At 37.2% G+C, this 970,000-nt stretch overlaps 1 protein-coding gene across 1 annotated transcript; it reads left to right on the top strand.

The window, feature by feature from the left end:
• Window positions 1-22,532: 22,532 nt before the first annotated feature.
• On the top strand, window positions 22,533-573,425 carry PDGFC (platelet derived growth factor C). Its single transcript, XM_053703771.1, has 6 exons — window positions 22,533-23,692; window positions 311,856-312,051; window positions 455,010-455,190; window positions 535,100-535,307; window positions 565,018-565,235; window positions 569,948-573,425. Exons 1-6 carry the CDS (start codon window positions 23,569-23,571, stop codon window positions 570,062-570,064), a joined length of 1,044 nt encoding a protein of 347 aa, XP_053559746.1. The 5' UTR covers window positions 22,533-23,568; the 3' UTR covers window positions 570,065-573,425.
• The last annotated feature ends 396,575 nt before the right edge of the window (window positions 573,426-970,000 follow it).

Below are 970,000 nucleotides of genomic sequence, written 5' to 3'. Positions count from 1 at the left end.
TTACCTTACCAGCCCTTAAAAGGGCCTTTTGCGGGGCATGCCCCAAAGAAAACAGCTCTTTTGCCTGTAAAAAAACCCCACAATACCACCCCCCAACATTACAACCCACCACCCACATACCCCTATTCTAAATCCACCCAAACCCCCCTTAAAAAAACCTAACACTACCCCCCTGAAGATCTCCCTACCTTGTCTTCACCCAGCCGGGCAGAACTCTTCATCCGATCCGGGCGATGTCCAATCAAACAGCAGAGAAGTCTTCTTCCATCCGGGCGATGTCTTCAATCAAGCGGCAGTGAAGTCTTCTTCCATCCGGCGATGTCTTCAATCAAGCGGCAGTGAAGTCTTCTTCCATCCGGCGATGTCTTCAATCAAGCGGCAGTGAAGTCTTCTTCCATCCGGCGATGTCTTCCAGCAAAGCAGCATCTTCAATCTTCTTTCTTTGCTCCTCTACCGCGGAGCATCCATCCGGCACGAAGACTGAACGAGGAATGAGGTACCTTTAAATGACGTCATCCAAGATGGCGTCCGTCGAATTCCGATTGGCTGATAGGATTCTATCAGCCAATCGGAATTAAGGTAGAAAAATCGGATTGGCTGATTGAATCAGCCAATCAGATTCAAGTTCAATCCGATTGGCTGAACCATATTTCCAACCATCCATTATCTATCTATCTATCATCTATCTATCTATCTATCTATTTATCACCTACCTCTGCCTGTCTGTCTGTCTGCCTGTCTGTCTGTCTATCTGTCTGCCTGTCTGCTTGGTCTCTGTCTATCTATCTATCTATCTATCTATCTATCTATCTTTCTATCTATCTCTATCTATCTGTCTTTCTATCTATATATCTATCTATATATCTATATTTATATCTATCTATCTATCTATCTATCTATCTATCTATATATCTATCTTAGTGCATTCACAATTCTTTCCATCTGCTCCTCCTCTGGTACACTGCCTAGGTTGCTTGAGAATAAGCTTCAGCATGGTAAAACTGCTTATGCACTGACAAAGTTCAATAGCATTACACAAGCTAACATGCTTTCCTGGCCAGGCACATGTATTCACCAGAGGAAAAACTAATGATCCACAGAATCTCTAATCTGAAAACAATGAATGAGTGGCCCCACTTACCAAAACCACTTAATGAAGTAATACAAGTTAAGACACACAGAAGTTAAAGGGACAGTCAACTCAAACATTTTTATTGTTTAAAAAGATAGATAATCCCTTTGTTACCCATTCCCCAGTTTTGCACAGCCAACATGGTTATATTAATATACTTTTTACCTCTGTGATTACCTTGTATCTAAGCCTCTTCTGACAGCCCCATAATCACATGACTTTGTATTTATTATCTATTGACTTGCATTTTAGCTGTATTGTGCACAACCCACAGGCGTGAGCACAATGTTATCTATATGACCCACATGAACTAGAAGTCTCCTTTTGTAAAAAGCATATAAAAAGCATGTGATTAAGAGGCTGTCTATAGTGGCTTAGAAACAGGCAGACATTTTGAGGTTTAAATGTTATAAATTATATTAATATAACAATGTTGGTTGTGCAAAGCTGGGGAATGGGTAGCAAGGCCATTACCTAACTTTTTAAATCATAACAATTTTTGTGTTGACTACTGCCCCTTTAAGCAAGAGATAAGAGTAACAGAATGATATGACCAAACTTGGCACCAGACTTTTCTCTCTCGCTTTAAACAGTACCCTAGGATGCAAAAAGAGCTTATTTATTTTTAAAAGACAAATTAAGAAAAAGTGTGCAGTTTCTGTGTAAGGGACAGTCAACACCAGAATTTTTGTTGTTTAAAAAGAAAGATAATCCCTTTATTACCCATTCCCCAGTTTTGCATAACCAACACAGTTATATTAATATACTTTTTACCTCTGTAATTATCTTTTATCTAAACTTCTGCTGACTGCCCCTTATTTCAGTTCTTTTGACAGACATGCATTATAGCATTTACTTCTTTTATCTAATATCCATTCTCTTGGTATCATTTGTTAAAGAAGCAGCAATGCACTAATGGTGTCTAACTGAACTCATGGGTGAGCCAATTACAATTGATATATATATATATATATATATATATATGCAGTCACCAATCAACAGCTAGAACCTAGGTCCTCTGCTGCTCCTGAGCTTGCCTAGATAAACCTTTCAGCAAAGGATAACAAGAGAAGGAAGCAAATTAAAAATAGAAGTACATTTGAAAGTTGTTTAAAATTGTATTCTCTATCTGAATCATGAAAGAAATGTGTTGGCTTTCATGTCCCTTTAAGGTTACTGCAAACAAAGGCTGATTAGATAATCACAGGCTTCCTTAAAGGCACAGTATGCCTATTATGATTAATAGTATACTAGAATATTTACATTGATGCTGGATACAATTTCTTCTTTATTTAAAATGTTGAAAAACACAACCAAACTAAATTGCCATAAGAACAGATCATAAAAGGAGCAAGTCAAGCAGACTCAGACATGTTTCAAGCACTTGTCTCTTGTTCCCTCAAGGGTTGTGCTAGCACTTCTGAATATTTTATTGCAACTACTGTATATGTGAGTGAATAACGATAGTATGGTCAGCAACTGCTCATCAAAAAGTATTAGGGTACACTAAATGAGTCATTGAGCCAAGCACTCATGACAACTGCTGAATATGGCTTTATCTCTTTCAAACTAGATGTAAAGCAACTTAAAGGGACATGAGACCCACATTTTTTCTTTCATGATTTAGAAAGAGAATGCAATTTTAAACATCTTTCTAATTTACTTCAATTATCTAATTTGTTTTATTCTCTTGATATTCTTTGCTGAAAAGCATATCTAGATATGCTCAGTAGCTGCTGATTGTTTGCTGCACATAGAAGCCTTGTGTGATTGGCTCACCATGTGCATTGCTTTTTCTTCAACTAAGGATATCTAAAAAATTAAGCAAAATAAATAATAGAAGTAAATTGTAATGTTGTTTACATTTCTATTCTCTATCTGAATCATGAAAGAAAGATTTTGGGTTTAGTGGCCCTTTAAGTTACCTGGAGAACAGCTGACAATGTATTGTGTATCATACCAAATATCATAGAAACATTGTAAAAATAAATATCACAATAAACTAATTCAGAGCTTAGATACCTAAATGGTATAAACATAAATGACCAATTTACAGTTGTTAAATATACTTTTAAAAGTGTCCCTTATATCTTCCACTACATTAGTATTAAACCCCAATATTACCTATTTTATCGTGTGCATGTATACTGTGCACCATATTACAAGTGGAGCGCTATTTAATGCTCTTGCTCGAGCATTAATTTTGCTAGAAGTTCGGATTCTTGCGCATGTCAGGTTGCGCTCCTATTATGAGTTGAAAGTAATCTGTTTTTGCTTGCATGCTAACCTGACCAGAACAAAAAGCCGAACTTAGAATATATATGTGTGTGCATGTATTCAACCTATTTTCATTCCGATGTTCTTCACATAGAAGAATATGTTCTATTTATTCATAAATAAATATTATATATTTATACCTATATAGTCACATTGATTGGAGTAGCTGTGTTAGTCCAGAGATTTAGATATCAAAATAGCAAGAGTTTTGCATTGAAAAATGATACTTTTTTTATTGGACTAACTATACATTTATAAGATGACAAGCTTTCGGAAGAATGTCTTCCTTTTTCAAGTCTGAAGCAATACTGACCAATTTGATGGAATAATGGATTTAATGAAGTAATTAAAAAAGAAATGCAACACTTCTACAAAACACAACAAAATTTTATCAAGAAGAAAAAGAAGAGACTTGCATGCCTGTCACAAAATAGAAGCAAACACCAAATGCATGAAAATAGAGCTCCAGATGACAGATCAACTACAACAAATGACCAAACATCCACTGACAATAACAGCACCTCATTCAAAACACAAACTGTCACCAACCAAGAAAACAATACAGAAAACTCAGGGATTGTGAACCTTTAAAACTACCACATATCAGAACTAGAGATATCAGTACTGTCTAAAGGATTATCAGTCTGTACAAGTACAAATCTAGACAATATACAACTGTACTCAGAGAGATTGCGGCTAAAATATTTTTTTTATGACAAAGAAAATACCAGCACTATGGAGGACTACAATGGAAGCAAAAAGAACACAATCTTCACACCTGCACCAGGACGCAACACAAAATTGGACAGATATATTGAAAGCTTCCGGATTGAGAACAGCATCCCTGCTTAACACACAGCAGAAAAAATAACGTATAACCTCTCACATTTAGAAAAAAAACGCTAAACAAATTAAAAAAAAACAAACAATGAAAATATTACCATTAAGCCTGCAGACAAGGGAGGAGCAGTGGTGATCATGAATACACAGGACTACATCACAGAGGGAAATAGACAATTATCAGATCAAACTTATGACAATAAACTGGAAAAGGACCCCACCCAGAAATACACTTTGCAACTTAGAAAACTATTAAAAACATTCCCAAACACACGCAACATAAACTGGACAAACTGGTGCCCTTTAACCCAAGCATAGGGACAGTCTACATGCTCCAAAAAATCTACAAACCAGGGAACCCAGGGAGAACAATAATAACTGGCATGGACACTCTGACTAATCAAATATCGGGCCTAGTGGAGAATATTCTTAAGCCCTTAGTTATTAACACCACTAGCTTTATAAAACACCACTGATTTTCTTAACAAAATCAGCCAGGTAACAGAATTGCCAGAGGATACTATACTTGTGACAATGGATATGGAATCCCTGTACAACAATATTCCACATAAAGATGGTATTGATGCCTGCTTAAACTTTCTTTCCTCAGACAGCTCTAACCAGACATATAGTGCCTCTACAGTCAGTAAACTTACAAAATGTATACTCACCCACAATTATTTCATCTTCCATAACTCCATCTATTTACAAACCATGGGAACAGCCATGGGCACTAAAATGGCACCACAGTATGCAAACCTCTTCATGGCTGATTTAGAACAGAGATTCCTAGCCACTCACCCTCACAAACCCTTTAAACACTTTCTCTACATAGATGATATTTTCATCATATGGACAGAAGTAGAAAAAAACCTAGAACATTTTCATAAATCATTTAATCTATTTCATGCATCAATCAAGCTTAAAATTGACTTTTATCAAGCCGTCAACTGTGCTGCATTCAACGGCACCAATACGCTCGCCTAACATCGCGGCCGCGGACCTGAATACACTCTTCTTATTTATAAAAAAAGCTGTCAAAAAGCCGCGCACCAAGTACGGGGCGATGAGCAGCGGACTGTTGTTAACTAACAGTCATCGATCTTGCTGCTATTCGGCTTTTTCCCAACTTTATTTATACCCTGTTATTAAACACCGCCACTATACTAAAATGTTTAACCCCTATTCCGCCGCTCCCGGAGCCCACCGCAACTCTAATAAATGTATTAACCCCTATCGCGCCACTCCCGGAGTGCTCCACAACTAAATAAATGTATTAACCCCTAAACCCCTGGCCTCCCACATCACTACCACTTACTAAACCTATTAACCCCTAAACCGCTAGCCCCCCACATCGCCATAAACTAAATTAAGTTATTAACCCCTAAACTTAACAACCCGCTAACTTTACATTAAATCTTAACTCATCCCTATCTTATAATAGATTTAAACTTACCTTTAGAATTAAAATAAACTATATTAAACTACTAATTAACCTACCCTTACTATTATCCTACAATTACATTAAACTATATTAAACTATTAATTAACCTACCCTAACTATTATACTAAAATTACATTAAATTAAATAAAACTATATTAAACTATTCATTAACCTACCCTATTATACTAAAATTTACATTAAACTAACAATTAAATTAACTATATTACATATTTAAAAACCTATCCCTACACAAATTATTTAAATCTACTATTAAAAATTACTAAGTTACAAAAAAAATAACAACTAAGTTACACAAAATAAAAAACACTAAGTTACAAAAAAAACCCAAAAACAATAATTTACAGAAAATAAAAAACAATAAGTTACAAAAAAATTATCAAATATTTTAACTAATTACACCTAATCTAATAGCCCTATGAAAATAAAAAAGCCCCCCCAAAATAAAAATTCCCCTAGCCTACAATAAACTACCAATGGTCCTTAAAAGGGCCTTTTGCGGGGCATTGCCCCAAAGAAATAAGCTCTTTTACCTGTTAAAAAAAAAAAATACCCCCCCAACAGTAAAACCCACCACCCACAGAACCAACCCCCAAAATAAAAACCTATCTAAAAAAAACTAAGCTCCCCATTGCCCTGAAAAGGACATTTGTATAGGCATTGCCCTCAAAAGGGCATTTAGCTCTTTTTCAGCCCAAACCCCTAATCTAAAATTAAAACCCACCCAATACACTGTGTGCAGAATTATTAGGCAAAAGAGTATTTTGACCACATCATCCTCTTTATGCATGTTATCTTACTCCAAGCTGTATAGGCTCGAAAGCCTACTACCAATTAAGCATATTAGGTGATGTGCATCTCTGTAATGAGAAGGGGTGTGGTCTAATGACATCAACACCCTATATCAGGTGTGCATAATTATTAGGCAACTTCCTTTCCTTTGGCAAAATGGGTCAAAAGAAGGACTTGACAGGCTCAGAAAAGTCAAAAATAGTGAGATATCTTGCAGAGGGATGCATCACTCTTAAAATTGCAAAGCTTCTGAAGCGTGATCATCGAACAATCAAGCGTTTCATTCAAAATAGTCAACAGGGTCGCAAGAAGCGTGTGGAAAAACCAAGGCGCAAAATAACTGCCCATGAACTGAGAAAAGTCAAGCGTGCAGTTGCCAAGATGCCACTTGCCACCAGTTTGGCCATATTTCAGAGCTGCAACATCACTGGAGTGCCCAAAAGCACAAGGTGTGCAATACTCAGAGACATGGCCAAGGTAAGAAAGGCTGAAAGACGACCACCACTCAACAAGACACACAAGCTCAAACGTCAAGACTGGGCCAAGAAATATCTCAAGACTGATTTTTCTAAGGTTTTATGGACTGATGAAATGAGAGTGAGTCTTGATGGGCCAGAAGGATGGGCCCGTGGCTGGATTGGTAAAGGGCAGAGAGCTCCAGTCCGACTCCCGCCCGCAAGGTGGAGGTGGAGTACTGGTTTGGGCTGGTATCATCAAAGATGAGCTTGTGGGGCCTTTTCGGGTTGAGGATGGAGTTAAGCTCAACTCCCAGTCCTACTGCCAGTTTCTGGAAGACACCTTCTTCAAGCAGTGGTACAGGAAGAAGCCTGCATCCTTCAAGAAAAACATGATTTTCATGCAGGACAATGATCCATCACACGCGTCCAAGTACTCCACAGCGTGGCTGGCAAGAAAGGGTATAAAAGAAGAAAATCTAATGACATGGCCTCCTTGTTCACCTGATCTGAACCCCATTGAGAACCTGTGGTCCATCATCAAATGTGAGATTTACAAGGAGGGAAAACAGTACACCTCTCTGAACAGTGTCTGGGAGGCTGTGGTTGCTGCTGCACGCAATGTTCATGGTGAACAGATCAAAACACTGACAGAATCCATGGATGGCAGGCTTTTGAGTGTCCTTGCAAAGAAAGGTGGCTATATTGGTCACTGATTTGTTTTTGTTTTGTTTTTGAATGTCAGAAATGTATATTTGTGAATGTTGAGATGTTATATTGGTTTCACTGGTAAAAATAAATAATTGAAATGGGTATATATTTGTTTTTTGTTAAGTTGCCTAATAATTATGCACAGTAATAGTCACCTGCACACACAGATATCCCCCTAAAATAGCTATAACTAAAAACAAACTAAAAACTACATCCAAAACTATTCAGCTTTGATATTAATGAGTTTTTTGGGTTCATTGAGAACATGGTTGTTGTTCAATAATAAAATTAATCCTCAAAAATACAACTTGCCTAATAATTCTGCACTCCCTGTAAACCCTTAAATACCTTACACTAACCCCCAAAGATCCACTTACAGATTTTTAAGACTCGACATCCATCCTCAACAAAGCGGCAGAAGTCCTCAGTGAACCCGGCAGAAGTGTTCATCCAAGCGGGCCGAAATCTTCATCCAACTGGGCAGAAGTTTTCATCCAGATGGCATCTTCTATCTTCATCCATCCGGTGCGGTATGGCTCCATCTTCAAGACATCCGGCGCGGAGCATCCTCTTCTTCTGACGTCTTCTGAACAATAAAGTTCCCTTTAAATGACGCCATCCAAGATGGTGTCCCTTACATTCTGATTGGCTGATAGAATTCTATCAGCCAATAGGAATTAAGGTGGAAAAAAATCCAATTGGCTGTTGCAATCAGCCAATAGGATTGAGCTTGCATTCTATTGGCTGATTGAAATAGCCAATAGAATGCAAGCTCAATCCTATAGGCTGATTGGATCAGCCAATAGGATGAAAGCTCAATTAAGGTTGAAAAAATCCTATTGGCTGATTGCAACAGCCAATAGGATTTTTTCAACCTTAATTCCTATTGGCTGATAGAATTCTATCAGCCAATCGGAATGTAAGGGACGCCATCTTGGATGACATCATTTAAAGGGAAACTTCATTGTTCAGAAGACGTCGGAAGAAGAGGATGCTCCGTGCCGGATGCCTTGAAGATGGAGCCACTCTGCGCCGGATGGATGAAGATAGAAGATTCCATCTGGATAAAGATGAAGACTTTGGCCCGCTTGGATGAGGACATCTGCCGCTTTATTGAGGATGGATGTCGGGTCTTCAAAAACTGTAAGTGGATCTTCAGGGGTTAGTGTTAGGTTTTTTTTAGGGTTTATTGGGTGAGTTTTAATTTTAGATTAGGGGTTTGGGCTGAAAAAGAGCTAAATGCCCTTTTAAGGGCAATGCCCTTTCAAATGCTCTTTTCAGGGCAATGGGGACCTTAGGTTTTTTAGATTAGGTTTTTATTTGTGGGGTTTGGTTGTGTGGGTAGTGGGTTTTACTGTTGGGGGGTATTTGTATTTTTTTACAGGTAAAAGAGCTGATTTCTTTGGGGCAATGCCCAGCAAAAGGCCCTTTTAAGGGCCATTGGTAGTTTATTGTAGGCTAGGTTTTTTTTTTAGTTTGGGGGGGCATTTTTATTTTAATAGGGCTATTTGATTAGGTGTAATTAGTTTAAATATTTGATCATTTATTTTTTATTTTGTGTAACTTAGTTGTTTTTTTTTGTAACTTAGTGTTTTTTATTTTGTGTAACTTAGTGTTTTTTATTTTGTGTAACTTAGTTGTTATTTTTTTGTAACAGTAATTTTTAATAGTAGATTTAAATAATTTGAGTAGGGTTAGGTTTTTAAATATGTAATATAGTTAATTTAATTTGTAGTTTAATGTAATTTTAGTATAATAGGGTAGGTTAATTAAAAGTTTAATGTAATTTAATGTAATTGTAGTATAATAGTTAGGGTAGTTTAAGTAGTAGTTTAATATATTTTCTTTTAATTCTAAAGGTAAGTTTAAATTTATTATAAGATAGGGATGAGTTAAGATTTAATGTAAAGTTAGCGGGTTGTTAGGTTTAGGGGTTAATAGCTTAATTTAGTTTATGGCGATGTGGGGGGCTGGCGGTTTAGGGGTTAATAGGTTTAGTTAATGGTAGTGATGTGGGAGGCCAGGGGTTTAGGGGTTAATACATTTATTTAGTTGCGGTGGGCTCCGGGAGCAGCGGGATAGGGGTTAATACATTTATTTAGCTGCGTTGGGCTCTGGGAGCGGCGCAATAGGGGTTAATAACTTTATTTAGTTGCGGAGATGTCAGGGAGTGGCGGGATAGGGGTTAATACTTTTATGTAGGTGGCAGCAGTGTCGGGTGGTAGACTAGGGGTGTTTAGACTCGGGGTACGTTTGGGTGTTAGGTGTAAACGTAACTTTTATTCCAGCATAGAAATCAATGGCATATCTGGCAGCAACAAACATAAGCTTTCACTGCTTTCAGACTCCCATTGATTCCTATGGCATCCGCGGCCTCCAGTGTGGCGGATTGAAAAGCAGGTACGTTGGGCCGGAATAGTGGCGAGCGTACCTGTTAGAAGTTTGATAAATAGCAAAATGTGTCAGATAGTGCCGAATTTGTATTCGGAACATCTGTAATGACATAAGCATCGATCTGTGTCGGACTGAGACTGGCGGATCGTATGTTATGTCACAAATTTCAACTTTTGCCGGTGTGTAGGCTTTGATAACTAGGGCAAATCAGGCTTGCCACAATTACGCTGCGGAATTCCAGCGTATTTGCGGTTGACGGCTTGATAAATAGGCCCCTGTGTCAGCTTCCAGATATCACAGAATTTGCTCAGACACCAGGGACCGTGACAAACACCTCATCACACTGTCCCAATCATTCAGAGAAAAAAGGTTACAAAACAAGGATTATAAACAAACAAATTAACTCTGCACTTAATACCCCACGTGAACTATTGCTACAATACAGGGAGAAGAAAAACATATTGCGTATCCCACTAGTAGTCAAATATAACCCTGCTGTAGAAGGAATACGAAAAATCGTAAAAGACTTACAGCCACTACTCTTAGAGGCTCCCACACTCAAAAAAATCTTTCCAAAACCCCCTATCCTGGCACTCAGACAACCACCCAACCTAAAAAAGAAACTGGTCCACAGAAAGCTACCCCTTGATAAAAAGAACACCAATAATGGAACCAAGCACTGCAACAAAGCTCTCTGCAAACTGTGTCAACACATTTGTGAAAGCAGCACAGCTAATCACAAGAGTAATTCCTATAACATTAAAGGGGCATATTCATGTATAACTGCAAATGTGGTGTACATAATACATTGCACTGCATTTGAAGTGGGATGTTATATTGGAGAAACAAGTCAAAAACTGCACCTTTGGATGAGCTTACACAGACTATCAAAAACCACTGTAAAAAAAAAATCTGTACCCCTGTTGGTCACCATTTCACCCAACCTGACCACTCCATCCAAAACCTCAAAATCAAGATTCTCAGAGGCAATTTCAAAACACCACGGAATGAAAAAAAAATTGTAATGAAAATGATAATGCACTTCAACTTGCTAAATTCTGGACTAAATGTGTACTCTGGTTTCTTAACCCATTAAAAAAAAAAATGTGTAATGTACTTTCATATAGTACTTTCATATACTGTTGTCAATTACATTGTATATTCCACACTCTCTATGCATAGGTACGCAGGTAAGCCTATGTCAACACTTTTGTCATTATTATTATTCCCCTTTTTTTTTCTTTCCTTTCTCCTTTTTTGACTATCTTATATTCCCCTGTATACCTAACTTCCCATCTTTATTCATATTGATTCTATGTTGATATATAACTTTATGTCTGTATATGCTTTGTGTATAACCATATATTTCCCCTGCCTGTTATCTTTTACTGACACTATCTGTTTGTCTCCTAAACCCCCATCATGATTTTTACAACACCCCCTCCTCCCCCTGCATTCAGACCTCTGTAACACATCCTGTCTTTTTAGCCTATTTTTAGATATAATCTGTAAATTGCATCAAATTGGTCAGTATTGCTTCAGACTTGAAAAAGGAAGACATTCTTCTGAAAGCTTGTCTTCTTATAAATGTATAGTTAGTCCAATAAAAAAGTATTATGGCTCAATGCAATACTCTTGTTATTTTGATATCTATAACGATATATATATAGAGGATTATATATAGGTATATATATATATATATATATATATATATATATATATATATATATATATATATATACATATTTAGACAGGTATATGTATGTATGTCTATGTTAAAGCCCTTTGTCTGCTTTTTTTCTAATACCTGATACCTCATATCTTTGAGCCCTTATAACTTTTGTGTGCAATATTTTTTTAAATAATTTTTATTAGATAGTATTTTTATGAGTTTAACTGTACTTTGTAATGTATTTTTGATGTGTTTTGTAAAACTTTTTTGTTTCACGAAACAGTTATCCAGAGCTCTGAAGTTTCGGTAATCATTCTGGTGTAAATAACAACTGTGCTCAAGCGATCACGTTTACTTTCACCTTGTAATACCAGAGGTAAGCCTGACAAGCGCAAACACCCACAATAAACCCCTTATGGTTTGCACAAAAACGTTTGGGCTCCACTCATAATCTGGCCCTGTATGTTTCTAACTCTTTAAATGCTTCTGATAGGCAAAGAGTGAGTTCAGGTAATGGTTCAGAAAAGAACCAGTGCCTGTAACTTACTTAACCTATACTTCAGGTGGTATGACCTAAAAGACCAGTAAATTTGCATAATCAACACATGCTTGATAAATAGACAATGCAAAAGCACTTAGTCTGAAGTTCAAATGAGTAGTAGATTTTTTTCTGACAAATTTCAGAGTCATATCTATTTCCACTCCTCCTGTATCATGTGACAGCCATCAGCCAATCAGAAATGCATTTACGTATAGTCTGTGAATTCTTGTACATGCTCAGTAGGAGCAGGTGACTCAAAAAGTGCACATATAAAAAGACTGTGCAGTGTGCACATTTTGTTAATGGAAGTAAATTGGAAAGTATTTTAAAATTGCACGTTCTATCTGAATCATGAAAGTTTGATTTTGACTTAAATGTCCCTTTAAGGACATCTATAGGAGCCTATGGTATATGATACCTAGATTTCTTCAGAATGTCCCTCAAGGCAATGCTCTTGTTTGAGCACAGCTCTAGTTGTTCATAATCCCTATTGTGTAAATTATATTGCTCTTGTAATGATGTTCCCCTATTGCTTTTTCAGTGAGCTCATACAGTAATATAAATAATTTGTTTATATGTGACCCTATCCTTAGCTTTTGTAATTAAAACATCCTAGGTTGCTTAATTAGCCACAGTGTTATATATTAGCTAATGGTTATATCCTATCTGTTCACCATTTTTATTACATGCCTTTGGGATTCTATTGATGATTCTTTTTGGATGATTACTCTGGGCATGTAGGATAGAATTTATATATGTGGGTTTACTATAGAGTGTGGTGCCAAAGTCTTATAGAATCTAATGTCTAAAACATAACTTTGAACTTTGAGATAATCAAAGACATCTATCAAGTTGGTTCAGTTTTCTACCCAATGCCTTTTATTTATGTACGTCTCCAATTTATTTCTATTGCATTGGTGTTATATGTATTAGACATTTCTGAACCATATTATAATACATTATCAAATCCCTCTTTACTCCATCCAACAAATCTTTCTGAGAGATGGAGCCCAAATCATTTCCCCCCGCATGGATCACCAACAGCCCAGGCGGGCCGTACAACCTTGTAAATTCCACTACTTTCACAATCAACTGGTCCCACCTCAAACCCCGAAACCCCAACCAACGTATCCACACTGCACTGTCCTCCAAACCCAGCTGGCCTCCATCATCCTTTACCATTGCCTCTCGTCTAGCCCAATAAATGTAGGAATGGCCAATAATCCAGCACTCCCGAATACCTAACCATAAGACAAGAAAAGAAGAACAAAAAACATCCCCAATTAACTTACAGTATTAAGTCTCTCCGTACATAGGATCTAAAACTGTCAGAAGCCCACCTCCCAATCCTTTTAATCCTTGCATCCGACATCCCCAACATTCTCGCTTCTGTAGCTGCCCCTATTCTAAAAGAATGGGACCCAAAATCAAGTTCCGGTAACCTCAGTTGTCCTAGCACTTTCTTAAAGACTGCTATAAACTGGAAACGTGACAACGAGTCCCCGTTCCTGTGTACCAGCAACGGGCCGTCGCCCTGCAGCCGCACCCACAAAAATGCTGCCACGGTCTCAATTGGGCAACATGTACCCCAATTGCCTTGAGGCTTATAGCTCTCCCTTGTCCTCCCTGGTCAGTTTTCGACCTCCTTAGCCATATGAAAAGCTCCCCCTCTTGGATCCAAACATCACATCTCTGTATCCCCCCTCCATCTCTCCTGTTTGCCCCCACCACCTCGGAGAACCAAAAGGCCGCGAAAAAGGCTATCACGTATGCAACCCGAAACAGAACCACCTCATATGCATCCAAGCATACTGTATCTAGGGCTCCCACCACCCTCTGTAATAACGCAAAAATAACTGGTCTCCTAGAGTCTGGGACTCTACTTCCCCTACACAAGCCCCTGGGGGCCATTCGGACCACAAAACCCTTGGTAACATCCTCCCACCCCAAAAACTGGCAAAGGAATGCAAGTGCTGCTAGCCTACGCTTCACCATGGCCCTTGATACCCCTTGGGCACCCCATTCTGAAATCCACCTCAAGAGCGCTGGCAACCAGCTCTGGGCTGTGAAGGCCCCCCCAGCCCTTCTTAGCACCACAAACCATTCTCTCCATACCTGAGCATAGGCCCTCCACGTGGACCCCACCAAGGCCCTCCGTACCATCCTCATCAAGCCAAGAAGTCCACCTTCCATAAGCTGCCCGGGCACCGCTTCCCTTCCACCTCTGCCAACGGAGCCAGCTCCCGGAACCTGTCCCACTGAAAACGGGAAAGAGAATCAGCTATCCCATTGGATCTCCCGGGCACATGCACAGCCTTGAAAAGTACATTACATCTCATGCATGCATTCTAGCACAAACAAACGGAGGAGACTCACAACCGGGGGGGGGGGGGGGGGGGGAGGATGCTGACAATGAGTTGAAAGCTGCTACTACTCCCATGTTGTCTGAATGAAAAAGAACTTTTCTGTCCCTCAGGAGCCCTGGCCAAATAGTCAAAGCCACCAACAACGGGAACAATTCTAAGAACACCAAGTTCTTAATCAGTTTCCCTACCCACCACTCCTGTGGCCACGCTTCCGCGCACCACTTACCCCCCAAGTATACTCCAAACCCATGAGCCCCCGAAGCATCCGTGAATAGATGTACATCAGGATCATCCCACCCCACCTGTTGAATCAGCGACCGTCCGTTAAACTCCGCAAGGAATCTCAGCCATATCTCCAAATGGTCCCTCAATGCCTTTGTCAAATGAATGTGGTGGGACGCCTCCTGGACCCCCACCGTGGCCAAAGACAATCTCCTACAGAATACCCTCCCCACTGAGATAATTCTACAGGCAAAGTTCAATTTTCCCAGCAGGGACTGCATCTCTCTCAGCGTCAACTTCCTCTTCCCCAAAGCTTTTTGTAACACACCGCGTAACTCGACCACCTTGTCCTCTGGCAAACTACACTCCATCTTAACCGCATCAATGTGTATTCCCAAGAAACTCAGTGCCACACAAGGGCCCTCGGACTTATCACCAGCCACCGGGATCCCAAACTCCTTTGCAATCTCTCCAAAGGAGTCCATCAACCCCTTGCATGAATCACTGCCCGCAGGGCCTACAAAAAGGAAGTCGTCCAAGTAATGAACCATGGACTTCAACCCCGACGATCACTTCACGACCCACTCCACGAAACAGCTGAATTTTTCAAAATAGATGCATGAGATTGAACACCCCATTGGCAAACATAAATCAACAAAAAACTTTCCTTCCAATGCACAACCCAGCAAATAGTGGCATGTCGGGTGAACCGGAAGCAATCTAAAAGCTGCTTCCACATCAACTTTGGCCAGGAGGGCCCCCCGGCCCGCCTGCTGAACCAAGGTCACCGCATCATCAAAGGATGCGTAACGGACTGCCGCCAAGGCTGGGTGGATCCCATCGTTTACAGAAAAACCTTTCGGGTATGACAGGTGGTGTATCATGCGGAATTGCCCCGGGACCTTCTTGGGGACCACCCCGAGGGGGTACAGCCTCAAATTTGGTAGCGGGCGAACCACAAAGGGGCCTGCCATTCGACCCAATGCAACCTCTTTCCCCGATTTCTCCTGCACCACCCCCGGAAATTCCCTGGCTGATTTCAAATTCCCTGCCATCCCTCCCCCTTTCACGTCCTGAAAGGGGATGAGGAAACCCGAGCTGAAACCCGTTAAGAGCAACTTGGCATCACCCGGTCTGCCCCTCACCTCAGCGTACTGTTTTAGCCAAGGGGCCATCCTTCTGATGTCCACTGGCGTCCTGGCCCTGTACACCCACTTCCCCTGGTCTGCTCCCTGCCTTTCCTTTCCGGAAACATTTGGCATAGGAGTGCACCCCCCCACATCCCAAACACTCGTGCTTGTACTTGCACGATGCCCCGAACCGACATTTCCCGTCGTTGTACTGAAAGCAGAGGCCTTTTTGTAAGGCCACTGCAGCGCCTGCGCCAGCCGTTCCCGGGTGGCCGCTCCCCCCAGCCTGAAAGGACTGGCCCCCACGTAATGGAGTCATAATCTCCAGCCAAATCCCCATGTCCCTGTCGTCCCACCTCATGTCAGGGCGGACCGCTATTCTCTGATGAAACTGTTCGTCATATCTCCACCACGCCATCCCTCCGTAGGTACGGTAGGCGGAGGAGACCTCATCAAAATAACAGAATAGGGCAGAGCCCTGCTCAGGAAATTTCTGAGTAATCACGCTAGCCAGGATACAGAATGCCCTGGTCCAATTCGCAAACGTCTTCGGAATTTTACAGTACCGTTTTTTCTCTCCTCCTCCTCTTTTTTACCTTGTTCCCCTTTTGGATCCTCCTTCACTTCCACCAACTGATCTATGGGGAGAAGGGAAAATAACTCTAGAAATTCCCTCTTCCATATCTTGTCCTTTACCTCTGCCACCAAATGCAGCCCCAAGGGGCATATAGAGCATGAGCACGGTCTCCGCAAGGCATCATCGGACACTCTGATGGTTACAGCCCCCGTACTCCCTGTGGCACCTGACGCTCCAGCCACATCACCAGCTGCTTCCCCACCTTGGGGCGCTATGGGTGCCTGCTCCGCCCCTGTTGAAGGGATCCCCACCTGGGGCCCGATCACCGGGTTCCAGACCCCCACTGCACCCACTCCAGGGGCCCCCTCTCTCCATGCACCTGCCGGGCTCCCCTGACTTCCGCTCCCACATGACTGCTCTACCCTAGTGATTAAGTCCTTTAAACCTTGCAATAACACATTCTGGATCTCATTCACCTGCCCACTCTGAGGAATAGTTGAACTCCTACCTCTTGGCGCCTCTGCTGGAGACCTGTGCGCCGTCTCAGCTCCTGACTCCCTTGTAGCTCCCGGCCTGCTCAACCATCTCCTCTCCCTTGTTGGCGACTCCCTCTGCCTTTCCAGCAATCTCCTCCTGGGCCTTGCCTCTCTCCTCCTTTCGCCACTCCTGTCTCTGTCCGTCCTCTCAATCTTTGCCCACATGGGTGAACACCTCCTATCCCTGCTGTTTCTGCTCCTCATTGGGGATCGGGACCTTCCTTGTCTCTGACCTGTCTCCCTGCGAATGCTGGGGGATTGTTCCCTCCTCCGCATACTCCCCACCTGCAAAGGCATACCAAAGATATCATCCCGATTCACTCGTGCGCCACCTCCCCTCGCCCTGGAGTTGCTCCTTCCCCTCCCCCTATCCCCATACCCCCTAGGAGGAGATAAAGACCCTAATAACTGCGCCAAGGCGTCAAGTTCCCCCACCTGGCCAGCCGTAACATGCTCCTGGACCTCCGACTCCTGAAGACCGTCTCCATCAAAATCCCTAGGGATATCCACTATTAATAGGGAATCCCCGTCTCTCTCCGGGGTCCCACCGGGCTCTGTCCTGCAACATCCTTCCGGGGTAGAAGCAAGCAGCACTAGTATAGAAAAGAGGGAGGGCAGTTATGACTCAAACAAAACCTCTTCCACCCCTCACAGCTCCCCCGTTTTCCCCCCGAAAGGACCTCTCCCCCCTTTCTCCTCATTTCCCAATTCCAACCCTCCTAAAAGGTAGATTCATCCCCCCCCAGAGTCCTCCCTACTTGGACCCCCCCCCTACTCTAAATGAATATATATAGCCCTTCACAACCGCCCTCCTCTACTTAGTCCCCTTCTCTATCCACATACACTCTAACCCCCTTCTTGGGCCTACTAACAGCATCATTTGCACTATTCCCTGCCCAGGCCTACTAATTCCCACCTTATTGCCCCCCCTCACAGCTAACGCTACCCCTTGGGCCTCCCCTGCTCTTTAATTTAATCCCCCATGTGCCACCATAACCTCTGTCTCCCTGTCCTCATTTGGGCCCCCCCTTTTTTCTAATGGCCTCATCTGGGCCTCTGTACCTGCATTCATTCTGGCCCCTTTTGCCTTCCTACCGGCCTCATTTGGGCCCCCACTTAACGGCCTCATTTGGGCCTCCCTTTAACAGCCTCATTCAGGCCCCCTTGTTTTTTAATGACTCATTTGGGCCCCCTTTCCCCTTCGTCTCCAGCCTCATCTGGGCCCCCTCTATGGCCTCATTTGGGCCCCTTGTACTGCCATCTGCCCTTCTCCCCTGGCCGTTTTATGCCCCCACTTATCTAAATATATATTCCCCTTGAAAACCCTTAACCAGGGCTACCAGCGCATCCCCCCCCTGTTCAAGGCCCCCCACACATTTTCGGCCGTTTCTACCGCCACACTGCACATCCTTCGATAACTCAGTGGCTTACCTGCTGGCGCAGCCGACGCTGTAACCTCCTGCCTGGATCAGGCCTGGCGCGTCACAACACCCACGTGCCCGCCGTCTGCTGCTGTAGGTCTCACCTCTGCGGGCCGCTCCTTCTTCTGGCCGAACGCCCTCTGCTTCCTCTCCCGACCGCTCCAGCTACACGTCCTCTTCTTGGGCCCCCCTCAGGACTGAGGCGCTCCGGCAGCTGCGATCGCCGCACCGGTCTAGCCCGGGGGAACGGTCTCTCCTCCGCTGGCTGCTCCTGGGACCCGGCTCCACTAGGTAAGACCCCTGCTGCCTACAGCTGTGCCAGTAACCACTGAGGGCCTCTCTCCCTGGCAGCAGCAGTGAACAGGTCCTGGAAGTCTGCCATGTGAGCGGTAAGTACCCTCACGTTCTGTCCGGGCTTGATGTAAGTGAAAGGAAGCTTCCTCTCACCGTCAGGTCCGGATAGAAGGTGAGCCTACTTCCTGCTCACTAGCTCCTTTATGCTTTCTAATGTGCCCGGCCCCTCCAATCCAACCTCTAACTGTTCCCTGTCCACTAGCCCTGCTCTGGGGTCAAATGCCCTTACAAAATAGGCATTTCTCCAGGGCTGGGATTCCCCTTAAAAAATTCAAAACACTATCTGTGGAAAAGCTTTTTCAGTCAACATAAAGTAGATTGGAAATACTTTTAAATTTAGGGTGTTCTGTTTTGTTTTGTTTTAACTTAGAGTGATATAACTATTTTAGGGCTCTGTTTGAAAGGGTTAACATGAATGATTTGAATACTTATTTTAATGTAAGTTATATGCGCATCATTTCATTACACAGGAATATTTTCATATGTATAGCTATATTCACATAATTATAAAGGGTTTATTTTGGATGTTGCCATGATAACTGGAAGTGAAACACATGGAGGGACGGTTTTTATAACAACCCTTGGGACTTCTGTTAGTGGTAGGTGTACATTTTCCTATTTTGAGTTTAATTCTATGAAATATTGGGGATACATTTGAGTATATATTTTAGGCTTTTAAATAACTGTTTAGTCAGTTGTTAAATATCATGTGATGCACATTTCTTCTTTGATTATTATTATTAATACCATTAAATTGTTTGTTATATTATTGATGTGTATGTTTTTGAGTAAAGCTTTTTACATACTTTTCTTTAGCATTTCTCAAGCTTGATACTGCCATTCCAACACTGGGCAAGATTACAAGTGGAGCGGTAAAGTTAGCACTAGCGTGATATTGCAATATTGTGCCCGCGTTAACATATTACAAACATGCACCACTGAGCGCAATCTAAATTCGCCCAGTTAGCACGAGTCCGACTGAAGACCTTGGGGCCGATTTATCAAGCTCCGTATGGAGCTTGATGCCCCTGCTTCTGCGCAAGCCTTCAGGCTCGCCGGAAACAGAAGTTATGAAGCAGCGGTCTAAAGACCGCTGCTCCATAACTTGTCCGCCTGATTTGAGTTTGTGGACAGAAATCAACCCGATCGAATATGATCGGGTTCATTGACACCCCCTGCTAGCAGCCGATTGGCTGTGAATCTGCAGGGCTGTGGAATTGCACCAGCAGTTCACAAGAACTGCTGGTGCAATGATAAACGCAGACGCTATATTGTATCATGTCCGCTCGCACTATGATAAATCTACCCCCTTGCATAAAGGGTTAGGGCTTAAAAAATGTGTACCAAACACGGAATAAACAGTTACACTCATATATACACTATCTAATAAGAATTATTCATATACATATTAATAAAAAAAAGTTATAAGGGTTCAAAGGTATATGGTATAAGGCAAGGTGTTTGCATTAAAAGGGCTATAATATATATATATATATATATATATATATATACTGTATAAATATATACATATACATATATGTCTAAATATGTGTATGTGGATATATATATATATATATATATAAAACTATATATATATATATATATATATATATATATATATATATATATATATATGTATGTATTGGGTACTTGTAAAGCGTGGCTAATCACCCGTAAGGGTCTCAAGGTGCTGCTCATTTTATCGACCTCGGAAGGATGAAAGACTGAGTGGACCTCGCCGGGGATCGAACCTGCATGTATGTGTATAATCATATATATATGCATATATATATAGTTTACAAAAAATCATCAGGTATATAAAGAAATATATATTTAATATTAAAAGAACATTTTCTTCTATGTGAAGAAAATTGGAATGTAAAATATTCATAACTCACTTTTGGTTGAGCCCATTTGGTCAAACATGGTCGAGTTAGCGGGCAAGCAATGTGTTTTTATTTTGTTTGTTTGTTTTTATATGTGCTCCATTGAAGTCTAGGGGGAGAAATACTGTCAACATTTCTTTTTTTATTCTGCCACCAAAGTGCTTGTAAACTCAGTCTCATCATTTCCTGTTTTCATGTGTTTGTCATTGTATATATCTATTTCCAAACTGTTATACATATGTATTATATTAGGGCAAATAATACGTTTTCAGTTAACTTTTATAGTAGTGTGCTGTTTGTGTTTAGCTATGCTATCGAAAATGCAGTTTTTTTTTTAAATACATGTAATCAGTATAATTAAGGGAACAAGTCTACATTGAAGTTGTTTTGAGCAAATCTCATTGAACAAGGCCTAAAATGTTACTGATTAAATGGGACATGGTAATGCAATAATAAAATGTTCTAATTGGTTATAGTATTTTATTATGGCTCCAATGTCAATTGGTAATTGTGCATTAAACCCCCACAAATGCATATTCTCATTCAGGGGCTGGAATACATTTAGGCTCCAGAGTAGAACACTTTTGGGGATCCAATGACATATAATGTAGCCACTGATCACAGGCCATGGTGCCCTATTGGAACAGGCTCATCAGCATGCAAGCATAACTATACAATTGCACACTTTTCTGGGGTTAAACACATACTTATCTATGAGGCTTTTGTGTACTGAAATAATGCTCTAATGTGTTAGAGCTTTTAATTATTGAATTACCACGTCCCTTTAAAGGGATAGGAAACCCCAAAAGTTTATTTCATGATTTGGATAACACATACAATTTTAAGCAACTTTCCAATTTACTTCTATTATCAAATTTGCTTCATTATCTTGTTATCTTGTGCTGAAGGAACAGCATTGCACTATTGGCAGCTAGCTGAACACATCTAGCTAGCCAATCAAAAGAGACAAAATGTGTGCAGGCACCAATCAGCAGTTAGCTCCAACTAGTGTAGAATATGAATGCATTCTTTTTCAGCAATGGATACCAAAAGAACAAAGCACTTCTTTAAAATAGAAGTCAATTTGAAAGTGTCTTAAAATGATATTGTCTATCTGAGTCATTCAAGTTTAATTTTGACTTTCGGATCCCTTTTAGTGATATTTAGATATCTCACAGATTATTCTATAGTGTATGTTTTCAGGTTATTTGTTTCTTGAGAAATATGTAACTTCTGAATGCAGACATATTTATATAATCATTTTCTTACTTTTACTTTGCTATTTTACTATACTCAGAAATGTGTAGGTTAATATACACTTTAATAAAGGTTGTCGTGTCGTTTGAAGAATTTGCAAGTGGGATTTATCCAGTGCAGAAGACTGTGCGTTGTAGTTTATTATTGTAATAATGAAAAAAAAACACCAAATCATTTTTCAATAAAATAAAAGGCTGCTTATGAATTGCAATCAAGTTTCCCATAAAGCAAACACATTTTGTAAAAGTAAGCTGTAAAAGGAAACAAAAGCCGAGGTATTTTTATTACATGCAGGGCCACAGATTTGTTAATCCAGGATTAGTCTATAGTGTACAAAAGCTTTAGTTTCCCAACTTTTTGTCCTGTCTGAAGTAGCATTTCCTGGACTCCTTGTCGCTGTTGTAGCACCTGTTGTGTCACCAGGTGGCAGTGCAATCACTCCAAGGCACAAAGAAGGAAAGCAGAGGGGGAAGGACGAAAGGAGTCAAGTACTTTCATCAGCTAAACTCCTCATTTGTTGCAGCTAGGAGAAAACTTTAAACAGACACCCACACTAAGCTCTCAGACTCTTAGCTAAGAAACTGTTTCCTTTCCACTTCTGTGTTTTTCAGTAGAGCAGGAATCCCACCAGCAATGTAAGCAGACCCCTGATTGACCTGCAGTCCTACTAAGCCCTGGAGGATCGCCCTACTGTATGAAACCTGCTTCCAGGCGAAGATTTCACTTGCTCCTTTACTTTCATGCTTGTTGGGTCACTGTGCTGATCAGGGAAGTACTGTGCGAAAGTTTGGTGCAAAGCCAAAAAGTAAAGGTAAATAATCAGAACGGCCGTGGAGCACACAGACTTTGATACTGCCTAAAAAAGGAACTGCCGGTGAGAAGAAAAAAAAAAAGGGAGGTGTATTGAGACACGTTTAAGCTTACAATGTCCTGAGGGGACACGTTTGCTGACTGTCACATTGTTTTCCCGCAGGGTGTAAAGCAAAAGTTTCACGTTTTTTCAGTGCTTGATATAGAAAAGCATGTGAAAGTTGCTCAAGAATGTGGTTATTTCAATATTAATCACTTATTTTAAAATCAGTTTGAATTTTAAGGATATTAAAAGTAATTTTTTTTGTCTTTTGTTCTGTACTCATATAATTTTATTTTTTTCCACTGCTTTTATAATTACTTTTAAAAAAAAAAAAATCTTTGACAGGTGCAATCAATAGAATATTTGTATCTGTATTATTCCACACGCTGCAACAAAAATAAACTTTTATTCCTCTAGCGTTTGCCTGCTGGATTTACCCTTTTGTGGATTGATCACCTTATCTTATTTGGATTTCTAAACTGGAGACAGAAAAGAAAAACAAAATCGGAAAAGAGTTGTCTTTACATGGGATTATGAGGGATCTACCCAGTGATTATCTGCTACCAATGTTGCCAAAACAGGCTCAGTGCTTTCTTGTGAGGGGTGCAGTTATCATGCTCTTTTGAAACTGACTCTGAACTTGCGAATCTTAAGTACTATTAGCGAGCGTGTTCACCCTCATTCATCCAAATGATCCTGCTAGTTCTTATCCTCAGAGTCCTTACTACAGCTCTGGACTTCCACCACCATGGAGTACAAGCGGAATCCAATCTAAGCAGCAAGTTCCACTTTGAAAGTGGCAAGGAGCAAAATGGTAAGACAGCGTTTGCTTTTTTTAACACATAATTTACAACCTGGCTATATAATTTGCAAGAAAGACAGCATCCTGAATAACTCCAGTGGTGTCAGTTTAAGGTGACTTAGAATTGGACACTACCAAAGTAACTAAAGACATTTCAAAAGCCTAAATAAGTAGAAAAAGAAATAATTTTCCCTTTCATTTATACTAATATATGTGCCTGTAGAGTTAGATCCGTTTGTGGTTTTAAACTAGTGAATGGCTTCTATTTTTTTCTGTACTGGAAACAACCTAATCCTGCATCGGAAATGAGAATTACTTTCAGCTTTCATGTGTACCTGAAATGTTTAGAAAACCCTCAAATGAAATATCCCTGAGGCTGGGACTGAGCAAGTCAAGAGAAAGGTTTCTTTCATACGGCCAGGGCAGCTTCAGGGTGTGTAATTTGCTTAGCCTCTGAACTCCATATGATTTACATTATTCAGATTTTTAAGCGCTTGTGCTGTTGATTTTACATTATGAAGTATTTTTTTGTTGTTGAGCTTTTTGTGAGAAGGAACAGTTACTGCATAATATCAGTATTAAAAGTGAAATTGGTGGGTGCATTATAAGTAAGAATGTTTTTTAAGTCTTAAATTTATTTGCTGTAGTATCATCTATTTCCATAACCTACGGTGCCTGTGGTAAAACTTCAGCAATTAAATACTGACCACATGAATTTACCACATTTATTTCAGCAGCAAAACTGTAAATCAAGTTGACATAAGCAATGAATGATTTTATATGCGGGCAATGAATTTATTTTTTGTTACTATGAGCTGATTTTATTCCAGTTGAAAAGCTTAATCATTATGTTGTTATTAACAAAACATCTTATAAAAATTCTATGTTGTAGATGAAAAGGCAGCAAAAAAACAATAATCTACAATATTAAGTTAAGTAAAAGCTATTTACATTAAATTGTAACTAACACAGCAGTATCAGTTGTGTACTTTATGGTAATACTAAGAGCAACTCCCGTCACCCAATTGGTGGAGAGAGACAAGCCTCCACACAATAAATAAGAATGTTTATACCCAAATGAAAACATTAATTTCAGTGTCACTTTAAAGTCTAAAGCAATTTCTGTAGCACCAGTTTGCACGCAAAAAATATTTACAAGCGAAATATAATCTACCCCTATGTATTTTGCTTTAACAGAGAAGTTTAAAATGATGAAGAGCAGAATCAGTTAAATGCTCTCTGAGATAAGCAGCACAACGCACCACTATCTCATGTACTATAGAAGTTCAGAGAGCCTGCTATTGTTGCTGCATGCAGCCTCTTAATGTGTTGACATGTAGCACCTGCAGAATGCCAGAGAATCTGATCAAAGAGGATCTCTAAGATCAATCTCTAATAAGGCTTACTGGGAATGGGCAAGAGAAAATGATCAAACGGAGGGGGAACCCTGCTATGTTGTGACAGGGATTGATCAAGATGACCTTTGTCTTTGCTTCTCAGCTTTGAAAGAATTCTACTTCTATAGTAGATTCCTAGAATAAATTGACACTGTAAAATATATGTGTGTTAAATGAGTTTACTGCTTTAAAGGAGCATGCACTTTTTTTAAAGTGTGAATGAAAACACTGAATATTTTTTAAAGCAATTACATTTTATTATATTTTAGCAAATGCGTAACTACCTAACTACCATGCCAAAGTTAGGCATATAAGATTTAAGTGCAGTGAAATGCTTAAAAGTATTTTATGACTATTGCTAAGTATAACAGTTGTGATAATAAATGTATAATTTTACTAATATATAAAATCTTTTCATCTTTTATTATATTTATAGTTTACCTTGATATAGTGTGTGTTTTCATGTGTGTTAATAGATATTAGACAAGCATGCCAGAAAGCAGCCTGCGCTGTGATGAGCAACAAGCACGAAACAGCTGTCTGTGGGAGGCAGCCTGGCAAAGTTAGGATCTACAGTGTTTTTTAGAATCTATTTTGTGCTTGGAGGGGGCAATCATTTCCCTTTGTTAAGTATTTCTTTCTGTTCTTAATAAAACTACTTTTGGTTTCCATACTTGTGCAGACTTGTTTATGTCCACCAATACAGTTCTGGCAGCTTCCCCTCCCATGCAGTAAGTAATTGATACCTGAGCATCAGTTGGCACAAACATGCACTTCTTTCTAATTTTAAAATCAGTTTAAAGTGCTTTAACATTTTTTACATTATCAAGGTTGTGATATTTAAGTGTTTCCCCTTTTATATGAAGAAATAAATGTTTTGACTTTAATGTACCTTTTAGTTGATTGAAATTCAAAAACACACAAATCTAATCTGTATACAAAAGAATCTTGCTATCAGTGAAGCAGTGTATAATGTTTTGTGTGCAAAATATTTTGGGATTTACTTGAAACATGGTTAAATCATAGAATGACTGTAGTTTTATTTTGTTATTGTATCCCAGGATATACATTAACATGATTTAAATTAGTCCCCATCTAAAACAAAGAGATCAGATATTAAAGTGACTTGCTGGTTCCTAAATTTTAAAGAAGCATTTTAAGACATTAATTTTCAATATTGCTGCTCCTGAAAACATATTTTAATGATCCTCACATCTATCATTTAAATGCTGGCTGCTACGCATTACTAATGTTGCCTGAATCCAGTACCTGGTAGGGAGAAGTATACCTGAGCAAGCTATTGGAGGCACTGGCTCTGGGAAGTGGAACTCTCTTTTGGAAGGGTAGCAGCCTATTTAGGGTAAAAATATATACACCTTAAATACAATGATAGATTCCATTATTATTTTACTATTACTCTAGCAATAACTGCCTGAAAAAGTGGACAGTTACTAGTCCTCAAAGAATAGGTTAAACAAATATACACATAGATTCATAGTATAAATTGTGTACTACATCTGACTGGTTGAGAGGGTAGTTCACCTTAAATACAATGATAGATTCCATTATGATTTTACTATTACTCTAGCAATAACTGCCTGAAAAAGTGAACAGTTACTACTCCTGAAAGAAAGGGTTAAACAATATACACGTATATGGAACTAGATTCATAGTATAAATTGTGTACTACATCTGATTGGTTGAGAGGCTAGCAAACAGTTCTGAATGGGAGATAGAGTATTGCACAAGGAGCAGACAGAACAAGCAAGGCAAGTGGTGTGTGAATGAATTTGGTCACATGACTAAAGGAAGCATTTGATCCCTCTACTGGGTTGACTTTATTTATATATTGTGATGTTATGGTAATGTACCCAAATTAAACAGAAAGATGTTGAACTCTAATTTATTGTATGTCTTTAAAGAGTTACTTAAACGTATATGAGTATTCACCAACTCCAAACAGACTAAAAGTTAAACAAAAGCTCCCAAACCTCAACAATTTCTTACGCTGAGACAAAGCGGAAAGACACTTAAGAAAATATACACAACTGAAAAAGCATTGGGAAAGTTATTACTTGTTTTAGCAACAAGAGGGCCATATGGTTTCACTGTAATAGGGTCCCATGTATTGTCTATAATGTTTAAATAATATTTTACAGCTAGCAGTGTGCAAAACATTTCATTCTATTTAATACACATGACACATGATCAATGTCTGGTTTTCTGGTTTCAATAATATATTTTCTACTTGGAATTTTTTTTTCCGATTTATAATTTTATATTTATTTCCAAGATACTAACTAGACATATGCCCTGCAAGTTTTTGTTTAGTATTGTTATATTTTGGTATGGTTATTTTAATATCAATTGTCTGTAGATGTGGATTATGTTTTATTACACATGAAGAAAAATACGTTTTCATGCTTCGCTGATTCATTGAACTAATATTTTTAAATGGATATAAAAGTCAAAATGACACTTTAATGGTGTGAATAGAGCATGGGAATTTAAGCAACATTCCTATTTTTTATCATTATCAATTTTGTTGATTTCTCTTTATACCTTTTGTTAAAGAGTAATCTTATGAGAGCTCAGGAGTGTGCACGTCTTAAGCCATCTAACAGCAATATTGGCAAGAATGTTACTTGCAATATTATAAATAGCTGCAAACACTGCTTCCACAGGCTGCTATAGGCATGTGCACACTCCTGAACTCCTATCAATCTCCCTTCTACAAAGGATACCAAGACAACTAAGGACATTTGATAATTGGAGTAAACTGGAAATATATTAAAAAGTGTATGTTCTATCTGAACCATGAAAGTGTAATTTGACTGTACTATCTCAGCGTTGTAAAATATTTACTTTACCTTTAATCTAAATGTGTACTTTAGTAAGCAGAACCTTAATTAACCCCTTAATGACCAGCGACATACCCTGTATGGGTTTAATGGTGGAGCCATTTTCAGTAGCGTGGTTTTGCAGCCAGTGGCAAGACCCGCGCTATTATAGCAACAGAATCCCTTAATGACCAGTGAGGTACAGAGTACATTGTGGCTGTTAAGGGGTTAACATTGCTAAGCAGCCAAAATAAATATATTAATCATTGAATGCCTTAGAATGCCTCAATATATATATATATATATATATATATATATATATATCTCAATCTATCATCTATCTATCATCTATCTATATATCTACCGATCTATCTATCATTTGTCTATCTATCATATATTTATCTATCTTATCTATCCATCTTTCTATCTATCTATCTATCTATCTATCTATCTATCTACCTATCTATCTATATAGCAAAAGAATACAAGGAGGAAAACTCCAATAGGTACTTGTTTAAAACGTAGCCTTTATTTAAAAAAGGTTTAAAAGCTGTAGATACAAATGATCCATAGTGTAAGCCTGGTAGCCCATGCAAAGAAAATAGGCAGCTTACGCGTTTCAGCTACATGCCGTAGTCATAACTGATAAAATGCTAGGTACAACATACCCTATTTAAAACCATAATATGAATCCTTTTGGCTAATTACAATAACCAATTATCCAATGGGCTACCGATCTGATTACAAAGTTATTCTAATTCCACTGTGATCATTTAAACTAATTCTGTTTTGTTTAATTTAACTTATATTGCTTACTTACTGGCTTTTTGCCAAACATAAATAGAAATAGAACCAAAATATCTACAAGTATCTTAAATACAAATGTGCATAACCTATTATGTCATGTTTTTACAATCAGTACACATTTTTAGATTACATGCTTTACACAATTTAGTATATTGCTTGATTTTCCCTCTTGTTATAACTTTTTTCTCCTCTTAGTTAGCCTTATGTAATAAAAATACTTAGGCACTTCTCACTATCATATTTTCCCAGATAGTTAGTTATTTTTGCATACTGGCAATAATGTATTCCATTTACCTTTTTATCCATCTATCTATCGTCTATATCTATCTACCATCTATCTTTTTATCTTATATATATCTATCTTATATCTTTCTATCAATCATATCTATCTTATCTATTTATATACACAAAAGTATGTACTATCTGCAATATCTCTTCCTTGAACTTACCTTAGGCTGTGCCAGTACTTTTGAGCTAATTAATCGTTGCCACTGTTTGAGTACAATAGCCAGAAGGTGTATTTTAAAGTGTCAGTTAGCACATATCTTGCTAATTGTCTGTATTTCCATTTATACAAGTACTAGGTATTGTCGTGTGCATACGTATGTTGACTCAAAAGACCTAATTACAAAATGCTAAAATGAATGAACTACTGAAATATGTCAAACAATCAGACATGCCTGAAAAATCTTCACTTTGGAGTTTATTGTTGTTATTTTATGGTCTAGAAATATTTTAAGCCCCTTTCTTGCATGCAGATACTCCTTCCAAAAACTGGGGTTTTTTGTTGATTATTAAATACTTAAATTTTCACACATTCTACATTAACACTGACTTAGGATGCATTTACAGTTTGTTATTTTCAGCTAAAAACTTGACAGTAAATTAAACAATTCAAAATTTTATTTTCACTTAATAGTTTCTTTTCTTTTTTTTTTGCTTTTTTTTTTTTTTTCAAACTCATACCTCATAACTAGTGGGTTTGTAAAAATAAAAATAACTTTTTTCTCTAAATTATATGTATATTACTTATTTAAGGTTATCAGCCTCTCACTGATTCTGAAATAAAATCTCAAGTAAAATAAATAAAAAAATATTAAAAAAGAAACATTACACCTAGCACACATGAACCTTCTGAGAATGATATTTTACCCCTTGAGATAAACAGGATGTTGTGGAATGTTGTCAGCTAATTTGAAAACTGAGCAGAAAGATCATTAGTACAGCTAGATCACACAGGCTGCTCACAACCATTTTTTTATTTGAGTATTGTGGGATTAATTGTCATATCAGGGGTAAAGGTGCTTGTCCAGTGCTTTTCCCATGGACTGATTTTTATGTTCAGTAAAGATTAGTGATGCATTCTGGGTAGATACTTGCATTCAGTGTTCTTTAGAACAGTAATGTAAATCTGGATATTGAAAGGGTTATGGTTTGGGATACAACCTTCTTTTAAGGTTGTTTGATATTTCTATGTGGGGGGAGAAGGGGCTGGTTGGTACTAGTAGAGAGAGTTTTATAAAACGTGTTCAGTCACTTCATATAACATGTTAGGGGTATGCTTGCTAACATGAACCTTGGACTAAGAAAATGTCACTGTATTTACCAGATGAAGAAATCCCTTCTCTACTTTGTTTTCATGTTGAAGGTGTAGATAGCCGTTGACATCACTTGGTATATGTGTGTATACATGGGAAGATAATATGTGTGGCTTATTGCTGTATCAGCAAATTTGTTTGCATGTTAAAAGTTATCACAAATTCCATTTTTACAAATATATTGCTTATTGAAAGGTTTGAGCTTATATAAAAACAGCTAGGAGTAATTTTTCTTTTTTTTAAAGGTGTGTTTGGTTTTTTTTGTTTGTTTTTTAAAGAAGTGATTTGGCTTACTACAGAACTAAAACAGCTTACGTTTTTTTGCACCATAGCTTTTGATTTACGTAAAATAAATATATGCTTAAGTATAGGTATTTGCATATCCTTAAAAGTAATAATACATGGTATAAATATTGCTTACAAAAGCAAGCAGCTCCATTTCATATTAATGTAATTGTAGCTTTTATTCTAGGATAATATAAACAGATGCATTGGGAAACGCTTTAAATAGTTTCATACTGGCTGTTTAATCCCCAAATCCTAGACTGGATTTGCTTTGCATTCTGGACAATATGTGGTTCCAGCACTGCCTCTGTAATGAGAACAATTTTTGACTCCCACCTTTAAAGTGCCCACATAACAAAAAGTATTACATTTTCTATTAGAAAAAAATCAAAGAGTGCTGTTTCCAATTTAAAGCTCAGAAAAGGCTAATAAAATTTTCCAGCTATGTGCTCTGCTCCAGGGCTCAAAACAAGCTATTAGAGAAATATCATTGGTATCAGTAGACTATGGAATGGGTCTGGCCATAAAACTGTTTATATAAAACAAAGTCATATGCCATTTATTTAATGCATCAGTAATTGATTATAATTTCAAGATTAATAGATCTGAATAAAATGACTGTAATATGATGAAAATCAGGAAAATATTTGAAAAACTGTGGATATGAGTATATCAAACTGTACTGCAACAACTCAAGTCTGTATGTGGTTTTAGATGGTTTTATATAGTTTTAAAATTAGGCTTTAATATTAACAATCTTCATAGATGCAGTCAGTCCATGTGCATGTGTGAATTTATTTTTAGTAGATTACTAAGGATGGGTTATAGAGTTGCAAAATAGTCTATAATTCTGCAAAATTAACTGTAGCCCTGCAGTCTGAACTGGTGTAGGTCTATGACAGAGCTATCCAGATTGACACCCCTGGGTTACAGTGCTTTTTTCTTTACCTTTTCTTTCCTAATTCTGATGGGTGGGGTTTGGTGTAGGTGTTCTATGTAAGGTTTGTGCAGCCCAGGGGTGTAGTGTGAGCAATCTGTGAAAGTCTCCTGGTGGGGTTTGTGAGTCTAGGGTGATTCTCAGCTGAATCAGTAAGACAGTTTTGGCCCAAGCTGTCTATGACAAACCAGAAAATGATGGTCATAGGTCAGGTGAGAGGCACACCACCCCTGTAAAAGTGATAAGTAATGGATGACATCATTTGAACACTGTTTACATCATATAACTTTTAAGATATATTCAGACATTGTAATTTTTAGCCTCAGAATGGTAATGCTTGGTCTGGATAATTTGTGTCTGAGTCTTGAGGGTCATGGGGTCAGGTTGAGGGATCAGTGCTGAATCTGGTTTAACATACCCCAGAAGGAGTGTGTTCTTTTAGTAGGGTTAGGATAGTCTCTGGTTTCTTTAGAGGAACTGGGACATAAGTAGCATGGGGGGGGGGGGGGGAGAAAAAGGGAAGAGCAATGGAACAGAGCTCCCAATTCGGGACATTCCTGCAAACTGAAAAATGATTGGGATTTCTGTGTTAACAGTATGTCTGTAATTTCTTTTTAACCATTTAGCATATTTTATTCACTCCTTGAATACTTTCTTCTTAATATACATAAATAGAAAATTACTATTACGGCTTGTTGAATTTTGCTTGAATTAATTATTATGAAAAGGAGAAGTGTGTATATGTGAATCCCTGTAGCAACGTGGAATGGAATGTTCAGGAGATAAAATTGTCAGCCTTAAGCAACTGCTTTGCCCACGGAATTGCAATATCAACACTAAGGTTCATGTTTGGTTTATATTACTATAGGGCTTAATAACAGATTTGTCACCACTAGGAAATTCCTTACCCTGCCACAAAAGACAGCAGTTTGTCTTTTAGAAAATCCTCATCCACAGCATGAGAAACCATCCATAAGCCAATATAATTACTCTGTCAACATTTTTTCTACATAATTAAAATGTTTTATGCCCATATGTATTGGACATTTGTTTGGAAATATGCCTGTGTTTAAATACAAAGCAATGTTATTCAGTTTGTTGCAAATGGAAATTACCCATGTAATTACAGAATATAAATGATTAGTAATATTTTTGTAGGCAAACTATAAATATATGCAAGAGTATCAACTTTATTTTAATATTAACAGAATGTTAAAGTATTCTTTTCTTTGTTGCTTCAAAAAAATAGTCTTTTAGAACGTTGTTGGTTGTTTGTAGTTTTATCTGATGTTTCTGCAATTAATGAAAGTAAGTTTTGTTTTTTGTTGTATGTTCCATTTGACTGGGAGAATTGCAGGAGTTGTTTTTAATCAGATAGTAAACATATAGGGGCCGATTTAAGAACGTGCGAGCGGACATGATCCGATATTGCAGATCATGTCCGCTGCACATCGATAAATGCCGACAGCATACGCTCTCAGCATTTATCATTGCACCAGTAGTTCTTGTGAACTGCTGGTTCAATGCCACCCCCTGCAGATTCGTGGCTAATCAGTCGCTAGCAGGGGGTGTCAATCAACCCGATCCTATGGGATCAGGTTGATTTCCGGCGGTCTGTCCGCCGCCTATGAACAGGTGGACAGGTTATGGAGCAGCGGTCTTTAGACCTGAAGGCTCACCAGAAACACGGGGCATTAAGCTCCATACGGAGCTTGATAAATAGGCCCCATAATCTCTGGTATAACTTTAAACAAACGTATTTAGTTTCAGATTCAGTATCCATTTTAACTATAACTGGACCTTATTAAAGCCCTGCTTTGCCAAAAACTGCCTACTCATGCTCCCAATAGTCTCGCATTCTGCCAAACTTCAACCAATTGCCATACCAGCTTTGTCCACTCCCTACCTCAACATGAAGTAAATTCAACCAACAGTTTCCTGAGACTTCGTACCCACATCTCCTTGACCAAACCATCAATCTCGCTATCCTGGATATTCTTTGAGAAATGTTAAGAAGGAGCATTTAGGATAAAATGTAAATATGAATTAGAGATATTTAACAGTGTAAATAAAATTCCCTAGTTCTTAAAGGTGTCAGCAGCCATATATTTGCAAGGCTGTCCTTTTTTCCTATTTCCTTTGCTCTAACAGGACAGAGAGAGAGCTAAATTAGACTAAAAACAGCAATAAGTGGTATAAAATGATGATCTCTACCAGTGCCACTATTCTTAATATATTATTGCAACAACCTTTGTTAGCACCCACATTTGTAAGGTCTAGACTAGAACTGCCCCTGATATTTATCTGAACGTATTACATACAGAATCAGAAACAGCACGTAGGCAAATATTTATGCAAACCTTGTTCAGACCTGTTATTGTCTGCTGTCCAATATGATGTGCCAAGTTGCTTTGCATAGAAAGGTTGAATATCATGATGCATTACAAAAACATTAAATGGATGTTATAATACCTAGCAATGCTCTATATTGCTCATTGAGTTATACCTCTTCCAGAAGGCAATGTAGTTTAAGGGATATTATTTTACAATGAATCGAATATTGAGCTTAAAATAACATAAAGTACAATATTTTTACTCTTTGGAGCCATATTAACTCAAAAGTTTGTATTAAACAGTTTGCCTGTTTGAACCTTAATGTTTGTATGTGTTACAAACATCTTGAATTTTGTATTTTTATATGTTCAATGTATAATTTATATAAACAAAAGACTAGAAGGTCCCTTTAAAGGGATAGTTAAAATTGAAATGTACATGCTTAGAGAACTGGTGGTGCTGTGTATTGCACTAACAAACACTTAAAGGGACAGTCTGCTCTAGAATTTTTATTGTTTAAAAAGATAATCTCTTTATTATTCTTTCACCAGTTTTGCATAACCAACACGGTTATAATAATATACTTTTTAAATCTGTGATTACCTGGTATCTATGCCTCTGCAGACTGCCCCCTTATTTCAGTTCTTTTGACAGACTTGCATTTTAGGCAATCAGTGCTGACTCCTAGGTAACTCCACGGAAGTAAGCACAATGTTACCTATATGGCAAACATGAACTAGCACTGTCTAGCAGTGAAAAACTGTTAAAGTTCATTGAGATAAGAGGCGTCCTTCAAGGGCTTACAAATTAGCATATAAGCCTACCTAGGTTTAGCTTTCAACAACAAATAACAAGAGAACAAAGCAAATTTGATGATTAAAGTTGTTTAAAATGGCATGCATTATTGGAATTACAAAAGTTTAATTTTGACTAGACTATCCCTTTAATTGGTGTCATCGAACACCTAATTTGTGTCATACAAACCACTGCCGACTCTCTGAGAAGGTATGGTGTTTGAAGTCCGGTGCACAGGCACTCACAGCATATGTGCGTATGTCGCTGAAAAACAGTAATAACGTTTAATTGAAACATTTTTTCCACATAGCAGCAAAGCTCCCAACCAATGGGTTGCCATAACTCTGCTCCTAAATTACCTCAACTCCAACCCTGTGTTACTTTGACTCTGCCCCTGGTCCTGGATTGTCTGCGGGAAAAATTGAGAGCTATGCAGCAGCTTTTTATCTAATTGCTTTCATCTCTATTCTACACAAATGTGTTACCTATTCTTGTTTATAGCAAACCACAGTATTCTACTCTTTTACTGGCTCATTCTTGTTCATTCTTTATCTGTGTTTATGTATTTGGACATTTATATAGCAAATAATTACTTGTTTTATATGTTTCTGTTTATAGAAGTTATATAATTCCAACATTATCACTGATTTGAAAACATGTTACACCTCTGTATTGCATGATAGCTCACTGCAAATACACTGGTTTTATTGGGCAGATGTTAAAGTACAAAGCCGCATTTCAACTATGGTCAAGTTTAATTGGATAACTAAGATATTTGCAGGATAGCTGATTAATGTTGAAATGTTAGAGAGAAAGAATTTACCTCCCTGTGGGAATGAGATTTTCTCAGAGACCTAAATAGAATTGTGTTTTTACAGCTCCTTAGAAAACATTGAGCTCCAGTATCAGGAAATAAAATGTTATTTTCTGCTTATTTAGGAAGTCTTCTGGGGTAAATTTATTACTTACATTACTATTCATTTCCCAGATTTTTCTGTTGATAAATAGTTCCATGTTTTAAAGCTTAAAACCATCTACATAGAACCTCCAATGGCCATTATTAGACTTATACTAAAGATATTTTATCAAGCACCCAATATTATAGGAAAACTCAGATGGGTTGTGATAAGTTACTCTTTATTTATGGTCTATTATGATTACTAGATTAATGAACAATACAATTTTGTATAGGCTGGCAGTATAACGTCTGTGAGGTGTTGATATTGTATATACTAGGTGGACAGTTAAGTTTGGACTAAACTGCTGAGATGCAGCTGTATTGATTAGGGTTAACAGTTTTGCCTTGGATTACCCTTTACGAAAGCCTCTACTCTGTAGCCATTTCTATGATGACGATGGATTGCCTGATTTGTGAGTGAATGGTGTGGGTAAATGGTAGCTGCCCCCACTTGGTGTCAGACTCACTGCGGGACATGATACCGATCCTGGTGCATTAACACAATTTATTATAGATCTTAAATACACTTGTGTGTAACGGACATAATCATACTTACTATAAGGTAAGCCAGGTTGATGTTATGTACAATGGTTTATTTGTTAAATGACACACTGATATAGTATGGACACATTGAACCTCTGTTGGTTGTATATTTATGTTTCAGATTAGTAAGGTGTGCAGGTCAAATATCGATATGTTTGCGTGGCATAGAAAGTGTACTTAAAGGGACAGTCAAGTATAAATTAAACTTTCATTATTCAGATAGGACTTTTAATTTTAATTGACTTTCCAATTTACTTTTATCATCAAATTTGCTTTTTTCTCTTGGTATTTTTAGTTTAAACTAAACATAGGTAGGCTCATATGCTAATTTCTAAGCCTTTGAGGGCTGCCTCTTATCACATGCTTTTTAAATCTCTTTTCAACACAAAGAGACAGAAAGTACACGTGGGCTATATAGATAACACTGTGTTCAGGCACAGAAAGTTATTTAAGATCTAGCACAATACAATGCTAAATTTAAGACAATAGATAATATACAGTCACAGTCATGTGATCAGGGGGCTGGAAGAAGGTTCCTAGATACAAGGTAATCACAAAGGTAAAAAGTACATTAATATAACTGTGTTGGTTATGCAAAACTGGGGAATGAGTAATAAAGGGATTATCTATCTTTTAAAACAATAACAATTCTATGGTTGACTGTCCCTTTAAAGGGACACTAAATCCAATTTTTTTTCTTTAATGATTCAGATAGAGCATGCAATTTTAAGCAACTTTCTAATTTACTCATATTGTCAATTTTTCTTCAATCTCTTGCTATCTTTATTTTATTTTAAAAGCAGGAATGTAAAGCTTAGGAGCCGGACCATTTTTGGTTTAGAACCTGGGTTATACTTGCTTATTAGTTGGCTGAATGTAGTCACTAATAAACAAGCGCTATCCAGGATGCTGAACCTAAAATGGGCCGGTTTCTAAGCTTTACATTCTTGCTTTTTAAATAAAGATAGCAAGAGAACAAAGAAAAATTGATAATAGGAGTAAATTAGAAAGTTGCTTAATATTGCATGCTGTAGATGAATCATGAAAGAAAAAAAATTGGATTTAGTGTCCCTTTAAGATCTATCATTAATAACACAGAAACATGGAGTTTCTATGCAAAGGGGAACTTTTAAATTCCTTCAATTAAATGACTATTTTTAAGTAACACATATACTGCCCTGAAACTATTATGTATTGACATTTTTGTTTATATAATTTTGTTTTAATTTTTTGTTACTAGTTGTTTTTTTTTTTGTGTGTCAATAATGACATCATGTGAGATATAATATCTGATTGGATGTTGTGGTTATAGGTAGTTCTTCTTTAATATGGGGAAGGGGACATACACCTGTTAAATTGTTTGCTGTGATTGTTCATTTCCACTTGGTCTGATGAAGGGGTGAGATCAACCTCTCTGCATGTTTAATTTTTGTGCACAATAAAGCACAATTTGAAAATTTCCAGAGCGTGCATGCCTGTTTTGGACTTTAAATATATATATATATATATATATATATATATATATATATATATATATATATATATATATATATATATATATATATATATATATATATATATATATAAAACAAGTAAGACATTGCAATGGACAAGTAAAAACATATATACTTCTTAAAACATATAGAACAGAATGATCATATTATTGTAAACTTAAAAAAGCAAACCTAGTTAACCTTATTTGTATCATTAAAATCAGGGAAAAAACAGTAAAATGTATATGAGTTCAGAAATACAAACTAGTAAAATACAAACTAGTAAAAAAAAAAGTTTTCATCTCCCCCCCTCCTGCTGCTGGATTGCAGAAGGAAATAAATCTGAGAAATAATAAAGGTAGATATTAATGTGGTATCCTGGAATGTGGGCGGGATAACATCCCCAATAAAAAGGGAAAATATTTTTTAGACTACTCAAACAGCAAAAGCCAGATGTAATTTTCCTACAAAAACTTCATTTAAAAGCCCATGAAATAGATAAGTTAAGAGTGGGGTGGATTTCGGAGTTAATAGCGACTCCGTGCACAAGCAGGAAGTGTGGGGTTGCTATCCTAATAAACAAGAAAGTAACACATAAAATAATACACCAAGAACTAGATCCACTTAGTAGATTTATAATTTTACAAATTGAACTAAATAAAATTAGGTGGTCGTTCTGTAATATATTTGGTCCCAATAATTTTGATACAAGATTCTGGAATAAATTGAAAGTAAAATTGGTCCCCTATATGAATCAAAATCTAGTGCTCGCCGGCGACTTTAACATGACCATATTTCCAGAAATGGATCGATTTAGTTTAAAGTCGCCAAATCGCCATCAGATAGAAGCAACATTTTTTAGGGAGTTCTGTAAATCATTAAAGTTGAAAGATATATGGCGTTTGCAACATCTGGACGCGAATACGAGTCGAAGACACTTAAAAACCTTTAGAGAATAGATCTCTTCTTAATAGGAGATAAATAATTATCATTAGATACAGATACTCATATAGCAGAAATCTTGCTGTCAGACCACGCTATAATTTCCCTGAAATTCCATACTCCCCTAGCCCAGAATAGAAATACATTTCATTTTCCAAAACATATGGTACATAACATTCAATTTTCTAATTGGTTGAGGGAAAAACTGCGAGAATACCACGAATATAATCAGGACTACCTCCAAAAGATGGAGACCTTTTGGGAAGCAGGGAAGGCGGTCCTTAGAGGGGAGATAAAAGCACACATGATCAGTATAATAAAAAAAGCAAGAATCGTGAAATACAATTGGCCAATCAGGTTATAAAGGCGCATAGGAATTACCTGAATTTGCCTAATACTATAAACTGGAATAAGTACTGTCAGGCTAAGGAGGAAAGAGAACATTTTTTGAAAGAAAAATGGTCAATAGAGGACTTAAAAACTAGAGCCTTTTTCCAAGGCTTTCAAGGTACTTCGGCTAAACACTTAGCAAGAATCATTAGGATTAGGAAAAGTAGCAATATGATAGCTAGTATTAAGGCTGGTAATGTCAAATTTGCCACCACTATGGAGATTTGTGCAAGATTCTATACCTTTTACCAAAAAATATACTCTGAAGAAAGTATAGATAAACAAGAACAGGAAAATTTCTGGCAGAAAGTTAGGACCCCTAAAATTACTAAGAATGAACTAATAGAGGTTAACCAGCCATTAACGCTAGAAGAAATTAATTCTGCGATTAAAAAAATGAAACTAAATAAAGCCCCGGGCTAACAGCAGAATTTTAAAAAATACTAAATGAAGAGTTACAGGGCACTTTATTGAAAGTATTTAATCAATATTTATGTGAGAATACTATGAAATCTCCGTATTTTACGGATTCTATTATAACACTCATTCATAAAAAAGGAAAAGACCCCGCCCGATATCATTGCTTAACAATGATTATAAATTGATGATGTCAATTCTAGCCAAAATGATCAAGAAAGTAATAGGCCCTATCATTTACCCTGATCAAACGGGGTTCATGCCAGGACGGAATGTTGTTCATAATATTAGAAAGGTCCTGTTGACCATAGATGCTCACTATAATAAAATTAAACAAAATAGCCTGCCTAGAAAAGACTTGGCGCTTTTAACATTAGATGCAGCAAAGGCCTTTGACTCAATTATCTGGGACCACCTTTTTTGGCTTTGAGAACTTTTGGATTTAAGGGGAATATAATTACATTTCTCTCCGAGATATACAAAAACTCTAGATCATGTCTATTAGTTAACGGGGACCTCTCACAGTACATTAGACTACAGAAAGGTACACGACAGGGGTGCCCCTTATCTCATCTTCTTTTTAACATCTCTCTAGAGCCCCTCACATTCTGGCTTAGACAAGAGATACATGGAATGACATTAGGCAAACAGAAAATCATATTGTCATTATATTATATATAATTTATGTTGACAAGTCCATAAAGTACACCCTTTACAACAATTTAGCTCTCTTGCCACATTTGATTTCCTTTCTGGCACAATTGAGATCCTGTGCAGTAAATAAATCATTGTTGCTGGAATCTACCGCCCACCTAGATCCCCTGTGCATTCCCTTTCTGACATAGCCCATCTCCTTAGTGAAACCATAGCTCAATACCCAAAAAGTGAAATTTTGGTGTTTGGAGATTTTAATATTGATTGGCTGAATCCTAAAAACAATAGATCTTGATCACCATGTAAGACTTTGCAGCTAATGCAATTAATCTCCTCCACAACTCGCATAAACATTAAAAGCCATAACCACACCCTGCTCGATTGGATTCTCTCCACTTCTCCTGACCGAATCCAGGAGGCAGGTGTTCTCCCTAACAGTTTCAGTGACCACAGCTTAGTGTACTGCGTGCGCAAAATAAAGGCTACTAAATCATCTCCCAAGGTTAAAATCACCAGGTCCTTCAAAAAAATTAATCTTCAATCATTTCTAAATGACATCAAGAACATCCCCTGGCACAGATTAAACCTAATTCCAGATTTTGACTCTGCAGTTATATTCTTTCAGTCCGAACTCCTACCTAGTTTTGAATTTGCATGCCTTGCTGCATAAGGGGAGAGTAAAAGGAGTGCATATGAAATATATCACAGATGACATCATTCAAATGTACAAGTTCGTTTGGGTCAAAGTTCAAGCATACTGGCTCAATGAACAACTACTGTGCATAAAGACAATGGCGAAATATATGCACTAAAACAAACAAAATTGGCCAAGGCCCAATATTTCTGTGAAAATCTGAACAATAACATATCAAACCCTCGAAAGTTTTGGAAAGTCATAAATAACTTACACACTCCCCCAATCCACTCCCAACCCTCTACTGTCGAAGTGGACCATCAGACCCTGCAACTTCTCTCAAAAGTAGCAAATGCCTTTAACATTTATTTTGTCGGATGCTCCACCATCCTGATTGAAAAACTAATAAATGACACGCATCCTGAAACTACAAATGTGGATCAGGTCCCACTAAATCTGCAAAGACCCAATATAGAGAAGTTCAATTTTAGACCTGTACCCATCAATGTTATTAAGAAACACCTTAATAATCTAAAAATGAAAAACCAGTCTGGAACTGATCAAATCCCAGCAATGCTATTGAAGTTCAGTGTGCTGGCAATGGCTAAACCTGTCACAACCCTAATTAATGAATCCTTGGTGTCTGGGTACATACCCAAACTTTGGATGACTGCAAGAGTGGTGCCTATCCATAAAAGTGGTGAGTTAACCTTGGTTACTAACTATCGCCCAAAATTATTGCTCCCAGTATTGTCAAAAATCTTAGAAAAATGCGTCCATATGCAACTATGTGAGTATTACCAACAATCTAACTATCTGACCCCTGTTTAATCAGGTTTTCGCCCCAAATCACTCCACTACAACTGCCCTCCTAAACGTTTGCAGCGACATCCAAACTGGCATGGAACAAGGAGACCTAACTGGAGCTATTTTCCTTGATTTTGCAAAGGCCTTTGACACAGTAAACCACAATATATTACTGCTCAAACTAAAAAACTCAGGTATTGGTGATCGTCCGCTAACCTGGTTTTCGATCATATGTATAGGATTGATCACAGTATATCTCCATTTCTCGCAGCAACTCCCTCTCCCAGTCACGTGTGGTGTTCCCCAAGGTTCCATTCTCGGCCCCCTACTATTAACATTATTTATAAATGATCTGCCAAATATCTGCAAATCCTTAACTGTACACATGTATGCAGATAACACGGTAATCTATGCAAACAAATCCGATCTGCCGCAGCTTGAGGCAGTGCTCCAAGACCAGTTCACAGAGGTAGAAAAGTGGATCTCAAAAAACAAACTCTTCCTAAACACTGACAAAACTGTCACAATGATCTTTGGAACGGTACCTAAATTACACAAACTACAAAATTCCCATCTACACATCAAGACAAAATCAAATGGCACACTGACCGCAGTTTACTCTTTCAAATGCTTGGATATGTTGTTAGACTCCAATCTATATTTTGGCCTCCACATAGAAAAACTTGCATCTAAACTCTATCCAAAACTAGGTGCCCTGTACAGAAACAAATCCTGCCTCAGTCCTACAGTAAAGGAAAAGATTGTACAGCAAATTCTGATGCCAATCATGGATTATTGGGATGTAGTATATGCACCTGCACCGCAAACTCACCTAAATAAACTTAATACACTGTTTAACTCGTTCTGTCACTTTGTGCTACAATATAACTACAGGTCCCACCATTGTGACATGCTAAAATAACTAAACTGGCTGTCGCTGGAATCCAGGCGCACCCTCCAACTTTCCAGCCTTGTGTTTAAGAGCTTTTCTGGGAAGCTCCCACCCTACCTGAGCATAATGCTCTCTCCCCGGCTGTTCCCACCTCCCATAACCTCCGATCCAGTACCAGCACATTATTTAGTCTGCCTCCATACAAAAAGAAAGCAGCTCGATTCTCTTTTTCCTACAGAGCACCACAATTATGGAGCGACCTCCTGCACACTTTAAAACCTCCCCCAAGCCTAAAATCCTTTAAGAGATCCCTCTTTGCATATCTCAAAACAGAATGCACCTGTCATGGCTGATTATATATTTTCTACCTGTTCTATGTTAAATTTTGCACGTATTATGTATTAATATTGTTTTTGTATTTTATTGTACCCTATTGTATCAATGCAATGTTTTGTGGACCCAGGACATACTTAAAAAACTAGAGAAATAATATGCTGACGATCTTATATTATACTTAAGTGATACCAAGAAGAGTATTTGGTGGCTTCTCTATGCCCAGTCTAGAGTATTATAATTGGGTCTGGATGTTAAAATTTGCAATTAACTGGGTAACAGAGGAAAATCACGTCACATATCTAGATATTGAGACAAACTTAGTAGATCCCTTTGACTTAAGGGCCGTTGTTACATTATCCTCCTACTAGACTACCAGAGAATATTGTGCATATGCAGACATTTGTAAATGTTATTTCTGCCTGGCAGAAGTATTGTAAGATAATGGGCCATAACTTGTGTGCTTCTTTAATTTTACCTATTACAGGAAATCCCGATTTCACTCCTGGGCTTTATGATCCGGTGTTTCAAGTATGGAAAAGGAAAGGAGTCCTCTTTTTGTCTCATATTTTGCAAGAAAATAAACAGACGTTTCAGTCTTTTTCTGAACGTCTAGTAAATTATAACCTCTCGCCAAAAGATTTTTATGCTTTTTTACAGATCAGGAGCTATACAGCTCAAGTGATTAGACTTTATAGCTTGGAGTGGGGAGCTCTTGAGATCCCTAATGGGATTAAAATATATAGCGCAGGTCGATAAACAATATCCTACTGGTTTGGATCTCTGCTGATTAAGCTGGGGCAAAATAAACTTAAAAATCTTAGATAATCTAATAAAGCACTTTCCAAATATAATGGAACAGGATATTACAAAGAGTATAAGACTGTCAGTGGCTGCGACGGCTAACATTAGTTGGAGGGCATCTCAAATTAAACTACTGAACAATTATTATTTTCCTCCATACTGTATAGACTATATAAAATCTCTAAAAATATACAATCTAGTCGTTGCCACAAATGTCAGGCACAAATGGCAAATATTATACATTGCATGTGGACATGTCCTAGAGTTATGCAATATTGGAACAAGGTAATTTTTTGGTTAAATAAACACTTACAAAATAAAATATGTATTACAATGTCCAAAGTTTTTTTCCTAGTCCCTGAGTTGAAATCTGCTAAGGTTCCAAATATAAGTGAATTGTCTAACCTGGTGAAATTGCAAATGGTTATTGAATCACATGACCTTATATCAAATTCTGACGTACATTTTAGAGCTTTTTTTGCCAAATTGAAAAATCTCTTGGTTACCTGGCCTAAACCCTTGCAACATCATTTCATAGAACCCTATAGAAATTCCCCTACATTGATATCACTTGTACTTTAGGGAGAATTGCCCCAGCATTGGTTATAGCCTGATTGGAGACCTGAATAGGGGAGATATGTGCACCCTCTAGTTCACTGGATTGGAGTAATCTCGCGAGGGGGGGTGAGTTTTTTTTTTTTTTGTTCTCCGCATTTAAGGTGTGGTCCGAATCTATATTTTATTTGTCTCTTCTCCTATGACCCAGAGGATATGTTTTTATTATACTATTTCTGCTAATATGGAATGGAATATGGTGAAGATAAATATGTAAAGTTACTAAATCAGTTTTTCTTTTTGGTGTTTTGCTATAAATTATTATTTTGAATGGTAATGTTTCAAGGTAAATGTAATACAATTTGTATCATTCTTTCCTTTTTGTATACATTCTTTCCTTTTTGTATACTTTTGGTGCTGTATGAACCTATATTATTTTGTTTGAAAATCCAATAAAAATAAAAAATAAAAAAATAATGTTAAACAACTTTCTAATTTACATTTATCATCAAATTTGCTTTGTTCTCTTGGTATTATTAGTTGAAAGCTAAACCTAGGTAGGCTCATATGCTAATTTCTAAGCTCTTGAAGGCCGTCTCTTATCTGAATGCATTTGACATTTTTCACAGCTAGAGGGCATTAGTTCATGTGTTTCCTATAAATAACATTGTGCTCACAAATGTGGAGTTATTTAAGAGTCAGCACTAATTGCCTGAAATGCAAGTCTGTAAAATGATCTGAGATAAGGACGCAGACAGCAGATGCTTAGATACAAGGTAATTAGAGAGGTAAAAAGTATATTTCTATAACAGTGCTGGTTATGCAAAACTGGGGAATGGTAAATAAAGGAATTATCTATTATTTAAAACAATAACATTTTTGGTGTTTACTATCCCTTTAAGGTCCCTGTAAAATATTGCTTACGTTCTGGACCTGTATTTAAAACATGTCAATTTTGCCATAATTTTAATATACTGTCCCTACTCACACATGGGGTTGAATCACTGCTTGATGAGTTACTGGTACTAATCTTGCCAAAAATTATTACTGGTAGAATATTGTAGCTTTGCTTGTGCTAATGACACACATGTCTAAAATGCTGCCCTATGTGTTTCCATAGCCATGGATGGTAATATCACTGCTCTGTAACTATTACTAGTGGCCACTGAGGAATACAATCACTGCTTCATGTTTGCTACTGGGAACCATAATATGTGTTATATATATAGATTTTCTTATTCTGTGCATTTTCTCTGACAACTTAAAGGACCAGTAAATACAGTTGATTTGCATTATAAAGAAATGCATAATAAAAAGACAAAGTAAAAGGAATGAGCCTGAACTTTGAATGAGTAGATTTTTTTTTCTGACAAATTTCAAAGTTATGTTTATTTCCACTGCCCCTGTATTATGTGACAACCATCAGCCAATCACAAATGCATATACGTATATTCTGTGAATTCTTGCACATGCTCAGTAGGAGCTGGTGACTCGAAAATTGTAAATATAAAAATACTGTGCACATTTTGTTAATGGAAGTAAATTGGAAAGTTGTTTAAAATTCCTGCTCTATTTGAATTATTAAAGTTAATTTTGACTTGAGTGTCCCTTTAATATAACCCTTGTTATAAATTTCAGATGTTTAGAAGTTTATTTACCTTATGGCTTTTATTTTACAGTTAAGCCAGATGAAGAAAAAAAAAAAAAAATGTTAGTTCCTAATAAATAATGAGAAATGTGAAATGTTCTTTTTAAATTCTCTCAAACTATTTTCTATCAAAAAGGAAAATCGTGATAACATACAGCAATTGCTAAATTAGTGTTCATGGGGAAGAAAAATCAGACCTGTAAAAAGTCAATCTGTACATTTCTACATGAATATTATTCATCAACAAATATTTTTATCAGCCTATTTCTTAATCTATGTCAACCAAGCTGGTGAGATGCATAACACAATGGTCCTGTTACATTACATTTTTCAATCCGCTGAATATATATATTATAAATATATTTTAAATATAATATATTTTCATTATATAATATTTGTTTTTGTTTTACTGTCTTTTCTTGGATTATGATTTGTTTTTAATGTGTAAAAAACTGTTGGAAATTAAAAAAAAACCAGTATATTTGGCACAACGCCTTTACTAAAACACAATTAGAAAACACAGCGACATGCTTTAAAAATAAATATTTTAAATAGAAATATTCTTCCTCTAAGGTTAAATGATAATTAAAGAAGAAGGAAAGCAGTTTTATTCTGCAATATGATTTTTTTCTGTGATGGCAATTGTCTGGGATATGCAAACTATTGCACATAAATAATATATTTTCCAAAGTTGGCAAGTCGGCAACATACATATGGAAGTTCAATTTCAATATAAGATTCCTTTTGTTACAGATAGACTCGTGTTATTTTGTATTACACACCAGATTTCTTCTTAATTTCCTTTGATATGCCAGATGCTTGTATTTCATATTTTCCATCCTTAGCTTTCCCTGGTGCTAATACTGAATCACCTCTGGGAACCTCAAATGACTTGACATGCAAGTCTTTATTTAAGAGGGTCATTTGTCTGATCAAAGGCAAAGCAGTGCTCATTTTATGGTGCAGCGGAATAACTTGCAATACACTTTTAAAACACCAGAAAATCTATTCGATTTTAAGTGTGTTCGGTGTCTGCACACTACAAATAGTTTCTCCCGGCAGTGGTGGATTATATGAGGCTGTCGTCTTCTGAATTACTTGCCTGTGGTTCTGGGGCCGATTCAGAACTCCAAACTAAAATAAATGGAAGGGATGTAATAACTTCTTTATGGACAAGCCATAAAAAGCTTCAGGGCAGTGTAAACAAATTAAGTAATTTACTAGATTTTGTTAGTGATAGGTTTGTCGTCCAAAATCAAGGGTGTATCTAAGTTTTACAATCTTCTCATTAAAGTCTTACACTGTATATGAAATTCTATGTCAAAACAGCTTTTTTTGGACCAGCATGTATTGTTTTGTGGTTTATGAAATGAATAAAACATATATTTTATGCTTTAATCGGTCTATCTCAGAAAAGGCTTACTAAAAAGAGAAATGTCACAAGAAAATCTGAAAAGGGAAAAAAAGCAAGTTAATGTTTTATGGTTCAAAAACATTTTTACATCACTAGACTAATGACATAATATCAGGATACTTGTAGTGTGTGCTGTTCCATAAAATCATGATGATAAATAGAGATTTTCCCTTCTGGGCTCGTACATGTCTGGACAAGTCATGAACTAATCCTTTTCTGGTTTGACTATATTATTATTACTATATGGGTGAATGCCATAATATACCAAAACAGCAAAACCACTGGAAGAAAGCTTTGAAAGTTTTTAAAGGACCAGTCAACACAGTAGATTTGCATAATTAACAAATGCAAGATAACAAGACAATGCAATAGCACTTAATCTGAACTTCAAATTAGTAGATTTTTTTTCTGACAATTTTAAAAAGTTATTTCTTTTTCCACTCCCCCTGTACCATGTGACAGCCATCAGCCAATCACAAATGCATACACATACCATGTGACAGTCAACAGCCATTCACAAATGCATACACACTTATTCTTGCACATGCTCAGTAGGAGCTGGTGACTAAAAATGTTTAAATATAAAAAGAATATGCACATTTTGTTAATGAAAGTACATTGGAAAGTTGTTTAAAATGGCATGCTCTAGCTGAATAATGAAAGTTTAATTTTGATTGAGTGTCCCTTTAAGAAAGCAAAACAAACAAAAAACAAAAAGACAGTAAATAATGTTAGTATTAATATTAAAGGGACAGGAAACCCAATTTGTTTATTTTATAATTCAGATAGAGCATACAATTTTAAACAACTTTCCAATTTACTTCTTTTATCTAATTTGCTTCATCATTTAGGTATCCTTTGTTGAAAAGCATAGCTAGGTAGGCTCAGCACCTGGGTGCTATTTGCTGATTAGTGGCTGCACATTTTAATTTAGTTTGCAGTTATAAAGTGTGTTACAGTGTTAGTTAAAAGGATGTTCTTTTGCTAAAATCAAATGTTATAATTTATTAGAGCATGTATTTTTTTAAATTAGTGTCCCTTACAATGTGTTTAAGACCAGTAAAATGATTAGACACATAGCTAAAGTCCTGCTTCAATGCCATAACACATTGCTGTTCTTGAGTACAGAATTTAAGCCAATTAGCAGTGGCATATGTATAAGGAATATCCCTGTATGTATATACATTTTATAATAATGTGATGTGTTATAAGTAGAATTAAAGGGACATATTAACACATACATAATAAATATCATTAAGTATTGAACACTTTGTATAAGATATGCATGTAAAATAAATGTTTTCCAAGTACTTAAAACTCATTTTGTTATTAAAATTTGCATTATTTTATAGCCACGGGACACATCCAATGAAAAAAAGCCTCTTCATGGTTATTTATATTATCTTCTTTACCTGGGACAATAAGATACAGCTATAAATAGGTTTCTACACTGATCAAACAATCAACATGTAGAATATTGCAGAGCGGTCTCTAGAACCTCCGGGGCAGTGAAAAAATCTTCAGAGTTAAACTACAGTAAAAATAAATAATGGAAACATATTCCAAATATTTATTTTAATGTCCCTTTTAAAGGGTCTAGCTTGTGCTAGCCATATATTGGTGGTGATGTCATGTGTATACTTCCGTCCTCTTAGAGCATTTTCGTATTGCAGTTTTATGTTATATTAAACCCTACACAACTATTGATGAGAGATTCAAGACCTTATTATTAGGAAGTACTGAAATAAGAGGGGTGATTCAAATTCTCTCTTTATAGTTGTCAGGTCATCATAATTGTGAGGCAACCAGACAACTGATCTTTCTCGTGGATAGTTTTTATTTCAAAAACACATTTTACAGAATTCCAGAGTGAAACTATCTTCCAGGATACTCCAAATTTAAATTTACCAGCTACATGAAAATGAAAAACAAAAAATAAAATTGGCAGACGTACAGAGGAAGTTGGAATCAGCATTATCAAGAGTGATAGCGGGTCTACAAGTATAATTTAGTTGAACTTTTTTTTTTTTTTTTTAAACATTGTTAAAATTAAATAAAACTTGTGAATATATATGGGCCCCTAAAAAGAGCACCCCAATCTGCTCCACAAGCAACAAGGAAGTGCTTCTTGGCATTTTTTTCATTGTGTGTGTAGAGATCACTCACTACATTAGGATATCACCTGCACTGCCAACATCTTGACATGTTTTTAAATGACATTTACCTCCTAGACAAAAAACTAAGGGAGGGAGATCTCAGACACATCCTCCCCACAAGGCATGCACAGTGGAGGTTGTGTCTAAAAGGTCCTTCACACTTAAAGGGACATGAAATCCAAAAATATTCTTACATGATTCAGAGAATAGAATTTTAAACAAATTTCCCATTTCTTATATTGTCAAATTTACAATTGCCTAGATTTAGAGTTCTGCGTTAGCCATCCAAACCAGCGCTAGGGGGTCCTAACGCTGGTTTTTAACGCCCACTGGTATTTAGAGTCAGTCAGGAAAGGGTCTAACGCTCACTTTCCAGCTGCGACTTTTCCATACCACAGATCCCCCTACGCCAATTGCGTATCCTATCTTTTCAATGGGATCTTTCTAACGCCGGTATTTAGAGTCTTGGCTGAAGTGAGCGTTAGAAATCTAACGACAAGACTCCAGCCGCAGAGAAAAGCCAGGAGTTAAGAGCTTTCTGGGCTAACGCCGGTTCATAAAGCTCTAAACTACTGTGCTCTAAAGTACACTAACACCCATAAACTACCTATGTACCCCTAAACCGAGGCCCCCCCACATCGCCGCCACTCTATTAAATCTTTTTAACCCCTAATCTGCCGACCGCACTCCGCCCCCACCTACATTATCCCTATGTACCCCTAATCTGCTGCCCCTAACATCGCCGACCCCTACATAATATTTATTAACCCCTAATCTGCCCCCCCAACGTCGCCGCTACCTACCTACAATTATTAACCCCTAATCTGCTGACCGGACCTAACCGCTACTCTAATACAGTGATTTTTAACCTTTTTTTTGCCGTGGCACACTTTTTTACATTACAAATTCCTGTGGCACACCACCATCCCAAAATGTAAAAAAAATCACACATTGTAGCCTAATACAGCATATATATATACACATACACACAAACACACACATACTGTATGTATTGTGCTGTCATGCCATGCCTCCTGCAAACTACCCCTGCACTGGGAGTAAAAAACAAGCAAAGTTTAAAAAATATGTCACACTGTTGTCAGTCTGCCGTGGCACACCTGAGGATCTCTCAAGGCACACTAGTGTGCCACGGCACACTGGTTGAAAAACACTGCTCTAATAAATGTATTAACCCCTAAAGCTAAGTCTAACCCTAACCCTAACACCCCCCTAAATTAAATATAATTTAAATCTAACGAAATAAAATAAATCTTATTAAATAAATTATTCCTATTTAAAGCTAAATACTTACCTGTAAAATAAACCCTAATATAGCTACAATATAAATAATAATTATATTGTAGCTATTTTAGGATTAATATTTATTTTACAGGCAACTTTGTATTTATTTTAACCAGGTACAATAGCTATTAAATAGTTAATAACTATTTAATAGTTACCTAGTTAAAATAATTACAAAATTACCTGTAAAATAAATCCTAACCTAAGTTACAATTAAACCTAACACTACACTATCAATAAATAAATTTAATAAACTATCTACAATTATCTACAATTATATCAACTAAACTAAATTACAAAAAAAAACAAACACTAAATTACAAAAAACAAACAAACACTAAATTACAAAAAATAAAAAAAGATTACAAGAATTTTAAACTAATTACACCTACTCTAAGCCCACTAAAAAAATAACAAAGCCCCCCAAAATAAAAAAATGCCCTACCCTATTCTAAAATAAAAATTGTAAAGCTCTTTTACCTTACCAGCCCTTAAAAGGGCCTTTTGCGGGGCATGCCCAAAAGAATTCTGCTCTTTTGCCTGTAAAAAAAAACATACAATACACCCCCAACATTACAACACACCACCCACATACCCCTAATCTAACCCAAACCCCCCTTAAATAAACCTAACAATAAGCCCCTGAAGATCTCCCTACCTTGTCTTCACCATGCCGGGTATCACCGATCCGTCCAGAAGAGAGTCCGAAGTCTTCATCCTATCCGGCAAGAAGAGCTCCTCCAGAGGGTCCAAAGTCTTCATCCTATCCAGGCAGAAGAGGACATCTGGACCGGCAGACATCTTCATCCAGGCGACATCTTCTATCTTCTTCCATCCGGCGCGGAGCAGGACCATCTTCAAGCAGCCGAAGCGGAGCCATCCTTCTTCACCGACGGACTAACGATGAATGAAGGTTCCTTTAAGGGATGTCATCCAAGCCAATCGGAATTCGAGGGATGCCATCTTGGATGACGTCCCTTAAAGGAACCTTCATTCGTCGTTAGTCCGTCGGTGAAGAAGGATGGCTCCGGGTCGGCTGCTTGAAGATGGTCCCGCTCCGCGCCGGATGGAAGAAGATAGAAGATGTCGTTTGTGTTCTTGATATCCTTTGTTGAATGATCAGTAATGCACTACTGGGAGCTAGCTGAACACCTTGAATAAGCCAATGAAAAGAGGCAAATATGAGCAGCCATCAGTCACCAGCTTGCTCCCAGTAGTGCATTGCTGCTCCAGAGCCTACCTAGGTATTTTTATTTATTTATTTATTAGCGGTTATTTGTAGCACAACAAAAGATTCCACATCGCTATAGGTATGCTTTTCAACAAAGGATACCAAGTAAACAATGCAAATTACATAACAATAAATAAATGGTGAGTTAAATAAAACTCTATGGTCTATCTGAATCATGAAAGAAAATAATTTGGGTGTCAGGCCCCTTTAAGGAGTTAATGTTGATGCAGGAGTGCATGTGTTTATGGGGGAATACAGAAGACATTTATTTTCTGCTGGTAAAAAATGTATTCTTTCCTGCTCTATAAGAAATGATGGGGACTACATGAAAAGACTCTTAACATTTCTTTACTACTTGTTTACCATATTTGTGCTTCCTTAAAGGGACAGCCAATATCAGAATTTTTGTTGTTTTAAAAGATAGTTAATCCCTTAATTACCAATTCCCCAGTTTTGCATAAACAACACAGTTATAATTATACACATTTTACCTCTGTAATTTCCTTGTATCTAAGTCTCAGAAGACTGCCCCCTTATTTCAGTTCTTTTGACAGACTTGCATTTTAGCCAATCAGCGCTGTCTCCATGGTAACTTCACATGCATGAGCTCAATGTTATCTATATGAAACACGTGAACTAATGCCCTCTAGTGTTGAAAAACTATCAAAATGCATTTAGATTAGAGGCGGCCTTCAAGATCTAAGAAATTAGCATATGAACCTCCTAGGTTTAGTTTTCAACTAAGCATACCAAGAGAACAAAGCAAAATTGGTGATAAAAGTAAATCGGAAAGTTTTGGACTTGACTATCCCTTTAAGGGATAATCAAGCCATATCTTATATTATCCTTGTCATTGTATACCCCTATCATTATACCCAGCGCTACGGAATTTGGCGGCACTATACAAATAAATGATAATAATTATTGCTACAAATACAGCTCATTATTAAGATTAATACATGTGTGTTTCATTATATGTATATATGCAGACCATAGTAAAATGTAATGATAATGCTGTTTAAGATCCTAAAATACAAAATTAGTTAAAGCTCCTTAATGGTCAGACCTTTCACATACCAGTAAGTATGTTGTTATGTTTTCAGGATGTGTGAGAAACCGCAACAATATTTTACATTTTTTGACAGTTTGTAAGACTTTGGGTGGTACGCAAACTTGTATCCTACTGTCTTCTGCCAAAAAAGAAATCAGTCTGTATTTGGTTTTTGTACTTCAGTTGACATGGTTCCCCAGCAAGAAAGAAGTGCACTTCTCATTTCTGGCATCTGGACAAAACAGAAGGATGATCCACATGGAAAGTGCTATAGACACAAGAAAAGGCACATGTGTAGTGTGTTAGATTCCACGATGCAAAGAGATTAAAACCATTCCAGCTATATTTATTTACACATGCTCAGACACGGCAGCCTAGGTTTTTGTCTCTTTATACCTGAAAAAATGTGCTCTTCATTTTCTTGCGCATTTCTCATGTTTCTTTTGCAGGCAACATTATTTTATTTACAAGCAATGACCTTCTTAAAAAGCTAGGAGGCAACAAAATTAATCATTCAGGTTAAATTGTAGTAATTTTCTTATCCAAGCCTGCTAAAGTGGGAAATAATCTGTATAATTGTCTACTTGTTAATATATAGCATGTGTTTTATATCTAGCAAAGGAAATTTTCCATAATTAGATCGATAGATGATGGATAGGCCGATAGATGAATAGTCCAATAGATGATAGATAGATGATAGATAGTAGACGTGTGCGTTCGTTCCAAATCAGAATTCGGACGAATTCGCCAAATTCGGAGATTCGAATCGATTCAAATTGCCGAGTAACCCTAGCAACGAAACTAAACTAATTTTAATGCATTTGTAACGAATAAATCCGAATTAGTTCGGATTTATTTGTTACATTCGAATGGCCATGAACTAATCACAATTCAGTATAAAAATTAAATTTAGTGAGATAGAACAGTGAAATAATTCCGTTTGTGTAACTTGGAATCATCTGAATCAACATAACAAATACCGAACTTCCGAATTCACGAATCAAGTCTGAAATGAATACATCCGAATACATCCAAATTTATTTGGATACGAATTAATCCAAAACAAATACATTCAAATGTATCCGAATTTGAATCGATCCAAAATGAAATTTAAAAAAATCTGAATCGGTCCGAAACTAACCAAAACTAATTTTTCCGCTGTACACATGTCTAATAGATAGATAGATGATAGATAGATAGATAGATAGATAGATAGATAGATAGATAAACAGACAGATAGATAGATAAACACAGATAGACAGACAGACAGACAGACAGACAGACAGACAGATAGATAGATAGATAGATAGATAGATAGATAGATAGATAGATAGATGATAGATTAATGTAGGCACCAGTAGCTTTGTTGACTACAGTTACTAGATTAGTATGAATGTAGTACTAAAAGAGTGAATAGTGTTTTTGTAGTAAAACCACTAATTATTTTAAAATATTTAGCCCCTTAACCCCTTAGTGACCAGACCACTTTTCAATTTGTTGACCGTCTGGGACCAAGGCTATTTTTGCATTTCTGCAGTGTTTGTGTTTAGCTGTAATTTCTATCTTACTCATTTACAGTACCCACACATATTATATACTGTTTTTCTTGCCATTAAATGGACTTTCTAAAGATACCATTATTTTCATAAAATCTTATAATTTAATATAATTTTTTTTATAAAATATGAGGAAAAAATGAAAAAAAAAAACACTTTTTCTAACTTTGACCCTCAAAATCTCTTACTCATCTACAACCACCATAAAACACCCATGCTAAATAGTTTCCAAATTTTTTCCTGAGTTTAAAAATACCCAATGTTTAGATGTTCTTTGCTTTTTTTTGAAAGTTATAGGGCAATAAGTACAAGTAGCACTTTGCTATTTTAAAACCATTTTTTTTTTTCAAAATTAGCGATAGTTACATTTGAACACCGATGTCTGTCAGGAATCCCTGAATAACCCTTCACATATATATAGATTTTTAAATACAACAACTTAAGGTATTAAACTTGGGGTATTTTGACTTTTTTCATGCAACCATTTTACCACCAATCTATGCCAAAGTTTGAAAGAAAAAAAAAATTGTGATTTTTTTGATAAAATAGCAATTTAAGAATACATTTACTGAGAATGTTAAAAGGACAGTACACTGTAAAATTGTTTTTCCATAAATGTATTTTAAATGACTTCTTATACCAACTGCAGAGTATAAAATATTTGAGAAATTGCATTTTCGAGTTTATTTGTGTATCTGAAGCAGCTGGTTTTGTGCTTTGAAACCACAGCCTATTACAATGGGTTGAGCTTCAGGTAATATCAGATCTCATTATGTTATCACTTTTATGTACACAGACTTGCTTCCTTATCTTATATTTGTCTGGAACACCAAAGCTCAATACATAGAGAGAACAATGGAAAATTATCATTTTATTACTTAACTATCATGCCCCCCACTGAGGGTGTAATCTCTTCTGCTGGCTGTGTTTACTTAGGCTTGTCAATAGCGTATACGCCAGTATCAAAACTTTCAGTATAGGTTGGGAAACCACAAGCTAAATCAGCTATTTCAAATGCTGAAATAGGAGTAAAGGAGCCACTTGCAACCAATTTAATACACTCTAGCAGGTAAAAAGGATCATTGGGAATAATTTAAAGGGTAGAAAGTTTTTGGGTGAACTGTTCCTTTAAGGGTTACTGCCAAATAACACTCCAATATGTCTTCAGTAGCATCTCCTGAGTACAGTGATACCACCCATGTATAGTTGTGTTGGGTTCTCTGGGGGCTAAAAGGCCTTATTTTTAGGGGGCACATTCAAGTTTTTCAACTTGGAATTTTCACATCTGTCATCATGCCTATTTGGGACATTTTTGAAGCCAGCCAGCCATTTTGTGTTATTGTGTCACACACATTGTACTTTAGGCTTGGATTCTCAGTTCCTGTTATATGTTACTGCCACAAAACACCTCAATATGTGTTCAACAACATCTCCTGAGTACAGTGATACCACCCTTGTATAGGTGTGTCAGGTTCTCTGGGGGCTAAAAGGCATTATTTTTAGGGGGCACATTCCAGTTTTTCAACTTGGAATTTTCACGTCTGTCATCATGCACCCATGTCCTATTTGGGACATTTCTGAAGCTGGCCAATGAAATTTACCCCCATCAAACCATATATTTTTTAAAAGTAGACACCCTAGAGTATTTCAAATGCTTGTATTTTAACACTTTACATGCACTAATTCAACCACCAGTCTTTGTCAACTTTTGGGTAGTTATTTATTTGTGTTATTTTCACACACATTGTACTTTAGGCATGGATTCTCAGTTCCTGTTATGTTTTACCGCCAAAAAACACCTCAATATGTGTTCAACAATATCTCCTGAGTACAGTGATACCACCCATGTATAGGTGTATAGGGTTCTCTGTGGAATAAAATGCCTTATTTTTAGGGGGCACATTCCAGTTTTTCAACTTGGAATTTTCACATCTGTCATCATGCACCCATGTCCTATTTGGGACATTTCTGAAGCTGGCCAATGAAATTTACCCCCATCAAACCATATATTTTTGAAAAGTAGACACCCTAGGGTATTTCAAATGCTTGTATTTTAACACTTTACATGCACTAATTCAACCACCAGTCTTTGTCAAACTTTTGGGTAGTTATTTTTTTGTGTTATTTTTCACACACATTGTATAATAGGCATGTATTCTCAGTTCCTGTTATGTGTTACTGCCAAAAAACACCTCAATATGTGTTCAACAACATCTCCTGAGTACAGTGATACCACCCATGTATAGGTGTATCGGGTTCTCTGGGGGCTAAAAGGCCTTATTTTTAGGGGGCACATTCTAGTTTTTCAACTTGGAATTTTCACATCTGTCATCATTCACCCATGTCCTATTTGGGACATTTCTGAAGCTGGCCAATGAAATTTACACCCATCAAACCATATATTTTTGAAAAGTAGACACCCTAGGGTATTTCAAATGCTGGTATTTTAACACTTTACATGCACTAATTCAACCACCAGTCTTTGTCAAACTATTGGGCATTAATTTTGTTGTGTTATTTTTCACACACATTGTACTTTAGACATGGATTCTCAGCTCCTGTTATGTGTTACTGCCAAAGAAGACCCCAATATGTATTCACCAACATCTCCTGAGTACAGTGATACCATCTATGCATAGGTTTGTTGGCTTGTTTGGGGGATGCAATGCCAAATGTCTGACATGCGTTTGTAATTTTTTTTTTCAAATTTAACATATTTTCTTTGCCTATCGTCTTTTTTGAGGGGTTTTTTACATACCCCAATTTTTTCATTTTCCATGAATGTGCATATATTTGAAAAGTTGACACCCCAAGGTATTGTATATGGAGTGCTTTGATGTCTTTGAAGCAAACGTTTTAGCCAAAAAAATTGGAGAAAGTGTTTGGTCGTAATTTTTCAATTTTCATTTTTACACACACATTACTTTTTGACAATGATTTAGGAGAGACTGTTGTAAGTTATTGAAAAAAAAAATACTTCAGGTTGTTTTATGCAAGGCACCCTGAGTACACCTATGTCCCCCATGCATAGGTTTGCCAGGATTTTGGGAAGGTTATGTTACAATTTTATGACGTGATTTTAGTTATTAAAAGTGAGAGTATTTCTTCTGATAGGCCTATCTTTAGTTTGTGGCCTATCACATAGCCCAGTTTTATTTATTGCCATGAACGTGTATATTTTTTAAATGTTGACACCCCAAGGTATTGTATATGGTGTGCTTTGATGCTTTTGAAGCAACCGTTTTAGCCAAAATAATTGGAGAAAGTGTATGGTGGTAATTTTTCAATTTTCATTTTTACACACACATTGCTTTTTAACTATGATTTAGGAGAGACTGTTGTAAGTTATTGCAAAAAAAATACTTCAGGTTGTTTTCTGCAAGGCACCCTGAGAACACCTATGTCCCCCATGCATAGGTTTGACAGGGGTTTGGGTAAAAAAAAAAACAGGCCCAATTTTAGAAAAAGTAGAGCATTGAAATGTAAAAATCTGTCACAGTAAAAGTAAAACAACAACAACAAAAAAAATCTAACAGTAAACATAACCAAAAAAAGAATAACAGCAAATTTATTTATTATTAAAAATTGACCATTGTATGGTACCGCTTGAAGCAGTCCCCAATGCAGAGTCCAGGCTGTCCAGGGCAATCAGGACAGTGATATATGGTGTCCCTTCTCTGCCCCCTCTTGGTACAGACTCTGCATTTTTTTTTGTGGTTTCTGCTTTGCGGCAGTAGGGGGGATTTTAAAAATAAAATGGGTAGCCCCAGCTCTGCTCTCTCCCATCACCGCCCAGGGAGCAGGTGCATCTTGGTACAAAATCCCCGAAATGATCTGGAGCTGAAACTGTAAAAAAGTCTGTTTTACTCCGGGGTTTGCTTTTTTAAACAACAAAAAAGCTTTCTGGTTTGCAATTTGCATTAGATAAATTGCAACCTTTTTGTACCAGGCCCTTGTCTTCCACATAATTAGGTAGGGCTGCAGCAGCTGATCTGCCAGATCAACCCCACCCATATGCCGGTTATAGGACTTGATGCACACTGGCTTCCTTAAGATCTCAGCTCTGCCACGTACAGAGACTGCCACCGTCCTCTCTGTATGGATGGTGGTAAAAAGGTATACATCCTTCTTGTCTCTGTACTTAAGTGCCAACAGCTACTCTTGGTGCAGAGCTGAGTTCTCCCCCCCCCCCCCCTTCGTAGCCGGGTGCGTACATGTTGTCCTGGGAAACCAGTGTGGTTCTTTTTAATTGTACCGCAAGCTACTGTATCAAAGCAATACAGTAGCTTGAACAAAAGGACACTTGTATAAAAATTGTCTAAGTACAAGTGATACCCTTTGTTCATTAGGGGTAATATCAGGTCCTAGACAATCTTGCCAGTGGTTCCCATATGTTCTGGGCAACCTGGAGGGTCAAGGTGGCTATCCTTTCCCTCGTACACCTGGAAGGCCTGAGTATACCCATTCTTGCTCTGACAGAGCTTATACACATTTTCCTCATACCTGGAGCGCTTGGAAGGAATATACTGCTTGAATCCCAGCCTTCCCTTATACTTCATTAGGGATACATCAACGCATATATTCCTTCCAGGTGTATAAGCCTCTGCAAAACTGGCAGAAAAGTGGATAATCAGGGGGCGGATTTTATACAGCCTGTCAAATTGGGGATGCTCCCTAGGGGGGCACAGGCTGTTGTCGCTGAAGTGCATGAAATGCAGAATCATTTCATACCTCTTCCTCGACATACTCTGGGAGAAAATGGGGGTAGAGCAGATGGGGCTACTGCTCCAGTAGGAGCGAATGGAGGGTTTCTTTATGATGCCCATCAGCATAGTCAATGCCCAGAATTTTTTAAATTCTTGCACATTGATGGGGGCCCATTGCTGCTTTGCCAAATATGTTCCAGGCTTTGCAGCACAGAACTGAAGGGCATATAAATTAGTTTGGGCGACAAAAGAAATAAATCTCTCTCTGCTAAACACAGGTCTCTCTCTCCAACAAAATCGCAAGTCAAATATTGACTTGATCAGACAAATGGGATATTTTATTATGAATTTTTTTTTTTTGGTGTGGAAGACTCAGATTGGGTGACCCTAGCTTGCCCCTATGATGAGGCAGGCTAGGGACACCCCCAGAGGCCCCATGATGCACTGGGCATCGCCATCTTGGAAGCCTGGTGGGGGAGGGGGGAGGCTATATAGGGCTTTTTATTAATTATAAATAAACATTTTTTTTTTTTTTTTTTTTTTAGCACACCAAGGCACTTAGCACACAAGCAGAGTATCAATAGCGTGTCTGATCGCTTCCAATGCTCTGCTAGACTGCCGGGCTCCACGTGGAGCAAAACCGGAAGTGATCACTCCTGGGGGAGTGATCAATCCGGTCCCGGCACTCGGGAACAGTATTGCAGGATCTCGATCGCTTCCACTGCTCAGTTTAGCCGACGACGTACGCCGTACGTTCTCGGTCGTTAACTGTAGTTTTTTTGAGGTTAAACTTTCATGATTCAGACACAGTACGCAATTTTAAACAACTTTCAAAATGTGCGCTTTCTTTTTATGTCACCAGCTCCTACTGAGCATGTACATGAATTCACAGAATATACGTATGTGCATTTGGCTGATGGCAGTCACACTTGTTTACAAATAGCTCCTGTAATTCTGTTTTGACATCTGAAATAGCTACTTTTCCCTACTGAAAAATCCAATACTTATTGGCTATAGAAAATTAATGTAAACAAGATCTAGCAGAAGGAATTAAACTCCCAGTAGACAGTAATAGATAAGTGCTAAAATATTCATTTTTAATTGTTCTTTCTAAGGCCCTGCTAATCAAAGATTCTCCACCTTGGGAAGAAATTATAGTGCAAACTTCACAGGGTTGAACTCTCTGAATTTTCTAAGAAAAAGGACAGAACTTTGATGTCCCCGAGAGATGAGAGATGCCTCCAATAAAGCTCTCTGCTTAGATGAGATGATCTAAAATGATCCTCCAGCACTGCAAAATCTCACACAAGATTCTAGACAGGCAGATTTTGCTATACTTCTCTAAGGGACATTTCTGTATGTATTTTGACTTTAGATTAAGCTTTGCTCTCTCTATTTTGTCTTTTGATGCATTTAGATTCTGTATACAGCAGTGATTTTACTAATTCTGACTATGCTTTGACAGGTTCTTTTGTTACTTAAACATATTAGGATCATAATTTTTACATTTCTGTGTATATTTGTTCTATTGTAAAATAAAACTGACAGTTTCAGAAAGTAGGGGGACAGGGGAGTTCCCAGGGCTGAACAGGGGAGTTCTAATGGTACGTCTGAATTGCTGTTACAATTCTCATAATATTTTCTAAGCATTTTATACCAACAGGTCTCACTGATTTATCTTGACAGCTGTATGCAGATGAAATTTGCTCTAAATTCACAATACACTTATTTAACTGACAAAAAAGTAATGTACACTAAACTAGAGGCAAAGGTAAGTTCAGTTGTAGTGAAAAAAATTCAGTTTAATTTGCATTTGCTGCAATTTGAGACTTTATATCAGTGTTAGGTGCCTGTTAAAGGGACAGCCTACTCCAAAAATGTTATTGTTTAAAAATTTAGATAATTCCTTTATTACCCATTTCCCAGTTTTGTATAACCAACACAGTTATAGTAATATACCTTTAACCTCTGTGATTACCTTATATCTAAGCCTCTACAGATTGCCCCCTTATTTCAGTTCTTTTGACAGACTTGCATTTTAGCCAAGCTAAGACTACGGCACAAAGCTGAAATCCGTCAGCTGGTTCTGTTGCCATGACCTACAGCCAAACTGCACAAGTGTTTTACTACGGATGTACAAATAAAGGACTCTTCTTTTACCTACCGGAGGTCTTTCTTCTATTGTGAAGCTTGCATTTTAGCCAATCAGTGCTGACTCCTATGGGAGTGAGCACAATGTTATCTATATGCACACATGAACTAGCACTGTCTAGCTGTAAAACTGTTGAAATGCCCTGAGATAAGAGGTGACCTTCAAGGGCTTAGAAATTATTTTATGAGCCTACCCAGGTTTAGCTTTCAACAAATAATACCAAGAGAACAAAGCAAATGTGATGATAAAATAAACTGGAAAGTTGTTTAAAATTGCATGCCCTATCTGAATCATGAAAGTTTAATTTTGACTAGACTGTCTCTTTAACTTCACTTTATCCTGTGAGATTCTGTATCCCAGAGAACCACATTATTTTATATTGTAGGCATCTTTTTTTATCTCTCTGGGAATTCCAGGTTCCATCCTTTTTCTTATTCAGTGAGTTCAGCCCCTGTGAGGTCTGCGCTATAATTGCTCCCCAAACTGGAGAATCCTTGATCATTGGGCACAAAGAAAGTAATGAAGCTATCTGGGAAACTGAAACTATCAGTTTTATTTTGCATATAACAAATAAAAAGAGCAATGTCATTTGTAAAATATACTCATACATAAACAAAGTATGATCGTTGTTAAAGTTACAAATTCACAAGGAGGTTAATATAAGTTTCCAATAAAAAAAAATATATATTTTACAAACTCTCATAGTTCAATCTTTCTGCTTACCGGTTCCTGAGCCACCCACTTTCTAAAACAAAGCAAATCCGGATATCTTTGAGAGGAGGGACATCACACTGCACATGAAACTTGGCTCACAGCATGCTCCATCGGCAACAGATCATGATGTCACCCTAGACTTTCAATGACTGTAAGACTCAGAGTCAGTCTGCAGAGTAAGAATAAGGATGGATGAGGTACAAAGCTGGAATATGGACAAACAAATCACAAAACAAATGGGCTCTCAATACATGATGAAATAATAAAAGTGCACTTTAATGGCATCAATTAAAAGATTCACAATAAATGTGAAAACTGGTTTACGCATTTCGGCAATAAGCTGCAGTCTTAGCCTAAAGTTCCACTGCATCATGCACATAGATATAGTATGTATTGTTATCTCATTGGCTAAACGTTTAAAACAAAAGACACACCTTCCTCCTATCTTAAATCAGTATTTCTATATGCACTGTATCACTGGTTATCCCTCTACGCTATATTTTAAACAAACAATTTGCAAATAGTATAACTTATCACTGGAAATAATAATAAAAGAACACATACTGGCAGATATTGGCCCTGGTTATATATTTAAACCAGGGCCAATATAAACTACTTATTCCCAATAATTAATTAAATCATAATCTGAGTATAGTCTATAAGGGACTCTGGTTTTTAATTGTTTTTGTTAACTCTTATTTGAGTTTGATGGAAACTTTTACTTACAGAGATGCGGAACCGCCATGAGGGCAAAATTTGCAGCTTCTTACACTAATTTTTTGTTACGTTGGTGGGAGTGAAGCAGCATCTTTGAAGTAGAGAAACCACTGAACAAGCAGTCTTATGTGTGGATTGGTTAAATACCAATAAGGTTAAATTAAGATTCATGTATGAATATCATAGAGAGACAGTTAATTTTTTGGATGTTACATTGATAGGAAAATCAAGTGGTAACATTGTCTCTAGAGTGTTTTGTAAGCCAATCTCGGGGTATATATTAATAAATGCCAAAAGTTGCCATCCTAGACCTGTCCCTTATGCTATTGCTAAGGGACAGTTTACTATGACTCATCACAATTGCTCAGATGATAAAGATTTTTTAAGGGAAGCTCAAATACTTGAATCTATACTAAAAAAGAGAGGATATTCTAAACAGGATACAGAAAGAGCAAAATGTGAGGCACATTTGGTTAGTAGGCAATCTTTATTGCAAGATAGAAAAAACAAATGGTAAGAAAGAATTTCAGAAATACTCAAATGTTTTAAAATTATTAAAAGGCCTTTTTTAGTACTTACAATCGATGAAAAACTAATAGAAGTGGTTAATGATGGTTTAAGATGTTCTTATAGGCATTGAAAAATAATTGGTCATTTGATGTCACTATCATCTTTTGAAAACTACTGTATCGACCAGTTCATCGTTGTACCACAAAGGCATGAATACATGTGGATATACCAAATGCAAAGCCTTGTGATTATGCACTAACAACAAAACAACAAAATCTTTTACGTCTTTCACCACAAATCAAACTTTCAATATTGATAGTTGTTTGAATTGCACCTCTTCTTTTGTAATTTATCTGATTAGCTGTGAATTATGTAAAATTCAATACATAGGACTTACCACTAAGGACATCAATTCACATATAAGAAAACATTTCTATACAATAGGCACAGGCAAAACACCCCCCCCCCCTCTTGTGCAATATTTTGCAACACACCATAACAAGCAATTGGATTCTTTCAGATGCTGTGCAGTTGAAAAGGTTAATGTGCCTAAGAGGGGAGGAGATCAGTACCGTTTACTATGTAAAAAAGAAATGCATTGGATATTTAAATAAAAAAACAGAGTCCATTATGGACTAAACTCAGATTATGATTTAATTAATTATTGGGAATTAGTAATTTATATTGGCCCTTGTTAAAGTTACACAGAAACATAAGCATAATCAAAACTTGTAAAATTACAATCTTAAATATACTTGTCATAACTGCCTAAGTTCTTTGCCTTATCCTTTGTATAGCTGTGTCTTTTCACACTTACATAACTCCTCCCCAACAAGCAGTTTAAATTTCCCTCCTACTCATACCAAATTGCTTGATTGTTGAATCCAGCTTCTCACCCTCCAACCTCCTTGCAACCTTTGAGACAGACGCTGCTCACCTCTCTACCAAACACAGGACCGGAACCGGCAAGCGGTGACGTCACACGCCATCGCACACGCTGCAATTTCCCCAAACTCTGCAGGGGAACTCCACTCTGTCCGGACAGACCTCACCCATTACTACTACTAGTAAGTCTCATAAGCGCTTCCTTCATACTCATACCGCAGTAACTTACGATTATTCAGTAATTACTCCTGACATGCCTCAGAATCTTAGTTAGGTTTCCTTCATATTTAAACGCTCTATTCTAACTATATTCTTAATTGTTCACTCTCAATACCTAACTACTGCCTAAATCTCATTAGCTTTATATGTTGCTTTAAAGTTGTACACTATGTCTGCTGCCAATAAAGATTAGATATGGTCTGTCTAAAACTTTAACTTGCAATTGCATGTTCTTATATGTGGGAACCAGTTTGACAATACTGAGTGGGGCTAAAGGCTCTGAGGTCTCAGCCATTGTCACACCTATCCTTATAATAAAAGTGAACTGTATCTATTGATTCTGAACCTTGCTGCCTTCCCTCACCTACACAGAATCACTGATACTTTCACTACACTCCTAAGCCTGCAGTTGTGGTCCTAAAAATTCCCTCTCTCCTTTACAGGGGTGAGATTATCTTCCACAGGCTGACAATAACAATCAAGCCTATACTATGGACCCAGCAGCCTTATTATCTCATGTAGAGAAATTAACTCAAACTGTAGATAACCTTACAACAGGGTTAAATACACTACAATTAGAAAACTCTGCCCTAAAGCAATACATCAATGAAAAAATTGATACCCTCACTACACGTATTAGTTCTAGTGAACCCCAACCTAATCCCCCACAAACATTTAGTGGTATTCGTTCAGAATTTAGGGAATTCAAAAACTCATGTTCCTTATATTTTCAATTAAAACCCAAAACATACTTCAATGATCATTTGAAGGTTCTCACCACAATCTCCTATCTGCGTGGCGAACCACGTATATGGGCAAATTTGTTTTTTGAAACCAATGACCCATTGCTGTACTCATTTGATCAGTTTTTTAAAGCAATGGGACAGCTTTATGATGATCCCTACAAACAGCTGTCTGCTGAGACAGCAATGAGGTCTCTGAGACAACATAAAAGGCCTGTGGAGGACTACATCGCAGAGTTTAAGAAATGGTCCCCTGATACACAGTGGAATGACCTTTCCTTGCGCAATCAATTCCGCCTAGGCCTCTCAGATACTCTCAAGGATGAGCTAGCCAGACAACCCCTCCCAGAGACTTTAGAACTCCTAATAGATGCTAGCATCACATTAGATAGACGCATCAGAGAGAGACGCTCAGAAAAGTCACACTTAGAAACATCCACTAAACAAACAGTTACTACTCTGCATCCACCTAAGACAACTACAAAAGCCTCTGAAATCCCTATGGAACTCGGGTTCATCAGAGGTCCATTAACTCTACAGGAAAAATTAAGAAGAAAAGCTTTAGATCTCTGTATGTATTGTGGAGGGATCGATCACTCTGTAAAGGACTGCTCTCAATTACAGCGTAGGAAGGGTAAGATGAACACCACAAGTATATGTTTATCTGCTAAACAAACACAATCTAATCATTGCTCCCTTCCTATCTTATTACAGTGGGATCAGCAAAGACTCAACTCACAAGCAATCCTTGACTCTGGTGCCAGCCACAATTATATAGATTACCAATTCACTACTGTAAATAAAATTCCACTAGTTAAGAAAATGGTGCCTAGTGTACTTCGTTTTATTGATGGTAATGAAATTACATCAGGACCCATCTTATACCACACCATACCTTTAAGGCTTACCACACATGACCAACACACAGAGTTTCTTACTTTTGATGTTATACCCTCACCTCTATATCCCATTATACTTGGTATCAGTTGGTTTAAACAACACGATCCCACTATACAATGGTCAACTTCACATGTCATCTTTGATTCTCCTTATTGTAAAAATTTGTGTCTCCATCATGAACAAATTTTACTTGATGTTCCTTTACAAATCCCCAAGGAATACATAACATTCGCTGATGTCTTTGACAAAAAAGAATCAGAGAATCTACCCCCTCATAGGGTTTATGACTGCCCTATAGATCTCCTACCAGGAGTTGATATACCTTACGGCCATATATTTCCCCTCTCTGATCCTGAGTTACAACATCTAAAAACTTATTTGGCAGATAATTTGAAGAAAGGCTTTATACGTCCTTCCACCTCCCCAGCTGGGGCTGGTATCTTTTTTGTTAAAAATAAAGATCAATCCCTAAGACCCATTATTGATTACAGAGAGTTAAACAAGCGTACGATAAAAAAACCGCTATCCACTGCCTTTAATTCCTCAACTCCTTGATAGATTACAAAATGCTACTATATACACTAAATTAGATCTAAGAGGGGCTTACAACTTGGTACGAATAAAGGAGGGTCATGAATGGCTTACAGCATTCCGTACACGTTACGGCCTTTTTGAATATACTGTGATGCCATTTGGCCTCTGTAATGCCCCGGCTACCTTTCAGTACTTCATAAATGATATTTTCAAGGATTTTTTGGATTTATTTATGGTAATATATTTGGATGACATACTCATATTCTCTACCTCACTTACTGAACACATCAAACATGTCACCCTAGTATTAACACGGTTACGAGAGAATTCTCTTTATGTTAAACTAGAAAAATGCCTATTTCACTCCAAAGAAATTAAATTCCTAGGTTATATTGTATCACCCCAAGGTATCCAGATGGATAATGATAAGATATCGGTAATTCAAAATTGGCCTTCCCCAAAAAGTAAAAAGGATATACAAAGGTTCATGGGTTTCGCCAATTTCTACAGAAAGTTTATTAAAAATTTTGCTGACTTGACTAGACCATTAACTAACTTGACCAAATCTGACACACACTTCATATGGAACGATGATTTAGAAGAAATATTCAACTTCTTAAAAAAAGCTTTCACTACGGCCCCTATCCTCCAATTCCCTAATTCTGAGTTGCAGTACATCTTGGAAGTGGATGCATCTAATTATGCTTTAGGAGCAATCCTCTCACAGAGGCAGACTCCAAAAGATCCTCTGCATCCTGTTGCCTTCTATTCACGAATTCTTAATTCAGCTGAAATAAACTACCCAATAGGTGATAAAGAACTGTTAGCAATCAAAACATCATTGGAACAATGGAGACACCTTCTAGAAGGGACCCTTCTTCCAATCTTGATTTACACGGATCACAAAAATCTAGAATACCTACAATCTAATAGGACTCTCAGCGCACGACAGGTCCGATGGAACCTATTCTTGGCTAGATTTAATTATCTTATCACCTACCGTCCTGCAAACAAGAACAAGAAGGCTGATGCCCTTTCAAGACACTTGGTGGACCAAGTGTCACATCCAAACCTTTCACCTCTAATTCCTCTTGACAGATTCTTAGCTTTAACTACAGAACAAAACATTCAGTTCAAATCAGCACAACAGGCTGACTCAAATAAACCATTACAGGTCTTGGATTTACACTCGGATGGGTTGTATTATTATCAACAACAAATTTATGTACCCAACAGTCTCAGAGCAACAGTCTTAAAAACTTTACATGATTCTCCATCTGCTGGACACATGGGCATAAAGAAAACTCAAGAATTAGTCTCCAGATTCTTTTGGTGGCCTACCTGTCTCACTGATGTTGAGGATTACGTTAAAACCTGCTTAATCTGCGAAACTACAAAAAAAGGGAGGACTCCCCCTTACGGGAAATTGATCCCATTACCGACTCCTGACCGTCCTTGGAAGGACATAGCAATCGACTACATAGTCGACCTACCTATTTCTGAAGGGAATAACACCATATTAGTAGTCGTAGACCTATTTAGTAAAATGGCACATTTCGTGCCCTACCATAAGCTCCCAACTTCTTCTGAAACCATTTCCTTAATGATACATCATATATTCAAGTATCACGGACTCCCGAATAGTATCACCTCAGATAGGGGAACTCAATTCACCAGCCAATTCTGGAAACAACTTTGTCACTCATTGGGTATTTCTAGACGTCTCAGTACCTCTTTCCATCCCCAAACTAATGGCCAGACTGAAAGGACAAACCAGTGCATTGAACAATATTTGAGATGTTTCATTTCAGCTAAACAAGATACCTGGACGCAACTACTACCATACGCAGAATTCGCCTTCAACAATTCCATCCATTCCTCTACAAAGTTCACACCGTTCTTCATTAATTATGGTTTCCATCCTTCTTTTGAATGGCATTCTATGGACAGCAACAGCTGTCCTGTTGTGAATGACCTCATCAACACTATTAGTGAATCTTTTTCACTAACTGCTGAAAATATTCGCATCGCCAAGGATCGCTATAAATTCCATTTTGATAAAAAAAGGATTTCCTCGCCTAAATATAGAGTAGGTGACTATGTTTGGTTATCAACACGTAATCTACATTTACCCCTTCCTTCCAGGAAATTATCTTCCAGCTTCATTGGACCATTTCCCATCATAAAAATTGTGAATATGAACGCTGTTACCCTCGCATTACCAGCAAATCTGAAATCCCATCCTACCTTTCATGTGTCTCTCCTCAAGCCTTATAGACAACTTCGTCACCATGATCCTTCTATTCCTCTACTTCCTCATCTACCGGATGCCACCCTGGAGTATGAGGTACAAGATGTCTTGGACTCCCGACATTTTCGTGGGCAGCTTCAGTATCTGGTCCATTGGAAGGGCTACCCTGATTCGGAGGACTCCTGGGAACCGGCTTCCAATCTCTCTGCCCCCCGATTGGTGGCCAGGTTCCATGAACGTTATCCTGATCGTCCTGGACTCGATCCCCGGAGTTGATCTTTGGGGGGGGGGGTCCTGTCATAACTGCCTAAGTTCTTTGCCTTATCCTTTGTATAGCTGTGTCTTTTCACACTTACATAACTCCTCCCCAACAAGCAGTTTAAATTTCCCTCCTACTCATACCAAATTGCTTGATTGTTGAATCCAGCTTCTCACCCTCTAACCTCCTTGCAACCTTTGAGACAGACGCTGCTCACCTCTCTACCAAACACAGGACCGGAACCGGCAAGCGGTGACGTCACACGCCATCGCACACGCTGCAATTTCCCCAAACTCTGCAGGGGAACTCCACTCTGTCCGGACAGACCTCACCCATTACTACTACTAGTAAGTCTCATAAGCGCTTCCTTCATACTCATACCGCAGTAACTTACGATTATTCAGTAATTACTCCTGACATGCCTCAGAATCTTAGTTAGGTTTCCTTCATATTTAAACGCTCTATTCTACCTATATTCTTAATTGTTCACTCTCAATACCTAACTACTGCCTAAATCTCATTAGCTTTATATGTTGCTTTAAAGTTGTACACTATGTCTGCTGCCAATAAAGATTAGATATGGTCTGTCTAAAACTTTAACTTGCAATTGCATGTTCTTATATGTGGGAACCAGTTTGACAATACTGAGTGGGGCTAAAGGCTCTGAGGTCTCAGCCATTGTCACACCTATCCTTATAATAAAAGTGAACTGTATCTATTGATTCTGAACCTTGCTGCCTTCCCTCACCTACACAGAATCACTGATACTTTCACTACACTCCTAAGCCTGCAGTTGTGGTCCTAAAAATTCCCTCTCTCCTTTACAGGGGTGAGATTATCTTCCACAGGCTGACAATACTGCAGAATCAAAATGCATTAAAATACAAAATAGAAAGTGCAAGACTAAAATGTAATAAAACTTAAAGGACCCAATCTGAAGTCTAAAGTAATATAAAATAATAAAGCATAAAGTGCACATGTAACAAAACTCTCATTTCATGCAGTGCTATTTTGCACTGGGCTTGTCTCTATGCCTCTTAGTGAAGTATAGCAAAATCAGCCCTTTTTATAATCTTGTGAGAGATCTTGCAATGTTGGAGGATCATTTTAGATCATCTCTTCTGAGCAGAGAGCTTTAGATCATCAGGCCCAAGTATCCATGGTTTGGTATACAAACAAAGATAAGACAATGAAGCATGTATGTATAAAGACTGATAAGATATGGAGGTCTGATCTCCTTGCAAGCCCAGACCATTTTAATGGGTTGTAAGCTCAAATATTGGCTATTTCATATATAAAAACAAATGTAAACGAACCATTAGGGTAACCAAATTTACAGTACAAGTCCTTTTAAAGGATTACAAAACACTGTATCGTAATAAAACATATACATTGATAAATAAGGTTGAGCTCAATTAAATAAACTTACTATAATTTAAAAACTAACCTTCTTTATACTTTTAAATCAATTATTTTATTTCCAAGCTGACATCATTATAACATCCCCTTTAAAAATTGCTGTAAAACTGTAAATATATTGTCCAATCAGCGTGTGTCTTTATGCATATAATTTACATTTGATATCGTGCCCGGGCGCATGCACATTCAATTACACTTCCTTGTACAAGCACACTGGGGTGTTCTGCTGCTCACAAGAATGCAACTAGGATGGTGACGTCATAAGCAACGTTGCTGGGCTGTAGAAACAGCGCACGCGCACCACGAGTAATAGGCTCCATGTTCCTACCAGGGTAGACCCCCTGATAGGACTCCTGTAATGAGTACTCCGGGGGGGGGGAGGTGGTGGAAAAGACTGATTTTACAAGACAGTATTGCAGGAAAACTGGGCAAAACTTTTAAAAGTAAGTACTGATTGTTTACATTGTACTTTTGAATACTAGAAATATATTTTTAAGAGGTTCTAACATATTTTGCTATTTTCCTTGACATATCATATAAGTTCCATTAGTAAGGTTATACAATTCACCTGTATCTATATTGTCCTCTATTTACTAATTTCATGATAAATTTCCCATACACCTTATTAGGAAATGGAATTCTAGGCTGTGTTAGGTAGACTTGTGACTGGAGACCCAGATGTACTATGGGCGGATTAATAGCTAATGGGTGGGTTCATAAGTATCTCATAAGCCGGGTTGGTGGGCTGTAGGCAGAATCAGGGAAGGTCATGTGCAGATGTTTAGGAAGTCCCTGGTTTCACTATGAATCCCAGGACATTTGTCTGGAAGGGAAAGCTACAGGAGGGGTAGAACTGTGGCAATCACAACCTCAAAGTTTGTAGTCTAATATATTAATATTTTAAACAAAAAGCCTATTTGTACATTACAGTGCTATAAGTAATGGATAACTTCTTGATGTTTTTGCTGAAGCAGCATTTAATGGAAGCAATGCATTTAAGGTAATGCATAACTTTCATCTCCCTTTATAGTAGGCTTTCACTTGGTTAAGCGTTAACTAATCCTTAGCTAACACAGTAGTATTTCTTTTTTGCATTAAGTGTTGTGGGAATAAATCTGTAATCCTATTAAACCTTTTAATGCAGTGAATTAGTACTTTATTCACTGGTGAGAAGAGCCCCAATTATTTCCAGATGAACTATGTTGACTTTGACCTGTGCAAAATTACATTATTAATTGACAAAGTCTTTAAAATATAAATGTACTGCCTGATTTTTTTGCCCTACTGTTTATAAATTGTTTTGCAAAATATAAGCATTACATTATTATAATTTAGAGATCCCTATACTTTTTAGTGTATTTTATTGTATTTTTATTTTATTGTATTTATAGAAAACATATATGTAATATTACTCCTTTAGAACAATATAAATTCATTTGAGAAGGGCCTATTACTTTCTGTCACAACCCCACAAGTTGGCTATGGTCTCTACAGGAAGGCAAATGAGCAGCTTTTCCTTTGAAGTGTTGCTGGGAGACATCTATTTTAGCTGTAGTCAGTTTATTGCTCATGCTCAGTAGAGGACTTTTGCTGCAGACATCATTTGGCGGTAGATTATATCGGCTCTCTTATCTTGTTGCCGGCATTGGCTATATATGACTAACTATGTCTGAGTGCTATTTTTGTAAAACAATCAGTGTCTTGTTTTTACTAAAGCAGCACTGTTTCACATACCTTTAAAGGGACACTGAACCCAAATTTGTTCTTTTGTGATTCAGATAGAGCATGCAATTTTAAGCAACTTTCTAATTTACTCCTATTAGCAATTTTTCTTTGTTCTCTTGCTATCTTTATTTGAAAAAGAAGGCATCTAGGTTTTTTGTTTGTTTCAGGACAGCACTTTTTTTATTGGTTGATCAATTTATCCTCCAATCAGCAAGGACAACCCAGGTTGTTCACCAAAAATGGGCCGGCATCTAAACTTACATTCTTGCAGTTCAAATAAAAATACTAAGAGAATGAAGACAATTTGATAATAGGAGTAAATTAGAAAGTTGTTTAAAATGTCATGCTCTATCTGAATCACAAAAGAAAAAATTTGGGTACAGTGTCCCTTTAAGTATCATCACCCAACTTCAGAGATCAGTAAAATCTTTAAATTTAATCAATCCTTTTCTTCGCTACATGATTAATTTAGAACCATGTTTGCATTATGCTTACAAGTTTATGCACACGATTAGTTGGGAATGAACCAATAGAGGCATACATACAATTATAACACTTTTGCATGGGTGTTGTTGTTGATGTCACAACTTACAGTACCGGTCCTTGGAGCATGCATGAGTGTCAGATACAAATGCTTACAAACTACCATAAGCTAAAATAGTACAGTTGTCACATAACAGCAACGTAGACAGCACTTGCACTAATTTTCGGTAAACAACACTTGATGAACAAGGGTAATAGGTTGTGTTCATAAGAACCAGTTAAATTTTTCACAGATTTGAAACTGTTTTAAAATTAGTTTTTAAAAATGAAGCAAGTATACATAATGTAGTTACCTAAAGGGACAGTCTACACCTATAGCAACATAATTGCAAACCATAGATCGTGTTCCGATTGTCCTAACTCACCTCCTCTACCCTAATGAGTCTGCTACACAAAGCATTAGTTATTAAAAATAAGAAGTTTGATTTTGGATGTTAGAAATGACAGACAAAATACGCCCAATCTCTTCTCCTCCTACCTTGTTTTCCTGTTCTTTGTTAGCTCATACTCGTGCACCTAGCACAAAGTGACATAATGAGCCTCCTAACACGCCTGCGCATCTTTAGTGTTTTGTGGAACCGGAAGTCCGTCTGCGCATCTGCAACCTACAGCTTCCGCAAAAATATAGATATATTGCGCTTGAATAAAATTAGGATTTTAACAGTTGCAAAATAATACTTAATTAGTTAAGTTGATCACCGCTTCACTCTATACTTACACTCTAAATAGCTTTTCCACCAAATAATTTGATTCGTGTTCAAATTTAACATATTTTTGAGTTCTGTTTTTTTGGTTCCTATGCTGCTGCGCATGTGCAAAAATACGAAAGCGTGAGATTTTTAACAGGTGATCCACTTTTGATTGGAACATTGAAAATAAGAGAGTCTATGATGTTGTTTATAGGAGGAGCTAGACAGCCATTTCTAAGGATAAAAATCTAACTTTTGAATTCGAATAACTCAGTTTGTGTACCAGACTCGTTATGGTAGAGGGGGTGAGTTAACTAATCGGAACACAATCTATGGTTTGAAGTTATGTTGCTATAGGTGTAGACTGTCCCTTTAAACTTAGAGACAGTCTCGTGTTTTTTTATTTATTTATTTATTTATTTTTTGTTCTTGTTTCTGCAGCACCCCCCCAAATAATAATAATATGATCAAACGATATAAATATAAATTAATTGATACAGTAAAATAATTAATCAATTATAAAATAATTAAATTAAGTAATTTAGCAAATGTAATTCACTATGGGATTCAAGTTGAAATTCAAGCTGTTCAAAGAAACTAACTCATTCAAAGTTACAAGTTGCAAAGGCAAATAGTAAAACAAGCAACAGCAGAGCAAATGGAAACCAAGGCTTTCTTTTGTGAATGGATAAAAGTCAACAAAGTAATCTCATCGCATAAGAGAATTGGGGGAGGGAATCTGTTAGCCTTGTATGTGCTACATTTATAAGATTTAAAAGGTAATGAAGAGGGTTTTTTTTTGTTTTATTAATTTGTTCTATATTTTGTAGCTAACCATATAAACACATTTATTTTTATTTTCCTTAATCAACTTAAAAATGGATATTCAATGCAAATATTTGCTCTCATGCATTTTGAAAAGCTTTAATTAAACATTTTAAAATATTTACATGACACAATTAAAAACTAGAGGTTAATTACTAAATGATTGATACAAACAATTCCAGCAGCTATATTGGTGAAAAGTAAGTATGTGTATTCGTCATTTTCGTTTACTGATGAATATGGAATAAGTTGACTGCTCTCTGCATCGCTCTTTTTTGGAGCTGAATTTATTCTTGTGAAATGCAACACACTAAGATCTGGGTTTACACATATCTAGTGGAAAGGGACATTCACTAAAAATCAATGAAGAAAACAAGGAATTTAAGGTCTCTTAAAGGTGGCATTGAAAGCAATTCTTCTAATATACTCTTTGTTACATCTAAAAGTTGTCATTTAGTTTATGAAATGTTGATGTTCTTTTACTGAATAAACCTGCTTTTTTCCCCACAAATGCAAGCTTTGGGAGCTGCAATGATAAGCTAATAAGCTTTATTACTATTAATGAATTGTGCACACACATATATTTCATGCTTCTTTTAAAAAAAGTTAGCAACTTTTGCTAAAAGGGAAATTTTAAATTAAAATATATAGCGCCCCAGAATAGCTTCCCCTGAACAATTTTGCTGTACATACGCTGTTATAAAGGCTGCTTAGACTTTATGTAACTACAAGAATTCTACCATTTGCACACACATGATCTCAGGAGCACAACCTCTGATTATGTTTACATTCTTTGCACAAGTTTTAAAGGGATGTTTAACAATAAATACATTTCATGCATCTCCCTTATATTACGGGTGCTGCCATTTTGCAACTTAGGTTTTACGGCAGGTATCTGAAGCAGAATTCCTGCCCAGCACTGGCATGCAGTGAAAGCTAGATTTCAACATGGAGGGCCCTATGACTAGAGGGAAGCGAGGAATAACCTCAGTACTATGCTTATAAAATGTATTTTGTGTTTAATGCCCATTTAATTAACAGGCATCAACTTCCATCATGTGTACACACTAATAAAAATCTTTCAAAGCTTCGAGATTGGCACCTTTTATGCAATCCAGTGCCAATTTTGGAGCTAAAAAATGGCTAGACATACTTTTTAATGGAATGTATTTAACAGTGTTGTTTGGCAGTAAACTCTGCGTATAAAGCTTGACTAGCTCATCCCTTTAACCTTTTCATGTTAGAACTATATAAATATATATGAATAATATGAAGTGCCGTGATGGGCAGGAGACGCGTCGGATGTATGCTACTGTGGTGATGTGGTGTTGTACTGCTCTAATACTGTGTATGTGAAATAAACCTTGAACTTTTTATTCCCACCTGATGCCTGAAATCCCAGTCTTTCGTTTGTCTGTATGATATATATAAATATATATATATATATATATATATATATATATATATATATATATATATATGTTGTTTTTTTATATACATAATAGAATATGCTTGATTTCCCTAAAAAGGAAATCTTACTCCTAAATGCTTGTTCTTTGATGAGTATGGAAGGTTGACCTCATGTTCATCGCTGTCACTATGTCAGAGTAGGATCTACAGTAATTGCATATTTTTTATGTATTTAGTCTGCTAGCTTGTAACTATAAATAAAAATAAACAATTCATATAATGGTATAGAAAAGTATTTTACCATTGACTTTGTTTCCCAAACTACTGACTCTCAGTGATATAATTCTAACATTCCACTTTCTTCACAATAGAGCAAGTTATAGGGCCCCTTGTACGAAGCGGACAAGGACACAGATGTATTTGCTGTGATTGGTTGCATGATAGAAGGGCCTGTTAATCCTTTTGCCTGTAATGTGGCCCTGGACATTGTAGTGTTCCCACATGCCATAGAGAGGCTGGAGTGCATTTGATGGAAAGGAAAACCTTGACATTCCTATATGCTACATAGTGATTGGTTAAATATCTGACCCTAACTGGCCACTGTTTGTTTTTCAATGTGTATTTCCTGAGACTGCAAAACAATTGCTATTTTTCTAACAAAATGAGAAGATTGTAAAACATTTTTTATTTTCTAATGCTTAAAAATGACTTCAACGCCCCTTTAAGAAACACATTGCTAGTGATATGCAGTAAAATAAATGTTTTACACATATTTAAAACTTTTATTTTGTTAGTAAAACGATACTGGGTTTTGCCTATTTTATGCATTCCTTTAAATTCCTCATACAAACATTTACTTTATCTTCTTTGCTGTGGCCATGCAGGTCTAGATCAAAAGGAGCTCTTGCACTGTCCTAAGCAATCACTGTGTAGCATGCTACAAGTTTAGGAATACTATAGAAAACTGCAGCATACATCAGTGTCCTCAATAAGAATCGTTAAGGAGTGTTAATTGACTATTAAATGAAGGGACATGAAACCCAAAACATTTCTTTCATGATTCAGATAGAGAATACAAATTTAAACAGCTTTCCAATTTACTTCTATTATCTAATTTGCTTCATTCTTTTGTTATCCTTTGATTAAAAAGCAGCAATGCATTAGTGAGAGCTAGTTAACACATTGGGTGAGCCAATAAGATGAGGCATATATGTGCATCCACCAATCAACAGCTCCTGAGCCTACCTAGGTATCCAATTCAACAAATTATATCAATAGAACAAAAAAAATTAGTAAACTGGGAAGATGTTTAAAATTACATACTTTATCTGACTCATGAAATAAAAAAATTGGGTTTGATATCCCTTTATATATACAATACACAATTGCACTTTGGCAGTGTTTGGTAAAGTAAACTCATTTTCACAGATGCACGTTACCATTGATATGCAATATGAGTGTTTAATGTTTCTAATTAAAAACTAAACAGCATTCCAGCCTTGAAATCCAAAATCATTAAAGGGACAGTGTAAACAATTGTTTTCAATTAAACGGAAAGTAAACACCTTGCAATTTTTTTTATAAAATATATAGTTATGTGTAATGAAACAACTTTGCATATATTTTCATTATTTATTTGCCCCCTTTCATGTAATTTAGCTCTGAAAATTGAGCAATTTCTAAATCTCAGAATTTGAAATGCACCTGCAGACTTCTCAAGGCTACATCTGCCACATATATATCCCTAAGTGTCTTTATCTGATCACAACTGCAAAACAATTCACTTTATAATAACCAGGGGTCAAGTCGAGCAAGAACGTGGGGAACTGACTTCCTGCACTATTTTTTCAGGAGGGTCTAAGTTCCCTCTGGACAAAGAACAAAAATGCTTCAGTAAACACTGCTGCTGGTTGGAGGAGCTGGAGCACAGTCTGGATTGAGAGATAGTGAGATCCTCTAGTAATGAGCAGTAACATTTCCTACAATACACTAAATGCAAGGCTGTCAGCGGCCCTGCTGTGTAATTACCCTGCACTGTGTGGAACACATAGTGCTTAGATTTCTGTGTGGCTTGCTCTGGGGTTATTTAGCTCCCCTCAGCAGAAAATAATAGGACTATTGCACCTTAAGCGGGTGAGACTCTGAGACAGAGGAGGATTCTCAAGCCCAAAGGCAACCATTCAACCATTCATTGGAGTTAATTTGCTTTTATTAACCAAAGTGTATAGATTATATACATGTAAATACAGTGTTAAACAATATTTATTGTGAGGGGGTGGATGTCTTGGTGAGTTCCCACACTTTTTTTTGTAGGACTTGACCCCTGATAATAACTGAATGACCAGGACTATCCTTGTTATCTGTAGGCTAAATCCCATATTGGCTTCTCCAAATAAGGCAAATGTTGGGTGGAGTTTGACATTTGAAAAATAATTGTAGTAAAAAGGAGATGCTTGATATGTTATTCTATAGCAACAAAAAAGAAATGTCTTGTAATTACTAGGTGTTTATTGACTAGGTGTTTATTGTCCCTTTAATGTGGTCCAAATTGTTTTTTAAACATATGGGAAATGGAAACCTTGGGTTTATTTTTGTATTTGAAATAGCTATTTTTCCCATTAAATCTATTACCTATCATTGTCAAGGACATGCATATTTATTTTGTGTTGAAATCTTTTTATTGATTTTTCACATATTATGTAAAATGTACATGTAACATCATCAATAACAATAAATAAACAATCAAACAGTAACAATACAGTCTTCAAATTATTTCTCTCATTATACATTCAATTAGTACAATTCAAATCTTTTACTTTTTGCTCTCTAGATTCCTTACCCCAAACTGTAACCTTCATATCTCAGGGGTTATCGGATAGCATTCTGGACTAGCCTCCCATCTTACAATCTAATTTTTTTTTTTTCCCTTCCTCCATATATTTATATCTCAGTTTAATTTTAATAATCTTAGTGATCTGGAACTCATCCTCCCCTGATATATTCCCTTACAGACCTTAGGTTCTGATGTTATCTAAGTTTCTAAGGTTCTAGCTCTATTTACCGTTTCTATATGCATAATATACGGTTCCCATTGTTGGATAAATGTGTTTCTAGTGTTCAGTATGGCTGCTGAGGCACTCGCCATATTGTAGTGATAGTTGATTCTCTTCTCGATATAATCAAATGTGGGGGGGGTCTCCCCTCCAAAATCTAGCTATAGAGATCCTTACTATGGTACAAATCAATGCTACTAATTTATGGTGTCTTTTAAAAATGTCTTCTGTAGGGAAGTGTAGTAAGGCTTGTTCTGGGGTTAGATCAATCTCAGTCTCAAGGATATTTCCTAAATAAGCTGATGTCATATCCCATATTCTTTTAACTTTCTCGCACTGCCACCACATATGTAAATATGTACCAGTCTCTCCACATCCCCTATAGCACATATTATAGCACATATGGGGATTATATATCTGAGCATTGGTAAGTCCTGTGGGGTACATATACCATTTATATACAACCTTGATATAGTTTTCTTTTAGCAATGCATTTGGGGAGAATGAAAGGCCTCTATCAATGTTTGAAAGCCACGTCCCTAATGTCCAGGTCCTGTTTAAGTCCTGTTCCCATTTGGTCATAAAATGACTCTTCTCTTTGCTGATTCCCTCACTAAATAATGGGTATAATAGTGCAATTAATCCCTTCCCACGAGTATTGGACAGACATATTGTCTCTAATGTGGTGTTAGATGGGGGTTTATTTGATCCCAATATTTCTCGTACCCTAGATGTGAGCTGTAGGTAATGATACCATTCATTTTGTTCTGGGGTGCCTAATTCCTTGTATTGGGAAAAGGTCAGTATTTTATTGCTTATGAGTGTGTCCGCTATTCGACAAAGACTCTTGTTTTCCCATTTCTTTTGGATATGTGTGCTAATGAGTGAAGTGATTGGAGCTAATGGTGTCAGTCTTGATCTAACATTAATTATGGGGTATGTCTTGGTTAGTTTATCCCAGATAAAGGTGGTATGTCTAATCGAGACATATTCCTCAATATGCCAAGGTCGATGTTGTTTCGTCGCCCAGAGAATAGTGTCTAATCTTCCTACCTCTAAGATGTCTTTCTCTAACTGTACCCACTGGGGTGTTTGATCTATCCTATACCAATGTGTGGTCTGTGCCATTCTGGCTGCATAGTAGTATGCAATTAGATTCGGTAATCCAATCCCTCCTTTTCTCCTATGCCTCATCAGATTTTGTTTGCTTATTCTTGCTCTCCTGCCCTGCCAGATGTACTTTAAAATTTCCTTTTGCAAGTTATGTAACTCAGCAGTTGGGATAGTTATTGGGAGGGTTCTGAATAAGTATAAGAGTTTAGGGAGTATTGTCATTTTGACTGATATGATCCTCCCGTAGAGTGATATATTATATTTGGCCCATTTAAGTAGAAGTTCTCTAATCTGTAAGAACATGGGGGTATAGTTTTCTTTGTATAGTTTATTGATATAATTTGTGAGATTAACACCTAGATATTTAAGGGATGATCTAACCCAATTAAATGTAAAGTTTATTTCTAATAACTTCTTTGTCATATTTGGGAGGTGAGTACTAAGGGCTTCACATTTACTTTCATTAATTTTATAACCCGATAATAGACTAAATTTATTTATAATAGAATATATTACTGGCAAGGAAAGAAGCGGCTTCGTTACTGCAAGGATGACATCATCCGCAAAAAGGGATATTTTATATTCTCTATCTCCTACCCTAAGTCCTGCAATATCTGGGTTATCTCTTATTAGCACTGCTAATGGCTCAATGCATATTGCGAAAAGCAAGGGAGACAGAGGGCACCCTTGTCTTGTGCCATTTAGAATTTGAATTTGTGTTGATTGATATCCTGAAAGCCTAATGAATGCATCAGGAGTGGAATATATTCTTTTTAGAGCATTAATGAAGGGCCCCCTGACTCCCATTTTATGAATGACTGCAAACATATAGTCCCAATTGACTCTGTCAAATGCCTTCTCTGCGTCCAAAGCTAGAAACAGAGAAGGCACTTTCTTCACTGTCGCAAAATTAATTAGGTCAATCACTTTTCGTGTGTTATCTGGAGCTTCTCTCTGTGAGATGAAGCCTACTTGATCTGTATCTATCAATTTTCTAATGGGCAGGGCTAATCTATTTGCAAGAATTTTAGCGAACAATTTCAAATCCTGATTAATTAATGAGATTGGCCGATAATTCTGACAATATTGTGTGTTCTTTCCAGGCTTCGGAATGACTGTCACCCTTGCAGTTAACAGATCTGTGGGGATAACTGCGCCTTGTAAAATATTATTATATAAAGTCACCAGTAAGGGAGCCACCGATAGTTGCAAATCTTTATAGAACGAGCCTGGAAACCCATCTGGGCCCGGTGCCTTATTTCTTTTTTAATTCCTTAATGGCCAGTAGAACTTCTTGTATCGTGACAGGGGCATTTAGGGAATCTAATTCTTCTTCTGTTACTGTGTTTAATTTACTATTTCCTAGGAAGTTGTCTAATTCTCTCCTTATGCTAATTCCTGATTTGGTGATGGGTAAATTGTAAAGTTTATTATAGAATTCAGCGAATGTATTTGCTATTTGTAGTGGGTCATTAGTGACTTGGCCGTTAGCCTTTTGAATTTGTGGAATAGTGGAGGCCCTAGTCATTTCCTTTAGTTTGTTCGCTAGCATCCTATCTGGCTTGTTTCCATATATATAATATCTAGTGTCTACCACTTTGATTGATTGGACCGCCTCCCTGTCTAGAAGCTGATTTAGTTCCTCGTTTTTGCTGTTGAGTAGTTTTACTAGTTTATTTTGCTTCTTTTTTACTACCTGGTCCCTTATGGTATCAATTTCATTTCTAAGCTCAACTATTCTGGAGTTGTGTGGTTTCCTAAGTCTGTAGAGGATAAAATGAGGGAGTAATACACACCAGTGTGTATTACTGCCCTTGGGGGGCGCCTCCTAAAGCCTATCAACTAGACAAATATTAGGCAAAAACAAATAACTAAATTACTACTACTAAGATATTATATATATATATATATATATATATATATATATATATATATATATATATATATATATATATACAAAAACATACATATATGTTAGAAAATGTGTACCAAAAAAAGTCCAACAAGTGAAAATGATAACAAAAATGTCCCAATCGGTAGTAAGTCCAAAAAACGGTAGGCAGCTCTCAGTCTTAGGATGGTCTTCCTGATAGATGGGTAACTAGAGAAAGAGAGAACACAGAGGCGCCAAACATGGCCTAGTATAGCCAGATACCAGATATAACAATTCACAGGGTAACAATTGAATACTCACAAAGGAGATGCACCCATTGGTGCTATTGAAGCAGACTGGAACCTCTCAGTGGTCCAGCTCACTGATGTAATTCACGTGTCAGTTGTAGTCCTTGATGGTGGTGATTATCAGGTTCCTGAGTGAACACAAAAGAAGCAAACCATAGCCCAGTAACGTTTATATAAATGAGTGGTAATCTGAGCAATCCTACTTACAAGATCCAATGCACCTGCAGGTGCATACACTGCAAACTGGAACCAAAGAGTCGCCCAGTAGACTGATCCCTCCAGGTGATAGCAGAATAGCTCGCTGGTGCCACAGGCACAGGCTAAAAAATGTGACGCGTTTCTCAGCTAAAACAAGCTGTTTCATCAGGCTAAAAAATTGTCAATTTTTTAGCCTGATGAAACAGCTTGTTTTAGCTGAGAAACGCGTCACATTTTAATAAAGATTTTTACAGTAATACACTTGCTTTTTGGACATCTTTTATATACCATTTGCATGCTGCTAAAACTTTTGAGTGGCACCAGCGAGCAATTCTGCTATCACCTGGAGGGATCAGTCTACTGGGCGACTGTTTGGTTCCAGTTTGCAGTGTATGCACCTGCAGGTGCTTTGGATCTTGTAAGTAGGATTGCTCAGATTACCACTCATTTATATAAACGTTACTGGGCTATGGTTTGCTTCTTTTGTGTTCACTCAGGAACCTGATAATCACCACCATCAAGGACTACAACTGACACGTGAATTACATCAGTGAGCTGGACCACTGAGAGGTTCCAATCTGCTTCAATAGCACCAATGGGTGCATCTCCTTTGTGAGTATTCAATTGTTACCCTGTGAATTGTTATATCTGGTATCTGGCTATACTAGGCCATGTTTGGCGCCTCTGTGTTCTCTCTTTCTCTGGTTTCCTAAGTCTACCTGACTCTTCTATCAGTAACCCTCTCAAAGAGGCTTTAAGTGCACTCCAAACAAAGTTTGGATTTGTCGTGGTCCCTTCATTTATCGTTACAAAGTCTTTAATATGCTTTTGTATCTTCTGCAGTAGTATGTCATTTTGAAGTAGACTAGGGTGTAGAGACCAGGACCTAGCTCTGTGTGGATTAATCATCCCTTCAAACTCCACTATCACCATGTCATGATCTGACCATGCACAATTATTATGGTAGCAGATGTTATTAGTGGTAGGAGCAACTGGCTAACCAATATTAGGTCTATTCTAGAATATGTGCCATAAACTGTAGAATAAAAGGTATAATCTCTAACTCCTTTGTTAAATGCTCTCCAGCTGTCTATGAGGTTAAAATCTAAGAGTAGGTCTTTTAGGAGCTGCTGTGCCGGGGTTGATCGCTTTTTTTGCCAGCTATTTGCGTGGTTCTGTCTAAATCATCATTTAATGTCAAATTAAAGTCCCCCCCTATGATGATCTTACTTTTTTTCCAGCTTGATAATAGTCTGCTTATTCTAGATATAAAGGGCCCTTGATTGTCGTTAGGTGCATATACATTCATTAAAATTACCGGGGTATTGTGGATTGAGCCTTTTACAACTAAAAATCTCCCTTCCTTGTCTTTGAGAATTTCCTCTTTCTTAAAATTTAGGGAGGCATGAAGGAAGATGGACACCCCACACCTTTTCTTGTTATTAAGTGCATGGAATTGCAATGGGTAGTTCTTTTCCCAATATTTGGGTGTAGATTCTGAGGTAAAGTGTGTCTCCTGTATCATAATTATGTGGGCATTTTGGGATTTATATTCTGCAATCGCCTTTTTCCTTTTTATGTTGGTGTTTCTATTTGGGTATATGCTTATGTTGGTCAAATTGTTTCTAGAGATGTTTCTTTGTGGATCTGTCTTATATATCATCAACATTTGAACATTTGAGACTGTACATAACTTTAAACAATAACAAAATAAATACTTACAACTTGCTGCGTGCTTGCGCATCAGTAAAAATACAAGTAATATTAACTTAGGTCAACTCTGGAACTCTCGACAACATTTCTTTGATCTCATCTCATGAAGATAGATAATGAGCAAATGATATCAACAATACTAAAACAAAAAGCTGAGATATGAAAAACAAAGAAAAAGCAATATTAGGTAATAAAGTGTGATAGGAAGTGAGAAATGCTAATATATAGCAACTAGGAAAGGGTATAAATGAACCCTGGACTCTCATGATATAACGTTGGATTTAGTCCTCCTCATATCAGCAACATGAAAGTCTAGGTGATAACGAGTTTAAATCTTCTTATATTTATCTTCTTGTGATCCTTAGGACAGTTCTCCTAATAGTCCACCTCTTCCTGCAGTAGTATGGGTCTCAACATCCAACAAGGAGAATGTCATGTTAGGACATGCATATTTAGTTGGGCTGACCATGAAGTAAAAACGGTTCCCCACTGGTTATAGACTCCAGACTGTGGTATATGGCCAAATCAACATAAATGAAACTTTAAAAACATATAAAAACAAATTGTGTCGATTGAAAACGCCTAGAAATGCATAGCATGGATTGCAAGTGAGCTTGCAAGCAATACCATTTGTTTTTATATGTTTCTAAAGTTTTATTAAAGTTGATCCGGCCACATACTACAGTCTGGAGTCTATAACCTTGACATGGAGGTACGAGTCAAGCTATGAGGCACCAAGATCTGGTATCCAGTGGGTAGTCATTGAGCAGTATTCTTTCAGCACACCTGATATACCACACAAGAGAGCTAACACCTTTGTGAGTACCACTCTGTAGGGTATATATGGTGGAGGTTTTTGTCGATTTATCTACACAAGGAGGTGCCTTTTTTCTGTTTTATATTTTCAGTGGTCCCATTGATGTGAAGGTCACAAAAGGAGCTGTCTGTCTTACTTGGTTTTACCAACGACTAACTGTTTGGAGAGAATTTGTCATTTTTGCTTGATGGATTGTCTGTGTATTTACATATAAACTGGTATATGTATCTTTATAGGTGATACAGTTTGGTGTCACAGTGTTGTAATGTATAGCTTGTAGCTGATAACATTGGTGCCCTATAGTTATAATTACACCTACTTGTGTAAGTGTTATGGTATGTTTTTTAAAATAAATAATTTGGAACACATTCAAGGTGAGACATTTTTACAATATTCAATGTCCTTTTAAGAGATTTCCTCATCTAGTGCTAGATTTTACTAGTCATTAATTATTAATATATAATCAATAGAAACATTTGCAAAAGTATCAATGAGTGTAATTTGCAAATTACAGAGAACAGCAGACATCTCTGCCTGTTTAAAAATAAAGGGTTAATAAAGTTATTATAATAGTTAATGTCAAAACAAGATTCAATCTTGAAACTTAGTACACAATTATATGAAATATGCCTTTTACTTTTTTGTTGAATCAGATTACATTTCTTTTGATGACTGCATTATTAACATATTATATTTCTTGAACCTTCTGTGAAATAGGTCTTATGAAAAATGTCAAAAACACATCAGAATAGGAAGATCAAATGTAAAGAAAGGGTCAAAGAGTTAACTACCATCTGTAGGAAAACTAGTCCGATGTTATCAATACATTGCTTTAACCAACTGTCCTTTGTCATAATTAAGGTCAAAACCAGATCAGATTTCTTGGTGTGATTTTTATAATACTTTCCCACAGATTCGCTGCTTTCAAAACAGCTATGTTTAAACATTTTAGCAGCTGTTTTTTTTACTTTTTATTTCACAGTTTTATACTGTACACATAGTGAATAAAGGAACCAAAGATAAGCAGTAGAATGTCATAGATATAGAAATAAGTGCAGAAGATGTATATATTTAATGTTTATCTTTATTTCTAATACTTAAGTAGATATGTATATTAGGAATATATGTTAAAACATGTGAGGGGGAGTTTGCATTTGAATCATTATCTTTATACCTGTAAATAACCCTAATTAATGTCTGACAGCTGTAGCTAATAAACCTTTACAGCTGAGATGTGCTATATTTAGGTTCTCAAGTCCTAACTATAGCAAGTTGGTGCCTACAGAGTATGTAACTTGAAATCCCTGACTTACCTCTAATAATAATAATAATTCTACATCACTCAGAGCAACTCTCAAATTTTTATAGGATCAATTTGGTGAGGTCTGTTCATAGGGTTACTAATGTACAAAGGGCTCGATTTATCAAAGCCCTACAGCTGCAAGTTCTCATGAGAACTTGCTCGCTGTAATTTAGCAAGCATCGGTCACCAGACCGCTGCTTCCCTAACCTCTTCGCCACCTTTAAGGTGACGAAATTCAATCTCCGCGGTCGAGTCTGACCGAGGAGATTGACAGCTCCTACCCGCACGTGATTGGCTGTGCGCAGGCAGGGGGCGGGATTGCACGCGAGCGCAAAATTTCGCTCGTGTGCAATGGTGATTACCTGCAGGTAATTTTGCCCCGCCACAGGCGAGCTGTATACACGCCCCTGTCCGCCTCAGCTTTGATTAATCTAGCCCAAAGTGTATTGTTGCAAGCTTCTGGGGAATCAGCAAGTTTCTGGGGAAGTTATAGCTGGTGGCCAGCAATTGCCCCTCCCCAAAATCCTAAATATATATTTTTTTACAGCTGTCTAGGAATTTTATTTGACTGCCAGTTAGAAAGAACTGAATGGATGCCATAAATAAGGAAAATGACGTTATTTTACTCTATTGAATTCCATTAAAGCGCACAGTGCAATTATTTGACACCTTGATTGTCTGTAACACCACATTGCCAATGATTTTAGCTCATTTGGCTGACAGCAAAAAAAGAGCAGGGATTTTAACCATTTGCATGGCACACACACTTTCTGGGGCTATATTTGTGAAGTAATGAGGCCTTTATAAATGTGGGTGCAGCACAGGTGACATTGGTAAAGAGTTTATTGAACAAAAGTTTAAAATACCTGCTCAGTAATGAAAACCTAATCCTAGCCTGTATGAACCAAGTCAAAGTAACAGTAAACAGCCAACACTGCACTGTAACGCAGGCAGTGCAAACCTATGGCAGGGCAGATAATATTAAACAGATGTTTACTTTTTAACCCCAATGATAAATTCATTTCGCTAATGCCAACCTGTAAACAGTGTTTTTTTGTTTGTTTTTTTAAATAATGAATGTTGGTACAAAGAAAAAAAAATCAGCCAATCAAATTTAATTTTTGTAAAATCCCTAATACAAGTCAGTTAAACTAACCTGTTTAAAACAAGTTCAAGCAACTACAGCTGACTGTATCTAGTCAACTTGTTTCCAAAAATGTAACTGGGCAGAGACTCTTTATAGACTTGCATTGTCTGAAAGAATGCACTAGCCTGATAAATCATACAAACAATTATCAAAGCCAGTACTTAAAGGAACATTAAATCATTATTGTTTTTGTCTTAAACGGAACATTTTAAAATTAATTATATTTGTTTTTTAAAAAACCCACTCAAATCATACTTTGGAACTCTATCCACTTGTGTTATTGGCAATTATTGTATATTTTTGTCTTTCAATAGCATTGAACCAATCAATATATTTTCTTATGAATTGATCTGTTATAGGGTTTAGTTTGCAACACTTTTAATCAGTTGTGCTCATCACTCAAAATTATTGCATTATTGAAGGGACAAAACAATACATTTATGGGGGAATCCAGTTCAAACTGGCACTATATATTTTTTCCCAGTTCTCCTCTCAAGATATTTTCTTTCTTCATTGTTATTCAGTTGTATTATCTATCATATCTGTCTCCCTTAATATTTTTATTTTATCTTTTTGTTTTGTTTTCAGCCTTTTTCTGCTTCCCTTTTAATGTCTTGCACTCTACAAATATAAGTTTTGATCATATTGTTTTAAGAATTACTATTTGTAGTCAATGAATGCAATTACTAGCAGATTTGATTTGTAATATAAATTAATTTATTCAAAACCAATTTTTTTAACAAGTTACTGAAAAAACAAACCAAACAATAGACACTTATTGGTAGCTATAGGACCAAAATACTTGTATTATTTTAGCATAGTTTGTTGTATTGTGTGGGTCATGTTTATTCCATTAGCTCCTTTTCTATTTCTACTGCACAACACAGCAATATGACCTGTTACTTCTGGAGCTTGTTAAACCATGCATGTTTATTCTTTCTTCCAGACACAGCAGCATAACCATTAATCATGAGCTGTCAGCACAAGTATATTTCCCGACCAAGTGGCTTCAAAAACTTTTAATCTTTGCATCAGTATACATAATTATAACATAACACATTAAAGGGACATGAAACCCTTTTTTTTTCTTTCATGGTTCAGATAAAGCATAACATTTAAAATAACTTTCAATTTCCTATATTTATCTGATTTGCTTTGTTATCTTTGTATCCTTTGTTGAAAGGCATATCTAGGTAGACTCCGGAGCTGGAAGCTAACTGCTGATTGGTGGCTGCATGTTTATGCCTCCTGCCATTGGCTTACTGATGTGTTCAGCTAGCTCCCAGTAGTGAATTGCTGCTCCTTCAAAAAAGGGTACCAAGAAAATGAATCAAAATTGTTAGTATAAGTAAATTGGGAAACCATGGAAGAAAAAAAATTGTGTTTTGTGTCCCTTTAAAGTGAATGTTAATTTGAATGAATAAGTACCCGGTTTTTAAAAATACTAATAAAAACAGGGGCACTTTCATTCATTAAAATTTACATTGAAGCGTTTTTTTTTTTTTTTTGTTTTTTTTTAAATACTTACTTGTTTCTTAAGGAAAACCAGACAGGCGATCTTCTGCCCGCTTCTCCTGCTTTACTTGGCATATCAATAACAAAACCGGCTTCCTCCAATCATTGTGTGGCCTCACGAGCTGAGCTCCTTTGGGGGTAGGGGGTTGCAACGATTGGAGGAAGCCGGTTTTGTCATCGATATGCTAAGTACAGAGGAGCTGCAGGTGGAGAATCGCCGATCCTAAAGAAAAAGCTAAGTATTTTAAAAATACACTTCAATGTAAATTTTAATCAATGAAAGTGCCCCTGTTTTTAATAGTATTTTTAAAAAACGGGTACTTATTCATTCATTTAAATTTACATTCACTTTAAGCTCTAGAATATCTCTGGAAAGGGTTAAAAAGCATAAGTAATAGGTGTCGATCTATCTACCTATCTTCTAGTCATCTTTAACTTGTCTTTATACTCATCAAAAAAGATAGATAAATAAATAAGGTAGTATACTGTATATACTATATATAAATATTTAAAGTTAATTTAAATATTTTGCTGGATAACAACACTGTTTTGTACATAATTTATTCATTCCCTTACATTGAAAACTTCAGAATAACTCGTTTTCCCTCTCAGTAGACAATATTCTAAGGCTAACTACTGTGCAACCTTTTCACCTCTCATTAATAATTTCCTGGAGCAAGGTATAACATACAGTATTGCAGTAAAACAAAAACATTGCTTTCTCTTTAATTGCCTATAATGGGCAACTTGTATAGTGAGAATGCATAAGAATCTGTTTCACGTCCTTCATCATGAAAGCCGTTAATGTCTCAGCTAGTGCTATGCATATGTGTTAGCGGCCTCCTACAGTCCCTTAAGGCAGAAAGTAAAATAAACCATCTTCCCACATTTTGTTCCATAGCTCAAACCTAGTGCTCTCTTCTCTCAGCCACTGACGTTTTAGTGAAAATTGAATTGCATATTAAATACAATTGTTACTTTTTATTCACATTTTATTGTCTCCATCGAAAAGAGAGCAGGTGCATCCAACCTGTTCAATCACAGCACTATTTTGTCTTTTTTTTTTTTTTTCTTTTTTCAATTTTGCTTTGTCCAAAATAAATATAGATATATTCTTGTATAAAAGAAATTTTAAAGGCATCTCAGAAATATATAAAGTGAATAATCCAATAGAGGACAGCTATTTCACAGTTTAAGCTTTGAGCTGTTTGACTGATTTGCAATTGGTTGTGTGTATTGAAAACTTACATGTACACTGTACCGATTGTTTCCAGGACAGTATTAGTCCTGTCCTATGTTATAATTATCCTGTAATTCTTCAAAACATTGTAAATGAGGTATTGGCTTGACATATGTGTCTGGCTGTAGAAATCAGATATGAGATCTTTGTTGGTCTTATTGTTTTCATATTGTCTCTTGCACCTTACATCAGAAAAATCAATAAAACATGTATTTTAGTACATTGGTATCCGTGGATCTATTGCAGTTTAGAGAATAGATTGAATAATACAATTTTATAAAGTTTTTATTGAGGTATTAACATATAAATACAGATGTAGCAAAACAGATGTCAATGAGTTCATAGGAATACAGATCACACCAAGAGCTTAAAATTAAACTATTTGTGTAAAACAAACAAACCATGTCTGGTATAAAAAACTTAAACAGTCAAAATAACCTAATTTTGATAGTGTGCATTACTTTCTGACAAATTAGTATAGAAAAGAAAATTACACTCAGCATATTAAAACCTCTCAATGGCTCGTAGAGAAACATTTTAGGACCTCATAATAACGATTATATATCAACTAGGCCAGATGGTTGTATGCTTTACCTTCACTGTTCTGCCATGGCTTTAATGTTTACTCTTACTACTTCTTATGCTTAACTTTGTGAGTATGTATTGAGTGATTGCATATCCTATAATATAAAAGGCCAAGTGTGTTTGTCCGAAGCTGTCATGCGCAGTAGAGACAGCACGAGGACAAACACACCTGGCCTTACCTGACATGCTGTTTGCAGCGGTGGGGCGAAAGTAGTCGTGGCTGGGAGGGTGTGCATGGCCAGGCGGGAGCATTGGCGTGGCCGGGTGGGAGGGTGTGCGTGGCCAGGCGGGAGCGTTGGCGTGGCCGGGCATGACCGGTATGGTCAGGGGCGTGGTTGGGCGAGGTCGGCGTGAGAGAAGGGAGAGAAATAGAAAGAGAGGGGGAGAGACAAAAAGAGATAAGAAAGAGCTGACGAGAGGGGGAAGAGCAGAAGAGAGGGGGGGAGAGAGCAAAATTGAGGGGAAAGAGCAAAAGAGAGGGGAAAGAGCAAAAGAGAGGGGAAAGAGTGAAATAGAGGGAAGAGAGAGCAAAAGAGAGGGGGGAGAGAGAGAGCAAAAGAGACGGGGAGAGAAAGAGCAAAAGAGGGGGGGGGGGAGAGAGCAAAAGAAGAGAGGGGGGAGAGAGAGCAAAGAAGAGAGAGGGGAGAGAGAGCAAACGAGAGGGATGGAGAGAGAGCAAAAGAGTGGGGAAAGAGCAAAAGAGAGGGGAAAGAGCAAAATATAGATAGATAGATGATAGATAGATAGATAGATAGATAGATAGAGAGTTATTGTCTTGCTAGGTGATTTAAACAGGAGCATTATCTATATAGTGGGCATGTGTGTTTGTTGGGCTATCAATTTTTCTACTATTATATTAGTCCAAAAGTTCTTCTTATTATTTTTTTACTTCAATTAATAAACCAAGAAGCTTCTGTGTTTGGTGATGTTGTCATACAATATGGCAGGGTAATTCCATTGCTTTTTGCCTTGCTCAAAATGAGTGGTACATTTAAAAACATCTGGGTTATTCTGTAATAAGTATTGCCAGAGGTTAATTAAGTCCTTTTAAATATTGAATATGATATGTTAAAAATGGCCCTGTAAATGTGGTATTTAATTGAGAAATTGGAATGTGTTCAGATGAACACGATTGGCACATCTTAAGAATAGGGCCATATTTCCCTGATAATGTGATGCCAATAAACAATGAAAATGGCTGATTGTGTCAATATTAAAACAGCCATTTAGAAGCCATTAGCATGCTGATAATTTTCAAAAGATATATTGTGATAAACCCCATAGTTAGCTAGAATACCTAATGCGAACTTTACATGGTCTATATTAGAGGAAGTCATTTTCTTGTATTAGAAAGTCCCTTTAAAAGAACTATTTGCATATTTTATTTTTATATTGTCTGAAACTGTCATTTCGTCTACAGTCTAAGAAAACACATGCTCACATACTCTCAACGTGCAAATTATACCCAGAAAATACAGTGTATTTTATAGCTTTAAAAGGTTTATTTTGTAAAAGCCCACAAGCCCTTCCCTTCATTAAAACACCTGAAATATGTGGCGATAAAGCACCAAATTCATTAAACCCACTCAGCAGTTTTACGGATCCTAACACAATAAGGTTTCACATCTGATATGTGTGATGTAATTAAAAATAGTTTACTACACAAAACAGCTAATCCCTCAGTTCTGATTTGTGTTGCCTACAGCATTGTTTCTCAACCGTGGTCCTCAGTTCCCCCAACAGGCCAGGTTTTAATTATAACTTAACCAGTGCACAGGTGAAGTAGTCAGCTGATGGATGAGAGAGCAGGTTAGTATCCATGGTTACTGCTCAGCTGATTATGTCACCTGTGCACTGGTTCAGCTATAATTAAAACCTGGCCTGTTGGGGGTACTTGAGGACCGCGGTTGAGATACAATGGTCTCTAAGATGCAGTTAAAGTTATAATTCAAACGGTGTGTCCTAAAATTGCAGTCTAAGTGTGGGTTTATATAATCATTTAAGAACTGCTTTTGAGGCACATTTGAATAAAAATAAAATAAGCAGCACTGAAATGTGTCCCGTAGGCTTAACAAAAGGTAGAAATAGTTTGTTTGCGAAGGCTTCATTATGACTCATTTTAAACTCGCTTCCAATCAGTGACAATCTGTATCAGTTTACAAAATATTGGTCTTACTTGGCAAAATATGAATTGTAGAGTTTAAACAGCAGCTTCCACTTTAATGAAGGAAAATATTGCAGTTTAAACAACAGAAGAAAAGCTTCATGGGAGTTATTCTGTGGGAATATCATTGGAAATGCAGATCCACCTATTTAACATCACCCTTCGTATTGTTGTGGTATCTGCCCTTTATTATTCTTTTGTTTTAACTCTTTAAAAAAATTGTTATGATATGCCAAATTTCATTAACTGTAAAATTATAAATTTGTTGGGTATTTGCAAGATTAAAAAAAAATAAAAAATTGACTATCAAGTACTACTGAGGATGTATTAGAAAATCTTCATACTGTCGGAAGTATCAAAAAGAGACAAATATTGAGAGGATAAATGACTAATTTCTAAAATGATATGTACATTCTAATGCAATAAAAAAAACCTTGTAAATTTTATTATGTCTTGGATGCTTTTTCGTTACCTGAGTTTAACCATTCAAAAGGGTTAAAGATTTAGTCTTTCACACTCTGGAGCCATAATGCATTGCTCCCCCTGAGCAGGACATAGCTAGTGAGGAGTGGAGTACACATGTAGCAGCCAATCACTGGCTGGGTAATACTAAGGGCCAACATGGAAGAAAGCCTGGAGCGTGTGATTGACTATGTTTAACTGCTTTGCAGGGTTAAATATAGCTCTCAGTGCACATTCATGCTCTAAAGAAATAGATCACTTTATTATTTCAAAACATGTCACTTTAATATGGCCCAAGAGAGTTAACATATATTATGTTAAAGGGACATTGAAGTCAATTATTTTTTTGTTTCAGCTAAAAACTAACAAATCAAAATATTTTTTTTATAAAAAAACAAAAAAAGTCTAATTTTTCTGTACTAAATAAATCAGGCTTCATACTTCCAAAGTCACGTTGCACTCTACCAGTAAAGCAGTTAGTTGACCTAATCAGCCAATCATGGTTAGTACACAAACATATGGCATAGTTAGTTTTAATTTAAATTAAAGCAGCTTTTACGTAACATATTTTCCAAGCCAAAAATATTTTTGACATGTAAATAAAGTTTTAGCTACAGGGACTCTGAGGTCTCAATTAAGACCAGACCCAAAGCTCAGGGGGTTCACCTAACCCTGCAGTCCGTAGAGGCATTGGTACAAGAGGGCCTAATGAGTACCAGGCTACACCTGCACCATGGAATTTTTGTATGTTCTATAAATTCCAGTTTTAGCACATGAAGAGTGTGATGTCTTAAGACTCTGCTAAACAAAGCCTCAGTATACACATGGGGCAACACTATTGAGATGCCTTGCTTACTCACCCCTTGCCTCATACCCTCCCTGATATTCCATATCCCATCTCATGGCTTCCCCTTACCTGATACCGGTCTATTCACTGCTAACTTTCAATATAACAGAAGACCTCAGATAATGAAGACTAGAAAAAAAACTTACATACTGTAAGTAATAAGACAGGAGACAATAAAGTAAAATTAATAGTCACCAACAGCGACCGCTGTGGTGAGAGTACTGTACTGCACACACTATTATTAAACGAAATACAGACTGCATTGAACAAGGGATAGACTTAAAGGGACACTCAGGTTAAATTAAATTTTCATGATTCAGATACAGCATGTAATTTTAAACAACTTTCCAATTTACTTCCATTAAAAAAATGTGCACAGCCTTTTATATTTACACTTTTTGAGTCACCAAATCCTACTGAGCATGTGCAAGAATTCACAGACTATACGTATATGCATTTGTGATTGGCTGATTGCTATCACATGGTACAAGGGGAGTGGAAATATACATAGCTTTGAAATTTGTTATAAAAAAATCTACTACTCATTTGAAGTTCAGACTAAGTGCTATTGCATTGTCTTGTTATCTTTCATTTGTTGATTATGCAAATCTAATGTGTTGACTGGTCCTTTAAAAGGCAGGGATTGAAAGCCAAAAAATCAGGGCTATCCCAGGAAAAATGGGACAGTTGGCAAATATGCATTTCCTCTGGTGTGGACTCACAGTCACAGTGAAGCAGCTGCTGTAGCTACTATGTGGTGTAGTTAAGATTTTGTTGAGTGTGGACATCCAGAAATGGAGCTGTTGAAATGGTCAGCCCTTACACAGCCTTTGTCTAGGGGCCCAGTGAGGTGTAGTTAGGCCCCTGCTTGTAAATGCTGCTCTTTCAAATGTGTGATAAGGTTTTGTTTTTTTGTGTCAAATTTCTCTTTAATGGCCAGATTACAAGTGAGGTGCAAACGTTTTCGCGCAAGCAATATCGGGTTTTCCCTATCGTTTGCGCACATGTTAAATTGCGCTCGTATGAGTTGAGCGTAAATGCAATCGCTTGAGCGCAATCATGATTTATGCTACAATAATTACCGCATCTTCAGAGATGTGAAAAACTGTTTTGCAAAAAAAAGGAGCAAAAATACATTACCAGATACACTTACACTCATAATAACACCATCTAATAAAAATGATTCTAAAACAATATTGCACACAAAAGTTATAGGTGCTTAAAGATATGAGGTCTCAGGTGATAGAAAAAAAGCATGCAAAGGGTTTTAACATAGGGATACATATATTTACATGTATACAGATGTATATGTATATATATATATATATATATATGTGTGTGTGTGTACTTGTGTATTTATGTATTTACATGCATATATATGTATTTACAGATATATATACACATATAAACGCTTAAATACATATGTATACATATATAGACATAAGTGCATTGGAGCCCTTTGCATTTAACCCCTTAATGACCGGACCATTTTTCAATTTTCTTACCCTTAATGACAATGGCTATTTTTACATTTCTGCAGTGTTTGCGTTTAGCTGTAATTTTCCTCTTACTCGTTTACTGTACCCACACATATTATATACAGTTTTTCTCGTCATTAAATGGACTTTCTAAAGATACCATTATTTTCATCATATCTTATAATTTACTAAAAAAAAAAGATAAAATATGAGGAAAAAATGGAAAAAAACACACTTTTTCTAACTTTGACCCCCAAAATCTGTTACACATCTACAATCACCAAAAAACACCCATGCTAAATAGTTTATAAATTTTGTCCTGAGTTTAGAAATACCCAATGTTTACATGTTATTTGCTTTTTTTGCAATTTATGGGGCAATAAATACAAGTAGCACTTTGCTATTTCCAAACCACTTTTTTTCAAAATTAGCGCTAGTTACTTTGGAACCCTGATATCTGTCAGGAATACCTGAATATCCCTTGACATGTATATATTTTGTTTTAGAAGACATCCCAAAGTATTGATCTAGGCCCATTTTGGTATATTTCATGCCACCATTTCACCGCCAAATGCGATAAAAAAAAAAAGTTCACTTTTTCACAAATTTTGTCACAAACTTTAGGTTTCCCACTGAAATTATTTACAAACAGCTTCTGCAATTATGGCACAAATGGTTGTAAATGCTTCTCTGGGATCCCCTTTGTTCAGAAATAGCAGACTTATATGGCTTTGGCGTTGCTTTTTGGTAATTAGAAGGCCGCTAAATGCTGCTGCGCACCACTCGTGAATTATGCCCAGCAGTGAAGGGGTTAAATTAGGTTGCTTGTAGGGAGCTTGCAGGGTTAATTTTAGAGATCAGCCTCCCACCTGACACATCCCACCCCCTGATCCCTCCCAAACAGCTCTCTTCCCTACCCTACCCCACCCCACAATTGTTCCCGCCATCTTAAGTACTGGCAGAAAGTCTGCCAGTACTAAATAAAAGAGTTAAATAAAAGTTTAAAAAATAATAAAAAAAAAAAATAATAAAATATTTTAGTTGTGATGGACCCCTGCCTTAGCACCAACCTCCCTGATCCCCCCCTCCAGCTCTCTAACCCTCTCCCCTACCTAATTACCGCCATCTTGGGTACTGGCAGCTGTCTGCCAGTACCCAGTTTGGCCCCACAAACCAAAGTATTTAAATTTTATTTATAACTTTTATTTTTATTTTGAATTATTTCTGTAGTGTAGCACTACTTGTAGCGCAATTAACTCTACACTTGTAATCTGGCCCTAGGTTTGCTGAGCTGTGTTATGTCTACTATATAGCAACCAAAATGACTCAAGGTGCCTTAACTACAAGCACTGTACAATGTCAAGTAAACTTCATAAATGACTTCCTTATATGCAATATCATTTTGCATAGCAAATACCTATCACCCACAGGGAGCTGAAATATGTGTAAGAGCAAATTCCAGGGATCAAACTAAAGCAATAAAATACAAGACAGTTGTTTTGTTTGCAAAATAAATTTCAAACTATATCTAAGAAAGTATTCCATAAACATCTAGTAAAAAATAACCGTAATGCTGATCTAGAAAGCAACAGACACTTTAAAGCAATATCTTACTTGCTCTGACAACTTGCTTTTAGGGTTACTCTGTGGTAATATATGTACATATTCCTTAACATGTTTTATTGTTCATATTAATACTGAACTAGCTATGTTATTTGTAACAAATAAAAGGTAAAATGTAACACAAATTATAATACAAATATAAATTATGAAAAATGTTAAATTCAGAGCTTGATAGATAGGCCCCAATGTGTCTTGCAAAGAGGTGTTCCCTGCATTTAAAGGGACAGTAATTACGAGATGTTTCTGTTGTGTTGCTACAGGATAACATATCAGCCAAGACTAAATGTTTTTAAACAAATTAACATCCTTTTTACTGCAATTATTTTTCAATAGACAAACTCCACCCACACGTTGCCATATTTGGAGAAGCCAATCTGGGCTTTAGTCTGCAGATAACAAGGCTAGTCATGGTCATAATGTTAGTATAAAGTACATTGTTTTGCAAATAGTTTATCTTTCAGGGTTATTTAAAAAACTATTGCATTAACAAGTTATAAGGGCTCAAAGATATGAGGTGTTTGAAAAAAAGGCATGAAAAGGACTTTAGCATATACATACATAGACATGTCTAATATGTATGTGTATATATATTTATATATATATATATATATGTGTGTGTATATACATATGTATTTATGTGTTTTACTGTATATTTACTGTACATATTTCACATTCCAATGTTCTTTACTTACAGGATAATGACTTTTTATTGTAAATACATATTTCTATATATATCTATATATCTGAACCTATACCAATAATAATACAAAAGATATAAACATTTATATAGAAAAAGCTGCACACTCAAAAAATGATGATGAAATACAAAAATTGGAGCAAATATATATTATTCTCCTTATCTATATTTATATATACACATGTGTATGCATGGTAGTATATATATATATATATATATATATATATATATATATATATATATATATATATATATATATATATATATATATATATATATATATATATATATATATATATATATATATATGTGTGTGTATCTGCCCTGCAATCCAGAGCAATATACAGATAGTGCAGACAAATGATGCAATGAAGTGTGCACTGGTGAGTGCAAACCGAGTGTGCCAAGAAATTCATATTTAGTGTGTGCAATAACTTATGCAATAACTTATGCAATAGTATATACAGACAATGGGGCCCATTTAATAAGCTTCGTAGGGAGCTTGTGGATCCGTGTTTCTGGCGAGTCTTCAGACTCGCCAGAAACAGCAGTTATGAAGCAGCGGTCACAAAGACCGCTGCTCCATAACCATGTCCCCCTGCTCTGAGCAGGCAGACAGACATCGCGTACGATCGGGTTGATTGACACCTCCCTGCTGGCGGCTGATTGGCCGCGAGTCTGCAGGGGTGGCGTTGCACCAGCAGCTCTTGTGAGCTGCTGGTGCAATGCTGAATACGGAGAGCGTATTGCTCTCCGTATTCAGCGAGGTCTGGCGGACCTGATCCGCACTTTCGGATCAGGTCCGCCAGACTATGATAAATAGAGGCCAATGTATGAAAAAATTATGAGCAAAGTATACATGTTTTACTTTATATTAGAGCTTTTTATTATTGTACTATTGCTTGCACATAACTGTGTGTTTAACCCAAGCAAAGAGACTAAAAACTTAGTTAAAGGGATATTTGTGATTCAGAGAGAGCATACAACTTTAAAAAAGTTTTCAATTTACTTCTATTATCAAATTTGCTTAATTCCCATGATATTCTTTGTTGAAGAGATACCTAGGTAGGTGTCTGGAGCACTACATGGCAGGAAATAGTGCTGATATCTAGTGCTCTTGCAAATAGATAACATCCTTGCAAATCTGCTGCCATATAGTGCTCCAGAAATGGCCAGGCTCCTAAGCTTACGTCCCTGCTTTTCAACCAAAGATACCAAAAGAACAAAGAAAAATTGTTAATAGAAAAAAATAGAAGGTTTTCTTTAAAATTGCAGGCTGTTTTTGAATCATGAAACATTTTGGGTTTCATATCCCTTTAAAGACAGTAGCAGCATTGTCCTGCTGGGACCTAGCTGAGCACATCTGGTGAGCTAATGACAAGAGCATATCCACGTGTCTATATCCACCAATGACCATCAAATTACAAGTAATGCATTTCTACTCCTTAGGGGTCGATTTATCAAAGGCTTTGCAAGCCTTTTGACCACATACGACTGCAGGTTCTCAAAATAGAACCTGCACACCGTATTTAACAAGCAGCTGTCATCAGACCACTGCTTTCCTAACCTTTCGCCTCCTCTAAAGTGGCGAATTCAATCTCCCCGGTATATTCCGACCAGAGACATTGACAGCTCCTGCCCGCTCATGATTGGCTTGATTTTTATTTATTTTTCTCCAACAAGTAGCTGTCAAATACATGAAAGAATATTATATTCTTATTTGGATAAATTATCAGACCCGTGTTTATCAGTAAAGATGTGCGTTTGGGCTTCGGACAAATGCAGATTCCACCAAATTTTGCTGCTTTGTTGAGTTGTCTGTTACACAAAACAGACGAAGAATGAATTATTTCTTGACAAAATCAATTCATGTATTTGTTTGTGCTGTTTGGTGCCAAAAAAGGTGCAGGAAGGGGGGGAAGGAGTTATATTTTTTGGTTAATCAGCTCCTTTGTTTGTAATTATGTACAGGAGTATGGCCATTCATGTGTCCTTTGTTCCCTGTCCAATCCTGCCATAGTATTACTAATAACCCATGTTGGGGACAACAAGTCAGTCACTAAACATTTGATTTTAGTCATACAGGCTTGTCCAATCAAGTCTTGACCTAGCATAGGAAAGTGGGAGACTAGAGGAGGCTCAGACATTTTAAATTACTTTGAATAGTACAGTTGTGTGACTTCTGTACCTATTTGAGCTAGACATTGACTTAAATTCAATCAGTTGTATGTTTTGTTAAATATGGAAACATTGGTTCCTTTAACTGTTCAAATACTATAGAGTAAGATTTTTTTTGTTAATGTTAGTTGTCTATATTTGCTGTTCCTATTGGAAACAACGGTAATTAATCTGAATAAAAAATGTGTGCTAAACGAATGCCCACATAAATTTGGCCAAACCGAATGTTTGGAAAAATTCAAAACAAATCTTTCAGAAGAGACAAAATTTTCACCCAGGCACATGTTTAGATATCAGTGTCTTTACCATTGCCTTAATACAAATTTAAGGCAAAAAAGAGAATAAATCAATACAGTGGGGTCTACAATTCTAAAAGGCCTGACTTCTATAGTTGAGCAAAACAGCTGGCAAATCAATAAATACAAGTCTGTTGTAAAGTCATTTTTAACATCTGACTCACATTGCCCAAGTCAGTTTTAAGTTACTTTTGCTAAAAAAAACAGCTGTTTTGATAGCACAGCAGACCAAGGCCTCGCTTCCATTGAGTCGTTAAAAATGGAGCCGTAAGCTACCGAAGCGGACGACAGCTAAAGGTAATTTACGGCTCCATTTTAGTACCAGGTTTCCATTGAAAAGATTAGCGTGTTGCGCGCAGTCGCTCTTTTCGGCCGTACGTAAGTTTGCGTTGCCAACCGATGTCGGATTTGTCGAAAAGCGCGCCATAACAAGTGCATTGCCATGGTAACCCGACCTCTGTCTATAAGAATAACGGTTTGCGCCTGCGCTCTTTACCTGTGATCGCCTCTAGAGAGAAAGACACGGGAGCTAGTTGCGTTGGTAGGAGTTTTGGGTTTTTGAGAGTTGTTTGAGAGTTAGTGGAGAGTTTGATATTTGATTTCCATATATTCTTATTGTAGGCCTCATATAATATTAGGAACACACACACACACATCCATACATTAGTTAATTAACACACATTAGTTTATACACACAAATACACACACACACACACATACACACTTTTATTTCATACAAACACATTCACATTTTTTTTTTCATTAACCCCCATATCCCCATCTTCCTTTATTACTCCTTTCATTAATCCCCTTATTCCACTTCCCATCCCCCCTTTGACTACCCTTCCCTTCCTCACTATATAACTTGTTTTTTTATATATACATTTTGCCCATCCTATTTTTTTTTTTTTTAACATCCCATATTTTTGGTTTCATTTGACTATATAGCTCACCCCTTTCTTAATTTGCATCCCTTATTATTTTTCTATAATTTTGTTCTAATCCTCCTTAGTTTTTCCTTTTTCATTTACATCCCTTTGTTTATTTTCACCCCCACATTTTATTTTTATTTTGAGGGATATAGAATAGAGATAGTTAGGGTCTAGATAGGTTAGGTAGTTAGTTTTGGGGCTATTTAATATAGGGTTTAGTTAGGTGACTTAGTGTAGTTAGGTAAGCTAGGGACTTTAGTGTTAGGTTAGAGTTAGGGAGGAAGGAGAAAGGGATGGATAGGCCTAGTGGAGTTGGGAAGGGGGTGGCTAGGGGGAGGGCAGTGGTGAGGGTGGATAGAGGGAGGGGGAGGGGGGAAGTAGGGAGTAGTATGGGCAGGAATAGGGGCCGAGGTTTGGGTGGAGGATTTGTCCTTCCTCAAACCCTGGCAGAGGAGGGAAGGAGAGAGGGTGGAAGAGGAATGGAGGTGGGAGGAGTGAGGAGGAGTCAGCCTCAGCTAGGCACAAAAAGAAAAGGGAAAGTGGGGCAGACTGTGGCAACTGGGGGTGGGGCTGGTGGTAGCCTGTCACAGCCTGCAGGGACAGAGGAGGTAGAGAGGGCTGGTCCCCAGTCACAGGAGGGAGAGTCTGTGTCTGCTGGCCCTTCAGGTGTGAAGGGCAGGCTTAGAGAGGAGAGGTACTCTGAGGAGGAGAAGGAGGCTCTTGTTGAGGCATACTTGGAGAGGGCAGCTCAGCTGGAGAACCCTAACCTGAGGCCGGCTGTCCGGAATAAGCTGTGGGAGGAGATTCGAGTGGCAGTCAGCTGCTTAGGACGTAATCGTTCTATTGCCAGCATTAAACACCGCTATCATGACTGCAGGAGGGAAACCAAAGCTAAGCTGGCACAGCAGGCCAAATATGCACGTGGGACAGGTGGTGGTCCTAGCAAGAGGATACACCTAAGGTCATGGGAGGAGATGATGGCCAATGTCATCTCAGATGAATCTGTTTACGGATGTAAGGGGACAATGGACACATCAGTGCCAGCTGAAGAGGTCCATGAAGGTGAATATTAAATATCATATGTAATAAATGTTTTATTTCTAACAAATATATGTTAACATCAGAAATATATATCGGCTTTGTTTTTTAAAATATAAATGTAATCATACACATGTGTAATACAGAATATAGAATGTTCATATATTATATATGTTTAGTAATCAATTGTGTTCAAGCATCAGTGGAAAACATACCTAGGTAGGATTAGTACAAGTAATGTTTTACATGGTTCAAAGTCTAATTTGCACAGTAACTTAAAGTGATAGTAAACCCAATTTTTTTATTTCATGATTCAGATAGAGCAGCAATTTTAAGCAACTCTCTAATGTACTACTATTATAGATATTTCTTTGTTCTCTTGGTATCTTTTTCTGAAAAAGTAGGAATGTAAGCTATGGAGACTTTGCATTTTTTGTTCAGAACCCTGGCTAGCGCTCGTGATTGGTGGCTACATTTAGCCACCCAATAAGCAACAGCAACCCAGGTTCTGAAACAAATATTGTCTGGCTCTTAAGCTTTACATTCTTGCTTCTCAAATAAAGATACCAAGAGAAGGAAGAAAATATGATAATAGGAGTAAAATATTAAATGTTGACTAAATTTGCATGCTCTGTCTGAATCATGAAAGTTTAATTTGTACTTCATTGCCCCTTTAATGGCATCTTAACATAGTTGTAGTGGATATATTCATCCTGATTTCTGGAGTGGCTATCTGCTCAAACAAGCAAGGGTATAGATTTAAATTCTTTCTATCTATATCATATATATGGACTATGTGTAATACAAAGAGTCGCTTAGAGGCACAATCTTTAAATATACACCTCTGGTTAAATATGTTTAAGTTCATACAGAAATTATATATATATATATATATATATATATATATATATATATATATATATATATATATATATATATAAAACTATATCTATAAAATTGATTTTCAAATGTTAGATGTTTCATCAGATTAATTTATAATTACAATTTATTTTTCAGAATTGGAACATGAGTATGAGTCCTCAACAAGACCGGAGGCCAGTGATGTTCCGGAATTCAGTGAGGAGGAGGAGGGGGATGTTATTGAAGCTGGATACTCCTACCTCAGCATACTTGAAGGAGATGAGCAACAGCCACTGGCCTATGAGGTTGAAAATGTTCCTGGCCCATCCCCATATTCATCTGGGAGGACATATCATCAGATGCAGCCTCCACCACCACAGCATTATCAGATGCATCCTCCACCACAGCATTATCAGATGCATCCTCCAACGCAGCATTATCAGATGCATCCTCCAACGCAGCATTATCAGATGCATCCTCCAACGCAGCATTATCAGATGCATCCTCCAACGCAGCATTATCAGATGCATCCTCCACCACCACAGCATCGGCAGATGCCTCCTTCATCACCACAGCATCAGCAGATGCATCCTCCATCACCACAGCATCAGCAGATGCATCCTCCATCACCACAGCATCAGCAGATGCATCCTCCATCACCACAGCATCAGCAGATGCATCCTCCATCACCACAGCATCAGCAGATGCATCCTCCATCACCACAGCATCAGCAGATGCATCCTCCATCACCACAGCATCAGCAGATGCATCCTCCACCGCAGCATATGTACTATATGCCACCTCAACAACACATTCAGCACCCTCCCATGGCACAACAAATGCCGCCACCACTACCACCACCACAACAATCACCACCACCCCCCACCAATGTCTGTCCTCAATTGGATATTGAGCCACCCACACAGTCCCCAAGACTGAGTGACGACAACCTCACACAGAGCCAGGAATATGTGCCGGAGACACCTATACAGCCACAAGTGCCCCCCATGGAATCCAATATCCCCGCGCAGTCCCAGCAGGATGCTCTACTGAGGCTCATTCACAGGGAGCTTAGACTTACTAGGCTCCAGCAGCAGCAGGATTTCAGGAGGCTACAGAGCCAGATGGACATACATAATGCTGCACTCGTCCGCCTGGCAGAGGCAGTGGAGAGGGTTGCAGATAGGCCGCAAACTCCCTCCTCACTCGCATCCTCCGTTATCTCCCTGCAGGACCCTGAATCACATCTTTTAGCCTCCCAGCCAGCTGGTGTGCGTCGCCCAAGACGCCACACTTCCATCCCAAGTACCTCTCCTCCAAAGGCCAAATCCCGCCGCAAGCATTAAGAAGTATTTTCTTTTTAAATTCTTTCAAGATATATAATATCTAATTTTTTTATGAAGCACTTTCTTAAGTGTGATTTCCATCTCATAAATATGCATATATTTTTCTAATCAAAATTAGAAAATATATTTCAAAATTGTTTTAATAGCTGTTTATTTTCAAAAACATTAACAGCTTTATTCATTTTTATTTCACATGATGTCAATTAATATGCAGGTGTAAATTGTTGATAAATGTATGTGTCCTTTTATTGAGGATATTATGCCGTTTAAGAATACTTGGGGATACGTGTCTGAAATTTATACAGTATATGCTATCTAACATTGGTCAACGTGACATGTGTAAATGTTATGATTTATATTCCACAAGCATATGTTGTTTGCTCCTTCAGATGAAGCTAATAAGGCTTATACAGTTATAGAAGAGTTGAAAAGTAAATATTCCTTCCTGTTGATATGGCCAAATACCTTGCATTCATTATAGTCCTATGTGGAATGTAATATCTGAAATATATACCTATGATGACTAACGCACTCCTTTTTGTCAAGATTATTATTCAATATTTAGAATAATTAGATAAATGTATCTTTATGATATTTAAGCACTGGTGTATACACAACATATATGTGATTGCCATGATATAGAGGTGATTAATACATTTTAATTGACATCATATGAACAGACACAGACTCTCCCTGGGACCAATGCACAATGCACTTTTAAATTGTTTCAATAACTCCATGTTAAAGACAATACTTCATATCTCTTGAAGTATGTCATATTAAGCACTTATGTATTTTGGTTAATAGTCTAAATATTGCAAATGTATTATCTGCTTTAGCAGACATGACATTACATATATTTTATAAATATTAGTACTATGACACATTATAACTTTAATGTGTCATCGTTTTGTATTGAATAAATATGATTTTCACATTGAAAATTACATTTGAATGAGGGTAAATCTGTAATAATAAAACTCATCTTCATGATAAACAACTTATTTCGTTTGAATTATTTTTCTATATGTATTGAGATTATATATAGCATCCCTGGGCAAAGGTTTCATTTTGAATAGGTAGATATTTTATTTATTTTTATAATATTTTACCAGGAAAGATACATTGAGATTTCTATGGTTTTCAAGTATGTCCTGGGTCCACAAAACATTGCATTGATACAATGGGTACAATAAAATAAAAAAAAATAATAATACACCATATATGCACAAAAATTTAACATAGAACCGGTAGGAAATATATAATCAACAATGACAGGTGCATTCTGTTTTGAGATATGTAGAGAGGGATCTCTTAAAGGATATTAGGCATGGGGAAGGTTTGAAAGTGTGCGGGAGGTCGTTCCATAATTGTGGTGCTTGCATATATTTTTATATGCACATACATATTGAAATTTCTATGACAACATGGGTGCAAATATTCCTATACATAGGACCAATAAATGTAGCATATATAATGTTATTTGTACATTGAAACACTCATAATATTTTTGTGATTTGCTATTTCAATGAGAAACAGGCCTCAAAAAGCTCTTTTTTCCTCCTTTACACCTAGTTGAGCTGGGGGTAATATTTCTCAATGTATCGACAGCCTCCGACAGTGTATTAACGGTTAGCGCTTTCAATGGAAACCTGGTATAATTTATCGATTAACGGCTTCTATTACTTTCTATGGGACGCGAAAATCTTTTCGGCAGCCGAAGTCCGGCAGCCGATATTGAGGTATAACGCGCCATTGGAAACAGTCGTTAAACGCTATTGCTTTCGACAGCATATTTAACGGTTTGCGAGTGCACGCAAACTGAATTACGACTCAATGGAAGCGAGGCCCAAGTTGGTGATTCAGAAGACTGACTTATAAAATCTAGCACAATCAGGCCACTGTGTCTCTTTTCTGGAAAACCAGTATTAGGTTGAAAAAAACAAAATATTCTGAGATATAAATTTGTTTTAAGCATAAGGGATATCACATTTTAAGCAGGTTAAAATAGATTTAAGGGTTGTTTCTCATTAAAATTTATAGATTAAAGATTTTTAAATTGATTTTAAATCACAGTAAAAACATGTTTGCACATGCACACAACTCATTTGTAGAGACAGATTTCTCAAGGACTGATTAGGAGAACTCACAAAGCTCAATTGGAGAGGGCGCATGTACAACAAGCATGATAAAATGTAGTTTTTGAACACATACTTAAAAAATATTTTAAAAATCCTTTCTTTATATGCAACAAAGAAAAAATACTCCAGTACTTTGCAAGTGTATATTGTATGTGGTTATAAGGAACCTTGTTGGTAAAGAAATTATTAATATATCTGGTGGAATCGTATGGTCTTAACCTGCATACTAGAGCTAGGTTTTCCTTTTTCTCTTCAAATTAGCACTTTCATAACTGCAATCAAATAGTGAGTGACTAATGATAGATAGGGGAGTTACTCTACTTGCTTAATTAACAGTTATTCAGGTTCTTATGTATATAGTTTTATAGCATAGACAAGATACAGAGCATCATCAGCTATATATCGGCCCTTTTGAGACAAGGTAACAGATTTGGGATCACAGGATGCTGATAAAATTATAAGTTGGGTTGAAACAGTTCTAAACTTAATAAAAGTTCATGTTTAAGAAATAAAAGATCATAACTAATGCTCTTTAACTGGTTCAATGCATATGACAAGAATGTCTTGTCATGCGCATTGCGGCCTGTGTGCGCATGACAAGGCATCCTCGTTATGCAGGGGAAAAGCTAATCAGAAGTTGTTTTTGTCAATACTTCCTATTACAGGCATGGGATTGTTTGGCCTAGTGGGTGGCACTCCCAAGCCATCAATGAGAGTGCGGGTAACATCACCAAAAACGTGGTGATGTTACAAAGGGGCAGAGCCACTACAGCTACAGCTGATAAGGGAGCTGGACAGGGGAGGTCATTCAAATCCCTTTTTATCTCAGCTCCCTTACCAGCTACAGAATCGCCTGCTCTCTAAAATGGTAGGGGTCTTGAAAAGAGGCAAGTCCCCCTTAAAAAAATCAGTGCCCTCTGATAAGTAATTCCATGGGCGTGAGCACAATGTTATATATATGACACACATGAGCTAGCTATGAAAAACTGTCAAATGCATTCAGATAAGAGGTGGCCTTCAATGGCTTAGAAATTATCATATGCTTTCAACCAGGAATGCTAAGAGAACAAAGCAAATTTGATGATAAATGTAAATTGGAAAGTTGTTTAAAATCGCATGCCCTATCTGAATCATGAAAGTTTAATTTTGATTAGACTGTTCCTTTAATACACAAAGTTTTACTTCTAATGATAGCTTTAGGCATATAAAATAAAACAAATAAAAATGTATTTAGAGCCACAATAAAGTTTGTTTTATAGTGGACAAGTTCCTTTTCTTAAAAAAAAAATGTTTATTTTGCTGTTGCTGTTTTCTTATATTTTGGTCTTCCCATCCGTGCTCTGTAAATTTAGTAAATTTGTATTTATTTTAGCTAGGTAGTTAGTAAATAGTTAATAACTATTTAGTAACTATTCTACCTAGTTAAAATAAATACAAACTTGCCTGTAAAATAAAAATAAACCCTAAGATAGATATAATGCGAGCTCAATCCTATTGGCTGATTGGATCAGCCAATAGGATTGAAGTTCAATCCGCGCCGGATGTCTTGAAGATGGACCCGCTCCGCGCCGGATGGATGAAGATAGAAGATGCTGACTGGATGAAGACTTCTGCCCATCTGGAGGACCACTTCTCCCGGCTTGGATGAAGACTTCTCCCGGCTTCATTGATGACTTCTTGCCGCTTCATTGAGGACTTCTCCCGCCTTCGTTGACGATGGATATCCGGTCTACAAAACTGTAAGTGAATCTTCGGGGGTTAGTGTTTGTTTTTTAAGGGTTTATTGGGTGGGTTTTAGCTTTAGATTAGGGTTTAGGCAGCAATAGAGCTAAATGCCCTTTTAAGGGCAATGCCCATCCAAATGCCCTTTTCAGAGCAATGGGGAGCTTAGTTTTTTTTAGTTAGCATTTTATTTGGGGGGTTGGTTGTGTGGGCGGTGGGTTTTACTGTTGGGGGGTTGTTTGTATTTTTTTTTACAGGTAAAAGAGCTGATTTCTTTGGGGCAATGCCCCGCAAAAGGCCCTTTTAAGGGCTATTGGTAGTTTAGTTTAGGCTAGGGTTTTTTTTGTTTTTTTTTATAGGGCTATTAGATTAGGTGTAATTAGTTTAAATATCTTGTAATTTGTTTTTTATTTTGTGTAATTTAATGTTGTTTTTTTGTCATTTAGGTATTTGTATTTAATTTAGTTAATTGTATTTAATTTATTTAATTTATTTAAAGGGACACTGAACTCATTTTTTTTCTTTCATGATTCAGATAGAGCATGCAATTTTAAGCAACTTTCTAATTTACTTCTATTATCAATTTTAATTTGTTCTCTTGCTATCTTTATTTGAAAAAGAAGGCATCTCAGCTAAGAAGCCAGCAAATGTTTGCTTCAGGACCATGGACAGCACTTGTTTATTGGTGCTGACCAATCAGCAAGGACAACCCAGGTTGTTCACCAAAAATGGGCCGGCATTTAAACTTACATTCTTGCTTTTCAAATAAACATACCAAGAGAATGAAGAATATTTGATAATAGGAGTAAATTAGAAAGTTGCTTAAAAATGCATGCTCTATCTGAATCATTAAATAATTTTTTTGAGTACAGTGTCCCTTTAATTGTAGTGAAAGGTTAGGTGTTAGTGTAATTCAGGTTAGGTTTTATTTTACAGGTACATTTGTATTTATTTTAGCTAGGTAGTTAGTAAATAGTTGATAACTATTTAGTAACTATTTAACCTAGTTAAAATAAATAGAAACTTGCCTGTAAAATAAAAATAAACCCTATGCTAGATAAAATGTAACTATTAGTTATATTGTAGCTAGTTTAGGGTTTATTTTACAGGTAAGTATTTAGTTTTAAATAGGAATTACTTAGTTATTAATAGTAGGTTTTCTTTAGATTTATTTTAATTAAATTTAAGTTAGTGGGTGTTAGGGTTAAGGTTAGACGTAGGTTTAGGGGTTAATAAATTTAGTATAGTGGCGGCGACGTTGGGTGCGGCAGATTAGGGGTTAATAAATGTAGGTAGGTGGTGGCGATGTTAGGGGCAGCAGATTAGGGCTTAATAATATTTAACTAGTGTTTGCTATGCGGGAGTGTGGCGGTTTAGGGGTTAATATGTTTGTTATAGTGGCGGCGATGTCCGGAGAGGCAGATTAGGGGTTAATAAGTATAATGTAGGTGTTGGCGATGTCGGGGGCAGCAGATTAGGGGTTAATAAGTGTAAGATTAGGGTGTTTAGACTCGGGGTTCATGTTAGGGTGTTAGGTGTAAACATAAATTTTGTTTCCCCATAGGAATCAATGGGGCTGCGTTACGGAGCTTTACGCTGCTTTATTGCAGGTGTTAGGCTTTTTTTCAGCCGGCTCTCCCCATTGATGTCTATGGGGAAATCGTGCACGAGCACGTACAACCAGCTCACCACTGACTTAAGCAGCGCTGGTATTGGAGTGTGGTATGGAGCACAAGTTTGCTCTACACTCACTTCTTGTCTTTTAACACCGGGTTTATAAAAACCTGTAATACCAGCGCTGTAGGTAAGTGAGCAGTGACGTGCAAGTTAGTTCCGCACCCCTCATAACGCAAAACTCGTAATCTAGCCATATGTTAATTGTCCTTTCCTATAAACCTTAGTTTTCCCATTATCTAACCAGCCATTTTAGTTTTATTACTTAGGTCCTAAGCTTTGTACTTATGATGCAGTACAGTAGTTATTTAATTATTGATTCAGGAGCGAGCTTTATTTAATTTGTTTAATTGTGCTGCTAAGAAAATTATGATTTATCTTAAACTTAAAGTCATCTGAAAAAAATTAGAAATGGGCAAACTGAGGGGTAAAAATGTTAGTGCACTGCGGGTACTGCTGTATTATTTTGGCTGCTGTCTATAGGTAGTCTTTGGATCATCTATTTTTTTGTTTGAATTTGTCTTTGCTTGTTGGGTTACCTTTGTCCTGCTTGCTATAGCCTGTGTTCTGTCAGATTAGCAAACTTGTCAGATAAGCTAACGGAAGTGACGATCCTTCAGCAAATATTCATCGCTCATGCACTGCACCACATCATCGCATTCCAATCCCAGCATGTCAGAAATTACAATCTACCCGTCAGTTTGTTGGACCACGTTAAAGCGTATGCGCACGCACACATTAACATTATACCCATCAGATTCTTGGACACTTTTTAAGGCACATGCACACGCAAGCGAGAGCACTAATAACATCCATCAGATTGTTGGACACTTTTTAGAACGCATGTGTGAAATTCTAACACTTGTAACAATACCCGTCGGATTTTACAAACCCAATGTGAAATAAATCACACACACCAGCAAAAGCAGTGAGCTGAGTGCAAGCTTCTCTTCTACGGCTGCTTAGGAAGAGGTCATAAAGGAAGGGAGTATGAGGTTAAAGATTAGCAGGGGAACATTACATGACAGGACTTGACTGACAGATCCATGCTTGCTGTTCATTCCTGTGCAAAGAGAGAGAGTGCTGCATGCTATTGTGAGAAATATAGTTCACCTGCACCATCATAAAGTAAGTTCCAGCTGGGCTTTAAAAAGTGTCCAAGAATCTGATAGGTATAATTTTATTAGTGTGCGTGTGCATGCGCTTTAATTGTGTCCAACAATCTGACGTGCTGGGATTGGAATGCAATGACGCGGTTGAACACATGCGCGGTGAGTATTTGCTTTCAGACAGCTGATGGAGCGTCACTTCCATTAGCTGATCTAACAAGTTTGCTAATCTGACAGAACACCTGCTCACACTGTGCTGCTACCCTTTTCCCTGCATGATAAATGTCCTGCTAGTTATTGCCTGCTCACAGTGTGCTAAAAACCTGTATCTGCATGATATATGTCCTGCTAGCTATTGCCTACTCACAGTATGCCACTACCCTGTATCTGCATGATAAATGTCCTGCTAGCTATTGCCTGCTCACAGTGTGCCGCTACCCTGTATCTGCATGATAAATGTCCTGCTAGCTATTGCCTGCTCACAGTGTGCTACTAACCTGTATCTGCATGATAAATGTTCTGCTAGTTATTGCCTGCTCACAGTGTTCTGCTACCCTGTACCTACATTATATATGTTCTGCTAGCTATTGCCTGCTCACAGTGTGCTGCTACCCTGTACCTACATTATATATATGTCCTGCTAGCTATTGCCTGCTCACAGTGTGCTGCTACCCTGTACCTACATTATATATATATATGTCTTGCTAGTTATTGCCTGCTCACAGTGTTCTGCTACCCTTTACCTACATTATATATGTTCTGCTAGCTATTGCCTGCTCACAGTGTGCTGCTACCCTGTACCTACATTATATATATGTCCTGCTAGTTATTGCCTTCTCACAGTGTGCTACTAACCTGTATCTGCATGATATATGTCCTGCTAGTTATTGCCTGCTCACAGTGTGCTACTAACCTGTATCTGCATGATAAATGTCCTGCTAGTTATTGCCTGCTCACAGTGTGCTACTAACCTGTATCTGCATGATATATGTCCTGCTAGTTATTGCCTGCTCACAGTGTGCTACTAACCTGTATCTGCATGATATATGCCCTGCTAGCTATTGCCTGCTCACAGTGTGCGGCTACCCTGTATCTGCATGATACATGTCCTGCTAGCTATTGCCTGCTCACAGTGTGCTGCTACCCTGTACCTGCATGATAAATGGCCTGCTAGTTATTGCCTCCTCACAGTGTGCTGCTACCCTGTACCTACATTATATATGTTCTGCTAGCTATTGCCTGCTCACAGTGTACTACTAACCTGCACCTGCATGATAAATGTCTGGCTAGCTACTGACTGCTCACAGTGTGCTTCTTCACTTTGCCTGCATGATAAATGTCCTGCTAGTTATTGCCTGCTCACAGTGTTCTGCTACCCTGTACCTGCATGATAAATGTCCTGCTAGTTATTGCCTGCTCACAGTGTGCTACTAACTAGTACCTGCATGATATATGTCCTACTAGCTATTGCCTGCTCACAGTGTGCTACTAACCTGTATCTGCATGATAAATGTCCTGCTAGTTATTGCCTCCTCACAGTGTGCTGCTACCCTGTACCTACATTATATATGTTCTGCTAGCTATTGCCTGCTCACAGTATGCTACTAACCTGCACCTGCATGATAAATGTCTGGCTATCTATCGCCTGCTCACAGTGGGCTACTACCCTGTACCTGCATGATATATGTCCTGCTAGCTATTGCCTGCTCACAGTGTGCTGCTACCCTGTACCTGCATGATATATGTGCTGCTAGCTATTGCCTGCTCACAGTGTTCTGCTACCCTGTACCTGCATGATATATGTCCTACTAGCTATTGCCTGCTCACAGTGTGCTGCTACCCTGTACCTGCATGATATATGTTCTGCTAGCTATTGCCTGCTCACAGTGTTCTGTTACCCTGTACCTGCATGATATATGCCCTGCTAGCTATTGCCTGCTCACAGTGTGCTACTAACCTGTACCTGCATGATATATATCGTGATAGCTATTGCCTGCTCAAAGTGTGCTACTAACCTGTACCTGCATGATAAATATCATGATAGCTATTGCCTGCTCACAGTGTGCTACTAACCTGTACCTGCATGATATATATCATGATAGCTATTGCCTGCTCACAGTGTGCTACTACCTGTACCTGCATGATATATGTCCTGCTAGCTATTGCCTGCTCAGTGTGCTGCTAACCTGTACCTACCTGATATATGCCCTGATAGCTATTGCCTGCTCACAGTGTGCTGCTACCCTGTACCTACCTGATATATGCCCTGCTAGCTATTGCCTGCTCACAGTGTGCTACTAACCTGTACCTATATTGTATGATATATGCCCTGCTAGATAGTGCTTGCTCACAGTGTGCTGCTACCTTGTGCCTACCTGATATATGCCCTGCTAGCTATTGCCTGCTCACAGTGTGCTGCTTCCCTGTACCTGCATGATATATGTCCTGCTAGCTATTGTCTGCTCACAGTGTGCTGCTTCCCTGTACCTGCATGATATATGTCCTGCTAGCTATTGCCTGCTCACAGTATGCTGCTACCCTGTACCTATGTGATATACAGTATGTCCTGCTAGCTATTGCCTGCTCACAGGGTGCTACTAACCTGTACCTGCATGATATATGTCCTGCTAGCTATTGCCTGCTCACAGTATGCTGCTACCCTGTACCTATATGTCCTGCTAGCTATTGCCTGCTCACAGTGTGCTGCTACCCTGTACCCGTATGATATACTGTATATATATATGTGTGTGTGTGTGTTATGTCAGAAATCTTTTGCAACCATATTTACATGTCACTAAATTCCTTTTTTTGTTTTAAACAATGTTGTCTTTCATATCTCTGTGTTTATTTATACCACTATATGTATATAGCGTAAATTTATTATTATTCTGAGCAAGAATATTTGCGAATATAACATGTAATCAGGGTATCATATATATTTATTTGCAATCAATGGATATTTTAAGAGCTGGGCCAGTTTTCTCTCTGTACCTGTGTAACCCCTCCTGCAATCTAGTTTTAAAAACCACTCCTTCACAGGTGTTATAAAATGGGCTGGCATATAAGATGACATTTCTTACTGAAAAAGAAATTCAAGAGAAGGAAGAAAAACACTGAAAATAGCATGACAGTAAAAAAGGTTATTTTAATCTCTGCTGTATCTGAATCATGACAGTTTAATGTTAGGTGGGCTTTCCATTTGAGCTATCAGTTTAAGTTTATATTGAATCAAACATCAATTCAAATTTTAAAATCCTTGTCTAAAATATTACACTGTGTTTCCTAATGTCAGCATCAATGTTTATCTTTAATTCTAAATTCACATATACATACTTTCAAAGTTTAATACACAATGGCACAAGTTCTGATGAGTGATCAATGACACAAGTATCGAACATTTTGATTCTTTAGTGATAGTTTAAAATGTATATTTGAATCAGATTGGCTGATGTCATAAATCATGTGATTATGCATATTCCAATCAAAAGTGGTTGAAAAATTCACTAGTGTGTGGGTTGTTTAGGAGTTTGCGTCATAATTGGTGCGAAAAGTGTTGAGTCAAAATTGGTGTGAAGTGGAGAGTGGGACTTGTATTACGTGGCTTAAACATGGTGCACATAGATTTTTTACAAAATAAAAAGGAAGTTAGATATATTATGTTGTGTATTTCATTTTTATCTCTATATCTATTAGTGCGACAAGTTTGGGGCAAAACTTTTCAACACAATTGTAGAAATAATATTGTCCCCTTGCTTTGTAATGAGAGACAAAGTTGTAACATAATCCATAAGTAGTAATGTATTTTTCATTTTTATCCCTATATCTACTAGTGCACCAAATGTGGAGCAACAATATTGTTTGATTTAGAAAGGGTATACAGTTTCTAATTTACTTTTATTACGTAATATATTTCAATCTCTTGCAGCATCGAACATAAGCTTTCTGTGTTTTCAGACTCCCATTGAGTTCTATGGCATCCGCGACCTCAAGGGTGGTGGATTGAAAACTAGGTACGCTGCATGGGAATAGACGCGAGCGTACCTGTTAAATGTTTGATAAATTGGGAAAAGTGTCAAATAGAGAATTTTACGTCACAAATTTCAACATTTGCCGATCTTGATGCTTTGATAACTACGGTGGATCAATCTTGAAACAAATACGATGCAGAATTCAAGCGTATTTTCAGTTGACGCTTTGATAAATAGACCCCTGTATCTGGTCTGATCATTTTGTTTATGCCATTGCTGAAATATATCTCTAATACTTACAATTAATTTGTTTCTTTTAATAAACACTGTAATTCTATGCCACTTGACCCTGCCAGACTGTTATTTGTTACTTGCCATGGACCTCCAGAGACCCAAACCATTGACTCAGAGCTGGAAACTAATATTGCTATGAAACTCCTTTGAAATATAAATCAGTAAGACTGGAACATAGGCTACTGTCAGTTATATTATATTCCCATTGACAAGTTAAAAAAAATTGACAGTTCTTTAAGAAAAAAAAAAAGAAACATAAAAAAAGAAGAAATCGCCTTTATTACTTTACTAGGCAATAAGCCTGCCCAGAGGGCAGTCTATTGGAAATGACTGAAAATAATAAACAAAATTATCAAAAATAAAAAAATTAAACCTTATCTAATACCCCTATAAAAATACCCCCTAAGCTAAACTAAACTACCAATAGCCCTTAAAAGGGCCTTTTGTAGGGCATTGCCCTAAGTTTTTACCTTAAAAAATTACCAATTACCCCCAACAGTAAAATAGCCCACCCAACCCCCCCAAAAAAACAACCTAAGTTTAAAAAACCTAAGCTACCTATTGCCCCTAAAGGGGCATTTGTATGGGCACCAAAAAAAAAGAAAAAAGCCTAAGTCTAACCCCGAAATAGGTACTCACAGTTCCTAAAGTCTGGCAGCGAAGGTCTTCTTCTAGGTGTTTAAGGTCTTCACCCAGCGCGGGGAAATCTTCTCTCTTCTAAGTTCAAATCAGCCAATAGGATTTCAGTAGCTCTCATCCTATTGACTGATTTCAAAACTTCAGCCAATAGGAATGCAAGGTACCCAAATATAAATGGGGTAACTTACATTCAAGGTGTGCGGCGGCGATCGCATGAATAGGAACCTCAACGCCGGTCCTGCTCCGCTCCGTGCTGGATGAAGACCTTTACTGCCTGGAAGAAGACCTTCGCTGCTGGACTTTAGGAACTGTGAGTACCTATTTTAGGCCAGCACAAAGGAAAAGATACCTAGTTAACTAATGTAGCAACTTCTGGTACATAACCTATTGATACACAAATTTCAATAGTGCACACGTGTGCACAAGACAACAAATGCACAAACAGGGAATAGGAGCATACATAATAAGGTACACCTATTAGTGTATTTGAGATTAATCATGAGTGTACATTAGCATTCAGCAACATACCGTAGGCCGTAGGATATGGAGCGAAAGTGCAGATAGACCTGAGGTTACATGGAACATGAGCATGCACATAAAAGGTTCACAAACTCAATGTATAGGAAATATATGCACAAGATTATATGATCAAATTGTGCCACGAATGTAATCTATTTTTGCAAATGCTAATTTTATTTATATTATTTAATTCTATTTGTGTCATATATTAGAACATGTTGATAACTCTCTTGTTTGTGTTCAACCTTTGAGTTCTAAGCCTACTTGTTAATTAATTCTATGAGAGGATTGGTCCTTTTGGTTGACCAATGGGATGAGGAATAGCCCTTGAAAAAGGGCGCTTGTTTTAATCATTTTTATCAGCTAAGACTACGGCTGAAAAGCCGAAACGCGTCAGCTGTCTCTTTCCTCCTACCATTTGTCACCAACTGCTGCCTGTGTCCTTTGCAGTTACCATAGGAGGTTGTTCTAACCTATATATGAACTGTGGATTCTATCTGATTCTATCTGTACAGCGCTTTTCATGGAATAAACGCTGTACCTTTTTCATCAACCGGTTCTCCTGTCTCCTTATTTGCAGCATACCTATTTTAGGGGCAATGGGTAGCTTAGGTTTTTTTAGATTTAAGATTTTTTTATTTTTGGGGGTTGGTTGGGTGGGGGGTTTAAGTGTTAGGGGTAACTGGTAATTTTTTTGGGTAAAAGAGTTGTTTAACTTAGGGCAATGCCCTACAAAAGGCCCTTTTATTGGTAGTTTAGTGTTAGTGGGTTTTGTTTTTTTAGATTATGGCTTTTTTATTTTAATGGGCAGCAAAAGAACTGATTGCCCTTTTAAGGGCAATGCCTATACGAATACCCCTTTAGGGGCAATGGGTAGCTTAGTTTTTTTTAGTGTTAGTTTTTTATTTTGGGGGGTTTGGTGGGTGGGTGGGGTTGTTTTACTGTTAGGGGGTACGTAGTATTATTTTATGTAAAAGAGCTGTTTAACTTAGGGCAATGCTCTACAAAAGGCCCTTTTAAGGGCTATTGGTAGTTTAGTTTAGATTAGGGTGTGTTTTTATTTTGGGGGGACTTTTTTGTTTTCATAGGGGTATTAGATTAGATTTAATTTTTTTATTTTTGATAATTTTATTTTTTTCTGTAATTTTATACTTTTTTAATTTTTATAATTTAATCTTAGGTTTTATTTTTAAATTAATGTTAGGATTTTTTATTTTAATTGTAATTTAGTAGTAATTGGAGTTAATTTAGGTGGTGTTAGGTTAGGGGGCTTAATAATTAAATTAGTTATTTGCGTTGTGGGCGGTTGGTGGTTTAGGAGTTAATAGGTTAATTAGGTATAGTGTGATGTGGGGGGTTGGTGGTTTAGGGGTTCATAGGTTAATTATGTTAATTGTGTTGTTTACTTTGTGGATTAGGGGCTAATTAGTTTATTATTTTGCGATGTGGGGGTTTGCTGTTTAGGTGTTTTTTATACTTCATGCGGGCGGTTAGGTTTTTTAATATTCCGTGCGGGTGGTTAGTTTTTTTTTGTTATTTCATGCAGGCGGTTACGTGTTTTTTTGTTATTTCGTGTGGGCAGTTGTGTGTTTTTTTGGTAATATTTCTTGCGGGCGGTTGCATTTTTTTGTTTCTTAATGCTTAATTTGCCTACGCTGCATCAGAATCCACCTGCGGTGGATTCTTTCACCACCCTGCCATTTTCGTAATCCACCTGGATGCAGCTTTGCGCAACTGCTGTCGGCGAAGGACACGCTCCAAACGCGATTATAGTATAGATAAACTAATTACTGTCACTGCCAATCACTAGTGAAATACCAAATTTCAATAAAATTGTACAGAAAAAATAACAGACTTATGAAAATTATTAAAGGGACATGAAACCCAAAATGTTTCTTTCACGCTTCATATAGAGAATAACATTTTAAAAACATTTCCAATTTACTTCTATTTTCAAATTTTCTTTGTTCACAAGTTATTCTTTGTTTAAGAGATACCTAGATAAGGTAGCATGCACATGTCAGAAGCACTACATGACAGGAAATAGTGCTGCCATCTAGTGCTCTTGCTGATGTATAACATTGTTGCAAAACTGCTGCCTTATAGTGCTGCAGACACGTGCACACTCCTGAACTTACCTTCCTGCTTTTCAACAAAAGATAACAAGAAAATGAAGAAAATTTGGTAAAAGAAGTAAGTTGGATTTTTTTTTTTAATTCTATTTGAATCATGAAAGAAAAATGTGGGTTTTATGTCCCTTTAATTAAATATAAACTATTTCTGCACAATTGTAAATAATACACATAATTCTATATTTTGGACTACGCAGAGAATAGTATGAATAATAGAAAATGATGGCTGCTTCTTTAGAAGGGAAGGATTGCATGTGGTTAGGTAATATTACAATACAGAGAGCTGATGTAATAAAGTGAAACATAACATGTAAACCTTTTATCTGACTACCCTGTAATCTGGCTAACTCAATGTATTCATTCTCTTGGTACGACTATGCCGTAATGCCGTAAAAATGCAGTTTGTTTGCCTCTTTAATGTTTTAGCTGTATGTACCTCTTAAAGGGACAGTAAACATAGAAAATAATGTTATATAATTCTGTACATAGTGCATAATTATATAACATTATATTAGTGCTAGAGTTATATAACCATTGCCTGCAAAGTTTTATTAAAAAATAGTGTTTTCCAGAACCGCTCCCTGTGCTCTTCTGAGCGGGTCTGGTTTTTACACAGAGCGCATCTGGCCAGCTGACTAGTCACAGCCAGGCCCGACCGCCCATTACACTCAGTGCAGCTCGCTCTCGCTGTCAGACAGAGCAGGAGCGAGCTGCACTGAGTGCAATGGCGCGGTCGGGCCGGGCTCTGACTAGTCAACTGGCCAGATGCGCTCTGTGTAAAAACCAGACCCGCTCAGAAGAGCACAGGCAGCGGTTCTGGAAAACACTATTTTTTAATAAAACTTTGCAGGCAATGGTTATATAACTCTAGCACTAATATAATGTTATATAATTCTGCACTATGTGCAGAATTATATAACATTATTTGCTATGTGTACTGTCCCTTTAAATTTTAGCTGGCTATCCAACATTTATTTAAAGGGACAGTCTACTTGAAAATTGTAATTGTTTAAAAAGATAATCCCTTTATTACCGTTATCACTCTCCACGGGAGAGAGCCTGATTTTATCTATATGGCGCACACAAACTAGCACTGTCTAGCTGTTGTGTAAGATTTAAAAAGCATAAGGCTTGCAGGGGCTTAGAAACAGACAAACTTAGAGGTTATGACGTATATTAATATAACAATGTTGGTTTTGCAAAGCTGGGGAATGGGTAGTAAAGGCATTATCTATCTCTTTAAAGAATAAAAAAAATCAAGTAGACTGACCCTTTAAATGTATTGTTACTTTAGCTTTTTGGATCGCTGATATTGTGGATTTTTGCTATTCTTGATTCTTCTCAAGGTATTTGTGATTTTATTTAAATATGCAAATTTCCTATCTCTATTTTACATTTGGCAAACAATAGTTCTTTTGTTTCTTATAAAGATCTAAAGTAAAACTTACTTTGTTTATAACAATTTTTAATTTCAAAGAAAGACAAATGTGTTGTACCAAAACTGTTTGTACAACACTGACAATTCCCTTTGGTGTCTAGTATGAAGTAAATAGTCCATAAATAAGTATCTATTAAATAATCATTTATTTTACTCTTTTACTGTCTGCTTGGTATAAACCATGCACAGCAATGGTCAAAACAAAGAACATCCTGTGTAAAGCTCCTTTCCAGATTTAATATTTGTGGATGCATTCACTTGCTTCACATTTAGTGCCAGATTGCAAGTGGAGCAGTATTTAACGCTCCCGCTCGCGTGCTAACTTTGCTAGAAGTAAGCTTTTTGCGCATGTCAGGTGGGCAAAAGGTGAAAGTAAAAAGTTTTCACTTGTGCACTAACCTGATGCATGCAAAAAGCCAGACTACGTTAACGTATTCCCCCATAGAAATCTGTTGGCGCTCTACAAATACCTGATAATAATAATAGAAGTCAATGGAGAAAAAAGTGGAGAAAAAACACCCTACTCGCGTACAAACCAGATTACATATTCTTAAGTGCGCTAAGCCAACATGAAAATATGAATATATCACATTCCAATGTTCTTCACATAGAAGACTATGTTCTTTTTATTTGTAAATACATATTTCAAGTTTTCAACACATATCTGATGGTATTTTGATACAATCTATCTCTATACCTATATATATATATATATATATATATATATATATATATATATATATATATATATATATATATATATATATATATATATATATATATATATATATATATTGATAGGAATATCTATTTAAAAACATAGAACATATTCTGCTATGTACAGAACATTGGAATGTGAAATATTTATAGTAAATACACAGTATAACACTATATTAAAAATGAATATTGCATAAATATGCTTTTTCATGTCTTCATCTACTTGATATACAGTATCTCACAAATGTGAGTAAACCCCTCACATTTTTGGAAATATTTTATTATATCTTTTCCTGCGGCTCAGTCTCCAAAGGGAGGGGATCATGCTCTGCTTCAGTATGTCACAGTACATGTTGGCATTCATGGTTCCCTCAATGAACTGTAGCTCCCCAGTGCCGGTAGCACTCATGCAGGCCCAGACCATGACACTCCCACCAACATGCTTGACTGTAGGCAAGACACACTTGTCTGTACTCCCCGCCTGGTTGCCGCCACACACGCTTGACACCATCTGAACCAAATAAGTTTATCTTGGTCTTATTGGACTACAGTACATGTTTTCAGTAATCCATGTCCTTAGTCTGCTTGTCTTCAGCAAACTGTTTGCGGGCTTTCTTGTGCATCATCTATAGAAGAGGCTTCCTTCTGGGATGACATTCATGCAGACCAATTTGATGCAGTGTGCGGCGTATGGTCTGAGCACTGACAGGCTGAACCCCACCCCTTTAACCTCTGCAGCAACGCTGGCAGCACTCATACATCTATTTCCTAAAGACAATATCTGGATATGACACTGAGCACGTGCACTCAACTTCTTTGGTTGACCATGGTGAGGCCTGTTCTGAGTGGAACCTGTCCTGTGAAACCGCTGTATGGTTCTTGCCCACCGTGCTGCAGCTCAGTTTCAGAGTCTTGGCAATCTTCTTATAGCCTAGGCCATATTTATGTAGAGCAACAATTATTTTTTCAGATCCTCAGAGTTCTTTGCCATGAGGTGCCATGTTGAATTTCCAGTGACCGGTATGAGAGAGTATGAGAGCGATAACACCAAAGTTAACGCACCTGCTCCCCATTCACACCTAAGACCTTGTAATACTAACGAGTCACATGACACTGGGGAGGGAAAATGGCTAATTGGGCCCAATTTGGACATTTCCACTTTGGGGTGTACTCACTTTTGTTGCCAACGGTTTAGTCATTAATGGCAGTGTGTTGAGTTACTTTGAGGGGACAGCAAATTTACACTGTTATACAGGCTGTACACTCACTTATTTACATTGTAGCAAAGTGTCATTTCTTCAGTGTTGTCACATGAAAAGATATAGTAAAATATTTACAAAAATGGAAGCGGTGTACTCACTTTTGTGAGATACTGTGTATAGATATATATATATATATATATATATATATATATATATATATATATATATATATATATATATATATATATACATATGTATTTATGTGTTTATATGTGTATATATATCTGTAAATACATATATAAACATATATAACACATAATACATAAATACATATGTAAACACACGCATATACATACAAATTCATATACATATTTACATGTATATGTATGTATCTCTATGTTAAAGCCCTTTTTTCCCAACATCTGAGACCTAATATCTTTGAGCCCTTATAACTTTTTTGTGCAATAAATTTTTTTAATAATTTTTATTAGATAGTGTTATTATGAGTGTAACTGTACTTTTAAATGTATTTTTGATGTATTTTGTGACACTATTTTGTTTTGTAAAATAGTTAACAAGAGCTCTGAGGTCGCTCTATCCTGACTCGCATTAACTTTAATTGTACTCAAGCTATCGCGTTTACTTTCAACTTGTAATTCGAGCACTTCATCCAACCCAAGCAAACAGCCGCGATAATCCCGATATTGCTTGCACCTAACTGTTAGGGCACCACTCATAATCTGGCCCTTACTTTTTTTTTTGTTGAATCTGCCAGATAATCCATCAAGAAATCATCCTAGGATTAAATAATTTTCCAGAATGACAGACAAGCCCTGCTCTTGGTTACGTGAGAGGTGGGGATACAGCTGTGCATGCATTTGCATGTGCAGTGTTTAATGCGGGCAGCAGATGCTACTTGCTTGCCCCTTATATGGATGGACAGGTTCCCTAGCTTTGCGAATGGAGCCCTTAGTATTTCTCTACCAAATCTATTACCCCTAAAGTTATAAGGGTTTGCTTAGTTAGTAAATTACTGGGCTTATATTTTAAAGTCCAATGCCCAAAATAATTATAGTTAATACAAAAAATACTTTATATATGGAAGATTGGCAGTTGATTATTGATTAAAAATCAATATAAATAAAAAAAGAAATGTTAATTGCTGTATATCTGTTAAGAATATGAGTGTAGACATAATATAATTGTTTAATCACCCCCCCCCCCCAAACTCTGGTTCTATTTCTTGTGTGCTAGAGTATTATATAAAGCCAGGAGCATCATTTCTATTTTAAAGTGAAGGTCAATTTTGATGAATTAGTGCCCGGTTTTTAATAATCCTATTAAAAACAAGGGCACTTTAATTCATCAAAATTGACATTTCACTTGATTTCTTCAAAAACGTACCTTTTAATCCTGGCAGCTGCTCCAGCACTTCCTCTGCCCGTCACAAGCCATCTTCAAGGGTCCAAAATGACGAATTCTGCTTCCTCCAATCACGGCGTTGCATCAGGCCAAGATTCCCCCGGTGGGAAGCCGTGATTGGAGAAAGCCGGATTTGTCATTTCTGGTGTCTGCAGAGGCTTACGACAGCCTGGGGAATCGCTGGAGTGGCTGCCAGGATTAAAAGGTAAGTTTTTGAAGAAAACAAGTGAAATGTCAATTTTGATGAATTAAAGTGCCCTTGTTTTTAATAGGATTATTAACAACCGGGCACTAATTCATCAAAATTGACCTTCACTTTAAAGAGAAAGACAGGAATAATTTAGCCCAAAAGCCAGATTTGTTTTGTTGTTAGGACCAGTCTATATTGAGATACCTTGTAAGATGATGACAGCAAAATAGAGAACACCCATACTGTTTGACTAAGATATGTTATAAGAGCAGAAGTTATTTTGTGTGTGTAAATGTGTACAAACTCCTGCTGTGTGTTTACATTTAGTTTTTTGTTTTATAAAAATAGTATATCCAGTTTCACTACAATACGATTATAATTAGATCTTTATGTGCCCTTAAAGTGAAGGTCAACTTTCATGTGAAAGTGCCCGTTTTTAAAAAAAACTATTAAAAACAAGGGCACTTTCATTCATGAAAATGAACATTTCAGCCATTTATTTTTAATATACTTACCTTTTCTTCTTGAAGCCGCTCCAGTGCTTCACCAGCCTCTTCATGCCTCAGCAATGACAATTCTGGCATCCTCCAATCACGGCATCCTCCAATCACGGCTTCCCCCAGGGGTAATCATTGCCTGAGGCAACAACGTGATTGGAGGAAGCCGGTTTCGTCATTGCTGGGTAAGTAAACCAGGAAGAAGCAGACGGGGCATCGTTTTAGAACGGCGATCCTGCGTTTCAGAAGAACAAGGTAAGTATTTTTAAAATACGGTGCTATGTCAATTCATGAATGAAAGTGCCCCTGTTTTTAATCGTTTTTTAAAAAAACAGGCACTTTCACATGAAAATACCTTCACTTTAATAATCCTAATTCTTATGGGTAATACTATGTACATTCTAAGTGTTTATTAATTTAAAAGTACTGTTAAATACAGTAGAACTGCATAACCAACAAAGGCAAAATAAAATGGCAATTCAATAATACTCAGAAATTTCAAATGAGCAGTAGATTTTTTTTTCTGACAAATTTAAAAATGTCCTTCCATTTGCCTACTCAATGTACCATGTGACATCCATCATTGAATCACAGACTCATAAATGTGTAGACTGTGAGCATGCTCATTAGGAGCTGTTACCTCAGAAAGTCTGCATGTAAAAAGACAGTGTGCAATTTGATAATAAAAGTGATTTGAACATTTTTAGAAAATTGCATGCTCTATATGAGAGTTTAATTTTGACCTTAGAGTCATTTTAACAAATAATTCAAAGAAAGAGATCTCCATTTTGTTAGCAATCTGCTCTTTGTCACAAGAGTTTAAATACATTTTAAAAGATAATCGGCTAGATTACGAGTAGGCTTAAAAAGCAGCATTAAGAGGTCCTAGGAAGTTATTAAATAGTTAATAACTATTTAATAACTATTCTACCTAGTTAAAATAAATACAAACTTGCCTGTAAAATAAAAATAAATCCTAAAGTAGCTACAATATAACTATTAGTTATATTGTAGCTACCTTACGGTTTATTTAATAGGTAAGTATTTAGTTTTAAAAAAGAATAATTTAGTCAATGATAGGAATATTTATTTCGATTTCTTTTAATTACATTTAAGTTAGGGGGTGTTAGGTTTAGGGGTTAATAACTTTAATATAGTGGCGGCGACGTTGGGGGCAGCAGATTAGGGGTTAATAAATGTAGGTAGGTGGCGGCGATGTTAGGGCCGGCAGATTAGGGGTTAATAATATTTAACTAATGTTTGCGAGGCGGGAGTGCGGCGGTTTAGGGGTATAGTGGCATCGACATGGGGGCGGCATATTAGGGATTAATAAGTGTAGGTAGGTGGCGGCGACATTGGGGGCTTTAGAGTAGGGGTTAATAAATATAATGTAGGGTTCGGAGATGTTGGGGGCAGCAGATTAGGGGTTCATAAGTATAATGTAGGTGGCGGCGTTGGCCAGAGCGGCAGATTAGGGGTTAATAATTATAATGTAGGTGGCGGCGATGTCGGGGGTGGCAGATTAGGGTTTAATTAGTGTAAAATTAGGGGTGTTTAGACTCAGGGTTCATGTTAGGGTGTTAGGTGTAGACATAAATTTTATTTTCCCATAGGAATTAATGGGGCTGCATTAGTGAGTTATACGCTGCTTTTTTGCAGGTGTTAGACTTTTTTTTCAGCTGGCTCTCCCCGTTGATTCCTATGGGGAAATCGTGCACGAGCATGTTACACCAGCTCACCGCTGACTTAAAATTTTGCTCAACGCTCACTTCTTGTCTTTTAATGACGGGTTTCTGAAAACTCGTAATACCAGAGCTGTAGGTAAGTGAGCGGTGAGGGAAAACTGCTCGTTAGCACCACACAGCTTCTAACGCAAAACTCGTAATCTAGCCGAATGTCTAGTAATCTCACAGTCCAAGTAAAATTCATGTAATACAAAATGTGTTGCCTTAGTAACAAGGAATTCATAGCATTTGAATGTATTGCTCAGAAAGGAATAAGATACACTGCATGAGGAACAAAAAGATCAAAGGGAATATCTAAGTGCAGTTATAAAATATTTTATTCAAAGTCAAAAAAGTAATTATCTCCTTCACAGTGTGTTGGATATGGAATGCAAAGCCATAATACTCTGTCCTACCTCCAGCCCTATCATTATTTGCATATATTCATTGCAGTTTGCTTCACAGCACAGTTCAAAATACTTTTGCTAAATTTAGAATATAGAAGGTGTCAACATCAATATCACCATGACCTCTGTTTTATGGTAGAGTGTTTTTTTTTCTAATTTTAAATTTAATCATTTGAATCTAGGTTTAGATATGAAACATCTCTCAAATGTTTTAGAGCTATTTTTTTAAAATAGAACATTGTAATCAAACTGAAATGCACATGAGTGCATTTCAGTTCTGAATAATTTAAGCGTTTTTGAAAATAACGCTTAAAAAGTAAATATGCTCCAGTTTCCGTGACATCTTTTCTGTGCACAGGTGCACACAGAGCATATGCACAGTGCATCTGTGTTAAAATACCATAAGCCAGATTACGAGTGGAGCGCAAATGTTTGTGCGCATGCAATATTGGGTTTTCGCAATCGTTTGTGCTGGCTTTACAAGTTGAAAGTAAACGCGATCGATTGAGCACAATTCAAAATAATGCTCATCGTATTAGCGTGTCTCACAAAACACATCAAAAATACATTACAAAGTACACTCACTTATAACACTATCTAATAAAAATTATTAAAAAATATTGCACACAAAAGTTACATGGGCTCAAAGATATGAGGTCTCAGGTGTTAAAAAAAGGCAGACAAAGGGATTTAACATAGAGATAGATAGATATACATGCTTAAAGATGTATGTATGTATGTGTGTATATATATATATTTATGTATGTGTGTGTGTGTGTGTGTGTATATGTGTCTATATATGTGTACATATGTATTTGTATGTTTATATATGTATTAAGCCATATATACACATATAAATACAAATACATATGTACACATGTACATATATATATATATATATATATATGTAGAATTTTTGCAAAAAGAGAGCACTCACCGGGACTACCACTTATGCAGCATATCAAGCTTTTATTTATACAGGTGACGTTTCGGGGATTCCAACCCCGTCCTTAAACTGGTTTGAGGACGGGGTTGGAATCCCTGAAACGTCACCTGTATAAATAAAAGCTTGATATGCTGCATAAGTGTTAGTCCCGGTGAGTGCTCTCTTTTTGCAAAAATTCTGAATGTTCTTTGGATGCACCCTGGGCGGCTGGGATATAAAGTGAGTGTAGAGTTCCCCAGAGACTGTTATATATATATATATATATATATATATATATATATATATATATAAGTGCATTGGAGTCCTTTCCAGTTAAGTAGATTAAAACATGTAAAAGCGTATTTATGCAATATTCATTTTTGTAATAAAGGTTTTAAACTATGTATTTACTGTGAATATTTCACATTCCAGTGTTCTGCATATAACAGAATATGTTCAAAGTATTCTAAATAGATATTCCTATATATATCTGTATATATCTATACCTATATACTGTATAATCATGTATAGATATATATTGTACCACAATACCATCAGATATATGCATAAATATAGAAGGAAATAGAAATAAAAGTTTGCTGTAGTTAGTTAAAATGTCCATTTGATTAAATCCTGTTAAAAATCATGAGAATAAAATGATGTGTGTAAGCTCCAGTCTTACGCGTTTCAGCTGGGATGCTGTTATCATAGAAAATAAATATGTATTTATGAATAAATAGAACATAATCTGCTATGTGCAGAACTTTGGACTTTGAATATTCATATTTTCATGTCGGGTTTATGCACATATGCGATCGTGTTTGCGTGCAAGTTGGGTTTTAGTTTTTTTTACACTTTTTTTGCTCCATTGACTTCTATGGTGGAATAGGTTATCGCATACGTGATATTTTAAGTTTGGCTTTTTGTGCGCATTGGGTTAGCGAGAGAGCGAAAACTTTTTTACTTTAAACTCATAATATAGCGCAATTAGCTCTCTAGTGAAAGCGCTATATAGCGCTCCACTCGTAACTTGGCCCCATGTCTCTTTAGAAAGTCAGTGGTAGCTTGTGTCACGTAGACGATGCTCCAAACTAAAACATCTCTGCCAGAGTATGTGCAATATAATGCTTGCTTGGGTCACAAACAATTTTGTAATTTTGATGTTCCTCTCTCTCTCTCTGATGCCTGTGTGTGTGTAAAGAAAGTATTAAAAGTGTCTCTTACTTTTATCTATTGTGCCATGCAATATGTCTATTATTCATAGTTTTAAAGGGACAGTATACATCAATTTTCATATAACTGCACGTAATACTGTAAAGAAGAATATGCACAGATACTGATCTAAAAATCCAGTATAAAACCTCACTTAGAAGCTCTCAGTTAAGCACTGTTTAAAAGGTTAGGCTGGGACACCCACTGAAATGGTCTGGAAAGCAAAAAGTACATACACTCCCCCCTCCCCTGCATATGAAATAATTCTTTAAACAAACAGGAGCAAGCTGGAGTAGGCAGAGAGAAGTATACTTCTAAAACTATGGGGCTTGGTTAGGAGTTTGAAAATCAGCACAATGTTATTTAAAAATAAGCAAAATTATACATTGTTACAAAAACCCTGTATGGGCTAATAAAAAAGAATAATCTACAAAATATGTATGCAAAGAAAAATCTAGTGTAGAATGTCCCTTTAAATAAAGAGTCTGTAATAATTATTCCCCCATTTCCAAATATTTACTCTTTTTTCAGGTTAGGCCAACAAGCAGCTGCCATTTTGCACATAATATAACTGCACAAAAAGTTTGCAACACATTGTACCATGTCTGGGGGTTGCAGTCTTTAGGTTGGGATGGTCAATTCTCATACTGGCACGCTCTCAACAATGTGCACAATGAGATGTATTTTTACATATCTGTAAATAAGCTCCTACACGTTCCACTGGAGAACATTTACAGTCTCCTTTTACGGTCAACATAGATTTCTTAAACTGTAAGCTTTTGTTCTTCATTCAGCTAGCAGCGCATATCATGCCCAACATCACTAGTGTAAAAATGCATTTGTCAATATGGGATACTTAGATTAGAATTGGTTGTTATATGTGATAGCATTACACATAAACGATTAGACAGTGGCATCCTGTTTTGCTCTGTTTACCAGTTTTCTGTTTATTTTGTTATTTTTATTGATTTTCTTTCTATGATGTTCTGTATGCCTGATATTCTGCATTCAAATGAATACTGCAGAAAGCAAGTTGCAAAACTAGAGTGTTTCAGCCTGCACTCTACTTTGGAAAAAATAATCTATAAATGCCTGTGTTTAAAGGGATAGTAAAGTTAAAATGAAACATTTATGATTCAGAAATCATGTCATTTAAAAAACAAAACAAAAAAAAAACCTTTCTAATTTACTTCTATTATTAAACTTGCTTCATTCTTTTGATATGCTTTGTTGAAGAGTAAACTGATGTAGGCTCAGAAACATCAATATACTCCTGGTATTTAGCTGAACACTTTAGTTGAGCCAATGACTAGAGGCCCTTATGTGCTGCTAAGTCCTAGTAGTGCATTGCAGATCCTGAGCCTACCTAGGTATGCTTTTCAATTAAGAATACCAAGAGAACAAAACAAATTTGATAATAGTACTAAATTGGAAAGTTGTTAAAAATGGTATGCTGCTTTCATTGAAGTTAATGTGTTAAGAATTTAAGTGAACTTTGATCCATTATTTTGTAATGAGTAGTAGAGTTGACTAAACGTTGTGTTTGATATTGTTATTTAGAACATAATTTATTCTTAAACGATATAGAATTGAATTTTTTTTTTTTTAAAAAGCGGCATACACTAATAATTGAATAATGAGTATATCGATGTAGGTATATTAGTTTTTATGAGGAGCCATTGTAGTACAATTCAGTAAGGGCTAGATTACAAGTGGAGCACTAAATTATTGATAAATAACCAACCATTACAAGTGGCTGGTTATTGCTACCGCAAGCTCACGGTAGCAATTAGCGCTTTAGGGCAGACTTCTGTTTTATTTTCTAAATATGCCCCAATTGCCCTCAAACTTACGTGTTAGTTTTCTTTTCTTTTTTTCTTTTTAAAAAGTAGCATTTAAAAAAAAATAAAGCAATACAAAAAAATAAAAAACCTTAACTTTTTTTAGGACTAAATTCAGTGGGTGTGGGGTGTTAGAAAAAAAACAGCACTGAAAAGTGCATTTACATTGGCGTCTAAGGGAACTGTGTGTTCCCTTTAAATATATACACATATTAACACATCAATATTTGTTGCCCATCGCTGCGTGGCCTACCCCCTTGGCTGCTCTAGTTCTCTTGCCATGTCTCACTCATGAGAACGAGGCTCCCATTGGACCCTATGGAATCGCACTTTCGTGAGCTCAGTGCTTCCATGCAATGTGAACCCGAGGTCGCATTCGCATGCACCTCACCTGTAATAGCATCGCACATTTGCGTGCGCTGGTATTACAAAGTGGAGCATAAATATTACTTTAGCGAAAGTGATATTTTACACTCCACTTATAATCTGGCCATTAATTTGCAATACATTAATATACAGTCCACTTTATATTGATAAATATAAATTAATCAATTACCAAAGGTTTACAGAGAATGATTAGTTCTGACTTTTTCAAAAGTACCTGCTTATTTAATAATGCTGAATATGGTAAACACTTTGCAACTTTTTTTTAGAAAAAAATTGACCAGATTTTATTTATGTATTTTTTTCTGCATAGCTTTCAGCTGGTGGACAACATTGAACATTTGGTCATTCTGTGTATCTCCTGGCTAAGTGAACCAAAAACAATATTTTAATGTTTTCATTTCATTAATTCCTTCAGTTATTCTTTCTTTCAAATATTTCTCATAGACATATATTGAAAGCACAGTCATTTTTTTCAGAAATAACATTTACATACCTCTTTAGTGACAGCAATGTAAGAGAATCTGTATTGGAAAAAAAGAAATATAACATCCAAATGTTGACTCCTATAGACACTTAGAAATTCCATTCAAAATTCTTGGTGATAATAAAAAGTTATTATCTTTCTCATCTGAAGAATCCCAACTAGAGAATGTTCTCACTCCCCTAAAGATAACCAGCCAGTAAATTATAATGCCATATATCCATGTGTTATAAAAAGAGAAGAAACGGCAGAGTTCTGGACATGCTGAATAGTGACAAAACGTGGGAGAAAAAGAGTAAAAAAAACTAGAGAGACAGGATGAGAGAGTTATGGAGAGAAAGCAGAAAAAGGCAGTTGACAGAAAACTGTAGTGATATTGAAAACTCAGGCAAACATTAAAGGGACACTAAACCCAGTTTTTTTCTTTAATGATTCAGATAGAGCATGCAATTTTAAGCAAATTTCTAGTTTACTACTATTATCTATTGTTTTTGTTCTTTTGCTATTTTTACTTAAAAAGCAGGAATGTAAAGCATAGGAGCCCGCCCATTTTTGGTTCAGAACCTGGGTTATGCTTGCCTATGGGTGGCTAAATGTCAGCCGCCAATAAGCACGCACTATCCATGATGCTGAACCTAAAATGGGCCGGTTTCTAAGCTTTACATTGCTTCTTTTTAAATAAAGATAACAAGAGAACAAAGAAAAATGGATAATAGGAGTAGATTAGAAAGTTGCTTAAAATTGCATACTCTTTCTGAATAATGAAATAATAAAAATGGGTTTAGTATCCCTTTAACTGATTCCCCCTGTATATTTACTAGGGATGCTACATTTCTCAAAAAAAAAGGTCCAGGCCATGTGGATTAGTATACATTTGATTCAATATGTTTGCAGCATAGCAGAAACAGAAGCTAATAAGACAATTTAAATGATCAAACATTTCAGTTTAGGATTCCCACACATTTAGAATATTTGTTTCTTTAAAGTGAATGTAAATTTTGATGCTAAAGTGCCAGGTTTTTAAAAATTCGATTAAAAACAGGGGCACTTTAATTCATTTCAATTTACATTTCACTTGTGTTGTGATTTTTTTTTTATCTTTTAAACTTGACAACAGCTCCAGCTTCCCCCGGTCGTCACAATTCATTTCTTATGTCAGAAATGATGCATAGGTCATCCTCCAATCACAGCTTCCCCCCCGGGGGAATCAGTGTCTGATTCAACGCCGTGATTGGAGGAAGCCAGATTCCTCATTTTATACCCAGGAAGTGGTTTGGCAATGGGTGGAGGAAGCTGGAGCTGCTGTGAAGATTAAAAGGTAAGTATTTTTTCACAACAGGAGTGAAATCGAATTTTTAAAAACCGTTCACTTTAGCATCAAAATTTACATTCACTTTAACAATGTTTTGTATATTTATTGTTTATTATTCTTCATCAACCTGAACATTGAAAACATTGACCACATTGATAAAATATCATCAACCCTTTCAGTTTCACATTTCAGAAAATAGATATGTTGTAATTGGGCCATGCATTAGCTGTTATAGCATTTGCTTTTTATCTGCTTTTTATTCTCTGTGGCTGTGTATTAGGAATGGTTGAATGAGTACATCAATAAATGTCCCTCATAACTTTTCTTTACCAACCTTGAATGCTGTATAGAATAAATATAGTAATATTAATAACATATTTTTTATTTATTGAAAGGTGATTTCTTCTTTGTTTGCAATTGTGACATTTGTTCTGAATACTAAACATCAGATGATGACAGTTTATAAGTAACATTGTAATATTTATTTCAATAAAAAAAAAAAACACTTGAATGAAAGATTTTGCCAACTTTATTTTAAATATCTGTCTGAATTCCAACATAATTGGTTTAAAATTAACTATAGAATGTCATGTTTTTCCCTACATTTTACAAAACATTTGCCCATCCATAAACGGTCATACTTGAGAACATAATTTTACATGTTCTTTACTGATTATGACATTTTCAGGGACTATTTCTAAAAGATTGGGACATCTATCTGCAGGGGAATATGACTTAAGTATGATATTTTTCTGGATAATTTAAGAATAAAAAGTAAAAATGATGTTAATAAAAAAGTGTATATCATAGTTTATTTGATTCATGCTAAAGATAGGCCTGGATAGCCCATAGTTAAGGGTCTCTGGTGACATCATCGATCACATCCCAGGACTTTTAAATATATAATATTTATCAAAATTATTATTGGTCATAATTCCCAATGATATAAATGTTAGAGATTATTAAAAATGTTAGCAGCACACCTGGTGATGATATGTATAAAATACATTACACTCACATTGTACAGACTAATTATATTTATTTCATGTGACATCTCTCCCCTTGTTATGAAATAATACATAATAGTCTAAGCATTGTTTTACTTGGCAATGCTGATTGTTTCCATCCCTTGACAGGGCTCCAGAAATTCAGCTACAGAGAAAAAATTGTCAATTTTTCCAGAATATAAGGAAAATACTGACTTTGATTAGGTGACCTTTTCAATGAATCATTTTGTTACTGTGACATTTTTCTTTTCCACATTAATTTTATTGATTTTGACATGAACCAAACTCATTAGCTTAACCTGCTCACTTTTAACAATATTGTTAAACCTGGGGCTGTGTAGGCAGGATTGGGTGGTGTATTTTGGTATTGCTGTATGCCCTTTGGGAATAGGAATACGGAATAAGGCCTGATGCCTTCAAAAGAACAGTACATTCTAAAAAGTGCCTATCATGAAAAAAAAACAACAACACTATTTTAATATGCTACAGATATTATGGTTAAAGGACCATTATAGTGATAATATTACATGCTGTTATTCATCAGAGCATGTCATTTTATCACAAACAATGCTGCAAATCTCAACCCCTACAAAGGGGTTAAACACATAGTTAAAGTACCACTCTTTGGGGTAGATTTAACAAGCAGCGGATGCTGCTATCTACTCCCATAGTTTCTGGCTTGTCAGAAACAGAAGTTAAGAAGCAGCGGTCGTAAGAACGCTGCTACTTAACTTCTCCGCCACCTTTTAAGTGGCGAACTGCAATCATCCCGATCAGATACAATCTGGATGATTGACACCCCCTGCTAGCGGCCGCAAATGTGCAGGGGGTGGCATTGTACAAGCATTTCACTAGAAATGCTTGTGCAATGATAAATGCTGTTGGCATTTAGCAATGCCGGGCGACATGATTCCCTACATGTCTGGCCGACATATGACAAATTTGCCCCTATGGGTCAAGAGCAAAAACTGCTGATCCAATCAGCATCACTAGTCTCACAAACCAGCGACTAGTGCTGCCGATTGCTTCAGCTTCAGTTTCTACTTGGGAGCCTCATTGCTTTGTAGGCCCCGAGTTAAACACATAGATTTGCAACTTCTGCAGTGATAAAATGACATTCTCTAAAAAATTAGAGCATGTCATTGTATCACAATAATGGTCCTTTAAGTTGAATTTGTTTGTTTTGATTTTGAAGTAAATGTCTGCATAGAACTTGACCATGAGGACTGGCTCTTTACTAATTGATAAGCAGAAATCCAGCTGCATAATTGGTGAACCATTACAAAAATAACAAGTGTAAAAAAGTGTTTTATTTTATTTTTTCCTCAGTGTATAACAAAAACATTTTTTTTAATTACTGCCATCATATATAATCAAACTGTTTTCAGTATATATATATTGTATATTGTAATAGAACATAAGAAAGTCTGATTAAAGGATCATCTGTGAGAAAATAGCAAACTGCTTTTTGAAAAAATATGTATAAATCCCCAAATCCCGAATTCCAAAATCCAAACTTATTCTGAAATCCAAACTTTTTAATTAATATTTATATAATGCAGTTGTCTCTGCCTTTGGGCTCCATGTACTAAGCTGTCTGCGAGGTCTTCGTGACTATTTCCGTCTAAATTTCTGCGTGCGGATCAATAACCGTATGTACTATGCCACGAATCCATTGAAAACCTTACATTAACAAATGTCGAGCGAACTTGTCCGCAACTCTTGAATTCTTGTCTTTTTTGTAGCTAGAAAATACTCGCTCAACATACATCTCGCACAAAACAGTAATTACTAAACTATCTATTTATACGCTCGTGAATTTCTCCGCACCTACCTCGTTAAAAATCCCTCGCCAGCTAATAGGTGGCGAGCACCATAATAAACAATAGGGTCTATCAGATCAACGCCTACAACTGATTTAAAAGAGGTGTACAATTGAATGATTACTCACTTTTGATCCTGTTAGCCATGGAGACACTTCTTCAACTTTATATTATTCGTCTGATGCAAATGAGGGGTAGAAGGCAAATTCGTCAACCTGATGCCCCAAATCCGGTTAGAAGAAGGCGATTACGAGTACAGCGGGTATTCCTTCCTCGGGTTCCTTTAGATGCCCTTTCCGATCGAGAGGTTATTCAAAGGTTCCGTCTGGATCAACATTCAATATTGACTTTATATGCTCAAATAGCACATTTTCTAGAGCCTGTGACGGCTCGTTCAAGGGCCATTCCCGGAATACTCAAATTTCTTGCTGCCTTGCACTTTTTTGCCACCGGATCATTTCAGGCAGTGTCCAGCGTCATCATTGGTTTCAGTCAGTCTGCCTTTTCTCGTCATCTTTCCAAAGTTATCGATGCACTCATGCATATATTCCCCGAATATGTTTGTCTACCATCTACCACAGAAGAGTGGCAATCGATAAAGTCGCAATTCTACAGTGTGGCTGGAATGCCAAATGTTCTTGGGGCAATAGACTGTACCCATATTGCAGTTCGACCGCCACGGTTACGGGAGGAGATTTACCGCAACCGAAAGTCCTGCCATTCCTTGAATGTACAGATGGTTTGTGACCCGAAAATGAGAATAATAAGCGTGAGATCAAATTACCCTAGCTCCTGCCATGACGCTTATATCCTTCGGCAGACCGGACTGTACCAAAAATGAGAGAATGGAGAGATGCCAGAGGGATGGTTATTAGGTAAGCTTGAAAGGAACTATAAATTTTTTTTTTATGGATTTATAAAGAGCAATGTCATTTTAAACGACTTTCTAATTGACTTTTTATTTTTTTATATATCACCTGCTGAAAAGCATATCTAGATATATGCTCAATAGCTGCCGATTGGTTGCTGCACCTAGAGGCCATGTGTGATTGGCTCACACATGTGCATTGCTATTTTTTTCAACAAAGGATATATAAATAATTTTTAAAAATACATAATACAAGTAAATTTTAAATTTGTTACTATAAATTTATACTAATTTGACGCTAGCCTCAATAACTAATAAAAATTATTTTGTCTTTTTGTAATGACTTACATCAATATTTTTTTTTTATTACAGGGGATGCCGGTTACCCTTGTTATGAATGGCTTCTGACACCCTATAATAACCCCCAACTCAGGAAACATATTCGTTTTAATGAAGCACACAAGAGCACAAGGGGTGTCATTGAAAGGACTTATGGATTGTTGAAAATGAGGTTCTGATGTCTGGACAGATCTGGCGGTGCAATGCAGTATTCTACTGAAAAAGTAGCAAGAATCATATTAGTTTGCTGTGTCTTGCATAATATTGCCACAAAAAGAGGATGCCCCATTGTTGACGATATTGCCATGCCTTTTAATGACTTTCCCGAAGAAATTTGCAGAGAAAACACAAATAGACGTGGCATGGCCACAAGGGATATGGTTTCTAACCAATATTTTGATGATTGATCTTTCTCAAAAAATTTTTTCCTTGTGTATGTCAATTGTGTTCTGCAGTTGTGTGTTATTTTTTGTTCAAATAAAATTTGTGTTCAACATCATCATATTGTTATTTCTTTTTAGCCCTTTTTCTAAACAAACCTTATTTGCATTGGTCACACCAAAAAAATACATGAAACAGAATTTTTTTTTTGTGAAAATAATATAACAATTTATTTTAAGTTCAAAAAGCAACAATAATAACAATTATATCTATTTCTATCCTAATACAACTAATATATTTACATAACCAAAAAAGTACAACATTTATCTATTGAAAAGGTTACATATTAGATTTACTATTCTACATTTAACCAGTGATTTTGTTACATAGTAATGGTATCAAATATAAATGAATCACAAAATTTGAGAATATGGTCAATAACCTAGGATATAGTGATGTATTAAAAAACCAATTATCCATGACGATATATTTATATCGCCATTGTTCATTCCTCATGCAAAATTTATCGTTCCAACAAAAATTTAATATAATTCTTGTTATTAATGGTTAGTCGGATCAACAATATTATTCATGTTAAATTTTATTAGAAATATAAAGATTCAACAAAAAATAATGCTACATTGTAAAAATAGTAATGCGTCAATTTGATTGACAAGTATAGTTGTGACGTCAGATACTAACATGTCGCTACCGGAGCCTTTCACTGCTGGAGAAATAGTCATCCTGGTATATGCTATGGAACGATATTTTCCTCATCGTATGGGAGGAGTTAGATTGGTAAAGCAGGACAGTCGTGATCATATTATATACGAAATGATAAGAAGGATGTATAGAGTATCAAAGATAAAAAGGACAAGACGTCAATGCCTAAGAAAGTACAGCGATTTGAGGCGTAGGAAAACTAAGTATTACAATTCAATTAAACGACTAATAAGAAACTATAAGTATAAATGTTTAGCGTTATTGATAGTAAGTTTCAATTTTAAACGTTATTGATAGTAAGTTCCAATAACTGCGTCATCTTTTACCTTTCACCATTGATTTAATTTCAATAATAGTAGGAACAAGGGACAACACATTTGACTTTCAGTGTTCCGATCAAACTTTTCTATCTGAACATTGAAAGACAAAAATTATGTTCATTGTTCCTTTAGCTTTAATAGACTGTATATTTAATTTTTAGCACCTTGTTTATAGTATCTTTTTTTTTTCTAAAGGTATGCACCTTTAAGTAAGCTATATACTTGTTGATTAAAGTAGAATGGACTGTCTAATAAGCATTAAATTAATAATATTGACATCAAGATATCACAATATCAAATTTTACATTGATAATAGCATTCGATAATCGATTTAATCATATATTTTTAGTATTATTAATCAAGAAAATGTTTGTTTTTAGTATACCTTCAACTTGCATATATGAAATGAAAATAAACATCTATTAAAAAAGAAAGTCAATTTTTACAAACAGATATGAAAAAATCAAAATCAAAATCTAAAAAAATTCCACGTTATTTACGAGAAATAAGGATTGAAACTCCAAATAGTGGGATCACTTCACCACCCCTTCCTTTGACACTTATGGACATACCAATAACTCCCAAAAATAACAGAGCAGTGAAAAAAATGGCTGTCAACACTCAAAAAGGTACATAACGATAGAACAGGGTTAACAAGGTTCTAGAAATTGTAAATAAAATAACTAATAATTAAAAAATTGTTTTATGTTTAATAATCTAATGCACATTTAGATATCCCTGGATGTTCTTATGAAGAAATTCCATCCTTTGAAAAACAACATAATTATTATTTTGATCTTGAGGTCGATGAGCCATGCCCAAAAGATGATGATACTAATCTTGGAAGAGGTATTAGAATCTTTGTTTTTTTAGGGAAGTGAAATATTGAAAAAATAATTTTATATTAAATTTCATTTTTTATACATTTAAAAAAAGGTCAATTTTTGGACAAAGCGGTACAAGTGGAAATAGAATTGGATGGCATGGTATACCCAACAAGTAATAATATTGGACAAAACATGGTTCCTCCTAAAAAAAATCTGATAGACACAGGTATTTTATTTAGTTACCTTTGGCAAAAATCGAATAATTGTAAAAACAATAAATTAAAAAGTTAAAATTTTATTTAATTATTTTACTCTAGCCTCTGGCTCAAGCGATGTTTACACATTAGAGGAAAAAATTGTGCAGACAGAAAATGATATGGATATCATACCTCCCAAAGAAAATGAAGGTATATACAGATATCAATATATTATTTCTATTTTGTTATGTGATTAATATGTAAATTTAATATAATTTTATTTATTTTAAGGTATAGAAGTTTTTGAAGAAAAAATCGATGAAAGCACACAAACTTTTTTGGATGATTACTTCAAAATTAAATTGGCAAAAATTAGGTCTACAATGGGAATGTTGATGGAGCAAGTTGATTTTTTGTACAAGAAATATGGCATTTAGTTTTTTTTTTTTTAAATAAATCTTTTAAAGTACTTTGTATATTTTGCCAAAAAAATTTTTGACACATTTTGAAACATCCAAAAAATAAGGGATGTTGATTTTTTTGTATAAAAAACGAAATTTTGTTTTTTTACCATTTCATATAAAAAAAAATATTGTAAGCAATAAAAAAAATTTTCAATGAAAAAATAATTGGATTCTTTTTTTTTTATTTAAATTGTATTAAAAAAAAATTGTTTTGTAAAAATATTAGTGGAACTCGAAAATACAAATATATTTTGAACAAAAATATAAAATAAATTAAAAAGTGCAACATCAAAAACAGTGTGAACTAGAGGTATAAATAAAATAAAAAAAGATGTCTATCACTACTGTCCTGGCCTATTGGGTTCAGAAGGACCCTTTCTTTCTTGAATAATGGACAGGAGAGAATTTATTGTTTGTTCTGCGAGGCGTAATGAACGGTTTATCTGTTCGTTGTGCTCCTTGTCCATTCGCCTCTGCCAATCAAACCTCTCTCTGTCTAATTGCAATTGTCTTTCTGCTAATGATGCACTTCGGTCCAGGTGTGCGATTATAACATTCTGTAACTCTCTATGATCCACCCTATATTGTCTAGCAAGAGAGATCATTTCATTGAGACAGACATCATCCACTTCTTCAATTTCATTGTTGCCAGGTACCACTGGTCTTTCGTTAGATTGTGGTTCTGCTGGCTGTACATTTCCTCGAATTGTTGGTTCTTGTACTTCGTATTCATCAGGGACAGGTTGATGGATCTCCATTGGTTGTGCATCCATGATTTCATCCAATAATTCTGGGGTCTCACTTCCAAGATCCCTGGATTGAAGTTCCTCCTCCTTGGGTCTTTCTGGTTGTACAGCAACCAGGTTTAAGATTACCTCCCTCGATGACTCTTCTGTATCTGTGATAATTAAAAAGCAAAAAATAAATATATATGAATATATTAAGATATTAATATATATATAAATATAATGTATATATATATATAAATATATATATACATTATATATATATATATATATATATATATATAAAAATAACAAATATATATATATATATATATATATATATATATATAGATAGATAGATAGATAGATAGATAGATAGATAGATAGATAGATATAAATAAACAATATTTTAAATTTCTTATTTAACGATTTTTGTTCATAAAAACTAAACTAAATAAATATTTCGTAGCAGCTGTCAGGGTGTACTATGGAAAAAAAGGCAGCACTCACTGGTCATTTGTAACTAAAATTCAGCTGTTCATAACACAAAATTAAATAATCAGTCATGTTTTTTTTGGTTAGAAAATTAAATGAAGCTTTTGTATTATTAAATTCTCATTTTAATTTCAAATGACGAGTGATTGATGCCTTTTTTTAATCTAAAATTGTAAATATATCTATCTATATATATAAATGTGTGTGTGTGTATATATATATATATATATATATATATATATATATATATATATATATATATATAGATAGATAGATAGATAGATAGATAGATAGATAGATAGATAGCGATATATATATTTTAATTTAATTTATATAAGTATAAATCTTTATATATCAAAAAATTAAAATATATTTGAATATGTTGCTATCTTGATATTTATGTATAAGAAAAAAAAAATGTAATGTATTAATAGTACAGATTCTCACCATCAAACAACCATGGAGAACTTCCCGTCATGGTCCGAAAAAGATGTCCGAGGTCAGCTATGATTAAAAAAAAAAAGATATATATATATATATTAACATAAAATTTATTTATTGAAAAATAAAAAATAAAAAAAATAAAAATTATATCAATGTTATCTATATGGCCTAAGTGAGCAAACTCTACCATACTTTTAAAAGAAAAAGAAAAAAAAATGGAATTCAAGAAATTAGAATTTTGGAGACAAAGCGAATTTCGGTTAGCTTTGACCAGTATGACCAGTGGAGAATGTAAAAAATGAAAAGATATTTTTTACCTGTACCTCTACCAACACTTGTTTCAGGGGTGCTGGTGCTGATATCTGGAAGTGTATCAGCTGATAACAAGGTATGGCTAGCAGATGATGTGCTGCGTATCAATTGTCCAGTAAGGACAGCACCACTTGTCATCAACGTCCCAGAGGAGGTTGATAGAATGGCTGAAGCAGGGTCATCACCACCCCTAGCTGTCACGGATTGTGGTCGAGCTGTTAGCAGATAAATAAAATTAATCGTTATTCATGTTTATATCCATAGAAGATTAATAAACAACTGATATTTTAAATAGTGGTTATTGAAAGGGACAGTGTAGCACACACAATAGTATCCAGGTTGAAGAATTTGAATGTAAAAATTAAAAAAGTAAATATCTATAGACTAACCAATGTTTAATATTAAACAAACATTAATTCAAATTTGATTCAAGGACATTTAAAATTTTTGTAGACACTCAAGGTTGTTTGTATTGAAAAGGTTTTTAAAAGCTTGTTGCTATTATTTAAAAAATCTTGAGCACTTGGTTTGACATAAAACAATAGTCCTGTGTTTATTTTATCTTTCATTCTATTCATTATTCATTCTATTCTATTCATTCTATTCATTAATTCTATTCATTCATTGTATTATGTATCAACAAGCTGTTATAAGTGGTATTTGAACTTGTCATTTAATTACCTTGTTAACAATTAACTGTAAACGAAAAAGAGTCGTCTGCTCATTTGCTAATTAAATGGCAAGTTCAAAGACTACTTATAACAGCTTGTTGATACATAATAGAATAGTTGAATGAATGAATAGAATTAATAGAATTGAATGAATAATGAATAGAATGAAAGATTACATAAACACAGGACTATTGTTTTATGTGAAACCAACTATTCAAGATTTTTAAAATAATAGCATTTAAACACTCATTAATCCGCTGTAAAAACAATATCTTGATAATATTGTTATCTATGTACGACCCACAGAAAAAGTGGGTGTGTATATTCATTTATAAGTGTATGCTATGAAGTCAGTGTTTCTACATGTATAATTTTAAGCTAATAATTGTGAGTATCTGCATGTATAACAGTGTATCTTCATTTATTGAGAACATCGGCATGTATAGTGTGTGTGTGTATATGCATGAAATAAGTATACACTAATGTTGTGAGTGTGTATCTGCATGTGTAAGTGTATGATATTTAGTGTGTGTGTATCTGCATGTATAAGTGTATATGTTTTTGTCTGTATACATGCTTGTCTAATGTATACTGTAGCGTTGGTGTTTCTGTAGCGTTGGTGTTTGGGAATTTGTAGGTTTATACTATGCAGGTGTATATGCATTTTATTATCATTTTAAAGAATATATTATTAAAACCAAAATTTGGCTACAAAAATATAGCACTGTATCTGCAAACGTTCGTTGAATACAGAGCTCACATAGCAATACCATTGTTTGGCGCAGCTTTTGATTTGATGAATAGGGACATTAAACCACAAAATATTTGTTCATCAGTCAGAAAGAAAATAAGATTTTAAAATACATCAAAATATACTTCCATTAAAGGCGTCTATTTTCAATTAGCTAGTAAGCATTTCTAAATATGCTTTACAGCAAAGGATATCAAGAGAATGAAGTAAATTAGATAAGAATTGTTATTTTTAAAGCTATACAAAAATAAAGCAGTAATAGGACTATATTCTGCATAATCAAAATTGGCGCCAATAAAAATTGATTTTCAAAAATATAATTAAATGTTAAATATTTTTATAAACCGACTCCACTGGAAAATTACAATATGATCATCAGTCAATTTAAATAATAGTAATTTGATTAATGTTTTACATCTTCGGTCGCTATCACAATCATCTGTGATCATGAATATTACATTACATACGTTATTGGTTAAGCTATACAAAAATCTAGCAGTAATCTGCATTGATTTAACGTAATCAAAATTGACGCACCAAAAAATTGATTTGACAAAATATCTTTACAAGATAGATATTTGGATAAACCAACTATACTGGATAATTACAATATGATCATCATTCAATTTAAATAATAGTAATTCGATTAATGTTTTACCTCTTAGGTCGCTATCACAATCATCTGTGATCCCGACGATTACTTCTGGGCCTAGACGTTGCACCAGTCTCTGCTCGTAATCATTAAGATCAGCGACATAAGCTGTTCCACCTCCGGTAGCACGAGTTGAATTTTTTTCTTTTGCCAATTTGGCTTTTGCAAATCTTTTGATGTCGTACCGTTTTTTGATTTGGTCAACGTCCTTTTTCGCAGGTCCCTGAGCACTGACAGCATCGCTTAACCGGGTCCATATACTTTTTTTACGGATACTAGAAGTTTGCTTCGCACGACAACCAAATAAATAGTCATACGAGTCTAGCACCATATCGACAAGAACCAGGTTCTGCTGATGTGAAATGTGGGGATTCTTCGATTTGGACTGTGAATCAGATCGAGAAGTAGCCATACTTAATTTATTGATAAGAATAACAGTCAGTAAAGCTTCAAGTTCTTGAAATATGCAGTCTGAAAAAATTTATAAAATCGACTTTATATAGTGCTGCAATATGTTCCCGCGACAAAACTGACGTTTCTGACACCTTACAGTCACGTGGGACAAACATGACTGACAGGTTGTAAGCGATTAATAGTACATTCGCAAATAGCGAGGCGTCATATGTATGAACCATTCGCCAGTGCTCGATGCGGATTAGACGCGCCTTTTTTTGGGATAGTTTTTAGTACATATGGCGGGCGGGCAACATCTCGCTAGCTGCGAGTTCAAGTGAGTCGAGAAGACACGTTGTCGGCGAGAAAATTGACGCTTTAGTACATGGAGCCCTCAGAATAGTTTGCACAAGTTTGTTCTTTTAACAGTTACTTATGTTTAGTGGTATATTATTCTTTTTAGGAAAAAAGTACTTGTGCACAATATAAATGAATATTTAAAGCAAATTAAATGGATATCAAAGTCAAATTTAAACTTTCGTGATTTACATGGAGCTTGCAATTTCAGAAAACTTTCTAATTTACTTTATCAAATTTACTTAATTACTTGGTATCCTTTGTTGAAGAGCAGATATATTGAAAATCATATACATATATGAGTCTGTGATTGGTTTACAACTGTCACGTGATACAGGGGACAGGGAAATAAAAAAAAAGTTGAATGCTATCATAAAAAAAATCTACTGCTCATTTGAAATTCAAAATAAGATTTTTTGCAATGTGTTTTTTTATTTTATGCATTTGTTTTTTATGCATTTTCAATCTATGTATTCATCTGTCCTTTAGAAGATAATTATCAAATGCTGAAGTCACCGCTTTTTCAAACTCCTTCGATCACCCTAATACACGGTCACATGTATAACTCCTGTATAGGGGTTGCCATAATTCCCTTCCACAAAATCGGGACAAAGTGATATTTGAATGGTTTGAGGTGGGTTGGGGTGCGGAGTATATAGACAAATAATGAAAACATACTACTACAGTAGCAGTTAACAATGTTTATTATTTTTTTATATAATTGTATTTATTAAGGTTACCAGACAATTGGTTTTGTGAACTGTTGTAGAAAAATAACCAATACATACGTGATTTATCATTGTACAAATATGTTGCTGTATATGATTCAACCATTAACTGAAAACAATCGATAGCCTGAATGGCCCTTAACCAATAACCCCATACAATATTATGGCAATTATTTTAAGCACCTCACCAGCTTCTCCTCTGACTTGCTTGTGACTTTCTAGCCAGGCTAAAGCAACTCATGGACGCCACACTGACTGATTCACTAATTAGCTGCTAATATCCAACTCAACAATGACAGCCACGGTGTGAGCCAAAGCCCACAGATCTGCTTCTCGAAGCAGTAGCATATTCTGGTATCCCTCTCTACACAGCCCACACATGTGCAGTTGTATTAAGCATAACCACTCTCAGCTGCCCCTGGACCTAATTGGATGGGGCCACCATGAAGGGGGCGGGCCAAATTGCATCACACAAACAGACAGGTAAATCTGTTGACTCTCAACAAAAATGTCCGCAGTGTGCGTAGTAGTTGAAAAAAAAATATTGTAAGTGTAAAAAACAACAACCTTACTTTATGTGTAATAATAAATAACGGGATAAATAGGGAACGGGGCAGAATTTGTTATATTCAATAAAATCCGGTACTTCACATTTTTTCAGGACATATGACAACCATACCTGTATTGTCTCTGGATTTTTAGTGTGCATTCCTACAGGTAAAACATGAGTAATTCATGAGCACTCTCATCTGACGGACAGTAAAGAGTGCAGGAGCATTCAACCTGTCAAGTTCCTCATTAAGGAGTTGCAAATTGCAGTCTTTTTAATTACACTAGGTTAATTAAACGTTTATAAAATGTAGTCTTTAAATATATGATAATTATAATTTACATTTTGATATTTCAAAGAATTTCAATTAACAGACTATATGCTAAAGCAACCGATGAAAAATCCAGTTGGATTTTGCTTGTTAAGGGCAAACATGTTAATTACCTTCTTTCTCATTATACAAAATTGTGTTTTATATCTGTAGTCCTAAATATAATTTTAGAGACCTCTGTTTTTAGCACTGACATATGTTCTTTAAAATTCCTCCCCAGGGGTTTGTTCCATATTGGCATGACTTAAAAGCTAACCTCAGGATCTTACAGAAGCTGTGAAAAGACTTAGATGAAGTGGTAGGAACAGCTGGGCTAGGAGAACTGGCATGTAACAAAACCCTTTTTGTCAAATTACTAGACTAAATGAAAATAAATCTTTAAGCACAAATGCAGAACAATTTATTATGAGGTCTTTTTATATTTATCCATCACATATTTTTTTAGTTTGCTATATAGGAATACCAGAAACCGAGACATAATAAAATATTAAAAACACCACATATATACATATGCTTTGGATATTGAGAGGTGAAAACAAAATTGGTATATAAGGTATGTATTTAATCATTCAACCCAATTTTATATGTAAGAGACATTTTCAGAAAAATATAATATGAGAGCACATGTAAGTAAAATATATTCTACTATTTCTCACTATGACTCCTTTCTGTTCAAGTTATGCTCTTTTTTATTGGAATAAAAATTCCCTTGTAGGTATGTCCTAAAAGAAAAAGAAAAAATCTTAATGAAAGATTTTAAGTTCTCACTCAAATGTAAAAAAAAAAAGAAATAAATCTGGATTCTCACCCATAATGGTACATGCAAGCACCACTAGAAAAGTTACTGCTTCACCTTACCAAAGAGCTCTCCATCCAGCTGCCCAACAGAATATTCTAATTTGTTTTGGGGAGCAGAGTTTTAAGTTTAAAATTCCAATTAAAAGACAGTTTAACCCATAATATAGCTGCATTTTCTGTATATAGCTGCATTTTCTGTTTTATATTTGTAACAAAATACTTATTTTGAAGTAGAAGGTTCTGTATTGGCACAAAATATTACAATATTTAACACAAACAGATCATGCACGGGTCATTAACTAACAAACAGACCCCTGTGGCCCTTCACATACTAAACTAAGTTCCTTCCTACCGTACTGGCAGTAAATATTATTGTCTGTAATGTCTGACTGAAAAAGTATCTAGTCCACCTTAAAAGTATATGAAACCCAAAAGTTTTCTTTCATGATTCTGATAGAACATACAATTTTAAACAACTTTCTAATTTATGTCTATTATTGTTCCGATCAGCCAATAGAATGCAAGCTCAATCTGATTGGATGATTGGATCTGCCAATCTGATTGAACTTGAATCTGATTGGCTGATTTAATCAGCCAATCAGATTTTTCCTACCTTAATTCCGATTGGCTGATAGAATCCTATCAGCCAATCGGAATTCGAGGGACACCATCTTAGATGACGTCATTTAAAGGAAACTTCATTCGGTGTTAGGACGTCGGAAGAAGAGGATGGATCCGTGCCGGCTGCTTCAAGATGGACCCGCTCCGGATGGAAGAAGATAGAAGATGCCGCCTGGATGAAGACTTCGGACCCTCTGGAGGACCTCTTCTGGCCGGATAGGATGAAGACTTCGGACCCTCTGGAGGACCTCTTCTGGCCAGATAGGATGAAGACTTCGGACCCTCTTCTGGACGGATCGGATGGTACCCGGCTGGCTGAAGACAAGGTAGGAAGATCTTCAGGGGCTTAGTGTTAGGTTTTTTAAGGGGGGGTTTAGTGGGTTAGATTAGGGGTATGTGGGTGGTGGGTTGTAATGTTGGGGGGTATTGTATGTTTTTTTTTTACAGGCAAAAGAGCTGATTTCTTTGGGGCATGCCCCGCAAAAAGCCCTTTTAAGGGCTGGTAAGGTAATAGAGCTGTTAACTATTTTAATTAAAATTAGGGTAGGGAATTTTTTTTATTTTGGGGGGCTTTGATATTTTATTAGGGGACTTAGAGTAGGTGTAATTAGCTTAAAATTCTTGTAATCTTTTTTTTTTTGTAATTTAATGTTTGTTTTTTTTGTAATTTAGTTTAGTTGATTTAATTGTAGGTAGTTTAGTTAATTTATTTATTGATAGTGTAGTGTTAGGTTTAATTGTAACTTAGGTTAGGATTTATTTTACAGGTACTTTTGTAATTATTTTAACTAGGTAGCTATTAAATAGTTATTAACTATTTAATAGCTATTGTACCTAGTTAAAATAAATACAAAGTTGCCTGTAAAATAAATATAAATCCTAAAATAGCTACAATATAATTATTCGTTATATTGTAGCTATATTAGGGTTTATTTTACAGGTAAGTATTAAGCTTTAAATAGGAATACTTTAGTTAATAATATTTAATTTATTTCGTTAGATAAAAATTATATTTAACTTAGGGGGGTGTTAGGGTTAAGGTTAGACTTAGCTTTAGGGGTTAATACATTTATTAGAGTAGCGGCAAGGTCCGGTCGGCAGATTAGGGGTTAATACTTGAAGTTAGGTGTCGCCGATGTTAGGGAGGGCAGATTAGGGGTTAATACTATTTATTATAGTGTTTGCTAGGCGGGAGTGCGACGGTTTAGGGGTTAATACATTTATTAGAGTGGCGGCGAGGTCCGGTTGGCAGATTAGGGGTTAATAAGTGTAGGTAAGGTAGCGGTGACGTTGGGGCAGCAGATTAGGGGTTAATAAATATAATATAGGGGTCAGCGATGTTGTGGGCAGCAGATTAGGGGTTCATAGCTATAATGTAGGTTGCGGCGGTGTCCGGAGCGGCAGATTAGGAGTTAATAATAAAATGCAGGGGTCAGCGATAGCGGGGGCAGCAGATTAGGGGTTAATAAGTGTAAGGTTAGGGGTGTTTAGACTCGGGGTACATGTTAGGGTGTTAGGTGCAGACTTAGAGAGTGTTTCCCCACAGGAAACAATGGGGCTGCGTTAGGAGCTGAACGCTGCTTTTTTGCAGGTGTTAGGTTTTATTTGAGCCCAAACTGCCCTATTGTTTCCTATTTGGGAATTGTGCACGAGCACGTTTTTCCAGCTAGCCGCTACCGTAAGCAAAGCTGGTATTGAGAGTTGAAGTGGCGGTAAATATGCCTCTACGCTCCCTTTTTGGAGCCTAACGCAGCCCTTCAGAGAACTCTAAATACCAGCGTTATTTAAAAAGGTACGGGGGGAAAAAACACACGTAGCTAACGCACCCCTTTGGCCGCAAAACTCTAAATCTAGGCGTAACTTAGTACGAAGAACTGCCTTATTAGCATGAAACATAAGATAAGGTGAATCACACTGCAAAGCCGAGAGTACCGAGACTCTCCAAACAGAAGAGATAGTAATAAGAAACAAAACCTTCCAAGATAACAACTTAATATCTATGGAATGCATTGGCTCAAACGGAGCCTGCTGCAAAACCTTAATAACAAGGTTAAGGCTCCAAGGAGGAGCAACAAACTTAAACACAGGCTTGATTCTGACTAGGGCCTGACAAAAAGATTGAATATCTGGCACATCCACCAGACGCTTAAGCAACAAATAGATAATGCAACAATCTGACCCTTCAGAGAACTGACTGACAATCTCTTCTCCAGACCTTCCTGGAGAAAAGACATTCATAGAATCCTGACCCTAATCCAAGAATAGCCCATGTATTCACACCAATAAAGGTACTTATGCCATACATTATGGTAAATCTTTCTAGTAACAGGCTTGCAAGCCTGAATCATGGTCTCAAAGACCGACTCAAAAAAAACCTTGCTTAGACACAACTAAGCATTCAATCTCCAAGCAGTCAGCTTCAGAGAAGGGAGATTTGGATGAAGGAAACGACCCTGAGTTAGAAGGTCCTTCCTCAGAGGCAACCTCCAAGGTGGAAGAGATGACATCTTCACTAGGTCTGCATACCAGATCCTGTGAGGCCACTCAGGAGCTATTAGAATTACCGATGCTCTCTCCTGTTTGATACAAGCAATGACTCATGGAAGGAGAACAAAAGGAGGAAACAGATATGCCAGACTGAAAAACCAAGAGACCCCCAGAGCATCTATCAGGATGGCTTGCGGATATCTCAACCTTGAACCGTACCTAGGAATATTGGTGTTCTGCTGAGATGCCATCAGATCTAACTCCGGCACCCCCATTTGAGAGTTAACCTGGAGAACACCTCTGAATGGAGAGCCCACTCCCCAGGATGAAATGTCTGTCTGCTCAGGGAGTCCGTTTTCCAGTTGTTTACACCTGGAATTTGGATGGCAGAAAGACAGCAATTGTGAGCTTCCGCCCACATAACAATCTGAGCCACCTCCTTCATAGCTAAGGAACTCCGAGTTCCTCCCTGGTAGTTGATGTAAGCCACTGAGGTGATATTGTCTGACTGGAACCTGATAAACTGAGCTAAGGACAACTGAGGCCAAGCCATCAGAGCATTGTAAATCGCTCTCAACTCCAAGATATTTATGGGGAGTGCAGACTTCTCCCGAGTCCATAACCCCTGCACCTTTAACGAGTCCCACACTGCTCCCCAGCCTAGCAAGCTGGCATCCGTGGTTACAATAACCCAGGAAGGTCTCTGAAAGCATGTGCCCTGAGACAGATGCTCCTGAGAAAGCCACCATGGGAGAGAATTTCTTGTTGACTAGATCTATCCTCTGAGACAGATCTGAATGGTCCCTGTTCCATTGTCTGAGCATGCATAATTGCGGAGCTCTCAAAGGGAATCAAGCAAAGGGAATGATGTCCATGGAAGCGACCATCAGCCCAATTATCTCCATACATTGAGCCACTGATGGCCGAACAGTAGATTGCAGAGATAGGCAAGAAGAAAGAATCTTGCATTTTCTGACCTCTGTCAGAAAATTTTTCATAGATAGGGAATCTATAATGGTCCCTAAGAAAACCACCATTGTAGCTGGAACAAGGGAACTCTTCTCCAGATTCACTTTCCATCTGTGGGAAAGTAGAAAAGACAACAAGATCTCTGTATGAGAGTTTGCTTGTTGAAAAAATGGCACCTGAACCGATATGTCACTACAATTCCCTGAGACCTGATCACTGCCAAGAAGACCCCCAGAACCTTTGGGAAAATTCTAGGAGCTGTGGCAAGGCCAAACGGAAGAGCCACAAACTGAAAGTGTTTGTCTAGAAAGGCAAATCTTAGGAATGTGTGATGATCCCTGTGGATGGGAACATGAAAATATGCATCCTTCGGGTCTATGGTCGTCATGAACTGACCCTCTTGGATCAAGGGAAGAATGGAACAAATGGTTTCCATTTGAAGGATGGTATCCCGAGAAACTTTTATGAGACACTTTAGGACTAAAAGAGGACGAAAAGTTCCCTCTTTTTTGGAACCACAAACAGATTGAGAAAAATCCTAGACCCTGTTCCCTTACAGTGACTAGAACTGTCACTCCCTGGGAAGAAAGGTCCCGGTAACCTTAAGATACTATGTCCACAGCCCATGGATCTGGGACATCCCGAATCCATGTTTTATAGAACAGAGAAAGTCTGCCCCCCACTTGATCTGATCCCGGATCAGGGGGAAACCCATCATGCTGAATAAAACTCATCTGCGTGTTACTAGGATTACTTCCCCTTGTTCCAAGATTGATTGTGTTTCCAAGACGTGGTCTGCTTGGACTTGGACTGTTCCTGTTTGGAAGAGGAAGAAGAAAACTTTCCTTTGATGTTTCAAAAGGAACAAAAATAACTTTGATGACCTTTAGGTCTATTCTTCTTATCTAGTGGTAGAAAAGGCCCTTTTCCACCAGACCAGGTCCAAACAAGGTTGCGTCAGACGCTTGGACTGGAGGAAACACCAGCAGACCAAGATTTTAGCCACAATACAAGCCAACATATCATGAAACACATTTCAACCCCATAGTAACAACACCTTTGTTACAGTGTACACTGATTGCAACGCAGCATTACCCTGCTAGCTGCTGTTAGAGCTCTGGGTGATTAATTGTTACATATCTAAGGCAAACAGCCAATAATAAAATAAAGGGGAGAATACTTTATAATCCCCCAAGTCTCTAGTCACGATAGAAGTGCCTGCTCCCTGTCTGTAAATATCCTTATAAAGGATATATATGTCCCAAATAATGTTGCAGCTCAACCTTATTAAATGCACAGTCTCCAATACCTAGAAGACAAATAACACTTACCTGCAGTCTGGCCGTCTGGCAGGAGGACAGCTTACAAGGTGTGAGAGGACATATGCTCCTCACAGAGACCTGTAGAAAAAAAGAGAGAACAGAGTAAGCCTACTCTGGCTTTCTATACTAGGGCAGCAATGTGTTAGGAAAACACAGCAAGGCCCACCTTACAAGTTCCTAACTGCTTTAAAGCCACCACTACTCTACTGAAGAGATTGACTACAGCTATATCCAAAATCTAGCTTGTAGAGAAAAGAAATCCAATTTTCCACAGACACCAAAACTTCACCTCCTCCATTTAACAGAGGCAAAGAGAATGACTGGGGATTATGCGTAGGGGAGTGACACTTAACAGCTTTGCTGTGGTGCTCTTTGCCTCCTCCTGCTGGTCAAGAGGGATATTCACACTAGTAATTGATGATGTTGTGGACTCTCCATATTGTAAGAAAAAAAAACAATTTTCAAAAAGTGTTTAGCACTTTGGAATATCTGTGATTTTGAAAACAGCAACTTAAGTAAATAGAAAACAGTTTGCATAGCTCTTCCGTTCAGCTGTTATTTTTGTATTAGTTCCAATTACCAGTTAATAGACAAAGCCTTTGTGTTGTGCATTCGAACTCTCACTGCATTATTATTATTATTATTATTATTATTATACAGTACATTACACTTTTACAACTTTGTATTCAGGCATTCAGCAATATCTAGCACTCAATGACACTTATGCAACCACAATTCAAGATAGCGTGAATTTACTACAATGAAAGTAAAACATAGAATCTTGGAAGGAAACACATTGTAAGATTATAAATAGGGTTTATATAACTCCAGCAATATTAAGCAAGTGGTCCGTTAACAATTCCTCAAATTGTAATAGATGCAATAAGACCTGGGCTGACTTACCCCATTGTTTTTGGCACTGCCCAAAAATTAGGCAATTTTGGAACAGAATAAATTATTGGCTTAATAGGGCTTTAGACCAAAACATAGGGCTTTATATAAAAATTATATTCTTCTTGTGCACGGCAGATAGACATAGAAATCATAAGTTGATAAATGCAATTATATTACTTGGAAGAAGTCTTATTTTGTCTAACTGGAAAGCTAGTAAAGCACCTCCTTTCTCAAGGTTTTTAAAAGAAGTAAGGGACTTAATAATTATGGAACAACAGGTGATACCATCTAACCTAGAAAAATCTTTGAATATATATCTACGAAAATGGCTAGGTCCAATCTTGACATTCCCTATAACAATACAGCTACAAGTAATAGCTCCTCTTAAGAGATTGAACCTTTTTCATGCCTGGATACTCAGTGAAATTCTCCCAAGAACATGGTTAGAATAGTAAGGAGATATGTAACCTTGCCTTATTTTTTTGTTGTTGTTGATAGTCTTTGTTTGTTATACTGTCTTGTCTGTTTGGTCCTGTAGGAAAAAAAATAAAAAACCTCCAACAGCATAAAATTACACAAGACGGATCTTGCATAGTTTTAAGCTCAGGGTTTAAGAGGACGACTTTACTTTAGTTATATCCACTCATAAATATCTTATGGTTACATCAACAGAGCACAGAGAATACTGGATCTAGGGACTTTGTTATCTTTAAATTAAATTTAGGTTTTTGGATGGAAATTCGATAAATCATAAAAGGAATGTATTGTTTATTATGTTTATATTCACCCTACGAGGTGAAAGGAATATGTGAATCTAATGTAACCTGTTTTTTTGTTCTTTGTCCTCTCCCCTCTTTTTTTGTTATGCTGTTGATCTATAAATAAATAATATAAAAAAAAAGAAAATAAAGTAAAACATATACTTACTAGATAGTAGAAAGGACAGCGTGCATACTGCTATCCCTCATGTGATATGCTCTATCCAACAGGTAAGTCCTTGCTCTATCATGGTAAGTCTTTGTTCTCAGTTGAAGGTGTCCACCCAGATATTCCTAAACAAAAGCACTACTGATGGGGTGATAGTGTCTGCTCCCTGCAAGTGCTACTCAGCTTCTCTACATTTGTCGTCTGCTATCTATGCAGATTTTCTCAAGAGGCATCCAGCAATCATTTGATCTGCTAGACAATGAAAATCCATTACTACTGCTTCCTCTCTTGGAAATAAAATGCTGGCCATACATTTGCATATATAATTATACAACATCACTTGAAATTAAAGCTGCTAGGATTGATTTTATATGACTATTTGTTTAAAGTTAGATTTCAAAAAACTTTATAGTTATTCTTTGTTATTCTTATTATGACTATTATAATTTCTTGTAAAGCACACCAAATTCAGAGCTTATCTATATTAACTTTATTCTTAAAATTCCTGCAATGCCGGTAAAATATTGGCTAAGTGGCAACCCCAATCGGCTCAGCTTGGCAAAATCTATGGTTCATTTATATGCACTTGTAGTAATTCTAGGTTTTCGAGATATACTAGGGCAGGCTGAGTTGTTCTTTGGTAATATTCCTACAGATACACATTTTAGGTATACATTGTATGTTAATTAAATGTTAAAACCCAGGGGCACTAAAAATATGTGCATAAAATGTAATTATTTTCTAATATGCTATAGAAACATGTGAACCCTACAAATAATATTATGTTGCATTCCAGATTCTGCATTGGGCCAGCCATTTGTGAAAATTACTGTATGTTGCTATTTTCATATAAATACTATGTACTTGATATTATTGCTATAGGGCATTATTAGCATAGAGTTTTATTGTCAATGCATGTGGGTATTATTTTGAAACATTTAGGATTCAGCTCAGATGTTATTTCCAAATGTTTTTTCAACATTCCAATACTTTTGCCATGTAAACCATAAGAAAACAAAACAGAAATAAGTCAAGTTTTCTGAATAATGTGGTCGCACATCAGGTTTCAAATTACAAGTCAAGCTTCCAGTATCATCCTTTGCTTTAATTTACAGTTCCTGTCAACTTCACAGAGAATATATTTTCTTGGATTCCTGCAAAGAGCGGTTGCATTTCTCTTGAATACAAGGGGATATAATTATAGTGTCTCTCAGCAGGAAACTGACTGCGCTATTGTCAAGCTGATGAGGCAGAAAATTCAACATTGGAGTATTGTGTGACTTGGTCTTTACTAACCGAGGTTATAGCAAGATATAGTCTTCTAGAGATAATTCATTATGTGATGTTTCTGATATATACATTTCCAGTTATAGAAATGGAACATAATACAGAATATCATTTTATTATAACATTCTTTCAGTTTTTAAAGGGACATGAAACCCAAAATGTTGTTTTAATGATTCAGATAGAGCATACAATTTTAAGCAACTTTCCATTTTGCTTCCATTATCTAATTTGTTTCATTCTTTTGGTATCATCTGTTGAAGGAGAAGCAATACGTTACTGGGAGCTAGCTGAAAGCCAATGACAAGAGGCATATACATGCAGCCACCAATGAGCAGCTTCTAAGCCTACCTAGGTATACATTTTAACAAAGGATATAAATAGAGTTAAACAAATCAGATAATAGAAATAAATTGGAAAGTTATTTAAAAAGTTATCTATGTCTGAATCATTAAATAAAACATTTCGGTTTCATGTCTCTTTAATATACCTTAATTACAGTTGAGAAGGGAGAGTGCACAAATGACAGAATTTTTCAAACAAATAATACATAATAGGAGCTAATATATAACAAATATGTGGAAGTAAGGAAAACAATTCTCATAGTAAGAGACAGTAAACTCTTTATAATTACAAATTATTGTTGTTGTTTTTATAATAATATATCAGCCAAATTTAAACATTTTTAAAACAAATGAATGTCATGTTTGCTGCATTTGTTTTTCAATAGCCAAACTCCACCCACTACCTGCCTTATATGGAGGAGCCAATTGAAGCTTGAGTCTGCAGATAAAAAGGGTAGCTGTAGTCATTATGTTAGTATAAAGCACCCTGTTTTGCAGTTGTTAACAGTTAAAACCAATTAGAGAAAGATATGTAGCAGGATTAGCCTTGGGAAGTTTGCAGTGTGACTTTACAGCTCTGAGAATTAGACAATTAACCATTTTCAGTGCCAAATCACATGAAAAATGGAGCAATATATATATATATATATATATATATATATATATATATATATATATATATATATATATATATATATATATATAAATATAAAAAAAAATACATGACAGTATACTGCAATGTTTGTTTTACTGTGCATAATTTTACATATTTACTGACCCTTTAAGGACTATTAGGATGTGCATATACCTCACACAGTCCTGGCCTTATTTTCATGCACATACATCAGCTAGTGTTTAGGTCTGTAAACCTCTCAGCTCACAAGTCATAGAGTATGTGCAGGGAGACAACCAGTTATCTGCCTCTTTGTATGCCAGAGAGAAGGTGTCAGGTTTTTATCTGTTGCATAAGGGTTTGTTTATATATAACTGAAAATATAAATTATCCTGAGCAGGGCAAGGGGCTATGTTCATAGTTTGCCAACAAACCTCACTGTAAAGGCAGTGTTTATTCATTTAACCTCATTTCACCTATCTTTCATGTGTATCATTAGTGGGTACTCCTGTCATTAGCATCTATATTTGCATTAAAAGGACAGTCTAATCAAAATAAAATTATCATGATATCAGATAGGGCATGCAATTTTAAACAACTTTCCAATTTATTTTTATCATTAAATTTGCTTTATTCTTTTTTTATTCTTTGTTGAAAGGTAAACCTAGGTAGGCTCATATGTTAATTTCTAAGCAGTTGAAGGCCGCTTCTTATCTAAGTAAACTTTGACAGTTTTTCCACAGCTAGATAGCGCTAGTTCTTGCTTGTCACATAGATAACATTGTGATCACGCTTGTGCAGTTACTTATCAGTCAGCACTGATTGGCTAAAATGCAAGTCTGTCAAAAATGTTAAAATAGAAAGTAATAATATAATGCATCATATAACACAAATGAAGGTTAAAGATGTACATCTAGTTTGTGTATGAGACTTATTTTAACTACATTTAAAGGGATAGAAAATTAAAGCAATAGACTACTGAAAGCTAGCTGGTGATTTGTGGCTACACATATTTGTCTCCTGTCCTGTCATTGGCTCATCAGATGTGTTAAGCCGTGGCCGGACTTTTAGCCGACGGACACTTGGCCGACGGACACTTGGCCTACGGACACTTGGCCGACGGACATTTGGCCGAAACACAAGTGGCTGTCACATAACAGTCCGGCCACGAGATAGATAGATTTGATAGATAGATAGATACATAGATTAGATAGATAGATCAATAGATGCAATATATACATTTGATAGATACGATAGATAGATAGATTTGATAGATAAATAGATAGATTTGATAGATAGATAGATAGTTTCCCAGACAGAGAATTACAAAACGTGCCGTCTGGGACCCATGGTAAGGTTCCCAGAGGCAGTTGCGGCGCCCGAGGCTCTGATTAGAACAGAGCACTCTGGAACGTATCTGCCCTCGGCCTGAAATCGGAACATTCTTTAGCTTTCTGTCTGTCAGCCAAATGTCCGTTGGCCAAATGTCTGTCTGCCAAATGTCCTTCTGCCAAATGTCTTTCTGCATTTTGTCAGAGCACCGTGTTAAGCTAGCACACAGTAGTGCATTGCTGCTTTAAAGCTGACTTTAACTATGTGTTTAAACATTTTGCCGAGGGTAAATACATGATTCTATTCAAGCAATAGTGCAATAATAAGTTTAGCATCTAGTGGTCCTAATTATATATTATGTGAGCTAACATTATAAACATATTTTAATCTGCCTTACTTTATTTTTTAGTATAGTTGCCCCACACGTATTAATGAGTTTAGTCGTAAAAGTATTCTTTATCTGCATTCATTTATTTTTTTCATTTTTGACCCACATTTCCTACACAGATTTATTTATTTTCAGCATTATTTACAGTCTCTTCTAGACTACTATATTTATAGATTATTTTGAATACTATTTGCCGCACAGTTAAGTTGTTTATGATTTGCTTATTAGAAATTAACCCAGAGCTTTTTAAAGTTAACACATGGTGCCATAGTGAAAAGAGTCTGACATTTGTCTGTTCCAAGAAATGCAGGAGAAAGGAATGTTACCACACTATGGTAGACACAGCCTGTCAGCAAAAGGAAGCATCAAGCAGTTTGTATTCAGTCAAGAACAAAAAACTGGAAATTACAAAGCACATGAGCTAAAGTAATATATTATATATCAAACGTCTATAGAATAAAAGGTGACAGAAAAGTCTAAATTAAATTTGCATGACCCGGGTAGAGCAGAAAACTTTCCAATTCACTTTCGTTATCTAAATGTGCATAATTGTTTCATATGAACACTTTCTGTTGGAGCAGCTCATATTGAGCATGTGTAAGAGTTCACTGAACATATGTATATGCACTTTGTGATTGGCTGATGTCTGTCACATAATGTAGGGGGAAGGAAAATTGAACTAACTTTGACATTTCTCACAAAAAAATCTACTGCTCATTTATAAATCAATCTAAGTAATTTTACACTGTCATTTTATTATCTCTTTGTTGAGTATGCAATTCTGCCATATTTAAAATAACTTTAAGAGAAAATAATTGTAAAAATAATAATAATAATAATAATAATAATAATAGCAAAGTCTCATAACTTTAGACCTCAAGAGAAACATACAGGCAGGCATTTAAAGGTTCATTAAAAATATTGAGATTGTATATATATATATTTATGCAGTAAAACAGATTTATAATATAATTATTATTATTTATTTCCCCCCTTTTCCTGTAATTGCCTAATGAAAATTGTAGGCTTTCCAGTTCTTGTTAAAAGTGGAAATACAGACTTCAGAATTAACACTTCTATATTCCATACAGTCATTGCATATATAACTCAGGCTGTGAGAGTACTTTAGCTCCAGGATGGCGGTGCCCAGTATGAAGAGGCAGAGCTTTAGTATCTGGCCCATTTTTGCTATCAAAAAAGGAAAACTTTTAAGTCTAGAAGAATATGGACATTTTAGGACTAAGAACTTAGCATTTTTTCATGATATTAAATTTATATGGGACACTAGCCGAACAGACTTAGGGGCCTTCAGGCTCGCTGGAAACAGGAATGAAGAAGCAGTGGTCTTAAGACCACTGCTTCTTAACTCGTCTGCCACCTCTGAGGCTGAGGACATCAATCCGCCCGATCGTTTACGATCAAGTTGATTGACAGCCCCTGCTAGCGACCGATTGTCCGTGAATCTGCAGGGGGTGGCATTGCACAAGCAGTTCCCCAGAACTGCTTGTGCAACGTTAAATGCCGACAGCTTATGCTGTCGGCATTCAGCGATATCTGGCGGACATGATCCGCTACAGCGTATCATATCCGACAGAGATTGATAAATCACCCCCATAATATCAAACCTTCTTCCCACTTCTCACACCATATCTGCAATATAATATACCCACCATTTCCTATAAGAAACTTCAAACGGGAGCTCGCACATACTTTTCTACTAAAACAACTTAATCTCGCCTCCGTCCTCCCCTATATCCCATGTCTCTTTCCCTTACCTTTCCTTAAGCCCCCACTCTATTTTATCACAATAGACGCTGAAGTATAAGAGATATAGGAGTTTACAATACTTTCTACCTGAGAATGCATCCGGTTTGTTTCGGTTTTTGTTTTAGTACTTGTTTCATGTTATTTAAAGGTACTTCATGGACAATATTTATTATGCTGTATGAACTTACATCAGGACATGATCTAACAGCTAAACATACCTGTCATTAGTGCTAATATTAATACAATCTCAGCATTCTAGCTTCCAGGGGGTTTTAAAATCTTTAATTTGCCCTTCTTTTACATATATTCACTTCAAGGAAAAAAATGTACAAAAAACAATTTGTTAGTACAGGTTTAAAATTATATGAATGATAGATATGCTGTCTGCAGTTAAAGACTTGTTATCAAAGTGCTTGCCTAATCCACTAAGTGATTGTAAATATATTTATAGGGTTGGGAAAGTGTCCTATAATTTCTAAGATGACTATGTAACATGATGCTAAGTCAGTAATACTGTACATACCAACAGACATACACTGGTTGGATAATAAAAATGTATGTATACTCATGTTTGCAGGGGTTAACATGGTGGTCTGAAGTCTGCACAATCTTACATACCTGCAATAAGTCACAGAAATGCTATAAATTTTCTATGTTTGACATTTGTAACTAAATTACACTAACTCATCAAGAATAATGTCATCTAAATATAAAATATACTATTTTGTTTCACTGTTCTTAAAATAGTACAGTAAAATCTATTGGGAAACTTGCAAAGCTGTTAATTTATTGGATCATAGGCTGTAAATAGCTTAAAAGGATGCACAGGATATTTAGAATTTGATTTTGTTATGACCTGAATGTAAATAAATGTATATTGTAGGTTTCTCAACAGTCCATCAGTAAATGTTAATATATAAATATATATATTTATACTGTTTCAATGTATTTTTTTTTCTTTACATTGTTAATTATTTATTAAAATAATGTCTTTGTTTCCTTGTTTTTTATTTTCATCACTCTCAAATTATCAGATTCAGCATATTGCTACCTTCATTTACCAATAAATCTCTATAAATTATTCATCAAACAACTTGGAAATATAATATGGTTGTTGCAAAACATTAGAAATTAAATCTTGTATTTTGTAGAAACACTCAAGCATCATTATTAGTTGCAGGACTGCGCATCACAATTTATTAGTGAGTGCAAGGAGTGCAGCGGAAACAAGCCATGTTCTTAATTTTTTTAAATACATATACTTTGGCATTTAAGGGGCAGTTTAGTCAAAATCAAACTTTCATGATTCAGATAGGGCATGTAATAATTAATTATAAGTATTAAAACAACTTTGCACTATCCTTTTATTAGTTACTTTGCTGCCTTTTGCTATAGTTTTACGTCTGGAAATAAGTGTTTCCCAGTTCTAAAATATGGAAGAACACATGGCAGACTTTACAAACCAACTCTGCCACATACCTATATGGCCAAATGTATGTGGATACCTCTACTAATTATTACATTCAGGGGTTTCAGCTACACCCATTACTAACAGGTGCATAAAATCCAGCACATAGCCATGAAATCTCCATAGATAAACATTAGCCGTATAATGGGTTGTACTGAAAAACTTAGTGACTTTAAGGGTCACTATCATAGGATGCTACATTTTCCACATTTGCCACTTTATAAAATTCCTGCCCTGCTAGATCTGCCCTGGTCTATTCAAAGTGCTAATGTGAAGATCAACAAAAGCCCTGAACCAAAGTGGTAGACCACCCAAACTCTCTGTGTAGGACTATTAACTGCTGAAGTGCATAGTGTGTAAAAATCACTTATCATCTGTTGCATCACTCACTACAGAATTCCAAACTGCCTTTAGGAGCAACATCAGCAAAAGAGCTGTGCATCGGGAGATTCATAAAATAGGTTTCCATGTTTGAGCAGCAGAACTTATGCTTCACATAAACATGCACAATGACAAGCATCTGCTGGAGTGGTGTAAAGTGCGTCACCACTGGATTCTGGAGCAGTGGAAATGTGTTTTCTGGAGGGATGTATCACATTTCACTATCCAGCAGTCTGATGGGGAGTCTGGGTGTGGCTGATGCTTGGAGATTGCTACCTACCAGAATGCATAGTGCCTAAAAGTTTAGTGGAGGAGAGATAATGGTCTGTGGCTCTTTTTCAGGGTTTGGGCTAGGCCCCTTAGTTAAAGTGATGGTTCATCTTAATGCTACATATTACAAATAATTTTACACAATTGGGTGCTTAAAACTTTGTAGCAACAGTTTGGAAAGGCCATTTTCTGCTGTAGCATGACTGTACCTCTGTGCCTAAAGTGAGGTGCATGAAGACTTAGTTTGACTAGTTGTTAGTGGAAGAACTTGAGTGGCCTACAAAGAGCCATGCCCTCAATTCCTTAGAAAAACTTTGGGATGAACTGGAACTCCGATGGTGAGCCAGACCTTCTTGTCCTACATCAGTACCTGATCTAACAAATGCTATTCTGGCTTAATGGGCACAAATTCTCACATACACACTCTTGTGAAAAGCCTTCCCTGAAAATTTGCTGCTAAAGGGGATCAACTATGTATTAGTGCCTATGGTTTTGGAGTGGGATGTTTAACAAGGCCATATAGGTGTGATGGTCAGGTATCTACATACTTTTGGCCATATAGTGTATATAGCCTTATATGGCTTCAGACAAGATTATCTGAAAGGAAACTACAAAACAATAAATATTTTGCTAATATAATCACAGTGGCCAACTGTATCTACTCTAGTAACAAATCCCGATTGACTCATCCTAATAGGGCAAGAGGTGAAAGAAGTTTGCCTTTTGAAAAAGAAGTGCAAAGTTTAGCAATAAGATTATGTAGTCAAAGCATTTTCAAACTCTGCAGTATGTTAGTTATGCACCAATTGCTTGACAGTGATAGCTAATTTAAAGAGACAGTAAAGTCAAAATTAAACATTTATGATTCAGATAGAGCAGTGCTTCTCATCCGGGCTCCTCAAGTACCCCTAGGTAGGCTAATAGTAGCTCAGGAGCATTCACATGTCTTTAGCAGACTGTAGCAGTCTATGGCAGCAGTGTTTGCAACCATGTATACCATGGCTATACACAATGTTGCAAACTGCCAGACGGCTAGAGACACATGCACACTTCTGAGCTCACCTAGGATTACTTTTTAGCAAAGGATACCAAGAGAACTAAGCAAAATAGATTTATTTATTTATTTATAAAATATTTTACCAGGAAGGATACATTGAGATTTCTCTCGTTTTCAAGTATGTCCTGGGAACACAAAACATTGAATTGATACAATAGGGTACAATAAAATACAAAAACAATAATAATACACAATATATGCAAACATTTAACATAGAGCAGGTACAAAATATTTAATCAACCATGACAGGAGCATTCTGTTTTGAGATATGTAGAGAGGGATCTCTTAGAGGATTTTAGGCTTGGGGAAGTTTTTAAAGTGTGAGGGAGGTCGTTCCATAATTGTGGTGCTCTGTAGGAAAAGGAGGATCAAGCTGCTTTCTTTTTGTACTGAGGCAAGCTAAATAATGTGCTGTTATTGGATCGGAGGTTATAGGAGGTGGGAATAGCAGGGGAGAGCATTCTGTTCAGGTAGGGTGGGAGCTTCCCAGAAAGGCTCTTAAAGACAAGGCAGGAAAAATGGAGGGTGCATCTGGATTCCAGCGACAGCCAGTTTAGTTCTTTTAGCATGTCACAATGGTGGGTCCTGTAGTTACATTGTAGCACAAAGCGGCAGAACGAGTTATATAACGTATTTAGTTTATTAAGGTGAGTTTGCGGAGCAGGTGCATATACTATGTCCCCATAATCCAAGATAGGCATCAGCATTTGCTGTACAATCTTTTCCTTTACTGTAGGGCTGAGGCAAGATTTGTTTCTGTACAGTGCACCTAGTTTTGGATAAAGTTTAGAGGCAAGTTTTTCTATGTGGAGGCTAAAAGATAGATTGGGGTCTAACAACATACCTAAGTATTTAAAAGAGTGGACTGCGGTCAGCGTGCAATTGGATTTTGTTTTGATGCGAAGATGGGAATTTTGTAATTTTTGTTCCAAAGATCATTGTGACCGTTTTGTCAGTGTTTAGGAAAAATTTGTTTTTCGAGATCCACTTTTCTACCTCTGTGAACTGGTCTTGGAGCACTGCTTCAAGCTGCGGCAGATCAAATTTGTTTGCATAGATTACCATGTCATCTGCGTACATGTGTACAGTTGAGGATTTGCAGACATTAGGCAAATCATTTATAAATACTGTGAATAGTAGGGGGCCGAGAATGGAACCTTGGGGAACACCACACGTGACTGGGAGAGGGAGGGAGTCACTGTTAGAGACAGAGACATATTGTTATCGATCAGATACATATGATTTAAACCAGGTTAACGGGCGATCAGCAATACCAGAGTTTTTTAGTTTGAGAAGTAGTAGGTCATGGTTCACTGTGTCAAAAGCCTTTGCAAAATCAAGGAAAATAGCTCCAGTTAGGTCTCCTTGTTCCATGCCAGTTTGGATGTCGTTGCAAACTTTTAGGAGGGCAGTTGTAGTGGAGTGATTCGGTCTAAAACCTGATTGATCAGGGGTCAGATAGTTAGATAATAGAATTAAATTGGAAAGTTGTTTAAAATGTCATATAAGTTGAATTATGACTGTACTTTCCCTTTAATATATTAATTGCTTACTATTTATAACATGTATTGCTTCTCTAGTAAAGGAAATGAAAGGGTGTACATTGTGTGACACAAAAGATGATGAATAACCTTGTGTATTTCTCTTATGGCAGAGATTGACATTAGCACATTTTCTGAGAGCTGTTAAAGTAAAGGTCAATTTAGATGAATCGGTGCCCGGTTTTTATAAGTCCTATAAAAACAAGGGCACTTTAATTCATAAAAATTGACATTTCACTTGTATTCTTCAAATATTTACCTTTTAATTCTGACAGCTGCTGCAGCGCTTCCTCCGCCCGTCACAAGCCCTCTTCACTGGTCTAAAATGACAAATCCGTCTTCCTCCAATCACTGTGTTGCCTCAGGCCATGATTTCCCCAGCGGGGGGGGGGGGGGGCATGATTGGAGGAAGCCGGATTCGCCATTTCTGATGTATGAAGAGGCTTCAGATGGCCGGGGGAATCGCTGGATCGGCTGTGAAGATTAGAAGGTAAGTATTGGAAGAAAACAAGTGAAATGTCAATTTTGATGAATTAAAGTGCCCTTGTTTTTAATAGGATTATTAAGAAACCGGGCACCGATTCATCTAAATTGACCTTCACTTTAGAGGGACATACTAACGCAAATTTCCTTATTTGAACATAAGACTTAAGAACTCATTATTATAGTCTCAGATATTCTTGAAATCCCTTGAGGAATATTATGATTGGGATACTTAAATTATATGCCTCATTCTTGCAAATGTTTTTGCTGAAGGCTATAGTTTAAATCCTTGATATTAAGAATTTATAAACCTTCAAAACTAGGTGGGCTTATATGCTAATTTATAAGCCCTTGAAGGCCGCCTTTTATCTAAGTGCATTTTGACAGTTTTTCACAGCTAGACACGGCTAGTTCATGTGTGTCATATAGGTAATTGTGCTCACTCCCGTGGAGTCAGTACTGATTTTCTAAAATGCAAGTCTGTCTAAATAACTGTAATAAAGGGGCAGTCTGCAGAATTTTAGATACAAGGTAATCACAGAGGTAAAAAAAGTATTAATATAACTGTGTTTATTATGGAAAACTGGGGAATGGGTAATAAAGGGATTATCTATCTTTTTAAACAATTAGAAACCTGGGATTAGACCATCCCTTTAATATAGTGCATCTGAAGATATTTTTAGCATACTTAGCATTTTGGCAAAAGTAAAATAATAACTGTTGGCAATATGTTCTCCAAAATGTCTAATACAGTTTTAATAATAAACAAAACCGTAGGTTGTATGACTAGTTAGCTATATATATAGACAGTATGTAATCGAGGAAAACATGTACAGACGCCGATGACAAGTAATTCAATAATAGAGTTTCTTTTTTCTCATTACATTGAGATTAAACAAGACATTGTTGGATGATACAGAAATAGTGTGAAATAGATTTGTTATGGCAATTAAATCTGTTTATTTAATGCACTTTTATTTGAACAGTTTTTATAATCCTATGAATATTGGCTATGTATTTTTACTGCACATACTTAGTTTGGACCAAAGCGTACACTTTTTCCCCCCTCAGACTAAAGTGGTATAAACTTGTAAATGTTTTGTTGATAATATCACTCTATTTCATGTGCACCATAATTTAAAGAGACAACAACACGATTGCATCTTTATTGCTATAAGTAGAGTACAATATAATTATAGTATTTGGTTAGACTGCTAAGGTTGCAAAAGTGAAAGTTTTTTTACTAAGCTTTCGAGAGACAACTGAGCCTGAGTGTAACTGATAACAACAAACGTTTACTGATTGGAAATGCGCTAGCAATGTTTACACCACATAAAAAGTGGCATTTCACTCACATCACCCTACAATATAAGCAAATTAATTAAGAACAACTATGCCAGAGCAGACATTTACGCATGCATTATTCTTACTTACAAATGTGTACAAACTGTTGATTGCAGTCTTTTGTTACCAGTATTATTTAACCCCTTAATGACCCTGTATGTCGCTGGTCTTTCTATGGGGTGAGTTTCTCAATGGCACGGTCTTGCCACCAGTGGTGAGACTGCGCTATTTTAGCAAACCTTCAGGAGGGAGGGTCAAATAGTACGGTGTTGCTGCTCGCGGCAAGACCCGCGCTATTATACCCAGACAATCCCTTAATGACCAGCAACGTACAGGGTACATTGCAGTCATTAAGGGGTTAATCATATGTATTGTGTATATTAATACCTGTTAACATAGAACTGGGAGCATGTATGGTGCTCTGTAAATAAGATAACAACAATAATAATAAAGACAATGCACATTAACCCCTTTCATGACGTGGGCAAATGTTAACGATCGGAACAAACTTCCGAAGTAAACATTTGAAGGAAACAGGAAGTCATGTGCCTATGCTAGGCACATCCCCAGTCCGATTATTCATCTCATTTCGTTGCAGGAAAGAGCAGGTCACCGAAAAAGCTAGAATGTTCTATGTTCCAGTGCTTTTAGGACGATGTCTAGGGGTTCATTATCATCATAAAAGGGAAATAGAAAAGTCATTATAAAATAATACAATTCTGATCACTTACAGGGAGTGCAGAATTATTAGGCAAATGAGTATTTTGACCACATCATCCTCTTTATGCATGTTGTCTTACTCCAAGCTGTATAGGCTTGAAAGCCTACTACCAATTAAGCATATTAGGTGATGTGCATCTCTGTAATGAAAAGGGGTGTGGTCTAATGACATCAACACCCTATATAAGGTGTGCATAATTATTAGGCAACTTCCTTTCCTTTGGCAAAATGGGTCAAAAGAAGGACTTGACAGGCTCAGAAAAGTAAAAAATGGTGAGATATCTTGCAGAGGGATGCAGCACTCTTAAAATTGCAAAGCTTCTGAAGCGTGATCATCGAATAATCAAGCGTTTCATTCAAAATAGTCAACAGGGTCGCAAGAAGCGTGTGGAAAAACCAAGGCGCAAAATAACTGCCCATGAACTGAGAAAAGTCAAGCGTGCAGCTGCCAAGATGCCACTTGCCACCAGTTTGGCCATATTTCAGAGCTGCAACATCACTGGAGTGCCCAAAAGCACAAGGTGTGCAATACTCAGAGACATGGCCAAGGTAAGAAAGGCTGAAAGACGACCACCACTGAACAAGACACACAAGCTGAAATGTCAAGACTGGGCCAAGAAATATCTCAAGACTGATTTTTCTAAGGTTTTATGGACTGATGAAATGAGAGGGAGTCTTGATGGGCCAGATGGATGGGCCTGTGGCTGGATTGGTAAAGGGCAGAGAGCTCCAGTCCGACTCAGACGCCAGCAAGGTGGAGGTGGAGTACTGGTTTGGGCTGGTATCATCAAAGATGAGCTTGTGGGGCCTTTTCGGGTTGAGGATGGAGTCAAGCTCAACTCCCAGTCCTACTGCCAGTTTCTGGAAGACACCTTCTTCAAGCAGTGGTACAGGAAGAAGTCTGCATCCTTCAAGAAAAACATGATTTTCATGCAGGACAATGCTCCATCACACGCGTCCAAGTACTCCACAGCGTGGCTGGCAAGAAAGGGTATAAAAGAAGAAAATCTAATGACATGGCCTCCTTGTTCACCTGATCTGTACCCCATTGAGAACCTGTGGTCCATCATCAAATGTGAGATTTACAAGGAGGGAAAACAGTACACCTCTCTGAACAGTGTCTGGGAGGCTGTGGTTGCTGCTGCACGCAATGTTGATGGTGAACAGATCAAAACACTGACAGAATCCATGGATGGCAGGCTTTTGAGTGTCCTTGCAAAGAAAGGTGGCTATATTGGTCACTGATTTGTTTTTGTTTTGTTTTTGAATGTCAGAAATGTATATTTGTGAATGTTGAGATGTTATATTGGTTTCACTGGTAAAAATAAATAATTGAAATTGGTATATATTTGTTTTTTGTTAAGTTGCCTAATAATTATGCACAGTAATAGTCACCTGCACACACAGATATCCCCCTAAAATAGCTATAACTAAAAACAAACTAAAAACTACTTCCAAAACTATTCAGCTTTGATATTAATGAGTTTTTTGGGTTCATTGAGAACATGGTTGTTGTTCAATAATAAAATTAATCCTCAAAAATACAACTTGCCTAATAATTCTGCACTCCCTGTATTTTCTTACCTGAGTCAACCAGTTAAATAATATTTATCGATATGAGTTGGTTTTTTAAATTATTTTCCCCATTGCTGTGAAACAGTTGGTTTTGTAGCATGTTTATTTATAGTTAATGGTTTAGTTAAAAAGTCATAGAGAAAAGCTGAGTTGTTTTCAAAATGTTATATTGCATAAGAAAAGCTTATCATTCAGTTGGCCATAGACATTTTCTACCAGGCAATCTAAGGAGAACTAGCTGAGTTCATGTAGCAGCTTGCTCACTAAACCATGCTTGGTGCATTCCATCACTGAAGATACAGTGAGCTGCATGCAGCTGCAGGTTACACAATGTGAAACATATGTTTTCTGTACCTTGGCTGGAATGTAAAAGTCGTGGCTTATACACAAGTAATGAGTCTAAATAGCATATTACTTTATTCTTTATGTTCAAGCATTCCTGCAAGATCATGCTCACTCTATTACACTGTGCCAGACTCTAGCACTTACTGGTTTACACACTGCTAAAATTAAGTTTATAATTGCTGTTCAGGAGAGAGCCTTTACATTATTCTGGTATATTGTGTCAGCATTATGGGAACTGCTATGTATTGTATGCAATAAATTTACTTTACTTAGGAGAATATCACACAAATTCCTAAAAACAAATAGCTACAAATAAAAATGTATGTAGCTCACATATAATTTGCAGTTAAGAAGCATTACCTCTTTCTATCTATCTATCTATCTATCTATCTATCTATCTATCTATCTATCTATCTATCTATCTGTCTGTCTGTCTGTCTGTCTGTCTGTCTGTCTGTCTGTCTGTCTGTCTGTCTGTCTGTCTGTCTATCTATCTATCTATCTCTCTGTATGTTTTTTAAATATTCCAGAATTGGAATAATCCCTTTAAAATGTTACCACTATGTCTGTATATATCAATTAAATAATAGGTCCTGCACAGGTTTCTGGGTTTTTAATTCAATTAAATATTGCTGACGTAAATCATTTAACTAAAGTTCAAAGGTGATATGAAGTAGTATATTATCTCGTACAAACACATTGCTAATCTTTTTGCAACAGTACTGAACTATTTGACTGGACCATTGTGTTTATTGAAGTGGCAAAAATTCTACCAGAACTATATCCGAGACTGTCAACACATGGCTATTCTGACACTTAGTTAATTTGTAAACCATTAAAAACACTTTTAACTCAAATTAATGTTAATAATGTGTATGCGTTAAACTCAATATATAGATGTTTCATAATGTAGTTTGTTAATATTTACTAAACTCAGCATGTGTCTCTAGATATCTGTTTTAATATATATGGTTACCAATACCCACATAAAATATATTTAATTGTACTGAGAACATGGATGTTAGAATATATGATTGGTGTGAGACGGTCACATAATGTTTGAATAATGAAGCATGTGAAAAATAGGGAACAGAAAGATAAGCAATAAATTGGCATTTTCACTTATTTGTTAGCAGATTAGCAGAATTCATGTTGGCATAGATGGCAAACTGTTCTCAACTCACATTTCAAAATGACCTCTGTAATTCACTGAACTAGCTTATTAAAAGAAAATGCAGTGTTGCCAAGTACATCACCTGTCTTATCTGCTGTTGTTCATTGAACATAATGAGCTGACACCTAGAATGAAAATACAGGCTAGCAGGCCCATTTATCAAGCTTCGTACGGAGCTTGAAGGGCCGTGTTTCTGGCGAGTCTTCAGACTTGCCAGAAACACAACTTATGAAGCAGCTGTCTAAAGACCGCTGCTCCATAACCCTGTCCACCTGCTCTAAGCAGGTGTACAGGAATCGCCGGAAATCAACCCAATCGATTACGATCGGGTTGATTGACACCTTTCTGCTGGCGGCCGATTGGCCGCGAGTCAGCAGGGGCGACGTTGCACCAGCAGCTCTTGTGAGCTGCTGGTGCAATGTTAAATGCGGAGAGCGTATTGCTCTCCGCATTTAGCGAGGTCTTGCGGACCTGATCAGCAGTGTCGGATCAGGTCCGCAAGCCCTTTGATAAATTGGGGCCATATAGTTTAAAGGGACACTGTAAGTAAATATTTTCTATACCTGTTACTAACTAACTACCCCAAATACGCTTTTTATCAATAGCATTTCATTAACATATCTCTATCGTATGTCAGAAATCTTGTCGGCAAATTTAATTGTTTTCCAAACCCACTCCACGGGTATCCTTTGCTCTGTACCAATCCGTTTACAATACCTAGGTTTCAAAATGGCGCTTTAAACACAATTTCATTGGTTTAAGTATTTTGAACATGCAGTGCTGAAAATAGTGGGCAGGAAAACGTGACATCATCGGCAAATAAAAGATATAACTTTTAGAACGTTATGAAACTTTGTTTTGGAGAAAATATAGGTCAGTAGGTTTTAATTAATGTTTATTAACTTTAATATGTTAGTTGTTTAGCTTAAAAATTATAACGGAAAGTAATCCTTTAATTGTAGAAACCTAACCTGAGAAGTTACTGAAATACACCAGCTTAATTATTTACTTGTCATAGTAACATAGAAGCAACTTGAAGCTTGTAAGGAAGATTTTCAGTACATAAGTCTGTGCATTTTAAAATTGTTTTTGTTGCTTTTAAACTTTAAATGATGTGGTTTGTTTATATTTTTTAGATAGCATGATCTTCCTTTCACACTTCTTCAGATTAGGTTAATCACACGCAGCAGCCCTACAACTTCCTAACATGTTCAAGGAATTACTGAAAAACAGAGTTTATCTTGTGAAAAGCAATTTAGTCAGCACTTTTTGTGCCAAAAATAGAGTTAAGCACAGTCATTATAACCTAATTATTAGTACTATCTGTAAGATGTCCATTACTATGGGTTATCTCTTACTTTCTGTATTTTTGTCACAATTATACTTCATAATGTTAAAGGTAATATAGCAGTAGTTCATTGCATATTTTTGTTAGTTTTCTAGGTATGTTATTTTTATTATAATTATAATATATCTTTCCTTTAGTTTTTAGAAGGAGTTTATTGCAAAGCAAAAAGGCACAGGCTTAAAGTGAATGTACATTTTATTGAATAAACGCCCGGTTTTTAAAAATACTATTAAAAACAGGGGAACTTTCATTCATTAAACTTTGCATTGAAGCGTTTTTTTTTAATACTTACCTTTTTCTTTATGAAAACCAGACCTGTGATCCTCAGTCCGCAGCTCCTGCTGTACTTAGCACAGCAATGATGAATCCGGCTTCCTCCAATCATTGTGAGCGCGCCAAGGCATCCAGCTAGTTAGGTCACACAATGATTGGAGGAAGCCGGATTTGTCATCCATATGCTAAGTACAGCAGGAGAAGCAGGCGGAGGATCACAGGTCTGGGCTTCCTAAAGAAAAAGTTAAAGGGACACTGAACCCAATTTTTTTCTTTCATGATTCAGATAGAGCATGCAATTTTAAGCAACTTTCTAATTTACTCCTATCATCTTTTTTTCGTTCTCTTGCTATCTTTATTTGAAAAAGAAGGCATCTAAGCTTTTTTGGGTTTGGTACTCTGGACAGCACGTTTTTATTGGTGGATGAATTTATCCACTAATCAGCAAGGACAACCCAAGTTGTTCACCAAAAATGGGCCGGCATCTAAAAAACCGCTCCAATACAAAGTTTTTAATAGTATTTTTAAAAACCGGGCACTTATTCATTAAAACCTACATTCACTTTAACATTAGTTAAAACAAATAATGATTAAAATAATAATTGGTAGCTTTGGTAGCATCATGTGCTCTCACAAGAATAGGTAAACATAAACATCTGCTGCTCTCTTACAAATGTGTCTAGTATTATGGTACTGCATAAATGAAAGTCTGGGTACTAGAAATAGCTAGGTGGATTCTGGATTTCACCTATAAATATAATAGTGTGCAGATGAGATCATGCAGCACTTTGTATGTCATACCAAGTTTGAAATGTGTACAATAGTAAATAAGCCTCTCTTGCCTCCAAAACTTCTCATGCACTGCTCCTATTCTCGGAAAGTCTCTACCCCGCTACATCAGACTGTCTCTAACCTTGTATAACTTTAGATGCTTTTTGAAACCCACCTATTCAGAGAGGCTCACCATCTCTCTCCTCTGTTTTGTTTTTCACCCTGCCCAAAATAAATCTTGAACTGCCATTACTCACTGCTGCAACTACAATCCATGTAATCAGCTACCCCTAACCTTATATCTCTGCACCCTCTACCTGTAGACTATAAGCTCTCCGGAGCAGGGCCCTTTTCCTCCTAGATTTATTTAACCTGTTATGTTTTTGTATCTTATCACAAAGCATTGTATACCTCTATCTCTGTACCCATCTATACGTAATTGTGTGGCGCTATACAAATAAATTATAATAGTAATAATAATAAAAAGCACAAATGTAAGGGTTTGTGTAGCAGGTGTATGGAAGGTTTGTTAATTTTAGCTACATAATTCAGTTGCAGTGTAGTTCTACATTTTAAAGGCTTTGTGGTGTTAGAATAAAGAAGTGTGAACCAATGATAGAGATCTGGGATATTTCCTAAATATAGAAAAGGCCTAACTCTAGATCTACCAGGAGATTATTCCTATATTTTGATTTTAATACTTTTGAGTATCATTTAATACTACTGAAAAAAAACATATCCACAGTGTCCCTTTAACTATAAATAACACAGCTGCATAGTTCTTATAAACCTAAAGAAAATCTACTTTATTTTATCGTCAAAGTTTGTATTCCCCCCTTGTATGAATCTTCTGTCCTAAGAACAACAAGGGAGCTGAGCACAATCTTGGATTTTGCGTTTTCATCTATTGGGAGCATGCGCACATGCACATACATTTAATCCTCTCCCTCAACAGCAATAAAATGCACACAGTGCTCTGAAAAGCAGTATTAGTACTTACATTAGGATGTGTTTTAGCTTAGGTCAAAAAAAGTTTCATTAGGAAGGAGAGAGTCTGAATTTAACTTTACCCCCTCCACAAAAAAATAACATAGGCCTGGTTTCCATTGAGGTGGTAAAGTGTGACAACTGGTGGTAACATAAATAATCTCTATAAACTTTATAAGAGAAAAAAAAAATATCACCAGTTTCCACAATTTACCACCTCAATGAAAACTACTCTTACATACTCTTGTGTAAAAACATATTTTAAAACTACTCTAAAGTAAGTTTTTTTTTAACAATAACATAACTATCTGTAAATCAATATTATCATTATTATATGAACCCTTATCTGTATTTCCCCAATAGGTTTGTTATTTTTATTATGTTATTCTGATTGACCTGTATATGTGTGTTTTTTTGTTTATTTATTGAAGCTTATTTCAAACTTTCTGTCTCTCTACTGCACCTCTCTTCTCTCAAAGCTGTACCGCATGTCTGCAGCTTTGAAGACGATCATGTCTGCATCAGTGCACTTCTTCTACGCATGCTTTGAGGTCATCACAGATGCAAGCATCACATGACCGCAATTTTATGATAACCTATGTTACAACATGGTGCTGCACTGTGGATTACATAGGTGGTGGTTTCATTCATAAATTGTATATGCTGGAATTCTTCTGAATCAGGTGAAACCTTTAGTGTTGATAAAGGTTTGTGGGGCATGATGTTTTGAAAAAGAAGCCCTATTTCAAGATCTGTAAAGGGTTGATAAAGGTCCCTTTGAGGATGCCTTTTACATCCATAATGACTACTAAAATGTGGCATCATGCCACCTTGATGAACTCAGGATCTAGATGTCATCAGTTTACATTTATACACTCTTCAAGGGAACTATTAAATGCGGAGTCCCTAGTGTTTGGGGCAAGGGCATGTAGAACTATGTATCTTACATTTTTACTGATTATGTCATGTTATAATTCAAGTGACACTGGGGATAAAAGAAACTCTTTTTATAAAAGAGATGGTTTTTGGAGGTGAAAATGTTTTGAATAAACCCTATTTGATTTCCTAATAAAAAACATGTAAATCGATTGATTACTTAGTTTCTCTATGGTCTACAGAGACAAATATTGCAGAGAAATTGAATAGTTTCTGCACTGGACAATCTCTTGGGCTCATCATCAATTATTCAGCACAAGTAGAAATACTGATCATTTGCTGTACCTTTATTTAATTTCTGATTTCAATGCTTTATAGGTTTTATAAATTTGGAATCAAATTCCCAGTTGCATGGCAACTACTTTCTTAATTATATTTCATACCGAGGGAATATTGGATAGAGACATTTAATGTGTCATACATCCTAGGGCTAATGATAGCATTTTTAATTGGTGGCTCTAAATTTACTTATTTAATTTATTATGAAAAGATGCCTAAGTGCAGAAGACAATAGACTATTTTTGCAAATGCTGATACAATTTCAGCACGTAACCCTAGCAGCATAGAGTTGGAATTATCTGCTGCAGAGTGTGAACCATGTCATATATATTACCTTTGTAAAGTAAGGCCACAGATCCATATAGTCCACACTAATACATAAATTATTGGTTTACATATATAATATTTGAAAAACAGCTTATCTATACACTTGTTTCTCCTATAAAATAGGCAAACTAATTACACTTTTACTGGTGCAACGGAACTACTAGCTGAGTTTGTTTTGATTTTTTACTCAGCACTTATTTACCAGATCAGATGGTGCACTTGTGTATGCTGAGAGTGCACAAACAAACAAGGACAATACTGCCCATTGCAGCTGTCACTTCATTATTGTAGCTGTCAACATTACAAGGGTCCTTGTAGGTATCTGTTAGCTCAAAAAAGGGAGGTTATCCTCTTAGATCTTGTCAAGTTAAACATCTCTAGTTAATTATGAATTGCAGGCTCATTCTGCCATGAGGTATAAAATGTCTAAACTAGTTTGGAATACAAGTTCAAGGGTGTGAATAGCTATTTATATATGCCACAGGGAAACCCCCATATAATGCAGGACTATATATTCTGCAGAGGAGATGATGACCATTTTACTTTATAATCAGCTTTGGGTGCTAAGGTCTAAACATATATACAAGTGTGAAAATAACAAACAAAAACTTCTTATTTTAGGATAGCATAATGGGGTTGACCATAGTCCTTAAAAAAAACTTACCTAATGATTTCCAACAGAAAACCCCCAATAAAGTATATGAGGATTTTTGTTGACAAATCAGTTGATACGTTTTTCTAAAGGATTGTAAGTGAGCCTAATATTAGAACCCCAATATTAGAGTGCAACTCTAAACCAACAATGGGGTTGATCACAATCCTTAAGAACAGTGTATCTAATGGTTTGCAACAGAAAATCACCATTAAAGTTTATGGCAATATTTGTAGATAAATCATTAGATATGTTTTTCTAAAGGATTGTGATCAATCCCAAAATCCCAAGGAGCAATTAACTCAAATGTTTAAAGTAGGCCTGAATTAGTAGTGATGGAATAGTTGCTACATTTTTATCAAGCAATGTTTGTGTAATACATATTCTGACTTTTTTCATAAAATCATTCATAATTGCAATCTGTACACAACAGTTTCAAACAGCTGTCATTTTCACATTAAGATGTTTCTCTTTGACAGCAGTGAGATCACACTATTGCTGAATGCCTCCTGGAGGGAGACTTGTAGTAACAGCGCGTCTCGACACTCAACACACGCTATGACCCGGCTAAAAATCACTTAATGACATGCAATGTACAGGGTAATTGCGTGCAAACTGCTCCTTTACCTTTACTCTCTTATTTAAAATATCTGTTTTTGTCTGTATAAACCATTACCTACACTGAAAATTTGAATAACAAATGTATTTTCTGTAGAAAAGCTATGTAAAAGGGAGAAACTATGACTAATTAGTCTATCAGCTGGTAGGTGGGGATAACATTTTAGTATGTTGGTTTTGTTAGGGTCACAGTAGCTTTGCAGAATAGAAAAGATTTCTCAGAAACTTATAGATGTAAATAAGGGGCATTGTCAAGCTGAGTTATGGATTTTTCACCTAAACGTCAATGTTGCATACAGAATTTTAAAAAGTGCCAATTGTCTTGTCAATTATCATATATTGTGATGTGTCTCGCTGTTTCAAAGCTTGCCTAATTTTTATTCATCTTTTATTTAACTTTTTTCCAGTTTCCTTTTTTGCACACGTTGGAGTAGTTTTATAGGGACTGTTTTTTTTTTTCTTCGTTTTTTTATGGTTCATACCAGACTGCTAATTTGACATGGGGAACACACACATTCAGTCCTAATACTGTGACAGTCAAAAGTACTCTGCTTATATATATTTTTTTTAAACTGTGCCAGACCGTGCCAGTGTCATGTGATATGCCAAGCTATTGCCATGTGCTGTTTTAGATGTGCACTGTGCAGCACTGAATGCAAAGCCCTAACTTGGCATCCAGCCATTCCAACTGCCTCATAAAAGGTCCTACTGGGGTCACCACTGTTACCAGGTAACTGCTCTGGTGGTAGGGATTGTTTCTGGGTAGGGCTGACTGTAAGCGCATGCAGCAGAAAGCTGGAGCGACAAGCACGTGAGGATTTGAGCATCTGTGCAGCTGCATACACTGCTCTCTTCAGTCTTGAGGCTGTGTGACTCATCTCACACTGTATCCATGCAGCCTTGGACAGACAGCATCCAGTCTGCTGGTCCCCTTAGCCCTGTTCTTTCTGCTGTGGCCCTAAGATCAACTAACTGAAGTTTGTTAGGGGAACAGTGCTTTGTAGAAAGGTGTCAGTGGGGAGAATAAGTGAGTGCACACCCCCCCCTCCCCATGCAGCATTGTCTAGTGCAAGATGAGAGGGAACTTGTTCCGAGCAAAGAAGTGACATGTGCTGCTGTGGCTGATGTATAGTGTCATGCTGATACTTCACACATTAATGTAAGGTTTATTTTTATAGTTTTTGTTTTCTCTCTGTCTCAGATTTTACAGCTTCTCATAGTAGTTCTGCTGTTCCAGTCAGTAAACTTATACTGCACCTCCATGCTTCCTCCTCAGTCTTTACCTTGCTTTGCTCCTGTTGGCTGCCCTAAATCTCTTTAACCAGCTAACCTCACACCAGAATCACATTCAAAAGAATATTAAATTAATCCACAGTGGAGGAATATATATATTTATTTACTTATTAGTACTGCTTAGGTCCAGTTTCACATATTGCAATTTATTTCATATTTATAAATGATTAGCTCAGCAGTGGATAATCCACTTCTGGGCTAATAATAAAAAAAAAAAATTGATTTAGTTGTTTTTTGGGATGTTGGGGTGGAGAGCAAAATTGCATGGGGGGGCCCAAGAAAATTTTCGCCCAGGGTCCAGTCAATATTAAAGACGGCCCTGGTTATAATGGAGCAGGACTTGCCATGACAAGAGAAAGTTACAAATCTTTATGAATTCTGCTAGTTTTGAGATGTAATGTTGCGGCAAGTTTTCTTTAGCAAGTTATTAGTTTTAAAAATGGGTTCTATTCTATCTAGGCCATTGTTTTTTTTTTTTATTTTGTAAATTGTAACAACCCCTTTACTTTTATCTTTATATTCCTTGGTTTATACAGATAAGGTGCGTGTGTGTGAGTTGTTTATTAAAAAAAAAAATCCTTTTTAACAACCTGCTCTCATGCTTTTTAAAGGGATATTCCAGTCAAAATTGAAATTTATATAATTACTTTGGAATATACTTGCATTAACAAAAATGCTTCTAGTAAAACCTATCACTTTTTTAAGTGTGAGCTTTTACTGTGCATGTGCACATTAAGCATATCTTAATATGCTTTATGCAATGGTCTTTTGAAAATGTGTGTCTGCCCAGATAGCTATTGTTGCCTTGTGTTGTACTGGCGATCACTCAATTTACATAATACAAGGCACCAACATCTTTCTAAGCAGACATACTATTTAAAATGCTGGTTCATGACGCACATTTAAAATGCTGGTGCATGGAGCATATTTACATATGTTTCACATGCACATGCACAGTAAAAGCTTCCACTAAAAACAGTGACAGCTTTGACTAGAAGCATTTTTGCTAATGCAAGTAAATCGCAAAAATGATTCTATTAAAAAGTCCATTGTATTGATGTGCATTTCAATTAAGGATGGAATGCATCTTTAACCCCTTAAGGACAAAGCCATTTTCAATTTCCTTTCCTCTTACTCATTTACTGTACCCACACATATTATATACCGTATTTCTCGCCATTAAATGGACTTTCAAAAGATACCATTATTTTCATCATATCTTATAATTTACTATTATTTTTTGTATAAAATAATATGAAAAAATGAAAAAAAAACACACTTTTTCTAACTTTGACCCCCAAAATCTATTGCACATCTACAACCAATAAAAAACACCCATGCTAAATAGTTTCTAAATTTTGTCCTGAGTTTAGAAATACCCAATGTTTACATGTTCTTTGCTTTTTTTTTTGCAAGTTATAGGGCAATAAGTACAAGTAGCACTAGGCTATTTCCAAACCATTTCTTTCAAAATTAGCGATAGTTACATCCTCTGCCCCGTCACCACTTTCTGTTGGGGTACCGCAAGGCTCTTTCCTTGGTCCCCTTCTCTTCTCAATCTACACATCATCATTAGGTTCCCTAATAAAGTCCCACGGTTTCCAATATCACAACACCCAAATCTACTTCTCTGCACCAGATCTATCTCCTTACTTGCTAACCCGTGTCACTAACTGTCTTGTTCACATCTCTCCCTGGATGTCCTCTCACTACCTCAAACTAAATCTCTCCAAAACTGAGCTCCTTATTTCCCCCCCTTCTTCCAAAATCTCCACCCCAAACTCTCTATAACTGTAAACAACTCCATCATTACCCCTACCCCGCATGCCCGATGTCTCTGGGTCACATTTGACTCAGATCTTTCTTTCACTCCTTACATTCAATCCTTGGCTAAAGCCGGCCGCTTCCACCTTAAAAACATCTCTAAAATTAGACATTTTCTTACACAAGACACAAATAAGATTTTAATCCACTCTCTCATCCTTTCAATTATTGCAACTCTGTCCTCTCTGGTTTCCCCAGCTGCCACCTATCTCCTTTACAATCCATAATGAATGCCTCTGTCAGGCTCATCCTCCTTACACATCGCTCTTCATCTGCTGCACCTCTCTGCCAATCCCTTCACTGGCTTCCTCTTGCCTCTAGGATTAAACACAAAATTCTCACTCTGACATACAAAGTCCTCAACTGCACTGCTCCCCCTATATCTCAGACCTTGTCTCCAGATAATTTCCCTCCCATCCCCTTCGCTCTGCTCATGACCTCCTCCTCTCCTTCTCTCCTCCTCTCTTGTTACCTCATCACACTCCCGTTTACAGAACTTCTCCAGACTGGCTCCCATCTTGTGGAACTCTCTGCCTCGCTCCACAAGACTGTCCCCTAGATTTGAAAGCTTCAAGTGCTCCTTAAAGACTCTACTGTTCAGAGATGCATACAACCTACACTAACCTTTTTTTATACCAGTTCCTCTCTCCATTGGTATCCCCTGAACCCCCTTAGCATGTATGCCTAAGCTGTTTGTAGATCACCTTCTTAAGAGCTGACTACAACAGTGCAACTCTTGGCAGGGCCCTCTACCTATTTGATCTCTATAAATGTTTTGTTGTACCCTGCCTTTGTTTATAGAGCTGCGGAATCTGTTGGCGCTTTATTAATAATAATAATAATAATTATAATAATAATAATAATAATAATAATAATAATAAATTGTAACACTGATATCTGTCAGGAATCCCTGAATATCCCTTGACATGTATATATTTTTTTTAGTAGACAACCCAAAGTATTGATCTAGGCCCATTTTGGTATATTTCATGCCACCATTTCACCACCAAATGCGATCAAATAAAACATTTTTTCACTTTTTTACAAACTTTTTCACAAACTTTAGGTTTCTCACTGAAATTATTTACAAACAGCTTGTGCAATTATGGCACAAATGGTTGTAAATGCTTCTCTGGGATCCCCTTTGTTCATAAATAGCAGACATATATGGTTTTGACGTTGCTTATTGGTAATTAGAAGGCCACTAAATGCCTCTGCGCACCACACGTGTATTATGCCCAGCAGGTAAGGGGTTAATCAGGGAGCTTGTAGGGTTAATTTTAGCTTTAGTGTAGTAGACAACCCAAAGTATTGATCTAGGCCCATTTTTGGTATATTTCATGCCACCATTTCACCGCCAAATGCGATCAAATAAAAAAAATCATTACATTTTTTCACAATTTTAGGTTTCTCACTGAAATTATTTACAAACAATTAGTGCAATCATGGCACAAATGGTTGTAAATGCTTCACTGGGATCCCCTTTGTTCAGAAATAGCAGACATATATGGCTTTGGCATTGCTTTTGAGTAATTAGAAGGCCGCTAAATTTTGCTGCGCACCACACGTGTATTATGCCCAGCAGTGAAGGGGTTAATTAGGTAGTTTGTAGGGCACTTGTAGGGTTAATTTTAGCTTTAGAGTCGAGATCAGCCTCCCACCTGACACACCCCACCCCCTGATGCCTCCCAAACAGCTCTCTTCCCTTCCCCACCCCACAATTGTTCCTGCCATCTTAAATACTGGCAGAAAGTCTGCTAGTACTAAAATAAAAAGCTTTTTTATTATTTTTTTATTATTATTTTTTTTTTAATATTTATTCTGACTTTTATGATATTCTCTTATCCCCCAACCTCTCTGATTCCCCCAAACAGCTCTCTAACCCTCCCCCTTCTACCTTATTGTCTGCCATCTTGGGTACTGACAGTTGCCCATATAATTCCTTTTTTTTTTTTTTTTTTAAAAAACAAAACAAAACTATTTTTCTGTAGTGTAGCTTCCCCCCTCAGTACCCTACCCCCTCGATACGCAACCCCCCTCCCAGATCCCTTTCCTAACATTTTTCCCCCTCCCTCTCCTTTTCCCCTATCCCTCCTTTCCTTTAGTATAATAAACGTGCGCGCGCTCCTGCGCTCCTGAGACCTGCCCCCTGCCTCCTTGTGTGCTCATGGACACTTTCTTCACAGGATCCGGAGCACCCACCGGCGATGGGCCACCCACGCACCTCCCTGCATTGGCTCCCACCCACCATCGATGGGCACCATCAGAGCATATCGACCAACTGCGTTTAAGGGGTTAAAGTAATGATCACTATTTAAATAGATTTTTGTTTATCAACTTAATGCCAAATGAACTGAACTTTTTAAAAATTAAATCTGTAGTACTGGATTGAAAATATAACTCAAAAAGTTAAAGTGATATGAAACCTAAATTTTTTCTTTCATGCAATTTTAAGCAACATTCTAATTTATTCCTATTGTCAATTTTTCTTCGTTCTCTTGGTATCCTTTGTTGAATGAGCAGCAATGCACTACTAGTTGCTGACTGAACACATGGGTGAGCCAATGAAAATCGGTACATATATGCAGCCACCAATCAGCAGCTAGAACCTAGGTTCTTTGCTGCTCCTGCGCTTATCTAGAAAAACTTTTAAACAAAGGATAACAAGAGAATGAAGCAAATTAAATAATAGAAATAAATTGGAACATGTTTACAATTGTATGCTCTGTCTAAATCATGAAATAAACATTTTGGGTTTCATGTCCCTTTAAGAAAGAATTTTAGCTTAATGTACCTGCAACAGAGCTCTGCAACCAGGGTATTACAATGCACTAAAAACAAAATATTGATTACAGGAGATTAGGGGGTATACTTGAGCTAAACTTTTAACATTGGGTATATTTTGATGACATTATATTTGAAAATGTTGATGGTGAGGCAACTTCATCCATACTCATTATAATTGTAATATAATTATGTTGTTATACTTACAGTCTATATCCATTTACAAATCCAATTACTTCTGACCCTAATAAGCCAGAAGGTGAGGATATCTAGACATCAAGACATATCTGTTCATATGAAAGCATATCCTTAAATCCCAACCATCTAGTTTATTTCCATATGATTGAGCTGAATTTAACCTATCTCTGAACCATAATCTTCCTCCTTACATTCCCAGCAGATATCATACAGTATATCAGCATCTGTTGTTAAACATTTTACTAAAACATTGACAAGTAATTTAGATAAACAAATATGAAAAACAAAATAGTAATATGGTTTTGCATTGATACCATTTACAATATCTGCTGTAATCACAGGTATCTGTACATTGTATTTGTTTTTGACTCTCAATAAAGATCTTCAAGAAGGCTTGGGATATTCACAGTATCATGAGGATTATCTAGGTTGAGAATGGCAAATTCAATGATTCTTGTGCTATTATCACAATCTAAATCACAAAGAACTTTAATGCTTTAAGTGACACAATGTTATGGACTATATGTCATGTTGTAGAATTCTGCATATGTAAAAGAATACCAACAACAGCTGCAGAAATGTAAGAATGTCCTCTGTGAAAGGGAAAACTAAATCATAGCAAGTACTGTGACATTTTATACAAATTTTAAAAACATATAAATATTTTTCTAACTTTTGAGATCAGATAAAAGGTAATAATAATTAGATTCCTGCATAAGCTTTTTTCCAGCTGAAATAGAACCTAGAATTAAAAGAGTGAATGAAAGAAGGAAGTAAAAAATGAATTAGCAAGTTCAAGGTTGGAAGAAAAAAAAAAACAAAGAAAAAAATAGCTCATGCACTCACTTAGACAAAAAGTTGACCTATTGTAAACATATTTTGTAAAATATTGTTGCAGGACATTTCATGGTAACATCATCAGCAAGGTCAGTTCTAGTCAATATAATTCAGGGGTGCCAAACATTAACTACAATGCTAAATATCAAGGGTGTGGGTTATACAGGTTATGATCTTATCTTCTGCCACCTTTTCCTCCCATTATTTTCATAGAAATCACTATTTTCCCTTCATCCCTTCTGTCCATGGTCTGTGTAGCTTTCTGGACAAAAAGACACCACACTGTAAATTTAAAGGAACATGAAACCCAAAATTTTTCTTTCATGATTCAGATAGAGAATACAATTTTAAACAACATTCCAATTTACTTTTATCTAATTTGCATCATTATTTAGGTATCCTTTGATGAAGAAATAGCACTGCACATAAGTAAGTCAATCACGTGAGGCATCTAAGTGCAGCCAACCATCAGCAGCTACTGAGCATATTTAGATATGCCTTTCAACAAAGGCTATCAAGAGAAAGCAGCAAATTAGATAATAGAAGTAAATTGGAAAGTTGTTTAAAATGTTCGTTCTAAATAATGAAAGAAAACATTGGGTTGCATATCCCTTTAAGGCAGCTGGCATCTTTGAGGTTTTGGTGTGCTGCAGTAAAGAAAGTGCGTTAATAACACATACAGCTCCCCCTTATAGCCACTACTGCTCAATAAATAGTCTTAAGTGCCCAATACTGTTAAAAAATGATGTTTTTTCTTGTATTGTTTTATTTAATAGTTGAGAATGGTTGATTTGTTACAGCAGCTTGTTTCAAAATATAGCTACTGACCATCAGAGAAAGGTAGATAAACTGATACCTGCAAACAGGGCTATATTTACCTTTGGGCAATATTAGGAATCTTCACTTTGTGAAGCTTCAGCTAAGGCTGTTCATGTGATGTAACTACTAATGACATTTTGTGTGCTCTAAATTTGAAATGAATTAATAATAGGGTACACTTAGGAATATGTAGCCTTCTTACAAATAGGAATATAAGAATAATGGCTGGATGATTTATGGGTTTGTGAGAAATAGAGGGCTGGATCAGCATGTATGGGCACACATGTTTATAGTCCCCATTATAGCATTGCTGTTAGTGTTCATAAAAAAGTATGTGCACAATAGCAGGTACTATATCAGTTTTTTGTATAACTGCCATGAAAACAAAGTAGACTAAATTAAACATGGAGCACAAATCTTTCACCTGAGGCAAAAAATTAAAAAGGTGTTAAAGGCTGAATTTTGCTTTGCTCTTGGCAAACTATAACAATGGAAGGGTGTTTTTGCTTCCCATTTAAATCTGCATTGAGCTCATAAACACCTTTTGGCTTGTCCTATACAACCATTTAAAGGGACATTATACACTCGATTTTTCTTTGCATAAAATGTTTTGTAGATAATCCATTTATATAGCCTATACAGTTTTTTTGTTTTTTTTAAATGTATAGTTTTGCTTATTTTTAAATAACATTGCCTTGTTTTTTAGACTCCTAACCAAGCCCCAAAAATTTAGGAGAATACTGATGTATACCTACTCCAGCTTGCTCCTGTTTGTGTAGAGTCTTTTCATATGCAGAGGAAGGGGGAGGGGGGGGGGAGTAACTGAATAGTTCCCACTTTCAGTGGGTTTTCTAGCTAATCCTTTTAATAGAGCTAAACTGGGAGCTTCTAAGTAAGTTTTTAAACTATTTTATACTGGATTTTTTTTTATCAGTATCTGTTCATATTTTTCCTTATAGTAGTGTCTATTACATGCAGTTAAATGAAATTTGGTGTATACTGTCCCATTAAGGGCTCATTTTTTTACATTATCTGCTAGGTGTAAAGGGCAAAAATGCTTTTTGTGACTTACATGTCAAAATGTAAAAACATAAAACACATGCATATTAAGAAAAATAAACATATGGATATAAAACAGTATGTTGACTATATTTTACATCTAAAAGTACATATACATTTATTTAATTAATTAAATACTGATATATTATTTATTAAAATAATAATCCATAATTATGTGAATGCATTGTTTAAATTCACGAAGAAAAATATATTAACTAAACATATAAGGCTAACATAGATGCAAAATCATTAGTTTAGTGCATATTTAAAAACACATATGTCTATTTTTGAGTCAATCACAGGTAAAGGTTGCAAATGTAAAACCAATCATTTACAACCTCTTATTAGAGTTGTTAAGCATCATAAAATTACCAAGGAGCCGATTTATCAAGCTCCGTATGGAGCCTGAATGCTCACCGGAAATAGAAGTTATGAAGCAACGGTCTAAAGACCACTTCTTCATAACTTGTCTGCCTGCTCTGAGGTGGCGGACAGAAATCAACCTGATCTAATACGACACCCCCTGCTATTGGCCGCGAATCTGCAGGGGGTGGCATTGTACCAGCAGTTCACAAGAACTGCTGGTGCAATGATAAATGCCGACAGCGTATGCTATCGGCATTTATCGATGTGCGGTGGACATGATCTGCTATATCGCATCATGTCCCCTTGCACAATAGTAAATAGGCCCCTAAGTGTATAGACATTGATAACAGAAATGAACGCTACCTGTGTTTTAGCAATTTTATAAATTGTTGGCAATATTTACATTCTGTTCCTAAATGGATAGAATCGTCAAAACTGACATTTTAAATATAAGCATTTTTGCAATATATTCCCATTAGCAAAAATGCTTCTAGTAAAAGTTATTACTGCTTTTTAGTGTCATACGCACATATGCTGTGAGGGCATGTGCACCACTATTCAAACGCTACACATCAGAGAGTTAGCGTGGCTTATATGACACAATTTAAAGGGACAGTTTACTCAAAAACTTTCTCCCCTTCAATTTGTTCCCAATGATTCACTTTACCTGCTGGAGTATATTACAAGTATTTCCTTTACCCTTATATTGGAATTTTAAATAGTTGATTTAGCCCGTGGTATACCCACCTATTCTAAAAATTTCTGGCCTTAGGTCCAAGATATAGATAAGCTGTGTAAACACAGCCAGCAGAAGAAATTATACTCCCAGTGGGGTAAAGAAGAGAAAGGGTAATACAATGTTCGTTCTCTCAAAGTATTGGTCTTTGGTTTACGGACAGATATAAAATAAAAAAGCATGTGAATGTACACAATGTGATAAAGTAATAAGATCTGATTATACCTACAAGCTCAACCCATTTTATTAGGTTGTGTCTTCAAAACACAAAATCAGCTATTTCATATACACAAATAAACCTTAAAAAAGCAAATTCTTATACATTTTATACTCTGCAGCTGGTAAAAAACAGTAATTGGAAACATATTAAGGGAAAAACATACTTACAGTATACTCTCCATTTAAGTCTTCACAGATACAATACACACCACCACCAGCTCTCTGAGTTTGAACACTGTTGCACGGTCTCTCACAGCATATGTGTGTATGCTACTGAAAAACAGTAATACCTTTTACTAGAATCATTTTTGCTAATGGAACTGTAGAACTGTATTGCAAAAAGAATAAATAAAAAAAAATAATTAAATGCACCCATGCAGATTTCAATTTTTATCTTTTCTATCCCTTTAAGCTTTTTGTGGGCTTTTTTTCTTTTCTCTGCAGTGTCATTACAAATGATAACAAACTTTTTTGCTTACTCAAATAATTTCATAGTAAACATTATACCTAGATACTTTGTAAGTGTGCTCCAACCTTTCATCAGCTCATGCAAAATTGCATAAATGTATCTTTCTCTGTATTTCATAATAATGTATACGGTAGTTCCAGATTGCACAAGATCAAAATGAAAAAGTTGCTTAAATATCTGTGGGAGTCTCTAAAATAAATGTAATGTTGCAACGAAACACCTGACTATGATGGTTAATGTATTCAACAGCTTTGACAATCAGGTTACACTACTTCAAACAAGAAAAGTAATTTTCAGAAAAGCATATTTCAGATACCAATATACATATTTCTGCAATATGCTTTGTTTTACAAAGATATTTGTCAAATATTACTATTTTTACTCCCGTTTAAAAAAACAAAACAAAACAAAAAAAACAACAACAACAAAATGTTTAAATTGGTCACTAGGGTATTGCCAATCCAGTGGCAGTTCTATAAAGGTGCCAAATCACCACACTCTTTCAGGTTGCACAGGCTTGTGCTGAGGAGGAGGGAAAAAATAGCCCCTCCCTGCCACTGTTTCTTCCTGCCTAGCCATGACCCAAGATTGCCTAGTCACACCTCTAACTGACCAGTGATTCCCAACTGGAACTGTCATTGCACCAATCACAAGAAAATACACCATTTGTATTTTCAGACAAAAGAGTAGGGGTCAAGTCGAGCGGGAACGCATGGGAACGGAGTTCCTGTACTATTTTTACAGGAGGAACTAAGTTCCCTCTGGACAGAGAAGAGAAACACTTTAGTAAACACTGCCGGTGGGAGGAGCTGGAGCACAGTCTGCTTAGAGGGATAGTGAGATCCTCTAGTAATGGGCAGTAACATTTCCTACAATGCACTAAATGTTATACTGTCAGTGGTCCTGCTGTGTTATCACCCCGCAATGTGTGTAACACATGGTGCTTACATTTCTCTGTGGCTTGCTCTGTGGTTATTTAGGTCACCTCAGCAGAAATAGGACTATTGCACCTAAAGTAGGTGAGACTCTGTGACAGATAAGGATTCTCAGGCCCAAAAGCAACCATTCAACCCCTCATTGGATTTGATTTGCTTTCATTATTTCATTAACCAAAGTGTATAGATGATATGCATATAAATACATTGTCTGTGTGTGTATGTGTATATATAAAACAATAATAAATAATTATGAGAGGGAGAAGAAGTCTTGGTGAGTTCCCACACTTTATTTGTAGGACTTGACCCCTGCAAGCATTTGTCATATAACTGCTTCTGAAACGGAGCTCTCATTTTTGTCAGTAGAGCAGTCACTATGGTTTGTGATTGGTTGAACTACCGGTGTTCCATTAAAAAAAAACAACAACAACAAAAAAAAACCTTTGAACTGATGGTAGCCCGGGGATAAAACTAGACCTATATAGATCTAACATACACTTTTATATGGATTTTTAGTAACTTTTACAGCATTCAAAACATGCATGGTGACTGAACATGCGGGCCCTAGACTTGTGGCCTTAATGACAGTGTTCCTAGTTCTAACGTTTAACAAAAACATTTTGTCAAATGAAAATATATTGTAAATATATTTGTCATGGTATTTAAAAGGAAATGTTTGACTTCTTGTGTAGTTTTTGCATCTGTGATATTTTAGTTACACTTCACCCCCTGCCTTTCAAGACATCTTGAAAATCAACAAAATCATTAGAACTGGAACAGGGCTTAGGTTTCCTAAATTTTTCAAAGGCCCTTCAATCTTCAAAATACATTTTGTGTTTCGCTCCCTGGAGTATGGCAGTCATCCAACATATGTGATTCATGTCTAACCAGGTGCAATATATTGAGTGCTGAACACAATGCTGCAAATGAGGGAGCCGTTGTTTAAATTCCCTCAGCCTGTTGCTTTCATGTTTGCAGTCTTGTTGTTAACACTTACTTTAGTAAAAGTTTTGAATGACCTATTTATGCTTCCATCTAATAATAACAAAATTTACTGAAATATAATTTCCTTCATATATTTACAATAACAAGCAGGTTTTGTATTTTATATATATGTTATGAGTAATAAAACAATTTTTACACATTCATTATTCATTTTGCCCTCTTTTAATGTAGTTTATTTCTGAAAATTGTGGGTTTTCTAATTTTCAGAGTTGGGAAAGCACATTGCAGAATTCTCAAAGATAACCCTGCAACTTGGCTTTAGCAGATAACAACTGCAAAATAAATCACTTTATACTAACATATCAATATCCTTGACAAAGCTGAATAGTGAAACGCGTTGTGGATTTACTCTACTGTATATGTAATAAATTAGGGCGGAATTTGGGTTTGCTGAGAGAGATGCAGCGGCTGCGTTGGGTGGCGTGATGAATGTTGTATGATACAACTGCAGGCTGTCTACCCCTTACAGATTGTACCTGAATACAATAACAGACTTCATACACTAAAACCAGGGACTCATAAGGTAGCTTTTATTATTATGTTTTATTTTTGTTTTTAAATACAATACAAGTTTTATATACATTCATTGGCTGGTCCAGATCCTAATATTGTAATAGGAAGTGTGTGAGCCTGTTAATCATACAGCATGCTGTAGCAAATTTCTTACAATGCCTTCTGGTTAGAGCACAGGGTTGGTCTTGTGTATGTGAGTATATCATGCATATCCTCTTGTTCTCTTCCATTAGACTGTGGCATGTTACACTATAAGAGTTTCTCCTCACCATTCTAGATTTTACAGTTTTACACAGAGTGGATCTCTTTAAAGCTGTGGACATTCGTATCTTGTGGGACTTTTGTGGACATTATTGCAGGTGTGCACAATTTAGTGCTTATGTTTTGCAAGTTTTTTTTATAATCCTTTTTTTATATCATGTTCTTTTCACACAGTGTATCTTTTTGTGATTGTTATTTCACTTCTTTTTTTTTTTTTTTACTTTATACTAACATAATAAATGTGACTAGCCTTGTCTTCTCCAGAAGCAATTCCCAATAGGCTCCTCCAAATAAGGTAAGTGGTAGTGGAGTTTAGCTATTGAAAAACAATTGCAGAAAACAAGATGTAACTTTGTTTTAGACTGGTCCTATATATTATTCTATAGCAAATGTATTGCAATTACAAGACACTTACTGTCCCTTTAAATTAGTTTCTTAAGGACATCCAACACAACATGCATAATTATTTTGAGTGGAGTATCTTTGCAGCTAATCTAAATGAGGTAATATAAACAAGTGTCTGCGCACATCAATATTGATGATGCTATGCTTTATAAGGCTTATTCTTAAAGGGACATTACACTGATAAGTTAAATACTACATTACAGAGAATGTTTTAAAAAAGGTGGTTGATTCATGGAATTGATTTTCATAAGAGATGGTAAAGACAAACACTGTTGGGGATTTCAAGAAAGTCTAGAATAAGCCTAAAGGGACAGTATACTGTAAAAAGTTATCCCCTTTAATGTGTTCACAATTCCTATTTTACCTGCTGGAGTGTATTTAATTGTTTACAAACAGCTCTTTTAAATTTCTTTTGGCATTTTAAATAACTGCTTTTGCATTTTACCTGCAGTGTCACAGTACACTGTAAAATTGTTTTTCCATAAATGTATTTTAAATGACTTGTTATACCAACTGCAGAGTATAAAATATTTGAGAAATTGCATTTTCGGGTTTATTTGTGTATCTGAAGTAGCTGGTTTTGTGCATTGAAAACACAGCCTATTACAATGGGTTGAGCTTCAGGTAATATCAGATCTCATTATGTTATCACTTTTATGTACACAGACTTGCTTCCTTATCTTATATTTGTCTGGAACACCAAAGCTTAATACATAGAGAGAACAATGGAAATTTATCATTTTATTACTTAACTATCATGCCCCCCACTGAGGGTGTAATCTATTCTGCTGGCTGTGTTTACTTAGGCTATTCAATAGCGTATACGCCAGTATCAAAACTTTGAGTATAGGTTGGGAAACCACAAGCTAAATCAGCTATTTCAAATGCTGAAATATGAGTAAAGGAGCTACTTGCAACCAATTTAATACACTCTAGTAGGTAAAAAGGATCATTGGGAATAATTTAAAGGGGAGAAAGTTTTTGGGTGAACTGTCCCTTTAAGTACTGTATTGGCTATAGAAAAGCTGTGTAAATATAGCCATCAGAAGAAATTACACTCCCAGTAGCTGATAGGAGAGCTAAGTAATAAAATGCTAATTTTCCATTTTTGGGCTTTGGTAAACAGAGAAAAGGAAACGTGTGTATAGAAAGTGATAAAATAAGGAGATCTAATTTCCCTGCAAGATTAACCCATTTAAATAGGTTGTAGTGTAAAAGAACAAAAACAGCTACTTCATATACAAAAATCAACTTAAATGTGTAATGTCTCATACATTATGCTCTACTGTTTGTATAAAAAGCCATTACAAACACATTAAAGGGAAACCAATTTTTACAGTACAAACTAATTACACATTATAGGGAATATGGGCAGGCTTGTTGGTCCTATCGTTCTTATCTGCTATCAAAATCTATGTTTAAAATACATTTACACAGTTATTTTATTAGCACAGTTTGTAATGTGCTGAAAACTGAGAGCAGTTCAAGGATATATTTTTTTTTAAAAGACTAATGGAATCCATGTTTCTGGTCTCATTTGCTGTGGCAGTTTGGGAGAGATGTAAATATACTTTTGCTGTATTGTAGACTGAGTAAATTGTCACCATAATGAAGTATGATAGAGTATGATGAAGTATGATAGAGATACTCAAGACTTTGTGGGATTATTTTACAGGCATAGTAACAGTTGAGTTTACTGTCCCTTTAATGTGACTATTTCTCATTTACAACCATGCATTTTTTGGAGTAACAACTTGTAGATTTTAAATTGCTGTGAATATATTTAGCATTTGCTCTCCTCTTTCAAATAGCACGTAGGATTACCCTTAAAAGAACATTGTACTGTAAAATTGTTTTCCCCTTAAAAGGACAGTAAACCTAATAAATAAAACATCTTTAAAACAAAGATCATCCTTTATACGGCATGTATCAAACCTCCCTTTGCATGATTGGCATTTTTAATATTATATATTTACTGATCATTACATTATTGTGCAGCCGCTTTTGCCTGCCCACTCCTCAAACCACCTTCAGCCATTCTGCACCTTGAATCGGTCGCGCCATAGACTTCAACAGAGGCACATCACTGAATTAAGCAGTCAGATCTCAAAAATGGAATGCTGCACATGCGCTCTAACTGCAGTGCATCCGTAGCTTCAGAGTAAACTGTGGATTACTATGAACATAGTATCGCTATCAGACAGCATGAAGGAAAGAAAAAGGGGCGTGCAGCACCTTTCACATAGGCTGTCCTACCTTTGAGCAGGATAGTTTACTAATTGCCGCAGCCATGGGGGAGGGGTGCAGATATTGATTTACAGTTTTCAGTAAGTAGAAAAATAATAAAAAATGAGCAGTCTGATTTGTTTTTTAATTAATTAGACATTTCCAATATGCATTTAATGTTTGAGAAAAAAGTTTATATGATTTCATATTAACACATGTTTACTGGCACTTTAAAGTGATAGAAAGGTCAAAATTGAGTTATTATTTAAAAAAAAAAATGTTTTCTTTGTAATAAACTTCCATAAGCAATAATGCTCCTAGTATACGTTATTACCGATTTTCAGCGGTATACGTACATATCATGTGAGGGGTTATACACCAGTATTTAAACACCATGCTTTTTCAGAGAGCTGGCGGTGATGTGTTTTGCTTCTGTGAAGATCTAGTTTGTGTCATACAAGCTACTGCGAGGGTGTGGTGTTTAAATACAGATGCACAGGCCCTCACAGCATATGTGCGAATGCCGCTGAAAACCAGTTATAACTTTAACTAGTTGTATATTTCTATTCCTTTAATGTGTTCCCAATTACTTGTTATAGCAGCCGCAGAACAAAAAATGCAGGAAAAATTGCTCCTTTTGGCTTAATTTTGTATATGAAATAGCTATTTTACTGATTGAAGACTCAATCTGTTGTTCTCAAGAACATGACCATATAAAAGGACTGGGCCTGTAGAAATAGCAGACCTTCTAATTTTATGTATCTCTATATACATTAAAGGCATATGATTTTTTTTTGTATGTGATTCAGACAGAGCATACCATTTAACAAAAGTTTCCAATTTACTTCTATTATCAAAATTCAAGAGATACCTAGGTAGGCATCTGGAGCACTACATTACAGGAAATAGTGCTGCCATCCAGTGCTCTTGCAAATAGATAACATTCTTGCAAAACTGCTGTCATATAGTGCTCCAGATATGGGCCGGTTCCTAAGCATACATCCCTGCTTTTTAACAAAAGATACCAAGAGAATGAAGATAAATTGATAACAGAAGTAAATTGGAAAGTTGTTTAAATTGCATGCTCTATCTGAATCATGAAAAAAAATTGAGTTTCATATACAATTAAAACTTATTTACATTATCAAGAAATGCATGCTAAAAAAGACTGCAATAGCAAATGAGTAGTAGATTTGTTCTGATTTTTTTTTAAAGTAATGTGCATTTCCACTCCTCCTGTATCACGTGACAGCCACCAACCAATCACAAATGCATATACTTATATTCTGTGAATTATTGCACATGCTCAGTAGTAGGCTTACCAGAAGTCCCACTTTTACTGGGATTGTCCCGGTTTGGAGGCGCTGTCCCAGTATCCCACCCAGTTGTTTATTCTGTCCCAGTAGGGTTGCCACCTCCAGGTTTCAAATCATGTGTCCGGGTTTCAGACCACCTGAAACACGGACACATTATTCAAAATGACTGGACTGTGACTCTCCAGCTTAGTTAGATGCTGGTTCTTGTTACATACAGCCCTGCTTAGCTTAGAGTCTGTGTCCTTCAAAGTTTACATTTAATAATACAGCAGCATAGGGTTTATTTAATTTTGTAGTACTACTTGGTTTATTTTTCTAAGAATTTATCACCCCCCGACCCCTGGTGACATCCCCGGTAATACACCTTTAGGGGAATCATGTGGGTATGACCAGGAAGTACAGACAGGCAGGATTTTTGGCCTGGATCTTGCTTTACTTCATTCAGGATAGCATTTTGGCTATAATCTTCCTACAGTATGGTATAGAGTAGCCTCTTAAACAACTTTAGCAGGTAAGTGTTTTTTTTTTACTTTCATTCAATGTTGTTTTTATGCCTTATCAGTATTTGGCTCTGTTCCTTAATTAGACACATAAATAGGGTTGCCACCCGTCCCGTAAAATACAGAACACTTATAAGTTACACATGCTGCAGTGTGTGCAGGGAGGAATATGAATAGTGCTGTCCAGAAACACAATACATGTTCCTCCCTGCACACCCTGCAGCATGTGTAAAGCATAAGTGTCCAGGAAAACATGGCTGAGGTGGCAACCCTACACATAAAACACATATTACACTGCAGATATTAAATTGTGAAATTGATAATTATGCTTGATGTTTGGCATTATTTAGAATCTGAGATTTAGAATAATGATTTATTTGCCATGACAACGTAATGGTGCCTTTTTCACTAGGGGGTGGTGTTATGGTTTATTTAAACTGTGTGATTCACTTGTTTGACTGAGGAAGGGTAGAGTATACACAAAACATTACACACATAAAAGCTACTACTTTAAAAGGACCAGTAATTGCCACGCCCCCTTGGCCACGCTCCTGACCACACCCCCACTGGCACCACACCAGGTGGTCCCAGTTTCACCTCTAAAAATTATGGTAAGCCTACTCAGTAGGAGTGAAAATATAAAAAGACTGTGCACAATTTGTTAATGGAAGTGAATTTAAAAGTTGTTTAAAATTGCATGCTCTATCTGAATCATGAAAGTTTAATTTTGAATTCAGTGTTTCCTTTAAGGCTTTCTTACTTTATCTCTGTCTATACAATGGCCAGTACTTGAAGAGAGCAATTGAAAATTAAAATGATATTTCCTGTATCCTTCACTTCCCACTAGGAACTTAAAGGGACATTTATACACTCATTTATTCTTTGCATAAATGTTTTGTAGATTATCTATTTATATAGCCCATAAAGTTTTTTTTTTTAATGTATAGTTTTGCTTATTTTGAAATAACATTGCTCTGATTTTCAGACTCCTAACCAAGCCCCAAAGTTTTATGAGAATACCGACGTATACCTACTCCAGCTTGCTCCTGTTTGTGTAAAGGGTCTTTTCATATGCAAAAGAAGGGAGGGGGGAGTGTCTTATTTTCCACTTGCAGTGGGCTTACCAACTACCTTTTCAACAGAGCTAAACTGAGATCTTCTAAGTAAGTTTTTAAACAGTTTTATACTGGATTTTTATATCAGTATCTGTGCATCTTATTCTTTATAGTAGTGTCTATTACATGCAGTAATATGAAAATTGGTGTATACTATCATTTTAATTGCTGTGTGCTGCCTTTTATTTACATAGCTTTTATACAAAGAATACTAAAGTATACATCTTTTCAATATAGGTGGTGGGTTCAATAGGCAAACCCAGCTATATTAAACAACAAAATGAATGTAAAGGAACTATTTATAAACAATTTGATCCATTCCACCATGTGAAACAGATCATTAGGAATTATTTCAAGTAGAGAACAAATTACTGTACAATGTCCCTTTAAGGCAAGTTGAGAAGCTTACTATTGGGGCATCAAAACTGGTAGCCAGAGCAGGATTTTTTATTTTTTTATTTTTTTTAAATGGCTGATGAAATGGTTAAAATAAACCAAGAAGCACATTGCAGCAAGTAAATAAAAATCTTTTGTATTTTACTCATGCTGACACGTGTATACTTTGGGTGTTATCCTTGGGCCTACAAGCTACTTTGGATTTAACTACACAATACTACACTTCAGTCATTTACCTGGCGTATCCATCAGGTGAGAGTTGGAGCTGTATTTAACGGAGTATAGTCAACTGGGGACTGTGAGTGCCAGCCTGCTTATCTAGCACCATTACAACTGGTACAATCAAAACTGTGAGTGGTCATTTATGAGTTTCTATGTCATCTTTAAACATGCAGTATCATGCTATGTGACACCCCTCCTTTTTGCTTGTTTAAATGTTCCCTATTTAGTTAATGCAAGTTGTTCTAGTCATATCCAAGTGCTTTTAAATATGCATTGACGTCTGTATATGGCGGCTAATACTTCTGTTTAGCTTCAGTGGTGTGCAAGAACATTGCAGGGTAATATCTGTTAAATGTAACTGTGTTATAGCTGTAATAATTGTATTATTTATATAGCTCATTTCTCCCCAAGTTAACTCTAGCTGCTTTAATGTACAGACCCTAGACTTAGCACTAAGACTTGTTATTTTTACAAAACTTATGGGTACTCAATGTATTGTCCTCAGAAACATGAATGGCTTACTTGGTCATGTTGGGACTAGAATCTGCAACTCAGGTTTAAACAGGTAATGCAGATTTGCTCTGTTTTAAACCATGGTCACTCAAATCTGTAAAATGCACTACATTGTATTTTTTACACTTTCTAAAACATGTATATTCCATACAATTAAACTAAATGTATTTTATTGCCTTTTGTCAAAGAATAGAGGGTATTTGTCCTATTCACAACAGTAATATCTTGCAGAGAAAACTCGAAGCATTGCGCTGCTCGAAAACTGCAGAATTCATAAATATCTGTAACTGGACTTCAGAGGGATAGACATACTAGTCCCCTCAATTCTTTTTACTTGTTCCCTACAACTTTTCATGTCTTGAATAAACCAGTGTTTGTTTTGTCATACTTACAGAGGCGTGTCTCTCTTCACCAGTAAAACAGTAACATCTGTGCTTATCAACCAGCGAATGTTAGTAGGAAGTAAAAAATAAAACAACAATATTGCAGTATTAATCTTTAACAGCTTTTGCATAAAAGGGCCATTAGAAATGCATAACCAACACGTGCATAAGAAAACAATTGGAAACTTTCTTAAACTGGATGATCTAGCCAAATAATGAGAGTTTAATTTTGACGTTAGTGTCCCTAACATATTTTTTTGAGATGTGTAAATGCAACACTTACATATGAATGATAGAAAAAAATGTAGTACAATACCCCTTTAAGTGTATTATTAATTTATGATCATTTTACCCATGATTTAATATCTCTGCATAATGCCATATTCAACATATTATATTATCTAATGCAATAAATGTATTGATTTGTCAGATTATTTTTTTTAATGGTCTAACCTTTATAATGTGATGTGATGGGCACTGGGCAGATGAGTATACAAAGAGCTGTACTCACCTGCTCTGACCTGCTGTAAATGTCTGTTATGTGTCAAGGCCATACATGGCATGGAAAAAGCAGTCTCACTATTTAATTAAAGTCCTGCATATGCCAAAAATGTATCTTCACTAAGTTAAAAAAGGATGTTATTTTAATAACATTTGCATTGGAGGAAGCCGTCTCCGAGGGCTTATTGGCTTTGGAAAATACATTTTTACATTAACAGTTGAAGCTTTCTTCATTGTTTAAACGTTTTCTGGTCACTAGGCTGGTTACATTTTACTCGACCTGCCTTTTCAGCAGATCAGTATATACAGTCCAAAGAATAGTGTGTGGTGCTTAGAACAGCAATTTTTCCTTTCATTCCAGAAGCAAGTGTTTGATAAATGTGTCTGTGAGGATTTAAAATCTCTGGTACAGGACCCCACAGCTGCAAAGAATATTTCTCTGTCATTATGTGAAAATCTGCTGTGCTCTTTATTACATTGCTTTACAGAAGGGACCTTTGATGCAATACAAAAATAGTTACTCTCTAGACCTTTCTAGGTAACAGTAAAATAGAAAACATATTTAAACAGAAAACATAATAATATAAATGTTATAATATGTAAACAATTAATGTGGATTTTAAAATAAGTAAACATGAATATGTATTTTTTAAATGATTTTCATATTAAGTAATATAGGCCTAGATTTGGAGTTTGGCGTTAGCCGTGAAAACCAGTGTTAGAGGCTCCTAACGCTGGTTTTAGGCTACCGCCGGTATTTGGAGTCACTCAAAATAGGGTCTAACGCTCACTTTTCAGCCGCGACTTTTCCATACCGCAGATCCCCTTACGTCAATTGCGTATCCTATCTTTTCAATGGGATCTTTCTAACTCCGGTATTTAGAGTCGTGTTTGAAGTGAGCGTTAGACATCTAACGACAAAACTCCAGCCGCAGGAAAAAAGTCAGTAGTTAAGAGCTTTCTGGGCTAACGCCGGTTTCTAAAGATCTTAACTACTGTGCTCTAAAGTACACTAACACCCATAAACTACCTATGTACCCCTAAACCGAGGTCCCCCCACATCGCCGACACTCGAATAATTTTTTTTAACCCCTAATCTGCCGACCGCCACCTACGTTATCCTTATGTACCCCTAATCTGCTGCCCCTAACACCGCCGACCCCTGTATTATATTTATTAACCCCTAACCTGCCCCCCACAACGTCGCCTCCACCTGCCTACACTTATTAACCCCTAATCTGCCGACCGCAAAGCGCCGCCACCTACGTTATCCTTATGTACCCCTAATCTGCTGCCCCTAACACCGCCGACCCCTATATTATATTTATTAACCCCTAATCTGCCCCCCACAACGTCGCCTCCACCTGCCTACACTTATTAACCCCTAATCTGCCGACCGGACCTCACCGCTATTCTAATAAATGTATTAACCCCTAAAGCTAAGTCTAACCCTAACACTAACACCCCCCTAAATTAAATATAATTTTAATCTAACGAAATTAATTAACTCTTATTAAATAAATTATTCCTATTTAAAGATAAATACTTACCTGTAAAATAAATCCTAATATAGCTACAATATAAATTATAATTATATTATAGCTATTTTAGGATTAATCTTTATTTTACAGGTAACTTTGTATTTATTTTAACCAGGTACAATAGCTATTAAATAGTTAAGAACTATTTAATAGCTAAAATAGTTAAAATAATTACAAATTTACCTGTAAAAGAAATCCTAACCTAAGTTACAATTAAACCTAACACTACACTATCAATAAATTAATTAAATAAACTACCTACAATTACCTACAATTAACCTAACACTACACTATCAATAAATTAATTAAATACAATTCCTACAAATAACAACAATTAAATAAACTAGCTAAAGTACAAAAAATAAAAAAGAACTAAGTTACAAAAAATAAAAAAATATTTACAAACATAAGAAAAATATTACAACAATTTTAAACTAATTACACCTACTCTAAGCCCCCTAATAAAATAACAAAGCCCCCCAAAATAAAAAAATGCCCTACCCTATTCTAAATAACTAAAGTTCAAATCTCTTTTACCTTACCAGCCCTGAACAGGGCCCTTTGCGGGGCATGCCCCAAGAAGTTCAGCTCTTTTGCCTGTAAAAAAAAACATACAATACCCAAGCCCCCCAACATTACAACCCACCACCCACATACCCCTGATCTAACCCAAACCCCCCTTAAATAAATCTAACACTAAGCCCCTGAAGATCTTCCTACCTTGTCTTCACCTCACCGGGTACAACGATCTGTCCAGAAGAGCTCCTCCGATGTCCTGATCCAAGCCCAAGCGGGGGGCTGAAGAGGTCCATGATCCGGCTGAAGTCTTCATCCAAGCGGGAGCTGAAGAGGTCCATGATCAGGATGAAGTCTTCATCCAAGCGGGAGCTGAAGAGGTCCATGATCCGGATGAAGTCTTCTATCAACGGCATCTTCAATCTTCTTTCTTCCGGATCCATCTTGCAGACCTCCGACGTGGAACATCCTCTTCTCCCGACGCCTACTAGCCGAATGACGGTTCCTTTAAGATGGCGTCCCTCAAATTCCGATTGGCTGATAGTATTCTATCAGCCAATCGCAATTAAGGTAGGAATATTCTGATTGGCTGATGGAATCAGCCAATCAGAATCAAGTTCAATCCGATTGGCTGATCTAATCAGCCAATCAGATTGAGCTCGCATTCTATTGGCTGTTCCGACCAGCCAATAGAATGCAAGCTCAATCTGATTGGCTGATTGGATTAGCCAATCGGATTGAACTTGATTCTGATTGGCTGATTCCATCAGCCAATCAGAATATTCCTACCTTAATTCCGATTGGCTGATAGAATCCTATCAGCCAATCGGAATTCGAGGGACGCCATCTTGGATGACGTCCCTTAAAGGAACCGTCATTCGGCTAGTAGGCGTCGGGAGAAGAGGATGTTCCGCGTCGGAGGTCTGCAAGATGGATCCGGAAGAAAGAAGATTGAAGATGCCGTTGATAGAAGACTTCATCCGGATCATGGACCTCTTCAGCTCCCGCTTGGATGAAGACTTCATCCGGATCATGGACCTCTTCAGCTCCCGCTTGGATGAAGACTTCATCCGGATCATGGACCTCTTCAGCTCCCGCTTGGATGAAGACTTCAGCCGGATCATGGACCTCTTCAGCCCCCCGCTTGGGCTTGGATCAGGACATCGGAGGAGCTCTTCTGGACAGATCGTTGAACCCGGTGAGGTGAAGGCAAGGTAGGAAGATCTTCAGGGGCTTAGTGTTAGGTTTATTTAAGGGGGGTTTGGGTTAGATTAGGGATATGTGGGTGGTGGGTTGTAATGTTGAGGGGCTTGGGTATTGTATGTTTTTTTTTTTACAGGCAAAAGAGCTGAACTTCTTGGGGCATGTTCAGGGCTGGTAAGGTAAAAGAGCTTTGAACTTTAGTTATTTAGAATAGGGTAGGGCATTTTTTTATTTTGGGGGGCTTTGTTATTTTATTAGGGGGCTTAGAGTAGGTGTAATTAGTTTAAAATTGTTGTAATATTTTTCTTATGTTTGTAAATATTTTTTTATTTTTTGTAACTTAGTTCTTTTTTATTTTTTGTACTTTATCTAGTTTATTTAATTGTTGTTATTTGTAGGAATTGTATTTAATTAATTTATTGATAGTGTAGTGTTAGGTTAATTGTAGGTAATTGTAGGTAGTTTATTTAATTAATTTATTGATAGTGTAGTGTTAGGTTTAATTGTAACTTAGGTTAGGATTTCTTTTACAGGTAATTTTGTAATTATTTTAACTATTTTAGCTATTAAATAGTTCTTAACTATTTAATAGCTATTGTACCTGGTTAAAATAAATACAAAGTTACCTGTAAAATAAATATTAATCCTAAAATAGCTATAATATAATTATAATTTATATTGTAGCTATATTAGGATTTATTTTACAGGTAAGTATTTAGCTTTAAATAGGAATAATTTATTTAATAAGAGTTAATTTATTTTGTTAGATTAAAATTATATTTAACTTAGGGGGGTGTTAGTGTTAGGGTTAGACTTAGCTTTAGGGGGTTAATACATTTATTAGAATAGCGGTGAGCTCCGGTCATCAGATTAGGGGTTAATAATTGAAGTTAGGTGTCGGCGATGTTAGGGAGGGCAGATTAGGGGTTAATACTATTTATTATAGGGTTAGTGAGGCGGATTAGGGGTTAATAACTTTATTATAGTAGTGGTGCGGTCCGCTCGGCAGATTAGGGGTTAATAAGTGTAGACAGGTGGGGGCGACATTGTGGGCGGCAGATTAGGGGTTAATAAATATAATATAGGGGTCGGCGGTGTTAGGGGCAGCAGATTAGGGGTACATAAGTATAATGTAAGTAGCGGCGGTTTACGGAGCGGCAGATTAGGGGTTAAAAATAAAATGCAGGGGTCAGCGATAGCGGGGGCAGCAGATTAGGGGTTAATAAGTGTAAGGTTAGGGGTGTTTACACTCGGGGTACATGTTAGGGTGTTAGGTGCAGACTTAGGAGGTGTTTCCGCATAGCAAACAATGGGGCTGCGTTAAGAGCTGAACGCGGCTTTTTTGCAGGTGTTAGGTTTTTTTTCAGCTCAAACAGCCCCATTGTTTCCTATGGGGGAATCGTGCACGAGCACGTTTTTGAGGCTGGCCGCTTGCGTAAGCAACTCTGGTATCGAGAGTTGAAGCTGCGTTAAAAATGCTCTACGCTCCTTTTTTGGAGCCTAACGCAGCCTTTATGTGGACTCTCAATACCAGAGTTGTTTTTATGGTGCGGCCAGAAAAAAGCCGGCGTTAGTTTTTCGGGTCGTTACCGACAAAACTCCAAATCTAGCCGATATGCTTTTAGCCTTTAGATTTAGTCTTCTAGTATCATGACCTCTAAAATAGTTTCTATATCTGTTCTGGGCATAAGGGATGTGGGAAAACAATAGAGGACAAATGCTCCACTTTCCATTTTTGCTTGTTATTCAATTATTTTTATATATATATATATATATATATATATATATATATATATATATATAAATAATACAGTAGTGTTTTATTTTCCTTCTTATAAAATGAGTTTCTTTGCCTCTGCTAGAGGGCTGTACAGGTGCATTCCATTGGCGTAGCTGAAATTTATCTGAGTATGAAAATCGAGGCGATTGGATACTCTAAAAGCAGAGCAAACTGATTTGTATTGGCTGCAGGAATTAATTTGTAAAGTGCACCTGCTGCTCCCTGCTAACTTTGCTCTCCATAATTGGTCCCTATGTGTTTAACCCCCCCAACACACAAATAAGTTAAACACATAGCTAAAGTACCACCCAGAAGCCACAGAGAACTGCTGGGCTGGAACAGACACAGACACATACCAGTGTCTGCTGCACAGCTGGATAGTTCAATTACTGCTGCTGAGTCACCAGCTATTTTTCCTTGTGATCAGCAGTATTCTGCAGCTCCCAAGAGGTATTTTAACTGTTTGTTTATCCCTTTTTGTGGGGGTAAACAGATAAAGTTCCCCTTTTTCTGACCATCATCTCCGCACTTGTAACATCACAGCATTTCCTACTGTTTTTTCACCTTCTAACCCTCACACTAAAAATAAATTAAATAATCTTTCAACACACTACCAGTCTCTAACCCCCTCACCCGATTGCCAATGTCCAAAACTCACAAAGCCAAAGATTCAGTTTTTTTGCTCCTACTACTGAGGAAGAAGTGTCTGCCCTTATATTCTCCTCTCACCTCACTACCTGTCCCCTTGATCCTATCCCCTCGCAACTACTGTCCTCCCTCTCTCCTACTCTTATTCCAATCCTCACACATATTTTTAATTTATCCCTTAGCACTGGTATATTTCCCTCATCCCTTAAACATACACTAATCAGACCTATCCTCTAAAAAGCTTCTCTTGAACCATCATTCCCAGCTAAGTACTGCCCCATTTCCCTACCCCACCCCCTCCCTTGCCTCAAAACTTCTGGAAAGGCTAGTATATACACATTTATCACATTTACTCACATTAAACTATCTCCTTGATCCATTGCAATCTGGATTTCACCCCAACACTGGATTTCACCCCAATAACCTAATTACAGCTAAATAAAAATGCCACTTTTCTCTGTTAATCTTTCTCAGTCTGTCTAAAGCCTTTGATACTGTTGACTACACTATCTTGCTCCAAACCCTCCAATCCTCCGGCATCTGTGACACAACACTCTTGTGGTTCTCCTCCTACCTTTCTAACTGGACCTTTAGAGCAACCTTCTATGGCACATCCTCTAACCCTTTACCACTTTCTGTTGGGGTACCACAAGGCTCTGTAATTGATCCCCTTCTCTTCGTAAATAATACAACATCCTTAGGTTCCTTAATAAAGTCCCATGGGTTTGAATATCATTTGTATGCTGATAATACCCAAATTTACTTCTCTGTACCTGAACTTTCCCCTTTCTTACTAAATTGTGTCAATAACTTTTTTTTATATATCTCATACTGGATGTCCTCTCACTACCTTATGCTAAATCTCTCCAAAACTGAGCTGCTTATTTCCCCCCCTTCTTCCAAAATCCCAACCCCCCAAACATTCATAATAATATTATCACTACCCCATCCCTGCAAGCCCGACGTCTTGGGGTTACACTTGATCTCTCTTTCACTAACCCCAGCCAGGCTAATTCCTTCCCCATCTACCTTATAAACATCTCCAAAATCCACCACATCCTCACACAAGACATTAAGAATTTAATTCACTCTCTCATCATTTCCCACCTTGACTATATCAACTCCATCCTCTATGTCCTCCCTAGCTACCATCTATCTCCCTTACAATCCATACTAAATGCCTCTGCCAGGCTGATCTTCCTTATATGCTGCTCCTCGTCTGCTGCATCTCTCTGCCAGTCCCTTCACTGGCTTTCTCTAACCTCCAGAATAAAACAAAAAATTCTGACTCTAACTTTCAAAGCTCTCAATAACACTACTCCACCCTATATCTCCGAACTTGTCTTTAGGTAATCTCCCTCCCATCACTTTCACTCTGTTCATGACCCCCTTCTCTCCTCCTCTCTTGTCGCTTCCTTACAGTCCCGTTTACAAGACTTCTCCAGACTGGCCCTTATTTTGTACCTCGCTCCACAAGACTCTCCCCTAGTTCTCAAACTTTCAAGCGCTCCTTAAAGACTCTACTGTTCAGGGATGCATATAATATTCTTATCTTAGTTCCTCTCTGCCTTTAGTTATCCCCGTAACCCCCTTAGCATGTAATAATATGAGCCTAGCTGCTTTGTAGATCACCTTCATGAGTGAAACTCTTGGCAGGGCCCTCTATCCCTTTCTCTCCCATAATTGTTACCTTGCATATTAGACGTATGTTTTTAGTGCTGCAGAATCTGTTGGCGCTCTACAAATAACTAATAATAATAATAATAGAGTTCCAGGGTATCTAGTTCTAAAACAATTGGAGCATCTAATGTTTCCACTACAATGTCCCTTCAAATTTGTTATTAGCTTGCCATATTTTATCTTGTCATATGATGTGTTATACGTTATTATTGAGGTTATTATTATTTTTTTGTGATGAACTGCCAAATTCCATAGCACTGGGTGTTTGAGTGGGGTACAAAAAAGATTCTAATTAAGGTAAATAAGAATTCCAGATACATGAAACAGACTAAATGTAGGGAGCAGGGCCCTGTAACACTTACCTCCCTGTTTGCATTCCCTGTCTTGTCTTCTACACACACAGTGCTGCAGAATGTGCATTACAAAATGGCTGCCATAAAATGCTCAGGACATTTCTATGATTTTGAGCTCATGAGGTAATTGTACTCTTTGAAAAAGGATATCCAAGGGAACAAAGCAAATTTGATAATATAATTTTTTTTCTTTTTAAAATTACATGTACCATTGGAATTATGAATGATTAATTTTGACTTTACTGTCCCTGGAACATACTTGTATGTGTATTTGTTATATTTATAGAAGAATTGGAAAAAAATAAATGTTAGCTGGCATATTTCAAATCAATTTTCTTTTATTTTTGCCCACCACTGTGCGAACAAATGTATGTAGCTCTTCTGGCTGAATCATTTTAACCACACTGAACATTCTTTTTTACACTAACAAATCCTCTACAGTTTAGTAGAATCATCAATGATTAATTAAGTAGCATTGCATCTATATAATTTATTTTATTCAGTTATTACTGGCAATGACTACCATCACACTTCCTACATCACAGCCAGATAATATGATACAGACCATGCACAGAGCTGAGCACAGCTACAACTATAAAGAGCTCCTAGACATATCAGACATTTCTATGCTCAGTGGAATATAGCTGTCAGTTTTGTCTTTGGGAATGATGTCAATTCTTATTACATCACTCTAAGACTGTATCCACCCCATCACTACTGGCTGGGATCTTTCCAGTGATTACTAACAGTTAAACAGTGATTACCAACCATTACAGTGTCTGTTAAATGCTTATGAAAGTTGCAGCCTTTTAAAGTAATATTATATATTAGATTTTGAAGATACATAAGGTAGATGTAAGATTGGGCAGAATGCCCTTTTAAACTAGTTTTAAAGATATATGAAACCCAAAAATGTTCTTTTGTGATTCAGACAGAGCATACCATTTTAAAAAAAAAGTTTCCAATTTACTTGTACAGTATTATAAAACTTGCTTCATTCCTATGATATTCTTTGTTGAAGAAATACCTAGGTAGGCATCTGGAGCACTACATTATAGGAAAGAGTACTGCCATTTAGTACTTGAGCAAATAGATAGTATTCTTGCAAAACTGCTGCTATATAGTGCTCCAGAAATGGGCCAGCTTCTAAGCATACATCCCTGTTTTGCAAGAAAAGATACCAAGAGAACAAAGAAAAACTGATAAAAGAAGCAAATTAGTAAGTTGTTTCAAATTGCATGCTCTATCTGAATTATGAAAGAAAAATGTTGGGTTCTATATCCCTTTAATGTATGTTTTTAAAACACTATAAAAATTTACACCCTTCATGTATCAACGAAAATGAAAGAAACTATTTAAATAAAATGTAACTTTTTGTTGTTCATAACAGGATATTTCAGGAGTCACAAAGGGAGCAGTTTTACAACATGCAAAAAAAAAAATATTTCAAAGTCAAACTTTGTCTAAGAGTTATTTGGCAAACACTCTCACATACAGAGAATTTATGAGCAAAAGGCTCCTTAGAGAATTTAATGATTGTTTAAAAATAGGCTATAACCATTTCAGTGTTTGGGGTTTTTAAGTCTCTTTGCTAGACAGTTCAATTTGCAGTTCATGTCATAGGTCAAGGAGTCACAGAATACTTGAGCTCTGAAAGTCTAACTTGATAAAGGAGTCTTTTTCAACAGTTTATTCCATATCATTTGTCTTTCAGCTTAGTGTTTTGTGAATAGCTCAGGTTGCTCTATTTAAATTGTGAATAAAGCATATTTAAATTTAGTTAAAAAGGCTTTTAACTTAAGTATGTGTTACTAATATTTACATTTTTTTTATTTTATTTTAATAAAACAGACAACTTAATGAGACATTTTAACCCCCAATTTAAAGCAGTCCATGAAATAAAAATAAATTCATTTTATTTAAATGGACACAAAAACTGTTTATTGTTATTTGAAGTATTGTTACAATATACTATACTTGTGCTTGCATACAATTATCAGTTGAAGAAACATTGCATAGTACAAAATCTCCTTTATTCGTCACACAACTGCAAGAAATACATTTTTTATGTATATATATTATTTATGTATTTAATGTAATTTATAGGTGCATTTTTTTAAAGATCTATTTAACATAGTAAATGTGAGCATTTACCATTCAGCTCGAATTCCTACTTTTGTGTGCATGGTCAAGAAAAAACAACAGCCCATCAGCATCACACTGTGATCTTGTGGGATTTCATGATAATCTTTTAGGATTTCACTGTGATTTTTTGTGAGATTTTGGAGCAAACTTTATTGAACTGAGAATGTGATTGTGCCTAAACATGCAGAGGGGCACGCTCTCTTCTTATTGTTACTGGTGGGGGAACTCGGTTTTTAGTACCTACCTCTAACATTTATTTTTTCAAAATCTCCCTTCTTCCTCCTTTACATTGTAGTAGATTACTAGATTACATTTAAAAAATATATGGAGAACTGGTCAAATTCAGGTCACGCTACATATATATGAATAAGGCAATAGGCCACGTACATGTGTGTTTGTCTTCTGCTTGTGTGCTTAGTGCTTGGGACATCACATGACAAATGTAATGTCACTAATGCATGGGATGTAAATATGTGAGCACTTGGTCCATAGCTGCATAGCGTTTATGTGTGTATATTATATGTATTACATTTTTCTAAATGTATTTGAAACATGAGATATGTTCCTTTAAAAGCACCATTGGGTTGGAAACTGGGAAACATTATATTTTTAAACTTGTCTGTATGTTGACCACACTTACTGCTACCTTTGAATATGGTCTTTATGTCAAACGTTTTGTGCCACTCAAATGCTACAAGAAATATATTTGTGGTAAAGGTACAGTATATACATATATGTAAGGTAAAGTGAACCATGTAAAAGCAGCAAACCACAGAAATGTGTAACAGAATCTCTGACCAGGAAAAGAATGCCATAATTTTCAGTTATTCTATTCCAGGCACCTTGTGGCAGAAATTGTGTGAAAATTTGGTGAAACTTACAAGAAATAGATTGCTGATGTGGCAAAAATCACAATTTAAATATTGTATAAACATAATAAATAAGAAATGTAAATAAAATATACAGTAAAAATGTATTGTTTAATTATATTTAAATTCTAACAAACATGTTCTGCAAAAATCATATTTTACAGAAAATGGTAAAAAAAATGTTATTGAATTATGCGGGTAATGTTTTAAGCTGTACCGTGGAAGTCATAAAAAACTACACTGCACGTCTAAATAAAATGTGGTGAAATTCATATTTGTAATACAAATTACAAAGTGTATTGCTTTCCTTATTTTAAAATGAGTTTCCCCGCCTCTGCTAATGGGCTAAACTGGGGCATTCCATGGGCATAGCTGACATTTCTCCTCCAGGTCTGGCGTATTCTTAAAACATTTTACCCCTGCAGTTCTCGCTGTTTTTTTCTTAAAATCATGTGAAAATACACATAACACTTATTACACTAATAAAAAAGCGCACACATACAAAAATAGAGGTATTTTTAGGTATTTTACACTGAAATCTTGGAAATCTAAATTGTATTAGCTGAAGTGATGTGATATAGTGCACCTCCTGCTAATTTCACCCTCCCCAGCATAGTAACTCCATTACTTTCTATAGGAGACATCTCTCAAACCCCAAGGACAGCCTTTTTTTTTACATAAATCCATGAGGGCAGCCTGTGAGTGTGAATTTGTTTTTTCACGTTAACCCAGCAAAGTTTTGATTATCGGACCCTAAATGTGGCCAGACGCTGTAGCTTAAAACATAGTATCTGTCACATGGTCACATTTGACATCTTAGTTACAAAAATCAGTATATTCTGTACAGGCCTCACAGCCTGCGCTATGTTTAGCGCTACTACAGTTAAGCCCCACATCACCTTTAGCTCACCCTGAATTTAGAACAGTACTATACCTTGTGCTAAGGTCAACATCTTTTCCAGACACAGTACTAACCTTACATCACCTCAAGGTCCTGGTGCTACTGCCTACATCCTTCTAAGTGAAGGCTAAGGCACAGACCAAATAATATATCTGGGACTGATAGTAACCAATATAACTTACCTATTGATGTCTTCATTTTCAGGAACAACAGTAACACATTCCTCTTTTTTGTGTTGGAAACTGCAGTCTTGCCCTCACTCGATTTGCCCATTTAAAATATTCTTTGTAGATTAGCCATGGACAGGGAAATGTCAAAAGTTAGTTTTCCCTTTATTTTAGCTGGGATTCCTAATCAGGCCAGCCCCGAAGTGCATCAAGTTCAACCTATACAAATCTAATATACTTACAAAAAAGCTCCAGTTGAGCTTAAATTAATCCCATTAAAAGATTTAAAGGGACACTGAACCCAAATGTTTTCTTTCATGATTCCGATAGAGCATGACACTTTAAGAAAAGTTTAATTTACTCCTATTATCAAATTTTCTTCATTCTCTTGGTATTTTTATTTGAAATGCAAGAATGTAAGTTTAGATGCCGGCCCATTTTTGGTGAACAACCTGGGTTGTTCTTGCTGATTGGTGGATAGATTGATCCACCAATAAAAAAGTGCTCTCCAGAGTCTGAACCAAAAAAAGCATAGATGCCTTCTTTTTCAAATAATGATAGCAAGAGAATGAAGAAAAATTGATAATAGGAGTAAATTAGAAAGTTGCTTAAAATTGCATGCTCTATCTGAATCACAAAAGAAAAAAATTTGGGTTCAGTGTCCCTTTAACACAAGCAATCCTATCCATGAATTCTGTTTCTAGCCATAAATGTATCCAAACCATTTTTAAATGTATCTGAGGTATTGTCATTCACTACCTCCTTTGGTAATGAGTTCCACAATTGTATTGCTCTTACAGTAAAAAAAACATTTCTGTTGTAGGAGATTAAATCTCCTTTCCTCCAGCCTTAAATTGTAACCTCTTGTCACAAACTATTTTCTTGGAATAAACAGGGCTTCTGCCATCTCTGTATATGAATATCTTGAATCTTGAATATATTTATATAAAGTAATCATGTCACGTCTCAAGTGCCTGTTTTTCTAGATAAAACAGACCCAGTTTGGCTAACCTCTCCTCATAGCTTAAATTCTCCATTCCCTTTATTAGCTTTGTAGCCCCTCTCTGAATTTTCTCTAGGTCTGCAATGTCTTCAAAATATTTAAAGAAAAAATATGTGAAAAATTAATGCTTTGGCCCACAGTGGCTATGGTCATAAACTAAACCTGCAGATTTATTTATAAGTAACTTTAGCTGTCTTTTACAACAATTAAAAGTTGATTACAATTGCAGTCAATAATATGAGAGCTTGCAGAAGTTCAAACTTTGTTGGTCAAACCTTACTGTTTATGGATGTTGATTTTAGTAACAACTTTTTTTTTATAGGTTGACTTCAACCAGAGTTTTGGCAACTTAGCTTGAGCAACGGAAGCTAACTGTTTTCATCCAGCTTGTGTCAGAAAACTTGAGTTGACAGTTGGCTTTTACTAAATAACGCAATAGGATAATACCTTTGGTGGCATATAAGAACCAGAATACATATAGAATCCATAGCATAGATTCTTCTGATGTATAAGCTTAATTAAATTAACTCATCTATTTGTCCTTGCCACCTCTCCTTGGAAAGTTATTTGATAAATAAACTACTGTATATACTATGGGAATCTTTGATAAAAATGTTTCTTTTTCCTAGAAGGTTAAATATTAGCTGGTCAAAGTTACTTTCTCACTATTCATATTTTTTTAGACTTATATTGCATACTGTGTACTTTGTCCGATAATTTTAATGTATAATCTTGTCTTTAAGGTTAAATATTAAATTACTTTTGTTATCAGGTAGTTTAATCTTTTGGTATATGGTATCAGTGTTAAATAATATACGCAACATATAGGTTTCATTGAATCGGCATCAGTATAATGTACTTGTTAAAGTAATTGTAATATATTTATTACCTTAATATAAGTAATTTAAAGGGACATTAACAATAATTATTTCATTTTAAAAAATAGATTTATTATGCTTTTAAATATGAAAATGATATACACTTAGTTCAAGGGACAGTCAAAAAAATCTTTCATGATTCAAATAGGGCATGTAATTTTAAACAACTTTCCAATTTACTTTTATCACCAATTTTGCTTTGTTCTCTTGGTATTTTTAGTTGAAAGCTAAACCTAGGAGGTTCATATACTAATTTCTTAGACCTTGAAGGCCGCCTCTGATCTAAATATGCATTTTTATAGTTTTTCACCACTAGAGGGCATTAGTTCATGTGTTTCATATAGATAACATTGAGCTCATGCACGTGAATTTACCATGGAGTTAGCTCTGATTGGCTAAAATACAAGCCTGTCAAAAGAACTGAAATAAGGGGGCAGTCTGCTGAGGCTTAGATGCAAGGTAATTACAGAGGTAAAACATGTATAATTATAACTGTGATGGTTATGCAAAACTGGGGAATTGGTAATTAAGGGATTATCTATCTTTTAAAACAACAAAAATTCTGGTGTTGACTGTCCCTTTAAGTAATACGTTTTTAACATTCAAATGTAGTCACATTCCCACACTTGTGCTGGCAGTGATTGAAAAGCAATGTTATCCCTTTGGGGGCGTAAGTAGTGTGCATGTGCTTTTGACTCCCATGCATGTGCTGTAAGTTGTAACATTAATTTTGATGTTTAACTATCTGCTGATTCTAATTTTTAAATGTTAAAAAATGCAATTTAAAAATAGTCTCAATTTTTATGTTATAGAAATGTGTAATTTCTGTAGATTTATGGTTGCAAATTAAATCAATTGAGAATGTGATATCATCATATTGATTTGCCGAAGTATTGAGCTGTTTAACCACTGAGAGAAAAGTTGTAGACACCTTTACTGTACTGCAGATTCTCTTTGATTGGAGAGTTCTCTTGCTTAAGGAAATTTGCAAATAAAAAAGTTAAATAAATAAACATAATTACCTTCCTGGCTATATTGCTCCCCTTAGTGAATCTAGGCCATAACAATATTGTCTTTTCTTCTGTATTAAAGGGACAGTCTAGGCCAAAATAAACTTTCATGATTCAGATAGGGCATGTAATTTTAAACAATTTTCCAATTTACTTTTATCACCAATTTTGCTTTGTTCTCTTGGTATTCTTAGTTGAAAGCTTAACCTAGGAGGTTAATATGCTAATTTCTTAGACCTTGAGGGCCACCTCTTTTCAGAATGCATTTTAACAGTTTTTCACCACTAGAGGGTGTTAGTTCATGTGTTTCATATAGATAACACTGTGCTCGTGCACGTGAAGTTATCTGGGAGCAGGCACTGATTGGCTAAACTGCAAGTCTGTCAAAAGAACTGAAATAAAGGGGTAGTTTGCAGAGGCTTAGATACAAGATAATCACAGAGGTTAAAAGTATATTAATATAACTGCGTTGGTTATGCAAAACTGGGGAATGGGTAACAAAGGTATTATCTATCTTTTAGAACATTAAAAATGCTGGTGTAGACTGTCCCTTTAAAGGGCTATTCGAAATAAAATGCACTAATTCCTTAGAGCATTTAATTTTTAAACAAAATCCTTTATTTCAGCATGGGGATATTTAAAAGTCCAGCAAACTTATTGGTAGAAACATTTGCTGAAGTTTGTCAGATTAGACTGGTAGGTAAACAAAGTTTGAATTTTAAAAAGAGTTGACTTTCTCTGAACAGTTCGTTCAGAGAAAGTCAACTCTTTTAGAAATTTAAACTGCGTTTCAAACTGTTTGAAATCAACTAAGCTTGAAAAATATTCCTGGATTGGTTGTATTTTTGTTAAATTGGGTTTGCACCAAGTTTATACAGTATTGTAAAATAATGTAACTGCCAATTGCAGTAAAAAAAAAAATTATTATGCTGGTTTAATTTTATGAAGAATGACATTGCCAGCCAAACTTTTTTTTTTAACTTACAGTGACTTAGGTAATAAATAATTTTTTCCAAACACCAATAACAAATTATTGTTATAAGAGATGCATTTCAAATGGACACAGATACCTGGGGCGCGATCCGATATAGGTCGTAGTTTTCGGCGCAAGCGAGGTAACCCGCGTCGCCCGCAGTTTCAGCTCGCAACTCGAGCTATCCAATATTCACCGCCGTCAGATGCTAAACTGGCGTAAGTGAGAAAAACCGACGAGCAGGCAAAATGTGCGCAAATACACCTTTTAGTCATCGCAAGTACTTGCGCCTGTTTTTTGTTCACGTAAAGTCTCAATAAAGTGTAGTTTTATGCAAATTAGCCTACGACTCGTAAAAAATAACGCCAGTTCTAAGAGATGCGCCACGTAATGACGAGATTCAAAAATCATACTTAAACACCTGCGCAGCCGCAATTTCTTTAGTGTGTTTGGTTGGTTCTTGGAGCTACAGCACACTACGGCGAGTATAGAGATTAGTGGTAAGAGTAGTGAGAAAGGAGCATCATCAAGTTAGTTAGGTCGGATTGTTGGTTGGATTGTTAAGCCAGTACATTTACTTACACTTTTTTTCATATTGCACACATTTTGCATACACACATATACAAAATACACAACACTTTTTTTTTATAACACCCAACACTCTTTATTTATCTTTTACAGTTTGAAAGGCTGAGTGTCTGGTTGTGATTGTGTGTGATTGAAGTGGGAGTGAGTGTGTGAGTGTGTGTAGTGTGAGGATGTCAGGGAGAGATAGGGCTGGGGGGAGGAGGGAAGGGGAGTCGCAGGGAGAGGATTATGTACAGGAGGAGCAGCAGGGTCCCCGTCAGGGAGTGAGCGGAGTGGGGAGAGGGAGAGCCAGAAGGGAGGATGGGAGTGGGGTTGCCCAAAGGCCAGGCACACTGAGAAGAGGGATAGAGGGTGCACATGGGGATAGAAGGGGGGAGGAGGGAGAGGATAGGGAGGAACCCACACCAGGGACATCCCAGGGAGGGAGCCAGGCAGCCCAGGACGAGGAGCGTATGAGGTGTCCCAATTTCAGTTTTGCCGAAAACCTCGCTCTCGTCCAGGCTGTCCTGGAGAACCATAATGCCCTCTTTGGACAAGAGAAGGGCAAAGGAGTTGCCCGGAGGCGTAAAGATGCTTGGCAGAAGGTGGTGGAGGCCGTCAATGGAGTGTCCCAACAGAGGAGGAATGTTGACGGCCTTAAGAAGAGATGGAATGATTGCAAGAGGAGAGTCAAGGAGAGGATGGGCCAGGAAGCAATCTCCCAGAGGGCAACAGGAGGTGGGCCTCACTATGAGGCCGAATACAATGAGTGGCAGGAGCTCATTCGTAGGTCCCTGAGCCTCACAGCAGTCCGTGGACTTCCAGGGGCTCGTGACTCAGGGACTGAAACATCAGCACAGCATGCTGGTGAGTAACATCCCACACACTAGTATAATATGTATTTGAGTTATAACATCCTATATTGTCACACATTCATGTACACAATGAGGATCATGGTATTTCGATTACTAACAACTAAATATACAATGATATTTAACATTAAAGGGACATGAAACACAAATAATTTTTTTCATTATTCAGATAGAGAATATAGTTTTAAACAACATCCAAATTTACTTCCATTATCTATATTTAATTATTATTTTGAAAATCTTAGTTTATTAAATATCAATGCACATGGGTGAGGCAATCACACGAGGCATTGATGTACAGCCACCAATCAGCAGCTTCTGAGCCTATCAAGAAATGCATATCAGCTAAGAATATCAAGATAATGAAGCATATTAGCTACTGGAAGTAAATTACAATTTTTTTAGAATTCCATGCTTGTCTAGCTGAATCATGAAATAATAAATATGTTTAGCATGTCCATTTAATGCTACTTAACACATTGAAAATCATGATATGAGGTCGAATAGTGAAATACTAACATGTCTCAGAGTAACACAGGCCACAAGCCACATGTAGACCTTTCAGTAAATGGACACCATAGTCATCACAACCATAGTGTCACTTAAAGAACACATTTTCTCCATCACTGACATGTACACAGAACTATTGTATGAAACACATACATGTATAATTAGCATATTACAAACCCTCATATCACAAATCTCAATGTGCACAAGCATGTTATAGAGTTTGACATGAGAATGTGGATAGGCCCTAGCATGTAAATTGTATGCCCACATGGATAGATATGTGACTGTACTAATCACTCTCATCATTTGACTCCTTCACAGAACCTCCAGTCACCAGGGTGCCTACGCCCATGAATCCCCCAACACCGGTTCTAAATATATGTCCACCACAACCACCGGTACAGATAAGACAGCAGGAGTATGCCAGGCATGAGATGTCTTGGACTGCGTCAATCGAAAATCCACATATCATGCCACCTGCATTAGAGGAGGATACCTGGCAGGACCCCTGGCAGGAGGAATATTCCTATGGCTTGGAGGGGGAGCCCCACCAGCCCCAAAGGGTAGATGTATTTACCCCCCCCCCCAAGAATATCAGGGCACTACAGGAGTATACCAGCAGGCTGAGTGGATGCACACCAGCGGCCATTGGGACTATCGGTCCATCCCGACATCTGGACCATCATCTTCAGTTGGAAGGGCTCCACCAACTGTAATCCATCGCCCTGCACCTCCAGCTCATATCCCTGTGGCTGCACCTCCAGCTGAGATATCTCTTCCTGCACGTCCAGCTGCTGTTTTTGTTCCGGCACCTCCAACTGAGGTTATTGTTCCGGCACCTCCAACTGAGGTTATTGTTCCGGCACCTCCAACTGAGGTTATTGTTCCGGCACCTCCAACTGAGGTTGTTGTTCTGGCACCTCCAACTGAAGTTATTGTTCCGGCACCTCCAACTGAGGTTGTTGTTCTGGCACCTCCAACTGAAGTTATTGTTCCGGCACCTCCAACTGAGGTTGTTGTTCCGGCACCTCCAGCTGAGGAACACGTCATTGAAAGAGTGCCTATTGTCCCTGCTGATGAAGAGCCCATGGATCAATTGAGTTCTGCCATGGGTGATGAATATATCTCACTACAGAGGAGGCAAACTTTGACCTGTGAGACTCTAACGGAAACGTGTCAGAAAATGCAGAGGGAACAACACAGGTTCCATAGAACCCAACACCGTTTGCAACAGAGGTCGAATGAGCTGCAAAGGGACATGGCAGCATCGCTATCAGCTATGGTCCAAAATCAGAACCAAATGCTACGTGTAATATCGGACATGCAAATCCAAAGTGACCAAAGATGGAGGGAACAGAATCAACTGTTGGGGGCTTTGGTGGAGCATTTCACCCAACAGCAGGACATGGCATCAAGTATCTCCTCTGTGACCAGCACTCCTACTGGATCCACACAACCCAGGAGAGGCAGAAGACCCACACCAGGCCCCTCATCTAAGAGGCCTAAAAAAAAAAAAAATATTATTCAATTTCATTGAAAATCTTGTCCTCTGTTATTTACTATCTAATTGTCATCCACATCCATGTGAGTTGTGTTTTAGTACAGTAATATTGGTAAAACATATAATAATACCTGTGTTGAAATGGACCAAAAAGGTATTATTATAATGTTTATGACATATTCATGCTCAATAAACAACATCACAAGGTTGTGTCTCAACGGTACATATAGTAATATTAACTTCTAAGATGTACATCAAGGTTTCTCACATCCAATATAAATTGACACGTTGGTATATATAACTAATAATATATTTAAAGAAGGTGTGAACATAAGGTATAAATATCCATTATCCTCATTCTTAATGATAGTGAACTAAACATGAATTAAACAAATTATAAATATACAGTAATTAGGGTTGTTAAAGGGACATTAAAGCAAATATTTTTACTTCATGATTTTGAAGGAGAAGATAATTTCAAAAATAAACTATAATTTCATTCTATTATTTCTGTAGCTTCATTCTATTGATATTCTTTGCTGAAAACAATATCAAGATATGCTTGGTAGCTGATGATTAGTAGCTGTATATAGATGCCTCCTGCGATTTCTTCACTGTGTGCATTTCTATGTCTTCATTAAAGTATATCTAAATAAATAATGAAAATAGGTAATTGATTTCAATTATAAGGTTTTTAAAAATTATCTTCTCTATCCTTAATCATGAAACAATATGTTTGGGTATAGTGTCCCTTTAAGGGAAGGGGGTTGGGATGTAGTAGTTTCACTTACATGCAGTGGAAATCCAAACTTTTACATTCTGCAAGACATGATATATACACATGCAATGGTTGGTGAGGTACTGTCAAACATCATAATACATGTGAATGTTACGGTTTACTGTAATTATGAATAAGTAACTTACAGGTGAAGTATTCCCGGATGACATAATCCCTCACTTCATTCCCCCTCAGTGTCCCCCTGTCCACATCCTCAAGTACAGGAACCAGCTGCTGCTGCTGCTCTGGGTCAATGTCCCCCAACAAACGTGTGTCCACAGCAATGTTGTGTAGAATACAGCAAGCATTGACAATGGAACACACTTTGTTGGGGTTATACTGTAGTGCTCCGCCTGTAACATCCAGACACCTGAACCTGGTTTTTAATAGGCCAAAGCTCCTTTCAATGACATTCCTTGTTCTTATGTGTGCCTCCTGGTACCTGAGTTGTGGCTCTGTAATGGGGTGCACCAAGGGGGTTAATAGCCATGGTCTGCAGCCGTACCCTGCGTCACCTGTCATGTAACATATGTGTTTGGATTACTACAGGTACATCATGTGCTTTAAAGGGACACAACATGAATCACATATAAAAGATAGATTTAATCAAAACATTAATGGAAGTAATCAGGATAGTTAATTAAAATTAAAAGGCCTATCTGAATAATGGAAGAGCAATTTATACTAGACTGTCCATTTAATAAGAACCTGCAATTGTTAGCAGCTTGATAATTAACTTTGATTAGATCATTTTCTCCATTCTATAGATAACTCTTGATGACAAGCATATTAGATATGCTCAATAGCTGCTGATTGGTGGCTGCACATAGAAGCCTCATATGATTGGCTCATATATGTGAATTAGAAATTTAAAAAAAAAAGATATTTAAAGAATGAATAAAATGATATAAGAGAAGTGAATTGTAATGCTGTTTAACATTGTATTCTCTATCTGACACATGAGATGACAATATGTGTTTAGTGTCCCTTTATTAGAAATATACAGACAGAATGAAGGTACTCACCAAGCAGCCATCCTCCCGAAAGTGTTCCATTTTCAAACATATTGAATAAGGAGGTCTGGCTCAGGATGTAGGAATCATGTGCACTCCCTGGGAAGCCTGCATACACATGTAAGAATTTCAGATTGGTATCGCAGACCATCTGGCAATTCAATGAGTGAAACCCTTTCCTGTTAATATAGAGGATTGGCTCCTCATGTGGGGCCACAATACGCACATGTGTGCAATCAATTGCCCCCATGACATTAGGAATACCCCCCAGTCGATAGAAGCCTTGTTTAAGACGGTTCCATTCCTGGGGGGTATGGGGGAAATGAATGTATCGTTGTGTCTGGTTATCTAGAGCAGTCAGAACCTCCCCTAGAATCCTGGAGAAGGTAGACTGCGCTAGGCCAGACACAAGCCCCTCTGTTGACTGGTATGAGCCAGTTGCCAGGAAGTGTACAACACACAACAGCTTCTGCATACCAGTCAGAGCTCAGTTCCTATACGCTTGAGGGTCAATTTCATCCTTCAACACCTCATATAGGTTAATGAGGCTTGCAGATGTCAAGCGATATTTTTCCCTGACCTCCACTTCTGTCATCCCAAACAGGGTGACCCTAACCCTGTGTACCCTTGGTGCTCTTCCCCTCTGCTGATGCCTTCGTCTTATAGGCCCTGCTGGCCTATGGGCAGCTGCAGCAACAGCAGCATGGGGAGCACCAGGAACAGGGACAACAGCAGGAGGAGCAGGGAGGGCAGCAGCAGCAGCTGGAGCAGGGACAGCTACAGCACCATGACCAGGGACCTCAGCAGCAGGGATACCATCCAAAACAGGGGCTTGTAGGGGTTCCAGCACCCCTTGTGCCCCACGACGCTGTCTCACTCTAAATGCTATATACTGCAAGGGAAACATGGTGGCTAATGAGGGTGTGCATTTGCAGGTGTTTTAAGGCTGCAGGTGAGAGGTTGTGCTGTTTGTGATTGGTTTGACACACTTGCAGGGGCAGGAATAATAAATGCTTTTAAGAGGTTAACTATTTGTGAACAAGCTGCTGCTATGTATATTGTTAGGCATGCATTTGTTAGGCCTTCTGAGAGTTACTTTAACAAGAAATAGCAAGAGCACTACACTGGTAAGGTTGGAACGCTCTGTGTCTTCTTTTAATAAATACAGAGAATATATTTAAGTTGTTTGCAAACAACGTATCCTTTTCTATGACTATGTCTGGATATCGTGCATATGATTATCAAATTTCTGTATTTTTAATATAGGGTATATACATATATGCCTGGTGAGCTTGAGTGCTTGTGCATGAAATGACAACGATTGCGAGAATAGTCTATATCATAGAAGATATAGACTGAAAGAATGCACCTTGGTAGCACTTCGGTTCCTAATACAAATATTGATATAGATATGAAACTTAAACAACCATTGTAAACCAAAGGTTTGAAAAAAGAAAATTAAAACATAACTTCTGAGAGTTACGTTGGTTTCTAAGTCAGTGCAAGGGTACCTGCGCCTTCAATTTGTGGCGAGCTGAGAATGGCGTAGATTTTGAAAAATCTGCGCGCGTAAGTCCTTACGCCGTATATAGGATAGCAAATTGCGCGTGTTTTGTATGTCAGTCTATGGGCCAAAAAACTACGGGCGACGCCAGAAATCTACGCGCGTAACTTCTAGCTTACGCCGTATATAGGATACCAAATCCGTGCAATTATTGGCGTCGCCGGCTTTTGCGGGCGACGATTTTTATCGGATCGACCCCCTGCTGTACACATTTTATACATTTATACAAGGTCATTATGGTGCAAGTATTAATTCCTCTTATTTGTAGAGCATGGAATTTCAGCATTACCAATCCTGCAAGTCCATGTGTTAAACCCCCACAATTGAGGTTAAACACATAGTTAAAACACTACTCATGCCAATATCATGGGAGTGTATGTTTAACTATGAAGATCTATTTGTAGTGGTGCAAGGGTACACTATCAACCAAGCTAGGTAATTACCTAACAATCTCTAAATAAGCTAATGCATAAATTAAAATAAGATGTAATATGATCCTTGTATTAACCCTCTTAATGACAGAAGTTTTTCTCAGTTTTTGTGCTTAAATGACGTAGGTAATTTTGGTATTTTTGCTCTGTTAATAATTATTTACTTTCTTGTTAAGTGCACCCATACATATTATGCACCATTTTTAACAGACAAACAGGGCTTTATTGTGATACACTATATGGCTATGTAAAATAACAATAAGAAGAAATTTAAAGGGACAGTGAACACCAGAATTTTTGTTGTTTAAAAAGATAGATAATCCCTTTATTATGCATTCCCCAGTTTTGCATAACTAACACAGTTATAATATTACAATTTTTACCTCTGTGATTACCATGCATCTAAACCTCTGCAAACTACTCCCATATTTCAGTTCTTTTGAAAGACTTGCATTTTAGCCAATCAGTGCTCACTCCAGGGTAACTTCACGTGCATGAGCTTAATGTTATCTATATGAAACACATAAACTAACACCCTCTAGTGGTGAAAAACTATCAAAATGCTTTTAGATTAGAGGTGGCTTTCAAGGTCTAAGAAATTAGCATATGAACCTCCTAGGTTTATCTTTCAACTAAGAATTCCAAGAGAACAAAGCAAAATTGGTGATAAAAGTAAATTGGAAAGTTGTTTAAAATTACATGCCCTATTTGAATCATGAAAGATTTTTTTGACTGTCCCTTGAACTAAGTGTATATCATTTTCATATTTAAAAGCATAATAAATCTATTTTTTAAAATGAAATAATTATTGTTAATGTCCCTTTAAATTACTTTAAGCAAAATTACTTTAAGCAAAATTGGTGATAAAAGTAAACTGGAAAGTTGTTTAACATTACATGCCCTATCTGAATCATGAAAACAAATTGGACTTGACTGTCCCTTTAATACTGACAAATGGGGGGAAATAGGATTTTTTTGTGTGTGCAGTTTTCTTTATAACTGTTTCTACAAAACTAATGTAGCTAAGGAAAAATACATCCAAATAGATTTATTATGGTGTCCTGATTTTAGGAGTACCCCATATGTCTTGGTTTCCAAGTAATTTATAGCAAATATAGGTCAAACACTACAGGGATGGATTTAACACTAAAATTTGCTGTGCATGAATTCAGCTTAATAGCAGTCACCCAATTCAAAACTGCTACACAAAAGTATATATTTGTAAAATGTAGATACCCCAGGGTATTTATCTACATGTATTTTGACACTTTATATATGTTAAACCCTTTTATCACCAAGTGCAGAAAATAAATCAGATACAAAACAAAACAAAAACAATTTATTAAAATACAATTATAAAATAACAAACTTTATTAAAATAAAATGTATAAAAACAATGTAAATATTCTTTATTAAAATAAATGTCACACTTTTAATCACATATATGTTCACAGAGAGAGATGGGAAGGAGTCAATAAAAGCCATTGTTAAACAATGGCTTGTCATTTTTGACATGTGATCACTATGGCTGGCTATCACAGTGATCACATGACCATTGTGCATTTTATTGGGCATTACTGGACTGCCTCGCTCCAGAGGCATACAGGGATAGCCCAATGAGCCTGATACCAGTATGCATTGCAGCATACCAGTATCTAGGCTACAACCACTGTGAATGGATGTCACTAGAGTATCCAGCTGTGCCCCATAAAAATACTGGGCAATATATAGGTTAATTGGCACAGGTGGTATTCAGGGTCACACAATAAAGCACAATTATAGGCCACACTCTTGATTCCACCATGTATATTTTTCTCAACGGAACAGTAATTTTATCTTCTTGTTTGTCAGTAACACACATACACAATAGTGATTTGCACCCCTTGACTGCCATGAACACACACACACAGCAATGTTTTAACACCCCCTTGGCTGCTTTTAACATATATAATAGAAAATGCACAGTTACTCTTTTTTAAGCTATATTTCTAATGCATAAAGGCATAGGAGGCCATTTAAATTTAGCTGGAACTCGTACTTTAAAAATATTGGATATTTAATTGTACAGTAATACTTGATTGTCAGGTTGAATACTAGACACCTGACATCCCTAGCTGTCACAATGATTGTACACACAGTAACACAAACCTCTTGTTCTTGAATTTTTCTTTTTATGAAAAATACTCACATCCTCAGCTTTACTGAACCCCTTAATATACTTAAAAGTAACTATCATATCACCTCTTTCTCTTCTCTCCTCTAAGCTTTACATATTTAGGCAATTGATCCTATTGAGTATTGATTAAGATGAATAAGATATTGAAAAAGTGGCACCAAAGGGTAATGGTGCAAAGAAAGCCATCTGGCACTCACAGTCCCCAACTGACTGAACAACAGTAAATTTAGTTCCAGACTATTATGTAATGGATCTGCCAGGAAAGTGACTGTGTAGTAACTTCAGGTACTTTTTGAGAAAGATATATCATATTATACCAAGGAATCTTCCCAAATTACATAAAAGTCACTTTCCTGGAGGATCCATTGCATAATAGTCTGACTGAATTTACCAGAGTTCAGTCAGGTGGGGACTGTGAGTGTCAGACTGCTTTCTTTGCACCATTATCCTTTGGTGCCAACAAAACTGTGAATGGTCACTTTTTGAATATCTAATTAATCTTAATCAATACAGGATTACGCTATGTGGTGCCTCTTCTTTTGTTTAATTTGTTTCAGAATTTGAGACTGTGGCCTTTCTCATTTCCAAGTGGAGCAGCCTTGGAGGACCTGCCAGATCTTCGTTTTAAGTGATTCAATTTGCTGTGGACTTTCATTTGGAGAGTCTTTATTCTTAATGTTGTAACATATCGGCATATATTACGTTTTTTACACTATTTGTATATGTATATTATAAGTAACAATTGAGTTCTCTGGTGCCCCCTATATAATACCACTTGCTGGTATTATTTTGTGCTAATTGAGGTATCCGAGTCTGACTACCCCAGTCATAAGAATCATGGTACCATGATTCTGATAAAGCTACTAAATCCAACTTGTCCCTAGTCAAGTAAGGTTAGGTGTTAGTGAAAGACAGGTTAGGTTTTATTTTACAGGAATATTTGTATTTATTTAGCTAGGTAGTTAGTAAATAGTTGATAACTATTTACTAACTATTCTACCTAGTTAAAATAAATACAAACTTGCCTGTGAAATAAAAATAAAACCTAAGATAGCTACAATGTAACTATTAGTTATATTGTAGCTAGCTTAGGGTTTATTTTAAAGGTAAGTATTTAGTTTTAAATATGAATTATTTAGTTATTAATAGTAGGTTTTATTTAGATTTATTTTAATTGCATTAAAGTTAGTGGGTGTTAGGGTTAGATTTAGGGTTAGGTTTAGGGGTTAATAAATTAATGCAGGTAGTGTGTAAGCAGCCGCTCCAAGCCCTCCGGTCGGCGTCGACTGTGGCTCAAACAGATGACGTCATAGACGTTGCCACAACTTCGGCTGTACTGGCAAAGAGTGCTCGTGTTGACAGGGTGCTATGCCTAGGGTGCAACGAATCACATTACCTTGTATGGATAATCAAAAAATAAAAATTAGGCAGCACTTGCATCAACATTTTCAAAAGCTTTATTTTTCTTTACACTTGAGGCAAAAGGGTGACACAGAATGAACGACTGACGCGTTTCACGCCCCCTAGTGGCGTTTCATCAGAGACAGTATGTGTTCCTAACCAAGACCCTCTTATACAGGGTAATGGTGCATGCATATTTAACCCTTTAATGTAACATTAACAACACACATTAAAAGTATATGTAAACTACCATAAAATACAGTTTACATTGTCAATAAACCATTATTTTGCAGAATGTAATAGAAAGAACAATTAATTAAATTAGAAGAAAACTATCAATGAATAATCTAAACAGTCACTAAATCTAATTATTACCAAAGGCTCAATATTAATTACCCAATACACTGCTCCTATATATGACTGTATTATGTATTTTTGTTTTTATTTAAAAAAAAAGGAGGAACACAAATTTACACACTGTAACCAAAAGATATGATGTGTTTATCAAACTATGTCCCAGCTAAGAAACTGAATTAAAGAGTAGAAATATTTATTAAATACATAATACGTTTGTCTGTTGTCCAGTGGAGTTTCAGATATTAAATTCTATTCCCAAATAGGGATTAACCTATAAACCTGGTTATAAAAAAAAAAAAAAGTTGAATTTTCACTATCTAACCAAATCTCCTCCCCTAATTGGGAAATCATTTTTGCTAAATGTATAACTAGACTATTTATACAAAGTAGCTAATATCCCATTCAAGGTTGAGGCCATCAGGGATTCTGGTTTTAAGTTTATAGATCCAGTACAATTCTTTCCTATCTAGGATTTTGTACTTATTCCCACCTCTTAAAGGGATTGCTATATCTATTACTTTGACCTTAAAATTTCCTTCATTAGTGAAATGTGTTAGATTAAAATGTCTAGCCACCGTGGAGTCCTTACAATAGTTTTTAACATCGTTAACATGCTCTCTCACTCTCACATTGATCTCTCGAGTCGTTTTCCCCACATATTGGATTTTGCAAATATTGCATTCCAATAAATATACTGCAAATTTAGTCTTGCAGTTAGCATAAAAAGAAATGTTATACTCATTATCATCTAAAGTAGATCTAAAGTTAGTAGTGATTTCCATCATATTACAAGTTAGACATGTCCTTGCTCCACATTTAAAGCACCCTTGTTTCCTTAACCAATTATTCCTTTTATTGGTCACCACATTTGGGACCATACTGGGAGCTAGCTTAGCAAAGTTTCGCGTTTCTTAGACACAAACTTACAATTTGTTATATAGTTCTGCAGAATTTGATCACCACCAAATATTGGGAGATTCTTCTTTAATCTTCTCAGAATATCAGAAAACTGATTGGTGTATTCTGTTGTAAAAACTATACTGTTATCAAATTGCAAAGGAGTGTCTTTTTTTGTCCTTGAATCTGTTTTTTATTTTTCCAATTTCCAATTTCGTTTTCTCTAGCTTACTAGGGTCATAACCTCTGGCCATTAATCTCATTGTGAGTTCATCTGCCTGTTGGGAATATATTTGATCATTATCTGTATTTCTTCGCAGTCTAATGTATTGGCCCCTTGGAATGGCTTTTATCAAATGAGGGGGATGACATGAACTTGCATGTAGGATAGTGTTGCCCGCTGTTAATTTGCGGAAAGTTTTGGACACTATCACTCCTGTATCCACTATCCCCTCTAATGATATATCCAAGAAGTCAACACATTTATGATTATATCCTCCCACAAACCTTAGACTCATCTCATTATTGTCAAGAAAGGCAATAAAATTCTGAAATTTGTTATCATCAAAAGGCTCATCAATGATCAAAATCAGATCATCAATGAACCTTTTGTAGTAGTGTATGTTGTCATTGTGCATCACATATTCACTATTATAAATGTATTTAATCTCCCAGTAGCCTACATATAAGTTAGCAAAGCCGGGGGCGAATTTTGCCCCCATTGCTGTGCCACAACACTGAAGGTAATACTTACCATCAAATATCATAAAATTATGGGTGAGCACAAACTGTAAGATAGTGCAGATGTATACCTTGATATTCTCATCATAAGCAGTAAACTTATGTAAGAAATACCTTACCACCATAATCCCCATTGTATATGGGATGGCCGTATAAAGGGACACTATGTCCACCACTACCCAACAATACTCTTTACTCCACTTTATGCCCTTAAGACCTTCCAAGAGATGAGATGAATCCCTCAGATAGCTGAATAACTTTTTCACTATTGGCTGAAGTATCGAATCCAACCACTCGGAAAGGGGTTCAAGTAATGACCCTATACCGGACACAATAGGCCTTCCCGGCGGCCATATTGGATTCTTGTGCACTTTCGGCAAATAGTGAAAAAGTGGTGTTATAGGAAATTCAGGAACCAACAATTCAATGTCCTCTGGCTTAAAAAACCCTAAATAAATGCCATCATCTAGCAACGATAATAATTCTCGTTTGAACACTGATGTGGGGTTTCCACTTAGAAGTGTATACCTTGTTGAATCACTTAATTGGCACAATGCTTCATCAAAATAGTCACTCTTATTTAAGATAACAATATTCCCTCCTTTGTCGGAGTTTCTAATGACTATATTTTGATTGCATTTAAGAGACTCTAACGCCAATTTCTCAGCCTTTTGTAAGTTGTTTTTTACTTTCTTTTTAGACAATGATAGATCCAAGATCTCCCTTTCTACTTCTGGAACATATTGACTGCAGCTCCCCTAAACTGAATAGGGTAAAATTCTGAACCATATTTTTTGGGTCCTTGAGGTACAGTCTCTTCAGACAGTACATCATGGGAGGTCTGTAAGTCTATCATTGTACTTAATGTACAGGCATCCTGAAAGGAAACCTCTTGTACTAAAGGTTTCTGAATATTATCATTCTCCCTAACATTACTATTGATGTTATCTGATTGCAAGGCAAATAACCTCTTTGAAGTTAGCTTGCGGACAAACCTATTGATGTCAATTAATGTGTTAAAAGGTGAAAAATCTCTTGTGGGTGCAAAGCCCAACCCCCTACTAAGTACACTTATTTAAGATTAAGGGTTAATAAATTTAGGTCGGTGGCGGCGATGTTAGGAACAGCAGATTAGGGGTTAATAATATTTAACTAGTGTTTTTGCGATGCAGGAGTATGGCGATTTAGGGGTTAATATGTTTATTATAGTGGCGGCGATGTCGGGAGAGGCAGATTAGGGGTTAATAATTTTATTTTAGTGTTAATGATGCGGGGGGCCTTGGTTTAGGGGTTAATAGGTAGTTTAATAGGTAGTTTATGGGGATTAGTGTACTTTGTAACACTTTAGTTATGAGTTTTATGCTACAGCTTTGTACTGACTTTACGGTATGGATCTTGACGGTATAGGCTGTACTGCTCACTTTTTGGCCTCCCAGGCAGACTCATAATACCGGCACTATGGAAGTTCCATTGAAAAAGGACTTTTTGAAAGCTGCGGTAATTACTTTGGGCTACGGCCAAAAAAGTGTGCGGTGCCCCTAAACCTGCAAAACTCGTAATACCAGCGGTAGTGAAAAAGAGCCTTAACGCTGCTTTCTTACTCATACTGCAAAACTCGCAATCTAGCTGTGAGTTAGCTAAAAAAAAAAAAACGGCCAGATTATGAGTTTTCCATTATGAGCAGCTCGGTAATAATTTCCACTGCTCACTTTTAATAGCCCTGCTATTACAGGTTTGCAAAAAAATGGCGTTTGTGGGCAATATGGCAGCGTTGAGCTCTATACCACACACAAATACCAGCGCTGCTTTGAGCTGTTTTGATGTGCTTGTGCATGATTTCCCCATAGACATTAATGGGGAGAGCCAGCTAAAAAAAAACTAACACATGATGGAGCGTAGAGCTCCATAACACAGCCCCATTGATTCCTATAGGGAAAGAAAATGTATGTTGTTTACACCTAACACCCCCAACATCGCCACTGCCACTATACTAAAGTTATTAACCCCTAAACCTCTGGCCTCCCACATCACTAACACTAAATAAATATATTAACCCCTAAACCTAACCCTATGTCTAACCCTAACACCCCTAACTTTAATATAATTAAAATAAATCTAAATACAAATTACTATTATTACCTAAATAATTCCTATTTAAGACTAAATACTTACCTATAAAATAAAAACTAAGCTAGCTATAATATAACTAATAGTTACATTGTAGCTATCTTAGGTTCTTTTTTTTTATTTTACAGGTAAGTTTGTATTTATTTCTTAAAAGGGACCAGGGAAAGAAAAAAGTGGGAAATGAGAATGGCACTACTGTAATAGAGATGTCCAGAGGCATAACTAGAAACCACAGGGCCCAGGTGCAAGAATCTAAGAAGTTGAATAGTAGTTAATACTAAGATTGTAATTTTTTATTTTTTTATTTTAAGTAGGTAGACTAGTTAGTAAATAATTATTAACTATTTACTAACTATCTAGTTAAAATAAATACAAATTTACCTGTAAAATAAAAAATAACCTGGGTTACACTAGCACCTAACATTACACTAAAATTAAATAAATGACATTAATTAAATACAATTAACTAAATTACAAAAAAAATTACACAAAATAAAAAAGAAATGATTAAATATTTAAACTAATTACACCTAATCTAATAGCCCTATCAAAATAAAAAAGCCCCCCCAAAATAAAAAAACCCTAGCCTACACTAAACTGCCAATAGCCCTTAAAAGGGCCTTTTGTGGGGCATTGCCAGCTCTTTTACCTGTAAAAAAAAATACAAACCACCCCCCAACAGTAAAACCCACCACCCATACAACCAACCCCCCCCAAAAAAACCTACCTAAAAAACCTAAGCACCCCATTGCCCTGAAAAGGACATTTGTATGGGCATTGCCTTTTAAAGGGCACTTAGCTCTTTTTCTGTGCCCAAAATCCTAATCTAAAAATAAAACCCACCCAATAAACCCTTAATAAAACCTAACACTAACCCTCGAAGATCAATTTACAGTTTTTGAAGACCGGACATCCATCCTCATCAAGCCGGGAGAAGTCTTCATCCAAGCGGGCAGAAGTCCTCAACGAAGCCGGGAAAAATCTTCATCCAAGCGGAAAGAAGTCGTCCTCCAGGCGGGCAGAAGTCTTCATCCAGACGGCATCTTTTATCTTCATCCTTCCGACGCGGAGTGGTTCTATCTTCAAGACATCCGGCGCGTAGCATCCTCTTCTTTCACTGGATCTTGAAGAATGAAGGTTCCTTTAAATAACGTCATCCAAGATGGCGTCCCTTGAATTCCAAATGGCTGATAGAATTCTATCAGCCAATCGGAATTAAAGGCTAAAACATCCTATTGGCTGATGCAATCAGCCAATAGAATTGAGCTTCAATCCTATTGGCTGATCCAATCAATCAATAGGATTGAGCTTGCATTCTATTGGCTGATTGGAACAGCCAATAGAATGCAAGCTCAATCCTATTGGCTGATTGGATCAACCAATAGGATTAAAGCTCAATCCTATTGGCTGATTGCAATTTAAAATTTTTTTTTTTCCAATTTACTTTTATTATTAAATTTGCTTTGCTCTTTTGGTATCCTTTGTTGAAGAGTAAACATAGGTAGGCTGAGAGGAGCTCAGGAGAATGCACATTATTTGCTCTTTTGGTATCCTTTGTTGAAGAGTAAACATAGGTAGGCTGAGAGGAGCACATGTCTTTAGCATTCTATTGCAACTATGTATAACATCAAAGGCCTAGATTACTTGTGTACGGATAAATAATTACCACTCATGAGCTCTAACTGCATGGAAGGAATAAAATTAGCGCTCCCGGATTAGAGCTGGGATTACAAGTGGCCGCAATATCCATTTAAAGTAATAGGTGCTCTAGAGAGATGGTGGCAGCACTAAACCTTTTCTGATAAGTTTGATTTACCATGGACTTGTAATATCAAGTTGCATGCAAATTTTAGCATTGCTAGCATTAGCGCGCCACTTGTAATCTGGACCACTATAAACTTTGTGGCAAACACTGTAGCCAGATCACTAAAGACATGTTCATGCTCCTGAGCTCACCGTTACTCTTTAGGAAAGTATACTAAAAGAACTAAGCAAAATTGATTATTGAAAATTGGAAAGTTGTTTAAAACCCCATGATCTATACAATCCATGTAAATGTAATTGTGATGTTACTAGCCCTTTCATTTGCACACAAGCATGCAATTCTTTAGTGTAAACACTTTTAGCAATCTTTATTCATGCATACTTTTTTTTGCAATGTGTGTCACAGGCATTTAAATATTTTGAATTGAATATACCCTTTATGATTCACAGAAATAATAGCCCTAACATAAGTAGACATATGATACGACATGGAAGCACCAAAATAACCTTCTTAGGCCAGTTCACTTTAAAAACAGGTGTTGGTGAAAAGCTGAGTGAAATAATAATAAAAAAGATAATTTATATGCAGAATAAACCTACGTTTCACTGACATTGTATGATTAATATTAGAGATCTGTAACCCACATGGTGAAGTTAACTGATAGCAGTTAAAAGGCAGACATGAAATCATTGCCCTTACAAATGTGAAAAGAATGTTAGCATTATATTGGTAGATATGGGACTAATTAATACTCAGCTCTACATGGTTAGAATATTAAATACATTTGACCGACTGTCTGGATTAAATAATATGAATTCATGATTAGCGGTTCTGGGCAGAAAGCTAAGTTTTAATCGAATGCTTTTAAAAAGTTTAATAGAGAGTATGCTGAATCAAATAAACTCACAAAGAGATTTCAGTGACTGAGACATAATAAACCTGCATTTGATTTACTTATTGTTTTCATTTTCAAGCCGACTTGAACTCTCTTTCTACTTAAAGGGACATTAAACACATTTTTTTTTATTTCATGATTCAGATAGAGCATACAATTTTAAATAACTTCCCAGTTTACTGCTATTATTTAATTTGCTTAATTATTTTGTTATCCTTTATTGAAGAAGCAACAATGTACTAATGCGAGATAGCTGAAAGCAACAAGCCTATGACATGAGGCATATATGTGCTACCAACAATCAGAAGCTCCTGAGTCTACCTAGGTATCATTTCCAACAAAGGATATTAAAAGAACAAAACAAATTAAGTAATAGAAGTAAATTGGAAAGTTGTTTAAAATCACATGATCTATCTGAATCATGAACAAAAATAATGGGTTTTATGTTCTTTTAAACATTACTGATCTAATGCACAGTTCCATTCAACTAATGATTTAACTATGTAGGCAATATAGACTTCTATACAGCTTAATCACTTGTAATGCATGAATGAGATAAAAACCTGCACTTTGATATTGATTATTTTTCAGTTATTTTTATTGCCTTTTGCAATTACTTGATGGTAGATTATACAAAACATTTTTTTAATTGTGTATTTGAATTGCTAAAATGTTTTCCATTTAAATGGATATTAAAGGGACATTAAACACTTTGAGCTGGTAATATAAAATGTTAAATTGTATATTTAAAAAAAACTCATTATTTATTTTGTCCCCTTTTCCTTTAATTCCATTCTGAAATTGTGAGCTTTTCATTTCCCGTTAGAAATGGAAGTGCAGAACACTGTTGTATTCCACACAGCCATTGGCTGCACACTCTAGTGACCTACAATATTTATAACTGTCCCTAATTGGCCACAGCAGAGAAGGTAACCTAAGTTACAACATGGCAGCTCCCATTGCTTTATAGACACTACAGCGTATTATTATAAACACATATTTTGTCACTATTTAAACAGCTAATAAAACTTTAAAAAATACATCTACATGTTATTCTCAGACTTATCTTTTCTTTGAATTCATGATTATATCCAGAATTTAGTGTTTAATGTCCCTTTAAAATACAAAAACATGAATATAAACTATTATGTTCAAGAATAGCAGGTTTAAAACATTTACTTTTTTACAAATACTGTACTATACTGTCAATGCATTAAATAGGACTGTGAGGTAAAGTGATTTGTGCAATATTTTTTAAAAATATATTTTATTAGAAGGTGTTATTATGAGTGTAATTGTATTTTGTAATGTATTTTTGATGTGTTTTCCGACAATGTTCTGTTTTGCGAGACTGTTAACTAGAACTATGATGTCACAATAACCCGATGCTCGTTAACTTCTATTGCGCTCAAGCTCATTTTCAACTTGTAATATAAGCGAAATTGTAATCTAATTTATAGTTATGTGCAAGCAATTATAAAAATTAAAATGTTTTGACATATTAGAGCATTTTTGCACTTTTTTTTTTAACCCCTTTAAAGGGGCAATAAACACAGACAAGATTTTGCATCACATAAATTCCTGAAAAGACAGAAGAGAAACACAACTTTGATTCAAACTGGAAGTACATTTAATATGAGAATCCTAGAAATATGTAGATAAAATTAACAAAGTCTCACAGAGCTAATGCAATGACAGTCATCCTTATCCAGGTACTAACTACTCAGCAAACTCCTCAAAAGTGGCAGCCAGCATATACTTAGGGTATAGATGAGCAAGCCTACAGCCACATATTTAAAGGGACAGTCAACACCAGAATTTTTGTTGTTTCAAAAGAAAGATAATCCCTTTATTACCTATTCCCCAGTTTTGCATAACCAACACAGTTATATAAATACACTTTTTACCTTTGTGAATATCTTGTATCTAAGCCTCTGCAGACTGCCCCTTTATTTCAGTTCTTTTGACATACTTGCTTTTTAGCCAATCAGTGCTCACTCCAGGGTAAAATCACTTGCATGAGCTCAATGTTATCTATATGAAACAAATGAACCAATGCCCTCTAGTGGTCAAAATGCATTCAGATTAGAGGCAGTCTTCAAGGTCTAAGAAATTAGCATCTGAACCTCCTAGAATTACCTTTCAACTAAGAATACCAAGAGAACAATGCAAAATTGGTGATAAAAGTAAATAGGAAAGTTGTTTAAAATTGAATTCCCTATTTAAATCATGTAAGTTTTTTTTGGACGTGACTGTCCCTTTAAGGGCAGCATTGCACAAGAAACCTCTTTCGCTCTGTCATGCAGCATCGCAAGTGGCGATTACAGACGGACAGGTTCACTACTTGCGAACCTGTCCACCTGCAGGGATGGTACATTTTTCCGACTGTGTTAGTCCCTGTATTGCATTCAACTCTAGTAGTGTATACAATTGTTTCTCAACCGCTGTCCTCAAGTACAGCTAACATGACAGGTTTTCATTTTAACTGAACAAGAGCACAGGTGAAATAATCAGATGATGGGTGAGAGCAGGTTTAGTTGTCATGATGTTACTGATCAGCTGATTACTTCATCTGTGCACTGGTTCAGTTATAATGATAACCTGACCTGGCGGCTAAGAAACACTGGTGTATACAATGCCTTACAACATGTTCCTGAAGCAGAACAACTGGTATTACAGATGATGAGACTTATGCTATATTAATTGTACTTTTTGATTCAGAGTTGAGTGTCTCTTCTGTTTCATTGGATAACTTGTTGGTGATATCTATATTGAAGCAACAACATTTAAAGTATTTCTGATAAAGAAAATGGCTTTCCCGTCAGTCTGAGGATTTTATAGTTTAACCCTCCCAGTTTTGATTGTGGTGACTGAAAGTGTCTGAGCTAATAGCTACTCTTCTACTGGAATTGTTTGATTGCACATTTTCAAAGACTTTTTAGGCATAATTTGGTTTATTTAAAGGGACAGTTTACTCAAATATTTTCTCCCCTTTAATTTGTTCCCAATGATCCACTTTACCTGCTGGAGTGTATTAAATTGTTTACAAGTAGCTCCTTTACCCTTAGATTGGCATTTGAAATTGTTGATTTAGCATGTGGTATCCCCACCTATTCTGAAAGTTTGTGGCCGCGCGTACCAGCTATAGATAAGCTTTGTAAACACAGCCAACAGAAGAAATTACACTCCCAGTGGGATATAGTAGAGATAAGGTAATAAAATGTTGATTTTCCATTGTTCTCTCAAAGTACTGGTGATTGTTTTAAGGACAGATATAAGATAAAGAAGCAGGTATATTTGCACAATGTGATACAGTAATGAGATCGGATTATACCTACAAGCTCAACCCATTTTATTAGGTTGTGGCTTCAAAACACAAAATCAGAGCTTTAATATACAGAAATAAGCCTTAAAAAGCTTATTTTCATACATTTTTTACTCTGCAGTTGGTAAAAAAAGCAATTGTAAACACATTAAGGGAAAAACTATTTTACAGTATACTGTCCCTTTAATGTATACTTTTGGAGAATGCATTTTTTATTGTTTAGAGTCTGAGCAATGTGCATTCTTTAAATATTTTTTTTACCTTTAATGTAATTTATTAATTAAAACTATGTCTTTGTCCACTGCTAGTGAGAGGCTGGAGTGCATGACACATACTTTATATTTTTCACTGTGCAACATGCTATACAATTTTTGCTTGATCAGTGCAGGTTCTCATTTAAATCTATTTAGCCAAAAAGTATATGAAAAACCTTGCGCTGGATTTAGATCAAGCTGCACATTAAAAAAACAGGTTCCTGCACATTCCTAATACAATCTAATCTGATTTAAAATATATCTATCTATACACATATAAAATTAATCAATATTCATAAATTCATTGATTTCCCCAAAATATTAAAAGGAATTTCTTAGTAAGTATAAAACTATATATTGGTACCAAAATATAACTTTTTTCAACAAAGTGAAAAAATAAAGATATTTTTCTTTGTGTATCAAATAAGCATCAGCTGTGCCTGGTAGTTGTATACATATGTAATTGTCAAAGAGATACACTTATTACTTTCCAGCGTGTATGGTCTTATAAATCTTTTGTCGATTTTTATGTGTAAAAGAAAGAGGAGGGTTAGTTCAATTCTGCGTTACTTTCCTACTCCAAACAAGCATTGGTTGGTCTCCTAGGTTTTTTTTACCCTCGATTGTTTGATCTTGCAATATTCTTTTGTAAGTGATACCTTGCTCCTTCCTTGGGAAGCGTTTGTATAGGTAATTTTTCGATACGTCTTTGAAGATAAGTCTGGAACAGACGTGCTAGTCTAAACATGCCCACTAATGTGGGATGACGTCAGCTCTGCTAGGAAAAGTAGTCCTTTTGTGCAATGATGCGTTTCAGCTCCAAGGAGCCTTTTTCAAGCTATAGCGGACCTACTTCTTGTGCCTCCTTAAATACCCATCGGGGGGGTGTTTCATCTATTATTTTTTGTTTACAATTGGTAATGGTATTCGTTACTCCATGTAACTCCAAAGTAACAGTGTTTGCTGTAAAGTTGTCTCATAATAGAATCGTTTCATCATAAGTCATTTGGGGATGAACAGCAGTGTAATAACTGTTGTTAAAGACTTAATCAGAAATTCGTATTTGATTGCAGGTAGGTCTTTATTTCCTTCTAGGTCCATATTCTCTATGGATAGAATATGTTCTCAAATTCTCTCTCTTAGTGGTCTTTCAGATTTGCCAACATACTGTACATTTGCACTGAACCACATATACAATGTTTTTATCTTACATCTGATACAGTCACAAATTTTAAATTCTTTTTTATTCACATTTGAGATGATTGATTTACTTTTACTTGAGTGCCTACAGGCTTTTCATATTAAGCAAGGAAATAAACCTTTTATTTCCTTTCCCATCAGATCTTTATTATTCTTCCATTTTTTTTGTATAGTAGGAGCTAGTCTGTTCTTTAAGTTATTGGCCTTTCTATATATAAATTGGGGTTTGTTAGTAATCAAAGGTCCTACAATTGTACTCTGTTTTAACACATGCCAGTGTTTCCTCAAAAAGCTTTGAGTCAATTTATGATTACTATTATACTTAGTTACAAAAGGAATTCTAGTTTAATTTGTTTGATTATTTCTTTGTTGTCTTTGTTTCTTCACTAACAAGGACTTTCTTTCAATATTTCCCACTTCTTGTCTAATATCTTTTATGAGTTGGTCATTATACCCTCTCTGTAAATTTTGATATTAGAATTTGTGATTGAATTATAAAATCTTCGTATTACTAAAATTTTTCTTTACCCTTAATAATTGTCCTTTTTGGTATGTTATCCTTCCAAGCTTGATGGTGACAGCTAGTGGAATGTGTGAAATTATTGCTATCTACTGGCTTAAAGTATGTTTTTGTGTTAATTTTCCCTTCTTCAATGAAAATTTTTAAATCTAGGAAATGTAATCTATCCTTACTTATTGCTTTTGTGAATTTAATGTTGTGGTCATTTATATCCATGTCCTCAAAGATCATCTCAAAGGATTCCTTTGTCCCTTTCCAGATGATTAGTATATCATCTATAAATCTCTCTTGTAGAGGACTAGGCTCGCACACAGCTTTTTGGTTGCAAAAAACAGTTGTTCCCATAAACCCATAAAGAGATTTGCATAGCTGGGTGTGAACCTAGTCCCCATGGCAGTGCCACATATCTGTACATAAAAATAAGGATCAAACAGAAAGTAATTGTGACTTAATAGGAATTCAATACTTTCGAGGATGAAATTTCGTTGTTCAATTCTTATATGCGGATCTTTCATTAAAAAGTACTTCCTTGTGAATGTTTAATAATAGTGTATGTATGTGGCTTATTAGCTGTGATGTGACATCATTATACACTACTATTAAACATTCACAAGGGGTAGAGGCAGTAAAGTACCAAAAATAAGAAATTTCATCCTCGAAAGTATTGAATTTATATTAAGTCACAAGTACTTTCTGTTTGATCATTTTTTTATGTACAGATATGTGGCACTGCCATGGGGACTAGGTTCACACCCAGCTATGTGAATCTCTTTATGGGATTATGGAAACAACTCTTTTTTGCAATCAAAAAGATGGGTGTGAGCCTAGTCCTCTACAAAAGATATATTGATGATGTACTAATCATCTGGAAAGGGACAAAGGAATTCTTTGAGATGATCTTTGAGGATATGAATATAAATGACCACAACATTAAATTCACAAAAGAAATAAGTAAGGATAGATTACATTTCCTAGATTTAAAAATTTTCATTGAAGAAGGGAAAATTAACACAAAAACATACTTTAAGCCAGTAGATAGCAATAATTTCATACTTTCCACTAGCTGTCACCATCAAGCTTGGAAGGATAACATACCAAAAGGACAATTATTAAGGGTAAAGAAAAATTGTAGTAAGAACAAAGGTTTTATAATTCGATCACAAATTCTAAAAACAAAATTTACCGAAAGAGAGTATAATGACCAAATCGTAGAAGATATTAGACAAGAAGTGGAAAATATTGAAAGAAAGTCCTTGTTAGTGAAGAAACAAAGACAACAAAGAAATAATCAAACTAATGAAATTAGAATTCCTTTTGTAACTAACTATAATAGTCATCATAAATTGACTGAAAGAATTTTGAGGAAACACTGTCATGTACTTAAACAGGATACAATTTTAGGACCTTTGATTACCAACAAACTCCAATTTATATATAACTTAAAGACCAGACTAGTTCCTACTATACCAAAAAAACAATGGAAGAATGATAAAGATCTGATGGGAAAGGAAATAAAAGGTTTCTTACCTTGCTTAATATGTAAAGCCTGTAGGCACTCAAGTAAAAGTAAATCAATCATCTCAAATGTGAATAAAAAAGAATTTAAAAGTCGTGACTGCATCAGATGTATAGATAAAAACATTGTATATGTGGTTCAGTGCAAATGTGGGCTACAGTATGTTGGCAAATTTGAAAGACCACTAAGAGAGAGAATTCGAGAACATATTCTATCCATATAGAATATGGACCTAGAGAGAAATAAAGACCTATCTGTCCCAAAACATTTTAAACATTGCTATGGAGGTAACCTTAAGTGTTTTAACTATATGGGGATCACCAAATTGCCAAAACAAGTGAGAGGTGGTGATAACCACAAACAACTATTACAGTTAGAAAGCAAATGGATATACAATTTGGACACACTAAATCCACACGGTTTGAATTTAGAAATTGAATTAGAATGCTTTCTCAAATAGAAAAATGAATTAGTTTTTCATACTTTTTGGAATTTGGTTCTAAAAAAGGTTTTAGTCATCTGTTAGTCACTTTTTCATTTATTTATTTTTATTGAATTAGGTTGTAGAAGTTCCAAAACTTTTGTTTGTAAAACTTGCATTTATATGTGAATTTATATATGGATTTAGATAAGTGATTATGACATTCTGAATGTAAAAAGCCTACGGATATAATTTTAACATCCTTGTATAATATGTTCACAACAAAGTGAATGACCGTCTGTTATGAGACACTTTGTACATAAGAAAAAACAAGAAAAGATCTGATTGGTGCACACAGACAAGCCCTTTAATGCGATCAAATATGAATTTCTGATTAAGTCTTTAACAACAGTTATTACACTGCTGTTCATCCCCAAATGACATTTGTGATGGAACGATTCTATTATGAGACAACTGTTACTTTGGAGTTACATGGAGTAACGAATACCATTACCAATCGTAAACAAAAAATAGATGAAACACACCCCCGATGGGTATTTAATGTCAGATATGTGAGAAATATCTTGCTTAGAGTTTAGGGAATCACAACTGTAGATCAATCTCCTTAAATGATGGAATGTATCACTTGAGTCTCTGTGCTAATGTAAGTTATATGCCCAGAATGACTTGTAGTGAATTTTGTTTTGAATCAAAATAATAGTTGTATTAACTTGAGTGTCCAGTTAACAACCCAGGAGTTACTGTGACTTAAGTTGTCAGCAGTGTTATGTGTTTAAGGATAAAGTAAGTTCTGAGTTCACAATATTTACAAAGCAATAAGTTCAGCAAAGTTCACTGTATGGCAGACAGGTTTAGAGTAAGTGGCGTAGCATGCAAAAAAGAATTCAGGTAGAGACTGCACAAATTGTAGCTGAGAGGTTAGATGCTGCAGCTTTGCCTGCGTCTCTGTTCAGTCTGTGTGTTCTGAGTGACAGCGTCTCACTTTAGACCCACCCTTAAGGGGCGTAACTGGAGTCCGTTACCGGAGTTGCTCTGAATAGGTACAGTACAACAGCAACATACAAGCAGGGAAACAGTGGATGTTAAATAGCAAGTTACCTCAGAGCTCTGGGTGTATAATCCTGAAGTAGCTAACATGGAGCCTGGTGGGCGTGGCTGAGTTCCGTGAACAACCGGAGTCTTTTCCTTAAAGTAAGTCCTGATTCTGTTTCTCTAGATGGTGGTTAGAAATCCGGGGTATAGATATGTAGAAATGCTGGAGTTGTTCCCTGAGAATTGAGGGAATTCAGTTATGCCTTGTAGCGGTTCACTGCTGTATTTGATACCAGCTGCTTGTAGCTGCGGTCAGTGCTGCAGAAGTTTGTCACACAAATTCACTTGCGCTTTTGGTGTTTGAAACAGGAATTAAATACTCTGTAATCCTGTAAATGGAGCAAAGCTTGCTTGATCCTGAGTAATGAAAAACACAGGAAGAATGGCGTAGTATCTAGCTGGAATCAACAATAACTAAGCACCTGTTTAATGTGCACAGAAGCCTTAAATAGGGGAGTGGTGTAGCTGAGCAGGTAAGTTTAGGTGAGAGAGAAATCATGGAGTGGATTCCTGACAGATCCCCCCCTTCAAGCAAGCCGACCCTCGGCTTGGGGTTTGGGTCTACGAGGGTAACGTCTATGGAAGCGAGCTATAAGTCTAGGAGCATCAACATTGGTAGAAGGCTCCCAGGTGTCATCCTCAGGTGAAAACCCCTTCCAGCGAATGAGATACTGGAGAATCCCACTGACAATTCTGGAATCTAAAATATCATGCACTTCAAAGGAGTCCACATCCAGGATGGTAGATGCCGGAGGAAGCACTTGTTCAATTTTGTCCAAAGTTGCAACAGGTTTTAGGAGGGATACATGGAATGAAGGGTGAATTTTAAGGCTAGGTGGAAGTTCCAGAACCACAGCGTTCTCATTTATGATTTTCGAAATTGGGAATGGTCCGATGAAAAGAGTGGCAAGCTTTTTGCTAGGTACCTGGAGACGCAAGAATTTAGTGGAAAGCCAAACCCTGTCACCTACAGAGTATCTAGTAGAAGGTCTTCTTCTAAGATCGTAGAACCGCTTTTGGGAAGCCTGAGCCTGTTGTATGTTCTTCTTCAGTAGCAGATAGTTTTCCGTCAATTTACGTAGTAAGTCATCTACGGAGGGTATGTCTTCAACACCAGAATAGTTAAACGATAAACGAGGATGATATGCATAATTAGCATAAAAAGGTGTCATTTGAGAAGAGGAGTTTAAAGTGTTATTGTAGGAGAATTCAGCCATACTTAGAAATTTGTACCAGTCCTGTTGGTGAAAAGCACAGTAGCATCTTAAATACTGCTCTAACCAATGATTGATTCTTTCTGACTGACCGTTTGTCTGCGGGTGATAGGAGGTAGTTAAACGATGATCAATTTGTAAGGCTGTGGTGAGATGTTTCCAAAAACGGGAGGTAAACTGACTTCCCCTATCAGTTGTCAAGATGGAGGGTAGACCATGAAGACGTACTACATTATCCAGGAAAAGTTGAGCCGTTTCAGAAGATGAGGGGATCTTATGAAAAGGAATAAAATGTGCCATCTTAGTTAGAAGATCTGTAATAACTAGGATGGTATTTTTCCCAGAACTGAGAGGTAGATCGACTATGAAGTCCATTCCTAAATGGTTCCACGGAGAGTTTGGAATGGGCAAAGGCATTAGAAAGCCGTATGGAGGTTTCTTCTCTGCCTTTGAAACAGTACAAATCTTACAAGACTTTATATAATCCTGTACTGTGATGAGCATGTTTGGCCACCAATAGTATCTTTGTAAGAGTTCCAGAGTTCGTTGGATTCCTGGATGTCCTGAAAGAGGTGGTTCATGGAATTCTCTTATCAGTAGACTCCTAAGTGATCCTGGAATGTATCGTCTGGTGCCATGGAAATATAGATCCTTGTTGAAGGAGACTTTGTTGTATGGTATCTGCTTATCAGATTTAAGTGCTGTTTGGATGTCACTTTTCGAAACCATCATTGCTCCAAGGAATCTATCAGGAGGAATTATCGAAGTGGGTGGAGAAGAAGAAGGTGGCTTGTCTATTAATCTTGAGAGTGCGTCCGCTTTTCCATTCCGTGATCCAGGTCTATAGATAATCTGGTAATTGAAGCGACTGAAGTAAAGGTTCCACCTGACTTGTCTACTTGAGAGTGACTTGTTTTTTTGCAGGTACTCAAGATTGCGGTGATCAGTGTAAATAATAATCGGATCTTTGGTCCCCTCTAAAAGGTGTCTCCAATGTTCGAAGGCCCTTTTAATAGCAAGCAGTTCTTTTTCCCCTATGGGATAATTCATCTCTGCAGGAGATAAAGTGTTTGAGAAAAAGGCAACTGGATGAAGAGGTGAGTTTAAGGATTTTCGTTGGGATAGGACTGCACCCAAGGCGTATTCTGATGAGTCAACTTCCAAAATGTATGGGAGAGTTGAATCTGGGAAATTTAATATAGGGGCTGAAGTGAATGACTCCTTAAGAAAATGGAAGGCCTGGTTAGCCTGATCATTCCATCTATAGGGTATGTTGGAGCTGGTTAGTCTTGTAAGAGGTTTTACTATTTTAGAATAATTTTTAATAAATTTTCTATAATAGTTACTGAATCCCAAAAACCGTTGTAGTTGTTTCCTGGTTGTGGGTTGAGGCCAGAGTTTAACTGCATCAACTTTGTCTTGTTGCATCTGTATACCTCTAGGACTAATGCGGTATCCAAGAAATGTGATGTCTTGAGTATGGAATAAGCACTTTTCAGCCTTCGCATATAAACGATGGACTTGTAGGCGGGATAAAACCCAACTGACATGCTTTATGTGATCTTCTAGGGTGGAGGAGTAGATCAAGATGTCGTCGAGGTATACCACGACACAGATATCCAGAAGATCTCTAAAGACATCGTTGATGAAGAATTGGAAGGTTGCTGGTGCATTTGTTAAGCCAAAGGGCATGACTAGATATTCATACAGGCCATATCTTGTCCTAAATGCAGTGAGCCACTCATCCCCCTCTCTGATGCGAATCAAGTTATAGGCTCCTCGCAAGTCTAACTTTGTGTATATCTTTGCATCTTGAAGTCTTTCAATCAGTTCAGGGATGAGTGGCAATGGGTACCTGTTCTTCTTGGTGATGTTGTTCAGTTCTCTATAGTCTATTATTGGACGAAGAGACTGGTCCTTATTTCTCAAGAAAAATATTCCGGCGGCAGCAGATGATACGGAAGGACGTATAAAGCCTTTTCTTAGGTTTTCCTCCAAGTACTCCTTGAGGTGGTCCAATTCATGTTTATTGAGAGGGTAGAGACGTCCGCAGGGTGGTGTGGTCCCGGGTTTTAGATCTATAGGACAGTCGTAAGAGCGATGTGGTGGCAACGTCTCTGCCTCTTTTTTGCTAAAGACTTCAATAAACTTGGAGTAGACTTCTGGGATAAGGGGTATATCAGGTTCAGGTTGTACATCATTAATCTGTAACAGAGGAATAGAAGACTGTTGGTAACAAGATTGCTTGCAATATGTTGAATCCAAAGTGAAATGCAAAGTTTTCCAATTTATTGAAGGTTCATGCAATTGTAGCCAATGTAACCCCAGAACAATAGGAAATAGAGGGGAGAGTATTACATCAAACGTTATTAATTCTTGATGTGAACCCTGGATTGTAATGAGAATAGGGATGGTGTGGTGAGTGATGGGACATGAGGAGATTTCTGAACCATCAACTACACGAATAGACACAGGATTCAATTTTTTAATTAGTGGTATTTTATTTAGAGTTACAAGTGAGTGATCTATATAATTGCCCTGAGCTCCTGTGTCAACGATTGCTTCTTTCTTCAGTAGCTTTCGATCCCACTGTAAAGAGAGTAATAGACTACAGTGAGTTGGTTTATTATGAACAATTAGAGAGGTTATATTAGATGAGCACTTACGGGATTTATTCCTTTCAAGAGAAGGACAATCTCTGACGGTGTGATTCTCTAATCCGCAGTACATACATAACCCTTTATTTCTGCGTCTGGAACGTTCTTCAGCAGTTAGAGAACCAATGAAGCCAATGTCCATGGCTTCAGCCTGTTTTGGAGTAGGTATGGGTGGTGCTTGTGGAGTATAGGAGGGTTTCTTGAAAACCACATCAAGATTATGACTTTCGCTCTTCCTTTCACGAAGTCTTCGGTCTATTTGCATACTCAATTTCATGAGTGTCTCTAAGTTTTCGGGTAGAACCACTCTGGCGAGTTCATCCTTGAGGGACTCAGAGAGACCCAGTCTGAACTGGTTCCTCAATGCTATTTCGTTCCATTGTGAATCCGTGGCGAACTGTTTAAATTCCGTTATATATAGTTCAACAGGTCTTGTCCCTTGTTTTAACTTTCTCATTTTTCCTTCAGCGCTGAGTTGGAGGTTGGTGTCTGAGTAGAATTCATCCATTGCTGTGAGGAAGGAGTTAAGAGAGCTTAGGACTGGATTATGTGTTTCATACAAGTTATCAGCCCAAACCCTGGGTTCTGCACGAAGATAAGAAATCAAAGTGAGGACCTTGATGTTATCATTCGGATATGTCCTGGGTTTAAGATGGAACATTAGAAGGCAGGCATTCTTGAAGTGACGATACTGACTTCTATCCCCATAAAAAAGATCCGGGGGACACACCGAGGGTTCAGGTGAATGTTCAATAGTTTGGATCTTAGTGGGAGCTGTGTCTTTAATTACTTTGCGCAGGGTTTCATTCTCCACTTGGAGTTCTCTTAAGCCCTGGCTGAGTTGGTCCACTCTTTGTGAGAGGTTATAGACCACTTGAGGAAGATCTACTGGATCCATATAAGAGGCTTAGTTATTATGTCAGATATGTGAGAAATATCTTGCTTAGAGTTTAGGGAATCACAACTGTAGATCAATCTCCTTAAATGATGGAATGTATCACTTGAGTCTCTGTGCTAATATAAGTTATATGCCCAGAATGACTTGTAGTGAATTTTGTTTTGAATCAAAATAATAGTTGTATTAACTTGAGTGTCCAGTTAACAACCCAGGAGTTACTGTGACTTAAGTTGTCAGCAGTGTTATGTGTTTAAGGATAAAGTAAGTTCTGAGTTCACAATATTTACAAAGCAATAAGTTCAGCAAAGTTCACTGTATGGCAGACAGGTTTAGAGTAAGTGGCGTAGTATGCAAAAAAGAATTCAGGTAGAGACTGCACAAATTGTAGCTGAGAGGTTAGATGCTGCAGCTTTGCCTGCGTCTCTGTTCAGTCTGTGTGTTCTGAGTGACAGCGTCTCACTTTAGACCCACCCTTAAGGGGCGTAACTGGAGTCCGTTACCGGAGTTGCTCTGAATAGGTACAGTACAACAGCAACATACAAGCAGGGAAACAGTGGATGTTAAATAGCAAGTTACCTCAGAGCTCTGGGTGTATAATCCTGAAGTAGCTAACACGGAGCCTGGTGGGCGTGGCTGAGTTCCGTGAACAACCGGAGTCTTTTCCTTAAAGTAAGTCCTGATTCTGTTTCTCTAGATGGTGGTTAGAAATCCGGGGTATAGATATGTAGAAATGCTGGAGTTGTTCCCTGAGAATTGAGGGAATTCAGTTATGCCTTGTAGCGGTTCACTGCTGTATTTGATACCAGCTGCTTGTAGCTGCGGTCAGTGCTGCAGAAGTTTGTCACACAAATTCACTTGCGCTTTTGGTGTTTGAAACAGGAATTAAATACTCTGTAATCCTGTAAATGGAGCAAAGCTTGCTTGATCCTGAGTAATGAAAAACACAGGAAGAATGGCGTAGTATCTAGCTGGAATCAACAATAACTAAGCACCTGTTTAATGTGCACAGAAGCCTTAAATAGGGGAGTGGTGTAGCTGAGCAGGTAAGTTTAGGTGAGAGAGAAATCATGGAGTGGATTCCTGACATTTAATGAGGCACAAGAAGTAGGTCCAGTATGGCTTGAGAAAGGCTGCTTGGAGCTGAAACGCATTGCCGCACAAGCGGACTACTTTTCCTAGACGAGCTGATGTCATCCTGCATTAGTGGGCGTGTTTAGACTAGCACGGCTGATCCCGACGCATCTCCAAAGACGTATTGAGAAATTACCTATACAAACACTTCCCACGGAAGGAGCAAGGTGTCAATAACAAAAGAATATTGCAAGATCAAACAATCGAGGGTAAAAAAAACCTAGGAGACCAACCAACGCTTGTTTGGGGTAGGAAAGTAACACAGAATTGAACTAACCCTCCTCTGTCTTTTACACATAAAAATCGACAAGAGATTTATAAGACCATACACGCTGGAAAGTGAAATAAGTGTATCTCTTTGACAATTACATATGTATACAACTACCAGGCACAGCTGATGCTTATTTGAGACACATAGAAAAATATCTTTATTTTTTCTATTTTTTCACTTTGTTGAAAAAAGTTCTATTTTGGTACCAATATATACACCTAGATTTAGAGTTTTGTGGCCAAAGGGGTGCGTTAGCTACACGTCTTTTTTTCTAGTGCTGCTTCTAAACAACGCTGGTATTTAGAGTTCTCTGAAGGGCTGCGTTAGGCTCCAAAAAGGGAGCGTAGAGCATAATTTACCGCCACTTCAACTCTTAATACCAGCGTTGCTTACGGTAGCGGCTAGCTGGAAAAACATGCTTGTGCACGATTCCCCCATAGGAAACAATGGGGCAGTTTGGGCTGCAAAAAAGCAGCGTTAAGCTCCTAACGCAGCCCCATTGTTTCCTATGGGTAAACAGCTTCTAAGTCTGCACCTAAACACCCCTAACCTTACACTTATTAACCCCTAATTTGCTGCCCCCGCTATCGCTGACACCTGCATTATATTATAAACCCCTAATCTGCCGCTCCGTACATCGCCGCAACCTACATTATAGCTATGTACCCCTAATCTGCTGTCCCTAACATCACCGACACCTATATTATATTTATTACCCCCTAATCTGCCCCCCACAATGTTGCCGCTACCTTACCTACACTTATTAACCCCTAATCTGCCGACCGGACCTCGCCGCTACTCTAATAAATGTATTAACCCCTAAAGCTAAGTCTAACCCTAACACCCCCTAAATTAAATATAATTTTAATCTAACGAAATAAATTAAATCTTATTAACTAAAGTCTTCCTATTTAAAGCTAAATACTTATCTGTAAAATAAACCCTAATATAGCTACAATATAACGAATAATTATATTGTAGCTATTTTAGGATCTATATTTATTTTACAGGCAACTTTGTATATATTTTAACTAGCTACAATAGCTATTAAATAGTTATTTACTAATTAATAGCTACCTAGTTAAAATAATTACAAAATTATCTGTAAAATAAATCCTAACCTAAGTTACAATTAAACCTAACACTACACTATCAATAAACAAATTAAATTAATTAAGTGCAATTACCTACAATTAAATAAACTAAACTAAATTACAAGAAAACAAACACTAAATTACAAAAAATAAAAAAAGATTACAAGAATTTTAAGCTAATTACACCTACTCTTAGTCCCCTAATAAAATAATTAAACCCCCCAAAATAAAAAAAAATCCCTACCCTAATCTAAATTAAAAAAGTTAACAGCTCTATTACCTTACCAGCCCTTAAAAGGGCTTTTTGCGGGGCATGCCCCAAAGAAATCAGCTTTTTGCCTGAAAAAAAAACACAATACCACCCCCCAACATTACAACCCACCACCCACATACCCCTACTCTAACCCAAACCCCCCTTAAATAAACCTAACACTACCCCCCTGAAGATCTCCCTACCTTGAGTCGTCTTCACCCAGCCGGGCACCGATGGACCAAAAGAAGACATCCGGAGCGGCAGAAGTCTTCATCCTATCCGGGCAGAAGAGGACATCCGGACCGGTAGACATCTTCATCCAAGTGGCATCTTCTATCTTCATCCATCCGGAGCGGAGCGGAGCGGAGCCATCTTCTTCCAGCCGACGCGGATCCATCCTTCTTCCACGAAGCCTACTCGCCGAATGAAGGTTCCTTTAAATGACGGCATCCAAGATGGCATCCCTCAAATTCCGATTCGCTGATAGGATTCTATCAGCCAATCGGAATTAAGGTAGGAAAAATCTGATTGGCTGATTTAATCAGCCAATCAGATTCAAGTTCAATCGGATTGGCTGATCCAATCAGCCAATCAGATTGAGCTCACATTCTATTGGCTGATCGGAACAGCCAATAGAATGCAAGCTCAATCTGATTGGCTGATTGGATCAGCCAATCCGATTGAATTTAGGAAGATCCCATTGAAAAGATAGGATACGCTATTGGCGTAAGGGGATCTGCGGCTGGAAAGTGAGCGTTAGGCCCTTTCCTGGCTGACTCTAAATACCAGGGGGCGGTAAAAAGCAGCGTTAGGACCCCTTAACGCTGCTTTTGACGGCTACTGCAGAACTCTAAATCTAGGCGATAGTTTTATACTAAGGAAATTCTTTTAATATTTTGGGGAAATCAATGAATTTATGTATATTGGATGAATTTTATATGTGTGTATATATATATATATATATATATATATACATATATATATATATATATACATATATATATATATATATATATATATACATACTGTATATATATATATATATATATATATTTTTTTTTTTTAAATCATTTTAGATTGTATTAGAAATAAAAATCTTTTTAAATTCGACTAAACAGATTCTTCTAATTATTTTTTATAACTATTGCCAGCCTTTGAGATCTTAAGCCACTGGTTCACAGAGGGCGCTCACATTTGCTATTTTTTTCTGCTCATTTAAATCTATCCCTAATTGGACAGAGCAAAGTCGGTAAGATAAATAATACTTGAGATGCTTTTCAAGCTGCATGTCTCTGAATGCAAAGCAATGCAGTTGTTAATTGCAGATATGTGATATGATTGTATAAAAATGTATTTAATCTCTCTTTAAATATATAAAAAAGTTTCCTTTAAACATGTGTAATGAGCATGCATAAAAATGCAGTACAATTTGTGTCTGACAACGAAAATATACTTCAAAGAGAAGAGAGCAAGTATTCCGTTTTCAGAATCCCCCTGCATATATGAAAAAGTTGTGATGGCACTTTCTGTGATTTACTGATATGTAAATTAGTGCAAGGGTATAATATTTGTTCAAGGTTGGCAGATCTAGACCATCCTCATTGATCCATAATTTGAAAATTGTTATATAGATTAGAAATACATGTTCTATTTAAAAGAAGTCTGTAAAGGCTGGCCATGCTGTTTTGTTTCCAAATACTGTATAACTCTTAAAGGATCATTAAATACAGTAAAACTGCATATTAAAAAGTGCATAAAAGAATACTAATCACAGACCAAGTGCTCTGATCATTAGGAGCTGGTGCCTCATAAGTGTTAATGTAAATAAACTGTACATAATGTAATAATGGAAGCAAACTGCATACTCTCTCTGAATCTTGAGTTTAATTTTGACTTTAGTGTCCTTTTAAATAGGAGAAAAAAATGGGCATAACTATGCTATTCACCTGGACCTGGCAATCATTAAATATGAAAATACTTTTCCAATTTTTAGCCAATGCTACAGTCAAAACTACTGCAATTAGTAAAGGAAAGTCAAAATTAAACTTGCATGATTCAGATAGAGCATCTAATTTTAAGACATTTTTACTTTTAGAATTTACTTCTATTTTCAAATGTACTTCATTCTCTTGGTATCCCTTGTTGAAAAATAATACACACATCTACTACACTAGTGGGAGTTAGTTGCTTATTGGTGCCTGCACACATTTATCTCTTGTGATTGGCTAACCAGGGGCACTATTACATATGTGGCGTCGCCCGAAAAAGCCAGCGACGCCGGTCTTTATGCAGTTTTGGTACTAAGCCCCCTAACCTAACACCCCCTAAATTAACCCAAATTACCTAAATTAAAAAATACTAAAGTTACTAACTATTAAAATAAAAAAAAATAACATTACTTTAAAAATAAAAAACTAAGTTTAAATTAAGCTAAAATTACAGAAAATAAAAAAATCTAATATTACAGAAAATAATAAACAAATTATCAAAAATAAAAAAATTAAACCTAATCCCTATGAAAATAAAAAAGCCCCCAAAATAAAAACACCCCCTAATCTAATGCTAAATTACCAATAGCCCTTAAAAGGGCTTTTTGCAGGGAATTGCCCTAAGTTAAACAGCTCTTTTGCAGTTACTACCCATTGTTTAAACAGCCAATAGGGTTTCAGTAGCTCTCATCCTATTGGCTGATTTGAATTTGAAGAATCAAATCAGCCAATGGGAATTCAAGGGATGTCATCTTTAATCGCGTACCTTGAAATCACTATTCAGTGTACAATGGAGATCGTACGAAGAGGATCCTCCACTCTCCATGTCTCCGTGGTCGCCGGTCTTCAGTTCCAGGGTCGCCGTTCTTCAGCTCCGCGGTCATCGGTCTTCAGCTCCGCCCTCTGCTTTGCACCAGCATGTTCCTGAAAGAAGAAAGAAGAGGTCGCCGCTTGGAAGAAGACTTCACTGCCTGGAACAAGACCTTCTCCGCCGGACTTCAGGACCCCTTGAGTACCAACTTGGGGGTTAGACTTAGGTTTTTTTTTTATTTTTGGGGGGTTTGTTTTATTTAGATTAGGGATGGGCACTTCTTAAAAACAGCTGAATGCCCTTTTAAGTGCAATGCCCATCAAATGCCCTTTTCAGGGTAATGGATAGTTTAAGTTTTTTAGTGTTAGGTTCTTTTATTTTGGGGGGTTTGGTGGGTGGGGGGTTTTAAAGGAAAAGAGCTGATTTCTTTAGGGCACTGCCCTACAAAATGCCCTTTTAAGGGCTACTGGTAGTTTAGCAATAGATTAGGGGGTGTTTTTATTTTGTGGGGGATTTTTTATTTTGATAGGGATTAGGTATACTTTTTTTATTTTTGATCATTTTGTTTTTAATTTTCTGTAATTTTAGATTTTTTATTTTCTGTAATTGTAGCTTAATTTAAACTTATTTTTGTAATGTTATGTTTGTAAAGTAATGTTAGTTTTTTTTTTAATTTTAATTGTAATTTATTTTTAGTTTAATTTATGTAATGGGTTTAGTTTAGGGGGTGTTAGGTTAGGGAGCATAGGCCTAGATTTGGAGTTTGGCGGTAGCCGTGAAAACCAGCGTTAGAGGCTCCTAACGCTGGTTTCAGGCTACCTCCGGTATTTGCAGTCACTCAAAAAAGGGTCTAACGCTCACTTTTCAGCCGCGACTTTTCCATACCGCGGATCCCCTTACGTAAATTGCGTATCCTATCTTTTCAATGGGATTTTTCGGTATTTAGAGTCGTGTCTGAAGTGAGCGTTAGAAATCTAATGACAAAACTCCAGCCGCAGAAAAAAGTCAGTAGTTAAATTTTTTTTAACCCCTAATCTGCCGACCGCCACCTACGTTATCCTTATGTACCCCTAACCTGCTGCCCCTAACACCGCCGACCCCTATATTATATTTATTAACCCCTAATCTGCCCCCCACAACGTCGCCGCCAGCTACCTACACTTATTAACCCCTAATCTGCCGTCCGCACGCTGCCGCCAGCTACATTATCCCTATGTACCCCTAATCTGCTTCCCTAACATCGCCGACCCCTATATTATATTTATTAACCCCTAACCTGCCCCCCACAATGTCGCCGCCACCTACCTACAATAATTAACCCCTAATCTGCCGACCGCAAAGAGCCGCCAGCTACATTATAGCTATGTACCCCTAATCTGCTGCCCCTAACACCGCTGACCCCTATATTATATTTATTAACCCCTAACCTGCCCTCCCTAACATCGCCGACACCTAACTTCAATTATTAACCCCTAATCTGCCGACCGAATCTCGCCGCTATTCTAATAAATGTATTAACCCCTAAAGCTAAGTCTAACCCTAACACTAACACCCCCCTAAGTTAAATATAATTTTAATCTAACGAAATTAATTAACTCTTATTAAATAAATTATTCCTATTTAAAGCTAAATATTTACCTGTAAAATAAATCCTAATATAGCTACAACATAAATTATAATTATATTATAGCTATTTTAGGATTAATATTTATTTTACAGGTAACTTTGTATTTATTTTAACCAGGTACAATAGCTATTAAATAGTTAAGAACTATTTAATAGCTAAAATAGTTAAAATAATTACAAATTTACCTGTAAAATAAATCCTAACATAAAGAATGACGGTTCCTTTAACCGGAACAGCCAATAGAATGCGAGCTCAATCTGATTGGCTGATTGGATCAGCCAATCGGATTGAACTTGATTCTGATTGGCTGATTCCATCAGCCAATCAGAATATTCCTACCTTAATTCCGATTGGCTGATCCAATCGGAATTCGAGGGACGCCATCTTGGATGACGTCCCTTAAAGGAACCGTCATTCTTCAGTTGGACGTCGCCGGATGAAGATGGGTCCGCGGTGGAGGTCTTTAGGATGGAGCCGGTCCTCATCGGATGAAGATAGAAGATGCCGCTTGGAAGATGATGGTTGCCGGTCCGGATCTACTCTTCTTCCCGGATAGGATGAAGACTTTGGAGCCTCTTCTGGACCTCTTCAGCCGCCGGAAGATGGATCGCCAGCCCCCGCTTGGGTTGGATGAAGATTTTGGAGCCAGGACGGATCGGTGAGCCTGGTATGGTGAAGACAAGGTAGGATGATCTTCAGGGGCTTAGTGTTAGGTTTATTTGAGGGGGGTTTGGGTTAGATTAGGGGTATGTGGGTGGTGGGTTGTAATGTTGGGGGGGGGGTATTGTATGTTTTTTTTTACAGGCAAAAGAGCTGAACTTCTTGGGGCATGCCCCGCAACGGGCCCTGTTCAGGGCTGGTAAGGTAAAAGAGCTTTGAACTTTATTAATTTAGAATAGGGTAGGGCATTTTTTATTTTGGGGGGCTTTGTTATTTTATTAGGGGGCTTAGAGTAGGTGTAATTAGTTTAAAATTGTTGTAAGATTTTCCTTATGTTTGTAAATATTTTTTTATTTTTTGTAACTTAGTTCTTTTTTATTTTTTGTACTTTAGTTAGTTTATTTCATTGTAGTTATTTGTAGATATTGTATTTAATTAATGTATTGATAGTGTAGTGTTAGGTTTAATTGTAGGTAATTGTAGATATTTTATTTAATTAATTTAATGATAGTGTAGTGTTTAATTGTAACTTAGGTTAGGATTTATTTTACAGGTAATTTTGTTATTATTTTAACTAGGTAACTATTAAATAGTTATTAACTATTTAATAGCTATTGTACCTGGTTAAAATAATTACAAAGTTACCTGTAAAATAAATATTAATCCTAAAATAGCTATAATATAATTATAATTTATAGTGTAGCTATATTAGGATTTATTTTACAGGTAAGTATTTAGCTTTAAATAGGAATAATTTATTTAATAAGAGATAATTAATTTCGTTAGATGTAAATTATATTTAATTTAGGGGGGTGTTAGTGTTAGGGTTAGACTTAGCTTTAGGGGTTAATACATTTATTAGAATAGCGGTGAGCTCCAGTCGGCAGATTAGGGGTTAATAATTGAAGTTAGGTGTCGGCGATGTTAGGGAGGGCAGATTAGGGGTTAATACTATTTATTATAGGGTTAGTGAGGCGGATTAGGGGTTAATAACTTTATTATAGTAGCGCTGCGGTCCGGTCGGCAGATTAGGGGTTAATAAGTGTAGGCAGGTGGAGGCAACGTTGTGGGGGGCAGATTAGGGGTTAATAAATATAATATAGGGGTCGGCGATGTTAGGGCAGCAGATTAGGGGTACATAGGGATAATGTAAGTAGCTGCGGTTTACGGAGCGGCAGATTAGGGGTTAATAATAATATGCAGGGGTCAGTGATAGCGGGGGCGGCAGATTAGGGGTTAATAAGTGTAAGGTTAGGGGTGTTTAGACTCGGGGTGCATGTTAGAGTGTTAGGTGCAGACGTAGGAAGTGTTTCCGCATAGCAAACAATGGGGCTGCGTTAGGAGCTGAACGCGGCTTTTTTGCAGGTGTTAGGTTTTTTTTCAGCTTAAACAGCCCCATTGTTTCCTATGGGGGAATCGTGCATGAGCACGTTTTTGAGGCTGGCCGCGTTCGTAAGCAACTCTGGTATCGAGAGTTGAAGCTGCGTTAAATATGCTCTACGCTCCTTTTTTGGAGCCTAACGCAGCCTTTATGTGGACTCTCAATACCAGAGTTATTTTTATGGTGCGGCCAGAAAAAAGCCAGCGTTAGCTACGCGGGTCCTTACCGACAAAACTCTAAATCTAGCCATTAGTGTTTAATTATTTGCATTGTGGGCTTTGGCAGGTTTAGGGGTTAATAGATTTATTAGCATTGCTTTGTGTGGGTTTGGCAGGTTAGGGGTTAATACTTTAATAGGTTTATTGCATTGTGGGTTAATGGCGGATTAGGGGTTAATAGTTTTATTAGGTAGTTTTGTGATATGGGTGAATTGCGGATTAGGGGTAATAGTTTAATCAGGCTTATTGCGTTGTAGGCTTGTCGGTTTAGGGGTTAATATACGTATTATTAGTTCCGATGTGGGTTTGATGGCAGATATAGGTTTTTTTATGTGTCAGGTTTATTTTTGGGAGGGGGGTTAGACTTTTACAGGAGATTTTTTGTTTTTTATAATTTTCTTAGGCGCCGGCAGTTTCTAAAGTGCCGTAAGTCACTGGCGACTCCATAAATTTGTATTTACACTCATTTCTGGACATCGCTAGTTTATCTGACTTATGGCACTTTATGAACTGCTGGTACGGTATATGTAATACCCCGATGTGCGAGGGGAAATTACGGGCGGCCTGGGCCGTATATGTAATCTCGCCTCAGATGTGTTCAACTAGCTGCCAGCTGTGCAATGTTGTTCCTTCAGCAAAGTATAACAAGATAATGAAGCAAATTTGATAATAGAAGTAAATTGCAGAGTTGTTTAAAAATGTATGTTCTATTCAAATCATGAAATAACATTTTGGAGTGTCATGTCCCTTTAAATTTGGCAGGTTGATAGATCTAACTGAGTTTTAACAGGCAGACATTTCCACAGATGCACCGGGAAGAGAAGACAAACTCACATAGGCTGCGTTCGGGCAGCGCTCCAAGCGAACTGGGACTTGCTTGGAGTGTTTTCTTCACCCTAGTAAGTGAGAGGCTGGGCGTTTTTTGAGTGCTCTGCTGACGTAAATCCCAGTGCTTCCAGCGTGCTGGAAAAGCTGGGACTTTTCAGAGCAAGCTCAGACGCTTGGCAGCATGGCAGCCTCCACACACGTGTTGCTGTGGAGGCTGCCATGTTTTTTTAAGCAGCAGAGGAGGGACAGGTGAGGCGGATAAGCCTGACAGCAGCATTTAGTACAGGGCAAAGTGGAGATAGGTTAAGTATCTCCACTTAACCTATCTCCCTGTACTAAATGCTGCTGTCAGGCTTATCCAGTGTTATGCTGAGAATGGTTTCCCCAGTGTCTCTGGTTTCCCCTACCTCTCGCCAAACATCGGAACTCTGACCCACCTCCATTCAGTTGCTCTCAGCTCATCACCTGTAGTTTAACCTGCCCTATGTGAGTGATGGGAGTTGCAGCCCTTATATATTTATTTAGTATTAGCTGAATGGGGCAGGATAAGCTACAGGAGCTGAGCTGAGAGCAGCTGAATGGAGGTGGGTCAGAGTTCCGATGTTTGCCTAGAGGCAGGGGAAACCATTCTCGGACAACGGTGTTGTGTAACAGCTTAGATAAACATAATCATCCACTTAGACACATATACAAATTAAAAGAGAGACACAATTTAAACAATTTGTACGGTGAGCTACAAGGGAGCTTAGTAAAAACGTTTGCATGCGCAAAGTCCAGTATTGTGCAGCAGATCCCTTTGTGTATGCAAGCGTTTTTTCTATGCTCCCTTGCTGGTGATGTCACCTAGCGCTACGTCATCGCTGGAAGTGAAGCACCTCCACTAGCTCCTGAGCGCTGCCTGAACGCGGCCATACTTATTTATCCACTTTTGCCTTTATTGCCATGCTATAAGTCTAATGCCGACCTGGTTCGGCATTGTAAAAACATCTTTCATCAGATCATGGATTACTATTAACAGTTTTTTTGTTTCAAGAGCACCTGGGGAGATGAGTGTTATTTAGCGTGGTTTGTCACTGCCCACTCATAGCTCATAGGAAGTAATTATGGATGTCAAAGCTAGGGATGGGCGAATGTGTAAATTTCCGAATTTTAATGTTAGAACGAATGTTATTACCGAAATTTGAATTTACAAATCCGAATGTTGATATGAACGAATATTCTTAAAAATTCTATAATCGAATGCTATTTACAGTTTTCGAATGTCACTTTCGAATTCGAATGTTTATAATTAGATTGAATGTCCACATTCGAAATTTCGGATTTAACATTCTATTTAACAAATACTATTCAGACGTTCAATAGTTCATGTGGTAAGGAATCTAGTAAATTGATACATAATAGATACAAATATATCAATTTGAATGTTTCTATTTCGATCAAATATTGCATAATTTGAATATTACATTTAAAGAAAGCATTAGAAATACTATTACAAACATATAAATTTGAATTTTTCGAATTCGAATATTGCATAATTCGAACATTACATTTAAATAAAGCATTATAGAAATACTATTACAAATATATAAATTCAAATTTTTCAAATTCGAATATTGCATCATTCGAATATTACATTTAAAGAAAGCATTAGAAATACTATTACAAATATATAAATTCAAAGTTTTTGAAACTAATATTTTCGAATGTAATCGTAAAATTCAAAACCGAACATTAAAAAATCGAATGTTAGAATGTTATATAAACATTCGAAATTCGATTCGAATGAACCCATGTGTTAAAATTTGTTTCATTTTTCGGGCAGAGGAAGATGAATGGAGTACAAACCTAAGGAAGGAGAACACTATACAGAAAAGACACAGAATAGGCGAGTGACCGCTGCTATGATTATTTAAAACCAACCTGACTCCCTTTAGCCCACTTTTTTCAGACAACTTGTTTAAAAAAGTCAGAGAGTTCTTAATCTTGGTTAGTTTCCTGATCTTGAGACCATTAGCCTCATATAAATCTTTTGTTGTCAGGCATAATTTTTCTGTCCTCTATTTACATCCATATAATGAATGTGACGGCAAAATCAATATTTTTTTTATAATGACTAATAACTCTGAAATTTAAGGCAATGATTTGTAGTACCTTTAAAAAAAAAAAAAAAGTAGTATAATGTTATGATATAATCAACAAAAAATGCCCTGAGCAATTGTTGAATTAAAATGTGAATAAATATAATCTACAGTAAAATTATAATTTAATCTTTTAACAAATGGTGAAAAATTAACATTTTCTGCAAATCCTTGGGCTCTATTTAACAAGCTGCAGACGCTGATGTATGATAGCTGTAAGCCTTTTCTGCTTTTGGACCAAGTTCCTCCATATAAGGCAAATGGTAGGAGGAGTTTAGCTATTGAATTACAAATGCAGCAAGCAAGGTATTAACACATTCAAAAAATGTTAATATTCACCTGGTACCTTAAAGACTGCAGAAAAAATCTTATAATTCTTTTAAGTTCTGTAAATTGTAAAATTGTATTTTTCCCCATGTACCCAAAAATGCTGAATACAGAATTCTGATCCTACCTCATGCTGCACAATAATTGCCTGCTATAATATGTATGTCACTAATTCGTCACAGCAAAACTGATAAAGAACATTTTTTAAGGAATTTATCCCTGAAACACACTGCAAATTTTTGTAACAAAACGTCTGTATTAAATGCTTTTAATACATTTATTTAGTATGCAGATCTGTTGCAATGCAGTAATTTCTGAAGCATATATAAAAAAATATATTTTTTCTCTTTAATTTGTGTTAAAGGGACACTACAGTCAAAATAAAACTATTGGGATTCAGACAGAACATGCATACTAGTCTGTGATTGGCTGATGGTTGTCACATAATACAAGGGCCGGCAAAAGGGAAAAATCAATTTGTTAGAAAAATCTGCTGCCTATTTGAAATTCAGAGTAAATATTATTGCACTGTATTTTATTATGCACTTGTTAATTATGCAATTTGGCTGTATTTTGTGTCCCTTTAAGCTTTTAGAAAAAGCTTAATAATGCTAAACAGTTAGTTAACCTTCTAAAAATGAGGGAGATCTGACCAAGGATTAAACCTCTTGCTCATAATAGTGAATTGATTTCTTGTTAGCACAAACCAGTTGATTTACTGATGAAGTCTACCAAATTGAATGTTCTTATCTATTTCTATATAAAGACTGTGTATTATCCGTCATTTGAACTACTTATGACTGAAATGCTGCGGTCTGTTTGCTGTGCCATTAGTACAATATGTAAACACTTCTTTTTGTGAGGATCTCACATTTGTATCTAATTTAACCCTATGGCTGCCAGTAAATGCTGGAGCCCACTGAGTAGTAAATACAGTCAGCCAAGAGCAGTTTGTCTCTATAATATTTTCTTACAGCATGTCCCAGTTCTTATCTGATTTTTCATCAGTTCTGTGGTTGGAAATATATTTATCCAGGTCTGCTGACTGAGATATTCCTGCAATCTTTTGTTAAGAAGTTTGGAGTTATGGTGACTGGAATCCTGCCGTGTTTCCTATGTATACTGTTTGAAGCTTGTGGTTGAACTCTGAATATGTTTAGAACAGTTTCTGTCACAGATATTGACATCTGGAATATCTTAGTTATATATTTATGTATTTATTTTTAAATCATAGATAAATATATAGACAAAATAATTCCAGTATGAAGACCAAATGTTATTTTATGTACAGATTATATGGAAATTTTACTGTAAACATGCATGCAATAAGCTATATTTTTACATAAATGCAACATCGAACCACAACATGATACACTGTTTGGAACCTCTTCATTTGATGAAGCTATACGTTAGCATTCTTACAGGGGTGTGTTACAGTGAGGATAGGGGTGCTTCATGTTAGATATCATAAACAAATAAATAATATCAAATATAATAATAAACTAACATGTAATATAATTCCAACAATTAATAAGCAACGTATGTGCTTTATGGCTTTATGTCAAACTTATTTTTTTATATTTGCCCCATGGAAAACAGTTAGGGGCACAGTGCTTTCTTTAACTCATAATGGTAGACAGTCAAGGTGGCTGGAAAATGGCACACAAGGAGCGAGTAAGGGCCTTTTGCGGGCAACTGCTTTGCTGGTTGGGTTCACTGCAGGAGACTTGTATGTTCTTTCCTGACTAGAAACTTTATTTTGTAACTTAGATTTCACTGCAGGTATCTGAAGGAGAGTTGCTGCACATATGCACAAGTTACCACTGGAATTTAGAGAAAGTCACATTCCAACATGGCGGCATGCATGACTAGAGGTAGGCCAGGAATGACCTCAAAACTATTCTTATAAAATGTATTTAGTGTTTAATGTCCCTTTAAGTTAAAACTGTTTACACATTTTGTATCAGTTTAGAAGCTCTGCCAGTTTTCCCTCTTTCAGTTCTTCAGGTCCTTATAAAAGCCCTGGTCTACCGAGGGCAGTCTAGACATGGGCCTAATCCACTTATTCACTGCCCATCTCTGCCCATTCATCTATTTATCCAGCTTAACCTTATTCCCACCCTGACTAGACTCTGCTTCAATTTCCCTGACTAAGTCACCAGCCTCCCTGTTCCAGATAGTCTCTGGGAAATGTTGGGAGGTACATACAAATATTTTTTATTTCTCAGTTCATGCTACAACATGTAGGCAGGTTATCAGGTCTATAAGTCTATAGATTGGTAATAATGAAAACAATATTTATAGCTGCTCAGAAAAAGTATATACAGCATATGGTTACAAAAACTTATCATAAAAACTAAAGCGGATAAAATAAAACCAAAGTAGAGTAAGAAAGGAACTAGTTAGTATGGGCAATGGATTATTCATCACCTTATGTCTAATCACAGCCTTTGAGGCATATTTATCAAGCTCCGTACAGGGCTTGATGCCCCGTGTTTCCGGGGAGCCTAAAGACCGCTGCTCCATAACCTGTCCGCCTGCTGAGGCGGCGGACAGAAATCGTCAGAAATCAACCCGATCTAATACAATTGGCTGCGAATCTGCAGGGGGCGGTATTGCACCAGCAGTTCACAAGAACTGCTGGTGCAATGATAAATGCCAAGAGTGTATGCTGTCAGCATTTATCGATGTGCAGCGGATATAATCCACTATATCGGAACATGTCAGCTCGCACAATCATAAATATGCCCCATGGTCACTTTTTTTTCGCTTCACTAAAACAAAAAGCTCCCTCCTTTTTGCTAAGCTTTCAGTTATTTACAGTCTTTCTGGCACCCACCAACCTTGAATCTACAGCAGAAGCTGTTGACCACAAATCACTATTTGAACAACTATTTACAGTATGTCATGTTGATTTTGCCATTAGTTACTTGTAAGTTTATTTAACAGACTCACTTGTGCATTATGTGTCTGAAATTCATAACTGTGATGCGATATAATGAAGCCACTCTAAAAAAAGTTAATTATAATTACAGTCGGTGCAAATTAAACTGTATTGCTGGCTTTAAAGAAGAAAAAAAAAAACTTTATGAATTATATATTGTGCACAAAAAACTCTACTGGGAATACTACAGCATTAAATCTCTCATGCTCTCATTCATGTCATATTTATTGGAATGAGAGATTACATTTACATAGTGCATTGCTTAGTGAAAGTGGATTATGGGATACAGTGGGGATATTTCAGTCTCTGCAAAACTGGACATGAATGAGGGATCTCAGACCTATAGGGATTTGTATGCCAGTTTTTATTTTCAGGCACGTGGTGGTCATCTGCACGTTGTTCTTTTGTCTTGTTCTTCAGGTAGAAGTTTTAATTTTGTTCCTCATTAATGACACTGCATTTGGGTATGTGGACTGTTAATTTCTTTGTGTCTGAAAGTCTCTATTTCTGTGTGCACTCACTCGGTAATGGAACAGACAGGACCAGAGTGGGGATACAAAGCAGCCCTGGAAAAAATGAAGATCAGCACTATTTTCCGTTGAGTCCATAGTATGCACATACCCCATTTTCTCAAGGGGATTGCTGGCATACTTCTTTTCTCAATTTTGTTTTCAGAATGAAATGATATTAGTTTGTAATATAAAAATACCTCATTGGTGTTATAACCAATCTCATCCATGAGTCACTTTCACAGTGTGGAAATCATTATCCATGGTGTGATCTGGAGCGTGTGTTACTGTTTCACAGTGTGACTTGACTAGACACTAAAACCAATTCAAAGGAGGGCTACTAAAATGGTACATGGTCTAGGAAATAAAAGACAGTTTTATGATTTTAATACTTGTACCTTAGAGGAGAAAATAGAGGTGATACAGATGCATTACCCTACCAGCAGCACCACCTCATTAAATTGTATCTGGCCAATCCAGCCTTGGGTACAGAATGTGCTCCTTTTTGGACTTTTACAAGGTATAATGCCAATACCTTTTTTTGGATGCAACCTCTATATACTGGTTTCCTAACCACAATTGCAGTGAATAAACTGTTTGATGGCACAGGTTTTTTTTAATAGGTCCATGACTGCAGGATGCTGTTTTGTTAAGGTGAATCTTTTATCACCTTTATAGTTTTCTCATAGTAAATTTTGGGTAATTGCTCCATCTCTACTTGCCATGCATTGCTATATATATGACTTCTGTAGGACTTGTAACTACCTTTTTATATCACTACAATACAGTTACAGCTACAGTTATCAAATATTTCCCTCAACATTATTGTTGGTAGCATAAGCTGATAAAGTTGTCTTATGGCTAAGAAGGCTCTTTGTGCTATATACTTAGCAAACCTAGAACCAGGTTTAAATATGTGGTCTGATAGCTTATCCGAGGCATGTATATTTATTTGCTTACCTCTTCCAGAAAAGCAACAAGCAAAAGTCTGTAGTTCTTTTTTGCTTAAAGGGACAGTTCACCCCAAACTTGTCTTCCCTGTAAATTATTCCCAATTACCTATTTTACCTGCTAGAGTGTATTAAATTGTTTACAAGTAGCTCCTTTAGTCGTTTTTAAGCATTTGAAATAGCTGATTTAGCCTGGGTTATAGCCTCCTATACTGAAAGTTTCTATACTGGAGTATATGATATTGACAAGCCTAAGTAAACACAGCCAACAAAAGAGATTACACTCTCAGTGGGCTGCAGGATAGTTAAGCAATAAAATGATAATTTTTCATTGTTCTCTCTATGTATTGAGCTTTGGTGTTCCAAACAAATATAAGATAAGGAAGCAAGTGTGTGCACACAAAGTGATAACAGAATGAGATCTGATATTACTTTTAAGTTCATCCCATTGTAATAGGCTGTGGTTTCAAAGCACAAAACCAGCTACTTCATATACACAAATAAACCTGAAAATGCAATTTCTCAAATATTTTATACTCTGCAGCTGGTATAACAAGTCATGGAAAATACATTAATGGAAAAACAATTTTACAGTGTACTGTCCCTTTAAGGACACCATTGCTTTTATTTTATCTATACTGCCTAGCAGTGTACTCCCTTTCTCTCTTTCCCACTCTCTTTTCATCTCTCTCTCTCTCTCTCTCTCTCTCTCTCTCTCATTCTCCCTCTCTCTCTCTCATTCTCCCTCTCCCTTCCCTCTCTCTCTCTGTCTCATTCCCCTCTCTCTCTCTCTCTCTCTCTCTCTCTCTCTCTCTCTCTCTCTCTCTCTCTCTCTCTCTCTCTCTCTCTCTCTCTCTCTCTCTCTCTCTCTCTCTCTCTCTCTCATTCTCTCTCATTCTCCCTCTCTCTCTCTCTCTCTCTCATTCTCCCTCTCTCTCTCTATCTCATCCTTCCCCCTCTCTCTCATTCTCTCTCTCCCCCTCTCTCTCTTATTCTCCCCTCTCTCTCTCTCTGTCACTCTCTCACACACACTCTCGCTCTCTCTCGCTCTCATTCTTCCCCTCCCTCTCTCTCTCTCTCTCTCTCTCTCTCTCTCTCTCTCTCTCTCTCTCTCTCTCTCTCCCTCCTTCTCTCTCCCTCTCTCTCTCCCTCCTTCTCTCTCCCTCTCTCTCTCTCGCTCTCTCTCTCATTCTCCCTCTCTCTCTTTCTCACTCTCTCTCTCTCTCTCATTCTCTCTCTCATTCTCTCTCTCTCTCTCTCTCTCTCTCTATCTATCTCATTCTTCCCCCTCTCTCTCATTCTCTCTCTCCCCCTCTCTCTCTTATTCTCCCCTCTCTCTCTCTCTCACTCTCTCACACACACTTTCGCTCTCTCTCGCTCTCATTCTTCCCCTCCCTCTCTCTCTCTCTCTCTCTCTCTCTCTCTCTCTCTCTCTCTCTCTCTCTCCCTCCTTCTCTCTCCCTCTCTCTCTCTCGTTCTCTCTCTCTCTCGTTCTCCCTCTTTCTCTTTCTCACTCTCTCTTTCTCTCTCTCTCTCTCTCTCTCTCTCTCTCTCTCTCTCTCTCTCTCTCATTCTCCCTCTCTCTCTCTCTCTCTCTCTCTCTCATTCTCCCTCTCTCTCTCTCCCCCTCTCTCTCTCTTTATCTCATTCTCCCTCTCTTTCGCTCCCTCATTCTCTCTTTGTCATTTACTCTCTCTCTTTCATTCATCTCATTATCCCTATAACTTAGTAAATACAGGTACTTATTGACATGTATTTTAAATGCAGGTTTATATATGATAAAATACTGTTGCTAAATGAAGCAAACATTGTGGCTTTAATACATTCTACAAAACAGATACCCATTTACCCATATTAAGATTATTAAAAGATAACAGATGCATGTTATCTGTTCTAGACATAGTGAAACCAGCTACCACTGCATAAGTAACAAATAATCATAGCTAGTGAATTAACTGTAGCTGACCCATGTTATTTCTAATTTAACTTCCGTATATTGATGAGGTAGGCATTAAATTAAATATGGCTGCCGAAGCACTAGTATATGATATGGCCCTATAAATGAATTATATTACCATGAGAGCGATTCATTTTAACTTTACAATCATAAATAAAAGATTAGAACATCAAAGTGCACATTTCTACAAAACAAGAAATGATTTTTAAGATGAATATATATTTTTTTATATCTTTAATATTAAATGCAGGGATTTCAGTACGCTATTCTCACTACTGTAACAAACCTTCCATTTGAGTCTATTTCTTAACAAAGCATTAAGCTCAAATAAAAAAAGCACAGAGTTTCATTTCTTTTTGGCAATATAAAAGTCTCCATGCAGACTGCAAAACTCATTGCTCATATACTGTTGACCCTAAGATATCCCCTGTGCGTATAGTGTAATTGTACTTTGGAATCTTTCAAGTCCTAAATGCAGTAGCATCATGTTGGAAAGAATTTGTACTAACCAAATCTGATGAGCTGAGATTTGTTTTTAACAAAATATAAATATTTTTTTCTAAAAAATCTGTACTTATAGAAACCTACTCACAAAGCATGTGTGTGTGCTTGTGTGTGTGCGTGCGTGCATGTGTGCGCACGCCTTTGCTTGTGTGTGTGCTTGTGTGTGCATGCTTGTGTGAGTGTGCATGTGGGGGTGTGAATGTGCTTGTGTGTGAATGTGCTTGTGTGTACCTATGTGTGTGTGTGAACCTGTGTGTGTGCTTTTGTGTGAGTGTGCATGTGTGTGTGGGGGGGTGAATGTGCTTGTGTGTTTGAATGTGCTTGTGTGTACCTGTGTGTGTGTGTGTGTGCGTGTGCTTTTGTGTGAGTGTGCATGTGGGGTGGTGTGAATGTGCTTGTGTGTGTGTGTGTGTGAATGTGCTTGCGTGTACCTGTGTGTGTGTGTGTGCTTTTGTGTGAGTGTGCATGTGGGGTGGTGTGAATGTGCTTGTGTGTGTGTGTGTGTGAATGTGCTTGCGTGTACCTGTGTGTGTGTGTGTGCTTTTGTGTGAGTGTGCATGTGGGGTGGTGTGAATGTGCTTGTGTGAATGTGCTTGTGTGTACCTGTGTGTATGTGTGTGCTTTTGTGTGAGTGTGCATGTGGGGGCGGTGTGAATTTGCTTGTGTGTGCCTGTGTGTACCTGTGTGTGTGTGTACGTGTGTGTATGTTTGAGCGCACAAGTACGAATGTGTGTGCATATGTGTATCAGACTCTAATCTAAATCTAAACATATACAAAATTCTTTCATAGTCATAATTATGAAAACTGCTAAACAAAAGGTCTAGCTTGTAAAATTTTTAATGTTCTGTAAGTTCTTCAATGGTCTCTTTTTCAAGTGTTTTATAGTAAGTGGGATTAATTTTAATGAACTGGATTGTGGTGCAGTGTAATTAAAATGCAGTTTAAGCAGATCTGTACATATTCACTTATATATTTTGGAGACCTTGGAATTATTATTATTATTAATAATAATAATAATAATAATAATAATAATAATAATAATAATAATAATAATAATAATATTGTTTTTGTAATTTATACATTTCAATACATATTTTACTAGGATAATCAATAGATAGATGCCCCTAAATATGGACATTTTACTGTGGTTTTCACTCAAAGCACTTTATTTAATTCTTGATTTTTTTAGTGATTTTTAAATTTGATATTTTTTTGCAAAGGTTTGAGTCTCCCATCTAGTGGTCATCAAAGGTACAACAACTTTATTATTCAATACACAACTCTGCTTGCTTAGTTATGGTGAAGAATAAAAGGAACCTTTTCATACAAATAATTAATTATAATATTTTGTCTTTTAACCTAAATCAGCAGCCAAACAGGTAATACAATTGCGGTACACATTTCGTGTTTCATTATTTATTCTAACTTATTCTATTATCATGCTACATTCACACGCTCAAAAATAAGTTCTTATAATAAATACCACAAAAAAAGCACTTATATCAAAGAATGATTCTAGGTTGGCCTTTTAAATGTTGTCATCACTAGAGTAACAATATGGCCATACATTGTGTACATGCACAATTGTCTAATATGTATGCTCCATATTCAGGTAACTTTACACCCTGTGTTCCAGATAAATATGCATTTAAACAACTTAGTGCATGCGCATGAGATGGTATCACAGTGCAGATGGATTTTTACAAATGCATGTAAACTAAAAAAACACTTTTTATGTTCCCTGTCCCTAAGAGCTTGGATAAGTTAGTATTCAAACAAATTTCAGATATTTTAGAATTGTCACAATGGGCTAATGAAGAGTGCAGGTTTATGCACTTGATTGACAGGCAAACTTATGTATATATATGAGCATGCATCAATCTGAGGCTCTCTAGTCTCCCTGTCCATGCTTTTGGTACTGCAGTAGCGAATATTAAAAATGAATGGTCCTGGTTCCAATCTTTCTGGACTCATAGAGATTGGTATGCCCTCACTGTACACAATCCTGCTAATCAATCGTTTGCACAATGTATATGCACCAGTAGCTGAGGATACACAGCACTAGCAAACAGTGCAGTACAATGTTTATTATTATCTTTTATTTTGTAACAAATTTAAAAAACTTAAAGGGACAGAAAGATAAAAAAGTAGAGCTGCAACAACTAATCGTTATAATCGATAATAATCGATTATGAAAATAGTTGTCAACGAATCTGATAATCGATTAGTTGGTTTGCAATTAGTTGGTCTGTGTACAGCACCAGCTGATTCACTCCAATGAACTCTCACTCAAATGGTATTGTGTTTTATGGTTATGTCCTTAGCCTAAAGGACGTCTACAGACGTCTACTTTTCACTTTTTAAGGACAGTATACGTTTAAAACTACCCCTGGCTTATGTGCAACCCAGATATAATAGTCATCATTTGGATTGTTTATATTAAATCTGGGGATTTGGAACTATGCTTTTCATGATATAGTGCCAAGCTTGTTGTTTACACCTTGCCCCTAGATTGATGGGAGTTATTTAAATTAATGTGCACTATTATCTGTTTGCACAATTATTAGCGTATTGCTTGCTATTGCTAATTATATGTACTGTATAAATAAATGTGTAAAGGCTTTGTCCTGCTATTGATATATAGTCCTTAGCGCTTTTGATTTTGTTTTTTATTGTTTTTTTATATTTTTAATAATTTTGATAATATGTACCAGATTCAACCTTTATAAGTATATATCCGTTATTTTTAGAGCAGACTAGATATTTCCCCTAACCTTATAGCTGGTTATTTACCATTGCATATAGATATTCAAGATATTTTTTATGTTAGAATGAAGTCAAGGGTTACTTTATTGAGAGGCCCCTTGCCAAGGTGGAAAACACTTAGCATTGGTGAAGAGCTAACAAAGATAAATATCCCACTTTGGTGAAATTGGCAAAACCCTACTTATACACCTCAACAGCCTTTTGTCTGCTGCAGGAAATATAGCTGCAAACAGAGAACCAGCCTTAGCCAGAAGCATGTGGACATGTTGAGATTTTTGCATTTCAATGCAAAGTTTCTGAAAGAGTGAATAACAGAATGTTATTAACACTGATAGCCTAACTCTTCCTAGTTCTACCTCTTTTCAAACAGTTTGTGGTTTTGTTTTGTTTAATTATAAAACTGTGCTCTGCTGCTTAAAAATTGAATAAACAGTTGTGTTAATGTAAAGTTTTAGTCTGAAGTTTATATTTGTAACACTCATTATGTGGATTTTATTTAAAACATAGGAAACTATTATTGATTCTCTTTTTATCCGATTAGTCGATTAATCAAAAAAATAATCGGCCGATTAATCGATTATGAAAATAATCATTAGTTGCAGCCCTATAAAAAAGTAAAATGTGCATGGGTGCATTTCATTTTAATTAGAAACATTTTCGCAATATAATTCCATTAGCAAAAATGCTTATAGTGAATTTTTTCACTGTTTCAGCTGCATATGCACACATGACAAGGAATTGAACTCAGGGAGCTAGTGGTGGTATGTAATTGCGTCAGTGAAGACTTAATAATTTGTGTCATACCAGCCACCACTGATTCTCTGAGAACTTGTGATGTTTGAAAGTTGGTGCACAGGGCACTTACAGGATATTTCTGTATGCAGACGAAAAGCAGTAATAAATTATACTAAAAGCATTTTTGGTAATAGAAGAATATTGCAAAATTATTTTGATTAAAAATGTAAATGTACTCCTTCTCTTTAATTTTAAAATGCTTTCTTGCATATGTTTCAGAAGACACTATGTACTGTGTGTACCCCTCTTTTTTTTACTTTTTAGCAGGTGGGTGAAAAAGCCAATCAGATTCTTTATTGCCTGTTTATAGAATCTAAGCTGAGCATATTCCTGCTGCTGTGCATAGAGCCTGTAGATCTTATGAGACTTTGAGTTCTTTTATTTGAAAATGTAGCATTGTCATTTGTGATGGGCATTAACAAATTTACTCAGTGTACTGAAATGACATATGTTTCACATCTGAGGATCTGTCTTCTCTCAGCTCTTTTTTTGAGGTTTAGTTATCTCTAGAGAAAGGCAGAGGCTACTACTGAAACACTTGAGATACTTTTAATTGTTTTTTAAGTAAAGCTGTATTTTTTTCTTTTAACACACGTGTGTCCCAGTTTAGAACTTGATAACCTATATACCTGTGTGTGTATTCCATTTATTGCAATTGTCAAGAATTGTTGTTTTGCACTAGTGTCAGTTCCTTGTCTCTGAGGTCCACTGGAAGGTAGATGCCATTATCTTTTTTAAGGTAAAATTGTATACATATAGAACATAGATAGGAGCGGTCCCATACCCTTGGAGTAGCAGCACACCAATGCATCACTGTTTTCTGCAATATGGTTAGGGAGTGACCAGGGCTGGTAGTGTTTTCCTTTACAGGGAAGAGTGGCCATTTTACACATTGCTTGGTTTCAGGTCTGTATTTCTTGGTTCTATACTTTTTGAAAGGCAAAATGTGTAAGATCTGTATTCCTGTGCCATTTATAAAATATTTTATACAACTCAACAATGTTTTGAAGGGACAATAGTTTTATTGACACATTGTTCTCATTAATAAATATCATACTGTACACTAGTACAATCTGAGCAGCTTGTAATATCCGTCTGTAACTTGGTCTTGTGAATATGAATATTTTTCCAGTGAGACTAGACTTGTGCTAACTGAATTGATGCTTTCAGCGTGGTGAGTGATTTTATCTTAAACTGTCAGACTTGTCGATAGATTAGGATCTTTCTTAGCTCCAATTCTTGCCAATATATTCTTGCCTTCTTGAAGAGAAAAATTCTTGAATACATTCCAGTGTTTTATGCCTCAAAAGGAATTCACTGAACAAAAGCGGCAATACTTGCACACTCCTAACGTACCTTGCAATGTCTTGGTCTCATAGAATAGATGATAAGAAAAACATATTTTATTAAGTAACCTTCTTGATTTCTAGGGAATTGCCTTTTGTGTTACCTTCATTACACTGTTGTTACATAAATAACTACCCAGGCATGTAGGTACTATATTAGAAGGACATTGAAATTTCCTTTCCCCATTTTATGTGTTGCCAGTCATCCAGTTTACCTACTAGAATGCATTAAATTCTTTACAAATAACAGATTTACTTTAATTTTGTCCTAAGAAATATCTACTTTTGCCTGCACATGTATTGGACATTTTAATTATTAAGTATTGGTGATAGAAAAGCTATGGAAATAAGATATAGTAGTGGAAATTAGCTTCCCAGTAGGATGTCAGCGAGAGAGTGCCCATGTGCTTCTGCAATGGCTTTGAATACAATGAACTCAGCCTGAATACATTGTCACTTAAAACACATTTTTAACACATTTTTTTTAACAATACCCCACGTCTACTTAAAGGGACAGTTTACTCAAAAATGTTCTCCCCTTTAATTTGTTCCCAATGATCCACTTTACCTGCAGGAGTGTATTAAATTGTTTACAATTATTTCCATTAACCTTATATTGGCATTTGCAATAGTTTATTTAGCCTGTGGTATCCCCACCCATCCTGAAAGTTTTTGGCCACGAGGCCAAGCTGTGTAATTACAGCCAGTAGAAGAGATTACACTCCCAGTGGGTTATAGCAGAGATAAGGAAATAAAATGTAAATTTTCCATTGTTCTCTCCAAGTATTGGTGATTGTTTTATGGACAGATATAAGATAAAGAAGCAGGTATATGTACACAATTTGATACAGTAATGAGATCTGATTATACCTACAAGCTCAACCCATTATATTAGGTTGTGGCTTCAAAACACAAAATCAGCTAATTCATATACACAAATAAGCCTTAAATAGCAAATATCATACATTGTATACTCTGCAGCTGGTAAAAAAAGTAATTGGAAACACATTAAGGGAAAAACAATTTTAAAGTATACTGTCCCTTTAAAGGGACAGTCAACACCAGAATTATTGTTGTTTAAAAAAGGTAGATAATCCATTTATTTTTATTACCCATTCCCGAGTTTTGCATAACTAACTTTGTTATAATAATATACTTTTTACCTCTGTGATTAACTTGTATCTAAGCCTATCTGACAGCCCCCTGATCACATGACATTTTATTTATTATATATTGACTTTCATTTTAGCCAATTAGTGCAGTGTCTGCCACTAGCCAACGGGCGTGGTCACAATGTTGTCTATATGGCTCTCATGAACTAGCTCTCCCATTTTGTGAAAAGCAAATAAAAAAGCATGTGATAAGAGGTGGTTTTCAAGGGCTTAGAAATTATCATATGAGCCTTCCTAAGTTTAGCTTTCAACTATGAATACCAAAAGAACAAAGCAAAATTGGTGAGAAAAGTAAATTGGAAAGTTGTTTAAAATTACATGCCCTATTTAAAACATGAGGTTTTTTTGGACTCGACTGCCCCTTTAAGGTTTTTTTGTATTACAATAAGAAGTCATATCCTTTCCACAATATATTGAAGTTGTTTTTAACCCTCTTGTAAATGTGCAGAAAGGGTAAATTGGTCTTGAATGGCTTTTTGTGATAAACAATTATTGTTTTTTTAATTATTCTAAATTGGGAGTACACACTTGCTACTGTTTTTGTGAAATGTTAATTTAATGGTTTGTCTTAGCAGTAACCTATGTTCACAGGGCAATGTACATGACACAATTGTCCCATCACTGCCTCTGGTGGCAGGATGCTTACCTGCCTGCAGACAGTTTTGACTTGTGATTTTACTCCTTTTTGAATTACACATTAGACACATTCAAATCTCTGTTTCCCCATATAATGACATTTCTATAATGCTGGTATTCCTTTGTATTTTGTATGTTCTATGTAAAAGAACATATTCCATACCCTACTCTGTTTTTATTTTTCCTATAACTCTTTATTATTATTATTATTATTATTATTATTATTATTATTATTATTATTATTATTATTATTATTATCAGTTATTTGTAGAACGCCAACAGATTCTGCAGTGCTATAAACATAGGCGGTATACAAGGAAACATTTATAGGGATCAAATGGGTAGAGGGCCCTGCCAAGAGTCGCACTGTTGTAGTCAGCTCTTAAGAATGTGATCTACAGCTGGGCTCTTAGGCTTTCATGCTAACAGGGTTCAAGGGGATAGCAATGAAGGAGAGGGACTGGTATAAAGCAAGTTTAGTGCAGGTTGTATGCATCCCTGAACAGCAGACTCTTTAGGGAGCGCTTGAAGCTTCAAAACTAGGGGAGAGTCAGAGAGTTCCACAAGATGGGAGCCATTCTGGAGAAGACCTGTAAACAGGAATGTGAGGAGGTAACAAGAGAGGAGGAGAGTAGGAGGTCATGAGCAGAGTGAAGGGGACGGGAGGTAGAATATCTGGAGACAAGGTCTGAGATATAGCGGGAAGCAGTGCAGTTGATGGTTTTGTATGTCAAAGTGAGAATTTTGTGTTTAATCCTGGGGGCAAGAGTAAGCCAGTGAAGTGATTGACAGAGAGGTGCAGTAGATGAAGAGTGACTTGTAAGGAAGATGAGCCTGGCAGAAGCATTCATTATGGATTGTAAAGGAGCTAGGCATCAGCTAGGGAGACCAGAGAGGACATAATTGCAATAGTCGAGGTGGGAAAGAATGAGAGAGGATTAAAATCTTAGTTGTGTCTTGGGTAAGGAAATGTCTAATTTTAGAGATGTTTTTAACATGGAAGCGGGAGGATTTAGCCAAGGACTGAATGTGAGGAGTGAAAGAAAGATCTGAATCAAGTGCGATTCCAAGACAGCAGGCATGCGGGGTAGGGGTAATGATGGAGTAGTCGACAGTTACACAGAGATTGGGGTGGAGATTTTGGAAGAAGGGGGGAATATAAGGAGCTCAGTTTTGGAGAGATTTAGCTTGAGATAATGAGAGGGCATCCAGGAAGAGATGTGAGAAAGACAGTTAGTGACACGGGTTAGCAAGGAAGGAGCTAGATCTGGTGTAGAGTAGATTTAGGTGTCGTCAGCATACAAATGATATTAGAGCCCGTGGGACTATTGTACCTGCCTGGCCCTGCTTGGGACTGACCTGGTGGTTTTCCATAAGCTACTTGTCAAAGTTGCTTTAGCATAACAGTATTCCTCTGAAGGTCTTTTATCTGTCCTCCAGGGTCACAGTTGTAAGCTTCTTCTGTAAATGTGGTGTTTTCATTCTTTGCTAGCTATTCATATTTAGTGTAATTTTGACTTCCTAAAATAATTCCCTGATCAGGGCTGGTGCTTCCATAAGGCAAACAAGGCTTTACAGGGGCCCTTGCAGGAAGGGTGTGTAGTTACAGTGCAACAGGGCAATAAAAAAAATGTTGAATATTAGCCATACATTCATAACATAATCTTGACTTGGCATTATTAAAAAAAAGTCTTAATATTCTTATCTGTAATATTCATGCATAAGGCAAATAGAATACAGAAAAATACAGGGTATCAAATTGTGCTGTGTATCAATGCATGAAATTAAACTGGAAACAGTCTCTTCTGATGTATTTTTCAAGGCAGCTGAAACTGATGGATCCACTATCACCAGTGGATATGGGGGGAATCTTTGGCAGTAGTTTAGGGAGGCAGGAACAGCGCTCATAGAAAGTACGAGAAAAAAAAGAAAAAGCAATGAATAGTGTAATTTGTACACACAAAGGTGATGTGTTCACGGAGGGGATATGTATCCCTATCTGTGTTAAAGATGCATCTTTATTTTCTGCTTCCACCTCTTGTAGTATGGTATAGAAGTGGTGATGAAATTGTGGCTCCCAATCAGAGTATTTCAGATGGTTTATTTCTTGTCATAGGAAAACAAATTACTCTCCAGTCACAATGCAAATATAAAAGAGGGTTTATTGTTGAATACATTTATGCAGTAAGGTGTAAAGATCCAGTCTTTCACATATGCATAGTTCAAGATAAAACAAATGTCTCAGAGTAAAATATCTCACAATGGAAATTTTAAACGTTTTTTTGATTTAGTAACAGTTGAATAATGCTCAGTTCGATTAGCCAGTAAAAGTTCAAAAAACCTGGCTTAGGTGAGTATGAAAAACAGTACGGTCCTGTTGGAGATACACATGAACAGTCCTGCTGAGTCTTTCAAACTCTGTTTGCGTGTGGTCTTGTCAGACCGGAAGTGACGTCACTAAGTGGACGGTCCCTTACGTGTTTCATGAAGCCAGGTTTATTGAACTTTTACTGGCTATTTGAACTGAGCATTATTCAACTGTTACTAAATCAGCAAACATTTAAAATCTCTATTGTGAGATATTTTACTCTGAGACATTTGTTTTATCTTGAACTGTGATCTTTACACCTTACTGCATAGATTTATTCAACAATAAATCCTCTTTTTTATCATATCCCCTCCGTGAACATCCCATACCTCACATGTTTGAGGTCTTACAAGGTGAGCACGTTTTTTGCTTTTCAAAACACATCACCTTTGTATGTACAAATTACACTATTTTTTGCTTTTCTTCTCTCCCTTTCTATGAGCGCTGTTCCTGCCTAACTACTGCTATATATATATATATATATATATATATATATATATATATATATATATACTGTGTATATACAGTATCTCACAAAAGTGAGTACACCCCTCACATTTTTGTAAATATTTTATTATATCTTTTCATGTGACAACACTGAAGAAATGACACTTTGCTACAATGTAAAGTAGTGAGTGTACAGCCTGTATAACAGTGTAAATTTGCTGTCCCCTCAAAATAACTCAACACACAGCCATTAATGTCTAAACCATTGGCAACAAAAGTGAGTACACCACTAAGTGGAATTGTCCAAATTGGGCCCAAAGTGTCAATATTTTGTGTGGCCACCATTATTTTCCAGCACTGCCTTAACCCTCTTGGGCATGGAGTACACCAGAGCTTCATAGGTTGCCACTGGAGTCCTCTTCCACTCCTCCATGATGACATCACAGAGCTGGTGGATGTTAGAGACCTTGCGCTCCCCCACCTTCCGTTTGAGGATGCTCCACAGATGCTCAATAGGGTTTAGGTCTGGAGACATGTTTGGCTAGTCCATTACATTTACTCTCAGATTATTTAGCAAGGCAGTGGTCATCTTAGAGGTGTGTTTGGGGTTGTTATCATGTTGGAATACTGCCCTGTGGCCCAGTCTCTGAAGGGAGGGGATCTTGCTCTGCTTCAGTATGTCACAGTACATGTTGGCATTCATGGTTCCCTCAATGAACTGTAGCTCCACAGTGCCGGCAGCACTCATGCAGGCCCAGACCATGACACTCCCACCACCATGCTTGACTGTAGGCAAGACACACTTGTCTTTGTACTCCTCACCTGGTTGCCGCCACACACGCTTGACACCATCTGAACCAAATAAGTTTATCTTGGTCTCATCGGACCACAAGACATGGTTCCAGTAATCCATGTCCCTAGTCTGCTTGTCTTTAGCAAACTGTTTGCAGGCTTTCTTGTGCATCATCTTTAGAAGAGTCTTCCTTCTGGGAAGACAGCCATGCAGACCAATTTGATGCAGTGTGTGTTGTATGGTCTGAGCACTGACAGGCTGACAACCCAAGCCTTCAACCACTGCAGCAATGCTGGCAGCACTCATACGTATATTTCCCAAAGACAACCTTTGGATATGACACTGAGCACGTGCACTCAACTTCTTTGGTCGACCATGGTGAGGCCTGTTTTGAGTGAAACCTGTCCTGTGAAACCACTGTATGGTCTTGCCCATCGTGCTGCAGCTTAGTTTCAGGGTCTTGGCAATCTTCTTATAGCCTAGGCCATCTTTATGTAGAGCAACAATTCTTTTTTTCAGATCCTCAGAGAGTTATTTGCCATAAGGTGCCATGTTGAACTTCCAGTGACCAGTATGAGAGAGTGTAAGAGCAATAACACCACATTTAACACACCTGCTTCCCATTCACACCTGAGACCTTGTAACATTAACAAGTCACATGACACCGTGGAGGGAAAATGTCTAATTAGGTGCAATTTGGACATTTCCACTTAGGGGTGTACTCACTTTTGTTGCCAACGGTTTAGACATTAATGGCTATGTGTTGAGTTATTTTGAGGGGACAGCAAATTTACACTGTTATACAGGCTGTACACTCATTACTTTACATTGTAGCAAAGTGTCATTTCTTCAGTGTTGTTACATGAAAAGATATAATAAAATATTTACAAAAATGTGAGGGGTGTACTCACTTTTGTGAGATACTGTATATATATATATATATATATATATATATATATATATATATATATATATATATATATATATATATATATATATATACAGTATATTTATATATATATGTGTGTGTTATTAATTGCTTTGTGCATAGGTAAGTTAAAATCTTAGTATGTGGGTTAGTATAGTGACTATGTGGACATCTGAAAAATCAACATTTGTTTCTGAACTTAGGAAGTTAATACCGGACACTCAAAGTTTACAGGGTCATCTAACACTAAATAAAGTTTTGTCATATAATAATTTATTTAAAGCAAATATTAACCCAAGAATATATTAGTTGTTTCAGTACTCTCCCTAGGTTTAAAACCCTGTTTTATATCTTATCTCCTCTGATGAGGCCAGTTAAGGACAGTAATAAATAAGCTGCTAGAGCAACAATCTCACAGTATTTAATGTGTCTTAAAGGGACACTAAACCCACATTTTTTATTTCATGATTCAGATAGAGCATACAATTTTAAGCAACTTTCTAATTTACTCCTATTATCAATTTTTCTTCGTTCTCTTGCTATCTTTATTTAAAACGCAGGAATGCAATGCATAGGAGCCGGCCCATTTTTGGTTGAGAACCTGGGTTATGCTTGCTTATTGGTGTGTAAATGTAAGCCTCCAATAAGAAAGGAGCTTCCATGGTGCTGAACCTAAAATGGGCTGGCTGCTAAGACTTACATTCCTGCTTTTAAAATAAAGATAGCAAGAGAACGAAGAAAAGTTGATAATGAGTAAATTAGAAAGTTGCTTAAAATGTCATGCTCTATCTGAATCACGAAAGAAAAAAATTGGGTTCAGTGTCCCTTTAAGTACATAAAATTAGACTATTTATATAATCTAAATAAATGCAAGCACTGACTTTTTTGTCCATAAATAGTTTTGCCAACAGGCTTGTCACTTCATATTCAGCTCCTATATTTAGAAACTATTCGGCCAGATTACGAGTTTTGCATTAGGAGCTATGCGGTGCTAACAAGCAGTTTTTTCTCACCGCTCACTTACCTGCAGCGCTGGTATTACAGGTTTTTACAAACCCAGCGTTAAAAGGCAAGAAGTGAACGTAGAGCAAAATTGAGCTCCATACCGTACTTCAATATCAGCGCTTCTTAAGTCAGCGGTGAGCTGGTCGTACGTGCTTGTGCACGATTTCCCCATTGACATCAATGGGGAGAGCCGGCTGAGAAAAAGTCCTTACACCTACAAAAAAGCAGCGTAAAGCTCAGTAATGCAGCCCCATTGATTCCTATGGGGAAACTAAAGTTATGTTTACACCTAACACCCTAACATGAACCCCGAGTCTAAACACCCCTAATCCTACACTTATTAACCCCTAATCTGCCGCACCGACATCACGGACACCTACATTAATCTTATTAAGCCCTAATCTGCCGCTCCGGACACCACCGCCACCTACATTATACTTATTAACCTCTAATCTGCTGCCCCCAACATCGCTGCCAGCTACATTATATTTATTAACCCCTAATCTGCAGCCCCCAATGTCGCCGCCACTATATTAAATTTATTAACCCCTAAACCTAAGTCTAACCCTATCTCTAACACCCCCTAACTTAAAGGGACAGTATACACTCATTTTCATATAACTGCATGTAATAGACACTACTATAAAGAATAATATGCACAGATACTGATATAAAAATCCAGTATAAAACTGTTTAAAAACTTACTTAGAAGCTGTCAGTTTGGCTCTGTTGAAAAGGTAGTTGGAAAGCCCACTGCAAGTGGCAAATAAGACACTCCCCCCCTCCCCCTTCTTTTGCATATGAAAAGACCCTTTACACAAACAGGAGCAAGCTGGAGTAGGTAGTCGAGCGTATTCACATAAAACTTTGGGGCTTGGTTAGGAGTCTAAAAATCAGAGCAATGTTATTTAAAAATAAGCAAAACTATACATTAATTTAAAAAAAAAACTTTATGGGCTATATAAATAGATTATCTACAAAACATTTATGCAAAGAAAAAATGAGTGTATAATGTCCCTTTAAATATAATTTAAATAAATCGAAATAAAATTATTAACATTAACTACATTATTCCTATTTATAACTAAATACTTACCTATAAAATAAACCCTAAGCTAGCTACAATATAACTAATATTTACATTGTAGCTAGCTTAGGGTTTATTTTTATTTTACAGGCAAGTTTGTATTTATTTTAACTAGGTAGAATAGTTATTAAATAGTTATTAACTATTTAATAACTACCTAGCTAAAATAAATACAAAATTGACCTGTAAAATAAAACCTAACCTAACAATAACACCTAACACTACACTACAATTAAATAAATTAACAAAATTAAAAACAATTAAATAAATTAAATTAAATTAGCTAAATTACAAAAAACAAACACTTAATTACAGAAAATAAAAAACAAATTACAGACCTTTAAACTAATTACACCTAATCTAATAGCCCTATCAAAATAAAAAAAAGCCCTGCCAAAATAAAAAAAACCTAGCCTAACTATCAATAGCCCTTAAAAAGGCCTTTTGCGGGGCATTGCCCCAAAGTATTCAGCTCTTTTACCTGTAAAAAAAATACAAACACCCCCCCCAACAGTAAAACCCACCGCCCACACAACCAACCCCCCAAATAAAATACTAACTAAAAAAAACTAAGCTCTCCATTGCCCTGAAAAGGACATTTGGATGAGCATTGCCCTTAAAAGGGCATTTAGCTCTGTTGCAGCCCAAAGCCCTAACCTAAAAAAATAAACCCACCCAATACACCCTTAAAAAAAACCTAACACTAACCCCGTCAAGATCGATTTGACCGGACATCCATCCTCAAGGAAGCAGCAGAAGTCTTCATCCAGACAGCATCTTCTATCTTCATCCATCTGATGCAAAGCGGGTCCATCTTCAAGACATCTGACGTGGAGAGTCTTATTACTGAATGAAGTTTCCTTTAAATGACATCATCTAAGATGGCGTCCCTTAGATTCCGATTAGCTGATAGAAAAAATCCTATTGGCCGATGCAATCAGCCAATAGGATTGAGCTTGCATTCTATTGGCTGATTGGGGGACAATAGTTGGGGGGCTAATTGGGGGGCTAGCAAAGGTGGGGAAAAAGTTAAAGACACAGCACACATAATATACAGTCCTTTGCAGCTCAATGGAGGTGCTACATGTGCATTTGGAGGATTATAGTATCCCCATAGAATCACCACTGGCTGAAATGTGTAGAGCTTTTAATTCTAAGCTGATTCTTCAGTTTTTATTAAGCTTGCTTTATTATATGCACATACAATTGTATTGTTTAAGATTTCTCAGATTGGGAAAGCCACTATTCACTTGGACAAAAAAGTGGATTATACATATTTATTTGATAAGAGTCTTCCATATAATGTTTTCTTATACCTGGAGATATTATACTATTTTGGATTTTCTTATCCCCAAAATGCAGTTCCAAAGGAAGTTGGAAAGAATGCCATGGGGCAGTGAAGCTCCACCATTCCATCTATATATAATCCATAAGCATGTAGCTGGAACAACCTTTATTCTTAACCAACTCCTAGGAGGCAAAGAACAAAACTAAGAGAGGGATAGGAGGTAGGAGGGATTTTAAGCTCTGATATGGGTTCTTGACCTCCTCCTAGTGGATGTTATGGAGGACTGTGGACCATCATCATTTTACAAAAGAAATGTCAGTATATAAATTATATTATATGAGTGTAATACATTATTTTAATATGTTTTACATGTTTCGTATTATACTGTACTTTTATTCTAACTCTAACACTTTAATTCAGGTCTCAAGTCGCACAAACTTTTTTATTGTTGTTATGGGATGTCAGCCTCACTAAACATTCTCTGCTAATTCTGTTTTACCATTAACTTGTAATACAAGATTGTGCTCTATTCAGATCATGAGCACCCAGTGTGCACAATCAATAGCACTCTTTTCGCAATCTGGGCCATGAGATCCACCAGGGCACCAACCAGCCAAAAATGCAGTGACCCATGCCAGTACTTAAAGTGGTTTAGTATGGGGTAGAGAGACAGAAGTCCAGAGGCGGGCATTCCAGTAATATATCATCTCCCATTTAATAACATCAAATAATATGCTCACTAGGTATCTGAAGTCTCACTTGACACTGGTATCTGTTATCACACTGAATTTATGTATTGTAATTTATTTCTTAAAATGATAATAGTCCACAGTCCTCCATAACATATGGGATATATTTCCCACCACTAGGAGGAGGTCAAGAACACATATCAGAGCTTAAAATCCATCCCACCAACATCTCTCTCTTCGTTTTAGTTTTAATATTGGCCTTGTACGAGTAGGTTGAGTATAGAGGTTGTTCCAGGTACTTGCTTATGGATTTAAATTTGGGAGCTCAAACCTATGTGAGACCCAGAATCCCTAGGAAGTATCATATACAAAGAAGATAAAATCTATTGGAATCTCTTTTATACCAATGTTATGTGCAATTTATATCTATGCTCAAAGATTTTATTATCTAATACTGAACATTGATCATAAATATTTTTATCAGCAGTGGAGATCCTTTAGAGATAAGATCTATTGGTATCTATTGTATACCTACTGTATGGGTAATTTATATGTAGCACATATGTTTATCTTGCAGATACTGAGCATTAATTATGAATATAATTTTCATTAACAATGTACATTATTTATTCACTTTGTAAGTATATAAACCCTCTGCTTATTCTAGACATGGATTTACAAGTATCTACTATGCACCTATTGGTCTATATGTTGTGCTTCTCTAATCAATAAGGCCACATGAAAGGCTAAATATGTGTGTATGCTTAAATATATACTTGTATTCTACATTCTGATGTATAATAGTTCAGATATCTGGACTGATTATTTTTGTTGTTCAAGAGATTTAGAGTTCTCTTTGAACAGAGTTCTCCTTATTGACCAGTGGTCCTATCGCATTTTGCCAAAAATCCTTCAGATGCGGCAAAAAAGGCAAAAAGGATTTGGATTATATGGGAATTATTAATCTTTTTATTGTCCAAAGGGACTAACAGTTCTGTCCTAGATTTAACAGCCCTTAACACGTTTGTCAAGGTTCCCTTTTCTATAATGGGAACATTCTGTGCAATATCACCATTAATCCAAAAAAGGTCAGTTTATGACTACTATAGACCTCAATAAAGCATATCTGTGCATCCCTATTCACAGGGATCACTTTTAGTTCCATAGGTTTGCATATTTGCAAAACACTGCCAGTTTGCCAATCTGTGTTGGGTACAATCTCGGTGGAGATCAGAATTCATGGCATTTTAGTGGCATCGTATATGGACGACATACTAGTGCAAGCCTATATCTGTCACTAACTATTGCACATACTTCCAAGGTTCTTTTTTTCTTAACGACCATGGTCAGATAATCCTGCTATAAGGGTAGCATTTATAGGAGTCATAATAAACCCAATTATTATGCTTCTAGTTCCTGATGGAACTTTGCAAACTAAATATTAAGAGGGCACTCAGTGCATGGAGGCAGTGTTTTTTATGGTAACTACTTCATACACAGTTCCTTTTGCCCCTCTTCACTTAAGACTCCTTTATTTGTCTATGCTACCTCAGTGGCCAAAGAATTATCTACATTTGGAATAACAGATTGCTTAGGATTTCTCCATCAGACAATCTTTCCCTTGGGTAAAAAAATCTTTCTTTGTCCATTGGAGCATCATTTCTTACTCAGTCATGGGCAATTGTCCAGACGGATACCAGTCTCTCAGGCTGGGGGGCGGGCTGGATTTCTCGAAGAGTGCAAGGAGTTAGGTCTCCTCTAGAGGTAAGGTTACCAATTAACATTCTGCAACTTTGAGTGATTCTTTGGGCTCTTCAACCCTGGCCGATATTAAAGGAGAAAAAGTTGATAAATTTCCAGTCAAACAATATCATGGCAGTGGCCTACATAAATCATCAACGGGGGGGTACCTGCAGTGCAATGACCATGCAGGAAGTGTTTCAGAGTCTTAGGTAGAGAGAAATTACTTCTACCTATCGGCAATTCACATACCAGATGAATACAACTAGGAGGTGGATTATCTCAGCAGTCAATCAGTCCATCCTAGATAATGGTCTCTCCATTAAAGGGACATGAAACCCAAAATTTTCCTCTCATGATTTAGATAGAACATACAATTTTGAACAACTTTCCAGTTCACTTCTGTTATCAGATTTGCTTAATTCTCTTGGTATCATTTGTTGAAAGAGGAGCAATGCACTACTGGTTTCTAACTGAACACATGGGAGAGCCAATGAAAATTGGTATATATATGCAGCCACCAATCAGCAGCTAGAACCTAGGTTCTTTGCTGATCCGGAGCTTTCCTAATAAATTAAATAATAGTCAACTGGAAAGTTGTTTAAAATTGTATGCTCTTTCTTAGTGATCAAATGGGGCTTGCAGGACATATATCTGATGGCCTCTCACTTAAATAATTAGTTTCTAAGGTATTGTACAACATTGAGAGACTCAAAGGCTTACATGATAGATTCCTTGGTATGTCCATGGGAGTTTCATCTAGCGCACCTGTTTCCTCCATCTGTTCTTCTTCCAAGAGTTATTGCTTGGATCAGACAGGAGTCAGCGTCAGTGATATAAATTGCTCCAGGAAGAAAAAGGCAGGCACTGCAGAGATGTGCACAAAAATGTATAAAACGAGCTATCAGCTTTATTGTGGATCAAACATAAATAATAGAACAGACATGGTGGTAGTTCAAAATAAAAAAAGGACAGGCTTACGCGTTTCACGCCCCCTGGTGGCGCTTAATCATAGTCTAGTTACAATGCTATTTCCCATACTATTTATAGGCAAGCTTGATTGAAAAAAATTAACCATTTATGTACAAGTTTAAAAACACTAATAATAAAACAAATGGCTTACAAATTCTCAAATTGAACACTTTGTCTCCCTTGGGGCTCAATATACGCATGGATTTGACAGCCTTTGATTAATGTAGTTTTTTTTAATATAACACTAATCTCACACCCATTTTTACTCTATCACATATAGACCACACCACACTATGGTGTTTCATCACTTTTGTGACAACTATCAGAAGATACATTTATGTCACATTATTGGCAATTTATTTATAGTAACATAGTCATAACAGTTTTAGATTGATACATAGTTTTAGCACATACAAATGTTATCACAGACCTCAGATTTCTGCCATTTATAGTTTAGTTCACTATTTATTCACTATTAAACATTTAGAAGGAGTTCTAGATATTAGATTTATTACACTTCTATTTTGAGAAAAATTTAACACAACGTTTATTAGTTTATTACCCATTCCCCCTCATAAGTTTTTGTTTATATGTATATGTCTATATGTATATGGACATATAGCCCTATTTCTCGCACACACATTCCCACAATTTTATATATTTATATCTATTGGATTATATTGGCATAACTTTATTATGCATTCAGTTACGTACTAGAGATTTTAATAGTAGCACACATTCTAATTGGGAGCTTATGCAGATTCAGCTATAGAATGTGTGCCCATTGATACATATATACACGCACTTTAAATCAATCTTAATAAAAACAATTGATCTTTTATATGCTATTTCATATATATGGGGATTTAAATCTATCTAACCTGGTTATTAGTTTATAATATTGAACTCGAGACATCGTTCCTGATTGTCACGGTGTCTTGAGATATGATTTAGCATTGTATATACAAGTATCTATCTGGATTATTTTCATAATATAAACATGAATATTTTGTTTGTTCACATTTAGTAAAATGTTTTCTTTTTCATCTATTATAATATATTGCAGAATGTTTAAATTATAAACTGTATTTGTTTCCTAATTGTTATGTGTTTAACATATCACTGATCCTTTAAGGGTGTGTGTAATTTTAAGGAAATGTGATTGGTTCTTGGGATTTTAAATAGAGAGCGGATTTTAAATTGTGATTACAGCTTGATGAAATGGCGATGCTCACCGAGAAACGCTTTGCTGTGCTTGTTTTAAATAAATGTTTTAACTTTTGACTGCTCTCTGTCCATTAATAATACCTAGCTGCCACTTGGATAATCGCACCACACTGTGCCACGGTGGGTCATCTTATCTATTAGTGGAATCGTCTTTTCATTTGTGGAGTAAACCCCCTCCTCCTCTGGTAGATATATCCTTCCGTCATGGCTCACCTGTGTGAGGTGAGAATACAGTTACCTTCCAGTGCACATCTCTCCTGATGGTTGCTTAGCCCAGCTGTATGTAGCAAGGACGCTGCTACTAATCCTGGAAAGGAGCCAGCCGAGAGGCTCTGACGTCCCGGCGTGCTCGACTAGCACTAGCATGCTCGACTAGCACATATGATTTCCAACAAGTGAGTACAATAATAACCAACATTCTATTTGATTTGGACATACTGCACCATGAGGCGCCTCTTCTTTTGCTTCTTTTTATAGGAAAATATTCTTGGATCTTTTGATATTTGGAGAGTGCTGCAGACTATTTTAGTGGACATTTCACTATTTGGACACTTTGGCTAATTATTGGTGTGTGTATATTGTGCCCTCCCCTTGTAAAATATTTCTAATTGCTGTTGTTTACAAATTGGACATTGATATGGAACTTTAAATCAATATTGCGTGATCACGTATAAATATGTATATACATACAGTACTGAAATGCTGATTTAGCACAGAAGAAATTTCTTCAGGGATTACAGAGCTAATATGGATCTCGTAACTTTGTAACATATTGGATAAGGCATACATTATTATTAGTTATCAATTAGGTAATTAATGTCATATGCTTTATTCATTCCTAAAGGCTAATGGGTTTGCAATTTTAATATCCAAAACATTTTTCTAATTTTTTTATAAATTGCTCCAGCCTGGCCCCGCAGGACATGGTATGTCCTAATCTTCCCCATGGATTGTTCCTCTAATACAAGACCTATTGTCTCAAGGTCTTTTTTTTTACATCAGGATCTCAAATCTCTAAATGTAATGACGTGGAGGTTGAATAATTAGTTTTGAGACATAGAGGTTTCTCAGATTTGCACATTGAAACTATGAAACAGGCTAAAAAGCCTGTGATGCAAAAGATTTATCACAAGTTTTTGAATGCCTATTTTGTGTGGTGCTCTTCCAAAAGGTTTTCTTGGTATTTCTTTAGGATTCCTAGAATCCTTCCATTTTTGCAGGATGACCTAGACAAGGGTTTGTCCGTTCATTTCCTGAAAGGTCACATTTCTACTTTAGCTATTCTTTTTCATAGGAAGTTAGCTAAACTTCCTAATTTTTTAGACTGTTGTCCAGGTGTTAGTTCAAATTAGGCCAGTTGTAAAATCTATTTCTCCGCCCAAGATGGAAATTGCTTTTCCTGTTAGCAATCTCTTCTGCAAAGAGAGTTTCTGAATTGTCAGCACCGTCTTGTGATTCTCCATTTTAAAGGATAAGGCTGTACCCTTGTATCAAAAATGATTTCCTTCCAAAGGTAGTTTCTACGGAAAATATCAATTAAGAAATTGCTATTCCTTCATTGTGTCCAGATCCTTCTAACTCTAGGGAGTGATTGTTACAGTAAAGGTCAAGAAGCTATTAAGGTAGTGTTTGCTTCTTGGCTTAAACAAGTGATTTACAAGGCTTTCTTGTTGGCAGGAAAGTCACCTCCAAAGCGTTTTCTACAAGAGCAGTTGTAAAATTGTAGGCTTTTAAAAAATATGCAACTATGGAGCAGATTTACAAAGCTGACACATGGGGGCATATTTATGATTGTGAGAGCGGACATGATCCAATATAGTGCTGCACATCGATAAATGCCGACAGCATACGCTCTCAGCATTTATCATTGCACCAGCAGTTCTTGTGAACTGCTGGTGCAATGCTCCCCCCCTGCAGATTCTCGACCAATCGGCCGCTAGCAGGGGGTGTCAATCAACCCAATCGTATTCTATTGGGTTGATTTCTGTCCGCCGTCTCAGAGCAGGCGGGCAGGTTATGGAGCAGAGGTCCGTACAGAGCTTGATAAATATGCCCCATGGTATTCTCTGCATACTTTTTCCAAATGTTATCATTTTTATGTTTTTTGCATCTTCACAAGTACTTTTGGCAGGAAAGTCTTCCTGGCTGCAGTATCAGTTAAATATTAACTGCCAGAAAAATTGTCCCACCCTTTCCATAACATAGACCATCTGCTTGGGTATTGATCCCATATGTTATGGAGGACTGTGGACCATCACAAAGAAACAAAATGTATGCTTACCTGATAAATCCTTTACTTTCAGAATGATGATGGTCCACAGGCCCCACCCGTTTCGATTTTTGGGTTCTAATGACACCTCTATATACCCTGCTCTCTCTTTCCTTTCTATACATCTCCTAATCTCTACTCAGCTATACATTAAACTAAGAGAGAGATACGAGGGATTTTAAGCTCTGATATGGGATCTTGACCTTCTCCTGGTGGCAGAAAATATATCCCATATGTTATGGAGGACTGTGGACCATCTTCATTCCGAAAGAAAATAATTTAATAGATAAACATACATTTTGTTTTTAGTGTAAAAGCAATTATCCTCACAGATATCTAATTTGTCTCTCTAATTCTGAATTCAGCACATTTTTCCATGTGTGGTCTGCAGTGTCTTTAGCTATGAGTGTCTGTATTTTATGAGTATGACAGATAAATTGAATTCACTTTTCAGAACTTTAGAGAGAAGTAACTAAGAGCATAGACAAACGATCTTTATTTATTTCCATTGCATTGAATAGGATTCCAGACATCATATTGAGAAACCCATGCTCTACAATACTTGGAAACATTTTCTCTAGAAGAAAAAATCATATATTGCTTATAATATACTGCACTATCCCCACAGGACCATTTGTACTAAAATGAATAAATATTTACAGACATTTCTATTTTGTTTCCTCTAGGAACAGTGTTTAGCTTTTGTTCACAGAAGACTTACACATTGCAGAAGCCATAAAGATGAGATATACAACATACCAGTTTCCACAAATAGCTGGTGAGAGATATTCACATACAATGTATAGTCTGAATCGTGAATCTGACATTTTCTTGGCTGTCAGTCTTAAATTCACCACTTTAATATTTGTCTGGTAATATTTAAGCTATTTTCCTTGGTTCAAAGTTGTTATTTTTTTTAACAACCTGACATTATTTTATGAACCATTAAGACACAGAAAGATAGACACCATAATTTTTTGGGGAAAATTCCATCCTTTCGGAAAAGTCAGTATGGTACAGATTCTAGGAAATGTAGTAATGTTTGCGGTACAAAACTATCATCATTTTGACAAGGTTATTTCATAAGGTAATTTAGTTAGTCACTACTGAGTGAATAATATCATATTTTTAAATTTCGTAACAAAGTCATCTAGTCATTTCTGTACCACTATACAATTTAACACAGAAAATAGCATATATATATATATATATATATATATATATATATATATATATATATATATATATATATATATATTTATATTATCTTACTTGTCTTACTGATTACTTATTGTTTTGCAGTAAATGATAAGTTAAAAAGGTATTACACACAATGTTTAGGGCTAGATTTTGTGCACACGTTGGATAATGCGTATATTGCAAGTTGAAAGTAAAAAGTTTTCGATTGTGCACTAATCAAGGCACACAAATAGCCAGTTACAATATAGTGATCATGTTAACATATTCCCCCATAGACTTCAATGGAGCGCGAAAAGTGGAAAAAAAACCCCAACACCTTACTCCCGCATAAACCTAATCGCATTTTCTCAAGTTCACTAACCGGACATGAAATAAGATTATTTCACATTCCATTGTTCTTCACAAGAATATGTTCTATTTATTCATAAATACATATTTTTACATACAGTATATCTGATGGTATTTTGGTCAAATATATATCTATACCTATATATATAGAGAGATTATTACATATATATATATATATATATATATATATATATACAGATATAGTTATGAATATCTATTTAAAAGTACTTAGAACATATTCCCTTCTGTGAGAAGAACATTATAATGTTGAATATTTACAGAAAATACATAGTTAAACTTTATTAAAAAAAATAATATTGCATAAATAGGATTTCACTTTTTTTCAGCTACTTAACAGCAAAGGGCTGCAATACACACACACACACACACACACACACACACACACACACACACACATATATATATATTTATATATATATATATATATATATATATATATATATATATATATATATATATATATATATATATACACTTATATGTGTATAAATGTATATATATATACTTATATGTGTATAACTATATATATATACTTATATGTGTATAAATGTATATATATATATACTTATATGTGTATAACTGTATATATATATATATATACTTATATGTGTATAACTGTATATATATATACTTATATGTGTATAACTGTATATATATATATACTTATATGTGTATAACTGTATATATATATACTTATATGTGTATAAATGTATATATATATACTTATATGTGTATAACTATATATATATACTTATATGTGTATAAATGTATACATATATACTTATATGTGTATAACTGTATATATATATATATATATATATATACTTATATGTGTATAACTGTATATATATACTTATATGTGTATAACTGTATATTTATCCTGTGAGTGAATAACATCAGTATGCTAATGTCCTTTTTTGCAAATACATACTTCTATATATGTGTGTACTGTGTATATACCTATACCTGCATATCTATTCCTATAGATATTACCGGTCCACTCGTAATCTAGCCCTAAGAAATTTGAAAGCAAAAAAATCTGAAAAACCCTCCCACTTTCTTAAGCTTTGTTGCTCAAGTTTTTATTTATAAAGCTCCAAAACTCTCCCACTTGAAATCAGAGACACTATACAAAAAGAAATGTCAAAAACGAAATGCACACAGGTACATTTCAATTTGAAATAGAAGAATTTTTGCAATATACTAAAAAAAGTAAGTAAAAGTTATTACTGTTTTTCAATGGCATACGCACATATCCCATAAAGATCTGTGCACTAGTATTCAAATGCCACACTTTCTCAGAGAGCTAGCAGGGGTGTGTATTGCTTCTAAAAATATATTTGTTGTCATACAAGCGACTGCTCAGGCATGGTGTTTGAATACTGGTGCACAGGATATGTGAATAAGCCACTGAAAAACAGTAATAACTTTTACTTTGACCTTTTATTTAATCCCTTTAATTGGTATTGATGGCCATGTCCCCTTATTCCCTCAATTTGTATTGGCCCCAGACCTCAAATCAGCCAGATAAGCTGCACAACTGTTTGCCTCTCCCTGTGCCTCATCCCAGCGCTGCATCTCTGTGTCACCTATCTCATTTCCTCCACACAGACACAACTGCTCTCCACCTTCACGGTGACGCTCGCATTTCACTGCTGTGCCTCCACACCCAGCCTTAGATTGGGAATGAATGTTGGTTTAACATTCACTCATCATCTTTCATTATACGCCACAGTTCAATTTCTACTGGTATAATATACACTATAATACACTGTGTATTTATGAATGATATTGTGGATACATCCATTTAACAACCTGGTGGAGTTCATATTTGTGGCTTCCCTTGCAGGTGGGTTCCAGTTTCTTTTTTATTGTTTCATGAGAGGAACCTCTAGTTGGTCCCCAGATTCACCTGAATATTTTTTTTTAAAAAAAATGAGTGACAGGAGGAGAGACAGATCTCCCAAACCAAAAGCTATCCCCCAAAACAAGGATAGTTCCGTACCAGGGGTATATCATGCATCTGGGTTAGTGTGTTTGCATAACGTTTATTTATTATTCCAGGTTTGTCAAATGTTATTGGTAAAAGCTGATGCCATTTTACAATAACATTCTGGTGCAAATAAGAAGCCTGGAGCTAAATATAATTATTTGAACAGATATATATGAACGTCACATCTTATCCATCCTGATACTTGATCAATAGATGGGCCATTAAATCTACAAAGTACACTAAGCAAAGGCATTACATTAAGATTAGAAACTGGAGTTACAGATTAATTGAAAACTGGCGCTATTCCAGGTTGGTTAAGCCGTAACAGTACATGATTTATAGGAATTACTTTTAATTACTTTGGTATTATCATGATGTACTGGGTATAAAAAAAAAAAGTTGTGCTGCTGTTCACTTTTCAAAGAAAAAATAGACTCATTTATTTTTCCCTAAGAAAAAGCAGTTATCTTGCTTGTCACAATTTACGTGTGATCCTAGTAAATCAATGAAGAGGTTTTCATGCTCTAATCACCACACTAATCCATATTTATTTATCACAAATTATTTATTCACTTCTCTTAACAGGGAAGAAAGCAGAATATATCATGAACGTGAATACCTTGTAGGTGATCAACTTTAACAAAACTTTATTACAAACAGCATAACTTGCCGTCCCCAGATATTTATATTTATGCCAGTCCTAGAGGGTCACAAACATTTCATGATATATTTAATTGAGCACAAGTGTTTGATTTTTGTGTGAATGTGACTTACTGTGTGTATGGCTGTGAGCATAAATGTGTGTGACTGTGTATGTGCATGAATATAAAGTATATATATATATATATATATATATATATATATATATATATATATATATATATATATATATATATATATATATATATGCTAAGAAAGTACTCTAAGTGAAACAGGTGTTTGATTTTTGTGTAAATGTGACTGACTGTGTGTATGACTGTGAGCATACATGTGTGTGATTGTGTGCATATATATATATATATAAATACTAAGAAAGTACTCTCAGGATTTAAAAAAAAATAATAATTATTGTGATGTTTTGGGGCTCAGAACATCCCCATCTTCAGACAAATAAGTGAAACAAATTTATAGATATATCCCAAAAATTTCATATATACCAACATTTTCCATAAACACTCACCTTCTCTGTGACTCCGTGATTTAACATCGGAACACAATGCTATGCGTTTGAATCATGTTCCAAAATGGCCGCAGACTAGAAGTTACATCACTTCCAATCTCACCGCAATCATAAATTGCCATAGTGACAGGTAAAAAAACTTGATATGAATACAATTAAGTGAAACACAAATAACCCTGTATATGTAAACATGTTATATGATCTGTGAGAACGTCAAATAATTAATCTAGCAAGTCAATAATAACCAATAATAACCATTATCTTCTAATCAAATTAATAGTTATCTTACATTAGATTCATAGCAAGGAACATAATCGAACCTATGGAGAAAGTAAACTAATTGAATATGACTTTATGTCAGTTAAGATAGAACATAATATAAATGTCTACAAATATATTCAGCACTCAAAAATAAAACACATTGATTCACATAAATGCAAAAAGGAAAATATCATGAACTATAACAGTGAGGGCCCCAACTTATTCACTAAAACCATCCAACTGCAATCACATCCACAGGCATAAATAGAACTAAAAAAATTCCCAAGGCGTCCCGAGGAGTAACCAAGTCATCACAAAAACAAAAAGTGTCTATAATTGTCTTTGTGCAAAAAAAACAAAACAGAGAAGTTGTCACAGATTCAATCATTTCCCTTTTTTTAAAAAAAAAAAAACACGACTAAGCAGTGTTCTTGCTGTATACATCCACTTCTCCTGTAGGTGTGAAAAACTTCAGTGGTAACACTTGTCACTGTTCTTATATAAATGATTTGTTTCACCATACACAGAGATTTAGAATGTTTCCACAAGTATTCTGCAGAAATAGCACTCTTCTAGCGGTAAATCCTCTTTTTATTTGTCACACACTTTTTACAACAGATAATTGTTGATATTCTAAGTCCTAAAGTTAGCTCGTGTCAGATTTCTCTTATGTGCAGACATTTTACTTTCAACATAGGAGTACAGATGTATATATATATATATATATATATATATATATATATATATATATATATATATATATATATATATATATATACTGTATATATATATATACATATATATAGATAGATAGATATATTTACAATAACAATAAAAAAATTCCTGTGTTTTTTCTTCTACGCTCTCCATTGAAATCTATTGGGATAATGCATTAGTGGGGTCGCGATATCCAATGTCCTCAAGTTAGTGTGCGTCGGGAATAGCTCCCATGCAATTTTTTTCCTTCGCCTTCTTGAATTTATTGAGTGATCTTCCAGTACTGATGCAACTTCTTAGATTATTGTACCAGGCAGGGCTGGTGCTACAACTACAATAGAGGTAGACTAGAGTACTGCCTAAGAGCGCCCCTGCAGAGGGGGTGCATATTTGGTGCATGACAATAATGTGTATCTTTATTTTTTTGATGAATAAGTTTGGCTTCATAGTAGTGGCCATATGTGGTGGCATAATGGCTAGAAAAGGAGGGGACTTCCCTTAAACATAAGAAGACAGAGAGTGCAGAACAGCTGGAAGTATCTGGCTGAAATATCTCACTGCACAGTCCCTGCTCTCTCTGCAAAACTTTAGAAGCCCTTATAGAAGTTGATGGAACCGGTGACAGCTGTGAGACTCACTTCTACCCGCAGCCTAATGGGTATTACTATGGCTGAATAGAACTTGCAGGAGCACTAACAATTCTCCAAGTTTTAATATACTGCAAGATATTAGTGCACATCTTCTCCTGCACGGTACCTATTCATTAAAGGGTATAGATGGCCATAACCATTATTTAGCACAACTTGCCCTATTTCAGTGTATAGATACTTGGAATAATTATACAGTACAGTGTGCTCATTTTCAATGTATAAATGTTTGGTATCATTATGCAGCACAGAGTGCTCACCAATCATCATTATACAGTGCAGCATATATGTTTTCAGTGTATAGATACCTTGCATTATCATATAGTGCAGAGTGTTTATTAATGTATAAATGTCATTATCTTCACTATGCATTGACACTTGTTCAAAATAAGTGGGAGTTAGACTGGTCCACTGACCAAAGCTTGCCAGTAGTCCACTGCAAGTTAATGTAATCTTTTGTAGTGTTTGAAAAATATTTACTGGGAAAATGTATCAAGATGCATTCACAGCTTCTGAGAACTTGCAGTTCAGGCTCACAAGAGTGAGTCTGCAATCACATATTTAAGAAGCAGTCTCTACTTCTTATCCAAGGTGGCAAAGATAAATCACCTCAAAATTGCTTGTTCGGGGTGATTGACAGGGCCAGCTCTCACACAATTTGTTGCCTAAAAGCAGGGGGCAGGATTGAACAACAGGCCACTGTCTTAAGAACTTGTCTGCCTGCAACTTGATACATTTTCATGTTAGACATGCTAGTATCAGTCTAGGTATAATAGTTAAAAAGAAAAAGGTTATCCTGCTTCCAGATTCATGTGCTTTTTATACTGTCACCACTGTTTGAATAATTATGTAGAGCCACCACTGATTTCCTGTGCAGAGCCACACTCAAAAATGTTATATGATCATGGAAATCTATTTTCTCTATCATTATAGATGAAATAGCTATATATATCTACTTAACACATCACTACAATAATTTATTTGGGGTTGGGTGATAAAATGTGTCTTCGCCTGTGTAACCAAAAATCCTAGCACCGGCCCTGGTACCAGAAAAGAGAGCTTTAGAGAATTGACCCCTATGTGTTTCACCTCTGCAAAGGGTATGACAGTCCTGGCTGGCTCACCTGCACTATCCTGCTTAGGATGAACAAGGCATTGTGGAGATCAATGTACTCGCATATTGTCTTGTATTTTTACTATTAAATTAGAACATTTCATTATATCAGAATATCTTGTTTTTGATCTCTATAGTTAAAATAGTTATTTTAATCTTTTAACAAAATAAAACTTTTGACTGATATTTAATGAGATCCCTTTAATTTCAATGAACTGTAGCGCGTAAAAGGAATGCTGTAGGCTCCAATAATAGGCTCAGGGATGAGCGCCAGATTTACTAAAAGCAGTTACTGCTTGGCAAGCATTTCTACATCTTTTATCATGTTTCTGTTGTGGTAAATCAGGAATTCTGAATCTAACTCAACATAGCTCTAACATAGAACAGAGTTTTCCATATGGGAATTTATCAAGTTACTCTTCTTGGGAATAGGCAAATAATACTTTGGAACACAGTGTTTCACTCTGTCTGTTAATCTAAACCCTTAATTTCTTCATTGAGGAATCCTTAATGCTTTTTATGTACTGTGATGGATGATATGTCTATATAAACTACAAAATGGCCATTAAAATTTTATATGGCCTTGATATTATTGCCAATTTTTTTCACAGCAATCCATATTACATTGGAAACATTTAGCGGATTATCTAACATCTAATTCTATTTTTGCAAGGTAGAATTCCTGCATGTATATATGGTAAAGATATGTTTAAATCCACTGTATAAAGCTCTCAATCAAATGTACAAAATCATGCGATTGCAAGGATTTATGTGCTCTCTATGTCACACAAAACCCTAGAAATTTGAAACATTACATATTACATTATATACCAGAAAAAGCTTCAACAGGATTTATCAATGCCTGGTGGACATGATACGCTGTAGCGTATCATGTCCGCCAGACATCGCTGAATGCCACAGCATACGCTATCGGCAATTAACATTGCACAAGCAGTTCTGGTGAACTGCTTGTGCAATGCCGCTAGCAGGGGTTGTCAATCAACCCGATCATATGTGATCGGACTGAATGATGTCCGCAGCCTCAGAGGCAGCGGACAAGTTAAGGAGCCGCGGTCTTAAGAACAGCATTAGACTGAATACAGGCCTTCATAAAGCGACCACAAGATCTCAATTATAATTATTATAATAATTATATTTAATAATTATTATAATTAATTATAATTATTTATTATGTTTTTAAGAGTTTTGTTAGCGGGCATTCCTGCCATTTAACATCTATAGGTGTGTGAGGTGCCCAGTACATAAATTATTACATATTAAATGAGAATTGCTATCAACACAGAAAAACAATAATCAAACCACATCAGTCTGGAAACAGTCTTGCAAAAAGGTTTACATAAAGGTTTGCATCTCTGTTTTCTTACGATAAAGTAGTCTTGCTGGATAGTATGACAGGTGTCTGAGAGGCTGGCCGCAGGTATTCTGGGAAATTTCTAGACATGTAGTCAAGACTTTTCATCTTCACTTTCCATCATATTGAATTTATAACATTTTTATTGCCTCTGTAGTTGAACATAATAATTTCTCCAGACACAACCTAACAGACTGAAACTGCACTGGACAATTTACGTGGCCAACCCTGTCAATCTTCAGTTAGACCTTACATTTTGAATGTAAAAATGTAGACTAAAACCTTGCAATTACTTCTCAATGTTTGGTCATTTATATGTAGTTTATAATTAGCAGGCAAAGTAGCAAGGAAAGTGCAGTAGAAAAATATTTCCAACCATAAAGTACTGGAAAAATGTATTTTTCTTTTTCCCATAAAAACTAGTAATATGACCTGAATTATTGTATTTAACTTTCAATTTTATTTAAATACAATGGACAAAAATATAGTTATTAAAGTATTTGTTTTTATAAATATTTAGAATGGTAGTTTAATCAAGTATTAATTCTAATAAAGCTCTTTTGTTTGCTGCTAAGTACATGATGTTGTATAATGTTTGCTGTCTAGATTAAAAGGTAAGAGCTCATATTGGTTTACCTTTTTCCTTATTCACTGTGAAATGGTTTGTTTATCTTAGCTGCGGAATATAAGGTCCACAGAGAGATTAACACAAGTCATGAATAAAGCTATCGGAACGTTTTTCATCTATTATCAGATTATATACTGGACTGACTTTAGACACTTTTTTTATCTGAAGAATATGTACAATATGGGCAGGTGCAGCACAAACTTTCTGATTAGCCTTAGAAACACAAACCTCCCAGTATGTAATCTACAGACTTTAGAGAACAGCTGAGTTTCTTATTATAGTCTAAGTTAGGCACATGGATCTATTTCTTCATTATTCACCCTTTAAAAAAACTTTATTATTTCCACAGTGACTAATTTTTTATTAGGAAACTTTAATAAAGCAAATATTAATTTACAGTGAGTGCATAACGTGAAATTAGAGGATCCCACTGATTTTGCATCATGCCTCTCTCTCTCTCTATAATGACTAAAAAGCATCAATAACGCCTTGGGCACCTTAGATGGGGTGAGCACACTGTGTGGGATGAAAATGGGGCAGCTAATGAGCAAATTCTTCTATTAAATCAAATGTATTTCGATTTGAAGCTTTCATTTTATACCTTGATTGTGTATAGAGATGATTTTACTCAAAACTCCATTAATTTGTACATTATACTGTATTTAAAAAAAACTGGTGTTTAACATATCTTGAGTTTAAAATAGTCCCTTAACGTATAACACCAAAATGTTTCTTTCACGATTCCGACAGCGTATACTATTTTTGTTCCAATTTACTTCTAGTGTCAAATTTGCTTTGTTCTCTTGGTATCCTTTGTTGAAGAAATAGCAAAGCACTACTGGAAGCTAGATGAACACATTAGGTGAGCCAATGACAATATGCATATATGTGGAGCCACCAATCAGCAGCTAGACTTCAGTAGTGCTTTGCTGCTCCTGAGCCTACCTGGGTATGCTTTTCAACAAAGGATATCCACAAAACAAAGCAAATTAGATAAAAGAAGTAAAGTTGTTTAACATTGCAAGCTCAGGGTGATTGACAGGCCCTTCTCTTGCAAGATTGGTCATGGGAAAATAAGGGGCAGCATTACACACTCACGTGAGTGTGTAATGATACACCCAGGCAGTAGACGTTCAGGGTCCGCCGCCTGTAAGGTGCAAAACCGTGCAGACAGGTTCTCAAGTTGAGAAGCTTGTCTGTACGGCCTTAGTAAATGGGGCCCTTTATCTGAATCATGAAAGTAACTTTACTGTGCATTTAATGAATAACATAAAAACAAAGAATGATGGGCAACCAGTGTAATTTAAAGAGTAGCATACTGAGCTCTCAAATGCACAAAAGCAACACACTGGGCTTTCAACACTTATACTTGACTTATAAAAACAGATTGTCTTACGTAACAAAAACACAAGCACAAATGCAATGAGTAAAATATAAAATATTAAATGCAGAATATGGATAAGACAACATCTCTCATGATCTCTGCAAATCATCAATGTATCTTGTGGATGTTAGTTTAATAAGTCTTTGAACATAAAATACTCTTCTGCTTTACCATTTTAAGGTTATGAAATGGTTAATTTTCTTTTCTTATATTTACATACTTATGGCTAGATTACAAGTGGCACTCTAACATTAGCATTATTCTGATATTGCGCACACATTATAAAAGTTGAAAGTAAATGCATTTGCTTGAGCGCAATCAAATTTAATGTGCGCAGGGATAGCGGGACTGAAGGCCCCATGTAAAGGGTTAGGACTAAAAATAAAAGTTGCAAAAAATACAAGATAAATACATAAAAATAGACTGTTACATTCATATAAACACTATGTGATAAAAAGGAGTCACATAAATATTAATAAAAAAAGTTATAAGGGTTCAAAGGTATTTGGTTTATGACCATGTATTTGACTGCAAAGGACTATAATATATATATATATATATATATATATATATATATATATATATATATATATATATATATATATATATATATATATATATATATATATATGTGTGTGTGTCTTAATAATAATTAAATAACACTACTGTATATTTACTGTAAATATTTAACATTCCAATGTTCTTCACATACAGGAAATTGTTATTTTTATGTTAAATATTTCTATATAACAGTTAGCCTTCAGTTTACGCCGGGGTTAGGTTCCAGAAGGAACGGTTGTAAATCGAAACCATTGTAAATTGAAACACAGTTTATAATGTAAGTCAATGGGAAGTAAGGGAGTTAGGTTCCAGGCCCCTCTCAAAATTGTCATAAGTAACACCTAAACATTATTTTTAAAGCTTTGAAATGAAGACTTTAAATGCTAAACAGCATTTTAAACCTAAAAAAATATTCACACAACACAGAATATATAATTAAACTAAGTTAAATAAACAAAAACATTTGCTAAACAGCATTATAAATTTAATAAAATAATCACACAACACAGACTTTACTTGCATTTTTCTGCAAACAGTTCTTTCTATGCATTTCAATCTGGACTGATTTATAGACAGGAAGATCTTGTTCCTTTGAAAACTGCTAGATAGCTCAGGTCTAGTTACACAAATTATTTTCAGCTTGCTTGGCTTGCATATCTTTGCTGCAACACAAGCGGACAGCTCCACCTAATGGCTATTTTAATCAATGCACTGCTTCTCAATGCTTTTCAATAGCAGTCACATGACTGGAAAAAAAGGTTGTTATTCTGAAACGGCGCAAATTGAACCGTTGTAAACCGAGGGCCACCTGTATATATCTATACCTTTATAGATATATATTTAGCATTAACATTATCAGATATATAGAGAAATATATATTTAATAATAAAAATGAAGAAAAAAAAATTCCATGTTAGGAACATAGGAATGTAAAATATGTGTAACACACTTTAAGTTTTGCGCTTTATGTTTAACTCAGTGTCGGGTTAGCGCACAAGCAGAATTAGTTATCTTAAGGCACGTTAATGAAACATAAAATATTAAAAAATATGTCATTTTTTTCTTCTTCTGCGCTCTTCATTGAAGTATTTTGTGAAAAAAAATTACAGTGGTCACAATACCCAAGGTCCAGAAGTTAGTACCCAGTGGGTTTCCCTTATGTGCAGAAATCTTCTTTTATTATTCCATATACAGGAGCAGGTATAAATGACTACGTTTCGGGTCACATACCCTTAGTCATGTCAATTACAAAAGTACAGCACATCACCTTTAAATACCTAAACCAGGTGCACTAACTCCTCCCCTTTAACTCTTTCTTATCTATTACATTCTTAAATCAATCAAGCTCCCTCTATTGGTAGAGGAGACAAACGTTTTCATAGAAAATCAAAATGGATCACACAAATATATACAGATATGTAGCGGGTTAGTCCATTACAAAATTCCTAATGGGGAAATGATTTTAACCTTTTTAAATACAAATTACAGAAATATACCCAAATCTCTGTTCATACCTTTTGGATTTAAAGAATCTAGGGTATAAATCCAGAATAATTATTTTCTTTTCAACAGCAGCTCCCTATCACCCCCTCTCCTGGGGACAGGGACCCAGTCTATAACTTGAAACCTTAACTGTGAAATGCTGTGTCCTGCCTCAAGAAAATGGCAGGCTACATGGGGCTTCTATGTCTTTTCTTCTAATACCAGACTTGTTTTGCACCATTCTATCTCTTATCCTTTGTGTCGTTTCACCAATGTAAATTTTGACACACGGGCATTTAATCAGGTACACCACAAAGGTGGCATTACAGGTGAAATACCCCTTAATTTTAAATCTTTTGCCTGTTGTAGGTTGAAAAAAACTATCACCTTTAATTACACTATTGCAGCTAGAGCAGCCTAAACATGGGAAGGTACCTTTCTTTTGTGCACTAAGGTAGCTAGTCAAATCTCTTTTAAGACTACCCACATCTGCCCTGACTAACATGTCCCTCAAGTTTTATGGACGTGTTTAAACTGGCATAGGAGGTTCTTTAAAAATCTTAACTTCTGGGTGACAGTTCTTAATAATATGCCAATGCCACCTAATTATTTTCTGTATATCATGACTGCTGGTGTTGCCTTATTCTATTGCCAAGGTGTTTGCAGTAACCTGCTGGCGTGCACACCTGTTTGCCTGTGGTGCTGGATTTGATTGAACTTTTCCCTTATGTGCAAAACTTTTACTTCGAACTTGTAATACGCGCACAAACCCGCACTCGAGCGGAAGAGCTAAATAGCACACAGTCCGTAATCTAGCCCTTAATTAAGTGCTTTTCTTGACCAACATTGTGAATAACAGCTGCCTACTAAAGGCTAGAGTGAAATGACTAGTAGAAGACTATAGTTTTGGAACCATGTGATAAATAAAATTAGAAACTTAGTTTAATTCATTCAGCATAAACATTGTAAATGGCAGTTTATGACGTGAAACAATTATGTGAAGGTATATAAGACTTGTTTTATCAGTAATAGATACACTCATTTTCTAAGAAGAGCAAATATATCTCTGCATTAATTAGTAAATTTACTCTACAGCATTATTCCTAATACAAAGTTCTTTTTCTTCATTAATGCAAATTTTAACAACAGTCCTGTGGGTGGGTCCAAGCTGGTGTTGCCAAAACACATTAGACCTCTTTCATTTGGAATAAAGCATTGGATTTCTTATCAGCACTTTATTCCCACTGTGATTATTCTCAAAAGAGAAAGCAGTTTTAGATAAGCAGTGTTACACGATTTTCTGGTTTACCTCATTACATGTGGGAGTGCTGTTGAACAGTGTCTGAAATGCAATTCTATAAGGTATATTGGGGACTCTTCATGCCTCTTTTTAAAGGGACAGTAAAGACTTACAAAAATTGTAATATAAAGGGCTACATTACAAGTGTAGCACAATCGATTATGCACAGTGCATTATCTTTTGTGCGACGTTGCACAAAAAATAATGTACAATATGCTATTACAAATAGTTTTATCAAAGCATCTTAACGTGGCTGAAACATTTTTGTGCACTCCATTCTATTAGTGCACTTATTGTGCTTGCTTTATGAGTGGTCATTTTAGTGTTGCACTTGAGTGTAATCAAAAATACAGCTGTAAAATGTAGTGCTTTTAAGACCTGAAGTAAATGATATAAAATATAGCATAGACCTACATCAAGAACTCCACTACTTGCATGCCACAACGCAGCACACCCTCAGCTTAACACACCGTCTGCTTTGCGATATCACAATTGCTTTTTTTGCCCCGTTAGAAGTCTATTGTGTGCAGGATTTAGCATACCAGCTTCATCTGACATACAAATGTTAACACATCCTAGACTATCACTTAAAGGGACAGTCTACTCCAGAAGTTTTATTGTTTAAAAAGATAAATAATCCCTTTATTACCCATTCCCCAGTTTTGCATAACCAACACAGTTATATTAATATATGTTTGACCTCTGTGATTATCTTGTATCTAAGCCTCTGCAGACTGCCCCTTTATTTCAGTTCTTTTGATAGACTTGCATTTTAGTCAATCAGTGGAGACTCATAAATAACTCCACAGGAGTGAGCATTATGTTATCTATATGGCACATATAAACTAGCGCTGTATAGTTGTAAAAAAAATTGTCAACATGCACTGAAATAAGAGGTTTAGGTTTAGCTGTCAACAAAGAATACCAAGAGAACAAAGCAAATTTGATGATAAAAGTTAATTAGTTGCTTAAAATTGCATGCCCTTTCTGAATTACGATAGTTTAATTTTGACTAGACTGTCCCTTTAAGTTATAAAAAAATAACTTTCACCTTGTAATATGAGGCCAAAGTAGAAGGGCTATTGATTGAGCTTACAGGGATATCAAACATAAACCTTTTCTTTTGTTATTCAGATGGTTAACACAATTTTTAAAAAGTTTCCAATTTACTTCTATTATCACATTTGCTTTGTTCTCTTGATTTTCTGTGTTGAAGAGATACCTAGGTAGGCTCTGAAGCAATACATGGCAGGAAATAGTGCTGCCATCTAGTGCTCTTGCAAATAGATGACATTCTTTTAAACAACTGCTGCCATCTAGTGCTCTTGCAAATAGATGGCATTCTTTTAAACAACTGCTGCCATCTAGTGCTCTTGCAAATAGATGACATTCTTTTAAACAACTGCTGCCATCTAGTGCTCTTGCAAATAGATGACATTCTTTTAAACAACTGCTGCCATCTAGTGCTCTTGCAAATAGATGGAATTCTTTTAAACAACTGTTGCCATCTAGTGCTCTTGCAAATAGATGGCATTCTTTTAAACAACTGCTGCCATCTAGTGCTCTTGCAAATAGAAGACATTCTTTTAAACAACTGCTGCCATCTAGTGCTCTTGCAAATAGATTACATTCTTTTAAACAACTGCTGCCATCTAGTGCTCTTGCAAATAGATGACATTCTTTTAAAATACTGCTGCCATCTAGTGCTCTTGCAAATAGATGACATTCTTTTAAACAACTGCTGCCATCTAGTGCTCTTGCAAATAGATTACATTCTTTTAAATGACTGCTGCCATCTAGTGCTCTTGCAAATAGATGACATTCTTTTAAACAACTGCTGCCATCTAGTGCTCTTGCAAATAGATGACATTCTTTTAAACAACTGCTGCCATCTAGTGCTCTTGCAAATAGATTACATTCTTTTAAACAACTGCTGCCATCTAGTGCTCTTGCAAATAGATTACATTCTTTTAAACAACTGCTGCCATCTAGTGCTCTTGCAAATAGATTACATTCTTTTAAACAACTGCTGCCATCTAGTGCTCTTGCAAATAGATTACATTCTTTGAAACAACTGCTGCCATCTAGTGCTCTTGCAAATAGATGACATTCTTTTAAACAACTGCTGCCATCTAGTGCTCTTGCAAATAGATGACATTCTTTTAAACAACTGCTGCCATCTAGTGCTCTTGCAAATAGATGACATTCTTTTAAAATACTGCTGCCATCTAGTGCTCTTGCAAATAGATGGCATTCTTTTAAACAACTGCTGCTCATAAATAACTCCACAGGAGTGAGCATTATGTTATCTATATGGCACATATAAACTAGCGCTGTATAGTTGTAAAAAAATTGTCAACATGCACTGAAATAAGAGGTTTAGGTTTAGCTGTCAACAAAGAATACCAAGAGAACAAAGCAAATTTGATGATAAAAGTTAATAAGTTGCTTAAAATTGCATGCCCTTTCTGAATTACGATAGTTTAATTTTGACTAGACTGTCCCTTTAAGTTATAAAAAAATAACTTTCACCTTGTAATATGAGGCCAAAGTAGAAGGGCTATTGATTGAGCTTACAGGGATATGAAACATAAACCTTTTCTTTTGTTATACAGATGGTTAACACAATTTTTTAAAAGTTTCCAATTTACTTCTATTATCACATTTGCTTTGTTCTCTTGATTTTCTGTGTTGAAGAGATACCTAGGTAGGCTCTGAAGCAATACATGGCAGGAAATAGTGCTGCCATCTAGTGCTCTTGCAAATAGATGACATTCTTTTAAACAACTGCTGCCATCTAGTGCTCTTGCAAATAGATGGCATTCTTTTAAACAACTGCTGCCATCTAGTGCTCTTGCAAATAGATAGCATTCTTTTAAACAACTGCTGCCATCTAGTGCTCTTGCAAATAGAAGACATTCTTTTAAACAACTGCTGCCATCTAGTGCTCTTGCAAATAGATGACATTCTTTTAAACAACTGCTGCCATCTAGTGCTCTTGCAAATAGATTACATTCTTTTAAACGACTGCTGCCATCTAGTGCTCTTGCAAATAGATTACATTCTTTTAAACAACTGCTGCCATCTAGTGCTCTTGCAAATAGATGACATTCTTTTAAACAACTGCTGCCATCTAGTGCTCTTGCAAATAGATGACATTCTTTTAAACAACTGCTGCCATCTAGTGCTCTTGCAAATAGATGACATTCTTTTAAACAACTGCTGCCATCTAGTGCTCTTGCAAATAGATTACATTCTTTTAAACAACTGCTGCCATCTAGTGCTCTTGCAAATAGAAGACATTCTTTTAAACAACTGCTGCCATCTAGTGCTCTTGCAAATAGATGACATTCTTTTAAACAACTGCTGCCATCTAGTGCTCTTGCAAATAGATGGCATTCTTTTAAACAACTGCTGCCATCTAGTGCTCTTGCAAATAGATTACATTCTTTTAAACGACTGCTGCCATCTAGTGCTCTTGCAAATAGATGACATTCTTTTAAACAACTGCTGCCATCTAGTGCTCTTGCAAATAGATGACATTCTTTTAAACAACTGCTGCCATCTAGTGCTCTTGCAAATAGATGACATTCTTTTAAACGACTGCTGCCATCTAGTGCTCTTGCAAATAGATGACATTCTTTTAAACAACTGCTGCCATCTAGTGCTCTTGCAAATAGATTATATTATTTTAAACAACTGCTGCCATCTAGTGCTCTTGCAAATAGATTACATTCTTTTAAAATACTGCTGCCATCTAGTGCTCTTGCAAATAGATTACATTCTTTTAAACAACTGCTGCCATCTAGTGCTCTTGCAAATAGATTACATTCTTTTAAAATACTGCTGCCATCTAGTGCTCTTGCAAATAGATGGCATTCTTTTAAACAACTGCTGCCATCTAGTGCTCTTGCAAATAGCTGACATTCTTTTAAACAACTGCTGCCATCTAGTGCTCTTGCAAATAGATTATATTATTTTAAACAACTGCTGCCATCTAGTGCTCTTGCAAATAGAAGACATTCTTTTAAACAACTGCTGCCATCTAGTGCTCTTGCAAATAGATGACATTCTTTTAAACAACTGCTGCCATCTAGTGCTCTTGCAAATAGATTATATTATTTTAAACAACTGCTGCCATCTAGTGCTCTTGCAAATAGATGACATTCTTTTAAACAACTGCTGCCATCTAGTGCTCTTGCAAATAGATAACATTCTTTTAAACAACTGCTGCCATCTAGTGCTCTTGCAAATAGATAGCATTCTTTTAAACAACTGCTGCCATCTAGTGCTCTTGCAAATAGAAGACATTCTTTTAAACAACTGCTGCCATCTAGTGCTCTTGCAAATAGATTACATTCTTTTAAACAACTGCTGCCATCTAGTGCTCTTGCAAATAGATTACATTCTTTTAAACGACTGCTGCCATCTAGTGCTCTTGCAAATAGATTACATTCTTTTAAACAACTGCTGCCATCTAGTGCTCTTGCAAATAGATGACATTCTTTTAAACAACTGCTGCCATCTAGTGCTCTTGCAAATAGATGACATTCTTTTAAACAACTGCTGCCATCTAGTGCTCTTGCAAATAGATGACATTCTTTTAAACAACTGCTGCCATCTAGTGCTCTTGCAAATAGATTAGATTCTTTTAAACAACTGCTGCCATCTAGTGCTCTTGCAAATAGAAGACATTCTTTTAAACAACTGCTGCCATCTAGTGCTCTTGCAAATAGATGACATTCTTTTAAACAACTGCTGCCATCTAGTGCTCTTGCAAATAGATGGCATTCTTTTAAACAACTGCTGCCATCTAGTGCTCTTGCAAATAGATTACATTCTTTTAAACGACTGCTGCCATCTAGTGCTCTTGCAAATAGATGACATTCTTTTAAACAACTGCTGCCATCTAGTGCTCTTGCAAATAGATGACATTCTTTTAAACAACTGCTGCCATCTAGTGCTCTTGCAAATAGATGACATTCTTTTAAACGACTGCTGCCATCTAGTGCTCTTGCAAATAGATGACATTCTTTTAAACAACTGCTGCCATCTAGTGCTCTTGCAAATAGATTATATTATTTTAAACAACTGCTGCCATCTAGTGCTCTTGCAAATAGATTATATTCTTTTAAAATACTGCTGCCATCTAGTGCTCTTGCAAATAGATGACATACTTTTAAACAACTGCTGCCATCTAGTGCTCTTGCAAATAGATGACATTCTTTTAAACAACTGCTGCCATCTAGTGCTCTTGCAAATAGATTATATTATTTTAAACAACTGCTGCCATCTAGTGCTCTTGCAAATAGATGACATTCTTTTAAACAACTGCTGCCATCTAGTGCTCTTGCAAATAGATGACATTCTTTTAAACAACTGCTGCCATCTAGTGCTCTTGCAAATAGATTATATTATTTTAAACAACTGCTGCCATCTAGTGCTCTTGCAAATAGAAGACATTCTTTTAAACAACTGCTGCCATCTAGTGCTCTTGCAAATAGATGACATTCTTTTAAACAACTGCTGCCATCTAGTGCTCTTGCAAATAGATTATATTATTTTAAACAACTGCTGCCATCTAGTGCTCTTGCAAATAGATGACATTCTTTTAAACAACTGCTGCCATCTAGTGCTCTTGCAAATAGATAACATTCTTTTAAACAACTGCTGCCATCTAGTGCTCTTGCAAATAGATGACATTCTTTTAAACAACTGCTGCCATCTAGTGCTCTTGCAAATAGATTACATTCTTTTAAACAACTGCTGCCATCTAGTGCTCTTGCAAATAGATGACATTCTTTTAAACAACTGCTGCCATCTAGTGCTCTTGCAAATAGATAACATTCTTTTAAACAACTGCTGCCATCTAGTGCTCTTGCAAATAGATGACATTCTTTTAAACAACTGCTGCCATCTAGTGCTCTTGCAAATAGATGGCATTCTTTTAAACAACTGTTGCCATCTAGTGCTCTTGCAAATAGATGGCATTCTTTTAAACAACTGCTGCCATCTAGTGCTCTTGCAAATAGAAGACATTCTTTTAAACAACTGCTGCCATCTAGTGCTCTTGCAAATAGATTACATTCTTTTAAACAACTGCTGCCATCTAGTGCTCTTGCAAATAGATTATATTATTTTAAACAACTGCTGCCATCTAGTGCTCTTGCAAATAGATTACATTCTTTTAAAATACTGCTGCCATCTAGTGCTCTTGCAAATAGATTACATTCTTTTAAACAACTGCTGCCATCTAGTGCTCTTGCAAATAGATTACATTCTTTTAAAATACTGCTGCCATCTAGTGCTCTTGCAAATAGATGGCATTCTTTTAAACAACTGCTGCCATCTAGTGCTCTTGCAAATAGCTGACATTCTTTTAAACAACTGCTGCCATCTAGTGCTCTTGCAAATAGATTATATTATTTTAAACAACTGCTGCCATCTAGTGCTCTTGCAAATAGAAGACATTCTTTTAAACAACTGCTGCCATCTAGTGCTCTTGCAAATAGATGACATTCTTTTAAACAACTGCTGCCATCTAGTGCTCTTGCAAATAGATTATATTATTTTAAACAACTGCTGCCATCTAGTGCTCTTGCAAATAGATGACATTCTTTTAAACAACTGCTGCCATCTAGTGCTCTTGCAAATAGATAACATTCTTTTAAACAACTGCTGCCATCTAGTGCTCTTGCAAATAGATAGCATTCTTTTAAACAACTGCTGCCATCTAGTGCTCTTGCAAATAGAAGACATTCTTTTAAACAACTGCTGCCATCTAGTGCTCTTGCAAATAGATGACATTCTTTTAAACAACTGCTGCCATCTAGTGCTCTTGCAAATAGATTACATTCTTTTAAACGACTGCTGCCATCTAGTGCTCTTGCAAATAGATTACATTCTTTTAAACAACTGCTGCCATCTAGTGCTCTTGCAAATAGATGACATTCTTTTAAACAACTGCTGCCATCTAGTGCTCTTGCAAATAGATGACATTCTTTTAAACAACTGCTGCCATCTAGTGCTCTTGCAAATAGATGACATTCTTTTAAACAACTGCTGCCATCTAGTGCTCTTGCAAATAGATTAGATTCTTTTAAACAACTGCTGCCATCTAGTGCTCTTGCAAATAGAAGACATTCTTTTAAACAACTGCTGCCATCTAGTGCTCTTGCAAATAGATGACATTCTTTTAAACAACTGCTGCCATCTAGTGCTCTTGCAAATAGATGGCATTCTTTTAAACAACTGCTGCCATCTAGTGCTCTTGCAAATAGATTACATTCTTTTAAACGACTGCTGCCATCTAGTGCTCTTGCAAATAGATGACATTCTTTTAAACAACTGCTGCCATCTAGTGCTCTTGCAAATAGATGACATTCTTTTAAACAACTGCTGCCATCTAGTGCTCTTGCAAATAGATGACATTCTTTTAAACGACTGCTGCCATCTAGTGCTCTTGCAAATAGATGACATTCTTTTAAACAACTGCTGCCATCTAGTGCTCTTGCAAATAGATTATATTATTTTAAACAACTGCTGCCATCTAGTGCTCTTGCAAATAGATTACATTCTTTTAAAATACTGCTGCCATCTAGTGCTCTTGCAAATAGATTACATTCTTTTAAACAACTGCTGCCATCTAGTGCTCTTGCAAATAGATTACATTCTTTTAAAATACTGCTGCCATCTAGTGCTCTTGCAAATAGATGGCATTCTTTTAAACAACTGCTGCCATCTAGTGCTCTTGCAAATAGATGACATTCTTTTAAACAACTGCTGCCATCTAGTGCTCTTGCAAATAGATTATATTATTTTAAACAACTGCTGCCATCTAGTGCTCTTGCAAATAGAAGACATTCTTTTAAACAACTGCTGCCATCTAGTGCTCTTGCAAATAGATGACATTCTTTTAAACAACTGCTGCCATCTAGTGCTCTTGCAAATAGATTATATTATTTTAAACAACTGCTGCCATCTAGTGCTCTTGCAAATAGATGACATTCTTTTAAACAACTGCTGCCATCTAGTGCTCTTGCAAATAGATAACATTCTTTTAAACAACTGCTGCCATCTAGTGCTCTTGCAAATAGATGACATTCTTTTAAACAACTGCTGCCATCTAGTGCTCTTGCAAATAGATTACATTCTTTTAAACAACTGCTGCCATCTAGTGCTCTTGCAAATAGATGACATTCTTTTAAACAACTGCTGCCATCTAGTGCTCTTGCAAATAGATAACATTCTTTTAAACAACTGCTGCCATCTAGTGCTCTTGCAAATAGATGACATTCTTTTAAACAACTGCTGCCATCTAGTGCTCTTGCAAATAGATTACATTCTTTTAAACAACTGCTGCCATCTAGTGCTCTTGCAAATAGAAGACATTCTTTTAAACAACTGCTGCCATCTAGTGCTCTTGCAAATAGATGACATTCTTTTAAACAACTGCTGCCATCTAGTGCTCTTGCAAATAGATGGCATTCTTTTAAACAACTGCTGCCATCTAGTGCTCTTGCAAATAGATTACATTCTTTTAAACGACTGCTGCCATCTAGTGCTCTTGCAAATAGATGACATTCTTTTAAACAACTGCTGCCATCTAGTGCTCTTGCAAATAGATGACATTCTTTTAAACAACTGCTGCCATCTAGTGCTCTTGCAAATAGATGACATTCTTTTAAACGACTGCTGCCATCTAGTGCTCTTGCAAATAGATGACATTCTTTTAAACAACTGCTGCCATCTAGTGCTCTTGCAAATAGATTATATTATTTTAAACAACTGCTGCCATCTAGTGCTCTTGCAAATAGATTACATTCTTTTAAAATACTGCTGCCATCTAGTGCTCTTGCAAATAGATGACATACTTTTAAACAACTGCTGCCATCTAGTGCTCTTGCAAATAGATGACATTCTTTTAAACAACTGCTGCCATCTAGTGCTCTTGCAAATAGATTATATTATTTTAAACAACTGCTGCCATCTAGTGCTCTTGCAAATAGAAGACATTCTTTTAAACAACTGCTGCCATCTAGTGCTCTTGCAAATAGATGACATTCTTTTAAACAACTGCTGCCATCTAGTGCTCTTGCAAATAGATTATATTATTTTAAACAACTGCTGCCATCTAGTGCTCTTGCAAATAGAAGACATTCTTTTAAACAACTGCTGCCATCTAGTGCTCTTGCAAATAGATGACATTCTTTTAAACAACTGCTGCCATCTAGTGCTCTTGCAAATAGATTATATTATTTTAAACAACTGCTGCCATCTAGTGCTCTTGCAAATAGATGACATTCTTTTAAACAACTGCTGCCATCTAGTGCTCTTGCAAATAGATAACATTCTTTTAAACAACTGCTGCCATCTAGTGCTCTTGCAAATAGATGACATTCTTTTAAACAACTGCTGCCATCTAGTGCTCTTGCAAATAGATTACATTCTTTTAAACAACTGCTGCCATCTAGTGCTCTTGCAAATAGATGACATTCTTTTAAACAACTGCTGCCATCTAGTGCTCTTGCAAATAGATAACATTCTTTTAAACAACTGCTGCCATCTAGTGCTCTTGCAAATAGATGACATTCTTTTAAACAACTGCTGCCATCTAGTGCTCTTGCAAATAGATGGCATTCTTTTAAACAACTGCTGCCATATAGTGCTTCAGAAATGGGAAAGCTCCTAAGCATACGTCCCTACTTTTCAACAAAATATACCAAAAGAATGAAGAAAAATTGATAATAGAAATAAAAAAGAAAGTTGTTTAAAATCACATGCTCTATCTGAATCATGAAATTGTGAGTTTTCATATCCCTTTAAGCAATGTTAACTTGCAATAATGGTAATATGTTTGCATTTTACTTGTAATCTAGGCCAAAATGTTTAATTATAGACAGTAACAATCTTTACAACATACTTTTAGTATTTTTTGCCCCCTTTTCCCATAATTTAAAGGGACAGTCTAGTCCAAAATTAATTTTCATGATTCAGATAGGACATGTCATTTTAAGCAACTTTCAAATCTATTTTTATCACCAATTTTGCGTTGTTCTCTTGGTATTCTTAGTTGAAAGCTAAATCTAGGTAGGCTCTTATGCTAATTTCTTAGACCCTGAAAGCTGCCTCTTATCTAAATTGCATTTTGACGGTTTTTCACCACTAGAGGGCATTAGTTCATGACTGTGTATAGGTAGCAAAAAAAGAAAAGTTTGTACTCCGCTCAAAACTGTAGTATAAATTTTAGCCTTTATTTAGCAATTAATTTTAATGCAAGTTAAAACGACTACAAAAAACATGGAAAATAGCAGCCAAACTTGGTGGTGTCCAACGCTGTACAGCTGGCTTACGCGTTTCGGCTTTGCGCTGTATTCATAGCCTGGTTATTGTAATGCTCTTACAAGCCTATATACTGGATACAAGTATGCTATTTGTTAAGAGATAAAGCGTGGACACTACCCACACCTGAATAAACAGCTGATCAAACCGATCTAACTGGGTCCATATTGAGGATCATACTGTGTTATATATACATTGTTAGTAGTTTAAAACATTCAAAAAGTTCATATTATGTGAAACTCTATGCAAAAAATATCTGGGAATAAAGTGAAATGTACGTCATCACTGATAGTAAAAAGTTATTACTTTTAAGAAGTACACAACTTACTAACAATGCTATTATGTGAAAACACACCTGTTTTGGTGTTTTATCACTGGATCTTTTGAGACTTGATGTCTGTCCGCACAATAATAAATAGACCCCAGTAAGTCTGTTTTGCTTGTGCCCAGTAGAGGCAGAATGCAACTTAAGTCCAAAACATGTCAGCTCTCTTATCATCCTTAGGGCAGGGGCTAAGTCCTCATTTTCTTTTTATATTTACATTGATTTAACAAATTTATTTTTGTTATAGGAGCACTGCTTAATATCCCTTTGAGTTAGGCATTTGGCCATAGCACTGTCTCATACAACAAACTATACCAATGACAATATTTCCTACATGTAATACTATGCAGCTGCAATAACTGCAAGTGGTGTTATAACATTAGCCATGCATGATATCGAAATATTGTGCCTGTGCTAACTTGCTCGTGTTACAAATTGAAAGTAAACGTGACTGCACAAGCGCAAACAACATTTGTGCTTGTCAGGTTAGTGCAACTGAAATCCTTGTCTAAAGGATTAGGGCTAAATAAAATGATGCTTCAAACACAAAATAAATACACCAAAGAAAGTGTTACACTCATATATACACTATCTAATAAAAATGATTTGTATAAATATTAAAAGAAATAATTATAAGGGTTAAAAGGTATATAGTATTTGAGAAGGCATTGGAATGGAAAGGGCTATAATGAATATATAGATACATATGCATGTCTAAATATGTGTATGTATTTATACATATGTTCATAAGTGTGTACATCTGTATTTATATGTATATGTGTATATATGTACTATATGTATTTATTTATATTCTTTCTAGGGAAAGATAGTTTGTATTTTTTTGACTACCAGTTGAGAATACTATAAAACTGAAATACTTTTTTTCCCCTAATATATATATATATATATATATATATATATATATATATATATATATATATATATATATATATATATATATATATATATATACACAGTATATAGATAGATAGATAGATAGATAGATAGATACAATGGGTTGAGTCAGCGCTCAGGGATATTCTGCAGAAATCTATTAACAGCCTCAGGTAGATAATGTGTATAATATAGGAATTATGTGTGTGTATATATATATATATATATATATACTGTATGTATATATATATATATATATATATATATATAAATGTGGACAACACCGCTGTTTAAAGACAGATCCTGCAATGGTGGTGGTGGGGTAGTCCATGGTACTGTAAGTCTATTAAAATTCACAAAAACAGTTCCAATATGCCCCAGGTCTCGGCAGCTGTGTCCGGTACAAAGAGATCCTCTTCAAAATAAGGTTCCTCCTCAAAGGTTTCTGAAATATTGTAAGAGTGGACAAGCTCACAAGAATACACTCCTAGTGTAATATGTTTGTACCCCGTTAGGCTATAGTAAAAAAGACAAATGCACACTCACTTGGTTTAACCTCATCCAGTATGAGGTATAAAAAAGGCTCAGTAGTAGAGATGGTGTTTATTCAATATCGTCCTCCAGGCACTTGTAGTCTTTTTCCTCCTCTCCTTGCTAATACACCGGAATCGGAAGGGATATAGAAATGGCAGCTCACTGCCAAGATCAGTTAGCTATTATAGGAAAGGATAGGCTAGTGGACCAGTGACCAAGTGAAGTAAAAAAGTGTATATTTATTTTACAAAGGGTAGAACCAAATACAGCATCAAATACGGAATATAAAATACAAAACAATTGAAAGTAAAAATCAATCCCTTTCTGGGATAAAACACTTGCAGCCTAAAAGTAAGGACATCCTTTATAAAGGCTGTGAAAGTAATGAAGCGTGAACGTGACCACCCTGGAGCAAGGCTGATTTATAGCTGAGGGTTCGTTAATCCGCTTCGTAGATAGAGTAAAATACTGGGCGTGAGTGTTTCAGCACTGAATGTACTATTTTCGTGTAAAACAGCTGACCCACTATTTCGCTCCGTGTAAGATTTAAAAGTCAATGCGTGTGGCGGGGGGGCAGAGCCTAAAGCGTTTCACAACTCTATTGGTTGCTTCATCAGAGGTCACCTCTGATGAAGCAACCATTAGAGTTGCAAAACTACTTGTATCTCCCTGTCTTTTATCTAGTTATTTATCCATGAACTAACATTTTCAGCTATTCCCAGTCCCTTAATTTTGATTCCCCTTTATCTATTTATTTACTTACTTCCAAGTATAATCTAATTAGATTAGTTTGACATTATCTATTTCTCATAAAATCATGCTGATTTGAACTCATAATATATATATATATATATACATTTTTTTAGACTAGATAGATGACTATTGAATTACTACATTTTTCCTCTAAGAGTAATTATTGTGATATTCACAAGAGTCAACCCTTTCCACACTGTTCAATTTATTTTTATTCAAAAAAACATGAATGTACAGACAGTTTATATTTGATAGGAAAACAAATATGTTTCAAACATGGGGCATCTTATATACTAGAATATAATATGCAAACTTTTGGAATTATATTTATGTCCAATATTGTATGTTTTCTCTCCAGGGGTACAAGATTCTCAGCATGAGAAGATTGTTTCAGTTTCACTTAATGGAAGTATTCACAGTCCAAGGTTTCCTCACTCTTACCCACGCAGCACAGTGATGGTGTGGCGACTAGTAGCTTTGGAGGAACACTTACGGATACAATTAACATTTGATGAAAGATTTGGGCTGGAGGATCCAGAAGATGATATTTGCAAGTAAGACACAAGTGTGCATTGTGATTAGCTAGGTTATTAAATGTTACTGATAATCATTATGTTACTATGCATTAAATCCATTCATGATATTCAAAGATTGTAAAGCAAACACTTTACATAAGCAAACATGTTTAAATGTGTTTTTCTTTGCAGAAAGTACAATATTGTCTTGGGGGTTCCATCTTAAACTGTTGAACTACATTTAATTTTGTCTTGCAAAAGTAACTTTCAACCTTAGCCATACAATAAATAATCATTTGATTTTTTTTCAAAAATGTACTACATGATTCAGTGATGAAAAGCACTAGATCCCTGCACACTCAATCTCTTTGTATTAATCAATATTTTCATGAATTTAACATAAATAAGACTTGATTGTTTTGTTGAATCAAATACTTCTGATGCTTGGTGTAAACTTTTAAATGACCCAATAAAATTTTTATTAAGGTGGGACAGATTATTTTTGAAAATTTTAGAAAGTTTTTATAATGTGCTCTTTTGCAGAATCTATGATAAAAATATATATGTTTAAAAACTTTCGCCTAGATTACGAGTTTTGCGTTATGAGGGGTGCGTTGCTAACTTGCAGTTTTTTCTCACTGCTCACTTTCCCACAGCGCTGGTATTACGGGTTTTAATCAACCCGGCGTTAACAGGCAAGAAGTGAGCGTAGAGCAAAATTGCGCTCCACACAGCACTCCAATACCAACGCTGCTTAAGTGAGCCGTGAGCTGGTTATACGTGCTTGTTTTCCCCATAGACATCAATGGGGAGAGCAGGCTGAGAAAAAGTCTAACAACTGCCAAAAAGCAGTGTAAAGCTCAGTAACGCAGCCCTATTGATTCCTATGGGGAAACACATTTTATATTTACACCTAACACCCTAGCATGAACCCCGAGTCTAAACACCCCTAATCTTACATTTATTAACCCCTAATCTGCTGCCCCTGACATCGCTGCCACCTACATTATACTTATTAACCCCTAATGGGGTTGGTTGTGTGGGTGGTGGGTTTTACTGTTGGGGGTTGCTTGTATTTCTTTTTCAGGTAAAAGAGCTGATTTCTTTGGGGCAATGCCCCGCAAAATGCCCTTTTAAGGGCTATTGATAGTTTAGTTTAGGCTAGAGTTTTTTTTTTATTTTAGCGGGGCTTTTTTATTTTGATAGGGCTCTTTGATTAGGTGTAATTAGTTTAAATATCTTGTATTTTTTTTTTTTCTGTAATTTAGTGTTTTTGTTTTTTTTTGTAATTTAGCTAATTGTATTTAATGTATTTGTAAGTTATTTAATTGTAGTGTAGTGTTAGGTGTTAGTGTAACTTAGGTTAGGTTTTATTTTACAGGTAAATTTGTATTTATTTTAGCTAGGTAGTTATTAAATAGTTAATAACTATTTAATAACTATTCTACCTAGTTAAAATAAATACAAACTTGCCTGTAAAATAAAGCCTAAGCTAGATACAATGTAACTATTAGTTATATTGTAGATAGCTTAGGGTTTATTTTATAGGTAAGTATTTAGTTTTAAATAGGAATTATTTAGTTATTAAATTATTTTAATTATATTTAAGTTAGTGGGTGTTAGGGTTAGGGTTAAACTTAGGTTTAAAGGGTTAATAAATTTAGAATAGTGGCAGCGGCATTGGGGGAGGCAGATTAGGGGTTAATAAGTATAATGTAGGTGGCGGTGATGTTAGGCGTGGCAGATTAGGGGTTAATAATATTTAACTAGTGTTTGCGAGGCGAGAGTATGGCAGTTTAGGGGTTAATATGTTTATTCTAGTGGCGGCAATGTCCAGAGCGGCAGATTAGGGGGTTAATAATTTTATTTTAGTGCTTGCGATGCGGGAGGGCCTCGGTTTAGGGGTTAATAGGTAGTTTATGGGTGTTAGTGTACTTTTTAGCCCTTTAATTATGAGTTCTATGCTACAGCTTTGTAATGTAAAACTCATAACTACTGACTTTAAAATATGTTTGGAATCTTGGCGGTAGAGGGTGTACCGCTCACTTTTTGGCCTCCCAGGACAAACTCGTAATACCAGCGCTATGGAAGTCCCATAGAAAAAAGCCTTTACAAAATTTACGTAAGTTGGTTTGCGGTAAGGCCAAAAAAGTGTGCGGTACACCTATACCTGCAAGACTCGTAATAGCAGCGGGCATAAAAAAGCAGCGTTAGGACCTGTTAACGCTGCTTTTTTACCTTAACGCACAACTCGTAATCTAGCCGTTTGCCAAGACAATTGCTATAATTGTGGGGAGTTGCTCATTATTACTCCTGTTTTGAAATGATAAAGGCTTACATTGTTGTAGAAGATACTAGAGTAGACAAAGCCAAGCTTTGTCATTTTTGTCAGAAAAGTTACATTAGTTTGCTGTATTGTATCTTATCACTTCTGCTGAAGGACATGTGTTTTACAGTGTTAGATCTGGGAAGTTTGCAGTGTGCACGTCCAGTTCTTTGAATTGGAAAACTCAATATTTTCAGATTTAGAGGAAGTGAATGTATTTTCAAAGATTGTTTTTATACACATAATTAAACATTTTCTGTTACAATTACAGTGTTTCACCTTCCTTTAATCAAAGAAAAGTCCTAAATCATGGGTGTTCTATTTTTGCCTTATAGAATGAATATGTACTAGTTCATTCTTGCTTCAAGAGTTTTTATGGCCCATAGCATATTTAGGACTAGATTACAAGTGGAGCGCTAATTTATGGCGCTTCTGCAAATGGGCAAATTTGCCTGTTTGCTGGAGCGCAATAATTAACCAGCCATTACAAGTGGCTTCTTATTGCTACCACAACTTTGTGATAGGCAGCATTTTTAAATATTTATGTGCACTGTTAATACATGCATATACACATATTAACACATACATACGTATATGTATTTATTTAAATACATATATATTTAAAAATGCTGCCTATCGCTGTGCTACATAACTCCTTTGATGCAGCTATGGAAACCCGCTCTCATGAGCTTGTGTTCGCTTTGTGATTAACTTGTAATACCAGCACATATTATCGTAGGCTGGTATTACAAAGTGTAGCACTAAAATTGCTTGCATGCAAGAGATATTTATCGCTCCACTTGTAATCTGGCCCTTAGTATTGATGCATTTGTTGCCCTGAATTATGAAACTATATATATGGTGAACTTTATATGTGTTTTATCATTTTCCAGAACAGTGTATCTTTCTGTTATTTTGACTTTGTTACTTCACTCACTGATTACGTTCTAATTTGACAAGGTCAGGAATCAGGGCCAACTGATGCTCAAAGAAGTATAACGTTACTCCCCCCCCCTAAATTACCCCCCCCCCCTCTGTCATATATACCGTGTAAACAAGCAAAATGTGTTTACAAGATATGTCACTGTTTTAGTGATGCCTCTGTTGTGTACAAAACTCTGTAATCATAGCAAGAGTTATGGTAAACTATAGTAAATTTAAAAATTCAAACATATAATTTATTTTGATGACTATGTGGTGATTTGATGAGCTGTAATATATTTAGCCTTATTTAATTCAAATTATTTAATTTGCTGCAAGAGAGGCCTTTATAATCACATCCTCCCTCTAAGACCCATTTATCAATATGCAATTGTGTGTAAAAACAACACTAGACTTCCGGTGGGCGGCTCTACAAGATGGCTGCAAGCTTCAACAGCTCTGAGGAAAACCACATCTAACTCTAATTTTGCTGCCACTTGCCCACGCCATCTGCACCTCCCTTGACAGGCAAGCTGTCCGGGAATATCTGGCAGACAGAAGGAATAACAGCTCTTCTACCCCGGAACGTCATTTTAAAGAACAAAGCCGTTGGGCACCGTGGCGGGAATATCACCGCCACATTGTAAATACACATAACCGAGTTCCTAACCTCTAACAAGGCTCCTGTTTATTAAAAATGGTCATCTTTACCACCAAAGAAGGCTCTGCTGACTCTCTCATTCTAACAGAACTGCAAATTGTATTCTTGCCCAAGTTAGAAAGACTCCTGCACTCATGCGCTGACTTGTGCGCAATGTTGTCACGCGAAACACAACCTGGACCCCGGGTGAGCCCAGCCGCCGATCTTACCACAAGCATTGCCACATCTTTGCTTCTCCCTGACAACCACAAGGCTACACAACTATTGGCAAGTTGCACGACCTCTCCTGCTATGCATCTAGTGAGATCCGTTGAGGACCCAAAAACCGGACCGGAGGAGAGCATGCTGACACCTCTATTAACCCACCAGCTGTTGATCTCGGCTCCAGAGCACAGAGTCCGGGAGTGCTGGCCGGACTGTGACATGGAATCAGCTGTTTGAAGCGCGGCTCGCCGCCCTCCTATGTGGCCCATCTGACTGCTGTATCGGCTGCAGACCTAGGTGGATTATCCCTTCGATGCTGTTCCACCCATCGCACAAACTGGCTGCCTAACTGCTGCTCCTCGGGAGTACCCGGACTTACACACCAAGCAAGAGGCATCGGCTGATGCCTCCCTACTGGAATATCTCATGCATCGCCGGGCCTTATCCCCTTCCAACACTGATTACAGTGGAAGGAAAAATGTGTGTCTGGTACAATCTAGGTCTGATGATGCGTGATGATCTGTTTAGTCGGTTACTTTACTTCATTTCATCAAACTATGTAGACTTATCTAAACCGGACCACTGTATTTCAATTCCCCCGCTACAGGTATCTTACTCTTTTACACTAGCCTAAGAGTGTTTTATCTGCTCAACCGGGGTACAAATATCTGAACGCTATAACTATTATTTTCTGGCAGCCTTGATGGCCCTCCGCTTCTGAGCTCACGATGTAATTTACACTAAGTTTGTTATAGACGCTGTCAATATTCCTGAGCACCTCTCACAGGCAGCAACCAGACGTATCATGCCTTGAATTATTTTAGGCAATAAGAGCTGTCTATATGCACAATCACTGCTACTTTTAGAGGAGGTCCTGGTACTTATGTCCTGCTTATTTGTCAATCTGTCGTATGTTTGGTTACTTGTCTTTATAGTTGATTTTTTTTTTTCTTGCAATGTTCGCTGTATACAGGGATCCGGTATAACTTGGAGCTATTTTTCATGTAATTGTTTACAGGTCACATACCTTATTTCTGCAGCAGCCATTTTGCTATTACCCCACTCTAAGCATCCCCATATATTTAAGTCTCCTAGGAAACCTATCTGTGCGATGCCCATACAGTACTTACACACTTCGGTTTTGTTTTGCTTTTTTTAACTCTAACAAGATTCCCTTCTGGACTGACACAAAACTCCTGGCCGGGGAAAGGTCCTTACTGTTTCTCCCCCAATCCCACAGTTAGAAAGGTTTTTTATCCTCACACAGCCCCCCTGAATACATGGTGCTAAGAGCTTTACTGGAAATATGGCTTTTGTATCTTTATGTACTCTAAATATCAATGGGTTATAACAGCTCCCAATTTTCTGGCTCATTCTAGGTTAACTGCATAGGTATGGGGTACAGGATGTGATCTGAATGACCTGAGGGAGACAGGGGCTACAACATAACCTGCTGGTAATTCATTAGTGCTCCAGCCCAAATTAAATATACTATATATAGTCCTACCTATAAACTCCCATCTTTTAAATCCAATCTCACCTAACTACTAATTCATCATTAATTTTATAAATGCTCTGCAGTCTTAACAAGCTGCACCTATATGGGGCTACATTGTGAGAGCTCCCCTAGAGTTCTATCAGAGCTTATAGTATCCTAGCTAAAGTTGGCTATACTTATGCAGGTCCCTTTACATATGGAAGGTATTCCAGGAAAGCGCTGTTTATATAGCAACCCAGCTCATCACACTAAGCTCAGAGGCAAACCTACACCCTTCGTCTATTAGGCAGTTATCCACATGCCTCTAAAATACTTGGGATTGGGGCAATTTTGTTTCAGTTTATGTGTTTAGGTTAGTATTATTGTTTTGTTATATGTTGTGTTGTTTAAACTAAAATAAAAATTAAGAGTCGCAGGTGCAGTGGGAGATAACAATTAATGGATGTTGATATAGCCCCTACTGCAGGGATTGATTCATATTGTAACACTGTTTTAATCGCAAACTAACAGATTACATATGTACCATACGTTATGAAAATGAGCTGTTAACCCTCTTTGTATTCTCTGACAACAACTGTATTAGTAATGACACTGTATCGATAATCAACATGTTTTGCTCAATTCATGATATGAAAGGTGATGTCAATGTGATCTGGCATGTCAATGTATGCATCTAACTCATTGTACCTGTAACTCTTTAATAAAAAGAATTTAAAAAAAAACAAACAAAAAAAAAAAAACAACACTAACCAGCAAATAAAATAGCTAATTATTTATTAAATTTGTGGATGCTGCCAAGGTCAAATAAGTTACTACTCTGAGTGTGGATGAATAGAGTGCAGTCTCTTTGATTAAATGCATACCTCCCAACATTTCAAAATTCAAAAGAGGGACACACACCCCACCCGCGGCAAAAAATTGAAATGTGGTGGGCGGGGCTTAAAAATTCATAAGACCAAAGTAATATAAATAAAATTCTAAATAAAGTCATAGATTTTAATACACTTAGGCAGCAAATCAAACACAAGCTCAAACCACTGGTATGGCTATGTGAGCTATGTATTTAATTATCCTTTGCAAATACATTGCTAAATATTTTCATCTTAATTGGACATTTAATAATAAATTCTTTAAAACTGCTCTCTGCATTCCCCATTAATATTCTAAATTCTGGCCTTTAAAGTCAGCAAAAATGCACAGTAGCACACTACATAGCATACACTTACACATGCAGATACACACACACTACATAGAATACACGTATACATGCAGATACACACACACACTACATAGTATGCACTTATACATGCAGATACACACACACACACACTACATAGCATACACTTATACATGCAGATACACACACACTACATAGCATACAATTATACATGCAGATACACACACACTACATATCATACAATTATACATGCAGATACACACACACTACATAGCATACACTTACACATGAAGATACACACACTACATAGCATACACTTACACATAAAGATAAACACACACTACATAGCATACACTTATACAGGCAGATACACACACACATTACATAGTATACACTTATACATGCAGCACACACTTATACATGCAGATACACACTTATACATGCAGATACACATACACACACTACATAGCTTACATTTATACATGCAGACACACACACACACTACATAGCATAAACTTATACATACAGATACACACACACAGTTATGGATACAGATAGACACACACACTACATTCATTGTATGGGGTCCTGGGGTTGGCAAGCACATTAGCTGGCAGTCTGCGTCTGCCACTGTTTGTTACCCTGGTATTAGCACTGCTCATTGTATAAAACTGAAGGCATGCTAGTATTATCGCCAGGGGTTAGACATCATCACTACCAGAGGTAGGTTAGAGAGGTCACCATTACCCATGGTCAGAGTGTATACAGCCTTCTTACTCCTGCTTAACCCACACACCATTCCTTTTCCACAGGGAATTTAACAGGTATCTAACCCTGTGAGAGCAAAGCCAGCTACTTCTTAGTATGGGCCCAACAGAATTTTTATTTTTTATTTTTTTTTAATGCCTGGGGCAAATCGGGACAGATGGCTAGCAACCAGGGACAGGGGGACAGTCCCACGAAAATCGGGACAGTTGGGGGGTATGTGTGGATCCAAAAAGCTTTTAATTCCAAAATGTGCCTGTTTGAATTGTTTTAACTGTTTTAAATAAGGATAAGGAAATTCTATTCCAATCAATAAATTAAACTGCCAATGTGAAAAAAACAACAACTGATTTAGGAAATTGTATTGCAGAAAAATCTAGGAATTTATTCAAACACATGTAAAAATGTTATAGGGATACTGAACCCAATTTTCTTATTTCATGATTCAGATAGAGCATTAGAAAGTTGCTTAAAATTGCATGCTCTATCTGAATCATGAAAAGAAAAAAATAAGATTCAGCTTCTCAATTAGGTTTTCATATTTTTTTTACACCCCACTGCAAAAGCAAAAGTAAAACATGACAGATAATTAAATAAATATTGATAGTGACTACCTAATAGATTTTTAAAAGCAGATTTTGTCACATTACCATTAGGCCTCCAATAATAAAAGTGCAGGTAAACATGTTCCCAGGCAGGAAACCTGTCCTTCCGCTTTTTCGGCCCAAGTGCAGAATCTGTTGCAGGAATTTAAGATTGGACAATAATTTTATTGTCCAGCTTTGCCCCCTGCTCTTGAGCAATATGTTGGATGAATGAATCGGGGATGTTTTACATCTGCAACCTCTGAAGTTGCGGAGAGGTTAAGAAACAGTTGTCTTAAGACCAGCTTGATAAATAGAGTTCTATATATTAATTGAGGACATATTCAATTAATACTTTCATATTAATTTAATTCATTTAATAATTAACATGTTTAAACTTGTAAAGAGTAAATGGTGATCATAAATGAATATTTAGATGGTTATATTTAATTTGTGTACACAATCAATAGTGCAAGGTCAAGGTACAGGGATTGATTTTTGTAGTCAGAATACATTTGCTAGCTAATAGATAAATTGGTTATTGTGGGGTTGACAGATATTTTAGAACAATTATCAATTAAAAACCCCAATTAGAAACCAGTTAATACACTTAGCAAGGGGAATTTAAATGGAACGCATTGTTAGATAAAGATATAGAGAGGAAAAACTATTGGTATCAAAAGCTAAGGAAGTAGAAGTCAAAAGTTACCTAAACCAATGGTGGTTCTAGGGGTAATAAAGGGGTGCAAAAGCACATCAAATCTTTCTTTTTTTTTCACCCACAATGGGCTGAGGAGGGTAAAAAGAATAAAATTAACCCCTTTGTCCCTTTTAGTTGAGCCATGCCTCAGGACTGCCTATCTCTGTACTAAACTGCCTGACCATGTGCTGCACCACCCAGCTCCACCATTGGAACACCCACTACTCCTCCTCTACCTGCACTGACACCACTCATTGAACACCCACAACTCCACCCACAGGAATGTCTGACCCTAGAACCCGTCTAGAGCCTTCAATGACCTAAACCTTTGGGTATAGCGGAGGGAATGGTTTAATATCCTCCAGTCGCATTGTCAGTTTTGCTCTTCTCCTATTTTTATTCCACAATGCTGATTCACTCAGATTTGTAGAGTTTAGACCTTAGTAATTACCTCCATATATGGAGTTGGGGGTTGCCTAAATGAATATCTGACCATGTAATACAAATGTAAACATTTAAGAACTGTTTACTTTCCTAGAAAATATTACCACTGACATATATAACCATTTTAGGTTGGTTTTTTTTTCTAGAAACTCAACTTTCTTTGCAGTTATAAGACTATTTTCAATATCACCTGACTGATACCCCAATATTAAAGTGAAAAAAGTCTAATATATAGTAAGCACTATTACACTTTTGAAACTAGTGACACAGTACAAATATGTCATGTTTTCATGTAATATAAGTATTCTGTAGCAATAAAATCATTTTAGATTTATTAGGTTAATATGCAGAAATGAACAATTTTTCACAGTTCATTACTAAATCACAGCAGTTGAGGCTTAAACATCCAACACAGTAATAAAAATGCAGAAGACAGATTTAGAAGAGGTAATGCAACTGAAGGAATTATAGACATTATGGAGTCTGCACAACTAACTACTGTAATGTTATACTTTTTCTGAACAGTGAGAGGACTGACTATAAACGTGTGGCTGGCGTGCATTTCCCATGACAAATGCTAAAGAAATTGAAGGGGTTAATGGAGCAAACATTAAATGTATGTACCAGCAGGAGTGAACTGTAGAATAAAACCTTTAAAGGGATATGAAACCCAACAATTTTCTTTCATGTTTCAGATAGAGCAAGCAATTTAAAACAGCTTTCCAATTTACTTCTATTAACAAATTTGCCTTGTTCAGTTTTCATTGTTTTGTTGAAGGATCAGCAATGCACTACTGGGAGTAAGGTGAATAAATCAAGTGGGCCAATGAAAAGAGGCATATAAGTGCAGCCTCCACTTACAGCTAGCTCCCAGTAATGCATTGCTGCTCTTGAGCAATGTGCTTGTATGTTGGTTTAAATAAATTATACAGACAATGATTTATCCATTTTGTGCTAAGCTATTGAACACCCTTGTGAGACAGCTGTTATTAGTCATTTGCAATTATTTATGTCATTACTTTTTATGCTCACAAATCAGCCCTCAGCAGAAAATACCTTACTTTCCAGGAATACCCAAATATGAGAAAAATCTAATAAAATATTGAAATTTAAAAAATTCTGTAAATTTTAAAACTACACAACATTTTAATTTATAGAAAGGAGACAACCTGTTCTGACAATGTATAAATGAGAATCTCCTGGATAAGCTGTTACAGCAATAACTTCAGCTTCCATGCAGCCTATTTTGGAAAACATAGTACTTAAAGGGAAGGTATTATAAAATGATAAATTTAGATGGTAATATAAAATGATAAGTTGTCTGTGTATATATGCCATTAAATACAATTAAATAAGTAATTTTTTTGGACGCGTCTGGTTGCGCTCGTATTATAAGATGAAAGTAAACTGTTTTTCGCTCACATGCTAACCCGACGAGCGGCTGAACTTACAATATTGCGTGCGTGTTTATGTATTCCCCCATAGAAGTCAATTGAGAAAAATAAGTGAAAAAAAAACATCCCACTCTCGCGCAAACCAGATCGCATATTCTTATGTGCACTAACCCGACATGAAAATATGAATATTTCACATTCCAATGTTCTTCACATAGAAGAATATGTTATATTTGTTCATAAATAAATATTTCTACATATATCTGATGGTATTTTGGTACAATATATATTTATACTTTTACATATACATGATAATATACAGGTATAGGTATATAATGATATTTATAGGAATTTCTATTTGTAAATACATAGAACATTTTCTGCTATTTACAGAACATTGGGATGTGAAATATGTACAGTAAATACACAGTATAACATTTTTAAAAATGAATATTGCATTAATATGTTTTTACATGTTTTCATCTACTTAAAGGGACATAAAACAAGTTGGGATAGAGACAAAATATACTTTGTACTTTAATTACTTTACCTGCAAATTTATACTGCAGTGCCTCACCATTAAAACTTTCTTTATAGTTTCTGAATTGTAAAGCTCTAACTCCCCCCACACAATTCCTTTTATGGCTGTATCTATATCTATTGTGGATTTGGTAGAGTACAAAAATGCATAGGGATTATCTGCTGGAGCATGCCTAGAAGCTGCAAACTCAGTTGAAATACAATGCTTGTGTCTAAACAATGATAGGGGGGGGGGGGGCTTAGCTATGTAATTAATTTTGCTCATTTTTGAAAATTATTTTAAAATACTTGGCAGCAATTTTTAAACAATTTTTTTATGCAAGCTATTTTTAATTAATTAGCCCTTTTTTGATATGCACAGATCTCAACCCGTTTTATCCTTTGTGAAGATGTTAACAAGTTTTAACTTGTGGGATAATTATGTGGGATACTTATAATCCTGTTCTGTTTTCAGTACAGCCCCCTTTAAGGGCACAACTTGCTATGAGGAAAATTCTCAAATGTCGTCCAGAGGGGCAAGAGCCTAAGGGTATTTTTATCTGTGAGATTACACTCACCAATGGCGTCCAAGGCTGTAATTTTCAGCAAGTGTTATCGTGTGGGGAATTCTACTTGGGAGGTCCCAAGGAAACAGAGGTTCCCTCTGATGGTCTGTGGTTGGTCTGGTCAGGTACAACTCCGATGGTAATAGTGATCGTTGTAGTTACCCACTATGTGGGTGTCGGGAGTGTAGCTTGACTGATTGACAAACAAACCTTGTGTGGGTCTTTGGATATGGTTTTTTTCTTTCCAATGTGAGGGAACAGCTGAATAGAGGATCTTCTCAGAACCGGCAAATTAGTTTCTTTATCATGCCCCAATATAGCAGTGAGTTATAGGAGTCCGTTCGTTCAAAGTATAGCACCAAAACCAAAAAAATTATTGGCACCCTCAATTTAATATTTGGTAGCACACCCCTTGGAAAAAAAACCTGAACTCAATCGCTTCCTGTAACCATCAATAAGATTCTTACACATCTCTACTGGAATTTTGGACCTCACTTCTTTTGCCAACTGCTCCATGTCTCTCAGATTGGAAGGGTTCCTTTTCCCAACTGATGTTTTGAGATCTCTCCACAGGTGCTCTATGGGATTGAGATCTGGACTCATTGCTGGCCAGTTCAGTACTCTCCAGCTCTTTGTCTTATGACATTTCTGGTTGCTTTTTGACTTGTTCTTTGGGTCATTGTCCTGCTGTAAGACCGATGACCTCTGATGGAGACCCAACTTTCTGACACTGGGCCCTACATTGCACCACAGAATACTTTGGTAGTCTTCAGATTTCATAATGCCATGCACACAGTCAAGACATCCAGTAACTGAAGCAGCAAAGCAACCCCAAAACATCAGTGAACCTCCACCATATTTGACTGTAGGAAATGTATTCTCTTCTTTAGAAGCCTCATTTCTTTTTGTGAAAACAGTAGAATGATGGGCTTTACCAAAAAGCTTTCAATTTGTTTAGTCTGTCCACAGCACATTCTCCCAAAAGGATTTTGGTTTTCTCAGGTAAGTTTTGGCAAACTCCAATCTGGCTTTTTTATGTTTCTGTGTCAGCAGTGTGGTCCTCCTGGGTCTCCTACCATAGCGTCCCTTTTCATTCAGATGGCAATGTATAGTGCAAGCTGACACATTTGTACCCTGTGCCTGAAAGTCAGCTTGAATTTGTCTGGAAGTTGATCAAAGATCTTTATCCACCATTCGAACAATCCTTCGTTGCAATCTTTGATCAATATTTCTCTTTTGTCCATGTCCAGGGAGATTAGCTACAGTGCCATGGGCTGTAAACTTCTTGACAATGTTAGGATCCTTAAGATATTTCGCAATAAAATCAATCATGGCAGGTAGTCTTAATATCCTGGGGTCAGGTTGAGTGATAATGAAAAATCTTAGGGATAGTAGCTTTAGGACCCAGGAGGGGATATGTTGAGCACCAGGAGGAAAGCCAGGAGTGATTAACCAGGAAATGACTGGAAAGGTCAAGGCAGATTCGACAGGCCAGACGTCAAACCAAACGGTTACAGGAAACAGAATAAAAAAAAAATCCAAGGTCAAAACCAATCTGGCAACAAACAGTGAAATCAGCAGGCAGAAGAATGATCAAATGAGGTCCAAGTCACAAGCCAAAAACGATATCCAATATATCAGTATAAGGCACACCAATGAGTTAAACTCAATACTAGGGCAATGAGAAAGAGAATCTGAATGGTATTTAAAAGAAAAAAGGGCGCCAAAGATGACATGAGAAAGATGCATCAGAAATGGAGCAACGAGTGAAACCAAAGTGCGTCATAACTGACGCGGCTAGGTATCAAAGTTGCATAGATGCACTCTCACAAACCAATCTTGCAATTGCCAGGGTGCTAGAATTCAATGCAATATATATATATATATATTCCAAAAAAGACAGTGACGTTTCAGGTTATTGACCAATGTTGGTCTGATGAAGGGGTGAATGCCCCGAAACATCACTGTCTTTTTTGGAATAAAAATATCCACTATATGATAAGTCCTGTGAGTGTTGATTGAACTATCTTTTACATATACGTATGTATCCCAATGTTAAAGCCATTTGCATGCCTTTTTTTCTAACACATGAGATCTCATATCTTTGAGCCCTGATTTTTCTGTGCAATATTTTTTTAAATAATTTTTATTGGATGGTGTTATTATAAGTGTAACTGTACTTTGTAATTTTTTTTTTTAATGTGTTTTGTGACACTTTTTTGTTCTCGCAAAACAGTTAACCAGAGCTAGTAATCTATCCCAAAGAAGGGAAGCTGTTCTGCAACAATAAAAATATATTATAATTTCTGCTTGTATATGTTTCTGCATTTTGCTGATGTAAATTTAACACAGGATAATTGTTTAGACCTTTTATTAAAATAAAACTCTGTTTTATATGTTGATAAATATAGAAATCTTTTGATGGTGGATGACCCTTGTATTGCTTAGCTAGAGCGTTGCAAACTAAAAAAAATAAATATATTTGGTTGATAAGTGAATTCCTTTGTTTACTGACCTCTGAATGTGGTGTCCAAAGCAAAAGTGTCCATGGATACTAAACTATTCTAGGTCCTACAATCCTTGAAATGAGTCCCAATGGTCTACTCCCATATTCCTTGACAGATCCATTAGTAGGTGCCTACAGTGCACAATTTTAATAGCAACAGCATTTATTGACCTAAAATAGACATTATGGGGTTGATCACATACTATCTGGGGTTTTTTTTTGGTTTCCAACCGAATTTGGAGCTGAGTTTCTTGAGTGTTCACAATGCCATAATGTTTTGTTTGCTAAAACCCACTGCAGTGAAAGAGTTTTCAAATGAAAGGCTCCTGAAAAGGACTTTTCATGTGTAAAGTACCTTTTTTTTTAAAATAGAAACTGGGAGCTCTCCCAAAAGTGACACATACAATAGCCTATTCATACCTCTTAAGGTTACAGGAAAGGTTGACAAGGAAAATTGTCTCAGTACATTCTTATTAATGCCATACGTATCTTGGCATAATGGACATACTTTTATAGTCACTTCAGGACACCAACATCTACAAATTGCCTGATTTTATATTTCATTTTTAATATTTGTGTCTATCTTGCACTGTTGTGATTGTTGCTAACAGTACTGATGTTATTAAAATTGTTTTTTTATGGAGATCTCTTAGTTGCGACTTTCTTATTATTATTTAAAATTATTATACATACTGTAAAACAAATATATATATATATATATATATATATATATATATATATATATATATATATATATATATAAATATATATTTATATATATATTCTATGGATTATATAGAATATTTTATAGTATGTATAATAATTTTAAATATTATTTATTAATTAAAATCTAAATTGGGAAACACGTTACGCATATTTTACATTCCTATGATGTTCACATAGAAAATAATGTACTTTCTTTCCTAAGATATGGAGAGTCCACAACGTCATTCCAATAACTAGTGGGGAATATCACTCCTGGCCAGCAGGAGGAGGCAATGAGCACCACACCAAAACTGTTAAATGTCACTCCCCTACCCATAATCCCCAGTCATTCTCTTTGCCTTTGTCAATGGAGGAGGTGAAATTTGGTGTCTGGAGAAATTAATTCCTTTTTTGGGGTACTTTTCCCTGCAAGCAAGGATTTGGGTTTAGCTGAGTCCACGTTAATCTTTTCAGTAGAGTAGTGGTGGCTTTTAAGCAGTTAGGAAGTTGTGAGGGATTCCTTGCTTTGTTTCCTAACATATTGCTGCCCTAGTTATAGAAAGCCAGAGTTGGTTACTCTGTTCTTTCTTTTTTTTTTAAGGAGTATGTGTCCTTTCACGCCTTGTGAGCTGTCTTCCTGCCGGACAACTAGACTGCAGGTAAGTGCTTTTTGTCTTCTTATTATTAAATCCTTTATGTACAGGATTTTTGAGGCAGTGTGCAGGTTAATATGTATGTGATGTAAAGAGACTCTTTATTTTATATACTTTGGTAGTGTATTTATTTGGGCATTTTAGTGAACAGAAATTGGGCACATTTATCTATTTAAAAGAAAAGGAAAAAGAAAAAAGCGGATTGTGACTTTTATTATGAAGCTCAGACAGACGTTTACTTTCACTTCAGTTGGACTTGGTAGTTAGAACACATGCTTTTAAGTTAGATGCGCAGTTCCTGCTAAAGCCGGTCATGTTACTCTCTTCTCATCCGGAGCGGAGTGGCGTTGTGGCTTCTGTGTATTGCCGATAACGGCTTTTTGAAGGAATCGTTAGTGAGCTGTGCAAACAATTGTGGAGTACGATAGGGCACCTCAGTGTTGCTGAGAAGTAGAGGTCCTGCAATATTTATTTCGGTGTGGGGAAATTTAAATTGATATCGTACATTGTTCTGAGGACCGAAGATTTGTCTTAAAGTGACAGTAGTCTGTTGGAAATTTTTTTAATTTTCTTTTATTTCTGAAATGTTTTTTCTTTTGTGAAACATGGACATGGACCAAGCTTCTGTTTCTTGTGCTTATTATGCCTAGAGAATCAAATTGTTTTGCCTATGCAATTTTGTGCTACATGTTTAGCTAGAACATTAAAGTGTAAAGATAAATTATTGTCCTCTGTGCCTAATCTCTCTCAGGATGATGCTATTCAGGCAATGCCAGTTTTCTCCTCAGACGTCCCAAGCCTCAATGGTGTCACATACAATACCCTGCACTTTCTCTCAGCCTCCTGGAGGAGTTTATTTGCCTGCAGATTTTGCTGCACAGGTATCTTCTGCGGTATCTGCAGCATTATCTGCTTTTCCTATATTGGGGAAACGCTAGAGGAAAATTAAACACTTTAAAGATAGTAAGGTATCTGTCCCATCTGCTGCTACGCAGGTTGCCCTTCCTCATAAGTCTGATGAGAAGGATACGCTGGTAGCCTCTGAGGGTGAAATCTCAGATTCGGACAGTATTATTCCTATCTGATAATGAAGAAGAAAACTTAAAGGAGGTATTAGCTACTTTGGACGACTCCAAAACTTTTGTCATTTTCAACCCTAAGAAGTCTAGTAAACTTAATAAATACTATAGTGTTCCTTCCTCTGTGGAAGTGTTTCCTGTTCCCGACCGGGTGATGGAGATTATTTCACAGGAATGGGAGAAGCCAGGGATAACTTTCTCCCCATCTCCCATCTTTAAAAAGATGTTTCATGTTGCTGACTCCATTAAAGATTATTGGTGCATGGTGCTTAAAGTAGAAAGGGATATTTCTACTGTGACTAAGAGAACTACGATCCCTATAGTGGATAGCTGCTCCTTTAAGGATCCCATGTATAAAAAGCTAGAGGCTTATTTGAAAAAGATGTATGTTCATCAAGGTCTTCAATGGCAACCTGCAGTTTGTATTGCCACAGTAGCAAGTGCGGCATGTTATTGGTGCAACGCCTTGTCTGAATCAATTTTATTAGAGACTCCATTGGAGGAGATCCAAGATAGGATTAAGGCTCTCAAACTAGCCAATTCCTTTATTTCTGATGCTAACGTGCAAGTTATTAAACTGGGAGCCAAGATGTCTGGCTTCACTGTCTTAGCCCATAGGGCTTTGTGGCTAAAATCTTGGTCAGCTGATGTTACCTCTAAGTCCAAGCTTCTGGTGCTTCCTTACAAGGGTAAGACCTTGAAGGCACCCAATGGGATCCTGAATTTTCGTGGATCACCTGCGATGCCCTTATATACCTGTATCCCCCATAATAAAGGTAGCAAGGTAATTAGAAGTGAATTATTGAGATGGAATATTCCGGTTGCCCATATTGATTTTATTGTGGAATCTATACTATTTATACTTGAGCATAATTATTTTTTGTTTCAAAAAAAGATTCTACAAACAAATCAATGGAACGGCGATGGGGACTACATTTGCCCCATCGTACGCAAATTTGTATGTTAACGATTTTGAGATAAAGCATATTTGGTTTAAAATCCCTTCTATGAAAATATCATAAGGTTCCATTGGTTTATAGATGATATAATCATCTTGTGGAGAGGCAATGAAGAAAGTATTAATTTATTTATGAAGTATATCAATGTGAATGAGTATAACTTGAAGTTCACACATAATTATTCCAAAACTAAAATAGAATTTCTGGACTTAACTCTCTACATAGATTTTGACAATAAGATAGCAGTCACTAACTATAGAAAGGTGACCGAAAGGAATAGCTATAGCTATATAGAGGCATCCAGTGGACATAAACGTAGTTGGATAGAGAATGTACCATATGGTCAGTATCTCCGAATGAGACAAAATTGTACCCATATGGTTAATTTCCAAGAAGAAGCAACTATCCTAGATACCAAATTTATGGAAAGAGGAATTTACTAGAGAGAGCAAAGGATAAAGCCTGTAAAACAAATAGGGAGGATATATTAAATAAACGTAAGGTACAACCACAAAACAAACTGGAAAATGGAGGTACTACTCCTCGTTTTATTACTACTTATAACGAGGGTGCAACTACAAGTAAAAAGATCCCAAAAAGGCATTGGAATATCCTTAAAACAGACCCTGTATTAGGGTCCCATTTAACAGAGAATCCCATAGTTACATTTAAAAAAGGAAAAACTTTGAAAATTATACTAGCACCTAGTAAGCTAAGAAATGATACAAACACTAGCTTAGGTTCAAATTGGCTGACTACATTCAAAGGAACATACGCCTGTAAGAAATCGAGATGTAACATGTGTAAACATATAGATAAGCAATTAAAATTCTCTATTGAGTTTGAGATCCAATGTAAGGCCACCTGTGATTCCACATTTGTAGTGTACCTAATTACATGTGGGTGTGGCCTATTTTATGTAGGACGTACCAAAAGAATAATTAAAACTAGAGTCAATGAACACCTTTATAATATCAAAATGGCCAGATAAAAATCCATTAAACACAGTGTACCTAACCATTTTAAAGAAGTACACAATTGTAACCCATGTTCTTTAAAAGTTAGGGTAATAGATTGGGTAGCCCCTAATGTACACAATAGGTTGCTAGCCCTCAGACAACAAGAGACCTATTGGATCTACAAGATAGGAAGTTCACAACCTAATGGGTTAAATGTAGACCTAGATTTAGCAGCATATGTAAAGGTTATGAATTGCAGCAATATCAGTTTTTTTAATTTTTAACTAGATATATATGGTTCAAATTTAAGGTTTTTTAGATAATAATATATATATATGAATTTAAGATGTATATACATATTATTGTATATTAACGATATTTATAAGTTGTATTAACTTAATGTTTTGTAAATTTATTACTTATAATGTGTTAGTGTTCATTAATTGTTTTTATGTCTAATGTTTTTAATATTGTGTGGTGTTTTTATATTTATATTATGTATTTATGCTTATTTTAGACAAATATCACATATTTATTGGCACTTTAGAGGTTAAATATCAATTAGTACTCTCTGTATAAATTCTTAAATCACACCACGGTAGCAATCAGCTGCTCACTTGATTAAGAAAATTCCCCTTGAGAAAGTCTGGCCAGGATCCAGATGAAACAGGTAGGGTTGGTCTGTGAGAGAGAGCTCCATCTAAACCTCTGAAGGCTGGTTCCCTGATCGGACTGTCAAGCTTCTGTAAGCTGGGGGACGCTCCAGTCTCCTCATCATCAGTGACGTCAGACGCCGAACACATGTGCGTCCTTAGTTCAACTTTCCACTGACTGATAGGAGGGATAACAACGCAGCCCAGGAGGGTTCACAGTGCTTTGGTGAAACTATATTGGACATTCCTGTTTTTACATGTAAGTGCTTATGTATCACTTTGGTCTATACTTGAAATAAATTGTTAACCTGTTGTTGCGCCCATCTTATGTGTTTTTGAAAGGGTAAGACCTTGTTTGGACCTGGTCTGACAAAAATAATTTCTGATATTACGGGTGGAAAAGGGTCTTTTCTACCAAGAAGAACAGACCTAAAGGAAGTCAAAGTAATTTTCGTTCCTTTCATAACTTCAAAGGTCAAAAGTCTTTCTCTCCCTCTTCCAAGCAGGAACAGTCCAAGTCTTCTTGGAAGCCCAATCAATCTTGGAATAAGGGGAAGCAATCAAAGAAACCCCAGCTGAGTCTAAGTCAGCATAAAGTGTCGGGCCCTGATCCAGGATCGGATCAAGTGGAGGGCAGACTTTACCTCTTTTGTCAAGCGTTGATAAAAGATGTCCCAGATCCTTGGGCTGTGGACATAGTATCTCAGGGTTACAAAATAGAATTCAAAAACTTTCCCTCCCAGGGGCAGATTCCACCTCTCAAGATTATTTGCAGTGCAGACCAGGAAAAAAGAGAGGCATTCTTGAACTGCGTTCACAACCTTTCCTCCCTGGGAGTGATTGTTCCAGTTCCTTTAAGGGAACAGGGTCTAGGATTCTATTCAAATCTGTTCGTGGTTCCCAATAAAGAGGGAATTTTTTCCATTTTAGACCTAAAGTGTCTCAACAAGTTTCTCAAGGTACCGTCCTTTAAAATGGAAAAAAAAAAATTCCATTCTTCCTTTGGTTCAAGAGGGTCAGTTCATGTCGACCATAGACCTGAAGGATGCATATCTTCATGTCCCCATCCCAGGGACCATCACAAGTTCCTTAGATTCACCTTTCTAGACAAACACTTTCAGTTTGTGACACTTCCATTTAGCCTTGCCACAGCTCCCAGAATTTTCTCAAAGGTTCTGGGGGCTCTTTTGGCAGTGATCAGGTCTCTGTGAATTGAAGTGGCACCCTATCTGGATGACATATTGGTTCAGGCGCCATCTTTTCAACAAGCAAACTTGCATACAAAGATCTTGTTTTCTTTTCTACGTTCCCCTGGATGGAAAGTGAATCTGGAGAAGAGTTCCCTTGTTCCAGCTACAAGGTTGGTTTGCTTAGGAACCATAATAGATTCTCTATCTATGAAATTTTTTCTGACAGAGGTCAGAAAATCCAAGATTCTTTCCTCTTGCCTCTCTCTTCAGTCTACTGTTCAGCCGTCAGTAGCTCAATGTATGGAGGTAATTGGTCTGATGGTCGCTTCCATAGACATCATTCCCTTTGCTCGATTCAATTTGAGAGCTCTGCAGTTATGCATGCTCAGACAAGGAAATGTAGACCATTCGGATCTATCTCAGAGGATAAATCTAGACCAGTCGACAAGAGACTCTCTCCTGTGGTGGCTTGCTCAGGAGCATTTGTCTCAGGGCACATGCTTCTGGAGACCTTCCTGGGTGATAGTGACCACGGACGCCAGTCTGCTAGGCTGGGGGGGCAGTCTGGGACTCGTTAAAGGCTTAGGGACTATGGACCCGGGAGGAGTCTGCTGTTCCAATAAACATCTTGGAGTTGAGAGCGATTTACAATGCTGTGATGGCTTGTCCTCAATTGTCCATAGCCTGGTTTATCAGGTTCCAGTCGGACAACATCACCTCAGTGGCTTACATCAACCACTAGGGAGGAACTTGGAGTTCCTTAGCCATGAATGAGATGGCTTGGATTATTCAGTGGGCAGAAGCTCACAATTGTTTTCTATCTGCCATCCACATTCCAAGAGTGGACAACTGGGAAGCGGATTTCCTGAGCAGACAGATATTTCATCCCGGGGAGTGGGCTCTCCATCTGGAGGTGTTCTCCAGGTTAACCCTCAATCAGGGGGTGCCAGAGTTGGATCTGATGGCGACTTGGCAGAATGCCAAGATTTCAAGGTACGGTTCAAGGTCAAGAGATCTGAAGGCTGCTTTAATAGGTGCTCTGGTGGTTCCTTGGATTTTCAGTCTAGCATACCTGTTTCCTCCGTTTGTGCACCTTCCACAAGTCATTGCTCGTATCAAACAGGAGAGAGTGTCTGTAATTCTAATAGCTCCTGCATGGCCTCGCAGGATATGGCATGCAGACCTAGTAAAGATGTAATCTCTGCCCCCTTGGGGGTTTCCTCTGAGGAAGGACCTTCTAACTCAGGGTCCATTCCTCCACCTAAATCTTGTTTCTCTGAAGCTGACTGCTTGCAGATTGAACGCATAGTTCTGGCTAAGCATGGGTTTTCTGAGTCAGACATTGAGACCATGCTACAGGTTCACAAGCCTGTTACTCATATAATTTACCATATGGTATGGCGTAAATACCTTTATTGGTGTGAATCCAAAGGCTACTCTTGGAGTAGGGTCAGGATTCCTAGGATTTTGTCTTTTCTCCAGAAAGGTCTGGAGAGAGGGTTGTCAGTCAGTTCTCTGAAAGGTCAGATTTCTGCTTTATCTATTCTTTTACATAAGCGCCTGGCAGATGTGCCAGATGTTTAATCTTTTTGTCAGGCCCTGGTCAGAATCAGGCCTGTGTTTAAACCTGTTGCTCCTCCTAGGAGCCTTAACCTTGTTCTTAAAGTTTTGAAGCAGGCTCTGTTTGAGCCAATGCATTCTATAGATATTAAAGGGACATGAAACCCAAATTTTTTCTTTCATGATTTAAAACGAGCATGCAATTTTAAACAACTTTCTAATTTACTTCTATTATGTAATTTGATTCGTTCTCTTGATATTCTTTGCTGAAAAGCATATCTAGATAGGCTCAGTAGCTGCTGATTGGTGGCTGCACATAGATGCCTCGTGTGATTGGTTCGCCCATGTGCATTGCTTTTTCTTCAATAAAAGATATCAAAAGAATGAAGCAAATTAGATAATAGAAGTAAATTGGAATATTGTTTAAAATTATATTCTCTATCTCAATCATGAAAGAAAAATTATGGGTTTAATGTCCCTTTAAGTTGTTATCTTGGAAGGTTTTGTTTCTTATTGCTATCTCTTCTGCTCTCTTTCGGAACTCTTGGCTTTGCAGTATGATTTGCTTTACCTTATCTTTCATGCAGATAAGGCGGTTATTCATGCTAAATTGTTTTTTTTTTTTCCGAAAGTGGTTTCAGATAGAAATATTAATCAGGAAATAGTTGTTCCTTCTCTCTGTCCTAATCCTTCTTTTCATAAGGAACGTCTGTTGCACAACTTGGATGTTATGTGTGCTCTAAAATTCTACGTACAGACGACTAAGGGTTTTCGCCAGTCTTCTGCCCTATTTGTTTCTTTCTCAGGAAAGTGTAAGTGTCAGAAGGCTACCACTACTTCTCTTTCCCTCTGGTTGAGAAGTATAATTCATTTTGCTTATGAGACTGCTGGTCAGCAGCCTCCTGAGAAAATTACAGCTCATTCCACTAGGGCTGTCTCCTCTTCTTGGGCTTTCAAAAATGAAGTTTCTGTGGAACAGATTTGCAAGGCTGCAACTTGGTCCTCTCTGCATATTTTTTAAAAAATTTACAAATTTGATACTTTTGTCTCGACTGAGGCCTCTTTTGGGAGAAAGGTTCTTCAAGCGGTGGTGCCTTCTGTTTAGGTCTGCCTGTTTTGTTCTCCCTCCCTATTCATTCAGTGTCCTCTAGCTTGGGTTTTGGTTTACACTAGTAATTGGAATGACATTGTTGACTCTCCATATCTTCGGAAAGAAAACAAAATTTCTGCTTACCTTATAAATTTCTTTCTTTGCAGATATGGAGAGTCCACGACCCCACTCTTAATTAAGACAGTTATTTTTTACTAAACCTCAGGCACCTCTACACCTTTGTGTTATTCCTTTTTCCATTTCCCTTCAGTTGATTGACTGGGGATTATAGGTAGGGGAGTGACACTTAACAGCTTTGCTGTGGTGCTCTTTGCCTCCTCCTGCTGGCCAGGAGTGATATTCCCCACTAGTAATTGGAATGACGTCGTGGACTCTCCATATCCGGATAGAAAGAAATTTATCAGGTAAGCATACATTTTGTTTTTTATTATTAAATATATATATTTTATATGTATATATATATATATATATATATATATATATATATATATATATATATATATATATATATATATATATATATAATGTATATATATATATATATATGATACTGTTAATTTAAAATACATAGCTATACCCATATATCTATAGAAATAGATATACAGGTAAGGATATGTATAGAAATATGTATTTACAATAAAAAGTTAAAAAAAATGTCTGTATGTGAAAAACATTGGGATGGGAAATATTCATAATTTATGATGGATTTAACACACTTGAATAAACACAATCAGGTTAGTGCGCAAGTAAGTTTGTTAGGTTCTTTTTCAGTTTGCTTGCTCCATTGAAGTCTATAGGGTAGATTTAACAAGCACTGGATGCTGCAATCTACCCCTGAAGTTTCAGGTCCACCTGAAACTTAAGTAAAGAAGCAGCAGTCGTAAGACCGCTGGACTGCAATCATCCTGATCCGATACGATCGGGATGATTGACAGCTCCTGCTAGCGGCCAATTGGCCGCAAATGTGCAGGGGGCGGCATTGCACAAGCATTTCTAGTAATGTTAAATGCTGACAGCGTATGCTGTCGGCATTTAGCGATGTCGGGTGGAAAATATTCGCTACAGTGAATCATGTCCACCTGCCATTTGATAAATCTACCTCAAGGGCTAACGCTTTAATGCAATTGTGATTTCCAAAGTCCTTCTTTTTGTGCATGCCAGGTTTTGCTTGCACGCAAACTTTTTAATTTCTACTTGTAATAAGAGCGTAAGCCGCTGCACGAAGCCTCTGTCTAGCAAAGTTAACACGGGAGTGGGAGCGCTAAATAATGCTCCACTCAGGGGCGAAACTATAGGGGGTGCAGAGGTCGCAATTTTTTTTAAAACATTAAAAAAATGTTGAACTGCCACTGCCTGCACTGATATCATGTGCGTGTGACATGATGCTTCAGTAGTGTCTCTGACTACAGGGGTTAGTGTTTCTGTTTTACCCATTGGTGTTTATGTGTGTGTGTGTGTATGTATGTGACTGTGTGTGTATTTATGCATGTATGTGTGTGTGTGTATGTTTGTGGAACCAGCAAATTACAGACCTTCAATGAGAAGGGAACAGGAAAAGAATTTGGAAAAAGGAGAATGGCACCACTTGGATAGAGAAGTTCCACTATAAGTATTTATAGAAATATTTTAAAGTATTTCCTGTGGGGTAGGTGCTGTACACTAAAGGAGATAGTACAAAGAAGGTCGAAACCAACAAAAGTTTGTGTAACTGAACAAGTACTCAATTTCTCTATGCTAGCCAAATAGCAAATGTATGTTCATAAATTACAGGAAAAGTGACTAGAAAAAACGAAATGATTCCCTAAGGGGGAAAAAAAGACGGTTAAAATGTCAAACTTTATTAAAGAAGATTAAAAAAGGGACGCACATTAAAAACAAAAAGTGGTCCTAACCTATCCTATTAAATAGTTGAATTCTGCGTCTCCAAAGTGGGTAGAAAACAAATTGTACCTAAAGGTACTTATATACTAATTCAAGGTTATGGGTGTTATAACCTAGAGGAACTAAATCAACATGTATAGAGATATAACAAGTATAATAACCTGTAGGTTGTACTAAAGTGATCAGTGTAATGCTAAATATGGGTCAAACTATAACACAGGTAAAAAAAATAATGAAATAGCACCCAGGCGAATTATGTATATAGTATAATCATGGATACTACTCATAAATAATATATGGATGAAATGAAAATAATTGGTGACCTCCCTATATGGTGTTGTAAAATATGGATATTATTCATGCATATATACTTATAGCACAGTTGTTAGTACTATTCATATATAATATATATCAGTATAACCAAGTAGGTATTGCTGATCACATATGATATTTATATGATGTTAGTGAAAGTTGTCACCATAATTTGATTGTAACAGAATATATCAGGATAGTAACCTGATTTGATCTAATTATAAATATTTTAACTCATGATAACAGTTACAATAATCGTGAAAGGGCAATTCAGTATGATTAACTGATTCAGTACACTTAGGAATTACACCAATAATATTCCCCAATCAGTATCCACTAGTCTATAGTTAATATTGTGATAGAAAAAAAGCCAGATAGTGCTCTTTCTAATGTCTTGGAAGTATATAATAGTAACACTATATGATCAAATGGGTATATAGTTGTTTACTTGGTGTTTTATAATATATATTCACAAGCAAGGCGTTTATATTGCACCGTTAAAGATAATTATTATGCTTAAATCATTGATATTGAGCAAATATTTCTACAGAGTAATAGGTAAGACCACCAGTTGTAATAACTGTTATAATTGACAACAATATTAATAGTGAGAATAATCCTTGCAATATGTTGGAATTTTTATGGACCTACAGGTATAAGTGATTATTCGTTATATAGTTTTGTATTAGGATTAACTTTATGGTGATTTGCTTATTCAAAAATTAAATTAACACCCAATAAATTAATCCTATTATAAGAATATTCTTTAGCACCTAATAGTATCAGTATCTGCTGTATTGCTGTTTGAATTATAGACAGTGTGAATAGCATTAACCATATGGACAAACAGTGCACAATATACAAATAATGCACGATATACAAAAGTGCCCTGTGTTAGATAGGACCCCTTATGCTGCAGTGTGATTGCTGCAATAGGCGTTAGTTTGCATTCTACTCTTTATTATAGTATAGGGTTACACGGTTCACCCTTTTAGGTATAGGAAACGATATATAAGTATAAGTTATTAGGTTGGAAAAGCCACTTTATTTTAAAAAATGAGGATCCCTTGTCCTCCAGCAACAGCTCCCTGACATGTTTTGCGCAGAATTGTGCTTTATCAAAGGCGGAGCCGCCGCTCATTTTCACCCTTCTAAAGGGATCAGTCTATTATGATTGGCCAATATGTGGGAGGTGTCCCGAGTGGTTTGATTGGAGCAAATTCGCTCCATTGCCACGGTAACCACTTATCATCAAAGCTTATTATCATAGTTATGATGAACATCGTTACTGTTTAATATGTTAGGTTCTGTTCTATTCCTGAGCTAGGATATTATTATTGTGATCGCAGTTACTGCTGCCGTATATCCTATTTGTTGTATAGCTCCTGAATAGCACAGCCTAATGTCCCACAGTATAGGTCATCACTGTTGTTAAATATACACTGTCTGTGCTGGGTACTTGTCAAAAGAGAAGAGACAGCATAATACACTTATCATCTGTGTTTTTTATCATAGTTTTGATGAACATTATTACTAATTAATAAAACTGGCTTTGTGCTATTCCTGAATTACGATATTCTCATTGTGATGATCGCAGTTACTGCTGCCGTATATCCTCTGTGTTGTATCTCTCCCGAATAGCACTGCCTGATGTTCCAGAGTATAGGTCAAATTACATTCCGTGTGCCGAATGCTTGTGGAGTTGGAAGAAAAAATACACTTGTCATCATAGCTTTGTCATTGTTTGGTGGTCATCACTGCTATGTATGTGGCTGTCATCATGTTATTCTAGACCTAAGATGTCTTCATAATAATCGCTGTTATTGTTACCATATCACATTTCTAATGTCTAGTGCCTAAATTGCAAAGCATAAAATCACTAACCTCCCTAGTAACCAATATTTGCTGTGGTTGGCAACGTGTTTATATGTGTTACCTGTCCTCACTATGTGTGACTATAATCAAACGGACACAGTGCTATCAACAATGATACTACATCATATAAAAATAGTATTGATTGATATATTGTTCATAGCACTATCAAACCCAGTGTAAGAATTGATTCTATTTATTGGATCCTGTAATCAAATGCAAAATTTTTACATTTTTTATTTAAAATTTTAAAATAACCTTATTGATTAAAAATAAAATGAATATGTGGAATTATAAATGTTATACCATTTAAAAAAAAAGGGGGGGGGGAGAAAGGATAATACAAATATGTGTGTATTTAAATTGTGAACTATAGTGGTAAAATATGAGATACTCAATTGTGACAAATTGGAGAAATAATTTAAATAAATTGTGAATTAAATGGCTAAGATAAGTGCTACAATAGTGTACAATTAGTGGTAATGGCGTGTGATTGCCTATGTGTGTAAATTGAGTGGGTATGGAAATGAATGTGTTATCCGTGAACTATAGATACTGAAGAAGTGTGTGATTAGGTGTACTACTATATGTTGTAAGTGATGGTGTGTGTAATCCCAATGTTGTGAATGAAGAAAAGGAAAGAAAAAATAAGTGAGAAAAACATGAATCGTGTTGGTTGATGTGTGTGAAAAAAAATTCTGTAAAAATTAATAAAAAAATATAGTGAATGTGTATCACCCAGTAATATAGTGTAAGTGAACTCAAGTGACTAAATGTGTGCTGAGTTCAAATAAAATACAACTAAATAATAAAATGCATCCTTTATGTCAAAGATTGTCCATTATTATAATAAACACGGGATATAGCAAAATAATTAGTATTATGAACCCACTTGGTGGAAGGACTAATGATGGTACCATGAATTGTTTATTCTGATTTATATGAGGCAACATTAATCAGCGGAGCAACAGCTAGGTGTATTAATCTGATCCTTATATATATATTTTCTTGACCAAATCTAGTTTTCACAAATAGCAGAAATAGTTATTTTGTTCGTTTAAACCACAAGGGTGTACAGTATTAAGTTTGTAAATCCATTTGCATTCAGCTCTGAGCAATGCTTGCTCCAAATTTCCTCCTCTGATACCCAAAGATATCTTTTCAAGCCCCACACATTTTAATCCAGAAGGATTAGCCTGATGATAACGTAGGAAATGTGACGCTACTGTAGTGATGGCAAGTAAACAACTATATACCCATTTGATCATATAGTGTTACTATTATATACTTCCAAGACATTAGAAAGAGCACTATCTGGCTTTGTTTCTATCACAATATTAACTATAGACTAGTGGATACTGATTGGGGAAATAACATACCGTTTAATCCTCATATTATTGGTGTAATTCCTAAGTGTACTGAATCAGTTAATCATACTGAATTGCCATTTCACGATTATTGTAACTGTTATCATGAGTTAAAATATTTATAATTAGATCAAATCAGGTTACTATCCTGATATATCCTGTTACAATCAAATTATGGTGACAGCTTTCACTAACATCATATAAATATCATATGTGATCAGCAATACCTACTTGGTTATACTGATATATATTATATATGAATAGTACTAACAACTGTGCTATAAGTATATATGCATGAATAATATCCATATTTTACAACACCATATAGGGAGGTCACCAATTATTTTCATTTCATCCATATATTATTTATGAGTAGTATCCATGATTATACTATATACATAATTCGCCTGGGTGCTATTTCATTATTTTTTTACCTGTGTTATAGTTTGACCCATATTTAGCATTACACTGATCACTTTAGTACAACCTACAGGTTATTATACTTGTTATATCTCTATACATATTGATTTAGTTCCTCTAGGTTATAACACCCATAACCTTGAATTAGTATATAAGTACCTTTAGGTACAATTTGTTTTCTACCCACTTTGGAGACGCAGAATTCGACTATTTAATAGGATAGGTTAGGACCACTTTTTGTTTTTAATGTGTGTCCCTTTTTTAATCTTCTTTAATAAAGTTTGACATTTTAACCGTCTTTTTTCCCCCTTAGGGAATCATTTAGTTTTTTCTAGTCACTTTTCCTGTAATTTATGAATATACATTTGCTATTTGGCTAGCATAGAGAAATTGAGTGCTTGTTTAGTTACACAAACTTTTGTTGGTTTCGACCTTCTTTGTAAATTACAGACCTTATTACTACAGCATGGGGGGTAAACAGTGTCACTATACAGTACCACTATATACAGTACGGGGGGATGGACTATGTCACAGACTACTGTGGTCACTTTATAAAGTACTGGGCGGGTAGGGTCAGGCCAGCCATCTCACCGGCAGATTACAGACTGTGTCACTGACTCACTATATACAGTACTGGTGGGCTAAACATGGTCACTATATACAGTAATAGGGGGGTCAGATCATCTCACAGACTGTGGGCACAGGGTACCTCCTTTTGCAGACATGTAATCTGATTCACATTATTTTTCTGTGTTAAATGTAAAAAAAATATAAAAAATATATGTCTCAAATTCATGGGGGGGGGGGGGGTTGGGGGCCTTCATAGATTCTTGCACTTGGGCCCTGTGGTTTCTAGTTACGCCTCTGGCTCCACTCATTATCTAGTCCTTATTTGGACATAATTTTCTGACTGTTTTAGGTTTAGATTTTATCCTGTTTTGTGTTTGTTGACAGGTACACAAGTATTTTTATCCAGGCTATCTATATACTACTAGTTTATTCCACATTAGTTTATGGTTTCTTTTTCTGAACCTATTATCTTATCAATGTTATTATCATTTGTTTAACTTATAATCCCCTTAACATTGGTCTTCCTATGGTGGTTGCTTTTTCTATAGCTGTCGGCAAGACCGCACTATTGTAGAAAGCCAGCAGGAGGGACGAAGGAACTAATAGCATTGTCTTGCCGCTATAGTCAGACAATCCCTTAACGACCAGCAATGTACAGGGTACATCATGTTTGTTAAGGGGTTGTATATGAATAAAACTTGTTTTATATTTTCCGTCACTTCTCAATTCTCTTTTTTGAATCTGCACATTTTTTGTTTTGAACTGGCCTTGACATTTGCAATAATATATCAATTTCTTGGATGAATTGGTTCATCTAATGTAGAGCTGTCTATATTTTAAAAAAACAACATAAAAATTATAACTGTGCTCATGTAGATTGATGCTTTTTATTGAGCTAGTTTAGCTGTATAATTTTATATCTCTTACCTCTAGGACACAGCTGGTTCCCACAGCCCTGTATGTACTTGTATTTTATTGGCATTACTGGGAAATGAAATTGCTACTGGCAATGGAAAAATCCGATCCAATGAAAAAGTTCAGTTTTTTAAATTGCACCATGATCTTTTCTCTTGTTCCATGATCATTTAGGAGTCTGTTTATAGATACTTTGACTGCCTTGTTTAGGTTCTATATTAGTAAACATATTTATTTCTGAAATATGATGTGAAAACATTTCAGGTACAGCAAATCACAGCATATTTGTATAAATTAAAACAGATATATCCTTATATATGAAAATGATTAATTTAACATCCAAGAAATACTTCTCAATTTTAATCAAAACATACCTATTGGCAATATAAAGAATGCAATTATTTTGCCAAGATCCTGTAATAATGAAAGTCATTTTATTAGGCATATGCAAGCAGAAGTAGATTTTCAGTAGGCAGTAATATTTTTTTTATCAAAATGAGTTCAATTATATTTAATTTCAAAAGTATGTCAACATTTCTGCAAGTCTACTGAGTTTTATGCAGATATATGGTGTGATTCACTTTTTACATTTTTACATAATTCTGAAGATATTTGATTAAACAGTTTTACTTTGCTTTCTTCTGTAAAGAGCAAAGACTGTAAAGTGCAACTTACTCATTCTAAATCTAAAATAACGTGTATCAAAATATTATGAAAAATGGGACATATAAATATGTATAGTATAGATTTTAAAAGTAATATCCTGATCCATATTTTTGTTAAAATACTATTAGAATATACTAAGACTAATGTAGGACATTTAGAAAAGTGTTACATTACAGACTGATGCTTATCATATGAACTGGATTAAACTACTGAGATCATTTGAAATTGAGAACTGCACGCTTCTGGCTGGTTACTCTGTGCAGAAATACATGTTAAAACATCTGTGTCATGGAGTATTAGGGGAATAGATATATATGCATGTGGTGGATGCCTCTGTTGGTCATTCAGAGTTGCATATAATGTTTGTAGAAAGGTACATTTATAGATAATTTAATGGATAGTGCTATATAAAATATACACCTAGGCTTGCATGCCTATTAGAAGAGAACTCCACAGAGAGACATACTTCTTAGCATTTCTATAACTGCAAGCAAGGCTGGTAGGTTGGAATTTACATCATGGATACAAATTTGGGTGGAGCTTTGACAGTCTAAAGCAATCAGGTTGTGTTGAAGGTGTAGTCAGGACGTGTTGTAGGTGGTGCCAGGGATTGAGGAAGTGGGGCAGATATGGAAGGAACTGAACATTATGGATTGTGGCTTGGCAGTCTCAAAACATAAGAAAGGAGAACAGTTGGAAGGACAGGGGGAAAGAGATCAAAAACTAGAGCTATCCTACAAAATGCAGAATAGCAGGAGATAACATAGCTATAGTTTACTGGAAGATAAGTACAAACTGGACAGGAAAAGACAAATAATGTAAAAATTACAGAAAACAATACCAACCATTTTTATTAATTAAACTTAACAACATTATTTGGAAGTTATTGCATATTTATTAAACAATTCTCCAGAAGTTTGACTTATTTGGAATATTTGAGATACAAATAAACAGATTACAGAAGCAGCAGATATCTGATACTTTTAATCTCCTGGTATAATAAAGAGCTAAAGTGTAAACAAATTTTAGAATTTAAAATTATAGTAAACCTTTTATGTTTAAATTCATAGCTGTGCTATTATAGACAAACTCAACAAAAGGTAATAAGTATCCTTTTTCTTTTTCACAAAATTACTAATGTCATATCAGATTCCTGTCTGGTAAAATTATGTTCACAAATGTTGATATGGTGCTTGAATATTGTTTTAGATATCTAAATGTTTCTTAGCCTACATTCAGCTAGATTATGAGTTGTGCGTTCGTCTTTTAACGCTGAAAATATGGTAATTTCAGCGTTAAAACAGCAATGCAGCCATTACGAGTCATGTCGGTATAGCTGTACCGCAAGCCTTTTAGCTTGTAATGCAATGTCAGTACCGCACTCATAAAAATGAAGTTTTTTAATGGGATTCCCATAGCGCTGACATTACGAGTTTTGTGTTCTGGCTAAAAAAACGGCGTTACAGCCTAAAACGACAAGATCAGTAACGCCATCTAAAAGCAGTAGTTATGAGTTTTAAGCTACAAATCTGTAACATAAAACTCATAACTAAACTGCTACAAAGTACACTAACACCCATAAACTACCTATTAACCCCTAAACCGAGGCCCTCCCGCATCTCATAAACCTAGGCCCTCCCGCATCTCAAACACTATATTAAACTTATTAACTCCTAATCTGCCGCTCCCTACATTGCCACCACAAAAAAAATGTATTTTTTGAGAGTGTTATACACATATAAAGTAATATATAACTAGGTGACGTCTTCCTCCTGCAGAGTCTGCAGTTAGAACCTCTCTGCATCATGCTGTTGGTTTAGTGAATAAACCTGTCAGTGTCTCCATCTTATGGCACTTAATTCTTAAAAATTAAAAGAAATTTAGCAGTTTCATGTTTTGTTGCTTTAATATTTTTTTGGTGTGTGTGTGTGTGTGTGTGGGGGGGGGGGGGGTGGCGCAAATAGCTGGTCTTGCCTAAGGCGCAAAATAGTCTAGCACCGGCCCTGGTACTAGAATAGGTTTTCTGTGTTTGTGTGTGACTTTTTAAATTCATATTTCCAATTTCCAATCAACCAATTGAAAAATAGGTAGTCAAATATTCTTGAACAGTATAAACTTGTCATATGCTTTGCATTTAGATTATGACAATGAAGCTGCAATTGATCATAAATCAATTTTATCATCAATTTATGCACACTTTTCTTAAATATCTCATTCAAGACATTTTCACTATTTTTACACAGGCGTATCTTCACTGCTTTTTAGGCTTTCAGCCTTGCAAATGGTCAATTCACATCTAACAAACATGGTAATATTCTTGGCTTCATAAAAATGTTGAAATAGTAGATAAATCCCACTTTTAAAAATGTTTCTAGTTAAAGTTGCTTTTATTGTGCATGGAACACTAATAACTATGCCCTGCACACCTGCACACCTGTATTCAAACTACATGTCCGGTCAGAGAGCATAGACTTAGTTAAAGGGACTCTAAATCCAAATTATTTCTTTCATTATTCAGATAGAGCATGCAATTTTAAGCAACTTTCTAATTTGCTCCAACTATCAATTTTTATTTGTTCTCTTGCTATCTTTATTTAAAAAGCAGAAATGTAAAGCTCAGCCCATGTTAGGTTCAGCACCCTGGATAGTGCTTGCTTATTGGTGGCTACATTTAGCAAAACAATAAGAGAGCATAACCGAGGTTCTCAACCAAAAATTGGCCTGCTCTTAAGCTTTACATTCCTGCTTTTTAAATAAAGATAGCAATAAAATTAAGAAAATTTGATAATAGAAGTAAATTAGAAAGTTAATTCAAATTGTATGCTCGACTATCTGAATCATTAAAGACAAAAATTGGGTTTAGTGTCCCTTTAACAATGAATCAGTTATCCCTGTCAAAGCTGACTCTCTGAGTAAGGAATATAAGCCAATTATTATTACTAAAATATGTTTTCCACTTTAAATTAAAATGTATAACAGTTCTTTTAGAAAGAGGCACATATCCTTAATAACTGCATCAAATTAATCTTTATATTTCAATGATTTTGTGCTAGGAATTTATATATATATATATATATATATATATATATATATATATATCAGCAGTCCTGTAGGCTGTCAATCACAACATTCATAAAGAGAACCCATTTAAATAAGAAGTAATTTCCTATTTTGGTTTTACGAGCTAATCAAATATTAAAATTAAGTTTTTGAAGAAAACAACGCTAGACATTCTTTTCACTTGAAAACTCTAGAACTACCTGTGACATTATACAAAGTATTAAGTTTCACTCAGTAATGGAAGTGAAGCATTTATGTTATGTGTCGTATGTATCAGAGGAACTCTCCAGCATATATTACTTTATTAAGTCCCTCTGTGTGTTTTAGGTGGCCCGTCTGCTAAATTCAGTCCTTTTGGTTTCTGTGGACTATATAAAGCTCTTTGCTGTCTAAGAATCTCTGTACTTGTTCTCAAAATTTACCTTTGATCATAAAACTGTTGTTGCTAGAACTTTTTTTTGCATAGGGTGTCTTGGAATTTAAAACAAAATATTAAAACATGACTGGCAACTGAATGTTACCATGCTATTAAAAGCATCTCATTAATTTGGCATACAATCATCATGCTATGTTCCGGGTAGTGAATGTTTGCAAGTATTGTGCAGGCAGCTTGCTGTCAAATTGAAAAGAATCCTTCTCCTGTTTAATCAGCTGAAATAGCAGACATACCATCTGTTCTGCTTCAAGCCAGACAGTTGTATTTCTTCACCTGCCTCTTGATGTTTTCTAGGGTCTTTTTTGGCATGTTCTTCAATCCGTTTAGACAAACATTCAACACCTTTGAGCAAGCTGAGTACATTATAAGGATTAAATGTGCCATGGCATAAAATTGCAGATTGTTTCCATAAATATGAGTGCAATTAGAGCATCACACTTAGCAATAAGAAAATCTGCTAGATACAGTATTTCACTGGTACAGATCTTTGTCTTAAGGGCTTATATAAAAATATTTTATTATGACTTTGTGTTGCTTATTGTTTTGACATTTATTATTATTCATTTTTTTAAATTTACTCTAATTCATTTTTGAGAGAGGTTATATTTTTTTCTGCCATTGATGTATATTCCAAGCCTCAATTTTTCCTAAGCAAGATAATTGTTTTGTTTTTGCCTATTTTTTATTTTTTTTATTTTGTGTGATCTTTAAGAGCTATATTCTAACATGTTTAACACTTGTATTTTAATATATTAATAATTTGAAAGACACCACTACTATCTACCAATATCTAGAAAACCTGTTTTTTATGAAAGAGGCAGTTTTGATTAATTTGTGGAAGTGCAAATTGAGCAGGTAATGGTAATTAAAAAAAATGTTTAAAACAAATACATTGTTGTACTATATAAAAGGGCAAGTAAACAACAATACATTTTACTTGAGTAAATCAAGATGCAGGAAGGCAGAGGCAGCCATAGCACATGAGAAATCTCTGTTCTTAATAAATTCTTAAACGCTGACATTTATGTTATCTATGAGAGTGTAGTGAAACATCTGTAATGTGCTCTTAATATGAGACTTTCACAGTATTTTCCTGGGTGGTTCTCTTTATAAAAAATATTCCTGTTTTATACAGGTATATGCATACGGGTCAAATAGGGATATGATCTTTTGTGAATACGCATCTGTGTAATTAAGTAATTGGTATGTTTTATGTGTATTTATTATTAGATTGTGCTTAAATTGAATTTGATGAATTATTGGTTAATTTAGTGCACTAAAATGCATTTTTATTTTGCTCTCTGTGTGGCTGGAGAGCTGAATCCTCCATATCTACAACTGCTGGAAATCTGTTGATGGACACTTTTGACAAACAAGTCATAATACACACAACATGACATTTTATAAGAAACACTGCATCCATTACATGTTATTTCTACACAGAGATTTCACTTTACAGAATTTACCGCATAACTCTAGAGCAGCCGTCATGATCTTATCATTGCAACCCATAATGGATCACCATATGTAATCCAACCACTGTTTATCCCTAATAACACTTAATCCCTCTAACAAATACCCCCCCCCCCAAAAAAAAAATACTACTTCAAAAAATACTAACTCTAAAATGGTTTAAATCTTCTTCTTCTAGCCAGAAACAGAAGGTACATTATCTTTTCCTCCTCATCACAATCTGGGTCATCTTTTTAATTCCCTCTTATTTACAGAAATTTCTATCAGTCATGATTGCTAGGGTTAATAGTGGTGGTGGTGGTGGGGAGGGGGGGGGGGGGTTGCAGTAACCAGCAGTTGCATTTTGGGGGTATGTGAGTAAAATACATTTAGGGTTTATGGAGGTGAGGTGATCTCAGTTCTGGTGATCAATTATTTTCACCATTTGCATTGATATTGCAGTTTCATAAATTTTTAAAGACTTTAGACACGGTCAAGGAAGTTGTAGGTAAAAAGAACCACAGGGATTGGATGCAACTAGTAGCTGTAGTTACACTTACTTGGGTACTGCTGCTACAATGCTGAATAGCTGGATTTTGATCTCATGAGTACCACACATTGTAGTAATAGTTGTATTGCTACATAGACACTCTCACAATTATATCACACTAGTTTGTCATAAATGTAGTGATTTTAAACTACTTTTATTCTCAAAAAAAAATAACTAACCATAAACTGTTTCATAATGCACTTTAAAATTAACTTTTATTATTTATTTTTCCTGATTTTCCTGTAATCTAAATCTTAAAATTGTTCTATTTCAAATCCCTCCAAAGACCCTAGAGTTTATTTAGTGCAGAGTTAAACCCTGTCCCTCATATATGCTGCATCCTACAGTTTATTTAGTACAGAGTTAAACCCTGTCCCTCATACATGCTGCATCCTAGAGATTATTTAGTGCAGATTTAAACCCTGTCCCTCATACATGCTGCATCCTAGAGATTATTTAGTGCAGAGTTAAACCCTGTCCCTCATACATGCTGCACCCTAGAGTTTATTTAGTGCAGAGTTAAACCCTGTCCCTCATACATGCTGCATCCTACAGTTTATTTAGTGCAGAGTTAAACCCTGTCCCTTATACATGCTGCAACCTAGAGATTATTTAGTGCAGAGTTAAACCCTGTCCCTCATACATGCTGAATCCTAGAGTTTATTTAGTGCAGAGTTAAACCCTGTCCCTCATACATGCTGCATCCTAGAGATTATTTAGTGCAGAGTTAAACCCTGTCCCTCATACATGCTGAATCCTAGAGTTTATTTAGTGCAGAGTTAAACCCTGTCCCTCATACATGCTGAATCCTAGAGTTTATTTAGTGCAGATTTAAACCCTGTCCCTCATACATGCTGCATCCTAGAGATTATTTAGTGCAGAGTTAAACCCTGTCCCTCATACATGCTGAATCCTAGAGTTTATTTAGTGCAGATTTAAACCCTGTCCCTCATACATGCTGCATCCTAGAGATTATTTAGTGCAGAGTTAAACCTTGTCCCTCATACATGCTGTACCCTAGAGTTTATTTAGTGCAGAGTTAAACCCTGTCCCTCATACATGCTGCACCCTAGAGTTTATTTAGTGCAGAGTTAAACCCTGTCCCTCATACATGCTGCACCCTAGAGTTTATTTAGTGCAGAGTTAAACCCTGTCCCTCATATATGCTGAATCCTAGAGTTTATTTAGTGCAGAGTTAAACCCTGTCCCTCATACATGCTGAATCCTAGAGTTTATTTAGTGCAGATTTAAACCCTGTCCCTCATACATGCTGCATCCTAGAGATTATTTAGTGCAGAGTTAAACCCTGTCCCTCATACATGCTGAATCCTATAGTTTATTTAGTGCAGATTTAAACCCTGTCCCTCATACATGCTGCATCCTAGAGATTATTTAGTGCAGAGTTAAACCTTGTCCCTCATACATGCTGTACCCTAGAGTTTATTTAGTGCAGAGTTAAACCCTGTCCCTCATACATGCTGCACCCTAGAGTTTATTTAGTGCAGAGTTAAACCCTGTCCCTCATACATGCTGCACCCTAGAGTTTATTTAGTGCAGAGTTAAACCCTGTCCCTCATATATGCTGCATCCTAGAGTTTATTTAGTGCAGAGTTAAACCCTGTCCCTTATACATTTTGCACCCTAGAGTTTATTTAGTGCAGAGTTAAAACCTGACCCTCATACATGCTGAATCCTAGAGTTTATTTAGTGCAGAGTTAAACCCTTTCCCTCATACATGCTGCACCCTAGAGTTTATTTAGTGCAGAGTTAAACCCTGTTCCTCATATATGCTGCATCATAGAGTTTATTTAGTGCAGAGTTAAATCCTGTACCTCATACATGCTGCATCCTAGAGTTTATTTAGAGCAGAGATAAACCTTGTCCCTCATACACGCTGCACCCTAGAGTTTATTTAGTCCAGAGTTAAACCCTGTCCCTCATACATGCTTAACCCTAGAGTTTATTTAGTTTAGAGTTAAACCATTTCCCTCAAACATACTGCATCCTAGAGTTTATTCAGTGCAGAGTTAAACCTTGTCCCTCATACATGCTTCACCCTAGAGTTTATTTAGTGCAGAGTTAAACCCTGTCCCTCATACATGCTGCATCCTAGAGTTTATTTAGTGCAGATTTAAACCCTGTCCCTCATACATGCTGCATCCTACAGTTTATTTAGTGCAGAGTTAAACCCTGTCCCTTATACATGCTGAACCCTAGAGTTTATTTAGTGCAGAGTTAAACCCTGTCCCTCATAAATGCTGCACCCTAGAGTTTATTTAGTGCAGAGTTAAACCTTGTCCCTCATACATGCTGCACCCTAGAGTTTATTTAGTGCAGAGTTAAACCCTTTCCCTCATACATGCTGAATCCTAGAGTTTATTTAGTGCAGTTAAACCCTGTCCCTCATACATGCTGTACCCTAGAGTTTATTTAGTGCAGAGTTAAACCTTGTCCCTCATACATGCTGCACCCTAGAGTTTATTTAGTGCAGAGTTAAACCCTGTCCCTCATACATGCTGAATCCTAGAGTTTATTTAGTGCAGAGTTAAACCCTGTCCCTTATACATGCTGCATCCTACAGTTTATTTAGTGCAGAGTTAAACCCTGTTCCTCATATATGCTGCATCATAGAGTTTATTTAGTGCAGAGTTAAATCCTGTACCTCATACATGCTGCATCCTAGAGTTTATTTAGAGCAGAGATAAACCTTGTCCCTCATACACGCTGCACCCTAGAGTTTATTTAGTCCAGAGTTAAACCCTGTCCCTCATACATGCTTAACCCTAGAGTTTATTTAGTTTAGAGTTAAACCATTTCCCTCAAACATACTGCATCCTAGAGTTTATTCAGTGCAGAGTTAAACCTTGTCCCTCATACATGCTTCACCCTAGAGTTTATTTAGTGCAGAGTTAAACCCTGTCCCTCATACATGCTGCATCCTAGAGTTTATTTAGTGCAGATTTAAACCCTGTCCCTCATACATGCTGCATCCTACAGTTTATTTAGTGCAGAGTTAAACCCTGTCCCTTATACATGCTGAACCCTAGAGTTTATTTAGTGCAGAGTTAAACCCTGTCCCTCATACATGCTGCACCCTAGAGTTTATTTAGTGCAGAGTTAAACCTTGTCCCTCATACATGCTGCACCCTAGAGTTTATTTAGTGCAGAGTTAAACCCTTTCCCTCATACATGCTGAATCCTAGAGTTTATTTAGTGCAGTTAAACCCTGTCCCTCATACATGCTGTACCCTAGAGTTTATTTAGTGCAGAGTTAAACCTTGTCCCTCATACATGCTGCACCCTAGAGTTTATTTAGTGCAGAGTTAAACCCTTTCCCTCATACATGCTGAATCCTAGAGTTTATTTAGTGCAGTTAAACCCTGTCCCTCATACATGCTGTACCCTAGAGTTTATTTAGTGCAGAGTTAAACCCTGTCCCTTATACATGCTGCATCCTAGAGTTTATTTAGTGCAGAGTTAAACCCTGTCCCTCATACATGCTTCATCCTAGAGTTTATTTAGTGCAGAGTTAAACCCTGTCCCTCATACATGCTGCATCCTAGAGTTTATTTAGTACAGATTTAAACCCTGTCCCTCATACATGCTGCATCCTACAGTTTATTTAGTGCAGAGCTAAACCCTGTCCCTTATACATGCTGCACCCTAGAGTTTATTTAGTGCAGTTAAACCCTGTCCCTCATACATGCTGTACCCTAGAGTTTATTTAGTGCAGAATTAAACCTTGTCCCTCATACATGCTGCACCCTAGAGTTTATTTAGTGCAGAGTTAAACCCTGTCCCTCATACATGCTGAATCCTAGAGTTTATTTAGTGCAGAGTTAAACCCCGTCCCTCATACATGCTGAATCCTAGAGTTTATTTAGTGCAGAGTTAAACCCTTTCCCTCAGACATGCTGCACCCTAGAGTTTATTTAGTGCAGAGTTAAACCCTGTCCCTCATACATGATGCACCCTAGAGTTTATTTAGTGCAGAGGTAAACCTTGTCCCTCATACATGCTGCACCCTAGAGTTTATTTAGTGCAGAGTTAAACCCTGTCCCTCATACATGCTTCATCCTAGAGTTTATTTAGTGCAGAGTTAAACCCTGTCCCTCATACATGCTGCATCCTAGAGTTTATTTAGTGCAGAGATAAACCCTGTCACTCATACATGCTTCATCCTAGATTTTATTTAGTGCAGAGTTAAACCCTGTCCCTCATACATGCTGCATCCTACAGTTTATTTAGTGCAGAGTTAAACCCTGTCCCTTATACATGCTGCACCCTAGAGTTTATTTAGTGCAGAGTTAAACCCTGTTCCTCATACATGCTGCACCCTAGAGTTTATTTAGTGCAGAGTTAAACCTTGTCCCTCATACATGCTGCACCCTAGAGTTTATTTAGTGCAGAGTTAAACCCCTTCCCTCATACATGCTGCACCCTAGAGTTTATTTAGTGCAGAGTTAAACCCTGTCCCTCATACATGCTTCATCCTAGAGTTTATTTAGTGGAGAGTTAAACACTTTCCCTCAGACATGCTGCACCCTAGAGTTTATTTAGTGCAGAGTTAAACCCTGTCCCTCATACATGCTGCACCCTAGAGTTTATTTAGTGCAGAGGTAAACCCTGTCCCTCATACATGCTGCACCCTAGAGTTTATTTAGTGCAGAGTTAAACCCTGTCCCTCATACATGCTTCATCCTAGAGTTTATTTAGTGCAGAGTTAAACCCTGTCCCTCATACATGCTGCATCCTAGAGTTTATTTAGTGCAGAGTTAAACCCTGTCCCTCATACATGCTGCATCCTACAGTTTATTTAGTGCAGAGTTAAACCCTGTCCCTTATACATTCTGCACCCTAGAGTTTATTTAGTGCAGAGTTAAACCCTGTCCCTCATACATGCTGCACCCTAGAGTTTATTTAGTGCAGAGTTAAACCTTGTCCCTCATACATGCTGCACCCTAGAGTTTATTTAGTGCAGAGTTAAACCCTTTCCCTCATACATGCTGAATCCTAGAGTTTATTTAGTGCAGTTAAACCCTGTCCCTCATACATGCTGTACCCTAGAGTTTATTTAGTGCAGAGTTAAACCTTGTCCCTCATACATGCTGCACCCTAGAGTTTATTTAGTGCAGAGTTAAACCCTGTCCCTCATACATGCCGAATCCTAGAGTTTATTTAGTGCAGAGTTAAACCCCGTCCCTCATACATGCTGAATCCTAGAGTTTATTTAGTGCAGAGTTAAACCCTTTCCCTCAGACATGCTGAACCCTAGAGTTTATTTAGTGCAGAGTTAAACCCTTTCCCTCATATATGCTGCATCATAGAGTTTATTTAGTGCAGAGTTAAATCCTGTACCTCATACATGCTGCATCCTAGAGTTTATTTAGTGCAGAGTTAAACCTTGTCCCTCATACATGCTGAATCCTAGAGTTTATTTAGTGCAGAGTTAAACCCTTTCCCTCAGACATGCTGCACCCTAGAGTTTATTTAGTGCAGAGTTAAACCCTGTCCCTCATACATGCTGCACCCTAGAGTTTATTTAGTGCAGAGTTAAACCCTGTCCCTCATACATGCTGCACCCTAGAGTTTATTTAGTGCAGAGTTAAACCCTGTCCCTCATACATGCTTCATCCTAGAGTTTATTTAGTGCAGAGTTAAACCCTGTCCCTCATACATGCTGCATCCTAGAGTTTATTTAGTGCAGAGTTAAACCCTGTCACTCATACATGCTTCATCCTAGAGTTTATTTAGTGCAGAGTTAAACCCTGTCCCTCATACATGCTGCATCCTACAGTTTATTTAGTGCAGAGTTAAACCCTGTCCCTTATACATGCTGCACCCTAGAGTTTATTTAGTGCAGAGTTAAACCCTGTCCCTCATACATGCTGCACCCTAGAATTTATTTAGTGCAGAGTTAATCCTTGTCCCTCATACATGCTGCACCCTAGAGTTTATTTAGTGCAGAGTTAAACCCTTTCCCTCATACATGCTGAATCCTAGAGTTTATTTAGTGCAGTTAAACCTTGTCCCTCATACATGCTGTACCCTAGAGTTTATTTAGTGCAGAGTTAAACCTTGTCCCTCATACATGCTGCACCCTAGAGTTTATTTAGTGCAGAGTTAAACCCTGTCCCTCATACATGCTGAATCCTAGAGTTTATTTAGTGCAGTTAAACCCTGTCCCTCATACATGCTGTACCCTAGAGTTTATTTAGTGCAGAGTTAAACCCTGTCCCTTATACATGCTGCATCCTAGAGTTTATTTAGTGCAGAGTTAAACCCTGTCCCTCATACATGCTTCATCCTAGAGATTATTTAGTGCAGAGTTAAACCCTGTCCCTCATACATGCTGCATCCTAGAGTTTATTTAGTACAGATTTAAACCCTGTCCCTCATACATGCTGCATCCTACAGTTTATTTAGTGCAGAGCTAAACCCTGTCCCTTATACATGCTGCACCCTAGAGTTTATTTAGTGCAGTTAAACCCTGTCCCTCATACATGCTGTACCCTAGAGTTTATTTAGTGCAGAGTTAAACCCTTTCCCTCAGACATGCTGCACCCTAGAGTTTATTTAGTGCAGAGTTAAACCCTGTCCCTCATACATGCTGCACCCTAGAGTTTATTTAGTGCAGAGTTAAACCCTGTCCCTCATACATGCTGCACCCTAGAGTTTATTTAGTGCAGAGTTAAACCCTGTCCCTCATACATGCTTCATCCTAGAGTTTATTTAGTGCAGAGTTAAACCCTGTCCCTCATACATGCTGCATCCTAGAGTTTATTTAGTGCAGAGTTAAACCCTGTCACTCATACATGCTTCATCCTAGAGTTTATTTAGTGCAGAGTTAAACCCTGTCCCTCATACATGCTGCATCCTACAGTTTATTTAGTGCAGAGTTAAACCCTGTCCCTTATACATGCTGCACCCTAGAGTTTATTTAGTGCAGAGTTAAACCCTGTCCCTCATACATGCTGCACCCTAGAATTTATTTAGTGCAGAGTTAATCCTTGTCCCTCATACATGCTGCACCCTAGAGTTTATTTAGTGCAGAGTTAAACCCTTTCCCTCATACATGCTGAATCCTAGAGTTTATTTAGTGCAGTTAAACCTTGTCCCTCATACATGCTGTACCCTAGAGTTTATTTAGTGCAGAGTTAAACCTTGTCCCTCATACATGCTGCACCCTAGAGTTTATTTAGTGCAGAGTTAAACCCTGTCCCTCATACATGCTGAATCCTAGAGTTTATTTAGTGCAGTTAAACCCTGTCCCTCATACATGCTGTACCCTAGAGTTTATTTAGTGCAGAGTTAAACCCTGTCCCTTATACATGCTGCATCCTAGAGTTTATTTAGTGCAGAGTTAAACCCTGTCCCTCATACATGCTTCATCCTAGAGATTATTTAGTGCAGAGTTAAACCCTGTCCCTCATACATGCTGCATCCTAGAGTTTATTTAGTACAGATTTAAACCCTGTCCCTCATACATGCTGCATCCTACAGTTTATTTAGTGCAGAGCTAAACCCTGTCCCTTATACATGCTGCACCCTAGAGTTTATTTAGTGCAGTTAAACCCTGTCCCTCATACATGCTGTACCCTAGAGTTTATTTAGTGCAGAGTTAAACCTTGTCCCTCATACATGCTGCACCCTAGAGTTTATTTAGTGCAGAGTTAAACCCTGTCCCTCATACATGCTGAATCCTAGAGTTTATTTAGTGCAGAGTTAAACCCCGTCCCTCATACATGCTGAATCCTAGAGTTTATTTAGTGCAGAGTTAAACCCTTTCCCTCAGACATGCTGCACCCTAGAGTTTATTTAGTGCAGAGTTAAACCCTGTCCCTCATACATGATGCACCCTAGAGTTTATTTAGTGCAGAGGTAAACCTTGTCCCTCATACATGCTGCACCCTAGAGTTTATTTAGTGCAGAGTTAAACCCTGTCCCTCATACATGCTTCATCCTAGAGTTTATTTAGTGCAGAGTTAAACCCTGTCCCTCATACATGCTGCATCCTAGAGTTTATTTAGTGCAGAGATAAACCCTGTCACTCATACATGCTTCATCCTAGATTTTATTTAGTGCAGAGTTAAACCCTGTCCCTCATACATGCTGCATCCTACAGTTTATTTAGTGCAGAGTTAAACCCTGTCCCTTATACATGCTGCACCCTAGAGTTTATTTAGTGCAGAGTTAAACCCTGTTCCTCATACATGCTGCACCCTAGAGTTTATTTAGTGCAGAGTTAAACCTTGTCCCTCATACATGCTGCACCCTAGAGTTTATTTAGTGCAGAGTTAAACCCCTTCCCTCATACATGCTGCACCCTAGAGTTTATTTAGTGCAGAGTTAAACCCCTTCCCTCATACATGCTGCATCCTAGAGTTTATTTAGTGGAGAGTTAAACACTTTCCCTCAGACATGCTGCACCCTAGAGTTTATTTAGTGCAGAGTTAAACCCTGTCCCTCATACATGCTGCACCCTAGAGTTTATTTAGTGCAGAGGTAAACCCTGTCCCTCATACATGCTGCACCCTAGAGTTTATTTAGTGCAGAGTTAAACCCTGTCCCTCATACATGCTTCATCCTAGAGTTTATTTAGTGCAGAGTTAAACCCTGTCCCTCATACATGCTGCATCCTAGAGTTTATTTAGTGCAGAGTTAAACCCTGTCACTCATACATGCTTCATCCTAGAGTTTATTTAGTGCAGAGTTAAACCCTGTCCCTCATACATGCTGCATCCTACAGTTTATTTAGTGCAGAGTTAAACCCTGTCCCTTATACATTCTGCACCCTAGAGTTTATTTAGTGCAGAGTTAAACCCTGTCCCTCATACATGCTGCACCCTAGAGTTTATTTAGTGCAGAGTTAAACCTTGTCCCTCATACATGCTGCACCCTAGAGTTTATTTAGTGCAGAGTTAAACCCTTTCCCTCATACATGCTGAATCCTAGAGTTTATTTAGTGCAGTTAAACCCTGTCCCTCATACATGCTGTACCCTAGAGTTTATTTAGTGCAGAGTTAAACCTTGTCCCTCATACATGCTGCACCCTAGAGTTTATTTAGTGCAGAGTTAAACCCTGTCCCTCATACATGCTGAATCCTAGAGTTTATTTAGTGCAGAGTTAAACCCCGTCCCTCATACATGCTGAATCCTAGAGTTTATTTAGTGCAGAGTTAAACCCTTTCCCTCAGACATGCTGAACCCTAGAGTTTATTTAGTGCAGAGTTAAACCCTTTCCCTCATATATGCTGCATCATAGAGTTTATTTAGTGCAGAGTTAAATCCTGTACCTCATACATGCTGCATCCTAGAGTTTATTTAGTGCAGAGTTAAACCTTGTCCCTCATACATGCTGAATCCTAGAGTTTATTTAGTGCAGAGTTAAACCCTTTCCCTCAGACATGCTGCACCCTAGAGTTTATTTAGTGCAGAGTTAAACCCTGTCCCTCATACATGCTGCACCCTAGAGTTTATTTAGTGCAGAGTTAAACCCTGTCCCTCATACATGCTGCACCCTAGAGTTTATTTAGTGCAGAGTTAAACCCTGTCCCTCATACATGCTTCATCCTAGAGTTTATTTAGTGCAGAGTTAAACCCTGTCCCTCATACATGCTGCATCCTAGAGTTTATTTAGTGCAGAGTTAAACCCTGTCACTCATACATGCTTCATCCTAGAGTTTATTTAGTGCAGAGTTAAACCCTGTCCCTCATACATGCTGCATCCTACAGTTTATTTAGTGCAGAGTTAAACCCTGTCCCTTATACATGCTGCACCCTAGAGTTTATTTAGTGCAGAGTTAAACCCTGTCCCTCATACATGCTGCACCCTAGAATTTATTTAGTGCAGAGTTAATCCTTGTCCCTCATACATGCTGCACCCTAGAGTTTATTTAGTGCAGAGTTAAACCCTTTCCCTCATACATGCTGAATCCTAGAGTTTATTTAGTGCAGTTAAACCTTGTCCCTCATACATGCTGTACCCTAGAGTTTATTTAGTGCAGAGTTAAACCTTGTCCCTCATACATGCTGCACCCTAGAGTTTATTTAGTGCAGAGTTAAACCCTGTCCCTCATACATGCTGTACCCTAGAGTTTATTTAGTGCAGAGTTAAACCTTGTCCCTCATACATGCTGAATCCTAGAGTTTATTTAGTGCAGAGTTAAACCCTTTCCCTCAGACATGCTGCACCCTAGAGTTTATTTAGTGCAGAGTTAAACCCTGTCCCTCATACATGCTGCACCCTAGAGTTTATTTAGTGCAGAGGTAAACCTTGTCCCTCATACATGCTGCACCCTAGAGTTTATTTAGTGCAGAGTTAAACCCTGTCCCTCATACATGCTTCATCCTAGAGTTTATTTAGTGCAGAGTTAAACCCTGTCCCTCATACATGCTGCATCCTAGAGTTTATTTAGTGCAGAGATAAACCCTGTCACTCATACATGCTTCATCCTAGAGTTTATTTAGTGCAGAGTTAAACCCTGTCCCTCATACATGCTGCATCCTACAGTTTATTTAGTGCAGAGTTAAACCCTGTCCCTTATACATGCTGCACCCTAGAGTTTATTTAGTGCAGAGTTAAACCCTGTTCCTCATACATGCTGCACCCTAGAGTTTATTTAGTGCAGAGTTAAACCTTGTCCCTCATACATGCTGCACCCTAGAGTTTATTTAGTGCAGAGTTAAACCCTTTCCCTCATACATGCTGCACCCTAGAGTTTATTTAGTGCAGAGTTAAACCCTGTCCCTCATACATGCTTCATCCTAGAGTTTATTTAGTGCAGAGTTAAACCCTGTCCCTCATACATGCTGCATCCTAGAGTTTATTTAGTGCAGAGTTAAACACTTTCCCTCAGACATGCTGCACCCTAGAGTTTATTTAGTGCAGAGTTAAACCCTGTCCCTCATACATGCTGCACCCTAGAGTTTATTTAGTGCAGAGGTAAACCTTGTCCCTCATACATGCTGCACCCTAGAGTTTATTTAGTGCAGAGTTAAACCCTGTCCCTCATACATGCTTCATCCTAGAGTTTATTTAGTGTAGAGTTAAACCCTGTCCCTCATACATGCTGCATCCTAGAGTTTATTTAGTGCAGAGTTAAACCCTGTCACTCATACATGCTTCATCCTAGAGTTTATTTAGTGCAGAGTTAAACCCTGTCCCTCATACATGCTGCATCCTACAGTTTATTTAGTGCAGAGTTAAACCCTGTCCCTTATACATGCTGCACCCTAGAGTTTATTTAGTGCAGGGTTAAACCCTGTCCCTCATACATGCTGCACCCTAGAGTTTATTTAGTGCAGAGTTAATCCTTGTCCCTCATACATGCTGCACCCTAGAGTTTATTTAGTGCAGAGTTAAACCCTTTCCCTCATACATGCTGAATCCTAGAGTTTATTTAGTGCAGTTAAACCTTGTCCCTCATACATGCTGTACCCTAGAGTTTATTTAGTGCAGAGTTAAACCTTGTCCCTCATACATGCTGCACCCTAGAGTTTATTTAGTGCAGAGTTAAACCCTGTCCCTCATACATGCTGAATCCTAGAGTTTATTTAGTGCAGAGTTAAACCCCGTCCCTCATACATGCTGAATCCTAGAGTTTATTTAGTGCAGATTTAAACCCTGTCCCTCATACATGCTGCATCCTACAGTTTATTTAGTGCAGAGTTAAACCCTGTCCCTTATACATGCTGAACCCTAGAGTTTATTTAGTGCAGAGTTAAACCCTGTCCCTCATACATGCTGCACCCTAGAGTTTATTTAGTGCAGAGTTAAACCTTGTCCCTCATACATGCTGCACCCTAGAGTTTATTTAGTGCAGCGTTAAACCCTTTCCCTCATACATGCTGAATCCTAGAGTTTATTTAGTGCAGTTAAACCCTGTCCCTCATACATGCTGTACCCTAGAGTTTATTTAGTGCAGAGTTAAACCTTGTCCCTCATACATGCTGCACCCTAGAGTTTATTTAGTGCAGAGTTAAACCCTTTCCCTCATACATGCTGAATCCTAGAGTTTATTTAGTGCAGTTAAACCCTGTCCCTCATACATGCTGTACCCTAGAGTTTATTTAGTGCAGAGTTAAACCCTGTCCCTTATACATGCTGCATCCTAGAGTTTATTTAGTGCAGAGTTAAACCCTGTCCCTCATACATGCTTCATCCTAGAGTTTATTTAGTGCAGAGTTAAACCCTGTCCCTCATACATGCTGCATCCTAGAGTTTATTTAGTACAGATTTAAACCCTGTCCCTCATACATGCTGCATCCTACAGTTTATTTAGTGCAGAGCTAAACCCTGTCCCTTATACATGCTGCACCCTAGAGTTTATTTAGTGCAGTTAAACCCTGTCCCTCATACATGCTGTACCCTAGAGTTTATTTAGTGCAGAGTTAAACCTTGTCCCTCATACATGCTGCACCCTAGAGTTTATTTAGTGCAGAGTTAAACCATGTCCCTCATACATGCTTCATCCTAGAGTTTATTTAGTGCAGAGTTAAACCCTGTCACTCATACATGCTTCATCCTAGAGTTTATTTAGTGCAGAGGTAAACCTTGTCCCTCATACATGCTGCACCCTAGAGTTTATTTAGTGCAGAGTTAAACCCTTTCCCTCATACATGCTGAATCCTAGAGTTTATTTAGTGCAGTTAAACCCTGTCCCTCATACATGCTGTACCCTAGAGTTTATTTAGTGCAGAGTTAAACCTTGTCCCTCATACATGCTGCACCCTAGAGTTTATTTAGTGCAGAGTTAAACCCTGTCCCTCATACATGCTTCATCCTAGAGTTTATTTAGTGCAGAGTTAAACCCTGTCCCTCATACATGCTGCATCCTAGAGTTTATTTAGTGCAGAGTTAAACCCTGTCACTCATACATGCTTCATCCTAGAGTTTATTTAGTGCAGAGTTAAACCCTGTCCCTCATACATGCTGCACCCTACAGTTTATTTAGTGCAGAGTTAAACCCTGTCCCTTATACATGCTGCACCCTAGAGTTTATTTAGTGCAGAGTTAAACCCTGTCCCTCATACATGCTGCACCCTAGAGTTTATTTAGTGCAGAGTTAATCCTTGTCCCTCATACATGCTGCACCCTAGAGTTTATTTAGTGCAGAGTTAAACCCTTTCCCTCATACATGCTGAATCCTAGAGTTTATTTAGTGCAGTTAAACCTTGTCCCTCATACATGCTGTACCCTAGAGTTTATTTAGTGCAGAGTTAAACCTTGTCCCTCATACATGCTGCACCCTAGAGTTTATTTAGTGCAGAGTTAAACCCTGTCCCTCATACATGCTGAATCCTAGAGTTTATTTAGTGCAGATTTAAACCCTGTCCCTCATACATGCTGCATCCTACAGTTTATTTAGTGCAGAGTTAAACCCTGTCCCTTATACATGCTGAACCCTAGAGTTTATTTAGTGCAGAGTTAAACCCTGTCCCTCATACATGCTGCACCCTAGAGTTTATTTAGTGCAGAGTTAAACCTTGTCCCTCATACATGCTGCACCCTAGAGTTTATTTAGTGCAGAGTTAAACCCTTTCCCTCATACATGCTGAATCCTAGAGTTTATTTAGTGCAGTTAAACCCTGTCCCTCATACATGCTGTACCCTAGAGTTTATTTAGTGCAGAGTTAAACCTTGTCCCTCATACATGCTGCACCCTAGAGTTTATTTAGTGCAGAGTTAAACCCTTTCCCTCATACATGCTGAATCCTAGAGTTTATTTAGTGCAGTTAAACCCTGTCCCTCATACATGCTGTACCCTAGAGTTTATTTAGTGCAGAGTTAAACCCTGTCCCTTATACATGCTGCATCCTAGAGTTTATTTAGTGCAGAGTTAAACCCTGTCCCTCATACATGCTTCATCCTAGAGTTTATTTAGTGCAGAGTTAAACCCTGTCCCTCATACATGCTGCATCCTAGAGTTTATTTAGTACAGATTTAAACCCTGTCCCTCATACATGCTGCATCCTACAGTTTATTTAGTGCAGAGCTAAACCCTGTCCCTTATACATGCTGCACCCTAGAGTTTATTTAGTGCAGTTAAACCCTGTCTCTCATACATGCTGTACCCTAGAGTTTATTTAGTGCAGAGTTAAACCTTGTCCCTCATACATGCTGCACCCTAGAGTTTATTTAGTGCAGAGTTAAACCCTGTCCCTCATACATGCTGAATCCTAGAGTTTATTTAGTGCAGAGTTAAACCCCGTCCCTCATACATGCTGAATCCTAGAGTTTATTTAGTGCAGAGTTAAACCCTTTCCCTCAGACATGCTGCACCCTAGAGTTTATTTAGTGCAGAGTTAAACCCTGTCCCTCATACATGCTGCACCCTAGAGTTTATTTAGTGCAGAGGTAAACCTTGTCCCTCATACATGCTGCACCCTAGAGTTTATTTAGTGCAGAGTTAAACCCTGTCCCTCATACATGCTTCATCCTAGAGTTTATTTAGTGCAGAGTTAAACCCTGTCCCTCATACATGCTGCATCCTAGAGTTTATTTAGTGCAGAGATAAACCCTGTCACTCATACATGCTTCATCCTAGATTTTATTTAGTGCAGAGTTAAACCCTGTCCCTCATACATGCTGCATCCTACAGTTTATTTAGTGCAGAGTTAAACCCTGTCCCATATACATGCTGCACCCTAGAGTTTATTTAGTGCAGAGTTAAACCCTGTTCCTCATACATGCTGCACCCTAGAGTTTATTTAGTGCAGAGTTAAACCTTGTCCCTCATACATGCTGCACCCTAGAGTTTATTTAGTGCAGAGTTAAACCCCTTCCCTCATACATGCTGCACCCTAGAGTTTATTTAGTGCAGAGTTAAACCCTGTCCCTCATACATGCTTCATCCTAGAGTTTATTTAGTGCAGAGTTAAACCCTGTCCCTCATACATGCTGCATCCTAGAGTTTATTTAGTGGAGAGTTAAACACTTTCCCTCAGACATGCTGCACCCTAGAGTTTATTTAGTGCAGAGTTAAACCCTGTCCCTCATACATGCTGCACCCTAGAGTTTATTTAGTGCAGAGGTAAACCTTGTCCCTCATACATGCTGCACCCTAGAGTTTATTTAGTGCAGAGTTAAACCCTGTCCCTCATACATGCTTCATCCTACAGTTTATTTAGTGCAGAGTTAAACCCTGTCCCTCATACATGCTGCATCCTAGAGTTTATTTAGTGCAGAGTTAAACCCTGTCACTCATACATGCTTCATCCTAGAGTTTATTTAGTGCAGAGTTAAACCCTGTCCCTCATACATGCTGCATCCTACAGTTTATTTAGTGCAGAGTTAAACCCTGTCCCTTATACATTCTGCACCCTAGAGTTTATTTAGTGCAGAGTTAAACCCTGTCCCTCATACATGCTGCATCCTAGAGTTTATTTAGTGCAGAGTTAAACCCTGTCACTCATACATGCTTCATCCTAGAGTTTATTTAGTGCAGAGTTAAACCCTGTCCCTCATACATGCTGCATCCTACAGTTTATTTAGTGCAGAGTTAAACCTTGTCCCTCATACATGCTGCACCCTAGAGTTTATTTAGTGCAGAGTTAAACCCTTTCCCTCATACATGCTGAATCCTAGAGTTTATTTAGTGCAGTTAAACCCTGTCCCTCATACATGCTGTACCCTAGAGTTTATTTAGTGCAGAGTTAAACCTTGTCCCTCATACATGCTGCACCCTAGAGTTTATTTAGTGCAGAGTTAAACCCTGTCCCTCATACATGCTGAATCCTAGAGTTTATTTAGTGCAGAGTTAAACCCCGTCCCTCATACATGCTGAATCCTAGAGTTTATTTAGTGCAGAGTTAAACCCTTTCCCTCAGACATGCTGAACCCTAGAGTTTATTTAGTGCAGAGTTAAACCCTTTCCCTCATATATGCGGCATCATAGAGTTTATTTAGTGCAGAGTTAAATCCTGTACCTCATACATGCTGCATCCTAGAGTTTATTTAGTGCAGAGTTAAACCTTGTCCCTCATACATGCTGAATCCTAGAGTTTATTTAGTGCAGAGTTAAACCCTTTCCCTCAGACATGCTGCACCCTAGAGTTTATTTAGTGCAGAGTTAAACCCTGTCCCTCATACATGCTGCACCCTAGAGTTTATTTAGTGCAGAGTTAAACCCTGTCCCTCATACATGCTGCACCCTAGAGTTTATTTAGTGCAGAGTTAAACCCTGTCCCTCATACATGCTTCATCCTAGAGTTTATTTAGTGCAGAGTTAAACCCTGTCCCTCATACATGCTGCATCCTAGAGTTTATTTAGTGCAGAGTTAAACCCTGTCACTCATACATGCTTCATCCTAGAGTTTATTTAGTGCAGAGTTAAACCCTGTCCCTCATACATGCTGCATCCTACAGTTTATTTAGTGCAGAGTTAAACCCTGTCCCTTATACATGCTGCACCCTATAGTTTATTTAGTGCAGAGTTAAACCCTGTCCCTCATACATGCTGCACCCTAGAATTTATTTAGTGCAGAGTTAATCCTTGTCCCTCATACATGCTGCACCCTAGAGTTTATTTAGTGCAGAGTTAAACCCTTTCCCTCATACATGCTGAATCCTAGAGTTTATTTAGTGCAGTTAAACCTTGTCCCTCATACATGCTGTACCCTAGAGTTTATTTAGTGCAGAGTTAAACCTTGTCCCTCATACATGCTGCACCCTAGAGTTTATTTAGTGCAGAGTTAAACCCTGTCCCTCATACATGCTGTACCCTAGAGTTTATTTAGTGCAGAGTTAAACCTTGTCCCTCATACATGCTGAATCCTAGAGTTTATTTAGTGCAGAGTTAAACCCTTTCCCTCAGACATGCTGCACCCTAGAGTTTATTTAGTGCAGAGTTAAACCCTGTCCCTCATACATGCTGCACCCTAGAGTTTATTTAGTGCAGAGGTAAACCTTGTCCCTCATACATGCTGCACCCTAGAGTTTATTTAGTGCAGAGTTAAACCCTGTCCCTCATACATGCTTCATCCTAGAGTTTATTTAGTGCAGAGTTAAACCCTGTCCCTCATACATGCTGCATCCTAGAGTTTATTTAGTGCAGAGATAAACCCTGTCACTCATACATGCTTCATCCTAGAGTTTATTTAGTGCAGAGTTAAACCCTGTCCCTCATACATGCTGCATCCTACAGTTTATTTAGTGCAGAGTTAAACCCTGTCCCTTATACATGCTGCACCCTAGAGTTTATTTAGTGCAGAGTTAAACCCTGTTCCTCATACATGCTGCACCCTAGAGTTTATTTAGTGCAGAGTTAAACCTTGTCCCTCATACATGCTGCACCCTAGAGTTTATTTAGTGCAGAGTTAAACCCTTTCCCTCATACATGCTGCACCCTAGAGTTTATTTAGTGCAGAGTTAAACCCTGTCCCTCATACATGCTTCATCCTAGAGTTTATTTAGTGCAGAGTTAAACCCTGTCCCTCATACATGCTGCATCCTAGAGTTTATTTAGTGCAGAGTTAAACACTTTCCCTCAGACATGCTGCACCCTAGAGTTTATTTAGTGCAGAGTTAAACCCTGTCCCTCATACATGCTGCACCCTAGAGTTTATTTAGTGCAGAGGTAAACCTTGTCCCTCATACATGCTGCACCCTAGAGTTTATTTAGTGCAGAGTTAAACCCTGTCCCTCATACATGCTTCATCCTAGAGTTTATTTAGTGCAGAGTTAAACCCTGTCCCTCATACATGCTGCATCCTAGAGTTTATTTAGTGCAGAGTTAAACCCTGTCACTCATACATGCTTCATCCTAGAGTTTATTTAGTGCAGAGTTAAACCCTGTCCCTCATACATGCTGCATCCTACAGTTTATTTAGTGCAGAGTTAAACCCTGTCCCTTATACATGCTGCACCCTAGAGTTTATTTAGTGCAGAGTTAAACCCTGTCCCTCATACATGCTGCACCCTAGAGTTTATTTAGTGCAGAGTTAATCCTTGTCCCTCATATATGCTGCACCCTAGAGTTTATTTAGTGCAGAGTTAAACCCTTTCCCTCATACATGCTGAATCCTAGAGTTTATTTTTTGCAGAGTTAAACCTTGTCCCTCATACATGCTGCACCCTAGAGTTTATTTAGTGCAGAGTTAAACCCTGTCCCTCATACATGCTGAATCCTAGAGTTTATTTAGTGCAGAGTTAAACCCCGTCCCTCATACATGCTGAATCCTAGAGTTTATTTAGTGCAGAGTTAAACCCTTTCCCTCAGACATGCTGAACCCTAGAGTTTATTTAGTGCAGAGTTAAACCCTTTCCCTCATATATGCTGCATCATAGAGTTTATTTAGTGCAGAGTTAAATCCTGTACCTCATACATGCTGCATCCTAGAGTTTATTTAGTGCAGAATTAAACCCTGTCCCTCATACATGCTGCATCCTAGAGTTTATTTAGTGCAGATTTAAACCCTGTCCCTCATACATGCTGCAACCTACAGTTTATTTAGTGCAGAGTTAAACCCTGTCCCTTATACATGCTGCACCCTAGAGTTTATATAGTGCAGAGTTAAACCCTGTCCCTCATACATGCTGCACCCTAGAGTTTATTTAGTGCAGAGTTAAACCTTGTCCCTCATACATGCTGCACCCTAGAGTTTATTTAGTGCAGAGTTAAACCCCTTCCCTCATACATGCTGCACCCTAGAGTTTATTTAGTGCAGAGTTAAACCCTGTCCCTCATACATGCTTCATCCTAGAGTTTATTTAGTGCAGAGTTAAAGGGACACTCAGGTTAAATTAAATGTTCATGATTTAGATACAGCATGTAATTTTAAACAACTTTCCAATTTACTTCCATTAAAAAAAATGTGCACATTCATTTATATTTACACTTTTTGAGTCGCCAGATCCTACTGTGCATGTGCAAGAATTCAAAGACTATACGTATATGCATTTGTGATTGGCTGATTGCTATCACATGGTACAAGGGGAGTGGAAATATACATAACTTTGAAATGTGTTATAAAAAAAACTACTACTCATATGAAGTTCAGACTAAGTGCTATTGCATTGTCTTGTTATCTTGCATTTGTTGATTATGCAAATCTTATGTGTTGACTGGTCCTTTAAACCCTGTCCCTCATACATGCTTCATCCTAGAGTTTATTTAGTGCAGAGTTAAACCCTGTCCCTCATACATGCTGCACCCTAGAGTTTATTTAGTGCAGAGTTAAACCTTGTCCCTCATACATGCTGCACCCTAGAGTTTATTTAGTGCAGAGTTAAACCCTTTCCCTCATACATGCTGAATCCTAGAGTTTATTTAGTGCAGTTAAACCCTGTCCCTCATACACACTGCACCCTAGAGTTTATTTAGTGCAGAGTTAAACCTTGTCCCTCATACATGCTGCACCCTAGAGTTTATTTAGTGCAGAGTTAAACCCTTTCCCTCATACATGCTGAATCCTAGAGTTTATTTAGTGCAGTTAAACCCTGTCCCTCATACATGCTGTACCCTAGAGTTTATTTAGTGCAGAATTAAACCCTGTCCCTTATACATGCTGCATCCTAGAGTTTATTTAGTGCAGAGTTAAACCCTGTCCCTCATACATGCTTCATCCTAGAGTTTATTTAGTGCAGAGTTAAACCCTGTCCCTCATACATGCTGCATCCTAGAGTTTATTTAGTGCAGATTTAAACCCTGTCCCTCATACATGCTGCATCCTACAGTTTATTTAGTGCAGAGTTAAACCCTGTCCCTTATACATGCTGCAACCTAGAGTTTATTTAGTGCAGAGTTAAACCCTGTCCCTCATACATGCTGCACCCTAGAGTTTATTTAGTGCAGAGTTAAACCTTGTCCCTCATACATGCTGCACCCTAGAGTTTATTTAGTGCAGAGTTAAACCCTTTCCCTCATACATGCTGAATCCTAGAGTTTATTTAGTTAAACCCTGTCCCTCATATATGCCGTACCCTAGAGTTTATTTAGTGCAAAGTTAAACCTTGTCCCTCATACATGCTGCACCCTAGAGTTTATTTAGTGCAGAGTTAAACCCTGTCCCTCATACATGCTGAATCCTAGAGTTTATTTAGTGCAGAGTTAAACCCTTTCCCTCATACATGCTGAATCCTAGAGTTTATTTAGTGCAGAGTTAAACCCTTTCCCTCAGACATGCTGCACCCTAGAGTTTATTTAGTGCAGAGTTAAACCCTGTCCCTCATACATGCTGCACCCTAGAGTTTATTTAGTGCAGAGGTAAACCTTGTCCCTCATACATGCTGCACCCTAGAGTTTATTTAGTGCAGAGTTAAACCCTGTCCCTCATACATGCTTCATCCTAGAGTTTATTTAGTGCAGAGTTAAACCCTGTCCCTCATACATGCTGCATCCTAGAGTTTATTTTGTGCAGAGTTAAACCCTGTCACTCATACATGCTTCATCCTAGAGTTTATTTAGTGCAGAGTTAAACCCTGTCCCTCATACATGCTGCATCCTACAGTTTATTTAGTGCAGAGTTAAACCCTGTCCCTTATACATGCTGCACCCTAGAGTTTATTTAGTGCAGAGTTAAACCCTGTCCCTCATACATGCTGCACCCTAGAGTTTATTTAGTGCAGAGTTAAACCTTGTCCCTCATACATGCTGCACCCTAGAGTTTATTTCGTGCAGAGTTAAACCCTTTCCCTCATACATGCTGCACCCTAGAGTTTATTTAGTGCAGAGTTAAACCCTTTCCCTCAGACATGCTGCACCCTAGAGTTTATTTAGTGCAGAGTTAAACCCTGTCCCTCATGCATGCTTCATCCTAGAGTTTATTTAGTGCAGAGTTAAACCCTGTCCCTCATACATGCTGCATCCTACAGTTTATTTAGTGCAGAGTTAAACCCTGTCCCTTATACATGCTGCACCCTAGAGTTTATTTAGTGCAGAGGTAAACCTTGTCCCTCATACATGCTGCACCCTAGAGTTTATTTAGTGCAGAGTTAAACCCTGTCCCTCATACATGCTTCATCCTAGAGTTTATTTAGTGCAGAGTTAAACCCTGTCACTCATACATGCTTTATCCTAGAGTTTATTTAGTGCAGAGTTAAACCCTGTCCCTCATACATGCTGCATCCTACAGTTTATTTAGTGCAGAGTTAAACCCTGTCCCTTATACATGCTGCACCCTAGAGTTTATTTAGTGCAGAGTTAAACCCTGTCCCTCATGCATGCTGCACCCTATAGTTTATTTAGTGCAGAGTTAAACCTTGTCCCTCATACATGCTGCACCCTAGAGTTTATTTAGTGCAGAGTTAAACCCTTTCCCTCATACATGCTGAATCCTAGAGTTTATTTAGTGCAGTTAAACCCTGTCCCTCATACATGCTGTTCCTTGAGTTTATTTAGTGCAGAGTTAAACCTTGTCCCTCATACATGCTGCACCCTAGAGTTTATTTAGTGCAGAGTTAAACCCTGTCCCTCATACATGCTGCACCCTAGATTTTATTTAGTGAAGAGTTAAACCTTGTCCCTCATACATGCTGCACCCTAGAGTTTATTTAGTGCAGAGTTAAACCCTTTCCCTCATACATGCTGAATCCTAGAGTTTATTTAGTGCAGTTAAACCCTGTCCCTCATACACACTGCACCCTAGAGTTTATTTAGTGCAGAGTTAAACCTTGTCCCTCATACATGCTGCACCCTAGAGTTTATTTAGTGCAGAGTTAAACCCTTTCCCTCATACATGCTGAATCCTAGAGTTTATTTAGTGCAGTTAAACCCTGTCCCTCATACATGCTGTACCCTAGAGTTTATTTAGTGCAGAGTTAAACCCTGTCCCTCATACATGCTGAATCCTAGAGTTTATTTAGTGCAGAGTTAAACCTTGTCCCTCATACATGCTGCACTCTAGAGTTTATTTAGTGCAGAGTTAAACCCTGTCCCTTATACATGCTGCATCCTAGAGTTTATTTAGTGCAGAGTTAAACCCTGTCCCTCATACATGCTTCATCCTAGAGTTTATTTAGTGCAGAGTTAAACCCTGTCCCTCATACATGCTGCACCCTAGAGTTTATTTAGTGAAGAGTTAAACCTTGTCCCTCATACATGCTGCACCCTAGAGTTTATTTAGTGCAGAGTTAAACCCTTTCCCTCATACATGCTGAATCCTAGAGTTTATTTAGTGCAGTTAAACCCTGTCCCTCATACACACTGCACCCTAGAGTTTATTTAGTGCAGAGTTAAACCTTGTCCCTCATACATGCTGCACCCTAGAGTTTATTTAGTGCAGAGTTAAACCCTTTCCCTCATACATGCTGAATCCTAGAGTTTATTTAGTGCAGTTAAACCCTGTCCCTCATACATGCTGTACCCTAGAGTTTATTTAGTGCAGAGTTAAACCCTGTCCCTTATACATGCTGCATCCTAGAGTTTATTTAGTGCAGAGTTAAACCCTGTCCCTCATACATGCTTCATCCTAGAGTTTATTTAGTGCAGAGTTAAACCCTGTCCCTCATACATGCTGCATCCTAGAGTTTATTTAGTGCAGATTTAAACCCTGTCCCTCATACATGCTGCATCCTACAGTTTATTTAGTGCAGAGTTAAACCCTGTCCCTTATACATGCTGCACCCTAGAGTTTATTTAGTGCAGAGTTAAACCCTGTCCCTCATACATGCTGCACACTAGAGTTTATTTAGTGCAGAGTTAAACCTTGTCCCTCATACATGCTGCACCCTAGAGTTTATTTAGTGCAGAGTTAAACCCATTCCCTCATACATGCTGAATCCTAGAGTTTATTTAGTGCAGTTAAACCCTGTCCCTCATACATGCTGTACCCTAGAGTTTATTTAGTGCAGAGTTAAACCTTGTCCCTCATACATGCTGCACCCTAGAGTTTATTTAGTGCAGAGTTAAACCCTGTCCCTCATGCATGCTGAATCCTAGAGTTTATTTAGTGCAGAGTTAAACCCCGTCCCTCATACATGCTGAATCCTAGAGTTTATTTAGTGCAGAGTTAAACCCTTTCCCTCAGACATGCTGGACCCTAGAGTTTATTTAGTGCAGAGTTAAACCCTGTCCCTCATACATGCTGCACCCTAGAGTTTATTTAGTGCAGAGGTAAACCTTGTCCCTCATACATGCTGCACCCTAGAGTTTATTTAGTGCAGAGTTAAACCCTGTCCCTCATACATGCTTCATCCTAGAGTTTATTTAGTGCAGAGTTAAACCCTGTCCCTCATACATGCTGCATCCTAGAGTTTATTTAGTGCAGAGTTAAACCCTGTCACTCATACATGCTTTATCCTAGAGTTTATTTAGTGCAGAGTTAAACCCTGTCCCTCATACATGCTGCATCCTACAGTTTATTTAGTGCAGAGTTAAACCCTGTCCCTTATACATGCTGCACCCTAGAGTTTATTTAGTGCAGAGTTAAACCCTGTCCCTCATACATGCTGCACCCTAGAGTTTATTTAGTGCAGAGTTAAACCCTGTCCCTCATACATGCTGAATCCTAGAGTTTATTTAGTGCAGAGTTAAACCCCGTCCCTCATACATGCTGAATCCTAGAGTTTATTTAGTGCAGAGTTAAACCCTTTCCCTCAGACATGCTGAACCCTAGAGTTTATTTTGTGCAGAGTTAAACCCTTTCCCTCATATATGCTGCATCATAGAGTTTATTTAGTGCAGAGTTAAATCCTGTACCTCGTACATGCTGCATCCTAGAGTTTATTTAGTGCAGAGTTAAACCTTGTCCCTCATACATGCTGAATCCTAGAGTTTATTTAGTGCAGAGTTAAACCCTTTCCCTCAGACATGCTGCACCCTAGAGTTTATTTAGTGCAGAGTTAAACCCTGTCCCTCATACATGCTGCACCCTAGAGTTTATTTAGTGCAGAGGTAAACCTTGTCCCTCATACATGCTGCACCCTAGAGTTTATTTAGTGCAGAGTTAAACCCTGTCCCTCATACATGCTTCATCCTAGAGTTTATTTAGTGCAGAGTTAAACCTTGTCCCTCATACATGCTGCATCCTAGAGTTTATTTAGTGCAGAGATAAACCCTGTCACTCATACATGCTTCATCCTAGAGTTTATTTAGTGCAGAGTTAAACCCTGTCCCTCATACATGCTGCATCCTACAGTTTATTTAGTGCAGAGTTAAACCCTGTCCCTTATACATGCTGCACCCTAGAGTTTATTTAGTGCAGAGTTAAACCCTGTTCCTCATACATGCTGCACCCTAGAGTTTATTTAGTGCAGAGTTAAACCTTGTCCCTCATACATGCTGCACCCTAGAGTTTATTTAGTGCAGAGTTAAACCCTTTCCCTCATACATGCTGCACCCTAGAGTTTATTTAGTGCAGAGTTAAACCCTGTCCCTCATACATGCTTCATCCTAGAGTTTATTTAGTGCAGAGTTAAACCCTGTCCCTCATACATGCTGCATCCTAGAGTTTATTTAGTGCAGAGTTAAACACTTTCCCTCAGACATGCTGCACCCTAGAGTTTATTTAGTGCAGAGTTAAACCCTGTCCCTCATACATGCTGCACCCTAGAGTTTATTTAGTGCAGAGGTAAACCTTGTCCCTCATACATGCTGCACCCTAGAGTTTATTTAGTGCAGAGTTAAACCCTGTCCCTCATACATGCTGCATCCTAGAGTTTATTTAGTGCAGAGTTAAACCCTGTCACTCATACATGCTTCATCCTAGAGTTTATTTAGTGCAGAGTTAAACCCTGTCCCTCATACATGCTGCATCCTACAGTTTATTTAGTGCAGAGTTAAACCCTGTCCCTTATACATGCTGCACCCTAGAGTTTATTTAGTGCAGAGTTAAACCCTGTCCCTCATACATGCTGCACCCTAGAGTTTATTTAGTGCAGAGTTAAACCTTGTCCCTCATACATGCTGCACCCTAGAGTTTATTTAGTGCAGAGTTAAACCCTTTCCCTCATACAGGCTGAATCCTAGAGTTTATTTAGTGCAGTTAAACCTTGTCCCTCATACATGCTGTACCCTAGAGTTTATTTAGTGCAGAGTTAAACCTTGTCCCTCATACATGCTGCACCCTAGAGTTTATTTAGTGCAGTGTTAAACCCTGTCCCTCATACATGCTGAATCCTAGAGTTTATTTAGTGCAGAGTTAAACCCCATCCCTCATACATGCTGAATCCTAGAGTTTATTTAGTGCAGAGTTAAACCCTTTCCCTCAGACATGCTGAACCCTAGAGTTTATTTAGTGCAGAGTTAAACCCTTTCCCTCATATATGCTGCATCATAGAGTTTATTTAGTGCAGAGTTAAATCCTGTACCTCATACATGCTGCATCCTAGAGTTTATTTAGTGCAGAGTTAAACCTTGTCCCTCATACACGCTGCACCCTAGAGTTTATTTAGTCCAGAGTTAAACCCTGTCCCTCATACATGCTTAACCCTAGAGTTTATTTAGTGCAGAGTTAAACCATTTCCCTCATACATACTGCATCCTAGAGTTTATTCAGTGCAGAGTTAAACCTTGTCCCTCATACATGCTTCACCCTAGAGTTTATTTAGTGCAGAATTAAACCCTGTCCCTCATACATGCTGCATCCTAGAGTTTATTTAGTGCAGATTTAAACCCTGTCCCTCATACATGCTGCATCCTACAGTTTATTTAGTGCAGAGTTAAACCCTGTCCCTTATACATGCTGCACCCTAGAGTTTATATAGTGCAGAGTTAAACCCTGTCCCTCATACATGCTGCACCCTAGAGTTTATTTAGTGCAGAGTTAAACCTTGTCCCTCATACATGCTGCACCCTAGAGTTTATTTAGTGCAGAGTTAAACCCCTTCCCTCATACATGCTGCACCCTAGAGTTTATTTAGTGCAGAGTTAAACCCTGTCCCTCATACATGCTTCATCCTAGAGTTTATTTAGTGCAGAGTTAAAGGGACACTCAGGTTAAATTAAATTTTCATGATTTAGATACAGCATGTAATTTTAAACAACTTTCCAATTTACTTCCATTAAAAAAAATGTGCACATTCATTTATATTTACACTTTTTGAGTCGCCAGATCCTACTGAGCATGTGCAAGAATTCAAAGACTATACGAGTTTATTTAGTGCAGAGTTAAACCCTGTCCCTCATACATGCTGCATCCTAGAGTTTATTTAGTGCAGAGTTAAACCCTGTCACTCATACATGCTTCATCCTAGAGTTTATTTAGTGCAGAGTTAAACCCTGTCCCTCATACATGCTGCATCCTACAGTTTATTTAGTGCAGAGTTAAACCCTGTCCCTTATACATGCTGCACCCTAGAGTTTATTTAGTGCAGAGTTAAACCCTGTCCCTCATACATGCTGCACCCTAGAGTTTATTTAGTGCAGAGTTAAACCTTGTCCCTCATACATGCTGCACCCTAGAGTTTATTTAGTGCAGAGTTAAACCCTTTCCCTCATACAGGCTGAATCCTAGAGTTTATTTAGTGCAGTTAAACCTTGTCCCTCATACATGCTGTACCCTAGAGTTTATTTAGTGCAGAGTTAAACCTTGTCCCTCATACATGCTGCACCCTAGAGTTTATTTAGTGCAGAGTTAAACCCTGTCCCTAATACATGCTGAATCCTAGAGTTTATTTAGTGCAGAGTTAAACCCCGTCCCTCATACATGCTGAATCCTAGAGTTTATTTAGTGCAGAGTTAAACCCTTTCCCTCAGACATGCTGAACCCTAGAGTTTATTTAGTGCAGAGTTAAACCCTTTCCCTCATATATGCTGCATCATAGAGTTTATTTAGTGCAGAGTTAAATCCTGTACCTCATACATGCTGCATCCTAGAGTTTATTTAGTGCAGAGTTAAACCTTGTCCCTCATACACGCTGCACCCTAGAGTTTATTTAGTCCAGAGTTAAACCCTGTCCCTCATACATGCTTAACCCTAGAGTTTATTTAGTGCAGAGTTAAACCATTTCCCTCATACATACTGAATCCTAGAGTTTATTCAGTGCAGAGTTAAACCTTGTCCCTCATACATGCTTCACCCTAGAGTTTATTTAGTGCAGAATTAAACCCTGTCCCTCATACATGCTGCATCCTAGAGTTTATTTAGTGCAGATTTAAACCCTGTCCCTCATACATGCTGCATCCTACAGTTTATTTAGTGCAGAGTTAAACCCTGTCCCTTATACATGCTGCACCCTACAGTTTATATAGTGCAGAGTTAAACCCTGTCCCTCATACATGCTGCACCCTAGAGTTTATTTAGTGCAGAGTTAAACCTTGTCCCTCATACATGCTGCACCCTAGAGTTTATTTAGTGCAGAGTTAAACCCTGTCCCTTATACATGCTGCATCCTAGAGTTTATTTAGTGCAGAGTTAAAGGGACACTCAGATTAAATTAAATTTTCATGATTTAGATACAGCATGTAATTTTAAACAACTTTCCAATTTACTTCCATTAAAAAAAATGTGCACATTCATTTATATTTACACTTTTTGAGTCGCCAGATCCTACTGAGCATGTGCAAGAATTCAAAGACTATACGTATATGCATTTGTGATTGGCTGATTGCTATCACATGGTACAAGGGGAGTGGAAATATACATAACTTTGAAATGTGTTATAAAAAAACTACTACTCATATGAAGTTCAGACTAAGTGCTATTGCATTGTCTTGTTATCTTGCATTTGTTGATTATGCAAATCTTATGTGTTGACTGGTCCTTTAAACCCTGTCCCTCATACATGCTTCATCCTAGAGTTTATTTAGTGCAGAGTTAAACCCTGTCCCTCATACATGCTGCACCCTAGAGTTTATTTAGTGCAGAGTTAAACCGTGTCCCTCATACATGCTGCACCCTAGAGTTTATTTAGTGCAGAGTTAAACCCTTTCCCTCATACATGCTGAATCCTAGAGTTTATTTAGTGCAGTTAAACCCTGTCCCTCATACACACTGCACCCTAGAGTTTATTTAGTGCAGAGTTAAACCTTGTCCCTCATACATGCTGCACCCTAGAGTTTATTTAGTGCAGAGTTAAACCCTTTCCCTCATACATGCTGAATCCTAGAGTTTATTTAGTGCAGTTAAACCCTGTCCCTCATACATGCTGTACCCTAGAGTTTATTTAGTGCAGAATTAAACCCTGTCCCTTATACATGCTGCATCCTAGAGTTTATTTAGTGCAGAGTTAAACCCTGTCCCTCATACATGCTTCATCCTAGAGTTTATTTAGTGCAGAGTTAAACCCTGTCCCTCATACATGCTGCATCCTAGAGTTTATTTAGTGCAGATTTAAACCCTGTCCCTCATACATGCTGCATCCTACAGTTTATTTAGTGCAGAGTTAAACCCTGTCCCTTATACATGCTGCACCCTAGAGTTTATTTAGTGCAGAGTTAAACCCTGTCCCTCATACATGCTGCACCCTAGAGTTTATTTAGTGCAGAGTTAAACCTTGTCCCTCATACATGCTGCACCCTAGAGTTTATTTAGTGCAGAGTTAAACCCTTTCCCTCATACATGCTGAATCCTAGAGTTTATTTATTTAAACCCTGTCCCTTATATATGCTGTACCCTAGAGTTTATTTAGTGCAAAGTTAAACCTTGTCCCTCATACATGCTGCACCCTAGAGTTTATTTAGTGCAGAGTTAAACCCTGTCCCTCATACATGCTGAATCCTAGAGTTTATTTAGTGCAGAGTTAAACCCCGTCCCTCATACATGCTGAATCCTAGAGTTTATTTAGTGCAGAGTTAAACCCTTTCCCTCAGACATGCTGCACCCTAGAGTTTATTTAGTGCAGAGTTAAACCCTGTCCCTCATACATGCTGCACCCTAGAGTTTATTTAGTGCAGAGGTAAACCTTGTCCCTCATACATGCTGCACCCTAAAGTTTATTTAGTGCAGAGTTAAACCCTGTCCCTCATACATGCTGCATCCTACAGTTTATTTAGTGCAGAGTTAAACCTTGTCCCTTATACATGCTGCACCCTAGAGTTTATTTAGTTCAGAGTTAAACCCTGTCCCTCATACATGCTGCACCCTAGAGTTTATTTAGTGCAGAGTTAAACCTTGTCCCTCATACATGCTGCACCCTAGAGTTTATTTAGTGCAGAGTTAAACCCTTTCCCTCATACATGCTGCACCCTAGAGTTTATTTAGTGCAGAGTTAAACCCTTTCCCTCAGACATGCTGCACCCTAGAGTTTATTTAGTGCAGAGTTAAACCCTGTCCCTCATGCATGCTTCATCCTAGAGTTTATTTAGTGCAGAGGTAAACCCTGTCCCTCATACATGCTGCATCCTAGAGTTTATTTAGTGCAGATTTAAACCCTGTCCCTCATACATGCTGCATCCTACAGTTTATTTAGTGCAGAGTTAAACCCTGTCCCTTATACATACTGCACCCTAGAGTTTATTCAGTGCAGAGTTAAACCCTGTCCCTCATACATGCTGCACCCTAGAGTTTATTTAGTGCAGAGTTAAACCTTGTCCCTCATACATGCTGCACCCTAGAGTTTATTTAGTGCAGAGTTAAACCCTTTCCCTCATAGATGCTGAATCCTAGAGTTTATTTAGTTAAACCCTGTCCCTCATATATGCTGTACCCTAGAGTTTATTTAGTGCAAAGTTAAACCTTGTCCCTCATACATGCTGCACCCTAGAGTTTATTTAGTGCAGAGTTAAACCCCGTCCCTCATACATGCTGAATCCTAGAGTTTATTTAGTGCAGAGTTAAACCCTTTCCCTCAGACATGCTGCACCCTAGAGTTTATTTAGTGCAGAGTTAAACCCTGTCCCTCATACATGCTGCACCCTAGAGTTTATTTAGTGCAGAGGTAAACCTTGTCCCTCATACATGCTGCACCCTATAGTTTATTTAGTGCAGAGTTAAACCCTGTCCCTCATACATGCTTCATCCTAGAGTTTATTTAGTGCAGAGTTAAACCCTGTCCCTCATACATGCTGCATCCTAGAGTTTATTTTCTGCAGAGTTAAACCCTGTCACTCATACATGCTTCATCCTAGAGTTTATTTAGTGCAGAGTTAAACCCTGTCCCGCATACATGCTGCATCCTACAGTTTATTTAGTGCAGAGTTAAACCCTGTCCCTTATACATGCTGCACCCTAGAGTTTATTTAGTTCAGAGTTAAACCCTGTCCCTCATACATGCTGCACCCTAGAGTTTATTTAGTGCAGAGTTAAACCTTGTCCCTCATACATGCTGCACCCTAGAGTTTATTTAGTGCAGAGTTAAACCCTTTCCCTCATACATGCTGCACCCTAGAGTTTATTTAGTGCAGAGTTAAACCCTTTCCCTCAGACATGCTGCACCCTAGAGTTTATTTAGTGCAGAGTTAAACCCTGTCCCTCATGCATGCTTCATCCTAGAGTTTATTTAGTGCAGAGGTAAACCCTGTCCCTCATACATGCTGCATCCTAGAGTTTATTTAGTGCAGAGTTAAACCCTTTCCCTCAGACATGCTGCACCCTAGAGTTTATTTAGTGCAGAGTTAAACCCTGTCCCTCATACATGCTGCACCCTAGAGTTTATTTAGTGCATAGGTAAACCTTGTCCCTCATACATGCTGCACCCTAGAGTTTATTTAGTGCAGAGTTAAACCCTGTCCCTCATACATGCTTCATCCTAGAGTTTATTTAGTGCAGAGTTAAACCCTGTCACTCATACATGCTTTATCCTAGAGTTTATTTAGTGCAGAGTTAAACCCTGTCCCTCATACATGCTGCATCCTACAGTTTATTTAGTGCAGAGTTAAACCCTGTCCCTTATACATGCTGCACCCTAGAGTTTATTTAGTGCAGAGTTAAACCCTGTCCCTCATACATGCTGCACCCTATAGTTTATTTAGTGCAGAGTTAAACCTTGTCCCTCAGACATGCTGCACCCTAGAATTTATTTAGTGCAGAGTTAAACCCTTTCCCTCATACATGCTGAATCCTAGAGTTTATTTAGTGCAGTTAAACCCTGTCCCTCATACATGCTGTTCCTAGAGTTTATTTAGTGCAGAGTTAAACCTTGTCCCTCATACATGCTGCACCCTAGAGTTTATTTAGTGCAGAGTTAAACCCTGTCCCTCATACATGCTGCACCCTAGAGTTTATTTAGTGAAGAGTTAAACCTTGTCCCTCATACATGCTGCACCCTAGAGTTTATTTAGTGCAGAGTTAAACCCTTTCCCTCATACATGCTGAATCCTAGAGTTTATTTAGTGCAGTTAAACCCTGTCCCTCATACACACTGCACCCTAGAGTTTATTTAGTGCAGAGTTAAACCTTGTCCCTCATACATGCTGCACCCTAGAGTTTATTTAGTGCAGAGTTAAACCCTTTCCCTCATACATGCTGAATCCTAGAGTTTATTTAGTGCAGTTAAACCCTGTCCCTCATACATGCTGTACCCTAGAGTTTATTTAGTGCAGAGTTAAACCCCGTCCCTCATACATGCTGAATCCTAGAGTTTATTTAGTGCAGAGTTAAACCCTTTCCCTCAGACATGCTGCACCCTAGAGTTTATTTAGTGCAGAGTTAAACCCTGTCCCTCATATATGCTGCATCATAGAGTTTATTTAGTGCAGAGTTAAATCCTGTACCTCATACATGCTGCATCCTAGAGTTTATTTAGTGCAGAGTTGAACCTTGTCCCTCATACACGCTGCACCCTAGAGTTTATTTAGTCCAGAGTTAAACCCTGTCCCTCATACATGCTTAACCCTAGAGTTTATTTAGTGCAGAGTTAAACCATTTCCCTCATACATACTGCATCCTAGAGTTTATTCAGTGCAGAGTTAAACCTTGTCCCTCATACATGCTTCACCCTAGAGTTTATTTAGTGCAGAATTAAACCCTGTCCCTCATACATGCTGCATCCTAGAGTTTATTTAGTGCAGATTTAAACCCTGTCCCTCATACATGCTGCATCCTACAGTTTATTTAGTGCAGAGTTAAACCCTGTCCCTTATACATGCTGCACCCTAGAGTTTATATAGTGCAGAGTTAAACCCTGTCCCTCATACATGCTGCACCCTAGAGTTTATTTAGTGCAGAGTTAAACCTTGTCCCTCATACATGCTGCACTCTAGAGTTTATTTAGTGCAGAGTTAAACCCTGTCCCTTATACATGCTGCATCCTAGAGTTTATTTAGTGCAGAGTTAAACCCTGTCCCTCATACATGCTTCATCCTAAAGTTTATTTAGTGCAGAGTTAAACCCTGTCCCTCATACATGCTGCACCCTAGAGTTTATTTAGTGAAGAGTTAAACCTTGTCCCTCATACATGCTGCACCCTAGAGTTTATTTAGTGCAGAGTTAAACCCTTTCCCTCATACATGCTGAATCCTAGAGTTTATTTAGTGCAGTTAAACCCTGTCCCTCATACACACTGCACCCTAGAGTTTATTTAGTGCAGAGTTAAATCTTGTCCCTCATACATGCTGCACCCTAGAGTTTATTTAGTGCAGAGTTAAACCCTTTCCCTCATACATGCTGAATCCTAGAGTTTATTTAGTGCAGTTAAACCCTGTCCCTCATACATGCTGTACCCTAGAGTTTATTTAGTGCAGAGTTAAACCCTGTCCCTCATACATGCTGCACCCTAGAGTTTATTTAGTGAAGAGTTAAACCTTGTCCCTCATACATGCTGCACCCTAGAGTTTATTTAGTGCAGAGTTAAACTCTTTCCCTCATACATGCTGAATCCTAGAGTTTATTTAGTGCATTTAAACCCTGTCCCTCATACACACTGCACCCTAGAGTTTATTTAGTGCAGAGTTAAACCTTGTCCCTCATACATGCTGCACCCTAGAGTTTATTTAGTGCAGAGTTAAACCCTTTCCCTCATACATGCTGAATCCTAGAGTTTATTTAGTGCAGTTAAACCCTGTCCCTCATACATGCTGTACCCTAGAGTTTATTTAGTGCAGAGTTAAACCCCGTCCCTCATACATGCTGAATCCTAGAGTTTATTTAGTGCAGAGTTAAACCCTTTCCCTCAGACATGCTGCACCCTAGAGTTTATTTAGTGCAGAGTTAAACCCTGTCCCTCATATATGCTGCATCATAGAGTTTATTTAGTGCAGAGTTAAATCCTGTACCTCATACATGCTGCATCCTAGAGTTTATTTAGTGCAGAGTTAAACCTTGTCCCTCATACACGCTGCACCCTAGAGTTTATTTAGTCCAGAGTTAAACCCTGTCCCTCATACATGCTTAACCCTAGAGTTTATTTAGTGCAGAGTTAAACCATTTCCCTCATACATACTGCATCCTAGAGTTTATTCAGTGCAGAGTTAAACCTTGTCCCTCATACATGCTTCACCCTAGAGTTTATTTAGTGCAGATTTAAACCCTGTCCCTCATACATGCTGCATCCTACAGTTTATTTAGTGCAGAGTTAAACCCTGTCCCTTATACATGCTGCACCCTAGAGTTTATATAGTGCAGAGTTAAACCCTGTCCCTCATACATGCTGCACCCTAGAGTTTATTTAGTGCAGAGTTAAACCTTGTCCCTCATACATGCTGCACTCTAGAGTTTATTTAGTGCAGAGTTAAACCCTGTCCCTTATACATGCTGCATCCTAGAGTTTATTTAGTGCAGAGTTAAACCCTGTCCCTCATACATGCTTCATCCTAAAGTTTATTTAGTGCAGAGTTAAACCCTGTCCCTCATACATGCTGCACCCTAGAGTTTATTTAGTGAAGAGTTAAACCTTGTCCCTCATACATGCTGCACCCTAGAGTTTATTTAGTGCAGAGTTAAACCCTTTCCCTCATACATGCTGAATCCTAGAGTTTATTTAGTGCAGTTAAACCCTGTCCCTCATACATGCTGTAACCTAGAGTTTATTTAGTGCAGAGTTAAACCCTGTCCCTTATACATGCTGCATCCTAGAGTTTATTTAGTGCAGAGTTAAACCCTGTCCCTCATACATGCTTCATCCTAGAGTTTATTTAGTGCAGAGTTAAACCCTGTCCCTCATAGATGCTGCATCCTAGAGTTTATTTAGTGCAGATTTAAACCCTGTCCCTCATACATGTTGCATCCTACAGTTTATTTAATGCAGAGTTAAACCCTGTCCCTTATACATGCTGCACCCTAGAGTTTATTTAGTGCAGAGTTAAACCCTGTCCCTCATACATGCTGCACCCTAGAGTTTATTTAGTGCAGAGTTAAACCTTGTCCCTCATACATGCTGCACCCTAGAGTTTATTTAGTGCAGAGTTAAACCCATTCCCTCATACATGCTGAATCCTAGAGTTTATTTAGTGCAGTTAAACCCTCTCCCTCATACATGCTGTACCCTAGAGTTTATTTAGTGCAGAGTTAAACCTTGTCCCTCATACATGCTGCACCCTAGAGTTTATTTAGTGCAGAGTTAAACCCTGTCCCTCATACATGCTGAATCCTAGAGTTTATTTAGTGCAGAGTTAAGCCCCGTCCCTCATACATGCTGAATCCTAGAGTTTATTTAGTGCAGAGTTAAACCCTTTCCCTCAGACATGCTGCACCCTAGAGTTTATTTAGTGCAGAGTTAAACCCTGTCCCTCATACATGCTGCACCCTAGAGTTTATTTAGTGCAGAGGTAAACCTTGTCCCTCATACATGCTGCACCCTAGAGTTTATTTAGTGCAGAGTTAAACCCTGTCCCTCAAACATGCTTCATCCTAGAGTTTATTTAGTGCAGAGTTAAACCCTGTCCCTCATACATGCTGCATCCTAGAGTTTATTTAGTGCAGAGTTAAACCCTGTCACTCATACATGCTTTATCCTAGAGTTTATTTAGTGCAGAGTTAAACCCTGTCCCTCATACATGCTGCATCCTACAGTTTATTTAGTGCAGAGTTAAACCCTGTCCCTTATACATGCTGCACCCTAGAGTTTATTTAGTGCAGAGTTAAACCCTGTCCCTCATACATGCTGCACCCTAGAGTTTATTTAGTGCAGAGTTAAACCTTGTCCCTCATACATGCTGCACCCTAGAGTTTATTTAGTGCAGAGTTAAACCATTTCCCTCATACATGCTGAATCCTAGAGTTTATTTAGTGCAGTTAAACCCTGTCCCTCATACATGCTGTACCCTAGAGTTTATTTACTGCAGAGTTAAACCTTGTCCCTCATACATGCTGCACCCTAGAGTTTATTTACTGCAGAGTTAAACCCTGTCCCTCATACATGCTGAATCCTAGAGTTTATTTAGTGCAGAGTTAAACCCTGTCCCTCATACATGCTGAATCCTAGAGTTTATTTAGTGCAGAGTTAAACCCTTTCCAACAGACATGCTGCACCCTAGAGTTTATTTAGTGCAGAGTTAAACCCTGTCCCTCATATATGCTGCATCATAGAGTTTATTTAGTGCAGAGTTAAATCCTGTACCTCATACATGCTGCATCCTAGAGTTTATTTAGTGCAGAGTTAAACCTTGTCCCTCATACACGCTGCACCCTAGAGTTTATTTAGTCCAGAGTTAAACCCTGTCCCTCATACATGCTTAACCCTAGAGTTTATTTAGTGCAGAGTTAAACCATTTCCCTCATACATACTGCATCCTAGAGTTTATTCAGTGCAGAGTTAAACCTTGTCCCTCATACATGCTTCACCCTAGAGTTTATTTAGTGCAGATTTAAACCCTGTCCCTCATACATGCTGCATCCTACAGTTTATTTAGTGCAGAGTTAAACCCTGTCCCTTATACATGCTGCACCCTAGAGTTTATATAGTGCAGAGTTAAACCCTGTCCCTCATACATGCTGCACCCTAGAGTTTATTTAGTGCAGAGTTAAACCTTGTCCCTCATACATGCTGCACTCTAGAGTTTATTTAGTGCAGAGTTAAACCCTGTCCCTTATACATGCTGCATCCTAGAGTTTATTTAGTGCAGAGTTAAACCCTGTCCCTCATACATGCTTCATCCTAAAGTTTATTTAGTGCAGAGTTAAACCCTGTCCCTCATACATGCTGCACCCTAGAGTTTATTTAGTGAAGAGTTAAACTTTGTCCCTCATACATGCTGCACCCTAGAGTTTATTTAGTGCAGAGTTAAACCCTTTCCCTCATACATGCTGAATCCTAGAGTTTATTTAGTGCAGTTAAACCCTGTCCCTCATACATGCTGTACCCTAGAGTTTATTTAGTGCAGAGTTAAACCCTGTCCCTTATACATGCTGCATCCTAGAGTTTATTTAGTGCAGAGTTAAACCCTGTCCCTCATACATGCTTCATCCTAGAGTTTATTTAGTGCAGAGTTAAACCCTGTCCCTCATAGATGCTGCATCCTAGAGTTTATTTAGTGCAGATTTAAACCCTGTCCCTCATACATGTTGCATCCTACAGTTTATTTAATGCAGAGTTAAACCCTGTCCCTTATACATGCTGCACCCTAGAGTTTATTTAGTGCAGAGTTAAACCCTGTCCCTCATACATGCTGCACCCTAGAGTTTATTTAGTGCAGAGTTAAACCTTGTCCCTCATACATGCTGCACCCTAGAGTTTATTTAGTGCAGAGTTAAACCCATTCCCTCATACATGCTGAATCCTAGAGTTTATTTAGTGCAGTTAAACCCTCTCCCTCATACATGCTGTACCCTAGAGTTTATTTAGTGCAGAGTTAAACCTTGTCCCTCATACATGCTGCACCCTAGAGTTTATTTAGTGCAGAGTTAAACCCTGTCCCTCATACATGCTGAATCCTAGAGTTTATTTAGTGCAGAGTTAAGCCCCGTCCCTCATACATGCTGAATCCTAGAGTTTATTTAGTGCAGAGTTAAACCCTTTCCCTCAGACATGCTGCACCCTAGAGTTTATTTAGTGCAGAGTTAAACCCTGTCCCTCATACATGCTGCACCCTAGAGTTTATTTAGTGCAGAGGTAAACCTTGTCCCTCATACATGCTGCACCCTAGAGTTTATTTAGTGCAGAGTTAAACCCTGTCCCTCATACATGCTTCATCCTAGAGTTTATTTAGTGCAGAGTTAAACCCTGTCCCTCATACATGCTGCATCCTAGAGTTTATTTAGTGCAGAGTTAAACCCTGTCACTCATACATGCTTTATCCTAGAGTTTATTTAGTGCAGAGTTAAACCCTGTCCCTCATACATGCTGCATCCTACAGTTTATTTAGTGCAGAGTTAAACCCTGTCCCTTATACATGCTGCACCCTAGAGTTTATTTAGTGCAGAGTTAAACCCTGTCCCTCATACATGCTGCACCCTAGAGTTTATTTAGTGCAGAGTTAAACCTTGTCCCTCATACATGCTGCACCCTAGAGTTTATTTAGTGCAGAGTTAAACCATTTCCCTCATACATGCTGAATCCTAGAGTTTATTTAGTGCAGTTAAACCCTGTCCCTCATACATGCTGTACCCTAGAGTTTATTTACTGCAGAGTTAAACCTTGTCCCTCATACATGCTGCACCCTAGAGTTTATTTACTGCAGAGTTAAACCCTGTCCCTCATACATGCTGAATCCTAGAGTTTATTTAGTGCAGAGTTAAACCCTGTCCCTCATACATGCTGAATCCTAGAGTTTATTTAGTGCAGAGTTAAACCCTTTCCAACAGAAATGCTGCACCCTAGAGTTTATTTAGTGCAGAGTTAAACCCTGTCCCTCATATATGCTGCATCATAGAGTTTATTTAGTGCAGAGTTAAATCCTGTACCTCATACATGCTGCATCCTAGAGTTTATTTAGTGCAGCGTTAAACCTTGTCCCTTATACACGCTGCACCCTAGAGTTTATTTAGTCCAGAGTTAAACCCTGTTTCTCATACATGCTTAACCCTAGAGTTTATTTAGTGCAGAGTTAAACCATTTCCCTCATACATACTGCATCCTAGAGTTTATTCAGTGCAGAGTTAAACCTTGTCCCTCATACATGCTTCACCCTAGATTTTATTTAGTGCAGAATTAAACCCTGTCCCTCATACATGCTGCATCCTAGAGTTTATTTAGTGCAGATTTAAACCCTGTCCCTCATACATGCTGCATCCTACAGTTTATTTAGTGCAGAGTTAAACCTTGTCCCTCATACATGCTGCACTCTAGAGTTTATTTAGTGCAGAGTTAAACCCTGTCCCTCATACATGCTTCATCCTAAAGTTTATTTAGTGCAGAGTTAAACCCTGTCCCTCATACATGCTGCACCCTAGAGTTTATTTAGTGAAGAGTTAAACCTTGTCCCTCATACATGCTGCACCCTAGAGTTTATTTAGTGCAGAGTTAAACCCTTTCCCTCATACATGCTGAATCCTAGAGTTTATTTAGTGCAGTTAAACCCTGTCCCTCATACACACTGCACCCTAGAGTTTATTTAGTGCAGAGTTAAACCTTGTCCCTCATACATGCTGCACCCTAGAGTTTATTTAGTGCAGAGTTAAACCCTTTCCCTCATACATGCTGAATCCTAGAGTTTATTTAGTGCAGTTAAACCCTGTCCCTCATACATGCTGTACCCTAGAGTTTATTTAGTGCAGAGTTAAACCCTGTCCCTTATACATGCTGCATCCTAGAGTTTATTTAGTGCAGAGTTAAACCCTGTCCCTCATACATGCTTCATCCTAGAGTTTATTTAGTGCAGAGTTAAACCCTGTCCCTCATAGATGCTGCATCCTAGAGTTTATTTAGTGCAGATTTAAACCCTGTCCCTCATACATGCTGCATCCTACAGTTTATTTAGTGCAGAGTTAAACCCTGTCCCTTATACATGCTGCACCCTAGAGTTTATTTAGTGCAGAGTTAAACCCTGTCCCTCATACATGCTGCACCCTAGAGTTTATTTAGTGCAGAGTTAAACCTTGTCCCTCATACATGCTGCACTCTAGAGTTTATTTAGTGCAGAGTTAAACCCTGTCCCTTATACATGCTGCATCCTAGAGTTTATTTAGTGCAGAGTTAAAACCTGTCCCTCATACATGCTTCATCCTAAAGTTTATTTAGTGCAGAGTTAAACCCTGTCCCTCATACATGCTGCACCCTAGAGTTTATTTAGTGAAGAGTTAAACCTTGTCCCTCATACATGCTGCACCCTAGAGTTTATTTAGTGCAGAGTTAAACCCTTTCCCTCATACATGCTGAATCCTAGAGTTTATTTAGTGCAGTTAAACCCTGTCCCTCATACATGCTGTACCCTAGAGTTTATTTAGTGCAGAGTTAAACCCTGTCCCTCATACATGCTGCACCCTAGAGTTTATTTAGTGAAGAGTTAAACCTTGTCCCTCATACATGCTGCACCCTAGAGTTTATTTAGTGCAGAGTTAAACCCTTTCCCTCATACATGCTGAATCCTAGAGTTTATTTAGTGCAGTTAAACCCTGTCCCTCATACACACTGCACCCTAGAGTTTATTTAGTGCAGAGTTAAACCTTGTCCCTCATACATGCTGCACCCTAGAGTTTATTTAGTGCAGAGTTAAACCCTTTCCCTCATACATGCTGAATCCTAGAGTTTATTTAGTGCAGTTAAACCCTGTCCCTCATACATGCTGTACCCTAGAGTTTATTTAGTGCAGAGTTAAACCCCGTCCCTCATACATGCTGAATCCTAGAGTTTATTTAGTGCAGAGTTAAACCCTTTCCCTCAGACATGCTGCACCCTAGAGTTTATTTAGTGCAGAGTTAAACCCTGTCCCTCATATATGCTGCATCATAGAGTTTATTTAGTGCAGAGTTAAATCCTGTACCTCATACATGCTGCATCCTAGAGTTTATTTAGTGCAGAGTTAAACCTTGTCCCTCATACACGCTGCACCCTAGAGTTTATTTAGTCCAGAGTTAAACCCTGTCCTTCATACATGCTTAACCCTAGAGTTTATTTAGTGCAGAGTTAAACCATTTCCCTCATACATACTGCATCCTAGAGTTTATTCAGTGCAGAGTTAAACCTTGTCCCTCATACATGCTTCACCCTAGAGTTTATTTAGTGCAGATTTAAACCCTGTCCCTCATACATGCTGCATCCTACAGTTTATTTAGTGCAGAGTTAAACCCTGTCCCTTATACATGCTGCACCCTAGAGTTTATATAGTGCAGAGTTAAACCCTGTCCCTCATACATGCTGCACCCTAGAGTTTATTTAGTGCAGAGTTAAACCTTGTCCCTCATACATGCTGCACTCTAGAGTTTATTTAGTGCAGAGTTAAACCCTGTCCCTTATACATGCTGCATCCTAGAGTTTATTTAGTGCAGAGTTAAACCCTGTCCCTCATACATGCTTCATCCTAAAGTTTATTTAGTGCAGAGTTAAACCCTGTCCCTCATACATGCTGCACCCTAGAGTTTATTTAGTGAAGAGTTAAACCTTGTCCCTCATACATGCTGCACCCTAGAGTTTATTTAGTGCAGAGTTAAACCCTTTCCCTCATACATGCTGAATCCTAGAGTTTATTTAGTGCAGTTAAACCCTGTCCCTCATACATGCTGTACCCTAGAGTTTATTTAGTGCAGAGTTAAACCCTGTCCCTTATACATGCTGCATCCTAGAGTTTATTTAGTGCAGAGTTAAACCCTGTCCCTCATACATGCTTCATCCTAGAGTTTATTTAGTGCAGAGTTAAACCCTGTCCCTCATAGATGCTGCATCCTAGAGTTTATTTAGTGCAGATTTAAACCCTGTCCCTCATACATGTTGCATCCTACAGTTTATTTAATGCAGAGTTAAACCCTGTCCCTTATACATGCTGCACCCTAGAGTTTATTTAGTGCAGAGTTAAACCCTGTCCCTCATACATGCTGCACCCTAGAGTTTATTTAGTGCAGAGTTAAACCTTGTCCCTCATACATGCTGCACCCTAGAGTTTATTTAGTGCAGAGTTAAACCCATTCCCTCATACATGCTGAATCCTAGAGTTTATTTAGTGCAGTTAAACCCTCTCCCTCATACATGCTGTACCCTAGAGTTTATTTAGTGCAGAGTTAAACCTTGTCCCTCATACATGCTGCACCCTAGAGTTTATTTAGTGCAGAGTTAAACCCTGTCCCTCATACATGCTGAATCCTAGAGTTTATTTAGTGCAGAGTTAAACCCCGTCCCTCATACATGCTGAATCCTAGAGTTTATTTAGTGCAGAGTTAAACCCTTTCCCTCAGACATGCTGCACCCTAGAGTTTATTTAGTGCAGAGTTAAACCCTGTCCCTCATACATGCTGCACCCTAGAGTTTATTTAGTGCAGAGTTAAACCTTGTCCCTCATACATGCTGCACCCTAGAGTTTATTTAGTGCAGAGTTAAACCCTGTCCCTCATACATGCTTCATCCTAGAGTTTATTTAGTGCAGAGTTAAACCCTGTCCCTCATACATGCTGCATCCTAGAGTTTATTTAGTGCAGAGTTAAACCCTGTCACTCATACATGCTTTATCCTAGAGTTTATTTAGTGCAGAGTTAAACCCTGTCCCTCATACATGCTGCATCCTACAGTTTATTTAGTGCAGAGTTAAACCCTGTCCCTTATACATGCTGCACCCTAGAGTTTATTTAGTGCAGAGTTAAACCCTGTCCCTCATACATGCTGCACCCTAGAGTTTATTTAGTGCAGAGTTAAACCTTGTCCCTCATACATGCTGCACCCTAGAGTTTATTTAGTGCAGAGTTAAACCATTTCCCTCATACATGCTGAATCCTAGAGTTTATTTAGTGCAGTTAAACCCTGTCCCTCATACATGCTGTACCCTAGAGTTTATTTAGTGCAGAGTTAAACCTTGTCCCTCATACATGCTGCACCCTAGAGTTTATTTAGTGCAGAGTTAAACCCTGTCCCTCATACATGCTGAATCCTAGAGTTTATTTAGTGCAGAGTTAAACCCTGTCCCTCATACATGCTGAATCCTAGAGTTTATTTAGTGCAGAGTTAAACCCTTTCCAACAGACATGCTGCACCCTAGAGTTTATTTAGTGCAGAGTTAAACCCTGTCCCTCATATATTCTGCATCATAGAGTTTATTTAGTGCAGAGTTAAATCCTGTACCTCATACATGCTGCATCCTAGAGTTTATTTAGTGCAGCGTTAAACCTTGTCCCTTATAGACGCTAGACCCTAGAGTTTATTTAGTCCAGAGTTAAACCCTGTTTCTCATACATGCTTAACCCTAGAGTTTATTTAGTGCAGAGTTAAACCATTTCCCTCATACATACTGCATCCTAGAGTTTATTCAGTGCAGAGTTAAACCTTGTCCCTCATACATGCTTCACCCTAGATTTTATTTAGTGCAGAATTAAACCCTGTCCCTCATACATGCTGCATCCTAGAGTTTATTTAGTGCAGATTTAAACCCTGTCCCTCATACATGCTGCATCCTACAGTTTATTTAGTGCAGAGTTAAACCCTGTCCCTTATACATGCTGCACCCTAGAGTTTATATAGTGCAGAGTTAAACCCTGTCCCTCATACATGCTGCACCCTAGAGTTTATTTAGTGCAGAGTTAAACCTTGTCCCTCATACATGCTGCACCCTAGAGTTTATTTAGTGCAGAGTTAAACCCTGTCCCTTATACATGCTGCATCCTAGAGTTTATTTAGTGCAGAGTTAAACCCTGTCCCTCATACATGCTTCATCCTAGAGTTTATTTAGTGCAGAGTTAAACCCTGTCCCTCATACATGCTGCATCCTAGAGTTTATTTAGTGCAGAGTTAAACTCTGTCACTCATACATGCTTCATCCTAGAGTTTATTTAGTGCAGAGTTAAACCCTGTCCCTCATACATGCTGTACCCTAGAGTTTATTTAGTGCAGAGTTAAACCCTGTCCCTCATACATGCTGCACCCTAGTGTTTATTTAGTGCAGATTTAAACCCTGTCCCTTATACATGCTGCACCCTACAGTTTATTTAGTGCAGAGTTAAACCCTGTCCCTTATACATGCTGCATCCTAGTGTTTATTTAGTGCAGATTTAAACCCTGTCCCTCATACATGCTGCACACTAGAGTTTATTTAGTGCAGAGTTAAACCCTGTCCCTCATACATGCTGAATCCTAGAGTTTATTTAGTGCAGTTAAACTCTGTCCCTCATACATGCTGTACCCTAGAGTTTATTTAGTGCAGAGTTAAACCCTGTCCCTTATACATGCTGCATCCTAGAGTTTATTTAGTGCAGAGTTAAACCCCCTCCCTCATACATGCTTCATCCTAGAGTTTATTTAGTGCAGAGTTAAACCCTGTCCCTCATACATGCTGCATCCTAGAGTTTATTTAGTACAGAGTTAAACCCTGTCCCTCATACATGCTTCATCCTAGAGTTTATTTAGTGCAGAGTTAATCCCTGTCCCTCATACATGCTGTTCCCTAGAGTTTATTTAGTGCAGAGTTAAACCCTGTCCCTCATACATGCTGCACCCTAGAGTTTATTTAGTGCAGAGTTAAACCTTGTCCCTCATACATGCTGCATCCTAGAGTTTATTTAGTGCAGAGTTAAACCCTGTCCCTCATACATGCTTCATCCTAGAGTTTATTTAGTGCAGAGTTAAACCCTGTCCCTCATACATGCTGCATCCTAGAGTTTATTTAGTGCAGAGTTAAACTCTGTCACTCATACATGCTTCATCCTAGAGTTTATTTAGTGCAGAGTTAAACCCTGTCCCTCATACATGCTGTACCCTAGAGTTTATTTAGTGCAGAGTTAAACCCTGTCCCTCATACATGCTGCACCCTAGTGTTTATTTAGTGCAGATTTAAACCCTGTCCCTTATACATGCTGCACCCTACAGTTTATTTAGTGCAGAGTTAAACCCTGTCCCTTATACATGCTGCATCCTAGTGTTTATTTAGTGCAGATTTAAACCCTGTCCCTCATACATGCTGCACACTAGAGTTTATTTAGTGCAGAGTTAAACCCTGTCCCTCATACATGCTGAATCCTAGAGTTTATTTAGTGCAGTTAAACTCTGTCCCTCATACATGCTGTACCCTAGAGTTTATTTAGTGCAGAGTTAAACCCTGTCCCTTATACATGCTGCATCCTAGAGTTTATTTAGTGCAGAGTTAAACCCTGTCCCTCATACATGCTTCATCCTAGAGTTTATTTAGTGCAGAGTTAAACCCTGTCCCTCATACATGCTGCATCCTAGAGTTTATTTAGTACAGAGTTAAACCCTGTCCCTCATACATGCTTCATCCTAGAGTTTATTTAGTGCAGAGTTAATCCCTGTCCCTCATACATGCTGTTCCCTAGAGTTTATTTAGTGCAGAGTTAAACCCTGTCCCTCATACATGCTGCACCCTAGTGTTTATTTAGTGAAGATTTAAACCCTGTCCCTTATACATGCTGTACCCTACAGTTTATTTAGTGCAGAGTTAAACCCTGTCTCTTATACATGCTGCATCCTAGTGTTTATTTAGTGCAGATTTAAACCCTGTCCCTCATACATGCTGCATCCTACAGTTTATTTAGTGCAGAGTTAAACCCTGTCCCTTATACATGCTGAATCCTAGAGTTTATTTAGTGCAGAGTTAAACCCTGTCCCTTATACATGCTGCACCCTAGAGTTTATTTAGTGCAGAGTTAAACCCTGTCCCTTATACATGCTGCATCCTAGAGTTTATTTAGTGCAGAGTTAAACCCTGTCCCTCATACATGCTTCATCCTAGAGTTTATTTAGTGCAGAGTTAAACCCTGTCCCTCATACATGCTGCATCCTAGAGTTTATTTAGTGCAGAGTTAAACCCTGTCCCTCATACATGCTTAATCCTAGAGTTTATTTAGTGCAGAGTTAAACCCTGTCCCTCATACATGCTGTACCCTAGAGTTTATTTAGTGCAGAGTTAAACCCTGTCCCTCATACATGCTGTACCCTAGAGTTTATTTAGTGCAGAGTTAAACCCTGTCCCTCATACATGCTGCACCCTAGTGTTTATTTAGTGCAGATTTAAACCCTGTCCCTTATACATGCTGTACCCTACAGTTTATTTAGTGCAGAGTTAAACCCTGTCTCTTATACATGCTGCATCCTAGTGTTTATTTAGTGCAGATTTAAACCCTGTCCCTCATACATGCTGCATCCTACAGTTTATTTAGTGCAGAGTTAAACCCTGTCCCTTATACATGCTGAATCCTAGAGTTTATTTAGTGCAGAGTTAAACCCTGTCCCTTATACATGCTGCACCCTAGAGTTTATTTAGTGCAGAGTTAAACCCTGTCCCTTATACATGCTGCACCCTAGAGTTTATTTAGTGCAGAGTTAAACCTTGTCCCTCATACATGCTGCACCCTAGAGTTTATTTAATGCAGAGTTAAAACCCTGTCCCTCATACATGCTGAATCCTAGAGTTTATTTAGTGCAGAGTTAAACCCTGTCCCTCATACATGCTGCACCCTAGAGTTTATTTAGTGCAGAGTTAAACCATGTCCCTCATACATGCTGCACCCTAGAGTTTATTTAGTGCAGAGTTAAACCCTGTCCCTCATACATGCTGCACCCTAGAGTTTATTTAGTGCAGAGTAAAACCTTGTCCCTCATACATGCTGTACCCTAGAGTTTATTTAGTGCAGTTAAACCCTGTCCCTCATACATGCTGCACCCTAGAGTTTATTTAGTGCAGAGTAAAACCTTGTCCCTCATACATGCTGTACCCTAGAGTTTATTTAGTGCAGTTAAACCGTGTCCCTCATACATGCTGCATCATAGAGTTTATTTAGTGCAGAGTTAAACACTGTCCGTTATACCTGCTGCATCCTACAGTTTTTTTTAGTGCAGAATTAAACACTGTCCGTTTATACAGGCAGCATTACATAGCCAGTGCTTTTTATGTGCAGGATCTCATTTACATCTGTCTCTTTGTGCTGCCTCAATGAGGCATAGAATATTACATAGCCTCTGTTATGTTCATGTTGTTATAGTTAAGAAATCATATATTTTTATGCCATTGTTTTCTAGGCTTCCCTGTGTTTGTTCTGTACTGCCATCTAGCGACCCTTTTTGGTAATGCTCCTGTTTTCTAGAATGTCTTACCTCTGACCTTATTATGCATTTCCTTTTTGTGTATTACTCCGCCCTTTTTTATGATGTTTTCCTGTGTCATGGCTGCAGCTAACAGCCTCATGTAACAAGCACTCATGTTAATACATTGCAAGCTACGATCAGTATCATCTTTTGACCGCAAAATACTTTAACCATTCATTCATCTGCTGTATTCATTATCTGCTGTAACTTGATATTCAGAATAAAGCAACTTTGTGGATGAACAAGGTATTGGTGAGTTCAGCTATCTGACAAGGATTGTCTGCAGTGATTGTATCTTCTTATACAGGCCAGGCATAGAGGTCTCAGCAAGGGATAGATCATTATTACAACTATCTGAGTCAGAATAGTCAAAAGATGTATAGAATTCCTACAGCCTGCTATGTATATGTGTGTGTTTAATCTGCAATCAAGCTCAGGGTCATCCGCCATCTTGTGAAAGCACATGTCGCACAAGTTTACTGCAATTCATCTGAATATTGAAAACTGTTTCTCTGCATTGAACTGTTACCCCACCTGTCTAAGCTGCTGTTTGTTTTCTTAAAGAGACAGTACCATTTTTTGCAAAACTTTAAAAAATGTCTAGACAAGGCTCTGAGCACTCTTTTATAGCCGAACCTACGCAGATGCATCATGCCTCTGAACCTACAGACGTACAGGGAGCAGATCCTGCAGATATTGCTGAAGAGAGTGTAAGAACCCAAACGTACAATAAAACCAACACATAAACTCAGAGAAAACTATGAATGCACTAGAGATGAGTTCTCCAGCAATCTGTCAGACCTATGGGACAGAATTTCACAATGCATGTCAGTTTTGTCACACTTTAATGATCAACCAGCCAAATTGAGAGACTCTATAGATCACCTATCCGCTGCATATGAACGCTACCAGCGGCTGTCTGCAAAATACACAGCCTTCTTACAGGACTTTAATATAGAGGACTCTTCAGCAGAACTGACTAGGACTGATGCACTGGACCAACATAGAGATCTCTTAGTGCAAACGGCTAAAGAAAAGGCAGAGTTCCGCATTGCTCAACTGCAGGAGAACAGATCTCATAGATCCACATCAACTAAGCTCACTGCACGTTCTTCTAGATCCTCTCGCTCCAGAAGTTCAACATTAAGCGACAAGCTAATAGAGGCCTGTGCTGATGCGGAATCAAAAAAAGTGCAAAGCTCCTTTATCAGAAGGGAAGCAGAAATGGAAGCACAAAGCAAAGCACAAAGGGCTGCCCAGGAAGCACAAATGGCTGCCCAGGAAGCACAAAGCAAAGCACAAAGGGCTGCCCAGGAAGCACAAATGGCTGCCCAGCAAGCAGAGGTGGATTCCCAAATAAAGGTTTTACAAATGGAAAAGAAAGAAGCAGCAGCCCTAGCAAGGCTGAAAGTCCTTGAACAAGCAATGGGAGAAAGCACTAATTCAGATTGCCATATCCCAGCAGATCTGGAAGACCCAGTTGAACGCACTAGTAAATACGTGCTAAAGCATATCATTTGCAACGATACAGAGTCATCTCCTGTGCCTACTACTAACACCATCGTTCTCAATCTCAACACAGAGACCTCTCAGCACCAAATGCCTGAGCCTCTTCAAATCCACAACACAAGTGCATCTAAGCAGCAAACCGCATCACCTCCCGCTGACAATAAGGTGACTTCCAGTGACAAGCTGCAGCTCAAGCCACAGCTAGCAGAAGCCTTAGAGACTACACCACAGTTGAATGCTCTGGCAACATCATTTTATCCTGGTAAACTTCACCCTTCTTCACCAAAGAACTTTCACACCCAAGGGGTTCCTCAAGTTACTTTGGCAACAAAGAGTGAGAGATCAGACTTTACTGACTTTGCCAGATACATGATACGCCATGAGCTCATTAACACAAGCCTCTCAAGGTTTGACGACTGTCCAGAGAGCTACAGGGCCTGGAGATCAACCTTCAAGGCTGCTACAGCTGATCTCGACCTTACAAGCAAGGAGGAACTTGATTTGCTCATAAAGTGGCTGGGGCCAGAATCCGCAGATTGTGTTAAAAGACTGAGAACAGTACATGTTGACCACCCAGATTCAGGCCTTGTTGCTGCATGGGCAAGACTTGAGCAAGCCTATGGTAGCTCTGAAGCCATAGAAAGCGCTCTGTTCAAGAGACTGCAAAACTTCCCAAAAATAGGAAACAAAGACCTCCAAGAATTAAGTGACCTCCTCATGGAGCTAGAGTTGGCAAAGACAGACCCACGTCTACCTGGACTAAGCTTTCTGGACACTGCTCATGGTGTCAATCCTGTGGTGTCTAAGCTGCCATATAACCTGCAAGAGAAATGGGCACAACAGGGCTCAAGATATAAAAGAGACTATAACGTATCCTTTCCTCCATTTTCATACTTTTGCAGGTACATCAGCGATCAAGCCTGGATGAGAAACGATCCCAGCTTCAGCTTCTGCGAACCCAACTTGCCTGCTTCATCATCCTTACCAACTTCATCAAGGTATGATAACACGGCAGCTAAACGTAGAGACTTTAATAGAGCAATATCTGTTAAAAGGACAGACATCTCATCACCCATATCCACTCCTGCAAACCAGAGTGACTCGGGCGAGAGAGATAAAGACCCTAATCATCAGTGCCCTATTCACAGGAAGCCTCACCCTCTTAAGAAATGTCATGGGCTTAGGGCAAAGACTTTACAAGAGCGCAGGGAGATTCTTCAGAAACTTGGAGTATGCTATAGGTGTTGTGCCTCTTATGGTCACTTTGCTAAAGACTGTAAAGATGTTATAAAGTGCACAGAATGCAGTAGCGACAGACACGTTACAGCTATGCATCCTACTCCACTTCCAGACAACCCACAGCAGCTTACATCCTCCACCCCTGTCTCAATTTATGGCGGGGAGCAACAAAGTCGTGTTCCAGTCACAGCTAGTGTTTCCTCTGCGTGCACAGAAGTCTGTGGAGAAGGCTTAGACTACAAATGCTGTGCCAAGGTATGTCTAGTCAAGATTTACCCACAGGATCAACCTGAGAAAGTTGCTAGGATGTATGCTATAATAGATGAACAGAGCAACAGATCCCTGGTTAAGCCTAAATTCTTTGAGATCTTCGGCATAGAGGGTCATGCAACACCGTATACTCTCAGAACCTGTTCTGGTCGTGTAGAGGCCTTTGGCAGAAGGGCCAATGGATTCATGGTCTCACATATCAAAGGAAATGAAGGCATACCCCTACCAACATTAGTCGAGTGTGACCAGATACCAGGCGAAAGGGAAGAGATTCCTACTCCAGAGGCTGCCTATCACCATCCTCACTTAAGGCACCTTGTTGATGAGATTCCGGCAATGGACATGAATGCTGAAATCTTGGTCCTGCTAGGAAGAGACATTCTCAGACTACATAAAGTATGCGAGCAGTGCAATGGATCTGACAATGCCCCTTATGCACAAAGACTTGATCTAGGCTGGGTGATAGTGGGCGATGTAAGCTTGAATAGTATGCGTATGTCATCTGAGATCCACTCCTTCAAAACTTACTTATTAGAAAATGGACGTGCATCCCACTTCAAACAGTGCTCTCACCATCAGGAAGTAAGGGAGAAGCCTCCTGACATCATCCAAATACCTGATTTTACTCCTATCCTTTGTGATGACAATCCAGGTACTACAAGTGATGACAACAAAATAGCCTTGTCAGTTGAAGACAGGAAATCATCTAAGCCCAAACAATGGCATTATGTTCCATCTGAAATTAATCCTGCAGATCATGCCACCAGGCCAGTGTCTGCAAGTGTCTTTGCAAATTCTTCTTGGTTAACAGGCCCTGAATTCCTGCTGGATCATCCAGAAGAAACCACAGCTGATGTCTTCAGTCTTCTAGAACCTGACAACGATCCAGAGATTCGTCCTGAAGTAAAAACCCTTGTCACCAGAACTGAACAAAGACTCGTCTTGGGCTGTCAATGCTTTGAACGTTTCTCCAAGTGGACAAGGCTTGTACGTACCATTGCAAGGTTAGTCAACATTGCACACTGCTTTCACACAAAGCCCACAGATGCTCACTGTCAAGATTGGCACGTGTGCCAAAGGTTTCTTTCTGCAAATGATATTGCTGAAAGTGAACTGTTCATAATATGCAGTGTACAACAGGATGTCTTTGGCTCAGAAAGTAAATGTATCCGTGACAAGAGGGGCATTCCAAAAAACAGTCCTATAGCTAACCTGAACCCATTCTTTGACAATGATCATTCCGAGCCAGCTCCACCACTTCAAAAACTCCAAGAGTGCTGGTACCTGCCTTTCTTCGGAGTGTATCATCCACATAAGCCAAAACAAATCAGGGTAGTGTTCGACTCCGGTGGCCAAGCAAATAGCAAACGGTGGGCAGTGCTGTTCACTTGCATGAGTGTGCGTGCAGTACACATTGAAGTAATAGAATATATGGATGCCTCAAGTTTCATAAATGCTCTAAGGTGATTCATTGCCATCAGAGGACCAGTCAAAACATTAAGATCTGACTGTGGAACTAATTTCGTTGGAGCCTGTCGAGAGCTACATCTCAACTCTAGGCCAATTCAAGACCTTTTAGCTGAAAAGGGCTGTACATGGATTTTCAATCCTCCTCATTCTTCCCATATGGGTGGCTCCTGGGAGAGAATGATAGGCATCACACGTAAAATACTGGACTCCATGCTTATGGACTTGAAATCCACAAGACTCATCCATGAGATTCTAACCAACTTCCTGGCAGAAGCATCTGCCATAATCAATTCAAGACCACTTGTTCCAGTTTCTGTAGATCCAGAGGCCCCAACTCTTCTTTCTCCAGCTACTCTTCTTACCCAGAAGCTTGGGTCTGTTCCTGTTCCCCCTGGAGACTTTAAAACAGGAAATATGTGCTACAATCAGTGGAAGCGAGTACAACACCTTGCCAACTGCTTCTGGAATCGTTGGAAGATGGAGTATCTCTCTACTCTGCAAGGACGCAGGAAATGGCAACGTCTGAACCCTAACATCAAGGTTGGAGATCTTGTTCTCCTCAAGGACCAACAAGCTGAAAGAATCGAATGGCCCATGGGACTGATTGTAAAGAGCATTCCTAGTGATGATGGAAAGGTGCGTAAGGTGGAGGTGAAAGTTGCAAGACAAGGGACTATAAAAACTTTCATCAGACCGATCACAGAACTTATCTTGCTCTTGCCCTTTGGAGACTGAACTTACTTATGTATGCTGTTGGATTCTTCCTGTGACTTCAAGATGGAAGTATCTTGAACTTTAATTGACACAACTTGAAGTCTTATATTATAGTTGTTCTTGCATTATATGTATGTTCTCCTTATATCTTTCAGGTCTTCAAGACATCTCTGCAAATTACATTGTTATGCATAACTTCCGTTATGATTTAAATAGTGACATTTATTATGCCAGACGGGGAGTGTGCTGCCTCAATGAGGCATATAATATTACATAGCCTCTGTTATGTTCATGTTGTTATAGTTAAGAAATCATATATTTTTATGCCATTGTTTTCTAGGTTTCCCTGTGTTTGTTCTGTACTGCCATCTAGCGACCCTTTTTGGTAATGCTCCTGTTTTCTAGAATGTCTTACCTCTGACCTTATTATGCATTTCCTTTTTGTGTATTACTCCGCCCTTGTAGTTTTATGATGTTTTCCTGTGTCATGGCTGCAGCTAACAGCCTCATGTAACAAGCACTCATGTTAATACATTGCAAGCTACGATCAGTATCATCTTTTGACCGCAAAATACTTTAACCATTCATTCATCTGCTGTATTCATTATCTGCTGTAACCTGATATTCAGAATAAAGCAACTTTGTGGATGAATAAGGTATTGGTGAGTTCAGCTATCGGACAAGGATTGTCTGCAGTGATTGTATCTTCTTATACAGGCCAGGCATAGAGGTCTCAGCAAGGGATAGATCATTATTACAACTATCTGAGTCAGAATACTCTTATTAACCACAGGAAAGGACACAGGTTAAACAATACTCAATAGGCTTTTCAAGGAGTGTAGCCCTGGATTGCAAATCAAATTTTGCTAACAAGATAACAGTGTTTAATGGATTTAAAATCATTATTGTTTTTTTGCAATGCAATTATTAACTTCTTAATCATATATCCGACTTATTGAATTATAGAAAAATTTAATATGAACGTTTTTTGATATTTTTACTTTTTTGTATTTGAAAAGGGGGAAATGATGCCTGTATAATTTCTGTACATAAAGAGTGAAACAATCCTAGAAGCCTTGACATGTCTAGCGTGTTTATTTAACAAGCATTAAATATGTTTTTCTTTATATTTCTCTATACCCATATATCCCTGTAGGATTTATAGAAATAAATAAATGTATATTCTCCCATAGATAACGCAACAGATAAGAATGCACTGAACATTTCATGGCTGTGAATCCAGAGCTTTTGAGTAATCAAGAGGCAAAACAAAATTGGCAAACTTAATCTGTACTGAATAAAAGATAAGAGTGTAAGAGAAGACTGTAAATAACTTATTCAGTTTAATTTAACCCACTGGGAACATGATGAGTTCAGTAAGAGGCATATTAGGTATTCAGTATCAAGTTCCTTCTTAGTATTCAGCAGATTTGAAAAGGGAATCTAAATCTGATATACATAGAGTTATTAGATGTGCTTTTATAATCTATAAGGTTGAAAAATTTTACTTTTTATCCTACAACTGTAAGCGCACCACTTGCAATCTAGCCCTAAGTGGGTGTTCTTTTTGAGATCTTATGGAGAGAAATATATAGATTTTTCTCAAGAAAAGAGAGGTAGTATTGTATGTCACAAACATACTTCCACATTAGGTATTATATCTTATGAACTATAATTCTTCTATTGCAAAATGACATGTTTTAGGATATATATATATATATATATATATATATACACACACACAGCTCATAAAGTGCTGTAAGTCGGATAAACTAGTGATGTCCAGAAATGAGCGTAAATGCAGATTTCTGGAGTCGCCAGTGACTTACGGCACTTTAGAAACTGCCGGTGCCTAAGAAAAGTAAAGAAAATATCAAATCTCCCATAAAATTCTAACATGCCTCCCAAAAATAAGCCCAACACGTAAAAACCCCTATATCCACAATTCCCCCTCTCACTACTAATAATAAATGTATTAACCCCTAGACTGACAACCCCCCACAACGCAATAAGGCTAATTAAACTATTAACCCCTATATCTGCCATCAAACCCACACCGCAAGTAATAACTAACAGCTAGATTACGAGTTTTACGTTATGAGTGAAAAAACAGCATTATGGCTCTTTTTCACTACCGCTGGTATTACGAGTCTTGAAGGTATAGGTGTACCTCACACGTTTTTGGCCGTAACGCAAAGTAACTACCGCAGCTTTCAAAAAGTACTTTTTTCAATGGGACTTCCACAGCGCCGGTATTACGAGTTTGCCTGTCCAGCCAAAAAGTGTGCGGTACAGCCTATACCATCAAGATCCATACCGTAAACTGAAAGTCAGTAGTTATGAGTTTTACGTTGCAAAGGCGTAACATAAAACTCATAACTAAAGTGCTAAAAAGTACACTAACACCCATAAACTACATATTAACCCCTAAACCGAGGCCCTCCCGCATCACAAACACTAAAATAAAATTATTAACCCCTAATCTGCCGCTCCCGACAGCGCCGCCTCTATAATAAACATATTACCCCTAAAACCGCTGTACTCCCACATCACAAACACTAGTTAAATATTATTAACCCCTAATCTGCTGTCCCTAACATTGCTGCAAACTACATTAATGTTATTAACCCCTAATCTTTTGCCCCCAAAATCGATGCCACTATACTAAAGTTATAAACCCCTAAACCTAACCCTAAGTGTAACCCTAACACCCCCTAACTTTAATGTAATTAAAATATATCTAAAAAAAGTTACTATCATTAACTAAATAATTCCTATACAAAACTAAATACTTACCTATAAAATAAACCCTAAGGTAGCTACAATATGACTAATAGTTACATTGTAGCTATCTTAGGTTTTATTTTTATTTTACAGGTAAGTTTGTATTTATTTTAACTAGGTAGACTAGTTAGTAAATAGTTATTAACTATTTACTAGCTACCTAGCTAAAATAAATACAAATTTACCTGTAAAATAAAACCTAACCTGTCTTACATTAACACCTAACTTTACACTACAATTAAATAAATTACATTAATTAAATACAATTAACTAAATTACAAAAACAAACACTAAATTACACAAAATAAAAAATTAATTATCAAATATTTAAACTAATGACACCTAATCTAATAGTCCTATCAAAATAAAAAAGCCCCCCAAAATTAAAAAAAAACCCTAGCCTACACTAAACTGCCAATAGCCCTAAAAAGGCCTTTTGCGGGGCATTGCCCCAAAGAAATCAGCTCTTTTACCTGTAAATAAAAATACAAATACCCCCAGGTATTAAATAGTTATTAAATAGTTATTAACTATTTAATAGCTACCTAGTTAAAATAAAGACAAATTTACCTGTAAAATAAAACCTAACCTAAGTTTCAATTACATCTAACACTACACTATAATTAAATTAATTCCCTAAATTAACTACAATTAAATACAATTATCTAAAGTATGAAAAAAACACTAAATTACAGAAAATAATAAAATAATTACAAGTTTTTTAAACTAATTACACCTAATCTAATCCCCCTAATAAAATAAAAAAGCCCCCCAAAATAATAAAAAGCCCTACCCTATACTAAATTACAAATAGTCCTTAAAGGGGCCTTTTGTGGGACATTGCCCCAAAGTAATAAGCTCTCTTACCTGTAAAAAAAAGTACAATACCCCCAACATTAAAACCCACCACCCACACACCCAACCCTACTCTAAAACCCACCCAATCCCCCCTTAATAAAACCTAACACTAACCCCTTGAAGATCACCCTACCTTGAAAAGTCTTCACCCAACCAGGCTGAAGTCCTCAATGAAGCCGGGCGAAGTGGTCTTCCAGATGGGCAGAAGTCTTCATCCAAGCCGGACAGAAGAGGTCCTCCAGACGGGCAGAAGTCTTCATCCAGGCAGCATCTTCTATCTTCATCCATCCGGCATGGAGTGGGTCCATCTTCAAGAAGGAGCATCCTCTTCGTTCTTCATCCGGCGACTGAATGAAGGTTCCTTTAAATGACGTCATCCAAGATGGTGTCCCTTCAATTCCAATTGGCTGATAGAATTCTATCAGCCAATTGGAGTTAAGTTAGAAAAAAATCCTATCGGCTGATGCAGTCAGCCAATAGGATTGAACTTCAATCCTATTGGTTGATTGGAACAGCCAATAGGATTGAGGTCGCATTCTATTGGCTGTTCCAATGAGCCAATAGGATTGAAGTTCTATCCTATTGATCTTCGAGGGGTTAGTGTTAGGTTTTATTAAGGGGGGATTGGGTGGGTTTTAGAGTAGGGTTGAGTGTGTGGGTGGTGAGTTTTAATGTTGGGGGGTATTGTTCTTTTTTTTACAGGTAAACGGGCTGATTACTTTGGGGCAATGCCCTGCAAAAGGCCCTTTTAGGGCTATTTGTAATTTAGTATAGGGTAGTTTTTTTATTATTTTGGGGGGCTTTTTTATTTTATGAGGGGGATTAGATTAGGTGTAATTAGTTTTAAAAACTTGTGATTATTTTATTATTTTCTGTAATTTAGTGTTTTTTCCGTACTTTAGATAATTGTATTTAATTGTATTTAATTGTAGTTAATTTAGGGAATTAATTTAATTATAGTGTAGTGTTAGATGTAATTGTAACTTAGGGTCGTTAATTTGGCGCCAAAAAACGCTATCCTGACTTGACCTGGAAGTGTTATTGTAATTCCCCTTACGTAAGGGGAATTACAATAACACTTCCAAGTCAAGTCAGGATAGAGTTTTTTGGTGCCAAATTAACGACCCTATGATTGGTAGAACACACCTTAAATAGCCACCATAACTCACCAGAAAACATAGTCTTGAAAAAGGCCTAACTGAGAGGCCAAAACGCGTTGACAGAATTTGGTGAGTAACATTTCATTATTCATTTGATATTTGTAGCATTATTGCACTATGTTGTTTTGTTCTTTGCAGGTTTTATGAGGATAGAGTCTTTTACTATAGACCGAACACCCTAGAAAACATTTCAACAACAAAGCATTTGCCATAAAGGAAAGGAGGATTCTAATTCATCACTATTAACATTACACTCACTTTGAACCACAAAATAAGTATTGGATAAAGGATCTGGATTAATATTTATACCAATATATATTTTTTTCACCAATTGATTTTCCACTATCACCATTTTTGGATTATAACACGATTTTTTGAGTTACAATACATTTTGAATTTTAAATTTTTTTTTAATTTTTCGATTCAACATATTTCCGATTTTTACACATTTTTAAAACACCAATATTTTTTAGACACCGTTTTTTTCACTAAAACAAATCGTTTTTTATTTTTATATTTTTTCACATTTTTTTAAGGATTTTAAGAAATTGAATAATATAAAAAAATTTTTTTTTTTGTCAAACCATTATTTTAAAGTAATTTTAAAATGTCTTTGTTTTAAATATCGAACAACTGTCATTCATTGATTAATATTGTACAGTACTTAGAAAATGTACATGGATCCATGTTTTTAAATAAATGCTTTCGACTATATGTTTAATTTTAATTTGATTGTATGTAGACAATAAACTTGTTAATCTGTTAATTTAAACTGTTATACTGCTCCAACATCTAACACCATACAACATTTGTTGTATTTTACCAATACTATCTACGCATGATAGAAGGGCACATCCTAAATATTTAACCCACCTCTCATAGCCTCCAGTTAGGCGCTTTCTGATATTCAACCACAATATATATCAACCTCAGGGGTAGCTAGGCACCCCATTATCATAAAGCAATATTGGGATAATTTGAGCGCTGTAAGATATTATCCAATGTAATTGTAACTTAGTTTAGGTTTTATTTTACAGGTAAATTTGTCTTTATTTTAACTAGGTAGCTATTAAATAGTTAATAACAATTTAATAACTATTCTACCTAGTTAAAATAAATACAAAGTTGCCTGTAAAATAAAAATAAACCCTAAGATAGCTACAATGTAACTATTACTTATATTGTAGCTAGCTTAGGGTTTATTTTATAGGTAAGTATTTAGTTTTAAATAGGAATAATTTAGTTAATGATAGTTATTTTATTTAGATGTATTTAAATTATATTTAAGTTAGGGGGGTGTTATGGTTAGGGTTAGACTTAGATTTAGGATTTAATAACTTTAATATAGTGGTGGCGACGTTGGGGGCGGCAGATTAGGGGCTAATAAATGTAGGTAGGTGTCGGCGATGTTAGGGACGGCAGATTAGGGGTTAATAATATTTTAATAGTGTTTGCGATGCGGGAGTGCGGTGGTTTAGGGGTTAATATATTTATTATAGTGGCGGCGATGTCCGGTTCGGCAGATTAGGGGTTAAAAATTTTTTTTTTAGTATTTGTGATGTGGGGGGGCCTCGGTTTAGGGGTTAATAGGTAGTTTATGGGTGTTAGTGAACTTTTTAGCACTTTAGTTAAGAGTTTTATGCTACGGCCAATAAAACTCTTAACTACTGACTTTAAAATGTGGTACCAGGCTTGACAGGATAAGGGTGTACTGCTCACTTTTTGGAAGACTTGTAATACCGGCGTTATGCAAGTCCCATTGAAAAAAATAGGATACGCAATTGACGTAAGTGGATTTGCGGTATTTTCGAGTCTGGCCGAAAAAGTGAGCGGTACACCTGTACCTTCAAGACTCGTAATACCAGTGGGCGTTAAAAAGCAGTGTTAGGACCTCTCAATGCTGCTTTTTAAGGCTAACGCAAGACTCGTAATCGAGCAGATAGTATCTTCTTTTATTTATTGCAGAGGTCTGAACTTGAATAAAATTGTATTATCAAACTGATATCTGAAACCTAAGAGGCAGCCTTGAACAACACTGATTGAAAATGGCAAAAAGAGAGGTGTAGTTTGTTAGTTTCACACGTTGCCTAAAACAGACGTAGTAATCTATAGAATAGCTAGGAAATGTGTGCAGATGATTTTATTTTATACTCTTGATGTTTTAAGCATTCTATACGTTAGTTTGCCAATTTGCCTGTAACATGTGTGTGTGTATATATACATATATATATATATATATATATATATATAATTGCACTGTGTATCCTATAATATAAAAGGCCAAGTGTGTTTGTCCGAAGCTGTCATGCGCAGTAGAGACAGCACGAGGACAAACACACCTGCACCCGCAAGAAGGGGGTGTGGCCGGGCGTGAGTGGCCGTGAAGGGGGCATGGCTGGGTGCGGTCGCACAATAGAGAGGGAAAAGAGATAGAGAGGGGGAGAGATAGAGAGGGGGGAAAGATAGAGAGGGGAGAGAGATAGAGAGGGGAGAGAGATAGAGAGGGGAGAGAGATAAGAGAGGGGAGAGAGATAAGAGAGGGGAGAGAGATAAGAGAGGGGGGAGAGATAGAGAGGGGGGAGAGATAGAGAGAGGGAGAGATAGAGAGGGGGAGAGAGAGAGGGGGAGAGAGAGAGGAGGGTAGAGAGAGAGGAGAGAGATAAGAGAGGGGAGAGAGATAAGAGAGGGGAGAGAGATAAGAGAGGGGGGAGAGATAGAGAGGGGGAGAGATAGAGAGAGGGAGAGATAGAGAGGGGGAGAGAGAGAGGGGGAGAGAGAGAGGAGGGTAGAGAGAGAGGGGGGAGAGAAAGAGAGAGAGAGAGGGGGGAGAGAGAGAGGGGCGGAGAGAGAGAGAGGGGGGGGGAGAGAGGGGGGAGAGAGAGGGGGGGAGAGAGAGGGGGGAGAGAGAGAGGAAGGGGGAGAGAGAGGAGGGGGAGAGAGAGGGAGGAGAGAGGGGGGGAGAGAGAGGGGGGAGAGAGAGGGGGGGAGAGAGAGGGGGGAGATAGAGGGGGAGAGAGAGGGGGAGAGAGAGGGGGGGAGAGAGAGAGAGAGAGAGAGAGAGGGGGGAGAGAGAGAGAGCAAAAGAGAGGGGGAAGAGAGAGCGCAAAAGAGAAGGGGGAGAGAGCGCAAAAGAGAGGGGGAGAGAGAGAGCACAAAAGAGAGGGGGAGAGAGAGGGGGGAGAGATCGCAAAAGAGATGGGGGAGAGAGAGAGCGCAAAAGAGATGGGGTAGAGAGTGCAATAGAGAGGGGGAGAGAGAGAGCACAAAATAGAGGGGGAGAGAGAGGGGAGAGAGAGCGCAAAAGAGAGGGGGAGAGAGAGAGGGGGGAGAGATCGCAAAAGAGATGGGGGTGAGAGAGCACAAAAAAGGTGGGGGAGAGAGAGAGAGCAAAAGAGAGGGGGAGGAAGAGAGCGCAAGGGGTGGGACCACTGTACTGCAAAAAATGGCCCGTGTGAATGGGCTTTAGGACTAGTATATATATATATATATATATATATATATATATATATATACATATATATACAGGGAGTGCAGAATTATTAGGCAAGTTGTATTTTTGAGGATTAATTTTATTATTGAACAACAACCATGTTCTCAATGAACCCAAAAAACTAATTAATATCAAAGCTGAATAGTTTTGGAAGTAGTTTTTAGTTTGTTTTTAGTTATGGCTATTTTAGGGGGATATCTGTGTGTGCAGGTGACTATTACTGTGCATAATTATTAGGCAACTTAACAAAAAACAAATATATACCCATTTCAATTATTTATTTTTACCAGTGAAACCAATATAACATCTCAACATTCACAAATATACATTTCTGACATTCAAAAACAAAACAAAAACAAATCAGTGACCAATATAGCCACCTTTCTTTGCAAGGACACTCAAAAGCCTGCCATCCATGGATTCTGTCAGTGTTTTGATCTGTTCACCATCAACATTGCGTGCAGCAGCAACCACAGCCTCCCAGACACTGTTCAGAGAGGTGTACTGTTTTCCCTCCTTGTAAATCTCACATTTGATGATGGACCACAGGTTCTCAATGGGGTTCAGATCAGGTGAACAAGGAGGCCATGTCATTAGATTTTCTTCTTTTATACCCTTTCTTGCCAGCCACGCTGTGGAGTACTTGGACGCGTGTGATGGAGCATTGTCCTGCATGAAAATCATGTTTTTCTTGAAGGATGCAGACTTCTTCCTATACCACTGCTTGAAGAAGGTGTCTTCCAGAAACTGGCAGTAGGACTGGGAGTTGAGCTTGACTCCATCCTCAACCCGAAAAGGCCCCACAAGCTCATCTTTGATGATACCAGCCCAAACCAGTACTCCACCTCCACCTTGCTGGCATCTGAGTCGGACTGGAGCTCTCTGCCCTTTACCAATCCAGCCACGGGCCCATCCATCTGGCCCATCAATACTCACTCTCATTTCATCAGTCCATAAAACCTTAGAAAAATCAGTCTTGAGATATTTCTTGGCCCAGTCTTGACGTTTCAGCTTGTGTGTCTTGTTCAGTGGTGGTCGTCTTTCAGCCTTTCTTACCTTGGCCATGTCTCTGAGTATTGCACACCTTGTGCTTTTGGGCACTCCAGTGATGTTGCAGCTCTGAAATATGGCCAAACTGGTGGCAAGTGGCATCTTGGCAGCTGCATGCTTGACTTTTCTCAGTTCATGGGCAGTTATTTTGCGCCTTGGTTTTTCCACACGCTTCTTGCGACCCTGTTGACTATTTTGAATGAAACGCTTGATTGTTCGATGATCATGCTTCAGAAGCTTTGCAATTTTAAGAGTGCTGCATCCCTCTGCAAGATATCTCACTATTTTTGACTTTTCTGAGCCTGTCAAGTCCTTCTTTTGACCCATTTTGCCAAAGGAAAGGAAGTCGCCTAATAATTATGCACACCTGATATAGGGTGTTGATGTCATTAGACCACACCCCTTCTCATTACAGAGATGCACATCACCTAATATGCTTAATTGGTAGTAGGCTTTCGAGCCTATACAGCTTGGAGTAAGACAACATGCATAAAGAGGATGATGTGGTCAAAATACTCATTTGCCTAATAATTCTGCACTCCCTGTATATATAAATATATATATATATATATATATATATATATATATATATATATATATATATATATATATATATAAATAAATAAATAAATAAATAAATATTTGTGATTCAAGTGATTAAACTAAATTGAACAGGAAGAGGAATGGAGAGAGAATATGAAAAGTGGTTGTTATAATTGTATAATTGAAAGAAAAAAATGACTATGCATTACTGACTATACTCTGCTATCTTTGCTGCTGGGTTAGCGCTCATGCCAAAACTAAACCTCAATCAGAATGTTATTGCCTACATTGTATTGACATCACACACAGCCCTATAAATTCCCATAAAGACTCTTAGCAGGTGCTTCTTTATTCAAATGACAAGTGATTAGTTTCCCTAGCCCCCAGGTACCCTTGGGGGCATTCCTGGATCTTCTGTGTTCTTCACCTGCTTCCTGTCTTGTGCTATCTAGTGACCTCTGGTTCCATAACCTCTGGCTAACCTTAATGGCTATGTTCCTTTTCCGACCTTTGTGCTCTGGTGATTGTTTGGACTGTCCACCCAGTTTTGATACTTGGCCTATGTATTGGACTGTCAGTTGCCTGACCCCTGATCCCTGACATTTGGCTGGTTTTATCTTTGGCTTTCACCCCTGGCTCTTCTCGTGATCTTGTTTACTGCTCAGCCCCTCGTTACCTCTACTGGCCTGGACCGACTATCTTGCTTTGACTTTGACTCAGCTTCTGACTCTGGCTCTGGATTTACCTTGGCATATTACTTACCGGCTCCCGTGCCTATTTCTTCTCTAGGGGACCTGTCTCATTCTAGGTTCCCTGGAAGAGGTGTATGTAAGGTTGAGCTATTAACTGCTAGTGGATTTCAATCCTTCAAATCTTTCCACTAAGTTGTTATTATTGACATAAAAAACAGTATGATAAAAAATAAGAGAGTGACAAAAATTTTAGGTGGCGCAGGACTTCAGGAGTCATGAGTACCTATCTGGGGGTTAGCCTTAGGCTTTTTTATTTTTTAGATTAGGGTTATGGGCACTCTTAAAATAGCTGAATGTCCATTTAAGGGCAATGCCCATACAAATGCCCCTTTAGGGGCAATGGGTACTTTAGGTCTTTTTAGTGTTAGTTTTTTTTTATTTTGGGGGGTTTGGTGGGTGGGGGATTAAGTATTTTTTTTTATAGGAAAAGAGCTGTTTAACTTAGGGCACTGCCATACAAAGGCCCTTTTAAGGGCTATTGGTAGTTTAGTATTAGATTAGGGGGGGGGGGGGGGCTTTTTATTTTCATAGGGATTAGTTAACATTTTTTTTAATTTTGATAATTTTGTTTTTTATTTTCTGTAATTTTAGTTTTTTTATTTTCTGTAATTTTAGCTTAATTTAAACTTAGTTTTTTTTTTTTAAATAATGTTAGGTTTTTTATTTTAATTGCAATTTAGTTTTATTTTAATTTATGTAATGGGTTAATTTAGGGGGTGTTAGGTTGGGGGGCTTAGTGATTAGTTATTTGCATTGTGGGGTTTGGCGGTTTAGAGGTTAATAGATTTATTTAAATTATTGCGTTGTTTGGGTTTTGCGGATTAGTGGTCAATAGTTTAATAGGTTTATTGCGTTGTGGGTTAATTTCGGATTTTCTTAGGCACCGGCAGTTTCTAAAGTGCCGTAAGTCACTGGCGACTCCAGAAATTTGTATTTAGGCTCATTTCTGGACATCACTAGTTTATCCGACTCCAGAAATTTGTATTTACGCTCATTCCTGGACATCGCTAGTTTATGCGACTTACGGCACTTTATGAACTGCCAGTGGGGTTTATGTAATACCCCGATGTGCGAGGTAAAATTATGGGCGTTGCGGGCTTCAGCGATTGCGCTGAAGCCTGCGCCATATATGTAATCTCATCCTAAATTGGTATATAAACAGGTTTGCTCACCATAGTAAAATAAAATCTTCAAGATTTTATTTTCAAAACTAGCATAAAACCATTAGCGATATTAAAACAGACCAGGCTAAATTTTCAGCATTGCAGCTGTACTAATACACTCAAACTAAAATCAATTTATCATTCACAGCGGCTTAAACATGTGGAAGCACTTGAAAGTGATGAAGCATAGCTGTAAAAAGCTAGAAAATGTCACCTAAGCATCTCTATGTAAAAAAGGAAGATATTTTACCTTAAAATTTCCTAAGTATTCACACAGCACTGTAAAGAGACTTTAGGCAGCCAATCAGGACTTGCTTATGGCGATTGACTATTGTTTTTTTTTTCCAACTTGCAGCTCGACAGAGCACTTTGAGCTGAAGATATTTTGAGGTTAAGGCCCATATTTATCAAGCTCCGTACGGAGCTTGAAGGGCCGTGTTTCTGGCGAGTCTTCAGACTCGCCAGAAACACAAGTTGTGAAGCAGCGGTCTAAAGATTCCTGTCCGCCTGCTCTGAGCAGGGGGACAGGAATCGCCGGAAATCACTGGCGGCCAATTGGCCGCGAGTCAGCAGGGGCAGCGTTGCACCAGCAGCTCAATGTTAAATGCGGAGAGCGTATTGCTCTCCGCATTTAGCGAGGTCTTGCGGACCTGATCCGCATTGTCGGATCAGGTCCGCAAGACCTTTGATAAATAGGGGCCAATATATCTTCCCTTTTTACATAGAGATGTCTAGGTGATTTTTTCATGTCAGCTTTCTACAGTTATTCTGCATGACTTTCAAGTTATTTAGCATATGATTATATAGTAGTAGCTAGTGAAACAAACCAAGATCAGCACAATTTATTATTTTTATTTACATGTATTTTTTTAAATAGGTTCAGGTTTGTTAAGAACCAAAGTGTAGCTCACATACTTATGGGCTAACACTAGAATCAATCAACTAATATAAACATTGCTAAATTGTTATTCAATAGTGTTAACTTAAAGTGAATGTAAATTTTGATGATAAAGTTTTTAAAAATTAGATTAAAAACAGGGGCACTTTAATTCATAAAAATTTACATTTCACTCATGTTGTGAAAATACTTACCTTTTAATCTTGACAGCCGCTTCCTACGTCAGAAATGACGGATTGGTCATCCTCCAATGAATTATTGTCTGATTCAACACAGTGATTGGAGGAAGCCGGATTCCTCATTTTAGACCCAGGAAGAGGCTTTGCGACGGGCGGAGGAAGCGATGCAGCGACTGTCAAGATTAAAAGGTAAGTATTTTCACAACACTAGTGAAATGTAAATTTTGATGAATTAAAGTGCCCCTGTTTTTAAATGAATTTTTAAAAACCGGACACTTTATCATCAAAATTTACATTCACTTTAAACTATAGAAGCCTTTACCGTTTAAGCCGGGCTAGATAATGAGTGGAGCACAATTTAGCACTCACACTCGAGTGTAAATTACGTTACACTGAGACTTTTTGCACATGTCGGGTTGCGCTTGTATTACAAGTTGAATGTAAACCCGATGCATGCTTAAAAATTATTGCAACCACTTTTTCTCCCATAGACTTCAATGGAGGGCAAAAATAAAAAAAAAACTAACACCCATATCCGCACGCTAACCCTACTGTGTATATTCAAGACTGCTAAACCCAACATGAAATATGAATGTTTCACATTTCAATGTTCTTCACATAGAAAAATATGTTTTATTTATTCTTAAATAAATATTTATATATATATATATATATATATATATATATATATATATATATATATATGATTTTTTGGTAAAATAAATATCTAAACCTCTCTCTCTCTCTCTCTCTCTCTCTCTCTCTCTCTCTATATATATATATATATATATATATATATATATATATGATTTTATATACGTATAGATATATATACCTGTGTATATATATATATATATATATATATATATATATATATATATATATATATATATATATATATGATTTTATATACGTATAGATATATACAGATATATATATATATATATATATAAATACCATTTATCGCTTGCATGCTACAGTTAGCATGCCGCTCGTAAGCCTTTCCTTCATAAATAGTGCAAATCTGATTTTTTTTTTTTTAAAAAGCATTTACTGGCTTTAGAGTAACAGATTTACCATACAAATGTATCATCTATTTTTTGTTCTCTTAGGCATTCGGTTAATTTCACTTTCATTAGTTTGTATGTTTTACAAAACAAATGCACTTGATTACCATTTAATATCCTTATTCTCATACTTTGTATAGGCCAGTGACATAGTAATTTAGTTGAAGAAAGTGATTTTTTATTATTTACTAATATGTTTAATTATTTATTGATTTATTTATTCACATATTTATCTTTGTAAAATACATCATTATGCACAAGTGGGTTTTAATGAAATACATTAAGAGAAAGTATCCTTTATTCTCCTGACATAAATACATTATATATTGGAATCTGTAGCAAAGTACAAAATAAAGGATTCTAGAATAAAAAAAATAAAGATACAATCATATATTCAAAACATACTTAGATTAAGATCAATATTTGTACTGTGGGTTCTGCAATTTTGGAATATCTTAAAAACCTAATCACTTAGGGCTAGATTACAAGTGGGACACTAATTTATCACACGCTCACATACTGGCATATTTGCCTGTTTGCTGGGGTGCGATAAATAACCAGCCATTATTCCCTGTGTGTAACCACCGGTGCAGCAGGGAAGGCTTAGCGGTCTGATTTTAGGCAAATTAGCCTCTACACATAGGGAGCTAAACTTCTCACACACTTCTCTGTGAAATATAATCCTTTAGAAATAAAACAACAGTTTCTCAGCAGACCTCATATAACTTAGTGCAGCTTTAGTAAACCAGGCATGTGAGTTAGTCACTTCCTGGCTGTAGGCAGTTAGGGAGTGAGGAGAAAACAATAGCTCAGTGATTATAGTACAGTACTTAGGTATACATATTCTGTGAACCACCCTGCATGGTTTATGCCATTTTTAGGAGAGTTAGCTGCAAAATAGGTAATACATTTCAATTGCAAATTGTATCTACACCTAATGCTTTATTTAAATAGCCTATAATAATATTGGTGTATAATGCCCCTTTAAGGGAGAATGGAGTATACTCACCACAGGATTGTAATTTTTTTGATGATCTATTAAGGATTATCTTATACTATAACTATTTCTTTTTCCAGGATACTTATTATCTTCAATGTAAATGTACAGCTATGTTGTCCAGGGTGGCCCCCTCCTACAGCAATTTATTTATGAGCACCATTGAGAACATTTTTTTTTTTATAAAAGTTTCATTGAACATTGTTTTAGATTTATTGATGATATTTTTGGCATATGTAGGGGACCCCTGGACTCTCTATTGCTGTTTGTTGATGTAATCAATGTAATTATGCCTCAATTATAAATTACATTAACATACTTGAGGGATAATGTACAATTTTTGGACACCAGTGTTAAGATCAAAGACAATAAATTAATCACTGATCTTTATGTTAAAGAAACAGACTGTGATATATCACTCAATTACACCAGTTTCCACCCCAATAGGGTATTAAGATCAGTAACCAAGAGTAAGTTAATGAGAGTTAAGAGGATTGTCAAAGAGGATTCAAATTTAAAACTATGTACTGAAGAGATGAGTAATACGTTTCTGAAACAAGGCTATCCATTAGACATTTTCCAAACAAAAAGAGATGTGATATTTAATGATAGACAAAGGAAAGACTTACAGAATGGAAATAAAAACTTAAAAGGATGGTATTTGTGTCTAAATATAGTACTTTGAGTGATCAAATTTTTAAGTACTTTAAAAAAAATATTGGTATTTACTTGAAAAATCAAGTCCATTTCAGGGTTCTTATACAAAATATTTCTTTAAACAGCCCTGAAAACAGCCCTGACATGTATTTTTCATATGTCCCTTTTTAAAGCGGCAATATGATCAGCCTAACTATGATTTACATTTGTTTTTATAATGTAGATTAATTCTGTGTAAATATAATTATTTTAATGTATTTCATACCACCAATGTATGAAAAAAGTTGTAAATGTCATCTGCTGTTTATCTATAGTGTAGTAGTACATATAGGTCCAATATTGATAGAATTTTCTTTAAGGAATGTAATTATTGTCACCAATAGGTGTCGCTTTAAAGATATAAGGATGTATTGTGTATATGGTTGCTATAGGTTATGCAACAGGTGAATAGGATTAAGGTACTATATAGGTAGCATGCATGTGGTGTTTGTTAGCATGATTAAGGGTCTTGCGTGGCCCATGTGGGGATGTCACCCTAATAAAGAGCAACTTTGTGCTGCTAATACAGAGGTTCTGCAGTATTTCTTCTTTTTTGTACTGTGGATGGGGTTGGTTAGCAAAGACCCTTTATTGATCTTCGGGCACTCTGGTGAACTTTGTACATTTTTTCTAAAAGGTGCTTCACTCATTTTTCTTGTTTCTTACACACACACACTACCAACTCACATTATTAACTCTACATTAACAATACTGAGCATATTTCTTTTATCTGGAATTAGTAAGAATTATTGATATAATATTATATAAGAATTGTTTTAAATACTGAATATGAGAAATATTTGTGTACTTTGCCTTGATAAAGATCAAGAGCCTGTTTTTATCTATTGTCTTAATGTCCATGCAACAGGGAATAAATAATGTGCACATTAATTTAGGAGATGTCACAGTTGAAAATGTTGCTTGTAGTTAAGATGAAATGTAACTTTATGTAATATTAGCCATGACTTGACAGCCTTTCTTCTATCTATAGAACAAAGCTGGTATAGGATCAGAATACAATGTATTGTCCAGTATCTTCATTTGTTCATCAGCAGTCAAAAGTGGTAGTTAAACACTAACTAAATCTGTAAAGTCAAATTTTTGAAAACTTTTCCCTATGAGAAGTTATGGGTGAGCTTACCTAGGTGTGTGTTCTGTCTGGAGAACAGGGGTGAACAGAGGCGTAACTAGAAACCAAAGGGCCCAGGTGCAAGAATCAATTAAAACATTTAGGGCTATTAGCCGTATTACAAGTTGAAAGTAAATGCAAGCGTCAGAGCAGGAACCGGCACAGACAGGAAACCAATCAGCAGAGCAGAATCTCGGTAAACGGATCACCAAGACAACCACCCAGGCAGCAAGCCAAAAGATTCGTCAGCAGCAAAATAAACAGTCAGGCAGGTGTGGAATACTCAGTGGGTTTATTGAGTATAAACTGGTTTCCTGTCTGTGCCGGTTCCTGCTCTGACGCTGCCTATGGAATATCACTGATTGGTCATCCTTTCCATGCTTGTCTGACGGGCGACTTTAGGTTCCGTCCTGCTTGTTCTGGTACACGTTTGTACTGCTGCTCTTTTGAGTTTCCTCGGCTGCGGGCCGTTCTGTCCTGTACATCTTCCTGGTGTTTAGACGATACTTGTCCCATGAGGCGCCTCTCTTGTCTGTCTTTACAGGTTATTCTTCTCACATTCACCACTTCTAAGAGTGCTGCCCGATCCGCTGTGATCTCGTCTACTTTTGGATTCTGACATCATCTGCGCACTTCTATAGAGACTTGTTGCTCTTTCTTAGAGTATTTATATGTGTATTACAGACATATATACACATATAAACACATACATACATATGTATACATAATAGTCATATATTTAAGTGCATTGGAGCCTTTGCAGTCAAGTAGATGAACACATGAAAGATCATATGTATGCAAGTGTTATACTACATATTTACTATAAATATTTCACATTCCAATGTTCTGAACATAGCAGAATATGTTCTATATATTTTTAAATAGATATTTATATAAATATATATGTATATGTGTGTATATATATATATATATATAAATTTTATGTATATATATATATATATATATATATATATATATATATATATATATATATATATATATATATATATAATATTTATGAGATAGGGAGGCTAGTAAGGCCTAGGAATTATATCTTTACCTTGAGCTATAAGGCGACGCCCAGGTGATAAAAACCTTTTATGAAGGAAAAAATAGTGATGTGCAGGCCCTTAAAATAATTATATATTTATATTGGTAAGGGAGATTCTATAGCAACCGCAATTAGATTGCTATCTATATAGACAGGGATTTCAGCACATCTTTTTGATAATAATAAACCGCTGAACAGATGCCCAGCTCCGCATAATAGCGGTAAGTGAAGACTACTTCCATTCACCACACACCTGCATGTCATTTAGAGAATATACCTAATAAGTAAGTTAATATAGTTAGAACACATGAACCAAAGAACCAGGGAAGCGTTGGTTGACAATGTCTAAGCACAGATTCAGCTGTACAGATTTATTGTATATCACATGGAACAGCACAATTTAATACTCCAACTGTGAGCTAGCTGTACTGACAACACCTCCACTAGCGGGTGGTTACGTACAAAACATAAAATCAGCCACCATAGTGAACCTTGAGGATCTATGTCAGTATGTAGCCTGTATAAATAACTCAAAAGCATAAGCGAAATCACATTAAATTCATATGTTGAGTGTACAGCTCCCAGTATTGTGCACAATACTTTTACCAACCAGCGAATTAAGAGGTTGATTCCAATCCTTATAATAGGAAGCAGTATAGACTGTAAGGGGTAATACAACAACTCCAGTAACAGCGGACACCACCAATAATGTTAAAGGTATCAGGCGTCATGTTATAGTGAATCTGGATCTATGTATATAAAACCCAAATTACAGGCTGATTGGATGCTTAAGCATATAGGTGTAAATTTGTAAACATTGGTTAAATTATACAAGACATATCAAAGACAAGTAAGGGCTATGGGGATAGGGATTAACAACTCCAGTATTCAGCGGGCACCACCAATATAAGAAAAGGTAACAGGTGTCATGAATATTAATCGTTCTGGATCTATGTTAAAGCTCCCCCAAAACTGTTCGTTATGTCTGTCACAGTAGGATATATGCAGATAGAATCAATCCATTGTCATAAGAAATCTATATAACACGGTGCAATGAAAATGCAAATGCACAAAAGGTTGCATACAAGTGAATGTTGTAGCGGTGTAGATGTAACACCCACAAACAGTTTTAATTGGTCCCGTAAAGTAGATACGGGTGTATACACAGTACATCCAAACACCTTCCGATATATGAAAAGTAGCGGACTTAAATGTCAAGGTTTAAACATTGAACTTGTAATACAACCGTCTTTTGGCTTTAGGTGATTAGATATCCCAGCTTTGTTTCTATATGGGCTGAATCAGCTTGCTTCGTTCTCCGTCATCCTAAATTTAGAACAGCGTAGACGCTACAGCGATCTGTCCTTCAGACACGTCCACCTCCACTTCCCACGTCACTGCCCACACGCGTTTCACCCCCCACGTGACTGCCAGTAATCACAGGGGTTTCCTCAGGGCAAAAGCGGATGCTGATTCTAATAGCAGCCGCGTTATAACTTTCCTTCTTTCAGCTCATAGGTGGATACAAGGAGTAGTAGTAGCCAATAGGAATCCTTAAGTGAGCCGCAGCCCTCCTTTTTGTGTAATAGAGGAGAAGGTGAAAATATATACAGTGAAACTTTTTAAAAGTTAACTAAAGTGAACCTACATTTAAAAAAGACACAGTGAAACCCAAATGTGCTAGTATCTTTACAGAGAATACTTCCAATATGTACTGAACATTTTTCAATCAAGGCCTAAAGACTATATAGCATCAGGATAAATCTGTGCATAAATATAGTCTATCAATTGGTTCATGTGTGTCAACATTATTGAAAAATTGTTACTTTGTTTATCTAATAAACATTGTTAGGGTGCATCGAATTACTTCTGTAATTCTTAAAGGCAGTTATAGCCAAAATATTGCTCTTTCGGAGATAACAGAATTTTATTTAAGCAATTAGGCAGATAGAGTAAATCTAAATAGGGATGTAGTTAGTATATTCTTTCAAAAAGTAGATGTTTGCAGATATGGTCACTAAAGGATACCCAAACCTCTCCTTATTTGAGAAATGCAGCAAATTCAAATTTCTCATTAAGTCCTTTAGGCATTACAGTCTGTAACTTGTACATCCATTCAGTTTCCTTTTTGAGAAGTACATTATCAATATCTCCCCCTCTACCAAAGAGGGAGCATGATTCAATGCCCATTACCCTTAGGTATAGGGGATTACATTTATGATATTTCATGAAGTGGAGTGCCACTCCACTTCTTATTTCACCTTCTTCTGCTGCCTTGATATCATCTCTGTGTTCAGAGACCCTATCTTTCAACATTCGTCTAGTTTTTCCCACATAGTAGGTCGGGCAACAACAGGATAGTAAGTAAATTATGTTCTCAGTCTTACAGTTGATAAACTGTTTTATTGGGTAAACAGTGGAAGTTGTGGCAAATGTTTTTGTACGTACAATGAATTTACAGAACACACAATGTCCACACCTGTAGCATCCTTTAATTTTTCTGTGTTCCTCCAGCTATGTTTGTTCAGTACATATTGGAAGTATTCTCTGTAAAGATACTAGCACATTTGGGTTTCACTGTGTCTTTTTTAAATGTAGGTTCACTTTAGTTAACTTTTAAAAAGTTTCACTGTATATATTTTCACCTTCTCCTCTATTACACAAAAAGGAGGGCTGCAGCTCACCTAAGGATTCCTATTGGCTACTACTACTCCTTGTATCCACCTATGAGCTGAAAGAAGGAAAGTTATAACGCGGCTGCTATTAGAATCAGCATCCGCTTTTGCCCTGAGGAAACCCCTGTGATTACTGGCAGTCACGTGGGGGGTGAAACGCGCGTCGGCAGTGACGTGGGAAGTGGAGGTGGTATTACAAGTTCAATGTTTAAACCTTGACATTTAAGTCCGCTACTTTTCATATATCGGAAGGTGTTTGGATGTACTGTGTATACACCCGGATCTACTTTACGGGACCAATTAAAACTGTTTGTGGGTGTTACATCTACACCACTACAACATTCACTTGTATGCAACCTTTTGTGCATTTGCATTTTCATTGCACCATGTTAGATAGATTTCTTATGACAATGGATTGATTCTATCTGCATATATCCTACTGTGACAGACATAACGAACGGTTTTGGGGGAGCTTTAACATAGATCCAGAACGATTAATATTCATGACACCTGTTACCTTTTCTTATATTGGTGGTGCCCGCTGAATACTGGAGTTGTTAATCCCTATCCCCATAGCCCTTACTTGTCTTTGATATGTCTTGTATACAGGGAGTGCAGAATTATTAGGCAAATGAGTATTTTGACCACATCATCCTCTTTATGCATGTTGTCTTACTCCAAGCTGTATAGGCTAGAAAGCCTACTACCAATTAAGCATATTAGGTGATGTGCATCTCTGTAATGAGAAGGGGTGTGGTCTAATGACATCAACACCCTATATCAGGTGTGCATAATTATTAGGCAACTTCCTTTCCTTTGGCAAAATGGGTCAAAAGAAGGACTTGACAGGCTCAGAAAAGTCAAAAATAGTGAGATATCTTGCAGAGGGATGCAGCACTCTTAAAATTGCAAAGCTTCTGAAGCGTGATCATCGAACAATCAAGCGTTTCATTCAAAATAGTCAACAGGGTCGCAAGAAGCGTGTGGAAAAACCAAGGCGCAAAATAACTGCCCATGAACTGAGAAAAGTCAAGCGTGCAGCTGCCAAGATGCCACTTGCCACCAGTTTGGCCATATTTCAGAGCTGCAACATCACTGGAGTGCCCAAAAGCACAAGGTGTGCAATACTCAGAGACATGGCCAAGGTAAGAAAGGCTGAAAGACGACCACCACTGAACAAGACACACAAGCTGAAACGTCAAGACTGGGCCAAGAAATATCTCAAGACTGATTTTTCTAAGGTTTTATGGACTATGAAATGAGAGTGAGTCTTGATGGGCCAGATGGATGGGCCCGTAGCTGGATTGGTAAAGGGTAGAGAGCTCCAGTCCGACTCAGACGCCAGCAAGGTGGAGGTGGAGTACTGGTTTGGGCTGGTATCATCAAAGATGAGCTTGTGGGGCCTTTTCGGGTTGAGGATGGAGTCAAGCTCAACTCCCAGTCCTACTGCCAGTTTCTGGAAGACACCTTCTTCAAGCAGTGGTACAGGAAGAAGTCTGCATCCTTCAAGAAAAACATGATTTTCATGCAGGACAATGCTCCATCACACGCATCCAAGTACTCCACAGCGTGGCTGGCAAGAAAGGGTATAAAAGAAGAAAATCTAATGACATGGCCTCCTTGTTCACCTGATCTGAACCCCATTGAGAACCTGTGGTCCATCATCAAATGTGAGATTTACAAGGAGGGAAAACAGTTCACCTCTCTGAACAGTGTCTGGGAGGCTATGGTTGCTGCTGCACACAATGTTGATGGTGAACAGATCAAAACACTGACAGAATCCATGGATGGCAGGCTTTTGAGTGTCCTTGCAAAGAAAGGTGGCTATATTGGTCACTGATTTGTTTTTGTTTTGTTTTTGAATGTCAGAAATGTATATTTGTGAATGTTGAGATGTTATATTGGTTTCACTGGTAAAAATAAATAATTGAAATGGGTATATATTTGTTTTTTGTTAAGTTGCCTAATAATTATGTACAGTAATAGTCACCTGCACACACAGATATCCCCCTAAAATAGCTATAACTAAAAACAAACTAAAAACTACTCCCAAAACTATTCAGCTTTGATATTAATGAGTTTTTTGGGTTCATTGAGAACATGGTTGTTGTTCAATAATAAAATTAATCCTCAAAAATACAACTTGCCTAATAATTCTGCACTCCCTGTAATTTAACCAATGTTTAAAAATTTACACCTATATGCTTAAGCATCCAATCAGCCTGTAATTTGGGTTTTATATACATAGATCCAGATTCACTATAACATGATGCCTGATACCTTTAACATTATTGGTGGTGTCCGCTGTTACTGGAGTTGTTGTATTACCCCTTACAGTCTATACTGCTTCCTATTATAAGGATTGGAATCAACCTCTTATATCGCTGGTTGGTAAAAGTATTGTGCACAATACTGGGAGCTGTACACTCAACATATGAATTTAATGTGATTTCGCTTATGCTTTTGAGTTATTTATACAGGCTACATACTGACATAGATCCTCAAGGTTCACTATGGTGGCTGATTTTACGTTTTGTACGTAACCACCCGCTAGTGGAGGTGTTGTCAGTACAGCTAGCTCACAGTTGGAGTATTAAATTGTGCTGTTCCATGTGATATACAATAAATCTGTACAGCTCAATCTGTGCTTAGACATTGTCAATCAACGCTTCCCTGGTTCTTTGGTTCATGTGTTCTAACTATATTAACTTACTTATTAGGTATATTCTCTGAATGACATGCAGGTGTGTGGTGAATGGAAGTAGTCTTCACTTACTGCTATTATGCGGAGCTGGGCATCTGTTCAGCGGTTTATTATTATCAAAAAGATGTGCTGAAATCCCTGTCTATATAGATAGCAATCTAATTGCGGTTGCTATAGAATCTCCCTTACCAATATATATATATATATATATATATATATATATATATATATATATATATATATATATATATATATATATATATATATATATAATAATCTATATATATAGGTATAAATATATATTTGTGCAAAAATCAATTTGATTTATATTTATATATATATATATATATATATATTTTAAATATCTGTTTTAAAAAATAAATAGAACCTATTCAGCAATGTGCAGAACATTGGGTTGTTAAATATGCAATGTTTTCTTCGTATGTTGCACTTTTAAATAACTTTGATTGTGTTTGCATGACTCGTGAGTGTTTTTGCTGCTGCAACGTTACAATTGCAAGAGTGCAAACTTGTTTTAACACATAATACAATTGTGAAATTCCGAACGCAAAAAAATTACTTCTAGCATTTTAATGCCCAAATGCTAGCACAAACTATCACTCCACTCGTAATCTAGCCCTTAGTGTGCAATTGTGTCTATGGGGTAGATTTAACAAGCAGTGGATGCTGCAATCTACCCCCGAAGTTTCCGGGTTACCGGAAACTTAAGTTAAGAAGCACATTTTAGGTGGCGGACTTCAATCATCCCGATCTGATACAAGAAATGCTTGTGCAATGTTAAATGTCAGCATTTAGCAATGTCGGGCATGATTCACTACAGCAAATTATGTCTGCCTGCCTGCCTGACATAAAATAAATCTACCCCTATGTGTTATGTAGCAATTGTGTTAGTTAACTTAAAAAGCATTCTCAAAATAAGAAAAGATTCTCACACCAGTGCTTCCACTGGAATGTGCCTCCCCCTCTCCTTTAAGATAAGCACTGTCTGAAAACAAGTGTGAACAATACAGAGTGAAATACATATGTAACTTTCCTTAAAAGTAATTCTCTTAAATACTGTATATGTGCTAAATATGTATGCACACTGTATATATATATATATATATATATATATATATATATATATATATATATATATATATATATATATATATATATGTTCTTTAATAAGCAAAGGTGTAATATAAATTGCTAATACATTGACTATTGATAAATTATTTGTGTATGGAATCATGAAAAGTTTCCCATCCCTTACAATGTGTGAGTATGGATATCCACTTAGTGCAGATTTAGTCATGCACATCTCTTGTTGGATGAAACTGTTAATACATAACTTTTAATCACAAGTGACCAGATGGTCAGTTTTGTCTGTCCATATTACTACCTAAGCAAAATACCTTATTAAGCTTCAAGATAGCTTTAGCCATATCTTCATTCTTAAATTGATTTACTGGTTTATCTAACTTTTTCTACACATAATATACTTTTTTGCATTACTTTGGTAAATTTTGCATACAAGACATCGTTTATCCATTAAACAATGAAACCTTTTCATATAAAAGAATAAAGAAATCTTAATTCAGGTATCATACATGTATCTCACCAAAAGAACATAATGAAAATGAAGGGTAGTGTATGCGAATACAAAATCAAATACATATAATCAAGCATTACCTCTTTTTTCTTTTTGTTCCTTATATAAACGCATAACCAAGTGATAGAATTTAAACAGCCTAAAAATCTTATACTTCTTATAGGATGGTATATTAATTATAAAATGAATGTATTAATTATCTGGAAATGGACAAATTATAGGATGTCACAACAAGTTGCTCCTACTAAATGCACGTAATTGGAGGACAAGTTGCCTCATTTTCTTTGGAGACAGAAGGATAAGAGCAACTTATAACAGTATAATATAAATAGCGGGTAAATACCGCTTGTTTGTCCACCTACAATAAGGGTGGACAATAGCTAAATATATGGGAGGGGCGGAGCTATGTGAAAGGACGACAGGGAAGACCATATCGTAGAGTCCTGGAGGTGAGAAAGCTTAAGTGATATATGGTCACTTAACATTTGGGCCTGTTGGCTTTACAGCTCATGTTTGCTTATGAGTGGGGAGGAAGACAGGGGTTTATATTATAGAGTACTCAATAATTATAGGAACTTAATATTAACAATAACAATTATTCAGGCTATGCCAATCTAAACTAAAATGGAGCTACAGGGCACCAACAGTGTAGATGGGTTTGTATCTAGGTTAGAATTTAAATGTCAATAAATATTGTAATTCAAAGAGTTAAGGGCAAATTGTCTCTGTGATTACCATATCAGGGTATTTCCCGCTCCCATCAACAGAGAGAGGGAAATTAGAGCCGTTCATAAGCCATTGGAACATATGGAATATATGTGCCTGTATTAGCTAACTCACCATTCGCCCTATGTGTAATGGTCATATGCTAGTTCAAAGGCGCATGGAAGTGTCTAATCTATATGGAGATGTGTAACATATAGTAGTTGAGACTGTCTAGCCTGCCCCGGCCGCAGACAGCCACTACAAATGCTAAATACAGAAATATAATGCCCACGGAGGATTTGATGAAGCAATCTAATAAGGAGATAGCTCACAGTGCCCTTTTAGGATAGTGGTAATGACTAATGAGAAGCGTGAATAATCAGAATCATAAACACACTATCTTAAACATAGAAGTCACATCTGAGAGAGGCCATTAACATACATAAACCAGCTGATGTTTCTCATATGCATAGAATACATAATCAATATATAAATTGTTAGTGAATCCATAATAAACCATGTCTAAAGACAATCAGTTGTATGACATATAAAGTGGGTGTTAATATCTTGCATGTCTATAACCTCAATAATGTAGTATATACAGTAGGAATCATATAACGCCCAACTCCCTGTCTCTTTCCTCCTTTCACACTCAAGCACAGGTCACGACATGTAAATGTACAAATACATCTTTTACATAAATGTATGTGCCACTGACAGAGAACAAAGTGTATTAATTCTAATATATCAAGGTGAAATATGGGTGACAGAAAATATATTGCTATGAGCTTTCCCACACATCATCGAAGATCTATTAACATTTAACTATATAGCTACTCAACGTTAAGTGTATAATATAACAAGCAAACCTCAAATCATAAATATAAGACAGACTATGAACAAACTGTAAGTCTATAGTTATAAAGTTTAGCAGAGGAGAGTCTCAAATATACTGGGGAATTGTCTCTCGCACACTTCAGCGATCCCTGCTGCTTTAACCTACTCCAACTGCATTAGGGCAACAGAAGCTGGGAGATTCAGCAATATAAGCAGGTAAAAGGTGTTGGGCAAAAGTACAGACCCCATCTAGGCAAAGCTGTGATCTCACTGCTGGACAGATGTCTCGCATTGACTTAGAAACGTATACCCCTAATTTTCTCTTATGCGGAGGCAGGGAGCCAGACCTTCCGTGATGTCCCGAGGTGAGTATTTCTGGACAGATGAAGCAGTTATAGTCCCGTGAGACCCCAATATGATCAAAGCGCTCTGTGGGGATTACTCTCACACTCGCAGGTAAAGTGTCCCTAATTGCGATACTGTGCCCTAAGGGCAAAGGCTCCTCCTTACTCCAGAACATGAGGGATGTGCCCCGTCGTCTAGGCCCCACGAGGGGGTCCCTCTGTGCAAACTTGTACATAGTTTTCTGCCCCTCTAGTGCAGGGCCGTTGCAGAGTAGAGTGGGTCCCACAGGGACACCGAGTATTTCAGCAATAGGAACAGCCGTAGTCCCCACTGCCTGTTCCACTCGTAGAAGGGGTTGTTCTATGTACATCGGAAGCTTTAAAATACACAACCCGGTTTGCATCTGTATCTCCTGTCGCTCCATGACAATCCTTAAGCTGTCTGATATATCCTGAAAGACGGCTGATATTTGTAAACTTAGCTGCTGCAGAGCCTCGTGGATATCTGAAGAGACCTCCTCCATACTTGAAGCCATAACTTTAGTAGGCCACAAAGACCTAGGTGTTTCCTAACTGGCACTGTCGGTCAGAGGGAGAAACTGGTATAAAAGTAAAGTTAGGAGGTCTGCTAATAATATAAAGGTAGTCCTGCAGGTTCAGGGTTAGTTTTGGAGCAAATTATAGAAGATTAGACCCAGTTTATCATTATATTAGGTAGATTTCTGCAGGAGCTCTCAGAAACACGTCTACCCTGTATGGCTGTTGGCTCCGCCCCCACGATAGTGGTCCATTTTATTCAGCAGAATAAACCCCCTCTTCATGTAACTTAGCTCTTAAAATTGTGGCTTTTCTAATACTCAGAACTGAAAAGCACAATGTTACTGTCTTAAGGCTAACTCTGCTACATATATTTCCCTAATTTGCTTTAACAGATAAGAACGGCAAAACAATTCACTGTACACTAATATTACAACCAAGGCTAACCTTGTCAACTGCAGACTCAAGCCCTGATTGTTTCATCCAAATAAACTTAGTGGTGGGTGGAGTTTTCTATTGAAAACAATTGCAGCAAACAAGATGTTTGTTCTAAAAATGTTTAGACTTGGCTAATATGTTATTCTATAGCAAGAAGGCAAAGGTTTCTTTTAATGTGAAGGTGTTTGCTGTCTCTTTAATTCTTAATTTTAAGAATAGTGCACAAAGTGACATTGCAAGTCAGTGTTTAAAGATATTAACCATAGAATGTTAGTGCAGCCAACATTTCATAAGAGCACCCTTTATTTCAATAGATAGTATGGGCCGTTTAGAGTGAGATTTTGTTAAAGGGATATCAAACCCGAAAAAATGATGTGATTTAGACAGAACATACCATTTTAAAAAAGTTTCCAATTTACTTCTATTATGAAATTTTCTTTGTTCCCATGATATTCTGTGTTAAAGAGATACCTAGGTAGGCATCTGGAGCACTACATGGCAGGACATAGTGCTGCTATATAGTGCTCTTGCAAATGGCAAACATTCTCGCATTACTGCTACCATATAGCTCCTTAGCATATATCCCTACTTTTCAACAAAAGGTTCCAAAAGAACAATGAAAAACTGATAACAGAAATAAATTAGAAATTTTTTTAACATCACATGCTCTATCTGAATCATGAAATAAAAATGGGTTTTGTATACTTTTAAAGGAGGGTGGTTAGGGATTTAGAGAATGCACTTTTGCAGAGGGTTAATGAGAAAAAAATAAATCAAAAAGTTTTTTTTATTAAAATAGCTCTTGACATCTGAATTATTTATTTATTCTCTACAGTAAAAAGTTATTTATGATTTTCTTTGTTTTATGTAATATATTTGTTTCAGCAAAAACAAAGTACAAAATGTAATTGGAAGAATACGTACACTGGGGCATATTTATCAAGCTCCGTATGGAACTTGATGCCCCTTGTTTCCGGCGAGCCTGAAGTCTAAAGACCGCTGCTCCATAACTTGTCCGCCTGCTCTGAGGCCGCGGATAGAAATCATCCCAATAGAATACTATCGGGTTGATTGACACCCCCTGCTAGCGGCCGATTGTCCGCAAATCTGCAGGGGGCGGCATTGCACCAGCAGTTCACAAGAACTGCTGGTGCAATGATAAAAGCCGACAGTGTATGCTGTCGGCATTTATCGATGTGCAGCAGACATGATACGCTACTTCGTATCATGTCTGCTCGCACATTGATAAATACGCTCAATTGTGTTTTCTTTGCACTTTTGCTGATTCGCATTCCATGGAAGTATTACAGAGTGTAGGTACACACAACGCCGGTGTCTACGTCATCAAATGACGTAGACACCGGTGTCATGCGTACCTACACTCCTCTGTAATATGTCATGGTGTACCGTGAGTTTTTAAAATTGATTCAAATAAATGTAAAGTTTTACAAGTACCATATTTGCCAAGCTTGATTGCTGCCTTGTCTTCCACAAATTTTCCTGTATTGTACTCTGGATAAACTTTCTTTTACAGTTGTATATATAATAGACTTATGTTTTCTCCCCTAGATGTAACATGATGGGCCATTCTTGGACCTTTTATATAGGAACAATATATGGACAGGGGTTTATGCTGAGTGTAGGCACACATTAACAAAAACAAAAACATTGGCATCATTATGAGGAGAATTGTTGTAATAGCACAATGAATAAAGATGCCAAAGCAACAGCAGGACACTTCTATCTATAGTGCCACAAATGTTATTAAATTCCCGAGACATATACACATGTTCCTTTAAGTTTATATCTTGTGGACATCAGAGATAGGTTAGGTGATAATTAAGTGTAGTTCTCCAGTTCCGTGGTATTGTGAGATAATGAGTGAGCTAGGATGCATAAAGTGTAGTATTGGGCAAAGTTAACAGATGGTTAATCCCCCTCCTTAACGGGACGTACTGGGTATATTACCAATCTTGGGATCTCTATAGAGGATGAGCTTTATGCCAGTGTTAGGATCTACACATATATGGAAATAGGTTCTTTTAATCATACGACAATATCACGCACTCTGATTCAAACAAGCTTTCCCCTCTGTGGCTCCGTCTGCAAGTTGCAGGGTCAGTAAAAAGCTATCTATAACTATTAGGTTGTTAGTTAGTGCATGGCATTATATGTCTACATGCGCAGGGCACAATGTACCAAGTATAGTAGGGCTCTATTGTAAGTTAGCATAATGGTTTGGCTACTATCAAGTCTAACACTACCTGCCCTGTAGGGGAATTTAAGTATGTCTAAATGGATTGCTTGGCCCCAGATGTATAATACATAAAACTCAGATTAACATAGGCTACAATCTAATACAGTTTAACATGTTCACAAAGACATATTTAACAGCTATATCACATATGGAAATATAAAATACAGGCAACTGCCGACACCTCATTTAACCTTTACACATAGAAGAAAATATTCTTTTTATTTATATACTATATATATATATATATATATATGAACAGAAAAGATGGGTGTAGGGGGTGGCGCTGTAAAAACACCCTAAAATTATATTCAAGAGTGACTAGAGTGGTGAATTTGCTGCCTATGAATATCTATCCAGAGAAAACTGTGCCCCCAGGAACAGTGAACCTGATAGATTAAAATGTGTGATAAAGAGAGGGAAAAAAAGGGGATTAGGAATATTCAGGAAGGCGCAACACTCAGGATAAAGGACCCTAAATGTGGGAGTCCGAGATGGGTTAGTTCAAAAAACCAAGTTAACTGAAATAGAGCAACTGGTTAATGTATACACTTGGGATGCCAAATGATTAAAATGCTGTAATTCAGAGAAAAGGTGATTATAGTTGTTATTCAGTATCACTCTTATAAGCTAATATTTAGTTTATAACAAAGGGTATCTAGAATCAATGTATACAATATACACAATGAACTAATTTAAATGCAATTAACAGTGTTGTTGTTCTAGCCGCATAACTAGTATAGTACCCGCTGGATTGTGTGTGACAAATTATGTGCACAAAGACATATATCAAAATGCAGCCACCTTATATGCAGGAGTGATCTAAATATTGGCAGAAGTCACTATGCTTGATACTTTAAATATTATGATAGCCTGAACATGCCATGAATAATAATAATAAGAAGAAGAAAGGTTGAATATCAATCTGTATCACAACAGAAGTAGCCCTATAAAAGTTCAAAATACAAGTCCAATATTGGAAGAAAGCTTCTATGGCTGTAGGTGGATGCAAATGATGCAAAATGATTAGGCAAATATAGCAATGAATCCACGTTCCACAACGAGCCCGTTGGGAGTATACTTACACTCCGTTACCTCAATCTCATGAGGTAAGTGCCGCGCAGTGTATAGGTAGTTCTCCCTCCCGGTATCTGTGGTACAGTGGAGCGGTGTCCTCTTTCGATCCAGAGATCTCTTTAGCACTCTCTCTCGAATTTGGCTCAATCATTCAAGTAAGCACAGTAATACACCAAATCCGTTGACAGCCGCAGCCTAAGTCCCGATCCTCAGGCAGAATTGTCCAGTTTTCAAAAGGACCGCTGAAAAAGTCGGCGTCTGATGTCACTGTAAAGATCAGGCACCGGAGCGTCCTCCTTCAGGTCTATACCTATAAACCGCTAAGACTGTCAGTGTCGGAAGAACACAAGAGCCCAAGTTGCGGTATCCCTACGCGTTTCGTCCGGATCACGGCCGGACTTCTTCAAGGGCTTATTGGAAACAGTTCAGATAGAACAAATTGCAGCAGCACTCTCTTGTGCTGTTAGGGGCTCACTGAATCCCAGATCACAGCTCCCTCAGTGGATGGTGATGCAAAATAATATACCAGGTTTTTGTATAAGTGTAAAACAAAACCTTTTAATTAAAATTTTTCATTAAAAGACAATGAGTATAAAAAAGGGGCTAAAATAATCATTCAGAGTCCCAATATACACTGCAATGTGTTTCTCTGCTGTTCAAGGAGTTTCATCAGGATGAAACGCGTAGGGATACCGCAACTTGTGCTCTTGTGTTCTTCCGACACTGACAGTCTTAGCGGTCTAAGAGGTATAGACCTGAAGGAGGACGCTCCGGTGCCTGATCTTTACAGTGACATCAGACGCCGACTTTTTCGGCGGTCCTTTTGAAAACTGGACAATTCTGCCTGAGGATCGGGACTTTGGCTGCGGCTGTCAACGGATTTGGTGTATTACTGTGCTTACTTGAATGAATGAGCCAAATTCGAGAGAGAGTGCTAAAGAGATCTCTGGATTGAAAGAGGATACCGCTCCACTGTACCACCGATACCGGGAGGGAGAACTACCTATACACTGCGCTGCACTTACCTCATGAGATTGAGGTAACAGAGTGTAAGTATACTCCCAACGGGCTCGTTGTGGAACGTGGATTCATTGCTATATTTGCCTAATCATTTTGCATCATTTGCATCCACCTACAGCCATAGAAGCTTTCTTCCAATATTGGACTTGTATTTTAAACTTTTATAGGGCTACTTCTGTTGTGATACAGATTGATATTCAACCTTTCTTCTTATTATTATTATTATTCATGGCATGTTCAGGCTATCATAATATTTAAAGTGTCAAGCATAGTGACTTCTGCCAATATTTAGATCACTCCTAAGGTGGCTGCATTTTGATATATGTCTTTGTGCACATAATTTGTCACACACAATCCAGCGGGTACTATACTAGTTATGCGGCTAGAACAACAACACTGTTAATTGCATTTAAATTAGTTCATTGTGTATATTGTATACATTGATTCTAGATACCCTTTGTTATAAACTAAATATTAGCTTATAAGAGTGATACTGAATAACAACTATAATCACCTTTTCTCTGAATTACAGCATTTTAATCATTTGGCATCCCAAGTGTATACATTAACCAGTTGCTCTATTTCAGTTAACTTGGTTTTTTGAACTAACCCATCTCGGACTCCCACATTTAGGGTCCTTTATCCTGAGTGTTGCGCCTTCCTGAATATTCCTAATCCCCTTTTTTTCCCTCTCTTTATCACATATATATATATAATTATTTTGTTGTAAATTATATACCTATACCTATATCTATATCACTATATTTAATTCAAAGTTATAGAATTCACTGGACTTTCAAGAAAACAATAGTTTATTGTGTATAGTGATGTTACGGGAAGCCAACCGTCCCCTTCATTAGACCAAACAAAGCCAAAAAAATTATTTGTTTAAATAGTACAAAACTCCACCCCCAGGAAGTGACACCGTTATAGTCTCCATAGAAACAAGTGTAACATTAATTTTATATATATATATATATATATATATATATATATATATATATATATATATATATATATATACATATATATATAGTAATGTTCAGGGAAGCAATGGAATTATCTAGTATCAACAAAGTGTCAATATTGAACAGAAAATACTTATTGATTACAGATCCTAATGTAGATGTGCCTATATTTGTTATATAACATGCCAAAAATTACAGTCTCTAACCTGTCTGTATCATGGAGATATTAGCCTCACACATATATTATCTGTCTAGAAAAGCGATATATATATATATATGAATCGCAAAGCTCCTACCTGTGTTGTCACAAAAGAATCAACTTAACTGCGGAGCTTACGTCCATGTGTAGACGGCAACATAAACACGCCCCCTATTCGGCATCTCATGTAGTGGAGTATGTGACACGGTAGTTAGATTAGCCAATGCGATGCGGTGTAGGGACACACCTTGTGGTGATCTTAAAGGGACACTCAATCAAAAATTAAACTTTCATTATTCAGATAGAGCATGCAATTTTAAATAACTTTCCAATTTACTTCTATTAACAAAATGTGCACATTCTTTTTTTTATTTAAACTTTTTGAGTCACCAGCTCCTACTGAGCATGTGCAAGAATAAGTGTGTATGCATTTGTGAATGGTTGATTGCTGTCACATGGTACATGTATGCATTTGTGATTGGCTGATGGCTGTCACATGGTACAGGGGGAGTGGAAAAAGACATAACTTTTAAAATTGTCAGAAAAAAAAATCTGCTACTTATTTGAAGTTCAGACTAAGTGCTATTGCATTGTCTTGTTATCTTGCATTTGCTGATTATGCAAATCTACAGTGTTGACTGGTCCTTTAATAGCCAATCAGATTGCTGAAAAAACTGAACTGTGTGAAAAAATAAACAAACATATGAATAATACAATACTATCATAGGAACACAATCGTCTGTCAGCGTTAATGTCTGCTAATACAGTGATGGTCAATTCACTGAATGAGGCATAAAGTCTCTGTAATATTGGTGGATCAAAATATAAAATATGAAAGGTTAATAAATTATATAACTATATCCTAATCTAGACTATCTGAGCCCTAATACAAGTAGTAGTATGATTCAGATGGTTGTATGGATCAACATTATTAAGAATGTGTGTTAATCAAAAACAAACAAAAAAAATGTATATGCTAAAAAATATACTAAAAAATATGGAGCAATGTGAGGCACTTGTAGTGATTATGTCATGCTGCACTGCTCTAGCCATTGCAAGGGGCACAGCGTCTCCTTCCCTGATTGTTGCTTGGGGTTGTGTCAGGTCCAGATGCGTGCAGTGCTGACGTCATCGCCGCATGGCTCCTCTCTCCCTGATGCCGGTCGGGACGCCTGTGGAGCAAATCCTGCGCCTATGTAAGTCCTGTCACAACGATCTATCACTGCCCAAGTGTAGGTGTTACTTTCTGTGCTCCTGGGTGTGCTAGATCATTGCTTCATTTAGCCTATTCGTGTATGAACCCTGCCTGTCTGATTACTCTGCCTGTTTAACCCCTAAATTGCTGGATTGATTACTGCTTATGAACTCTGCTTGTGTGATTACTCTGCCTCTTTAACCCCTAAATTGCTGGATTGATTACTGATGCTTGTCTGACTACTCTGCTTAATAACCCCTGTTGTTCTGGATTGCCTCTTTGTTGCAGAACCCTTCCTGCCTGACCATTCTAGTGGTTTGCCCTTCAACTGCTTTACTGTTGCCAAACCCTGCCTGCCTGACCATTCTAGTGGTTTGCCCTTGGATTGCTTTACTGTTGCCAAGCCCTGCCTGTCAGACCATTCTAGTGATTTGCCTTGGACTGCTCTGTCATTGCCCCTGGGGACTGTCCTGCCTGTGGTGAGTGCCGCCTTCCTCATCTTACTAACTTTCTCTGCTCAGGGATATTCCCTATAATTCCGGCTTGACTCCGGGATGACAAGACTACTGGCCGAGTTCGGTCTGATAGAGGAGTATCCCATGAGTATTACATTATACTTGGGCCATGGAGCCAGATGAGGTGGCACAAGCTGTTTATCTTCAGGGACAGATGTTGGGAACCCATACCACACAGTTGCAGAATATGGATTCCAAGCTAGAGGCTATTATTGCTCAACTCTCCTTACTAGTTACAGTGAGGAATACAGCTCCTGTTGAGGAATACCGCTCCTGTTGTCTCACCGCCAGTCCCTACTCCTAGTACTGCGACTTCTTCCTCTTGTTCTGGAAGTATACCCCGGATACCTTTGCCTGACAAGTATGAAGATACTACTGATTGCAGGGGGTTTCTTAACCAATGCAGGCTGCACTTCCGCAATGATCCTCACACCTTTCAGTCTCACCAGTCAAGGGTCACCTTTATTATTTCCTTACTGAAAGACAAGGCCCTAGCCTGGGTCTCTCCCCTTTTGGAAAAGGACGCTCCACTCCTGCATGATATTGATTATTTCATTTCTGCATTATCTTCTGTGTTTGGGACTTCTGGTCGTACCTCTGCTGCAGAATTTTCTCTCCTGGACCTCCGCCAGGGCAATAGAACTTTGGCACAATTTGCCATCGAGTTTTGCACCTTGGCACTTGAAACCACTTGGGATGGCAGTGCTCTCAAGGCAGCCTTTAGGAGGGGTCTGCATGAACGCATCAAAGATGAACTCACTTATCGTGATATCCCTTCTTCTTTGGATGACTTTATAACGCTTTGTATCAGTCTGGACTCTCGCTTTCAGGAGAGACAAGCCGAGAGAGACAGAACAAGGAGGGTCCTTTCCTCCCGTCCTCCTATTAATCCAGTTTCAGCAGTATCCTCTACCCCCTCAGCAGCTCCAGTTACCTCAGTGGAGGAACCCATGGATCTATCTTCCTTCAAACCTTCAGAGTCTGAAAGACAGAGAGGAAGGAGATTGAGACTATGCTGTTATTGTGGACCCAACACCCACCAACTAAAGGACTGTGACATTTGGCCGGGAAAAGCCAGTGCTTAGGGGATAACACAGGTGTACCTCTAAGCATAATCTCTACTAAATCCCTTCACTCCTCTCGGATCCTGGTACCTGTTACCCTTACCTTCCTTCAGAATACTGTCCACACTCAAGTCTTCATTGATTCAGGGGCAGCTGGAAACTTCCTGGATCACCATTTCATGATTCAAGCTGGTTTGCCTCTTTTGCAGAAAAGACATTGTCTCAAAATAAATACTCTGGATGGCACTCCCCTTGGTTCAGGGTTGATCCATTTTGAGTCAGCACCCCTGACTCTGACAGTGGGAGTCCTTCATACCGAACAGCTGCAGTTTGAGGTCATTCATTCCCCAGCACAGCCTGGCATCCTTGGTCTTTCTTGGCTTCTTGTACACAATCCAAAGTTCGACTGGGCTGAGGGACAATTGGCCTCCTGGGGTACCTCCTGTTTCCACTCCTGCCTTGCTAAAGTCACTGCTCTGCTCCACATCCCCATAGCCAATATACAGACTCCTCCAAACCTTCCTTTATGCAGACTTTGCAGATGTATTTGAGAAAAAAGCAGCCAACATGCTGCCACCCCACCGTCCTTATGACTGCAAGATCGACCTCTTTCCCGGAGACCCACTTCCTAAAGGGAGGATTTATCCACTCTCCAAATATGAAACCAAATCCATGGAGGAGTATATCCAAGAGAACCTAGCTAAAGGTTTCATTTGCCCTTCCTCCTCTCCTGCTGGGACAGGCTTCTTTTTCGTCAGTAAGAAGGATGGTGAGCTCAGATCCTGCATTGACTACAGGGCACTGAACAACATAACTATCAAGAATCGCTGTCCCATTCCATTGACTCGCTCCAGGATGCTCGCTTTTTCACCAAGTTGGACTTACGTGGGGCATACAATCTGATTCATATCGTTCCAGGCCATGAATGGAATACCGACCTTCAACACAAGATCTGGGCATTACAAATGTTGTGTAACGCCTTTGCAGTCTTCCAGGCATTTGTCAATGATGACTTCCATGACCTCCTCAACTGCACTGTTATTGTCTATCTGGATTACATCCTTGTTTTCTCTTCCCTTTAGAGGAGCATCATAAACATGTGAGACAAGTTCTTCTACGTCTCAGAGACAGTTCTTTGGTAGCCAATCTAGAAAAATGTGAGTTTGATCAAGTTCAGATCCAATTCCTTGGTTATGACATCTCGAAAGAAGGTTTTGCCATGGATTCTGCTAAACTCACCGCAGTTCTAGAATGGCCTCAACCTACTTCATTAAAGGAATTACAGAGGTGCTTGGGGTTCTCCAATTATTAAATAAGTTTATAAAGAACTTTTCACAAACAGTCGCTCCTCTCACTGAATTGACAAAACAGAACTAAGACTGTAAACATTGGTCTCCTGAAGCCATAAATGCCTTCTCTTGTCTGAAAAAGGCTTTCTGTTCTGCTCCTTTGCTCCACCATCCTGATCCTGACCTACAGTTCACTTTAGAGGTTGATGCATCCGAGATAGGTGCTGGAGCAGTTCTAACCCAAAGGGATCCTTTGACTTCCAAGTTACACCCTGTAGCCTTTTTCTCTAAATACTTTACTCCTGCTGAGAGGAAATACGATGTGGGTAATAGTGAAATCTTAGCCATTAAGATGGCTTTGACTGAATGGCATCATTGGTTAGAGGGCACCACCAATCCTATTCAGATTCTCACCGACCACAAGAATCTAACTTACCTAGAGACTGCTCATCAACTCAATCCTCGACAGGCAAGGTGGGCCTTGTTCTTTTCCCATTTTAACTTTGTGGTCTCTTATCTTCCTGGGACCAAGAACAAGAAGGCGGGTGTCCTTTCCCATCAGTTCCCTCACTCAAGTGACTCCTCTGAAGCTCCTATTGAACACATCATACCTCCTTCCTGTGTAGTTTCTCAGCTATATACCACCCTTCTGCAAAGATTGCAACGTGCCCAGTCTAGTAAACCTCCTTGAGCCCCCGTGGCCTCCGATATCCTCTTTGTACCTCTGAACCTATGCACCCTTTTGCTATACTGGGCTCAGGATAATAAAATCTCAGGACATCCTGGTTTGACTAGGCGTTTTAAGCGTCTTTCCAAACATGTATGGTGGCCTTCTATGAAGTCTGACGCTCAGGATTATGTGAAAGTCTGCATAACTTGTGCTGCCAACAAAACTCCCCAATCCTTGCCTCCTTGCTTGCTCCAACCATTGTCCATTCCCAAACAACCATGGACACATATAACAATGGATTTCATTGTGGACCTTCCTCCTTCTGACCACCATACAGTTATCTGGGTTGTGGTGGATCGCTTTTCCAGACTGCCTTATTTTGTACCCCTAACCAAACTGCCAAAGAATTATCGTCTATTATTTTTTTCTCTTGGATGTGGTACGACTTCATGGCATTCCTATGAATATTGTTTCAACAGAGGTCCACAGTTCATATCTACCTTTTGGAGAGCCTTTTGTAATTTCATTGGAACCACTGTTTCCTTGTCTTCTGGATACCTTCCTCAGACCAATGGTCTAACAGAAAGTAAACCAGGATCTTGAAGCCTACCTTAGAGCCTTTGTCAATACTTGCCATACCAACTGCTCTGAGTTGTTACCCCTAGCTGAGCTGGCAAGAAACACTCAGTGGCACTTTTCTCTTAGATGTTCTCCATTTCATGCCGCAGCAGGGTATCAACCTCTTGTTTTCCCTCTTTCTGCTCAAGCTCCTCCTCCCTAAATATGAGGTAGCTAAGATCCTGGACTCCAGATACAGGCACAGACAACTGCAGTATCTGATACATTGGAAGGGTTACTCTGTGGCAGATCGTTCCTGGGTTCCTGCTCGTTATGTGCATGCTCCTTCCTTGGTCTTTAGATTCCATGCTGCTCATCCTTTGAGGCTGACCTTGAGAAGGGGGCTATGTCACGCCGCACCGCTCTAGCCATTGCAAGGTGCGTGGTGTCTCCTTCCCTGCTCGTTGCTAGGGGTTGTGTCGAGTCCGGATGCGTGCGGTGCTGATGTCATCGCCGCACGCTCCTCTCTTCGTGATGCCGGTCCGGACGCCTGTGGTGCCTGTAGACCACTGCTTCATAACTTCTGTTTCCAGCGAGGCTGAAGGCTCGCCGGAAACGAGGGGCATCAAGCTCCATACGGAGCTTGATAAATCAGCCCCTATATATTCAGTACATTTGGACATATATAATTATAACACTTGTTAATAATGAATATTACACTTGATTCTATGGAGACTGCAACTGTGTTACTTCTTGGGGGTGAGGTTTTGTGCTATTTAAACACATTATTTTGTTAACTTTGTTTGGTCTGATGAAGGGGACGGTTGGCTCCCCGAAACATCACTGTACACTATAAACTATTGTTTTCTTGAAAGTCCAGTGAGTTGCGGTTCTATAACTTTGAATCGGATATCTGATGTTCCTGACACCCTGGTTGATATTTTATGAGGTGAGAGTACAAATCCCTATGAACTTTTTTATATATATATATATATATATACATACATTTTTTATATATATATATATATATATATATATATATATATATATATATATATATATATATATATAAAATCCACATAAATACACATGTATACACATATTTACTTATGTATATATACTCCTATACACATATTTAGACATGTATATACACATTACAGACCTTTCCAATCAAACACCTTATCATATACCATATACTTTTAACCCTTATAAAAGCATTTATTTTTTATTTTTAATAACAAGTTTTGTTAAATTGTGTATATATGATTATGATTGTAATACTTTATTTTAATGTTTTTGTTTGTTTTTTGTGCTTTGTGTAACTTCATTTTAGCCCTAACCCTTTATGAGTGAGGTCTTCACTCACGCTAACCCGGGGGGTACAGTTGTAATTTAGCTCTTTGTAGGTAAAAAGGTAAAAGAAAAATGAAGATGCTAGATTAACATTGATTATAACAGGAAATTCATGTTTCTGAATAACTTTCCACTAGGGATTGACAGAAATTCATGTTTGGGTACAACCTATGTCTAGACATCAACAGCTCATTGGCTGAGAAAGGCATCTCTTATAATTTTTTGGTAGACAAACACACAAGCTTAAAAACAGCAGTACAGTTTTACTCAGCACAGCAACTTTTTTATATATAGTTTTTTTTTTAAAGACTGTCATACCATTTAAATTACAATTTTAGATGCAACATCTGAACAAAATCTCCTCCTTAATTTCCCTTTAAACTGCATCATGACACTTTCAATACATTTCTATTGCATCATAATATGTTTTGCATTTTATTTTAGTTTTAATTAATGTATTTTCATTTTTATATAGTGCGTTAACTGTACTGTTTTTAAATGCAAATTGCAGTGAAAAAAAAGAATAAAAACATGATATACTTTTTTTTTCCCATGGACGACAGAGTTATGTTTTGAAATGAGTCACATTTCCTCTACTTGGCATGCTCAGCGGTTATTCTATATTGAGTTCAGAGGAGTCATAGTGCTAAGGTTTGTTGACAGATAATGTTCAATGACTCTATGGTACAACTTTGGTGACCCATTCTTGCACAGTCTTTCTGAGAGAATACTGCAATAAAGCCTGTCCTATTGCCTGCACCTCTGTTTTGGATTCTTTTTTTCAGCTGTGTTTCTTAGAAAATAAATAAGTAATTCAGAAATTCCCAAATGAGAAGAGAAATTTTGTCGACAAATCAGACGTGTTTGTTAAACATAAAAGGACATAAATCCTCTAGTGTTCCCTCGGGAAAGGCTTGAAAAAGGAGTAATTATTTTAAACCACTTAGTTCTATATGCTCTGTATCATGTTGCCGTGAGAAAGTTATGTTTGATTGGTTCATAAAACAGGTTTAGTAAATCCTTTCTAGCCAGACTTAGGTAGTGTAATACAATGCAAGTGTTTGTGCTATCAGATTAAATAAGTCTGAAAAAATATCTGGCAAATTGATATTAAATGTATTATATTATTTCACACTTTACCTTGAAAAACAATAGAATGTGAAAAATCAAAAACAATTAGAATTAATGTGTATAATTTATTACATGTGAACCTGGGCCTACCTTACAGAAAATACTTTATAGAAATCATAAATATATTGAGAATTTCAGTTGTGTCAGATCATACAATCATATGTAAATATTAAAACTTTCTTAATAAAGTATGTTAGTGCTTTTTGGGAGCTGAGGTAAACCATTATTGCATAGCTTACCATTGGCTTTGATTTAAACATGAATTTGTCACACACCGCCGCTCTAGCTGTTGCTAGGGGCGCGGAGTCTGCTTCCCTGCTCGTTGCCAGGGATAGTGTCGGGTCCGGATGCGTGCAGCGCTGACGTCATCGCTGCACGCTCCTGATGTCGGTTGGACCTCTGTGGCGCAAATCCTGCACCTATTTAAAGTTTGTACAAATGATCTATCACTGCCCAAGTATAGGTGTTACTTTGTGTGCTCCTGGCTGTGACAGATCGTTGTATCTATGTGCCTAATTACTGTTGCTGAACCTGCCTGTCTGAATACTCTACCTGTTTTACCCCTTAACTGCTGGATTGAATTACTATTGCCGAACCCTGCCTGTCTGACCATTCTAGTGGTGTGCCCTTGGACTGCTTTACTGTTGCCAAACCCTGCCTGCCTGACCATTCTAGTGGTGTGCCCTTGGGCTGCTTTACTGTTGCCAAACCCTGGCTGCCTGACCATTCTAGTGGTTCATCGTTGGACTGTTTTGCCGTTGCCGCTGGGTACTGTCCGGCCTGTGGTTAGTGCCGCCTTCTTCATCTTACTAAGTTTCTCTGCTCTGGGATATTCCCTATCATTCCTACTTGGCGCCGGGATAACAAGACTACTAGCTGAGTTTGGTCTGATAGAGCAGTGGCGTCACTAGGGTTGGTGTCACCCGGTTAAGTTATGGTGTCACCCCCCATCCCCCCAGAAAGCAGACACACACAAACACAAAAACACAGGTACACACACATACAAACACTCAGACACACTTAAAAACACACTCAGATGCACAAACAAACACTCAGAAACACACACAGACACACACACACACACACAAACACACACACAAAAACACTCAGATACACACACAAAAACACTTACACACACACACAAAAACACTCTGACACACACACACACACAAAAACACTCAGACACACACACACAAAAACACTCAGACACACACTCACACAAAAGCACTCAGACACACACACAAACTTAGACACACACACATACAAAATATGTAAACTGCACTGCATTAATTATAAAGATCATGCCTAGAAATGCTCCCTGGCTTAGCAGAGCATCAAATGAAAGAAACAGTGCACTCTAAAAATAAATCACTAAAGAAAAGGTTTAGGCGCGCAAACTATGAAAATTCTACTCTCTGACTCTGTTCCAAGTCTGTCAGTGCACAGCCCCGGGCCGCGTGCCTACTGCTTCTAAGTTATGGCCAAGCACCTCTGCTTTCTGTCCACCCCCAGACCCCTGCCCGCCCTCCCCTCCTACCTCTTCAGTGTGCACTTAGTGTACTGCAACTGTACCGGTCTGGTGGGCATCATACTTGGCTCCTTCACTTTAGAGACAGTGTCAGACAGTCATGCGGTCAGGTGCCAGGCATCCCCCTCATGATTTCCCAGTTCCTGTTTAGAGAGACAGCACAGCAGTGAGTGACTCCACTGCTCCACACGTCACTGAGCAGTGAGCACAGATAGGCAGGCAGGTTTAGGCTAGCAGGGCAACTTTGCAAGCCCCATGGCACGCCCACAACATTCATAGTGAAATTGGGCAGGGGAGGAGCAAAGTACAAACAAGCAAAAGCAGCCGGAAAAACTATTTGTGTAAATTGCTGCGCTGGCTCAAGGGGCAAAAAAATGAAGTGTCTACAATTTCCCAAGTCCCACTAATGTTTACAAATGCTGGCCCTCTAACAAAAAATATATGCATCTCTACATTGTATTTCTTTGAATTTCAGTAAAATTTAAAAAAAAAAATTTCTTGGTGGTGTCACCCCCTGGAGGGTGTCACCCGGGTGTGGCCCGCACCCCCTAGTGACACCACTGTGATAGAGGAGTATCCCACGAGCGTTACAGAATTTTACTACAGATTTTATGTGAGAGGTGTAGCGCACACACAGCATGCAGATATTAGCGCACCCTAAGTTATCATTTGAGTGATAAAACATAACTTTATTTATAATATGAGCACAAAAATAAAAACACTATTAACCAAGCTTGAGCAATGTTAGCGCAAAATTGCTCTAATATCTTTATCCTCCACTTGTAATCTAGACCTTATTCATTAATCACATATTATTTTAAATTACATATGTTACTGCAGAAGTTTTATATGTCAAAGCAAAAGATATATATATATATATATATATATATATATATATATATATATATATATATATATATATATTATATTTTTAATGAATTTAGAGATGGATGTATACCCTAATTAACCCACCTATATGTTGGATATTAACTTTTTTTGTTGGAAGGTTTTTATGTATATACCTATCATGGCTGTTAGGTAAGTTAGTAAAGCAAATTATTAAGTTCAAACAAAGTTCTATGTATAATACATATTTTTGTTAGTAATTGTAACAGGAATAATGTTCCAAAGAATGAGTATCCAGAAACTGAAAGCAAATCCCAAATGTAATGCTTCTCCTCCTGGTGGTCTTCACATAGACAAACTGAAATAAAAAAACAAAAGTGGGAGTCAACATAAAGTTTTATTTACTACTCCCAGAAATCAAGTTACCAGACCACAACTAGACCATGCAAATACAAATGCCATCTCCCATATGCTGTCTAAGTCCTCTCAACAGCTGCTTAAATCAGAATGTTCTAGATGGACAATTCTACATTTAAGTGGAAAGTCTATACTTGCAGCAAATAGCAGTCTCATGTTAAGTCTAAGAGGTATAACCAGAAATGTTTAGTAAGAGACTTCCCCCCACCATAGAACCCTGGACAGCCTTGCATGAGACACAATCAAATACAACACAACAAAATACTTTTTCCAAACTGCTTGAGACCAGAAAAGGTTTGGATTTCAGAATAGTTTGAATTTTGGAATATTTGTATCTTTGTATCTGTAAAATTTGACATTTTAGAGAGATAATCTCACCAAGTGTCATTTAGGCAATATTTACATGTCATTATACAGCTTATACATGACCTAAAGGTAGTTTTAACACTTTTGTATAGATAGTACAGTACTATAAAGTGAAAGGTAATAGTTGTTCTAAATCAATATAGACTATCGATTTCATTTATAACAACAACAAAAAAGCAGACAAAGAAGATTGTGACTGACTGGTGGGGAAAATGTTTAAATCAGCCAATAGGATTTTAGTAGCTCTCATCCTATTGGCTGATTTGAATTTGAAGAATCAAATCAGCCAATAGGAATGCAAAGGACACCATATTTAAATGCTTACCTTGAATTCACTATTCAGTGTACGGTAGCGATCGTATGAAGAGGATCTTCCACGCTCCATGGCTCCGCAGTCGCCCGTCCTGCTCTGCGCTCATCTCCGCTCCGCACCGGCTTGCTCCTGGATGAAGAAGGAAGTAGTCCCCGCTTGGAAAAAGATGTCAGCCTCTTGGAAGAAGACTTCATCCCCTGGAACAGGACCTTCTCCGTCGGACTTCAGGAATGGTGAGTACCTATTTGGAGGTTAGATTTAGGATTTTTTTATTTTTTGGGGGTTTGTTCTTTTTTAGATTAGGGATTTATTGGGCACTCTTAAAAGAGCTGAATGCACTTTTAAGGGCTTTAAAAGAGCTGAATGCCCTTTTAAGGGCAATATCTATACAAATGCCCCTTTAGGGGCAACGGGTAGTTTATGTTTTTTTTAGTGTTAGTTTTTTTTTATTTTAGGGGGTTTGTTGGGTGATTTTAATTGCAACTTAGTATTTTTTAATTTAGACAATTGGGGTTAATTTAGGGGTGTTAGGTGAGGGGGCTTAGTAATTTAATTAGTTATTTGCATTGTGGGGTTTGGTGAATTAGGGGTTAATATATTTATTAGGATTATTTTGTTGTGTGGGTTTGGTGTATTAGGGGCTATTAGTTTTATTAAGTTTATTGCGTTGTGGCTTAAAGGGACATTAAACACTTTGAGATGGTAATATAAAATGATAAATTGTATATAATAAAACAACTCTGCAATATACTTTAATTATTTATTTTGCCCTCTTTGCCTGTAATTCCATTCTGAAATTGTGTGCTTTTCAGTTCCTGTTAGAAATGGAAGTGCAGAACACTGTTGTATTGCACACAGCCATTGGCTGCACACTCTAGTGACCTATTTATAACTGACCCTAATTGGCCACAGCGGAGAAGGTAACACAAGTTACAACATGGCAGCTCCCAGTGTTTTATAGACACTAAAACTTTACACTTATTTTGTCACTTTTTAAACACCTAATGAAACTTTAAAAAATACATCTACATGTTAGTCATGGATTAATCTTTTCTTTGAATGCATCATTCTATCTAGCATGTATTTAGTGTTTAATGTCCCTTTAATGGCAGATTAAGAGTTAATAGTTTTATCAGGTTTATTGCGATGTGGGTTAATGGCAGATTGGGGTTAATACATTTATTAGGTCTATTGCGATATGGGTTAATGGCGGAATAGGGGTTAATATATTTTATTAGTTATTGCGGTGGGGGTTGGCGGTTGACAGGTAGATAGATATTGCGCATGCAATAGGTGTTAGTTAATATTTTCAGGCAGTTACGGGAGTTACGGTGCTCACATTTTCAGCGTAAGGCTTGCTGCGCCTTCCTATGTGTGACAAGGTAAAAATGGAGAAAAATTTCTCCATTTTCATTGTGTAAGTCCTTGCGCTGAATATGTGATACCGATTTTCAACGTGGTTCTATGTTAGCTTATGGGAGTAAAAATTGCTGGTGACGGGTGGAATATACGCGCCACATTTATATGCGGCGCCATATATGTAATACCAAAACCGCGTAAAAACAGGTGTCGCAGGCTTTTGCGGGCAACGCCGCATATGTAATCTTGCCCTTGATCCCAGTCACAGTTGGTGATCAGCTGAACAAAACAGGCAGGAAAATAGACACAGTCTGTTGAAGGGACATTTATTTAGACAGGTTTTCTCATCCAAATGAAAGAGCAGCTTGTCAGTTTGCTGATATTTTTTTTCTTTATAAATATCAATTACAAATATTTTAAATGTAATCTAACATTACAGGGACACTCCCTAAGGATGCTCGTTGATTTACAGGTATTTCCTACTAATACTCAGTGAATATTGACAGAAAGTACCTATCAACCAATGAGCATTTGCTGGCAATATCTATCAGCCAATAAGGATTCATAGATCAAAGGCATTAGTAGGAAGTACTTAAAGGGGCATTTTATTCCAGAATTTTTATTGTTTAAAAAGATAGATAATCCCTTTTGTTACCCATTCACCAGTTTTGCATAACCAACACGGTTATATTAACTAAATATACTTTTTTTTACCTCTGTGATTACCTTGTATCTAAGCCTCTGCAGACTGCCCCCTTATTTCACTTCTTTTGACAGACTTGCATTTTATCCAATCAGTGTTGATTCATAAATAACTGCACGGGACTGAGCACAATGTTATGTATATGGTGCACATGAGCTGTCGCTGTCTAGGTGTAAAAAACTGTCAAAATGCACTGAGATAAGAGATGGCCTTCAAGGGCTTAGACATAAGCATTTGAGCCTTCCTAGGTTTAGCTTTCAACAAAGAATACCAAGAGAACAAAACACATTTGATGATAGAAGTAAATTGGAAAGTTGAACAAATTGTATGCCCTATCTGAAACATGAAAGTTTAATTTTAACTAGACTGTCCCTTTAATGGATACATCTGTAATAGTTTCAATTTGCACTGAAACAGCTTTTACAGCCAGTAAAAAATAAAATAAAACGTGGAACTGAGACGCTCTGCTGTTTGAGATATTTTGAAAGTTAACCTTAGATGTGTCAGGACAAAAAATAATGAAGTGCAAGCCCCTGAGAACCCTTTGCCAAGGCCAAATGTAATACAAGTGGTTAAACTAGTCCTTGCAGGATTCCTCATGCTGTTTAAAGCACTGTGGTTCTGTAAAGGAGGTTCACCTTCTTGGTGAGTAGAACAAAAGTTTACAAAATAGTAATTATTTTTCATCTTTTTTACCCTTTGGACTAATTTAAAATAGAAATGTATTCATTTATATTTTATCCTTTAGTGCAATACACAAAATAAAATCTCTACGTGAATAGTACAAATCTAATTTAACTGAATAATATATTGTACTAAACAAAATAAGACATTTATTCACTCTAGAATTTATGTTTTGTATTTGATGTATAACAGCATAGACAGGAATGCAAATATAAATAAATCCATTTTCATTTGTATTCCTTGCTGTGTAAAAGCGTAAAAGAGTCAGAGGGGCCCATTTATCAAAGGGCTTGCGGACCTGATCCGACACTGCGGATCAGGTCCGCAAGACCTCGCTAAATGCGGAGAGCAATACGCTCTCCACATTTAACATTGCACCAGCAGCTCACAAGAGCTGCTGGTGCAACGCCGCCCCCTGCTGACTCGCGGCCAATCGGCCGCCAGCAGGGAGCTGTCAATCAACCCGATCGTATTCGATCGGGTTGATTTCCGGCGGTTCCTGTCCGCCTGCTCAGAGCAGGCGGACAGGGTTATGAAGCAGCGGTCTTTAGACCGCTGCTTCATAACTTGTGTTTCTGGCGAGTCTGAAGACTCGCCAGAAACACGGCCCTTCAAGCTCCATACGGAGCTTGATAAATGGGCCTGAGAGAGTGGGCTTAAGGGATGCAACTTGCAATGTAAAACAAATTGTTATTTCATTATTCAGATAGAGCAAACAATTTAAAACAACTTTTTAATTTACTTCCATTATTAAAATTTTCTGGCATCTTTTGTTGAAAGAGCACAACATGGCAGCACTATTTCCTGCCATGTAGTGTTCCAGATGCCTACCTAGGTATCTCTTCAACAAAGAATATAATGGAACTAAAGAAATTTGAAAATAGAATTAAATTGGAAACTTTTTTAAAAATTGTATGCTCTGTATGAATCAAAAAATATATTTTTTGGTGGTTTCATATCCATTTAATATATTTCCAATGACTTGTTATACCAGCAGCAGTGTATTAAATGTGTGGAAGTTGCTCCTTTAGGTTTATTTTTGCTCATTGAAAACATAGTCCAATTAAATGAGATGTGATTGCAGAAAGAGCAGACACCCTTATCTTTGTCTCTATACACACATGCCTCTTTATCTTATCTATTTGTCTATACACAAAGACTGATAGCATGCTTGAAGTATTCTGACCAGTCTTTGCATATTTAAAAAGTACACCTGCTGAACCTTCTCTTTAAAAAATAGAAAAAAAATATTAATAGAAAAATGTATTCTAAACCAGAACTGTTCTTAAAGTGACTTGACTTATATTCTCTCAAATTTCAGAATTTTAATTAGTTCCTTGTATCTCCATATTAAATATCAGAGCCCTAAGCAAGATCTTTCTTTCTATATAGCTCTCTATGGCCTAGATTTGGAGTTCGGTGGTAAAAGGGCTGCTAACGCTCCGCGGGCTTTTTTCTGGCCGCACCATAAATTTAACTCTGGTATCGAGAGTTTAATCAAATGCTGCGTTAGGCTCCAAAAAAGGAGCGTAGAGCATTTTTACCGCAAATGCAACTCTCGATACCAGAGTTGCTAACGGACGCGGCCGGCCTCAAAAACGTGCTCGTGCACGATTCTCCCATAGGAAACAATGGGGCTGTTTGAGCTGAAAAAAAACCTAACACCTGCAAAAAAGCAGCGTTCAGCTCCTAACGCAGCCCCATTGTTTCCTATGGGGAAACACTTCCTACGTCTGCACCTAACACTCTAACATGTACCCCGAGTCTAAACACCCCTAACCTTACACTTATTAACCCCTAATCTGCCGCCCCCGCTATCGCTGACCCCTGCATATTTTTTTAAACCCCTAATCTGCCGCTCCGTAAACCGCCGCAACCTACGTTATCCCCATGTACCCCTAATCTGCTGCCCTAACATCGCCGACCCCTATATTATATTTATTAACCCCTAATCTGCCCCCCTCAACGTCGCCGACACCTGCCTACACTTATTAACCCCTAATCTGCCGAGCGGACCTGAGCGCTACTATAATAAGGTTATTAACCCCTAATCCGCCTCACTAACCCTATCATAAATAGTATTAACCCCTAATCTGCCCTCCCTAACATCGCCGACACCTACCTTCAATTATTAACCCCTAATCTGCCGACCGGAGCTCACCGCTATTCTAATAAATGTATTAACCCCTAAAGCTAAGTCTAACCCTAACACTAACACCCCCCTAAGTTAAATATAATTTTTATCTAACAAAATAAATTAACTCTTATTAAATAAATGATTCCTATTTAAAGCTAAATACTTACCTGTAAAATACATCCTAATATAGCTACAATATAAATTATAATTATATTATAGCTATTTTAGGATTAATATTTATTTTACAGGTAACTTTGTAATTATTTTAACCAGGTACAATAGCTATTAAATAGTTAAGAACTATTTAATAGTTACCTAGTTAAAATAATAACAAAATTACCTGTAAAATAAGTCCTAACCTAAGATATAATTAAACCTAACACTACCCTATCAATAAATTAATTAAATAAACTACCTACAATTACCTACAATTAACCTAACACTACACTATCAATAAATTAATTAAATACAATTCCTACAAATAAATACAATTAAATAAACTAGCTAAAGTACAAAAAATAAAAAAGATCTAAGTTACAGAAAATAAAAAAATATTTACAAACATAATAAAAATATTACAACAATTTTAAACTAATTACACCTACTCTAAGCCCCCTAATAAAATAACAAAGCCCCCCAAAATAAAAAATTCCCTACCCTATTCTAAATTAAAAAAAGTTACAAGCTCTTTTACCTTACCAGCCCTGAACAGGGCCCTTTGCGGGGCATGCCCCAAGAATTTCAGCTCTTTTGCCTGTAAAAGAATAAATACAATACCCCCCCCCCCCAACATTACAACCCACCACCCACATACCCCTAATCTAACCCAAACCCCCCTTAAATAAACCTAACACTAAGCCCCTGAAGATCTTCCTACCTTGTCTTCACCATACCAGGTTCACCGATCCGTCCTGAAGAGCTCCTCCGATGTCCTGATCCAAGCCCAAGCGGGGGCTGAAGAGGTCCATGATCCGGTCAAAGTCTTCATCCAAGCGGGGCAGAAGAGGATCTTCCATCCGATTGAAGTCATCATCCAGGCGGCATCTTCGATCTTCTTCCATCCGGAGCGAAGCGGCAGGATCCTGAAGACATCCAGCGCGGAACATCCATCCGGACCGACGACTGAACGACGAATGACTGTTCCTTTAAGGGACGTCATCCAAGATGGCGTCCCTCGAATTCCGATTGGCTGATAGGATTCTATCAGCCAATCGGAATTAAGGTAGGAATTTTCTGATTGGCTGATGGAATCAGCCAATCAGAATCTAGTTCAATCCGATTGGCCGATCCAATCAGCCAATCAGATTGAGCTCGCATTCTATTGGCTGATCGGAACAGCCAATAGAATGCGAGCTCAATCTGATTGGCTGATTGGATCAGCCAATCGGATTGAACTTGATTCTGATTGGCTGATTCCATCAGCCAATCAGAAAATTCCTACCTTAATTCCGATTGGCTGATAGAATCCTATCAGCCAATCGGAATTCGAGGGACGCCATCTTGGATGACGTCCCTTAAAGGAACAGTCATTCGTCGTTCAGTCGTCGGTCCGGATGGATGTTCCGCGCTGGATGTCTTCAGGATCCTGCCGCTTCGCTCCGGATGGAAGAAGATCGAAGATGCCGCCTGGATGATGACTTCAATCGGATGGAAGATCCTCTTCTGCCCCGCTTGGATGAGACTTTGACCGGATCATGGACCTCTTCAGCCCCCGCTTGGGCTTGGATCAGGACATCGGAGGAGCTCTTCAGGACGGATCGGTGAACCTGGTATGGTGAAGACAAGGTAGGAAGATCTTCAGGGGCTTAGTGTTAGGTTTATTTAAGGGGGGTTTGGGTTAGATTAGGGGTATGTGGGTGGTGGGTTGTAATGTTGGGGGGGGGGGGGGTATTGTATTTATTCTTTTACAGGCAAAAGAGCTGAAATTCTTGGGGCATGCCCCGCAAAGGGCCCTGTTCAGGGCTGGTAAGGTAAAAGAGCTTGTAACTTTTTTAATTTAGAATAGGGTAGGGAATTTTTTATTTTGGGGGGCTTTGTTATTTTATTAGGGGGCTTAGAGTAGGTGTAATTAGTTTAAAATTGTTGTAATATTTTTATTATGTTTGTAAATATTTTTTTATTTTCTGTAACTTAGATCTTTTTTATTTTTTGTACTTTAGCTAGTTTATTTAATTGTATTTATTTGTAGGAATTGTATTTAATTAATTTATTGATAGTGTAGTGTTAGGTTAATTGTAGGTAATTGTAGGTAGTTTATTTAATTATTTTATTGATAGGGTAGTGTTAGGTTTAATTATATCTTAGGTTAGGACTTATTTTACAGGTAATTTTGTTATTATTTTAACTAGGTAACTATTAAATAGTTCTTAACTATTTAATAGCTATTGTACCTGGTTAAAATAATTACAAAGTTACCTGTAAAATAAATATTAATCCTAAAATAGCTATAATATAATTATAATTTATATTGTAGCTATATTAGGGTTTATTTTACAGGTAAGTATTTAGCTTTAAATAGGAATCATTTATTTAATAAGAGTTCATTTATTTCGTTAGATAAAAATTATATTTAACTTAGGGGGGTGTTAGTGTTAGGGTTAGACTTAGCTTTAGGGGTTAATACATTTATTAGAATAGCGGTGAGCTCCGGTCGGCAGATTAGGGGTTAATAATTGAAGTTAGGTGTCGGCGATGTTAGGGAGGGCAGATTAGGGGTTAATACTATTTATGATAGGGTTAGTGAGGCGGGTTAGGGGTTAATAACTTTATTATAGTAGCGCTCAGGTCCGCTCGGCAGATTAGGGGTTAATAAGTGTAGGCAGGTGTCGGCGACGTTGAGGGGGGCAGATTAGGGGTTAATAAATATAATATAGGGGTCGGCGATGTTAGGGGTAGCAGATTAGGGGTACATAGGGATAACGTAGGTGGCGGCGATTTGCGGTCGGAAGATTAGGGGTTAATTATTTTAAGTAGCTTGCGGCGACGTTGTGGGGGGCAAGTTAGGGGTTAAGAAATATAATATAGGGGTCGGCGGGGTTAGGGGCAGCAGATTAGGGGTACATAAGTATAACGTAGGTGGCGGTCGGCAGATTAGGGGTTAAAAATTTTAATCGAGTGGCGGCGATGTGGGGGGAGCTCGGTTTAGGGGTACATAGGTAGTTTATGGGTGTTAGTGTACTTTAGGGTACAGTAGTTAAGAGCTTTATAAACCGGCGTTAGCCAGAAAGCTCTTAACTCCTGCTATTTTCAGGCGGATGGAATCTTGTCGTTAGAGCTCTAACGCTCACTTCAGAAACGACTCTAAATACCAGCGTAAGAAAGATCCCATTGAAAAGATAGGATACGCAAATGGCGTAGGGGGATCTGCGGTATGGAAAAGTCGCGGCTGAAAAGTGAGCGTTAGACCCTTTAATCACTGACTCCAAATACCAGCGGGCGCCCAAAACCAGCGTTAGGAGCCTCTAACGCTGGTTTTGACGGCTACCGCCGAACTCCAAATCTAGGCCTATATTTCTGTAAGTAGCTGCTTGCACCCTGCAGGGAACTCAAGGTGTAGCTCCTTGCCTTTTTTGGATTTAGCAATGATTTGCTCTGTGCAGCATTGAACCTTCTTGCTTAGCAGACCAGATGAGGTTTGTTAAATTAAAGGAACATTAAAGGGAAATTAATCCCCACATTTGTCTTTCATGATTCAGATAGAACACTGGTTTAAAACCTGCCCTCAGGCCTCCCTAACAGGCCACATTTTGTTGAAATCCGATTTAGAGAACAGGGGAAATTATCAGATGATTAGTAAACATAGTTATTTTACCTGCTCTCATCCAAGGTAATCCTGAATACCTGGTCTGTTGGGGAGGCCAGGGAGATAGAGAATACAATTTTAAACAACACTCCAGTTTACTATTATCTAATTTGCTTCATTCTTTAGATATTCCTTGTTGAAGAAATAGTAATGCACATGGGTGAGGCAATCACACGAGGCATGTATGTTTAGCCACCATTCAGCAGCTACTGAGCCTATCTAGATATGCAATTCAACAAAGGATATCAACAGAATGAAGCAAATTAGCTAATATAAGTAAAATGTAAAGTTGTTAAAAACCCCATGCTCTTTCTAAACCATGAAACAATTTGGGTTTCATGTCCCTTTAAGCTCACTGTCTAGGCATAGCTAGGTCATTTTCTCACGCTTTTCTACAGGTAAAAAAAGAAATTTAGAAGCATGAGTTACTTAATGCAACCAACCAATGTGACTAGTAAAAAGGGGTTAAATCACTTGTGTATAGGTTTACAAGTGGAAAGGAGGTTTGTTCTGTGTGTTACTGGAGGAAAATAGGTTAAATTCCTACTTTGTAACGTGGGAAAATGGGTTAATCTATACTTTATTAGTATAAATATTAATCACTGAGGCCTCCTAGTTACAGAGCCCTCTACCTGTTACCAAACTTGAAAGACAAAATAATCTAAGAAAAAAAGGATGTATAAAAATGTAAGCTCCAAAGTCCAAATAAAACAATGCTAAAAATAAATACAAATTTAAATTGGTAATCTTGAGTTTCCTGGAAGCAGGAATTGCTATATGCATCAATAAATTAATGGTTATGAAATTGATGCTGTGCCATTTATTATAATGGAGCTGATCTAACAGCTCCCTAGTCAAAAAGGATGATCTTCCTGGGGTCATTCTGATGTAATCGATGACTCCAGACTACTCAGTAGAAGCCTTCCTGAAGTATGCCCACAGGCCGAAATATTTAAATGAGACGACTCTAGAGTCATTCACTGGCTGTTCATGCTTGTGAAGTAATCAATAAGGTAATCTGCTAATCATTCTGAAGTCGTCACTCAGAATTTTTAACCTTAGCTGATGACTTTACAAGCCTGATCATGTCTGATGATGTGCAAATGACTTCTAGGGGTCAATTTATCAAGCTCCGTATGGAGCTTGATGCCCGTTGTTTCCGGTGAATCTTCAGGCTCTCCAGAAACAGAAGTTATGAAGCAGCTCCATAACTTGTCCGCATGCTTTGAGGCCGCGGACAGAAATCAACCCGATCTAATATGATCAGGTTGATTGACAACCCCTGCTAGTGTCCGCAAATTTGCAGGGGGCCGCATTGCACCAGCAGTTTACAAGAACTGCTGGTGCAATGATAAATGCAGACAGCGTTAGCTGTCAGCATTTCTCGATGTGCAGCGTACATGATACGCTACATTGTGTTATGTCCGCTCGCACATTAATAAATCTACCCCCCTGAAGTAGTTTGATGATCATCAAATGACTCTAGGATGGTCTCTAAAGTAATCATGTTTGTCTTGGGTTGTGAACAAAGGGCAGGTCCAAATCTTTGCAATTTCCAAAATTTGTGATGTTTTGATGTTTTTTAAACAAGATTTTTTTTTTTTTTAATCAAGGTCATTATGTATCCCACATAAGTACCCAGTCAGACAGAATTTAAAGCTGCTTTACAAACAATTGACAAAAGTAGCAACAATATAATTAATAATAACTAATTATAAGTTCTGACAGACATAATGGTAAGATAGGGCTTTGGTCTTTATTGTGTGTATTCAACAAATTAGAATATGTAAATCTGAATAGATTTTGCTAAGAGCAGCATTTTACAAATCCAGTCCTCTGGGCAAACCCAAAGGGACAGATTTCAGTTGAATTAATCAGGTGAAGGGTGAGAGCAGGTTAGTAACCATGGTTACTGACCATCTGATTATTTCAACTGTGTTTTAGTTCAGATATCATGAAAATCTGTCCTGTTGGTGTACCCTAAGGACTGGTGTTGAAAAACACTGGTTTTGACGAAGAAGCATTATAATTATCATCAGTGCATAAGCTGCACAACATAATTGCTTTTTAATTTCAATGTAAAATATTGTAACAGGCTTGTAATATATTTAACAATAAACCTGAGTTCCTTTGTGTACACAAATATATTGAAGTGCATTTAACTCTGTCTTTTAGGTACGATTTTGTAGAGATTGAGGAACCAAGTGATGGAACAATTCTTGGACGTTGGTGTGGATCGAACATAGTGCCAAGTAAACAGATATCAAAAGGAAATCAGATAAGGATACGATTTGTGTCTGATGAATACTTTCCTTCTTCTCCTGGATTTTGCATCCATTATACACTTCTCACGCCGGTAAGCAAATTACCAGTACAGTAATTATTAGTCAGCGCTGTGCTTTCTGAAATGTGATAGTTTAGGGTCACAAGCAGTGAACAGACCAAAAAGGAAAGTTAATGAAAGATAAACAGCTTCTTTAGGCCAGTAATGTATTTTCAGCATGAAAACTAAACATACTTCCAGGTGTTTTACTTTGCTGATTTGGGATGTGTCAGGGAATTTTAACTGTGGTCAGTCATGTGAAAATCCTTAAATAAATATATCTATTCACTCAGTTTATAAGATAGATAATATCTAAAAAAAACAAGTATACAGTATATATATAAATCTAATTTGGGGGGGGGTGTCTAACTAGTTTTATGAGAATATGCAAAATAGCAGGTTTTTAGGGTGGTAAAATATTTTCCTTGCATGACAGTGCAAAGAAATCTGGCTTTCTGGCACCCAGTTTAACTTGTATATCTTTTTGTATTCACTTAGTAGTTTGAATGCTTATGAAATACATTCAGTTCTGTTAGACCTATAAAAATGGGTAACAAAATGCATTAATGAATCATATACTAAAACATTTGTGGGCTCCAACCTACAAATAGTAATAAACAACAATGTGCTCCATTTAACAAAGAGTGATTGCTGTTTCGGTCATTTAAGGCTGCCTGAAACAATAGTTAAAGGGGCAGTCCCTTTATTACCCATTCCCCAGTTTTGCATAACCAACACTGTTGTATTAATATAATTTTTACCTCTGTGATTACCTTGTATCTAAGCCTCTGTAGACTGTCTTCTTATCTCAGTTCTTTTGACAGACTTGCATTTTAGGCAATCAGTACTGACATACATAACTCCACAGGAGTGAGCACACTTTTATTTATATGCCACACATGAACTACCCCTGTGTAGCTGTGAAAAACAAATGCAGTAAGATAAGAGGCAGCCTTCAGCTGCTTAGAAATTAGCATATGAGCCTTTCTAGGTTTAACTTTCAACAAAAAATACCAAGAGCACAAAGCAAAATTGATGATAAAAGTAAATTGGAAAGTTGTTTAAAATTGAATGCCCAATCCAAATGATGAAAGTTTTGACTAGACTGTCCCTTTAAGTAGCAGCTATCTTAAAACTCTATCTTTAAGTAGCAGCTATCTTAAAAGCTATCTTAAAAGAGAATTGAAATCCTCCCGATCCGATTGGGATGACTGAAAGCCCCTGCTAGGGGACTTCTGGCCACCAGCGAGCAGGGGCAGCATTGCACAAGCATTGCTGGTGCAATGCTTGTGCAATGTTAAATGTAGACTTTGGCCTCTAGTTATCAACGTGTCTACTTACCTGCCTTCACCGGCCCCAATACGCCCGCCTAAGCTCGCCTCACATCGCCACCACGGACCTGAATACGTTCACCAAAGTTATCAAAAAAGCTGTCAAAAAGCCGTGCACCAAGTACGGGGCGATGAGCAGTGGACTGTGATAGTTATCACTCATCCGATCTCGCTGCTCTTCAGGTTTTTCCCAGCTTTATTGATAAGCTGTCACTAAGCACCCACACTATACTATACTGTTCTACCCCCTAAACCGCCGCTCCTAGACCCCGCCGCAACTATAATAAATGTATTAACCCCTAAACCGTCACTCCCGGACCCTGCCGCCACTATAATAAATGTATTAACCCCTAAACTGCCGCTCCCGGACCCCGCCACCACCTACATTATACCTATTATAATTGTTCTGAAGACTGCTGGGTAATTTGGGAATTGTTCAGAGTAATGTCACTGTTCTGTATTGTTACTGTAGATGGATCAGAATGCTGAATACAGGGGTCTGGAGTACTGTTCACAGCGTCCGCTGTCTGTGTCTTTATGAGGCGTGCCCAGTCCTGGGCATACTCTTCTTCTGTGTCTTTATGAGAGGTGACTGGTATCTTGTCACCTGCTTCTCCCCTCTTTGGGCAGAGCTTGACACGCGAAGCGTGTATCCAGATATCCCTGTCATCTGTCAGTACTGCAGTCCTTGTCACAGCTATCACGGTCACGGGTTTGCTGAACGGGAATCCTCCCTTCTTAGATCTATTCAACTGTCGAATGCAGACCAGGTCTCCAGGTTTGAAAAGATGTGTTGGTTCCTGTGCAGGAAGAGGTAAACGAGAGGACACATCACCATAGATGCCATTCAACTTTTCAATTAATTGCTTTACATATTGTTCCTTAATACACTCTAAATCACCATTCTTAATGATAAGCGGACCTTTTATCCATGGAGTTGGGAATGGTCTTCCCATTAAGACCTCAAATGGGGACAACCTAGTTGTCCGATTTGGGGTCATACGAATTTCTGCCAAAATTGCAGGTAAATACTGCTGCCATCTAACCCATGTACCAGCTGTTGCTTTTAAAAGTTTTTCCTTAATAGTACGATTCATTCTCTCTACCATTCCTGAGCTTTGAGGATGATATGGGATGTGAAAATGCCAATTAATTTGTAACCATTGTACTAACTCTTTTGTAATCTTACTAATAAAAGCAGGGCCATTATCAGAATTAATCTGCAGTGGGCAACCAAATCTGGGTATAATCTCAGTGGCTAATATCTTAGCAACCGTTTTTGCATCCTCTCTCTGTGTAACAAATGCTTCTGGCCATTTAGAGAATTGGTCAACTATGAATCCACATTTGTATCCTCCCTTGCCTGATTCAAGTATTTCTTCTACTTCTTCAACTAACTTAATACAGACACCAACATCTTTTCCTGAGGAAACACACATTACTATTCCTGTTGTTTCTGTCATATCACCTCCGATTATGCCATTAACGAGAGCGCAGGAGGCACAATTTAGGAAATATGAGAAACTGAAAAGGGATGTGGGTTTTAAGTTTGAAGAGGAGGATGAGGATTTATTGCAAATGCCTTTTCTTACTGTAGGTGATCAGCTCATAATTAAACCTTTGACACCTAGTGAGTTGCGTGAAATTACTAAAAGTGCACCTAATCCTAGGCAGCATTCATCTGCATGTATTCAATATTTAAAACGCATGTTGGAAGGGCAAAATATGACACAGACTGACATTCATATAATTATAGATGCATTATTAGATCATGATGCTGAATCTGGTTGGGATTGGGATAATGTTAAGACGATTAGCGTAATTGACACAAATACTTCGACAAGGTATGCATTAAATAGACCAGTGGAAAGAGCAGTTATGTGGGAAGAATTGTCAGACGAAATGCATAGAGTTTGGAAGGATAAACAAAGTATGTCTGTTGCATTAAGTTGCAAGCAGGGTCAGAAAGAGACGTTGGTTGAATTTGTTAAGCGTTTTTATAAATGCTGGAAGGAAGAAGCTGGAATGGAATCAGATAATGCAATGGGGTCATTAAAAGTGCAGACATGTATAGGTAACATGCAGCCTCAACTTTCTTTATTAACCCCTATCCTGCCCCCCCTATACTGCCGCCACCTATAATAAATTTATTAACCCCTATCCTGCGGATCCCGTTCCCCGACGCAACTAAATAAATTGTTTAACCCCTAAACCGCCGCTCCCGGACCCCACCGCCACCTATATTAAACGTATTAACCCCTAATCTGCCCCCCCTACACCGTCGCCACCTATAATAAATTTATCAACCCCTATCCTGCCCCCCCTACACCGCCGCAACCTATAATAAAATTATTAACCCCTAAACCTAAGTCTAAACCTAACCCTAACACCCCCCTAACTTAAATATTAATTAAATAAATCTAAATAAAATTACTATTATTAACTAAATTATTCCTAGTTAAAACTAAATACTTACCTATAGAATAAACCCTAATATAGCTACAATGTAATTAATAATTACATTGTAGCTATTTTAGGATTTATATTTATTTTACAGGTAACTTTGTATTTATTTTAACTAGGTACAATAGTTATTAAATAGTTATTAACTATTTAATAACTACCTAGCTTAAATAATTACAAAATTACCTGTAAAATAAATCCTAACCTAAGTTACAATTAAACCTAACACTACACTATCATTAAATAAATTAAATTAATTAACTACAAATACCTACAATTAAATACAATTAAATAAACTAACTAAAGTACAAAAAATAAAAAAACTAAGTTACAAAAAATAAAAAAATATTACAAGATTTTTAATCTAATTACACCTAATCTAAGCCCCCTAATAAAATAACAAAGCCCCCCAAAATAAAAAAAATGCCCTACCCTATTCTAAATTACAAGAGTTAACAGCTCTATTACCTTACCAGCCCTTAAAAGGGCCTTTGCGGGGCATGCCCCAAAGTAATCAGCTCTTTTGCATGTAAAAAAATACAACCCCCCCCAACATTAAAACCCACCACCCACATACCCCTACTCTAACCCACCCAAACCCCCTTAAAAAAACCTAACACTAACCCCCTGAAGATCTCCCTACCTTGAGTCGTCTTCAGCCAGCCGACCACCGATGGAACAGAAGAGGACATCCGCAGTGGCCGAAGTCATCATCCAAGGGGCGCTGAAGAGGTCTTCCATCTAATAGAAGTCTTCATCCATGCGGCATCTTCAATCTTTATCCATCCGGAGCGGAGCGGAGCCTTCTTCAAACGAGCCGACACGGACACATGTATTTTTTTTTACATGCAAAAGAGCTGATTACTTTGGGGCATGCCCCACAAAAGGCCCTTTTAAGGGCTGGTAAGGTAATAGAGCTGTTAACTTTTGTAATTTAGAATAGCGTAGGGCATTTTTTTATTTTGGGCGGCTTTGTTATTTTATTAGGGGGCTTAGATTAGGTGTAATTAGATTAAAAATCTTGTAATATTTTTTTATTTTTTGTAACTTATTTTTTTTTATTTTTTGTACTTTAGTTAGTGTAGTGTTAGGTTTAATTGTAACTTAGGTTAGGATTTATTTTACAGGTAAATTTGTATTTCTTTTAGCTAGGTAGTTATTAAATAGTTAATAACTATTTAATAACTATTCTACCTAGTTAAAATAAATACAAAGTTACCTGTAAAATAAATATAAATCCTAAAATAGCTACAATGTAATTATTAATTACATTGTAGCTATCTTAGGGTTTATTTTACAGGTAAGTATTTATTTTTAAATATGAATAATTTATTTAATGATAGTGTAGTGTTAGGTGTAATTGTAACTTAGGTTAGTTTTTATTTTACATGTACATTTGTATTTATTTGATCTAGGTAGCTATTAAATAGTTATTAACTATTTAATAGCTTTTGTACCTAGTTAAAATAAATTGAAATTTGCCTGTAAAATAAAAATAAATCCTAAAATTGCTACAATATAATTATTAATTAGATTGTAGCTATATTAGGGTTTATTTTAAAGGTATTTAGTTTTAAATAGGATTAATTTAGTTAATAAGAATAATATTTATTTAGATGTATTTAATTAATATTTAAGTTAGGGGGGGTGTTAGGGTTAGGGTTAGACTTAGGTTTAGGGGTTAATAATTTTATTATAGTGGTGGCGGTGTAGGGGGGCAGGATAGGGGTTAATACATTTATTATAGGTGTCGGCGGTGTAGGGGGGGCCGGATTGGGGTTAATAGGTATTATGTAGGTGGCGGCGGGGTCCTGGAGCGGCGGTTTAGGGGTTAACACATTTATTATAGTTGCGGCGGGGTCCGGGAGTGGCGGTTTAGGGGTTAACATATTTATTATAGTTGTGGCGGGGTCCGGGAGCGGTGGTTTAGGGGTTAATAAGTTTATTGAAGTGGCAGTGGGCTCCGGGAGTGGCGGTTTAGGAGGTAATACATTTATTTAGTTGCGGCGGTGTAGGGGGGGATTAGGGGTGTTTAGACTCGGGGTACATGTTAGGGTGTTAGGTGTACACACTTCCCAATCAATGGGATATCGGGCAGCAGCGAACATGAGCTTTCGCTATGGTCAGACCCCCATTGATTCCTATGGGATCCGCCACCTACAGGGCGGCGGATTGAAAACCAGGTACGCTGGCCCGGAATAGTGGCGAGCGTACCTGCTAGTTTTTTGATAACTCCCAAAAGTAGTCAGATTGTGCCGAACTTGCGTTCGGAACATCTGGAGTGACGTAAGAATCGATCTGTGTCGGACTGAGTCCGGCGGATCAAAGCTTATGTCACTGTATTCTACTTTTGCCGGGCTGTAGTGCTTGATAACTACAGCGACTCAGCCTCGCCACAAATACGCTGCGGAATTCCAGCCTATTTGAGGTTGACGGCTTGATAACTAGAGGCCAGTGTATGCTGTCCGCTTGCAGCGATGTCTGGCGGACATGATTTGCTGTAGCTAATCATGTCCGCCCGACGTTTAATAAATAGAGCCCAATCTCTTTATTTAGAACCTTAATACTTCTTAAACAAAAAGTCCAAATGGAAATTACACCATCAAAACTATTCTTACTTATTAAAATAAACAAAGGACAGAGCTTCAAAAAGAACAGAAAGTATCTAAAAAAACAAAACAAAACAAAAACAAAAAAGTCTCACTCCCCTGCTATTTATTATACTGTGTAAAAAAATTAAAAGCCACACGTTTCAGTTATTCTAAAATAATATAAAACTCACCTATATTTAAAGAGTATATGGCACCAACCATCATCATTAATTATGTAGCCACTCTTTTATACTATCAGGTAACCTTTGGAAAACCGGAACTTGTAAACAGTTTCAAAGGTTCAATAAATAAACTATACAGCAAGTGGTAATGAAACAAAAACTTCTAAATTGACTTTGAATACAGCTCACGTTTGTTGAAGATACAGCTATGGCGAACAGCTCTGGGCTTTGCCGGTTGCATTATACGGGATGTCACTGATGACAGCACTGATTACTAAAATGTGATTACCAATAACATCAGCTAACCAGGGCTGAAAACTCCCCCATGCCAACTAATTGCATAACATGATATTTCCTTTATTTATAAAACAAAGAAAATAAAATATTTCTCCAAAACTGAATATATATGGTGATATCTTTGCATATGCAATGACTTCACTGATATCTTATGAAATCAGGCTGCCACAATGAACAAATAGTCCTACTGGAAGTACATATTATTATCTAGCATTACAAGTGCACCAAAAATATGTCATATAATCACTAAACACTGATACTACAGTAAAGCAGTTCTCTAATGCTCTGCATCAAAATGCCATTAAAATATCACTTTACTTACTGGCCCTGCACATTGTAAATTGATACTAAAGTCATGAGAAAACAATGTGTACTCCATACATGTCAGCTCAGGATTTAGACATTACATTCAATCTTAGCTGAGCAGCCACTACACAGAAATATCTTAAATGTGCCCCTTTCCAACACTAACGCAATATTTAACCAGAATCCTACCTGTACTCCTCATAATTAAATAGCAAATATGTAGGGGAAATAATATAGATGGAATGAAATTCCTATGGTAAGAAATGATCTCTTGACTCAGTTTCTTGTGATATATTAATAAAAGATCAAAAGTGTAATTTAAAAAGTTTTATGTAATGCTAATGCAAATGCCATGTGCCATATGATCAGTATATCATATGTAACATCATCTGTTATGTTAATGAAATCAGATGACATTAACAATGTCCAAGAGGTGAGTCATTATGAATTGTTTTAAATTTTATACGAATAAATAGGAAAGTTAGTGATTGATGTGTATGTGTGTCCTTCTTCAAACCAGCTGTGTCTTCTGTATATACCACCCTTACTGCACAATTAAGCACCAGTGTTCATTGGACTTTGTTACTGCAACCTACTTAAGTTTTCCAAACTTTGTATTGGACTTTAGTGTTCTGCCGTGGGCCTATGTTCAAACTTTCTGTTTCTGTAATCTTCAATTTAAACTACCAATTGTTAATGCTTTTAATAAACTTTCCACACCCTAACCTCCTCACAGATAGACACTCAGACAGATAAACAGATAGGTAGATAAATAAATAGATAGATAGAACGTTAGCCTGATCATTGCTTTGAAAATAACGGCAATTAAATCATTGATTCAAGTATGCCACAGGCAATGTAGGGTTTAAGTCATTGCGGTGTGTGTACCTGACAAATCAAAGGGGTTAAATCAATAATGAATGCATGTCTTTGGCAACCAAATGGATATATTACTTTTTTTGGCTGTATCCCAGTGTTAATACATGGTGGGATTTGTTAAAAGCAATAAAAAGAGGTCAAATCACTTTTTAGTACTGGCCAATCAACAAATCAGTGTTTTGTGAGAGCTACTTTATTTATGAGCCCACCTGCCTTGTAGAGCACCTTTCATAGAGCTGGTGAGCATGACCATTGTTTACTCATGGGCAAAGGCCATAGTCCAATTTACGATAGATATTTAGGCTTGGTGAATGCAATGCAAGAGAATCTTTTTAACATGATATATTTTTGAATTAAGGTGCAATACTGTTTTTATGAATGTGTTTTGTCATGATTTTTTTTTACATATTTCAAATATTTGTATTATTGCACTTATCACTATTTGTTGTTTACGATTTTGTTGCAAGTTTTTATTTAAAACTTTTTCTATTTGATTAGGCTTTATTTATTTTGCTAATAATTTAAAAGGACAGTATACACCAATTGTCATTTAACTGCATGTAATAGACACTACTATAAAGAATAATATGCACAGATACTGATATAAAACTTACTTAGAAGCTCACAATTTAGCGTTGTTGATTAAATTAGCTTGGGACACCAACTGAAAGGGGCTGATAGCAGAACCCCCCTCTCCCCTGCATATGAAAAGACCGATTATACAAACAGAAGCAGTCTGAAGTCTGTATAAATAAGAATGCATCTAAAACTTTGGGGCTTGGTTAGGAGTCTTAAAATCAACAAAACATTTTTTATAATTAAGCACAACTATACATTTTTACAAAAAACACCCCCAGATGTGCTATACAAATAGATCATCTTAAAAACATTATGGAAAGAAAAATCTAGTGTACAATGTCCCTTTAACAGATCAAAGATTTTAGGTTTATATTTTCCTAATGAGGCAATGAAATCATTTTAAAATGTGTTCTCAATAATGACCAACAATTTTCACCAAACGTTATTTTAGATTTAAATCTAATACCTTTGAAATCAGTTGCAGTGTTTATATAATTGTTATCAAATTCTATATTAAAAAATATAAAAAAAATCTTATGAGATGTTCTTGTTCAAAAGCAAAACAAAGTAGAAAAATTACAAGGGGCCGATTTACCATACTGCGAATGCAGCAGTTTTCGCACAAGCCTTCAGTTTTGCCGGAAACAAAAGTTAAGAAGCAGCGGTCTTCTTAATTCATTCTCCACCTCTGAGGTTGCGGATAGCAATCATCCCGATCGGATACTTTAAGAGAAACCTGTGAGCATCCACCTATAAAGTGCTTTTTCTTTCTCTGCTTAGAATTACACTACCCAGATTGTCAATATTCCCTGCTCACACTGTCTCTATCTTCTGCAATGTTCACACTGTAAGGCCCACCTCTTGTTGCTAGCATTCCCCATTTTCTTATCAAGCAGTGGTCCTGACTTTACTGCTATCTGCAAACAACACTCACTCTGCTTTTTCATTGGAACCCAGTGCATATATTGTGTTTCCCTTAATATTGTCTGCCCACCATGTATGTTTTTGTAAACCAGTGCAGTTGTTTGCACTTTTCTATGAGCAGTGCATAACATTTCTCACTTGCTCTGCACCTTGAACAGTATACTGTCTTTGTGCTCCACAGCAGAAGTCACTGTGTCACTGCTCTCATTTACAGAGCTGGCACTTTGCCTGCTTTCCCTGGCAGTGCTCAGAAGGAACTTGTTCTGGCACATGGTTCATATTTCCCCTAATCTGATTTAACTCCTTTGTTGCAAGAGAGGGCTCTAATGCTTTGGTACACAATGTTATATTCTACTCTAGCATTAAAAATCTTAAAGTGATGGTACATTTTACATGTTTTAAAATCAGGTCCGGAATCTAAACAATATTTTACAGGGACTTTAATTGATCACTTCTAATGAAGATGCGCTGTAACTTACTTTTTAATCTAGCCGTGACATTCTAATACATTGCGCTCCAGTCACCCACTTCAAAACTCATTATTTTTGTGAACTAACGGTTTGAACTGTTCTCCAATCGGCGCTCTACCATATGGCACTATTTTTCTAGCTTGAGCACCGATTGGAGAACAGTTCAAACAGTTAGCTTACAAAAAATATAAGTATTGAAGTGAGTGGCTGGAGCGAGGGTATTAGAATGGCACGGATAGAATAAAAAGTAAGGTACAGCGCATCTTCATTAGAAGTGATAATTTAAAGTCCATCTAAAATATTGCATAGATTACAGATCTGATTTTAAAACATGTCAAGTTTAACATCACTTTAATTAATTTCTCCTACAATTTATGAACCTGCTTAGGTAATAGCGTGCTACAAAAAAAATAAATGAATAAAAAGAAATAACATAGTCGATCCAAAAGCATTGTGTGATGCTGCGGACTACTTTCCAACTGAACAATTTTCAGTCAGTGTTCTTTTTAGCTCTGTTTCATGTATGTATCATCTTCCTGAGTAATAAATACTCAATTTAATTCTATCTGATCACTGCTGTCTCTGTCCATACACTCACAATCTAATGCATTGTATGTTTTCATACTCGATAAGCCATGCAATTTACTGTTCTCATTGTTGCTTCAATCTTTGCATTATTAAAGGGACAGTAAAGTCCAAAATAAAAAAAAATCATGATTCAGATAGAGCATGCAATTGTAAACAACTTTTCAATTTACTTCTACTATTAAACTTTCTTTGCTTTTTTGACATCCTTTGCAGAAGGACCAGCTACTAGGAGCTAGCTAAAAACGAGGTTTTTATGTGCAGCCACCAATCAGCAGCTAGTCCTCAATAGTGCATTACTGCTTTTAAGCCTACTCTTCAACAAAGGATACAAACAGATCAAAGCAAATGTGATAATAGAAGAAAAATTAAAAGGATATTCCAGCCAAAATTGGAAACCACGTGGGTGCATTTTGATATTGTACAGCAGCAATTTTGTAATATAAATGCATTAGCAAAAATGCTTCTAATAAAAGCTATAGCTGTTTCAAAAGTGTATTTAAGTATGCAACGTTCACCAGCATTTTAAACACAGCACTTGCTCAGAGAGCCTAAGATGCTTGTACCATCTGGTAAGGACTCAATTTGTTAATTCCTGACATGATACAAGCCCCAGTGATGATCTGAGCAGCTGCATTATTTAAAATGTGGGTGCAGTGACATTATCTAGCTATGCGTCACATGCACGTGCAGAGAAAAATGTTAACACTAAAACAGTGATAACTTTTACTAGAAGCATTTTTGCCAGTACATGTATATTGCAAATATGTTTCTATTCAAAGATGTAATTAATCTATGTGCATTTACGTTTTGACTGGAATGTCCCTTAAAAATTGCATGTTCTTCATGACTTGTCATTTTGACTTTACTGTTACAGTACAGTAATCCAGTTTAGTGTTTTCCCTGGGTAGCATGGGCGTTCATAATATTTTTAAAATGTATTTGACTATACTGTATACTCTAGAAGAAAAAACATACACAGGGCATGGACGTCTATACAATGTTTTCCCGGAGAGGACAACAAAAAAAATCAATGCACAAACATTTCAGTGGCAACACCTGAAGCAGACAGAGCTCTGCATACTTTGAAACATGGTGGCTCATAGGTGTCAAAAAGATGATAGATGTGCGTGCTTAGGCTTAGATGTAAGGGCTTGACTATATGATAATTCTGTCATATTGAGTTTCAACAATTATTTGACTGTATGCATGATTACCAATAGGGTTCCTTATCTGTACTGTTTACCCCATGAGTAATGCACTCTCATAGAACATTAGCTTTCACTGATCAGTGCTAAAAATATTTCATGTGAATTATTTTTCCTGTAGCAGAACTTAATTAGATCTCTGAAACATCTGCCCCCTACAATGCATTATATCAAATTAACAAAAAGTCTAGGCAACCAAGACACTCAACAAACGTAGGATGACATCAAGTGACATGCAAAAAGAATGGCAAATGGCAGCTGGGTTGAAGTGCACAGCGAGGACAGTTTAAAACAGACTCCTAGGGGCAGGGTAGAAGCTGTACAAAGCTACTGAAAAGCCCTTCATCAATGAGAAGCAAAGAAGAGCCAGGCTGAGGTTTGCCAAACACCCCAGGGATTAGACTGTAGAGGACTGGAGTAAAGTCATCTTCTCTGATGAGCCCAATTTTCAACTTTGTCCAACACCTGGTCGTCAAATGGTTAGACACAGTTTCTCGCACCCATTGTGAAATTTGGTGGAGGATTAGTGAGGATATGGGGGTGCTTCAGCAAGACTGGAATTGGGCAGATTTATCTTTTTGAAGAGTACATGAATTAAGCCACGTACAAGGTAATCCCGAAAGAACACTTGCTTACTTATGCTCTGACAATGTTTCCTAACTCCGAGGATTATTTTTTTCCAGCAGGGCAATGCTCTATGCCACACAGCCAGGTCAATCAAGGTGTGGATGGAGGACCACCAGAACAAGACCCTGTCATGGCCAGCCCAATCTCCAGACCTGAATCCCATTGAAAACTTCTGGAATGCGATCAGGAGGAAGATGGATGGTCACAAGCCATCAAACTAAGCTGACCTGCTTGAATTTTTGGACCAGGAGTGGCATAAAGGCATTCAAAGGCAACGTGAAAGACTGATAGAGAGCAAGCCAAGATGCATGGTAGTTGTGATTGAAAATCAGGGTTATTCCACAAAATATTGATTTCTGAACTCTTGCTAATTTAAAATATTAGTATTGAGTTGTTTCAAAATAAATATGAACTTGTTTTCTCTGCATTATTCAAGGTCTGAAAATACTGCTCTTGTTTTGTTATTTTGACTAGCTGTCATTTTCTACAAATAAATTATCTAAATGACAATATTTATATTTGGAATTTGGGGGAAATTGTGTCAGTAGTTTATAGAATAAAAAAAGGATAATTTTGCTCAAACACATACATAGTAAAACAAGAGAAACTGATACGTTTGCAGTGGTCTCTTATTTTTTTGAGAGCTATATGTATGTAATATAGCAATGTACCAAAGATCTCCAATTCAAAACACTAGCCACACTCACTTAACTTCACAAAATTAAGAAGCAAAACAGTTGCTATAATCAGGTGGCATTTGAGGGAGAAGTTTTGATTTGGTAGATAACTTCAACAAAAGAAAAAGTGTGTGTATTTTGTTTGTTATTTTTAACTATACTTTGTGCAAAACTCATGTAAACGAATATATGTATTTATGTTTTATAAATACGGGGTTATTTGTTGTATTGAGTTATTTTGGATAGCAGATATACTTATTTCACATGGTTTCACAAGTATTTGCCTCTATGCTTGATTTCCAATAGTGTTCCTTATCTGTACTGTTCACCCCATGAGTAATGCACTCTCATAGAACATTAGCTTTCACTGACCAGTGCTAAAAATATTTTCTCCCTGAATTTGTTTTTCTGTAGCAGAACTTAAAAGTAAATTGGTTCCCTGAAACATCTGCCCCCTTACAATGCATTATATCAAACTAACAAAAGTCTAGGCAACCAAGTACAAAGGAGCATACATAGTCCCATTAAACTACAATATTCTGTTACTTCCAGCAATTTATATACTATTCACAGACAATTATTCCTTTTTTTGCCTCAATAATATCTATTCAAGACATTGTTAATTAGCAGAAATGCTACTTGTAAATCTTTTTGTCCATGGATAACAGGGCAGACATACTTTAAACATTGCGTAATGAGTTCTGAAACCTACAGCAGTTTGTTTGACGTTTCTTTTTAGTGACCTAGATTTTACTTGATGATTGAATAGGCAAAAACTTGACATATTTCTACCTGTAAGTCATTGTTTGTAATGTAGAGCACAAGTATATGTATACAGCACTTGCACCAATAGCTTGTGAATTTCATACAGAAAAGTATTTCATTATAATTGGATAACCTTCTATAATAGAATACACTATTTTTCTTATTCAGGTAGAATTTGTATTCCCTAAAAATAATTTACTTATTGTATACAAGTTGTGTCTTGCTTCATGTACTTTGGTTTGTTTTTTTGTGGTTTGGATTATTGGGAAATGCAGGGAACTGGGTTTGATGGGGATATGCATGGTGCTGACAAATATCTATTCAACACACATTTGTATCTGACCATCTATTGCAGTTTTCTGTTCCTATGATTTGTATTTAGCTTTGGTGTTTCTTATCTTTCTGTTCTATTTCATTAGATGTGCTGCCATTTTAATTACTTAAGATGAATAATAAAATCGTTAAAAGGATAGAAAGATACTAAATAAATGCTAGACATAGGTTTATATATTCAAAGTGATGATTAGCCAGATAATTATCTACAGTTTTGTTTTAGTTTTCTTTTAAATTATCGTTTTAGTCTCGCCTAAAATGGAAGTTTAAAAGACCACTGCTCCTTAACCTGACCGCCACCTTTTAGGTGCTGGAATAAAATCCTCCCGATCTGATCGGAATGATTGACAGCCCCTACTAGCGGCCAATTGGCCCCAAGTGAGCAGGGGGTGGCATTGCACAAGCATTTCACTAGAAATGCTTGAGCAATAATAAATTCCGACAGCGTATAATGTCGGCATTTAGCGATGTCGAGCGGACATGTTTCGCTATAGCGAATCATGTCCCCTCGACATATAGTAAATCTACCCCTTAGTATCTGTAAAATAACTCGTTCTGTCATGTTACACCCAAAATTTTCCTAGGACCAAAAGCCTTTGATCTCAAAGGTACAGACTACTTGATAATTGCTATTGTTGAAAAAGATAGATAATCCTATTATTACACGTTCCTCGGTTTTGCATAACCAACACTATAATATTAAAGTGCCATATGCCAACATGTTGAGATCTGTGCATATCCTAAAAGAGCTAATTAAGTAAAAATAGTTTGCATAAAAAATTATTAAAAAATTGCTTGCAAGTATTTTAAAATAATTTTCAAAAATAAGCAAAATAGGTTACATAGCCATGCTGTCTGGAGTAGTCTGATCCACCCCCCCTTATCAGTGTTTAACATCAGAAACACATGCATTGTATTTCAACTGAGTCTGGTAACTACTGCTTCTTACATTGCAGTAAGCCGGTACGCATGTTTGAGCCTCCCCCACATTGGCTCTCTAAAGCAGCTTACACTGCTTAGTGCATTGAGCACTTTAGTCCCCATTTAACAATGACTGGAAAGATAGGGGGGGGGACATCTCAGCCCCTATATATTCCCGTAATTGTGGCTAGGGGTAGCGATAAACTGCCCGCATTCATCATTGCACAAACTGCTGCTTGTGCAATGCTGCCCACTGCTCATGCATACATATAATGGGCTTTATTACCAAGTAAACTGCTACACATGCAATGCAATGCAATATAAAAAAAAGTGAAATAATGTACCTGCAAATTCCTAAATTGTGAAACATATTTCTAGGCAATGTATTGTGTTCCTAATGTCATTAAAAGGGTACTTTAAATCATATGTTTTCTGTAGACGTTATGCTAATTAATATTGATACAATGTAGCATATCATTTATAATTATGCAACAGCTTAATTCTGCACCTGCAGTTCCCTCTGCATTGTGACAATGATACTACCAATGGGATATAAAATGTAGACACTCTTGTTTCAATGGATTTGATTAATTACAGGGAAAAGTATAAACATTGGAGCTAATTACTTTTACTAATGAAAGTGAATGCACCTGTGCACAGTGAATGCACATTTACTACTGAACCTTATTCTTGTAAAACACATTATGAAAATACAAATTAATGACAAGGTACTAAACAAGGAGAGGCAAACCTATAGTGCAAGTGCCCAAAGTGGCAGTCATAACAATTTTGCCCGGCTCCCTGGCTTTCATTGGCTGCAAGTGAAGTGCTTAATACATTTGATTTCTTACGTACCTGTAGTATCTTATATATTAAGCATTCATTTATAATATGTATTATGGATTAAAAAATAAAAAAATAATAATTCATATTATTAAAATGATATTTCTGTAATGTCCCGTTAAATAAAAAATATTCTGCACACACTTTAAAAAAAAGCTGACCACTCCAGTACTAAAATATTGGTAGTCAACCTATTTAAAGGAATAAAAAAAATGTGCATGGGTGCATTTCAGTTTGAAATAAAAGCATTTTTGCAGTATACTCTCATTAGCAAAAATGCTTCTAGTAAAAGTTATTACTGTTTTTCAGTGACATATGCACATATCCCAGACATCCCAACTCTACCTGAAGTTCAGGGAGTCTCCCTGATTGTAATAGCAGCTCCCTGATGCCATCAAATGGAATGCAATCTCCCTGAAACTCCAAGTACCATTATCCAATGTGGCCCAAATACGGAATAGTGTTTCTTTAAGGAATGCCTTTAGTTGCTCGGACGATATAGAACCCTCAAAGCATGCATCAGTAACCAAAAAGCCCCCACTGATTTTAATAAAATAAAACACCAATACTACCTTATTTACTGCACATAATTAAACTTCGTATTCTAAAATATTTAAGCATTCAACAAGCGTACGATCACTGGAAAATACGTTTATTGTATGTGGTTGTGCAATAAAGCTATTTTTTTTAATGTGACTTTAGTGGGAAGCTACTTTAATGATAAGTCTCTATCTTATTTAGGGTTTCAAGGTGTCCAATATATAACTGGGAGGAGGGTGCCAGCGCAGTAGCGGGTGAAGCCACCTCCCTGAAATGAGTTTTTGCAGGTTGGGATGTCTGATATCCTGTGGGGGCCCATGCATCTGTATTTAAACACCATGCCTGCTCAGTAAATCAGCAGTGGCTTGTATGACACAAATTATGTCTTCAGAGGCAATTCAAGCCATTAGCATTTTTTTGAGCAGGCATTGTGTTTGAATACTTGTGCACAGGCCCTCAGAGGATATGTGCTTATTTCAAATTGGAATGCACCCATGTACTTTTCATGATGACCTTTGTATTCCTTTAACTAGAAACACTCCATATATGTTGCTAAAATTACATTAAAAAAATGTGTCTTTAACGGGTAAGATCTGAAACAGAGCAGATTATATTACAGTAGAAACAAATTGTCACACACATCTAGAAAAATACACCAATGATGGATACAAATGGCACCTATAGTTTAAGGATGTATACATATAGGGCTAGATTACGCGTGGAATACAAACATTTCTTTGCAAGTGATATTGGTTTTCGAGATGGTTTTTGCGCAGGTTAAACTCTGCTCATATTACAAGTTGAAAGTAAATTAAAATGCCTGAGCACAATCGTGATTTATGCTAGAATGATTACTGCAGCCTCAGAACTGTGGTTAGCTGTTTTGTGGGGGGGGAAAAGGGTCACGAAACACATAAAAAAATACATTAAAAAATACACTTACACTCATAATAACACTATCTAATAAAAATTATTCAAGAAAATAATTGAACAAAAAAGTTATAAGGGCTCAAAGATATGAGGTGTCAGGTTTTAGAAAAAAAAAGTCAGGCAAAGGGCTTTAACATAGACAGAGATTAGGGAATAAAATACAAAAACAAAATGAGACCCTAAAGAAATTTGAGAATAACTCTGATTTTGAGAGGCTATGCAAAACATATCAATAAGAGTTATTGAAGAAGAACTAAAAAAACGCCAAAATAGAGAAACACTCAATCGAGACATACAAGACTTCTCTAATCAGAAAGTATATAAGTGGAGACAACAAAGATTCTATAAGAATCCGGAGAAAATTAACAAAGTGACCATCGTGCAGAGTGACATCTCAGACACTGATAGGGAAGAGAGAGAGTCCACAAGTGATGGAGCCCCAAGCACTTCCACAACCACAAACAGTGGTATAATGAACACCAGAAACAAAAGGAAACAATATTTTTTAGAGCAAGGAGATGGAGGAGGACAATCCGCAGAGGGGGGAGGCACAAACAAAAGACAGACAATCCATGACAATCCAAGAGACCCCGAGCCCATTTTCCCAAATACGGATGAAACAATGAGCGTAATTAATTTGTAAAAAACACAATTGACAAGAGAACATATATCTGTGTTATCAAAAGGTCTTTCTGTCCATCACATGATATTGGCAAATTTGGAGCAATCAAAGAAATACAGCTTTATTTAAGAAAAAATGCTTTGAAAAAGCATTTTACAAACATGCATTCAGATCAGGGATGGAGCGAGGATGAATTAAATAAATAGAATAAAAGATTTGGAAGATCTTTTGGAGGAAAATGTGAATCCACCGCAAGACAAATGGAGAAACAAAATAAAAAACAAATTTACTTTTATACCAAAAAGTGTTTACTCATCCCAGATAGACGTATTTAACAATTTTCATCATCAAACTATTGCAGTTTGTTTTACAATACAATTTCTTTACCTTTGACAATAAGTTATTTTTGCAAACAAGCGGAACGTCCATGGGGATGGCATGAACCCCCACCTACACCAATTTGTTTTTGGGATGGTGGGAGGCGGAACATGTATTTACAGTAGCTAACACACAATTTGCAGATAAAATACCCCTTTGACTTAGATTCATTGACGATATCCTATTAATTTGGGAAGGTAGTCAAGAAAAATTGGCAGAATTTTTAAAGATACTAAATAGGAATTATTTAAATATTCGACTAACATCAGAAACAAGTAAAAAATAAATGAATTTTCTAGATCTGAAAATTATAAAAGAACAAGATGGAAGAATTAAAACAGATTTGTATAGGAAAAAAACAGCCACTAATAGTCTGTTACACCAATCGAGTGCACATACACCAGGAACTATACGTGGTCTTCCAAAAGGAGAATTTTTAAGGATATGGCGTAATTGTACAGATTTAAGTACCTTTAAAGAAAGGGCAACATAATTGGAGGGAAGACTGATAGAGAGAGGATGTAGTAAGACAATTATAAGAAAAGCCAAATCTAGAGCTCTCCAAACAGCTAGGAGAGAACTATTAACAGAAAACATAAACAAATGACAACAAAACAAGACTAATCCTCATCTACAGTTCACAAACTCCTCAAATAAGTGGAGTAATAAACAAATACTGGCACATTTTACTGTTGGATCCTATACTCAAAACCCAGAAAAAGACCAGAAATGGGATGCAGACGTTCCAAGAATCTAAATGACATGGTAACACACACTTTCCGAGGCACCAGCTCCTACTGAGCATGTGCACAAGCTCACAGTACATATGTATACTAGTCTGTGACTGACTGATGGCTGTCACATGATACAGGGGACTTTACAAGTACCCGATACATTCATACATACATACAGTCACTTTAGTAGGAATAAAACAAAGACATCGTTTACACCTGGTTCGTACAAATGTTGAACTTGTTCCTCTTGCCAATACATAAAAAAAATAACACAATAACTGACAGATTTGGGTACATTCACTCCATCAACAGATACATAAGTTGTAACACACAGGGAATAATTTATGTACTATAATGTACATGTCAGAAATACTATGTTGTCATGACGACCCAAAAAATAAGGGTAAGATTGATGGAAGAACTATTGAGAAATATTAAGAACGCTCAAAAATATATAGCTGACTGTAAAACAATAACAAGTGTAGCATCCCATTTCATGTTACGCCACAATTCCAACCCCAAACATTACAATGTTGGGGGATAGAACAGATTACTCTGGGCATTAGGGGAGGTGATTTGGAAAAAGCCCTCCTAAAAGCAGAGAGTAAATGGATATATTTTTGAATTCAGTACATCCGAATGGAATTCATGAAAACAATAAGTATTATCTGTTTTTATAATTCTTGAAAAAAGAGAATTCTACAGAATAAATTTGCATCTTCATGAACTTCATGAATAAGCAGGGCACATATCAAATACACAAATAAATATAATTTAAGGAAAAACTGTAAAATAAGGAAGTTCAAACTCATTAGAAAAATAGAGTTCTTAATTTAGAGCTTTATAAAAGTTTAAGAAAAAAAGTAATGTGGGCACAATTCAAAATATTATGGAGAACAACAAGAAATCACAAGAGGAATATAAATATTCACTTATAATCAATTAGGATTACACTATCACAAACAGGGGTCCAAAATCACAACATTCAGACAAAATTATGTCTGAAGTCACTTGACAACACTTTCTCCAAAAAGTGAAAGAAAATTTAATCAAGAAGATTATTGGAATCCAAGACGAGCCCCACAAAAATAATGTGGGTGGAACATAGGATGGAGGATAAACTCTGGCCACTTAAACATGTGAGATCACATGAATAATAATTATTATGATTTATTAATATTTTCACACAATTGACACAACACCTTACAGAGAAATAGTATCACTTATTATTACACAGTAGAAAGCACTATTTTCTTTCCCCACTAATAAAAATTTCTTAGACGTCCAACAACACACAAAATATTTTTTCATTTTTTCATATATATATTTTTATTATTATTTTTTTATTTATTAATTTCAATGCTGTATTCATGAACCCACTAGAAATAGGACATTTTGATATCAGTAAGACTACATACTAGTACAATTTAATCTAACATCAGCAAGGATTTAATAATCTAGCATAACAAGACATAAACTTTATTGGTAATTCATATAAAGTGCATAAACAATAACCCATACTCACAGGGAAAGATAATGCAATATATTATCACTAACTGTATTAGTTTGGTCTCCTTCCATGAAGGCCTCCCTAGTATTTGATCCGCTGATCAAAGAGCAAGAATACCCCAGTACCCAGTCCCACATAACTGATTCCATCACTAACAGTGGCCTGGGGGGTAATTAAGCTAATGAGGTCTGCTCTCCCTGGAAGCTCAGCACATTTGATTATGTTGTAGTTTCAGTTCAATACAACTATTTGAAATACAAAAATATACTTAAAGGAGTATTTTATATTTTATTATTACAATTTTATTTTTTATTATCCAACAAATTTATAACATCCCAACATATAGGAAATTTATGTATAATTGTATAAAGTTATTACACCCCCACATATAGGAATGTCTAGGTAACATTGCACATAGATTGCCTTAAAAATCTTAATTCACAGTGTGGTATAGATTATCACTGACTGAATCAATAACAAGACATTTTCTATTGTCTTTATTTGATCGGTTGATTTCTGTCTGCGGCCTCAGAGCAGGCGGAAAAGTTATGGAGCAGCGGTCTTTATGCGGAGCTTGATAAATTGACCCCTGAGAATGCTTGATGGAATTCATGTTCCTGTTTTCCTTTGCTCAGGATCATAAGGAACAAATGTAAATGAGTTCTGCTCTGATCTAAGATTGTTGCTAGGTTAGATACAATTTAAACCAGATTCCTTCAGCTATTTTTTTCTCTATGCAATAAAAATATTCTCTTAGTACCAAATGGTGTCACAAAAAATATCTAAAAACTCAACCAATTTATTTAAAATGTCTAATTTTATATAAACTTCTGCAGACCGTATAAGACCAGACTATTTAGTCCATACTGGGTTCTGGAAAAAAATTTGAACACACAAGAACTTAAGCAATTAAAAAATCGATCACTAAATCTACATATTGTTTTAGCATTATTTGGTGTCCTTTAAAATGCATAGAATGGCAAAAAACAGAACACATCAAGTATATGTCTTATATCAATATGCATTCCCGATGCTCCAATGAAAATTGCTTTATTGACAGAGAAAATTATATGCATTTGACCACATGATCTGACATGAAACTAATCACACCTCCCAGTGTGGAATGCAGACGGAGAAAACACTCATTGCACTTGAGGTTGAACAAAGCCAAGCCCATATCTAGAGAAGATCTCCCAATTCCATGGTCACCAATTGTGTTAGCTGCAGTGTGCACAGGTGTTATGCTAGTGCTCAAAGAGACAATCAAGGAAGTTTATTGGTGTCTAGTGACTCCTTGCTACTGCATAAACATGGACACCCTCCATTAAATGATTGGATATTTTTTCTCATTGTCTTGATGTCTGGTGATTTCTTTGTCCCATTACCCATTACAGTTCCTGTTTTAGTCTCTTAATCTTAATTTCTTACATTTTCTGGCTCCTAAATCTGTATCCATTTTATCTCTGGCTGTGATACCTGTTATTTTGGTCACTTCTATTGGCTGTTTCCCATGATTCTGCATCTGTTTTATCTCTGGTGGTGATACTTGTCATATTGATGGCTCTTGACCAACAGGCTGTGGCACATATATATTCAGCTGTCTCATCCCTTTCTGTACATTACCGGCTCATGAGCTTTTGCCTTTGGTTACCTACTGACTGCCTCTACTGACTTGTTGCTACAATCAGTTCATCTGTTTCTTCTTTAATGTCTAATGTAACCATCTACCCTGGGAAAGTCTGTTTAATCTTCAGATGTTTCCACAGAGTTGTAAAAGCAAGGTTGTACACTCTCCCATAGCTGGATTACAGGCTATCTAACGCATGTGTTTTGGAGTATTGTTTGTTTTATTTAAAGTTTTGGATGATTATACCTGTTCAAATGAAAATATGTGTTAGCTTTCCCTAATCAGTGCAACAACTTTTATAAACAATTTTTATAAAAAAAATTTGATTGCTGCTTTTTAATATGCATGATATGTTTACTTATAATGTAACTTTACCAAAAAATAAATACAGTTTCCCCTCTAACATCAATAGCACAGATATTAATACAAGGCATACTGTGTTAACCACTGCATATTATAACCTTGTAATAGGATTCCACACATTGTGGTTGTAATAATTCACTCTCCCACCAAACTTGGTATGCTTTAAGAACTGCCTTTTGCTGCCAATACTTTATCACTTGGCCAATGTTCCTGCTCTTTACAATGTAATTTCCACATCAAATGTAGTATGATAAAATGTGTATCAAATCATATTTACACCTTGCTTTAGTTTAATATTGAGGCAGCTATGCGGGCACTGCTCTAGATCTTTTGCATGTCCACATCAATTAGAGGACCAGCTGGCTTGGACAACAAGGCTATTAGTTACACAAATGTTCTAGCTAGCTTGCTTGCTGGTATTGCAATGTCAGTCTCTTTCAATTATTCCTGTAGAAAATTTCCAAGAATATCCCTATACAGTGTCAGAACAAGGGGGTGCTGAAGGTAATAAATTTCCCCAATATTTAGTGTAGCTTTCACAATTATCAAATTTGTCAATGGTAATGAAATTGCAAAGAAGAACCTTTTGTATTTGCCCTTTGTTCTGCCCAGGGTGTATTATAATATCTTATTTACAATTATCTTTCTTTCCTTAGCAGAGACATACAGTCAGGAGTTGCACTGCCTCACCTGCCATAGAAAGAAAAAAGCAAGTTTAAATGAAATAAAAATATATATTTCATGAAATTCATTGAGAGAGGCAGCCACCAGCTCAGCCTCTCTCTATAGTACAATAGCTACAGTGCTGTATAATGAAGTGCCGGAATGCCCGCCCCACTCTGTGAGTCACACAATCACATTTTATCTTTTAGCCAATTAAATTAGAGCTCAATTGGGGGGGGGGCTAATGTCAGTGGAGACTCTGGACATATGATTGGAGAAGCACTCTCTTCGCCGCCCACATTGTGAAGAACCAGGATTGAACCCCTCAGACGGAGGCAAAATAAGATAGGGGAGAAGAGTGCAGTGGAAAAGGGTGCTGCTCGCATTCGTGTTGAAGATAATGTATTTTCTAGTTATCAGTCCACCTGCTGGTAGTTACTGATATTGTTGGCGCTTTTATAACCGATAATTACCACAACAACTTAAATCAGCCCTAAAGCAGTTAAAATAGCTACATTTTAATTTATATAATTAAATGCTCGATTGCAGCACCATTTGGCAGGTAACTGGTTAACACATTATTACATATATGGTTAACACATTATTACATGTATGGTTAACACATTATTACATATATGGTTAACACATTATTGCATATATAATTAGTATGGGGCAATTATAACTGTAGTGCGCACTGTCTGTCACCTAATAAAAAAATAATGTATTAAATTCGATTTAAACAAGACTGAAACAAGGCTGCTCTTATGTTATAAGACTACTTAATGGACTTGAAGGAAATAAAAACACTACATTACTAATAAAATTTCCTTTACTAAAATGGCACAGCTCAGGACACCCGCAGGACACGGTGAGCGCTAAAATGCCCAAACAGCGGCATTTAAATTGGGAAAATTCAGGTGCACAAATATTAGTGCCACTGCCAGTCATAGTCGTTGCTGCTCAGTATATTAGTAATTAGTGTGTTTTACAGAGAGGCTGAGCTGTTCTGACTATCATAATATATTATATACAGTGCTTTTTTGTAAAAAAAAATAGTGCCAGTACTGAAAAATATGTGCCGGTACTCATTGATTATTCATTTCTTTTTTCAAAGTTACTGAGCACAATATATCAAAGGGTCAAAGTTATTTATAATGCTTGACATAGTTTGCGTTAACCTCTTAAGAAAATTAGACTATTTACATGATCATTTATTACCTGTTATGAGATGGTAGAGGTGGTGGCTCTCAGTACTGGGGGTAACTCTCACAAAAAAGCACTGTATATATAAATAGAAAGAATACATTAATAGGGCAGAAGAGTTATAGCCACAGTAGATATAGAAAGAAAGGAATATGAGTTTTACAGTTATTTTTTTGATGCAATGGTCAGTGTTACTCTGGGCCACTGTTTTGTGAGACAGTGGCTCAGATTAACACTTTCCATCGCATAAAAAATAACTCTGTAAAACTTATATTCCTTTCTGTATCTACTGTAGCTATATATCTCCTGCTTCACCAGTCTAACCCCACACGTCACTGCTCCTCTGTACTTCAGATGCATGACACCTCTTTCATCCTGGTAAATGATGAAATGGCTGCAGCAATACTGATACTGTACTGTGTATATATATATTTATATATATATATATACCAACCAATATTATATATCTCATAATCAAAAACACCCACATTTCTTTCTACATGCAAACAAACCAATCTATATGCCACTTTACGTCACAGTACTAGCATTTTGCTATATTTGTGTAATGTATTCATTTCATTTATTCAACCTCATTTTCATTCTTTTTTTCTTTTTTTTATAACTTCTGCCTTTGGGTATGTAATGTATATTATTTTTTCAATGTGTTAGTTGAAATTATTGGTAGAACATGAACCTAAAAATAAATATATAAAGAAAAAGTGTGCGCAAGAGAGCACCAAGCTTCCCCAACCCTATAGTCCCTAACAATAGGGAAAAAGATAAATGGTAAAAGAAATGTGTATGGAAAAGCGCAAAAAGCTAAAGGTGCACAAGTAAAACCACAAAAAATATATCGTAGAATGATAAATGGCTATGCCAGATTTAATAAAATATATTCAAAATAGTAAAACACAAATATCAAATACTCTGTAAAAATCGGACGTCTCCGATATAGGTTATAAAAATAAAAGTAAAAACAATATTACTGTTGCCACCATAGGAGATAAAGTCTCTGATATAATTCTGAAAAAAAGAAGAAGCAAGGGGCCCCCAAAGGAAGTCTCTGAAAACGAGATCCAGATTCTGGGTAAAACTATTACGTATTACCTTCCTTCCAAAATCTGTCCTTGGTTCCTTGGCTTACAAACTTACACCTTCGTGAAGGCGCGTATGTAGCTTGTGACGTCACAGAATGTAGGTGCTGTCTCCAGGCTGGAATCCTATTGGTCAGGATAGTCCGAGTGTAGGATATAGCGGCCGCTATATTGTAGAAGAGAAATGATGATGCTCTTAGTGCAGGTATGCACGCAGGATAAACTTGTCTTATTATAAATGCCTTACAGCAGCTTTGTGAGGACTTTGAACTAATTTTGATAGTTCCGATTTCTTCTGGCTGGTATTAGGCTCTGTGCTTCAATGTCCAAACCTTATCAGGGACAATGTCTTTCTCAGCATAGTATTGATGCTTTTCTGAGGATATAATGTAGCATAGGATAGCTGTGGCTCTTATCATCAACGCGTTTCTCCCTCTTACAGGGCTTTTTCAAGATCTTGCCATGAACCTAAAAATAGTTACTTGTTTTTGTTCTACATCAATTAGATATAAAGTCATTTTTATATAATTTTCCACATAAATCAAACAATAAGAACACATTCTTGACCCACTAGAAGCTAATTGCATAACCTATATTTGCTGATCATATGATTACAAAAAACGTAAAAAATATGATTATATTTTAAATGTAATCCTTTAAAGGTCTTGTAATTTCTGACATTTGTAGTTCGTTTATACAACTTTCTGGGAGGCTGATGAAATATGGTATCATGCACCTGAAGTTTTAAGTAGCTAGACAGACATCTTGTTTCTGCACTTTGTTCTCAAGACAAGAATGACAGTTGTAAATGAGATATTATAGTAAACCCTGTGATTGACACTTTTTCGATAGTGTTTAAGATTCCCAGGAAGCACTGGTAGAGAAAGCAAGGTCTATCCATGCCCACAACAAGCAAATTCAGATTTGAACAAGATAGTTTGACCAGAACAGAAAACGTATATAAAGCAGCATCCTTTGTACTTACATCAGTTACCAATGTTTATCTGGGAGATTTCAAACACTGATTCTAGCATTAAACTGGAAAGAATAAACTTTTCAAATAAGTCATCGGCAGAACATCAATATTGTGCATGCAAATGTGCTAACAAAATGGTTTGTTAATCAATCACACCGATTCAAAAAACTTAGGGGCATATTTATCAATGTGCGAGTGGACATGATATGAAGTTGCATATCATGTCTGCCGCACATCGATAAATGCCGACAGTTTATCATTGCACCAGCAGTTCACCTGGTGCAATCCTGCCCCCTCCAGATTTGCAGGCAATCAGCCGTTAGCAGGGGGTGTCAATCAACCCGATCGTATTCGATCGGGTTGATTTCTGTCCGTGGCCTCAGAGCAGGCGGACAGGTTATAGAGCAGCGGTCTTTAGAAACAAGGGGCATCAAGCTCCATCAGGAGCTGGATAAATATACCCTGATGAACTGCCAGTGAGGCAGGAAATGCGTCAGCAGTGGAGTCTCAAAGTGTGCTGTGCCAGGTCTGTTTTAATGAATACCTAATAAAGTGACATTTTAACATTTTACCATCTCTCTCTCTCAATCCTGAATATGCTGATACTTGTGTTGCATAAATATTCCCCTTAGACTAGTATGTTCACCCATCTGCCAGTATTCCACACAGCAAGTCCCTCTTTAATTGTATTCACATAATTGTGCAATAGAATGCCACTGTCAAAATTATGTGAGGCCTGAATCTTCATTCATGAGGCCATGCTCTAGGTTTGGCCTCAAATTGAGAGAAACTAAAATGGTTGCTACAAAGATAATGTGGAGGAGGGTGTTGGTGGAGCATATTTCTTTACTGGTTATTCATACTTTTTAAAATTCCCCATTTCCTCTCTTTCTACTGGGCAGAGCAAACACAAAAGGTTCTTCTTTGCAATGTTAATATCATTGAAAACTTTGAGAATTGTGAAAGTTACACTAAAGTTTGGGGAAACTTATCACCTTCAGCACCCCCTTGTACTGGCACTCTATAAGGACATTCTTGGACATTTTTTACAGGAGTAATTTAAATGAACTGTCATTGCAATTCTGGCAAGCCAGCTAGTCGGAACATTTGTGTAACTAATAGCCTTGTTGTCCAAGCCAGCTGGTCCTCTAATTGATGTGGACATGCATAAGATCTAGAGCAGTGCCCGCATAGCTGGCTTATTATTAAACTAAAACAAGGTGTAAATACGATTTGATACACATTTCAACATACTACATTTGATGTGGAAATTGCATTGTAAAGAGTAGGAACTTTGGCCATGTGGGAAAGTATTGGCAGCAAAGACAATTCCTAAAGCATACCAAGTTGGTGGGAGAGTGTTCAAAATAAGCAAAATCTATGTGTGGAGTCCTATTGCAAGGGTCTGTTATGTAGCCCTTAAAGGGATAGTCTGTTTCAAAATGTTTATTGTTTAAAAAGATAGCTAACGCCTTTACTACCCATTCCCCAGCTTTGAACAACCAACATTGTTATATTAATATACTTTATAATCTCTAAAATGCAAATTCTCTGCCTTTCTAAGTCCCTCCATTTTGACAGTTTTTCACAGTTAGACATTGCTAGTTCATGTGGGTCTTATAAATAACATTATGCTCACTCCTGTGGAGTTATTTATAAGTCAGCATTAATTAGCTAAGATGCAAGTCTTTAAATAGCATTGAGATTAGGAGGCAGTCTGCAGAGGTTTAGATAAAATCACAGAGGTAAAAAGTGTATTAAAGGGACATAGAACCACATTTTTTCCTATCATGATTTAAATAGAGAATACGATTTTAAACAACTTTTTAATTTACTTCTATTATCTATTTTTCTTTCTTCTCTTATTATCTTTTGTTGAAGAAACATCCGTGTACATAGGTGAGCCAATAACACAAGGCATACATGTGCAGCAACCAATCAGCAGCTCCTGAGCCTATCTAGATATGCTTTTCAAGAAATGATACCAAGAGAAAAAAACAAATCAAATGATAGAAATAAATAGGAAAGTTGTTAAAAATCTCATGCTTTCTTTGAATCACAAAAGAAACAAATTGTGTTTCATGTACCTTTAAAATAACTTGTTGGTTGTGCAAAACTGGGGAATTGGTAATAAAGGAATTATCTATCTTTTTAAACAATTATAAATTATTGGAACAGCCAATAGAATGCCAGCTCAATCCTATTGGCTGATTGCATCAGCCAATTGTTTTTTTTCTACCTTAATTCCGATTGGCTGATAGAATTCTATCAACCAATCGGAATTGAAGGATGCCATCTTGGATGACGTCACTTAAAGGTACCGTCATTTAGTAAAAAGACTCCGGATGAAGAGGATGCTCCGCGTCGAATGTCTTAAAGATGGACCTGCTCCGCGCCGGATGGATGAAGATAGAAGATGCCGTCTGGATGAAGACTTCTGCCCGTCTGGAGGACAACTTCTGCCCGGCTTGGATGAAGACTTCTGCCCGTCCGGAGGACCACTTCTGCCCGGTTGGATGAAGACGTCTCCCGGTAGGGTGATCTTCAGGGAGTTAGTGTTAGGTTTTTTTAAGGGGGTATTGGGTGGGTTTTAAAGTAGGGTTGGTTGTGTGGGTGGTGGGTTTTAATGTTGGAGGGAATCTGTCATTTTTTTACAGGTAAAAGAGTTTGGGGCAATGCCCTGCAAAAGGCCGTTTTAAGGGCTATTTGTAATTTAGTGTAGGGTAGGGCTTTTTTATTTTGAGGGGTCTTTTTTATTTTGTTAGGGGGATTAGATTAGGTTTAATTAGTTTTAAAATCTTGTAATTTTTTATTATTTTCTGTAATTTAGTGTTTTTTTATTTGTACTTTAGATAATTGTATTTAATTTAGGGAATTAATTTAATTATAGTGGTAGTGTTAGGTGTAATTGTAACTTAGGTTAGGTTTTATTTTACAGGTACTTTTGTCTTTATTTTAGCTAGGTAGTTATTAAATAGTTAATAACTATTTAATAACTATTGTACCTAGTTAAAATAAATACAAACTTGCCTGTAAAATAAAAATAAACCCTAAGCTAGCTACAATGTAACTATAAGTTATATTTTAGCTATCTTAGGTTTTTTTTATAGGTAAGTATTTAGTTTTAAATAGGAATAATTTAGTTAATGATAGTAATTTTATTTAGATTTATTTAAATTATATTTAAGTTAGGGGGTGTTAGGGTTAGACTTAGATTTACGGGTTAATAACTTTAATATAGTGGCAGCGACGTTGGGGACGGCAGATTAGGGGTTAATAAGTGTAGGTAGGTGTCTGCGACATTGGGGGCGGCAGATTAGGGGTTCATAAGTATAATGTAGATGGTGGCCGTGTCCGGAGCGGCAGATTAGGGGTTAATAATATAATGTAGGTGTCGGCGATGTCGGGGGCGTCGGATTAGGGGTTAATAAGTTTAAGATTAGGGGTGTTTAGACTCTGGGTTCATGTTAGGGTGTTAGGTGTAGACATACATGTATTTTCTCCATAGGAATCAATGGGGCTGCGTTAGGATCTTTACGCTGCTTTTTTGCAGGTGTTAGGTTTTTTTTCAGCCGGCTCTCCCCCATTGATTCCTATGGGGAAATTGTGCACAAGCACGTTCAGCCAGCTCACCGCTAACGTAAGCAGCGCTGGTATTGAGGTGAGATGTGGAACAAAATTTTGCTCTATGCTCACTTTTTACAGTTAACGCCAGGTTTATAAAAACCTGTAATACCACAGCTGTCTGTAAGTGAGCGGTGAGCACTGCACAGCCTCTAACGCAAAACTCGTAATCTAGGCCATGATTTTCCTATGCTGATTAAAGCAGGGTCTTGTTTTCCGGGTTTGTGGAACCTTCGTGTTAATTAATATGATCTTATCAGTCAATGAGCAATAGATACTGCAGTATCAGTAGCTTTTTCTGCTTGTTTAACTGTAAATATAAATCTTTTTAATTGTGTTTTATTCATGATAAAAATATATTTTTAGTGCATTCAATTATATACATAATAGAAAATATCTGCCTACAATTCCTACATAAGAACTGCTATAGAGTTTGACCTAATTAATTTTGTAAGCTCTATTCAATAAAGCATTTTTTTTAATTTTAATATATCTAATTATATCCTATTTGGAGTTACAACATCTGCCTCTCCATCTTGTACAAATAATAATAATAATAAAAAAAAAACAGCTCCAGAACTGAAATAGGTTTTTTGCTCCTGGTCATTTCTACAAGTTTATGGATAATAATAGCTCTGACTCATATAAGCAAGTCAATGAATGTTGGGTACCGTTCCCTATCAGGTTGGTATATTACTCATTCTATTCCAGCCCGTGGTTACCAAGTCAATGAAATATTGCTGTAATAATATCAATATCTGTCATTTATATAAGTGAAATGAAAAGATGACTGTTATTATGGTGACTAAAAAAAAGTAGTTGCTTTTGAAAAAATCAGAAAAAACATATATCTCATATAGAACTTTACAGGGGCCACAATCTATATTAATCAACAGTGAATGATCTCATACCTTACCTTTTGACTTGGCATCTGGATAACTATTCCTGTTATATCTGCAATAGAATTTAAGCCCAGAATATAGGAATATAGCAACAATATTTTTAATAAAAGCAAAATTGATTGACAAAATGAGCTCATATATTTTCTTTTCTAGCTGACTCAACTTGCATAATGAAATCTAGTCTTAAGCAAATAATAAATCGATATCTGTGCAGTTAATATAGACATGGGAAGTCCAATGTTTTAACATTACACATATATTTCTTTATGTATATTTTTATTTGGGGTTTTAATAAACTTTATTATATAACTTATTTTAATATTGTGTTGTAGTTGTTTTGTATGTTATCTATACTTGCCTAAAAAGATGACCATTTAATATGTGAGTAGATTGTAAAAATATTCAAAGCTATCTATTTACTAGCTGTTTTTACTAGTATTTCGGTTAACATCAAATAACTGAATTTATTATTCAATGTACTAGCAAAACAGTTTTTTGATGGATAGGTATATATTTTTTATAGAAAGAGTATACTGTTATACATATAAATATATATATTTTTAAACTAAAATATTTTGTTAATTGCAACTATTCCACAACCAAATGCCCTTTATTAAAGGAACAGTAAACCTCAAAAATAATGTTATATAATTCTGCACATAGTGCAGAATTATATAACATTATATTAGCAGCACAAACATTATAAAACATAATTTCCCCTTTGAATTTTTTAAAAAAACTGCTGTTTTACAGACCCGCTCTGTGTTCTTTTGAGCGGGTCTGTTTGTTTCAAGCAGCGCATCGGGCCAGCTGTATAGTCACAGCCTGGCCCGACCACGCCATTATACACAGTGCAGCTTGCTCCTGCTTTCTGACAGAGCAGGAGCGAGCTGCACTTTGTGTTATGGCGCGGTCGGGCCGGGCTGTGATTATACAGCTGGCCCAATGCGCTGTTTGAAAAAAAACAGACCCGCTCAGAAGATCACAGAGAGCGGGTCTGTAAAACAGCAGTTTTTTTAAAAAATTCAAAGGGGAAATTTTGTTTTAAAAAGTTTGCGCTAATATAATGTTATATAATTCTGCATTATGTGCAGAATTATATAACATTATTTTTAAGGTTTACTGACACTTTAAGTTTAACAATTTTAAAGTATTTAATAAGTTCCATCTATCAATAGGGGACATAGGGATCACACAAAGCAATCCTTCAACCAAACACACAGAGCTGCAAACAAGAGAGGCTGTCTGTGAGTGCTGGTGAGCACCCAGGTTGTGAGTTTTGCAAGGTCATACATGTGTACCCAGGCCTTTCAGATTTGCTAGTTTGCAGCTAATTTATTAAAAACACTCTTATCTATTCATCCTTTGAACTTGTGAAGTTGGTGGGTCTGGTGAGGTTGGGATAGCTAGAGAGTCATAATTTGTAAAGACGCTCATCATCTTTCACTAGTATAGCTCTTAACATCTAAATAAATATTTCAGTAGAATCCAAATAAATTCTATAAAATACATTAGTATCAGTTGAATATTACTTGGATCATAATTTATACATTTACAGATGTTTATATCCTTTTGCATTATGTACAGGGAGCCACTTTCTGCAACTCTGCTACCATCTCATTTAAAGGAAAAATATTTATGACATCTTAACTAAAAAGCTTTTGCTAAAAAAAATAACTCTATATAAAAATATTATATTTTTTAATAATCTCAGGTATGTTGGGTGAAATACAACATAGAACACAGTTGTTGCTTAACCTACTAGGTTGAAACTGCTGTTGGCAGAGAAATATAAAAAAAATACCATCAAAAAGGATTACGAAAATGTTCTCATAGAAAAACATGTTTTCCCCACAGGAAGGATATGGAAAAATATCACCCTTTGAAATTCTCTAGTATCTGGTGGTACATTAAAGTAAAAGTAAGTTTGTTTTTCTAGGCAAGCTTCAAATGAAGACTTTTAAGACGCTACATTTTGAGCTATCTTTTACAACATCAAAAAAACTGTACATGTTAATGTGAACATTACAAGGAAGCAGTCATTTGCAGGAAACCAAATATGCAGCATACATTACAGTCTGACATAGGGGTGATTAACAAATGCAGGTTATTCCTCTAGTCAATGTGCACTTGGCACATAACATTAAAAATTAAGATTGGCAGCTAGTTTATTATTCATTGCACATAAGAAATGTTCTGTTATGTTCTATCTCCTGCTTCATTTTCTTTTTTCCCCAGCAATATAAAAAGAAATGTAAAACTGTAAATTATTGAAAACCAACTGAAATTACTTTTATCTGCAAAAAAAAATGCCTTGTTCTTTCAATGAAAAGTTACATTTTCTAAAAATAATATAACATGTTAAATACAACAAGAAAACAATTGTACTAACTAAATAAATAATTCAATTCTTATTTTTCATAAAAATATATAGTCCAGTATTGCAATCTTTATTATGTGCTAATTGTTATAGCTTGTTTAATGCTAGTTGGAGCAATTATCTGTCCCTACAACGGTGAAATGTTCAATTGATTAAAATGAATTTAAAATGTAATCAATTTGTTTTCATTTACACGCATGACTTATAGTTAAATATAATTCATGTCTATAATATCTCCCATTTTAAACAGATGTTAACATTTATAATCACTTTTGCAAATTCACATTCTAAATTACTGCTTCTGCTGATTTCTTTTGACTCCATCAATATGAAAGCCATTACATTAGGTCACAATTAGTGCAATATTTAGAAATATACACTTGACTGGCTTTACATAACGTGTATTTTATAGTTTGTTTTGCAATTATTTTTTTTTGTTCTAATTTTCTTAACTACTAGCCCATAATCTAATATTTCTATTAGAAATTTTGCACACGAGTGATCTAAAACAATATGCACACAAGATTTTGCTAATGATATGTGCCGAGGAGCTTTGCTGTCCTAAAACTGCAAAATGCTAAAGTTACACTTTGTCTGACAGTGATTTCATTTCCTTTAAAGGGTAAAAAAATTGATTTCAAAGCCACAAAATAGAGACTGGATTTGCTTTCATCGTATGTTAATTTTTACTGAAAAAAACACTTCAGTATTCACTGCATGCTTATCCAAATAAAGCATTGCTACACAGATGAATTTAAGGATCAGTTATGAAGGAAGGCTTAAAATAAAATAGGTTAAAGATAAACCAAGGTGTAAATTCTGTAACAGATTATGATCTCTGTATTTCTCAACATGCCTTTGGAAAACTTTTTACTGAAGATAATTGAATGTTTATTTTGCTGAAAACTCCACATGTTTTGTTTATGTAATCAAAATTAGAAAATTACAGATTTCTACATTATGTGGTTCCTTTACAAAAATATAATCTAATGATTTTTCTACAAAATTGATAGTAAAATCTATGGGTATTTTTGTAGATTAATCATTTGATAAACCCATCAATCACCTACCAACTTATACATGCATCTTTCAAATTATACATTTTTCAATATAATGAATAAATACATACAATTAATATTAAACAACAACCAGCAATTTCAAAGATCATTACCTATATGTTATAATTGAAAGTGTCTTCCTTTACCAATAATATGGTATTGGAGGATTTATTTTAAGCCATATAATTTTGGGACACATGTTATTTAAATATAACTTCACCCACAAAACCAAACACATGTAGTGTGGATTTGCATATAAATTTTGTATTTAAAAGGATATATCATTAATTAATTGGAATGTGGGCCGTAAAATGAGTATCCAAAGATTTTTCACACTTACACATGCATTTATAATATTAATTCATGTAATTATCTTATTCATTTATTAGAATAACATCTCCAAGGCATAATACTGTATTACCTGCTGTTTTGAATATAAATCTTTCTAATTGTATCTATCAGTTACCTATTTTTTTCTCTTTACATGAGATTTTTTTTTTAAATGCAGTTCCATTTCCAAATATGTCCTTGTGAACACTGTATGTAGCTTATAAATTATGACTAAATATTTTTGTATTCATGGGAAATTTTCAAAAAAACGTATTTGCTATTCAAAAAACTGGGAAAGTGTAAAATGACAAGTCTTTATGGTGAATAACAGAGATATTCACCTTTACTTTACCTTAATACAGCCTTGGATTAATGATTTATGGTTACTCAACTTTATTCTGAAGTGCACTATATATATATATATATATATATATATATATATATATATATATATATATATATATATATATATATATATATATATATATATATATATATATATATATATAATAATGATAATATATATCTATAAACATTGGAATGTGAAACATTTACAGTAAACACACAGTATAACACTTTATTAAATAGGAATATTGCATAAATATATATATATATATATATATATATATACACATATTTAACATGTATATGTAGGTATCTCAATGTTAAAGCCATTTGCCTGACATTTTTTCTCTTGCACCTGAGACCTCATATATTTGATCCCTTATAACTTTGTTTTTAATTATTTCTATTTGATAGTGTTATTATGAGTGTAACTGTATATTGTAATGTATTTTTGTGTTTTGTGGCCCTTTTTTGTTTTGAGAAACAGTTAAACAGAGCTCTGAGGATGCAGTAATTATTGCAACGTAAATCCCGATTGCACTCACACATTCACATTTATTTTCAACTTGTAATACAAGTGGTAAGTAAAACAATGAAAGACATTGGCCTAGATCCATAGAGTGGGGTTGCCTCAATATAAAGTCAAGATCATGTTTTAGATTTATTTAGCATTGCTTCAACTTTATTTTCAAAGGTTTAGTTCCTACCCGTACCATATATTGTTGAATGAGATGCCCAGTTCACGATATCTCTCACTTGGTTAGCAACGCAGAAAAATAATTGATACAACCTCAGAACTTTGGAAACATATATGCCACATTGGGTTATGTAAATGTTGGTAATTGTAAAATATTATTTTGCCTGTTTTGTTATGGTAATGTAGCCTTGCTGGATAAAATGGAAGGTCTTGAAGGGCTGGCTGTTTCACCTAGACTTAGGCCCAGCATGTGGAAAATATAAAAACTCTATTGTGTCTGTTATTTGTTTTTTCTTGTAGTCATGTCTTGCTATTGCAAAGCTGATAAGGTTTATTTTTTTTTTTATTTTTTTTATATTTAACTGTTTTTAAATGGACATGAAACCCAGAAAATCCTCTTTTATGATTCTGATATTTCCTTCATTTCTTGGTATTCTTTGTTGAAGGAACAGCAATGCACTGATAGAGCTTTTTTTGTTTAAATTTGTTTGTTCTGTATAGTTTTTTTAGGTGTTTTTTTAATGGCGGTATCCTTTACAGTGGAGCTTGTGCAGAATAAGGAGATAGCTGCTGCGTCATTGATTGCAATGGAATGTAACATGCAACTTGTGGCTATGATGAGTGGCCGGTGCAAAGCTCTTTAAATCATTTTTGAGCTGTAATGATGTAGCAAGGTGTGATATTATATTCACAAATGACTTATTTATTGAATCTAGGCCTTGAGAGGTATATAGTTTATCTTGAATAATTAAAGGATTTTATTTATGAAAAATGTCATTGGTTGCTACAAGTTAATTAATCAAAGTAAAAATATAACATTGTCTTCAACATTCTTCTTTGATGGCTACATTTTGGATATAACATAGAAGTATAGCATTATTGAGACAACACGTATTTCTTTTTACAAGCTTAGCTATTATTATTATCGGTTATTTGTAGAGCGACAACAGATTCCGCAGCGCTAAGATATAGTGGTAATCTCTGAGGTTAAATCAAGAGTAAATATGGAAAGAGAAAAAAATACTGGAAAGATGTATTAAATAATTAAAAAAACAAAATAATGGTGAAAATAGTAGGGATAAATCTTACCCAATCCAATCTTCTGCCCCCAGTAAGGAAAGAATAACCAATTTATGTTTAATGATCTACATGGGTTCGGGTACTTTTATTAAGTTCAAATAGCTATATCATGATCTGATAACTTAAAAAACTTGGATTTAAGTGAAAGCCTCACATATATCACGTATGCTTTGCTTGTTTAGGTTCTCTCTAAATGCTGAGGACTGGAAAAGTGATTTAATGCTAAATCAGGCTCTTGCAGTTATTTTATAGTACATATGCGGAATGAAAGAGATCTGCAGATTTGTTTTCTTCTGAGTCATTGTTTGCTCTAGTCTGAGTGTCCAGTCTCGCATGAGTAGTTTACTGTTCAACTGTTAGGTCAAGTTATCACAAATGTTTTATGTAAGGGTCCTATCACCACATTCAACTCTTTAGGTCTTACTTATATTTGGGAACAAACCCCAGGGTTGTGAAAAAAAAGGTACCATGTACTGAGTTTTTTTTATGTATATGAAAGAACAGCATTTAAACATGTTAAATCTTAATTTTTGCATACAAACTTAAAGGGTCAATATATTTAGGCAAGTAGCTGATAATAGTTAATTGTATTCCAAGCAATTGCAAGAGCACCCTTTAAATTGGCTCTCTCTCTCACACCTCACTGGGATGTTTGTTTTTGATACTACCTCTTGTATACATGCTATGCTAAGGAGGATACTACAGTATTCATATTTAATAAGAATAGATGCTAGTTTATACAAACAAAAAACTGTTTTTCAAATGATAAAACAAAGGTAATGCTGCTATTTCTAAACAATTGCATAAGCTCAAGCAGGTTAAATGGAACATTAGGAACACATTAATGGGGAGCAAATGATAAAGTTAAATGAACATTTAAATATGAATTTGGGAGATTGAGGACCTGAGTGCATAAGTCCCTCCCTCAGCATAAGAGTCTAATGTTTTGCCATGCTTTTGCAGGATACCAAAATCTCCACAAAGAGAAAAACAATGCAACTATTTATTAAAGGGGCAAAAATGTAATAGAATGTTGATACTGGATACCCCAACATACCAAATAAATGCTCCTTTCCCCCTTTTATATTTATTTTACATTGTTCATGCTCACTATGTCAGAACTTAGATAACCATCCCACTGCCTCATCTGCTAAACAACTTCTGCAACTCACTTCCTCTTTCGGTCTGTCACAATGGACTGATTCTCCCACTCACAAAGACGGTCACTCCCTTGACCTGATCTTTAGCTATCAATGCACTCTCTCAAACTTCTCAAACTCCCCTTTTCCTCTTACTGACCACCATCTCCTTACCTGCAACATATCATCCCTTCCTACAACTCTCCCACCTTCTACTCCTCACACCAAACTTCACAGAGGCATTAGGTCTTTAGATCAGCAACAACTTGCTAATTCCCTTCAACCGCTCCTCTCATCCTTCTCCACCTTTTCCTGCCCTGAACAATCTATCTGCCACTATAATTCCACCCTTATATCCGTCCTTGACAATCTCGCCCCCCTTACCACTGTTAGGAAATCACACACTCATCCCCAGCCCTGGCATACTCCTCTGACACGGTACCTACGCAGATGTTCCCGTACTGCTGAACGGCATTGGAGAAAATCACGGAGTTCAGCTGATTTTCTTCATTACAAATTCATCTTGAACTCCTACTACTCTGCCCTTAATCTCCACAAGCAACACTACTTCTCTACTCTTATCTCTAATCTTTCTTCAAACCCAAAACGTCTGTTCTCCACTTTCAATACTCTCCTCCGCCCTCCCCCACTTCCTAATACAACTTCTCTGTTAGCCCACGACTTTGCCAGTCACTTCATTAACAAAATTGACTCCATCAGACATGAAATCAGCTCTCAACACAATTCCATTCTCTCCCCCCCTCAAATACTCCCACTCACCCACAACCCTCATAACCTGAAACTTAGTTCATTCTCCCCTGTTACTGAGGACGAAGTTTCAGCACTTATACTACGCTCTCACCTCACTACCTGTCCCCTTGACCCTATCCCCTCACAGCTGCTCCCCTCTCTCTCTGCTACCCTTACCCCTATACTAACACACACTTTCAACCTCTCCCTCAGCACTGGTACATTTCCCTCATCAATGAAACATGCGCTGGTCACACCTATCCTCAAAAAACCTTCCCTTGATCCTACCTCCCCATCCAACTACCGCCCAATTTCCCTCCTCCCTCTTGCTTCTAAGCTTCTTGAAAAACTAGTATATGCACGCCTATCCCATTTCCTTATGTTAAACTCCCTTCTTGACCCACTGCAATCTGGATTTCGTCCCTATCACTCCACAGAGACAGCTATTGTTAAGGTCACCAACAACCTACTTACAGTTAAATCAAAAGGCCACTTCTCTCTGCTTATCCTCCTTGATCTGTCCGCAGCCTTTGACACTGTTGACCATCCTCTTCTGCTCCAAACCCTCCAAACCTTTGGCATCTGTGACACAGCCCTTTCGTGGCTCTCTTCCTATTTGTCAAACCGTACCTTCAGTGTAGCCTTCGCTGGGGCCTCCTCCGCCCCGTCACCACTTTCTGTCGGAGTACCACAAGGCTCTGTCCTCAGTCCCCTTCTCTTCTCAATCTACACATCATCACTAGGTTCCCTAATTAAGTCCCACGGTTTCCAATATCATTTGTACGCCGATGACACACAAATCTACTTTTCTGCACCAGAACTATCTCCTTCCTTGCTAACCCGTGTCACTAACTGTCTTTCTCACATCTCTTCCAGGATGTCCTCTTACTACCTCAAGCTAAATCTCTCCAAAACTGAGCTCCTCATTTTCCCCCCTTCTTCCAAAATCTCCACCCCCAATATCTCTATAACTGTCGTTAACTCCATCATTACCCCTACCCCGCACGCCCGATGTCTCGGGATCACATTCGACTCAGAACTTTCCTTCACTCCTCACATTCAGTCATTGGCTAAAGCCTGCCGCTTCCACCTTAAAAACATCTCTAAAATTAGACACTTCCTTACACAAGACACAACTAAGATTTTAATCCACTCTCTCATTCTTTCCCGCCTTGATTACTGCAACTCTGTCCTCTCTGGTCTCCCCACCTGCCGCCTAGCTCCTTTACAAGCCATAATGAATGCCTCTGCCAGACTCATCTTCCTTACACGTCCCTCTTCATCTGCTGCACCTCTCTGCCAATCCATTCACTGGCTTCCTCTTGCCTCTAGGATCAAACACAAAACTCTCACTCTGACATACAAAGCCCTCAACTGCACTGCTCCCCCTACATCTCCGACCTTGTCTCCAGATACTCTCCCTCCCGTCCCCTTCGCTCTGCTCATGACCTCCCACTTTCCTCCTCTCTTGTCACCTCATCACACTCCAATTTACAGGACTTCTCCAGACTGGCTCCCATCTTACGGAACTCTCTGCCTCGCTCCACAAGACTCTCTTCTAGTTTTAAAAGCTTCAAGTGCTCCCTAAAGACTCTATTGTTCAGGGACGCATACAACCTACGCTAACCTTTCCTAATACCAGTTCCTCTCCTCCACTGCAATCCCCTGAACCCTCTTAGCATGTAAGCCTAATAGTCCAGCTGTTAGTAGATCACCTTCTTAAGAGCTGACTACAACAGTGCAACTATTGGCAGGGCCCTCTACCCTATAATTGTTTTGTTGTACTCCCCCTTTGTTTATAGCGCTGCGGAATCTGTTGGCGCTCTACAAATAACTGATAATAAATAATAATAAATAGATAACCATGGAAATATTTAAATTTCAATCAAGGAAGTCTACTGCACACCCATATGTGGTTACATATACTTTAAGATCAGAAGTAAAATAAAAAAAGGTAAAAACAGCCTTTTTCACAAAGAATTTTAAAAACATTTACATTACTTCATACCACGTTAATATCCCTTTAATGCCTATATAAGATTCTCATTACATTTTGCTCTGCTGTTGCGTTATATGATGGTGGATGTCTATGTGAATGATACTAAGACATTTATCCAGCTTGTGAAAGTACCAGGTTTCTTTACATACCACTGGCTTATGGAACCCCTTATAACATTGTTGTTATATTATGTGGGGCATATAAGATTTTTAGACAAATGTTTACTTTGATAGACATAACAACATACTGTACAATCCTATCCAGGCAAGCTATACACTTTAAACTCCAGGAGCACATATAATCCCATTTTTGGATCCTATGATTTTCATGTGTATATTTGCTTCAGTATGCTATTTTTTTGGATCCTATGTTTTTTTTTTTTTTTTGAAACAGCTTTATTAAGAAATTAGTAGAGTTTGTACAGAGAGCATGTTACATTTCGTTAGAGAAAAAAATCACATTGATGATATCAAGTACAGGGTATACTGACTGTTGACAAAGAATAATGCTGTCAGTTAGAATTTAAAGCTTTAAACAAACAAACAAACATACAGTAAAATAAAAAATATATTTGTGTGAGAAACAACAATGTCTGAGTGATTAATTTCGTCGTGAAACTGCGTAAGACTGCGTGAGAAATTTCTTACTGTGGAACCTGGGATCTGGAGTTCACATAGTCCTCCCATATCACTTTCATTTGGGCATATGAATCTATGTTCTTGTTAGTCAAGTAGGAGTACTCCTCTAGCTCAAGAATTTGATTAAAAATGTGTAGCCATTGTGTTATATCTGGTACTATTCTGCTTTTCCAATTTTTTACCATTAATTTTTTGAGACTGTTGCTACCAATAAATAGTAAATTCCTTCTGTCCTTTGAAATCTTGCATGGGATGATATTAAAGAGCCACAGTAGGGGGTCCACAGGTAGAGAAATACCCAACATAACCGACATCTCACATGCTACTTCCCTCCACATTCCCACTATTAGGGGACATGTCCACCATATGTGGGACATAGTACCTAAATGTACTCCGCATCTCCAACATCTATCGCTACGTGTGGGGAATAGTTTATGGAGTCTGGCAGGGGTAAGGTACCATCTCTGAATTATTTTTAAATTCATCTCAATCAATTTGCTGGATGCAGAAATTCTAGTCACTGTCGAGAATATTAGTGTTCTGTCTGTGTCGGTCAAGTCGATCCCCAGTTCTCTCTCCCAACTATCAATATAATATGGGCTATTTGTTGTGGACTGTAGAAGGGCATAGGTTAGTGAGAGAGCTCTTCTAACGGGAGCCTTAGAGTTGCATAGGGCCTCAAACGGGGTTAGTGTGCGTAAAAAGTTATTCCTATCTTTATGTTTATAAATATAAGAATGGCACTGTCTCAAGACAAACCAATTACTGAATGCCATGAGGCCTGACTCCATCAGTTCAGGGCTAGTATACAGATGCTGTTCGTTCCCTAAATGCACCATCATGATTACTCTATTATTTTCTGTGGCAGGGGTTTGTCTGAGGAGGCCCAGCCCCGGGGGAAAGTCTATATTATCGGTAAGCGGAGTCAAGGGTGAGAACCTGAATGAGATGTGCGGATATTCAGTCAGGATCTTATCCCACGCTTTCATCGTTTCTAGAATGAGTGTATTTTGTATGATCTTATCTGGAAAGGTCGCCCGTCTCTGCCAACATAATGCCCCCAGGTGTCTCTGTTCTGTGATATCATGTTCCAACCTCACCCATGCCTTGTGTTCATAGTTTGTATGGTGGTAGTGAGAAAGATGAGGCGCTGGAGAATTGACCCTGCTAGACTAATGTATTCCCCTCTAAGAAAACAGTGGTTGATATGTAGTGAATGTAGTCCAGCGCTAGATTAGCACGGGTAGAGTATTTAGTTAAATTCTATAATTCGAATATATTGTATTTTGTGATTGGATAAATGTTTAATGTATGTACTGCAATGTTGTTATTATATATTTATTGTAGGTAATCCTAAGTATTTATCAACATTCAGTTAATAAAAAGATATAAACAGGTATATACAACTGATATATATAAACTTGTTGTCTAATGTGAACTTCTTATCTATATATATAAAAACTAATAAAACATTTGTATAATTAGACAGAAATTTAATAACTTGTTAAAAGCATACATAAAATAAAAAGGGACGTCTCCCTTATAACATTGATTACATCAGAGAAAACAATTGAATAACTGTAGTATATATTTCCGCTATTTGATAATCAGGTACCTGTTATATAATGTAACAAATGATAATGTCCAGAAATTGGATTAAAAAAAACTTAAAGATCCAAACGAGATGACCTCCCCGCTATTGTGGCGGGTGTGTGTTACCGGTCCGTTAGTGAGAGACTGGTATTTAAAAATATGTCATGTGACTTTTCCTACGTCACACTTGTGATCGTAGCTGTTTCAATATAGTTGTAATGTAACCAGTGATCCTTGATATTCTGTCAAGTGCTTATTATGTTGCAATATGTCAGCAAAGGAAGTCTTGTAGTAGTTTTCTTTCCTTTCTTGGCAATTATAACAGCAATCAAAATAAAAACATAAAGTGCAGAGTGACAACAGTGTCAAGGTCAACGCGTTTCGCCCTTAGGCCTTGACACTGTTGTCACTCTGCACTTTATGTTTTTATTTTGATTGCTGTTATAATTGCCAAGAAAGGAAAGAAAACTACTACAAGACTTCCTTTGCTGATTACCTCCTGCAACATTGCAGCTGGACGTTGTTACAACCTGCATTTGTTTCTAATCAGCTCTACTAAGTTGCACAGAGAGATTGCCAAGTTTTACTTTGATCTCCAACGATACAGATCATTCTGTTAGTCACTACTAGTGACCGCAAAGATTTCCTCTAAGTCACCACTGTTAGTGACCGCAAAGACCACTTTTAAGTCACAATCTGTGACCGCAAAGATACAACCGCAAGTTAATACATGCAAGTCACAATCTGTGACTGCAAAGACCTTGCTGTATAACATCACTGATGTCCGCTAAAGATTCTACTCCTAGTCACCACTTGTGACCGCAAAGACCCCACCACTAGTCACCTCCGTGACCGCAAAGACCTCATTACAGTCACTACAAGTGACCGCCAAGTCCACTAAGCTAACACAGAAAGTGAGATACACATAGCCTAATGGTTAAGATCTCCCTCTCTTACCCTAAAGGTCACGAGTTCAATTCCCACCATTACAAGTGACCGCCAAGTCCACACTGCGAGGATTGCATTATAGTCACTGCACGTGACCGCAAAGTTAAACATCCAAGTCACTGAATGTGACCGCAAAGACCACACTAAAAGAGAAATCAGGTGTGCCAAGAGACCAGCGTAAGTTGCAATCTCCCCCAAGACTCCCTAATTACACACGGAATAGGGGAATACACCTTCTGATACACATACAGATTAAAGTTTAAAAAAAATTGCAACATAATAAGCACTTGACAGAATATCAAGGATCACTGGTTACATTACAACTATATTGAAACAGCTACGATCACAAGTGTGACGTAGGAAAAGTCACATGACATATTTTTAAATACCAGTCTCTCACTAACGGACCGGTAACACACACCCGCCACAATAGCGGGGAGGTCATCTCGTTTGGATCTTTAAGTTTTTTTTAATCCAATTTCTGGACATTATCATTTGTTACATTATATAACAGGTACCTGATTATCAAATAGCGGAAATATATACTACAGTTATTCAATTGTTTTCTCTGATGTAATCGATGTTATAAGGGAGACGTCCCTTTTTATTTTATGTATGCTTTTAACAAGTTATTAAATTTCTGTCTAATTATACAAATGTTTTATTAGTTTTTATATATATAGATAAGAAGTTCACATTAGACAACAAGTTTATATATATCAGTTGTATATACCTGTTTATATCTTTTTATTAACTGAATGTTGATAAATACTTAGGATTACCTACAATAAATATATAATAACAACATTGCAGTACATACATTAAACATTTATCCAATCACAAAATACAATATATTCGAATTATAGAATTTAACTAAATACTCTACCCGTGCTAATCTAGCGCTGGACTACATTCACTACATATCAACCACTGTTTTCATAGTTTGTATACCAGTCTATCACCCTTTGCAGGAAGACAGCCTGTCTATATTTCGTCAAGTTAGGAACTCCCAAGCCTCCATTCTTAATGTGCATGCACATAATTTTTTTATTTATTCTAGCTTTTCTTCTATCCCAAATATAATCGAATATTACTTTCTGGAGGGTGTCTAAGAAATTAGAAGGGATAGTAATTGGTACTGTCTGGAGTATATACAGTATCCGTGGCAGAACATTCATCTTTGTGGCCTGGATTCTACCTAACCACGTAATGTGTTGGGAACACCATGAAGACATGTCTGCCGTGAGGGTTCTTTGTAAAGTTTTGTAATTAAGTGCAAACATCTCCTTTTCGGAGGGGGCTAGCATTACCTCTAGATATTTTAGGCTATTTCTCTGGATTCGGAACGGGCATAACTCCCTGATCCGTTCCAGTGTATGTCCTTCACACTGGATGGGTAACATTTCAGATTTGTTTTTATTAATCAGAAAATTGGATGCCAAATGGAAGCTATCCAACTCTTCCAACAAATGGGAAATAGTCTCGGCTGGGGAGGTTAGGAAAAACAGCACATCATCTGCGAATAATAAAGTCTTATGTTCCCTATCTGCTATTGTGATGCCTAGGATGTCCCTATTTAGCCTTATCTTTGCTGCCAATGCTTCTACTATGCACGCGAACAGCAGGGGCGACAATGGGCATCCCTGCCTCGTTCCATTGGAGATGTCTAGTTTCCCTGAGAATATACCATTCACCCTAACTTTAGCTGTTGGAGAGGTGTACAGGGCCATTATTTTTTAGATAAAACTATCACATATACCAAATTTCTGGAGTATCCTCCTAAGAAAAAGCCAACTGACGCGGTCGAAAGCTTTCTCCGCGTCAGTGGAGACCACCACTGTTGGTATTTTGTTACTTTGTACATAGTTGACGAGATGAATTGCCCTTACTGTGTTATCTTTCGCCTCTCGGGCCTGTATAAAACCCACCTGATCGTTACTTATGATGGACGGTAGGACTAATCCTAATCTGTTAGCCAATATCTTTGAATATATTTTCAAGTCAGTGTTTAACAACGAGATTGGGCGGAAGTTCTCAGGTCTATCTGGTGGTTTGCCCTGTTTCGGGAGCACCGTAATATATGCTTCTAAATTAAGCTGCGGAAATGGGACCTCCTCTGTTATATCATTGAACAAGGACACCATGTGTGGGATCAGAATATCTCTAAATTTTTTAAAATAGTTGTTAGTAAATCCATCGGGACCTGGAGCTTTATTTGATGGGAGTTGGGAAATAACTTCCTTTATCTCTTCGAGGGTTATAGGAGCTTTAAGAGTGTTATTCTGGTCTTGCGTTAGCTGAGGTAAAGGAATATTTCTTAGATAGTTCTGAATATACCTGTCGTGGCCAGGGCTATCAGTATGTAAGCTTTCCAAGTTGTATAGACGTTCGTAATATGTCCTAAAGGCTTCTGCTATTTTGTCTGAGGTAAATACTTCCTTATTGTGGTTATTTTTAAGTGTCAGGATATAACTCCTATTTATTTTTCTTTTTAATTTCCTGGCTAGAATTGGGCCACATTTGTTATCCCCTTCATAGTATTTTTGTCGCAATCTAAATGTCTGTCTCTTGCATTCCTTTCCCATGAATGAGTTAACTGCCTCCATACATTCAGTTATTTTCTGCTGAAGAGCTAAATCTGTAGAGTCTGACTCTCTTTGTTTTTCTAGTGTCTCTAGTTGCTGTAATAACTCGTTGAGGGCCCTATTTGTCTGTTTGGTTTGGTGGGATTGAATACTAATTATCTCCCCCCTTATTACAGTCTTGTGTGCCTCCCATACCATTCTGAAATCTGTCTTGGGGGTCGCGGTCGTGTTAATAGTAAAATATTCCGTTATTGATTTTTCTAAACGTTGGATAATGATTGGGTCCCCCAGTATGCCTTCCTCCAATCTCCATGAGTGTTGTCTGCAGGGGATATGTGGCCAGTTAAACTCGCAGCTAACTATAGAATGGTCAGACCATGAATTTGGTAGTATTCTTAATCGTGTGACTCTAGCTAGGTTAGTGACATCTACCATTATGTAGTCAATGCGTGAGTGTCTTTGATGTGGATTGGAGAAAAAAGTATATTCTTTCCTATCGGGATAGAGTACCCTCCAGGCATCATGTAGGGCAAGATCTTTCAGTTGTACTTTAACAGAGTTATTCACCCGGTGAGGAGTAGAAGAGGTATGGTTAGAGTTATCCAGTATAGGATTCATTGTAATATTAAAATCCCCCCCCATGACCACCGCCCCCTTAGCTAGTTGCAATAACAGATTAGATAATTGTTTAAAAAAGTTATCTTGTTTTAAATTTGGGGCATAAACATTTACCAAGGTGACTACTGAGTTATAAAGTTTCCCTATTAAGATGAGATATCGCCCCTGTTTATCCGCAATTTTCCTAGTTAGTGTGAATGGGATACCCCTCTTTATTAGGATGGCAACCCCATTTGTTTTGGCAGTGTTCGAGGCGTAGTATGAGTCTCCAAATTTATATGTAAAGGTCTTGGGTTCCCTACCTCTAATAAAATGTGTCTCTTGTAAAAAGACCACCTCTCCTTTTTTCTGTTTGAGGTCTTTCAGTGCTATATTTCTTTTGTACTGGCTGTTAAGTCCCTTTGTGTTAGTTGTAAGGAAGTGGAGATTGCTCTTTGTGTATAACATTTTAACTTGTTTCCCTTCCTCCACCCATTCTCAAGGTTTGAAAAGTGACTATGCTATGTGGGGGCTTCTTAGGTGATGGTATGACATTCCCAGAAAGAGGTACAAATGTGCAGCATTGTATATATTCCCAGTTCCATTCAACTATCATCTTATCACTTATGCAGCTATATTTGTATTGCAGTTGATTCACTCCATGACATTTGATTAAAAGATTAAAACTAAAATTTAAGCATAAAAATAAATAACAATAAACAGTAAACAAAATCTTTGTCCCTTTGAGAGAACCGTCTCTCAGGGCCATAATATGGATGGGGAGTGTGTCCAGGACCACTCCTTAAACATGTAAATTTCTGAATTTCTTTCAACCTAAGGGTATGTGAAAAAAAGGCAGAAAAATGTAAACATAAACATTAACGTTAATTTTAAACTTTAAACATTAAACATTAATCATGGTCACAAGACTATTGTCCATAATGGGAGGTTCATTGGGTGAGCTGTCTGTGCTCGCTAAGTAAGCACGGCAGTGTAATTGTTCTTCCAACGGGCACCTGGGAGGTGAATGTCAATTTGGAGCTACGAATAAAGCCATGGCCCGGGGAAGTCATTGTCTATTATAATGAACGCTCCATAACATCAGTGAATGTTTATAATCTTTTAGTAAAGGAAAGAAGGAAGAGTAAATTAGATTGATCTCACCCATTACTTGGTCAGTTCACCAGAGCTGAGAGTTTAAGAGTCCACTTCCACTTCAGGGCTTGATGGTTGATCCAGTTCTTTTGCCTTCTTTCTCTTTGGTGGTACTTTGGTCCACCTCTGAATTGAGTCCTGGTTAGGCTGTGTACGTAGTCTGGTTTCTTCCTTCCCTATATCTGAAGGATGCGGCCGTCAAAAAAGAGAGTTTCAAATCTTCTGCTAGGGCAGGTAGATCCTCTTCTGTTTTATAGATAATTGTACGCCCCTCATGAGTCACAATTAAACTGAACGGATAGCCCCAGCGGTATCGTATTCGTTGCTCCTGCAACACTTTAGTAATAAACCTTACTTCTCTTCTTCTTTGTATAGTAGCTGGGCTGAGGTCCAGGAATATTTGTAGCTTATGGTCCACATATTGGATAGTAGGGGTGGAACGGGCTGCCTGCCAAATCTTTTCTTTTTCTGCGTAGCGTAGGAATCTTAGGATTATGTCTCGTGGCGGGGCGTTTGGAGGTGGGGGCGGTCTGAGGGCCCTATGCGCTCTGTCCAGTTCTATGTCAGGAATTGATTGATCATCCAAGAGAAGTTTAAACAGACCCTGTAGATAATTAGGGATATCTAAATGTGAAACGGTTTCAGGGACGCCCCTGATCCTCAGGTTATTACGGCGCCCCCTGTTGTCCAGCTCCTCTATCTTATCTTGCAGGGTCTCCATCTGAGCTTGTTGTATATTAACCTGTGTGGTTACGCCATCAAATAAAGTATTCATAGTCTCTTGTGTTTCTTCTACATATTCAATTCTCTGCCCCATTTCATTTAAATTCTGCTTCATATTTGCTAGATCTTTTGTTATTAAGTCCTTAAGAGCATCAAAGTCAGCTTTGGTGGGTAGGTTAGCTATATCTGCTTTAATCTGCGTGGCATAAGACCATGAGATGTCTGTGGCTGGGTTCGCAGAGGTTTCTATACTTGGTGAGTCTTGGCTATGTGAGTCTCCCTCTTTTTGATTATTTGTAGGGCATTGGAAAAAATTGCTCACTGAAGTGGTAAGCTGTGAGTGCGATTTGGCCGCTTTGTCAGCTTTATTTTTAGCTTTAGATGTCATGTTGAATTTGTGGTAAGGCCTCTGCAAATTGTATGCACGTGGGAGAGGGTTACAGCACAGTAAAAATTAATTCACTGTTTGCGTTACTGACTCGCTCTATCTTCTCTGCTCCTTTATATCAAAGAATTTATGAAAAGTGTCCTGCTTGGGGGCAGTGATAAAATCAAGGCCTCTCTCCTCTAAGTTATTTCCCAAGTCTGCTTAATTTTTCTGCATTTTCCTGTGACCGGATTATGGGGTGCCTTCTCTACACATTGTTCGGTGTAAGGGGACTTGCTTCAGTTATTAAGAGGCTTGAACGCTCCATTGTGAGTGAGCCTGCCTCCGCTCCAAACACTTCAGTGTTACCTTTTAGCTAGGCCGTAATGGCGGCGAAACTTTAATTTTGTCGTCTTTAATAAACAGCTGCCGCAAGGTTTGACGGCCGTCAAAATCAGTATGCCTGGTGTTTGGGCTTTAGCAGCGCTTATTGTCCCGGTGTAGTCAGTGTGTCAGTTCTTACCAGATGGCGATGCCCTTAAGTATCGGTGACGACTTATAGCGTTGTGACGGATCTGCTCAAGTACCCATGTCGGATCTTTCGGTCACCTCCACCTTTGCCGGGCATATCCTTGTCCACAATCTGTACAAAAAAAATCTTTGGTAGAGGTCTGTAACCCTTAGTTAGTGCACAAAAGGAGTAGTCCCGGTGCCGGAGCTTCACACACATGCGGCCATTCACCTGCGTGGCCAGGCTCCGCCCTCTGGATCCTATGATTTTTATGTGTATATTTGCTTCAGTATGCTACTTTTTTGGATCCTATGATTTTCATGTGTATATTTGCTTCAGTGTGCTACTTTTTTGGATCCTATGATTTTCATGTTTATATTTGCGTCAGTATGTTAATTTTATGGAGTTACAGCATGTTTCATTTTTTTTTTTAATTGTTGAATTACACATTCATTACTAGGGGCAAGATGCAAGACCCTGACTATCTATTATAAGGGGACGCAAGAATATAGCTTCATATAATTATGAGAATGCTTTTGTGAATCTAGCAATGCCTATAGGTGACTAGTGTTTCACATTTAACAAGTTTAGTAAATCTAAGCTACTTGTTTCTAATAAACCTTTCCCATTACCAATGGCACATAATTTCTTTGTTCCTTCTTTATATGGAATTTGTTGCTATACTTTATTTTCCATTACCCTCAACTCTAGTTTCCAGACTTTTCTGAGAAACATTATAATTATTGTCCTCAGTATCACTACCCACAACTTTCAGAGATGATTCATGCTCTAACACATTTCGTCTCAACAGTGCACTCTTTTCCTATTATGTAGTTTGCATGGTCTTTCTAGCTGGCTAATCAACCCAATTTGTGTTTGAGTTTCATATATATGATTTGTATTATGCCCACCTGCCTTTTTTTGCTATACCCAACATACTATTAATTATAACAGAATTAAATTACAATAATCTTTGATATCAGACAATTAAATATATGCTATGTTTTCTTTATTTTGTATACTATATTCATTTGTTTTTTTTTTCTTATGCATGTTTCACCATAGATCTCTATTAATAAAGGCATGTCTTTTAATCTCTGCAAAACTTGAGATATTGTGAAATAAAATTATTCATATAGACATAATTAATATGAAAACAGACTGGTTTGAAGTTATAGAGATTTTGCAATTCCCAGTTCATTCTTATGGTAAACGGAGACTGATCTCATTAAACTTTTCACATTACGTTGAAGTTTAAACTTTGTTAATAAGTGCCCGGGCCTATTTTTGGTCCAAGTCCAGTCCTGCTTATTATAGTTATGTCACAATACATTGGATCATGCCAATACGTTTTGCAATAAACTAAATATGGTTTATTTTTGAGGTTAAAGATGTTTAATAAACTAGTGGGATTTTTTCTCTTACTTATCTGTCTATTCCTATCGTTTGTATGCATGATTTAAGGGGATACAATATGTAATACAGTACTTTCCTGCCATAATTTTGACAAAACTGTTAGATGTTTTAGAGAATTATAAAAGAAGAGATCAAACGTATAGTTCAGAATTCAGTCTTTGATTTTAGGTTTAATAATTTTTATTGTCATCTAATCTTATTCACAAGGGCAGCACACCATTACTGTTATTAATAATGAGATATTTTATGTAAGGAATGGGAAAATAAACACTAGAAATTTGATCATTCGAAAAGCAGATACTGCCAGAAAAGTTCATTATGTTCCTTTAAGAGTATCTAAGTGCTCTATAGTCACAATATATCACAAAATAAGAGTGCACTCCACAAAATTAGGAAATAAAAATTGATTGACTATTATAGCATAGCAGCAATGCTTAAAGGGACATGAAACCCCAATTTTTTCTTTCACGATTCAGATAGAGAATACAATTTTAAGCAACTTTCTAATTTACTTCTGTTATCTAATTTATTGCATTCTCTTGGTATCATTTGTTGAAGGAGCAACAATGCACTAATGGTTTCTAACTGAACGCATGGGTGAGCCAATCACAATCAATATATATGCAGTCACCAATCAACAGCTAGAACCTAAGTTCTCTGCTGCTCCTGATCTTGCCAAGTTAAACCTTTCAGCAAAGGATAACATGAGAAGGAAGCAAATTAAATAATAGAAGTACATTGAAAAGTTGTTTAAAATGGTATTCTCTATCTATATCAGTAAAGAACATTTTTGGGTTTCATGTCCCTTTAAAGGGATATGAAACCCAAAATGTTTCTTTCATGATTCAGACAGAATATAAAATTAAAAAGAAATCCAGTTTCTTTCTTTCAAATTTGCTTCATTCTCATGTTATTCTTTGTTGAAGAGATATCTAGATAGGTAGCTTGCACATGTTTGGAGCACTACATGACAGAAAAAATACTGCCATCTAGTGCCCTTGCTAATATATATAATTATTGCAAAACTGCTGCCATATACTGCTGTAGACAAGTGCACACTGCTGAGCTTATCTTCCTGCCTTTCAACAAAGGATACCAAGAAAATTAAGGACATTTGATAATAGAAGTAATTGGAAAGTAGCTTTAAATTGTATCTGAATCACTGAATAAAAAATGGGGTTTTATGTCTATTTAAAGGTTCTTGGCCCTGTCACAAATGAACAAACACCACTACCATTATTGCATAAATACACATCACCAAAAATCATATGAAATTCATTAGATACACGAGAGTTACCATTTATTTATTTAACCACTATTATCAAGATGTTAAAGGGACACTAAACCCATTTTTTTTCTTTCGTGATTCATATAGAGCATGCAATTTTAAGCAGCTTTCTAATTTACTCCTGTTATCAAGTTTTCTTCATTCTCTTGCTATCTTTATTTGAAAAAGAAGGCATCTAAGCTAAGGAGCCAGCCAATTTTTGGTTCAGACCCTGGATAGCACTTGTTTATTGGTGCAGTCCATTTAGCAAGGATAACTCAGGTTGTTCAACAAAAATGGGCCGGCATCTAAACTTACATTCTTGCTTTTCAAATAAATATACCAAGAGAATGAAGAAAATGTGATAATAGGAGTAAATTAGAAAGTTGCTTAAAATTGCATGCTCTATCTGAATCACGAAAGAAAAAAAAAATTGGGTTCAGTGTCCCTCTAAGCATAAAATTATGGCTAGTTATCACAATATTTCATAATTTCATAAAGAAAAGTCATTCTTATGTCTCTTCATTTTTTAAAGCATCAAACAATCTTTTCAAATATAAATCAGGAGGGATAGCATGAGGACATACTATATACAAAGTTGTCACATCCCAAGTGACTAGAATAACCTCTCCTTCCACCTCAGGGAGCAATTTGACTTTATTTAAGGAATCATCAATATTCCTAACATATTATTATAATTTATTATTTTCAAATCAAAGAATTCTAAATAATATCCAAACCTTTAGCTTAAAGGCTCATAAATAAGCCCCCATCTGCTGCTATAGGGACCATTGAAGAATGTACTGGGTTATTTTGTATTTTAAAAGTATATAAAAAACTGAAATTATAGGATCAGCCTGTTGTAAAAATGTATTTCTATGTTACTGCAGAGTCTCATAAAAATCCAACAATTACATTCCTAATATCTTGTTTGATTTTCAATGTAAATCAACATTTGATTTATCATAACCTCTCCATTTGCCAGTTTCTATCCAATTTTAGCAAGACATTAGGATATGTCCTTCACCACCATTGCCCCCACATATAATGATTGGCTCAATGATAATGGCCCTATTCTTTGTTAACCCTTTAAGGACACAGCTTTCAGTTTGCTCAATTGTTTTATGATGGAAAAATTCTGTCATATGTCCTTAAGAGGTTAAAGGAATATTAAACAGTAAATATATACTAGACATAATGATGTATTTCATGTAAATATTAGCCTTAGAATAATATGTAGCTGTATTTTTTACTATTATTATTATTATTATTATTATTATTATTATTATTATTATTATTATTATTATCAGGTATTTGTATTATATTAGTTGTTTAAATATTGATTATATAAGTGTAAAGGTTTAGTTCCTAGGAAGTACTATATATTTTATAAAGTAATGGGTACTTCCATGTTTGAACTAGTTTTCTATTTATCTCTGTCTTCTATGGAGAACAATTAGGGAAATATGTATAAACCAGGCAATAACGTAGAGTTTGTTTAAACAAGGCTGTGTAGAACCCCACAACCTTGTTTGTATTATTCTGTTTTATTGCCTGATTTATATCTGTTCCTAATTGTCTGCAGCAGGACAGTAAGATGAAAACTTAAGTTTAGACATGGTGACTCAGTGGAGTTTAAAAAAACAAAACTATTTTCAGATTTAAATTATAGGAAAAGGGAACAAAATCAAAAGGGAAAATCTCCATGGATGGACGCAATAGAACCTTTCCCAGTGTAAGTAAGACTTAACACCTTATTGTGGTTCTTCTTGGTGATTGTAATCTCTGTATTACAGTGACCCCAGCATCTTATCCTCCATTCGGAAGCCCTGTGGGAATCATTCATTCATGGACTTTTAACGAGCCAATAGGCTATTTTTTGTGATTTGAATTGTATACTCTGTTACTGCACTTGTAATTTTGTTTGTGCGATCACTGTGTGTGATCACGTGGGTGCTACATTGTTTATTGATATAGATTAAATGTATCCTGTCCAATATTTACTGATTTAGCTGCATCCAGCAGCACATCAGTATTTTCTCTCTGTTAGAGAGTATTTGTAATTTATACATTTCCAGTATCTCAATTTCCCGTTTTGCTTTTGTCATTTTATGTATTTGAGAACATTGTCAGGTATGCTTTTGTCATTTTATGTATTTGAGAACATTGTCAGGTATGCTTTTGTCATTTTATGTATTTGAGAACATTGTCAGGTATGCTTTTGTCATTTTATGTATTTGAGAACATTGTCAGGTATGCTTTTGCATATTTGGTAACATTGATTTTGCAGATCTCAGCCTGTATGCAGCCTCAAGGTAAACCTTTCAACAAGGGTTTGTTTGTTAAAAAAAAGTGAAATTCAAGTCTATTGTGAGAGCTTTGTTAATACAACCCTGTTGAAAAACATATGATAACATTAGCACATTGCTGGACAATGCCTATACAGGCTAAGACAACATTTTCCAAATTGTGAATACAGACATTTGAAATGTTTGCTCTCACTGACAGCTGATTAGCCTTCGACCTTACCAAGAAATGACTCTTTTCTGCTGTAAAATGTAGCAAACGTCAATATTTAATATGTTATTAGCAACTATAAAGACCTAAAAAGTTCTGGATTTCCAATATGATTTCTTTATTAAAATGATGCTATACACCAAATATTTTTACACAGTATAAAAAATTACTAATGTGGTTGTTTACACTTTTTTGCATAACCAACACAGTTATATTAATATACTTTTTAGCTCTGTGATTACCTTGTATCTAAGCATCTTCAGACTGTCCCATTATTTCAGTTCTTTTGACAGACTTGCATTTTAGCCAATCAGTGCTCATTTATAAATAACTCCACAGGAGTGAGCAAAATGTCATCTATATGGCACACATGAACTAGCACTGTCTAGCTGTAAAAAAACTGTCAACATGCAGATAAGAGGCGGCCTTTAAGGGCTTAGAAATTACCTTGGTTTAGCTTTCAACAAAGAATACCAAGAGAACACAGCATATTTGATAGTAAAAGTAAATTGGAAAGTTACTTAAACTTGCATGCCCTATCTGAAACATGAAAGTTTAATTTTGACTAGATTGTCCCTTTAAATAAACAAGCACAATTGTGTGTGTTTGAGTCTATATGTGTGAAGGACGCTTAACTTTTATCCCCCCTCTTTCCCTCTCCAGATACTCATGCTTTTTAAGGTTCTTCTAATAGATTAGTATAGAGCCCATTCATTTTAAATTTAAAGAGATAGTACAAAATAAAATGTTGTGATTCAGATAGCGCATGCAATTTTAAGCAACTTTCCTCGTTACTTAAATGATCAAAAATGCTGCATTTGTTTGTTATCCTTTGTTGAAGAGCATAACTAGGTATGCTCAGGAGCAGTAATGCACTACTGGCTACTAGCTGGTGATTGGTGGCTGCACATATGTCTTATGCCATTGACTTACCAGATGTGTTCAGCTAGTCCGAAAAAGTATATTGCTGCTCCTAAACCTTCTCTTCAACAAAGGATACCAAGAAAATGAAGCAAATTTGATAACAGAAGTAAATGACAAAGTTTGCTTTTAACGCCTTCAGGACGGACCCATCAGTCAAAGATTGCATTGTAAATTTAGAAGAATGAACACATGATGGTCACTGCGATCATGTGCTTCGAAAAGGTTACTGATTGACTCCTGGGGGACTGCCTGCGTTGCTAGGTACGTCCCCCAGTCAGATCAATCGCATTTAAGCCCAGTGATTTTAGGACGGCATGGAATGTCCTAACGGCATCTAGGGGTTAAAAATTGCATGCTCTGTCTGAATCATAAAAAGTTTAAATTTGACTTTACTATCCCTTTAAATGTTGTTTTAATCAATGGCTCATTAAAAGGGCTACATTTTATTGTCAATTGTAATGACAAACATTTCAGAGTTTTATATAGTGACATTTTTTTTTATTTTTTTTATTTCTATGTCTTCAGGACTGATAAAGCACAAAAGTGAAGCTTACATACTTCTTGCTGAAATTAGAATCAATGCATTTAACTTTTTGAAGTCATTTAAACATTTAGAGTAATGAAACTCAAATCACAAATTAATCAACTATTTTGTTTCTCACATGCAAGAGTTTGTTTGTTATTCATTAAATGGCTGAGCATTTATGTTTTTTGAATGAATGTAAAACATATAGAAATAAAATGTATAAATGCACATGCCTAGTAGATATTTATTGGTTCTTTAAAATATCACAGGTTTTTTTTTAATCAATATTTGTGGAAGAATAAGAAAAGGAGTTGATTTAAATCTATTGTGCATAAAATAAGAATTTTTGGTATAATATTTTACAATATTGTCCCTTCTACATTTTGCTTCAAAAAGTAACATGATTGACATTACCCATATTATATTGTACCTATCAGGAACAAGTGGCTTTCAATTTGTTTTCATTATGCTTTTGAAAAAACTCATTTGTTTTCAGAAATGTGTTAATTAACTAACACTAGATGTATTGAATTTCAAAAGGCAAAACTGTATTCAAAAAAGCATTGAAAAAAGACTTGAAAATGGATAGTGATCGCTGAGAACTTTTCAGCTCCATAGGAAAAATAGGGCTTTTAACAAGGATCCGAAAACCCACTTGTGAGTGTGGGAATCAGCGGAAAACACGCCACTGTGATCAAACTGAATCAGAAAGTAGCCTTTTCAGCCCAAAAAAGAGCCACTGCGGATATATTGTGATCAAGGCCTAAGATCATTACTGCATTTTGGTTCATTTTGCTGTGTTGAAAAGAAATACATATAAGGGGGCCGATTAATCAAGTTCAATATGGAGCTTGATGCCACTGTTTTCGCACGAGCCTTCAGGCTGGCTGGATACAGAAGTTATGAAGCAGTGGTCTAAAGATTGCTACTCCATAACTTGTCCTCTCTGAGGCCGCGGACAGAAATCAACCCGATCAAATACGATCGGGTTGATTGACACCCCCTGCTAGCGGCCGATTGACCTCGAATCTGCAGGGGGCGGCATTGCACCAGCAGTTCACAAAAACTGCTGGTGCAATGATAAATGCTGACAGTGTATGCTGTCTGCATTTATCGATGTTCAGCGGACATGATCCCCTACATCCTATCATGTCCGCTCGCATTATGATAAATCTACCCCATTGAATGTTCCCTGTGCACATCGTGACCTAGATGTATACAATATTAATTTATTAGTAAATTAATAGACAATAGGTTTAAAATAATACTTATATATTTTATAAATCCTCATCGTATTTAGTTTTTAGTTAGTTGATTTAGTAAAAATTCAAATGGCATTGTTTAGCATTTGTACCATGATCGAGACCAGAGTAATAAGCGTGACTTTGCTAAATGTAATCTACCTTGGTGGTCCCTAAATGTGCAGCCAAGAGAACATTATGCTCAATATTTATGCTGCCTGTAACTGCACAGTCCCCTGAGAGTCTTAAACTTTTTTTCCCTGAAGCTAAATCTGTAAATGTATATGCCCTTCATGAAAACCTAATATCAAATTATTTTTCTCTTCAATCCTTCAGTGCCATATGGTATCTAAGAAATATTTATATTTTCATCTGTCTTATGCAGTAAATATTTATGCAATACTATATTAAAATGATGTACATCTTCAAACAAGGTTTTACAAATTAAAAACATAATTAAGGTCTTCTTGAGGTATTATGATTGACTACAGAAAGAACATCAAGAACAGATGGTGCCTCAGAAATGTATCACTGTTAAAATGTATTTTTATTCCTTTAGATATAAAATAAATAAAAAATTTTTTGGAAAACACTCCGGTAATGTGCTTTATTGTACACCGTATTAGAATGTGTTATTAGGCAAAGATTACTAGTGAAGCAAAAACTTGCAAGTGATATGGCCATTATAGTCGAAAAATGCCCTGCTCTAATACATTAATTTTAAGACAATCAATCTTGCAGCCCTGTGTGTTTAACACCTGCAAATGGTGTTTAACACACAGTATAAATACTACTCAAGACTCGCAGAGCACTGCTAGTCCTGAGTGGGAAACGCAGCTGACCTAATCAGCAGCGCTAGTTGCACATCTGAGTCATGCGTCTAGCACTGCTAATTGGATCAGTGGTGAGTTCTGCTCAGGACCAGCAGTGCACTATGAATCCCGAGTGGTATTTCTATGGTGTGTTTAATCCCATTGCAGGGGTTAAACACACAGCGCTGCAGGTTCAATAGTCTTAAAATCACATGCTCTAACAGATTAGAGCATGTCATTTGTCAATCATAATGGCCCTTTAATAACACTGGTGCTTAAGTGGTTAATATTTATTGTGTGTGCTACAATACGTGTGTTAAATAAAGTGGATGCATAATTTCCAGCAAAAAAAAGAATTCTATGACGGCTTGCACTAGTTATTCATGTCAGATTATGCTCAAGTGCATATCTGATGGAGCACAAAAACTTGTCAAGTAGTGTAGATTTAGTACTTTAATTTACACTTTTTTTTCCCCCAAAGGTTTTTATTTGAGGTTGTACAGTATATAAACAACGGTAAGGTTACAATGTAATCAATAACATAAGCATATGTCTAAGTATTAGCATTTGAATAGTGTAGAATATCACCACTGCACAATCATTGATATGTAATTAACCGCTATACTCCCAGTCAAACCTCTTTTCACTAACTTTTGGTTTCAATTTTCAAGGTGATGTAAATCTTTCTGGACCCTCAGTAATACGTTATATGATTGTGAAAAACTGAAATATATAACAACAAACTAACAAAAAAAAATTAGCATATCACATGAGATTGCAGTTATAGGTGTCAGTATATATACATCAATATTTTCAATAATATAAAGTGGAGTTTCTATAGGATATATTTTCCTCCACTTACAATGTAAGCACTATGGCGTGGGGGGTGCATAGATGTTTGGGTAAAAAGTTAGCAGAATATTCAACCAGGGTAATGAACAATCTCAATAGACCTTAAAATGTCATATTACCAGTTTAACATAGCGAGAAAGTGGGTATGATACAAAAAGTTGCCGCTCTCAGATAAATAACTAGAAGTTAGGTAGGTTGGGTACGCTGAGCAAATTAAAACAAAATACCATAATATAGTCTATGGTGTATTAGGTGCGGAGGTATGAGATTTATATTCTAGAAGTACTCTGACCTGCTGGGTACCACAGTCAGGCTTTACCCACAGTAACCAACAAAAGTAAAGATGATCCAGTATAGTACTATGGTCTCAATAGGTAATATCAGGTATTACTATGTAAATAGGTCATTATAAGGTATCCCTTAGCTTATCAAAATCTTAACACAGGACTTGCCAATTTCTTAACACTGGAATTAGGTTTAATACATATATAGGAAAGGTTATGTATTAGGTCAGAGACTCCTTGCAGCTTCCCAATACTGTCTAGACATCACGGACACTTCACATATAAATCATGTTGTGCTGCCTCGGCCGCGACAGCTCAATAAAATAGTAAGCAGTGATGTATATGCTAATATATGTATTATGAGTCTAAACCCAAATAGTTATAGTTGAAAAGACTGTCCCCATATACATAACCCAAACAGGAGTCTGTAATCATATCAGGCATATCAATTCTGTCTGGCATACCATTAAAGTGGTTTTCAGGCAACCCCTAAATATTACTTTGTAAAAGGTATTATACAATTATCTACAAACTTATAAGGGTTACCCTTGGCGCATATGTTGTTGTGGCAAGTAGAGTAATGTATGTACTACATAGCCCTCGGCACAAAACTGACAGACTGTAATTATAATGATATGCGTATGATAGCTAAATCAGGCTAGGCAGGTCACAATCAACGGTCATGTAAGAAAGGATGGCGTATATGGAAAATAATTTCAAAAACACATAAAACTCAAATTGTTGGCGAATGTATGACTGTACTATACCCTAGAACAGAAGAGGTAATAAAACAACATATCAACTATTATAACATAACGTAATACACAAATATGTCCATAGTATAAAAGTTAGGTAAATAACCCAGACCACAAGGTTCATAGTAACCTGAAATCTGGCCATATAGATATAGCGTTATGAAGGTATCTATCCGATCCCAATCTTGTGCCGGCTGAGACTGGGCTTCCACTATATTACACTACATCAATGAGAATGGAACCACCGGGTTTCCTACTAGGAGTTGCCTCTCTTATATGCCCGTAGTGTGGCCCCTCTGTTCGGCTATGATTGGTCAGGTTCATTTTCAGTTCTCTATAGAATGCCTCTGTGACTCTCCTCTGCAGCTAGCACCAATCAACTTCCTTATGCTGTCATGGGCTTCTCAAGATAACCCCTCTATCTTGTGAATGCAGATCCCACCTTGTATTGTAGGTCACTACAGAGACTTCCCCCTGTAGGTGGGCAGGGTTCCAAGCTTCTCGGAACCGTTATCAGTATTCTGCCATGCATCTGCTATGCATGCCTCCAGATGTGATAGCGCAGTAGAAAAAAATATGATCTAATTTTTCAAGCAGTGTTGCTGTAAGGCATTTCATGGCGAGGTAGACCTGTAGCTGAATGGCTTTAGTTGTTATGTCCGAACCCACAAAAGTAGAATTAAGTATAGATCAATTATGGACCGGTTGTCCTCTCAGAAGATGTCCGCTCTTCGGCTTACGCAGTATAAATTGCCATAGAGATTTCAAGTTTACTTGCCGCTCTCCTTCATAACAGGGTATTTTCCAACGCTTTTGGCTGGTAAGGATACATTCTCAGGATTAGCCACCCATTACTGACAGTCTTTAAACAGGTTTGAGAGGTCAGGTAGAGGCTTTTTTGTATAATATTAACGGAGCTATAGTACTGTGCGACCTCTCAGTATCAGAGCTTGCTCCGCCCACCTTTAATTTATACTTTTAATATTAATTTTATATATAATAGTAAGTTAAACAAATAATGGGAACTATTTCAGGCATTGTTTTTATTATGCAGATGTAAATACAGATCAGTAAAAAGCCTATTGCTTATTTGAATTTTGTCAGATGTAAGGAATAAACTGGAAAAAGTGCACTTGTGGCCTTAAAAACATAGGACTTTATCTTATGCAGACAAATATTAAGATACCATATTATAAAACAAAAATATTATTATAAAGAGAAAAAAAGGAAAAAATTTGGTTAATAACAAGCAGACTAAACAAGGGATAAAAATGCAGAAATTATTCTGTGAGCAAAATGTATAGCTTATGCCACATAATAATTCCTTAGAGGTCCTTATTGCATGGGTTCATCTGTATCTGACCTGTGATTGGCCCCAACAAAGTAGTCCAGTTAAACCATTCTCAGCAAGGTTTTAAAAACCCTGCAAATTTTGCTAAGAAATTAGAGTTATGATGTTTCTCAAATATCTATTAATTATGCAGATATTACTTGTACATTTATAAAAAAAAAAAATTGAATTTTATAAGACAACACAAATTTTGGAAAATACAGACAGACTATTTATTCAGAAAATAGGTTTATTTAGATTTTTTAGATACTAGAAGGATCCTCATTTGTTAATGAACACTCTGATGTCATGGATTGAACAAGTTGCTGTAAACATTCCTTAGTGACTCTGGTCCATGTTGACATAATAACATCATGCAGTCACTGCAGAATTGTAGGCTGTACATTTATACTATGGACCACATTCATTAAATGCTGTATAGGCAGGGTTCACTCTCTGGAAACTCATCTGTCCGGTATTGTAGCGAGCGGGCAGCAAAAGCAATACTGATCAGTTAATGATGGTTTAACAATGAGATTCATCAGATGAAGCAACATTTTTATAATCTTAGTTCTGTGTTCTTAGTTGACAGGGGTATAATCCAGTGTGGTCTTCTGTTGTAGCCATTCACTTCATGGTTTGACATATTTTGCATTGAGACGTGCTCTTTTGCATAGCCCTGTAGCAATTCATGATTATTTCAGTAACTCCTGACAGTTTGAGCCAGTCTGACCATTCTGCTTTCTGGCCATTAACAGGAAAATGTGTCCACAGATCTGCCTCTTACTGGATGTTTTTTTTTTTGCTTTGCTTTGTATGAAATACTCAAATTATGTTGTCTGTTAACAACCTCTTGACCATGTGTTTATACATTTATGCCTTGAGATGCTGTCATATAATTGGCTGTCTAGATATTTGCATTAATGAGGAGCTGTACAGAAATACATATATACAGTATATATATATATATAAAGTGAATGATGAAAGATAGTGTACAGTGAGAAAATATAGAATTAAAGGGATATGAAAACCAAAGAATATATTTTTTGGTTCAGACAGAGTAAACAATTTTTAAAATGTTTCCAATTTACTTTTATCGAATTTGCATCATTCCCATGATATTCTTTGTTGAAAAAATACCTAGGTCAGCATCTGGAACATTACATGGCAGGATATAGTGTTCTGGCAAATGGTTAACATTCTTGCAAAAATGCTGACATGTAGTGCTCCAGAAATGGGTAGGCTCCAAAGCATATCTCTCTACTTTTCAAAAAAAGATACCAAAATAAACAAAGAAAAAAATGATAATAGAGGTAAATTAGAATGTTGTTTAAAATTGCATGTTATGTAGTTTTTCTTTGTTGTCTTGTTATCCTTTGTTATTAAAGAATACCTAGGTATGATCAGCAATGCATTACTGGGAGATAGTTGCTGATTGGTGGCTGTACATATATGCCTCTTGTCATTGGCTCACCCAATGGAGTAGATTTAACAAGTGGTGGGCTGACATCGCTTAATGCTGACAGCATTCGCTGTCGACATTTAACACTGTGCAAGCATTTTTGTGAAATACTTGTGCAATGCTGCCCCCTGCACACCTGTGGCCAATTGGCTGCTAGCAGGGGTTGTCAATCATCCCGATCACCTTAAAAGGTGGCGGAGAAGTTAAAGAGCAGCGGTCTTATGACCGCTTCTTCTTAACTTACGTTTGAGGCAAGCTTGAAGCTTCTGGTATAGAAAGCAGCATCCACTGCTTGTTAAATCGACCCAAATGTGTTCAGCTATCTCACAGCACTGCAAGAGCATAAAGCACATTTTGATAATAGAAGTAAATTGGAAAGTTGATTTTTTTAAATTGTATGCTCTGAACTGTGTCCCTTTAATGTCCCTTTTCAAGAGCTCTCTCCTTCCTGAAATGACTTACATGGTTATATGTGTATTTGTGTGTTTATTTTTGTCACACAAAACGGCACAATACAGCACTGCATTGTTTTTTACTTTAAGCTGGTGTCAAGTGATTTTGTGCATGTTACAGTGTTATTGATTGTGTGGTTTTCTGTAGGGCAAGTACAGTTTTCCTTTTCTTCTAATTGTGCTTGTACTGAACAAAACCATACAATGTTCTGCAAGAATCTACCTACTGCTGAGGTACCTTCATATTAACACATTGAGTTACATATGAGTGAATAATCACATTTTTCTACTGCTTGTTTTTTGTATAAGCCAGAAATACCTGCACAAAATAATATTTCCTGTTTAATGGTGGCCTCCTTGATTTCCAAACCGACACTTATGTGTTATGAGACAATAGAGCAATTACGTTACTATACAATCTGCTGTTATCCAATTGGAACTGCTTATGTATCTTAATCATAATCCATATTATTTGTATGTGTTTTTATAGTTCACTCATCTCTTATTTCAGTTTCCCTGTAGTTTAGAAAAATAATGCCTAGTGCGTATTTTTATTTATTTTATTTATAAAATATTTTACCAGGAAGGATACATTGAGATTTCTCTCATGTTCAAGTATGTCCTGGGTCCACAAAACATTGCATTGATACAATAGGGTACAATAAAATACAAAAACAATAATAATACACAATATATGCAAACATTTAACATAGAACATGTAGGAAATATTTAATCAACCATGACAGTTGCATTCTGTTTTGAGATATGTAGAGAGGGATCTCTTAAAGGATATTAGGCTTGGTGAAGGTTTGAAAGTGTGCGGTAGGTCGTTCCATAATTGTAGGAAAAAGAGGATCGAGCTGCTTTCTTTTTGTATTGAGGCAAGCTAAATAATGTGCTGGTACTGGATCAGAGGTTATAGGAGGCGGGAATAGCCGGGGAGAGCATTCTGCTCAGGTAGGGTGGGAGCTTCCAGAAAGGCTCTTAAAGACAAGGCAGGAAAGATGGAGGGTGTGTCTGGATTCCAGCGACAGCCAGTTTAGTTCTTTTAGCATGTCACAATGGTGGGTCCTGTAGTTACATTGTAGCACAAAGTGACAGAACGAGTTAAACAGTGTATTAAGTTTATTAAGGTGAGTTTGTGGTGCACATGCATATACTACATCCCCGTAATCCATGATTGGCATCAGCATTTGCTGTACAATCTTTTCCTTTACTGTAGGGCTGAGGCAAGATTTGTTTTTGTACAGGGCACCTAGTTTTGGATAAAGTTTAGATGCAAGTTTTTCTATGTGGAGGCTAAAAGATAGATTGGGGTCTAAAAACATACCTAAGTATTTGAAAAAGTGGACTGCGGTCAGCGTGCAATTGGATTTAGTTTTGATGCGTAGATGGGAATTTTGTAATTTGTGTAATTTCCAAAGATCATTGTGACAGTTTTGTCAGTGTTTAGGAAGAGTTTGTTTTTTGAGATCCACTTTTCTACCTCTGTGAACTGGTCTTGGAGCACTGCTTCAAGCTGCGGCAGATTGGAATTGTTTGCATAGATTACTGTGTCATCTGCGTACATGTGTACAGTTGAAGATTTGCAGACATTAGGCAGATCATTTATAAATAATGTGAATAATAGGGGGCCGAGAATGGAACCTTGGGGAACACCACACGTGACTGGGAGAGTGAGGGAGTCGCTGTCAGAAACGGCGACATATTGTGATCAATCCGATACATATGATCGAAACCAGGTTAACGGACGATAAGCAATACCAGAGTTTTTTAGTTTGAGCAGTAGTATGTCGTGGCCTACTGTGTCAAAGGCCTTTGCAAAATCAAGGAAAATAGCTCCAGTTAGGTCTCCTTGTTCCATGCTAGTTTGGATGTCGTTGCAAACTTTTAGGAGGGCAGTTGTAGTGGAGTGATTCGGGCGAAAACCTGATTGATCAGGGGTCAGATAGATTGTTGATAATACTCACGTAGTTGCGTATGGACGCATTTTTCTAAGATATTTTTTACAACACTGGGAGCAAAGATATTGGGGCGATAATTAGAAACCAAGGTTAACTCCCCACTTTTATTGATAGGCACTACTCTTGCAGTTTTCAAAAGTTTGGGTATGTATCCAGACACCAAAGATTAGTTAATTAGGGTTGTGACAGGTTTAGCAATTGCCGGCGCACTGAGTTTCAGCAGCATTGCTGGGATTTGATCAGGTCCAGACTGGTTTTTCATTTTTAGATTATTAAGGTGTTTCTTAATGACATTGATGGGTACAGGTCTAAAGTTGAACTTCTCTATATTGGGTCTTTGCTGATTTAGTGGGGCCTGATCCACATTTGTAGCTTCAGGGTGCGTGCCATTTATTAGTTTGTCAATCAGGGTGGTGGAGCATCTGACAAAATAACTATTAAAGGCGTTTGCTACTTCTAAGGGGAGTTGCAGGGTTTGGTTGTCCACATTGACAGTGGGGGGTTGGGAGTGGATTGGTGGATTTTGTAAGTTGTTTATGAGTTTCCAAAACTTTCTAGGGTTTGATATGTTATTGATCAGATTTTCACAGAAATATTGGGCCTTGGACAATTTTGTTTGTTTAGTGCATATATTTCGCCATTGTCTTTATACACTGTGATCATTCATAGAGCCTGTATGCTTGAACTTTGACCACAATGAATCCCGAAACTGGTACATTTGAATAAGGTCAGCTGTGATCCAATTCAAGTGTGCTCCTTTTACTCTCACCTTACGCAGCGGGGCATGTAAATTCCAAACTTGTAGGAGCTCAGACTGAAAGAATTCAACTGCAGAGTCTAGATCTGGTATTAGGTTTAATCTGTGTCAGGGGAGGTTCTTGATGTCATTTAAAAATGATTGAATATTACATTTTTTGAAGGACCTGGTGATTTTAACCTTGGGAGAGGATTTAGTAGCCTTTATTTTGTGCACGCAGTACGCTATGCAGTGGTCACTGAAACTGTTAGGGAGAACACCTGCCTCCTGGATTCAGTTGGGAGAAGTGGAGAGAATCCAGTCGAGCAGGGTGTGATTATCGCTTTTGATGTTTATGGGAGTTGGGGAGGAGATTAATTGCGTTAGCTGCACAGATTTAAGCAGCAAGCGACAAATATTATTTTTTGGATTCAGCCAATCAATATTAAAATCTCCAAAAACCAAAATTTCACTTTTTGGGTTTCGAGCTATGGTTTCACTAAGGAGATGTGCTATGTCAGAAAGGGAATGCACAGGGGAGCTAGGTGGGCGGTAGATTCCTGCAACAATTATTGATTTACTGCATGGAATCCCAATTGTGCCAGAAAGGAAATCAAAGGTGGCAGTAGAGCTATATTTTTGTAAGGGGGTGTACTTTGTGAAATTGTCAACATAAATTACAATGTCGTCTCCTCTCTTTGCTCTATCATTTCTATGGCATGAATACCCATGTATAGCAATGGCAGAGTCAGGTATTTTTGCGGTTAGCCACGATTCAGAGATGACAATGATTTTTGGCTTGTATTGTAAACACCATGCTTGCAGTGCATCAATTTTTGGTAGTAAGCTGCGGATATTACAGTGCACAAAGGAGAGGCCTTTTTTAGCTGGAAGGCTAGGAATGGAATTTGTTGGGGGACCAGGGTTAGACTCTAAATCATTTGCAAGGGCAAGTAATAGGAATTTGGAAATCATTTTTGTTTGGCCATATAGTGAATGGGATACTTTATAATTTTGTGAGGTGGGGGTAGGAGGGTTGTTTTTTATGATCTTCATATTGTCACAGTTTAAGAAAATAATCACAATATTGTAAGGTGTTATTTTTAACATCTATTTATATAAATATATACTAACAAGACCCTATTTATAATTGCAGCTTCCCAAAACTGTTATCATATTTTGCAAACACAAAACCTATTATTTTGAACCTATCCTTTTACATCAGTGCCTTTTTTTCTGATACCTTTCTGTTTTTTTAATCCAGCTCTTTCTAAATTCCTGTGAAAACAAATTTTGGCAGTGCTTTTTGTTAAAAAAAATAAAAAAAGTGAGAGTGTTTAAATTGTTCCAGGGCATGCTTGTGTCTATGTAAAGCCTCCTGTCATTTGTTCCTGGCAGGCATTTTAGTCTGCATGCCTTGTCTGCTTTTTAAGCTGTTTAGAATGCACATTATGTGCACTCAAGGTTGACAAGGCTTGAATGAGCTTTGATATACCTTTGCTTTCAGATACAATCACACAATGGACACAGCTTTTCTATACAACACAAATGCACGTGTGCCATAGTTCTCTGTGACAGATAAAGCATGAGATATAAGGCTACCTATTTACTTTGCATGAGTTTAGTCCTAATAGGTATGAAATATTCTTCTTTCTTTTTCTTTCTTTCTTTCTTTTTCATAATATTTTGCAGCTGTTATTTAAAATTAACTTACACCTAGATTACAAGTTTTGCGCTAAACAGGGTGCGAAATGAACGCAACAAAAGTTGCGTTATTTCACCCCCCATAGCGCTGCCATTACGAGTTTCTGAAAAACCTCCTTGTGCGTGCGATATGGTGGCGTTAAGCTCCATACCGTACAAAAGCCAAGGGCTGAGAATACATGCTCGTGCACACTTTCCCCCATAGACATCAATGGGGAGAGAGTGTTAGAAAAAAAATTAACACCTGAAGTGCGGAATGTCAATCGCCATAACGCAACCCCATTCATGTCTATGGGAAAAAAAAAGTTACTTTAAACCTAATACCCTAACATAAACCCAAAGTCTAAACACCCCTAATCTGCGCCCCCCGACATAGCCGACACCTAAATAAAGTTATGAACCCCTAATCTGCTGCTCCCGACATCGCCACCACTGAATAAAGTTATTAACCCCTAAACCTCCAGCCTCCCTCATCTCCGCCACTTAATATACCTAATTAACCCCACACCACTGCCCCCCACATCGCAAAACACTAAATTAAACTATTAACCCCTAAACCTAACACCCCCTAACTTCAAATTAAAATTACAATATAACTCTATTTAAATAAATAAAAACTTACCTGTTCAAAACAGCCAATAGGATTTCAATAGCTCTCATCCTATTGGCTGATTTGAATTTGAAGAAACAAATCAGCCAATAGGAATGCAAGGGACGCCATTTTGAAATGGCTACCTTGCATTCTACTTCAGTGTATGGCGACGACCGTATGAAGAGGACGCTCCGCACAGGATGGGATCAGCTTCCAGGATGGCTCTGCACCACCGGAATAAAGATAAAGGACGCCCCCGGGATGGATGAAGACCTCGCCGCCTGGATGAAGACCTTGCCGTCTGGATGGAGATGGATGTCTGGACTTCAAAAACCGTGTGTAGATCTTCTGGGGTTAGCTTAGTTTTGGTGGTTTAGGGGTTAATAGATTTATTTAGTGGCGGAGATGTGGGAGGCCGGAGGTTTAGGTGTTTATAACTTTATTTAGTGCGGTGATGTCGAAGAAACGGCGGAATAGGGGTTAATAACTTTATTATAGTGACGGCGATGTCGGAGAGTGGCAGTTTAGGGGTTAATATATTGAAATAGTGTTAGTGATGTGGGTGGGCAGCAGATTAGGGGTTAATAGGTTTATTTAAATAGCCGCGATGTTGGTGGTTGGCAGATTAGGAGTTAATAGGTTTAATATAGTGCTTGCGATGCGGGAGGGCAGCGGTTTAAGGGTTAATAGGTAGTTTATGGGTGTTAGTGTACTTTGTAACATTTTAGCTATGAGTTTTGTGAAACATTTTTGTTACACAAAATCCATAACTACTGCTCTCAGATGGCAGTATGGATCGTGTCAGTATAGTCTGTAACGCAAGCATTTTAGTTTCACCGCACAACCTGTAATACCGGCGCTATGAAAATCCCACATAAAAACGTAATTTTTTTTGAGTGCAGGATTGACGTAGCGTTACAGGATAAAATGCTTGCGGTACAATAGTGTGTTCCTGCTTTTACGCTGAAATTGCAATTTTTTTCAGCGTTAAAAACCGCAATGATTATGTTAAGGGACCTATATATTTCTAAACTTTAAATGGCAAAAGCAATACAGCATATTCTTATTTTTCCCAATATGGCCTTGATTTACAAGTGGAGCAGAATTTTGCATGAGAAATTTAGAATAAATTTAACCGCTTAACGACCAACGACGTATGGGGTACGTCCTGCAAAAAAATGCAGTTAATGAAAGCAGTGGAAGCGATCCTGATCATTTCCAACTGCTTTCATGTTATAGCAGTGATGCCTCGATATTGAGGCATCCTGCTATAACATTTTTTAGCCGTCCGATGCAGAGAGAGCCACCCTGTGGCCCTCTCTGCATCGGCCATCAATGGCTATGTTCGTTGGTGGGTGGGAGCTGATCCAGGGAGGCGGGTGGGTGGCCATCGGTGGGAAGGGGGGCGGGATCGAGTGCACGCACGTGCGTGGGTGCGCGCGCGTGCACGTGAGCGTGTGTGAGCGTGTGTGCGCGCGTGCGCGCACGCGGGAGTGGGAACCCTACACTATGGAACAACAAGTAAGGTGGTACTTGGTGGGAGAGAGGGTGGGAACATTATACATTTTAACGATCTGGGAGGGTGGGAGGTTGGGGGTTGAGGGGGGGCAGCTACACTACAGAAAATAGTAGTTTTAAAATAATAAAATAAAAAATTTGATAAAAAACATTTGATTTCAAACTGGGTACTGGCAGACAGCTGCCAGTACCCAATATGGCGCATAATAAGGCAGAGAGGGGGGTTAGAGAGCTGTTTGGGGGGGATCAGGGAGGTTGGGGGCTAAGGGGGGATCCTACAGAGCAGAATTATTATTTATTTTTTTTAAATCCCCAAAAAACTCTTATTTTAGTACTGGCAGACTTACTGCCAGTACTTAAGATGGCGGGGACAATTGTGGGGTGGGGGAGGGAAGAGAGCTGTTTGGGAGGGATCAGGGGGTGTGATGTGTCATGTGGGAGGTTGATACCTACACTAAAGCTAAAATTAACCCTACAAGCTCCCTAATTAACCCCTTCAATGCATTATACACGTGTGGTGCGCAGTGGCATTTAGCGGCCTTCTAATTACCAAAAAGCAAAGCCAAAGCCATATATGTCTGCTATTTCTGAACAAAGGGGATCCCAGAGGAGCTTTTACAACAATTTATGTCATAATTGCACAAGCTGTTTGTAAATAATTTCAGTGAGAAACCTAAAATTGTGAAAAATGTAACGCTTTTTTTTATTTGTTCGCATTTGGCGGTGAAATGGTGGCATGAAATATACCAAAATGGACCTAGATCAATACTTTGGGTTGTCTACTACATTATACTAAAGCTAAAATTAACCCTACAAGCTCCCTAATTAACCCCTTCAATGCTGGGCATAATACACGTGTGGTGCGCAGTGGCATTTAGCGGCCTTCTAAATACCAAAAAGCAATGCCAAAGCCATATATGTCTGCTATTTCTGACAAAGGGGATACCAGAGAAGCATTTACAACCATTAATGCCATAATTGCACAAGTTGTTTGTAAATAATTTCAGTGAGAAACCTAAAGTTTGTGAAACAATTTGTGAAAAAGTGAACAATTTTTTTTATTTGATCGCATTTGGTAGTGAGATGGTTGCATGAAATATACTAAAATGGGCCTAGATCAATACTTTGAGATGTCTTCTAAAAAAATATATATACATGTCAAGGGATATTCAGGTATTCCTGAAAGATATCAGTGTCCCAATGTAACTAGCGCTAATTTTGAAAAAAAGTGGTTTGGAAATAGCAAAGTGCTACTTGTATTTATTTCCCTATAACTTGCAAAAAAAAAAACAAAGAACATGTAAACATTGGGTATTTCTAAACTCAGGACAAAATTTAGAAACTATTTAGCATGGGTGTTTTTTGGTGGTTGTAGATGTGTAACAGATTTTGGGGTTCAAAGTTAGAAAAAGTGTGTTTTTTCCATTTTTTACTAATATTTTATAATTTTTTTTATAGTAAATTATAAGATATGATGAAAATAATGGTATCTTTAGAAAGTCCATTTAATGGCGAGAAAAACGGTATATAATATGTGTGGGTACAGTAAATGAGTAAGAGGAAAATTACAGCTAAACACAAACACCGCAAAAATGTAAAAATAGCCTTGGTCCCAAACGGACAGAAAATGGAAAGTGCTGTGATCCTTAAGGGGTTAATTTAAGTGAACTTGATACTGTAAGTATACCATGAACATCTGTGCACTTGAAGATTAAGTATTGTTCAAGAGCAAGGTACTAGAGTAGAAAGTAAATTGTGTTTACCAAAACCTACCAGTTTCAGTTTAAACAAATGCACGTCACTAATACAATGGGGTCAACAATATGTGTATTTGGATTGATACTGTTGTACAGTGTGAAATAACAATAGCAACTTACATGTGTAAAATGAAATATTATTTACAACAGGCATTGTATAAAGGTGTTTGCATAATGGTTTTCCCAATGTTGCAATCGTAATATACGTATTCTAACCTTGTGTGCTGTGAGACATTACATAAAACTGGCCATTTAATATAGTTAAATATATAAAATTTCAGAACTAACCAGTAGAAAAACGACTGTAATGAATGTGATTAGTATGGTTTGTCTATGAACAAAAGCAATATTCCTTGTGAAAGAAAACCTAAGTGGCCTGATTTGTAGTGTATGAAGTTCTGTTTAAACAGTGACAATGGGCACATATAAATATTTAAATACATATGTACACACATATAAATATATATATATATATATATATATATATATATATATATATATATATATATATATATATATATATATATATATATATATATATATATATATATCCAATTGGTCAGTATTGCTTCAGACTTGAAAAAGGAAGGCATTCTTCTGAAAGCTTGTCAACTTATAAATGTATAGTCAGGGCTCGATTTATCAAAGCCCTACAGCTGCAAGTTCTCCCAAGAACTTGCTTGCCGTAATTAAACAAGCAGCGGTCACCAGACTGCCGCTTCCCTAACTTCTTTCCTCTAAGGTGGCGAAGTTTAATTTCCGTGGTCGAGTCCGACCAAGGAGATTAACAGCGTGATTGGCTGTCCGCGGGCAGGGGGCGGGATTGCACGCAAGCGCAAAATTGCACTTGTGTGCAATGGTGATTACCTGCGGGTAATTTCGCCCCGCCTCAGGCAAGCTGAGGCGTACAGGGGCGCGTATACGCACCCCTGTATGCCTCAGCTTTGATAAATCTAGCCCTTAGTCCAATAAAAAAGTATCATTGCTCAAATCTAAATCTCTGGACTAACACGGATACTCCAATCTTATATATCTTATATATTTGAGCCCTTATAAATTTTTTTATGCTATTTCTTTTTTATTAAGTTTATTAGACAATGTTATTATGAGTGTAACTGTAACTTTAAATGAATTTTTGAGGTGTTTTGTGCAACTTTTTTAACAGTTTACCAGAGCTCTGAAGTCTCACTATCCTGAAGTACGTTAAGTTAAACTGTGCTCAAGCAAACAAATTTACTTTTAACTTGTAATACGCACGCTACTTCTGACATGCGCAAAGAGCTGCAATAAACCCCTTATCGCTTGTACGCAACAGTTAGTGGACAAACCTTGAAGAAATTCTAGATGAAACTTGCTACAATGATGATAATGACTTTTAACCCCTTAATGACAACTGACGTACCAGGTACGTCCTGCAAAAACTAGCAGTTAGTGACAATGGACGTACCTGGTACGTCAGTTGTTTAAGAGAGTGCTGGAAGCGATCGCAATCGCTTCCAGCAGCTCTCAGGGTATTGCAGTGATGCCTCGATATTGAGGCATCCTGCAATACCCTTTAACAAGCATCCGATGCAGAGAGAGCCACTCTGTGGCCCTCTCTGCACCGGTAGCGATGGGGCCGTTCGTTGGTGGGTGGGAGCTTACAAGGGAGGAGGGTGGGCGGCCCATCGCTACCCGGCATCCGGTTCCTACAAGTGCATTGTGCACGCCGGATGCCGGGAGCGTGCAGAGGGGGGGCCTGCGTGTGCGTGCGCGCGTGTGTGTGCGCGCGCGCGCAGCAAACACTGCCACCAATGATTTCTATTAAGAGGGAGGGGGGGCAGCAAACTTTTGTTTTTTTTAAAAAATAACAGGATCTGGTAGGGTTAGGGGGGTGGGGGTACTGGGGGGGCAGCTACACTACAGAAAAAACTGAAAAAAAGGCCAAAAAAAAACAAAAAAAACACACTTTATTTTTTGGGGAAAACTGGGTACTAGCAGACAGCTGCCAGTACCCAAGATGGTGGCAAATAGGTAGGTGGGGAGGGTTAGAGAGCTGTTTGGGGGGGGATCAGGGATGTTGGGGGTTAAGGCAGGGGTCCATCACAGCTGAATAATTTAAAAAAACAAAAAAACAAAAAAAAACACCTTTTATTTTAGTACTGGCAGACTTTCTGCCAGTACTTAAGATGGCGGGGACAATTGTGGGGTGGGGGAGGGAAGAGAGCTGTTTGGGAGGGATCAGGGGGTGGGATGTGTCAGGTGGGAGGCTAATCTCTACACTAAAGCTAAAATTAACCCTGCAAGCTCTCTACAAGCTAACTAATTAACCCCTTCACTGCTGGGCATAATACAAGTGTGGTGCGCAGCAGCATTTAGCGGCCTCCTAATTGCCAAAAAGCAACGCCAAAGCCATATATGTCTGCTATTTCTGAACAAAGGAGATCCCAGAGAAGCATTTACAACCATTTGTGCCATAATTGCACAAGCTGTTTGTAAATAATTTCAGTGAGAAACCTAAAATTGTGAAAAATGTCACTTTTTTTTTAAATTTGATCGCATTTGGCGGTGAAATGTTGGCATGAAATATACCAAAATGGGCCTAGATCAATACTTTGGGTTGTCTACTACACTACACTAAAGCTAAAATTAACCTTTCAAGGTCCCTACAAGATCCCTAATTAACCCCTTCACTGCTGGGCATAATGCATGTGTGGTGCACAGCGGCATTTAGTGGCCTTCTAATTACCAAAAAACAATGCCAAAGCCATATATGTCTACTATTTCTGAACAAAGGGGATCCCAGAGAAGCATTTACAACCATGTGTGTCATAATTGCACAAACTGTTTGTAAATAATTTCAGCGAGAAACCTAAAGTTTGTGACAAAATTTGTGAAAAAGTGAACACATTTCACATTTGTTTGGCTAGTTTGAATTTACTTAATCTGTTTGAGTTGATAGCATATCCTGTGTCCCTATATACACTGTATCAGACCTAATCAGTATGTATTTATCATCTTCAATGATCAAACTATTCATTTAAAACAGTTATAGTGGTCATTCTTTTAATTTAAAAGAGGGAATTTCAGAATACAGTGTTTTGTTTTTTGACAAAAAACTGTTGCTGTTCTTAATAAACCAAAGTTTTATTAATAAGCTCTCAGAGACTGTCAACCAATATAGCTGAAGAATTTCCCTTCTTTAACATATACAACTCCTAAAACCCTCTCTATTCATCGGGTAGGTGATCTCTGCTTTTGCGTTTTTTATTGGATTCCTAATGTACACAAACATATCTTATTTTTGACATTCTAAAATTGTTTTGTCTAAATGAGCATAAGATTTTATCTTAATAAAAAGAAAAAAGAAAACTCAAAAGAGGGCTTATTTATAGATTGATTAAGGTCTAATACCATTTCCATGGTTACTTACTGTTGTTTAGCACAAAAAATGATAGCATATTTAAGTAGGCTAAAAATTTGTTTGTTGTCTGGTGATGAAAACATCTTCTGTAACTTACCAGCATTTTAGGCTTAGAATAATATGGTACAGAGAAAGCCTTGACAATTTGGAAGACACTCAATAGCATAAAGTCTCAGTGTGAAATGTTTTTTGATAAACAATATATGGTCTACAATTCAACTTTCAGTGCTGTCCTTTATACAAAAGAATTATTGTACTTGCTCATAAAACCGAGAAAAAATGCTGTAAAAGAAAATATAATTCTAGACATTTGTTTGGCAAGTCACTAAGCACTACTACACATTACTCCACATGAGCTTGGAAATACAGTAGTGTAAGTCTTGTTTATCGTCATGACCTGACTGTAGCTCCTGGATAGTTCCCAAGAGAGCTGTATCTGTTTCAAAGAATGGTATTATTTTCACAGCACATCACCAGTGGAAACATTTTTATGATGGACAGTGAATGCCATTGCACTGTATACTGGCTTAAAAATTTCCTCAACACAAAGCCGAGAATACACAGCCATCAATAACAAAATTTTAAAGGTAACAAACTGTAACAAATGATTCATACAAACTCCTCAATAAAAATATTTTATGGCCTGCACAACTATAAAAGTCAGTTTAATTTTTAAATACATTTGATACTATACTATAAGGAAACAATATATATATATATATATATATATATATATATATATATATATATATATTAATTCATTTAAATTATGGAGAAGTTAAAACTATGGGGTCAATTTATCAAGCTCTGTACGGAGCTTGATGCCCCGTGTTTCCGGTGAGCCTTCAGGCTCGCCGGAAACAGAAGTTATGACGCAGCGGTCTAAAGACCGCTTCTCCATAACCTGTCCACCTGCTCTGAGGCGGCGGACAGAAATCAACCCAATCGAATACGATCGGGTTGATTGACACCCAATTGACCGCAAATCTGCTGGGGTGGTATTGCACCAGCAGTTCACAAGAACTGCTGGTGCAATGAAAAATGCCAACAGCAAATGCTGTCAGCATTTATCGATGCGCAGCGGACATGATACGCTACATCGTATCATGTCCGCTCGCACTATAATAAATTGACCGCTGTGCGTTTAAAATCCTCCATTACATAAAAGTAAGAACCATAAAAATGATTATATATCCAATCAGCAAATCTAGGCAACTATCCCTTTTTGCCTAGATGTGCTGATTGGCTATATAATTATTTCTATGGTTCTTACTTTTATATAATGGAGGATTTTAATCTCTCAATTTATCTCCTCTATGAATTAAATGAATATTGCTTTTTGCCTGGAAATAAACTTTATTAATCAGCAAAACAAGCCTATATTGTTAATAAACTGTAAATAGCTGTCAAGAAGTGGTGTCTGTTTTGCTGCACTTATACAATGCAGGGTTTCTGTGGTCAGGCACAGTATGGAAGCAAAAACTGTGAGATATTGTATATCTAATTTGCATATTATACCATGAGTTATCTGGTGCATTGGTAACAACGTATAAACTACTTCTGCCTAGATGTGCTGAATATATATATATATGTTGAGTCTCTTAATGGCCTTTTTAATTGGGCACATAATGCACAATAAACAATTATGTGAAAATAATTCTACTCTCCCTTTAAGATACAAATTCTGCAGCAACTAAGGTTCATATTTTATTGTTGTTTAATATGAGATGGAAAAAACTAACTTTAGGTTTTTTTTTAATTAAAACAAACCTACATTTTTTGTACATAAACACAAATAATATTAACATTTGTTAATCACCATAAACACTATTATAGTGTATCAATCACTTAAAGCAGGGGTGGGCAGACTTTTGTAAGGCACCTAACCGCTAATTCTATTCCAAGTGACGTGGTCACCTAACAAAAAACACCAGTCACTGGCTGAAAATTGTATTTTTGCCTCAAATAGATCGTGCTGGCTGAAAATTGTATTTTTGCCTCAAATAGATCCTGCTGGCTGAAAATTGTATTTTTGCCACAAATACAGCTTTAAAAATCAGCCACGCTCTTTAATAATACAGCCGCTCTCTTTACTTACTGCAAGACCTCTCTCTTTATGTCACTCTTGGACCATCAACCAACCTGTGTACCGGGCCTGAGCATGAATAAGTAGTCTCACAATCAAGATGGCTTGAGTCTAGGGCTAGCGGTATAGTCAAGCCTGGAACACATGGGAAACCCACAGCTCAGGTACAACGATAACAGTGAACTATTCTCAGCCAATCATAGACAGACTTATTCTACAAAGTAATTTTATTGGCTGGATGCCATGTCAGGTTGATTAGCGGGCAGGTCCTGTTGGCTTCTCTCCATCTGTCCGCTACTAGCTGAAGACTACTGCAAATAGTTGGGACAGTGGCAGGCTCTGTACCGCCTACACAGCAACCAGAGACTGGTATAGCAGCAACAGCACTGACCTGCACTATTTGGTGACAAGAAATTCTGGGGACAGAAAGCTGCAGAAACTAGCACAGTATATCTAATATTAGTGTGTCAGAGAAAGTATCAGAGAGCAGCATCAAAGCCTGGTACAGAGTAAGTAAAAGAACCTGAGGGAGAGTAACAGACCCTGGGAACAAAAGCAGCACCAGACCATTCACCTAGCAGAGCCTGGTGACAATAAACTGAGGACAGAACTAGAAAGTAGCAGCAGAATATCAGACAGAGCAGGACCTGGAACTGCCAAACCTAGGGATACCGAGCTGCATCTCAGCCTGGCGCATGAAGAGTCTGTACTATGGACTGACCGCTCTTGAGACAAAAAGTAGGAGAGTTTGGGACAGGCAGTACCCAAAGCTGGAGCAGAGAGTTCAGCTACAGCCGACGCACATGCTGAAGTACACATACCACCATCATAGACTCATAGCCGATTTCAAAAGTCTGCATAAGAGAAACATTTCTCATACATCTACGTTTTCAAGGCTCTTCACTCAGAATCTAGATGTGGGAGAAATCTTTCTCTTATTATGCAGACTTTTGAAATTTACCAGGCGGTCACCTCAAAATTCACTTGCGGTCCACTGGTAGACCGCAATCTACCTCTTGCCCACCCCTGACTTAAAGGGACACTAAAGTCAAAATTAAACTTTCATGATTCAGATAGAGCATGCAATTTAAGCACCTTTCTAGTTAACTCTTATTATTAATTTTTCTTCATTCTCTCTGTATCTTTATTTTAAAAGCAGAAATGTAAGCTTAAGAGCCGCCCATTTTTTATTCAGAACCTGGGTTGCACTTACTTATTGGTGGCTCCTTAGCTTAGATTCCTACTTTTTCAAATAAAGATTCCAAGAGAACGAAGAAAAATTGATAATAGGAGTAAACAAGAAATCTGCTTAAAATTATATGCTCTATCTGAATCAAGAAAGAAAAAATTTGGGTTTAATATCACTTTAAAAAATGTACTAATTCACTCAGTGTAAAATATAGGAGATAGCACAATTTTCTGACTATTTCAGGACTAGTGGACCAGTTAAAACTTCCAGCTCTGTGTATATATCTATAAAGGAGCAGACAACAGGACTGAATTATCATTGTGCGAGCGGACATGATCCGATATTGCGGATCATGTCCTCTGCACATCAATAAATGCTGACAGCATATGCTCTCGGCATTTATCATTGCACCAGCAGTTCTTGTGAACTGCTGGTGCAATGCCGCCCCCTGCAGATTTGCGGGCATTCGGCCGCTAGCAGGGGGTGTCAATCAACCCAATTGTATTCGATCGTGTTAATTTCTGGCAATGTGTCCCCCATCTCATAGCAGGCGGACAGGTTATGGAGCAGCGGTCTTTAGACCGCTGCTTCATAACTTGCGTTTCCGGTGAGCGAGAAACACGGGGCATCAAGCTCCATACGGAGCTTGATAAATATGGCCCAACATCTGCAGTCCCAATATTTGAAACAACTCTCAACTTAAAATTTGCTTCAAATACACCGAGGATGGATATTAGATTTATTGTCAGCAACATGAACCACTTTATTAGGACTACATTTTAGGGTAGTTGGGCTTAGTATAGATTTTTACAATTGCACTTAGTAATTATAGAAATGTCAAAGGATTTAGTAAACTATTCATTGTTTTTAGTGCCTGTAAAGACCTTCACATTGTAATACTTTTGTACTCATTTATAAAGTTTATAATAGTTAGATAACTTGGTATAAAGACACTTTGGTAAGAAAAATATTTGGGGCAAAAAAATGTAAACATTGGGAAGGAGGGTTGTACTTGTATGGGTTTAGAATGGAACACAACCTAAATATAGCACTGGAATCATTTAGTCTCATGCCTTTTATTATTTAATTGAATATATTTTCCTATATTTTCAGCCACAGACAGATCCTTCGAGCCCTTCTGTTCTACCTCCGTCAGCACTGCCATTAGATTTACTAAGTGAGACCGTTGCTCGCTTTGGGACTGTGGAAGAAGTAATAAAATACCTTGAGCCAGACAGATGGCAGTTGGATATAGAAGACTTATATAGACCATCATGGCACTTACGTGGAAAATCCTTTATACATCCACGGAAATCCAGAGGTATATCTTAGTTTGTTGCTCAAAAGCAACTAGAACTACTTGTTATATTCTCTTTTTCTGCATTTTTTTTTAGTATATATGCCACACAACAATGTTATTTTAAGAGAAGTAAAACTGCTTTTAGGGCCATGTTTTGGGTTCTCTTAGACAGACCTATTCATATCACTTTTTAATAATTTTGATTTAATTGTATTCAGATCTCCTGCAGTAACACTTTTCCAAATGGGCTGAGCAATCTGTGTCCCCCCTTTTGGGAGGTGGATTTCTGCAGTTGCTTCTTGTTGCATAGCATGTATATGACCTAAACTGCAGTATTGAATGTTCACTAGACTTTTGTTTTCTATATACAAAAACAGTTATTGCAAGTGAAAAAATAAAAGGTAAAGGGCTATTTGTAAACAGTTTAGTACACTCTGATTACAAGTAGTGCGCTATCAATATTGATGGCCACCATCTTTTTACCATGACCTATGCTTTCAATGGATAGGGAAACTGTGCAAAACATCACTCAAATTACAAGTTATAAATTATGCATTGTGCTGAACACAACAGACTGGAGACATGAAGTAAAGAGTTAATGCCTAAATAAAAATGCATTTAAAGACTTGTAAAACATTTATACATGTTAAATTTAAAATATATGTGTATTATTAAAACAATGTTTAAAAAGCATTTAAAGGAATATGGTGTTGGACTGGAAAGGGCTCAAAGGTGTATATGTACGTGTTGATTTGGATGTATATATATATATATATATATATATATATATATATATATATACAGGGAGTGCAGAATTATTAGGCAAATGAGTATTTTGACCACATCATCCTCTTTATGCATGTTGTCTTACTCCAAGCTGTATAGGCTCGAAAGCCTACTACCAATTAAGCATATTAGGTGATGTGCATCTCTGTAATGAGAAGGGGTGTGGTCTAATGACATCAACACCCTATATCAGGTGTGCATAATTATTAGGCAACTTCCTTTCCTTTGGCAAAATGGGTCAAAAGAAGGACTTGACAGGCTCAGAAAAGTCAAAAATAGTGAGATATCTTGCAGAGGGATGCAGCACTCTTAAAATTGCAAAGCTTCTGAAGCGTGATCATCGAACAATCAAGCGTTTCATTCAAAATAGTCAACAGGGTCGCAAGAAGCATGTGGAAAAACCAAGGCGCAAAATAACTGCCCATGAACTGAGAAAAGTCAAGCGTGCAGCTGCCAAGATGCCACTTGCCACCAGTTTGGCCATATTTCAGAGCTGCAACATCACTGGAGTGCCCAAAAGCACAAGGTGTGCAATACTCAGAGACATGGCCAAGGTAAGAAAGGCTGAAAGACGACCACCACTGAACAAGACACACAAGCTGAAACGTCAAGACTGGGCCAAGAAAAATCTCAAGACTGATTTTTCTAAGGTTTTATGGACTGATGAAATGAGAGTGAGTCTTGATGGACCAGATGGATGGGCCCGTGGCTGGATTGGTAAAGGGCAGAGAGCTCCAGTCCGACTCAGACGCCAGCAAGGTGGTGGTGGAGTACTGGTTTGGGCTGGTATCATCAAAGATGAGCTTGTGGGGCCTTTTCGGGTTGAGGATGGAGTCAAGCTCATCTCCCAGTCCTACTGCCAGTTTCTGGAAGACACCTTCTTCAAGCAGTGGTACAGGAAGAAGTCTGCATCCTTCAAGAAAAACATGATTTTCATGCAGGACAATGCTCCATCACACGCGTCCAAGTACTCCACAGCGTGGCTGGCAAGAAAGGGTATAAAAGAAGAAAATCTAATGACATGGCCTCCTTGTTCACCTGATCTGAACCCCATTGAGAACCTGTGGTCCATCATCAAATGTGAGATTTACAAGGAGGGAAAACAGTACACCTCCCTGAACAGTGTCTGGGAGGCTGTGGTTGCTGCTGCACGCAATGTTGATGGTGAACAGATCAAAACACTGACAGAATCCATGGATGGCAGGCTTTTGAGTGTCCTTGCAAAGAAAGGTGGCTATATTGGTGACTGATTTGTTTTTGTTTTGTTTTTGAATGTCAGAAATGTATATTTGTGAATGTTGAGATGTTATATTGGTTTCACTGGTAAAAATAAATAATTGAAATGGGTATATATTTGTTTTTTGTTAAGTTGCCTAATAATTATGCACAGTAATAGTCACCTGCACACACAGATATCCCCCTAAAATAGCTATAACTAAAAACAAACTAAAAACTACTTCCAAAACTATTCAGCTTTGATATTAATGAGTTTTTTGGGTTCATTGAGAACATGGTTGTTGTTCAATAATAAAATTAATCCTCAAAAATACAACTTGCCTAATAATTCTGCACTCCCTGTATATATATTTGTGTTAAAAAATGTGTACACATATACCATGCATACACACAAATATATATATATATATATATACACACACACATACAAATCCACATTCATACATATACACCTTTAACCCATCCCAGTCCAACACCTTGTCACATACTATATCCCTTTAAAACAATATTAACACCACTTTGCTTAACTCTTCACTTGGAGAAAAAACATTATATTTCTATCTATCTATCAAAGTAAATTGTTCTACTAAGAGAAGAACAAAACTATTTAAACTATTTTGTAGCACAACTTCACAGCTAAGCTCACTTTGACTTATTGCTCTTTCGGTTTAGCGAAAGCCAGGACTGAGTTTTGTGGCGCGCCCAATATAAATACAGTATGTTAGGTGATGGAATTAGCGAGGCTGCGCTATCCTACCTCTAGATGCTAGAGCATCTGAGTCTTTTGCTCGAGTGCTTCCATCTTACTTTCAACTTGTAATCTGACTTCAAGAATAAGATTGCTATTGAATTAACGTGAGAGACGTTAGAGCTCAATAGCGCTAATATTTTTGTGCTCCACTTGTAATCTAGGCCTCTGTCAGGTGAAATAGGACACTGGGACCACAATAATGGGGAAAAGAATATAACAGTACAATGTTAATTTTTATTTTATTTTAAATATTTTTTATTGTAGGCAAAATTGCAATAGCAATATAATAAAATAAATTTCCATACACATCTTGTAGGGATAGAACAATACCGTTTCATAACATACAGCATGACATTCAATGCATTTCCATAAATATTTTATAGAGGCCATGTATCACATTCGTTTTCTATCTTACAGATCCTAAGGTAGTTAAATTGCAACATACCTGCATCTTCAAGAAAATATTCTTATATACAGAGGTATGCAGCAAATGTCGCCATACCTAGATACACTTGCAGATCAAGATTGCTTAAATATACAGATATGTATAGAACGGCATTGCAGTGATAAACTGGAATCAGTGTTCACTTGCCAGGGGGGAGGGGTAGGTGGAAGGGGGAGGGGGGAGAAGGAGGGAAGGGGACAACTGTAAAGGGCGGCAGTCTTTCGTCCCTTAGATAGGGCACCTCTAATCACTCATAGTGAGGTGCTCCTTCTGGGGCTGTCTAGGGAGCGTTTCAAGGGTCATTTTGGTTAGTCTCTCGAGTAGGAGCGGGCCCTACTCCTTGCACTGTGACAGGAAGGTCTCCCAGGGTTCCCAAATGTGACTGAATTCAGCTGACTGTTTTCTCATTCTAAAGACATAGTCTTCCATGGACTTAACATAGTTCACATAGTCTACTACTCCCTGCTATCTAGGAGGGTGTACCTTCTTCCAGTTCCTGGATATCAACATTTTAATTGAGGTCAGCAAATAGATAAAAAGGTATCTCTTATGGGTGGGCAGTTTTTTGACCCCTATATGGAGAAGGGCCAGGCTCGGATTAGCTATTTCCGGTAAGTCCAGTGCGACACATACAGTACTCAGTTTAGACCAAAGCGGTTTAAGTCTGGTGCACGACCACCAAATATGGAGTGGGGTACCCACCTCCCCACCATCTCTCCAGCAGTTGGGTGAGTGGTCAGGGTATAAGGTCTGTAGCTTAGTCGGGACAAGATACCACCTTGTGATGGCTTTGAAATAGAGTTCATACATTGTCACACAGTGTAGTGCAGACATTGTAATGGCTTAAGTCCATTCTAGTGTTGTGTGGGTCAGTCGTAGCTCAGTATCCCAAGAGGTCATATGCCTCATCTTTATAAGAGTAGGGGCTCCCAGTAGGCATCTATAGTGAGTTGTGAGGGGTTTATATAGTTGGAGTCCAGCTTTCCATCTAATCTCTCAAATGGTGGGACTCCTGATCTTGTCAGCCAGGAATCCCCACGCTTTCATGAGAAATCGCAATCTCATGAATTCAAACTCCAAATGGTGAGGGAGGTCGAACCTTGTCACCATTTCTTGGGGTGAGAGAAGGTTGTCATTGTGATAGAAGTCTCCCAAAGAGGAGATCTTCCACTGTCTCCAGGTGCTAAGTCTCACATTGGAGAGTCCCTGGAGAAGAGCAATAATGGGGTGGATAGGCAAAGGGTGGGGGCAATCAATAGGTTGTGTCGCAGCTTATACCATGTCAATTGGCAACCCTTGACCAAGTGGTTGGAAATGGTGATCAGCGAGGTCAAGTGTGGTGGAAATCAAAGCAGATCAGAGAGATCCATATATGCCGGCAGGGATGCCTGTTCTAATTCTCTCCACCTTGTGGGCGGGAGATTTTGCCCCCATCCTGAGGTGTGGGAAATCATTGTTGCCTGATGGTATAGTTGGACGCTTGAAAGACCTAAGCCTCCCTGTTCCACGGGAGCTTGTAGAGTGGCCGCCGCAACCCTAGGCTTCTTGTTGTTCCAAACATAGGCAATAAATAAGGCCTGGAGGTTCCTCAGTGTTCTCGACGGAACCGGAATTGGGATGCATCTCATAATATACGTCAATTTGGGGGAATCATCATCTTTAGGGCTGCGATCCTGCCCATCCAGGATATTTTATCATATTTTTTTTACTTCAGTAGTTTATCGATCTCTTTCAAGAGAACAGTATAATTATCCTGAAGGACAATGTCTCTGTCATCAGACATGAACACCCCCAGATGCTGTAGCCCTCTTAGTGACCATTTAAAGGTATATTGTCTTTTGAGGGCTCTCTGTTCCACTTGGTCCATTTGTAACATGTAGGCCTCTGTTTTAGTTACATTGATTTTGTAATTCGAGATTTCACTAAAAGAGTCTATTAAAGACATCATGGGTAGAGTGATGAAACCGGGTCTGTAATGAATAAGGTTAGGTCATCCGCGAAGAGCGCTAGTTTCTGAAGTGAGTCGTGTATTTGGAGGCCTTGGATCTGAGTGTTTCTTCTGATTGCCTCTGCAAGTGGTTCCATAACAAGTGCAAATAGAAGCAGGGACAGGGGACACCCCTGTCTGGTTCCATTGCAGATACGGATTCTAGGGGAGCTGAAGCCAAGTCCCTTGACCACAGCTGTTGGGGAGATATAGAGTGCTGCAATCGCTTTACAAAAGGAGTGCGGGAACGCTCTAAGGACCTCGAACATGTACTCTCATCCTGTCGAACGCTTTTTCTGCATCTAATGACAGGGTGAGGAGGGGCAGTCCCATGTCAGCCTCCTCTATAAAGATGTTCAGTAATCTACGGGTGTTATCGGTGCCCTGCCGCCCCTGCACAAATCCCACCTTGTAGAGGTGGACCAATAAGGGTAAATTTCTCCCCAATCTGGTCGCCAGAACCTTAGCATAAATCTTCACATCAACATTGATGAGAGAAATAGGTTGAAAGCTCCCACACAGCGTCGGATCTTTCCCCTCTTTGGGAATAGCCAAAATATTGGCTTCTAAGAATTCTTGAAGGAAGGCACCTCCCTTTGCCACACCTCTATAGAGCCAGAGGAGCAGAGGTGATAACGTCTGGATAAAGGTTTGATAGAACAATGCTGTAAAGCCATCTGGGCCCAGCGCTTTACTGGGTTTCAGGGCTAAAATAGCTGCTTTTATCTCATCCAGGGTGAGGGGACTATCTAGGTCATCCATCGAATCCCTGTTTAGGGTCGGGAGGTGCAGCTTTGTTAAGAACTGCCGTATCACCTCCTTACGTGAACCAGGCCTATGGACACTGTTGTCAAGGTCATACAATGAGATATAGTAATCAGCAAACACCTTTCCTATAGCTCTAGGGGAGCATAATATCCCTTCTGCCATCTTAATTGCGGAAATCCTGCTTTGCGCAGTGCGGTTTCTAAGCTTGTGTGTTAGTAACCTGTCTGCCTTATTCCCTTTACAATAGTATAATTGTTTAAGTCTGAATATATTAGACTACACTCCCAAAAAACTCTCTTTTATTGATTTTGTTTCTAAGGGATCCCACCTGTGTGGCAAGAGTAGGATTAGGGGCTCCTTTATTTGCGAGCTCCAGTTGTCTAAGATTTGCGTAGAGTTTTGCAAGTGAAATTGTGTTGTTTGCCTTTAATTGCACATTTTTTTTCAGGAAATGACCTCTTAGATAAGCTTTAAGGGCAGCCCACATTATTTCAAGGCTCGTATGTCCCGTGTCATTAAGTCTCAGGAAGTCTAGAATTGTCTCCAGTAGTTGGGGAATCTCTCCCTCAGTAAGAAACTTGTCAGGGAGTTTCAATGATGGTCTGCAGTCAGGGGGTTGGAGAAGTGAGAAGTTAGCACTGACCAGGTCATGGTCAGACCAGGGGCAGATTCTAATACGTGGAGTGTGAAATCCAGGAGTCACATAGTAAATAGTCTATCCGTGCATAGGAGTTATGCGACTTAGAGTGGTGAGTATAGTCTCCTTCCATCAGGGCAAGGCAATGCCATATGTCATATAGTCCGTGTTGGTACATAAGTTTACGTAAAGCATTGGATTGGGTAGTCACATTGCGGTCAATTGGATGCGCGCCCATTGTTTTTTTGTCTAGTACAGGGTCCCACACAAAGTTAAGGTCTCCTTCTATCAGGAAATGACCTCTCCTAAACTTGTCTAATCATCTAAAAAATTTCCGCAGAAACGGTATTTGTTTCATGTTTGGGGTATAGATGGAGGCTAGCGTGCAAAGGATTCCATTAAGGGTACAGACTATAATGAGATATCTACTCTCCAGGTCCCGCTCCACGTGGTCAATTGCACAGCAGACAGCTCTATGTATCAGGATAGCCACTCCCCTCTTTTTTTCTGAAAAAGAGGCAAGTTCACAGATTGGGTAGTGGGTCAAGTTTCAGAGTTGTTGTGAGTTCCTGTCCCGATGTGTCTCTTGCAAGAATACTATATGTAATTTGTGGGCAAGCAGATAACTGTATAGGAGATTCCGTTTAGTGGGAGAGTTAAGTCCCTGGGCATTAAAGGGTGGCTACTGTTATAGGGGCCAAGAGACACAAGTATCTAAGGTATCAAAGAGGGCGCTTTGTCTTGTTCAGGAGCCTAAGTCGCAAGGGGGATGAGTGCAAGAGGGAAAAGGAAGGCAGGGGAGGTAGGAGAAAAGGTAGAGGAAGGGAGAAGGAGGGTGAAGGGGAAATGCAAGTGATTTGTGAGGTGGAGTCAGGGGAGGTGTTGCGTGTTAGGCGCAACTGCCTGTTATATCTTTTCTAATGTATATATCTTTGATACTGTCTAGTGTATAATGATGTGTGTATAAACACTATCGCAATGAGTGGTCTCTCAATATCCAAGAAGCCTAGCCCCAGTCAGCTGTTCTGACACGTGCTTTAAGGTATCTCTTTATGTTGTGGTTCCTTGACCTTGTATCTAATGTGAGTTAATGCGTCTATGTCATATCTGCCTGCTTGGTTCACTAATGAGTGGATGAAACTGTGTCTCAGGGCTTTAAAAGTCTCTGAGTGAGGCAATGTCATCATGAGCACTGAGTGGTAGTAGGAAAATGGAGTGGCAATCTTGAACATTGTTAGAAGACGTCACGAACACAAGAGGGTGCAAGTGGAATTAAGCGGGCTGTAACAGTGGGCTTATCTCCTTCTGCTGCTCAAGGCTTTAGGGCTCTGTGTGCTCTATCAAGGTAGACTAGTTAGTAAATAGTTATTAACTATTTACTAGCTACCTAGTTAAAATAAATACAAATTTACCTGTAACATAAAACCTAACCTGAGTTACACTAACACCTAACCTTACACTACAATTAAATAAATTACATTTATTAAATACAATTAACTAAATTACAAAAAACAAACACTAAATTACACAAAATAAAAAATAAATGATCAAATATTTAAACTAATTACACCTAATTTAATAGCCCTCAAAATATCAAAATATCAAAATAAAAAAGCCCCCCCCAAAATAAAAAAAAAACCCTAGCATAAACTAAACTGCCAATAGCCCTTAAAAGGGCCTTTTGTGGGGGATTGCCCTAAAGAAATCAGCTCTTTTACCTGTAAAAAACAACCCCCCAACAGTAAAACCCACCACCCATACAACCAAACTCCCCAAATAAAATCCTAACTAAAAAAACCTAAGCTCCCCATTGCCCTGAAAAGGGTATTTGTATGGGCATTGCCCTTAAAGGGGCATTTAGCTCTTTTTCCACCCAAACCCTAAGCTAAAAATAAAAACCACCCAATAAACCCTTAAAAAAACCTAACACTAACCCCCGAAGATCCACTTACAGTTTTTGAAGACCCAACATCCATCCTCAACGAAGCGGCAGAAGTCCTCAACGAAGCCAGGAGAAGTCTTCATCCAAGCAACAAGAAGTGGTCCTCCAGACAGGCAGAAGTATTCATCCAGACGGCATCTTCTATCTTCATCCATCCGGCGTGGAGTGGCTCCATCTTCAAGACATCCGGCGCGGAGCATCCTCTTCTTTCCATGGCTCTTCTTGAATGAAGGTTCCTTTAAGTGATGTCATCCAAGATGGCGTCCCTTGAATTCCGATTGGCTGATACAATTCTATCTTTCTATCTGATTCTATCTGATCCAATCAGCCAATAGGATTGAGCTTGCATTCTATTGGATGTTCCAATCAGCCAATAGAATGTGAGCAGAAGTCCTCAGCGAAGCCTGCAGAAGTCTTCATCCAAGTGGGCCGAAGTCTTCATCCAAGCCGGCAGAAGTCTTCATCCAGACGGCATCTTCTATCTTCATCCATCTAATGCGGAGCAGATCCATCTTCAAGACATCCGGTGTGGAGCATCCTCTTCAATTGATGGCTCTTCCAGACTGAAGGTTCCTTTAAGGGACGTCATCCATGATGGCGTCCCTTGAATTCCGATTGGCTGATAGAATTCTATCAGCCAATCGGAATAAAATGTGAAAAAATCCTATTGGCTTATGCAATCAGCCAATAGGATTGTGCTTCAATCCTATTGGCTGATCCAATCAGACTGTAGGATTGAGCTTGCATTCTATTGGCTGTATCAATCAGCCGATAGAATGTGAGCTCAATCCTATTGACTGATTGGATCAGCCAATAGGATTGAAGCTCAATCCTATTGGCTGATTGCATCAGCCAATAGGATTTTTTCACCTTTAATTCCGATTGGCTGATAGAATTCTATCAGCCAATCGGAATTCAAGGGACGCCATCTTGGATGACGTCACTTAAAGAAACCTTCATTCGAGAAGAGCCGTGGAAAGAAGAGGATGCTCCGTGCCAGATGTCTTGAAGATGGAGCCGCTCCGCGCTGGATGGATGAAGAGTAGACTTCTGCCCGTCTGGAGGACCACTTCTTGCCACTTGGATGAAGACTTCTCCCGGCTTCGTTGAGGACTTTTGCCGCTTCGTTGAGGATGGATGTCGGGTCTTCAAAATCTGTAAGTGGATCTTCGGGGGTTAGTGTTAGGTTTTTTTAAGGGTATATTGGGTGGGTTTTATTTTTAGCTTAGGGTTTGGATGGAAAAAGAGCTAAATGCCCTTTTAAGGGCAATTCTTATACAAATGCCCTTTACAGGGCAATGGGGAGCTTAGGTGTTTTTAGTTAGGATTTTGTTTGGGGGGTTTAGTTGTGTGGGTGTTGGGTTTTACTGTTGGGGGGTTGTTTGTATTTTTTTTTTTACAGGTAAAAGAGCTGATTTCTTTGGGGCAATGCCCTGCAAAAGGCCCTTTTAAGGGCTATTGGCAGTTTAGTTTAGGCTAGGGGTTTTTTTATTTTGGGGGGGCTTTTTTTATTTTGATAGGGCTATTAGATTAAGTGTAATTAGTTTAAATATTTGATAATTTATTTTTTATTTTGTGTAATTTAGTGGGGTTTTTTTTGTAATTTAGTTAATTGTATTTAATAAATGTAATTTATTTAATTGTAGTGTAAGGTTAGGTGTTAGTGTAACTCAGGTTACGTTTTATTTTACTGGTAAATTTGTATATATTTTAGCTAGGTAGTTAGTAAATAGTTAATAACTATATACTAACTAGTCTACCTAGCTAAAATAAATACAAACTTAGCTGTGAAATAAAAATAAAACCTAAGATAGCTGCAATGTAACTATTAGTTATATTGTAGCTAGCTTACGGTTTATTTTACAGGTATTTAGTTTTAAATAGCAATTAGTTATTAGTTATTAATAGTAGGTTTTATTTAGATTTATTTTAATTACATTTCAGTTAGTGGGTTTTAGGGTTAGACTTAGGGGTTAATAACTTTAGTATAGTGGCGGCAACGTTCAGGGCGGCAGATTAGGGGTAATAAGTGTAATGTAGGTGTTGGCGGTGTCGGGGGCGGCAGATTAGGGGTTAATAAGTGTAATGTAGGTGGCAGTGATGTTGGGGGCGGCAGATTAGGGGTTAACAAGTGTAGGTAGGTGGCGGCGATGTCGGGGGCAGAAGATTAGGGGTTAATAACTGTAATGTAGGTGGCGGCGACATTGGGGGCGGCAGATTAGGAGTTAATAAGTGTAATGTAGGTGGCGGTGAAATCGGGGGCGGCAGATTAGGGGTGTTTAGATTAGGGGTGTTTAGACTTGGGGTTCATGTTAGGGTGTTAGGTGTAAACATACATTTTGTTTCCCCAAAGGAATCAATGGGGCTGCGTTACAGAGCTTTACGCTCCTTTATTGCAGGTGTTAGGCTTTTTTTCAGCCGGCTCTCCCCATTGATGTCTATGGGGAAATTGTGCACAAGCACGTAAAACCAGCTCACCGCAGCTCACCGCAGCGCTGGCATTGGAGTGCGGTATGGAGCTCAATTTTGCTTTACGCTGCAATATTGCCTGCTAACGCTGGGCTTTTGCGAACCTGTAATGCCAGCGCTGTAGGAGGTGAGCGGTGACAATAACTTGCAAGTTAGTACCGAGCAGCTCTTACCGCAAAACTCGTAATCTAGCCAATAATTAGCTTTCTTTACTTTGATTAAAAACACATATATACTGATGCTTCATTATATAGAATATTGTCAATTGTCTTGTGCACAAGTCACGTATTATAATTATCTTTATATCATGAAATGTGTTACTATATACAGAAGGTTGGGTTCAAGAGTTTTGTTTTTTTCTTATATATTACATTGTCGACTGTGTGCTCTTTTTTTATTTGTTATATTTTAAACAGCTGTTGACATATGGGGGCTTGATCACAATCCTTTAGAAAAGCGTATCAAATTATTTATCTACAAAATACCTATAGGGTCTGAATTATCAATGTGCGGGCACACATGATTCGCTGTAGCGGATCATGTCCGCCGCACAACGATAAATGCTGACAGCATACACTGTTGGTATCTAGCAGGGGGTATCAATCAATCCGATCGTATCCGATCGGGCTGATTGCTGTTCGCCACCTCAGAGGTGGAGGACGAGTTAAGGAGCAGCGTTCTTAAGATTGCTGCTTCTTAACTCCTGTTTTTGGCGAGCCTGAAGGCTTACGCGGTAACAGCTGCATTTGGGGGTTGTTAAATCGGCCCAAGAGACTTAAATGGTAACCTTTGAAGACCAATCATTAGATTTTTTTTTTTTTTTTAAAAGAATTGTGATTGACTCATTGGTATCGTTATCCCTACTATGTTTTAAAGCTGCCTGTAGAAGCACCGCGCTGGCTTGGGGGATTCAGCATTTAAAATATGTTAGATGCTAAAAAGTAAACTACTTTGCTTTCCAGTACCCAGAGTTCCTTGATCTAGTGGAAACTTGTTTTCTATGAAAAAAATAATCTCATTTGTTTTGATATGTAGCTACTCTATACAGTTATTTATTTTGTAGAAAAATATGTTGTTTTTTTTTAAATATTTTATGTTGTCATCTTTTAAATCTCTATATATCATAATGTTAGGATGAAATCCTAACAAGTATCCCCTGCACCATTGATAATTAGCTTTATAGTCACCTTTTCGCAATTCCAAAATTTTAGAGGCTGATGTTTTAACTTTAACACATAATGTTAAGCTTATTTGTATTATTATATATATCATATGTTATAATGTATCTTTTGAAAACTGACATTTGTAATTTGAATTTATCTTTCTAAAGAAAGTGTACCGATTTCTAGTCATATCAATTTTGTTCAGTTTTGACTTTAAAAAGTTTAAGTTTTGCTTCTTGATGAAAAGACCAGGTCTGTTAAACGTTATGTGAAGAAAACTTTAGACATAGACTTCTAATCCTTTAAGCCATGTCAGAGCTTACACTAAATAAAAAATATCCAAATCATAGGAAAGATCAATGAATACTCAAAAGATTAATCTTCATCCTTCCACGCACATAAAGGCAACATGTACCAGATTCTTCAAAGATCATTTGACTGAGTTTAAACCCTATATTATAAATTATGTCAGACCCCTTCTGTATCACAGATACCAATAGTGGTAGTGGGAATTAATCACCTGGTGTGTATTTTTTATATATTTCTTTGTTCTGCAAATAAAATATTGGCCTGAGGCTTTATATTAGCTTGGGTATGAGTGAAAGTTGTATAATAAAAAATACAGGCCAGATTACAAGTGCTGCGCTATTTAGCGTTTTTGCTCGAACGATAACACCCCAGAAGTAAAGATTTTGTACATGCTCGGTTAGTGCGCGTATTACAAGTTGAAAGTAAAACTTTTGCATGTGAGTGAAACCCGATGCTATTACAACCGCACTAACTTTTCTTCCCATAGACTTCAATGGAGAGCGCAGAAGAAAAAACCTAACACTTATCGCTCGCACGCTAAGCCAACAGGAGTTATTATTATTTCCCATTCCAATGTTCTTCACATACAGGATAATGTTATTATTATTTTAAATATATATATATATATATATATATATATATATATATATATATATATATATATATCAGAGGTGTAACTAGAAACTCCAGGACCTGGTGCAAGAATCCATAAAGGACCCCCACGTGTCATAGACATTTATAAGGACCCAAAGTCACCTATGTGCACACACACATATGGCTTCTGCAACATTAATATTTCACAAGATATGACGCAGGAGAGTGTACTAGCTGGCACAGTATGTGATATATATATATATATATATATATTGACTGGAGTAGGCAGCAAATGGGAAATCGATAACTGTGATTAGAAAGGTTAGTAATCAACAGGTAAATTATTTATTTGATAAATCAGTTACATATGGTAATTTATTTGTGTGTTACATAGAAAGATATACATTTACACTTTGTGTAGCATAAAGATTGACTTTGGTGACAAGTAAATTAGGGATTACAGAACATACCTTACAACTGGTGCAAACATTCATCAGATCAGTTAGTAATACAATTAAACTGTTCCCTACAGACAAAGAATCAATATTAACATTCAAGTTATGGTTTACAGATAACTGCAGATTTTTAATAACACCCTTGTGTCAGATTTATCATCTAATTTGTATGATATAGACATATAAAATTAACTCACCAAAAAAAAAACGAGATGGCAGTATTGATTAGGAAAGGACTTCCAGTAACTTTATCTGACTTGTTGATTGATAAAAAAAAGACAGGTACTTTATTACGCTCTTACACATAACAAGCCAGAAATATATAAATGCAACGTATATGGGCCCTGTGGAATTCAACCATAGTTTTGTTGAGACTTGCAGACTAAAGTACTAGTATTCTAATAGTCCCATAATGATAGTATGGAACTACAAATTAGGCCACAACCTACCTCTAGCTCTAGATGATATAAATATATATCTTTGACTATTTGAGCTCAGTCCTATTTGCAATTAAAAGAGGCTTATATTATATGCATACAGAACCATTGGTGAGATAGGTTTGTCGTGGCTACAAAATCCAGAACAAAATGACTTTACATGCCTGTGCAAAATACACAATACCTTGTCCAGAATTGATTGCTTCTTAAATTATACACAAATAAACCTCTAGTGTTCCATGTATAGACACCACACCAGTAAGAATATCAGACCATGCTCCTTTATGGTTATTGGTAAGACCTAATCAACAAAACTGCCCAAGGTGAATGGATATATTATTAACCTTTTACTTATATCACAACTTAACAAAATCATTTTGAAATTCTGGAAGAAAAAAAAAGTTGAAAAAATGAAAAATTGTTTTGCTAAAGCTGGGGGCCCCCTGATGGAGGACCTCCCGGGGCCTGATTGCAGTCGCGACCGCTTCATCACCGATAGTTCCTCCCCTGATATATATATATAAAGTATATATATCTATATATATATCTATACCTGTATATCTATAGGAATAGATATACAGGTATACATATATATTTCACATTAACATTATCAGATATATATAGAAATATATATTTAATAAAACATTTTTTAAAAAATTCAATGTGAAGAACATTAAACTGTAAAATATGTGTAATGCACTTCGGGTTGCGCACTTTAGGTCTAAAGCGGTATTGGGTTAGTGCAGATGCAGAATTAGTTATCTTAAGGTGCGTTATGTATTTATTAAATATAAAATATTGGAAAATATTAATAATTAATGTAAATAATTATTATAGATATACTAAAATATTGTAAAAAATCCATAGAATACATACTGTATGTATATTTGAAAGTATCTATAATAATTAAATAATTATTAATAATTATTATTAATATTTTTATCCTTTTATAGTTTAATATTTACATAACGCTCCTTAAGATAACTAATTCCGCATGTGAACTAACCCTTCACTGAGTAAGCGTGCAACCTAAAGCTCATTACACATATTTTACATGTTCTTCTCATAAAAAAATGAAATTTTTATTATTAAAAATATATTTTTATATATATCTAATAGTTAATGTAAAATATATACCTGTATCTATACCTATATATCTATATGAATTGCTATATAGGTATATATATATATATATATATATATATATATATATATATATATATATATATATAAAAATATTTACTTCATGTATGAGAAGAACATTGGAATGTTAAATATTTACAGTAAATAAACAGTAAAACACATTATTAAAGATTATTATTGGATTATTATTTAGACACACCAACACACGCACGTATGTACTGTATGTAGTCTCCCTAAAGGAAAAAGGGGCAACTAGACATAGACTCCTTGCTCAGTGTGTTTAGAGGAATATGGCTACACCTCACTGACAAGGCCCAATGAAGGCCGAAACAATCATCTGGGGTTGCTGTGTTCCTTGTTCAGAGAGCAATTGCCTGGTTTTTCAGTGCTGGACTGACCGTTATAGGCAGGATCAGACTGATATACTACAGGAAAGTTCTACTCTGTGAAAAGCATTACTGGGCTAAAAAGCAGCTGCACTCAGGTGGTAAATCGCCATAGAACAGGCTAACAATGGCATTGAGCAGGTTGTTTGTTCCTGTGAGTGTGCTTCTCTCTGTATGTGTTTATATATATATATATATATATATATATATATATATATATATATATATATATATATATATATATATATATACTGTATATATTATAGTCATTTGAAGTGAAATACATTGCAACATACCATATACCTTTAAACCCTTGTAAATATTTGTATTAATATTTATGTGAAATGTTTTATCAGATAGTTTTTATATGAGTGTTACAGTTTATTATATTCTGTTTGGTGCCATTTTTATTTTATCCCTAACTCTCTCTGAGAGGTCTTCATTTCAGTCGACGGGCGTTGCATTTGATTGCTCTAACTTGTAATACACTAGCCAATTAACACACTAGCAATATTTATCAAGCTTACAATGAGCAAAGACAAAAAAAATCAAATATTATTAAGCACAAAGAAAATGGCACACTGTTTATGAAGTTGCTGAAGGATTTCATTGTAAAAGCATGATCATAGTTTAAATGAATTGACCATTGTTTCATCTAGCTTTCCAAGAATAACATTATTGGGCTTGCTTACCAATAATATCTATAACTGTGATAAGTGCCCAAAGCATACAATCTCACACATAAAACAAGAACTTATTGTTAAAACAATTACAACCACAAAAACGTCAGAAACATGCCTGAATCACAGTTAATGGAAATGTTTGTAAGTGTAGATTTTCTGTTTAGTAGTTTAAAGGGACAGTCTACCAAAGAATTGTTATTGTTTTAAAAGATAGATAATCCCTTTATTACCGATTCCCCAGTTTTGCATAACCAACACAGTTATATTATTATACTTTTTACCTCTGTGATTACCTTGTATCTAGGAACCTTCTTCCAGCCCCCTGATCACATGACTGTGACTGTTTATTATCTATTGTCTGAAATTTAGCATTGTTTTGTGCTAAATCTTAAACCCCTGTGCCTGAACACAGTGTTATCTATATGGCCCACGTGTACTTTCTGTCTCTTTGTGTTGAAAAGAGATTTAAAAAGCATGTGATAAGAGGCAGCCCTCAAAGGCTTTGAAATTAGCATATGAACCTACCTATGTTTAGTTTAAACTAAGAATACCAAGAGAAAAAAGCAAATTTGATGATAAAAGTAAATTGTAAAGTTGATTGAAATTAAAAGTCCTATCTGAATAATTAAAGTTTAATTTATACTAGACTGTCCCTTTAACTGGATAGAATTAGAAGCAGCTCAGAATTCTCGCGGACTGAACGAGAGGCTGATCATGGACACTGTGGGAGCTCAAGTGTTTTAAAACTCTTTTTATTATTATTATTATTGGTTATTTGTAGAGCGCCAACAGATTCCGCAGCGCTGTGAAGTGTTAATTAAGATCTGACAAGGTTATCTCATTTTTATTCTTTTATTTTTCTTTTACCAATTTAAAGGGTTTTTCTTTCATAAGGTGTTGAGAGTCCATGAGCCACTAGAAGGAGGCAACAATTCACAAAACTGTTAAAACAATTAAAGGGACACGCTAGACCCAATACCTATAATACTTATTGTTACATACCAGACAAGCACATTATATATATATATATAAATATATATATATATACATACAGTGTATATATATATATATATATATATATATATATATATATATATATATATATACAATGTTCCAACTTCATGCACTCACTACCATCATTTATTCAGATGCCCGGGTGTCACGTTTTGTGGAGAGAGGATATAATAGGAATATGGTTGATAAGGTGTCCAAGGAAGTTGCTACTCTGGATAGGGGGCAAATGCTTGGTGGGACCAAGTGGAGACCTGAACGTAAGGGTCTAAAATTTATCACCAAATATTCGAATCAATTCTCTGAAGTTTGCAACATTGTCAAAAAATATATGCCCATTTTATATGGGGATGATACCTTGAAGCATATAGTTGACAAAGGTTGTGAATTTATATATTCTAAAAACTTGACAATTGGTAACATGCTCTCACCTAGCATGCTCCCAGACCAAGGTCCACGGAGTTCATGGTTAAATACTATGGGGACTTACAAATGTGGTAAGTCTCTTTGTAAACCATGTAAATACTTAAAGCAAGGGAATGGCTTTGAATCGTATGTAACTAACGAATCATTCACCACTAGGGGATGTGTAAAATGTTCTTCAACATTTGTAATCTATTTGGTTGAATGTACTCAACATAGATTGCAGTATGTTGGGTTAACTACCCGGGACATACGCACTAGGATTAAGGAGCATTTGGGATATATCTCAAATGATATCCATTGTTCGGCACTCTCCAGACACTTTATTGAAGTACACGGGAAAAATGTTGATATGTTTAAATGGAACGCAATTGAAGCGATTTGCAAGCCACGAAGAGGGGGCAGCAAACAAAAAATACTTGAAAGACAAGAAATCTATTGGATCCATAGACTAAAAACATTGGTCCCGTGTGGATTCAATTCACAATTTGATGTAATCAATTATTGGGAATGACCCATTTATAATTATAAGCTTGAGTAGAGACCTGGTTTGATACTATATGTTGATATCCTTTATTTAAGTCAGTGTAGAGCAAATTTGAACAATAGGATTTCAAATGGATTTAACATATAAACATATGTCTTTATAATTTAGATATCTATGATAGAAGGAATATTGGATTATGTACTTTGTGCTAGTCTTTAGCATTATAGCTATTGTGTGATACTGGGTTATGTTTTCATGTAATTATGAATAGTATCATGCTTGTATGATATGTCTTCACTAAGTAGACAACTATAAGCAATCAGTTTAGCACTATATATTGCAACTAATCTAAGCACATAGTATATATAGCACAGAGGTGTCAGCTAAAGTATTGATAGCACCTCTGTGCTTTACCATTCCTCCTGTATTAACCATGAGTCTCCATTTTCTGCTAATTAATTATTTTGTTTATCATATTTGTGATCTACAAATGAAAGTATGTTTGTTTATATCATGTTCATTTTCATTTACATTAAGATTGCGAATAGGTTCATTAGTGTTGTACTATATATATAAAATGATAGTGATAGGCATTGCATTTATTAATTAAAATCAATTACAGTGTTTGTTTTTTAATTGTTTAAGGGGCGGAGTATTACCCTTTAAATAGCACACCCTCTGAGAAGGGGGATATGTCTATGATTACGGCCAGGCTGGCCGAAACATGTTAGGCTGTGCTTGCTGAATTGTTTTTTTTTTTTTATCAGAGGCTCTGCTGTACAGGGTCTTTTATTGTGATATGACCTGCTGAGAATAAAGATTTGGATTTTTTACCTTATGACGACGCCTGGATATCATTTCATCTTTATTTCAATATATATATATATATATATATATACAATGTTCCAACTTCATGCACTCACTACCATCATTTATTCAGATGCCCGGGTGTCTCCTCCTTAAAATTTCAAACATGAGGGCACTCACAGGACTTGATTATATAGAAATGATTTATTCATTAATATATTTCATCAAAAATGCAAGGTCTACGTTTCGGCCTTATAACCTAAGCCGTCTTCAAGACCATCTGAAATACAGACAATACATTACATTGTTGTATTTACAATATATATACACAATTTATACAAAAGTAAAAAGCAAACAAAAGTAATGTAAATGTATTACTAACACCTTTAAACTCATCACTTGTGTGAATGTTATTTTTGCCCACAAAGGGTTAATCCCAATGAGGCACGTACCAATATAACCATTTTAAAACAGTGGTTTTCTCTTAATCACAGCATATATATTTACACAGACCATATGTTATAAAAACATATAGTATCAAAAAAGTTTATATCAAAATATCAAAAGGTTGGATTATATTACATTGAATGCGATATCTTGTAAAATACAATTTACAAAGGCATACCTTTAAAAATCCGAGTTCACAAACTCTGCGTCTCAACCGCCATTGGAAAAAAGCTGCTAGCAGTGTTAAGTGCAAATCAGTCTTTTAACCCCTTAATGGCCGACGACGTGCAGGGTACGTCCTCCAAAAAAATACAGTTAACGGCAGAGGAAGTACTCCGTACGTCGTTGGTCTTTGAAAGCGGTGGAAGCAATCCTGATCGCTTTCCTGTTATTGCAGTGATGCCTTGATATTGAGGCATCCTGCAATAACAGTTTTTAGCAGTCCCATGCAGAGAGAGCTATTCTGTGGCCCTCTCTGCATCGGCCATCGATGTCTATGTTCGTTGGTGGGTGGAAGCTGATCCAGGGAGGCGGGTGGGCGGCCATCGGTGGAGGAGGGGGGCGGTATTGCATGTGGGTGTGTGCACGGGTGCATGTGGGTGGGTGTGCGCGCGGGCGTGTGGGAACCCTACACTATGGAACAAGTTTAAGGAGGGACAAGGTGGGACTCGGTGGGAGAGAGGGTGGGAATAAAAAATATTAAGCGATCTGGGAGAGGGGGGGTTGGGTGTAGCTACACTACAGAAAAAAAATCTTTTTTTTTTAAATAAAAAACAAACAAAACATATTTGATTTCAAACTGGGTACTGGCAGACAGTACCCAATATGGTGCTCAATAACGCAGAGGGGGGGGGAGGGGGCTAGAGAGATGTTTAGGGGGGATCAGGGAGGTTGGGGGCTACGGGGGATCCTACATAGCAGAATTATTATTTAAAAATTTAAAAAAAAAAATATTTTAGAAAGTCTGCCAGTACTTAAGATGGCAGGGACAATTGTGGGGTGGGGGAGGGAAGAGAGCTGTTTGGGAGGGATCGGGGGTGTGATGTGTCAGGTGGGAGGCTGATCTCTACAGTAAAGCTAAAATTAATCCTGCAAGCTCCCTACAAGCTACCTAATTAACCACTTCACTGCTAGCCATAATACACGTGTGATGCGCAGCGGCATTTAGCGGCCTTCTAATTACCAAAAAGCAACACCAAAGCCATATATGGCTGCTATTTCCGAACAAAGGGGATCCCAGAGAAGCATTTACAACCACGTGTGCCATAATTGCACAAGCTGTTTGTAAAACAATTCAGTGAGAAACCTAAAGTTTGTGAAAAAGTTTGTGAAAAAGTGAACGATTCTTTTTATTTGATCGCATTTGGCGGTGAAATGGTGGTATGAAATATACCAAAATGGGCCTAGATCAATACTTAGGGTTGTCTACTACATTACACTAAAGTTAAAATTAACCCCACAAGCTCCCTAATTAACCCCTTCACTGCTTGGCATAGTACACGTGTGGTGCGCAGCGGCATTTAGCGGCCTTCTAATTACCAAAAAGCAACGCCAAAGCCATATCTATGTCTGCTATTTCTGAACAAAGGGGATGCCAAAGAAGCATTTACAACAATTTGCGCCATATTTGCGCAAGCTGTTTTTAAATAATTTCAGCGAGAAACCTAAAATGATCAAAAATGTAAAAATTTTTTTTAATTTGATCGCATTTGGTGGTGAAATGGTGGCATGAAATATACCAAAATGGGCCTGGATCAATACTTGGGGTTGTCTACTACAGTACACTAAAGCTAAAATTAACCCTACATGCTCCCTAATTAACCCCTTCACTGCTGGGCATAATACAAGTGTGGTGCGCAGTGGCATTTAGCGGCCTTCTAATTAGCAAAAAGCAATGCCAAAGCCATATATGTCTGCTATTTCTGAACAAAGGGGATCCCAGAGAAGCATTTACAACCATTTATGCCATAATTGCACAAGTTGTTTGCAAATAATTTCCGTGAGAAACCTAAAGTTTGTGAACAAATTTGTGAAAAAGTGAACGATTGTTTTTATTTGATCGCATTTGGCGGTGAAATGGTGGCATGAAATGTACCAAAATAGGCCTAGATCAATACTTTGAGATGTCTTCTAAATTTTTTTTTATAAAATGGTTTGTAAATAGCAAAGTGCTACTTGTATGTATTGCCCTATAACTTGCAAAGAACATGTAAACAATGGGTATTTCTAAACTCAGGACAAAATTTAGAAACTATTTAGCATGGGCGTTTTTTGGTGGTTGTAGATGTGTAACAGATTTTGGGGGTCAAAGTTAGAAAAAGTGTGTGTTTTTCTATTTTTTCTTCATATTTTATATATTTTTTATAGTAAATTAGAAGATATGATGAAAATAATGGTATCTTTAGAAAGTTCATTTAATGGCGAGAAAACTGTATATAATATGGGTGGGTACAGTAAATGAGTAAGAGGAAAATTACAGCTAAACTCAAACACCGCAAAAATGTAAAAAATAGCCTTGGTCCCAAACGGAAAGAAAATGGAAAAGTGCTGTGGTCATTAAGGGGTTAAGTCAGCCGCTTGATTCTAATTGGCTATAGCGTCATATGACGTTTCAAAGGAGGTGTGTCAAGGTAGCGTCTAATGTTTACAATGTAGCAAACTAATTGGCAATCCTAATAGTATCAGTGTAGGGACCGGGGAATATCAATGGTTATTAGAGAATATTGGTGGTTATTAGTGCACAGTTTAATGAAGTGTGTCCCATAACACATTAGCAACACTAATTTGAATTGTGTAACTACATACACCCCAGCTAGCCACACAATTAAAAAGGTATTGACAAAGAATTGGCACCTACTATCTGAGGACCCCACACTACCCCTTAAGGGCATGAAACCACCTATAATGGTATACAGAAAAGGACAGAGTTTGAGAACCATGCTAGTTAAGCATGATATCAGCAATGAACAAACTACCTGGCTACCTAAAGGGAAACCTGGTTGTTACAAGTGTGGAAATTGCGTAATGTGCAACAGTTGTTACAAGTTCAGATTTGCAATTCCTGAATGTATCACATTAGGTAGTCTAATGTTGTGCTTGCCTTTAAAGGAGTCTTTTCTCCCTCTGTTTCCTCAATACAAGGGAGTGCTTCAAATTTGGCTCCATGATTTAAAGTTTGTGCTCTCTGTAGTTGTGGAGCCTATGGCCCCTATTTATGAAAATCTGGCGGACCTGATCCGACAGTGTGGATCAGGTCCGCCAGACCTCACTGAATATGGCGAAAAATACGCTCGCCATATTCAGCATTGCACCAGCAGCTCACAGGAGCTGCTGGTGCAACGCCGCCCCCTGCAGACTCGCGGCCAATGGGCCGCCAGCAGGGGGGTGTCAATCAACCCGATCGTACTCGATCGGGTTGATTTCTGGCAATGTCTGTCCGTCTGCTCAGAGCAGGTGGACAGGTTATGGAGCAGCGGTCTTTGTGACCGCTGCTTCATAACTGCTGTTTCTGGCGAGCCTGCAGGCCCGCCAGAAACACGCGGCATCAAGCTCCATACGGAGCTTGATAAATATCCCTCTATGCCTACTCCAAGTAAACACAAAAGTTCTATATCTGAAAGCCATACTAATGTTACATATCATGTTCTTCTGCTTTATCAGAAATCCAAATACCGTAGTATAAACTTAGGGGCTGATTTAACAACCCCCAAATGCATTTAAATGCATCTTTTTCCGCATAAGCCTTCAGGCTCACCGGAAACAGGAGTTAAAAAGTAGCAGTCTTAAGACTGCTGCTCCTTAACTCGTCCGCTACCTCTGAGGCGGCGGACAGCAATCCACCTGATCGCATATGATCGGGATGATTGACACCCCTGATTGGCCGAGAATCTGCAGGGGGCAGCATTGCACAAGCATTTCACAAGGAATGCTTGTGCAATGATAAATGCTGACAGCGTACACTACAGCGGATCATGTCTGCCAGACACATGATAAATCGGCCCCATATATTTGTCAGACTCAGACTGTAATGCTTGTGGGATATTTATCCATCAGACCAAACTTGGCCAGTAGTCTTCTTATACGGCAACAGAAAGGCAATCCAGCAGTATAACAGTTCAGGAGTAAACAAATAGAATGGTCAGCAACGTCCATGACAACAGAGGGAAGCGGCAGCCAGAACCGGAGCAGCGTGACACAGACACCTCAAGTTGTTTTCTGAAGGTGAGTTTTTTTATAATGTTCAGGAGTCTTTTACTGATCAGGAAACAGCCTACCACTCATGTTTGCTCTTGAACCTCTTAGTTCTTATTTTAAAGAGGTTTTCTGTACTTTAGGCATCCCTAAATCATCTGAAGATAGATCTTCCAAACAACTGGATATGATTTTGTTAAAGGATTTTCTATTCAGTTTAGCCAACTCCCTGCTTTTACTTTAGAGGATACATTTTTCAGGAACGATATGGACATGAAATTGGTAGCTTTTCATAAAAAGGCCTTTTTCAGCAAGCATTGCTTCTGTAGCAGTTGTGTGTGCTCTTTGGTGTGACAATTTGTCTAAGCAAAGCTAAGAACTCTGTGGATTAAGATTTTCAAAATTGTTTGAAACTTCTAAAGTCCCAACAAATGCACTTATTTGTGGTCCCATTGTTTACATAATTTTTACTAAGTATATGACTTTAGCAGTGCTGACCAGATGGGCTTTATGATTTAAGTTATTTTCAGCAAACAGGGTGGCCAAAGAAACTTTTAGCTCTCATTTTCAAGGAAGAATGTATTTGGACCTGTGCTTGATGTTATCATTTAAACTGTGTCAGGAGGAAAAGGAACCTTTCTCCCTCAGGAGCAGAAGTCTAATTTTTCGTTCCATTTGTCAATCTAGGAACCAACAATCTTCCTCACCTTTACAGTGACATGGATTTTCCACATCTTTCTGGAAGTCTAATTTAGTTGGAACAAGCCAAGTGTTCTATGAGCCTTCTTCCTCTTCCAAATAATAATGTAATAAGGGTGCAGTTTATACCTTTTTCTAAAGGCCTATCACAGTCTGCCAAAGATATCTGGGTTCTAAACATAGTTTCCCAGGATTACTGAATAGGTTTCAAATCACTGCATTTTCAAGTAAGGTGTCTTCTGTCTCCAAAAGACTTTCCTAATCTTATTAGCTGTAGTTTAAGTTTTGAAACAAGGCCAAGGATTTTATTCCATCCTTTTCCAATATTCTATGAAAGGGAATTTTTGGACCAGTTCTGTTCTTAATGACTTTAAACTAATTTGTCAAAGGTCCTATTTTCAAAATATTAACAATTTAGACAATTCTACCCTTATTCAGCAGGGTCTGTTTATGTCAACATTTAATTTAAAGGATGCATTTCTTCCTATTCCTACACCATTTCCAGTTTCTAAGATTTGCCTTTCCGCCCTTCAATTTGGTCTATCTACAGTGCCCAGAATTTTTATGAAAGTTCTAGGAACTCTCTTGCCTGTAAAAATAACTCATGTAGTTCAGTGGCTCTATATCTCAAGAATTAATTTAAAATAGTTCTCTTTCTCATTTATCAAGAGTCTATTTTCTGGGCGTCATTATAGACTCATTGCCTATGCAGATTTATCTAAAAAATCAGGTATCAATGTTACATTTAGTTTGCTCACAACTACACAAAATTTCCAACCAAACTGTAGCTCAATTTATGGATGTGTTAAGTTTGATTATTGCAGCATCATATATTCCTCCTTTTTCATGGTTCCATATGAGACCTCTTCAACTTAACATGCTTCAACAATGATGCAAAAACTTCACTCAACTATCTTATAGAATCTTATGAAAATCTTCAGTGAGGCAATCTATCTCCCAGTGGATAGTTTTCCAAAACATTTTTCTGGGGGCATCCTTTATTCACCCAACTTGGACGATGCAAACACCATTCTCTAAGATTAGGGTTCATTATGGGGGTCCAGGAGAGAACAGGGAGTTTGGTTTCCTCAAGAGGTGAGGTTGCCAATAATTATCTTGGACAATTTTTAGGTCCCTTCAGATCTGTCCTCTTCTGAAATGAGAAACTTATCCGAGTTTTCATTCAGACAATGCTCCAGCTGTAGCTCATATCCATCATAAGGGGAGATCTTGCAGTTCATTAGCAATAATTTAGGAAGTCTAAAGTTTTTTTGTTTGGGCACAGAAAAAAATTCTATATTTCACATCTGGAAAGAAATTTGGGAAGCAGATTTTCTTAGTAGGTAATCCCTTGATTCAGATGTGAAGCTTTCTCCAATTATCAAGATCTCGAGTCTCTCAACTTGATGGGTTAGAGATTGTATAATTATATTTTTATAACAAAGAGGTTTCATTGATCCTGTATTCTGTATTAAACAACTAATTTGAACATCGTATTTCATGCCACAAAGTAAAATGCATTATTGCCCTCTTTTCTAAATTAGTTTCTCCTTAGATTTTCAAGAATGAGGATTATATTAAATACATTTGCAAGGCAGCAATATAATTTCTCTAAATTCTACTACTTTAATTTGTTTGGTAGGAAAGTCCTTAAGGCAGCAATGTCTGGTAATTAGGTGCCTACCTTTAAAAAATGTTGTCTCACAGCTCCTGCTCAATTACTCGTGGACTCCACAGCTTGTGTATTAGTTCCCAAGAGTAATGGCTTGTGGACTCTTACTACCTTATGATAGAAAACAAAATGTATGCTTACCTGATAAATTCATTTTTTCACGGTGGTGAAAGTCCACAAGATCCACCCATTTTAATTTTTTACTTATTTTTTGTGGTCGCAGTTCTAGTTTGTACCCCATTTTCCCTACTTTGTCCTTTCCTACCTTTTTACTTCTCCTTTCTTGGCTATAGGTCAGACTAAAATAGCAGAGAATAGGGAGGGATTAAGTGCTTTTACAGCTTTGGGAATATTTTCCTCCTCCTAGTGGCCAGTATTGGAATCCAAGGAGTAATTAAATAAATAAATTTATTAGGTAAGCATACATTTTGTTTTTACGCATATGCTAGAGTGTTTTTTTCTATAATGTTTTGAAGACATTTTTGTGATTCCAGTATCCTTGACAGTTGAACTCATTCTATACAGCAAGAAGTGTACAACTGTAAAATGCTGTAATGAGGAATCTAGAACAAACCTCTTTGAATTAAACAGTATATGAGTCGCAAAGTTGCTTTTTTCCACCCACAAAATATTAGTGTCACAAACACAAATATATATTTTGCAGGGATGAACACTATAGTGTTCAAAGATGTCAAAATTAGAGAAAATACATCTCATTGCCAATGAAGGGCTATATTACAAGGGGAGCACTAAATATCGCTTGTGCGCTGGTAATACAAGTTAAGCGTAATGCAAACGTTACCTCTTGTTCGCATTGCTAGGAAGCATTATGCTCATGAGCGCATGCTTCCATAGGCTCCAATGGAAGCACAGAACCTAAGCACAGCGAAGGGGGTAAGTCGTAAGCATATATGCTTATATATATATATATATATATATATATATATATATATATATATATATATATATATATATGTGTTTGTATGTGTATATACACATATTAACACGTAAATATATATATATATATTTTTTAAACTTTATTTCTCAAGTGAAAAGTACTGCAGACAAAAATGAGACATCAACAATATTTACAGCAACAGTTCACATTTAGATCAAAGCCATGAGACTCTGTCCATTTTACATTATTGCTGTGAAAGTTTCAGTAGTAGAATATTTCCTGGTTCCATCAAGAGACCACATTTGTCCATCTCTGAGCTCTTCACTACAGAACCTTCCCCTTTTTTTTCCCCTTACATCCCCAATCCCAAAAAGAACCCTCCCCCACCCACCCGCACATTCCTCTGTGATACAATTCTAAAAATGCACAAAGTGTGGTTAATAAACCACTGGCGGTCATACAACATTGCTGGGGAGAACTTACTAAGATGGCGATTAAACATTTCACTTTTACTTTATCAAAAGATGTTAGACAATGTGTAGCTTATAACAACTCTGTATCAATCGGACAACCCCATTACAGCAACTGCCCAACAGGACAGGCATCATATTTTTTGCCCTCTCTCTCTCTCTCCCCCAACCTCAGCACCAAGACAGACCACCTAAAGTCAAGTTAAGTGTTGTTTGTTTGCCTCCCACCCCTCTCAGTGTATAGGAAGTTCCATTTCCCTCGCAGGTGTTCCTCTAGCAAAAACTTAGTGTTCTTTTATGGAGATAGGATTTGTGTCTGCATAGCCGTGTTCATGGTGTGAATGTATACCTCCCATTTCCTCATGAATGATCTGGTTCTCTTTTGCACATCCCTCAAAGTGTCAGCTACCTGTTGTTGCAAACTCGCCTTGAGTTGTGGAATCGTGGGGGGTGCAGAGCCCAGCCATCCTCTAAAGATCAGTTTTCTAGCCTGTAGAATAATGTTGATTATCAATCTACTCGCTGTATTGTATGTGAGGGTAGAGGTATCCAGAAGCACTATCAGTGTAGGGGAAACCTCCACTTCAATATGAAGTGTGGTTTTTATCCAGTGCGCCACCATCCCCCAGAATTTGCAAATCTTAGGTAGGGCATTCCCATAGCATATGTGGTAAAGTCGCGTCTGGTGTTTTACATTTCTGGCAAAGACCCTCTGCGCTTGGTCTCCACTTTTTAAAGATTACTGGGGGTATATATGCATTTTGTAGGAGCCTAATGTGTGACTCTCTGCTAACCGCTGATAGTGTTGCACCTCTTGATTGTTGTATGCTTGCCCTAATCCTGTCTGATGTGATGTCTATGTTTAGGATGTTTGACCAATTATCTCGTATGTGCTCGGTTGTTGCCTCATTGGTGTGTCTCATGCAGAGCCTATAGATCGGAGTGATAGATGTTTCCCCTTGTGTGACCTTTTGTAGTAGCCTATTTATATCCGAATTCTGGTCTGTGATCTCCCTATGCTGAAGTAGATTATTAACATAGTGCCTCGCTTGCAGGTACGCGAAATGGTGTTTATCACATAAATATATATTTATATAAACATATACATTTATATTTACTGGGAACACACAGTTCCCATAGATCGCAATGTAAAGGAACTTTTCAGTGCCGTTTTTTTCCTAACACCCGCCAACTTTAAAACACTCAATACTGCCTAGTGCAGTTGTTTTTTATTTTAAAAAAAATTGCAAAATTTTTTAAATAAAAAACTGTAATACCCTCTATTTGGGGCACTTTTAGAAAATTTCCCAGAGATCTGATCTCTGGTTAATTTTCTGAGCGCTAATTGCTACTGCGAGCTTGCAGTAGCAATAACTAGCCACTTGTAATGTCTTGTTATTTATTGCGCACACGCAAATGGGCAAATTTGCCTGTTTGCAGGCGCATGATAAATTAGTGCTCCACTTGTAATCTAGCCCGAAATGTATAGGTGTGTATAACTAATGTCCCCTTTTAATTCCATTAATAAGTATACTGTGTTGTATTGAATTTAATATACTGTACTGTATTGAATTTAATTTCTTTTTACAAATGATATGCTCATAAAACAAATTTTATGAAAGTTGTAATGTTTAATAATATACTGAACTCACATTTTGTAGTTATATCTTTCACACTAATTTAAATGTAATTTCATGGTAGAAGGGAATGACTTGAAGTATTTATTGGTTTTGACACTGAATGAAAACATTGCTTCATAGTACGAGGCCCATTTATCAAACTCCGAATGGAGATTGAGGGCCCGCTGCTCCATAACCCTGTCCGCTTGCTCTGATGAGGCGGACAGAGATAGCCACAATTCAACCCGATCGAGTACGATCGGGGTTGATTGACACCCCCTGCTGGCGGCCGATTGGATGCAAGTCTGCAGGGGGCAGCGTTGCAATGCTGAATACGGAAAGCGTATTGCTCTCCGCATTCAGCGATGTCTGTCGGATCAGGTCCGACAGACATTTGATAAATAGGCCTCTATATGTTTACTCAGTTTACTGTTAAGAAAACAGATCAAAATGCAATGAAAGTTATTTTACAGCATAATCAGTCACATTTTTTTTCTCACTGCGGCATCATTTTAAAATCTTTATGACACTCCTGATTTATGTTTATACAAATCTGTGCTGCAAAAAAGTCTTCAGCAATATAATAAAATAGTATCAGTGTAATACTGAGAACTAAAATGTATATGTAGGCAAAATAAGCCTTAGGTATTTACATACGTTATCATGTTGTAACCACTATCACAAGAAATGTAGTATTTACATGTCTGTAGAGTTTCCTATAATATACGCGCTTTGAGTCAAACCTGTAGAAAAGCGCTATATAAGTTATTATTATTAATATTATTATAAGGTTTAATGATTATTTTATCTTTGCAGTTGGGGATTTAAGCCTACTCAAAGAAGAAGTGAGACTGTACAGTTGCACACCACGTAACTATTCGGTTTCTTTAAGGGAAGAACTAAAAAGAACGGATGCTATTTTCTGGCCAAGTTGTCTTCTGGTTAAACGCTGTGGAGGAAACTGCGCCTGTTGTGTTCATTACTGCAATGACTGCCAATGTGTTCCTACAAAAGTTACCAAAAAGTTTCATGAGGTATCTACTTAAGCTTTTTTGTCATAAATCTGCTTGCAAGCCCTAAAAGAATCATCTTTATTTGTATGCCATTTTATACAGCAGTTTGGGTTAATATATAATTAATAAATATTATTTAAAGGAATTGTATATTTTATTCCCCAAAATGAGTTATTCCTTTGGAATGGTTATGCACATTTTGGCTGTAGTATGCACATGAAGTGGAGTAACTTTTTTGAGTTATTAGCATGAAAATTTGAATTTTTTTAATATAACCATAAAAGAATTTAAGACAAAGCTACAACAAAAAAACACTGATCTTCCTTCATGAAATTTGACAAGATAGGATTTTTTTACTTTAATCAGATGCAAAAAAGAGTGATAGGAACACAGATAAAAAGTATTTTATGCTATTCACGCATGTGTACTTGAAATAAAAAATTAAAATAAACTAAGGGCCCCATGTACTAATACTTAATTGCAGGCAGATACGTTTCCCGGCTTAGGAACCTGTCTGGCCACCTTTATAATGATGGGCACAGAAAATTGTATGGGGCTCATTTATCAAGCTCCGTATAGAGCTTGAAGGGCCGTGTTTCTGGCGAGCCTTCAGCCTTCTAAAGATTGCTTCTTCATAACCTGTCCGCCTGCTCTGAGGAGGCGGACAGAGATCACGTGAAATCAACCCGATCGAATACGATCGGGTTGATTGACACCCCCTGCTAGCAGCTAATTGGCCGCGAATCTGAAGGGGGTGGCATTGCACCAGCAGTTCACAAGAGCTGCTGGTGCAATGCTGAATGCGGAGAGCATATTGCTTTCCGCATTCAGCGATGTCTGTCGGACATGATCAGCTGACCGGATCATGTCGGACAGACATTTCATAAATAGGCCCCTAAGTCTGCTGCCTAGGTGTATCATTGCTAAGCACATGCTCTCGCACGACCTGTCAATCATCCCTAATGAATGTGTTGGGGGTATTTTATCTCCACCAACTCAGAGGTAGCGGACAGGGTATGACGCAATGGTCAAATGACTGTCACTTCTTACATTGAGGAAAGCAGGTCTGCATAGTTAGCCTGCCCTGCAAGGGCTCACAAGCAACATCTTCTGCTTAATACATTGAGCTCTAAATGTTGTGTGCATGTGCAAGCCATATTGAATAACATATCAAATAGCTTTTATTATTAATGTATTTTCCTTATCACAGTGAAATAATATTTATATAGAATCTGCAAGTTATGCTAGTAAAGAGCATTTATCAAAAATTATTCTGATCTTGTTTTTTAATTTGTAAGTTAATTAGGGTAATAGAGATGTATAGTTTGGGTTCTGACCTAACCTAACTTGTCAATACTAGACAGATAGACTGACAGCATACATTTCAAAAGCAGCCAAATCTATAAATCTACCTATCTATCGACTATATATATATATTTTTTTTTTTACAGACTTACCAGGTGGTTGACTTCAGGAGGGCAGATTCATACCGGGATTTATTTATTAACCCTAGAGAAAGCATAAAGCATTTAATAACAAGTACCAATCTCTTACAGTAAAGGCCTGAGAATTTGAAGTCATAAATTAAGAATTAAAATTTATTTTTGTCTATGGTTTAAACTTTTTTTTTTGTCTATGGTTTAAACTAAAGGGATACTAAACCCAATTTTTTTCTTTCATGATTCAGATAGAGCATGCTAAATGTAGCCACCAATCAGCAAACACTATCCAGGGTGCTAAACCAAAAAAGGGCTGGCTCCTAATCTTAGATTCCTGCTTTTTCAAATAAAGATAGCAAGAGAATGAAGAAAAAATGACAATAGGAGTAAATTAGAAAGTTGCTTAAAATTGCCTGCTCTATCTAAATCATGAAATAAAAAAAAATGGGTTTAGTATCCCTTTAAACAAATCTCTATTTAAGATACTTTGCATAGAGAGCCCAATCTCCAGACCTGACCCCCATTGAAAACTTCTGGAATGCTATCAAGAGGAAGATGAATGGTCACAAACCATCAAACAAAGCTGAGCTGCTTTAATTTGTGTGCCAGGAGTGGCATAAAATCACCCAACAGCAATGTGCAAGACTGGCAGAGAGCATGCCAAGACGCATGAAAGCTGTGATTAAAAATCAGGGTTATTCCACTAAACATTGATTTCTGAACTCTTGCAAAGTAAAACATTAGTATTGTGATGTTTAAAAAAATATTATGAACTTGTTTCCTTTGCATTATTCAAGGTCTGAAAAATGTTCTTGTTATTTTGACCAGTTTTTCTTTTCCGCAAATAAATGCTCTAAATGACAGTATTTTTTATTGGAATTTGGGAGAAATGTTTGTCAGTAGTTTATCCCCTTAACAACCTGGTAGTTAAGGGTTTTCTTGCTTTTAATAGTGCGGCTCCACCTTCCTGCTAGTCACCGGAAACTATTAATAACGCATTCCCCATATATTTGCCTCATATATGTTTCTAAGCAGCTGGTTCCCAACACAGAACACATTGTTTGACCCTTTCTCTACCAGTTACATTCATATATTGGAGACTGGGATTTCTGTCTGTTACAAACACGTTTTAGAACACAATGGCACACAAAGGGGTAGATTACAAGTGGTATGACTGTGCTAACTTGCGCACACATTACAAGTTGAAAGTAAACAGGTGCATTCAAGCACAAACAAAATTTGCACTCATCAGGTTAGCGTGACTGAATACCTAGCGTAAAGTGTAAGGAGTAACAAAAAGTTGTACCAAGCACAAAATAAGTACATTAAAATGAAGTGTAACACTCATATTTACACTATCTATTCATATAAATATTTAAAAAATATGTATAAGGGTTAAAAGTAATATGATTATGTGTTTATATATGTATATATGCATATCCATACATATATACACATCTGAACACGTATATACACATGTATATACAATATATATACACTTTGGGGCACTTCCCAGACAAATACCTTTAAACATGAATATTAATATTTATTCAATTTTAATATTTTCATTATGCTTTGCTGTGTTTTTGTTGTAAATATCTCACATTCCAATGTTTGTCACATAGAAGAAAATGTTATTTTTTGCATTTGTAAATGTATATATCTATAACTGTATATTTTCATATAGATATATATATCGATATAGTTTATAAAAAAAAAAATAATCAGACATACTGTATATTGAAATATATATTTAAAAAGAACATTTTAACAGCATTGGAATTTGAAACATTTATACCTACCTTCGGGTTTTACGGTTGTATGTCTAATGTGTTGTCGGATTAGCACGCGAACGATAAGTGTTAGGTGTTTTTTTTTAACAGTGTGCTCTATTTAAGTCTATGGAGAGAAGAAGTTAATGCGGATGCAATGTCTGACATCCTGATGTTAATGTGCATCGGGTTTCGCTCACTCAGTCTTTTTACTTTCAACTTATAATACGCGCGCTAACCCGCCCTTGCTAAAAGTTTACTTTTAATTGTGTTAACGTGCAAGCTGGAACATTTTTTAGTGCCCCACTTGTAATCTGTCCCACAGTGTAGTAATATAACTCCCCTTTCCGTCAGTAACACCAATACCGAGATTGTATCCGCTTTCCTTTCGGAAAAAATAGAAAGTAAGAATTTAGCCTCTAAATTCATAGTGCCACACTATGGATTTAAAGGGGCTCGCCGGAAACAGCAGTTATGAAGCAGCGGTCTAAAGACCGCTGCTCCATAACTTATCCACCTGCTCTGAGGCCGCGGACAGAAATCAACCCGATCGAATATGATCGGGTTGATTGACACCCCTGCTAGCGGCCGATTGGCCACGAATCTGCAGGGGGTGGCATTGCACCAGCAATCAATGTGCAGCGGAAATGATATGCTACATTGTATCATGTCTGCATGCACTATGATAAATCTACCCCAAACACTTTACTGTTAGACCAGTAGACAAGTTAATGCAGAGATTTAGTTTGCATATTGCCAGGGACACGAGAAGAGCAGTCATTTAAACTCTTATTGCCAGTAACACAGGTTAAGTCCCCTACTCCTAGTAACAAACATAGTAGAGGGATTTAATCCACATGTTGCCATCAACTTGCATTGTTCAGTAATTTAAACTGCCAATAACATAGTATAGATAATGAACCTCTATAATGATAATAACACACAGTGCAGGTGTGAAATGGCTTTGTACTAACAACATACAAAGCAATGATTTTCTATCTCTCTCACAATGCTCCGTGGAGCCTGGGCATATATCTCTACCATGTGCTCCCTGATAAACTGCTGAATGCTCCACTCAATCTGGCTAGTGCATATCTGTATTGGGCAGAGTTAAGTGATCGTATTCTTCACAAGTATGATGTGGTCTTTATACCACTACCCAGCACACAAATGCATTTGCAGGATGGAGAGACCATGCAGCATAAAATGAATCAGTAAAGTGTATTTATGACTTATATGAGGTGCTTTGGGACTTAAATGGGTTTGGTTTTTTCCACATCTAAAACACTTGCAGCCTTTCACATGGGTCAAATATGCATTGCTATACAATGCAAAAAACATGCCAATATAGATCAGATATATAAAAATGTTTTGTTTTAATTGTATTATCACATGAATAATGTTGGTGTTTGTTTTACTTATTTGTTTGAAATTACATTATCAATACAGTGTAAATTCTAAGGGTGTACTTTCCATTTCTGCTGCACATTTGAACTCACATTTGAAACATTTCATGTTCTAGGTTCTTCAGCTTAAGCAAAGGAACGGCTTGAGAGGACTGCAAAAATCCTTGACAGATGTGTCTTTGGAACATCACGAAGAGTGTGCCTGTTCATGCAAGGGGAGCACTGAAGGATAATTAAATTAATTGATATTTTAAAGGACATATAATTTATTGCTGTTGATTTATAAGCAGCATTGTAACTACACTGTATACGCGGTTGTCCAAAATGAGGCTACCTGCCTTGCAAAAGTGTTTTCAGCAGGTTTGGACACTGGCACAGAAATATATTTTAAATTTCCTCAGTATGAAAAGTATATACAAACTAATTGAAAGGAAACAAAAACAGTGAGATGTTTGTTTTCTGTCCTCAATCCTGGATGAAAAATAACAACGGACTGGATGGTGTCAGATACAAGTTGTGAAAGTCTTGGACTGTCAGTTAAGACAACATTGTTGAAGTTCTTTTGTCACTTCAATAACTTCTTTCAAGTTAAGACTATTTGCATTATCGGTGCGATTGCAGAAGAAGTCATACTTTGATTTCTTAAAGTAAAAAGAAAATATGACGTTTTATCAAATCATGTGATACTTGTCACATGACCTATCATTTTTTTCTACACACTGTTTGGACCAATAAAATACATTGATCAGTTACAGCACAGGTAACATGTTAAGTGCCTTAACCCCACTGAAAGACTATTGGAAGTTTGTTCATTTTGTTTTCTTTGTTTTACTTTTGTAAATTTTATACACTTTGACATATCTATTTGCTTTTTCTAATTGTGTTAAATATATCTTTTTTTTGTTTCTTAGGGTATTTAATATTTTTTTTTAATAGATTACATTTCATGTAGTTCTTTATTGTAACATGTTTTAATAGTCTTTTGAAGAATGGTTGAAATACAAGAAGCCTATTTGTATTTGGTGCTAAACAGTGAAGTAATGCGTTGCTAGTTTGACGAGTAAGATAGCAGAAACCAAGAGTTTATTGTACTAAGCTGCTACTCAAAATGCTCCTTGATTTGTACAAAGAACTTAATATTGGGTGTTTAAGAAGAATGTGATATTCTTCTTCAAATATAAATAAATCTTTCTTCTGATATAGCTTTTATCTTTTTCAATTGTTAACAGTCAGTTACTGAGTATCTCTAGTGAACCTTTAGATATTGGATCTCTCTCCAAATCATCAGAATTCCTGTGTAAACAAATATTTTATGGCTGCTTGGGTAATTTTATAATTTTGTTTTCTAAGCCATTTGAATTTATTAGAAGAGTCACAGTTTGAATGACTTGTGAAACCAGAATATAATATCAATATATAATTACACATAAAAAAACAAGCAAACAGAAAAACTATAAGAAATGGGGTTTGAAGGATTTACAAGGGAATTTTAAGTAGGATTTCCCCAGATGGAAACAAAAAAAGATGCTGTCAGAGCGAAAATGAAACATGGCAGTCAATTAAATCAATAATGATAATGGCTGCCTAATATGTTATAATGTAGCTGTTTTAATTTAACCATTAATATCAGTTCAAGATATGTGGATAATTAATTTCACATTATGAATAATTTTATAAATAACATGTTTAAATGTCCAAATACTTCACATCAACCATAAATGAACACTCTGACAATCATATTTAATTTGAATTTCAAAATGTGACCTGACTAATAATTTTATCTTTTATAGTATACTTAAAACTTATGTGAACTGCTCAAAAACCATTTTCTGGTGCACAGGAATACATATATTGAATTTTCTTCCTGCAAGGTATAGTTGTTATTCTGATACAAATGCATTAGAAAAGCTTATTATAAGTATCTTATCTCAGGACTTTGAAATGGATTGAAATGGCTTAAATTCGCAAATCCTGGGAAAAAGCCAAGGCTCTTTATATGGGAATTCTGATAGCACAGAATGTGGACTTTAGACCTTTACTTGCAACCCGTGGTTCTCTGTTCTAGTACTGAAGGACCCATAATGAAGTCAAGTTTAACTGAGTAGTAGTTTAGAAATTGTGATTGATTCACTGGGGCTCAGGTTTGGGAATCCTTTAATTATGGCCTGTTAGGGGAATTTGAGGACCTCTGTTGAGACTTAGGGGCCGAATTATTAAGCTCCGAATGGAGCTTGGTGCCCCGGTTTCCGCCCGAGCCTTCAGGCTCGCCGGAAACAGTAGTTATGAAGCAGCAGTCTAAAGACCGCTGCTTCATCACTTGTCTGCTGCCTCTGAGTCTGCGGTCTTAAATCTGCCCGATCTTATACAATCGGGCTGATTGACACCCCCTGCTAGCAGCCGATTGGCCCCGAATCTGCAGGGGACGGCATTGCACAAGCAGTTCACCAGAACTGCTTGTGCAATGATAAATGCCGAACACGTATGCTGTCGGCATTTAATGATGTGCGGCGCACATGATATGCTACATTGTATCATGTCCATCCGAACTTAAAGGGACAGTCTACACCAAAAATGTTCTTATTTAAAAAGATAGATAATCCCTTTATTACACATTTCCCGTTTTTGCATAACCAACACAGTTATATTAATATGCTTTTTACCTCTGTGATTACCTTGTATCTAAGCCTTTGCAGACAACCTCCTTATCTAAGTGCCTTTGACAGACATGTAGTGTAGTCAATCAGTGAAGACTCTTAAATAACTTCACGGGAGTGAGCACAATGTTATCTATATGACACATGTGAACTAGCACAGTCTAACTGTGAAAAACTTTCAAAATGCTCTGAGCTAGGAGGCGGTTTTCAACTGTTTAGAAATCAGTTTGAGCTTAGCTAGTTTTAACTTTTCAAAAATACCTCCAATGTAACAAAGCAAATTTGATGATAAAAGTAAATTGGAAAGTTGTTTAAAATTGCGTGCCCTATCTGAATCATGAAAGTTTAATTTTGACTAGACTGTCCCTTTAAGTAAATCGGCCCCATAATGTAGTAATTACTTTAAAGGGACATTAAATGATTACTTTAAATTATTTAATAAAAGGTCAATACAGTTTAAGCAAAGAGCAATTTCTTACCATAATTAAAACATCATTTTTTTAACACATTAACATATCTACTTTCAGCATTGTTCACTGACCTACAAAAGTTATCTCTCTTAATTTACTCCTGTATGGGGTCTGGATTAGCTGCAGTCAGCCTCTCAGGAGTAATTCGTGGGCTCTTGCACATGGAATACATATCAGTGCATTGTACTCAAAAAGTATTGACTTTTTAATAAATATTGTTTTGTATCAACATTTTATGCCTCTTTAGCTATTAAAGTTAGAATTCAAATAATTTTCATGTTTAAAACTGTTATCACTGTTCTAGATATTCATAAATTGCAAATGTGTCAGCAGACATTTCACATGTGAAGTGCACCTATTACAAGTTAGAAACTATTTCCGGACTATGCATTTGTGTAAATATAATAGTTTATCAGTGCCTTAAGGTTTTATTTTTAGCAGTTGCCAATAAAACAGTCCCTAATTATTAACATTGTCTTCATTTATTGCCCATTGTGATTTTAATGTCTGTGTTCCATATTTTTTTATTAAATAAATAGAACCTATTTACTGTCATGCTGGGAGGTTTTAGCTATACAGGTCTAGATTGCAAGTAGATTGGTAGTTGGCGCTTATGTTTAAGAGTTAAACCACAAGTATTTATTTTGCACCGGTGAGTGCTCTTTGTGGACTGATTGTATTTTTAATTTGATGCACCCTGGCTGGAGTCTTTGTGACCTGGAGTGCTAGCCTGCACAGCATTTGAATATATATATATATATATATATAAAGTTGAAGCAGGTGCTCTTTCACAAACAATTCTGTTCCAATGCCAGGGTGCTAGAGTAAGGTGTAGAATATAGCAAGCAGGAAACAGCACTCATTGGTCTTGACGAATACTGGATTTATTTAGTGACGTTTCGGGGAATACACCCCTTCATCAGACCAATGCTACATACAGTGAAACAAACATTTATACACCCACATAAGACCCTCCCCCAGTGTAAAAACCACCAAAACTGAAACAGGCAACCAGATTAATGTAAACAACACCAAATTGTAAACATAACATACATAAAAATGCATAAAATACCAAAATACACAATTTACAACAAATTGCAAAATGTTCAGCATGAAATGCAGCTTAATCATCACATATTGCAGCAACCATGTAGACATAGGCCTCTATTTATCAAAGCGTCTACTATGGTGTATTCGCGGGCGTCAATACGCTCGCCAAACTTCGCCATACATCGCGGTCGCGGGCCTTAATACGCTCGCTTAAAAAAAACGTCCAAAACATGCGCGTCAAGTACGGTGCGAAGAGGAGCGGACTGTTGTTAACTAACAGTCATCGATGTAGCGATTCAGGCTTTTCCCAACTTTATTTATATCTGCAGTAAAGTCCAGGAACATAGCACATACCTTGTCAGCAGATGATTGTATATAGATATTGTAATTTTTTGTTTCAAATTGAATTTTAAAGATAGCAAGTAGCGACATATTCTTAGCAAAATGGAGAGTGAATTATGTTTTTGAAATTTTTTATATATTGGACATATTTTACTATGATTACGTTATATTTGCAACTTCTATGTGTGTGTATATACAGAGTATATGTATTTGATATCTATCACTATTTGAAGGGGATAGGAAATAAAATATTTAATTAACACTAGTGGGAGCTAGCTGCTAATTGAGCCTATTATGTAGTTCTTTTGTCTTTGTATATTAATTATTGCGACAAGTTAAGTGCAAAACTGTGCACAAAATATGTAATCCCTAATTTTTAAAGAGAGACAAACTTGGAGCCTAATCCATTCAAAGCATTTTTTTTTTATTTCTATATCTAATAATGCATTAAATGTAGATCAATAATATATATATATATATATATATATATATATATATATATATATATATATATATATATATATATATTACTTTTTTTTCAGTGTCTACATATTTAATATTTTTTAATTGACTTGTTAGGTTATATGTTTAATTGTTTTGCAGCATTATATATATATATATATATATATATATATATATATATATATATATATATATTCCTTGAAATATCTATCTGTATGTATGTACATATTGATCTATGTAATTTTTAAATAGAATGATAGATGTATTTATGTATATATATCTTTTTTCTTTTTTAAAATTTCATATATATTTTTTATTAATTAATGGGACACCAATATCATAGAATATAATTTCAAGCGACAATACAAACCTTTAACTTTTACTAAAGGAACACTAAGCACATTTATGTATTTTCAGAATTATGATTGAACATTCAATTTAAAATCATTTTCAAAATTACTACTATTAACCATATTAATTAGTTCTTTGGTTATCTTTATTTTAAAAAGAAGGAATCTAGGCTGAGGAGCAAGATAAATTCAATTGAACCCCCCATGGAAATCACTATTTCATTGGTGATGTTCAATCAGCAAGGTCAACTCATGTTCTGATTAAAAATGGTCAAAATTCATAAATTGAAATGTTTGATTTAAAATACAGATACAAATAGACTGATGACAATTTGAGAATGTGACTATCTTACAAAGTTGATTTAAATTGTACGCTCTATCTGAAGCATGAACAATAAAATTGATATTCATTTTCACTTTAATCCTCAGATAACCTTTTCTAATTGAAATAGCAATGCACATGTGAAAGCCAATCATATAATGAGTCCGATTTAACAAATATCTGCCGGACCTGACCCGACAGTGCGGATCAGGTCCGACAGACCTCGCTGAATGCGGAGAGCAATATGCTCTCCGTATTCAGCATTGCACCAGCAGCTCTTGTGGTGCAACGCCGCCCCCTGCAGACTTGACGACAATTGGCCACCAGCAGGGGGTGTCAATCAACCCGATCGTACTCGTGCGTTTTGAATTGTTGAGATTCCTGTCCGCCTCATCAGAGCAGGAGGACAGGGTTATTGAGCAGCAGTCTTTAGACCGCTGCTCCCTAACTTGTGTTTCTGTTGATTCCTAATACTTGCCAGAAACACGGTCCCTCAATAAATGTGCCTCAATGTATCTATGTGCATTCATCAATCAGCAGCTATAAAGTTTATCTGCATATTATCGTCTTTAAATTGTATTTAAAAGAATTTTAGAAACCAAATGTATAATAAATATAGAAATTTACCAAATTTTATGCTATTTATACATATTTCTCTCTATATTTTTTTCATGTCACTTGAAATTAATATTTAAATAAATACAGCGACACAATAATTAAGATTAAATATAGATTTATTAACCATAAAAAATGTAAACTCTTTTTTAAAAAACTTTTTTTTTTAAAACCTTTTTTTTTTTTTTTTTTTTAAATCTCCTTAATTGCTGTGCAGTGTTTTCATTCTCTTGCTATCTTTTGTGTGAATATATATTTTTTTAAATTATCCTTAATTGCTGTGCAGTGTTTTCATTCTCTTGTTATCCTTTGTGTGAATATTTTTTTTTAAATCTACTTAATTGCTGTGCAGTGTTTTCATTCTCTTGCTATCCTTTGTGTGAATATGCTTTTCTTTTTACAAACTTTGAATTACAGGAAGGGAATGGTATTTATAATAAGGTATACATATTTAATGCTTTCCATTGAGTTTTATTAGGTGATATGCTTCACTCTAGCAGCATCGAACATAAGATTTCTGTTTTCCGATTCCCATTGACTACTATAGCATCCGCGACCTCTAAGGCAGCGGACTGAAAGCTAGGTACGCTGCGTTGGATAAGACTCGAGCGTAAGTGGTCAATTTTTGATAACTTTCAGAAAGCTTCTAATTGTGTTGAAGAACACGGCGAATGCACAGAATTCCGCAACATTTCCAGAGGTTTTCTAGTCGCAGCGATCGGCGAATTGAGAGCGCCGGATTGTATGTTACGTCACAAAACTTGAATTCTTGAGACTTTGATAACCACGGCGATGCAATCTCGCGACGAGTACAACACGGATTTCTGCCGTATTTTCAGTAGACGCTTTGATAAATAGAGGCCATTGTATCAAATGAATCAATAAATGGATACATATTCATATGCATTGCCAGACTAGTACTAAGTGCCCAAATTCATTGTATACCAGAGACTGTACGCAATTACATAAATTACAAAAGGAGATACCATTAGTGCATAGTATCACAATATCTACATATATACAAAGATATACAAGTGTAAATGTAACAAACACATTTATACACTTATAATTGCATAAGTGTTTAATAGCAGTTAACTCTCCAGGAGGACTTGACCCACTCCAGTATGATCCCAGCTCAGCGTGTCAGACGAGCCCTGCTGCAGAGAAATTAAACAACACTGCGCATGCATATCTCTCTATAACCTCTGCCAGCATAGGGGAACCTAGGAGCCACAGGGATAGGTCAAGATGGACAAGCCCCCATGTGATTAGTCAATAACAGCCCTAAATCTATATGGTAAAAAGACTAAACGGTAGTGCAAGCTAACACGTTAGGGTCTAACAAATGTGGAGTGTTCATACTGAGGCTATATTAATCCGATAAGTGGATGCGCTTAGATAAATAATAGCGAAGTAAATAAGTATATAAGACCGGACTAAAACAAGCCCCACTCCTAAGGAATTAAGATGTTAGTGTATAAACTTATCGCTCCCGGTAAATACCGCCCACACAAGGGGACAGAAAAACAACGGGATAGGACGAGATAAGCCAGCCCTTATGTGTAAATGAGATTAATGTCACCTGACAGGTACCGGGAATAGACAGAGCAGAGCTCAGGGACCATGAGATCGGTCACAAGGGGGGCAAGCCCCCATAGTCACAGACAGTAGCCCTAATAAGGTTACACACGTCCGTTATGTGTAGGCAATTAATTAAATAGTCACATAATCGTTCACAGGTAACCAATGTGGCTCAAGGTCCAAAGGTAGGTACAAAGGTATTTAAAGACCTACATATAAACCATTTGTTAAATAGCGGTGGCAACAGTAAAATTTGAGTTAGGGAATACCAAATGAGTTGAATTATTATAAGGAATGTATATGGATTTAAGCAACTCTGAAGTGGCCATAGGTCAAAGGATATAACTTTTAGATAAATAAACACATAACTAAAAAAATAAATATATATATTTATATATACAGTGGGGCAAAAAAGTATTTAGTCAGCCACCAATTGTGCAAGTTCTCCCACATAAGAAGATGAGAGAGGCCTGTAATTTTCATCATAGGTATACCTCAACTATGAGAGACAAAATGTGGAAACAAATCCAGACAATCACTTGTCTGATTTGGAAAGAATTTATTTGCATATTATGGTGGAAAATAAGTATTTGGTCACCTACAAACAAGCAAGCCCTGTATCTTCTTCTTTTAGAGGCTCCTCTGTCCTCAACTCATTACCTGTATTAATGGCACCTGTTTGAACTTGTTATCAGTATAAAAGACACATGTCCACAACCTCAAACAGTCACACTCCAAACTCCACTATGGTGAAGACCAAAGAGCTGTCGAAGGACACCAGAAACAAAATTGTAGACCTGCACCAGGCTGAAAAGACTGAATCTGCAATAGGAGCAGCTTGGTGTGAAGAAATCAACTGTGGGAGCAATAATTAGAAAATGGAAGACATACAAGACCACTCGATCTGGGGCTCCACGCAAAATCTCACCCCGTGGGGTCAAAATGATCACAAGAACGGTGAGCAAACACCCCAGAACCACATGGGGGGACCTAGTGAATGACCTGCAGAGAGCTGGGACCAACGTATCAAAGGCTACCCTAAGTAACACACTACGCCGCCAGGGACTCAGATCCTGCAGTGCCAGACGTGTCCCCCTGCTTAAGCCAGTACATGTCCGGGCCCGTCTGAAGTATGCTAGAGAGCATTTGGATGATCCAGAAGTGGATTGGGAGAATGTCATATGGTCAGATGGAACCAAAGTAGAACTGTTTGGTAGAAACACAACTCGTCGTGTTTGGAGGAGAGAGAATGCTGAGTTGCAGCCAAAGAACACCATACCTACTGTGAATCATGGGGGTGGCAACATCATGCTTTGGGGCTGTTTCTCTGCAAAGGGAACAGGACGACTGATCCGTGTACATGAAAGAATGAATGGGGCCATGTATTGTGAGATTTTGAGTGCAAACCTCTTTCCATCAGCAAGGGCATTGAAGATGAAACGTGGCTGGGTCTTTTAGCATGACAATAATCCCAAACACACCACCCAGGCAACGAAGGAGTGGCTTCCTAAGAAGCATTTCAAGGTCCTGGAGTGGCCTAGCCAGTCTCCAGATGTAACAGGTGTGTGAAAGTTCATTAGTAACACTGCTTTCAACAAGTCTATTGTGAGCATAAGTCATGAATAGATTTTCCAATATATTAAAAGTATGGTTACCAAATAAAAACTTGAGTGAGTGTTTCATTTTTAAATATATGTAATAACTCATGGCTTAGGGTTTTACATATATTTTATTATGATTTTAATATACTAGTCAGTTGTCTTGAAAATATGTAGAACTATTTACCCCTGGCAACATATGGTAGTTCAAATTTAATCAGACATGACTTTAAAAATAACAAATACCTTCATTGCAATGAATAAACAAAATAAGCAGTTAAAGCTTAGAAAATATGAACTGGAAAAAATAAATACTCAGCTTACCGAGATTTAAGTAACAAGCAGAGGAATATTGAAGAAAAAGCTCACAGTCAGAGAGGCACAATCCTTTGCTTGGGAGAGAGAGCACTAAGCAGAGACGCGGCAGCAGCTGCTGGAAGCAGGGTGTGTGAGACACAGCTGATGAGGCTTGTGGGAGAGAGAGCACAAGGCAGAGACGCTGCAGCAGAGGTTGAGAGCAGCGTGTGAGAGACACAGTGGATGTGGCTCGTGGGAGTGACGTCACCCGGTAGTCAGCTGGAACTGAAAGTCCACTACAGAACAGGAGAGAGTAGCAGGCAAATTTCCCCAGAATCCACAGGAGAGAAACTAGCTTCACAGGTGCAAAAGGGATTAGCTCACAGGAAGTTAATCCAGGCTGGATACATCAATACCAAGCATTGGTGTGATGTATCCAGTGTAATTTATATGCACCTGAGGAAACCGCCCCTTAAAGGGGTATAATGTTACAGGACCCCCCCCTTAAGAGCAACCACTCCGTGGGTCAAGGTCTGGGACGATCCGGGAATCTTCTGTGGAAAAGAGAGACCAACCTGGGAGCGGAGAGATTAACAGAAGGTTCCCAAGAATCCTCCTCAGAAGGGTACCCCTTCCAATGTACCAGGTACTGAAGACGACCAGAAACCTTCCTGGAGTCAAGGATGGCAGCAACCTCATATTCCACATCCGGAGCTATAGGCAACACAGGAACAGAAGGGTCCAAAGGATTCCGAAGTGAACTGTAGGGTTTGAGGAGTGAGACGTGAAACGTGGGGTGTACTTTAAGAGAGGGGGGCAATTGGAGAGTAACAGCATTCTCATTTACTATTTTAATGATGGGGAAAGGACCAATAAAAAGTTTATGAAACTTCTTGCTGGGCACGGAGATCCGTAAGTTCCTCGTAGAGAGCCAAACAAGATCTCCAAGAACATATGAAGGAGGAGGACGATGCCTGAGGTCGTAGTATTTCTTCTGCCTCTGTTGGGCAATTTTGATAGTGTCATAAAGTTGAGAGAATGTTTCGAGCATAGTGTTAGTAAGATCATCAATGACTGGGCAGTCAGTGGTGACTTCGGGGTGTAGGTGAAAGCTCGGATGGTAGCCATAATTAGCAAAGAAAGGAGTAGCTTTTATCGTTGAATGGTAAGTATTATTATGTGCGAATTCTGCTAGAGGAAGTAATTTTGTCCAGTTGTTTTGTTGTTGGTTGGTGTAACATCTTATATATTCCTCCAACCAATGGTTTGTACGCTCCGTTTGTCCATTGGTTTGGGGATGGAATGCGGTAGAAAGCCGTTGTTCAATGTTAAGGGATGAACATAATTGTTTCCAAACCTTAGAGGTAAATTGTGAACCTCTGTCAGATGTTATAGTGTTCGGTAAGCCGTGTAGGCAGATGACATGTTTTATAAGGATATTTACAGTTTCCAGGGCAGTTGGTAACTTATAATAAGGCACAAAGTGTGCCATTTTAGTGAAGAGATCAACGATAACGATTATTGTGTTATTCTTTTCAGATACAGGTAGATCAACAATATAATCTATAGCAATGTCTTTCCACGGTCTGTCTGGAACTGGTAGGGAGAGAAGAAACCCTGTGGGTTTATTCCTATCTGTTTTACAGGTTGTGCAAACTGAACATGATTTAATGTAGTTTCTTATTTCTGTGTTTATGTGGGGCCACCAGTAGGATCTTGTAACTAAGTCATAAGTTTTGTTCATACCAGGGTGACCTGAAAGGGGAGATTCATGACAAGAGGAGAGAACTTGTTCCCTTAGTGAAGGGGGTACATAGAGTTTTGTGTCATGGTAGTATAACCCATTCTCTCCTTGTGTTAAGTTGTATAGCACTTTAGAAGTATCAGTTAGTTGCTTCTCTTTTAATTCAGTGGTTGAGATGGCTAAAGTCCCCACTATGTTATCTAATGGAACTAGGGGTTTACACATCTGAATCTTAGGAGGAGGAGAAGGAAGCCTAGAAAGTATGTCGGCCTTGGTATTCTTCAAAGCTGATCTATAGGTTATGATGTAATTAAATCTTGAGAAAAATAAACTCCACCTCACTTGTCTAGATGTTAATGTGCGAGATGTTTTTAGGTACTCTAAGTTGCGATGATCAGTGAAAATAATTATAGGCTCTATTGTACCTTCTAAAAGGTGTCTCCAAGTTTCAAGAGAGCTTTTAACAGCCAAGAGCTCTTTTTCACCGATATGGTAGTTTATTTCAGAGGTTGTTAACACTCTTGAATAATATGCTACAGGGTGTGTCCTATTTGTTTTGGGATTCTTTTGGGACAATACAGCTCCTATAGCATAGAATGAGGCATCAACCTCTAGTATGTACTGTTTTTGTGGATCAGGGTATGCTAGAATAGGTGCTGTAGTAAAGGAATTTTTTAGAACATTGAAGGAGTGATTTGCGTCTTTGTTCCATTCAAAAGGAACATTGGCTTTTGTCAAGTTAGTTAGGGGTTTAACTATTGCTGAAAAGTTTTTAATAAATTTTCTATAGAAGTTAGAAAATCCCAAAAACTTTTGTATATGTTTTCTGGTTTTTGGTATAGGCCAATCAAGAATGGTTTGGATCTTTGTTTTCTCCATATATATCCCTTTAGATGATATATGATACCCAAGGAAAGTGATTTCAGGGGAATGAAAGGTACACTTTTCAGGTTTCACATACAGGTGATGAGCTAACAGTCTTGAGAGGACTATCCTAACATGTTTTATATGTTCTTTTTCATTATCTGAAAATATAAGGATGTCATCCAAGTAGATAACTAGAAAAGTGTCAAGGAGATCACGGAACACATCGTTGATGAACCTCTGGAATGTGGCGGGTGCATTGCACAATCCAAAGGGCATTACGGTATATTCATATAACCCGTACCTAGTACGGAAAGCAGTCAACCACTCATCCCCAGAACGCACTCTTATTAAATTATAAGCTCCTCTTAGATCAAGCTTAGTGTAAATGGATGAGCCATGTAATCTTTCGATTAATTCAGGGATGAGTGGAAGAGGATAACGATCTTTTTTTGTTATTTTATTCAATTTGCGGTAGTCAACGATTGGCCGTATGGTTTTATCTTTATTGGTTACGAAAAATATTCCTGCCCCTGCAGGGGAGGTGGAGGGTCTAATGAATCCCTTCCTGAGATTCTCATTGATATATTCTTTTAACGTATCAAGCTCAGGTTTAGAAAGTGGGAATATGTGTCCATATGGAACTTTTAACCCAGGGATTAGATCTATGGGGCAATCATACTCCCGATGGGGTGGCAAGGTTTCTGCCTCCTGTTTGTCAAATACTTGTTTTAAATCTGAATAAACAGGAGGGATGTTAGTTTCCAAGACAGATAGAAGAGGTTGTATAGGGTAACATGTGGTGGTACAATATTGTGAATTAAATTCAAGTGTTTTTTCTGACCAATGTACGAGGGGCTGATGTTTATTCAACCAGTGTAGACCTAATACAACAGGAAAAATGGGTGAAGGAATAACGTCAAAAGAAATGAACTCTTGGTGTATGTCATGAGTAGTGACTAATAAGGGAATTGTTTGGTGTGTGATGGGTCCTGACTCTAATTGTCTTCCATCAATTAATTGTACAGAAACAGGTTTTTTCTTTGCAATAATGGGTATTTTATTTTCTTGTACAACTTTTATATCTATATAACTAGCGTAGGCTCCCGAATCCAAAACGGCCTTAAGACTGTGTCGGTTTTGTCCCCACTGTAAAGAGATAGTAATAATGAAATATGCAGGATTTTGTGCTGTTAAAGATAGTAAATGATCTGAGGTAAAATTTGTCTTACCTGATCTTTGTATCTTTAAAGAAGGACAGTCAGAAACAGAATGCTCCTTTGCGGCACAATAGAGGCAAAGTCCCAGTTCTTTTCTGCGTGACTTTTCCTCAGGGGACAGGGGTCCTCTAATGAACCCTATCTCCATGGCTTCATCCTGACTCTTATGGGAGGGTGTATAAGCTTTAGGGGTGGTAACCTTGGTATAGGAGTCTGGGGAATATCTTTCCTGTTTCCTTTCCCTAATTCTTCTATCTATTTTTATAGTTAAAGACATAAGTGAGTCAAGTGTTTCTGGGAGATCTAGTCTAGCAAGCTCATCCTTAATATTTTCAGACAACCCTATTCTAAATTGATTTTTTAGGGAAACCTGATTCCATTGGGAATCCCTTTGCCAAATCTTAAATTCAGAGATATATTCCTCAACAGGCCTCTTATGTTGCTTTAAGTTACGCAACTTAAAATCTGCTGTGAGTTGCCTGTTGGGGTCCTCATATAAATCTGACATGGCCTTGAAGAAATCATCAATTGAATTTAGAATAGGGTCGTTATTTTCTAAGAATAAATCTGCCCATTGTCTGGGCTCACCTCTTAGGAAAGAAATGACAGTTAGTACTTTTATACGGTCATTAGGAAATGTTTTTGGCTTAAGTGTGAGAAATAATTTACAGGCATTATGAAACTGCCTAAATGATTTCCTATCCCCAGAGAATTTTTCAGGAGGTGGAATTGGGGGGTCAGGAGTGTTAGTGTCAGGGGGTTTAGCTGCACTTAACCCTTCTTTAATAATATTCCTAAGTGTCAGGTTTTCTACCTGAAGTTCTCTAAGTCCCTGACTTAAAAGGTCAACTTTGTTGGATAATTCCTGGAAGTGAGCGTTTATGTCACCTGGATTCATCATCGTAGTTAAGTCAGCTGGATAAGTTTGGCTTGGTATTCTGTAACAGGTGTGTGAAAGTTCATTAGTAACACTGCTTTCAACAAGTCTATTGTGAGCATAAGTCATGAATAGATTTTCCAATATATTAAAAGTATGGTTACCAAATAAAAACTTGAGTGAGTGTTTCATTTTTAAATATATGTAATAACTCATGGCTTAGGGTTTTACATATATTTTATTATGATTTTAATATACTAGTCAGTTGTCTTGAAAATATGTAGAACTATTTACCCCTGGCAACATATGGTAGTTCAAATTTAATCAGACATGACTTTAAAAATAACAAATACCTTCATTGCAATGAATAAACAAAATAAGCAGTTAAAGCTTAGAAAATATGAACTGGAAAAAATAAATACTCAGCTTACCGAGATTTAAGTAACAAGCAGAGGAATATTGAAGAAAAAGCTCACAGTCAGAGAGGCACAATCCTTTGCTTGGGAGAGAGAGCACTAAGCAGAGACGCGGCAGCAGCTGCTGGAAGCAGGGTGTGTGAGACACAGCTGATGAGGCTTGTGGGAGAGAGAGCACAAGGCAGAGACGCTGCAGCAGAGGTTGAGAGCAGCGTGTGAGAGACACAGTGGATGTGGCTCGTGGGAGTGACGTCACCCGGTAGTCAGCTGGAACTGAAAGTCCACTACAGAACAGGAGAGAGTAGCAGTCAAATTTCCCCAGAATCCACAGGAGAGAAACTAGCTTCACAGGTGCAAAAGGGATTAGCTCACAGGAAGTTAATCCAGGCTGGATACATCAATACCAAGCATTGGTGTGATGTATCCAGTGTAATTTATATGCACCTGAGGAAACCGCCCCTTAAAGGGGTATAATGTTACACCAGATCTCAACCCCATAGAAAACCTTTGGAGGGAGTTGAAGGTCCGTGTTGCCCAGCGACAGCCCCAAAACATCACTGCTCTAGAGGAGATCTGCATGCAAGAATGGGCCAACATACCAGCAACAGTGTGTGACAACCTTGTGAAGACTTACAGAGAATGTTTGACCTCTGTCATTGCCAACAAAGGATATATAACAAAGTATTGAGATGAACTTTTGATATTGACCAAATACTTATTTTCCACCATAATTTGCAAATAAATTCTTTCCAAATCAGACAATGTGATTGTCTGGATTTGTTTCCACATTTTGTCACTCATAGTTGAGGTATACCTATGATGAAAATTACAGGCCTCTCTCGTCTTCTTAAGTGGGAGAACTTGCACAATTGGTGGCTGACTAAACACTTTTTTGCCCCACTGTATATAAGCAGCAACCTAGCGGGGAATATGAGTGTAAAGAAATGTCTATCCCAACACATCAATACATAAATGCATACATAAATCTCACATCTAGGGGCAGAGGGTCCCATATAGCCAAGATCTCAATCAGAGAACAGATACATATGGCCTAAATAGATGTAGAAATATGCAGGCCTAAACAGATGCAAAAATAAGCAAAAATATGCAAAGAGTCCAGGTTATACAGTTGCAGCGACTCCCAGATAGAAAGTTCTACAGTGTATATGAAGACACCTGTATATATCCAGAGGTCGGATGCTAAGCCAGTTGTCAAATTCTCACAGGAAGCAATGCCAATCAATACCCATGTTAAGACCGCAGGGGTGGACTGTGTTCAATTTGTAAATCCATTCTGCCTCTTTTCATAATAGCAGCTTACCCCAGTCACCGCCATGGCTTAATGGCGGTACGTGGTCAATCAATTTGAACCTCAGATCTGCCACGGAGTGGCCCATTTCCATGAAATGCCTTGCTACAGGCTGGTCACTTTTCTTATTATCAATAGCCGTGCGTATGGCACTTCTGTGGTTTATGCACAGAACTCATTAAGGCACCATTGTTCAACTTCAAAAACTTTTTATTAACTGAAGATAACACACCCATTTCAATGTTATACCTCATGCTTGTCCCTAGTGTTAGCATATATGAACTGCAGCAAATATAAACAGCAACAACTGGAACAAACCATTATGATATATTCATTACATCTCCCTTCTTAAAAATAAATAAAAAATAAAACAATATATATTGGATATAAAGGAATATAAATGTAAAAAATAAACAAAAAAAAAACAAGCACAAAAACAAACAAACAAAGCACACAGTTATGTAGTGTCATAGTCTTCCCAATACTTTGGCTTGATTCTCCGTCCATATCTTGAGAATCTACTGGGTGGTTCAACTTGTGCTGTTTCTGTTGTGCTAGGAAGAATCACATTGGAGCTGTGATCAGAGAGTTGTGCGGTTGGTGTTGTACTCAGTAATTGTCCCTCCTGTATGTCCACATGTGAAGCATCAGTTGAGCTTAGAGTCTCATTTATATCACTATGTGACATCCTTGGTGGTACATGAAGCACTGCATCTGGAATATTTGTAACTCCTGTATTCGTACCTCTGTTATGACGCAGATGTACTCTGTTGCGCCGGTAATCTTTGCCATTCTCGGTGCGGACAATGTATGAGCGTGGTGCACTTGTTACTTTGGTTACCACTGCAGGTTTCCACCTTCCTTCTAAATTTTGCATCCTTACCCTATTGCCAAGCTCACAAGGTTTTAGAAATTTAGACCCACGATCATAGTACTGTTTCTGCCTGTTTTTTAATGTTTCCACTCGCTGTTTAACCATTGCAGGATTCTGTACTTTGGAGGCAAGTTGTGTAGGTGTTGAAGGCAAAACTGATTTCAAACGTCGACTCATTAGTAATTGTGAAGGTGATGCAATTCCATCTATTGGGGTGTTACGGTAGTTTAGAATACACAGGTATGGATCTTGATTAGTTTTGGCTGCTTTTTACAAAATGTTCTTTGCAATTTGTACATATTTTTCAGCTAAGCCATTTGACTGTGGGTAATGTGGGCTGGACAATGTGTGTTTGAAACCCCATTCTTTTGCAAAGTTTGCAAATTCTATTGAGGAGTACTGAGGACCATTATCTGATATTAACTCATCACATATGCCATGTCTTGCCAAGACAGATTTAATGACATTTATTACTGCACTAGACTTAGTGTCTCTTAGTTGAACTATTTCAAAGTAACGACTGTAGTAGTCTACAATTATAAGATAGTTGTTATGGTTCCATGTAAATAGGTCTGATGCAATTCTTTGCCAAGCTCTCTCTGGCTGTACTCTTGTTACCATTGGCTCCTTTTGGTTTGCTCTTTGATTTTCTTGACATGTTGCACAACTATTGACCATGTCTTCAATCTGTGAATTCATTCCAGGCCAATATAAGAGATCCCTAGCACGTCTTTTACACAAGGCTATTCCAAAATGCCCTATATGCAGTTTTCTTATTATTTCTTTCCTGAGCTCCGGGGGAACCACAATTCTCTCCCCTTTAAATACAATCCCATCAATTATTGACAGTTCTTTTCTTACATTCCAGTAAGGTTTTAAGTCAACATTCACTTTGGCTTTTGAGTTTGGCCATCCTTCCTTTATTATTGTAATCAAATTGGCCATAGTTGGATCCCTTTCTGTTGCTAGCTGTATTTCTTTAAGTTTCTCATCAGTAGCAGGTAATTGTGAAAGTACAGAGTGCACATGCTCTTCCAAGTCCCTTTCCTCTCTTTCGTCTTGTCCAGGCTTAAATGTCCTTGAAAGCATATCAGCTACTGGAATTCTATTGCCAGGTACATATACTACATGCATATCATATTTTTGTATTCTTAGGATCATTCTTTGCAGCCTTGGTGGAGCGGACACAAGTGGTTTTTCCATGATGCTCATAAGTGGTTTATGATCAGTCTCAACAGTGATTTTCTGCCCATAGATGTATTGATGAAACTTTTCACAACCAATTACAATGGCCAGCATTTCTTTTTCTATTTGGGCATAGTTGCGTTGCGTAGGAGTCATTGATCTGGAAGCATATGCAACAGGCCTGCCTTCCTGCATTAGGACTGCTCCTAAACCGAACTGAGAGGCATCAACCTGTATTGTTACCTCCTTCTTGGGGTCAAAATATTGTAATCCAGTTTCCGAGGAACGCACAATAAGACCTTTGACATCTTCAAAAACATTATTTATTGAGTCATTCCAGCTCCATAGTGCATCCTTTTGGAGTAGTTCTCTTAGTGGAGCTGTAGCTTCTGCTAGTACAGGAACAAACCTTGACAGATAATTAAACATACCCAGAATGGTTTCTAATTCCTTCTTAGAGGTAGGAGGATCCAGATCTTGTATTGCTGCTATTTTCTCTGGGTCTGCTTTTAGCCCATCTTGTGACAGAATATGACCAAAATATTTAACTTGGGTAACACCGATTTGCATTTTACCTGGGTTTAACTTCATGTTTCTCTCTCGACACCGTTCCAATAGTGCACACAGATTTTGATCATGTTCTTTCCGTGTAGATCCATATACCAGAAGATCATCTATGATTACATCTACACCATGAAGGCCTTCAATGGTTTCATGTGCTTTTTTCTGAAATATTTCTTGTGCTGAGGCAATACCAAAGGGAACTCTAGTAAAGCGCCATCTTCCAAATGGTGAATTAAAAGTGGTGAGCCCGCTGCTCTGTTCATCTAATTTGAGCTGCCAATATCCTGACTGAGCATCTAATACACTGAAGAATTTTGCATGTGCTAACTTGTGTGTGATGTCATCTAGAGTTGGTAAACTGTAGTGTTCTCGCATGATTTCTCTGTTTAAATCTCTTGGATCAATGCATATTCTTAAAGCACCTGAGTTTTTCTTTTCTACTGCAACCATTGAACTCACCCACTCAGTGGGCTCATCTACTTTTTTCAGCACTCCTAAATTTACCATGCGATCCAGTTCCTCTTTGAGTTTGTCTTTTATGGCAATTGGAATCCTTCTTGGTGAATGAATTACTGGATGTGCATCTGGTTTTAGTTTAATGCTGCATTCACCAGGCAAACAACCTAGCCCTTGAAACACATCTGAAAATAGTTCCTCAACTTGTTGCTTAGATAAACCTTTGTTATACTGATCAACAGTCATGACTATTTTTATAAGATTTAGCTGTTTGCAGGCACTTAACCCTAAAACAGGCTTTGCTGGGGTGTCTATAACATAAAATTCCAAATTAAGTTTTTTGTTTTGTAGCATGCATTGATATGAGCACTTTCCCAGTACATGCAGCCGGTGTCCTCCATAACCAACAAGTTTTGACAGACCAGACTTTTCAAGCTCACATATGTTTGCCAGCTTGTCATAATATGTGCTAGCAGGAATGCAATTTACTTGTGCACCTGTATCAATCTTGAATTTAATTGGTATGTTTTGTGTGCTCACAAGAATCTCATCAAAAGAAAGAGGTAGAGTCCCAGGTAGATGTAATAAAAGCAATCCTTTATTGAGTTCATTAAAAAGAAGATTCTTGTGAGATGCAGCTCACTGGGTCACAACATCAGCCGTAGTGAAAGTGTTAGAAAGAGCGTAGCACCAGTGGCTTACATGTTTCGGCTAAACGTCGTAATCATAGCCTAAGGTGCTATATCTCTAAGGTTATTAACACAGGTAGAAAACAATCTGATTGGCTAAAACACTACAAGGTGTTTGTGGTATGGACTTTTTTGTTATACTAATATCGCTTTTCTATGCTAGTCTTGTTATTATATTTATTGAAGCGATTTATTCAAGCTGCATATTCCAGCCTGCTATAAACATCAATACAGGTCCATACCCTTATCTATCTATAACACTGTCCCATTACCTAAGTGAAAATTGTGACATATTGTCATATTGTTTTATTATTATTTTTTCATTGTTTTTACATCATTTTTTCATTTCTTTTTCTTTTTCTTTATCTTCTTTTTCTTCTCTTTCCTTACATTACATTCCACCTAAGCTTATATTCCTAAATGGACTCTTGCTGTAATATATATTTTGTATTTTACATATATTAGGCATACATAGGGTTAACTTTATTATGTAACTAAGGTGTGTTAGAATGAGCGTTTCCTTTAATTATACCTTTTAGTGTTTTAGCCAATTAGATTGTTTTCTACCTGTCTTAATAACCTTAGAGACATAGCACCTTAGGCTATGATTACGGCGTTTAGCCGAAACATGTAAGGCACTGGTGCTACGCTCTTTCTAACACTTTCACTACGGCTGATGTTGTGACCGAGTGAGCTGCGTCTCACAAGAATCTTCTTTTTAATGAACTCAATAAAGGATTGCTTTTATTACATCTACCTGGGACTCTACCTCTTTCTTTTGATGCCTTTGACCAGCATTTGAGTCCTGGTTGCCTACTCCTCATCTACTGCCGGACCGGGTGAACACGCTGACCTCTCACACACCCCCTTTCCCTACGTCACGCGGTGATGCGTACAGAGCTGCAGACCAGGTTTTGCACAGAGGCGGAAGGAAGAGAAGTCGGCAGACACGCTGCCATTCGATATTGCTCCATTTATACAAAGGACTTTCTCACTTTGGTGCTACAGGTACACCTCTCTTTTTTGGCTCATACAAGTACTGTTTGGGGGTGTTTGTGTCGACTAAGTCCCGGTGCCAGGCTTGGCTCTCTTTACCCATACACGGACTTAAGTGTTAACCATTTTTTCCTTGCTCTCACAAGAATCTCAACATATACTTCATCTTGTTCTACATTTGTTTTATCCACCATAGCTAGAAATATTGTACTTTGATCAATGTCATTATCAGTTTCATTTTCATCTTGCTCCACTTGATTCACTGACTTCCTATACTTTATAGTGTTGTTTCTGCACACCCTGGCAAAATGGTTGTTTTTCTGACATTTGTAGCATATTTTTCCCTGTGCTGGACACTGTGTATTCTTAGTGTGTTTTGTACCACATTTAGTACAGCTTCTGTAAAGAGTTTGCTCTGCACAATCCTGCAGGTTATTTGCTTTTCTGCTATGAATCAGATTACTTTCACTTTTCCTTTGCACCATGTGTAAGACTTCTGTGTCACTATGAATTAACTGCATGTGAGTTCTAGATGTTTCATATGCTTTAGCTATTTTTACAGCAGAGTTTATGGTTAGATCCTCTTCTAGCAGTAATTTTTCCTGTACTTCTCTAGAATTTGATCCCATCACAATTCTATCTTTTATCATATCATCACAGTCCTGAAAGGCACAGTCTTTAGCTATGAGATGTAGCTGTGTGACCCACTCATCTATAGATTCTGTTTTACCCTGATGTCTTTCATAAAACACTTTTCTCTGTACAGTTATGTTTTTCTTAGGATTACAGTATGCCTCAAATTTCTCACATAACACATTGGGATCCTTTTTACCTTCAGCAGATATAGCTCCACTTGCACTCCATGATCTGCAAATATCTCTGCCTTTCTCTCCAATGCAAATGAGAAACTGTGCAGCCTTCTGCTCCTGTGTCCACTTGTCAGCATCAGGGCCAGCAAATAATAATTCCATGAGCTCTCTCCATCTTGTCCAGTGCTCACATACATTGCCTTTATCAAAGTCCATAGGAGGCACTTGCTGTCTGCTTGCAGCCATGACAATCAAACTGAAATAAATTTGTTTACTTCTGACACCATGTAAAGATCTCCTGTTATAGAATGCACAAAACTCATTAAGGCACCATTGTTCAACTTCAAGAACTTTTTATTAACTGAAGATAACACACCCATTTCACTGTTATACCTCATGCTTGTCCCTAGTGTTAGCATATATGAACTGCAGCAAATATAAACAGCAACAACTGGAACAAACCATTATGATATATTCATTACACCATCCGCTTCTTGATATCATCAGAAATCTTGCCTATATAAAATAGGCCACAGTTGCAGTTTAACATATACACCACATACTAAGTTGTGCAAGTAAGGTAGTGTTTAATTTTAAACAACTCATTGGTATGTGGGTGCCAAAATCGGCTGCACTGGATCATCAAATTGCATGTGACGCAGCTTGGGCATTTGAAGGATCCTTTTTTGGTCGTAGTAATTCTTTTACTGTAGCTATCGATGGGATCTGTCCTCATCAAAATGTCCTTTAAGTTTCTCCCTCGTTTGTAGCCAATTCTTGGCGGACCATACCCCTGGTATGGTAGTGAGGAATCAGAATCAATGATGTCCCATCTTTCTTTCAGGGTCAATCCTAATGTTCTAGTATTAGGAGAGTAGGTAGTGATGAAGTTCACTCTATTCTTAGAGTCCCTGTCAGTGTGGTTAGCACTTATTTCCAATCTTGCTTCTTTGATCAAATGATTCTTGTAACCTCTATTCCTAAATCTTTCTTCCATGTCTTTCAGTTGGATATCCCTTCTAGTGCTTGAGGTATTGTTTCGAATTACCCGCAACAGTTGGGCCTTAGGTATTGCTCTTATTAATGACTTGGGGTTATAACTGTCCTCCTGTGTGGGCGGTATTTACCGGGAGCGATACATTTACACACTAACATCTTAATTCCTTAGGAGTGGGGCTTGTTTTAGTCCGGTCTTATATACATATTTACTTTGCTACTATTTATCTAAGCACATACACTTATCGGATTAATATAGCCTCAGTATGAACACTCCACATTTGTTAGACCCTAACGTGTTAGCTTGCACTACCGTTTAGTCTTTTTACCATATAGATTTAGGGCTGTTATTGACTAATCACATGGGGGCTTGTCCATCTCGACCTATCCCATGGCTCCTAGGTTCCCCTATGCTGGCAGAGGTTATAGAGAGATACGCATGCGCAGTGTTGATTAATTTCTCTGCAGCAGGGCTTGTCTGACACGCTGAGCGCTACACATTGGGACCTCATCTGTACGGTTTGTTCTGTTCTGGGTTGGTTTGTCTATTATCTTGTTTACAGGTTTCCCTACCTGACATATCTGGTCCGTCCGCAGATGTAGGATTTTAATATAGATAGTATGGGATCATACTGGGGTGGGCCAAGTCATCCTAGAGAGTTAACTACTATTAAACACTAATGCAATTATAAGTGTATAAATGCGTTTGTTACATTTACACTTGTATATCTTTGTATATATGTAGATATTGTGATACTATGCACTAATGGTATCTCCTTGATAATTGCGTACAGTCTCTGGTATACAATGAATTTGGGCACTTAGTACTAGTCTGGCAACGCATATGAATATGTATCCATTTATTGATTCATTTGATACTATGTCTACATGGTTACTGCAGTATGTGATGATTAAGCTGCATTTCATGCTGCACATTCTGCAATTTTTTTGTAAATTGTGTATTTTGGTATTATATGCATTTTTATGTATGTTTACAATTTGGTGTTGTTTACATTAATCTGATTGCCTAGGCAACAGTTTTGGCAGTTTTTACACTGGGGGAGTGTCTTATGTGGGTGTACAAATGTTTGTTTCACTGTATGTAGCATTGGTCTGATGAAGGGGTGTATTCCCCAAAATGTCACTAAATAAATCCAGTATTTGTCAAGACCAATGAGGGCTGTTTCCTGCTTGCTATATATATATATATATATATATATATATATATATATATATATATATATATATATATATATATATATATATCTCAAGAACGTTACGGTGGGGACGCAGTTGCAAACAAGAGCTTATTTTAAATTTTTTATACAGGCACAAAAGCCTTAATTTGTAATGTAGACGTAGTGGTGCAGACCCTTAAAAAATGTAGTATGGGTTGGCAAGAGAGAAAGCCTCAGGATTGTAATCCTGAACTAAAGACTGGGAATTCAGCACTCTTTTACAGAAAAAAGCTCATATCACTCAGTTTTGTCAAAATTGCAATTTTTAATTGTGGGATAGCATCCTCCCATACCCAAGAGGCACACACAGGCTGAAAAGATAGTAGTAACACATCAATTGAAAAATATATACATATTGAGTTTGAAAAAACCTTACGAAACAAATAGAAACAATAATAATAAACCTGACCGGTCAGGGGTACATGTACTCGTCACATGTGATATAATGGTAAAGTTATTCTCAATAGACCGTATTCTAGGTCTAGGCCTAAATGAACCTTGCCATCTGCTCAGCCAGTGAGCACAGTAAATGAGGCTTAATCCTTTGCAGGAAAATGACAGAGTTGTAGAAGGCCAGAGCAGAATACCAAAATTACGAGATTTTGGTATTCTGCTCTGGCCTTCTACAACTCTGTATAGTGATTAGGGCTGCGGATAAAGGAGGAGCAGTAGTGGTCAGGAACTATGAGCAATATAGAGAGGAAATACTCAAACAACTGAGCGATACCAAAACCTATAAGGGTTTACCTCGGGACCCTACTCGCAACTTCAAAAGGGAAATTGATATGATTCTTCTGGATGCTTTGAATAATGAATGGATTGACAATGATGAATTTCAATTATTAACAATACAACATTCTCTACACCCCATCCTCTACACACTACCAAAAATCCACAAGAATCAACTTTGGCCCGTGGCTCTTTGCTACAACTTTTGGCTCAATTTATTGATGCACAACTGCAACCTCTAGTGAGATAGATGGACTCCTATATAAGAGACTCAGGGGATTTGATTTGTATACTGTGCTCAATCAACAACATTGATGACAGTGACCTTCTGGTGACAATTGATGTGAGTAGCCTCTACACAGCTATCCCACACACTGATAGATTGAAAGTAATTCAAACAGCAGATATCCTTATGTTGGTCCACCTGTCACATTTCTCCTAAAACTCCTTGAAATATGTCTTACACTAAACTATTTCAGGTTTGAAATAAATTTCTACCAACAAATGATGGGGACCGCAATGAGATCGAATGTAGCCCCAGAATACGCCAATCTCTTCATGGAACAATATGATATTGAGACAATGCAAGTATTCAATAATGTAAATATTAAAACCTACCAAAGATTCATTGATCACGTGTTCATCATCTGAAAAGGTGACTTTCAAACACTAATGTAATGGGTAGATCATCTTAATAACCTCGATTCCCCTATTAAATTCTAAGAAAAACATGACTCTGAAAGTATTGATTTCTTAGACCTAAGGATATATAAGAACAATAAGGGACTCTCTACAAAACTCTAAACGAAACCTATGGATAGGAACTCTTTACTTTAAGCTACGAGTAACCACCCGCCACATACCTGTAAGGCTATGATCAAATCACAGATGATAAGAGTGATTAGGAATAACACTGAAGCCACTAACAGAGAACAACAACTATGGATGATGACTAATAAGTTCCTTTAACATGGATACAAAGAACACTTAATAGAAGAAGTCATACAAGAGGTCACACAACCAACACAACTAAATGGTGACCAACAAATAGGCACCAAAAATGACAAGACCAAAGATAGAATGGTTTTTACCACCACATTTAACCATGACAAAACAAGCTGGCAAAAACTATTCAAACGAAATGTGAAATCCTTGAAACAGACATGGATCCCCCATCATGGGCTACAGATGAGGTAGAAGCATAAGGGATCTCATGATGCTTACTGACCCAAGCCACTGCTATCAGAAGAATCAATGGCTGAAAACAGCAAAAACAGGTTGTTTCAGGTGTGTTGGATGTACCACTTGTAATGGCATGACTCCTTGTAAGTCCTTTAGGCATCCACATACTAAGCAGAAATTCTCTATCAAGTACTACATGACGTGTGGAACAAGCCATGTTGTATATTTGCTGAGCTGCTGCTGTGGCTGTTATTATGCTGTTACAATGCTAGACTACGGATGGCTAATCAAAGGTCAGCAATAAGAACTGCATTAGACAAAGGAACCACTGATCAACCAGTGGCCATACATTTTCTTACAACCAAACACAGGGTAACTGACCTGAGGTTCATACTCATTGACCATGTCCCTCCTCTGAAACTAGGGGGTGATAGAGACAAGGCTCTCTTAAGACTTGAATCACATTGGATACATAAACTTGGCACCCTCCATCCCCATGGCCTAAACATGTCCAATGATTGACACTGCTTCCTCTGATACTTAATGTAAATTCCCAAACATAGGTGAGTACCACCGATTACTCTCAATGTTATATAACCTATATTTTGGGAACCATACTTTTGTTAATTCCATGCAATAATAGGATATATGATAGATGGAACATCAGTATGCTGGTTAACTGTATACACATGACATGTTGGATCAGGGTTTTGGAGATATGTGTGATGAGACTGACTACTGTTGGATGAGTACTTGGAACATCAGTTACCATAGACCACTAAACAACAATCACACCTTAATTGCCAGTTGTTAATCACTTGACCAATGAATGAAATAATGAGGTCTGGTCTTTTTGGCTCATACATGAGACAGGCACAAGGTAATATGTGGAACCTAATTGATTGTATACTTTGCCTAACTGAGATACCCTGATTGTATTTTGTCAGTTGCCGGACCAATGAATGCTTGCGATGAGGTCAGTAACAACCCCGTAAAAGGGCTTTATTGGCACAGAGGTATATATTACAAAATGTCTATGATATGATAATCTAAGGTTTAGATACATAATGACAGGGCGGATATGTCCACCACATTCTTAACAAACCACTGCACTATAATGATACATTAGAATGGGATTAGCAATGCTCTATAACATCTGTATGTTACTGATACTCATTCATAATGATTCCCTTTTTTCCCCCTATACATCGCTAGGCCTTTTTCATATGTATCACTGAATTTTTGTGGCAAATAATCAATACTATTGAAAACAGGATACATTGTGTTGCAAATTAAGTATAAGGATCAGTGTTGATCAAATATATTGCCACTTGCTATATTACGCATACAATACATATTGACAGTACATTCTGATGTGATAACAGGATAATTGTTAGCTTGGCAGACCAACTAACACATATGATCTAATCCAGCTCCATATAATAATGACTATGGTTAAGATATCTTGCCTGACACAACATGGCATGACTCTATGACACATCTATTGCCAAGTTTGAGCTTTTTTTTTATATATATATGTATAACTAAGAAAGCCATGACAGCTTTACTATAATACACAGGTCTTGTTATGGTTACTAGCCTCTACCAGTGATGTATCATATACTAACTATCATCTCCCACGGCTAACATAAGAAACTATGCTAATTAGTCATGCGTGATCCATTACAATGGGCGTATTCTTAGCAATGGGCGTGTATCTAAACGGCAGGTGATGCTACAATGCTATGCGATCCTATACCTAGACGGCTTAATGAGTAAGTACTTTAGCCTTTGATGTGAACTTCTAAACACTGTGTGAGCTCACTGAAACTGACAAAACTAACAGAGCATAGAACACATAGCATGGCAGCCAACAAGTAAGCACACTATTAATATTTTAACCAACACAGTATTGATCTTAGGATCTGTACTATTGTACGATTAGGAGCTGACTCACATTTATTGAATGTATGATAATTACAATGAGATGCGTTGCGCTTTACACTTTGAATGAATATGCCACGTGTATTTACCATATGCAGTTTATTGAGTGACTGTATAATAGTTGTTAGATGATATGCAATGCTCATTACTTTTTGTTTAAGCTTTGTTACCTGATGACAATACAATAGACCATTATATGGACTGCTTGATGATTAAGTAATATTGTGACACGAAATACACTATATGTTTAAACACACTGTTGATTGACTATTGTAAATATTTTGAACTTCACACTTTTGAGACATCTGGAGAGAGTTATATTCCAAGGGATGTTTCTTCTTCTTTTTTTTTTTTTTTTTTTAATATTTTTTTCCTTTATTGAGGGATTCAAAATCATATACAGCTTCAACATTAAGCTTCAAAGACAATGAAAATAACAGCATTACATGTGTCATCACTTTGACAATCTTGCTTCTCAAAAAAAACACAATAAGCATGACAACAGTACATATAACATCGTCTTGGAATCTCAAACAGCGTCTGCTCCTCTATTTTCTCTCATTATTGGAATTCCATACATACATAAAAGGGAAAAGAAAAGAAAAAAGAAAAAAAAGAAAAAAAAGAAAAAGAAAAAGAAAAAAAAAAAAAAAAGGAACAGCCTATCCTAACTCTCTTCCCTCCGCCCGGGGCCCCCCCCCCCTTCGCCTCATAGAAACAATTGTCTCCAAAGGTCAGGGTAACTCTCTGATAGAATTAATTGTAAAAAAGCCGGTGAATTACGAAAAACTTTTAATATCTGTAACTGGACCTCACTAGGTCTGCTCAGAATTACCTTATCCCATTTAGCAAAGTATTTTCTTAATTTATTTTCCTCAAATATTAGCGGATCATATAGTTCTAGTAGCATTTGATAATGAACATTGTTTATAACTGAAGCTATACTAGGGGCATTTTTCTCCTTCCATGCTTTAAGTATCATCTGTCTGACTAGGAGAATTAAAGTATTTATCAGAGGCTTATTATGAGTTTTATTCGACACCAAGAAAAAGATTGCCAGGGGCTTCAATACAGTTCTATCTGGCAGAAATCTATTCAACCAATATTCCACTTGTTTCCAAAGTTTGATCATTTTTGGGCAGGCATAGAATAGATGGAATAAGTCTGCCGACGGAAAATTGCATCTATAACAAGACATATCCCCCTTCCATTTAGCCATCTTACTAGGCGTTAAATAGGCCCTATTAAGAAGCTTACAATGCGATTCTCTAATTGCCATACTGCTTGAAAATTTTCTTGCCCTATCAAAACTCTCCTGGAAATAACCCCTGTCCAATTCAGGAAAGTCTGATTTCCAGATGGAAAAAAGGTTATCCACCTTCATCTCTGCCTCCTTCAGTATCAGCAATCTATAGATATATGATATAGAATAGTTTCCCCGTGAAAATCTGTTAATAACAGGATCTAGTGGACCCAGAGTCCAAGGGTCCTCGACCATAGGTTTCTTACTGTAATAGAAATGTCTTATTTGTAAATAAGCATAGAAAGATCTTTTATCCAACTGAAATTCTCTAGTTAGTGATTCAAATGTTTTTATATGATTTGTAACTGGGTCTACTAACTGATTCATAAACCTCAACTCATTAACAAACCATTTCCTAAAGGCTGATGATTCGCAACCACCCTTGAAATCAGGATTACCCCTGATCGGTAAATAACGAGAAAGTGTGTTTTCTACTTTTAATAAATGGCAGATTTTATGCCACGCAAGAACAACATTATAGAATGTATGTTTTAATGAGAGATCCCGGACCTTTGTTGGGTGGGCAGTGTGTAGCAATGCCTTAAGGGCATATGGCGCTATGATACCCTCTTCCACATCAGAGCTCGCAATAAAATTTGCTCCTGTGAGCCAGTCCAGAGCAATTCGGGCAAGGCATGCCAGATTATAATTTACTAAATTTGGCAGAGCTAATCCGCCCAAATCTTTAGGATGCATTAACCTCGATAGTGAGATACGGGGTTTCTTTGGGGCCCAGAGAAAAGTAGAACAAGCCGAATTAAACTTTTTAATATCAGCCCTATGCAGAAATGAAGGAATATTCTGAATAAAAAACAGTAATTTTGGAAGCGTTCGCATTTTGATCAATGCTATTTTTGCAGAGAGTGACAGGGGGAGTTTGCTCCATTTCTGGATTTCGGCTAGACAACTTCTCCAAATAGGAGCGAGATTCATGTGGTACCATTCCTCTGGGTTTCCTGAGAGGTTTATTCCCAGATATTTAATAGATTTATCTGTTAATTTAAAGGGGTTTTGTATATAGCTATTTCTATTTTTTATAATCCAGAGAATCTCTGACTTGGAAAGATTTATTCTGTACCCAGCAAATTTACTGAATTCTGATAGAATATTAATTAAGATTGGGATATTTTTAGCAGAGTTTCTTATATAGAAGATGATATCATCTGCATAAAGTGAAAGCGTAACTTTATGCTGCTTTATTCTTATACCTTCCAAGATCTCTCGGCTCTTCACCGCCAAAGGTTCAATGGCTATATCAAATAATAATGGTGAAAGAGGGCAACCCTGTCTTGTTCCCTTATGCAGTGTAATTGGGTCAGATAACAGATTATTAATATTAAGAAAAGAAATTGGGTTCTGGTAGAGGAGTGAAATATATTCATAGAAGTGACCTGAGAAACCAAAATTGTTTAAAGCTGTTAACAGATGATCCCATAGGACGGAGTCAAAGGCTTTTTCTGCATCAACCGTTAACAACGCAAAATCTTGCTTCAGCCCTGACCCCGTCCTATGGGATGCTAATATATATTCGATTATAGTCATAGCCCTTCTTATGTTTTTCTGTGCTGACCTACCGGGAATGAATCCGGTTTGATCCGGATGAATAACTTCTCCTATAACCTTTTTAAGACGGTTAGCTAGTATATTTGCTAATAGCTTATAGTCGCTATTCAGAAGTGAGATTGGTCTATATGAGTCCATTAAATTAGGATCTTTATCCTTCTTTAAGATAAGGGTAATATTTGAGGCGGTGAAGAACCAAGAGGGTCTAGAATGCAGCAGAAAATATTTATTAAACAGATCTGTAAGAATCAGAACAGTCTCCTCCGATAATATTTTATAGAATTCAATCGGTAATTGGTCGGGCCCAGGTGCTTTCCCCAAAACTGCCTCTTTAATTGCAGTAAGTGTCTCCTCTGTGGTAATCTCTTTATTCAAGATATTTAGGTGATCTGAGGAGATTTTTGGTAATTTAATACTTTCCCAAAAAGACTTTTTCGCCTCTTGGTCAACTTCTGCAGGGGAGTATATTTTCTGATAGAATAATTGAAATTGCTCAACGATATCCTTCGGAGTATTATACTTTTTACCCTCTGATATGATTGTTCCTATGTAATTGTTTTTCCTCTTACTTTTGGAAATATTTGATAGCATTTTGGCAGTCTTCGGGGAGAAAGTACCAAATGTGGCTTTGTTTTTCATATCTTCCTGTATCTGATTTTTAGATAGAAAAGTCTCTCTCTCACTCTTGGCCCTTTGAGAACCGTCCCAATTGTCCTTATTAGGATTATCAGTGTATTTGATAAATTTATTTCTAAGATGATTGTTCAATTGAATTTCCCTCGCTCTTATCTTCCTTTTCCTTTTAACCATATATGCCTTAATTTCCCCCCTTAGGCAGGCCTTTGCGGCCTCCCAAAATATTTCTGTTTTAGGAATGTATTCCTTGTTCTGATGTACATAATCCTTCCATTTCTGAGTCAGCCAATTTCTGAAGGGAATATTAGAATATAAAAAGCTAGGAAAGAAAAATTTGGCCCCAAGACCGGCCACCCTGTTCCTCAACTGGATAGAGAGAGATATAATAGCATGGTCAGATAAAATTATGCTCCCAATATCTGTTTTTATCTCTAATTGCAATAATCTTTCAGATACTAGAAACATGTCTATTCTTGAGAAGGTACGATGTACTTTCGATTCACATGTAAATAATTTCTCGTCCGGGTGTTGGATTCTCCAAATATCCTTTAATTTAAGGCCTTTTGAAAAGGAGGTCAGTATTTTAGCCTCCTTTCTTGATCTATAGGAGCCCCCAGTTCTCAATATATCCAGCTGAGGGACAAAAACACTATTAAAATCGCCCCCTATAATCAGTTGAGAATCTATGGAATTAACTAATTTTGCGTATAACCCATCCCAGAAATGTGGCTGACATTCATTCGGGGCGTAAAGATTACACAGTGTATACTGACACTCGTTAATCTCTACTTTCAGAATAAGATATCTTCCCTCCACATCTTTCTCTTGCGAGATTAACTTAAAATCAAGGTTTTTATTGAAAATGCATGCAACTCCTCTCTTTTTTCTAACTGCTGGTGCCGCAATCACCTCCCCAATCCAACTGATTTTTAACTTTTCTGCCTCCTGCAGGCTCAGATGAGTTTCCTGCAGGAATACAATATCTGATTTATAACTTTTTAAATGATGTATAATCTTTTTCCTCTTGGCAGGGGAGGAGAACCCACCCACATTCCAGGATAATAAACTAATTGATTTTTTCATCTATGAAAATTTATCACTTAAATCTATTAATAGATGCAACAGCTTAACCGGGACATAGCAGTAGCCCCAGGAGGAGGAGAGAGCATCCATAACAGAAGAAGAGGAAAGAGAGAAAAAAAAAAAAAAAAAAATAAGACAGAAAGAGAAATAAAAAGATAAACACAAAAACACAGACATCGGTATAATAAAGTCAAATAAGAAATTGCACCTAGTAACTGGCAAACTTGGATATATATGCCTATACCTTATTCAACTATGTTTTTATTGTTCTCCAAGAATTTTCTAACCTCCTCTACTGAATTCAGAAAATTCACCTTATCTTCTGAAAAGATTTTAATTTTAGCAGGGTAGATCATGGTCGCTTGGTAACCTGCATTTATTAATTTTGAACACCATGGGGCCATATTTCTCCTCCTATTGGCTGTTTCAGCAGAGAAATCCGAGAATAATAAAATACGATCTTTATTTAACTCTACGATGGCTTTCTTTCTATAATATGCTAAGATTCTCTGCTTGTCCTGAAAATTCAATAATTTTACCAAAACTGGCCTTTTAACTTTTGTGGGATTCTCTTTGTTTTGATATGTACCCAGTCTGTGGACCCTTTCCACCATAATCTCCGTGCTGGAAGGGGGCATATCGAGCAGCCCTGGTAAAGTGCTCTGTACAAATTTCATAAGATCTAAAAACTCAGGGCTCTCAGGGAGGCCTACAATCTTTAAATTGTTCCTCCGTGACCTATCTTCTAAGTCCTCTAAACGGGATTGCATAGTTTCTATACTTTTGGCCTGAGAATTTAATCGGGATTGTTGTACCTGTTGCAAATCGTCTAGATCAGAGATCCTATTTTCAATTTCTCCCAGTCTGCTAGATACTAATTTAAGCTCATTTGTTAGGGTAGTTAGTTCTGTTTTAACTCCTTCAAATTGCGGCATAAATAAATCCGATATTTGTTTGACTAGGTTATTAGTATCAATTAGAGTGTTACAGCCAGGTGAAAAATCAGTTGCGACAGTCTCTATGCTGCCAATACTTGTCCTGGGCTTTCTATCCTTACTCTTAGGTGGCATTGTACCAGAGTCACTCCTGCTGATCCCTAAAAATGTATCCATAAAAATAAAGTGAAAAGAGAGAAAAAAGAATCAAAAGTGAGTTGTACGACCAAATAGTAGTGTAGGGTGAATAATGAATTGGTGCTGAAGAAAAATAGGAAAAAAAAAGGTGTTAGGCTGCCGAGTGAGGCAGGGGAGATAAGAAAGAAAAAAGAGAAGAAAAAAAAAGATTGTGTGTGATCTAATTGCAATGTGCACTTAGTGAATATTAAAGAAAAAAGAGAAATAAGTGCAAAAAGGGAAAGAAAAAATATAATATTAGTGCCTATATATGTGAAAGAAAAAGAAAAAAAGAAAAAAATATAATTTAATGTGACTAAAAGGGATCAATATTTACTGCTGTCACTCTGAATCAAATAAGTTTGGCAGACTCTAGCCTAGTATTCGCTATGTCAAAATGGTCACCAACTATATGTCTAACTAATACAAAAGAAACCTGGATAATCAATTTCCACAGTGATATTAGACAGTTTTGAGCAGCTATTACTGAAAAAATCTGAAGCCAGCTGAAAAAAGAGTACCCCTCATACAAAAAGATGGTTTAGTTAGATTATCCTAGCCAACAGTTTAGACCTAGGATCTTTATATACACCACATAGACTTAACTATGGTATTACTATAGATAGAAAAGTATATATGCTTAGTTAGATTATCCTAGCCAACAGGATAATCTCATATTATGAGTTGAAAGTAAAAAGTTATCACTCTTGCGCTTACCTGATGAGGGCATACAGCTAACTTCTAGTGCAATTAGAATATTGTGCGCACGATAACCTATCCCCCATAGAAGTTAATGGAGAAAAAGGTGTAAAAAACACTCTCACGCAAACATGATCACATATTGACATATGCACTAACCAGACTTCGTATTCATATATGCGCTAACCCGACCACGTATTCTAATGTGCACTTACCCAACATGAAAATATGAATATTTCACATTGCAATTTTCTTCACATAGAAGAACATGTTCTATTTATTCATAAATACATATTTCTACATATATATGATGGTATTTTGGTACATAATATATCTATACCTATACATCAACATGACTATATATAGGTATAGATATATACAGATATATATATATAGGAATCTCTCTTCAAAAATACATAAAACATATTTTGCTATGTGCAGAACATTGGAATGTGAAATATTTACAGTAAATACATTGGTAAAACCTTTGTTAAATATGAATATTGCCTAAATAACTGCAAAGTTACCCAATGCACTTATATATATATATATATATATATATATATATATATATATATATATATATATATATATATATATATATATATATTTGTACTTATGTATTTATACGTGTATATATGTCTGGAAATACATATATACAGATATAAATACACATAGACACACACACACACATATATATATATATATATATATATATATATATATATATATATATATATATATATATATATATATATATATATATAGTCTTATACACTCACTGGGTTTTATGAATAAAACTTAGCTTTTATTGTAGTATGTCAGATAAAAAGTCCCATGACATTTTGGTGCCTGACTGGCACCTTTTCAAATGGCTTCAACCAAAGATCAGGCAGATGATATGTCCTGACATCCGGGAGTCAGACAATAACCCAAAGCCTGCACAGTCACCAGAAATTTGTGTCAAGTAAGGTGATCCTTCTTATAATCTGTTTAAAGTGTAAAGTATTTGTTTTATAAATCTTTTTTTCTCTTATACTCATGCTGGGGAATCAATACTAAAGCTAGCGTTTGTTAAACACTAGGATTGACCATTGAAACAAATAAAGGGGACTTCATGCTGAAAGCTCCTTTATTTGTTTCAATCGATCGCCGCACTGACAGGCAGCCCACCGGCAGAACACTATTTTGCTAAGAGGTGACGTTTCCACCTCTTAGCAAATAGCGTGTGGGAAATCCGGTGCCACAGGGAGACAAGCTAAAAAGTGAAAATGTCACCTCTCAAGCAAAACAGCGTTCTGCCGTGCGCTGCCTTAGCAGCTCAGTGCGGCAACGCTTGAAACAAATAAAGGAGCTTTCAGCATGAAGTATGTTATACTTCATGAATGAAAGTCCCCTTTATTTGTTTCAATGGTCAATCCTAGCATTTTACAAACGCTAGGGTTGACTTTCACTTTAAGTTAAATTCACTGTATATACATGCAAAGAAATATCATATAGAAATACAAATATTCTTGCTGAATTATGCAAATAATATATTTCCCACAAAAATATTGTATTTTTAAAACAAAAGAAAAAGGAAATATCAGCATCAAGTGCTTAAAAATCACACCCATTGTGAATTGAATTTATTCATGTCTTGGGAATATTGCATTATCCCAGTATATATTAGACCTGGTCTCCTCCAATTTCTTGCCATTAAAAAGCACCAAATTAATATTAAAATATAGGCTTGAAATCACATGACCAGTGCCACTCACAAAATATGGAACATGTGTGGTACCACTAAGAGCAAAAATGGCAAAATACTTTGTCATATTCATAACATTTAATGCTGGCTGCATTTGCTCAATGTAAATAAATGTTGAATGTTAAAATTAAAAATGTTAAGCATATTGCTTGCAATTTGGTTTTCAAAACATATTAAATTCCAATTAAAACTAATATACTATGCCTCAGTTTTCAACTTAAGCCAGTTGGTTTTAAATCAACTACATCTTTAAAGTTTGTCATTGTTTGTTTAAATACTTTAATGAGTAGCTATGAAACAACTGGCATATTCTTTACTCTTTTAATTGGCCTTCTCTTTAAGAAGCTGGCACTCCATCTCTGGTATAGCTTGTTTCTGGCTTCTCCCGCCCACCCTCTTATTTGACACCATTGTATCTTAGTAAGGCTTTACTACAAGGCCTAAAGGCACACATTTTTGTTATCTTGGTTACATTGGGAATTTCAAGTACATAGATCTCAATGAGAAGAAGCGGATTAACTCTTTTTTCGAGAAAAAAAAAAAAAAAAAAAAAACTAGAATCTTTGCCTGTTTTACTCCTTTTTTAAGCTCCATTGTCATTCCCAGGCGCCAGTGTCTATTATGCTCCTATATTTGCTTAAAGGACCTGTAAATACAGTAATATTGTATAATTAACAAGTGCATAATAAAAAAATTAAAAAAATGGAATAACATTAACTCTGAATTTTAAATAAGCAGTAAAACATTTTCTGGCAAATATTTTTCCCCTACTTGCTTACCCCTTTGTCTTGTGACAGCCATTAGCCAATTACTGACTAATATATGTATACACCGTAAACTTGTGCACATGCTCAGTTGGAGCTGGTGCCCCAGAAAGTGTGCATATAATGATAGCAAAGGACTACAACACTACAAAGGACTATGTGGTGTTTGCATCAGTGTTGCCATAAAGTGGGTTGGGTTAGGCTTACCTATATATGCTAGGCAGGACGTATCCTCTTCCTGATCTGGCTGTTGGTGCATTCTGGTGTGCTGCTGTGCTGCTTTGTTGTAAGATGGAGCATTCTCATTGTCCATCAGTACCACCTAAGCGGTACAGGGCTTCAGTATCGCTTCCAAGAGAAAAAAGGAGTGAGATTGTTTCTAGTATTGGAGGCTCGCTTTCCCCCTTCCCAGGTTTATCTCCCCCTGTGGGAATGGGTTCCCTCTGCCTCAGCCCCCTTTGTCTTCAAAACAAGAAGCATTATTATTAACTTGCTGGACGCCCCTTCCCAGGTTTATCTCCCCCTGTGGGAATGGGTTCCCTCTGCCTCAGCCCCCTTTGTCTTCAAAACAAGAAGCATTATTATTAACTTGCTGGACGCCCCTTCCCAGGTTTATCTCCCCCTGTGGGAATGGGTTCCCTCTGCCTCAGCCCCCTTTGTCTTCAAAACAAGAAGCATTATTATTAACTTGCTGGACGCCAAAGGGGGTGCAATACAATTGGCTATAGCATGGGTCATTTAAGTTTACAATCACTTTAAGTCTGTCCCTTGTTCAATTTAGTCTGTATAATATTGTGTGCAGTACGGTACTTACAATAGAGGTTGCTGTGTCTTTTGATTTTAGTCTATTGTCATTACAATTTTTCTGTAGTCTTTATTTGTGGTCTTTTGTTACATTGAAGTTTAGCAGAGTATAGACAGGTGTCAAGCAAGGGAAAGCCATGAGATGTAATATATAATGGCAAGGAGGGTAGGAGGCAAGGAATGAGTAAGCAATGCATCTCGATAGTGTTGCACAATTTGGAACATGTTTCATTGCCCCACATAATTGGCATAGTAGGAATACCTTTACAGTGAGAACCAAAATAAGCAAGCAAGGTTACATTGTTAGCCCTTCAACATCTTTATAGCAAGACACCACAAAGCACCATAGTTTATATTGATATTTAACAGTAAGCGATTAGAAAGTAGCCTTATCTCAATATGTTTAACTGCTAACTACTGTCTTGGGGCTCCTGGAATAGTGAACACTATATGTAAATATGTTGATGATTTGTAACTAATATTGCTGGCATATAACCATGTTAAACATAATTAAAGTAAATTCCAAATCAGAAAAGGACTACTGGGAACTATCTGAGCACATTTGATGAGCCAATGACAAGAGAACAAAGGGTGTAGCTACCAAGATATGTACATATTCTATTCAACAAAGGTACCCAAGAGAACAGAAGAAAGTGATAATAAAATAGCTCTATCTGAATCATGAAACTCTTATTTTGACTTACCTATCCCTTTAAGCAATCCATATGGCTAAATTATACTATTAATAGTTATGTGCTTGTTTTGGGATGGATTGAGTGAGCAGAGCTTTGTAAACCATTTTTTTTCCCTTCAAATGTTGGCAACTATGGCAATTGGGGAAGGCAATCTTGAATCAGTTATTTAGATTTGATATTTAGATAATCTCATTAGGATTATGCATATTGCAAATGAGATATTTACTGTGTAAAGTGAGATACTAGCTCAGTATTCCTAATGAAGACATTTCTTAAGTTACAAAAACACTTTTTCATTCCTATAAAGTATAATCGCTTAGGAAAGTTAATAGTTTATTACCATCATCAAAGGGTTTAGCATGCATACAAAACCTATGAGATCACATGCACAGAAATCTTTTGATTTACTGCATATTATAAAGAGGTGATTTATCTTTTTCACTACCCGACTGTGCTTTTTATCAAGATATTAAAATAGAAAAAAAATCTTCAAGGGATAATTATGTGAGATCACTGTTAAATTATTAACTAAAATATTATACTAATATACTTTTTAATATTTTATTTAGGTTTTACAAAAGCAGAGAGGTCAGCATAAAGACAAAAATCACTCACAGATAAATAATTAACAATTTTACATTCTCAATTTTACACAAACAAATTTCTGTAACAGAAGCTCAATTTTACACACACGATTTCTGTAATAGGAACAGCAATCACAAACTACATTTTGGAAAGGAAAACACATCTAACAGAACAAAGAGGGATTTATGAGTCAGTCTGTTCTACTTATGAGAATGAGTAATAAGTCATAAGATTTGAGGTATCACACAATAATGAAGTCAGTTCATCCGCTCCTATATGAAAATTTTCTTTTCTTCCCTTTCAGAATGCTTGTGGTATCAATTACTCAGCTAGTGCACTTTTAATAGGCAAATTTACTTAAAAGTACATTTTGAAATTTATTGTGGTATATGCAACAGACAAGGCCAAATTTCTAAAGAGTAATCAAACTCACCTAACCACACTGCATTTCCAGCACAGAGCAACTCTTTTATGTCTCAATTTTAAAGGGTCACTAAAGTCAAAATTAAACTTTCATGATTCAGATAGGGCATGAAATTTTAAACAACTTTCCAATTTACTTTTATCATCATATTTGTTTTGTTCTCTTGGTATTCTTTGTTAAAGGCTAAACTTTGGTAGGCTCATAGGCTGATTTCTAAGTACTGTAAGGCCGCCTTTTATATCTGTGCATTTTTTTTTTACTTTTCACAGCTAGAAAGTGCTAGTTCATGTGTGCCATATAGATAACATTGGGTTCTCTCCCGTGGAGTTATGCATGAGTCAGCACTAATTGGCTGAAATGCAAGTTTGTAAAAAGCACTGCGTTAAGGGGGCAGTCTACAGAAGCTTAAATACAAGGTAATCACAGAGGTAAAAAGTATATTAACATACGTGTTGATTATGCAAAACTGGGGAATGGGTAATAAAGGGATTATACATCTTTTTAAAGGGACAGTCTACTCCAGAATTTTTATTGTTTAAAAAGATAGATTATGCCTTTATTGCCCATTCCCCAGTTTTGCATAACCAGCAAAGTTATATTAATATACTTTTTACCTCTGTGATTACCTTGTATCTAAGCCTCTGCAGACCCCCTTATTTCAGTTTTTTGACAGACTTGCATTTTAGCCATTCAGTGCCCTCTCATAAATAACTCCATAGGTGTGAGCACAATTTTATCTATATGGCACACATGAACTAATGCCCTCTAGCTGTAAAAACTGTCAACTGCATTTAGATAAGAGATGGCCTTCTAGGGCTTTGAAATTAGCCCACCTAAGTTTAGCTTTCAACAAAGAATACCAAGAGAACAAAGCAAGTTTGATGATAAAAGTTCATTGAAAAGTTGTTTAAAATTGCATATCCTATCTAAAATCATTAACGTTTAATTTTGAATAGACTGCCCCTTTAAACATTAAGGGCTAGATTACTAGTGGAAAGCTAAATATCGCTTGCGAATGTTATGCAGCAAGCATTGCAGGACAAAATATAGCAACATGTTAACTACAGGAGGATAAACCGCCGGCAACCTATTAATTGCATGAACAACATTTAGGTTATTATACTAGAATATCATGGACTGGTTAGCCAATTATGCTATGCACAATTTGACTGATAGCACAATTGGAAAGAGCTCTAGAAAAACTAGGTTCCTGTAAAAGCCTTTCTCCACCCAACTAACCAGCCATGGATCAGCGCTCCACGCACCTTGAAAACATGCACCATATCCCAAAGAACCTGCAACATCAGTGAAAAGATGAATAGCCTGGCTAAATCTAGGTGCTGCCTTCCACAATAATACTCCATTAAAGTCCCTCAAGAACACTTTCCAAAGATACAAATCAGCCTTTTTGTCTGCTGAAATATGACATCAGTGACCTATCTGATTAATAGAAACGACCTGTAGGGACAGAGGAAGAGGCGCCTCATAAAACAATATCCTCTGGACAGAAGAAAACAAATATTAGGATGACAAGCCCAGACCAGATGGGTACTCACATAGCGAGCGGCACTAGGGTGGTGCCAAACAGGGCAGGCCAGGACCTCCAAAAGTCGCCCGACAGACTACCATGCCGACCTGACCACGTGGCGATCGATCACCAATCAGATGTTCCAAAGCGTCCTACATATCACAGTCGTAGCGATACAGCCAACCAAAGTGCAGCAGGCTCAATATCGATCACCATTGTATAGTAAAAGGTCTGTGTCAGAAATAAAATAGTACGTAGAGCAAGTACTAAAAGTGTTTAAAATTTATGGTAACACAATTATACAATTTTATAATTGTGTTACAATAAATTTTAAACACTTTTAGTACTTGCTTGTCATCGTTATATATTTGTTTTCTTCTGTCCAGACAATATTGTTTTATGAGGCGCCTCTTCATCTGTCCCTACAGGTCCTTTCAATCATCCTATCCTTATATGAGTGTTGCCTTCATATATGGATTCTCCTGGTGACTCCTTCCTGCTTGGTTTGCGCACCTCTTATAGAGGCACCGTGCTCTATCATTTTGACCTATCTGATTAGCCCCTTTCAGCGACACCTCCAACCTCTGGTTGAAACCCTTGTCCATCGGTATAACCTGACAGGCAAAGTTCAACATGCCAAGCAAAGACTGAAGCTCCTTCAACGCTAATAATGAAGATGCTCAAGCGATCCTATGAGCATAGGATGGGCTCATTGAACCGAATCAGGAGGATTTACCGGCACAAAACCATTCAGATAGTGGGCTAACAACCAGCCTCCTGGACAATCGCCCCGTGGAGGAATGAACTAAACACCTAAAAAAAGCACAAGATACAGAACATCCCATGGGCAAACATCTATCTACATAATAGGAACCCCAAAATTTACAACCCATCAACCTAAAAGTTAATAGGCAGTAAGCAAATTGCAGACTCAGGGCTAGATTACAAGTGGATTGCTAACAGTTACGCGTAAGTGATAAGGGGCTTATCACAGGTATTTGTGAGCATCCGTTTTTTCACTCATACTACAAGTTGAAAGTAAACGCGATCACTTGAGCGCAATTGAAGTTAACGAGTGTCATGTAAGCGCGACCTCAGAGCTCTGGTTAACTGTTTTGCGAAACAAAAAAGTCTTACAAAACACATCAAAAATACATGACGAAGTAAGTTACACTCAAAATAACACCATCTTATAAAAATTGCACAAAAAAGTTATAAGGGCTCAAAGATATGAGGCCTCAGGTGTTAGGAAAAAATATTCAGGCAAAGGGCTTTAACATTGAGATACATACATATACATCTTTAAAGATGTATATTTATGTATATATATATATATATATATATATATATATATATATATATATATATATATATATATATATATATATATATATATATATATATATACAGGTAAAAAAAGCTGCACACTAATGAATAAATAAAAAGTTCTTATCCGTACAAAAACTTGTTTCAGTGCGATATTTGCAGAGTCACTACACTATGTACCTTGAGGAACGGCTGTGTCTAAGGTGTAGTCATCTGCCACCAGAACAAAATCAAGTAGTATTGAACAATCTTAAAGAAGAGCACAAAGAACCAGTTCATAACGTAATACGTTTATTATATAAACACAAAAGCTACAAAGCGATGCCCCAATAGGTGGCTACTCACTCCACACAACCTTAATCCTATGAGGTAAGAACAGCATATAGTCATTCAGTTCCTGGAAAGGTTCAGATGAACCCAGGCTGCAGTCCTTGAAGGGGACAAATTTCCAATCTCTTATTCCCAAATGACAATATATGCTGGTAACCGAGTATACTAAGAGTTCATACAAAATGTGGGTGTTGCCTTACGCATTTCATGGAAATGTCCACTTTGTCAGAGGCTTTTTGATTGCCCACCTGTTCTGTCAAACTTATATTGCTCTCCATTTGCAAGATCACTCCCACCTTAAAATGCCACCAATGTCTAGCTGCTCATAATAGTTTTTTACTTCAAGCAAAAGACATGCAAAAAAGTGAACAATAATGGCAAAATATTAAAGCTACAAAATCGTCCTACATAATTGTCCTAAATTAGATAATATTCCAAATACAAAGGAAAAATCATTGTACTCACATTGTACTCATATGAAATACTTCAACCTTTTATAAATCCCTATCAAAAAATATACATTTTGAAGTTACATATGGAATTGTTCCAAGAATGTTATACAAATGTGGCATTCTGATTTATGAAAAATTAACTTTATATAATGTCTTTTCCGCATATTCTAATAGGTATAATAAAGTATATTAAATTAGAAAACCTACATATATAAAACCAAAAAGTTAATTAAAATATTAGATATGTCTCATAAACATAAATATTCATAATAAAAAATAAAGAAAAGAAAATTAAAGAGGGAAAATAAGGGTGATTTGCAATCAACAAATCCTCTCACAAATTACTGCAATAGGAAACTAAAAACAGATAGTGGTATTAAATAAAAAATATGGATACTTTTAAGTCCCCAAAATACCAACCTTAGCTATAAAAGATATGCCTGAATATTCATCTCCCGATTAACTCATAATGGTTCTAAAGTTTGTAGGAAATGAATCAAAACAGTTTCTCTCTTTCGTAATAAGATCATTCTGTTCCCCTTTCTCTCATCTAAGGTAACCTGTTATACAGGCTTGAACTTTAGACCCGAATAGTCATTATTATGAAACTCTCTGAAGTGGTCAGTGACTCTCTGAAGATGTCACCTCTCTCTATATTGTTGATATGTTCCATTATTCTTCTTTTGATGGTCCTTTTGTTCCACCTACATACTGTTTTTTACATTGACACTCTAACACACATACTACATATTTTGAGTGGCAGTTCATACTCGATTTAATATTTTTTTTGGTCATTACTATTGGAGATTATGGCGCCAATTTATCTGTAGCTGTAGCGTATCATGTCCCCCAGACATCGCGGAATGCCGACAGCATATGCTGGGGGCATTTAATATTGCACAAGCAGTTCTGGTGAACTGCTTGTGCAATGCTGCCCCCTGCATATTCGCGGCCAATCGGCCGCTAGCAGGGGGTGTTAACCCCTTAGTGACCAGAGCACTTTTCCATTTTCTGTCCGTTTGGGACCAAGGCTATTTTTACATTTTTGCAGTGTTTGTGTTTAGCTGTAATTTTCTTCTTACTCATTTACTGTACCCACACATATTATATACCGTTTTTCTCGCCATTAAATGGACTTTCTAAAGATACCATTATTTTCATCATATCTTATAATTTACTATAAAAAAAATTATAAAATATGAGGAAAAAATGGAAAAAAACACACTTTTTCTAACTTTGACCCCCAAAATCTGTTACATATCTAAAACCACCAAAAAACACCCATGCTAAATAGTTTCTAAATTTTGTCCTGAGTTTAGAAATACCCAATGTTTACATGTTCTTTGCTTTTTTTGCAAGTTATAGGGCCATAAATACAAGTAGCACTTTGCTATTTCCAAACCATTTTTTTCCAAAATTAGCGCTAGTTACATTAGAACACTGATATCTTTCAGGAATCCCTGAATATCCCTTGACATGTATATATTTTTTTTTAGTAGACATCCCAAAGTATTGATCTAGGCCAATTTTGGTATATTTCATACCACCATTTCACCGCCAAATGCGATCAAATACAAAAAATTGTTCACTTTTTCACGAATTTTTTCACAAACTTTAGGTTTCTCACTGAAATCATTTACAAACAGCTTGTGCAATTATGGCATAAATGGTTGTAAATTCTTCTCTGGGATCCCCTTTGTTCAGAAATAGCACACATATATGGCTTTGGCGTTGCTTTTTGGTAATTAGAAGGCCGCTAAATGCCACTGCGCACCACAAGTGTATCATGCCCAGCAGTTAAGGGGTTAATTAGGGAGCTTTTAGGGAGCTTGTAGGGTTAATTTTAGCTTTAGTGTAGTGTAGTAGACAACCCCAAGTATTGATCTAGGCACATTTTGGTATATTTCATGCCACCATTTCACCGCCAAATGCGATCAAATTAAAAAAAACGTAACATTTTTCACAATTTTAGGTTTCTCACTGAAATCATTTACAAACAGCTTGTGCAATTATGGCACAAATGGTTGTAAATGCTTGTCTGGGATCCCCTTTGTTCAGAAATAGCAGACATATATGACTTTGGCGTTGCTTTCTGGTAATTAGAAGGCCACTAAATCCTGTTGCGCCTCACACGTGTATTATGGCTAGCAGTGAAAGGGTTAATTAGGGAGTTTGTAGTGAGCTTGCAGGGTTAATTTTAGCTTTAGTGTAGAGATCAGCCTCCCATCTGACACATCCCACCCCCTGATCCCTCCCAAACAGCTCCCTTCCCTCCCCCACCCCACAATTGTCCCCGCCATCTTAAGTACTGGCAGAAAGTCTGCCAGTACTAAAATAAAAGAGTTTTTAAAAAAAAATGAATTTTTTTTTTAGCATATTTACATATGCTACTGTGTAGGATCCCCCCCTTAGCCCCCAACCTCCCTGATCCCCCCCAAAACCGCTCTCTAACCCTCCCCTCTGCCTTATTGGGGGCCATCTTGGGTACTGGCAGCTGTCTGCCAGTACCCAGTTTACAATAAAAAGTGCTTTTTTTTGGGGTTTTTTGTTTTTTTCTGTAGTGTAGCTTCCCCCAACCCCCCACCCCCCACAAACAAACCCCCACCACCTTGCTCATTGTATATATTTTATTTTGATTATATTTTTTATTTCCCCATTTTCTGCAGTGTAGCGGTTCCCACCCGCTCCCTCCCCGTGCACGCGCCCGCCCCCACCCTCCCGTGCACGCGCGCGCGCCCGTGCGCGCCCCCAGCCACCCCCGCCCACGATCCCGCCCCCCTTCAGATCCACATGGCCATCGATGGCCGCCACCCGCCTCCCGGTCCGGCTCCCACCCACCAACGCCGGTAGCCACCGATCTCCGGTGCAGAGAGGGCCACAGAGTGGCTCTCTCTGCACCGGATGGCTTACAAACGTTATTGCAGGATGCCTCCATATCGAGGCATCACTGCAATAACCGGAAAGCAGCTGGAAGCGAGCAGGATCGCTTCCAGCTGCTTTCCACACTGAGGACGTGCAGGGTACGTTCTCAGGCATTAACTGCCTTTTTTCTGAGGACGTACCCTGCACGTCCTCAGTCGTTAAGGGGTTAATCAACCTGATCATATACGATTGGGTGTATTTATGTCCACTGCCCCAGAGGCAGTGGACGAGTTAAGGAGCAGCGGTCTTAAGAGCCTGAAGTCTCATGCAGAAACAGCAGCATTAGGCTGAATATGGGCCTTCATAAATCGACCAAGAGTTACCATTTTTTCTTTTACATCTAAAAAAATCCTTTGTTTTGTTAATTCAACCAATATACTGATTCTGTTTCTCTCAGTGCACTAAGGGCAATTATATATTTTAGACTTTAGAATTTTTTCTAAATGCAGCAATAGGTTTCTCTTCTGTGACTCTATCCAAAATTGGGTCCTGCATAAGTATGTGCCAATGCTTATGGATTATTATTTTTTTTATTATTGGACAGATTTTTGTATTTTGTTCAAAAATATTATTCTATATATTTATCTTACTGCTACCCTTATAATGTCATTTCAAAAGATCTTCCCTTTTTAAAATTTGTACTTTATTATAGCCTATTTCAATCAATTTATCAGAATAAATTTGGCTCTAAACCTTTGTTTTAAAAGGATAGATTATTGCTCAAATGATTCCAGAGTAGAATAGTTTCCTCTCACCCTTGGGAATTGGCCATAGCAGATATTATTAATCCAATACTTGTGATGTCCGCTCTTGGCGTGAAGAATGAATGCAGATGTCTTAATATTTGACTCTAGTCAAAAGGCGAAACAATATGTAGAAAGTCTAACATGAATTACTTTGAGTTAAATGGGAGAGAAGTCTCATATAATGGATGGAAAGATTTAGGATAGGAAAGTATGGGTATCCACAGTTAGGAGCTTTGTGGCCATTTTCTTGTTTAATTCAGGAAATGTTTTAAAGCTTGAGATTTTTAATTTTCTTAAGGAAAGGAGAAATATAGAAAAATTAGAGAATGATACTTTATTCTTGTTTTATTTTAGTGGCCTTTTTTCTCTTTCTTTTGCTCCCTTCTTCTTGCTGGACACCTCTCTCTTCCCCTGCCCCTCTGGTACTTTTTTTGGATATGGATTGTTTATATATACAGTATATAGATGTATAAAGGGTTGTTAAATATTGTATCATGGAATGTGGGAGGTATCACATCCCCAATCAAGAGAAAACATGTTATTAGTTATCTTCAACAGTTTCAGCCAGATATTGCAGATATACAAGAAACACATATGAATATCCAATAAGTAAATAAGTTGAAAATCAAATGGGGTGGGGAAGTCTTGGCCACCTCTTGTAGAGGGATAAAGAAAGGAGTTGCATGTTTCTTTAATAAAAAGTTAGACTATTATATTCTTTATCAAGATGTAAATGAGGGGGAGAGGTTTTAAATATACATTTAGAGGTTGCCAAAATCAGATACACTTTGAGTAATATTTATGGCCCAAAATGTATAGATAGAGATTCTTTAGATTTTTTTTATATAAAATTACTACCATATGTTGATTCAATCTTAATTCTAGCTGGGGATTTCAATATGACTATGCATCCCAAGCTAAACAAAATGAATTTAAGACCAACAAGACAACAGAATAAAGAAGCCCAGATACTGTCTAATATTTGTAAATCATTCAATTTGAAAGACATTTGGCATATTCATAATCCTGATCAAAAGTCATAAAATCATAAAACGTTTTCCCGGATTTCTTCCTGATTAGTGAAAATGTATTGGGTTTGGAGACAGAATCTGATATTTAAAAAAAATGCATCTTTCAGATCATGCAAGTATTTCACTTGAGAATAATAATTTCTATTTTCCTAGATATCTATTACATAATATTAAATTTCAAAATTGGATGAGAAGAAAATGGAACAAATTTGTATATTATAATAGTTCATATTTGGAGAAGGTGGAAATCTTCTGGGAAATGACAAAGTCATTTTTTAGGGGAGAGATTAAGGCCTGGCTTGTTAAATGGAAAAAAAGTGATGAAACTTAGAGAAACACAGTTATCTAACACATTAAGAAATAGTTATAGAAAATATGTTGAAAATACAGAAAAAAAGAATATGAGACAAATATCAAGAGGCAAAATCCGAAAGGGATAGCTTTTTGAATCAAAAAATGTGTCAAAAAGATATAAGAAAGAGTTCCTCCTTTCTCAATTTTAATGATAAAACCAAGTAATGGTTAACACTTTTAGTTAATTTGAGAGGCTATTAAAGATAGTAAGAAGAGCTATGTAGGAAATAGAGAGATCAAATATACCTTCTATAGATACTTTCAAAAAATATCTTCTAATGAAAGTAATAATAAATAAATCTTCAGGGAACGAATCCAGGTTCCAAAAGTAGACGGGGAGAATCTAGAGGGGCTTAATGCATCTATTTCACAAGAAGAAATGTTAAGGTTCATTTAATAGGCATCTGTGAATAAAGCACTGGGACCTGATCAATTCCCAATTGCATTTTATAAAATTCTACAGGACCAAGTTTGTTTAATAAATATTATGTATAAAACAACATGTTATCTCCCTATTTCCCATCCTTAATTATAAATCTAATTATAAAAAAGATAAAGACCAATCTCCCTCTTAAATAATGACTTTAAATTGCTAACTTCAATAGTGGCCTATAGACGTAAGCTGATATTAGGTCCATTGATACATCAGGACCAAACGGGATTTATGTATGGCAGGAATCCAACAAAAAATATGGGGGGAGTATTGAGTTTAATTGAAAATTTCTGGCTAAGATTTTATAAAAGGAATATTAAAGATAAAAAGGAGGCAGCCCTAATTACTATTAATGCGGAAAATGCAATTGATTCGATTACGTGGGTTCATCTATATACATCTCTTGAGACAATTGGAATTCTAGGACATTTTAATGCATTTGTTAGACTTATATATAGCAACCCTACCTCTGCCCTATTAATGATTGTCTCTCATTCTTCAAATTTAAATATTGCTAAAGGTACTTTCTCCCTTATTATTTAATTTATCTATAGAACCATTAGCAATAATTCTTAGAAAATAACTTAATGGTATTTCCATGGGAAGAGAGAGACTAGTTTTGTATTTATATGCAGACATTTTTTAGTTATTTATTGGCTAGTTCAGCAGAAATATTCCAATTTTGTTAGATGTTATTTGAAATTATAGTTCCTTTACAGGTTATAAGATTAATATATCTAAATCCAAGATTCTTTGGTTAGAGATATATCTTTAAAAGAAGCCAAAAATTTGATTACATTTCTAGGTATATTTTTGAGTAAGAATCCCTCAGATTGGTATGATATAAATGATAAAACTCTATGGAGCTCCATACAACCTTCAGAGGTGGGGTCAGTTACCAGTATCATTATCAACAAAAGTGCAATTGGTTTAGATAATCCTACTTCCAAAGATCTTGTTTTTATGTCAAAATCTTCCTCTCTTTATAAAGGAGAGAGATGTAAATACTTTTTATTCACAATGTATACAGATGATTTGTAGGAGGAAAAAGCCTATATTGCACTTAGGAAACTAATGCAAAAAAAAAAAGAATATGAGGGATTAGGATTTCCTCATTTGAAATATTATAATTAGTCCTGTCTGGTAAAGGTGGCTAGTGACTGCATCACAAAGAGAAATATAGTGTCATATTTACAGATAGAAGAACATCTAAATGCCCCAGCCTCCGTCTCAGGATTGCTACTTAACAAAAAATAACATCCCTAAAACGATTATTTTTAGGAAAACAATTTCGAACATAGTTGAAGCGTGGAATAAATTTAACAAAGAATTACACATAAAAAATCACCTATCTAGGGGTGGAGCCAGAGCTCAAACGAGATGGCTGCACCAGAGTGAGCTCCGTAATCTAGTAGGAGCCAAACCACTCATTTTGTGAGTAAAAGGAAGAGAACATGGTCACAAAATGCTTGTGAATGCATAAGCATATGGACAACTACATTGGAGGGTACTCTGAAGCGCCGAGCAGCAAGGTGAGAGCAGCTCAAGACAATATCGGCACGGACCGCTAGCCATGCTGGAAGGCCGCATCCACGCTACGTTAAAACTTACACACAGCTGAAAAGACGATAGCATGCATGGAACATCATCAGGCTGGGACTTTTAACCCAAAACCTATGAACGAGAGACCCAACGTTTCCTACATTCAGAGGTGAGAGGTATTTACTCAGGACCCACACATCTAAATACAGCCAGAAAATAAAGTATAAGCTAAAAGGATAAAAAAACTCATGCTTGGCAATTTATGGCAAGCAGCATCATAACTAACGCATCGCCTGAAGCCCATACATGGGAAGCATTTTAGTTTAATATAATTACATCAGAAATAAGACATCAATATTAAACGAACTGCTGTGTTACAGGAACTAAAAGTTTATTATGTCTGAGGGGACAATATGAAACCAGCTATAAAAGACACTATACAGGGGATGAATTGAGTGTTGATGTAAAATAAAACCTCTAGTACTGAGAATTGAAAGCAAAAAAGAAACTGTGGGGAGTTAATTAAAGATGGTTACCACAATGAATCCTTACAAGTCACAAACCTCTAATTACATCGGCCTGTGAGGTGACCTGCTGCCTGTCTAAATAAGTACTACCTTTGACAGAGACGAGTGGCATATCACATTAAAGCATCTAAAAGGGGTAACAGAGACTTACAATATATTTAGAAGACAAACTGTAAGCTAGATATATTTTGGGCTCACTGGTTTATAACAAGACTAGTGAGACAGCGTACAACCTCAGGAAGACAATTCTAACCTATTACTCATATAGTGAGAAAGACTCAGCAAACATGTCCCCAAAAAAGGCACTAAAGGGGATAACCTTGTTAAAAAAAAGCGAGTGTAGTACCCTCAGTTAATACATTTTTTAAGAGCCTCGTGCCCTCTCTGATCTCTAACACACAAGACAGGGAGTCCAGAGTGAGGAGTGAGTCTATGTCTTCAGATTCTGATTCAGAAAACATGGGACAACCATTTACAATACCAAAAGCCTTGCTAGATTCACTAACCTCTAAAAAAGACTTTACATCCCTAGTACAGCAGGTAAAACAGTGCATACGAGAGAAAATTGCAGACATCAAGAAAGACCTCACAGAGGTAGGACAGAGGGTGGAAAAATTGGAGGAAGACACGACTCACCAATATAAAGCCCTGAATACCTTTTCTGATAGGTTTTCTCAACAAGACCTGACAATCCAACAGCTGGAAAACAAAATTGACGACCTGGAAAACAGTAGCCGACGACATAATATCAGGCTGATGGGTATACCAGAATCAGTGTCTTCGCAAGATTTGGAAACGTATGTGCAGAGTTTATTTGCATATCTAACCGAAGAAGGAGATGATTCCACATATGCTCTTGATAGGGTCCATAGGGCTCTGAGATCCAAGCCATCAGAGGAACAGCCTCCTTGGGATGTAATTGTTAAAGTCACAAGTTATCCCATCAAGGAGATGTTGATGAAGAAGTCACGACAAAAACATCCCATAAAATTCAAAGGCACAAACCTACAGTTGTATGAGGATTTATCCCCCAGAACTTTACAAAAAAGAAGAGATATGAGACGGCTCACCTCTGCGTTACGACAAAAAAATATACCTTATAGATGGGGTCATCCATTTAACCTACAGATTCAGTGGAAGGGTAGAAGAATACTATGCCATTCTACAGAGGAGATTCCTTCGACCTGTAAAGAACTGAAATTAGATCCTCCATTGTTAGCTGAGACCTCTAGATCATCCTTAAGTGGATCCGACAACAGGGAAGCCCCACTCCCCCAGAGGATGGAGTGGCAAAGAGTCTCATCTAAGAGAAACAATAAATCAGTATCCAGACAAGATGTACCCGAATCTACAGGAAGAGATGTCACTTAGTTTAAATAGAAGAACGGTGACAGGTAGCTATTTTGATGCTGTTTGTCAGCAGGTAAACTCCACACATTGATGAATATGGACGTTCTGAGGTAGGCCGTGAGAGGCCTGCTACTCTAGGAGGTTTCCTATGTTGTCAAGTTATTTATATAATTTGTAAGATATAAATGTTAGAAGTTAGACAGTTAGTAAATATAAACTGAAACATTATGATGCTCTCCATCTAATAGTTAACTCTCCTTGGTTTGGCCCTCCTGGGCAATTCCCCCTCCCCCTTTTTTTGGTATCTTGTAATAGGGCTCCTGTTTGTTATGTCCTATGATACTATATTATTGCTGTTTTAATGTTTTATGTGTTTTGTTTTGTTGTCAAGCCCTGGAATCAATTGTGCTAACGATACAGCTACAGTTATATAGAGGCGGTAGGTTGAATGATATCCTCCAATGACCACACAAGGTAAAGCTCAAAATCTACATATAATTACACAAAATGTAAAGGGGTTTAATAGTGCAAACAAAAGAGCTATAGCCCTTCAAGACCTATATAAAAGAGGAGGGACAATTCTCCTACTACAAGAAACCCATTTTAAATTAAACAGCACACCTAGATATTTTACCACGCAATACACATTTCCATAGTGTCAATCACCATAAAAAGATAAATGGTGTAAGCATTCTTATCCATAGATCTATACCATTTGATGTCATACAAATCAAGAAAGATAAAGAGGGCAGGTTTTTATGTATGGTGGGCCAATTATACGGTAAATTAGTAACACTGGTCAATTTATATGCCCCGAATCAACACCAAGACGTTTTTTTAAGGCAAGTCTCCCGGAAAATTCTAGATATTTCTAAAGGCCCATTGATTCTTGGGGGAGATTTGAACATACCATTGGATCCTTTAATGGATTTTCAAGCTCTGCTATAGTTATCCTGAACAAAGTTTTTAAATCTGTATGGCAGTCCATTAAGTCACTCACTTTACATGATACATGGTGCTATAACCACCCCCTTAAGAGAGATTATACTTTCTTCTCGCACCCACATACTAACTATTCCCACTTAGACTACATTCTAACAGACCACCTTGCTCTCTCATACACCAAGCGATGTCAAATAAAACATATGACGTGGTCAGATCACTCGTTAGTAGAATGTATCCTCCAATGGCCATCTATGCCAATTCGGCCCTTCTGCTGGACATTAGATGATTCAATGCTGTTAGACCCGCAGGGGCTAGAGAAACACACTAAGTCAATGGATATGTATTTTTCGATTAATGTCACCCCTGATTCTAATCCTGATATGATGTGGGAGGCACATAAGGCGTATATGAGGGGGGGAATTTATTAAAGCCAGGGCATTCAAATTAAGGGCAGATAGAGGAGTTTACTTCTCTCTGATTAAGGAAGTCTCAGAACTAGACTACTTAGCAAAAATAAACCCCAAACATGAAACCACACTAAAATCGCTTAGTGAGAAACGGAAACAATTAAATGAGCACCTACACTTTGAATCTCAAAGAAAACTTTTATTCTTGAAGCAGAGGTTTTATGGGGAAAGTAATAAAACAGGTAAATATTTATCTAGAGCCCTAAAAAACCTAAAAATTAAGTCATACATACACTCACTCAAGTCAACCTAGCTCTCTCATACACCAAGCGATGTCAAATAAAACATATGACGTGGTCAGATCACTCGTTAGTAGAATGTATCCTCCAATGGCCATCTATGCCAATTCGACCCTTCTGCTGGACATTAGATGATTCAATGCTGTTAGACCCGCAGGGGCTAGAGAAACACACTAAGCAGATGGATATGTATTTTTCGATTAATGTCACCCCTGATTCTAATCCTGATATGATGTGGGAGGCACATAAGGCGTATATGAGGGGGGAATTTATTAAAGCCAGGGCATTCAAATTAAGGGCAGATAGAGGAGTTTACTTCTCTCTGATTAAGGAAGTCTCAGAACTAGACTACTTAGCAAAAGTAAACCCCAAACATGAAACCACACTAAAATCACTTAGTGAGAAACGGAAACAATTAAATGAGCACCTACACTTTGAATCTCAAAGAAAACTTTTATTCTTGAAGCAGAGGTTTTATGGGGAGGGTAATAAAACAGGTAAATATTTAGCTAGAGCCCTAAAAAAACAAAAAATTAAGTCATACATACACTCACTCAAGTCAACCTCTGGATCTCAAATAGAGGACACTAAGACTATAGCTAAGACTTTTCAAGAATTCTACCATAGGCTATACAACATCCATACAGATAGGCCCACGAATACACACAGAGAGGCATGCAACAGATATTTGGGGGATATAGCTCTCCCAAGACTATCAGCAGAGGCGGCGCAAACATTAGATAAACCTATTAGCATTGAGGAAGTGCAGACAGCAATTTCAGACATGAAACCAAATAAAGCCCCAGGACCTGACGGCTTCACTGCACTCTACTATAAAACATTCAATTCTTACATAAGTCCCCAGTTGACCGCGCTCTTTAATTACATCTCTGAGGACCACATGTTCCCTAACTCTATGTTACAGGCACACATAACAGTCCTCCCCAAACCTGGGAAATCCCTCTCTACACCAGCTAATTATAGGTCCATATCTCTGCTTAATGCAGATATTAAATTGTATGCATAGATTCTAGTGAATAGGATGAATGAATGGTTACCATCATTACTCAACGAAGATCAAGTGGGCTTTGTTCGAAATAGGGAGGCCAGGGACAATGTGGGCAAGGTGATCACCCTTATGGATCATATCAAATACACTAAAACTCCAGCTGTCTTTCTTTCAACAGATGCGGAAAAGGCATTCGACAGGTTAGACTGGACTTTCCTCCATTCCACATTAATCAAATTTGGCTTTCCTCCTAAATTCATATTTCAAATTCTAGCCCTATACTCTAACCCCACAGCACAGATTCAGGTTAATGGTCTCCTGTCGGATGCCTTTGAGATACGTAATGGAACCAGGCAGGGTTGTCCACTATCCCTGTTATTATTCACATTGTCCCTGAAACCTCTGGCGGCTAAATTACATAACAACTCTAAAATAAAAGGAATAGAGATTCAAAATGATCCCTACAAGTTGGCTTTGTTCGCTGATGATGTCTTAATGACTTTATCCTCCCCTAAGGAGTCCTTGGGACAGGTCCAGAAATAGCTTTTGGAGTATAGAGAGGTATCTAACGTTTTAGTTAACCCTTCTAAGTCGGAGTTATATCCTATAAATATCAAAGTCAAAGGATATGGATGAACTCAAGATATTGAGCCCGTTCAAAATTAATCTCAATTCATTGAAATACTTAGGAATACAATTAACCTCTTATGGGGAGAAACTGCGCTGGCTTAATTATGGGAAGCTTGTGACGGAGTTTCAGTCATTGACCGCTTAATGGCTACCTAAAAACAACATTTCATGGCTGGGAAGGATAGCAGCAGCAAAAAATTATGCTATTACCAAAAGCATTATATCTCATGCAAGACTTACCTATAGTGGGAGTATCTAGAGACATCAGTAAACTACAGATGATAATAAACTCATATATTTGGCAGGGGAATATACCTAGATTACCCCAGAACACTATATATACCCCTAGAGATAAGGGAGGTTTAGGGGTTCCTAATCTACACTCGTACAAATCAGCCATATCTCTAAGTAGAGTAGTAGACTGGTGCAGACAGAGTAAACACTCAAACAAAAAAATAGTCCACCTAGAGTCACAGTTTTTGAATATTCCTCATATGGGAGGAATATGCTGGGCGCCAGAGATACCTGCAGCAGTTTTAGATATAGGAAAATCTTATACAATTTTTAGAGAAACTTGGTCAACTTGGATAACACATAGAATAAATAAATATAATAATATCTCCACACCACACTCCCCACTGACGACACTGAGATACAATGGAGAATTGAGAGAGAGCAGATCGGGGATTAGGGGGCTACCCAGAGTTGTAAATGATTTCTATGATATGGTTCCAATACACAATTTAATAGATGGAGGCCAATTGATAGATAGACAAGTGTTACAGGAGCAGGGACTAGATTATTTCCCGATATGGCTCACATTCCATCAGGCGAGACATTATATATTTACACACAAAAATATGAAGAATTTTTTACGTCCACTAACCACTTTTGAGGCTCTATGTTATGACAATACACATACTACAAAAGGTATAGTCTCATCTATATACAAATATCTTTTAGAATCACATCTTCCACCTAGACCTACCTATGTGCAGAAATGGGAGAAAGAGATGGGTATGCAAATAACTCTTAAACAATGGAAACGGTGGTTCTCCTATACAGCTAAATCCTCACACTCATCTTCCTATATGGAAACTAAAATAAATATTTTTACGAGGTGGTATCTGGAGGGGCTGTGGACAGGAAGGAACTATGTTTCATATATGGTGGGAGTGTGCTCACCTTCACCCATTTTGGAATGATATATACATAGAAATAGGAAAGATAATAGGCCTCACTTTGGAGTTCTCTCCAACTCTCTCTGTTTTTAATGATCTCTCCACTATACCATGCAAGATTAGACATACTGTAACCCAGATTATGTTTAATGCTGCTAAAAAATTAATTCCTAAGTACTGGAAATCCACACAAATTCCAACACTAGAAAGCTGGTCAAAATAGGTGGATAACACAATCAAAATGGAGAGGTATTTCTACTTCTCTACAGGGAGATTAAATACATACTATGATGTTGTTTTCCTATGGGAACATTACAAATTTGCTAAAGTAAAGTAAATGTTGGGGAGGCTAGGTATTTCAAAATAGGTCAAATCAGCTCATAATATAATTCATAAATTAACCCCACCAAAGAAAGTAGATAATATAGGTCAAACTCTTTTATCTAAATTAGTATCAAAGACAACACTTAATATAGATTAGAATATATTCCTGAGCTGTACGGTTATATTGTTATATTGAAATATTATTATATTATTGTATAACTATATGAACATCTTTAACTATATGTCTATAGGCATATTATTTAAGGGCTAATTTTTTGTAGTATGGTTATTGTTGGCTTATTTTATTTTTATTTTTTGTTAGTTAAAGTTGATATACATGTTTGCTAGTTTAGATTAGCGAAACTCCATACAGGAAGTTTGTTCTCTGTTATTATCTAGTGGATCTTAACACTAAGGAGGTCATAATGCTTTGGACATTTGAATAATATATACCTCCTTTAGTTGAAAAGAGCATATGGACCAACATATTTGATATATATCAGAAACCACCTACATTTCAAAGACTCAAGAAAGAATGTTATAGTTTATTGGTTGTTGTAAATTGATATATGATAACAGACTTGTTGTTGAAAATACCAATATTTGCTAAATAAAGAATTAATAAATAAAAAAAATCACCTATCTAATTATTTACCCATTTGTGGAAATATGTAATTTATTCCTGGTCTTCTGACTAATATTTTTAAAAGTTGGAAACAAAAAGATCTGATTTATATACATCAATTAGAAGACCCAATTGTATGTTCAATTAAATCTTTTGCATCTCTTAGGCAAGAGTCTTCATTATCCCCAAGGAAATGTATGCATATTTACAGCTCAAACACTATTATTTTACTTAATATGGGAGAAATTGGTCCTCAGGGAGATAGATCGTGGTCTTTATATAAAGCAGGTATAACTTCGATTTCTATTTGGTATAGTTTATTTTTGCAAAGAAAGGCCAGGAAAATATAGAGAAAATTCTGCTTAACTAGATTAAAGAGTTTAACGGAATCACTGTTGATGACATTAGTCAGAGTTTAAAGACAGCACTTAAGTGTTCATATATATGTCCAGTTGTTGTAGCCAAATGGTTGCCCCAGAATAGAGCCCAATGTACCAGGTGTTCTTTTTATAATGCTGATATATTATGTTGTTTCTGGGCATATCCAAAAGTTAAAAACTTCTGGAATAAAGTCAACTATTGGCTGAATAGATTTTTGGAAAGGAAAGTAAACCTAAATCTCTCAGATATCTTTTTTTCTTATATAAAAATTACTATATTAGAAAATAAGCGCAAAGAAACGTGCAGGGGAATGGGAATTGTAGGCGCACAATCATTATGTGTCAATATAAAAACTCAAGTTTATTATTAATGTTAAAAAACATACAGGTAGATTACAAGTTATGGTGCAACATGGTGCGAAATGAACACAACAAAAGTTGGGTTATTTCACACTCCATTGCGCTGAAATTACAAGTTTTCAAACAGCTGGCTTGTGCGTGTGATATGGTTGCATTGAGCTCCATACCGCACAAAATACAAGCGCTGTTTTGATGTGCTTGTGTACGCTTTCCCCATAGACATCATTTGGGAGAGTGGGTTAGAAACAAACCTAACACCTGCGATCGCAGAATGAAAAGCTCCGTAACGCAGCCCCATTGATGTCTATGGGAAAAAAAAGTTATGTTTAAACCTAACACCCTAACATAAACCACAAGTCTAAACACCCCTAATCTGCCGCCCCCGACATGGCCGACACCTACATAAACTTATTAAACCCTAATCTGCTGCTCCCGATATCGCCGCCACCGAAATACATCTATTAACCCCTAATCTGCTGCTCCCGATATCGGCGCCACTATACTAAAGTTATTAACCCCTATTCCCCTGCACCCCAACATCGCCCACACTATAATCTATTAACCCCTATTCCGCCACTCCCTGACATACTTACCTGTGAAATAAAACCTAAGCTAGCTAAAATATAACTAATAGTTATATTTTAGCTAGCTTAGGTTTTATTTTTATTTCACAGGTAAATTTGTATTTATTTTAACTAGGTAGACTAGTTAGTAAATAGTTATTAACTATTTACTAACTACCTAGTTAAATTAAATACAAACTTACCTGTGACTCAGACAAACTCAGTCTGGATAGCTGAATATGGAGCAAACGATTAAGGGGAACACAAAATAATGATATTTGAAATTAAACCATAAACTATGGCTAATTGGAAACACTCAGTTCCTCGGGCGAGTAAGCCATAGCACTGACAACATGGAACAGACAAACAAACAAACACACAAAAGATGTCCCTTTACAATATGTCCCCCAAGTATTTCCGCCCGATAAACAGGAACCTTGGCATCGGTCTGGGGGGCATGAGAACTGTGGGTCAAAAGACAATTACACTGCAAACATGGCTTATTCACCTGAGGAACTGAGTGTTTCCAATTAGCCATAGTTTATGGTTTAATTTCAAATATTATTATTTTGTGTTGTCCTTAATCATTGGCTCCATATTCGGCTATCCAGACTGAATTTGTCTGAGTTGGAATTTACCTATATATGTTTTTTAACATTAATAATAAACTTGAGTTTTTATATTGACAAATAGAGTTAAAGATTGTGTGCCTACAATTCCCATTCCCCTCCACTTTTCTTTCCTCTTATTTTCTAATATAGTAATGTCTACAAGTACATAGGGAGAGGCAGCACCAAATAGAGTTTTTTTTTGTCCTATGCCCTTTATGTGGGTTTTCTTTACACAAATAAATACACAGTGCCAGCAATGTGCTCCTCCAGAATAAATTCTTATATAAAAAAAACATATGAAGCTGAAAATAGTTAATTGATAAATACAGTAATTTTAATAGGAAGAAATATTATCTTGAGATCTTGGAAATCTAAGTCAAGCCAGAGTATGAGAGAGTTTAAGAAGAGATTGCTACTACAGATTACTTTAGAACAATATGATCCGAGTAAAGTGCACGAGAGAGGAGTTAAAAGTTTTTTTTTTTTGTAAAATGGCTCAATGTATTACTTAAATTTCCAGAGAGAACACATTTCAAGAATCAGATTTCTTTTGTATGGCAGTTTTGACAAGGAAATTTGCAGACTTTTGAAAAGTCGAGAGGAAGGAGCAATTTATGGTTGAGTTTTTTTGTTTGTTTTTTTCTTCCTCCTTGCTCTATTAGACCATATTGGTAATTAGTGTAGGAAGTTACAATGAAGAGAGAGTTAATGGATAAAAAGCATTGATGTACTTGATGTTGTTCTCTTTATTGTGCCTTATCTCTTATTGGTTTATAAAGTATTGCATTGTTTTTATATGGCATGAATCATTATATAAATGTCGCATTTTGATGCCTAAGATGAATATGCAAGCAAAGTATATGTAGCATGTATTATATTTTGAGAGATTCCTCTTGAATGTTTGTTTGGTTCTTTTGTATTAAGCATATTATATATTGGAACCGCTATGTATTGCATATTTTTTTGTGCGAGAATAAACAATAAAATACAAAATAAAAAAGAAAGATACTAAGAGAAAGAAGCAAATAGTAGATAATAGAAGTAAATTGGAAAGTTGTTTAAAATGTTATGCTCTATCTGAATCATGAAATAAAATTGTTTTGGTTTTATGTGCCTTTAAGTTCAGAACTTGACCTCAATAACTATTGGGAGTAACTATTTTTAGGTTTAGTACTCCTGCTTTTTTATATAGATATATGATTAATTAGGATTTGCTTTAGTGCATATATAGCTTGGTGCTGTAACAGGGTAATATGCATTCTGTGCAACTATTGTATAACTATTTTGTATATATCGTACCATGTACTCTAGAATGTTACTATGATTTGAATGATGCACCTATATACTTTATTATAACTTGTTGTTTTATGAATCTTATTATCTTTGTTAAATTACCGGTATATCTCTTTGAGACTTCATATATATTTAATAAAACATTTGAGAAATGTTTTATGATATTTAACCCTGCATAATATCTTTGTTACCATAAATATTTTAGGTAGAGGTGCCTTTAAATTGGGACTAGCAAGTCTTTTGATTTTAACCAATTGGCTAGCTGGAACAATTTTTAAAGGAAAGCTAGGTTTGAACTCTATTAGCTATGATTATGACAAAACGCGTAAGCAGTTCACTGAATTGCTAGCCTATTTATTTATCACTTTCGATTTCGGGCCTTTCCTGAATTTTTTAAGATGCCATAATAAAGAATACTTGTATTGAAGAAACGTTGCTGCTTTTTTCCTGCTTGAATACTTGCTTACCAGATGAAGCAATCTCAGCCTGCTCTGGGATTCCTTAGTGTCATTGGCTAAAGGTACCTAATTCCTGAGTGATGTGTAGCTGGTCTGTTTCAGAATGCCAAACAGGCAACAAGGACATCATTGGGAGTTGAGAGAGACATTGCAAAGTGAAATGCTGACAGGTTAAGCTGAGAGCGGAGTGGAGGCACAGATCCTATAAGAATTATTGCAATTGATTAAATGCCTGCCGAGAAGTGGTCCAGATGTGGAATCTGTCAGGTGCCTCCATATGTCAAGACACTCGTTCACGTGAATAAAGTATGACAATTGAGTTTAAGCCTTGAAATATTATTTATGCACATTGTTAAATGAAGGAAAGCCTATCTTAGCATTTTAAAGATGGAATGCATGAGTTTTAACACAGTGAAATACCTTTTTTGCAGTTAATATAAAAGCATTAGATATATTTTAAAATTACACAGCATTCTAATTTAGCATTTAACCCATTAAAAAAAAAACTAATTAAATTACTTGCATAAACAAATAAATTATAAATATATATATATATATATATATTTACATTCACCCAGTTCTTCCATTTAGTTTGATTCCTAAATTAAATTAAAACATAGATCTATGCACCCTTACTGTAGCAACAGAATATCAGGCTAGCTGTTGGTGCCAGGTGATCATTATTACTGTGATAATTAATTGACAGTTATAATGACATGAAAACCCTTATTTGAATGATGTCACCTCACACGTTCAAATAAAGGGCCTATGATATACTGTATTTCTATGGTGAGGGGGTAATAAAGGCCCTATAAAAATAAATCTCCAGAACTTCCAAATTAGAACCAATGTTTTGAGTTGTCATTGTTATGACAATTAACAGACAGCTTGACAAACCCAAAGCCTTTTAACTGAGAGATGAGATTTGTTGCTTTCAAATAAGGGGTCTCAAGCTTGCCCGTGTATTGTGGAAGGCAAAATAATTGATACCCCACCCCTGATGTTGTTCCTTATGAGTTTGTCAGGTGATCAACGTTGCCATGGCTATCAGATAATGGACACATAGACATGTAACCCCTTTTTTAAAAGAAGACCCTCTCCTCTTTCAAAATAAGGGTGCCACCCCATTGTAGTACTTATTTGGGGCTGCCGGAGTTCCTTTTAAAGCCCATGGCACCATAAATGACACCAAGTAGGCAACTAGTAGATTTGAGACTACAATTTCTATGGCAAGTACCTCTTTAGCTTCTTTGTATTGATAGTCCTCGTTATCTCTATTCCAATCCACACTAAAAAAACAAACACTTTTTGCAACAGTTTTTGCATGATTTTGCATTTGTCTAATTCAATAACCTTACCTCTTGATAGCTAATTTTGATTATAAATGCACAACTTATCTTGGAATATGTGTTCTAGTCTGTTAGCCTTTTCATTCTTAGTTCTGATTTTATCAAACACATGTTTCAGGTTGACATGTTATGATCAATTCTAAGTAAAAGGTCTAATTTATTTTACTTCAAATAAGCATCTTGCTGGTCTCAAAAATATTTATTAACCTCATGTTGTGTGTTATTTTTTTCATATCATAGAGATTTTCTAAATATTTCTATCTATTGTAAGCATTTTGTCATGTTTTTCCCAAGCTGTTTATAATATGTGTTGTTATCTAGAATACATTTTATGTTTAAATATGTAGGGACATATTTATACAAGCTAAATCATAGTTTTACTTTTTCTCTATTGTAGCATTCAACTAAAACACATTAGATTCAATATAAAATCCAAGAATAAAACATCACTATGTGTATATATATATATATATATATATATATATATACCCATGTCAACAATTCATTATTATACTAACAAGCTCAACCATGCTACAGTGTTTACCACTGCAATGCTAACTGTTTGTTAGAAGTTATCTTTTCACAGGTTTTCACACAGTTTTCAAATTCAACACTATTCTTATCTATAGGTTTCATGGATGTGCAGAAAAGGGACCCAACGAGGTATATGCTTTTTGAATCTACAGAGCCACCATTTTTTAAATAATATGTTGGTCATGTGTACAGTAACTTTTTCCTTCTACACACTTTGCCACAGATATTATTATCATTTAAATATTCTGTGGATGTCCATGCCCGGTTTTCACATTTTTTTCTAATGAGTTGTCATGACTTTTCATCCTATTAACTTTATAGATCATTTGCTTTGAAAAACATGATCTACAGTAATTCAATTTATTGGAAAAAAACAGTTTTTAAACATTTTGTTTATTTTATTTTTAAAATTGATCTAAAATGGGTTTTCAAGAGGTAAAACAATTATTTAATTAGATATTTTCACACCACCTATCTTGGCATTTAGTGTATTTATTATTATAAGTGTTCATGCACATATTCAGTTTGCATGCTAATAAACATTTTCTGATTAACAAAATTCACAGGAACATTTCCTGGTCTAATAAACAATGTAAACGATTGCTTAAATCACATTTTGAAATGTACACAAATAAAATACAATAAGCACTGCATTTAGGTTTTTGGCTGCTCTAAAAATGTTACTTCTAATATTACACTAATTATCAAATTATCAAATGGTTAGTTTCAGACATGATTAAATTAATGTTACTAGTTAAATGTGAAAGCCTTCAACCAAACAAGAATGACTCTATTATTGGCCATGTTTTGCTTTTGCACTGATTGGTTATATTTACTTCCTGTAAGTTTCTGAAAACTCCCCATAAAAAGCAGGAGAAAAGGTTAATCAATACTTCCCATCCAGATGATGCTTGATGGATTGTCACATGTTGGGAGGTGTTCCTGCTTTACCCTCCAGCTGCTTCACGATCAGAGCAAATTTCTTAGTTTCCAGGGACTACCTTGGAACCACCCAGAAAACCCTACATTGGGCATGTGCATTTGTGGTCCTGCCCCTCATGTTGTGGCTCTTCCTTGGCCATTGCAAACAAGTCCCCTTCCTGTCCTGGAAAGCCTCTGAGAGTAGGAAGCCTAGATGTTCCAATTTCACATTATTAAACAAAGGAATAATGCCGAAGGTCCTTTAGTGCAGGCCCTAGGAGCTGCCACTCTAAGCCTTCTGTTATCATGGCCCAGGCTCTGTGAAGAAGAGGAGCGGGTTAGAGTAGCTTGCCAGTGCTTAGGTAAATATTTTAGTCGCTATAGGTTAACTTTTTTACCTATAGCAGTGAAACACGTACATTTGTTTAATGAAAATGAATGAAAATGTTCCACACATCGTCTGTATTCCTTTCATTCAAAATGACACAAACACCGAACAGCACGGGCACCAGATATTTGAAATACAAAGTACTTTGAATATTTGGAACACAAGATTTGGCTGAACCAAACATTTCGCCAATGCACATGCCTATTAATATTTTCAAAACACATTCAATAACATAGCTTAAATAATTCAAACAATTTCACTTCAAATACATTTGAAAACGTTGATGAAGTTTTTGTATTTTAATCTCTAGAAAGCTGGAAATGAGCCCAATATTTGCAAGATGATGTGGTTATGGATATACTATGAGACTCAGCGTTTTCCTTTCCTCACCTCATGTGTCTGCATTATCCAAGGTTACCGAATCATAACTGTCATTAGGAAATGAGAAGATGTGCAATCTGCTACCTTTCAACTAAAATGTTAATGACAATGTCTTAAATGTATTTGGTATCATAATGGCAACAGTAAATATAAGTGTAATTATAACTAAAAAAAGATGTAAGGTAAAATAAGCACAGGGATTATGATTTACAATTTTTTTAATTCATATGAATTGGCCATGCCAGCTAAAATTATTAATTTTTTTTCTGCAAACAAACACCTAGATTACGAGTTTGGCGTTATGAGTCAAATAGCAGCATTATGGACCATAATGCTTCATTTTCCCTAATGCTGCTATTACAAGTTTCCATAGCACCACAAATATCCCAATCTACGGTCAAATCCATAACGCTCACCCAGACCCAGTAGTTATTGATATACCGATACCAAAAACATTCACAAATCATTTCAAAAATATCATACAAAGTACACTTACACTCATACAAACACTATAATTTTTTTTATTTTTAATAAAATATTTTTATCTAAAAAATATAACGGGGAATACGTGCTTGTGCAGGTGACCAGCCTCTTTCCGTAACGCATGGAATATTTTTCTCCTTTAAAACTCGTAATAGTAGCGTTAGAATTGTGGCGCTAATTCATTCATTCTTGTGTTGGTCCCGCTATGACAAATAGATCAAGAAATAGACTATTTGACACTGGAGTTATGGGTTTTACTTGTGGGAACATCACTACAACATCAAATTCTTTTAGTAAATTACATTACATCAACTATAAATCACGATCAATTCTATCATCACCAATACAAAATCTGTTTCAAGAATTAAATCATATTTAAACAGACATAAAAAATACATTTTAAGATTTCATGATTCAGAAACAGTAGGCAATTTTAAACACTTGTCCCATTTATGTCTATGATAGAATTTCATTTATTGAAGTCATATGCTTGGATGAAAATCATATCTAGATAAACTCACCAGATGATGATTGATGGCTGCACATACATGCCTTTTGTCATTGCCTCATACATGAACATTGCTATATATTCAACAAACCTTATAGAAACAATGAACACATTTACATTATACAAGTACATTGGAAGGTTGGTTAACATTGGATTCTCTCTCTCAATCATGAAAGAAAAATTATTTAATATCATGATTTAAAAAATATATACCATTAGGAATTACGTAGAATAATAAGATATCATGAGTTGTCGCTTTTTTGGAAGGAACAACAATGCTATACTGCTTTATATAAATGAACATATGTGGGAGAGAATCACAATACATACATAGATGTACATAACACGCATCACACAACAATATAACAGACATTTATCTTTTTAAACATCACACAATGTTGAAAAATACAACAACAGAACGAAGATTTGGAAACTAGACAGGCATGTAGCTAATATGATGATATCATTCTAAGCTTCAACCATACAGATTCCAGCATTAGGACTGTATGGGACACATAAAATATTGAAATCTCGCCAATCACTTATATATATAATATTATAGATGTTAGCCGTTACTTTATCGTTTTGCAACAATATTGCAGTAACACTGATCGATCAGATTCTATGCCATGTCTATGCCATGTGTGTCTATGCACATATTATACACAAGTATGCACTTTTAATCATGTTAGCGTGGACGTGTGTTTTATAATATAAGATTGCGTTTACTAAGTATTTGTTACGCATATTAACACACATCACGGAGAAGCACTGTATATGTTACATTTTACACATTAACATTAGGATTTCTTGGGGGAAAACAACATTTCATCAAACACAAAAAAAACCACGCACTTTGAAAGCATTTGCGCCGCTCAGGTACAATCAAGTCTATATAAACAGCAATCATTACGAACACGCTGCCATTGGACATTTTGCACTATAAATCCCACAAACAACATGGCCAAAGCGTCCCTTGTGATAGACATTATATCAAATCGCTTTTGTGTTTTTTGCATACCTTGTTACTCCTTGTGCGTTTGCTTTGCTGTTTGACTTTGTGTTGCTTGGCATTGCAAATATGGATGATCCTCAGCTAGCTTGTGCAGGTGCTGTTGGACAAATTTTGTACAACAGAATCAGGTGTGCTCGGCGTCTCCAAGAGAGACGTGGGGAACATCTGATCAGAGGTCCTTGTGTTGAAAGGGTGAGGCCCACCTTTGAGAACATGAGCGACTTTGAGATTTTTGACAAGTATAGGCTCAATCGAGAGCAACTCATGGGCCTTTACAAAGTACTTAAACCTCATCTGGAGCCATGTAAACATATGCGGACTGCAATCACTGTCATGACCAAGATGCTATGATGCATACATATCCTGGCCTCTGGTAGTTTTCAATCCGGAGAGGGGTACATGCATGGGTTGCCTCAGGGTACCTTCTTGTGGTTTTTGACAAGCTTCTGAATGCCATGGTATGAGTTTGTAAGCTTTACATAGGATTCCCTCAAAATTATGATGATTCGAGGCGCATCAAGAGGGAACTCTATGCAATAGCTCAAATGTCCAATGTCTTGGGAGCAATAGATTGCACCCACATTGCGCTGCGTGCTCCAGCAGATGATCAGCCCTTCCAAAATCACAAACATTTTCATAGTCTGAACATGCAGTTTGCTTGCAACTCACAGATGAGGATTATGCAGGTGTGTGTGAATTTCGGGGGGGGGGGGGCTTGTCATGATGCCCTTATCCTCAGGCAGTCCTCACTCTGGCAGCAGTTTGAGGACAGACAGTTTCCCCATGGGTGGCTTGTGCACAGCACGGTTCAGAAGTTAGACAATTACCACTGTAATGTTCGCAAACAATTGTGTTTGTGTAATGTGCAAAATGTGCAGATATAGGATGCGGTTTAACAATTTATTTCTCTCTTTCCGCAAATGTCTAGTTTTAGCTCCAAACATATATGTATCAGGTCATAGTTTAAATGTGCAGATTTAGGATGCAATTTAACCATTGATTTGTCTTTAAGCAAATGTCTAGTTTTAGCTCCAAATGGATATGTAGCAGGTCATAGCTTAAATGTGCAGATTTATGATGCGCTTTAACCATTTATTTGTCTTTAAGCAAATGTTTAGTTTTAGCTCCAAATGGATATGTAGCAGGTCATAGCTTAAATATGCAGATTTATGATGCTCTTTAACCATTTATTTGTCTTTCATCAAATTTCTAGTTTTAGCTCCGAACAGATATGTAGCAGGCAATAGCTTAAATGTGCAAATTTAGGATGCGCTTTAGCCATTTATTTGTCTTTCAGCAAATGTCTAGTTTAGGCGATTTTCATATACACATATGCATTCTATCATTTTATTTAAATGTATTTTCATATCATAATTTTAGAGATATTTGTAATATTGACATTTTGTCATGTTCATTATTTATAGGTGATTTGGGTTACATGAGCCGGCCTTGTCTGATTATGCCTATACGTAACCCCACAGACGATGCCCAGGTGCAATGCCTAGACAGGTCTGTAGGAGACCTCCAATACAGCCCTAGTAAGGTGGGGAAGATCGTTATAGCATGCAGTGTCCTGCATAACATAAATCAGCGGACTGGGATGCTGCAGGCTGTCCAGGTGCCCCAAGCCCTCCTCTAAGATGAGGAGGACAACCCAGTTCTAGAGGGGCCATTCCGGGACGAGGGAGTCAATGTCAGAGCCAACATCATCAACCGCCACTTCAGACGGTAAATACTATAAGTTATATAGGAGCTATGCGAATATGTGAGACTTTCAGGAAAATGAAAGTAGAATCATGTGAACATGTTAGGATTGCTCAACAAATGATTATAGCAAATTCTAAAATATATTTTATTATCATAGGTAATTTAGACAACAGATGATTCTGGCATTGGCTCCTGTAATTACTTTCTACCTGATTTTTAAAGACACACAATGTATGGACTGAGAATGGGGGATTTTGGACAATGATCCATCATATGGCATACAATTAGTTTACATGTATTATTTAGTTTAGACATTATTAGCTTTTAGATAGTCTGAAAGAGATAGATGCCACAGATAGCAGATAGAGGGATACTCTGAAGCACATAGTATTGCCAAAGTCATACATGATAGGTTAAGTCTGCACAATGTATGTGACTCAGCTTAACACTTGATTGTTAGAACATAATACAAAAGAGGCTACATATGCTTAGTAAGCTATTGCTATAAACATATTAAGAATTAGGTAGTGTTAGGGGGAGGGATGAAAAACTATGTACAATTTGTTTAGATATTTGATTTTCAATGTATTTTACATTAGGAAGATAACTTAATCTATAGACTGAAAGTGAAGAATACCAATATGATAATGTCTGTGGCATTGTCTTTCAACTGTGCTGACTTCTACAACATCTAAAGACACCTTCATATTGTAAGTATATACATTGTATGGAACCAGATGGGGGGGGGGGTGGCCCCTGATCCATCATATGGCACACTATTAGTTTACACGTCTTACTCAGTTTATACATTATTAGATTTTATATATTCTGAAATGGATTAATGTGACAGCAAATAAAGGGATACTCTGAAGCAAATTGAATTAAGTCATACATAATAGGTCAAGTATGAACAATTTATGTGACTCAGCTTCACACTTGATTGTTAGAACATAACACAAAAGAGGCTACATACGCTTAGTAAGCTATCAATATAAATATTTTAGGAAATAGGGGTAGGGATGCAGAACTATGTAACATTTTATTACAGATTTGATATACACTTTATTTTCCATTAGAGAGATTGACTTCATCTACAGACTGAAAGCAAAGAATACCAGACTGAAAGTGAAGAATACCAGACTGAAAATGAAGAATACCAGACTGAAAGTGAATAATACCAGTGTGATCATGTCTGTGGCAGTGCCTTTCAACTGTGCGGACTTTGAAAAACATACAAAGACACATTCACATGGTAAGTGTACACAATTCTCTAGAACAAGACTGGGGATGCAGGATACATCCTATTGTAAACACTTATGTTTCCTCATTTTTTTAGATGGTATTTCACAATCCTCTATTTTGAAAGTGAAAGTGAGTTTTGCGTTAGAGGCTATGCGGTGCTAATGAACAGTTTTCCCTCACCACTCACTTACCTGCAGCGCTGGTATTACGAGTTTTCAGAAACCCATTGTTAAAAGGTAATAAGTGAGCGTTGAGCAAAAATTTGCTCATTACCACACTCCAATACCAGCGCTGCATAAGTCAGCAGTGAGATGGTCATACGTGCTCGTGCACGACTTCCCCATATGAATCAATGGGGAGAGCCGGCTGAAAAAAAGTCTAACACCTGCAAAAAAAGCAACGTAAAACTCAGTAACGCAGCCCATTGATTCCTATGGGGAAATAAAAGTTATGTCTACACCTTGTGAATATGACACATAGTGAAGATAAACTGATATTTTGAATAGAATCGACTTTTAAAGACCATACATTCAGGATAGTTTGCACAAATGCAACTAATTCATAATATATTGAATGTGTCAGACAATTTTAAACATTTTTTGAAGACATTTATTTAATATACATCCCAACTACTTTGTGCTAGAGAGGACTCAGATTGTGATCAATCATGCAGATAAAGGGATACATTTCATAGTTGACATTTAGGTATTTTAGTTTTTGAAGGGACAGGAAATATTACATTCAATTATGTTGAACAAAATTGGTTATTAGGCATTATTTTGTCTAATTTGAAATGTTAATATGTAAGTCAACTCTTGATTAGACAATTTAATGTGATTAATTTTAAATTATGTATAGATAGATAGATAGATAATATATGATATAGATCTAGATCTCCAGTCTGAACCTGGCTTTAATATCAAAACAAACAATACATGTTAGAGCATAGACAGAATTTTTTTAATTTACTATATTTACAGAATATTTGTTTAGTCATGTGTTCATTAAATAACATAATTAATTTCATATTCTAATTTTTTTTTTTTCTTACAGATTTTCATTTTTGATGAATTCCGAAACGAATATAGATTTATTGTTAGAATTTTTTTTTTTCAAATAAAAATCTTTAAATACTATGGTCCAGATTACGAGTTTTGCGTTAGAGGCTATGCGATGCTAATGAGCAGTTTTCCCTCACCACTCACTTACCTACAGCACTGGTATTACGAGTTTTCAGAAACCCATTGTTAAAAGGCAATAAGTGAGCGTTGAGCAAAAATTTGCTCATTACCGCACTCCAATACCAGTGCTGCATAAGTCAACGGTGAGATGGTCGTACGTGCTCGTGCACGATTTCCCCATAGGAATCAATGGGGAGAGCCGGCTGAAAAAAAGTCTAACACCTGCAAAAAAGCAACGTAAAACTCAGTAACGCAGCTCCATTCATTCCTATGGGGAAATAAAAGTTATGTCTACACCTAACACCCTAACATGAACCTCGAGTCTAAACACCCCTAATCTTACACTTATTAACCCCTAATCTGCCACCCCAACATCACCGACACCTACATTCTATTTATTAACCCCTAATCTGCAGACCCCAATGTCGCTGCAACCTACCTACTATTCATTAACCCCTAACCTGCCACCCCCAATGTCGCCGCCACTATATTAAAGTTATTAACCCCTAAACCTAAGTCTAACCCTAACACCCCCTAACTTAAATATAATTTAAATAAATCTAAATAAATATTACTATAATTAACTACATTATTTCTATTTAAAACTAAATACTTACCTTTAAAATAAACCCTAAGCTAGCTACACTATAACTAATAGTTACATTGTTGCTATCTTAGGGTTTATTTTTATTTTACAGGCAAGTTTGTATTTATTTTAACTAGGTAGAATAGTTACTAAATAGTTATTAACTATTTAATAAGTACCTAGCTAAAATAAATACAAAAGTACCTGTAAAATAAAACCTAACCTAAGTTACACAAACACCTAACACTACACTATAATTAAATAAATTAGCTAAATTAAATACAATTACCTTAATTAAAGTAAATTAGCTAAAGTACAAAACCCCCCTCTAAATTACAGAAAATAATAAACAAATTACAGATATTTAAACTAATTACACCTAATCTAATAGCCCTATTAAAATAAAAAAGCCCCTTCCAAAATAAAAAAAACACTAGCCTAAACCAAACTATCAATAGCCCTTAAAAGGGCCTTTTGTGGGGCATTGCCCCAAAGTAATCAGCTCCTTTACATGTAACCCCCCCCAGCAGTAAAACCCACCACCCATACAACCAACCCCCCAAATAAAATACTATCTAAAAAAACTAAGCTCCCCATTGCCCTGAAAAGGGCATTTCGATGGGCATTGTCCTTAAAAGTCCAGTTAGCTCTATTGCAGCCCTAACCTAAAAATAAAACCCACCCAATACACCCTTAAAAAAAACTAATACTAACGCCCTGAAGATCGACTTACCTGGAGAAGTCTTCATCCAAGTCGGGCCAAAGTCCTCAATGAAGCCGGAAGAAGTCTTCATCCAAGCCGGGCATAGTGGTCCTCCAGATGGGCAGAAGTCTTCCTCCAGACGGCATCTTCTATCTTCATCCATTCAGCGCGGAGCGGGTCCATCTTCAAGACATCCGACGTGCAGCATCCTCTTCATCCAATGACTAAAGCTGAATGAAGGTACCTTTAAGTGACATCATCCAAGATTGCGTCCCTTAGATTCCGATTGGCTAATAGAATTCTATCAACCAATCGGAATTAAGGTAGAAACAATCCTATTGGCTGATGCAATCAGCCAATAGGATTTAACTCACATTCTATTGGTTGTTCCAATCAGCCAATAGAATACAAGCTCAATCCTATTGGCTGATTTGATCAGCCAATAGGATTTTTTCTACCTTAATTCCGATTGGCTGATAGAATTCTATTAGCCAATCGGAATTGAAGGGATGCCATCTTGGATGACGTCATTTAAAGGAACCTTCATTCTGTGTTTAGCCATCGGAAGAAGAGGATGCTCCGCGTCGGATGTCTTGAAGATGGACCTGCTCCGCGCCGGATGGATGAAGATAGAAGATGTCATCTGGATGAAGACTTTTGCCCATCTGGAGGACCACTTCGCCCGGCTTGGATGAAGACTTCTCCTGGCTTTGTTGAGGACTTCGGCCTGGTTGGGTGAAGACGTCTCCCAGTAAGGTGATCTTCAGGGGGTTAGTCTTAGGTTTTTTAAGGGGGGATTGGGTGGGTTTTAGAGTAGGGTTGGTTGTGTGGGTGGTGGGTTTTAATGTTGTGGGGGAATTGTAATTTTTTTTTCAGGTAAAAGAGCTTATTACTTTGGGGCTTTTTTTATTTTTGGGGGGCTTTTTTTTTTTTGTTAAGGGGATTAGATTAGGTGTAATTAGTTTAAAAATCTTGTAATTACTTTATTATTTTCTGTAATATAGTGTTTGTTTTTTTGTACTTTAGATCATTTTATTTAATTGTAATTAATTGTATTTAATTTAGGAAATTAAATTAATTGTAGTGTAGTGTTAGGTGTAATTGTAACTTAGGTTAGGTTTTATTTTACAGGTACATTTGTCTTTATTTTAACTAGGTAGTTATTAAATAATTAATAACTATTTAATAACTATTGTACCTAAATATTTAATAACTATTGTACCTAAATAAATACAAAGTTGCCTGTAAAATAAAAATAAACCCTAAGCTATCTACAATGTAACTATTAGTAATATTGTAGCTATCTTAGGGTTTATTTTATAGGTAAGTATTTAGTTTTAAATAGGAATTATTTAGTTAATTGTAGTAATTTTATTTAGTTTGATTTAAATTATATTTAAGTTAGGTGGTGTTAGGGTTAGACTTAGGTTTAGGGGTTAATAACTTTATAATAGTGGTGGCGATGTTGAGGGCGGCAGATTGGGGTTAATAAATGTAGTTACATTGCGGCAACATTGGGGGTGGCAGTTTAAGGGTTAATAAATATAATGTAGATGTTGGCGATGTTGGGGGCAGCAGATTAGGGGTTAATAAATGTAGTTACGTTGCGGCAACATTGGGGGTGGCAGATTAGGAGTTAATAAATATAATGTAGATGTTGGCGATGTTGGGGGCAGCAGATTAGTGGTTCATAAGTATAATGTAGGTGGTGGCGGTGTCCGGAGCGGCAAATTATGGCTTAATAATTATAATGTAGGGGTCAGCGATGTCGGGGGTGGCAGATTAGGGGTTAATGTTAGTGTAAGATTAGGGGTGTTTAGACTCGAGGTTCATGTTAGGGTGTTAGGTGCAAACATAACTTTTATTTCCCCATAGGAATCAATGAGGCTGCGTTAGGAGCTAAATGCTGCTTTTTTGCAGGCGTTAGACTTTTTTTTCAGCCGGCTCTCCTCCATTGATTCCTATGGGGAAATCGTGCATGAGCACGTTTTACCAGCTCACCGCTAACGTAAGCAGCGCTGGTATTGAGGTGAGATGTGGAGCAAAATTTTGCTCTACGCTCACTTTTTTGAGGTTAACGGCGGGTTTGTAAAAAACCCTAATACCAACGCTGTCTGTAAGTGAGCAGTGAGAGAAAACTGCTCGTTAGCACCGCACAGCTTCTAACGCAAAACTCATAATCTAGCCGTTGGATTTTAATGTATTGATCAAACGTTCCATAAAAAATACCAGGGAACAATCAGAGTTTCAAAGATCAATTAAATATTATTATTAATTAGATTTGCTTCAAATCAATCAATAACTTTAAACATAGTCCTTATTGTGACTTTGTATAAATATTTTATAAGAACAAGAATACAGATTTTAAATGATGGTGAATATTGATTTCTCTCAAGATAATAATATATTTTCATATAATATATGTATTTATAAAATTGTATTATATATTTCAGATGGAGCTTCCACTTCTGGGCATCAGCCTCCTGCCCCATCCCATCCTGAGCCCTCTCCCGGCCCTTCCCATCCTGACCCCTCTCCCGGCCCTTCCCATCCTGACCCCTCTCACGGCCCTTCCCATTCTGACCTCTCTTCCGGCCCTTCCCGTCCTGACCCCTCTTCTGGCCCTTCCCGTCCTGACCCCTCTCCTGGCCCTTCCCATCCTGACCCCTTTCCCAGCCCTTCCCATCCTGACCTCTCTCCTGGTCCTTCCCGTCCTTCCCCCTTTCCCGCCCCTTCCCAAAAACAAATCACTGCCCTCCGTCGCTGCTCTCCCCGTTTTGCCCGTCCTGCCTCTACCCCACCTGCACAGCCACCAAATCACCCGGCCCCACCCTCCCCTGCTGTGCAGGCTCCACCAGAGCAGGAACACAATCCCCCACCTCGCCCCATCCCTCCTCACCAACACCTTTACCCTAATCCGCACCTTCATTGTCCTGGGTGTCGGATTGTCCTTCCCAGCCACCGATGTAAGTATCATTACAAATCAACATTATACTGATCTAATTGTATATAAATTGATTTTGAATATAAAGTTTTATTTATTCAACTTTTTTTATTTTATTAATGTAAATGTTTCCAATTTACTTTTTATGAAATCAGCATCCTCATTTTCTAATATCTAAATTATATTGCCTAGATGTTGGATATATATATTATGTATATATGCCAATATTTTGGATTTGTTATCACCACCCTTTTCACAGTGTGTCAGAAACCATAGAATTTTTTTTTTCAGATTGATAGGGTTTTGAGTTTTCTTAATATCTTAATGGTTTATCTATGAAGAACATATTTAATGTGTAAATCTTCTTCTTTATAGCATTTTTTATTATAATAATGATTTGTATTTTAATTAGTACAATGTCTCTTTGCTCTATTTTTATTATGTTCTGTAATTATTATTAATTTGTAATATTTATCTTTGTTTAGGTTGTGACTCATCATTGTTATTGCTGGAGGCTCTAGCAAGGAATGAGTGAACCATGAGTTCCAGCCAGTTGCTGGGAAGGATGCATGACACCATGCTTATTTAGCTGCGGCTTCATAGCATGACTCTAGCCAGAATAATGCGGTTAGAGGCAATGCATGAAGACGCAGCTGGAGGGGCGCAGGATGATGAAGGTGATGCTGATGCCCCAGTAAGTGGAGGATTCAGGGATGGCCCGAGGGAGAACAAATAACTCCTCCACCCACATGTTGTCATGTTTTTAGTTATATTAATGTTAATATTTGTTGCCATTTGGCCCATTTTTAAGTTATTGTTGTGCCTGTTGCACTATTTCACCTTGTCAAATGGCTCCAAAGGTGCTGTGTTGGCCTTTGTTTGCCCTTGTCAACTCCCTCCAAGGACTGTGATGCACTATGTCACCTTGTCAGATGTCTGCAAAGGGGCTGTGTTGACCTTTTTTTGCCCTTGTCAACTCCCTCCAAGGACTGTGATGAACCTTGTCAGATGGCTTCAAAGGGGCTGTGTTGGCCTTTGTTTGCCAATGTCAACTCGCTCCAAGGACTGTGATGCACTATGTCACCTTGTCAGATGGCTCCAAATGGGCTGTGTTGGCCTTTGTTTGCCATTGTCAACTCCCTGAAAAGACTGTGATGCACTATGTCACCTTGTCAGATGGTTTCAAAGGGGCTGTGTTGGCCTTTGTTTGCCCTTGTCAACTCCCTCCAAGGACTGTGATGCAATATGTCACATTGTCAGATGGCTCCAAAGGGGCTGTGTTGGCCTTTGTTTGCCCTTGTCAACACCATCCAAGGACTGTGATGCACTATGTCACCTTGTGGACTGTGATGCACTATGTCACATTGTCAGATGGCTCCAAAGGGGCTGTGTTGGCCTTTGTTTGCCCTTGTCAACTCCATCCAAGGACTGTGATGCACTATGTCACCTTGTAAGATGGCTCCAAATGGGCTGTGTTGGCCTTTGTTTGCCCTTGTCAACTCCCTCCAAGGAGTGTGATGCACTATGTCACCTTGTCAGATGGCTCCAAAGGGGCTGTGTTGGCCTTTGTTTGCCCTTGTCAACTCCCTGAATGAACTGTGATGCACTATGTCACCTTGTCAGATGGCTCCAAAGGGGCTGTTTTCTCATTCTGACTTGTTTTTCAAGTTATCTTATATCTTTATGTTTTATGACATTCATAAATCATATTTATCATAATAAAAAGAATTTTATTAAAATTGTATGTTTCTTCTTTATTTATTAATGTCATTTCTAATAAAATATATTTTATGTTGATAATCCTTAAAAGATGCTGACCACAATTCTTGGATATGCATTCATAATGTGCATTTTATTATTATTTCTTTTGACATCAACATACACATATATCTTTAAAACAGACAAAATTTATTCCAATTTTCCTTACATCTTATTGTAGTAGTATAACAAAAGAAATCACTGTGTGTAATGCACACATTTTAGATGATTAATCTCTTTCTATTATTTGTGATTATATTTAATTATCCAACAATATATTGCTGCAGGTATGCTGACCATATTGCTGCTTTAATAAGTGACAAATATATTAAATACATATGTCATGGTTCTTATACAGAACATTTCTTTAAACAGCTCAGAAAAAAATCCCTGACATACTGCATGTATTTCTCATATGTGTCCCTTTTTAAAGCAGAAATATGGTCACCCTAGCTATAGGTAACATATAATTTATAGACAATCCACATTTTTGTAATATATATAGTAGCATTATTTCTATGTTAAACCCTGCTGCTTCCTAAATATTTCCTAATCTTCCTATTCTAATGAAATATATACTTATTACCAACAATGGATTATATTTCATATATCACAGTATTATGTTATCTAACGTTACATTATGTGAAGCTGTGCATTACATGAAACAAATACGCTTTATAAATAACAAAATAGCATATACTAGTTTTTTAAATATAAATATTTTTGTTATTGACATGCAAAGGTGTTAAATCCATCCTTCAATTGGATGACGTTTTTACGCTATCTCAGATGCGCCATGTTGCGTAAGACGTCACATGCAAAGGTATTAAATCCGTCCTTTGATTGTATAAAGTTTTTAAGTGATCTCGGATGTGCCATGTTTCGTAAGACGTCACATGCAGAGGTGTTAAATCCGTCCTTTGATTGCATGACATTTTTATGCGATCTCAGATGCGCTATGTTGCGTAAGACATCACATGCAAAGGTATTAAATCCATCTTTTGATTAGATGACGTTTTTACGAGATCTCAGATGCACCATGTTGCTTAAGACGTCACATGCAAAGGTGTTAAATCTGTCATTTGATTGGATGACATTTTTACGCGATCTCGGATGCGCCATGTTGCGTAAGACGTCACATGCAAAGGTATTAAATCCGTCCTTTGATTGTATTAAGTTTTTACGTGATCTCGGATGTGCCATGTTTCGTAAGACGTCACATGCAGAGGTGTTAAATCCGTCCTTTGATTGCATGATATTTTTATGCGATCTCAGATGCGCTATGTTGCGTAAGACGTCACATGCAAAGGTGTTAAATCCGTCATTTGATTGGATGACATTTTTACGCGATCTCGGATGCGCCATGTTGCGTAAGACGTCACATGCAAAGGTGTTAAATCTGTCCTTTGATTGGATTACGTTGTCCCGCAATATTTTATTTGCCACATTTGCGAATAAGAACACATGTTTCAAACCATGATTTTCTTGGATTATGGATTGTGTCAATCATGTACATTGTTGAAACATAGATGATACAGAGCAAATAAATATCTATTGCTGCTGTCTCGTGGAAGAAACGAACAAAGGCAATGTTTTTTTGATCCTGAATATATTTTGAGGCAAGTGCTAATCCATGAATGTTCAACGATGAATATACTCCATCTTGTTTAATATGTTTGACAACAATATTTTAACTTTACCAAATAATTAATGTGTTGTGTTTAATTTTCTACATATATAATTCCTAAACATGTGCTTTTGTATTTTAATTAATTAATATGCATTGACTTTTATCATATGATAAATATATATGAGATGTCTACTTATTCTATATGTTATGTCCTGATATTTCTTCTTAATGTAAATGCTCAATATTGTGTCATGCATCTATTCCACATTTTTTTATCCAAATATAGTACTGTGAGCATATATTTCAAATGTAACTCTTAAACGTACATGAAACCCTAAATGTATCTTTAATTAGTTATGTTAAACATACAATTTTAACCAGGTTTCCAATTCTCTTCTATTCTCAAATGTGCTTCAGTCTCTTGCTATAATGTTTTGAAGGAGCCTCAATACACTACTAGTTTTTAAGTGAACAGATGGGCGAGGCAATGACAATCAGTAGATATATGCAGCCACCAATCAGCAGATCTAAGCTATGTTTTTGACTGCTCCTGAGCAGTCTTAGTTAAAACTTTCAGCAAAGGCTACAAGATAACTTTTTAAAGAATATAAGTAAACGTGAATGTTGTTTAAAATGTTATGATCTGTCAAAATCATGTAAGCGAATGTTCTGCTTTCATACACCTTTCAAATGAAATAAATTTCAGAAATAAGTCAAACACTATAATGTAGCTTGAAAAATATACACTTTATTTAACACAGAGAGAAATATGGCATACAGGCTTATTATATATCAAATTGTAATGGTCAATATTTTGTATTAGGAGAACAGTTTATACATTAAATAAAATAAAAATAAAAAAAAAATATATATATATATATATATATATATATATATATATATATATATATACAAAATTACTTCCTCCTCCTTTCCATCTTCCCATGAGACGGAGGCTCTGGGGAGGGCAATTGCCCCCTCTGACGAGTTCTCATAGGTGATGGTTGGGGAAGAAGGGGAGGAGGAGGACTATGAGTGATTAAGAGATCACCAGGCTGATGAGGAGATTGAGACAGAGGAGAAGATGGAGGCCCAGGAGCAGATGGTACAGGAGTTGATGGTCCAGGAGCAGAAGTTCTTTCTGCTGATCCGCTTGGCACCTCCCAGAGGACTTGCAACATATTATTTAGCATATTCAAGATATTAGTTTGTCCTTCGAGCAGTTGGTTCATTACTCCTGTCATGAACACCCTGTATTCCACCTGTTCCCTCGGGGAGGCACGCATCTCTTCGAGGACATTCCTCAGGATCTCCCCCTCTGGCACCTCTGTGGGGATGTTCTCCTCAGGAGGAGCTGCTGGTGCACGGTGGGCTGCTGGTACACAGGGGGATGCTGGTACATGGGGACTGCTGCTGCACGGGGGGGGGGGGGGGCTGCTGCTGCAGGGATCAATTCTGCAGTGGGGGCTTCTTCAGGGATGTTTTCCCTTTCTCCCTGAGGTGGCGAGTCATCTGCACCACTCTCATGCCTGGGTGAAGGAGGAGCCTGTTGGTGCTGTGCTTACTTCTCTCCGTCCTCAGAATCTGTATATTTGAAAATTAAAGAAATCGAGATATTAGCACAGTTCCAAATAAAGAAGTAAATGCTCTATTCGAAAGTGTATTAATGAGGCTGCCTTTGTAATTCAGTTGTAAACCAAAGCAATCAATACAATTTCCGTATTTGCAAACCCGTCTTTCTGATATCTATATGGTCAATATGAATGTATTTTTTCATTTGTCTTAAATCTGTTGAAATGCACACCAAATCTGTAGACTAGATACTAATGTGATGGTTTTTCTTCAAATGCAACTTTCTCAAGGTAATTCTGAATGCGTTTACGTAATAATGTTGAAAAAAGTGTCATAGACCTGCACCTAACTCGACAAAGCAATACAGTCAAAGAAGCCATGCTTAGAGCGTGCTTATATACTTTATGTAAATGTTTAATGATGTACCGGTTTGCAAAATAAACCAGGTTCAGGTGTGCTTTATTTTTTATTTGTATGTGTGTAATGTGTAGTAGTTGTTTTAATTTGCGCATGCTCATATTGAGTTTGTAAATGCACGTATGTATTTGTGGATGGTGTATAATGCGATGATGTCATAGTGATCGTTTTGCATTCTCCAAATTTATTATCTCCTAATCTAAATGCTGATTTGTGATGTTAAGTGTTGTAAATGTTTATTAGTAATAATGTTTCATAATCGGCAATGCGAATGTTTTGTGTATCAGTGTGCAATTCTTTTTTCATCTTGTTTTGGTCCGTCTTGCAGATCCCAACGTATTTTCCTATTCCTCGTTTAGTGTAAATGTTGTGTAGTATTTGTTGTTAACGATTATGAATGTTGAATGCGTATGTGCTATATTGTGTGAGCGATTGTTGTTTGTACATTTGAGCTGACTGTTTTTCTTGTCCATTATGTTGTATACGTAATATGAGAGAGCAGTGTGTATTTCTCGCAAAATCGAGTTTTAGATGAAAAATCAGTGTATTCTTTATTTTGCATTGATCCTATGGGAGACTCAATTACGCGCCCGTGATTACGTGTAATCACGTAAAGAAAAAACTTTAAACTCCTCTGATAATTCTGTAACCAATAACAATTTAATAATAACAATCAAAGCATATTTTTTTTATATTGTACTGCATCTAATGTCACTGAGCGTCTGTCCTATAACATACTTGTGGGAATATTTTCATAAATATTACTTTTTTGTTTCTTTTATCCCCCACGTAAATTATCTGTACAGCTAAAAGATTTTTAACATCATTTTATAATTAATCATATTATATGAATGTGTTAATGGCATGCTATCAATATTAAAAGCAAAGCATATGCTAGATACAGACAGAAATACATGCACACACAAGGAAAAGGACAGGGTCTGCACTCACAAGACTTCTACAATAATAGTTTATTAATGTTTTAAGGGATGTTTCTTCAATAAATTTAACCATGCAGAAAACTATGTCTCAAATAGATTTTTTTACATTTGGCAGTAGATGACTTTACTGCCCAGTAAGTACTTAACTTATCATGAATATCCCCTTAATGACCAAAGACGGAATTATTCCGCTATTGAACCATTGAGCAAACTAAAGCTGTGTCCTTAAGGGGATATGTTAATATCTCCATTTGCATCTAATATTCTAAATTGACAATAGAGGAGAGAGGAATGGGAAAAAACAGCAACAGGAGCTAATAGTCCAGGGGAAAAGACACAGCAGACTGACAAGCGAGTGCCTTACAAATAAAAGGACACAACTAAAGGCATTTATAATTCTGACATCTGTCTACACTTAACAATGCCTCAACATTGTAGTTTAGCACACAATAAAGTGCACTGAAAAAATAAATATAAAATCTGAGGTACTGACATAAAGGCTACTATTTCCAATAGACAAAATAAAACAAACTACTATCTAACAGCAACTAAAAGTCTGGAAAAAAAGAATAATATTATAGGCCAACTATCTAATCTAATTTCAGTACTGCATTTCAGGGTAATTCTCCTATCAGTAATCTTCATATTCAGATACCCAAAAGCTGCAGTTACCATCTTAGGAATTCAGCTTGATTATTTCATAAATGGGCTGTGAGGAGTTTGCCAGGGGAACACAGTATAAATTGTAAGTTGAACTGGAAAATGTATGCTTTGTAACCTTCAACATGACACCATTGCCTATAGCAAAGAAATTGACATATCACTGGTAAAACATACAGTATATATATATATATATATATATATATATATATATATATATATATATAAATATATAGTTGCCAGGTGCTCACTATTCAACTGAACAGTCCAGAATTTTGGCAGGTTGTCCAGTAAACTCTACACAAATCTTTCCAGATTTATAAACTCCCTTAGGGCCAGATTATGAGGGGAGCGCTAACAGTTACGTGCGAGTAATAAGGGGTTTATCGCGGGTGTTTGTGCTTGTTGAGTTTACGCTCGTATTACAAGTTGAAAGTAAACAATATTGATTAAGTGCAATCATGATTTACACTAGAATGATTACCGGGTCCTCAGAGCTCTGGTTAACTATTTTGCGAAACAAAGAAGGGTCACAAAACACATCCACTATACTTTACACTGTACAGTTACACTCATAATAACACCGTCCAATAAAAATGCTAAAAAAAAATATTGCACAAAAAAGTTAGTGCTCAAAGATATGAGGTATATATATATATATATAATTGAAACAGCGGGTGTTCCAGCACTCCAACCTTGGTAGAGCTCAAGAACCTGGGTGCAATCCTCAAAAGAACATACAAAACTGGTTTTAGGAGTGAAGGGCACTCTCAGGATTTGTGATAATTGCGTGTCAGCAAAGACTTTCTTTTCTTATTCTTAATAACAACATTTGTTAATGGTCTAATGGTCGACGTTTCGGCTTTCACAGAAGCCTTCATTAAGACAAATCACATACTGTGAAATACGATCCTAGCTGAGAGCTAGTTTTATATATATATATATATATATATATATATATATATATATATATATATATATATATATATATGCAATATCCCACAAAAGTGAGTACACCCCTCACATTTTAGTAAATATTTTATTATATCTTTTCATGTGACAACACTGAAGAAATGAAACTTTGCTACAATGTAAAGTAGTTAGTGTACAGCCTGTATAACAGTGTAAATTTGCTGTCCCCTCAAAATAACTCAACACACAGCCAATAATTCCACACACAAAGAACAGCAAGGACACTATAGAGGCAAGCTCCTCAATAATCTTAGTTACTTAAAGATACTTTTTATATCAGTATCAATATATTATTTCCTTATGAGGAGTGGTGCTAGCTAGCATTTACTGCAAGACTTTTATGGACAATTGGGATTAGACTCCCTAGAAAGAAATGCTTATATAGCACACTTTGCCCAGACTGATGGTAGAGGCATATGAAATTGTAGTTAAAATGCAACTTTTATTAATTCCCTTAAAAGATTTAAAATCACTCTATCACTAGTTGCTATTGGTGAACTGTGAGACCTGTTAAATTTGTATCTGGCCTTCGTGATATAAGTAAGTTATCGGTACTCACTGGTTCATGTCAATTTTTGGGATTTTAGTAGGATAATAGGTGCCTGGTAGCTCTTATGTGTAAATACTGCCCGTCTTTCATGCAATCATGAGAATATTTGTTCTCTTGAACTATTGGGATAGGATTGAATGTGGATAGTTTTCTGATTATAAAGAGATTTGTCTATTTTATGCGTAATATGTTATGGGTTGCACAACGCGTATTCTGTGCCACTATATTGTGTATGCTGCGTGTGTCACTTTCAGTTTGACAGTACTGCAATTGTTGTGCCTGAATTCGGTGTAAATACACTAGTTTTTTTTATGTAAACACCATACGTATCTTACATGTGTAGCTTTTCATTTGATAATCATGCAATCTTTGGCTATCACTGTTTGGTATGAGTATTCTTATACTAGTGAAGTAATATCCACTGGATTGTGACCACTGTGTTGGTTTTAGCAACAATATAGTTTTTATAGAGTTACTTCTGATTTTTTGTGTATAGAAAAAATAGGAGACAAGCGAACAGAAAGTAGAGCACTCGCAAAGGGAGACTAGTATAAGTGGCTATTCAGTGGGTATATAATATTAAAACTTAACATTTATTATTCAAAAAATGATAAAAAACTACTATATAAGTAGTGATTTATACTTAGATTAAAACACAAACAAATAATAAACGGCTGTATATACACAATGACCCCAGAATGTATACCATAGAAACTCAGAATAGAGTAGGAGGGATTTTTAGGCAGATATACACCAAAAAATGGTTCACGGATTGCACCAAAATCTATCTAAAAAAAGAGGATTGACCTCAAACAAAATTATACTATCTAGTGCAATACTGGACCGGTGTAGGTCTGTCCAAAATATTCCCTATGACAAAATTAGTATAGTGACTAAGAGGGGAAGTGTAGGTAGCAAGATTCACATAGTCCATACATTCAGCATATTACACAGACCCATTTGTATAGGCAAGAGTGAAGTGTTCACAAACACAAATTAAACCAAAAATGCAATCAATGAAAGGTAATATGATTCTATAGATATGTTATAATAAACACATTGACTAGTGAAATGTGACTTGCATAGTTACACTTAGTGGTTGATACAGCCGTAGGAGGAGTGCCTGATGTACATTTCGCCTGGCTTGGCTTTCTCAAAGGCTAACCGGACTGACTGTAGCCACATAGCATATATAGGGCGAGTAGCCAATCAAATCGTGTAGATAGTTCACACCTCTGTGTGAACCAATAGAGATTGTCCTCCCATAATTGGTCAGTTAATGTCACATGACCAGGAACAGAGACGAATTACATTTTATAGGGGGAGCGGCTGTGGGTCTTACAACAAAACAAAACAAGTGTCAAAGCAATTGTCAAAAACGGATTGTCAAAAACGGAAAGCGGAGCATATATGCTCTCTAGTGTTATGTATATTCATGGTTGACATCAGACACTGTAAACATAGTAATAGGAATGAGATTCTATTTCAGTCGCAAACGGAGCATTTTATAATCTCAAATGATTATGATTCTATGGGGATTCAATTTCAGTCACAAGCGGATAATTTTTAATCTCAAATGATTATACTCTTCACATCATGTCACTATTCAAATCATTAGAAATAAAAATATATATATATTAACAAGGTGATATAAGTGATTTGTACTTTTTAATCGTTCAATAGATTATCCTTTGTTGAAGAGCAAAATATCATCATTAGTTAGAATGATGGTAAATTCAACATATCATTCAATTCACAAATATTAATATAAATTAGTTGATAGAGATGATAAATAGACCCCTGACATGACATAGTATATTTATAATTAGGTAGTGATATGTGTTCATAAGAGAAATCAAATGTATAGCTGCCATATATATGCACAAAGTATTATAGATAGGAATTATATCCATCTTGTTCATTTAGGCCATTTGGTATTAGAGTATTCAACCAGAAAATCCACCTGCATTCCGCCTGCAGTAACATCGTTTCTATGTCCCCACCTCTGATACCCGGTTTAATAACTTGTAAGACACATGCCTTTAAATCCGGTTTTGTTCCATGTCTTTTTAAATAGTGTTTTGCAACAGGGGTAAGGTTCTTGTTCCTTTCTTTGTCTTTTTGGCAATTTTTGATGCTGTTTACATGTTCTCCTAATCTCGTACGTAATTTGCGTGTGGTGATACCTATATACTTCTTCCCACAGACACATGAAAGACAGTATACAACATTTTTTGTCCTGCAGTTAGCGAATCCGAGCATTCTTTTAACACAGCCAGTAATTGTGGTAAATTCACGTTCATTGTGTATGTACTTGCAGAAACTACATGCACCGCAAGTGTACGTTTTGCAAATATTTTTTGTACTTGGATTTTTCCTCCGAAAGTGACTTTTCACAAGTTTGTTTCCTATGGTTGGAGCTCTTTTCCAACTCGTACTTATCCTGTCACCAATTACTGTACAAAAGGTCTTTGTCAGACCTAAGGATGTTACAATGTTTATTAAGTATATTCGTTATAGTTTGATGTTCCGCATTGAAACCAGTCACAAATCTCACTTCATTCTCAGGTTTTCTTTTTGGCACTAACAGCTCATCCCTCTTCGTTCTCCGTGCTCTTTGATAGGCTCTTCTTATCACTCCCCGAGTGTATCCTCTATCTTTGAGTCGGGATGTCAGCTCTTTAGCTCTTTGATTAAAAGTCGAGTAGTCTGTACAGTTTCGTCTCAGTCTGAGAAATTCCCCAGTGGGGATAGCTCGTTTGGTCTGAGTTGTATGACAACCGTTGTAATGCAAAGTGGAGTTAGTTGCTGTATTCTTCCTATATAGGTCAGATTTTAACACATTATCTGCATCTTTGAATATAGTCACATCCAAGAATTCAACCTTTTCTTTACTTAAATAATATGTCAATTTCAGATTCATAACATTGGTATTTAAGATTTTTATAAATTCTTTGAACAATTTTTCATTACCCGTCCATATAATAAATAGGTCATCTATATATCTACACCATAAGTTAATATGTGTAGTAAATCTAGTCATGCTCTCACAAAATACATATTCTCTCTCCCACCACCCTAAATATATGTTAGCGTAGGTGGGTGCGCATGATGACCCCATGGCGGTGCCTTGTGTATCATCTATGTTGTTTCTGTTACTTAAGTCTAGGATAGTTTATGCATGTGTATTTTACATCATACATTACTATGGTTTTGGTAATACTGCAATCATTTTGCCATCATAAAATGTTAATATACCAGTTATTTTGCCACTACTGGGTATAAATAAAGTTGGATATAACAATCACTTTTGCCGGTTTGCCAGTTATTCTGTCACTACTGAGTACAAGAACATTACATATTATGTTTGTGTTACTTTAATTGTAAAAATGTTATGACATAATTGCCATTTGTTTCTTGATGTCAATATTTTGTATTTCTTAAGTCTTTGTTCCTGTTTGTGTACTTAAATTGGTACTTTGAATTTTTATTAACACTTATTATAACGTTCAGTGATTTGTACTGAGAAGACCCAGGTTTGGTTTTTTCATAGGTGTAGTTCTTTTAGCAACATTGTTTTTACACAATTTATTTTGGCTGATAATGTCTGTTGTTGTTATTTTGTGGTGACATTTATTTGGTATCAGTGTAGTGAACAACAGCTTATTTCCACTGTAACTATTGTTAGTATTAGTATGGTAACATCCACTTATTCCCACCGTATATCTTTATACACCTTTGTGGTGTTGATATGCATGCTATTTACGAAGGAATGTTCTTATTCCCACTAATAACTTGTTGGGTGCATTAAGCCTCTGAATGATTATTGAATGTTATAATATCTAACGTGGCTTTAATAGATTACAAATAATAATCAGGCTAAGTAATGTCTTATAGCTGTTCTTCTGTCTCAAGTAACTTCTTATTCTATATTACACGCAGCTTGTATTGTCCTACTTAGTTGCTGTTAGGTCAGTGACTCTATTGAGTTCTATTGTTCTATACTTCGAACAGCGTATTCTTCCTGCTCTGTTACAGGTAGCGTGTTTGTCCTGCTCTATTGTTGATGAGTCAGTGACTCTGTTAACTTGTTATATGCTGCGAGCAGCGTATTAGTCCTGTCAGTGACCCTATTTGATTATAAATACTAATCTTATTGAAGTAGTGTTTTAGTAATAGTGTTTCTCTGTATCAGGTTATTTTTGTCATACATTACATGCAGTAAAATTATCGTATTTAGTCACTGTTAATTCGTCAACACGCAACTGCGTTGTCAATAATATACACCTCTCCGTTCACACTATTAAATACACACTGCTAACATTCATACATTGCTCGATTATACCCAATTTAACTGTGTGTTACAACAAATCACACTTGCTATGGTAAGTTTTCCTTGTGCTATACTTTTCAGTATCCGTATATAAATTGATCCCACTCATAAAAGTGTATAGTCGGTAAGGCATTGCTATTGCTCGAATTAACGGCACCACCTCTAATCCCTATGACTCGTTTGATCAATTATGCGTTAAATATTTTTAAGCAACTAAGATAGATTTTTAAAATACATATAACATCTAGTGAGACCCCATCATCCCACACAACCCCCCTTAGGGGGGGGGAATGTTAGCAGTGTGTATTTAACAGTGTGAACGGAGAGGTGTATATTATTGACAATGCAGTGGCGTGTTGACGAATTAACAGTGACTAAATACGATAATTTTACTGCATGTAATGTATGACAAAAATAACCTGATACAGAGAAACACTATTACTAAAACACTACTTCAATAAGATTACTATTAATAATTAAATAGAGTCACTGACTCAGTAGCAACTGAGCAGGACTAATACGCTGCTCGCAGCATATAACAAATTAACAGAGTCACTGACTCATCAACAATAGAGTAGGGCAGGACAAATACGCTGTTCGAAGTATAGAACAATAGAACTCAATAGAGTCACTGACCTAACAGCAACTAAGTAGGACAATACAAGCTGCGTGTAATATAGAATAAGAAGTTACTTGAGACAGAAGAACCGCTATAAGACATTACTTAGCCTGATTATTATTTGTAATCTATTAAAGCCACGTTAGATATTATAAAATTCAATAATCATTCAGAGGCTTAATGCACCCAACAAGTTATTAGTGGGAATAAGAACATTCCTTCGTAAATAGCATGCATATCAACACCACAAAGGTGTATAAAGATATACGGTGGGAATAAGTGGATGTTACCATACTAATACTAACAATAGTTACAGTAGAAATAAGCTGTTGTTCACTACACTGATACCAAATAAATGTCACCACAAAATAACAACAACAGTCATTATGTAATATTCTGTAACATAAAAGTCTCTGTTATATTCTTTCTTTATAAAAAGTTGTTGTCTCTAGCAAGCTCATCTTTTATGCCGTCTGATAAGCCAATTCTATACTGATTTTTGAGGGAGATTTGATTCCACTCTGTATCTTTTTGCCACACCTTAAATTTAGAGATGTAGTCCTCTACTTTTTTCTAATTCTGTTTGAGGCTACGTAACTTGTTCTCTGCAGTGAGCTGGCGATAAGGATCTTCATATAATTCTGCCATTGCAGAGAAAAAGTTGTCAACAGAGTTAAGAATGGGATCATCTCTCTCAAAAAAGGTGTCCGCCCAAGCTCTAGGTTCATTCCTAAGGAATGATATAATAGTGAGAACTTTAGAACGTTCATTAGGAAACATCTTTGGTTTTAAATTAATAAATAATCTACAGGCATTATAAAACTGCCGGAAAGTATTCCTATCTCCATAGAAATAGTCTGGAGGACTTATTGGGGGGTCTGGTACCTGTATGGGGGAAGTAGGTGTTCTCATCCCCTCTTTTATAATATTTTTCAATGTTTGGTTTTCTACTTGTAGTTCACGCAGACCCTGGGTTAACTGGTCTACTTTGTGAGATAATTATTTTACATGAATAGTTAAATCAGCTAAACTCATGTTTGTAGTATGTACTGAGTACTCAAACAACAGCTCTTTGTCTTTTTGGGCTTGGTATTCTGTAATATTCTGTAACATAAAAGTCTCTGTTATATTCTTTCTTTATAAAAAGTTGTTGTCTCATTAAATTAACTATCAGGTTTAACAGAATCTGTATGTTAAATCGAATAGTTGAAATGAGTGTTAATTTACTTTCTGAATGCAAATCAATTATGCATGACTGATATAAAATACCCCAATATAAGGTTGCAGCAGCGTTATAAATATAGCAGAAACTATATAAAAACATACGTATGAAAAATGACAAGAAAGCAAAATAAGGTAGTTAGTAAGCTTACTTTGTAATTTTGGAAACGAGCGATGGAAATGTAAGATTAGGTACAGCTGGATTCAAGAATTATCAATCCTGGGATTGATGGAATGTACACCTGTGTAGCACTCTTCACCTATTGAATAATGGCAAGAGTTGGAAAGAGATATAGAAGTCTGAAATGGGAGGAGTGCGTGGCGATATATTAAAATATAACTTTTATTTTGAAAATTAAAATAAAAAGCAACAACAAACACAATTTACATACATACTTTATTAAAATTACAGGATTGGGTCTGGTTAGATTCTCTCCGTGATTCACGGGAGATTGGAGTCGTTGTGATAAATGTTAAGAGAAACTTTGACTGATAGTCAGTTTCATATCAGGGTATTCTCTATCACTGTGTATTATTTCGATATTAGTAGCACTTGCTTAGTATCAGTAAAGCTTCTATTTTGTAATATTGACTTGAATGTACTGTGTGTAATTTGTAACTCACAGTTGGATTCAAATTTAAATATTATAAAGTTGGATATTAGCAGTGCAACTTTCCAATATTCTCTTAGAAATTTGTCTATAATTTCTATACGCCTAGATTTAGAGTTCTGTGGCCAAAGGGGTGCGTTAGCTACGCTGGCTTTTTTCTGGCCGCACCTTTTAAATACCGCTGGTATTTAGAGTTCACAGAATGGCTGCGTTAGGCTCCAAAAAAGGAGCGTATAGCATATTTACCGCAACTTCAACTCTCGATACCAGCGGTGCTTACGGACGCGGCCAGCTTAAAAAACGTGCTCGTGCACGATTCCCCCATAGAAAACAATGGGGCAGTTTGAGCTGAAAAAAACCTAACACCTGCAAAAAAGCCGCGTTCAGCTCCTAACGCAGCCCCATTGTTTTCTATGTGGAAACACTTCCTAAGTCTGCACCTAACACCCTAACATGTACCCCGAGTCTAAACACCCCTAACCTTACACTTATTAACCCCTAATCTGCCGCCCCCGCTATCGCTGACACCTGCATATTATTTTTAACCCCTAATCTGCCGCTCCGTACACCCCCGCCACCTACATTATCCCTATGTACCCTTAATCTGCTGCCCTAACATCGCCGACCCATATATTATATTTATTAACCCCTAATCTGCCGCCCCCAACGTCACCTCCACCTAACTACACTTATTAACCCCTAATCTGCCGACCGGACCTGAGTGCTACTATAATAAATGTATTAACCCCTAATCCGCCTCACTCCCGCCTCAATAACCCTATAATAAATAGTATTCACCCCTAATCTGCCCTCCCTAACATTGCTGACACCTAACTTCAAGTATTAACCCCTAATCTGCCGACAGGAGCTCACCGCTACTCTAATAAATTTATTAACCCCTAAAGCTAAGTCTAACTTTAACCCTAACACCCCCCTAAATTAAATATAATTTAAATCTAACGAAATAAATTAACTCTTATTAAATAAATTATTCCTATTTAAAGCTAAATACTTACCTGTAAAATAAACCCTAATATAGCTACAATATAAATTATAATTATATTATAGCTATTTTAGGATTTATATTTATTTTACAGGTAACTTTGTATTTATTTTAACCAGGTACAATAGGTTTTAAATAGTTAAGAACTATTTAATAGCTAAAATAGTTAAAATAATTACAAAATTACCTGTAAAATAAATCCTAACCTAAGTTACAATTAAACCTAACACTACACTATCAATAAATAAATTAAATAAACTACCTACAATTATCTACAATTAAACCTAACACTACACTATCAATACATTAATTAAATACAATACCTACAAATAACTACAATTAAATAAACTAAAGTACAAAAAATAAAAAAGAACTAAGTTACAAAAAATAATAAAATATTTACAAACATTAGAAAAATATTAGAACAATTTTAAACTAATTACACCTACTCTAAGCCCCCTAATAAAATTACAAAGCCCCCCAAAATAAAAAAATGCCCTACCCTATTCTAAATTAAAAAAGTTCAACCTTACCTTACCAGCCCTGAACAGGGCCCTTTGCGGGGCATGCCCCAAGAAATTCAGCTCTTTTGCCTGTAAAAAAACACATACAATACCCCCCGCAACATTACAACCCACCACCCACATACCCCTAATCTAACCCAAACCCCCCTTAAATAAACCTAACACTAAGCCCCTGAAGATCTTCCTACCTTATCTTCACCTCACCGGGTATCACCGATCGGTCCTGGCTCCAAAATCTTCATCCAACCCAAGCGGGGGCTGGCGATCCATAATCCTGCGGCTGAAGAGGTCCAGAAGAGGCTCCAAAGTCTTTATCCTATCCGGGAAGAAGAGGCGATCCAGACCGGCAACCATCTTGATCCAAGCGGCATCTTCTATCTTCATCCGATGAGGAACGGCTCCATTGTGAAGACCTCCAGCGCGGATCAATCTTCTTCCGACGACGTCCAACTGAAGAATGATGGTTCCTTTAAGGGACGTCATCCAAGATGGCGTCCCTCAAATTCAGAATCAAGTTCAATCCGATTGGCTGATCCGATCAGCCAATCAGATTGAGCTCGCATTCTATTGGCTGTTCCGATCATTAGGAAACATCTTTGGTTTTAAATTAATAAATAATCTACAGGCATTATAAAACTGCCGGAAAGTCTTCCTATCTCGATAGAAATAGTCTGGTCCGATCAACCAATAGAATGCGAGCTCAATCTGATTGGCTGATCGGATCAGCCAATCGGATTGAACTTGATTCTGATTGGCTGATTCCATCAGCCAATCAGAATTTTCCTACCTTAATTCCGATTGGCTGATAGAATCCTATCAGCCAATCGGAATTCGAGGGATGCCATCTTGGATGACGTCCCTTAAAGGAACCGTCATTCTTCAGTTGGACGTCGTCGGAAGAAGATTGATCCGCGCTGGAGGTCTTCACGATGGAGCCGTTCCTCATCGGATGAAGATAGAAGATGCCGCTTGGATCAAGATGGTTGCCGGTCTGGATCGCCTCTTCTTCCCGGATAGGATGAAGACTTTGGAGCCTCTTCTGGATCTCTTCAGCCGCAGGATTATGGATCGCCAGCCCCCGCTTGGGTTGGATGAAGATTTTGGAGCCAGGACCGATCAGTGATACCCGGTGAGGTGAAGATAAGGTAGGAAGATCTTCAGGGGCTTAGTGTTAGGTTTATTTAAGGGGGGTTTGGGTTAGATTAGGGGTATGTGGGTGGTGGGTTGTAATGTTGGGGGGGGGGTATTGTATGTGTTTTTTTACAGGCAAAAGAGCTGAATTTCTTGGGGCATGCCCCGCAAAGGGCCCTGTTCAGGGCTGGTAAGGTTAAAGAGCTTTGAACTTTTTTAATTTAGAATAGGGTAGGGCATTTTTTTATTTTGGGGGGCTTTGTAATTTTATTAGGGGGCTTAGAGTAGGTGTAATTAGTTTAAATAGTATTTATTTGATAAAGCCGTAACTGGCGAAACGCGTCAGGGGGGTTGTGTGGGACAATGGGGTCCCACTAAAGTGCGATATATATGTATTTTAATGTAATCTATCTCCAATAGTGTAAAAACGAACAAGTAATGGGAAGCGTAATAGACAGTGTGTGAATGCATGCCAGTGTGTAAGGGTTAAACTTGATAAGCACCGAAACAGAACTTATGGGTAACTTTATTTAAACAAATAACCCGAGAGTAACCGCACTAGTGTTACAAGGGAACTTAACCCAGCAAAGGCATCGGCTGTGAATAGACTGATAACCGAACCTGACTTAGCATTAGTGACACACTGCATTACTAAGCTGTAGTGAATAACAGCGTGGAGCGGTAGCCAGGGAACTATGGCAAATATCATTACAAGTAAACCATAAAGATACAATACACTGCCACACTCAGCTGTAGTAAACAACAGCGTAGAGCGGCAGTCAGGGAACCGTTGTTAGAATTATCACAAGTTAACATAACGACACAATACCGGGTGTTGGTTATGACTTACATAGAAGTACAATTATTAGTTAAAGTTAATGGGTATCAAGTGAAACTAAACTCAGAGGCTGAATATAATTAATAACTCACATAGAAGTACATCTATCAGCTATGGCTATGAATATTGAGTAAAACCGAAACTCAGAGGCAGAACATATTTATAATCACAGATATCAGAGCCCACAGCAAGGGAACAAAATGAGAGTGCTGTAATATCGTAAACTTATAAAAACACTTCAGAATTATACATTACGTGTGTTATAAGAGTAAAATTAAAAACAAGCTTTCACTATAAAGACAACCAGTGTTTTAATTCCTAGCAAGAAACCGAAATCAAAGTGTTGCAACATTGTACGCTTAAAATAACACTGCAGAATTACATTTTATATGGTTAGCTGGGGAATACACCCAATACATAGAAGCCAAGTACTAATAAGTTGAATAAAATCTAAAGGTGGATGTTGGAACTATAAACAAAACAGTCTCTGAGCACCCAGTAAAGAAAGAGACAGATATATATATAGATATATATATATATACACATAATCACCCCGCCATCCATATGTAAAAGGGTTTGCGTAAAAAATAAACAAGACAAAAAGAAAGAATTTGAATAGTGGGTTCTAGAGCAAAATTACTCGTCAAAATTCAAGCAAATTGGTGTCTTTATTGAATCAAGTATTCAGAACTATACAGTAAAAACACACGCAACACAAATATGAGATCACTTTATTTATAAGGAGTGAAGAAAAATCATAGGTTTCCATTCATATGTGGGAAGAATTTATGTAATAACCTCGAATATAAGAGATAACCAAACACGAGCACACGTACCTTTACATAACCAAGTACAACAGATCTCAAGATACCCAACTATTACCAAGTTCTATGTATTAACATAAATAAAATCTGACAATCCCTGCTGTCACTCAGGTTTAATCACAACCCACTTTACACTAATTTAAGTCTCGAAGAACATAAGAGACTACCAAATACAACCAATACCCATTACAAGTTTGTGATCAATCTGGTTTTATTAATAAAATAAAGTACCGACTAGTCTAACTAATACCACATACAAAAGTATTAAATAAGCCGGTCACTTGAGCAATTCGACAAAAACCAGAAATAATTGACACTTGCTATTCAGAGATAGAGAGATTTTAATTTGTTTGTTTGTGTTCACCCATTTTTTAAAGTGAGAAATAAAAGTTAAATTTTAAAGGCATCAGTGGCTCTACCCCAGTCTGGGCAGAGAGTGCTACATAGCATTTCTTTCCTGGGAACTATTCCCAATTTGTCTGCAAGTTCAGTACTAGATGCTAGCACCACTCCTCAAAGGAATATAGAATATAGATACTAAATTTCAATACAGTATCTTAAATAATTGAAACCAGTGAGGAGCTTGCCTATATAGTGCCCTTGTTATCCTTGTGTGTTGAATAAGTATTAACCACTAATCTGCCCTCCCTAACATCGCTGACACCTAACTTCAAACATTAACCCCTAATCTGCCGACTGGAGCTCACCGCTATTCTAATAAATGTATTAACCCCTAAAGCTAAGTCTAACCCTAACACTAACACCCCCCTAAATTAAATATAATTTTAATCTAACGAAATTAATTAACTCATTAAATAAATTATTCCTATTTAAAGATAAATACTTACCTGTAAAATAAATCCTAATATAGCTACAATATAAATTATAATTATATTATAGCTATTTTAGGATTAATATTTATTTTACAGGTAACTTTGTATTTATTTTAACCAGGTACAATAGCTATTAAATAGTTAAGAACTATTTAATAGCTAAAATAGTTAAAATAATTACAAAATTACCTGTAAAATAAATCCTAACCTAAGTTACAATTAAACCTACCACTACACGATCAATAAATTAATTAAATAAAATACCTATAATTATCTACAATTAAACCTAACACTACACTATCAATAAATAAATTAAATACAATACCTACAAATAACTACAATGAAATAAACTATCTAAAGTACAAAAAATAAAAAAGAACTAAGTTACAAAAAATAAAAAAATATTTACAAACATAAGAAAAATATTACAACAATTTTAAACTAATTACACCTACTCTAAGCCCCCTAATAAAATAACAAAGCCCCCCAAAATAAAAAAAATGCCCTACCCTATTCTAAATTACTAAAGTTCAAAGCTCTTTTACCTTACCAGCCCTGAACAGGGCCCTTTGCGGGGCATGCCCCAAGAAGTTCAGCTCTTTTGCCTGTAAAAAAAAAATACAATACCCCCCCCAACATTACAACCCACCACCCACATACCCCTAATCTAACCCAAACCCCCCTTAAATAAACCTAACACTAAGCCCCTGAAGATCTTCCTACCTTATCTTCACCATACCAGGTTCACCGATCGATCCAGAAGAGCTCCTCCGATGTCCTGATCCAAGCCCAAGCGGGGGGCTGAAGAGGTCCATGATCCGGCTGAAGTCATCATCCAAGCGGGAGCTGAAGAGGTCCATGATCCGGCTGAAGTCTTCATCCAAGCGGGGCAGAAGAGGTCTTCCATCCGATTGAAGTCTTCATCCAAGCGGGATCTTCTATCGTCATCCATCCGGATCGGAGCGGCAGGATCCTGAAGACCTCCGACGCAGAACATCCATCCTGGCCGACGACTGAACGACGAATGACGGTTCCTTTAAATGACGTCATCCAAGATGGCGTCCCTCGAATTCCGATTGGCTGATAGTATGGTGAAGATAAGGTAGGAAGATCTTCAGGGGATTAGTGTTAGGTTTATTTAAGGGGGGTTTGGGTTAGATTAGGGGTATGTGGGTGGTGGGTTGTAATGTTGGGGGGGGGTATTGTATGTTTTTTTTTACAGGCAAAAGAGCTGAACTTCTTGGGGCATGCCCCGCAAAGGGCCCTGTTCAGGGCTGGTAAGGTAAAAGAGCTTTGAACTTTAGTAATTTAGAATAGGGTAGGGCATTTTTTTATTTTGGGGGGCTTTGTTATTTTATTAGGGGGCTTAGAGTAGGTGTAATTAGTTTAAAATTGTTGTAATATTTTTCTTATGTTTGTAAATATTTTTTATTTTTTGTAACTTAGTTCTTTTTTATTTTTTGTACTTTAGATAGTTTATTTCATTGTAGTTATTTGTAGGTATTGTATTTAATTTATTTATTGATAGTGTAGTGTTAGGTTTAATTATAGATAATTATAGGTATTTTATTTAATTAATTTATTGATCGTGTAGTGGTAGGTTTAATTGTAACTTAGGTTAGGATTTATTTTACAGGTAAATTTGTAATTATTTTAACTATTTTAGCTATTAAATAGTTCTTAACTATTTAATAGCTATTGTACCTGGTTAAAATAAATACAAAGTTACCTGTAAAATAAATATTAATCCTAAAATAGCTATAATATAATTATAATTTATATTGTAGCTATTTTAGGATTTATTTTACAGGTAAGTATTTATCTTTAAATAGGAATAATTTATTTAATGAGTTAATTAATTTCGTTAGATTAAAATTATATTTAATTTAGGGGGGTGTTAGTGTTAGGGTTAGACTTAGCTTTAGGGGTTAATACATTTATTAGAATAGCGGTGAGCTCCAGTCGGCAGATTAGGGGTTAATGTTTGAAGTTAGGTGTCGGCGATATTAGGGAGGGCAGATTAGGGGTTAATACTATTTATTATAGGGTTAGTGATGCAGATTAGGGGTTAATATCTTTATTATGATAGCGGTGCGGTCCGGTCGGCAGATTAGGGGTTAATAAGTGTAGGCAGGTGGAGGCGACGTTGTGGGGGGCAGATTAGGGGTTAATAAATATAATATAGGGGTCGGCGGTGTTAGGGGCAGCAGATTAGGGGTACATAGGGATAATGAAAGTAGCGGCGTTTTACGGAGCGGCAGATTAGGGGTTAATAATAATATGCAGGGGTCAGCGATAGCGGGGGCGGCGGATTAGGGGTTAATAAGTGTAAGGCTAGGGGTGTTTAGACTCGGGGTACATGTTAGAGTGTTAGGTGCAGACGTATGAAGTGTTTCCGCATAGCAAACAATGGGGCTGCGTTAGGAGCTGAACGCGGCTTTTTTGCAGGTGTTAGGTTTTTTTTCAGCTCAAACAGCCCCATTGTTTCCTATGGGGGAATCATGCACGAGCACGTTTTTGAGGCTGGCCGCGTCCGTAAGCAACTCTGGTATCGAGAGTTGAAGTTGCGTTAAATATGCTCTATGCTCCTTTTTTGGAGCCTAACGCAGCCTTTATGTGGACTCTCAATACCAGAGTTATTTTTATGGTGCGGACAGAAAAAAGCCAGCGCTAGCTTTTCGGGTCGTTACCGACAAAACTCCAAATCTAGCCGTATATTAGTAATGTATTAATATAACATAAGTGTAAGATCTATTGTTCATGGCTTAGTTAAATAAGACAGCTGCTTGTTCATAAAATGCTGTTTGTGTTAGCTGCATAGGGAGGATTTCTGTCGAATGCACACTTCAGCTAAGTTTTAGTGTCAAATACACACTTCAGCTAAGTTTTAGTGTTAAGTGTGACAACTGTCTGAACGGTTTTTTCTATTGCAGTATTTCACATGAGAGAGTTGGAATCCTATTATCATCGTTCAGCTAAATTTAGGTGTTAAGTGTGACAACTGTCTGAGCGACTTTTTCAGACCAGACTTCTATTGCAATATTTCACATTGGTCACCCAAGTTATTCATTTGATATCGTACTGTGTTTATTTCATTTACACACTTATAGCTATCATATACATTTGTTGAAGTGCTGCTAAAAATTAGCTGCTACTCGTGAGATTAGCTTAGCATTGCTTGTACTGATGATTGCCTGGTTCATACGTATTACCGGACTGAATATTAGATATTTTGGAAGGCTGAGTGCTGATCTTAAATAAACAGTTTGCGGTATTGGGTATATGCTAAAGCTCGGTATTTCTTAACCACCTGTTTGTAATCAATACTGAGCTCTTTACTATAAGTGCCGGTTCTGTTTTCAATTCTTACAGTTAACTTGGCGTTATTAGTACTAAAGATTCACTGATTATTCCGTATTACGAGACTCAGATATTACGTATTTAGGATGGCTGAGTATTGATTTTAAGCTGACAGTTTGCGGTGTTATATATATATTGAAGCTCCGTATTTCTTAACCACCTGTCTACAATCAACACTAAGCCCTTGTTGTAAGTGCTAGTTCTATTTGTGATAACGTTACTGGGTTAACCCCATTCTGAAATTGATATACTTAATATTGTGCACAACCACAATTATTTAGACTATGAAGACTACCATTCCTGCTAATTAAAAAATGCAAAAAGGCATTCAACAAACGATTCCCTAACATGTTTCGCCACTAACGTGGCTTTTTCAAAGGGTACGGCGCGGCCATAACAGTGTCTTTTTATTGGCTCGCAGTACTCCTCCTATTGGATCTTGTTCTGCAAATTGAATGAGACATTACAACGAACCAATCATAGAATGGGAGACAGATTGTATATATCAAGGAACAGATATAATTGGATATGGCTGTTCTTTCATTCATGTATTGTGTATAGATTTCCAGTTTCAATGGAATGTTATAGTACAAGGGGTGTGTACATCTTTTGTTTTATTGTGTTTCTACAAAAACGACATGGAGAGAAAGGAGAACGTTGTAAAAAGCATTGCATTAGAGTATCTGTTGAATCGTTCATACATTTTTCATGTAAAAATGTATTGTTTACGCTTGTTTGTTTTAGTTGTTATTAAAATTTGCTACATGATCAATTTAATTTACGGATGAAAGATATAAATTATTCTGTTTGTATCTTTATGGGGAGACAAGGATATAGACGGTTTTTGCTACATTATAGTTTATTATAATTTTGAAATATAGTATCATTATTCAAGAAAGGATATCCATGCCTGATTAGACGATGGGTGATCTAGAGAAAATGAATTAGATTGTTGGTTATAGATAAACAGCTTGAAGCATTTTAATAAAGTTTTAGTAATTACTTGTGTGATTCTACAATTTGACATGTTATTATATACTACTACAAGAAACATATAGAGATTTTTAGGTTATCAATAATAGTGTTGCTGCATACTTAAATTTTGATGCTGATAATGCTCTCTAATGGTTCTCATATGTAGTGACACTATAAAAGTGGTGTGCTTAAAAGTGAGAGTCTTATTGTTGACTCCATTTAAATAAAAAAATTGTGTTGATATTAAGGAGTGATTCTGAGATAGTTCTAGAAACCTATATACATATAAAATTAAAGGGTCAAAATAATATACCCTGTTTCTTAAAGTTTCTTAAAGTGATACTGTGTAGAATTAAATGTGAGTAAAAAATCAATGGATGGAATAATTATATTCTTTAGGGTGTATGAATGTGAAAAACTGGTAAAATAATAAATTTGTGTAGATGATAAATAATTCATTTTCATCTTAGAGATATGTGAATGGGAGTATGGGATACAAGTGAAAAATAAATAAAAAAGTGTGAAGAGTGAATGGTGAATTTGCAATCATTAAAAGTGATAATTAGTGAGTTGGTTGTCAATACAAGTATTGTAATATAAATATATTGCTGTTTATTATTATAAGATCTTCCTAGTTTGATTAGTTTCTAGTTTCTTTGGTATTTTTCTAAGTTATTGTCATCTAATTTATGTCTACAAATATGAGAAATAATTATTGTGTTCATTTAACCCATTGGGTTGTATGGAATTAAGTAGATAAATCCATCTGCTTTCATGTTGAAGTAAGATTGTTTCTTTGTCTCCACCTCTAATTCCAAGATTAACTTTGTATATGCTAAAGCATTTTAGCCCTTCGGCTTTTCCTTGATGGAATTTATAGAAGTGTTGTGCTACTGATGAAATGGCCTTCTTGTTTTTTAAATCTTTGGCTGCATTTCTGATATTCCGCACATGTTCTTGCAGTCTTGTTCGTAATTTACGTGTCGTCATCCCTACATAGGTTTTGGGACACTTACACTGTAAGGCGTAAATTACCCCAGTGGTGTTGCAATTTATGAAAGATTTAATCAACTATTTTTTGTCAAATCTGTCCGTAATTGATGTTGTTTTTTTCAGAAATTTACAGCTGATGCAATTCCCACAAGGGTATGAACCATTTTGTATGCCACTGCCAGTTGTTCTCTTTTTCCGAGTATAATGGCTGGGGTTCACTAAATTTTTCAGATTTTTTGTGCGTCGGTAGCTGATGTCTGCTTTAGAACCTATAAATTGAACCAGAGTGTTGTCTGCCTGAAGGATGTGCCAGTGTTTATTGATTATTTGAATTATATCCTTACTCTGTGTATTATACGTCAACACTAGTCTGGTTTTGCTGTCGTTGGTGCGGATCTTCGGTTTCAATAGATTCTGGCGTTCTGTTTTTCTTGCTCTGTCCTTTGCTTTTTTTATTAGAGATTTGCTGTACCCCATCTGGCTAAGGCGATCTGTTGTTTCTTGTTCTCTAATTTTATATAGATCAGGTTCTGAACAGTTTCTTTTAACTCGTAGGAATTCTCCTGTTGGTAGGGATTTGATTGTGCACGTTGCATGTGCACTTGTATTATACAGAATAGTATTGGTGGCTGTTTTCTTTCTGTATAAATCAGTTCCCAACATGCCATTACTTTTTTTGAAGATTCTCAAATCTAAGAAAGATATTTCATTCTGGCTGCATTCATAAGTCAGTTTGATGTTTAACCTGTTTTGATTAAGGATCTTTAGAAATCTGTCCAGTTTTTCTTTGGGTCCCTCCCAAATCAAGAGAATGTCATCTATATATCTTAGCCAGAGGGGGATATGTTTGGTGAAATCATCATTGTCATCAACAAAGACCGTGTTATGTTCCCACCAACCTAGAAATAGGTTGGCGTACGTGGGTGCACACGCTGTCCCCATGGCTGTCCCCCTTGTTTGCAGGTAAAATTGGTCATTAAAGACAAAGTAGTTCTTTTTGAGCACAAATTCCAGTAATTTCATCACAAATTTATTATGGTTATCATCCTCTTCTGTTTCTAGATTAAGATAATATTGAACTGCTTCCAGCCCTAATTCATGTTGAATACTTGTGTAAAGGGCTTCTACATCGGCGGTGACAAGCCAAGATGTAGGTCCTAGTTGGATGTCTTGTAGCTGCTGAAGTGTCTCCATTGTGTCTTTTATATATGAAGGGATTTCTGTTAGAAATTCTCTTAACCACTGGTCAATATATTTACTTGCTTTTTCTGTCAGATTTTTATTGCCAGACACTATGGGACGGCCTGGGGGGTGTTTGGCGTTTTTTATGTACCTTAGGGATCATATAAAAGGTGGATTCTCCTGCAGTTCTGTATTAGATGAGACACAGAGGCGAAGGACAAAGGATATTGGAAAACAAAGTTAGTGGTTAAAGCAGCTGGGAACTATAGTTCTATAGTTGACACATATAAAGTTTGTTCCTGTAGGAGAGTAACCACAAACCTCACTTGTGCTGTGCAGGGAGTTCCGGATGTGCTGATTCTGTTGTTGGGGGTTGAGCTTCAATGAGTGACAGCTGGAGAGGAGGATTGCTGTTCAGGTGAAGCAGGTAATGCTCACACAAAGCAAACAGCAAGTTACACTGAGACTGTGCATACAACTTCAAGCAGTCAGAGAAAAAAGGATCACAGGTGTGATTAGGATTACTGCTTCAATACCAAGCAACTAGTGTATCCAATGTTAATCCTTAAGTAGGCTGCTTATTAACCCCAGTCACTCCCCTTAAAGGAGAAGTATATTACAGAGCTCCCCTCTCAAGGAACCCCTCTGGGGTTCAGGAACGGGGTCTATCAGGGTTACGTCTATGAAAAAGAGACAGTAACCGCGGAGCCCACAGATTCCTTGCAGGTTCCCAGGAGTCATCGTCACTGGAAAACCCCTTCCACCTTATGAGGTATTAAAGAGTCCTGAATCTTTTCCTAGAGTCCAAAATCTGCTCAATTTCATATTCCACATCAGGAACAATAGGAGGGGGATCAGCCAAAGGATGTGGTGTGTTAGAATTTACCTTGCTAGTAACAAAGTTAATGTAAATTCAAAATAAAGATTTAGCCCTAAAGTTAGAGCTTGTTGCGCCTTTTTGATCTAACCAGAGTTACAACTTCTATGCAACCTGATTAGACAATGTGAGACAATTGATATATTATGAATAACACTATTAACAACTATCTGTAGTATTAATAGATATGAAATATTCCAAGTAGAAAAATAGTAGTTTGCTTAAGAAAAGTATCTGTAGCAGAAACTGAATAACCGTAGAAATACTGACAAGGTCATACTCAGTTTAGATATGAAATGATATGATATGATATGAAAGATAATGATCTCCCTTTACTTCACGCAATCACACACATCCTAAAATATATACAAGTTCAGACAAGCTGCAGACACACTATGTTTGTTTGTAACAGAAATGGCAATTGAATGAGTGGTTCAGAAAATGACTGCTGGTGGCAAACAAGGTAAGTATAAAACTTATAGGCTTCAGTCTTGGTTAAGTACATTACCCCCTTGTGGACCGAGAGTAGTTCCGTTACCGCACTGAGAGCTCCGTGTCTGAGAGGCTGGTGGCGTGTGTGAATGCGGCTTACTTCCGGGTAGCGGTTGGAAAGTAGATCCGGCCGTTCTAGGATCCAGACTTGTGAATCAAAGCCAAGGGTACAGATGGCAACAAGGTAACAGCAATAACGAGAGTGAGTGCTGATAATAGAAGTTGCTCTAGATTCTGTAGTTCAGGTGACCTGAAAGGAGTAATGCTTCAACAGAGAAGTTAAGACTTCAATATTCAGGCAGTTAATGGATGTTAATAGTAGTCCTTAAATAGGGAGGAAACCAGATAGGAGGGGCAAAGCTTAAAGGTATACCACATCTCCCCCCCCCCTCAAGGAAGTACCCCAGGGGATTCCAAGCTAGGTTTATCAGGGTAGCAGCGATGAAAATTCCACAGAAGATGAGGAGTGCGAAGATCCGAATGGAGTTGCCAAGAGTTATCCTCTGAACCCTACCCTTTCTACTTCACAAGGTATTCCAACTTTCGTCTACGGATCCTGGAATCAAGCACAGCTTCGACTTCATATTCCTCCCGATCATCAATGAGGATCGGAGGGGGCCTAGGTTGGGAAAGATATTGAGGTGAGGGAAGATAGGGTTTCAACAAGGAGACATGGAAAGTGGGGTGGATTTTAAAATCCTGAGGGAGATCCAGTCTCACTACATTGAGGTTAATCACTTTAGTCACCTTAAAGGGGCCTAAGTACTGATTCGCTAATTTTTTACTAGGAAAAGACAACTTAAGATTTTTAGTCAAGAGTAGAACTAGGTCACCAATCTGGTATAGAGGACTGGCCGTATGATGCATATCAAACAACCGTTTTTGATTTTCTTTAGCATCTGAAAGATGCTTTTTCAAGACATCCAGTCTATCTTGTAAAGTAGTTGCAAAGTCCAAGGCAAAGGGTGAATTAACCTGTTGAGAGGAGATGAGTTATGAAGCAACAAAGGTATTGCTCAAGAGTCTGGTTAAGTCTCTCAGTCAGACCATTTGTCTGCGGGTGAAATACAGTTGAATATCTTGAATCAATCTTGATTAGCTTACATAAAGATCTCCAAAAATTAGAGGTAAACTGAGTACCACGATCAGTTATAATAACAGTAGGGAGTCCATGTAAGTGAACTATATTATCTAGGAAAACCTGAGCTGTAGTTAAAGCTGTTGGCAGACCCTTTAATGGGATGTAATGAGCTAGTCTTGTTAGGTGGTCAATTACTACTAATATAGTGTTGAAATGATGGGAATCGGGTAGATCGACTATAAAGTCCATTGATATGGTACTCCAAGGTTTGTCAGTAATAGGCAGAGGAGATAAAAGACCCGATGGTCTTTTGTGTACCAACTTATTTCTAGCACAGGTATCACAATGTTTTACATAATCTGTTATGTAAGTATCCATCAGAGGCCACCAGTAAGTTCTTCTAGTTAGGTCAATAGTTTTTAAAATACCTGGATGACCTGCTAGTGTCCCATCATGGGTCTGTTTTAGAATGGAAGATCTGATTTGCTGGGGTATATAGAGTTTAGTTTTATGATAATAAAGATCAGTAGAAGGATCTTTCTGACAGTCTATTCCATGAGGTGGTTCTTGATTTAGTTGTTTCAATACTTCTTCTTCTAAAGGTGTGAGTACACCTATAATCTTTTCTTTTGGAATAATTTGAGTGGTATTATCTTGAGTGAATTGATCATGTAGTCTTGACAGAGTATCAGCTTTTGTATTCAAGGTTCCAGGTCTGTAGGTTAAGAGGAAATTGAAACGGTCGAAAAATATTGACCATTGAGCTTGTCTTGCTGTTAAAGTTTTACTTGTTTTTAAATATTCAAGATTTTTATGATCTGTATAGATCATAAAGGGTAATTTGGAACCTTCTAATAAATGTCTCCAGTGGTCTAAAGCACATTTTATAGCTAGGAGTTCTTTATCTCCTATGCTATAGTTTTTCTCAACACTAGTTAACATTCTTGAAAAAAAAGCAATAGGATGAGTCTCTGTTTTGTTCTTATTTTGTTGTGATAATACTGCACCAATACCTGAATCAGATGCATCTACTTCAAGGATAAATTCTAAATCAAAATCTGGTATTGCTAATATAGGAGCTGTAGTGAAATACTCTTTTAATTTGTTAAAAGCGATAGTTGCAGAATCTGTCCATTTGAATCTTTGTTTTTCACTGGTTAGTGCTGTTAAAGGTTTTACGATAGAAGAGAATTTTTTAATAAATTTTCTATAGAAGTTTGCAAAACCAATGAACCGTTGTACGGTTTTTGTTGAAGTTGGAATAGGCCAATTCAGAATTGCTGAAACCTTCTCTTGATCCATCTGTATCTTGTTTGGACTGATAATTTAACCCAAAAATCTTATTTGTTTAACATGGAAGGAACATTTTTCCAATTTGGCATATAGTTTGTGTTCTTTTAAATGAGTTAGCACCCAGCGTACATGTTTTTCGTGTTCCTGTGGTGTTTTAGAATAGATTAACATGTCATCTAAATATATTATGACACAAACGTCAATAAGGTCACGGAATATTTCATTTATAAAAAATTGAAAGGTTGCTGGGGCATTACTCAGACCGAAAGGCATTACGTTATATTGAAAAAGGCCATATCTGGTTCGGAATGCCGTTTTCCATTCATGACCTTCCTTGATTCTGATCCAATTATAAGCTCCCTTTAAGTCCAGTTTGGTGTAAATGGTTGCACCATTTAGACGTTCCAGAAGTTCAGGGATAAGAGGTAAAGGGTACCTATTTTTTATTGTGATGTTATTTAATGCCCTATAATCAATTATAGGTCTTATGGTACCGTCCTTATTTCTAACTAGAAACATTCCTGCAGCTGCAGGAGATGTGGAATGAGAAATAAAACCCTTACATAAGTTTTCATCTAAATAGTTTCGGATATACTTAAGTCCCTTTTGAGAGAGAGGATAGATCTTACCATGTGGGATTTTGGAACCAGGTATTATATCTATAGGGCAGTCAAATTCCCTATGTGGTGGAAGGTTTTCTGCCTCTTTTAAATTGAACACCTCTGCCAAATCCTGGTAACACAAGGGTAGACCAGTATCAAGTGCAGCTATGGTGTGATGTGGATAACAGGTGTTTGAATAAAATATAGAATCTAATGTTAACTCATTTATAGCCCAATTAATGGTTGGGTTGTGCTTCTTCAACCATGGATACCCTATAATGAGTGTGTGCTGATGAATTGATATTAAATCAAAAGATAAATATTTGGTGTGTCCTTGAGAAGTTGTTACAAGTAGGGGAACAGTATGATGTGTAATCGGCCCTTGTTGTATAAATGAACCATCTATTAATTTAATGGACACAGGGTTTTGTTTGCATATAATTGGTATTTTATTTTTATTTACATAGGAGGAATCAATATAATTTCCGGAAGCGCCCGAATCAATTAATGCCTGGGTTTGGATGTTTTTCTGGTCCCATTGTAAAGAAATGGATAAAGTCATGTGTGTATTGTTTTCAATGCTGTAAATGAAGTCATTTGTTATTGCCTTACCATTCTTTTGTTTCTTCAACAAAGGACAAGTTGATACTGCATGTTCCTTTTGGGCACAGTATAAACAGAGATTTTCCAACCTTCTTCTAGTTTTTTCCTCTGGTGTCAGAGGTCCTCTAAGAACACCAATTTCCATTAGAGTAGAACTCCCATGAGCTCTATCTTGGCTTGTTGTGACCTGGTAAGGTTTCCTGGATGGGTTATCATATGAAGCCCTTTCTGCCCTCCTTTCTCTGAGTCGTCTATCCAACGAAGTGCTGAGCTTAATGAGGCCCTCAAGGGTATCAGGGATCTCTAGACGTGAAAGTTCGTCCTTGAGTGATTCAGACAAACCAAGGCGGAATTGATTCTTTAAACTGATTTCATTCCACTGTGAGTCTTCCGCCCACATCTGAAATTCAGTGGTATAATCTTCAACATTCCTTTAACCTTGTTTCAACATTTATTTGCATATTTGAGTCTTGGTAGAGACTAGTCATTGCAGAAAAAAAATCCTGTAATGAATCCAGAATAGGGTTATTATTTTCAAAAAACCTGTTGGCCCAGGTTCTTGGTTCACCCTGTAGGAAAGAGATTGTAGTACATACTTTAATCCGCTCAGTATAAGTTCTGGGTCTAAGCGAGAATAGCAAGTTACAAGCATTCTTAAATTCTCTGAACTCAGAACGTTTTCCTGAGAAGGGTTGTGGATAATTAATATGAGGTTCAGGTGGATCATGGGGTTTTTGTGAGACATAGTCTTTTACTATTGTTTTAAGGGCTGCATTTTCAGTTTGTACTTCAGTCAGTCCCCTTGCAAGGTAATCAAGTTTAAGGTAAACATTGTTAAACTCTTTTTTTATTTCATTAGGATCCATGATGCTTAGGGAAATGAATCCTTTAGGTTTTTTTTTTTTTTAGGCCTGAATATTATGTGGTGAGTTAGAATTTACCTTGCTAGTAACAAAGTTAATGTAAATTCAAAATAAAGATTTAGCCCTAAAGTTAGAGCTTGTTGCTCCTTTTTGATCTAACCAGAGTTACAACTTCTATGCAACCTGATTAGACAATGTGAGACAATTGATATATGATGAATAACACTATTAACAACTATCTGTACTATTAATAGATATGAAATATTCCAAGTAGAAAAATAGCAGTTTGCTTAAGAAAAGTATCTGTAGCAGAAACTGAATAACCGTAGAAATACTGACAAGGTCATACTCAGTTTAGATATGAAATGATATGATATGATATGAAAGATAATGATCTCCCTTTACTTCACGCAATCACACACATCCTAAAATATATACAAGTTCAGACAAGCTGCAGACACACTATGTTTGTTTGTAACAGAAACGGCAATTGAATGAGTGGTTCAGAAAATGACTGCTGGTGGCAAACAAGGTAAGTATAAAGCTTATAGGCTTCAGTCTTGGTTAAGTACGTTACCCCCTTGTGGACCGAGAGTAGTTCCGTTACTACACTGAGAGCTCCGTGTCTGAGAGGCTGGCGGCGTGTGTGAATGCGGCTTACTTCCGGGTAGCGGTTGGAAAGTAGATCCGGCCGTTCTAGGATCCAGACTTGTGAATCAAAGCCAAGGGTACAGATGGCAACAAGGTAACAGCAATAACGAGAGTGAGTGCTGATAATAGAAGTTGCTCTAGATTCTGTAGTTCAGGTGACCTGAAAGGAGTAATGCTTCAACAGAGAAGTTAAGACTTCAATATTCAGGCAGTGAATGGATGTTAATAGTAGTCCTTAAATAGGGAGGAAACCAGATAGGAGGGGCAAAGCTTAAAGGTATACCACAAAGGATGAGTTCGATCTTGAAGATGTTTGTAGAGTTTTAGCAAGGAGGTATGGAACGTTGGTTGGATTTTGTAAGTCTCTGGAAGTTGAAGGGTTACAGCATTTTCATTGACAACCTTACTGATGGGAAAAGGACCAATGTAGTTCCTATTGAATTTCTTACTAGGGACAGTTAGACGCAGATGTTTGGTTGACAACCAAACCAAATCTCCTATGGCATAAGGAGGCGATGGCTTCCTTCTTAGATCATAATATTTCTTTTGACGATTTTGCGAGATTTGGATGTTATCTGCTAATAGAGCGAACGTATCTTTAATAGTGTTGGTTAAATCATCAACGACCGGACAATCATGGGAAGGAGTTGGAAGTAGATGAAAAGATGGATGGAATCCATAGTTCGCATAAAATGGTGTAAGCCTTGTAGAAGAGTGAACAGCATTGTTGTGGGAGAATTCAGCTAAAGGTAGAAGGGTAGACCAATTATCCTGATTTTGAGTGCAGTAGCATCTGATATATTCTTCTAACCAGTGATTGGTCCATTCTGTCTGCCCGTTCATCTGAGGATGGAACGATGTGGATAACCTCTGTTCAAATTGGAGAGCTTTCCCCAACTGTTTCCAAAGCTTGGAAGTAAATTGGCTTCCCTGGTCAGAGGTTATAGTGGCAGGGATACCATGTAATTTGATAATGTATCAAAAGGGTAACTTTCCATACTCGTAGGCACCTTATGAAAAGGAATAAAGTGTGCCATTTTTGATAGGTAATCCACTACTACAACTATGGTATTATTCCCATCAGAGATGGGTAGGTCTACTATAAAATCAATGGATATATCTTCCCAAGGCCTGGTTGGGATAGGTAAGGAGAGTAAGTAACCGGTAGGTTTTTTTCCTTTCGGTTTTACATACCGTACATATTTCACAGGTTTCTATATATTATTTTATGTCCTTTGTAATGGATGGCCACCAATAGGATCTCTTGATGAGTTCAGATGTTTTATTTACACCTTGATGTCCTGATAGTTGTGTATCATGTGATAAATACATTATGAGGTTTCTTAAGTTAGGAGGTACATATATTTTTGACGCATAATACAATAAACCATCTGTATTTGTCTCCAGTTTATGGTTATGTTTTGTTGCATCCAATGTCTGTTCCTTTACAAACCTTTGTTTTGTGAGTGTTAGCATACCAATTATTCTATCTACTGGTATTATATTACCTTCAAAAGGTTTTGTTGTGGGTTCTTCAGGTAATCGGGATAAAGTATCAGCTTTGATGTTTTTTTCTGCAGGTCTATAGGTTATGGTATAGTTAAACAGAGAAAAGAATAAGCTCCAGCGTTTTTGTCTGGAAGTTAAGGTTCTATTTGTTTTAAGATATTGCAGGTTACGGTGATCTGTATAGATCAGTATGGGTTCGTTTTTGCCCTCAAGTAGGTGTCGCAAGTTCTCTAGGGAACTCTTCATAGCTAACAGTTTTTTTTCCCCTACATGATAATTTAGTTCAGATGTCATTAAGACACGTGAATAGTACCCAACTGGATGAAGTAAACCTCTAGAAGGTGACCTTTGGGAAAGAACTGATCCAATTGCATAATCAGATGCATCAGTCTCCAAGGTGAATTGTTGTTGAGGATCTGGATGAGATAATATAGGAGCAGTTGTAAAAGCATTTTTTAGGAACATGAAGGCTTTTTCGGCTGCTGTCCCCCATTTAAAAGGTATAGAGTCTTTGGTTAACTCAGTTAGAACTTTTGTAATATGAGAAAATTTCCTAATAAACCTTCGATAAAAGTTTGCAAATCCAACAGCCGTTGTACTTGTCTTTTATTCTTAGGTGTTGGCCAATCCAATATGGCCTGAACCTTCGATTTTTCCATGTTGATACCTTGGGGTGTTATATGGTAACCCAGAAAACGTATCTCTGAACTATGGATAATAAATTTTTTGAGTTTTGCGTATAAATGATGTGCTTGTAGACGTGATAGTACGGTTCTTACATGTTGTACATAATCAGTGATATTATCTGAATATATTAGTATATCATCCAAATAGATGACAACAAATGTATCCAACAGATCTCTAAACACATCATTGATGAACCGTTTAAAAGTGGCTGGGGCATTGCATAGCCCGAATGGCATCACCGTATACTCATAAAGGCCATATCTTGTGCGAAAGGCGGTGAGCCATTCATCCCCTGACCGTACTCGTATCAAATTATAGGCTCCCCACAAATCGAGTTTGGTATAGATGGTAGAACCATGTAACCGCTCTATCAATTCTGGTATAAGGGGTAAAGGGTACCTGTCTTTGATTGTTATTTTATTTAACTCTCTATAGTCCACTATAGGTCTTATCATCTGATCTTTATTAGTCACAAAAAATATTCCTGCACCTGCAGAAGTTGAGGGTCGGATGAACCCTTTTTGTAAGTTTTCGTTGATATATTCTTTTAGTCTTTCTAGTTCTTTTTCAGACATGGGGAATATGTGCCCATATGGAATATCTGACCCAGGGATTAATGTAATAGGACAATCATAGTCCCTGTGAGGAGGTAATACCTCAGCCTCCTTTTTATCAAATACTCGTGAAAAATCTCTGTATTCAGAAGGAATAGTATTCTCCATAGCAAGCATTATGTGAAGTGAGGGTAGACAAGTAGTCTTGCAATATTGGGAAGTAAATGATATACCATTGTTGAACCATACAACCTCAGGTTGATGTAACCTCAACCAATGCAATCCTAGTATAATAGGAAAGATTGGAGATGCTATGATATCAAATGTTAGAAATTCTTTGTGACCATTGGTGGTCGTAACCAATAGGGGAATGGTTTGATATTTCACCAACCCTCCTTGTAAAGGATTACTGTCAATAAGACGAACTGAGACGTTTTTTTTTTTTAATGATATAGGGAATTTTCTTTTCTTTTACAACATCTTTATCTATATAGCAGATGAATGCTCCTGAGTCCAAAATGGCATCCTTATTATAGCGATGTTGATCCCACTGTAGAGAGACATTTAAAGTGAAATAAGTGGGATGTTCATTTGGTAAGGTAATAAAGTAAGTATTCCCATGAAGCTTACCCGATTTCTGTTTTCTCAGTGATGGACATTCTGTTACGCTGTGTTCTTTTGATGCACAGTACATACACAAACCTTTTTCTTTTCTACGATTTTTTTCATCAGTAGAAAGAGTTCCTTTAATAAAACCTATTTCCATTGGGGTCTCATTCTTGTGATAATAAGTTGAAGATCTAGAGGCATGTGTTTTGCTATGTGTATCTTGACTATCCTTCTCTTGCTTTCTCTCTCTGAGCCTTCTATCTATTTTTATAGTTAAGGCTATTAAAGCTTCAAATGAGTCAGGGATGTCAATTCTAGCAAGCTCATCTTTTATGCCGTCTGAAAAGCCAATTCTATACTGATTTTTGAGGGAGATTTGATTCCACTCTATATCTTTTTGCCACACCTTAAATTCAGAGATGTAGTCCTCTACTTTTTTTTAATTCTGTTTGAGGCTACGTAACTTGTTCTCTGCAGTGAGCTGGCGATAAGGATCTTCGTATAATTCTGCCATTGCAGAGAAAAAGTTGTCAACAGAGTTAAGAATGGGATCATCTCTCTCAAAAAAGGTGTCCGCCCAAGCTCTAGGTTCATTCCTAAGGAATGATATAATAGTGAGAACTTTAGAACGTTCATTAGGAAACATCTTTGGTTTTAAATTAATAAATAATCTACAGGCATTATAAAACTGCCGGAAAGTATTCCTATCTCCATAGAAATAGTCTGGAGGACTTATTGGGGGGTCTGGTACCTGTATGGGGGAAGTAGGTGTTCTCATCCCCTCTTTTATAATATTTTTCAATGTTTGGTTTTCTACTTGTAATTCACGCAGACCCTGGGTTAACTGGTCTACTTTGTGAGATAATTATTTTACATGAATAGTTAAATCAGCTAAACTCATGTTTGTAGTATGTACTGAGTAATCAAACAACAGCTCTTTGTCTTTTTGGGCTTGGTATTCTGTAATATTCTGTAACATAAAAGTCTCTGTTATATTCTTTCTTTATAAAAAGTTGTTGTTGTCTCATTAAATTAACTATCAGGTTTAACAGAATCTGTATGTTAAATCGAATAGTTGAAATAAGTGTTGTTTGTTAATATACAAAGGGTTAATTTACTTTCTGAATGCAAATCAATTATGCATGACTGATATAAAATACCCCAATATAAGGTTGCAGCAGCGTTATAAATATAGCAGAAACTATATAAAAACATACGTATGAAAAATGACAAGAAAGCAAAATAAGGTAGTTAGTAAGCTTACTTTGTAATTTTGGAAACGAGCGATGGAAATGTAAGATTAGGTACAGCTGGATTCCCCTCCAGTTCTGTATTAGATGAGACACAGAGGCGAAGGACAAAGGATATTGGAAAACAAAGTTAGTGGTTAAAGCAGCTGGGAACTATAGTTCTATAGTTGACACATATAAAGTTTGTTCCTGTAGGAGAGTAACCACAAACCTTACTTGTGCTGTGCAGGGAGTTCTGGATGTGCTGATTCTGTTGTTGGGGGTTGAGCTTCAATGAGTGACAGCTGGAGAGGAGGATTGCTGTTCAGGTGAAGGAGGTAATGCTCACACAAAGCAAGCAGCAAGTTACACTGAGACTGTGCTGACAAGCAGTCAGAGAAAAAAGGATCACAGGTGTGATTAGGAGGCCAAGTACAGATTACTGCTTCAATATCAAGAAACTAGTGTATCCAATGTGAATCCTTAAGTAGGCTGCTTATTAACCCCAGTCACTCCCCTTAAAGGAGAAGTATATTACACATTATCAGCCAAAATAAATTGTGTAAAAACAATGTTGCTAAAACAACTACACCTATGAAAAAAACAAAACTGGGTCTTCTCAGTACAAATCACTGAACGTTATAATAAGTGTTAATAAAAATTCAAAGTACCTATTTAAGTACACAAACAGGAACAAAGACTTAAGAAATACAAAATATTTACATCAAGGAACAAATGGCAATTATGTCATAACATTGTTACAATTAAAGTAACACAAACATAATATGTAATGTTCTTGTACTCAGTAGTGACAGAATAACTGGCAAACCGGCAAAAGTGATTGTTATATCCAACTTTATTTATACCCAGTAGTGGCAAAATAACTGGTATATTAACATTTTATGATGGCAAAATTATTGCAGTATTACCAAAACCATAGTAATGTATGATGTAAAATACACATGCATAAACTATCCTAGACTTAAGTAACAGAAACAACATACATGATACGCTATAAAAACTATATTGTTGCTAAAACCAACACGGTGGTCAAAATCCAGTGGATATTACTTCACTAGTATAAGAATACTCATACCAAACAGTGATAGCCAAAGATTGCATGATTATCAAATGAAAAGCTACACATGTAAGATACGTATGGTGTTTACATCCAAAAACTAGTGTATTTACACCGAATTCAGGCACAACAATTGCAGTACTGTCAAACTGAAAGTGACACACGCAGCATACACAATATAGTGGCACAGAATACGCGTTGTGAAACCCATAACATATTACGCATAAAATAGCCAAATCTCCTTATAATCAGAAAACTATCCACATTCAATCCTATCCCAATAGTTCCAGAGAACAAATATTCTCATGATTGCATGAAAGACGGGCAGTATTTACACATAAGAGCTACCAGGCACCTATTATCCTACTAAAATCCCAAAAATTGGCATAAACCAGTGAGTACCGATAACTTACTTATATCACGAAGGCCAGATACAAATTTAACAGGTCTCACAGTTCACCAATAGCAACTAGTGATAGAGTGATTTTAAATGTTTGTGTTTACCCATCTTTTAAGGGAATTAATAAAAGTTACATTTTAACTACAATTTCATTTGCCTCTACCATCAGTCTGGGCAAAGAGTGCTATATAAGCATTTCTTTCTAGGGAGTCTAATCCCAATTGTCCATAAAAACACAGCCAATAATGTCTAAACCATTGGCAACAAAAGTAAGTCCACCCCTAAGTGGAAATGTCCAAATTGGGCCCAATGTGTCAATATTTTGTGTGGTATATATGTGTGTGTGTGTACATATGTATAAGTGCATTGGAGCCCTTTGCCTTTAAGTAGATGAAAACATGTAAAAGCATATTTATGCAATATTCATATTTAAAGTGATAGTACATACAAGCATATTACAAACACTAGGATTTACCATCACTAACAATAAAGTGGACTTTAAGTGATCAATCTTTTTAAAAAGGGTGCTAAACTTGCCCTTTCTGTGCCGTTGCACAGCACTAAACTCAGTGGCTCCGGCCGCCCATGACACATCAATCTCCTTCAATGAGGTGACAGGTTTCTGTATGCTCACACGGCTATTGGTTTAGAGGCACCACATTGGTAGATCGATGTGCCGTGGGTAGCCAGAGCTGCTAGCACTGTGCAAAAGCACAGAAAGGGTTTGTTTAGTACCCTTTTTTTACTTGTTTGATCACCTTTTTTTAAGTTGCGGTAAATCCTTGCGTTTGTTAAATGCTTGGATTTACCATCACTTTAATAAAGTGTTATACTGTGTATTTACTGTAAATATTTCACATTCCAATGTTCTTCACATAGCAGAATATGATTATATTTATAAATAGACATTCATATATATATATATATATATATATATATATCAACACCTATATATAAATATAATCATCTATAAAAAAAGGTATAAAGATATATTGTACCAAAATACCATCATATATATATATATATATATATATATATATATATATACATATATATATATATATACATATATATATATACATATATATATATATATATATATATATATATATATATATATATATATATATATATATATATATATATATATATATATATATATAAAAAGTATTTATGAATAAATAGAACATATATTTTTTATGTGAAAATCATTGGAATGTGAAATATTCATATTTTCATGTTGGGTTATAGCGCACCTGAGAATATGCAATTAGGTTTGTGTGAAAATTGGGTGATAGTTTTTTTCCCCACTTTTTTTGCCCCATTGACACCTATGGTGGAAAACGTGAACGCACAATCGATATTCTAAGTTCAGCTTGTGCGCTTATCGGGTTAGCACAAGAGCAAAAACAGTTTACTTTCAACTCAGCTTACTTCTAGTGCAGTTAAACACTCGAGCGGGAGCATTAAATAGTGCTCCACTTGTAATCTGGCCCTTAGTGTTTCAATGTCTTTCAAATGGGGATCAGAAAGAACCAAAGATGTTCAATGATTTGTTTGTGTGTTACTGGCAGCCAAGGGGTAAGATGACTTCTTTGTTTAAAAGAACATACCTTGTAGGATCAAGAGTGGGGTCTTAAATAGAGCTTTGCTGGTGGGGGATCTGTGTGACCCCACAAACATATGTATATATACAAAAACATTAAATATGAAGCAATATAAAATTATTTAAATAGTTAGGTGGGCTAATGGCAAATTAATGTTCACCTTTACAAACATACATTTATAATATAACATTATGTTTTGTTTAGCTGGTAAAAGAGAAAACAATAACTAATTTAGTGTTACTGAAAATCAGTTTTGTGTTTGCTTAGTGAGTTCTTAGTTCCCAATTCCCATCACATTTTAACCTAGTTAAACTCACCAAAGTAAACAGCAGTTCTCATGTTGTTGGAATTCTATTTCTTTATCCACAAATATTTGTACAATGTGAAATGTTAATCCAGACAGAACAGCAAATCTACATGATGTGCTAGCTTTAACTCTAAATCAAAGTTTTTGGATCACAAGAGTTCTAAGTCTTGTTTATAGTTCTGTAAAATAGCGGGTGTTACTGTGATATGCAAACAACTTAAAATGTATTCATTTCTAATTGTTCCCCTAAATGGTTTACATTAAAAAAATATTTTGAGATTCATAGCATCACTGTTAAAGGGGCACTATCTTGAAAAATCTTCAACCATCAATATAAAAAAGCAGCATTTAAACACGTGGACATGAAGTAGGAGCTATTTAAAATGAAATTTCATTTTATATGCCAGTATCATTTGTGTACTTTCAACTGTATCCATTTCCCTATAATTACTTTCTTTTTATTTATGTTCAATGACCAATAGTATGAAGTACCTATCAGCCAATGAGCATTAGAAGGAAATGCACAATTCATACTGTTTAATTAATTCTAGTTAAATTCAATCAGCTTTTACTTCACTTTTTTTTAAAGTAAAAAATAAATCAATAAAAAAACAGAGAGAAATAGTCTCAACAATGTTGAATAAAAAGAAAATCTTTATTTTTTTTTTAGTTTATGTTTTTATTGAGGTATTTTGCAAATCAACATATCACAATTACAAGGTATTGTCAAACTAAACATTGTGGTAACTAGAGAATAATACAATGTCTCACACCAAGAGAAGTCATAACTTATAAGTTAAAAATATTAATGAATATTTACCACGTATCAATATGAATATGAAATCTTTCTCAATGAAACCTCAGTTTCTATATAATTTAATATAGGATGTAATAGCATATGAACACTTAAGGGGAAGATTGAGCCCCTTTTAAATGAGCATATTATTCTCAAGTAAGTACAAAATATTGGGCGAGAAGTAAGTAGGATGGCAATATATAAAAACATTAAGAATAAATGTGGAGGCCACTTTTGAGAACATGAACAATAAAACCATAGAGAGAAGTTGCAGGCCACATGATCAGCTGCTCTGTCATGCTCGGTAGTGCTAAGCAAGCTTGACAGTATGTGTTAAATATACTCTAACTAAGCTATGGAGAGTTTCGTTGATGGAAGTAAGATGACATATACAGTATATATTCTGGCAAAATAGATAAATAAACCTCATAAAAAGGGAAAAGGGGGTAGCTACTGAGGAACGTTACAGGGAGATGGCTGTCTGGTGGTATAGCAAATTTTTAGATCCATATTCCCAGGAGGTGAATAGGTATTCGGCAATTATAATGACAGAATATTATTTCTGTTTGTAAGAGGCTACTCAAAACTAAAACTAGCCAGGTGGCTCCTAGTCCCTCGGCCATTGGTAAAGGCACCACCGGTGTTGAGCGTTAGAGAGTGACATGATATACCTTAATTACCTTCTGTAGGTAACTAGATAGGTTCTAGATATTTTGCAAAGGTGTTATGGCTATGGATACCTTCTTTCAAAAGAGATTACGGGGGGAACTAATAAACCTTAGTTATAAGAGATGGCTATGAATGAGGCTATAGAATAGTCATGCCAGTATGCAAAATATAGACTCATGGTGGCAAACACAGCTATGGTGAGGTTAGATTATAGTCTCATTCAGTGTTTACATCTGTAGATATGCTGTTCAAAAGTGTACAGATTTACGTAGTCATCTAGTAAATATCAAAAAAAAAGTCTAAAATTAGCCATCCCAGAACATAACAGTCAAAGGGGCACAATCAAAAGCATAACCAATAAGGACCTTGGTGAAGTTAGTAACAGGCTTTGAGTAGGGATATATATCAATAAATAGAGATACGGAAATGTGGCAGTGAGGATCAACAGTTGTGATATCACCTAGGAGAATAAGGCAGAGAGATTCAATGTTAGTCTTCCCCAAGTCTAAAAGAGTGAGGCGGGGCTTCTCTGTGTTAAGTTATAGTAGGCTATGATGTCTGATTAGGGGTGCGTTAAATGGTACTATCTCTCATGATCTGCCATATAAAACAATATATGCTTAGGTGAGGCAGAGTGTCATCCAAACCATTAAATTCTCACACATATAAGAGGGGTAATCCTAAAGTAAAGTGATATGTGTAGTAACCTTATATTAACATTTAAATAAAGCATATATAGGAGATCTCTAATGATGTATAACCATAGCATTTGAGCGGAGCATGACATGAGGGCTGCTATAGGGGATTGCCGTGTGTAACTTCACTATGTTTAGCTCACTGGCACCTAGAGGGGCAGAAATTACTGAAGTAGTATGGGAGCTTAGGAGGTAAACACTGGGGACCATCGTACTTAATTCCTTTCCTAAACCTGGATTTTTACCTACTGAGGGGAATATACATTACATATTATTAAAGGTACACTCCTAGTTCTTCTGACCACCTTCATGCAGTTTTATGCTCACTCACAAAGTCCCATATTGATTATCAGTCTCTGAGGTTTTAATACATAAATAAAACAGGTAATTCAACGTGCAGCGTGGTAACTTTAAAAAGAGACATGCTGCCTAGCAGTAGGGATATAATTACATTGTGAGCTATGTGCTTAATGAAAGAGATTGGTGCGGCTAAATGTTAACAAGCATATGACATTAAGCAGTACGTCTCCAGTAAGAGTGGAGGGACACAAAACCTAACAACAATAAGTCCCTTATAATTGTAACATATGTCCAATGCTCAGTATCCTGTAGATAAAGACAAGTCCCCCATACTTGCCCCAAATATCAAGTTCTCGGAATCCAGAGAGTAAAGGTAGTAAACTTAGGGTTGAGAACATATTGAAGCTAGAGATCATTAGTATATGGGTTACACTGACCAGTTTGTAGCAGTTTATAGGGTTCTGTCAGCAGTAAGCCTTCTGTTATGTGAGCTTAGGGTCAGCGGTGAGAAAATCTCCCGGGGTCCCATGATGACCTCCCTGGGGTAAACAAGTGTAGAGAACACAACTTAGCCATCATCATGGGATTGTCTGCCGGTAAAGTTTGGGGATGCAAACTGCATGTCAGGAGAAATCCCACCCTCCGGGTGGTAGCTCTGGCTGTCTTCTGATGGTTTTCGCCCCGGCTTTTAATATAATAAGCAGGAGTATGTGCTGCAGTTCGTCCGTTTGTATGCTTGGTTTTTGTTTTCTTATGCAGGACAGAGTATCTGAAACCTGTTGTGCTCTGCTCATTCCCTGGCTCTAACATCTTACATCATAGGACCTTAGTAGCTGCTGGAGGACTCCCAGACAGGTCAGAGTTTACAGTATGGAGGGGAGTATGGGCTATCAGCTGTAGATTGTAAGCTTGAGTCTTATTGTGCTGCTGTGGTCGCAGCAGTTCTGATTACACTGTATTATGCATCCTTGGACCTGTGTAAATGAAGGAGGGCTGTAGAGTGCTGTTCTGCTCATCAATATCTGTCTGTTTCACTGTCTCCAGACTGGGGCTCCATGTTTCTGCTAAGTGCAACTCCACTGGGTCTCGGGACTGATCCTCTGTCTGTTGTGGTGGATCTAGCTCATACCAATTAGCGTCCTCAGTAACTTCCCTTGTCATAAATGTAATCCGTAGTGGAGCCATAGTAGTTCTCATCTCCGTGATAAGGATTTGCTGATGGGAATCTAGGGAGCGCATTAAATCTTGCAGCGCAGAAAGAATTTGCTTCTCCATTAGTAGACTGAAGGGGTAGTTGGTGTAGAAACTGTATCTCTGTTAACCGAGATGGTATGTAGACTTCCGCAAGTATGGCGGTTTACTCCAGATCGTGGTCACAGTGAGGAAGAAGGCCTTTGCGTAGTTATTATATTACTTAGTTTGCCCCTTTGTCCCAATTCATGTAATCTATGATCTGGTGTATGTTAAAAGCCAGAAATGGGGAAATAGGAAGTCTTAACATGCTATAAATCGATAATTTGATGATCAAATGCTAGGAACTCGGAGATGGCATGTCTGGCTGCGTTGGCTGTTGGCTCCACCCCCTGAAAATCTTTATTCTAGATGTAGTAAAAACAGTATACTAGCAATAATAAAAGAACAGATGTACACAGGACAATTTACTAACGCGTTTCAGCTCAAATTGGCATACTCATATGTCTATGAGTACGGCCATTTGAGCTGAAACACATTAGACAATTGTCCTGTGTACACCTGTTCTTTTATTATCAATAGTATGCTATTTTAACCAAGTTAAAATATTTATTTTAATTCAACATTGTTGGGACTATTTCTCTCTCTTTTTGGATTTTGCTTGGCACCAGTGTCCCTTGATGCTAAAAGTACTTCGCATTTACCGGTAATAGAGGGAGGACGCATATAGAGAACCCATATAACTGACGTCATCATACGGGCTGAAGACTGGAAGCGTGACCGCCGTTTGGCGTGCTGGAGTCAGGTAACACATTGAGACTGACAAGGCTAGCCTGCAATATGGAGTAGAGAGCCTTTCAGAGGAAATAAGACCTGCAGTAGAGGAAAGCGACAGGATCGTTGGGTGAGTCCCTCGCTTAGAGTGGGGTGGTACCACTTTATCCTTCATTCGAAGCTCACATGAAGTACTTTATTTGAATAACTGTCTATATAAAGGGAATTGGAATGTAAGGTCTCCTCATATATAGTCATCTTGCCACTATTGTGCCCCCATCCTCACTGCAAGATCCCTGTTTATTGGGTTGTTAGACTGTGTTTTTTGTAAAAAAAAAATCAACTTCTTTAGGTTGTTATGAATATTATCCTTTCCTATTTCAGTGGTTTACCCGTGAAGTGCATTATGTGTTAAGACACAATAAGTATTATGGAACCTCTATATCATTCTGTTAATGTAACTCAATATATATAAAACAGTGGTTGGGCTGGGGCTTAGTCACGCAGGGAGATGGCAGCTTATTTCATAGCTCATATGCGTCACTAAGGATTTTACACAATAAGCTGATGGCAAAAATCAAAGAACCTGCCTCACTTATGCTGCTGAATCATTAAAACAATGACCAATGCATTATCAGAACCGGGGATGGATTTGCTGACTCAATTGTCAGACAAATGACAGAGGAGGGTCAGTGGGAATGATCTGACTGCCTTGTGCTCATACAACCATCAGTACATATGTAAATAATCTAAACAAGGCACAAAAAGTTAACAGCAGTAGCAGTACAGTGACCTAGCCTTAGACTATCTCTGATTAAATTGTAGATGATGTTGTAGTGAGTCTCACAGTTAAAACGGTCTAAGGGCCTTTGCACAGCGCAACTATAAACCTGAGACTCTGACCTTTTAAAACCATACCCTATGACAAATAAGGTTAATATACAACTTCTGAGGATTGAATTAGTTGTTTAGTGCTCAGAGGAGACAGGAGAGCATGAAATAGGAGAGCGCAATAATTAGACATCCTTTCAGAAGTAGCGTTAAAAGACGCCACCATTAGAATACCACATTATAAGTGCCTCTGCAAACATTAAATCTGAGATAGAGATAGATTGAGTAGTGAGATGAAAGATTTTAGAAAAGGCTATTGAACAGCGAACATATTTAAAATCAGAGAAGAAAGCTAATCACAGGTTATAATAGACATTCCTTATAATTACTTTTATTATTAATAATTAAGGACAGATCTGTTATTCACCGGCGACTGCCAACCATCTTACAGAGTGGATCTTTATTCTTTATTACCAAAAATAAATTGTAAATTAAAATACTCTGCTCACTACACACAGTAGACCTGTCTTGGTTATTGTATTAGCGTGACTGAATGTTAACAACAACACTTTATTTCAACATAATCTTATAAGTGACATATCACACTTACAGTATATCTACTTAGATAAGCTGTATCTATATAGTGTCATCCCGGAAAGTGTCTAAATGCAACTTCACATAGTGAAACAAAAACCACATATCTCTGGTACAAATACAGACAACTGATCATATACTTTGTCTTATAGGCTGGTGCTTTTTGGCATATATATCTAGTTTGCAAGTGATGTAGATAAGAAAGACACCAGGATGGATCAGAAAAATCCCCACCACTGGACATCATTATAAAATTTCTGGACTTCAAAGATAAGGAGGAGAACTGAAATGCTTCAGGACAAAACATCCAATAACCCATGCTGGAATAGGATTGCAGATTTATCCTGACCTAATTCCAAGCACGTTACAAAAGAGGCGGGATCTCAATGACATAACTATAGTCCTACGATCACAAAAGGTACCCTACAGATTGGGATTTCCAGTGAGTATAAATGCCTCCAGAGATTGGAAAACTGCAATTTTGCAAAGTGAGAGAGACATACCGAACTTTTGCAAAACACTCACTTTTAAAAACAAACACAAAACTCTCCAGGTTAACTGTAACTAAAATTGTCTTAAAGTGAATGTAAATTTTAATGATGAAGTGACCGGTTTTTAAAAATACTATTAAAAACAGGGGTACTTTTTTAATTAAAATTTACATTGAAGCGTTTTTTTTTTTTTGTTTTTTTAAATACTTCTCTTTTTCTTTAGGAAAATCAGACGATCCTCCACCCACTTCTCCTGCTGTACTTAGCATATCAATGAGGAAACCAGCTTCCTCCAATTGTTGCATGGCCTCACGAGCTGGATTCCTTGGAGTGGTCACAATGATTGGAGGAAGCCTTTTTAAACATACATTGCCCTTTTAAATCTATGGGAGATATATAATAATTGTCGGCCTTCTATATAATAGGCCAGTCACGTTGGTTAACTTATATTCACCCAATACACAACAACACTTATTTTACAAAAAAGTTGTAAACAAAATGTTAGAACTCAAAAAAAGGATAATTGCTTAAAGGTGGTGACTTCAATACCCCTTTAGACCTTATGGTTGATACCTCTTAAGGTGCTAACACTGTCTCCAAAAAGATTATTAAAAGCTTTTACAAATGTGTGCGCAACCTAGTGATACACAATGTATGGAGAATCTTAAATCCTACAAAACTGGACTATACTTTTTATTTGCACCCTCATCAGATATATATGCAAATTTATTACATTTTTATGGACCGAGAAATTTTGGCCCTGGTCAGGGAAGCAGAGATCATGTCAATCACATGGTCTGATCATGCACCTGTTAAATCTTTACTTTACTGGCCAAAAATGTAAACATTGATATATTTGGAGATTAGACAACATGTTTTTAAACAATACATTAATTAAACATGATATAGAAAAACATATATATGACTCGAGTATTTCACTCTAAATGATACAGATTAGATGCATAATACTACTATAAGGAAGGCACACAAGTGCGTAATCGGGGGGGGGGGGAATTAATTAAAATAAAAGCATAGGAATCCCAGCAAAAAAGAGAAAAATATAACTCATAACACATTCACAAAATGAACGCAAGCTAGATAATATATTAAAAGCTATCTATGAGAAGAATATCAGAAAAAACACTGCACAAACAACAACAATTTTTGAATATAGCCAGAAAGCAGGTAGACTGTTAGCTTGCACGCTAAAGAGAAAACACCTGTAGTCTCACATCTATTAATGAAAGATGCCCAAAGTAATACACAATACCGGATATATTTTGTAAATATTATACTTTTCTATTCAACATTAGTGGTGTTATTGAAGACCAACATGAAAGTAGCCCCTCTGATTTTAAAGATAAAATAGCAGATTATTTTAAGGGAACAAACTTACCCACTCTTACTCTATATGAATATAAATAAACTTGGTGACCCTATTTCTGAAGTCCAGAAAGCCATGCAAGGGCTTCCCTTGGGAAAAAGTCCTGGCCCTGATAGACTTACCTCTAAATATTTACCTCTAAATATTATAAAAAATTTTCAAATGAATTTGTCCCACGCATAACTAAATTATTCAACTTCAAGACCAAGGGGGCTTTCCAGCTTCGATATTGTTGGCCCATTTTTCCATATTACCAAAACCAGGGAAACCAGCAAATAGAATTGAAAATGTTAGGGATATTTTGTTACTAAATACTGATGTAAATGTTTTTGCAAAAATACTAGCTTTTCATTTGTCTCAGCTGGTCTCTCTGGATTAGGTGGGGTTCATGTCAGGAAGAGAAGCACGGGACAATAAAGTTAAAGGGACACTCAAGTCAAAACTAAACTTTCATGCTTCACATAGAGCATTCAATTTTAAACAACTTTCCAATTTACTTCCATTAACAAAATGTTCACAGTTTTTTTATATTTACACTTTTTGAGTCTTTAGCTCCTACTGAGCATGTGCAAGAATTCACAGAATATACAAATATGAATTTGTGATTGGCTGATGGCTGACACATGATACAGAAGGAGTGGAAATAGATATGTTTGAAATTTGTCAGAAAAAAAATCTACTACTTATTTGAAGTTCAGACTAAGGGGGGTAGTTATCAAGCCGTCTACTTTTCTGGCTTCGCCGGCCCAATACGTCCGCCTAAGCTCGCCTACCTTCGCCGCCGCGGACCTTGAATACGTTCGCCTAAGTTATCAAATAAAGCTGTCAAAAAGCCGCGGGGCGATGAGCAGCGGACTGTGAGAGTTATCACTCATCCGATCTCGCTGCTCTTCGGCTTTTTCCCAGCTTTATTGCTAGCCTGTCACTAAGCACTCACACTAAACTACACTGTTCTACCCCCTATACCGGCGCCCCCGGAGCCCCCCGCAACTAAATAAAGTTACTAACCCCTAAACCGCCGCTCCTAGACCCCGCCGCAAGTCTTATAAATGTATTAACCCCTAAACCGCCGCTCCTAGACCCCGCCGCAAGTCTTATAAATGTATTAACCCCTAAACCGCCGCTCCCGGACACCGCTGCCACCTACAGTATACCTAGTAACCCCTATCCTGCCCCCCCTATACCGTCGCCCTCTATTATAAAATTATTAACCCCTATCCTGCTGATCCCGCACCTCTCCGCAACTAAATAAATAGTTTAACCCCTAAACCGCCGCTCCATGAACCCGCCGCAACCTATAATAAATTTATTAACCCCTAAACCTAAGTCTAACCCTAACGCCCCCTAACTTAAATATTAATTAAATACATCTAAATAAATTAACTCTTATTAACTAAATGAATCCTATTTAAAACTAAATACTTACCTTTAAAATAAACCCTAATATAGCTACAATATAAATAATAATTATATTCTAGCTATCTTAGGATTTATATTTATTTTACAGGTACCTTTCAATTTATTTTAACCAGGTACAATAGCTATTAAATAGTTATTAACTATTTAATAATTACCTAGCTAAAATAAAGAGAAATGTACCTGTGAAATAAATCCTAACCTAAGTTACAATTACACCTAACACTACACTATACTTTAATAAATTATTCCTATTTAAAAATAAATACTTACCTGTAAAATAAACCCTAAGATAGCTACAATGTAATTAATAATTATATTATAGCTATCTTAGGATTTATATTTATTTTACAGGTAACTTTGTATTTATTTTAGCTAGTTAGAATAGTTATTAAATAGTTATTAACTATTTAATAACTACCTAGCTAAAAGAAATACAAAATTACCTGTAAAATAAATCCTAACTTAAGTTACAATTAAACCTAATACTACACTATCATTACATTAACTAAATAAATTAACTACAAATAACTACAATGAAATACAATTACATAAACTAACTAAAGTACAAAAAATAAAAAAGCTAAATTACAAAAAATAAAAAAATAAGTTACAAACATGTTAAAAATATTACAACAATTTTAAGCTACTTACACCTAATCTAAGCCCCCTAATAAAATAACAAACCCCCCCAAAATAAAAAAAATCCCTACCCTATTCTAAATTACATAAATTTCAAAGCTCTTTTACCTTACCAGCCCTTAAAAGGGCCATTTGTGGGGGCATGCCCCAAAAAGTTCAGCTCTTTTGCCTGTAAAAGAAAAATACAACCCCCCCCCAACATTAAAACCCACCACCCACATACCCCTAATCTAACCCAAACCCCCCTTACAAAAACCTAACACTAATCCCCTGAAGATCATCCTACCTTGAGTCGTCTTCACTCAGCCGAGCCACCGATGGAACTGAAGAGGACATCCGGAGCGGAAGAAGTTAATCCTCCAAGCGGCGCTGAAGAAATCTTCCATCCGATGAAGTCATCATCCAGGCGGCGCTGAAGAAGTCTTCGATCCGGCCGATGTCATCTTCAAAGAGGCGCTGAAGAGGTCTTCTATCCGGGCGAAGTCATCTTCCAAGCCGGGTCTTGAATCTTCCTTCCGCCGACGTGGAACCACCTTCTTCACCGACGGACTACGACGAATGACGGCTCCTTTAAGGGACGTCATCCAAGATGGCGTCCCCTCAATTCCGATTGGCTGATAGGATTCTATCAGCCAATCGGAATTAAGGTAGGAAAATCTGATTGGCTGATGGAATCAGCCAATCAGATTCAAGTTCAATCCGATTGGCTGATCCAATCAGCCAATCAGATTGAGCTCGCATTCTATTGGCTGATCGGAACAGCCAATAGAATGCGAGCTCAATCTGATTGGCTGATTCCATCAGCCAATCAGATTTTTCCTACCTTAATTCCGATTGGCTGATAGAATCCTATCAGCCAATCGGAATTGAGGGGACGCCATCTTGGATGACGTCCCTTAAAGGAGCCGTCATTCGTAGTAGTCCGTCGGTGAAGAAGGTGGTTCCGCGTCGGCGGAAGGAAGATTCAAGACCCGGCTTGGAAGATGACTTCGCCCGGATAGAAGACCTCTTCAGCGCCTCTTTGAAGATGACATCGGCCGGATCGAAGACTTCTTCAGCGCCGCCTGGATGATGACTTCATCGGATGGAAGATTTCTTCAGCGCCGCTTGGAGGATTAACTTCTTCCGCTCCGGATGTCCTCTTCAGTTCCATCGGTGGCTCGGCTGAGTGAAGACGACTCAAGGTAGGATGATCTTCAGGGGATTAGTGTTAGGTTTTTGTAAGGGGGGTTTGGGTTAGATTAGGGGTATGTGGGTGGTGGGTTTTAATGTTGGGGGGGGGTTGTATTTTTCTTTTACAGGCAAAAGAGCTGAAATTTTTGGGGCATGCCCCCACAAATGGCCCTTTTAAGGGCTGGTAAGGTAAAAGAGCTTTGAAATTTATGTAATTTAGAATAGGGTAGGGATTTTTTTTATTTTGGGGGGGTTTGTTATTTTATTAGGGGGCTTAGATTAGGTGTAAGTAGCTTAAAATTGTTGTAATATTTTTAACATGTTTGTAACTTATTTTTTAATTTTTTGTAACTTAGCTTTTTTTATTTTTTGTACTTTAGTTAGTTTATGTAATTGTATTTCATTGTAGTTATTTGTAGTTAATTTATTTAGTTAATGTAATGATAGTGTAGTATTAGGTTTAATTGTAACTTAAGTTAGGATTTATTTTACAGGTAATTTTGTATTTCTTTTAGCTAGGTAGTTATTAAATAGTTAATAACTATTTAATAACTATTCTAACTAGCTAAAATAAATACAAAGTTACCTGTAAAATAAATATAAATCCTAAGATAGCTATAATATAATTATTAATTACATTGTAGCTATCTTAGGGTTTATTTTACAGGTAAGTATTTATCTTTAAATAGGAATAATTTATTAAAGTATAGTGTAGTGTTAGGTGTAATTGTAACTTAGGTTAGGATTTATTTCACAGGTACATTTCTCTTTATTTTAGCTAGGTAATTATTAAATAGTTAATAACTATTTAATAGCTATTGTACCTGGTTAAAATAAATTGAAAGGTACCTGTAAAATAAATATAAATCCTAAGATAGCTAGAATATAATTATTATTTATATTGTAGCTATATTAGGGTTTATTTTAAAGGTAAGTATTTAGTTTTAAATAGGATTCATTTAGTTAATAAGAGTTAATTTATTTAGATTTATTTAATTAATATTTAAGTTAGGGGGCGTTAGGGTTAGGGTTAGACTTAGGTTTAGGGGTTAATAATTTTATTACAGTGGCGGCGGCGTAGTGGGGGGCAGGATAGGGGTTAATAAATTTATTATAGGTGGCGACGGTGTAGGGGGGGCAGATTAGGGGTTAATACATTTAATATAGGTTGCGGCGGGTTCAGGGAGCGGCGGTTTAGGGGTTAATACATTTATTATAGTTGCGGTGGGCTCCGGGAGCGGCGGTTTAGGGGTTAATATGTATAGAGTAGCTTGCGGTGGGCTCCGGGAGCGGCGGTTTAGGGGGTAATAACTTTATTTAGTTGCGGCGGTGTAGGGGGGGTCAGATTAGCGGTGTTTAGACTCGGGGTACATGTTAGGGTGTTAGGTGTAGACAGCTCCCATAGGAATCAATGGGATGTCTGTCAGCAGCGAACTTGTACTTTCGCTATGGTCAGACTCCCATTGATTCCTATGGGATCCGCCGCCTCCAGGGGTGGCGGATTGAAAACCAGGTACGCTGGGCCGTAAAAGTGCCGAGCGTACCTGCTAGTTTTTTGATAGCTAGCAAAAGTAGTGAGAATGTTCCGCACTTGTGTGCGGAACATCTGGAGTGACGTAAGAATCGATCTGTGTCGGACTGAGTCCGGCGGATCGAAGCTTACGTCACAAAATTCTACTTTTGCCGGTCTCGAGCCTTTGATAACTAAGGCGAATCAGCCTCGCCACAAATACGCTGCGGAATTCCAGCGTATTTGAGGTTGACGGCTTGATAACTACCCCCCTAAGTGCTATTGCATTGTCTTTTTATCATGCATTGGTTGTTTATGCAAATCTACTGTATTTACTGGTCCTTTAAGATATTATAACTGATAAATTATGTTCTAATTAATATAAAACCCCATTATACCTGGTATCAACAGACAATGAGAAGGCCTTCAATAGGGTCAATTGGTCTTTTCTAAATACTACCCTTTTACACATATAATTTGGTATAAATTTTTGGTCTCTCTATACACCTGTCCTACGGAGCAAGTTAGGGTTAATAGTACTTTGTCTGGCCCATTCTCCATCTCAAATGGAACTAGACAGGGCTGTCTCCTATCTCCTTTATTATTCGCCCTTTCAGTAGATGTTTTAGCATATAAAATAGGAAATAACCTTTTGATAACTGGCATCCCAATAGGTACATCGGAATACAAATTAGCAATGCATGCTGATAATATCTTACTTGCCTTAACTAACCCGCAGAAATCCCTTCCCGCAGTAATTTCGTAATTTACAAAAATACAGCAAAGTTTTGAATTTTTATCTCAATTTAAGTAAATTGGAACCTATGAACAATATTATTCCACAGGACCAACTCCTTACAGCTGTTAAAGATTGCCCTATTTCAATACAGAATCAAAAACTGAAATATTTGGGAATATATCTTACCCCTGCATTGACTGCACTGATAGAACATAACTATAAGCATCTTATGATAGACATGTCTAATGACTTATCCATGTAGATAACTAAACCTCTGTCCTGGTTGAGACAGATAGGGGTCATAAAAATGAATGTCCTGCCAAGGATCCTTTATTACATGCAAACTATGCCAGTACCATTGCCCCATAACTACATAAAATGCTTACAGAGCATAATAGAAAGCTTCATATGGAAAAATATAAAACCATGAGTTAATAAGCAGACATACAGCTAGATTACGAGTTTTGCGTTATGAGTGAAAAAGCATCGTTATGGCCCATAATGCTGCTTTTTCCCTAACGCCGCTATTACAAGTCTTTTTAGAATAGGTGTACCGCACACCTTTTTGGCCGTCACGTAACGTCAGTACCGCACTTTTTAAAAAGTCCTTTTTCAATGAGACTTCTATAGCGCCGGTATTACGAGTTTGCCTGGGAGGCCAAAAAGTGAGCGGTACACTCTATACTGACAAGATTTGTACCGCCATCTAAAGTCAGTAGTCATAAGTTTTACATTACAAAGCTGTACCAGAAAAATCATAACTAAACTGTCACATAGTACACTAAACACCCATAAACGACCTATTAACCCCTAAACCGCGGCCCTCCCGCATTGCAAACACTAAAATAAAATTATTAACCCCTAATCTGCTGCTCAGGACATCACCGCCACTTAAAAAAATGTATTAACCCCTATTCTGCCGCCCCCAACATCGTCGCCATCATAATAAACCCATTAACCCCTAAACTGCCGCCCTCCAACATCGCAGACACTATTTAAATATTATTAACCCCTGATCTGCCATCCGTCCACACTGCCGCTATAATAAACCTATTAACCACTAATCCGCAAGCCCCCCACAACGAAATACACTATATTAAACTAATAACCCCTAAACTTCTGACCTCCCACATCACTACATAAATATATTAACCCCTAACCCTAACACCTCCTAACTTAAATATAATTAAAATAAATCTAAATAAAACGTACAATTATTACCTAAATAATACCTATTTAAAATTAAATACATACTTACCTATAAAATAAACCCTAAGCTAGCTATAATATAACTAATAGTTATATTGTAGCTATCTTAGGTTTTATTTTTATTTCACAGGTAAGTTTGTATTTATTTTAACTGGGAGACTAGTTAGTAAATAGTTATTAACTAACCTAACATTACAATAAAATTAAATAAATTAAATGAATAAATTATCTAAATTACAAAAAAAATAAACACTAAATTACACAAAATAAAAAGCTAAATTATCAAAAATAAAAACGAATTACTCGTAATCTAATAGCCCAAACAAAATAAAAAAGCCCCCCAAAAATAAAAAAAAAACCCTAGCCTACACTAAACTGCCAATGGCACGTACGACCAGCTCACCGCTGACGTAAGCAGCGCTGGTATTGGAGTGCGGTAAGGAGCAAAATTTTGCTCAACGCTCACTTCTTGTCATTTAACAACGGGTTTCTGAAAACTAGTAATACCAGCGCTGCATGTAAGTGAGCGGTGAGGGAAAACTGCTCGTTAGCACCACACAGCCTCTAACGCAAAACTCGTAATCTGGGCCTTAGGTTTTATTTTACAGGTAAGTTTGTATTTATTTTTAAATAGGTATTATTTAGATAATAATTGTAAGTTTAATTTAGATTTATTTTAATTATATTTAAGTTAGGGGGTGTTAGGGTTAGTCTTAGGGTTACGTTAGGGTTAGGGTTACATTAGGGTTAGGGTTAGGTTTAGGGGTTAATATATTTATTTAGTGTTAGTGATGTGGAAGGCCAGAGGTTTAGGGGTTGATAACTTTAGTATAGTGGCAGCGACATTAGGGGCGGCAGATTAGGGGGAAATAAGTGTAGGTAGGTGGTGGCGATGTTATGGCCAGCAGATTAGGGGTTAATACATTTATGTAGGTGGCTACGATGTTGGGCAAGGCAGATTAGGGGTTAATAACTGTAATGTAGGTGGCAGCGATGTTAGGGATGGCAGATTAGGGGTTAATAACTGTAATGTAGGTGGCGGCAATGTTAGGGGCAGCAGATCAGGGGTTAATAACATTATGTAGGTTACGGCAATTTCGGGGGTGGGAGATTAGGGGTGTTTAGACGTGGTTTTTATGTTAGGGTGTTAGGTTTAAATATAACTTTTTCTTTCTCCATTGACATCAATGGGGCTGCGTTACAGAGCTTTTCATTCTGCGTTCGCAGGTGTTAGGCTTCTTTTTTGCCGGCTCTCCCCATTGATGTATATGGGGAAATTGTGCACGAGCATGTCAAAACCCTGCTTGTATTTGGGTGAGGTATGGAGCTCAACACCACCATATCGCTCGCACAATCCAGGTTTTTTCAAATCTGTAATAGCAGCGCTATAGGGAGGTGAAATAACGTAGCTTTTGTGGCGGTCGTTAATTTCCCTATAGCACTCAAAACACGTATTCTATCTGATAGTTTGCCTAGAGGATTGGGAGGGTTGGGTATTCCCAAATCAGAACTTTATAAACAGGCCATAGTGTTGTAAAGACAAGCATAGCTTCTATAGGTTCTAATCCTATAAACAAAATGTGGTTTCAATTGGATAAAGATATTATCAGACAGGGCAATATAGGTACGATAAGATGGATACAACCAAAATACAGAACACAGATTATTCAGGAATAACCAATATTTAAGTAATTTTTCTTTCAGTGGGACAAAATTACATGCATTCATCCACAAATAACATTGATCCCATCATCTTTAACTTCATACAAATATAACCCAGTGCTTTTAGTAGAGATATAAAGGTATCAACAAAAGCTTATAATTTGAGCGAAGCAGCCTTTCACAGTTTGATATCTAGGGACAAATTGAAATCATACAAATAACTCAAAGATACTAAGATTGATATGTACTGGTATACACACATACAATAAGGACCTTATTTAAACACATAGCAAAAAAACCCAGATAATTAGATTGAAAAGAGTATATGAAAAATTGCGTCTAATGCAACCTCTACCTAGGCATTTACCTTCTTTAATCTATGCATTGTTATTACGTTCCAACTCAAACACACTTCCTCTATATGGTAGAAAATGGTCAACTGATCTGTACATACATTTAAGTAACAAAGAAATCTCATTATAATCTAAAGTGCAAAAAAGGAACTACAAATGTATTGCTAGATGATATCTCACACCAGATAAAATACAAAATATCTACAAACTTACGCCTAGATTTAGAGTTTGGCGTTAGCCATCAAAACCAGCTTTAGGGGCTCTTAACGCTGGTTTTGGGCTACCGCTGGTATTTAGAGTCAGTCAGGAAAGGGTCTAACGCTCAGTTTGCAGCCGCGACTTTTCCATACCGCAGATCCCCCTACGCCAATTGCGTATCCTATCTTTTCAATGGTATCTTTCTAACGCTGGTATTTAGAGTCTTGGCTGAAGTGAGCGTTAGAAATCTAACGACAAAACTCCAGCCGCAGAGAAAAGCCAGGAGTTAAGAGCTTTCTGGGCTAACGCCGGTTCATAAAGCTCTTAACTACTGTGCTCTAAAGCAGTGATTTTTAACCTTTTTTTTGCCGTGGCACACTTTTTTACATTAAAAAATCCTGTGGCACACCACCATCCCAAAATTTTAAAAAAATCACACATTGTAGCCTAATACAGCATATATATATACACATACACACAAACACACACATACTGTATGTATTGTGCTGTTATGCCATGCCTCCTACAAACTACCCCTGCACTGGGAGTAAAAAACAAGCAAAGTTTAAAAAATATGTCACACTGTTGTCAGTCTGCCGTGGCACACCTGAGGATCTCTCACGGCACACTAGTGTGCCACGGCACACTGGTTGAAAAACACTGCTCTAAAGTACACTAACCTACCACCTACCTACAATTATTAACCCCTAATCTGCCGACCGGACCTCATCGCTACTATAATAAAGTTATTAACCCCTAATCTGCCCTCTCTAACATCGCCGACACCTAACTTCAAGTATTAACCCCTAATCTGCCAACCGGACCTCACCGCTACTATAATACTCTTCAGCCCGATGATGGATCTCTTCATCCCCCGCTTGGGCTTGGATGAAGACTTCGGAACTTCCTCTGGACCGATCGGTGATACCCGGCGTGGTGAAGATAAGGTAGGAAGATCTTCAGGGGCTTAGTGTTAGGTTTATTTAAGGGGGATTTGGGTTAGATTAGGGGTATGTGGGTGGTGGGTTGTAATGTTGGTGGGGGGGTATTGTATGTTTTTTTTCCAGGCAAAAGAGCAGAATTCTTTGGGGCATGCCCCGCAAAAAGGCCCTTTTAAGGGCTGGTAAGGTAAAAGAGCTTTTCTATTTTTATTTTAGAATAGGGTAGGGCATTTTTTTATTTTGGGGGGCTTTGTTATTTTATTAGGGGGCTTAGAGTAGTTGTAATTAGCTTAAAATTGTTGTAATATTTTTATAATGTTTGTAAAAAAAAATATTTTTTGTAACTTAGTTCTTTTTTTATTTTTTGTACTTTAGTTAGTTTATTTAATTGTATTTATTTGTAGGTATTGTATGTAATTAATTTATTGATAGTGTAGTGTTAGGTTTAATTGTAGATAATTGTAGGTATTTTATTTAATTAATTTATTGATAGTGTAGTGTTAGGTTTAATTGTAACTTAGGTTAGGATTTATTTTACAGGTAATTTTGTAATTATTTTAACTAGGTAGCTATTAAATAGTTCTTAACTATTTAATAACTATTGTACCTGGTTAAAATAAATACAAAGTTACCTGTAAAATAAATATAAATCCTAAAAATAGCTACAATATAATTATAATTTATATTGTAGCTATATTAGGGTTTATTTTACAGGTAAGTATTTAGCTTTAAATAGGATTAATTTATTTAATAAGAGTTAATTTATTTCGTTAGATTTAAATTATATTTAAGTTAGGGGGGTGTTAGTGTTAGGGTTAGACTTAGCTTTAGGGGTTAATAAATTTATTAGAGTAGCAGTGAGGTCCGGTCGGCAGATTAATGGTTAATACTTGAAGTTAGGTGTCGGTGATGTTAGGGAGGGCAGATTAGGGGTTAATACTATTTATTATAGGGTTATTGAGGCGGGAGTGAGGCGGATGAGGGGTTAATAACTTTATTATAGTAGCGGTGAGGTCCGGTCGGCAGATTAGGGGTTAATAATTGTAGGTAGGTGGAGGCGACATTGGGGGCGGCAGATTAGTGGTTAATAAATATAATATAGGGGTCGACGGTGTTAGGGGCAGCAGATTAGGGGTACATAGGGATAACGTAGGTGGCGGCGGTGTACGTAGTGGCAGATTAGGGGTTAAAAAAAATATGCAGGGGTCAGCGATAGCGGGGGCGGCAGATTAGGGGTTAATAAGTGTAAGGTTAGGGGTGTTTAGACTCGGGGTACATGTTAGGGTGTTAGGTGCAGACTTAGGAAGTGTTTCCCCATAGGAAACAATGGGGCTGCGTTAGGAGCTGAACGCTGCTTTTTTGCAGGTGTTAGGTTTTTTTTCAGCTCAAATGGCCCCATTGTTTCCTATGGGGGAATCGTGCACAAGCAGGTTTTTGAAGCTGGACGCGTCCGTAAGCACCACTGGTATTGCAGTGGCGGTAAATTATGCTATACGCTCCCTTTTTGGAGCCTAACGCAGCCCTTCTGTGAACTCTAAATACCAGCGGTATTTAAAAGGTGCGGGGGAAAAAAAAACAGCGTTAGCTATGCGGGTCGTTACCGACAAAACTCTAAATCTAGCCGTTAATGAGGGTAAGTGTTGGTGCAGATGTGGAGAGTCAGGCACAGTGGTTCACAGCTGATGGGATTGTGAAAAAATTAAATGTTTCTGGAATAATATCCTAGATGCAATAGATAATGAGATACAAATAAAACTTCTCATAAGCCTCATTATTTTATTGTTACATAGCTTGCCAAAATAAAGGGATAAGGGGATATTAAATATGTTATTGATTATGCTAAATGGTGCAAATAGCTGGATCCATAAATATTGGACGTCACAAGAGGTTCTGAAGATTACCAATTGGGAAGAACAATTGGGAAGAACAATTAACATGTAACATGGTACTTACAAGATATCATTATCTCCACACAGGTAAAATTTAAATTTATGAATATATGCAGGAAATTTGAAAATTTCATTCTTGTTAAATATTGAATAGGATACATGATCATCTGCTGAGTATAAGTAAATCAAATGTACAACTTCAGGATCCGCTGCCCTCCCAAGGCTCTCTCTTACATTTCAGACAAATATTTTAATATTTATTATTCAGGATTGACTATGTTTTACAATTTCAGAATTTATTATAAAGTTCAAATATAAAAATGAATAAATGAGCTTTTTCTTTGGGATCAATTTATTTATAACTCTGATATAATTTTCCAACATCTGAAGACCATTACAGCCATGGACATCACAGCTCTCCATAGCGAATTCTATCATATGATCCATATGATCATTGAATTGCATGTATGTATTATATATTGAATGTTTTGCCATTCAGCATTTATTTTCTTATTCTCGTAATACAATGGATATTCTCAATAAAGCTCTTTAAAAATGAAAATAAAATAAAATAGTGGTTACCAACTTTGCAAGACCAATGTGTGCAATTCAATGACACTCTTTGATTATTACATTTGCAAAGAATAATAAATATAAAACCTGAATCCATTTAGTTCAGAATTGTCTATTAATTAAACTGAGATTAAATCAATAAACAAACATAATTTATTAAAATAATTATTGGAAATACTAATCAATATTTAAATAAAGCAAATCAATAAACTACATCATTACAATGATTTGATTGATGATTATCAGGTTAGAACTAATGAAAATAGTTACTAAATTATTTTATTTGCAGTAGCATGCGTGCATAATAGAGAAACAGAAATATTTGTTATTTAAATTCTCAGCATAACTGGCAAGAATCAGGGAAGCTATTAACCATGGCAAACCATTAAAAAATTATATAATTACTAGATTCCTGGTTGACCCATTGTTATTATTGACAGATAACACCAGGTTAACAGGAATTACCTATCAAAAATACATGTGACTTTTAGAGGTAAATCAGAATTTATTAACTTACCTGTTTAAAGGCTAGATTACAAATGGAGCGATAATTGATTGCGTGCGCGTAAACGGCCGAATGATAAATAACAAGTCAGTAGCAAGTGGCTGGCTATTGCTACCACAAGGTTGTGGAAGCAGTTAGTGCTCCAAAAATTAACCAGAGATCAAACCTTTGGTTAATTTTCAAAATGTCCCAAAAATTGCCCCAAAATAAAGCATATTGTAGGTTGTTGTTGTTTTTAAAAAAATGTAGCATTTTTTTTTTATAAAAATCAAACTGCACAAAGCAATTTTTATGGGTTAAAGTTGTCGGGTGTTGGGTGTTAGAAAAACCTTTACATTGCTGTCTACGTAAACTGTAAACATAGCTAAATATAGCTATAAACTTAGCTCCTAATCCACTGTTACTGAGGAAGAAGTCTCTGCACTTTGTTGGTATATACCGGGTTACAAAATGATTATTTATCTTATCTTAGCAGTTGCCAACCAATAAAATGTATATACGTAACATTATATTTATTAAAATTAATATTTATTCCTTAATTCTAGACGAGTCAACCTTATAGACACTTTGAATTATATTTATGTAGAAACTAGATTATGAATCAATTAATCACGCTTATTCCGTTACAATATCTATACAACAGATCATAAAAATATATCTTTAAAATTAACCTAACTCAACATAAAGGTACACCATTGCTACTGTGAAACACAGAGGTGGATCACTGATGTTTTGGGGATGTGTGAGCTTCAAAGGCACAGGGAATTTGGTCAGAATTGATGGCAAGATGAATGCAGTATGTTATCAAACAGAACGCCTCATTTTCCACTTCTTGATTAGGGTTTGAACACTGCTGATTTGCATTCTCAATTCCTTGGATATCTTTTTTTTTATCCCTTTCCTGTTTTATACAGTTCAACTACTTTTTCCCACAGATGCTTTGGCAATAATTTTGCTTTCCCCATGACTCAGAATCCAGAATCATCAGTGCAGCACTGGATGAAAGATGCAAGGGTCTGTCAGGAGTCCAGAAACTCATTGACCTTTTATACACACACTAATTACAAGAAAACAGATTACAGATGAGGGTGGTTACCTTTAATAGCCATTCAAACCCCTTTGTGTCAACTTGTGTGCATGTTATCAGGCCAAAATCACCAGGGTATGTAAACTTTTGATCAGGGTCATTTGGGTAGTTTCTGTTGTCATTATGATTTAAAAACAGTAAACACAGTTGATTGATAATAAATGGATTCAGCCAAACACTAACCATGAGTGAAAGAAAAGATTTTGTGTTATCAATCATATTCTCTGAAAAATGGCCAAGAAATCATACATTCTGCAAGGGTATGTAAACTTATGAGCACAACATATATATAAATATATATAATTTAATAACACTCACAGATATCCTGACATAAATCCCCCTTCCATTTTTAAATAGATGAAGGACACATGTATTTGAATTGGCTTAAAGTCAGTGGTACTTGGTGAGTGTACTGACCGATGCATCATAGACAATCTTATTATAAGGAGATTCCGTTATTTTCCGATCCTCACATTTATGCTTGTTAGCTAGGCATATTTAAACTACAATATTTCTTTAGTGCATTTGGGGATATGATACTTCATTTTCCCTCCATGACTTGTAGTTGGGATCTAGGTTGGCATGCTCGCAACTGGTTAATATGGACCCATTTATCCATAAAAGTATCATTTTTAGGTATCCTAATTTTATAGGTAACTGGAGAAATTTGGTCAGTAATGACAAAAGGACCCTTCCATGATGAAAGTAATTTCTTCTCCTTAAATTGATTTCTTCCAAAGTTCTAAAGATAAACTTTATCATTAATTTCATATTCCTATTTGGATGTTTTGAAACCATAATAGGTTTTAGCATCAGTTGCGGCCTTCTCTATGTTCCTTTGAGCAAATGCAAATGCATATTGCAGGTGCTTCCTTAAGTTCTCCACATTTTGATGTGTATTGGCAGCATTTATCAAGTTCTGGTCTGATGTACGGTACAGTAGATGCTGAGGTAGAACCATTCTTTATACCAGTCATCAATTCAAAAGGTGACATTTTAGTAGCATTACTTGGCAGTTAATGTCTTAAAAGACTGGGTAACTTTACATCCCAGTCTTTACCTGTTTCACTCACAAACTTTTTGAGGATTTTCACAATGGACTGGTTGTAACGCTCTACACCACCACTTGAGGCAGCTCTATATGCAATATGGAGCTTTCTTTTGACCCCTAGTATTTTCCCCATTTTCGTCATCACAATCGGATTCGATTCTCTGGGGCAAACCAAATGAAATGAGGCAAACCAAATCTGGAAAACACGTGGTTGATGAGCAATGCTGCACATGTTTCAGCACTATTATTAGGTGCACTAATGCACTCTACCCATTTAGTGAACAGGCATGTCACTGTTAACATGTATCTGTTACCTCTTGATGACCTAGTAACTGGACCAATAAAATCAATTTGTATATCTGACTATGGCATTACCATCCCTCTTTTTTACAATGGCGCTCTATGCGTTGGTGCAGTGGGTTGGAACTGTGGACAGATTAAACAACCTTGACAGTAGGTTTAAACATCCTTCAACATATGCGGCCAAAAGGTGTAATCACACAATATTTCATATGTTAGTTTGGCACCACAATGGCCATATGTGGGAGCATCATGGGCATGTTAAAGCATGAGACCTCTGAACTGGGTAGGTACCACACATTGCTAGATGCTAGTTTTAGAGGTTCTAATTAACAAACCATCCTGTAACTTGAATTGTTATTTGGATTTCATTAATATTCTAAGATCTTCCTTACCAATACCATCCTCTTTTGAGATGGCGTTGCTTTCGGGATCTTCTTTGTGTTTATAGAAGATACCTATATCGGGGTCTTCTTTTTGACTAGTGGTCAGGTCCTCACTAGGAAAATCCTAACTCCATTGTACCAGGTTAGGCTCACTCTGTTGTTTAGCCTGGTTTCTGGTAATGGCTTCTACCTGAATTGCACCCATTAAGTGGTCAATATTAAGGAGTTCTCCAGTTATGGCTCCTTGTTTGGCTAATGAATCTGCAAGATCATTGCCTTCCTTATCAGGACCTAGAACCCTGGAAAGGTCTTTTTCCAGTGTATGGTTAAACCATTGGAAACCACTAGATTATCAATCTCTCAGAACAACTTGCCATGTTTGACTGGTTTGTTGTTAGTTTTCTGCATGCCATTTCTTTTCCAAGTTGACAGGTATTCAACAAAACTGTCACGCACATAATTTGAGTCAGTAATGATCACAAATTCATGAATACCTTGTTCAATAGCCATTTTTTTTAGAACAACAGTGAGTTCTGCAACTTGACTGGATCTTGGTCCAATGTTGAAACCTACAGAAATATTTGGGAATCCATTTGCCTAAGTTATACCAATGCCGGTGACTAATCTGCGCTCATTATCAATAGTAGCATGGTAAGAACAACCATCAACATATACCCAAGGTAATGTTTGACACTGGTCCTCATTGTATATTTTATATGGGGAAAGCAATTGTTTCTTTCAGGAAATCATCTTCTATTAACTCTTCCCCATGATCATTAGCAGTACAGTCATGGATCTCAGCAAGCCCCTGTGTGACTGGATTCTTTTTATTTTGCTTGTAGTGAATTTCTAAAGGCCAGCCTTGTAAGGAAAGAGTCCAAGCTGTTATGCGGCTATTAGACAGGTTCCCATCTCTTATTCTCTCACTTTGCAGATATAGCAAATGCTGGTGGGCCATTTCTACAATAATTTTCTCACCCTGTTTATAGCTGCAGAAATTTTGTAGCCCATACAGTAGGTAAGAGGGCTTTTTCACAATCACTAAATTTTATTTCTTCTGGGGATAAAGTTTTTGCTTGCATAATCAAAGACTTTACTTAAATTATCATGCTTTTGGTGTAAAAAAGCACTCATGCTTACATCTGTGTAACCTATTTCTAGGTAGAAAGGTTTATTCCCTTCAGGGTATGCTAAGCAAGGTGCTTGAGTGAGTTTTCTCTTCAACTCTCTAATGGCTGCCTCTTGAACCTCACTCCAGTGCCATTTCACCTCCTTCTTTAGAAGAAGTAGCAGTGGTTTAGCTAATTCTGCATAATTATCAACAAATTTGCAAGAATAATTTGTCATACACAGGAATGATCTTAATTCCTTTAAGTTAGTTGGGTTCTTACAATTTATTATGGCTTCCACCTTTTTCTTCTGAGAATTTAATCCTTCAGAAGTAACATCATGTCCCAAGAAGTTTACACGGGTGCGGCACCATTGGGCTTTTTGTAGGGATAATTTGACACCTGCCCTTTTAAGTTGGCTAAGGACATGTTTAAGTTCTGTCATGTGTTTTTCAAAGTCTGTGCTTTTGATCAAAAAATCATCAACATTGGATAACGTCCCACTTTCCAGTGCATCAGGCATAGCCTTATGCGTGAATACAGCAAATTAATGTCCTGAATTTATGTATCCAAATGGGAGGCTTTGGAATGCATACTGGACCTTTTGGAATGAGAATGCATTTCTGGTTGTCTGCTGCCACCAATAGTTCAAAAATGGTATTACAACCAAAAGGTATTTGGCTGCTCGGGGAGGCATTTCCCAAATAAACAATGATATGTTCAGCTCCGAGGGCCTATCAAATTCTTGTGGGAGGCCTGTATCCTTGTGAATAGTGGATAAAACCTTCTTATATGACCTACAAGAAACTCCAGAAGCTGAATTCCCACACTGGTTATTTGATGAATGCCAAATAACTATTGTAGGAATTCAGCTTCTGGAGTTTTTGTAGGTAATATAACAGGCCTGTGCTAATTACTACATCCTCAGAATTTTGTTTGCTTATCAGACTTCATGTACAGAATCTTGTCTCCACCACCCCAGGAGGCATCCTGACCTGTAGTGTGGATTTCTTTGTTCTTGAAATCTGTGCTTCAGAACAAAAGGGGGTTGTTTTACAAACAGCTTCACAAAGTGAATTATTTTTCTTATCATATATATATATATATATATATATATATATATATATATATATATATATATATATATATGTTATTTAATAACTCTCACAGATATCCTGACAACTTATACTGCACTCTCACCTCATTACCTGTCCCCTTGACCCTATCCCCTCACTGCTACTCCCCTCCCTCTCTTCTACCCTTACCCCTATACTAACACACATTTGCAACCTCTCCCACAGCACCGGTATATTTCCCTCATCTCTAAAACATGCGCTGGTCACACCTATCCTCAAAAAACCTTCCCTTGATCCAACCTCCCCATCCAACTACCGCCCTATTTCCCTCCTCCCTTTTGCCTCAAAGCTTTTTCAAAAAGCTAGTATATGCACGCCTATACCATTTCCTTACATTAAACTCCCTCCTTGACCCACTGCAATCTGGATTTCGTCCCCATCACTCCACAGAGACAGCAATTGTTAAGGTTACCAATGACCTACTTACAGCAAAATCAAAAGGCCACTTCTCTCTGCTTATCCTCCTTGATCTGTCCACAGCCTTTAATACTGTTGACCACCCTCTTTTGCTCCAAACCCTCCAATCCTTCGGTATTTGTGACAAAGCCCTCTTGTGGTTCTCTTCCTACCTGTCAAACCATACCTTTAATGTAGCCTTCTCTGGGGCCTCCTCTGCCCTGTCACCACTTTCTGTTTGGGTACCACAAGGCTCTGTCCTCGGTCCCCTTCTCCGTTCAATCTACACGTCATCATTAGGTTCCCTAATTAAGTCCCCCAGTTTTCATTTTTATTTGTATGTCAATGACACCCAAATCTACTTCTCTGCACCAGACCTATCTCCTTCCTTGCTAACCTGTGTCACTAATTGTCTTTCTCACATCTCTTCCTGGATGTCCTCTCACTACATCAAGCTAAATCTCTCCAAAACTGAGCTCCTTATTTTCCCCAATTCTTCCAAAATCTCCACCCCCAAACTTTCTATAACTGTCAAGAACTTCATCATTACCCCTACCCCGCATGCCCGATGTCTTGGGGTCACATTTGACTCAGATCTTTCTTTCACTCCACACATTCAGTCCTTGGCTAAAGCATGCCGTGTCCACCTTAAAAACATCTCTAAAATTAGACATTTTCTTACACAAGACACAGCTAAGATTTTAATCCACTCTCTCATCCTTTTCCGCCTCGATTACTGCAACTCTGTTCTCTCTGGTCTCCCCAGCTGCTGCCTATCTCCTTTACAATCCATAATGAATGCCTCTGCCAGGCTCATCTTCCTTACACATCGCTCTTCATCTGCTGCACCTCTCTGCCAATCCCTTAACTGGCTTCCTCTTGCCTCTAGGATTAAACACAAAATTCTCACTCTGACATACAAAGCCCTCAACTGCACTGCTCCCCCCTATATCTAAGACCATGTCTCCAGATACTCTCCCTACCGTCCCCTTCACTCTGCTCTTGAACTCCTACTCTGCTCCTCTCTTGTTACCTCCTCACACTACTGTTTACAGGACTTCTCCAGCCTGGCTCCCATCTTGTGGAACTCTCTGCCTCGCTCCACAAGACTCTCCCCTAGTTTTAAAAGCTTCAAGTGCTCCCTAAAGACTCTACTGTTCAGGGATGCATGCAACCTACACTAACCTTTCTTTATACAAGTTCCTCTCCTCCATTGCTATCCCCTGAACCCCCTTAGCATGTAAGCCTAAGAGTCCAGCTGTTTGAAGATTACCTTCTTAAGAGCTGACTACAACAGTGCGACTCTTGGCAGGGCCCTCTATCCGTTTAAACCCTATAAATGTTTTGCTGTACTTCTTCTTTGTTTATAGCACTGCGGAATCTGTTGATGCTCTACAAATAACCGATAATAATAATAACTGTGTGTTCCCTGTAAATATATATGTATATATGCTTATACAAATACTGTATATATTTATGTGTAAATATGTATATATACACATATTAACACATAGATATATATGTATATAGGCATATACATATATACCTAACTTTGCTGCCTATTTCTGTGCGACTTACCCCCTTTCTGCTCTTAGGTTCTGTTCTATTTATAATGGCATTCAAACGAGGCTCCTATTGGAGCCTATGGAAACGCACTCCCGTGAGCGCAAAGCTTTGGTGCAATGTGAACGCGAGGTCACGTTCGCATTGCACCTAACTTGTAATACCAGTGCACATTTGCATGTGTTGGTATTACTAAGTGAAGAGCAAAAATGCCTTTCGCAAAAGCAATATTTTGAGCTCTACTTGTAATGTAGCCCTAAATAAGAAAAATATGAATATAAATGTAATGAAAATAAATCATATTAGCAAAACTGTGTTATGTGGGTTTGTTTCATACTTCATACTTTGTTTCATTCTTATCAATATTGTGGGATCCGTCACTGGGGCTCAGTGTAAATAGACCCTCTTAGGTTACCCCTGTTCCCTCTCTCACCATTATCCTGACTTGTCTGTTTGGTCAGTTTAGCCTCCAATCTACTCTGGAAATAGTGTGGTCATCATGCATGTCTTGTGTGGCCCCTCTTGTGTCACCTGCATGTGCCCTTTGTACCCCCTTTTGTGGGTGAGTGTGTATTTTATGGAAAACTCTTAACTCCACCCCTACAGGATCACATAACTGATTGGCTAGCAATAATTACAGATTCATTAATATTTTTGTTAATTAGCTAAGATTTAACAGTCAAAATATTTTCCTTTGGAAGATGGCACTCGTCACTAAGCTATACTAGACGAGTATACTTAAAAACAAGTCAGTATCTCTATTTGACTTTGGGTGACAGTCATTATAAATGTAAGACTGACCTATTTCTGTTAATCAAGGTGTTGCAGGCACACACATCTGATCTAACATCTGATTGGGCACACTTATTCCTATATTTTGCCTTCATGCTCTCTTTCTTTTGCCAATACTAATGTTCTGTTACCTCTACCACTCTCCTAAGCATTGAGGACTACTGCTGTACTAGGATGGGAGATAAAAAGATAAGGATTAGCTTGACAGGGGAACCACAGATGAGCAGGGATCTGGAGCAGTGTAGCAAGGCAAAGTGAAGAGTGTTACGTGTGATGGGTAAAAATCTTGGGGGTAATGGACCAGACAGGCAATGGTGTGATGGAAAAAGAGGGAATTGAGAATTGTGAGATAACGTAATGAAAAAACTGGACGCAATGATTCTTGGTGTAGTGAGCGATAGACTAGTAATTCTTCTTAAAATTTTAAATATTTTACTTTTGCATTAATTTATAGGTAGTTCTGGGCAATACATTATGCTTCCTGATACAATAATTAAATGATGCCCTTCCTCTTATATCCCACCAAGTCCCTTGATCCTGCTTTGTTCCAATTATAGTTTGCCATGATAAAAGGGCATGTTTCTCTATCCAAACTCATTGTCAGCCAATAAGCAATGAGTACCTAGGAATAAAACATGCACCTCCTGCTAGTTCTGATTTTAATTAAAAGGCACGTTATAATTTATACATTATATTTTGTTCTGAGCAAATTTTGCTCTTTCATGTGCTTAATACAATAGGTTACGTATAGCATCATCTGTAGTACAATAAGAGCCTGTTTACAAGTGGTGCGCTATTTAGCTTGAAAATAAACTTCGCTAGAAGTAATCTTTTTGCACACCTTGGGTAGCGAGCATATTATAAGTTTAAAGTATTTTATTTATTTTGTGCACGAGCAAAAACCTGGTTTGTGCTTACCAAAAATTGCAACCGTAATAATGTATTCTCCCCATAGAAGACAGCACAGAAGGAAAAAAAAACATCTATTGATTGTGCACTAACCCGATAGGGAGTAATTCATATTTCACATTCAAATGTTCTTCACACATAGAACAATGTAATTTATTGCGCGTTATGCTTACTTTACATTCCTATGTTCTTCACATAGATTTTTTTTTTACATTTTATTATTAAATATATATATATATTTCTATATATGTGATAACGTTAATGTAAAATAACTTTGGTAGCTCAGCACCACTGTCAGGTGCAAGCCAGAAAGGGTGCTGTAATCCCTTGAATACTCAAAAGTCCACAAAGAGGCAGCACCTTAAAGCATAAAAAGTCTTTATTTCCACATACTGGAGTTAAAACAGTGACGTTTCGTGTACACAACCCTTAATCATACAAGATTAAGGGTTGTGTACCCGAAACGTCACTGTTTTATCTCCAGTATGTGGAAATTACCGCCTAGATTTAGAGTTTGGCGTTAGCCGTCAAAACCAGCGTTAGAGGCTCCTAACGCTGGTTTTGGGCTACCGCTGGTATTTAGAGTCGTGTAGGTAAGGGTCTAACGCTCACTTTGCAACCGCGACTTTTCCATACCGCAGATCCCCCTACGCCAATTGCGTATACTATCTTTTCAATGGGATCTTCCTAACGCTGGTATTTAGAGTCTTGGCTGAAGTGAGCGTTAGAAATCTACCGACAAAACTCCAGCCGCAGAAAAAAACCAGGAGTTAAGAGCTTTCTGGACTAACGCCGGTTCATAAAGCTCTTAACTACTGTGCTCTAAAGTACACTAACACCCATAAACTACCTATGCACCCCTAAACCGAGGTCCCCCCACATCGCCGCCACTCTATTAAATTTTTTAACCCCTAATCTGCCGACCGCACACCGCCGCCACCTACTTTATCCCTATGAACCCCTAATCTGCTGCCCCTAACACCGCCGACCCCTATATTATATTTATTAACCCCTAATCTGCCGTCCCCAACGTCGCCTCCACCTACTTACAATTATTAACCCCTAATCTGCCGACCGGACCTCACCGCTATTATAATAAATGTATTAACCCCTAATCCGCCTCACTCCCGCCTCAATAACCCTATAATAAGTAGTATTAACCCCTAATCTGCCCTCCCTAACATCGCCGACACCTAACTTCAAGTATTAACCCCTAATCTGCCAACCGGACCTCATCGCTACTCTAATAAATGTATTAACCCCTAAAGCTAAGTCTAACCTTAACACTAACACCCCCCTAAGTTAAATATAATTTAAATCTAACAAAATAAATTAACTCTTATTAAATAAATTATTCCTATTTAAAGCTAAATACTTACCTGTAAAATAAATCCTAATATAGCTACAGTATAAATTATAATTATATTGTAGCTATTTTAGGATTAATATTTATTTTACAGGCAACGTTGTATTTATTTTAACCAGGTACAATAGCTATTAAATAGTTCATAACTATTTAATAGCTACCTAGTTAAAATAATTACAAAATTACATGTAAAATAAATACTAACCTAAGTTACAATTAAACCTAACACTACACTATCAATAAATTAATTAAATACAATACCTACAAATAAATACAATTAAATAAACTAACTAAAGTACAAAAAATAAAAAAGAACTGTTACAAAAAATAAAAAAAATATTTACAGACATTAGAAAAATATTATAACAATTTTAAGCTAATTACACCTACTCTAAGCCCCTAATAAAATAACAAAGCCCCCCAAAATAAAAAAAATGCCCTACCCTATTCTAAAATTAAAATAGAAAAGCTCTTTTACCTTACCAGCCCTGAAAAGGGCCTTTTGCGGGGCATGCCCCAAAGAATTCAGCTCTTTTGCCTATAAAAAAAAACATACAATACCCCCCCCAACATTACAACCCACCACCCACATACCCCTAATCTAACCCAAACCCCCCTTAAATAAACCTAACACTAAGCCCCTGAAGATCTTCCTACCTTGTCTTCACCACACCGGGTATCACCGATCCGTCCCAGGCTCCGATATCTTGATCCAAGCCCAAGCGGGGCTAAAGAGGTCCATCCTCCAGCTGAAGTCTTGATCCAAGCCCAAGCGGGGGCTGAAGAGTGACGTCCATCCTCCGGCTGAAGTCTTGATCCAAGCGGTGGCTGAAGAAGTCCATCATCGGGCAGAAGTCTTCATCCTATCCGGGCAGAAGAGGAGATCCGGACCGGCAACCATCTTCATCCAAGCGGCATCTTCTATCTTCTTCCATCCATCGACGAGCAGCTCCATTTTCAAGACCTCCGGCGCGGATCCATCCTCTTCTTCCGATGTCTTAACACAGAATGAAGGTTCCTTTAAGGGACCTAATCCAAGATGGCGTCCCTCAAATTCCGATTGGCTGATGGAATCAGCCAATCAGATTCAAGTTCAATCCGATTGGCTGATTCAATCAGCCAATCAGATTGAGCTTGCATTCTATTGGCTGATTGGAACAGCCAATAGAATGCGAGCTCAATCTGATTGGCTGATTCCATCAGCCAATCAGAATTTTCCTACCTTAATTCCGATTGGCTGATAGAATCCTATCAGCCAATCGGAATTCGAGGGACGCCATCTTGGATGACGTCCCTTAAAGGAACCTTCATTCTGTGTTAGGACATCGGAAGAAGAGGATGGATCCGCGCCGGAGGTCTTGATGATGGAGCCGCTCATCGATGGATGCAAGAAGATAGAAGATGCCGCTTGGATGAAGATGGTTGCCGGTCCGGATCTCCTCTTCTGCCCGGATAGGATGAAGACTTCTGCCCGATGATGGACTTCTTCAGCCGCCGCTTGGATCAAGACATCAGCCGGAGGATGGACGTCACTCTTCAGCCCCCGCTTGGGCTTGGATCAAGACTTCAGCCGGAGGATGGACGTCTTCAGCCCCCGCTTGGGCTTGGATCAAGACATCGGAGCCTGGGACGGATCAGTGATACCCGGTGTGGTGAAGACAAGGTGGAAGATCTTCAGGGGCTTAGTGTTAGGTTTATTTAAGGGGGGTTTAGGTTAGATTAGGGGTATGTGGGTGGTGGGTTGTAATGTTGGGGGGGTATTGTATGTTTTTTTTTACAGGCAAAAGAGCTGAATTCTTTGGGGCATGCCCCGCAAAGGCCCTTTTAAGGGCTGGTAAGGTAAAAGAGCTTTTCTATTTTAATTTTAGAATAGGGTAGGGCATTTTTTTATTTTGGGGGGCTTTGTTATTTTATTAGGGGGCTTAGAGTAGGTGTAATTAGCTTAAAATTGTTATAATATTTTTCTAATGTCTGTAAATATTTTTTTTATTTTTTGTAACAGTTCTTTTTATTTATTGTACTTTAGTTAGTTTATTTAATTGTATTTATTTGTAGGTATTGTATTTAATTAATTTATTGATAGTGTAGTGTTAGGTTTAATTGTAGATAATTGTAGGTATTTTATTTAATTAATTTATTGATAGTGTAGTGTTAGGTTTAATTGTAACTTAGGTTAGGATTTATTTTACAGGTAATTTTGTAATTATTTTAACTAGGTAACTATTAAATAGGTATTAACTATTTAATAGCTATTGTACCTGGTTAAAATAAATACAAAGTTGCCTGTAAAATAAATACTAATCCTAAAATAGCTACAATATAATTATAATTTATATTGTAGCTATATTAGGGTTTATTTTACAGGTAAGTATTTAGCTTTAAATAGGAATAATTTATTTAATAAGAAATAATTTATTTCGTTAGATAAAAATTAAATTTAACTTAGGGGGTGTTAGTGTTAGGGTTAGACTTAGCTTTAGGGGTTAATAAATTTATTAGAGTAGCGGTGAGGTCCGGTCGGCAGATTAAGGGTTAATACTTGAAGTTAGGTGTCGGTGATGTTAGGGAGGGCAGATTAGGGGTTAATACTATTTATTATAGGGATATTGAGGCGGGAGTGAGGCGGATTAGGGGTTAATACATTTATTATAGTAGCGGTGAGGTCCGGTCGGCAGATTAGGGGTTAATAATTGTAGGTAGGTGGAGGCGACGTTGGGGGCGGCAGATTAGGGGTGAATAAATATAATATAGGGGTCGGCGGTGTTAGGGGCAGCAGATTAGGGGTACATAGGGATAACGTAGGTTGCGGCGGTGTTCGGAGCGGCAGATTAGGGGTTAAAAAAAATATGCAGGTGTCAGCGATAGCGGGGGCAGCAGATTAGGGGTTAATAAGTGTAAGGCTAGGGGTGTTTAGACTCGGGGTACATGTTAGGGTGTTAGGTGCAGACATAGGAAGTGTTTCCCCATAGGAAACAATGGGGCTGCGTTAGGAGCTGAACGCTGCTTTTTTGCAGGTGTTAGGTTTTTTTTCAGCTCAAAATGCCCCATTGTTTTCTATGGGGGAATCGTGCACAAGCACGTTTTTGAAGCTGGCCGCGTCCGTAATCACCGCTGGTATTGAGAGTTGCAGTGGCGGTAAATATGCTATACGCTCCCTTTTTGGAGCCTAACGCAGCCCTTCTTTGAACTCTAAATACCAGCGGTATTTAAAAGGTGCGGGGGAAAAAAAGCCAGCGTTAGATACGCGGGTCATTACCGACAAAACTCTAAATCTAGCCGTACGACATTTTATGCTTTAAGGTGCTGCCTTTTTGTGGACTTGTTAATGTAAAATAGATATCTATACCTATATATCTATAGGAATACATATACTGTATATGTATATATAGATATACAGTATATAGAAACATACATTTATTAAAAAAATCTTTATCCTGTAAGTGAAGAACATTTGAATGTTAAACATGTACAGTAAATATACATTAAAACACTTAAATACTTAAATACATCTGTATATATGTTTATATATATATATATTTATAAATATACATGTATAAATATACAGTATATATACACATACAAACACACATATATATATATATACACATACATACACATTTAGACATATGTATGTATATATAAAATATATAATACAGCACTTTCCAGTCAAATACCTTTTAACCCTTATAACCTTTTTCCTTAATATTTATATGATTCATTTTTATCAGATAGTGTACATATAAGTGTAACTGTAATTTTGAATGTATTTATGTTGTGTTTGAGGGGAAAAATTAGCGCACTACCATTTATGTGAGGGTTTCAGTCATGCTAAATCGATTAGCGTAAAATGTGATTGCACTCTCAAGACTGCGTTTACTTTCAACTTTTTATATGCACACTATTTCCAACATGAACAAAAAAACAATATCTCTCGTGCACAACAGTTAGCATGCCAATTGTAATCTAGTCCTAAGTTTGTAATAAATAATTTGAGATATTTAAAATGAAACAACTACAAATTTTGTTTCCATTAGTATTATATATTAGCAAATATATATTTCTGTTTACTTCCATGTAAGAATGCTTTTCAAACCTGCCAATAATATACAACTATGCTCTTCTATAAATAACAATAGTGTTTAGCTTGTGATGATGGATATATAGCTTGGGGGTTCTATTTATCTCTGAAAAGTAACTGGAATTAGTAAACAAATGCTGATTTTCTATAAGTAATAAGTCCACAACAACATAAGGAAATCTCACAACCTTTACAAAAAAAGGTCTAATGAATGTTCTATATAGCAATAATAAATGTCACTCAATGACAGATGCATTAGTTAAGAAGGCTAAAGTGAATTCTCCTGGGGTCTTGGGCTGCTGGAAGGAAGCAAAGAATGTGATTTGCAACCACACATCCATCATAACTGAACTTTGAAGCAGTAGTCCCAAGCAAAGGCTAGCATGAAATCTGACATGTCTACAGGTTCCCGAGGGACATATGTTCATTTCATATATGATGCAAGAACGCAATGGAAAAAAACAACTCAAATAAATACAATTTATGAAAGAAAGACTCTCTATGTTATTTTTCTCAGGATTACTAGTAAATTTAAAATAGATGTAGTGCAGTAGGAAAGTGCAAACAATACATTTTCATTTGTCTGATGGAATGTCTTCAAGTTTTATATTGCTAGGAAAAGCATTATATAAATAACAACAAGACATATACCTAATAGCAGGGGTCGCCAACCTTTTGCACCTCAGGGACCACTAAACTCACAATTTTGAATACCGTGGACCACTAACAGGATTTTTTTTAAAAAAAAGGTACAAACCTCTATAATACAGACACAAACACACATATATATATATATATATATATATATATATATATATATATATATATATATATATATATATATATATATATATATATATATATAGATATATATAATACCATCCAAATAACTGTGTTACCCTCCTAGGGACATCCGCCTGGGTGCAAGCATGCAAAGTATAATCCTCCAAAATAAGATGCACTCTCAGGTCTTTTTGCAAAGTGAAACAGAATCTTGTTTATTGATGAAACGTTTTCAGGGATATCTTCCCCTTCATCAGCATAACATACAAGTGAACAATGTGACCATTATATACATGCACACAAATTGAAAAAAATGAAACAACAAGCAATACCTGTTTATATTCAGTGAACAAAACCGCCACAGCATCATGCTGGAACGCAAGCCATGCGTTCCAGATTATGTGAAAACCTGCATAGTCTTGCACTTCCGGTATGTGAATGCCAAAATATTAATTTAAAACTAAATTAGTGCAAAGCTACTTAGCCAACTGTAAGTATATAAAATAAATTTACATTGGGTGTACATCCATCCTAGGAAACCAAATCTTTATGTCCCCGGATGCTCGTAAAAGATTAGTGAGATCGTAAACAACACCCATAACAACCTGGTGCATAAAATAAACATTTACATGTGTTTTCATAACTCATAACGTTATTAGATTTTTACTTCATTAGACACACTCACTCACTTATTGATGGATAGATAACCGGAGGTCTTGCTGGTTGTCATGGCAACCCACATAAACACATCTCCGTGTTTACTCCAGCTACGGTGTCTGTGCTGGATCAAAGGAACTTAAACAGTGTATCAATCAGCACAGTACCTGGTTTTAAAGTGATAAGCGGTCTAAAGAATTAAATTGCATATAGTTAGTTAAAAAACTTTGAAATTAGAAGAAAGAATAAAAAGATTATGGGATTGATGAAAGTTTATCGTTCTCAATAAGAAAATGCAATAAAACAGTTACTTATATCTAATTGAGAACCATTCATCAAAATAGAAATAAAAAATTAACATTCACAAAACCATTATACTGCCAATTCATGGCACACAGACTACAATAGGTTAATTCAATCCCACAGTGATGAACCATCACTCTGATATATAGAGAAAAAAAGCTAGGCTATTAGCCCTTTTATAGCTATATGATGTCATAGTGTCACCTGCCAGACTTCCATTACTGCCATATTAGCAGTGTAATGTACAATTTTGTAGCATATTGTATCTCACACATGATTTGGAGTAGCAGCAACCCCTTGCTATACCTCACCTATACTCAATATATTCTAGTCCACTAGTTGTAATGATATACTATCATTACTATTGTCATATAGTGTCCTTGAAGGAAATTTATTTATTTCACATGTTTCCCATGGATCACCTATATGTATACAAAGGAGAACTTCCAGATGATATAGATGTGTAGAACCAGATGAGCCCTTATATTAGATCTAGGAGAAAAATAGATGGGTAACCTTATGAGGTGGGGTGTCTTAACTTGATAGTGCTAAAGGAACACTGCTGTGACCCAATTGGACTATAAACCCGGTAAAAAGTCAGTAGGTCTACCCCCAGTGGGGCCTGGCCTACAGCTCTCCCCAGGACAAGGCCAACCCCCATTGCACATGTACCCCTAGTGTGTGTCTCCAATCTAAGTAAGCATCCTAAAATCTGGTCGTGAATTTAGGCCACCCGGATGTACCGTAGCCAGGCGGTACATCCATTCGGCTTCTTGTCGAAGTAGGGTCTTGTCCCGGTCACCACCCCTGTCCAGGCGGGGGATATGATCAATTAAAATATATCTAATAGAAGATACTTGGTGACCCATCTGTGCACAGTGCCTTGCCACTGGCTGTTCAGATTCCCCTGATGTGAGAGCCACTCAAATGGGCCGTCTGTGAACACCCGCCGGGGCGACCAATCATTTCCGCCATACAATCATTGACACAACCTGTAGCACAGTTTATAGATATCTTGTTGCAACTGACAGTGAGAAGTATCAAATCATATATTTTGGACACCACAGATTTGATTCGCAAAATAAGGGGGGTGGTAATGGAGACTGGTGACATCCTGGTCACGCTGGATGTCAACATTCTCTACAACATCATCCCTCATTCGGCGGGCTTAACTGCTGTCAGAAATCACCTGATGGAAGGTGCATTATATGATGGACCCCCAGTGGAGTACTTACTGACTCTTTTGGAGTTCTGTCTAAACCGGAATTATTTCTGGTTTGAGAGTAAATTCTACTTACAGACAGCAGGCATGGCGATGGGGTCTAATATGGCCCCATCGTACGCCAACATCTACATGTCCCAATTTGAGAATGAACACTTGTGGCACACTGACACATCCTCTATTACTTTTTTCATCAGGTACATTGATGATATCTTTTTGGTCTGGCGGGGGGGGGGGGGACAACATGCATTACTGGATTGGTTTGACAAATTCAACAATACAGAGACACAGGTGAGGTTTAAGATAGTATAGTGACAAACAGATACATTTCCTAGACTTAAATACATTCATACAGGAACATGCTCTGGGTATCACACTTTACAGTAAACCTACCGACCGTAATTCCTTACTCAATGCAGCTAGTTGCCACCCCCCACACTACTTAAGGGCATCATCAAGTCACAGTTCATTAGGGTAATTTGAAACAACTCTAATAAAGCCACAGGGGTCTCTCAGTTGCAATTGATGAGGGTCAAATTTCTCCAAAGAGGCTACAAGGCACGGATGGTGGATGACATATTACAGGAGGTTATAGAGTCCACACAGGATAGCCTTATTAGCAATGGCACTGCTGCTCGTGAACCAAAGAGATTAATCACGGCCACTACATTTGCACCCAATACTACTGAAGCAGGAAAGGCCTTGAGAAAACATTGGCGCATGGTACAGTCGGATCCAAGATTGGCCTTTACTAAAGATCTTACTCCGATGATAGCATATAGGAGGGGTACTAATCTACGGGACATCCTAGTCAAGACTTACCCAAAGAGTTGTTATCTAAACAGGACACATGTAAATGTCAAAGGATCCTACCGGTGTTTGGGATGCACTACGTGCAATGGGCTTATCTCTACAAAGACATTTCATCACCCACACACCAATAAAGTTTTCTTTATTAAGCATTCCATTACGTGCACTACCACTCATGTGGTATATTTGCTGTTTTGCCCATGTGCCTAGTTCTATGTGAGCAAAACTATTGGCACACTCCGGGAGAGGATGGTCAACCACAGATGGGCCATTCGACTGGCTCTCAAGTCAGGGGAATCCAAACAGCCAGTGGCAAGGCACTGTGCACAGATGGGTCACCAAGTATCTTCTATTAGATATATTTTAATTGATCATATCCCCCGCCTGGACAGGGGTGGTGACCGGGACAAGACCCTACTTTGACGAGAAACTGAATGGATGTACCGCCTGGGTACGGTACATCTGGGTGGCCTAAATTCACCACCGGATTTTAGGATGCTTACTTAGATTGGAGACACACACTAGCGGTACATGTGCAATGGGGGTTGGCTTTGTCCTGGGGAGAGCTGTAGGCCAGGCCCCACTGGGGGTAGACCTACTGACTTTCTACCGGGTTTATAGTCCAATTGGGTCACAGCAGTGTTCCTTTTACACTATCAAGTTAATACACCCCACCTCATAAGGTTACCCATCTATTTTTCTCCTAGATCTAATATAAGGGCTCATCCGGTTCTACACATCTATATCATCTGGAAGTTCTCCTTTCTATACATATAGGTGATCCATGGGAAACATGTGAAATAAATACATTTCCTTCAAGGACACTATATGACAATAGTGATGATAGTATATCATTACAACTAGTGGACTAGAATATAATGAGTATAGGTGAGGTATAGCAAGGGGTTGCTGCTACTCCAAATCATGTGTGAGATACAATATGCTACAAAATTGTACATTACACTGCCAATATGGCAGTAATGGAAGTCTGGCAGGTGACACTATGACATCATATAGCTATAAAAGGGCTAATAGCCTAGCTTTTTTTTCTCTATATATCAGAGTGATGGTTCATCACTGTGGGATTGAATTAACCTATTGTAGTCTGTGTGCCATGAATTGGCAGTATAATGGTTTTGTGAATGTTAATTTTGTATTTCTATTTTGATGAATAGTTCTCAATTAGATATAAGTAACTGTTTTATTGCATTTTCTTATTGAGAACGATAAACTTTCATCAATCCCATAATCTTTTTATTCTTTCTTCTAATTTCAAAGTTTTTTAACTAACTATATGCAATTTAATTCTTTAGACCGCTTATCACTTTAATACCGGGTACTGTGCTGATTGATACACTGTTTAAGTTCCTTTGATCCAGCACAGACACCGTAGCTGGAGTAAACACGGAGATGTTTTTATGTGGGTTGCCATGACAACCGGCAAGACCTCCGGTTATCTATCCATCAATAAGTGAGTGAGTGTGTCTAATGAAGTAAAAATCTAATAACGTTATGAGTTATGTAAACACGTGTAAATGTTTATTTTATGCACCAGGTTGTTATGGGTGTTGTTTACGATCTCACTAATCTTTTACGAGCATCCGGGGACATTAAGATTTGGTTTCCTAGGATGGATGTACACCCAATGTAAATTTATTTTATATACTTACAGTTGGCTAAGTAGCTTTGCACTAATTTAGTTTTAAATTAATATTTTGGCATTCACATACCGGAAGTGCAAGACTATGCAGCACTTCCGGTTTTCACATAATCTGGAACGCATGGCTTGCGTTCCAGCATGATGCTGTGGCGGTTTTGTTCACTGAATATACACAGGTATTGCTTGTTGTTTCATTTTTTTCAATTTGTGTGCATGTATATAATGGTCACATTGTTCACTTGTATGTTATGCTGATGAAGGGGAAGATATCCCTGAAAACGTTTCATCAATAAACAAGATTCTGTTTCACTTTGCAAAAAGACCTGAGAGTGCATCTTATTTTGGAGGATTATATATATATATATATATATATATATATATATATATATATATATATATACATAATGTACATAACTAGTGTAACCATAGCATACATTATGTATATATTTACATATTTTTAAGAATTATTTTTTGGAATTAACTAACTGAATGACAGAACTGAGAGAATAATTCCAAATGACAGATGAAGGGTGAGTTCCAACTTTTGAGCTGGCAGAAAGTGGGAAAAAAAGAATTATATTTAAAAGGTCCGCACGACTTCCAAGTTACTTCCCCAGTTAGGAATTATTTAAAACTACTTATGATCATGGACAGACATTGGAGTCATAAATTAAGTTTATATCAGAAAGCACTCAATATGGATGTGAGCTAACCCTGACTGATGTTACTGACAATTACTATAATACTGGTGGGATATGGCTGATCTGCTAGATGGCAATTACTGGAAATCAGGTGGAATACATTTTTTAGAATGAAAAATAATTAATATTTAATAAAAAAAGAAGAAGGAGGGGAAGAAGACAAACAGTGATGTAAGTCCATCTGAAGGAATTAGGAAAACTACTACAAAGAGACAGGTAAAGGGAAGAAAATAAATGAAACATAAGAGATTTTTTTTTTTAAGATTTTCTTTTTTATATAATTCCACTATTTCAAACCAAGACTATACCAACCTCTGCTGTCTTTAGAATGGAAGCATCTTCCCCTGAGCAGTGCGCCGGATGGGAGGAGTTAAAAATACAATCTAGCTACGCAAGTTGTGCAGTACTAGGCAATGTGCGTAGGGAGATTGTAATTTACCTCCTCCTCCGTCGCTTTTCACTGATGTCCAGCCAGGCACTTTAGGGAGTTGCAGAGCGATGGGGGTGACACCATCAGAGGACATTAATTCTGGCTTTATGATGTCAAGGACCACCAACATCTTCGGTTGGCGACTGCTGCCTTATAGCACTTAGCCCATTATCTGCTATTGTGCATTGCAATGTAATTTCACTCCTGGGAAGGAATATAAAGCCCTACAGTTAAATCTAGCTGTTTTTTTATGGTATATGTAATTTATAACCAATTTGTTCTATACTATACAAACATATAGGATTAGATCATAATGCTTTATGTAAGTTAAATGTTTTTCTACAGAAAATCACCATGGATATTATTGTAGTTAAATGATTTCATATGTTTTTCTAAAGGATTGGGATAAATCCTATGCCTTGGTAAAACATTTACCATTGTAGTTATGTTTAAAAATTAATAATTACATATAAAAATGGAAAAAAGCATACCGTACATACATTCAGAGCCATACCTTGCAGAAAGGCAATTTTAGCTAGATTACAAGTGAGGCACAAATGTTTTTGCGCAAGCGATATCGTCTTTTCGCGAACAGTTTTAATTGCACTGATATTACATGTTGAGTGAATCAATAAATCACGATATACGCTTCAATCCTTACCGCGATCTCAAAGCTGTGGTCAACATTACAAAGTACAGTTACAAAGTACAGTTACACTCATAATAACACTGTCTAGTAAAAATTATTCAAAACAAATATTGCACCAAAAAGTTATAAGGGCTCAAAAGATATGAAGTCTCAGGTGTTAGAAAAAAAAGCAGTCAAAGTACTTAAACATAGAGATACATGCTGATACATTGCTGTAGATGCTGTAGAACATATTCCGTTATTTTATTTTTGCGTGAGATTGTGGGTGTTAGGGTTTTCCCCTTTTTTTTTTCTCCATTAACTTCTATGGGGGGAATGTGAAAACGCGATTGTGATTTTCGAATTGTGACTTTAAGTGCGATTTGGATTACCGCTGGAGAAAAAACTGTTTACGTTCAACTTGTGATACCAGTGCAACCCAGCTAGCGCAAAAATAAAAATCCTAGCAGAGTTTTTGCTATAGCAAAAATGCAAAATACCAGTCCATTTGTAATTTATCCCTATATGTTCTATTCTAAACTCAGTAACATTGCATGACTCGTATTACACATATACTGAAATAGCCCATTCCCCGATTACACGATTAAATACACTCTAAATATATATTGTTTGCTGCAACTGTGGTTCCATAGCCAAACTCCACTCACCAGTGGCCCTATTTGCAAGAGCAAATATGGACTTTCTTCTGGGCAACACAAGGCTCAACACAGTCCTTATAGTAGTATAAAGTGTAGTAGTAATGAGCCAAAGCTAATTAGGGAAATATGCATAGCAGATTTAGCCTTGGGACATTGGCAGTGTTTATTTCCCTCTCTGAAAATGTGAAAATCAATGATTATCACTGTTAAATTACATGAAAAGTGGGCAAAGTAAATAATGAAAGTAAATTGAAAATTATTTTAATAGACCTAAACAAACATTTTATATTGAAATCTCAGTACATATACAAACTGATGGGTTGGATTAAAACAATTATACAGTTTGCTCATTAAGAGTATCATCCTAATCACAAGTACACTATAGTAGACTAGACAGCCAATAAATCTAATAGAAAACAACAAAATTATTCTCTGGGAGAACTCAGTCCAATACAAAATTATCTGAAAATCAAAACTTGCAATACCTTAAGTATAGATATGTGAAACTATGGCACTAATGGAAATTATATCAAGAAATAAAAGAATATACTCAATTTTCCTGATTGATGTAAACCATAACCTAAGTAATTGATGCAATATAACCTTATAAAATGATAAGAAAGGTCATATCAGTAAAGTATTAAATATCTAGCAGCTATGCACCTAATGGTCTAATCAGATACTTTTTGATTAATTTCACAAAATAGCATTTATTGTTTCCACGAGACAATGAGTCGCCAGATCCAACATATTTCTAGAAAAGATAAACTTAGCTTTGCTAGATTTGAACTTTCATATTTTCCATGGCATGTGCCTCGTTACACAAACGTAGTCATGCTTGGAAACAGTGTTTTCATTATTTATTATTACTAAGATGGAAAATAGAATCTTTGAAAAAAAAGTGCTGCACATTTTGTTGAAGTTAAATAAGTAAAAATATATGCAACCTAAATATTAAATATCATTTTGTGTATTAATGCTCATATAGCAAGACTGTGTTTTATTTGCACTTGATCTACTTAAAAGGTTATTTCAGCATCAATGTTAGTATTTTTTATTGCATATCTCAGTTATATCAATTATACTAGTTACTAAATTTAGAGTTATGAGTGTAGTGTGTAGTACTTCGGCCACCCAAGAAGAATGGAAAATATATTTTGTTTAAAAATCCAAATGTTATTATAATATGATATTGTAGCATTTATGGCATCAACATGTTCTTGTAAACAATATCAATATCAGATTATAACTATTGTAAATACAATGATTTATTGGCCCTCATCTTTACAAAAATACATAAACTTTAATTAATTACTGTACTCAGAAGAGAAGGTACCTGAAAGATATTCAGATTATTGTAAGCTGTACAAACTGACTGCCTTATTCTTTTCAATTGAAAAAAATATTTTGCCAGTTCATTATATCAAATTTCATGCACTCATATTTTTTTTGAAAATTATTTGTTTATTGAGGTGAAAAGAAAATGTAACATACAAAAGTCCATCTGCACAGGTTAAATACATAACACAATGCCACAATAAAAGTTTAGAACAGTGGATATAGATTGTCCTATTCAAAAGCTAATTTTAAGCAATAACAGAGAGACAATTATAACGATGAAGAATAACCTGTGCAAAGGTGTGAAAGACCTCTTTTTCTGTAAACTAAACACTACCAGGTATAGCGAGTCATATTATGAAATACGTATCTTGATTTGGAAAACTTATTGTTGAGGTATATAGAGTGTATATGGTTCAAAGGTTAAGGAAGATTAGTTGCCTCTGATGAATGAGAACCCAAGGGTTAAGTATATAACAAATGTACCTATATGTGAAAATGGGTAGTGGTATGGTTTGGGGGGGATGGGAAAGTCAGTGGGCAAGAGCCACTTTAATTTATGGGGGAGGAGAGGGGGCGGGCTCGTATGGTAGGAGTATATTATAAAGGCGAGGGTAACTCAAAATGCTATAGCTACATTACCAAAGGGAGAAGGACATAGTCAGCAAGCCAACATGACCAGTATAATAGGAGAATTCTGTTATAGGTGATGAACATAAAGGGCTTAAGGGGGAGCGATAGTTATCTGTATCAGTAATATGTATTAAGTAATGCTCTCCTTAATATGTAGTAACTGGGCTGTTGCAATGTAATAGGTATCTAGTAGTAAGTGTAACAAGAGAGATTATTATTCTTTGGGGTCCCGGCCGCAAACCCATAAATATAACACTAAGAGCTCTAAGCAACCTAAACCCAATTTACTAACTTCCTTCACGGTTCTTTGGACACCCCTATGTGAGATGTCCTAAATATAGATATGTAGATATCAGACTATCCTCACCCGTCAGCAATGTAGGTGTTTGAGAGGGTATACCACTATGATAGCAGGCTACATCTCCCTATAAGGGGAGCAGCATATAGACATGCTCCAAGTTATAGTTCTGTAGTAATAGGGAGGCTCATAGTAGAGTATGACTTTAGATAAAGAGCTACTAACTACAAGGCTCAATATGCAAGGCATCTAAATAAAAAGGTGTTTGTCAGATGTTTAGCATATAAGTGACCCAGGGGATATGAGTAAACATTGAAGCTTAAATATACGTGTAAAACTACTCCTTACCCTCATTTAAAGAGATACACATTCTGAAACAATATTGTTTAGGTACTATTATATGGGGAAGCCTGCCTATCTGACTTTTTTATTAGTGGTATAAGAATAAAAATGGATGTACTACGTGAACCCATCGGTGGTCCCCATTCATTAACCGATAGGAGGCATTGTGTACCTATGTGTTTTAAATAGGTTTAGTGAAAACGCAGACTGTTGGCCTCATTTAGAGTATTATGTTATGTTTTCATGTTAGCCGGGTATAACTGAAGGAACTGTAAAGTATGCACAAACATTAGAGCTTATGGTATCTTGTAGAGGAGGAGTTGAAGAGTGCAGTAACTTGTTTAGTTGAGGATCATACATAGGGTTCCCATAGGGTCTTCTACATGGGGTATTTGCTGGTCAATGCTATAGAAGGGAATCCGTAAAACACTAAGCCTAAAGGCATCTCATATAGTACATTGGTGGGTTCTTAAAACACATAAATTATGCCAACCTAATGTAAGAGCTATGTTTCAGAATGATGTTCTGGTGGATGATCTTCTACCCGCGGATGCAAGACTTAATGTAGAAGCTAGAACCAATTTTTAGTGGTATGTGTAGAGAATAGGTGTAAGCAACTTGTGTCTTAGGGATATAGGGCAACCTGAAAGAAGTAAAAACATAAAACCTGGACCATGCTCTCATTGCCTGAATAATGGGATGTAAAGCTATCCATGACATAAAAGAAGGATATGGTATGTAATGGGAAAGTATGAGGCCCAATGTATAAGTCCCCAGATACTACAGAGTGTAAGTTAACACTAATTCCCCCTAAATAAGAAAGAATTTCAGGCTTTAAGGAAGCAAGGGTCTATAATACTAAATATCCAAGGGATAGGTGCTGTAATGGGCTATTTAAAGATGTGAATAAATAAAGCGAAACAGTCATGCAGCATATGTCACAGCAATACAAACGTATTGTATACATTACAACTAGATAGACACAATTATTTTATAACATAATAGAGCTATAAATGAGAATGCAGAGACTGAAGGCTTATGATGGTTAGCATAAGGTGTACACATAAATGGACAATAAAAAGAGGCTTTGAGTTCAGACTTATTATGTCCAGTTGATAAAACATACAAATAATCCCACAGGGTTAGAGGTGAGCCTAGTCTGATTTCAGAGATAAATATAAAGATGTGAATAAATATTCTAGCAGCTTCAGTATTCTAGAACCAATTGGACCCCTGCAATTGTTAATATATCTATAGAACTGTGAACGTCCACTAGAGGTACTCTCCTAATGGCCAAATTAACCTCATACGAATACAAACCATGTATCATTATGTACTATATGGAAGATGGGTAGGTATGTTATTAAGATATGTTTAAAGCACAAGTAGAGGGGTCTGTTCTCCAAGCCATAATAAGTACGCAGTAAACATCTAATGTGTGAAGCAGACAGAAATGAACCTATTCAGCAGCCATGTTAATATTAGAGACCCCTATTGCTATAGAGATATTAATAAGTGTTGCCTTACTTGTAAAGACTTCAACAGTTGAATAGTATAAACAACAAACTATAACCAACATACAACCTCCTTCGCTGCAGTATAGGCTAATATGAAGCAAGGTATAAACTATTCTGAGACACTTATAAAGTATAAGCGGCATCTGGGGAGTAGCTAGCCTACACCAGCTCGATTTAGCCGATTCCCCTTTAGGAAAGAGGTTTCTGATGGTTGCACATTGCCAATTTGTATCACAGTTCCCATCTGCAAGAGGCTCTGACTTAGTGAGCCTATACCCGGGTGCGAGAGAGATACAGAGCAGGGATCTGGCTTCAGCGGCGATCTCTGCATTGCAACCCAGGTCGGATCACTCTGCGATTTACTGGAGGCACGCTGATGGACCACGGCACCCAGTGAACTGCTCCACACACAAAGGGGAGAAGACATCAGTCACCTCCCACTCTCACCAAGGTTCTCTCCCTCCTCAGGCTGCATCTCCCGGTGGTCGGCTGCATCCCCCTTAGGGAAGGTTAGTAGTGGGTGAGGTGATCGATCTGGAGGGGACCCATTTATATTTCGGCTGCCAGCACATTTTCCCTCTAGCTCTTTAGCTTTTAGCTGTTCCACTGAATCCACACATGTCTCCGGTCTTCCTGCACTCTTAGTTGTAATGTCGTTGTCCCACGTGGGCGATGACCGTGTAAGCTGAGATAGACAATTGAATCAGTGGGTGATTTTTCCTTCAAGCTCCGTCAGAAGGGTCATCACGGTATAGGTGAAGTCCTCCATTATGAGTCTGACCAGCTGAGATTCAAGGATTTATACTAAAATGGCCAGTAGAGGGATCTAATGATGCAGGTTGGAGAACTCTGCCATGGAGGATATTGATAGGTGGCGATCTGATTTTTTATGTGTGATATTTATTGTTCTAGGAGAAGAAGCTTAGTCAGGTAGTTAGTATTCCATCGAGTACCCTTGGCTATCTATCTTTGGAGCAGAGTGGGTTACTTCAGTGTTTGGTTGGGCTGATGAGTCTGGACCATGTCGGCTTTCAGGCAGTGGGCCATCTGCTTATGACATTTTCCCCATGATCGGCAATATTAGCGATGCGTGTGTGGTAGAAAATCCAAAGAGATACCACCAATAGTAGCTATAGTGCATGTATGTCTCCAAAGATGGTGGCTTATCCCCCATGCACTCACATTTTTGATGTTATCCCAAAATGATTTATCAATATCACCTAATTATGGATATTCAACAGTAAATAATACTTATCACCAGTGTTCCCTCTAAGGTTAGATCTGTGAGCAGCCCAGCAGTGAAACAGTTAAAAATGGAATCACACTTTGCAGTCTGCATTGTGTAGTCGTGTTTAGTAATTGTTCTAATTAACTGTTTCACTGCTGGGCCACTCACAAAACTAGCCTTAGAGGGAACACTGCTTATCACCCAAAAATCCAAAAATTATTTAGATTATGCCAATGAGAATTTTTTGGAGTTTAGACTGGATTTCTTGACTATTAAAGTCTCAAGAAAATTGCCTAAGAAGGGTTTCTATCAACATATATATAGATTATTTAGATTAATTACATTTTTTATAAGTAGCAATAACTTTTTTTAAAATTTTGCTTGCTTTATATTGACCTTATTGTAGTGTGTATTTGCTTTATAATGTTTTTAGGAGGATATGATATGTTAATATAATATTGTTAACATTTTTAAATTGGTATACAGCTTGCTAATTCCTTCAAACCTCTCCTCTCATCCTTCTCCTCATTTTCCTGCACTGACCAATCTATTTGCCACTATAATTCCACCCTTACATCCGTCCTTGCCAATCTGGCCCCTCTTACCATAGCTCAGAATTCACACACTCATCCATAGCCCTGGAATACTCCTCTGACACGGTACCTACGCAGGTGTTCCCATACTGCTGAGTGGCACTGAAGAAAATCTCGGAGTTCAGCTGATTTTCTTCATTGCAAATTCATCTTGAACTCCTACTATTCTGCCCTTGATCTCTATAAGCAACATTACTTCTCTACTCTTATCTCTAATCTTTTACTCTTTCTTGAAACCCAAAACATCTGTTGTCCACTTTCAAAACTCTTCTCCGCCCACCCCCACCTCATAATACAACTTCTATGCCAGCTCAAGACTTTGCCAACCACTTCAATAACAAATCAGCTCTCAACATACTTCCATTCTCTCACCCCCTCAAACGCTCACAATCAACCACAACCCACATAGCCATAAACTTAGCTCTTTTTCCCCTCTTACTGAGGAAGACGTTTCTGCACTTCCCAACTCACTACCTGTCCCCTTGACCCTATCCCCTCACAGCTACTCCCCTCCCTCTCTTCTACCCTTACTCCTATACTCACACACATTTTCAACCTCTCCCTCAGCACTGGTATATTTCTCTCATCTCTGAAACATGCACTGGTCACACCTATCCTCAAAAAACCTTCCCTTGATCCAACCTCCCCATCCAAAGCTTATCCAATTTCCTTACATTAAACTCCCTCCTTGACCCACTGCAATCTGGATTTCATCCCCATCACTCCACATAGACAGCAATTGTTAATGTTACCAACGACCTACTTACAGCAAAATCAAAAGGCTACTTCTCTTTGCTTATCCTCCTTGATCTGTCCGCAGTCTTTTATTCTGTTGACCACCCTCTTTTGCTCCAAACCCTCCAATCCTTCGGCATTTGTGACACAGCCCTCTTGTGGTTCTCTTCCTACCTGTCAAACCGTACCTTTAGTGTAACCTTCTCTGGGGCCTCCTCTACCCTGTCACCACTTTCTGTCGGGGTACCGCAAGACTTTGTCCTCGGTCCCCTTCTCTTTTCAATCTACACATCATCATTAGGTTACCTAATTAAGTCCCACAGTTTCCAACATCATGTGTATGCCGATGACACCTAAATCTACTTCTCTCCTTCCTTGCTAACCCGTGTCCCTAACTGTCTTTCTCACATCTTTTCCTGGATGTCCTCTCACTACCTCAAGCTAAATCACTCCAAAACTGAGCTCCTTATTTTCCCCTTTCTTCCACAATATCCATCCCAATCTCTCTATAACTGTCGACAACTCCATCATTACCCCTACCCTGCATGCCCGATGTCTTGGGGTCACATTTGACTCAGTTCTTTCTTTCACTCCTCATATTCAGTAATTGGCTAAAGCCTGCCGCTTCCACCTTAAAAACATCTCTAAAATTAGGATATAACTAGGTAGAAGACCTGACACTCACAGAATTGTAAATTGGTAAATGAGCTGACACTCACAGGATTATAACTTTTTAGAAGAGCTGAAACTAACAGAATTGTAAATTAGTAGAAGAGCTGACACTCACAGGATTAAAAATTGGTAGAAAAGCTGACACTCACATAATTATAACTTGGTAGAAGAGCTGACACTCACAGGATTATAACTTGGTAGAAGAGCTGATACTCACAGAATTGCAAATTGGTAGAACATGATTAGAACTTGGTAGAAGAACTGACACTCACAGAATTGTAAATTGGTAGAAGAGCTGACACTCACAGGATATAACTAGGTAGAAGACCTGCCACTCACAGAATTGTAAATTGGTAGAAGAGCTGACACTCACAGGATATAACTTGGTAGAAGAGCTGACACTCACAAAATTGTAAATTTGTAGAAGAGCTGACACTCACAGAATTGTAAATTGGTAGAAGAGCTTACACTCACAGGATATATCTAGGTAGAAGACCTGACACTCACAAAATTGTAAATTGGTAAAAAAGCTGACACTCACAGGATTAAAACTGTTTAGAAGAGCTTAAACTAACAGAATTGTAAATTAGTAGAAGAGCTGACACTCACAGAATTATAATTTGGTAGAAGACCTGACACTCACAGGATTATAACTTGGTAGAAGAGCTGACAATCACAGGATTAATAATTGGTAGAAAAGGGGGGGCAGAGCCTGGACACGAACGCTGATGGCCGCACACTGATAGTGCTCTGATACCCAAATGCTCTCAGCACAAGGCTAAGCACAACTGTCAGCACTAAAATCGTCAAAAACAAGCATATCTTAATTGAGGTGAATATAAACATAGGAGCAGAGGCTAATTCAAGCGCTGTGGACGGACAATTGCAAGAGTGCGAAGTGATGCCTGCAGAAAAGACGGAAGATAGCTGCAGTTCGCCGTTTCCCGCGCTCCTCAAAACTTAGGAACACAATAGAAGCCTGCAGATTAGGTGGTTGGAGCACTGAGCTGCGGCGCAGAACATACTCACTGACTCTGAGAGGGACACTGCTTAGAGGCCTATTCCGGAGCCTAACCAGTAGCGGCCCATGGAACTGATTGCCATAACAGATTCTGGGGCATCTTCAGTGACCGGCTTCACGTTGACAGGAGACAATACCGGTGTCAGCGGCTGGAGCACAGCTAGAGAGGCTAGCACGAAGAGCGGTGAGTTGCGACCCTTGACACACAATATATTTGGGCCTGAGACCACACTGAGCATTGCTGCCTCAGAGGGGAAAAGATAGAGTTGGGGATAAATTGATACTAGCACACATATAACAGGAAAGAGGCCATCTAAGCAGAAGTGAATACATAAAGCACATATATAAAGGTTTTCTTCTTGTGCTGCACTAGAACATTGGGACATTATAATATAGACCACGTGGCCCAAAGATAACGGGAACTGCTAGACCGCTGCTTTAACAAATACTACATAATTTACAACAGGATTAAGCCTGATTACATTGCTTGTCATAGACAAGATTGCCCCACTGGTAATAAGCTGCAAATGCTATAGAAATGTCTAATAAGAGAGGCCCTAAACCTCACAAAAACTTACACTCATCAAATATGGACAACTATCTGTTACCAACTGACTCAGTTCAATGCTCTCAAAAAGACTCATTAGATTCTGGAGGTCTATCTGAAGTGGCTTCTTCCCACATAGAACATAGACAGTGCAATTAAGTCACAAAAGAAGATATAAGGCACCTATCATCCAAAAATGACATAAAGCACGCTATTTTGGAAATTAAAATATTTGTTTGGTGAACTTAAAAAAGACATTGCTAACATAGATCACAGAGTCACGCTTGTAGAAGAGTCACAAGAAGCACTGCGCTCTGATTTACAGCATAACTCTAGCTGCATGCAGTCACAGGAAATGACTGTTTTGAATTTAACTGAAAGGATTGAGGACCTAGAGAATAGGAGTCGGTGGAACAACCTGAGGATAAGAGGTGTTCCTGAGACTGTGGCCCCGGCAGAAATAAATCAGTATACTCAAAGGCTTTTTAAATACATTAAAAACAACCCTGAAGCTGAAGATATACACGTGGAGAGGGCTCATAGAGCCTTGCGACCCAAGCCGCCGGCTAGAGCACCACCTAGAGACATTATTGTCAAGCTCCTGTCATACAGGGATAGGGAAGATATACTCTGGCATGCCAGGAACTGGCAACCCCTATCATATGAAGGAGTGGAGATACAGATTTATACAGATTTGTGCCCTGCAACTTTACAAAAAAGAAGGGAGATGCACTTTATTACGTCAAATCTCAAGGATCAAGGAATCCCATATAGATGGGGTTTCCCAACCTGTCTAATTGCGACTAAAGACGGAGTCACAGCCACATATCGGACAATGTCCAACTTGCCAGCCTTCAACCAAGCTATGGGAACACAGATCAGGCCTCTGGGCCCGGCAGCAGAACCTGCTCAAAGAGGAGATAATCACATGGAAGAAGGAAATCCTCACAACAGAAGGTCACTCTGAGTCTCCCTTTCCTTTCCTGAATAGGCACATTACATGTACATGTGTAGAAACACTACGTTTGCTGTGTCTCACATACCACGGATACTGCACTTGGGACTGCGATCTTCACATCTTGCAGCTAAGTATATAAATTACTGTAAATGCACTCTAAAGAGGGCTTACCAGCCTGATTTAACATGCCATTAGCAACTCTACACTGACTTATTTATGTTTCATTAGATATATGTAAGTTGCTCTCGGACATATACGGGACATTGGTTGCTTGGCCGCTGTTACAGAAATAATGTTTACACAGTTCCTGTTTTTGATATTGCATTATTGAATGTTTAATACTTCTATTATGCATAAGTCGGTGCTTGGTTGCTGTAATCACCATTTTACTTTGCAAATTAATGTTTAGTGTAAATACACATTTCTCTCCTTGATACTAGTTTCGAGGTGGTTAAAAGTACTATGTCACCCTGCTCTGACTAAGTGCCCCGATATGCAGACCTGTGACCTTTTCTATTCAGATACTAAACCCCATTTTGGGATTTTTACACTCCCTATAAAGGTATAACTTAGACACCAGACGATGTTCCTAGTTACCCACCATATATAATAAGATCACTTAAGCATTGACTAGGACACAACATATTTCTGGTATTGCAGGGCACATGGGTACTACCTCATAAGTATATAAATTAATGTAAATGCACTCTAAAACGGGCTTCTCAGCCTGATGTAACACACCATTAGCAACTCTGCACTGACTTCTTTATGTTTCATTAGATATATGTAAGTTGCTCTCGGACATATGCGGGACATTGGCTGCGTAGCCGCACTCACAGAAATAATGTTTGCACAGTTACTGTTTTTGTTATTGCACAATTTAATGTTTAATACTCCTATTATGTATAAGTCAATACCAGGTTGTCGTATTCACCATTTTATATTGCAAATTAATGTTTAATGAAAGTACACATTTTACACCTTGATGCTAGTGTCAAGACGGTTAAAAGTACTATGTCACCCTGCTCTGACTAAGTGCCCCGATCTACAGACTTGTGACCTTTTCTATTCAGACGTTAAACCCCACTTCAGGATATTTAGACCCCCTATAAAGGTATCACTTAAACACCAGACAGTGTGCCTAGTTATCCACCATATATAATAAGATAGCTTAAGCATTGACTGGGATACAACATATTGTTGGTTTTGAGAGGCACATGGGCACTACCTCATGATATTGAAAACCTGCTAGGAAAATACCATGGGTAAACAATCAAGCACTGACAATGTGTAGGCACTTATACAAATATAAAGAAATATCATAGGGCTTGTGAAGCTGGTTGTATGTATCTAGGAATTTGTCTGTAGAAATGTTCTAATATCATAAGCACACACAAGATATGCAGCAGTAAGTCTGGGATATAACGCTTGATAGTGTTGTACCTAGACGCATATGGGGCGTTGGATTCGCTTTGTAGCGCCACCTATCCCCTTGGCTACTATAGATCGACTCTTGACATAGTTTAATAGAGTGTACATCATTTAGTTGACAAGAAACGCTAATGATATCAGTGTTATTATTGTTAGTTGTGTTTGCCTACAAATTATAGAATTCATGTATATAATTCATTTGCTGAGAGTATAAGGGTTACTACCCCCCTGTTAGATTACTTATATTTTTGTCTAGTAGAGTCAGACTCTACAATCTTTACATTCCTTATTCCCCCTTTCTATATTCCTACTATACCTACACCTGAACTAGGAACTATTCTCATTCCTTCATCTCCTGCTTCCCCTTCTAACCTCTGCCTTCTCCCTGTGCCTTACCTCTGCATTACCTAGTCAGCTTTGCAACCTTTCTCCTTCTTCCTTTCTCCTCTAGCACTTCTTTCCCCTTCCCCCCCTCTCCTAATTTTTTTCCCCTCCCTTGATTCACACCCTATCTCCCCTACTCATTTGCCCCATCATTTGACCTGATTGGTCCCTGAATTGCTAGCTGACATAATAAGGGGCACTGGTGACCTTTCTATAGACCTTATTACAGTTAATGTAAAGGGATTTAATAGCCCTGGGAAAAGATCAATTGTCACCAGGGATCTTCAAAGAATGGGAGGGGACGTTGTGTACCTTCAGGAGACGCACTTCTCCAAATACAGAGAACCCAAATGGTATAATCAAACATTTCCAGTAGCGTACTTTGCGTCCAGCCTGACCAAAAAAAAATGGAGTGGGAATCCTGTTTGGGGTTGGGGTGCCCTTCTGGATGGAGCAGATTATAAGAGACCCTGACGGTAGGTTTTTAATCCTAATTGGAACCCTATACAGCAAATATGTAACTTTTGTCAATCTCTATTCTCTACTCCCCGAATATGGCACAAGACATATTTTTTAAAGAGCTAACAAACAAAATTTTGGAAACCCAAAAAGGGATTGTTTTTCTGGGTGGTGATTTTAATATTTAATTTTGCCCCACCTTAGATACGTCTGATGGCTTATCTAGCACTTCCCACAGAGTGGTGAAACATATAACTAAATGTATGAGGGAATTGGTCCTCCATGACATCTGGCGCACACTACATCCGACTGCCAAAAACTATACATTCTATTCCCAGCCTCATGGGAAATATACAAGGATAGATTATATCTTTACAGACCCAGCAGGGCTATCAATCACAACCAGCAGCAATATAGGTCAAATCACTTGGTCAGACCATGCTCCAGTAAGATGTACTATTGAATGGCCTGAGGTACCAGTCGCCCCTTTTGTGTGGCGACTGGATGAGTCCTTATTGGATGATCAGTTACTAAAACAGAAAATAGACACCGCCATTGAGGAATATTTTTGCATTAATTCAGGAGACGCCTTAGCTGATGAAAAAAAAATTGGTAGAAAAGCTGACACTCACAGGATTATAACTTGGTAGAAGAGCTGACACTCACAGGATTATAACTTGGTGGAAGAGCTGACACTCACAGAATTGCAAATTGGTAGAAGAGCTGACACTCACATGATTATAACTTGGTAGAAGAGCTGACACTCACAGAATTGTAAATTGGTAGAATAACTGACACTCACAGGATATAACTAGGTAGAAGAGCTGACACTCACAGAATTGTAAATTGGTAAAAGAGCAGACACTCACAGGATTATAACTCTTTAGAAGAGCTGAAACTAACAGAATTATAAATTAGTAGAAAAGCTGACACTCACAGGATTAAAACTTGGTAGAAAAGCTACTAAGCCCTTCTATTCTGTTACTGATATAGTTACAATCTAGATCTAAGATTATTCTATATCACTTTATTATTATACAAGCAGTCCTGATCCATTCATCTGTTATCTAATCGCTTCCATATGAATGTGCTCCCTTCCAACGGGAGTTAATATTCCAGACAACTACCCAGATTACTGCATATCTTACCTACATACTCAGAATCTTGAACATGTGTTGATGATCCCTTATATTCTCAATAATCCCAAGACTATACACGGTGGTCTTACTCAAAGATCTGTTAGCTCTCCTTTTATACATTCTGTTGGACTTATATAATGCATCCAAGAGTAAACTTTTTTTTCTACTGGATTCTACATCAATAATTTGACTATACCCCTAATTCTCCGGAAACTACTCCCCCCATATAATAACTTATAGTACTCTGGGACTCCTTGATCAATACCAGAGACTCTTTTACACAGTATCCCTTGAAACTATCTCACCTTATATGATACTACATACAAAGCAATATACCTTGTTGTATACTAAAATGGGTTCCTAACTTCTGAGCCTTCTAGCTGTCAAGCTATGCTATATAACCATACGATGTGAACCTAAAGTGAAATTTATGGGTAAATATATGGATGTATACTGGTGTTGCCTTTACATTGTCTGTTTATACACTGGTTTATACGTTATTTATTTGTGGACAAGGAAAGACAGCGCCTCATGGTGCAGATAAATTTCAAAAACTAAGATCACAGGAAAAACAAACAGTTGGAAATATACTCACAAGAGTACTGGCACTCTTATATAAAGAAGTGTGAATGGGCAGGCTGACATTCAGCAGCAGTTAGTACGCTGAAATAGGTATCCTCCAAAACTTCAAGGGCACAGCCGTGGACTCTCACCACGTGGGTGGTCTAAGGCACGATCAGTGCTTGTGCTGATTGGAAGCCGGTTCCTGCTCTCTGACATTTGAGTACAGATATACGTTTTGGTATTGGTCCTGATAATACACTAAGAGGACTCTCTGTCTATAGGAACACAGCGTCACTTACCATCACTGCTAGGACGGACCCTTCACAACCAGCTGTTCCTTCGCTTAAATTCTGGTGGATTGACATACAAGACTTTTAAAAACAGACTGCAATTTGGAATACGGCTTTCATACGAATACTACAGATTTCTTTTGGATGCAATGCAATAGCCGTGTCCTACAGAGCCATATAGACTTTGCTGCACTTGTATTTCTTGTTTCTGTGAAAATTGTATTTGTGTATTATTTGTGATATTTTGCAATAGGTCGACCTATATTGTTTTGTGTAATAAATTACAATTTTTTATATTTCAGCTATTGTGTAACCGGCATCTTACTCTGGCTATTAACATTACATATAATTTTTAGATTTTTCATTGGTAACATTCACTCATTTTATATTATTTATATATATTTTTATATTATCTCTAAATATATTTATAACTGTGGATCATTCCTATGAACACTTTTGTGGTTAATCTTCTGCGCTTGTGAGATATAGGTTTTTTCTGAGTTTTGATTTTAAATTAGTTTTTTTATTGTTCTGATTTTACGATACTCTTTAGCTTTTTCTGAGCGCTCCCTAGTATTTTTTATTTATCTGTTGCTCTCAATTGTCTCAACTCTCAACTGTCTCAATAAAGCGAGATTTCTAGATTGAGAAAAACTCCTTGTTTTGAGCTTGTAGAAGTTCCCCCTGAGGCGATTATATCCGAGCTGAGAGCAATAGAAAACAGCACTGACAACTTAGTGAAGTCCCTGCGCTGCTTAGTAGATTTCACTGATCCTGAGAAGGGGGAACTTCTACAAGCTCAAAACAAGGAGTTTTTCTCGATCTAGAAGTCTCGCTTTATTGAGACTGTTGAGAGTTGAGACAATTGAGAGTCCACGGCTGTGCCCTTGACGTTTTGGATACCTATTTCAGCGTACTAACTGCTGCTGAATGTCAGCCTGCCCATTCACACTTCTTTATATAAGAGTGCCAGTACTCTTGTGAGTATATTTCCAACTGTTGTTTTTCCTGTGATCTCAGTTTTTGAAAATTATCTGCACCATGAGGCGCTGTCTTTCCTTGTCCACTTTTTAGATGCACTGACTGATCACGCAGTTCCAAGACCAACAGCCTATTGCACTCATCACCATTGCACCTGAGTCTACATTCACCTTTTGCAACATCGCCCACAATCATCTTTTGGACACTTTATGATAAGCATTAAAAAACTTTTTTTATATATAGATATATATTTTGAGTGCTATTATCACAAGTCTCAGCAAAATCTTGTTTATAATCATTTATATTTTTATTTTATTTTGTTTTTTATTGTGTCTTTTATCATTAATATTATTTATATATTTTTTCATTGTCATTTTTATTTTCATTTTCATTTTTACTTTTGCTGTTATTATTGAACATTGTTATTATTGAACATTTCTATGTGCTTCACGATCACATTCTCTAATGTTATAGAGATCAAACAGCTGTATTGTCCAATTATAATTTTAATGGGATTCTGATTGTAGTGGCGCACTCTATTACTATACACCCGGTATAGTTTCTCCATTGTTATTTATTTGTATACTAATCAATACTCTCAATCAATGTGAACGTTTTCGTATATTCTCTTATATTTTATTATGCTATAGAGTTTCACCTAATAATTTCACTCAAGGGTCCAAGAGTGGCCCATATTTTTAAATACCCATCAATAATGGTATTATTTAAAGGTATTGAAAGCCCTAAGTGGCTGTAAAATGATTACAGAATTGTAAATTGGTAGAAGAGCTGACACTCACAGGATTATAACTTGGTAGAAGAGCTGACACTCACAGGATTATAACTTGGTAGAAGAGCTAACACTCACAGGATTATAACTTGTTAGAAGAGCTGACACTCACATAATTGTAAATTTGTAGAAGAGCTGACACTCACAGGATTATAACTTGGTAGAAGAGCTGACACTCACAGGATTATAACTTGTTAGAAGAGCTGACACTCACAGAATTGTAAATTTGTAGAAAAGCTGACACTCACAGGATTATAACTTGGTAGAAGAGCTGACACTCACAGGATTATAACTTGGTAGAAAAGCTAACACTCACAGGATTATATCTTGTTAGAAGAGCTGACACTCACAGGATTATAACTTGTTAGAAGAGCTGACACTCACAGGATTATAACTTGGTAGAAGAGCTGACACTCACAGAATTATAAATTGGTAGAAGAGCTGACATTCACAGGATTATAAATAGGTAAAAGAGCTGACACTTAAAAAATTGTAAGTTGGTAGTATATAGATGACACTCACAGAATTGTAAATTGGTAGTATATAGATGACACTCACAGAATTGTAAGCTGGTAAAATAGATGACACTCATTATTTTTACTGTGTGAGCTTTGATAAAGAACACTTTATATTTCTAACTGTGCCTTGTTTTTCTGCAACTCTATGCAGGGGATATCAAAGCTTTTTTTCCAAACGTCTTGCTTGGTCCTTTGGATTTTAATACTAAACCATTATCAGTAACAAGCTGTTGCCTACAGTGTTTAAGATGTCCCTCATTGGTTGACTTCATAGATGCTACGGGGATTTACTTTACTGAGAACTGGTGGCATAAATATATTAAATGATCTTGAGTGATTGATTTAATTCACCTGTGATCATACAGAGAAACTAATGAAAATATAACATGTTTTCAGCCCTTAAAGATTAGAATTGCATTAATGTCTTCCAGATTACAAAAAAAATCTAGTTAAGAATCTGATATTTATATCAAACACATTCATTCCCTGTTTCTCTATAAATACATTGAAAATATAGACAGAACCCAATGGCCCACATTCTTTGAATCCATAGGAGTAGATTTGTTATGGGTTGAGCGAAAATGATTTGCTGTCCTCTCGACCTCGCTAAATGTCAACAGCATACGCTGTCGGCATTTATCATTGCACAAGCATTTTTTTGTGAAATGCTTGTGCAATGCTGCCCCTGCACATTCAGGGGTGTCAATAATTCCGATCGTATCAGTGGTGGACAAGATAAGGAGTAGCCGTCTTACAACCGCTGCTTCTTAACTACTGTTGCTGGCGAGCCGGAAACTTTGTACAGAGAAAGCAGCATCCGCTGCCTATTAAATATACCCCATAGTATAAAGTTACATGACACATCTGGGAGAGACATATGTTAGCTAGTGTTAAATAATCTGTGTATATAGTGACATATAGATTAAATTCTCTGGGACACAGGGCTCTATTCCAGGTAGTTTAAATTAATACATGAAATAATTATTAACATTTTATAATTCAGATAGACCCTGCAGTTCAAACAACTTTTGTAGAAAAGCATACTCAGGTAGGTTCAGGGGCAGCAATGCTCTCTTAGAGCAAGATGCTAATTGGTGGCTATACATAAATGCCTCTTTTCATTGGCTCACCCAATGTGTTCAAATAACTCCCAGTAGTTCAATAAAGGATACCAAAAGAATAACGCTAATTTGATAATAGAAATATATTGGAAAGATGTTTAAAGCTGCATGCTCTGACTAAATAATTAAAGAAAAAAATTGGATTTTATGTTATTTTTAACACTATTTAGGACTGCATTATGTATTTAGCTTAATTCAGGACTATAGATACAAAGGTCAGATTACATTAGAAAACCCACTGCGAGATTACGAGTCTTGCGTTAGCCTTAAAAAGCAGCGTTGAGAGGTCCCAACACTGCTTTTTTCCTAACGCTGGTATTATGAGTCTTGAAATGACAGGTGTACCACTCACTTTTTTGGCCAGATTCGGTAATACCGCAAATCCACTTACGTAAATTGCGTATCCTATATTTTCAATGGGACTTGCCTAACACAGGTATTACGAGTCTTCCAAAAAGTGAGCGGTACAGCCTCTCCTGTCAAGAATGATACCGCATTTAAAAGTCAGTAGTTAAGAGTTTTATGGGCTAACGCCGTAGCATAAAACTCTTAACTAAAGTGCTAAAAAGTACACTAACACCCATGAACTGCCTATTAACCCCTAATAGGCCCCCCACATCACAAACAATAAAAATATTTTTAACCCCTAATCTGCCGTCCCTAACATCGCCGACACTTACCTCTAAACCTAAGTCTAACCCTAACCCTAACACCCCCTAACTTAAATATAATTTAAATAAATATAAATAAAATAACTAACATTATTTAAATTATTCCTGATTAAAACTAAATACTTACCTATAAAATAAACCCTAAGATAACTACACTATAACTAATTGTCCAAAAAAACAAACACTAAATTACATAAAATAATACAATAATTACAAGTTTTTTAAACTAATTACACCTACTCTAATCCCCCTAATAAAATAAAAAAGCCCCCCAAAATAATAAAAAGCCCTACCCTGTACTAAATTACAAATAGCCCGTAAAAGGGCCTTTTGCGGAGCATTGCGCAAAAGTAATCAGCTCTATTACCTGTAAAAAAAGTACAATACCCCCCCAACATTACTACTCTAGAACCCACCCAATCCCCCCTTAATACAATCTAACACTAACCCCTTGAAGATCACCCTACCTTGAGAAGTCTTCACCCAGCCGGGTCGAAGTCCTCAACGAAGCCGGGCAAAGTGGTCCTCCAGATGGGCAGAAGTCTTCATCGAAGCCGGGAAGAAGAGGTCATCCAGACGGGCAGAAATCTTCATCCAGGGGACATCTTCTATCTTCATCCATCCGGCGCGGAGCGGCTCCATCTTCAAGACATCCGACGCGGAGCATCCTCTTCCAACGAAGTCCAACTGAAGAATGAAGGTTCCTTTAAATAACGTCATCCAAGATGGCGTCCCTTCAATTCCGATTGGCTGATAGAATTCTATCAGCCAATCGGAATTAAGGTAGAAATAATCCTATTGGCTGCTGCAATCAGCTAATAGGATTAAAGTTCAATCCTATTGGCTGATCCAATCAGCCAATAGGATTGAGCTGGCATTCTATTGGCTGATTATATTTTTTCTACCTTAATTCCGATTGGCTGATAGAATTCTATCAGCCAATCCGAATTGAAGGGACGCCATCTTGGATGATGTCATTTAAAGGACTTCGGCCCGGCTGGGTGAAAACTTCTCAAGGTAGGGTGATCTTCAAGGGGTTAGTGTTAGGTTTTATTAAGGGGGGATTGGGTGGGTTTTAGAGTAGGGTTGGGTGTGTGGGTGGTGGGTTTTAATGTTGGGGGGGTATTGTACTTTTTTTTACATTTAATAGAGCTGATTACTTTGGGGCAATGCCTCGCAAAATGTCCTTTTAAGGGCTATTTGTAATTTAGTATAGGGCTTTTTATTATTTTGGGGGGCTTTTTTATTTTATTAGGGGGATTAGATTAGGTGTAATTAGTTTAAAAAACTTGAAATTATTTTATTATTTTCTATAATTTAGTGTTTTTTTTCGTACTTTAGATATTTTTTTAAAATTGTTTTTAATTGTATTTAGTTTTGGTAATTAATTTAATTATAGTGTAGTGTTAGATGTAATTGTAACTTAGGTTAGGTTTTATTTTACAGGTAAATTTGTCTTTATTTTAACTAGGTAGCTATTAAATAGTTAATAACTATTTAATAACTATTCTACCTAGTTAAAATAAATACAAACTTGCCTGTAAAATAAAAATAAACCCTAAGATAGCTACAATGTAACTATTAGTTATATTGTAGCTAGCTTAGGGTTTATTTTATAGGTAAGTATTTAGTTTTAAATAGGAATAATTTAATTAATGTTAGTTATTTTATTTAGATTTCTTTAAATTATATTTAAGTTAGGGGGTGTTAGGGTTAGACTTAGGTTTAGGGGTTAATACATTTAATAAAGTTGCGGCGACGTTGGGGGCAGCAGATTAGGGGTTAATAAGTGTAAGTAGGTTGCAGCGACATTGGGGGTGGCAGATTAGGGGATAATAAATATAATGTATGGTTTGGCGATGCTGGGGGCAGCAGATTAGGGGTTCATAAGTATAATGTAGGTGGCGGCAGTGTCCGGAGCGGCAGATTTGGGGTTAATAATGTTATGCAGGTGTCGGCGATGTCGGGGGCGGCAGATTAGGGGTTAATAAGTATAATATTAGGGGTGTTTAGACTCAGGGTTCATGTTAGGGTGTTAGGTGTAGACATAACTTTTGTTTCCCCATAGGAATCAATAGGGCTGCGTTAGGAGCTTTACGCTGCTTTTTTGTAGGTGTTAGTTTTTTTCAGCCAGCTCTCCCCCATTGATTCCTATGGGGAAATCGTGCACAAGCACGTTTTACCTGCTTACCGCTAACGTAATCAGCGCTGATATTGAGGTGAGATGTGGAGCAAAATTTTGCTCTACGCTCACTTTTTTGCGGCTGACACCGGGTTTCTAAAAACCTGTAATACCAGCTTTGTCTGTAGGTTAGCGTTGAGGGAAAACTGTGCGTTAGCACCGCACAGCCTTACCGACAAAACTCGTAATTTCGCCGCCAGTGAATTAGAAATGAATTAAGCAGTAAAATATACAAAAATACAAAGAAACTGTAAACTGATCTTTGTGGAAGATTTCCAGACAATAATAATACATAAAGATAATTATTTTAGCATTGATAATTAATAATTTCATATAATTCTGAGTAATCTAATAATTAACCTGTTTATATAATTAACTTTTATTAGTTTAAAAGTGTAATTTCAATTTTATTTTTAACTTTTTAATCAACAAAAAAAATGGATTAGAATACCATTGCCAAAGCGAAGGTATTATCAAACATGCACTAAAAAAAGGTAAGTTAAATTAACGCTGGATCTCCAAACTATTTACAATGGTTTTAAATTTGATAACCACACACACAAAAAAAACAAAACAACAAAAACATACAATCCCCTTTTTAAGGGACCTCTGTCTGATTGTTTGGAACGTAGCTCACAGATTTTTCAGGTCATAATATAAATGTAGTAATCAATTCACAAAACAGTTTATTTATTTGTTCTTGTAGGGTAGCAAAGTTTGTGCTATTATTGTAGCTTGTATTATGTACTGTACATTAGAAAATATTACACAAAATATTACACAAATTCACCTCCATATTCTAGATGGCATTGTGAAAAATGGATTGCTTATGACTTGAAATAGACATGCTAAAAATATAATGGCAAACCATACATTTTTGAGGACCACATGTTAAGACCACATAGTAAAGTTTTCTGCACTTTCTCAAAAGAAAGTATGTTTATTATGTTGTCTTATAATAATCTTATGGCAACAGTTTCCACAACATAGGTGATGATATATTTGGAATTCGGAATTATATAGCATCTGCACATTAACAGAGTAAAATATTTTCTAGTGCTTTCTTCTTTCCTTATTAGTTCATGTAAAGTGCTCACATAAAACCACATCTGTAACATAGTGAACTGTTATGTTGGACTATAAAACAGCTGTCTGAAAAATTCAAATCACACATGTAATAAATTTGCTTTAGATTTTAGTTTGAGCGAGCAGGATGTAAATACATTTCATACCCTGCAGGTGCAGCTCAGTTCAACTGACAAACCCAGTAAAATGTTAACATGGTACAAAAAACTCTGTACTTCTTATATTCCTTAGATTTTATAAAGATTAAAGGATTAAATGCAATTTTTATTGGACTACAACTAAGTATATTGGGCCCGATATGCAGTGTCGCCCGCAAAAGCCGGCAACGCCGGTTTTTGCGCATTTTTGGTATCCTATATACAGCGTCGCATCTAAATGCGGCACGTATATTTCACCCGTCGCCCGCAATTTTTACTCCCATAGGCTAACATGGGACCGCGTCATAAATCGGTATCCAATATCCTGTGCAAGACCTTACGTGGCGAAAATGGAGAAATCTTACTCCATTTTCACCTTGCCATAAAATGCTGTAGCAGGCCTTGTGCTGAGTATGGGAGCACCGTAACTCCCTAAAATGCCTGCAAAAAAAACCTAACACCTAGCGCATGCGCAATGTCTATCTACCTGTCAACCGCAATCCCCAATAAAGTGTATTAACACCTAAACCGCCATAGCACACACTGCAATAAACCTATTCTATTATTAACCCCTAAACCGCCATGGCCACATAGCCTATTAAATCTATTACACCCTAATCTGCCGCCGCCAACGTCGCCGCCACTATAACAAAGTTATTAACCCCTAAACCTAAATCTAACCCTAACACCCCCCTAACAATTATTATTTAAATACATCTAAATAATATTACTATTATTAACTAAAGTATTCCTATTTAAAACTAAATACTTACCTATAAAATAAACCTTAAGATAGCTACAATATAATTAATAATTACATTGTAGCTATTTTAGGATTTATTTTGATTTTACAGGCAACTTTGTATTTATTTTAACTAGGTACAATAGCTATTAAATAGTTAATAACTATTTAATAGCTACCTAGTTAAAATATTTACAAAATTACCTGTAAAATAAATCCTAACCTAAGTTACAAATACACTTAACACTACACTATCATTAAATAAATTAAATTAATTAACTACAATTACCTAAAATTAAATACAATTAACTAAAATAAACTAAATTAAAAAAACAAACAAACACTAAATTACAGAAAACTAATTACAGGTTTAAACTAATTACACCTAATCTAAGCCCCCTAATAAAATAAAAAAGCCCCCAAAATAATAAAATGTTCTACCCTATACTAAATTACAAATAGCCCTTAAAAGGTCCTTCTGCGGGGCATTGCCCCAAAGTAATCAGCTCTTTTACCTGTAAAAAAAATTACAATACCCCCCCAACATTACAACCCACCACCCACACACCCAACCCTACTCTAAAACCCACCCAAACCCCCCATAAAAAACCTAACACTACCCCATTGAAGATCACCCTACCTTGAGCCGTCTTCACCCAGCCGGGCAAGAGTGGTCATCCGATCCGGGCAGAAGTCTTCATCTGATGGGGCAGAAGAGGACATCCGGACCGGCAGAAGTCTTCATCCTATCCAGGCAGAAGAGGACATCCGGACCGGCAGAAAGCTTCATCAAAGCAGCATCTTCTATCTTCTTCCATCCAACGAGGAGTGGCTCCATCTTGAAGACATCCGGCGCGGAGCATCCTTCCAGCAAGACGGACTAACGACGAATGATGGTTCCTTTAAAGAATGTCATCCAAGATGGTGTCCCTCAAATTCCGATTGGCTGATAGGATTCTATCAGCCAATCGGAATTAAGGTAGGAAAAATCCGATTGGTTGATTTAATCAGCCAATCGGATTGAAGTTCAATCCGATTGGCTGATTGGATCAGCCAATAGAATGCGAGGTCTATTCTATTGGCTGATCCAATCAGCCAATCGGATGGAACTTCAATCCGATTGGCTGATTAAATCAACCAATCGGATTTTTCCTACCTTAATTCCGATTGGCTGATAGAATCCTATCAGCTAATCAGAACTCGAGGGACGCCATCTTGGATGACGTCATTTAAAGGAACCGTCATTCGTCGTTAGTCCGTCGTGCTGGAAGGATGCCCCGCACCGGATGTCTTCAAGATGGAGCCGCTCCTCGTCAGATGGAAGAAGATAGAAGATGCCGCTTGGATGAAGCCTTCTGCCGGTCCGGATGTCCTCTTCTGCCCGGATAGGATGAAGACTTCTGCCGGTCTGGATGTCCTCTTCTGCCCCATCGGATGAAAACTTCTGCCCGGATCGAATGACCACTAGTGCCCGGCTGGGTGAAGACGGCTCAAGGTAGGGTGATCTTCAATGGGGTAGTGTTAGGTTTTTTAAGGGGGGTTTGGGTGGGTTTTAGAGTAGGGTTGGATGTGTGGGTGGTGGGTTGTAATGTTGGGGGGGTATTGTAATTTTTTTTTACAGGTAAAAGAGCTGATTACTTTGGGGCAATGCCCCGCAAAAGGCCCTTTTAAGGGCTATTTGTAATTTAGTATAGGGTAGGGCATTTCATTATTTTGGGGGGCTTTTTTATTTTATTAGGGGGCTTAGATTAGGTGTAATTAGTTTAAACTTCTTTTATTTTTTTATTTTCTGTCATTTAGTGTTTGTTTTTTGTAATTTAGTTTATTTTAGTTAATTGTATTTAATTTTAGGTAATTGTAGATAATTAATTTAATTTATTTAATGATAGTGTAGTGTTAGGTGTATTTGTAACTTAGGTTAGGATTTATTTTAAAGGTAATTTTGTAATTATTTTAACTAGGTAGCTATTAAATAGTTATTAACTATTAAATAGCTATTGTACCTAGTTAAAATAAATACAAAGTTGCCTGTAAAATAAAAATACATCCTAAAATAGCTACAATGTAATTACTAATTATATTGTAGCTATCTTAGGCCTAGATTTAGAGTTTGACGGTAGCCGTGAAAACCAGCGTTAGAGGCTCCTAACGCTGGTTTTAGGCTACCGCCGGTATTTGGAGTCATTCAAAAAAGGGTCTAACGCTCACTTTTCAGCCGCGACTTTTCCATACCGCAGATCCCCTTACGTCAATTGCGTATCCTATCTTTTCAATGGGATCTTTCTAACTCCGGTATTTAGAGTCGTGGCTGAAGTGAGCGTTAGAAATCTAACGACAAAACTCCAGCCGCAGAAAAAAGTCAGTAGTTAAGAGCTTTCTGGGCTAACGCCAGTTTATAAAGCTCTTAACTACTGTGCTCTAAAGTACACTAACACCCATAAACTACCTATGTACCCCTAAACCGAGGTCCCCCCACATCGCCGACACTCGATTAAATTTTTTAACCCCTAATCTGCCGACCGCCACCTACGTTATACTTATGTACCCCTAATCTGCTGCCCCTAACACCGCCGACCCCTATATTATATTTATTAACCCCTAATCTGCCCCCCACAACGTCGCCGCCAGCTACCTACAATAATTAACCCCTAATCTGCCGACCGCAAAGAGCCGCCACCTACATTATAGCTATGTACCTCTAATCTGCTGCCCCTAACACCGCCGACCCCTATATTATATTTATTAACCCCTAATCTGCCCCCCTCAACGTCGCCTCCACCTGCCTACACTTATTAACCCCTAATCTGCCGAGCGGACCGCACCGCTACTATAATAAAGTTATTAACCCCTAATCCGCCTCACTAACCCTATAATAAATAGTATTAACCCCTAATCTGCCCTCCCTAACATCGCTGACACCTAACTTCAATTATTAACCCCTAATCTGCCGACTGGAGCTCACCGCTATTCTAATAAATGTATTAACCCCTAAAGCTAAGTCTAACCCTAACACTAACACCCCCCTAAGTTAAATATAATTTTAATCTAACGAAATTAATTAACTCTTATTAAATAAATTATTCCTATTTAAAGCTAAATAATTACCTGTAAAATAAATCCTAATATAGCTACAATATAAATTATATTTATATTATAGCTATTTTAGGATTAATATTTATTTTACAGGTAACTTTGTATTTATTTTAACCAGGTACAATAGCTATTAAATAGTTAAGAACTATTTAATAGCTAAAATAGTTAAAATAATTACAAATTTACCTGTAAAATAAATCCTAACCTAAGTTACAATTAAACCTAACACTACACTATCAATAAATAAATTAAATACAATACCTACAAATAAATACAATGAAATAAACTAACTAAAGTACAAAAAATAAAAAAGAACTAAGTTACAAAAAATAAAAAAATATTTACAAACATTAGAAATATATTACAACAATTTTAAACTAATTACACCTACTCTAAGCCCCCTAATAAAATAACAAAGCCCCCCAAAATAAAAAAATGCCCTACCCTATTCTAAATTACTAAAGTTCAAAGCTCTTTTACCTTACCAGCCCTGAACAGGGCCCTTTGCGGGGCATGCCCCAAGAAGTTCAGCTCTTTTGCCTGTAAAAAAAAACATACAATACCCCCCCCCAACATTACAACCCACCACCCACATACCCCTAATCTAACCCAAACCCCCCTTAAATAAACCTAACACTAAGCCCCTGAAGATCTCCCTACCTTGAGTCGTCTTCACCCAGCCGAGCCAAATTCTTCATCCAAGCGGAGCAAGAAGAGGTCCTCCATCCAGTAGAAGTCTTCATCCAAGCGGGGCAGAAGAGGTCTTCCATCCGATTGACGTCTTAATCCAAGCAGAATCTTCTATCGTCATCCATCCGGAGCGGAGCGGCAGCATCCTGAAGACCTCCGACGCGGAACATCCATCCTGGCCGACGACTGAACGACGAATGACGGTTCCTTTAAATGATGTCATCCAATCCTGTTCTGATCAGCCAATAGAATGCAAGCTCAATCTGATTGGCTGATTGGATCAGCCAATCGGATTGAACTTGATTCTGATTGGCTGACTCCATCAGCCAATCAGAATATTCCTACCTTAATTCCGATTGGCTGATAGAATCCTATCAGCCAATCGGAATTCGAGGGACGCCATCTTATATGACGTCATTTAAAGGAACCGTCATTCGCCGTTCAGTCGTCGGCCAGGATGGATGTTCCGCATCGGAGGTCTTCAGGATGCTGGATTGTAGCTATATTAGGATTTATTTTACAGGTAAGTATTTAGCTTTAAATAGGAATAATTTATTTAATAAGAGTTAATTAATTTAGTTAGATTTAAATTATATTTAACTTAGGGCGGTGTTAGTGTTAGGGTTAGACTTAGCTTTAGGGGTTAATACATTTATTAGAATAGCGGTGAGCTCCAGTCAGCAGATTAGGGGTTAATAATTGAAGTTAGGTGTCGGCGATGTTAGGGAGGGCAGATTAGGGGTTAATACTATTTATTATAGGGTTAGTGAGGCGGATTAGGGGTTAATAACTTTATAATAATAGCGGTGCGATCCGCTCGGCAGATTAGGGGTTAATAAGTGTAGGCACGTGGAGGCGACGTTGTGGGGGGCAGATTAGGGGTTAATAAATATAATATAGGGGTCGGCGGTGTTAGGGGCAGCAGATTAGGGGTACATAGGGATAATGTAAGTAGCAGCGGTTTACGGAGCGGCAGATTAGGGGTTAAAAATAATATACAGGGGTCAGCGATAGCGGGGGCGGCAGAATAGGGGTTAATAAGTGTAAGGTTAGGGGTGTTTAGACTCGGGGTACTTGTTAGAGTGTTAGGTGCAGACGTAGGAAGTGTTTCCCCATAGGAAACAATGGGGCTGCGTTAGGAGCTGAACGCAGCTTTTTTGCAGGTGTTAGGTTTTTTTTCAGCTCAAACAGCCCCATTGTTTCCTATGGGGGAATCGTGCACAAGTACGTTTTTGAGGCTGGCAGCGCCCGTAAGCAACTCTGGTATTGAGAGTTGAAGTTGCGTTAAATATGCTCTACGCTCCTTTTTTGGAGCCTAACGCAGCCATTCTGTGGACTCTCAATACCAGAGTTATTTTAAAGGTGCGGCCAGAAAAAAGCCAGCGTTAGCTACGCGGGTCGTTACCGACAAAACTCTAAATCTAGCCGTTAGGGTTTATTTTATAGGTAAGTATGTAGTTTTAAATAGGAATACTTTAGTTAATAATAGTAATATTTTTCAGATTTACTTTTGGGTGTGTTAGGGTTAGACTTAGGTTTAGGGGTTTATAACTTTATTATAGTGGCGGCGACGTTATAGTGGTATAAGTGTCGGGCTTATTTTTGGGAGGCGTGTTAGACAGTTACGGGATATTTAAAATTTAAGTTAGTTTTCTTAGTCGCCGGCAGTTTCTAAAGTGCTGTAAGTCACTAGCGACTCCAGAAATTTTTAGTTACGCTCATTTCTGGACATCGCTAGTTTATCCGATTTACGACACTTTAGGAAACTGCTGGCGGGGTATATTTAATACACCGATGTGCGAGGTGAAATTACGGGTGGCGCGGGTTCCCTCACTTGCGCTGAAAACTACGCTGTATATCGGATTGCGACCATTTTGTTTAAAGGGACAAAAAATTTAAAAATTTAAATATTCTTTTGTTTTAGAGCATTTTATTATTGCACTGTTGCATATGTATAACTGTGTTTACCCCTTGCAAACTCTCCAAACTGAAGGACTTACTTTATGTAAAGCAACTCACAGTATTTAAAAGGCCATCTTTGGTTTATTTACTTCATTTTTATAACAATTTGAAGGGTAAATCCAAACATATAATTCGGGTAAAGTAGAAGATGTTTCTATTAATTCAAGCAAAGAGATGGTACTTAATGCATTTATGTGTGTATGTTGGTAATTTTGTATGTTTTTATGTAATTTATGTGTGTATGTATGTTATTTAAATGTGTCCTTGTATATTTATGTAATTTATGTGTGTATGTGTATTTATATGTGTATTATAGGAATGGTATACATAGTTGCAAACGCTGATGAATGTGCATGCTCCTAACCTCCTATCAGCCTACCTAGCTTTACTCTTCAACAAAGGATACAAATGGAACAAAACAATGTTGTAATATAAGAAAATTTGAAAGATATTTTAAACTGTTCACTCTGTTGCAATTATGAAAGTTTAATTTTGACTTTGCTGTCCCTTTTAACATAGGAACTGAAAATGAGCAAAAACTGTTTAAAAAAAATCTAAGTGCTGCTTAAAACAGGAAAAAGAGCTTTAAAAAAAAGTCAAGGCTGCTCATTTGTTTTTATGTTTATCAGAATGTGGTGAGTTTTTCTGGCTTCTCTTGGGTTCAGTCAATGTAAAGCAAAGCAGGCAGAGAGAGCAGAAACAGCCCTTTTCTTATATGTTTGGAGAAGACCGACTAAAAGGTGTTGCTATTTGTTGTAATATAACAACATTTTTGTGACGTTCCTATTCTTGGCAGTAGTACTTGTTCTTCACATTGAAAAGTTAACAGTTAAAGGGACACTGAACTCTTTTTCTTTCATGATTCAGATAGAGCATACAATTTTAAGCAACTTTCTAATTTACTCCTATTATCAATTTTTATTCGTTCTCTTGCTATCTTTATTTGAAAAAAAATGCAAAAGAAACTTTTTTTGGTTCAGCCTCTGGACAGCACTTTTTTATTGGTGAATAAATTTATCCACCAATAACAAGAACAACCCAGGTTGTTCACCAAAATTGGGCCGGCATCTAAATTTACATTCTTGCATTTCAAAGAAAGATACCAAGAGAATGAAGAAAATTTGATAATAGGAGTAAATTATAAAGTTGCTTAAAATTTCATGCTCTATCTGAATTATGAAAGAAAAAAAATTGGGTTCAGTGTCCCTTTAAGAGACAGATGCAGCTCTATTGATTATAATGGAGCTGATCTCACAACCGCTACCTGTGACAAGGGGCGTGTTACAATCCTTATGAATTACGCAATTTTTGAGCTGAAATGTTTTGGCAGTGAGATATTTGCTACACAAATAAGTTTTACTGAATCTAGATCAATATCTGTGATTATCAGCATTATTAGTGCTCGGTTCACACTTCACTTTACTGTGATTTCATAAGATTTTAACATAATTTTGTAAGATTTCACATTAAATTTCCTTAAACGGAGGAGGTTCTGTGTGTGCACTTGCCAGATGCACATGCCTTGCAAGCTCTGGTTGGCTGCTTAAAGTCTCTTTACTGCAGGGTGTTGCAACTAAGGAAATTTTGAGGTAAAATACCATCCCTTTTTACCTAGACATGTTCCAGTAAAATTTTCTAGTCAACTTTTTACAGATATGGTGTATGACTTTCAAGTGATCAAGCTTTTGGGTAAAAAGTCCCTTTAATTTTATTGTTTTTATTTTAAGGATGAAAAGTCAACTCGAAAAAAATCTAAATGTCCAGTTAAATTTGCATATATACTGAAATCTTATACTGCATTTGCTTGTTTGAGGAAATCATGTTTTCATCTGTATTAACACTGAATCATTTTTATTATTTATTTTGATGTTTAAAGTACATTTTCAGTCTAAACTAGAAAATAGCAAATATGGGGCGCGATCTGATATACAGCGCAGGTTTCGGCGCAAGCGTGGAAACCTGCGCCGCCCGTAGTTTCAGCTCGCAACTCGAGCTATCACATATACGGCGCCGTCAGGTGCTAAAGTGCCGTAAGTCTGACAAACTAGCGATGTCCAGAAATCTGCGTAAGTACAAATTTCTGGAGTCGCCAGTGACTTACGGCACTTTAGAAACTGCCGCCGCCTACAAAAACTGACTAAATTATAAAATCACCCTTAACTGTCTAACAAGCTTCCCAAACATAGCCCGACACGTATACCCCTCTATCCGCAATTCCCCCTCTCACTCCTAACAATAAATACATTAACCCCTAAACCGCCGCTCCCGGACCCCGCCGCCACCTACATTATATGTACTACCCCCTAATCTGACCCTCTTTTATCACCGCCACCTATATTAAAGTTATTAACCCCTAATCTAATCCCCCTACACCGCCGCCACCTATATTAAATGTTTAACCCCCTAATGTGAGCCCCCTACACCGCCGCCACCTACATTAAAATGATTAACCCCTAATCTAATCCCCCTATACCGCCACCACCTATATTAAATGTCTAACCCCCTAATGTGAGCCCCCTACCCCGCCGCCACCTATTTTAACTACATTACCCCCTAATCTAATCCCCCTACACCGCCGCCACCTATAATAAATGTATTACCCCCTAAAATACTAAAATGTCCCTACCCTAAACTAAATTACAAATAGCCCTAAAAAGAGCCTTTTGCGTGGCATTGCCCCAAAGTAACCAGCTCTATTACCAGCCCTTAAATGGGCCTTTTGCGGGGCATTGCCCCAAAGTAACCAGTTCTATTACCAGCCCTTAAAAGGGCCTTTTGCGGGGCATTGCCCCAAAGTAACCAGCTCTATTACCAGCCCTTAAAAGGGCCTTTTGCGGGGCATTGTCACAAAATAATCAGCTCTTTTACCTGTAATCTGACCCCCCCTACACCGCCGCCACCTATATTAAATATATTAACCCCTAATCTAATCCCCCTACACCGCCGCCACCTATATTAAATATATTAACCCCTAATCTAATCCCCCTACACCGCCGCCACCTATATTAACTATATTAACCCTAATTATATTAGGGTTAATATAGTTAATATAGTTATTATATTATATATATTATTAATATAGTTAATAATTAATATAATTATTATATTATATATATTAACTATATTAACCCTATCTAACCCTAACACCCCTAACTTAATTATTATTGCAATAAATCTAAATAATATTAATCTTATTAACTAAAATATTCCTACTTACCTATAAAATAAACCTTAAGATAGCTACAATATAATTAATAATTACATTGTAGCTATTTTAGGGTTTATATTTATTTTACAGGTAACTTGGTATTTATTTTAACTAGGTACAATAGCTATTAAATAGTTAATAACTATTTCATAGCTACCTAGTTAAAATAATTACCAATTTACCTGTTAAATAAATCCTAACCTAAGTTACAAATACACCTACGCTATCACTAAATTAATTAAATAAACTACAAGTATCTAAACTAAAATATAATTAAATACACTAAACTAAATTCCAAAAAAACCCCCACTAAATTACAAAAAATAAAAAATATTACAAGAATTTTAAGCTAATTACACCTAATCTAAGCCCCCTAATAAAATAACAAAGCCCCCCGAAATAAAAAAAAATTCCCTACCCTAATTTAAATTACAAAAAGTAATCAGCTCTATTACCAGTCCTTAAAAGGGCCTTTTGTGGGGCATTGCCCCAAAGTATTCAGCTCTGTGAAAAAAAGAACCCCCCCATTACAACCCACCACCCACACACCCCTACTCTAAAACCCACCCTATCCCCTCTTAAAAAAAACCTAAGTCAAAATCCCAAGTGCTCCTTACCTGTCCTGAAGACCGGTGGAGAAGGTCCTGTTCCAGGCGGAGAAGTCTTCTTCCAGGCGGCGACCTCTTCTTCTTCCAGGAACCAGCCGGCATGGAACGGAGGAGTTAAAGACTGATGACTGCGGAGCTGAAGACCGTCCTCTCTGGTACTGAAGACTGGCGATGCAGGAACTGAAGATCGGCGACGCTGGAACTGAAGACCGGAGCCATGGAGTGTGGAAAATCCTCTTCATACGATCGCCACCGTGCAGTAAATCGGAATTCAAGGTACAAAATTAAAAATGGCGTCCCTTGAATTCCTATTGGCTGATTTGAGCCTTCAAATTCAAATCAGCCAATCGGATGAAAGCTACTTTAATTCTATTGGCTGATTTGAATAGCCAATAGAATAAGAGCTACTGTAATTCTATTGACTGATTAGAATAGCCAATAGAATTACAATAGCTCTTATTCTATTGGCTATTCAAATCAGCCAATAGTATTAAAGTAGCTCTCATCCGATTGGCTGATTTGAATTTGAAGGCTCAAATCAGCCAATAGGAATTCAAGGGATGCCATTTTTAATCACGTACCTTGAATTCCGATTCAGTGTATGGCGGCGATCGTATGAAGAGGATCCTCCACGCTCCATGGCTCTGCGGTCTTCAGTTCCAGCATCGCCGATCTTCAGTTCCTGCATCGCCGGTCTTCAGTTCCAGAGAGGACGGTCTTCAACTCCTCCGCTACATGCCGGCTGGTTCCTGGAAGAAGAAGAGGTCGCCGCCTGGAAGAAAACTTCTCCGCCTGGAACAGGACCTTCTCCGCCGGTCTTCAGGACAGGTAAGGAGCACTTGGGGGTTAGACTTAGGTTTTTTAAGGGGGGATAGGGTGGGTTTTAGAGTAGGGGTGTGTGGGTGGTGGGTTGTAATGAGGGGGTTGTTTATTTCTTCACAGGTAAAAGAGCTGATTACTTTGGGGCAATGCCCCACAAGAGGCCCTTTTAAGTGGTAATAGAGCTGATTACTTTTTGTAATTTAAATTAGGGTAGGGACATTTTTTATTTTGGGGGGCTTTGTTATTTTATTAGGGAGCTTAGATTAGGTGTAATTAGCTTAAAATTCTTGTAATCTTTTTTATTTTTTGTAATTTAGTGTTTTTTTTTTTTTAATTTAGTTTAGTGTATTTAATTATATTTTAGTTTAGATACTTGTAGTTTATTTAATTTATTTAGTGATAGTGTAGGTGTATTTGTAACTTAGGTTAGGATTTATTTAACAGGTAAATTGGTAATTATTTTATCTAGGTAGCTATGAAATAGTTATTAACTATTTAATAGCTATTGTACCTAGTTAAAATAAATACCAAGTTACCTGTAAAATAAATATAAACCCTAAAATAGCTACAATGTAATTATTAATTATATTGTAGCTATCTTAAGGTTTATTTTATAGGTAAGTATTTAGTTTTAAATAGGAATATTTTAGTTAATAAGATTAATATTATTTAGATTTATTGCAATAATAATTAAGTTAGGGGTGTTAGGGTTAGATAGGGTTAATATAGTTAATATATATAATATAAAAACTATATAAATTATTAACTATATTAATAATATATATATAATATAATAACTATATTAATTTTATTAACCCTAATATAATTAGGGTTAATATAGTTAATATAGGTGGCGGCGGTGTAGGGGGATTAGATTAGGGGTTAATATATTTAATATAGGTGGCGGTGGTGTAGGGGGATTAGATTAGGGGTTAATATATTTAATATAGGTGGCGGCGGTGTAGGGGGGTCAGATTACAGGTAAAAGAGCTGATTACTTTGTGACAATGCCCCGCAAAAGGCCCTTTTAAGGGCTGGTAATAGAGCTGGTTACTTTGGGGCAATGCCCCGCAAAAGGCCCTTTTAAGGGCTGGTAATAGAGCTGGTTACTTTGGGGCAATGACCCGCAAAAGGCCCTTTTAAGGGCTGGTAATAGAGCTGGTTATTTTGGGGCAATGCCACGCAAAAGACATTTTAGTATTTTAGGGGGTAATACATTTATTATAGGTGGCGGCGGTGTAGGGGGATTAGATTAGTGGGTAATATAATTAAAATAGGTGGCGGCGGTGTAGGGGGATTAGATTAGGGGGTAATGTAGTTAAAATAAGTGGTGGTACGGGGCTCACATTAGGGGGTAATAATTTTAATATAGATGGCGGCGGTGTAGGGGGATTACATTAGGGGTTAATAATTTTAATGTAGGTGGCGGCGGTGTAGGGGGCTCACATTAGGGGGTTAGACATTTAATATAGGTGGCGGTGGTGTAGAGGGATCACATTAGGGGGTTAGATATATAATATAGGTGGCGGCGGTGTAGAGGGCTCACATTAGGGGGTTAGATATATAATATAGGTGGAGGCGGTATATGGGGATTACATTAGGGAGTTAGACATTTAATGTAGGTGCGGCGGGGTCCGGCAGCGGCGTTTTAGGGGTTAAACACTTTATTAAGGATTGCAACGGGGGATTGCGGTTGACAGGTAGACATTGCGCATGCGTTAGGTGTTAGGTTTTATTTTGCAGGTAGTTTAGGGAGCTACGGGGCTCCAATACTCAGCGTAAGGCTTACTACCTGCATTTTGTGATGATAAGATTTCTCCATTTTCGCCACGTAAGTCTTTACGCTATATATTGGATACCAAACTGCGTGGGTTTGGTATACCTGTCTATGGGCCAAAAAACTACAGCCGAAGGCAGAAATATACGAGCGTAACTTATATGTTACGCCGTATATGTGATACCAAACCAGCCCCAAATTTGGCGTCGCCGGCTTTTGCGGGCGACGCTGCATATCGGATTGGGCCCCTGATATATCAGTACTGAAATCCCAGTTGTTGTTTTTTTCACACTTAAAGAATGCTGAGATCAAAGACTTAGCCACCAAATGTATATAGTTTGGAAAATTAAACTGCAGACTGTTATTGAACTGGATAAAGAGTACCTAGTATGAAATTCAGGTAGCAGCTATACGATCACCCCTTAGACAATGAAATTCCTTTGAAGAAGGCAGTCAGTGCATGATGATGATGATGATGTTAGGTTAAAGTGACAAATAATGAATTAATTAATGTTGATAATGGCTGCATATGGTGATTCAACACAGATTTTCACTTTAAGAGACATACAAAATAGTGTTAGAGCATTTTATCATTGCACTATTGCTTGTATATAACTATGTGGTTTTGCCCTGCAGAGTTAAAGAGATAGTTATTTTCAGAGCAGCAGTGCAATTATGGGAACTAGCTGATCACACCAATGGCAAGGGACATATGTGTGTGATCAGAAATCACCAGCTACCTCCCAGTAAGTAGTACTGGTCTTGAGCTTACTTAAGTTTGCTTTTCAGCAAAGAATACAAAATTAATTAAGTAGATTTTCTAGTTTCCGTGCTTAAATGACACTGACAATTTTGGCATTTTTGCTTACAATTTGTTTCACCTTTATTGTCTACTCTCTTTTTAAGTACACCCATACATATTTTAAACCATTTTATAACAGACAAACAGGCCTTTTTAGTGATACCTCATATGGGTATAAAATAACAATAAATATTTAATTTAATACTAAAAAATAGGGGGATAATGTGAAAAAAAGCATTTTTTGCGGTTTTCTTTATAACCATTTCTATAACTCTAGTGTAGCTAAAGAAAATTACTGCTAAATAGATTCATTGGCCTCTAGTTATCTAGTCTTCAGACTCGCCAGAAACAGCAGTTATGAAGCAGCGGTCACAAAGGCCGCTGCTCCATAACCTTTCCGCCTGCTCTGAGCAGGCGGACAGTTATCGCCGGACTGGTGGCCTATTGGCCGTTAGTCTGCAGGGGGCGGCGTTGCACCAGCAGCTCTTGTGAGCTGCTGGTGCAATGCTGAATACGGCGAGTGTATTGCTCGCCGTATTCAGCAAGGTCTGGCGGACCTGATCCGCACTGTCGGATCAGGTCCGCCAGACCTTAATAACTAGAGGCCATTATGTTTTCCTGATTTTAGGAACACCTCATGGGGCCAAATTATCAAGCTCCGAATGGAGCTTGATGCTCCTGTTTCCACGTGAAACAGCAGTTATGAAGCAACGGTCTTAAGACTGCTCTGAGGCTGTGGACATCAATCTGCTCCATCCAATACAATCGGGCTGATTGACACCCCCTGCTAGCGGCCGATTGGCCGCAAATCTGCAGGGGGCGGCATTGCACAAGCAGTTCACAAGATATTGGTTTAATGCTAACATTTGCTATGCTTGGATTGTAAGTTAAAATGTGGTCACTTAATTCAAAACTGCTACACAAAGGTATATATTTATAGGGTATTTATCTAGAGGCAATTTGACACATTGAGTTAGATTACAAGTGGCACGCTATTGTAAGCGTGGGGCGCAAAAAGCAATATCACAATTGTGCTAACTAGCGCAAATATTACAAGTTGTAAGTAAATAGTTGAGCCTGAGTGGAAACAAAATTTGCACTTAATGGATGAGTGCACCTGAAGACCTAGCGTAAAGTGTCAGGGTTAAAGAAAAAGTTGCACCAAACACAACATAAATACATTAAAATATTATGATCATATATACACTTTCTGATAAAAATATTTTATATAAATATTAAAAAAATGTTAATAAAATATTAAAATTTTTTTTTTAAAGGTTTAAAATGTATATGTTATATGACAAAGAATTTGACTGGAGAGGGATATTATGTATACATACATGTCTAAATATTTGTATGTGTGTAAATACTGTATCTGTATATATATATATATATATATATATATATATATATATATATATATATATATATACAGGGAGTGCAGAATTATTAGGCAAATGAGTATTTTTTTTTTTTTATATAAGTTTTTATTGAGGTTGTGCAAACAGAATACAGCTTATAAAGAATAACCAGACATATATGATACAATATAATGATTCTGCATACAAAAAGACAGATTACATTCCTATCAAAGGCAACGTTATACGAAAAACTGGAACCTCTTTTTATTTTTCCCATATTCTGGACAACATGAGTTTCCTCACTTAATACTAAGGCCCCTTCTATATTAACAGTAGGAGAGGAAGGTGGGAAATACGAATGATCCTACAAAAAAAATATAGTAAATACACACTTATGCTATTAGGTAATATTAATATTCGAAGAACACAGTAGAATATAAGGGTATGGTGCAAAATTTAAAGCATGGCGACTTAGAATGGGATGGTAAGTAGTTTGTTAGACATTAAATACAGTAAAGGCGCCATTCCCTTGCTAACCTAATATGATATGAGATGTAGGTATGGAATAATATTAAAGTAAAAGTTATGCTTCTGAGAACCTAAAGATTCTTATAACATTAGACAGGAGGGGTATTAACTGGGAATAATATTGAATCACAGAACTACCCATAAATTGTGTAAATTTCTAAAACAATTTAGGTCAGTAGATTAGAGTAATTAGTAGTTGATATTGTAAACTATAACATGTGTATATATATATAATTTTGCTATTTAAAATATGCGGTAAAATATGAAGGAATAGGTAGTTAGAGTATGGCATAGGCGAGATAAGCCATGTAGATAGTCCTCCATCAATAGGAGGTACATTACAGGGGGGGGGGGGGGGGGGAGGAGGTGGTTAGTATAGTATGCGAAGTGAACTATGCAACTTTGTACTTTATGTCAAGAGAGCTTTTAATATGGAGGGCATCGGTAGTTTCAATTATATCATGTCGCTGCGTTGAGGAGTAGTGCAAGTGAAGCTATGAAAGAAAACTAGGGTTTGTGCAGGGATTTGTAAATTTAGTTAGTTAGTATAGTTGATCAGTCCTGCTGATCTAAGTAGAGTAGGTAAAATCAATATTTGAGGAGATAACCAGAGGCTAAAATAAAACTTGGTGATAATGGTGGATTGTGAAGGAAGCTCTCGATTAGTAAGTAGGAGGCAGAGCAGGGAAACTGTACTATGGAGCTATGCATTTGTTATATATAGGCATCATACTGCCCCGGCCGCTGGCAGCAAGATGTCGTGTACACAAGCTTCACCCAAACTCCATTCATAAATATAAATTAAATGCTAACAAACAGTTTATCTAAAAATCAGTAATAACCTGGCCAGTTGCATCATTACAAAAGTGTTAAACATTGAGATCTAAAAATAAGCCTATTATGGATACTAACAATTCTGCACAAAGAACCTACCCCCAATAATGAGCTGCTGGGCTAAGGCAAGGCAATATCTATGTTATGCTCGAGGGCAGCTATGAGGTACTATTAGCCAAAAACCTGGACACTAGACATTCTGAGCTCCCTAGTAGTGGGTTACCGTTGTGGCAGTTACGAAAGGGCAACATAACATTATATAACAGCAGACATTAACAATTTTTGCGGCTTCCCCTGATTACCCTTGCATATGTATGTCCCAGTGGCACAAAAGTTTAAAGCGTAAAGACTTTATCAATCAGAGGTGTTAAACAAGCAGTGATTTTAGCGTGACATGTGTAGAACACTAATCCATTACAAAAGTGTTGAGTAAGCAGTGACTTTAGTGTAACACGTACAGCACACTAATTTGTAACAGAAGTGTTAAGCAAGCAGTGATTGTAACCTAACATGTGCAGCACACAAAACTTTTATATAGACCTAACGTGCAAGGCATGACTTAAGCTAACATGTGGTGCCACGATGCCCAGGAAATCTTAATAAGTAGACATGTATTTGAATAAAACCTAGAACAAAACTGGGCAAAGGGAACAGAGCTTACATCAACAATACTGTCTAACATGTTAAACTATACCAATCAATAGTCCCACAATGAACACATAAGAGAACAGAGAGCTGAGCTAAGAACAGTTAGACCTCATAAACAGGATAGAGTATAACCCCATTAGTATACGTATGCAAACTTATAATAATACACTTTTGGAACATCTTAAAACCTCGAGGAATTGGTGTTATACATAGGTACAGCTACTGAAGGCTTAAAGAGCTAAAGCGAGTCACAGCAGCCGCAGTATATGAACAGCAGCACAGCTCCAGCAACTGTAAGCCGGGCAGTCATTATAAAGCGCAGCTATGTCCACTAACCCACACCATCGCGCCTATTTGCAATGTTTGTATTACCAGATGTGGGAAAGCTAATGTGAGTCTTAGAAATTAGCCCATATACTAAGCTGGACCTTCGGTCTGTAAAGTAGAGGTAGCTCTGAGTCAGGCCGTCTTGCGATAGGAACCAATCCAAGTGCTTGAGAGAAGCGTACTGCTGGGCTGCTGTGCCTTTGGACCGATCTGTCCGCAACTGATCGCAGGGATCACTACCAGGCATATCCCAAGATGCTAGAGTATTCTCTGCTACACCACAGCCTGCAGCAACGGGTGGTATGTAAGTTCGACCAACATTGCTTGTGTACCATAAGCAGTCAGGTGTGAGAGTTTTGTCTCCAATGCTCGCCACATCAATACTTTGTGGTCGTATAATCTCCTTATTCTCTGGGTCAGGAAGGAGTGAATAAGCAGCGTGAGTTGAAAGTTCCGTTGCTTCCTGCTGAGGATCCGTTGTGGCTTGACGTTCAAGTGTAACTCTACACCCCTCTAGGAAGCGATATATCACCTTCATAATGTACTCCACATCCTCCATGGTCAAATATAGTAGCGAGCCCCAAAATTGGAGTCTGAAAAGATGACAGTCTTTGATCGAATTTGTTCACAATTGATGGCGCTGAACAGGCCGCAAGATGGCTGCTACAGTTCACTTAAACAGTGGCAAACGCACCAAGGATGTGAAAATTTGTTCATGAAGTGTTTCGCTCTCAAAAATTAGTAGGTTAAGGCAGCTGCGGTTTCAGGTCTTCATGGGTAGTCTGAAGGGTTAATAGGAGGACACAGACGATCGCTAGTTCTAGGTTTTATATACCATATAGTGAGAGCTCATGATAAGTGCGACCGTCTAGTATCCCAGTTGGCTCCGCCCCCGACAAATGAGTATTTTGACCACATCATCCTCTTTATGCATGTTGTCTTACTCCAAGCTGTATAGGCTCGAAAGCCTACTACCAATTAAGCATATTAGGTGATGTGCATCTCTGTAATGAGAAGGGGTGTGGTCTAATGACATCAACACCCTATATCAGGTGTGCATAATTATTAGGCAACTTCCTTTCCTTTGGCAAAATGGGTCAAAAGAAGGAATTGACAGGCTCAGAAAAGTCAAAAATAGTGAGATATCTTGCAGAGGGATGCAGCACTCTTAAAATTGCAAAGCTTCTGAAGCATGATCATCGAACAATCAAGCGTTTCATTCAAAATAGTCAACAGGGTCGCAAGAAGCGTGTGGAAAAACCAAGGCGCAAAATAACTGCCCATGAACTGAGAAAAGTCAAGCGTGCAGCTGCCAAGATGCCACTTGCCACCAGTTTGGCCATATTTCAGAGCTGCAACATCACTGGAGTGCCCAAAAGCACAAGGTGTGCAATACTCAGAGACATGGCCAAGGTAAGAAAGGCTGAATGACGACCACCACTGAACAAGACACACAAGCTGAAACGTCAAGACTGGGCCAAGAAATATCTCAAGACTGATTTTTCTAAGGTTTTATGGACTGATGAAATGAGAGTGAGTCTTGATGGGCCAGATGGATGGGCCCGTGGTTGGATTGGTAAAGGGCAGAGAGCTCCAGTCCGACTCAGACGCCAGCAAGGTGGAGGTGGAGTACTGGTTTGGGCTGGTATCATCAAAGATGAGCTTGTGGGGCCTTTTCGGGTTGAGGATGGAGTCAAGCTCAACTCCCAGTCCTACTGCCAGTTTCTGGAAGACACCTTCTTCAAGCAGTGGCTGTGGTTGCTGCTGCACGCAATGTTGATGGTGAACAGATCAAAACACTGACAGAATCCATGGATGGCAGGCTTTTGAGTGTCCTTGCAAAGAAAGGTGGCTATATTGGTCACTGATTTGTTTTTGTTTTGGTTTTGAATGTCAGAAATGTATATTTGTGAATGTTGAGATGTTATATTGGTTTCACTGGTAAAAATAAATAATTGAAATGGGTATATATTTTTTTTTTTTTAAGTTGCCTAATAATTATGCACAGTAATAGTCACCTGCACACACAGATATCCCCCTAAAATAGCTATAACTAAAAACAAACTAAAAACTACTTCCAAAACTATTCAGCTTTGATATTAATGAGTTTTTTGGGTTCATTGAGAACATGGTTGTTGTTCAATAATAAAATTAATCCTCAAAAATACAACTTGCCTAATAATTCTGCACTCCCTGTATTCAGTGTATATATATATATATATATATATATATATATATGTCAGTGGTGGTATAGCACTCTCAGAAACAGCAGTAGGTAAATCCTGCACGGGGTGCACTTTAAATATATATATGTAGTCCACAGTTAAAGGCACTCACCGGGTCTTTAATAAAAAAATAGTTTTTTTATTAAGGTGATGTTTCGGGGTTTCCCCCGTCCTCAAACCAACATATAATTGCAAACACAACTTACCATACTTATGTAGACTCCTAACCCCCACCCGCGGCACTGTCGGCGGCGTTCCGGAAGTCCCGGCAACCATGTGGTATCTCCATGTCATCGGTTGTCATGATGACGGGACGACGCTCAGAAGCCCTGTGTATTTTAAAAATGATTGGTGAAAAATTAATAGACGAATAATATATAGGAGAGGCAGTGAATACAATAGGGATCACATAGATATTAAATGGATATTCATGACATCCCGATTCTCATATAGGCTAATATTAATGTGATAGGGGTGGGCTTATCTAAGTACAGCCAATCACAGCAAAATATTGGTCCTGTACAGATCGTACATTAAAATAAAATTAGAGTATGGCTAAAAGTCATAAATACAATACTACTGTTGCCAGAGACAGATAGAGATACAAATCTGTATCTTTAGTGATCTGTTCATATGGCAAATAGTAATGTCATTGTGATAACAGCCACGGCATAAGTAAGAGCTACACTACTACATCGAAAACTCAAAAATATTGTTACAAAGGTTTGGTGTATTGTAAGCAAGGGCAGGTACAGGTCTAGAAAAAAATTGCATGAATCAAGGAATACTAGAACAGAACTAGCATAATACTATCAAAAAAACTAAAAAAAACTGACAAAAAGTAAGAAATATTTATGGCAGATCATGAACTCTCATAAGAAGCAATGCCAATCAAGTTGGACGTTTCGTCCTTGGGGTACCATAGTGCCCAGTTCATATATCCATCTCGCTTCGCATTGGAGCAACATTTTGGCACGGTTCCCTCCTCTAGGTGGTGGCGGTATGTGATCAATAATTGATAGAAAAAAAGGGGGGTAAATAAAAAAGCACTAGAGTTAATAGCCTCTAAGCCTCTAATTCCTACTATCTTCTTCCTAGATAGGGAATAATTTAAAGGAAATGGGGAGGTGGAAATGAGGCGCTAGAAATAGCACTAGGGGTTAAAAGTACTATGGATAAAGGGATATCTTACTATTATATTAGTGTGTATTTAAAGAGTTAAAGGCTTGTAGATGGTGAGATCACACCAGATTAGATAATTAGCAACAGGTGTAAAACATATAAAGGGTCTGGTAAATGGTGAAATCACTAAAGAACTAGTGACAAGATGTAAAACATAAATAAACAACACTTTATTACAAATGTAACCCTATTAATACAAAAGCACAAATATTAGTGCTATAAAATGGGCATGTAAAATATACAATAAAAATGATAAAATACCTAAGTGTTGCAACACTGATTCATAAATTCAAGTTATTTTGATTAGCACAAAAACCAGTAGGTTTTCTGAGTGGAGACTTTTCTAAAGTATACCAAGGGTTAAACCACACAAACTGTTACAAAAATTATATGAGCCTTCATACAATGTATAAGTTTTTGTGCTAATCAAATAACTTGAATTTATGAATCAACACTTAGGTATTTTATAATTTTGCAACACTTAGGTATTTTATAATTTTTATTATATATTTTACATGCCCATTTTATAGCACTAATATTTGTGCTTTTGTATTAATAGGGTTACATTTGTAATAAATTGTTGTTTATTTATGTTTTACATCTTGTCACTAGTTCTTTAGTGATTTCAACATTTACAAGACCTTTAAATGTTTTACACCTGTCGCCAATTATCTAATCTGATGTGATCTCAACATCTACAAGCCTTTAACTCTTTAAATACTTTGGCCTAGATTTAGAGTTTTGTCGGTAAGGACCCGCGTAGCTAACGCCGGCTTTTTTCTGGCTGCACCATAAAAATAACTCTGGAATTGAGAGTCCACATAAAGGCTGCGTTAGGCTCCAAAAAAGGAGCGTAGAGCATTTTTAACGCAGCTTCAACTCTCGATACCAGAGTTGCTTACTCAAGCGGCCAGCCTCAAAAACGTGCTCGTGCACGATTCCCCCATAGAAAACAATGGGGCTGTTTGAGCTGAAAAAAACCTAACACCTGCAAAAAAGCCGCATTCAGCTCCTAACGCAGTCCCATTGTTTGCTATGTGGAAACACTCTAACTTGTACCCCAAGTCTAAACACCCCTAACCTTTCACTTATTAACCCCTATTCTGCTGTCTCCGCTATTGCTGACCCCTGCATATTATTATTAACCCCTAATCTGCTGCTCCGTAAACCGCCGCTACTTACATTATCCTTATGTACCCCTAATCTGCTGCCCTAACATCGCCGACCCCTATATTATATTTATTAACCCCTAATCTGCCCCCCACAACGTCGCCTCCACCTGCCTACACTTATTAACCCCTAATCTGCCGAGCGGACCGCACCGCTACTATAATAAAGTTATTAACCCCTTATCCGCCTCATTAACCCTATAATAAATAGTATTAACCCCTAATCTGCCCTCCCTAACATCGCCGACACCTAACTTCAATTATTAACCCCTAATCTGCCGACCGGAGCTCACCGCTATTCTAATAAATGTATTAACCCCTAAAGCTAAGTCTAACCCTAACACTAACACCCCCTAAGTTAAATATAATTTTAATCAAACGAAATTAATTAACTCTTATTAAATAAATTATTCCTATTTAAAGCTAAATACTTACCTGTAAAATAAACCCTAATATAGCTACAATATAAATTATAATTACATTGTAGCTATTTTAGGATTAATATTTATTTTACAGGCAACTTTGTAATTATTTTAACCAGGTACAATAGCTATTAAATAGTTAAGAACTATTTAATAGTTACCTAGTTAAAATAATTACAAAATTACCTGTAAAATAAATCCTAACCTAAGTTACAATTAAACCTAACACTATACTATCATTAAATTAATTAAATAAAATACCTACAATTACCTACAATTAAACCTAACACTACACTATCAATACATTAATTAAATACAATATCTACAAATAACTACAATGAAATAAACTAACTAAAGTACAAAAACTAAAAAAGAACTAAGTTACAAAAAATAAAAAAATATCTACAAACATAAGAAAAATATTACAACAATTTTAAACTAATTACACCTACTCTAAGCCCCCTAATAAAACAACAAAGCCCCCCAAAATAAAAAATGTCCTACCCTATTCTAAATTACTAAAGTTAAAAGCTCTTTTACCTTACCAGCCCTGAACAGGGCCCTTTGCGGGGCATGCCCTAAGAAGTTCAGCTCTTTTGCCTGTAAAAAAACCATACAATACCCCCCCCCCCACATTACAACCCACCACCCACATACCCCTAATCTAACCCAAACCCCCCTTAAATAAACCTAACACTAAGCCCCTGGAGATCTTCCTACCTTATCTTCACCATACCAGGTTCACCGATCAGTCCTGAAGAGCTCCTCCGATGTCCTGATCCAAGCCCAAGCGGGGGGCTGAAGATGTCCATGATTCAGTAGAAGTCTTCATCCAAGCGGGGCAGAAGAGGTCTTCCATCCGATTGAAGTCTTCATCCAAGCGCGGCAGAAGAGATCTTCCATCCGATTGAAGTCTTCATCCAGGCGGCATCTTCTATCGACATCCATCTGGAGCGGAGCGGCAGCATCCTGAAGACCTCCGACGCGGAACATCCATCCTGGCCGACGACTGAATGACGAATGACGATTCCTTTAAATGACGTCATCCAAGATGGCGTCCCTCGAATTCCGATTGGCTGATAGGATTCTATCAGCCAATCGGAATTAAGGTAGGAATATTCTGATTGGCTGATGGAATCAGCCAATCAGAATCAAGTTCAATCCGATTGGCTGATCCAATCAGCCAATCAGATTGAGCTCACATTCTATTGGCTGTTCCGATCAGCCAATAGAATGCGAGCTAAATCTGATTGGCTGATTCCATCAGCCAATCAGAATATTCCTACCTTAATTCCGATTGGCTGATAGAATCCTATCAGCCAATCGGAATTCGAGGGACGCCATCTTGGATGACGTCATTTAAAGGAACCGTCATTCGTCGTTCAGTCGTCGGCCAGGATGGATGTTCCGCGTCGGAGGTCTTCAGGATGCTGCCACTCCGCTCCAGATGGATGTCGATAGAAGATGCCGCCTGGATGAAGACTTCAATTGGATGGAAGACCTCTTCTGCCCCGCTTGGATGAAGACTTCAATCGGATGGAAGACCTCTTCTGCCCCGCTTGGCTGAAGACTTCTACCGGATTATGGACATCTTCAGCCCCCCGCTTGGGCTTGGATCAGGACATCGGAGGAGCTCTTCAGGACGGATCGGTGAACCTGGTATGGTGAAGATAAGGTAGGAAGATCTTCAGGGGCTTAGTGTTAGGTTTATTTAAGGGGGGTTTGGGTTAGATTAGGGGTATGTGGGTGGTGGGTTGTAATGTTGGGGGGTATTGTATGTTTTTTTTACAGGCAAAAGAGCTGAACTTCTTGGGGCATGCCCCGCAAAGGGCCCTGTTCAGGGCTGGTAAGGTAAAAGAGCTTTTAACTTTAGTAATTTAGAATAGGGTAGGGCATTTTTTATTTTGGGGGGCTTTGTTGTTTTATTAGGGGGCTTAGAGTAGGTGTAATTAGTTTAAAATTGTTGTAATATTTTTCTTATGTTTGTAGATATTTTTTTATTTTTTGTAACTTAGTTCTTTTTTATTTTTTGTAGTTTAGTTAGTTTATTTCATTGTAGTTATTTGTAGATATTGTATTTAATTAATTTATTGATAGTGTAGTGTTAGGTTTAATTGTAGGTAATTGTAGTTATTTTATTTAATTAATTTAATGATAGTGTAGTGTTAGGTTTAATTGTAACTTAGGTTAGGATTTATTTTAGAGGCAATTTTATAATTATTTTAACTAGGTAACTATTAAATAGTTCTTAACTATTTAATAGCTATTGTACCTGGTTAAAATAATTACAAAGTTGCCTGTAAAATAAATATTAATTCTAAAATAGCTACAATGTAATATAATTTATATTGTAGCTATATTAGGATTTATTTTACAGGTAAGTATTTAGCTTTAAATAGGATTAATTTATTTAATAAGAGTTAATTAATTTCGTTAGATTAAAATTATATTTAATTTAGGGGGGTGTTAGTGTTAGGGTTAGACTTAGCTTTAGGGGTTAATACATTTATTAGAATAGCGGTGAGCTCCAGTCGGCAGATTAGGGGTTAATAATTGAAGTTAGGTGTCGGCGATGTTAGGGAGGGCAGATTAGGGGTTAATACTATTTATTATAGGGTTAGTGAGGCGGATTAGGGGTTAATAACTTTATTATAGTAGCGGTGCGGTCCGCTCGGCAGATTAGGGGTGAATAAGTGTAGGCAGGTGGAGGCGACGTTGAGGGGGGCAGATTAGGGGTTAATAAATATAATATAGGGGTCGGCGGTGTTAGGGGCAGCAGATTAGGGGTACATAAGGATAACGTAGGTGGCGGCGCTTTGCGGTCGGCAGATTAGGGGTTAATAAGTGTAGGTAGCTGGTGGCGACGTTGTGGGGGGCAGGTTAGGGGTTAATAAATATAATATAGGGGTCGGCGGTGTTAGGGGCAGCAGATTAGGGATACATAAGTATAACGTAGTTGGCGGTCGGCAGATTAGGGGTTAAAAAAATGTAATCGAGTGGCGGCGATGTGGGGGGACCTCGGTTTAGGGGTACATAGGTAGTTTATGGGTGTTAGTGTACTTTAGAGTACAGTAGTTAAGAGCTTTATAAACCGGCGTTAGCCCAGAAAGCTCTTAACTACTGACTTTTTTCCTGCGGCTGGAGTTTTGTCGTTAGATTTCTAACGCTCACTTCAGACACGACTCTAAATACCGGAGTTAGAAAAATCCCATTGAAAAGATAGGATACGCAATTTACGTAAGGGGATCTGCGGTATGGAAAAGTCGCGGCTGAAAAGTGAGCGTTAGACCCTTTTTTGAGTGACTCCAAATACCAGAGTTAGCCTAAAACCAGCGTTAGGAGTCTCTAACGCTGGTTTTCACGGCTAACGCCAAACTCCAAATCTAGGCCTTTGTGTTTGATGTTATACTTCTTGTTGGAGTAAGGATACCTGAAGACATTTCCAGTAGAGAGGCCTTCACAGGTTGTGCAATTTAAACAGCAAAAACAACCTTAAAATAAATGTGAAAAATACATTCGCTAAACAGTTCAAAAAGATGGAAGGATATATTCGTTTCTGGAAGAAATTTCCTTGGGACTTGAATCTTTAATTGGTCCTCAAATGAAATGAAAGGAAACAGAATTAACCTATATACCGGATGGATACGGATGGAGAGCAGAAACTTAACCGCTTACCAACTGCAATCCTCGACCAGTTAGGTATTACTTCGCCCTGAGTGTCACTGCCACGTTTTGACATAGTGGTATCCACCACTCAAATACATTTAAACATAAAAAATCATTTGTATTTATTTTTTATATATTATAATGTGTTTTACTATGTTTCCAACAGAAAAAATTGACATTCCAATGTTCTTCACTTAAATGAAAATGTTCTTTTTATTTTATAAAAATATTTCTGTAAATTTATGTATATATTACGTGATTTTGGTATTACATATACGGCGTAGCATACAAGTTATGCGTGCATATTTCACCCGTCGCTCGCAATTATTACTCCCATAGGCTAACATGAGACCGCGTCGTAAATTGGTATCCAATATCCAGCGCAAGGCCTTATGTGGCGAAAATGGAGAAATCTTACTCCATTTTTACCTCGCCATAAAAGGCAGATGTAGCCACGGCCGTCTTTAATATCGACTGGACCCTGGGCAAAATTTTCTTGCCCCCCCCCCACCCCATACAATTTCGCTCTCCACCCCAACATCCCAAAAAACAACTAAATAAAAAAAAAAAAAAATTAAATTATTAGTCCAGCGGTGGATCATCCACTGCTGGGCTAATCATTTAAAAAAAAAATGAAATAAATTGCAATATGTGAAACTAGACCTAAGCAGTACTAATAAGTAAATAAATATATACATTTCTCCACTGTGGATTCATTTAATATTCTTTTGAATGTGATTCTGGTGCAAGGTTAGCTGGTTAAGGAGATTTAGGGCAGCCAACAGGAGCAAAGCAAGGTAAAGACTGAGGAGGAAGCATGGAGGTGCAGACAAATATTAGTTTACTGACTGGAACAGCAGAACTACTATGGGAAGCTGTAAAATCTGAGACAGAGAGAAAATAAAAACTATAAAAATAAACCTTACATTAATGTGTGAAGTATCAGCATGACACTATACATCAGCCACAGCAGCACATGTCGCTTCTTTGCTAGGAACAAGTTTCCTCTCACCCTGCACTAGACAATGCTGAATGGGGAGGGGCGTGTGTGCACTCACTTGTTCTTCCCACTGACACCTTTCTACAAAGCACTGTTCCCCTAACAAACTTCAGTTAGTTGATCTTAGGGCCACAGCAGAAAGAGCAGGGCTAAGGGGACCAGTAGACTGGATGCTGTCTGTCCAAGGCTGCATGGATACAGTGTGAGATGAGTCACACAGCCTCAAGACTGAAGAGAGCAGTGTATGCAGCTGCACAGATGCTCAAATCCTCACGTGCCTGCCGCTCCAGCTTTCTGCTGCATGCGCCTACAGTCAGCCCTACCCAGAAACAATCCCCACCACCAGAGCAGTTACCTCGTAACAGTGGTAACCCCAGTAGGACCTTTTCTGATGCAGTGGAAATGGCTGGATGCCGAGTTAGGGCTTTGCATTCAGTACTGCACAGTGCACATCTAAAACAGCACATGGCAATAGCTTGGCATGTCAAATGACAACGGCAGAGTGCTTTTGACTGTGACAGTATTAGGGCTGAATGTGTGTGTTCCCCATTTCACATTTGCAGTCTGGTATGAACCATAAAAAAAAAAAATTATTTTTTTTTTTAGGACTCTTGGGCCCCTCAACAGAGACTGGGCCCTGGGCAGCTGCCCCTTTTGCCCTGTGTTAAAGATGGCCCTGGATGTAGCAGGCCTTGCGCTGAGTATGGGAGCACCGTAACTTCCGAAAATGCCTGCAAAAATAAACTAACACCTAACACATGCGCAATGTCTATCTACCTGTCAACAGCAATAACTAATAAAGTCTATTAACCCCTATATCCGCCATCAAACCCACACCACAAGTAATAACTAAATTATTAACCCCTAAATCTGCCAACCCCAACATCATAAACTACCTCTTAAAACTATTAACGCTTAATCCGCCATTAACCCACAATGCAATAAACCCATTCAAGTATTATCCCCTAAACCGCCATATCCCACATAGCCTATTAAATGTATCAACCCCTAATCTGCCGCCGCCAACTACGCCGCTACTATAATAAAGTTATTAACCCCTAAACCTAACCCTAACACCCCCCTAACTTAAATATTATTTAAATAAATCTAAATAAAATTACTATTATTAACTAAATTATTCCTATTTAAAACTAAATACTTACCTATAAAATAAACCCTAAGATAGCTACAATATAATTAATAATTACATTGTAGCTATTTTAGGATTTATTTTTATTTTACAGGCAACTTTGTATTTATTTTAACTAGATAGAATAGTTATTAAATAGTTATTAACTATTTAATAGCTACCTAGTTAAAATAAAGACAAACCTGTAAAATAAATCCTAACCTAAGTTACAATTACACCTAACACTACACTATCATTAAATAAATTAATTTAATTAACTACAATTACCTAAAATAAAATACAATTAAATAAAATAAACTAAAGTACAAAAAACAAACACTAAATTACAGAAAATAAAAAAATTACAAGAAGTTTAAACTAATTACACCTAATCTAAGCCCCCTAATAAAATAAAAAGCCCCCAAAATAATAAAATTCCCTACCCTATACTAAATTACAAATAGCCGTTAAAAGGGCTTTTGTGGGGCATTGCCCCAAAGTAATCAGCTCTTTTACCTGTAAAAAAAGAAATACAACCCCTTCAACATTAAAACCCACCACCCACACACCCAACCCTACTCAAAAACCCAATCCATCTTAAAAAACCTAACACTACCCCTTGAAGATCTCCCTACCTTGAGCCGTCTTCACCCAGCCGGGCACAAGTGGACCTCCAGAGGGGAAGAAGTTGTCATCCGATCCGGCCAGAAGATGACATCCAGACTGGCAGAAGTCTTCATCCAGGCCGCATCTTCTATCTTCTTCCATCCGGAGCGGAGCGGGTCTATCTTCAAGACATCTGACGCAGAGCATCCTCTTCCATCCGACGGCGACTGAAGAATGAAGGTTCCTTTAAATGACGTCATCCAAAAAATGGCGTCCCTTCAATTCCGATTGGCTGATAGAATTCTATCAGCCAATCGGAATTAAGGTAGGAAAAATCCTATTGGCTGATGCAATCAGACAATCGGATTGAAGTTCAATCCGATTGGCTGATCCATTGACCGCCATTGACTTCAATAGGCAGACTAACTTTAAAACCCACAAGGACTCTTTCTGGCCACAATAGTGATGGAAAAGTTGTTTCAAGGGTACTAACACCTGGACTGTGGCATGCTGAAGGGGGATCCATGGTAAAACTCCCATGGAAAATTACATAGTTGAAGAGTCTGCTTTTAACCCATAAAGGGCCTAAATCACCTAACATTTCTAAATAGTTTGGAATAACGTGCTTTAAAACATCATTTATGATGTTGTATCGATCAGGTAGTGTAAGGGTTACGCCTGCTTCACAGTGACAGACCAAACTCCAAGTGTAAAGCACCACAAACAACCACAAACAGTCCATTTGCACAACCACAAGATAGATAGATTTGATAGATAGATACATAGATTACATAGCTCAAGAGAGTGGTGGAAAAAAGAGCTATTAATCACACTATATGATGTGGGCCTGACACACAGGCCTGATGGAAAATTAAATTAGATTACACTAGCAAAATGATTTAATTTTTTTTTTTTTTAAATTTACAATAATGTTTATGACTGAGTGGTGGCTGGAGTGGTGGCGAGCACAGCAATTAACCACAGTATGCTGTGTAAGCCAGAAACACACAGGCCTGATAGAAAATTAAATTAGATTACACTAGCAAAATGATTTAAAAGGTTTTTTTTTAAATTTAAAATAATGTTAAGCAGATATGAGTGGTGGCTGCTGGCACAGCAATTAAACAACGTTGTATGCTGTGTAAGCCTGACACACAGGCCTGATAGAAAATGAGATTAGATTACACTAGCAAAATGATTTAAAAGTTTTTTTTAAAATTTAAAATAATGTTAAGCAGATATTAGTGGTGGTTGCTAGCACAGCAATAAACCACAGTTTGCTGTGTAAGCCAGAAACACACAGGCCTGATAGAAAATGAAATTAGATTACACTAGCAAAATGATTTAAAAGTTTTTTTTTTATTTAAAATAATGTTAAGCAGATATGAGTGGTGGCTGCTAGCACAGCAATTAACCACAGTATACGCTCTGTAAGCCAGAAACACACAGGCCTGATAGAAAATGAAATTAGATTACACTAGCAAAATGATTTAAAAGTTTTGTTGGTTAAATTTACACTAATGTTAAGCAGATATCAGTGGTGGCACTAATCACAGCATATGCTGTGAGCCTCACACACAGGCTGAAAGCCAGGCAAATGCAAATTTTTGGGGTGCTGTCCTTACAGCAGAGATTAGATGAGTCCTTCAGGACTGTAGTGGACACTAAATACACTAGCCTAGCTATCTATTTCCCTATAATGTCAGCAGCAGCAACACTAAAGCTCCTCTCACTAAGAAAGCAAGATCGTAATGAATCTAAAATGGCTGCTGCCAAGGAGCTGGGAGGGTCTGTGAGGGAGTGTCTGCTGCTGATTGGCTCAAATGTGTCAGAAGGCTGTGAGATACAGGGTCAAAGTTTCCTCAATGATGACACATAGGGAGCGGATCGAACATTGCATATGTTCGCCCGCCGCGGCGAACGTGAACAAGCTATGTTCTCCGGGAACTGTTCTCCGGCGAACAGTTCGCGACATCACTACCAGACATGTGCACACTGCCTATCTAGATATCTCTTCAGCAAAGAATAACAAGAGAACCAAGCAAATTTGATTAAAATTTGGAGATTTAAACCTCCAGACTCTTAATTGAAATCATACATACAGTACATATTCTGAAGCCACATTTATTATTATTATCATTTATTTGTATAGCGCCACAAAATTCCGTAGCACTGGAATTTTTATGATGTGTTCAACTTTCATGCTCTTTATATTTGATTTCAACAATATCTTTTTAACTTTTTATTAAACCAGTAAACAGGGCTTTTCTAATAGATTAGAATGATCTTGAATTTTAAAAACCTATAAAAATGAAGAATGCTCAAGTGGCCGATCTGACTGCAAAAGACCCTTCTGTCTAGAAACAGTATAAAGTAATAAAGTATGTTTTAGGTGGGAGGTTTGCATATTTTTTTAATGAAAACGGTTTATTTTTGAATTACCAATACATATTTGGAATGAATCTTACAAACATACCTTTCAATTTCATAATATATTATCTGTTCATGATTCTCATGTTTCTTAAACTAATCTGGGTAGTAGGAAACCTTTTGACTGTTTTTACTATTATTCTAAACTGTAGCTTTTTACTACATTACAAACATGAATCCTTATGCAGAATAGCTCTTCCCAAGGAAGGGGTTCCAAAATCCATCACAACAGCCTTGGTTGGCAATTGACAATGACAACCACTCCAGTTGATTCATCCACTTTGGACTGTTTTATCTTTACAGACTAACAATGTTTAACAAAGTGATACATTTATTGACGAGGATCACACATTTTATTTTGTCCAGTGGACAGGAAGTTACATTTATTAAATTATTAAAAGTCACCCAGTAATTATTAAAAGTCACCCAGTTCCTGCAGACAGGACAACTCTTACAGTCATGTTCAAAGAAATTGTAAGTTTTGCAAAAAGAAAGGAAGCCCCAGGTAGAAACATTGTAACTTCCAAAATGAAACTTCTTTGGGAGTGTTAAGTACCTTCAAAGGCACCATCCTCAGAAATGAACAGAACCATATGCTCTGCTTATATTGTTAGGTTCATATTGGTTTAATTTGACAAATGATTAAAGGGACACTGTACCCAAAAATTTTCTTTCGTGATTCAGATTGAGCATTAAATTTTAAGCAACTTTCTAATTTACTCCTATTATCAAATTTTCTTCATTCTCTTGGTATCTTTATTTGAAATGCAAGAATGCAAGTTTAGATGCCGGCCCATTTTTGGTGAACAACCTGGGTTGTCCTTGCTGATTGGTGGATAAATTCATCCACCAATAAAAAAGTGCTGTCCAGAGTACTGAAACAAAAAAAAAGCTTAGATGCCTTCTTTTTCAAATAATGATAGCAAGAGAACGAAGAAATATTGATAATAGGAGTAAATTAGAAAGTTGCTTAAAATTGCATGCTCTTTCTGAATTACAAAAGAAAAAAAATTGGGTTCAGTGTCCCTTTAATAAACCCTTAAATCTTAAAAAAAATGTCCTTTATATATATATATATATATATATATATATATATATATATATATATATATATATATATATATATATATATATATATATATATATATAAAATGTGTTTTTGTAAAATATTTATCTATACCTTTTTAGAGTTATAGATATTTATACAGAAATACAGTATATAGAAAGAAATATTTAGAAATACATAGAACTAAAATATGTGCAGCAAAAAAACATTCATATTAATATTCAATAAAAAATATTTTTCTTGTTTTCAGGTATTTGAGTGAAAAGGGCTCCAACATGTGTATATATGTGTGTTTATATGTGTATATACTGTACATATATACACATATAAACACATGAGTACACATGTATACACATATTTACATATGTATATATACATACATACATACATACACATATTTAGACATGTATGTAAGTTATATATTATAACCATTTCCATTTAAACAGCTTGTCATTTGTCATATACTTTTGAACCCTTTTATTTATTTTTTATATTTATATGCATCTTTTTTTTATTAAATACTGTGTATATGAGTGCCAAACTTTATTTTATTGTATTTATGTTGTGTTTGTTGCAACTTTTTATTCAGCCCTAACCATTTACGCTAAGTACTTCAGTTGCACTAACTCGACAAGCGCAAATTTAGTTTGTGTTCATGCAGTCCCGTTTACTTTAAACTTGTTATACGCGTGCAATTTAACCTGGAAATTGTAATCTAGCTATATATATATATATATATATATATATATATATATATATATATATATATATATATATATATATATATATACAGGGAGTGCAGAATTATTAGGCAAGTTGTATTTTTGAGGATTAATTTTATTATTGAACAACAACCATGTTCTCAATGAACCCAAAAAACTCATTAATATCAAAGCTGAATAGTTTTGGAAGTAGTTTTTAGTTTGTTTTTAGTTATAGCTATTTTAGGGGGATATCTGTGTGTGCAGGTGACTATTACTGTGCATAATTATTAGGCAACTTAACAAAAAACAAATATATACCCATTTCAATTATTTATTTTTACCAGTGAAACCAATATAACATCTCAACATTCACAAATATACATTTCTGACATTCAAAAACAAAACAAAAACAAATCAGTGACCAATATAGCCACCTTTCTTTGCAAGGACACTCAAAAGCCTGCCATCCATGGATTCTGTCAGTGTTTTGATCTGTTCACCATCAACATTGCGTGCAGCAGCAACCACAGCCTCCCAGACACTGTTCAGAGAGGTGTACTGTTTTCCCTCCTTGTAAATCTCACATTTGTTGATGGACCACAGGTTCTCAATGGGGTTCAGATCAGGTGAACAAGGAGGCCATGTCATTAGATTTTCTTTTTTTATACCCTTTCTTGCCAGCCACGCTGTGGAGTACTTGGATGCGTGTGATGGAGCATTGTCCTGCATGAAAATCATGTTTTTCTTGAAGGATGCAGACTTCTTCCTGTACCACTGCTTGAAGAAGGTGTCTTCCAGAAACTGGCAGTAGGACTGGGAGTTGAGCTTGACTCCATCCTCAACCCGAAAAGGCCCCACAAGCTCATCTTTGATGATACCAGCCCAAACCAGTACTCCACCTCCACCTTGCTGGCGTCTGAGTCGGACTGGAGCTCTCTTCCCTTTACCAATCCAGCCATGGGCCCATCCATCTGGCCCATCAAGACTCACTCTCATTTCATCAGTTCATAAAACCTTAGAAAAATCAGTCTTGAGATATTTCTTGGCCCAGTCTTGACGTTTCAGCTTGTGTGTCTTGTTCAGTGGTGGTCGTCTTTCAGCCTTTCTTACCTTGGCTATGTCTCTGAGTATTGCACACCTTGTGCTTTTGGGCACTCCAGTGATGTTGCAGCTCTGAAATATGGCCAAACTGGTGGCAAGTGGCATCTTGGCAGCTGCACGCTTGACTTTTCTCAGTTCATGGGCAGTTATTTTGCGCCTTGGCTTTTCCACACGCTTCTTGCGACCCTGTTGACTATTTTGAATGAAACGCTTGATTGCTCGATGATCACGCTTCAGAAGCTTTGCAATTTTAAGAGTGCTGCATCCCTCTGCAAGATATCTCACTATTTTTGACTTTTCTGAGCCTGTCAAGTCCTTCTTTTGACCCATTTTGCCAAAGGAAAGGAAGTTGCCTAATAATTATGCACACCTGATATAGGGTGTTGATGTCATTAGACCACACCCCTTCTCATTACAGAGATGCACATCACCTAATATGCTTAATTGGTAGTAGGCTTTCGAGCCTATACAGCTTGGAGTAAGACAACATGCATAAAGAGGATGATGTGGTCAAAATACTCATTTGCCTAATAATTCTGCACTCCCTGTATATATATATATATATATATATATATATATATATATATATATATATATATATATATATATATATATATATATATATATATATATATATATATATATATATATATATATATATATATATACAGTATCTCACAAAAGTGAGTACATCCCTCACAATTTTGTAAATATTTTATTATTTTTGTAAATATTTTATTATATCTTTTCATGTGACAACACTGAAGTAATGACACTTTGCTACAATGTAAGGTAGTCAGTGTACAGCCTGTAAAAAAGTGTAAATTTGCTGTCCCCTCAAAATAACTCAACACACAGCCATTAATGTCTAAATCGTTGGCAATAAAAGTGAGGACACTCCTAAGTGGAAATGTCCAAATAGTGCCCAAAGTTTCAATATTTTATGTGGCGCCATTATTTTCCAGCACTGCCTTAAACCTCTTGGGCATGGAGTTCACCTGAGCTTCACAGGTTTCCAATGGAGTCCTCTTCCACTACTCCATGACGACATCACAGGGCTGGTGGATGTTAGAGACCTTTCACTCCCCCACATTCAGTTTGAGGATGCCCCACAAATGCTCAATAGGGTTTAGGTCTAGAGACATGCTTGGCCAGTCCATCACCTTTACCCTCACCTTCTTTAGCAAGTCAGTGGTCATCTTGGAGGTGTGTTTGGGGTTGTTATGTTGGAATACTGCCCAGTCTCCAAAGGGAGGGGATCATGCTCTGCTTCAGTATGTCACAGTACATGTTGGCATTCATGGTTCCCTCAATGAACTCTAGCTTCCTATTCCCAGCAGAACTCACACAGGCCCAGACCATGACACTCCCACCACCATGCTTGACTGTAGGCAAGACACACTTTTCTTTGTACTCCTCACCTGGTTGCCGCCACACACGCTTGACACCATCTGAACCAAATAAGTTTATCTTGGTCTCATTGGACCACAGGACATGGTTCCAGTAATCCATGTCCTTAGTCTGCTTGTCTTCAGCAAACTGTTTGCGGGCTTTCATGTGCATCATCTTTAGAAGAGGCTTCCTTCTGGGATGACAGCCATAAAGACCAATTTGATGAAGTATGCAGAGTATGGTCTGAGCACTGACAGGATGACCCCCCACCCCTTCAACCTCTGCAGAAATGCTGGCAGCACTCATACATCTATTTCCCAAAGACAACCTCTGGATATGACGCTGAGCATGTGCACTCAACTTATTTGGTCGACCATGGCGAGGCCTGTTCTGAGTGGAACCTGTCCTGTGAAACCGCTGTATGGTCTTGCCCACTGCGCTGCAGCTCAGTTTCAGGGTCTTGGCAATCCTCTTATAGCCTAGGCCATCTTTATGTAGAGCAACAATTCTTTTTTTAAGATCTTCAGAGAGTTCTTTGCCATGAGGTGCCATGTTGAACTTTCAGTGACCAGTATGAGAGAGTGTGAGAGCGATAACACCAAATTTAATACACCTGCTCCCCATTCACACCTGAGACCTTGTAACACTAAGGAGTCACATGACACCAGGGGGGGGGAATGGCTAATTGGGCCCAATTTGGACATTTCCACTTAGGGGTTTACTTACTTTTGTTGCCAACGGTTTAGACATTAATGGCTGTGTGTTGAGTTATTTTGAGGGGACAGCAAATTTACACTGTTATACAGGCTGTACACTCACTACTTAAAATTGTAGCAAAGTGTAATTTCTTCAATGTTGTCACATGAAAAGATATAATAAAATATTTACAAAAATGTGAGATACTGTGGCCTCTATTTATGAAAGGTCTTACATACCTGATCTGACAGTGCGGATCAGGTCCGCAAGACCTCACTGAATGCGGAGAGCAATACGCTCTCTGTATTCAGCATTGCACCAGCAGCTCACAAGAGCTGCTGGTGCAACGCCGCCCCCTGCTGACTTGCGGCCAATCGGCCGCCAGCAGAGAGGTGTCAATCAACCCGATCGTATTCGATCGGGTTGAATTGCGGCAATTCCTGTCCGCCTGCTCAGAGCAGGCGGACAGGGTTATGGAGCAGCGGTCTTTAGACCGCTGCTTCATAACTGCTGTTTCTGGTGAGTCTGAAGACTCGCCAGAAACATGGGCCATAGATAGGCCCTTGTATGTATGTGTATATATATATATATATATATATATATATATATATATATATTTATATAAAACCTATTTAAAAGCTGAAAAGAGACAATGTGAACTGTATATGGACTGATCACAGTTCTTTAGAAAAGCTTATCAAATTATTTATCTACAAAAGTTATTCTAAAGAATTGTGATTGATTCAATTTTATATATACATTGGGTTATTCAGCATAACCTACTTTTGACTGGTAAATTCTCTTTGCAACTGCCAGAAAACTGTTTCTAGCTGTTGAGTTCCAATAAGAATGAAACAAGTTATATATAAGGCTGGGAATCTCATTCCTTGGCCATATGCAACAGATTCTCTTAAATCATATGCTGGATAGGGTGCTATTCATTTTAACGCATACTCAGGTTGGTGCTATCAGAATCTAGAAGACTGCAGTACTCACTTTTGTTGCCAGCAGTTTAGACATTAATGGCTGTGTGTTGAGTTATTTTGGGGGGGACAGCAAATTTACACTGTTACAGGCTGTAAACTCACTACTTTCTACTTTAAATTGTAGCAAAGTGTCATTTCTTCAGTGTTGTCACATGAAAAGATATAATGAAATATTTCCAAAAAGGTGAGGGGTGTACTCACTTTTGTGGGATACTGTATATATATATATATATATATATATATATATATATATATAATTATTTATTTATAAATAAAAATAACATTTTATCCTATGTAAAGAACATATAAATGGAAAATATGTACTACTCACTTCGGGTTAGTGATGCAGGTCTAATGAGGTGACTGGTTCGCTCACCGCGATGTGTTTTTTATGAAGTTGCACTCCATTAAAGTTTATGGGAGAAGAAGTGCGTGGTTGCAATATCTGAAGTACTTTGGCTTTTGTTCACGTGCAAACCAATTACTTTTAACTTGCAATACCCTGCGCAAGTTTAAAGTTGACTCCTGGCGATATGTGCATGAGCGAAAGCAATAAATAGCGTGCCACTTGTAATTTGGCCTATCATTTTTTGCCTAGGTATTGCTTTATTTGAGTTCTCAAACATTTACCCTGGGTGGGACACCGACTAGATTTTTGGGATATTACTGTGTGAGAAAATGCCAGAGCTTAAGCTATTTGCCTTCTTGTACTTGCTGAAGTATATCCTTAAAATGTTTTTTCTCCACAACCAAAGATAAATATGGGGATGTTCTGTTCTCAGTAGTGTCTTTGGACCTCTATAAGAGAGGTTAAGAAAGGGTCAGCATTCTTCTTGCTTTAAAACAGAAAAAAAAACATGCAGATGTATGGCTGTTGACACTTAAGAATTGAGGGTGCTTTTGACTGGAGTGCCCATTTCAAACTATCACCCCTCTAGAAATGCTGCTGCCTCCTTTATAAAATAATATGTGTATGCCAACAGATAAAAAAGGAAGGTTAATCTAACAAACCAATTTTATGTACCTCCCAATTATTAATTGATTATATGCACTTGTCTATCTAGGCCAGTAAAATAACAGATTAATTATTGAATAACATTATTGACATTAGGGAATGTGTGAGCATTAACCTATAAAATAGTTAAAGAGACTAGAGAAAATCATAACCCCTTTTTTCAATGCCATACAAAATATACGTGAGATAGCCAAAAATTGCAGAGCTCTTGTAACAGGGTTTTTTAACATGATATTTAACAGAATTCAATTACCATTTAATATATTCAAATACAATTTATAAGACATACTAGCCAACTGCTAACTGATCCATGTTGAAAGTTACTAACCCCATTTGCCAAATCTCATAAGTATTAGTATCTCATAAGTATTCACTTCTTGTTGGTCTCAATTCTTGTTGGTCTCAAATGGATTGCTCAAACCTCACATGGTCAGTCGCATTAATGAAACACATGTAAATGCGTTCTCTGTGTGTGCTGCTTGTCTTGGCTTTGATTTTCTCTTTGCTTAGATTGGCATTTTCCACCAAGCTGATGGAGAACTTTTGTTGTGTGAATAGGTACATAATTGTGTTGTTAAGACAAGTAGGAGTGGTTTTGGTTCCTGCAAAAGTTTACACATCTAGGAATGTGTTGGTCATGAGGCAACATAGACATGTTATTTCTACTGTTACACATGATTTGAAATAGTAGGTGTCTGTTTTTCACACAGATTTCATGTGTTTTTGATTATACACTTGATTTAACAAGAAATGATTGTGCAATGTTAAATGCTGACAGCGTCATTTAGCGATGCGGGCAGACATGATTAGCTGCAGCAAATCATATCAGCCCAGCATTTGTTAAATGTACCCCTAAATATTAAAGCTGTTTGCTGTACAGGTACAAATCCCCAAATATGGAATTTCAAAATTCAGAATTAGAGGGATATTTATCAAGACGTCAACCGCAAATACGCTGGAATTCTGCAGCGTAATTGTGGCGAGCCTGATTCGACCCATTTATCAAAGCCTACAGAATGGCAAAAGTTGACATTTGTGACGTAACATACGATCCGCCAGTCTCAATCTGACACAGATCGATGCTTATGTCATTACAGATGTTCCGAATACAAATTCGGCACTATCTGACAACTTTTGCAAGTTATCAAACTTCTAACAGGTATGCTCGCCACTGTTCTTGCCCAGCGTACCTGGTTTTCAATCCACCACCTTGGAGGCTGCAGATTCCATAGGAATCAATAGGAGTCTGAAAGCAGCGGAAGTTCATGTTCGATGCTGCCAGATATCCCATTGATTTATATGGTAGAAAACAAATTACGTTTACACCTAACACCCTAACATGTTCCCCGAGTCTAAACACCCCTAATCTGCTGCCCGACATCCCCGCAAACCAACATAATGTTATTAACCCCTATTCCACTGCTCCCGGACCCTGCCACAACTAAATAAATATATTAACCCCTATCCCGACGCTCCCGGACCCCGCCACAACTAAATAAATATATTAACCCCTATCCCTCCGCTCCTGGAGCCCACCGCAACTCTAATAAAGTTATTATCCCCCATCCCTTATAATAAATTTAAACTTACCTTCAGAATTAAAATAAACTATATTAAACTACTAATTATCCTACTCTAACTATTATATTAAAATTAGATTAAACTATATTAAACTAATAATCTACCCTAACTATTATACTAAAATTACATGAAACTATATTAAACTATTAATTAACCTACCCTAACTATTATACAAAATTACATTAAACCAACAATTAAATTAACTATATTACATATTTAAAAACCTAACCCTACTCAAGTTACTTAAATCTACAATTAAAAATTACTAAGTTACAAAAAAATAACAACTAAGTTACACAAAATAAAAAAACTAAGTTACACAAAATAAAAAACACTGTTACACAAAATAAAAAATAAATTATCAAATATTTAAACTAATTACACCTAATCTAATAGCCCTATCAAAATAACCCCCCCCCAAAATAAAAAAAACCTCTAGCCTACAATAAACTACCAATGGCCCTTAAAAGGGCCTTTTGCGGGGCATTGCCCCAAAGAAATTAGCTCTTTTACCTGAAAAATAAAATGCAAACACCCCCCCCAATAATAAACCCACCACCCACACAACCAAACCCCCAAATAAAAACCTATCTAAAAAACCTAAGCTCCCCATTGCCCTGAAGAGGGCATTTGTATGGGCCTTGTTTTTTAAAAGGGCATTTAGCTCTTTTTCAGTCCAAAGTCCATAACCTAAAATTAAAAACCACCCAATTAACACTTAAAAAAACCAAACACTAACCCCCGAAGATCAACTTACAGTTTTCGAAGACCGGACATCCATCCTCATCCAAGCGGCAGAAGTCCTCAGCGAAGCCAGCAGAAGTCTTCATCCAAGCAGGCTGAAGTCTCCATCCAAATGGGCAGAAGTCTTCATCCAGACGGCATCTTCTATCTTCATCCATCTGGCGCAGACTGGCTCCATCTTCAAGACATCCGGCGCGGAACATCCTCTTCTTACGACGTCTCTTGAAGAATGGCGTTTCCTTTAAATGACATCATCCAAGATGGCATCTTTTACATTCCGATTGGCTGATAGAATTCTATCAGCCAATCAGAATTAAAGGAGAAAAAATTCTAGAATTGAGCTTTCATCCTATTGGCTGATCCAATCAGCCAATAGGATTGAGCTCGCATTCTATTGGCTATTCCAATCAGCCAATAAAAATGCAAGCTCAATCCTATTGGCTGATTGGATTAATTAGTAGTTTAATATAGTTTATTTTAATTCTAAAGGTAAGTTTAAATTATAAGATAGGGATGAGTTAATATTTAATGTAAAGTTAGCGGGTTGTTAGGTTTAGGGGTTAATAGCTTAATTTAGTTTATGGTGATGTAGGGGGCTGGCGGTTTAGGGGTTAATAGGTTTAGTAAGTGGTAGTGATGTGGGAGGCCAGCGGTTTAGGGGTTAATACATTTATTTAGATGCGGAGGGGTCCGGGAGCGGAGGGATGGGGTTAATAACTTTATTAGAGTTGCGGTGGGCTCCGGGAGCAGAGGGATAGTGGTTAATAACTTTATTAGAGTTGCGGTGGGCTCTGGGAGCGGAGGGATAAGGGTTAATAACTTTATTAGAGCTGCGGCGGGCTCCGGGAGTGGAGGGATAGGGGTTAATAACTTTATTAGAGTTGCGGTGGGCTCCGGGAGCAGCGGGATGGGGGTTAATAACTTTATTTAGTTGCGGCGGGGTCTGGGAGCGGCGGGATAGGGGTTAAACATTTTAGTATAGTGGCGGTGTTTAGTGACAGGGTATAAATAAAGTTGGGAAAAAGCCGAATAGCAACAAGATCGATGACAGTTAGTTAGTACTTGGTGCACGGCTTTTTGACAGCTTTTTTAATAAATAAGTAGAGCTTATTCAGGTCCGCGGCCGCGATGTTAGGCGATGTTAGGCAAGGGTATTGGTGCCGTCGAATGCAGCATAGTTGACGGCTTGATAGATAGGCCTGTTATTCTGAAATCCAGAGTTTTTTAGTTAAACTACCAATTTTCCCACCAGTAAGTTACAATCTTCTCTGTCTGCATCTTTGGTAGTTTTTGTGTTCTAAAATGTCTGATTACAGTATGCTACTGTCTTTCTGATGGTACTAGTATTTAAAAGTATTTAAAAATGATATAAAACTACCTTTAGGTTGCATGTATAGCTGTATTATGACATGTAACTGTTGAACTAATAACCTAAGATATTGTTGTTTACACTTGGTCCCATTTTACAGATGCTAACATACCAGTATTCTGAAATACAAACTATTTTGAAATCCAGAGCTTTTCCTGTCCCAAGCAGTTTGGATAAAGAATTAGTGTAAATGGTTTATTGGGTGGGTTTTCATTTTAGGTTAGGGACTTTGGGCTGAAAAAGAGCTAAATGCCCTTTTAAGGGCAATGCCCATACAAATGCCCTTTTCAGGGCAATGGGGAGCTTAGGTTTTTTAGATAGGTTTTTATTTGGGGGGTTTGGTTGTGTGGGTGGTGGGTTTTACTGTTGGGGGGTGTTTGTATTTTATTTTACAGGTAAAAGAGCTGATTTCTTTGGGGCAATGCCCCGCAAAAGGCCCTTTTAAGGGCCATTGGTAGTTTATTGTAGGCTAGGGTTTTTTTTATTTTGGGAGCGCTTTTTTATTTTGATAGGGCTATTAGATTAGGTGTAATTAGTTTAAATATTTGATAATTTATTTTTTATTTTGTGTAACTTAGTGTTTTTTAGTTTGTGTAACAGTGTTTTTTAATTTGTGTAACTTAGTTGTTATTTTTTTGTAACTTAGTAATTTTTAATTGTAGATTTAAATAATTTGAGTAGGGTTAGGTTTTTAAATATGTAATATAGTTAATTTAATTGTTAGTTTAATGTAATTTTAGTATAATAGTTAGGGTAGGTTAATTAATAGTTTAATATAGTTTAATGTAATTTTAGTATAATAGTTAGGGTAGGTTAATTAATAGTTTAATATAGTTTAATGTAATTTTAGTATAATAGTTAGGGTAGGTTAATTAGTAGTTTAATATAGTTTATTTTAATTCTAAAGGTTAGTTTAAATTTATTATAAGATAGGGATGAGTTAATATTTAATGTAAAGTTAGCGGGTTGTTAGGTTTAGGGGTTAATAGCTTAATTTAGTTTATGGCGATGTGGGGGGCTGGCAGTTTAGGGGTTAATAGGTTTAGTAAGTGGTAGTGATGTGGGAGGCCAGGGATTTAGGGGTTAATACATTTATTTAGTTGCGGAGGGGTCCGGGAGCAGAGAGATGGGGTTATTAACTTTATTACAGTTGCGGTGGGCTCCGGGAGCATAGGGATAGGGGTTAATAACTTTATTAGAGTTGCGGTGGGCTCCAGGAGAGGAGCGATAGGGGTTAATAACTTTATTAGAGTTGCGGTTGGCTTTGGGAGTGGAGGGATAGGGGTTAATAACTTTATTAGAGTTGCGGTGGGCTCCGGGAGCAGTGGGATGAAGGGTTAAAAACTTTATATAGTTGCGACGGGGTCCAGGAGCAGCGGGCTAGGGGTTAAACATTTAAGTATAGTGGCGGTGTTTAGTAACAGGGTATAAATAAAGTTGGGAAAAAGCCGAATAGCAGCGAGATCGATGACTGTTAGTTAATAACAGTCCGCTGTTCATCGCCCCGTACTTGGTGCGAGGCTTTTTGGATTACCAATTTTACCACCAGCAAGTCACAATCTTCTCTGCCTGCATCTTTGGTAGTTTTTGTGTTCTAAAATGTCTGATTACAGTATGCTACTGTCTTTCTGATGGTACTATGTATTTAAAAGTATTTAAAAATGATATAAAACTACCTTTAGGTTTCATGTATAGCTGAATTATGACATATAACTGTTGAACTAATGACCTAAGATATTGTTGTTTACACTTGGTCCCATTTTAAAGATGCTAACATACCAGTATTCTGAAATACAAACTATTTTGAAATCTAAACATTTTCCTGTCCCAAGCAGCTTGGATAAAGACTTTGGTACCTGAATTAGCAATCATTTTGAGCAGGACTGAATTTAATTGGAGTGCTAATTAACACTGCCGCTCGAGAACTAACTGTGTTAGAAGTAAGATTTTTGCGTGCATTGAGTTGCGCTCATTTTATGAGTTAAAAGTAACCTGTTTTCCCTCGTGCGCTAACCCGACAATCACAAAAAGCCAAAGTTAGAATATTTCGTGTGTGTTCATGTATTCCCCAATAGAAGTAAATAGAGAAAAAAACTAACACCCTACTCCTGTAGCAAACCAAATCGCATATTCTCATGTGGGCTAACTTGACATGAAAAACATAATTTATGTAAGAACTTACCTGATAAATTAATTTCTTTCATATTGGCAAGAGTCCATGAGCTAATGACGTATGGGATATACAATCCTACCAGGAGGGGCAAAGTTTCCCAAACCTCAAAATGCCTATAAATACACTCCTCACCACACCGACAATGCAGTTCAATGAATAGTTAAGTAGTGGGGTGAAAAAATAAGGAGTAAAAAAGCATACAAAAAGAGGAACTGGAAATAAAATTGTGCTTTTAATACAAAAATCATAACCACCATAAAAAGGGTGGGCCTCATGGACTCTTGCAAATATGAAAGAAATGAATTTATCAGGTAAGTTCTTACATAAATTATGTTTTCTTTCCTGTAATTGGCAAGAACCCATGAGCTAGTGACGTATGGTATAGAAATAACCAAGATGTGGGAGACCACAGAAGAGTCACTAGAAATGGAGGGATAAAATAAAAACAGCTATTTCTGCTGAAAAAATTAAATCCACAAAAAAATAAGTCTTTCTCATAAATTTCACATAAATGTCAAGAAAAAAATTTAAATCATAAGCAGAAGAATCAAACTGAAACAGCTGCCTGAAGAACTTTTCTACCAAAGACTGCTTCAGAAAAAGCAAATACATCAAAATGGTAAAATTTAGTAAATGTATGCAAAGAAGACCAAGTTGCTGCTTTGCAAATCTGATCAACCGAAGCTTCATTCTTAAAAGCCCAAGAAGTGGCGACTGATCTAGTAAAATGAGCTGTAATTCTCTGTGTCAAAGACTGTCCTGCCTCCAAATAAGCCTTGTGAATCAAAAGCTTTAACCAAGATGCCAAAAAAATTGCAGAGGTTTTCTGACCTTTGCTAGGACGAGAAAAAACAACAAATAGACTAGAAGTCTTCCTGAAATCTTTAGTAGCTTCGACATAATATTTCAAATCTCTTACAACATCCAAAGAATGTAAAGATCTTTCAAGAATATTCTTAGGATTAGGACACAAGGAAGGAACAACAATTTGATTACTAATGTGGTTAGAATTCACAACCTTAGGAAGAAATTTAAATGAAGTCCGCTAAACAGCCTTATCCTGATGGAAAATCAGAAAAGGAGACTCACAAGATAGAACAGACAATTTGGAAACTCTTTTAGCTGAAGAGATAGCCAAAAGAAACAACACTTTCCAAGAAAGTAGTTTAATATCCAAAGAATGCAAAGGCTCAAAAGGAGGAGCCTGCAAAGCCGTCAAAACCAAATAACGACTCCAAGTAGGAGAGATTGATTTAACAACAGGCTTGATACGAACCAAAGCCTGAGCAAAACAGTGAATATCAGGAAGTTTAAAAATCTTTCTATAAAATAAAACAGAAAGAGCAGAGATTTGTCCCTTCAAGGTTCTTGCAGACAAACCTTTAGCCAAACCATCCTGAAGAAACTGTAAATCCTAAAGAATGCCAAGAGAATTTATGAGAAAAACACCATGAAATATAGGTTTTCCAAACCCTATAATAAATCTTCCTTTAAACAGACTTACAAGCCTGTAGCATAGTATTAATCACTGAGTCAGAGAAACCTCTATGACTAAGTGCTAAGCGTTCAATTTCCATACCTTCAAATTTAGTGATTTGAGATCCTGATGGAAAAACGGCCCTTGAGACAGAAGGTCTGGCCTTAAAGGAAATGGCAACTGGACATCCGGACAAGATCCGCATACCAAAACCTGTGAGGCCATGCTGGTGCTATGAGAAACACATGCGATTGTTCCAATATAATCTTGGAGATAACCCTTGGAAGAAGAACTAGAGGCGGTAAAATGTAAGCAGGTTGGTAAAACCAAGGAACTGCTAACGCATTCCACCATCTCTGCCTGAGGATCACTGGACCTGGAAAGGTACCTGGGAAGCTTCTTGTTTAGATGGGAAGCCATCAGATCTATTTTGGGGAGACCCCACATCTGTACAATCTGACAAAATACATCTGGATGGAGAGACCACTCCCCCGGATGTAAAGACTGACGACTGAGATAATCTGCTTCCCAATTGTCTACACCTGGGATATGTATCGCAGAAATTAGACCGTCCGATGCTGCAGTCATGAGACCTAAAACTTCCATGCACATATCCACTGAAGGAAATGATAGAGACTGAAGTTTTTGACAGGCAGAAAACAATTTAATTCCTCTCTTGTCTGTTAAAGACAGAGTCATGGACACTGAATCTATCTGGAAACCTAAAAATGTGACCCTTGTCTGAGGAATCAAGGAACTCTTTGGTAAATTTATCCTCCAACCATGTCTTTGAAGAAACAATACAAGTTGATTTGTGTGAGATTCTGCTAAATGAAAAGATTGAGCCAGTACCAAGATATCATCCAAATATGGAAACACTGCAATACCCTGCTCTCTGATTACAGATAGAAGGGCACCTAGAACCTTCAAAAAGATTCTTGGAGCTGTTGCTAGGCCAAATGGAAGAGCAACAAATTGGTAATGCTTGTCTAGAAAAGAGAATCTCAGAAACCAATAGTGGTCTGGATGAATCGGAATGTGAAGATACGCATCCTGTAAGTCTATTGAGGACATGTAATGACCTTGCTAAACAAAAGGCAGAATAGTCCTTATAGTCACCATCTTGAAAGTTGGGACCCTTATAAATTGATTCAAAAACTTCAGATCCGGAACTGGTCTGAAAGAATTTTCCATCTTTGGGACAATGAATAGATTTGAATAAAAACCCAGACCCTGTTCCAGAATTGGAACTCGTACAATTACTCCTGAAAGCTCTAGATCTGAAACACACTTCAGAAAGGCCTGAGCTTTCACAGGATTTTTTTGGAACGTGAGAGAGAAAAAATCTTCTCACAGGAGGTCTTATTCTGAAACCTATTCGATACCCCTGAGAGACAATATTCTGAATCCAATGATTCTGAACGGAAACTGCCCAAACGTCTTGAAATAATTTCAATCTGCCCCTCACCAGCAGAACTGGATTGAGGGCCTCATTTTCATGCAGTCTTAGGGGCTGGCTTTGGTTTCTTATAAGGCTTGGATTTATTCCAACTTGAGGATGGTTTCAAATTGGAGCCAGAGTACTTAGGGGAAGGAGTAGTTTTCTGTTCTCTATTCTGACGAAAGAAACAAATTCGATTAGAAGCTTTGGATTTGCTCTTAGACTTTTTATCTTGAGCCAAAAAACTCCCTTCCCTCAGTAATAGTGGAAATAATAGAATCCAACTGGGAACCAAACACATTATTACCCTGGAATGATAGAAAAAGTAACCTAGATTTAGATACCATGTCAGCATTCCATGATTTGAGCCATAAAGCTCTTCTAGCTAAAATAGCCAAAGACATAGATTTAACATTAATCTTGATATCAAAAATAGCATCACAGATAAAACGATTAGCATGCTGAAGCAAACCAACAATGCTATGCAAATCAGAGTCTTTTTCCCGTTGTGCTAAGCTATCCAAACAAAAAGTTGATGCAGCCGCAACATCAGCCATAGAAATGGCTGGTCTGAGAATATAGCCAGAATGCAAATAAGCTTTCCTTAGATAAGATTCAATTTTCCTATCTAAAGGATCCTTAAAAGAAGTACTATCTTCCATAGGAATAGTAGTACGTTTAGCAAGAGTAGAAATAGCCCCATCTACCTTAGGGACTTTTTCCCAAAACTCTAATTTAGCCACTGGCAAAGGATACAACTTTTTAAACCTTGAAGAAGGAACAAAAGAAGAACCAGGCTTAGACCATTCCTTAGCAATCACATCAGAAATAGAATCAGGAACAGGAAAAACCTCAGGAATAGTAACAGGAGGTTTATAGACAGCATTTAAACGTTTACCAGACTCCTCAATATCCAAAGTTATCAACAGTTCTTTTAACAAAGAACGAAAATACACAATCTTAAAAAGATAAGATGATTTATCAGTGTCAATGTCTGAAGTAGGATCTTCTGAGTCAGAGAGATCCTCATCAAAGAAGGATATATCAGTATGTTGACGGTCATTACAAATTTCATCATTATTATGAGAAGTTTTAAAAGACCTTTTATGTTTATTTGAAGGCGGTATAGCAGCCATAGCCTTCTGTATCGCATCAGCAATATCATTTTTCATATCAACAGGGATATCATGTACTTTAGATGTTGAAGTATCAACAGATACTGTACTAGCACTAAAAGAAACCTTTTCTGCATGCAAAATCTTATCATGACAACTATTACACACTACAGCTGTAGATATAATCTCCACTAGCTTACAACAGATACACTTAGCTTTGGTAGAACTGTGTTCAGGCAGCATTGTTCCTATAGCAGCTTCTGAGACAGGATCAGATTGAGACATCTTGAAAAATGAATATAAATATCTTAATTCCACATACAGCAGTTTCAAGAATGGGAAAAAATGCAAATGCTAAGATTGGCTAAAACAAAGCAAATAGCATAGCCCTCTGAGCATAAAGAAGGCAAGAAGCATATAGGAAGTGGGGTAAAATAAAACTATTTTTTTTGGCGCCAAGTATGACGCTCGACACAAAAGGAAGATGAGAAATTTTTGGGCGCCATTCGGAAATCACTCAACTTGCGTAATAACAAACACAATTTCGCGCCAAACAACCTAGCGTCAACTAAGATGCAGGAAATGACAAATCTGCATCATTACAGATGGACATTCATGCCAAAAATAATTCTCACACCAAGAATGACACAATAAATAAGAGCATTTTGTGCCCTCGAGAGCCTAATTTGCCCGCAAGTTATTCAAAGAAAAAACAAGTAAAATTAAAAAGACTATGGCCTCTATTTATCGAACCGTCAACAGCAAATACGCTGGAATTCCGCAGCGTATTTGTGGCGAGGCTGATTCGCCATAGTTATCAAGCCCTACAGACCGGCAAAAGTAGAATCTAGTGACGTAACATACGATGCGTCGGACTCAGTCCGACACAGATCGATGGTTACGTCACTCCAGATGTTCCGAACGCAAGTTCGGCACAATCTGACTACTTTTGCTAGTTATCAAAGAACAACCAGGTACGCTCGCCACTATTCCGGCCCAGCGTACATGGTTTTCAATCCGCCGCCCTGGAGGCGGCGGATCCCATAGGAATCAATGGGAGTCTGACAGCAGTGAGAGCTCATGTTCGCTGCTGCCCGATATCCCATTGATTCCTATTGGAAGTGTCTGCACCTAACACCCTAACATGTACCCCGAGTCTAAACACCCCTAATCTGCCCCCCCTACACCGCCGCCACCTACATTATACCTATTAACCCCTAATCTGCCACCCCTACATAAAGTTATTGACCCCTATCCTGCCGATCCCAGACCCCGCCGCAAATAAATTAATTGTTTAACCCCTAAACCACCGCTCCTGGAGCCCACCGCCACCTACATTACATTTATTAACCCCTAATCTGCCCCCCTACACCGCCGCCACCTACATTATATCTATTAACCCCTAAACCTAAGTCTAACCCTAACACCCCCCTAACATAAATATTATTTAAATTAATCTAAATAAATATTCCTATAATTAAATAAATTATTCCTATTTAAAACTAAATATTTACTCATAAAATAAACCCTAAGATAGCTACAATATAACTAATAGTTACATTGTAACTATTTTAGGGTTTATTTTTATTTTACAGGCAACTTTGTATTTATTTTAACTAGGTACAATAGCTATTAAATAGTTATTAACTATTTAATAGCTACCTAGTTAAAATAATTACATATTTACCTGTAAAATAAATCCTAACCTAAGTTACAATTACACCTAACACTATACTACAATTAAATAAATTAAATTAATTAAATACAATTACCTACAATTAAATAAAAATAACTAAAATTAACTAAAGTACAAAATAAAAAGCTCTAAATTACAGAAAATAAAAAAATTACAAGAAGTTTAAACTAATTACACCTAATCTAAGCCCCCTAATAAAATAAAAAAGCCCCCCAAAATAATAAAATTCCCTACCCTATACTAAATTACAAATAGCCCTTAAAAGGGCCTTTTGCAGGGCATTGCCCCAAAGTAATCAGCTCTTTTACCTGTAAAAAAAGAAATACACCCCCCCAACATTAAAACCCACCACCCACACCCAACCTTACTCTAAAACCCACCCAAACCCCCCTTAAAAAAACTAACACTAACTCCCTGAAGATCACCCTACCTTGAGCCGTCTTCACCCAGGCGGGCCTAAGTCCTCAACGAATCCGGGTGAAGTGGTCCTCCAGATTGGCAGAAGTCTTCATCCAATCCGGCCAGAAGAGGTCCTCCAGATGGGCAGAAGTCTTCATCCAAGCGGCATCTTCTATCTTCTTCCATCCAAAGAGGAGCGGCACCATCTTCAAGACATCCGACGCGGAGCATCCATCGATCCCGACGACTAATGATGGTTCCTTTAAATGACATCATCCAAGATGGCGTCCCTTGAATTCCGATTGGCTGATACGATTCTATCAGCCAATCGGAATTAAGGTAGGAAAAATCCGATTGGCTAATGAAATCAGCCAATTGGATTGAAGTTCAATCCGATTGGCTGATCCAATCAGCCAATAGGATTGACCTTGCATTCTATTTGCTGTTCCGATCAGACAATAGAATGTGAGGTCAATCCTATTGGCTGATTGGATCAGCAAATCCATCAGCCAATCAGATTTTTCCTACCTTAATTCTAATTGGCTGATAGAATCCTATCAGCCAATCGGAATTCAATGGACGCCATCTTGGATGACGTCATTTAAAGGAACTGTCATTCGTCGTTTAGTCGTCGGGATCGATGGATGCTCCACGTCGGATGTCTTCAAGATGGTGCCGCTCCTTGTCGGATGGAAGAAGATAGAAGATGCCGCTTGGATGAAGACTTCTGCCCATCTGGAGGACCTCTTCTGGCCAGATTGGATTGGTAAAGACAGCTCAAGGTAGGGTGATCTTCAGGGGGTTAGTGTTAGGTTTTTTAAGGGGGGTTTGGGTGGGTTTTAGAGTAAGGTTGGGTGTGGGTGGTGGGTTTTAATGTTGGGGGGGTGTATTTCTTTTTTTACAGGTAAAAGAGCTGATTACTTTGTGGCAATGCCCCACAAAAGCCCTTTTAAGGGCTATTTGTAATTTAGTATAGGGTAGGGAATTTTATTATTTTGGGGGGATTTTTTATTTTATTAGAGGGCTTAGATTACGTGTAATTAGTTTAAACCTTGTAATTTTTTTTATTTTCTGTAATTTAGAGGTTTTTTTTTGTACTTTAGTTAATTTTAGTTATTTTTATTTAATTGTAGGTAAGTATAGTGTTAGGTGTAATTGTAACTTAGGTTAGGATTTATTTTACAGGTAAATTTGTAATTATTTTAACTAGGTAGCTATTAAATCGTTAATAACTATTTAATAGCTATTGTACCTAGTTAAAATAAATACAAGGTTGACTGTAAAATAAAAATAAACCCTAAAATAGCTACAATGTAACTATTAGTTATATTGTAGCTATCTTAGGGTTTATTTTATAGGTAAGTATTTATTTTTAACTAGGAATAATTTATTTAATTATAGGAATATTTATTTAGATTAATTTAAATAATATTATGTTTTATGGGGTGTTAGGGTTAGGGTTAGACTTAGGTTTAGGGGTTAATAGATATAATGTAGGTGGCGGCGTTGTAGGGGGCAGATTAGGGGTTAATAAATGTAATGTAGGTGGCGGTGGGGGTTAAAATTTTATTTATTTGCGGCGGGGTCCAGGATCGGCAGGATAGCGGTTAATAACTTTATGAAGGTGGCGGAGGTATAGGGGGCGGCAGATTAGGGGTTAATAGGTATAATGTAGGTAGCGGTGGGGTCCGGAAGTTGCGGTTTAGGGGTTAATATATTTATTATAGTTGTGGCGGGGTCCGGGAGCGGCGGTTTAGGGGTTAATATATTTATTTAGCTGCGGCGGGGTCCGGGAGCAGCGGTTTAGGGGTTAATAAGTTTATTTAGTTGCGGGGAGCTCCAGGAGTGGCGGTATAGGGGATAAAACAGTATAGTATAGTGTGGGTGCTTAGCGACAGGCTAGCAAGAAAGCTGCAAATAAGCCGATGAGCAGCGAGATCGATGACTGTCAGTTAACAACAGTCCGCTGCTCATCGCACCGTACTTGGTACGCAGCCTTTTGACAGCTTTCTTGATAAATTTGGTGAACGTATTGAGGTCCGCAGCGGCGATGTTAGGCGAGCTTAGGCGAGCGTATTGGTGCTGTCGAATGCAAGAAAGTAGACAGCTTGATAAATAGAGGCCTATATCCCAGATAAGAAAAACTTCCTAAAACATGATTCCCATAATAAAACTGCCAGACTGCAAAGGGAAATACACATAGACCTGACTCATGACAAATATAAGTAAAATACATATATTTAAAACTTTATACATAAAGCGCTAAACCATAGCTTAGAGTGTCTTAAATAATGATACATACTTACCGAAAGACACCCATCCACATATAGCAGATATCCAAACCAGTACTGAAAGCTATCAGCAGAGGTAATGGTATATAAGAGTATATCGTCGATCTGAAAAGGGAGGTAGGAGATGAATCCCTACGACCAATAACAGAGAGCCCTTGAAAAGATTTCCCATGAGGGAAACCTTAAAATCAAATAGGTGATACTCTTTTCGCATCCCTCTGACAAATTGGGCTTCAAAATGCTTAGAAGCGCTTATCATAGAAGAAATCATAAAAACTAAGCACAAACTTACTTCACCACCTCCATAAGAGGCAAAGTTTGTAAAACCGAATTGTGGGTGTGGTGAGGGGTGTATTTATAGGCCTTTTGAGGTTTGGGAAACTTTGCCCCTCCTGGTAAGATTGTATATCCCATACGTCACTAGCTCATGGACTTTTGCCAATTACATGAAAGAAATATGAATATCTCACATTTCATGTAATGCACCTAAAAGAATATGTTCTATTTATTCATAAATAAATATTTCTGAATATATCTGATGGTATTTTGTTACAATATATATATATATATATAGCCAAGACCAAGAGGGAGTATATGCACTCTCACCAAATACCATCAACTGCCAGGGTGCTCTGTAGGGAAATTCATCAGCAAAATCAAAGAAAGCACTCACTGGTCTTCAGATAACTTATCCAAATAGAATTTATTAGTGACGTTTCGGGACAAATAGCGTCCCTTCCTCTGACCAACAGAAACTGCAAACAAACAAACAGGCCTTTATTAGTTTGCTTGTTTGCAGTTTCTGTTGGTCAGAGGAAGGGACGCTATTTGTCCCGAAACGTCACTAATAAATTCTATTTGGATAAGTTATCTGAAGACCAGTGAGTGCTTTCTTTGATTTTGCTGATATATATATATATATATATATATATATATATATATATATCCAAAAGGGAAGAGAAACTGATCAACAACTCAGCGCGACGAGATGAAAAACACTCAGAGATAATTGGATTACGTATATGAATGTAGCTGACAAAACAGAATATAAATTTATATATAAAAAATAAAAAGTGCAGGATACAAATAATATAAAACATATCAATAAAAATGCATATCAATAAAAATGCAAATATAATTGGAGCTGAATACTGGGTGGAACAAGTTATGGAGCCCCCAAAAACAGATAATGATACAAACAGCAGTAATTGAGGGGTTAAAACTATAACAAGCAAATTACTATAATAATAAAAAAGTCCAAATATAATAATACTAATTAGTGTGCAGACTAGCACTCTAAGTGGAGTCAGTAGGAGATGCCACACTCCAAATGTTAGTGCGATGACAATGTCAATGTAGGTTTTATACTGTACATATAGTACAGATTATCAGCCATATCCTGCTCTCTTGAGAGATTACCCGCTGCTGCTATACATCGACTCTGCTGTTTCCGGTGGCCACCAGAGACTACCGTGGATTGATTTTCTCTGTATACGCTGTATTGTTATCCCATAACATTGAGGTTTGAGTATATAAGTGCAATTTGTCTTACGTCTGTGTATGCCTTTTTTACGTTCTCCATTAAACGGAGTTGCACTATTATCTGTGTATTTTTGTTTTCTGTACACCGCTATGCTGGATACTACTTATACTACCTGGATACTCTACCTGCTACATCTTTGCAAGCCCCCAAAAAACTGCTACCTTACAGGAATTTAAATGACTTGGATCTCACAGACTTTTCCACTCAACTGAGTCATCTGCTCTCTGACATTTCATCCCTCTCTTGCCCAAACCTTGTGACTCTACAGTATAATTCGGCACTAAAATCAACACTTGAAAAAACTGCACCCTCCACTCTTCGACGTACATCAATCACTCAACGGCAACCGTGGCACACTAAACAGACCAGATATCTTTAGCGATGCTCACAGGCTGCTGAACGGCAGTGGAGGAAATCACGCACCTGTGCTGATTTCCAACATTATAGATTCACCCTTAAGTCCTACAACTCTGCGCTCAGCCTGGCCAAACAAGTCTATTTCTCCTCCCTTGTGTCATCTCACGCATCCAACCCCAGAAATCTGTTCTCAACCTTTAACTCCCTTCTACGTCCGCCTGCCCCCCCCTGCCCACTACCAACCTCACTGCTCAAATTATTGCTGATCACTTCAAAAATAAAACTGACACCATTAGAAAAGAGATCTGCACCTCGCACCCTTCAAACCCAGTGATCCTACCCACCCTTTCGATTAACAAAAATCTATGCTGCTTCCCTCCTGTAACAGAGGAAGAGGTCTCTGCACTCCTATCCTTGGCTCATCTCACAACCTGCCCACTTGACCCTATTCCTTCACAACTTATTCCCTCTCTCTCTGCTTCACTAACCCCTACCCTAACTTATCTCTTTAACCAATCTCTCACTGCTGGCACATTTCCTGACACATTCAAGCATGCGTCAATCATACCAATCCTAAAAATGCCCTCGCTTGACCCCTTCACGCCTTCTAACTATCGACCGGTCCCCTTACTTCCCTTTGCTTCAAAATTATTGGAACGACTAGTCTATAATCGGCTAACTCAATTTCTCACAACTAACTCCTTACTTGGTCCACTACAATCTGGTTTCCACCCTAAACACTCAACAGAAACCGCTCTTGCTAAAGTAACAAATGACCTGTTGCCAGCTAAAGCAAAAGGCCATTACTCCTTACTAATTCTTCTTGACCTGTCCGCAGCTTTTGACACAGTTGACCATCCTCTCCTCCTAAAAATACTACATTCATTTGGCATCTGAGACACAGCCCTCTCCTGGTTTGCATCATATCTTTCAAACCGCTTGTTTTCAGTTTCCTTTAACAATATATCTTGTGATCCTATGCCTCTCTCAGTTGGAGTACCACAAGGCTCTGTCTTGGGCCCCTTGCTTTTCTCTATTTATACATCCTGCCTTGGAAAACTTATAGCCTCCTTTGGATTCCAGTACCACCTGTATGCTGATGATACCTGATATCTCTCCCTCTTTACTCAACCAGATTTCTTACTGCCTCTCTGCAATTTTCTCTTGGATGTCTTCACACTACCTCCAACTCAATCTGTCCAAAACTGAGCTGCTTCTTATCCCCCCCCCTCTTCGAGACATCCAACACCTGACATTTCTCTGAGACTCAAAACCTCACCCCAGGTCCGCTGCCTTGGGGTCACACAAGATTCAGAACTCACATTCAACCCACATATACAAGTGCTTACCAAATCCTGCCGTTCACACCTACGCAACATTTCCAGAATTCGTCCGTTCCTTACTCAAAAAACGACAAAAATACTTATTCATTCCCTCATTTTGTCACACATTGATTATTGCAATCTACTCCTAAATGGCCTTTCAAAACACTGCCTCTCCTCCCTCCAATCTATTATGAATGCTTCTGCTAGACTCATCCACCTAAGTCGCCGATCTACATCAGCTGCTCTGCTCTGCCAGTCTCTACACTGGCTCCCCATACACTCCAGAATACAATTTAAAGTATTAGCCCTAACCTACAAAGCAAACAGTCTAACTCCCAATTATATTTCCTCTCTCATCGTGAAATACTCCCCATCCCGTCCTCTTCGATCAACCTCTGACCTATGTCTCTGCACTCCTGTTATCTCTACGTCCCACTCCCGCCTCCAAGACTTTGCATGTGCTGCTCCTGTCCTCTGGAACTCTCTACCCCGCTCCATTAGACTGTCTCCAACCTTGTATAGCTTCAGATGATCCTTGAAAACCCACCTATTCAGAGAGGCATACCATCTCTCCTCCATCCCGCATCCGAACCAAACTAGTAGATGTACATGAACTGCCTGACTCACTGCTGCAAATACAACTGATGTAACAAGCTACCCCAACCTTATATCTCTGCACCCTAAACCTATAGACTGGGAGCTCTCCGGAGAAGGGCCCTCTTCCTCCTGTACCAGATTTGTTTCGTTTTGCTATGTTCTGTATTTTATCACAAATCTTTGTCATTGTATACCCCTATCACTGTACGCTACGGAATTTGGCGGCGCTATGCAAATAAATGATAATAATAATAATAACCTGGGGAGAATACTGTAAAGCTGCTGATATACTTCACGATACAAGATCACAGTATCCGGTCGGCTACAGAAGCCCCCAAGCGTATCAGGCAACAGGCACTGGATCCGGTTCTGGACAAAGCTTTACCTGTCTACCTGTGTCCTACTTACCTCATATGATTGGGGTTGGCTATAATAAGTAGATCCCCTACCAGGGCTTTGTCAGATTTGTCTCTTTCTTTTTTACATTGACATCGTCATCGCACTAACATATGGAGTGTGACAACTCCTACTGGCTCCACTTAGAGTGCTCGTCTGCACACTATTTAGTATTATTATATTTAGACCTTTTTATTATTACAGTAATTTGCTTGTTGTAGTTTTAACCCCTCAATTACCGCTGTTTGGGGTATCATTATCTGTTTTTGGGGGCTCCATAACTTGTTCCACCCAGCATTCAGTTCAAACAAAATTTGCATTTTTATTTATATGTTCTATATAATTTGTATCCTGCACTTTTTATGTTTTGCTTTTGTTCTTTAGACACATTGTATATATAAATTTATATTTTGTTGTCTCGGCTACATTTATATATGTAATCCAATTATCTCTGAGTGTTTTTCATCTCGTAGCGCTGAGTTGTTGATCAGTTTCTCTTCCCTTTTGAACCTATTATCGAATATCTTGGAAAAGGATATTCACCTTCACTGTCCCAACTCCTCTCGGCAGCTTCTTTTGACATTCACTTGGTCTACTCTATATTATGTATTTATTAATTTCCTATTTTTCTTTTTACATATTATTACTTTCATAACAGTACATTATTATTAAATCTTAGTTTCACCGATAGTTATATAATTTTGCGCTTTTTATTATAAATAGCTTACACCATCACCAGTTGTTGGTGTATTCTACTTTCTGTATATATATATATATATATATATATATATATATATACACACACACATTATTACATATAGGTATAGATATATACTGCTATATATAGGAATATCTATTTAAAAATACTTTGAACATATTCTGCTATGTACAGAACATTGGAATATGAAATATTTACAGTAAAAATATAGTCAAAACCTTTATTAAAAATGAATATTGCATAAATATGTTTTTCATGTTTTAATCTTCTTAACTGAAAGGGCTCCAATACATACATATACATCTTTGGACATGTATATGTATGTAGCTCAATATTAAAGCCCTTTGCCTGTCTTTTTTTCCTACCTCATATCTTTGAGCCCTTACAACCTTTGTGTGCAATATATTTTTTTAATAATGTTTATTAGATGGTGTTATTATCAATGTAAGTGTACTTTATAATGTATTTTTGATGTGCTTTGTGCAACATTTTAGTTTTGCAAAACAGTTAACTAGAGCTTTAAGGATGCGGTAATCATTCTAGCGTAAATCGTGATTGCGCACAAGTGATCGTATTTACTTTCACCTGGTAATACAAGTAGTAAGTCTGCCGAGCGCAAACACTCTCAATAAATCCCTTATCACTTGCATGCAAACGTTTGCGCTCCACTTGTAATCTGGATCTAAGTGGGATCCTACATGTAAATGAGTCAAATTTCACTGCACGTGTATTTCTCAAACTAATAAAATTTACCTCACAGTAATTTTTAGACTTGTGATTCACTACCATGTCTAATGTAATATACCAAATAATTCAAAAAGTAATGTGAGATGTCAGGGGCTTTCTTAAATGGTCAACAATACCAAAGACTTTTACTGTTTGAAGTTGACGTGATTCACAGTACAGTAAAAAAGGTGAAAAATATGTAAATTATTGTCTGTCTACTTTTATTGGTGCAATGATGTTTTTGAATATACAGGATTTCAAATTTTAGTAAAGACAAATAAGTTACAGTATTTCAATGTACTTGACAACATATGACATCAAATATTTTAATATCAAGACTTTTGTAATGAAGAAACAAAAAATGTTAATGCACCATAAAAGTAGAAACCTAAAACTCAGGCAGAAAATATTATGCACGTGAGCATATAAATAAGCCATCTGGACTTCGCCCACTTCAACCGTGACGAAAGAGTCAAGTAAAATATAATTCTTTCATGCTGATATCATAAGGATTCCTTCAGCCTTTGAACAGCTGGTGTTTCAAATTTAAAGGCATTAAATTTGTTTCATGCTGTGCAAAGAGTAACTATATTTTATGACAGATTTTTGTTATCAATACTATTGTTATTAACTATAAAGTTACAGGACTTTATCATAATATCAGACATTATAGAGTTTGCAATAATGCTTTGTCTGTTGATGTTTTTATGATATCTATACTTGCTAAACAATTACTAGAGTTATTGAGCCAGATATGTAAGTTTTATTACATGCAAGAGTAGGTCTCCCATGAAGTTATGAAAAAGATAATTATATTTTGAGTTCATGGAACAAATTCAGCATTACTGAAAATAGAACAAAAATCTGCATTTAGCAATGTACTAAAATCTGGGTTCCAATCTGTGGGTTTTATTGGGGCTTTCATATCTGAAGCTTTTTCATACCTGACTTTTTCATTGTATCCATAAGGGATTTTTCTTCTTCACATGGCAAAAACTGGCAGATACTTTTCAGTGAGATCTCTCATCAATGGCATCTCAGTTTATCAGCAATCAATGCTTTTTTACTGCCTATATGGGCTTTTCACAGGTCTTTTTTTAGTTAATTAAAGGGATAGAAAAGTATTTGCTTGTTGCATCTAAAAGAGGATATTTTACACAATATTATATTTTTTTAAGTGCTGTGCTTGTACTAAAAAAAACCTTGATTCTCAGCTTTTGAAGTGTGTAAGCATCCACGAACAAAAAAGCATTAGGAGATCTGCTAATGTGTCAGTGACCAATCAGGCCTAAAGGTGAAGTTGTGTACAAGGGTAGTCAGAGGCGCACTAGTACTATCCCCCGGGCTATTCAGTAATGGCACAGTAGGAGAGCAGGCGTTCGGCAAAAGTCTCAAGAAGCTGGGGGCGGCGTACTCATCAATAACGCCAGAACACAATACAGACCACAGTAGCCCCCGCACTCAGAGAACACCAGTCGAACATCTAATAAGATAAAAGTCAATTAATTGAAAACATTGTTAAAAACATAGATTCAAATCATGAGTGTAACAGGTGAGCTGCTTGCAGGTAAACAGAGGCTCCACAGCATACGCGTTTTGTGCGGTTGCACACTTCTTAACTGCCTTGTGGAGTCTTACATCTCTGTACAATTTAAGCAAAAACTCTTAAAGAGACATACAACAATTAAAGAAGACAAATATATAAATAAATACCAGCTGTATGCATATTTAAAAGCTTAACAGGACTATACTGGAAATGGAAGATGATGGCAATATATACAATAAAACATTTGTAATAATATAATTGTGCCAAAAACCTTAGTATAGTTCTAATCAATGCATATATATGAGTTCATACAAAATTAGCCACATCCGTTCTGGTGTTAAGACCTTTAGGGATACTTGTTTGCAAAGAGAGTATCCAAAACACTTCTCTTACACTTAATTACACCTCGGTCTCCCACTCGTCTCAACACCAGAACGTGATCAATTGCCTGCACTGAAAGAATACTTGAGTCTGAGTTGTGTAAATCCCTAAAATGATTAGCTGTTGGTGTACTACTTTTGGGATCATCAATCGATCTCAAATGCTCTAGAAATCTTTCCCTGAGGGTTTTTTTGGTCCTGCCTATGTACTGACGGGAGCAAACTTTGCATGTTAATAAATAGACCACATGAGTGGTATTGCAGTTTATGTTGAATTTGATGTAGTGTTCCTTAGAGGTAGATGTTCCACAACAAAATCATGTTTTGCATATGCAATGTCTACACTTAAAAAAGCCTTTTCTGCCTACTATTTGTTTGTTAATGTTAGGTAACAAGGATGGGGATACATCATTGCCAGTTGTTTTACCTCTTTTTAATACAAAATTGCATCCATCTTTCACTACTTCTTTTAAGATAGGAGCTTAGTAGAGAATGGGTATACACTCCCTAATGATATTGCAGATTTTATTATACTCTTGGCTATATGTTGTGATAAACAGGGGCTTCTTTTCTATATTATGAGGGTTGTGCCTTTTGGCCAGTAATTCCTCCCTCGAGATCTGATTTACTTGATGGTGTGCTGCATGTAAAGCTATCTTTTTGTAGCCTCTTTCTACTAACTTTCTGATTAAATTAGCTGCATTTTTATTATAGCTTTCTTCATGTTTACAAATCCTTTTCACCCTGATATACTGTCCTTTAGGGATCTCTTTGATAGTATAATTTGGATGACATGAATTAGATCTTAAATTTGTGTTGCCTGCACTCAGCTTCAAATAAAGCGTTGTATCAATTGTATGATTGACTAAATCCCCTTTGAGGGTAACATCAAGAAAATTCATACTATTCCCGTGTTGCTCACCACAAAAAACCAAGCCACAGGAATTGTCATTAAGGTAGTCAATATAGGGTTTAATCATTGTTGGTTCACAATCCAAGACAAATATAAAATCGTCTATGTAACAGTAATAACATTTAATCTGCTTCTGAAAGGGATTTCTGTCTACAAAGACGTGGAACTGCTCCCTCCAACTCATGAACAGGTTGGCATAAGAGGGGGCAAATTTGGCTCCCATAGCAGTCCCACGTCTTTGCAAGAAGAATTTCCCATTAAGCATGAAATAATTGTGAGACAAGAGGTACTAAATTGATCTCAACAGAAAAGTCTTAGTAACACTCTCTTAACCACTTTGATGCTCCAAAAAATACTCAATGGACTCTAAGCCTTTGTCATGTTCGATACATGTATACAGTGACAGCACATCAACTGTTAAAAATGTGTAAGATTTTCCCCAGTGTATCTTCTCCAGCATCAAAAGAAGAGAGGTGGTATCCTGTATATAACCTGGAAGATCCTTAACTAGGAGTTGCAAATAAGAATCAACAAGTTCGGAAAGTGGTTCATTAAATGAGCTATGGGGGCCAAATTTGCCCCCCTCATATGCCAACCTGTTCATGGGTTGGTGGGAGCGGTTCCACGTCTTTGCAGACAGAAATCCCTTTCAGAAGCAGATTAAAGGTTATTACAATTACATAGACAATTTGATATTTGTCTTGGATTGTGAACCAACAATGGTTAAACCCTTTATTGATTATCTTAATGACAATTCCTGTGGCTTGTGTTTTGTGGAGAGCAACACGGGAATAGTATGAATTTTCTTTAAGTTACCCTAAAAGGGGATTTGGTCAATCATACACTTGATACAACACTTTATTCGAAGCCGAGTGCTGGCAACACAATTTTAAGATCTAATTCATGTCATCCAAATCATACTATCAAAGCGATCCCTAAAGGACAGTATATGAGGATGAAAAGGATTTGTAAACGTGAAGAAAGCTATAATAATAATGCAACTGATTTAACCAGAAAGTTAGTAGAAAGAGGCTATAATGAGAGAGCTTTACATGCGGCACACCATCATGTAAATCAGATCTCGAGGGAGGAATTACTGGCCAAAAGGCACACGCCTCATAATATAGAAAAGAAGCCCATGTTTATCACAACATATAGCCAATAATATAATAAAATAAGCAATATCATTAGGGAGTGTAAACCCATTCTCTACTCAGATCCTATCTTAAAAGAAGTAGTGAAAGAGGGATGCAATTTTGTATCAAAAAGAGGTAAAACAATTGGCAACGATGTATCCCCTTCCTTGTTACCTAACATTAACAAACAAACATGGTTAGCAGGCAGAAAATGTTTTTTTAAGTGTAGACATCGCATATGCAAAACCTTTGATTATGTTGTGGAAGGTAGTGTGTTCACCTCAACATCCACCTCTAAGGTACACTAAATCAAATTCAACATAAATTGCAATACCACTTATGTGGTCTAATTATTGACATGCAAAGTTTGCTCCCGTCAGTACGTAGGCAGGACCAAAAGACCTCTCAGGGAAAGATTTCTAGAACATTTGAGATCAATTGATGATCCCGAAAGTAGTACAGCAATAGCTCATAATTTTAGGGATTTACACAACTCTGACTCTAGTATGCTTTTAGTGCAGGAAATTGATCACGTTCCAGTGTTGAGAAGAGGGGGAGACTGAGAAGGTATATTAAGTGTAAGAGAAGTGTTTAGAATATTCTCTTTGCAAACAAGTCTCCTTAAAGGTCTTAACATCACAACAGATGTGGATAATTTTGTATAAACTCATATATGTATTGATTAGAACTATACTAAGGTTTTTGGCACAATTATATTATTAAAAATATTTTATTGTATATATTGTCATCATCTTCCATTTCCAGTATATTCCTGTTAAGCTTTTAAATATGCATACAGTGGGTCTTCTTTAATTGATGTATGTCTCTTTAAGAGTTTTTGCTTAAATAGTACAGAGATGTAAGACTCCACAAGTCAGTGAACAAGTGCCCAACCACACGAAATGCGTATGCCATGGAGCCTCTGTTTACCTGCAAGTAACTCACCTGTTACGCTCATGATTTGAATCTATGTTTTTTAACAATATTTTCAATAAATTGACTTTTATCTTATCGGAAGTTCGGCTGGTGTTCTCTGAGTGTGGGGGATACTGTGGTCTCTAAAGGTGAAGTTGACCTTCCTGATAGGTTCAAAATCCCCTTTAACTTTTAAGCAAAAAAATATATATATAATTAACAGATTTAAAATAGTGCTCTTTCAAATACTTGATAATAATTTTTCGTTTTCTAACCCCTTTAGTTTTCATGTTGCTTGGTTCACATTAAAAAGCAAAAAACAAGATTGACTTTGACTTCTAGTTTAGTAAAAATATAAAAATATAAATCAAATCTCAATGCTAAACTACAAAACTTCTACACATATAAAATTACACGAAACTAAGAATTAATAATACAAAATTAGCTTATATAAGATATATATAGGAATTATAAATCTGTAAAAAGGCTACTTAACACTTGATTTCATCAAATAATAATTGCTAAAAACAATATTAATAGTAAGAGGAATAAAATAAGTCAAATGTAAAAAAAGCAAAAAACAAAATAATCAAATTCCTGGAACAATAATAAAAAGGTGCCAATTATTATCCATCAATTCCTGATGGGAAATATAAATAAAAGCATTGTTGAGTGATAAATAGATATAAAAAAATATAGAAAATGGGGAAATTACCAAAATGTAGTTAATTATGGGGATTGATCACAACAATCAGCTGAGGCTCATTTTTGGCTGAAAGGGCTATTTTTCGATGTAAAGGATTCACAATTGGCTATTTACTTCGTGCGCAATCACATTTTAAGCTCCTCTCTAAAATCCTTCTTTTACCATGGTAATGAAAAGTTCTCGGCAATCATAATCTATTTTCTAGAGACTTTTCAAAGAGTTGAATATCATTTTGGACATTTTTGCCACTATTCCATTAGTTGGAATCATTCTATTATATTACACATAACATGCATGTCATTGATTGATTAAAACACTGTTCTTTACTATTGTATAGTTTTTCTGCAGTGTCCAGGGCAAACATTTACATATGTATAGGTTCATTTATATACTCTATCCTGTAGAGTTAAGGGGATCTGCAGGAAAGTGAGATCAGGAACCCAACATCTAAAAATGGTGTGTGGTAAAAAAAATTTCTGTTAATGCTTGATTCTAAGTCACAATTGGACTGCTATGATTGTCACTTATAGTAAAGACATGTAAATAACCAGGCTTTAACCCCTTAATGACCACAGCACTTTTCCATTTTCTGTCCGTTTGGGACCAAGGCTATTTTTACATTTTTGCGGTGTTTGTGTTTAGCTGTAATTTTCCTCTTGCTCATTTACTGTACCCACACATATTATATACCGTTTTTCTCGCCATTAAATGGACTTTCCAAAGATACCATTATTTTCATCATATCTTATAATTTATTGTAAAAAAAATTATAAAATATGAGAAAAAAATGGAAAAAACACACTTTTTCTAACTTTGACCCCCAAAATCTGTTACACATCTATAACCACCAAAAAACACCCATGCTAAATATTTTCTAAATTTTGTCCTGAGTTTAGAAATAACCAATGTTTACATGTTCTTTGCTTTTTTTGCAAGCTATAGGGCCATAAATACAAGTAGCACTTTGCTATTTCCAAACCATTTTATTCAAGATTAGCGCTAGTTACATTGGGACACTGATATCTTTCAGGAATACCTGAATATCCATTGACATGTATATATTTTTTTTTAGAAGACATCCCAAAGTATTGATCTAGGCCAATTTTGGTATATTTCATGCCACCATTTCACCGCCAAATGCGATCAAATACAAAAAATCGTTCACTTTTTCACAAACTTTCGGTTTCTCACTGAAATTATTTACAAACAGCTTGTGCAATTATGGCATAAATGGTTGTAAATTTTTCTCTGGGATCCCCTTTGTTCAGAAATAGCAGACATATATGGCTTTGGCATTGCTTTTTGGTAATTAGAAGGCCGCTAAATGCCGCTGCGCACCACACGTGTATTATGCCCAGCAGTGCAGGGGTTAATTAGGGAGCTTGTAGGGAGCTTGTAGGGTTAATTTTAGCTTTATTCTAGTGTAGCAGACAACCCAAAGTATTGATCTAGGCCCATTTTGGTATATTTCATGCCACCATTTCACCGCCAAATGCGATCAAATAAAAAAAAAAGTTCCCTTTTTCACAAACTTTTTGTTTCTCACTGAAATTATTTACAAACAGCTTGTGCAATTATGACATAAATGGTTGTAAATTTTTCTCTGTGATCCCCTTTGTTCAGAAATAGCAGACACATATGGCTTTGGCGTTGCTTTTTGGTACTTAGGCCGCTAAATGCGCATCACACGTATTATGGCTAGCAGTGAAGGGGTTAATTAGGTAGCTTGTAGGGAGCTTGCAGGGTTAATTTTAGCTTTAGTGTAGAGCTTAGCCTCCCACCTGAAACATCAGACCCCCTGATCCCTCCCAAACAGCTCTCTTCCCTCCCCCACCCCACAATTGTCCCCGCCATCTTAAGTACTGGCAGAAACTGCCAGTACTAAAATAAAAGCTATATTTGGGCTTTTTTTAAAAAAAAAGAAAAGGCATATTTACATATGCTGCTCTGTAGGACCCCCCTTTAGCCCCCAAACTGACTGATCCCCCACCAAACAGCTCTCTAACTCTCCCCCTGTCTTAATGGCCGCCATCTTGGGTACTGGCAGCTGTCTGCCAGTACCCAGTTTAGAATAAAATTGGTGATTTTTAAATTTTTCCCCTTTTCTGTAGTGTAGCACCCTGCCCCACCAAAAACCAACCCCCCACCCCCTCCTAGATACCATCGATTTATATATTTTTTGCCATAAATATACCCCTTTCTCAAACTTTTAAACAGTTATATTTTCTGTAGTGTAGCGTTCCCACCCGCTCCCGCCCCGTGCACGCGCCCGCCCGCCGCCCCCGTGCACGCGCGCGCCCGTGCGCGCCCCCATCGGCTCTGCCCCCGATCCCGCCCCCCTCTACATTACCCGGCCCATCGATGGCCGCCCACCCGCCTCCCAAGTCGGCTCCCACCCACCAACGATACCGGCCATCGATGTCCGGTGCAGAGAGGGCCACAGAGTGGCTCTCTCTGCATCGGATGGCCATCTAGCGTTATTGCAGGATGCCTCCATATCGAGGCATCACTGCAATAACCGGAAAGCAGCTGGAAGCGAGCAGGATCGCTTCCAGCTGCTTTCCACACCGAGGACGTGCAGGGTACGTCCTCAGGCATTAACTGCCTTTTTTTTGAGGACGTGCCCTGCACGTCCTCGGTCATTAAGGGGTTAAAATGGGAAAGTGCAATTGTGAGTTCAAAAGAACCTATTGCAATTCAATTCCATCCACACCACTGCTTAACAATCTAAATGTAATATGTGTATTGACATGATGGACATACTGGGCATTATTGCTCATTGGCTATATTGTTACTTTTGTTACAAGTATTGTTTTTAACAATATTTACATTTATTTTTTTCTCAAAGCACTGTTTCTAGTTCGGTCTGATGTGAAAATAGGATAGAAACAATGGATTTCTATTACAAGGACTTTTTATATTGTCTTATACTGAATTTTAACAGTACTGAAACAGTAAAGCATGAGTCTGTTCCATTGCAGCATGATATCTGTATAGAGGATGCTAAAACAAGGTTCCACCTTCATGAATGGGTTTTTATAGGGGACACACCTTCATGCAAGTTTATGTGTTTCATAGTGCTTGCACCTACATTATTGAACTCACATTCATGAAGGCGCAATTTCGTTTAGGAATATGTGGAATATGGTTAAATATAGCAATGTGGGGGGATAAAAAATGCCCTATGAAGGTTTGATGGTTCTAGTTATAGCTGTGAGATATAGATAAATAGCACAATACCACTGCCAGCTAGCCTCAGTTTTATTATGAAGATCTGTTTAAGCTCTGGGGTTAAATTGGCTTAATTTACTATTTCCTATAGTAATTAACAATAAACAAATTGTACTAGACATGTGCGACACTAAAAATTTTTGTTTTGTTTCGTTTTCATTAGTTAAATAAATAATTTAGTTTTGCCAAATTAGTTTAGTTAAGTTTTAAAAAAAATTGTTTCGGAAAATTAGTTATGTTGTTAAATCGTTTTTTCAGATCCATTCTTTATTCATATGCATTATTCTATTCTGAAGTTTAGAATATAATAATGCATATGAATAAAGAAGGGATCCGAAAAACAAAAGGATCCGAAAAAAATTATTTAATTTAGCATAACTAGTATGCCGGCGATTGCTGAAACAAAATGATCTAAAACCGCCCCCACCACCCACATCGCCGACACTAAATAAAGCTATTAGCCCCTAAACCGCTATCCCCCACATCACCAGCAATTACTAACTAGCTACCTATTTAAAAATAAATACAAACTTACCTGTGAAGTAAAAATAAAATCTAAGCTTACACTAATTAAACCTAACATTACAAAAATATAAACCTAATGTTGCAAAAATAAAAACCTAACATTAAAAAAAATTAAAACTACATTTTCAAAAAATAAGAAAAAACTACCATTACATAAAAATAACAAACGGAATTATCCAAAACAATAAAATGATTCTTATTCTAATACCCCATTTTTAAAAAACAAAAACCTAATCTATAATAAACTACCAAGGGCCCATAAAAAGGCCTTTTGTAGGGCATTGACCTAAAGATAACAGCTCTTTTGCAAAAAATTAAAAACAAACACCCCCTAACATTACAAACCCCCACCCCCACAAACCAACAAAATAAAAATAAACCTAATCTACCCTCTGCCCCCAAAAAGGGCATTTGTATGGGCATTGCCCTTAAAAGGGCATTCAGCTCTTTTCCGGCCCATTAAAAATAAAAAATGCCTAATCTAAAAAAAAAAACACCCCAAAAATAAAAAAAATCTTATTACAATCTTATTACAAAAAGTAACAAACAAAATTATCCAAAATAATAAAAATTATTCCTATTCTAATACCCTGGGTTTTTTTTTTTTTTAAAAAACATCCCAAAATAAAAAAACCCTAATCTATAATAAACTACCAATAGCCCTTAAAAGGGCCATGCCCTAAAGTTAAACAGCTCTTTTTCTAAAAAATTAAGCAAACACCCCCTAACATTACAAACAACCCCCCACCACCACCACCACCCCAAACTCGCAAAATAAAAAAAAATAACTAAAAAAAACCTAATCTACCCATCGGCCCATTAAAAGCCCTAATCTAAAAAAATAAAAACACCCCAAAAAAAACAAAAACAAAAACTAACACCAATAGCATAAAATAAACTGCCAATAGGATTTAAGCAGCTCTCATTCTTATTGGCTGATTTTAATTTTTCAGCCAATAGGAATGCAACAGTACCCCAATATAAAAGGGGTACCTTGCATTGAATCCTCAGTGTGCGGCGGACGATCGCATGAAGAGTACCTCCAAATCGGACCGATGGACCTCCACCTGGACCTCTGCCTCCGTGCATTGACCGCTCCACCTCTGCAGGGATGAAGAAGATGTCGGTCCCATGATGGATGAAGCTGGAGCCACCTGAATGAAGATGTTTCGCCGCTGGGATGAAGATCTTTCGTCGGACTTCAGCAACTGTGAGTACCTATTTAGGGGTTAGCGTTAGGTTTTTTTTGGGGGGGTGTTTTTTTATATTAGGGTTTTTAATGGGCTGAAAAAGAGCTGACTGTCCTTTTTAGGGCAATGCCCATACAAATACCCTTTTCAGGGCAATGGGTAGATTAATTTATTTTTAGTTAGGTTTTTTTATTTTGGGGGGGTGTAGGTTTGTAATGTTAGGGGGTGTTTATTTTTATTTTTTTGCAAAAGAGTTGTTAACTTTAGAGCAATGCCCTACAGATTTGGTTTATTATAGATCAGGATTTTTTATTTTGGGGTGTTTTTTTATTTTTTTAAAACAGGGTATTAGAATAGAAATATTTTTTATTATTTTGTATAATTTTGTTTGTTACTTTTTGTAATAAGATTGTAATAAGATTTTTTTTTATTTTTGGGGTGTTTTTTTTAGATTAGTAGATTTTGTAATGGTAGTGTTTTTTAATTTTTGTAATTGTAGTTTTTATTATTTGTTTAATTGTAGCTTTACTTTTTTTTGCAATGTTAGGTTTTTTATTTTAGTAATGTTAGGTTTCAGTGTAAGCTTAGGTTTTATTTTTATTTCACAGGTAAGTTTGCATTTATTTTTAAATAGGTAGTTAGTTAATAATTGTAACTTTTTTTATATATATATTTTTTATTGAGTTAAAGTTGTGGCGAACAAACGTAGTATTACAGCGTTATATAGGTGCATTCCAAAGTAACAGAATTTATCATTAGTGGTACATATTAGAATTGCATATGTAAAAAAAAAAAGAACAATGTCTGCCATTTCCATGTCATGGAGCCAATAATATTTACAGTTGCTGTAAGAAGAAGAAAAGAAAAGACAATTCAACAGTACGCCAATACAAATTTTAAACCTTCCTATCTGTCTGAAGAGGCCGCTCTTGGACCTTATACCATATGTGCTAAGTGACATTTATAGAAGGTTACCTTAACTGTAAGATACCACTTAAGGGTCTCATTGCTTGAACCTCTTATTTTAATTTTATTTTGCTCTATATTTATAACAAATGGGGGATAAAAGACTCTCATTCTGAAGGTATTGGTTTACTTGGGGATCCAGTATATAGGAGCTCCTCTTGAGGTTCACTATCACACATTTAGGTTGGGCTCGCGAGTGTACCTATTAGCTTAGATGGAGCAATGGTGGATTAACCTTAATTAGTGATTGTATTGTTGGAGCAGCATATAACTTCTGAATGAAGATTGTTAATGGACCAGACGTCTCAATAATAGAATTAGGTGCCATATACCTTCTTAAAGAGTAGTTGCCCAATCAAAATTAGCTAGAAACATCAAGATACATCAATACTAAAGCGAGGTTACTACTTCTGAATGTATAAAACTATACAGGGTTAACATGTGAGTAAATGGGAGTTAAATAGTTATCTCTTATATTAAACAAATAACTAGAATGAATGGGAAGAAAAACACCAAGACACCATGACTAGCATATAGAAATGGGACCAGTAGGTAATTACTTTAAGCCTCACTCCAGTAAAAAGAAAAGAAAAAACAATGTAAATCTGGAGAGGTACAATCAATAATATATATATATATATATATATATATATATATATATATATATATATATATATATATATATATATATATATATATATATATATATATATATATGTGTATATCTAGATATAAAGGAACATTGCTTTCAGATGATTATTAGCTAGAGGTCAAGATCATGCTAAATTCCCACGGTGAGGCTCATGGAAACACCTATGAAGTAGTTGCACAACTCAATATGGTGATTAGCAGTTTGAGTCAAATATGCACATTGTATTTAGTGAGCTTAGATGGGACAGTGAGAGAATAGATACCCATAACTAGGAATTATAATATTGGAGCAGCTTAGAACTTTTCAATTAGGATTGTAAGTGAACCAGCACTCACACTATTAAAGCTAAGAGCAATATACCTTCTTATTTTTAGATGGCGCTAGGATCATGCCATCCTGGCCACGGACAGCAAGACCCCATTGCACCATAACAACAAGAAATAAATACACTACCCTGCTAAAATTAACTGGTAACATATAGAAAACAAGTATTAGTAAGGTAATATTACTGTTTCTGAGTGGGTAGAACTATGCATGGGTATCACGTAAGTAAATAGGAGTTAAATGCTCATCTCTGGCAATAAACAAATGTCTGACACAAATTAAAAGGAGAACAGCAAGAAATAGGGAATTGCATATATATATAAAAAAAAAAGAAAAGAAAAGAAGAAAAAAAAAGACCCCCTATAGGCTATTACTTTAACTCTTAATTCAATAAAGAAGTAAACAATGCAAGTCTGGATAAGTGTATACAATTATATGTATGCTTAGCTATAAACAAATATTGTCTCTTATCTTATGCTTTCCAGTGTTTATCAGCCAGAGGTCCATAGGAAGCAGAATTCCCAAACATATAATAGAAAGTCCGCTGGGTTTAAAGTTTTCAAAAAAAAGATAATGAGGTTTACTGTTTGCCTCCTTAGTCCATGCTTATGTAGTGAGCTAGCCTACACCAGTTCTAAGCATAACGCTGTGGGATTTGGGGCATATGGGGCCGCAATAGCAGCATGAACAAACTTACCTGTATGTCCAAGTGCCGCTCCTCACACCAAGCAGTCGGGCACTGAAGGCCCCAAGCATGTTATCTTCTGTTTTGTATAAGACCATAATTAAATCGTGTACCGCAGTAAGCGTTTGCAACACTCCCTGTGATGTCTGCTTAAAGATCTGGATGCCGGACAGAGAGATATTGTGCAGGACCTCTTGCTTCTTCTGGATGGAGCGGCTCAGTAACAACGCGCCTGCTGAACCCGAGTCAGCAGCACGTTGAGCTGATGTGGTTAGAGTGATCCCAATCAGGTTTGCGCTGTCATCCGGTATAGACGCATTCTCCTGGAGGGGTCCATCTATTGAAGATGTGTCAGTCTGCCACTGCTCCGGGGGGTTACTTTCAGTGATAGGCTTCAGGCTAGGCGCCCCCACATTCACACTAACCATACTGCTCTGCTGGTCTGTACCTCCGCCATTACTCCAGGCTGCATCCATTGCGCTCTCAAGCCTTGCAAAGTGTCTATTCAGTATCGTAGTTATCTGCTCAAGCAGAGCTGCTCCGCCAAGCTCCATCCGGTGTAATTAATAAATGAATCCCCGCTGAAAATGGAGATAATTGGTATTCTGTGTATTAATGCAGCAACTGCTGAGGTGGTGCTGCTCTGTAACGGTAGGCCCGCAAAGGGTACCCACCGGGGGGGGGGTATAAGTGATAGTAATAGTCCTCAATGTAGTTTGAGAGCCCGAGTGAATTTACAAGATTCTGCAGCCACGAGGTTGTAAAGATGGCCGCCTCTTATGCAAAGTGAAGGTAAAGCTCCGGTCCTAATTCAGAGGAGTAGCACCAGCAATTAAGTTTGGCTTTCGCCAACAGCTAGATAAAAGTCCAGGCTACACTCAAAGGGTTTCTTAAAGTTCAAATCCAAGCTAAACGATAGGTAAAGTTGTTTAAAATATAGTCAGGACCGGAGCAACAAGGATATGCAACCATTCTCATGCTCTCCGGGCTCCGCCCCCCCCAATAATTGTAACTTTAATCTATGTCTAATTTAATTATGTTAAAGTTAGGGGTAGTTAGGTTTAGGGGTTAATATAATTTAATTTAGGTTGTTGCGATGTTGGGGCCGGCGGTTTAGGGGTTAATAGGTTTAGTTAGTGTTGGCAATGTGGGTGTATGGCGGTTTAGGGGTTAATAGGTTTACTTAATGTCTGCAATGTCGGGGAAACTGCGGTTTAGGGGTTAATAGGTTTAGTTAGTGTTGGTGATGTTGGGGAACTGCAGTTTAGGGGTTAATATATTTAGTTAGTGTTGGCGATGTTTGGGAACTGCAGGTTAGGGGTTATTAGGTTTAGTTTGTGTCAGCAATGTTTAGAAACTGCGGTTTAGGGGTTAAATAGTTAAGTTAGTGTCTGCGATGTTTGGGAACTGCGGTTTAGGGTTTAATAGGTTTAGTTAGTTTTGGCGACGTTTGGGAATGGTGGTTTAGGGGTTAATAAGTTTAGTTTGTGTCAGGGATGTCGTGAACTGTGGTTTTGGGGTTAATACATTTAGTTAGTTTTGGGAATGGTGGTTTAGGGGTTAATAGGTTTAGTTAGTGTTGGCGATGTTGGAGAACAGCGGTTTAGGGGATAATAGCTTTATTTAGTGATTTAGTTAGTGTCGGCGATGTCGGGGAACTGCGCTTTAGATTAGAACAATGAAAAATTCCGAATATGGATAAAGAATGGATCTGGAAATACGGAAAACTGATTTATTCATTTTTGTTATTCCTTGGGATTTTAGTTATGGTGCCGATTCGGAAATTCGGATGCATTCAAGTTTCCCAATCGGCCAAAATTTGTCCGAAAACTAAATTCGGCTGAATCTAAACGCACATGTCTAAATTGTACAAGATGATGAAAAACTTGCCGGCATGGAGAGGAATCATGCAGCATTTTTGGGGCTTTTTTGAGCAATATATTGCAATGTCAGTGTCCGTACTTTACATAAAGACCCCTGCATAGAGAGATAAACAGCTTGCAAGTTAAAGTTTTTGAGGGACCTTGCAGTACTGAGGAGTTTTCTTAGATAACAGACCAAAGAGCTTTAGGGAATCAGGCCCAGAGAGAGAATAAAATGTGTAAGCAGCAATAAAGATGGGCAGAAACAGCTGTGGGCACAATGGCAGTAAAAAATAAACGTGTGTAGAAATATGCAGCATGAAAGAAGACAGAGTTGACACATCATCTCCTGACCTCACAAATGCCCTGTTACTGACATTTATATTAATAGACAAGTCTCAGGTGCTGCAATTGGATTGTTACAGTATCTTGAAACTCCAAAGTAAACATTTAGCTGTCACTATGGGAATATGTGAATAGGGATGTCAGCAAAAGTAAGAAACATACGGCATTTCATGACCAAACCTAAGTTAAATGAGAAAGATCTGTACTAATCAACTGTTATAGATTGCATTTTAGAAGTGTGGTAATTATGCAATTATTGATGATTTTATTCTGGCATTTGCCAAACTGTATAAGAGAGCAATAATTCTCTACTTTGCATGTAATTTACCAGAAAATATTACTTACTGTAAATGTCATATAGCTGCTGGCTATAACAGGATAATATAGTTTTAATTCATGCAAACTATTTATTCTTTATGCATTAAAGTAACCCATTGATGTAACTTTTCATAGAAAGTAAATCAACACTTGATGATGATGTGGAAGCTTTATTTATATTGTATTAGTTTATGTCCCTAGTAAATTCCCTTACATTTTATTTTTTTGTATTTACTAGATGACTGTACATTATTCATGTTAATTTTGCAGTCACTATTTTATTCATTTATAGTTATCTGCTTGCTGTGGCACTCCTAATAACTTAATAATCAAACTGCAGTAAAATTAAGATAAAATGGTCTGGCCTTGATGCTTCATGAATAATTTATGTAAATCACGATAATAACCTTATTTTATTTTCATGACTAATATAGCAAAACAAAGACCAATACATTTATCTTTACTTCACTAAAAACATTTATAAAGAACCTACATTTCTTTCAGTTTGCTTTTCTCTTTCTGATACTGTATGAGGCTAATTGTTAGGAAATATTCTTTGAGTGGTATTTATTTTACAAAACAAAGGGAAATAACAAGTAGGTTGTTATTGAAGTAAAGGTATACATTGTACTAACAGTGTAAATCAAAGAAATATGTCCAGAACAATATCAAAGTTTTACCCTATAGAAATGAAGAAATAAATTCCACCAACATTACTTCAAAGTTATTTTTATTGTTTGAGCTATAGTTTGCAGTAATACCAGTAAGCATTATTTTTTGCACCCTTTGCCTTGGATTGCAACCTACTTCTAAATCTATCCCTAAATGATAAATTCAACAATTGAGTTTGTATTTTTTCTGTCTTTCTATCTATCTATCTATCTATCTATCTATCTATCTATCTATCATCTATCTATCCATCTATGCATCCATCAAATACATTCAACATTATGGCGTCTTGTAATTTACTCATTAAAAAAGTGGGTACAGGTATATATGAGGACAGCTAGGATGCATCCTCCATACGCAGGATAAAAAGGAAAATGAAAAATAAGTTACCTGTATATAACTTATTTTGCTCTTAGCATTTTTAAACCCTTTAATAAAATGTGTCTGTGAATTATCTGTATGTACAGTATGTTACTTAACTGTATATATTTACATGGTAGGGATTTGCTTTATTGCACTTTTTAACAGGCAACCACAATTCCAATTTTTGATCATATTGAGCCATGCTTATACAGGTAGCCCTCAGTTTACACCGGGGTTAGGTTCCAGAAGGAATGTTTGTAAATCGAAACCGTTGTAAATTGAAACCCAGTTTATAATGTAAGTCAATGGGAAGTGAGGGAGTTATATTCCAGGTCCCTCTCAAAATTGTCATAAGTAACACCTAATACATTATTTTTAAAGCTTTGAAATGAAGACTTTGAATGCTAAACAGCATTATAAACCTAATTAAATAATCACACAACAGACTGTATCATCAAACTAAGTTTAATGAACAAAAACATTTTTTTACTTGCATTTTTCTGCAAACAGTTCTCTGCATTGTTAGCATGTTAGATAATATTGGGTCTGCACCTATTCTATGCATTTCAATCTGGACTGATTAATAGGCAGTTAGGCACCCTCACCTCAAGCAGCTGGACAGGAAGATAATAGGGAAGTGGCTGCTAGATCTTGTTGCTCGATAGCTAAGGTCTGTTCTGTGTACACAGATTAATTTCAGTCAGCTAAATTGCATAACTTGGCTGAAACACAAGCGGACAGCTCCACCTACTGGCTATTTTAATTAGTGTACTGCTTTTTAATGCTTTTCAATGACTGAAAAAAGGTTGTTATTCTGAAACGGCGCAAATAGAACCGGCATAAACTATTCAGGACTGAGGAAACATTTTATCACATATGTGAATAATGGGGGTTATTTCCTCTGTTAGCAAAAATATACTTAAAAGTTTTGCAAAAAAAGGTTACTCTGTTCTTCTAACAGATCTTTTGTGATCTTTGCTGATCCATTAAATAATGTATGTCAGTTAACTTCTCTCAGCCAAAAAGAATACTAGCTGACTACTTTCCAATTAAGGGTCAGATTACAGGAGGCGTGTTAACAGTTACTCACAAGCCAAATGGGGTTTATGTCATCAGTTTGCGCTCATCAGGTGTTGCAATTGTATTACAAGTAGAAAGTAAAGCAATCACTTGAGTGTAATTAAAATCAACACACATCAGGATAGTGTTTCCTCAGAGCTCTGGTTAACTGTTTTGCAAAACAAAAAAGTGTCCCAAATATATATACTGTATGTGTGTATGTGTTTTACTTTAATAATCAGTAATCCTTTCACTGGTGTCAGAAATATCCTGGTAATAACAACTAACAGTCAGAAGATACTCTTATTTAGTGAGCCACATATACCAGGCTTTCACTAAAAAAAAAAGAAATTGTGTATATACAGTATATATATATATATATATATATATATATATATATATATATATATATATATATATATATATATATATATATAAAAACACGAAAGAGGACAGCACTCTCAGGCCGGACCGGGTAAACATCCCATTACCCTGCAACGTGCACAGCCCTGGGTGCAAAAACAGCACTCTCAGGAAGCTGCACCGTCCACAGAGCCACAGGCAGTTAACCCCAGACAGGTCTGGGTGCACGTCCCAAATGGGTAAATTACAAAAAAAATATACGATAATATAGCACACAGAAAAAGTCCAGCACTCACTTACACTCACAGTCAAACTGGGAAAAAATGAAGGGTGCGCAGTCTTATGTAATCTCCCCAGACGTATACAAAACACGAAAGGTGACAGCAGTCTCAGGCCGCACCAGGTACACATCCCATGACCCTGCAACGTGCACAGCACTGGGTGCAAAACAGCACTCTCAGGAAGCTGCACCGTCCACAGAGCCACAGGCAGTTAACCCCAGACAGGTCTGGGTGCACGTCCCAAATGGGGAATTTTTTTAAGGTAAAAGAGCTGTTTAACTTAGGGCAATGCCCTACAAAAGGTCATTTTAAGGGCTATTGGAAGTTTATTGCTAGGTTAGGGGATGTTTTTATTTTGGAGGGGCTTTTTTGTTTTTATAGGGCTATTAGATTAGGTTTTGGAAAATTAATTTTAGCGTTTTTTTTTTTATTTTGTAATGTTAGATTTTTTACATTTTTTCGTAGTATTAGGTTTATTTAAATTTGTAATTTCGTTTTTTCATTAGTGTTAGGTTTTTTAATCATGTAATTTAGGATTTTTAATTGGTAGTTCATTTTATTTTATTAGAATAGTTATGTTAGGATCATTTATAGTTTAATTTTAGGATTTTTTTATTTCACAGGTAAGTTTATATTTATTTTAAGATAGTTATATTCTAACTTTTAATTTAAAGTTAGGGGGGGGGGTGTTAGGTTTAGGGGTTAATAGTTTAATTTAGTTTTTTTGTGATGTGGGGGGCTGGCGGTGTAGGGGTTAATAGGTTTAGTTTATTAATTACGATGTGGGAGGCTGATGGTTTAGAGGTTAATAGGTTTACTTTATTATTGTGTTGGCGATGTGGGTGGGCAGCAAATTAGGGGTTAATACGTTTAATAAAGTATTTGTGATGTGGGAGGGTGGCGGTTTAGGGGTTAATAGGTAGTTTATGGGTGTTAGTGTACTTTGTAACATTTTAGTTATGAGTTTTGTGAACATTTTTGTTTGCAAAATCCATAACTACTGGAATGGATCGTGTCGGTATAGACTGCAATGCAAGCTTTTTAGTCGGACTGCACAACCTGTAGTACGGCACTATGGAAAATCCCGCACTCAAATTTCATTTTTTGAGTGCGAACTGGATGTTGCATTACAAGCTAAAATGCCATGACTTGTAATATGCGTTATCTGTCATTCCATGCGCAATGGCCAATTTTTCAGCGGTATAGCCGAACCGCACCATAAAACAAACCTTTTTATCTAGCCGAAATTATTTTATTTTTACACTCCTGCCATATATATATTTAATAATATTTATATTTTTTTATACGTGAAGGTCATAAAAATGTAAACTATGCATAACGTGATTTGTGTTTCACAATTTAGGTCTAACGCGGTGTCAGGTTAATGCACATGAACAACTACAAATCTTACATCGTGTTATTGATATATTACATATAAAATAAAGTTTAGTGTATTTTATTAAGGCCCAGATTACGAGTTTTTCGTTAGAGGCTGTGCGGTGCTAACGAGCAGTTTTCCCTCACCACTCACTTACTTACAGCGCTGGTATTATGAGTTTTCAGAAACCCGTGGTTAAAAGGAAAGAAGTGAGCGTTGAGCAAAATTTTGCTCATTGCCGCACTCCAATACCAGCGCTGCTTAAGTCAGCAGTGAGCTGGTGTAACATGCTCATGCACGATTTCCCCATAGGAATCAACGGGGAGAGCCGGCTGAGAAAAAGTCTAACACCTGCAAAAAAGCAGCATAAAACTCCTTAACGCAGCCCCATTGATTCCTATGGGGAAATAAAATTTATGTCTACACCTAATACCCTAACATGAACCCCGAGTCTAAACACCCCTAATCTTACACTTATTAACCCCTAATCTGCCGCCCCCGACATAGCCGACACCTTAATTATAATTATTAACCCCTAATCTGCCGCTCCGGACACCGCCGCCACCTACATTATACTTATGAACCCCTAATCTGCTGCCCCCAACATTGCCGAACCCTACATTATATTTATTAACCCCTACTCTGCCGCCCCAATGTCGCCACCTCCTACTTACACTTATTAACCCCTAATCTGCCGACCCCAACGCCGCTGCCACTATATTTAAGTTATTAACCCCTAAACCTAAGTCTAACCCTAAACCTAACACCCCCTAACTTAAATATAATTTAAATAAATCAAAAGAAATATTCCTATCATTAAGTAAATTATTCCTATTTAAAACTAAATACTTACCTGTAAAATAAACCCTAAGCTAGCTACAATATAACTAATAGTTACACTGTATCTATCTTAGGGTTTATTTTTATTTTACAGGCAAGTTTGTATTTATTTTAACTAGGTAGAATAGTTATTAAATAGTTATTAACTATTTAATAAATACCTAGTTAAAATAAAGACAAATTTACCTGTAAAATAAAACCTAACCTAAGTTACACTAACACCTAACACTACACTATAATTAAATAAATTAACTAAATTAAATACAATTACCTAAATTAAATTAGCTAAAGTACAACCCCCCCACTAAATTACAGAAAATAATAAACAAATTACAGATATTTAAACGAATTACACCTATTCTAATAGCCCTATTAAAATAAAAAAGCCCCCCAAAATAAAAAAAACCCTAGCCTAAACTAAACTACCAATAGCCCTTAAAAGGGCCTTTTGTGGGGCATTGCCCCAAAGTAATCAGCTCTTTTACCAGTAAAAAAAAAATACAAACAACCCCCCAACAGTAAAACCCACCACCCACACAACCAACCTCCCACATAAAAACCTATCTAAAAAAACCTAAGCTCCCCATTGCCCTGAAAAGGACATTTGGATGGGCATTGCCCTTAAAAGGGCAGTTAGCTCTTTTGCCGCCCAACCTAACCTAAAAATAAAACCCACCCAATACACCCTTAAAAAAACCTAACACTAACTCCCTGAAGATTGACTTACCGGGAGACGTCTTCATCCAAGCCGGGTGATGTGGTCCTCCAGACGGGCAGAAGTCTTCATCCAAGCTGGGCAGAAGTGGTCCTCCAGATGGCCAGAAGTTTTTATCGAGATTGCATCTTCTATCTTTATCCATCCGGCGCGGACTCCGCGTAGCGGGTCCATCTTCAAGACATCCAACGCGGAGCATCCTCTTCATCCGACGACTAACTCAGAATGAAGGTACCTTTAAGTGACGTCATCCAAGATGGCGTCCCTTAGATTCTGATTGGCTGATAGAATTCTATCAGCCAATCGGAATTAAGGTAGAAAAAATCCTATTGGCTGATGCAATCAGCCAATAGGATTGAGCTTGCATTCTATTGGCTGTTCCAATCAGCCAATAGAATGCAAGCTCAAACCTATTGGCTGATAGGAACAGCCAATAGGATTGAACTTCAGTCCTATTGGCTGATTGCATCAGCAAATAGGATTTTTTCTATCTTAATTCCGATTGGCTGATAGAATTCTATTAGCCAATCGGAATCTAAAGGACGCCATCTTGGATGATGTCACTTAAAGGTACCTTCATTCTGTGTTAGTCATCGGATGAAGAGGATGCTCCGCGTCGGATGTCTTGAAGATGGACCCGCTCTGCACCGGATGGATGAAGATAGAAGATGCCGTCTGGATGAAGACTTCTGCCCGTCTGGAGGACCACTTTTGCCCAGCTTAGATGAAGACTTCTGCCTGTCTGGAGGACCACTTCGCCCAGCTTGGATGAAGACATCTCCCGGTAAATCGATCTTCAAGGAGTTAGTGCTAGGTTTTTTTAAGGGTGTGTTGGGTGGGTTTTATTTTTAAGTAAGGGACTTTGGGTGGCAAAAGAGCTAACTGCCCTTTTAAGGGCAATGCCCATCCAAATGCCCTTTTCAGGGCAATGGGGAGCTTAGGTTTTTTTTAGATAGGTTTTTATTTGGGGGGTTGGTTGTGTGGGTGGTGGGTTTTCCTGTTGGGGGGGTTGTTTGTATTTTTTTTATAGGTAAAAGAGCTGATTACTTTGGGACAATGCCCCACAAAAGGCCCTTTTAAGGGCTATTGGTAGTTTAGTTTAGGCTAGGGTTTTTTTTATTTTAGGGGGGCTTTTTTATTTTAATAGGGCTATTAGATTAGGTGTAATTAGTTTAAATTTCTGTAATTGTGTGTAATTTAGGTAATTGTATGTAATTTATTAATTGTATTTAATTTAGTTAATTTATTTAATTATAGTGCAGTGTTAGGTGTAATTGTAACTTAGGTTAGGTTTTATTTTACAGGTACTTTTGTATTTATTTTAGCTAGGTAATTATTAAATAGTTAATAACTATTTAATAACTATTCTACCTAGTTCAAATAAATACAAACTTGCCTGTAAAATAAAAATAAATCCTAAGTTAGATACAATGTAACTATTAGTTATATTGTAGCTATTTTAGGCTTAGATTTGGAGTTTGGCGTTAGCCGTGAAAACCAGCGTTAGAGGCTCCTAACGCTGGTTTTAGGCTACCGCCGGTATTTAGAGTCACTCAAAATAGGGTCCAACGCACACTTTTCAGCCGCGACTTTTCCATACCGCAGATCCCCTTACGTAAATTGCGTATCCTATCTTTTCAATGGGATCTTTCTAACTCCGGTATTTAGAGTCGTTTCTGAAGTGAGCGTTAGACATCTAACGACAAAACTCCAGCCGCAGGAAAAAAGTCAGTAGTTAAGAGCTTTCTGGGTTAACGCCGGTTTATAAAGCTCTTAACTACTGTACTCTAAAGTACACTAACACCCATAAACTACCTATGTACCCCTAAACCGAGGTCCCCCCACATCGCCGACACTCGAATAATTTTTTTTAACCCCTAATCTGCCGACCGCCACCTACGTTATCCTTATGTACCCCTAATCTGCTGCCCCTAACACCGCCGACCCCTGTATTATATTTATTAACCCCTAACCTGCCCCCCACAACGTCGCCTCCAGCTACCTACACTTATTAACCCCTAATCTGCCGACCGCAAAGCGCCGCCACCTACGTTATCCTTATGTACCCCTAATCTGCTGCCCCTAACACCGCCGACCCCTATATTATATTTATTAACCCCTAATCTGCCCCCCACAACGTCTCAGCCAGCTACCTACAATAATTAACCCCTAATCTGCCGACCGCAAAGCGCCGCCAACTACGTTATCCTTATGTACCCCTAATCTGCTGCCCCTAACACCGCCGACCCCTATATTATATTTATTAACCCCTAATCTGCCCCCCTCAACGTCGCCTCCACCTGCCTACACTTATTAACCCCTAATCTGCTGACTGGAGCTCACCGCTATTCTAATAAATGTATTAACCCCTAAAGCTAAGTCTAACCCTAACACTAACACCCCCCTAAATTAAATATAATTTACATCTAACAAAATTAATTATCTCTTATTAAATAAATTATTCCTATTTAAAGCTAAATACTTACCTGTAAAATAAATCCTAATATAGCTACAATATAAATTATAATTATATTATAGCTATTTTAGGATTTATATTTATTTTACAGGTAACTTTGTATTAATTTTAACCAGGTACAATAGCTATTAAATAGTTAATAACTATTTAATAGCTAAAATAGTTAAAATAATTACAAAATTACCTGTAAAATAAATCCTAACCTAAGTTACAATTAAACCTAACACTACACTATCAATAAATTAATTAAATAAACTACCTACAATTACCTACAATTAACCTAACACTACACTATCAATAAATTAATTAAATACAATTCCTACAAATAAATACAATTAAATAAACTAGCTAAAGTACAAAAAATAAAAAAATATTTACAAACATAAGAAAAATATTACAACAATTTTAAACTAATTACACCTACTCTAAGCCCCCTAATAAAATAACAAAGCCCCCCAAAATAAAAAAATGCCCTACCCTATTCTAAATTACTAAAGTTCAAAGCTCTTTTACCTTACCAGCCCTGAACAGGGCCCTTTGCGGGGCATGCCCCAAAGAATTCAGCTCTTTTGCCTGTAAAAAAAAAAACATACAATACCCCCCCAACATTACAACCCACCACCCACATACCCCTAATCTAACCCAAACCCCCTTAAATAAACCTAACACTAAGCCCCTGAAGATCTTCCTACCTTATCTTCACCCTGCCAGGTTCACCGATCTGTCCTGAAGAGCTCCTCCGATGTCCTGATCCAAGCCCAAGCGGGGGGCTGAAGAGGTCCATGATCCGGCTGAAGTCTTCATCCAAGCGGGAGCTGATGAATCAGCCAATCAGATTGAGCTTGCATTCTATTGGCTGATCGGAACAGCCAATAGAATGCGAGCTCAATCTGATTGGCTGATTGGATCAGCCAATCGGATTGAACTTGATTCTGATTGGCTGATTCCATCAGCCAATCAGAATATTCCTACCTTAATTCCGATTGGCTGATAGAATCCTATCAGCCAATCGGAATTCGAGGGACGCCATCTTGGATGACATCCCTTAAAGGAACTGTCATTCGGCTAGTAGGCGTCGGGAGAAGAGGATGTTCCGCGTCGGAGGTCTGCAAGATGGATCCGGAAGAAAGAAGATTGAAGATGCCGTTGATAGAAGACTTCATCCGGATCATGGACCTCTTCAGCTCCCGCTTGGATGAAGTCTTCAGCCGGATCATGGACCTCTTCAGCCCCCCGCTTGGGCTTGGATCAGGACATCAGAGGAGCTCTTCAGGACGGATTGGTGAACCTGGCAGGGTGAAGATAAGGTAGGAAGATCTTCAGGGGCTTAGTGTTAGGTTTATTTAAGGGGGTTTGGGTTAGATTAGGGGTATGTGGGTGGTGGGTTGTAATGTTGGGGGGGGTATTGTATGTTTTTTTGTTTTACAGGCAAAAGAGCTGAATTCTTTGGGGCATGCCCCGCAAAGGGCCCTGTTCAGGGCTGGTAAGGTAAAAGAGCTTTGAACTTTAGTAATTTAGAATAGGGTAGGGCATTTTTTTATTTTGGGGGGCTTTGTTATTTTATTAGGGGGCTTAGAGTAGGTGTAATTAGTTTAAAATTGTTGTAATATTTTTCTTATGTTTGTAAATATTTTTTTATTTTTTGTAACTTAGTTCTTTTTTATTTTTTGTACTTTAGCTAGTTTATTTAATTGTATTTATTTGTAGGAATTGTATTTAATTAATTTATTGATAGTGTAGTGTTAGGTTAATTGTAGGTAATTGTAGGTAGTTTATTTAATTAATTTATTGTTAGTGTAGTGTTAGGTTTAATTGTAACTTAGGTTAGGATTTATTTTACAGGTAATTTTGTAATTATTTTAACTATTTTAGCTATTAAATAGTTCTTAACTATTTAATAGCTATTGTACCTGGTTAAAATAAATACAAAGTTACCTGTAAAATAAATATTAATCCTAAAATAGCTATAATATAATTATAATTTATATTGTAGCTATATTAGGATTTATTTTACAGGTAAGTATTTATCTTTAAATAGGAATAATTTATTTAATAAGAGTTAATAAATTTCGTTAGATGTAAATTATATTTAACTTAGGGGGGTATTAGTGTTAGGGTTAGACTTAGCTTTAGGGGTTAATACATTTATTAGAATAGCGGTGAGCTCCAGTCGGCAGATTAGGGGTTAATAATTGAAGTTAGGTGTCGGCGATGTTAGGGAGGGCAGATTAGGGGTTAATACTATTTATTATAGGGTTAGTGAGGCGGATTAGGGGTTAATAACTTTATTATAGTAGCGCTCAGGTCCGGTCGGCAGATTAGGGGTTAATAAGTGTAGGCAGGTGGAGGCGACGTTGTGGGGGGCAGATTAGGGGTTAATAAATATAATATAGGGGTCGGCGGTGTTAGGGGCAGCAGATTAGGGGTACATAGGGATAATGTAAGTAGCGGCGGTTTACGGAACGGCAGATTAGGGGTTAATAATAATATACAGGGGTCAGCGATAGCGGGGGCGGCAGAATAGGGGTTAATAAGTGTAAGGTTAGGGGTGTTTAGACTCGGGGTACATGTTAGAGTGTTAGGTGCAGACGTAGGAAGTGTTTCCGCATAGCAAACAATGGGGCTGCGTTAGGAGCTGAACGCGGCTTTTTTGCAGGTGTTAGGTTTTTTTTCAGCTCAAACAGACCCATTGTTTCCTATGGGAGAATCGTGCACGAGCACGTTTTTGAGGCTGGCCACTTGCGTAAGCAACTCTGGTATCGAGAGTTGAAGCTGCGTTAAAAATGCTCTACGCTCCTTTTTTGGAGCCTAACGCAGCCTTTATGTGGACTCTCAATACCAGAGATATTTTTATGGTGCGGCCAGAAAAAAGCCGGCGTTAGTTTTTCGGGTCGTTACCGACAAAACTCCAAATCTAGCCATTAGAGTTTATTTTACAGGTAAGTATTTAGTTTTAAATAGGAATAATTTAGTTAATGATAGGAATTTTTAGTTAGATTTTTTTAATTATATTTAAGTTAGGGGGTGTTAGGGTTAGACTTAGATTTAGGGGTTCAAAACATTAATATAGTGGCGGCGACGTTGGGGGGGGCAGATTAGGGGTTAATAAAAGTAGGTAGATGGCGGCAATGTTAGGGACGGCAGATTAGGGGTTAATAATATTTAACTAATGTTTGAGAGGCGGGAGTGCAGCGGTTTAGGGGTTAATATATTTATTATAGTGGCGGCGATGTCCGGTTCAGCAGATTAGGGGTTAAAAATGTTCTTTTAGTGTTTGTGATGTGGGAGGGCCTCGGTTTAGAGGTTAATAGGTAGTTTATGGGTGTTAGTGTACTTTTTAGCACTTTAGTTAAGAGTTGTATGCTACGGCGTTGTAGTGTAAAACTCTTAACTACTGACTTTAAGATGCGGTACCACTCTTGACAGGAGAGGGTGTGCCGCTCATTTTTTGGCAGACTCGTAATACCGGCGCTATGCAAGTCCCATTGAAAAAAGAGGACACGCAATTTACGTAAGTGGATTTGCGGTATTTCCAAGTCTGGCCAAAATAGTGAGAGGTACACCTGTACCTGCAAGGCTCGTAATACCAGCGGGCATTAAAAAGCAGCGTTAGGACTGGCTAACGCTGCTTTTTAAGCCTAATGCAAAACTCGTAATCTAGCCGAAAGATAGCAGCATCTTTATTTTTTAATAAAAAACTGGACTAGGCAGTATTTTGGGGGTAAAGTTGGCGGGAGTGGGGGTTAGAAAAAAAAAGGCACTGAAAAGTACCTTTCCATTGCAGTCTATGTGTGTTCCCAGTAAATATATATGTATATGCTTATATACATATATATTTATGTGTTAATATGTGTATATACACATATTAACACATAAATATATATTTATATAATCATATACATATATACATATATATTTATATTTGCTGCCATTGCTGCGCTATTTACTACCTTCACTGCACTAAGGTTCTGATGCCTTCTCTGACGTCATCAGAAGAGGCTCCCATTGGAGCCTATGGAAGCACGCTTTCATTAATGTGATGCTTCCAAGCAATGCGAACGCGAGCTTGCATTCACATTGCTTGACATTCACCAAAGCACATAAAAGTGATATTTAGTGCTCCACTTGTAATCTGGCCCTTTATATGTAATATTTCAATAACGTGATGTAAGATTAGCAATTATTCATGTGCACTAACTCAACACTGCGTTAGACCTAAATCACGAAACACAAATCACGGTACTCATATTTTACATTTCAATGTTCTTCACATAGAATTTTTTTTTTTTATATATTATTAAATATATTTCTATACAGGGAGTGCGGAATTATTAGGCAAATGAGTATTTTGACCACATCATCCTCTTTATGCATGTTGTCTTATTCCAAGCTGTATAGGCTCGAAAGCCTACTACCAATTAAGCATATTAGGTGATGTGCATCTCTGTAATGAGAAGGGGTGTGGTCTAATGACATCAACACCCTATATCAGGTGTGCATAATTATTAGGCAACTTCCTTTCCTTTGGCAAAATGGGTCAAAAGAAGGACTTGACAGGCTCAGAAAAGTCAAAAATAGTGAGATATCTTGCAGAGGGATGCAGCACTCTTAAAATTGCAAAGCTTCTGAAGCGTGATCATCGAACAATCAAGCGTTTCATTCAAAATAGTCAACAGGGTCGCAAGAAGCGTGTGGAAAAACCAAGGCGCAAAATAACTGCCCATGAACTGAGAAAAGTCAAGCGTGCAGCTGCCAAGATGCCACTTGCCACCAGTTTGGCCATATTTCAGAGCTGCAACATCACTGGAGTGCCCAAAAGCACAAGGTGTGCAATACTCAGAGACATGGCCAAGGTAAGAAAGGCTGAAAGACGACCACCACTGAACAAGACACACAAGCTGAAACGTCAAGACTGGGCCAAGAAATATCTCAAGACTGATTTTTCTAAGGTTTTATGGACTAATGAAATGAGAGTGAGTCTTGATGGGCCAGATGGATGGGCCCGTGGCTGGATTGGTAAAGGGCAGAGAGCTCCAGTCCGACTCAGACGCCAGCAAGGTGGAGGTGGAGTACTGGTTTGGGCTGGTATCATCAAAGATGAGCTTGTGGGGCCTTTTCGGGTTGAGGATGGAGTCAAGCTCAACTCCCAGTCCTACTGCCAGTTTCTGGAAGACACCTTCTTCAAGCAGTGGTACAGGAAGAAGTCTGCATCCTTCAAGAAAAACATGATTTTCATGCAGGACAATGCTCCATCACACGCGTCCAAGTACTCCACAGCGTGGCTGGCAAGAAAGGGTATAAAAGAAGAAAATATAATGACATGGCCTCCTTGTTCACCTGATCTGAACCCCATTGAGAACCTGTGGTCCATCATCAAATGTGAGATTTACAAGGAGGGAAAACAGTACAACTCTCTGAACAGTGTCTGGGAGGCTGTGGTTGCTGCTGCACGCAATGTTGATGGTGAACAGATCAAAACACTGACAGAATCCATGGATGGCAGGCTTTTGAGTGTCCTTGCAAAGAAAGGTGGCAATATTGGTCACTGATTTGTTTTTGTTTTGTTTTTGAATGTCAGAAATGTATATTTGTGAATGTTGAGATGTTATATTGGTTTCACTGGTAAAAATAAATAATTGAAATGGGTATATATTTGTTTTTTGTTAAGTTGCCTAATAATTATGCACAGTAATAGTCACCTGCACACACAGATATCCCCCTAAAATAGCTATAACTAAAAACAAACTAAAAACTACTTCCAAAACTATTCAGCTTTGATATTAATGAGTTTTTTTGGTTCATTGAGAACATGGTTGTTGTTCAATAATAAAATGAATCCTCAAAAATACAACTTGCCTAATAATTCTGCACTCCCTGTATATATGTGATACTGTTAATGTTAAATATTTATCTATACCTATATATATATATATATGAATAGATATACAGATATTTGTATATACACACACACACACACACACACACACACACATATATATATATATATATATATATATATATAAGAATAGATATACAGATATTTGTATATACACATATATATATATATATATATATATATATATATACATATATATATATATATATATATATATATATATATATATATATATATATATATATATATATATATATATATATTTATGAACAAGAGAAGAGGGAAGGGTGCACAGACAAAAGGATCCTGGTGTAGTATGTTAAGAGTCCACAGTCATAAATCAAAACATAAGCCAAATTTGCACTCACTTGTAACAACCTCAACACTATGAGGTATAATGAAAGCAGGGAGGCTTTACACAGCCAGTCAAATCCTCTTTGTCCAGTTCCTTTATGTTTCTCCCAACAGAAAATGAACTGTTATCAGAGAGCTCTACAGCTAGCTGTCCCACCCTATAAAGCACTTGTATTGAAAAAGCACAGGGCACTAAGGGGTTAAACAGCTGGACTACTAGAGGTGTTCGAAAAATTCACTCTTTATTTTCTCAGATTAACTGAGCTGGAAAATCTGACATACAGAAGTAGAAACTGCATGCAAGCAGCATACAGTACTGAATTTGAGTTGGGGGCGTGGTACTGATGCGTGGTACTGATGCGTTTCGCGATGCTATTGGTCGCTTCTTCAGAAGTAGGTAACGCCTCCCTACTACTCTTAATTTATGCATCCTGGCTCACAGAATAAAAACGCTCATCCACCATCTTTCTTATGGGCATAGCAGCTCCCCAAAGACAATCTTTATAAAGTTTTTCAGTCGTTTTAAGGGCAAGATATATAAATATATAAAAAGCTCTTTAGCTCTTATCTGAAACGATCTATGTATGTACTATTAATCCTTAAAAACAATAATAATAATAATAGTAATATTAAATCCTTAAAAACAATAAATCATGTCATAAATTGTAGGATCATTAACCCCATCATTGCTGCACCATCAGAGCACAAGAGTTTATAACATATAGCCCATAACAGATAACCATTGTTACTAGACTGCATACTTATGCAAACATACAACTGTTAAACCCAAAAACTCCCACAATCATATTTGTGAGACAACTTGGTATATATGTGTACATATCTAAACAGTTATTGCACATATACCACCATTATAGTTGCTATTATTATTATTATTATTATTATTATTATTATTATTATTATTAAAAACTATGTGATATAAGACATTACAAATTGTTAAGTCAGATAGAACTCAGATAAATATTATACATAAACTCATTTGCTTTGTATAAAATCCATAAATGTAAAAAAACGTTATTAAAATGAATTACTTAGTTAAATCACTCCTGTATATATACCTGGAACCATAAATATCAATAAATATCAATATCATTGAATAACTTATTGTGTTCCAAAATATAAGACAACCCTAAAAATGTCCCCTACTTTATCTATGTTTTTATGTTTCTGAAATAAAATCTCAATAAAAAGGCTGCAAGATCAATTTCTTTATTTAAACCAGAGGGATGGATCCAAAATCCAAAAGCAAGCGACTACCACCTCTGGGTCCCACTTGTACTTTTTCTATAGCCTTAATAAAAAATTGCGAGGTGTCACTGTTATGGAAATTCTTAAAATGTTTAACAAGTGGATTTTTAAGTATACCCACCTCAATATTTTTTATATGTTCAAGGCATCTAGTTTTTAAAAAGCGTTTTGTTCTCCCAGTGTACTTTAGCGGAGTCTCACACTTACATTCCAGCATGTAAACTACAAAATCTGATTTGCAGTTTAATCTTTCTTTAATATTGAGATCTCTTCCTTTCGTATACCTGCCAGAGAGAGAGAGAGAGAGAGAGAGAGAGAAAGAGAGAGAGAGAAAGAGAGAGAGAAATATATGTAGAATAAAAATTACACTATCCTGAATGTGAAGAATATTGGAATGTCGAAAGTATACAGTACATATACAGTAAAATGCAGAAACACTTAAATACATCTGTACACACCCACCCACATATATATATATATATATATATATATATATATATATATATATATATATAGCTTATAGCTTTTTTTTATATGTATATGAATAATTTTATCAGATAGTGTTTATATAAGCATAACTGTATTTTTAAATGTATTTATGTTGTGTTTAGTGCAACATTTTTAAAGCACTACCCTTTACGCAAGGTTTTCAGTTGCGCTAACCAGACAAATGAAAAATGCGTTTGCACTCTCGCGATCGAGTTTACTTTCAACTTGTAATATGTGTGCTATTTCTGTTGCATTCAAAATGACAGAAAAACCTGATATCGCTTGCGTGCAAAAGTTAGTACGCTACTTGTAATCTAGCTTTTTGTGTTACTTTTAGGAAGTTAATATTTAAAATAAAAAATTAATTAATGACAGAAGAACTGAATTCCTGATAAAAACCAATGTTCAGAAGAATGTTACTCAAAACCTAAGCAATACTGGTCAATATATTTGTACTAAAGGGCTAGATTTATTGAGCACCTGTAAATGGGAAAATTTGCCCGTTTACTGGTCCGTGACAAATAACCAGCAATTACAAGTGGCTGGTTATTGCTACTGCGAGCTCAGCGTAGTAATTAGGGCTCCAAAAATTAACCAGAGACCAGATCTCTGGTTAATTCTCTAAATTTCTATCAAAATAAAGTGGTGTTTTATTTATTTAAAAGTAAATAAGTAAAGTAAATAAAGTAACTGCACAAAGCATTTATAAGGGGTTCAAGTTGGCGTGGGGTGTCAGGGAAAAAAAAGGCACTGTAAAGTGTTTTTACATTGTGGTCTATGGGAACTGTTTGTTCTTTCTCTCTCTCTCTCTCTCTCTCTCTATATATATATATATATATATATATATATATATATATTATATAAATATATATATGCTTATATACATATTTTCTATATATTACAATGTGCATATACACTTATAAACAGATACATATATATGTATATAAGCATATACATATATATTTAAGATCTGCTACCCATCACTGCATGACGTGCCCCCTTCACTGCGCTAGGTTCTCAGCCGTGTCTCACAGCATGAGAACGAGGCTCCCATTGGAATCTATGGAAGCACGCTCTCGTGAGCGCAATGCTTCCATGCAATGCAAACGCAAAGTAGCATTTGCATTGCACCTAACGTTTAATACCAGCACACATTTGTGTACACTGGTATTTCTAAGTGGAGCGCAAATATCGCCCTCTCAAAAACGATATTTTGCACTATACTTGTAATCTGGCCCAAAATGCTAATTTTAAAACTGACATATATTTATTTATTTATTTATTTATGTATTTATTTTCTTACTCACTTACTATGTTTTGATTGTTATCTTTCTGCCATTACTATCGCATACCGTGTTCATATTAAAATGTTGCTGATAAATTGAGTATTGTTACCGTAACTATTGTGTTTCTTATTAAATGTGACCCTTACTTTGAGAAAAAAAGATGTAAAGAACAACAGATATCTACAGGTGGCTGTAGATTAATGAATACATCTATATATTTCTCATACTTTATACAGTTTTTACTCACTTTTATAAGCCATGACCTAATTGTTATTGGACAAGAGAGTGACAAATTCAGGAATATGTAAAGGTACATAGCAAAATGAGAAATAATACATCTGACGTGATCTTATTTTAAGTATATATCTGTGATTTAACCAGGTTGCTGCTGCACAGATGTAACTGAATATGCATATCCGATTTACTAATCCTAGCAGATGTGAACAGTAACATGAGAAGTCTGTAATGGATTTTAAGTTACATAAGAAAACTAAGCCCTAAGATGCATCTTACCCAGATTCATTCTCTTGTAAAAAATATTAGAAAGATTTTGCAAAGCCAGAGATGATTCTCTGAATATTATAGAGTACATGTATCATGTAACATGTCATGGTTCTTTCATGCCATCTCTCTCCATTCATTCCTACCCAAAGGGAAACTTATAAATTACCAACACACAGAAAACCTGGCACTCTCTAGCAGGCACACAGTTATATTTAAAAGCACAAATTGGAGAGTAATTTGCATTTGGCGCCAATGTTATAAGCCCAGGACAACGTCAAGGTACTCCCCTCCTGGGTCCCTAATCAAACAGCTAAACAATGCATACTTTCAAAACAAACTGGGATCCAACACCAAGTTGTCTCAGGCCTGTGTAATTTCCCTTAAGTAAATACAAAACACAGAAACTGACTAGATAGGATACATACCCCAAGTCACTGTGAACTCCACAGCCCTAAATACTTACAGACAGCTGCACAGTTAGGCAGGTAACCCTTTAGCAGCCTGGGTGACAGGCCCAAATATTTTCCACCCGCATTAAGCCAAATCTGATTAAGTTTTCAAAGTTATCACACTGTGTTGTCTAAAAATCTGCACTGAAAGCAAATATATATTCAGTACAAGATTTTTCGCAATCTCGTCCGCCACCTCTGAGGCGGCGGACAGCAATAATCACGATCGGATACGATCGGGATGATTGACACCCCCTACTAGCGGCAGGTGTGAATGTGCAGGGGGCGGCATTGTACAAGCATTTCACACAAAATGCTTGTGCAATGATAAATTACGACCGCAGCATTTATCGATGTGGGACAGACATGATACGCTACAGCGGATCATGTCCGCCCGCACAATAATAAATCGGCCCCTAAAAGTCTGAATTAAATCAGTCTCACAAGAGCCACATGTTAAATAGGTGTATAATGAATGTATATTCTAAACATGTCTGCAATCAAATACCACAGAAAACAATAGACAGTCTGGAAGTTGCAATAAATATAAGTTGGGACATAGAAACAAAATATTAGTTTTAGATTTGCTTGGGAATGGAAGTATTGCTATTTACAGTTGCAGCAACCCTAGAAAGTGCTGCAGACAATGCCTTGCTTTACAGCAAACAAAATAGGTTATTCAACAAAGACGTTGCATATGGGTGCCAAGATTGTTTTGTCCCATTATGGTCTTGAATTTCTAAGACCACTGTGTACTGTACAACTCATTTAATGTTGTATTTTCTTTATTGGTTGTACCACTAAAACTTTAATAAAAAAACAACCTTGTCAGCTTTAGAATAGTGAGACATGACCGTGAGATGGTATAAATGTTAAAATACAGGATAATTGTTACCATAATTCACATTAATGATTTGAAGTCTAATAAATGTAATCAGCAGCTTGTATAATAGCTCCATTCATTTTCAAATTAATAATTGAGCTGAGTATTGCAAAACAAATAATGAATGAGTTATACACAGAAAAAATAAAATAAGTAAATGCTCACATCATTAATAAATATTTGTGAGAGGTTATGGAAGAGAAAAAAAGATTAGGGCACATTCCCTAGCTTTTAGTCACTTATACAGTATTAGAACAAACACATTACATTCTTAAAGGGACAATACATTCTGCAAGCATCTGATACAAGTTCAAATTAATCATGCTTTCTCTGTTTCTCTATCCCCACTGGGGGGGGGTTCTCTTTTTTATGTAGATTTTTCAAAAGTCAATACTGTAGTATTTCAATTTTATGGATAGATGATAGCTTCAACATGCAAAAGCAGATATTTCAAGTTAAAAAATAAATGTAAAGGAGCTATTTGTAAAGATTTTTATATACTCCAGCAGGTGATGAGACTATCTTATAGTACTAAGTCCCTTTAAGGTAAGTGTAAAAAAAAATTTGATTTAGGGAAAACAGAGAGTCTGAATTTCAAGAAAAATATTCGAATTGAATTCTCTAGTTGGGAATAGGTACTAACAACGTCTCAATGTCTATCTATGGCACTGCCTGTTTAACAAGCAAATGTCTCCTCATCCAGCATTTCATTTTGCAATTGATCTTTGTTAAGGTGCCCTAAAAGGATAGATAGATGATAGATAGATAGATAGATAGATAGATAGATAGATAGATAGAGAGATAGATAGATAGATAATAGATACAGTAGATAGATAGATGATAGATGGATGATAGATAGATATATAGATAGATGATGATAGATAGATGATAGATAGATAGATAGATAGATAGATAGATAGATAGAAAAAAGTAGAGCTATAAGTATGTATGTAAACAAATCAATTCAACCACATAATAGATCTCTCTATTTTCATAGTACAACTAGTTTTAGAATGCAGTGAGTTCACTATTGTAGTGACTAAACGCTAGAGAATGTTCTTTGATAGTTATCTTTTTCCTCATCCTGACAATTATTAATTAATTTGCACGTTATCATCTAATGTATCTTTCCTGTGTATTTCGCATTCATTATTTATCAAATAATACTTCTTAGCTCAATTATTAATCTGCAAATGAATGGAGCTATTACACAGGTTGCTGATTACATTTCTCTGTCTTCAATGCTGTGCAAAATTATTACAAACATTCCTGTATTATATCCTTTCTCCCCTGTTAAAATCAAATAATTCTTTAGAAATGCATGTATTTTCAACACTAGTTTATTGTAAAACAAATTAAATCTCACTATTTACATATTTACATAATCACTTAAAAGCCAGGACAAGATTGTTTAACAATGGTATTCATTATATTTAGTAATGTCAATTCAGAACGTTTAAAGCTATCTTTACTTTCTGGATGAAGTCTCAAACTGATTATATTAAATATCGGTATATATTGCCTTTTAATTTTTTAATATTGAGTTTTAAATTGTTTGATTCTGGAATTGTTCTTGTGTAGTCACTCAAATTAGAGTCTTACCAAGGAATAGTTCAGAGAACACAGATCTGCATCTAGTCACTAACTGTTTATTATCCTAACTGAACTTGTTACCATATAAAAAGGGGAGCATACCTAAATACTTAGGGCACACATATACACAGCACTTTCACAGCACAGGTCCCTCTAAGAAAGCTGGGGTTAGTATTCTCATGAAGCGGAACATACCTTTTCAACTGCTTAAAAAAGACACCGACACAGAAGGCCGCTTCCTAGGATTAATGGGTCTTTTATATGGAAGACAGGTTACCTTCATAAATTTATATGCCCCTAACAGTAACCCAAAACACTTTTTTGCAAAACTATTCAATTGCATATTGGACATTTCCACAGGCCCAATTTACATAGGCGGAGATTTCAACTTACATTTCCAACCACGTCTAGACAGCAATAACCCCCGTCTTGAACATAACACGAAATTTCATACATATTTTTGGAAGCAGCTTAAATCTCACAAACTGTATGATATATGGAGATTTCAACACCCCAACACTAGGGACTATACGTTTTACTCCCACCCCAACAAGTCTTACAGTAGGATTGACTATTTTCTTACTAATCAAATTGGCCTGACATCGGTTAAAAAATGTCTCATTTCTCCCACAGTATGGTCAGATCATTCTGCGGTTCTACTGCATATTGACTGGCCCGAGCATTCAGATATACCATTTATCTGGAAGCTAGATGACACCTTGCTTAATGAAGTAGGGGTCATCGATAAACTAAATAAAACAATACAAGAGTACTTTCAAATAAACATACCTTCCACCCCCAACCAGTTTGCAGTTTGGGAGGCACATAAATGTCTACTTAGAGGAGAACTGATAAAACTTAGGGCCCAACGGAGACGCACTCACAGAGCAACATACGACGAGCTTACCACTAAACTTTCAGACTTGGAGTACTCACACAAACACTCCCCTATGAATGAAAGCATATTACTTGACATAAAGAAAATCAGACAGACCCTTGATGATTTCTTACAAATAGAGTACCGCGACCTCTCTCATAAAACAAACAGTTTCTTTCATTATGAGAATAACAGGGCGGGTAGATGCCTAGCAAGAGCTTTAAAAAGAGGAAACTTAAATCACATATATACGAGCTAAAGAACCCCAACGCACCACCAATAGCCACTACCCCTAAAATACTTCAAGCATTCCACTCATATTATTCTGATCTATACAACATATCACCAAATGTAAATCTGTCTGATTTACAATTAGATGAATATATGAGAAAATGCCCCTTACCCACACTGATGGAAACCCAATTAGAATAACTTAACTCCCCTTTCTCTATACCAGAAATTAAAAAAGCAATACAGACGATGAAAAACGGGAAAAGCCCGGGCCCTGATGGGTTCTCTGCGAAATATTATAAAATTTTTCAAGATAGTATAGCCCCGCAACTAGCTACAATCTTCAACGAAATTAGTCAAGGGGCCAAATTCCCACCCTCAATGTTAGAAGCACACGTAGTAGTCTTGCCTAAACCAGGCAAACCAGCCACAACCCCTTCAAATTTTCAGCCCATATCATTATTGAACGTGGATGTTAAGCTGTATGCTAAGATTCTTGCCACCCGTTTAAATAGAGTACTCCCAGATCTAATCCACCTTAACCAAGTGGGATTTACCCCAAATAGGGAGGCTAGGGATAATACCACTAAAATTATAAATCTTATAGAATTTGCAAACACGCATCATATCCCTTCAGTGGTCCTTTCTATGGACGCTGAAAAAGCATTCGACCGATTGAACTGGTCCTTCCTAAAGCATACGTTATTAAGATTTGGATTTAATGTTGAGTTCCTTGATAAGGTCTTTGCCCTATATAACACCCCTACAGCAAAAATTAAGCTAAACGATTCTTTATCGGAACCATTCCAAATTGCTAATGGAACTAGGCAGGGCTGCCCCCTATCTCCTACCCTATTCATTCTAGCAATAGAAGTTTTGGCCACGTACATTAGACACAACCCAGCGATAAAAGGGATAGCGGTGGGTCAGGATGAATACAAGACGTCTCTGTATGCGGACAATGTCATACTAACCCTAACAAATCTACAAACCTCAGTCCCCGCACTTATGTCAACATTACATGAGTTTGGAAGGGTGTCATTCTTTCGCATTAACTACTCAAAGTCAGAGTTCATTAACATAGGAACACCGCAACATGAACTACATCCTCTCATGATCCACCAATTCAAGCAACAACCCATAGCACTTAAATATCTGGGCGATTACATAGCTCCCTGTTTACATAAAATAATCCCTTTAAATTTTGAACCTCTTAAAACACATATTATATCCACCTTAGCCTCATGGAGAAGCAAACCTTTATCATGGCTAGGCAGGATCAATTCTATTAAAATGATTATCCTCCCGAAAATCCTCTATCTTTTTCAAACAATTCCTATTAACATCCCTGACAAAACAATACACCAACTACAAAAAATAATAAACTCATTCATATGGAACAATAAAAGACCGAGAATTGCTACACAGACTTTATACCGAAATAAGTTAAATGGCGGAATAGGGGCACCAAACCTACAGCTGTACAGATATGCGACTTATATGTCTAGAATAGTAGATTGGTGTAAGCATGCTACACATAAGGAGTGGGTAAACTTAGAAGCTAAAATATGTAACGATACTCAATTAGGAAGCCAATGTTGGATATCAAATAAACAGGACCATAATAATTATGCTCAATCTAGCGGAACTTCAATAGTTCAAGAAACATTCAAGACCTGGCACAAAATCCTAAGATCACACAAGTCTATCTCGACTATCCCTTCTCCTCTGACTCCAATATCCTGGGACATTAAATCTCTTAACCAACCTCACTCGCAGAATATGCATTCACTAACAATGCATCAGATGGCAACATGGCACAAAGTTTTACAGAATGGCAAACTTAAACTTCTACAAGAGACCCTAGATACTTTAGGCCTTGAACACACTAATTGGCTGTTATATCACCAGATATCACATGGACATAGACAACATCCGCATAGGAAAGATATCTCTAGATCTATGACACCTTTTGAATCCATGTGCTATGCACCATTACCACATAGCGGCACCCTATCCGTGTCTTACCGGCTTCTTCTCACACACCAGACTACACGACCACCAACTTACGTTGCCAAGTGGGAGTCAGAGCTGAATGACAATTTACCACAAGAGACGTGGGATATAATATTTAGACAGATGAGCTCCTCAGCCTCATCAGTACAGGTAGCTGAAATGAACACCAAGCTGCTATGTAGATGGCACTATACCCCAGATAAACTAGGGAGAATGATCCCCAATTATGACGCGAGGTGTTGGAGAGGATGCGAAGATAGAGGCACTTTCACGCACATATGGTGGACTTGCCCACTTGCACAACAATATTGGTTAGAAATAGGTAGAGAAATGAAGACAGTCTTAGGGTCCCCAATTCCTCACACGCCATGGACGTTTCTGTTTAACGTTCGCCCTAAGATAAGGTGTGCGTACAGACTAAAATTGTTGACAATTATGATTAATACAGCTAAAAGATATGTTCCATATAACTGGAAAAAAGCACATTACCTACGGTACAGTTTTGGAGGGACAGGGTCACGGTAGCCTTAAACCTAGAACAATACCATTACGCCAAAATAGACAAATTGGGGGATTTCTATGACATTCGCTTCATCTGGGAAGAATATACTTACTCCTTAACGAACACTATCCAATCCACCTCTACTTCTACCCACTAATCTCACTGTCACCTATACATTACTTAAGGGCTTGAGTGGTTATACATAAATGAAAATGGTACAAGAAATGTTTAATGATGCTACGTATATATGATGTATCAAGTTAATAAATTGGTGGATGGAAAGGACTAAGTAATACATGGACCCATGATGATACCGATCTAGATAAGCCACTGTTTTTGTTTGTAACAGGTCCATGAAAAATTTCTGTATTTGTGGTTATGTGTATGATGATGACATGTGATATGTTTGATATTTTTCTTTTACAAATAAAGTTAATTTAAAAAAAAAAAAAAAAAAGTGCTTTATAAAGGCAGAAGCAGACATCTGAGAGGGGGTAAAGTACAAGCAAATTTCTATACACTGTTTGGGAATGTATTAACTGTTGGTGGGCCAGGCCTTGTAACTGCAAAGTGAAAGACTTTGATAACGCAAAAGGCAGTGCCGTTCTGACAGTATAGTCATACCATCTTATAAACTTTTGTATTTAACACAGAATTATACTGCGAACCCCCCTTTTTCAGCAACATGTGGAATCTGCTAAAGTGACACAGCCCCAAGATAGTTAATTCTAAGAAACGCAAACAAATACTAGGCTGTCACACTGGCATGGTCTAAATTAAACTGGGGCACCTGAAATATAGACTGAGAGACGCAGATATACATTGATCTAAAGTACTTGAATGGAACTCTCCTCCCCTACCCTCAGTACCAAATAGAGCTCTAAAAAAAAAGGTTCTGCTTTGCACTTGCTGTGCATAAAGCTTGTGACCTGTTGTTCAGTTGCGGCATACAAATTTGAGATAGTGAGAAGACACTTCTCTCCAGATCATTCACAGATTATATCTCCAGTAACTACACAGATATAAAAGGCCACAAGACCGCGTATGCAGAGATATTATAGTAGTTTCTATAAAACTACTAACAAAATGGCAGCAAAAAACAAGCATACAGATAGGAGAACAAAACAGCATGCAGAGATACACGCTTCCGCAACAGCAACTGACGACATAGAAACTACTCTGACTCAGGACACACACCCTATTGTAGCACAAATATCAGCTTTATTTTTACCCAAAATTGAGCAACTACAGATGGGTGTGGAATCATTAACCACAGAATTTAAGCAGTTTTCAAGGAGACTCACGCATGTGGAACATAGAGTATCTGAACACGAAGACCGACAAAGAGAGATGTTTACCTCAGTATCTAATCTGCAGAAGCAAAATACAGACCTAAAGGCATGTCTAGACGACCTCGAGAACAGGTTTTGCAGGAATAATTTATGCATCGTAGGCCTGCCAGAGTCAGTTCAGAGCTCGGCACTTATGCACTTTGCAGAAGTTCAACTACCACAACTGCTAAAGTTAGCTGACAAAGAATTTCCATGCATAGCAGAGAGGGCACATAGAGTGGGGCTACCAAGGTCAGAACAAAAGAATAAAGAGATACCACGACATGTCCTAATCAAATATTTAAATTTCAAAGATAAAGTGGAACTCCTCAGAGCATATCGAAAAGCAGGCCCTATCACCTTTGAAGGAAAAAAGGTGCTACTATTTCAAGATTATTCGTCGGAAGTTACTAGAAGGCCAAGAGAATTCTCACCCTATTGTCAATAGATAGAAAAAGGAAGATCAGTGGCACTGCTATTTCCAGGTAAACTGCGACTACAAACCAGTAATGGCCCACAGTTCTTTGACTCTCCTGCACAGCTTCAAAAGTACCTACAAGCAGAAGAGAAGGATTTAATTTCCAATGGAACTATACCGCACTTGGAACAGGGAAGAGAACAACCTGGATGAACTAAAGACACCTGCTCTTGAAGCATCCAAACACTGGAACTTGTACCAATAGGATGACATGCTATATTTTGCTGGGGACATACTGAGAGCCAGGGTTGCAACCCTCAGGCTACCTTTACAAGTCCCAACTACCCTTATTTCTTATATTCTGGTAAGGACACAATGAGAGCCATAGAAGTAGTTCTTAAGTTACTTTTACAAGTCCTAGTTATATTCATTTTACTTTAATCTGTTGGGGACGTACTGAAGACCATAGTTGTAACTCTTATGTTGCCGCTATAAGCCCCAGCTATACTCATTCTTGATAGAAAGGGGGGGGGGGGGAGTTAGAGAAACTGCCACGGGAGAATGATAGCTCCTTTATTGTTATGTTTTTGTATTGTTGTTTGTTTATGGTTTAAATTGCTCAATTATGTATTAATGCGATATCTCAAGTTTTCACACAGCAATGCCCCAGGGAGGTTTCTGATACGCTTTATTGAACAGAGTATGGAAGATCCATGACTGACAGGACGAGATCCAGGAGAGGCTGAGTACAATATTGTTTTATGGGTTATATTATAAAAATGGTTTTGCACGGCACTAAGAAAATTGCATGGTCGGCAGGTAGGGGAAGATTGCTATGTGAACATCCTCTTACTTAGACAAGTTCATGGCTAACACCAGGGCAAATATAATTACATGGAATGTAGGAGGGGTCACTTCTCCTATTAAGAGAAAATGTATTTTAAAAACACTAAAGAACAAGGGAGCAGATATTGCAGTTCTGACAGAAACTCACCTCACTTTCGCCGAACATGCAAAGCTCAAACAGGCTTGGGTGCAAGAGGTTATCAGCTCCTCATTTCCAGGAAATAGAGCTAGGGGGGTAGCCATCTTATTCAGAAAGGGATTGGCCTATAAAATACTACATAATGAAATTGATGCAAATGGCCGATATGTTATGTTACACTTAAAGTTAGGCAACATCAAAATAGAACTGGTAGGAGTCTATGGCCCAATTGGGAATAAGTCCACCTTTTGGACAGACTTACAGAGAAAGTTGCTGAAATCAATACATCTCCCTATGGTGGTTGGGGGGCATTTTAATATTGCACCCCACGTCCCTCTAGATCAATTTCAGAACCCAGCCCTTACCCCATTTAAAACGACGTTGAATACTAATTCTAAAAGGGAGACGAGAATACTCACCAAACTGCAGAAAAGTCTTAGATTGATAGATATCTGGCGCTCCCGTAATCCAGAGGCCAGAGACAACACATGTATCCCACCTTCCAAATTAACTTTATCTCGTATAGACTACTTCCTGGTATCTAGGACCCTGACTACCAAGATTACAGACATTAGAAATGATGTTGTGACCCTGTCTGACCATGCACCAGTGAAACTAATTATTAACACAAGACATGATTTGCCACGCGAGAACAGATGGTCTTTTCCTGTATATCTATATAAAGACCCAAATCTACGGAACTATCTGATAGGTGAATGGCACGCATACCACGACATTAACACACAACACCTACAAAATCCTATATTGTTTTGGGAAACGGCAAAGGATGTTTTGAGGGGGGTAATCACTAACTATGAGGCAGGAATCCGTAAGAAATCCAAAGAGAAAGAGCAGCTATTATTCAGACAGTTGATAAACGCCCAAAATAGATACCTTAGGACACCTAATCTTAGTAATAGGAACTCCTTCAAACAAGTTAAGTTAGCTAGAGACAATGTCCTTCTACAAAACACGCTGAAGGCTACTACTAGGTTGCAAGCCAGGTTTTATCGATTTGGAAATAAGACCGGTAGATCATCTCTGCTGACAAGAATTGCTAGGCCACCAAATGTTATACAAGCTATAGGGAAGAGAGGGGTGATCCACTCGCACACAGAAGGGATTCAGCAGGTCTTCACTGAATATTATTCTAAGCTCTATAGCTCACAAGAGATCGATAGAGGTGAGTGGAGGCATTTTGGAATACCTTAAAATGACCTATACTCACAGAAGATCAATTGCACTGGTTAAACACTCCCATCACAACAGTAGAGGTAAATAAGGCGATAAGAGACCTGCCCCTAGGTAAAACCCCAGGTCCAGACAGCATGCCTGCTGAGTTTTATAAACTTTTGAGGGTAGAGATTTTGGACACACTGGCCCACCTATATAACAGCATAATTACAGGACACATCATACCAAATCACAGATTCACCGAAGCCCATACTAGTGTTTTGTTAAAACCGGGAAAAGATCCATTGAAACCAGAATCATATCGTCCAATTTCCCTATTGAACCTAGATTTCAAGCTCCTCACTAAAATATTAGCAACTAGATTAAGTATTATCTTACCGACCCTGATACATGAAGATCAAACGGGCTTCATTACGGGCAGATCCTCAGTTAAAAACATTAGAAAGGTGCAGTTAATTTGTCACACTTCTGGAAATCTAGGAAGGATCCTGATAAGGTGTCAGGGCAAAAGCCTGCATGTTAGCTTTAGATGCCGAAAAGGCTTTCGATAAAGTTATCTGGGAATACCTATTCATGGCCTTAGAGAGATTTGGCTTTAGGGGAAATTATTTAACAGCTATCCAAAATCTATATCAAAACCCAGTAGCAGCAGTTATTATAAATGGAAGGGTTGCTCCCACCTTTCAATTGTTCATAGGCATGAGACAAGGATGCCCCCTTTCCCCGCTCCTGTTCGACCTGGCGATAGAACCACTTGCTCAAGCCATTAGAGACAAAATTCAAGGATTGAAGATAGGGACCGCAACTATGCACTTATCAATATATGTGGACAATATGATTCCGTTTATCCCTGAGCCTAGACTCACCCTCCCAAAAATACTAGAACTCATCCAGGAATTCAGTAGAATCTCTGGCTATCTGCTAAACCAGGAAAAGTCAGAATTAATTTGGCTAACAAAAAATAATCCCCTAGACACTGCGGGTCTCAATTTTAAACTCATCACCACATACTTCACATATTTAGGGATAAAATTATCTGTTAACCCAGCCCAATGGTACACAATTAATTATAAACCCTTGATTCAGAAAGTGACTAATCAGATAGACGGCTGGAAAGGGCTCCCACTCTCACTCTCAGGTCGCATAAACTTGATTAAAATGATTACATTCCCAAAACTATTATACATGTTTCAAATGTTACCAGTTATGCTGAAGAGCATAGATTTGAAAACACTAAATACTAAGATCTTATGCTATGTGTGTGGGCAAACAAGAGACACAGAATAAGTGCTCAAAAACTGACATGCTCTGTGATGCATGGTGGGTTGGGTCTCCCTAATCTCAAATTATATAACTGGGCTTCTTGTCAAAATTTGTAATTGACTGGCTGAGTCAAAAGGAACATTATACCTTTAAAGCCTTAGAGGAAGAACAGATCAGGCCATGGTCATTGGTGGTCCTCCCTCATTTGTCGATACAGCAAATCTACCAACATGCAAGGGGTCTACTCACACTGGTAGAACCGTTGAGGGCATGGAGAGCAATCTGTAAGTGGCTTAAGATCCCACAATCTTGCACTAAATACCTACCATTTCAGGGGAACCCTAATTTTATAGCAGGGCTCACCACTCACCCCTTTAAAATATGGCAACAACAGGGATTACAAAATATACAACATTTCTTAGATGACTCAGGGGACACAATCAGGAGTTTTACATCATTATGCACTAAGTACTCCTTACCACGCACACATCCCTTTGCCTATCTGCAAGCGAGACATTATGTCCATAGCCTCCTAGGAGAAGACACTCTAAAAACAATGTGACCAATAGGACAGTTGGTCTCATTGTTCTCTCAGGGAATATTCTCAATCTCCCCAATATACAGATTATTACTAGAGCCTATCAACTCAAGGTCAGTAGAGACTGTTGCAGCAAAATGGGCTTCCACTTTGGGGGAACCAATGTCGGCAGACAAGATACAGGCTAGCATAGTGATGCTGAGGAAAAGCACATTGTCACAAGACTTAAGAGACTAACATATCCGTTTATTACATCAAGCCTACATCACACCAAGAATATACAAGAAATGGGCACCACAAGTAGATAACATTTGTCCCAAGTTCCACAAACCTAACTCTGATTTATCTCACATGATATGGCGCTGTCCACGTCTGGTTAAATATTGGAACTCCATGGCCTACTGGCTTAAGATCCTCGGGGGATTTAATATGGAGATAACTGACGAAACCATACTTTTCTTGCAACTCCCCAGGGGATTGCAGAAACAAAGTAAAATACTGGTCACTATCATCCTTTTAGCTAGAAGACTATTGTTTCAAACATGGACATCCAAATCTGTACCCACACTAACTCAGCTTAAGAACTCCCTTATTCATCAAATGATGATAGAATTATATGACTCAGTGGGAGACATGACACTCAGGACACATAGTTTTATGAGCAAGTGGGAAAGCTTCATACGCACATTATCCCTGCAAGTACAAACACACTTATTGTTTCCAATAAGAAACACAGAATATATGTTAAACGCGAGGCTGAGAGTCGACTGGCTGTTAGAGTTTGATTAGTGAGAGATCTACAACTTACAATAGATTAACAATAGCGAGAGGAGAGGAGAAAGAGCTCTAAGGGGCATTGCTGTGATATATACATTTGTGAAACATGGGATACCAAGGTATTATGTTGAATTGTTGAAAGGTTATAAGGTTTAATAAGATAGATAGTAGTTTTAGAAAAAAGAAAAGAGAAAATTCTTAGAGGTTTACAGCTCAGTTTCAAATTAGTTAAAGACACGAGTATGAGGAATATGGAAGAGTGTTATGAGAACAAAAGCGCTGTTAACAATAACTGGTGTTAGCATTTATTTGATTGTACAATCACTGTATAACTGAAAGCATGATTATAACACTGTACTCATTCTATGTTTGTAAACCTTTAAGATGGAAAAATAAAATTTCTAAAAAAAAACAAAAAAACATTACATCTTTCTTTTTATGAAATTTTAGAATATCACATTTATATTTTATATTATAGGTTCAGAATGTTTCTAGGTTTCACCATACGACCAGAACGTGTCTATTGAAAACCTGCTGTGCATGTTTCAGCGTTGTCAGTGTCTTCTTTCAGTTGTTCTGGGATTGCATGTGTATTTGTGGTTGTGCTGGGGTTCTCAAGGGTTGGCCCATGTGCTTCTAGTTGCGGTTCTTTAGTTTTCCATCAGGTGTCGTCGGTTGCAACGGAGAACTTGATCATCGCTGGTGTGGATGAGGTAGGATATTTTTGTGTCTACAGGCTGCAGAATAGTGGCAGGCACCCATTGACAACTGGCTTGCTGGAAACAAATAGTATTTTCTTATGTCAATGTGGACAAAGGCTGTGCAGTGCGATTATTGTAATGTCTTTGTTTAGCTTGTTTATGTTCTCTTTTGGCACGCACACATTTTTGATCAGCTACCTGAGGCTGCAGTTGTTCCCCAGTTGCAGGCAGGATAGAACATAGACGTCTACTCATGAGCAATTGTGAGGGAGACTTGAATCCATCAACAAGAGTATTCCTGTGTTCCAGTAGGCTGATGTACGGGTCCTTTCCTTCAGCTTTTGCTTTGTTTAGTATGGTCTTTGCTGTTTGCACTGTCTTTTCTGTAAGACCATTGCTTTGTGGATGGTGGGGACTGGATGTCACATGTGCAAAGTCCCAATGAACTGCAAAGTTTTCAAAGTCACATGATTTATATTGTGGACCATTATCTGAAATTATCTTTTCAGGTATACCATGTCTTGCAAATATAGACTTTAGCTTGCGGATTATGGTTGCTGATATGGTTGAGTGGAGTCTTTCCAATTTCAAAAATCTGCTGTAGTAATCAACAGTGATTAAGTAGTCCTGATCATTCCACATAAAAAGATCTGTTGCAATGATTTGCCATGGACGCACTGGAATCTGATGAGAGATCATGGGCTCTTTAGGGTTAGACTTTCAGCGTTCTAGGCAGGTAGGGCATTTTTCTACCATATCCTCAATTCTGGCCAAAATAATATGTCTCTGGCCCTTTGCTTACTCCTCTCAATTCCCATATGCCCAGTGTGTATACGCTCTAGCATGTTTGGCCTCAGCATACCCGGGACAATGATTTTCTCGCCTTTGAATAGGATCCCTTCAATCTCTGAAATTACATCTCTGTGATTCCAGTATTCAACAAGGCTGGAAGGACATCTTTTCCTTACGTCAGGCCACCCAGATTTGATGATGTTTTTCAGCATAATGAGTTGAGGATCCTGTTCTGTAGCTGTTCGAATGTCCGTAAGTTTTCTCTCACTAATAGGGAGATTGGTTATGACTGTGTGAATCTGTGCATCCATTCCTTCATTCAGTGGTTCGAGTCTGAAGGTATTGATATCCTGGACAGGGTGATGGCTATTGGAATAACTTTTCCTGAACGTTGTACTATTTCAATGTCTTACCTTTGTAGCTGTACGATCAGTCTCTGAAGGCATGGTGGTACAGTTGCAAGGGGTTTCTTCATTATGAGTATTAAAGGTTTGTGGTCAGATTCAACAACAATCTTTCTGCTATAGACATACGTGTGAAAATGTTTGCATCCAAACACCACAGCATATAACTCCTTCTCAATTTGAGCATAGTTTTCTTCTGTTGGTGTGAGAGATTTAGAAGCATAGGTAATTAGCTTACCTTTTTGGAGCAATACGACACCTAGGCCACTCTTTGACACATCAACCTGCAGGCAGAGCTCGTTGCTAGGATCGTAGTAACATAGAATGGGACCAGGTTCCTTTGTAATTGGCTCTTTCATTTTATCAAATGCTTTTTTGTGAGTTTCCTCCCATACAAACTCATTTGTCTGTTTCAGAAGTTGCCTCAATGGCGCATTAAACTCAGATAAGTTTGGTGCGAACTTGTACAGATAATTAATCATACCTAGGATGGTCTCCAGCTCTGACTTGTTCTTAGGAGGACGCATATCTTTTATGGCATTGATCTTCTCTGGATCAGGTTTGATGCCTTCACGTGTTAGCTTTTGCCCAAAATAACTGACCTAAGACATATCACACTTTTCTTTGGGTTAAGGCATACTCCTTTTTCACAGGTGCTCTTCAGTATGGCGTGCAAGTTTGCATCATGTTCCTCTTTTGTTTTTCCAAACACGAGCATGTCATCAACAATGGCTGTCACCCCCTCAAGCCCTTCATAAGTCTCATCAATCTTTCTCTGAAATTCATCTTAAGCTGAAATCAGTCCAAAGCATAAACCGAGAAATCTTTATCTTCCGGCCACTGTATTAAATGTTGTTAGCTTGGATGATTCTTCTGAGATGTTTGATCACCCAGTATCCAGATTTTGCATCCAGTAAGAGCCAGTGGAAGAGGGTAATGTGGCCTCTTGATTGCTTTTTTTTAAGTCTCTGGTATCTAAACAAACCCTGGGTTTTCCAGTGTGGGGTTTTTCCACAACTACCAGGGCATTGACCCAGTCAGTAGGTTCAAGCACTTTGACAATAATCCCTGATTTTTCCATATTGTCTAGCTCTTCATTGAGGCAACTACACAGCATGAATGGAATCCTTCTGGGTGAGTATACAACAGGGACAACTGTGGGGTGTAGGTGTATAGTGTATTCACCTGGAAACTCGCCAATACCTTGAAAAAACATCAGACAATTTCTGTATTATAGCACAGGGTTTATCTACATCTGTGCACACTGAGAAGAGAAGCTTAATTAACCCCATGTCTAGACATGATCTCAAGCCAAGTATAGGTGGGGCATGTGTGTTGACAATGTAGAATTCAAGCACAGTTTTAGTGTCTTTGTATTTACATTTTAACTGACAGGTCCCTTTAACAACAAGTGGCTCACCACCATAGCCTGTAAGATGGTGTGCTGTGGGCTTCAGTGCTACAGTACTGAAGAGAATTTTAAATATGTTGGTAGGAATTATATTTACCAGAGCACCAGTATCTAATTTATATTTGACTTTATCTGCTTTTGCACCTAACTCAATTTCTGCGAAAGCCTGTTCACATTCTTTGGCTTTGTGCTCTTTGTTAACTGCATCAATAAACAGTTAATCCAGCTCTTCAATATTTGTGTTTTGAACTGTATGTACATTTTTACGTGTATCTGGTGGCCTTGACTTACATGCCTCTGTGGTTAAATTTATTGCATATTTTGCACTGATGTCCTTTTGCAGGGCACATGTCTTCCTGGCTGTGTTGAAGAGCACAACGACTGCATGCTCCTGTCACATCCTTTCACAGTTGTCCAACGTTTTGCTGGGCTGATGCTGTGTTTTTACTACACACTACATGAGCTGACTGGCTCTGGGTTGCCATTGCACGTGAGTTTATTGTATTTAGCTGCCCTTGTGCAATTTCGTGAGACTGCGCTATATCAATGGCTTTTTCAAGTGTCAGATAAGCACACTGATTTAGTCATTTCTCTCTGACTTTTGGAGACTTAGGGGCAAAAACAATGCGGTCTTGTACCATCTCATCACTGTTAACATATCCACAGTCTTTTACAAGCAATTTAAACTCTGTTACAAAATGTTCAAATGTCTCATGTTCTCCCTGCATTTTTTTCATGAAACTTGTATCTTGCAAAGATTGGATTAGCTTTGGGCATATCTTTCCCTTTTTCACCTACCCAGAGAAGCAAGAAGCTGCACAAGTTTTCTTCAGACTTGTCACAGAGAATGCCAGATAATATGAGCTGTACATGCTGGCGAAATCTCCTCCATGCATCTGGTAAATTTGTTGAGTCCCAAACCATCTGTGGCATAGGCACACCTGATAAATTAATTTTGCAGAAAGAAACAAGCTTCTGACACCATGGGCGCGATCCGATATACAGCGCAGGTTTTGGCGCAGGCGTAGAAACCTGCGCCACCCGTAATTTCACCTCGCACATCGGGGTATTACATATACTGTGCCGTTTGATGCAAAAATGGCATAAGTAGGACAAACTGGCGTTCTATCGAAAAGTGCGCAAATATACATTTTAGTCGTCGCAAGTAACTTACGCCAGTATTTTGTCCACATAAAGTCTCAATAAAGAGTAGTTTTATGCAAATTAGTCTAACACTCGTAAAAATGAACCGCGACTTCATCTAAAAATGCGACACGTAATTACGCTATTCAAAATTCATACATAAACCCATGCGCAGCCGCCATTTTCTTCAGTGTGTTTGGATGGTTCGTTGAGCTACAGCACACTACAGTGGAGTGGAGGATTAGTCAGAGTAGAGAGAGAAGCGCAGACAGAGGAGTTAGTTAGGTCGCATTGTTGGTTGATTAAGCTTGTACACTTACACATATTTTTACATATTGCACACATTTTGCATACATAAATATACAAATACACCACACTTTTTTTTCTAACACCTCACGCATTTTATTTCAATTTTACAGTGTGATAGGCTGAGTGTTTGTTTGTGATTGTGTGTGATTGAACTGGGAGTCAGTGTGTGAGTGTGTGTAGTTTGAGGATGGCAGGGAGAGGAAGGGCGGAGGGGAGGAGGGAAGAGGAGTGGCAGGGAGAGGAGTATTGTAGAGGACGGAGGAGCAGTGGGGTCCCCGTCAGGGAGTAAGTGGAGTGGGGAGAGGGAGAGCTATAAGGGATGATGGAAGGGGAGATTCCCAAGAGCCCCAGAGACCAGGCACATCTAGAAGAGGGACAGAGGGTGCACGTGGGGACAGAAGGGGGGAGGAGGGAGAGGATAGGGAGGAACCCACACCAGGGACATCACAGGGAGCAAGACAGGTGTCCATGGAGGATGAGAGGATGAGATGTCCAAACTTCTCATTCAATAAAAATGTTGCCCTAGTCCAGGCCATCATGGACAATTACAGTGCACTCTTTGGCCAGGAGAAGGGCAAAGGCAGTGCCAAAAGGCATAAAACAGCATGGTTGGCGGTAGAGGATGCCGTCAACAGTGTGGCCCCGCAGAGGAGGAATGTTGAGGGCCTTAAAAAGTGGTGGAATAACTGCAAGAGGCGGGTGAAAGAAAAGATGGGGCAGGAAGCTATACACCAGAGGGGAACAGGCAGTGGTCCACCCCTGGACATCAAATATAACACATGGCAGGAGATGATACGCAGGTCCCTGAGTATCACAGCAGTCCGTGGACCTCCAGGGGCTCGTGACTCATGGGCTGCAACCACAGCACATCATGCTGGTGAGTAACATCCCACACACCAGTATTATATGTATTTGAGATATAACATCCTTTAATGTCACACATTCATGTACACAATGAGGAGCATGGTATTTGGCCTACTAACAAAAACATCTACAATTATATTTGACATTAATGCTACTTAACACAATGCAATTCATGATATGAGGTGGAATAGTGCAATACTAACATGTCTCAGAGTAACACAGGCCACAAGCCACATGTAGAGTTTTCAGTAAATGGACACTATAGCCATCACAATAATTTTAGCTCAAGAAAGCAGGTTCTGTGCCTACATCAGGCTAAAGTAAATTGTGTGACCATAGTGTCACTTAAAGAACACATTTTTTCCATCATTGACATGTACACATAACTATTGTATGAAACACATACCTGTATACTGCGCATATTAAAATCTCTCATATCACAAATCACAATGTGCACATGCATGTTATAGAGTTTGACATGAGAATCAGTATAGGCCCTAGCATGTATCAATGTACATTGTATGCCCATATGGACATAGATATGACTGTACTAATCCCTCTCATCATTTGACTCCTCCACAGAACCTCCTGTCATGAGGATGCAAACAGGCATGCCGCCACCTCCACCACCACCACCACCAGTCACAGGCATGCAGCCACCACCACCAGTCACAGGCATGCAGCCACCAGTCTTCAGGCAACCACATGGACAGTATGCTCCCAGGCATGAGCAGGGTTGGATGGCTTCAGTTGAGGACCCGGAAATGATGCCACCACCATTGACATATGAACCCTGGCAAGATTCCTGGCCAGAGGAATATTCTTCTTTTGGTTTTGAGGGGGAGCCAAGACAGCCACAAAGGGTCCATGTATTTACCCCCCACCCAACAGAATCTCAGGGCAGTCATGGCTTTACACACAGAGTATGTCACAAGAAGTGCCAACTGGACAGGCTGAGTGGTCACACACTGGTCATCAGTGGGACTATCAATCCACCCTGAGAGTTTCACCATCCTCATCACTTGGGAGAGCTCCACCATCCTCATCACTTGGGAGAGCTCCACCATCCTCATCACTTGGGACAGCTCTACCATCTGCAGATGTAAATATAGCTGACAATGTCCCACAAGCACCAGCAGATGCAGCTGAAACTGTCCAACAAGAACCAGCAGATGCAGCTGACAATGTCCACAAGCACCATCAGATGCAGCTGAAACTGTCCAACAAGAACAAGCAGATGCAGCTGACAATGTCCCACAAGCACCAGCAGATGCAGCTGAAACTGTCCAACAAGAACCAGCAGATGCAGCTGAATCTGCACTTCAAGCACATAGAAGCCCTGTGGATGCATTGTATTCTCCCCTAGGTGAGGAATACATTGCACTCCAGAGGAGGCTCATAACAAGCTCCGAGAGCAGACAAAGAGGCCAAGAGTGGTTTCACAGGAGCCAAGAGAGGTTCTTCAGGAGTCAAGAGAGGTTCTTCAGGAACCAAGAGAGGTTCTTCAGGAACCAAGAGAGGTTGCACAAATGTAGCATAGAGCTGCAGAGGGACATGACAGCATCATTAAGTGGAAGTGTTCAAAACCAGTCATAGATGATGCAAATTCTGTCTGATATGCAGATGCAGATGGACAATAGATGGAGGGAACAAAATCAACTCTTGGGTGTGTTGGTTCAGCACTTTACACACCAGCAGGACACTGCATCCAGCCTATCATCTGTGGCCAGCACACCAGCAGAAACATCAGAATCTTCTGAAACCAGGAGAACAAGGAAATCCACTACAGTCACCTCAGCTCCCTCATCCAAGAAGCCAAAAAAGAAATAAATATTCTTATAGTTCACCATAAATCTTGTCCTCTGTTATTTATCATATAATTGTCATCCACATCCATGTGAGGTGTGTTTTAGTACACTAATATTGTTAAAACAGATAATAAGACCTGTGTGGAAATGGCCAAAAAAGGTAATATTTTTGTTTAATATTTATGTTTATGACATATTCATGTTCTATAAACCACATCACATAGTTGTGTATGAAAGGTACATATAGTAATATTCACTTATAAGATGTAAATCAAGGTTTCTCACATCCAATATAAATTGACACATGGATATATAGATAAATAATAATGTATTTACAGAAGGTGTGAACATAAGGTATAAACCTCAAATTTCATTCTTCATGAGATTCAATAAATCATAGTGACCTAAACATGAATGAAACAAATGAGACATTTTCAGTAATTAGGATGGTTAAGTGAAGGGGGTGGTATGTAGTAGTTTCACTTACATGCAGTGAAAATCTGCAGTATGCAATTCTGCAAGACATGATATATACACATGCAATGGTTGGTGAGGTACAGTCAAACATCATAATACATGTGAATGTTACGGTTTACTGTACTTATGAACAAGTAACTTACAGGTGAAGTATTCACGGACAACAAAGTCCCTCACTTCATTCCCCCTCAGTGTCCCCTGTCCACATCCTCAGGTACAGGAACCAGCTGCTGCTCTTGGTCTGGTTCTATGTCCCCCAATATACGTGTGTGTGTCCACAGCAATGCTATGTAGAATACAACATGCATTGACAATGGAACACACTTTGTTAGGGTTATACAGTAAAGCGCCACCTGTCAAATCCAGACTCCTGAATCTGGTTTTGAGTAGGCCAAAGCTCCTTTCTATTACATTTCTGGTCTGTATGTGGGCCTCCTGGTACCTGAGTTGTGGCTCTGTAAGTGTCAGGAGTTTCACGCTGTTCCTTTAAATTTGATCTACATTCTGATTGGTGGCTTTGCCTTTAAATATACACCTCCCTCTTTAACCAATGCTTAGTAATTGTTTTCATAGCATTAATACTTAGTGCACAGAACGGAACTAAATACTAAAGCCTCAAGTCTTTGCTTCTAACACAATATTCCTCTAAACATTCCTCCTGTTACCTTTACTTGCAGAAACTCAGTAATCCGCCTCTACAGCTTCACCTGGGAATACTGTGGCGACTTCGCTAAACAAACTAACTTTCTAATTGCTTCCTTCAGATTTCAGCAACGAAACCCTAGCGGTTTAACTCACTGCCAAGGACTTACCCGCAACAGCTTTTAGTGACAAGGATCCATAACTTAGACCTGACTTGGTTAACGGCTATCCTCCCTCCTCCCACCTTCTGATGTCACACGCCACCGGATCGCGGGTAAGGGAATTCTATCTCTCATCTCATCCCTACAGACTCGTTTCTCACAATTACCAGTGATACCGGAGTGAGTTCCGTCTAGGCACAATATCTCCACGGCAGCTGCTCTGCATGATTCCTGCTACGGATAAAACTGAAACTGTCTGCAATCAAGGTAAAACGCTACTTTGTTTCCATGAACTGCCTATTTAACATTGCAATACAATAACCAATGAACATTTCAGTTAAAGGTTGCTTTTGTCTGAACGCACACTGCAGCTATATTTATAAAGATCCAAAGGTGCTTACAAAAGAAGTTAAACTATAAAAGCATTGAATCATCACTTATTTCAAATTTGTTTTGTTTATCTTATGAAAATAGAGATTACCTCTGGAGTAGGAGAGTAAATCTCATTTCTGTGTATGAAGTAATATACAGAGTTCTCATGACTAACTCACTTAATTCTGATTGAATCCTTTTCTTCAATAAAGGATCCCAACATTATTCAGTGGTACAAACTTAAATTTAAAGGTACAGCAGTTGAGTTCTTAAAAGGAGTCATTCCTTATATAATTACTAAGCCATAAAATGGAACCAGCTGACCTTCCACAGATAGTCTATAACCTGTCACAGAAAGTTGATCAGCTAGCACAAGCAGTTCATGATATTCAGGTTGAAAACCGATCATTAAAGACTATTATTAGAGATTCTATTAATTTGAAATCACAACATGAAAGCTCCCCTGAGCCACAAGTATCCATGCCAGAGAGTTTCCCTGGAAATAGAAGGTTTTACAGACAATTTAAAAATTCCTGTCAATTATTATTTAATCTCAGGCCCAGAACATATCCTACAGAGAGAGTAAAGGTTTTAAGTGCAATTTCTTTCCTTAGAGGGGAACCCAGGACCTGGGCAGATAATCTATGTGAGAATGATGACCCCCTTCTAGGGTCTTTGGAGGATTTCTTCGCCTCTTTGGATGAACTGTATCAAGACTCTGATGTACAGATAACAGCAGAAGCTGCCATGAGGAGTTTGAAACAAGGAAAGAGGCCTGTCGAAGACTACATTACGGAGTTTAAGATGTACGCCGCTGACTCCCAATGGAATCAGGTCTCACTGAGAAACCAGTTCCGCCTCGGACTAGCTGACAACCTTAAAGATGAATTGGCACGTTTCGAGTTACCCAAAACATTGGATGCCTTGATGAAATCCTCATTCCAATTGGATCGTAGACTAAGAGAACGCAGAGCTGAATGCTATTCCTCTGAAATTCGTCCTAAACCCTCAACTTCCTTTCTCTCTTCCCCCAACACAACTATGTCTAAAACATCAATAGAACCAATGGAGATTGGTGTACTTCGAGGACCTTTAACGCCAGAAGAGCGATTACGCCGGAGAGTTAAAAGTCTATGTATATATTGTGCTAATCCACTGCATACTGTTCAAGATTGTCCACTACTTCAAAAGTCATAAAGAAGTAAGTCCACTTATCTTAGTACATCTATACAACCTACCAATCATTCCTCATTTAACATTTTATCTATCTCTCTACAGTGGCTCCAAAACAAATTGAAGGTTGAAGGCATCATTGATTCTGGCGCATTTGGGAACTTCATTGACCGTGAAATAGCTGTAGCCAATAAAATTCCACTGATTTGCAAAAAGATTCCTGTCTCTGTGCGTGTCATTGATGGATCAACAGTACCCACGGGTCCTATCACACACCATACAGAACCTATTCTTGTCTTTTTTTCTGGTCACACAGAACTTCTGTCATTCGATGTGATTACCATCACCTCATTTCCCTGTCATACTAGGTGTTACTTGGCTCAAATTGCACAATCCACACATAAATTGGTCTCCATTTAAAATTACTTTTCCTTCTCCGTACTGTAGGTCACAATGTTTATCCGATTCCTTAATTCTACAGATGGAACCCCAAGAAGTGATTCTACCTACGGAATACAGTGAATTTATAGATGTATTCAGTAAAACTGAGGCTGAGAATCTTCCCCCCAGACGACCGTATGATTGTCCCATAGAGCTGCAACCGGGAGCCAGCATTCCTTACGGACATCTTTATCCCATGAGCCAGCCAGAATTGGACTATCTGAAGCAATATCTCAATGACAATTTAAGGAAGGGATTCATAAGACTTTCTACCTCCCCTGCAGGTGCAGGTATGTTTTTCGTCCGCAACAAAGATACAACAATCAGACTTATCATAGACTACCGCAAGCTCAACCAAAGAACCATAAAAAACAGATATCCCCTTCCATTAATACCAGAATTAATAGAACGTCTATCACAAGCTACCATTTACTCCAAGCTCGATCTAAGAGGAGCATACAATCTTGTGCGTATAAAAGAGGGACACGAATGGTTTACCGCATTTAGAACCAGATACGGGCTCTATGAATATTTGGTTATGCCCTTTGAATTGTGCAATGCACCCGCCACATTCCAACACTTTATCAACAATGTTTTTCATGATCTTCTGGACGAATGTCTTGTAGTGTACTTGGATGACATACTCATTTACTCAAAGTCCAAGTCAGATCACATTAAACATGTTAAACTGGTTCTTCAAAGATTAAGAGACAACAAATTATATGCCAAACTAGAGAAGTGTCTTTTTCACACCAACATGGTTTCTTTCCTTGGATATAACATATCACCCCAAGGGATAGAGATGCAGAGAGAGAAAGTGGAAGCAGTGGAAAACTGGCCAATTCCCAAGAACAAAAAGGATCTACAAAAATTCTTAGGATTTTCCAACTACTATGGGAAATTTATAAAAGATTATTCCAAAATCGCAAAGCCTCTTACACGGTTAACCAGTACTTCCATTCCTTTCCACTGGGATAACGATGCAACAACCGCTTTTGTAACATTAAAGACCAGATTCACTCCTGCTCCAATATTGAAATATCCAGATCCAAATCTACCTTACATCTTAGAAGAGGATTCCTCAGATTTTGCCTTGGGAGCCATCCTGTCCCAACAAAGGACCCTAAACAGCCCTATTCATCCTATTTCCTTTCTCTCAAAAATGTTGACACCAGCTGAAAGAAATTACCCAGTAGGTGAAAAAAAACTACTCACCTGATGACGATACCTGGGAACCAGCCACCAACCTACGAGCCCCAAGGTTACTTTCTTCATTCCATCGCAGATATCCTGATCGTCCTAGACCTGTAGCTGTGGAACAGCTCCCTTGAAGCAGGGGTCATGTCAGGAGTGTCACGCTGTTCCTTTAAATTTGATCTACATTCTGATTGGTGGCTTTGCCTTTAAATATACACCTCCCTCTTTAACCAATGCTTAGTAATTGTTTTCATAGCATTAATACTTAGTGTACAGAACGGAACTAAATACTAAAGCCTCAAGTCTTTGCTTCTAACACAATATTCCTCTAAACATTCCTCCTGTTACCTTTACTTGCAGAAACTCAGTAATCCGCCTCTACAGCTTCACCTGGGAATACTGTGGCGACTTCGCTAAACAAACTAACTTTCTAATTGCTTCCTTCAGATTTCAGCAATGAAACCCTAGCGGTTTAACTCACTGCCAAGGACTTACCCGCAACAGCTTTTAGTGACAAGGATCCGTAACTTAGACCTGACTTGGTTAACGGCTATCCTCCCTCCTCCCACCTTCTGACGTCACACGCCACCGGATCGCGGGTAAGGGAATTCTATCTCTCATCTCATCCCTACAGACTCGTTTCTCACAATTACCAGTGATACCGGAGTGAGTTCCGTCTAGGCACAATATCTCCACGGCAGCTGCTCTGCATGATTCCTGCTACGGATAAAACTGAAACTGTCTGCAATCAAGGTAAAACGCTACTTTGTTTCCATGAACTGCCTATTTAACATTGCAATACAATAACCAATGAACATTTCAGTTAAAGGTTGCTTTTGTCTGAACGCACACTGCAGCTATATTTATAAAGATCCAAAGGTGCTTACAAAAGAAGTTAAACTATAAAAGCATTGAATCATCACTTATTTCAAATTTGTTTTGTTTATTTTATGAAAATAGAGATTACCTCTGGAGTAGGAGAGTAAATCTCATTTCTGTGTATGAAGTAATATACAGAGTTCTCACGACTAACTCACTTAATTCTGATTGAATTCTTTTCTTCAATAAAGGATCCCAACATTATTCAGTGGTACAAACTTACATTTAAAGGTACAGCAGTTGAGTTCTTAAAAGGAGTCATTCTTTATAGTAAGGGGGTGTGCCAAGGGGGTTAACAGCCATGGTCTGCAGCCGTACCCTGCATCACCTGTCATGTAACATATGTATTATGATTACTACAGGTTCATCATGTGCTTAAAGGGACATAACATGGATTTCATTTAAAAGAGATATTAAAAAAAAAAATTGGTGCATTGTAAGCAATCTACTTTTATGCCAGGATTAGTCTAGACAAAATTATATTTTCATGATTCAGATAGAACATGCCATTTAAAGAAAATGTCCTTTTAAGTGAAAAACTATTTATAGTATACTGTCCCATTAAAGGGACATGAAACACACATTTCTTCTTTCATGAGTTAAAAAGAACCTGCAATTTTATTCTTCTTTATATGCTCATTAGCTGCTGATTGGTGGCTGCACATAGAGGCCTCATATGATTGGTTCATCTATGTGCATTGCTATTTCTTAAACAAAGGATATCTAATGAATAAATCAAATGAGATAATAGAAGTAAATTGTAATGTTGTTTAACATTGTATTCTCTATCTGAAACATGACATAATTATTTTGTGTTTAGTGTCCCTTTAGTATAAATATAGAGAAAGAATGATGGTAGTGCATACTCACCAAGCAGCCAACCTCCCGAGAGTGTTCCAGATTCAAAAAGCTAGAATAAGGAGGTCTGGCACATGATGTTGGAATCATGGGCACTCCCTGGAAAGCCTGCATACACGTGTGAATTTCAGAGTGGTATCACAGATCATCTGGCAATTCAAGGAGTAAAAGCCTTTCCTGTTAATATAGAGGAATGGCTCCTCATGTGGGGCCATGATACGCACATGTGTGCAATCAATTGCCCCCATGACATTGGGAATACCCCCCAGTTGATAGAAGCCTTGTTTAAGACTGTTCCATTCCTGGGGGGTACGGGAGAAATTAATGTATTGTGGTGTCTGGTTATCTAGAGCAGTCAAAACCTCCCCTAGGAGCCTGGAGAAGGTGGACTGCGCTAGGCAAGACACAATCCTCTCTGTTGACTGGAATGAGTCAGATGCCAGGAAGTGTGCAACACACAACAACTTCTGCATACCAGTCAGAGCTTGGTTCCTATTCGCTTGAGGGTCAATATCATCCTTCAAGACCTCATATAGGTCAATGAGGCTTGCAGAAGTCAAGCGATACTTTTCCCTGACCTCCACTTCTGCCATTCCAAACAAGGGTGACCCTAACCCTGTGTATCCTGGGTGCCCTTGCTTTTCCCCTCTCCTGATGCCGACGTCTTATAGGCCCTGCTAGCCTATGGCCAGCTGCAGCAACAACAGCAGCAGGGGCAGCACCAGGAACAGGAACAACAGCAGGAGGTGCAGGGACAGCAGCAGCAGGAGCAGGGACGGCTACAGCACCATGACCAGGGACATCAGCAGCAACTATATCAGCAGCAGGTATATCCTCCACAGCAGCAGGTATATTCTCCACAACAGGGGCTTGTAAAGCTTCCAGCACCCCTTGTGCCCAACGATGCTGTCTCTCTACATATTGTAGGTAAAGCAGGGGAAACATGGTGGCTAATGAGGGTGTGCATTGCCAGGTGTTTTAAGGCTGCAGGTGAGAAGTTGTGCTCTTTGTGATTGGTTTGACACACTTGCAAGGGCAGGAATAATAAATGCTTAGAAGAGGTTTAACTGTTTGAGACTTGCGGCTGATATGTGTGTGATTGTGCATGCGTTTGTTAGGCCTTCAGAGAGTTACATTGGTTTTTAAGTCAGTGCAAGGGTTGCTGCGCCTGCAATTTGTGGCGAGATTAGAATGGAGCAGATTTTCTGAATTCTGAGCGCGTAAGTCCTTACGCCGTATATTGAATACCAAATTGCGCGTCTGTTCTATGTCAGTCTATGGGTAAAAAAAATACGGACGAAGGCTGAAATATACACGCGTAACTTGTCTTTTTTAATAAATAAAAGTGCTACGTTTTTTTTTAAAAAATAGAACCATATATTTTATAAAATATACTTATAACACTTATCGATGTCTATGGCTTCCTCTACCCCCTTACCACTTCCTGGTTTTCATGTTCCCACCCACTCCCTACGTCACCATATTTGCATGCTTCCTTGAAATGTTGCATTACAAATACGCTTGTAATGTCACGGATGTCTCTGGATTCCACCTTTCATGCCTGTATTGTGAACATGCACAGAGATGATAATGCATGAGCAGATACAAAAGTTTTTTTTTCTTCAAACTTTGACACCTGGCTCCCGAACGGATTGGAAAGTGTCACTGTTAGAAAAATGCAAAAGTCACGGAGGCCGCCGTAGCGGTGATTTACTTCAGTGGACAAAAATAATAATAACAGCTCTATAAGGTATTATTGTAAGCGGTTCATGAATGAACACATATATATTTTTTAACAAAGATTTAAATAACGATGACAAATAACAGTAACTTTACTTTCGCTTTAAGGCTACGTCAAGGGAAAAAAGGTTTACTATTACATAAGTAAATCGGCATATAACAGTCAAAGGCTAAGGCTACTGTCACAAATCTAATATTGCAGGTCCCATAGAAGGTAATTGCTGATAATGTTACTCCAGAGTTGTTTTAATGCTGATATTGGAAAATGAATTGATAAAAGTATCTTGATCTCTTTTAAAAGCTTCATAAAGTCACTGCGATAGAGAACCTAGAGTCTGAGCTTAGGGTTCCAAAGAGATGAACCCAAAACCCTGAATCCACCTATGACATGACCCACTATTACCATAATATAGAATTAGGGCAATAAGCTTTTAGGGAATGATAAGGAATCAGGAACAACCAGAACTCAGGAGACAGGAGCAGTCATACAAGCAGGGTCAATTCCAGACAGGAAGACTGGACCAAATCACCAATTAAAGAAGTAGCCAAAGAAAGCCAATGCTCAGATCAAGCAGACAGGAAGAATAATCAGGCAGCAACCTGGTCATGCATGCAGTATACAGGAACAGGTAGAAATAACAGACAAGAATTTAGTCAAAACAGGCAAAAAACTCAAATCCTGATATCTAACAATACAAATAGACAGCATGCCATTTAAAATAATCAAAAATGAGTATAGGAGTAAAGGAGGTTATTGAATAGAAAATAAAAAAATATAGATGTACTTTATAAAAATACCATTGAGTACAGTACGACAAAATGGCAAAAAATGCAAGCATATGCCCCTAAGTGTCAGGTTAAAGCTACCAACAATGACAAGCATAGTATCTAGCCCTATTTTACTAGTAAAGTACTTAATACATAAAATAATAAGAAGAGTTAAATAAAATATTAAAATTTCATTATAATTAAGGAACGGGCCACCATGATCTTAAAAACAGACTGTAATTCTTCTTTCTTTAAATGATATATGATTCTTTACATTAAACATGATTGACAGTTGTATATAAACTGCATTTAATTATCTATCGTGCACACTTTCAGAAGAATTTGTGTGAATTGCCATACACAGAATAGCTTTATTTCCAGTAAATGTATCACCCAGGGAAATCCCTATAGATCCATGCTGATGGGCTTTCAATAGAAAAGAAATGAAAAAAAAGATATTCTATTATAAATTTGAAAGAACGCATTCCAAAGGGATATAAAGGGCTGTAGTCTATGAAGCAGCTGCTACAAAGGTGGGTTTCTAAAATGTTGATTGGACCTTTTTCATTACTTGCATGTGCATGAAAATTGTGCATTTTTCTAACTAGGGCACTCATTGGATGCAAGGCTCTGTGAGCTGTTCATGGAGCATACTTAACAATCAGTGCCCATGCCTGTAAACTGAGCCTTTTTTAAAGCACTTTGGGCTCCATGTACTAAGCCGTCAATTCATCCGTCATTGTAGACGCGGATAAACTCGCCGTTACTAGCCGCGGGCGAAATGGTGTCCGCTGTCGCTATGTACTAATATTCCCCCAATAAATAGACAAGTCTAGCCCGCCGCGAGCAGTTGCGGATTGTTGATAAATTTGACGCCTCGCTCGCCGCGACTAAGCTGATGGTACTTAACTTTTAGTTGAATTGTCTGGCCAATTATTAACACGTGACATGCAAGGTGTCACGAACATCATAGTAGTCGCGGGAATAGAATTTTGCTCCTATAAAAGTTCAACTTATCTAAACAACTTTATTATTGTTCAAAATTTTTTGAAGAGTGATAACAGAGCGTTATTTTTGTAATATTTATTTACAATTTGGATATGGCTTCATCTGGATCTGATAATATATAAATATTAATATAAAAATAATTATAAAGATTGACAACTAACAATACAAATTTAAATAGATTACTCTTTAATTACAGTCGACAAATTGGGCGCAATTTATGTACATGGAAATGAGAGACAAATTAGACGCCAGTTATGCTGTAAGTACAATGCTGATATTACTGCCTTTTATATATGTCTAGACTGGCGTCTAGATTGACTTTCCTATTGTTTTGTACCTTGCCCGCCACCTAAAAGGTGGCGAGGCAAAAATAGCGAGGTGGGAGCGGAAATTGTAGCGAGCGGACAAATAGATTTTTTAGTACATTCGTTTTTTGGCGAGTTGGTGGTCAAATGTGTCTAATTACAGTGAAAAATGGAGCAGTAGCGAGGTTTGGCGGATAAGTACGCTCGCAATTTTAAAGATGCGAGTTTTAACACAATTGACGGCTTTGTACATATCAGTTTGCGAGTTTTGACGCGAGATTTGTTGCGGGTAGCTCGCTGACTGCTTAGTACATGGAGCCCTTTGTATTGCAAAGTGCCAAGCAATATTATTGATGACCATGTCCCTTCAAAGATGAAAATATTTTCAATAGCAACACTTTTTATGGTTTCCAGGCATGATGGTTTATTTTGAAGGTTTGGGTTTATATTTAAAGATACTACACTCGGATTACCCTTAAGCTTAACCCTGTGTTTTGATATTAGACCTCCTGACTAACCAAAAGAAAGTTCATGGAAAAAATGTGTTTAGGGTTAGCGCTAAATTAAAGCTTAAAAAGGTGTAGAGATAAGTATTCTGTAAGATTTATATTATTCTTATATAATGATATTCATATCAACAATGTGTTTCATATAAAAAAAAATTTAATAAAAATTAAAAATACAAATAAAGATGGATGCCGGCATCAATTCTAAATGGAAAATTATATACAATGTATCCAAGAATGAAACGTTATGTTTTAAAACAATGTCAATATAGCAAGATAAATAAAAGCAAAATAAAAGCAATTTGAACAGGTTTTGAGTAGTATACTTTAAAGAAAAATAGCGATTGTCACCGTGCATATAGGTGTTAGATATTTACATTGATATTACCTTATATGCAGAGATTTGTGTGTATTCGCTATTTCAATGGACCGGGACTCTCAGTGTTTAGTCCTGTATTGATTATGTTTTTTTGAAACAGTTTCTATTTCTCGGTAGTTCTCTCAAAAGAAAGGCAGGTCAAAGTTCCAATTATATTTTTCCTTGCCGTATGGTGTCCGTGTCCTGATATTTTCCTTAGTATCAACTCTGTAGTTTGAGATGGCTTTGTATGCGTATCATATACGCCGTATTGGATGTCTGTGTGACAGTGAAATCTCTGTTTTGTTGTGGGGAGTTTTCTCCCTGTGGTCAATTTCCTCCAAGTGGTTCCGGAGTAAAGTTGAAGAGAAATAGCTTGTTTGTTGAGTCTCCGCTGTCTTATTTCACAGCGGTTAAATTATAAGAAGGATAGTGATCAGATCATGGGTTAGGAATTATACTTATAGAACTTCACAAGCTTTTGTTTAGTTCAAAGTACCCAACCTACTGCACTATATCAAACTTAAATGAAAGTATCAAAGAGTAGCAATCTTTCCAGTGAGCAAAGTTCTACGCGTTTCAGCCCTTGGGCCTTTATCAAGATGCTCACCTGGGGAATTCACCTGGTTTAAAAATGTTCAGCTTTGTTCTGATTGGTGGTTATTTGATTGGTGCATATTAAATTGTTGCATCGTATAAACTTTTAAAGTTTTTTCAGGGTACATTTCAGATAACTTATTAAGTCATAATACTTAGTCCCATGTGAAAGAAACACATATGATTCACATTATGATAATTATTTACAGCTTTATCCTTATATCAGTTATCCCTATATTAGTTGGCGCTATTGTGGATATTTAACCCTTCATCTCTGTAGTCGACCTGAGGTTTTGTCTTCTGGGATTCTACAAATATTATTAGAATTCTAAATATGTGTGTATATATGATGAGCCTAAAGAGATAAATATATATAAAAAGAGTAATGCAAAATGTGTGTATATTACAATATAAAATAATGAAAGTTACAAGAAATATAAGACAAGTTAAAATTTGTGTTAAGAATCAAGAAGTTATACATACATACATCTGATTATAGTGACGTGTATATAATAATCCATTTGATTATATTAGCGATCAGGAGAGTATTAAATAATGTGTCAGGATGCTAATATAGCCATCCTTTTTAAAAAATGTTGTTCTGAATACATAAATTTTACAAGTATATGAAAAAATCTTTCCTATAAATATAAATTAGAAATTCATCAAAAATTAATTGCAAAATATGTATCAAAAAATAGATAAATATAAATAAAATTAATATAAAAAATATATAAAAAATATAAAATTATATACTCCTCATTTTATATATGTATAATATTTGCCCATGTATAATCTCTAGGTTTATTATAGTGACAAATCGCGGAGGGGTTATTATATGATGGTGGGGTTTGGACTTTACTGTCTATTTAGAAAAGACCATTCAAATCCAACTCTGAGTTTAATCCAGAGGGGTGGAGTGTTTTAAAATTAAAGATGTATTCAGCTTCTTTTTTACATAGTAATGTCGTGATGTTGCCTCCTCTAATTCCTAGATTAAGTTTTTTAACCCCCCAATATTTAAAATCTTTAAGATTCCCTGAATGAATTTGTTTAAAGTGAGAATAGAGTTTAGTTTCTTCTGATCCGTGTTCGATTTTTAGGATATGTTCCCTTATTCGATCACGTAATGTTCTACTTGTCTGTCCAAAATATAATAAATTGCAAGAACATTTTATGCAATATACTATATTGTTATCTGCACATCTTAAAGTTTGTGTAATTTTAACACTGTGTTTGTTATTTGAAGAATTAATTTCTTTGATTTTTGTACTGTATGTACATGCTTTGCATGTGTTGCACGGGAAATAGCCTCTTAATACATTACCTTTAAGGTCTCTATCTTTTATTATTTTTCTTTCCTTAAATTCACTAGGTGACAGTAAACTTTTAAGATTTTTTGCTTTTTTAAAAATTATATCTGGCTGGCCTTTCACTTTTTCACCTAATATTCTATCTTCTTTTATTAAGTGCCAGTGTTTTTGAAGGATTCTTTTAATTTCCATATGTTGGGTACTATATTCTGTTATGAATGGAATGAATAAGTTGTCTGTATTAAAGTCCTGGTTTTTCTTTTTATTTTTTGATTTTAGTAATGTATTTCTATCTAATTGTTTTACTTTTAATTTAGTTTTCTCTATTGTTTTTGCATTATATCCTTTTTCTATAAACTTTTTAGTTAATATTTGTGATTGGGTATCATAATTATCTATATCTGAACAGTTTTTTTTGATTCTCATGAACTGACCTTTAGGGATGTTTAATTTCCATGAATTTAGATGACAACTTTCATGGTGTATATAATTGTTGGCATCTGTGCTTTTAAAATATGTTTGAGTGTGAATCTTATTAGATATAATGTTCAATTCAATATCTAAAAAATTAATTTTTTGGTTACTATATTCATGAGAAAATGTAATACCCATATCGTTTGAATTGATATCCTCTATAAATGATTCTAAAAGTTCTGTGTCTCCTCGCCATATGATGAATATGTCATCTATATACCTACAATAGTGCACAAGGTTCGCCCCCCATGGGCTATTATATATATTAAGTTCTTCAAATAGTCCCATAAATAGATTGGCATAACTGGGGGCGAACCTTGTGCCCATTGCAGTTCCTTTTATTTGTAGGAAGATATCATTTTTGAAAAGAAAACTATTATTATGAAGGATGAAATTAATACAATCAAGGATAAATTTATTTTGTAAAATGGGAAGTTCTTTGTCTCTGTCTAGGTATGTTTGTATAGCTTCTAACCCTATATTGTGAGATATATTGGTGTAAAGCGAACTCACGTCGCATGTTACAAGGGTGAAATTTTCTTGCCATTCTATATTTTCAATTTGATTTAAGAACTGTGTGGAATCCCGTAAGTATGCTGGTAATTTGGTGACATATGTCTGTAAGAAAAAGTCTATGTATTGAGAAAGATTTGATGTGAGTGACTCTATTCCTGAGATGATAGGACGTCCTGGGGGTTTTTGTAAATGTTTGTGAATCTTTGGTAAAAAGTAAAATGTTGGTGTTTTTGGATGTGTGATGGTTATGAATTCTAATTCTGAATTATTTAGTATTCCTTTTTCGTTAGCCTCTTTTAATAGACTTTCTAGTTTTATTTTTTGATGTTTAAGTGGATTCTGTTTAAGTTGTGTGTAGGTAGTGGTATCTTTTAACAATCTATATGATTCACTGATGTAGTAATCTGTATCCATTATGACAATACCGCCACCCTTGTCGGCGGGCTTTATTGTTATGTCTTTATTATTTTGTAATTCTTTGAGTGTATTTAATTCTTTGTTGGTTAAGTTTTTTTTTAAAAGGACGAGTTTGATCTAAAAGTTCTAAATCTTTTTTTATGTTTTCTTCAAATAATTTTATATGTTCGCTTTTCTCTTGAATTGGAAAAAAGCTTGATTTAGCCTTCATATTTGTGTGAATATATTGACTACTGGTATATGTAGTTTTATCCTGTATAGGATTTTTTAGAAAATATCTTTTTAATGTTAGCTTGCGGATGTATTGATTAATGTTGATCAAGGTTTCAAATTTATTAAGCTTGCATGAGGGTGCAAACGTTAGCCCTTTATTGAGTACTTTAGCCTGTGTTTCGTTGATATTACATTTACTGAGATTAAATATTCCTGAAGTTTTGGTATCTGTTTTTACCTCCTTTGTGTTTTGTTCTCTGGTTCCTCTCCCTCTTCTGCCTCTAACCTTCTTTTTCCCCACTGATTTCTTTGGGGTTTTCCTATTTCCATAAAATCTCTGGATGTCCCTGCCTGAGCAGGGGACTGCTCTAAAAAATGTGGATTCTGAATGGAGTTCTCCTTGTTTGAAAAGGTGGGTGGTCTGTTATCTGAAAGAGTCCTATTTCTATTTGAACGTGGTGTATCTTGTAAAGGATAAAATCTGTTCTGTAGTGGTACTCTCCAATTATGATTTTGATTATATGGTTCGTTATAATGTGGTTTATTGTGTTCTTTATTTCGATTTGTGTTATATGTGTTCTGATGATAGTATGGTTGTTTTTCGTATGAAGTGTTGGTTCTATAGGTATTCTGGAAGTTATCATTATAGTGTGTTCCTCTATTTATCCAATTTGGTTCTCTTACTTCTTCTGGATGTCTGTTATGATCATAATTGGGTCTGTTATATTGCTCTCTATATCCCTCTTGTTGTCTATAATGATATTGGCTCGGTTTATTATAGAAATTCTTATATCCAGTTTGTTTGTACTCCCTTTTGTTATAGTTATTATAATTATAATAATTATACTGTTCTGTATTTTGATTCTCTCTTTTATAATTTTGTTTGGCTTTAAAGTTATAGTTATAGTTATCATCTCTACTATTAGAGTATTGTTGTTTTCTGTTTGATGTTTGGTGATTAAAGATGGTGTGTCTATTTTCCATTACCGAAGTGTGTATGTTTTTTCCTTTACTGAAAATTTGTGCTAATTCTTTTCTATTGTTGTGTGTTAACGTATTGTCATCCATTATTCCAGTATCATTTATTGTGGTTTTGTTCTCCACATCAGAAGTGGTCTCATCAATTCTATAATCAGATATATCCCTATTTAGTTTTGAGTTTTTCTGGGTTATGATGTTACTTTTAAGTTCAGAGATTCTTTTAATTATTTCAGATTGAGTATACTTGTGTTCTTCATTTAATTCAATGTTGCTGAGTTTATTTTTAGAATTATCTATTTCTTTTTTTGTATCATTAAGTTGTATATTCCTTGCCTTAATAATTATTTTCATTAATGTTAGTGAGGCTGTTTCCAAGGTTTCAAACCACTCTTTCGATAATTGGTCAGGTAGTGGAAAAGTGCAGTTCTTTTTTAATCTGAGTCCTCTCGGTACAATTTTTAAATCTATATAATTTTGTATATATTTGGTTTCTAGGATAAGTTTAATTTCTTTCTGAAGTGAGTCTTCTAAAATAGAATGTATGTCATCTGTATTTAAATTCTGAAGAGTATTTTCTATTTCTAAATGGCTGTTGTTGGATATATTTTTTAACATAAGATCTCTATGGGCAAATATATCCATGTTTTTTAATCTTAAATTGTCTCCAATATTTCACAGTTTAAATTTTCATATATGAAAATAATCTAAAAAAAGTTTTTTTTCTCCTTTATAAAAATCAAATATAAAAAATTCAAATAAAAATTTTTCCTTTATAAAATTCAAATGTAAATGTGCCAATGTGCAAAAAATGTGAATAAATTAATTAAAGTGACTAAATTTTAATTCTTTTGAAAATTGTGAGAGAAGTTAATAAAAAACTTCTAAGTGTATAAGTAAAAAATTGTCTAATATAATATTGTGAGTTATCTATAAAAATATCTCTAAAAAAATCTTTATTTCGATTTTTACGTGATAAATAGTGTGTAGTGATTACTACTAATTATGGAGATCAATGTTTTTAAGAAATAGTGTGATATTGTTTAGGCCAATATGAAGCTATAATTTGGCTATTCGAAATGGCTTGTGTATGTGGTTCTATTTCAACAAAGCGTGATATATATTATATCTAAATTTATAGATGTGTATATAGTCAATCTATATTTATAGATGTATAGGTGAGTGGATCTAAAAATATGGAGGTTATACGAAATGAAGGTTTGGGTTTATATTTAAAGATACTACACTCGGATTACCCTTAAGCTTAACCCTGTGTTTTGTGATTAGACCTCCTGACTAACCAAAAGAAAGTTCATGGAAAAAATGTGTTTAGGGTTAGCGCTAAATTAAAGCTTAAAAAGGTGTAGAGATAAGTATTCTGTAAGATTTATATTATTCTTATATAATGATATTCATATCAACAATGTGTTTCATATAAAAAAAAATTTAATAAAAATTAAAAATACAAATAAAGATGGATGCCGGCATCAATTCTAAATGGAAAATTATATACAATGTATCCAAGAATGAAACGTTATGTTTTAAAACAATGTCAATATAGCAAGATAAATAAAAGCAAAATAAAAGCAATTTGAACAGGTTTTGAGTAGTATACTTTAAAGAAAAATAGCGATTGTCACCGTGCATATAGGTGTTAGATATTTACATTGATATTACCTTATATGCAGAGATTTGTGTGTATTCGCTATTTCAATGGACCGGGACTCTCAGTGTTTAGTCCTGTATTGATTATGTTTTTTTGAAACAGTTTCTATTTCTCGGTAGTTCTCTCAAAAGAAAGGCAGGTCAAAGTTCCAATTATATTTTTCCTTGCCGTATGGTGTCCGTGTCCTGATATTTTCCTTAGTATCAACTCTGTAGTTTGAGATGGCTTTGTATGCGTATCATATACGCCGTATTGGATGTCTGTGTGACAGTGAAATCTCTGTTTTGTTGTGGGGAGTTTTCTCCCTGTGGTCAATTTCCTCCAAGTGGTTCCGGAGTAAAGTTGAAGAGAAATAGCTTGTTTGTTGAGTCTCCGCTGTCTTATTTCACAGCGGTTAAATTATAAGAAGGATAGTGATCAGATCATGGGTTAGGAATTATACTTATAGAACTCCACAAGCTTTTGTTTAGTTCAAAGTACCCAACCTACTGCACTATATCAAACTTAAATGAAAGTATCAAAGAGTAGCAATCTTTCCAGTGAGCAAAGTTCTACGCGTTTCAGCCCTTGGGCCTTTATCAAGATGCTCACCTGGGGAATTCACCTGGTTTAAAAATGTTCAGCTTTGTTCTGATTGGTGGTTATTTGATTGGTGCATATTAAATTGTTGCATCGTATAAACTTTTAAAGTTTTTTCAGGGTACATTTCAGATAACTTATTAAGTCATAATACTTAGTCCCATGTGAAAGAAACACATATGATTCACATTATGATAATTATTTACAGCTTTATCCTTATATCAGTTATCCCTATATTAGTTGGCGCTATTGTGGATATTTAACCCTTCATCTCTGTAGTCGACCGAGGTATTTGAAGAAAACATAAAAAAAGATTTAGAACTTTTAGATCAAACTCGTCCTTTTAAAAAAAACTTAACCAACAAAGAATTAAATACACTCAAAGAATTACAAAATAATAAAGACATAACAATAAAGCCCGCCGACAAGGGTGGCGGTATTGTCATAATGGATACAGATTACTACATCAGTGAATCATATAGATTGTTAAAAGATACCACTACCTACACACAACTTAAACAGAATCCACTTAAACATCAAAAAATAAAACTAGAAAGTCTATTAAAAGAGGCTAACGAAAAAGGAATACTAAATAATTCAGAATTAGAATTCATAACCATCACACATCCAAAAACACCAACATTTTACTTTTTACCAAAGATTCACAAACATTTACAAAAACCCCCAGGACGTCCTATCATCTCAGGAATAGAGTCACTCACATCAAATCTTTCTCAATACATAGACTTTTTCTTACAGACATATGTCACCAAATTACCAGCATACTTACGGGATTCCACACAGTTCTTAAATCAAATTGAAAATATAGAATGGCAAGAAAATTTCACCCTTGTAACATGCGACGTGAGTTCGCTTTACACCAATATATCTCACAATATAGGGTTAGAAGCTATACAAACATACCTAGACAGAGACAAAGAACTTCCCATTTTACAAAATAAATTTATCCTTGATTGTATTAATTTCATCCTTCATAATAATAGTTTTCTTTTCAAAAATGATATCTTCCTACAAATAAAAGGAACTGCAATGGGCACAAGGTTCGCCCCCAGTTATGCCAATCTATTTATGGGACTATTTGAAGAACTTAATATATATAATAGCCCATGGGGGGCGAACCTTGTGCACTATTGTAGGTATATAGATGACATATTCATCATATGGCGAGGAGACACAGAACTTTTAGAATCATTTATAGAGGATATCAATTCAAACGATATGGGTATTACATTTTCTCATGAATATAGTAACCAAAAAATTAATTTTTTAGATATTGAATTGAACATTATATCTAATAAGATTCACACTCAAACATATTTTAAAAGCACAGATGCCAACAATTATATACACCATGAAAGTTGTCATCTAAATTCATGGAAATTAAACATCCCTAAAGGTCAGTTCATGAGAATCAAAAAAAACTGTTCAGATATAGATAATTATGATACCCAATCACAAATATTAACTAAAAAGTTTATAGAAAAAGGATATAATGCAAAAACAATAGAGAAAACTAAATTAAAAGTAAAACAATTAGATAGAAATACATTACTAAAATCAAAAAATAAAAAGAAAAACCAGGACTTTAATACAGACAACTTATTCATTCCATTCATAACAGAATATAGTACCCAACATATGGAAATTAAAAGAATCCTTCAAAAACACTGGCACTTAATAAAAGAAGATAGAATATTAGGTGAAAAAGTGAAAGGCCAGCCAGATATAATTTTTAAAAAAGCAAAAAATCTTAAAAGTTTACTGTCACCTAGTGAATTTAAGGAAAGAAAAATAATAAAAGATAGAGACCTTAAAGGTAATGTATTAAGAGGCTATTTCCCGTGCAACACATGCAAAGCATGTACATACAGTACAAAAATCAAAGAAATTAATTCTTCAAATAACAAACACAGTGTTAAAATTACACAAACTTTAAGATGTGCAGATAACAATATAGTATATTGCATAAAATGTTCTTGCAATTTATTATATTTTGGACAGACAAGTAGAACATTACGTGATCGAATAAGGGAACATATCCTAAAAATCGAACACGGATCAGAAGAAACTAAACTCTATTCTCACTTTAAACAAATTCATTCAGGGAATCTTAAAGATTTTAAATATTGGGGGGTTAAAAAACTTAATCTAGGAATTAGAGGAGGCAACATCACGACATTACTATGTAAAAAAGAAGCTGAATACATCTTTAATTTTAAAACACTCCACCCCTCTGGATTAAACTCAGAGTTGGATTTGAATGGTCTTTTCTAAATAGACAGTAAAGTCCAAACCCCACCATCATATAATAACCCCTCCGCGATTTGTCACTATAATAAACCTAGAGATTATACATGGGCAAATATTATACATATATAAAATGAGGAGTATATAATTTTATATTTTTTATATATTTTTTATATTAATTTTATTTATATTTATCTATTTTTTGATACATATTTTGCAATTAATTTTTGATGAATTTCTAATTTATATTTATAGGAAAGATTTTTTCATATACTTGTAAAATTTATGTATTCAGAACAACATTTTTTAAAAAGGATGGCTATATTAGCATCCTGACACATTATTTAATACTCTCCTGATCGCTAATATAATCAAATGGATTATTATATACACGTCACTATAATCAGATGTATGTATGTATAACTTCTTGATTCTTAACACAAATTTTAACTTGTCTTATATTTCTTGTAACTTTCATTATTTTATATTGTAATATACACACATTTTGCATTACTCTTTTTATATATATTTATCTCTTTAGGCTCATCATATATACACACATATTTAGAATTCTAATAATATTTGTAGAATCCCAGAAGACAAAACCTCAGGTCGACTACAGAGATGAAGGGTTAAATATCCACAATAGCGCCAACTAATATAGGGATAACTGATATAAGGATAAAGCTGTAAATAATTATCATAATGTGAATCATATGTGTTTCTTTCACATGGGACTAAGTATTATGACTTAATAAGTTATCTGAAATGTACCCTGAAAAAACTTTAAAAGTTTATACGATGCAACAATTTAATATGCACCAATCAAATAACCACCAATCAGAACAAAGCTGAACATTTTTAAACCAGGTGAATTCCCCAGGTGAGCATCTTGATAAAGGCCCAAGGGCTGAAACGCGTAGAACTTTGCTCACTGGAAAGATTGCTACTCTTTGATACTTTCATTTAAGTTTGATATAGTGCAGTAGGTTGGGTACTTTGAACTAAACAAAAGCTTGTGGAGTTCTATAAGTATAATTCCTAACCCATGATCTGATCACTATCCTTCTTATAATTTAACCGCTGTGAAATAAGACAGCGGAGACTCAACAAACAAGCTATTTCTCTTCAACTTTACTCCGGAACCACTTGGAGGAAATTGACCACAGGGAGAAAACTCCCCACAACAAAACAGAGATTTCACTGTCACACAGACATCCAATACGGCGTATATGATACGCATACAAAGCCATCTCAAACTACAGAGTTGATACTAAGGAAAATATCAGGACACGGACACCATACGGCAAGGAAAAATATAATTGGAACTTTGACCTGCCTTTCTTTTGAGAGAACTACCGAGAAATAGAAACTGTTTCAAAAAAACATAATCAATACAGGACTAAACACTGAGAGTCCCGGTCCATTGAAATAGCGAATACACACAAATCTCTGCATATAAGGTAATATCAATGTAAATATCTAACACCTATATGCACGGTGACAATCGCTATTTTTCTTTAAAGTATACTACTCAAAACCTGTTCAAATTGCTTTTATTTTGCTTTTATTTATCTTGCTATATTGACATTGTTTTAAAACATAACGTTTCATTCTTGGATACATTGTATATAATTTTCCATTTAGAATTGATGCCGGCATCCATCTTTATTTGTATTTTTAATTTTTATTAAATTTTTTTTTATATGAAACACATTGTTGATATGAATATCATTATATAAGAATAATATAAATCTTACAGAATACTTATCTCTACACCTTTTTAAGCTTTAATTTAGCGCTAACCCTAAACACATTTTTTCCATGATGGTTTATTTTAGCTGATAAATATTTATAAGATGCAATAAGGAAACTAAAGTTAACTAAATATATAATAGAAGCAAAAAATAAAACTGAAAGTTATCAAGATAACTGCAATGTTTCTTAAAGTATTTAAATCAGATCCTAACTGAGGCAAGGGCCTCTATTTATCAAGCCGTCAACCGCAAATACGCTAGAATTCCGCAGCGTATTTGTGGCGAGGCTGATTCGCCATAGTTATCAAGCCCTACAGACTGGCAAAAGTAGAATCTAGTGACGTAACATACGATCCCATAGAAATCAATGGGAGTCTGACAGCAGCGAGAGCTCATGTTCGCTGCTGCCCGATATCCCATTGATTCCTATGGGAAGTATCTGCACCTAACACCCTAACATGTACCCCGAGTCTAAACACCCCTAATCTACCCCCCTACACCTCTGCCACCTACATTATACTTATTAACCCCTAAACCGCCGCACCGACACCTCCAAAACTATAATAAATGTATTAACCTCTAAACCGCTGCTCCCGGACCCCGCCGCCACCTACATTATACCTATTAACCCTTAATCTGGTGCCCCCTATACCGCCACCACCGATCCCGGACCCCTCCGCAACTAAATAAATATATTAACCCCTAAACCGCCTCTCTCGGAGCCCACGTCACCTACATTACATTTATTAACCCTAATCTGCCCCCCCTACATCGCCGCCACTTAAATTATATCTATTAACCCCATAACCTAAGTCTAACCCTAACCCTAACACCCCCCCTAACTTAAATATTATTTATATTAATCTAAATAAATATTCCTATAATTAATAAATTATTCCTATTTAAAACTAAATATTTACCTATAAAATAAACCCTAAGCTAGCTACAATATAACTAATAGTTACATTGTAGCTAGCTTAGGATTTATTTTTATTTTACAGGCAACTTTGTATTTATTTTAACTAGGTACAATAGCTATTAAATAGTTATTAACTATTTAATAGCTACCTAGTTAAAATAAATACAAATATACCTGTAAAACAAAACCTAACCTAAGTTACAATAACACCTAACACTATACTACCATTAAATAAATTAAATTAATTAAATACATTTACCTACAATTAAATAAAAATAACTAAAATTAACGAAAGTACAAAAAAACCCCTCTAAATTACAGAAAATAAAAAAAAATGACAAGAAGTTTAAACTAATTACACCTAATCTAAGTCCTCTAATAAAATAAAAAATCCCCCCAAAATAATAAAATTCCCTACCCTATACTAAATTACAAATAGCTCTTAAAAGCGCTTTTTGCGGGGTATTGCCCCAAAGTAATCAGCTCTTTTACCTGTAAAAAAAGAAATACACCCCCCCAACATTAAAACCCACCACCCACACCCAACCCTACTCTAAAACCCACCCAAACCCCCCTTAAAAAAACCTAACAGTAACCCCCTGAAGATCACCCTACCTTGAGCCGTCTTCACCCAGCCGGGCCTAAGTCCTCAACGAATCTGGATGAAGTGGTCCTCCAGATGGGCAGAAGTCTTCATCCAATCCGGCCAGAAGAGGTCCTCCAGATGGACAGAAGTCTTCATCCAAGCGGCATCTTCTATCTTCTTCCATCCGACGAGGAGCGGCACCATCTTGAATCTTGACATCTGACGCGGTGCATCCATCGATCCCGATGACTAAACGACGAATGACGGTTCCTTTAAATGACGTCATCCAAGATGGCGTCCCTTGAATTCCGATTGGCTGATAGGATTCTATCAGCCAATCGGAATTAAGGTAGGAAAAATCCGATTGGCTGATGAAATCAGCCAATCGGATTGACCTCGCATTCTATTGGCTGTTCCAATCAGCCAATAGAATGCGAGGTCAATCCGATTGGCTGATTCAATTTCATCAGCCAATCAGATTTTTCCTACCTTAATTCCGATTGGCTGATAGAATCCTATTAGCCAATCAGAATTCAAGGGACGCCATCTTGGATGACGTCATTTAAAGGAACCGTCATTCGTCGTTTAGTATAATACTGCTTGCATGTAAGTTAATAATGAACATTTTTTATAAAATCCATACACTTAATTGCAATAATAAATAAACACACACATTGTGTAAAATTGTAGTTTGATTAATTTATCGATTAACATTTTATCATCATTATTAAGCCGGGAACTAACTATGTTTATCCAAATATGAAATGATCATGTTGGAGATTGATAGGTCATATAAAAACTTTATAAAAAGAAAGATATGTGAAACAGGCCAAATGATTGGACTTATTGCAGAGCATCTAATAGGTTTAAGAGGGTAGAGTCTTAAACCTGATTAAGAGGATAGAATCATTAGAAATCTGGTCTTGGAATGGCCTTTAAAAATCATTAGGATCTAGTATTGGAATTGACTTGTATTTAAAGCCCATTTGAAGAGCCCTTCCAATAGTTTCTATTAGCGGCATATGCATGGGAATCCCCTGGAATAATGTCCACTATATGTCCCACACATAAATACACTTTGCTATATGCCTGTGGATATGTGCATGTATACTGCATCTGTATGTGTTTGAATGTATTTATGTATTCTATCTATATATACTCACTGATTTTGGTTGTGGTGTTATATTTTCCCTCTCTCTCCTTGAAAATAATAATATAATACCTGTCTTTAGTTATAAAACATATTTGATACACTTATAAAGAAAAATGGGAGTAAATTAAAGTCCACTAATTAGACTGAATAGAGCATTTGACTTTTCTAAATAAACATGTCTCTGTTTATGGTTTACACGTGTGTATTAATCAGAAAAGACAAAGAGAAAACTTCATAGTTCAGTTCACATGATCATTCCCCAAATAAAAAGCATCACACTTAGGTAATGCTATACCAAAGATTAACAAAGTGCAGACTAGGCCCCGGCGTCTGTCTAATCTTAAAAATTAGCTCCAGTCATTTGTCATTTTTATGGTTTCAGTATAAAATTATATACAATGTTCCAGAAGCCTTTGTTGTATTTTTTATAGCTGCAAGATGGCTTATATACAGCAATTATCTGAAATCCTGGCTTTCAACAGCTATTGACAGGTATAAATTACATAAGGTAACAAATACTGGTAAATCACGAGAACTCCAATTTCAAAAGCCAAGTGTACTATCTGATTGCTGGCACCACTGAAATAGCTACTTGATATCTATCTGTCAGTAACAAAAAGAACCATGCATAAAGAATTAAACATCTAAGACAAGGTAAGCATGATTATAAAAAAAGTAAACAAAAAATAAATTGTATTAATACCTAAAAGAAAATATTTCTGTGTGAAGAATGTCATGTTTTAGTCTGTATTAATATTTGATTGTTGAGTAAGATGTTTATTTTATATACATTGCTTATAACATTTATGGATCTCATAGAAAATAAAGTAGTTAACAATTTAAATATATATATATATATATATATATATATATATATATATATATATATATATATATATATATATATATATATATATATATATTGGCATTCTATAATATTTGTTTCACATGAAATTCCTAGGAGAATATAAACAACATACATACATATTAAAAAGAGGAAAATATGTTATAGTAATGTTATAGTTTTATGTGATGATTCATATTTGTGTCTAACCAAGTTTTAAAAAAAGAAGCATTGTGTATTTGCAGATACCACTCATAAACAAATGAGATACATTTTTCATGTCTGATATATTCAGCATGCAATGAAATATACTGTGATAACTAAAGCACTGTGAAATGTAAAGTAAAACTCACTAAGTTGGCAATAGTGAAGTTCATAGGCCTCAAGCATCAAGATTGAGTTTAATGGTTGTTGGTGACAGGTGGACAGGTCAAATGCAGCTATATAGATTTTATTGTAGACATATATAAATATATATACGATTGTCTTGGATATTTCTCAATAATGTACAGCATTAGATTGGACCTCAAGAATCCATAACTGGAGATAACTGAGAAAGAGTGATCAGAAGTCAGGATCTCCAGAATGGCCAACAGGTCTATGACCATTGATCATTATAGCAGAATATGTCTAGCAGATCAAGCTTAGAAAAGTAGAGGACAGTATGTTAGGTACTACAAAGCAGGTATTGTATGTAATTGGCAGCAGGTTAGGTATTGCAGATAATATGGGCCATGTCAAAATAAAGGATAATTATTATTATTATTTTTATTATACTTTATTTATGAAGTACCAACATATTCCGCAGCACTGTCCATGGATACAATTAATTTTAATAAAACAATCATATAAAACTTGTAAGAAACAAGACAGCATTTGACAAACACATAAAGGAGGAATTGAGGACCCTATTCCCATGGGAAATTACAATCTAGAAGGGTAGGAGTTTGAGAAACAGGAGGTGAGGACTGCAAGAGTGAGAAAGATGTTAATAAGAATTAGATGTGGGAAATATTAGGTAAGTGGAATTAATTTATTACTAAGTTGGATGGTAGGCTTCTCTGAACAAAAAAGTCTTCAGGGAGCATTTAAAAGAAGAAAGATTAGGGCAAAGCCTGACAGCATGAGGGAGAGTGTTCCAGAGGGTAGGTGCTGCACAACAAAAGTCCTGCCGTCAAGCATGGGAAGAGGTGATAGTCAAAAATGCAAGGAGCAGGTCATTGTTTGATCTTAGTGGGTGGGCTGGAGTATACTTGTTGATTAGAGAGGATGGATTAAGGGGGGGATGTGGGAAAGAGGAAGGCCAGTGAGTAGGTTATTGCAGTAGTCAAGTCGGGAAATAGCAAGAGAGAGGATTATTTGCTTTGTGGTGTTAGCGCTCAGAAAAGGGTGAATCTTGGAAATACTGCGTAGGTGGTTGCAGTAGGATGAAGAAAGCAATTGGATGTGGGGGGTGAAGGATCAATTTGAGTCAAGTATAACTCAGAGGCAGTGGACTTGGGGAGATGATGATGCTGTAGACAGGTATAGAAAAGTCAGAATCCGGCGTAGAGCTAGAAGGGGGATTAGAAGGAGCTCAGTCTTGGACATGTTAATCTTTTGGTGGTGAGAGGCCATACATGAAGAAAAATAAGATAAGCAGTCCCTGACATGAGAAAGGACAGAGGGAGAGAGAGCAGAGGTGGAGAGGTAGATCTGGGTGTCATCAGCATAGAAGTGATATTTGAAGCCATAACTGTTGATAAGTTTACCCAGTGAAGAAGTATAAATTGGGAAGCGTAGAGGGCCCAGAAAAGATCCTTGAAGAACAGACAGAGGCATTGGAGAGGAGGAGTCACCAGCAAATGACACAGAACATGACCTGTGAGAAAGATAAGAGTGAGTCCAAAAAAGAGCAGTGTCACAGAGCCCAAAATATCTAAGGGTCTGTAGGAGGAGGGGGTGGTCAACTTTGCCTAAGGCAGCTGAGAGGTTAAGTAATATAAGTATAGAGTAGCGGCCATTACTTTGAGCAGAAAGAAGATCGTTAGTAACCTTGGTAAGAGCAGTCTCAGTTAAGTGTATGGGGCGGAATCCAGATTGCAGGGGGTCAAGCAAGGAATTGATGGACAGGAAGTGGGTTAGGTGGTTGTAAATACGTTTTTCCATGAGTTTTGATGTTAGTGGAAGCAGTGATATGGGGCAGTATCTTTCAGGAAAATTAGGGTCAAGGGAAGGTTTTTTGAGAATGGGAGGGACCTTTGCATATTTGAAAGAAGATGGGAATGAACCAGTAAAGAGAGATAGGTTGAAGATGTTAGTAAGAGCAGGAGTGAGGGTGGAAGACAGGGAGGGTATTAGATGGGAAGGGATAGGGTCGAGCGGGCAGTGAGGAAGATAGTAAAGAACAAACTTCATTCTCAGGGGCTGGATGGAAGATGCAGATGATGGCAGAGGGAGTAACCAGGCCTGGAGTTGGAAGATTGCAGGTTGGTGTTGGGATGTTGCTTCGGATAGTACGGGTTTTGTTTAAAAAGTAGTCTTCCTTGAGCACTAAAGACAGATGGGGGGGGTGGAGCAGGTTGGTAGAGGAGAGAGTTAAAGGTGGAGAAGAGTCATTTAGGGTTTGAGGAAAGAGTAGATATGAGAGAAGAGAAGTAGGTTTGCTTGGCTAAGTGAAGGGCAGAAGTGTATGAACGAAGAATAAACTTATAGTGGATGAAATCAGATTCAGAGAGAGTTTTCCTCCAGACACGCTCAGTAGTATTGGATTATTTTTGCAAATAGCATGTTTGCTGAGAGTGCCAGGGCAGTAAATGAAATAAGTTTAGAGGCAGCAAGGGCAGATGGGTTGTCAATGGGAATGTTGAAGTCCCCAAGAATTAACTTGGTATATTTGAAGACAGAAAGTGAGAAAGCCAGGCGGCAAAGTTGTCAAGGAATTGGGAGGTTGGTCTAGGAGGGTGATAGATGACTGCCACTCTGAGGGAGAGGGGGGAGAACAGGCAAATACAGTGGACTTCAAAGGAGAAGAAAGATAAAGATGGGATCAGAGGTAGGTAGGTACTGATAGGTGCAGGAGTGGGAGAGCAGGATCCCAACACCGCTGCCATGTTTCTCACCTGGCCTCAGGGTATGGCTAAAGTGGAGACCACCATGTGTGAGAGCAGCAATGGAGACGGTGTCAGAAGAAGATTTTGTTAATTGCTAAAAGAATAATAGCATTTGAAATAAACAGGTCATGAATGGTTGTAAGTTTGTTGCAGACAGAATGAGAGTTCCATAGTGCACAAGTGAAAGGAGTTTGTGCATATGGGATGCATAGGATGGAAATTAAGTTATGTGTGTTGCTTTTATTAAGGTTTCTATAAGCAGTGCATATTTGGGTAATGGTGGGAATGAGGGTGGATCCAGGATTTGGAGAGATGTCGTCTGATGCTAATAGCAGCAAGATGTAAAGTAAGAGTAAGTGAAAAGGAGATACATAGCAGTGGGGGTATTTCTGCTAGGTGGTGCAGTTTAGTGACATTGATTTTAAAATAGAAAGTAGTTTATGAAATCTAAGGTATGGAGAAGAAAGGAGAGAGGGGCCTATACAAACTACATGTGGAGAAGAGTATTGTATGAGCATGTGAGCATGCCTGTGGAATAGTCATGAGACTGTTAAAAGGATAATCAATGTGTCAAACAAGATAGTTCAAGACCTGGAAGAGAGGCAGAGAGACATTAATTACTATTAAAACAAAGAAAATTCTGCTGCTCGTTTACATAGAGCCCAAGCCATTCCAAAAATTATTATTATTATTATTATTACTATTTGTATAGTGCCACAAAATTCTGTAGCATTGGAAAGCTGCAATAGTGAATCAATCTTATAAAAAAAAATATAAAAATGAGATAGAGACATGCACATCCTTTAAACATGAAAATCAAATGTCCAATAAAAAGCTGTGTTAATGGGAGGCACACACACTAATGAATATAGAATTCCATACTACTTGGTGATGCAGAACTTGCAGTCTGTAGTAACTGAAAGATTAAAAAAGGGGTTAGGTAACAGCAAGAGCCTATATACTGCTATTTTTTTTAGACTGTGCACAACAGTGTGTGAGTTTGCTTGTAGTAGTACCCACTACACAGCACAACTAAAAAATAATTGAAGGGTCATTATAGTGTTAAAAGTACATGCTCTAATCCTTTTCACCAAGCTCTGTGGCTAGTGCTTCTTATTGGATCATTGGCAGTTTCCACTCAGAACCAGTAGTGCTCTGCGGGTCCAGACTTTAATTATGTGATACTTCTTTGCAGGGTTAAACACATAGCATTACAGAGTCGATAGTGTTAAAATTAAATGCTTTAACAGATAAGAGCAACTCATTGTAGCACTATAAAATCCCTTTAAAATATTAGTTACCTACACACAAAAAAAATCAAAAATTATATTTATAAATATTATTTTGATGCTGACGAACAAATAAAGTATTATTTTATTGTGATTCATACAAAAATGTTACCACTAATTATGAGATTTAAAAGCAACATACAAATCTCCATTGGGAAGCAATAAACAAGTAAATCATTATAGTTCTTACCATGAACCCTCAAATCATAACACACTTAAAGTATAGATCAGGAGAGTAAAAGGAGATTTTAGAAGACAAATAAGGTTAGAAACAAAAAAAAATCACAATCTTTAATAATGATTAAATTTGATATTTGGGTATTCCCATCAGATATGGAAATTTAGAGAAAAGCAAACACCTAGATTACGAGTTTTGAGTTAACAGGGGTGCGGTGCTAATGAGCAGTTTTCCCTCACCACTCACTTGCAGACCAGGGGGTCAATCCGATAAAAATCGTCACCCGCAAAAGCCGGCGACGCCAATATTTGCGCGGGATTGGTATCACATATACGGCGTAACCTAGAAGTTATGCGCGTATATTTCTGCCGTCGCCCGTAGTTTTTTGGGCTATAGGCAGGTATACCAAACCAGCGCAGTTTGGTATCCAATATGCAGCGTAAGGACTTACGTGGCGAAAATGGAGAAAACTTACTCCATTTTCACCTCGCCACAAAAAGCAGCCGTAAGAAGCCTTACGCTGACTATTGGAGCCCCGTAACTCCCTAAACTGGCTGCTAAAATAAACCTAACACCTAACGCATGCGCAATGTCTATCTCCCTGTCAACCGCGATCTTCTAAAATAAACCTAACACCTAACGCATGCGCAATGTCTATCTCCCTGTCAACCGCGATCTTCTAAAATAAACCTAACACCTAACGCATGCGCAATGTCTATCTACCTGTCAACCGCGATCCCCCCCAAAATCCCTAATAAAGTTATTAACCCCTAAACCGACGCTCCCGGACCCCGCCGCCATCTACATAAACTAACCCCCTACTGTGAGCCCCTAAAACCGCCGCCATCTACCTTATCTATCCCCTAATTAGAACCCCTTACACCGCTGTCATCTACCTTATCTATCCCCTAATCTGACCCCTTACACCGCCGCCACCTATATAAAAATTATTAACCCCTAATCTAATCCCCCTATACCGCCGCCAGCTATATTAATATTATTAACCCCTAATGTAAGCCCCTTACACCGCCACCATCTCTATTAAAATGATTAACCTCTAATTTAATCTACCTACCCCGCCGCCAGCTATATTATCTATATTAACCCTAAGTATATTATAGTTAATATAGGTATTACATTATATATATTAACTATATTAACCCTAATTATATTAGGGTTAATATAGTTAATATAGTTACTATAGTATTTATATTAACTATATTAACTCTATCTAACCCTAACACCCCTAACTAAATTTATATTAAATTAATCTAATTCATTTATAAACTAAAATATTCCTATTTAAATCTAAATACTTACCTATAAAATAAACCCTAAGATAGCTACAATATAATTAATAATTACATTGTAGCTATGTTAGGGTTAATATTTATTTTACAGGTAAATAGTTAATTATTTTAACTAGGTATAATAGCTATTAAATAGTTATTAACTATTTAATATCTACCTAGTTAAAATAATTACCCAATTACCTGTAAAATAAATCCTAACCTAAGTTACAAATACACTATCAATAAATTAAATAAACTACAAAAATCTATCTAAAAATACAATTAAATTAACTAAACTAAATTACAAAAAAAAAAAACACTAAATTACAAAAAATAAAAAAAAGATTACAAGATTTTTAAGCTAATTACACCTATTCTAAGCCCCCTAATAAAATAATAAACCCCCAAAATAAAAAAAATTCCCTGCCCGATTCTAAATTAAACAAATTTCAAAGCTCTTTACCTTACCAGCCCTTAAAAGGGCCTTTTGTGGGGCATGCCCCAAAGAATTCAGCTCTTTTGCATACAAATACAATACTCCCCCCATTACAACCCACCACCCACATACCCCTATTCTAAAACCACCCAAACCCCCCTTAAAAAGCCTAACACTACCCCCCTGAAGATCTCCCTACCTTGTCTTCACCACACCGGGCCGAACTCCTGATCCGATCCGGGCGATGTCTTCCTCCAAGCGGCAAAGAAGAATTCTTCCTCCGGCGATGTCTTCCTCCAAGCGGCAAAGAAGAATTCTTCCCCCGGCGACGTCTTCCTCCAAGCGGCAGCAAAGTCTTCATTCTTCCGGCGGCATCTTCAATCTTCTTTCTTCGCTCCGCCGCCATGGAGCATCCATCCCGGACGACTACTGAACTACGAATGAGGTACCTTTAAATGACGTCATCCAAGATGGCGTCCGCCGAATTCCGATTGGCTGATAGAATCCTATCAGCCAATCGGAATTAAGTTAGAAAAATCTGATTGGCTGATTGAATCAGCCAGTCAGATTCAAGTTCAATCCGATTGGCTGATCCAATCAGCCAATCAGATTGAGCTCGCATTCTATTGGCTGTTCCGATCAGCCAATAGAATGCGAGCTCAATCTGATTGGCTGATTGGATCAGCCAATCGGATTGAACTTGAATCTGATTGGCTGATTCAATCAGCCAATCAGATTTTTCTAACTTAATTCCGATTGGCTGATAGAATCCTATCAGCCAATCGGAATTCGGCGGACGCCATCTTGGATGACGTCATTTAAAGGTACCTCATTCGTAGTTCAGTAGTCGTCCGGGATGGATGCTCCGCGGCGGCGGAGCGAAGAAAGAAGATTGAAGATGCCGCCGGAAGAATGAAGACTTTGCTGCCGCTTGGAGGAAGACGTCGCCGGGGGAAGAATTCTTCTTTGCCGCTTGGAGGAAGACATCGCCGGAGGAAGAATTCTTCTTTGCCGCTTGGAGGAAGACATCGCCCGGATCGGATCAGGAGTTCGGCCCGGTGTGGTGAAGACAAGGTAGGGAGATCTTCAGGGGGGTAGTGTTAGGCTTTTTTAAGGGGGGTTTGGGTGGTTTTAGAATAGGGGTATGTGGGTGGTGGGTTGTAATGGGGGGGTATTGTATTTGTATGCAAAAGAGCTGAATTCTTTGGGGCATGCCCCACAAAAGGCCCTTTTAAGGGCTGGTAAGGTAAAGAGCTTTGAAATTTGTTTAATTTAGAATAGGGCAGGGAATTTTTTTTATTTTGGGGGTTTATTATTTTATTAGGGGGCTTAGAATAGGTGTAATTAGCTTAAAAATCTTGTAATCTTTTTTTTATTTTTTGTAATTTAGTGTTTTTTTTTTTTGTAATTTAGTTTAGTTAATTTAATTGTATTTTTAGATAGATGTTTGTAGTTTATTTAATTTATTGATAGTGTAGGTGTATTTGTAACTTAGGTTAGGATTTATTTTACAGGTAATTGGGTAATTATTTTAACTAGGTAGATATTAAATAGTTAATAACTATTTAATAGCTATTATACCTAGTTAAAATAATTAACTATTTACCTGTAAAATAAATATTAACCCTAACATAGCTACAATGTAATTATTAATTATATTTTAGCTATCTTAGGGTTTATTTTATAGGTAAGTATTTATATTTAAATAGGAATATTTTAGTTTATAAATGAATTAGATTAATTTAATATAAATTTAGTTAGGGGTGTTAGGGTTAGATAGAGTTAATATAAATACTATAGTAACTATATTAACTATATTAACCCTAATATAATTAGGGTTAATATAGTTAATATATATAATGTAATACCTATATTAACTATAATATACTTAGGGTTAATATAGATAATATAGCTGGCGGCGGGGTAGGTAGATTAAATTAGGGGTTAATCATTTTAATAGAGATGGCGGCGGTGTAAGGGGCTTACATTAGGGGTTAATAATTTTAATATAGATGGCGGCGGTGTTAGGGGCTCACTTTAGGGGGTTATAGATATAATATAGCTGGCGGCGGGGTACGGGAGCGACGGTTTAGGGGTTAATAACTTTATTAGGTTGCGGCGGGGTACGGGAGCGGCGGTTTAGGAGTAAATAGCTTTTTTATTGTTAGGATAGTGAGGGGGGATAGTGGATAGAGGGTTAGACGTGTCGGGCTATGTTAGGGAGGCGTGTTAGACGTGTCGGGCTATGTTTAGGAGGCGTGTTAGACAGTGCGGGTGATTTAGACTTTAGTCAGGTTTTGTAGGCGCCGGCAGTTTCTAACGTGGCGCAAGTCACTGGCGACTCCAAAAATCTGTACTTACGCAGATTTCTGGACATTGCTGGTTTGTGAGACTTGCGCCACTTTAGCAAGTGACGGCGCCGCATATTGGATAGCTCGAGTTGCGAGCTGAAACTGCGGGCGACGTGGGTTCCCTCGCTTACGCCGCAAACTGCGATCTATATCGGATCGCGCCCAATGCTGGTATTACGGGTTTTTATAAACCCGGCGTTAACTGCAAAAAAGTGAGCGAAGAGCAAAATTTTGCTCTACATCTCACCTCAATACCAGCGCTGCTTACAGTAGAGGTGAGCAGGTAAAACGTGCTCATGCACGATTTCCCCATAGGAATCAATGGGGGAGAGCCAGCTGAAAAAAAAACTAACACCTGCAAAAAAGCAGCGTAAAGCTCCTAACGGATTGATTCCTATGGGGAAATAAAAGTTATGTCTACACCTAACACCCTAACATGAACCCAGAGTCTAAACACCCCTAATCTTACACTTATTAATCCCTAATCTGCCGCCCCTGACATCGCTGACACCTACATTATAATATTAACCCTTAATCTGCCGCTCCGTACACCGCCGCCACCTACATTATACTTATGAACCCCTAATCTGATGCCCCCCAACATCGCCAACACCTACATTATATTTATTAACCCCTAATCTGTTGCCCCCAATGTCGCCGCCACTAACCTACATTTATTAACCCCTAAGCTGCCGCCCCCAACGTCGCCGCCACTATATTAAATGTATAAACCCCTAAACCTAAGTCTAACCCTAAACCTAACCCCCCCTAACTGAAATATAATTTTAATAAATCTAAATAAAATTACTATCATTAACTAAATTATTCCTATTTAAAACTAAATACTTACCTGTAAAATAAACCCTAAGATAGCTACAATATAACTAATAGTTACATTGTATCTAGCTTAGGGTTTAATTTTATTTTACAGGCAACTTTTTATTTATTTTAACTAGGTACACTAGTTATTAAATAGTTATTAACTATTTAATAACTACCTAGTTAAAATAAAGACAAATTTACCTGTAAAATAAAACCTAACCAATGTTACAATTACACCTAACACTACACTATAATTAAATGAATTACCTAAACTAAATACAATTAATTACAATTTAAATAAATTATCTAAAGTGCGAAAAAAACCCCCACTAAATTACAGAAAATAATAAAATAATTACAAAAATTTTAAACTAATTACACCTAATCTAATCCCCTTAACAAAATAAAAAAGCCCCCAAAATAAAAAAAGCCCTACCCTACACTAAATTACAAATAGCCCTTAAAAGGGCCTTTTGCGGGGCATTGCCCCAAAGTAATCAGCTCTTTTACCTGTAAAAAAAAATACCCACCACCCACACAACCAACCCTACTCTAAAAGCCACCCAATCCCCCCCTTAAAAAAAACTAACACTAACCATTTGAAGGTCAGTCTACCTTGAGAAGTCTTCACCCAACCAGGCCGAAGTCCTCCACGAAGCCGGCAGAAGTGGTCCTCCAGACGGGCAGAAGTTTTCATCCAGGCGGCATCTTCTATCTTCATTCATTCGGCGCGGCTCCATCTTCAAGACATCCGACACAGAGCATCCTCTTCAAATACGGCCGACTGAAGAATGAAGGTTCCTTTAAATGATGTCATCCAAGATGGCGTCCCTTCAATTCCGATTGGCTGATAGAATTCTATCAGCCAATCGGAATTAAGGTAGAAAAAATCCTATTGGTTGATGCAATCAGCCAATAGGATTGAGCTTGCATTCTATTGGCTGATCCAATAGGTGTCGGCGATGTTAGGGCAGGCAGATTATGTGTTAATAATATTTAACTAGTGTTTGCGATGCAGGAGTGCGGCGGTTTAGGGGTTAATATGTTTATTATAGTGGCGGCGATGTCCGGTTTGGCAGATTAGGGGTTAAATTTTTTATTTTAGTGTTTGCGATGTTGGGGGGCCTCGGTTTAGGGGTTAATAGGTAGTTTATGGGTGTTAGTCTACTTTTTTAGCACTATAGTTAAGAGTTTTATGCTACAGCGTTGTAGTGTAAAACTCTTAACTACTGACTTTTAAATGCAGTATCAGTCTTGACAGGAGAGGGTCTACCGCTCACTTTTTGTCAGACTCGTAATACCGGCGTTATGCAAGTCCCATTGGAAATATAGGATACACAATTGACGTAAGTAGATTTGCGGTATTTCCGAGTCTGGCCAAAAAAGTGAGCGGTACACCTGTACCTGCAAGACTCATAATACCAGCGGGCGTTAAAAAGCAGCGTTGGGACCTCTCAACGCTGCTTTTTAACCCTAACGCACAACTCGTAATGTAGCCGTAAGTATTCTCTTCTTTATTAGGGCTAATAAACCAATCAGCTTTAGTTAAACAAGCCAATACTATTGTCTCATCAATCATAGCAAGATAAAGCTCAGTTCATCCTATTATGGGATAGATTACGAGTGGAGCACTATTTATCAATCCCACTCACACTATGTGGCATATTTATCAATGTGCGAGCAGACATGATACGAAGTAGCATATCATGTCCGCCGCACATCGATAAATGCAGACAGCATACACTGTCGGCATTTATCATTGCACCAGCAGTTCTTGTGAACTGCTAGTGCAATGCCGCCCCCTGCAGATTTGCGGCCAATTGGCCACTAGCAGGGGGTGTCAATCAACCCAATCGTATTCGAAGGCTCGCCAAAAACAAGGGGCATTAAGCTAGATACGGACCTTGATAAATATGCCCCTATAACTCCACTAGAATTAAGCTTTTTGTGTGTTCCGGGTACCGCGCATATTACAAGTTGAAAGTAAAAAGTTTTCACTTTCGCGCTAACCCGACACACACAAAAAGACACAGTAAGAATATTGTGAACTCGTTAATGTGTTTCCCCCATAGACTTCAATGAAGTGCAAAGAGTGTTAAAAAAACATAACACCCAACAAGTTGTTACACCAGATATGAGTGGTGGCACTGGGCAAGTGGGCCTGGCACACACGCTGGCAGGCAGGCAACTGCAATTAGATTACACAAGCAGACTGATGTTTCACAGTCACAATTTTTTTTTTTTTTTAAATTTACACTACTGTTACACCAGATATGAGTGGTGGCACTGGGCAAGTGGGCCTGGCACACACGCTGGCAGGCAGGCAACTGCAATTAGATTACACAAGCAGACTGATGTTTCACAGTCACAATTTTTTTTTTTTTTAAATTTACACTACTGTAACACCAGATATGAGTGGTGGCACTGGGCAAGTGGCTTGGCAGGCAGGCAACTGCAATTAGATTACACAGGAAAAAAAAAAACAGACATGTTCTAGCCCTAAAAAGGGCTTTTTGGGGTGCTGTCCTTACAGCAGAGATCAGATGAGTCCTTCAGGCTGTAGTGGACACTGAATACACTAGCCTAGCTATCAATTTCCCTATTAAATCAGCAGCAGCTACACTGTCCCTCTTCTCACTAAGAATGCAGCTTCCAAATGAATCTAAAATGGATGCTGTCCAGGAGGTGGGAGTGTCTGGGAGGGAGTGTCTGTCGCTGTTTGGCTTTAATGTGTCTGCTGACTGTGAGGTAAAGGGTCAAAGTTTACTCAATGATGAAGAATAGGGGGCGGATCGAACATCGCATATGTTCGCCCGCCACAGCGGCGAACTATTCGCGACATCACTATTTATAAGTAATTGGGTGTTTGGATCAGCAATTTCATTTTTATCTATCAAATAACTGAAGGACACATTAATATTTCAGTAGTGAAATTACATTTATTGGATTAACAGATAATGTGCAATTTGCATCAAAACAAAATTAGACAGGTGCATACATTTGGGCACCCTTGTCATTTGTCAGTTTGTTGATTTGAATACCTGTAACTACCTAGCACTGATTAATTGGAACACACAATTGGTTTGGTGAGCCCAATAAGCCTTAAGCTTCATAGACAGATGCATCCAATCATGAGAAAAGGTATTTAATGTGGACAATTGTTGCAAAGTTGTTGTTCTCTTTGACTCTCCTCTGAAGAGTGTCAACATGGAGGCCTCAAAACAAATGACCTGAAAACAAAGATTGTTCAACATTATGGTTTAAGGGAAGGCTACAAAAAGCTATTGCAGAGATTTAAAAAAATATATATATATTTAGCAGTTTTCCAACAATACAGAAACAAAAAATAAAAAATAAAAAATAAAATAATAAACACAAATCTCTGTAATATTTCCATAAACATAAGTTATGGAGATGCAGCTCCAATTCGTATTACCACTTTCTTGGATACCAAGCCATCCTTAACTTTCTGCTTTCATGCAGAACCATTATCTTAACTTAAATCACTTTTTCTGTCAACTGAGATTAATCTTTTAAACCATTCAGGAAGGCTTTTCTTATCTTATTTTCTGGACACAACTACAAATTGTGTTACCATGTTCTACATTACTCTACATTACTCTCATGTATTTTGTGTTGCCCAATACATAAACAGCTACAAAAAAGAAGGGGAAAGAAGAAAAAAGGGAGGGGAGGGGAGAAGGGGGGTCCCTCTCCTTCCACCTCCCACTCCCCACACAATCCTCAAGGGTCACCCCAATTTCTCATTATGTTTGACACCCAGTCCCTCTTTCCTTCTCCATCCACTGTTGCGGGAGATCTCCTAATTTTAGGAGTAAAAATGCTGTTGTTTTCTGTAGTGGAGCAATAAATTGGATCTGAGTTATAAGAGGCCATGTTAGAATAACCTTTAACCACTTGCCAAAATATAGTCTGAGATACTTTTCCTGCAGTAATTTGTTATCTTGCATTTCTATTGTCATTTGTAATTTCATATTCTCCACAAATTCTGATATACTTGGTGCACTTGTAGACTTTCATTCTCTGCTGCCAAGATGGCCATGTTTATCAGCTGTTGATCTACACCCCAAGTGGGATTAGAGAATAAAAAAAAATATATGATAGGGGGAAAACTCAAAGCTGACCTTAGTTATATTTTTCAGCCAAAAATGTACCTTTGTCCAGTACTGTCTAATTTTAGGGCAGTCCCACAGACAGTGCATTATATCCACCTCAGCCGATTTACATTTAAAGCATTTACCTTTTTTATTATTCTGAGAACACTTATTAATTCTATCTGGCATATAATAATATTTGTTTATCACTTTCATCTGCATTCCTCCAACTATTTATTGCTGTGGCCTTTACTGCTAGAGTAATACTCTTTAATATATCCTGTGGATTTAAATCTGGAAAATATTTATCTATTCCTTTTTTCAGCTTATTAACATAGTCCTGACCATATTTACGGCTAGATTACGAGTCTTGCATTAGGCTTAAAAAGCAGCGTTGGCGGGTCCCAACGCTGCTTTTTAACGCCCGCTGGTATTACGAGTCTTGAAGGTACAGGTATACCGCTCACTTTTTTGGCCAGACTTGGAAATACCGCAAATCCACTTACGTCAATTGCGTATCCTCTTTTTTCAATGAGACTTGCATAGCGCCGGTATTACGAGCCAAAAAGTGAGCGGTATATCCTCTCCTGTCAAGCCTGGTACCGCATTTTAAAGTTAGTAGTTAAGAGTTTTACACTACAACGCCGTAGCATAAAACTCTTAACTAAAGTGCTAAAAAGTACACTAACACCCATAAACTACCTATTAACTCCTAAACCGAGGCCCACCAAACATTGCAAACACTAAAATACATTTTTTAACCCATAATAAGCTGAACCGGATATCGCCCCCCACTATAATAAATATATTAACCCCTAAACCACCCCACTCCCGCCTCGAAAACATTAGTTAAATATTATTAACCCATAATCTGCCGTCCCTAACATCGCCGACACCTACCTACATTTATTAACCCCTAATCTGCCGCCCCCAACGTCCCCGCCACTATACTAAAGTTATTAACCCCTAAATCTAAGTCTAACACTAAACCTAACCCCCCATAACTTAAATATAAATTAAATAAAACTAAATAAAATTGCTATCATTAACTAAATAATTCCTATTTAAAACTAAATACTTACCTATAAAATAAACCCTAAGCTAGCTACAATAAATAACTAATAGTTACATTGTATCTAGCTTAGGGATTATTTTTATTTTACAGGCAAGTTTGTATTTATTTTAACTAGGTAGAATAAGTTACTAAATAGTTATTAACTATTTAATACACTACCTAGTTAAAATAAATACAAAAGTACCACTAAAATAAAACCTAACCTAAGTTACAATTACACCTAACACTACACTATAATTAAATTAATTCCCTAAACTAAATACAATTAAATACAATTAGCTAAAGTACAAAAAAAACAAACACTAAATTACAGAAAATAATAAACAAATTACAAGATTTTTCAACTAATTACACCTAATCTAATCCCCCTAACAAATAAAAAAGCCCCCCCAAAATAAAAAAAAACCCACCCTACACTAAATTATAAATAGCCCTTAAAAGGGCCTTTTGCAGGGCATTGCCCCAAAGTAATCAGCTCTTTTACCTGTAAAAAAAATTACAAATCCCCCCCAACATTAAAACCCACCACCCACACAACCAACCCTACTCTAAAACCCATCCAATACCCCCTTAAAAAAACCTAACACTAACCCCTTGAAGATCACCTTACCGGGAGAAGTCTTCACCCAACTGGGCTGAAGTCCTCAACGAATCCGGCAGAAATGGTCCTCCAGACGGGCAGAAGTGGTCCTCTAGACAGGCAGAAGTCTTCATCCAGACGGCATCTTCTATCTTCATCCATCCGGCGCAGAGAGGGTCCATCTTCAAGACATCCGATGCCGAGCATCCTCTTCTTTCCACGGGGACTGAAGAATGAAGGTACCTTTAAGTGACATCATCCAAGATGGCGTCCCTTCAATTCCGATTGGCTGATAGACTTCTATTAGCCAATCGGAATTAAGGTAGAAAAAATCCTATTGACTGATGCAATCAGCCAATAGGATTGAGCTGGCATTCTATTGGCTTTTCCATTCAGCCAATAGAATGTGAGCTCAATCAAATTGGCTGATTGGATCAGCCAATAGGATTGAAGTTCAATCCTATTGGCTGGTTGCATCAGCCAATAGGATTTATTCTACCTTAATTCCGATTGCCTGAGAGAATTCTATCAGCCAATCGGAATTGAAGGGACGCCATCTTGGATGATGTCACTTAAAGGTACCTTCATTCTTCAGTCGCCGTGGAAAGAAGAGGATGAAGATAGAAGATGATCTTCAAGGGGTTTGCGTTAGGTTTTTTTAAGGGGGTATTGGGTGGGTTTTAGAGTAGGGTTGGTTGTGTGGGTGGTGGGTTTTAATGTTGGGGGGGATTTGTAATTTTTTTTACAGGTAAAAGAGCTGATTACTTTGGGGCAATGCCCAGCAAAAGGCCCTTTTAAGGGCTTTTTGTAATTTAGTGTAGGGTAGGGCTTTTTTTATTTTGGGGGGGGGGCTTTTTTATTTTGTTAGGGGGATTAGATTAGGTGTTTTTTTTTTTGTACTTTAGCTAATTTTAATTAATTGTATTTAATTGTATTTGGTTTAGGGAATTAATTTAATTATAGTGTAGTGTGAGGTGTAATTGTAACTTAGGTTAGGTTTTATTTTACAGGTACTTTTGTATTTATTTTAACTAGGTAGTTTATTAAATAGTTAATAACTATTTAGTAACTATTCTACCTATTTAAAATGAATACAAACTTGCCTGTAAAATAAAAATAAACCCTAAACTAGATACAATGTAATTATTAGTTATATTGTAGCTAGCTTAGGGTTTATTTTATAGGTAAGTATTTAGTTTTAAATAGGAATAATTTAGTTAATGATAGTAATTTTATTTATATTTATTTAAATTATATTTAAGTTAGGGGGTGTTAGGGTTAGGGTTAGACTTAGGTTTAGGGGTTAATAAATTTATAATAGTGGCAGCGACGTTGGGTGGCGGCAGATTAGGGGTTAATAAATGTAGGTAGGTGGCGGCGATGTTAGGGACGGCAGATTAGGGGTTAATAATATTTAACTAATGTTTGCGAGGCGGGAGTGCAGCGGTTTAGGTGTTAATATGTTAATTATAGTGGCGGCGACGTTGGGGGCAGCAGATTAGGGGTTAAGAAGTGTAGGTAGGTTGCGGCGACATTAGGGGTTAATAAATATAATGTAGGTGTCGGCGATGTTGGGGGCATCAGATTAGGGGTTCATTAGTATAATGTAGGTTGCGGCGGTGCCGGAGCAACAGATTAGGGGTTAATAAGTGTAAGATTAGGGGTGTTTAGACTCGGAGTTCATGTTAGGGTGTTAGGTGTAGACATAAAATGTATTTCCCCTTAGGAATCAATGGGGCTGCGTTAAGGAGCTTTACGCTGCTTTTTGGCAGGTGTTGGACTTTTTTTCAGCCGGCTCTCCCCGTTGATTCCTATGGGGAAATCGTGCACGAGCACGTTACACCAGCTCGCCGCTAACGTAAGCAGAACTGGTATTGGTGTGCAGTAAGGAGCAAAATTTTGCTCAACGCTCACTTCTTGTCTGGGTTGTAAAAACCCATAATACCAGCGCTGTCTGTAAGTGAGCAGTGAGCATAAACTGCTCGTTAGCACCGCACAGCCTCTAACGCCAAACTCATAATCTAGCCGATAGTTAATAATAATTTGTACCAAAATGCAATAGAATGTTTCCCTAGTCTATATATATATATATATATATATATATATATATATATATATATTAATCCCTGCTTCTACATCTTTCATACCCCAATCCCATCCTTTCATCTGAGATATCTGTTTCATATAACTCCTACTTTGCAAATATGCAAAAAAAAAAATTGAGGAAAGGTGATATTTTACTGTTAATTCTTCATAAGTCCTGATTGCTGTTTTATCCTCCTTGATTAATTGTGTAAAGGTTGTGTAATCCTTTCCTATTCCAGTCTCTGAAGATTGGATTGTATAGACCAGGTGTAAAATCAGGTGTACCCCTTATTGGTAAAAAGTGTGATCTACCCAATTGCATTTCAGTATTTCTGTCAAGCCTGAACAATATTTGCAAAAGTCAGTATAGTGCTGACATTGCTAGGTATTGCCTATATGGATAATGAAGAAATGCTTTAAAATTGAAAGGTGCAATTACATCTGATTCTCTGTCATAATAAGTAACATATTGGGCTTCTGTCAACCAATCTGCTCCATATTTAACCATAGTTACCCAATTGTAGTATCTAATGTTTGGTAAAGAGAATCCCCCAAATGCTCGAAGTTGGGTTAATCTATCTATCGGGAATCTGGGTTTCTTTTTATCCCATATAAAATGTACACAGACCCTATTATACCTATGGATATCTTGATTTGATAAAAAAATGGGCACATTTTGTAGTAAAAATAAGAGACGTGGAAAAATGATAGTCTTGATTGCCATAATCCTAGCAGAAAGAGACAAAAAGAGCATATTCCACTTATTTAAATCTTTATCTAACGTTTTAAATATTTCTGAGTAATTAGGGGAGTACCATTCTTGTGTATTTCTTCCAAGTTTTATTCCTAAATCATTTATGTGTCTTTTCCTTGAATGGATGTTTACTATGACTTTGGGGTGTCTTATAAACCCATAAAATCTCTGATTTTGTCGGATTAATTTTATACCCCAAAAATTTGCTATAGCAGGTAATATTTTCTAAAGCTTTCAGTATACTTATACTTGTGTCCCTAAGAAAAAACATATCATCAGCGTAAAATGACATAACCACCTTTTGCCCACCTACGTCAATCCCCTTGATCTCTTTCATTAGATATATGGCTAATGGCTCTAAAGCAATGTTGAACAATAAAGGGAAGAAGGGACATTCCTGCCGCGTACCTCTTTGCAATATTATGTATTGTGATAATTCATCATTAACTAGCAACTGAGATCTAGGTTTATGATATATTAAGTTAATTAATTCAACAATATTTCCAGAAAACCCAAATTTTAACAGTGAAGTGTTCATATGATCCCAAATTATTGAATCGAATGCTTTCTCAGCGTCGATGGTTATCAATGCTAAATCACTTAATCACTTATTTTATGTTTTCTAATCTTTTCCACTTTGTTATAATAATAGTCTAATGTAAGGAGTACCTCCGGACAGAGTTTCTTCCTACCATAAAACTGGTTTGATCTTCATCTATCAATACCCCAAATTGCTTTTTTAAATCTCTCTGCCATGATGGTCATGAGTATCTTATAGTCTACGTTTAACAAGGATATGGGTCTGTACGATCCCATATCCTCAGTAGTGATGTCGCAAACCTAAAAATTGAACTCCCGCAAAAGTTAGCGAACCGGCGAACTGGGCGAACCCCCATTGACTTCAATGGGCAGGCGAATTTTAAAACACACAGGGACTCTTTCTGGCCACAATAATGATGGGAAAGTTGTTTCAAGGGGACTAACACCTGAACTGTGGCGTGCCGGAGGGGGATATATGGCAAAACTCCCATGGAAAATTACATAGTTGATGCAGAGTCTGGTTTTAATCCATAAAGGGCATAAATCACCTAACATTCCTAAATTGTTTGGAATAACGTGCTTTAAAACATCAGGTATGATGTTGCATTGATCAGGTAGTGTAAGGGTTATGCCCGCTTCACAGTGACAGACCAAACTCCCGCAGCGGGTACAACATCATCATCATCATCACACCATACCTCCATGTGTGTAATGCTGCCTGACTGAGACATATCCCTGTTATCTACATCCTCTGGCAATAATGGTTGCGCATCACTCATTTCTTCCAACTGATGTGTAAATAACTCCTGACAGATCAAGTGAAGCGGCTGTGGTGCTAGTGTTGGTAGTGGCGGCAGGCGGGCGAGTGGTAACTTGAGAGGTGCTGCCCGAAGATAAGCTGGAGGAGGATGGTGCGTCAAGGTTCAGAGCTGAAGCTATAGAAGATTGGGTGTCCTGTGTTAAAAAGTCAACTATGTCCTCAGAACTTTTCGAGTGGGCACAGTATAAGCTGTGAGCCTGACACAAAAAAGCAGACTGATGTTTCACAGTCCAAAAAGTTTTCATTTTTTTAAATGTACACTTACACTACTATTAAGCAAGATATGAGTGGTGGCACTGGGCAAGTGGGCACAGTATACGCTGTGAGCCTGACACAAAAAAGCAGACTGATGTTTCACAGTCCAAAAAGTTTTTATTTTTTTAAATGTACACTTACACTACTATTCAACAAGATATGAGTGGTGGCACTGGGCAAGTGGGCACAGTATACGCTGTGAGCCTGACACAAAAAAGCAGACTAATATTTCACAGTCCAAAAAGTTTTTTGTTTTTTTTAAATGTACACTTACACTACTATTTAACAAGATATAAGTGGTGGCACTGGGCAAGTGGGCACAGTATACGCTGTGAGCCTGACACAAAAAAGCAGACTGATGTTTCACAGTCCAAAAAGTTTTTTGTTTTTAAATTTACACTACTGTTACACCAGATATGAATGGTGGCACTGGGCAAGTGGGCACAGTATACGCTGTGAGCCTGACACAAAAAAGCAGACTGATGTTTCACAGTCCAAAATTTTTTTTTTTTTTTAAATGTTCACTTACACTACTATTAAACAAGATATGAGTGGTGGCACTGGGCAAGTGGGCACAGTATATGCTGTGAGCCTGACACAAAAAAAGCAGACTGATGTTTCACAGTCCAAAAATGTTTTTTTGTTCTTAAATTTACACTACTGTTACACCAGATATGAGTGGTGGCACTGGGCAAGTGGGCACAGTATACGCTGTGAGCCTGGCACACACGCTGGCAGGCAGGCAACTGCAATTAGATTACACAAGCAGACTGATGTTTCACAGTCAAAAAGTTTTTTTTTTTAAATTTACACTACTGTTACACCAGATATAAGTGGTGGCACTGGGCAAGTGGGCACAGTATACGCTGTGAGCCTGGCACACACGCTGGCAGGCAGGCAACTGCAATTAGATTACACTAGCAGACTGATGTTTCACAGTCAAAAAAGTTTTTTTTTTTTTAAATTTACACTACTGTTACACCAGATATGAGTGGTGGCACTGGGCAAGTGGGCCTGTCACACACGCTGGCAGGCAGGCAACTGCAATTAGATTACACAAGCAGACTGATGTTTCACAGTCAAAAAAGTTTTTTTTTTTTAAATTTACACTACTGTTACACCAGATATGAGTGGTGGCACTGGGCAAGTGGGTCTGGCACACACGCTGGCAGGCAGGCAACTGCAATTAGATTACACAAGCAGACTGATGTTTCACAGTCAAAAAAGTTTTTTTTTTTAAATGTACACTACTGTTACACCAGATATGAGTGGTGGCACAGGGCAAGTGGGCCTGGCACACACGCTGGCAGGCAGGCAACTGCAATTAGATTACACAAGCAGACTGATGTTTCACAGTCACAATTTTTTTTTTTTTAAATTTACACTACTGTAACACCAGATATGAGTGGTGGCACTGGGCAAGTGGCTTGGCAGGCAGGCAACTGCAATTAGATTACACAGGAAAAAAAAAACCAGACATGTTCTAGCCCTAAAAAGGGCTTTTTGGGGTGCTGTCCTTACAGCAGAGATCAGATGAGTCCTTCAGGCTGTAGTGGACACTGAATACACTAGCCTAGCTATCAATTTCCCTATTAAATCAGCAGCAGCTACACTGTCCCTCTTCTCACTAAGAATGCAGCTTCCAAATGAATCTAAAATGGATGCTGTCCAGGAGGTGGGAGTGTCTGGGAGGGAGTGTCTGTCGCTGTTTGGCTTTAATGTGTCTGCTGACTGTGAGGTAAAGGGTCAAAGTTTACTCAATGATGAAGAATAGGGGGCGGATCGAACATCGCATATGTTCGCCCGCCACAGCGGCGAACTATTCGCGACATCACTATTTATAAGTAATTGGGTGTTTGGATCAGCAATTTCATTTTTATCTATCAAATAACTGAAGGACACATTAATATTTCAGTAGTGAAATTACATTTATTGGATTAACAGAAAATGTGCAATTTGCATCAAAACAAAATTAGACAGGTGCATACATTTGGGCACCCTTGTCATTTGTCATTTTGTTGATTTGAATACCTGTAACTACCTAGCACTGATTAATTGGAACACACAATTGGTTTGGTGAGCCCAATAAGCCTTAAGCTTCATAGACAGATGCATCCAATCATGAGAAAAGGTATTTAATGTGGACAATTGTTGCAAAGTTGTTGTTCGCTTTGACTCTCCTCTGAAGAGTGTCAACATGGAGGCCTCAAAACAAATGACCTGAAAACAAAGATTGTTCAACATTATGGTTTAAGGGAAGGCTACAAAAAGCTATTGCAGAGATTTAAAAAAATATATATATATTTAGCAGTTTTCCAACAATACAGAAACAAAAAATAAAAAATAAAAAATAAAATAATAAACACAAATCTCTGTAATATTTCCATAAACATAAGTTATGGAGATGCAGCTCCAATTCGTATTACCACTTTCTTGGATACCAAGCCATCCTTAACTTTCTGCTTTCATGCAGAACCATTATCTTAACTTAAATCACTTTTTCTGTCAACTGAGATTAATCTTTTAAACCATTCAGGAAGGCTTTTCTTATCTTATTTTCTGGACACAACTACAAATTGTGTTACCATGTTCTACATTACTCTACATTACTCTCATGTATTTTGTGTTGCCCAATACATAAACAGCTACAAAAAAGAAGGGGAAAGAAGAAAAAAGGGAGGGGAGGGGAGAAGGGGGGTCCCTCTCCTTCCACCTCCCACTCCCCACACAATCCTCAAGGGTCACCCCAATTTCTCATTATGTTTGACACCCAGTCCCTCTTTCCTTCTCCATCCACTGTTGCGGGAGATCTCCTAATTTTAGGAGTAAAAATGCTGTTGTTTTCTGTAGTGGAGCAATAAATTGGATCTGAGTTATAAGAGGCCATGTTAGAATAACCTTTAACCACTTGCCAAAATATAGTCTGAGATACTTTTCCTGCAGTAATTTGTTATCTTGCATTTCTATTGTCATTTGTAATTTCATATTCTCCACAAATTCTGATATACTTGGTGCACTTGTAGACTTTCATTCTCTGCTGCCAAGATGGCCATGTTTATCAGCTGTTGATCTACACCCCAAGTGGGATTAGAGAATAAAAAAAAATATATGATAGGGGGAAAACTCAAAGCTGACCTTAGTTATATTTTTCAGCCAAAAATGTACCTTTGTCCAGTACTGTCTAATTTTAGGGCAGTCCCACAGACAGTGCATTATATCCACCTCAGCCGATTTACATTTAAAGCATTTACCTTTTTTATTATTCTGAGAACACTTATTAATTCTATCTGGCATATAATAATATTTGTTTATCACTTTCATCTGCATTCCTCCAACTATTTATTGCTGTGGCCTTTACTGCTAGAGTAATACTCTTTAATATATCCTGTGGATTTAAATCTGGAAAATATTTATCTATTCCTTTTTTCAGCTTATTAACATAGTCCTGACCATATTTACGGCTAGATTACGAGTCTTGCATTAGGCTTAAAAAGCAGCGTTGGCCGGTCCCAACGCTGCTTTTTAACGCCCGCTGGTATTACGAGTCTTGAAGGTACAGGTATACCGCTCACTTTTTTAGCCAGACTTGGAAATACCGCAAATCCACTTACGTCAATTGCGTATCCTCTTTTTTCAATGAGACTTGCATAGCGCCGGTATTACGAGCCAAAAAGTGAGCGGTATATCCTCTCCTGTCAAGCCTGGTACCGCATTTTAAAGTTAGTAGTTAAGAGTTTTACACTACAACGCCGTAGCATAAAACTCTTAACTAAAGTGCTAAAAAGTACACTAACACCCATAAACTACCTATTAACTCCTAAACCGAGGCCCACCAAACATTGCAAACACTAAAATACATTTTTTAACCCATAATAAGCTGAACCGGATATCGCCCCCCACTATAATAAATATATTAACCCCTAAACCACCCCACTCCCGCCTCGAAAACATTAGTTAAATATTATTAACCCATAATCTGCCGTCCCTAACATCGCCGACACCTACCTACATTTATTAACCCCTAATCTGCCGCCCCCAACGTCCCCGCCACTATACTAAAGTTATTAACCCCTAAATCTAAGTCTAACACTAAACCTAACCCCCCATAACTTAAATATAAATTAAATAAAACTAAATAAAATTGCTATCATTAACTAAATAATTCCTATTTAAAACTAAATACTTACCTATAAAATAAACCCTAAGCTAGCTACAATAAATAACTAATAGTTACATTGTATCTAGCTTAGGGATTATTTTTATTTTACAGGCAAGTTTGTATTTATTTTAACTAGGTAGAATAAGTTACTAAATAGTTATTAACTATTTAATACACTACCTAGTTAAAATAAATACAAAAGTACCACTAAAATAAAACCTAACCTAAGTTACAATTACACCTAACACTACACTATAATTAAATTAATTCCCTAAACTAAATACAATTAAATACAATTAGCTAAAGTACAAAAAAAACAAACACTAAATTACAGAAAATAATAAACAAATTACAAGATTTTTCAACTAATTACACCTAATCTAATCCCCCTAACAAATAAAAAAGCCCCCCCAAAATAAAAAAAAACCCCACCCTACACTAAATTATAAATAGCCCTTAAAAGGGCCTTTTGCAGGGCATTGCCCCAAAGTAATCAGCTCTTTTACCTGTAAAAAAAATTACAAATCCCCCCCAACATTAAAACCCACCACCCACACAACCAACCCTACTCTAAAACCCATCCAATACCCCCTTAAAAAAACCTAACACTAACCCCTTGAAGATCACCTTACCGGGAGAAGTCTTCACCCAACTGGGCTGAAGTCCTCAACGAATCCGGCAGAAATGGTCCTCCAGACGGGCAGAAGTGGTCCTCTAGACAGGCAGAAGTCTTCATCCAGACGGCATCTTCTATCTTCATCCATCCGGCGCAGAGAGGGTCCATCTTCAAGACATCCGATGCCGAGCATCCTCTTCTTTCCACGGGGACTGAAGAATGAAGGTACCTTTAAGTGACATCATCCAAGATGGCGTCCCTTCAATTCCGATTGGCTGATAGACTTCTATTAGCCAATCGGAATTAAGGTAGAAAAAATCCTATTGACTGATGCAATCAGCCAATAGGATTGAGCTGGCATTCTATTGGCTTTTCCATTCAGCCAATAGAATGTGAGCTCAATCAAATTGGCTGATTGGATCAGCCAATAGGATTGAAGTTCAATCCTATTGGCTGGTTGCATCAGCCAATAGGATTTATTCTACCTTAATTCCGATTGCCTGAGAGAATTCTATCAGCCAATCGGAATTGAAGGGACGCCATCTTGGATGATGTCACTTAAAGGTACCTTCATTCTTCAGTCGCCGTGGAAAGAAGAGGATGAAGATAGAAGATGATCTTCAAGGGGTTTGTGTTAGGTTTTTTTAAGGGGGTATTGGGAGGGTTTTAGAGTAGGGTTGGTTGTGTGGGTGGTGGGTTTTAATGTTGGGGGGGATTTGTAATTTTTTTTACAGGTAAAAGAGCTGATTACTTTGGGGCAATGCCCAGCAAAAGGCCCTTTTAAGGGCTTTTTGTAATTTAGTGTAGGGTAGGGCTTTTTTTATTTGGGGGGGGGGGGGGCTTTTTTATTTTGTTAGGGGGATTAGATTAGGTGTTTTTTTTTGTACTTTAGCTAATTTTAATTAATTGTATTTAATTGTATTTGGTTTAGGGAATTAATTTAATTATAGTGTAGTGTGAGGTGTAATTGTAACTTAGGTTAGGTTTTATTTTACAGGTACTTTTGTATTTATTTTAACTAGGTAGTTTATTAAATAGTTAATAACTATTTAGTAACTATTCTACCTATTTAAAATAAATACAAACTTGCCTGTAAAATAAAAATAAACCCTAAACTAGATACAATGTAATTATTAGTTATATTGTAGCTAGCTTAGGGTTTATTTTATAGGTAAGTATTTAGTTTTAAATAGGAATAATTTAGTTAATGATAGTAATTTTATTTATATTTATTTAAATTATATTTAAGTTAGGGGGTGTTAGGGTTAGGGTTAGACTTAGGTTTAGGGGTTAATAAATTTATAATAGTGGCAGCGACGTTGGGTGGCGGCAGATTAGGGGTTAATAAATGTAGGTAGGTGGCGGCGATGTTAGGGACGGCAGATTAGGGGTTAATAATATTTAACTAATGTTTGCGAGGCGGGAGTGCAGCGGTTTAGGTGTTAATATGTTAATTATAGTGGCAGCGACGTTGGGGGCGGCAGATTAGGGGTTAAGAAGTGTAGGTAGGTTGCGGCGACATTAGGGGTTAATAAATATAATGTAGGTGTCGGCGATGTTGGGGGCATCAGATTAGGGGTTCATTAGTATAATGTAGGTTGCGGCGGTGCCGGAGCAGCAGATTAGGGGTTAATAAGTGTAAGATTAGGGGTGTTTAGACTCGGAGTTCATGTTAGGGTGTTAGGTGTAGACATAAAATGTATTTCCCCTTAGGAATCAATGGGGCTGCGTTAAGGAGCTTTACGCTGCTTTTTGGCAGGTGTTGGACTTTTTTTCAGCCGGCTCTCCCCGTTGATTCCTATGGGGAAATCGTGCACGAGCACGTTACACCAGCTCGCCGCTAACGTAAGCAGAACTGGTATTGGTGTGCAGTAAGGAGCAAAATTTTGCTCAACGCTCACTTCTTGTCTGGGTTGTAAAAACCCGTAATACCAGCGCTGTCTGTAAGTGAGCAGTGAGCATAAACTGCTCGTTAGCACCGCACAGCCTCTAACGCCAAACTCATAATCTAGCCGATAGTTAATAATAATTTGTACCAAAATGCAATAGAATGTTTCCCTAGTCTATATATATATATATATATATATATATATATATATATATATATATATATATTAATCCCTGCTTCTACATCTTTCATACCCCAATCCCATCCTTTCATCTGAGATATCTGTTTCATATAACTCCTACTTTGCAAATATGCAAAAAAAAAAATTGAGGAAAGGTGATATTTTACTGTTAATTCTTCATAAGTCCTGATTGCTGTTTTATCCTCCTTGATTAATTGTGTAAAGGTTGTGTAATCCTTTCCTATTCCAGTCTCTGAAGATTTGATTGTATAGACCAGGTGTAAAATCAGGTGTACCCCTTATTGGTAAAAAGTGTGATCTACCCAATTGCATTTCAGTATTTCTGTCAAGCCTGAACAATATTTGCAAAAGTCAGTATAGTGCTGACATTGCTAGGTATTGCCTATATGGATAATGAAGAAATGCTTTAAAATTGAAAGGTGCAATTACATCTGATTCTCTGTCATAATAAGTAACATATTGGGCTTCTGTCAACCAATCTGCTCCATATTTAACCATAGTTACCCAATTGTAGTATCTAATGTTTGGTAAAGAGAATCCCCCAAATGCTCGAAGTTGGGTTAATCTATCTATCGGGAATCTGGGTTTCTTTTTATCCCATATAAAATGTACACAGACCCTATTATACCTATGGATATCTTGATTTGATAAAAAAATGGGCACATTGTGTAGTAAAAATAAGAGACGTGGAAAAATGATAGTCTTGATTGCCATAATCCTAGCAGAAAGAGACAAAAAGAGCATATTCCACTTATTTAAATCTTTATCTAACGTTTTAAATATTTCTGAGTAATTAGGGGAGTACCATTCTTGTGTATTTCTTCCAAGTTTTATTCCTAAATCATTTATGTGTCTTTTCCTTGAATGGATGTTTACTATGACTTTGGGGTGTCTTATAAACCCATAAAATCTCTGATTTTGTCGGATTAATTTTATACCCCAAAAATTTGCTATAGCAGGTAATATTTTCTAAAGCTTTCAGTATACTTATACTTGTGTCCCTAAGAAAAAACATATCATCAGCGTAAAATGACATAACCACCTTTTGCCCACCTACGTCAATCCCCTTGATCTCTTTCATTAGATATATGGCTAATGGCTCTAAAGCAATGTTGAACAATAAAGGGAAGAAGGGACATTCCTGCCGCGTACCTCTTTGCAATATTATGTATTGTGATAATTAATCATTAACTAGCAACTGAGATCTAGGTTTATGATATATTAAGTTAATTAATTCAACAATATTTCCAGAAAACCCAAATTTTAACAGTGAAGTGTTCATATGATCCCAAATTATTGAATCGAATGCTTTCTCAGCGTCGATGGTTATCAATGCTAAATCACTTAATCACTTATTTTATGTTTTCTAATCTTTTCCACTTTGTTATAATAATAGTCTAATGTAAGGAGTACCTCCGGACAGAGTTTCTTCCTACCATAAAACTGGTTTGATCTTCATCTATCAATACCCCAAATTGCTTTTTTAAATCTCTCTGCCATGATGGTCATGAGTATCTTATAGTCTACGTTTAACAAGGATATGGGTCTGTACGATCCCATATCCTCAGTAGTGATGTCGCAAACCTAAAAATTGAACTCCCGCAAAAGTTAGCGAACCGGCGAACTGGGCGAACCCCCATTGACTTCAATGGGCAGGCGAATTTTAAAACACACAGGGACTCTTTCTGGCCACAATAATGATGGGAAAGTTGTTTCAAGGGGACTAACACCTGAACTGTGGCGTGCCGGAGGGGGATATATGGCAAAACTCCCATGGAAAATTACATAGTTGATGCAGAGTCTGGTTTTAATCCATAAAGGGCATAAATCACCTAACATTCCTAAATTGTTTGGAATAACGTGCTTTAAAACATCAGGTATGATGTTGCATTGATCAGGTAGTGTAAGGGTTATGCCCGCTTCACAGTGACAGACCAAACTCCCGCAGCGGGTACAACATCATCATCATCATCACACCATACCTCCATGTGTGTAATGCTGCCTGACTGAGACATATCCCTGTTATCTACATCCTCTGGCAATAATGGTTGCGCATCACTCATTTCTTCCAACTGATGTGTAAATAACTCCTGACAGATCAAGTGAAGCGGCTGTGGTGCTAGTGTTGGTAGTGGCGGCAGGCGGGCGAGTGGTAACTTGAGAGGTGCTGCCCGAAGATAAGCTGGAGGAGGATGGTGCATCAAGGTTCGGAGCTGAAGCTATAGAAGATTGGGTGTCCTGTGTTAAAAAGTCAACTATGTCCTCAGAACTTTTCGAGTGGGCACAGTATAAGCTGTGAGCCTGACACAAAAAAGCAGACTGATGTTTCACAGTCCAAAAAGTTTTCAGTTTTTTAAATGTACACTTACACTACTATTAAACAAGATATGAGTGGTGGCACTGGGCAAGTGGGCACAGTATACGCTGTGAGCCTGACACAAAAAAGCAGACTGATGTTTCACAGTCCAAAAAGTTTTTATTTTTTTAAATGTACACTTACACTACTATTCAACAAGATATGAGTGGTGGCACTGGGCAAGTGGGCACAGTATACGCTGTGAGCCTGACACAAAAAAGCAGACTAATATTTCACAGTCCAAAAAGTTTTTTGTTTTTTTTAAATGTACACTTACACTACTATTTAACAAGATATAAGTGGTGGCACTGGGCAAGTGGGCACAGTATACGCTGTGAGCCTGACACAAAAAAGCAGACTGATGTTTCACAGTCCAAAAAGTTTTTTGTTTTTAAATTTACACTACTGTTACACCAGATATGAGTGGTGGCACTGGGCAAGTGGGCACAGTATACGCTGTGAGCCTGGCACACACGCTGGCAGGCAGGCAACTGCAATTAGATTACACAAGCAGACTGATGTTTCACAGTCAAAAAGGTTTTTTTTTTAAATTTACACTACTGTTACACCAGATATAAGTGGTGGCACTGGGCAAGTGGGCACAGTATACGCTGTGAGCCTGGCACACACGCTGGCAGGCAGGCAACTGCAATTAGATTACACTAGCAGACTGATGTTTCACAGTCAAAAAAGTTTTTTTTTTTTTAAATTTACACTACTGTTACACCAGATATGAGTGGTGGCACTGGGCAAGTGGGCCTGTCACACACGCTGGCAGGCAGGCAACTGCAATTAGATTACACAAGCAGACTGATGTTTCACAGTCAAAAAAGTTTTTTTTTTTTAAATTTACACTACTGTTACACCAGATATGAGTGGTGGCACTGGGCAAGTGGGTCTGGCACACACGCTGGCAGGCAGGCAACTGCAATTAGATTACACAAGCAGACTGATGTTTCACAGTCAAAAAAGTTTTTTTTTTTAAATGTACACTACTGTTACACCAGATATGAGTGGTGGCACTGGGCAAGTGGGCCTGGCACACACGCTGGCAGGCAGGCAACTGCAATTAGATTACACAAGCAGACTGATGTTTCACAGTCAAAAAAGTTTTTTTTTTTAAATTTACACTACTGTTACACCAAATATGAGTGGTGGCACTGGGCAAGTGGACCTGGTACACATGTTGGCAGGCAGGCAACTGCAATTAGATTACACTAGCAGACTGATGTTTCACAGTCAAAAAAGTTTTTTTTTCTTTAATTTACACTACTGTTACACCAGATATGAGTGGTGGCACTGGGCAAGTGGCTTGGCAGGCAGGCAACGGCAATTAGATTACACAGGAAAAAAAAATAAAAAAAAAATGATGTTCTAGCCCTAAAAAGGGCTTGTTGGGGTGCTGTCCTTACAGCAGAGATCAGATGAGTCCTTCAGGACTGTTGTGGACACTGAATACACTAGCCTAGCTATCAATTTCCCTATTAAATCACCAGCAGCTACACTGTCCCTCCTCTCGCTAACAATGCAACTTCCGAATGAATCTAAAATGGCTGCTGTCCAGGAGCTGGGAGGGTCTGGGAGGGAGGGTCTGCTGCTGATTGGCTGGAATGTGTCTGCAGACTGTGAGATACAGGGTCAAAGTTTACTCAATGATGTCGAATAGGGGGAGGATCGAACATCGCATATGTTCGCCCGCCGCGGCGAACACGAACATGCTATGTTCGCCGGGAACTATTCGCCGGCTAACTATTCGCGGCATCAATAATCCTCAGGGTCCTTCCCCTTTTTGTAAATAAGAGATATTATTGAGTCTGTGAAGTAACCTGATTGCATTTTATTTTGCACAAATAAAAATTATATAATTTTTTAATGCATCTACAATATCAATTTTGCTTATTTTATAAAATTTGGCTGTTAATCCGTCAGGCCCTGGCGCTTTTCCAGATTTCATTTTTTTCTATGGCTTTAACCATTTCTTCTGGTATAATTACTTTATTAATTTGTTCTAAAGCTTCCTGCGTTATCTTGGGTAGGTTTATATTTTCCCAGAATTTAACCTTATCAATTTTGCTAACTGGTAATTTATCATATAACCTTTGATAGTATTTATAGAAAGCTTCCCTGATTTCCGTAGCCTTAGTATATACATTGGCCCCTAGTTATCAAGCCGTCAACCTCAAATACGCTGGAATTCCTCAGCGTATTTGTGGCGAGGCTGATTCGCCTTAGTTATCAAAGGCTAGAGACAGGCAAAAGTAGAATTTAGTGACGTAAGCTTCGATCCGCCGGACTCAGTCCGACACAGATCGATTCTTACGTCACTCCAGATGTTCCGCGCACAAGTTCGGCACAATCTGACTACTTTTGCTAGTTATCAAAAAACTAGCAGGTACGCTCGGCACTTTTCCAGCCCAGCGTACCTGGTTTTCAACCCGCCGCCCTGGAGGCGGCGGATCTCATAGGAGTCAATGAGAGTCTGACCATAGCGAAAGTTCATGTTCGCTGCTGCCCAACATCCCATTTGTCTGCACCTAACACCCTAACATGTACCCCGAGTCTAAACACCCCTAATCTGTCCCCCCCTACACCACCGCAACTAAATAAATGTATTACCCCCTAAACCACCGCTCCCGGAGCCCACTGCCACTATAATAAACTGATTAACCCCTAAACCGCCGCTCCCGGACCCCGCCGCCACCTACATAATACCTATTAACCCCTATCCTGCCCCCCCTACACAGCCGCCACTATAATAAAATTATTAAACCCTAAACCTAAGTCTAACCCTAACACCCCCCAAACTTAAATATTAATTAAATAAATCTAAATAAATATTACTCTTATTAACTAAATTAATCCTATTTAAAACTAAATACTTACCTGTAAAATAAACCCTAAGATAGCTACAATGTAATTAATAATTACATTGTAGCTATTTTAGGGTTTATACTTATTTTACAGGTAACTTTGTATTTATTTTAGCTAGTTAGGATAGTTATTAAATAGTTATTAACTATTTAATAACTACCTAGCTAAAAGAAATACAAAATTGCCTGTAAAATAAATCCTAACCTAAGTTACAATTAAACCTAACACTACACTATCATTAAATTAATTAAATAAATTACCTACAAATAACTACAATTAAATACAATTAAATAAACTAACTAAAGTACAAAAAATTAAAAAGCTAAGTTACAAAAAATAAAAAAAATAAGTTACAAACATTTAAAAAATATTACAACAATTTTAAGCTACTTACACCTAATCTAAGCCCCCTAATAAAATAACAAAGCCCCCCAAAATAAAAAAAATGCCCTATCCTATTCTACATTAAAAAGTTAACAGCTCTATTACCTTACCAGCCCTAAAAAGGGCCTTTTGCGGGGCATGCCCCAAAGAAATCAGCTCTTTTGCCTGTAAAATAAAAATACAACCCCCCCAACATTAAAACCCACACACCCCTACTCTAACCCAAACTCCCCTTAAATAAACCTAACACTACCCCCCTGAAGATAATCCTACCTTTAGCCGTCTTCAGCCAGCCGACCACTGATGGAACAGAAGAGGAGATCCGCAGCGGCAGAAGTCATCATCCAAGGGGCGCTGAAGAGTCTTCCATCCGATTGAAGTCATCATCCAAGGGGCACTGAAGAAGTCTTCCATCCGATTGAAGTCATCATCCAAGGGGCACTGAAGAAGTCTTCCATCCGATTGAAGTCATCATCCAGGCGGAGTCTTCAATCTTCAGCCATCCGGAGCGGAGCGGAGCCATCTTCAGATGAGCCAATGCGGAGCCATCCTCTTCTACCGACGAATGACGGTTCCTTTAAGGGACGTCATCCAAGATGGCGTCCCTCGAATTCCGATTGGCTGATAGGTTTCTATCAGCCAATCGGAATTAAGGTAGGAAAAATCTGATTGGCTGATTTAATCAGCCAATCATATTGAGCTCGCATTCTATTGGCTGTTCCAATCAGCCAATAGAATGCAAGCTCAATCTGATTGGCTGATTGGATCAGCCAATCGGATTGAACTTCAATCTGATTGGCTGATTAAATCAGCCAATCAGATTTTTCCTACCAACCATTCGTTGTTAGTCCGTCGGTAGAAGAGGATGGCTACGCTGCGGATGGATGAAGATTGAAGACGCTGCCTGGATGATGACTTCAATCGGATGGAAGACTTCTTCAGCGCCCCTTGGATGATGACTTCTGCCGCTGCAGATCTCCTCTTCTGTTCCATCGGTGGTCGGCTGGCTGAAGACGGCTAAAGGTAGGATGATCTTCAGGGGGGTAGTGTTAGGTTTATTTAAGGGGGGTTTGGGTTAGAGTAGGGGTGTGTGGGTGGTGGGTTTTAATGTTGGGGGTTGTATTTTTATTTTACAGGCAAAAGAGCTGATTTCTTTGGGGCATGCCCCGCAAAAGGCCCTTTTTAGGGCTGGTAAGGTAATAGAGCTGTTAACTTTTTAATGTAGAATAGGGTAGGGCATTTTTTTATTTTGGGGGGCTTTGTTATTTTATTTGGGGGCTTAGATTAGGTGTAAGTAGCTTAAAATTGTTGTAATATTTTTGAAATGTTTTTAACTTATTTTTTTTATTTTTTGTAACTTAGCTTTTTTAATTTTTTGTACTTTAGTTAGTTTATTTAATTGTATTTAATTGTAGTTATTTGTAGGTAATTTATTTAATTAATTTAATGATAGTGTAGTGTTAGGTTTAATTGTAACTTAGGTTAGGATTTATTTTACAGGTAATTTTGTATTTCTTTTAGCTAGGTAGTTATTAAATAGTTAATAACTATTTAATAACTATACTAACTAGCTAAAATAAATACTTACTTCTAGATTTGGAGTTCTGCGTTAGCCATCAAAACTAGCGTTAGGGGCTCCTAATGCTGGTTTTGGCCGCCCGCTGGTATTTAGAGTTAGTCAGGAAAGGGTCTAATGCTCACTTTCCAGTCGCGACTTTTCCATACCGCAGATCCCCCTACGCCATTTGCGTATCCTATCTTTTCAATGGGATCTTTCTAACGCCGGTATTTAGAGTCTTGGCTGAAGTGAGCGTTAGAAATCTAACGACAAGACTCCAGCCGCAGCAAAAAGCCAGGAGTTAAGAGCTTTCTGGGCTAACGCCGGTTCATAAAGCTCTTAACTACTGTGCTCTAAAGTACACTAACACCCATAAACTACCTATGTACCCCTAAACCGAGGTCTCCCCACATTGCCGCCACTCTATTAAATTTTTTTAACCCCTAATCTGCCGACCGCACACTTCCGCAACCTACATTATCCCTATGTACCCCTAATCTGCTGCCCCTAACACCGCCGACCCCTATATTATATTTATTAACCCCCTAATCTGCCGCCCCCAACGTCGTCGCCACCTACCTACAATTATTAACCCCTAATCTGCCGACCGTACCTCACCGCTACTATAATAAAGTTATTAACCCCTAATCCGCCTCACTCCTGCCTCAATAACCCTATAATAAATAGTATTAACCCCTAATCTGCCCTCCCTAACATCACCAACACCTAACTTCAAGTATTAACCCCTAATCTGCAGACTAGACCTCCCTGCTACTCTAATAAATCTATTAACCCCTAAAGCTAAGTATAACCCTAACACTAACACCCCCCTAAATATAATTTTTATCTAACGAAATAAATTATTCCTATTTAAAGCTAAATACTTACCTGTAAAATAAACCCTAATATAGCTACAATATAAATTATAATTATATTGTAGCTATTTTAGGATTTATATTTATTTTACAGGCAACTTTTTATTTATTTTAATCAGGTACAATAGCTATTAAATAGTTAATAACTATCTAATAGCTACCTAGTTAAAATAATTACAAAATTACCTGTAAAATAAATCCTAACCTAAGTTACAATTAAACCTAACACTACACTATCAATAAATTAATTAAATAAAATACCTACAATTATCTACAATTAAACCTAACACTACACTATCAATAAATTAATTACATACAAATACCTACAAATAAATACAATTAAATAAACTAACTAAAGTACAAAAAATTAAAAAAGAACTAAGTTACAAAAAATTAAAAAATAATTTACAAACATTATAAAAATATTACAACAATTTTAAGCTAATTACACCTACTCTAAGCCCCCTAATAAAATAACAAAGCCCCCCAAAATAAAAAAATGCCCTACCCTATCCTAAAATAAAAATAGAAAAGCTCTTTTACCTTACCAGCCCTTAAAAGGGCCTTTTGCGGGGCATGCCCAAAAGAATTCTGTTCTTTTGCCTGTAAAAAAAACATACAATACCCCCCCAACATTACAACCCACCACCCACATACCCCTAATCTAACCCAAACCCCCTTAAATAAACCTAACACTAAGCCCCTGAAGATCTCCCTACCTTATCTTCACCACGCCGGGTATCACCAATCCATCCAGAAGAGGCTCCGAAATCTTCATCCAAGCCCAAGCGGGGGCTGAAGAGGTCCATCATCGGGCTGAAGAGGTCCATCATCCGACTGAAGAGGTCCATCATCCGGCTGAAGTCTTGATCCAAGCGGGGGCTGAAGAGATTCATCATCCGGCTGAAGTCTTCTATCAAGCGGCATCTTCAATCTTCTTTCTTCCTGATCCATCTTCATCCCGCCGACGCGGAACATCCATCCTGGCCGACGACTTCCCGATGAATGACGGTTCCTTTAAATGACGTCATCCAAGATGGCGTCCCTCGAATTCCGATTGGCTGATAGGATTCTATCAGCCAATCGGAATTAAGGTAGGAAAATATCAGATTGAGCTCGCATTCTATTGGCTGTTCTTATCAGCCAATAGAATGCGAGCTCAATCTGATTGGCTGATTGGATCAGCCAATCGGATTGAACTTGAATCTGATTGGCTGATTCCATCAGCCAATCAGAATTTTCCTACCTTAATTCCGATTGGCTGATAGAATCCTATCAGCCAATCGGAATTTGAGGGACGCCATCTTGGATGACGTCATTTAAAGGAACCGTCATTCGTCGGGAAGTCGTCGGCCAGGATGGATGTTCCGCGTTGGCGGGATGAAGATGGATCCGGAAGAAAGAAGATTGAAGATGCCGCTTGATAGAAGACTTCAGCCGGATGATGGATCTCTTCAGCCAGATGATGGACCTCTTCAGCCCAATGATGGACCTCTTCAGCCCGATGATGGACCTCTTCAGCCCGATGATGGACCTCTTCAGCCCCCGCTTGGGCTTGGATGAAGATTTCGGAGCCTCTTCTGGACGGATCGGTGATACCCGGCGTGGTGAAGATAAGGTAGGGAGATCTTCAGGGGCTTAGTGTTAGGTTTATTTAAGGGGGGTTTGGGTTAGATTAGGGGTATGTGGGTGGTGGGTTGTAATGTTGGGGGGGTATTGTATGTTTTTTTACAGGCAAAAGAGCAGAATTCTTTGGGGCATGCCCCACAAATGGCCCTTTTAAGGGCTGGTAAGGTAAAAGAGCTTTTCAATTTTTATTTTAGAATAGGGTAGGGCATTTTTTTATTTTGGGGGGCTTTGTTATTTTATTAAGGGGCTTAGAGCAGGTGTAATTAGCTTAAAATTGTTGTAATATTTTTATAATGTTTGTAAATTATTTTTTAATTTTTTGTAACTTAGTTCTTTTTTTATTTTTTGTACTTTAGTTAGTTTATTTAATTGTATTTATTTGTAGGTATTTGTATGTAATTAATTTATTGATAGTGTAGTGTTAGGTTTAATTGTAACTTAGGGTAGGATTTATTTTACAGGTAATTTTGTAATTATTTTAACTAGGTAGCTATTAAATAGTTATTAACTATTTAATAGCTATTGTACCTGGTTAAAATAAATAAAAAGTTGCCTGTAAAATAAATATTAATCCTAAAATAGCTACAATATAATTATAATTTATATTGTAGCTATATTAGGGTTTATTTTACAGGTATGTATTTAGCTTTAAATAGGAATAATTTATTTAATAAGAAATAATTTATTTCGTTAGATAAAAATTATATTTAGACTTAGCTTTAGGGGTTAATAAATTTATTAGAGTAGCGGTGAGGTCTGGTCGGCAGATTAGGAGTTAATAATTGTAGGTAGGTGGCGGCGACGTTGGGGGCGGCAGATTAGGGGTTAATAAATATAATATAGGGGTCGGCGGTGTTAGGGGCAGAAGATTAGGGGTACATAGGGATAATGTAGGTTGCGGCGGTGTACGGAGCGACAGATTAGGGGTTAATAATAATATGCAGGGGTCAGCGATAGCGGGGGCAGCAGATTAGGGGTTAATAAGTGTAAGGTTAGGGGTGTTTAGACTCGGGGTTCATGTTAGGGTGTTAGGTGCAGACTTAGGAAGTGTTTCCCCATAGGAGACAATGGGGCTGCGTTAGGAGCTGAACGCTGCTTTTTTGCAGGTGTTAGGTTTTTTTTCAGCTCAAACTGCCCCATTGTTTCCTATGGGGGAATCGTGCACAAGCACGTTTTTTAAGCTGGCCGCGTCCGTAAGCACCGCTGGTATTTAGAGTTGCAGTGGCGGTAAATTATGCTCTACACTCTCTTTTTGGAGCCTAACGCAGCCCTTCTGTGAACTCTAAATACCAGCGGTATTTAAAAGGTGCGGGGAAAAAAAAGCACGCGTAGCTAATGTACCCCTTTGGCCGCAGAACTCTAAATCTAGTGGAAAGTTACCTGTAAAATAAATATAAACCCTAAAATAGCTACAATGTAATTATTAATTACATTGTAGGTATCTTAGGGTTTATTTTACAGGTAAGTATTTATTTTTAAATAGGAATAATTTATTTAATGATAGTGTAGTGTTAGGTGTAATTGTAACTTAGGTTAGTTTTTATTTTACAGGTAATTTTCTCTTTCTTTTAACTAGGTAGGTATTAAATAGTTAATAACTATTTAATAGCTATTGTACCTAGTTAAAATAAATTGAAAGTTGCCTGTAAAATAAAAATAAATCCTAAGATAGCTACAATATAATTATTATTTATATTGTAGCTATATTAGGGTTTATTTTAAAGAGAAGTATTTAGTTTTAAATAGGATTAATTTAGTTAATGAGAGTAATATTTATTTAGATTTATTTAATTAATATTTAAGTTAGGGGGGTGTTAGGGTTAGGTTTAGGGGTTAATAATTTTATTATAGTGGCGGCGGTGTAGGGGGGGCAGGATAGGGGTTAATAAATGTATTATAGGTTGCGGCGGTGTAGGGGGGGCAGGATAGGGGTTAATAAATTTATTATAGGTGGCGACGGTGTTGGGGGGGCAGATTAGGGGTTAATAAGTTTAATATAGGTGGCGGTGGGGTCCGGGAGCGGCGGTTTAGGGCTTAATCAATTTATTTAGTTGCGGCTGGGTCTGGGATCGGCAGGATAGGGGTTAATAAATTTATTATAGGTGGCGGCAGTATAGGGGGTGCAGGATAGGGGTTACTAGGTATAATGTAGGTGGCGGTGGGCTCCGGGAGCGGCGGTTTAGGGGTTAATACATTTATTATAGTTGCGGGGGGCTCCGGGGGCGCTGGTATAGGGGGTAGAACAGTGTAGTTTAGTGTGGGTGCTTAGTGACAGGCTAGCAATAAAGCTGGGAAAAAGCCGAGGAGCAGCGAGATCGGATGAGTGATAACTATCACAGTCCGCTGCTCATCGCCCCGTACTTGGTGCACGGCTTTTTGACAGCTTTATTGATAACTTTGGTGAGATTATTCAGGTCCGCGGCGGCGATGGTAAGCGAGCTTAGGCGGGCGTATTGGGGCCGGCGAAGGCAGGTAAGTAGACACGTCGATAACTAGAGGCCATTGTCTCCCTCTTTAATTCTAGAGATCATTTTTTTCCTTTTTCTAAATTTCATAAGTTTTGCTAAATGTTTGGCTGCTATTCCTTGATACCCCTGGAATTGGAATTTGATCCTCAGTTTACCTTTAATTTTGGGATTTCAGATGTTTTTAAATGTAATTCTTGTAGAAAAATTATATCGGGACTATGTTTTCTAAGATTTTTAAAAATAAGTTTGCGTTTACTTGGGGAGGTAATTCCCCCAACAGTTCATGAAACTATTTTCATGCTATTATGCATCTTAACAATATGTGCTTATCCGCTATTGTTGTGGCCCTCGAGGAGAGAGAGACTGCATGAACAAAGACAGAGGAACCAGAGGGGAGGGGAGGAGAGAGAAAAAAAAAAGAAACAAAAAGGGGGAACCCCCTCCTGAAAGGAAATCCAAACATAAAATCATAACAACATACCTAAAATCATTCCCATCAACCCTATTAATCATCAGTTTTTGTTTGCATCACTGTATTCACTTTTGTACCTTAATTTTAGTTTTAGCACAGAACGCTTTTGCTTCTGCCACCGAGTTCAATGTAGTGCGGCCCTCACTGTCGTCAATTATTATTTTAGCTTGGTATCTTAAATTTGCCTTAACTCCTGCCTGAATAAGACTTGTACAGTACGGGGCCATCCTTTTTCTTCTGGCAGAAGTTTCTGCCGAGAAATCCTTAAATAATAATATCTGTTTCTCCTCTATCATTAATGTGTTTGCTTTCCTGTAATGACGCATAATATTAACCTTGTCTAAGAAATTAAGATATTTTATCATGACCCTCCTAGGATGCCTATTCACATCTAATTGTTCTCTAATATTACCCACTCTATGGGCCCTCTCTACTAGTATTTTGCCTTCCATTGTTTGTATTCCTAGTAATTTGGGGAGCATAGAGGTTGCAAAGTCGATTAAATCCATATATTGACTATTCTCAGACAACCCCACCACCCTAACTTTATTGCGTCAGGATCTGTCCTCCAAATCCTCAATCTTAGCTTGCATTAACTTAATGGTATCAGTATATTTTTTATTTCGTGTTTCTTGATTATTACACAGGTCTTCTAAGTCAGAGACAAGTGCCTCCACTTCTGCTAACCTGTTTGAAAATTTTCGTATCTCTGCCGTAAGGCCTGCAAGTTCCGTTTGTACTAACTCAAACTTTGGTATAATTAGTTCCGCGAGTTGATTAAACATAGCTTGTGAATCTAATACCTTACTTGGGGTTCCGGGTATTTCTACTAAGTTCTCTGCACATATCTCTGGCATTATCTTATTATTTTTTTTATCTTTTTGACTGGCATGACTGGGGATCTCAACTTTGTATTTGTGATGTATTTTTCTATTAAGCTTGTGAAATTCAGTTGCCCTTTTTTTTTTTTCTTTGTGTAAACTAATATGTGCCAAAAAAAGAGTAAATACGTGGAAAGAACCAAAAAAGGTGATTCTCTTTATCCAATAAACGTTAGCTTTGCCGCTAATATATGCAATATGTTTTACACTGCTTAAATAATGCAGAACTTTAACTTTTACTTAACTATGAGTTGCAATGATGGCACTCCCTCTTAACTAACATTTATAACAGTCTGTCACCAACTCTGATTCTTTGCCATTTGTGTAAGAGAAAAGGACAAAACCAGGGAAACAAATTATATCGACTTTTTCAACTACCTAATAGAGTATATAGAATATGTAGATATTCTTTACCATTTTGATACACTCTATGGCAATTTATATTTAGTTCTGTTATCTACCCATTTTATACCAACCCCATACTTCACATATTATATACAAACATCAAGAGTATAGTAACAATTCACCACAGCAAGATCAATTTCACCTATTTATAGGCTCCTATAAAGTATTGTGAAAGAGGGTTGGCCTAAGCGCCTGATATGAACCTATATGCCTGGGAATGGGTAACTCCTAGCTTTACCCGGTGAAATGAATGAGAAAACAAAAGGGACCCAGGCGCCTACCCTAAGGAGGCTAGGTAAGAATGTAAGTCTAAAACAGGTTTAATAAACAAATGATGAAGATGAGTAAAAACAAAAATTAAATCAATAATAAAATCACAGTCGCAGATAGATTAAACAATTACAGAAAACATGGATCCATGAACCTAGCAAATAATTTACACAATATGATAGTGAAAGACAAATAAAAACAATGGTATACCAATAAACATAAAGTCAATCAGTCCGATGGTAAGGGCAAAAAAGGGGAAGGTGAAAAAATGTAGAAAAATAATGAAAGTGAATCTAGTGTGTCGAATCCTCTTAAAAAATGAAAGTGCTAATCCAATGCAAACTTTAGATCAATCCTTATAAAAAATGAATGTCAGGAAAAAAAAAAAAAAAATTGTGTGACGAAAGTCTAGGAAAACATAATGGTGAACACTTGAACAAAATCACTTGAGCAAAGTCAATTGTTGTGCAATAATAATCCTCCGCTGGTGATCAAAAGTTAACAAAATATGTGGCAAACAAACAAATTTGAAAAATATAAAAATGATAGTCAATCTTCAAACGAGTGCCAACACAAATAAGAAAGTAAAAAACAGCAAAAACAGAAAAAGATATGTGTGAAGGTGCAGCCTATAAAGTATTGCAACCTATACATTTTTACAGATCATATAATACTCTCTCTGTATGTCTTGACCCCTTATTGGTTCCTTAACCCAGCAGTATTAATCAAATATTCCGGCCAGACCAGCAAGTTCTTGGGCTGTTTACTATTAAATATAACCTTTCAGTTCCACAACTCTAGAAAAAAACCCTCCAAATTTTATTTTTATATAGGCTTGTCCAAAACCCCTTCAATTTCAGCTTGCAAGCCTACGTTGTTCAGATAATGGTGACTGATACCAAAAAAATAAAGCCTTTAATTGTAGACCTCTTTGGCCCTAAAGGCATTTCACATGGGAGTTCTGTTCTTTATCTAGACCATGTGTTATGTATAAATAGAATCCAGAGGAAAAGAGAGAAAAAAAATGTCCTTTGAGCAGGGGGGTAGGACACCTGCTGTGTACTTATTATTAATGCTGTTTGAATAGTTTCATTTCTTTATCCAAGGTTAAGCAGAATTCAAATAATTAATTAGGCAATGCCACTATATTGATAAACAGTGTGGGAGAGATACTCCTTTTTTAATTCTGGACTAAGCCGTAACAACTACCCATGAATACGTCCAGACTCTGTATAATTCTGTTCAAACTTTCTTAAACCCAGGGTACAGTTCCTCCACAACTGAGGGTGCCTTGCGCTCTTATCATTAGCAGAATTTAGCCTTTTACAGCTAGTAATGCAGTGTACTTGCGTTTTCCTTTGCAGGCTTGAGAGTATCAGCACCAGCTCTGTTGGTCTGCCTCACCGATGCTCTTCCGTTGATACCGTCTCGTCCAGGACACCTCTCGTGCGGTCTGGTAACCAGTGTATGGAAGATGACTGCAACGACTTCCTATGGCTTTCCGCTTGACCTCAGCTTGCTTAGAGTTCTGTGTAACACTTAGATAGAGTGTACCTCTGTACATACACTTCAGCGTATTCAACATCATTTGCGCCAATTTGCACACCCTCCGGTTGGAGTCTGAGCTGTACGGTTGCGGTTAGCGCCACCCAACCTGTGGTGGCTATACAGCGACTTCCGTTCACCTCAATGCTGTTAGGCCCTCCCCGGGCAGGTTACGAGCTCCCCGCCAACAGGAGACAAATGCTGGGGTAATATTGTATCATCGCTCAGTTTGCAGAGCTCAGAGCGCGTGTGTGTTCCTTCACGCTTCTCCCAGCGGAAGTCCCTAAATGGGAAAATTGCTATTGCAGAGATTTAAGCTGTCAGTGTCCACTGTGAGGAACATAGTGAGGAAATGGAAGACCACAGGCACAGTTCTTGTTAAGGCCAGAAGTGGCAGGCCAAGTAAAATATTGGAGATGGTGAGAACAGTCAAAAACAGCCCACAGACTACCTCCAAAGACCTACAACATCATCTTGCTGCAGATGGTGTCACTCTGCATCATTCAACAATTCAGCGCACTTTGCACAAGGAGAAGCTGTATGGGAGAGGGATGCAGAAGAAGTCTTTTCTGCACACACGCCACAAACAGAGTCGCTTGAGGTAGGCAAACACACATTTGGACAAGCCAGCTTCATTTTGGAAGAAGGTGCTGTGGACTGATGAAACAAAGATTGAGTTATTTGGTCATAACAAGGGGCTTTATGCATGGCAGCAAAAGAACACAGCGCTCCAAGACAAACACTTGCTACCCACAGTAAAAATTTGGTGGATGTTCAATCATACTGTGGGGCTGTGTGGCAAGTGCCGGTACTCGGAATCTTGTTAAAGTTGAGGGTCGCATGGATTCCACGCAATATTAGCAGATACTTGAAAATAACGTTGAGGAATCAGTCACAAAGTTGAAGTTACGCCGGGGCTGGATATTTCAATAAGACAACGACCCAAAACACTGCTCAAAATCTACCCTAGCATTTATGCAGAGGAACAAGTACAATGTTCTGGAATAGCCATCCCAGTCCCCAGACCTGAATATCATTGAAAATCTGTGGGGTGATTTGAAGTGGGCTGTCCATGCTCGGCAACCATCAAACCTAACTGAACTGGAGATGTTTTGCAAGGAGGAATGGTCCAAAATACCTTCATCCAGAATCCAGACACTCATTACAGGCTATATGATGTGTCTAGAGACTGTTATTTGTGCTAAAGGAGGCTCTACTAAATATTGATGCAATATTTCTGTTGGGGTGCCCACATTTATGCACCTGTCTAATTTTGTTTTGATGCATAGTGTACATTTTCTGTTAATCCAATAAACCTCATTTCACTACTGAAATATTATTGTGTCCTTCAGTTATTTGATAGATTAAAATGAAATTGCTGATCCAAACACCCAATTATTTATAAATGAAAATCATGGAAATTGTCAGGGGTGCCTAAACTTTTGCATACAACTGTATATGTTGGTATAGATATATCCAGATATATATATATATATATAGGAATTTTGATTTATAAATACATAGAACAGATTCCCATATGTGAAGAACATTGGAATGTGAAATATGTACAGTACAAAATTAAACCCTTGACTGCAAAGGGTTCCAATGCACTCTTTTATATGTCTATATATGTATTTATGTGTTTACATGTGTATATATGTCTGTAAATACAAATATAAACATATAAATATATAAATACATATGTACACACTTATAAATATATAATATGTATACTGTATATACTGTACATCTTTAGACATGTATATGTAAGTATTTCTATGTAAAAGCCCTTTGCATGTCTATTTGTTTCTAACACCTGATGAACGTTAAATTCAACTGCACTCAAGCAAACACATTTTCTTTCAACTTGTAATATGCGTGCTACTTCCAACGTGCACAAACACCCACAATAAACCCCTTATTGCTCACGCACATCTGTTAGCGGACCACTTGTTATCTAGCCCTATGAGAGATATCAACAACAAGGAATAACATAATTTTGATTCACTTACTTTGCTTTTTTAAAGAGGTGAATGATATAAAGCCTGTGGGACTGATTTGTCATTGGTCTGTCCGACATCACTGGGAGGAAGTGTAGACCCATTAACACCAATAGCAACTTATCAAACATATTGGTCATAACTGTTTATGGGAGTGGAGTAGTTTACCATGGAAAAAATAAATTTATTATCAGGAGAATATTATTAACTTTATGTTAAATGTATGTTGGAAATATTATCTTCGGAAAGTGAATTGTTGCTAAATGTTGTCTTCTAAATATGCTGCAAAAAGTGATACTAGGCAAGCAACAATCAGAGAATTTTTTTTTTCTATTGTATTCTAGTTTTTGCAAATTTAGGCCATACCAATAAAGCATTATCACTCACTGTAAAGAGTTAATTTCATATTAAACACTTATAGTGCCTCTATAGTTTATATAGACACAATTTCATTGCTTGTTTCTCCCACTGAAATTATTGGGAAGCACTAAACAAGAATTCACATTGCATTTACATTATAGTATAGTTTTACCTCTACTGAACATTGACCAGAACATTTCTCACTACTAGAATTTAAGGCACAATGAGCAGGAAAATTAGTGTGAAAGTAAACCTGAAACCAAATCCCTTTGTACAGTGACTAAGTTAAAGGGAAAGTTAAGTCAAAATTAAACTTTTATGATTCACATAGGGCATGTTATTTTCAACAACTTTCTATTTTACTTGTATTATCAAATTTGATTTGTTCTCTTGGTATTCTTAGTTGAAGGTAATACTTGGTAGACTCATATGCTTTTTTCTAAGCCCTTGAAGGGTGCCTCTTATCTAAATGCATTTGGCAGTTTTTCACAGCTAGAGGGCATTGCTTCATTTGTTTCATATAAATAACATTGTGCTCACACACATGGAGTTATTTAGTCAGCACCAATTGCTTGAAATGCAAGTCTGTCAAAATATCTGAAATAAGGAGGCAGTCAGCAGAAGCTTAGATACAAGGTAATCACAGAGATAAAAAGTATATTTCTATAACAGCAACCAAAGAAAGTCCAAATAGCATGCAACAAGGAGGAAAAATACAATTTGACTCTTATTTGAAATTCTTTAAAAACAATCGGCTAGATTTAGAGTTGGGCGGTAGCCGTCAAAACCAACGTTAGAGGCTCCTAACGCTGGTTTTTACCGCCCTCTGGTATTTGGAGTCAGTCAGGAAAGAGTCTAACGCTCACTTTGCAGCCGCAAATTTTCCATACCGCAGATCCCCCTACGCCATTTGCGTATCCTATCTTTTCAATGGGATCTTTCTTACGCCGGTATTTAGAGTCGTCGCTGAAGTGAGCGTTAGAAATCTAACGACAAAACTCCAGCCGCAAAAAAAAGTCAGTAGTTAAGAGCTTTCTGGGCTAACGTCGGTTTATAAAGCTCTTAACTACTGTGCTCTAAAGTACACTAACACCCATAAACTACCTATGTATCCCTAAACCGAGGTCCCCCCACATCGCCGCCACTCTAATTAAATTTTTTAACCCCTAATCTGCCGTCCGCACGCCGCCGCAAGCTACGTTATACTTATGTACCCCTAATCTGCTGCCCCTAACACCGCCGACCCCTATATTATATTTATTAACCCCTAATCTGCCCCCCTCAACGTCGCCTCCACCTGCCTACACTTATTAACCCCTAATCTGCCGACCGGACCGCGCCGCTATTATAATAAAGTTATCAACCCCTAATCCGCCTCACTCCCGCCTCAATAACCCTATAATAAATAGTATTAACCCCTAATCTGCCCTCCCTAACATCGCCGACACCTAACTTCAAGCATTAACCCCTAATCTGCCGACCGGAGCTCACTGCTACTCTAATACATTTTTTAACCCCTAAAGCTAATTCTAACCCTAACACCCCCCTAACTTAAATATAATTTAAATCTAACGAAATAAATTAACTATTATTAAATAAATTATTCCTATTTAAAGCTAAATACTTACCTGTAAAATAAACCCTAATATAGCTACAATATAAATTATAATTATATTGTAGCTATTTAAGGATTAATATTTATTTTACAGGTAACTTTGTAATTATTTTAACCAGGTACAATAGCTATTAAATAGTTAATAACTATTTAATAGTTACCTAGTTAAAATAATTACAAAATTACCTGTAAAATAAATCCTAACCTAAGTTACAATTAAACCTAACACTACACTAGCAATAAATAAATTAAATAAAATACCTACAAATATCTACAATTAAACCTAACACTACACTATCAATAAATTAATTAAATACAATACCTACAAATAAATACAATGAAATAAACTAACTAAAGTACAAAAAATAAAAAAGAACTAAGTTACAAAAAATAAAAAAATATTTACAAACATTAGAAAAATATTACAACAATTTGAAACTAATTACACCTACTCTAAGCCCCCTAATAAAATAACAAAGCCCCCCAAAATAAAAAAATGCCCTACCCTATTCTAAATTAAAAAAGTTCAAAGCTCTTTTACCTTACCAGCCCTGAAAAGGGCCCTTTGCGGGGCATGCCCCAAAGAATTCAGCTCTTTTGCCTGTAAAAAAAACACATACAATACCCCCCCCCCAACATTACAACCCACCACCCACATACCCCTAATCTAACCCAAACCCCCCTTAAATAAACCTAACACTAAGCCCCTGAAGATCTCCCTACCTTGTCTTCACCTCACCGGGTTCAGCGATCGGTCCAGAAGAGGGTCCGAAGTCTTGATCCAAGCGGCGGCTGAAGAACTCCATCATCGGGCTGAAGTCGGAAGTCCATCATCGGGATGAAGTCTTCTATCAAGCGGCAGGTGGATATAGCTTAATGATACTGTCATTCTATGCCCTCAAGAATCATTAGTGGCGCCTCCAAGTAATGTTACATGTGCTATCTACTGAATTTGTATTATTCCCATATAAACATCAAGTCAAGGTAGAGTGATAATTGGTTTAGTTTTAAGTAGTGAAATCTTTCTAGCAATAGATTTTTTTCTACCAAGGCTATCCATTCTGATATGGTAGGGGTGATTGCTGACTTCCATTTTCTCGGTAATAGCTGGTTGGCTGCATTGAGTAATATGTGGAACAGATGTTTTCTTATTTTACAGGTAATTTCAGCAGGGTGACTCAACATTATTAGCTCTGGACTAGGTAGAAGTTGGGTGTTTAAAATTTTGTTAATATGTGTGAAAATAGACATCCAATAAGTTTTAATATGATCACATTCCCACCAAATATGAGAGAGATGACCGTCTTGAGAGCACCCTCTCCAGCAGGATCCTGAAGAGTGTTTATATATGTATTTAATTCTGGCAGGAGTAAGGTACCACCTCATCATTAGTTTAATATTTGTTTCCTTAGCTTGGGCCGAGTGTCCTGAGTGCATAAGATTGGAGAATCTATTTCTTCAGGACCCTGCTGATGAATGAATATGTAGCTCATTATCCCATTTTTTGGTATAAGAAGGAATATCTGGGTAATGATGTTGTACAGCTAGTTTGTATATTTTGGAAATTACTCCCTTCACTGCCACTTGGGAAGTACATATTTGCTCATATGATGTAAGTGGACGAGTCAACTCTCTTCTAAACCTATGTGACATTATGTAATGTCTCATTTGGTGTATACGGAACCAAGATGCTAGGAATGGGTGTCCTAGTAAGTCCAATTGGGATTTGTCTTTGATGTTGCCCACCTCATCTAGTAGGAGATGGATAGGAAGGAGCTTCAGGGGGTCTACAGGAGAGCTACATTCCAGTGTGATACCTGGTTTGAACTCTGAATTAAACAGTAACGTGGTAAGGGGTGAGTAATGGGAGGATATTTTATTTGGTGTTTTTCAGATTTGTTTCCAATCGGACCAAGTCCCATTGGAAAGTGAGGATGATGAGATGGAGTGTTTGTTAAAAAAAAATCTGGATTCGGGGGGGGGGGGCGGAGTTAGCCTTGCATCTGAGCGGTCGCACTTTGATTCAGCTCTGGCTATTATCATTGGATTTTTACAATTTTGACTGCTCAGAGCAGGCAACTTTTCATCAAAAAGCACTCTGATTAAGAGAGAGAATACCTGTGTCGTTTGAGATGGCACAGGTACCTTGAGCAGAAGCGCATTTAACGTTTTAGGCACATAGAGACTCCTACAGTGAAAGTGGAGCAGACGCCATTTTGCTAGCCGGACCATGCTGGCACCTCTTCACCGAGTTTAGCCCCTCTGTTGCAGCACTATTGCAGACTGTGTAATCGCCTCAACATGGATTGCAACCTATCTCACACAGCGTTTGTTGCTCTGCTGATGGCCTTTGAGCAGAAAATGGATGGCTACTTCGAAGACTTAATACTCTCATTGCACCCGGAGCTCTCAGGCAGTGACGCCAGCAATGAGGAACTAGAGGCTACCCGGAACGCTAATCCATATCCCCAGGACCATACGCAGTCAAATTACACAGCCGACCATACCACAGAACAAAATAAGCTAATATATCAGCCAGGAACAGAATTGACTCCTAGCTACAAAACCACAGCCTCTACACGTATCAGATCGACTTACTCCTGCTTAGTATCTGAAGCCCAGGTCTCATCGACAACAGCCCGATCTCCTACGAGCCCACAGCAGAGACTTGTTACTTCCAGCGTTCTAGCTTCTCCCCACACTCTGGTCTCTGTGTCTAGCTCCACCCGGCAGCGGTTTGATTTCAGAGCCGAGGTTTTTGGGGACATCTTGAGAGATTCACTTATACCTCCAGCCGTGCTGCATGCAGGGGAATTCTGCAAATGGAACCTCAGCAATATCCATAACACAGGGGTTAGCGAGGCTCTTGGCCCTATTCTACAGCTCCAGAATATCCGCTCTAAATATGGCTACGTGACATGGGCCTTTGAGATCCTGACAACTTCAGAACTGACGCCGCATCACCTTAGGTATTACAAACAGTTGCACCAATTCCTGGGAAACACTGACTGTAAGCCCAATCGAGATTTTGTGAAATTAGGAGTGGGGTAAATTTCCCCTGATCCCCAGACAGGACTTGTCCAAATATGGGTCAGGTTTATTTAAATTACTCAACCATATTGCCCTCGCTGTTGGACTTTACCAGAGCTCCATCTTTCAATAGATAGTTCTCCAAATGATGAGCCACTAGCCTGAGAACTAGGAGACTATACTTTGTTTTATGGACATGGTTAATATCTTCATGTTATCTGTGGTACATTTACAATTAATCTAATATTGTATGTTATTTTAGCATGCTCTCTGTCTTGGAATACAAAGGTTAGGTTAGGGATGGTTTTGTATATATTAAGAAATAGTTATCTTGCCCTAACCAAACTAACTACTGCTGACACTTTTCTAACTAAATGTCATTTGTTCATGTATAGTACTTGGTTTAATGCAGCGCGCTCCATGTTTAGTTACTCATTCATCCTCATATCTTCTAGGGCTGTTCCTTTTTCTATACAATGTCCTCTACATGATTACAATTTGTTGTGGGTGCAGTGTTATATTATATTGTATTCTTGTTGTTAAGGTCGCAGAGTTGTTTACTACCTCATGACAATTGCCACTCCATTTAGTATAAAAATTTACATTATTAACTTAGTTAAAAGTAACAAGGCTACTTAAGATGATCCCCTACTCACTGAGCCACACCAGAGATAGTACCACCATATCCATAACCTAAAACATTTAAACTTTTTACCAGGCTCCCTATACCATAAGTATAAAGGTATTATTTAACCCACGGTTCTAACCATTTAGGTCATTTGCCTGAGACTCTCACATTTCCTATAGCCTTCCTATGTGTGGTCCTATGTCTATCAGTTTATAGTTTGTACTGTTGACTAAGATTGTCACAATCTAGTGATGCTAGGTTGCTATGTTTTTTTCTTTTTTTTTTAGCTCTAATTTACGCACAGAAGTTGCTATCCCTATCTAATGAGCTTAGAATGCCTAATCAGTAAGCTGCAGTAACTCTAATCCAGCCACCTTGTCTTTGAGGTTTATATGGTCTCATATTCACTATATATTCAAAATGTGTTTAATAGATGTATATGGATCTAATTCTTATAGCTTGTTATGCAAGCCTATTTCTGATGTTGGGTTTTCATGTTATTAGGTGAAAAATAAGCCTCTTTGATAATGCCAAACAATATTTTTAATTTCAAGGGCATGTTCTCTATCTACCGCAGTTTCCCCATACATGTATTACTAGTTGCTGCTGGGCTGTGCCAGCTGGGAGGGCACGGGTCAGCGGCATGTAGGCTTTAATTACAAGGTACTAGACATATGTTGTGTCTTATATAATAAGATAAGTTAATTATCTAGGTTCTGGATAGATAGTCCAGCTCTACCATACTTACAGTGTGAGATTTTTCCCCCTCATATATACTAGTTTATTTCAAAATCATATTCAATGGGACACCGATTGCCAGATAATTGCATTCATAGTTAAATCTAATAATTTATGTCTAAACATTGTTTCCTATTGAACGTCAGCTTGTATATATTTTTGCCCCACACTTTTGGACATATTTAGTGCTGTTAACACCTTCATATAATGTCTTGACATGTGAGATTATTGCTTATACCAGTATTGTCCACTTACCTCATACACCCTTAGGCACAAATTTGGACGCCATAATAACTATCCTCAAGTGAACATCCATCAATGTTTACTAAATATTAGCGGATGCCGGCATCTATACTATAGGTATCCTATAATATGCTTTATTCATGTGCATAGGTTCTGGACTGTAGTTCGCCCCTTACACCCCTCTCTCTGTAAGATAAAAGCTATAATTCACAAGGCTAACCTTTAACCTGCACTAATTAATCACACTCCCCGTGTGGAAGTTTATATTTGGACGAAATGTTGGCCTTTGCTGAGCTCCTCTTCTCCCTTTCCCGACGGTACTGGTTGCCTGCGGGTCATACCCATATACCTTTTACCCACATCGCCTAGAGCTGGCACTTCCCCAGGAGAGGAGTTCATGCAGTAGTCCCCTATACTCTATATATACTAATAGTCTCTTCTACATAGGTCACCTGTAAAATTGTAACTGTATAATAAGCCCTCTAAGAGCCCCATTCACTTTGTTGACTTGGCATCCTAGATAGCTCCGCCCCTCATTCCCTTCTTTCCCCCTCCTTTTCTAATAATAGCGGCTCTTGCCCGCTGAATTTTCTTTTCCCTTCTTTAGGCCATCCTGGTCTTAGAGCATCCAAACAAATACTGCCCCACACCTGCCTCAACCCTAAAAATTCTCCTCACGGTATTCGTGGGCCACATCTATCATATATAAAATAAAAAACTGAGGTTCCATTATTTTAGGTACAAACATAGATTCTGTTCCTGACATCCCTGTTTTACATGGTTAACCCTAGCGGTCTCATTCGTCTCCTGTCCATTTTTCTTTGGTTTATAACTATGTTTATGCTATAAGGATGTACCTTTCAGAATTATGCTATCACTGTTATTGGATGAATATGTTGTAAAACTTTTATTATAACCTCAATAAAAAAACTTTTTGAAAAAAAAAAAAAAAAAAAAAAAAAAAAGCTGGATTCCAGCAGACAGAGTGTAAATTACATGTCGTTGCTAGGTCAGATTCAATTTGCATCCATCTTTTCTGGGGAGATGTATCTAGTTTATACCAATTATGTATTCTTTGTAGGGATATGGCAAGTTTATAGGATCTGAGATGTGGAACACCCAGACCTCCTTCAGTTGGGGGTTTAAAAAAACGTGTTTTTATTTATCCGTGGGGCCTGCGTTTCCAGATAAAGTCGTTTATAATTCGTTGCATGGTTTCTAAATCTTTTTGTGTACCTGGTATTGGAACAGTCTGGAGAATATATAGGATTTTTGGTAGAAGGGTCATTTTTGTAGCTTGTATTCTACCCAGCCAAGATATGTTTTTTGGGAGCCATTGGGATGTAAGGGTTTGCAGTTCTGTGATTAGACTACCATAGTTATATCTACATAGATCTGTCATTTTTGGGGTAATGCAAATGCCAAGGTATTTCAGGAATTTAGATTGTTGTTTAAAGGGGCATGTTGATTTTAATATACTGAGGGTGTGAGTTGTTAAATTTAGGGGTAAATATTCTGATTTAATCATGTTAACTAGGAAGTTTGAAATTGTCCGAAATTGTGTTATTTCAGGAATCACTTGTTGTAGAGACATTATGGGGTCTGTAAGGGTCAAAAGGATATCGTCTGCAAAGACGGCCAATTTATGTGTTTGGTTAGCAATAGTTATTCCTTGGATTTGGTTGTTTAAACGTATTTTGATAGCCAGAGGTTCAAGGGAAAGAACGAAAAGAAGCGGTGAGAGGGGGTAACCCTGTCTAGAGCCATTGCGAATCTCAAAGGGCTCTGAAAGGGTGCCATTAATCCTGACCTGTGCTGTGGGGTTTGAGTATAATGCAAGAATTTTTTGGATAAAAGAATCTGGGATATGGAAATGTTGTAGGGTCGAAAGTAAGTATGTCCAGTCCAGTCGGTCAAAAGCTTTTTCAGCGTCTGTGGATAAAAAAACAGTCGGTGTCTTGGTCTGAGTAGCGTATTCCAGTAGGTTAAGAACTTTCACAGTGTTGTCTCTTGCTTCTCTATGGGGTATAAAACCCACTTGGTCCTGGTGTACAATGGATGGTAGAATTTGGTTGAGGCGGGAGGCCAATATCTTTGCATAAAGTTTGAGGTCTATGTTCAACAAAGATATTGGCCTAAAATTCGCCGGAGTGTTTGGGGGTTTGCCAGGTTTAGCTATAACCAAAATATTGGCCTGCATCATGGTGTCAGGGAAAGGTGACTCTTCTGTTATGGAATTAAACAAGTTTGTTAAATGTGGGATTAGGAGCGGAGCAAAAGTTTTATAATATAAGCCTGTAAATCCATCGGGTCCCGGGGCTTTGTTTTGTTTTAATTGTTTTATAGCTTCTAGTACTTCTGATGTCTGGATGGGATGGTCTAAATGTTTACGTTGATCGTCGTTTAGTTTGGGAATGGGTAGATTATCTAAGTATTTATTACAACATAATATATGGTTTTGGGGGTCTCTGTGTGGGAAAAGGTTATATAAATTGTGATAGAATTTTTTGAATTCTCTGGCTATGGATTTGGTGTCTTCTAACTGTTTATTATCTGACGATTTAATGGTGTGGATATAGGTTTTTTGTTGTTGTTGTTTTAATGCCCTGGCTAGGAGTCTGCCAGATTTGTTTCCTTCTCGGTAAAAGTTTTGTTGTAGGTGTATAAGTTGTTTTTGTGATTTAATATGTAACATGGAGTTGAGTTTTTCTCGTTTAGAAGTGAGTTGTTCTAGAGTGGAATTATCATTGGGGTTAGATTTGTGTTTAAGATCTAAATCTGCAATTTCTGTGGCTAAGAGATTGATCTCTTCTCGACTTTTCCTTTTAATTTGGGCGGCAGTTTTAATAAACTCACCTCTTATTGTACTCTTGTGAACTTCCCAGAGGGTGTCCAAGGCAATATCTGGAGTCGCATTTATGGAGAAGTATGAAGATATATGTTCCGTAAATAATTCTTTTTGAGTAGGGTCTAATAGAAGTCATTAAGTCTCCATTGGAAATCCCTGAGAGGGGCTGTTGGCCAGTGTATGGTGCAGGTAACAAGGGAGTGATCTGACCATGTTGTGTGACTTATGGATGAATGTATGGTATGTGACAGTATTAGATGGTCTACTAGAATATAGTCCAGTCTAGAATAGTTACGATTGGGGTGAGAAAAGAAGGTGAAGTCCAGTTTATGGGGGTTAAAGTATCTCCAAGTATCGTGTAAGCCGAGAAGTTTCAGTTTCTGCCAGATTTTATGCAGGTTTGGTGTTTTAGCTCTAGTGATAGGGTTTGAACAGTCCTCTGTAGGGTCAAGGGGAAAGTTTAAATCTCCTGAAACTATCAGGGACCCCCTAGCATCTTTAAGGGCTAAGTCAACTACAGAGGTTATGAATTTATCTTGGTGTGAGTTTGGAGCGTAGACATTCATTAGAGTTATTGGCTTGCCATATAGGAGACCTTTTAGACATAAATATCTGCCTTCTTTATCGCCTATAACTTGTGTCTTGATAAAAGGAATCGATTTGTGAATTAAAATACTAACCCCATTGATTTTCTTGTGTGTGTTAGTGCTGTGAAAATGTTGAGGGTAGTGCGGGGAAAAATATTTTGGGATACACTTCCCCTTAAAATGGGTTTCCTGTAGAAATAATATATGGCCTCCCCTTTTTTGCAAGTCTAGAATAGCTATTCTTCTTTTATTGGGACAATTTAGGCCTTTGGTATTTTGCGTGAAAATTTTTAATTTTTGTCGTGAGCGGCTATCCATTTTATTCTAAAGTGTTGGTGAACCTGATGTGTAGTGATATACGTAACATTCTGAGGCATTCATAGATGGCAGTATGAGCTTATATAAGAGAAGAGGGGAATATAGAGAAAGAAAGAGGGGAGGGAATAGATATAAAAGGAAGAAAGAATAGAACACAATAGTTAGAGACAGCAGTTTAAACAACATATCTCTAACGATAGGGAGATATACTCCCAACTAAGTGAGAACAATAACATTAAAAATCAACATCAGATAACAATAAACAGTCTAACCTTAACCTTAAATAAGCCATGTTAGCAGCTCTAGGAGCTCTAAGATACAAAATATGTAGGTTTACCAGAACCTTTTTTAGGTCAATTTCTTCCTCATAAGAATGGTGTGCAGGCAAAGATATGTCCAAACGAAAGCTGGGATTTCATCACCCCTTGTCACCGTGTGTTGGTGATTCTGATTGTGAGGGTTTACGTGGTTTTCTCTGGGAGGCCTGTCTCCATTCTCCCCGTTGAGGCAATGGTGGTGTTTTCCTTGGGTTAGTGCCATCTTCTTGAGGTGTGGAGCTGTCATCCATTTGAGGCCTTGGAATGTCCAGGTCTTTACAGATGTTTGGGATGTCTTTAGTGGAAGAGCAGGTGATGCGTCTCCCCTTCCAGAGGACCTGTAGGTGAAAGGGGAAGCCCCACTTATATGGGATATTAAATTTCCTCAGTAGCATTGTAAGCGGTTTGAGCTCCCTCCTTTTTGTGAGGGTTCTTTGTGTTAGGTCTGCAAGCATTTGAATTTCAGCATTTTCATACTTAATAGGTTGCTGCTCTCTGGCTAACCTCATCAGCTCCTCTTTTTCTTGAAAATTCGTGATGCGGGTTATAACATCCCTTGGAGGTTGTCCAGCCAGCGGCTTGGGGCGCAATGCCCTGTGTGCTCTGTCCAAGCTGATTTTTGAGGGGGTGTCTTCTTTTTTAAGTGCACTGAAAAATTCCTGGAGATATTGTTCGATGTCGGATGGTGAAATAGACTCAGGTATTCCCTGCAGCCTAATATTATGACGTCTACTGCGATTTTCGACATCATCTATCTTATCTTCAAGCTCATTGATGGTGGTGTCTTGTTTATGTATAGTATTTTGGAGTTCAGAGATAGCCTCCGTCTGTGAGTCCTGTATATTTTCAAGTGATTGAACTCTATTGCCTATATCTGATATGTCCTTTTTGAGCTCTGATATTTCTTCTTTAATGCATTGCTTGACCTCAGCTACAAGGGAAGAAAAATCCTTCTTTGATGGAATTGATCTGAACAGAGCTGAAGGTATTGTGATGTTTTCTGGAACATGGTCACTTTCAGAATCAGATGAGCTTTGATTTGATCTTTGTTCTGGAAGAGATTCCTCCATGGGAGCAGTTGTTTTGGTTTCTAATGCCTTGAAGAAGTTATTTACTGAATGAGTAGCCGCTTTCAAATGCTTAGTGTTTTTGCCAGATTTACTGATTTTTTTTGGAGACATAGCTAAAATATTTAGTGTAATATAATCTAGCTGCGGGCACTGTAGCTTTAAAAGATGTTTGAGAAAACTGTTGTTTTATAAGGGAGTCCTTTATTCTTAGCTATTGTGTGCAGCAAATGAAGGCAATAGAGATAGCAGGTTCGGTTACATAAGGCTGTGAGTAATATTCCTATTCAGCAAAGACTAGTGGTACAAGCTTATATTCACATAGATGTTTGAATAGGGATTATCTGGAAAACAGCCCCAAGTTCCACAGTGATTGCACATATAATGCGGTATTTGTAGTGTTCATACTATTTACCGTTATTGTGGGCTTTCTACTTAAGCTTCTTATCTACTGGTTTCAGATATCCCCTTTTTGGAGGGTGCTTTACTGGTTTCTCCTTTTCACTCCTTGATGTATTTTTGCTATTGTGGGGATATCGCATTGGAACTTGTTGTTGTTGGTGCGCAACAAACTCTAGCGCAGGATGCGGCCTGCTACGTATCTGCCGTTGCTCTGTATAAGCCTCCGGTTGCAAAAGGATAGGTGTTGTGTGTGTTCTGTGATCTTACCGGAGCTGTTCTTTTATGAGGCCTCACATTGTTGTTGTCCTAGGTAGCTAGAGCCGTGCGGTTAAATTCCGATGAGGCCCGGTATGCATTGGGCCCGCGTGTACTTGGAGCGTTGACTGTGCAGGTTAAACCTTTGTGGTGGGCAAAGTAGGGGCTACAAATCAAAGTTCATAATAAGCGGGTCACATCGTAAGGATTTATAGCCCAGTAGTGCAAAGTGGCTATCGCCAATTACGTTCTCACTTGGCAAGGGATCAGGAGCTCAGTCACACAGCAGCCATCTCCCAGGCTGGCTCATCCTAGGGTATTTTTTTTTTTAAAAAATGCTAGTTTTTGTTTGTTAATAAAAAAATATATAATGCCCTTTATTTTGAGGGCATTTGGGGTGCTTTTAGAAAATTAATCAGAGATCTAATCTCTGATTAATTTTTGGAGCGTTAATTGCTATCACAAGGTCGCGGTAGCAATAACCAGCCACTTGTAATGGCTTTTTAATTATTGCGCTCCTGCAAACTGGCAAATTTGCCGATTTGCTGGGGCGCAATAATTTAGCGTTCCACTTGTAATCTAGCCCTTATTATTTTTAATAAAAAAAAACTGTTAGATTTAATTTGCTATGTTAATGATTCAAATAAAACATGGTTTCTTTTAAGTCTGTAGATAAATACATCCCTTTTACAATAAGTGATATTGAACTGGAGCTATAAAAAGGCACTAATTGGAATTGTTCTAAAGCTATTATTGAGATGACAGAGATGAACGCTAGAGCAGACAGTTTATAGCAGCTAAATTGCTCCATTTGTCAGCTGTTAAATTGGTCTTTTCCGCATAAACATCTCATGGTATAAAAATGCAGTTCATATGAGACTATAAGTCTATATAAGACATTTAAGTCCTAAATAAAGTTGTCACACAGAAATGTATCAATTTGTGAATTATCAGTTGACTTCCTATTAAAAAGTATTGCTTTTCTTAATATGGTTGATTTGCTTAGACAGTGCTCATTGGTCAGTGTCAGTAATCTTAACCTTGGCGATCAAATGTTTATACAGTAGAATGTTTTGTTTAATTATAAATCAATTATATTCAATAGCATTTGGGAATAAATAACTGTTGTCAAAATATGTATTTCGAACACTTTAATCTGACACTTTGTCAACATTAAAATATTTAAAAGAGACAAAATCATAGATGGTTGTGAGGTTACCAAAGAGCCTCTTGGTGAAGGTCAGATCATGTGTGGAATTAATTAAAGGGACAGTCTGCACCAGAATGTTTATAGCTTTAAAAGATCATATAAGACAATCCCTTTATCACCCATTCCCTAGTTTTGCATAACCAACACAGTTATATTAATATACTTTTTACCTCTATAAGTACCTTGTATTTAAAGGGACACTGAACCCAAAAAAAATATTTCATGATTCAGATAGAGCATGCCATTTTAAGCAACATTTCTAATTTACTCCTATTATAATTTTTTTCATTCTCTTTCGATCTTTATTTGAAAAAGAAGGCATCTAAGCTTTTTTTTGGGGTTCAGAACTGTGGACAGCACTTTTTTATTGGTGGATGAATTTTATCCACCAATCAGCAAGAACAACCCAGCTTGTTCACCAAAAATGGGCCGGCATCTAAACTTACATTCTTGCATTTCAAATAAAGATACCAAGAGAATGAAGAAAATTTGATAATAGGAGTAAATTAGAAAGCTGCTTAAAATAACATACTCTATCTGAATCATGAATGAAAGATTTTGGGTTCAGTGTCCCTTTAAGCCTCTGCAAACTGCCCCCTTATTTCAGTTCTTTTGACAGACTTGAACTTTAGCCAATCAGTGCTGACTCCTAGGTAACTAACACCCTATAGTGGTGAAAAACTGTCAAAATGCATTCAGATTAGAGGCGGCCTTCAAGGTCTAAGAAATTTGCATATCAACCTCCTAAGTTTAGCTTTCAACTAAGAATTCCAAGAAAACAAAGCAAAATTGAAAAGTTGTTTTAAATGGCATGCCCTATCTGAATCATGAAAGTTTATTTTGGACTAGACTTTCCCTTTAAGCATCTCTTTGCCCATATTTTCTACAGTTTAGTTAGTGGCCGCACCTGACATTAATTTCTATAGTTGGGTAAAATGCTCAATAGGCATGTGCATTTGTTGTGTAATGAATGCTAATTTGTTACAAAACAGGTATATTCATTTCGTTTCCACTAAGCGAATATCTGAATAAATGCACCCCAAAATTTAAAAAAAACAAATATATACTGACGAAATTTGTCTGTATTCATGTGTTTCCTTTAAATGGTTAAAGTGCCTTTACTGCGTTGGAGAGCCACTCTAACCCACTTCTCTTCTTCACAGAGCCTAGACTGCACTAACAGGAGGCTAGCAAGATGGCTCCCTTGTCCTGCGCTAAAGAAGGAGATCCTTTAGCGCAGGCCCTGGAAACCACTGCACTAAGCCTCCTATTAGCACCGCTGGGGCTCTGTGAAGCAGAGGAGTCGGTTAGCGCGGCTCTCCTGTGCGCTAAAGCTAAGTATAAAGCTACAGGTGAAGGTAAATGTTTAATGAATATTCAGTATTAGTTTTAAACAGAACAAATGCAGAATAGCATGGCCAATGAATATTTGAGAAAACTAATTCCCCCCCCCCCCTAGAAAACTCATTCCAAAAAATACAGCCAAACCGAAATTTTCCCTCGTACACGTCTAGTACCCAATATATAAAATCTTGCACATTAAACAACAACTATTGCTAAGTGGTCAAAGCAATAGCAACTGCAATAACTTTGGAAACATGCTTAAAACACTGTAAATGTAAACAAACTATAATCGAGTCAGAAACATATATATATACTGTATATATATGTATTTATTTATTTATATATATATATATATATATATATATATATATATATATATATATATATATATATATATATATATATATATATATATATATATATATATATATATGCAAACAATTTCCAGCTCAGCCCACCAAGTGTCAACCGCCTGGGTGCAAAAATAAGCAATATAAGAAATCCAGTCAGATGCACTCTCAGGTCTTTTCAATAGGTTCTTTAATGGAACATTTTCGGGGTTCACAACCCCTTCATCAGCATAAGCAAATAACCAAATATCACACAATTTATAGTGTATCAAAACAGTGTCTCACCAAACAATTTTGCTTCCAAAAAGTGCGCCAAAATACCGAGCGTGGAACGCATCTTGCGTTCCACCGTGATCATGCCAAACGGAAGTGATGTCACTTCCTGATGTCACTTCCGGATTTGTGACACGATTAAAACATATATACAGTGCTTTGTATTGCATTTAATGACAATTTACAATGTGCTCAAAATTACCTAATAGATAATTGAAAACTGATGTCAACCAAAAAAATGTAATTACCTGTGATCTGCACAGGTATAGTGTGAATCAATCGTCATAGTAACCGTAGCCATGGTTACGAGACATAACTAAGTAAGTGTATAATGGTGAATTATCTAGTGCAACAAACATATATAGTGACATTAGTTGCTAAACATTCTGTGCCATGTTCATTCACAACTATATATAACAATTTATATACATAAATACGTAAAGAAAAAGGGAATTAAATATAAAAGTAAACTTAAAAAGTGGCGGTTCTTGCTGGTACTTGTTATCAATAGATATAGCAGTGTACCCTACCTGCATGATGGTACATGTACTTTATATAGGCAGTGTATCAATAAATCGTTTTGCAACATTATTCTATTGTGTATTACCCCAAATGTAACAATAAATAAACGATGTACTATAGCTAGTTTAGCATGACTAGTTATGTTAGCGTTCAAACTTAGCGAACAAAAAAGTACATCTATTTCTCTGTATATTAATGATATGATACAGATATGTGACCCACTACGAAGAATTCACTCAATGATACAGTGAATTCACAAAGGGATCCAAATTAGCATACTAGGACAAAGAGCAGTATATTAAATCATGACAATCTTCATTATACCTCTATTTCTGTGTATATATTAATGTGGCCTATAGCCGTTATATACTTTATATTGTGTATATAAATATGTCTAGACAGTGTCTAGGATTTAATCTCTTATTACACCAAGATGAACCAGGTAACAATGTCCAACATGTAGATGACCAAGTGTGGACACATAAAAACAGTCCATCTTATAGCTCCTAAGTATTTGCAGTTAGATTGGTTTATTCCCGGCTTAAGGTGTAAAGTGCAAAATTGGGTAATCTCACCTCAGAGACCAGGCTTCCACAACCCAGATGGGGGATATGGTCCTCCACCTTGGTGTGTCGTAAGCGACCAGCTCACATCACTCAGATGAGCCATGGAGCTGGGAGCTAAACGTAGCCACAATGACCCTGGGTTATACCCCAAGCATGTAGCACTACCTTATAGCCTTAGGTAAGATTTTTGAAATCTGGGGTAGTGTTTAATCCGCCTGGATGGATAGTCCCCAATTTAAAGATCCATTGGGCTTCCCGTTTGAGTAGTATCCTGCTCCTATCTCCTCCACGATCAAGTGGGGGTATATGATCGATGAGGATATAGCGGATTGAAGATACGGCATGGCCTTTCTTGGCACAGTGGCGTGCAACAGGTTGGTCAGAATCCCCCTGTTTGAGTGCCGATCTGATTGCGTGCCTATGGTTTGCCATTCATTCACGTAATGTGCCTGTGGTTTTGCCCACATAAAAACAAGAACATGGGCAAAAGAGGAGGTATACCACGTGTGTGGTAGTGCACGTGATAGAGTGCTTGATCACGTATCTTCGATTAGTATGTGGGTGATGAAAGGTTTTAGTACTGACCAAACCATTGCACGTTGTGCAGCCTAAACATCTATATGATCCTTTGATGTTAATTTTAGCTCCTGTGGTGTAGCTAGCTTTTTGATCAGTACGCATCAAGAGGTCTTTAAGGTTAATACCCCTCTTAAAGACCACCATTGGTTGTACCTGCCGGGTAAATGTTAACTTAGGGTCTGACGTCATAATAGGCCAATGTTGATGTAGGATACATCCTGTATTTTTGGTAGTTGGAGTAAATGTAGTAGTCATGATTAGTTTGTTACTCGTGTCCCTCTTTGGTGTGGGCCTGATTAATTCTTCCTGAGTGAGTGAAGATGCTGTACTCATATTTTCTTGGATAATGGAAGGTTTATATCCCCGCTCGTGGAATCTTTCTCCCACTCCTGCCAATTGGGAGACCCCAGTTTGTATATCTGAATTATTTCTCATGGTCCTCACAAATTGAGATCTGACTATGCCCTTCAGAAGGGCAGGAGGGTGACAGCTGTCAGCGCTCAAAATGGAGTTCCGATCGGTTTGTTTATGATAAAGGGTCGTGCCCAATTGATGTGTTTTTTTAAACACCGTCAAGTCCAGAAAATTAACGGACTGTGTGTCAACCGTCATTTTGAATATAACATTGCTTGTGGCCGTGTTATATGATTCAAACCAAATTTGTAGTTCCTCCATGGTCCCCCGCCATACCATGAAGATGTCGTCAATATATCTGTAATAACATACTACTGCCAAATTGGTAGTGTTCCATAAATACAGATTTTCGAATTGAGACATGTACAGGTTGGCGTACGCGGGGGCCATGGAGGAACCCATGGCTGTACCAGCTGTTTGTAAATAGAAACTACTCTTGAATCTGAAGTAATTCTTATACAAACAGAATTCTATCAAGGAAAGAAAGAATTTAATTGGTGGGCCCTCATAAAGAGGATTATTGATGATATGTTCCTCGATTGATTTCAGACCCTCAGTGTGGGGAATGATAGTATACAGACTGTTGACGTCCAAACAGACCAATAGGTCATCAGGTTGGATGTCAACAGTCCGTATCTTACGTATGAAGTCACCTGTATCCATGATGTTGCAAAACGATTTATTGATACACTGGCTATATAAAGTACATGTACCATCATGCAGGTAGGGTACACTGCTATATCTATTGATAACAAGTACCAGCAAGAACCGCCACTTTTTAAGTTTACTTTTATATTTAATTCCCTTTTTCTTTACGTATTTATGTATATAAATTGTTATATATAGTTGTGAATGAACATGGCACAGAATGTTTAGCAACTAATGTCACTATATATGTTTGTTGCACTAGATAATTCACCATTATACACTTACTTAGTTATGTCTCGTAACCATGGCTACGGTTACTATGACGATTGATTCACACTATAATATTTAATGTGCAGATCACAGGTAATTTCATTTTTTTGGTTGACATCAGTTTTCAATTATCTATTAGGTAATTTTGAGCACATTGTAAATTGTCATTAAATGCAATACAAAGCAATGTATATATGTTTTAATCGTGTCGCGAATCCGGAAGTGACATCACTTCCAGTTGGCATGATCACGGTGGAACGCAAGATGCGTTCCACGCTCGGTATTTTGGCGCACTTTTTGGAAGCAAAATTGTTTGGTGAGACACTGTTTTGATACACTATAAATTGTGTGATATTTGGTTATTTGCTTATGCTGATGAAGGGGTTGTGAACCCCGAAAACGTTCCATTAAAGAACCTATTGAAAAGACCTGAGAGTGCATCTGACTGGATTTCTTATATTGCTTATTTTTGCACCCAGGCGGTTGACACTTGGTGGGCTGAGCTGGAAATTGTTTGCATATTATCTATTGATCAGCGGAACCCCCTGCTTTTGACTTCACTTGCTTCTTTTGCTCCAGCGCTCTTTATTCGTGGTTGTAGCTTGCTTTATGACTGTTTAACTTCTGGACTGTTATCAATCGTTTTTGCAACTTTATGTTTTCTCATATGGATACTTTGTTTCCGGGACCTGGTTGCTGACTACATCTCACCATCAACAGATATTACCTCTACTCTTGCTATACATCTGTGCACTAATAATCTTATATATTCAGGAATTGATTGCCCTGTTTTTGTACCTTCTTTCCTCATTATAGCATGTCTACATTACAGACACAGGAGGAACATATTGAGCAGCAAGTATCAAGTGAGGATTTAACCTGTCAAGCAGTGGAAACCCAGACTGGAACTGTATCGTACACACCGGATGCTGCTGCCCGGATCTTGTTCGCACCAATCTCCAAGACAGTTGGTGAGACCCCAATCAATCTATATCACACCTTATTGAAATTAAAAAAGAGAGAGGTTGATTTAACTTTACATGGTAGTTACCTTTCTGATTATTTTAGAACAGGGCACATACCCCGAGGTTTTAGGGTCCATAATGTACCCACCATCGGGCGTGAAAATCCAGAGTTCAGAAAAAAATGGTGCTTTATTCTGAACAAGTGCTCCTTAGACTTAATTCTACTTGTTATAGAGGAGGTCACTTCTATCCTAGGTAAAGTCAAAGTTGAAATACAGACTTTTGAAAATACATACCAGGCTACACTTACTAGTGACACACAAGAAAACTGGTTATCTAAAATTAAAACACAAATAGATAAATACCAGACAGATCTAATAACCTTCAAAAACAGGAAATTAGAAACAGTAAATCAGGACTATAAACAAGGGAAAGTCTATAAATGGTTAACTACCACACCAGATATTAGAACCAGAAGGAGACAGAGAAATAGACGGGTCCACTTTGATACTGTGGATACTAGTGGGGGAGAGTCTTCTGACACTGATAGAAACTCTGGCAATAATTCTCTGACTCCACCTGGATTATACAGACCTCTTAATCAATTTTCTACACATACATCTAGGGAACACTCTACACCCAACCATCATTTTTTAGGGGTAACTACTCGCTCCCGGGGAGGGGGCGGCACAATAGACCCCATATTAGGCGGACGGGGCATAAGACACCGACCACCAAGACGCCCACGACAGAGGATATAGTAATCAATTTAAGTACACATCATTTATCAGACAGTGAACGTAAAGTTTTGAACCGGGGCTTATCTTTTGTGCCTAGCACAGCCCTTTCAGAGTTTAATTTAAAATTGGACCTGTATAAGTTGAACAAATCACTTAAGATAAGAGAGTTTTTTCAAAACTCCACATCTAGTTCAACAAAGACACAGGTAGAACTTCAATGTAAACCCCCCAGTTCTTTTGAACCAATGAATATCAGTCCAAGTACCAAAACTTTTATGAGACTGGTCACCCAAGACCTTGATACAGCTAGACAACAATCCCTTTGGACACATAATATGTCTAGGGAAGAACGACAGGCAATAAAGACACTACAGGAATACCCAAGTATAGTCATTAGGCCCGCAGATAAGGGCGGTGCCATAGTGATACTCAATTATGAGGACTACCGTACTGACATTTTGACTCAGTTGACAGATACACAAACTTATTCCGTATTACCTTATGACCCCACTACAAGGTTCAAAATACAATTGGATGCATTGATCCAGATGGGTTTTGAACAAGGTTGGCTATCTGAACATATTCGCGATTTTTGCATCACCACTTATCCTAAAATACCCATCCTATACTCAATCCCAAAGATACACAACACTTTGGATAATCCACCAGGCCGTCCGATTGTGTCAGCAAGGAACTCCTTGACACAGCCGGTGGCACAACTGGTGGATATCATACTACAACCTGTTGTTAGGGAGGTAAGATCATATATCATGGATACAGGTGACTTCATACGTAAGATACGGACTGTTGACATCCAACCTGATGACCTATTGGTCTGTTTGGACGTCAACAGTCTGTATACTATCATTCCCCACACTGAGGGTCTGAAATCAATCGAGGAACATATCATCAATAATCCTCTTTATGAGGGCCCACCAATTAAATTCTTTCTTTCCTTGATAGAATTCTGTTTGTATAAGAATTACTTCAGATTCGAGAGTAGTTTCTATTTACAAACAGCTGGTACAGCCATGGGTTCCTCCATGGCCCCCGCGTACGCCAACCTGTACATGTCTCAATTCGAAAATCTGTATTTATGGAACACTACCAATTTGGCAGTAGTATGTTATTACAGATATATTGACGACTTCTTCATGGTATGGCGGGGGACCATGGAGGAACTACAAATTTGGTTTGAATCATATAACACGGCCACAAGCAATGTTAAATTCAAAATGACGGTTGACACACAGTCCGTTAATTTTCTGGACTTGACGGTGTTTAAAAAAACACATCAATTGGGCATGACCCTTTATCATAAACAAACCGATCGGAACTCCATTTTGAGCGCTGACAGCTGTCACCCTCCTGCCCTTCTGAAGGGCATAGTCAGATCTCAATTTGTGAGGACCATGAGAAATAATTCAGCTATACAAACTGGGGTCTCCCAATTGGCAGGAGTGGGAGAAAGATTCCGCGAGCGGGGATATAAACCTTCCATTATCCAAGAAAATATGAGTACAGCATCTTCACTCACTCAGGAAGAATTAATCAAGCCCACACCAAAGAGGGACCCGAGTAACAAACTAATCATGACTACTACATTTACTCCAACTACCAAAAATACAGGACGTATCCTACATCAACATTGGCCTATTATGACGTCAGACCCTAAGTTAACATTTACCCGGCAGGTACAACCAATGGTGGGCTTTAAGAGGGGTATTAACCTTAAAGACCTCTTGATGCGTACTGATCAAAAAGCTAGCTACACCACAGGAGCTAAAATTAACATCAAAGGATCATATAGATGTTTAGGCTGCACAACGTGCAATGGTTTGGTCAGTACTAAAACCTTTCATCACCCACATACTAATCGAAGATACATGATCAAGCACTCTATCACGTGCACTACCACACACGTGGTATACCTCCTCTTTTGCCCATGTTCTTTTTTTTACGTGGGCAAAACCACAGGCACGTTACGTGAATGAATGACAAACCATAGGCACGCAATCAGATCGGCACTCAAACAGGGGGATTCTGACCAACCTGTTGCACACCACTGTGCCAAGCAAGGCCATGCCGTATCTTCAATCCGCTATATCCTCATCGATCATATACCCCCACTTGATCGTGGCAGAGATAGGAGCAGGATACTACTCAAACGGGAAGCCCAATGGATCTTTAAATTGGGGACTATCCATCCAGGCGGATTAAACACTACCCCAGATTTCAAAAATCTTACCTAAGGTTATAAGGTAGTGCTACATGCTTGGGGTATAACCCAGGGTCATTGTGGCTACGTTTAGCTCCCAGCTCCATGGCTCATCTGAGTGATGTGAGCTGGTCGCTTATGACACACCAAGGTGGAGGACCATATCCCCCATCTGGGTTGTGGAAGCCTGGTCTCTGAGGTGAGATTACCCAATTTTGCACTTTACACCTTAAGCCGGGAATAAACCAATCTAACTGCAAATACTCAGGAGCTATAAGATGGACTGTTTTTATGTGTCCACACTTGGTCATCTACATGTTGGACATTGTTACCTGGTTCATCTTGGTGTAATAAGAGATTAAATCCTAGACACTGTCTAGACATATTTATATACACAATATAAAGTATATAACGGCTATAGGCCACATTAATATATACACAGAAATAGAGGTATAATGAAGATTGTCATGATTTAATATACTGCTCTTTGTCCTAGTATGCTAATTTGGATCCCTTTGTAAATTCACTGTATCATTGAGTGAATTCTTCGTAGTGGGTCACATATCTGTATCATATCATTAATATACAGAGAAATAGATGTACTTTTTTGTTCGCTAAGTTTGAACGCTAACATAACTAGTCATGCTAAACTAGCTATAGTACATCGTTTATTTATTGTTACATTTGGGGTAATACACAATAGAATAATGTTGCAAAACGATTTATTGATACACTGCCTATATAAAGTACATGTACCATCATGCAGGTAGGGTACACTGCTATATCTATTGATAACAAGTACCAGCAAGAACCGCCACTTTTTAAGTTTACTTTTATATTTAATTCCCTTTTTCTTTACGTATTTATGTATATAAATTGTTATATATAGTTGTGAATGAACATGGCACAGAATGTTTAGCAACTAATGTCACTATATATGTTTGTTGCACTAGATAATTCACCATTATACACTTAGTTATGTCTCGTAACCATGGCTACGGTTACTATGACGATTGATTCACACTATAATATTTAATGTGCAGATCACAGGTAATTACATTTTTTTGGTTGACATCAGTTTTCAATTATCTATTAGGTAATTTTAAACACATTGTAAATTGTCATTAAATGCAATACAAAGCAATGTATATATGTTTTAATCGTGTCGCGAATCCGGAAGTGACATCACTTCCGGTTGGCATGATCACGGTGGAACGCAAGATGCGTTCCACGCTCGGTATTTTGGCGCACTTTTTGGAAGCAAAATTGTTTGGTGAGACACTGTTTTGATACACTATAAATTGTGTGATATTTGGTTATTTGCTTATGCTGATGAAGGGGTTGTGAACCCCGAAAATGTTCCATTAAAGAACCTATTAAAAAGACCTGAGAGTGCATCTGACTGGATTTCTTATATATATATATATATATATATATATATATATATATATATATATATATATATAGTCCAAGAGGTTGAGAGTGCTAGCACCAATAGGGCATATACAGGTACAAACCAAATCCGTTATATAAACAATGATACAAATATCACTCATAACCAGATGGGTGTCCACTTACTTGACATTTCCAGCCCATTAAAGATAAACTGCTTTTTTCATGCATCTTTATCTATCTATGAAATACCTATTCCGATATAACGGATGGGGAACATCACAGTGCAAATTTCAAAAGAATGTTTCTCCAGTACAGTCCATAGAGGAATTGGGATATAGGCCTGTGGACATAGCAGCCGGTGAAGCGGAGGATTGTACCGTTTAACTTACCTCATACTGATTGAAGTGATTTCAAGTAAGTGGACACCCATCTGGGTATGAGTGATATTTATATTGTTATTTATGCAACAGATTTCGTTTGGCCCTGTATAGGCCCTATTGGTGTTAGGGCGCTCCACCTCTTGGACTTTATTTGATTTTTTTTTTAATAAAGTGGACTGTGGAATCGCTCTTTGTTTTTTGGGGTTAGCAACAAACACAGGGTTTAAAGGGCACTGAAACAGTGGGTTTAGTTTATAAATGTGTGTGTATATATATATATATATATATATATATATATATATATACGCATGTCATATATACAGTATATGAGTGATTCCTAAAATATTATAATAGAAGCACTGTTTTGGGCTTATTCTAAAAAAAATACTAATAAATATTGCAAAAAAAGTTATAAGGGCTCAAAGATATAATGTCTCAGGTGTCTAAGGGCTTTAACATTGAGATACATACATATACATGTCTAAAGATGTATATGTATGTATATATAAATATCTATATATGTGTACATATGTATTTATGTATATGTATTTACAGATGTGTATAAACACATAAATACAAAAATGTATACATATATAGACATGTATATAAGGGCATTGGAGTCCTTTGCAGTTAAGTAGATAAAAACATGTAAAATCATATTTATACAATATTCATCCTATATAATAAAAGGCCAGGTATGTTTGTCCGAAGCTGTCATGCGCAGTAGAGACTACACGATAACAAACATACCTGGCTGTTGACATCGTAATGAATGATCAGTCAGTGAGGATCAGACAGCAGAGAGGGTGGGCGGGAGTGGGTGTGATGGGGGGCATGACCAGCGGGAGCAGGCGTGAAGGGGTGTGATTGGACAGGAGCAGGCGTGGCAAGGGCATGATCAGACGGGAGCGACATGATGAGGCGTAGCCATGCGGGACAACTGCACTGCAGAAAATGGCCCATGTACATGATCTTTAGGACTAGTATTTAATAAAGTATTTTTGTGTGTATTTACAGTAAATATCTCACATTGAAATGTTCTGCACATAGCAGAATATGTTCTAAGTATTTGTAAATAAATATCTGTATAAATCTATACCTACAGTATATACAATCATCTATATACATAGGTAAAGATATATATTGTACTAAAATACCATCAGATATTTATAGACATACATATTTATGAATAAATAGAACATATTCTGTTATGTTCAGAACATTGGAATGTGAAATATTCATATTTTCATGTCAGTTTAGCGCACATGAGAATATGTGATAACTTTTTACTTCCAACTCGTAATATCAACGCAACTCAATGCACACAAAAAGTTTACTTCTAGCTCAATTAGCACTCTAGCGAAAGAGCTAAATAGTGCACTGCTCAAGTCAAAATCCTGCCCAGTGTGTTTGTTGATTACTGTACAACCCCAATTCTGAAAAAGTTGAGGCAATATAGAAAACAAAAAGAGTGATTTGAAAATTCAATTCACCCTGTACTATATTGAAAACACATTATTAACACATTATTTTATGTTTTACTTTGTGAATTTAATGTATTTTTTAAAATATACAATCATTTCAAAACTTATGACTGCAGCACACTCCAAAAAAGTTGGGACAGTTGACTGTCAACAGTTGACCACTGTGTAACATCACCTTTTCTTTTAAAAACACTTATTAAGCATGTGGGCACTGAAGACACCAGTTGGTTAAGTTTAGCAAGCCGAATTTTCCCCCATTCATTCATTATGCATGTCTTCAGCTGCGCAACTGTACGGGGCCTTCGTTGCCTTATTGTGTGCTTCATAATAAGCCACATATTCTCATTTGGAGACAGGTCAGGACTGCAGGCAGGCAATGCTAACACCTGCACTTTCTGCTTACGCAACCATGCGCTTGTAATCTGGGCAGAATGTGGTTTAGAGTTGTACTGTTGGAAAATGCAGGGATGTCCCTGGAAAAGATATCCCTGCATTAATGATGCCCTCATTAAAGATGCCCTCACAGATGTGAAAGTTACCTATGCTATAGGCACTGACACACCTCCATACCATGAAAGACGTTGGCTTTTGGACCTGACACTGCTAACAGCTTAGATGGTCCTTTTCCTCTTTGGCCCAGAGAACACGGCAGATGTTTTTTCCAAAAACTATATGAAATGTTGACTCATTGGACCACAAAACACAATTCCAATGTGCTATTGTCCATTTTAGATGAGACAGAGCCCAGAGAAGTCAGCGGCGCGTCTGGACAGTGTTGATGTATGGCTTCTGCTTTGCATAGCAGAGCCTTAACTTGCATCTGTGGATGCAGTGGTGAATGGTGTTTACTGATAAAGGTTTACCAAAGTATTCACGTGCCCATGTCATAATATCCATCACAGACTCATGACAGTTTTTGAGACAGTGATGTCTGAGGGATCAGGAATCTCGCACATTCAGAAGTGTTTTTTGGCCTTGTCCTTTACACACCGAGATTTGACCGGATTCCTTGAATCTTTTAAATATATTGTGCACTGTAGAAGGTGAAATGCCCAAAATCCTACCGATTTGTCTTTGGGGAATGTTGTTCTCAAAGTGTTGGACTATTCACTAACGCATCTGTCGACTCATCCTTGCTAGGCCTTTTTTGGAGGTTCCTTATATACTATAATTACACAATTGCCTCACCTGTTTCACATCACCTTCTTATTTCAACTTGTCACATCACTATTTGTCCTAAATTGCACCTGTCCAAACTTTTTTGGAACATGTTTCGGTCATTAGATTTGAATTGAGTGTATATTTTAAAAAATACATTAAATTCACAAAGTAAAACATCAAATAATGTGCTAATAATCGCCCAGATTTAGAGTCCTGCGTTAGCCGTCAAAACCAGCGTTAGGGGGTCCTAACGCTGGTTTTGGCCGCCCGCTGGTATTTAGAGTCAGTCAGGAAAGGGTCTAACGCACACTTTCCAGCCGCAACTTTTCCATACCGCAGATCCCCTTACGTCAATTGCGTATCCTATCTTTTCAATGGGATCTTTCTAACGCTGGTATTTAGAGTCTTGGCTGAAGTGAGCGTTAGAAATCTAACGACAAGACTCCAGCCGCAGAAAAAAGCCAGGAGTTAAGAGCTTTCTGGGCTAACGCCGGTTCATAAAGCTCTTAACTACTGTGCTCTAAAGTACACTAACACCCATAAACTACCTATGCACCCCTAAACCGAGGCCCCCCCACATCGCTGCCACTCTATTAAAAATTTTTATCCCCTAATCTGCTGACAGCACACTGCCGCAACCTACATTATCCCTATGTACCCCTAATCTGCTGTCCCTAACATCGCAGACCCCTATATTATATTTATTAACCCCTAATCTGCCCCCCCCCAACGTCACCGCTACCTACCTACAATTATTAACCCCTAATCTGCCGACCGGACCTCACCGCTACTATAATAAATGTATTAACCCCTAATCCGCCTCACTCCCGCCTTAAAAACCCTATAATAAATAGTATTAACCCCTAATCTGCCCTCCCTAACATCGCCGACACCTAACTTCAAGTATTAACCCCTAATCTGCCGTCCGGACCTCACCCCTACTCTAATAAATGTATTAACCCCTAAAGCTAGGTCTAACCTTAACCCTAACACCTCCTTAAATTAAATATAATTTAAATCTAACGAAATAAAATAAATCTTATTAAATAAATTATTCCTATTTAAATCTAAATACTTACCTGTAAAATAAACCCTAATATAGCTACAATATAAATAATAATTATATTGTAGCTATTTTAGGATTAATATTTATTTTACAGGCAACTTTGTATTTATTTTAACCAGGTACAATAGCTATTAAATAGTTAAGAACTATTTAATAGTTACCTAGTTAAAATAATTACAAAATTACCTGTAAAATAAATCCTAACCTAAGTTACAATTAAACCTAACACTACACTATCAATAAATTAATTAAATAAACTACCTACAATTAAATCAACTAAACTAAATTACAAAAAAAAACAAACACTAAATTACAAAAAATAAAAAAAGATTACAAGAATTTTCAACTAATTACACCTACTCTAAGCCCCCTAAAAAAATAACAAAGCCCCCCAAAATAAAAAAAATGCCTTACCCTATTCTAAAATAAAAAGTTAACAGCTCTTTTACCTTACCAGCCCTTAAAAGGGCCTTTTGCGGGGCATGCCCCAAACAAAACAGCTCTTTTGCATTTAAATAAACATACAATACCCCCCCAACATTACAACCCACCACCCACATACCCCTAAGCTAACCCAAACCCCCCTTAAAAAACCTAACACTAAGCCCCTGAAGATCTTCCTACCTTGTCTTCAATAGTGATGTCGCAAACCTAAAATTTTCGGTTCGCGAACGGCGGACTGGAACTTCCGGTATTGTTCAATAGGCAGGCGAACTTTAAAACCTACAAGGATTCTTTCTGGCCACAATAGTGATGGAAAAGTTGTTTCAAGGGTACTAACACCTGGACTGTCGCATGCTGGAGGGGGATCCCTGGAAAAACTCCCATGGAAAATTACATAGTTTATGCAGAGTCTGCTTTTAAGCCATAATGGGTCTAAATCAACTAACATTCCCAAAGTGGCTGTCTCAAAACATCCCGGACAGAAGATAGATTGATAGATAGGATAGATAGATATACATAGATTGATAGTTAGATAGAATCGATAGAAGAGAAATAGATATATTTGTTAGATATATAATTACCCTAATAAAGTCTAATAATTAAACATGCGTTCTTGGACCCAACTAGCTTGTGTTAATTACTACTTTTCTTAGCACTTTAATCCCACAAAAAAGACAGATGTTTTAAAAATCACAAATTGTTAATTTTTTTAAATATTACAACTTACAAGTACGGTGGCAACAAATATGATTGTTTGGCACTATTTGGCAAATGGGCCTGTCTGGCACACACGCTGGGAGAAAGGAAACTGCAATTCAATGGCACTAGGAGACTGAAGAATCACAGTCAAAACAGTTATGATTAACAAAAATTCCAATCCTGTTACAATAAATATGAGTGGTGGCACTAATTGGCTAGTTGGGACTGGCACACAGGCAGGCAGGAGGAAAATGCAATTCAAGGGCACTAGTAGACTGCAGATTGACAGTCAAAACAGTGATGATTGACAAATTTTGCAATACTGTTAAAAGAAATATGATTGCTGGCACTAATTGGATAGTTGGGACTGGCACACAGGCTGGCAGGCAGTAGAAAAGTGCAATTCAATGGCACAAGCAAACTGAGGATTAAGATCAACAATCACATTTTTTTTAATTTTAATTAGTAACTATACTGTGACAACAATTATGATTGGTGTAAATAGTTGGCAAGACGGCCTGGCACAAAAGGCTGGCAGGCAGGAGGTAGATGCAATTCAAGGACACTAGGAGACTGATTACTGACAGTCAAAACAGTGATGATTGACAATTTTTGCAATACTGTTAAAAGAAATATGATTGCTGGCAACAATTGGCTAGGTGGGCCTGGCTCACAACAGGCTGCAAGGCAGCAGGAAAGTGCTATTCAATGGCACCAGCAAACTGAGGATTCTCAACAACTATTACCAACAATTTTAATTTTTAATTATTAAGAATACTGTCACAACAACTATGACTGGTGTAAATATTTTTCAAGTAGGCCTGGCACACAGGCTTGGAAGGCTGTAGAAAAGTGCAATTCAAAGGCACGAGCAAACTAAGGATTAAGATCATCAACAATCAAGATTTTTTTAATTTTAATTAGTAACTATACTGTGACAAAAAATTAGGATTGGTGTAAATAGTTGGCAAGACGGCCTGGCACAAAAGGCTGGCAGGCAGGAGGTAGATGCAATTCAAGGACACTAGGAGACTGATTACTGACAGTCTAAACAGTGATGATTGACAATTTTTGCAATACTGTTAACAGAAATATGATTGCTGACAACAATTGGCTAGGTGGGCCTGGCTCACAGCAGGCTGCAAGGCAGGAGGAAAGTGCTATTCAATGGCACCAGCAAACTGAGGATTCACACCAACTATTACCAAAAATTTTAATTTTTAATTATTAGAATAATGTCACAACAAATATGATTGGTGTAAATATTTTTCAAGTAGGCCTGGCACACAGTCTTTCAAGGAAGTAAAAAAGTGCAATTCTAGGGCACGAGCAAACTGAGGATTAAGATCATCAACAATCAAGATTTTTTAATTTTAATTAGTAACTATACTGTAACAACAATTATGATTCGTGTAAATAGTTGGCAAGACGGCCTGGCACAAAAGGCTGGCAGGCAGGAGGTAAATGCAATTCAAGGACACTAGGAGACTGATTACTGACAGTCAAAACAGTGATGATTGACAATTTTTGCAATACTGTTAACAGAAATATGATTGCTGGCAACAATTGGCTAGGTGGGCCTGGCTCACAGCAGGCTGCAAGGCAGGAGGAAAGTGCTATTCAATGGCACCAGCAAACTGAGGATTCACAACAACTATTACCAAAAATTTTAATTTTTAATTATTAGAATACTGTCACAACAAATATGATTGGTGTAAATATTTTTTAAGTAGGCCTGGCACACAGGCTTGGAAGGCTGTAGAAAAGTGCAATTCTAGGGCACAAGCAAACTGAGGATTAAGATCATCAACAATCAAGATTTTTTTAATTTTAATTAGTAACTATACTGTGACAAAAAATTAGGATTGGTATAAATAGTTGGCAAGACGGCCTGGCACAAAAGGCTGGCAGGCAGGAGGTAGTTGCAATTCAAGGACACTAGGAGACTGATTACTGACAGTCTAAACAGTGATGATTGACAATTTTTGCAATACTGTTAACAGAAATATGATTGCTGACAACAATTGGCTAGGTGGGCCTGGCTCACAGCAGGCTGCAAGGCAGGAGGAAAGTGCTATTCAATGGCACCAGCAAACTGAGGATTCACACCAACTATTACCAAAAATTTTAATTTTTAATTATTAGAATAATGTCACAACAAATATGATTGGTGTAAATATTTTTCAAGTAGGCCTGGCACACAGTCTTTCAAGGAAGTAAAAAAGTGCAATTCTAGGGCACGAGCAAACTGAGGATTAAGATCATCAACAATCAAGATTTTTTAATTTTAATTAGTAACTATACTGTGACAACAATTATGATTCGTGTAAATAGTTGGCAAGACGGCCTGGCACAAAAGGCTGGCAGGCAGGAGGTAAATGCAATTCAAGGACACTAGGAGACTGATTACTGACAGTCAAAACAGTGATGATTGACAATTTTTGCAATACTGTTAACAGAAATATGATTGCTGGCAACAATTGGCTAGGTGGGCCTGGCTCACAGCAGGCTGCAAGGCAGGAGGAAAGTGCTATTCAATGGCACCAGCAAACTGAGGATTCACAACAACTATTACCAAAAATTTTAATTTTTAATTATTAGAATACTGTCACAACAAATATGATTGGTGTAAATATTTTTTAAGTAGGCCTGGCACACAGGCTTGGAAGGCTGTAGAAAAGTGCAATTCTAGGGCACAAGCAAACTGAGGATTAAGATCATCAACAATCAAGATTTTTTTAATTTTAATTAGTAACTATACTGTGACAAAAAATTAGGATTGGTATAAATAGTTGGCAAGACGGCCTGGCACAAAAGGCTGGCAGGCAGGAGGTAGTTGCAATTCAAGGACACTAGGAGACTGATTACTGACAGTCTAAACAGTGATGATTGACAATTTTTGCAATACTGTTAACAGAAATATGATTGCTGACAACAATTGGCTAGGTGGGCCTGGCTCACAGCAGGCTGCAAGGCAGGAGGAAAGTGCTATTCAATGGCACCAGCAAACTCAGGATTCACAACAACTATTACCAAAAATTTTAATTTTTAATTATTAGAATACTGTCACAACAAATATGATTGGTGTAAATATTTTTCAAGTAGGCCTGGCACACAGTCTTGCAAGGAAGTAAAAAAGTGCAATTCTAGGGCACGAGCAAACTGAGGATTAAGATCATCAACAATCAAGAATTTTTTAATTTTAATTAGTAACTGTACTGTGACAAAAAATTAGGATTGGTGTAAATAGTTGGCAAGACGGCCTGGCACAAAAGGCTGGCAGGCAGGAGGTAGATGCAATTCAAGGACACTAGGAGACTGATTACTGACAGTCAAAACAGTGATGATTGACAAGTTTTGCAATACTGTTAAAAGAAATATGATTGCTGGCAATAATTGGCTAGGTGGGCCGGGCACACAGCAGGCTGCAAGGCAGGAGGAAAGTGCTATTCAATGGCACCAGCAAACTGAGGATTCACAACAACTATTACCAAAAATTTTAATTTTTAATTATTAGAATACTGTCACAACAAATATGATTGGTGTAAATATTTTTTAAGTAGGCCTGGCACACAGTCTTGCAAGGAAGTAAAAAAGTGCAATTCTAGGGCACGAGCAAACTGAGGATTAAGATCATCAACAATCAAGAATTTTTTAATTTTAATTAGTAACTGTACTGTGACAAAAAATTAGGATTGGTGTAAATAGTTGGCAAGACGGCCTGGCACAAAAGGCTGGCAGGCAGGAGGTAGATGCAATTCAAGGACACTAGGAGACTGATTACTGACAGTCAAAACAGTGATTGACAATTTTTGCAATACTGTTAAAAGAAATATGATTGCTGGCAACAATTGGCTAGGTGGGCCTGGCTCACTGCAGGCTGCAAGGCAGGAGGAAAGTGCTATTCAATGGCACCAGCAAACTGAAGATTCACAACAACTATTAACAAAAATATTAATTTTTAATTATTAAGAATACTGTCACAGCAAATATGATTGGTGTAAATATTTTTCAAGTAGGCCTGGCACACAGTCTTGCAAGGAAGTAAAAAAGTGCAATTCTAGGGCACGAGCAAACTGAGGATTAAGATCATCAACAATCAAGAATTTTTTAATTTTAATTAGTAACTATACTGTGACAACAATTATGATTCGTGTAAATAGTTGGCAAGACGGCCTGGCACAAAAGGCTGGCAGGCAGGAGGTAAATGCAATTCAAGGACACTAGGAGACTGATTACTGACAGTCAAAACAGTGATGATTGACAATTTTTGCAATACTGTTAACAGAAATATGATTGCTGGCAACAATTGGCTAGGTGGGCCTGGCTCACAGCAGGCTGCAAGGCAGGAGGAAAGTGCTATTCAATGGCACCAGCAAACTGAGGATTCACAACAACTATTACCAAAAATTTTAATTTTTAATTATTAGAATACTGTCACAACAAATATGATTGGTGTAAATATGTTTTAAGTAGGCCTGGCACACAGGCTTGGAAGGCTGTAGAAAAGTGCAATTCTAGGGCACAAGCAAACTGAGGATTAAGATCATCAACAATCAAGATTTTTTTAATTTTAATTAGAAACTATACTGTGACAAAAAATTAGGATTGGTATAAATAGTTGGCAAGACGGCCTGGCACAAAAGGCTGGCAGGCAGGAGGTAGTTGCAATTCAAGGACACTAGGAGACTGATTACTGACAGTCTAAACAGTGATGATTGACAATTTTTGCAATACTGTTAACAGAAATATGATTGCTGACAACAATTGGCTAGGTGGGCCTGGCTCACAGCAGGCTGCAAGGCAGGAGGAAAGTGCTATTCAATGGCACCAGCAAACTCAGGATTCACAACAACTATTACCAAAAATTTTAATTTTTAATTATTAGAATACTGTCACAACAAATATGATTGGTGTAAATATTTTTCAAGTAGGCCTGGCACACAGTCTTGCAAGGAAGTAAAAAAGTGCAATTCTAGGGCACGAGCAAACTGAGGATTAAGATCATCAACAATCAAGAATTTTTTAATTTTAATTAGTAACTGTACTGTGACAAAAAATTAGGATTGGTGTAAATAGTTGGCAAGACGGCCTGGCACAAAAGGCTGGCAGGCAGGAGGTAGATGCAATTCAAGGACACTAGGAGACTGATTACTGACAGTCAAAACAGTGATTGACAATTTTTGCAATACTGTTAAAAGAAATATGATTGCTGGCAACAATTGGCTAGGTGGGCCTGGCTCACTGCAGGCTGCAAGGCAGGAGGAAAGTGCTATTCAATGGCACCAGCAAACTGAAGATTCACAACAACTATTAACAAAAATATTAATTTTTAATTATTAAGAATACTGTCACAGCAAATATGATTGGTGTAAATATTTTTCAAGTAGGCCTGGCACACAGTCTTGCAAGGAAGTAAAAAAGTGCAATTCTAGGGCACGAGCAAACTGAGGATTAAGATCATCAACAATCAAGAATTTTTTAATTTTAATTAGTAACTATACTGTGACAACAATTATGATTCGTGTAAATAGTTGGCAAGACGGCCTGGCACAAAAGGCTGGCAGGCAGGAGGTAAATGCAATTCAAGGACACTAGGAGACTGATTACTGACAGTCAAAACAGTGATGATTGACAATTTTTGCAATACTGTTAACAGAAATATGATTGCTGGCAACAATTGGCTAGGTGGGCCTGGCTCACAGCAGGCTGCAAGGCAGGAGGAAAGTGCTATTCAATGGCACCAGCAAACTGAGGATTCACAACAACTATTACCAAAAATTTTAATTTTTAATTATTAGAATACTGTCACAACAAATATGATTGGTGTAAATATGTTTTAAGTAGGCCTGGCACACAGGCTTGGAAGGCTGTAGAAAAGTGCAATTCTAGGGCACAAGCAAACTGAGGATTAAGATCATCAACAATCAAGATTTTTTTAATTTTAATTAGTAACTATACTGTGACAAAAAATTAGGATTGGTATAAATAGTTGGCAAGACGGCCTGGCACAAAAGGCTGGCAGGCAGGAGGTAGTTGCAATTCAAGGACACTAGGAGACTGATTACTGACAGTCTAAACAGTGATGATTGACAATTTTTGCAATACTGTTAACAGAAATATGATTGCTGACAACAATTGGCTAGGTGGGCCTGGCTCACAGCAGGCTGCAAGGCAGGAGGAAAGTGCTATTCAATGGCACCAGCAAACTCAGGATTCACAACAACTATTACCAAAAATTTTAATTTTTAATTATTAGAATACTGTCACAACAAATATGATTGGTGTAAATATTTTTCAAGTAGGCCTGGCACACAGTCTTGCAAGGAAGTAAAAAAGTGCAATTCTAGGGCACGAGCAAACTGAGGATTAAGATCATCAACAATCAAGAATTTTTTAATTTTAATTAGTAACTGTACTGTGACAAAAAATTAGGATTGGTGTAAATAGTTGGCAAGACGGCCTGGCACAAAAGGCTGGCAGGCAGGAGGTAGATGCAATTCAAGGACACTAGGAGACTGATTACTGACAGTCAAAACAGTGATGATTGACAATTTTTGCAATACTGTTAACAGAAATATGATTGCTGACAACAATTGGCTAGGTGGGCCTGGCTCACAGCAGGCTGCAAGGCAGGAGGAAAGTGCTATTCAATGGCACCAGCAAACTCAGGATTCACAACAACTATTACCAAAAATTTTAATTTTTAATTATTAGAATACTGTCACAACAAATATGATTGTTATAAATATTTTTCAAGTAGGCCTGGCACACAGTCTTGCAAGGAAGTAAAAAAGTGCAATTCTAGGGCACGAGCAAACTGAGGATTAAGATCATCAGCAATCAAGAATTTTTTAATTTTAATTAGTAATTGTACTGTGACAAAAAATTAGGATTGGTGTAAATAGTTGGCAAGACGGCCTGGCACAAAAGGCTGGCAGGCAGGAGGTAGATGCAATTCAAGGACACTAGGAAACTGATTACTGACAGTCAAAACAGTGATGATTGACAATTTTTGCAATACTGTTAAAAGAAATATGATTGCTGGCAACAATTGGCTAGGTGGGCCTGGCTCACAGCAGGCTGCAAGGCAGGAGGAAAGTGCTATTCAATGGCACCAGCAAACTGAAGATTCACAACAACTATTAACAAAAATATTAATTTTTAATTATTAAGAATACTGTCACAACAAATATGATTGGTGTAAATATTTTTCAAGTAGGCCTGGCACACAGTCTTGCAAGGAAGTAAAAAAGTGCAATTCTAGGGCACAAGCAAACTGAGGATTAAGATCATCAACAATCAAGAATTTTTTAATTTTAATTAGTAACTATACTGTGACAACAATTATGATTGGTGTAAATAGTTGGAAAGACGGCCTGGCACAAAAGGCTGGCAGGCAGGAGGTAAATGCAATTCAAGGACACTAGGAGACTGATTACTGACAGTCAAAACAGTGATGATTGACAATTTTTGCAATACTGTTAAAAGAAATATATTTGCTGGCAATAATTGGCTAGGTGGGCCGGGCACACAGCAGGCTGCAAGGCAGGAGGAAAGTGCTATTCACTGGCACCAGCAAACTGAGGATTCACAACAACTATTACCAACAATTTTAATTTTTAATTATTAAGAATACTGTCACAACAACTATGATTGGTGTAAATATTTTTCAAGTAGGCCTGGCACACAGGCTTGGAAGGCAGTAGAAAAGTGCAATTCTAGGGCACGAGCAAACTGAGGGTTAAGATCAACACTAAAAAATTTTTGAATTTAAATTACTAACTATACTGTCTGTGACAACAATTATGATTGGTGTAAATAGTTGGCTAGACGGCCTGGCACAAAAGGCTGGCAGTGGCAGGCAGGAGGTAAATGAAATTCAATGGCACTAGGAGACAATGGCCTAGATTTGGAGTTTGGCGGTAGATGGGTTGTTAACGCCACGCGTGTTTATGTCTAACGCACGGCATTGTTTGACTCCGGTATTTAGAGTTAAAATAAGACCATCTAACGATGCTCCTAACGCGTGTATGTCACACGCGTAATACTGCCCGCGTTAGACAGTCTCCCATAGAGATCAATGGGAAATGCAAAAAATTGCTTTTTTCACCTAACACTCGATCTCGAGAGAATACGTACAGCTCGGTCATATGACGCATACCACATCATTCACAACAATAACACGCCGCAAATGTCACAACAACAATCAATCAACAAAGCACACAAGCATTACACATTCACAAGCGGGGGGATTTTTAATAAAATTTAATACGGGGAATACGCATATACTTTAAGATGCGGAAAATCGCAAAATAACAACAAGGATTAAAAAATATATACATACACTCGAAACAAAATCGCATTCAATATCACTATATATTATGACAAACATACATATACAACACTTCACGAACAACACACCATCGCAAATTCACATTTAAAAAGAATACTTTTGGACAATGAAAGCTAAAACGAACACTATGACATCATCGCATTCTACACATTCCACAAATACCAAATCTAAATGAGCATGCGCAAATTCACACACTTAATACACATTGCAATAATATTAATTGCTAATAAAGCACACCTGAACACTATTTACAACGGAAATTGGGACATCATTAAACATTTACACAGGGTATATAAGCACCACACAAGCAGGGCTTCTTTGACTGTGTTGCTGTTGGGTCTTTGGAGATTGGAGGTTTAAGAATAGAGAGTTTGAGAATTTTTGAGAGTGAGTTAGTGTTAGCGTGAGAGAGTGAGTGAGTTAGTGGTAGTTAGTGGGAGTGGGAGAGAGTCTGTTAGTGGGAGCGTGAGTGAGTTAGTGGGAGTTATTAGTGAGAGTTGTTAGTGGGAGCGTCAGTTAGTGGTAGTTAGTGAGCGTTAGTGGGAGTGTTTGTTAGTGATAATTAGAAGTAGTGTGAGTTAGCG

This window comes from Bombina bombina, chromosome 2 (genome assembly GCF_027579735.1).
Source record: "Bombina bombina isolate aBomBom1 chromosome 2, aBomBom1.pri, whole genome shotgun sequence".
Lineage (NCBI taxonomy): Eukaryota > Metazoa > Chordata > Amphibia > Anura > Bombinatoridae > Bombina > Bombina bombina.
This window is presented reverse-complemented; position numbering and strand designations above follow the sequence as displayed.

Coding starts and splice junctions, on each gene's coding strand:
- PDGFC (XM_053703771.1), top strand. CDS start 23,569: ATGATCCTGCTAGTTCTTATCCTCAGAGTCCTTACTACAGCTCTGGAC. Junction 312,052..455,009: donor CCAGAAGATGATATTTGCAA/GTAAGACACAAG, acceptor TCTGTCTTTTAG/GTACGATTTTGTAGAGATTG. Junction 455,191..535,099: donor ATTATACACTTCTCACGCCG/GTAAGCAAATTA, acceptor CTATATTTTCAG/CCACAGACAGATCCTTCGAG.